This window comes from Helicoverpa zea, chromosome 26, assembly GCF_022581195.2.
Source record: "Helicoverpa zea isolate HzStark_Cry1AcR chromosome 26, ilHelZeax1.1, whole genome shotgun sequence".
Taxonomy (NCBI): Eukaryota; Metazoa; Arthropoda; class Insecta; order Lepidoptera; family Noctuidae; genus Helicoverpa; species Helicoverpa zea.
The window spans coordinates 7,408,083-8,395,909 of NC_061477.1; the positions used below are offsets into that span (position 1 = coordinate 7,408,083).

At 36.6% G+C, this 987,827-nt stretch overlaps 35 protein-coding genes, 8 long non-coding RNA genes and 1 other non-coding gene across 97 annotated transcripts; 20 read left to right on the forward strand and 24 right to left on the reverse strand.

Moving 5' to 3' along the window:
- The first annotated feature begins 20,868 nt into the window (after positions 1-20,868).
- Positions 20,869-25,424, forward strand: LOC124643030 (uncharacterized protein K02A2.6-like). 2 transcript variants are annotated; one of them, XM_047181866.1, is made up of 3 exons: positions 20,869-21,191; positions 21,390-21,917; positions 22,289-22,427. In XM_047181866.1, exons 1-3 carry the CDS (start codon positions 21,024-21,026, stop codon positions 22,289-22,291), a joined length of 699 nt encoding a protein of 232 aa, XP_047037822.1. In that variant the 5' UTR covers positions 20,869-21,023; the 3' UTR covers positions 22,292-22,427. The 2 variants fall into 2 exon arrangements, with proteins under 2 accessions (XP_047037822.1, XP_047037821.1); XM_047181865.1 differs by having other exon boundaries at positions 21,390-25,424.
- Positions 25,425-37,039: 11,615 nt separating this feature from the next.
- LOC124643166 (transcription factor MafK) lies at positions 37,040-42,385 on the reverse strand. Of its 2 annotated transcripts, none has more exons than XM_047182040.1 (4): positions 42,115-42,385; positions 38,789-38,907; positions 37,749-37,851; positions 37,040-37,195 (listed from the first exon to the last, which is right to left on the reverse strand). In XM_047182040.1, the coding sequence occupies exons 1-4, from the start codon at positions 42,160-42,162 to the stop codon at positions 37,049-37,051; spliced, it is 417 nt and encodes a 138-aa protein (XP_047037996.1). In that variant the 5' UTR covers positions 42,163-42,385; the 3' UTR covers positions 37,040-37,048. The 2 variants fall into 2 exon arrangements, with proteins under 2 accessions (XP_047037996.1, XP_047037997.1); XM_047182041.1 differs by lacking the exon at positions 42,115-42,385 and adding an exon at positions 39,448-39,595.
- A 301-nt stretch (positions 42,386-42,686) lies between these two features.
- LOC124643165 (RNA polymerase-associated protein Rtf1) lies at positions 42,687-67,760 on the forward strand. 2 transcript variants are annotated; one of them, XM_047182037.1, is made up of 19 exons: positions 42,687-42,853; positions 49,559-49,688; positions 50,558-50,773; positions 51,183-51,246; positions 51,564-51,683; positions 53,480-53,640; positions 54,494-54,592; positions 55,291-55,478; positions 56,664-56,799; positions 57,326-57,452; positions 57,916-58,021; positions 59,110-59,241; positions 59,908-60,036; positions 62,520-62,632; positions 64,348-64,516; positions 65,068-65,163; positions 65,486-65,581; positions 66,357-66,471; positions 66,940-67,760. In XM_047182037.1, exons 1-19 carry the CDS (start codon positions 42,785-42,787, stop codon positions 67,044-67,046), a joined length of 2,373 nt encoding a protein of 790 aa, XP_047037993.1. In that variant the 5' UTR covers positions 42,687-42,784; the 3' UTR covers positions 67,047-67,760. The 2 variants fall into 2 exon arrangements, with proteins under 2 accessions (XP_047037993.1, XP_047037994.1); XM_047182038.1 differs by having other exon boundaries at positions 56,688-56,799.
- Positions 67,761-73,794: 6,034 nt separating this feature from the next.
- Positions 73,795-99,835, reverse strand: LOC124643105. Its single transcript, XM_047181961.1, has 5 exons — positions 99,598-99,835; positions 83,346-83,580; positions 82,671-82,754; positions 79,284-79,367; positions 73,795-77,751 (listed from the first exon to the last, which is right to left on the reverse strand). Exons 1-5 carry the CDS (start codon positions 99,649-99,651, stop codon positions 73,916-73,918), a joined length of 4,293 nt encoding a protein of 1,430 aa, XP_047037917.1. The 5' UTR covers positions 99,652-99,835; the 3' UTR covers positions 73,795-73,915.
- Positions 99,836-106,772: 6,937 nt separating this feature from the next.
- On the forward strand, positions 106,773-107,695 carry LOC124643058 (spherulin-2A-like). The gene has a single exon (XM_047181898.1). The coding sequence runs from the start codon at positions 106,773-106,775 to the stop codon at positions 107,667-107,669; it is 897 nt and encodes a 298-aa protein (XP_047037854.1). The 3' UTR covers positions 107,670-107,695.
- A 3,117-nt stretch (positions 107,696-110,812) lies between these two features.
- Positions 110,813-111,733, forward strand: LOC124643003. Its single transcript, XR_006985854.1, has 3 exons — positions 110,813-110,972; positions 111,061-111,248; positions 111,529-111,733. It is a non-coding gene; the product is annotated as an uncharacterized LOC124643003 (long non-coding RNA).
- Positions 111,734-118,512: 6,779 nt separating this feature from the next.
- LOC124643121 (homeobox protein 9-like) lies at positions 118,513-142,463 on the forward strand. 2 transcript variants are annotated; one of them, XM_047181984.1, is made up of 5 exons: positions 118,513-118,819; positions 123,247-123,475; positions 132,821-132,907; positions 134,060-134,140; positions 139,740-142,463. In XM_047181984.1, the coding sequence occupies exons 2-5, from the start codon at positions 123,247-123,249 to the stop codon at positions 141,881-141,883; spliced, it is 2,541 nt and encodes an 846-aa protein (XP_047037940.1). In that variant the 5' UTR covers positions 118,513-118,819; the 3' UTR covers positions 141,884-142,463. The 2 variants fall into 2 exon arrangements, with proteins under 2 accessions (XP_047037940.1, XP_047037941.1); XM_047181985.1 differs by lacking the exon at positions 118,513-118,819 and adding an exon at positions 122,081-122,615.
- A 4,162-nt stretch (positions 142,464-146,625) lies between these two features.
- LOC124643148 lies at positions 146,626-148,790 on the reverse strand. Its single transcript, XM_047182022.1, has 2 exons — positions 148,653-148,790; positions 146,626-147,597 (listed from the first exon to the last, which is right to left on the reverse strand). The coding sequence occupies exons 1-2, from the start codon at positions 148,666-148,668 to the stop codon at positions 146,954-146,956; spliced, it is 660 nt and encodes a 219-aa protein (XP_047037978.1). The 5' UTR covers positions 148,669-148,790; the 3' UTR covers positions 146,626-146,953.
- Positions 148,791-149,572: 782 nt separating this feature from the next.
- LOC124643112 lies at positions 149,573-153,234 on the reverse strand. Its single transcript, XM_047181968.1, has 2 exons — positions 152,349-153,234; positions 149,573-149,664 (listed from the first exon to the last, which is right to left on the reverse strand). Exons 1-2 carry the CDS (start codon positions 153,212-153,214, stop codon positions 149,580-149,582), a joined length of 951 nt encoding a protein of 316 aa, XP_047037924.1. The 5' UTR covers positions 153,215-153,234; the 3' UTR covers positions 149,573-149,579.
- On the forward strand, positions 149,679-150,823 carry LOC124643113. Its single transcript, XR_006985871.1, has 3 exons — positions 149,679-150,225; positions 150,317-150,446; positions 150,574-150,823. It is a non-coding gene; the product is annotated as an uncharacterized LOC124643113 (long non-coding RNA).
- Positions 150,813-152,345, reverse strand: LOC124643114. 3 transcript variants are annotated; one of them, XR_006985874.1, is made up of 3 exons: positions 151,718-152,345; positions 151,386-151,585; positions 150,813-151,123 (listed from the first exon to the last, which is right to left on the reverse strand). It is a non-coding gene; the product is annotated as an uncharacterized LOC124643114 (long non-coding RNA). The 3 variants fall into 3 exon arrangements; XR_006985873.1 differs by having other exon boundaries at positions 151,674-152,345; XR_006985872.1 differs by having other exon boundaries at positions 151,386-152,345.
- Positions 153,235-161,965: 8,731 nt separating the features above from the next.
- Positions 161,966-199,975, reverse strand: LOC124642986 (homeobox protein six1a-like). Of its 3 annotated transcripts, XR_006985851.1 has the most exons (9): positions 199,693-199,975; positions 191,015-191,682; positions 179,887-180,097; positions 179,302-179,429; positions 178,736-178,840; positions 176,731-176,789; positions 167,101-167,271; positions 162,683-163,045; positions 161,966-162,621 (listed from the first exon to the last, which is right to left on the reverse strand). XR_006985851.1 is itself a non-coding variant. In XM_047181815.1 (8 exons), the coding sequence occupies exons 2-7, from the start codon at positions 191,228-191,230 to the stop codon at positions 167,118-167,120; spliced, it is 873 nt and encodes a 290-aa protein (XP_047037771.1). In that variant the 5' UTR covers positions 191,231-191,682; positions 199,693-199,975; the 3' UTR covers positions 161,966-163,045; positions 167,101-167,117. The 3 variants fall into 3 exon arrangements, 2 of the variants coding, with proteins under 2 accessions (XP_047037771.1, XP_047037770.1); XM_047181815.1 differs by having other exon boundaries at positions 161,966-163,045; XM_047181814.1 differs by having other exon boundaries at positions 161,966-163,045; positions 167,101-167,274.
- Positions 199,976-212,700: 12,725 nt separating this feature from the next.
- On the forward strand, positions 212,701-234,127 carry LOC124642942 (regulator of chromosome condensation). Of its 4 annotated transcripts, none has more exons than XM_047181736.1 (15): positions 212,701-212,840; positions 213,378-213,473; positions 220,727-220,838; positions 221,116-221,203; positions 222,468-222,647; positions 223,819-223,950; positions 224,394-224,490; positions 225,014-225,148; positions 225,369-225,534; positions 226,239-226,360; positions 227,119-227,273; positions 228,164-228,355; positions 229,068-229,133; positions 230,887-230,938; positions 231,247-234,127. In XM_047181736.1, exons 2-15 carry the CDS (start codon positions 213,383-213,385, stop codon positions 231,525-231,527), a joined length of 1,869 nt encoding a protein of 622 aa, XP_047037692.1. In that variant the 5' UTR covers positions 212,701-212,840; positions 213,378-213,382; the 3' UTR covers positions 231,528-234,127. The 4 variants fall into 4 exon arrangements, 3 of the variants coding, with proteins under 3 accessions (XP_047037692.1, XP_047037691.1, XP_047037693.1); XR_006985837.1 differs by lacking the exon at positions 212,701-212,840 and adding an exon at positions 212,928-213,093 and having other exon boundaries at positions 229,068-229,148; positions 231,247-231,357; XM_047181735.1 differs by lacking the exon at positions 212,701-212,840 and adding an exon at positions 212,930-213,093.
- Positions 234,128-235,816: 1,689 nt separating this feature from the next.
- Positions 235,817-245,865, reverse strand: LOC124642981 (methylosome subunit pICln-like). The gene is made up of 6 exons (XM_047181808.1): positions 245,574-245,865; positions 244,193-244,333; positions 243,658-243,750; positions 243,107-243,243; positions 238,384-238,497; positions 235,817-237,736 (listed from the first exon to the last, which is right to left on the reverse strand). Exons 1-6 carry the CDS (start codon positions 245,696-245,698, stop codon positions 237,705-237,707), a joined length of 642 nt encoding a protein of 213 aa, XP_047037764.1. The 5' UTR covers positions 245,699-245,865; the 3' UTR covers positions 235,817-237,704.
- Positions 245,866-252,285: 6,420 nt separating this feature from the next.
- LOC124643077 lies at positions 252,286-253,004 on the forward strand. The gene is made up of 2 exons (XR_006985868.1): positions 252,286-252,422; positions 252,776-253,004. It is a non-coding gene; the product is annotated as an uncharacterized LOC124643077 (long non-coding RNA).
- A 1,838-nt stretch (positions 253,005-254,842) lies between these two features.
- LOC124643078 lies at positions 254,843-259,779 on the reverse strand. Its single transcript, XR_006985869.1, has 2 exons — positions 259,002-259,779; positions 254,843-256,556 (listed from the first exon to the last, which is right to left on the reverse strand). It is a non-coding gene; the product is annotated as an uncharacterized LOC124643078 (long non-coding RNA).
- Positions 255,199-298,180, forward strand: LOC124643073. 2 transcript variants are annotated; one of them, XM_047181919.1, is made up of 6 exons: positions 255,199-256,255; positions 294,083-294,239; positions 294,620-295,163; positions 295,352-295,414; positions 295,764-295,910; positions 296,340-298,180. In XM_047181919.1, exons 1-6 carry the CDS (start codon positions 256,060-256,062, stop codon positions 296,451-296,453), a joined length of 1,221 nt encoding a protein of 406 aa, XP_047037875.1. In that variant the 5' UTR covers positions 255,199-256,059; the 3' UTR covers positions 296,454-298,180. The 2 variants fall into 2 exon arrangements, with proteins under 2 accessions (XP_047037875.1, XP_047037876.1); XM_047181920.1 differs by lacking the exon at positions 255,199-256,255 and adding an exon at positions 282,204-282,748.
- On the reverse strand, positions 298,172-299,675 carry LOC124643076 (regulation of enolase protein 1-like). The gene is made up of 3 exons (XM_047181922.1): positions 299,339-299,675; positions 298,757-298,913; positions 298,172-298,462 (listed from the first exon to the last, which is right to left on the reverse strand). Exons 1-3 carry the CDS (start codon positions 299,540-299,542, stop codon positions 298,212-298,214), a joined length of 612 nt encoding a protein of 203 aa, XP_047037878.1. The 5' UTR covers positions 299,543-299,675; the 3' UTR covers positions 298,172-298,211.
- A 262-nt stretch (positions 299,676-299,937) lies between these two features.
- LOC124643074 (rRNA 2'-O-methyltransferase fibrillarin) lies at positions 299,938-305,469 on the forward strand. Its single transcript, XM_047181921.1, has 8 exons — positions 299,938-300,108; positions 301,693-301,863; positions 302,449-302,536; positions 303,035-303,137; positions 303,522-303,692; positions 304,140-304,261; positions 304,591-304,714; positions 305,017-305,469. Exons 1-8 carry the CDS (start codon positions 300,096-300,098, stop codon positions 305,182-305,184), a joined length of 960 nt encoding a protein of 319 aa, XP_047037877.1. The 5' UTR covers positions 299,938-300,095; the 3' UTR covers positions 305,185-305,469.
- A 1,144-nt stretch (positions 305,470-306,613) lies between these two features.
- Positions 306,614-317,946, reverse strand: LOC124643089 (WD repeat-containing protein 43). The gene is made up of 11 exons (XM_047181935.1): positions 317,722-317,946; positions 316,755-317,081; positions 316,004-316,170; positions 314,409-314,675; positions 313,722-313,872; positions 312,211-312,390; positions 311,438-311,559; positions 310,923-311,051; positions 309,751-309,873; positions 309,077-309,192; positions 306,614-306,767 (listed from the first exon to the last, which is right to left on the reverse strand). The coding sequence occupies exons 1-11, from the start codon at positions 317,893-317,895 to the stop codon at positions 306,646-306,648; spliced, it is 1,878 nt and encodes a 625-aa protein (XP_047037891.1). The 5' UTR covers positions 317,896-317,946; the 3' UTR covers positions 306,614-306,645.
- Positions 317,947-318,477: 531 nt separating this feature from the next.
- On the forward strand, positions 318,478-383,541 carry LOC124642939. 4 transcript variants are annotated; one of them, XM_047181732.1, is made up of 11 exons: positions 318,479-320,529; positions 332,944-333,017; positions 370,053-371,220; positions 372,795-372,972; positions 373,411-373,657; positions 373,994-374,343; positions 375,025-375,224; positions 376,435-376,540; positions 377,073-377,142; positions 380,849-381,242; positions 381,392-383,541. In XM_047181732.1, the coding sequence occupies exons 1-9, from the start codon at positions 318,771-318,773 to the stop codon at positions 377,077-377,079; spliced, it is 4,089 nt and encodes a 1,362-aa protein (XP_047037688.1). In that variant the 5' UTR covers positions 318,479-318,770; the 3' UTR covers positions 377,080-377,142; positions 380,849-381,242; positions 381,392-383,541. The 4 variants fall into 4 exon arrangements, with proteins under 4 accessions (XP_047037689.1, XP_047037688.1, XP_047037686.1 ...); XM_047181733.1 differs by lacking the exon at positions 381,392-383,541 and having other exon boundaries at positions 318,478-320,529; positions 380,852-381,242; XM_047181730.1 differs by lacking the exon at positions 377,073-377,142.
- Positions 333,792-334,516, forward strand: LOC124642940. The gene is made up of 2 exons (XR_006985836.1): positions 333,792-334,003; positions 334,407-334,516. It is a non-coding gene; the product is annotated as an uncharacterized LOC124642940 (long non-coding RNA).
- A 3,065-nt stretch (positions 383,542-386,606) lies between the features above and the next one.
- LOC124642932 (ALK tyrosine kinase receptor) lies at positions 386,607-415,680 on the reverse strand. Of its 3 annotated transcripts, none has more exons than XM_047181702.1 (29): positions 414,437-415,668; positions 406,749-406,837; positions 406,280-406,398; positions 405,543-405,747; positions 405,028-405,109; positions 404,751-404,817; positions 404,212-404,512; positions 403,659-403,825; positions 402,720-402,907; positions 402,019-402,178; positions 401,307-401,454; positions 400,751-400,900; positions 400,252-400,411; positions 399,570-399,749; positions 399,076-399,218; positions 398,296-398,407; positions 397,630-397,731; positions 397,018-397,231; positions 396,367-396,582; positions 394,448-394,615; positions 393,575-393,769; positions 392,585-392,703; positions 391,885-391,991; positions 391,328-391,417; positions 389,716-389,780; positions 388,377-388,471; positions 387,981-388,113; positions 387,592-387,727; positions 386,607-387,355 (listed from the first exon to the last, which is right to left on the reverse strand). In XM_047181702.1, exons 1-29 carry the CDS (start codon positions 415,056-415,058, stop codon positions 386,744-386,746), a joined length of 5,145 nt encoding a protein of 1,714 aa, XP_047037658.1. In that variant the 5' UTR covers positions 415,059-415,668; the 3' UTR covers positions 386,607-386,743. The 3 variants fall into 3 exon arrangements, 2 of the variants coding, with proteins under 2 accessions (XP_047037658.1, XP_047037657.1); XM_047181701.1 differs by having other exon boundaries at positions 397,018-397,246; XR_006985834.1 differs by lacking the exons at positions 386,607-387,355; positions 387,592-387,727; positions 389,716-389,780 and having other exon boundaries at positions 397,018-397,246; positions 414,437-415,680.
- Positions 415,681-415,955: 275 nt separating this feature from the next.
- On the forward strand, positions 415,956-427,487 carry LOC124642933 (transmembrane channel-like protein 7). Its single transcript, XM_047181703.1, has 7 exons — positions 415,956-416,109; positions 416,529-416,566; positions 416,675-416,770; positions 418,176-418,368; positions 420,723-420,830; positions 422,070-422,170; positions 422,617-427,487. Exons 4-7 carry the CDS (start codon positions 418,188-418,190, stop codon positions 424,618-424,620), a joined length of 2,394 nt encoding a protein of 797 aa, XP_047037659.1. The 5' UTR covers positions 415,956-416,109; positions 416,529-416,566; positions 416,675-416,770; positions 418,176-418,187; the 3' UTR covers positions 424,621-427,487.
- A 2,699-nt stretch (positions 427,488-430,186) lies between these two features.
- On the reverse strand, positions 430,187-440,096 carry LOC124643154. Its single transcript, XM_047182027.1, has 7 exons — positions 439,304-440,096; positions 434,869-434,968; positions 433,669-434,284; positions 433,126-433,303; positions 432,561-432,704; positions 431,388-431,508; positions 430,187-431,050 (listed from the first exon to the last, which is right to left on the reverse strand). Exons 1-6 carry the CDS (start codon positions 439,653-439,655, stop codon positions 431,393-431,395), a joined length of 1,506 nt encoding a protein of 501 aa, XP_047037983.1. The 5' UTR covers positions 439,656-440,096; the 3' UTR covers positions 430,187-431,050; positions 431,388-431,392.
- Positions 440,097-445,014: 4,918 nt separating this feature from the next.
- LOC124643080 (tubulin-specific chaperone E) lies at positions 445,015-452,253 on the reverse strand. The gene is made up of 7 exons (XM_047181925.1): positions 451,673-452,253; positions 450,532-450,638; positions 449,472-449,651; positions 447,372-447,780; positions 446,737-446,868; positions 446,172-446,328; positions 445,015-445,512 (listed from the first exon to the last, which is right to left on the reverse strand). The coding sequence occupies exons 1-7, from the start codon at positions 452,018-452,020 to the stop codon at positions 445,196-445,198; spliced, it is 1,650 nt and encodes a 549-aa protein (XP_047037881.1). The 5' UTR covers positions 452,021-452,253; the 3' UTR covers positions 445,015-445,195.
- Positions 452,254-452,687: 434 nt separating this feature from the next.
- LOC124642949 (protein enabled) lies at positions 452,688-566,373 on the forward strand. Of its 5 annotated transcripts, none has more exons than XM_047181748.1 (15): positions 491,611-493,409; positions 525,260-525,834; positions 546,139-546,304; positions 548,160-548,315; positions 549,238-549,350; positions 549,766-549,889; positions 550,532-550,641; positions 551,371-551,473; positions 551,923-551,973; positions 553,064-553,300; positions 553,852-554,028; positions 555,523-555,625; positions 556,505-556,596; positions 557,096-557,216; positions 557,910-566,373. In XM_047181748.1, the coding sequence occupies exons 2-15, from the start codon at positions 525,299-525,301 to the stop codon at positions 557,936-557,938; spliced, it is 2,118 nt and encodes a 705-aa protein (XP_047037704.1). In that variant the 5' UTR covers positions 491,611-493,409; positions 525,260-525,298; the 3' UTR covers positions 557,939-566,373. The 5 variants fall into 5 exon arrangements, with proteins under 5 accessions (XP_047037705.1, XP_047037704.1, XP_047037703.1 ...); XM_047181747.1 differs by having other exon boundaries at positions 491,611-493,326; positions 549,238-549,356; XM_047181745.1 differs by having other exon boundaries at positions 491,612-493,409; positions 549,238-549,356.
- On the reverse strand, positions 458,204-461,252 carry LOC124642951. Its single transcript, XM_047181750.1, has 2 exons — positions 458,685-461,252; positions 458,204-458,587 (listed from the first exon to the last, which is right to left on the reverse strand). The coding sequence occupies exon 1, from the start codon at positions 460,553-460,555 to the stop codon at positions 458,828-458,830; it is 1,728 nt and encodes a 575-aa protein (XP_047037706.1). The 5' UTR covers positions 460,556-461,252; the 3' UTR covers positions 458,204-458,587; positions 458,685-458,827.
- On the reverse strand, positions 464,695-468,543 carry LOC124642948. The gene is made up of 2 exons (XM_047181744.1): positions 468,008-468,543; positions 464,695-467,693 (listed from the first exon to the last, which is right to left on the reverse strand). Exon 2 carries the CDS (start codon positions 467,687-467,689, stop codon positions 465,053-465,055), a length of 2,637 nt encoding a protein of 878 aa, XP_047037700.1. The 5' UTR covers positions 467,690-467,693; positions 468,008-468,543; the 3' UTR covers positions 464,695-465,052.
- A 4,438-nt stretch (positions 566,374-570,811) lies between the features above and the next one.
- Positions 570,812-658,376, reverse strand: LOC124642962 (phospholipid transfer protein C2CD2L). Of its 20 annotated transcripts, none has more exons than XR_006985845.1 (22): positions 645,946-646,073; positions 637,020-637,814; positions 597,711-597,803; positions 591,771-591,874; positions 591,051-591,200; positions 585,186-585,315; positions 584,597-584,711; positions 583,923-584,040; positions 583,278-583,367; positions 582,785-582,908; positions 582,256-582,385; positions 581,535-581,638; positions 580,676-580,696; positions 579,755-579,949; positions 579,113-579,207; positions 578,576-578,679; positions 577,986-578,073; positions 576,433-576,633; positions 575,761-575,913; positions 573,122-573,227; positions 572,637-572,689; positions 570,812-572,503 (listed from the first exon to the last, which is right to left on the reverse strand). XR_006985845.1 is itself a non-coding variant. In XM_047181779.1 (21 exons), exons 2-20 carry the CDS (start codon positions 637,644-637,646, stop codon positions 572,656-572,658), a joined length of 2,688 nt encoding a protein of 895 aa, XP_047037735.1. In that variant the 5' UTR covers positions 637,647-637,814; positions 645,946-646,074; the 3' UTR covers positions 570,812-572,503; positions 572,637-572,655. The 20 variants fall into 20 exon arrangements, 11 of the variants coding, with proteins under 11 accessions (XP_047037735.1, XP_047037732.1, XP_047037733.1 ...); XR_006985846.1 differs by having other exon boundaries at positions 573,103-573,227; XR_006985841.1 differs by having other exon boundaries at positions 576,433-576,645.
- Trnac-gca lies at positions 596,166-596,237 on the forward strand. Its single transcript has one exon. It is a non-coding gene; the product is annotated as a tRNA-Cys (tRNA).
- Positions 621,028-627,008, reverse strand: LOC124642964. The gene is made up of 2 exons (XM_047181788.1): positions 626,452-627,008; positions 621,028-624,273 (listed from the first exon to the last, which is right to left on the reverse strand). Exon 2 carries the CDS (start codon positions 624,260-624,262, stop codon positions 621,638-621,640), a length of 2,625 nt encoding a protein of 874 aa, XP_047037744.1. The 5' UTR covers positions 624,263-624,273; positions 626,452-627,008; the 3' UTR covers positions 621,028-621,637.
- On the reverse strand, positions 627,641-632,196 carry LOC124642961 (uncharacterized protein K02A2.6-like). Of its 4 annotated transcripts, none has more exons than XM_047181774.1 (2): positions 631,147-632,196; positions 627,641-627,757 (listed from the first exon to the last, which is right to left on the reverse strand). In XM_047181774.1, exons 1-2 carry the CDS (start codon positions 632,016-632,018, stop codon positions 627,745-627,747), a joined length of 885 nt encoding a protein of 294 aa, XP_047037730.1. In that variant the 5' UTR covers positions 632,019-632,196; the 3' UTR covers positions 627,641-627,744. The 4 variants fall into 4 exon arrangements, with proteins under 4 accessions (XP_047037730.1, XP_047037728.1, XP_047037727.1 ...); XM_047181772.1 differs by having other exon boundaries at positions 629,706-632,196; XM_047181771.1 differs by having other exon boundaries at positions 627,852-632,196.
- Positions 658,377-660,236: 1,860 nt separating the features above from the next.
- Positions 660,237-660,753, forward strand: LOC124643110 (DNA polymerase epsilon subunit 3). The gene has a single exon (XM_047181967.1). It carries the CDS (start codon positions 660,326-660,328, stop codon positions 660,683-660,685), a length of 360 nt encoding a protein of 119 aa, XP_047037923.1. The 5' UTR covers positions 660,237-660,325; the 3' UTR covers positions 660,686-660,753.
- A 7,323-nt stretch (positions 660,754-668,076) lies between these two features.
- LOC124642928 (mitogen-activated protein kinase kinase kinase kinase 5) lies at positions 668,077-705,030 on the reverse strand. Of its 7 annotated transcripts, none has more exons than XM_047181689.1 (22): positions 704,772-705,030; positions 686,022-686,225; positions 685,437-685,543; positions 684,098-684,236; positions 683,524-683,596; positions 681,737-681,927; positions 681,196-681,300; positions 680,431-680,809; positions 679,836-679,947; positions 679,661-679,711; positions 678,658-678,696; positions 676,563-677,425; positions 676,001-676,134; positions 675,455-675,536; positions 674,918-675,040; positions 674,221-674,358; positions 673,609-673,733; positions 672,631-672,763; positions 672,001-672,119; positions 671,208-671,337; positions 670,726-670,852; positions 668,077-670,210 (listed from the first exon to the last, which is right to left on the reverse strand). In XM_047181689.1, exons 1-22 carry the CDS (start codon positions 704,880-704,882, stop codon positions 670,111-670,113), a joined length of 3,585 nt encoding a protein of 1,194 aa, XP_047037645.1. In that variant the 5' UTR covers positions 704,883-705,030; the 3' UTR covers positions 668,077-670,110. The 7 variants fall into 7 exon arrangements, with proteins under 7 accessions (XP_047037645.1, XP_047037643.1, XP_047037644.1 ...); XM_047181687.1 differs by having other exon boundaries at positions 674,912-675,040; XM_047181688.1 differs by having other exon boundaries at positions 676,001-676,137.
- Positions 705,031-707,148: 2,118 nt separating this feature from the next.
- LOC124643007 (ribosomal protein S6 kinase alpha-5-like) lies at positions 707,149-808,876 on the reverse strand. Of its 4 annotated transcripts, none has more exons than XM_047181842.1 (18): positions 807,593-808,876; positions 795,730-795,798; positions 768,488-768,621; positions 768,077-768,161; positions 752,301-752,416; positions 751,432-751,620; positions 719,159-719,331; positions 718,671-718,752; positions 717,971-718,133; positions 716,428-716,540; positions 716,008-716,127; positions 715,632-715,736; positions 713,976-714,140; positions 713,152-713,273; positions 712,698-712,797; positions 711,968-712,070; positions 711,284-711,432; positions 707,149-710,594 (listed from the first exon to the last, which is right to left on the reverse strand). In XM_047181842.1, the coding sequence occupies exons 1-18, from the start codon at positions 808,272-808,274 to the stop codon at positions 709,632-709,634; spliced, it is 3,633 nt and encodes a 1,210-aa protein (XP_047037798.1). In that variant the 5' UTR covers positions 808,275-808,876; the 3' UTR covers positions 707,149-709,631. The 4 variants fall into 4 exon arrangements, with proteins under 4 accessions (XP_047037798.1, XP_047037801.1, XP_047037800.1 ...); XM_047181845.1 differs by lacking the exon at positions 807,593-808,876 and adding an exon at positions 807,173-807,264; XM_047181844.1 differs by lacking the exon at positions 807,593-808,876 and adding an exon at positions 806,324-806,393.
- Positions 764,616-765,782, forward strand: LOC124643008. Its single transcript, XR_006985855.1, has 3 exons — positions 764,616-764,924; positions 765,147-765,239; positions 765,731-765,782. It is a non-coding gene; the product is annotated as an uncharacterized LOC124643008 (long non-coding RNA).
- Positions 808,877-810,147: 1,271 nt separating the features above from the next.
- LOC124642993 (CCAAT/enhancer-binding protein zeta) lies at positions 810,148-826,512 on the reverse strand. The gene is made up of 20 exons (XM_047181823.1): positions 826,263-826,512; positions 825,960-826,071; positions 824,513-824,613; positions 824,232-824,319; positions 823,825-823,998; positions 823,283-823,392; positions 822,823-822,968; positions 822,296-822,431; positions 821,759-821,964; positions 820,634-820,904; positions 820,159-820,321; positions 814,890-815,089; positions 814,277-814,412; positions 813,781-813,957; positions 813,313-813,397; positions 812,279-812,397; positions 811,638-811,802; positions 811,212-811,277; positions 810,761-810,853; positions 810,148-810,535 (listed from the first exon to the last, which is right to left on the reverse strand). Exons 1-20 carry the CDS (start codon positions 826,419-826,421, stop codon positions 810,180-810,182), a joined length of 3,063 nt encoding a protein of 1,020 aa, XP_047037779.1. The 5' UTR covers positions 826,422-826,512; the 3' UTR covers positions 810,148-810,179.
- Positions 826,513-826,792: 280 nt separating this feature from the next.
- Positions 826,793-848,425, forward strand: LOC124642943 (actin-related protein 2). Of its 2 annotated transcripts, none has more exons than XM_047181738.1 (12): positions 826,793-826,993; positions 827,083-827,193; positions 827,886-827,900; positions 835,980-836,051; positions 836,520-836,663; positions 837,089-837,191; positions 837,629-837,735; positions 838,895-839,044; positions 839,833-839,958; positions 844,950-845,102; positions 845,629-845,757; positions 846,176-846,291. In XM_047181738.1, the coding sequence occupies exons 1-12, from the start codon at positions 826,946-826,948 to the stop codon at positions 846,215-846,217; spliced, it is 1,200 nt and encodes a 399-aa protein (XP_047037694.1). In that variant the 5' UTR covers positions 826,793-826,945; the 3' UTR covers positions 846,218-846,291. The 2 variants fall into 2 exon arrangements, 1 of the variants encoding a protein (XP_047037694.1); XR_006985838.1 differs by lacking the exon at positions 827,886-827,900 and adding an exon at positions 847,030-848,425 and having other exon boundaries at positions 826,796-826,993; positions 846,176-846,800.
- A 3,592-nt stretch (positions 848,426-852,017) lies between these two features.
- LOC124643041 (tyrosine-protein kinase-like otk) lies at positions 852,018-899,907 on the reverse strand. The gene is made up of 18 exons (XM_047181877.1): positions 899,678-899,907; positions 893,148-893,174; positions 869,514-869,582; positions 868,710-868,825; positions 868,184-868,334; positions 867,551-867,694; positions 867,186-867,231; positions 866,860-866,990; positions 866,188-866,331; positions 865,441-865,569; positions 864,806-864,913; positions 864,227-864,366; positions 860,962-861,090; positions 857,679-858,079; positions 856,822-856,933; positions 856,139-856,234; positions 855,448-855,573; positions 852,018-855,121 (listed from the first exon to the last, which is right to left on the reverse strand). The coding sequence occupies exons 1-18, from the start codon at positions 899,721-899,723 to the stop codon at positions 854,990-854,992; spliced, it is 2,247 nt and encodes a 748-aa protein (XP_047037833.1). The 5' UTR covers positions 899,724-899,907; the 3' UTR covers positions 852,018-854,989.
- A 2,313-nt stretch (positions 899,908-902,220) lies between these two features.
- Positions 902,221-903,488, reverse strand: LOC124643103 (probable deoxyhypusine synthase). Its single transcript, XM_047181956.1, has one exon. The coding sequence runs from the start codon at positions 903,339-903,341 to the stop codon at positions 902,226-902,228; it is 1,116 nt and encodes a 371-aa protein (XP_047037912.1). The 5' UTR covers positions 903,342-903,488; the 3' UTR covers positions 902,221-902,225.
- Positions 903,489-905,810: 2,322 nt separating this feature from the next.
- On the forward strand, positions 905,811-955,062 carry LOC124642902 (probable ATP-dependent RNA helicase DHX35). Its single transcript, XM_047181651.1, has 17 exons — positions 905,811-906,051; positions 906,964-907,232; positions 943,504-943,668; positions 946,696-946,776; positions 946,965-947,024; positions 947,712-947,874; positions 948,258-948,355; positions 948,470-948,625; positions 948,989-949,079; positions 949,684-949,825; positions 951,225-951,344; positions 951,759-951,922; positions 952,453-952,580; positions 952,900-953,043; positions 953,401-953,491; positions 953,769-953,919; positions 954,924-955,062. Exons 1-17 carry the CDS (start codon positions 906,018-906,020, stop codon positions 955,036-955,038), a joined length of 2,172 nt encoding a protein of 723 aa, XP_047037607.1. The 5' UTR covers positions 905,811-906,017; the 3' UTR covers positions 955,039-955,062.
- LOC124642904 lies at positions 910,767-912,654 on the reverse strand. Its single transcript, XR_006985829.1, has 3 exons — positions 912,443-912,654; positions 912,088-912,282; positions 910,767-911,802 (listed from the first exon to the last, which is right to left on the reverse strand). It is a non-coding gene; the product is annotated as an uncharacterized LOC124642904 (long non-coding RNA).
- LOC124642903 (ceramide phosphoethanolamine synthase) lies at positions 915,837-917,636 on the forward strand. The gene has a single exon (XM_047181653.1). The coding sequence runs from the start codon at positions 916,473-916,475 to the stop codon at positions 917,592-917,594; it is 1,122 nt and encodes a 373-aa protein (XP_047037609.1). The 5' UTR covers positions 915,837-916,472; the 3' UTR covers positions 917,595-917,636.
- Positions 955,063-987,827: the final 32,765 nt, after the last annotated feature.

The window sequence follows — 987,827 nt, forward strand, 5'->3', positions numbered from 1 at the left end:
AAGCTGTGCCCTATAGGGTCCATATTGTTTCTAATCATAATGCACTACCTGTATAACATATGGAATGCTAATAAAGAATTGAGTATTGAGTACATGAAACCGTTATGGATCGAAGCGGTAGCAGCACGTGCAGTCGTCCTCAGATATCGACCGATTTCATGCAGTCGCTGCCAGTGCGGTTGGCAGTTGCAGTCGGCAGCTGGCTTTAAAAACACACTTTTGCAAATAAGTCATCTTCCGAGCCTTTTTCCCAACTATGTCGGGGTCGGCTTCCAGTCTAACCGGATGTAGCTGAGTACCAGTGTTTTACAAAAAGCAACTGCCTATCTGACCTCTTCAACCCAGTTACCCGGGTAACCTAATACCCCTTAGTTAGAATGGTGTCAGACTTACTGGCTTCTGACTACCCGTAACGACTGCCAAGGATGTTCGATGACAGCCGGGACCTACAGTTTAACGTGCCATCCGAAACACAGTCAATGGTGTCTAAGATATACTTAGAAAGTACATACAAACTTAGAAAAGTTGCATTGGTACATGCCTGACCTGGGATCGAACCCGCGCCCTCATACTTGAGAGGCTGGTCCTTTACCCACTAGGCCACCACGACTTTTACAAATAAGTACTTAAGAATATTTCTAAAATGACTGTGAAATGGCAACCTTTGTGTATGAACACCTGCAGAACAAGCACTGTACTTCCTCGTACAGATTATTTGTTCACGAACAAATGTGTGCGAACAATACAGTGGACTCTCGCCTTATGAAAACTGTCAGACTTTAGATATTAAATGATGGATACGATTGACTAAGAACCATTAATTAATTGTTGAAATATTTAATTGTAAAATCGTTATAAAGTTACTCAAAAGATAGCCTACTTGGATGCCATGGATGCTGTAAAGGATCCAAAAGTCGGGATTAAATAATATTAATATAACCGCGAACAAACCCGTAAAAGTAGTTTTATTTAAATTACCTACTTTTATCTACAAAGACTAGGCCACTAGGCAGAGGAACTCGCTATTTTTACGTACGTAAATTAAGTTTTGCCTTAAGTCTGACACCAGTCTAACCAAGGGTTATCGAGTTGCCGGGGTAACTGGGTTGAGGAGGTGAGACAGGCAGTCGCTCCTTGTAAAGCACTGGTGCTCAGCTGAATCCGAATAGACTGGAAGCCGACCCCAACATAGTTGGGAAAAGGCTCGGAGGACGATGATGAAATTAAGTTTTGCAGTCTACAATAAAAATAAAGTCGCATACATCGCTTTAGGTGATCTTCACACTGCCCCGCATCACGCTGCATCTTGCGTGTCGACGCACCTACGCGCGTTCCTGCGGGAGTGCAGATCTGCATCATCGTGCGGGTTTTTTGCGCACTCACGCGCGTAGGTGCGTTTTGTAAATTCACGCACAGCGAGTTCCATTTTCAAATATACACGTCACGCCCATTCAAAATCACGCGCGGCACTGCGGGATTCAGTGTGCCATACCTTGCGTCTCGCCCCGCACCTACGCGCGGGGGTGCGTGTTTCTCCGCGTATATTCGCGTGATCCGCATGAACGCGCGTGGATGCATTTTCAGTGTGTTGGACTATGCGTGTTTTCCATACAAACGGAGATATTTACAAGCAACAGAAAAAAACGCATCCACGCACTACGCTGCATCATGCGGGGCAGTGTGATAATCGCCTTATTGTCTTCACTCTAACATTAACAAAGCAATAAAGACTGAACAGCAATACCAAACAGCCAAAACCACGTACAAAACAGTCCAGCCTTTTTGAGGTTACAATTACAACATACCTACTTTAGATACAATTATTCTACCCTTGACTGAAGAGTGACACAGATAGACATATAGAACTGTAGTTAGAGCAAAAGAGAGAAAAGATGTCGTAGTTTCATATTGTCCTCATCTCAATATTGAGATTAAAAGTGACGCTTCGCTTGGTGCAAATTATTAGACGTACAGTCAGCAAAAAGGCAATTCGTGGTGGCCTAGTGGGTAAAGAACCTACCTCTCAAGTATGAGGGTGTGGGTTCGATTCCAGTTCAGGCAAGTACCAATGCAACTTTTCTAAGTTTGTATGTACTTTCTAAGTATATCTTAGACACCAATAGCTGATAAAATGGTAAAGGATAACATCTTGAGGAAACCTGGACTATATAGTCTGGAATCAGCAACCCGCATTGAGCAAGCGTGGTGATTAACGCTCAATCCTTCTCCGTGTGAGAGGAGGCCGCAGCCCAGCAGTGAGACGATAAAAAGGCTGTAACAGTAACAGTATTGTCATTGTTTTATTAGGGGTCTGTTTTGTTTTGTGGGAGGTACAAGGGACCCTTGTTTGTAGTGGTAATTTAATGTGGACTAATTAGTTTTGTTAAATTAGTCTGTAGTATGAATATGTTTTTTTTTTTAATTGTAACAAATTATTGTTAATATCAGTGAGATTGACCTAGACGAAGGGGAAAACAAATATATAAAAAGAAATCTGCAGCATCATTTGGATAAATAAACGGCACGAATCTTGAGCTCTGACCTTCACCTGCGCAGAAGTAATTTATTGGGTCCCTTTTGTGGTATGAAGTGAGGCGCGGGGGCGGGCTAAAGCGGTGATTGGCCCGCGGTGGATCGCGTCATAGCCGTCACTCTGGATTGGCCCTTGCTAATAAATTACTTCTGCGCAGATATAGGTCAGAGCTCAAGATTCGTGCCGATAACTATAATAACAAAATGGTCGCTTTTCCTGATTCTAAAGATCATCTACCAAAAATAAATATGGTCAAAACATTCGATACTCCTAACTTTATCTCTGCTTTACACATGATGCTGTAAATTATGAAAACGAAAAATGACTCCTGTGGTTAAACCACTGAATGGACTAGGTAATTTTTTTACAATTCGCCATAGAATATTATAAAGTACTAGCTGGTGCCCGCGACTTCGTCTGCGTAGGTTTAGTATTTCGAACATTATGTTTACAAATTGTAGCCTATGTGTTATTCTGATGTATAAGCTATATTATTGTAAAGTTTCATTAAAATCCATTCAGTAGTTTTTGCGTGAAAGAGTAACAAACATCCATACATCCATACATACAAACTTTCGCGTTTATAATATTAGTAGGATAATAAGTGATAGGATTTAATGTGATTGTGAACGACACACCCTGTATAAAAGAAAGTCGTGTCAGTTACACATTTTATAACTCAAGAACGGCTGGACCGATTTGGCTTAAATTTAGTAGCGAGGTAACAGGAGAAGGATATAGGATTTTTGTCACTATTCCGCTAGCTGAAGCAAGTATCCTGGGACGCGGGTGAAATCGCGGATAAAAGCTAGTTTTTCAAAAATGAATCCTCCCTTTTTCTGCTAACGCTACCGAGTCAGAGCTCACTTCAGTGAAACGTAGCTGCAGGCGACGTTTTTGCGCACCCTACCTCTGACACAGACACCTTTTTATGTAAAGACGGAGCTAAGACACAAAATTACTAGATATGTATCTATTTTTGGTTTAATTTTATGCTATTTTTTGATTATTTTTGTGCTAGAAGTTAGAGTAGTTTGTAGTAAAAATTTTGAGTCGATGAAATATTTAGCTTTGGTATGTATCTTTATTTTTGTGAAGGTATTTTTTTCTGCACATGAAAAAGTAATTTTTTTGTTTATTTCTGTCTGTTCTCCGTGGTCTTAAGGGAACTTCTTAACGCACCTAGATAAGAAGAAGCCTATTTCCTTTTTTAGACTCTTGAATATTTGTGTACCATTTATTTTAATTGGTTTATTTTAATAGGTGTAATGTGAAATAACGAAAAAACTTACTGACTTACGAAGCGATTTCGGCAATACCCGGGAATCGAACCTAGGCCTAACGCACAGCAGTCGTTCTGGGCGACAAATAAGGTGATCTTCACACTGCCCCGCATCACGCTGCATCTTGCGTGTCGACGCACCTACGCGCGTTCCTGCAGGAGTGCAGATCTGCATCATCGTGCGGGTTTTTTGCGCACTCACGCGCGTAGGTGCGTTTTGTAGATTCACGCATGGCGGCTCTCATCGAGATCCATTTTCAATTATACACGTCACGCCCATACAAGATCACGCGCGGCAATGCGGGATTCGGTGTGCCATACCTTGCGTCTCGCCCCGCACATACGCGCGGGGATGCATGTTTCTCCGCGTGTATGCGCGTGATCCGCATGAACGCGCGTGGATGCATTTTCAGTGTGTTGGACTATGCGTGTTTTCCATACAAACGGAGATATTTACAAGCAACGGAAAAAAACGCATCCACGCGCTACGCTGCATCATGCGGGGCAGTGTGATAATCGCCTAAACAAACGAGGTAGTTCACACGTATTAATTAATGTTATTGAAATATTACAATAATATAACTTTGAAAACACTGGTACTCGGCTATATCTATTTAGACTGTAAACCGATCCCATCATAGTTAGGTGAAGGCTAGGCAGATAAAACTACAAAAATATGATTTCGAAAAAAACTGTCTTTTCCAGTATTACCCAAAAATCTACGTTGCATTCGAACCCCGAGAATACATCTTTCTTTGCCTTCGTTTGACTATTTACTAGCTCTGAATAAAAGCTGTTGTTAATATCATTCGGAGAACACTCTGTATACACCGTGTACTGTAAACATCAGCCTGTATAGTCACTTTGAATATTGACGTTTTGGTTCACTGTTGTGGACGAGAAAAATAATTTAACCAAACTGGATGAAATGTGAGAAGTATTCATTTTTTCTTTGATCGAAAAATACCTAATTATTAATAATGCAACTTTTCTAAGTTTGTATGTACTTTCTAAGTATATCTTAGGCACTAATGACTGTGTTTCGGATGGCACGTTAAACTGTAGGTCCCGGCTGGCATTGAACATCGTTGGCAGTCGTTACGGGTAGTCAGAAGCTAGTAGGTCTGACGCCAGTCTAACCAAGGGGCTCAAATAGGGCAGTCGCTTCTTGTAAAGCACTGGTACTCAGCTACATCCGGTTAGACTGGAAGCCGACCCCAACATAGTTGGGAAAAAGGCTCGGAGGATGATGATTAATTAAGTTGTATAGAATATGGACACATACATCGATCATAAAGTTAAGCAACGTTTAAATGGTTGACCATCTTATCATGGAAGAAAAGAATTGAGAAACAGAAAATAAAGACCTAAATACTACCCAACTTCGAAATTTTTTGTAGATGTATGTACGTTTGTTACTCTTTCACACAAAACCTGATGGATTGATTTTGATGACACTTAATAATATAGCTCATACATCAGAATATCTAATAGACTATTTTTTACCTAGGTGCTGGAAGTAGGTACAATTCTCGGGACAATACCGCTAATTCGGTAACAGTATTTTTTTAATGTTAAATAGTTAAGTTTTCAGTGCTTATTTTCAAGTAATATAAGCAAATTTTTACCTATGTACTGAAAATATTATTCTTAGGACGCGGCTCAAACCGCAGAAAATTCGATGAAAATATATTTTTTTAAATAAAAATTGTAATTCTTTTCATATTTATCACCTAAATTATGCCAAAATCTCCAGCCACTAAAAGCAAGTCAACGGCGCATGATTACACGTACTAATGCCTAGTTAATACAGTAGCCTAGTTAGCTAATTGCCTTCCAATCGGCCGGCCAATAATCTGGATACCTCTCCCTAATTACTTAAGTACTGCCAATCGGTTAGAAGGATCTGTGTATGTATGTGTCATATAGTATGTATAATTATGATGTTAATAGATTTTTGGGTAGGTATTTTGTTATTTTCAAGGTTTTGAATGAATGGCCGGGAAATGTGAAAATAAGTTAGGTATTTTATCAGGACTTTTTGTCTGTTTTTATTTCTGTTCAGTTAATAGTTTTGAAGGTACATACATGCAAAAGTTTTCATAACTATTCTTCAACCTTGTTGACCTCCGATTTCCACTTCTTTTGTCGAGAAAAGCTATAGACTACCTTTATCCGTATGCAGGAAATTGTTACATCGAGTGCGGGTGAAACTGCTAGGAAAAGCCAGTAAGTAGCTCGCTTTTAATATTAGTGAGCATACTTCATTACTAATTACAACAAATTAATAAAATATTTGAAAATAACATTTTTTTTATTCTTGGTTAATCTTCTAGTTTGTAACTTTAACATAATATTTTGAAAACGCTATCTTCAATTTCTCTATAAAATCTTCACCTCCCAGAGTTTAGTCATTAAGTTCGAATTCTGTAATATCATGTCTTCGGATCTCGAGTCCCAATAGACCCGAATTTAATTTCTTATCTAAGCTTATAAGACGTAATTACATTATCTTCCCATCTTCCTGATTGTGTCATTAAAATCTAGGTAATAATTGGACAGAAAATCTTTCGGTACAAAATTTTAATCACCGTAGATTACAAATAAATTGGTATTCTTGTCAATCTATTTTCAACTGACTTCCCAAAAAGGAGGAGGTTCTTCATTTGGATGCTTTTTTATTATTTTTAGCCTCCCTAAATTGCATAATTTCCTGAGTATGTTGTCCCTATTCTATTCCATATTTATTAGCTATTTCTGCCAATCCTGATGATTTTTTTTTCCAAAAAATTAATCCGATCTCAATACTTGTATGTCTATATCAGACCTCGGGACTATAGAGTCCCGGATTTTTGGGAGGCGAACGTGGGGCCGAAGCCAACACGCTGAAGCCCTTTTGAGACAACTTTAATGAAATGGCGACACAAAACCGACGATTATCCCCGTATACACTATAGAAATGTACCCAAGGACAATCCCCGGTTCTGTGCTAAACTATTGCTAACTATGGAGGAAAACTACTTGGGCTATTGTGATGGGATGTTAGTGGACTAGGAATGGGAAGACTATGGGAACTATGGCACCTGCCGATAACAATGTTTGCACACGTAAAAATGACAGGTGGAGACTCGCCAACTCACTTACTGGGCCCTCGGGAATCAGTCACTGAATAGCAACAAGAGGGCAACAGGTACATGAGCGGCTGAAGGGTGAGGATACCTCGGCGGACTTTAAACGCAGATCACGCGCTCCCTGTGGGTCCAGCATCACCGGCCCACTCGCCACTTACCACGAGGTACCTACCCTCCGAGTGGGCTGCTCTAGCGACTCCACTCTGACCGGCCGATGAAGGCAAGCCAAGAGGCGGGAGACCTATCCCCCGTCATGCTTCACTCCGGCAAGCCGGAGGTGGGGGACAGTATACTCTCCCTGGAGCACTCGGATATATAGCCCCGCGGGGTCGCTACTCCCCGACATCCGCCTCAGATGCCCTGCGGGGCCGATCTCAATTATTATTACATACCCAGGTAGATATGTACCAACACCTTAGTCTGCCCGCGACCATGGATGCTGTAAATTATACAAAACGTCGGAATTAAATAATATTAATATAATCCGTAAAAGTAATTTTATTTAAATGTCTAATGTTCGCGTAACGTCAGATAGGCAGTCGCTCCTTGTAAAACACTGGTACTCAGCTGCATCCGGTTAGACGGGAAGCCGACCTCAACATAGTTGGGAAAAAGGCTGAGGATGATGATGTCTAATGTTCGCGTAAGTGTCAAAAATCAATAAAATATGAGTTTCTTGCAGGTTTTTAGACAAAACCACGGTGGAATATTAGTTAATACACAGCTCAATTCATTGAAACCGTCAATTACTTATTGTAGGACTAGACAATGGCGGCAGAGCTAATGAGTCGAAACTGCAAACTGTGCAATGAGCATGTGATTTATAGTGTTGCCGTACAAGTAGGAATATCAGACATTTTGTGAAATGAACAGATAGACATACACGTCAGCTATCTATAAAACACAATGAATTATAATGAATTTTGACGTACAATTTGCAAAGTAAACAGTTGTTTTAGGGTAGCTGACGTTTTTTAAAAACAAAAAAACCGGCCAAGTGTGAGTCTTGTTTTCAATATTTATGTTTGTTATAGCGGCAACAGAAATAGGTACGTCATCTGTGAAAATTTCAACTATCTTACTATGACGGTTCGTGAGATAGGTACAGCCTGGTGACAGACGGAGGGACGGACGGACAGAGGAGCGAAAACAATAGTGTCCCGTTTTACCTTTTGGGTACGGACCCCTAAAAATAAAATTAGGCCCTACTAGTTTTAAAGATTTAGACCCGGTTTCACTGGTTACCGATAAAGTGTCAGTTAGTTACCTGATAGTTAATGCAATCTACCATTTAGGGCTGCTTATAATTACTGCTGCATATTGCCATCCGAGACCTGTATAACCAAAAGTTAACTTATCCGCCAAATAGGCTTTCAGAGACTTCAATAGTAACCAGTGAAACTGGCCATTAGATTAACGAGCTTCAGACAAAAACTAATTTCAACGTAGTCTTACATACGGAAGAAACCTAAGATGTTAAGCAGATTCACAAAATCTTTACAGCAATAACCTAAATCTATCTCCAGTTTAGAGAATTAAACAGACTGGAGATACGCCATCGTGATATCTAACCGTCTACTAAATATATGAGACCGTCGTCAGAGAGCGTCCCTAATCTGCCAAGATTGAACAATCGAACATATGCCTTCCACTATTATAACAAGGTTTAAAGTCCATTGAAGAAATTTGACAGACTGAGGAAAGTTGATGTGGTGTCGTATGAACATAATGTGTGAGTCAAGTTTATGCTTGTGTTTGTCGATTATATCTATATATGAGTGAGCTATCATTATTTGTTACCTTGCCTCGTACCTGTACGTAAATTGGCGGACCTTTTAGAGATTTTTTGAGAATTCTGCTTATGTGTTGATTTATATGCCTAGCCTTTCTTTCCTAACTATGTTGAGGTTGACTTCCAGTCTAACTGGATGGAGCTGAGCCGAGTACCAGCTTTAAACATGAAGCGACTGCCTATCTGACCTCCTCAACCCTGGCTACTTGGCCTTCTGTTTATGTCGATTCCAGTTCGCTAAGTGCTCTAAGGGTTCCCTTACGAAGAAATACTGATTTATTACAGAAGGGTAAATATTGTTCGAAATATCTTTGTAACCCCACTCGATTCGCGAAATGTAAAGACTTGGCGGGAAATGCTATATCTATTTTAATTTCACATGTAAAGGTGCGAATTTCAGGAAAATTCCATAAGGAATAGGGTAAATAAAATGGGGTTATATTAAATTCTTATATTGAATTTAGATGTCATTTGGTGGAAAAATTTGTTGCTAAGCTATTTGTAATAATGTCAGTTTTCACGTGGAACTAATATCCTAAAAGTAACTGATCTAGACTTCTCCTTGACAGTTTTTTTTTAGTTTATATGAATGTTACTACTTTCCTACTTCTCTCAGTACTCTTCCTAGTTCCTACTGTCATCTTCGAAAGATGACGTTTTTACTATACAAGCTGTTGATTTGCATCCGTGCCATATTCAAGGACGTAATTATGCTAATGATTCTCGACCCAAATCAACAAAAAAATTGGCACGTATTTTTTTTTTCGGATTTCCGTCAATGTCATGTAGCCGTATTTAAACTTGGCGCGTGTGTTATTGGCCTTAAAACCGTGCTGCACCCTTACACAAACGCAAACGCAAAGCATACGCATCGATTATTCATAAATTTCATTCATACAATTGGTTTACTTCTGAAATACTACGACATTACAATGACAAAAAAGCAGTGCATATTAGCTATTTCCCGTCCACTGTAATTCCAATCGATTATTTACGTATTTTATGTCCTCCTCCTGAAGTATGGCACAAATGCAAATCAACACCTTGTATTAAAATTCAAATATCCGTTGTCTTTTTACTTTATTTTTCCGACTGCCATAAATGGAGTCCGCACACAGAAACTGCAACTCATTACACCCGCATCAAAATTAAAAACTAAATCGCCAACGATAAGCGGACATAAAAATTTTAATCTAGTCACTTTCAAAAAAGTCCAAAATCACACATGCACCGCAACACAAAGCTTAATAGGTGGAATGGCTATGTGCGCACATTCGCGATCATTTTGACTGCAACACAGTTTGTTTGCGCTTTCCCCGAATTTACATCTTACAGACACTTTAATTAGTTTTTGAAAATACGGAAAATATCTTCGCATAGAGTTTAAATATTTGTTTTTGCTTTATTATTTTTTTGAAACTTTTCTGCGGTAGTCGAATGAAAAATTGGTAATATTTTGTAAAAGACGAAAGAATGAAAAGGTTTTTCAATAAAAGACTTTTGACATGACCTCAATCATAATTTGCCAAACTATAATTTAGGTCGGAAATCAAAATCAGAAGAAACGTTTTATTTTGAGTTTTCCATCCTTATGTATACTGTCTTATGTACTCCCTCTACGTAAATTCCTTATGTACTCCTTTTTTCTCCTATGTACTCCCTTGTCACCCCTATATACTCGCTTACATACAATTAAACTATGCAAAAAGTTGAAGTTAAAAATTATATCCTACAACTTTTGTAATTACACTTTTTACAAATAACCTCTTATTCCTATATAATAAAATTGTTGTCATATTTTCTTCATTTTGCAACAGGTTTTATCCTAATTTAAATTCCTTTTTTTTCAAAAGATGTCTATCCTGGCGTAATAATTTCCTAGCCTTTCCCCAGCTATATTGGGGTCAGCTTGCATTTTTATAGTAGGTACCTACTTATCATAATATTTTATTGAAGGAAACTGCTTACTTAAAAAATAATTACCTGACGCTTTTTAGTTTTTGTTTTTATTAGTAGGACAGTTTTTATATTTATTATAAATATTTATGTAACGAATTAGTCTTTCAAAAACAATAGAAACTATTTTATGTACAGCTAGACTAGCTAGTGACGGCGGGCTAGTTGCTGGCGCGAGCTGTATCACTGGCTGAGTTATGTTTGCTGGCAAGAGTTCGCGTCGCGCCATTTATATTCTCACTAGAACACTACTATTGGTTTTCAGATTTTTATCGCTTTACGGCCAATTCAATATGTTAAGTGACTTACGAGAAAAATGCCTATCTCTAGCAAGCAAACAACACTGATAGAATACTGGCTTCCGCTCACGGCTTCGCCCGCTTGTTGTGTTGATAAAAAGCCTATGTGTTCATCCAGGGTATCACCTATCTACATACCAAATTTCAACCAAATCGGTCCAGCCGTTTTTGTGTGAAAGAATAACAAACATACATCCATACATTCTCAAAACTTTCACATTTATAATATTAGAAGGATAGTAAGATTGAAAACAGTCGTTATCCAACATCATCTGCCTAGCCTTTTCCCAACTATGTTGGGGTCGGCTTCCAGTCTAAACGGATGCAGCTGAGTACCAGTGCTTTACAAGGAGCGACTGCCGTATCTGACCCCCTCAACCCAGTTACCCGGGCAACCCAATACCCCTTGGTAAGACTGGTTGTCAGACTTACTGGCTTCTGACTACCCGTAATGACTGCCAAAGATGTACAATGACAGCGGCGTGCCCTCCGAAACACGGCTATTGGTGTCCGAGATATACTTAGAAAGTACATATTATAGGCGGTAGATACCTACCTACATAACCTAAGTTTAGTGTTTAAAGCTACTTTTTACTATTAAATCTTTCCTATTTACGTGAACAAATAGTAAAACTAAAATCAGATTGTAAAATTTCCCCCTCTTTTAACTCTGAAAGCGTCGAATCGATTTATTTGACGTAATCGCACGATATCTCATCGAGATTTTATACTTTCTAGAGAACTTACACATTGATAACTTTTCATACAAACTCCTGTATTCTTAGGTCAAATTAAATGATTAAAAACATCTGCGTTTTTTCGTGTTTTACATGGCAATTTACGAATAATAAATGAAGCTGAAGGATGTGAACTGATTGAGACGAAAGACACAGAGATATAGGCCGCTTGTCAATGCTTTCAGTATTTTTTGAGTTTCTCGCGAATAGTCAAACTTTGTCTCATTTATTTATTGATACCATAATCGGCAACATATTCAAACTAATGACTAAATTGGTTTTGTATATACAACATGTAACGTAATTAACGCACACCCTCAAATACCCTAATTAGAATATTATGTTATAATCATAATACATACACTGAATTTTTAATTTACCATGTATATGCATTGTTATTTACTAAATTAGTTATACCAATTCTTGGAGAACTTTTTGGTCATACTACTACGCACGCAAATATCGCGCCGCGCGCCGCTCGACTCGACACATAACGAAACTACGGAAAAAGCCGACAATACACGAAGTCTTATTACTTTGAGTTACGGTCTATTTGAATTTGTTTTGACTGTACAGGGTTAATATGACAATAATTTCCGTAGTTTTAATTATTTTTGGGATACAAAAATACCTATATTAAAAATGATATAAAACGATTCAGTAAACGATTCTGAACAAACTAATTTCAGGATGTGCGTTAATTAAGTTACATGTTGTATATCGATGACTAGCCGTTTTCTCGCGGTTTCACCCGCGTCATTGGGAACTACCTACTCGCCCCGTACCGTATAAAATATATCCTATGTTGCTCTCAAATAAAGTAGTTTTTTAATGGTGAAAGATTTTTTTAAACCAGTCCAGTTGTTTTTTATTTTATCCATAACAAACAAAAATATTAGTATATATTGGTTTTGTATATGATTTGATGATTCACAGATATTTCTAAATAGTTACCCGAAAATATCAATGAGGTTCATGATTAGCCTTTATTATTGGCCAAAATATCCAATTTCCACTAATGTTAGATTCAAAGCTACATTAATTAATTCCAAATTAGTCTTTAGAAATATATTTGTAGTTGATTAGTTATTTTGACGCTATGGTTAGGTGCGTATTTGCAATATGATACATGTATTTTGATTTTGGAAATAATCAACGAAATGTTTGAACCGTAGCTATATTTATCAGCTTTTTTATTGTGAAACTGCAGGGCTCAGTCCTCTTTTAACAAGGAGAAGGAATGAGCATTAATCTCCTCCGATTGGCGATTTCTGACTTCAAAGTCCAGGTTTCCTCAAAATGTTTTTCTTCACCTTTACTTTCATCGATCTTAAATATATCAAAATCAAAAGTAATTTATTCAAAGTAGGCTAAAAATCAGCAATGTCAAAACAAAAGACAGCCGCCAAAACGCCCGCCCTTCACCACTTCCTATTTGGTTAGAAAATCTATACATATAATAAAATGATAGGAAAGTCAAAACTGTACATTGAATATTTTTTTAAAAGAATACTTGGGGGGTGATCTATTATCGATTCTGAACCCAAATATATAGTTTTTAGAATTTTTGTCTGTTTGTCTGTTTGTCTGTTTGTCTGTATGTTTGGTCTCACTGAACTCGAAAAGTACTGCATAGATTTAAATCAAATTTTGCATGAATATTACCTGGGGGCCAGTTCAACATATAGGATATATATTATCACGCTATCACCTACGGGGGATGAGCAATGAACTATAATTTCTGTTAACGTTTCTGCAACAGCGGGCGCAATAATGACACATATTTGAATGTTGAACTTTGTAAGTTTATCGGCCTATTATCAATCTTTACATAGAAAATAACGCTTTTATAAGTAACTGGAGCAAAAAACTGAATTTAAAGAAATGATATCCTAAAATTATAGACGAAGAAAATCATGCAGAAACAGATGTGCCATAAAACTGGTAGTAGGTAAAATATCAATCAAAATCAAAATCAAAAGTCATTTATTCAAAGTAGGCTGAAAATCAGCACTTTTTGAACGTCAAATCTACAAAAGACAGCCCCCAAAACGCCCGCCCTTCACCACTTCCTATGTGTTTTTGCTGGGAAGAAGAAGTGGTGGAACAAACTCCCCAGCAAACAGACAATGAAAACAGACTTCACTTTGTCATGGTATGTTCTTACTTTCAAGAAAAAAATATATGACGACGTATGTATTTCGCTAGGGGTATCGGGTTGCCCGGGTAACTGGGTTGAGGAGGTCAGATAGGCAGTCGCTTCTTGTAAAGCACTGGTACTCAGCTGAATCCGGTTAGACTGGAAGCCGACCCCAACATGATTGGGAAAAAGGCTCGGAGGATGATGTATGTATTTCGCTACTATAAAAACACTACAAGAAATATCAGCGCATCGTCAGGGACATTTTTATAATTCTTTCACCATTAGAAAGTTACATTATCTGCGAGTAACATAGGGTATATTTTATCCCGGTGCGGGCAGTAGTTCCCATGGGAAGCGGCACCCACGTCATGAAGAAATTATGAACTTCCCCACATTCTTAAAAACTCTACATATGTTGTTCTGACATAATATAAGCTATACCTCTCATAAACATGAATATCCATTCATTTCATCCAATAACAAACATGCATCACACTGAAAGTGCATTGCGAGTCTAAGATTTTATTATTATAAAAAAAAACATTGTAATTAATATTCAAACATCCTTAAAAATAAGTTCCTGGTTTTAATACACTTTTTGAGTAATGAAGAATGTAGGCAAAATACGACCGAAACACATTGTGTCACTTCTAAAATTAACATCAATGGTTATAACTACCTGTCACAATACGTCAACAAGATGTCAACAGAAGACAAGAGTTCGTTCGTTCTGAAAACGTACAAATTACGCGTCGCAGGCCAGAGACATACTTGCTTTCAACTTCTGATCACAAATCATCGAGCTAAGAATTATATCACACCGTTCACAATTACGAACAGTCACAGTCACACGTTTATTATCATTGATATTATTCAGTTACAAAGACAGAATTACTATCAAACGTGTTTTCGCTAAATGTTCTATTAGTTTTTGCAAACATACATTCCCAACTCTGATCTCATGGAGGTGGCGCCCGGGTGTCACCACTGTGCGGACTGTGCGACCTATCGCACCCGGCCCCGGTTTAAACCATGATCTGGAGCGAGAAGAAATGGGATGACAAAGAATGAGGCGGCGGAGCGACTGAAAATTCCCAACTCTCATCCCAGCCACTGCGGTAAGACACCACGAAAGCCGGATGTCGAGAGACGACTCCCGGCCACCGTAGGCGTGAGCGATTAGTTTTGAGTGGGTCATCGACCTTCCGGCTTCTGGGAGACCCGTTATTTCACGCGCCCCTCAAGGAGATTCAGCAAACCCCTGTGAGGCCCACTAGGGCCAAAGCCTGACACTCCCTCACGCTGCTCAAACTGATGGCTGAGAATTACGTAACTTTCCAGGATGCCATGCAACGTGTTGCAAATGCCCAGGCCTTTGGGAGCTTGGTAATCCTTTTCTCCACCTTAACTTGAGTTTTGTGGTGCATGAACAAATTAGAATAGTAATGAATTAGGTCATCTTCATCACGTATTTACCAACTCTTAATGTTCATCATGCACACCCGCTTCTCTAACTTTATTGAAGGATCACTAACATTGTTTCAGTTAGTTTAACTACGCTACTATAGCCCGTTGTCAAACCTTTTAATATCAATTCTGTAGAAGTGTGAATATCGAATGTGTAATATATCGAATTTTAGTTTGTGCATTGCACAAAAACCAACGTTATGATTTTCGAGAAGTCAAAAGAGTCGGCCTGCTAAGAATTATATTCATCGTTGGTTAATTGAATACATTTTCAGAAACCACAATAACAGTAGGAACCAAAGCGATAGAACGAAGAAGCGAAGGAACGAAATCGCTTCATAGAGCTCTGATTTTCTCGAGGCGATCAAGTCAGTTCTGGTCTGTTCGCTCATCAGATCTTTGAAAGCGGTTCGATGATAAAATACCTACTGTTGTCCTGTTTACCTACGTGTGACACATAATATGGTATTTAAACGTCCTCCGCAAGAGAGCGAACGTTTGTGCTATTTATAAAGACGAAATTTTACCGTTGTGCAGTAGTGACGCGCAGTATACACAGCACTTATGTTTCTTCTGATCTGCTGGCTCTACCAAGAAATGACAAATTGCGAGCGTACATTTTGAAAATCTTGGAAGAACTGCAGGCTTCAAGTGCCAACACACGAATTGGACTTACTCTCTCGGACGTATACTTTGCGTGATCGTGAACTAATGCAAACATTTCGGTGGAATTCCAACATAACATAGTGAGTGAGTGCACAGAAAATCCCCGAAATACAAGTAGTGAAACTATGCGCTTGCCTGATGACTCAGTCATCATCCACCCAGCTATTCCTCAATTGTGTGGGTGTTGGCTTCCAGTCAAACCGAATCTTTTTGAGTACCAATGTTTACTTGGAGTGCCTATCTGATCTCTTCAACCCAGTGAACTAGACACCGCGTTATCCATGGTAAGTAAAACTGTTTGACAGACTTTCTGGCTCCTGATTTGTCGCAGCTGCTGCAGAAAATGTACAAATGACAACTTTGTCAGACCTTTGTTTTCTGTGAGAATTACGTAATAATTTTCCAAATCGGTTGACTAGATCCAGAGATTTCCACAACGTCACAAACTTTACTTCATTTGTTTAGATAAATAGTCACAAATCGTCGACACCACCTTGATTGATCAACCCGTGCTGCTGCTAAGTGGTAATCCTAATTATACTGTTATGTAAAAGAATACACCTACGCTACGGCATAAGTAGTATTTTGACAATTCCAAATTGCCCACGCAGACGAAGTCGCGGGCAACAGCTATATAGTAAGTAAATATAACTTAGTACAGTTACAATGGTACTTACTTAATCTCTAATCAAAACACCCCGTCGGATTTGTAGCAAATACCATATGCGTTACTAGCGCTTTCAGATACCCTATGTAGGTATGTTCTTCGCAAAGAACGAATAATATCTGGTAATAAGATAGGGTGCAATTGAAGAGAATTGCCTCAACAATCTGGAGGCTCTATTTCTCTAAAAACACCACAAATCTTCAGTGTACAAAAAAGTCGCGGCTCACTATCACACCGCAGTGTAATTCTTGGGATTAATGAGCCTCCGAATGTTACACCTACAATGAAAATATCAGTAACTAGCGGTTTCACTTCCACCGGACCACCGGAGTCTACCGGAAACTAGTTACATAGTACCTACATATACAACATGTAACTTAATTAACGCACATCCTGAAATTAGTTTGTTCAGAATCGTTTACTGAATCGATTTATATCATTTTTAAAATAGGTAATTTTTTATCCCAAAAATAATTAAAACTACAGAAATTATTGTCATATTAACCCTGTACAGTCAAAACAAATTCAAATAGACCGTAACTCAAAGTAATAAGACTTCGTGTATTGTCGGCTTTTTCCGTAGTTTCGTTATGTTGTGTCGAGTCGAGCGACGCGCGGCGCGATATTTGCGTGCGTAGTAGTATGACCAAAAAGTTCACCAAGAATTGGTATAACTAATTTAGTAAATAACAATGCATATACATGTTAAATTAAAAATTCAGTGTATGTATTATGATTATAACATAATATTCTAATTGGGGTGTTTGAGGGTGTGCGTTAATTACGTTACATGTTGTATATTAATCCCGCAGTAGTGTAGTTTCCAACATTGAAAAAAAAAATAGGTTCATTAATTAAAGAATAAATAAACGAAAAATTATTTAAAGGTAATACTGTATAAAGTGTATAGGACGTAATTAAATTTTTGTTTAGTTATTCAGTTGTAAATGAATCCATAATAACTTCAAAAATAAGCAAAAATTCCAGCGAGACCAATTATTCTTCAGATTTGCGCTATCAAGGAAACATTCATCTTTAAAATCTTTACATACATAGTTATTAAAATATACCCTTTCTCTAAAACACCAAACACCGTTACACATCCATACAAAAGCCGCCATTTTCCCGTACCAAAAAAACCCAATACATCACATTCATGACGAGGTATGTAAATGTGACGTCGATCATACGTCAGGCGACGCCGCGCGCCCCAATATGTCCGCCGACAAAAAACATAGCCTTGTATATTAAATCAAGTAAATCGCGTTACAGGTAGGGATTTATATCGCACGAACATCGCTAGCTAAATTGCTGCTATATGCGTGCATAGTGGTTTGGTACGGTGTGAATGCGGACAAAATATATTTTTATTATCTAGAACTACATAGTGTTAGACATACCAGTCTAACCAAGGAGTATTGGGTTTCGCGGGTAACTGGGTTGAGGAGGTCAGATAGGCAGTCGCTTCTTGTAAAGCACTGGTACTCAGATGCATCCAGTTAGACTGGAAGCCGACCCAAACTGTACATTGGTAAAGGCTCCGGCGATGATGATGATGATGATAGAACTTCATAGTTAGGTACTTTGTTATGATTAGGAAGCAAGTACCTATAGCTATTAATGTTTTAATTATCTATACTAATATTATAAAGAGGATAACTTTGTTTGTTTGTTCGGTTGTAATGGATAAACTCAAAAACTACTGGACCGATTTTAAATATTCTTTCACAATTAGAAAGCTATATTATCTGCGAGTAACATAGGCTATATTTTATCCCGGTGCGGACAGTATCTCCCACGGGACGCGGGTGAAACCGCGGGGAAAACGGCTTAATCTATAAAAGTTAGGTTAATAAAAAATATTTAAGTTTGTAAAAATTGAATAACATTATGATTTTAGTGGCATTCAACTGTATGATATGACATAAAATATCTAGCCTAGAAAGGTCGTTATGCATTTTACCATTAAACTCAAATGTTAGAAAACATTTACGTTACATTCTAAAAACCCATTGTAAAAAAAAAAACAAAACCTAACATATTTTTTCCACAACTTACCTTAAATTTGCCCACTACGCATCCGTAATACTACACATTTGTCAGAGGGTGAAATTCCCTAAAAAAATGGCGACCCACCGAATGAAAGCGATGTGAAAAGTGCGCCTATTACGCGGGAAAAAATAAACAGCCCATAGAGTTACGCGATTATTTTTAATAAAGTATTAACACACGTTCTTTTGTTTTTATTTTTTGGAGTTTATTGTGCATGCTGAGCTTAAAATGAGTAATTCAAAATCAGTCAAGCTAATAATTGTACTACCAATAAGTCATACAATACAAAAAAAATAAACCAAAACTATAAACTGTAAAATAACTGCTACGTGAAATAGAAGGTACCAGGATACTTTTAATTTCCCGCTGAATAAAAACTAAACTGCATTTTCCACTCACTTAGGCCCATTACTACAACGAACTTTCTGAACGCGAGCGCCGCGGACACTAAGCAAACTATTATCACAAAAGGAACTTACAAAAAGGTCTAATTACAATCCTGGGAAAGCAAAAACACACCAGAGACAACCAGGTAATACTTTTTTACCTTTTGATAAAAGTAAAAACAACAGCAAAAAAAACAACTTTCAAAGACTTAACAATCAACCGGCGAGGCTGCCTAGTTGATTGCCTGTGCCTTCACTTTAACGAACTTAAAAAAAGACGAAAAAACAAAACAGTGAGGCAAAGGCATCGCAAGTTCTGCCTCTTGATTGTTGGACAACAAGTGAGAAGTAAAATGGCGGACCGTCCGAAATGAGTCTCGAATTATACATGCGTAACGTCTGCTGAATTGAAACTGCTCTAAAGTTGAAAAAACCGCGAAAAAACGTTCTTTGTTTTGTTTTGTTTAAGCGGCGATCATATTTAAGTATGATAAACAGTTTTTTTGCGAAAGAAATTTCGCTATTCGGGATGAAAGAAAAATGTAGTGTATTTATCGCTTGTTACGCTTGTTAGGCGCAAGTTGGAGATTCTTGTTACGTTTTTGCATTTTTATTGTCTTCGTTATGTTGGTGGACAGTATTGTAATTTGTACCAACATTATGACAATACGAAGATGGCCACCATTTTCGAGGACTGAATTTTAAATCAAAGGTTTTGTATCTGAATATATCTTTAAATTGAATTGATTATCGTAAACAATACAGTGTCTTGATATTTTCTAACCATGTAAACTATGTAGGTAGGTACAATAAAAATAATTGAAATGAAAAGGATTCAATGAATTCCGAAGAAGGTTGTTAATTACCAATGCCTATTTTATTATTCACTATTCGATTTCAGTACTTTCGGACCTTAGGGTAACTACAAACAAACAAAAAAGGTTTCCTCCCTGTTAAACTTATTAATTATGTAGATTTGCAATTTTCTCAGTGAGGCTTACAAACATTTCCAAAATATTACGTCAACTATAAACTTGAAACTTATACATTAACTTAACGTCAATATGTACCTAATAAATAGCCACACTTACCTACAGCCTATAAAAGTAGGCTTTGTTTGCTCAATTCCTTGATCAAAACTAGGTTGTCCAATGTCCAATCAAACGAAAGAGTTTTTACTTCAAAATCCTAGACAGGATCCAGGCAGGATGCAGGACTGCATCTACACAACAATACAGGGGCGCGATTCTACCAATTTCACCTAAGCGACATACGATTCACATCCGACTGAGATCCAATCACGACTCATTTACGATTGAAACGTATGTGGCATTCCGCTATTTTTTCTTTAAAATAAACGTTTTTATCCGTTTCTGTGATTCATATTGTCTGCAAATTATTTACGATTGCAATAATATGATTGTAGAGCAAACTACCGTATAGACCAAAATCACCAGAATAGCAGACCAATCGCAAACCTATCGAATGTCGTTGGAATACGATTGGTCTTAGTTAGCAGCTGAATGCTCGCTAAGGTTAAAACTGCTATTGCGATTCAATTTCTATTCAATGTTGACATTATTAACTTAGCAGAATCGCACCCCTGGTCTGCTACAAGTAGACAGACAAGTCCTGTCGTATACGACAATCACAAGTTCGCTAGTTATCCCAATTTGCTAATACGAACAGTTTCGAGTGATTGGTAGACCAAGATGGCTCGCTTATTATTTTGGAGAAGATGATGTACAAGGGTGTTGAGGGACGTCACTAGTCCCGTCATTCATTATCGTTCATCTTGAACACAGCACTAGCAGCTGTCAATTTATGGTCAAAGCAATAAGCATGTGGAATATAAAATAAAAGTTTTAACATCAAGTGGAAGTTATTTTAATCAAGTTTAATCACACCCATCATGACACAAAACACGGCAAATAACATGGTGTCAGCGTGGGGTGGAATGCCGCCGCTTCCCGAAATGTGTTTTGTGGGAAACCTGTCAAAGAATTTTCAGGTGTGGGTGCAGCGATTGAAAATATATCTGACGGCACACGGAATGGAAAAAGAAAACCCAAAAAGATTGGTAAATATTCTACTTAACTATATAGGGCCGAAAGGCATTGAAATTTATAACACTTTTGGAGAAAATGAAAACGAAACTTTGGAAGAAGTCATTAAAAAATTTTCTGAATACTTTGCTCCGAGAAAATCATTGATAATTATACGAAACGAATTTTTTACAACTACGCAAGGAAATTCAACACTTGAAGATTATTTTCAGAAACTTATAAACTTAGGAAAGGACTGCGAATTTGAAAACTTAACTGAAGGAATAACAGTCAGCAAAATCATAGCAGGGTTAGACAAAAGATTTAATAATTTAAAAACAAAATTAATGGCGGAAGACGATAAGAGGCTTACTCTAGAATATATAATGAAATTTCTTCTTAGTGCTGATGCATCAAGAAAGTATGTAGAGAAGATGGGTGGATCGGAGGAGCCAGTGGAAACAGAAACTGAGGTACTGTTCTCGACCTCACGGAAAAAGGATAAATTATATACAAAGAAAATAAATAACTGCACAAGATGTGGCCAAACACACGAAATGAACAACTGTCCCGCTTATGGAAAAAAGTGTTTCAAGTGCGAGAAATCTAACCACTTCAGCAACAAATGTCGCAATAGGGGGCAACGTCAAACTACTAAACAACAGCATGTGAATGTTGTGGAAGAAGGAGTGGATGACAACAATGAGGACTTCTTCATTGGTGTGGCAATGCTCGGTAATGAAATAACACAGGATTTCATGGTAAGAAACCAAATGATACCTATGAAATTTGACACTGGGGCAGCATGCAATATTATAGGTACTAATGTGTGTAAAAAACTAGGCCTTAACAAGAGTGATTTTGAACCTTGTAACAAGAATGTCATACAGCTTGATGGTAAAAGTGTTTCAGTATGTGGTACATGTACATTAGAAATACAGCATCCAAATCAGTTAAAATATAGAGTAAAATTCATTGTTATTGATGGTTCTGTGCCTACTTTGATAGGATGTAAGACATGTTTAGAATATAATTTTGTGAAACCTAATACTAACCTAGTTAAAGTACACAATGTAACATGCAATGATACTGAGATCAACAAATTAATTACAAGTTTAAAATCCAATTTCAGTGAACTATTTGATGGTGGTCTTGGTTGCTTACCTGGCTTGGTGAAAATACAACTAAAGGAAAATGCTGTACCTGTTGCTCAAGCTGCACGTCGGGTTCCCTTTTCATTATTGCCTGAATTGAGAGAGGAACTAACAAAAATGGAATCAATGGGAGTTATTGAGAAAGTAAATAAACCCACTCAATGGGTAAACAATCTAGTCCTGGTAAGAAAACCCAATGGTAAGTTGAGAATATGCATAGATCCAAGAGCATTAAATAAATTTATATTACAGCCAAAATACCAGTTACCGACTATAGATGAGATTAAAAGTAAAATGCAAAATGCTAAAGTATTTGCACTGCTTGATGCTTCAAATGGTTTCTGGATGTTGAAACTTGATGATGAAAGCTCTGATTTATGCACATTCATTACACCTTTTGGGCGCTACAGGTTCAGGAGACTGCCATTTGGTGTTAGCTGTGCACCAGAGGAATTTAGCAGAGTAATTAGTCAGATGTTTGAAAATGTTGAAGGAGTAATACCATATTTAGACGATTTGTGTGTCTATGCTGATTCAGTTAAACAACTAAAAGATAGATTACAGAAAGTTTTAGAGATTGCATCAACAAATGGTATAAAATTTAATGAAAATAAATGTAAGTTTTTTGTATCAAAATTACTTTTTGTAGGTCATATTTTCACGGCAAGAGGCATTTCTCCTGATCCTGATAAAGTTCAGGCAGTTATGAATATGGAACGGCCGAGGTGCAGGAAAGATTTGGAAAGATTTCTTGGCATGTGTAATTATTTGTCACGATTTATACCCAATTATTCAAAATTAATTGAACCTTTGAGAGTTTTATTGAAGAAGGATACAGTGTTTTACTGGGATAGCAATCAAGATCAATCAGTGATGTCACTAAAAAAGGCTTTGTGTAGTAGCCCATGTTTAGCCTACTTTGACACAAATAAAGATATAGTATTATCAGTTGACAGTTCATCAACTGCTCTAGGTGCTGTAATACTACAGCAAGATAGACCAATTGCATTTGGGTCTCGTGCCTTAACTGTAACTGAACAAAATTATTGTCAATTAGAAAAAGAAATGTTAGCAATTGTATATGGATGTTATAAAATGCATCAATATGTGTATGGTCGTAAAGTTCATGTAGAATCAGATCATAAGCCACTAGAAACATTATTTAAGAAACCATTACATAAAGTCCCTGCTCGACTACAGAGAATGATGTTGTCTGTTCAAGGTTATAATTTAGAGGTAGTATATAAGCCTGGTAAACATTTGTATATTGCAGATACCTTGTCACGCAGTTGTCCACCAACTATTGAAAATAAATTTACACAATTAAGACAGAACATTGTCTGTCATGTTAAATTGCAGAGAGATTGCTTACCCATATCAAGTAAACAGTTAATTAAAATACAAAAGGCTACAGAGATGGATCCTACATTAAAACAAATAAAAAACTATTTAAAAAATGGGTGGCCTAATAATTTGAATAATTTGGATAAAAAGACTAGAATCTTTATGACATTTAGGGATGAATTAGGCCTATTAGATGGTATAATTTTAAAAAGTAATTTGATTGTTATCCCTGACTCTATGAAAAGTGAAATTTTGAAAATAATTCATGATGGACATGTCGGTGTGAGCACCTGTAAGATAAGAGCTAGATCATGTGTATTTTGGCCTGAAATTAATAAAGATTTAGAAAGTTATGTATCCAGCTGTGAACCTTGTGCTAAGTATAAACCTAATTTGCAAAAAGAACCTTTAGTCAATCACTCTGTTGAAACTCTGCCATGGCACAAAATAGGCATGGATATATGTACATTTAAAGGAAAAGATTTTTTGATATTTATAGACTATTACTCTAAGTATATAGAAGTATGTAAGCTTGAACAATTGTCCACTGCCTGTGTAATTCTTAACTGTAAGTCTGTCTTTGCAAGACATGGCATTCCAGCTTTGGTGGTTACAGACTGTGGTACACGATTTACATCAGGTGAATTTAAAAACTTTGCGGAAAAGTATAATTTTAATCATATTAAAACGAGTCCCAAACATTCTCAATCTAATGGTCAAAGTGAAAGTGCAGTTAAGATATTCAAAAACATAATGAAAAAATGTACAGAAGATGGATCAGATCCATACTTAGGTTTGTTGAATTACCGCAACACACCGAAACTTCATATGCCATCTCCTGCCCAGTTGCTGTATTCAAGAAATTTAAGATCATTGCTACCAGTGTCCAAAAATAAGCTTGTACCTAAAATATTTAATGTTGATGACAAATACTACAGTCATATTGAAAATGTTAAAAAGAATTATGATAAACATGCTAAGCCTTTAGCAGAACTAAGTCCAGGGCAACATGTATATTTTAAAAAATCTCTTGACTCAAATTGGTCACCAGGTAAAATTATTAATAAGTGTGAAGAGCCACGCTCATATTTGGTGGGGGATGAATATGGTAAAACATATAGAAGGAATAGAAAGTACCTTACAAATCGGCCTCAACCTAAAATGAGTGTTAGTTATAAGCCTTTAGATAATAACAACAACTGTCATAATCATACTTACTCATATTTTGAAGATGTGCCTGAACTTTCAATGTTGTTTCAAGAGAGCTTGACTCAAGAAGGTGGAACCACTCTAGATAATCATGATATTATAAATACTGAAGAAAGAGAAAATCAGAATATTTTACTTGAAATTTCAGGCACAGACACACAAGAGCATTCAAATGATTGTAATAGTGATTTATCTCTTGCTTCCTTTCAGAGAAGCTTCTCTGAAAATACATTGAAAGAAATCTCGAGAGAGAATGATGATAGAGAGGCTTGTCCACAAGGAAGCTTGTCTATAACTAATTTAGATTCTAATACCTATGTTACTCGCAGTGGTCGTAGTATAAGAAAACCGCCTAAATTTCAAGATTACTGTGAGTATGAAGATGTTGATTAGACAAAATGGAGATGTTACTTAGCTCATTAAGTATAAAAGGGGGGATGTTGAGGGACGTCACTAGTCCCGTCATTCATTATCGTTCATCTTGAACACAGCACTAGCAGCTGTCAATTTATGGTCAAAGCAATAAGCATGTGGAATATAAAATAAAAGTTTTAACATCAAGTGGAAGTTATTTTAATCAAGTTTAATCACACCCATCATGACACAAAACACGGCAAATAACAAAGGGTGATTAGCTTAGAATTGGATTTTCTTATAGCAAACTTTATTGTAAGAAAGTTTATAACCACTTATGTATTTATTTACCTGACTAGATAATAACATAGTGCAACATTAAATTCATTACCTACAGATTACATGATTGATTGATATTTATTACATACAGCTATTGAAACTGTGTATGATAAATAAACTGTGTATGATAAATATTAAAGTTAGTTTGTAGAAGTCTCTGTCCTGTCAAAATAATGATAGATATAAATTTATTTTTATTTATTTATTATTGCTTACAAGGTACATAATATATTTTAAAAGGTACAAAATGTCCAACAAAACTGTATACAACAGTTTGTCTGTTGGATCAGACTTTTAAAACTATTGACTTAGGTACATTGGTATTTACTATAGCTATTAAGTTTAAAATTAATTACATGTAGTATTAGTACTATGTTGATAATTTTATTTATTATTTCTAAATATATTTGTAGGTATTATATAATGTTATGTATATAAGTAGTATTAGAAGGTTATAATATTAAGTACGTAAGTATGAAAGTCGAAAATTATATAGTAAAATTAGTATAGATATAGCTTAAGTAAGAAAAGTAGTCGGTAGGTGCAGTATTAGTAGTAGTTAGTAGGATATTTAATACAATAAAACGTTAAGGCAGTGTACTAAGTAGGTATTTTTTTAGATTATGCTTAAATTTATTTTTCTTTTTTTCGTCCCTGATGTCGTCTGGTAAGCTATTGAGTACGTATGGGACACGCTTTTCTAGCGTTCGGTCACCATAAACGTTATTGACTCTGGGTACTACATATTTACCAGACGACATCGTTCGGGTGTTGTATTTGTTAGATACATTTATTAATAATGATGAATTATGCTCCTGATTACCATGGTTATTAGTTGCGAGTAGGTACTTATGTTTAATGCTTACCGGTAATACCTTGCAAAGTTTATATAGTTTATATAGTTTATATAGTTTATATATTTTAAATACCATTCTGCTATTTATAAACGTTTACGAACTTTCTGAGAGAGAAATACGAAAAAATATAAAAGAAAGTTATTCAAGTTACAAGAATGTTCGAAGTTTGAAATTTGTTACACCTGCATTCCAAATTTAAACAATGTAAATGCGGGAAACGCCATCTTGTTGTGAATGAAATAGAATATTTCAAAGACTGAAAAGAAGTGACCACGGCCATATTTTGCATTTACATAATGTTTATAGTTTCATGATGAAAAATAAACATAGAAAAGACAATTATAAATAGAAATATTATATTTGTAAAGTAGATTTGACCATAACCAATTTTTTTTTTCTCTTAAATCAGACCAAAAATAATTATACGATATCTGAATTGAAACTCTTACTATTACCAACTATACATAGTTGCGATGAACTAATTTACTAACAACATAAAAGAAAAATTGACAAGTATTTTTAGTGAAGTATATTCGGAAATAAGGGAGGACAGTTATAAAACAAAAAAATAATGAAAGCCAAGGGAAGCACGACAAATAAATAGGTGGAGGGGAGAATAAAGTAATTTGTCTTTGCCGGCCCCACTGTGAGGGTCTATGGTAGCTTTGGACTTGGAGAAAAAATGAATTGAGGTACCTACATTTGTCTATACTTAGGTCAGTAGCATTTTCGCGGTTTTTTACGTGTTTTCATAAAGCTGTATTTTTTTTGGTTTAACTTGCTTATGTAAGTAAGTTAAGGATTAAAAAGTTTTGTTTAGGTTTGACGATATCACAGAGGAGAAAGTGGACGATATATACAAACTATCATCATCTGCCTAGCTTTTCCCAACTATGTTGGGGTCGGCTTCCAGTCTTACTAAATGCAGCTGAGTACCAGTGTTTTAGATAGAGCGACTGCCTATCGGACCTCCTCAACCCAGTTACCCGGGCAACTCAATACCCCTAGGTAAGACTGGTTAGATGACCTACTGGCTTCTTCTGACTACGCGTAAGGACTGCCAAAAATACTGAAATGACAGCCGTCACCCACCAATTTAACATTCCTTCCCAAACACGAAAGTCGTCATGACAGAATGGTCACTTACCTACCGCGCCAAGCGTTGCTTGACCTTATGATAGATCAACCCGTGCGGCTGTCACTTACCTATCCACAAGGTTTTTCAACTGTTTTTCTTACGAGTATCTAAGACAAAAATTGTGCCACGTTCAAACTCACACCACTTACTACCGGTAACAAATGATTCAGTCCATTGTGAAATTATTAATTAATTCCTTTAGAGACAAAAATACAGGACATTCGTCACGAAGGAAGCTAAGCAAGCGATGATATCCGGGAGTTCACTCCGTTTTATAATGGACGCCATTGATTAATGTAGCTCTGTGTATTTAGTTACCTACTTTTTCACCGACTTCAAAAAAGGAGGTTCTCAGTTTAATCTGTACGTTTGCAAACATGTATACCTTGTTCGTTTGGATAAACCGATTTTGATATGGTTTTTAGCATGGTACTTATACCTATTTTTTATAGGCTACGCTTTTGTCCGGGTACGGGACATAGTTCCCTCGGGAAGCGGGTGAAATTGCCATCGGAAGCTTGTCATGTGATATTGTGTTTCATGTCAAGATTATAGTTTTCTAGTGAGGTTGAAGAAAGAGAAAAAGAGTTTACTTATTAGTTCAATACATTCTACTTAACATTGATAACAAGGATAATGTTAAAGTTTCAATTCTTACTACTTGTCGGCCTACTGGCCTATTAACCAATTTTGAATTTGGAGTACTTAAAAAGAATAATATAAAAATGGGTTGTCTGTGATGTGTCATGTCATTGTGCTTTCATGAAAATGTATTTATAATTTTCTCCTAAATAAATATTATTGTGGATTCTATTGTGTGTTACTCTCTGGAATGGGAAGAAGCTCCCACCAATAGGTTATGGCCCAGACGACGTTTACATCGAAAATTGAGAATTTGAATGGTACAAATTATGAAACCTGGAAGGTTCAAGTGCAGGCGTTGCTCACGAGAAATCAGGTATGGAAATACGTAAATGGAACTATACCTAAGCCGGACTCAGAAGTGGAGTCGTGCGCATGGTCTGATGAAGACGATATGGCAAAGGCTGATTTGATAATGGCAATGTGTCCAAGTGAGCTTAAACACATAAGAGGGTGTGAAACGTCGCACGAGATATGGAGAAAATTGGAGAAAACGTATGCATCTAAAGGTCCCGTAAGAAAGGCAAGTCTGTTAAAGAAGTTAACGTTGAGCCGCATGAAGGAAGGAGATGACGTACAGAGTCACCTGAATAATTTCTTCGAAGCTGCGAATATGTTAAGTGATATGGGTGTAGAAATACACGAAGACTTGATGTCTATCTTATTACTGTATAGCTTGCCAGAGAGTTACGAAAATTTTAGATGTTCTATGGAGAGCAGAGACGAACTACCAAACATAGAGGTACTAAAGATTAAGATCTTGGAGAAGGCAAATAGCTCGACTTGTACTGAAATGAAAAGTATTGAAGGAGCCATGTATGCGAAGAATAAAGGATTTAAAAAGAACTCGAACCGTAAAGAACAAAATACAAAGAGTAAATTTATATACAAATGTTATAAGTGTCATGAAGTTGGACATAAATATTCAGAATGTAAAATGAATCAAAAGAATGATGACGCGAGATGTGCAACAGAATACAACAAGGAGGACAGTATTTTTGATATTCTTTTTAATTGTACAAACTTTTCTAATAATTTACAAATTAAAAAGAATGACTGGATCCTTGATAGTGGCTGTACATCGCATTTATGTAACGATTTATATAAATTTACAGATAATTTTTGTATTTTACAGGATAAACTGAACTTAGCATCAAATCTGTCGACGGATGTAAAGGGCAAAGGTGACGTAAGGTTGTCAGCATCAGGCAGGAGGCTTATTTTGAAGAATACCCTGTATGTACCAGATCTTCGTAGTAATTTATTATCTGTAGCGAGGATTGCAGGCCTGTATTAATTCGTCAAACGGAAATACTGTAATGACAGCCGAACGTGTAGGAAATCTTTACGTTTTTTAAGAGATTGGATGAACAAGCATATTTTATTGCTGATCCAATCGACATAGTAGAGTGGCATAGTCGCATAGGTCACTTAAATGGTAAAGATCTCTTAAAGTTGTTGAACCATTGCGGATATAATACTAAGGAGGCAGATTTACGTAAAATATCGAATTGTGATGTTTGTGCTAAGGGAAAAATGAGTTCGTTACCTTTTTCGAGATCGAGTGGTCCATGTAATGAATTATTACGTATTGTTCATTCCGATATAGTAGGTCCTTTAAAAACACAGTCAATTGGCGGAGCGAAATATTTTGTAACTTTTATTGACGACAGTACCCGTTGGTGTGAAGTATATTTACTTGGAAAGAAAAGTGCAGTGTTTAGCGCATTTAAGCTATACAAAAGTCATGCTGAAAGACTCACAGGAAAGAAAATTAAATTCCTTCAATCTGACAACGGCGGTGAATACTGCAGTCGTGAATTTGATGAATTTTTAAATCAAGAAGGCATTCAAAGAAGGCTGAGTATTTCGCGATCACCTCAAATGAACGGAGTCAGTGAACGAATGAACAGAACTTTACTTGAAATGGCTAGATGCATGTTATTATCTTCTGGTTTGTCCGTAGGATTTTGGGCGGATGCTGTTTTGACTGCGTGCTACATACGCAATCGTTGTCCAACGAGTAGTCTAAATGGTGGTATTCCATTTGAAAAATGGACTGGAACTAAAGTCGACTTATCCAACATAAGAAGTTTTGGAGCAAAAGCCTATATTTTAGACAAGACACCAACGAAAGACAAATTCGATGCTCGTGCTAAGGAGGGAGTTTTTGTCGGGTATCCGAGATGTACGAAAGGATACCGAATTTGGATACCAGGTGAACATAAAGTCGTTGAAGCTCGTGATGTTAAATTTGTTCCCAAAGAGGAACCAAAACAGTTTCATCAGAAGGTTGAACTGGAAGTTGAAGATACACATTCAAATGCGAAAAGTCCAGTTACTACTGAATTCTATACTTATTTACCTGCCACGCATGAGACATTGACAGGCGCTGGTGATCAATCCAATGAAAGAATTCATACGGATGTTGTACGTTGTGCCCCTGAGATTGATTGTCACGGCAATGGAGATAGTTGTCCTGGTGATGTACATTCAGAGGTCGAGCCAGCTAATGAGGGAAATAATACGCAACAAGTTATCCTGAAAAGAACCGCTGGAAGACCGAAACTTGTAAAGGGAGAACGTGGTCGCCCAAGAAAAGTATATAATATGGTAGAAGTTCAAGAACAAGAAACTGAACAGCATGAAGAAATGCACCCAGACTCAATGGAACCTGTAGAAGGTATACAGGGTGATATTAATCAAAATGTAGATGATGAAGAGTTTTTCTCAGCGATGGCTGAAATATCACTTGAACAGGCTTTATCAAGCGATGAGAGTGAAAAATGGCAAGAAGCAATTTTATCTGAGATCAAAAGTTTAGTGAAGAACGAAACCTGGGATATTGTTAAGAAACCAAAAGATCGAGAGATTGTGGGCTGTCGCTATATCTTGACAACTAAACTGAATGTCGATATGACAACAAAGAAGAAAGCTCGTCTAGTAGCAAGGGGTTATAGTCAACGTTATGGTGTAGATTATCACCAAACTTATGCCCCAGTAGCGAGACTTGAAACTATCAGACTTTTAATGGCACTAGCGGTAGAATTGAATTTAGAAGTCCATCAACTAGATATCAATACTGCTTATTTAAACGGCAAAATCGACGAAAAGGTATATATGCAGATACCAAAGATGTTAGAAGAAAACCTTCATACGCTGATCCAGAGAGAGGGAGAGGGCTCAGAAATTGGAAAGCGTGCTAATAAAATGTTAGTGGATCTTCAAACTGGAGGAGATGCTTGTCTCTTAAAGCGTTCATTGTATGGTTTAAAGCAAGCGGGACGACAGTGGTATATTAGATTAGATGAAACACTTCGTCGAATGAATCTGAAACCAAGCAAAAATGAACCGTGTCTATATTATCAGCGGAGGAAGGATGGAACAGTTTTGATAGTTGTTATATATGTTGATGACATTTTAGTTGCTTGTGATGATCTTACTTTGATACAAGAATTTAAGAAGAAATTAGCTGATGATTTTGAGTTAAAGGATTTTGGACCAGCCAAATATTGTTTGGGTATAGAGATAGTGAAGGAAGACGGTGTAATAAGTCTATCACAGCGTAAATATATCCAAGACACATTAAAGAAGTTTGGAATGACGGACTGCAAAACCGTATCGACGCCTTTTGAGGTGGGACTAAATTTTGCAGCTCCAAAGCGTCACGAAGAATACAAGGAAAAGGAACCGTGGCCATATCGCGAACTCATAGGAACATTGATGTATTTGAGTGTTGCCACAAGGCCTGACATTGCTAATACAGTTTCAAAGTTAGCTCAATTTGCAACTTGTCCAAATCATACTCATTGGATTTCCGCTAAACGAGTTCTTCGATATCTAAAGAAGACTATTGACTACCGATTAACATTTAGAAAAACAGGAAAGTCGTTAACGGGTTACTCAGACGCTGATTGGGGTAACTCATTAATTGATCGGAAATCATACTCTGGTTACGCTTTTATATTAGGAGGAGCTACAATTTCATGGCGATCGCAAAAGCAAAGATCAGTGGCTACATCCTCAACCGAGGCTGATTATAAGTCTTAGCGAAGCTATGAAAGAGGCCCTTTACCTCAGTAGTTTGTTGAAAGAAATAGGTCTGTTAAACTTATCAAAAACTACGATGTATGCTGACAACCAGGGCGCGATATATATTGCAAACGATACCGGCTACCATGCCCGTAGCAAACATATAGATATAAGGTATCATTTTATTAGGGATGTATTGAAGGGTGATGTTGTAGAGTTGAAGCATCTGCCGACAGATTTGATGTTAGCCGATGTATAACTAAAGCTTTACCCGCGATTAAACACTATAAGTGTACTTCAGGCTTGGGGCTTGTATAGTAAAATTGAGGGGGCGTGTTAAAGTTTCAATTCTTACTACTTGTCGGCCTACTGGCCTATTAACCAATTTTGAATTTGGAGTACTTAAAAAGAATAATATAAAAATGGGTTGTCTGTGATGTGTCATGTCATTGTGCTTTCATGAAAATGTATTTATAATTTTCTCCTAAATAAATATTATTGTGGATTCTATTGTGTGTTACTCTCTGGAGTGGGAAGAAGCTCCCACCAATAGATAACACCTGTACCTAAATCTGTAAGTATTTCTGGGAAGATTTTAAGAACTGAGTTTTACCTAAGTTTGGTACTTATGGTCAAGGATGACTTTTACGTTATTAATAGGTTAAAGGAAGTTAACTTAATAAAACTAATACTTAATAAATAACTGGTTAGTATTTAATATTTATTTACGAAACCATTTAAATCATAAGCATAGACAGTTTCGCAATACCTATCTTTTTACCTAATTGAAGTTTAAATTAGGTAAGTGGTAATTGTTTAACAGTTGTATCATTCAATTTTTTGTAAAAATTGACTTGCCTAGCCTCACGTAAAGCCAAGGCAAGCTCGTAAATACATAACCCGATCTATCACCAATGTAATTGGCAGGCCTATCGACAAACTGTGAAGTTTAGGGCGGCTGATTGAGCTAACGAGTTGAACCGCAACCACCCTGCTAATTAGGAAGCTAAGGTTCAAATATAACTTGTTTGTTAAGAGTTGGATTTTGTTAGATGTTATTGGATGAAAGGAAGACAAAAAGTTAAAATAGTTCTCGTAGGTAACTCATGTTTAGCAAAACCCGATATTTTTAAGTTGAATGATTGATTGATAGATACTTTAAAACAAATTAACTCTTTCTGTCGCACTTTCAAACAAAAGCTACTAAATCGAATTATCGAATACCGCGCTTTCACACTAGCGAATTATCCGGTCGGTTTTACGGCTGACAAACGGTAAACAATTGACAGCTACTGGTTCAAAAGATACGTGGTAATTGGTACAGTCAACTTCAGATCAGTGGTAACAGTTTTATAGGAAAATCTTATTTATTACTATTGAGTTAAGGTGCATGACAGTTACTACTGATGTGCGGTCTACTGTACCTACGTGAAACAATGCGACAGGTTTTATGCCGCTCGAAACATGTTGCGCGTAAAAAAATCGAGCGGTAAATCCACGGATCTGACAGAGTTTAAAAATCGTCATCATAATGTCTGTGCAGCTTCCGCAATGTAATTTTTTCAACAAGTCTTGTTTAGAAATTAATTGTGTAAGAATTCTGTTTATTTGTAGACATGTGCTCCTCAGATTTCTACCAGTTAGAATTCAGTTACCTAGTTTACCTACACCAGAGCTCTGTCTGTTAGAATAGGTACAAGTTCGGATATATTCCTTACATGGCAGCTGTCAACTCGAGCGATCCGAAACACAGTTATTGTTGTCCAAGATAGGTACCTATACTTAGAAAGTATAATAATTATTCTCGTTACATCTTTATTTTCTTCAAAATCCGAACTGTTTGCGAAAAGTCTGTCTCTTTAGGAAAAATATATGTATCTAGCGTTAATTGACAATAAATCGACTATACTCTCGACACGTGTTTCGCCCCTCCACGAGACATCTGCAGATGTTGATTCGCGCCCGACCGATTAACGAGTATTTTCCCTAACATTTTATGTCTTGGATTTCCGCAAAATAACGCCTGATTCCATAATTTACCAGTCTCTTTGTCCCCATTATCCCTACTAATATTATAAATGCGAAAGTACCTAACTCTGTCTGTCTGTCTGTTACGTTTTCACGTCGGTACAGAGATAGAGTTGACCTTGATCCAGAGAGATCCAGAACATAGGATACCTAGTTTTTATCCCGGACTTTTGAAGAGTTCTCTTGGAAACGCGATATAACCGAAATCGACGCGGGCGGTAGGTAAAAAATAAATAAGACAACACTGCAAACCTTAAAGTATAAGATTTATTTCTAATAACCCACCTGAAAAAATACGTACCTACCTGCTTTTGGTACATTTCAAACGTTTTTTCCTCCAAAAACTCTATCGTAAATGTAATTATTGACTCTGAGTGGCTGAGGTTGCAGCATTAAAGCTCAGAGTAAGAAGGTTCACTCAAAAAGCATCTGATTAGTATAATAACGCATTGAGCAAGCGTGGTGATTAATGCTCAATCCTTCTCCGTGTGAGAGGAGGCCTGTGCCCAGCAGTGGGACGGCAAAAAGGCTGTTACAATAGTATAATAAAGCTATAAGTAGTTTGTTTACTGGACTGCTGGACCTATCGGAAACAATATTTCAGTGTTAGAAAGCTCATTTATCGAGCAAAGGCTTAGTTACTTTTTATCTCAATACGCACTTGTTTTATCTGGATACGGGATGCGGGTGAAACCGCTGGCGGAAGCTAGCCCTACGTAGGTCACTTTTAAATTGCTTTTCGCGCGCATTTCTATTGTCCATAGATTATGGGTCAATATGTCAATTCAAATTCCATAGAGCAATTTAACTACAATCCAACCTTGTTTTAGTCACTGGTTTATAACTAATATTTAGATTTAATATTATGAGTGTTTTGTTGAAACTCAGTTTTTCTTTTATTTTTGTTTAAACTTAGTTTTCTTTTACATCTTCTCAATGCCAATTTGTTAGGGTTCCGTGCCCTCAGTACCTGAGTGCCCCAATAAAATATTTATTGGAATTAAATATGGCGGGTCCTCCGTCAAATTAGAGGTCCCTATTATGTCCAAAAGGGCCAGTTAGTACCTACAGATTAAATAGAAAATTCAATTCATTAATTTCTATTGGGATTTTTTAATTCAATTTGTTAGGGGCAGCGTAATTTTAGATGCATGATAATACCTTTAGGCGTCGTCCTAATTGGAAGCGAACGTACGATGGCGCGATGCGTTTTTCATCTCACGATCTCACTTGCGAAGTTCAAATAGGACACTCTGATGAAATCTGTATGTTTGAACTCATCGCACGACGAGAACGCATCGTGTCATCGTACGATCGCTGTCAATTAGGACGACGTCTTAGATGAAAAACGCATCGCGCCATCGTACGATCGCTGCCAATTAGGACGACGCCATAGGTTGTATTGAATTGGAGTTTTTTTTCAGCCTTTGTAAAATAAGGCATTAAAGTTTATAAAACGTTTATGTGGCAAGTTCTTACATAACGACTCATTTTGATACACAAAGTTACGGCTCATTTCTAGACAACAATGGGAAAAAATTAAAAGCAATAAGTATATCTTACGTACTATTTATTCAGGTATATAAATAAATGTTTCTACAATTTTATGCTTAATACTAAAATTAAATAATTCATAGACAAAGTGGACGCCATTAAAATAGCCGTTGTTTTTAAAGAAAATTTTGTGATATATCAAAAATGATGTAACTTCAACGTCAACCGTAGGTACTTATTAATATCAGGTAACTTATTTTTATATAAGGTAAATCATTAAAATGAATTACCTTACTTAACTATAACACATAGCCTAAAAAAATATAAAGTAGGTATCTACTAAACTGAAGAATTCAAATAATGATAAAATTTGATTTTTATTTCACAAACCATAAACAGCCTTCGAAAGCATGTTCATGCATTTTCGGGAAATTCAAAGCATTTTGTTGTATTTTACATTAAAACTTTATTATTTGTAAGAACTCTATTTACTTCAGAGCGATCGCTAAAATCACGCCTCAAATCGAATGCTAATTTAAGCAAAACATCAAAAAATCATCCTATATTTGAATTCCCCACTACATTTTGATAAAAAATCCCACTAAATTACGGCAAAAATGGCAATATTGTTTGAGGAATTTCTGTATCATTACTTCAGCTATCGTAAATATCAAACAATATTATTATAGTTATCGGCACGAATCTTGAGCTCTGACCTACATCGCGCAGATGTAGGTCAGAGCTCAAGATTAAACAATAACCGAACCATTTTCAGTTAGTCATATCGCCGATTTGATCAATGGACCAGTTCCCAGCTGGTTATGGTTTGGTTATCGTTAAGGCGGGTCCACGCTAGACGAACCGAGCACGAGCGAAGCACAAGCGGAGCCGTTCTCGGCTTCGTCGTCCGCGGCATTAAGTGTGGACGTACAACGAACCTACAACGATCACTGTTCTCGAACGTAGTTTTCCGCTGTGAGCTCGCGGCTCTTGGCGAATATGGGCGATATTAATAATATTGCAGTAGCCGCTGCTGTTGCAGCCAACCAAGCCCTTTTTATAAAGAGCGTCATAAGGGCAAAACCGACAACAGGCGGAACGCAGCCGAGCACGAACGAAATGCTCGCAGCGCGCTCGTTAGAGGCTTGTAAGTTGGTCCACACTAGACGAATTGTGTTCGGCTCGTGCTCCGCTCGTGCTCGGCTCTCCTGGCGTAGACGCAGCTTTATATTTAAAAAGTACAACCCACCCTTAATATATCCGCCACAAAACTTACTTAACTTAAACTACACTTTAACACTTCAAGGCTGTATTTCCAATTCTGGTGGTAAGGGTATATTCTTCATAATGGCAAATCGTTTCAGGGCATCATACTTCCCTCTCAAGGCTTCCACTTCTTCCCGAATTCTGTTATTTTCGTCCTGCATGAGTTCCATGTCGTGCCATTCCTGAAAGTTGTCAGTTTGAAATCAGAGATGGCGTTGAATTGATTTTGTCGCGTGATAATAGATGGCGCTGTTACAAGTTTATGTCAAAGGTCATTTGTTAGGACAAACTATATTTTCTTTTGAGGTTGCAGTTCAAAAGGGTTATAATAAAATACATGTAAGTATGCCAATCATCATTATGAAGACAAAATACCACTCTTAATTTAGATCTGCCTTTTAGAGATTATTGTATAAGTTAATATAACCCTATTTCAATAACTCAGCCTAAGTTTTGGCTTAAAGTACGTTCTACTTGAGTCTACTCTTAAAGATTCGTAATTACAGAACCTATCCTACTAATACTACTATCCTACTACCTTCAATATTATAAATGTGAAAGTTTGTGAGAATGTTTCGATGTATGTTTGTTATTCTTTCACGCAAAAACGGCTGGACCGATTTGGTTGAAATTTGGTATGTAGATAGGTGATACCTTGGATTCACGTAGGCTGCTTTACATCAACACAATACGCGAGCGAAGCCGCGGGCGGAAGCAAGTTCATAATATATTTACCTGGCTTTTCTCTGTTTCCAACTCATCTTTCTGCTCAATGCGTTTGATTCTACACGAGGCTGCATAACCACGGTTTTTCAACGTTCTACGACGCTGTTTCATCCTAGAATTACAGTGTTAATTTAAGTGAGACAGTCAGTTTTTATGCACTAATATTATAAACCGGAAGACTTCGTTTGCTCGAATACACTAATTTCAGGAACTTCAGCACCGATTTAGAATATTATTTCAGCGTTAGGGATGATTTATATTAGGCCGGGCCGTGTCCGGGCTTTTACGAAATCCTAAAGACGAGCGTCGTTCGTGGCCCGGACGGGCCACGGATCATGCACTGTGTGATATAAACTGCTTCATACAAAATGTATGTAACGTTTCACGTCCGTGCCCCGGACGAGCCACGTACACGGCACGCCCCGGACACGGCCCGGCCTGATATAAATCATCCCTTAGCCCATTTATCGAGGAAGCCTTTTTATCTAGGTGCGCAGATCTCATGGGACTTATAAAGCTTAAGGGCTATGCTACACGGGCGGTTCTCCCGCCGCGGGAATCCGCTTCTGAAACGCACTAGACTCAATTCTTATGGACATTGTATGCTACAAACTACACGGCGCGGTTTCCCGCCGCAGTTTGCAGGCGGGAGAAATTCGACCGCCGCGCACCGCATGCAGCCTCAAACCGCCGCTGTTTACCGCCGTTCTAAACTATACGGGCGGTTATCCGCTATTGCGTCATTGTGCGCGGGACTTTCTCGCTCATTCGTCGGGTGTGCGCTTGCGTGGCTGGCTAGCAAAACACAGCGGTAACCCGCGTCCTGTGTTATGTAGGTTGCTGGTTTGCGGGAGCTTTGTCGAGCGGATTCTCGCGGCGGAAGAACCGCCCGTGTAGCATAGCCCTATGAGTTTGTTGTGGACCTATTTAAAAAATTATATCAGTTATAGATAGCCCGTTTATTGCACAAGGCCAGGGGTTCCTTTTAATCAAGTGCAGGGTATTTTCCTCCAGTTGGGTAATAATAAACAGTAAAACTACAAGCTTACCTGACAATCTGATCTCGAGTAAGTCCCCTCATCTTCAGCTGCCTGTTCAGGTCACGCACAGAGATGGAGACCAGCTCATCATCACTGATCTCCGCGCAAGGAGTCGGCGACAAGGGAGCCTGGAAGAAAACCATGTGATTTAATGTAAGGGTGCTAGAAATATGGATTTGGTCATCACCTCCCGAGCCTTTTCCCAACTATTTTGGGGTTGGCTTCCAGTCTAACCGGATGCATCTGAGTACCAGTGTTCTACAAGGAGCGACTGCCTATCTTACCTCCTCAACCCAGGTACCCGGGCAACCCAATACCCCTTGGTTAGGCTGCCTGTCCACCGGAGCGGAGCTACACAGGCAGCCTTAGAGTGGTGTCAGATCTACTGGCTTCTCACTTCCCGTAACGACTACCAAGGATGTTCAATAACAGCCGGGACCTACAGTTTAACGTGCTATCCGAAACACAGTCTTTGGTTACGTCGCAATTTAAAATGAACCTATGTTTAATTTAGACAAATACCTATCTACTTTCTAATTTAAATGCATTAACCGTTAGTTAATTGAAAAATCATAAAAGTACATAAGTACCTATTACGTAAAAAGCACTATAGTTTCCGTTCTTCAAAGAATTATAATTTAATAACACATTAACTAATGATTGCTCACCTCATCATCCCAATTTATGTCCATATTTCTTTAAAAACACGCGAAAAATAAATATATTGATTAAAATAAAGCTAAAAATTGCAAGCACAGCGTATAGGTTCACTGTCACATAGGTTTTGAGCCAAAAATTTGTTCTTGCCACGAACGATGACTGGTTTCTGCAAGTCATCATGACTTATGATTATGATATTGTTGTAATATCTATGACCAACTATTTATTTATAGGTATTAACAAAAACATGTATGTTTTCAACTGCTTTGTTGATCTAGTAGTTGTTAAGCGTGACTGCTGTGGGGTCTATTCCCGGGTAAGGTCGAAATCATTTTTTTTTTTTTTCAGTTAAATCGCTTTGTAGGTTTAAGAAGCTTTCGGAGTCCGGAAGTGGGTGATTCATATACCCGTGCATCGGAAAGCACGTAAATGTCGGTCCTGCGCCTGATCTCTCTCCGCGAGTGTCGGATTGCCGTCCCATCGGGCTATGAGAAGTGAAGGAATAAGGAGTGCACTTGTACCTATCTGCGCAAATGCAATATGTGTTCTGGGCAGCTGGCTGATCTCCTTAAATGAGAGTTGCCGACGTGACCGACAATCGGTCTGGACGCCATTATTATTATGTGTTGTTTAATGATAAATAATTATATATCTTGGATTGATATCCTATCCATCGATTTGCAAAAGGGATTAAAGATGAAACCCGATTCAACCAGACAAATTCTTATGCTGTGTTTCATAAATGTATTTAAATGCTACATGCTTGCACGTTTTGTTTGGCATCTTATGAATGGCACATTTTTTTCACAAAAAAATTAACACATTAAGTAACACAAGTTTTTTTTTATAGCACCAAAACTTGTCAGTAACGAAAAACTTTCTACACTAGTAGTAGAGGAAAACTGGTTTGTTTTTGTTTATTTTACCAATAATGTTAGTTAGTTCATAATTAGGTTTCGTCTGAGCATTAAGGACCGACCGCTAGCTGCACGGCACAACAGTGCATTTTTGGTGGAAGACTAAAATTGTAATTTCCTAGTAGGGAAAGAGTTGAAATTCTGTACTTCAAACAATTCAACTATATTTCTTGAGTCTTATGTTCCATTTTTAATTATTTGCTTAAATAATTTCCCGTCCAATGCCGTCAATGGGTGTAATACCTGAATTTATGCTAATGGTAAAAATTATGTGTTTCCGATTGGGAATATAGCAACATCTTGAATGTGAAAATCCTAGTGACTATTATATTGAAAAATTGCTAAAACGTTAAAAATCAAAGTTGGATAAATATTAGTAAACAATTCACAAGCCAAATGAACTTGGCTTATTCGTTCAAAAATAGAGTTGTTTAAATGTGTATGGATTGTTGACAGTCATTACGGGTAGTCAGAAGCCAGTAAGTCTGACACCAGTCTAACCAAGGGGTATTGGGTTGCCCGGGTAACTGGGTTGAGGAGGTCAGATAGGCAGTCGCTTCTTGTAAAGCACTGGTAATCAGCTACATCAGACTAGACCAGGTAAGACTACACCAGGTTAGACTGGAAGCCGACCCCAACATAGTTTGGAAAAAGGCTCGGAGGATGACGATGAAATGCATTTGGATCGACATAACTACACGAAAATTACTGCAAATATATAAAAAAAACTATGCCATAGTAATATATTTAATGTGATTTTTAACTACATATAAGCATAAGCACTTTGTTTTTTGGATGTCTTGGCCACCTTTGACTAAAAAATAATTATTGCTTATCTATTTGTTATCATACGAAAACAAAATTTTTGTTTGATAATTGCTGTTATTTCATTCTGCATAAATCAATTATCCATATTATGAAATATGGAATCTAAGTAAATGCAAAATTGCAATATGTGAAATCTGTTCAATAGTTATTCTCAGAAAGTCAGCCAAAAAAACTCTTGGAGAAGATACATCTTAGAGTGGCGAATATGTTTAGAGTAAGATAAAATATAGTGAAAGACATACTGGCAAACTAATGCTTTGGAAAAGGTAATGGCTGGACCAATTTGACAGTATTTTAGTATGCAATTATATTTCAATGGCTTCAGAGATGGTTTTTAAACACGATTGGACGACCGAACAGGTATTGGCGGGGATTTGGATTTCTGTCTGTACTCAGGATGGCTATGCATCTAAATAAATACATATTGGTTTGTTGGCTGTAAACACTTTATTTATTTGGTTAATCTTTGCATAACATAGAAAATAAACATTGGTGACAGACCAGATCTATGTGTAAAGTGAAAATGGCTATATTTTTGTTGGCATTCGGGCTAATTGTTGGCCTCAGTTGCTGTTCTTATGAGATCAGTCAGCTGTGCAGTTCATATTATACTGCACAAGCATTTGTGCAGACACAGGGTGCACTCACTATTATTTCACTCTCATATTGCTATTACATATATGTAATACATAAACAGTACTTATTTACATAATAAACAAGAAATAAAGCCGAAAATCAGAATTATTTACAACATAATGTTTCCCAACGAAGTTGTACTCCTTGCAAAAGAGCTTGCCTTGAAGGTCTTGGCTTGCCACGGCCAAGGACAGAGAACAACCAAAGATAACATCAAAGTAACACAAGAAACATAGGTTACATTGAAAACAAGTAAAACCTTGCATTGACAGACAAATACGAGTATTTACTCACCATTACTACCGGTTTCCTTCCACCCAACTCCTTTAAATCATGAGGCATAATAAGTTTTGGATGTAAATGGTAGAATAACGGGGTACCCCGTTATAGCCTAGTTTCCGCTTTGATTGCACTTTCAATCCGATTTACATGAATAACTGCTGTAATATTAATGATATTACACAGTCAAAGGGATTAGAAATCTTTCTGGAATATTCAGAATAAATAATAAACAATGGCAAATAGCACGATCCCTCAACTTCGCAGAAAATATATCAATAGTGATGTGACGTGACGTGCCACTTTAGTTGATTTTCAGACCATAGTGTTTGATTGAGCCATACAAGCAAGCGTGCTTGAGTTGAGCGACTAGGAACAACACTAAAAATAGGTTGAAATTATTTTATCATTTCACTAAGCGGTTATTTTAATAAACGTTATAATTAACCATTCTGATAATTTATAAGACAACTCTCAATCATGAATTAGTAAAAGAACTAAAATTCTAGAACTTTCATAATTTTAGAATTTATTTTTTTGTTACGTATATCCTGTCGTCAAAATTTACAAAGAAAAAAAACGTTTGTATATTTTTAGTCTGTGGTTGATTGACGACTTCGAGAAGAAGGAAAAAGCTAGCAGACGCATTTAATTATCGTTTTTTCCAGTTTTATATAAGTGCAAAATGGCTAAAAGGAAGAATAAACCGCTGATAGACTCGGACTCCAGCAGCGAGTGTTCAGATTTAGACTCAGTAAGTTCATTTTCTTTAAAAACCTTAGGTTATATATAAGTTCACGTCCGTACGTAACGATTTGACGGCATTCTTCATTAATTTGACTGCGTAAATAGGCCAAGATCAATGTTCCTTCGTTCTAAAATTGATCTTTTGCGCATTACTTGAAAAACAAATGTCTGCAGCGTGGTTTTAGTTTTCAAAATAACATTGAAAATTCTGCCTTATCTCTTTCTCAGAAATCGTCGTTGTTTACGTTACAGCTTTATTAAATGGCTTCTATTGCGTGAGTCATGTAAAAATGAATGAAAGCCAACATTCCCGCTATTATTTTTGCGACATTTCACTATAAAATTCAAATTTGTTTGGTATTCAGCCTAAAACATGTTGAAACTCCTCTGGAAGTTGGAATAAAGTAAAAAAAAAACTTTAAAAAGTCGTTACGAGTCTGTTGCTAAGGCATTTAGGCGAGAAATGTCCACAAGTTATATAATTTTTGGCCTAGACTTTCTCTTTTCAGAGGAATGCATTCAGATAATGTGTTACAACTGTTTTCTTGAGTATTATTACCTACTTACTTCCATGAATTCCAGAAATATTTGCAAGTATGCAAATTAGGAACCACAGATAAAAAATGAGATCATTTTTATTATTGATTAATAAAGAACAATGTCAGACGTCCATAGTAACTTAGGCTCAATAAAAATATTTCATGTACAGTGAAAATTCTTACAGTTTTTTGTGTAGTTTAATGTCAGAAGCTTTTCTATGTTTTCCACTTTTGCATTGAACTTCTCAAAACCAAATTATTCAAACGAAAAACCTGAAGTCGATAAACAAAATAATTACTTATTAACATGATATTTTTTTTGGAAAAGTTCTAGACAACAATTAAATATTTTATAAGAAGTTAGTATTTTATATACTTCAATACTTCAATACTTCAATACTTTATTGCACTCCATAAGTTTCGTGATGGTGTTACATAATTATGTTGTTTTGTTACATTATGGACCCCGTCGGGCACGGCAACGTAGAAGAGAGGAGGAAGCTAGTTTTATAAATGTTATTATTGTACTATTTTATTTTTATATTAGACGGAATGTATGAGTTAAAATTTTTATTGCTTATTTCATTCTGGTTGTACTTATTTAAGTAATTTAGTTAGAGTGATGCTTATTTTATATATTATTTATTGTTTTTATTATACCTAAAGAGAATAGATGTGTTTATTATATTATAGTACTTGTATAGTTTTATATTAGGGGTTTTGAAATTATTATTATTTTATATATACATATATATCCAAATATATTGTTTATTTATTTATTTTAATTTTTTATCATTCATGTACTCGTTAATATTATAGTATGCTTTATTTATGAGTATTTGTTTTAACTTTTTAATAAATAATATATTACTAGTTACTTTTTTTAGGGTTTCTGGAATCTTATTATATATTTTTATTGACATGACATATGGACTATTCGAATGTAGGGTCATGTTTGAAGTAGGTAACATTAATCTGTTTCTATGTCTTAGAGATCTGTTTGTATGCTTGTCTCCACGTTTGGTAAAGAAAGTAAGGTTGTTTCTCACAAATTTACATATTTCTAAAATGTATATACATGGTAAGGTAAGTATTTGGTGTTTTTTGAAATAGGGTTGGCAACTGTCCATTTGGTCTATGTTAGTTAGGATACGGATTAGTTTCTTTTGAAGAGTGAAAAGGGAAGGTGTGTCTGTGCTATTACCCCACAATATTATTCCGTAGCTAAGCCATGCGTATGCGTAGGCATAATAAGTGGTTAAAGCTGTATGAAAGTCGGTGGTCTTTTTGATTTCCCGGAGAGCGTAGGCGAATCTAGATAATTTTGATCGAATGTTTTTTACGTGCGTCTTCCAGTTTAAGTTTGTATCTATAGTTACTCCTAATAATGTGAATTCTTTGACATTTTCTATTTTTGTACCATTAGTTGTGAAGTTTATTTCTAAGGGAGATTTTTGATATGGATAGAACGTGATTAATTTAGTTTTCTCATAGTTGATTTCGAGATAATGATCTTTCATCCATTCTGCAATTTTATCGAAGATGTTTTGAAGCCGCTCATTTAAACCGACCGTGTTGTCGCATGCAGTTAGCAGTGATATATCATCCGCGAATAGTACACATGGTTCTTTTGTAATCTTCGGGAGGTCGTTGATATAGATTAAAAAAAGTAGGCATCCAATGACACTGCCTTGAGGTATTGATGCGTTTATGATTTTTTTATCAGATCTAATATTTATTATTTGTTTAAGGTCAGGATTGCAACTTTCTATTTCAACATATTGTTCCCTATTTTTTAAATATGATGTGAACCATTTGTGTGCTTTTCCACGAATCCCTATTTTATATAATTTATCCAGTAGAATGCTGAATTGGACTTTATCGTATGCTTTAGTCATGTCCAGGAGTATTCCGACCGCATATTGTTTTTTGTTTACTATATTAATGGCTTCCTGCATATATTTATAAACAGCAAGGGTTGTTGAGCGATGTTTACGGAAACCATTTTGGCTTTCATCTAAGATTTTGTATTTTTCGCAAAAATTGTATACGCGGTTGCACATGGTCTTTTCGAAAATTTTAGAAGCTGTGGGTAATAACGCTATAGGGCGGTAGTTATGCGGGTCTGTTTTAGAGTTTTTTTTATGTATCGGTTTAATTATGGCTTTTTTAAGTAGATCTGGGAATTTGCCTTCTTCGAAGGATTGATTGATTAATATACAGAAGGGTAATGTAAGTTCATCAGCACATTGTCTAATAAGGGAAGGTGGAAGTTCATCAGTACCGAAGCTTTGTTTATTTTTAAGGTTTCTTATGATATTATAGATTTCGCGGTAGTTTACTGGTTCCAGAAAGAAAGTATTTAGAGTTGATTGTAGTGTAGGCAAGTCTTGAGGTGTATTAATTGGATTATGAGCATTTTTTTCCCCAACCGACGCAAAAAAATTGTTAAATTCATTTACTATTTGATTAGGGTCTGAAATTAGGGTGTTATTTATTTGAAGTTGAATGTTATGGTGTTCTTTACTAGATTTTTTATTAGTACGTTCGTGTATTATGCCCCACATAGTTTTTGTTTTGTTTTGCGACATTTTGAGTTTATGTATGTAGTGTAATTTTTTGGCTTTGTTTACGGTAAGTTTTAAAATTTTTTCATAGTTTCTATAATATTTATTTATAATTGGATTATTTATTTTTATAGTTAAGATTTTAAGTAGTCTCTTATTTTTGCATGAAAGCTTTATTCCTTTGGTTAGCCAGTATTTTTTACATATTTTTTTAAATTTTACTTTTTGCTTTGGTATGGTTTTATTAAGTATAGTTTGTAATATATTATTAAAGGCTTCGTAGTTTTGGTTTATATTGTTATTTTTAGTAATTATATCATTCCAATTTACTGTTGTTAGTTCTAGTTTAAATTTATTTATATTATTTGTATTATATATCCTCTTTTCGGTATACCAGTTCATTATTTTTTGTTGTTGTGGTATGTTAAATGTTAGTATAGTGCCGCAATGGTCTGAGAAACCCATTTCCTGTACATGTGTGTGTACATCTTTTGTGTTGAAATTAGTGAATATCAAATCTAGGCAAGTGGCTGTGGTTTGTGTTATGTGAGTAGGATCTTTTATGTGTTGTGTTAGTTTGTATTCAGACATAAGGTCCAGAAAGGTATTAGTTTTTAAGTTATTTTTAAGTATGTCTATATTTAGATCTCCTCCGATTATTAATTTTGATTTAGAGTGTTTTTTATTTAAATATGTTAGTATTTTGTTGAGTTGACAGAAAAATGTTTCTTCCTCTCTCCTATTCCAATATATTGTTACTATCAATAAATTTTCTTTTGGTAATTCAGTCGCACAAACTTCTACTATGTATTCTATTGACATGTCCGATATTTCTTTTCTTTCTATATGGTATAAGTTTTCTTCAAGGAGGATGCAGACGCCGCCTCCTCCTCGGCTCTGTCGGCAATAAGACGCTGCTACTTTATACCCGTTGAAGTGAATCATATTCAATTTTTCTTGAGACAACCATGTTTCGGTTAGGCATATTACTTGGTGCTTCGGATTTTCGTTTAAAAATGCTTCAATTATGTGTTGTTTGTTATGTAAACTCTGGATGTTTTGAAATAATATGCTAAAAGGTTGGTCTATATTCGCGAAATAAATGGTTTTGCTGCTTAGTCACAGGTACAGTAGTATTAGCGTCGACATCGTTATGCTTATTATTAATATAAGTATAATCATTTTTCTCATGCTTGCTTTGAATGTATGTATTTAGATCTTCTTTTATATTAAATTGTTCTCCTTCTATAAATAGTTTTTTGTTCCTTATTATTGCATGCAGTCCCTGTTTTCGTGCATTTAGCATTTTATCTCTCATGATATTTCTCTCTTTTCGTTGTTCTTCGTTTAGGAATTCAGATATGCTTATCCCGGTACCGTAGAATTGTCGATTGTTAGTGATTAAGTATTTGACCATTCTTTTACTTATTAGTTCGATGACTAATGGTCGGGTTTTGTTGAAATTATGTCTTCCAATTCTATAGGTATCCTCTATGTAACCTGACAAGTCTATTTGTAAGGTGTCTAGGAACATATTTATGATTCTATTATTCAGACTATATTCAGATTCTCTTTGTTCTTCCATAAGGCCGTATAGCACAAATTTTTTGGTGTTGTTTTCAGCTATTTCCGTAGGTGGTTTACTTGCTAGTTTTTTTATTTCACACTGTAGGGATTCTGTTTCTTTGTTCAGCCTTTCTATTTGCAGATTAAGTGCTTCTATTTCCGCTTTTCTCTGATCATTTTGTGTACACAAGTTAGTTGTTTCTTGTTTTATGTCTTTACTTAACTTTAATATTGCTTTGTTAATTTCTGATTGTATCATAGTTTGTATTTCTTGTATTATAGACTTATTGTTTTCTTTTAATTTCACGGTAATCATGTCGCTCAGATTGTGTAATGTTAGCTCTTTTTCTGTACTTGTTTCTGTATTTACCTCCACAGTATCTCCCAATATACTTAAGTCTTCTGAGTTTATTGTGTCATTACAATTTTGACTTTGACTGGGTTTTTTTCTAAGTGTTACGTTTTTTTCAGGTGATATAGTTTGGATATTTATTAAGGACTGTCTAATAGGTGTATTTGAGTTGTTTGTCTTAGGTCTTTTGCATTGACATTCTGGACATTCCCAGGTTAATCTCCCATTTTTTATTAAGTTTTTGTATTGGCTGGCAGACACATTTGCGCATTCCAGATCATAATTTTCTTTGCAGGTTAGACAGGCAAGGTATTGTTTGCTGGTGATTGTTTGTTTACAACCTGTACAGAGAATAGTGTTTTCCTGTTTCGACACCGGTGGAGCCATCTCGTGTTTTGTGTAGAACTGGTTGACTTGAATCAATAGATCAAAGTTATCATAGAATGTTAGTTCTTAAGTATTTAGTTAGATGTCGCTTTTTCCAATTTGTAATCGTCGATAAAACAGTTTTGTTGATGTTATAGGTTATTTTTCTGTAGTAAGATGTTTTTAACACTTTTTAGCACTGTTTCTTTAGTTTATTCACTATGTTTGCACGGGATCTTCATATTTGCTAATAGTATTTTCGAAGTATGGCCGGTCGTTCACCACTTGTTGACCAACAGTTGTGTTTTACCGTTACGTATTTTCTTTTTAGTTTTAAGAGTTTATATTGCACTTTTATCACTTTGCTTGGTAGTACACGTTATAATGAGGTGTTAAATTCACTTGTGTAGCTATATTTTACTTAATTCTAAACTTCTTACTATTTTTATTGATTTAAAATCACTGGAGCAAATTAAGACTTGCATACGCGGTGACGCTAGCCAATCCTCTCTTTCTATGTAAATTGTTGTAGTAAAGAATTTTGTGTACGCGAGAATTCAGTTTTAAAAGTTGATTGGGTGGGCCGAAACCTGACATTGTTCTTTATTGTATCAAAAGAATTAGAGTTTGAAAAAAAGATAAGTCAATGTTTTTATCAAAATTTTGATTATAAATGACCTACATTTTCCACACCTATGTATGTTATGATAAAAAAAATATATTGTGAAACAAAATTTTTTAAAACATAGATCACACACACATACATAGACACATATCATAATTGGATCAGTTAGTATAATTAAAAAAAAAATGAGCGTTTCAAAAAATAATTCGTTTGTGATATTTACTAGGTAAATATTTTTCTTTGTAACCGTATATTGGTAGAAAGTATGAGACTACTTATCATAAAAAACCTTTTGTAACCAGTTTCTGACAAATATTAAATACTTCTTTCTTTCTTATTTTTCAGAGTTAAGGCTCTTTTATTATTATTCAATGATTTTACCAATTTAGGCCTTAGTTACTCCTGGTTATATCAGATATATGCCAATATAATATTCATTTAATTCAAACTAATAATCTCCATAATATTGTTTGTAATAAGGTCAGAATATGTTATTCATTGCTGAAGTTAATTTTCTAAATTTTTTAAATCCAACCATTTCATTAAAAAAAATAAACACTATAATAAAAACTATTTGAAAACCTCCTTTTATATATGACCAATGAAGTCCCATATCATTTATTCTCCTTGCATTCATAATCAGTCCTCTTTCGTGATCCTGGCTTCTAAAATAATATACCTGTACCAATTGTTGCAGCAATTCCTCAATTTAGCGAAGAAAAAGAAGAAAACCGGTGATTCACCGCCGCAGTCAAAATCCAAGAGATCTGGTTCAGGATCTGACAGTGAATCCGACTGGGATGATGATGATAATAAGAAAAATAATTGTAAGTTCTTTATTTTTATTTATTTATTCTTCATTGACACACAAACAGCATTACAAACAATAAAATAATAAAGAAACATAAATTGGTATGAAATTCTGGTTTGCTATGCCTATTATAGGTGTACACATTGAGAATAATGATAATTAAAATAAAAAAATAAACAAGAACAAAGGTAATATCATATAGATATGGGTGAAGAAAAACTCTGGCTATTAAAATTTAATGAATTAAATGCTTTAAATATCCTACAAGTTTTTAAAGTAAGGGTCCACCAAAGTAGTGCAAAGAAGATTTGAAACTACTAAAAGATTTTCTGCACTTCCCTAAGTATACTGCTAAATGAGTGTATTATGTTAGATATTGATAAAATTCACGTCATAATCTACCTGTCTTACGGCATCTCCGCTCATTTTTCCTTCCTCTGTGGGTTTTTAAACTTTTCTGTAGTTTTGCAGTTAGCGTGAGAGACAGCATTGCATTTATTAATATGATAAACAAACAATACAGCAGAGTCACAATCTCAAATATATAACTAATTCATTTATTCAAAGTAGGCTGAAAATCAGCACTTTTTGAAGGTCAAATTTACAAAAGACAGCCCCCAAAACGCCCGCCCTTCAAATTCACATAAACATACTATAACATTTCCATACAAATACAAATTGCAGGAGCAAGTGTATACTTTGCCTAACTGCCTACCATATAATCTTTTCCTTCTCGTCTCAATCCATCCTAAGATTGTCTGGAAGAGATGCTCTTAGCGATAAGACCGCCCATTATGTCACCTACTTTAACTAGTTCAAGATCAAAAAATGTAAAATTGGTGTACCTAATAATGAATACCTATCTATCTATTCCACAATTTCCAGCAAAGTCATCGTCATCATCAGGATCAGATTCTGAAAGCGATGCCAGAAGTGACACATCAAAGAAAAAGGAACCAGCTCGGACCAGTAGGAAGACTTCGTCAGAGCATTCAGATGATAACCGGAAAAAACCGGAACCTAAAAAGACAGAAACTAGAAGAAGTACTGATAGTGCTGGGTCAGGAAAAAAGAAAGAGACTTATAGTGAACCGGAGGAAGGTTTGTAAACTAAATCAACACTAAGATTATAAAGCTCAGGTCTTGTTTGTTTGCTTGAACACGCTAATCTCAGGTACTACTATTCTGATTTGAAAAATCCTTCAGTGTTGGATAACCCATTTATCAAGGAAGGCTACATTTCATATGTGTGCAAAAAAGATCTCACGGGACTCTGTTGAATCCAATGGTGGAGGCTTGTTGTTACGTAAATAAGTTATTTGTTACATAAATGTATCTTGAGATAAATATTCAATTAGTATCTCCATGCATCACCATCTCTCTCTACTCAGTCTTTTTCCAACTATGTTGGGGTCGGCTTCCAGTCTAAACAGCTGCAGTTGTGTACCAGTGTGCCACATGGAGTGTCTGCCTATCTGACTTCCATGCTAAATATTGTGTTTTGTTGTAGGTGAAGTATCATCACATTCGTCAGACAATGATTCCATTGATTCTGAAGAGGAATTTGATGATGGGTGAGTTTTAAACACCAAAATTATTCTTTATTAACATTTCCATCTCTTTATTATGAAATTAAACCAAAGTTCCTAATGATTATAACAGAAAACAAAGGTACTTAGAAGTTCCACATTGACAACAGTTTTTATTATCCTTTTTACCTTGAAAATTGACATGAAAATTCATAGTAAACAGCTATTTCATGAAAACCAACATTGATTTTGTCTATGAATCCTTAAATATTTTATCTATATTTCTTTTAAAACTTAGCCTTAAATCTCTTAAATATAGGGTTCAATATCTCCTAAACACTAACAGCTATAATTTCCTTCAGCTACGATGAAAACCTCATGGGAGATGAAGAGGATAGGGCTCGCCTCGCCGCCATGTCCGAAAAAGAGAGAGAACAAGAGATCTTCAAGAGAATCGAGAGGAGAGACCTTATGAAGACCAGGTTAGTAACTATTTTCGTTAAATTATGTGAATTATTTGTAAGTACTTGGCATGCGCAATGTTGCCTTGGGTTTGAAATTTAGAAAGATATTGGTTGAATACTACATAGTTGAGTACAGCTCTATTATGTAGTAAATAATGCTCTTATTCTAGCTCTAGTTCTTTATTCGTTTGGTCTTCTAACTACATTCAGTAAGGGTGGTCCTGCATGGGCGAACCAACACGAATGCGAAGCGAATTCAACGCTACTCTGTAGGTGACGTCAAAGGAAATCGCCGAGGACGCACTATCATGACACAGTATAATCAAATTCAATCAAAATATCTTTATTTTTAGGCTGCATTGGCCCATAGATGTATACCTTAATTAAAGACTGACATACATATTACCTATATTATACAAAATGGCATATACTGGGTGTCCCATAAGTCCTTTGAAATTTAAATTTCGAATAACATTCAAATGGCATGCGGGGTGCGGGGATAGCATCAACGGTCTTTCGGAATTCATTCGCCAGTGAAAGTTTTACCGGAGACCGTGGTTTTTGTGTGCGTGAGTTTTATCATAACAATGATTCGGCCACCATTGCGCGGCGTAAAGAAGACGGATCACAATCCATACAAAATTGCCCCACGTCCTATAACAATGTGACGTATCTCAAAAAAAAGATAAAAATGTTTAAAAAAATATGGCATACTCTCTAATTCATTTTTTTTACACCTTCATACGAAAAAAATGCTTTAAAAATTGTTCAGGCGCTGCTATGAAAACATCGTTCATAGTACTATGAATGGACTATTTTATTAAATTATTTTTTTGTTTGATAGGGTATACCTCACAGGTGGTCCCATAATCATCAGGTTAGGATCTGATGATGGAAACCCTGAGAAATTCAGGGCAACTTTTGAAAGTTGTAGGCATGCGCAGGATAAATACTTGACTATAAGATGTATGTCTTATAACACTAAGCAACAGTGAAGATTCGGAGCTAACCTGATGATGGAGACGAAAGAAGGTCGAGGGAACTCGACAACTGAGTATGTAAACTACCTCGTGTTTGGGCTTGTATTATTTGTATTGAATAGACCTTTGCAACAGTGAAGGTTTGGAGCTGATCCGATGATGAAGACCAGAGAAGGTCGGGGGGACTCGACAACTGAATATTACGACGTTTTCATAGCAGCGCCTGAACAATTTTTAAAGCATTTTTTTCGTATGAAGGTGTAAAAAAAATGAATTAGAGAGTTTGCCATATTTTTTTAAACATTTTTATCTTTTTTTTGAGATACGTCACATTGTTATAGGACGTGGGGCAATTTTGATCCATCTTCTTTAGAGAGTATCGCAATTTGCGCACGTTTAACGACTGTCCTAGTGTTCAAACGGTTAAAAATTGGGTTCAAAAGTTCGAGGAGACTGGATCTACAATTTTATTTTGTTGAATAAACAACGATCGGGCCGCCCAAGGACATCACGGACATCACGGACGGAAGAAAATATCGACGTAGTGCAAGAGTCAGTTCGTGAAAATCCTACTCAATCCATTCGTAAGCGTTCCAATGCATTAAATACACTCAGATCGACGTTACAGCGCATTTTAAAGAAAGATAAGAAATTACCATCCATAAACAAATCAGTTAATACAGGAATCAAAAGATACGCCGCGCAATGGTATGAGAGGTATGAGAGTGAAGGAATAGTGAGTGCACCTGTGTCCAAGCAAATTCTTGTGCACTATAATGTCCTGCGCAGTTGGCTAATCTCTTTATATATAATCTCCATGTATTTGTAAAACAGATGGGAGATAGAACGCAAGCTCCGCCTAGCTCGTCGTTCTGCGGCGGAACGATCCGCGTCGCCCGGAGAGATACAGCGGCGGCGCGAGGCAAGGCGCAGGAGACGAGCGCTGCGGGAACAGCGCCAGCGGGAGAGAGAGAGGGACCGCCAGGAGAAGAGAGGTCAGAGAGTCTTCTATATATCCTAGGATCTGCCTCGCCGGGAGATACAGCGGCGGCGCAGGAGACGAGCGCTGCGGGAACAGCGCCAGCGGGAGAGAGAGAGGGACCGCCAGGAGAAGAGAGGTCAGAGAGTCTTCTATATATCCTAGGATCTGCCTCGCCGGGAGATACAGCGGCGGCGCAGGAGACGAGCGCTGCGGGAACAGCGCCAGCGGGAGAGAGAGAGGGACCGCCAGGAGAAGAGAGGTCAGAGAGTCTTCTATATATCCTAGGATCTGCCTCGCCGGGAGATACAGCGGCGGCGCAGGAGACGAGCGCTGCGGGAACAGCGCCAGCGGGAGAGAGAGAGGGACCGCCAGGAGAAGAGAGGTCAGAGAGTCTTCTATATATCCTAGGATCTGCCTCGCCGGGAGATACAGCGGCGGCGCAGGAGACGAGCGCTGCGGGAACAGCGCCAGCGGGAGAGAGAGAGGGACCGCCAGGAGAAGAGAGGTCAGAGAGTCTTCTATATATCCTAGGATCTGCCTCGCCGGGAGATTCAGCGGCGGCGTATTTTAAGGTCTAGCGCCATAATACGGTAATTCGTAGCCTGGCCTTTTCCCAACTAAGGTTGGCTTTCAGTAACCGGATGCAGCTGAGTGCCAGTTTGCAACATGGAATGTCCGCCTTTTTCAGCTATTTGAAAGTTATCCTTTAAACATTCTACATATGTATTTTAAGTTTTTATTACATATTTTTTTATATAAAAAAATTGTCGTTTTACTACAATATACACTGAAAATAATTTTCCGTAAATAGAGATTGCAATATCCTATGTGAATAAAATAGTAATTTGAAAACTTTTTCCCGACAGAGGCTGAAGCTGAACGTCCGGAGCCCAAAGAACCTGAGAAAGAGAAAGAGCAGACACCTCCAAGTCCTGGTGAGATACTCGACGACCCCAAGGATGCAGGTGAGAACATAACCATTTTTTGTGTTGTAATCAGCCATTTATTCTCATACTAGCGACCCGCCCCGGCTTCGCACAGGATAACAGTACTTCTCAACTATTTAATGTATGTTGTTATACATATAAACCTTCCTCTTGAAATCCTCTTTCTTATAAAAAAAACCACATGAAAATCGGTTGCGTAGTTTTAAAGATTTAAGCGTACAAAGGGACATAGGGACAGAAAAAGCGACTTTGTTTTGTACTATGTAGTTTTGAACTTGGATATAGTAGCATATTGACTGATGCTAAAATTGCTTCAAGAATTCTAGTTTTTTTTTTGGGTTTAAGTTCAAGCTTAGGCAATTTCGTCACTTGACAAAAACGAGAGGGTATTTATTTTTGACCACCCATTATGATTGCAATGTTGCCATGTAAACTAGGACTTAACCTACCTTTACATGGCTAGCCTTTCTCCAACTATGTTGGGGTCGGCTTCCACTGTAACGGGATGCAGCTGAGTACCAGTGCTCCATACAGAGCGACTGCCTATCTGACCTCCTTAGCCCAGTTACCCGGGCAATTCGATATCCCTTGGTAAGACTGCCAAAGATGTTCGCGGAGGAACACGACATAATTATTCTCTAAGAAGTTTTGCCCTTTCACCTGTTACTGTGTAGCTGTAACTCCACTTTACTCATTCTAATTTATTTCCCCGTCAGACCCGTCAGAACGTTCCGCCTCCCCCCTATTCGGGGCAAAGACAGAGCGCAAACGTAACGTGGATGACAAACGTCAGAACGCAATGGCGGCGCTCAGAGCTCAACGCGACGCTAAAGCTAGTCGAGTCGAACTTACCCGACAGAAGCGAAGGCAGGAGGAAGAAACTAAAGATAAAGATGATGATGATGTAAGTATTTGGGAACTGCCTAGCCTTTTTGTTAACTAAACTGTTAAGTTCTAAGCTACAAGGGAAAATGTAACTTAAAACTATGGTTATAAAGTTGACATTTTAATGTCTAGCTGTATCCTGTGGTTTCACTCGAGTCCAGGGGAATTGCTTCCCGTAACTTGACAGGTTATATCTTACTCGGATAGTCTAGCTTCCCAGCATCTTCAAACATTTTTGTTGCTTGTTTGTAAAGCCGGGTATCCACTTAGGTTCGCCGTGGTTTGACCCGGCTTTACACGAAGGTTACGAAACTACAAAATCAAATCAAATCGTTTATTTTGCAAAAAATATGGGTACAAAAATAAGATGTTAACATTTTACACACATGAGTTCCAACACATTCTACCTTACGGCATGCAAAAGAGAAATAAAAAAAGTTTTATTATGTACAAACAAACAAAAAATTTAAATTAAAATCAATCTGAAAAAAATATTTCACTATTTCGAAGCTATATCCGCGAGTGACATAGGCTATATTTTATCCGGGTACGGGAAGAAAGGGTTCCCTGAGACGCGGGTGAAACCGGGGGAAAACAGCTAGTATTTAACTAATAACATACCTTGTGTTTTTATAACTGTTGTTTGAAAGATTTATCGCTGCCTTGGATAAAGGTAACTATAAGTTTATAGACGGATTAGTTTTAGTCAGTCTGTCAGTATCAGCAACACAAATCAAATAAATTACTTACTTATTTTGTTGCGTTAGTTTTTTAGCTACATATTTTCTAAATTATGTTTTCGATTTTTTTTTATTTGTTTATTTTCACACATTCATACATCTCACAAGTAAAGGGTAAAACGGGACCCTATTGTTTTCACTCCTCTGTCCGTCCGTCTGTCACCAGGCTGGATCTCATAAACCGTGATATATGAACATTTCAAAGATGATGTATTTTTGTTGCCGCTATAACAACAAATACTGAAAACTAGAATTAAATAAATATTTTGTAGGGGCTCCCGTACAACAAACGTGATTTTTTTGTCCGTTTTATAAATAATGGTACGGAACCCTTCGTGCGCTAGTCCGACTCGCACTTTGGCCGGTTTTTTATACTATTTTTTTAATTTTTTTATCATTTCACAAAACACACAATATCAAGCCACAGTACTGAACTGACTGTCACCCCGTTGTAACCCGTAAAGGCGAACGACTACGTTTCTCCTCAGGACGCGGACGCCGAGATTATCGGCGGCACTAGCAAGCAGAGCGTCAAACTCAAAGCTTCTGACATCTATTCTGACGACTCTGGGTCGGATTCTGACGATAATAAGTCGCAAGGTGAGAGTTTTGAATATTTGGGCTCGGTTTTACTGAGCGATAAAGTGTCAGTTTGTTATCTGTCAGATAAGTTCCTAGGCTATCAGAGATCAGTAGCCAGTGAAAGTGGCCTGTGGTTTCCTGATCGGCTATCAGCGACTGTATCAGGAACCGGTTTACCTGGTCGTTAGTACTATAGATGGCATTCTATAAACTAAATTGAATTAAAATACTTATAAGCGACAATATTGTATATGTCGTTAATACAGTCAATCATGACAGGACGAAATAATCTATGCACCTGGATCAAAATATTCTGTGTATCCATGCAAATTATCTACATTGGTAAACACTAAAATTAGTGGCAGTATTATTAAAAATAATAAGCCATAGTTTCTTTAAATCAACTTCAAAAAGGAGGTTCCCAATCATAACTCTTACCTTTTTTATGAACTGATTTTTAAAACTTTTAATATTTCCTCAAAATCGGGTCTTTACTTCAGTTTGTAGTTAGTTTTTTTTATTCTAATATTAATATTATCTGTAGGTCGGCGCAGTTCGTCAAGTTCTTCCTCGTCAGACGGAGAACAAGAGGAGAAGAAGCGAGAGAGAGAAGAAGTGGAGATCAAATACGCTGACACTAAGGAACAGATCAATAAACTTAGACTTAGCAGGTGATTATTACTTTTGAATAACTTTGTTTAGAAAAAAAATATTGCGGTTTTTATTCCACATGCATATTTTTTATTAAAAAGCATGGTTTTTGAAAATAAACCAGACTAATTAAAATAAAAGAATTGCAATAATTGAAACATATTTGTTGCAGTTTTAAAGGTAATAAAAATTCCGTTTCATACAATTTAGGTTCAATTAAAGTAGGAGTAAAAAGTTACAACTTTAACTTATATCTTCTGCTGAGCCTTTTCCCAACTATGTTGGGGTCGGCTTCCAGTCTAACCGGATGTAGCTGAGTACCAGTGTTCTAAAATGAGCGACTGCCTATCTGACCTCCTCAACTCAGTTATCCGGGCAACCTAGTACCGCTTGGTAAAACTGATTGAACAACTTTAAATACTTACATAAAAAAAGACCTCCCTTAAAACTAAATTATTCACCATATTCATGTATTTCTCTCAGGTTTAAACTCGAACGTTTGGTGCATCTTCCATTCTTCGCTCGCGTCGTCAACGGCTGCTTCGTAAGAATTGGCATCGGCAATAATAACGGAAATCCTGTTTATAGGGTAAGTTTGTTATTAATACACTATAGCTTCCAGAGGTTTCACCCGCGTCTCGTGGGAACCACCTCTCGCATCCGGAGCAACTGCCCTACCTGACCTCCACAACTCCGTTACCCGGGCAACCCAATACCCCTTGGTTAGACTGGCGTCAGACTTATAGTCTGTTTTTTAATCTCGTACACTAAACTGACATTACTAGTGTTGTCAGTTTATTGCAAATTTTTAAATAGTGATGTGGCACGACCGAAACTTAGCGTTAATAAAATCAAGTATCGTTTTTTCACAATAAGTCATCCTGAAATAATGTGCTTATCCTTGATGATTACGCATGGCTTCGCGTGTTCAGATATCCCTGGCATACTGGTACGTACGTGAATTTTAAATATAAAACTTTGAATGAATATTAAATTCGTCTATTGTAGATAAAAAGTTACGATTCAACGAACCGGTATCGTAAGTACAACACTGCACCAAAGAGCTAGCAACATTATTTGTAAGTTTGACATTTTGCAAGTGTCAATTTAGTCTACGAGATTAAAAAACAGACTAATAGATGCAGATGTATGTAATTATTATTACATAGCCCAATTTTAACAGTTGACATGTATCCTGACAGAAATTAATGCAATAAAAATACTAGTTATTTATGCCTAAGTTCAACCGATAACATAATCGTCAATTTTCTTGAAACAACTGTTTACCATTATTTTCAAGAACAATTTTCAAAAAGAACGGTTGTTTTTTCAAAAATAGACGTTTATGTTGTCCGATTCTGCATAACAACAATAAATAAATGATAAGAAGTTATTATTTGTGAAAACTGTTACACATTTTATTATGAAGATAAATTAATATTGCCAAAATGGTAGAATGTATGGTAGACTGCACATCAGTGGTAACTGTCATGCACCTTAACTCAATAGTAATAAGTGCGATTTTCCTATAAAACTGTTACCACTGACCTGAAGTTAACTGTACTAGGATTCTTTAACATACAGCCTACCTTCTGAGCAAATAAATGAATATTAAGCATTATTATTATTACATACCGTCCAATAGCTTGGATCTTAAATCTCCCATTTTATTTGCAGGTAGCAGAAATAATAGACGTATATGAAACAGCTAAAGTATACAATTTAGGTAACACTAGAACGAATAAGGGACTTAAGTTAAGGCACGGCACACAGGACAGAGTGTTCCGGTTAGAGTTTGTTAGTAATCAGGTAAGAATAATAATATACTTTAATAATATGTGTCACCATTTCATTAAAGTTGTCTCAAAAGGGCTTCAGCGTGTTGGCTTCGGCCCCACGTTCGCCTCCCAAAAATCCGGGACTCTGTAGTCCCGAGGTCTGGAAGAGACATCCTTTTTATACTACCTACCTGCCTTCCTTGATAAAAAGCAGCCTAATACAATAAAATAACCTATGTGTTTATCCAGGATATCACCTATCTACATACCAAATTGGTCCAGCCGTTTTTGTGTGAAAGAATAACAAACATACATCCATACATTGTTACAAAATTTCACATCTATAATATTTAGTAGGCTTATGTTGTGGAAATAATAATTTGTTAGTCTGCAGTAATCTTTTGATCACAAATTCAAGTTTTGGAAAAAGATTTTAATAATTGAATGACAGTTTAGTTAATCGCTTAAAATGATTAGTACCTAAATACAGATTAAAAAATAAAACAGATATTTAAATTACCAGTTTTTGTTTGACCACTAACTCTTATCAAAGTATTGAATTATATTTTTGGCTTCAAAATATTTCCCGACAATTGTATTCATTTCGATATTCATGAATTGATATTATACAAAGAAAAAAACGCCTTATTTACTCGTTCATCATTGACAATAAGTATAATAAAATGTATTTTTTCAGGAATTCACAGAGAGTGAGTTTCAGAAATGGAACAAAGCGATCAAAGACGCGAATAAAAAGCCCCCCACTATGGACTTCGTTAGAAATAAGATACAAGAGGTTAAAGAGGCACTTATGTATGAATTTAAGGTGAGAAAACTTTAATGTAATCTAAATAATAAATAAATAGGTCCTCTCCCGCGTTTTCTCTGAGGAACTTCAACCCTTACCAGAATAAAATACAAGCTGTTGATTTGCATCTGTGCCATATTCAAGGACTTAATTATGCTAATGATTCTCGACCCAAAACAACAAAAAAAAATTGGTTCCTTATTTTTTATTTTTTTCGGAATTCCGTCAATGTCACCTAGTCGTATTTAAACTTGGCGCGTGTGTTACTGGCCTTAAAATCGTGCTGCCTCACACAAACGCAAATACACAGCATACGCAACGATCATTCATAACTTTCATTCATAAAATTGGATTACTTCTGAAATACTACGACATTACAATGACGAAAAAAGCAGTGTACATTAGCTATTTCCCGTCTACTGTAATTCCAATTGATTATTTACGTATTTTATGTCCCCCTCCTGAAATATGGCACAAATTCAAATCAACACCTTGTATAGCCCACGTTACGGCTTTCCAACTGTAAGAATTTTTCTAATCGGTTCCGTAGTTCATAAGCCTTTACGGTACAAACAAACAAAAAACATTTATTTATTTATTTGATTTACACGACTGCAAAAGTCACTTACATAAATCAGAGAAAGGAAATTTCTTACAAAGCAAACTTTAAAATAAAGGAAATTGAAAAAAAAATAAGATAACAAATAAAAAAAATTAGACACAACATAAAACTTTACAATAAAGTAACAAATAGGTAAATACTATTTAAATCAGAGTAGCTAAGTACATTCCTTGCAAAGAAAACTTAAAATTAGAAATATAAACGGGTAGTATTTAAACGCAAATCAAAAAATATCCTTTTTCTATGCAGTAAAATTCCGAATTCCCATCAAAATTACTGATTGCACAGCAAAATATTCAACTCAAAATATCACTAAACACATTACAATTTATTTTCGCAGCGTACAGCGATTTTTCCTAAAGCAAAAGCTTTTTCATCAATGCACAGCTAACAATCTTAATGCACATTATACATGTTAACTTTTTTCCTTTTAAATATAGCTTCTATTTTTATATTATTTACAGCAGTTTTTCTGAATAAAACAGCATTTTATTAGTCACAGTCATCTTATTGTTTATTAATTACCACATAATGAGATCAGCAGAAAAATATAAAATTAAATGCAAAATTGTAATTTATTGAAATCTTAATAAGAGTCCACGCTTCCTTTTTTGCCCAATAGGCTCATTTTTAGCTTCTGCAGTTGGCGCCACGTACTTGAGTCGGATCGCAAGTCCGATGATATGCTTGCACATTCTTAAAAAAAATGGAGCGGGTACATTTTTAGTCATTTTCAGTATTTCCTTTTGGCATACATTTCATATAAGTAGTCATTAAAAGGCAGAACTATCATATTTCAGAATGTTTATAGTCAGAATCATATTTTGGCATATTTTTGGAATTTTTATTTTCCTGTAAGAAGCATGCAAACAAGCCTGAAGCATGCAAGCAGGCATGCAGCATGTAAGCAGGCACGCAACATGGAAGTAAGCATGCAACAAGCATGGCTTCTGTCACGGCTCCGGCGCTTCGTGGCTCCGGCGGTCCCATGCGAGCTTATCGTCGCAGATGGTTTTCACGCTCACCACCGCAGCTTCGGCTTACTGGCCGGCAGAGCCGGCCAGCCTCAACCGCGTCGGCGAGCGTTAAAACTACCTGCGCCTCAGCTCGCAGGCCGCCTCGCCCCTCCGCGCCTACGCGGTTTTGAATTGCACTCTAGGGGTAGGGCAAATAAGACTACGTGGAGTCGGTTTTGCAGCGATTCGTTTTCGTTGCTAGCTTCAATTTTTAAAACAATGTTTTTTAATTGAAGGTTATAAATGAATGGCAATGTGCTAAATAAATTGAATCTAAATAAAATTCTACCATCTTCGTAGTACGCTGCATGAGATTTCAGTTAATTTATTCTGCTTTTAGAAATAATGCAATGTGACAGGATTTTTTTGTTATAATAATCATTAAATTTGCCGAGCATGGCTTCTTGAAAATTAAGACTAATATGATGAACAGGTTTTGTTGTACTTACTGGTTAATATGCGACTGGGATAGTTATTTTGCTATGAAATATGGAAAATTTGCTGTGCAGTCAGTATTTAATGCTTGTATGTAGTATTTTTGTACAAGAATAAATTTAACTGTATTGTATTATAAGGAAAAAAGTAATGTCATATTGATGTATAATTTCGAATTATCTGCAGTTTGAGTTTTGTTAAACATTTAGTTTATTTGTAGTGGAGTAAGTTATTTGATGTAAAAAAGAATATAAATGATGAGTATTTATTGATAGGCGATTATTTATTTGATATGCAATTTATAATATCCCAATATAAACATGAAATAAAAGTATAGAAAAACCAAGTAACAATTAAATGGTATAACTTTAATGTTTCCTCGTTATAAATAACAGCATGTCTTAATATTTCAAGACGACATTTTTCAGGAAGAGGACATAGAGAAAATAGTAGCTGAAAAGGATCGATTCAGATCACATCCCACCAACTATGCCATGAAGAAAACTCAACTTATGAAGGAAAGGGATGTCGCGCAATTGAGGTAAGACTTTATACTAATACTATACTCCATCTATACTAATATTATAAAGCTGAAGAGTTTGTTTGTTTGTTTGAACGCGCTAATCTCAGGAACTACTGGTCCGATTTGAACAATTCTTTCGGTGTTTGATAGCCCATTTATCGAGGAAGGCTATAGGCTACTTTTTATCCGGGTTCGTGCATAGGTTCCCACGGGATACCGGTGAAACCGCTGGCAGAAGCTAGTTTAAAATAACATTAGAAATTTAAGTAAACCTTTTTTACTGTTTGTTCAACCGATTTTGACTTCTATTCCGTAGACAAAAGAACGGAATTGAAAGCAAAATAGTGGTTACAATACCAAGTATTTACTGCAGCCGCCATTAATCATACTACTAACGCAATAGAAGTCAAAATCGGTTGAACAAACAGTAAAAAAGGTTTACTTAAATTTCTAATGTTATTTTAAATGGAGTATAGATGGATAGATAAATAGATATTCTTTATTAGGTACACCAATTTTACATTTTTGATCTTAATCTAGTTAAGTAGGTGACATAATGGGCGGTCTTATCGCTAAGAGCGATCTCTTCCAGACAACCTTAGGATGGATTGAGACGAGAAGGAAAAGATTATATGGTAGGCAGTTAGGCAAAGTATACACTTGCTACTGCAACTTGTGTACCTATAATATTATTCTACCTATAATAATATAATTAGCTTCCGCCCGCGGCTTCGCCCGCGTACAGTTCGGTTATATCGCGTTTCCGAGAGAACTCTTCAAAAGTCCGAGATAAAAACTTTCCTATGTTCTTTCTCAAGGATAACTCTATCTCTGTACCAAATTTTATTAAAATCAGTTCAGTGGTTTAGACGTGAAATCGTAACAGACAGGCAGAGTTACTGTCTCATTTATAATATTAGTAGGGATATAGAAGACTAGCCGTTTCACCCGCGTCCCGTGGGAGTTACTGCCCGCACCGGGATAAAATATAGCCTATGTTACTCGCAAATAATATAGCTTTCTAATGGTGAAAGAATATTTAAAATCGGTCCAGTAGTTTTTGAGTTTATCCATTACAAACAAACAAACAAAGTTTTCCTCTTTATAATATTAGTATAGATAAATAAATATTTATCGATCCACAGTTACATTAATGAATCACTTTTTAAGATTAATTTGTTCTAGTTCAAATGTTTGCTGTAAATTCTCTACGGGAGACATTTTTATAAGTTCTGTGATCCCCAAACTAGGCGTTGCCTGTATCTTGGGGTTCGAAATATAATACAATATTTTGCAATCATAAAAATATTGTAAATACCATATAACAAATCAAAATAAAGATTTCAATATGAAGAAGTGATTGTAAAATAAAACTTTTTGTATAATATATGCTACTAGCAGTTTCTCGCGGTTTTACCCTCGTTTTGATGATTTGCCTGGACAAAAATATAACTTACTAGCTTTTGCTCGCGACTTCGTTCGCGTGGAATAGTCACTTCCGGCAGATTATAGATAGCGCTGTATGTCCGGAATAAATATTTTTGTTTTTTTTTTTTTGTAATAAAAACTATCCTGTGTCCTTTCTCAAGTTCCAAACTGTCTGTACCAAATTTCACACAAATCGGTTCAGTAGTTTAGGCGTGAAGAAAAGACAGACAGACAGAGTTACTTTCACATTTATAATATTAGTTAGGATAGAAATTTGAATAACCAATTGTCTTATATTATTTCAGAGGAGACGACGAAACAGTGATGGAATTGAACGCGAAAATACAAGAGTTGGAAGAGCGAGCGAGTCAGTTGGACAAAACTAGAACATCATCTATTCAGAGTATATCTTATATCAATAATAGAAATAGGAAACTCAATGTTGAAACTGCTGAAAAGGCTATCATGGAAGAGGTGAGTTTTAACTTTTTATCCTATCCTTGTCTGTGGAGAAAACATTTTAAAGTTGTTCTTGTAAATATCGGGTGTGTCGTACCTAATCACATTAAATCCTATCACATGTACTTAATGATATTCTATGGCGAAATGTAAAAAAAATACCTAATCCATTAAGTGGTTTAACCACAGGAGTCATTTTTCGTTTTCATAATTTACAACATCATGTGTAAAGCAGAGATAAAGTTAGGAATATCGAATGTTTTGACCAGTTGACAGCTGTCAGTTTTCAAGGGAGAATTTCCGTTGTTTGTAAAGACTGACTCTTATATTATGGTGTTCTAATTCTCGCACATTTTTATTATATTTACATTGTTTGATAAAAGCATTTTTTTATTTTTACGTATTTTTTTTCTTTATGCTAATCGACATAAAATATATTAACCAGTATATCAATGTTTTTAATTTAATGTGATTAGTATAACACACTCTATATATTTCCCATCATGTATTCATTAACATTCGAATTCAACCTTTAAAAAAATATAACATGCTATATTTATTTTCAGGTAAAAGCGAATAAAGGCAAAAAAACAGACGATCCTTTCACGAGGCGACACACTAAACCTGTCATGAATTTCAAGTCTGGAGGGAGCAAAACTCAGGTTTGTTTACATTTATATATTCCAAAGTCAAAGTCAAAAACGTCTTATGAAACTAGGCTGATTTTTAGCACATTTTCACGTCGAAAATTACAAAATAACAGCACTTCCAAAACGCCCTTTCATCACTTCCTAGTGTTATGGCTGGGAAGAAGAAGCGGTGAAGAACAAACTTCCCAATAATTTCAGGTTTTATAATATTTATAATGGTACGGAACCCTTCGTGCGCGATTCCAAATCGCACTCGGCCGGTTTTTTGTATTATTTTTATTTTTAATTTTCTTTCGCAACGAATGTACCTACCTATTTTAATCGTTTCTTCCAGGATGTTATAAGGAGTGAAGAGGAAATAGCGGAAATGTTAAAACAGAGAGAAGAAGAAGAGAAAGCAGCTAAAGAACAGAAAGAAAGAGAAAGACTTGTAAGTATATTTCTTTTTCTACTACTTAATTCATTATTATTTCCCCGATAAATGGGCTATCTAAGCACCAAATAACTATATCTGAACGTTCTTTCGTATGATATTGTTAATCGGTAAACCACAGCAATATGATAACAACATTATTTTTATGTGTAGACACATAGATACAAGCATTACAAGTGGGTTATTCATCACACAAATAAGATCAATGTTAAATAATCTATATCTATACTAATATTATAAAGAGGAAAACTTTGTTTGTTTGTTTGTTTGGTTGTGGAAATGGATAAACTCAAAAATTACTGGACCGATTTTAAATATTCTTTCACCATTAGAAAGCCATATTATCTGTGAGCAACAGAGGCTATATTTTATCCCGGTGCGGGCAGTAGCTCTCACAGGACGCGGGTGAAACCGCGGGAAAACGGCTAGTGATATATATGGTGGAAATTTTTAAAAAAAGTATTTTATACTAATACATATTTGTAGTAGTTTCCTGCCATACTGAAACCATCATCATCTTCTCCTGAGCCTTTTCCCAACTATGTTGGGGTCGGCTTCCAGTCTAACCGGATGCTGCTAAGTACCAGCGTTTTACAAGGAGCGACTGCCTATCTGATCTCCTCGACCCAGTTACCCGGACAACCCAATAAACCTTGGTTAAACTGGTGTCAGACTTACTGGGCCTGTGACTACCCATAACTACTGCCAAGGACATTCATTGACTGCTATACTGAAACCAGAATGAACTAAATAACGTATTGTTTATTTTCAGCAACAACAGCAAGACTTAGAGAAGGCGAAACGCGACAAGCCGGCGGGTAACGACACAAGTTTGTACTCGCTACACGACTTCGATATTAACATCGAACTCGACCTACCTATAGCCAGTAAGTTTTATATTGAACTAGCTTTAGCCCGCGACTTCGTTCGCGTGGAATAGTAACTTCCAGCAGATTTTTTATTTGACCAATAGATGGCGCTATTAAATTTTATTTTTTTGTAGTGACGACTATCCTATGTCCTTTCTCAAGTTCCAAACTATGTCTGTACCAAATTTCATACAAATCGGTTCAGTAGGTTAGGCTGCGTTTACACTGAAGCGGAGATGAGCGGAGCTGAGAGGAGACGTGTGGGATCGACATGAAAAAGACGAGATGTGGATTTCATGTAATGTGATTGGTAAAAAATAAACAGATAAATACTCTTTATTTATCTTTTTATTGTTTTACCTTTTACCAAGGGTGAGAGTCCAAAATCATTTGCTTACCACACCCACGCGTCGCCCACTTTTAGCTTTTATAAAACTATAATATCTAAGAGACACATTAATTTTTGAAAATTATTTTTATTTTCAGAATCAGTATCAAGCCAGCCCAAACAGGTGACGACGAAAGTGAAAGAAACCGGCCCGAAACGTTCACTTAATTTAGAAGAATACAAGAAACGCCACGGGCTCATATGAGTGTTAAAAAACAGACTGAAACAGTGCTCGTGATCTAAGTTCGGAGTATTGGTGATTAACGAAATCATGGTGACATCGGTGATTAACGTGACCGAAAAGTGTATTGTGGTTATTAACGAAATCGCCTCTTAGTTGCAGTGTTGTGGTGATTAAAAAGTGTTTGTGGTTATTAGAAGAATCACCGTTTGTACCAGTGTTTAAAGTGCTTCTACTATTTCAGTTGCAAAATGTTTGTGGTGTTAATATCACTGCTTTAGTTGCAAAGTGTATGTGGCGATTAATAATCACCAGTTTAGTTGCAAAATGTGGTGATGTGGTGTTGTTAGCTTGCTATCTTAGATATGTATTTCATTGCTGTATAAATCTTTACTGCATTATGTTTTGTGTAAATTCACAATGAGGTAAATGTTATTAAGTAAAAAAATTCTAAAATAACTTACTTGAAAACCTATTATTTACACAAAAAGGCGTAAAGGACAAATCACAAAATTTGCAGTAAATAACTCTACAACACAATTGTATACCGTAAAAAGCAGTCGAAATGCGTAAAACATTGTAATTGACATAATTACCAATATAATCTGAGATGAATCGGATTTTTAAAATGTACAAAAAGTGATAGTCTTGCATTTTATTTCGTAATACTTAATATTTAATGCGATTTTAATATTGCACATTGTATTGATAAATAAATTGTACTAAGTCGTGTTACTGCAAACGCCACAACTCGAATAATTGTTAAATACACATGTATTTCCAATTTCAATAACTAATCTATCGTTTTTTTTGCGATTAAAAATTGAATTTAGACATTAGCTTCATATAAATTATGTAAAATTTCAATCTTTAAAAGAAAAACATTGGATGATTGGTTATCGAAAGTCGCAGTTATTCATTAAAACCAGCAACAATAAAAAGAGCCCAATACTCCAGAACAAAATATTAATAATGAAAATAGAATTAATACTGTTTTTCTGTACAATATGTTATGCTAATCTTAATTTTTACCTGAATGCCTAAATACATGTTTTTAGGGTTTCGTACCCAAAGGGTAAAATGGGACCCTATTGTTTTCGCTCCTCTGTCCTTCCGTCCGTCTGTCACCAGGCTGTATCTCATGAACCGTGATAGTTAGAGAGTTGAAATTTTCACAGATGATGTATTTCTGTTGCCGCTATAACAACAGAAACTGAATAAATGAAAACTAGAATAAAATAAATATTTTGGGGGCTCCCATACAACAAACGTGTTTTTTTTTTCATTTTTGCTCTATTTTGAATAATGAATAATGGTACGGAACCCTCCGTGTACGAGTCCGACTGGCACTTGGCCGGTTTTTTTAACTATTCAATAAATGTTTCACTAAGCCTCAAATAACCAAGTCTGTGAAAGAAAATATTCTATGTTCCATTTTAACAATGTTTAAGAGACTTCATAAAATAATGATTCGATTGATAAAATAATTGTTATAATTTTTACCTTGATTTTTAGCCGCATTTTATTTTTAAATTGAATTTTAAAGTAAAAAGTCCTATCAGGTTTGTTTATATTTAGTTAAGAGCTTATACAAGAACTGAAAATATGAAAACGAATTGAAAAATTTGCATTGATTTTGTATTCAAATATTCTTTGGACCTGAATTTATGTCTAGGAAATCACTACAGATATCTTCTTTATTGTTTTAAAGTTCTACACTATTACTAGGTTTTTTTGCAAAAATACCAGTGTTTGATGTTAGACCATGATATAATTACATAGAAAATATTGTGACATCCTTAACCTTAACTTTTACATATACAAAATAATTGCATGGTTTTACGTGCGGCGTTTGTCATGCATTGAAAACTACAGAAACTCTATGTTTTATCTACAGTTGTACATGACATTAACCATGTTTTTTTTAAGTACCGACTTAAGTTCTAGATTGTCTTGAACAAAGTTAATGGAGTTAACACTAAGCCGTTACTAAAACCATGTCTTATAATAAGGTTGCTAATATTTTCAACAACAACATTAACATATTTTTTTCTTAATGTACTGTTTACTATACATTGTCATGTTCTGGTTTGTTTCAAGAAAAACTGACATTTAGGGTCAATTCCCACTGAAAGAGCAGCGGCCGGCAGCGGCCGTAATTGCAAGGGATTGAGCGCGAGCGCGGCGGGCCGCGCGGCGCCGCGCTCTTACATTTTCCGAGCTCTTACGGCCGCTGCCGGCCGCTGCTCTTTCAGTGGGAATTGACCCTTATGTGGACCATGAACTTGGGCATAACTGGTCTTCAAATTCTACTTGTAACTTATAGCCATACACTAGATGCCTTCTTATTAAAATAGGTGCTAGGCAACCGTGCCAAGCCTCATTAGTCCAACGCTAGCAATGATAATAAAGAAAATCTACAAAATAAAATAATTTCCAATTCGCAACTGGGTAAAAGTTAAGTTTTGCATATGTAGAAAGTACCTAAATATTCAAAGAGTGTAAAAATGCATGAAAATTAATGTTTGTTGTGTGAATAAGGTCACTAACAAGTTTTATTAATATATTTAAGGTCTTTTACACTCTTTGTATGGGAGAAAACATAGATGAGTAACATATGGAGTGAGTAAATGATTACACCATCATTATTTTCATACATATAAATTACATTTTTAAATATAAAAATATTTTTTTTAATATGAGGAATAGGTGGCCTCTGATATCGGGCACAGGGTCCAAGGTACCGGTGGTTAGGGTCCCAGAGACAGAAACACAAAACGCGCCGTATCATTATTTTTTATTTGCTTTTGATGCATGAAAATGTAACTTTTCGTTTATAATTTTCATTGAAAGCAATGTATGTGATATCTGAATTTGAAGGGCGCATATAAATATCAATAGGTACATGAATTATCAAACTATATATTATGTTGACACGAGTAGGCGGTCCCATGTAACACTACTTGGTGTCGTGTAACTTTCGCGGGATCTTAGAAACGCGACACCCTTCGGCCATAACAGTTCTTGAAAACTGACGATATGCCGAGTCGACATACATACCGTAAACGATTTAATGTTATCTGAATCTCACATTACATCGTGTGATTTAAAACATAAGTCTCTATAATCAATGAAATAATTCACCGCTCCATTTGTTACTCATTTATGTGCACAAATAGCATTAGGATATAAAATAATTAATTACCTCCAATACGGCGGATGCCTGTTAGCCTTAATTATCATAAGTAGTTGTTATTACTTATTTATTATTGTTCCTGCTCTTATTAGAATGCTGGGCTCTTCAAAACAGGTAAACAAAAATCAATAAAGTATGAAGTACTACTTATAGTATACCTTTTCGGGAAGTCGGTTAAAAGTATAAAAATTGCCACATACGATAAGTGCCAGCGTTCTAATCCAGAGCAGTGTTTTAGTATTCCTTTTTATTATTATTGTATATCATAAAAAATTCAAGTTGCAAAAGCAATAAAAATGTAAGAAAATGTATTTAAGAAATGGTAAAAAAAATACATAGACTTTTAAAAGACTAGAATAGACGCTCGCTATGTGAACCAGAATGAACTAGCTTGACAGTTCTCGAATCAATTGTTTTTTAATTTGTAATCACGGATTTTGCCTGTGGGAACTAGGTAAATGGGCCCATGAAAATAGGATTTTTTAAATTTGTTTTACGGAATACGGAAATCGTTAAACGGAGCACTAATTTTTACATGTTCACACCTTTATAGAATGGCTTGATTTCTTCTATATATTTTTTTTTATATTTTAATTTGATTTCCGTACTCCGTAAACACAAGTTCCTAGAAATTACTTGGATTCGTACAGTTGTTGTAATATGTAAAAACTTATATTTATTTGACCACGAACAAATAATGTTTAAAAAATAATGGTTTTAATACTTAACTCATTGTAAAGGAAAAGCTCAAAGGCTTGAATAAAATTTGATAAAGCGACTATTTTAGTTTTATTCTCATCGTATTTTCCAACTTAGTTGTGTTCGCCTAACAGGTAAAGAACGAACTTCTCAAGTATGAGTGTACGGGTTCGATTCCAGGTCAGGCAAGTACCAATGCAACTTTTCTAAGTTTGTATGTACTTAATATGGATATCTTGGACACCAATGACTGTGTTTTGGATGACACGTCAAACTGTAGTCCCGGCTGTCATTTCACATCCTTGGCAATCGTTACGGGTAGTCAGAAGTACTCAGAAGTCAGTAAGTCTGACATCAGTCTTACCAAGAGGTACTGGGTTGCCCGGGTAACTGGGTTGAGGAGTTCAGATAGGCAGTCGCTCCTTGCATAACTTAGCTGCATCCGGTGAGACTGGAAGCAGACCCCAATATATCCAGGCTATACATATCCACTATAGGTTAACTGCCTCGTTGGTCTAGCTGTCGCAAGCGAGGCTGCTGAGCACGAAGTCCCGGGTTCGATTCCCGGGGCCGAAATCGCTTTCTGGGTATTCGAAACTTACGCAAAGCATCCCGAAGCCTGGAAATTGGTGATCGATACACCCGTGCATAGGAGAGCTCGTAAATGTCGGTCCTGCGCCTGATCTCTCTCCGGTGGTGTCGGGTTGCCGTCCCATCGGGCTAAGAGAGTGAAGGAATAGTAAGTGCACCTGTGTCTGCGCAAATGCTTGTGCACTATAATATGTCCTGCGCAGTTGGCTAATGTCCTTATATGAGAACAGCCGCCGTAGCCGATAATCGGCTAGGAGGACATCACCCACTATAGGTGAAATAATACACGTAGGTAAATATTATTACTACTTATATGTATAAGTTCAACTGTGTTCCGTAAGATTTTGTTATCTGTTAATTATTAGGTTAGGTCAGTCCGCGCGAAAGGCCAGTTGCGATTAAATATCTATTTTAGGAACAATAGGTATATCAAAAAAGTTACATGTAATTATCACATACACAGGAAATGCTCAGTAACCACACATATTTATGTGATTCAAAATTCCGGGAATATATCACAGATATGGTTATTTTTTTTAGGTTAATAAGGCTATAAATCAAATGATCTTCTATTTTAGCTCAAAATATCTTTGAAATAAAACACGTAAAAGTAATTAATTTAAATATATTTTATTTACAAAAAATATATAAAAAAAAAACATGAATTCTATGGGTAGAAAATATTATGTTGAGTAGGTAAGTACCTACTTTCTTACATCTTAAGGTTTAAAGCATAATAATTGAGGTAGTAATTTTTGAATCACATTTACATCAGGATAAACAGTTAACGACAAGTAAACAAAATATTAGTAGTTTTCTAGTTTTATACCAAGCCCTATTTCGTCAATCTTGATGTTATGTCAACTTAACTATATGTATAGTTCGGCCATTCAGAGAATGCGTTCCTGACACGTCGCGATTGAACTGACGACGTAACTTTGCAATGGCGTTGCAGTTACGATAAAAATATTTTTGCTGGTTGTTTACCGTTTTAACAATTGAGGAGCATTAAAACAACATTATTATATCAATAATCAATGAATGTTATTACGTCGTCAGTTCAATCGCGACGTGTCAGGAACGCATTCTCTGAATGGCCGAACTATAATAGATAAAGTATAAATGAAAGATGGGCTTAAACTTCACACACAGACTTCACACCAAGACCATATTACATTGCACTGCATTGCAACCTTTTATAACAGTAATACATTTAAGCATATTTTACGTTCTAAGTTTGCACTGATAAAGAGTTAAGTTAACATTCTTACTTAATAATATTATTGTACAGGGGTAGTTTCTATTTCATAACTGTTTACATTGAGTTACACAATACTAAATGATAGGATATCTACCTATCCTCTACTCTATTTGAGTAGACATTCTGTCTTTTTATTAAAAAAAAAAACATTAAAAATAAATCTTAACAATTACTAAGTTAATTGAATTTTAAAGCTAAGCGTCCACTTGTCGGTATCGTACGCAACGGACGCAACGCACGCAACGGATCGTAGTATTATTTATATAGAAACTCAAACAAGATGTGCGATGCGTACGATGCGGACAGGTGGACGCACTTGTTTGAGTTTCTATATAAATAATACTACGATCCGTTGCGTGCGATACGTCCGTTGCGTACGATACCGACAAGTGGACGCTTAGCTTAAGCTGAACTTAATTTTTTTACTATGTTTCGCGAAAAGTCCTACCAAGATGGTTCAGTGCCTACTCAAACGGAATATAAGTATCTAAGTAAATCCACTATATATACAAACTTAAACTACTTTATCTTTATACAAAACTAAAAATAAAATACTATATACAAAAACATATAGAACATGTAACTTAATTAACGCACATCCTGAAATTAGTTTGTTCAGAATCGTTTACTGAATCGATTTATATCATTTTATAGGTAATTTTTTAATATAGGTATTTTTTTATCCCAAAAATAATTAAAACTACGGAAATTATTGTCATATTAACCCTGTACAGTCAAAACAAATTCAAATAGACCGTAACTCAAAGTAATAAGACTTCGTGTATTGTCGGCTTTTTCCGTAGTTTCGTTATGTTGTGTCGAGTCGAGCGGCGCGCGGCGCGACATTTGCGTGCGTAGTAGTATGACCAAAAAGTTCTCCAAGAATTGGTATAACTAATTTAGTAAATAACAATGCATATACATGTTAAATTAAAAATTCAGTGTACGTATTATGATTATAACATAATATTCTAATTGGGGTGTTTCAGGGTGTGCGTTAATTACGTTACATGTTGTATAAAAGAACATCGATTAGGCGTCGAAGTATTCCTCCGCATATCTACTTAGATTTAACAGTAGGTACCTAAAACTAAATGTTAGGTATAAATACTATACAATAATATAACATATCTTTAAGTGAAATATTTAAAAATGTGTAAAATATGTATATTTTGATTTGCATGATTGGCATCTACAACTTTGTTGACTAGAACCGTTCATAGGATTGTAGGTACACATTTGTCCGTCGGTATTTCTAGCTTGTGGGCCCAATTGATGAAATGGAGTTCCATTGTTTGGCAGATTTGCGCCACGATTTTCAAATCTGCCTAAATTTTCATGTCTGCCAAATTCAATATTCGATCCATGATTCGATCTTTCTACTGCAGCATTTGTCTGAGGATCTTGAAAATTGTGTTGGAAAACTGATTTTTGTTGAACAATAGAATTGTTGTTCAGAAAAGAAGTTTGATGATTCCCTGTGTTCCAATTTTGGGCTCCGTTATTTTGATTGTCCATTTGAGCTTTTCGTCTTTGTTGCATGTTAGGGACAGGTCTCTGTCTATTACTTCCATTCATAGGGCTAGAATTCTGAAGAGGCATTTGGGTTTCAAAGCCCTGAATCGGAACACCCGAGTAAGTAAAATTGATAATGCTTCCTGAATTCATTTGAGGATCAGGCATCCGATTACCAGCAGTTACAGGGTTTCTACAATGTTGATCTATTTGAAGATTAGGCCTATTATTATTGTTGTTCATGTACATAGGCTGTCGAGTAATTTGAGGACCCGTTTGAGGACCAGTCATATGATTATTGGCATTCATACTGTTACAAATATTCATTTGCGGAATAGGTCTTTGATTATTGCCATTCAGAGGCTGTCGAGTATTTTCAAGAAACTGAGACACAGCTTGAGGATCAAATGGTTGATTATGCATATTCACAAATTGGCCCCTATTTTGCGCAATTATTTGAGGATTTGGCCGTTGATTAGAGGCATTCGTCTGGTAATTGGGGTGTTGAGCTCTCAGCGCACTAACTTCAGCTTGTAATCTTTGAATAACATTGTTAAGCTCATCCAAACGGTTTCCAGTATTTACTGGGTTTGAAATGTTAAGATCATCATTTCTATTAATTGATTGTTGACCATTTTGATAACCTCTTGCTTGAGCAAATCTTTGATTGCTTCCATTCATAGGATTTTGGGTATTTGGAGGACCAGGGTGAAAGTTAGGCCTTTGGTGAGTACCATTTACAGGCCGTTGAGTACTTTGCGGATTCCTTTGAGGAACAATATCTACAGGATTTCGTATATTTTGATGTTTAAGTCCTTGAGATGCTTCATTCGTATTTACAGGGCGTCTAGCAATATTAGGACCTATTTGACCATCAGGCCTATGATAACCGCCATTAGTGGCCATGTATAGAACTTCCTGTGGATTCATTCGAGAATAATTTCTTTGATTATTGCCATTCATAATGTGTTGATCAATTTGATCACCAGGCCTTTGATTACTGGCATGCATATCCATAGGTGGAGTATTTTGAGGGTTGGATCGTTGATGTCCATAATTCATCGTGGATTGAGTAGTCCGTAAGTTCATTTGTGGATCAGGCCTATTATTATTGCGATTCAAGGGCGGATGTTCGGAGTGTTGGATGTTTTGAGAAACAATTTCAGGATCAGGTTCTTGACATTGTCCCCGTGAATGGGAATTTTGATGACGAACTTCTTGTGTCTTTTGAGTTGTATTCTCAATGCACTCCTGCTTTATAGGATTGAGACTGCTGCGTCTTGGTTCCAGAATATTCTGACCTGGACATGCAGGCTGTACGAAAAGTACCCCCGAACTTGGATCTTCTAATAAATAGCCTTTGACGAGCAGTGTTAAATTATTGTCGTTAGGAGGTTCAGACAGGAGCTTGGCTGCCTTTGAGCTGTCTTGTTTGAATGGAGAAGGCTTTAATGCATCTTGGCTATTCTTCCGCTGTTCAGTAATTCTGTCAATACTTTCTGCAGTACTAACATTAGAATTTGGTTCGAGGTGCTGTTGTCTTTCCGGGTGCGATAATAGTTCTACTGTAAGCGGGACTTCGACGCGCTCCTGTGGACGATTTCCTACAGTCGAAGAATTCGTTCTATCATTCGCCATACTTGTTTTGTTATTTGGTCTCTGTGGAGTTGCCGACCGTTGAGCATTCTCAACTGCGGTAGCGCTGTTTATTTGATTATTTTCCCCTTGTTCAACTTTTCTTTTATTGTCTGTTGAATTTGGGTCTTGCGATGGCCTTCTAGGCAGCTGATTTTCTACACGAGTTATATTCTCAAAAAAAGTTGTTGTGTTTTGAGTTATTCCAGTATTAGGACAACTTGGAGCAGGTGATTCTGCGATAAAAAGAGCATCGGACGGCGAAAATGGTTGCGGAAAGTCAACAAAACCTGAATCGCGCCTTCCAAGGCTTGGCATAGACAGTCGACGAGATATATCAGTTTCTGGAGAAGCTGGATCGTCTGGGAGACTATTGAGCGGTGCCTTTTGACATCCTGCAGGAACTACTGGTATTTGTGAACAACTTAGTGGCACATCCTTCCGTAGTAAGCTTTGATCTCTCTGTGTTTGTGGAGATTTTAATTCTTGTTGCGCTTTATTTACTGGTGGCTGTGCAGTTGATGATGATTTTGGTGAGATAAATTGAGGTTGTGGAATATCTCTGACACCTGAATCAGGCATGGACGATTGACGAGAATTATGTGTGTTTGGAGATGGCGAATTGTTTGGTAGACTCCTAGAAGGCGCGTTTTCTGCACGAGCCACTGGCGTTTGTAAATTACTTTGTGGAACATTCTTACGTAGTAAACTTCGTTCTGTTTGATTTGGTTGAGATTGTAATTTTTGCTGTACGTTATTGATAGGTTGCTGTGCAGTATTTGGTGCAATATTTTGAGTTGGTGGAATGTCTCTGAAATCTGAATCAGGGCTTCCAAGGTCTGGCATGGATAACTGACAAGAAGTATGTATTTCTGGAGATGCCAAATGATTTGGTAGACTCCGAGGAGGTGCGTTTTGATTATTCCTCATTCCAGTTAATCCTGGTGGAGTGACTTTCATTTGAGCACTGTTTTGTGAAACATTTTTGCGTACATTTACTTCTGTTTGGATTGGTTGAGCTAGTAATTCTTGTTGCCCTTTGATGACGGGTATCTGTGCAGTTGATGATGGTTTTGGGGTGATATTTCGGATACGAATATCAGAAGGTTTAGAAGGTCTTCTGTTCTCAATTGGTGCTCTGAGTGGCAGCTGTAAATGGCTTTGAGTTTTAGGCGGTGTAGCTTTAAATAACTCTTTTTGTCGGTTGTTTAAGTTAATCAACGTTTGTGACGCGGATACATTGGCTGGATTTGGTTGAGGTATAGGAGTCTCCCTTGACTCATTGCGATGACCTAGCGTGGCAGTTTGACCTTTATTTTCAAGCAAATATTCATCGGGAACCACTGATATGCGTGGTTTTGTTGAATTCGGTGGTTGACGGTCAACGTTATCAGTACTTAAAGGAACTTGACTATTAGTTGTACTGTTAGTATCCATGGGTGCTGTAACTGTATTATTATCAGACGCTCCCTCACGATTAGCTTCATGCCCACTTATGTATGATTGTAATTCATTTAAGAACGAACCTATATATGATTCCAAGTCTTTTTCTCCAACATTAGTACATGTTTCTAAAGTTTTATCAAAGTTGTTAGAATCATCGTGTACTGATGTGGTATTGTCTAATTTTGCTTGCTTTGCTTTGTTGTTTTGATCTGGTTTTGGTGAAATTGTTCGTTTAAGGTTTATCTTACTTTTAGGGTTGGTAATGTCTGGACAGGGATTGTCCTGAGAGGTTTCCTCAGGCTGTTCCTCTTTCCTGATAGGACTTAGTGAAGAATTGCTGAAGAGCTCCCATGTAGATGAAGCCGTCGGTGGTGGGGAAGCAGGCTCTAGAATAAAAAGCTTTTGTTAATATCTTTTAGAAAAGGAAACGGAAAACTATGTCTTATACTTTAATAGCTTTCGCCCGCGATCTTGAAGGAACTGCTTTACGCACCCGGATAAAAAGAAGCCCAAATGTTATTCTGATAGATACATAAGCTGCATTACCGCCAACTACTTATTATAAAATCTATATACAGAAGATTTCGCGTGAAAAAATAACAAACGCATGTAATCAAAAAACTACATGATATCTTATATCAGAAGAAAGGAAGAAAACCCGTTTATATTAGTATGCTTTATGTTTTAATACACAAAACATAATACTATTTAATGTAGGTACTACTTAGGTACATACTAGTATATGATATACCTACGATGTAGGTACACTTCTAGTAGATACATTGGCTTTTAAGACATCTTAAAGTAGTTTCGCATCAAATAATATAATACATCCCTAGACTGTAGGTACAAAATAAAGATTTTATTGTACATTTGCTGAAAGCTTTTATTGAAAAAACAAGGTAACCTTGCGTAGTAAACTAAAATGATAGCCTTGGAAAGATGCCAATATGAACTGAATTTAGGTACTAAAAATACTTCTTTTAACACTAAACTTAAGAATGATGGGTGGAAAGAGATGTTATCAAATTATTGCACATCGTCTGCAGATTTTAAATAAAACAATATTTCGTTTGGTGTTGGTTCAAATCAAATCAAAACGTTAATTCGCGTTCGTGACACACAAACAAAAACGAATACATATAAAAGCTCACAAAAATAAAACAAAACAAAACAGGAATGAAAACTAAAAAAGAAGAAAATGGTAAAAGGAAAATATGCGCCACAATCACGCGAAATGGCCCTCGCTCAGCATATGCAGCGACCCTATCCGAAACAGGTTTATGGTTTTTGTTTTGCTTTCGCTAAACAGTCTGCCGACGGTAACTTGATAGTGTTTTTAGGGTTCCGTACCCAAAGTGTAAAACGGGACCCTATTGTTTTCGCTCCTCTGTCCGTCCAACCGTCTGTCACCAGGCTGTATCTCATGAACGGTGATAGTTAGAGAGTCGAAATTTTCACAGATGATTATTTCTGTTGCCGCTATAAGAACAAATACTGAAAACTAGATATATTAAATATTTTGGGGGGCTCCCATACAACAAACGTGATTTTAAATAATGGTACGGAACCCTTCGTGCACAAGTCCGACTCGCACTTGGCGGTTTTTTTTTTAGGAAATCGTGAATTCGATCAAAGTTCTAGTCGGTCTGATAGCAGCCAAATACCTCAAATTTTATGTGCTTACTGACATTCATCTTCATACTAATTTATGACTCCAAACAAACTATCGGCGACTAAAAATTTGTAGTACCTACTCTTAAAAACGGGTTTCTTAAAAATAATTAAAAAATACTTTGGTTTTGGGACAGACAGGACATTGGAAAATTATTATAGTGTAAGTATTTTCCTTTTAACTATGGTGCAAGGTGCAAGTGAAATCGTGGGATGAAATCTAGTGATATCCTACATTATTTACCTTCTTTCTTAATGTTCAGAAGTCTGTCTATAACATCGAATGGATTATTATCCGGAACTTCAGACTTGATTGTAGTTGTGAGATCTGCGAAGATATAATTAAATATTATGTAACACCTCTTATAGAGTGCAATACAATTATTCAGTAAATGTTTAATAAGTAACAACATAGTAGGCCAAAGTTCAACGACAACAAAAATTACCGTTATCCTTAAAATAACTGTTTATTTTGAACACTGAACGAGAAAACTCATAGTAGGTAAACAGCTTTTAAGAAAAAATAGTCTAGGAAAGGAAAAGTTTTGGTAAATCGAAATAGAGGAAGAGAAGGACTGCGTCCTATAGTGGGATTGTAAAAGCTTTCGAAAAACTGGCTTCCACTTGTTACACCCGTGTCCTATAGAAACTACTTCGCGCACCTGGATAACAATAAAACAGTGCACAGTACCTAAGTGGTTCCTGAGTTTAGCATATTCAAACATTAAATCTGTAACACTCATCATCCTCCGAGCCTTTTTTCCCAATCACGTTGGGGTCGGCTTCCAGTCTAACCGGATTCAGCTGAGTACCAGTGCTTTACAAGAAGCGACTGCCTATCTGACCTCCTCAACCCAGTTACCCAGGCAACCCGATACCGGTTGGTTAGACTGGTGTCAGACATACTGGCTTCACTGACAGCCGGGACCTACAGCTTTGTAACACTAAAGCATAGGTATTCCTTTGTTTTCATACTTATATATTTAAACTTTAATTTATCATAGCGACAATCGTTCGGGACTGGCCTCATTAACGATAAAACTAAGTACCTACTCGTGCTTATAAAATGTGTGTTTGATAAAAAACTTTAAGTATCAATAGACATTTGTTTTGATTTGAACCAAACTCTAAATGAAACTCTGAACTCGAGTTATCTAACAACAACTATGAAAAAATAATTTTGAAGTTAAAAAAAGATTAAAGTACCTATGGAACGGCATCATAATTCATATTCATATAAATAAATATTTCTTTCTTTCTATATAAGTAAGAATATAAAAGTCAGACATACTGTTCTGTAATTATTTATTTTTGTTAAGAACTTTAGTTGTCCTCTGTGAGAATCGGCCCTGTGAAGAGCTACTTGCCGTCAAAAAAGCTTACCTACTTTAAAAAACTACATTATTTTAATTATTTTTTTTATTATTCTGAATAAAGGACACCTATGTTTTACCCTGGCTAATAAATACATTTTCAATTCATCACTCTGTTCTATATTCATACTTCAATAAGTGTCTCCATTGTTTTGTCTAATTTAGTGCGTAGCAGTTAATAATATATTGATGAGTCATCTCACGACCATGTTGAATCATGTCACTAGCCGTAAGCTACAGGAAGTTAGGCCTACAGACAGTAGCAATGAACAGAATTAACAAGTTATAGGAGCAATATTTGTTACAGGAAAAATAACATTAGAAAAGTTAATATTTTTTTTCAATATTAACAAGACACTCTTTTATACAGTATCGTTGGGTACGAATGCCCACACCCTATTTAAAGATCTATCTAGGCGGCTGGTTGACGCTTCTCGTGGCCAAAAGGCTGGCTATTACCTCGGACAAAGGATCAGCATGGCCATTCAACGAGGTAATGCTGCCAGCCTCTTGGGCACGCTCCCAGTCGACAGCGATGGGGACGAATTTTTTTATGCTTTTTGGTCTTAGTTTTGTTTCGTTTTTACTAGAGTAGTTTTTTATATTTAGTGTAAATATTATGTAAATAGATTTATGTTTTTGCCTGACCTGGGTTCGATCCCAGGTCAGGCAAGTACAAATGCAACTTTTCTAAGTTTGTATGTACTTTCTAAGTATATCTTAGACACCATTGACTGTGTTTCGGATGGCACGTTAAACTGTAGGTCCCGGCTGTCATTGAACATCCTCGGCAGTCGTTACGTGTAGTCAGAAGCCAGTAAGTCAGACACCAGTCTAACTAAAGGGTATTGGGTTGCCCGGGTAACTGGGGTGAGGAGGTCAGCACCAGGCCCGCCGTAAGCGGGCGTGCAGCGCGTGCACAGCACGCGGGCGGCACGTCCTAGGGGGCGGCAAATCTAGCGAGTTATCACGTAATATTTAAAAAATACAATATATTTTTACCAATGATTTGATTTCAATATTTCCGAACACAGCAATAGCGCTAAGAATATTACTTACACTGCCGGTTTCAATTAGGTACATCTGTTGAAAGGACATTTTCAAAATTAAAGATTCTTAAAATCGATTTAAGATCAACCAGTGGCGTAGCGTGGGGCAAATGCTATTTAGGGGGCGGCAAAATTAAACCAATAAAATTTCAGAAAAAGCCGCCCTAGCTTTGGTCGTCTCCTATCAATTTTGACTGTTTTACCCTTTGCATCCCCAAAAAAATTCGCGCTCGCTGCGCTCGCAGCTCCATGTCAGATATCGCATTTTATCTTTGTTTAATTGTTGAGGCATTCAATTCCGAACAACATTTTTCGCGCACGTCCGTTATGGCTTTTTATGATAATATGTTTACTTCATGAAAACTAAGGAAAAAATCGCGCTCGCTTCGCTCGCGGCTTTTGCACTTCACTTCTGTGCATATCTTACTTTTTGACTTAGCTTTGTTAATTAACAGTGGTTTTTATTTGTTTTGTGTCCTTAGACTAAAAAATTTTCGCGCTCGCTCCGCTCGCGCTTCCTTACATATGAAATGTGCCTTGGAAGTTTTCAATGGGAAACCCACCAAGTAACATATTTTACTGACTTTAAACATTGTTATAGATATTTAAGTGCGTTAGTTTAAGTTAATCACAATCTTTCAATACATAGGGGCCACTTGGGTAATGATTGCACTGCATTGATGCCCTAAGCAATTGCTTAGTTTGCTTATGGGCTAACCCAGGACTGCTTAGGTTACTCTGAACATTTCAAGTAAATAAAAAGTTATGTGTAATGTATGTTATGTATTGCAATAGTTATTTATCCAAAAGTAGGTGGGGTTTCTGCAATCAGAGCGGTGCATGTACATATTTTTTTCTGTTGGACAAGTAAGATGGATATGAATGGGCGGGGAGGGTCCGGATCCCCTGGATCTACCCTCCCCCCCCTTATATATTTTTTGTCAAAACGTATGTAGTCGTAGGGCGGCATAATCAGTTTTGCACGCGGGCGAACAAACAGCTAGCGGCGGGCCTGGTCAGCACTGGTACTCAGTTGAATCCGGTTAGACTGGAAGCCGACCCCAACATGGTTGGGAAAAAGGCTCGGAGGATGATTTAAATATATTTATTTAATTAAAGAAACTTATACAATAGCGTCATTTTTATCCAGGTACGGGATGTAGTTTCGTCGGGACGCGGGAGGAACAGCTGTATATCAGTGAAACTCACGAAAGCCAGGAGAGTTGCTGCACTGGCAGTCGACTCCATCATCATACATGGTAGCTATCCAGTTGTCCGCATCATCGTAGTTATCTGCACGCAAAGAAAATGAAGAAACTTATGAAAAAGTGCAATACTTAAGTTGTCATTAACTAATAATAACACCGATTAAGTCGGCTACGGTGGTTGTTCTCGAAGGAGATCAGCCAGCAAAGGGTGGGCGTTTTGTGGACTGTCTTTTGTCAATCTGACGTTCGAAAAGGGCTGTTTTGGAGCTTGTTTGAATAAATGATTTTTGATTTAAGCTGCGCTGGATATGTTATAGTGGACGAACATTTGCGTAGACACAGATGCACTTATTCCCTCACTCTCGTAGCTCGATCAGACGGCAATCCGTTCATCCTCCATGTTTCGAAGGCCACGTTAAAGTGTGTTCTGACTGTCATTTGTAATTAAGACAGTCGTTACGGGTAATAAAAAGTTAGAAAGTCTAATAACCCCTTACGAAGGGGTATTGGGTTGACCAGGTAACTGAGTTGAGGAGTAATGAGGAGGTCAGATAGGCAGCCGCTCCATGCTTCATAAGAAACCAGTAATTCGTACTCAAGTTTATCCAGTTAGACTGGGTTCCGACCTTAAACAAGTTAGAACAAAGAAGAAGTACCTATGTTTAATTTAACTTACTAGTAATATATGCAATAGTAGCTTGATAACATGGCCAATTCTTTTCACATGGTTCTGTATTCTCAATGCGGTTTCTGGTCAGAGCTGGGTTTTCATTTGGGTAGGATACCAAACTGGACTGCTCTTCTGGGCGTAACGTCACCCAGGATCTGGGCACACACACGTATTTGTCCATGTTCGGATGTGGTAACTCCAAGAAGGAGACCACGAAATACTTCTTGTTACGATGGTCCATCTGGGGGAAAAAATTGAAAGAAATTAATCAAAATGGCCACGGGTTACATATATACTTAGCACATGAATTCAAAGCCTTTGAATCAAAATTTCATGTTCCAAGCGTAAGAGGTAATTTTGTGAACTGGGTCAAATCAAATGTCAGGCAAACATCAGGATATCCTCGCTTGGGGGCCAACCAAAGATATTAAGAGGAATAGCTGCTTTCAGTGGCGGCCCTAGGGGTGTGCGAACTGTGCCTTCGCACAGGGCCTCGCGCTTGGGGGGGCCTCGCGCTACAACCCACACTAATATAAAAAAATATAATTAAAAAATATATATATAACTGGTCCAAGAAAAAAAATATTTTTCTTTATTTATTTCTTATTAATTCTGCGTTTACTTTTTGAGTTCTCAATTTAACAAAAAAATTGGAACACCAACGTAACAAAAACAACTGGCTCTCGATCCAGTCACGGATTCTTTTTATTTGTGCTTAATTCCGAGTTTAATTTGAGAGTCCTTAAACAAACAATTTAAAAAAATTCGCGCTTGCTACGCTCGCGGCTGTTCACTTGTCAGTACAGTTCATTCTAACATGATTAGAGTACTTTTATGTCCCAAAACTCAAAAATTTTCGCGCTCGCTACGCTCGCGGCTATTCGCTTGGCAATACCGTTCATTCTAACATGAGTAGAGTAGTTTTATGTCCCAAAACTCAAAATTTTTCGCGCTCGCTACGCTCGCGGCTGTTCGCTTGTCAATACCGTTCATTCTAACATGAGTAGAGTAGTTTTATGTCCCAAAACTCAAAAATTTTCGCGCTCGCTACGCTCGCGGCTGTTCGCTTGTCAGTACCGTTCGTTCTGACATGATTAGAGTACTTTTATGTCCCAAAACTCAAAAATTTTCGCGTTCGCGACTTCACCTTGCACCGTTCTTTAACCTTTAACTGGTGACAAGCGGTCTCACAGGCCGAGTGACATCACTGAGTCATCGTTTCTCACCCTTCCCCGCACCTCCCGCATTTTAGCGTCTAAGTAGCTTCGAGTTCAGTTGCGTCGGCGCCGTAGAATGGGATAGCTGCGTTAGACAAGCTTAATTCGGTAAGTTATATCGATCTAAAGTTGAGCGGCGGCCTCTCAGACCCCATGTCACCGCTTACGTAACTTTTTTACGTAATTTTGCTAATGGCCAATGGTGATATTTTATCGAAAGTTGGACATCAGCACAGTAAACGCACATGTTTTATATGAAGCTGATGCCAACACAATCGAGCGAGGAAACTTCATCAAAATATTGGCTAGAAACACAGTTTTACTTCACATGAAGCGCAGAGTTTACAATACACACGCACCACGCGATGTACGTATCAACTTGGCGCGTATTTTGGGTTCTGATTTACCACCTGAACCACAAAACCTAGAAAACACGCCAAAAATACGGAAAACCTGTGCCAGTTGTCCTCCTAAGTTGAATAGGAAATCAAATTACCAGTGTAATTCATGTAAAAAACATGTTTACATGAATTTCAATTGTGCCCTGAGTGTCTCTAAAATTACCAAAGTTTGACCAATGTCAGTTTTGTTATATCTCATTTGCAGTAAGGTTCCTATTTTTTTTTAAGTTGATTAGTTACTATAGTTTATGAAAAAGAAGTATTTTTGTTTTAATATGTTAATTAAAATTTTTAAGTCACTAATTGTTGATCTCACCTCTAGTTCTTTGATTTTAGAGACTGCAAACTTTATGATGGTAAGTTCTTGATTAAAAATTATATTCAGAGGATACCATTTTGTTTTATTTTATCCTTCAGTGTGTTAATAAACTGTTTTTATACTATGCGGTAAGCTACCATACTTAATTTCAATGCTACAGACTATATTATGGCAGCGGCCTCTCAGACCGCACGTCACCAGTTATGTTACAGAAAAACCATGTCACCAGTCAAAGGTTAATATACAAGTTTAGGTGCTTTAGTGACCCAAAGCTCAAAAATTTTTGCGCTCGCTACGCTCGCGGGTGCTTTATTTTCCACTTCTTTTATTTTTTTCATCCTTTTTTAGCCGAACCTAGAAGGTAGCGCCGCTTGTAAGTCCTTTTATTAACAAGAAAATAACTCCTAGCTCACAACAGACTTTTCACGTAGGACAAAGGGCCTCGCATAGACCTGCCGCACGTAGCCTCGCAATGGCTAGAGCCGCCGCTGGCTGCTTTTCTTTAAATAGCTAACTAGGTAAATCACAGTCAGGACAAATCATCAAATGACCCTGTTGGGGTGCTGAGGAGAGTGTCAGACTCCTACAGCCCTACTAAAAAAACTTAAACATCTGTTGAACACTTGCCTAAAAAAATGTGATTGGAAAACGGACCTTATTTTAACGTCACAATGTGACATTTTCTTAGACAAGTGTTCAACAGATGTTTAATGGCAGATTTTTGTAGTAAGGCTGTTACAGTTTAGTCTGCAATTTTAGTTACAAATTACAAAATGTTTTATTTCTGTAAGATGTACCTACTTAATTTTAACTTAATAAACACAAAAGCAACTTACAAACTTAACCTTAACTACTTACATAACAAAATTAGAAATGAATTGTTGCGGAAAAGGCTTATAATACTTACTTACTGATAATGATATAATAATCTTATCGTTGAGCTGAGTACCTCTTGTTCTCAAGTGATTTTTCTAAGAAAACCAAACATTAACATAATTTACCTACTCTCTTGTAGCTCAAATACAATAACAAACGAAATATTTGTTTGTTACGCTCTATAATGACTGAACCAATTTTGGTGATTTTTTGTACCTACACTGCGATACTCTATTGATAGTTTTAGGCACGGCTTTTTGTATCAGGGCGTGTATCCTCGGAACGCGGGTGAAAACTTTGATTATATACATAATCAAAGGGTGAAAAGCAGGATACAATTTAAGGCGATTATCACACGGTACCGAGCACCGCCACGGAGGGCGGTGGTGCTCAAACAAAAGAGCACCGCTCGAACGCGCGGTCAGGCGGTGCGGATTTAATACAGATCAATGCGACATGAGATCCGCTTCACCGCCTACCGCGGCACGACAAAGTCGGGGCAAGAGCTAGTGAAATTCCGTGAAATCATTTTAATTTCAAGTGTCCAACCGTAACTAAGCCGATATAATATCTTTATAATCGACTAGCTGTTGCCCGCAACTTCGTCTGCGTAGGCAATATAGAATAGTCAAAATACTACTTATCCCGTAGGTGCATTCTTTCACGTGACAGTATAATTAGGATTAGCACTTAGCAGTCGCATAGATTCATTGATCAAGGTTGTGTTGTGGATGTGACCATTTATCTAAACAAAAGAAGTAAAGTTTGTGACGTTGTGAATATCTCTGGATCTAGTCAGCCAATTTGGAAAATTATTACGTATGGTGCGTAAGTAATTTTCACAGGAAACAGTTATAATCTATGTCTATATGCTTTGAGTCTGACAAAGCTGTCATTTGTACATTTTCTGCAGCTGCTGCGACTAATCAGAAGCCAGAAAGTCTGTCAGTTTCACCATGGATATCGTCTTGTGTAGTGAGACTGGATTGAAGATAGGTAGATAGGTAGTCGCTCCAAGCAAAATATTGGTACTCAAACAGATTCGGTGACTGGAAGGCAACACCAACATAGTTGGGGAATAGCTGGATGGATGATAAAATGAGTCATCATCATCAGCAGGCGCATAGGGTAGGATAGTTTCACTACTGGGGAGAAACACTTGTATGACGGGGATTTTCTGTGCACTTACTCACTATGGTAAGGCTGACCCCACATTAGGCGTGCGCGATCCTCGGGCGTGTGAGTAGCGCGGGCGTCGCGAGCGTGCTGCGTAAACGTCGCGTTTTGCTGCCCTGCGGCATGTGTGAAGAATGCAAGCGACGCGCTCGCGGCGAGCACGCGGCGCTCGAGTTGCGTTCTTACCCCTTCGCCCGCTATCCCCGCCGCCCGCTAAACGCCTTAGCCCGCGCTACTCACACGCCCGAGGATCGCGCACGCCTAATGTGGTGGCCTAAGCCGGGACTCCACCGAAATGTTTGCATTAGTTCACGAATAGGCAAAATGTACGTATCTGTGAGAGTCCACTTCATGTGTTCGTACTTGAAACCTGCAGTTTTGCCAAGATTTTCAAAATGTACTCTCGCAATTTGTCATTTCTTGGTGGAGCCAGCAAATCAAAAGAAACAGAAGTGTTGTATACTGTGCGTCACTACCGCACACCGAGAAAATTTCGCTCTTGCGGAGGACGTTTATATACCATATTTTGTGTCACACAGGACGACAGTAAGTATCCACCGAAACACTTTCAAAGATCTGATGAACGAACAAATCAGACCTGACTTGGTCACCTGGGGCCAATCAGAGCTCTATGAAGCGATCATATGCTTTGGCTCCTACTGTTATTGTGGTTTCTGAAAATTTATTCACCTCATTCAACGATGAATGTAATTCTGATGGTACTATTAAGAACACTTACTTAGCGCAGAAGCTGACGTTGGCAGGTCGACTCTTTTGACTTCTCGAATAGGATACCATTGGTTTTTGTGCAATGCACACCTGCAATGCATGCTGGATTAGGATAGGATACAGGTGGATAGGATTTGTAACAGAAAACAATTCTGTCTTTGTGATTGAATGACATCAAACGTAGTTTTATATAAAAGGTGTTTTTTTAGACTTGGCTCGGGTCTTACTGAGACTGTTCGTAATCGTGACCAGTGTATTTGCGATCAGAAGTTGAAAGTAAGCATGTCTCTGGTATGCGACGCGCAATTTGTGCGTTTTCAGACGCATAAAGCATTTTACGTGTGTATGGTATTAAATCGAGAAAGCTCCCATTTCTTATCTGCACTTTGTATCTGGGCTTGTTCTTAAAGCTACAGAATCCTACATTACCTACCTACCTCACACTTAGCACACGCTCACGCAGATCCTACTTTCTTCTAGGATTAAGTTTACATATTTTGCATCAGAAAAAATAATTAAGGTCTACTTAATACTACTCACTCAAAGTAATTTGTTTTCACATTAAGGCGCGGCTCCACCGCGGTGCACGGAGAGGCTAGGCACGTGTATTAAGCTTCGCTTTGTAAGAAAATGTATGTGGTTGTGTCCACTGCAACCCACGGAGAGGCTACGCATGAATTGACGTCATTGATACACGCGTGGCTTGCTCGAATAGGCGGTTACATAGCTCAACGCTGTCAACGTGGGTCTACGTTTCCACTGGAGTACACGAATAAGACCCACGACTATGTACAGCTCGGTTATCGCAGAGCAGTTTTCAGTCATTCACGTTGTGGAACGGACGCGTTTCGTGTTTCTCGTATACATATATCGTATCGAGGTACTCATAGAATGGCATTGGTACTGACTTTGCTAGACAGTTCTTCTGACGATGAATCCGAAAGTGAGATTGATGATCATTGACACACGCATAGCTTGCTCGAATAAGCGGTTACGTAGCTCAACGCTGTCAGCGTGGGTCTACCCGTGCGCCGTGCCACGCTATACATAGTCGTGGGTCATATTCGTGTACTTCAGTGGAAACGTAGACCCACGTTGTCAAACAAATGAATACACGCAGCTAAAATGCGCCGCGTGTCCGTGCACAGCGTGCACTGCGGTGGAACCGCGCCTTTAGTGGAAGATAAGCTAAACTATGTTTATGAAAAAATCCTGATATGAACTCCATCTGTAACTTTAAATGATAATTAATTGTTCCACTAAAGTCATCATTTTTGACATAATGTTCAAAAAATAATTTAGATGGCACCGTTTTAAATTTGGCTGAGAACTATTCATTTTCCTTTCATCAAGGTAATAATTATAATTTTATTTTGATGGGGCACGGCAAACTGACAAACTCTATTGAAATGTCTATCGAAAAATTACACTACGTGTTAAAATATGGTGAATTACGGAAAATACACAACTCCATCTGTTGAAATAATAATCCTCTATAAAGAATGTATGGTAATTTATTGTCATTTACCACCTCGCTCCTTTGACAAATTTGATGTATTTTATTTAACACAGATTACCACAGATGGAGCTACTTTAACCTTGGCTAAACAAAATTTTCATGTTTTTTTTTCTTCCGAAGTTACTTATGAAGGTGTGATTTTCTGTGTAAAGGTTAATAATAGGCCGATCAACTTATATAAGTACAACATTCAAATGTACAGTTTTGACAAACAGATTGCGTGTCGTAAAATTTTACATCTTGAATTCACAAAATTAATCATATCTTTTGATAGAGTCAATCGATTTCGATAAAACAAAAACTAAGTAATACCCCAAGTTACGTAGAATTTTTGTATATAAGCATTGTCTGCATTGAATTCGTAGATTTTACGTGAATCCCGAACAAACAAACAGATAAACAGACAAACAGACAAACAGACAAACAGACAAAAATGACAAAAATGATGGAAATGGGTTCTGTTAGTTATCCTTTAACATGCTGGCTATTTTTTTTGTCAATTTCTTCAATGTACAAAAATTATTTTTCTACAGATTTATTATATGTATAGATATAGATAAATCAGTAGAGTTAAGTATCTGATGTCATTCTTGGAAAGGGAACACTTCAAAAGTGATGGTTATCTTGTTGTGAAATAGCTATATTTAAAATACCTACATAAACATACACCGTCTTATATACCACAAAAACTTTTAAACGTCAGTTTATGCCTTGTCTAAAAAAATGTCAAATTATGACGTTGACATATGGTTCATTTTGCAGCCAAAATTTTATTAAACAAGTGTAAAACAGGGTTTAAAGTTTTTGTAGTAAGGCCCACACTTTTTTATTGGAAATCATCAAATGACCCCTTCCGCTGTGGGTTAGTAGCTTGAGGGAGTGTCCGATTCTTACTGACTAAAACCCGCCATGTTCCTTCTTAAGCTCTTTATGTACTAGGGCCGCGATAACTCTTTCGAACAATCCCGCAGCCCCGGCAGACTGTGGCCCTGGTGGGCCCCGCTGGGGACATATGCATACACTGCAGTGCATTTAACATACACTAGTCTATTAATTAATGCCAACTGGAGTTCCATTCAACTTGCAGACGTTATCAAACTCAATGGACTCAAACTCAAAAAGGTTTATTCAAATTGGACTGATAAATCAGTACTTTTCGAACGTTAAAATCAAAAGACAGCCCCCAAAACGCCCGCCCTTCACCACTTCCTATGTGTTTTTGCTGGGAAGAAAAACGTAAGAAACGCCCCAGCAACATTAAATCTTAGATAAAAAATATAGATAGACAAAATTAGCGGTTTCAAAAACTGTTTGTTCCAGTTTTCGAATAAAATATAGCTATATTAACTCGGGGACAATGCAGCTACGCTGCAGTGAAAGATGTTTTCAAAACAGTTCCGTAGTTTCGGTTCCTTTACGGTATTAACAAACAAAACATGTTTAATTTTTTATAAAAAAAATTGTGTAGATGGACAGTAAGCTTAGACTATATGTAACATACTAAATGTTGTCTGTGGTTCCACGTGCATTCCGAGAGAATTACTTAACGTACCCAGATAAAAACTAGCCAATGGCCTTTCCCAACTTTAGAATATCTTTGTACGAAATTTCATCTTATTCGGCAAAGTAGTTATGATGTAAAAGCGCGACAGACATAGTTGAATCATCTTCCAAAAAGCATAAATCATCATCCTCCGAGCCTTTTTCCCAACCATGTTCGGGTCGGCTTCCAGTCTAACCGGATGCAGCTGAGTACCAGTGCTTTACAAGAAGCGACTGCCTATTTGACCCCCTCAACCCAGTTACCCGGGCAACCCGATACCCCTTGGTTAGACTGGCGTCAGACTTATTGGTTTCTGACTACCCGTAACGACTGCCAAGGATGTTCAATGACAGCCGGGACCTACAGCCAAAAAACTTAAATATAAAGTTTTTTTTCTTTTTAATAAGACCATCAAAAGCAGGTCAAAACTAAAATAAGATTATATCACATTATTATTCTACACAATAAATAAATAGTAATAGAAACCACACTGGGGCTGATTCATCAAAATGATCATTTATCTATACATATAATAAATCTGTAGAAAAATAATTTTTGTACATTGAAGAAATTGACAAAAAAAATAGCCAGCATGTTAAAGGATAACTAACAGAACCCATTTCCATCATTTTTGTCATTTTTGTCTGTTTGTCTGTTTGTCTGTTTGTCTGTTTGTCTGTTTATCTGTTTGTTTGTTCGGGATTCACGTAAAATCTACGAATTCAATGCAGACAATGCTTATATACAAAAATTCTACGTAACTTGGGGTATTACTTAGTTTTTGTTTTATCGAAATCGATTGACTCTATCAAAAGATATGATTAATTTTGTGAATTCAAGATGTAAAATTTTACGACACGCAATCTGTTTGTCAAAACTGTACATTTGAATGTTGTACTTATATAAGTTGATCGGCCTATTATTAACCTTTACACAGAAAATCACACCTTCATAAGTAACTTCGGAAGAAAAAAAAACATGAAAATTTTGTTTAGCCAAGGTTAAAGTAGCTCCATCTGTGGTAATCTGTGTTAAATAAAATACATCAAATTTGTCAAAGGAGCGAGGTGGTAAATGACAATAAATTACCATACATTCTTTATAGAGGATTATTATTTCAACAGATGGAGTTGTGTATTTTCCGTAATTCACCATATTTTAACACGTAGTGTAATTTTTCGATAGACATTTCAATAGAGTTTGTCAGTTTGCCGTGCCCCATCAAAATAAAATTATAATTATTACCTTGATGAAAGGAAAATGAATAGTTCTCAGCCAAATTTAAAACGGTGCCATCTAAATTATTTTTTGAACATTATGTCAAAAATGATGACTTTAGTGGAACAATTAATTATCATTTAAAGTTACAGATGGAGTTCATATCAGGATTTTTTCATAAACATAGTTTAGCTTATCTTCCACTAAAGGCGCGGTTCCACCGCAGTGCACGCTGTGCACGGACACGCGGCGCATTTTAGCTGCGTGTATTCATTTGTTTGACAACGTGGGTCTACGTTTCCACTGAAGTACACGAATATGACCCACGACTATGTATAGCGTGGCACGGCGCACGGGTAGACCCACGCTGACAGCGTTGAGCTACGTAACCGCTTATTCGAGCAAGCTATGCGTGTGTCAATGATCATCAATCTCACTTTCGGATTCATCGTCAGAAGAACTGTCTAGCAAAGTCAGTACCAATGCCATTCTATGAGTACCTCGATACGATATATGTATACGAGAAACACGAAACGCGTCCGTTCCACAACGTGAATGACTGAAAACTGCTCTGCGATAACCGAGCTGTACATAGTCGTGGGTCTTATTCGTGTACTCCAGTGGAAACGTAGACCCACGTTGACAGCGTTGAGCTATGTAACCGCCTATTCGAGCAAGCCACGCGTGTATCAATGACGTCAATTCATGCGTAGCCTCTCCGTGGGTTGCAGTGGACACAACCACATACATTTTCTTACAAAGCGAAGCTTAATACACGTGCCTAGCCTCTCCGTGCACCGCGGTGGAGCCGCGCCTTAATGTGAAAACAAATTACTTTGAGTGAGTAGTATTAAGTAGACCTTAATTATTTTTTCTGATGCAAAATATGTAAACTTAATCCTAGAAGAAAGTAGGATCTGCGTGAGCGTGTGCTAAGTGTGAGGTAGGTAGGTAATGTAGGATTCTGTAGCTTTAAGAACAAGCCCAGATACAAAGTGCAGATAAGAAATGGGAGCTTTCTCGATTTAATACCATACACACGTAAAATGCTTTATGCGTCTGAAAACGCACAAATTGCGCGTCGCATACCAGAGACATGCTTACTTTCAACTTCTGATCGCAAATACACTGGTCACGATTACGAACAGTCTCAGTAAGACCCGAGCCAAGTCTAAAAAAACACCTTTTATATAAAACTACGTTTGATGTCATTCAATCACAAAGACAGAATTGTTTTCTGTTACAAATCCTATCCACCTGTATCCTATCCTAATCCAGCATGCATTGCAGGTGTGCATTGCACAAAAACCAATGGTATCCTATTCGAGAAGTCAAAAGAGTCGACCTGCCAACGTCAGCTTCTGCGCTAAGTAAGTGTTCTTAATAGTACCATCAGAATTACATTCATCGTTGAATGAGGTGAATAAATTTTCAGAAACCACAATAACAGTAGGAGCCAAAGCATATGATCGCTTCATAGAGCTCTGATTGGCCCCAGGTGACCAAGTCAGGTCTGATTTGTTCGTTCATCAGATCTTTGAAAGTGTTTCGGTGGATACTTACTGTCGTCCTGTGTGACACAAAATATGGTATATAAACGTCCTCCGCAAGAGCGAAATTTTCTCGGTGTGCGGTAGTGACGCACAGTATACAACACTTCTGTTTCTTTTGATTTGCTGGCTCCACCAAGAAATGACAAATTGCGAGAGTACATTTTGAAAATCTTGGCAAAACTGCAGGTTTCAAGTACGAACACATGAAGTGGACTCTCACAGATACGTACATTTTGCCTATTCGTGAACTAATGCAAACATTTCGGTGGAGTCCCGGCTTAGGCCACCACATTAGGCGTGCGCGATCCTCGGGCGTGTGAGTAGCGCGGGCTAAGGCGTTTAGCGGGCGGCGGGGATAGCGGGCGAAGGGGTAAGAACGCAACTCGAGCGCCGCGTGCTCGCCGCGAGCGCGTCGCTTGCATTCTTCACACATGCCGCAGGGCAGCAAAACGCGACGTTTACGCAGCACGCTCGCGACGCCCGCGCTACTCACACGCCCGAGGATCGCGCACGCCTAATGTGGGGTCAGCCTTACCATAGTGAGTAAGTGCACAGAAAATCCCCGTCATACAAGTGTTTCTCCCCAGTAGTGAAACTATCCTACCCTATGCGCCTGCTGATGATGATGACTCATTTTATCATCCATCCAGCTATTCCCCAACTATGTTGGTGTTGCCTTCCAGTCACCGAATCTGTTTGAGTACCAATATTTTGCTTGGAGCGACTACCTATCTACCTATCTTCAATCCAGTCTCACTACACAAGACGATATCCATGGTGAAACTGACAGACTTTCTGGCTTCTGATTAGTCGCAGCAGCTGCAGAAAATGTACAAATGACAGCTTTGTCAGACTCAAAGCATATAGACATAGATTATAACTGTTTCCTGTGAAAATTACTTACGCACCATACGTAATAATTTTCCAAATTGGCTGACTAGATCCAGAGATATTCACAACGTCACAAACTTTACTTCTTTTGTTTAGATAAATGGTCACATCCACAACACAACCTTGATCAATGAATCTATGCGACTGCTAAGTGCTAATCCTAATTATACTGTCACGTGAAAGAATGCACCTACGGGATAAGTAGTATTTTGACTATTCTATATTGCCTACGCAGACGAAGTTGCGGGCAACAGCTAGTCTATCCATAAAATTAAATAAGAGAAGACGTTAATTATCATTTCTTAGAGAAACTGCAAACACAACCAAAGTTAACATTCCATTCGTTAAATTAAAGTTGTGAATAAATTCGTTTGCCTCCCAAACAGCCTATATTTCCCAGAAAATTGATTATTCAAATATTTTAAAAGTCTATAAGTTAAAATGTCAATAATGTTATCTCCAATGTAATCTTGGTTATAGTTCGTAGAAACGGTTAATAAGCTTGCAAAACTAATAATAAATGCACGATGATAACATCATTTGAAATATCTTTAGGGAATGCCAAGGATATCGGCCTGAATCAAAGTTAAATTCAAAAGATTTTATTTTCAACTAGTTTCAGAGATCTTTTTTCAGCACATAGGTAAAAATTGCCTATATGCCTGCATAAAGGGGCTATCTAACACTGGAAGTTTTTTTCAAATTGGTCCAGTATTCTCTTAGGAGGATATAAGGTCAGATAGGCAGACGTTTCATGTAAAACGCTGGTACTCAGCTGCATTCGATTAGACTGGAAGCTGGCCCTATCATAGTTGGGAGGCTAGACAGATGATGATGATGACTAATGGTCCGTTTTCTTAGTTGCGTTTGAAATAACTATTCAACTGTAAATATAAGCAGGATAGTAGGTTCGAATGAAACTTTAAATCGTTATACCTACGTCTTAAACAATATAGATCCTAAGGATTACGTCATCTTATCCTGATGTCATTTATAATATACTAGCTTCCGCTCGCGGCTTCACCCGCGTGGTGTGTTGATAAAAAGTAGCCTATGTGTTAATCCAGGGTATCACCTATCTACATACCAGATTTCAACGAAATCGGTTCAGCCGTTTTTGCGTGAAAAAATAACAAACATACATCCATACATTCTCACAAGCTTTCACATTTATAATATTATGTAGTAGGAAGTAGGATCAGTAGGCTTAAAAAAAACTGCACTATTTAATTAATGTTATTATACATATTTAAACCTTTCTCATTAAAATAAGCCGCATCAAAATCCGTTGCGTAGTTTTAAAGAGTTAAGCGTACATCTTACTTCTTACTTATATTATAAATGTGAAAGTTTGTGAGAATGTATGGATGTATGTTTGTTATTCAATCACGCAAAAACGGCTGGACCGATTTGATTGAAATTCGGTATGTAGATAGGTGATACCCTGGATTAACACATAGGCTACTTTTTATCAACAAACCACGCGGGCGAAGCCGCTGGCGGAAGCTAGTACTCAGATAAATGCATTAGCAACTCAATGTTCTACCATGAAATAATGGTATTGAAATCGAATCATTGTTTGTCACGAGTACTAGGGTACCAGAACTTAACAGAAGATGGTGAAACAGGGTTCGCCGGGTTTGCTAGTAGGGATATATCTATACTAATATTATAAAGCTGAAGAGTTTGTTTGTTTGTTTGAACGCGCTAATCGCCGAAACTACTGGTTCGAATTGAATAATTCTTTTTGTGTTGGATAGTCCAGTTATCGAGGAAGGTTATAGGCTATATAACATCACGCTACGACCAATAAGAGCAGAGCAGTGAAGGTAAGGAGGTCGGAGAGATAAATATATCGGGTGTGCCGTACCTACCTAATCACATTAAATCCTATCACATATATTTTATGATATTCTGTAGCAATAAACTGTAAATGTAAAAAAATAACCTAATCCATTCAGTGGTTTAGCCACAGGAGTCATTTTTCGTTTTCATAGTTTACAACATCATGTGTAAAGCAGAGATAAAGTTAGGTGTATCGTCTGTATCGAATGTTTTGATCAGTTGACAGCTGTCAGTTTTCAAGGGAGAATTTCCGTTGTTTGTAATGACTGACTCTTATATGCTGTTCTAATTCTCGCACATTTTTATTCTATTTAAGTACTTTGTTTGAAAAAAACATTTTTCGTATTTTATTTTTTTCTTTGTGCTAATCGACGTATATTAACCAGTATATTAGCGTGTTTAAAGTCGTGGTGGCTTAGTGGGCAAAGAACCAACCTCTCGAGTATGAGGGCGCGGGTTCGATTCCAGGTCAGGCAAGTACCAATGCAACTTTCCTAAGTTTGTATGAACTTTCTAAGTATACGAGTATCTTAGACACCAATGACTGTGTTTCGAATGGCACGTTAATCTGTAGGTCCCGGCTGTCATTGAACATCCTTGGCAGTCGTTACGGGTAGTCAGAAGCCAGTAAGTCTGACGCCAGTCTAACCAAGGGGTATCGGGTTGCCCGGGTAACTGGGTTGAGGAGGTCAGATAGGCAGTCGCTTCTTGTAAAGCACTGGTACTCAGCTACATCCGGTTAGACTGGAAGCCGACCCCAACATGGTTGGGAAAAGGCTCGGAGGATGATGATTAGCATGTTTAATTTTATGTGATTAGGTGCGACACACTTTGTAAATCCTTTCCACCCGGTCTATTGTAAGCACTGTGTTATTGAAGTTCTAAAACCAAAATATCTGGACAAGATGCAAGTATATCAAAAGATTCTATCCAATTTTGGACATTATGTTATATATATGTATATGTCATAGCCATATCGTAGAATTGACCACTTCATGAAAAGCTTGAGCATTTCATGAAATGGTTGCGTTTCATGAAATGATCTTGTTAATTTGACCAGATCGTTAAATCGTCAACATTTCTCGATTTTGTCATCCACGTCTGGCCGTATGGTATAATAGGGTATCCATAAAATATTTAATATAAATCCACAATATTTTGGGTCGACCCATTACAGTTTAATTTCATAAAATCTGGTAGTTGTGAAATTTTTCACAGCTCAAAATTGTCAGGAGGCAAAAAAACTTAGGTTTTTTTCATAACTTCAATTGCAAATATTAAGAGTAAGAACTTGTTCATTGTCCTTTAAGTTCGACATACATAATAATTTAAATAAAAATTAAATAGGAACTTTAGTAACATTTTAGGAATCTTAAAATAGAACACACCTAATCTAAAATGACGTAACCTGTAGGTTCACTGCCTCGTTGGTCTAGCTGTCGCAAGCGCAGCTGTCGAGCACGAGGTCTCGGGTTTGATTCCCGGGTCGAGCCGAAATCGCTTTGTGGGTTTAAGAGACTTTCACGAAACAGCTCGCAGCCTGGAAGTTGGTATTTGTGCATCGGAGAGCACGTAAATGTCGGTCCTACGCCCGATCTCTCTCCGGTCGTGTTAAATTGCCGTCCCATCGGGCTATGGAAGTGAAGGAATAGTGAGTGCACCTGTGTCTGTGTGTCACCTCGCAAATTCTTGTGCACTATAATATGTCCTGCGCAGTTGGCTAATCTCCTTACATGAGAACAGCCGCCGTAGCCGATAATTGGCTAAGAGGACATTATTCTTGGATACTATGTTGCAGACTATCGGGGAAGATGAGTTTCCCCATCTTACCTAGGTCTGCGCTCAGCTGGCTCGTTTGGGATGCGTTCTGAGAGCGGTGGGTTCTTGTATCTGGTGAATGTTACACTCGCTACTACTCGCAAGAGGTTATAAGGGTTACATCGCTGGTAAATAATTCCATGGGGTTCGGAGTAAGCAAATTAAACAGCAAAGTATGTTCCTGTCATATATATTATTATTGATAACACAGTAATAGTCAATAAATAGCTCAATGGGTCTCTTTGGGATATAAACCTATTTTTAATGTATTGAATAATTTTTAGTCGTCAACCTTATCCATCAGTTTTATGAACTTCCTTTAATATTTCAAAATAATTCTCCATCGGAATTATACGGATAGTAGGATCGATTTTTTAAATATAAGATATTCCTCATCTGCAGTTTCCATAACGTCATATTTTGACAGCCAGTAATTCCATGGACTTCTTTGGCGTGGTCACCCTACTGTTCTTGATTTGTTTTATAACCTTATAATTAAAAAACGTTGTTCACCAACGTATAATTATTTTATATTATTATTATTTTCGTCGTACACTCTTTTGTCACTTGCTTCCTCAAACGAATTATTCAATTTTTCGCTGCGAGAATTTTCAATGCAGTCAACGGCCGCCATCTTCAAACGTAAATAAAGCGCTGGCAGCGCCCCTAGGGGCAATTTACATAACTATTTTACGATGTGATCAATTAATTTTGATTATTTCATGAAGAAGCCTAGCTTTCAGTTGCACATATCGAGAAACGATTTCTCATCATTGATTTGCCCAAGTCATATCATGATATGGCCAATAGACAGTGAAACATTTCATGAAACGGGACCATTTCATGAAATGGTCGAGTCATTTCATGAAGTGGTCAAGTCTACGATAAGGCCACCACATATAGATAAGCAAACTAGAAACTAGAAAAGAATTTTTAAAATAATTCGTAAAAGAATCTTTAAGTCATATTTATCCTGTTCATATTAGACTACAATAATAATATGACTGTAACATCGACAGCTATTATTTTAAATCACGTAGAATGAATCTAATCGTTCAATTCAAAACACTAATAAAAATAACAAAGAAAATGAACTTCGTACCGCACAAAACACAACGCCAAAATAAAATAAAATAAAAAAAAACATATTTACATTTTCCTTCAGTATCCAACCGTCGGTTTCAGAGCACTTTACTACACCACACATAAAAAAACAATCACTAGATAAACGAAAAAACACGTTTTTCAAAAGTTCCCATAGTCTTCAAAACACTTTTCTTCACTCACTAAAAAAAGTTCACCATAGTCTTTAAAAAAAAAACGATAGGTACACTTAATTCACTGCAAAGAGTTTAACGTGCAAGTTTTGACACTGGCTTGAGCTTCCATGGTTCCCGTAGTACTATAGTTCGGCCATTCAGAGAATGCGTTCCTGACACGTCGCGATTGAACTGACGACGTAATAACATTCATTGATTATTGATATAATAATGTTGTTTTAATGCTCCTCAATTGTTAAAACGGTAAACAACCAGCAAAAATATTTTTATCGTAACTGCAACGCCATTGCAAAGTTACGTCGTCAGTTCAATCGCGACGTGTCAGGAACGCATTCTCTGAATGGCCGAACTATAACGACAAGCCAAGTCATGCGGTTTATAAAGATAAATATGTATTAAAAATAAAGCGTGTGACCGTGCGAACTCCCGGCTATGTTAGCGACGGACCACGACGGACTGACCGCCGTCCGCCTGCAGATTATATTATGTTTGGGGAAGACCCAAATTCATTCCATTCCGGTAGTGTGTTCAGCCAAGTCTTAACAAACTTGGGAACAGTCATTTATTTTTTATTATGCTCTTGCACGCATGTTATATGTATATATAAAATGGGCAAAAGTAGTTCAATGTCTTTGGGACGTGATGATGTCCTCCTAGCCGATTATCAGCTACGGCGGGCGGTTGTTCTCATATAAGGAGATTAGCCAAGTGCACAGGACATATAGTGCACAAGCATTTGCGCAGACACAGGTGCACTCACTATTCCTTCACTTTCATAGTCCGATGGGACGGCAATCCGACACCAACGGAGAGAGTTCACAAACAGGACCGACATTTACGTGCTATACAAACGTATTTGGGACATAATGGCCTATTCAATAGAAAGGTAAAACTGATGATGAATTCAGGCTAGCCAAGGTTATAATGTATTCTATTATTAGTACCTACACATATTTTTTATATCCATTTTGTGGTCAAAACCATCAAAACAAATACCTCATAATAGAAGTTCAGGATTATTGATTGATTGATTGTCCTCAATTGTACATAACAATATTGATTATTTAGTAACCTACTGACAAGCATGGTTCACTATCATTCATTTATAAACCTAACACTCATTTATATTAAAATTTATAGTTTAAAAAACTAAAAAACGTGCTAGTCATGTATTAAATTGTCATCAGGACTCAGAGCGTGTGCAAAATTTCATCCTAATTGGTGACCGGTCAAATTAAGATTTTCTTACATACAGTTGTAGTTACTAGTGAAGTTAATATAAGCGTGTTAAAAATATTAAATAAAAAAAATAGGTAAGTGATTGTAAAGAAATGACAACCTTCTACATACATATATTGGGAATCCTACAAATATATTTTTGTACCGAACTTGGCGCGATTTTTACGTTGACATGTTGTATGTATTCGTTGAAATTGAAAGTTCATAAGGTTATCGCATTGGCAACTAGTGGCCATCCGCGGTTACTCAGGAACTGAAAAACACTCAATATCTTTGTTTTTCTTCTCAGAACGAGTTACTCATTAATAAAGTTATCAGAATCTTTTCAATTAATTATTCTTGTTTATTATATAAGTTTAATGTTTATATGTTTTCAGTGGGTGGCTGGTGACTCATTCACGTGTATTAATTTGTTTAAATATATCTATACTGATATACTAAAGAGGAAACATTGTTTTCTTTTTAACCGACTTCCCAAAAAGCAGGAGGTTCTCAATTCGACCGGTAAGTAGGTCTTTTTTCTTCTTCTATGTATGTACATCGATTACGCCGAGGTTTATAGACCGATTTACGTGATTCTTTTTTTGTTCGACGCGGAATAAGTAGCTGCTAGTTGGTCTCATAGTCATCAGGTCAGGATCTGATGATGGAAAACCTTCGAAAGTTGTAGGCATTTATAGGGTAAAAATTTGTCACTCAGATATATGCTTGAAAGCACTATTCAAAAGTGAAGGTTTGAAGCTGACCTGACGATAGAGACCAGAGAGGGTCGAGGGAACTCGACAAGTGAATATGTAAACTACCTCGTGTTTGGGCTTATATTATTTGTATTGGCGAGACCTTTGCAACAGTGAAGGTTTGGAGCTGACCTGATGATGAAGACCAGAGAAGGTCGAGGGAACTCGACAACTGAATATGTAAAATACCACGGGCTTATATTATTTGTATTGATGAACTATCTATAACTAGAACTTTCCACTTATACGGATAGTGACAGCTATTCGTATCACTGAAAAGCTGTAAATAAAAAACATTTTTACAAAAAAATTAACCCGACTTCAAAAAACACTAAAAAAGCAAAAAAAAAAACATTTTTTTTTTATTGTACCATAGAGGCTCCGAAACTTCTGAATCGATTCAAAAAATTCTTAAATTTGCAGTTATAGCTGACCTATACCTACCCGAGTAACATTGGCAAGATTTTGACATATTAATGGTTTTCAAACGTTCGTTCTTATTGTGCCCAACTGTGCACATTGGCTTGGCAGGTCTATAACTTACTGGTCAATAGAATACATAATGTTTTTTTTTTATTCATAGAAAAGCTTCCCAGAATTGTGAAACTACAGGAAACAGTTCGTAGACGCCATATTTCTTATACAATAGATTTATTGGTCTTTTTGTACAATATTTCAATTGTTTTAAGAGACTTTCGAAATGTTCAACATATGTGGCACTTGCTCAATGTTTTTTTGATATCCGATACTTAGGTTAGTTCTAAGAAATGTCAAGTTATTTCTAAGCAACGATTGGCACTTAACCCTTGTTTTTTTTATTATAAGTTAACGAGTTTCTAAGAGGGAGAATTTTTTAGAGCTTTTTAAATAAATCAAGTACTTAACACATGTGAGGGTCACTATTTGCTTGTAGAGTTACGATAATTTTCTACCGAGTTCCTAAGAACGAAGTTCTCAATTCCTTTCGTTTGAGCGTTTTTCGGATGTCGGTAGTAATATACTCACCCTAATATAAGGACCCTAGCCGTCTTACCACAAAAACTTTTTAACGTCAGTTTAAGACTTGTCTAAAAAAATATCAAATTATGACGTTGACATATGGTTCATTTTGGAGCCACATTTTTTTTAGACAAGTGTTAAACAGTGGTTAAAAATTTTTTGTAGTAAGGCCATAAAGGTCCAGTAAAACACGTAAGAACTCGTTATTTTTATATTGTTTATTTTTTTATTATTATTTTAAAATGTAGGTGAGCTGCACGCACGTGTTTTTAAAATGCATACAACCCGCGCATATGCCTCAATATGCGCAATCTACCTGCACCGTGTGGATGACCCTTAGCCACAAGCACTTCTCTTCCATAATAATGTTATACAAGGTGTTGATTTGCATCTGTGCCATACTTCAGGAGGAGGTCATAAAATACGTAAATAATCGATTGAAATTACAGTAGATGGGAAATAGCTAATATGCACTGCTTTTTTTTGTCATTGTAATGTCGTAGTATTTCAGAAGTAATCCAATTTTATGAATGAAAATTATGAATGATCGTTGCGTATGCTTTATGTTTGCGTTTGTGTGAGGGCGCAGCACGGCTTTAAGGCCAGTAACACACGCGCCAAGTTTAAATACGGCAAGATGACATTGACGGACGAAAAAAAAAATACGTACCAATTATTTTGTTGTTTTGGATCGAGAATCATTAGCATAATTACGTCCTTGAATATGACACGGATGCAAATCAACAGCTTGTATGTTGTTACCATTAATTAGTTAATTAGTTTTTATGTAATTAGTTAAGAGGACGTATTGAACTTTCCCACGGTTTCCTTATTTCTTAATTGTTCAAATAATCATTATTTAATTTATTAAGGACAACGTGATCGTCAGTTTTCATCTCGCATAAATGTATTTATTGTATACTAGTCGTTTTTCCGCGGTTTCACCCGCGTCCCGTGGGAGCTACTGCCCGCACCGGGATAAAATATAGCCTATGTTACTCGCAGGTAATATAGCTTTCTAATGGTGAAAGAATATTTAAAATCGGTCCAGTAGTTTTTGAGTTTATCCATTACAAACAAACAAACAAAGTTTTCTCTTTATAATATTAGTATAGATGTTTATGCAGAGATGTGTGTCGGGAGAGACACGTCAAACTTTTAAGCGTTTGATCACATTCTCTTAAATATTGTGCAACAATGTATATTACAATGTATATATCAATGTATGTTTGCATTAAGGGACTGCCTATCAGGGGCCCGATTCTCCTAAGTTAATCATGTCAAAATTGAATAGAAATTGAACCGCAATAGCAGTTTTAACCATATCGGGCATTCTTCTACTAATATAAGACCAATCGTATACCAACGACATTCGATTGGTTTGCGATTGGTCTGCTATTTTGGTGATTTTGGTCTATACGGTAGTTTGCTCTACAATCATATTGCAATCGTAAATCATTTGCAGACAAATGATTCATTATTGATTGACAGAAAAGGATAAAAACGTTTATTTCAAAGAAAAAATAGCGGAATGCCACATACGCTTCAGTCGTAATTGAGTCAGGATTGGATCTCAGTCGGATGTGAATCGTAGCGGAATCGTGCCCCTGACCTCCTCGACCAAGCCACTTTTTGTTGTCTTTCAAGTTTGTATGTACTTTCTAATTATATCTTAGACACCAATGACTGTGGTTCGGATGGCACGTTAAACTGTAGGTCCCGGCTGTCATTGAACATCTTTGACAGTCGTTACTGGTAGTAGGAAGCCAGTAAGTCTGACACCAGTCTAACCAAGGAATATCGGGTTGCCCGGGTAACTGGATTGAGGAGATCAGATAGGCAGTCGCTTCTTGTAAAGGTGGTACTCAGCTGAATCCGTTTAGACTGGAAGCCGACCCCAACATTAAATAGTTGGGAAAAGGCTCGGAGGAAGAAGTAGGATGAGAGCTGCGTAGGATAGTTTTAGCTTCGGAGATGTTGCTGCCCATCTCCAAATAAGGATTTTAGTATCCCACTTGGTGCTGTGTTGTGGTGATACCGTCAGCAGTCGGTCAGAGCTCGTCCGTTGTTCACCATGGGCAAATGAGGTTGCCAACTGGTTTTTCCCTTAAAATTAAAAATTAAATAAAAAGACAACTTATTATAAAATTATATAGTTTTCCTGTTTACGGCTTTACTAACCTAATGTTAATAGCATAGAACAATAGGATTGTATTTTTTTCCCGGAAAACGAAATAGATATTGCGTTTTACTCATTTTGGTGAACTATTTGCGGTTAATTTTTGTTTACTATTGTTAAGCAGGCCGAAATCATGTAAATAAAATGTACTTATATGGCAAATGGCTGATAAAGAATAAACTAACGTAAGTTTGATCATGCTTGTTTACTAGGGCGTCTTTCGTCCGAACAGAAACACGCCTCGAGACGGTGGCGTTGTGTTGCGCGCGCCTTTCTTAATGGAGTTACTGTGGCCGCTCGCCTTTGAACATCTTGCGGGCCAATACCAGTCGGGGGTGCGGAAGAATGCTTTGGCCGATACCCGTGCCCTCGACAATAGGTAATTGGAGGCAACACCAAGTAGTGTTATTAGCCGGTAAGAGAGTAACTATTATAGTAATCTGTGGTCCAGTCCAGCAAACCTCTCCACCTACCCCAGGTGGAGTACAGTCCATGAGGATCTTCCCCCTGACAAAATAAAAAAAAAGTCTGATCATTCGTCGTTATTGTACAAGCTGTTGATTTGCATCCGTGCCAAATTCAAGGTGGTAATTATGCTAATGATTCTCGGCCCAAATCAACAATAATAACTTGTCATATGTATATCTTACTTATTAGTAGTTGATATTTGGGGTTTCTTCAAAGAAAGCCTAACACATCGAATTCTGAGCAAAACAAAAGGTCCTGTGAAACTCTTCTACCAACTCCGGCTAAGCTATGCATAACATTACAAGTACCCCGTTATCCATAGCATTTTCAAACAAGAAAGCTTTACAAAAGTAACTAAGTAATATAAATAGGTTGTGCTTGATCCCGTACTCTTTACTCAATTCCTGAACTATGTAAAACTGCTGCAGTATTTGTCAACATATTGTCATTTCTAAAATGTCTTCGTCGACCCCTACTGGTATTTTAAAATTGATTTAATAAAAACATTATTTTCCTTACTGTAAGTCGTGGTGGCCTAGTGGGCAAAGAACCAACCTCTCAAGTGTGAGGGCGCGGGTTCAATTCCAGGACAGGCAAGTACCAATGCAACTAACTAAGCTTGTATGTACTTAACTAAGTTTGTATGTACTTTCTAAGTATATCTTAGACACTAATGACTGTTCAGGATGGCACGTTAAACTGCAGGTCCCGGCTGTCATTGAACATCCTTGGTAGTCGTTACGGATAGTCAGAAGCCAGTAAGTCTGACGCCAGTCTAAACAAGGGGTATCGGGTTGCCCGGGTAACTGGGTAGAGGAGGTCAGATAGGCAGTCGCTTCTTGTAAGCACTGGTACTCAGCTGAATCCGGTTAGACTGGAAGCCGACCCCAACATGGTTGGGAAAAAGGCTCGGAGGATGAGGATGATTTCCTTAACTGTAAGTCGCTTCTAAACCAACCGCATGAGTCATAGATGAGGCTACTCGTGCAAACAATTGTTGCTCTTCTGATGATAAGTTAATAGAAGTAACATCGAATTTAGGACAAAATTATATTGAGTACCCATACTTTGAATATGTTGTGTACACAAAGTCACACATCACACGTAGTTAAACAGTATCAGAACTTTTGAGCTTTTAAAAGCTGGACCATTAATCAAATTTTTAACCTCTTGCGCAGACTCCGATTTTACTGATACGTATAATTAAATGCCATTAAAATCATTATAACACAATAATGTACCTACTAACTACTATAAATAATATACAATCATTAGTACATTAGGATTTGAATTTTGATCTAACACGTTTGGCCCGCTCAATGTTATTTACCATTCGATTAAACTCAAACTAATTATTCCAAAGCTTCAAAGAACTTGACAGAATAGAGACAAGTCTTTTTCATTTCAGAATAATCGGGATGACAGGATGAAGACATTGCTACTACTCCTCACAATAACAGTTTTGACCCACTCCAGAATAGAAGTCCAAATCACAGCTGCCGATAACAAAACCGGTACAATACTGCAGGTCTACGGATCCAATGAGAACATACTAAACAATCGGGATATAATATATTTTAACTTGACTAAGGAATGTTTAACAGCAGCCGTTAATTCCTATTTCGGAGCGAAGCCTGAAGATGTATTTCTCAATAACCCAACCCCCTTTGGCGATTTATACACCGATCATAAATGGAACCCAGTCACGAAGATCATTAAACCTGAGAAAGCTCAAATATTGGATCTCAGTTACTTTCCCTTTGTGATAAACAATGAGCTATTTAACAACACCGCTTCAGCACCTACCACTGCTATGACGCAAATTGGGGTACCCCTTCAAGAGGATGTAATGTCATTTTGGGAGACACCTGCCGAAATTTTTACTGAAGACATCAAGTACACTTTTAAGGTAAAATCAAGTTCCATTCCTGTCAAGTCTTCGTTTTCCTACATTTCAAAAATGGGTGAAAATGTTTTGAATTCTCGTTCGGTTTTCATTGGGTCCGAAACTGGTATGGTGGTGTCTTTGGAACCAAATCAAGCGGTGCTTGTGGAGCTGGTGGCTTCCAAAGGCACGCTGAAAGCCAAACTGGATTATAAAACCATTTTATCTGGATCCGTAGCTGTGAACTACGCTAATCGGTATAAGGATCATTATTTCTGGTCGTTAGATATCAACAAGGTTTTGGAAGCTGGTGGTATGAATTTTACTATAGTAACTTCAGAAGTAATAGATTTTACTTTTTATGTAAATTCTAAAGTGAATATTCGTGATTTTCATAGTAATGCAGTTTTGTCGACTGTGCCTTTGCTTGTGTTCTGATCTGTGAAATTAAAAGTTAGAAAATATTTAAGTAACTGTGTTTTATTTTTCATTTTGGATATTTGATAGGATTTATCATTCTTTGTTGAAAATGGGTTCATGAATCATCATCATCGGTTTAATCTTGATTCACTGTTGACAATCTCGTGGCCGAATAGTAACCATTTTAATTCATCATTGTAATAGTTATTTATGACATCATCATTAAGAGTGCGTACAAGGAAAATGGGTACCATTGTATGTCAGTTTTTGTACCTACAAAAAAGGCGATGCCCAAAGAAAAATAATTCGCAAGCTGGCTCACATGTTTAGAATACTTTGTGACGCGGCCAGCAAAGATATCGTCATAATGACTTATGTAGCCTGAGGATCAATACATAGGATAAAGAGTCATATTCTACGTCACATGATTTAGTTAGATATTACATCTTCATTCATTTTGCCAGTTAATAATGTTTATACTCGCAAAAGTGTGCTCGAGTGTAATACGATACGACCAATTTAAGTAGCGATGACAGTCTTCATTAAATAAACAATTCTAAGATAAGTGCTACGTTGGTCATAGCTATTCCTATTTGGCAGCCATTGCGGGTAGATAGTCAAAAGATATAGTTTCTTTACAGAATTTGCATACAAACCAATTAGCAGTAAATAAATAAAACAAATTGTGAATGCATCTGTTAATCATAAAGCACATTTTAAAACAATTGAGAGATTTGTTTTAAGAAAGGATGATGTCCTCCTAGAAGGACCCTAGGCGATTATCGGCTACGGCGGCTGTTGTCATGAGGAGATTAGCCAACTGCGCAGAACATATTATAGTGCACAAGAATTTGCACAGACACAGGTGCACTCACTATTCCTTCACTCTCATAGCCCGATGGGACGGCGATCCGATACTCGCGGAGAGAGATCAGGCGCTGGACCGACATTTACGTGCTCTCCGATGCACGGGGCTTTGCATACAATGGGTGCAAGCTTACAAACCGTTTTGCAATAAATAAATAAAAAAACTGTGAAGGCATTATACAGTATTTCTGTTTATAATATGTTATACAAACTTAACCAAATTCATTCATAAGAATTCATAAGAAACAATATTCATGGAATTGCAAGTATTTGAATAGATTTAGGTAAGTATTATTAGAATCATGTCTGTCTACCATTTAGAAAGACTAACGTCACATTTTCATTTTCAAATAAAAACATAGATATACTTTTTTTATGGGTAATCATCAAATGAAGCCCCTCTCGCTGTGGGTTAGCAGCGTGAGGGAGTGTCAGACTCTTACTGACTAAAACCCGTCGTGTTCCTTCTTAAGAGGACGAATTGGAATTTTTGGCGCCAAAGATCTCAATTTTTCTCAGTAAATACAAAACGGATCAAAATACAACTTGGTTACCTGAAAGTTCATGATATAAACCTTATTTTGTTAGACGTAGAAACATGATTAGGTAACTTTTATAACAGAGAAAAATATATCAAACATACCTCTTTTTAAAAAGAGATTCACATATTATGGGCAAACGGGACCGATTTAAGCCTCTGAACTTTTTTAGTAGTTGAGTATATACATACTCTAGAAAGTAGTAGAAGGAATTTTTATCAAATTATCATTTCTAAATAATAAAATTACAAAACCATTTTGTCGCTTACGACTTTTAGTTATAAGCTAGCGCGCGTATTGTTATCCTCGCCCCGCTCAGACGCTCCGACCCCTTTTGGCGCCTTAGATGCGCGTGCCGGTTATGGAATTATTGTTGACCAATTCGTCGCCTTAAGCCCTTTATGTACCAGGGCCGCGGTAACTCTTTCAAACAATCCCGCAGCCTCGGCAGGCCTTAGCTCTGGTTGGCCCCACAGTACATAGGTACTTAATTACCTACACTTCAGCTTTTACACATGTAAACATTTTCAGGAGTTAGGATTCTATTTCAAGAGTTAGTTTTCGATGAGGTAAACTATCTTCTGAAATCACCAGTCTGCCTTGAGCCAGCGTGGCGATTAACGGTGTTATAGCTTATAACATTCCTTCCTATGTGCTTATTTACCTTTTCTTCTCATATACCTACTTGTACTTTATTTTTACATTGTCAATATTGTTTACTTCATTTATCTTTCAATCTTAGAACTCTATTTCACTAACAATTTGTATAATGTGTTATTAATATCTAATGTACCTCATGTAGGTTACAACTATTTACTGTTCTCAAAGGATGTTATTAAGTAATTAGCCAATAGTGATTATTTAAGTTGTTATTTACTTTTCCATTCATTTCTTCATATAAATACGTGCCTTTAAGTTAAAGTAAGTTAGTTCTGTTCCTACATTCTATTGTTAAACTTGTAATCAAATCTTAAATAAAATAATATTTTATTTTTAAAGTCGTTTTTGCCACTATCACATAACAACGGTCGTTCTTTCCCTGTGCGAGAAGACACCGCAAAAATCAATACCAAAAATACCTAAAGGTGATGATGATTTTTTTTTAAGTAACTGAACCTTCTCATTCGTTTGTTTATTAGGCAAACATCACTGCCTAATTAAGCTAAACACTCACAAATTACCTGCTTTAATTACTTGTGTAATCATTTATTAGTAGGGGAGGCCTAGAAGGGATTTTGGGATTTACTCAAGCGCGGCAGATTAGTATATAGGGAGGTACCTATTACCCCATTTAACACCTCCACCAAGTATAAGCCCTGCCATGCGATTCTGTAACAAACACATCATCGATGCTAACAACGACGAGTTCACAGATGTCGCATCGTAGACATCGCTTTTAAAAACAACGTTGATAAAAACCGTATTCGCTAAGCAAAAAAACTCGTCGACGATCTGACGAACAACGATGACTGCTAAGATGTTTACAGTGTTGCCAAAATTCCATTTAAAGTATAATCGAGAAAATCTCGACTAACGTTTTTTGGCGTTATTTCGACATTTTAAATCAATGTAAATGCATAATATGTATGTTTAAAACCCATTCTATTCGTTATGCAACGAATATTTAATTAATTATATCATTTTCGATATAGAAAATAATGACTCAAATCTTTGACATTTGTTATAAGGTTATGTAGTATATAATATATAGTCTGTGTCATTTCAAAACTTCAAAACCAAAACAAACGTTTTGCTCATAACTAGATTATTATAAGTTTATATTTAAATACGAGAATCGAGATTTCAAAGCTCCAAATGGCTTTAAGCGGTCAAGTGGACTTTAAAAAAAGTTGTACCCATAGCCAACGGCATTCTACTTGTCCTGTGTTTTAGTTTGATTCCAAAACTATCGAAAGTAAGTATACAATACGTAACATTTATATTTTAATATACAATACAGTCTTTATGAACTACGTCTATTAACTAAAATATTTATCTTTTAGTATCTCGCAACGCACTGCCTTCGTTGAGTCAGCTGGAAGAGCTAGTAAGCTTTTTGGAAAGCAAACCATGTTTGATTATGATGGGCCATGCTCGTACTGCGAATGCGAGCATGCATGCATGATCCGAAAACAACAGCCCTAAACAGTGAAGTAGTGGGTGTATGAAAATATTGGAGCAGTGGTGTAAGGTTAGTAAACAATAATCATTTATGAACCTATATAGTGTGTGTTTACCGTTGCATTGAATCATGGTAAGTATAGTAGGTACTCTTCTACATTATGTTTTGTATGTATTAGGTACTAAATTAGTATTGACAGCAGGCAAATGCAATGACTTTACTCTATCCTTCAAATTCAGTCATAAAGGCATTTGAAATTGCAACTGAAAGTTAAACCACACCAAGCAAATAGTGGTTCTATTTATTTTATATATTAGGTACACCCATATAATTTTTGCTTGTGTTACAGTACTGGAAGGACAAAAAGGAGCAGTTCAGAGGAAGTCCAGTTCTATTGCAGCTGCGAGCCAACATGAAGAATTTGCCAGAACTCGGTGTAATCAAGTTAAAAATACATTCTATTATGCAAGGAGAATGTTTTGGAATCTGAATTTAGAAATAAATGCATATTCATTATAAAATACAAAATAATAAAAAGACATGATGAATTAAAATATTGTTTTATTAATTCATTATTACAGAAAAGTTCAGTATTTTTATAAAAATTACTTTGATACCTGCACACTATTGTGTAATGTTAAAAATGTTAATATTAATATTTAACATACACAGGTAAAATACATATGTATTGTTAGAAGGTGTCTACATAGTATTGTTTATTAAATAACTTCTAGCATGACATCCACTGTCCAAGTCACTGCTAGAGTCCGGCTTGCTTATCAACCGGGTCACAGTTGCTTCTTACCTACCTCGTACTTATCAATAATATCTGGATGGTTGATGGCATCTAATGTATATTGTTGAGTCCTTGAGGCAGATGCTTGTGAGACATTGTTCTTGCAATGTCACATAATGTAGCATTATTTGGTACTTAAATCCCACTAACAAAAAATTTGACAGTACCTGCAAAAGGTGGATGGACGGTAAGTTTTAGGCATCTATCCACTGTACTGTATGATGATTTATATTATATTGATTAAGTGTAATATATTGGTGCGGTTGCTAATTCCTCCTCGACGATTCGCCTTTGTTAGGAAAGGGGAAATCTCAGGAAATCTTCTTTCAACTGTCGAATCTGTTCTTCAGTCAATCTTATTATAGTTTCTATCAGTAGTTAGTGTTAGTAAATCCATAATACGTATCACGGAGGCCTGACTTCTTATTTATTTAATTATCATGATGTTTAGTTTCTTCCAACGAAAAATCATACAGGAAAGACGAACTGCCATCTAAAACATTAAAAATAGGCGCAAATGTTTCAGGGATTAAAGTAGGTACGATAAACAAATCATCATAAAAACATATTTTCACATTGCAATTTATTAAATAACTTGTTTTACTTACATTTTAATCGCCTTCATCCAAGAAAACATCCACAATTTTCAAGCTTTTCGGTTTGACAGATAAAATCGAAGGCGAAGGCGAGGTTGTCGTTGCAGGCGAGGATGTTTCGTGTTGCTGAATACCGATTTTCATACATTTGGCACCAAATGTTAGTTCTATGTCACGCCGTCGACATCGTTGAGGCGCTACGATCGCGCAATTTTAACTAATGAATACCGCCGAGTTTTCATCTGATGTTACAACGATGATTTCTTGGTTGTAAAGATGTTTTGCCTTAGTGAATCGCACCCCTGTATATGTAGCCGCGTGTCTAGAATAAAGGATCAGATTAGTAAAAAAAAATATCATCTGACATTCTCCAGCGCGTCAGATTAAGATAGGGTAAGTTAGTTATATGCTAAAAAGTGACTCCACTAATCTGACTATTTGCGATTGACGATAAGAAGTAGGAAGGTTACAAACTTGTAAAAAAAAACGTCATCTTGACTTTCTCGAGCGCGGCTATTTTTTTTTTTATTTTGAAGGGAATAATTCAACGTTCACGAAAAATATATAATCTGACATATAATATTCCCGTAAGCCGAAGTAAGGAAAATTAATCGATAAAGTTTAAAGCGTGCAGCTACGTGATGCCGGTATTCTCCTCCCAGGTTTCCTCTCTCTCTTTTTTCAATTCAATTCATTTGCAATAAGTGTTGGTACATTTTGGGTCTTAAATAATCTACAGTAATATTATAAAGCTGAAGAGTTTTTTTGTTTGAACTCGCTAATCTCAGGAAGTCATACATAGTCTGCAGATATACTGTTTTTAACGATAACGATTCATTTTATTGGATACTTTCGTTAAATACGTGTGCCTTCCAGTTGCATTGTTTGTCTATCGTGATACCGAGAAATGCCATTTCGTATACTTCTTGTAATTTATGTCCTCTGTAATTACTCTTTATAGTCTTCTTTTTATACAGTCGTGGTGGCCTAGTCATCCGGTTAGACTGGAAGCCGACCCCAACATAGTTGGGAAAAAGGCTAGGCAGATGATGATGAGCCTTATTTTTTTATCTATATGTATTAAATTGAATAAAATTAGTTTTTGTAAGATTTACGCGTAGATTATTTCCGTCAAGCCATGTTATTATAGATTCAATTGTATTGTTTATGTCACATGTATATTTATCAATGTCATTATAATTCAATGTAATTATTATAGAAATGTATGTAATGTATGAGCAGATTGGTACACTCCGCCAATAGCAATTTCATACATATCATTGGATAGGCCTTCTTATCTAGAACAACCTTTATTATGACAGCTTTGTTGAAATGTTTGTCCGTTCTGGGATATAGATCAAAAAGTGTGTAAAAGTTAAAACTAAATAATCTATTGATATCTCAAGTTTTAAAGGAATACCAAAGTGCTACAACGTGTATGTCTTGTAAGTACTAAGTACTTGCTGTGCAGACATTGGTGTCCAAGATAAACTTAGACAGTAAATACAAACTTAGAAGAGTTGCATTGGTACTTGCCTGACCTGGAATCGAATCCACATACTTGACAGGTTGGTTCTTTACCCACTAGGCCACCACGACTTAGATAATGATTATAACAAAATTAAAAAACAACGACATTGGTGTTAATTTTTCAAAGAAAATTAGGTTACAGTATTGATTATTATTAGTTTTAAAAACTTTCCATTGTCAGATTAAGCGAGTCTCTCCAGATAATCGTCAGATTATAAGATGATTACGTTAAGGGTACATAAATTAACCATATATATCTTAATCTGACGCGCTCGAGTATTTAAAAATGGCGATATTTTTGCAATTTCAAATAATGGCCACGAGTTTAGGTCACGTCTAAATTGTCAGATTATTGCATAAGAGACTTCGTTTTGGTTCACTTAACACCCCTTTTGAAAATCTGTCGCGCTTGATAAAATTATTTTTTTTCCCATTTTTAACCCTTACCTACGACCACCCCCACCATGGAAACAGTCAGATTAATATACGTATGTTTTCAAAATGACGTACGACGTGCATGCTATTAATATCTGACGCGCTCGAGTATGTCCATGCAACTGTTTTTTTTTACATTTTTGAAAGTTTATAGCCGCTCCACCCACCGATGAAAGTGTGTGTATGTCAGGACATTTTTTTCTTCTTATCATCTAAGCTTCGCAATCTAATAGGTCTCATTGACGCTCGAGTCACTCCCGGTTTAGCACCCTTACCTCCCCTACTATGTGGAACAATTACTAGGTTGTCATTAATTACTAATTAGTTACCTTAGAATTAGTTATAAATAGCTCGCAAACTAGATGCATATATTAGAAAACAAATTTATTTAACGAGCTTGTCTGTCTATCCTTTCACATTAAACTCTTAAATGAGAGAGCAAATTTTCATGCAGTTGTGCTTATAGCCACAGTGATTCAAGAGTGTGGAAGAAATAGCTTTGACCAGCATTTCATCCCTTGGAAAGAACTATCTAACCCTGTTTTTAGGGTTCCGTACCCAAAGGGTAAAACGGGACCCTATTGTTTTCGCTCCTCTGTCCGTCCGTCCGTCTGTGACCAAGCTGTATCTCATGAACCGTGATAGTTAGAGAGCTGAAATTTTCATAGATGATGTACTTCTGTTGCCTCTGTAACAACAAATACTGAAAACAAGAATTAAATACATATTTTGGGTGATAGCCAAGAACATCCATACAACAAACGTGATTTTCTTGTCCGTTTTATATATAATGGTACGGAAGCCTTCGTGCGCGTATATATTTATATTTTTTTCGCCGTCAAAAACTGTATAGATTTGGCCAAAAAAATTGTTTGAGACAAGCCAATTTCGGCATTCAGCCCCTTAAGTACATTTTATTATCAAATCCAGTTAAATATCTTCAATAAATGAACAAACAATAAAAAGTGACATCACTACGTATATTAAGTTCTTAGAATATACAATACGTTACCACTGCGCATGCGTGTGGCGTCATATTTCAGGGGCCCGAATCTCGTAAATTAATAATGTCAAAATTGAATAGAAATTGAATCGCAATAGCTGTTTTAACCTTAGCGGGCATTCTGCTACTAATTTAAGACCAATCGTATACCAATGGCCTTCGATTGGTCTTAACGGTAGTTTGCTCTACACTCATATTGAAATCGTAAATAATTTGCAGACAATATGATTCATAGTTTATTTATTTAAATTGGTTTGTTACTATAATTCTAATTTTAATAGATTTTTTTTAAATAATGTCGTATTGTTTTTTTTATTATTATAATTTAATGCATGCTGTGATTTCCTATAATTAAGGAAACACAAGAAAAGATAATATTTGTTCCTAAAACTTGTCTGTAATGTGTATTTCTTGTTGGAAATCCAAATAAATAAATAATTGAATCACAGAAACGGATAAAAACGTTTATTTATAATAAAAAATAGCGGAATGCCACATACGCTTCAATCGTAATTGGATCTCACTCGGATGTGAATCGTATGTCATCATCATCCTCCGAGCCTTTTCCCAACTCTGTTGGGGTCGGCTTCCAGTCTAACCGGATTCAGCTGAGTACAAGTGCTTTACAAGAAGCGACTGCCTATCTGACCTCCTCAACCCAGTTACCCGGGCAACCCGATACCCCTTGGTTAGACTGGTGTCAGACTTACTGGCTTCTGGCTACCCGTAACGACTGCCTAGGATGTTCAATGACAGCTGGGACTTACAGTTTAACGTGCCATCCGAAACACAGTCATTGGTGTCTAAGATATACTTAGAATGATGAATTTATGTGAATCGTATGTCGCTTAAGTAAGATTAGGAGAATCGGGCCCTACTACTAAAGTCAGGAGAAACATACTACATTCTAAACATTTAAGAGGACGAATTGGAATTTTTGGCGCCAAGGATCTCAATTTTTCTCAGTAAATACAAAACGGATCAAAATACAACTTGGTTACCTGAAAGTTCATGATATAAACCTTATTTTGTTAGACGTGAAAACATGATTAGGTAACTTTTATAACAGAGAAAAATATATCACACATACCTCTTTTTAAAAAGAGATTCACATATTATGGGCAAACGGGACCGATTTAAGCCTCTTAACTTTTTTAGTAGTTGAGTATATACATACTCTTTAAAATTGTAGAAGGAATTTTTATCAAATTATCATTTCTAAATAATAAAATTACAAAACCATTTTGTCGCTTACGACTTTTAGTTATAAGCTAGCGCGCGTATTGTTATCCTCGCCCCGCTCAGACGCTCCGACCCCTTTTGGCGCCTTAGATGCGCGTACCGGTTATGGAATAGGGTATTACATGCATTTTTGAAATATATCTTAAATAAATTCTTTAGTCTTAATATATCTCTAAAAAATTAAAAATATTTTTTTTTCTCACGTTATGTACGAATATAAATTAATTGTTTTATCATAATTTCAAATTTCGCGCGTATTTCGCGAAAACGCGGCACACAACGGACGCCATGATTGTTTTTTGGTCATGACGTCATTACGTTAGTAAACAAACTACAGCTGTCAGTAATACATATTTTGATATGTATTGAAAATTTTAATAATGAGTAATTATGCTCCGTATCGTTGGTGTGTTGTTTCTGAATGTGAGAACACTAGTGTAAAAACACCAGACAAATTATGGATTCAAGTACCAGTGGATATAAATATGAGAAACACTTGGTTAAAAGTTGCGAGACGAGATCCCGGACTGTTATCAGATAAATCTCGTTTATACTTTTGTGAAGATCACTTTGATGTAAGTAACTGTATTAACATTACCTATCTAATGAAATATACTCTTTAATGATAGGTTAACTACTTCAAGAATCAATACTTTGGGAAATGTGGATAATATTTAGAGGTTATACACTTTTGTTTACTACCGTAATGACGTCATTAGCATGGCGGCGACATTTCGTAGTGTTCAAAGACAGATAAAAAAACCTAAAAACTTTAAACTGCAATAAAAAATATATTTATGTACCTTACGAAGTGAAACTAACATTTCCCGATTGCTTTTCCTCTAAACAATCATTGTAATACACTTTTAATTTTTTTCTCATCTAGACTAAAATACCCTATTATAGTTGACCAATTCGTCGCCTTAATTAGAACACTACTATAAAATACGATATCTAGTAGGTACATATTTAAAAATCTAAAGACGATCAAAAGCGTATTTTTCCCATCCTTAAAACGACCGTGATAGGTGCAGTTTTACCAAAAAAATCGATCCATTTTATATAGTCCAGACTGCTTAATGCTTATGTCAGATCTATTTATAAATAAGATACCAACAACATGACTAATTCATCAATTCAGAGCCTATCGGCATACCAATAGGACAAACAAATGTTTTAGCAGTTGATCAGAGACCTTTACAACAGTGAAGGTTTGGAGCTGACCTGATGATGGAGGCCAGGGAAGGTCGAGGGAACTCGACAACTGAATATGTGAACTACCTCGTGTTTGAGCTTATATTAATCGTATTGATGAGAACTTTCATCTTATGCGGATAGTGACAACTATGCTTGTCACTGAAATTTTTTTTTCCAAAATACAAAATCGATTCCCAAAAACACTGAAAAGTAAAAACAAACTATTCTTAGGTACATCCATTAGACACTGACTTCTAGGCTGATGCACCTAACAATAGTTTTTTTTTTTGTTTTTCATTAACACAAACCTTTCTGATGAAATGTACTGAAATTTGAAAGCACGCTCCCATTTCTGACGTGTTAGTAAAATACGCAGACGCGTTGCTAACTGCTATTCTCTACCTTATTCCCTTAGATATTTGGTTGTTTTTCGGTTGCATTCTTGTTGTGCTAAAGTCACTTTGAGATTTAGAAATATAGGTACATAGTATGGTCACAGGATTCGTATGATGGGAACGTCAGTCGTCGCGAAACTGCCGGCTTAAGCGTTGTGTTTCGTTAAAACTTTAATAAAAATCACTAAAATATTAACATTATTCGTTGTTATGAAACAAGAGCATCATTTTAAAGTTATATTTTTCAAGACAAAGTGACTTTTAGTACCTGCATTGAATTTAAAGTTTTGTGTATAATTTTGAATGAATTGCGATTGTATTTTTATGTCTGACCGGTATCTAAAGTTGTATGTTTACATGTGTAGGTATGTTTATATGAGTGTGCGTCTGTGATATTGACCTCCTAAACGAATGGACTGATTGGAATGCAGTTTTGTTTATAAAAGGTATTGTAAAGAGACACCATATTACTAATTGGCTATCTAAAGCTTATATAGCTACTGATTGATGATTTATTTTGGAAAAGCTCGTGGCTGACTCAAAACCGCGTGGGTCGATCGATCATAAGGTTAAGCAACGCATGGCGCGGTCGACCCTTGGATGGGTGACTCTTCGTGATCTTGCCATGACCCTATCAGACTGGAAGTCGACCCTAACATGACGATATTAAACTTCGTCAAAAGCTTGATTTTAATATAAACAGAGAGCTGTAATTTCGATCACTGGCAAAATCTTGAAAGTTATTTATAATGTCATATTGCGTAGTAAATTGCGCTGATCATTTAGTCAGTATCTGAGGTTGTTAACCTCTGTGTCAAGCTTTTGCGACGAAAAGGCTGAACATATTAGGTATATGGACTAAAAAGCATAGATAGGGGGTGCCGAGGAGATTTATTAAGAACTTCTAGCCCGATTTGAAAAATTATTTTAGCATTAATTATCCCATTTAAAGAGGAATAAGTATGTTAATTTTTGTCCAAGTGTAGGTAGTTACTGTACCTACTTCTTATATACCTAGACTAGCTTCTGCCAGCAGTTTCACCCGCATTCCGAGGGAACTTCGTCACGAGCCCGGATAAAAAGTAAAGCCTATAGCCTTCCTCGATAAATGGGCTATCTAACACTGAAAGAATTTTTCAAATCGAACCAGTAGTTCCTGAGATTAGCGCGTTCAAGCAAACAAACAAACAAACTCTTCAGGTTTATAATATCTATTAGTATAATAGATATCTTCTATAGACTCTACTATTTGGTGTTGTTCCTTTTCACGTTTTTACATAGCCGTTCGTGAAACTGTAAGTAGATACTTACTTTTAAGAGAGGTATGAGTACCTACGGAGTAAGCAAAGATACTGGGGATGCCATGAGGGAGGTAGGTCAGGCGCATTCTTGTAGGTCAATGTAACGTACGACAGGCGTGATCAATCTAGAACTAAAGAAGCGTTCAGATTCCTTGTCAAATCAAAATCAAAGTTCTTGATTTACATTTCAATTAAAAACTATTCTAGTAAAATAAAAAGTTGGAAAAATTAAAACTAAGTATCAAAAAATTCATCCGCATCGCTGTCAGCTGGGATCGTGCCCAAAAGGCTGGCTGCATTGCCACGCTGGATGGCAATGCATATCCTTTGGCCGAAGTATAGGGTAAAGGCGGGATAGATGCCGCAGTGGGATAGATGCCCCATTTTTAAAAAACCTAACTTCCCATGTTCGCGATTAAGAAACAACCGTTTAACTAGAAGCCACAAGCACCCCGTACCTAAATTAGCAACGCGCCATCGAGGGGTGAGGTCGCGTTTCGCTCGTGTGTGAATTCATCTCCTCGGCGAACTTACAGCGAGCGTAAAATTTTTAAAGGTGAGTATTTGCTGTTGTATAACTTTATAAGTAGATATTAATTCCATAATTTTTTTTATTACGTATGTATATTGTTTCATGAAGTATACATTTTGATTTAAATAGTTGCTCTATTGTACTTATTTATTAAAAAAAAATACTAGGGCATCTAACCCTGTCAAAAAGGATAGTTGCCCTGATTTTTTACGGTATAGGTGCCCCTAGGGGCATCTATCCCTCCATACACCACGTGTACCCTGAATGTATTATAAGTGCTTTGAGTTTATATTTTTTATATTTTTCATGTGTTTATGTATAGGTATTTACACTTTTTATTGATTACGAATGATTTACAGTTCAAACAGTAAAGATGAAGACAATTCACCTAAGAACAAAGTTAAGAGTTAGAAAACTAAAGGTTTGCCGGTGAAGAAGACTAAAAGAGATGGACAGGATGAGCCTAAAGATACAAATAAAAATAACTGCATAGAATGCTTTGAAAACTATGAACAAACAAAGTCTAAATCCGACTGGATTCAATGTGTAATGTGTCAGTGCTGGTTACATGAAACCTGTATACTTTTCAGAAATTTTTGCTCGAGATGTAGAAAACTTAAAGCACTGTCCGGTTAAATATTATGATGCCAAGTATATTGTGTTATTTTAGTTTTTAAGAAAGAATGATTTTTATGATTTTGCATGTTGAAACTAAATAATTAATATTTTATAATAAGGGTTTAAAATATAAAATACATTATTTTTGTTCAACAAATACTTTTAGAATTTTATTGTGTTAATTTTAATTAATCTGATAATGAATATAAAAAGATTTTAAAAACTGCAAAATACTTTTCATTTCAAATAAATTAAAGTCAAAAAATATATAAATATTATTAATATAACATACTTAAACAGTATGAAGGGCATCTATCCCGCACCGTAGGCATCTATCCTCGCTAGTATTTTCAAGGTGGGGCAACTATCCATAGGGGTAGGCATCTATCCCCAAAAATTGAGGTCTACAAAAAGCTAAAATCTGCAAAACGTGTAGTATATAGGTTCAAAAAAACAAATCACAAATAAACATAAAGGATTAAACTAGTTACATTCATAGGAGTTATTAATGTAGAACCAATATTTACTAAATTATAAGCATATTTCAAAAAGTGGGGCATCTATCCCGCCTTTACCCTAGGCCAGCCTTTTGGTGACGAGTGGACTCCACTAATCGCTTACTGATTTCTCCAAAGAATCTGTGGGCACTTGGGCCCCAAGGTCTTGATTGATTGATTGGTGATGTGATTTTATTATGAAAATAAAGTACGGATTCTAATCAAGGTGTGAGAGGGTGGAGCTAGTTACGTTCCTCGTCTCCGCTAGTTTTTGTCATCCATGGGCATACGTTAGATAGTACTAAGAAGGCAGGCAGAGGTGAACGTCTAGAAAGCACATTACCGATTACATCTTTTATCGTTTATGTTTTGCCTATGCTAAAGTAACTCATAAAAACATTATGTACCTACTTATAAGTGGGTAGCTACTTTTTAGGGTTCCGTATCCAAAGGGTAAAACGGGACCCTATTGTTTTCGCTCCTCTGTCCGTCCGTCCTTCCATACGTCTGTCACCAGACTGTCTCATGAACCGTGATAGTTAGAGCTGAAATTTTCACAGATGATGTATTATTGTTGCCGTTATAACAACAAATACTGAAAACTAGAATTAAATAAATATTTTGGGGGGCTCCCATACAACAATATACAACAATGTATAGGAGCCCCCGAAAATATTTATTATATTAACGTGATTTTTTTGTCCGTTTTATAAATAGGTATGGAACCCTTCATGCGCGAGTCCGACTCGCACTTGGCCGGTTTTTTATGCTTCCACTAGCGTTTTCACTCACTCTCTCAGGCAACTCCCCGCATACGGATAAAAAGTAGCAAATAGGCAGGATTTAAGTAACATTGTTAGATTTTTTTTAAACTGACCTGTAGGTCCCAAGTTACCTCGTTCCAACAACTGAATATATAAACAATTCTTGTGGAATTTAACAAAGTAAGTTAAGTTCTTTCGTACGTGTTTGAAACATAAACAACCGTCAACAGACCCCATTGGAGTATGCACTTGTGGTGTGGTCTATGATCACGTAGTGATTAGTCAGTATTGATAATGTTAAGATATTGATTTTGATTTTAAGCATGTAGCTTTTCCTTTGTATAAATAGCGTAGTATATTCAATAAAGGGGCACTTCTTAGTAGGTATTGGTTGCCTTGACTATACCTAGGCATGTAGTTCTGTTGTTTTATTAACACGTCTACCCTCATTAACACCTAAGGACCCGGCCTGTCGGCAGGTTGGCAAGCCCAACATCACACACTTGACTTCAGCTAAACAATCATCATAGGTAAGACTTTGCACAAATGCATTTTAAAAATAAAATACTACACTTCAAATAATTGCTCAACTACTTGAGTTCTTGTTGTTATTTAGTTTGATTTTTAACCATATTTTTATCATTAAAAACAGTCGTATCAAGATTGTTTACATTAAGTTAAGAGCCTACTTCAATATACAAGGTGTTGATTTGCATTTGTGCTATACTTCAGGAGGAGGACATAAAATACGTAAATAATCGATTGGAATTACAGTAGACGGGAAATAGCTAATATGCACTGCTTTTTTTTGTCATTGTAATGTCGTAGTGACATTACAATGATGATTGATTTCAGAAGTAATCCAATTTTATGAATGAAATTTATGAATGATCGTTGCGTATGCTTTATGTTTGCGTTTGTGTGAGGACGCAGCACGGCTTTAAGGCCAGTAACACACGCGCCAAGTTTAAATACGGCTAGATGGCATTGACGGAATTCGGAAAAAAAGAAAAACAATACCAATTTTTTTGTTGATTTGGGTCGAGAATCATTAGCATAATTACGTCCTTTAATATGGCACGCATGCAAATCAACAGCTTGTAGAATAGAATTTAAAGTTGCATGTCATAGAAAAACTGACACTTTTTTTCTGTATTTCAGATGGCCGGAAAAAAATACTTCGTAGTAACATTCTTGCAGCTACCTTATCCATACATAGAGAAATATGTGTGCGTGCCTCAAACATGGGTCACATTACAGCCTACGGCGCAAACAATTTTAGTATCATATCCCAATGAGAACCCAGCTATAACTAGGAATCGAGTGGAAAACAACGAAAAATCCAACGTCAACTGGACATCTTATAAAGCTGAAATGAAGTATATTACTGGTGAGTTACAACAAACTATTATTTAATACTTTAAAGGCAAAATCTTGTTATGTCGTGGCATTTCGTGAGCATTTCTGATGCAGAGAGCATGTTTTACGAACATTCCAAATATAAAATCTTTCCACTTTGTCAAAGGTCACTTTGTTTCGTCAAACGGCGCTCTACTACCACTAAACTCATGAGTTTTGTGAACTATCTTTTTGAAAAAATGGATGGTCGGGTACAGGTTGACGCTGTTTACACAGATTTTCAGAAGGCCTTTGACAAGGTGGATCATGCTCTACTTATGGAAAAAAATGCATTTAATGGTATACGTGGCAATTTGCTTAGATGGTTTGCTTCATATATTTTCAATAGGACTCAAAAAATGAAGACTATTATGAAGATTAGATTAAGAAAAGGTAAAAAAAACTAAAATATCTTATAAAGTTAATAAATCTACTGCTTTTGCCTCAAAACTATTTTTGGAAAATGTAAAAATGTCAAGCTCCATAAAATGAGTATTGTACGCGTCAACGAGGCGACGGAGAGGAATGCGTACCCCAGCGTTAGTCCTGCACGAATTTGTGTGGAATAGTCGAGGCACACGTACCCCACGAAGCATGAGGACCTAGGTACTGTATAATTTAAACTATTTGATAAACGAATACAGTCGTATCTATTATTGCATATACCATATAGCATCATAACACTTAGAAGAAGCCGTCTAGATTCCAAGGGATTGTTCACACCAAACGTATTGTCCGCCGCTGACTGTGAGTATACTCACAGTCGGCCTCAGTGTGAACGTCGACTCAATCTGCAGTACGCGTACTCACCAAGCCGACAATAGGCTATAGCGTACGATGCGCTACATGTGTGAACAAAAGAATACGCTCGTGTAGGTTCACACTAGATGCGTACGCTGAGCGGCCGACTATTCTACACATAAAAGAGCTCAGTATTTGAAGTTGCTCGTAGTATTTTATAAACGATCTCTGAGATCACTCGTGGTTCCCATACGATAAAACTAGTGTATTTTTTAAAAAAATCGGACGTTTACTGATATTTCAATTAAATGATGCGCATTCAGATAGTTGCCATTTGCGAAGCTCTAGAGGAAGACGAAAATAATAAAAAGAAGAGATTGTGGGTACATCCCTTAAATTTGAAGAGATGTTTTCTTGGTCAATTTCATACTTTATATTTCGAATATAGACTTTATCCAAATAAGTTCAAGAAATATTTTCGTATGACAGTAAAAACATTCGATGAGTTACTATCTTTAATACGTATAAGTTTATATAAAAGGGACACTAATTATCGACGTGCTATTCAGCCAGAAGAAAGATTGACAATTACTTTAAGGTAAGAGGAAAACAACTTGTACTGTAATCAACACTTATTTATTATAATCAAATCAATCACGTTTAAACAATTGCGAAAAGAACAATGTCAGACGTCCATAGTAACTTAGGCTCAATAAAAATATTTCATGTACAGTGAAAATTCTTACAGTTTCTTGTGTAGTTTCCCGCTGATCCCCCCAAAGGATTGTTCCCCCCAAAAAATCCCCCGTGGGCAGAAAATACCCCCAAATTTGGGGGGAATCCCCCCAATCTGGCATCACTGCGCGGCGGTGCGGACGCGGCGGAGCGGCGGTGCGTACGCGGCGGAGCGGCGCTATTCGGCAACTGCGTCCGCGTAGCCAATCCGCGTCCGCCGTGCATAGTCGCGTAGTAAAATAATCGGCTACTGAGAGTCAGCTACAACAGACGACGTAACAGCGTATAGTCGGTTCGGTGTGAACGACAATTTCAATATATATGGAAAAGCAATAAACTGCGTAACGCGCGCTCACAGTCAGCGGCGGACAATACGTTTGGTGTGAACGATGCCTAAGAACTTTATAACGTGTCAGTAATTGTTCATAGGAGGCTCTAGGACGATAACATTTAAAATTCATAGTACGTAAATACTTTTTTTGGACAATTTTACATTTGACATTTTTACTCTTTCCAAAAATAGTTTTAAGGCAAAAGCAGTAGATTTATTAACTTCATAAGATATTTTAGTTTTTTTTACCTTTTCTTAATCTAATCTTCATAATAGTCTTCATTTTTTTTTGTGATGCACACTGTATGTTTGTTTTTCTTTACTGAATTTCTTTATTAATTCGTGGACAATAGTGTGGGTTACATGTATAATAAATAACACTGTTTTGCATGCAATTATGTGTATTTGTGTAGAAAAATATGTAAACATAAGGATCTGTTTGTATTTAAGCTAAGCATATAACTGTTTTTTGTCCCAAATAAATAAAATAAAATAAAAACATTCCAAATATAAAGAAATTGAGAATGTAAACATTTTTAAACATAAATTATGTAATTTTTTGATGGATAATTGTTATTACTGTGTTAATGATTTTTTGTCAAACTAGGCAATAATTTGCAACATTAAACTTGGTTCTCTTCTCTTTTGTTTTTGTTATCTATACATATAATAAATCTGTAGAAAAGTAATTTTTGTACATTGAAGAAATTGACAAAAAAAATAGCCAGCATTTTAAAGGATAACTAACAGAACCCATTTCCATCATTTTTGTCATTTTTGTCTGTTTGTCTGTTTATCTGTTTGTTTGTTCGCGATTCACGTAAAATCTACGAATTAAATGCAGACAATGCTTATATACAAAAACTCTACGTAACTTGGGGTATTACTTAGTTTTTGTTTCATCGAAATCGATTCACTCTATCAAAAGATATGATTAATTTTGTGAATTCAAGATGTAAAATATTACGACACGCAATCTATTTGTCAAAACTGTACATTTGAATGTTGTACTTATATTAGTTGATCGGCCTATTATTAATCTTTACACAGAAAATCACACCTTTATAAGTAACTCCGGAAGAAAAAAAAAAAATGAAAATTTTGTTTAGCCAAGGTTAAAGTAGCTCCATCTGTGGTAAATAAAATACATCATCAATTTGTCAAAGGAGCGAGGTGGTAAATGACAATATTACCATACATTCTTTATAGAGGATTATTATTTCAACAGATGGAGTTGTGTATTTTCCGTAATTCACCATATTTTAACACGAAGTGTAATTTTTCGATAGACATTTCAATAGTGTTTGTCAGTTTGCCGTGCCACATCAAAATCCAACTATAATTATTACCTTGATGAAAGGAAAATTAATAGTTCTCGGCCAAATTCAAAACGGTGCCATCTAAATTATTTTTTGAACATTATGTCAAAAATGATGACTTTAGTGGAACAATTAATTATCATTTAAAGTTACAGATGGAGTTCATATCAGGATTTTTTCATAAACATAGTTTAGCTTATCTTCCACTAATGTGGTGGCCTTAAAACAAATTACTTTGAGTGAGTAGTATTAAGTAGACCTTAATTATTTTTTTCTGATGTAAAATATGTAAACTTAATCCTAGAAGAAATGAGGATCTATCTCTCGCAAGCGCTGCTAAGCGTGAGGTAGGTAATGTAGGATTCTGTAGCTGTAGCTTTAAAAACAAGCCCAGATACAAAGTGCAGATAAGAAATGGGAGCTTTCTCGATTTAATACCATACACACGTAAAATGCTTTATGCGTCCGAAAACGTACAAATTACGCGCCGCATACCAGAGACATGTTTACTTTCAACTTCTGATCGCAAATACACTGTTCACGATCACGAACAGTCTCAGTAAGAGCCGAGCCAAGTCTAAAAAAACACCTTTTATATAAAACTACGTTTGTTGTCATTTAATCACAAAGACAGAATTGTTCTCTGTTGCAAATCCTATCCACCTATATCCTATCCTAATCCAGAATGCATTACAGGTGTGCATTGCACAAAAACCAATGGTATCCTATTCGAGAAGTCAAAAGAGTTGACCTGCCAACGTCAGCTTCTGCGCTAAGCAAGTGTTCTTAATAGTACCATCAGAATTTCATTCATCGTTGAATGAGGTGAATAAATTTTCAGAAACCACAATAACAGTACCTGGGAGCCAAAGCGTATGATCGCTTCATAGAGCTCTGATTGGCCCCAGGTGACCAAGTCAGGTCTGATTTGTTCGTTCATCAGATCTTTGAAAGTGTTTCGATGGATACTTACTGTCGTCCTGTTTACGTGTGACACAAAATATGGTACATAATTCGCAAGTCGTCCTCCGCAAGAGCGAAATTTTCCCGGTGTGCGGTAGTGACGCACAGTATACAACATTTATGTTTCTTTTGATTTGCTGGCTCCACCAAGAAATGGCAAATTGCGAGCGTACATTTTGAAAATCTTGGCAAAACTGCAGGTTTCAAGTACGAACACATGAAGTGGACTCGCACAGATACGTACATTTTGCCTATTCGTGAACTAATGCAAACATTTCGGTGGAGTCCCGGCTTAGGCCACCACATTAGGCGTGCGCGATCCTCGGGCGTGTGAGTAGCGCGGGCGCCGCGCGTGCGTCGCGAGCGCGTTGCGTGAGCGTCGCGTTTTGCTGCCCTGCGGCATTTGCAGCGCGCTCGCGGCGCGCACGCGCCGCTCTCCTTGACGTTTAACTGCTAAGGCGTTTAGCGGGCGGCGGGGATAGCGGGCGAAGGGGTAAGAACGCAACTCGAGCGCCGCGTGCTCGCCGCGAGCGCGTCGCTTGCACTCTTCACACATGCCGCAGGGCAGCAAAACGCGACGTTTACGCAGCGCGCTCGCGACGCCCGCGCTACTCACACGCCCGAGGATCGCGCACGCCTAATGTGGGGTCAACCTTACCATAGTGAGTAAGTGAAACTATCCTACCCTATGCGCCTGCTGATGATGATGACTCATTTTATCATCCATCCAGCTATTCCCCAACTATGTTGGTGTTGGCTTCCAGTCACCGAATCTGTTTGAGTACTTACCAATATTTTGCTTGGAGCGACTACCTATCTACCTATCTTCAATCCAGTCAACTACACAAGACGATATCCATGGTAAGACTGACAGACTTTCTGGCTTCTGGTTAGTCGCAGCAGCTGCAGAAAATGTACAAATGACAGCTTTGTCAGACTCAAAGCATATAGACATAGATTATAGCTGTTTCCTGTGAAAATTACTTACGCACCATACGTAATAATTTTCCAAATTGGCTGACTAGATCCAGAGATATTCACAACGTCACAAACTTTACTTCTTTTGTTTAGATAAATGGTCACATCCACAACACAACCTTGATCAATGAATCTATGCGACTGCTAAGTGCTAATCCTTATTATACTGTCACGTGAAAGAATGCACCTACGGGATAAGTAGTATTTTGACTATTCTATATTGCCCACGCAGACGAAGTTGCGGGCAACAGCTAGTTGTGTAATATTAGTTGTGTTTGTATTTTTTTTCCTTTTTCTATTTGTATGCCCTGTGTGGCAGATCACGGCATGAACATATTATTATATTTAAGACCTATGATTGTACCTGTGTATCACAAATAAATTATTTGATTTGATACGAGATGATGCACAGTTGCAAGTCACTGTTGTCATGCGTTTATTTACCACGACATTTGAAGATTGCATGCATCCTACAACAACAGTTGTTAAAGATTTCCTGTTCAGAGATACTTAGTTATGAATGTTCAAAGCTTTTTATCAGACTAGTATCTACCTAGTTCCTGAGATTAGCGCGTTCAAGCAATCAAAGAAACAAACTCTTCAGCTTTATAATATAAGTAAGGATATGATAAATTCTCTTACTTAATTAATAAATAACTATTAATAATCTTTGTTGCTTTTTTACTGAAGTAGTTTTTAGGGTTCCGTACCCAAAGGGTAAAACGGGACCCTATTGTTTTGGCTCCTCTGTCCGTCCGTCCGTCCGTCCGTCTGTCACCAGGCTGTATCTCATGAACCGTGATAGTTAGAGAGCTGAAATTTTCACAGATGATGTATTTTTGTTGCCGCTATAACAAAAAATACTGAAAACTAGAATTAAATAAATATTTTGGGGATATATACAAGAAAAGTGATTTTTTGTCCGATTTATAAATAATGGTACGGAACCCTTCGTGCGCGAGTCCGATTCGCACTTGGCCGGATTTTTTTTCGACTCCTGGCGACTACAGAAGCATCCACGGTTTGAAAAACACTGGTATAGATTTTCCGACTAGATTAGATTTTTGATTATATTAGATAGATTAGATTTTTGTGCTTATGACTTGCAGTTTACGCAGACACAATGTCTCACTATATCTATGTTTTCTACTACAATTATGTTATATGAAGCGTCTGTCTGTCTGACCTCATCCCATTTTCTGGGGAAAACGGGGGGATCGATACGATTTGCGAATGTCAGCTAGGACGAAACGTTTAATAAGCTTTCTGAACACGAAACAATCTTAGGACGCGTTTCACGTGCATGAAGCTGGAGCAAGTTAACATGCGCAAGTGACAAGAGCACGCGAGTGGGTAGCTTTGGTACATACGCGAGTCGCTGGACCCGCACGTTTTAAAATGCATGTAACCTGCGCATGTGCCTCAACCTGTGGGGAAACCATCCCGTGCTCCGATAAAATAAAACCTTTATAACCCGGGTTTATGTAGCTTTCCTACAGTGAAAGAATTTTTCATATCAGTTCAGTAGCAGTTTCGGACACGGGTTAAATGATTACATTAGAGGAAGTCTGAAAGTAGCACAGAACAGGTGAAAAGTAGAAGATTGTCATGGTATGGGCATGTAATGAGGAGGGATGAGGGAAGTGTGTGCTAAGTATGAATGTAGATGGATGGAGAGGAAGAGGAAGACCTAAGAAAAGATGGATGGATTGCCTGGAAGGGAGTGAGTGTCAGTATGACGATTGACAGGGAAAAATGGAAGAGGAAGACATGTTGCGCCGATCCCAAATAAAATTGGGAACAGGGCAGGAGGAACAAGAAGACAACAAAGTCGCTTTCGCCCTATTTCTCTATGTATGCTTAAATCTATAAAACTTTGAAGAGGAAGGTTTATGATATAATAATAACTTACTTACATTAAATAGTGGAGAAATGCTTTATTAAGTATCAGCATTGCACCCGTGGCGGGTCGCTTATGTTACCATAGATTGAATGGGGGGGGAGATAATGCTCTAATTCTGCGCAAGTATGCTTTTCTTTTCGTTTGTTCTAAACACACCCTTATTACGTAGACAGATTGATCGCCAGTGTGGCTAGGTCACGGCTAGACACACCGAAACGTTACGTCATTGACGTTTTATATATTACTAGCTTCTGCCAGCGGTTTCACCCGCATCCCGTGGGAACTACTTCCCGTCAAGGGATAAAAATTAGCCTATAGCCTTCTTCGATAAATGGGCTATCTAACACTGAAAGAAATTTTCAAATCGGACCAGTAGTTCCTGACATTAGCGCGTTCAAACAAACAAACTCTTCAGCTTTATAATATTAGCATAGACTAGCGACCCGCTCCGGCTTCGCACGGGATAACAGTATTCCTCTACTATTTAATGTACCTATGTTATTATACATATTAAACCTTCCTCTTTAATCACCCTATCTATTAAAAAAAAACCGTATGAAAATCGGTTGCGTAGTTTTTAAAATTTAAGCGTCAAAGCGACGTCAGTCGTCACAGCACTTAATGCCTCCCAATTTTATATAGCACTTCATCAACGTTGGTAGAAAAAATACGATCTGAATTTACTTTCAGGCAGAGCTTATAAAGTAGCTTTTTTTTCTTTTAACGACGTCATAAATCATCAAATGACCCCTCCCGCTGTGGGTTAGCAGCGGTGAGGGAGTGTCAGACTCTTACTGACTAAAAACCGTCGTGTTCCGTCATAGGCCTTTTGTGTACCAGGGCCGCGGTATCTCTTTCGAACAACCCGCAGCCCGCTTATAAAGTAGCTGCTGTCAGTTTCACACTATTTCCGAGGGAACTTCTTCCTGCACCTGGGTGAAAAGTAGCTAACATTTTATAATGATATATAAGCTATATTGCTGCTAAGTTTCATTCAAATCCATCCAGTATTTTTTGTGTGAAATAGGAACAAAGATCCGTAATTACTTTATTTATTTACGGGTGCTAATTAAACAGGCTTCTTTTTAATATCATTATTCGCCCCCCAAAATGTATGTTGCCTTCTAAATTACTAAGTCAGCCACAATTAGTAATCAGTCGAGAATCTAAATAATACTATCTTAGCCACTACATCTTCCACTCTAAATACAACTCAGCATGATGGTTATTTTTTTGCATCTAAATTTGTAGCATGCAGTGACATCATAAAAATATTTATTTAGCTTCTAATTTTTTAACTCGTACCTACTGAGTTTTTTGTTTAAAATATAGGTAACACATCCCATATTAATTGACTTTATTAAGGGTTTACCAACAGCCTCCGTGTAGTTAAAGCTTAGAGTATAAATTCAGTTATGACCAGGACTTACACAGTCGCCAATTACAGGTTAACCTACAAACACAAAATAAATGATAGAAAAGTAAACTAGAAAATACAATATACAAACCAACAAAATTACAAACATTCGTGTTTATTATATAAGTAAAGATAAAAACCGGCAAAGTGCGAGTCGGACTCGCGCACGAAGGGTTCCGTACCATTTATAAAACGGACAAAAAAATACTTTTGTTGTATGGGAGCCCCCCAAAATATTTATTTTATTCTACTTTTTACTGAAAAAGTCGTGGTGGCCTAGTGGGCAAAGAACCAACAGGTCAGGCCAATGCAACTTTTCTAAGTTTGTATGTACTTTCTAAGTATATCTTAGACACCAATGACTGTGTTTCGGATGGCACGTTAAACTGTAGGTCCCGGCTGTCAGTGAACATCCTTGGCAGTCGTTACGGGTAATCAGAAGCCAGTAAGTCTGAAACCAGTCTAACCAAGGGGTATTGGGTTGCCCGGGTAACTGGGTTGAGGGGGTCAGATAGGGCAGGCGCTCCTTGTAAAACACTGGTACTCAGCTACATCCGGTTAGACTGGAAGCCGACCCCAACATAGTTTGGGAAAAAGGCTCGGAAGATGATGAATTCTACTTTTCACTATTTGTTGTTATAGCGGAAGTACAACATCTGTGAAAATGTCAGCTCTCTAACTATAACGGTTAATGAGATACAGTCTGGTGACAGACGGACGGACGGACAGAGGAGCGAAAACAAAAGGGTCCCGTTTTACCCTTTTGGGTATGGAACCCTAATAGGCCTTCAATTCTATAGTACTACAATATGGTTTTTATCAATAGAGGAGATTCTTCTCCATAAGACCCATGCCTTGCAACTAAGCACCGACCTACTGAAGTTTTGTAAGAACCTGAAAACTAATAAAAACTTTTACAAATTTGAAATAAAAACTTTTCACATTGACAGATGAATACGATGATGCAGACACTTGGATTGCCACCATGTATGATGATGGGGTCATGGGCTCCAATGCCAGCAGCACTCCGGGACAATGTGAGTAATTCCTACCATTGTTCCAATGGGTAGCTGTGTCTTGTCGAAGGAGAAGAAGCAATGACCCGGTTCTCCTAATTTTACTTAAGCGACATACGATTCACATTCGACTGACATCCAATCACGACACACGATTGAAGCGTATGTGGCATTCCGCTATTTTTTCTTTGAAATAAACGTTTTTATCCTTTTTGTGTCATTTAATAATGAATCATTTTGTCTGCAAATGATTTACGATTGTAGAGCAAACTGTCGTATAGACCAAAATCACCAAAATAGCAGACCAATCGCAAACCAATCGAATGTCGTTGGAATACGATTGGTCTTATTTTAGTAGCAGAATGCCCGATATGGTTAAAACTGCTATTTCGGTCATATAGCGATTCAATTTCTATTCGATTTTGACATTATTAACTTAGGAGAATCGGGCCCCTAGTCAACCTACTCGAATTTGTAAAATATTGCCAATCAAACATCAACCTTTCACTATTTTGATAAGGTTACAAATCTGTTGAAGAAATTAGTGACAGATTGAGGCATGTTGATATGCTGTCACCTCTACTTTCATGATATGTGTACCGAAATGAAATGAAATCGTTTATTTTTGCAAGTTGGACATAACATCACTTTTACACGTCATTTTAAGAACGCTTGGGTCGGCAATTCTAACTGACTGATCCCTGAGAAGAAACGCCGAAACAAACTCAAGGGACATAGTTTCTTTTAAAGTCCAAACATGTTATAAATCAAATAATAGATATTATGTGTGAGTGTCACCATGTACGTGAATAGGAGTAAAACCGCGTTAAATAGCTAGTGATTCAAGCCAGAGCAAGGGCAATGCCAATATATTATCAGACTTATGATACGAAACAAACTTGTAACAATACTGTTAATTTACCTTTGATTGGAATAAATTGTATAATCATAGACAACGCACACGCTTTAGACAGAGAGAGTGCTACTATCGATTGCCATCTTTTTCCTGTAGAACTTTTATATGCTTCCAGGAAAAATGGATAAAACTGGCCAAGCACGAGTCGGACTCTTGAACAAAGGGTTCCGCATCACTATCTACAATACAGCCAAAATGTTTGTTGTATGGGAGCCCGCTAAAATATTTATTTTATTCTAGTTTTCTTTACTTTTCAGCTTCGACTGCCAATGAAACCGGTCACGTCTCCCTGTGGAACAATAATTTATCTAACGAATGTCTACAAACAAATACTCAAGGTAATATAATACATATTATGTACATTTATTTGACTAATGTACTTTTTATCCATGTGCTCGAGGTAGTTTCCTCGGGACGAGTATAAAAAAACTGACAGAAGCCAATGAAAAATCTACAAAAACGAAGTCTCATCATCCTCCGAGCCTTTTTCCCAACCATGTTTGGGTCGGCTTTCAGTCTAACCGGATTCAGCTGAGTACCAGTGCTTTACAAGGAGCGACTGCCTATCTGACCTCCTCAACCCAGTTACCCGGGCAACCCGATACCCCTTGGTTAGACTGATGTCAGACTTACTGGCTTCTGACTACCCGCAAACGACTGCCAAGGGTGTTCAATGACAGCCGGGACCTACAGTTTAACGTGCCACCCGAAACACATCCAATGGTGTCTAAGATTTACTTAGAAAGTAAGTACATACAATCTTAGAAAAGTTGCATTGGTACTTGCCTGGCCTGGGATCGAACCTGCGCCCTGATACTTGAGAGGTTGGTCTTTTACCCACTAGGCCACCACGACTTTTTTTTTAAAAAAAACGAAGTCTACAAAGTATGTTTTCATTTCTGCCTTAAAAATCTGAATTTCAATGGGGTGATTTAAATCAATTTGAATTTCAGCGTCTGTGAATTCAATGAATATGGTGATCACTTGTTTTGAAATGACGTCACTGTTTATTATTGAAATAAAAAAACTTCACTTTTGCAGAAGACAAAGTATACTCTGATAAGGCCCAGCCCACACCGCTGGAAGCGCGTCGGAGCGCATTTTAAGACAACAATTTAATATAAACCTTAACTACCTTGAAATACGGTTATTTTGTTGAGAAACTTTTCTAAGTTTGTATGTACTTTCTAAATACATATATCTTAGACACCAATGACTGTGCTGTCATTGAACATCCTTGGCAGTCGTTACGGGTCGTCAGAAGCCAGTAAGTCTGACACCAGTCTTACCAAGGGGTATTGGGTTGCTCGGGTTAATGGGTTGATGACGTCAGATAGGTAGTCGCTCCTTGTAAAACATTGGTAGTCAGCTGTATCCGGTTAGACTGGAAGCCGACCCGAAAATAGTTGGAAAGAAGACTCGGGAGATGGGATTGTCTTGAAGAGCGCGTGGCTATCAGTTGCAAGGATCGATAGGTCATAAGATAATGGGGGCTACCGGTTTTTGTTTCACCAGATGGCGCAACTGTAGCGTGTGTAGTCACTCAACTTGTTTACTTCACTATCACTCATGGTCTTTTTTTTTTTTTTTTTTTTTTTTTTTTTTTTTTTTTTGTGAATGGCATCTCGCAGTTCAGCCTAGGAGGCTGTTTACTGCTTAACCGGACAAATCCCTGTGGATGCCTAGAGCTTAAGGCCTCCAGCCAGGGGCTAAAAAGCTTACAAACTAAGCGACTGCGCTAAGGGCACCCCCTGTGGGGTACGAGCCTCGGCTTAGGGCGTCGCTGACTACAGCAAAGGGACAGGCTGGATCATGATTTAGCCCTAGTGCGCACAGTGCGGCCGTATTTATAGGAGTGCGGCCGTATTTATAGGCGTCGTGCCACGTGTTTACAATTTTTAGGTTATTTGTAATTTTAACATAGAAAAGTAATTACATCATGTGTTAATGCTTATTTTACATCTAAATGACCATAACTAAACAACTTATTGAACAAAAAGGTTATACAAAGGTTTTAACATAAATGTTTAAACATTTGAAATTGTAATAATCAAATAACTGTCTTAATTGCGCCGATATATACATTAGATGATTATATTAAATCATATTTAATACAATAGAACTCTAGTGTGAACGTATTGGCGATGCCACAGTATTGCGCAGTGCCGTTTTGCTCGAAAAAGAAAGGCGGTCATAAGTTTCCGAAAGATAAAAGTGTGTCAAAGCTGTGACATTTACAGTTCCGTAAACTATATTTGCCATAATTAATCTAAAGTATTTGTTTAATATTCGCAATATTAATTTATTAATTTAAAAAAAACAGTGACATTTGACGTTTGGAAGACCTCACGCTACACAAGCGCCTCTAGCGGTGATTTCATACGCGGTAGCCCTCATTGCCGTCGTGGTGTCAGTCCATCGATAGTAGACCATTCTTTCATAACGAGTTTCTCCGAATTTCGGAAAGCACGATCAATTAATCAACTGTCAATTAATTGAACACCTATGAAAGTACTAATCGGTTCAGTATTTGTGGCCTGAAACCCCAACAGACAGACTTATTTTTACTTTTAAATCATTACACAGTAACAGCCAGTTTCTTCATCAAAAGTTAAATTCAAAGTAAAAGTCAAAGTAATGTCTAAAGTAAAAGTAACGGTTAAATTCAATTTTGCTGTCACTTTAGCCTTGAAAATACGAATTTGACCGTTACTTTTACTTTAGACATTACTTTAACTTTTGATGAAGAAACTGGCCGTAAGTCAGTAATAATTTACTTTGCCATTTCAACGTTTCATAGAAGCAAGTGAAACCAGAAAACTTGGTATATATTCCTATGCCAAGAAAAACAAATGTTATATACTTATAAAGTTCCTATTTTCTTTATGCAATATCGTTTATGACTTTTAAGAAAAATTATAGTGTTTGTTTTTAGACGAGACGCTCAATTTGGCAAATATCCAACGAGCACTTTTGCATTTTATTTGAATGTTCACATTTATACTTTAATCTATACTAATACATATTATAAAGCTGAAGAGTTTGTTTGTTTGTTTGAACGCGCTAATCTCAGCAACTACTGGTCCGATTTGAAAAATTATTTCAGCTTTAGATAGCCCCTTTATCGAGCAAGGCTATAGGCTACTTTTTTATCCGGGTTCTTTCAGATTTTCTAACGGGATGCGGGTGTAACCGCCGGCAGATGCTGGCAATATATAAACTGGCTGACCGTTCGGTTTCACCCGCATTGATGATAAAAAGTGGCCGATGTGAGCTTTTGAGTGGGTCCTTTAGTTGTGTAAAAGTACAACGTCAGTTGCTCAAAGCTTCATTAAAGATAAAGCTTCATTAAATCTTCCTATTACTAACACTTTTTATCTTGTTGACAAAGAAAGAGTCAGCAATAGATTTAAAGAAGCTTTAACTTTAATGTAGCTTTGTGCAACTGACGGACAAACAGTTGCTACCGTATTTAATTAAGATATTTCGATCAAGGATTCAAATGTTTTATGTACCTAGGTATTTAATTCAGGAAAGCATACAGGGTGGGCACTGAAGTTCGGCTGTATTTTTAGTTTAGTCAACAAACGTCTTCAGGGACATATCATTTTGCCAATGTATATGTCACCGTAAGATTACAAACATCGTTAGATTACAATCTATCTCGAGAGATTGTAAACTGTCGAATTATTGTGAACCGTAACATCTGATAGCAATTTAACGCATTATTTTTCGCTATATTATAATCTATCGATGAGAAATTGTCAAATTGTCAACTGTCCGAAAGCTCTCCCTGATTGGTCAGTCTTTTTGTAAGATCGACCAATCACGACCAGCCGTTCTGTTCCCATGGAGTTCCCGTATACTTTTATATAACTAATTCTAAAGATATAAGTTATTTTCAACAGGAAATCAATTTATAATCACGAAAACACAGTTGTTTACACAATCGACAACAAACGAAATAAACAAACAAAATGGCGGGAGCGGCGGGGGCACATTACGTTCTACCAATCAGGGCGCAAGATGCATTCCGTTCTACGCCAGTTGACAATTTGACCGCTTTACATTGATAGATTATAATATAGCGAAAAATAATACGTTAAATTGTAATCAGATGTTACGGTTCACAATAATTCGACAGTTTGCAATCTCTCGAGATAGATTGTAATCTAACGATGTTTGTAATCTTACGGTAACATATATAATGTTTGTCATGCAACTGGGTCGTTGCCTTATTAACTTTCAAGGTCAACATCTATTACACATGCGAGATTCTAAACTACATCTATCCAACTTCTATACTACATATACCTTGTTTATTTGTTTGCTTAATTTTAACCAGTCTAACCAAAGGGTATTGGGTTGCCCGGGTAACTGGGTTGAGGAGGTCAGATTGGCAGTCGCTTCTTGTAAAGCACTGGTACTCAGCTGCATCCGGTTAGACTGGAAGCCGACCCCAACATAGTTGGGAAAAAGGCTCGGAGGATGATGATTTGTTTGTTTCATACCACGGAATAAAGATAGATGAGCGAAGATCTGAATGAGGCTCAATCCTTCTCCGTGTGAGAAGAGGCCTGGGACCTGGGACGATAGAAAAAAAAGGCTGTAACTGAGCGAAGATACATAAGGAAGGTAGATACGTACGTTAGGCGCGATCATTGACTAGAACGGAAGAGACGTTTAGGTTTCTTTTCAAATCATATAGGTAATCATAATTTGATAGATTAGTCTTAATAAAGTCATATATAAATGGCATCAAAAAATTGCTCCTCGTCGCTGTCACTGGGTAATGTACCCAAAATTGATATGTGCCATCTATCGTAATAGCGTGCCCTACCTAGGCGTAAGTTTACTAAGGTATGTTGTGTGCTAATACCAACCTAACACACAGACACGTGTTGCTGGGGAGTTTGTTGCGCCACTTCTTCTTCCCAGCAAAAACATAGGAAGTGGTGAAGGGCGAACGTTTTGGGGGCTGTCTTTTGTTTTTGTTTTTGACGTTCGAAAAGTGCTGATATATCAGCCTAATTTGAATAAACGTTTTTGAGTTTGAATAGTACAACTCGATGACATTTCAGAAACTGGGATCACAATGTACTTACCCTGGCAAATGCTTGCTACGAAAATCTATTTGAAAATTAGTGTACTTTAATATTAATAGTCGTTAGAATATTGATTACTTATAATAGTTTCATTACTAATATCTCTGTCTGTCGTGCTTTCACGCCACAATTACCTACAGAACTAATCTTGATAAAAGGCATACCTACACAAATAATCTACAACCTAAAAATACACAAAGAAATCTTACTCTTTTAGTCGAAACCCTTAGTTTTTAAAACTATTATTGTTATTTTATACATTTTTGCCACCATTTTAGATTTAGGTCACGTCATTTTTTTTTTCGTATTCTATTCAGCGTTCCCTTTCAATTAATATCGTGGGGGTGCATTTCAAATATCGAATCCGCCATCTTGGAGAGGCCGCCATATTGGATGTAATGACGTTTCTTAGCTAGACAAGTATTGTCACCAAAACTCAGAATGTGCACAAATTTCGTCCTAATCGAAAACCGGGAAGTGGGTCAAATTAAAATTTTAAGATTCCGTTACATATGTACATACATACATACAGCCCAAGCTTATATAAGCGTGTTAGAAAGGTCAGAGACTTTTTATCCGGAAGCGGGAAGTAGTTCAAAAGGACGCGAATGGAACCGCGGGTTACAGCTAGTTGGATATGTGTCTTCTCATACAGATTGAATGAGCATTACTCATGCTTGAGATTTGTCGATTTTCACCACTAGTCCATTTCGGCCAAGATTCACATACAAAGTCAGATTGATGCTTTCTAGATTCCCCGTTCCGATCTCAAGTTGAAGGCCCTATAACCATGACATATTAATTTTATTTAGTCTTATTTGTTTTATTTCAGACCCATCAACATCAGATCCAACCAATGATCATCAGGGAAAACTTAAAGAAAACCCTTTAAATAATGATTACCCACCAAAATCAACACTCAAAAGAAAACTTTCAGCAAATGGAATGGACGAAAATGACGTTAAATTACTGAAAACTATTAAGACTGAACCTCTTGATGAAAACGATAATTATTCAAGCAATGCCTTAGAAAATAAGGAAACTTATGTAAATAGACATCAAGAAAGAGTATCACCAATACTTATGGACGACATAAATAATATCATAGATATGAGTGATAACAATAATAAGAATTACTCTTCAAGTATCAATAAAACACTCTTGAATCCCCTAGCGAATGGTGAACTAGCTAAACTTCTCTTAGATATACCTGGGAATAAAACTGTTGATGTTTCGAACAACTCTTTAGAAAGTTCCAGTCAGAAACATGAGTCTGAATGTTTAGAATTTACAATCAAGGAAGGGCCAAAATCTCCTATACTGATTGATGTGAGTGATGGAGAAGAAGGGGTAAATTCTAGAAGTAAAGAAGAAGGTGATAAAAATAATATCAATGAAATACCTGCAACCCAAGCTGATACAGTAACTTCAATACAATCTGAAAAAACTGTGAATGAATTCACCAAATCAAAAGATCCTGATCACAACTTACCTCACAACGATAAAGAAAATAAAATAGGAAGACCTTCTGACTGTGAACAAAATAAAAACACTCAACAAGCGGATGAAAAAATTACTGACACGCAAAGATTGATTAACGCAACTGTGACACATGGAATCTTGAAGGAAAAACCTCACAAAACTCCTGAAAATTATAAAGCATCAATGCAAAATTCTAATCCATATCCATTAAACACTGACAAATCAAATAAAGACCCGAAAATCTATGTACCTGCGCAAGATCCTAAATTTAATCCTGAAAATACTTTGAGATCTTTAATTCAACACACACCGACTGTATCAAATGAACCTTTTAAGCTACCACAAGAGTCACTTGAAGACGTGAACTCATCAGCTTTCAAAGTCCTCGTTCAAAAAGATGAGCATCTGAACAGAATTATCATCACAAGATCTGAAGAACCTGAATTAAAGAAATTCAAGAAATCGAACAATGAAAGAGTACAGGGAAAAAATACTGCGCAAAATAAGCCTAGCAACACATTGCCTGTTGAAACACCTTCAAATACATTAGTACCGGCACAAAATCCTCTTAATGCTTTACCGAGTCCCACGCAACGATTCCCAAATTCAGATAATCAAGAAGTTCAGATAACAAGACATTTAAATGTACAGGCTCCACCTCGCAACCACTATCCACAAAATTCCCAACATATGTATGAAACGTTTCATCGATTTGGACATGATAGATTGCCAGAAACGATAGAGCGAGCAGGTGAGGACAGGCAACAAAACATTGCGAAGCCTAATAAACCCTATGAGCCGGCTAAGGCTGCAAACCCTAAGCCACAAGCTGAACGTGCCACAAATGGACCAAAAATCAAAGGCTACCTCTTAGAAGATCCACGTACAGGTCAAGTCTTTATCCATCCTACGGCGCCTCAGAATAACATTGAACAAAGACCTGAATACCACAGTGCAGGGAAAAATAAAAACGCAGAAAAACATAAACCAACACCAGCAAATCAAGCCAGTCAAATGCGACCTCAACGTCAGGACAATCAATTTGTTAGGCCTACTGGTGGAACTTATTACCCTGCTAATCTATCTGAAAGGCTTTCACAGCCTACGGATATGCATGGTAGTAATCCAAGACCGCAAATTAATTCGCAAAATCCATCCAGTGTACCGAATTCTTTTCAGCCACCAAATTACTTTGATCCCTATTTTCAAGGGAGACGATATTCGCCAGCTTGTCAAGACTCTAATTACCAAGATTCGAGGATGCAGCAACCACCGATAGTGAGACCAGGACTTAGTGAGATAAGACCAATGGCACCTCCGAATGTTAACATGGGTTATCAGAACTGCCCTCCAATGAGAAGTTTTCTTGATGATAGGTTGTCTTCTAACCCTTCGATACGACCTAACAGTTCATACGAAGCGCGAATGGAAGAATGGTTCAGGTCATTGTCACAAAAGTTAGACTTCATTTATGCGAAACTGTCGAAAATGTGAAACAAATATGTACAGTATTACTTGATAGTGATAAGTATTGTACAATAAGTAATAGACATTTTGTATTGTGCTGCGTTTTGGTCTTTACAGTTTTACGCTTATGAAACGTGAACTACCTCAGTGAAAAAAATTGAAAATACCATAAGAATAACAGAATTAAACTACCTCTCGGACACAAGCGGACTAATGCGTGTTTTGTATGACAAACGTTTGAATTGTCATAAGGTTGTCGCAACCACGCGTTGTCGCGATCTATGGACGCCAAATATTTTGATATCCAAACAAGTTTAATTTGTATAAATTTAAAACATACAAAAAAATAAGAAAACAATTAAGAATCTTCGTATTGATGTAATTTTCCCTTCACTTTAAATTTCTTTAAAAAAAAAACAGGGCAGAAAGATGGAGGTAACAAAAATATTCGAAATTATTAAATAATAAATTTTGTTTTTACTCAAAAGACTGCATTCAATGTTACTGTAAGTTTACCTTACGAATGATACATATGTATTATATTTTAATAAGTTACTTGACTAGTTGTTGAAATAAAACTGATTAAATAAAGTGCCTCTTTAGATAACCTTTGCTATTATTGTGTTCTTGGAAATACCGTGAAATACGATTACACTGTAAATTATATTATATTATATCGTGAAATTGCTTATCCACTATGGGTTATTGGTATGCGAAAAGCCGTGGTGGCATAGTGGGTAAAGAACCAGCCTCTCGAGTATGAGGGTGTGGGTTCGATTCCGGTTCAGGCAAGTACCAATGCAACTTTTCTAAGTTTGTATGTATTTTCTACTAAGTATATTTTGGACACCAATGGCTGATAAAAAGGTGAAAGAAAACATCTTAAGGAAACCTGGGCTATACATATAGTCTGAAATCACCAACTCGCACTGAGCAAGCGTGGTGATTAATGCTCAATGCTTCTTCGTGTGAGAGGAGGCCGCAGCCCAGCAGTGGGACGACAAAAAGGCTGTAACAGTAACTATGGGTAATTGTCATAATATATGTATTTTCAAATGTTTACTTAAAGAAAAAGGTAATATAGGTAAGATTACTTAATATCCTACTGGTATGTCTAATAAGTAAATAAGTAGTTATTATTGTATTCACAATATTAGGTTAGTACTTTTAGTTTTTCACACGACTCGATTTTTTTTTATGAAGATTATGTAATATGAAATAGCTGCTATTTAAAAATACAAAGAATTTAAAAATTATAATATGTAATAAACTTAATTGATCCACAGTTACGTTTACTTAAGGCTAAATCTATACTAATATTATAAAGCTGAAGAGTTTGTTTGTTTGTTTGAACGTGATAATCTCAGGAACTACTGGTCCGATTTGAAAATTTATTTCAGTGTTAGATAGCCCATTTATCGAGGAAGGCTATAGGCTACTTTTTATCCCGGTACGGGAAGTAGTTCCCACGGGATGCGGGTGAAACCGCTGGCAGAAGCTAGTGAATTATAAAATAGTAAGTACACTGTAACTACTCTACGGGAGACATTTTCATCAATTCTGTGGTCCCCAAACTAGGCGGAGCCTGTATCTTGGGGCCCTGGGTTGTCGTTACATTGAGGTTCTTATGTTCACAGTGGACAATTAGGGATTAGTAAAGATATTAAAAACATCAGATCAAAAGTTAAAAACTAAAAACATAAATAGCATTTTCTTGCAAATAAATTGTTGTCTTTATGTACATGTTACAGCCAAAGTGATTAAATAAATATTATACATAACCACTTATATATTACACGGCACAGTTAATATATTTTCCTGCGCTGTCAAGCGCCGATAAGCGCTCATAAGTTTCCAGCTTCTTCCAGCTTTCTTTCTGTATATGGCCATAGTGGGGAAAAGGCTCGGAAGATACTTACCTATACAGTTAATTTTAATTTTGTATTAATCTGTGTCTGTAATTAGGTGACAAACACAAGCTGTGCTGAAGAATCATAGTTATATAACGCCAATACTTAATTTTACAAAGCTGAAGTTTGCTTGAATTTCTACCTACTCATAACTTCATCTAGGTATACCCATTTATTTTACCGAGAAAGACTATAATGTACTTACTATACTTTTTATCGGGCTGCTTGAACTAGTTTCCACGGAACGCCGAGGAAAACTATGATGGAAGCTTATGTAAGGATCAGGCAGCTGCGCAGAACATACTATAGTGCACTCACTATTCCTTCACTCCTACGCCGCCGGAGAGAGATTAGGCGTAGAACTAGTAAATTCCACCAGTTCTTCAGCTATTATTTAAATAGAGGTAGTAAAGAATTAATGACTACAAGAATAAAACACATAAAAACACGCTCGATAGAGGATAATGGAAGTATAAAATACAGAAAAATTAAATTATTAATTTAAAAAAAACCCCGTCCCAAAAAAAGTACGCAATTATTATGACAAAAGGTTAAAAACGCTAAACCCTATAAAAAGCAAAAAATAACTTTGAACACTACGTAAGTACCAACTAAAGCATGTCAGACTAAACTAAATTTTGTCGTATCGGGGACCGCTCTAATTTATTAGCCTAACGTTAGCAGTAATTATAGACTACTGCATATGTAGGTACTACTTTATATAATTTTGTTTAGATACTTTTTGTTAATAGGAATGTTGTAATTAGGTAGGTATAATTTGATTTATGTAAGTATTTTTTAAGGTAAAAAGCGGTCCCCCGACACATCAAAATTTAGTTTAGTCTGACATGCTTTAGTTGGTACTTACGTAGTGTTGAAAGTTATGTTTTTGCTTTTTTTAGGGTTTAGCGTTTTAAGCCTTTTGTCATAAAAATTGCGTACTTTTTTGTGTTGGTAGTTTATTTTTTAATTAATATTTTCATTTCATTTCATGCTTTTTGAAGGAGCTCCTTAATTTTTCCTTCTTTCATTTAATTTCTTTTATTTTAAGATGGGGTCGCTATATGCGATCTCGGCCAAAGGAAGCTGTTTAACAGTCCTCATGACAAACTGGCTCTGTTAGAATTGCACAGATTGAGAAACAATAAAGATTAACCTTTGGTCATTCTAGATTTTCAGCAAAAATATAAATTGGTTTATCCGTTTCATTCTGGCATTCCAGGGTTTCATCCGCCACATCCGATTTCCAGCATCAGGGTCTCGTCAATTAGAAACATGAAGAGAACTAGTCAAGACAAATTCAACAAGCCCAAACTCGATGGGTTTACTAAAAGGCAGTTCAGGGTTACGTCTCCTATCTTCGTGCCCTAACAGCAGACCAGCTCATTGGTTCCAGAAGACATTAGTGTTTCAAATTTCAGATCCCACATATGCTTGCAAGTTAACTGAGCGAGTAATATTCCTACCACACCTAACAACGGCCTTGAAGACCTAAACCGATTTCCCCCAAACATAGCTAAGAACACTCTCGACTGACATTCCTTATAAACAAAAAAACCGGCCAAGTGCGAGTCGGACTCGTGCACGAAGGGTTCCGTAAATTACAGTTAAATCAACCTATCTCAAAAACTATAAGAGATACTTTGATCAAACCAAAAATCGTTGAAAGAGTTAATTAGCATGCATCACCTCTATTTTTTTTAGAATTTTATACCCCGTAGTTATAAAAATAGAGGGGGGGGGACATACTTTTTACGACTTTGAGAGCTGATATCTCAAAAACCGTTCACTTTAAGAAAAATGTTTTTTAGAAAACTTTATATCATTTTAAAAGACCTTTCCATTGATACCCCACACGGGTATGTACATCGAAAAAAAAAATTTCATCCCTCAGTTACATGTATGGGGGGCCCCACCCCCAATTCTTTTTTTTACTATTTAGTGTCATATTTTTGTAGCGGTTCATACAACACATATTCCCATCAAATTTCATCACTGTAGTACTTATAGTTTCCGAGTAAATCGGCTGTGACAGACGGACAGACGGACAGACGGACAGACGGACATGACGAAACTATAAGGGTTCCGTTTTTGCCATTTTGGCTACGGAACCCTAAAAAACCGCATTACAATCGGATCATCCGTTTGGGAGCTACGATGCCACACACACACACACACACACACAGACACGTCAAACTTATAACTCCCCGTCGTTTTTGCGTCCGGGGTTAAAAACAGGAAACATTGTTATTTGATATTTTTGTTTAGTAATATTAATATTTGTTGTGTACTTTTTAATCTACCCTACCACTGTCGAATCTCTCTATATCTGGGTTAGGCGATTATCACACTGCCCCGCATGATGCAGCGTAGTGCGTGGATGCGTTTTTTTCCGTTGTATGGAAATATCTCCGTTTGTATGGAAAACACGCATAGTCCAACACACTGAAAATGCATCCACGCGCGTTCATGCGGATCACGCACATACATGCGGAGAAACACGCACCCCCGCGCGTAGGTGCGGGGCGAGACGCAAGGTATGGCACACTGAATCCCGCAATGCCGCGCGTGATTTTGAATGGGCGTGACGTGTATATTTGAAAATGGAACTCGCTGTGCGTGAATTTACAAAACGCACCTACGCGCGTGAGTGCGTGAAAAACCCGCACGATGATGCAGATCTGCACTCCCGCAGGGACGCGCGTAGGTGCGTCGACACGCAAGATGCAGCGTGATGCGGGGCAGTGTGAAGATCACCTTAAGCTCGCCACTGTACATACACTGTCTTTATTCTTTTTATATTTATTGTTAAGTGTGCAATAAAGAAAAAATAAGAAGAATAAAAATGATAAAAGACAATAAAAAACCAAGTTATTTATTTCCAAAATTAAAACTTCATAAACATCGTCCCCTATCGTTGATCGACTAAATAATGTTTTGTGTAATATTTATTTATCTAAAAAAAATAGTGTGGTAATATTTATTTACCTTACAAGTTAATAGTATTTGTGTAAAACTTTTGATATGGGTTTATCATATTTACATTTTCATTAAAAACTATTAAAAACCTCACTATCGGTGTCGACTGGGAGCGTACCCAGTTTTGGATAAAAAAACAATATGAATTCTACACACAATATTAAGTAATTTTCTAATAAATAGTACACAAGGATATAATGAGCGGTGCCTACTGTTTCCCCCGCGGGGAGTCTGTATTTTTTTTCTGTGCGTTCTTCTCTCTGTAATTGTTTAACCAACTCCTCATAACTGAACAAACGTCTCTCCCATACTTGTCCCATTTTTTTTCTGCGCCGTATTCATCAACAAATGTAAGTATCGTTCTGACGGCATTACAATCTAAGCCAGGTCTATTAAACTTGCCTTTTAAACTGCAAACATTCAAGGCTTTTTCGCTAAATATCTCTGGCATCAGCTTGCGAATTAAATCTGAAGCATTTTTCGCTGACGTTTCAATGTTTTCAAAGGATCTAGCATTTATGTATACGCCACTTTCGGGTATCAGTTCCTTAAGTCCAGGGGCACGTTTTTTATGCTTCAATGTCCACCTGGAGTCGGCTGAATTATCGACTGGTCCACATTCATCTTCTTCGTAAGTATTCGACGTAGAATTCTCCGCATTAGCAGTATTCGAAGCAGTATCGTTATTACCTTCCGCTAATGATTTGCCCAGAGCTTCCGCTAATGATTTACCCAGAGCTTCCGCTACTGATTTATCCAGATTTTCCGCTATACATTTACCCAGAGCTTCCGCTAATTTAAACAGAACTTCCGCTAATGATTTATGTAAAGTCCCCGCCCCTGGAGGGCAACCTAAAAAACAATATCTGTTGTAAACAATGGTTTTTTTTAGAAGAGTGTCTATGGAGTTTCTTGCTATAAAGTGTATAAATAAATTTGAAGAATTTTTCAAAAACTGCTCACTGCAACGAGTTCAAAATAATTTACTTAGAAAGTCAATACATATAAAGTTCTATATGTTTTAAGCTTATGGTTCAAGAATTGGATGGGGGACACATTGTTTTCAACTTTCGGAGCGATTATTTCCGAAAATATCAATATTACCGAAAAATTATTTTTGTAAACCCCAGTTTTATTTTCAAACACCTATTAAACGATATATCACACAGAGTAGGGTTGGAATGAAGAAGATGAATGAATGTAGGTGTAGGCATGTAGCTGTAGGCCTGTAGGTAGATTTTTATTTCACTTTTTATTTTTGCACTTTGCGAGCGTGATTGGTATCCATGTTCCTTTTTAATTGTGTATGAAACATAAAATTTAACATGTACCCCCCCACCGGTTAGCCCCTAGTGGTTTTTTTTTAATCTTCCCAGGAAAAAGGCTAATTGGACAGACATGGCGAAACTATGACGATTCTTAGTTTACTACGGAACCCTGAAAAACCCGCGATTTAAAGAAAAATATTTTTATGTTCCGTGGTTTAAGTTTTGGCATAATTAAATTCACTCGATTGCCAATGTATTTACTATCGTCTTATCGGACGATAGAAGGGCTGAGGCAAGGATTCCCTCGCCAACATTGATTTACAAAAAACATATCAATGCTCGGACCTCTGCGAGCGGACATTTTTATAAATCGCCGACTTTATGACTACCATGTCTTAAAAAAAATCATACTCTACAACAAACACATGACATATACTAGTTTTCAGTATTTATTTTCTTAGCGGCAACACATACATCGTGTGTTTAGACTATCTAGCTATCGCGGTACTTACACAGTGACGTAGTGAGTACCTTGTGACGGACGGACGGACAGCCAAGTCTTAATACCTAATAGGGTGCCGTTTTACCTACTCTATGGGCACGGAGCCTAAAAAAATAAGCAATATTATTCTTACTCACCTGCATTTCCATCCATGTTTTAAACTTTTTACTGCACCGATTGACTTCAAGTACCTATGTATAATATTTTGACGTTTTACTTGAACACGACGGCTTTATTCAGACTGCTAGTTGCAACTAAGCTAAAATTTAAAATGACTCAATTATTATACCTACGTTTGACGCATAATAATACGTTTGCCGGAAATCATGTTACGTGTCTAGGGGTGCCATCCGTCTGGGTTTCCCCGGATTTGTTTTCGTTTGGAGGCCGTCCGGGCGGGGTTTTAAGAAGTGTCCGGGGAAAACCCGGACACTCTTCATGTAAGGAAGCACCTTACTGAATTTAAGGATATAGTAGATAATAGTAAATGGATAAAAAATTAGGTCTTGTTTTGTTTGTAAATAAGAAAAATCGGACTCGTCCCGGAAAAAAATACGATTTACGCCAAATGTCCGGGTTTTTCTTAATGTTTGCCCGGGATTGGCGAAATTCGAGTCGACACGTGTTGACACGTGTCGGATGTTCTACTAATGTATACCTATACTCATCATCCTCCGAGATAACATCGGCTTCCAGTCAAACCGGATTGTGCTCGGTGGGAGGTGGACTGTATCAATAGTTTGCGGTAAACACCGGGAAAGAGGGAAAACCCGGCCTTAAAATGAAAACAACTAGTTAAAGAAATCAAGAAAAACGAGAGGGCGGCTCGCTGCGAGACGGCGCGATGACAACTCCAAAAACAAAACAAAAGACAAACTAAAAAGTAAACAGCTAGTTGCAGCCAGTACTGCAAGGAGTTCGGAATGCGTACGAACCTCGCCCTCGTTGGTCATTTTATTAGTTTAATGACATAAAAATATTACAACAAAAATCAAAGGGTAAAAAATACAAAAGATAAAACAACAAAAACTAATTCCATCGTTAACATCCCCCACCCCAGTGCGTCAGCACTCATTCCCGATAGCTATATACACAACTCGTGCTACCGGTCGTCGCAATATGCCCGACTTTGTTTGCACCTCGGCGACTCTGGGGGTCTACTCTAATTCACCGAAAAACGAACTTTCGTACGAAATTTCGCGAACTTCTTACCACGGTTCCATTTCGTTCCGAAATTTCGTACGAACGAAGATTGTTTGACGTTTATTGTCTATAAACCTACTCTAATTCGAAATGATACGAACGAATATTTGAGTTTGACAGACGAAACTTCGGAATTTTAACCTCAAATTCAACGAAACCAAAAGAGTTATCGTTTGATTTTCGTGTTACTTTTCGTTTTGTGAATTTTGTGTGAAAATTATTGGCAAAGGCTATAAAAATGCTTTTAATTAAAGCAGCTTTACGTGAAGATCGTGTAGAGCGAAGAAGGAACCGGCAGTGCTTGCGCAATCAATTAAATATTAGCGAAATTCCCGACGTAGAGTTTGTAGGAAATCACAGACTCAGTCGGCAATTTTTCGAAGAGTTGTGCCAGGAATTCATGCCTTTATTACCTCCAAACAATGCATATTTCAATTGCTATACCTTCTGGAGCATGAGGAACAATATTTTAATCGAAAATATTTTCATTCTCTTAACACCCACGTTGTAAGTATAAGAACTAAACATCAATTATTTAATTGAGGCATTGACTGTTGTTTATTATGATGCTGATCATCTATCCTTTATTATTTTTCAGATATGTGACAGTGATTACTATATAACAAATGTGGATGTGTCATTTGGTGGAGCAACACACATGATGCTTATATTTGGAGAGATTAGAAGCCACTTGGAAGGTCTCCAGAATGAAACAGTTTATCTGTTAGGTATGTTTGACTTTATTGCATTTTGAATATATTTGTACAAGTTGGGACAAAAACGGTACCCCAAACTTACAAGTTTATATTGTGTAGTAGTGTTATTCACATATTTTCATATACATGTATATTTTAGGTGACTCTGGGTATGCTCTAAGGGGCATATGATGATACCTATACATAAAGCTGTTGAAGATTCTCTTGAAGGCAGATACAACTTTGCAGAGCTTTGTTAGTGCAAATTTTAGAAAGGAATAGGTAGAACAAAGTTCTACTCAAGCACATCATAACATGCTCCAGAAGAACTATGTTTATTGATTTTAAGAATTTGACATGATGTTATTTCTTTCCTTTAGAGTTAAATAAAAGAATAAATTATATACCTACTTAAAGTTTTATTTACTATTACCCTGTTTAAACATAACAAATTAATAACAAAGAAATACTAAACACAATTAATGACTAACAATACATTAACAGAATCTTAATTCCTATCCACATATTCCTTTATTGTGTTATGCAGCTGCAACAGGGTAGCACTGATGCCTGCCAATTCGCCCCTGATGCCTGCAAGCTCTGCGTTTTTCACCGTCTCTCTCTGTGCACCCTCCTCTTCATATTGATACAATCTGCTTCTTACACTGTGCTGGCAGATCGTCTCCTTGTTGAGTGTGTATGTCGAGAGGCTGCAAAACAACATTCCAATTTCAGTCAATAGCTCAGAACAACAGCGTAAACAAAATATGGCTAAGACACTTGAATGGGTTAAGTAACAACAAAAAGTTCTCAACTCAACACTTGACCCATTTAATACCATATGCAAACATAATAAAAAAGATGCAATCATTGTTCAATAGTAAAGTTAATCTGTATTCGCTCGCTTGTAAATATATTGTGTACAATTTATTTACAATAGCATTACTCAATATACCACAGTAAAATACTTACAAGGTGTGAAAGTCAGACATTCTTGCGTCAATGGTGGTGGTACATAGGCAGCTATTACAGCTGGACTCTCAGGTTATCTTCCTGGCTGGATTCAACTATTCAATCTACCACTAGCTTAATCTCTATGTTCGTCCAGGAAATTGAGAACGGTTTCGATTTGTTGAGGAGTTGCCGAACCCCTTATGTGGAGCCATTTTAAACTGAAAATATAAATGATTAGTATTAGAAAAGGCAATGGCGTTAGAGCGAAACCAAATATTGCATTTGTATAATATGATATCTACTCACGAAGTTTTTAAATCCAAAACAAAACTTGTTGCGAACCAAAATACCTACGTAGAAGTCGGACTGTAGTAAAGTACGACATAATACTTCCTTAGGGAACGCGTACCTTGGTATAAAAGCACTTGGAAACATGATTTATTTAATACGACACTTGAGAAACACACTTCAGAAAACTTATCAAAGTATTCAAACAAAGAATTGTAAGTTGACATGTTTTGATAAGATTGTAATAAGCAGCTATTTTTGGTTGTCATACGTGATTACCCATTTTTGGCATGAAATAGTACTCTTCAAATTAGTTGGTTAGCAATGACTGTCAAAGGGTTTTTTATAGTGTCGAGTCGAATGTAGTTGAAAAAATATTTTTTGCCGGAAAGTTAAGATTGTTTGCATGAATATTACAAGAAATATGTAATGAATCACATTTATAATGTTACATGAATAAGTAAAGCTGAAAAGTTTAATAATTTCAAGTTAAAGTAAAAACCGTAACTTAGTTTAGTCGACATCATAAAAGCCCCACGCAATATTATAGATTCCATTCGTTCACGAAAATTGTCTATGGTTCCGAACTTCGTATGCGCATCCGAAAATGAAATAGAGTAGGGTCACTAACGAAACTTCGTTTGAATTTCGTTCGATATCGAAGTTTCGTTTCGTTGAATTAGAGTAGACCCCCTGATGCGGCCGTCTTGGCCTGGCATCACTCTTCGAATTATGCCGCGTGGCCAAACGTTTCGTGGGGATGCGGGATCGACAATTAAAACGAGGTCACCCACTTGTAAGGGCCTCTGCTCCTGCTGCCACTTCTTTCGCGGACGCATGTCCGGCAGCACCTCCTTCACCCACCGTCGCCAGAATGAGTCAGCCAGCTGCTGAGCAATCCTCCACTGTTTGCGCAAGAATGTATCTGACTCATCAAAGGTGCCCATAGTCGGTAGGTTTGAGGATGAGCCAAGGAGGAAATGGTTGGGTGTTAATGTCTCGTCAGTGTTCGGCTCAACGCTCACATGGGTGAGGGGCCGACTATTTACCATCACTTCAACCTCTGTCATGAGAGTTTGTAGAACAGCGTCTCGAGGCGCTCGCTCTTTCAGCACGACCTTCAGTGCGTTTTTCACGCAGCGGATGAGTCGCTCCCATGCCCCACCCCAATGTGGGCTGGCAGGGGGGGAAAACGTCCATGTAGTGGTCATGCTGTAACTCTGTACTCCGTCAGCTAAGAGTTTCTCATCCAATTCGGAGACACACTTCTTCAACTCCTTGTCGGCGCCTCTCAGATTAGTACCATTATCCGAGTAAAGGTGTCGCGGCCACCCGCGTCTGGCTGCCATTCGTCGGAGAGCCATTATGACGTCATCGGTAGTAAGGCTTCCTACAAGCTCAACATGTATAGCCCTCACAGTGAGACAGGTAAACAACACGCCGTACCTTTTTTCTCGGCGGCGTCCTATGGTCACTTCCATAGGTCCGAACAGGTCCACTCCAGTGTGGGTAAAGGGACGCTGATGATGCGCCAATCGTCCCTCAGGTAAGTCTCCCATTCGAGGAGGTCGAGGCTGTGCACGCCTGATTCTGCATAGCATGCATTTTGAAATAACATGTTTAACAGTAGGTCTAATACGTACAATCCAGTACTTCTGTTTCAGCTCATTTACCACCATTTCCTGGTGGCCGTGGAAAGCTCTTTGGTGATAATGCTTCACAATCAGCTGAGTAATGTGACTGCGACCATCTAGTACAACAGGTTGTTTAACATCTGGAGTTATTTCAGGGGCAGCGTTGATGCGGCCTCCACATCGCAGGACTCCGTGCTCATCTAGGTACGGAGATAAGGTAAGTAGCTTACTCGAAGTAGGTAGTGCCGTAGACGCTTGAAGTAGCTTTATCTCTTTTCCAAATGATAAAGCTTGTGAGTGCTTTATTAGTAAGCGCTCAGCCCTGTCCATCACGTCATCATTCAGATTACAGGTGGAAGCTATCTGTTTTCTCTTATTGATGGCCTTGGTAATGTTATCAACGAAGGTAAGTACTCGACTTGTTGTTCGTAGCAAGCGTAGCCATGAAGAGAAGCGTGAAGATTCAGGTACAGGTAAGTTACAGGTTTCTATGGTGTTATCAATTACTGTTACACATTCTAATAACTCTTTGTTCGCAGGTTCAACGACATCTAGCGGCCAATATTCCGGATGCTTATACAAGAAGGCAGGTCCCTGTAGCCACTCATCTTGTAACACCGAGCAATCGTAGTTTTCTCGTGTGGCTATATCTGCTATATTTAGCTTAGTCGGCTTCATAATAGTTTGCTTGAGCGACGTCGTCGACAGCGGCGTAGCACTGTTGTTGTTCGCTACGGGCGTAGCGCTGCTCGTAGCACTCGTAGGGTCGACGAGGTCATTAACCGACCGCTGGTGCTTTGCTGGTGAGGCACCCATTGGCTCCAGCGTGAAGTAGCGTGGCACGTCGTCATGCAGCTCGTCGGTCGCGGAGACAACAACAGGCGCGACGTCCGACACACACAACGTGGTGTGCTGAGTTTGAGTACCCGGTACTCTGCCGTGCAGGCACCAACCCAATGGTGTGCGGGTGGCGCACGGCTCGCCTGGCTTGCCTGCTAGTGTCTTTAAAGGTAATAATATATGGTAGTTATCCTGCCCTATCAGTAAGTCAGGTTTTAGCGACGCAAAACACAGATCGTCTTTAATATCGCGTAAGTGGTCATAGGTCTTGCACTTAAAGTTCAATGACCCTTGTTGTGGCAAGCTCAGTTCGTTGACACTACGCGCACTTATATTAAACTTTTCACCGAGTTTGTTAGACACGATTAAGTCCACTAGTTCTGCCGCACACACTAGCTCGTTCTTGTCCCATGCGCCACGAACTCGCATGGTCTGTGTACGCCAGCGCAGACCGGCGCGCGCAGCCAACGACGCGCTGATCATTGAGACGTTGAAGCCGTCGTCAAGAAGTGCACTTGCACTGAATGCACCCATAGGTCCGTGAATAAGTACGGGAACCACTTTCAACCGCACTGACCATTCGTTGCCGTTCGTCTTAACGTGAGTTACCACTTCAATTGGTTCACTACCAGATTGTGTCGCCGTGCTTGGGGCGACGACCACTTCGGCGGTAGCGGTCGGCACGTAGTGCAGCAGGCTATGATGCGGTTGTCCGCATGCAGTGACGTCACATAAGTTTTCTCGGTCGCTAAACTTGCAGACTTGAGAAGACTCTTCATACGCTTGCTTAAACTGTAGCCAATCAAGCGGGTCACCGTCAAACTTCGGTAAGTCGTTTGGCATAGACAGTCGGTTAAGCAACTTAGTTTCTGCCTGGTTGGCGTTGGTGGTTGCGGTGGCGGCGGCTAGGTCCTTAAGCGCACATGCCATCATGTGCATAGTGCCGTCGCCAGGTCCGCTCTGGTTTGGTTGCACGTTCCCGAGCTGAGATGGGCCGGCGTTATCCAATTGCTGCAAGACAGCGTCTTGCTGTTGTGCCGGGCGCAGCGCATCGTCGTGACAGCTAGTGACGCGCTGTGTCTTCACCCACTCCTCGATCCGAGACGCATTTTCCTCTTCACCAGGTTCACCATCAGCTAGCGACTGCAAGCCGCAGCTGTCCAGCTTCGCCAGGTCGGCAGCCAGCTTTTTTTCAATGAGTTCCATTTTCAGAAGCGCCATTTGTTCCGCCGCCTCGAGTATCAATCGTGCCCTCCTCGCCTTCACTGAAGACCTCGCAGAAGGAGATTTAACCAATGGTCTTCTGCTAGCCTCGGACTTCTTTACATTAGTAGGCGTAGGTTTTTCAGCCTCTTGTTCTCGGCGCGCCGCGCTTCCCGTGTACACCATGTTGTTTTTCTCAGTTGGCGGTGTACGAAACATCCGAGTTGCTGGAACGATCCGGCTCGAAGGACCAACGGATGTGCTCGGTGGGAGGTGGACTGTATCAATAGTTTGCGGTAAACACCGGGAAAGAGGGAAAATCCGGCCTTAAAATGAAAACAACTAGTTAAAGAAATCAAGAAAAACGAGAGGGCGGCTCGCTGCGAGACGGCGCGATGACAACTCCAAAAACAAAACAAAAGACAAACTAAAAAGTAAACAGCTAGTTGCAGCCAGTACTGCAAGGAGTTCGGAATGCGTACGAACCTCGCCCTCGTTGGTCATTTTATTAGTTTAATGACATAAAAATATTACAACAAAAATCAAAGGGTAAAAAATACAAAAGATAAAACAACAAAAACTAATTCCATCGTTAACACGGATGTAGCTGAGTACCAGTTCTTTACAAGGAGCGACTGTCCTATCTGACCTCCTCAACCCAGGTACCCGGGCAACCCAATACGCCTTGGTTAGACTGGTGTCAGAATTACTGGCTTCTCTTCTTTCTCCTGCCCTGTTCCCAATTTTACTTGGGGTCACTCGTCATACAGGCACTCACTCCCTTCCTATTCATATCATCTTTCAGGCAATCCATCCATCTTTTCTTAGATCTTCCTCTTCCTCTCCATCCATCTACATTCATACTTAGCACACACTTTGTTGCATGCGTATCATCCCTCCTCATTACATGCCCATACCACGACAATCTTCTACTTCTCATCTTTTCTGTAACTGGCGCTACTTTCAGACTTCCTCTAATGTAATAATTCCTCACTTTATCTATTCTTGTAACACCACACATCCATCTCAGCATTCTCATTTCTGCTACACTCTTCTCATCCCTCTTTTTCAATGCCCAACACTCCGATCCATACAGAACGACAGGTCTTATGACGGATTTGTAAATTTTGGCCTTCAGTTTGAGGGGCATCCGCGGGTCACAGTTACGGGTAAGAATAAAAATAAAAAAGGGAATAGAAAATAACAAAACAAAACCAAAAACCAGCTGAGGGTTAGGCGTCGAAGTACTCCTCCGCATCGCTGTCCCCTGGAATCGTGCCCAGAAGACTGGCTGCATTGCTGTTGAATGGTAATGCTAATTCTTTGTCCAAAAAACAAGCCAGCCCTCTGGTCACGTGAAGCGACAAGCCTTTTCGCTATGTCCTTAAACAGCACCCGAGAACTCGGGCCCCATGGTCCGAGCGTTTCGACCCCAAACATTCGGTTCAAAACGAAAATACCCTTTTTTTGATGCTATGACTTTTGAATTCGATTCGAAATCATTTTGTAGGTTTTAGAATCTTTCTCAAAGCAGCCCGGAGCCTGGAAGTTGACGGTGTTACCCCCGTACCCGCGAGGGCAAGAAAATCCGGCTTCCACAAATGGTAGGTACCTAGTATCTAGGACTTAGCAGTCGTTGTTACAATGCGACGTCAGAGGCCGTCAAGCCGATTTGGGTTTGCTCACTCAAAACGAAGAAGAAGTTATTTTGTATATTTAGTCTGTAGCCTGGACACCTGGAAACCTGGACTATAAAGTCTGAAATCACCAACCCGCACCGAGCAAGCGTGGTGATTAACGCTCAATCCTTCTCCGTGTGAGAGGAGGCCGCAGCCCAGCAGTGGGACGATAAAAAGGCTGTAACAGTAACAGTCTGTTGCAACAAAAATATGACTAGATGCTATGAAACAGGCAGCTATCTAGCCTAAGCGGCAAAGTAAGTGGCTATGTCTTCATCAAAATCGGTTTAGTTAAGGTTGGTGCCGTACCAAAAGGGATAACCCTTTTACTAAGACTTCGCTGCTCGTCTGTCATCAGGCTGTATCTCATTAACTATAGCCAGACGATTGAAAGCTAGACAGCCGAATAGCCAGACAGTTGAGATATTTATATTTTATACTGCCGCTATAACAACAAGTACTGATAACTGGAATAAAATGTGCTTTAGGGGCTCTCAAACAAAAAAATCTTGTAATCGTCTCTTGTATTTGAGTATGTGTGCAAAAGAGAAACGACAGAAAAGTAGTACATATACATATATCGATGGCAGAAAATTAAAACGCCTATACATTTCAAAAAGCAATAAATAGCATTGCTTCGTCGAATGCGTACAAATATAGTAGGAACTTCTTCTATACCCAATGGTTTAGGTTTCAGCCGCGTCCCTTGGGAACTACTGACGATACCGGGATAGAATATGACCTATGTTACTTGGGAAGAGTGTAGCTTTCCAACAGTGAAATACGTTTTCAAATAGGTTCAGTAGTTTCTGAGCCTTTAGTGTACAAACAAACAAAAACAAAAAAATGTTTTCTGTTCGTTATGTTAGCATAGTTCGAGAACTTCTTAACAATATTTTAGTCATTTATTTCTTAATTTGCTAAATACTGATGAAGTATAAATTTCGATATACATACTTACGGAATTTTTATTTTATTTCAAAGCTCAAACAAAACCTATCCCATACAATACTGGTACGATTATAAGACCAAATATGAACTGCTTAGTGCAAATTTTAACAGCTGGTCTTTTAAAATTTGCATTGGCTTGGTTCTGCTAAGTTAAAAATGTCAAAATTGAATCTCAATATCAGTTTAACCTTAGCGGGCATTCCGCTACTAATATAAGAAAAATCGTATTCCAATGACATTTCATTGGTTTGCCATTGATATGCCTTTTGGTCTATATGTTACAGCCAAAGTAATAAGTCTGCATATTATATATATTATCTAGATATTATTTATAACATCTACTCAATTTAGATAAAGTGATAATTGACACAGAATTAATCACATTAACTAGCAATTTTATATAATATCTCCATAGACTTGGATAATGTAATAAAAGATATATTATGTAATACAAGTAGGTAAAGATTATTTTTTCATGTTAACTAACTAAAGTGTCTGGTAGCTGACCTTAATATTCGAAAAAGGCTAGTTAGCCCAGTGCAGGGCACGCCATAATAGTAGCGAAAAGTCCCCTCTTCGAGGTGTGGCTCGGGCCACTCTACGGCGGCCCGGAGGACTGGATGAACCTCACAGCCCAGGTGTGCCCTGCCTGGGAAGTCCACACCTCTGATCCCAGCTGCTGCCATGGACGTGGAAGACACCACGGGTGCCGGGTGTCGAGTGACGTCTCCCGGCCGTCGTAGGCGTTGGTCTGTGGGTGGTGAGTTTCGGGTGGCTCATCGTCCTTCCGTCTCCCTTCTCGGCAGCGAGCGTTGTTTCACGTGCTCCTCGAAGAGATTCGGCAAACCCCAGTGGGTTTAAGTCACTAACAGTCTGACACTCCTTCACGCTGCTAATCCACAGCGGGAGGAATCATTTGATGATTTATCATAAAAAAGTCGACAATAATTTAAACTGTTTTTAAGAATTAGTCAGTACCAAGTTGGTTATACCTACCATATTTATTACTTTGGCTAACGTTGACCAGCTATTATAAATAATATCCAGATAAAGTAATTAAGACGCCACCGTGATTTTGATAGCCGTTTGCCATGCCAAATTATAGGACTACCCGCTTACCAATGGATCTGAAATTTTGATATAGGTAAATTGATATCTTTATCTAGATTCTGCCAGAACGAAAACACGATACTGATAATTTTACTCGATCATAATTAATTCCGAAAACACGTCTAAAAAAGTACTATTTTTGAAATTACAAGGAAGTTACACTATCTTTATGTTTCAAAATTACTCTAATATATTCTTAACATCAATATTAACGTTCTGTCAAAGTCATTTTTCCATAACTATTACCAAACATTTTTAATTAAAGTTTTAAGATATTGGATTTTTTGAGCGGCAGCGATCATGATAGACGCTACGCAATTCTGAACCTTATGTCCGTGCTCTAGCGATTGATACACAATGTGTACGGAGACGAGCCAGTCCGGCGATAGCCCTCGTCAAGGTCGGACCTGCGCATGTTGTCGCTCCGGCCGTAGGTATAATAATTTGTGACGATAACTCAGATTTGCGCGCGGCCCTATGTGTGCGTCGGCTTGTAAATATACAACTTTCGCTCGTGTGACAGTGACGTCGTCCGAGCATGACGTGTTCTTATCGCTTTTTGTTATGGGTACAGTCGTTTACAAAAATGTCTAGTTGTTCACGAAGAAAATGTTTAAGGAGTCAGGTAGCGTTTCAAAAAATGAAACAACATCCAAAGCTTTTTATTATTACATCTTACAGTTTTTCATTATTTTCTCATAAGTTTTTTCAAATTGACATTGACAGTATCTAGGAAATAAATGAGGTGAAATATCTAAGATGAATTAAATACTCCTTACATATTTTCTAGCTCGGGGTACGAGGACAATAAATAAAAGTGTGGACTTGATTTTTCAAGTAGCGATTCAGAATCATTATAAATAAATAAATATTTTTATTGGGTATTAAACAAATCAAAAACGAACTTAATAATTTCAATAGATATTTACACAGATAAATAAACATTAAATTACGTAATAACTGTTTTTCCTTAAACAGCCGTAACCCCTAAATAACTGTATTTGTACCCGACTGTACCTCTTGTCACGCACACAAAGTCACTGTATATATGTATACAAGGGTTACCCACACATAACCGCGCGCAAGACTGAGTTGAACTTACTATAAGCACTCTGAGAACAAAAAATCTATGGAGACCGTGTTATACTATAAATTCTTTTTTTTACATTATATTATTATTTATATTTCAGTTTTAATAAATATGTTTAAAAATGAATTACTTAGCTTCATTACTTCTTTGATACCTCACAGCTTCACTACATACATTTATAGCATACATAACACACAAGATCTGCGACGCTTTTATTCCTTAACCACTTAATTTTTACTAGCTGTTTAACGCGATTTTAGCCGCATTCCCGGGGAACTTCTTCCTGTGCCCGGATAAAATATGGCCTACATTCACTGGGGATAGTGTAAATCTCTAATTGTGAAAGCAAATCAAATCAGTTAAGCAGTTTCAGAGCTTATACAATCCACAGAAACAAACAATCAAATCTTCCCTCTTTATAACATTAGTATAAATTATTTAACACTGGTCAAACGCTTTCATTTGATACCCATATTGAGAGAGCTATAAAAAAACAATGCAATTCAGCATTTTCTGGCGGTGGCTATCTTTGGACTTTAAATAATATTATACATGATTCTACATACTAATCAAGCCCTTTCATTTGATATCCATACTGAAGGAATTGTAAAAAATATGTTATTCGCCATTTTGTGGCGGCGGCCATCTTGGGCCGATATTCACCAAATAAAGCTAGGAACACTCCCGATTAATTTCATTTCAAACAAAAAAACCTAAATACATATCGATTCATCCGTTCTGGATATACAAACACACATACACTACACACCACACATACATACACACAACCATACGCGTCCAAATTATCATATTACTCTTCATAAAAAGTTTTCATTACAAATATTTTTTGTAAGTACAACAAAAAAAAAATCTGATCAAAAAATAAAAAACTTAGGTAAGTTGCGGCTCCCTATCTTCCCTGTTCGGTTCTCCTGACCCCGCGCTGACCTCGGCGTGTGCGATTGGCGCGAAATTCAAATTTTACACATTGAGTGAAGAGTATAGCTTGCGCGACGCGATAGACGCGGAAGTGTAGTGGGCGGAGCTATCTAAAATCAAAAAATCCGCGGTGCGGTCTTAATTTATCACATTGTCGAGTCAATTTGGGTATTATACATAACTTTTATTCTATTCTATTCTATTCATACAGTAGGTAGTTTGCTCTACAATCATATTGCAATCGTAAATTTTGCAGACACCATGATTCATTTTTGAACTACAAAAAAGGGGTTAAAACGTAGGTATATTTAAAAGAAAAAACAGCGGAATGCTACACACTGATTGAATCCCAGTTGGATATCAATCATGTCGATTAAGTAACATTTTCAGAATCAAGCCCCAGGTAAACTATCAAGCCCACGTAACAATGAATGAAATTGACAAGAAAGCATCAGTTCCTGTTCTCAAAAGATTAAAATAAATTAATCAAGCAAATTAAAGAAAAGGTGAAGGTTGTGACGTATAAGGAAGTTCAGGAGTTGGCGCTAGATAGGCGTAAATGGAAGGAGCTGCACCGACAAGAGCTGGGCCCTTAAATTACCTAATGATGTTCTTAAAAATGTGTTCTTAACTCACTGCTTTTGTATTTTGCAAAGCCTAGGCCTTAAATGACCGTCCCATCGGGCTATGAGAGTGAAGGAATAGTGAGTGCGCTTGTGTCCAAGCAAATGCTTGAGCAATGTCCTGCGCAGTTGGCTGATCTCCTTAGATTAGAACAGCCGCCGTAGCCGACCATCGGCCGAGATGCTATTATTGATATTGTACTACTATATAACAAATAAAAAAGGGTAAATAAAACAACAATGAACAACACACGTTTGTTTAAAAAGATACCAAATAATAATAATCAGCTTAATATGAACTAAAATTATATTGTACAGCACATTGTGTGTTTTATTAATTCAATAAATTATTTTACTATTTCACTTATTCAATAAATAATAATATATTAACAGGTTCTGTGTTGGATGTGACAAAAAAAAAATATTTTAATAAATAAAAAACTGCAAATGAGTTCGAATTATCACAAGTATTTTTTATTTATTATCTATTTATTGCATAAGAAGCTTAAATGTGTATTATGTATAATGTTAGTTATGTAGAATTGAATTTATTTTCAAACCACTGAGAAAGAACAGTTATTTAGAGGTCCATCATTAATTCAATACAAGCCTAGGTATTCAAATACATATTATTAATTTTAACGAATTTCGTAAGCAGTTTAGTCAGTGATATAATAAGTATGAACTTTATTCTTGATGATGCTAAAAAATAATAAACATTTAACTTTAAATTAAAACAGCTTCATTAGTTACTATAAATAAGATCTATATACCTATTTGTTTAAATCGTATTACCTATATAATTTAAGGCCGATTTTTCAATCATCAATTAACTTCCATCTAAGGAATTCATATAGCGGTTTGACATAACTATTTTCTATACAAACGCTGTCAAAACGTCAAGTACATTATATTCTTTAGATAAAAGTTGAATGACGATTAAAAAACCGGCTCTTAAAAATCAGATCTCATGTAGTATTAATATTACAATATTATAAAACAACTATAACATAGAACTTAATTTTATAATTGGTATTTTATTTATAATAATTGTACAAAATAATTAAATAATAAATTAAAAATATCTAGGTATCTTAAACTTATCGCTGTAGGAAGCCATGTGTTAAATCACAAATAATTTGAAAAACTTAATTTAAAATTTTGGACATAAACAGTGTTGACTTAGCATTATTTCTACAATTAAAATTACAGCTAAAATGGATTTCATAACTGTGTATTGATTTGTGATATGTATCAAATTTTCGAAAATTCTTTAGTGTGGAGTATAGATCCAATTTTCGTCCATTGAAGTTTTTCTTCGCTACAAAATATAAACAGTAATTTATATTACTATGTACCTATAATTATAGTCTGTTTTTTAATCTCGTAGACTAAATTGACACTTGCAAAATGTCAAACTTCCAAATAATTTTGCTAGCTCTGTGGTGCAGTGTTGTACTTACGATACCGGTTCGTTGAATCGTAACTTGTTATCTATAATAGACGAATTTAATATTCATTCAAAGTTTTATATTTAAAATTCACGTACGTACACATGGCTGTACGACGTGCTACAAACTGCCAGGGATATCTGACCACGCAAAGCCATGCGTAATCATCAAGGATAAGCCCATTATTTCAGGATGACTTATTGTAAAAAGTTACGATTCAACGAACCGGTATCGTAAGTACAACACTGCACCACAGAGCTAGCAAAATTATTTGAAAGTTTGACATTTTGCAAGTGTCAATTTAGTCTACGAGATTAAAAAACAGACTGTAAATGCTTGAACAGTGAATTATTACTTAATTGAAAAGTTCGCTGATTTACTTACTGGACATTTTAAATTGTATTTTTCAAGTAGAGTGAATGAATAGTAAAAGATTTGATGAGATTTCTTAAAAAATACATGAATAATTGTCAAAAACTTCCAATAAATGCTTATAGGTATCTTAGAATTGATGGCAGAATTTCACGAATATGATATACAGTGTCCATCTCTTGGCATTTGGTTAAAAGGCAATTACATCGCCTTTACACATGTTTATACTTCATATAATTCGGGGACCATTTTTGTAGGTATTGTGTTAAATTATAATGCCGTACTTATGTAATTTTTTTGTTTACACGCTGTGTCTTGCAGTGACCATCACGATTGGTTGTTGTCAGTACATTATCTTTATTTTACCTTGCAAAGCATATTATCATATCTCAAGGTACTTAGAAACAAGAGTAATGAAATTCTTGCTAGAAATTATAGTTCGGCCATTCAGAGAATGCGTTCCTGACACGTCGCGATTGAACTGACGACGTAACTTTGCAATGGCGTTGCAGTTACGATAAAAATATTTTTGCTGGTTGTTTACCGTTTTAACAATTGAGGAGCATTAAAACAACATTATTATATCAATAATCAATGAATGTTATTACGTCGTCAGTTCAATCGCGACGTGTCAGGAACGCATTCTCTGAATGGCCGAACTATAGTAACTTTATTTCGCTATTCTGCAGTCGTTGTAAAAACACTTATCGTATAAGAAAATATTGTGAAAGGTTCTTCTAACGTATACACAGACATGTGTTGCTGGGGAGTTTGTTGCGCCACTTCTTCATAGCAAAAACATATAGAAAGTGGTGAAGGGTTTGCGTTTTGGGGGCAGTCTTTTGTAAATTTTAACGTTCAAAAAGAGCTGTTTTGCAGCCGAGTTTGAATAAATGAGTTTGAGGTTGAGTTTTTGAAACAAACAACTAATTATTAAAACTACATCGTATCTACGTTTTGTTAATTATTATACTGAAACAGTTCCCACCGAAAATCAAATGATTATTATGAATGTATAACAAAATAAGCTGTTTCTATTAACCTTTGTTGATTGGGTGAGAAGTGCTTAAAACATGCAGTAGCTTCGATTAACTTGTCAGACTCGATCATCGTAAGGTCATCCGTCATGAAGTGATTTAAATCGCAAATATTGTTCACTAATAGATATAATTTAGAGTTTGTTTGTTTTGCTAAGACCCTGAATGTACAAACGTAAGTAATTCTTGCTTGAATAATGAACTCAACGATAACATCAATAAACGTAATAGAAAGCGATAACATGTTACCGAATCATAATTTTATGTAAAACAAAGTGTTATGACGTGTTTCCCCTTATTGGTCAAGGCCCAAGTCGACAACTGTATGTTGTGGATACCGTTTTTATTAAAACCACTGGAGCCTAATTCTGTTAAGTTATTAACGTCAAAATTGAATGTAAATCGAATCGCAATAGCAGTTTTAACCTTAGCGAGCATTTTGCTATTAATATAAGACCAATCGCATTCAAAGAAAAAATAGCAGAATGCCACATAAGCTTCAATCGTAATTGAGTCGTGTTTGGATCTCATTCGGATGTGAATCGAAGTAAAATTTCTAGAATCGCGCCCCTGTGATTTCAATTTTGTGTGTTTACATAACTACGAATTTTGCTCTACGTCACGTCAGATCAGATTTGTTAATTGATTCTTTATTATAATTAACCATGTAGAACATTAATTTAGTAGAGATATCTTAAGTGATGGCTTATTTATGACTATGATATTGAGGATTGAATTAGTTTTATCAATTTTATTGCTCATCTTCGTTGTCAGTTTGTGAATGGCTATTTAACTGCGGAATTGAATAAGATTTTTACAAACTTTCAGACAGTTTTCCGTAAGGCTACCCGCCGACTTTTTGTAGTACAGATAATCGGCGACATTTTTATTATTATTACTCTCTTGTAAATGTATGTAAGAACATCTTGGAATCTTAATGTGACCCACTTCCCGGTCCTCAATTATGATGAAATTTTGCAGGCGCTCTGAGTTCTGATCAGGACGCGAACCTATTTTTAATCTGTGGTTCTGATGACAATACATGACTAGCTGAATTCATTAAAAATCCAATTAGTCAATTTGTGTTGTTTCGTTCCAACCCAATCACATTAAATTAAATAAGTTAATATAATTACCTATGTCGATTAGCACAAAGAAAAACCATACGTAAAAATAAAAAAATGATTTTTTCAAACAAAGTAAATAAATACAAGAGAATTAGAACACCATATAAGAGTCAGTCATTACCATAGATATAATATTACTAAACAAGATTGCGCACGCTCAAAATATATATTTACGAAAATGAACTCTATTCTAACGCAATAAGGTACTAAATTGGTTGCATAATACACAGAGGCAAATCCGAGCCGAGAGGGATAGTTCGAACGGAGGCTGTTTGTCTCTTTCTAACACCTTGCCAGCATAAAAAATGTTGTGATCAAAAGTTTTGTCTTCCCAAAAACAATTGAATCACATATATTTTTATCTTATTTTAACAATTGTAAGTCAACAAATTAATAACAATCGCATTAATTTATTCGTATTTATTATTAAAACATAAACAACATAAATTTTTATTTAGCTTTTTTTTATTTTCTAGCGGTAACCCTGAACATTCTTGGCGCGTAATCAGCATTTAAAATTTTGTTTACATTTTTTTGTATTAAATCAATTTAAACTATTAAAACAGTGAAAAAGTGTTGCGTTTCTACTTGCAAAAGTGAATCCTATGGTGGTTGCAATATATCGTTCCACAGGTTAGCTAATAATAACATTTTCGTAAACCCAACAACTAGGGTGCCCATGAATTCTTGTAACGAGTCAAAATATGGGTGATGGATTTAAAACTGTTGTACTATTGTTATAGCTTCCCAAAAAATGAAGAAAGGCGACATAAATGGCTCAGCAGTCTATATATGAAGTAGAAATACAAAAAAAAACAGTCTTCACTTCGAATCTTCCTGCTTTTATACTGCTAATTTCCGCTAATTATTAAAAGCCTTTATTAGTATCTTAAGGTCACAAACTGCGTAAGTTAAAACTTCAATACTAATCTGTGTTTAATAATCTTAGCAAATTCGGATTTGTCTCACATAGCTTAATCTCATAGTCACCCTATTAGAAAGGGACAGACAGCCTCCGTACTAACTATTTCACTCGGCTCGTTTTTTGGGTTTATATGCGCAGTCCTGTTTACTAATATTATGTCTATGGTCATTACAAACAACGGAAATCCTCCCTTGAAAACTGACAACTGTCAAGTGACCAAAACATTCGATACTCCTAACTTTATTTCTGCTTTACACATGATGTTGTAAATTATGAAAACGAAAAATGACTCTTGTGGCTAAACCACTGAATGGATTAGGTTATTTTCTTTACAATTCGCCTTAGAATATCATAAAGTATTTGTGATAGGATTTAATATGATTAGGTACGACCCACTCGATATACCTGACCGATCCTGCTAGGATGGTGACTGCAAAGAGACGTGGTTGGACTCTGATACCTACTGGTGGTGCTGCGCGGGTCACGAGTGATGGTACTGCAGGTGCGCGAGCGGGTGCTCGTAGAGCGGGTACAGCGGCGCCGGCGCGTGCGCCGCCAGCGCGTGCGCCGCGCCGGCCGCCGCGTCGCTGTCCGAGTCCGACGACGAGTCCAGCTGCTTGTCGCCCGGCCCGCCGCTGCTAAAGCATAGTATACTCATTAAAACTGGAATAAGGCAGCTAAGAAATAGCGAGAAGTGCTATGAACATAATTAAAACATTTGTGCAATTAATACATTGTTGAGAGGTTCTTTTACCAATGGCCGATAAGAAGGTAAAGGAAAACATCTTGAGGAAACCTGGACTGTAAAGTCTGAAATCACCTACCCGCATTGAGCAAACGTGGTGATTAATGCTCAATCCTTCTCAGTGTGAGAGGACGCCGCAGCCCAGCAGTGGGACTGCTGAGAGGTTCTTTTAAAGTACATATAGACATTTGATGCTGGGGATTTTGTTGCATCACTTCTTCTTCCCACTAAAACACATAGGAATTGGTGAAGTGGATGCGTTTTGGGGCTCTCTTGTAATTTTTTTTTTTGACGTTCGAAAGGTCAGTTTTGCAGTGTTTGTTTTGAATAAATACATATATTATTTTATTTTGAGATGCATCACCGCAAAGTAACTGTTTCAGAAAGATGCGCACTTCGAGCTACGCAATGTATCGATAGAGGGACGCGGCACCAGCACGGATCCTTCCATTTAAAAACAAACTTGGGTTAGTAGAATCCGTTTGAACTTCTTTGGTCAAAAATCACCCTTAAATCTTGTATAACGCTTAGTTTGAAAAAGGTTAAAAGAAGAAGCAAACTCCCCAGCAAGGAAGACACTTCTAAAGGCAGATAGACCTATGTTATCTGTCATCGTGAGTACATATAAAATCTCTCACTTCCGATGATCCACACGATGCGATAAATCTATGCAAAAATCTGGAGTCCGAGTGAAAATATGATATCAAGACGTTTGTGCAGACTTATCATTGGCTTAGACTTTTGTATGCACCGATTAGTTTCGCAGACAAAATCCTAGAGTCTTTGAGAAGTTGGTATTGTTTGGACTTCTATAAGTACTATGAGTACCTACGATTCGTATCGCAAATTGTTTAGTTAATAACTGTCTCGCAGTTAAAAAGCTAGGTGATAAAAAAAACTTTTAACAGAAGTGTCCCAATCATAAAAAAAACCGGCCAAGTGCGAGTCGGACTCGCGCAGCGAGGGTTCCGTACAAATCCTGTATAGATAAAAAGTGAGTTTCGCGCCAACCGTTAAGTTTAGAACAATCTTAGTTATGGTAATTTCGTGAGAGTCAAAATAGTTAATATTTTTTATTTTATAATAAGTATAACTAAAATAGTAGGCCAGTACCTTGTAAAAGTTATTTTATTAAAGTTATTTATATACAACATGTTATAGTCATCATTCAGAAATTTGATTGAAAATAACTAATTATGTCTTAAAGGTCATTGGGCATATCTGACCCGCTTTGTGAAAAGTGGCGGACATGAATCAAAGTAGTTTTAAATCGTGGAGAATGGTATGACGTTTCTTTGAATATAATATTTTATTAAAATTCCATGGAGACGAATGTCCAGGATCGTTTGAAAAATATAAAAGACAAGCAGTTTCAGAGGATTGTACAGGTTGCAATGCTAATTTTTATTGTTAAAGAATTTTCATAAAGAAGGAAGATGCCAATTCGGATGACCAGGATCTGATGAGGATCTGGAAACCCTGAGAAATCGAGGGCAACTCTTGAATATTGTAGGCACGCATCGAGTCATAACCAGACATGTGAGTGTATTTTTGAGGGTACTGGCTAACAGTGAAGGTTTGGAGCTGATTTGATTATGGAGACTACAGAGAGTCGAGGGAACTCCTGAACGGTATGTTGCAACTACCACGTGTTTGGGTTTATTTTATTCGTATTGGCGAAGACTTTCCACATAGATAGGTTTGACTGCCATTGTGGGATCGATAGCAAAGATCAGATATAGTTATCGGAACTCCTTTACAATTTTTAACGTAACCTTGTGTTGGAGCTTATTTTATTTTAGGTGACGAGAATTCACTACTAACTTGGGTTAAAGCAGCCATTGCAGGAATGGGATCTTTTATTTTTGAGGGATTAATCACCTAACGAACCCCAGTTTCAGGTTTTTTTCGAAACCGCCTGACGACTTGTAGCTGTCGAATTGTAACAACGACCTCTAGAGAGTAGGATTCGGGGCTGCTGGCTTTACGTTTCTAGAGCCTTAACAAAAGTATTCTGTCCCTTTCTTTGTTTTATAAAGTCGGCTTTATTTTATAGCATTTTACAAACAAATCCAACTTCAAACATAAAAAAGCAACAAGAAAACAAAAGCAAGAAAGAAATTAAAAAGATGTTAGGTGCATTGGTCTAGAAGTCGGTGTCTAGAGGATGCATCTATATTTATTTAACCACCGAGATCTAGACCAATGCATATAAACAGTTTTCTTGTTGTTTTTAGAAGTTGTTTTTTTTTTTTGTAAAAAGTTTTTATTTTTAACTTTTGTGAAAAGTTCTCGTCAATACGAATAATATAAACACGACGTAACTAAAAACATACCGTTAAGGAGTTCTCTCGACTTTCTCACGTCTCCATCATCAGGTAAGCTCTAAACCTTCACTGTTTGATAGTATCACCAGACATACATCTGAGAATCAAGTTTAAATCCTATGCATGCCTACAATTTCTGATAGTTGCCCTCGATTTCTCAGGATTTCCATCATCAGATCCTGACCTGATGACAATGGAAATAAACGGCGAGTATACTCTTTCACTACAAAGAAATGATTTCTCAAATCCGTCAAACGTGGTCGTTTAAATTCCCCATTGAAATGAGGAAAATATTTGATTTTTACACCTGATTTTCTCTAGATTCCCATGGTTCACATTGATGCGACTAATGCCATAGTAAATCAGAGCCTTTATCATTATACTGTGCTATATTTCGTTCGTATCCGCCGTGGGTATGGTTTCCATACTAAGGTGCCCAATGACCTTTGAATGATTTAAAAATTTTCACAGTTTAGAGGCCATTATATTTAAGAAGTGTTTGATATGAATTTCACTTTTTATCAAAACTTTAATATCTCTACGCGTTCATGTGAAAAAGGGTAAGTAGTAAGTTTATAATTATTAAAAAAATATTTTATGTCATGTAAGCAAAAATAATATTATTTTAATATTTTATGTAACTTCAAATTTATCATTTTCGTAATTTTTCCTTTATCTGTACTATATAACGTTGCTTCGTGCCGAATTTCAAGATTCTGAGTTCACGGGAAGTACCTTGTAGGTTTTGATTCCCTAGCGTGTGACGGAAATTCGTCTAAGGTGTAGGTAAAACTGCTGTATCTTTTGATCGCGTTAACTTAGAAGTTTGATTTTTTCATTGCTTAAAGGGACAATAGACCTAGGTATTTGGTATAAATTTCAATTTGGTACCTTTATTCGTTCGTGAGAAATAAGGTAGTAAGTTTCATTTTATTAAAATATTTTTATTATATTATATAACAAAAAAAATGTGATTTTCGCAATTTTTCCTATATTTGCATTATATGACAATGCTTCATGCCAAATTTCAAGATTCTGAGTTTACGGGAAGTACCCTGTAGGTTTTGATTCCTTTGCGAGTGTCGAAAATTTGTTGAAAATATCGACATAATCGGTTGTATCTTTTGATTGGCTTGGCTTAGAAGTTTGATATTTTCACAGCTTAAAGGGACAATAGACCCGAGTATTCCATGTGAATTTCAGCTTGATACGTTCACGCGTTCTTAAGATAAAGGGTCTTGACAGACAGACAGACAGACAGACAGACAGACAGACAGACGGACAACAAAGTGATCCTATAAGGGTTCCGTTTTTTCCTTTCGAGGTACGGAACCCTAAAAAGGACTATAACAAGATAGAAGGCCCACCCAAAAACGGGTCTACGAAACAAAAAACGCTTACAAAACTAGCGCTTATAATAACTTAATATTGAAGAGTGGTAAGTCTTAGCCAATGAGGGGGAAGCACATTTTGACATATTCCCGATGACAGCTCTCGGTAACGCGATACTCAGAGGGTTAGACCTTATTTTGTTTCGCTAGACAAACAACCGGCCTGCAGTTGTTTTTGTTTGTTTTTCCAAGTTGTAGATCACATATCTAACGTGTTTGAATATTTCGTAATAAAGTTTGATGTTGACATTTTTATTCCTCATTTTCTTACAGCAAGAAGTAATTAAAAGGGAAAAACGAAGTCAGATCCGCGCACGAAGGATTTCGTAAAATTATAAATCTGTGGCCCCTCAAATATTCATTTAATTTTAGTTTTCAGTACCTATTTGTTGCTAGCTGATAGCGGTAATAATAATACATCATCTGTGACTATTTCAGCTGTCTAGCTATCACGGTTCATGACAGGTACAGAGAATCAGCGAAGTTTAGTAATACTATTTTATAATATTCCGTTTTTACCTTTGGCTACGAAACTCTAAAACCAGTACCAAATGCAATATTTCAAGTCATAGTAAGCCGACGAAGAACACCTGACATGACAAGTCTGACATATGTACTACAATATGGTTACAAATGGTACCGAGTTCACCCGGGAATAGAACCCGGAACCAATCGCTTGGCAGCCGAACAGAGCGCAGTTTGTCTTTCAAAGGTCATTTAAGTACTAATAGTGATAATAAAAATAAATTCTACTATCTCATGGATTGGATTTCTGTAGTAATTTGTTGAAATGTTTTTCTAGTGGTAGAAAGCAGTAGTAATAGTAATTTTATGGACAATCCATTTATATAAATTTCTTTGAAGATTAACTTAGTATTTTGCTACTAAGTTGTTTCGTTTTACTACTGTTGTTACTTTTTACTACTACCAATTATTGGTGTTTATATTCTACAAAAAAACTCGTGGTCTACTGGGTAAAGAACCAACCTCTCGAGTATGAGGGTGTGGGTTCGATTCCAGGTCAGGCAAGTACCAATGCAACTTTTCTAAGTTTGTATGTACGTTCTAAGTATATCTTAGACACCAATGGCTGGCTGATATACTTAAAAGTGAATTATTGTGTGGTGTGTATTTTCTTTTAATTTTTAAATAGCTCTTAATGTGGTTATTCGAAAGACCCGTAGGTTCCTACATTATCGTATGCTTCTAAAATCTATCTAAGTCAACGCGAAAGTTTCCCTTCCTCTAAAATCCTAATAAGCTGTAGTTGGTGCCTGTTGAAATAATGGACGGATCAACTCTTAAGATTATTTTTAATAACATACTTTGGATAAAAATTAACAATTACCTATAAGTAGGCAAACTAACCTATACTTAAGTGTGAGTGGCACCATTTAACTATAACGATAACCAAACTATAACCAGCCGTGTACTTGTCGCCAAATGAAATTGGCGATTTTTCCACTGAAAACTGTCGTATCGTTATAGTTACATGATGCACCCCAAAATCCCATATATAAGTGTAGGTAATATCCAAAATAATATACAATATAATCTAAATTATAATGAAAAAAAATTCGCGCCAAACCCTTCGTTCCCGCCACAGATTAAACAGAACGTTTTTTTTTCATGCCGGCGTAGATGCAGGGACCGTTGTCCATTCAGCCGCGTTCTTACACTTGATCAAATACGAACAGGATTTAAAAGGTATTAAATCTTTTTGGAAAAATACCTTATTTTGTTTGGTAATGCAATGCTTTTGCTGTTTGACAAAAAGGTTTTACTGTAGTTGTAAATTATTAGATTCTAATTATCTCTAGTGTGAGATGATGGCTGTTCATGGGATTTTAATGCATATTATAGATAATGCAATGGGCATATGGCATATGTCAGTATGTTTGGTTTCTAAACAGATATTATCAGACTGTAGTCAGCTATTAATTAGTTACAAAGATTTATTAATTTGACAAAATGTTGCTTTCCTTGCTTTTTTTCTCATCGTCAACGGAGAATAAAGAAATATGCTACTTTTAAAACTGCACATTTTACTATTTTACTAGTTACAAATCCGCAAATCCGTGATCCTACACTAAACCGGTTGCCCGGGTAACTGGGTTGAGGAGGTCAGATAGGCAGTCGCTCCCGTTAACACACATACCTGTCACCTACATCCGGTTAGACTGGAAGCCGACCCCAACATAGTTGGGAAAAGGCTGGGCAGATGATGATGCGTTCCTACACTAAAACAGCTGATCCAACAAATGATTCCCAAATCAGGAAGTAAAAACCAGACAAAAAAAAACTTTAAAAAAATGTTCAATTATTTCAACAATAGTGTCCCAAGTACATCCCTGTTCGCTTTTAGACTGCAGATGTGATGGTGTCGAGTTACATATAGCTGTCTCTCTCTGTTACATAGCGTGGACTCTTTCCCGCTAGCGATACGTCATTTGAGGGTATCCGATATAGATTTTAACCCACAGCTGGGAAAAGTCTGAGTTGGTATTTTATTTAGGAAGTTTAGTTAAGTTTTTACTGACTTCAAAAAAAAAGTTCTTAGTTTGACCTGTATGCATTATTGTTTTGTAAGTTCCTGCATTCGATTCCTAGGACGGACAGTAAGTATAACTGAGATTTACCTAATAGAGAATAGATACTGGTGATGATGATACCTACAATAAACCCGCCGGTTTAAAACGAACAAAACGTTTTCGAATAAAATAGGAAACTTACAGAATTACACCATCGCACCTACAATAAACTTTTGCCGCCAAAATTTTCATTTCACGTACCTACAACGGCGGCCATTTTGGTCATAAGCAGACTCTTCAATTAATATTTCGAACGCAGAAATTCAAATATCGAACCATAATATTGTAAATTGGAAATTATTATAAAGTAACCATTGGCTGTACTATTTTTCTTCACACATTTGAATTTGAACATTATGTTTATGAAGATAGAGTATATTTTCGTTTGAATATTGTTTTATATCCAGGGATGTACTGTTGTAGGATATCAAGTTTCGTTGAAGCCAGCCAAATGGATAAGCAAACGTGTAGCCCTCTTTGTGTGCTGTTGTTTGTATATGTGTGTGTGTGTGTGAGTGTGTTTGTGTAGGTGACGGCTTTTGTCGACGAATTATTTTGAAAAAGTATTGTTTAGGATAGGACATTTGAACATCTTTGGCAGTCCTAACGGGTAATCAGAAGCTAGTCTGACAACCAGTCTTACCTAGGTATCGGTGTTGCCCAGGTAACTGGGTTGAGAAGGTCAGAGAGGCAGTCGCTTCATGTAAAAGACTGGTACTCGGCTGCATTCGTTTAAACTGTCAAGCCGACCTAAAAATAATTGAGAAATGGCTAGGCAGATGATAATATTGTTTAGGATAGTTTCAGTACACATAGTTAGGTACCTTTAATTATGGTTTAACAGCGTTTTTCCATAACCGATCTATAGGGACGTTGGAACCGCCAAATAAGGGTTCTTAAATACGCAGTAAAAGACAAAGACCCTTACTTATAAAATCTCTAATCACCTTCTAAGCAACATTTTAACTAATCACTACTTAAAGCCTTAAGTAGTGATTAAATGTTAGTTAAGACATGCTTAAGCCATGTTTATAAGTAAGAATTTTCTTAAACAGCCCTTAATTTAATTTTATATTTTAATTTAATTACTTATATTTAATTGACGTTTTTAAGTAATGCTGATAATTATTGCCACATTCATATTTAATTATTTTAGCGCAAAAACCAAAGAAGAATATCAATATCTTGAAACAATAGTACCTATTGTATTTTCTTATAAATAAAAATATTGAAATCTGTCAAATTGTCAATCATTCTTCACTGACATCGATGACCTAATTTTGATAGAATTTGGCAAAGATGAAAGTAACTTGAGACGTGTAAAGTAATTAATGTAGAATTTAATTTCATGCTCTCAAAAGACATTTAAGTAACCAACTTATGTTTTAATTTTAATATCACTTTCCGAAAGGCGGACTTTAATTCTGAAATAGGACTTTGCAAGACTTTTAGTGAAAAGTCCAAAAAAGTATCTAATTCCGAATATTTCTTTTGAATATTTCTTTTGAATAATATCTTCCACTGAAGGATTGTAAAAACAAGATTTAATGGCAACACTGTTTGCGCTAATTTTAAAGTAAAGTTATCGCTCACGGCGGAAGAGTGGGGATCGCTTTGCGCACTGTACACTTATGGTAATAAACCAATAAATCACTTCTGCGCAGGTGAAGGTCAGGGCTCAATATCCTTGCCGATGATTATACAAAGCTCAAAATGTGTCTTTTGTCTTATTCAAAAATACTTTAAATTTAAACCATAGCCAAGACCTTCAAACCTCTTTTTTGTCTCTGGTACCTTACGCCACTCACGCTTAACCGATATTTGGGGCACAGTCGGGACTTCTGCATCAATGGTCCGAAACAGATGCTCTCAGATTAAGATAAAAAGATCTTACACACCGATAATTTTACATAGATTAGTTCGTTTTGTTATTTTAGATTATGATAGGAGATAGAAGATTTTTTTTGATATGTATCTAATATTTGAACGCGTAACCACATCTGGTTTGCTGAAATTGAATAAGTTATTTTTTTTTACTTTTTTTTTGACCGTGATAGATAGAGAGCTGAAATTTTCACAGATAATGTATTTTGTTGCCGCTGCGCTGTAACAACACATACACAAAACTAGAATTAAATAAATATTTTCGGGGGCTCCCATACAATAAACGTGATTTTTTTGTCCGTTATATAAATAATGGTACGGAACCCTTCGTGCGCGAGTCCGACTCGCACTTGGCCGGTTTTTTGCACGTACACATGTCAAAAACTTAGGTACATAACATACAAACCTAAACCTCATTTTAATCAAGTGAATGTTGTAACTCAATACTGTTATGATGAGTACAGACGCAACTCTGCACATTTGGCGAAAACAATTCATTCGTTCATCAGCTTTTTTTAGAGATGCCACTTTAATATGGTTTGAAAGGGTTCCGTTAATTTATTGGTGGTCCCGTACTTAAACAGTTGAGAAAACAACTGAAGCAAATTACTACATAGTATAAAACAAAGTCGCTTTTTCTCTCCCTATGTCCCTTTGTACGCTTAAAATTTTAAAACTACGCGACCGATTTTCATACGGGTTTTTTTAATAGATAGAGTGATTGAAGAGGAAGGTTTATATGTACAATAACATACATTAAATAGTAGGGGAATACTGTTATCCCATGCGAAGCCGGAGCGGGTCGCTAGTATATTACCTATATGGTATGATACTGCTTTACGACTCAACTCTTTAAACTACGGATTTTGACAGATTTTTAGCTTGTTGAAACTTAAACCGTCTTACAAAGACGGGCCAAAAATTAAACTTTTTTATGTGAGTACTTGGTTAAAATTGCCCGTGTAAGACGAAAATATTCCAGTACTTTTTTCATATAAAAGGCACCAATAGTATTTTCATAGTCTAGAAAGAAAGATCTGACATCTACTGTAGGTAATTAGAGTTGCTAAACTAAATCGGGTTATAAGCAAGCAGGCTTTTGACCGACTTTTGCTGAATTTCTATAATGATATTTTTATAATAAGTAATGACTCACCTATCCTTGTGTTCGGCCTGTCTGTCTCGCTGCCGCCTGTTTTTGAACCAATTTGAAACCTGCAAGTGTATCAAAAATACAAATGAATCATTGCTAAAATATTGCCACACAAACCTTTGCACATTTAATATGTTATTATTGACTAGCTTCTGCCAAAAGAGGAAGAAATAATAAACACCAGCCTATCCAATTATCTAAATCTATGCGTACCTACTACTTTACCTAAATAGAAATAAAATGTAAACTATTCATATTAAAAAATGGAATAAATTCTCCCGTTTTCCCAACATTTACCTTCACTGCTCTGCTCCTATTGATTGTAGCGTGATAAATCCTATAACCTGCCAAGGTGTATGAAGAATCATTGTACTAAGTTTCGTTGAAATCCGTCAAGTAGTTTTTATTTCCATAACGAACATACAGACAGACAGACGAAAATTTTACTGATTGCATTTTTGGTTGTGGATCAGTATCGATGACTAATCACCCCCTGATAGTTATTTTAGAAATATATTTAATGTACAGAATTGACCTCTACCGATTTATTATAAGTTTAGATTTACAATCTAAACAATGCTCCTACTTTTGGTGGTGAGAAAGCATCAAATGATCTGTCCTGTCCCGCTGTGGGTACAGCGTGAGGGAGTGTCAGACTCTTACTGACTAAAACCCACCATGTTCCTTCTTAAGCCCTTTATGTACCAGGGAAAGCTCTCCCCGACAGGCGCAGGCCCTCTGCCGGGGCTGAGTGTTGCTCGAAAGAGATACCGCGGCCCTGGCACATAAAAGGCCCACGACGGAACACGACGGTTTTTAGTCAGTAAGAGTCGGACACTCCCTCGCCGCTGCTAACCCACAGCGGGAGGGGTCATTTGATGATTTTTGAAGTCGTTAAAAAAAAGAAAGAATTGCAGTTATGGAAGAATGGTACTTGAAGAGTATCTTCTACTAGTAGTGAATCTATCTACTAGTGAATCATCTTTTTGGCTCCTAATAGGTATCCTAATATCCTTATTTCATTTTTAGTTGGTGTAACATGTTTTTTTATTCCATACTCTTCTGTCTGCCGTCACCTCAACAAGTTTTTCAAGTCTTTGAGCATTCTTTCTCTAGCCACATTGACATTTCGGCCAGTTTATCATATTAAGATGGACTTTAAAAGAAGCCTATTCTTATGTACTACTTTAACAAAGATTGTTGAAGTATAGAGCATATTAATACATTAACTATAGGAGGGTAACTCGATACATTTAGTTTGAGGAAGCGGTGTCGGGTTGCCACCGCAAGTGACCGTCCGTGCACGTCATGCGTGCCGCAACAAACTTCACTTCTTCACTGCTTTTATTATCTATGTAATAATAATGGAGTCCGGGAAGATTTTCAGCTACGGCGTCTGTTCTCAAATAAGGAGATCAGCCAACTGCGCAGGACATATTACAGTGCACAAGCATTTGCGCAGACACAGGTGCACTCACTATTCCTTCACTCGCATAGTCCGATGTCATGGGGACCGACATTATGTGCTCTCCGATGCATGGACTTTTATCTAGGTATACCAATAATATAAAGCTTCAGAGTTTGTTTGTTTGCTTGAACGTGAATCTAACGGTAACTAAGCCGCACCGATTTAATAAATTATTTCTGTGTCAGATAGCCTGTCATCGATGAACTGGTACTTTTTATCCGGTTTCACGGAGTTGTTTCCACAAGAAGTGGGTGAAACTCCTGCCGGTAAGGGTAAATCCTTGGCGTAGCGAACTGTTGTCCGTAAGTCTAACACTCGGTTCTACCCACAGCAAAAGGAGTTATACGTCTTTTTTTTACCCAATAAGCTCCAAAACTTCTGAACCAATCAGAAAAATTCTTTCACGGTTGTGTAGAACAGTTACACTTTTTCCGAGTTACATAGGCTATATTTTGTCCGGGTACGGGCAGTAGTACCCACGGAACGCGAATGAAACAGTGTGAAACAGCAAAAAAAGTTAGTTTAAAACAAAGAACTTACTTGTACCGTAGTTAGACCGGTGGTCTCTGCTAGTTCCCGTTTCTCTCTGGGCGAGGGGTACGGATTATGGAGGTACCAGTCACGTAGCACTGATCGGGACTTTTCCTGGATAAAACACATACAACTTATCAGAATCAGAAATATTTCTTTGGTTAACATGGATCTTAAATGTGAGTTAAAAGCTCTTCTACAAAGAAACTAACCTAACAAAAAAAGTATCACCTGATTTTCTTTGTGAATTGATGGCAAATATCTAAGTATCCCTAAAGAAATTCCAAGATGTCCATACCAATATTACAAAGAGGTGTTTGTTTTCTAAAGGATTCTAAAGTACTGAGCTGATTTGGGAAATTTAATCATTGTTGGCAAGCTCCACTATCCTCGGGCACAGGTTATCTTGACCTAGCTATAGGAAGTAGATAGTTTCCATGGGATGCGGGTGAAACTGCGATAAGCAGCCAGTAAATACATAAATAAGCACTTAATCCAGCAAGTAAAGTTCCTGAAATCATATATCCCAAGTTTGCTTTAAACCCTGGATGAAGTAGAAGACCTAGGGCACTTACTTTAAAACAATATGAAGTTTCTTCTCCATCCCATATAGTCCTGGGCAGAGGAAACTTGCGTCGGACGCGGTATTTACCGACGGCGCCGAGAGGCCGTCCGCGAAGCCTCTCTGCTTCCATATAATGTGCTAGAAGACGTAAATACACTTAAATAAAAGACTTCATTATAAATCCAACTAATATTCTTCTCCTTCCGAGCCTTTTCCCAACTACGTTGAGGTCGGCTCCTAATCTAACCGTATGCAGCTGAGTACCAGTATTTTACGAGGAGCCACTGCTTATCTGACCTCAACCCAGTTACCCGGGCAACCCAATATCCCTTGGTAAAACTGGTGACAGACTTACTGGCTTCTGACTACCCGTAACGACTGACAAGGATGTTCAATGACAGCCGGGACCTACAGTTTAACGAGCCATCTGAAACACAGTCATTGTTGTCCAAGATAGACTTAGAAAGTACATGTAAACTTAGAAAAGTTGCTTTGGTACTTGCCTGACCTTTAATTGAACCGCGTGGGTTCAATTATAGGTCAGGTATATACTTGAGAGGTTGGCTCTTTACCCACTAGGCCACCATTATCTTACCTTTTAGCCATAAGCTCTGTAACTTGGGATGGTTGTGCGGACTGAAGGTATGTGACTCCAGCAGCCGGTACAACTCCTTGAAGTTGCCTCTATGGAAGGCCACCATGGCCTTTGCTTTGAGGACTGACTCGTGTGCATGGAGGCGCTCGCAAGCCGGCAGGGACCACAGGAAACGGCCTAGGCGTTCTATGTTACCCGCCTGTTGTAGTACCTGTGGAAACAACGGTTTTATTTATTAATTTAAAATACTGTTGATTTATGAATTATTTAAATACCTAGTCAAGCATTTATAATACACGATCTAAAAATGCCTAGTTTAAAAAAAAAAATACGCTTTTTGTAATGACGTTTTCTAGCTAGTGATATATTGTCATCAGTACGTCGATTCTATAAAATTCGAACAACAACTCGCATTTCACTTCGAATTTCACTTCGCTATTCACTCTCACTTCACATTCGGTTCAAAACGTTCTAAAAGTCATCTCATACTTTATCTGTCAAAATCTCGAATTTAATTTAGTTCAACTCGCAAACACGCTCGCAAGAGTAGCGCTAGTGTAGTAACTCACGGCGGATTCAGATGCGAAGTTTAGAGTGAAGTCTTACAGAATCACACTGCAGTACTCAGAGCGTGTGCATTTCATCCTAATCGAAGACCGGGAAGTGGGTCAAATTAAGATTCGGACATTTTCTTACATACATAGTTACAACTGAAGCTACGAGTAATATAAGTGTGTACAAAACAAGTACAACAAATTCTTTCAACGACAGGCAAAAAATTGGCTCAATGACAGTTCTCTCAAAGATTCCTATGAACATCTTGCAAACTGGTGTTTATTTAGAGTAGTAAGTATTTGTTTAGGAGCCGGATGTCCTCACATGTGCGTCTGCGCAAATAGCCGAGTACCTACGGGTGTTTGTGACCACCCGAGGGCGGGTGACGGGTTGGGAAATGCTGTTTTTTGTTGTGATAGGTCTGGCTAGCAGATTTTTATCTACACTAATATTATAAAGAGGAAAACTTTGTTTGTTTGTTTGTTTGGTTGTAATGGATAAACTCAAGAACTACTGGACCGATTTTAAATATTCTTTCACCATTAGAAAGCTATATGTGTCTTTTCATGACAAAAGGTACCTTGTAGACTTTGGCGCTTAAGTCATTTGGAGATACAAATGACTTAAGCGCCAAATTAATTCTACAATCTTGCTTAAGTGCCAACACCCATAAGGTACCTTTTACCGCGAACTGACACATATTATCTGCGAGTAACATAGGCTATATTTTATCCCGGTGCGGGCAGTAGCTACCACGGGACGCGGGTGAAACCGTGGGAAAATGGCTAGTAACGTATATACCTCTATTTTCTTGAATTTCGACAGAAGTGATGATCTACAAATGATGTCTAACGATCTCAAATGCAAAAAAAATCAAGCGATAAGTACCTAGATTATAGAACCTTTATGTAATTTTAGTTTAAATCACGTGGGTTTTGTTTTTAAACGGTTTCTTACAGAATTAAAATATTTTACCATATTATCCAGGTAGATAGAATATAGGTATTATCGCCCGAACGTGTGTGAAAAAGGGTCTTTCGTCATCTCAACACACTTAACTCATCACGAATGTGTTCAGTTGGTGAAACTTAAAATTTTGACATTTATCATGTCGTCAACTCGACACGTCAAGATTTTGATGCGTGTTCAGTTGGTGAAACTTAAATTATACACTTTTATGTTTTCACCAACTCAACACGTTTTATAATTGAACCCGATTTTAAGCAAAAATTACAGTCAACAAATGAATGTATTCATTTTCTGTGTCACAAACATCATCGGCCACTGAACGTCAGCTTAGCAAACGCTTCAAACGTGAACATGGACTCCCAAACTACTTAGTACAAGTACAACGAAATCATAAGTGCATTGAAGCCAGATGCATTAGCAACTTTTAATAATGTTCTACAATAAAATAATGGTATTGAAATCGAATCATTGTTTGTCACAAGTACTAGGGTAACAGAACTGAACAGAAGATATTCTATCTTCAATATTAATCGGATTGCTAAGTAATGCACATATCTGTTTTTCTACAATTTATCGACAGAAGACTTTTCAAGTACTGTCTGTAATGTCATAATACTTTGTTTTTATATTACTGTTTTACTGAAAATCACCAACTGTTTGATTTTCATTATTACTCACGTACTATGTTCGTTTTCTTTCTCACTATATGGTCTACTACTGCCATTCCGTTTGCTTGTCAGGTTCATAATCGCAATCGTAATAATATTTGTGTCACCATTTCATTAAAGTTGTCTCAAAAGGGCTTCAGCGTGTTGGCTTCGGCCCCACGTTCGCCTCCCAAAAATCCGTTACTCTGTAGTCCCGAGGTCAAGAAGAGTCATTCACAATCATTTTCCTTAGACGAAGATAAATAATAACTACAGAGATCAATAAAATCAACATTAGAAATAGAATATTTAAGTAATACCACAATCATGTCGTGAGAAAGAAAACGAAAATTGTATGTAAGGAATAATGGAAATCAAACAGTTGGTGATTTTCAATATACCTCAATCAAAGAAAAACATTAATAAAAAAACAAAGTATTTTTGTCGATAAGTTGAAGAAAAAGTGCATTACATTAGTAATAAGATAGCGAATATCTTCTGTTAAGTTATGTCTCCCTAGTACTTGTGACAAAAAAAATGATTCGATTTCAATACCATTATTTTAGTGTAGAACATTATCAAAAGTTGCTAATGCATCTTTCTTCAATGCACTTATGATTTCCTAGTACTTGTACTAAGTAGTTTAGGAGTCCATGTTCGCGTTTGAAGCGTTTGCTAAGCTGACGTTCAGTGGCCGATGACGTTTGTGAGACAGAAAATGAATACATTCATTTGTTGACTGTACTTTTTGCTTGAAATCGGGTTAAATTCCAAAACGTGTCGACTTGGTGAAAACATAAAAGTGTATAATTTAAGTTTCACCAACTGAACACGCATCAAAATCTTGACGTGTCGAGTTGACGACATGATAAATGTTAAAATTTTGAGTTTCACCAACTGAACACATTCGTGATGAGTTAAGTGTGTTGAGATGACGAAAGACCCGTGAAAAAAGGTGTCCCTACGATTTTATCTACCTTTTATCTATTATTAATATTCAAAACACATGAAAAAAGGATTTTAACCCACACTACCGTTCAATAATCACCGGAAAACCTCTTAATACTACAAACCATAGTTACCATTACCTACCATTACCATTACCATTACCAACCCTCGTAACGCTCATTATCTTCGCCGATCGCATCGCAAATTACGGTAACTGATACCCGACCATCAGAGGGTTGATCCTATTCAATTTGTGGCAACCATGACAACCATCTTGTTTTATTGATAAATGTAAAATGAAAGGTGATGGTTGATAAAATGATGAAATTAAAATAGAAATAGGGGGAGATAATCCTGTTTTTTGACGAGTAATCTAATTTTTTCGGGGTGTGTTGAATGAAAGTTTGAGAGCTGTTAGTAATTTAAATAATTGTGTTAAAGGAATAATAAGTGTCGTGACTTAAGTTATTTATAAATCAATCAAACAAACCTTTAAACGTTTGTAGAATTAAGTAAAGCCACCAAAACTTAAAAATTGACTCTGTGAAATATTTGTACTTTTGTACCAAGTTTATACAACAAGCTGAGTTTAAACTTTTTTTAGTAAGTAACTTAACGTAAATGGTTTAAGCATAAACATAGTTGTTGGGACTAGAGGAACTGTTTATAATAATATATTGTGCATATAGTTTGATGTTACAGAAAAGCCTGCAAAAGGTTTATCCTAACTATTGTTATTAATGTGAAAGTCTCTGTCTGTCTGTTACGCTTTCACGTCTAAACCACTGGGCTGATTTTAATAAAATTTGCTACAGAGATAGAGTTGACCTTGAGAAAGGACATAGGATAGTTTTTATATAAAAAAATATATTCCGGACATACATATAGCGCCATCTATTGGCCAAACCAAAAATCTGCCGGAAGTCACTATTCCACGCTAACGAAACGGGAAAAGCTAGTTTAAAATAAAATGACTTGGACATCACATGAAATTCATAAGTTTCTTGGAATAGACTTTTCCTAATTTCTTTAAAATTAACTTAACTATCATTTTTTTTCCATAGTCTATATGGAACCTTTATTTCATAAAAAGAAAACTCTACTACCTTTGTTTACCCCCAAATTCATCCATACCTATTTTAACAAGAGCATTTCAAATTGACATGATGCCAGCCACTCTATTGGTCGGATCTACCCTCAAACCACGCCCCTCTGTAACCGGATATCCGGGCAGAAGCCGGTTGTCAAGGTTACCTACCCTGTTTGTTTTGTATAACCACGAATTTTTGGCTTCAAAGTTATGTGGTTGGAGATTTTAGAAGAATAAAAGTATAAATGTGGAATTTACGGCAAACGGGTTTGAAAAATAAATCCAATATTTTTTTAAACACAAGTTTCATTAAAAACACTGAATTTCAGTCTCGAAAATCTCATTATAATATTCTCATTAGAAAATAGTAGATAAACTTTTATTTTCCAATTGAAAATTATACATTCCTGCTGGCCAACTCTTCAACATATCCAAGAGAGTATGTTTCGAGCTAACTGCCTTAAATACTTCTTTCAGATATGAAAATTTAAGAAATATATTGTTCATGGAATTCAGAAGTCAGCATTGGCGAAATCGAGATCGCTCTGAGACAGCTCAAAAATGGAAAAGCCCCTGGCGAGGATGGCATTACAACAGAGCTTTTAAAAGCAGGAGGTAAGCTCGTACCCCAGTACTCCCGGAGCTCCAGAAGCTTTTTAATGCCGTCCTGTTTGTAGGGAGAACTCCAGAGGCGTGGAGTAGGAGTGTTGTCGTCCTGTTCTTCTAAAAGGGAGACAAAACCCAGTTGAAGAACTATCGACCCATTTCCCTCCTAAGCCACGTATATAAGCTGTTCTCAAGAGTGATCACGAACCGTCTTGCGCGAAGACTCGACGAATTCCAACCACCGGAGCAGGTTGGGTTTCGGAGCGGATACGGCACCATAGACCACATCCACACAGTGCGGCAGATTATACAGAAGACCGAAGAGTATAATCAGCCCCTGTGTCTAGCATTTGTGGACTATGAGAAGGCCTTTGACTCGGTTGAAATCTGGTCTGTTCTGGAGTCCCTGCAGCGTTGTCAAGTAGATTGGCGATACATCCAAGTGATGAGATGTCTCTACGAAGCCGCTACAATATCCGTCCAAGTACAGAATCAGCAAACAAGGCCCATACCGTTGCATCGAGGAGTGAGACAAGGGGATGTTATTTCCCCAAAACTGTTCACTAATGCAATGGAGGATATGTTCAAGACGCTGAACTGGAAAGGACGCGGCATCAACATCAATGGCGAACACATTTCTCACTTGAGATTTGCTGACGATATCGTCATCATGGCGGAAACGCTGCAGGACCTACAACAGATGCTGAACGACCTGGCTGAATCTTCTCTACGCATCGGCCTACGGATGAACTTGGACAAAACCAAGGTCATGTTCAATGAACATGTTCTACCGGAAGCGATTGCGATACAAGGCGCCGTTCTCGAAGTTGTTCGGAAATATGTATACCTCGGGCAGACATTGCAGTTAGGTAGAAACAACTTTGAGGACGAGGTGAATAGGAGAATTCAGTTGGGTTGGGCTGCATTTGGGAAGCTACGTCGAGTCCTAACATCGTCGATCCCACAGTGCCTAAAGACAAAAGTCTTCAATCAGTGCGTCCTACCTGTCATGACTTACGGAGCCGAAACGTGGACACTGACGGTACGGCTGGTCCACAAGTTTAAAGTCGCTCAGCGGGCTATGGAAAGAGCTATGCTCGGCGTTTCTCTGAGGGATCGCATCAGAAATGAGGTAATCCGTCAGAGAACCAAGGTCATCGACATAGCCTACCGAATCAGCAAGCTGAAGTGGCAGTGGGCTGGCCATATTAGCCGAAGAACCGATAACCGTTGGGGTAAACGAGTTCTAGAGTGGAGACCACGCCTCGGCAAACGTAGTGTAGGACGTCCTCAGGCACGGTGGAGTGATGACTTGCGCAAGACGGCTGGCAGGAGCTGGATGCGAGAAGCCGAAAATAGATCTCAGTGGCGTGCACTTGGAGAGGCCTATGTCCAGCAGTGGACTGCGATAGGCTGATGATGATGATGTTCATGGATACCAATAACAATATAGAGGTATTTGTTAAACCTTAAACGTTAATAGAAAAAAGAAAAATATAGAGTCCGTACTAAATAAATAATATTAATACCCGATTAAATCCGTAGGTAAAAAAATAGTTTTATTTACAAAATATAGTTTTAACGGACACCCCATATCAAGGTACCAGGCCTGCCGTTAGGCGGGCAGTCGCCGGTGGGGGACTGGACGCCATAGATTCCCAGACCCCCTCCACTCAGGCGAGGTCGGAGTGCCACTGGGCCTTTTTAGTGGGTATACCGGGAACGTCTTTACCGGGGAGTCCCACATACCCCTCTCCCGTCCCCCGACAGGAAGGGGATGCGTAATAGCATTTTTAGCACAGCGACAACAAAAAAAAAAAAAGCTAGGTACCTACATTTGTGTAGGTACCTTTTTTTTCTAAACCAAAATCGCAAGCAGAACCACGGGTCAACGACTAGTCACCCAATAACCGCAATGCACCGGATACAATGACGTGACTACGAGTTAACTGAACGGATTTAGAAATACACACAGCTTAAACAGTACGTTGTTGGTACCCAATGCTTACCGTGATCGAGTTGGTGAGCTCCAGACTTAGCTGGGTTTAACCGACTTCCCGAAAAAGAGGGGGTCCTCGATAAGAAACCGAGTTCTCTAAAAGGAGGTTCGCAATTCGAATATTTGTATTTCTTTTTATTGGTATGGGTTATGGAGACAAATTAAATGGGTAAGCACTCACTCCATGTAACACACTGGTTAGACTGGAAGCCGACTCCAACATATGTATGGGCAAAATGCATAGGCAGATGATTTAGGAATGTGTGTCTATCTGACTTCCTCAACCCAGTAACGAGGGCAACCCGATCCCCCTTGGCTTATTTTCTGGTTGTCAGATTTTCTAGCTTCATACTACCCGTTATGACTTTCTGACTTTTCACTAAGTATATATTCTATGGATATCATAGTTTAAGAGGCAGATTTAAATATGTTTTATGTGTACAGACAGATTGCTATTGTATCCAAATCCTTTAGAAATGTTAATTACTCTAGCTAGACTGCATTTTGGAAATTGTGAGTATGAATACTCTTTTTTTTTTTTTTATTCTAACTACACATAATGCTTGCCAGAGATGCTCAAATGACAGCCGGGACCCACCAATTTAACATGCCTTCCGAAACACGGAGGAACTCGTTATGACAAAATGGTCACACATTCACGTACCGACTGCCCTAAGTGTTGCATAACCGTATATTCAATAGACTATTGGGGCTTTTAGTTAACCACAAGCACCTCAGTTAAGTAGCCACTAGCGATCCCTACTAATATTATAAATGCGAAAGTAACTCTGTCTGACTGTCTGTCTGTTACGCTGTCACGTCTAAACCAATGAACTGATTTTAATACAATTTGGTACAGAGATAGAGTTGTCCATGAGAAAGAACATAGAATTTTTTATCCCGGACTTTTGAAGAATTCTTTTGGAACGCGATATAACCGAACTCTACGCGGGCGAAGCCGCGGGCGGAAGCTATTTGTTTATAAATGATTGCAAAGTATAGTAAGAACAAAGTCGTAATTAAATACGGGGAGCCTATTTCCATCTTAAAATCAAGAATAACTTCATTGTACAACAAGCCGGAAACAAAGTACTAACCACAGTTATATTTAAACCTTACTTATAACACTAAGATCACCCGCAAACTACAAACTTTTAGTCGGCCGATAGTTTGTTTGGGCTTATAAATCAGTATGAAGATGAATTGTAGTACGCACACTACAAAGATCAGGTGTTAAGCCGGTATCAGACCGACTGAAAACTTTTATTGGAACTAAGAATTTTTTTTTAAGATTTTTTGCCAACCATCGTGCAACTGTAGGCCAACTATTTAGTCTTCAGTTTGCGTGGTTTCTAAACCGCTTACTGTGACTAAATGTGGACCTAGTTTATCGTTCTAAGTATGCTTAGGTAGCGATTTGATGTACTGAACATTATTGTGTGTAAGTACATAATTGTTTCAATGTTATTGATGCAGGTAAGCAGTTATTTACAATAAGTGAATGTGTACTAAGCAACTGTTTTAACAAATTAATGATTCATGCTATTTACTGTAAAAAATAATTGTCTCTTTGTTGCTAAGTATATAAAAATAATTTGCTGTTTATCTGTATATAAAAGTTGAGAGTAAAGTCTGTTTGTGACAAATAATAATTAAACGGCTAAAACAATTTTTTATTCAATTTAATAATTATATCGAGATTTAATTGCATTTTACATACGACGGTTCCGCACAAAATATTTCCTAAATTGCAATACATGACAGAGACAAAATCGTGTCTTACAAAAATTTATCCCCGTCTTGTTGGTCGCATTAAAATTTTGTAAAATGCGAGTGAAGCCGCGGGAAGTAGCTAGTAAAGATTTTTGGTAAGGCCAGCATTTTCTGCAAAACAATTAATTATGGGAAATTCGGTCAACGATTTCGACCGCAAGTTTGATCTAAAAAATGCGCTTAATCAGGTGACACTTACAACTTATACATATTTAGGTATTTCAGTAAAAACATAATTCTAGCATTTTTTTAAACAAATTGGTAAGTAATCTAGAAAGTTGGTATGCATAGTTAGTAGACAACTAAAGATTTTCAGGGTACTAATTTCAAATGACTGATATTAAAAGTTTTTAGAGCATAAACTAGAAATTAGACAGGCTGACTGTGTCCTGAATGTTTTAGACTCTTTCATCATCATCCCCCGAGCCTTTTCCCAACTATGTTGGGGTCGGCGTCCAGTCTAACCGGATGTAGCTGAGTACCAGTGCTTTACAAGAAGCGACTGCCTATCTGACCTCCTCATCCCAGTTACCCGGGCAACCCAATACCCCTTGGTTATACTGGTGTCAGACAGACTTAATGGCTTCTGACTACCCGTAACGACTGCCAAGGATGTTCAATGATAGCCGGGAATGGAACAAGAATGTTATAGACTCTTTACTTTCATAAAATACAGTCATCATAGGAAAGCTACCAGTAGACTAGTTGGACTACAGCTATTCACAGAGTCCGTGGTTCAATTATTAGGTCCGGCCGCTATCTCTTTGTGGGTTTTCAGAAATTTTTACGAAGCAGCTAAATCTGGAAAATTGTTGTCAATTGTCTTTATTAGATACCTCGCTTCCGCCCGCGGCTTCGCACTACGTAGTGCTAATCCAGGGTATCACCTATCTACATACAACCAAATCGGTCCAGCTTTTTTTGCGTGAAAGAATAACGAACATACATCCAAACATTCTCGAAAACTATCATGTTTATTATACCTATAAGTAGGATAGTAGGAAGTCGGATTAAACTTGCAGCTCACTCTAAGAAATCGTATGCTTATAGTAAACAAGAAGAAAATATTACATAACTTCAATGTTTATTTGGAAAGCTTCGGAAACTATTTGCATCGGAATTCATTTGTTATGTTTAGCCGTTGTTTTTACGAGTACTATGCAACCTTGTGGTTTCATTTATTTTAGTTTACTTCGGCTGAAATTGGCCACGTTTCAACAACTGAATTCTACCTATTAGGACGCTTACCTACTTTGCCTTGATGACTAAAAAGTGAAATGACTTGAGTATTTTTCATGTAAGGTCGGCACGATTCTATTGTCCATGATTTTATTGTAGTATGGCATCAGATTTTCAAGACAAAAAGTAGCAATCGATATATTTGCTTAATTAATTATTTAAGTAATTTACAATATTTATAAGTAATTAACAAAGAGATAAATTTCAGACCACGATAATTATTCTCGAAGAATATCAGCCACAATAGTAGGTACACAAGTGTACGTGCAAACACAGGTAGGTATGTATACTCTCTATCTATTCCCTTACTGACTTACTCTCATAGTAAAAGAGGAACATGACAGTTTCCAAAATATAAAAATAACCTCACAGAAATACGCCCTATTTTTGTATCTATCACTGATTTACAATTGTGTCCTAACTGAATGGTATTAGTGCACCTACCATATTATCTCTGCATCACCCTAAGGTTGACTGGAGAGAATGCTTGTGGCATTAAGTCCGACTATATGATATAATGTTGCATAAAGTTAAATAAGTAAATAAATCATAGGTACACACCGCAGACTAAAAAGTCGGCAGATAGTTGACGGGACGGTAAGCATTTTTTAAAAGTCTTTATTTCAATCATAGTTAAAGTCGGCCTGATACCGGCTAAATACCTGATCTTCGTAATGTGCGTACTACCATTCATCTTTATATTAATTTAGGAGCTCAAAATTATCGGCCTACTAAAAGTTTGCAGTGTGCTCGTAGTGAAACTCATTAGCTGACCAACCTTTTTTAGGGCGTTGTTGGAAACACAGTAATTCTAGGAAAGTTAGAAGGTCCACCTACGCTTATTTTGTTCATCATTTTACTCCAAATATTTCCTCGTAATCAGAAGTAGGCGTAATGGAATTCTTTGCAAATTAGCGACAGATTTAGAAGAACTGGCGTGTTTTATGACTATGCAGGAAAGTATTATAAAGGTTATAAAGACAATTATTCCTTTCTTCAATTCATATTATTCATTATATACACGTGCTTGGAACCAATTAGGATAATTATGTATACAAAATTAAATAATTTAGATATTATTTATTCAGAGACAATACAGACAAAAAACGAAATATACTGCTTAGATTCGAAGATGCACTTACGACGACTACCTAGTACACAAAAAGTTAAGTTTTACTTATGAAAACTAATTTAAAAACATACGAGCCCATCGAGACGACATTTAATTTATAAAACTGTAATTTAAAACTTATAATGAGCAGTTACCACTATAAACAATCCATATGATTAAATAAAGCTTACCTCACAAACGCACGCGACTTGCTCCTGTGTGAAGCCGAAACTCGGCAGGGGAGCGTCTCTAGGGGGGCTGGACTCCCGTTGCCCCCATTCGGGCCCCCCCAACATGTCCAAATGCTCGTCTCCAGCCACTTTGACACAAATTCTCGACAATCCCACACAAAAAACTACCAAAAACGGCGCCAAACCACCAAATGTCAAAATTTCACGAAATGTCATTCACTTTCCCGCGTTTTTTTTTACTTTTTCTTAATTTCTTACCGACTAGAATATCAACTGCATTCAAAAATCGAGTGTTTGCACTCCCACTGTTTTTCGAAAATACTTTAAACGGTAAATAAACATAAAAAGGCGGCAGTCCCAAAAATGTTTAAACAAAAGCGATCACCTTTTAAACGGCGATTACTTATTTGTGTTCCGATTTCGAAAATGGCCTGAAGTTTGTTTATGAATACGAGTAAGTTGTATAAAGAGCCGTGTTTTTTTTTTAATTTTGTTTTTTTATTTCACTCCCAGTCTCTGTCTGGATAAAGTCCGTTTAAACCATGCGAGTTTTTTTATAAATAAATGCTTTTAAAATTATTTTTTTGTTATATTTATTTCACTTCGCTGTTTGGTTTTCTCTTCTTTTTCATTTTACTTTAATTACTGCAGATGGGCTCTGCGTTCACCTGTAACAACAGAAATTACATTTTAATTATTTATTTATTTAATGCTTCTGCACATTTCGTACAAGGCGGACTTAACGCCATAGGCGTTTTCTGCCAGTCTGCCTTTGGGTGGTGGAGAAATAGCTGTGGTAGGTGCAAAGTTTTTGTTAAAATTAATGCTGTTGCATTAAGAAACAAAATCTCTTCCAGCATCATATTCTGAACCTACAAAGTTGTATCTTAAAAATAAAAGGAATTATAAGGACATAATTTCTTTGCGTATGCCATTAATGATTTACATTAGTCAGAACCACATTTAAAACATTTATTAGAAAAAAAAACAATTATTGAGATGATGATTGTTCGTTTACACTTTCAATAAAATAGTACATCCTGTAAATATATATTTTTCACCTCAAATTGTCAGTCCTGTTAGCTAAAAATGTGTACTAGCCACCTAGAAGAAACAACACTTAAGCATTTCAATGATAACAATTTAGAATGAGGTCAAGTATTGAGCCCTGAGGCACCCCTGTAGTTTCGACGATATCTTTTTTATTAAAAACGCTACTTGAGGTTGATTTAGAAAAACGATTAAATTAGATATGGTTAAGTTGTATAAGATACTAGCTTTTCCCGAAGTTTCAATCGCGTCCCGTGGGAACTGGTGAAGCGTCAATGTCTTTTTTCGATGCAAATTTTGCCCGTACCCGAATAAAACATTACCTATAGATTTTGATTGGGGATAATGTAGCTTTCCAATAGTGAAAGAATTCTTCAAATGGATTCAGTAATTTCGTAGCCTTTAGGGTACAAACAAACAAACTAGAATATTTCCTCTTTATTATATTAGAATTATACTTGAAGTAAACAAATATATAAGTAGATATACATATACCACTGAATTTGACAGTACCTAAGTTCTTTATAAACGTTTGTTAGGAGTATCTCGGCAGGATATGTTTTTCATCAACACGTTTGAAGAATTTATCATCAGATTTGAGGCATGTTTCTGGTCTTCTATTAAAATTTCACTGTCAACACTGTAATGCATGATGAAAAACAGTGGAATATCCTATCATTTCTTTAAAAAAAAAACAACACAGTTAGTAATAAAATACTCCATAAAATTATTTCCAAAAGTAATCCACTTAAACAAACAATTTATAATAAAATCATTCCCCTTATAAAAACCTCCGGTGTCAAGGCACATTGAATCAATTTCTCATCGCAATCAACCACAAAATCTTTTGAAAGGGGGCCCCACCATCAATTTTCCATATTTTTATCACCAAAAAAACATTCTTTCACGTACTTTGAAGCATTGCTGAGATTCTCTGACGCGACAACACAAGATTTAGTACGAAACTCTATAAAACAATCCAAAATTTTGTTCCAAACCCTAAAATACTCTTTGAAGACAAAACGATTATGTAGTGCGATCTCTTTCTGTTTTATTGTTTTTTGTAAAGCGTGAGAGAGATGCAGGAGGTCGTTAGGGGGCACGATGTTAAATGTTTGGTGTTTTAAGTAATTTTTATCATCGACACGATCTCAAGGGAGGCCTCTGTGATATATGCAGTTGACGGCTTGCCAGTGATGTACATTTATTGTCGATGTTTCTTGTTTTTTTTTCTTACAAAACCCTGTTTTAGCGAATGACTTGTGTCATAGAATGATGACACATTTTTAACTTGACCCTTTTTTGTTTTTTTTTTTCGTGAGTTCGTTGACATTAAAGTGTAAAGGAGTATCCATTTGTCATTAAATAACTGTCAAGACGAATTATTTGAACTTTATTTGCAGATTAGTCATAACATTCATTATTTTTTTCCGTACAGTTAGATTAAATCGCTGCTAATAAAAGATCAAGATGAGTGTAGCACCTTACAAAAGGTATTTTTATGTGAAAACAAATAAAACTGATTCTCAGTAATAGGGTCACTTTGTGAAAAACATCGGACGTCATGAGACGTTCGGGACAATCCGAAATAACTTAAATTTAGAATCATTGAAGAAATTTGGGTTGCGTTTTGTATTTACAATGTAGCGTATTTGGACGAGTTCCAAACGATTCTATTCGTCAACTCGAATACTTTAGAACACTCGGATTCCTATATTTCTTAATAGCATGCGTGAAAAATGAGTTATTATTTTTCTTTGTTAATTAAATATGTTTTTGAAACCAGTCAGGGTTAATACTATTGACATCATTTCCGTATTATCTATGATCAAAAACAAGGAGATCATTATCAAAAAGATACGAACAAGAATCATTAAATTTTAAATGAGAATTAACTTATAAAATGCAAAACAGACAAGATAATAATCTCTAAAGATGATCTAAAGTAGAGTTTCTTAACCAATAACAAAAAAACACGAATTATTTACCATAATGATTTTATTTCTTAAAGATTTTGCAAGCAGAAATATTTCTGGGAAGAAATACACAGTGCTGGTGACGTTCCATCATAAACATACGATAAACTGTGATTCTCCAATTAACATACCCGCAGTCCGGTTTGTAGGCGCCACTACACAATATTTTACATTAATAACGACAATCGACATCGCAGAGCGCATCACTATTACCCCACGTGGTGTCCGCGATCCTTATCGTACAACACCAGCTGTAAAACGCAAGATTTATCGATATTTTACCACTCCACGATGGTCGAACAAATCACGGCACTATTTAGTGATTTGATTCTTTCGATACAGGTACCAATTATTCGGTTTGAGCTCATGTAGACAGATTTTTGTCGAGATTAAATTCTGTTTTGACCGATTATCGTTTTGATAACGAAACTGAATTAATTAATTGGTTATTTTAAATGGTTTTAAAGGGGAATGTTGGGCTATTAGTTTTAATTTCGTATCGTTTAATAACAATTAGCAGTCTGTTAATAACTATGACTAACAAATATGAGAAAATAAATTAATGTGTACCAATTTTATTGGTTTCATACCTGTTTTTAGTGGAATTAATAAGGTAGAGATCTAAGAATGGGACGAAAATAATGTCATTGAGAAAAAACATAAGAAATTAAAATATTTTAATATGATTATCTTTTCTTATCTGCTAGTCAATCTGACATTACAAGAAAATATGGAATTCTACAAGTTTTTGATCGGATTTTTATCAACGTATAAGTTATGTTTTCTTTTTTATTTTAGAAATATATGTTTGCATTATATCAACGCATTTTATTCTTCTTATGTATAAAAAAGCCTAGACTTCCCACATTTACGAATTCAGACTAGTTTATACATGACATATTTTTCTTCCAATTTTCAAATATGATTATAATCTTCCATACCAAGTTCCTACTTCCTATAAATTTAAACAATTTATCTGCTGTGAAATCGCAGCCAACACAGACATATTCTTTAACATTTTCTGTATATTAAACAAAATGGGTACTCCATAAAACCAAGCTACTAATAAGAGCCGTTTAAATTCCAATTAAAAGGCTTTAAAAATCCAAAACTGCTTTACCCATTTGACAAAACTATCAATTAGAAGAACGCTCGAACGCATCTCAAATAGGCCTAACTCAATTGCACCCCAGATTTTATCGAACACCAATAAAATGGTACTTTTATGTCCCAAGACCCCAGGAGGTTAATTAATGACCATGTACGACCATATTACACCACGACTTACGACCGAAAGGGGATAATAAACTTGAGAACATTCGTAACATATGTTTTTGGGATAATATTATTGAAAATTTTAATTAATCGCCCGATAAAAGTTGGAGTTTGATCGGTATCGAAGTTCCCAACTCTTTTATTGACAGCAAGGAGGTTATACCAAGAAATAGTTCCAGAGTGAAATGTTATAGTTTTTATGTGCAATAGAGAATTTGAAAAAGGAATTTCAACGTTTCGCCTTTTGTTAACAGGACTTCAACGTAACAACATGGACGGCATTTACTCAAAACTAAAATTGAATCGGTTATTATTGGACCAATCACATAAATTCCTCAACTTTATTTAATGCAATATTCACCAATTTAACCTATGAAAAATCTACAGCACAATATTTTCTTTCCTCACTACATTTTAATGTTTTTCAAAGTTATTATCCTACGTTTTGTTGGACGTAACCTTTATAACGATTAAGTTACAATATACATTTTATTTCGTGGACACGCTTCTATAATTTCATAAGGGCCATTTATCGGACACAACGTGTGGTCTCTGGTTTAAAATGGCCACCCTTGCCTGAACGAATGTTTTTTTATCTTATGTATCTGATCTTTTGTAGTTTATACATATCTTATGTTTACCTAGGCTTCAACTAATTTAGTAGACTAGATTGTGAAAAGAACAGTTTTAGAAATGGGTTACTTACTTAATAAACTGTCAGGAGTGAATTTTTGTACAACTTCGACAGTCGTGATATTCTTTCGAGTTTTTGATCACCAAACGAAGTGGCGACGATTCCCCATAAATCTTTGAGAGGTTTTTTTTTAAAGTTGGGAAATCATCGAATCCTCCCGATTTACCTAAGAATAGGACTGTCTGATTTTTACTGATTAAAACCCCTCTATCTACACTTGTACAGCCCGAAATTGGTGTCGTCGTGAAACGTTGAGTCGGTCCGTAGGAACCATTACTATGTGTCCGCTGATGGCGGAAGTTCAGCAAGGGTTACAGAATACAAGTGTAAACTTGTGCTTGGAATTCACTTGTTTATTTAATACACTATGGAGGACTTACAGCTTAACAAATACATACTAAATAATAAAGGAAGTCTTATGGACTGTTTTACCTTGTGGAGCCCCAAGCAGCGGTAACTCCGGCGAACAATCCTACACCTCGGCAGACTCAACAAGGCTCATCATCTGCCCAGCCTTTTCCCAACTCTGGCAGAGTCGGCTTCCAGTCCAACCGAATGCAACTGAGTACCAGTGCACAAGGAGCGACTGCCTATCTGATCTCCTCAACCTTCAACGGGCAACACAATACTCCTTGGTAAGACTGAATGTGAGATCTTCTGGCTTTTGACTCCCTTTTCCAATTAAAAATTACTCTACCCAGAGAAAACATAATTAAAGAACATTGTTTAAACAAAGTACAATGTCTGCCAAAACGATGAGTCATTGGATTGAGAGCATTTGGCAAAGACACTGACAGATACAGCTCAATGCGTGAGGCCGATGATCTTACTAATTGTGTATTTGACAACTAGTCAAATTCAATACTTTAATGAACTGTCAAAAACGGTTACCCTTTACGCAATTTATATGAAAATGTGAAATATGACGTCACAGATTTTTCATATCATGCTGTGTATTTATTTTCCTTAAAACAACGATAAAAAATATATATATTATTTCCATCAAAACGATAAATAAAATGACATTATTTTAAGATGCTTTGCCAAATGAATATGATAAAGTATTTTATTTTGGACCTAGTCAAATAGGTACCCAATTATGGCAGGTTGATTACAATGATTCATTTGAAAATTGGTGAAAACTGCGAGATTCAAAACAGCGAAATATTTGGGAAGTTTGTAACCGTTACAAAAATGTTCTGATTGTAAATGTTTTAATGATGTTGTGGAAACTGTTTTGGATGATGTTTGGTTTAAATTGTGTGACTTCTTGATCATACCGGACCTGTGGAATTTTACGAAAGAGTTTCCGCGGCCCTGGTACGATTTTAGTCAGTAAGAGAGAATCTCTTCTGGTATACTCACGGCAGGATTTAATAGTTTTATTTTGGATTGTTGTGACACCCTGGTTATAAGTTAGAAAAGCTATCTTAGTAGTTATTTTTTTTTCTGTTTCCTCGCAAACCCCGTGAAGGTCGTCATGCGTCGGTTCACAGGTTTGTGCAACACATAGAGCAATTTTTATACAAACAATTTACAATTACGTTTTAAATGCTGTAGTATGTACTATTAATCTATCACAGAGAAATGTAGAGCAATCAAAACATGTCCAACTCATTAAAGGGAAAAACTATTTTTCGTGGTAAAAGCATGGAAGGAATATCATATTTAACAAAAGCCAAAACATTACAAAACCAAAAGAAAAAAATAGTTTCTGAAGTTGTAACACCAAAGGCTCTTAACATCAGTCAAGCGGAAGTTATGTGCGTTCTAAATTTGAATGTCTTGTTTTTTTTTTTTTTGGAATTTGCTTTGGAATCAAATTGGAATGACAATAATGCCTTTGATAAAGCTGTTTTGCTCTCGACACTAAAGAGTCAGTAACTAATTACAGAGTGATGACTTGCGCAAGACGGCTGGCAGGAGCTGGATGCGAGAAGCCGAAAATCGATCTCAGTGGCGTGCACTTGGAGAGGCCTATGTCCAGCAGTGGAATGCGATAAACTGATGATGATGATGAACTAATTACGAAAAAAATAATTGCAAACATATTGATTTCTTGTTTTTGGGTTGCAACGTAGTCTGGAATGTAGTCCATGGTAATAAATAAATAAACATTTATTTCAGAATCAAGTTCCATATTTTGTTAGTAAACAATATAAAATGCCTTATATGTATTTAAGTGTTAGTAATAAGTACTTCAATTTAATTAATTATTAACATGGAACCTTTTGCAAGCATGTTATCGTTATGAATTCTTTATTATACAGCTATACATCATCAAGGATGTCACCTATTACTGGCCTTAAATATTGTAGCACCCTCCTATTGTAATAGATACCCAGCCTATATCTAGGCAACTAGCTTGTAATTCCCTTATTATTCTTTTTTGTGCCTTCTTCAAGAAAAACAGACCCAAGTAATGAATCAAAATCAAAATTCATTCATTCAAAGTAGGCTGTAAATCAGCACTTTTTGAACGTCAAATCTACAAAAGACAGCCTTCAAAACGCCCGCTCTTCATCACTTCCTATGTGTTTTTGCTGGGAAGAAGTGGTGGAACAAACTCCCTAGCAACACAATTCTGTCTGTATGGTTTGAAGAACCATATATAATAAACCGTATATAATGCATGAAACCATAAAACTAACTCCCATTACTTCAAAGTTAGAAGGCTGACAGTCAGCAGTTTTGGTAGATTGGTGTACATATTATTTGTATATAGGTACTAAGACATAGACAAAACATACTACCCCTACTGCAAGTGAAAAGTTAGGGAGATGTGCAGGACTGTCAATTTTGAAGTTGATTTGATCTTTTCTAGGCTTGCAAATGCCTGTACCCTACAATGGGACATTCAAAGAAGGCTGATTATGATTGTAGTGGTATTAGAATTATTTCTCTGCAGAGCACAGGCTTGAAGAAATGCTTTGATCATCACGATTGGTCAATTCGTGTTGACGATTAAAAAGTTTAAATATAATGAGTATCTACATAGTGAAATCTTACAACAAAATTTATTGGTTGTCGTCGTCCTGTCATTGTTGTTATTAAATAAATGGGAATGAAACTAATGCTACAAAGAGTGTGATAAGCTTGAATGTGGAAGGATGGAGAGGCAGACGTGGACCGAGGAAAAAGTGGATTGACTGTCTGAAAGATAATGAATATGATGAGTTAGAAAGGGTTGGATGTTAGTATAGTGGCTAACAGAAAGGAATGGAAGCGGAAAACATATTGCGCCGACCACGAACAACATGGGTGGGAACTGGGCAGAAAAAAGAAGGAGGTGACAACAGAATGTTCTGTTGTCTGTATCTACAAATAAATTCCATGTTTCAATATAATGCTCATAACATATCTTACTCAGTTTTTATTAAACGAGGCGTTTTATAGTCTACATAAATCTGTTTACAGCACTAAAAGCCTCTGACATTCTCGCGAATTGTGCGCAAGAGTTTTTTATTAGCTGTTTTATTTGTAATGCTGAATTTACTTTACATTTGTAAACATATCATATAGATATAATTTCATGTAGGAGCGAGTGTATCTAAATCGTGTTTAATAGATATTTTTCTTCTAGAAATATTCGCTTGAAGGTAAAAAATTTGGTACTAAACAAATACGCGTGCCGTCGGCAAACGAAGCTTTAAAAATAAGGAAGACAGCCGTGGCATACTCACACTCATGTGCACCGCTAAATTAAGATCCGTCTCACATCACACCAACAGCTTTAACAAGCTAAATGCTAAAAATAATACCCCCACCAGTGACGAAACACAACCTATTTACGATTTACTATTCAAAACTAACAAAACCGTTACAGATTTATATTTCGAACACAGCAATACACCTCCAACAAAACACACTGGCATACAACACGAAATTAGTTCGAAATCCGACTTTTTTTAAATGCCGTCAATTCCAAATATGAAACGCGTGCGCGCCGCTCGAACGCTAAAATGGAACTGGTTTGACTTGAACTTCCGTCGGCGCTTGCAATTGGTTGAGCTGAATTAAAGAGATCGAATCGTCCAATGGGGTTGTTTTGCACCATTGAAGGGTAACGCCTCCTATTGGTTGGTGCGTAGGTTCGCCATTTTTCAGTTTCGTGAAACAATTGGGCTTGTTATGTAGGCGGATTCCTGACTATCAGCGGTTAGTATTTTGTGAGACAGTGTGGATATTTTCGTAGCGTGGTACAATGCGGGGAAAAGTTTGGCTTGTGCAGCTGACTTGATTGAATCATCCGGTGGGTTGTGACGTAACTAGTATGAAGAAAGTCTTTCAGTCGGCTGGTGGTTTAGTTGCTAATTTTGAATGTAACAGACGTAGTGGGCGATACGGGTCGTGTCGATGGACTCTCCTTGTTTTCGTTCGGGAATGTTTTTATTATTACTTTGATTGCTTCTTGGTTTCTCATAAAAGATGAAATGATCGAAATATGTAGATAGATGTTTTATATAATAATAGAGGGGTGAGGATAAAAATAAGATAGATCTTATGCGTTACACCAATAACAAATATGCAAGTCAATGCAAAAAAAAATCATATTAATAAAAAAAAACTATGAGTGGATAAATATTTTTGTTTCAAAAGCACGGGATCAATTTAACAGAGTTTTCAAAACACAAGCTTTACACTGTCAATAAAATCAGCTGAGATCTTTTTTTTTCTAGCACGACTTAGTTATGCGGAAACAAACAAAAAAAAACATCCGAATTACAAACTTCCTCCATTTTTTGAGTCGGTTAAAAATGCTCTAAATATACCTTCTAAAATGAATGCAGCCAGACCGTCAGCAGACAAACGCATAGTCATCCTATAGCAGTCAATTGCACTTGATTAAGACGTATGAAATAATGCACACGTGAACAAATATTAACACTCCGATGTTTGTTAAGGAGTACTAATGAAGAGCTTTAGAATCAACGGGACGACGCTGATGGGATTTTTTTTATTTATCTTCGAAGCTTTTTTGGAGATAAAATAATATTTTATTTCGATCGATGATTTTTTTTTTTTTTTGTTTAACTAGGATAGTTTTTAATGTGTATTGTAAAAATGTAAATACATGTATTCCTTTTAAAAAAAATATTGTAATATGTAACGGGAGGCCATCTTAGAAACAATAGAAGTAAACTAGGACCTAAGAGAAAAAAAAAACGGAATAATTAATGCTTAGAAATTAAACAAAATGGTATTAATAGAATTGATAAGTGTAATGGTATGGTAATATCGACTAAATTCTTGTTAGACATACCTAGTATAATGGCGACTCGCTAACCATATGTTAGTCACACGGGCCTGGCACAGCTCCCTGGGGGAACCCTTCATTATTCTTTCACTTATTTTTAAGTTATCTCGTTTCAATTACTTTCCACTTCATTGAGCTCTTCCTCAATTTTTTAAAATCACTTGAAAATGTCCACAATATTAAGCAATTTGAACAAGAGCCTAATATTAACCCCAATGACATTAATAAAAATGTAATAATTAAACAAAATGAAGACAGAACTCTATACTGATATAATCAAGAGGAAACATTTGTACTCTTAATTATTTCACTGTTGGAAACCTATACTCTTCCCCTTCTATGTATATTTTATCTTTTCTATTTTATTTTCTATACATATTTTATCCGGATCGCGGGAAAATTTCATCACAGACATTTGATAAGTGTAATATGTAGATATCTACTAGGTTAAAGTACCGTCAGACATATTGTATGACGTCACACTAACCATATGTTAGCCGCACGGGCCTCGGCGCAGCTCCCTGGGGGAACCCTTCATTATTCTTTCACTTATTTTTAAGTTATGTTGTTTAAAGTCGTGTTGATTGATTAATTCGCTTATAATTGGAACATCAATGATTATATTATGGAAAAATGGTTTTAGATTTGTTGGTTTACAGAAGCTTCTTTTTAAATAAACACGTGAAAGTCCTCTGTTTCAATTTTTTTCTTAAATAAAACTACTCCTATGTTGCCATTTACCTGTAAAGCTATAAGTTTTCCACATTTTTACCATCTCCGGATAAGTTAAAGTAAGATTACAGCTAAGTTGGTAAATATAAGAAGTATAAGTTTCCCTCCCCAGGTGATAATTATTGATCAGATAGAAGATATGCTTTAAAAAATCCTATATAGTATTATAAATCGTATCGTCCTCGTCTCGTTTGACCTAAAAATCTAACTCCATTCAAGCACAAAAGAGGTTGTTCTTGAAATTATCAAAGGAGGCGCTCGTTTGCTCATTTCGGCTCTATTCTTTATTCAAATGCACCTTTGGTAAACAAGAAACTTTCGTTCGGAGGTTTAACCTGCATGGTTCCGTTTGTTTTTAAGTGCAGCCATTAGATAAGATAATCTAGATGAATGCGAAAATATTGAGTATTAAACAATATTTAGGAAAACAAAACACTTTTAAAATAATCTGACCAGTGCTACGTAAATAAAATTGCACAATATTCTTATCATTACAAATTGATAGACCAAGCCATAAATTAAGCCCTCAACATCATATAAAAAAAAAAACTATAACATACTAAAAATAAGCTTTATAGTTACCGGCATAAAGTTGACAAAAACAGTTTAAATATCGCTCGTTATTATTATAATGCATTGAATACGATCATTACACGCTTGTTTGTGCTTTTGTTGCCTTTTGTGAGAGTCCGCCATTGTAGTCTGACGTTTGGCAGTAGCCATGTTTTTTTGGCGGGAAGAATGACGTTTTGGGGTTCAGTTGCGGGAATTTGGTAAAAATTGTAAACGATTTGGTAATTCGATACTACGTTTGTCTTATTTATGAAAAGGAATTTACTTCCTTGATGATTTTTTACAGCTAAAACTAGTAGAAATAAATATTTTTTTCTATGTACTAAAAGTGTTCGCTGTTGAACGTAGCATAATTAAGCAAAGCTTGCTTATATGTAAAGTGATGATATATATAATATATATCCATAGATAGAAAAACAAAATATTCTCATGCATATTTTAAAGATAAAATGACTTACTATCCCCATAAATTCAATTAAAAACATCGACAGAACCCACTCACCTTTTGTAACGGGTACACGTCAAAAGCACCTTTTTAAACCCACCCTTGAACAGTCAAGTAGATCTCAATAATACACAATAGTGCAAGATCTGCTGAGATAAAACTATAAACTATTGTGAGGAACTCTCGAATTGATGGGGAATTGGGGATTAACAAATCGGATGTTTATTTAGATAAAGAATACAGATGGGTTGGTGACATGACAGATGCCTTAAATTAATGTACTCATGCCCATTTTCACCAACAAATACCTAAATTAAGGGATCCCCTAAGAGCATTTACGGAACACTTAATAAGAATTTCGTTTTCACCAAAGTTTAGGTATCCCTTATCCATAGTTATTTATGTCAAAATTGGGAGAGCCCTTATTCTAAGTGGCACTTAGATTATGAGATTGTTGGTGAAAATGGGCATTAGATAAGTAAGTTATGTGTAGGTAGTCTATAATACCTATTCACAATACTACCCAGAGATAGAGTTTAATGGATAAGAAAACTGGCTTCCGCCATCCGTTTCTCGTCCCATGGGAACTATTTCACACACCCGGGTAAAAAGTAGGGGGAGTCCGGGATAGTTTAGCAGGTGGGAGACAATAGCCACTGGTCATAGAATCTCTGTTTACCTATATATTGCGACGTTGCCACACTTCTTACAACCCATAGGTGCCTGCCACCTTACTTACGCGGCGTTGCCGCGTTGTTGCGTTCGGCAGTTTCGTTTTAGAGCTACAAGTAAATACACGTTTTTGAGCCCCGCGAGTACTTTTTTTCAATTTTCGATATTTGACTATTGTTGCTTACTGCTTATAGATTCCAGCATGTGATGAATACATACCCTTAGTGTTATTATCCTTATAACCTTTACGACAGATAGATTTTACTTGGATATTTTAGTTTCTTCTGTAAATTGAATAACGGATAGCTTGGCGTGGGGTGGGAGACATTATCATGGCGACGGGAGGAGACTTTACCCAGGGTAATCTCCCTTTGTTTCTGTTGCAGTATTATTTTTAAATGAAAAATAAATGAAACTGCAGTCTAGAGCGAGTTCACCATCAATTTTGACGGAGGAATCTGAGCCAGCAATTTCAATAATAAGACAATCAGCAGAGTTAGCTTCTATATCTCAAGATCTAGATAGGACAACGGTAGATTCTGATTCACGACAAAAAACTAAAATAATTTTGCTACAAACGATTCATCCCTTTCCCAAAGCTTCTCCCAGAAAGAAACTCCGTCGTAGTAGACAGCCCGGAAAAACTTAAATTTTAACAAAAACACCAGAAAAGGCACACCAAGATGAGAATCAAGATGTAATCGTGCCAAAAAAAATATATTAAAATAACTAAACAGAAACAAAAAGGTAAAGCAAGGACAAATACAGTGAAAAGACAAGTTTTACAGTGAAGTGACAGTGAGATAGACCCTGAAGACAAACCCAAGTAAGATGATAGCTCTGATAGTCTATCATCATACTATAGATGGGCTATCATCATACTTGGGTTTGTCTTCAGGGTCTGTGTACTAAGATATTGTTAAATGTACCAGATATTTTGCTGTAGACAGACTGAAAGTATATAATTATTATATGCCATATTTTTTTTAATTTAATTCTTTATTTAATTATAATTTGTTATTTTTATTTTACCAAGGGTAAAGTCTCCCTTCTCGGGTGGTCAAGTCTCCCACCCAGACGGGAGATAATAGCCAAATCTCACTTCGGTAGAAATCGTTAATTACTCAAAAAGTATTAATGATTTACAAAACTTTCTTAAGAAAAAATAAACCTTAATAATGCAGCTTAGGGTAATTTTTTTAGGAAATAGTTTTTTTATGAATATAAAGAATTTATGAGCATTTAGGTCGAAGTCGGGTAAACTCTCCCGGACTCCCCCTAGCCTATAGCCTTCCTCATTTTTTTTCCAATTCAGTGCCTCCGTTCCTTGATATTTTGTTGGCTTGTCTTAGAAACAGAACCAGATTTGAAAAATGTTTTCAGTGCAGGATAGCCCATTTATCGACAGAGGCTACAGTCTATTTTTACCCTGGTGAATTAAGTTGTTCCCTCAGAGCGGGATACTTACATGGCTCCAAATTGTAATCACCTTTCAAAGCTATTCTTCTTCAGCCAAATAGTTAAACGGCTCAATAGATATCGACAATAGCTCTACCATAGACAACAGTAGTATAGGATTACAAGATAACTGTGCGTTTCATCGGGCTTACCTGAATACGTTTTGAGAAAAAAAAGAGAAAAAGCGCACGGCGCCGGTGCAATGAATTTGAATTAGAATCAGGAGTTTATTATTTTTTTTAGGACATCATAGGTAATCACAGAAACAGTGTATGTAGATCATTTATTTTTAATGATTAGTTTTACGGAAAATCATCTCTGTCTGAGAGCTGAGAAGCTTTCATCTTAGTAAAGCTACGTCCAAATCATTTTTCGATTCATTTCATTATGAACTACGGTGCCACAGACAAACAGACAGACAGAAAAAGTGGTCAAACTTATAACATCCCTCTTATTGCGTAAGAATTTTATTATAATTCGAATTAAAATCCTGAAAAAAAGATTACTTACGCTTTTACTTCAATAGAAAAATCTTAGACACTGCCGAGTAACGTGTCTATCTAGACATAATAATAGGTCATATTCTCTGACAAACAACTAATAAAACTAGCTTCTTTCTCAAAAAAAAAACGCTCATACCTGCAATTTCCGAACACATCTCCAAAAAACAACCATCGCGCCTCTATTAAAACTATAACAAGTAAGTACGGGGTGCAACTATACCCCATTAACGCATGGGGTGCTAACAATATGCTGAATAATGACATAACAGCCCATAATACTATGGTTAGGGTCCCGTGGCGAATTTGAAAAGCCGTGGCTAATGTCGTGTGAAATTAGGAGGTCAATAAAAACTTGTAAAGAAGTCATTTAAATAAAGTTATCTACTGCTTTTTTTAAAGATATGGAGATTTGTGAGTCTATCCTCCCCACTCAGAGTCCCCCCCCACGGAATGTCATAAAATCCTTCACTAAGGAATGGCTTAAGTAATCATTAAATGTCTCTGAGTGGGGAGGTATACATGTTCACGGAGTCTGGAAGTTGGTGATTGATAGACCCGTGTATCGGCGAGCACGTATTGTCGGTCCTGCGCCTGATGTCTCTTCGGTCGTGTCCGATTGCCGTCCCATCGGGTTATGAGAGTGAAGGAATAGTGAGTGCACCTGTGTCTGCGTAAATGCTTGTGCACTATAATATGTCCTGCGCAACTGGCTGGTCTACTTCTAAACGTACGCAATTATTATTACTAAATAGACAATGAAACAAACTTGCAGTTTCTTTACAGATGGCATCCTCCGTTCTCAGTCATTACATAGTAAAAAACAAAGTCGCTTTCTCTGTTCCTATATCCCTATGTATGCTTAAATCTTTAAAACTACGCAACGGATTTTGATGCGGTTTTTTTTTAAGATAGAATGATTGAAGAGGAAGGTTTATATGCATTGCACCCGTGCGAAGCCGGAGCGGGTCGCTAGTATAATTATCCATACGGAACCAACGTATTTATTACAAAAAACAGCCCTTGACTGTACAAGGGTGCTTGAAAATGCACTCTTCTAATTGTGGTATTGTACTACATATTGTGCACTTTATTACAACATTAAAGCAATACACATCTTATGGGAAACAAGGTGATTATAAGAGGAATAGATTTACTACAATTTTTTTACAATTTCCGTGTCATTTTTGACATTATGAGACCGGACTTTACCTATTGTGTTTCAATCAGTAACTAGAAAAAATATAAAAAGATAGGTACCGAATTGTGAACCTCCTTTTAGGGTAGTCGGTTAAAAAGAATCGAGGACGTTACAAATGTTTTTTTCTAGTTTTAAAATACAGCCTAAGTAACTCGGGAATAGCGTAGCTTTCCAGTGGTGAAAGAATTGTCCAAATCGATTCAGGAATTTCGGAGTCTTATGACTACAAATATATAAATCACTAGCTTTCGCCCGCGTTTCACCCGCGTCCCGTAGCCGGATGGTGACAAAAACTATCCATAAACCTTCTCCCGGGTCTAAGTTACCTCCCCTCTAATTTTCAGCCAAATCGGCCAAGCGTTTTCATGTTATGTCGTGACAACGGAAAGCGGGTTTCATTTTTATATATATAGATATTTCCTAAATAACTTACGAAAACCAAAATAAAACTTAGAATCAACCTACTTACCCAGTTACTAAAAGCCATTTATATATCTCACTTCTATACAATTTTCAGCTTTCCATTGTTTTGAAATAATATGAATAAAAAAATAACATTTTCCAATAATATTTTTTCGAACATTTAATAGTATAGTGGGTGCGTCATTATAAGCCACGCCCACCGTCGAAGCCTTCATTTCGCTGTCTCTTTCGCACGACCTCTCTCATTCTCACGCACTGTTAAAATTATTGACTTGATAACCATTTCGATTTTCAATTTCATAATAATAATTGGGTAGGTACCTACTTCTTACTGTGGAGAAATTGGGTTATTTTTGTATTTCTAAGTAAAGTAATTTTAGTAAATATACACGATTTTAAATATGAATCGATATAATTTTGTATCTAAGTCGAATTAAAATTGAATCTAAATAGATGTTCATTCTCCCTTTAGGTAAAATAATTACCATCCTCCGAGCCGTTTCCCCCAACCATGTTGGGGTCGGCTTCCAGTCTAACCGGATTCAGCTGAGTAGGTACCAGTGCTTTACAAGAAGCGACTGCCTATCTGACCTCCTCAACCCAGTTACCCGGGCAACCCGATGCAATGGTCAAAATCAATATCAAAATGGCCTTTGCAGGCTCCTATGAAACGTCACACTATTTGCACGGTTCCAAAAAGTTGATCTCATGGAGAAGAGCCGACAAGAAACTCCATAGACACTCTTTTAAAAACTCTGGTGATACTGGTTATCAGACTTTCTGGCTTTTGACTACTACTTTTACACCAATAAAGTGCCTTCCGAAACACACCCTTAACTTATGTTCGATAGACCCGTGTGGCGTTTACTTACCCGAGCTAAGAAAAACAAGGTGTAAACACAAAAATAACATGTTTAGTGTTGTCAATAAAACACATAATTTGATTGTCCCTCGTGGCCGAATTCTCAGGATTCCGACACGGTGTGGCATGAGCCTCGGTTCCTTATTTACGACTGAATGAAATGTCCTAACTTAAGTGTAGAACGGATGGACGAAAGTTCTTAAAAAGGCTCACAGTACAGAAATCCATTTGGCATTTAGCATATTATAAGAAAAATAAATCCTATGAGAAGTATTTTAGTGTTTTCTAATAAGATGATAATTAGAAACTGCAGAACTGTAAACTGTTAGATTCGATGATTGCCCAATAAAAGCTCATTTTCGGCATAACTTGGCTTCTCAGTAGATAGGTAGACATTTATGGACTTACTACAAAAACTTAAACATGTGTCTAAGACTTGTCTAAAAAAATTGTGGCTGCAAAATGGACCTTATTTTAACGACATAATCTGACATTTTTTAGACAAGTTTTAAACTAACGTTTAAAAAAAAAAACGTTTAAAAAAGTTTTTGTGGTAAGACGGTTTGTGTTTTTCTATCGTGAAAAAATAACAGCCAACTTCAAACAAGCTATTCGGCAATCACACTTACTACCTACAGATTAACTATTTAGGTGTCCCAAAATGAGCAAAGATAATGAAAAACAACAGGATTTACTTAATGATTGATGATGTCCTCCTAGCCGATTTTCGGCCCTGGCGGCTGTTCTCATTTAAGGAGATCAGACAACTGCGCAGGACATATTATAGTGCACGCGCATTTGCGCAGACACAGATTTACTTAATAGTAAACCGACCGTTCCTAAAACTTTTTTGCTATTTTCAAAATTATCCAAGATGGCGGCTCGCATTTTTCGTTCACAACATCGCTATGAACACACAGGGCACCTCTCTGTAACATGACACCTGCATAGTATACGTCAGTGTGCCTCACGACACAACGGTCAGGAGGTGAGCAGAGGTATTAATGAGGTATATTGTCATTATTGTTTGTATTTTCAGGGTAATTGACAACTTTAACTTTAACATGTTAAAGACATTTTTTTTTTGTCAAACTATTATATTATTAAATAATACTATTCATTAATTGTATAAAGAAAGGCATGTGTTGCTGAGGAGTTTGTTGCGCCACTTCTTCTTCCCAGCAAAAACTCATAGGAAGTGCTGAAGAGTGTATGTCTTTGTATTTGCTTTAACATTCCAAAAGAGCTGATTTTCAGCCCAGTTTAATTAAATGATTTTCATTAATCTGTAATCCTTACTAAGGGCATCTCTTTTCCCCTTTTTTCTCCAAACCCTTAACTATCGATTTAAACTATACTGTCTACATTAAATTACCAGCCCGATCTTTCTTCATATCTACAGTAATCTATAATAAAAATCATTTGTTTCCCTGGCCATCAGTTACGACATTACGGGCGAAGAGACAAGCCCACCGAAGCACGTGTAATACGATACTGCGTTCCCTTAAGGTTTATATTTTATAACTATAGGTACGTGTAATATGTGGTGGGCAACTGTACTAACTAAATCAACTGGAAATTAATGTAGAATACGCAGTATTTATAACGTCGTGAAGTGAGAAAAAGGTTGTATTTATAAAAGTTGGTTGTTCTCCCGGTCTTTTTAGAAGTAAAAACCTTTGCACTAGTTTTCACGTGCTGAATTAAAATTACTTTATATTTTATGGATTTTTAAGTATACCTGAGTTTGAAAAGTCGCTACCTACTTTAGGCGCCATTATAAACTCTTTGAAAGTTCCAAAAAGGGACTGGTACCTAAGTAGGTCTAATAAGAGTTTGCATCTCAGGATAAAGTTAATTACTTAGAAATACTCTTCTGTATAAAATCATTATCAAGTACAGTGAAGCAGCCAATGATATGTCGGTATGTAGCCAAAGAACTATTTACTATTATGTCACCAGTTATAATGGCGTCCACGGCTGATTTCGGCCACGATGGCTGTTCACATTTAAGGAAATCAGGGGCCCGATTCTCCTAAGTTAATAATGTCAAAATCGAATAGAAATCGAATCGCAATATGATCGTAATAGCAGTTTTAACCATATCGGGCATTCTGCTACTAATAAAAGACCAATCGTATTCGATTGACATTTGATTGGTGTGCGATTGGTCTGCTATTTTGGTGATTTTGGTCTATACGGTAGTTTGCTGTACAATCATTTTGCAATCGTAAATCATTTGCAGACAAAATGATTAATTATTGAATGACAGAAAAGGATAAAAACGTTTATTTAAAAAAAAAATAGCGGAATGCCACATACGCTTCAATCGTAATCGAGTCGGGATTGGATATCAGTCGAATCGAGTCGAACGTGAATCGTATGACGCTTAAGTAAAATTAGGAGAATCGGGCCCCAGCCAGCTGAGCAGGACATATTGCACGAGCATTTGCGCAGACACAGGTGCATAGGTGCACTCCTTATTCCTTCACTCTCATAGCCCGATGGGACGGCAATCCGACACGACTGGAGAGAGATCAGGCGCACTGATCAATATTAGCTGTCTCGTCCGGGAGTTGAAAGCACGACCCGCAAACCGACCACTACTTCATACATACCATCATTACCAGTTCCTGGCACCATAAGGCACAGAAATTGCACTAGAATTATGTAAAACATGACAGTTTGATTTGCATTTAAATTACATTTCAATATAACAACTGGGGCGAAACCATTAAAATAATTCTAAAAGAAAATGGGCAAAACGTAACCCTGCTTGGTTGTCGATTTTTTCTACATAAAATAGTCACCTACGTATAATCAAAGTAAGTACCTACCTAGATAAGTACTACAAGTTGACATTTGGTTTTGTGCTCATATTTTTTAAATAGGCCTAATAGTTAGGATAACCACCCGCCCTCCCCACTTTCCCCCAGCATCTACTCCATCATGATACCTATCTACTCGTCTTTTTCAAAGTTTCAGCACCTATTGAAAGTCATAGTTCGTCAAGATTTGAAAAATATTTGAAACTAGCGATTGACCTGCAGGTGCCTGCAGCCTGCCCAGATCATTTTATTCGCATTTTTTAACTAATAAACTCTCCAAATGCTCTTCAACATCAAAAGACATTCTTAAGAAAAACAAAAAACAAACTTGTTGAACATACACAGATTTCGATGACAGCGCCATCTATCTCGTTCGAGAGTAAACGTATTCCCGTTTGTTTACCCCGTTTTACGTGTGTGACGCAAAACAGCAAAACTGACGTCAATCGTAAATTGTGCCTACTTTTAAAACCAAAATAACTTCATATAAAATCATTTAGGACAATCAGGGAAACAAAGAAACAACGTGGGAGGTCTGTAGCTTTATATAAATACACTCAGTTACCCCCGTGAAGCTTTTATTTTGTAACTACTAAAGTTACTTAATACTTTTGTTTGCTATTTATTTTTATGTTTGACTTCTTATCGTGTTGCTTAGCCATTACAATAATAGAAAAACTTCTGTGAACCTGGTTATTTAAATTGCAAGCATGCGCGTTGCATAGATTTGTACTAAAATTATATTCGATCCATATTCCCACTCTACCTACCTATCTAATCTATAGATAGCGCGATTAGGCGCCAGGCGCGCGGCGCGTCATTTGTACCATAGATTTATAGAAGTTGATTGCACTTACAAATGTTGCCATTTAAGATTTCAAGGAAATATAAAAATGTGGGCACTTCTTACCCTAATCAGGACATATCTTATTGTAGACAATAATTTTCTTTTTATCTTGATAATGTGGGATTTCCTTTTTATTATTTTCCTAATTGATACATATGTAGATACTATTGATCTGAGTACGTTACCGCCGTTTTGATGTCGTATAACGAAACGAATGCCATCAACAAATTATAAATAAGAAGAAAGTAGGGAAATAAATAAAGAATATAGGGTATACAAATGGAATAAAAAAGTCAGTCAGATTATTATCCGAATGTCCCGAGAGATTTTGAAAACAATTGGTCCAGAAATCTGACTTTCCTAAACCAAGCCACATAATGGGTTCAGCACAATATGTTTTTTAACCTTGGCATTTTGGCAAAGCCCTAGTAACGTAGTAGGTACAACGCCATCTATAATTTTTTAGGAACCCTTTTTTTTAATTCTCAATATGAAAACCTCCTGTTGACGTTCCAATATCAATTTCAAAACAAAGTATTTCCAATAAATGCATAACATTATTACTCTACTTATGGAATACTTTCATTTTATTAATGAGTAATACATAACGGGTGGGGTTCACGCTTGTGTGCTGGTATTTGTTTTTTTAGTTAGATAGATTAAAAAAAAAACATTTAAAATTATTTAAATAAAGACAAGACGTATTACATGTAAGAGGAACTGAATATCCATAACTATGGTTATAAGTCAACGAAAGAACGACGTTATTTCAGACGAAGCTCAAAACTCACTCAAAATCTTTAAATAAATCTCTTTTGATAATTTAGTGTGAATTTAAAATAAATACATGGCAACACATTTCTGAAAAACTTTCTAGATAGTTTAGTCTATGGTGCATAGGAAAGAGCCACGGCCTTTTACAATCGATTGTACTATAGAAATCGAATAAGATATTTAAGCATTATTTAAAAATACGGAAGAAAAAGTTAAATTATCGTTTTTATATAATAAGATATTCTTATATTTACCTGTAGTAAGTTTAATTATTTTTCAATTTAATAAAAAGTTTTGAACATTACTAATGATGGCATTTTACCATTCGAAATGTGACATTTCGATTGTATGACTGATTCCGATTCACGTGATTACGTCACTCGGGCCAAGCGAAGCAAGCGGAGGGAGATGTGCGAGATTCGTAGTGTTAAAATTAATACGTCATCTCTTATTCAAAAGTGCTATCTGTAAATTATAATTCGTGGTGCCGCTTAAAAATTAATAATAAAACAGTAAGTAAACGATTCTGGCGTCGGCCCACGCATCGCCGTATGGTACGGACGCGTTGTTTGGTTCCCTGTGCAGTGCCTATACAAATGCATAATATAACCTATCTGCGCTTTGCATAAATCTATGAGGCCGCAGCCTTGTAATTGATGCAGATGCAGCCGATGTGGAAATAAGGCGCTAATGCGATTACAAAAGTAGTTAAAACGTCATCGGAGCGAAGCCATCAAGTCGGGGTGTTTTGCCGCGCTGTGCTGTGTTTATTGACGCGTTGGTTGCAATATTGCAGGCATAATGCCGGCGGCGCGAGGCGTTAAACGTGCTGCATCTAAATCATCTGCCGCTACGGCGGCAACGGGAGCCAAAAACAAGAAAAAACGTGGAGGTGAGTTCATTTAAAGGCATTCTGCAATTGTTTTCTTTACATTTTTGCCCATGTCAATGACCTGTCAAACGCAATGGCGGGAAACGAAAGGCGCGAACTGCTGCCTTAGAAGTTCTTTTTTTGTGTTTACAACCTAACTGTACTTGAAATGAGACTTGGATGGCTATGTTTGGTCATTTGGAAGCGTGTTTATGCGTAAATATCGCGTTGGTTATGTAAGCGTCGCGAACGAATGGAATTTTTAGAGGTTAGTCGGTTTGGCCGATGGTCGCCGTATTTACAAAAGTATTTTCACAAATTGGTGTATTCTGTAAATAACTGTGACTAATAATTTATATGATAGTTACAGTCACAAACGTATAATAAGAATGTGCTGATGACTGGTTTGGTATAAAATTAGCTAATGTTGATAGAAAAAGGTCATTAGTGTGTCATTAGTATTGGGTACTGCAGTTTGTGAGTGCAGCAGTACCATAGAGATTGGCTCTTAAACGCCATGATGTTTTTACAAAATTGGAATCATAATAAATAATACATTTGCCATTGCAATAAATTAACTTCAATCCAGTCTAAAGAACATCAAATTATCCTTTGATGTCACATCATTTAGGTAATCCAATCAAAATAAGCGAAGTAACTATGATATTGCAGAATGACTAACCATAGATCTAAAACATATTTATTTCCCGCCCATTCTATATCAAAGATATCAATGAAACAGATACTTCAACCTACAATAATAATTAAGATTATGTAATTTCTTCAACATATAACTCAAACACCACAGAATATCAATAACTAAACAATTATAAAGCAATATGACCTTGACCTCTCAAAAAAAAAACAAAGATTACCATGTTATGATGATATCTCACCAAAGTATTCCATTCAAACATTATATCTTATTTGCTTTTGTGTAACAAACTATTTGTATACTTAAGTCTTATAAATGTAAAGAAAAAATATGGTGACACATCTGTGTACTAAGTCTTAGTAGTCATTTTTGAGTGTTAGAAAAGGTCATATTGCATCATATTTAACTTATCTGTTTATATTCCCTTGACAATAATTTCCGTACTTTTAATTATTTTTGGGATAAAAAATTACCTATATTAAAAATGGTATAAATCGATTCAGTAAACGATTCTGAACAAACTAATTTCAGGATGTGCGTTAATTAAGTTACATGTTGTATATATTTGACATGTCCCTGTTACGGTCACATATACGTTGTCGTGGGTAGACTTCTTTACAAATTTACTCCTGTAAAACCACTACTTATTCAAGCAATATTTTTACGGATTAGATAGAAACAATCCAAAAGAATAAATAATGTTAAATTAAAGTAGATAAGATTTATTACTCACAAAACCATATAGAAAAACTATTGACACATATTAAACCACCAAAAATGATCTAAGCATACAAAATAAAAATAGATTACATCATACCTCTTTTTTATATTATTTAAGTCATCATTTTTGATAAGAATGACCTCGAATTTAATGCCTATTGCCTAGACTTATGAAATCATTTCTCACTATGCCTGCATAATTTCCTAGTTCGAAGTGATAATTGTCAATATTGCTGAATTCCGCCCACTTATGATAGTTGATTTAGTACTTTAAATATGCTTTTCTGCTACGTAAAGTATTTATAAGCAAATTAAGTTGCAACTTCCTCGTTCAAAAAAGGAAGTATAATATTTTTATAGTGTAGGAAGAAATATGAATGGGTTTGGTATTTACATCGATATATTTACATAATATTTACAAGATAAATTGAGACAATAAAAATATACATTTTCTTCCTACCAAAGAGAAAAAAACCGACTGCCGACTGGTTTGACAAGTCTTCATTTTTACGAACGTAGCTGCCAAACCAGCCGGCCAGTACCAATAAGTGGCGAAAGAGGTAGGTCACCACATCACCCCCCCCCAGAGACCTTCAAGGGCGATAATAAGCTGGGAAGTGGACGCGACGTCCTGACCGCGTCGTTCTGATGACGCCATCGTCAGCCGAAGGTAAGCCTCGGTTATCCGCGTCAGGTGAGTAGTGATGAGTGTTATTGTCGAGTGGTGACTGTGGTGAGTTATGTGCGATAGTGTTGTGTGGTGAGTGTGCTGTGGTGTCAGGGTCACGCAGTATGAAGGCCGGCTTGATGCGGTCTATCGATACTGTGACCTGTTTACCGTTCACCAGTAGTTTGAACACCTTGTCACCTCGTTCGAGCACCTTGTGAGGTCCAGAGTATGCCGGTTTCAGACCACCACCAGCAGTGCAGTCCCTAAGGAACACGTGCGTGGCTGTAGCCAGCTCCTTGAAGACAAATGTCTTGAAGCGGCTGTTGTGTCTGACTGCTGGTGCTGGCTGCAAACTCCGGACAATACTCCGAAGCCTAGAAAGGTAATCGGTCATGTCGACCGTTTCCTCGACCCGCGGGTCGAAGAACTCGCCTGGAAGGCGCAGTGGCTGGCCGAACACTAACTCGGCAGCGGAAGCCTGTACGTCTTCCTTGAAGGCACTGCGCACTCCTAACAGCACAAGTGGAAGAGATTCCACCCAACTGCTGCCTGCGTGGCAGGTGATTGCAGCCTTCAGTTGACGGTGGAATCGCTCCACCAGTCCGTTGCAGGCTGGATGGTAGGCAGTGGTCCTACGATGCTGAAAGCCAGCAATGCCGGATAGGCACTTAAAGAGGGCCGATTCGAACTGCCTACCTCTATCGGTAACGATATCCGATGGGCAGCCGAATCGGGCAATCCATCCACCCAGTAAGGCCTTTGCCACGGTTTCTGCAGTGATGTCTGCCAGGGGTATTGCCTCAGGCCATCGCGTAAAGCGATCGACGGCGGTGAGACAATACCGGAAACCTTGACACAGCGGCAAAGGTCCTATGAGGTCAATGTGGATGAAGGCAAATCTCGCCTGGGGCAACTTAAAGGTCTGCAGTGGTGCAGAGACGTGCCGTGTGGTTTTAGAGCGCTGGCAAGCCAGACAACTCTGAGCCCAGTTACGACAGTCCTTCCTAACCCCAGGCCACACATAGCGGGCTGCAATCAGCCTGGCAGACGCCTTAGTACCAGGGTGACTCAAGGAGTGCAGGCTGAGAAAAATTGACCTGCGCAGCTCCTTGGGTACAAAAGGTCTAGGCGTGCCGCTGCTGAGGTCGCAGTACAGCTGCTGTTGTGAACCTGGGACGCTAACCAACTGCAGACGCAGTGAGTTGTCCCCGGCGAGCAGCTGCTGCAGCTCCTGGTCATCTTCTTGTGCTGCAGCGATCCTCTCGACGGGCACAGGTTGAGTAATCTCCTCAACCCGCGAAAGGGTATCCGCCACGACATTATCCTTCCCGGAGATGTGCCTGATGTCAGTAGTGAACTGAGCAATCAGGTCCAGGTGACGGAACTGTCGTGGGGAACAGTTTTCTTTACGAGAGGTGAAGGCGAATGTGAGAGGTTTGTGGTCCGTGTAGATCACGAAGTCACGAGCCTCCAGCATATGCCTGAAGTACTTCACGCTCTCGTAAATAGCGAGCAGTTCACGGTCGTAAGGAGAGTACTTAACCTGCGCGTCGCTCAGCTTCCTGGAAAAGAATGCCAGAGGCTCCCATGCTCCTCCGGTACGCTGCTGTAGAACTGCACCTATAGCCTTGTCAGACGCATCCGTGACCAGCGCCATCTTGGCGGTGCAGTCAGGATGCGCCAACAGTGCTGCTCGACACAGACTGTCCTTGCAGCCCTGGAACGCCTCACGTTGGTCCGCTGTGAAATTGACAGGGTGCGAACCCTTCACGGAGTCGGAGAGCAGGCTGTTGAGAGGTGCTTGACAGGCTGCGGCATTCGGGATGAACCTGCGGTAGAAATTTAGCATCCCGAGGAATCTGCGCAGCTCCCTGACCGTTTTTGGCTCAGGAAAATTCTGGACAGCCTCAACTTTGGCAGGCAACGGTCTCGTCCCTTTGGAAGAGATGTGATACCCTAAAAAATTAACCTCCGACGCACCAAAGACGCACTTAGCACTGTTGATGACCATACCATACTCTCGCAGTCTGGTGAACAGCTGACGCAGGTGCAGCTCGTGCGTCTTTTGGTCTTTCGAGAACACCAAAAAATCGTCAAGATATGCGTATGTAAAGTCCAAACCCCTGAGCATCTCATCCACGAAGCGCTGAAACGTCTGTGCGGCATTTCGAAGCCCGAACGTCATGAACGGAAATTCGAAAAGCCCGAACGGAGTCGTGATCGCAGTCTTCGGGATGTCATCCGGATGCACTGGAATCTGGTTATAAGCCTTAACTAGGTCAATCTGCGAGAAGATGGTACAGCCAGACAAGCTGTGCGCGAAGTCCTGGATGTGCCGGATAGGGTATTGATCCGGGACAGTGCGTGCGTTCAGCATCCTGTAGTCGCCACAAGGGCGCCATCTATTGCCCTTTTTAGGAACGAGGTGAAGAGGCGACGACCACGGTGACTCGGATAAACGGCAGATACCGGACCGCAACATGTCATCAAACTCAGCCTTCGCAATTTTTAATTTGTCCGGTGCTAATCTGCGTGGGGATGAAGATACTGGTGGCCCTGGCGTAGTACGAATGTGGTGTACTGTATTGTGTTTGGATGTGTCGTGTATGCCGCGAGGTCGAGTGATGTCGGGATATTCCCGCAGTATGTGTGTAAACGCGGAATCACCGAGACTCACCCTCACCGAAGACACATCATCAGAGCGGCGGACAGGCGACGCCGGGGTGGAGAGCGTAGTATGGTTGTCGATGAGGCGTTGGTTCCTGCAATCGACAACCAAATTATAATAAGACAAAAAATCCACACCTATTATCGCCCTTGTAACGTCTGCAACAATAAATCGCCAGGCGAAGTCGCGGCGCAACCCTAGGTTTAATGTTAAGCTCACAAAACCGTAAGTGTTTATCACAGTGCCGTTTGCTGCACGCAGTTCATACTCTGTTTTTCCTAATCGTCGCGGAATCGCCGACCGGGGGTATACACTGAGGTCGCTGCCGGTGTCAACCAAAAACTGTATCTTCAACCTTTGGTCGGTGACGAAGAGGCGACCAGCGCTCGGACAATCATCGGCCGCCATCACAGATTGCCCCGCGCATTTCCCGACGTTGTGTAGTCGCACGGTTTAATACACTTCTTAGCGTTATCACCGAACCGCTGGTGGTACCAGCACTGCGATCTTCTGGAGCTGGACCGGTGACGTGAGCGACTACGGGAACGGCTTCTGTTGCGGGATAACCTCTCGAGCTTGAGCGCCATCTTCTGCATCTGCCGGTTTAGCGCGGCGATCTCGGCGTGCAGACCGCTGGTGGACGACGACGGTGCAGTGGCGACGGCAGCTGTTGATGCCACCTGCGCGGGACCGGTGATGACGTGGATACGGTCCGCTAACTCGGCCAGCTCGGCCAAGTCCAGCTTGGATTGCGACGCCACTATGGTCTGCGTACCTGCTGGCAGACGGCTCGTCCACATCGTCCGCAGAAACTCCTCGGGAACACCTGGACCGGCGAGGTTGAGGAGGCGCCGGTAAAACTGCGACGGCTTCCGGTCGCCGAGCTCCTCGTGCATGAGAAGCTGCTTCACCTTCTCCTCGCGTGAAGCTGACTGCCTCTTGATGAGCTCGGCCTTGAGCTTTTCATACTTATCGCTGGCGGGCGGGTTGGCGATTATGTCTTCGACGACGTCGGCGTATTTCGGGTCGAGGTGACCCGTGACGTAGAAGTATTTCGTCTCGTCGGTTTTGATGTTCGCCAGCGCGAATTGCGCGTCCATCTGCGCGAACCAAAGCGCCGGCTTCTCAGGGTAAAACGGTGGAACTCGCACGCCCACGCGGCATGCCTCCGCAGCGTCGATGCCGACTTTGCTAGTCTCAGCACCGTCAACGTCGGCTTTGCTGATCGACATTGTTGTCGTGCTCAGACGGGGTCACCAAATGCAGGAAGAAATATAAATGGGTTTGGTATTTACATCGATATATTTACATAATATTTACAAGATAAATTGAGACAATAAAAATATACATTTTCTTCCTACCAAAGAGAAAAAAACCGACTGCCGACTGGTTTGACAAGTCTTCATTTTTACGAACGTAGCTGCCAAACCAGCCGGCCAGTACCAATAAGTGGCGAAAGAGGTAGGTCACCACAATAGTAAAGGTAAATTATAAAACTAGAAATTACATAATAAAGGTAATTGAAACCATGTAGTACATTAATTCTAATCTTCTGAAAATACCTATTCAAGCATGTAAACGCTCAATGTAGGAACATCTAAAAAGATAGATGTATGGACAGTTTTGTCAACTTCAAACAAGCTAAATGACTAAAACCTTTTTGAATAATTTGTTATTGGTGAATCGGTATAAGCTGGTAAGGCACTGGTACTCAGCTACATCTGGTTAGACTGGAAACCAACCCCAACATAGTTTGGGAAAATGGCTCGGAGGATGAATCAGTATAAGCTGGTCATCGACAAAGTTTCACAATTACCATCTCTATTTTAAGATGCATCTAGCCTTAGCTATTTAAATACTATAAAAAATTCAGTCAAACATCAAATACTTACTTTATGATGTTAGACAAACCAAAAATGGTTCCAAATTGTGTCGACCACCTACGTCGGACTAAAATATTGTGCAAATGAAAATCAATGACACATTGACAAATTGAAATGTTTAAATAACATGAGATCAATTCTTTCAATAGATTATTAAAAATTATTTTGTTAGCTGGTGGTACTCAATTTATCTAACTCGCAAGTTCTAAAAACACAGAATTGCTTAAATGCCTAATTACGTAACATAACTGACATTTACTTATATAATAAAAAAATGTGCCTGAAACTTCTGACTTTTTTGTTCCTATTTAAAATAAAAAAAAATGATTTCATCATTAAAATTGTAGCGATTTAACACTTTTCTGACTAGTCATTTGCAAAGGCACCCAGAAGTATATATTTATTTAATGTGAAAGATATGTACCTAACATTTTTAAAATTTTTTATACATAGCACACTTTTTCTACATCTATGTGTATATTCTATATCTTCTATGTATCTATAAAAAATAAAGTCACTTTTTGTTGTAACTTTATAACTCAGGAGTGGGCCCACCTATCCAAACCAAATCTTTAGGCTCTGTTCGGACTATTTGGTAGATGGTTTTTGTGAAGTTTACACGAAATCTGGTTGACCCTATAAAGAATATAATAATATACATATCATTTGTCTGTGCAGCAATTCAATGGGAGATTCCATCAGCGCCCAAGAGGAGGGGGCGCGTGCTGGCCTGCGGGCAGGGAGATGTTGGCCAGCTCGGACTCGGGGAAGATGTCATCGAGGCCACCAAGTGAGTACACTGTTATTAACCTTAACCGACTTGAAAAAAGAAGGCCATTCATTAATTTGAGTATGTTGTACAGTGTACACTATGTTGGAGATAGAAAATTATATTTAAAAAAAAATTTCAAGCATGAGAAGAATTCAAATAAATGACACAAGTATGTACAAAATAATTTGAAGAGTTTCTAGTAAGATGATAGGTTGTGCAGATTTGGAAAATCATTTGTAAGAAACATAGTCATATATTTCTATATTTCCGAGTGACATAAATCATTTTGTTACAGATTCAAATACGTCACAGCCTTGGGTGACAAAATAGTTGATGTGTATGCAGGGGGCATGCATACTATCGCTCTTGACAGCAATGGGAAGGTAAATAACATACAAATATATTTATTTATACTTTTCTTGGCATACTGACTTTTATAATCTTATTAGATTTGAGTTGTTGCATGGTTTCTCTTCAATGGGAAAGAGGAAATTTTATAACTGATGACAAAGTTGTTTAATTGGTGATTCTGAGTCAAATTAACAACTGAATGACCAATCATTATGCCTTTTTTATATGTATAGAGTTCATATTGTTCAAATGCGGTGCTAGTGGAGAGAGTTATTGCAGCTTAGACAAAACTACATTTTTTACAAGCAAGTGAACTATACTTGTGTTGAAAATAATATTGTACATACACATTGTGTTTGTATGTGAAGTTGTGGTGGCCTAGTGGGCAAAGAACCAACCTCTCGAGTATGAGGGCGCGGTTTCGATTCCAGGTCAGGCAAGTACCAATGCAACTTTTCTAAGTTTGTATGTACTTTCTAAGTATATCTTAGACACCAATGACTGTGTTTCGGATGGCACGTTAAACTATAGGTCCCGGCTGTCATTGAACATCCTTGGCAGTCGTTACGGGTAGTCAGAAGCCAGTAAGTCTGACACCAGTCTAACCAAGGGGTATCGGGTTGCCCGGGTAACTGGGTTGAGGAGTTCAGATAGGCAGTCGCTTCTTGTAAAGCACTGGTACTCAGCTGAATCCGGTTAGACTGGAAGCCGACCCCAACATAGTTGGGAAAAGGCTCGGAGGATGATGACACATTGTGTTTGTATGATAAGTTAAAGAATGATCAGTAGTGGTCAAGTAGACAGCATCTATTTATACCTTTAAATATTATCAGTCACATGATTATAGCTGCAGATTTTTATATGTATGTGGAAGTACTGTTTAAATAAATTGAAAATAAAAAAAATCTAATGACAGCTATGACTACCAATTTTTGTACGCTCTTTATTAGTTTAAGTTTTAATTTTTATTTAAATACAGTCAAAATCTGGTATAACGACATCGAAGGGACTGCTCATATTTAGCCGCCGATAATTGTAATAACCAGTGATAGTTATAGCATTCAGTCAGGATCTTTGATTTTGGTCAATTTAACTGGTATGTTGTTTTATTTTATTTTTTCCCCTTAGGTGCAGACATCCGCTCTTAGTCGACAGAGATGGGGATGAAATTTTATGACGCTTTTTAGTTTTCGTTTTTTTTGTTTGTTTGTACTAGGATAGTTTTTATATGGTAAATAGGTAAATAAAAACTTGTAACTTATGTAAATAAATGCATAATCTGTATCTTGTTCTTAGGTATGGACATTTGGTTGTAACGACGAGGGAGCCCTAGGCCGCCCCACGTCGGGTGAGGGCGAAGAAGGCACCCCGGCTACTGTGGCGCTGCCCGCCCCCGCCGTGTGCGTGGCGGCCGGGGACTCACATTCTGCCGCCTTGCTGGATAACGGAGATGTGTACGCTTGGGGGGCCTTTAGGGTGAGTTGCTTACTTATTTATGACCACTGATAAACTCACTCTTCATATGGAGAGGGATTGAGCATTAATCACCACGCTTGCTCAATGCGGGTTGCTGATTTCAGACTATATAGTCCAGGTTTCCTCAAGATGTTTTCCTTCACCTTTTTATCAGCCATTGGTGTCGTATTATTGGTGTCTTGGTGGCATTTAGGGTGAGTTGCTTACTTATTTATGACCTCTGATAAACTCATCATCATCATCAGCCTATCGCAGTCCACTGCTGGACATAGGCCTCTCCAAGTGCACGCCGCAGAGATCGATTTTTCTGATAAACTCACTCTTCATATAAAGAAGGATTAAACATTAATACCACTGCTGGACCACTACGACCACTGGATACTGGGATAAAATATTTATTATTTAACCTTACCTGAAAGTAAATTCGCGACAGTTAAAATGTACAAAAAGCATTATCCCGCTTTAAGCAAGAGTGGTGATTAGTGCTGTTCGTTAGTCTCTTTAAAACACGAGAACCAATTGGCTGAACCAATTGAGCTTTTTTAAAATGTTCATAGAGGTTCATAGAGATTAAAGCTATCACTCTTCAAACTAATATTATGAAGGCAAGAATTTGTGAACTTGGCAGCAATGTAACTTGGAATAACATATAGGTTACTTTCAATCCATATAAATCCATGGAAGTAGCTAACTCAGAAAACTGATTAAACCACTTGCAAAAGTTAAGACCGGCAATACACGGACCGCTCGAAGCTGTCAGACGCGACAACTTCAAGCTGTCGACTGAACAGTGAATTGCATAGTTCTATGGACGCACATACACGGACCGCTCTAGCAGTTGCTACTGATTCGGACGGTTGACCCCTGACTGCTTCAAGCGATCCGTGTATTGCCAGCCTTGAAGTATTAAGTATGTATAGTACCTATTCTAGCTTTTGCCCGCGACTTCATTCGCGTGGAATAGTGACTTCCGGCAGATTTTTGGTTTGACCAATAGATGGCGCTAAATTATATTTTTATATTTTTTTGTAATAAAATCTCCTCCTATGTTATTTCTCAAGTTCCAAACTATGTCTGTACCAAATTTCACACAAATCGGTGAAGAAAAGACAGACAGTAACTTTCACATTTGTAACATTAGTTAGGATTACTAACACTATATATTCCCCAGGACTCTCACGGCAGCATGGGGCTGGTGGTGCGAGGCAGAGAGGGCAAGTCGTGCCGCGAGCCCGTCAAGCTCGACCTCGCCGAGCCTGCCGTCGCCATCGCGTCCGGCGGAGACCATCTCGTTATACTGTCGGTATGTACTAATAAACATATATTTACAGGATTTGCAGTTCCATCATCATCTCCCGAGCCTATTCCCAACTATGTCGGGGTCGGCTTCCAGTCTAACCGGATTCAGCTGAGTACCAGTGCGACGAGAACCGACTGGCCTATCTCCTCTTCATAAAATTTGCAGTTCTCTACAATTTATTTGTGATAATTACCACAGTTTGATAACAATTAGAGGCAGTTGCACCATGACTAAACCATTTTCATTTGTCATATAGCCGATTTAACCAACTGACCATCAAATAACCGTTTTGCAGCCACACTTTTTTTAGACAACCGGTCAACAATTGTTTAAGCTTTTGTAAGGCTCTTAAAATTTGTGTGTAGTGTCTCTTTAAGCCTTTTTTCTGTAAAAAGCAGTTTTTTTTAATATTTCAATAACTTATAACAATATTTGTACTTGAACAGTCGTCGGGCGGCGTGTACACGATGGGTTGCGGCGAGCAGGGGCAGCTCGGGCGTCTGTCTCAACGCTCAGCCTCCAGGGACGCCAGGCAGGGCTTCAGTATGTATACTATCCAAACGAATATTATTCATGAATAAGTTTATTCCGGACATACAGCGCCATCTATTGGTCAAAAATCGGCATCTATCGGCGGGAACTATGTGGATATAACCAAAAATCTGCCGGAAGTCACTATTCCACGCGAACGAAGTCGCGGGCAAAAGCTAGTCATAAAATGGTCTCGTTTACTCAATTTTGTAAACTGATTATTGAAGACTTTTATCTCCCGTCTGATATTCATGTATAGTTGTGGAAATAAATATTGCAATAATATAAAATATTTTCTAATGATGCTATTTCTTCAGCACTTTTCAATGTCGCCTTTTCAATTAATATATAATTTATTCGCCTGCCCTTGTGTTTTGGTCCTTCACAGTGGGCTTTTGTAGGCTTAAGAAAATCATAGTAGTTATACATTTATATTGTTTTCAACCACCTTCAAAAAGGAAGATTTCCATTTGTACGGTACATTTAATTGCAAAACGTAAAGACTATGTTTTTTAACACTAATTTATGTTCACAGGTGCCCTGCTAGTTCCATCTAAAGTGACTCTAAAGGCGGGCGGTTCCCGCATCTGGGCGGGCTACCACGCTACCTTCGTACTGGATACCAATGACAAGATGTTTGCCTGGGGACTCAATAACTATGGACAACTTGGTATGTTTGTTTGACTGTTATTTTATGACTTGCATTTTCCACAAAAAAAAATGTGTAAGTAAAAATGACTTGTCCAAAAGTTGCTAGTAATCATATTTATTTCCAAGAAACTACTTAAGAATCGGTGCTAGATGAACATTTAGAAGATTGTCTGTGGAGATATTGACTTTCAAAAGTACATTTTTTTGCAAAAATTCAACATTATTTAATTTTTTTTTAGGTATAACAGGCGAGAAACGCAAGACAGCGATATTCACCCCCACAGAGTGCGATGCGTTCACCCGCCTCAACACCGAGTGGCGCAGTGTGGCCGCCGGACAGCATCACTCCCTAGCGCTGGACACTGCCGGACAGCTGTATGCTATCGGACGCTGCGAGTACGGCAGGTATGACTGACGCCGACAGCATCACTCGCTCGCGCTGGACACTGCCGGACAGCTGTATGCTATCGGACGCTGCGAGTACGGCAGGTATGACTGACGCCGACAGCATCACTCGCTCGCGCTGGACACTGCCGGACAGCTGTATGACTGACGAATATCATAATAGGAGAACCTTATTTGATCATACAAGTACGGAAACTGCCTGAAAAAACTTGTCTACCAACGCAAAACCGCTGGCTTATGTCAGATTTACTGACTGAAACCTACTATGTTCCTTCTGGAGCCCACAGTGTACCAGTGTACCAGGGCCGCGGTAACTAGCGCGAACAATCCCGCAGATATGGATGTGCCTATTGTCTGTTTGCCTTCACCCATTGTTTGTATGTCTATCGTGTATTGACTTATCGTCCTCCATTTTCCCCCCTACATCCTCATTAAATTACTGCTAACCTCTCTAACCGGATGCAGCTGAGTACCAGTGTTTAACATTGAACAACTGTCTATCTGACCTCCTCAGCCCAGTTGCCCGGCCAACCCAACACTTGTATTTCCATTAAACCCCTTGTCTTATTATTTGAAAATTATTTGTGTTGTATTTCACAATTTCAGGAGAATATTTGACGTTTTTTACCTTATATTTAATACTGTCATCACACCTTATTATAATGTAATGAAATAATATTAATCACAATGTTTGTATTCTACAGGTTGGGTCTAGGCGACCGAGCAGGTGACGCAGAAGTGTTGGAGCCGATCCCCAAGCTACAGAACAAGAAGGTCATTTGTATAGCTGCCGGTACCAGCAACTCTTTTGCTGTCACTGATACCGGTGAGAATATTGTCACATAATACTTAGTTGTATAATATAAAGTTCTACTTTCTAAGTACATCTTGGACACCAATGGCTAATAAAAAGGTGAAGGAAAACATCTTAAGGAAACCTGGGCTATATAGTCTGAAATCACCAACCTGCATTGAGCAAGCGTGGTGATTAATGCTCAATCCTTCTCCGTGTGAGAGGAGGCCGCAATTCAGCAGTGGGACGATAAAAAGGCTGTAACAGTATATAAAGTTGAGAGAAGGGTTTGTTTGATTTGAATAAAGAAAAAACATAACACGATATTAAACAGAAGTTATAATATTGTGGTTATAAATGTATTTTTTTTTATTTTAGTATTTATTTATTTGATTTCAATAATTACAATAGAACATTGTAATAAGGTAATTTAACAAGTTTATTGAGGTTTATATAAATAACTTTTTATTACTGCCTTGTTGGTCTAGTGGTCGCATAGCCCGATTGCTATGTACGATTTGGTCAGACTGAAATTTTTTTGTGGTGTCCGTTTTGTTTGTGATCTCTCTTCGGTCGTGTCGGGTTGCCGTCCCATCGCGCTAAGTTATTACCTGCAGTATACTAAGGCCGCGGCCTCATGTCCACGGCGTGGCGCCGTCGCCGGACCGTGCACGGCACGGCGCCGCGGCCTATGTCCTGCGCAGTTGGCTGATCTTCTGATATGAGAACAGCCGCTATAGCCGATAATCGGTTAAAATACCGTTATAATATAATTAGTGTTTGTCTTCCAGGCGAGGTGTTCTCGTGGGGCATGGGGTCGGAGGGGCAGCTGGGCACGGGCGGCAGCGCCGACGCGGCCGAGCCCGCGCCCGCCCTCACGCCGCCGCTGCACGCGCGCACCCCCGTGCACATCTCCGCCGGCGGCCAGCACACCGTGCTCAGAGTGGTAACTACAACAAGCACATCATCATCAGCCTATCGCAGTCCACTGCTGGACATAGGCCTCTCCGAGTGCACGCCACTGTATTTTTTTGATGGCGTCAAAAATCATCAAATGACCCCTCCCGCTGTAGGTTAGCAGCGGTGAGGGAATGTCAGACTCTTACTGACTAAAAACCGTCGTGTTCCGTTGTAGGACTTTTATGTGCCAGGGCCGCGGTAACTCGCGCGAACAGCCCGCAGAGTGCACGCCACTGAGATCGATTTTCGGCTTCTCGCATCCAGCTCCTGCCAGCCGTCTTGCGCAAGTCATCATTCCACCGTGCCTGAGGACGTCCTACACTACGTTTGCCGAGTCGTAGTCTCCACTCTAGAACTCGTTTACCCCAACGGTTATCGGTTCTTCAGCTAATATGGCCAGCCTGGTACATGAAAGGCCTACGAAGATAAACATAAAAATTCACTTATTCAACGTAGACTGAAAATCAACACTTTTTGAAGAACAAATTTTCAAAAGACAACCTCTAAAACGCCCGCCCTTCACCACTTCCTATGTGTTTTTGCTGGGAAGAAAAATTGGTGGAACAAACTCCCCAGCAATACATGTCACAGCAGCCTTAGAACAAACTACCGGGGTTGCGGAATTGTTCGTGCGAGTTACCGCGGCCCTGGTACATAAAAGGCCTACGAGGAAACAAGTAGATTTCAAGTCAGTAAAAGTCTGACACTCCCTCACAGCTGCTATTACTCGTAACAACTGCCAAAAATGTTCCAATGACAGCTAATACCCACCGATTTACAGTGCCTTCGCAAACACGGAGAAACTATCAAGATTGATCTTCAAATAACCTTTATCTATTTTCTTTTACTAATAAAAATATCTACTTATCTTTTTAGGAGGACCCAGCATCCCAAAAGGAAGACTCCCCGCCCCCAGAGAGCGAGACTTCAGAACAGAAACCGGAACCTGTGTCTCAAGATGAGGAGGAACCGGAAACGCCAGCCAAGCGAGCTCGCACCGAACAGGAAGAGGAAATATCCTCGACGTCCAGTGCACAGCCTGCTGAAGTTAATGATGCTAAACCACAGGTAAATACATAAATAATAAAATTTACAAAAAAAATATGTGTGGATCCAAAAGTCATTTAAATTAAAGTCAAAGTATTTATAATACAAAGTCAAAGTATACAAGGTGTTGATTTGCATTTGTGCCATACTTTAGGAGGAGGGCATAAAATACGTAAATAATCGATTGGAATTACAGTACACGGGAAATAGCTACTATGCACTGCTTTTTTTGTCATTGTATTGTCGTAGTATTTCAGAAGTAATCCAATTTTATAAATGAAATTTGTGAATAATCATTGCGTATGCTTTGTGTTTGTGTGAGGGCGCAGCACGGTTTTAAGGGCAGTAACACACGCGCCAAGTTTAAATACGGCTACGGAATTCCGAAAAAAAAAATTGTTACCAATTTTTTTGTTGATTTGGGTTGAGAATCATTAACATAATTACGTCCTTGGATATGGCACGGATGCAAATCAACAGCTTGTATAAAACAAATGTGAAATAAAATGAAGATCTTAATTTTTTGGATTTGGATTGATTGCGACAAACGTTTCTAAATCTTATGATAAGTAACTTCTCATACATAAAATTATGCTTGCAATTTTTATTCTTTTTTGCTTCTATCTGTATGTGTTAATTTTTCTACTAAATCTCATTGTAAATAACCATAGTCCGATAAGTTGCTTTTTCTTCACCTTTTTTTATTTTTGTTTATCCTTGTTGTTAAAATTAGGCTAAAAAGAAAAAGCGTGTCCCCGCGTCAGTTTCCTCGTCCAGCAACAAAACTACAAGAAAAAAGGCACGGCGGAATTAGGTTCTTAATATAGTTGCTACATAGTATTATTTATATACAGAGTGTGTCGTACCTAATCACATTAAATTAAATACGTAAATATACTGGTTCATTTATGTCGATAAGCACAATTAAAATACGTAAATATAAATATTGTTTCAAACAAAGTAAATAGAATTAAAATGAAGTAAATTTACAAACAACTGAAATTCTCCCTTGAAAACTGACAACTGTCAAGTGACCAAAACATTCGATACGCCTAACTTTATCTCTGCTTTACACATGATGTTGTAAATAATGAAAACGAAAAATGAGTCCTGTGGCTAAACCACTGAATGGATTAGGTTAATTTTTTTACAATCCACCATGGAATATCATAAAGTATATGTGATAGGATTTAATGTGATTAGGTACGACACACCCGATATATATGTATTACTGTCGGTTTGTACGTTTTGTAAAAATATACTTTATTATTCTCTATGTATAGGTAGTTAACTATAGGTAAATATTCTTGATATGATTTGATCGGTTTAAAAATACAATGTGGTTAAAAATCAGCAATAATAATTAATTTATTGATTGAATTATTATTTAAAGTAGCATATTTTTTAAATCGGTCCAATAATTTCTGAGATTTACTCGTTCAAAGAAACTGATCAGCTTTTTAATATTTGTACAGATAGAGTTACCATTATTAACAGTGAAATACATACATATTTTAATCCAATTTTAGTCAATTACGTTTATAAAGTATATTTTTACAAATGCATCAAGTATGTTTTATACAAGGTATTAATGATTAGGTAAAAAGTATTATAAGTAGCTGTAAGGTGTTGGTTAAAATAGAATCTCTTGACGAAACTGAAGTTAGCTGAATAACTGCACAGAAGACAATTTCACGCTTAGCGCAGTTAAACTTTCTTCAGTCGCGTCACAACAGTTCTCGTCAAATAAGTTTGCCACTCTGAAGTTAGCCATTTAACGCCTTCCTCATCCTGTTGATTGCTCACGCAGTCTTGTATTTTCCGTAGTTTCGGAGTATTACAAACGAATAAAAGTGTTTCCGATCATTTTATAGTTATCGGCACGAATCTTGAGCTCTGACCTACATCTGCGCAGAAGTGATTTATTAGCAAAGAACCAATCCCGAGTGACGGCTATGACGCGATGCGCTGCGGGCCAATCACCGCTTTAGCCCGCCCCCGCGCCTCACTTCATACCACAAAAGAGACCCAATAAATTACTTCTGCGCAGGTGAAGGTCAGAGCTCAAGATTTGTGCCGATAATTAAAGTATAAATATCGTGAATTCACTATACTCTATCCACGGAAGCAAGAGCTAAAAGGTAAACAAAGAATGACACTTTTTCAAGATGGCGGTATAACCCGACTGATGACAAAATCACAGATACTGCGAACATTTTACACAAAAATGTGACGTTTTGTCATCGGTCGGGTTATACCGCCATCTTGAAAAAGTGTCATTCTTTGTTTACCTTTTAGCTCTTGCTTCCGTGGATAGAGTATAGTAACCTAACTTCGGAACGGCAAAGTTATTTGAAGGGAACCAAACAGGTGTTGGTAAATTAGTTAATATGAGTTTTATTTCGTTGTGTTGTCCTAATTTATGTGTAGTTAGTATTTATTGTAAATGTAGGTTTTTAGTATTGTGTAGTTTATGAGGTAATTTCTGAGGAATAATATGTTATTAAATATAATGTAGGAATGTGGTAATAATGTTGTGAATAAACTTTCAGAAGGTGAATGGTGATGAAAAGAAGGAGACGCCTATGGAAGTTGATGAAACTGGTGAGTTTTGATGAATAATTAAAGCAAACCTATACCAAAGCAGAATCTTAAATAATAATGTAAAAAATGTTATGTCAATACAAACATCCACCCATTTCGGGATCTAGAAAACACTTTTAACTGTGATGCAGATAATTTTTCTTTATTTCATTATAGTTTTAAGTTACCCTTCAAATTTTTTCTTGTTTTGCAGTCGCATACATTTTTTTTTCTCAATCAATTCAGTTATATTCTTTCGCATAATCACCAGCTCAAATTACTGCCTATATCAAGTAGACCATAATAAAACATAGTTATTTCTCCCACAGACAACAAACAAGAACAGAAAGACGAGACAGAAACAAAATCAGCAGACGAACAAACAGACACCGACCAGACGGAACCAGACAACACACAGACGGACTCCAAAATCGAGACTACAGACACTTCCAGCCAAGAGACCACGGACAGCGAAACCAAGTCTCAAGACCACGAGAAAACGGACGTCGAAATGAGTGACCCCGTCGCCGAAGTTAACGGGACCCCAGAAACGGTCGACCCTAAAACCGTAGACGTTATACCCACAAACACTCTCACAACGACAGCGTGATGGTAAATTATTCAGTACGCGGTTTCTTTACACGTAGGGGTTTCTGTCAGGCTTGTAAAATATAATAATTAATAAAACATATCTTTGAATAAGTGCTTTTCACTTAAACATCTTAAAACATTATTTTTTTAAGCCAAATCACAGTTAACTAGCATCGATTTTATTTATGTAAATTCTCTGTAACAATTCGTTAGTTGATAGTTTGATAGTGGACGATTATTCTAAATGAACCGCCTGAAAGCATTTTTTTAGTCTAAAATTAATTAGATTTTGATATTAGCCTTCATTGTTCGTGCCTTTCCTCTATTGAGGTGTCATTGCAAAGTTTTTTGAAGTTCTAACGCTTTTTAGTGTAGCTGTCTCGTGTTTGGAACTGTGGGTAGGTCGATATTCTAGTTTGTTGCTCAATTTGTTCTACAAAATGTATTTTTTTTAATTAACATAATGAAATATTAGCTTCTACTCCCGGATTTTTTCCCGCGTTCCGATTGAAATACTTTTCGCGCCTGTATAAAAAGTGGCCTTTGTTTTACTGATCTATAACCTAATTTACTTATTAAATTACTATCAAGTTTCATCACAATTCGATCAGCCGTTAAAGCGTAATTGAGGAACAAAGATTCAAACCCCACTTTAAATTTTTGAATTTATTGTTATGAATGAATTTTTGAATTGAAATTAAATGATTATTATGATGCTTAATTTATCTTTCAATCTTTTTCAATATCGAATTTATCTAACCACAGTTTTAAATGCCTAGTTCCATACAAAATCGTTTCACAAATTTTCATTGTAACATTTGTTGGTCTGTCTACAAACCCTTGCGTATAAATTGACTGCAGTACCTCGCGGTACATATTCTAATTAATGTACTGAACTGTATTGTTGTACAATACGATGTATTTTTACAATGATATGAGAATTATATTCGAAGTTGATACATAGGTAAGTAGCGAATGTAATGTATTTGACGGTCTTTCATACATGCCTGTTTACAGACATGACGGTTGTGTTATTGATAATTTAATATTATGTTTGACCTTTAATAAAGCTAAAAATTTAAGTAAATTTTCTTTTCTTCAATCTCCTGATAATTTTCCCTTTGAATGTTTTGAGAGGGTAATTAATTCTGTTACTCTTTTTCTGACCTTCTAAAGGTTTGAAATCCCGTTTCATGGTATGACCATACCGATTTTAGTATAAGCATAAATATAAATAATAATACTTGGAAGTATTTGTTGTTTACATAAATATAATTATTATTTATAAATAGCTAAATATCGTTAAACACATTACATTTAGCAACATTTCTGCATCAATAGTATTGTCAATGTGTTAGTTACAGATCACTTGTTGTACAATTGAAATATTTTAAGTCAGCGCGATTTGAAACGGCTCGATAGCCAGGTTAGTTTCAGCATTTCTGTAATAGTTAAGGTTTAAAGATTTAATTCATTGTTCATTAATTTATAAATCAAATTATATTGGTGTAAAATAAAGTAGTTTAATAGTTGTAGGACAGAAAACAGCCAATCAGAGTTAAGTACTCCTGCGCATGTTACTAGCTAATTTTTAAACTAAATATTCAGTGTTTTACTGTTATTTTGTATTGTGGTTTTAGACCACATTCACATTTTAAGCCGTGACGTTTCGAATTGTTAGCGAGGCACATAGCATTAGTATGATAATTCAACTTCGAATATAGCAACGTTCGCGTGAGAGAAAGCACCGCGTTCTCATTTTGTTAAAGATGTTTTGATGCGCTAGTTTTGGTCGGATCAAGTACTTATTTATAAGATAACGCAAAAGGGAATTGTTATGTTTCACAAAAGGTAAGGTGAAACCTTTATTGTATTAAATCTAAGCTTTTATTATTATTAATAAATTGTTAAGTTCCAAATAGGGCGTGCTTGATAAACTATTATATTGTAAGGAGTATATGACACCAAAATATAGCGTTATATATAAACTGAATTGAAGCATAATTTAATTTATCACAATCGAATTGATGTAGAAATTATAGTTTAAGTTTTTTTTTGTATTTATGTAAGCTGGGACAGTTGAATGTAAGGACGTTCGGTGCTTGATGCGATCAAGAGAGCGTTATGTTGTCAGCAGCGAACCCGTGCACTCTCCCGCGAATATGTAAAATAGTATCTTTTAGCGATTCGCGTCGCACTTAGTGTTGAGGTTGCTAGAAAATAAAGAAATATTGATATAAATAAATAATTATAAGCGAATTGTCGATTGTTGTATGCGTGTCCTTAGACTGGTACAAAAATAACAATGTTTCGGGAATTAAGTATATGCCGAGAGCCCGTGACTGACAGAACTTCGTTGTTTTATAAAGGCTGTTTATAATGTACTCTTATAGTGTAAAAAATGATTTGCGTAAAATCTTTTATATTTCAAATATTCTATAGCCACGATTATCCAAACTTCAGCCTTTATGAAATAATGAGTTTGGCAGGCACGGGCTCTCGGTCTTAAAGTACAAAATGTACTGGTTCTTTCACACGACGCTATATTTCTTGATTGTTAAAATAAAGATGATATAATGTACCTATTGTGTTTTCATAATAAAATAGTACCTAGTGTAATATTTGTGTTTTAAATAATGTCAGGATACCCTTTTCACACACGGTCGGTTAGCACCATGGTAAGTTATTAATTAACTTGTGTCATGGGTGCTAACACAACTGATAAACTATATATAGCTACATATATAAACTCAAACTCAATTTTTTTATTTCAAATAGGCTTATGAAAGCTCTTTCGAAACGTCAAAGTTAGGTGCACGGTTCCAAAGAGTTGGTCTCATGGAGAAGAACCGGCAAAAAACTCCATGGACACTCTTTTTAAAAGAACATAAAATTTACATATTTCATAGTTTTCTATCTAGTCCTGAGAATGTTATACAATCCAAATTGAGCTAAAAATGTATTAATAAATTGTACAAAATAATTTTAGTGCAATCGTTACTAGAAAAATGATTTATACAATTCAAACAAAAAATATATGTATTGGGTAACCAAGTTCTTATATAAAGCAATTTGGGGTCCGCGTTGGCTGGTCTGGGCGGAGGCACTCCCGTGCCCGTGGTCGCCGGGGAAGCCACATGTGCAGAGAAAAAGAAAAAACAATATTAATTTACATCAATGTAATCCTGAATTTTATAATACGCCTTTTTAATCAAAATGGTTTTAACTACATTCTTAAACTTTTTATCAGTGAGATCAAGGATACATTTAGGTAGCTTGTTATAAAAACGTACACAATTCCCTAAGAACGACTTATTTGTTTTTGTTAGCCCAAAACTTGGGAACCACTAATTTATGTTTGTTACGTGTATTTATCTGGTGAATGTCACTTTTAACTGTGAATTTATGGAGGTTTTTGCGAACAAACATAATATTTTCAAAAATATACAAGGAAGGTAATGTTAGTATATTAATTTCCTTAAAAAATTCTCTAAGAGATCGCTCGGATCGCCCTTTTTTGCAAAACAAAAATTGATTGGACATCAGCCGCTGCCCCCCAATGCAGTATGCCATATGACATCACGCAATGGAAATAGGCGAAGTACACAAGCCTGGCCGTAGCTATATCGGTCAGTTGTCTTATTTTTCCGACTGCAAAGGCAGCAGAACCAAGTCGCCCTGATAGGGAGGATATATGGGGACCCCATTGCAATTTACTGTCAATGGTAATGCCCAGAAATGCTGTACTGTTAATTAACTCTAATTTGCTCTTATCGAGCATTATATTTATACATATTGTAACACCCAGACCACGGCGAACACAAATGTCGATCGAACCGGGAATCGAACCCGGGAGTTTCAGGTTCGGCAGTTCGGCATGGTGACCATTGCGCCATCGTGGTCATCAAAATTTTGTTAGTCGTTTTATTTTTCATTTTTAGAACTATGACAATAGTGCATACACCTTTTGTTTTGAATATCACATTTACTTGATGAAGCCCAACGCTTGATAAGTGGCGTATGTAAATAACTTACGATAAAGTACAATGGGCGATTCCAAAGGTAAGGTCGCTGTTAACGAGTATGCGATTTTAATGCATGTAAGCAATAATTGGACCTTATAAAGGTCGCCGGAAGACGCTGGATGCTGGTCGCTTCCAACAGGTATCTGTGGAGATCTAAGAGGGAGGCCTATGTTCAGCAGTGGACGTCCTATGCCTGAGATGATGATGATGAATAATTGGTAAGGTTATATTTTACATGGGTGGCGTAAAGTTGCCTTGCTTTGATTAAAAAAAAAAGCAGACATTTTTGATATGGTTTATTTATTCAAGTTGCATTAACTACACATTTGGAATACAAATACTACGCTAGATGCATTTGAGCGTACATTAGTCAAACCGTTTGGTTTGTTTTCAATTATAACAAATAATAAAGTACGACGTATGACGATTGACCTGATGAATCTTCAACATATTCGAGTCAAGTCTATTCAATACTTATTTGGGAGAATCATATTTATTTTTAACATTCATACATAGATAAAACAAATATGAAGGAATCCTACTTTATTACTTCACCAATAAAAATAACTCAGTCTTTTTATTATAAGTATCATGTAGTTAGTTAACCCGTTTCACACAAAATTGGCTAACATTACACATATATATTGTGTAATAGTGCAAGTCAACCGTCATACCACAAACAATTTACAGAAACTGTTAAATACATGCAAAACTTGAAACCTAGTTATATCTACTTATTCATTGCCGTGAATAAGCGTTAAAACGTTCGTCTTTTACTAATTATCTTCAGACCGTCACAAAAATAGGAACTAGATATTTTTAATTCAGTTTTTCTGAAAGAAAATTACAAGGTTAGTTTAAGTAATTTTGGCTGAATTCGACGGTCCAAAGTGAAATCTAAATTTAAGCGGCGACGGTGCAAAAGCCACTTGTTACAAAAATATCACATAAATACATATTACATCTGAATTATTTAAACTAGAAATGCAAAAATGTGCAGCATATAATGTAATTGCATTCATAATTGTATTGAAATTCATAAGACAATAGGAACCTTAATAAAAATACATGTTTGAAATTTCAATATTTTATTGGCCTTTGAAGAATTTATGTAGAAATGAGAAAACGCGAATTGTGCGCAACTATCAATATAAATCTCAGAATATATTCGACAGTACAATGTATGTATTACTATTTTTATCATTCTGGACTATTTTATGCACAAAATTGCATTTCTAGTCTAGTATTAACATCTATATGATTACAAAAATGTCTTAAAAAACAACAACATGACTCCAGACTCTACTGAAGTGAATTAATTGAGATTTTAATTGAATTGGACGAGGATAGTCCAACTTTTTGAAGAAATACCTCTTTCTCGTGGTCTAACGACTGTTTAGTTAGTTTACCCGTGTAATCATAATTCAAGTATGGATTAGCCTCAAAAACTGACAGATTAGAAGTAATCAAGTTATAAATAAGACTATTTATACACTAAAATTTTATTAAACTCAAATTAAATTGTGATGAAAAGCAACATCAAATTCATCATAATAAAAACGACGACTGGTGTTCTAATATTTTTCTTTATTTTGGTATATCGTACGCTCCATACACGCATTTTTAGCGGGAGTTACATTACAATCGAGTATTATATATTAATAATGATGATACAAAAATACTCATGTGTTTGTGTCTATCCGTTTTAGAGGCCTACACGTAGGAATGGTTGGGCATACATCGATGACACAAAAACAGCTATATTGTGTTAAAATTATATCTATAAGTACATTGTAACACATACGAAAACACTCAGCTACATTTTATTCACAGAGAAAGTGGGATAATCCCAAAAGTAGGGTATTTTGATGGTGAATTCACTATAACATGTCCATTTTTTATTACCGAAATTATGCATATTGTGATTATATTTGAATTACCATTTAAAACGTTAACTCTGTAGTTTATTCATTTTTCTATCCTGTTAGTGGTCATAATCATCAGAAAATATATGACCCCTTTTTATTAAAAGTTACTAAAATGCAGTACTTTTAGCAGTAATTATATGTTTCTTGCGTTACTTTTCTGCACATAGCTGAGTGTTTAAGTGTGTGCGTGGCACGTGAGTGTACACATAGAAGAAGCAATAATTGTTTATGTGTGTGAAGTGATCACTCGCCGATTTCCGCGTCCTCTGCTTCGTCTGTAAATGAATAACTTTCATAATATTTTATTCCTGAGTGAAAGTACCATTTCGAATTTAACTTTCTAAGTACCAACTAACACTGTATTATCATTCGTTCACGTTCCCGCATGCATGATATTTTAAAAAACTATGTATTTTTCGCTGGTAAAATTGTTTGTTAAGTAGAACAACGTCAACACGTATGCAATAAACTGCTAAAATTATATTGACACTCTCATAAAAAGGTGACCAAGAGCACAAACCCTCACGCGTGGCTAACTTCAAATGTGCAAAGTGATTAACAATTAACTAAATAATAATATACCCAATACCCATGTTTACAATATAAAATTCTATTATATTCTAAGCTAATGACAATCGTACTGCTTAAACTAGACATACAGACAAAGTGTGTGTTAAGTATGAATTTAGATGGATGGAGAGGAAGAGAAAGACCTAAGAAAAGATGGATGGATTGCCTGAAAGATGACATGAATAGGAAGGGAGTGTGTATCAGTATGACGATTGACAGGGAAAATGGAAGAGGAAGACATATTGCGCCGACCCCAAATAAAATTGGGAACAGGGCAGGAGGAAGAAGAAGAGTATGTACCCATATTTGCAAAATAAAATTCTATAATATTTTAAGCTAATGATAATGTTACCGTTTAAGCGTTCGTGGGCTCCGTTAACGTTGTCGAGCCGCATCTGCCGGAGCCGCGCCGCCGCCTCCTCCGGCGACGCGTTGCTCTCCTCAGCATCCTCGAACTCATCCTCTCCTGCACAAATACACACATTTACTAATCACTATATAGTATACTAGCTTCTGCCAGCGGCTTCACCCGCATCCCGTGGGAACTACTTCCCGTACCGAGATAAAAAGTAGCCTATAGCCTTCCTCGATAAATGGGCTATCTAACACTGAAAGAAATTTTCAAATCGGACCAGTAGTTCCTGAGATTAGCGCGGTTAAACAAACAAACAAACTCTTCAGCTTTATAATATTAGTATAGATATAATATGGGCATATTGGGCTGACATAGTGTAGTCTCAATATATGACATGTCATCGACACGAAAGAAGAAGAAGAACTATATATGTAGTATAAAACAAATTCACGTTTTTAGTCCCCGTGTTCAAAACTACGCAACGATTTTCATGCGTTTTTTTTTTAATAGATAAGAGTGTTTAAAGAGGAAAGTTTATATGTATGTCGGAGATAGTCAATAGTACGGTCACTGAACGAGACGCAAGCGCGCCCTCTGGTGGCGTTTTCGGTGAAACAACAATTTTGGCGCGCTTGGCGGAGTCGTGGCGGTCAGCGCGGCGTCCGCGGAGCTCGGTCTTAGTTCAGTCTTAGTTCAGTCTTGGTCGAGTCTTCATTGAGTGTTCGTGGCGTTACTACCCCACGTCACGTCTAGTGTACCTAGTGTTATTGCCTAGCGTTGTAGATGAAAATTTATCTCTTTGCTTGATTACCCTAACTGATGTCGGACGATAGTGCCTGCCTTCCTGATGACGCCTCCGATATGTATAACTAGCTTCTGCCAGCGGCTTCACCCGCATCCCGTGGGAACTACTTCCCGTACCGGGATAAAAAGTAGCCTATAGCCTTCCTCGATAAATGCGCTATCTAACACTGAAAGAAATTTTCAAATCGGACCAGTAGTTCCTGAGATTAGCGCGGTTAAACAAACCGGGGCGGGTCGCTAGTCTACACAAATATTATAAAGAGGAGAGATTGTTTGTATGAATTGAATAAGGTCTAGAACTACTTCATCATCATCATCATCTCAGCCATAGGACGTCCACTGCTGAACATAGGCCTCCCCCTTAGATCACAGATACCTGTTGGGGGCGACCTACCTAACCAATTTGAAAAATTCTTTCACTCTTGGGAAGGTACACTATCTGTAATGAACATGGGCTGTTTTATCTGGGTACGGAAAGAAGTTTAAACGGGGCGCGGGTGAAACCGCGACGAACTACTTTACTAAATATTATAAAACTAAGCCCCCCGCCGCACTGTGGGATGGATTTCGGGTTTCATAGACATCCGATTAGTAACCTCGAAAGTGATGACTTTTACGCCTGAATATCTTTCGGAAGACCACATACATACTTTAAAATTGTATCATTATAGTATAGACTCATAAACGGCTCTTTGAGAAATTTTTATTCAAAAATTTGTATGAAGCTGAACGAATAAAAGGACATATCTCCGGTCTCGCACAATTGGCCCTAATTATTTTTCAGGGAGTCAATCTATGAATTATTTGAAATTTTTTGATATATTGCATTATACGGCCAGAGGTGCGAAACATTTTTTTTTTAATTATTAAACTTTTTTTTTGTAAGTATCAAAAGTTTTAGTTTAGGCCAGCTTGGCGTCTATATCTAGCGCAATAAAAATAGGAATATGCATAGGGCCATGACAATATATGATAAATATATATTTAAGTGACATTTATTGAACTTTTCTTTAAATTATTCGATAAGTATTTTTGTATTTAAAATTTATTTGTATATCAGTATGTATGACATGTATGAGTATATTAATGTAATATGTGTATATGACTATGACACAAATTTCACAATATGGCTTTTAGGCTAGTTTTTTAATTAGCTTTTTACCTAATGATTCTGGTATCGAAATGGGGTTGTGACGATGCATCGAGCCAAAGTAGATATAAGCAAAAGTTGGATTCTGCAGACGATGATTCCAGCATTTTTATGACATCCTTAGTGCCTTTAAAAATAATGTGTGAAGACATAACAGTTTGGGAAAACCAAAAACCTTGTTCACCAGCTTTTTGTCGTCCAATGCAGTTTCAATTTGTAAAAGAAAGTGAGGCTGTGATGAAGGCCGAAGTAACGGAAATGGAAAAGCAAATTTCAGATCTTCGACCAACCGAATATGAAACTAACAAAGTAACCCATGACCTTATGATGACAATGGTTGATGTCAAGATTTTCACTTATCTTTCAGAGGCTAAGTCCAATGCTGCATGCTACATTTGTTTAGCGAAACCGACCGAGATGAACAACTTGGAACTTGTAGAAAAAAGAGTGACATCACCGGAAATGTTGAGATTTGGACTATCTACGCTGCATGCACGTATAAATGTGATGGGATGCCTTTTAAATATATCATACAGACTTCATATCAAAAAATCGTCTGTAAGAGGAAAAAGAAGAACAAAATGTAAGAGATGCGAAAAAGAAGATAGTTCAAGATCGTTTTTCAAAATGAACTCGGCTTACTGATTGATGTAGTGAAGCATGGCCATGGTACGACCATTGACGGTAATATAGCGAGAAAATTCTTTACAGATTCAGTGAAAACTGCCGATATAACAGGACTCGATGCGAAACTGATTCACAGGTTTGCTGTTATTTTGCAAGCGATAACTTCCGGTGAGGATGTGGATACCGTAAAATTCAAAGATTACGCATACAAAACTGCTAAAAGGTACGTATCCATGTATAATTGGTACTACATGACTGCAACCGTGCACAAATTGCTACTTCATGGAGCTGACATCATTACTTGTAATGCGATCGTACCACACAACCTCTCTGAAGAGGCTTCGGAAACCTGCAACAAGGATTTCCGAAGATTCAGGGAACACAACTCCCGTAAGAAAAGTAGAGTGAGTTCCAATGATGACATTTTAAACTTTCTTCTTCTTTCTTCGGATCCACTTATTTCATCAATAAGACCCACTTTTGACGCGAAGAAAAATAAAACTTTCTTTAGAGAAACCCTTGATTTACTTAAGCTTCAACAATCTGAGTTTGAATTCACAGACATTTCGCATTTAGACTCTGACTTTGAAATGGACTGTGACTCTGATTCGGACTCTGAATGATCGTGATGATTTGGAGTGTGATTGTTATTATGACATTAATTTTAGTTTCATGAATACCTACTTGTCTTTTTATTTTTTTTAAGATTTAAGATTTTTTTATTTTATTTATTTATGTTTTTTAAGATTGTTTCATAATATTGTTTCCAAATTAATTATGACTTATCTTTGATTATGTTATTTTTATATATCGTGTTTATTATTTTAAATAATCGAATATTTCTTGATTGAGGAATAGTTTACAAATGGTTATGTTATGTATGTATGGTAAATCAAGTTAAATAATTGTCACTTAAATATATATTTATCATATATTGTCATAGCCCCATTCATATTCCTATTTTTATTGCGCTAGATATAGACGCCAAGCTGGCCTAAACTAAAACTTTTGATACTTACAAAAAAAAAGTTTAATAATTAAAAAAAAAATGTTTCGCACCTCTGGCCGTATAATGCAATATATCAAAAAATTTCAAATAATTCATAGATTGACTCCCTGAAAAATAATTAGGGCCAATTGTGCGAGACCGGAGATATGTCCTTTTATTCGTTCAGCTTCATACAAATTTTTGAATAAAAATTTCTCAAAGAGCCGTTTACGAGTCTATACTATAATGATACAATTTTAAAGTATGTATGTGGTCTTCCGAAAGATATTCAGGCGTAAAAGTCATCACTTTCGAGGTTACTAATCGGATGTCTATGAAACCCGAAATCCATCCCACAGTGCGCCGCCTGTCTGTCTGTCCGATAAAGTAAAATACTACTGCGCCGATTTTCAAACAGTTTTCAATAGCGAAATTCTCGAGGATAGTTTTACATATCTATTTTCTATAGATAATATAATTTAATTTAGATAGTAAGTGTATATGTCACCGGAAAATAACAAGATCCGTAAGTTTATCAATTTACTAGGAAGTTTATAAACTTTCGTAACATTCTAAACGGGAGATTAATTGTAATAGTTTACGTCCACATTTTCGTAAATTGATAAACTTACTGAACTCACTCGTAAAATAATAAGTAAGCAGTAACCAAACGCTACGCGCGATCTGATTGGTTGGCTGTCACGTGTCACTTCTCCTTCCTCGCGGCCGCCCTATGGACACAAGCATTGCCACTATGAACATTGACCAATCAGAGAGCAGTGTGTTATTTTACGTATTTCAAACATCGTATATTTAAAAGAGTTTCTGTGATTGGTCGTACCATATAAAATCTTACGAATAGATATTCGCTAGTTTATAAATTTACCGACGTCGGAAATTGATAAATTTACGAAAATGTGGACGTAAAATATTACAATTTATCTCCCGTTTAGAATCTTACGAAAGTTTATAAACTTCCTAGTAAATTGATAAACTTACGGATCTTGTTATTTTCCGGTGACATAAACATTAACTATAACAATGTAAATATTTCAATAGTATATTTATAAAGCTTTTATAATTATTTCCGTACTAAACGTCTGCGAACTACCTACTGCATACAACCGCGAGTATAATATAACAGTACTGACCATCATCGAATTCCTCTCCATCCATGTAGGGGTCCTCGTCGTCATCCACCTCGTCTGCGGGGTCCGGGTGTAACGCCTGGCCCTGGTTCATCGCGAGGAACAGACCTTCTAAGTCATTGTCATTGGCCGGGACGAACCTGGGAGGTAAAATGTTTTTGTTTGTTATATCCAAACGCATGTTATTTATTTTTTGGAATGACTATATGTATGTCAGAGGATTTTATTGAGACTAATATTGAAATGTGCAATTTTTCTTGTTTGTTGGTTCATACTCTTGCTACTGAACCAATTTAAAATATTATTTTTCTGTTGTACACCAACCCCAGTTGACATTGGCTATATTTTATCCAGGTACGAAAAGTAGTTCTCTGGGGTAAAACTGTGAGGAAAAGCTAGTCCAATATAACATGGCTAGAATTCATAAATTCAAATATATGATTGTTAGAAATAAATATTTTTTTTATGAAGGTAAGATCTCAGTCTAGATATCTCCGTATTGGCATGCAAAATGTTTATTTGTATGTATATTACTTTTATTCTTAAATCCTTACCTCAGTTTGGTCATGGGTTCCTCATCAGCGTCATAATCGTCATCTTCATCTGCTATCGCGTCTCCCGCGCCCTGCTGTGTCATCTCAGGGAGGCTGCAAATTATAAGCAAAACATTATATGATCAGACAACAATTGTACCGTTTTTCAATAGTATGACCATTTATCTCAACATTTGAGATTGGGCAATTGAATTTGTGCATAGGCTACATAAGCACAAAAAAAGCATACAAAGGCTACATACCCACACACTTCAGAAAAACTGTTTGAAATGTTCATTAAATGTACTAAAAAATCCTAAAATCTAAGCAAAATGAAAGAACTAAAGACCTTAATATTTGCTTCATATAAAGGTGCACAGAGTAGTTACCATGAGATGCAGGTAACACTACTCCTGGAAACTAGTCTTATTAAAAAATAAACTTCATCATCATCATCATCATCATCAGCCTATCGCAGTCCACTGCTGGACATAGGCCTCTCCAAAAATAAACTTAATCAAACAATAATTTAAGTATACATTTTACATAATCTTACTTGAGTTCATGATTGATGACCAGAATGAGTCCTGGGCCCGGGTCTCTCTGTATGGCGTGCAGCGAGATGTTCTGATACATCAATGTCACTGTAGGAGACGGCCCTCCCTGTCTGCCCACGCCCCCACCCCATACTACATTGCTGAAAGGAAATCAAGTAACTCAAATCATCCTCCGAGCCTTTTTCCCAATCATGTTGGGGTCAGCTTCCAGTCTAACCGGATTCAGCTGAGTACCAGTGCTTTACAAGAAGCGACTGCCTATCCGACCTCCTCAACCCAGTTATCCTAGTACCCAGTTATATAGTCCCCGATATCCCTTGGTTAGACTGGTGTCAGACTTACTGGCTTCTGACTACCCGTAACGACTGCCTAGGATGTTCAATGACAGAAATCAAGTAGCTCAAATCAAACATTTTTAATTCGCAAAACAGCACTTTTCGAACATCAGATTTACAAAAGACAGTCCTCAAAATGTCCACCCTTCACCACTTCTTATGTGTTTTACTGGGAAGAAGAAGTGGCCCTACAAACTCCCCAGCAACTACAATTTGTAAGTTAATCAGGCTCTCAATATACAAGCTAGTTTAGGGACCATTGAAAAATGCATAATAATATACTAATTCTTCATAGTTTAAATGGTTTACTCTAATATTTGTAAATAAGGCAAAATGACAATTTTATGAACTAATAAATTATTCTTATTGTTAGTTGTTAGATAAGTGTGATTTCTTGGGATTGATTATGATAAAACATTGTCATGCCCATGTTAATATCATATACATCAGACAAATGTGTATGTTTTGTTATTTCTATAAATTGATATTTTATACAACTGATAAATATGGATGTTTTGCTACTTATGTGCAGAAAGTATAGTTCTATTGGAATGTGAGTTCCAAGTTACTATGGTATTGCAAATAGGCCTACATATAAGGCTTTTATGAAGTTAAATGGACCTTACTATAACATTATTTTAATAATCATATTTTTTTACATTTTATACAAAAAATATTTGTACATTTTATCCAAAAATGTATATGCTACATGGACAGATGTATCAATCAGCATCCAATAGGAAAATATAATAATAGTCATAAATTAAACATAAAGTAAATACTAGTTGGATTATAGGATTCATCTCTACAGGGAAAATTGGACAACATACTTTCAAGGATATAATATTTCTGTCAAACATTTAAGCACTCGTATTATATTCTAATTGATAAAAGATATTTTTTTAGGTACTTTTTTCTTTTGTTCCTTTGTTATTCTGCCTGAAAGAGAAAAATCCTGGCGACCCCGAGATGAAAACGTGTGCTGTTACGAAATGTAGGACAAAACAAAAACATTGTATTTTTACATTTGTATATTTTTACTTACTGCTCGGTAATATATAGTGTAGCTGTACCCAAGTCTACGTCGTTATTTACTATAAGTTTTACCGAAGGCAATTGCATTAAAATGCCCTCGGCCGGTACAGAAAATGTTGGTGATACAACAACCATATTGCCAAATTAGACAAACAAAACACTTAAATTACACAATAACTGCGCTCTAAGTGAATTTAACGCGTTTTAAAAGTATTTTAGCACGAGCTGTGCAAAAAATCAAATAACAAAATAAATTCACATGAAACACGCTTCGCTGCTAAAGAATAAATACGTTTAGTTTCTATTGCTACTTACTATCGTTACTGGCTTTCAGTTTCAGTTTATTTTTAGATTTTTTTGCAACATTTTTTTTACAGAAATATTAATAGTGAGGATATTTATTAATTAAGTTTATTACGGTATTTGTCACAGTAAATAAACATATTTACTGTACTGAACGGTATTCCATAATCCTTCTAATAAACAACAGAACGATAACTAAACGCAACAGTATCTGGTCTTGCCAAAAAGAAAAATATTTATATCCGTAGTAGTATTCATTCAAATGTAAGGTTATGCTAGAGTACTTATTAAAACCTTTCCGCAGTAATTAATAAGATAAAAAGGACAAGTTTAATCGTTTTATTTCAAGTTTTTAATTTTGTACTTATTGTGGATGGAAAAACTCAAAGTACCTACTTTTTTAACAAATATTGTATATTTTTTAAGTTCAAATATGGAAACATCTGCGAGTAATGTCAAAATATTACCATGTCAATAAAAATCTTGATTTGCAGTGGTGAAGGTGAATCGATCAATGAATCAATGAATTAATTATTCCGCTTTACTTTACAATATAAATTGAATCTTATGATATTTGGTTTAAAATGAAAACTTTTAGTGTCAACTTTATCAATTCTAACACACTTTGCGATGAAAGTGACGAAGAAAACAAACCAAACTTCATTTCGGAGACTAACGATGTAAGTTTACCTTTTCATTTATTTTATATCTAATTTAAATACCAGCCAAAAGCTCAAGTATTTAGTGCCATCTTATTAACATAGCGCTTTTTGCAAGAACTCCAATTATTACTCTGCTTCATAATTAATCAATACTGTTTTGCTTAAAGTTGGAATAGGCTTTTATGGTCACCTTAGTAAATCTGCAAAGTGGACATTCAAATTGTAATTTGTTTTCAGCCTTTGCTGGGACTTGACTCTGAAGTAAATCCGCCTAGACGAATCGACAATGTAGTGTTTGCTGAGCCTTTAGAAAAGGTTTTAACTAAAGAGGACCCTTTAAAAGGTACCCTTGTCTTTCTTATAGCTATCAAATGTATCTAAAAGTGGGGTCACACATTTGCTCTGGTTAGACTGGGAGCCAACCCCTATATAGTTGAGAAAATGATAGACTCCACTTTGTATGTTAAACAAAATGTAAATGGCCACACAATTTTATAAATAAATGAATTTTGTGGTCCGCTTCTACTCTAACCAGATGCAACTGAGTATAGGTAATTGTTTTACACAGAGCAATAACCTATTTAATCTCCTCAACCCAGTTACCCAGGGAACCCAACTGTTCAAATGAGATATAAGACCCACCAATTAAATGTACCCTCAGGAACACAGAAATGGGTTGTGTAAACATTACCCATCTTACCACAAAAACTTTTTAACGTCAGTTTAAGACTTGTCTAAAAAAATGTCAAATTATAACGTTGACATATGGTTCATTTTGCAGCCAGATTTTTTTTAGACAAGTGTAAAACAGATGTTTAAGTTTTTGTAGTAAGGCCATATTTACTTTTGTTTTAGATAAAGAAGACCAAGATGAAATGGTGTTCATAGATAATGTGGTAGTACAAAAGAAGAATGATAGGAAATATAAAAAATATCACATAAACATTGAAGATACTGCCCAGCTGAAATGTCCTCAGGTAAAATACTAAGTGTTCTGTCTCATATTAGCAACTATAGCAGCAAAAAATACTGATGTCTATACTAATATTATAAAGCTGGAGAGTTTGTTTGTTTGATTGAACGTGCTAATCTCAGGAACTACTGGTCCGATTTGAAAAATTCTTTCAGTACTAGATAGTCCATTTATTGAGGAAGGCTACTTTGTATACGGGTTTGTGTCGAAGTTTCCACGGGATGCGGGTGAAACCGCTGGCAGGAGCTAGTCTAGAATAAAATCAATGTTTAGTTCACTCCCATACAACAATCATGATTATTTTGGTCATTTTGCTTATATTTCGTTAGTGATTTCGACTCGCATTGACCAGTTTTTTTGTTTCAGTCGAACTGCACCCGTATATTCTCGACAACCAAGCTCTTGAAAGCTCACATACGTAAAGTGCACTGTGCTGAGCGCAACAGGTACATCTGTGAGTGGTGTGGACGAGGGTTCCCCGCTTGCTACCTGCTGCAGAGACACGCAGCTGTACACAGCGGGGAAAAGGCGGCGTGTCCAGTCTGTCACGTGCTCCTGAGTTGTACCACTGGGTAAGTAGATGTTATTATCATCATCTTCTGAGCCCATCATTATAATTTTTTCAACTATGTTGGGGTTGGCTTACAGTCGAACCGGATGCAACTGACTGCCAGTGGTTTACAAGGAGAGACTGCAACTGGGCAACCCAACATCCCTTGATTAGACTGGTCTCAGACTTACTGGCTTTTGACTACCCATAACAACTGCCAAAGATGTTCATTGACTGCAAGGACCTACAGCTTAACGTGCCATCCGAAACACAGTCATTGGCTTCCAAGATGTACTTAGAAAGTACATACAAACTTAGAAAAGTTGCATTGGTACTTGCCTGACCTGGCATCGAACCCACACACTCATACATGAGAGGCAGTAGTCACTTGGAAAAAATAACATCATTTTCTTTGTCCTCAGTCTAACCAATCACCTTCGCACCCATTCGAAGCTGCGACCACATCAATGTAGTGTGTGCAGCAAGAGTTTCGCCCGAGCATCGAACCTGGCTACCCATGTTAAGTTCGTGCATAGAAATGGCTTGCTAGACTGTGGTTTTTGTGAAATGAGGTTGGTACCAGAAAATAAATGGGTTCCGTACCCAAAGGGTCAAACGGGACCCTATTGTTTTCGCTTCTTTGTCCGTCCGTCCGTCCGTCTGTGTAGCTGTCTACAAGTCCAGAGCTGCTTTTTACCCGATTGCGGGAAGTTGATCTCCCGTGACGTGGGTGAAACTGCGGGGAACAGCTAGTAAAAATATGTAACGTTAAAATCTTTCGGCAGTATGATATGTTTTTAGGGTTCCGTACCTAAAGGGTAAAACGGAACCCTATTTAACATATTTTATAACGATTTCGCTCCTCTGTCCGTCCGTCCGTCTGTCACCAGGCTGTATCTCATGAACCGTGATAGTGAGAGAGTTGAAATTTTCACAGATGATGTATTTCTGTTGCCACTATAACAAAATAAATGTTTTGGGGGGCTCTCATATAACAAACGTGATTTTATTGCTCATTTTTGCTCTTGTACGGAACCTTTCGTGCGCGAGTCCGACTCGCACTTGGCCAGTTTTTTGAATAACACAGTTCAAGAAAATATATTTTTGAAATCGACTTACTTTATCGTAGGTTCTCATCTCGGAAGCAATGGAGTTTGCATGTAAGAAATCATAAGAAGACACAACATACAAACATCTCGAACAACACTTGAATGGTAAGTCGTGCAATTTAATTAATCTTATCTATATTGTTATGTGTATGTATATTTTATGTATTATAGTTATTTTTGGACTTTAAAAGAGACTATGACCCTTGAGTTTGTTTCGGCGTTTCTTCTCAGGGATCAGTCAGTTAGGAAATGCCGACCCCAGCGTTCTTAAAATGACGTGTAAAAGTGATTTTATGTCCAATTTGCAAAATAAACTATTTCATTTCATTAATATTATAAAGACGTGGCGCGACGCGTAGGACGTCCACCAACGAGGTGGACAGACGACCTTATAAAGGTCGTCGGAAGACGCTGGATGCAGGTCGCCTCCAACAGGTATCTGTGGAGATCAAAGGGGGAGGCCTATGTTCAGTGGTGGACGTCCTATGATGAATATTATAAAGAATTTGCATTTTAGTTTGGTTGTTTGTAGTGGACAAACTCAAAAACTACTGGACCTATTAAAAAAATATATTTTCGAGTAATATACCCAGGCTATATTTTGTCCCTGGTACGGCGTTCTCACTGAACGCGGGTGAAACCGCGACAAAAAGGCTAAAATTTCTATTGTTAGGTAATTGATACTACCTCAGAGTAACAAACAAAAATCATCACAAAATATAAAAAAAAATGAATTTTTGAATTTCCCGCTCGTTGTAGCATCAACAACCAAGTTATACATTGTTATGTTGAACTTTAATAGGTACATAAAATAGCTGATTTGAGGAAAGTCGGCTTCTCATATAAAGAGCGGTCGTCGCTAAAACTTACTTTCACACTAGCGGATTTGTCGCTTGGTGAACGTGAAACGCAAACTGTCTTACGTAAAAAACGGAGCGGAAAATCGGCTGGTGTGAAAGCACTGTTAAGTCGATTTGCACTACGTCTGGTCATAATCCAATCCGTATTCGGCTAAGGCTTCCCGCGCACGTCAGACTTTCTGTAGGACGGAAAATCGGACCGATTTTTGTAGGACTGTCTTCTTTTTTTAACGTCTTCAAAAATCATCAAATGACCCCTCCCGCTGTGGGTTAGCAGCGGTGAGGGAGTGTCAGACTCTTACTGACTAAAAACCGTCGTGTTCCGTCATAGGCCTTTTAAGAGGACGAATTGGAAATTTTGGCACCAAGGATCTCAATTTTTCTCAGTAAATACAAAACGGATCAAAATGCAACTTGGTTACCTGAAAGTTCATGATATAAACCTTATTTTGTTAGACTTCAAAACATGATTAGGTAACTTTTATAACAGAGAAAAATATATCAAACATACCTCTTTTAAAAAAAAGGTTTACATATTATGGGCAAACGGGACCGATTTAAGCCTCTTAACTTTTTTAGTAGTTGAGTACATATTTTTTTAGTAGTTGAGTACGTAAGATTTTTTATTAAATTATCATTTCTATATAAATAATACAATTACAAAACCATTTTGTCGCTTACGACTTTTAGTTATAAGCTAGCGCGCCTATTGTAATCCTCGCCCCGCTCAGACGCTCCGACCCCTTTTGGTGCCTTAGATGCGCGTGCCGGTTATGGAATTATTGTTGACCAATTCGTCGCCTTAAGTACCAGGGCCACGGTATCTCTTTCGAATAACCCACAGCCCCGGCAGGTTGTAGGACTATCTGACAAGGATATGCTGACCGATTTCTTGTACGTCGCACTATTACTGTCAATCACGTCACGTCACGTCAGACTTTTTGTGGTACAGAACATCGGGCCGATTTGTTGTAGGACTATTTCACAAGGATATGCTGAGACTTCTTGTACTTGTGTACTTGAGTACGTCGCACTATTACTGTCAATCACGTCATGTCACACTTTTTGTGGGACAGAAAATCGGGCCGATTTTTTGTAGGAGTATCTGACAAGAATATTCTGAGCGACTTTTTGTAGGGCGCGTGCGTTGCACTATTGCTATCAACCATTAATGTGTTCTATTTTTCTCCTACAAAAAATCGGTCACCGACAAATTGGAAGTGCGAGAGTTGAGATTTCAAGTTATCCATGCAAGTAAAATAACTGACTTAACTTTGCGAATTCCTTTATTTATTTATTTTATTAAATATTTGACTTCGGACGGAGTTTCGAGGCTATTGACTACTTTTTACATGATGATCTTTCATCAGGGTCAGTTTTTATCAATTAAACAGATTTCCTGTTACAATATTCTAGATTTTAGCTAACACAACAAGTTGGTAAGGCAACGTAATTAAGAGCCGATTTTTCAGTCGCCAAATAACTTGTATCTGAAGAATAACTTTTGACAGATTTTTTACTTATAGAAAATAATGTCAAACCGCTATATTTTTTTTTTTCACAAATAAAAGTCAATTGATACATTAAAACCTTTAGTACGACATAATATCAGTTTTGATCTTACGTGTCCTATTTCCGTTAGTTCCCGGGAAAAAGTGCAGGAAAACTCCCAAGTATTTCAATCATAGCGTGATTAATTCTCTCTATACATACTTAAGAGGGCTATCACAAATTTTCGAGTTTTATACGAGTTTTGATGCGTCATTATGCTTTGGATATAGTCACAAAAAAAAAAAAAAAAATAAGATTAAGAAAGTTTGATCATTTATCTTGGGGCTGTTTTCAATAAATATTTTAATTTGTCCACGTACATCAGTAAAATCTTTGTCTCTGCAAAGGATGTTTCATAAAATGTTGCTTTTGGGGATCTTTTGATGCTTCAGTACTCCGAGGATATAGCAATTTAACCATTTATAAAAATGTTCAAGATACAACTATATCTTGTACTTGTGCTTGCTTACACCAATTTATTACAATTCATACAGTAATACACCAAAAATAATTCTATAAAACTGAGAGTTACTGACAATTTTCCGTACAAAACTATATTTTTTATCTATGAAAGTATAATCCAAATTCAAATAAAAAATATTTAATAATTAAGGTGGTATTGTTATAAAGCTTGAAAAAAAATGGCCTATTTAAAAGTAAAACAATATTTTAAAATAATTTTTGTTTGCAATGCAAAGAATCAATATAAATCTTGTGACGCGCGGTGCTCAACTTTAGTCAGCGCCAAGCGCTTACCGAGGAGGGACGTATCGCTCGCTGTTGCGCCGCGTAAACTCGCCGGAGTTCGAAAAATATAGCGCAACCTACGCATCTAACACGTTTTGATACTAGTGAGTTTTTAATTTATTTATTAGTTATAATGATCTGATTCAAATGTAATATACATAAGTATTAGCCCATGATATTCTAATGCGAAAATGTTATAGATTGGGTTCTCTTTTTTTGATGTTGGTTATATAGAAATATGTACGTAAATGTCATCGTCGTTAGTTTCGCTGTTGCATAATAATATTATTGGATATCTTTGATTCTTGCAGGATAATGAAAACATATTTAATTCAGATAATTAAAAAAAGAAAAATTCAGATACAAGTACAAATAATATGAGAAGTATTTTTTGTCACTGGCGACAGACATATTTGTTTTAATAAACTATTTACATTCCTAGTTTTTATTGTTGCAGGAAAATGAAGATACAATACATGGAAGACGAATTATAGATTTTAGTTTTTTTATAAATCAATTACTTATACCTAATTGATAAACATGGTGAAAAGTTTGGTTGTCGATTAAATAATTTAAAAATTGTAAACGATTATTTGTTTATTGTAACTCAATCGAGCTATTCTAGGTTATCAAATTCATCAGTACAAATAATATTTCATAAACTATAAAACCAATAAACTATTTCGGAAAAAAAGTGGCAAAGTCTCAAGTTTGTTTGTGCCGCGTAGCGGTCCGCAGGTGTGCGTTGCGTATTTCACTAGACGCACACGCGCGCAAGTGCTGCCGGCTATCGTCTAATTTACCTAAACCTGAGCGATTCGATTTTGTAATAGCGCTCTTAAGTTGCAACATACCCGCGTATCAAAGGACCCGTGTATCAATATGAAATTGCATCTAATTTTAAACTGAAATACATCTGAAGGGCAAACAAGGCCCGTTTCCATGGTAACGGCTCATGTTAGACGATGGTGCATTATTGTCGCATCGATTGCTCGGAATTAGATTTCCTCTTTGAATACGCACTTTGGTGGTTCTAGAATATTGTAGTAAATAGGTATTGGATTTTTAAAGTGTCGTTTTTATATGGAGGTGGAATTTAGAACAGTTTTCAAGGCTATTTAAAAAAAAAATCAACCGCGTGCGGATGAAGGGTTCCATATCGATAAGGGGCCAAAAATCACGTTTGTTATAGAGAAACCCCCCAAAATATTTATTTTATTCTAGTTTTCAGTTTTTGTTGAACTATTACAGTTCGTAAAATCCTTGTGACAGGCGGACAGTAACTATTTAGTAATCTGTGGTCCTAGTAACACGGTTCCGTTAATTCCCTTTTCCCCTCAAAAATGCAAAAGCGGATGCGTCTTTCATTATGACGTTGTTGTGTAAAATACTGTACCTAATGTAATCAAGTTTGAATAGCCCTTAAGTATTTTTTAAAGATATGCTAAAATTATCTTCTATCGTGCGGTTATTCCCCGTAAAGGTGGACACATATACATATAAATGAGCCGTACGCTCCGACCGAAACGAAGTCAAGCAGGTCTTTCCACACTGAAAGAATCGGCTGAGCAAAATAAAATTGTTTTTCTTCCTTTTACATCTGTCATTGTCGATTCCAACATAGTTGGGAAAAGGCTAGGAAGATGACGAAAGTTGCGTACTTTTAGCAGGCATCGAATCACACGTTTCGACTTAAGTAGGTACGTAAGTGTTTCATGACCTCTCGAAGCGAAACGGGCCAGTCAGGATAAATGTGCGACCACCTTTAGTTGGGGACTTTACCGTGTATATTAGAATTATTTCTTTCACACACACACACACAAAAAAAAAAACAATATTTTGCGTCTTACAGCAGTTTTAATTTCTACAATGAATACGCCTTTTTCACATTATGTATTGAATAAAAATTTTATAAGGCTGTATAAAACACTTTTTGTTTTGTTTTTATAAAAATAAAAGAAACGTTACCAACGTATGGCTTGGATTTCCCCGTCTTTCGTGCGAGGAGAAAACCCAAATATCGTTTGATCTCTGGTTTCTGTTTATTCTGTGGTTATGAATAAGGACGACCGATGGGCTTATATTTTAATGAGAACTTAATAATTTCAAAAGAGACACTTACTAATAATTTATAGTAGTGCAGTGACAACATAAAAAAGGAGCCAGGTTCGGGAGTCGAACCCGGGATTCAAGCTTCGTTGTTGCCCTTGCAAACTTTTCTCCCAAGATAGTTTATACTTGCTGGACTGCCACCGTGGGATCTGGAGGCGAGGGTCTTCTTGCGCCTGTACGACTGGCGCGAGGAGGCTCAGCGCCGGGGAGAAACCCCGTTGCCGCGGCAAGTTGTCGCGCAGCGGGCGGAGCTCCGGCGCGATCTCATGGTGGCCTGGAGGGAGCGACTGTCGCAACCCAGTGCAGGGCACGCCACCATCGTGGCGTTAAGTCCCCTCTTTGAGGAGTGGCTCGGGAGGAGTCACGGCGCCCTCACGTTAAGGGAAAAAAAACATACGTTATTAAAAAAAAACTATTGGAATTTACATTTATGTGGGTCGAGGAGTTAAAAATAATAAAAAAAGAAATAAAAATAAATTGAATTCACTTACTAAAGTATGGAATTGAAATTGCATATTAATTAATTCAGGTCATCTTATACCTACTTGCAGCACAACAGTTTGTTATTGGTGTTATTTTGAACGCATTAGCACAAAATACGCAGTGCGCATGTAATTTCCGATGCGTGTATTTTCTTTGTTTTAGCTGAATTTACAATGACGTGGTTTTTTATTATTGTTCAGTTTAGTTTTCAGTTTTTTTATGATTTTGTATTTTTTTAGATATTTACGAAGTTTTTTTTTTTTTTGTATTTTTTTTTATTAAAAATTTGACTTTGACTACGCAATAGATTTCTGACTGAAATTTCTCGTGTTGTTGTTGTTTTGTTTGTAGCGTCGTTACTTTAATTGTCAGCGTTAATGACATCTACTTGTTTAGTTTCTAATTGTATTTAGGTGCCATTTCATATAATTAAGTACCTATATTTTTAGAGCCTAATGGTTTCGATAATTGATAAATTAATCATTGTTTTTATTAAATGTTGCTTACTTATCCTATACTTAAGTATTTTAAACGTTTGAAAATCCAAGTGGCAGGTGAACTGGTTAAGCAAATAAGTCAGAAATAACTACAAAAAAACTAAGTTTGCGTACGTCAGAACACCTCAACTGAATAATAAAGATAATAAAAAACTGAACGCGCGATACCCAGCACCTACCAAAGATACGCACCGCGAAACTTACGTAACTAGCCGGCCTGACTTCTAACTCAATTGTACAACTACACCCGACATTTTGTATCGTATCTACATATTTAAGTACAAACTTATACATATAATACATGCCCTGATCATTTATTTATTGCGCTGTAATTCTGCACCAAATATTCAATGAATAAACTGCGTATAAAATGGACGTTTTCGCCCGATGTAGCATATAAAATTGTAAGGATACGTTGCATGCATCTTATTTATTTATTAGCGCTCGGAAGGCGATATCGCAAGCGGCCTCATAGCGCTCCGCTCACACCTATTTCGTTTCCCCGCCGTCTGGCGGCCATGTTGGCCGATGCGCCGCGCTGCCGTCCGCGAGCCCGCCAGTTTCACGCGGGCTTCGAGAGGCGCATACCGCCCGCGTATACACAGCGTCCGCACAAACACCCGCACGCGAGCCGACGTCACGTCGCGCAATGGTCCGCACCAAGGACGGCGACGGCATCAAGAGCAGCCTCATCATCTCCGAGGTGAAGCGGCGGCCCTGCCTGTTCGACACCAACGATCCCAACTACGGCGACCGCGCGGAGAAGGCGCGATGCTGGGAGGAAGTGTGTGAGTGCGTCGTGCCCGGCTGGGCTGCGCTCCCGCCGCCGGAGAAGTTCGCGGCCGGTATGTTCACTGACGTTTTTATAAACCGCCCGATTCGCGGATGTGTGCGCTCGGGCGGCGCGCGGGCCGCACGACCGATCACCAGAACCGGTCGCCTTGTAATTGTCGCGTTCAACTTGCGTGCTCTTTGTTCGAACGTTTGGAATTGGATGCTTTCGAAATACGTACCTAGTTCCAAATAACGCTCCAATTTACTTAGCACGTGGTATATTTTTATAATTATATTTACACCGTCACTTTTTTAGGATTTTTGCGATGTTTTTCTTCCTTTCACAGACTTTTGCAGCTCTTACATCGCCACCTATGTTATATGAAAAATAGAATGCTTTTAATATTTCAGCCTTCAACAGTAACTGTATGAGTAACGAAAACGAATGCCTAACAATATCCTGCGTCAGTTTAGATAATGTCTCCACTCTACATACTTAGCGTGATAAAGTATTAAATTTTATCTAGCTAACAATTTTTCAATACTTAGGTAAACATTTAAAACACACAAAAACTAAGTTAACTTGGAAGCATGCTTTTCGAAAAAATAAAATACAATACAGCATGTTTTTTTTTTTTTCATTTTAAACTTTAATTATTTTATTACAAAATAAATACTCTAATCTGAAACAATACCACTAGAGCAGTATTTCCCGAAAGGGGATGGGGGCGAAACCAAAACTGAGTAACATAGACAACCCTGCCGGAACTGCAACTATTCCTATTAAACTGAGCTCAGCCAATTTGAATAACTTAGACAATAGACAATTTTTAATAACATATACTACCTATTTACATTAAATGGAAGTACATGTTGTGGTCTGGTGAGAATATTTGAGTACAATGACGTCATTAATATAAACTGGTCGTAATCAATCACGTGAGTGTAGCACTTGTTACAAATTAGCAAATCCTTGTTTTGACCTTTGATTTTTTGGTTTTGTTTTGGAAATGGATTTACTAAACATAATTATCATTTAAATTATACATACCTAAAACATAACCCATAGTTTATAACTAATATAAGTAGGTAGGTAACCTACCTAAAACAAAAGAGAAACTAAAAGAAAATAAAGGTAAAAAAAATTAAGTACTTATATATTTTTTAATAATTTGATTATTTTTAATGAAATATTTTTTAATTAACCTACAATTTAAATAGTCAATAAATCCAAAGCAAGAGGTATTTGTAATTAGAAAAAAAACGATTGAAAAATTAAAATTGACCGCGTTCAAGGCCAAGAAAATTTCTATTTTTGTTCGGCCTTCCCATCTCAATGTTTGTACCAAGTCTTTTAGGTAACACGACTTTGTCCATTGTCTAAATACATTTTATGAGTACTCTACTAAAAACCTGGCAAAAATATTAAGAACTTACGATGTTTTTCTAAATTACTCCGAAAAAGTTTTTCTCGTGAAAACCTAAGTACAATAACTACAATGATTTAGGTAAATAAATAGTAGTTTTTACAATGTAATCATTAATTATAATTTTTATTTAAAAACAAATGTACTTAAGTTATTAAAACTACCGACAAACGCAATGCACCAAAGCCTGGTAGTACCGCTCACTACGACTACAGAGGAAAATATCACGTAGAAAAACTACGAGTCTAATGCAATAATTATTTTAATTACGAAACCTTGCATAGAAGTCACAAAATAAACTTGGTTACAATAATTAAAAACAAGCAAAAAAAAAAGTAGTGAAAATTAAAAAAAAATTGAACTTGAACTTTTGTCAAAAATTACATGAATAGAGAAATAAAAATAACCATCAAATAAATAAAAATTATTACATTGTGCTTTAAAAAATATTTTAAAGTAAATAAACGGCATTAAATATTATTAAAAACTATATTTACAAAGATCATTTACGTATACAATTCGTTCCTACTCTCCCCAAAGATTTAGGCTCCAATATTCAACAAAGAATTTAATATCCTAAAAGATAATAAATAACATCATGATCTACGATACGTGGCGTGTCATCTACACACTTTAGGACGTATCTTACAAATATAAAATGGCGGCCGTTGCGTATTTTGCTTGACGCGTCTGTTCTTGCGAGAGCCAGCCATCATCTTACCATTACTAGCTAATGTCATGTATTTGTTGTTATATGGCAATAAGTTCTATTGTTGTGTTTATTATGTCGGTTTTATAAAGAAAATAGTATTCTTTTGAAAAATAAAATATAAAAAAATGTTGTTCGTTGACATGCTGTGTCAAAAAAATTGATTTAAAATAAAACGGCTGTTGCGTATTTTTTTACCATTCTAGATCATCATCCTCCGAGTCTGTTGGGGTCGGCTTCCATATATATTTTAACATTCTAGCTATGTATTTATTTATGTGGAACAACAGTTTACTTATTGTTTATAATTGAAAAAATACGGTCCAGGTTTGAATTAATTCAAAGTCGCTATGTCTAATTTAAATCGCATTTAGAAATGAAGTCTGTACAAATAACTGAAACATGAATAATTTATTGCGCAATCCGTTGCTTCCTTTTCATACGGCGACTGACTTTATAGTAATTAATTACGGCTTAGACCCATTTTCCTATTAGCTAAATATATTGTATATTTCTAACTTACATTAAAATTTTCTGATGAGTGCATAAATTATATTTGTAAGTCTGTTTCACGACGGGATTTTGCCAACAAAAAATAGAAATAGGTCATTTCTTTTGTTCAAAAATACCTAAATTACTGTTATTCAGTCATTGCGAATTTTTGTGCATAAAGAATCATACCTACTTTTTTTTCTCAATATCCGCCATGTTGTCGCAACGTCTACGTGCGTTCCTATTTTAAATGTGCAGCGCCGAAGTCACACTGTTATTCTTCGTACATAACCTCAATAACTAATATAAAATCCGCTTCATTTGCACTATTCACAAATTCGCGATATTACACCGTTGTTACAACAGCCGGTATCAATTGCTGATACCACGTTTCCATGCTCAACGTCCACAATTAATTTATTAAAGCCGACGCAGGTCGCACGTAACATGTTTGTGTGCTAGCAAGATTTAAATCTTTGTTTGTGCCATGTATTCATATCATAATTTACACATAAGACCTTTTAAATATCGCCAACTGTCGTTCAGCCATCAAACACATAAATATCGTAATAAAATAACGTATTTCTCATATCAGAACGCTATGCTACGAAAAAAATCTAACTCGACAGTCGAGTCCACGAAGACGTGTCAACTCAGGCCCACTAATATCCACATCTATTAAACGAAGCCACTATTATATTCGCAGTATATTACTTCCTGTGAGCTGGCGGCTTAGCAAAAACTTGTTACGACAAAGCAATGTATATCGTTAACAATGAACACGGCACGAACGAAATTATCGTAAAATAATGCAGTGGTAGAAGCAGTGCGGTGTTCGTGACTCAATCGACGCAAGGGGCCGGCCCGCACCCGTTTATTCATAACCAGCCAACACACGGCTGGCGCTGATAAAGTCCATTGCCGTGCAAACAAGACGTTCATTAGATATACGAGTAATGCCTGCCGTCGATGTAACGCGAACATATGGAAATGTGCAACAACGCTGTTTGAGAACAGCTTTGCTTATCGACGCTAGCTCTCAGCCGTCTTCTTGTAAAAGGAGTTTGAATTGTTATGACATTATTAATATTGCCTGTCATCTGGCTTTTAATTCTAGAATTCGTTTTTAAATCACGTCAAATGGCGTTCCATTCCTTTTTTAATTTTTGAAATACACAATACATAATATACAGAATTAGTGTAAGTACCGAATGTCATAACGAGATTACGCGCGTGACATTGAAAGCAAGATGGCGCGCGACTGTAATATGTTATGTTATAACATTATGTTATTTCCAAACCGGTCCATTGTTTTTGTTCCGATTAACTATCTGTTATACTTTAATTAGGAAATTGTTGCTTGCGTTATCAAGTTTATTTTTAATATTTTATGGCAACAGAGGAAAGTAGAAGTTTCAACGTTCAGCTGTTTATGTCATTTCATATTACGGATGACCGCTTCGGGAATTCCTTTTTGGAAGAAAACGTGAACGGGGAAATATTTGTCGGTTTTCATAGACCACCGCCCGTTTGAAAACCAAAAGGAGAATCATGATAATATTTTGTTATTTTCTTAGAAATAATAGTAATAAATATGTTCATTTGTTTTTACTCAGTAGTATCTATTGTATTGGTTTATTTTAGTCCGTCATTTGTTGTATTTATGACTAACAGATCAAGTCAATTCAATAATTATTTATATCTGTGTACGGGGTATTTATTATCCACGAGTTAATAGTGCTATACAATGTATTTGTTTAATTAATGCGCACTTAAAAATTTAAACGTAAAAAAAAGAAAATTTTAAAAATAAATGGTGATGTGTCGACTTTTTTAAACTCTATAAAACTAAAACTACATAATTAAAAAAAATACTTACAATTTTTATCATTTATTTATTTTTGAACATATATTTTACATTTTTAAATATAAAATAAAAAACATTAAAAAATATAAAAAATAGGTTGCCACCGATATCGGGCACAGGGTCCAAGGAACCGGTGGTTAGGGTCCCAGAGACAGAAACCTCCTCACAATATGCGCCGTATCAAGGAGTACTGCCTTCTGAATCAGTACTTACAATTACTATTAATGTTACTTCCTCAATCTTTTTATTCGAGTTCGCACCCCGCACATGATTGGCCGCTGAAGTTGGGAGTAGGTGTCAGTATCTGACGTCATCGACGCTAGTCTCATAGACTGTTGTCTATTAATTTTCTTTATTAAAATAAACAAAAGAAAAAATGCATAAAATTTTGTAGTAATAATAATAAAAAAAACTCATTGACCATTAAAATTTTGGGATAGTTCCTGTATCCCCCGACTGTCCCCTAGTATCGGAAGAATTAGGAATGCTTGTCTTATAATTACGTAAGTACAAAAAACTACTTAAAACTAATACGAGTAGGTACCTAGTTCCCTAATATAATGTGCTAGACATACGTACGTTAAAGTTGTGAGCAAGTGCCAGTATAAATACATCAAATAAAACCGTTTAATAACACGTTCATAGTGGCAAGTCTTATAAACTGTTGAATAGATACCCCTTATTATAGTTGAATATAATTAACCTCTTTTATTCAAAAAATTATCAATGTTTTTTTTTTATAAATGCTAAAAAAACTAAAAAATATAAAAATATATGTATTCGTTTTTTTAATTACCTAGCTACTAGTGTACGGAATATTGTATGAGGATGATTTTTTTTGGTGTATCTTTTTTTTGTAACGTTGAAGTCTATTATTGAAAACTGAAGGGAACTGTCTTATGGTTAACCCTAGGATCAGATATTGTTTCCGGGTTAAATGTAAGTTGCGTTTAGTTTCCGGTTCGTTAAATATTTTCTTTATCTTTATAGAATAGACCCCAGCTCTGTGTTCTACGAAGATTGACACGAAAAAAAAAAACTTTTATATAAAAAAAATTAAGTGATTGATTTGAAAATTAATAAAAATAATTTTCCTACAAGTGTGCAGAAGATTCTAAAAAAATAAATAAGCAAAAACAAAACATCTCATTTTTAATATACATAAATATTAGTCTTTCTTAGCCTTTGAACTTACCTAATTAGTTGTGTTTATTACGTAGCGTGTAGCGTTGCACCATGAGGCATATCTGATCGGGCAACACGTAGAAATGACTCATTCTTAATAACAAGGAAATGTGTAACTGTCTTGATTCTTGTTATATTGATGATTTCGTCGAAAGCTTTTTTGATTCTGATTTACTTTCATGTCCCTTAAATGGTAAGCCTGCGATTTAAATTTTCACTGACTTGAGGTGAAATATATTTTTTTTTTCCAATATAAATCATTTTTTTGACAAGTCATCCGAAAACATACTCATGAAACATATTCTTAAAATAACTGTTTATTGTGATTTTGCACGTTCAATTATCAAACAAAGCAATGTGTGTGACGATGTTGTCAGTAAACTTGGGCCTAAGCACAGATTACTATAATAGAGTACCTAGTGGTGGAAATCTTTATCCTAATGAAGAAATAGAACCCCATAAACTATAGACGTGAATGAGACAATTTACCGCGCGCTCCATTTCTTGAACACCATCGACAACATTTTACATTGTAGAACGAATTTGTAGCAAATCATTGCGACCCAATTCGGAATAACCTTCAATTAATACATATTGCCTAGATTTAGCAGACGGAACTAGTTTTTTATTTAGGCTAGAGTAGTAAAAATATATTTAAAAAAAAGAAAAATAAATAATATGACATCAATCACGTATGAGCGCTGTTGGTTTCGCGGTAGGATATTGTTAATGCTGTTCTTGTAAGGAAGTTTTCCGTTGTTTTTTTTTTTCGTTATTTAGGATGTCTTTTTCGAATTAAAATATTTTTTTTGTAATGAAATATCATGGTCATGGTTAATTTTTATAACAAAATACCGATATAAAACCTTAAAAACAAAGCATTACCAAAACGTTGTCGCGGCGTGTCGGTCGCGGCTACTTGCACTTGCGATTGCGACGACCCAATTCTTAGCTCACTACAGTGATATAACCTTCGACTAATACTGTCGTTATGTTCGACACGATTTGTCGTTAAAAACTACCGTATTTTTTGAGAAATAGTTAAGAAATTTTAATGTAAAAAAAAGAAAAAAAAAAATTTTTACTTTTTTTTTATTTATCAAAATATCTGTAAATATAGTTTCTGAAAGTATTAAAAAATCTACTATATGTTATTAATTTCAATAATTAATTGGTTTTTGTCAGTGTCGACGGATTTATTCAAAGTTGTAGGTACAGAGCGATAATTGTTAACCGGCCGCATTGAGCGGCTCCCCACGACCTTAATCGACTTGTTTTATCAGTTAACTGTTGGAAATTGCTCGGTTTTTTAGTTTTTTTTTATTTGCTTAAAAAATATCTAAAAATATTATTACGCGCAAAAGTTGAATAAAGTATAGCGATAGTTACATTTTCAAAAAAAAAAAAAATACAATAAAGCTGTAATATTTGTAATCTTCAGCATTCCATTTCCGCAATGAACATATAATATTTAACATCAACACGACTCCATGAGATTAAATCATATAATAGCTATACTTACCACCTACTGCCCTCAATTAATAATTTTATACCTAATACAGCACATTTTAAAACTACCCCTTACCGCGATTTTACCCGCGTGGTATTAACATCACTAAATCCCTGTGCATCTCATATCAATTGGCCTGACTTTTACATGGGTGGTTAGTTCCCTAGGGATGCAAGCGAAATCACAGGATAGATCTAGTAGGTACATAAGACATATTCGTACATATATTTTCATTAACACTTCATTCAAAACGTGTTCTTAATAGTTTTGTTATTTCCTTTAATGTGTATCGACCTCGGCGCCAATTTATGTAATACGTTCTCTATTTTAAGGTACTTTAAGTTAAACATGTGCAGGTTAATAGTTTAGAACGATTAAAAGCTAGACTAGACTATATGTATGGGCCTGTACGTATCAAAATCAACGTTTTTGTCGTCCCACTGCTGGGCACAGGCCTCCTCTCACGCTAGGGGCTTAATTGTGCTTCGGGATTACTTATTCCAAAAAAAATCCGCGGCTCTTCGCGATTAAAAGCCATCTTTGGTGTTTCTAGAGCCGTTTGTGAACTGGGAACTCTTCTAGCCAGCAGCCAGCAGCTCCGGCACACTTTGGACCTAAGGGGTCCCTCAAAATTACCACGGTCCTGCAACACAAAGTATCCCTTAGCAGAGAAATTCTATAGGTTGTTGAACTATAACTAACGCTGCTCTGCGCAATGGTGGAGGCCGGGCCTTAGATTCTGACACTCTTTCCCCCGCTCCATACAGATCTCACCAACTATCGCTCCGAAGTATGCTACCAGTGACTTCACGGCAGTCAAAATGTACGAACGAAACTAGCGTACGTGATGCGTCTCATGGCGGTAGTAATTATTAAACTTAAACACATTCATTAAGACCTAGGCCTTGTGATCGTTTTCGAAGAAAAAACAAATCATTATTGAAAAATCAAAGCGCAAAGTAATTTATGTTTTTATACTTGCACTTCGATAACAATAAAGCATTTTGATTAGGTTGAAAGGTTACGTTCATAATGGTATGTTGGCATATACTAGACTAATCGCTTGTTGCGGTTCTCTCTGCACGTCACACTGTTTTCTAAAATAGTTCGTAGTTCTTTTTTTTCTAGGAAGACCTAAGAAAAGATGGATGGATTACCTGAAAGATTACATGAATAGGAAGGGAGTGAGCGTCAGTATGACGAGTGACAGGGGAAAATGGAAGAGGATGACATATTGCGCTGACCCCAAATAAAATTGGGAACAGGGCAGGAGGAAGAAGTTCTTCTTTTCTTTGCGTATAATTTGAGATTAACTTAAAGACTTGCACTTACTCGCTTTTATCCGGAGAATAGTCCTAACCTTTTTTTTTTCTTTTTTTTCGATGATAAAGTCATCAAATGACTCCTCCCGCTGTGGGTTAGCAGCGGTGAGGGAGTTTCAGACTCTTACTGACTAAAAACCGTCGTGTTCCGTCGTAGGCCTTTTTATGTACCAGGGCAGCGGTAACTCTTTCGAACAATCCCGCTGCCCCGGGACTATTCTTTACCCTTAAACTTACAAACAGTGCCTATTTATAACTAGCTTCTGCCAGCGGTTTCACCCGCATCCCGGAACTACGGCACGGACCCGGATAAAAAGTAGTCTATAGCCTTCCTCGATAAATGGGCTATCTAACACTGAAGAATTTTTCAAATCGGTCCAGTAGTTCTTGAGATTAGCGCGTTCAAACAAACAAACAAACAAACAAACTCTTCAGCTTTATAATATTAGTATAGATATTAATCAATGTATAAAGGTTTCATAACAGGGCTATGGGGTAGGCAGAGTTACACGTGGTTCAGTTACATCATACTGCGGAGACTTGGAAGGTTGGCAACGATGAGGAAAGGGCTGCCAGATCATAATGTTCATTATGTGAAACATAGAAGTTCTTGTGAAATTACAGCTAATCGGAATCTTGGATGGTTTACTTAATTTTGTATATTTTTTATTGACTGAAAAAAAAGTTTTTTTTTTTTTATAGTAAGTCTAAGAAAGTTGTTTGTGATATACAGCAGAAACCTTAAGAAACTTACTTCTAGAGATGTAACTAAAGATGTTCTTCTTGTGGTTTTCGGAAGTTTGTTTTTTGGTTTTTATATTTAGTATGATTTCCTGTTGGTGCTTATCCACTTTGCGTACCTAATTTGGTTACAGAAATTCCAAATGTCAAAAAGTTTGTTGCCCTGTTATTGTAGAAATTGAAGCAAGCGTAGGTACTAAAATGCTAGGTAACTTAAAAATTAAATTATTACTGAAATGAGAACTCATTTTATTGCTGAATTAACTCTAATAGATTCAAGATATTTCCTTTTCTTAAGAAAAAAACACTGATGTTTCACCGATTCACAAATACTCTGAATATCTATTTTAACAATAACATTGTTCGCCAACATATTGAAGTTCTGAAACTGTACAGTAACGCCATCTAGGTAGCAATGAGTTAAACTCTTACAAAGGTTGTTCATAACGCGGGCAGCCAGGGCTGCGGGATTGTTCGAAAGAGTTACCGCGGCCCTGGTACATGAAAGGCCTGCAAAGGAACAAGATGGTTTTTAGTCAGTAAGAGTCTGACACTCCCTCACCGCTGCTAACCCCACAGCGGGAGGGGTCATAAAAAAGCTCCGAGATTGTTATGTTATGACTGTTTTCAGTACTAGCTTACTCCCGTGGTTTCGCTCATGTCCCGGGGGAATCAAAAGAAGCATATAGCCTTCGTCGGTAAATGCGCTACCTAACACGGAAAGAATTTTCCTAATCGGACCAGTAGCTCCTAAGATTAGCGTGATAGATATAAAAAAATAACTTGTATACCTAATTATAATGAGTATGAATTAAATTAATAAAGATATATTATTAATTTAATTATTCAAGATTTATAAAGATATATATTATTAATTTAATTATAATTCAAGAAATATTAAAAACTTAAAAAGGTTTAAATAAACATTGACCTAAGTATTCGGTAGTTGTTTGCGTAACTTTCAGGTTAAGATTATGTAAGATTGCGGATAAGTTTTGCTCTTACCCGTCACTCGGTGCCTATGAGAATAAGTTAATTTGTCTTATTATTGTGTGGTCTTCAATAATCTAAATATGTAGTTAGTTTTTAGGGTTTTGTACCTCAAAAGAACGAAACGGAACCCTATAAAAACACTTTTTTATACCATAGAGCTAAATTCGACTTCCAAACTAGGTATTTAAAATGACACCGAAAATCCGACCGAGTCCGACTCGCACTTGTCCGCGATTTTTAAGTATTTGTACTGGATTACATCAGTTGACAAATGGGCGTGTATTTTTAAAACAGATAAGGATACGATTTGTAAACGATAAACATAAACCCAGCTGTGCCTTATCAAGAAGTTCAACAATAATCGATTCGATCGATAGTTCGATGTGCGTTTGTTGACATAAATGTACATAAGTCGAATATTTTATTTGATACATTGTACTCTAGTTCACAATGGCGGACAATTTGTTCGCAGCCGTTGCAAGCGAAGCGAAATGACTCACGCCATTCGTAATGCGGATTCCATTTTCGAATTCAAACGGCTTATATTTTTTCTAATGTGCCAGTAATACTTGCTTAGTCGATTTCGACTTAATTCGATTTCAAGGATTTTGTAGTGTCATCGTTTGAGAAAATAGTCGATTATCGTCAATTTATGCTGAATACATGTTTGATGTAACTTTAACGCGTTCGTTTTCTCACATATTTTCCGGTCCTGTTTTATTGCGGATGTTTTAAAAGGAAAGAGTTTATCTATGATTTGATATTGAGTCGTTTCTACTTTTGGCTGTTAGGTTAGCAATTTCTTTGCGATACCATGACTGCAAAAGTTCTGATGCTGACTTGCATTTTTAAGTTATCAAATTAAATTTTCGTCTATTTCGTAATAGGTAGGTATGTAATGATTTTAAAATAAATTCAAACACCTGTTTTAGCGGATGTAGAATTTAAGTAAATTCTTATGTATGCTGTAATTAGCTACGCAACACGAAGTTAACTTATTTAATTACGATGCTATTATTGGTAAAATCAATTAGTCTCAACCCGTACAAATTATCTAAGATACTCAGAAACCATTGCGTTGTTATTAATTTTCACTAATTTTACCAACACATGCGAAATAAAACTCTATTGTTTGTACGCTGCGTGGTAAGAGAAAGACGTTTAGTATCGTCATCAGGTTGAAAACTAAATGACATTTTTTATCCTGCTTCTTAATTTAGGCCTTTACCATATACCTAGCCTAGTCTCTGGTTTCCAGTATGCGAGTGAAATCATGGAAAACGTCTAGCCTCAATATTCCTTGAGATAAAACCTTATGAATCTTTTTTCTGTACATTTTACCAACAGGTTATCTTATTTAAAACTTGAGATTTTGTCACGTGACTTGTAAAATAAAAATCGTTTTTAATGAGTTTATTGATTTCAATATTATTTTAGTTCAAAACTGGTTTCTGAACGCAAACTGACGAGTACTTTTGCATCTTCTTAAAATGTTTGTGGTTATTACTTAGTTATTTTTTTTAAATATGATTGGTTTGAGAATTTTATGATGTTGACGAATGATATTATTAGTTTTAACAGTAAGTATCCTTTCTGGACATAATTTTGGAAACTGTTTCATCATCATCATCTCAGCCATAGGACATCCACTGCTGAACATAGACCCCCTAGATCTCCCCCTTAGATCTCCACAGATACTTGTTGGATGCGACCTGCATCCAGCGTCTTCCTGTTTAATATAATTAATTATTCAACTTAGCATATCTGATGTTTTAAACCGAAACCCATGGGTAAGACGGGTTGTCAGACTTTCTTGATTCTAACTACCCGTAACGACTGCCAAAGATGTTCAAATGTCGACTACGACCAACCAATTAATGCGTATTCCGAAATATGGAATCATAGGAAACCGAAATTATAAACAACAGGTTTTAAAGTTATTTCAAAGCATGAAAAGTTCAAAAGTAAACATAACAAAAAACTAACTTTGATTCAGTAAAAACTTTGAAACTTACGAAGAGGTGGTTCTACAACCATCCCAAGTTTAAAATTTCTCCCTTTATCTAGGACTTGTGTGTCATTACGATAAGCCGATAACATTGCTTATCTTTGCCTTCTATGTCAACTTATAGAAATGGTTGCCCTACATAGCAATAGTTTTTTTAACGACGCTAAAAATCATCAAATGACCCCTCCCGCTGTGGGTTGGCAGCGGTGAGAGAGTGTCAGACTCTTACTGACTAAAAACCGTCGTGTTCCGTCGTAGGCCTTTTATGTACCAGGGCCGCGGTAACTGTTTCGAACAACCCGCAGCCCAGCATGGTGTACCTTAGGGAGAAATGTTAGGACCAGGTATTTATAACTATGCTTGCCCCGGCTATGTCCAGGGTTTGTTTGTAATAATTGGAGCTTCGTTGTGAATTATTCTATCTATTGGTGAACCGCATGACAAACAGTGCAGTAGTTTTTGTGTTTATTGCGAATAAACAGATGTACCGAAAGACTTACTGTACTATCCAACACTGATTTAATCAACATGTAACTCAGTAAGATTTATTGATTGCGCCATTTCATTTTAATACGATGGATAGGAAATTGATGGTTATGATGGGGAAACAAAAATGAAAACATTTTGTCCTAAACGTATGTGACCGTACTTGTCCGGTTTATATGCCCAAATGTTAATTGTTGGTACATAATATTGTTTTTTTTTTCCTCTAAATGAGTATGACGTGGCATCCTCCAAAAAGCGTCTCATTTTACAACTAAATATTATTGAAAAAGTGTTACCTATTGTTTAACTAAATTGTATGTTTTCTGTTTATTAATTTTATTCTAAACCATCTTATTTTTGTTTCAGGTAAGCAAACCAACTTATTACTCCTAAAATTAGGTGAGAAATAAAAAACAAAGAAATTGTCTCGAAAGCTTGAAAGTAAGTAGAATTTTAGTCTCAAAATATGTTTTCTTAATTAACCTATAATATCTAAACAAAATCAATTAATAAATAAGAGACAAGTGTATGACGACATTTTCTCAGCACACGGTGTGACTCATTTTACGCAGAACTCTGCGTATGAGCAGGTACGTGAGAGTTCTAACGTACGCCTTGTGTTGATACGTTTCTGTTTTAAATATAGTATTAATTGATACTAGTCTTTATAAAGAAACTATTGTACGTATCTCATGGATTGGTTAATTACACGTTTTAACCGACTTTCCAAAAAAGAGGTTCCCGATTCGTATATTTTTTTAATGTTCGTTTGCGCATATCTTCTTGGTTTTATTTACTGACTTCCCGAAAAGGAGGAGGTTAAATTCAATTCAGATGTATGTATTTTTTTCGGTAGGTAGGTATCTAGTGGGATATCATCCTTTGCGCTCTGCGTGAGTGTCAGACTTTTTAGACTTAAGATCTTAATTATTCCACCTGAAGTCTTTCTGGTTCCTATTAAGCTAGGTTACGGTTTAACTAACATTTTATGTACGTCATTGCACTTATCAGTTTTTTTTTATAATAACTAGTATTTATGTACTGTGATTTGCTTGGTCATGGTTGAGTTCATCATGTATACACTGTACATATTTTTATAGCATTTTTAAGTGCAAAGTTTAAAATATGGGTTTTAATTTATTAAAAAAAAATTGGTAGGTACATCTTTGATTTTGCGAATAGGGTAATTTCTCTAGTTGCTGTCCTTGCCTACAATAACATGGAGTACCTACATCAGATAAATCAATTCACAGTTTTGTATATTTAAGGAAATTCCTCGTTACCTTATACTTGATTAGTTTAGTTTATTTCATTTTATTATTATTTTTATACCTAAATAAATTACCTACAAGTGTAGGCGATAAGATAAAGTAATCCTTTATTTGTGTAAACATGTAGCCGATATAAAATTGTATGAGATTCTTAAATGTTCAAATCAAGACATTTAAGGCTTGTACAAGTCGTAAAAAGTTTAAAAGTACAAGAAAATAAAATACCTTATTTTTAATAACCGACGTAAATACAGAGGTAATAGGTATTTTTTAAATATTTATTCACTTATATTTATGTCCTAGCTACATAATATTAATTTATAAAAGATTTTACGAAACTGCGTCATAATAATATTACGCTTTATTTTAAACAATAATTACCTATGTCCTGCAAATGTTATTTAAAATAATTTTATTGTAGGGTAAAATCGCCAATCCACGTCCCTATAACTTTTTTGCAATAATTTTTAACAATCATTTTATTCGTTAATTCTAGTGTAACATCACAGTATAAAGAACATACAGTAGGACGACGCCTTTGATCTTGTGTAAAATGCCGACATCGTCTAGACAGTAACGTATAGGACAGGGTTGTCACAAGTAAACAATATTTGTGAAATTATTTATTTATTGCAGACCAACATCGATAGCAGTATTATAAATAAAACAATATTACATGATATTAATGGGTCATTCTAAGTTAAGAAGTACTTTCGACGGCAACAACAAAAAAATACATTTTTTTTCAATAAACTTTACAAATAACCTATTTATCACTTAAAATTAAATGTTTCCTATGTGGTCACTCAAATTTATTGCAGAAATGTACGTAATTAAGTCACAATAAGCTCTAATATAAGAAAAATGTCTCTCCCCTGGTCTGTCCCCCAACCGACTTTATTTGTAAATCAGTAATTATGAATGTATTAAAATTCAATAATTATTTTAAACTCTTTAATTTTATAGGTACAGTAAACTTAGTAATCGGATTCGACAATATTCCTAACGAAGCCTTAAAAATTGGAAAACATATATTAACTCCGCACCTAATCATATTGTTCAATAAAATATTGGAAGCACAAAAGATCCCCCAAAAATGGGCGGAATCAAGAATAACTCTATTATACAAGAAAGGTGATCCAACGGATATTGGCAACTACCGCCCAATAAGTCTACTCCCAACAATGTATAAATTATTCGCAATGTGTCTAGAAAAAAGGATAGAAGTAGATATAGAGAAACACCAAACGAAAGAACAGGCAGGATTCAGACCAGGGTTCTCAACTATTGACCATATCCATACGCTAGAGCAAATAGTGGAAAAATATCAAGAATTTAAGACCCCGCTCTACCTAGCGTATGTAGATTATGCGAAAGCATTTGACTCCATATCACACGAGAGCATTTGGCAGGCACTGAAACATCAAAACATTCCGAATATATACATAAATATAATCAAAAACATATATGCAAAAAGCACAAGTCGTGTGAAGCTCGATAGACTAGGACCAACAATTTATATACGCAGAGGTGTGAAACAAGGAGATCCACTCTCACCCAAACTGTTTATTGCAGTCCTACAAAATATAATGAAGGGTTTACAGTGGGAAGGAAAAGGAATAGATATAAACGGCAAGTTCCTCAGCAACTTAAGATTTGCCGACGATATAGTCCTTTTCTCGACGTCATCAAAACAACTTGAAAAAATGCTTACAGATTTAAGTGACTCTAGCAATACCATTGGTCTACAACTAAACACCTCTAAGACTAAAGTAGCTACAAACAGTATACAAACCCCCATTATAGTAAACCAAACACCAATCGAATATGTCGATAGCTATATATATCTAGGAAAGCTCATTTCATTTAAAAACACACGGCATAAAGATGAACTAGACAGAAGAATTAATATGGCTTGGAAAAAGTTCTGGAGCCTGAAAGAAACATTAAAATCAAAACTTCCATTATATCTTAAGAAAAAAGTCATGGACTCATGTATACTACCATGCCTGACATACGGAGCACAGACCTGGATCTACAATAAATACACGAAAACAAAAATACGCACATGCCAGCGCTCTATGGAGAGAAGCATTCTAGGCCTAAAGCTCAAAGATAAACAAAGAAGCAGCGTTATAAGGCGCAAAACCAAAGTTATAAATGCGGTAACGCATGCAATGCGGTTGAAGTGGAAATGGGCTGGCCACATGATACGAACGAAGGGTGAACGATGGACGAAACTCGTCACAATATGGAAAGGTCCAACAGGCAAGAGAGCTAGAGGCAGACCTATAGACCGTTGGACTGATGATCTACGAAAGGTAGCAGGAGACAACTGGATGGATACAGCAAGAGATAGAGTACATTGGAAACAGTTGGAGGAGGCCTATACCCGAGAGGGGCCATGACTTAATATTAAATTTAGCATTATTACTTTTTTTTAACTTTTTATATTACGCATAAGTCAAACTTTTTTTTTTATATATTTTAAAATACTTATGTAATAGGATTAAGTCAAGGAAACAAATAAAGGCTTATTATTATTTTTATTATTAAACTTAGTAATAGTATCTTACAAGTAAAAGTGCTTTTATTCCAATTCTTAAAAAAAAATATGAACACCGAAATTTGTCCACCGAGTTTCGTGTCTCGTCCCCTGGTCTTTTGTTTTCGTTCAAAAATCAGTTTTGCTCTCCTAGTCTGTAGAAGTTGTGACCTTGAATGCATAGTGTGTAACGTGAAATTAGCAGCAAACGGCGCATAAGCAACTGCGCCGCCTTTATTGTCGGCCATTTCGATCACGCTACTTGCTGGGTGCAGAAGAGTTATGTGAATGCAGTCTTTCCTCTGGTAAGTTTTACATTGCAATTTTTTGTTAAAATACTAACATATACTTCAATATTTACTATGAATAGTGTATACATTGTTATGTTTGTGTGTGAATGACGTGCGCGAAATACTTTTACGGCTATTTTAGATTTCTATCGAAAATGTATCTCCCCTGGCGTATTTCCCCTGGCTCTTTTGATGGCAGGGGAGATACTTAATGTCCAGGGGAGATACATTTTTACGCGTTTCCATTAATACTTCTAGTTTTCTCTAATCCTTTACTTGGCGTTATGCTTATTTTAGCTTTACAATACAATATTACGTTTTATTTACAGAAAAATGGCTTGAAAAGAAGAGGATAGCAAACGATTACGATATCAAAGAATTAAAAATGACCCGGATAAGTATTTCATCGTTGTACTTGTTTTTTTTGTAGCGTTGGACTGCACAGATTTAAGTGGATCTATTTCTTCCGCTTGTTTTTTTATTTTCAGGTTTCTTGCTTTTCTTGCTCGAGTGGACTTTTGCTGCACGATCTCCCGCGAAGCAGCTAGCCTACTGCCGGACTGCCACCGTGGGATCTGGAGGCGAGAGTCTTCTTGCGCCTGTACTACTGGCGCGAGGAGCTCAGGGCCGGGAGGGAACTCCGTTGCCGCGGCAAGTTGTCGAGCAGCGGGCGGAGCTCCGGCGCGATCTCATGGTAGCCTGGAGGGAACGACTGTCGCAACCCAGTGCAGGGCACGCCACCATAGTGGCGGTAAGTCCCCTCTTTGAGGAGTGGCTCGGGAGGAGTCACGGCGCCCTCACGTACCGCATGACGCAGGTCCTCACCGGACACGGTTGTTTCGAGAGGTACCTGCATCGAATCGGTCGTGAGGAGGCGCCTGGGTGTCACCACTGTGCGGACAGCCCCGAGGACACGGTGGACCATACAGTCCAGGAGTGCCCTGCGTGGGAAGGGCACCGCCGGGTCCTCGTCGAGGCTTTAGGCGGCGGCGACCTCTCGCGTCCGGCCCTGGTTCAGGCCATGGTCCGGGGCGAGAGGGAATGGGATGCCGTCGCCTCCTTCTCGAGCATGACTGCTTTGCACCTCTCATCCCGGCCGCCGCGCTGGAGCAGGTAGACACCACGGGCGCCGGGTGTCGCGAGACGACTCCCGGCCACCGTAAGCGTAGGTCTGTGAGCGGTGAGTTCGGGTGGCTCATCGCTCATGTCCATTTTTAGACAACAGACCCGTGTCGGCGGCGCGCGTTGTTCCACGCGCTCCTCAAAGAGATGTCAGCATCCCCAGCGGGGCCCAGTAGGGCCAAGGCCTGCCAGGGCTGCGGGTTGTTCAAAAGAGATACCGCGGCCCTGGCACATAAAAGGCCTGCGAATTTTGATGATTTTTGACGTCGTTAAAAAAAAAAGTTGACTTTTGCTGTGCTGCCTGCGCTCGCCTGTTTATATTTTGAGGGGGCGGTGGGCCTTCATTATCTGAACATGGTGGTGTTACAAAAGCATTACTTATATCTTGGGGTGCTAAACGTCTTCTACGAATTTTTGCTTTTTCTCTCCATATTTCAAGTTACTGTTATTCAAAACAGAATTTTTTGTTTTTGTTTCTTTTTATTATTGTTTTTCATGTTTTGTACCTAGCATAGAAGACTGCTAAGAAATGAAAAGTCTGATTATAAATAATTCATAATTAAAATAAATAAAGATGATTCTTAAAATTAACCTTGTTATATTTTTTATCTCTTCCCTGTTCATGAAGTATCTTCCCCTGTACACCTTGTCTCTCCCCTGTATTGTGTATTTCCCCTGGTCACTGATAAAACGAGATAAACCCAAAAAATTGACTGACCCCTTTGTAAACGTTTTCAACGTAGCCGTTTACATTTAAAAATGTATACTTAAGTAAAAATATATAAAAAAAAACTCGTGCCGCCATTTCATACAACGAATTACCTCTTAACTTAGAATGACCCTAATATTAATATCATGTAATATTGTTTTAATGATGAATACAATTCTTAATCCGCACTTTACTGCATGTATTATTAAGGAGTTGAGTATGTCAATAAAAAATGCAAATTAGGCGTATACAAAGAGATTTAAAAATCAACTGATGCAGATTTGGTAACTAGTTACTGTGACACTAACTGTACCTACTGTAATCGTGAAGTTTTTAAATAAATAAATAAGTCAATTGTCGATGTGACTTCACGGTTCGGCAAAGGACACGGCTTGAATTCTGCCCGTGACAGTTGTTTTTAAATCTCTTATAGCCTAAGCATACGAGGGATTTTTGTCCGCGGACTTTTTTCTCTTGAATTTCAAAAAGGATGGCTTTTTCGTAACCAGCACCCGAATTAAACTCAAAATTGACACCCATATCAAATTATAAGAAAATAAGGTCCGCCATCTTGGATTTCAAAAAGGCTGACTTTTTCGTAACAAGCACTTCAATTAAACTCAAAACTGACATCCATTTCTTATTATAAAAATTACGTCCGATGAAACCGCAGATCTTTATTTATTTGGGATAAAGACTTGCAATCACTCACAGTACACGTCGCATGCACCATTTTAAATTAACAAAAAAATATATATATAAAAAAGTAACACGCGATAGCCCTGAATGATAGATCCCGAACTACTAATATAATTTTGTTCGTAGTTCGGGAGCGGCCTACCCGCGTCTCGCCCCTCACACCCCGCACGATTGCCCTGTCTAGACGTCTTCGTTGGACGACTGTATGATTTTTAGACTGTGGTAACATGTAGTGAATGTTATCAGAGAAATATTTGGCGTATCGTATATCCGCACTGACTAAAGCTTGGGTTTCCTAGGAAAGCGGTGCCGTCATATAGCGGCCGTAATACAGCGGTGAATGACGTCACTAGAACGTTGTCTACGTAAACAAAATGGGGTGGTTTCCTAGAGAGCGGTAACTGACACCGTTACTTCAAAAATCGGTGCCGCCATTTGCATGACGGCCGCCTTGACGGTGTCAGATAGTTTGGTGAACGATTTATTGAAAGCGGTGAAGCTTTTTTAATACGTATCTGTGTTTTTTTTTCGGAACTACGTCAAAAATGAGTTCCAACTCGTGGAGCAGCGAGGACGACGAAATTTTAATAGATTTCGTTCGTTACCACGAAGAAATATATAATATAAAAAGTAAAGATTATAGAAAAAGTCAACTAAAACAGAATTGGTGACGTGAAATTGGAGAAATATTAAATGTTTATAATAATGTAATTTTCATTTTACATTACAGTACTTAATTAGCTACATTTATCTTATTTAAGAACAGCCTAATGATGTGACGGTGTGTTAAAACGGCCGTGGAACTTTCCACATGTCATCACCGTAAAGACGACCGTCTATTTGCGCCCGTAATATTACGGCCGCTATATGACGGCACCGCTTTCCTAGGAAACCAAAGCTTTAGCCTTGCGTCATGGATAAAGCATTCAAACTGTTTGTTACTTTTTAACCGACTTCAAAATAAGGAGGTTCTTAGTTTCACCTGTATGTATGAATGTAGGTAGTTATGTCTGTGCGAGTATCTCTCGTTTGTCTTAGAAGAAGATGGTTTTAGGTAAGTATATTAATATTCCCATGTACAACGCTTTAATTCATGGGGTTTTGTCAATTTAGGATCTAATTAAAAAGAAAAATATGCTTAATCGGTAATACAAATTATTGAATATACAAAAGCACAAAAAAATGGTTTTACAATTATAAAACTGATAAAAAATTCTGGTATTTGAAAATTCCCCACTAAAAAGAAACAATAATGAGATATGTATCGATTTTAAAATTCACTATCTTCATTAGCAACGCTTAACTAATACCTCGCGTTAAAGATCAAATTAACATAAATTATTCGTTTTATTAATTCATTATCTGCACACGTCTTTATAACAAAAACTGAATGCGTAAACTCAGCCTCTAAGATTTCTAGAGGTATATTTCTTCTGGGTAGAAATAAAACGTCACTTAGTTTTAAGTGGCTCTTTGATTTCCAATTACAATAATGTTTCCCCTCTCTATTAGTATTTTTTTTTGTTATTCTTATTTAAAAATAAAAAAATACTGTGTAATGTAATCAAATTAGGTATTCAAAGAAGATCGGCTTAGTAATAGTCACATCGGTCTACAATGATGTGCTTGACGAGTTTGATTCTTGAATGGATTGTGTGGCATGAGAGAGTGGAATACGAAAATTCAACATGTACACAGATATCATTTGATCTGGAAACCTTTTAAGTTTCATATAATGCAACAACCCGCCAAATCCTGAAACTACGTTAAATTTTAATTTTAAATATGTTTTTTTTTTACATTTCATGCATAATAAAGATTTTTTTTTTTTAATTTTTTGTTTGCTTCCACTAATCCCAAATATCACTTGCACAGCGAGTTATTTTGTAGGCACTTAATACAGACGCGGAAACTAAATTGGCTCATTTTCGCAATGTATTTAGTTGACCTTTCGTAAGGGGTAATTTATGTTTTACATAAGAAATTACCTAGACACGGTTTGGTCGCAAAACTACTTATTACTATATTTTCATGCATGACCTTTCCATCGCTTTCTGCTGTACTAAATATATTTATTGAAGTTTTACAACCTGCCTTACGCAATGGGTATCAATCGGGTTAAAGATTGGGAGAGTCAGATAGACAAAAAGTGACATTCTGGTACTCAAATCCACTCGGTTGTTACTGGAAGCCGACAGCAACATAGTTGGTAAATGTAATAACGTATGATGATATGCTTAGAGCAATACCCTACAATCTTTAAGTAGTCAATTCACCTACGGTGCCAGTCAATACACTGATACTTCTAAAAAGGCTTACAGAAAAATAAAGTTACATACTCTAACACATGTGTGTTCTGTGGAATATGCCATGAGGCTGATGGGGTATGAAACATGATGTGGGCAGCGCACCGTGAGTCGCTATGACGTATGCGTTAATTTGGTTAAGCTAAAGTCCGTTATACAAGTTTCTCAAAATAGACCTTGATGACGGAACTATTTGAATAATAGAGCAAAACGTTTTGTCATGTTTATTATATTAAATCATATTTTTTGTCTGTACTCTTATATAATTGACCATAAAATATCAAGTGTCAGTAGTGCGTAGGGTTGCATATACATATAATATTGAAATAACATAGACACTAGAGTGATGAGTCGAATAAATAGCAAATATAATGCCCGAAATGTGACGTAAAATTGTGAAATCCAAAATATAAGCAACATGCGTCATCATTTAAGAATAAAAATGTAACTTATTTAGAAGACTACTAAGCTATGCTTGCATAAATATGGGAATTAAAAATTCTGTGTGCCGCATACATTTTCATTGTGACAACGCTGAAAATTATACAATATCTAATCCGAATATAGATTGACACTTGTACAAGAATAACCTATTTTTAACCTACGACACAAGTATTACTTCAGGATACCAGTTGAACGATTCAAAAAGACATCAATTCAATACCGAAATGCTTACGAATCCATGAAACCATCAAATAATTAATTTAATACATATGTATAATCGTTTATCAAAATCGCTGACTAATCTAAGAATAATCTCTCGATATGTTAATATCGGTTATCCATCGCAACCTTGACCGTGGCCACGTCGCCTTACCTTGTAAGGTAATCGATTGATTGCCAATCTTGTATCTAAACTTTTACTCGAGTTGCATCATCAATTAGTTATCTGAGACTGGCGTTGAGGCTACATTTATCTAAGATTCGTGCTTGAAAAAAATCTATTTAGCTAAGTTAATATAGAGGTACACAATACACACGCTACAAAGTTATGGTACTAATATGGGGACATTGCTCTCAGTTCACCTTTTATCGACTCAGGACTTCTTCTTAAATATCGGTCATAGAAATTCACAAAAACGTTTACGTCTTCAAAATCAGTCCCCTTTGGAAGAAAAATACTATAACAAAAATAACAGTGCACGCAACAAAATTGAAGGAAAACCGCTAAGTAAAATCTTTTCAATGAAATGAACCATTTAGCAAGGACTTGAAAAATAACACAAAATATTTGCACGTATTTGGTAATCCCATGTTACCTATATCCTGTATTAATCACTTTCGTCTTGAAAGCTGATAGACTGGTCAATGATTCAACATACTCGTTAATATTTAAACCGAGCCATTCATATTTTTTTCAAGAACATTTTTTTACCCACGCATTGTTGGAATTTTTAAGGCATTAAGGATGTAGACGATATGTGGGGCATTTACCCTGTGACGCAATTTAAACGTATATTTATGATACTTATATTAAGTTATTAATAGTGATCTTAGGTTGTTAATAAATAAATAGTAAGAACTGTAGATAAAGTTTTTTTTTTTTTTGCTAAGAATACCGGTCTTTGAAACAGCTTTTATATTCAGCAATGACGGTAAATAGTGAGGCTGTGAGATGAAAAGCAGCGACCTTACCTTCTTCATAAAATTCCCTGAATTCTATAGATTCTATGAAGTTTCACTTCTAAGAAACTGACCGCAAGAAAATCCTTTTCCTATCATAATATTGGAATAGAAAATGAAATAAGTAACAGGAAGTGAGAAAATTTTCCCAGAAATTATTTAAATTTTAGTTTAGGTCTAGTATTGGGCATAGGGCTCTCCTGACGTTTCCTAATTTGGCAATCCTCTTAAATAGTTGACTGTGACTACGTGCAAATATTCATTTACAAAAATAACGTTTATATGCCTAAACTCTGTTAATAACATAAGAGCTAAACCAACCAGTTTCCATTTTAACGTTAGAACCTCAAAAATACAAAAAAAAAAAACAATTATACATTGGCAAAATGATAACAATTTATTCTAGCAGTTTCTTTTTCCTTATTATTTTATAAAAAAATATATTTTTAGCTTAATTGTTTAAGCACAGAATGAATGAGATCGGAGTGGTTTAGTAGTTAAAAGCACTAGCCTTTCAAGTATGAATGAGCAGGCTTGATTCCAGCTCAGACAAAAAAATTAACTTTTCTAAGTTATGTACTTTCAAAGTGTACCTTGTACAACAATGAATGCATAAAGGTGAAGGAAAACATCTTGTGTTAACCTGGACTTTACAGTCTGAAATTGGCAATCCGTCTTGAGCAAGGGTGAGTAACGGTCATTCCTTCTCTGTATGAGAAGAGGCAGCAGCCCGCTCGTGGAACAACAAAAACGCGAAGACTATAGATTACCTACGGGATGTAGGTAACGTTTTTGAAGAGTCATCTTCCGCGAGTGAAGGTACACTCTCTTTCCAAGTTACTCCTAATCGGAAGCAGGAATTTAACCAGAAACCTGGGCTTAAAAATAATAGAGTACGAGTAGAAAAGGAAAACGCTGATCTTCAAAACTAACGAAGAGTATTTTATTACCGTTTATGACAGGAAAGTTTCGTGGCGTGATTCATCTACTTACTTACATTTAATTTAATTTCCACTTTTATCCTTACTGAATGGAAATATTGCTTATAATGCCAAAGTTAACTTTAGGTCAAACACCTTTCGATGATAAAGGATCTTTAATTTTACGAAAAGGTTATAAAAAAGCATTTTTTTAATGTTACCTACTTACAAATTATCCTTTAGTAATTTAATTCGCTGTGGGACTATTCTAACGAAAGTGATATGGTGTTACCACGGCCCTGGTATACAAAGGGCTCTAGAAGGATCATGGTGGGGTTTTAGTCACTAAGAGTCTGACACTCCCTCACGCTGCACCCACAGCGGTAGGGGTCATTTGATGACTTCCTATGTACCAAAGAAAAATATTTTTTACCCGGGTGCGTAGAGGAGTTCCCACGTGTGAAACCACAGGTGTAAGCTACTGCTGTTATTTTTCAAAAACCAATAAGGTTGTTTAGCTGTTGAAAACTAAGTAATCAATCTTAAATGTAAAACTAGATAAATCGATTGCAAAAGCCACTAGCAGTAGACTTGATAGACAACTCGTTTGCTCTATAGATATTAATTCATCTAGTTTGTTGCTGTTTGCTACCTAGGCAGTTTACTTGACTCCATGGTTATTGATAAATAAAGTCACGCATTAATTAAAAATATGGGAATAAAACCTTTTTATTTAACAACATTTGAAAGTAGTTTCATCTAGGTAAAAGTAAGAATTTACAGAATACATTCAAACTTGACGACATGCGTGATAAAATAAATAGCTTTCTTTGTTCCAACCCAAAAACAATTATAGTTCGGCCATTCAGAGAATGCGTTCCTGACACGTCGCGATTGAACTGACGACGTAACTACATTCATTGATTATTGATATAATAATGTTGTTTTAATGCTCCTCAATTGTTAAAACGGTAAACAACCAGCAAAAATATTTTTATCGTAACTGCAACGCCATTGCAAAGTTACGTCGTCAGTTCAATCGCGACGTGTCAGGAACGCATTCTCTGAATGGCCGAACTATAATAACACAATAAACTACTGATATAAAAACAAAAAATCATTATAAATATGTCAGCATATTGCATTATCCTACCAAAAAAGGTTTGATCAATAATCAGGTCACGCCGAACCAAAAATAATATTTAAATAATGATCATAACTACATTTTGTAGCACGCCAATTTGTGAATTATGAATAAATCTATGTAATTTAAACGCACGGAAAATAAACACGAAAATATAAACCAATTATTTAAACGTTACTGCAATATAAGTTAATTATCGTACTTATAGCAAAACAGAAACAGGTACCTACTTATTGGAAAACAAAATGGCGACGTTTCTCTGTAGTATTTAGAGACAGTCCATATCTTCTTTTGAATAAATTATTATAATTCGAGCTATATCCAAGTGAGGTGTTACACACCTTACAGGTATGTAAAATTTTAACGTTCCTGGAAAAATAACTTGTTTAAGTTTTCTTTTAGTAAATGTATTATGTAGGTACGTAGATTATTTTACTTTCAATGTGTAAACAAGAATTAAAAGTCAACTGTACGTTAAAGAAATACCAGGGTATCAGCAGTTCGCATAAAATGAAATCCTTATTGTTTACCAGTGCAGTTAGAAATAAAAGTGACACAGAAAATAAATCAATTTAATTTACTTAAATGTGGACGAACAGAGAGCGGAGTGAAGTTATTTATATACTTTGAAATGGTTGTATGAGCCGAGCGTTTCGCAGACCGAACCGAAGCCTCATACTAACGGCAGACTAGTGCTGCGGCGGTCTCGCGTCGGGCTTATTATTCCGATGTAAGATTCTTTATCGAACGCCCGTGATACCCTACCATTCAAATAGCAAGCGTCAATTTTAAAATAAAATATTTACGCCATATTTGATTTTGATTCCCGCGAATTTAAATGTCAATTGTTCGCCGTTCTTTTTATTTCGAATTTCAAAACAGTGATTCAAATTGTGCCAGTGCCGTGTCGAGTTTATTTTTAGGTTTATTCTCATAATTTTTGCTTAGTGAAATTCTTGTTTGCCAGTGACAATAAATAGTGTGGACGGGAAAAATAAAGACTGGTTTAATTAAAATAAATAAATGTACTTGTTTTTGATCGCCGTGGTTTGATTGCGAGTTTCCTTTCATTTTTGCCTTTAGTGACGGTTTCATAAAGTCGTATTGCAGTGACTCTGAGGCAAATGAGGTTTTACTCGATTATTTTTGTTCAACATTTAAGTAACTGTGCTTCGTGCGATGAAAAAGAAAATGAGTAAGTTTATTTTTAATTAACTTCTTTATGCTCGTTGCTAATGTGAGAATTTTATATTGTTAATATTACCTATATATAATTATTTTTATAATAAAGAATTATAAAAATATAAACAATTTTCCTCGATCAATCTAGAATGTACGTAGGTACTGCGAGTATTTTTAAATACCTTATATAAAATATTGACTTAATGACATCAATGTTTTGGCTTCACCAAATTATACAAACACAATTTGTGTCAGTTGTATTCGTGTGTATTTATACTTATGTCGTTGAATGCATTTGATAATGCGAAGTGCGGGCTGCCTCTACCTCCCACGTCCTCCCAACGCCTCGGAAAGGGCATTCGTGCTAATTTCAGACATTCCCTCACTCAGACAGAACTGAAAGATTTCTAGACCATAATAACATGTCTTTATATCACTTTACTTTGTTTTGGTCGATAATCTTATCACTTATTCAGATAGATGAAAGTCTTTTGTTAATAGATAAGTAGGTGATGGAGATTTGGTGTTCCAAATTAAAAACTGAATAAAATACAGTTGCTACCTCATTAGAATTTGAGTTTTATTAAAAGAGCGTTAGTTTAACATATTATCTATCTATCTGCGTATATGTAGTCGCTAAATGTCAGACTATCAAGCAAGTGACCATTAGTAAATCTGAATTTGTTATACCTAACTACTCAAAAGGCTTATCGTAAACGTTCTAAATAGCTTACTTGAAATAACATTGATAGTTCGCTGACCACTTTTGGTTTATCTTTACTTTAATAATAAAACAATGAGTCTTGCATACGTCAGCGGATTTTTCTAAATATTTTTAATTCATCATTGCTTACTAATATAATTTTTTCTAAAGTTAGGATGACTATCTGTTTTTGAAAGATGTTTTTCTTATGGATAAATTATTGTCCTATATTAAAGAAGGGGTCGGTACTTATATTTACCATACCATACCATATTGTAACCGAAGTACATATATTATATTCCTCAAAAACAATGGTAAAATATAAATTGCAGAAAACTCGATAGCACTGATTTCTGTTTTTAATTGTTTCGCTTCTTGTTATTTTAAGAAGCTAATCAGACTACAATTTAATGAATATACGTTACAGTTGCAATGATAGGGGTATTCCTCAACATTAGATTCACCCTCCGGAAAACCCAGTAAAGGAAGACGGTAATTTCACTGTTCGCCTGTTTCTGACGCTACTTATTGTTAAATATAAATTAGTATTATTTATAATTCAAGGTTTTTGTCTTTCGATTCTTAAAATGCTATTATTGTGAAGGTTATTTATAAATACTTTTGAATTTGAATTAAATTGCCAATTTATCGCTACTAATTGAGTAATTTCTTTATCTTTGTTCAAGTCTAGCAGATTGTAAAAAATAAATGAAGTAATTTATGAAAAGTATACAATAAAAACTTTTCTAAACGATCTTTGATGCGTTCTTATAATTGCGATGGAGAAAATACAGTAACGAAATGATTTGTTACAAAACTAAAACGTGAAGATTAAGATTCTAATATAATCCAGTGAACATTATTGCGAGTAGTGACCGTTAAATGGAAATCGTGACTGCAAATCAAGATGTACTGTTAACTGCAATAGCATATCAGAAATCGGTGAACATCATTACTGGAATTTTAATTCTAACAACATTATTAAAGTATTTAAAAACCCCTTATGAGTCCAATCAGTATTAGACCTCAACAATTCTCTTCTGCGGCTAAATGGGTAAGAAAATGAATAAACAGCTTCAACCTCAGTCATTTACAATACAATAAATTCCATCCGATGTGAATTTCGACTTTCCCACGATGCATTATTGGAAAACCTTAAAGCGTTTAAGAATATCAGGTTCTTTTCAAAGCTATGGATTATGAGAAAACAGAGAATCACTAAAGAATTTGCAATAAAGTATTTAGTAACAATACTCTTTGTAGGAAAGCTTGTAGTCTCGAACAAAGGTTCTATCATCAAGCCTTTGAGTAACCACTAAGCATTGCTGTGTTCCGGTTTGAGGTGCATACATGTTGGATAGACAAGCTAATACTTAGAACTATTTAATTTTTCTTTTGTACACTTTTGGATCCTTAAATCTTTGATAAGTTATCGAAGATGTCCGTTATTGAATCCACCAATCCAATGTGTGTTTATAAAACGTTTTATGGAACAGAAATATTTTTTAACGCAGCCTATAAAGGACACAATACTTTCTGCTGAATATAATAATAAATAACTGAAAGTTATAGCATATGGAATTCATAGAAAATTCCCTTCCTGGAATGAAGAGCATTGTGTTCACTGAAAGGTTTCTGGTTAACAACTTTTTGCTGAGGTATTGATTTTTAATAACCTCCGACGCATTTATATCGAAACGTGTTCAGTCTCAGCAGACCTTCGCATGCGTCCCTTGTGAATTGTTTCAAGTTAGAAGGATAATATACATTAGGTATAGCATACATAGCAAAGGATAAAAGTTGCCGAACAACTACTTATTTTAGATTCTAAACTACGGATTAGGAAAGTATGAATCTACTGAGTTTAAAGACTGACTCCTCGATGGCATTTAAAGCAAGCTGGAATGACATTAAAGAAATGGATCAAGACATTAGTTTTTGATAGAGAAGTCAATTTTGATGTCAGTTTAAGTCCCAAAGACATTCAATTCTTGAAGAAGTTTAAGAAGTAGTAAAGTTTCAATGAATGGTAGGTCTCGTAATCTATTTTGTATGTAATTGAATGTATAGCTATTGCTCTCTTATTGAATTCAAGTAACCACGTAGGCGTTTATTCCGAGAAAATCATATTTCAATCGTCGTTTGCAGTTTGAATATAATTGGATGGCTTGGTTACTTGCAACGTAAAAAATCAATCAATAGTTTTTTCGTTAGTTTTGATGAACTGGCCGAGTCTGAATTAATAGCTTCACATTGTTACAACGAAAGTCATCTTGGTTAAAATCTTGTTTAACCCGTTTGTTCGTGGCTTTATTATCTATGCATTCTAGAGCTACCTACCAAAATAAATAATTGTTTTTATTTTTTATTTCTATCTTGAAAATAGCGGAAATTATTTATTAAATTAAATACCTATTCGCATTTAAAAATAATAGCTTATTTTGCATTAATCATAATAAATTATATAAAAATAAATTGAAGAGCACTTTTTGCAGAATTATGCTGATTTTTTTTTTCATCGTTTACCTCAAAACAGCTCAGCGTTTTGTTTTCTCAACTGCCAACTGTTTCAGTATAGTCATACTAAAACCGTAGCTAATCGTTATAAAACAAAGGTATATAATATATGTATTTGTAAAATACATATAATATGTAGTAGGTATATTATGATAACGGCAAGAATTTTTGTAGCGGTAATTACTATAGAACTGTTTGTATACTTCATACTTGACTCGTTTTGGCCGCGATTGGTTAGCATGACGTGACCGAGGACGCCATTTTAAATTTTTTATATTTAGAATGTCACGAAGAATTTTGACAGTTTATTTAAATTACCAAACATTTTAGTTATGTAACATTAAAAGAAGCACATACACGTGTATTAAAATTCAGAGAATATACATAAGTCTAGTTGGAAAAATTCTATATAGAAACGTTAATGCAATTTTCTAGAATTTTCCTCATTCTCCATATGAAATGGAAAAAGATTTCTAGACGTCCTTCAGCCACTCAGAACTCTAAAGGACTCGTGTAAAATGTTACCGAGTGCATTTGTACGAAGAAATTATATCTTTCTCCTTTGATGTTAAAACATCGTTTTTATTGCATTTATGTACCTACGTAATCGTTTTATTTTTAGGTAAAAAGATAGGTAGTAAATATAATATTCAATAGACAAATACTAGATAAACTTGTAAAGCACTGGTACTCAGATACACCAACGTAGTTGGGAAAAAGGCTCGGAGGATGATGATGAGACAAAGACTAAATATAAATAATCTAAAAAGAACTGCAAAGTCATAATTTAGAATATTTGTCTCTGGGACATTCCCAAGAAATTTTATAGGTACAGATTTCCTTATTATCAATGAGGAAAAAAAAACAAATTGTTAAGACTCGGCTTGTCATGAGTATAATGTGTTATCCTGATCTTTTCTCCTTATACAACAGCCGATTTATGTATCACTAGCCGTTTTCCCACGGTTTCCATACCATACCATGATAAAATATAGAATTTTTCAAATCAGGTCAGATGTTTCGGAGCCTTTAGTGTACAAATGAACAAACAAAAAAACTTTCCTATTCATACATTAGCTTAGTATAGATTAAATAATAAAATAATGTTGAGTATTCAGTATTTTCCTCAGGGAACAAATATAATGACCACCATAAAATGCTTTGATACCCTAAGTTTTGCAACCAGAAATATCTACTGAACACCAGAAAAATAAAGTCTAAAAATGTAATAGTACCAGCTATTTTAGTCACGACTTCACTTTAAATTGTATTCGACCACCAAATTTAGTAAATGATCACCAACTCTTGACGACCAAATTAATGTATTATTTTTGCCTAAATAAGTCACTGTGATTGCCATAAAATGTAGGCTTATTACCAAATAAAGTATTATGATACCATATTAAGTTATGTGTCCGGCTTGCAATGCATGCGTGAGTGTCAGTATGACGAGTGACAGGGGAAAATGGAAGAAAATGACATATTGCGCCGACGCCAAGTAAAATTGGGAACAGGGCAGGAGAAAGAAGAAGAAGAATGTGTTTCTCAATACACTCTTATCGCACTGTTTAGAGGCATGCAATAGACAATTTTCCACGCTAGTGCAGGAAAAGGGTCCCCATAATGTTATTACATTCATTTTATCATGCCGAACTTATTTTTTTGGAGTCAGTTTACTTAAACAGGATAGCAAGATGTAAAAACTTTTTTGATGATCATTTACTACTTTTGGTGATCATTTACTACTTTTGGGATAACAATGATTTTTTTGGACTCATTTTGCTTAAATAGGATAGCAGAATTTAAAAACTTTGGTTATAATCTTACTTTAAAATGGTGGTTTAATTTTGGTGATCATTTACTATTTTCGGCTTACGCATGATTTATTTTGGAGTAATTTCACTTAAATAGGATAGCAAAGTGTTAAAACTTTGGTGATAGTTTTACATTAAAATGCGAGTTTCATTTTGGTGATCATTTACTATTTTTGTCTGCTGTTTGTTACTATATCTGGTGATCAGTTAAACATAAGCCTTTTCCTCAATGAAAGCGTTGTGCCGTCCTGCTGAAATGGAAGTCAATGGCATTAAACGAAGCTTGCTATTTTTGCTTTCTAAAATCTAAATGCTGAATAAATGCTTTGAGTAGGTAGTATGCATTTGTAATACCTACGCACCTTATTTCATAAACCTTTTCATAAAATGAAAATAGGTTAGTATGTGTGTGGTTAATTGTTTATGGAAGGGCAAATAACCTTTGGAAATACCGAATTAAATTACATACAATTCTATAAAATATTATATACCAAGAAAAATATTATTCTTAAATTAGGACTTTATTTATTTACAAGGAAAATGCGGTACACAGGTATACCTATATTTGTGTCAGTCATCGATCGTGTCATTTCAATTCCAGTTTGACAATGCACCAAGACATTTTGGAACGAATATACCAGACGAAACAATACCTACGTAGTAATAGTTACATCACTAGTTTCAATGCTGTAGAAATCTATTTCTGTTCTCGGTTACTAATCGTTAAAACAATTCGTTATTTTAATTAACTTATCACCGATTCGTTATTGTCTTTCGAAATGACAGTTACGCAATCTTGCCTAGATAGAAAAAGTCCGATTTTATTTTTAAAATATTTAAATATGTATGCGTCCTCTACGAAGGTCGGGTTATGCTCTATGATTTCCGTTGTCTGTGTTATTTCATTTTTATTTTCTTTGGTTTTTATATCTTATTATTATTCCAGTGTAACTTTGTAACTACGTTTTATATTTAGCTTATTATAATTTGATAATTTACACTGCATTTTATTGAACGATTTTTAATGTTCAATAATATTTTGGTGTGCTATACTCGCAACATTTAACATATATATTTCACGCATTATAGGCTTATAATTAAGTTAATTTTTAGGGGAGGCCCTAAAAATATTACACGTTGATGAAGGCCAATAGAATATCACGGTCTTTTTATTTTTAATTCAGGCTTGAAAGGCCCATGCATACCGTCATGCAAATTCTTGCCAGTTGACTTGTTTAATGTTAACTGAAATATGTGCCTTAGCTTTATTTAACTACCAATATTATAATGAGGATAAACCTGGTAATATTTTCTTGTCCAAGAATAATTTATAGGTACTGTTAAAAATCTAGATATTTACAGTTATCACCAAATTGGTTGGCAGTAATCAAAAATGACGCTAGTCGCTTCCAACAGGTATCTGTGGAGATCAAAGGGGGAGGCCTATGTTCAGCAGTGGACGTCCTATGGCTGAGATGATGATGATGATGATGAATCAAAAATGTATTAAAAAAAATCTATCTTCGGAATTGAGAAATCCCCGTTTTCTGCTGGGAAGACAGTAAAAAGATGTCAGTCAAAGTCAACATTTCAGTCTCTTGAGGCCTAGTTATTTGACAAATAACGTACGAAATCCTTAGAATATAATGCAATTTGTAACTGTAAATTAATTCTCCTTCAATTAAAGGGACAGGATTGTTTTTTTATGCAAACCAACATGTTTGTTCGACATTTTATTGAGTACTGCAGTTTCGACTGGTTTTACCGTTCTTTCAGTAAATGTATTCGTTTTGACTTAACTCTCATTACGTGCGCGATATTTTAAGTGGTACTATAATAATAATTTATGACAATTTATACTTAAAGTTATTATCTTATTTTATTTAGTTATATATCCTAGATATTATTCGTAGTTTATTTATAACTAAAAATAAAATAAGATATTGTTATAAAATTACTAAATGACGCATTTATAGCTATTCAAGTAAGGATTATATTATTATGGCACAGGATTCCATACGCCAATGCTACGGAATTCTTGATGAATCACAATACGAGTGTGTTGATCCAAGGCGTATGGTTTTTATTTATTAGGAAGGTACTTAAAATGAGATCATCAATGATAAATTCTAGGCCGTACCAAAATCAGTTTAAAATAAATAGTTATTTAAAATAATGAGGAAGTAATCCAAAAACATTGTCCAATAAAAATATTTCTGATTTACTGACAAATAATAGTATTTTCTTATTCTTAATTTTCCACTATAGTTCGGCCATTCAGAGAATGCGTTCCTGACACGTCGCGATTGAACTGACGACGTAACTACATTCATTGATTATTGATATAATAATGTTGTTTTAATGCTCCTCAATTGTTAAAACGGTAAACAACCAGCAAAAATATTTTTATCGTAACTGCAACGCCATTGCAAAGTTACGTCGTCAGTTCAATCGCGACGTGTCAGGAACGCATTCTCTGAATGGCAGAACTATAAAAGATTCACGCGTTCGAAATATTTTGGCGCGTCAGAAATTCGCCATTTTGGAATTGCAATAGAATTTTTAAGAACAACATTTTCCGGTGCCCTGGCAATCAGATAACTAGCCTAGTTATTTCATATTTAGTGTACCTACGATGCTAGCAAAGAAATCTTAATTATTTACTTCTATCAGTATTAAAGATTCAAAAATAAATACCTGCATAATCATGTGTATTATATGTCACTCAAAGCAAGTAGGACAGTATATAAATCGTAAAGATAAATTAGTTAATAAATTGATTAGGTTGGTACCTACTGCGAATAGACTACACTAGTGCAATGATTCACAAGTATCGTGTCAGGGACTCTCGAATTTACAACTAGTTCTTAGTAATATTTAATGGGTACTAAATTATTTTTAATGAGTTAATAGCTGGTTTAAATATTTTAAGGATAAATGCTGCTTCGTATGATATGGTTGTTCTAAAGAGTTGTAATGGGACCCAAAAGACTTGAAAAGATGCGTGCGAGAAGAATAAAAATATTTTTAGTTCGTTCGATCCGATTTGTAAAAGTCTTTCACTGTTGGAAAGGTACACTCTTCCCGAGTAACATAGGTTATATTTTATTCCGGTAGGAAAACGCATTTTATATGTATAGAAAAATATATTCTAAATATTGCCGCCACTACTGCTAGGTATGTAAGTACTAAGTAAATAGTACGTTTTGGCTTTTGAGTTATTTAAAGTATTAGCACAGATACTATAATAGATAAAACAATCCAATTTTTGGGGGTTGCATGGCACATGGCTTTTTATCGTTCTGTAATCTAAAATAAACATTATGTAGCTGATACCTATGCTTACAAATATTGTAATTCGTTCTACAAGATAACTCGAAAACATATCGATTCCATTGTAAAATTAAAGAAAAACCAATATACTTATGTTAAAAAAATACGTAATTACGTCTAATATAAAGCAAAGTATAATAGCGTTCCAAAATTAAATACCATGATACGCAGATTTACTTGCAAAACGAAACAATTGAGTGGCCTAATTTGTAAGAAAAGCGTAGTACCAACACAACGCTGTTTAAAATGTGAAATCTCGCGCCATTACTAGAACAAGCCAAGGTAAAACTTTACGCCTATTCCTCCATACAAAAGGTCGTAAAACAAACTATTTTTATTATAATCGAGTAACTATAATACCAATTTTATTTATCACATTACTCCGTTATTTAGATAAGTGTACGTATCAACCGATAGGCAACGATAGCTTTGCCAACAGAACACACCTGCTTTTCTTGCGTTAGGTTGCATACACTGCGCGCAGTGCTGACAACCGTACAGATACGTAGAATTTGTATTTGGAATTCTGTCGAATAAAATGGCTGCGGTTTTTTTGTTGCTTTTGTCTTAAATTATGTTTTTTTAATGAAAATTTTATGCAGCTGGCAACCGCAAAATGTATTTTAATTTTATGTTAATGCTGTTTTTCTTTAAAAAATAGGTACTCGTGTTTATTAATGTCAAAAATTATTAAACTCGGAAACAATTGGAATATAAATAATACTACCTTGTATATTTATTTTTTAAATTGACGACCTCGATGGCGCAATGGTCACCATGCCGGACTGCCGGACCTGAGGTCCCGGGTTCAATTCCCGGTTCGGTCGATATTTGTGTGATGAGCATGTTTGTTGGCCGTGGTCTGGGTGTTACAATATGTATTTATAAATATGTATATATGTAGCTATATGTAGTTTATCAGTTGTGTTAGCACCAATAACACAAGTTAATTAATAACTTACCATGGGGCTAACCGACCGTGTGTGAAAAGGTGTCCCGACATTATTTAAAAAAAAAAAAAATTCGTAGCTATTATTTTCCATTGGCAAAATAAATACAATTTTCTCACGATTTTTTCCGGTACCAAGAAATAGGCTTGACGATAGGGTTAAAATAGTTATTCTAACCAGTTTGCATTTTAAGTGGGCAAAAAATATTTTTTTTTAATATTAAATATTTAAGTACTAAGATATTACATATCACGCAACAAGTTCGGGAGTTCGTGACGTCACGTCTATGTATTTATTTGAACTTAAAAGCGACGTAACACAAAATTCAATCGTTGTATCTTCTTTGCTTGTGAGAGAAAATATAAAATACGTCTCCATTATTTTAGAGTTTTCTGAAAGACTGACTAATTACTTTTTTTCATTCGCCTTGCCTATTATATGTGTAAATACCAACCAAGGTCGTAGATAATATTTAGAAAGAAAAGATGGAATAACTTATTTTTTAAAGAAATAAATAAACGCAAATGGTGATTATGATTAACAACGTACAGTTAGGTTATCAAACAAATGAAGTTTTCCTTAATTTGGCATATCTATTTGCAACGCCAAAAAACATATTTTTTTCAACACCCACGTTTTAAAATGACCCAGTATTATCCGAGCTTTAAATTACATATTTTTGTAGTATTTTATCAAACAACTACATACTACAGTCGGACCTAAAATTGTCCCTATAGGTAGCCCCTAGCCACGCCTACTCAAAGAAAAACTAAGGTTCAATGACGGCCTCGTCATTTTACGAATGCTTGTAACATACAAGAAAATGTTGCTTCGTAGTAAGATAGTTTTTAGCAATAGTCAAGTGACGATACCATGCGTATGACGTGCGGTCTACGTAGCGAAGACAATCATTGGCAGCATATGAAACAGCGTCGCGTAATATGTTTATCTGGCCTTCAACTTGACTCGTCCGGACAAACGGTGACCTCGCTTACTTTCTGACTTTTAAATGTTTCGCCTTATCGAATTATCGTTATTGTTTGGTATCTTGGGTATTTTGCTTTTGTTGTGTACGGTTTTGATTAGGTACCTATTGAAAAGGTTGGGGTTTTTTGGAAAATTTGATTCTTGTTTGAAAGATTTTTCGATAGGTTACGTTATAAAAACCTGGTCGCTTTCCAAAACACGCGTAGGAAACTATGAACGTACATATCAGCAAAAAAATCTAAATCTTCTTTATTTTAGATGCCTACCTGAAGGCTTCAAATAAAGAATAATGATTTTACTCATTTACAAAAACATGTAAGTAAACAAGTATCAGGCACGTAGTAGATGCATTACACAGAAATACCGCAGAAACTTGACACTTGGAATTTGATACTAATTAAATAAGACATGTTAAAAACTATATAGCGGTTGCCACAAAGACAAATGATGTTTTCGTTTCACGTGTACAAGAAAAGCCATATTATTGTCATGCAAAGTGCACTCACAAAGGTTTTTATTATGACAATATAAGGAAAAACATTGGTTTGTAACAAAACGTTGTTTGTGGATGATATCAGCCCTAGGTTTTGGTCGGGCGATATCGCAAGCGTTAGGGGAGTCCTAACTGTAATAGTAGACTTAAATTAAATAAGCTGATGATAAGGTCAAATGTATTTTTATAAATAATTTTCGGCCGTTCCTAATATTTTATCTATCTATTGTTTTGGTTATTGAAGATAACAATTTGACACTCTTTACTTACTTGGCTTATGTGGAAATAACATCTCTAGTAAGCAAATTAACAAAGACAGAATAATGGGAACGTCCATAAGAAATATCAAAATCCCATGCTGACAACAGGGTCTCGAGTTCTCATCTAAGATAGGAACTGTTATTCCAACTTATGGCAGCTCGATTTCCGTCAACTGTTGACCTCATTATAAGAAAAATAATGTCCATATCTGGTTTGTCTGGTTTGTCAACCACGACTTGAATTTTTCCTAAGATGCAGATAATACAATGAGAGAATCCTTCTTCCCCAGGTAAAGAGGTGCAGAAACGATGGCGCTCGATCCGCGACTCTTACACGAAGACATTCAGGCAGGGCAAGTGCGTGCTGCCCGAGCAGTGTCCACCAGGCAGCAGGCGTTATCAGTACCACCAGCAGATGTCCTTCTTGCTGAAGGCGCTGCAGAACAAGTGAGTGACACTTCAAAGTTTGTTCTGAAGAAGCGTAAAAGTAATTCAAATTATTGTATAGGTACGTGATTGTGCAGCTAATGTCGATGCTTTGGTTTAAGGCCCCTGGAAATAATTTCATTCGAGTATATTCTTCAAGCCTGAGGTGTAAAGAGAAATGAAAGCCCTTATTAAATCATCTGACGCAAAAGATTTCGCATGCTCGTATAAAAATGCTTACTGAAAATATTTAAGTGGAAGAATGTAGCTGTCCAACAGTAAAATAATTTTTCAAATCGGTTGAGTTGTTTCGGAGCCTTAACATAAAAAAAAATCCTCTGTATTGTTTTAATATAAACAGCTAACAATCGTGACTCATTTATTCATTTTGCTAATTACAGAAAACCAAGATACTCGCAAGACAAATACGAGTCCTTCTCAGAGATCTCAAATTCCCCACAGCATCCGCCCCCAGAGGACGTTATGCTGAAAATAAAAAACGAGACCATGGACAAACCGTTAGACCTCAAAACTAAACATGATGACAAACCAGAGACACAGGACAAATGCAACCAAGCTACCTGCATAGACAAGCCAAACTCCCTCGAAATCAAAATTGATGCGAACTCCATTCTGCCAGAAGACCATTTCGATGATGACAAACTATTCATGAATTCTTTAATACCTTTATTTAAGAAAATGAATGATGACACGAGATTATTGTGCCGGATTGAGGTCTTAAAGATAATAAGGTATGCATTACAAGGTCACAAATGTTTCGAAGCGTTGAAGGTGGCTGAGGATTCGTTTGTGAAGGAAAGGAGTAGTGCGGCTCTGGCTAAGGAAGAGAGTAATGTGTCCACCAGCTCGCAGAAGAGCCAAGAGTCGAGGCTGGCGATGACTACGAGGTCAGCTGATGGGAGCAGACCGGTTAGAAAACGGAGGGTAAGTTGAAATAACTCTAGTTATAGGAATAATTGATAGCAATTCTGTGGAATTCTGCGAATCTAACTGCTGCAGAACAGTAGTATCATTTGTTATGTAAAAAAAAATCGAAGATAAATTTGTAATTTACTGACTATCTAATAATCTTGCTTCTGGTAATTAATATATTCTGTTTCTTTAACTTTTAGGTACGCTCACCGTCGCCCCTGCCAGTGCCAACGAAAAAGAGAGGTCCAGGCCGTCCTAGAAAGGTATCAATCTTTTAAGTATGCCATGTAACATCACACCTATTTTGACAACTCGAGAAAAGTTCCACTCGGGAATTACTTTAAACCATAATCACCTTGCTTCGAGCTCACACTTTTGCATAGAATTAGTTTATTGGAATAAGGCTACGTATTAATTAAAACTAGCTCTTGGCTTGGGGAACTTTTCCCTATAAACCAAAAAAACATAGCCGTTGTGACTCAGTTCTAGCATCCCAACCTATTTTCTCAACAGTGGAAAACATTTTTCGAATCGGTTCAGTAGTTTCGGAGCCAGAAAAATGTCTTCTTCATCATTTATATTTAATATTAAATACTTTTTCACCAATTGCAGGTGCGGCCGCCCCCCTCAGACTCTGACGAGGAGCAGGTGGCGAGGAAACGTCTGCCCAAGCTGAAGGTATGCGAGTCTCCGTGTGACGAGGACTCCTACAGTCACGCCACCAGTGTTGCTCAATTGTCCACGCCGCTGTTTATGAAGGTAGGTCTAGCTACTTAATGAAAGAAGGCAAAGAAAATCTGCACTTTTAGAAAGTCAATATCCACTTTGAGGCAGACCCTGCAATGAACCCATCCTTAAGTTTATTCTAAACAATATGATAAAGCCTCTTATTACGCTTTGACGGCAAAAATAAGAAAAATGTGACGCAACATTTTTTTACTTCCAAGGAAGGTAGAAAGATGGAATTTTTTACTTCTATTTAGCCACAAAACTGAGTAGATAATGTTTATTTTCATCGTCCGAGCCTTTTTTCCAAACTATGTTGGGGTCGGCATCCAGTCTAACCGGATGTAGCTGAGTACCAGTGCTTTACAAGGATATAATAAGAGAGGATATAAGAGATAATGTTCACTTTATCGTTAATTAATTATACTTCGGACATTCACAGCCATTTTTTTCTCCTTCCAGATATACAACTTAGAGAGGTCCAAAATCGCCCCCGCTCTGCCGACAACGACTCCACAAAACATGCAGGTTTCTATCAAAACAGAACCCTTAGACACCGAACCACAGCCGAGTTAAACTATTCACTTAGGTTACACTTTTTAATTCGTCGAATTATGGCGGATGTCGCCTCGACCAATAAGAATAATTGTCACCCAATGGACTAAAAGTGTTTGACACTCTGTTCGTTCGTAAGTCTGTGGTTTTTATTACTGAGAGTAAAAATATGTGTTATGCAGACTATTGCAGACATTATTAAAATTTGTGAAATAATTCCTTGCAAATGAGAAAAATCCATTTAAGAGGAACTACATCATTGTATAATGTAGATAGGTCTATGGAAGGGAAATAACCTAATGTTATTCATGAGTGTTTTGAAGTAGTATTTGAGCTATATACATACATATATATAAATGTTGTGATTATATTTATAGGAATGTTGATTTATATAAAAATAACACAGAAGATCTAAAAAAAGTCGAATGTCAATCGATTTTCAAAAAGGGAAGTTTTTTCACGCGGCTGAAAATTGAAAAAAAAAAAGATCTTTTACGAACTAAAGTTGCCCAATTTATGTATAAGTAAGTATATCTACTGAAAGTATTTATTTTCGTATGAATATCAAATTAAAAATAAATACAAAATTGTGAGATTGTAGTGTTTGTAATTGTATCAAATTCAGAATCAGATTTGCAACAAAGCGACAATATTTTTGCTTATACATTTAAGAAGTTAGTTTGAACTTATTCTGATGCATACATACATTTTGTATGGTCCAATTTATCTCTGCTTTTACTAAATCAAACGAATATAATGTGTTGAGCATTGCTGAAAATTTTGTTAAAGAGATGTAGATTTCATTCTCAATTTTGACTTCAGTTCTATTTTTCAATTTATTTCTGCAAATTGAAAGAAAAAGCGTACCTGTCTATTCGCAAAATGTATTATGGTCTATGAGTAAACGTAATTGGGAATGAAATCAACATCTCAGTATTTTGTACGTTGATTGTGGTGAATAAATGTGATATAGTTTAGTTTTGCCATGTAATTACTATTTTTAAGTTTAATTTTATTGTTAATTATTATCTTGTCTTCGAAACGAATCTTTGTGAGATTAGTCGATAATATATGTATACTTAATCGTTGCGCATGTACGTATGCCAATTGTACAAACGTTTTTTGTCAGCACACAGACGCGCACAAATATAAGATATTCTGCTTATCTCACAAAGGAAAAAGAAGTGTAAAGCATTATTGTATTTAATTTGCGCACATTTACGCGACGTAGAATGGTTATTATAACCCAGATATTGCTGTGGTCAGATTTTTTTGTATGTTGTGCCTCAATTTGAGGCAGACTTGTGTTCTACGCCTCAAATCGAGGCATAGAACATCGATAGTGATATTTGCTCACTTTTCCAAACCACGGCTTATAATTTACTTTTTGATTTAACAGTATGGCGTGAATAAGAAATTTATTTTAGTTAAAGAGCATTTTCTAGTTGTTAGAGTTATGTTAAGTGTTAGTACACGGGGAAATTCCTCTTTAGTTAGTGAGGTACATAGAGCCTCAGGTACCAAGATACAAGTTGTAATAAATATGTTAATTCCTGTACATAATGGCCGGTGTTGGCCTAAGAGTTGGCCATTGTGTACAGGCCAAATATTATGTGTCGAACACAATACGATGTTGAATAAATGTGTCGTTTATGTATGTACATTCCTTTACTTAGGAATATTGTAGGTTTACGAGAAATTATCACGGATTGTATACCGACGAATAAAAATAAAAGATATTTTATAAACATGCATGTTTTATTTTTGTACATTGAAAACTTAATTCGAATGTAGAATGTCGTCACCAGGGACAGTAATCGAAAATTTACTGAATTTAACATTCAATCCTTTTCTCAAAGGCGTACAGCACATGGGCCCGACGACACACGGGTTTTTATTCAAAGAAAACGCCATGGGACACAAACGAAGAAGTGTCCATGTTATATTGTCTGTGGAATATTTCACGCACACCACATCGCCTTTTCTTGTCATGCGAATGTAGAACTTACGAGGATTACCGGTGAAGACACCTGAAATATAGATGTCTTATATTATTTTCGAACATAGGTATTGCTTAGGTAATGATATGAAGGTTATAATGAACATTTTCACTGACATGACATCCCGCTACGTAGCCCCGACGATATATTTTACAGGCTACAGTTATACAGTCCTTTTTTATACCCGCCTACGCACTCTATAAGGTCTCATTATACCTAAGTACAGTTTAGTTTTCATTATGGGTATCTTCACTGCAAGACATAGACAGGGCAAGGCTGTAAGGTGAGTTTGAAATAACGGAAATAACAGTTGTTTTCACAAACCTGTGGCCCAATCAGAGAGTTCGTTAGTAAGGACACTGCTTATCATTGGCTGGCCGTCATTGTACTCGATGCCTGCTTTCAACCAGTGTTTATCGTCCAAGAAAATCATAAGCCCAGCTTGGTCGTATAAGTTCGTAAACTCAGCTTCTACGCATACCTGTGAAATTACCGCCAAAATTGGCTATTTAGAGTTTTGACAGCAATTTTGACGTTTGTTAAACGTCAAAATATTTTTGTTCCTCGGATTGCCTTACTTTTTATAGCTCCTTTAATTTAAAGGGACAGTTTTTATTTACTCGAGTAGATAACATAAAAAAATGATTTAATTTTGTTGCGCCTGGGTAATGATTTTTCCATGGCCAGAAAACCAAACCTACGGCTAAGGTAGGTACTACCCTTACGGTCAGAAGGCCCATCTTAAAATTAGTAAAAAGGTTGTAGTTATTTTGAGATGTCCTCTCGATTCTTGAGTCTCATTCAAATCAAATCAATTTTATTTACTATCTCTTGACTTTAGTGTTTCATTGGGCCCGGGCCCAGAATTATATTCTAAATAATAATAAAAATAACCTTAAATCTTACCGAAAATGTAAAGTCGCCGTTTATTTCTAATCCATACACATGACCGGTATTATGATGAAAATTATACCAAGTGCCTTCCCAGTAATCTGTTTTCTCATCCGTGGTTACATTAAGAACATTTAAATTATTGATTGACCATTCATTTGGCTTGTTTATCCATTTAAAGTCTTCGAGATTTATTTGATGAAACTTACTTGAGTCCATTATTTATGTTTAACTTCACAATATAATGTGAAATGAAGAAATTCACGAATACTTTGCTATTTAGGTAGATATAATGTGATATATATAGACAGTGATGATTTGTTGTATCTTATCAACAAGAACAACAACACTTCATTCAAGTGATTTCAGATTTTTTGCCATTTACTTTACAAGTAACATGTAGACAAATGAGAATATTCTACAATATTGCGGGTTTTGATGATACTATAACTATAGAATATGTTTTATTACGTTATAAAAAAAAGTTAATCAAAATTTAAAAAATCATGATGATTGAATAACTTTTTTCAACTTTTTTTCGGCAGAATTTAATGCATTTTCTACTATAGCAACCCGAAACGTCCCCTTTTTCAATCTTTTCGAATGAAGTAGCAACATTGTTCATTTAAGATGGCGTCATTTCCGGGGACGGCTGCGCGGCGTGATGGCTCCGCGCGGTTTATGAAGAAATTACAGTTTATTTTTGTGTTTAGATAGCGAACGTTAATTGTTTAAACTGTAGGATATTGTTCAAGCAACTAGTGATATTGAAATGGGCAAGCCAGGTAAGATTTTTCTTTACTTATTATAAATAGTAGTCAATCGGCGTTTTGCACATGCGTGATTGCCGCGTGTGGTAATTTCGAAACTATGTGTGAAAATGCTGTTGTTATTACATTTTCCTCTAATTAACTAATTTCGAATCACATATTCTTACCACAAAATTGTGATTTTCACTTTTAATCTTCCAAATTCACGTGTTACTTTTGAGGTTAGTTTGTCTATAACCTCGCTACATATCCACGATAGAGCCCTAACCACAGCCTTTGCAGGCCTGTGTAACCTTTTAAAATAACATACGATGCAAATTAACCATACAAATTAATTACACAAGCCACCGCAATGTTTATTTTTACCCACGCCGGGACCACGCGTGCCTCATAATTTTACTTCCTATATTGTTAAATTTACTATTACTATTTATCCGGATATAATTCTCTTTTAAATAACATCCATGTGTTATATATCACAAGAACTAATAGTATACAAATTTCCCTACAGTTGCAAGTTGATAAAATACACTTGTGGTGGTCAATGGACGAAAAAATAAATAAAATCGTTCTGTACCACACACCACGTGGCTTTACGGTATTGATAAGCTATTCTATGATTACAAAGGCTATATAATACTTCTTATCTTACCATACATAACCTACATTACCCTTGTTATACCGGCTGGCTATTATGGAGCCCACATGTGATTGCAATCATTTCAAAAATAACCATTTGTCGTGAAATTGTTGAATGTCAATATGGCCCTGACTCCATTGTGCCTATGTTGAGTTTTAAAATCACATGCGTAGATAATGGTTCAGAGCAACCACAAAATTATTGCAGGGTTTAGTAATTGTATATCTGCAGTTTACTAGCTTTAGCAATATTAAAATACAGTACCCATGTGGTGAGGCTGTTGGCATTGACTGTATTTTTTTGTCACTGTAAATATTTGTTGGTTAGAAGCCAGAAAGTCTTGACTTCCAGCCTCACCGATAGGAGTTGTATTGAGTCTGAAGACTATTTAGTCAGACAAACTTATGAAATACTGGAATTACACTGCAATAGTTTATTTTGTACTAAGTTACCTTGAAACAGTATTTTTAGGGTTTATAAGACTATTTCAAAATTCACTTTGAAATAAACCAAATCTGTTGGTAATTCAATAAGTTGCATTGACTGTTATTCTACCAACATGTTTTGATGACTAGATGAAGAGTTTGGATTGAATATGTTACATGATTGGAACTACTGGCCCAATTTGATAACAATATTAGTGTTATACTGCTAACATATTGAGGAAAGCTATCTGCAACGTTTTACCTGGGTGCGCAAAAAATTTCCATCGGATTCAGAGAAAACCACTTGGTGATGCCAGTAGGAAGATATTCCACCCAATTAATTGAGGTTGAGATTCAACTCCAATCATGACATTGTCAATTTCATGATGTTTTTAAATTACATTCTCTTATTTTTTCCCCTGAAACACAGGACTACCTAATTCAGATAATTTACCTTAGATATATGAATTTAAGTAATTTGCTAGTGTAAAGGTGTGATTATGTTTTAGGAAGTAAATGATTTGATTTCTACAGAATTTAATGGCGGTCGTGGCGGCGGTGGCCGCGGTGGTTTCGGCGGCGGCAGAGGCCGAGGCGGCGGCGACAGAGGAGGCCGAGGTGGCCGCGGCGGCTTCGGAGGCCGAGGGGGTGGAGGCGGCGGCGGGAGGGGAGGCTTCGGAGGCCGGGGTGGCGGCCGTGGAGGAGGTAAGAGATGCTAGTTTAGTCTGGATTGTGTGATAGTTAGACGAACATTTTGTTCAGATGCCAGCACAGCAAGCTATTCCAGTTTATGCATATTTTCTAAATTTTTAATCTTATACCTACTTCAGATTCTAAAGTTTATAACTTTAGTTTACCTTGATGTGCTGGTGTCTATACATAGGCTGTTTTACCAAAGGATGAGTAAAATGAAACATAACAACACAAACATCGGGTACATATTATTACTCAACAAATTGTGGATGTTTGTTATCTTGTTGCAATCTGGAATGCCAAGGTTCAGGTGACAGAATAAAGTAACATGAAGTGAGTTTCATCAAATAGCCATGTAAAATAACTCTTAAAACCAAAAGTGCTAGGATTTTTTTATCCTATATTGCTACAAAATCAAAGTCCTTTGGTATAAACAATAAAATTTTTCAATGATGATCGTGGTCCCTCTAATCTAGACCTATTCATGAAGACTATGTCCACATACCCACTTCTGATCAACAACTCACCTACAATAAACATGTTTCTTGTATTATTTTGTGCTAAATATTTTGTGCTAAAACCTCTATTTTCTCTAAGGTCGTGGCCGTGGTGGTCCCGGCGGTGGCCGCGGGAGAGGAGGAGGAGGCTTCAAGGGAGGCAAACAAGTTATTATTGAACCCCACAGGTAAATAACATCTATTATATAAAAGAAAGTCATGTCAGTTACACAAACATCTGAACCATTTAATCTGAAAATTAGAGGGGAGATAGCTTAAACCCGAGAGAAAGATATAGGATAGTTTTTGTCATCATCCGGGCACGGGAGAAACCACAAGCAGAAGCTAGCATCTTATAAAATCGAGAAAATAGTTGTATTATAGTCGGTCTATAGTACATTAGTGCATGGTTAAAATAATCACCACTAAAGAGTTGAATAAACTCTGATAGCCAACATATTTAGGTCAAAGTGATAAAAATATGTATTTCTGTAATGGTGTCATATTTGTTAAATGAAAACAAGATAGAATTTCTGTCTTGTAATTAAATGATGTTAATATTATAACTTTCGTTCTTCTGAAAGCGAACGCTTGAAGCCAACATATCTTACTGATATTACCTTTCTTACCCTTACTAATCTTCTGAGTGTTACCCCTTTTTTTAAGTAGTATGTATTCTGTCGTAGACATCCTGGAGTATTCATTGCAAGAGGCAAAGAAGATGCATTGGTTACAAAGAATTTAGTGCCTGGATCAGAAGTATATGGCGAGAAGAGAATATCCGTTGAGGTTTGTAATACTTATCTACTTCAATATAGGCAAAAAATTAAACAAGGTTCTTCTAACCTGCAGACAGACATGTGTTGCTTAGGAGTTTGTTGGGCCACTTCTTATTCCCAGCAAAAACACGTAGAAAGTGGTGAAGGGCGGGCGTTTTGGGGGCTGTCTTTTGTTAATTCCTGATGTTCAAAAAGTGCTGTTTTGCAGCCAATATTGAACAAACTATTTTTGATTTTGATTTTTCGGTATATAATTTTAAAATGATGATTGTGGTCCCTCTAACCTGACCTATTCGTGAAGACTATGTCCACATACCCACTTCTGATTCACATTACCTTCTTACCCTTACCCATTTCTGTCTTACCCTCGCTAAACAACTTACCCGTTCAACAGAATGAAGGAGAGAAGGTGGAATACAGAGTATGGAATCCTTTCCGATCAAAGTTAGCAGCAGCTATCATGGGAGGAGTGGATGCTATTCACATGCCTCCTGGCTCCAGGGTGCTGTATCTCGGAGCTGCCAGTGGAACCACCGTCAGTCATGTTTCAGATGTTGTCGGACCGGTAAGCATTGTTGAGATAATTTTTTGTTTAATAGGTGTTTGTGATGGTATGACACATTTTATTTTGCCTTTAAAGATTCAGTAGCCTCTATATATTTATTTTTTCTTAATTTTTTAAAAAGTATTAATTACTTGACTATATTTCAACACTATAATACATTTAGCATTATAAAAAGCAAACTACTGTGTCATACTGTTCTAAAATATAAGTTTTCAAGCAGATTGTCAACCATTTGATTCAATTCACTAGTTACCAAACATTCAAATAAAAATTATCTGCTTTCAAAACATTAAAAAAATCTTAAATGATGATCGTGGTCCCTCTAATCTAGACCTATTCATGAAGACTATGTCCACATACCCACTTCTGATAAAAATACCGTAAAATTCTACTTGTATACAAAATCTATACATTGTAATAACATAGTATTGTTTGTCTGTCCAACAGGAAGGCCTAGTATATGCCGTGGAGTTCTCTCACAGATCAGGCCGGGACCTTATAAATGTAGCCAAGAAGAGAACCAATATTATCCCCATTATTGAAGATGCTAGACATCCACTTAAATACAGGTAATTATCATTTATTTTGTTTATTTACTACTAGAAGAGTATTTATCGAACATACTTTAAGCCATAACAATGTTAAATGCATTTATATATATCAAAAGCAATAAATGTTATATTCAAAAACTTTTCCATTTTGAGTGAAATAAAAGTTTTAACTATTTATTAATAATATATAGACTTTATTACCAATTTACTGTGATGATTTCTAATATCTAAAATTCTAAATGTTTCATGTTGAAATGATTTGAACTCTCTCTCTGAGGTAACCTAACAGTACAGTATACCTCACTCGATCACCAAGGAATATTATTAACTGTCTCTTTATATTTCAGAATGTTGGTCGGCATGGTTGACTGTATATTTGCCGATGTGGCTCAGCCTGATCAGGCTAGGATAGTCAGTTTGAACGCACAACACTTCTTGAAGAACGGAGGACACTTTGTTATTTCTATTAAGGTGAGTTTAAGTTTACAAATGGTTGATCTTGTTAAGATTCAGTTTTTGTATAGCATTTCTGAGTAAATTCTGGAAATTAAGAAATTAATAGGATTTGTGTGACTCTGCTAGCATTGTATGTCTTGCACTTCAATCTATGAATGTTACTTAGGAACATATTTAGCTTCTAATGATGAATGAAACATTCTAAATCTTTCATGTTGATATAATTGAACTCTCTCACTGATAATACCACAGTACATATACTACAACCATATACTTTTTCCTCCATCTAACTAAACATTGTCTATTTCCTTGCGTAGGCTTCCTGCATAGATTCGACAGCGCAGCCCGAGGCCGTATTCGCAGCTGAAGTCAAGAAACTACAAGCCGACAAACTAAAACCTCAAGAACAGTTGACTTTGGAGCCCTACGAGAGAGACCACGCCGTCGTAGTCGGCATATTTAGGGCTCCCTCGAAAAAAGCATAGAAAATAAACTCTTTTTTAAGTTGACTTAAGTTTAAGTGTCTGATTTTTAACAAGGCTTCATATAAAGTTAATATCAACAATAATTTCTGTATTTGTATAGAATTGCCATTAAAAGAAGTAAATGCTGCTAGAAGCCATTATACCTCATTCCTGCACACAATTTTAAAGAAATATTTTTGTATGATAAGCTCTGAGTTATCAAAGTATTAGTTTGTAAGTTACATACGAGTCGTGTATGTTATAGTTAAGTGTTGGATGAAATATATGATGGTGCGAATGACTATATTTTATTGGTTTTATTCAGTTCTTAAATATTTCCTCGTCTATCAATGCCAATATATTGTTACTGAGTATATTTGTTTCTACATCACACAAAGGAGATGGCCAAATTTTCATAGTAAAAAAACCCAGAATCGACAGCAACGAAATGGGTACCAATGGGTTCATTATGATAGACCTTTGATAGTGCCAAAAAGTCCAGCCTGAAATCCATAGGAGCTATACAATATTTTCACAAAAATAGGTTATGTTGAATTTATGTTCATTTTAAAGATTATTAACACAAAGGACCATAAAAAAACAAGGTATACTAACATTATACATGCGAATAGTAATATCACCATAGTTACAGAGTTTGCCTGGTAATTAAAGGATCTTGAGTTTGACCCCCTCCCATTGCAATATTGACATGAACCACTCCAGATACAATTTAAGTACCGACGACATTACCTGCCTACTTGAAGAGGTTTCCCTGTTATGTGTAAACTTCTGAACTGGCAAAGGTTAATAAAAAAAAAAAAGATTTTTAGCTTTTTAGTAATTATTCGCATTAGGGCTGATTTTTCAATCATGAGTTAACTTCTATCTAAGGAATAAATATGGCGGTTTGACATATTTTCTATACAAAAGCTGTCAAAACGTCAAACCTATTCCTCAGATAACAGTTATCTGGCGATTGAAAAATCAGCCCTTAGTGAAAAGTTCTCGTGAATGCGAACAATATAAGCTCAAACACAAGGTAATTAATATTTACCATTGCCGAGTTCCCTTGACCTTCTCTATTCTCCATCATCATGGTCAGCTCAGCTCTAAACCTTCACTCGTGTATAGTGCTAACAGACATACACCCGAGTGTAAAGTTTTTACCCTATGCACAACTTCTAATGGAACAGCAAACAGAAAAGTTAAGCTTTTTTATCTTCACCAAAAAACCTTGTAAAAAGAGAACCCCATGGTTTTTTGATGATATGAAATACTTTTTGTAAACTACACATTATACTGAATCCAACCATACTTAGGTACGAAGTTTCTGTCGACTCTGGGTTTTTTTGGCCATCTTAAACTCGGAAAGGTAGATCAGTTAAACACAATTTTCTACATTTTTTCTAGGTGAGAGAACAAATTCCCAGTAAATAAATAAAAACAACAGTTTTATTGAAACAATTATTTATTAACAAGTTGTCAATCTCCGTCGCCGTCAGACTCTGCGTCACTGGCTTCTGACTCAAACTTGTCGTCTCCCCACGACGCGTCGCTGTCTGACTGGAAAGCCTCCGCTTCCGGCTCCTCGTCTGACGATGAGTCTGAAAGGAATATCACAAATATTTCTAATTATTTTAGGGCCCATCATTTTCAAAGACCGAAATGTGTCTATTTTAGAGTTAAATAGGGTCCCATTTATATGACTCTTTCCTGTGTCGGGTAAAAGCTATAGTCAAGAACCATGATAGTTGTACATGTCGCATATTGCACATTTTTGATGAATTTCTGTAATCACTACATGACAACAAATTCGAATGTGGCTATTGTTAGTGTTTGCTGTGTAAGGGTTAGATACTCGTCTCTCAGAACAAGGATAGTTCTTATTTACACCTTTGTGACAGACCACACGGCTGTCCATGGCCTGTATACCATATCCCACCAAAAACATTAAATGTAAAAAAAGCCAATCCTCTACGCAATTCCTCCACCGTAAAAAGTTTTGAGATCGCATAGAAGCCAAGTCCTGTTCAACTTGATTTGTAATAATAAATCAATATTTTGTGACTCTATCAATAGTTTCGTTCACTTTACAATAATATTGACTTGGCCATGAGCACAATAAACTACAAATATAATACAGCATATCTTGGAGAGGTGAAAGTCAAACATGAAGTTTAATATCACAGAATTAAATACTTTTAATTTATTCAATTGTTACTATATAAATGACCGACAGTCAGTAATCATCCAACATCAATGAACTGCACATGTACTATGGCGCATGTTTAGTCCATGGTGATCTCAAATTCCAATCAGTCCATAATCAGTCCAATCGTAAAATCATGTCCATATAGAATTTATCAATCCAATGGCATTTACACATTATTACGAGGAGCGACTTTTAACTTGTGCTCATGGCCAAGACAATATTATTGTAATGTGAACAAAACTACTGATATAGTCACAAAATATTGATTTATTATTACAAATAAAGTTGAACAGGACTTGGCTTCTATGCGATCTCAAAACTTTTTACGGTGGAGGAATTGCGTAGAGGATTGGCTTTTTTTACATTTAATGTTTTTGGTGGGATCTAATTTATTTTTTGTGGGTATCTTTCTTCTCTAAGTATATAACAAATTAAATTAACTTACATGCAACTAACTAAATATATAACAAACTAAATATGTACACCTCTAAAGTAGCACGTAAACAACATTTTTTTTTAATAAAGTAAAAAATTTCGAAAATTGACGAATTTTTGAATCGAATATCTTTAAGAATAAAAGAGATTTATTTCAGAGGTAGATGGCGCAATCACATGAAATTATTAGTTTTTTTTTAAATACTACTTATACTAAGCTATGTAACGAAACCATAGCGCGATTTAGACCAGGACAACGCCATCTATCGAGCGAGCATGGAGTATTCATCGCACTGCATTAATATGAAAGATTTTATCATTATTCATTTCATTTTAACCTAGCTTTTTTATTCATACGTATGTATATTTAATACATAATAACAATATACCACACTACGTAACAATAAAACAAATAGTAACATTTTGTACATAAATAAATAACAAAGTTATCCATGCAGTCAAAATTCATACACAATGTTCTTGAAAAACCGCAAATATAAATTTGTTTCCTATTTTTTTATTAAGTTTTAAGGTTTTTATAATTTTACCTTTATATGTAGCTAATAACCTATCTTGGTGCCAAATTTGAAGGTTCTAAGTTTGCTAGAAGTACCTTAGACTTTTGATGATCGGTCAGTGAGTCAGTGACAAAATGGTGTACCTTTGATCGCTCATAGCTCGTAAACTATTTATTCAAATGTCTTGTAATTTTGAGACTGAGCTTGTTCTAATACTTACTCTTGGTCATCGAAAACCTAAACTCCTAGCTTTGTTCACATGGAAGATACAGGGGGCTGAAATAGCCGCGAAACGCTCCGAGAAAAGATGGTACGGCCGTGCCCGCTTTGCTCGAGTCTTGGCTGGGGCACTGCCGTGCCCTCAGATTTACAATACAGCCTGGGGCCCGATTCTGCTAAGTTAATAATGTCAAAATTGAATAGAAATTGAATCACAATAGCAGTTTTAACCTTTGCGGGCATTCTGCTACTAATATAAGACCAATCGTATTCCAATGACATTCGATTGGTCTATACGGTAGTTTGCTCTACAATAATTGCAATCGTAAATAATTCGCAGACAATATGACTCATTATTGAATCACAGAAACGGATAAAAACGTTTATTTAAAAGAAAAAATTGCGGAATGCCACATACTCTTCAATCGTAATTGAGTCGTGATTGGATCTCAGTCGGATGTGTAAAATTCGTCACTTAAGTAAAATTAGCAGAATCGAGCCCCTGCTATAAACATTTAGAAGTACTTACCATTATAATCGAGCACTGGTTGTTGTTCGTCCTGCATGGTGTCGGCCGCACTGCGCTGCGATATCGTGAGGTCCAGTCGACCCTTCAGGTTCAGCAGCTGACAGAGGTGGGAACGTCTGTAAAGAGACACAAATATAGTCAATGTGATAAATAGATAAGATTTTAAAAGAATTATGAAGGGGGAACTTACACAATATAGGAGAAAAAATAAGAAAATATTTCTGGTATGGGTGTACCTATGAACCATGCCTAATTTTTTTCATCATTTTATTATTATTTATGACTATTTAGTATAACTGTAAATCTTATCATTATCTGTAGGAACCTCTGCACGATTCTGGATACAAAGTAGCCCAACATAGCCTTCCTCGATAAATGGGCTATCTAACACTGAAATATTTTTTTTAATCGGACCACTAGCTTCTGAGATTAGCGCGTTCAAACAAACAAACTCTTCAGCTTTATAATCATATCATACCATAATGTACATTTGGTGGAAAATATAAAATAATAGAGGTAGTCACAATTATGGACCCTGATGGGCACAGCAAAATAGAAGAGAGGAAGGCATTTAATGTAATATAGTAGTATGTAGTACATTAATATAATGGTATAGATAGCTTTTCTTCCTTAATTCTCTTCTCTAGCGAACAAAAATATAAATAAACACTAACCTATGCGTGAATATAGCTAGTAGCTGCGTAAGATGTTCGCTGGCTCGCGAGCCGAGTGACGCGAGCAGTAGCGCCGAGTGACTGCGAACTAGCGCCGACGTCCATGTGCACACTGACGCACATCTGTGGGGGAGAAATAACATTTTTTATAAAAAAATATATTTTTTTTATAAGTATTTTTAGGGTTCTGATGTCTAACTTCACTACATAGTACAAAATCGCTTTTTATGTCCCTATATCCCTGTCCGTTTGTACGCTTAAATCTTCAAAACTACGCAACCGCTTTTCATGCGGTTTTTTTTAATGCAGGGGAGATAGGTTTATATGTATAATAACATTCATTAAATTGTGAGGAAATACTGATATCCTGTGAGAACTGATACTTTTTGTAGTAATAATACTATAATTTAATCAATAAATTATAATAGACAGCTGTGTTGCTGGGAATTTTGTTCTTCACCATTTCTTCTTAACAGCCCTTTTTCTTTAACAGTTAGCTGTAAAAGGGATTTTTGTTCAAATGTCATTTGACGTGAATTTAAGTAGCCTAATAATGTATTTGACGTTGGTGCAAGAGAATGATGATGATATTTAAATTATAGTTCGGCCATTCAGAGAATGCGTTCCTGACACGTCGCGATTGAACTGACGACGTAACTACATTCATTGATTATTGATATAATAATGTTGTTTTAATGCTCCTCAATTGTTAAAACGGTAAACAACCAGCAAAAATATTTTTATCGTAACTGCAACGCCATTGCAAAGTTACGTCGTCAGTTCAATCGCGACGTGTCAGGAACGCATTCTCTGAATGGCCGAACTATAGGTATTGTTGTTGCCACAGTAACAACAAATACTTACTACTTTAAACGAGAAGAAAATAAATATTTTAGGAGCGTTCCACACAGGAAACGTGGCTTATTTTTTTGTCTGTATCATAGATATTCAACGAACGGTACCCTTGATGCGCGGAATCCGAGTTGCAATTGACCAGTTTTTTAATGACTAATATCGCATTTATTTATCATTTTATTTTCATATTTACCATAAGGTAAGTAAATATAGTGATTAATGCTCAATCCTTCTCTGTATGAGAGGGGAGGCCTGTGCCCAGCAGTGGGACAATAAAAAAATTGTAACGAACGAAGTAAATACAAGTGTTTACTAACTGGCTAGTCTTCTTAGCAGCCATATCAGCGAGTTGTTCGAGTAGCTGCGGCACGTAGTCCGCAGGGAGGCCGCTCACTGTACGCAGAGCTATCTGCGGGTCGTCCTTCTGTAGCACTGTGAGGATTATACTGAAATAGAGATATTTAAAATGTTATTAGTTACTTTAAATGTACACAAAAAATATTAAAACATTAATGCAGTCAACTGCGCAGGACATATATAGTGCAGGCACATTTGCTTGGACTGGTGCACTCACTATTCCTTCACTCTCATAATCCGATGGGACGGCAATCCGACATCACCGGAGAGAGATCACAAGCAGGACCGACATTTGATTTTAAATTAGATATAATGATGTTCTACATATATTTTGTTAATTTTTGCAATTTTAATTATCTTTTTTATACAAAAACCAAATTAACATTGTAATATTTCAATTAAAACCTACCACTTTTAGAAAGATATCTAGTATTTCATGTAGAATGAATTCCTTAAATATAAATGTAATATTTACCTTTTATCCTTAGAGTGTAGTCCCTGCATGAGCAGCTTGGTGAGGTTGTGGCTGACGGCGGACTTGCGCGAGCGCATGTCCAGCGACAAGTTCGCTAGACGAGCCTCCATTGGTACTTCTATCTGTGAAGTTAACTCTATATTTTTATATTGAAAATTAGTTTCTGCGTCGTTGGTACGGTAACCGCAATAATAAACCTTTGTATAACATAACATAAGACTGTTTTACATGTGTCCGATATCGGTGGATGTCTATTTTTTATTTAGTGATTTTTATACACATACTTTTGTACTTAATATTTTAAAAATGAAATAAATTTCACTTCAAATTATTAAATGACTTTAAGAGTGCTTTTAAATTTCTTGTCATCAACTCATGTGATGTAATACGCGTGACTATAATAAAGATTTTTCAAACTTCAATGCAAAAAATAAAACCTAAAATATAACATGTCAAGACAACTTTTAATTACGATAATTTAACTCATCGTGCACTTAGTGACACAAAAATGTAGAACCTATTATTATTTGTGCATTATTCTAAAGATACTGCAATTATTTACACGGCAGGAGGATGATGATGATGATAACAATTTGTAAAAATGTCTGTATAGGCGACGCACGTAAAACCCTTCTTGTATTTTTTTTGTTGTTTTCTTAAAAATATTTTTGACTTAGGTATATACATCTGACATTATATCTTGACTCTACAATTTTGCTTATGTATATTATAGTTGGCTTGGGGAAGAAAATGGCCTTTTTTTCTCCACGAACCTTATCCCCGGGCGTGGCTCGTTTCCTGGCGACTCCGCCGAGCGGCTCGACGTACGTGACTTGCGCCGCATCGTGTCCACTGCGCACTTTGTTCACTTCGTTTGTTTGCTTGTTTTTCTTTTTAGACTCTTTTGTCTCGCCTTTTATTAGGATCTGCGTTTTAGATTTTAGGTCTGGTATCTGTGGGATGGATAAGAAATGGTTTTTACATAAAAACATGGTATTGATATGTGATCAAAAAACTGGCCAAGTGCGAGTCGGACTCGCGCACGAAGGGTTCCGTACCATTATTTATAAAACGGACAAAAAATCTCGTTTCTTGTATGGGAGCCCCCAAAATAATTATTAAATTCTAGTTTTCAGAATTTGTTGTTATAGCGGCAACAGAACTACATCATCTGTGAAAATTTCAGCTCTCCAACTATCACGGTTCATGAGATACAGTCTGGACGGACGGACGGACGGACGGACGGACAGAAAAGCGAAAACAATAGGGCCTTGTTTTACCCATTGGGTATGGCACCCTAAAAACATAGGCACTGTCAATTTCTCGTTGATTTTTAGAACGTAATGAAACATTTTTTTTTGTGTGATGCTAAAGTTAGTAAACACATTGAATTTATATGTTGGACACCAATAACCGAGTAAACGTGAAGGAAAAGATCTTGAGTGGGGAGACTTAGGCCACGTTCACACGGCGATTATTTTCCCGTATACCGTATACGAGATTTTATCGAATAGAGTAGTGACAACAGAATATCTTGAAAATTGTTTACACAGCGTTCATACGGGAAAATCCCGTGTTCGAGAAATATATTTTAAGTTAAAACCGTATACGTGAAAAAATCGTATCGAATGGTCGCCGTGTGAACGTGGCCTTAGACTATAAAGTCACGTTCATTCCTTCTCTGTATGAGAAGAGACCTGTGCCCAGCAGTGGGACAGTAAAAAGACCCACCAATATAAAGTTTCAAATTCAATTTGACTTTTGCTATGGAGAAATTGAGTCTTGCTGGTTAGCGGTTCTTCTCCAGAGAATTCTTCAAACCATGAAACTGGCTTGACATTTTGAAAGACCTTTTACAAACCTATTTAAAACTAGCCGTTTTCCCGCGGTTTCACCCGCGTCCCGTGGTAACTACTGCCCGTACCGGGATAAAATATAGCCTATGTTACTCGTGGATAATGTAGCTTTCGAATGGTGAAAGAATTTTTAAAAACGGTCCAGTAGTTTTTGAACCTATTCATTACAAACAAACAAACAAAGTGTTCCTCTTTATAATCTATAATATAAAAATGAATCGCAAAATGTGTTGGTAAGCGCATAACTCAACAACGCCTGGACCAATTTGGCTAATTCTTTTTTTGTTGTGTTTTTTATTGTCAGGAGAAGGTTCTTATGAAAAAAAAAAATAGGGTAAAGTAGAGAAGTCAGTTGACGGGAGCGAAGCCGCGGGCAAAAGCTAGTATTAGTATAGATTTAAACAAAATGAGTTTGAATTACAACTTACCACTTTCTCGAAAGTCAACACAGGTCCGTTCCAGTACCCTAACAGTAGATCCCCGGTGGGGGGCAGCCGGCAGCACTGCAGCGGCAGAGGTTTGGCTTCACCACTCGATACTTGTATTGTTACTGATGGCTTTATCGGTTTAGTTGATGAGCTGTAAGATTTGGGGGGTAAATTATGTAAATAGAAGGTTTGTAGTGTGATGTATGAGTAGATTGAGTAGGATTTTTGAGTGTCAGAATAAACTTAGGTAACATAAAGATGACTGCTTAAACTGGGGCGGAAATTCAAATACTAATAGGTTTTATGATGTTTTGACTAATCAAATAAGATCAACTAAGATAATATTTAAATTTCGCGTTAGTAGTAGAAGAATTTACCTAAAGCTCTAAATAGACAATCACTGTACTAAACACTTAAATTGTTTCAGTAGTTTTGACGTAAACGCGCTACAGAAAGACTTTCGCATTTACAACAATAGCAAGTATTTTTAAATAATATACAAATTTTAATTTAAATGCAATTTAAATACATTATTATATAATTAGGCCTATATACATTCTAGACTTCCGAATTATGAAATCTACCCAAATACTTTAGATTTGCTATCAAACACAAAAACAAAAAATGAATGGTCCTCAAGACTTGGTATCTTAAAAGAACTACATACAAAAGCAAAATCCAACTTACCCATTCAACATGTGTCCATAATAATGTACAACCCCGCTCCTAGTAGCAGCCGCTAAGCTCAACCTCGTAGCCCCAGCTTCCACCTTCAGCTCCACATCGACAATCCTGGGCGCATCTTCCAGCACAAAGTTGTAGGTAGCCGTGGTGGTCACCGGCTTGGAGACGGACTTTCTCCGCTGTCTCTTGTGAGGAGTTTCATCACCGTTTAGTTGGGGCACGTGGTCGTCTGTGATTGTGACGTCCCAGAATGATAGGAGACGCTCGTTTCTGAAAGAGGTTGCTTTTGCTTAGTCGGTTTTAATGTATTAAAATGGCTTAAGTGGCATTGTTTTAGTGAGTTCACGGATGAATTAGTTGTTTAAGTTAAGTGACAGTAAGAGTAAAACCTTTCGGGGGATTAACTGTTCTTGTGAGTGTTAAATAAGTGCCTCGCTAACGCATTGGATTGTACCTGTCTGTAATGTTAGTGGTAAGGTTGAGAAATAAATAAATGTTTATTGCAAATCAGCAATAACTGCAAGCAACAAGCACAAAGCATTTGTAAATAACTATAGCTATGATAACAATTGTTTTTATAATTTTATAGTTTTTTTTAACAATTTGAATAAAAGACTCATGTATAACATTAACAAATTAACTGGGGCCCGATTCTCCTAATTTTACTTAAGCGACCTTCGATTGACGTTCGACTCGATTCGACTGAGATCCAATCCCGACTCGATTACTATTGAAGCGTATGTGGCATTCCGCTATTTTTTCTTTGAAATAAACGTTTTTATTCTTTTCTGTCATTCAATAATGAATCATTTTGTCTGCAAATGTTTTACGATTGCAAAATGATTGCACGGCAAACTACCGTATAGACCAAAATTACCAAAATAGCATACCAATCGCACACCAATCAAATGTCAATCGAATACGATTGGTCTTTTATTAGTAGCAGAATGCCCGATATGGTTAAAACTGCTATTACGATCGTATTGCGATTCGATTACTATTCGATTTTGACATTATTAACTTAGGAGAATCGGGCCCCTGGCTTTCTATTGGTAAAATTATATCAGTTCAGTACATCCAGAGATTACAATTTACAATTGTGATTTTGTTACCTAATTCTATATACATCCATACAAATTCCTGAACATTTTGCATACATTATAATCCATATGGTGGTCTAGTGGGTAAAGGACCAACCTCTCAAGTATGAGGGCGCAGGTTCGATACCAGGTCAGGCAAGTAATGCCAATGCAACTTTTCTAAGTTTGTATGTAGTTTCTAAGTATATCTTAGACACCAATGACTGTGTTTCAGATCGCACGTTAAACTGTAGGTCCCAGCTGTCATTGAACATCCTTGGCAGTCGTTACCGGTAGTCAGAAGCCAGTAAGTCTGACACCAGTCTAACCAAGGGGTATTGGGTTGCCCGGGTAACTGGGTTGAGGAGGTCAGATAGGCAGTCGCTTCTTGTAAAGCACTGGTACTCAGCTGAATCCGGTTAGACTGGAAGCCAACCCCAACATGATTGGGAAAAAGGCTCGGAGGATGATGATAATACATATGGTGCCCAAAAATTAAACAACCAAATCTCTACATACTGTGAACCCTCAATGAGCCAGCAGACATCGTTCAACGAGGCTATCGCGAGCAGAGCAGTGGGTGCCGCGTTATGTCCCAGGTTCTTCAGTACCGTTGCGTCTCCGTCGTGTAGGCGCCAGAGCCGCACTTGGTATGACGCTGCTACTAGGAAGCGGGCTGTTGTGTTCTGAAAATTAAATTATTGTTTTAGCATTGTTTGTTATGTATAAATACATTTGGAAACCACTTTACGACACTGTATGCTGTATTTATCTTACTCTGACACCTTTCTATCTACCATGTTCTATTCCGAATATCCATATCGAAAAGAATTTCAAATATTTATTTTGATTATATTTGAACTCTTTTCGATATGGAGAGTTTCAAATATTTATATTTGTAACTCTTTTCGGCTATCGAATCGCTAAGATAAGTAGCTATATGTACCGCTTCTTGCCAGAAAGTCTTGGGTAGGCCACTGTCTTGCAGCATACACCTAGCTTTTTCAACTAAGGATCTATTTGTCCATTTGACCAACAGGAGGCAAGTACACGGCTGGTCATGGTTTGCTAGTTGTCATAGTTGAATGGGGTAGCTTATGGTATGAAAATTTCCAGTTTAAGGGTGATTCATTGCAGGAATTGACTTTTAAGAAGTATAATACTAGCTTTTGCTTGCAGTTCCACTGTCCATACTACTTCCCACACTCAGATAATCTCTTGGTTAAGTAGTTTTCTCATAAAAGAGGTATTTAATAAAATATCAACTCACCTGTTTATGCGGTACAATTTTGATTGCACACACAGTGTTCCCATGTTTATTCTTATTGTCAACATTAATATTATACTTATATCTAATCAACGAACTGTGCAAGTCCCACTCGCACACATTATTCTCCTTATTACAACTGTATAGACCGTACTTCCGGTGCCAGTCCAACGTACTTATGGCCGTACTTGTGTTTTCGTTACTTAAAACCGTTTCTACTTTAGCTTGTGCTACGGAATATATTAAAATCTTTCCACTGGTTGTGCCGAGGGCTATGCAGTGTGTTTCTTCAGATATACTCTTTCTTTTTCCTCCTTTTTGAGGGGTAGCCTGGAACAAAAACATTGAGAATAAACATAATATAAAAAAAATCTTTTGGTGTTATCCCACATATTGCAGACTACTGTGCAAGTGTTGAAAATCCATCGGGGCACATTTTACATTTTGATTGCATGATAATTTTTTGTAAGCTAACCTTTTTGTTACTGTTTTGATCATATTCCAAATTATATCTACTTGTTTATGTTGTAAATAAAAAATCTAAGGCATATTTAAGGTTTCTGACAGACTCATTTCCACCATAGCCATAAAATCATATAAAAATAATCAATATCTGTATGAATGGGGCCATCAAGGTTATTAAAATAATGTGTCCAAAATATGTATTGAGGTTATATTTACATTTTATCTTTATTATCTTATTGAGGATATGCCAAAGAGTGGTAGTAGGTTATGATATGACAATTTCGTTAACAAGTTATAACTTAGTAAACATTAAAAGAGTTCTCTAACGACTTTCAAAAAGTTATAAGTGTTTATCAAAACAAATGATTTCACAATGAAACATCCAAATATGTAAATTATACCAGTCTTAACAGATATATTGAGGAAATGTGAATCTTTAGTGTATGAAATACCGCGAAAAATGCAAGTAGACGAAATAATACTAAAAACCACGTGTTGTACTTACCGCTGACTGGGAGGCCGAAATCCATTGCAAACACGAAGGCGGTGAGGTCAAATGTAAGTCCGGAGTGTACTCCTGTTTGAGTACGTTAGTTTCTGTGTCCCATATCCTCAGTCTGCCATCCTGACTAATAGCAGAATAATATTTTCCGTCCTCGGAAAACGCCGCCTCTGCCATGGTTCATTCCGCACTGACAGCTGGCGTTCCGTTCCTGTGCCACTTGAAATTTTTACCACGTGAGATCTACAGGTTTGTGATTTAAGAAAACTTTTGAAAATCAGTTTCGCTACTTTCGCTAAGTTTCGTAAGTTTGATAACTTTCGCTATATCTGTTAGTAATATTTTAGTTCAAAAAGGGAATTTTTGTTTACTTACACTGATATAAGTTATTTGACATTTTGAAAATAAATAAATAAAGCGTACAACGTATCGTATTTTGACATTTGTTTTCAGTGCTACCATCTCTAAAAACAAATAAGATGCGTTCGTAATTTAAATTAGCAATATAATATTTATTACATAAAATTATAATAATTAAATAAAGAGTTGGCCGTGATCATTAATTGACTTGTATTAATTATCGCAATATCTTGTAGTGTCAAAAAGCCATAGAAAATGATAACGATTTGGAGCCATGAAACATTATTGTGTTGATATTTCAAAACACTTCCTTGACAAAGAAGGTCACTGATCTTGCCCAATATCTTTGTGTTGCCAAATCAATAAAATAATCAATCGCCAATCGCAGTGTCGAATCGGACGTCACTGGCACCTGTCACGTCTGACATTATTGTCGAGAATTCGTATTCGGAGCCTTTCGAGTTTCGCGTTCATAGTTCGTAAACGCTCGCGAATGTTGTAGGTGGAGCTCATATTTTTTAGTTTTTGCGCTCTCGTTCCACTTTTCGAAAGTATCTTTTTATCATTTCAAAATTCAATGCTGTGTGGTGTGATTACCTTGATATTCGTTTTCTAAAGTGATGTGTGAAAGCTGTATAGAATTCGTATTGTGAATATGATGTCACTTTTATTCTGCGTGATACCTTGAAAACATGAGTGTTAGTGTTGAGGGGGACGTGTCGAGTCCTCTGTCGGACGGGCAGGACGCGACCATCTCCAAGTCGTCGTCGGATAGCTTGAAGATCGACGAAGAGCCAGTTCGCGATGACAAATCCGAGCCCAGCACTCCGAAACCGCATCCGATGGCCTTTACCATCGACTTCGGCGCGGCCAAGCCTGTGGACACTCGGAAACTTGAGGAGCTAGCGAAGAAGTCGCAGGCTCGCCACCAGAGAGTCCAGTCGATGTCTGCGAGCCTCCACAGACCAAGTCCGACCCTGCAGCGGCCCCCGATGAGCGCGAAGCTCCCCCGCAAAGCTCAAGGGTACAACTCGGAAGGCTACTTCTCCTCAGACCAGGAAGACAGCGGCCTATCAGGCTCAGTGAAGCTCCGGAACAGTCCATTAGCACAAAACGCTTCGCACATAACAAGTCCTGTTACAAATAGACATAGTAAGTCCCCTGTCACTGACAATGTCCTGCCAAAACGCACGTCCAAGAGTCCTATAGTTGATAGTATAATGTCTAGGAGTGATAACTTTACCTCTCGTCAGGGGCTGAACTTGCCACTGAAGAGTACTTCTTACGTGAGAGAGGTGCACAGAACACCTAGCTATGGGAACATAAACAGGCATGCTATGGCTGATATCATAGACCAGAGTCCTGAGGGAGTGATGCTGACAGACATATCCAGTCCTGAATTAGATATCCTTACACCTGATAATGGGTTGTCCACTCCAGAACACTCTAAAAGTCCTTTGATTCGCAAAAGTAGAGCTTCCTCTGAGACCCCTGACTTGTTTAAGAAGTGTATTGCAAAAGAACCGCTGTACATTGATGATGACGTTGATGCTCAGTCTGATAACTCCTCGACTGGTACATACACAATAGAAGGAGATAACTATACTGAGGAACAGAAGGCAAGGATGAGTATCGACAGGAGTTTCGGTGCACCTTCCCTATCAAATGCTCTTGATGAAAGTAAGAAGAAAGGCAGTGAATGTGATCCTGAGCTTGTCTTTGACTTCCCCAACCCTCAGAGAGTAATAACTAAAGAACCGAGAAGAGATATTGGTCTCCGTAGTCCTTTATTAAACCAATCATTTGAAATACCAAAAGTTTCTAAGGACAAAAATGTCTTAGAGATTTCATGCTGTTATGAATCACCAACTGAGAATGACTTAGCAGCTCAAACGTCCAAACAAATTAAATCCACAAGGAGCTATTTAGAAAAAATAAAGAATAGAGTGAGGACTATTACTGAAAAGACCTTTGCGAAGTCACCTCCTAAGCATGATGATGTAGACGTTGGCAGTTTTACATCGGTCACAACATCCGGTGTTCTTAGCTCTAGAATTCCTCCTAAGATAGAGCCTGTGCTCCGTCGTTGTAGCTTGACCAAGTCGGAGATAGACCAGACGGACTACATCCACCGATTGTCCCGTGAATCCTCTGTCCCAGTGTCCTTACCCAGTAATAAGTTAGGTTTGGAGGACGCTAAATTTGAGAGTACCGCATTGAAAAACGCACAGAAAGCTTTGAGGGAGGAATGTGGGGTGTCTTCGGACATGACACCGGAGCAAGTTGTGGGGAAGCTGTCGTACTTGAGCCTGAACCGCTGCAAAGGGGATAAGACCTGGATCCAGGACTGGGCGGAGAGCGTGAAGAAGTATAACATCAATAGTTTGACTAAAGAAGACGTTGTTATTGATGATAGGCCTCCGCTGAGTCCGAGGCAGCTGGCTGTTAAATGTAAGTAATTTTTTAAATATTTTAGGTATTAATTAATGTTAATTATCTACTAGCTTCTATGTGCGACTTAGTTCGCGTGCCCATTGATAAAATATAGACTGTAAAAAATAGACTTCTCCTGGGTTCTACTTATGACCATGGCGAACATGGCTATGGGCTCAGCCGTTTAGCGTAATAAATAAACAAGCAAACTCTTTCGCATTTAGGTATAATATAAGAACGGAAAGCTTATCTGAATTTATTATCAGATAAAAATTGCATATTATATTGTTTAGAGATAGTATATGAGTAGCTACTACCTAATCAGTATCGAAAGATGGTATTTACTTACACACCATAAAAACAAAATAAATCGAAATTTATTTATTTTATTGTACAGGAAATTTACGCTCGAGTTTCCTGTGAAATCTGTGTGACTAAGCAATGCTAAGTACTTACGTTTTTTTAAGGAAACTAATTATTTACCTCCAAGCTACAAAAATTGCCCTCATCTTGTTAATATACCAATTAGATTCTGATCAAGGGAGTCTTCAGTTTGCTATATAAAATTGTATATCTTTGGCATTCTGGTAGCTTTCCGTTAATACCAAGAATTATTGGAATCAGTCCAGTACTGCAGAAATTATTAAACTACAGACGACTTTAAAATTCACACAATTGCACATCTTCATACCTCTCTCAAAAAAGGACAAATCAAAGTTCTATTAAGTATGTTGTGGTGCCTAACACCTTCTTCAAAAGTAACTTACCTACTTTCGGTTCTAATTACCTCATTCTTTGTGATAAAAGTCATCATTATCCTCCTACTCTTATCCGAATTCTATGTGTAGTGGGTGCAGCATGTACCTATTCTTTCCTTTATACTTCTTTGTCTGACGTCTTTATACCTGTCATCATTATCATATTGCTGTCCACTGCTGAACGTAAACCTCTCCCAATGATTGGCGCTATACCAAACAAAATAGTCATCATCAACAGCCTTTTTATCGTCCCACTGCTGGGCACAGACCTCCTCTCACACGGAGAAGGATTGAGCGTTAATCACCGCGCTTGCACAATGCGAGTTGGTGATTTTAGACTTCAGATTTCAGTCCAGGTTATCTCGCGTTGTTGTCCTTGTACTTCAATCATCATTTTACCCAAATATGTGCTGCTTTTCAAGCTCGCAAAGAACACGTAATTCAGACTATCTTTGTATGTATACGAATTGTTGACCAACAACTACCGGTAGGAACCTACCTGCAGTGGCGGCCCTAGGGGTGTGCGAACTGTGCCCTCGCACAGGGCCTCGCGCTTGGGGGGGGCTCGCGCTACAACCCACAACTGGCTCTCAATCCAGTCATGGATTTTTTTTATTTTTGCTTAATTCCGAGTTTAATTTGAGAGTCCTTAAACAAACAATTCAAAAAAATTCGCGCTCGCTACGCTCGCGGCTGTTCACCTAACAGTACCTTTCCTTCTAAATTGATTAGAGAACTTTTATGTCCCAAAACTCAAAAATTTTCGCGCTCGCTACGCTCGCGACTCCACCTTGAACTGTTGTTTGTTATAGAAGTTTACGTGCTTTGGTGACCCAAACCTCAAAAATTTTTGGGCTCGCTACGCTCGCGGGTGCTTTACTTTCCACTTGTTTTATTTTTTGTGATTCTTTAAATATAAACTGTAGTAAAAATAAAATTTTATTAATTTGTTTAACTTGACCATTTCTACTCATACATGACGTTTAGCTAAATCAAAACACCAGCTTACTCTCGCAATACATACTTTTCACATAGGACAAAGGGCCTCGCATAGACCTGCCGCACGCAGCCTCGCAATGGCTAGGGCCGCCGCTGCCTACCTGATTCCGATTGAGTAAAGCTGTCATTAATCTAGTCAAATGACGCTATGTACCGTATCAATTGTGCTTACGACATGTCACAAAGACGAACGACACTGCAGTATATATGCAATCATTACAAATTATTTGTTTACCTGCTAACTACTGAACGAATTTGAAAGCGGGATTTTTATGCGCTTAAGATAACACTAAGTAAAATGATTCATGGCGTAGGCTTACTGTCTCCTACTTGAGCAAAGCTGGTAAGAAAGAAAGAATCATTTATAATTTTATAATCATCCAAAGTACGTCTTCGGGTGCATCATTTGACAAAATCTTGCGATATAATTCTGATTGTTTTCACGTAAGATGCAAGCTATCTTCATTTGGCGATTGCTTATGTCCAGTTTACATATAGGTAGGCCTATAATCTATCCAAATGTCGCTTTGCTACATCAACGACCGCTTACGACACGTCAAAAGGCGATCAGTTGCTACCTTGCAATATGCCATTAAGCCTATGATTTGTAATCAATACTGATTGCTGTCGTAAAGTAACCACGTATGAGGACAACTGTTTATTAGTACACTAGCTTCCGTCCGCGGCTTCGCCCGCGTAGAGTTCGGTTATATCGCGTTTCCAAGTGAATTCTTCAAAAGTCAGGGATAAAAAACTATCCTGTTCTTTCTCAAGGTCAACTCTATCTCTGTACCAAATTTTATAAAACTCAGTTCAGTGCTTTAGACGTGAAAGCGTAACAGACAGGCAGACAGAGTGACTTTCGCATTTGTAATATTAGTAGGGATAGTAGGGATAAGCCTTTCATATGCCTAGACTTTGTCTGATGCAACTGAATACCAGTGTCTTACATAGTGCGACAGTCTAAGTCTATCGGATCTCCGCAACCCTGTTACCCGGGTAATTTATAATCTTTGGCTTTAAACTTGACCAAAAACTCTTTAAATCAGTTCAGACGTTTATCCATAAATCACAGAGAGTATATTTAATAAAGAAATTATGCAAAAGTAGTAAGTACTAAGTTGCTTGGACTTGCTTTTAAACATTTTAAATGTTCGATCTTTTGAAATGGAGGGATTAAATTAAGTTTTAGCTTTATTTAATCTTCGATAGTGGAATCGCAAAATCGAATTTAAAAAGACATTATATACGCGTACCAAGTACCAATTGTTAGGCATTCAAAAGTAAACACACTTTTACTTAGCGATTTCAGCCTATTAAATGTTTTTCTAGGCCGTAAATTATAACTTTTTATACAAAACGTAGAAAGTATACTAGAAAGAGCCATTACGATGGTTATTTTGCTCTAAACTGCCGTTTCTAAGTAAAAAGCAAGTCTTATGAAAAAAAGTATTAAAAACTAAGTCGTTTGTCTAATATAATCGCTTAGATAGGCTTTTCACCATAATTAAGAGAATTTCTTATAGCATACATGTAGTCTTTCTTTTTATGTGTGCTTTATTTTTAACCCCCGACGCAAAAACGACGGGGTGTTATAAGTTTGACGTGTCTGTGTGTGTGTGTGTGTGTGTGTGTATGTGGCATCGTAGCTCCCAAACGGATGATCCGATTGTAATGCGGTTTTTTTTGTTTAAAAGGAGTGTCATTCGGGAGTGTTCTTAGCTATGTTTGGTGGAAATCGGTTCAGGTCTTCAAGGTCATCAGCTCGTTTGTTAGGTGTGAGAAGAATGTTACACGCTCAGTTTACTTGCAAGCATGTGTGGGATCTGAAATTTGAAACACTAATGTCTTCTGGAACCACCGAGCTGGTCTGCTGTTAGGGCACGAAGGTAGGAGACGTAACCCTGAACTGCCTTTTAGTAAACCCATCGAGTTTGGGCTCGTTGAATTTGTCTTGACTAGTTCTCTTCAATTGACGAGAACCTGATACTGGAAATGGGATGTGGCGGATGAAAACCTGGAATGCCGGAATGAAACGGATAAACCGATTTATATCTTCGCTGAAAATCTAGAATGACCAAAGGTTTATGTTTCCTCAATCTATGCAATTCTCCCAGAGCCAGTATGTTATGAGGATTGTTAAACAGCATCCTTTGTCCGAGATCGCATAGAGCGACCCCATCTTAAAATAAAAGAAATTAACTGAAAGAAGAAAAAATTAAGGAGCTCCTTCAAAAAGCATGAAATAAAATTAAATTACAAATTTAAAAAAACCCCCGACCCAAAAAAAGTACGCAATTAGTATGACAAAAGGTTAAAAACGCTAAACCCTATAAAAAGCAAAAAATAACTTTTAACACTACGTAAGTACCAACTAAAGCATGTCAGACTAAACTAAATTTTGACGTGTCGGGGGACCGCTTTTTACCTTCAAAAATACTTACATAAATCAAATGATACCTACCTAATTACAACATTCGTATAAAACAAAATTATATACACAGTTATAAGTAGTATATACTTAATTACTTCTAACGTTAGGCTAATAAATTAGAGCGGTCCCCCGACACGACAAAATTTAGTTTAGTCAGACATGCTTTAGTTGGTACTTACGTAGTGTTAAAAGTTATTTTTTGCTTTTTATAGGGTTTAGCGTTTTTAACCTTTTGTCATACTAATTGCGTACTTTTTTTGGGTCGGGGGTTTTTTTAAATTTATAATTTTATTTGCTACGGTTAACTACTGTATCAATAACGATCACTTAAAAAACATACATTCCTGTTCTTTTGTTGGGAAGTCATCAAATGACCCCTCCTGCAGCGTGAGGGAGTGTCCGACTTCTTCGTGTCTTACTGACTAAAACCCATCATGTTCCTTATGGAGCCCTTTATGTACCAGGGCCGCAGTAACTCTTTCGAACATTCCCACAGCCCCAGCAGCAAGTAAACATAATACCTACAGATTAGATTCAAATATTAAAATAAAATATTTACTAATTGTTTATCGGCATAATGGAACAAAGGTTATTTATTTAGTAAGAATATTTAAAACAATTAAGTGTAAACAATAACATTTACAAATATTATCATTAAATATTACTGCCTACTGCTAATTTGTAGATAATTATGTAATTTGTTGTTGAACTGACCTATATAAACTGAAGTTTGTTGTCGTTTAGATAAACGATATAAACGTTGATTTTGTTTTAAAATAACCAACAGTGTTTACAGTCTTTTGAACTATGCATTGAACCAAATCGTATTCACACTTAAAAGTATATGCACTTTATACTACTACTAATACTGAATTAGCGAATGCTATATCTTTATATTAACAACAACGAAAGAATGCTTTGTTAAATTAAACTTATTTGATCATAAACCTCACTTATATTATTTATTTTTATTTAAAAGAATCTAAAGGGACCTGAAAATTCAAGCGTCAGTTGAACAAATTATTATAATAAGTAGTTTGGCATATTTTCCTTGCAAACGCGCAACTCTTGCAAAGCGCTGATTTTTAAGGCATTAAAAATAAATCAGAATCGGATTATTTTATATTGACCATGAAGACCAAAAGAAAGACTCAAGGGACAAAAGGTAAAATAACCAACACAAGGTCACACTTACTATTACTTTTGTTATTTCTAAAAGCACTTTACAAGTAATATTGTGAGTTGTCAACAATCACATACCTCTCAGTTCGTTTTACTTTTGTACGAGTATTGAAATATTTATGAGTATGCGTTCACCATGCGACTGAGTTTACGATGGGCAATGACTGGTATGACCTAAAGGTTTTCAGTTAGTAAGGGCGAGTTAAAACAGATTATATGTTGATATTATTTTTTAGGTAATACTATATCTAAATTAGCTGAATACTAAAGAGTTCATCCTACTTGATTGATTATTTTTTAGATAATGACGATTTTGTACACACGTTTAAGTCAAACAAATAGAATAGAAAATTATTTTGCAGATATGGGTATACAAAGGTCTAAGGGATTGTTCACACCAAACGTATTGTCCGCCGCTGACTGTGAGTATACTCACTGTCTGCCCCAGTGTGAACGTCGACTCAATCTGCAGTACGCGTACTCACCAAGCCGACAATAAGCTATAACGTACGATGCGCTATATGTGTGAACAAAAGAATAGGCTCGTGTAGGTTCACACTAGATGCGTACGCTGAGCGGCTGACTATTCTACACATAAAAGAGCTCAGTATTTGAACCCCCCAATCTTCATACATAACAGATGCTATGTCTTCCCAAGCGCATCTTCGTAAGTTTCTATCACTAAATTCTTCTGAATTCGCATTCCAAATACATTCTCTAGAATGTACTTCTGCAATAAACTTTTCGGTGCCGAACATCGCGAGGTGTCACGTGTCACGTCTGTCCTCATTGAAGTTTGTTTCTCGAGTGTATTGCGGCCGATGCGCGGCGGAGCGGCGCTATTCGGCAACTGCGTCCGCGTAGCCAATCCGCGTCCGCCGTGCATAGTCGCGTAGTAAAATAATCGGCCACTGAGAGTCAGCGACAACAGACGACGAAATAGCGTATAGTCGGTTCGGTGTGAACGACAATTTCAATATATATGGAAAAGCAATAAACTGCGTAACGCGCGCTCACAGTCAGCGGCCGACAATACGTTTGGTCTGAACGATGCCTTAACATAATAAAGCTCAGCGACATTTTACCATTCGGCATAAAGACATTGAATCAATTTACAAAACACAACAAAAATAAAAATAAAAACCCAATTGATCTCGAATTCCTCCTTTTTGGGAAGTCGGTTAAAAGTATCGAAGAATTCGAATAAACGCGTTCCACATTCGAATAAAAAATTTAAACGTCTCCAATCTTTTTAACACACCATAGACAAGTCCTAACAAAAGAGTATGGATTCTATTTTTAAAACACAAAGGACAGCACTTGTTCCGGAAATAGCGTGCCATAGTGCACACCTGCTTATTTTCCCGCTCCACTTCTCGTGCATTTTACTGAAATAACATCATTTGGCGTACATATGTGACACTAACTGTTGTTTGCGATTTCACCCGCATCTTGAACGAATTATTTAACTTTATTGTGGGTGTATTTAATGTTAGTTACTGTTAGAAATAGGTTCTTCTAAAGTGTGACATATCGGTCGGTCTTCAGTTTTGACGCATCCAATTTCTGACTGCACTTACTTACTTTAGGATTTTGTTGTTACCTAATTTTGGGGCTTTTTAATTCAATAATAAAAAATACACTTTTTTCATATAAAGTCATCTAATGCCCAGTACCCATAAAGTACAGGAAACAATAAAAGATTGGTATATACTATTTTAATAAAAACCTCGGATGGAAAGGCAAAAACCTACTTAATATAATAAGCAAAACATTTATAGAAACAAGCTTAAATCGGTAGGTACACTCGTATTGCTGCGAAAACGGGATGCACTTATTTTCGGTATGCATACTTCGTCCATTATCAATTAGAATAATGAATGTTAAGCATAGGAAATAACTAAAGGAACTATGCCCACCATAAACTATATTAAGGTCAATGGAACTAAATGGTGACAGAAATGACCATTGATTGGTTCACGCCCTCAGTTCTCGTAGGTTCAATGCTCTAGGTCATATTTACATTTTTAACATGGTTTTAGCATTTTCTAGCTAGAAATGGTCTTTAAACTTTCATTTTATAAGTATTTTTGTGGGTATTCATATCAGGATCATAATTTTATGGAAATTAAAAGGACAGCTGTATTTTCATCTCCCTAATATTATAAAACGAGAAAGTATGAATGTATAGAAGATAAATGTTTGTGAACATAATTATTACTTTAAAAAAAAAGAGTGTCTATGGAGTTTCTTGCCGGCTCTTCTCTATGAGACCAACTTTTTGGAACCGTGCAACTAGTGTGACGTTTCATAGGAGTCTGCGAAGGTCTATTTGAAATAAAAGCATTTACTTTGGGTATGTGAATGTTTTCTTCTGTGAACTAATATCCAGTATAAAAACCAGAATAAAATTTCAAGTAATTTTTCACCGGGTGCGCGAATTAGCTACTTGAGCGGTTAAAACAGGGGGGAATAGCTTGCACTTGCTAATTTACAATCAAAATTGGTTAGTCAGTTTTACAGTTAAATCGTTTCAGAACAGTAACACAGAGCTAATATTACTTTCATTATATTCGTAAAGATTTTACAGTCTTTTCACGAAATATTAAAACATTATAGTTCGGCCATTCAGAGAATGCGTTCCTGACACGTCGCGATTGAACTGACGACGTAACTTTGCAATGGCGTTGCAGTTACGATAAAAATATTTTTGCTGGTTGTTTACCGTTTTAACAATTGAGGAGCATTAAAACAACATTATTATATCAATAATCAATGAATGTAGTTACGTCGTCAGTTCAATCGCGACGTGTCAGGAACGCATTCTCTGAATGGCCGAACTATAATATTTCAGACTATAATAAAATAATAAACTTCAAAGTGTTATTGAAGTGTTTACGATTCTTTGTACGCATCCGTTTGAACTTTTGACGGCAGTTTGTGCGCGATAAACTCGGTAACGGCTGGACTAGCTATGATTAAGCTTTGATTGATGGTAAATAATAGAAACCTTGAATGAAATTGTGAGAAAGAAAATGTTTTTCTTCTATCCCGCTTTTGAATATTTCTTAAAAACGTCAATACATAAGTTGTATGGTTTCAAATCAAATTGCTGCTGTAGTTTTGTACACAATATTTAACTGTAAACGCATAATAAGCATTTATTTCTGAAAAACGATCGGATACTACATACGTTTAATACATACGTAGCAGCAATGTAGTCCTGCCAAGTGCCAACATATAGATCATCACATCCCAACTTTTTTCAAAATTACGGAGAGTTAGAGCATACCAATATTGTCTATGTAACAACAGTTGTGCGTTCAGAAATTCATACAAACTATTCTCTACCAGAAAATTCAATTCCATCACAAAAACTGTACTACCCAGGTAAAAGCTTTTCAGCACTTAAAACATTTCAGTAAAAGGTGCAAGGTCGACTTATTGCACGAGTTGATTCAGTTACGTGATGGCCGCCGCCATCTTTGATTCTTGTGACAGACGCAGCGGCTATTTTTAAACTAATATTGGCGGGAAAGGTTTTTATTTTTATTTTTTGAAGTGCACTTTAAAGTGGTAATCAAGAAAGAGGTCGTAGTCATACCGTAAAGTATGATTTTTAGTAAATATTATAATTGAGGAATACACGGTTTTTGAGCACCATTTTCTCTCAAAATGATAAGCTAGGCTTTTGTCCTTTTCAAAAAAATATTTAACTTATTCACCCATTTTTTACTGTTTTTTAAGTCCTTGTCAAAAATATTACGTCTTATTTTTATTACGTGTCATTATGGTCTACAACTTTCGCCTTTTATCTTGAACTTTTAGAGCTATCTTTAAAATACACTTTTCTTTATAGTATACCAATAACAGTAACTCCAACATATGAATACTTACATAAATGATTTCCAAGGAACTCATAAGTGTTGTCTTAAGGAAATGCACCATTAAAGTGTCTGCCATCACCGTTAGACCATTACTTAATGGTGTGTGCTCCTGTGTCGAGTTATGTTAAATGTAGTTTTAATATGCAGTTGTGTGTCTTTGGTTCTTCGGTCAGTTTTGAACTTCCTTTTTTTCTTTTAATGTTGCCCTCTAGGATATTCTTTACCTTTTCGTAAAAATTTAGATCCCTTTTGAACTAGGTGAGTCTTTATATATGCAGTTGTGTCTTTGGTTCTTGGGTCAATTTTGAACTTCCTTTGTTTCTTAGAATATTGTTCTGTAGGATTTTCTTTTCTGCTTTATCTTTTTGCAAAAGTCTAGATCCCTTTTGAACCAAGTCCCTGAGCAATGTTTCACTATGCCAATAGTTACTTGTATAGTAATTAAAATATGTAGCTGTATTTTTGTGGTTTTGTTTTATTTAAGTTGGTCGGTTATTTTGAAATGGATACATCAGCAAAGTCTAGAACAATCTGGAGGGTTTTGTTATTACATTTGTCCTGTTTCTGAACTGAAAAGAAAATATTTTAAGGATGCAAAGACTTTATTTCAATAGGTTGCGATGAAGAAAACGCGAAACGAGTGTCGTATTTATTCGACATCGTGTTTTTTTTTATCTTTTTCCATTTCATTCTTTAAGAGCAACTCTTGAGTTTGCGGATTTTTCACTAGTCACTTTTCCGTCAGAATATTCTATATTTAGGTTAAAATATAACCTTGAATAAACGTGAAGCACAAACATAGGACGTATTGAACAACAATATTGATAAAAAACAATAATATTTGCATAATTAATTATCTTCGGCCCACATAACTTGAGTCAACTTGCTTCACGGTCAGTATGGTAATGTGAGAACTATGATCACACGGCCGCTTATGTTGTTACTAGGTATTACATGCTTTACCGATATATGTTAAACTAAAGTAGATATAAATATGTGTAGTTTTTAATTTTTATATTGATGGAAAGATTAAGGTTTCTTTGCATTTTTTTTTTTCAATATAAGAACTGATAGACACATTTTCTCCCAAAATATTGATAAGTCCTTAGCAATGGTCCCTTTGAAGTAGGTACATATATTTTTTTATTAAGACATAACGGAGTTTGTCATGATGAGAGGATGATGATGATGAACGGAGTTTGTGTCCAAAAAATGACTTTCCAGAAACTTTTGGAGAGATGTGCAGTTTAGATTTTTTGAAATTTCGAAATATATTGTCCGGTTTACTGACAGTAATTCAGTGCAAATAGACGAAGTAGTGACCTATCTTAAATGTTATTGTTACGTTTCCTACATACTCGTACACGAGTAGGTTGGGTTTTGGCACATTTGCGATTTTGAAATCGATCTTACGATGTTCATGAGAAATTCTCATCACAGTTCCTATAAATATTTTTCTGTAGTCTGACATTATTAATTACAACATAGGTAAATGTTATGACATCTTCGAAACTAACAGCCTTACTTATAAACGTGAATTAAATATAAGTAATACTTAAGGGCTGTTTAAGAAAATTCTTACTTATGAACGTTGCTTAAGCATGTCTTAACTAACATTTAATCACTACTTAAGACATTAAGTAGTGATTAGTTAAAATGTTGCTTAGAAGGTGATTAGAGATTTTATAAGTAAGGGGGTTAAAGTATACCACACTGCGCTCACCTACACGCATGCTAAGGTGATTATGGGCAAACAGTCTGGAAGTGTTTTATGGGAGGCCTTTGAGCAGTATTGGACGTTTTTCGCCTTGACGACGAAACATGGAGATTATATGAAGCTGGAAACCTCTGGATCTTTGGATCCAATTTTAAATATAAAACTAACTGAATAAAATAAAGCTGCAATTTCCCTAAGTGCTAAACCAGCACGATGTGCATAAATACATAAAATGCGCGCAACAGCACCCGTATAAACTTTTGAACGATATACTGGATAGTAGTACTCATATTTTTAAAAACTTGGAAGGTGAAGCTTATATTTATGCTGTTCTGAATCCGCACTAAACAAGTTTGGAGTGGCAGAAAAATTATATTCAATGTCGTTATGGTAATATAGCGCGCTAAGGTCGCATGGGGCCATAATGATGCAATATTTGTTGTTTCTGGGCATATTTAGGAGGTAATTTCGTTTATGTTGATGGTTTAATGTCTGGTCACATCGATAATTACAAAAGAAAATGATTTTAGTCGCAAAAATGTTTGGACTAGCACGTGGATTCTTTAAATAAAGCATTTCTACATTTGTGCCGCCGTTATGGGTCGTGATTTATAGAATACCTGATCTGGGTTGTGGAAGTTAGATAGGTGGACTTCCACTAAAAACTCTGAATCTCCTGCATCCAGTTAGATCCAAAGCATCATGAATAAAATGAGATTTCTAGACCAAAAGACAATTAATTTGAACTCGCGCTAAACTTTTCAGCTTTACGACTGAAAATATACCTTCCTACGCAAAAACTATTTTACTCAAAGCTCAGCTTCAAAGATGCAAACAAGCTTCGAACATTTAATAGACTGTCTTAAGTATCTGATATCAAGGCTTAGAGTTTCCTACGAAGTAAATAACTTACAGAACAAAATGAACTTCTAGTTAAATAAGTTAGATTTAAGTTGAACATTAATCTGCCAATAAGTTGGGCGATGTAGCAACTTCTTCTTGTAAAAAATGTGGGGTCTTAGGATAGTCGTGATCGCAAAGTCTTTCGAGATTTATCGTGATGCCTGATAGTAAGACTTGGGTTCCATGTGACCTACGTATTTTGGAAAAAGAAAAGCAACGTTTGAAGAGTTCAGATTTAGGAAGTACATATTGCTGTTGATATTGGTTCTGTAGAATGTAGAATAACTTCTATGATATTCTAATTTGCTTCTTTGCGTATATTTTACGTGTCCCTTAAATATAATATTTCAGAGGATTCCCTGAAACAGTCCCTGGCTTGAATACATATTGTGTTATGACTTTATGAGTATAACATATCTAAAACTTCGAAGTATAAAGATTAGAGAACTGTCAGGCAACTGTTATTAATTAGGAGTAACCATTAGTAGTCAACGTAAAAACATCAATATGAGTAAAAAATGTCTAAATAATATGTGTTATGTTTGTTGACAGGCCGCAGCCCGCATGCGGGGACGCCCACCAAGATACCGAGTCCCGTTGGCACGCTCCTATCTAGGAGAACTCCGGTATGTATCAATTATTCTGTTTTTAGCGTATATTTATAGTATTTTGTGATTAGATGTAATATTTGTATGTATTTTTAATGTTTCACTCATGTAGGACGATTGGGTTTAGTTAGACGGCTAAAATTGTTCTATTCTGTCTTAAAGACTGGTAGCTATTTCGGTATGGATGACTATAGATAATGTGCCAAAATAATACTTATAAGGGAAAAGTACAGTAAAATATTATAATCATTCTAATGGGAAAGAAGGATAGAATAGTACTCTTATCATTTTTTTCGGAAACAAATTGGGATTGTTTTGATAATTCACGATATACGTTTCGAATCTCATGACTATGCTAAAGTCATCAAGAATAACATTTGGATCTCACAAAATCATGGAAAACCATAAATATAACTTTGCCAATGTTGATATCACTGCGTTTAAATTGCATTAAAATCGAAGCTGTTAATTATTGATTTGTTTAACCGTCATCCGGCTATCTGTCATGGCCGACATTATGTAAATACTTTATAGTAGCCACGTGTTGGTCTGTTCGCGATATCTTTATACAGGGTTGCTGACCTATCATATGCGTTCCACATTTTATATGCAATTTGCAACTTCATTCTAATTTTTAATTTGGCCTTCATTTTGCCCTAAAAATATTAGCGAAAAATCTAAATTATTTTTGCCAAAGTTTAAATGACTTTTTGGTACTTCTATTATAATGGAACTTCCTAGTATTTGGCACTATTTCAAATTATTTTCAGTGCACGTTACAAAAAAGTTTACCTTACGCTGACCTCTTTTCGTTAAAAATTATGTATGTGTAGTAGTTTTTTGGGTTAGTAACACTATTATATATTTCAGTAACAATATACTTTCTTGTTCTTATTACAGTCTTAATGTCACACGTTATTCCAGGAAGTCGAATTATTAAGAATGTTAATATTGTAGTTTCGTAATTAGAACCAGTTTGAAATGTTGATATTTGTTGATTCATGGTAATTATTATGTTTTATACATATTTATACAAGTTATATAATAAAGTTATCAACAAACTTGTTGGTAGGAATATTTTGACATAGAAAACGCAAACTCTTTTTAGAAAAATATCCTTTCCTATTTCAACTCCTAGCCTTTCAAATCCTAGCATATCCTAAACAAGTGTTTTTGGTATACAGTATATCTCCGTCTAGCATCTATAAAACAGAGACACAAAATACCAAAAACACGTTTTGTTTTGATCCTATCCTTTATCAAAAATATTCAGTGCTTCTTTCACCAATTTTGAATAGAATTTAGTACAGATCTGTGAGATACCTACTTTATATCAGTTTTATAGTTGGTGAAATAAGCAATTTAAAGAATACTCCTATTTACTTACTAATTCCTTTTTAATTCTAGATGCCAACCCCCAAGGACATTTACTATATCCCACCAGATTAGTCAAGAGTGAATCGCGCATCGAATTCAGCTTCAACAGTTTTCAAATAAAATCTCTTTTGATCTCTAAACGTTTTGCTCTATTTTTGTAATCAAGGTTAGGAACGACTATTGAAGATTTAGAACGATGTATGTCAATGTTTGTTGATGTTAGGAGATTAATCGCAAATATGAGTGGATTTATTTTTCTGCAGTTAATTAATGTAGGTACTGTGGTAAGATGTGGCTTGAAAGAGGGTCAACTATGGAGTATGCCAGGTGGTTGGGACCCATAGTGTAATGCACTATTTGCACTATTACTATACTATACATATTTTTCTGGTTCTCAGTACCGACCGTTTGAAAGAGGTTGAATCGGCTAGTTTTTTTATTCAGTAAGGGTTTTATGAGCCAGTATTTCAAAATCAATTTAACTGCTTATTATTTCGAAACAATTATACTAATGATATCATTAGACTATTTTATATAAACTTTATTAGCATATGAAGCCGCAATATTTAGCCTGTGCAAAGCTACCAGTGCTACCACACTTCTAAAACTGCAGTCTATTTCTGCCAACATAAAATCGATGGGCAATTTATTGGCGGTTTGTGGTCCCCGACGTCAGATGAATGATTTTAAGGTTTAAGGGAGCCATTTTACTAACAAGGTGATATCTTTTTCAAATATTACTTATAATACACATAATTATAGTGTGAATGTAAGAATAATATCTGAATAAAAAGTAGGTTTGTTCTAGATCCATAAAAGGGATTGTTGCTCGCCAAAATGGATGATAAAACTAACCTATTACGGCTAGAATCATAGACACTAAAGGATGGTTTCTTAATTGATTCAATCTATATTTGATTCACATAATAAAAGCAGAAGCTAGAGTCTATAAAAACAATAAAGTGTTATCTTTTAAAAAGCAATAGATGTCCAAATACGAAGCCAGAACAGCTTTCGCGCCTTTTTGGCGTCTTTTTCGTCTCGTTCTACAGGTATTATGAAAATGTATGGTCCCCAATAAATACAGGTTTACGGATCTTTGGGTAAAGGTATCATAAAAATAGAAATACATATTACGAAAAGAACTTATATTAGATCGTCTGCGAGAAATAAAATAAAAATAACAGATTGGCTTACCTTGTAATAGATTACTGCCGATTAAGATTTTACTGCACACATATGAAGATTTTTATGTGTGAACCATAATGTTGGCCAGTAATAAAATTGTGAGCGGACATCTTTATTTATTGATTCTAAATTTGAAACTTTTTAAGTGATGTGATAACATGGAATTGTGTTTGTTGTTTTATCGATTATTAAGTATCGATACATCGGACTCGTTAATCCTAGTGTAACATATTAAAATATCATACTAAAACTACTGGATTTATGTACTGAAACTTTATGAAATTCCTTTGGGAGCGTGTTTCATATTTCTGAAGAACACTTGCGGATAAAATGTGGAATATAAATACATAGATACGAAAATACTCCGAATAATACTTTCTCAGATGAATTCTTGCATCGAAATGGGATCAACTATTCAGGATAGTTATTTGGGGCTTACAGAAAATTAAATTTCCAAAAGCTTACAAACTTTTCTTTCAGCTTTTTGGTCTTTTGCGTCTTTATAAATTGTTCTAAATATGAAATAATTTGTAAACATTTGTTAGGATATAAATAACCAAATCAAAGTTCAGGACAGTTATCACTATGAATGTTTATTGAGGTCAGCATATCCTCTTTTGTTATAAAATTATAATTCTATCAGCCATTTAAATTAATTACATTATTTATACTTTTTATTTGTGGTTTAGATTAGCGATTCCAATAAAATAATAATAATTATGGCCTTGGATTTAAGACAAAAAATAACTTTCCTATCATGAAAATATATACAGCAGTTACGAAATTGACAAAAGCCAAAGCAACATTTCTGTCGGGATTGTTCACGCGAGTTACCGCGGCCCTGGTACACTGTGGGCTCCAGAAGGAACATGGTGGGTTTTACTCAGTAGGAGTCTGACACTCCTGTGTCACCACCAATACCTCTCACGCTGCACAGCGGGAGAGGTCATTCGATGGTTTTCTAAGGCAAATACAAACATGTTCCCCTAATAGGTTGCGCTTTGTAAGTATAAAAAATAATTACAGTACAGAGTCAAGTGAAACCACGTGGTTTTCACCTGTTCCACTCTACATATCACGCTAGCTTGCATAATTAAATATTATAGTTTTTTTTTGCAGTAAGTACAGAAGGTATTGTTTAAGAGTCTTAAACAAATTAAGACCATAGGCACAGGTTGTAGTTTATTTTAAAAGTAGTGTCTATTGTCTACGCCGGAAACGTACCGAAGCAGACGCCATTTTAAATATGGAACATTGTTCTAGAATAATTTTGGATTCTAGATCTGATATGATCATTGAACGATATTGAGAAGTTGAGAATCTAGGAAAGGAAAGATTTTATTAATAAAAAGGCGTTAAAAAATTTAAATAATTCTCTTTCATATAAAGGTCCTAAATTAATTTTCATGACAAGTCTAAACTGCGAAATTAACCAACTTGAAGTCACATTCATGAACAAAACCTAAACCTTCCTAACCTTCGACAATTCAAACAACTGGAGACGCCATTTTCACTAAAACAGGTTCGAGAACGCAGCTCACAGTCGTATGCCTGTGTCCTTTAAGATTATTTATGCTTGTGTTTGTCAATTTTGTCGTGTGCTCACGTAACATTGTGATCAAAATTGCATGAGCGAGCTATCACTATTTGTTGCGTTGCCATTTCGTAAATTAGCAGACTTTTTCGCATATAGATTTATGTTCAGCTCCAGTTCGTTAAGAGCCCTAAGACTAACGTACGTGCTGCATAACATAGTTTACGCATTGGCTTAACGACTAAAGTTTGACTTCAGTGATTGAGTACCATGGCTAATTACTTCAAGTGTGTCGTGAAATCCTTGAATATTTTATGTTAAATATGCATGTTGCTGTAAATATTTGTTACTTAGCAGGATAACATGTAATTTTTTATAGGTATAAAATATGAACCCAACACAAAGCTTTTTGTATGTATAACAATATGAAAAGGTAAATCGCAAAAATACGCAAAAGATTTTTAAGGGGGCAATGAAATTGGGAGTGTATACTATTTTCCTGCCATATATCTCAACTTAAGTGAATCGAGAATATCCTTTATTCATAAAAAAAATACAATCCTGTGTTTGTAAGTTTGTACATTCACGCCAGGATAGAGCAACAAGTGGTAAATTATACTAAAATAAATGATGACCAAGAATATAACAAAAGCTACATGACTCCGAAAAAAAAAAATCCTCAAGACAAACCAAAATACTAAAACCGCGAAAGTGAAATAAAATAAAGCATAACAACACAGCGACAGGCGTAATTATTCTAAGCCGATTACGGTTAAATTTAGTAACAAGCGGTTGCCGAGCACTAGACATTTTGTGACTAAACGAGGAAGTATTGTATTCGTGTCGTCGCTTATTATTAGTCGAGTTTCAGCTGTCGTTAGGCGAGTTTTGTAACTAGTGATGCGTATGTTACTTAAATTGGATTACCGATTCATGAGTTCTGACGGTTTTTTTTTGTTAGAAATGAGGAGTTGGGTATTAATATAATATGATACATGGGCTGTTCCACAAGTCTTCTGATTCTACGATTGAGTGACTGCTGTATTTTTGAGGAAACACCTTCAAGCCTATTTGTGAAATGTATAATAGACGGGTGACTACCAGCTGTAATACGTTGTGACAGGATCAAATTTATATAGATTTTTAATAAATTCTAGCTCCATTCCTGTTAGTCCCCATCTCAGTCAATTTATGTACCTCTTCAACCTACAAAAGATTGTTCAGAAATTAACTGCGTGTGAGACTACAGTGTAACTTCTAGATAAAAGCTTATCTGTAGGCAATGTTTAATTAGGCTGCATGAGATGGTGGGATAACCATTTCACTTGTCGGGAAGTTAGACTAAGCAAATGAGGAGATTATTATCAAGTTCTGTAATTGTGAACATTCGTAACAATTGTGCCTAAACAATCTTAAAAGAAGATTGCAAGGTGGGGTATTAATCTATATCTTATTTTGTACGTAAAGTAATTATACTAAAAACCCCCGACCCAAAAAAAATTACGCAATGAAACCCTATAAAAAGCAAAAAATAACTTTAAACACTACGTAAGCACCAACTAAAGCATGTCAGACTAAATAAAATTTTGACGTGTCGGGGGACCGCTCCAATTTATTAGCCTAACGTTAGAAGTAATTATAACTACTACATTATATATACTACTTATAACTTTGTATACAAGCTGTTGATTTGCATCCGTGCCATATTCAAGGAGGTAATTATGCTAATGATTCTCGACCCAAATCAATAAAAAAATTGGTACGTAATTTTTTTTCTTTAATTTTTTTTCGGAATTCCGTAAATGTCATCCAGCCTTATTTAAACTTGGCGCGTATGTTACTGGCGTTAAAACCGTGCTGCACCCTCACACAAACGCAAACACAAAGCATACGCAACGATCACTCATAAATTTCATTCATAAAATTGGATTACTTCGGAAATACCACGACATTACAATGACAAAAAAAGCAGTGCATATTAGTTATTTCCCATCTACTGTAATTCCAATCGATTATTTACGTATTGTATGTCCTCCTCCTGAGCTATGGCACAAATGCAAATCAACACCTTGTATAATTGTGTTTAGATACGTGTTTTTTATACGAGTGTTGTAATTACGTAGGTATCATTTGATTTATGTAAGTATTTTTAAAGGTAAAAAGCGGTCCCCCGACACGTCAAAATTTTATTTAGTCTGACATGCTTTAGTTGGTGCTTACGTAGTGTTTAAAGTTATTTTTTGCTTTTTATAGGGTTTCATTGCGTAATTTTTTTTGGGTCGGGGGTTTTTTTAAATTTATAATTTAATTTTATTTCATGCTTTTTGAAGGAGCTCCTTAATTTTTCCTTCCTTCATTTAATTTCTTTTATTTTAAGATGGGGTCGCTATATGCGATCACGGCTAAAGGAAGCTGTTTAACAATCCTCATGACAAACTGGCTCTGGGAGAATTGCACAGATTGAGAATCAATAAAGATTAACTTTTGGTCATTCTAGATTTTCAGCAAAAATATTCATTCCGGCATTCCAGGGTTTCATCCGTCACATCCCATTTCCAGCATCAGGTTCTCGTCAATTAGAATCATGAAGAGAACTAGTCAAGACAAATTCAACGAGCCCAAACTCGATGCGTTTACTAAAAGGCAGTTCAGGGTTATGTCTCCTATCTTCGTGCCCTAACAGCAGACCAGCTCAGCGGTTCCAGAAGACATTAGTGTTTCAAATTTCAGATCCCACATATGCTTGCAAGTAAACTGAGCGTGTAACATTCCAATCACACCTATCAAACGAGCTGATGACCTTGAAGACCTGAACCGATTTCCACCAAACATAGCGAAGAACACTCCCGAATGACATTCCTTTCAAACAAAAAAAACCGCATTACAATCGGATTATCCGTTTGGGAGCTACGATGCCACATACACACACACACACACACACACACACACACACACAGACACGTCAAACTTATAACACCCCGTCGTTTTTGCGTCGGGGGTTAAAAAGATCTTTTATGTATGGCATTGTTCGAAAGAATAACCGCGATCCTTGTACACAAAGAGTTTCAGAAGGAACATGGCGGATTTCAGGCAGTACGAGTCTGTCACTCTCTCCCGTTACACCTACGATCATTTGATGATTTTCCACCTACCAAAAAAGAGTTCAACTAAAAGTCTCTGACTAAGTATATGTCTTAAGTGTCTAAACTAGATTTTAGTATAACGAAAGGAATTGGGCACTTATTACAGATTCGTTTTGTCAAATAAATGCAATTATACGCTTTCTCTAGCTCTAGTATCAAAGTCTAGTCTGACAGATATGACATTCAGGTCCTAAAATGACCGTGAAACACTATTTTTTAGAACAGAACTAAATTAATATTTTTAATACGAACCCAATTACCTATTACGTAAAAAAAATGTGTCATACCTAATTTTAATACACTTTAATTGATTAAAGCAGAAAAATCAATGGGTAGAGTACTTTTAACATTGACTTAACATTTTTACAACATTTTATTTTCGAGTTACGGTTTTTAAAACCTCATTAGTCGATTAATAGTGTCATCCACTAATTAAACTATAACCTACATTTCAATGTTGTAACAAAAAAACAATTAACATTACAATTTTATGCTACGTTATATTTTATTCGGATGGAAAAATTAGTTTGATAATAATGTAATTATTACCGTTATGGTGAACGATTTAGAATCGATGGAAACAATGGCTTGGCTGTACAGACGGCATGGCATAGTCATCACCGCAAAAAATAAAATTGGTTCAATTTCATTGGTCAGGGCTGCCAATAGTCGGAACTAATTTAAGCTGTAAAAAAATTAAGATGTTTAGAATAAAGGCAGGTTAAATGTATCTTTACTGAATTAATTAACTGTATATTACATCAAGGAATTAAAAATACTGTAGGGAAGCGTCGTAAATTAAAATCATGACTGTAAATAAACTTTAGTTGTGTTCGTAATTACAATTCCTATGGTATTTACTGAAAAGTCTCGGAATCGATTGTTTTAGTACTCACATATTACTAGATACAATCATACTATTTTTTAATTAAGCATTAAAAAATATTAAAGCCTACACATATAGAGTATTCTACATGATGTAAAGAAATGATAAACAATATTTACGACATTCCCGCGTATAAATCAAAGACACCATATTATTAAGACGTCAAGAAAGCGTATAACATTCACCGGAGCGTTGTTCAACGAATAGGCTTTGCGCTTTCATCATCTGCCTAGACTGAGCCTGTTTTAAATCGACTTCTAGTCTCATTTTGTAAGTATGAATGTACCAGTGTTTTATATGGAGCTACTGCCTATCTGATATTCACACCTATTTGTAAGATTAGTTGGCAGATTAGGCCCTTGGAAAACAAAATATGGAGGGCCATGATTAAAGTCCTATAGACGCAGCGCTGGTGGTTATGCCATTTCTTAGTAATAACATGCAAAAAGCCGAGACCCATGGCTTAACGTACTTTTAAAGCCACGGAGGAGTTACATGGCATAGATGACGTCAAGCAGAGCAATATGGAAATTGAAGACACCCTGCTGCTCCCAAATAAAAACTGGGATAGGTAAGGGCTGAAGGGTAAGAAAATGTAGATACCTAATGTTACACAACGGACAACAACTTCAAGCGCAGTTTAATCTTAGTTTATCAAGTAGTGTGACTATTTTTTATCCTATTTTTATTTTACTACTCTTTATCCTTATCAAAATTGTCCTGAAACGTAGCTTTATCAATTACTCACGTGCGAGGAAGTTCTGTTACACGCTTATCTACCTGAAAATCTTTACCTTACGTCATGTGTGACTCACGTGGATATTATAATGAGCGTAATATGCGCTGAATACTGTTATGTCAAATGTTTTGAAAATATGTTATTAGTTTAGTTCATAACGTTGGTTGTCTTCCATCTAATTGTTGAAGGTTTCTAAAACTAATATAATTCAATCGTGATTGACTTGACAATTCTTATACTTGTTAGAATTTACTATCGCTGTAAATCCTATTTTTATTATGTTCAACTTCACTTTGCAATAACTATGAAAAATACAATTAAAACCAGAAACTCGGATCCATTAATTATATCGACATGTCAGTATCCATATAGGTATGCAAAGCATTTTTCTTTCACAGATTTGTCGAGTACGTAGTTTTTTTCCAGTATTTTCCTGTAAAATCCCTGAAAAATGGATGTGTTCCAAAATAAAACATTCTGCATTCGAGATTAATGAATGATTTTACCGCCATGTTAAACAGTTTTACCAGTTTACGCAGTGAGTGACGTTTCGTTTATCTGATAAACTAAGATACTTGAACAAATATCCGGCTAATCTTATCTATGTACTTCCTAGGGCACATATTAGACGATATAAAATGCATTTTATATGAACATTGTAAAGATAAATACGATTGCGTCTAGTTTTTGCTACAAAGAAACGCGATAGGTATGAAAAGTCGGAAAAGCGAAGCATTTAGCTTTTCTTTCCAATCTTGATGTTCATGCATGCTTTACTGTGTTTATTCGATAAGATCTGTCAATACTTTGAGTGTATTATCTTGAGGTAGTGAAAGGCGCAACATTAATGGCTTAACATATCTGATAAAACAATAAAGTATGGCTATGTATTTTATGCTTACACTAGCCGTTATCTCGCGGATTCACTCGCGTCCCGTGGGAACTACGGCCGGGACAAAATATAGCCTGTTTCTCGAGAAGAGTGAAGCTTTCCAACAGTGAAAGAATTTTTCAAATCTGTTTTGTAGTTTCGGAGTCTTTAGGGTACAATCAAAAAATATATTTTGTCCTCTTAATTATATTACTATAGAAGTATACTTAGATTATTTCTAAGAGTGCGGTTGACCTACCTATATTTAGTGAAATACATATACCTGTTACAAAAAAGGTCATAAATAAAGCCTTTATTGAATGCAGCGGTAACCCTAACAAATGTCAAACGTGACTCACCTGTCAAACTTTCGCGCGGGAAAAATGGCGCTCAACAAAAATGGCGACGCGACGTTACGGTTGCCTTCTGATTCACGAAGATTGCGGTTTAGCCATATATTTTTTTTTTCGTTTTATTTTATTTCCTCACCGCATTCCGAGATACTTTTGATGTGTATTTTTTTGTTGAAAATTAAAGATTTAACGCCATTATCTGAGACTGTGTCTAATCGTTTAAAGTGAAAGTTAAGATATTAATACATATTCTTGGAATGCTATTTATGTTCACAGAGTATTTTTTTAAGAGTTAGTATATAAACTGAATATCGTAATTGGCTAAACAAAAAAATGCGATGATGTATTAAAATTTATATTGACTAATGTACCTAATGTTCAATTTCTTTTACTGGCTGTTAAAAATGATGTCTTATGAAGTAAGGTATTTATAAAATGTAAGTACAGTTAATGTATGTAACTACATACATACATACATATTTTCAAGAATCAGGAATCTTAGATCAAGAGACTATTTTCCGATAATTCCTCGGTAAGGCAAAGACAGAACATGTTGAATATTAAAGACGACGTATGACATTAACACAGATTCCTACAACTAGGCTGAATATTCATTACCTTTGCTTGTTACTAGGAACTAAAATACTTGAGGCTATGGAGTAGGGGAGATAATTCAAACCGCTTTCAGTATGGTCGAATATTGAAATGTCAGTATAAATTGTGTAAGTAATACTTTACAATTAAATAAGATAGTAATATATTAAAACATACATAAATTCACAAAAGAACAATTTTTGTGTGTTCATGTATTCTCTTTACATTATGGAGATGATTTTTTTAAGGTCTTTTTGCTTAAAAACCAATTAGTCAAGTAAAATTTCACGTAGCTGTGTAACTAAAGGAATGTGAATAAACTTAATATCCCCGTTTCGTAAGTAAAAGTGGTAGGAACAATAGCTGAAGACAGTATTGTGAATATTATGATGATGACTCATAGACGGAGGCCTGCGCTTGCATTCCGTTACTCAAATGTAAATGTTATATATTCTTCTGCACCTGCCCTTTATATGTAGGTATTTAAAAAAATATATTTTGACAGCTGTCAAAAGTGACAGTTGGTTTTGAATTTCGAACTTGTTTTTATTTATTTTACTGAACGTCAATTTGCGAATATTTCGGAAGAATCTAGCTATGATAACTGGTCACTCAGTCACTCCCCGAAAGAGTCGCTTTTCTTCAACTGTCTTGTTGACTTATGCTGCTAATTAGCCTCTTAGTCTCAAGTGTGCAAATCTGTTGTAACAATTAGCAAAACCTCGTAATCCATAATATTGTATAACTAGTATCTTTAGATAGAAACCTACTACAAGCTGCCACACGCTATGTCAGAAACAACTTTAATACCAGAAATATTCTGAATATTGCAGGCTTGCATACGTTAAAATGAAATTCTAGGAAGAGCACAGAAAATTCAGGGTATTTTTCTATTGGACTTACCTCGGCTCATAGTCAGTTTATGCACAGCTTTAGAATTACTTACACGAATATTTTGAATGCAACCTTTTTTAATTGGACTATATGCATTACTAGCTTCCGCCAGCGGCTTCACCCGCGTGATGTATTGATAAAAAGTAGCCTATGTGTTAATCCAGGGTATCACCTATCTACATACCAAATTTCGATCAAATCGGTCCAGCCGTTTTTGCGTGATTGAATAACAAACATACATCCATACATTCTCACAAACTTTCGCATTTATAATATAAGTAGGATGTGTAAGTACTTGTATGAAAATCGTAGTTATGCTGATTTTCATAAAATTTTCAAATCTCATTTCAATTTCCAGTTTATTTAGAGCCAGTTTACACGCGTCCAAATTTCTTCCCGTACCGGGATAAAATATAGCCTATGTTACTCGGGAATAGAGTAGCTTTCCAAGGGCGAAATAATTTTTAAATACATACTTATAAAAACCGTGAATTATTTTTAATATCCATATAGATATTCAGACTAATAAAATACCTAAGGAATAAGATGTATTTCCACACTTTTCCTTAAACTTATTACCGAATTTATCAAAAACGAATTTAATCTATTTTGATGGCACTTTCTCCTCTCCAAAACTTTACTTTGCGGTTTGCTACTAAAACGTTTATTACTTACAGCCGATGACAGAACGGAATCAAATAGATATGCTAACATTTAAAATTGGTTTCGAACTAAATTGTAGTTCTGTGGTTCCATTAATGTAGGAGATAAAAGTTCCGTATTTTATAGAAAAAGTAAACCTAAATATGTTCATCCTCCGAGCCTTTTTCCCAATCATGTTGGGGTCGGCTTCCAGTCTAACCGGATTCAGCTGAGTACCAGTCCTTTACAAGAAGCGACTGCCTATCTGACCTCCTCAACCCAGTTACCCGGGCAACCCGATACCCCTTGGTTAGACTGGTGTCAGACTTACTGGCTTCTGACTACCCGTAACGACTGCCAAGGATGTTCAATGACAGCCTAAATATGTTAAACTTCTTAATCGGGTTTAAAAAAATAACTATTAACATGATATAGTAGATAGGTATGGGAAAGTTACAAATAAAATAATATATTAGTTCTATGTTAACGTAAATATTCCATTAAATAATATGAATTACTACTTAATGATTTATTGCTGAGCTGGTCACGAACACTTGAAAGAATGCAAAGGAAAAGTTAAATGTAAATATGTACAAGTGCATTGTCCTGTTGTACGTTATGTTATATGTACAATCAGTATACAAATGTATGTATTAAAGATATTATTTTAGATAATTTCATGTCTGTGGGTCAATCAATTAATAAGCAAATTCTCAAGATAGAATGTCTTTCGTATCGTAGTTCATGTATCTCTATAATCTGGACCTAATGTTGTCCTAGACTGTTCAAAATATTATGTTAATAATGTAACACATTGTTAAATCGTAAAATCAACAGCCCACCCAACATAACATAACCTAAAAACCAAAGAGCTACCAATACCAACATCACAAAAAAAACAAGACCATAAAATTGACACGTAAAAATTTACGACTTGAAAATAAGTCGTAAATCATATTACCTATTATTGTTAAATAAATAAACAGAGTTAAGCTTGGCGGAAGTTATCCCTCGGCGTGTTAGCTGCGCGGGAGTCGGGGGCAACGCTCTCTTCTATGACTCAAGAGCATTGTCTCGAGCGTTAAAAAATAAAAATTAAAAAGTTAACTTGACAGTTGACACTTGCAAGGTTGACACAATTGGTGTCGTTATTTTTGTATGCGTGATTGAAATTATATGGTCGGAATTATTGCTGTTTTTATTACAGATTTAACTTATGTTTTTAACACCTATACTTGATTTATATTTTTATATAGTTCCTGTAAATAAAAATGCGTGATTCTACACCGCCCGTAACTTTTTGGGGGAAAACTATAGATAGGAGAAAGCTGTCAAAAAAACATCTACCAACTGCATTGAAATTCTGAACATGTCGTAAATTCTCAAATCTAATCACCAAAATTTCCAAAAAATCGTGTCGAATCACACGTGCCAAAATAATAAATGGCTGAAATAAAATTACATAAACATCTTTAACAAGCTTTAATTGAGCATAAAACCTCATTACTAGAATACTAACTAGATGTGACGTCATATATTATGTCAGGTATACGTTTTCATGGGAAGATGCGCTAGTGTTATTCTAAAAACTCTGTAGATTGTAATCTTAATAGATTTTAAACATAAAACTAGTAATTTGACCTACTTTTGGTTCGATGTGGGAATTTGACAGACGTTTTTTGCTGAGCTTTTTCTCATCGAATCTAAGAGTTTAGATTTGTTATTTTTTGGGAAATTTGCAAATAAAAGTTGACCAGCAAGCTTTTTTTTTTAAAGTTAGGATTCTGTGAAAAAAAATATTCTTGTTGTTATAGCTTATAAAAACCTCTTCGTTCTTGGGAGGACGGCTAAGAACAGAAGTCTGTTACCTACATATTACTTTCACAAACCTATGAAGTTACTTAAGACTTCAAAAGTTAATCTTCTCTACTGACTATCACAACCCCGAAATTTTGTTTTCAGTAATATTCAGCAATATTTCAGTAGTGAGGTCAGATGGCTCTCGCTTGTGTAAAATATTGATATTCTGCCTAAACTTGTTACATGGACGGCTACTCGCAATCCACTAGTGGACGGGAGAAGGCGCAGTGTGTGTTACCTGTGTTAGAATTAGATTATTTGAACACGAATGTCAAATAACAAACTAAAATAAATTCACCTTTGCAATTTTTCACTAACTTCCTAAAAACAAGGAGGTTATCAATTCGTAGGTTTTAATCTTACGGAATTCAGGTTGTTAAATTGCAATTAAGTATCAGACTCAAAATGTCTGAAAAGCTTTTCACATATGCCCGGAATTTCTGCTTAGGAAAAATCAACAGTAAAATTCAATTTTTATTGGCATAAAATCAATAAAAGGACATAAGCAAGTCTATTCATTCAGCAATAACCGATGTCATGTTTGTCTACTGTCATAAAAAATGTGGACAGGTCCGGGTTTTGACAGCTCCTAAGAAATTAATGAATTGACTCTTTACTTGGATCCTTGGAAAACTATTAGATTGATGAAATTACTAGAGACAATTAAAATCTCCCCATATTGTAATGCGTTATATTATCAGGGTATTTTAAATTACCTAAACAATGTCACTTCTGACAGATTTGGCATATGACCTCCGCATTTGATTTATGTCATCATACAGGTATTCCAAGGCTAGTTACCGGTTTCAAACCTATTGAGGATAAGGTGATGCTAAATTGAAATTATAGTCAGTAATAATTTTAAGTAATCAACAATTATTGATTTGACATGGCATATAAATTGAAGGAATAGATTTGGAGAAAGAATTCTTATTTTAAACTTTATACGGATGAAAGCGCAGACATTCAGACGCCTTACGTCCGACAACATACAAAAGAGTAGATCAATTAAAAAAATTAAACTTCAGGAACATTTCATTTGGGTACGTGAAAACTGCAAGAAAACTTGAAGGAAATGTGTGAGTGTTAATCATCAGGAATTCTTTTCAATTAATAATTAAAACAATACACACATCTCTCAATCTATCGTAATAATATCTGACATATTCCATTTAAAACCGTGACGTTTACGACTAATACGTTTGTTCACTTGCGTTTTCTTTTGAAAGCAACGCAAGGCCGCATCGCCTTTCAACCAGTATCGGATGACGTCACACATATCTCTTATGTTGGCAGCATTGTATTATAGCGCGTTCCTCATTTGAAAAGTTGCGTTCTATATGACATTGCAATATTTTCTTGACAGCTTTTTTAATTCATGATTATATAAACTTCTATACTGTTATTTTTGTTTGTTTTTTTGTATCGGAAACTATTGAACGGATTTGAAAAATTCTTTCACTGTTACAAAGCTACACTTTTCCCGAGTAAGATAGGTTATATTTTATCCCGGTACGGGCAGAACGTTCTCATGGGATACGGCTGAAACGTCGGGAAACGGCTAGTTAAAAATATAGATTATGGATGAACGGTTAATTATGTATCTTAAGTACTGTAATTATGTTTTATATATAGTGATAAAGGCTTTAAACTACTAGGTTTCTCTTCTACCTACTAATATTTTTGCCCTAAGCATCATAAGCAATGATCCATGTATCTTTCTATGAAAACTAAAAAATATTCAATGTTCTTCACTAGGTTCCGTTTAAGCTATTATTAGTTACTTTAACGGTATATCCGTAAAAAAGTTTACAAACAGAAGGTTGTATAGCGAAGGTCGTGTGACAGTTACGTTTAAAAATAAAAGTTCATCATACGATATAGCTTAGTAATATTGTAAACGTGCGAAAGAAATAACTGCATCAGATTCTCTCTCTAACCAAGGCCCAACAACCTTCTCTAAATAAATGATATGTATACTTGTTCGTTATAATATTATAAAGCCAAAAGTATCTATGAAAGAAAAATATTTTTGCACTTGACTGTCTCATTTTCGGAGAAAATTCAGTATTACCTAATGAGTCAAATAAAAAAATATATAGCTGACATTGTGACGTGCATACAGGTAAAACCATAGTACAAAGCTAGTGTAAATTCTAACAACAATTTCGTAACAATCTGTGGATGGTATACATTGAAATTGCAACAGCACGATTTTATGGCCGCCATTACTGCTCCGTTCCACGCTTCCACGGCACGGAATGCGAGTGCTACACGAACAACGCATGACGAGACTTAATCATTTAACCTTCTTGCTTGGAATCGCACAGATTATAAAATGTATTACCATTGTGTTACGGGAATTGGATAATTTAAACTTTAAAGCAAGGATAAGTGTGAGAATCAATTTTATTGATATTATGCGATGAGCGCCGAGTTCGTGAAAGCTATTATACTAATTGGATGATTACTAAAGGGCTTGAATTAATTTTAAACGCAGGAGCCCGCGAATTGCTGAGAGACGGCAAATTGGAATATCCTTACGTTAAAACCTCATTAAACTTCTTGTTCCAAAAAACATATTCCATATTTTTGGATAATCATGAGAATGGTCTGCAATTTAGGCTCAGCGATGCAATGAAGACAACGTTTTGGCCAAATTTTAATTTAGAAACGCAATGTAGACGCTTTTATGTTTTCAACTTCAATTATCTAGCCTCATTCGGGCGTAAATCTTGAAATATTAAAGGCAGAACTTTTCAGTAAACCATGGTTCATGAAAATAAATCTTATATTCCGTTTTATTCGGACGTTTGGCTTTTCATGTACGGTTTGTGAAATAAGGTTGAATAGCTTGAGGTTCCATTGATGTGGTGGGTATAGTCCGAAAACTGAAGGATTTCTTTTCATTGACATTCTTAGGGATTTAAAGATAAATAAGAAAGACGGTTTCCAAATACAGAAAAACTAAAATTAAATACCGAACTTACATACTTGATAGATAATACTTTTACATCGTTCTAGAAGTCGATAGCATTTACTAGAGACAACGACTATAGTTTAAGCTTTTTTACTTATTACTATATTGAGTTTTTTTAATTACCTGTAAGGATTTTATTTAATACAAAATAGTGTCCCTGTAATGCATGCCCCTAGAACTAGAATGAAGTTTCTATGCAATTGCTTTATTCTTATCATACAGAAGAAAAGACATTAAATCTTTTAAACGATAATATAAAGAAAAGTTTATCGCACAATGAATCATTGTTTTTATTATTGTATTTGTAATTAAAAGTGCACAAAGTAAAGACGTGGATTCGCTTCAATGATAAATGTATGACGTGACGTAGGAACAATAAGAAATATTGCGTTTAGTTATTGTTGTTGCCCTTTGAAGAACATTGAAATGATTGTTGTATTAATCGGTTAAATGTTTTATCTAGTACTAGCCGTTTTCCCGCGGTTTCACCCGCGTCCCGTGGGAGCTACTGCCCGCACCGGGATAAAATATAGCGTATGTTACTCGCAAATAATATAGTTTTCTAATGGTGAAAGAATATTTAAAATCAATCCAGTAGTTTTTGAGTTTATCCATTACAACCAAACAAACAACGTTTTCCTCTTTATAATATTAGTATTAGTTAGTAGATTAGTTTAAAAACTTAGTTCGTACTTTCTAAGCTCCTTTATGTTCAAAATCGGTTTCTTTTACAAACTTAGCAATAATTTTGGCGTGAATTTTCGTTAAGCTATTTTATTTTCCATTTGATACTATGTCATTCGATTATTGTATTGAAAAGCTGAAGATTTTTTTGTTGGTTTGGTTGAACGCGCTAGTCTCAGGAACTGTTGGTCCAATTTAAAATTATTCCCCTGTCGCTGATCATCGAGCAAGAGTTGGCGAAACTACAGGCGGAAACTAGTTATAAAAAACTTTGTTACCGTTTATAAGCCTTTATGTTTTAAATCTTACCTACACACATTCGTCACACAAGTTGAAATAATTGACTCATTCATACGCTTAATTTCCTTTTGACGACAACTCTCCCATTTAATTCCATTTCAAGTTGCCTTTGTTAGTTTCTACTAAGCAAACAAAAATGTGGATACCACATAACAACGTCCAAGCTGAATTAACAATGTTCTGTCGTGAAAGCTATACAATATAACACTTTATGTGCTTAGTTATAAAGTTAAATTCAGTTTGATGTTTAGAAAGAGGCGTTCGTATGCATATTCAGGAAGAATACTGGGAACAAGGAATAAATATTTAAACGGTTGGCAGTACTGGGCAGGGTTGCCAGTCGAACATGTTGTGTTCTAAATGGTAGTTTAATGTTTCATTTGAGGTAAGTGTCTATTGTTATATTCAGTCAGCTGTTTATTACATACTATGCAAAAAATGCTTTCGGAGCTACAAGTATTTTCAGCGGTTGGTGATTCTCAATATAACGGATATATTTTGCAATATGCGTTACAAAAGCATTTACATAAAATTAGGATAATCTTGATAGTAACCTTCTCATTTATATATTCGTCTTTCATAAATGTAGTTTACGTTCTTTGAAGTTATTTTCAATAAGTTTTATAGATGTTACTATTGCTATGTGTTATTACCGTTGGATTACTTCCAATCTGTATTGATGTTATTTTTTGGCAACAAACTTCTTGGATTCTATGCCAAAAGCCATGAGATTACTAGGCAAGAAAGGCATTAGTGGATAGATGGAAATAACATTATATTTATATTATATTTTTGCCAGATTAACAGAAAAACTGCTATGTTAATGCATCTTTAAATAAAATACTACCATTCGCTCACACGCTTAAATATTTGTGGCCTGTCAAAAATATCCGAGAGTTACGAACAGAAAAATAAAATAATCAGATAGACAGAAGATAAATTAATACAACATTTAAATCCTAAACATTAATAAATAACCCTTTATTGTGACACCTGCCATTGACCAGGTAACACAAAAACTATGTTTATTGTAATAATTTAAACTGGTCTGCAACTCGGACACAACATTCTTTTAAAATAGTGTTGTCCCTTATTGGGCTAAGATACGGTTATTTGACACGTGAGTACCGGTTTTTCTCATTTTGACATTATTACCGCCTTGTTGACGTACATTTGCAACTAGCTGCTTTACCGCGGTTTCACCCGTAATTCTGGGTAACTTCTTCCCGTACCCGGTGTAATATAGCCTATGGATAGTGTAGCTCTTGGATAGTGTAGCATTCAAACAAACATTCAGAAGTTTCGGAACCTTTAGGGTACAACCAAATATCCCATTTATTGTACTATGTAGTACAGAAAGTAGGATTATATTTGTAATATATTATAGCAATTGCAACATGTATGTTTTTAGATTTGCTATGGAAGATGACATTATCATTTTATATCGTCATGTTGGTAAATAATGATAGTTACATGATGTCATTTATGTCAAGATGATCTCTTCACGTTTGTTAATTTAAATCATCTCCATAATAAGCGGTTTTATGTGTATGCTAGTACGTCATCGGAAAAAATATGCTATAAAGATTTTAGAAAGGCTGATCATAGGGATGACTGAATCTGTGAAGGTCCCGGATCGGAATAGGACCTCCCCATTTCTCACCCGTGGGTGTCGTACGAGGGACGACTAAGGGAAGTAAAGGTTGAAATGAAATGAAATGAAATGAAAAAGCTGAACCGAAGGTATGAGCATTCTGCGAGTTGTTCGAAAGAGATACCGCGGCCCTGGTACATAAAAGGCATAAAATATGACGGAACACGACGGTTTTTAGTCAGTAAGAGTCTGACACTCTCGCCTGCTAACCCACAGCGGGAGGGGTCATTTGATGATTTTTGACATCGTTAAAAAAAAAGGTATGAGCAACGGTTAAGTGCGAACGAATAATGACCTACAACTCGCAAGTCAGGGCTATTACTTGTCTGCTACTGTTCTCACAAGAAATAACACCTACAAAGTTCATTAAATGCTTTACATTGTCTCACAAGTCGTTACTACGAATGACGGAAGTGACTCAAAGTATCACACTTCTCAAAAATATTACACGTCTTGTTAAAAAAAGAGTTACGTACCCATTGTCTATGACTGTTTAAAAATTTACGCATGCTCGTGAGTTTTGTCAATGGTCATTGTTTTGAGTTGTAATAAAAAAGCGACTATGACTCATAAAATTTACAACTTAAAAGAAAATATCATGAGCTCAAGCTTTTGAGATAAATTCTAGCCACATATGTCCCACTTACAGCTTTGAATTAATAATTAAATTGGTTAAGCCTTTTCCCAAAATAGCATTGACTGACAGACACAATATTTTTTGTAGGTTTTGTACATATGGTATGGATAGTGGTCTAACTTTGTGTCTAATATTGCATTGTCCTTTGTCCATCCATTGTGATGTCGAATTATATCTAACTGATTATCGACCTAAGCAGGTTATACTGTTAGATGAACCTACTTACCTACTTTACCAATATCCTTAAAATTATCAATACAGACTCCCATTTTACCTTAATCTCGCATATATTATTCGACGACAATGTAATATGAGATATGAAGTAAAATATAACGCTCATTAATTTCTAGTAAAAATAAAAATAACTTGAAAGCACATAGGAGTGGCTTGTTGTCCAACTTTGATGTCATATTTATTATTTGTTAGTCCAAAATGAACTTTATTCTAAACAATAAAAGGTCGGTTATTGTACAAGCATCTTCTGTGACAAGACTAGGCGCGGTCTCGAAATGTTTACGATTTGAAAATGGAATTTAACGTTTGACATTTCGCATTTTATTTTGGAACGCGCGTTTTTTATTGTTTTTAGGGTTCCGTAGCCAAAATGGCAAAAACGGAACCCTTATAGTTTCGTCATGTCCGTCTGTCCGTCTGTCCGTCTGTCCGTCTGTCACAGCCGATTTACTCGGAAACTATAAGTACTACAGTGATGAAATTTGATGGGAATATGTGTTGTATGAACCGCTACAAAAATATGACACTAAATAGTAAAAAAAAGAATTGGGGGTGGGGCCCCCCATACATGTAACTGAGGGATGAAATTTTTTTTTTCGATGTACATACCCGTGTGGGGTATCAATGGAAAGGTCTTTTAAAATGATATAAAGTTTTCTAAAAAACATTTTTCTTAAAGTGAACGGTTTTTGAGATATCAGCTCTCAAAGTCGTAAAAAGTATGTCCCCCCCCCTCTATTTTTATAACTACGGGGTATAAAATTCTAAAAAAAATAGAGGTGATGCATGCTAATTAACTCTTTCAACGATTTTTGGTTTGATCAAAGTATCTCTTATAGTTTTTGAGATAGGTTGATTTAACTGTAATTTACGGAACCCTTCGTGCACGAGTCCGACTCGCACTTGGCCGGTTTTTCGGCTATATTGTTGAAAAAATGCGGTTTTTATACGTTTTACGGTTATTCTGTTAGCGTGACTCTACTTATTTACAAAGTTTTTAAAACTAAACTGAGTAAGACAAGCTATTCTGTAATAAGGAAGGAATGATAAATGATAAACGAAGCCGCTTCGGAACATTTTATCCTTATTTCCTTGCCGTAGGGTTGATATTTCAAAGCAAGAGGAAGTTAGCATTTTTATGCTAGTTCAGTTATTTAACATAGATCAGGGACGTGGGAGTCATTTTTTGTTATACAGATACCGCTATGTGATTGCAACTTCTTTTTGCATGCCTACTCCGATAAAATCTTGACTTATTAATCTTATGTTCACAAATTATACCGTTTTTAAGTGGTTTAGTGACTCATAGTTTAATATTCTTATTAAACTCTTGAATCATAGCCTGTCAGGTAGGTACATAAAGGCTAGCATACTTTTAACTATTAATTATAAGGTTTGTTTTAACTGTTATTAAAAGATTAATCGTTTTATCTTATATTTAAATATTACTTTGCAAGTACAGTATTCCGCCTACATGCGAAGATTATGCGCGAAGTGGCAAAATCAGGTCAAAATAATTAAAACTTAAATAACTATTTCTCTGACAAAGACCAGGGCTGACATCTGTAGTCGGGACCTTCCTACGCATAAAATACAGTAGAACAATAAATATTCCCAAATTACTTCGTCTTTTGCAGTAGCCAACAAAACTCGGTCAAACGTTATTTTCCTCTTCAAAATAACAGCTATTATGATTAAATATAACTTGACATTTTGCACCAAAACGTGACATAAACTTGTAAACATCGATATATATGTACTACGTACTAGATAGAACGTTCCGAACAAAAAGCTTGCCACACTGAAATGCACTGCAGACTGTGCATTGCCCAAAATGGCAAATCAGAGCGATTTTGACACCTGCATCAGATGGATGTCTATGAAACGACAATTATAAAATAGAAAATACATATCAAGGTATAAACTTACACATATAAACTATTCGAGAGTCAAGTTAGTAAAATTACACGCTGTTCATGCTATTACAACGCTTGTATACATATCATACTTTTCATTTATAATTCAATTTTACAAATATGCATTAATTTGTTTCCCGCCATCTTAGAATTATGGATTAAGAAAATCGTGCAGAAACAGATGTGTCATAAAACTGGCAGTAGGTATCAATGAAAACAGACTTCACTTTGTCATGGTATGTTCTTACTTTCAAGAAAAAATAATATGACCTCGTATGTATTTCGCTACTGTATAAACACTACAAGATATATCAGCGCGTTTAAATTCGCAAAATTTGTGATAGCCCTCTTAAGAAAAAAAACATCGTAATTAATATTAGAAAATCCTAAAAATAAGTTCCTGGTTTTAATATATTACATGATTTTGCATTCACTTAGATATAAATAAACTTTTTGATATATTACATGATTTTGAATTCACTTAGATATAAACTTTTTGAGTAATGAAGAATGTAGGCAAAATACGAGCGAAAATATTATGTCACTTCTGCAATTAACATCAATGAGGATGACTACTTGTCACAATACGTCAACAAGATGTCAACAGACGACATAAGCGGGTACATTATTTGTATGGATGTTCTTGTCTATCGCTAGAATATATGTCAATGCTTGTAAAAGTTTAGTTACAGATTCAAATTTGATATTTGCGCTGTCAAAATTAAATTTCTAATCGCAAAAATAATGGATAGATCGTGTATTGAAATTTGCAGTAAAATGACAGGTGCTCCACAGATCATACAAGTGACCATAGAGCAGCATGACATGAACGCAATGTAAAAGAGCAAAGGAAAGTGGTATAAATCCTCCGCCGTCACGTCCGGCTTTACGCTTCCGCAATTTCAGTAATGCTTTATCTAAAATAATCATCTTTTAATGTACATTCGTCGACATAAATGTAATAGTGAATTTCACCGCAACTGTAAATTGAAGCGAATCAATGGCCGCTGCTTTGTAAAACTGCAAAAAGTAGTATCTTTAACGATCTTAGCACCTAGAGACGATATTAAGCTGCAGATCGTGAATTGTGTAGCAAGTTTAGTCTAACCTTTATTTATTTATAACACCTAAAATATAATTACAATGATACTAACTTAGATACGCACTATATTTACAAACTTAAGTTTAGTGTTACCAAGAATATTTTAATCTATTAGGTTTTAAAAACGTGGAGTCAATTATTATCAACTAATTGTAACCTTCCGCTATAAACTTAGTGCAAAATATTGAATGTAAAATTAATAGAAGTACTTATAATTTGATAAAAACTAAGAATACAAGGAAGTGACATTGTTCATCGACGAGTTCAAGGCGCCAGAGGTCGAGACTTTCAGACGAAGATATGATTGAAGAAAAACTTGTACGTGACTTTTGATTAAACTTAGAAGTCATGGAAAACAATAAGTTTAAATTTAATTAAGGATAAGAAACATGGTATATTTTGTTTTATTTTATTATCAAGAACAGTATGTACAATGTACAGTTTTGTGTTCATGGTTTTTGTAGCGTCTTTTTGTCTATTGTAAATAGACTAAATGGTAAGATTATTTTTTTCGGTAGTAGGTAAAGGTTTTATTTATTTCGTCGTAATGGTAAGATAATTTAAGTCTTAACGTACGATCAAAAGCTTTTAAACATTTTTCACCCTTGAAGATTAGTTTAGTCTATTTTCTCAATAATAACGTTTAAAGACAAAGGGAGATTTTTTTTCATGAAATGAACATACGGTTTTTTTTTTTACGAAAACCGTAAAAGCTTTTGACATCACTAGTACTTAAAGTTGAGTCACCGCGGTCCCGCTAGAGGCCGTGGTCGAACCGTAACGCTTATTAACAATTACACTCGAAAATTCAAATAAAAAAGCCTATTAGAGTGTTCTTGCTAAATCTTGCACAAATATGGAATAATTTTATCAATGTTTTTTATATTTGGTAGCTTACAATATATCTATGTTGCCATAAAGAAGAATATTTATTCAACGCGTTGACTGATTTTTTAGTCTTGGGTCGAACTTTACCTGGTACTCAGCTACATCCGGTTAGACTGGAAGCCGACCCCAACATACGAGTAGTTGGGAAAAAGGCTCGGAGGATGGATGGTCGAACTTTACGGCACTATATTATGTTGAGTTTCTAAAAGAAGCCTTTAGCCTGGAAGTTGGTGACTGATACACCCGTGCATCAGAGAGCACGCAAATGTAGGTTCTACTTGTGTTATCTCTCCGGTGGTGTAAAATAACTAGAATTATTTGCTTTTAAAGACATTTTGAAGCCATTTTGTAGACTTTTTTTCTTTCGTTATCATTATAACAGTAAAGTAAGCCTACAGACAGTGATTTCTTGTGTTCAGTGCAGCGCGATTAATAGTTAATATTCAAATTATGTAAGTGAACACGCAATCGCGTTCGACCTACACCCGTTGCTTTAGTGTTTTTGCTGTTTGTAAACGGCTTGCAAATTAATAAATTAAATTATTTCAGATTAACTCACAAGTTAGTGTGACTATAAATAGATGATACATGGATGATGCAATCTGTCTCAAATTCACCTGTCACAATTAACACACAACAAAAACATTAAAATATAAAATCTTCTTCCTGCCCTGTTCCCAAGTTGTTTGGGATCGTGTCGGTCGGCAAAATACAAAATATTTGTATTAAATAATAATCATAAATAGAATCAGAAGCCGATTATTATTTGGCATTACCATAAATAATGTAGCATTTTAAAAAATAACATTTTACTTGTTCCTCGAACGCAGAATATTCGAGAGCCAACATTCGAAATTAAAATGATATCCAAAATGGCACACCGCACATGTGTGTTGCCATTCTCATGCAATATTAGGGTTCGGCTACACGACCTCGCGAGGGATGGTCCAATGACGCTAATTTAATTTTCACCTAACGACATTTTCAAGGCCGTACGCGTATTTGCTTTGGTTAGCTAAAATTTTGATATTTTTTATGCAGATTACAATGGCCAAATTAAGTTTTTACATCGATATAAAAATACATAATCTATACTATACTAATACAATAAAGAGGAAACAGTTTTTTTTGTTTGTTTGTATCGAAACTATTTGAAAAATTCTTTTACAGTCGGAAAGCTACACTCTTCATGAGTAACACAGGCTATATTTTGTCCCGGTACGGTGCAGTTATTACCATGGGACGCTTGTAAAACCGCGGGAAAACGGCTGGTTATATTTATTTCTGCTTTTTAAAGGTTTAATAAATATATTTTATGAAGGCCGACCTTACTTCCGCATTTATGAGTACACTTTCATTATAATCTAATTTAACACATCCTAATAAGTATAACTAAGACAGACCGTGACCCAAACAAAATGGTGACGGCCGCCACCATGTCTTATTGTAAGTGGACACGAATTTACAATAACAATACTGATCCAGGTATCACGCTTAGACAGTCACGTCGCGATGCAAGTTTCCGCTGTGGCGCAAGTCACAAACTTGTTATTAAGTAGAAAAGTAGCACACAGGCTGCGGAATTGTTCGAAAGAGTTACCGCTTCCCTGGTACATAAAAGGCCTACGACGGAACACGATGGGTTTTAGTCAGTAAGAGTCTGACACTCCCTCACCGCTGCTAACCCACAGCGAGAGGAGTCGTTTGATAATTTCCCATCGGAAAAAAAGGACTGGTAGCTTGGTTAAGCTTGTTTATTGCGGTGGTAGAACAATGTACAAATGAGATTGGCAATTCGGTGGATTCTGGACCAAAACTTGGGGCTACAGGATTCTTCGAGAGAGATTTCCCTTGTCATTTAGGTAGCTAAAGAAGGAATTCGGGATAGTTTTCGTAAATAAGTATTATTCCTTTTGCTCTATCTTTAGCCAACTTACAAATAATGTTTATAATGTAAATAATAGTATGAATCATAGTTGAGTTTTTGAGAGGGCGTTTTTATTAAACACCTGCTATCTAAGAAATAATTTATGTAAGGATCCAAGGCAATATTGCCATATAAGAAATGACAATAACTTATTTTATGCGGGAGTCAATTCAAGTCAATAAAAACTTACTAAATAGGAATCGACTAAATGCCGAGCTTAACCTACTAATCGAATTACGTGTTTGGCCTGTATTATATATATAGTGGTCTAGTAATTAGTGGGCAAATATGGCGAGCTTTATTTTTTCATACTAAGTATAATTTAGGTCAGACGGACGCTCCTATTTAGCTGTCAGAACAGATGTCTATCATGATTTTAATATAATACAAACTTACTAAAGAATTCCTTTGTTTGTTAAGTTTAAAATGTGTGAAACATATGCTTTTGTTGTTAATTGTATTAATTAATCATTATGCGGTCTATTATTTGGTCTTTAAAATTATATAAGTTTTTTATAACTGTTTTTGTTTCCGTGTTTTCAATTCCTGTTTCTTTGTCTATAACAAATACCGTTTTTCAAGATGCCACAATCATAGAGAATACCTACTCGAGAAACTTTTAAACTTCCTTTCCCTTCCGAATAAAAACGTAGCTTGTAGCCTTCCTCGATAAAAACTTACTGTCAGTTCTCTCATATTTTTATTAGAATTTAAATTTTATGAAACTGAAATCGCTTTTCACTAATAACTTAGCCTCTTACTGCAGTAGGGACGATCTAATGTTACCTGTGCACCTGTTGCTGACGTCATATCCTGTCATTGCCGCTACCGGCCCTTTGTCCCTTTAAAACAATATGTTTTACATTTTTTTGTTATTTAAATTGCTAGTTTCAATGAAAAATATTTGAATAAAAAAAATATTTATTTACTAGTATAAACATTAACCAGAACTCTTATTGATCATATGCAAATATTTTCCTGCTAATTTAACTGTCACAATGCGCGCCATTTTTATTTATTTTTTATAGTATGTTACTGAACAGCCTATTATTAAATCATCAGCATTTAAAAGGCCGCTGTAATAATTTAAAAATAAATCTTCTAAAGCAGATGACATAACATGGAAGGCCAAGTTCAAATAAGCACAAAAGAATCTTGCCAGGCCGCCATTTTTGGTCAAGAGTTGTGATTCACATTGTGAGTCATGTGCGATGTGGTACATGACATCATATTGTGGTCATTGCTTTATTTGTATACCGTTAATACGAGATAGCCGTGATTTTCTAGATTAATCGATAAATTTCATCTTCAACGGCCTTTTCCAATACAAATTCTATCTACGTATGTATGTATTCTATTGTTTACATGCTTACATAAGAATTTGACATTAATTGTTTGGGTCTAATGTCAAAATTCTAATGGCCATAAATCAGTATAATTCTGCCTATGGTTGTTGGTTCAATAAACATGATTTTATAGATTCCATATTTAAATAATAGTAAAAAATAAAGTTGACTTAGGTAGTGATGTCACAAATTTATTTTATGGAGAATCGACTATTTGAATAACGACCGTTTCTGAAATAGTCGATAATAAATAAAATACACTTTTTTATTGACTGGCTGAACACTAAATCATTTTCGTTGTAAATTATTTATGATACCTACTGTTAAAACATTGCTTTGTTTATGTTTCTGTAGTTTTTTATTTCATTTTGATGAATAATCAGGAGAACTTAGATAGCTATATTTTCTTACTTATTTGTTTGTTTAGTAATATCATTTGCCTTTGAGGAAGCTCGACTGTCAGAAAAACAAAAAGAATCTTCAACATTAAAACTCAGATTTTTAAATAAATTACTTTGCAACTTAAATGGAAGCTGGTTTCAAGGATGCAGCCGCATCAAAGCAGAGACTTGATTGGAACTTGACCTTAATATTAGCAAGTCGGGATTGCCTTAGAAAGACTATTAAGCCTTGCTTTTTCTATAAAACCTACTTTATTCATGATTGCTCCTATTATTCCATTAACTCTGAACGTTTTACTGAAAAGCTTTTTATTTTGAGTTAATTTTTAATTTTAATGCATACTATTATGTAGTATATAGTTTTCCAGCAGATAAGTCTTATTTACAGGTATATTTTCTTGACGGTTCTTATTATGTTTGTTAATCGCTCTGCTTCGGTTTGAAAAACAAGAAATCGTAGACCCTAAAACCCCTTATAACAGCAACAAATTCAAAAACTTTAAAACAATCACCATTCAATAGTTTCTCAACAGACCTTTGGTCAAACAATCTAGAATTTCAGCATAACTATCTGGAATTTCAGTAGTTATCTAGACTAGTGTGACAACGACCGCTCTAACTTTCACTTAACCTTGGCGCGTGTCACTTGTGTTATGCTTGTGTACAAAATGCCAAAACGCCTCGTTACGCTATGTGTCATATTTGACACAAATAGCAACATTGCCATATGTGACGCATTTAATTTTAGTGGCAACATTTCTAAGGCTGTTTATGGTTTGTTTGTTCCGTCCAAGAATAAATGCGAAAGTAGCTTAGATTGTTACTTGTTACGCTTTTTTGGTAAAACTGTTGAACTGTTGATTAAATAGAATTTGTATTGGATGTAGATTGAAATCTGGGACAGGATTTATGACAGGTAGTTTTATGTTGGTCCTTGAAGTGCATCCTTTATTTCGATTAGACTATGGGTGATACCTCGACAATGTACTATATATGTAGGTTATTTTTCATTCCTTGATTTCGCGTATATTAGCACACATTACCTAAATAGCATCTATTCACACGTGCTTAGCAAATGTTGCAAATACCAAAGCTTTCGTAATCATCTGTCTTCATTGAAGGTTTCCTACTTGAAACAATCATTATCATGTCTTCCTTTTTAGCCGACTGCCAAAAAGGCTTGTACACTTTATATCAATATTACATGTAGAACCTACTTGATTTTAAATTAGACTTTGCCCGATGGAATGACTCCAAATCTTTGCATTAACATTGTTCTAGATTTTAGTAATGAAAACTTACGTAAACCTTGTTAAATTACTTCAACATTTTTGCTACTTTTCGCATTTCTGTTTATATTATATTGCCAAAACGTGGCTAATTTCAAGATAGTAACCTCGTTTTTTTAACGTAAACATATTTAAATAAAACCTGTTTACTACAGTCTTGCTATAGCTGGCATAGTAGCCATTTCCCCAGGTTTTTAGCATACCATAAAGTCCGCTAACAAAAAGGTTTATTTATTTTGAAACATTCTTCGATATGACTCAATCGACTTAACATTGAACAGACAGACAGAATCAAAAGCAGAACGGTTGTAAACACGAGAAACTGTTTATTATTAATTAAAATGTATTTATCAGGTTTGTTTTGATTTTGTGGTTTTTTAAACTAGTCTAATCTACTACTACTAGTCTACTACTAGTCTAATTGGGTTAGCTAACAATAAGTTTGACTGGCGACAGCAGATCTTTTGCGAAAAAGAAATCAATGTCTGTTTCATTGTCAAGTATAATCATAAAAATAACATTTTTTAATTATTCAGTAAATAAAGAAACCAATAATAAGGTACTAATAACAACTTCGTCCAATAAGGTTCAGAAGCCTGGGTTCATTGAAAAAAAAACCCCACCATATTTAAAAGCTTGTCAAGCTTTCCATTTGAAAAATAAAAACAATAGTAAATAAGTGTCGCATAGCTCAAATGATATAAACTCAACGTATTCATCATCGTTAGCAGTAATAATTCAAAAGGAAATGTGAATATTACTACATACAAGTTAAAATAATAAAATAACTTATTGTTTAGCAAAATAAACTATTATTGTAACACGTTCATTTTGATAAAGCACTACAACAATAAATAAGTAGTGTTGTAGTGAATGACCGTTATCACATCGTACGTGCTTTTAGTAAGTTTTGTGTTTAGTCGATTTTACGGTTTTTCTTCTTCTGATTGTTGACGGTTATTAGTTTTTAAACAATGCTTGTTAGTTTCTTATCTTTACCTTTCCTTACGTAAAAATTATGCGAACAAGAAATTGAATCGAATTAATAAAATAAAAATATTGATACATTCACTAATTTACTCAATAAATATTATGTATTCGTCTCAATACTTTATGCAATTCAAATCGTTCACTCTCATTTTTCGATTTTACATATTGACTAATAAATAAATCTGCATATTTTATTTATATTGAAACATAAGAATTAATAGTACCTACAAGAGGAGTAGTACATAAGGAGATTACTTAAGAGGAGTGAGTACTTAAGAGAGTATTTAGGGCTTCAGGGGAAGGTAATGTAATTTTTTTTCGACTTACCAAAGATTTCGATTTAACGAAGTTCGAGTTATAGAGACTCCACTGTATTTCAATGTAGCAAAACTATTCAAATGCGGTCTAATACTATAACGTTTATGACAATCAGACGTTCTAAATTGACCAAGTATTATTATTGTCTGTGAAGAGTAACAGTAATTTAAGATGAGATAATTTCTTAGCTGGATTGTTACGTTGGCGTTTAGTCTGGAAACTGAATCTAGATTTAAATACCTATTTACATCCTAAGAGTAGTTTAACTACGTAAGTAGTTAACAGTGTTATGTCTGTCTATCTGGGGCGCGATTCTACTCATTTTACTTAAGCGATATACGATTCACATCCGACTGAGATCCAGTCAAGACTCAATTACGATTGAAGCGTACCTATGTGGCATTCCGCTATTCTTTCTTTTAAATAAACGTTTTTATCCGTTTCTGTGATTCACAACTGAATGATATTGTCTGCAAATTATTTACGATTGCAATATGATAGTAGAGCAAACTACCGTATAGACTAAATGGCAGACCAATCGCAAACCAATCGAATGTCATTGGAATACGATTGGGCTTATATTGATAGTAGCAGAATGCCCGCTAAGGTTAAAACTGCTATTGCGATTCAATTTCTATTCAATGTTGACATTATTAGCAGAATCGGGTACACAAATATGGTCAGATTTCATACTTAAATATCTTCCTAACTATTTTAAGTTGGCCTGGGAATTCGCTATTTATTGTACATTATAGTTAGATAAATAATGTGCAATTCAGTTTTCTTGGAAAACAGCAGGAACCGCGGGAAGAAATAAGTGTTTAGTAGAAGAATCTTAAACAAGATTGAAAGTTTGACTATGCAACGCAAAAAATACCAAATATTTTAAAATTGATTTAATTTACATTAATTTGAATGGCTGATAAAAATAGATGGCTTATGTTTAACTGATCACCAGAAATAGTAACAAGTAGCAGACAAAAATAGTAAATGATCACCAAAATGAAACTCGCATTTTAATGTAAAATGATAACCAAAGTTTTAACACTTTGCTATCCCATTTAAGTGAAATTACTCCAAAATAAATCATGCGCAAGCCAAAAATAGTAAATGATCACCAAAATTAAACCACCATTTTAAAGTAAAATGATAACCAAAGTTTTTACATTCTGCTATCCTATTTAAGCAAAATGAGTCCAAATAAATCATTGTTATCCCAAAAGTAGTAAATGATCACCAAAAGTAGTGAATGATCATCAAAATTATACCAGCGTTTTAATATAAAATGATAATCAAAGTTTTTACATCTTGCTATCCTGTTTAAGTAAACTGACTCCAAAAAAATAAGTTCGGCCTGATACAATAAATGTAATAACATTATGGGGACCCTTTTCCTGCACTAGGGTGGAAAATTGTCTATTGCATGCCTCTAAACAGTGCGATAAGAGTGTGTTTTCGAGGGAGTGTATTGAGAAACACATTCTTCTTCTTCTTTCTCCTGCCCTGTTCCCAATTTTACTTGGGGTCGGCGCAATATGTCATTTTCTTCCATTTTCCCCTGTCACTCGTCATACTGACACTCACGCATGCATTGCAAGCCGGACACATAACTTAATATGGCATCATAATACTTTATTTGAAAATAAGCCTACATTTTATGGCAATCACAGTGACTTATTTAGGCAAAAATAATACATTAATTTGGTCGTCAAGAGTTGGTGATCATTTACTAAATTTGGTGGTCGAATACAATTTAAAGTGAAGTCGTGACTAAAATAGCTGGTACTATTACATGTTTAGACTTTATTTTTCTGGTGTTCAGTAGATTTTTCTGGTTGCAAAACTAAGGGTATCAAAGCATTTTATGGTGGTCATTATATTTGTTCCCAAAATAGATTAACGATTAGGTAATTTGCATTTGAGAAGTTTTAAGTAATTTAAATTCTTGTGATGGTCATTGAGATGTTCAAGTTTTGTTTACTACCGACTATTTCAATATCCATGAGATCCATAATTTTGGTGTGTAGGTACATATTTACGTCAATGACTAACGATGAAGTTAAACATCGCTACAAAACCTCAATCGCCAATCTACATCGAGCAAGCATGGTGATTAACGCTCATTGAATTCTTTCTCTGTATGAGCAGAGGCCTTATTTTAATGACGTCAAAAATCATCAAATGACCCCTCCCGCTGTGGGTTGGCAGGCGAGGGAGTGTCAGACTCTTACTGACTAAAAACCGTCGTGTTCCGTCGTAGCCCGTAGGCCTTTTATGTACCAGGACCGCGGTAACTCTTTCGAACAATCCCGCAGCCCCGGCAGGCCTTGGCCTCGCTGGGCCCCGCTGGGGATGAGAAGAGGCCTGTGCCCTGCAGTGGGACCCTAAAAAGTCTGATGATAATGTTTACTAATGTTACTTTCAACATAAAAAGATTATCTCATACTCATAACGCTTGTTTATGGTATAGTTCAGTTTTTTTTAATTTCACAACACATCAGAACGAATGAGGTCCGTTTAGACACGCATTCCAACACGTAACGAACTTTCACTTTTTAAAATATAAGTTTTCATTTTATTTGTTAGATGCTTGGTATTGATGATATGGATTATTTGAACTTTGTTGGTTTGGATTATAATTTGATACTAGTCTTACTTATTAGGGATAAGTAAACAAATAAAAACGAATAAGTAGTAAACTTTTTATAAGCCTTCGTTGTTATCTATGCTCATAATCATAAAGCATACTAGCCGTTTTCCCGCGGTTTCACCCGCGTCCCGTGGGAGTTACTGCCAGCACCGGGATAAAATATAGCCTATGTTACTCGCAGATAATATAACTTTCTAATGGTGAAAGAATATTCAAAAACGATCTAGTAGTTTTTGAGTTTATCCATTACAACCAAACAAACAAAGTTTTCCTCTTTATAATATTAGTATAAACTTACATGCTAATTTTCTAATTCAAAGTTTTATATGAAAGTTTTGTTCATATAACAAAAGAGTTTGAGAAACTGTCGGTAATATACTCATAAAAGATGGTTTTGATCTATAAAAGATTAGTTAACGAGATAATCAAAGAGCTTACAAAGGTACCTACATCTATTTATCTACGTATTTTATCAAAATAAGTAGTACAGTAGCATTTTATTCTAATATACATAACATTATGATGCTGTAGAATACATAATACGTGTTTCGTAACTATACAATTTTAATGGAATCATTTCTTATCATGCTCTCGTGACGCGCACTAGCAAATCAATTCATAGATTAGAATATTATTTTATTTTGACAGAAGCGACACAAAATTAATTCGTAAAATGAAAATGTTATAAACCCCGATGTTATTCGTCTATAACGCTTTCACGGTAAAATAGATAAACTGTTTTTCATTATATTTTGCTATAGTTGCAATGAACAGATATTGTAATATTTAAGTAAAATTCCATAAATATGTGTTATTAGAAGTCCCACTAATTAAAACAGGGAAACATCCGTTTTAATTAGCGCGCTTTAGTGCATTAAGTGAATGATTTCATGAAGGTATGCAACTTCTGATAAATCTGACCTATATTATTATTGTTTTTCTTAATATTTTCCGCTCGTTAGCTGTTATATATAAAATATTGTGTTAGTAAAACATAATTATTAAGAGTGAATACTGTGGGACCTGTCTATTCGTTTTTACCTGGTTGCGCGACACAAAGTACTTATTTATTGATGAACTCATTCAATTGACAGAAATTCAGCTAAAATAATTTCTTTGGTATTGGTATTTTAATGTTGATTTGTTTTTTTTTTCAGTAATTTTATTGCTATAGTTTTTAATTAGGAACATTCACACCCACTCTTGCACTACAAACTCTATATCCTCTCTAACACTTTCATCTCACTAAAAGCTAAAAAAAATTTGTTAAAAATTCCTTTTCTAACTAGAGTCGTTCGGAAACAGTCCCGACCTGACCTGCCTCACAAAAATAACACATTAATAAGTAGGTCGTGATTCGCGCCAAAACGTGTTTTATTTTGCGCGCGTTATGTAACTATCGCAATGCAGACTGCAGCGTAATCCTGAAAACTGTACTGTCGCAGGATTTCTTGTAAGATGTTAGAGTTATTTATTTTATGAGATATACGATAAAATTGACCAGAACTAAGAGGCAAAAGAGTATATGCTAACAAAAAGCCTTTTTGTGGCGATCCTTTCGGGCCTGAAACAATTTTGTACAACTAGCAAGAATTAAAATATAAATATGAGAGGTTAAGCATAGCACGCCGTTTTTATTTCTTACAAATATCTTTGCAAGTCGCTGACACAATTTTGTTACTATCTAATCTTGGTTTCACCAAAACTTCTGTTTGTTTTACAGATAAATTGAAACTTGACCTGTTAACCGAATTGCATTCAAATAAATACGCATTTAACTGGTTAATTTCTACAATGACTACTAATTTTTATGACATTTTATCATTGATATCTATTTTTGTCATATTGAATTACGATAAAATTACATTCTAGATACTTTCATTGCTTGTAAATAAATCTCAATTTCTTGTTTACCAAAGTCAAACACCAACATTAAATTAGGCAAAAATCTCGACCTCGATTCGCCATCAGAAAAAACGGCCATCTGCACTATTATTTTAATCTTTGTCCGCTTTATCTAACCGTTTGCAGTAACAATAGGTGTTTAGACTGATAGTAATTCAAAGGCTATTGTTTAGCCTGTCATATCTCACTGCAGTTTAACCATAATAGTTTATTAACATCTGACAAGGAGTTCTTAGTAAAACACGCGGAAAATATACGACATTTTGTGGTTTTATTGTGACACTCTTTCTTTTTATTATAAGTACGTCTGTTTTATTGTAATATCATGTTTAATTGTATATACTGCGGGATTGTTCGAAAGCGTTACCGCTACCCTGGTACATAAAAGGCCTATGACGGAGCACGACGGTTTTTAGTCAGTAAGAGTCTGACACTCCCTCACCGCTGCTAACCCACAGCGGGAGGGGTCATTTGATGATTTTTGACGTCGTTAAAAAAAAGGTTTAATTGTATTATTTGCTGTCATTTGAACAAACAGTCGTTACGGGTAGACAGACGCTAGTAAGTCTGTCAACCAGTCTTACCTAGGGCTTTTGGGTTGCCTGAGTACCTGGGTTGAGAAGGTCAGATAGGCAGTCGCTCCTTGTAAAACATTAGTACTCAGCTGCAGCCGATCAGTCTGGAAGCCGACTACAACATAGTTGGGAAATGGCTAAGCAGATGTGTGATATCGCGATATGCGATCATGATTTTCTCTGATTAACAGAATTTCCAGCATAAACTAAAGACCACCTGCATAAAACATTTAACTAATTAAGTACCTAATGACTTTCAAAGCGAAAGTTTACCATAGCGTTGTCTTCTAACCGTAGTTACCTTGGCAATGACAGTTCTATTCTCAAACTAGTTTTTATTGGATTTAGTAAAACCATAGTAAAACAAAGAAACGGATTAGATTAGGTACTTAATTATCAAATGAGTTCGGTTTAAATTGCTGTAGGAAGTCATTAAATGTCCCAAAAGTGAGACCCTATGATTTTTAAGTTCATTATACGATCAAAAAATTGTATTATGAAGTTAAAAGTCTCTTATAATATTGTAAAATAGATAAAGCTGAAAGGTAATGCTGAAGAGTTTGGTTGAACGCACTTATCTCGGAAATCACTTGATTTACAAAATTCCGACGGTATTTAATTTACTTAGGAAGGCTGTATATTATTTTTTAATTTTCAAACTGGTGAAATAGTCCCCATGAGACGCGGGCAAAAAGCTAATAAATAAAAAAATATATAACAAACATACATATTAGCTAGCGACTCTATTCAAATTTCAATATCATTATCAATACAGGACTATGCAAGGCTAATGCAACATTTATGATATATCCTGAGCGGAACTGATCATTTAAAAATTTCAGAGCTTCAGACGGAAATTACATAAAAAACTTTCAAATAACTACATACAAATTAAGTCGAGCAAATTCTTCACTTCATTATACAAGAATGTTTTACTTACACAAGTGATATAACATATCTATTAAAATATTTTTCCTTATACATATTTAAATATAAAAGTGTGTTGGTTTATCTTTAGCGTAATTACCAACGAATGCTTTGTAATTTAAGGTATACAGTTACTTACATCATAGTTTGTAAAACGTCAAGAACTATCAAGAATAAAATTACGAAAATGCTAAACTACGCATCAAAATGTCAATAACAAAAACTTATTTGTGTCTTTCTTTGTTCCAGGACCTAATCCCCACGCAAGATACAGAAGCGTACCTCCAAAAAACTCAAAACGCCATCACAAACTTACAAGCGAAGCTCCAGTCTTCCAGAACAAACAATTTCAGCAGCATTCCTTCAGCACTCACCTCTAGTCTCATCAGCGAGAAGACCGCCATCTCTCGTCTCCCGATCTCACAGCTCAGTAGGTCCAATTCACTCAACTACCGTCTAAGAAGGAAAGACCACTCAAACGACAGCAGTCCTCTAAGAAGTCCCGGCCACTACGTCATCACAGGGTCCACTAAAGTCCCCGATAGCACGAAAATTCTGCTAAACTCCGCATCACGGTCCTTAGATACAGATAGGAGGCATGATATGAACATGAATAGTCCGTCCTCAGATAGAGGTTTACTAAGCAACAGTTCTGATGACAAAACACTGTCGAACAGACCTCCTTATGACGTAGACGCGATCTTATCACCTCATAGAAAAACGCACACGCGGAACAGGGCTTTCGAAAGCCAAGCCAATGATGTTAGCAACGCTAACCCCACTGTTTGCCTCAAGACTGTCCTGAAAAACAACGCCTTAGAATCCAAGTACCCCCGTATCGAACAAACTCGTTGCCAAGGAGACAAGAAAAGCCACCAGAGAGTACTAAGCGATGGACTCAAATATAAATCGAATAACATCGGTTTCGGGTCATCGATTAAAAGATCGAGTTCCTTCAACACTGTCAATAAGAACAACAATTATATCGATCCTAGAATCACTTCGAGAAGATCGAGTGGTCATTCTGAAGAGTATAAGGATTATTCGGATGAATCTGATAACGGGTCTTACGATAAATCGCAAGATTGTAGGTATAAGAGGCAGATTATGAATAGAGGGAGAATCGATTCTCCAGATTTGAAATCTATAGCGCCTGCTAACTCGCCAAGAAGATGTCCAAATACTCCTGAAATGCATCGGAAATTCGGTCCGGGATTGGTCAGGAATTCCGTTAGAGTGACGAATAAGGAGCGTTTGAGTCCAAGGGTTTCTGAGCAGCCAATCGTGAGGGAGGAGAGAGTGAAGCCAACCAATCACCAGAGCCGGCGATCAGCCGAGCCGAGACAGACCACGATAAACAGGCTGACCAAATCTAGGTCTTCGACGCGGGAAGTGCAGCCTAAACATCTAGATAAAGGTTAGTGCTACATTCATTGTTTGTAAGTAGGCTGCGCTACTCAATGACGGTCATGGATTAAGCAAGATTCGATTTGAAAGTTGCTACCGTACTGAATAACAAATTCCTAGTTCTTTGCGGTGTTATCAGCCAGTCTGTCGTAAACTTATGATGGGCAAGGCTCTATTGTGTAGTATTTAAATGACATAACTGAACAAGTAACATTGCATCAGGTACATAAAAGATCGCTATTTTAGATAAGAACAGGATTTGATCAGTATCGGTAGAAAAAATAATTTCAAACTCAATATTTAGCATAAACATTTGCATATAATAGTTTTTGTTTATTGGCGTAACATCCTGGCAAATACTCTTTGGTAAGAACCTCAACAATAAGGCACAATAACAATTACCTTTGCCCTTTAGACAACAGATAAAGGAAACGAAACCCAAAGGTTACAAAACGTTCATTGACCAATTTCTCAAGTAAGATTATAACAATAGATAATTTCTATTTAACGCACATACCGTTACTAATAAAGAATCGAGTTATCCTTGAATTGAGTTTATTAGTCAGAAGTTAGTGATTCGTCATGGTTGCAACACGCCGGCGGCCATCATGGATTGGAATGTAATTTGGCGCCAAATTACGCGTTGATTTTGACAGATCGTTTTTGAATTATGACTTGAATTTGATGACATATTTTTGCACATCATGTAGGAATGACAACGAAATAACTAATGATAGTAATTTATGATTTAAAATGTAGTGAAAGTACCACTATAAATAATCTTTCTTTTAAAGAATTCTTCCCTAGTAACACCATAACATCTCTTCCTGCCCAGCCCGCATCATATCATTAAACGGTCAATGTATAGAAACCAAAACAGACAATTACCCATCACACACGACTTAACTAAATCCATTAAGCGACTAGAACGATATTGAATTACATACGTAATCAATTACTATATCGCATTATCTGTTAAAACGAAATAGTTAAAGAATTTCACATATAAAAGTGTTTAATTTGATTTCCAACCGTTTGATATTTGAATTTTAAAATATGAATACTAAATTCAATACCGGCGCGCTCTGTCGTCTGGGTATTTCTGTTACAGAAAAGCTGAATATATATTTTCTGAAATTCAGTCGACAATGACATTCAACACTAGCTGTTTCCCTCGGGTTCACCCGCATCCCGGGAGAAACTATAATATGTTATCCTTACTTAATATTGTAATTGTGAAAGTAACTGCAGACTAGTTTCCTTAGCAAAACTGCTGAACGGAATGAAATAAACTTTGATACAGAGATAGTTTAGAACACGAGAAAGGATTTACTCTTTTTGTTTCCTCCGGACTCGAAGTGGCCCCAGCGGTAAACTGTTGGTACATTAGGTATACACACATTGCAACAGCTTCATAAAATGACTCTGTTTAACTACTGAGGTCCATCTTCACTAACAACATAAACGTCCGTATCTTAAAAACAACAGTTAACTATGAATTTTTAAAGTCAACAATAGTTTTAATAAAAATGACGTTAGCTCTCAGTAAACTAGGTTCTAAACCTCTCCCTTGGTCATTTCCAGGTCAAAAAAAGCCAAGTCAACACCGTTCTTCATCAGCCCTAGCGTCCAAGGAGATCGAGTTCTCCAACTGGAAGAAGCGAGCGTCCTACGACCCCATGAAGGCAGCACAAGAAGATAAGAGAAGAAAGCAGTTAGCTAAGCGACAGGATTGTAATAAGGATGATCTTAGTTCGCCTAGGTAAGGAGATTCAGTTAAAAGTTTCGGTTATTTAGTTAATATTGTTGGATTAATTACTTTTAGTCCATTTGTTGTAGTCAATGTAGCCTTTAAACTATTGGTACCGAAGAAACAGTTGTCCCATTGGTCACCAACATTTTTGAATTGTGTAGTTTGTTTTTTTTTTTTTTGGATAATATACGATTTTGTTGTTTTTTCTTATGATTGGGCTTCTGGGATATTCAATAGGCCAGTCCAATTTGCTAGATAGAAAGTCACGGTGTTCTATCAAATTATTTCAATTTTTAACTTGAGGTTTACATAAACAAAAACATAGGGTTAAAACATAGTTAGTAATTAACTGTTATGAAATTGAAACCCCTGTGTATTTGCGCAGCATACAGACATTGTGTTATTTTTCAAATATAGATCTTAACTTTTTTTCCATTCTCATTCCAGCCACTCTTCACCCGTCCACCGCTCCCAATCGTTCCACACCACGAACATAGCTGATCTCGAGACCCTGGACTACTCCTCCGAGGAGACAGAAGATGACCAGCTCCTCGTCACATTGCCGGTAGACCCCATGATCACGTCCACGCATTCCGACATACTGGATCTCAGGCCTAAAGACTATAGCAATCTTAGGAGGCAGGCCATGACCAATGATGTGGTGTTTTCTAGGGATTACGTCACTAATTTCCAGGTTTGTTTCCATTATTTGTTTTATGTATAAGTTTTTGGGGGATTTATAAAGGTATATATAGTGAACTTAGTGGGTAGGCAAGAAACACGCTGGCATCTGAATTGTTGTTATTTGTCCAATACTAATTTCACGTAGTGTAGTTTATAATCTGTAACTTGCTGATGGCAATTGACAATCTTTTTAAAACAGGTCTAAATTGGGTAATCTTATTGTTACACAGTTGAGTGTTAAATAGGTAAACATTTTAAACATGGAAATCAGTCGGTTTCCCCAAAAAAAAGGTAAAAGTTTCTATGTTTGTTCCTTTTTTTTACTATTCTCCATCCAATTTTTCAGATAAACCAATCTTCCCACGCCGAAAAGAAACGCCGCGACGCTCGCGAAGCGGAAAAAAGAAAAACATTTATCATCGATGACATAACGCCAACCAAAGAGAATATAGACTTTTTAACAAAGACAAGAGAGGACGCCATAGCGGATAAACGTAAAACCTTCATACTTGATAGTGATACGAATTCTACGACGAATGGCAGTAGTCCTCGTAACTCTTCGATATTTAGTCATGAGAAGAATTCTCTTACGACTGGTACTAGTGATACGGAGGGGGAGAGTGGCACTGAGAGTGCTCCCGTCGTCATGCGACATGCGCAAGGGAAGAGAACTACACCCGCGCAGGCTAAGCAGAGGTAAGTGATTGCGGAATCTAATATTGTGTCAACCTCCACATTTTTTTTTTTAATCCTACTTCCTACTTATATTATAAATGTGAAAGTTTGTGAGAATGTATGGATGTATGTTTGTTATTCTTTCACGCAAAAACGGCTGGACCGATTTGATTGGGTATGTAGATAGGTGATACCCTGAATTAACACATAGGCTACTTTTTATCAAGACACCAAGCGGGCGAAGCCGCGGGCGGAAGCTAGTATAACATATATAGTTGACTATCTAAGTTAATCTATTGCGAATGAGTCGAAGATGGTATGTAAGTAACTGCAACAGCCGCGTTAAATGGCAATGCTCAACTTTTGACCAATAAAAAACCAACCTTTCCCAACCCAAAACGGCTCAGAAGTACGTCATGGGGGGTATGATTAGAAGTTCTTTTAAATAGCCTATGATGTCCCAATGCAAAAGCCACCTTCTTCCAGTCTACCCTGTCAAACGAAAGCAAACTGTGGCCAACTGTCGTGGAAAGTGTCCAGATTTTCTCGCAAGCACTTCCTTAGTCTGCCCCTAGTTCATTGAGTGGTTATTTACTTCCACTAAACTAAGTGAATTCAGCAGATATATATAACCCGCGCACTCCCATTTCAAAATTTACAGATTTATTACCCACATTTTATCATTATTCTCTATAATTCCAGGTACAGCGGTGACTACTCGATGTCATCGTCGACGACTTCCATCAGCCAGCGCAAGGCGGTGCAGCCGCGCTACCTGGACATCTCCAAGTACAAGAGCGAGGCGTCCAACAAGTTCCTGCGCCGCGACCCCAGCAAGACCTACGTCGGGGTCCTGCCGGATAAACCCGTCAGTCGGGGCAGTGCACAGCATTATGAAATGGGTACGTGATTCTTAGCCCGTCATACAGTCAGTTTCTTCATCAAAAGTAAAAGCCAATAATAGAAGTAACGGTCAAATTTAGTTTTTCTATTAGTTTTGCTGTTACTTTAGCCTTGAAAAAACGAATTTGAGCGTTACTTCTACTTTATGACATTACTTTGGCTTTTACTTTTGATGAAGAAACTGGCCGTTAGTCAAAATAGACATAAAAGTAGTGGTCGAATTATAAAAAATCCCGGAAAGCTGAATTTTGATGGAGAGCTTGGGTTTATCATTATAAATAAAATATTAAAAGTCCCCATAGATCCCATGTGTGCGTCAAAAGTTATTCGAGGTCAAATGTCAAAATTTTAGGTTTTTTGAATTTTTTTCTAACCTGTGTCCAAGATATGCTTAGAAAGTACATACAAACTTAGAAAAGTTGCGGGCTATCTTGTTACAGTTACAGGATTTGATCTGAAAGCCGACCCCAACATAGTCATTGGGAAAAGTCTTGGGAGATGATGATGATCAAAATTGATGATGCTGGTTAAAATATTATTCCAATCTGCTGTTATAGGAATATATATGTTTAATACCGAGTTTACGCTTTCGCCTCGCACCTCACCTCGCGCCTCGCCTCGTACGTCATCTCGCAGCTTGCGAGGTAGCGAGTGCCTGTTTACACTCTCGTGCGTTCGGTTTGCAATGCTCGCATCCCTTTGACTCGTGAAACCGCCTCCGAGGCGAGCGCCGCGAGTGGCGAGGCGAGGCGCGAGGAAGCGTTTACACTCTCGCCTCGCGCCTCGCCACGCAGCTCGCCTCGCCACTCGCGCGAAAGTGTAAACCGGCTATAAAATGTAAAGAAAATTATTGAAAACATTGGAATTGGCGCAATTTAGTGTCTAACTTTGCACAAGAGAATGTATAGGCCGAAGCCTATTTGAAATGTGAACTTAACTGTGATTGTGGTCATATTTTTATTACTACCTACTGCGTGATCAGAAGAGTAGACATTGGCCGACCTATCTGTGTGCCTTTGTGGCACTATTTGGTTCAAAAGCTTGCATAAATATTGATAGAAATGTGGTTTGACTTGATACAGATGGGTTTTTATTTACATCTTCTAGAATTACAGCAATCAACTATCAACTATCAAGTTGATATCTATTTAGAACTAAAAAGCTTTGCATTTGATTAGTATACTTACAAATTATCTAAACAAATTCCAGAACAAAAGAAACAAGAATTAGAGAAGTGGAAACGAAGGGCTTCGTACGACCCGAGAAAGGCGGCTGCACTCGGGAAGTCGACTAAAACGCCGTCAAAAACCGCTAGGTGAGTACTACTTACTAAACTAATCGACTAATCGGTTTACTACTCTTCTTATACCCAAGATTACCGACAAAATAACGTCAGTTTAACTTAAAAAAACTGTCTATTTTGAAAATCGAACGTGAAAAGTCATAGTGAATAGTTTTTTTTTTAAGAAAAGTGACGTTTATTTTGGCGGAAAACTTGGGCCTTAATATATTGTTTATGGTGTGGACGTAAAATGGGAATTTCATGGGGTAGATGTTGACTAATGTTTTAAAAAATGGATAATTATTTAATTGCTATTAACAGTTTTCAAGTAACTAGTTTTGGGGTTGTATAAATTATAACCAAGAAGGGAATGATTTAGGGCCTATCCATAAGTTTATAAAATATTTTTTGGTTCGCATTTTTTTATCTACCGAAATAATATATTTTTAAGTTTTTCTTTCATTTGTAAATATTTTCTTTAACGTTTCATTTAGTTTAACATTTATGTATCGTAAAATAATATTAAGTACAATAAGATTAAAAGCTAATTTATTGTAAATTCTAGAGCGTGACAAATCTCAAAATGCATGCAATTCCGTGTAAGTGACACGCTGGCCGCCATCTTGACGTGTAAGGTTAGTCAAATGTCAAACTGACAGCTGTGGCGCCGCGGGTTTAATGACAGCTGTCAAAACTTATTGGCACTTGGGTGTATTTATTTCAATTAGCTTTACTAGGGACACGGTATCGAAGCAAAAGTATCGATACCGTACTCATTAGTAGAATCGATAACAAAGTATCGTACTCATTAAAGTATCGAAACAAAAGTATCGATACTTCAAGGTATCGAGTACTTTTTAGATCAAAATTTGCTAGGTCAATATCAGTCAGTAAATAATGTCAGTTTTACTTCAGTTCAGCAGGACATAAAAAACAAATGGTAACTCAAATTATAGGTAATAATAAGTAATGAAACACTGCATAGGAGGCATCATCGAAATCAATGGCTATATGTGTGAAATTGCTATTTGATTTTTAAAGGGGTAACATGAGCAGCTGGGGCTTATAGTTTAATTAAAGTGCTATCTGAAACAACAAACAAGTAATATGGCAAGTAATAAGCCTCTCCAAAAAGATAAATCAATACCGAAGTACAGCTCGGGACTTTGGGATGCGACGCAAGCCTTGTCCAAACCGGGTTAACTTCACTTTAGCAGTGTTCTTTTACATCTAAATTCTTTATACGAGGGAAAATGGCAGGAATGGCATATCAGGATATCACCGCTCCTGTATTCATGGGTGGAGAACATTGGGCTGCAGCGCCCACGTCATCGCGTCATGAGCGTTTTACATTACTTAGGGTGGGCTAGACATGAGGAACAGTTCGCGCATCCCGCAACATTTTTGGATCATGTCGTGTTAGAAATAAAGAATCGATGACTTTTAAGCATTATTATTAAAATGAAAAGTACATTCATATCGTGTTTTAGTTCATCATCCTGTGTTTTAGTAAAAGTAGGTAGAATAGTGGAGAAGTTGCCATAAACATGTCATTATGTACACTCTGTATCTGTTTGCTGTTCCTTTTACTAATACATTATGTTACCTCTAAAATCTCGAGTAGCAATGTACCGCAAATGTTAACATTCGAATAGCAATTTCACACATATAGCCACTGATTTCGATGATGCCCCCTATGTAATATTTAATTACTTATTTTTACCTATATTTTGAGTTACATTTCTTTTGCGCCGGGCCTGGGTTTTTTTCTCATACTTCATGAGCATTGTCCTTTAATAGAATAATAGAAAAATGGAAAATGGAATGAATGAAACAAATCGAAAATGTAGCAAAAGGAAACAATATTAAGTTATTTGAGGTATGCTAAAAACTAGCAGTGTCCCACAGTTTCACCCGCGTAGTAGATTAAAGATCCCATTCCTCCTCCGTAGTCACTTAAAAATAGAAGTTTGTTGAGCCTTTTGGTTTCGAATTTTTGTGATGGTACTTCGTGCTTCAGAAAATAATCGTTCTGAAGGTACTGACGTCGCAGGGATTGATATATATATTCATTCTCGTGCCAATTTATATAATTTTGGGAATACTACTTTCATATCTTCCCATTGTTTTAAGGGATCTACTGAAAGTGGCGAAACCTGTGCCGATAAGTAGTAGCTTAATTCATCCTTAAATTTCAGGCTGTGATGAAGATGAAGAACTTGCTTTATTATTTTGTTTTTTAGTGTGTGCCAACTTCTTATGGTGGCTCCAGAAATCAAATGTAGTTTCTTTTTTTAAGACGAATGTCTTAAAAAGTTTTCAACGAGTGAGCTAGAAAGCGCAGTTAAATTAAATTCTTCATTCGATACGATACCTGGGAAAAAGTACTTATTGAGTAAAAGTATCGAATGCAAAGTATCGAGTACAAAAGTATCGGTATCGAACTGGAATGTACTCGATACCACAAAGCATCGATACTTTTTTCGTGTCCCTAAGCTTTACGAGCTTTACACTACCTGTGCTGCAAAATTCTTGGTTTTTCTATTCGTATTAACTTTTGATGTTATAAACGATTTCTGTTTTAATTTTTTGAGATTTTTTTACTATTATATCTATGTATTTTGTTTGAGAAATCAAGATGTCTGCTTTTGTAATGCTTCACTATGGATTAGTAAAAAAAAAAACTATGGATTCTATAATTTCTACTGGCTGGTTAGCTATAGGTTTTATTTGATGCAGATAATACTTACAATATTTTAATTGGCAACATTTTGTAATGCTTATACCTGTGGTTCTAGGTTACTAACACTTTGGTACCTTCTTTTTAGATTTTAATAATTTTCCTGTCTTGTTTAAGTGTTTGAAACTAACCCTGTAAACAGTATGTCCAATGCACAGATGAATCTTTGCTGATTTTGATTTTAAGCCAGTGTTTTTTTTACATAGACAATTATTAATTTTATCTTGATAGAAAAGTTTATTGGTAGTGCAGAGAAATAATATGTACATTATAAAACTTCTATAAGTCACTCATGCACAATTACACATTCCTACCACATAAAATGAAGAAGAATGAATTTATGAAGAAGTCCATAGAAAAATTATTACACTTTTTTCGTGTTATTATGATTATTGTTCTGTTAGTTTGTCACGGAAAGTCCACATTATGTACCTAAGATTACACAAAAAAAAACAAGTACAATTGACAAAAACAAAAACTTTTTTACAAAAAAATTAAACCGACTTCCAAAAACACAAAAAAAAAAACTAATTTTAGGTGCATCGGCCTAGAAGTCGGTGTCTAATGGATGTTACTTAGTTGATTTTGCCAAAAAGTTTTTTTTTGTAAAAAAGTTTTTTATTTACAGCTTTTCAGTGATACTAATAGTTGTCACTATCCAAATAAGTGGAAAGTTCTCATCAATACAAAGAATATAAGCCCAAATACGAGTTATTTTACATATTGATTTGTCGAGTTCCCTCGACCTTCTCTGGTTTCCATCATCAGGTCAGCTCCAAACCTTCACAGTTGCAAAGGTCTCGTCAATACAAATAACATAAGCCCAAACACGAGGTAGTTTACATATTCAGTTGTCGAGTTCCCTAGACCCTCTCTGGTCTCCATCATCAGGTCAGCTCCAAACCTTCACTGTTGAATAGTGCTTTCAGACATACACCTGAGTGTCAAGTTTTTACCCTATGTTTGCCTACAACTTTCAAAGGTTGCCCTCGATTTCTCAGGGTTTCCATCATCAGATCCTGACCTGATGACTATGGGACCATCTGGCAGCTATTCCTCGTCGAACAAAAAAAGAATCACGTAAATCGGTCTATAAACCTCGAAGAAATCGATGTACATACATAGAAAAAAAAAAACATACCGGCCGAATTGAGAACCTCCTCCTTTTTGGGAAGTCGGTTAAAAATAAGAATTTTTCTAGACCCCAACTTAGACAGAAACCCTTTGGCTGTACTAACAAGCAAGCTTGCACATTCCTAACACAAAAAAAAAAACATGCCTGTTCGGTGCTCCCTAGACGATCAATTCAATTGCGTAATATTACTGTGCAACATAGACAGTATAAAGTTGATATTGAATATTGCACAATGATTTTTAGCTACAAAAAATATTTGCTCAATGGGTATTTTTCTGGGGATGAATGCTCAATCCTTCTCCGTGTGAGAGGAGGCCTGTGCCCAGCAGTGGGCGATAAAAAGGCTGTAACAAGAACAAGGGTATTTTTCTTGTAATATTGCACAATGTGGTTGTAAGTCTAGGGACCGCCTAAAAAAGTATAACAGTGACCCAGCCAAATTGTAACAACAAATTTATCTCCCCAGTAGCGTGCTCCGTTCGCAATCGTTCCACGGTCCGGTGTCGGCGTACCCGGGGCTTCGCCCCCCGCCGCCCGACCAGATCTGCGAGGCCTACGACGCCTCTAGCGACAACGATTTCTAACGACACCGTCGACTTCGACTTGTGATAACCGCGTTTGGATAGACTAGTCTTTGTAGTGTTTGTAATAATACAAAAATCATTAGAGCCAGATGTTAACGTTCCCTAAATACCTCTGAAATGTATTTAAAAGGCTGACAACACTCAATATTTTTGTCCAATCAGTTATTGACGGTGAAAAAAACAAATATTAATCTTGAACATATTTTCGAAAACCTTGTAAACAAAACGTTCTTACGTATTTTGTTTTGGCTGTTGTCAGCGTCTTAAAAAATCTTTCCGTCTTACCACAAAAACTTTTAAACGTCAGTTTATGCCTTGTCTAAAAAAATGTCAAATTATGACGTTGACATACGGTTCATTTTGCAGCCAAAATTTTATTAGACAAGAGTAAAACAGGGGTTAAAGTTTTTGTAGTAAGGCCATTAGTGTCTAAAACATTAGGGGTGATTAATTTAGTCAGCGTTAATCCAGGCGTTACTTATAAAATTGTATCGTTAATGATTTAAGAATGATATTGTCAAAATGATCTCTTATTTTTGTTGTTATTTTTAATGGTTTTTGTATTTCTACAAATAAAGGGTACAGCGAAGTGTTCATACTAAGTGTTAGTGTTATATTAGAGTTTGTTGTCGGTAATAGAATACGTTTTGTATTGTCATCGACACGAATTTTGGATAAGACCAATAGTGTGACGGTTTTGCATAATAATGCTGGATCCTAAATTGTTTTAGTCAGTGTAATAGCGCGGTAATGTAGCTTCGAACAAGTCTCTGTATTATTATTTATGAATTTGTTACAATATCGTTTTTTGAAAATGTTAGAACTCTAGTTTGTTTTCGAAGCAAGAAGTACATTAAGTTTTTTTTTGTTTTGTATAAAGCTTTTCTTGTCGATTATAAATGTTAAGAAATGATATTGTAACATTTGTCAGGCGTTTCTGTATTTGGGCGGTGATTAAAATAATTAGAATAAATGAAATGAAAAAAATATAAAATAGAAAGAAAACGATAGACTTATAGTTGATTTATAAGTTTCAATGCAATAAGTGGTTCGATCAAATTAACTTATGTATTCAATTTTGATGCTTCAAGTTGATTAAGTTAAATAGATTAGTTATTTATTTGTTTACTTGTCAAATAAATAATACGGATTTTAAAACTGTAAAATTAAATAAAAAAATACAAATTATCGTAATTTTTCCTTCGAATACAGAACCGTGACAATTTTAAAAGCGTGATTTATGAAATTACATTCATGATTTTTAATTACCTGACGATTATTCAGAAAATAAACATAGTTTGGGAGCGATGCAATCCTTTAATTAATATATTTTTTTAAGTTATTCAGCACAAAACGAAATTCTTTAAAATCGCTTTAAACGCATCGCTGTTCATTTAAGTTATATTTTTTTATACCGAACTACTCGATATCTTTTTTTTTTGTAAAATATTTTTTTCTCGTAACATTAAGGTTTAATTAAGGAAGCATATTAAATAATAATTAAATGTGATTTAATTAATAATGCCTACAATATCTTTAGGATTGGCTATTATTGTTTACCACTAAAAGTGTATGAGATTTTTTGTCTGTAATGTCCAATTTAGATGAATGTAGATTTCCGCTAACTTTATCATATTATTATTATGAAATATCCTTTTATATTGCTCATATCATTGATACATCGATGTATTTTAGAAATATTTAACCTTTTTAGTTTTAGTTTTTTTTTGTATAGTGCAATACCACATCACAATTAAAACTTTCTTAAAATACGAACAAATTGTTTCTTTTATTTTTTTTTTTGTATTTTTTGAGTATTCACATGTATTATTGGTTATATAGGTACTCGATATTTCAGAAGAAATTGTTATTTTTGTGTGTTTTTTTTTTCACAGCATAGCAGAATAGTTGAGCACTGTATTTTTTGCGAATTTTTCATAGACGCTGTGGAAATTACGAGAGAAATAAAACCTAAGAATTGTGCGTATTTTAGTTATTTCTGCCAGGCTATAGACTGCACCTACTGACGCTTACGCGATATTTTATGTAACTTTATAAATAGGAATAATAACTCTTTACTTCAAAATTTTATTCCGATTTTCAAATCAATGTTTTTTTAACTAATAGCAGGAACAATAAAATTCCCAATTATTCCACTACGTTTATAAATTGCAGTAAAAAGTACTTATTTTTGTATTTATTTTAATTACTTTAATGGCTTAACATTTTGAAGTAAAGAGCCTGCAAATCTAAATCATAACCCAAAAAGTCTGCTAATTGTTTCAAAAATAAATTGTAAGATTTATTTACAATGTTGCCACATTAACAAAAAGGTTCTATAAAGAACTGATGACACCGATGTTTTTTTGTGGTGGGATTGTGAATATTTTATCTCAATTTTGAGTAGTGATTAACTATAATACTAGTAGTAACTTGAGCCTGGCTTTATTTCGAAAAAACGCAAACTGTACCATAATCGCTGCAAGCGGAATATTTGTAAACATAATTGATGTTTAGAGTTTTGTAAAAATATTATTTAAATAGGAAACAAATAAAAAGAACGTTTAAAATTAAATGGCTTTTGTTTTATTCAAACCTGCCATTATACTGTCGACTCTTAGCGATCTATCAGACAGAGAGCGCTCACTTGGTCGAACATTCTGCGTTCGAGCTCTACTACTACTACTTCTACTTGACCGAGTGTGAGTATATCTATGTAACGTAATATGACACAAAGAACGCAAAAAACTGACCGCTTGAACGCGTGACTGGTCCTTGATCGATCCCTTAAAGTTTCTATATGTTAAACTCTTTTACAAGAAAAACGGGCACCTATGCGAAATCTAGGTTTTGAGGATCTCTCAATGCTCTGACGATTTCCTTGTACTTTTAGTAAGCAGCAGAGAAATTCAAAGTACGACTAAAAGACGTTCAGTGGCCGATGAATTTTGTGACACAGAAAATTAATGTGCTCGACTGTATTTTTATCTCTTGAATTCGGGCAAAATGCTAAAATGAATCCAGTTGGCGAAAACATAAAAGTGATATAATTTAAGTTTCAATAACTGAACACGATGAATGAGAATCTTGACGTGACCAGTTAAGGAAATGATAAATGTACAGTTTCACCAACCGGACACATTCGTGGTGAGTCTAGTGTGGCGAGATGACGAATAACCTGCACTTTGTAGTGATTTAGCGATAAGGGAAGGTAAAATAAATTAAACAAGGTATAGTACATTTATTAATAATGATTTTATCTTTGAATATCAATTACACTTTTTTGTTTTATTGTTATTTTATAAACTTTACATATTCATTTCGTATTTTATATACCATATAATATATATAAAGTTTCATTACTAATTATTTTAGCATTACATTATCTAATACAAGAGGGATAAGAAAACATAAATAACGCTTTTTGTAAATTAAATAAAAACGCCTGTTTTTGTTAAACAATAAGTTTTTCGTTGTTTTTACACCAGTACACAACACTTAAGTTTATAACTAAAACTCATGAGGAATAACATTTCAAAGTCACTCGTTTTTTTTTTCAATAAAAAGGAACTCTTGTCGTCTCTTTCAACATTTCACCCGTAACTATACTTACTTCACAACCACATTACATATTTTTTTTTATTAAAAAAAGGTTTAAAAAGATCCATTACTAGTTCAAAAGTAAATTCTAAATTGAGCAAAGTTAAAAGTGACAGTAAAACGTTATTCGTCAACAAATATCTTTGTGTCTTACATTTTAAAGTCGTTTTATTGCGACTACGATTGACTTTTTCGTAATTCTGAATTGTTATTTAAATTATTACAGGGTTTTATATACTAATGCTAAAATGACAAATGAAAATATGCTAAAATATAGCTTAATTCAAACCTCTTTTTACAAAACGTGGTTAAGCGTCAGTTTTCCGGAAAAACACGTTTTGTAAGAAGCGGGAAAACGTCGATCACATTTCGAGTTTTTTTCGTAATACAATTAATTATACATCGCAGAAAAATACAAAACGAAAAAACAACATCTGTATCTGTACATCCTTTTTACAATATTAAATATAATTAAAACTATTTTATAAATATATTTATTACACTGGTATAGTTCAAATTATGTCGAGTGTTCTACCTGAAATCAATGTTTTCTATAAAAAATCTGAACATCTAATGTGAATAATTAGCATAGCTTTAATTCAGATATTTATAGCTTGGCTTAGTACACACGTACGTAGGGCATACCTACCATTTGACTGCAATGTGACAAATGGGGCAAAAATGTCACAACAGTTAACAGATCAGATAATAACATCAGAACTAAACTAAGCTATAAATTATCGAGCTCTATACAAATTCGTTTCCACACAAAACAATTCAAGAAATTGGCACAAGAGAAAACATTTAAGTAGATATTTTAGAAAATGTCGAAGGAAAACTTTTATGGTTTATTTTTTAACGGAAAAAGAAAGAAAAATTACCATGATACCCTGTAATTTCATGCCTAAAACGTAACTAAATGCACATTGACTAGGCAGTAACTGAAAAAAATGGCACTACTATGAGTGAACAAAACGTGTTTCTTAAACTATCTTACAATAATTAAAGCATTCATGTGAACCTTCACATTTTTAATTTCATATATATATATATAGATATATATAATAAATCTATTTTTTTATATCCTCTAAGTGTATATTTATATATTATGGCAAGTCTAACAACACTAAATGAAATCTCCTGAATATCTTATCCAACATCACATAAAGTTTATACAAACAAAATACAGTATTTTTTATTTGTTGTTACGATATATCTACGTGAAACTTTATAGGTATATTTCGTATTTTTAATTTAAAGGGCGGATGTACACAGATACCTACATTTTTATATTATTTACAAACATTTTAAGCGACTACGTTGTCTAATTATTCTAGGAATGAGAAAGGGGCCTTTCGTATCTTTTTCTTCATAAATAAAGTCACGTTTGTCAAGTAAAAGAAAAACAGTATGACAGTGAATTTAGTTTTTATTTTTTTGTTAAAAATCTACGAAAGGTCCTGAAAGTTTAACAAAAGAGACAGATCCGTGTAATTCGTTTCCGTGGCCTTAATTTAGGTTTTAGATATAATTAATAGAAGCAATATAATTTCGCCTGTGCGTTTGTTTTTCAAAATATGTTTAGGGTTAACACATTTGTTCAGAACACATTCACTCTCAATTATTGAAGCAAATCGCCTGGTGTAAATATGTTTAAAACTCTGTATAAAATTGGGTCTAATTCACAAACATTTGTTCCAACGTTTGAGACTAAATGTGTATCTGAATAAGTCATATTTAAAGTTGGCGGAAATAATTCGATATACAAATTGTATAAAAAATAAATATGCTACGAAGCCCAGTTTATTTACAATTTAAAATTACACAACTGATTTTTCCGATAAAAATATCTAAGTAGAAAAACTAACTGACTTTTTATTCCATCTAGGTAATATTTTTATTTTTCGCAAAACATTGAGCTAATTGAGCAACAATAAACTATGACTATAAGCAACGAGGAAGCCATCTTGTAACTGAACGTCTATCAGTAATTAAACCGAACTAAAACATTTTGTACACGTTACGATAAAAATACAAAAATTTCAAAATAAATATTTTATTCAATATGTCCATCACAAAGTGTTATTATTATTAAAAATATTTACAACTAGTAATATGTAACATTTCACTGCGTGTCTGGGTGGCACAGTTCAACACAACCACTATCACTGGACGATCTAGCAACTAATTTCGGAGTCGCCGACAAATTCGCCGTTACCCTGTTTGTTGACGATGTTCCTGTCGTCGAACTTGTTGCTGGGGTTACTGTTGGACGAGGATGACGCGTTGTCGCTGTCGGCGTACGGCACGTCCGTCATCGGCCCGTTGAGCAGGCTCGCCGCTGAGTTTGACTGCTTCAACTTCCCTTTTTCCTCTTTCGGCTCAACCTCTTTAGGCAAATCGTCGATCACCGCCTTCTTAGGGTCTATTTGTATAGTCTTTGATTCCGACAGTTTGTTCGGAGTGACAACGTTAATATATGGCGGCAAAATGTTCATTGTTGTCAAGTTAACGGATCCGCTATTTTTTTTCAACGCGTTCAGGTTTTGCTCTAGTTGGGCTGCGTCTAAGCATAGAGGTTTTGGTTTGGGAATGTATTTCGGCGGTTCTTTGTTAGCCCAAGCGTTGATGCGGGGAGGGTCGGGTGACGCAATGGGTGCAGTTTTTCGTTCGGGCATCAACGCGTTCTTGTGATTAGTTTTGTCTATCACATTTGCTTCTATGGCTTTCGTTAGAGCGTTTTCTGGTGGTTTGGGTGAGGTTGGGGTTATGCTTATTAATTTTTCGACCTGTAACCGAAATAGATATGAATTTGAAACTGTTACTGATGTTAAAAGTTATATAGAGTTATTTTTATATAGCAGACTCCACTGGTTTCACCAGTAACATCTAAAATGACTGCATTGTCTCGAATTCACGATATATGAAACTTGAAACTTCTAAATTTTAACTTAAAATTTTTATTTCCATGGAATCAAGTCAAGAATTTCTGAAAGATTTCAACATTAAACGAAGGTATACTAACGGCAGGTCCATTATCGATGCTCTGGCGCGGCGTGACGATGCGAGGCTGCTCCGTGAAGGAAGTCTCCCAGATGACCGGCTTCTCGTCCTCCGGTGTTATCTCGTCCAGTGACGGACCTTCTACTGAACTTAGCAGTCTGTCGAGTGAAAAGATGAGAGATAAGTACAGGTTTAGCTGTCAGAATTAATGGTCTAGCTTGAAAACTTGCAGGCTTGCAGGCTTGAAATCACAATAAAGAGAATGGAAGAAAATGTTAAGAGCTTTGTTTCTCCGCAAAAGGATGTGAAACGAATGAATTATCTTGAATAACTGTAGAGTACTGTAATAAGGTTATACTTAGGTACCTAAAATTAATTACTTAATTATATAGTAAAGCAAAGACAACGTACCTATCTGTAGAGTTAGACGGCAGAAACTTTGTTGTGGTCCTTGTCTCGGCGACGGAGATAGCGGAGGCATCTCGTTTTGTTGCGTTTGCGCCGCTCCGGGACGCCATTGGAATGTTGCCATATTCTTGTGATGCTACCACAAAAAATCATTAAACCAACCTGAACTTAAAACCTCCTTAGATTCAAACTTATATACACGATGCTTTTAAAATTGGGGATTGTCATTCGAGATTTAAATGAAAATAAAGGTTTCGCAGACCAAGGTAAGGTAACATTCAGGTTATAGGTTCATCACGGGTTTTCGTTCCTGAATTACGAACAAAAAGTTACCTGTACCACCTTAGTTGACTTTTCGATAGTTTCAGAAGTCGCTATAAAGATAATAAGAACAAATACCTTTCAGAAGAGGTGGATATTGTGAATCCTCCGTTTCTGGTTGTTCCTGCGCCACCGTTTGCGATTTGCTATGAGGGACCAGCGGTTCCGTTGGGCTACAACAATGTGGTCTCGTTGATATAGACTGCACGAGGGTTTAGGTTGAACATTGAAGGTGCAATGAAGCTATGTAAAATTGTGATTGAATGCTCAGTTGCTTCGATTGAGATCGAACAAATAATTGATACACATGTTGTGATCTTAAATTACCAAGTTATATTGGCGATCATTTCTTTAAGAGAAAAAAAAAAATGCTTATCTGTAAATTATTTTATACATAAGAACGTAAAATTATCATTAGCCTTCGAAGCAACTGGCAGAACATAAAAATAATCATTAAAACACCAATAATTCTGCTCGCATTTGTTTAAAGGTAGCGTATTATTTGATTGTTTTATAAGATCACTGTTTAAATTAGATATATCTGCTGGTAAGGAAAGTTCAGCGTCTAACACATGCTCTCACTGCTCAGTCTTGCTACTGCAGTGTGATATTCTGTTACTGCTTGCTTTATGTCAACATTTTCTCAAAAAATACTATGCCAATTCTAGTACTCTGCATTCAACTAAGACATTTTTACTTTGACTTTATTCAACTGGTTAAAGTTTCTGCTGTTGTACATTATATTTTTGATAAAATGTTGACACGCAGTAATCTGAGAGTTGTAAAGTATGTTACTATACAACATCGAACTGTGAAAGGAGGTGCCACATATAAGTTAGATTTTAGAAGTAGCTCGTAATTAGTACTTGAGGATACTGGCAGGTATATAAATAAAGCTTTTCCCACTGAAAGCTCTTCGCTGCGGGTGCGACGACAAACATACATCTTACATGCCCAAACATTCAGAAATATAATAATACATCTGTAGGCCATACAGTACTTTGTAGGAATTGAACCCACAAAGCATAGCAGCTGCTGCAATCATGCACTGGCTTGTAACATATTTAACTCATTTAATTGTAAAATACAAATTCACCATTCCTGACTCTGCTTGAACGTTTCATCAAATACACATAGTAATTAAAATTCACTATGCTCCATGTTTACGACAGGCAATATTATACAAATATATGTAAAAAAATGCCACTAATACGACATATATAAAATAAATAATCAAAACCCGAAAAATTACCATCTTAATATCACTTATTCACATTTATAAAAAAATCTATACATGGATGATTTACTTAGTGGATGTAGATCTGATTCGATCATCATATCATTTTTATGGGTAGCGTTTTTGAGAAAGTTTGTATCTGGTTTCCTGCCAGCACCCTCAGATATAAAAAGGCGTTACCTAGTGTTGGTCGGCGGGTTGTCCTGCGGCGACATCGGCACGAGGTAGTCGCACGCCGTTGGTCGCTGCCAACATGCCACGCTCAGTACACGCACACGACCACAGGGAGATTTGTTTGTTACAAGCTATCCGGTATCTTTTGACTTTTAAACTTTGGAAGAAAACCTCAGAGATTTTAGGCTACGGTACGGTAGTCTTGCTACAAGGTAGACTGATATGAGCTATTCTTTGTTATCTATAGTTATAAGACAACTTTGTTGATTGGCAGCCTTATATGTTTTCGCATCATTGCTTTGTTTTATCACAGATGGGTTTATTTGAATCTTCTTTAAGAGATGCATATGTTTTTATCCAATTCTGAAGTTTGAGAACAGAAGCTATTTCGTCATGAATTATAATTGTTTGAGGGTTAGGTCTTTTCCTTCTTTAGTGACGACGATTAGCGATGAATTTTTTGAGCAAAAAATAGCGGAATAGCATTTCATTGTATCAATACTTTTTGCATGAATTGTAATCTCCCTGTGTTTCTCTTTTAATTCTACGCGTGCATACCACTGTGTTTTGTAAAAAACTTCACAAAAATAATTTAAACTTTATAGAACAGAACTTAAGTACCATTTTACAAAACCCAGAGGCAGGGACAAAGGTAATAAAAGAAAATAGATATACAGGTAATAGATTTCCGCTATAGCTACTAGGCAAGTAAACACCCAAGTCTCTGAAATAACCGTTTGAGAGATTCTTTGAAATGCAACGATGGTGAAGAAGAAGAAATTAAATAATGAACTGATCAGTTATGAAGAACATGCGATTATAATATGATATCTGATGAACTCTTTCACATTCCAATGAATCTCTGACTAACTACAAGGGTTCTAGTTTTCTACGCGAGTTTCATTCAGGGAGAGGGGGGGTAGTTTAAGAAAATAAAAATAAAAATGGAGGTTTTCATGCGAACTCGTAAGCACGGGCTCTGATAGGATCGCTAACACCGAATTATAAAACAAAATTATAATTATTATGTTTGATTAATAAATAAAAATCCATTTACTTGCTTCTAGTAGCCAGAGCGAAAACATTTGGAAAAAAGAGAAAATTTTGTTACGCATTAGTAGTATTCATTTTTATTAGTTACTTTTTTATTTTTTGATTTTAGGTGGGCTATACACTCGTGTGGAAGGGACCTTTTAAAATAACTTATTAAAATTTCGAAATTTTATTTAGAGGCGTTGTTCCGTTGGTCAGTTATTTCAAAATTTTACCAATTATTGTCCTGAAATACATACACAGTTTATGTTCAAGTACTCAATAAAATTAAAACTAAAAAATCTAAAAGGGGGTCAAATCTAAAAGTGTTCCTACATGGTGTTCATAAAACTACAAAACTCAATTGAACTAATTAAAATTTAACACATCATGTATACCTATTCAAAAACTTAAAAACGATCACATCACTGTCTAACATTGAGATACTACCACAGATTATAAAGTTGTTTTTTTATATTTTTTTTTTTTTGTTTTTCAATTTTTTTTTCTTATCTTTTTCGGAACAACGCCTCTGTCATTTAATAGAAATATTATTATTTATGTGTAAAATGCTTGGTTAACTAACCTGCGGCCCATTGGCGTTGGTTGGCATCTCTGTGTGCGGCGGTAATAGAGACCGCACTATTGGCAGCGGAGCGCTTACTATCGCTGGGTCCTGGACAAAATGGCGGGATTTCTTATGACTTACGATATCTAACTTTATGAACTTGATTGTTCGTAGAGAGAGTTCTTTTATCAATGTCATCATTGGTTTGAAAGCAGTATGTAGTTGTAATCGTTTTTACTTAAGCAATATCTTTTAAAACAATTAGGTGTATAGCAAATTCTTTGCTATTATCAAATTTTATCAAAAAGAGAGTCCGAAACTGGACCTATTTTTCAAACTAATATTTTTTTTATATACTTTTTTCCCAGACGTGTGTTGTTTTGTGTTGTGTCAATAAAAGTTTTTTTCTTTCTACGGTTTAAATACAGAGAAACAATCCATTCTTTTTTTATCCCAAAGTTACAACATGTTAGAATCATCATCATCCTCCGAGCCTATTTCCCAAATATGTTGGGGTCGGCTTCATGTTGCAATGTAGGCATGTTGGAATATATTTTGACTATATTTGTGCATACCTGCACAAACCGCTGCATCCTCTCGTACATGTGCGCGAAGGAGGGTCTCTCGCCGGGCGTCGGGTTCCAGCACTCGCACATCAGCCTGTAGATCTCTTGTGGACACCCTGTATAATGCAGTGATAAGCAATGAAAATGTGACGCCCATAAAACGATAACTCTATAAGATAGGTATTAGAAAAAAAATAGGTGAACAAGTTCCAAATGCCCAATACAGTGTCTTCTAGTTAACAAAACTACATGTAAGATCACCAGTTATGATGCTTTAAATAATAACGCAGCATAGATTGAGCCTGAGAAAGGACATTTACTTTTTATCTGGCTGCGGGAGTGCCGCGGGCAAAAGTTTATTTCCTTAACACAACAAGGCCCGGTTTGACTAATTTACGATAAATAGTCAGTTATATTATACTTAATGCTATCTACCAAAAAGGTTGCTTATAATTCCTATTCCTACCAGGTATTGCTATCGAAGACCCGTGAAACCAAAAAAAAACGAATCACGTAAATCGGCCTATAAACCTCGGAGTAATCGATGTAAGTACATACATAGAAAAAAAAATACCGGCCGAATTGAGAACCTCCTCCTTTTTGGGAAGTCGGTTAAAAAGTTATAGTTTCTCGTCTTGTCAGCCTGACAGGCTATCAGAAACTTTCGTTATCCAGTAAAACTGGCTACACATCTTCAGAGGCTACTCACCATAAGGTTTCTCTAACCTCCCTCCTCCGGAGACCATCTCCATGACCTCCCTGTTGGCGCAGCCGGTGTACGGCATCACGCCTAAAGAGAATACCTCCCAAAGCAGCACACCGAATGACCTGGGAACGAGAGATAGACTTTGACTGAAGGAAATGGTTAAAAGTCTGTGGTATTATAGCATCAGTACCGTGTAATAGGAATCGTTTGATCATCAATACACTCTTAGGCGGCAAGCCTGAATGTGATTGGAAGACGATATCGTCGGTATGTCTGGAAGACCGTGAGATGAGCGTATGAATGTTTTTTTTTTTTTAATTAATTCTAAACAAATCTAAATGGCCACTGGCCGTTTTTGTTGATAATTATATAACAAAATAAATTAAATAAAATCAATTTTGGAAACTACTGATAGATTCATTTATCGCAAGACGATGAACTAATTTTATCATCATCATCCTCCGAGCCTTTTCCCAATCATGTTGGGGTCGGCTTCCAGTCTAACCGGATTCAGCTGAGTACCAGTGCTTTACAAGAAGCGACTGCCTATCTGACCTCCTCAACCCAGTTACCCGGGCAACCCGATACCCCTTGGTTAGACTGGTGTCAGACTTACTGGCTTCTGACTACCCGTAACGACTGCCAAGGATGTTTAATGACAGCCGGGACCTACAGTTTAACGTGCCATCCGAAACACAGTCAATGGTGTCTAAGCTACGAACTATATAGCTATGAACTAATTTTATATTCGGAAGATAAAACTGAATATATTTTATTTGATTTCGATACGTATTTGAAATACTTAATGCTATTCTATCATCCATTTGGAAAAGCATTCGGGTAAGGGCCAAAGATCATTTTATGTATTTTTTGTGACATAAAACATTTTGAAGTATCACTAACGAAATAACGAAATCCAAATGAATCCGTGAATAAGATATATCAATATCAATAAAACAATAAGAATACTTAGATTAAAGCCAACAAACTCACCAAACATCAGTTTTGATAGTAAAGACGCCATCAATATAAGCTTCTGGTGGCATCCACTTGATAGGCAGCATGGCCTTCCCGCCCTTCTTGTAGTAGTCAGACCGGTAGATGTCCCGGGCCATCCCGAAGTCCGCGATCTTCACCACGCGTCCCGGGCCCCGGGATGTTAGCAGGCAATTCCGTGCTGCTATGTCCCTGTATTAAGAAAAAAATATATATGTAATTCCAACATAGCTTCTTCTTCCTATATGTAGAATCGTACCAAGTTAGTTTACAATAATATCTTCAGTGGTATAAAGCGAATGACAAGAAGTCTTTTTCGTAATAAATCGAGAATTTTTGAAACCCATTAAATTTACACTGTCACGTTACAACAGCTGGTTTATCATCACACTGACTTCTTCACGAGCAAAAGGCAGAAAGGATTTTGATGAAACGTGGCAATAATATAGGCCATGTATAGAAATAAATAAATAAAATGCGTTTAATTGCTTAATTGGACTGCGTATCAGAATAGGCTCAGAATACTTTCTATCTGGGTGTGGGAAGAATTGCCGCTGGTGGAAGCTAGTCTATACTAATATTATAAAGAGGAAAAGTTTGTTTGCGGATAAATTCAAAAACTACTGGACTGATTTTAAATATTCTTTCACCATTAGAAAGCTCTATTATCTGCGAGTAATACAGGCTATATTTTATCCCGGTGCGGGCAGAAGCTCCCACGGGACGCGAGTGAAACCGCGGGAAAACGGCTAGTTAGAAATAATTATATACCTGCTATTGCTATTTAAAACACTGAAAAATGACCAGCATAATACACACTATAGAAAAGCCATTACATATAACATACACTCTATTTGTCTCGTTCCTTACCTGTGTATAAACCTCTTGCTCTCCAGATACCGGCAACCCTTGCAGACATCGATGGAGCAAAGCAGCAAGTCCTTCATAGTGAGGGCGCTGGCCCGCTCGGGCTTCGGTCTACTCTCGCGGAGGAAGTTCTTCAAGTCCCCACCAGCTAACAGCTCCAGGACTATGAACCTGGGAGAATTTTGTAAGATGCCTGGATATGGGTCACAGTTTTTGGCAAATGGAGATTGCGTTTTGGGTTTGGTGTTTAGTGACTTTTATGATGGTGGGAAAATGGGTTTTATGTAAATGTGAACTAAGTTAAAGTAAATATTAAGTTATTGTTGTACAAATCAGTTTAAAAAGGCGTATTGCTTTATTATAACAATAAGACTTAACGATTACTATATCATCTATGTAAGCTGCAACTGTTATGCTTAAAAATTGATAGTTTAAATTGGGATATTATAAATTGCATATCAAATAAATAATCGCCTATCAATAAATACTCATCATTTATATTCTTTTTTACATCAAATAACTTACTTCACTACAAATAAACTAAATGTTTAACAAAACTCAAACTGCAGATAATTCGAAATTATACATCAATATGACATTACTTTTTTCCTTATAATGCAATACAGTTAAATTTATTCTTGTACAAAAATACTACATATAAGCATTAAATACTGACTGCACAGCAAATTTTGCATATTTCATAGCAAAATAACTATCCCAGTCGCATATTAACCAGTAAGTACAACAAAACCTGTTCATCATATTTGTCTTAATTTTCAAGAAGCCATGCTCGGCAAATTTAATGATTACTTTAACAAAAAAATCCTGTAACATTGCATTATTTCTAAAAGCAGAACAAATTAACTGAAAAATTGAAGCTAGTAACGAAAACGAATCGCTGCAAAACCGACTTCACGTAGTCTTGTTTGCCCTACCCCTAGAGTGCAATTCAAAACCGCGTAGGCGCGGCGCGGCGGCCGCAGCGCCGGAGCCGTGACAGAAGGCATGTTTGCTGCATGTTGCATGCTTACTTCCATGTTGCATGCCTGCTTACATGCTGCATGCCTGCTTGCATGCTTCAGGCTTGTTTGCATGCTTCTTACAGGAAAATAAAAATTCCAAAACTATGCCAAAAGATGATTCTGACTATAAACATTCTGAAATATGATAGTTCTGCCTTTTAATGACTACTTATATGAAATGTATGCCAAAAGGAAGTACTGACAATGACTAAAAATGCACCTGCCCCATTTTTTTAAGAACTATATGTGCAAGCATATCATCGGACTTGCGATCCGACTCAAGTACGTGGCGCCACCTGCAGAAGCTAAAAATGTGCCTATTGGGCAAAAAAGGAAGCAAGGACGCTTATTAATAATTCAATAAATTACAATTTTGTATTTAATTTTATATTTTTTGCTAATCTCATTATGTGGTAATTAATAAGTAATAAGATGACTGTGACTAATAAAATGCTGTTTTATTCAGAAAAACTGCTATAAATAATATAAAAATAGAAGCTATATTTAAAAGAAAAAGAATTAACATGTATAATGTGCATTAAGATTGTTAGCTGTGCATTGATGAAAAAGCTTTTGCTTTAGAAAAAATCGCTGTACGCTGCGAAAATAAATTGTAGTGTGTTTAGTGATATTTTGAGTTGAATATTTTGCTGTGCAATCAGTAATTTTGATGGGAATTCGGAATCTTATTGCATGGAAAAAGGATTTTTTTTGATTTGCGTTTAAATACTACCCGTTTAAATTATCAAATAGAATAAATTTTATGTTGTGATTCGCATATTTTTTTTTATAACTCTGCTCTCTATTGCTGTTACTCTTACATATTTATATATTTTGAGCTTTCATGTGGTTAATAATCAAAATATTCCATCTGTCTAGATACTACTTCAAATTCCTTACCTGGGATGCCTATCAAAGCACACGCCAATGAGGTGCACAATGTTCGGATGGCTAAACTTGGCCATGATGGCTGCCTCCATAAGGAAGTCAGACTCCGCTTGTCCTGTGGACAGTTCTGGTAACGTCTTGACAGCTACTGGCATTTCCACCGTGTCTCCTGTGCGGTGACGGTACAGACCTTGGTAGACTTCTCCGAACGCACCCTGGCCTAGAGCCCTGGGAAAAGAATGATGGAATTTAGTAGGCTATTTTTTATTGACGTAATAATTGGTTATCGGCCGAATACTGGAATATTATTCTATTTCGGTCACATGTATGCACTGCAACGGATATACTTTTAAGTAAAACCTAAATTTAAATAACGTTAGAATATATTTTCGGTTTTTGGGGTGGAGAAAATGAATATAGAATAAGCTATCTTTAGCAATAATAGTATGGGTTGATAGACCATAACGTTAAGCAATAATACGGTCGGTAGTTAGAGGACAAAATGTCTAACAACTAGTCTTACCAAGTGGTGAGGGATTGCCTGGGTAACTGAGTTGAGGAAGTCAGATAGGAATCCATTCAGCTGCACCTTTTAGACTGAAAGCGGACCCCCCGACATATTTCGGAAAAAAGTTAACCAGATAATAAATTAATTATACTTACTTGACGAGCTTCAAACTCTCTCTAGACACCTGCGGCAGTCCCCTAACATCGATGCCTTGCGGCAATATGCTCTCACTTCCATAATGAGGGTTGAAAGCCATGGTGAGGTTATCATTCCCTCCCGGAGCACTCCTCAGTCGTTGGAGCTGGACATCCTGTTCGAGGAGCCGCTTCTGTTGCTGTTCAGCTTCCTTCTTCCGTTGGTATGTGTTGTCTGAAGATCGGAATGCTGTGTTAATGGTGTTGATTGGGTTCTTATATGGATTAGAATTGATATTTAAGTTATTTTGGTTTACTTATTTATTTCAGGTAACCCATAAACAATACAAAAATATAAAACTCAGTGGGTCAGAGTTTTTGGGTACTGACAAGGCTCGCTGGAATTATTTAAAGTTAATTTGGATTTTACAGTAAAACGTGGAGAGGCGTCATCAAATTTTCTTTTATGAAAACAAAATTATTGATAACGCTTCAAGATTTTAGTGGCTGTCAAAAATTGTTTCAAGCAAATGATAAAAATAAACGCTAATATATAATTTAAGTTTAAAGTTCCATACAAAAAATACATACAAATACAGACGTAATTGACAATATTAACTGATGTATACTCACATAGATACAGACAGACGCACAGGACTGCCAGAGCACACACGAACACAGCCACCGACAGCACGATGATGACCACCCATGGAGTACGTGGCCACGCGTCCTCCACTGGAAAATTAAATGATAAGAAATTGGTATCCTGCAACCTGAATAAATGAAGGTCTTGGGAATCCCTGATTTATCGGCTGTGATCAGCATAGTTATGGAAATCATCAGTGACTGCGTCAGTAAAGTTTCAATTTCAATTTGTGTCACGAATCATAGTACAAACAGACCACCGATACGACGGACCAAATGTCTTAGTTTGTGACACAAGTACTAGCAGGTCACCGATGTGATGGACAGCTAAAGTGAAGACGTGTGGTCAGTTATCCACTTCAGGAATACGCATGCAGAGGTAATGTACTAGTTACTAGAGGAATGACGGCTTTCACACGACTTCACACTCGTTAAAGATAAGAGTATGAAGATGTAGAAGAAGAAACCCTATAAGTACATAAATACAATGTTTTATAAACTTTCTACCAACTCTATCATAATCAATTTGAAAGTTGTTTGAATAACGGTGTGTACTAGAGAATATAAAAGATATGTAGGTACAAAGGGAGTACAATATATCTCAACACGAAAACGTTCTCCAATGTGACAAAGAAACAGAAAAGTAAAACTTACATATACACTTGGTAGGATCATGAGCATCAGTAGTCCACGTGGCGGGACAGTAGCACTTCACCTCGCTGCGGTACTCGTTCAGAGCCACGCAACGGTAGTCGCAGTCACAATCCTGGAACCAAAAGAAAGTTTTGATGAAGAGGAATTTGTAAATCAGCTTATTTTTCAGATTTAGGATTTGGGTATTTTTCGTTAAAAAACTAGAAACGGTTACGGTACGTTAGGTTTTTCTACATTTGGATTTTAATAATATAAAGCATGTGCTAAATATCAGTGTAACCTATCCCATAAATAGTTTGGCTTTGCATTAATTGAAAAATTAACAAATAGACGCATATTTACATAACTAATGTGTTAAATGGGTTCATTAAAAACTGAATGCTTAGGGGATATATTAGACAGTAAGATGATTTTTGCGAAAAACGGTGCTAAATGTAGTGGGTACTTTTGTTTCTATGTATAAATCTGTTCCTCAAACCTAATAGATCGACATGTGATGCTGGGGAGTTTGTTGCACCATTCCTTCTTCAAACCATCATCACATAGGAATAGTAAAGCGTTTAGATGTTCAAAAATGCTGATATATCAGTCTGATTTGGATTAACGTTTTTGAACACATGTGTTGCTGGGGAGTATGTTGCGCCACTTCTTCCCAGAAAAAAAACACATAGGAAGCGTTGAAGGGGTGGGGGCGTTTTGGGGGTTGTCTTTTGTTTTTTACGTTCGAAAAGTGCTGATTTTTCAGCCTAATGTGAATAAACGTGTTTGAGTGTAACTCACGTGTATAGCAGGGAATATGAGCAGCTCCCCGGGGCCGGTGCGGGGCGCGACGCCCACGTCGCTGTAGTGGCGCTCGGCGCGCGGCGCGATGTACGACCAGCCGCCGCCGCCGTGAGCACCGCCGCCTTCGTTCGTGTTGCCGCCTGAACAACCATGAATAAGACTCACAACGCCAAAGAAATGTCTCCAGCCAAAGTATAAGCCTTAAAGCTTCAAGTAAATCTTCAGTCTCGAAAGCAAGGGGCTTGGTTGACGAAGCTGCCAGATTTAGTTGCAAGACTTAAGCTACTCGTACCACTGCACAAAATAGATTCTAATGAAGATGAAATGACAAAAAATCACAGCAGATGACAATTGGTGAAAACTGACAACTTTTACTACGGAAATATCAATCGAATATAAAATGATATAACTTTACTAAATCGTTAAGAAAATTAATTTCCCTTTATTCAGTAACAATTAAATTATTAAAACATCATCACAAAACTACTCACCAAGCCAACCTCCTCCCCCGCCGCCCCTCAAACATCCACCTCCTCCACCGCCGAACCCTCCGTGCGCTTCACCATCACACGCGGCTCCTCCCGCCCCACCTTCATGTAAGGCTGCCCCTCGGACCAGCTCGAAGCCAGGAGTCATGGGACCTGAACGCGCTAGCCAGCCTCCGCCAGCACCTAGGCGGAAACAAGGGCATATCGGAGCAAGAAAATAGAAGAAAGTGGAGAAGTAGCCCCTCATGATCAGTATCAACATCGAATAATATGTATGTGTACTCAAAATATCTTCAATGAAAATCTCATAAAAAATTAATTCTCCTACATTATAACCATAGTACCACTACATATTTGGCGAAATTATGATATTGCGCCATGGTGTTGCTACCAGATATTTTATAGATTTTAAAGATTGCAACTGTCACCATTATACCCGTAAAATATTTTGAAGTTACTCCATGTTTACTTACACACCTTTCATTTCCTAGACACATATCACAACCACAACATCATCGATATAACCATACTCCTTATTATAAAACGTGGTTTTACGAAGTACCCGCTTTAGTAATAGGTTTAGTCCACTAACTTTGTTCGGGACGGTGATTTAAACGTGGTACAAAATCTGGTACTTTTTTAATACCACGTTTTATAAAAGGTGGTTACAATTAACAACTCTTACCTGAAGTCTTTCCAGGCTGTCCATACATATACCCAGACTCCGGGGTCGCGTTAGTCAGGGGTCTGGCATGCTGGGATCCATCATCTCGGAAACTGCCGACGGACAACCCTCCCCCTCCTCCCGCTACTAGCAGAGGGAACGCTTGGCCGTCTTTGTCCAACTGGGCGAAGAAGGAAAATGTTATGGGAATTTGCTAGAAAGCCTTTGAAAGATCAAGTATTGTGAAATTATTTATCTCATAATTAATTTGTGGGTTGGATAATAACAATGTAAACTACATTTACATAAGGTGTATTGTGAAAAAATATACATAAGGGGAAGAAGTTGCCAAATATAATCTTCTTCACTGTCGGAATTTATGGCCCCAAAAACGATATCTTTAAAAACTTATTCTGAATGTTTTTCAGATTGATACTTTTCTAAACCATTTTATACCAAAATTATATAAGAATAATGTTGTTTCTATAATGTTTGTGTAATGTTCATAATGTAGACTTACCAAGAATACATAAGTTGCACCACCGCCCCCTCCTCCTCCGTCACTGACATTAGTGTTCCTGACTTCATGCGTCTTGCTGGTGAACTCCATGCGGGTCTCGTTGGCTTGGCGACGGGAGCATTCGTGCTGACCTTCTTGGGCTGAGAGGGTCTGTGGGTACAAGAGTAGATAGAGAGATTGCACTCAATACAGTTGGCTTAGAATTTGAAGATTATTTTCAGGTCTAGTCCGCATAATTTTAGCTCTAATCTTAACCACAACGGTTACCTAGAAACTGAGTGCGAACAAAACTTTACAATCACGAAGACCAGGTGTTACAACCCCAATAACAGCCAGAAACTGTAAAACTATTGTACATTTATCTGAGATTTGTAGTACATATATATTTTATAGTTAGTTTATTTATCTTATATAATTTTACTTTGAACACGACTGCTGATAACGACCAGATTTCTTTCTATCTATTCTTATAATTATTCTTATAATTATCTTACACCACTATTTCCAGTTACACTTAGTAGTATCTTAAGTTAATCATCACCAACTGTTATCTTACCTTCTTACAAGCATTGAGTCCTTGCTGTCCAATCAGTATGTAGACTCTCTCGCTCTTGTGCAGTTCGACCAGCGCTCGCACCGCGGCTGCGTGCGATACTCCAGCCCAAGCTGACCCCAGGCCTCCGCTAGCTCCTGTCGCTATTAACCTGATGGGTAAAACAGTATTTAGTGAGTTTCTGAATAGGACATCATCGTAGAATAAAATAATATAAGTTCGTAACTGAGTTAATCTCATCTATTTCATACTTAAACTAGGCCATTCAGGGCAGTTTGATTTAAGAGCTAGGATTTTGTCCCCAAGCGGACTACTCTCACTACCATCGCTGTCGATTTGAGGCTGTTGTTGTAATAGGACGGCATGCTTGGCACTACACGAGAATGGGTTCACTGAGACGCATTTTTATGTCAGTAATTACGACAATAAGATGTAATTACTTCCATATACAGGACACAACACAATCCCTCAGCAGAACCTTAGGCTTGATACAGAGGATTCTAGTGAGATTAACGAGCGTTCTCCATCAAGGAACATTATCAAGCTAAAAGGGACCTAATGACAAAGGCACTTACGTATACAATCCCTCAGCAGGCACCTCCCACAGCTGTATACCCTGGTAAGGCGGGTTCTGTATGACGCTGACAGAAACTAGCTTTCTCCAATAAAGAACACTCTATCAAGCTAAAAAGAACCTAATGACAAAGGCACTTACGTATACAATCCCTCAGCAGGCACCTCCCACAGCTGTATGCCCTGATAAGGCGGGTTCTGTATAACGCTCACAGACACTGGTGTGTTGTTGTACGCGACGTCACACATCGTCTGGTTCGGACCGAAGCGACCGGTAGCTCCGCATGTTGAGAAGCGATAGACTAAGAGATGAAATATGAGGGTAAGTTCAGATACTCAGCTTCCAAGGTTGACAAAATAATCTATACTAATATTATAAAGCTGAAGAGTTTGTTTGGACGCGCTAATCTCAGGAACTACTGGTCCGATTTGAAAATTTCTTTCAGTGTTAGATAGCCCATTTATCGAGGAAGGCTATAGGCTACTTTTTATCCCGGTACGGGAAGAAGTTCCCACGGGATGCGGGTGAAACCGCTGGCAGAAGCTAGTAAAATATAAATAGAACTGGATTGCAAACCAACTTAATGTACCACTTAATTAAGATTTTACATCACTTTCAAACCACTTGATTTTTCGTTAGTAGGCGGATTAAAGAGTTCGGTAGTTAAAACCAGCAAATTGTTGCCTAATATGATAGTGACTATGATAATGCAAAGATTTTTTCATTTGAAGGGACTTCCATCACCTCAGAATGCTAATGAAAAGGCACTAAATAATTATACAAATATGCATATGACATGAGTAACTCCGAAATATGAAGCTAATCACCATCTCTATACTTACATGGCTTATCAACGAACGCCGGATGTGGAGTCGTCTTCTCCTCAAACGAGGGGTCATAATAATTGTAGTCCCCTAGCTCCGCGGGGTCTATGTTCAGCCCGAAACACTCCGGCGCCATAGAAAAGTCGTCTATAGCCGAGTCTGAGTATATCCGCATGCCCATGCGGGTTTTGAATTCTAGGAAGTATCTGCGAAAGGATTTGTTAAGTTAGGACTTGAAATATATACAACATGTAACTTAATTAACGCACATCCTGAAATTAGTTTGTTCAGAATCGTTTACTGAATCGATTTATATCATTTTTGATATAGGTAATTTTTTATCCCAAAAATAATTACAACTACGGAAATTATTGTCATATTAACCCTGTACAGTCAAAACAAATTCAAATAGACCGTAACTCAAAATAATAAGACTTCGTGTATTGTCGGCTTTTTCCGTAGTTTCGTTACGTTGTGTCGAGTCGAGCGGCGCGCGGCGCGATATTTGCGTGCGTAGTAGTATGACCAAAAAGTTCTCCAACTAATTTAGTAAATAACAATGCATATACATGTTAAATTAAAAATTCAGTGTATGTATTATGATTATAACATAATATTCTAATTAGGGTGTTTGAGGGTGTGCGTTAATTACGTTACATGTTGTATACGTCTATAAATATACTTTTTCTATTCAGTGATCAGCATCGAATTAACCATATACTTAGCAAGAGAAGCAATTGGTACCACACACTTGAAAGTCCCTGTTTTTACTGTTCAGTCGCGATAACTATGAAGTTAACTACTTTTAACGACTTATGGGGTACCCAGTTTACTTAATCGAATACTACGATTATTTCTCATTTTAAATCTGTGCCAGAATTATGCTTTGATGTAGCGATAAGATCATCTACATAAAAGATCAACTAGAAAAATTAGATAGATCTTAATATTCCTTACCTTCTAGTAACATTAGGCAGGAACATAGACGCCCTGTACCAGTACTCTCCCTTGTCCTTGGTACTGAACCAGAGAGAAGTGGTGATGTTGCCGCGGTTGGTAAGTTCCACCAGGTTAACGCTTAACGAGCCGTAGTTGCGACCGTTTTGTTGGTAGTAGAATCTTATCTGTGGTACAAGAAATAGACAGATCAGCAGAAGTTTTAGAATTACTGGAAAACTGCAATATTTTTGCATGACATCCGAATTTTAATGCACCGGAATTTTTACTGCACTTGAATATTGGATAACAATTTTTAGTTGACTATTAATAAGAGAGACACCTAGACACGCTAGACCCTTTTGGGCCAGAAATATGTTTTAAGTTTATCAAAAACGTTAATCTGTCAATCTATTGGGATAATGGCTTTGATTCTTAATGTTATAATTCTACTAATTTTTAACAGTTTTCTTGGTCTTTGCAATAAAAAACTGCTGAATTCCACGGTTAATCAGATTAAATAGGTAGTCTTTACTGGATCTAAATAGGCAGAAAGAACTCCAAAAACACTTACCATACAACAATTATAATATCTCGACGTAATATTCCCGTGGACTTTCGGGGGAGGATTAAAAATGACTGTTCTCATGACAGCCGTGGACGCGAAGTCAGCTTTCTCCTTATTGGGACCAGTTACGTTCATGTTGACGTAGAAGTAGTAGCCGACGCATTGGGCGCTGAGGTGGGCGGGGAGGAGTGGGACTATCATGGTGGGATGGGGGAGAGTGGGCCCGATGTGGCATGTGTGATCGTGGTTGGGGCCCGTCTTCTCAGTGGGGGTTGGCCCGTTGTGGCGGGACCATCTGAGGATTGGCCTGTGGGAGATTGAAGATGTTTAGTGTTAAGTGGTATAATATTCTGTATTTGTGCTTCTTTCTATATTTAGGCTTTTTTTGTTCCTGTCGCATAGCATGGATATGAAAATGAATGCTTTTATTCATTTTAATTCTTACATTTCTTTAGTACATGGTGTTGTTAAACTGCAGTCGAGATATTTATTTTTAATTTAAACGAAATGAAATAAAGTCAGCAGTGAAGACATAATATACTTACTGAGGTACATTCTCAAACCCGCAGGTATCTTGCTCGAAGTTGCAGTACGATCCGAATGGCATTTTGTCTGAAACAAAAGATAGTTTTTATGTAACGATAGATCATAGAATATTTGTTTTCTATAGAGCCTGCAAAAGTCTGTGCGTGTAGGCAAAACTTCTTCTTGCACAGACACCTTAATATCCACATTGACTCTATGACAATAGCATAGTATTTGCATTTGTAATAGATTGAAGATAACGGTAGGTAGTAGATCATCAATTTAATATAAACTTACCACAATTCTGCACTTCATCGCTTCCGTCATCACAATCCTTGACTAGATCGCAAACTTGCTGCAGCTTGATGCACGAATATTTCTGAAAAGGAAAGTACATTAACTTTTATACTAGTGAGAAACCTGAGTATCAGCTATGATTGCTGTCATTGAATCCGACCAGGGGTTGCTCTAAAGAGTTATCGCGGCCCTGGTACACAAAGGGGCTTCAGAAAAAAGTATAATTCATTGACGATAATGGTATGTCTTGATTACCAGGTAACTGGGTTGAAGAGGTCAGATAGGCAGTCTTTCCATGCGAAACACTGGTAATTAGAACTACATTCAATTAGGCTGGAACCGAATCCGAGCCCAATGAAGTTAGGAAAAGTCTAGGCAGATGATAGTGGTAATTCTGTTCTAAATATCAGTTGATTTTACGGAAATTAGTCCTGCATCATCTGCTCTAAAGGTCCTAGGGTTTAAATATTATCCTTTATTATTTAACGTAATCTGAACTGCTTAAAATTACTCACATTCATAATCTGACACTTCAGCTGTCCCGCCACACACTCGCCATTGAACACGGGCGGTTCCGGCACGCACTCTATCATGCGTATATTGTCTATGGCAATGTGCGGCAGTGTCTGCGAGAGGCTCACGTAGGTCGGACGTGTGATCTCTATGATAATCCGGATTTCCTGCTGCACCTTGCCTATCATGAAGCGCATTGGATGCCAACTGGAAATTTTGGTGGGGGTTAGAATTTTGAAGTGGTAAAAGTTTGATATCTAGGCATTATTGTTCCTGTGTTACTTTACGTATGTGATTTCTTCTTAAATGAACTGTTAGCATTAAGCATTGCATTGCATTATACATCATTACACAGCAGCTGTTTTATATTTTTTGTCGTTTCTTAATGTCTACTGTAATAGCCAATAACACAAGGACTTTTCTTTAAATAAACTTTTGACATAATTAGCAAAAAATTTTCAAAACTTGGTGTTAGCCATATTTAGTATTAGATGTTCCCTGCAGATTCATCCGCCTGCTGAGAAACCTAACTACTTCCGTCACCCCTATAAAAAGTGACCGACATCCCTTCTCATTCTCTTGGCTGTCTTATATCACATGTTTAGAACAAAAGTTTTAAGCGTCAAAAGCCCCACAGAGTCACTATCACATTTATAATTGTAGTTCCTATTTCTTTCAGTTCCATTCTATCTGGCAAATGTCACTAGTATTTGACCTTTTTGTCCACCGTTTTACTTACATTTCGAAGTTATTCCCAGCTACCTCCTGCAGTATCCACTGCACTCCGGACATGGTAGACTCGGACACGAGGCGGATGCTCGCGTTCTGCATCTTACTCTGGTGGAGTTTCGCTTCGAACTGGTTGAAAAGAGGAAAGTATTAGATTTACCTAATACAGGTATTATTAGGTATACCTAATTACATAAGTTATTGCAGTTCGCACAAAATAAATATTCTATTTTGCCTTCGGTTGGACTATACCGCAAGTACGGATAAAAAGTAGCTTTCAGCTTTCCTCGAAACTCTGTTGCAGCTCACTCGATGTGAAGAAGAATATGAAGAAGCTTTCCAAGATAAGTGCGCAATCTTACACAGAACTAAATATTTTTTTGAATCAGCCATATAGGTACATTATGAGGTTCCTGTCTTCAAACCTAGAAAGAAGCTATCTAAGATTAGTAGATAGATACTATAAATTAGGTTCTTACCTTACAGAACTCCCACAGTCCTCTGAATGGCGGTGACTTTATCACCATGTTCTCCATCGTAGGATCCACGGCCAGGTACAGGAAATGACCTGAAGAAAACATTATAATATAAGTTCATAAAACAATAACAGGCTTTAAGGTATATATAGCTATCATGTTAAGATTAGGTTCGAATGATCAATTTATCATACTGGATCCAACGAAATTAACGAAATAGGAACACTTATCATCTGCATGCCCAACCTCTTCCCAATTATGATGGGTCCGATTCCAATCTGACTGGTTTCATGTGCAATTTTCAGTTTTCTGGCTTACTACCCGTAACGACTGACAAAGATGTTCCCTCCGAACCGCTGAGGAACTCATCATGATAAGATAGTCACATTGGTCAAAGATCCACGGAGCAACCGCCAGTCGTTGGTTAACCTTACGGTCTATCGACCCGTGGTATTTATTTTATTTGAAGATACTTTAGCTACCGTAAAATCACTAGAGTTCATTTAAGTGATCGCATTTTGCTTCATGCTACAAATCAACAAATATGTTCACACACAGATGTTAACAATTTGACATGTCATCTGCATTTACTTGAACATCAAACTAAGCTATAAGTAGATGATTTGATTACCGTGTATTTAAATAGAGGTGTGAACAGTTTATAGCTTGCCATATGGGCAGGAACGGTTGCTTGCAGGACAGTCACTATGCAAAATAATGTATAAAAGGGTCATTGTGTTTGGTGCACAATAAACTTACTACTTCCAAAGCGTTGTTAAAAAGTAGCCTACTTATACTACGTTATGCTGATATTTTAAGCTAGGTTACTGCGAATTTCATGAAAATATTTCATATTTTTTTATTATACCTAAAAGAATAACAATTTATCAACTTTCACATTTATAATATAAGGACGAAAGGATAAATCCTCAAACTAGTTTCTTTTAAAAAACCATGCTGTTCAATATTTAGAATTGAATATGCCTTGAACACATAGTTCTTTGCTGAATGCGCTGATAAATGACTTATATTACACTGTCACAATTTTGCAAATCGGACCAGTAGTTCCTGAGATCCATACAAACAAATATTTTACAGTCTTGTACTTCTGTGTTCACCCTCCAAAGTGAAGCGAGGACATCTGTCAGTGGTGGGCGGGAAAACGATCAATTTAGATAATAAAACGTAAGTGGCTGAATTCTGCCTAATTGGAACTTCATCGTGTTACGCCACGGGGAAAGGGGGATCACAAATATGGGGAGAGTATTACTTGTGTACCTATATGTACAATCATCTTCAGTATTTATAACTTTTTTTTGTTTGGGAAATCATCAAATGACCCTCTCCCGCTGTGGGTGCAGCGTGAGGTGTCAGACTCTTACTGACTAAGGGTCAATTCCCACTGAAAGAGCAGCGGCCGGCAGCGGCCGTAAGAGCACGGAAAATGTAAGAGCGCGGCGCGGTGCGGCGCCGCGCGGCGCCGCGCGGCCCGCCGCGCTCGCGCTCAATCCCTTGCAATTACGGCCGCTGCCGGCCGCTGCCGGCCGCTGCTCTTTCAGTGAGAATTGACCCTAAAACCCACCATGTTCTTTCTAAAGCCCTTTATGTACCAGCTCAAGCGATTATAACTTAAGTATAGATAGGAACTGAAGTTGATAAAATCAGGGACTTATAAGTAGGGATAACGATGAAAATCTGAAAATACAGGTTCCAGATTATTCATAAAAGACTTGTAAGTTTTATTAGATCCGAGTTAAAATGCGTCAATTACCATTCTGTTTTTCAGTGAGTACATTGAAAGTTTTAAATTCAAATAAGCATAATATTATTATGTGGGTGTGTGCTAACAATAAAAGATTTTTGCAAAAACCTTGGGGAATTAGTAATGCGATGGAAAACGGGGAGTTTATTAAACTTCGCTAAACTGAAGGTGGGCGTGCAGACAGCTTTTTTGTTTTTACGGGAATTAATGAACAGGATAGAGAGCGTTAAACATCTACTTAGAAATGTTTGTGTAAAATCTATAGGTGTACTTCATAAAGTTGTTTATTTCAACGCACTAATCTCAGTAACTTCATGCACCAATTTGAAAAAAAATATTGGGTAGATGGCCTTCATCGAGGAAGGCCTTTTTTTAAACGACGTCAAAAATCATCAAATGACCCCTCCCGCTTTGGGTTAGCAGCGGAGAGGGAGTGTCAGACTCTTACTGACTAAAAACCGTCGTGTTCCGTCGTAGGCCTTTTATGTACAGGGCCGCGGTCCGCGGCCGCGGCCGCGGGACGTTAGTTTTAGCTAGCTAGTCATAAATGGATAATTTACTTGAATCTAAATAAAACTAAAACGCTTTTAAGATTCGCCCAGGCCACAACCTATTTTAGCCTTATGTCCTGAGACATAAATCATCATTATCATCATACACAATTATGTACATCTAATTCAGTCCCAATTTTACCATAAATGGGAAATAGTCAACTAAAACGTGAAGTCCTATTTTTACTGAAGTTAGTTCAAAAGAGGTTGCAAGCGTGTAAACAGCCAGTACAAAATCGTCTCTCACAAAGGAAACGCCTAATCACTTAACATCTAAAAGTGTGAAAATACTTAAATAACTTAAATTCGCAGCTTAACTAACACCCACCCGTCGCTAAGTATAATAAACCCTCTCTAATTGAACTGGCAAGAGTTTAAACTATTATTAGAATTCGTCGAGACGGTGCATCCAAAATAATTGCTTAGAAAATGGCGGGATTCGTGACGTGGCGGACAGAGACGCATTTTGTATCTTTTATGGTATTATTGTCTATAGATTTTAGGGTAAAATTGCTCTAAAACAATGAAAAAAAAGGAAGATACCAAAGAATAAATATTTCTTTGGTAGGTTCCTGAGAAGTTATATTATAAGATCTCATAGAATCTAAGTCATGTCCAACTGATTTTGGAGTCAAAATCAACATTTAGTGTCTTTATCAATCGTTATATGGGTTATTCTAAGTTAAGAAGTACTTTCGACGGCAACGACAAAAAAATACCTTTTTTTTCAATAAACTTTACAAATAACCTATTTATCACTTAAAACTAAATGTTTCCTACGTGGTCACTAAAATTTATTGCAGAAATTTACGTAATTAAGTCACAATAAGCTCTAATATAAGAAAAATATCTCTCCCCTGGTCTGTTCCCCAACCTAACAACAACTAATTATTATACATACATACAACTAATTATTAAAATACAAATATATTTGTATTTTAAAATATAATAGAAATATATTTGTATTTTTATTATTTTTGGGAGTTGAAAGTTTAACAATGCACGCGGGTCTCATCTCTCATAACCCTACAATTTCTTCGTATGCGTCGCTTACGCTTATAAATTTGAGTCTATCTATCACCAACTTGTTGAACTTGTATATTGACACCTAAAAAGGGTGTGTACCTTTTGTGCAAAAAACCTCGGCAAATACTACCCAACATCATTTGGTAATGGTTCCCATCCTCGAGGTGCCAGGACCGCATAGCTTAGAGTGTTATTACCACCTTCTAAAGTTATTATGGTCACAATCGTACAAAAGACAAACCAACATCATTTGCAATCAGTTTCCACTCACGAGGTACCAGGACCGCATAAAGCTCAGAAGTCAGAATGGTCAATCCAACTTCTAAATTAAACCATAAATAGGTCACTTCCTTCTAAAATAGTCGTTGACACGTGTATCTTATATGCGTGTTTATATACAAAACTATGTAGTTCTGATCTGCGGTTTAACCCAAGTCAGAGAAAATCAGTTCCTGTATCTGGATAAAAAGTGGTCTAATGTCCATTCTCAAGCTGTGTAACCTTAAATCATTTTAATCTGTTCAGACGTTCAGCAATTTTGGCATAACAGCAAGCATGGAAGAATGATTTTTTAGTTTGTTTAGGTTCCACGCGTTACCATATTACTCGGGAAGAGTGTAGCTTTCCAACAGTGAAAGAACTTTTCAAATCGATTCAGCAGTTTCGATTTCGAGAGATCGATTTCAAATAATTTTTCCTTTTTATCATGCTATATTGTTAGGATATAGATAAGTGAGTATTTTAAAGTCGTTTATATAAATCCCACCCAAAACAAAAATGTGAAAGGCTGCCAAGTTCGATAATATGGGAATGCTTCGCCTATAAAAGAAGTGAGATCTGAATAAGTACCAAGTTCCATAAACATACCTCAGTTAAAAATAGTTACTTTTTAATGATGTTACTTGGCAAGCTTTCACACACCTTGTTATAAACACCTACTAAACGCAATGAATCAAGTATATCATTTTCTATTAAAACTTGCCAAGTAACATCATTAAAAAGTAACTATTTTTAACTGAGGTATGTTTATGGAACTTGGTACTTATTCAGATCTCACTTCTTTTATAGGCGAAGCATTCCCATATTATCGAACTTGACAGCCTTTCACATTTTTGTTTTGGGTGGGATTTCATTTATTTTTGTAAGGTTGTTTATTTTAATTTTTTCTTATGATTAAGTTAGTTAAGGAAATGTCTTATTTATACTATCTTTCAGATTTTTGAATATGCACTATGCTTCTTACAAAGAAATGAACTAGATTAACTAAATGGACTAGATTTACCAACTGAATGACATGACATATTATCATATATTATGTTCGTGGATCAAAGTTACACATTCGTTATTTTCGAAAGTGACTCACACTTGGCCGTTTTCAGATTTTTACTTTACTTTGACTAAATACAAACCTTTTGTAACGAATTTCAGATCGGTACGACCATTCGAAGATATATTATATAAATATAGATGAATTTAGTTCGTTTTAGTTCCTTAGGGGTATAAAACACCTTCATTATTTTGAAACCGACTCACAGTTGGCCATTTTCAGATTTTTCCCTTTACCTTGACATAAAGACCTACCTCCATGCCAAATTTCAAGTCAATACGACCATTGGAAGTGGTCTAGGTTTTTGATGAGTGAGTCAGTCAGTCAGTCAGTCAGTGAGTGTATAGTAAAAATAGCGATTTTCTGACGTCAATATCTCAAGACCTACTACAGGTATATTAATGATTTTTTTTATTTTAGATAAGTGAGGGGTTCTCAACAGATACTAGAAATTTGATATGCGTAAATAAAATAGATTTTGAGTTATAGGGGGGTCGAATTTGGCCCGAAATGGTTCGTGTAATATAACCCACGGCCGGTGTGTCGCTTTTTTTTGCTCGAACTTGGCGGACACACTGCCGTGTGTCTAGATAACAACCATAAACGGATTTTGATGAAACTTGGCAGTAACATAGACTATTTTTTGTCAATATTTTTTTTTATTTGAAAAAAAGATCAGTATTTTCAAAGCTAAACTGTCGGTATGTATGCAGTCAACAGTGCCACATGGGAAAGTTGTCAAAAATATAAATTCTATAATTAAAGTCAGACGTTTCGTCATAACGCTGAAGTTTTTCATCGAAGGCCGAACACTGTTTGTTTTGACTGCACAAATTAAAGGTTACTCATACTTTTTATTTTACGAGATCTAATGGTTTCAATCGCTTCATGAGGGAACTAATTCCAGCATCTGGATAAAAAGTAGGTTGGTACGTGAAATATAAAATATTTGGGGATGTTTGTTATTTTTACAGGCAAAAATAAACATCAGTTTTCTGAAAATAACTTTTAATACAAATCACGCTTAATTTTCACAGTCAACAGTTATTTTAAGAAAAAAACTAGTGTTTATTAAATGTAGCCGTTGAAAATAGGCCTCACTGTAACTTCATAGACTTTGATGTTTTATCCGAGTGCGGGAAAGTAATTTCCTCGGGAGGCTAGTAAGCAACGGCTAGCAAAAGCTGACATATGTAGAAAGTATCTATCTATTCAGATATTATCTATTAATTAAGTTTCCCACTATAAAACGCTCTAACACAATCAACTAGATATTCAAATCCGAGTCTGTATTATTAAATGCAAATAACAAAGGGAAGCTAAAAATACCCTCCGTATGTATGTATGCAACTAGTCTCTTGCACATTAACGCTTAATATTGTTAATTAAATGGGCTGAACGCCTGCAAGCCATTTGTGTAAATACTGAGTTAAGATTTTTTTCCATAACTGATTGAACTGCTTTTAAGCACGATGAAAAGGCTGATGATAAAGTATTAATTATGATAATATTAGATGAAAAATATGTCTTTATAAATCAAATGATCCCTCCCGCTGTGGGTGCAGCGTGAGGGAGTGTCAGACTCATACTGAGTAAAACCCACCATGTTACTTCTAAGACGTTTTTTTTTAAAAACATACACTTATGTATTTACTTTAACATTTTTATTGCTAGTAAGGATTATAGCTAGTGTTGTTACTTGCTAGGAATATAGCTTAATTTCAGAATAAGATAGAGCCGATAAGTATGGGCTACTCTTTATGTGCGGGAATAATTTTCCTTAAAATGCGAGTGAAACCGTGAGATGACCTTAGTATGTAATTTTACAGTTATTAATAAAAACCTGTGAGTATTGCAAATAACCTTACAAATAAACTAGCCAGTTCTTCATAAACCTCAAGCCGAACCGCGTAGGTGTAACAATAGTGCGTCGGCTAGGATTCGAACCTCTGACCTTTCAGTCAACACCCAGCAGGCTGTAATCCAATTATAAACAAACAGTATGCTGTGTTAGACACCCCCACTACTTTGTGGGAGTAATCATAAGATAATGATACCTTGTGATCGTCCTTTATTGGTTTGGTTATATTTTTTGTCAAAAATTACTACCAGAATTTGTACATACCCTCCCCAAAGTCCACTCTTTCTGTTGTCAATTAGTGACAAGTCAAATGATCAGAATGGTACTTACATTATTTTCCCCCAAAAAGGAGGAGATTTTCAATTTCGACCCCTTTCCAAAAGCATTTTTATATTCCCTTCCCAAAAAGTCTCCCCTTTTTCGGTTCTTAATTTGTGACAAGGCAAAAGACCATTAGGCAAAGCAAGCAAGGCAAAAGGCATATTTTATTGTCCCCAAAAAATGGGGGGGGGGGGGTTCAATTCATCGTAATATTTTGTGTTATTGGTCCACTACATGGCACAGGCCTCTTCTCATACAAAGAAGGAACATGTACATGTGCAAAGCTAACATATTTCTTTTTTTTACGTATCCTATACGATTAGTAAACATGAAACCAACCCCCTTTATTTTGCTGAATTTTAATTAAAATTTCCTAGATTGATTGATCTGATTTTTATGTATTTCTTTAGCTTGCAAAAACCAACAGAAAAGTATGAGACACGCGGAAGGGTTTCGGGTTTTCAGAAGCCAGAAAATCTGACAACCAGTCATACCAAGGGGTAACAGAGTTGAGGCAGTCAGATAGGCAGTCGCTCCATGTAACAAACTGTTAATCAGATTCATTTGATTAGACTGGTAGCCGAACACAGCATAGTTGGGAAAGGTTAGGCAGGCTGATGATGCAGGATGCTAAACAAACCTTACTACACAGATTTATAGAACTTCATACATAACAAAGTTTCCCCAAAGGTAATTTGAAAATCGCAAAATTTTGTAAATATACGCGAATTACGAATCTCGCAGTAAAAATGCGTTAAAAATACATTCAACCTATTTCTTCAATATCTTCAAAATATCCTAGAAACAAAACAAGCTAAAATAAGCCTTATATCGAGCACTTACCGTCCACATTGCCGTCAGCATCATGCGCAGGTCCTGAGAACTTCATGCCTCTAGTAGTCTGGTTCATGGAGACCACATCAGCAGCCGTCACCACCTTGAAGCCCAACCCGTGGCTGGATACCGTGGAATTCCACTGCCACATGCACATATTCGCAGGATTCTCCGTGCCATTCTTCTCAAAGTTACAGTAAACCCCCGTAGCTTGAGAAATATAGGGGTTCTTATTAACAGCCTCGTACATTGGCCCATTTGGCCGTAATATCTTCATCTTCTCGTTGAGGGAGACGGTCTCGTTGTCCGTGAAGGTCTTCTGGTTGATCGCGATGGCTCCTTCGTTGTCGTTCAGCATGGCGTTGTACTTGTTCTTCTGGTTGAGCCGCAGCAGCTTGTCGACGGCTAACGTCTTGTCGCCCCTCCGCGACTGCCGTCTATCATCCGTCCTGTTCATGAGACTGGTGAGCTTGTGGAAAGAACCTCGCTCCTTCCCCGGATTTGCACTCCTATACTTCTGTTGCGTCTCCGCCTCCACGGTTTTCTTTGTTTTATTCTCTTTTTCGACCTCATGGTCGCCAAGTACGATGGCTACCACGACCAGCACAGTGAGAATCTTCCCAAACGCCATTTAGTGGGCTCGTTTTGTTTCTAGATGATATGGCCGCACTGAGCGGTCGGAACAGCGGACATTGTGCGTGCTAACACTCATAACAATAGTTTAAACCAGAGTTCAGTGCGAAATCGTTTGCGATTATCTCGTTAAGCGTGTAGAGTCGGGCGAGCGCGCACGACGCGACTTTGGAAAACAGCCAGCCGTGGTGTCGGCGCGGTCGATACACTCGTGCACTCGTACATGTTGCAACAACACTCATCGGACCCACCACATCTAGCCTGCACACTACTCCTAGCGCACTGGGGAATTTTCCGTTTTATCTCGCACACCCTCCACTGCCCCTGGAAAATCGTTTCTAATGGACGACACGGGCCGAGCGACCCAGCATCGCGATACGCCCAGACACAACGACTTATGTATTTAACGCACAGCCACGCAACACGGTTTGTTAAGATTTCACTCCGATATATTTTAACACGCAATTTATCAATTTACAATAGTCTTAATACGTTTTAAAATCCATATAACGAGGTACGTATTCGCGGTCGGAGTCCCGTGCACAGCGCCACCGCGGGAGTATGCGGAACTAAACGCCCGCGGACAGAAATAATCATTACTTTTCGCGAGATGTGATCTTGGAGCGGCGTCTGTAGGGATGCTGCGCAGGTGTAGTCCCGCCCCGGCCCGTTCCCGGGCTTTTCGCGCAGGATGTAGTCGCATCGCTCACCGGATATTGCATTGGCTCATTACGATCACTGCTCACGTAAGATACCTCCGATTGGCCGTACCTACAGGTGGCCCCTCGTGATAGGTCGACGGTGGAAATGCCGCGAAAATGCTCCAATCGCGAGCCGAACCGGATATTGCATGAAGAAAATTTCCTCAGAAATTTGTTTACGCGAACGGCGGGTGGTCGTCGGGTTTTTGCCGACTGCGGATATCAGTTTAGTGTTTTTATCGGCTCCCTAGCTGTTCATTTCCATATAAAACGTCATTACGATCTGTGCGGAGGGATTGATTGTAATCTCGTTGGAAACAGCGCGACGGACGCGTTCCATTTATAAAAGTGATCGATAAGAGCTCCCATTGTTTATTGTTGAATGAAAAGTAATGCTTCCATGTAATCGTTAGCTAACAATATCTGTTTTTGATAACGACGAAAAACGTCAATTAACATAAGTGTGAATAATAATTTGATAAAAACAAATGAACATTTTGAATTAATGCATTTTGTGATTGTGAGTGACAGATTCCCGCAATTAAAAATGAACATTCCAAGTCACGTAACTGCCACAGTACGTACTAATATTGACACAAAAGTTATTTAATTTCATGAACTAAAAGCCCCATCAACAAAATATTTTAACATCTCAAACGCTTGTTTATTATCTTTACAAGCTTACCTAATCATAACATTTCGGATAATTCTATAAATAATCTGACATGTAAAAATTATTACGTTTCGTTCTTCGGTTCGGTTCGCAGTTTCCGAACGATCGCAGACAGACACAGACAATCATGCAGTACGTACCACTCCTTGCGTTGTGGATGTATACCACAGATGTATACTATTTTGGTCTCGAATACCTGCATTTTGTAACTAATTAAACGTTAATTTATTTATTTTACAGAGTGGTTTAGTTACTAGCTCTCAACAATGTTTTGTGCCCGTGAAGTGACGTGGGTAATCTAACAGTGGGATAAAAATCTATTGTTTATGTTATACGGTGAGTGTCCTAACAGTACCTTTGCCCTTATTTTGAAAAAAAGTAGAGAAGGTTATCAATGCTTTGTGTTCTGAATATGAAATTGTTCTCAATATTTGCACACTGGTACTATTGTGGATTTCAATATCGTGAAATAGTCCATTTCTTATTTTTTATTGATCAATTTCTATTTCTACTAATTGGAACAGTATGAATCATAAATAAAATGATTTGTTTAGCTTGACTTGTTAATCATAATCATCTAATCTACGCTACCGTGGAATGATTAGATCTCAGTAGATTTAAAATCGACATTTTACATGTTAGAAGCCAGAAGTCATTTGTATAAGTAATAATTAAAACAGGTATTGTAAACAAGATTTTACAGTTTATTTTCCTGCTTTCTATTCCTTGTTTAACTCATCCATAATGAAGCTAGCTGTTAGCTTGTATGTTATACCTCTAACTTGTAAAAAAATTCTTGTAGTAATATTTTTGTACCATGACAATGCTTTAAAATAGCTACCACAAAAACTGTGAATGTTTTTTCTCACGGCAGTCCTTGAGGCATTTGAATAGTACAGTTGTAATTATTGTGTTAATCTCTTCTGTTCATGTATAAAAACATAATGTCAAGTCTAAATGTTTAAAAAAGGAAGCTTGTTTTTTATGTTGCTACTAAATCTATAGAATTTGTTTGTTTGCTTGAATGCGCCAATCTTAAATCACTAGTCCAGTTTAGAAAATTTGTTTAGCTTTAAATAGCCCATTTATCAAGGAAGGCTGTAGATTGCTCTTTATCTGGGGTGCACAAAAAAGTTCCCATGGTATTCTAGTGAAACCACTGGTGGACATCAGTTATATCTAAATTGGTTTAGCTTTGTCATGAAATATCATGATATATTATTTGAAAATCTTTATTGCAAAACTATTTGTGATTCTCTATAAACTAATCTGGTGTCAAATATGGTAAATGTCTGCAATATAAGGTGTTATGTTATCCAATAACAAATATATTTTTTCCTGTATCATTGTTCCTACCTACTTCATTATCCCCCATGCTGAAAATTCTAATTTTAAAATTGACTCTGTCCAAATCTACCTATACACAGTTAATTCAATTTATTTACATTTTATTGTTTTGTTAAAATTGAAATGATTCGTTTTTTCACATTTTACACTATTGATTCACAATTTTACACTTACTTTGCAAAGTAAGAATAACAGATACTGCCGGATATGTCAAATTACCTAATCCTTCCTATCACTCACGCCCTCACAAATCACTCACTTTTTGAGAAAACTATGTGAAAATCAATGCAGTATTTTTTTAGTTAATCTGGAATATATATACAGATTCTTATTATTTCCTCTTAATAATTTCTGTGAACATAAATGAATCATAAAAAATAAACCTCTTTCACAGATGCTCTGAAAGATGTCAGGCGGCAACTCAAAAAACAAGGCTCGCTCCAAGAAGCAGGAAGGATGGGAGGAAGCCGGTGGAGAGTTCTACCAGGAGTTGTACCCCGGTGGAGAGCAGGAACTCTTCGATAACCTGCAGCGGGCTGATGCTGCTAAATTGGCTACATTACTGCCTTCAAAACAGGCTCGGAATAGTAAGTTCCACTAGAATAATTAGCGAATGGATATTATATAAGGGAATCTAAATCTGACTATTTACATTGGTCTATATAAATTGGTAAATCAAAAAACCTTTTAATAAACAAAACGAATGTTACAATCCAGTCTCAATGGAAAAATGACACATTAATAAAGCAACGTCTTACAAAAACTTAACTAAAATGTCATCGCATTTGTTCTCAAAGTATGAAATACATATTTAGTATTTAAGCAGATATAAGTGTTCTTTAAATATGCTTCAGAATATACTCATGGAACTAAATGATTTCTGTAAGTAGTAGTAAATTTTGATGTGATAGATTCGTGGTTGGGTCACCATTTACTTCCAGACCTGTTTTGGACCACCATTGTTTTTAATTGTCATCATTTTAGAATTTTGTTTTGTAATTATTTTATATTAAGATCTTGCTGTGCTGTCTAGAAAGAAGTAAGCATTCGCTCCATGTGGCACACTGGTACTCAGCTGCATCCGGTTAGACTGGTAGCCGACCCCAACATAGTTGGAAAAAGTCTATACAAATGATGTCATATTTACCAGGATATAGACAAAACAAAGAACAACCGACACATCCGTGTTCCGTTTAGTTATTATCAATTTAATTACAATGAAATCTTACGATTTTGATAGAATCGTTTTTATCGTACATTTTTAGTACCTGATTAATGACTTCTTAGTGCTTGATAACCGATTTCCAGTATATTATCGTGATTTCTTGATAATAGTTAAAAACAATAATATAAAAATCATGTGACGTTGTATCCTAAAATTATCGCAATATCAGAACTAAAATTAATATAAAGTCATAAGTGCGTTTATCTTTGTTTGACCATGACGCTCATCATCATCTCCCGATCAGCCTTTTCTCAACTGTGTTGGGGTCGGCTTCCAGTCTACCCGGATGTAGCTGAGTACCAGTGTTTTACAAGGAGCGACTGCCTATCTGACCTCCAGGCTAACGCTATTTGACGCTAATATTCTAAAATGCCAAAGCCGCTTTAGATGAAATTCGGGTAACACGGGTCTATATTTAGATCTGTGTAACAACAAGACATAAATAAAATAGCTATTAAGGTTATCGCACTTTCGTTTGATTAACTTATCGATAGGAAACAAAGTTATCAGTACAAATAACATACTATTGAAAGCAATTCAGGCTAACAATATAAATCTTTTATATCCTCTCAAACGATTGGGAATACCATGCTGATAACCATTATTTGCTAGATAATATTTATACTACCTATACCTACTGACAAAAATTATTGTCCAGATAACATATTGTGAAGTCAGTAGTAGACAAATTCAGACGAGCAAAGTCAAATGGCTACTAACTTCACAATTGATTTATATGAATTATTTCCGTTTTGTCATTGTTCCGATTCGTCATCAATATTATCCATAACATCAATTCCCGATTTGTCACCAGACCAAAATGATATGTTATTTAATATTTGAGTTCCAATTTGTAACTGACATAACATATTCGATTAGCAGTCTATATTTTGTCTCGATACGGGAAGTAGCTCCCACAAGACGCGAGCGAAGCACTAATACAGTGAATACCTTGACCACATCCGTGTAAACGTATTTGGGAAATCTTTTAGTCACATTTATCCCAACAATGTCGTATAACATTGTTATTAATTACTATAGTTGTGTTGTAAATTTTCCTCAATATACAACTGGTCTAAGAATGCTGTAAGTGGTATTTTATGCATGAAAAATTTTCATCTGTGAATATCTCATGAAAAATAAACGATTTAGGACTAAATATACAATAATTTATATGCACATTTGATTACTGAAAAAACTATAGATTTCCTGCTAAATACTCTTCTTAATTATTTACTTCATGGTATGTAAATAGCTGCTCGATTAACTCATCATTTGAAAACACCTTTGGCAGTCGTTACGGGGAGTAAGAAGCCAGAAAGTCTGACAACCAGTCTTACCTAGGGGCACTGGGTTGCCCTGGTAACCGTTCAAAAAAGTCGTTAAGCCGTACTTAATTTGTTCATAAGACCTAGTGGTCGATTCTGCTAATTTTTCTCAAGCGACCCTTCTGTGATTCAATAATGAATTATATTGTCTGCAACTGATTGCAATACGATTGCAGAGTATACTACCCTATATGGCAGCACCAATTATTTGTCTTATATTAGAAGCAGAATCCCGCTGGTCAAAACTGCTATAAAATGCTGCAAAACAGAATTGAGCCCGTTTACCTTACCAAGCAAACAAAGATTTTGTATTTGAGTCTATCCTACTGACAGACAAAGAAACTTCCCAATGTCTATCATTAGTAACCCTATGAATCATTGTTCGCAGCCACGACGGTGAAGCGCGCGCGGTCTCAGAATGAGCGGCGGCAGTCCACCTATGCCAGGACCACGCAGAGCCGGGATATACATCTGTCTATGTTACCCGATTTATCCGGTAAGTTACATAAATCTAATGTAATAAAGAGGAAAATATATTTTTGTTTGTTTGTTGGTACCTTAACAGCTCAGAAACTACTGAACTGACTTGAAAAAATCTTTCAATTTTTTAAGCTCCAGCAGTTTTATCCACGAGTGAAATAGCATATATTTTTTCCGGGTACGGGGCTAGTTATGAAACAAACTTCTAAAAAACTGTTTATGTTATGCAGTTAAAAATAACTATTAGAGGATATGATAGAAGTTTGGATGAAAATCAGCACTTTTAAGTATCAAGGATTGTTGATCATTGTGGGAACCGAGAGTGCACCTGTGTCTGCGTAAATTCTTGTGCAATATTCTTTTTATTGGATGAAACGAGCTGCACCAACTCCCCAAGGGCATTCCTTTCTAAAATGTAAAAAAAAAAACCTTTTACATACTGATAAAAAGTGGCTCTTATTTTTTAGTCAAGGTCAATACCCTAGAATTTCCTATCAAAAAACTAGATTTGAACCCACCAAAAGCGAATGGCCACAGTCCTGTTCAATTAGTAAGTCAATTAACGAAAACACACGGGAATAAACTCCGACAATTAGCGTTTACCAACGGGTCAGGGTTTCGCTATCATTATCAGTTGTGTTTTCACTGTTATACGGATAACTAGTCGTTTGTGGAATAGTGTTTTTTGGAAATGGAAAGTATGAACGTAGAATTTTGTTTTTTTTTTGATGTTTGGTATTGTACAAAATATTTAGGGATACTTAACTATTTACTTTACTACTATTTACGTTACTTAATTATTTACCTCTAGCTATCACCAATTTTCAAGTTTTTAAACATAGTCCTTTTTGGATAAGACTAATGTTTTTTCTATATAATTTCCAATGAAAGTTTATAACGATATAATTTTTTGAAGTAAATAAGTTATAAATATTAACTTGCTACATTGTCTCCATCGACTACGTGTAAAATATAAATTCTACAAAAAAAACTATCTGTTTAGGAAAATAACACAACGTGAGATTATTACAATTTGTGCTTATCATAACTCAAATAATAACCTATTGTAGCAAAAATGCCTACGCTTCCTATAAATTATTTAATTTTGATCACATACATTGTTATTGGTACCCGGAGTAGGTATCTAAGTTTTCAAAAGATTTTTTTTTATTTAATGAACTATAAAATGTTTACTACTAACCTTAACAAAACATGTTGGACATTTAATTTAATATTTAAATCGTTTAAATTGCAGAGAACCTATCAAATGAGGAGCGTACCTGGGAGGAGATCATGCAGATCAAAGCGATGCCAGTTCCTATGAACCAGAAACGTGAACTCAAGGCTAGACTACAGGTAAATAACATTTTTACAAATACAATATCACTTCTACATGATAAGAATGACTGAAAGTAGATGAGTGTAGTGTTTAGGTATTAACAGATGACTATTTTTCCTTTATAGTCCTGAATATAAGACTGAAAATGTAATAGTAACAAAATTAATATCTTTTTGATTTTTTATTTTATTTCGCACATAATTTAAGTATAAGTAAATACAAAATTATGTGCGAAATAAACTTAGTCTTTTCAACTTTTCAAGTATCTAATGTAAGAAACATTCGATTTTGCAAAAGTCGAGTTGGTGCCAATTTAGCTACAAATAATGTATCCTGCAATCCAGTTAAACTTTATTTTTTACAGTAATTACTGTGCCTACAAAAAACCGTTCATTTCTAAGGAGACATAAGTAAATAAACTAATTACATAACAAAAATCTTACCCATACAATTTTCTCTTCAGAACGCCACAAAACTTCGTCTACAAGGGTTCGAACAACTTCAATGGCGACAACGGAAAGTCTGGCATCGATTCCGAATAAGATTATCCGAAGTAGTCGGAAAACTAGAGCTCTGGCAATCCCCCATGAAAGAAATAGAAGGCAAGTTCGGTACAGGAGTAGTCTCCTATTTCCTCTTCCTCCGATGGCTTCTATTCCTCAACGTTGCTATATCCCTTCTTATTATCCTTTTCCTAATTCTCCCAACTTCAGTCCTCAAAGAGGTAGAATACGACTGCGATGGGTACGAACCAAATTCTACCATTTGCTGCTCTCAATATTACCTAACAAAGAATTTGACGGATACCAATGTGTTTCTCGATGTGATCCAAGGCACAGGTTGGATGGAACGGACCATACTTTTTTACGGAGTGTATTCGGACCAGATTTACACGTATTTTTTAAACAATTTGTTCGAAAGTGAGCTCTATTATAACATGCCTATGGCTTATATTCTTGTCGCTATTTCGTGGGTACTTCTTTCATTAATAGCCATTGTGAAAACTGCCGCCAAAGGTTTTAAAGAGCGTTTGGTAGAAAATGAAGGTCAGTTTTATAAGTACTGTAACCTCGTGTTTGGAGGCTGGGATTTTTGCATCCACAACGACAAGTCAGCTAAAATCAAACATAAAGCGTTATATAACGAAATCAAAGGTTATTTGGAAGAAGAAAAATATAACGAAGAAAGGCAGTTAAGAACTAGGGAATCACAAATATTGATATATTTCAAACGTTTACTTATCAATGTAATTGTGTTTGTAATACTTATTGCTTCAGGGGTTTTAATATATTTCGCGTTTAATTACTCCACGGATAGATTAAATGAGGAAGTTTCCGAAAATGTTGAAGATGAAACTAGAATTGATACAAATACGACACACAGTGAAAAGTTTACCTTAAAGCTGTATAGAGAAGGTGGCATGTTCTTCGGCCAACTAGAAAACACGTTGCTAGAATTCCTACCATTTATATGTATAGTAGTTTTAAATCTTATAGTCCCAGAAATATTTAGCTATTTAATACAATTCGAGAGTTATACCCCAGCTCATGTGCTAATTATAACTTTATTAAGAACAGTTTTGTTAAGGCTATCGTCCTTAGCGGTGCTTCTAAGTCAAATGTATATGTACGTGAGAGATAATGGTTTCGTCTGTTCATACACGAAAGACGAATCTTCGTCAAAACTCGAATGTTGGGAGACATATGTCGGACAACAGCTATACAAGTTAATACTCACGGATTTTGCCGTACAATTTGTCACAACCTTCTTCATAAATTTGCCGAGAGCGTTCTTAGCACGACACACGAATAGTAGGTGTTTCAAAATCATAGGCGAACAAGACTTTTACTTGCCAAAACATGTCTTAGATATAGTGTACACACAAACTATAATATGGATGGGCTCATTTTTCTGCCCGTTTCTACCAATCATCGGTACAATATTTTATTTCTTAATTTTCTATATAAAGAAGTTCACTTGTTTGACGAATTGTACGCCGTCGCCGGTCGTGTATAAAGCTTCGAAGTCAAAATCTCTGTTCATGGCTGTTCTATTGCTGGGTTTTATTGCTTCCATTGCTCCGGTAGCTTATTCTGTTGCGGAAATATTCCCCTCTATCAACTGTGGGCCATATCGAGGTTATAACAACGTCTGGGAATTTGTCGTGCAAACATTTGACGGATTCCCATTCATTGTTCGGGAGTTTATCTTCAGAATGGGAACTTCTACGTTCGCTGTCCCGGCTTTTGCTGTATTATTATTCTTTTTGTATTATTACTGGGCCGTGGCTGCAGCGAACAGGCATATGGTGACAGTTCTAAAAAACCAGTTGGTGTTAGAAGGCCATGATAAGCAGTTTCTACTGAATAGATTGAGTGCGTTTATAAGGCAGCATCAGAAACGATGTGAGAGGAGGAATAGAGCTAGTTTTGCGGATGATGACTCAATTAGACAGAGTTCTAGGTAAAATTGTTGGGTGTAGTTTTTGATTGTAGCTGTTTATAGTACAGTGCAATTTTCCTAATTTACGATTCTGTTGTATTAGAATGATACTTTGATCTTAAACTGTGAATTATTTTTTAAAACTACATTTCCCTTCCTCTCTTTCAATCATTCGCTGTCCCTCTCTCTAGCTCTCTTTTCTTGGATCTATTTTTTCCCCCGTACGCGGGAACTTTAATTTCTATAATAATTCCTTACACGGTTTTTCTTTATCATCTCAAGCGATAATTGCACTGTACTATGAATGAACCATTAGGGTAAACTTAGCAAATAATTTTATAATGACTATGAAATAAACTAGGTAACTATGTAATATAATAACATAGAAATTCTCAGAAAATGCCATCATTTACTCTTCCTACTGACGCTTTACCTACATCGGGCAAAACCAAGTTAACACAAGTTTCTTTGTAAAACACTTTCTGACATAATTTAACCATGTTTTTTAAATATTCCACGATATTTCAACAGGCATAGTTTTACCTGACAAAAACAGTGTCAAAATTCTATAAAATTTACTTACAGAGGTAAATAAAAAACATGAAATTAAACTCGAAACCAACTACGACCGTTATTTTAGAATTCTAGCATTATAAGGAAAGTCCCTTTCGCTATGGCCAATAACATAACAATAGGACACGAACGAACGAAACGAAGACATTTGAATCATTTCACTTACTTTTCCCACAAAAGTGGTTAAAAAAGTTACAAAAATCTTTTCTTAAAAATCTGCCATACTGTGCCATGGTAGCCTTAAAACTTTATTTACTTAGCATTTTTTATTTATGAACTACATTCCTATAGTCTTACTTTTAAATAACAGTGCCAGGTTTAAGACTGACTTTTGTCCTATCTGAAGTCAAATATTGCAAGATTTTAGCGTCAATTTATCAATATTTTTTCTTCAAAACTGATATATTTATTATTCTGACAAAAGTTATTAATGGACTATTCTTTTTTGTCTTTTTTTTACTCAACTTCATGCAAGATGTTATAAGCAAAAAATTCAAAATTAACTAATTAAAAATACAAATGAAATTATTTAGTATTTAAAACGAAAATTTTATATGTGTATATTTGAAGTTTTTAGCGGTTTATGTATTACTGAAGGTACACGCACGTTATGTATAATGAATTAATAATAATTGTGTAGTTGATACCACCAAATGGCCATTTTCTGAACTTTTCAAACTCTGCCATTCCAAAATTATGTATTTTACATCATACGTTATATGTAGGATACAGTTTTGATATGGCAAACTATGTATATATTTATTATTGTACATAGTATACAAAAAGCAATTTAATTCAAAATATTGAAAAGATTTTTGGTCAAATGGAGCAAAAACGAAAATTCTAATTAATTTTCTCGGGAATTGGTTGGTGTCAACTACCCAATTAAAGCAGTTTTTGCGTTACCTTTAAAAGTGTCAAATTAAGACTGTTTGAAAATTGTTTATTCGTTCAAAATCTACGTCTTGCTCAAAAGAGTCTGACTTACGTACGTTATTTAGATGTTTTTTAGAAAATCTTTTGTCTCTTAATGCTCAGTGTAACACTATATTATTGTCTGTGTATTATTAATATTCTTAATTCTTAAGAGGCTCTCTTTTGTAAATCTGTACATACATAGCATTTATTAGAATAAGTAAATAGATTTTTTAGTGATCTCAGTATATTTATCAATGTAAGTTAGGACGACCCGTACGCTATATTAAAAACATATTTACACTTGATTATTGTTTATAGCATTATTTCACTCAACTTTAGTACAATTTTTATTCCTGGATTTAGATATTTTTTTCCTCAATGAAATGCATAATTTTATACTGGCTCTTGTCGTATTCAGTACAATTATTTTTTCGTTGTGCTAAAATTATCTAGTCGACCATCTTAGAAGCATTTATTAAAATATTTGTAAGACTTAACCTTTTATTGTAAATGGGAAAGCATAATGAAGTGATTGACACCGGAACTGACGTATGCCCATTTGGTCACACATGTACCTGTTTGGTCACACTTGTTCCCATTTGGTCACACTCGTCAGTGTCCATTGTGTTTCTCAAAACTGTGTCCATTTACATACTGAATACCGTCAACGTTTGCACTTTTCCGGTATAAAAGGTTCAGTATTATTCGTCACAAAATAATTATAAATAAAATGATAAATGCTGTATTTAAAAAAAAAACCTTTAGTTCCTTAGCGAAATTATCAAATACATAGAGATAACAATTTTGCGTTGTATCCAAAAATATGTAACTATATTTAGTTAATTTTATACACCTATTTATACAATAACAAAAATGTTCGTCACTAAGACCCAGGTGCACTATATAACTATATTGATAACCAAACCATAACCAGCCTCATACTTGCCGCCCATTGGTCAAATCGGCGATTTGGACAATTTCAAATGACTCGGTTATCGTTATAGTTAAATGGTGCAACATAACGTTAATATATTTTATACTAACTAAAGAAACCTAGTTGACAACTCAATTTTCAGTAGTAAAATAACATTAATTGAAAAACCTTTAGTTATCAATGTATTTAATAAAACTAAATGTACATAAAAATGTGTGTGTAAATTTTCGTCTATTAATATTTATTAAAATTGTAAATTAAAAAGTACATTTTATATTTATTTGTATGTTGTGTTGTTTTATATAAATTCGTCTTCCTTTTGTGCAATGTGACGAGCGACGTCGCGGGTTGTAACTTGTACACGTAGCAAATGTATTAATAATAATGTTACCACAACACACTGCCATAACATCTAAATTTTTATTCAAAATATGACATTATTATGAAAATAAACAATTGTACACTTTCTTATGTATTTCATTTCATCTCCTCAACTTGAAGCTATTTAAGAAAATCTCTCTCGGAAAACTACCGAATTCTAATGGAACTACAGAAATATAGCTTATAGTCCCCAGGCCAGCGAACAAATTTTTTTTTGATACATATACATTTAAGACTTTGTGAGTGTCTTCCTTACGATGAGTCCGACAAACTTTTCGAATGCGCAAATTTTGGTGCCGCTGCGTTTTTTAATGCTTGACTCCTGAAATTGTCGATATGACGTCACTATGGCTCTTCGTACATACACGTTTCATTTTTTGAGATTCGTTTAATAAAGTTAACTAGAGAATGGTGGTCAACTTGTCCGATAAAGATCGTGCTGCGTTTGGAGTGTCCACCATCCTGAAAATGTCGGTATGATGTCACTACGACTCTTCGTACATACAAGTTTCATTTTTTGAGATTTGTTTAATAAAGTTAACTAGAAAATTGTGGTCAACTTGTCCAATAAAGATCATGCTGCGTTTAGAGTGTCCACCATCCGAAAAATGTCGATATGACGTCACTGTGTCTCCCCATACATACAAGTCGGACAAGAATAACAATGATAGATAACATTATTCTAAATGCAAATATGGAATTGTCCGACAAATACATTGAGTTAAATAGTCAGTTCGACAAGAAAATGAGAAAAAAATATTACAATTGGAAGAAGTTTATTCTTTTTGTCAATTTCTGACTTAAATATTCTCGTGCATTATTTAAGTATATTAAATTGGCATACTACTTACCAATTTTAATTACTATTTTAGAAAAAGTAGCCTGACTAAGACGTATTGTTGATAGTTTATATTATGTTAAGGAATAATATCCCACATCTATTAATGGACTATATATCAATCAAAAGGTATTTTTAAGCGCAACATTTTGTCTCAACATACCACTTATCAATTCTTAGTATTTTCGAAGATATAGCCCAAATAAGGCGTATTATCGATAGGTTTTACTATGTTAGGGAATAATGTCCCACCTCTAGGTATGAACCATATGTCAATCGAAAGATCTTTTTAAGCGCTATATTCCGTCTTAACATACCACTTACCGATTCTTAGTATTTTGGGAGACATAACTGACCTAAGGCATATTATTGATACTTTACATTGTGTTAAGGAATAACATCTCACTTGAAGTTATGAGCCATATTTCAATCAAAAGATCTTTTTAAGCGCAAGGTTGTATTAGCATAACTCCGACAAATTGTTAGTACTTTAAAAGCTAGAGCTTTTCTAAGATTATATTATCGGTAGGTTCTGTCAAGCCATTACTTTTTTAGTAACAAATTATATATTATTTGAAAAACCTTTCCAAATGAAACATTTCGTGTTAACATAGGTACTTCCGACAAATTGTTAGTAGTTTAGAAGCTAGAGCTTATTTAAAATTATAATTATTGATAGATGTTTTCAATTAAATAAATCCCATCTCTAGTAATGGGTTATATATAATTCAAAAGACGTTTTTAAATGCAACATTTCATATTAAAAAAACTTCGGCGAATTGTTAGTATTTCAGAAGCTAGAGCTTATATAAGATTATTTTATCGATAGGTGTTTTCGAGTTAATAAATCCCTCCTGTAGTAATGATACATAATATCATTCGAAACGACTTTCTAAATGCAACATTTACTATTAACATACTCCACACCAATTGTCAGTAGGTACTTTATACCAAATCTTAAAATATATCTAGGTATATTTTCCGGACTGTGGACACTCCATATGCAGCATGATCTTTGTCGGACAAGCTTACCACAATTTTCTAGTTAACTTTATTAAACAAATCTCAAAAAAATGAAACTTGTATGTACAAAGAGTCGTAGTGACGTCATACCGACATTTTCAGGATGGTGGACACTCCAAACGCAAAAGTCGTGGTGGCCTAGTGGGTAAAGGACCAATCTCTCAAGTATGAGGGCGCGGGTTCGATCCCAGGTCAGGCAAGTACCAATGCAACTTTTCTAAGTCTGTATGTACTTTCTAAGTATATCTTAGACACCATTGGCTGTGTTTCGGATGGCACGTTAAACTGTAGGTCCCGGCTGTCATTGAACATCCTTGGCAGTCGTTACGGGTAGTCAGAAGCCAGTAAGTCTGACACCAGTCTAACCAAGGGGTATCGGGTTGCCCGGGTAACTGGGTTGAGGAGGTCAGATAGGCAGTCGCTTCTTGTAAAGCACTGGTACTCAGCTGAATCCGGTTAGACTGGAAGCCGACCCCAACATGATTGGGAAAAAGGCTCGGAGGATGATGGACACTCCAAACGCAGCACGATCTTTATCGGACAAGTTCACCACCATTTTCTAGTTAACTTTATTAAACGAATCTCAAAAAATGAAACAGGTATGTACGAAGAGTCATAGTGACGTCATATCAATCTCTTATCGCAAAACAAAGAATAGATAGGTTATGGAAATCCGGAGCAAGAGTACTTAGGGTCAATTCCCACTGAAAGAGCAGTGGCCGGCAGCGGCCGTAAGAGCACGGAAAATGTAAGAGCGCGGCGCCGCGCGGCCCGCCGCGCTCGCGCTCAATCCCTTGCAATTACGGCCGCTGCTCTTTCAGTGGGAATTGACCCTTAGTCTTTCTTATCCATGGGATAGGAAAATAAAACAATGATTAATAACATAACTTTTATTATGAATATTATCTTGTAGTACACAAAATACAAAACTAAATTATTCTATTCGATATATTTTTATTTATATCTAAATATATATACCTACGTATAAGTCTATACGGCTCATATTATATACTAAGTACTATTTATTTATATTTTGTTGGTATAAACAAGTAAACCCTTCAGATGTCCGTGGTATATTTACGATATGTTTACTTCTGAAAGTCATAAAAGTCGTAACTCTGAAACATAAATTATATTTTATGGGGGAGATGTTTTGCTATTTATAATTCGGACTAAAAATAGGTATCTTTCCTATATTTTTACACGACTACCATATAGTGTGTTATGTTTAATATAAAATAATATTACCCACATACATAAAATCAGCAGTGTAATATACGGTTCAATTCTAGTTTTCTATGATACCATTAATAAAATCACATTTAGCCATACCTTTTCGATTTTATAATCAACTATGACAGCCGAAACTTTTCGGATTCGATTCCTAATCAAAATTTACTTCTCCACAGTTTGAGCCACATAGCTTTGCCTTTCTGAAGTTAGCTAATTTTAGCCTCACGATAATTTTGAAGTCAATAGTAGCCAACTTCGGATCTGTAGGTACGAACAAATGTGCAAGGAGTCGAAATGACTAACTTCAGAAATGCAAAGTTATTTGGTGCGAATACAAACATATAATTTATCTTAATCACAATATATTTTTTATGAATCGGACATACAAAGGGTTTTAGTGGGGTGTATCGCTCAGTAAAGTATTAAAATACGAGCACCGTTGCTAATTATATCAATACCCTGTTGATGTAATTATTATTATTTGCTTAATATAAAACTACTACAGTAAAAGTCTAGTTATGTTGTACCGTTTGTGTTCGTTTTCTTCTCGCGTACCTGGAAAAAAATTACAGTATTTATCCCCCTTAAAAATGCTTATTAGATAAACTAGAACTTCTGCCACTGGTTTCACCTGCATCCCGTGGGAACAACTTCGCGCACCCGGATAAATTAAAATTATGAGTAAAGCTGAACGGTTTGAAATATTTCAGTGTTAGCTAGCCCATTTAGCAAAGAATTCCATAGGTTACATTTTATCCTGTGCCACGAAGTACTTAGTTCCTATGATAATATGAGTGATGATGCGAGTGAAATCTCCCAGGTTTACAGGTTTTTAGAACTACTGCATCTGGTCCGATTTGAAAAATTCTACATACAGTTTATTCCTACTTACCGTAATCAGTTGATAGTAGCGGCGTGTTCGAAGTCGCCCTTGTCGAGATGGCGCTGCGGCACTTTAGACTCGTACATGAGCATCGATACGCGCTCCGGACTCGTCTTGTTACGTTGCATGTCTGGGACAAACCACTGGTGTCAGTTTAGCACGTTGCTTTTATAGCTACGACTTTTTACGTATAAATAGGAAAAAAAAAATGTTTTTGTAGCTATCCCCTAAAAGAGTCCAAAATTACTGAATCGATTTGAGAAAAAAATTCGCCGTTAGGTGGCACCTGGTACGGTAAGAAGTTCTCCATGATAGGGATAGAAACCGTGAGAAACAGCCAGTTATATTGTAGATAGGACGTCCGAGGTGTCCCTTGATTAAACTCGGTTCATCACTTTTTGATTTGACAGGAAAAAATGTAAGAAATAGCTCCATAACCTGTGCTATCGAAAATTTACATAGGTAATACTAAAAGAAACTGGTCTTCCACAAAGAGAGACAAAGCTATAATTATTGTTTCCGTGCATTGTAGAGCTCGTTGTTGTCTGTCCTGCCTGTGATCTCTCTACGGTAGTGTCGGTATTGCCGTCCCATCGAGCTATGAGAGTGAAGGAATAGTGAGTGCACCTTTGTCCAAGCAACTGCTTGTGCACTATAGTATGTCTTGCGCAGTTGGCTGATCTCCTTATATGAGAACAGCCGCCATGGCTGATAATCGGCTAGGAGGACATCATACACATAAACCTTTCTCTTGAAACACTCTATCTGATAAAAAAAACCGCATGAAAATGGGTTGCGTAGTTTTGAAGATTTAGTGTTCTTTCACACAGACCGGCTCGGAGAGCATCGGTGCGCATTTTTCGCGGAGAGAATCGGCTCGGATCGGCTGAATCAGCATGCAATCGGAGCCAAATGTCTGCAAGACCGAGAAAAAGTACGCGATCGGAGCCGATCAGCTCCTCTTATTATTTCATACCAAGCGCCTTCGAGCATACTTAAAGACAAAAGCAGTGCACATGCAAAAATAAACCTTACTACAAATAAGTACTCGATTTGCTCGCCTCTCCGAGCCGGTCTGTCTGAACGGACCATTAAGCGTACAAAAGGAAATAGGAATATAGGGAGAGAAAAAGCGACTTTGTTTTATGTAGTGAAATAATATAAATATAAATAATAACTTACATCTAAGACTGAGCCGTCGCTTATGCTGACCGCACAGTTCAAGCTGCCTGCGCACGAGTTGCGACGCGGACGATGGCCGCGGACTCAGAGGCAGAGTGGCCGGCTGTAGCGTCACCTCTGAGTACGCCGTCTTGCTTGTGTAGTCTGAGGAAAGTGATAAATAAAATAAAATAAATGCTAAAAAAAAGAGCATACTAAATTCTGCATATTAAGACCCAGTTATACCATTTAAAGTTATGTATGACGGTAATACGCTGTCTTGTGGGCGTTTTTGGAGCTGTATCATGTAATTCTGACGTTCGAAAAGTGCTGTTTTTCAGCCTACTTTGAACAAGTGTTTTAATCTTTTAATCTTAAGTCAGCTTATTAACCTTGGACACCAATGGCTGATAAAAAGGTGAAGGAAAAACATCTTGAGGAAACCTGGACTTAATAGTCTGAAATCACCAACCCGCATTGAGCACGCGTGGTGATCAATGCTCAATCCTTCTCCGTGTGAGAAGAGGCCTGTGCCCAGCAATGGGACGATAAAAAAGGCTGTAACAATAACAGCTTATTAACCTACCTCGTTCAGTAAGCACGATCTCGCGATGCATCTGCGAAAGCTCAGCATCGTTGACCAGCACAGTATGCTTCTTCTCGGAGCCGTCCCACGTGCGGTCTCTGTCACCAATGTACGTGAGGTCACCGTCCGGCTTCAGATCTTCGTCTTGCAGTGACGTGTTCTTGCTTCGAGGTTCCATCTAGAGATATCGCTAATTTATTTCGTGTTGTCTTCGAGAGGCTTCGGAACTAATGGACCGATTTGGAAAATTCTTTCACAGTTGATGATAATACAAACCTTTTACGTGTTTAAAGAATACGTTTTCCAGGGACACCGATGAAACCGCGTGAAACAACTATTCGTTGGTAAAGGTAGCATTTTGGTGATTGCATTTCTATTGTATTTATTTATTTGTTTTTAAACCAAAACCCACCATTACAGGTTAATCTTAACCTAACGCGATAGATCGGATACAATGTAATTCTGATTGCTTGAGTAAAACGTGCTTTTATGTGTCTAAAAAGTATGGGAGGTAAAAACTGTCTTTAGAAAAAACCTTCTTACCTTAATGTGCTTCTTAAAAGTAGGACTGGACTGCGGCCTATTCTTGAAATCGATATGCTGATTGGCGCCACTCTTGTTCCTCACAATCGGAGACAATTTCCTGAACTCACTTCTCGGCTCCAACTCTATCCGAACCGTCTCCACGGTGGAATTACTGGCTCTCCCAAAAAGGGGCGAAAGTTTTGGCTTGGCTACACTAGTCGCATCCGATTCCTCAACGCTCTCGATTGTGATAGTAGAATCGATACTGTTAGGGTTGTGCTTAATCGGTTTGACGACTATCAAGCCTTGTTGGACCTCATCACTGTCAAGTTTAGAAGTTTTTTCTATATCGTAATTGGGATTTTCAAAGCCCGTTTGTGTGGCTATGTCGTCACTAACTGCTGTGAATGTCTGGGAGTTGGTGTTCGATGCTTTATTGAGCATCCGTTTGCGTCGCTCTAAGTCTGCGTGTATGTCTGTTTGTACGCGTAAGTTTATATCCCCGTAACGTCTGACTATGTAGTTTAGGAGCCATTGGTAGCCTTTGCGGAGGCCGGGGTCGATTTTCGGCTTTTTGGTCTTTGGGTGTTCGGTGTAGGCACTGTAGGATTCCACTAGGGTTGGACATCGGTATCTGAGAAAATGTCGAATGCTGTGTTACGCTACATAAAAAAGCACATAACATATAATTAGGTACTTGCAAAAACCTAGAAGAGAATTTTAAGTATTTGGGGCAATGTTAGTAATACTGCAAAAGGAAGACAGCTTTTTTTGAACGATGGCAAATATCATCAAATGACCCCTCCCACTGTAGGTTAGCAGCGGTGACGGAGTGTCAGACTTTTACTGACTAAAAATCCATCGTGTTTCTTCGTAGACGTTTTATGTACTAGCTGCGGCAGGGCTTTTTTTTTTTTTTTTAACGACGTCAAAAATCATCAGATGACCCCTCCCGCTGTGGGTTAGCAGCGGAGAGGGAGTGTCAGACTCTTACTGACTAAAAACCGTCGTGTTCCGTCATAGGCCTTTTGTGTACCAGGGCCGCGGTATCTCTTTCGAACAACCCGCAGCCCCGGCAGGGCTTCCTACGGACGTTTTGTCTCTATCCAATTCGATCTTCATCTAATCATATTTTCATTTCTTTTAATTTCTATGAAAGGTGTGATTAGTGTGTTCTTGTACCTACGTGTTCTTCCATAGTAATATGTAGGTACTTACCTATTAACCAAAGGCTCTATATTAAGTTTGTCGACCACATCGATGTCGTCTAGGGCTCCAGACTTGTCTTGCTTGTTCGCTAGCACCAGCACGGGTTTGCCTGTTAAAGCAAAACCTTATTGCTTTAAAACTTACACTGCACTTAACGTATCATCATCATCCTCCGAGCCTTTTCCCGACTATGTTGGGGTCGGCTTCCAGTCTAACCGGATTCAGCTAAGTACCAGTGCTTAATAACGTATCAGTGCTGAAATTGTTACTTAATTACACTGATCATAAATTATTGTGCAGTCAAGGTAAAATTACACAATACGAATTTTGATGAATTTTATTAGATAGTAGCTTGAACACATGGGATGTTTTACTGGTGTTCCTACAAGTGTTTTTTATATGGCTGCATCAAGGGATGTCTAATACTGTGCAAGATTTATTTGTGTGTGTGTGACTAGGGTTGCCAGATGGATGGGAAATTTCGCAAGTCTTTTGGAAGGACTGCAAAAACGGTCTTCAAACATGCGAATTATGAATAAATGCCAAAATATATATATATTTTAATTTTTCATATTTTGTTCGTAATCCTCGAAATGTCCCGGAACTGAAATATCTGTATCTGGCAACAGTGGCAACCCTAAGTGACCCAAACCTGTTCAGCCGTTTTTTTTATACGAACAATTGGACGTAGTAAAATGTTTTTAAAAACTTAGAATTGAAGATAAGTATTTTTGTAGACCTAATTGATCGTGGAATTAATAAATCAAAGGGGTAATAGACAGTTGAGTGCCGTCTACCGGTCGCGGGTAGGCTACAACACGTCACTATCTTCAAGGTCAGTTAATTACATGGTGTCATGTTGTTCTCGGAAAAGCTTTATTTAAGCCTTTTCTTTGTATTTTCTAGTTAAACTGTGATTTCGAAAATAGCCCTTTAAATGACTTATTGGACGTACAAATTATACTTCGTGTCAGTGTGAAAAAGATGTTAGGAGAAATAATAAGTGTCTCCCAAAGACAGCGGGAGAATGTAGTCTTAAATATGACTGCTAAACACGAATGCTTTTTCGATTTTCAGGCGGGCAGGACGGTTATAGCAAAGAGGGTATTTCTCACGGAATTTGTTCCCTGGTTCATCAAAAGGTTCCCTTTCTTGGTGGAGGTGGAAGGCAAAAGATTCGCAAAGTAACTGCCTGAATAAAAGTCTTAGCTGTTCTTTGAATATACTTAATAGTCCTTTGTAGTGTAGGACCGCGGTAACTCTTTGGAACAATCTTGACAACCTGGTGGAGTCCAGTTTAGGTGAAGGTACGGTTTAGACTTATCCGTTTGATAATGATTTGGAATTAATGTTAGCCATGTAAACTCAGACGTGCACTGCATATTCCGAGTTCACTTACCTACGTTCTAGTTTAAATCCTGAAGCCCGCGTTAAGCTTAGTAGGTATTAGCGTACCTATCGTGTTAAACAGATTGAGACCAAACGATGATAGTGTCGGAAACGAAGGCTTAAATATTTTACTAGTGTACCTAACTAGAACTTATCGGCCAGTTAGGCTTCACTGGTGTTCACATTAGACGAATGAAAAGACGGCTCGAAACAAGACTTTGGTCAGTGGGTCGTCTTAGGAGCGGGGACTTTTTAGAATAAGACTCACCATCATGTTCCGAGCCTTTTTCCCAACTATGTTGGGGTCGGCTTCCAGTCTAACCGGATCTAGGTGAGTTCTAGTGCTTTACAAGGAGCGACTGCCCTATCTGACCCCCTCAACGCAGTTACCCGCGCAACCCAATACCCCTTGGGTAGGCTGGTGTCAGACTTACTGACTTCTAACTACCCGTAACGACTGCCAAGGATGTTCAATGACAGCCAGGACCTACAGATCACATGCAGTCAGGTAGAGTCAGGCTTATTCCGCCAACGATCGTCTCATCATTTTGCGATATAAATGGTCAATTTACTGATAAGCGTTTTAATTAAAACAACAGTATTTTTATCAATATAACTAACGTTATGCACTTCGATATTTAATATCAGTACACAAACATCTGAACCGTGAAAAATTAATATAATAGGGAAAATGCGTTTTAGATTGCATTGACCGTTTGTTGTTACGTTTTCAACATTATACCGTACCATGGTTATTTTAATACCGAACTACTCATCAGGGGCTTTTCGCATAAGCACCGACTGTACATACTTATGCATCTTTTTGGTGACTCTGGTGTTTTATTATTTTTTTATAGGTATGAAAATAAAAGCACGATGGGCTTGTATTTGGACGGAAGGTCCGCAGGGCGCACGGGCTTCCAAGTGAGGACCAGCTACTCTGACTTCCAATGAAGTGGCAACTGGCCTCTCCTATGCATATGAGAGCCTGGCGAACCTATTGGGCATCAGTGGCGGCCCTAGGGGTGTGCGAACTGTGCCATCGCACAGGGCCTCGCGCTTGGGGGGGCCTCGCGCTACAACCCACACTAATATAAAAAAAATATAATTAGAAGATATATATCTGGTCTGGTCCAAGAAAAAAAATGAGCATTTTTTCTATATTTCTAATTCATCCTGCGTTTACTTTTTGAGTCCTCAATTTAACAAAATGTTGGAACACCAAATTAACAAAAACAACTGGCTCTCGATCCAGTCACGGATTCTTTTTATTTGTGCTTTGAGAGTCCTTAAACAAACAATTTTAAAAAATTCGCGCTCGCTACGCTCGCGGCTGTTCACTTGGCTTCACTTTATGTCCCAAAACTCAAAAATTTTCGCGCTCGCTTCGCTCGCGACTTGACCTTGCACTGTTATTTATTATACAAATTTAGGTGCTTTAGTGACCTAAAGCTCAAAATTTTTTGTGCTCGCTACGCTCGCGGGTGCTTGACTTTCCACTTGTTTTATTTTTTCATCCTTTTTTAGCCGAACCTAGAAGGTAGCGCCGCTTTAAGTCCTTTTATTAACAAGAAAATAACTCCTAGTTTCCGTATGAACTTTCTTATTTACGACGTGCGAACTACTCAAGTTACAATCTTTCAATACATGGGGAACGCTTGGATCCTGATTGCACCCGGGCGCTACATGAGCCAGAGACGGCCCTGAATCAGTTATACGAAGAGCTGAATATTATATAATCGGTGCTGAAATGTAATTATGAAAATAATTTAATTGAAATTTATCCCACTACCGAAATAGTCTTGAGAATTCGAATAATAAAATAATAATATCGAAAAAGCAGTTTTCGAGGCTTAAAATTATTAAAACATGTTTAAGGAATTCGATGATACAAGATCGACTTTCAGCCCTTGCTATTCTTTCGATCGAAAATGACGTTGCTCATTCATTCGATTATTCTGCATTAATTAAAGATTTTAGTTTAATATTTGTTAATTTTGTGATTCTTTAAATATAAACTGTAGTAAAAATAAAATTTTAATAATTAGTTTAACTTGAGCATTTCTCCTCAAACATGACGGTTAGCTAAATCAAAACGCCAGCTTACTCTCGCAACACATACTTTTCACTTTAGACAAAGGGCCTCGCATAGACCTGCCGCACGTAGCCTCGCAATGGCTAGGGCCGCCGCTGTTGGGCATAGGGCGGTGATTTGAAGCTCCTTTTATTACAACTTATTACGCCTGGCTCTGGTTAAAGCTATGGTCTGACCCGAAAAGGAATGGAATGCCGTGGCCGAGGATTTTGCAAAAAAGAATCTTTTCAAAACGCATTTTGGGCACTGCTCAAAAGCGACAGATATCATCAAAAGTACTTCCATAATTTCAAATATTCGGTGTAACTGTCCCACCTGTAGGCCGTAGGCTAAGCTACTTAGGTATTTGCTTTCACTACCATTCTTTAGACTTCTTATTTATTTATTTACCTAGGCATAAGCAGGTCGTTAAACTAAGGAATTCGTTAAGTAATTGACTTGACCTAGAACTATCGGACTTGCGTGTGGAATGAATCAAGGTGGCTGGTACATTTTTATGGCTGTTCTGATAAGAGTAGAATTATTGCTTACCTACCATAGTGGATTTGCGTGTAGGTAGGTGATTAAACCTAGACGAGGGGTAGACTGAGGTGTAGGTATCGTCTTAATACTGGTAAGTAATAGATTGGTATGAAAACCTTTTTGAGTGCAGTCTGAACTTGTAGGCAAGGATAGCAAAAATAGCATCGATGTTTGAAAAAAATGTTTGCATTCGCAGGATGCGGTTTCGATTGATTTTGATGTATTATATCACAGGGCCACAGGTCAGCCTATTATAAATGTATAAATAGGTAGCTACTTTTTAAATATACCGAAATTTTCGAGTACTTACCAACCTACATAAGTATGAATCATTTTGTGTTTCGAAAGAGCACAATATTATTTACGACGTAATCCCAACATGAATCAGCCCCCCAGTTACCATGGCGATAAATTGCAAAATGTTAATAAAAATCATACCTGATATTTTGTCGTGCGATAAAACCTCTTCAAGCACGGCTCTGCATTCGTCCAACCGTGTAAAATCACTCGAGTCGATGACGAATATCACACCGTGCACTTCGCTATAATACTGAGACCATATTTGACGAAAATGCGGCCCTCCACCCAAGTCGTATATCGTCACAGGTGTATCTTTATGCACTAAATTCACAGCTTTAAACCCCACAGTCGGCAAAACCTTATCATCCTTCTCGCCGGCCAAATTGTTCACAGTTTTCGTTTTTCCCGCGTTATCCAATCCGATTAATATCAGCACGATGTGACGACGCTGGTTTCGACGCCGAAAAATACTTCCCAGACAATTACCCATATTAAACACGACATATACAACTAGATTAACGATAAAAAATCACTATTCATATCACAAATACGTGTTTCAAATTTGAATTTGTCACCCGTGGCCATTTGTAAACAAAAAAGTTTTGTTGACACAACGGTTACCAATAGCGATCGAGTTCGATGTGGCCAGTGTTAACCATTGGTTTGTTCTCGTTTTCACTTTAATTTTGCTATATTTTTTGTAATTCACACACACATTTTCTTTTATTTATTCATTAATTTTGTAATGAAAATATAGACACTAAAATCTACGTTGCTTTTATTCAATGTTCATTTTTCACTATTGATTTTTTATTCTTTCACTTCCTGTGTCCACGACTCGGGGCTACTCAGCTACTCAAGATTAAATAAATATGAATGGATAAGCAGTAAGATTGTCAATACAAAGTATGTCCTCCTAGAATCCAGCTGTTACTTATTCAATCGAACATGATGATTGTTAAATTAAAGGTCACATCTGTTCTGTATTACTAACAATGACCTTGCAGTTTGTTTTTCTGTTATGGGTAGGACATGATTATCAAAGCATATATGACTTATTTTTAAAATAACAATTTTTACAATTTCATGCTATACCTACATGCTATATGTATTAGGTTCCTTATGCAATGTAAGGGTGCGTCCACATCTGGCGAATGTGCCGCGAATGTGCAGCTCGCGAGCCGTTTGCGACCTGCCCGCGAGCTGCGCGCGTGCATTTTTGTTCGTGCGCCGCTTCTGTGCCGCCCGCGCGCAGTATGCGCGCGACCTAAGCGCCGTACGCGATCAGCGCGCAGGCGGCGCGTGCCGTCTGACATCTTCGATAGTACTGAGCCAGTATACGGAACTGTAAGGGCGAGAACTGAGTGCGCGCAGATCGCGCGCCGCTCGCGCGCTCTATACGAGCCTTGCATGAGTTGCGCTGAAGAGGCGCACCAAACTATTGCAGTGACTGCACGCGCGCAGCTCGCAGACAGCTCGCAATCGGCTCGCGTGCTGCGCATTCGCGGCACATTCGCCAGATGTGGTCGCAGCCTAAGAAAATGAGGAGTTATATATAGCACCAACGCATATAACTATATTTTTTTTCTAAGGACAACACTGCCAAGGTTTAAATCTCGAACATTTGAAGGTTTTTGCGGTAGTTGTAGTTGTAGAATAATAATAATAATTTCGGTCACATTTTTTTTGCTCTCCAAATTTTTTCAATAAAAATTAATAATTTACATATATATTTTATACATAATGTATTGAAATACCCAAAAAAAAAGGAAAATAGTAACACGACTAAAATGAGAAACGAGAAAGACGACAAGAAACTCTTTAAAAAATCAGCAATGTGCATCGGCTAAGTGAGAGAAAACTAATAATGTTGACGAGAGCGGCCCGCCTACGCGCACGACTACCACCTCCGGGATCGTCGCTCAGCTCCGCCTCGCCGCCGCCGGACCCCGGACCACCAGTGATACCGGCGGCTGCAGCTGCGTCGAGCTCGAGCGACGAGTACTTCTCTCCGCCGACGTCGCCACCACCTGTACGTCGGCAGGGGAGACGCCGGCCACCGACGGGCTTGGGATCGGGGGACCATCAGGTCCCTAGCAGGGTCCCCGCTACCGGTGGTTGTGTGCAGCGCATGAGATGGACTCAGAAAATGAATGAGAACGTCATGCGCGCATACTACGGGTCCACAGAGGGAGGAACTAACCTCACTGCGTACCGTGATAGGATGCTGTCTCTGTTCCAGGTGCTTGAGCCAGCCGTCAACGTATCGGCCCAACGACTGTCGGATCAGGTGCGGGTTATCCAGCGCAATCACAGACTGGACGACGCCGCACTTGATCGGCTGCGCTTAGAGATGCTGAGCAGCCCTATGGTCACCACCTCGTCACAGGCCGCGGTGCCACCGCCACCTTCAGGCGGAGTCACGCCGCGGTCCAATCTCGTTGAACGGGATGAGGACAATAGGGTTGTAACGGTAAGTACTCAGTGCAACGAACGTGTGAGGAGTGCTCTGGAGGATGCGATTCAGGAATTTAGGTACTCACCCGTCGAAAACCGACCGCGACTACCTCGCTTGCCTATGCACAGACAGAATAGGGCGTTGGTGTGTGCTCTGGATTCGCTGTTGGAAAAATATTTTGAAAACAGCGAAGACCTCCTTGATACACACTCAATTATGTATTGCGCGGCTGTTGCTGCATGTCGTGTAGCTAATGTCAAATTCCCTGACAGTAACAGAGCTACACGACCAAAATCAGCGGTACCAGCTTGGCAGTGCAGGATTGAGCGTCGTATCGAGGGGGCCAGAGTACTCATCGGCAAACTATATTGCTTCAGGGAGGGTAATACCCGACCACGGGTGATGCGCTTTGTGAGACGTGCATTCATGGGGACTGGACTCAGTCCTCATGAATATATGCCGCGTATCGCGGAGCGCATCGACTTCCTGAAGCAAAAAGTCTGTGCATGGGCTAGCCGTATTCGAAGGTATAAACGACGGGTAGAACGTTACACCCAGAATCGTATGTTCCAGAGTGATCAAAGATGGGTATATAGAACTTGGGAGCGACCTGAGCAATACGTGATGGACGGGAGCCGGCCGGATGATGGTGCCACAAACACGTTTTGGCGCAACCTCTGGTCGACGCCCGTATTTCACGAGGAGGGTGACTGGACACGTGATGTTGAACGGAAGTGTGAACAAATACCAGAAATGGAGGAGGTCAATATTACCTCCTCCGACGTAGCCTGTGCAGTTCGTCCGATGCAAAACTGGAAATCACCAGGACCGGATGGACTGCACAATTTCTGGTTAAAGTGGCTGCAAAGTTCACACCCCTGTTTAGCATCACAGTTTCAGTCATCCTTAGAAGCCGGGTCGCTCCCACAGTTTCTAACAACAGGAGTTACCCATCTGCTCCACAAATCAGGCAGTACCGCGGAACCCAAAAATTATAGACCGATCACTTGTTTACCGACGGTCTATAAACTTCTTACATCTATTTTGAGATTAAAAATAAACCAACATATTGAAAAATATTCAATTATGTCAGTTTCTCAAAATGGATGTAAGAAGGGGTCCCGTGCTACTAAGGAGCTGCTCCTCACTGATATGGTCATCAGCCAACAGGTTCGACGATCCCGAAAGAATTTGTCGACATGTTGGATAGACTATAAGAAGGCCTACGACTCGGTCCCCCATGCATGGCTTAGGAGGGTACTGGAGTTGTATAAAATAAATACAACTCTACGCGCCTTTCTTGCGTCATGTATGGAGCAATGGAGAACGGTTCTTCACTATCCAGGATGTAGACAAATTGAAGGGACCGGCGATCCTATTAAGATCGAGCGGGGAATATTCCAGGGTGACAGTTTGAGTCCACTTTGGTTTTGCCTGGCCTTGAACCCTTTGAGCACATTGCTAGAGGGTTCGGGGCTGGGCTATCCTTTGCGGAGAGGGGGTCAGGTTATATCCCATTTGCTTTATATGGATGATCTGAAACTGTTTGCCACTACAGAACTGCAGCTGATGAAGCTACTGAAGATCACTGAAAATTTTAGTAGTTGCATCAGGATGGAGTTCGGTGTGGACAAATGTGCAGTCATGCATGTAAAGCGAGGGGGAATTGTGGAATCTGAGGGAGTACAACTCTCAGATTCCATAAACCTGAGATCACTCTCCGCAAACGATACATATAAATACTTGGGTATGGCGGAGGGGTTAGGCATCAATGTGGCTGTCATGAAACAGTCATTACGGGAGCGTTTCTTTGGCCGCCTGAATAAGGTCCTAAAAAGTTCCTTATCAGGCGGCAACAAGGTTCGCGCCTATAATGGTTGGGTCATGCCAGTCCTGATGTACTCCTTCGGCATACTCAAATGGACTCAAACTGAATTGGATACCTTGGATAGGAGAGTCCGCACACTGCTGACCGCAGAACGAATGCATCACCCACGATCGTCGGTGATGAGACTGTACATCCCACGGAAATGTGGAGGCCGAGGCTTTTTAAATGCAAAGACGCTCCACAACCGTGAGGTGTGCAGTCTCAGAGAATATCTTCTCAAAAGCGACGTGGGTATGCATCGTGATATGGTAGCAGTGGACAAAGGACTCACCCCGCTATCGTTGGCAAATGAGAACTGGCGCAGACCTGTGGTACTAACTACCCATGATCGCAAGGAGGTATGGCAGAGCAAACAGCTACACGGACGCTTCTTCGGGGCTCTTCATGGTCCCGATGTAGACTTCAATGCGTCCGTATCTTGGCTACGCTTCGGTGACTTGTTTGGAGAAACCGAAGGGTTTGTATGTGCAATTATGGACGAAGTTATCCTTACGAATAACTACCGGAGATATATCGTGAAAGACGGGACGGTTGACATATGTCGGGCATGTCACCATCCGGGTGAGTCTATCAGACATATTATATCTGGTTGTTCTCGTTTGGCTAATGGTGAATATTTGCACAGACATAACCAAGTGGCCAAGATTATCCACCAGCAGCTTGCTCTGCAATACAACCTTGTAGACCTTGAGGTACCGTACTACAAGTATGCGCCCGACCCAGTTCTCGAAAAGGACCATATCACGTTGTACTGGGATCGATCTATCATCACTGACAGGACTATTGTAGCCAATAAGCCTGATATTGTGGTGATAGATCGATCAGCGCGCCGCGCGATGATAGTCGATGTCGCCGTTCCGCATGACGAGAACCTTGTGAAAGCTGAGAAAGAGAAACAAATAAAGTATCTCGACTTAGCGCACGAGGTTGTCGCCATGTGGAGTGTCGACACGGCTGTTGTTGTGCCGATTGTCGTTACGGCCAATGGTTTAATAGCCAAGAGCCTCGACGAACACCTCAGGAGGCTCTCGTTGGGCGGCTGGATCAAGGGACTGATTCAGAAGGCAGTACTCCTTGATACGGCACGTATTGTGAGGAGGTTTCTGTCTCTGGGACCCTAACCACCGGTACCTTGGACCCTGTGCCCGATATCGGTGGCAACCTATTTTTTATATTTTTAAATGTTTTTTATTTTTATATTTAATATTTAAAAATGTAAATTATATGCTTGAAAATAAATAAATAACAAGAAAAATAATAATTCTATTCATCACCAGGATAGTTAGCTACTCACATTTGCCATATATTATAATCTTTGGTATACTTTGATAAAGTACATCCAAATTATTTATTTGTTTGGAAAACGAACTAGAAATCAATATGTAATTCTTAAAACCTTGAAACCTTCAGAAAAACTTTGTAGAGAATAAGCAAATGCGAATATTTCACAAGATTCAAGAAAAGAAGTATGTATATTATTTCGTCGTAAATAAAACATGCAAATAAAAATACATAATTGAACATTTATTTTGGGGAAAAATAATATTCACCATAAATACAGGTACAATTTCGAGATAACATTATTTACAAAGCTCAATAAGTTTTATAAATAAATACATTAAAATGCGCGCCAATTAAAATCAACGGCCAACTTGATTTGTGTTGCCAGTCGGGGGAAAATAATTTACCTGAATCTAACGAGAATTGTGTCCCCATTTTTGACTGAAAAATAGGCGAGATCTTTCATAACGTTGTCAAGACATATTTCTGCGCCTTTCATTTGATCGTCGAGTAAATATAATGTTGGTGGCCCAGTGTAGCCAGCTCTTGGGAACAGTCTTTGTGCGAGTGTTACCAGCTTTTGCACAAACATGGAGGACGGGAATTTCTTTTTGAAGGATTTGCCGTTTTCGTCTCTTAACACTATTTCTAACAGTTGTGATGTGAGCGTCATGTTTTTCGGTTGTTTCACTAGCAAGCTGTCGTCTGGAATGCCGTATTCTGAAATAATATGATCAAACATTATAATATTTATAATAACAGCGCATTTTTATAATCTACTAGCTTTTGCCCGCAACTTCGTTCGCGTGGAATAGTGACTACCAGCAGATTTTTGATTTGACCAATAGATGGCGCTATATGTCCGGAATAATTTTATTTTTATTTTTTTTTGTAATAAAAACTATCCTATGTCCTTTCTCAAGTTTCAAACTATGTCTGTACCAAATTTCACACAAATCGGTTCAGTAGTTTAGGCGTGAAGAAAAGACAGACAGACAGACAGACAGACAGACAGAGTTACTTTCGCATTTATAATATTAGTTTGGATTCCAACTTTTCATCGTTTTTCTTAACTATGCTGGGGTCAGCTGACAGTCTAACTGGATACAGCCGAGTATCAGAGTAATCTGATACTCGTTGCTAACAAAAACGTCATGCTAAAGTAAAAGTGGTTGAACAATAATTGAGTGCCCACTGTTTATTTCTAGACCAGAATTCCTAGCTATTAAAGCCAACTTGCTTTCTAATGTTCTCAAACCAAACCCGAATCGATAGCGACACATCCATTTTTAATCAACTTCCCAAAGAGATCTTCCCAATTCGGATGGTAGTATTTCCGCTTTGTTTTGTCGCTCATTTATTTAACTAAAACAACTTACTATTAATAAGTTCAGTGAACCGACAGTGCTCCACGTTGAATTGACGCTGTGCCCCCGGGTCGGCTTGTGCGAGCTTCCACTCGGCGCCGTATCGCTTCATATAGTCGTATTCAGCGCCGCGGCGTAGTTCCCGTGTTATTGTTGAGCCGTTCAGTTCCTGGAAATTATATAGATAAAGGATTTAAAATTATGTTTAAGGTATCCTGAAGAAAATATGAATCATCTGCCTAGGCTTTTACCCAGCTATTTTGCTCGTGACTTCCTGAATAACTGTTACCAGTTACAGTTTGAGTGAAATAAAATATTTTATACAGAACTAGCCGTTGTCCCGCGGTTTCACCTTTTTCCCGTGGGAACTATTGCCCGTCTCATCATCCGAGCCTTTTTCCCAACCATGTTCGGGTCGGCTTCCAGTCTAACCGGATGTAGCTGAGTACCAGTGCTTTACAAGAAGCGACTGACTATCTGACCTCCTCAACCCAGTTACCCGGGCAACCCAATACCCCTTGATTAGACTGGCGTCAGAGCTTCTGATTACCCTGACCTGAATCTGATTAAACCTTACCTGTAGCGTATCAATCTTAGCAATAATAAGTTGTGAGCCAGTATCGTAGTCCTCAGTCTCTTGTATGGGGTTCTTCAGGAAGTATAGCTTCTTTAAACAGTTGATTTTGTTCAGCTCGCTCAGTGATCTCCACTGAAATGTATGAGAAAAAGTTATTAATGCCACAAGGCATTCTCTACCAATCTACCATCGGATTACAGGTATGACAAATAGGCACAAAATAATTATGTAATTGGCTTCTACCGAGGCTTCTAAAACTTTCGATACTTTATACATAGAACCCCACATCATATGATTGCAAATCAACACCAAAACTTTAATGGCCTTACTACAAAAACTTAAACATCTGTTTAAAACTTGTCTAAAAAAAGTGAGGCTGCAAAGTGAACCTTATGTCAACGTCATAATCTGTAATTTTTTTAGAAAAGTGTCCAACAGACGTTTAAAAGTTTTTGTAGTAAGGTCATTAATTTTCTTTGAAAATGTTTAATTTAATGAGCTGAATTTTGGTGAAACCCTGTTTGACATACTCTTGATAATATTAGCCCGTTTTGACTCATCTCATGATATAATTTTTTTGCTTGTGGTAGTGCCACTCGACGGTTTAGTTACAAAAGCAATGTTGCCATACTCACATCATTAATCCTGTTCCTATTCAAAAACAAGACTTCCAACTTCTCAAAAATATCTACTTTATCATCAGGATTATCATTAAACCTTATTTCCGTGATCTGACATTCATTCAAGCTCAAAACCTTCAAATTCAGGTTACCAAGGTTCATAATTTCATGCCACGATTCAAGAGGGTTGCCATCCAATTTTAAAACTGTCAAAGTTTTCAATGTCAACGTTGGTGGGATAATTTTTTTAATTCTGTTGTATGCTGCGATCATTTCATTGAGTTTTGGCCATAGGTGAGAAAGTGCGAGAATGTCTGCCCACTCGTAGTCGCATACTGAAATGTTCAGTTTTTCAAGGCTTGCGAAGTTAATAGATAGTTGGGCTAATGTTTCCTCTGGCATGTCTATGGCCATTCGGTTTTTGCTGGAAAAATAAATAATATGGAATAAGTATTATTTTAAGAATAATCAGTGTTGTGTGGGATTTATTGCAGCAATTAAGTGCTGCGCAATATTCATATCTAAAAGCCATAAATTGTATGAGTCTATTAAGTATAAGTACAGTTAGATAACAATGTTATGACCACAAGGTACACTCAATTTACATTTTAAAGGACAATGGGCACAAATATATGGGACCTGGTATACCCGACCAATAGGAATGTCATATATATCATTGGATAGGCCTTTTTATGTAGGACAAGATTTACTATGACAGCTTTGCTGAAATGTTTGTCCGTTCTGAGATATAGATCAAAAACTGTGCTAAAGTTAGAACTAAGTAATCTATTGATACCTCAAGTTTTTAAAGGAAAATCTGAGTACTAATAACTTTAAGTCTTGTAAGTACTACTGTGCCCGTTAGGATCCATAATTGTTACTATTATGTAGCATTTCAACCTTTTATTGTACCAACTGGATGTTGGGCGTAGTGAGAAACCGCACCAATAGGAAAGTCATACATATCATTGGATAGGTCTTTTTAACTGGAACAACATTTACTATGACAGCTTTGTTCTATTGTTTGTCCGTTCTGAGATATAGATAACAAACAATCTTAAAACTGATGCTAATCAATACTGTAATCTGATTTTCTTTCATATACAAGACTTACACTTAGTAGTTCTTAGATTTTCCTTTAAAAACTTGAGTTATCAATAGATTACTTAGTTCTAACTTTTGCACAGTTTTTGATCTATATCTCAGAACGGACAAACATTTCAGCAAAGCTGTCATAGTAAATATTGTTCTACATAAAAAGGCCTATCCAATGATATATATGACATTGCTATTGGTGGGGTATACCAATCTGCCCATTGTCCTTTGAATACATGCTGAATTATTAACTACATAGATCTCACAAAAACGCATGTAAGGATTAGCAGCTATTTGGGGTCCGTTCAGATAGACAGGTTCGGAGAGCATCGGCGCGCATTTTTCTTTTCACACAGACCGGAGCCGATCGGCTGCGCGAGCATTAAAGAGCATGCAAACGGAGCCAAACGTCAAGAAAAAATACACGATCGGAGCCGGTCAGCTCCTCTTATTATTTCACACCGAGCGCATTCGAGCATTCTCAATGACAAAAGCAGTGCGCATGCAAAAATAAACCTTACATCAAATACTAAGTACTCAATTTTCAACGTGTTAAGAATTTGCTCTGTTCTCCGACCCAGTCTATCTGAACGGACCCTTAAGTGCTACTGTACCACAGACAGACACACCAAGGAGTCAAACTTACAACACCACCCTTTTTAACTGACTTTAAAAAGGAGGAGGTTCTCAATTCGACCTTTTTTTTTGTATGCTTGTTACGCGATTGCTCCGCAATTTATTAATCGACTAGCGACCCGCCCCAGCTTCGCGCGAGATAGCAGTATTTCCCCGCTATTTAATGGGTGTTATTATACATATAAATAAACCTTCCTCTTGAAACACTGTATCTGATAAAAAAACCGCATCAAAATCGGTTGCGTAGTTTTGAACATTTAAGCGTACAAAGGGACATAGGAACAGAAAAAGCGACTTTGTTTTATACTATGTAGTGATTTTGATGATTATTTTTTTTTACATCAAAGTTTAAAAAATACAGAACAATCTAGAAGTAAAACCTACTTGACATCCAGCTCCTTCAAATCAGGTAGCTGCGCAGACAGCTGAATGACCTCTCTCCAGTTACAGAAGAGATTCCGTGAAACATCCAAACTGCGCACGTTAGGACATAGGGACGCCACGTCTCCTGGCTTGGCAATGTTCTGATCGTGGACGCACACTTCTAGAAGACGGTCGAACTTTCTGGAAGAAGAAGGCTGGGTAAAGAATAGTTCATGTTCGGTTTGACTGTGGATTTATTTGAGAGTAAAGACAACCTGATTGAAAAGGACTACAGTAGCTAAGGTGATTAGCAAAAGTCAGCAAGTCCACTCATGCAACGACAGACAGATACAGCAGAGTACTGAGCATGAAACAATTTTTATGAATAACTAAGAACATTACAATAAATTAAATACACGATGTACTGATTCAACAATCTAAATAATCTGCCTAGCCTTTCCTAACTATGCCGTCATGGATTTTCAGTTGAAGCAGATGCAGCCAACTTTGAAACTGCCTATCAGACTTCCTATCCTTTAGCGACCAACCAAGTACCCTCTATAACTGAAATAACATCTTGTGTTTACAGAATTTTAGAATTACATGCTAAAAGATTTAGAACATTTATTTGCTACCAACATAAACTTTATTAAGTCAATACTCATTGGAAAGAAAATATCAATGCATAACATAGGTATTAAGTTACTTGATATGATACCTGACATATGAACTAACTACCTTTTGTCTACATGGAAATGCTTACCTTGATTAAGACTATTTAAAAAAATAATTATTATTTTATCCAGTATGACGAGTTTAATTCTTTACCTTAAACATATTAAAAACTCAGCTGTGCTGACTTCATGCAGGTAGAAATTGTACCTAAACCTTTTTCATGAATAACCAATTAATGAGCTCAAAATGTAACCTGCAGTAGTGAAAATGCATTCAAAAGTTCTTGAGCAAGCAATAATGCTTGGAGACAGACAGATGTGAATGTGGAGGAATAATGTAGAACCTTCATCAGGATCATCTAATTCCAACTTGAACACAAAGTGTATGAAATACTTATGCAACTTACTGTTTCTGATGAATTTTCTCAAATCCAACCATTTCAATGAACGGTGCCCCCATCTCCCTCTTCCACTCGTTGATGACCGTTCTGCGGTGAGCGGCCACCGTCTCATCCTGAAATGTAAGTATAGTACATGAGGCACTTACGTAATGTCTACGTCTACGGTCCTTCTTGTTACTTCATCGTATTGAGACAATTGTATGAACTGGAAAGAGATATGTGCCGTTTTAGATTGGCAGTGATGGGTCTATCTTTGGTTTGCCGATAAGTAATTCAATTGATGCCATCGTCTATGAACTGTTAAAAAGACAACTGCTAAAGTAGTCAGGTATATATTGTTATTAGGTTTTGGGCATCCCCAGTTAGAGTTGTTTTATTTTTTTTGTATAAGTTCATAGTTCATAGTATATTGAATCCTGAATCCTGAGAGAACTACTTCATGCTCCTGAATAAATAGTAGCATAATGATCTTTTTCAGGCCATGATGTACCATATTGAATTAAAAACTGTTCAGTAGTTTTGTGTAAGTGCGACAGAGAGAGTTTCTTTGGCCCGTATATCTATTTCATAGGTTCTAAATAAATATTTATACTTTCTTAAACAGCACTATTGTTGTTTCAGAAAATTTGCTTTATGAAATAAGCTAAACTTTTTATTGTTTGTTTACATTTTCCAATACAACAGATGACTCATCCTTTATGAGAATGTCAGAACATTCCAGTAGAAAGAAAACTGTTTGTTTCTCGGTAGTAGAATGGAATTAGTTTATGCTAAAGAAGAGGTATTTAAGTATACAGGCAGACTTTTAGGCAAAGACAAATTATTGTAAGTTGTAATTGTAATATTTAGTCAAAATAAACATTGCATTATATGTATACAGTTCTTTGTTGTCAATATCCTATTAGAAAGTTGCTCATGGAACATGTAATTGTGTCTAGTGATTTAAATTATACTTCTGTTAAGATTAACTAGTACTGTAGACAAAAAAACAGCCTTGACATGTAATGACAGATTCAAAACAAGCATACTACCCACGCAAACACTTATTCAGCCAAGTCTTTATGTAGGTGGAGTGACCTAATGCCTGCACACTTACTACGTAAATAAAAAAATATGCTAAAAAGTCCATATAAGGGCTGTAACTTACTTCACGATCCCCGTAGTACCTCCGAATAGCTTCGGCACAAGTTTTAAACGGAGAGATCTTATTCGGACGAATGAAAGAACCTGCCCCTGGTTTGGACGTCTTGAAGTACTGCACATCGTCCACGGAGCCATCATGCTTGCCCCTGACCGGGTCATCCCACTCAACCCCGTACCATACACCCTTGTATCCGTGCACTTCACCAATATACTTCACCGTACCGAAATCATCGCTACTCTTCACGCGACTACCGATATGCACTTGAATTTCGCTATCCTCGGTACCATTGTGACTGTCCATGGTACCGTTGCAAAATTTTGGTATTAAGTTAACAGGCATTGCGCCCACCATTATTTTTGAGAATTCGAAAAAGGAACTGTTTATCAAAAGAAAAACAGGCTGACTTTTTTCCCGAAAACTGTTGTCACTTTGATTGTCAAAGTGTCAAACTGCGACGTCGGAGACAAAGAGACCGTATTCTTGATGAGTGGTTAGTCGATTATCGAATTGGATAATCAAACTTTAAGCCGTTACCAGAAATCAACCCCTACATAAAATATCCGAGGGAATCACAATATGTTATCGGTAAATGCAAATATTGGTAAATATTCCTTCAGCCTTTTCGTCCGATTAGGTCGTTAGTCGATTTTTATAACGGTAACCAACCGACTAACAACAACTAACTTAACCATCGATATATTTGGACTAAATTGTTTTGACAAGTCAAAAGAAACTTTTCAATATATTGAAAAAATAATTATATCATTAATATAAGCAAAATACATTAGTTTTATATAAAAAAAATAGTTTCAATATTGTGTAAAATGTTGCCACTTCTGTCTTATTCAAGGTGGACATAGTTTGTCGATAAATCTTAAGATGTCGCTACCAGTTCGGTTTTGGAATAATAATCTGAATGGTGATTGGCTGGGCTTTGGGAGTAGGATATTATCCGCCCAAGTATGGTAGAAATACCGAATAAGGACGAACAATGTAAATTCGCGTTCCGAAACGCGTACTGAACTTCAAAGCTGCAAGTTTGTCAGTCGATGAACGTATGCGTATCGTTCGACGTGGAAGCTTTCGGCGGAAGCTAAGTTGGATATGGTAGTGTGAATCGGACAACATTATACGAGGATTTGCAACCGCCCGGTTCAATGTTCCATTTATTTTCATTCGTTGTCTCGGTGCGGCGCTAGCGTCATCTCGCTCACAGCTTTCCGAAATCGGGAATCGGGACGAAAAAGTGTTTTTTGACAAAAATGGCTACCGAAAGTGTCCCAGACGTGTACACCAGTCGATAATACGGAAATGCTCGTTTGTGTTTGTGGAAATATGCAGTTTATAAGTGAACAATTGTTTCGTGCTGTGCAGTAGTGCATTCGGATTTGTCACGACAAAGGATAAGAGCGTCAAAATGAGGTATGTACAATATAACGAGTTCATCGCTCCTCGGAGCTTTCGTTAGCAAAACAAATAAATAATTACAACGATGATCAAGCTCGCGTCGATCTATTTACGTCCATGTAGTATTTACTGCATCGCCGGTCTTCCTTTTCGTCGGCAGACTGTTTTTTTCACAGAAATTACAACGTAAACACAGCACGGGCGTGCGGTCGTTATGGTTCATCGATTAGTTGATTACGATCGTAATTACATACGTTTATGAATGACATCGTAATTAGAGGCTGTAAAAAAGTGTGCCTTGATCATTCTTGTATGCATTTGTGTAACATAAAAACGTTTCGGATACAATATTATCGATTTTTCTGTGTTGCGCTCCCCCACACGATGTATTAACATGTTATTTTATGTGAAAGTATTGTAAATAGGAATTTAGCAGTGACCTTGTGTGGGTTCAGAGGTAATTTGTTAAATTGGGGCATGGTTTGTCCAATGGGGAGGTCCCTGAGCACCATGTGCGTAATGTTTCCACGAATTGGGGTGTATGGGACCCCCAGGAAGGGTGCACATGACTAATAATACCCCACCCCTATACCACAGTGTGTAAAAATAAACTTTCTTAGAACTCTAATGCAACCTATTACTCAAAAACTTATCAATACTTTTTATCAGTCAGAAGATAGTGTAGTAATTATTTTTACGTTAGATAAGCCAGGTAAATGAACCTGTGATAAATTTGTTTGTTTAATTGAGTCACAATCTGGAGATAGTGAGTTTTGATGTCATATTAATCATGAAATATTTTGCCATTGAGTAGTTCCTGCATGACATCACCACTTTAACATAAAAGGCTAATTTTTATAGGAAGTCACTACTTTAATATAATACAAAACTACTTGAATTAGTTAAGTATTTCCTGGTATGTGTAATTAATCTATTAATGTGTGGCCTACTTCTGCAAAAATGTATGACTAAAGAAATAAGGATAATCATGAATGGATAAAGCCTTATCATAATTTTCATTCATTTGTTATTGCTTTGCTAATTTGCTTTGCCTGAGTAATCCTTTATTTCAGGAATTACAATAAAACCCAGTTGCACTATTAACTATGTATAACAAAAACCAAACTTAAACCAGCTAAAAATGGTCTGGTTAACGTTATAGTTAACCAGACAGTTCCATACGTTTTTTACCATATTCCACCACATTATTGTCTCAAGATTATTAAACTTTCATACAACAGAAGTCTCAAAAAATATTATACTTTTACTATAATTGCCCCAATACTAATAGTTCTAATCAGTCAGCCCTTTAATTAAACCATTTTCACTTAACTCGTTCCATTTCTGGTGCCCATAACAATAATTAACTCTTTCAAGTAATTTTCTATCGCACAACCTACATTCCGCAGGTTACACTCAGCCTTGACACAATTTAATTAATATACAAATGGAAATGGTGTATTACTCAATATATTCTAAGCTATATTTATTAATTACATAGAGGAAATACTAAGAATTACTAATCATGTATGACTAACAAAGTTTTTTCCAAAAAGTAATAAGTCATTATTTAAAGTCACTGCAATATTTGTTCTAGTTATTAGGAGTTTTTTCACTGATCACTTACCCTTATATTCTGATTAAATAATTCATCACTACACAGTATAAAACAAAGTCGCTTTTTCTGGCCCTATGTCCCTTTGTAATATTTTTTTTTTTAATAGATAGAGTGATTGAAAAGGAAGGTTTCTATGTATAATAACATCCATTAAATAATGGGGTAATAATATTATCCCGTGCGTATTATAAAAACAAATTTGAAGAAACCATGTCATCCCGACCTTGTGTATCATAAGTTATACCCTAAAGTATCACTTCCAAGTAAAGCCACTTAATTTATATTGTTTTTTCCATGATCAATTAGATTTAGATTTAGATTACTCGGGCTGGTTTCCGCAACTCCACGACAAAGCGCGTATTTTGCGTGTGAGGGTGATAATGGGTGTTTATTCACTCGATCCACCCCAACTCCTCGAGAAAAGCCAGCAGAGGTTTAATTCTGCTGACTATCTCTTGGATAGTACCTGGGTTACCGAAGTACTTAGCCCTGTATATGGCGGTTTCAGGGCAGTCTAGTAGCACGTGTGCCGCTGTTTCTTCTTCCCCCATGCAGGCTCTGCATAAGGGACTGTCTGTAACTCCTATAACATAGAGGTGTTTATTGAAGGAGCCGTGTCCAGTTAGAACTGCCGTAAACTTACGTAAATTCTGCTTTGATAGGCCCATCAGCTGTTTAGTGAGGCGATCGTTGATGGTCGGGAGGGCCATCTTCGCCTGCCTGCACGCGCTGTGGTTAGTCCAGAGGTGGTTGTGTTTGTGCCTAGTACGCTGTCTTACCAGTGTTCGTAGGTGGCCGAAGGGGAGTGGCAGTATGGGTTCTGGTCCTACTGCTGTTTGGTCTGATCCCCTTCTCGCCAGCTCATCCGCTGCATCGTTGCCTCGGGAGCCACTGTGTCCTTTTATCCATTGAATGGTTATGTTATTTAAACTGCCTACCTTGTTTAACCGTTGGTGGCACTCGTGTATAAGGCCGGAGTTTGCGCAGTGTTTGCTTAGGGCCTGTATTACTGCCATGCTATCTGAGAGTATTCGGATAGAGTGACCGGTTACTTCCCGCTTTATGACTGCTTCGGCCGCTAGGGAGATGCCTATACATTCAGCTTGGAATACTGTATTATGTACTCCTAGGGGTGTGAATATGTGTATGTTTAGGTCTTCTGAGAAGATGCCTGAACCTGTGCCGGTGCTTGTTTTGGATCCGTCGGTGAAAATTCTTAGTTCTTTGGGATTATGTCCCTCGTAACGATGATCCTCAAAAAGTTGGATCCTGTATTTCTTATCGAATATAAAGACTTTGGGTATGCGGTCGTTTATAGCCTGCATAATGGGAAAGTCTGCATAAAGATTGTTTAGTATAGTTGTGTGTTTTGTAGGCAACTTGCTCCAGAGATTAACCGTCTTACCACAAAAACTTTTAAACGTCAGTTTATGCCTTGTCTAAAAAAATGTCAAATTATGACGTTGACATACGGTTCATTTTGCAGCCAAAATTTTTTTAGACAAGTGTAAAACAGGGGTTTATGTTTTTGTAGTAAGGCCATAAGGGTTTTGAGTCTTAGAGCCGTCATTGCTGCTTCTTGCTGTGCAAAGAGGTTCAGCGGCGGCAGACCTAGCATGGCTTCCAACGCTGCCGTTGGTGTTGTCCTCATGCCACCTGTGGCTGCCATGCAGGCTTGTCTTTGGACTCGCGCCAGTTTATTTGCGACTGTAGTTTGGTCGGTTTTGGGCCACCAGACTAAGGCGCCGTAAGTGATCATGGGGCGGATCACTGTTTTGTATAGCCATAGTATTATCTTAGGGGATAAGCCCCATTTCTTCCCTATCATTTTCTTACATTGCCAAAAGGTAATGCTGGCTCTGTTTACTTTATTGTCTATATGATTACTCCATTTCAGCTTACTGTCCAGAGTGACGCCAAGGTATTTGACTTCGTTGGATAGTTTGAGTTCTGTATTGAAGAGTTTAGGTAGTTTGTACGGTCCCAACGTTCGTTTGTTTGTGAACATGACTAACTCAGTCTTGGTGGGGTTTACTGAAAGGTCAAATTCCCTGCACCACTGTTCTACGATTCGTAGGGCCTGTTGAGTAAGGTTGCAGATAGTGTCAGTTACCTTGCCTGAGATGAGGATGGCAAGGTCATCCGCATAACCTATTGTGTAGTCGTGGTTTGCGTTTAGTTTTGTGATGAGATCATTAATCACTAGATTCCACAGGAGCGGGGACAGTACCCCTCCCTGTGGACATCCTCTGGCTATTAGTGCTGATTTGTCATCATCTTCAAAGCGTACCACGCGTTTGCTGAGCATGTTTGTGATCCAATCAGTTAGCATCGGGTTAACTCTGTGTCTGAGTAAACTCGTTGTTATGCTAACGAAGTTTGTTTTATCAAAGGCTCCCTCAATGTCTATAAAGGTGCCAAGGCAGATGCCTTTTTGTTCTATTGCCTCCTCTATCCGGCTTACTACCAGATGAAGCGCTGATTCTGTTGATTTCCCCGAGCTATATGCGTGCTGATTCGGATGCAGGGGGTTGTTTCTTAGCGCACCGTCCCTCAGCTCTCGCTCACATAACCTTTCCAGGGTTTTTAGAGCAAAGGATGTCAGGCTGATTGGTCTGTAAGATTTTGCGCTTGTGTAGTCTCCTTTACCTGGCTTTGGGATAAAGACTACTTTGACCTCCCTCCATTTTTTGGGGACATATCGAAAAGCCAGGCATGCTCTCATTAGTCTTAATAGTCTATATGAGATGTATGGTCCTCCCCATTGCAGGAGCGCTGGGAAGATTCCGTCCGGACCTGCTGCTTTGTATGGGTGGAAGCTTTGAATTGCCCAATGGAGTTTTTCCATTGTGACGATTTTTTGTGCGTATGACCAATCTTCTTCAGTTGGTGTTTGTGTTACCTCATGCCATTCTACATTTTGCGTGAAAACGCATCCTGGGAAGTGGGTCTCAATTAGGACGCGCTTCGTTTCTTCCGGCGATGTGGTATGTGTGTTGTCTGGTTTTCGGAGAGTGCCCAGACCAGGTGTGTTTTGTTGTGCTAGGATTTTCCTTACCCTGTTTGCTTATTGACAGGACTCGATGTTACCACAGAACTTGCGCCATCCCCTGGTACTTCGGAATCTGATGCATTTCTTGTACCTTGATTTGGCCGCCTTATAGTCGTCCCAATCCTCGTCGGCACATGTATTCATTGCTCTGTTTAGAGTTTTTCTCACTTGTTTACGCCTGCGTTCTAGTTCCGCACCCCACCATGGTTGTTTCCCTGGTGTTTTCTGGTATGCAGTTTCGGGGCAGGCTGTTTGATAGCTGTCTATCATTGACTGTGTGAGGTAGCTTACCTGTTCGTCAATTTGTTCTGTGTCCACGTAATTTGTAGGGTCCCCGAGTTGCGCAAGTTTGGTGCTGAGCGTACGGGTGTACGTCGCGCGGTCCGTATTGCGTGGGTTCCGTTTCGGTGGTGTTTCTTGTATACAGACCTGTAGGTCAAAGCGGATCCATCTGTGGTCTGAGCAAGATGCCTCCTTAGAGACATGCCATCCTGTGATTAGCTCCGCTACGCTCTCTGATGCGAGAGTCAGGTCTATAATTGTTTGACTTCGTCTAGTGACGAAAGTTGGTTCTGATCCAGTGTTTATTAGTGATAGGTTGGTTGTGAATAAGTAATCAAATAAGGTCTTACCCCTATCGTTGTGTGTATCCATTCCCCACAAAGGGTGGTGTGCGTTGGAGTCAGTACCGATAATCACTTCCTTCCCTTCTCTCTCGCAGTGATTCACCAGGCGGGCGAGGTCGTAGGGAGGAGGCTCCTCTGCTTCGGGCATGTATACCGAGGCGAGGGTGATCTCCATGTTTAAAGCAGGTTGCTGTATTGAGATGGCAGATTGGTCTCTGCAACAGAAATCTGATAAAAACTGTGTTTTTATGTTTTTTGTTGTATAGATGCACGCCCTGGGATGGTCGTGATGTATGTCTACGTGAATCTTACCTCCAAGATTGGAGAGTCCTCTGATTTGGCCGGCCCTGACCCACGGCTCCTGGATTAGGGCAATGGCCGTGTGTTGAACCTCCAACCATTTGCGCAGCTGAGCCGTCGCGGTTTGGCTGTGGTGGAGGTTTGCTTGGAGGATTTTAATTGTCGACGAAGAAGGGGACGCCATCGCAGATTGCGCCCTCCTCGTCTCCTCCAAGCTGTAGCCCGGCCAGCAGGTCCCCGGACTCGACTTCGTCCCCCTCCAGGTCTGAACCCGTCAGAAGGGCTTCTTCCGGGTCGTCGTCCTGTGAGGGGACGGTTGCGGGTACGGGCACCGCAGGGCCCTCGGTGGGGCCAGCGCCCTCGCTGGTCGTGGTACTTGTGCCAGGCTGTTTCTGGATGGTGAAAGTGGCGGGGTCCCATCCCGGCGGAGTATCGGCAAACTTGCCGTTGTGACCCTGGAATTTCACGTACACCGCACCCAGCCCGAAGGCGAGGCGGCGCCCGGACTTCATCAGGGTCGCGATTTGTTCCTCCGGGATTCCCACCACCACAAAGCTGGCGCCTTGCTGCTTCTCCTGTCTTTGGAGCACCCACCTGTCGACCGCGATCTGCGGGTTCTGGTATGCCAGAATCCGCCCGATGTCTCGCGAGTCGGTGATGGCCCCCTGTTCATTAGGGATCAGGATGCCACACCTGATCCTTCGTGTAATTTCCGACTGGCTCTTGATGATCAGCTGGTGGCCGGTTGAAAGGGCCAAGTCGGCGATGGTTTTTTGAAGCCATGTCAAAGTGTGGTCGTTGGAGCACCACAGCTTCAGGACGCCTTCTGTGTAAACCGGCTTACCATTAAAAGCTGGCCCCGGTTGTTTGTTGTTCGGGGACCATGCCTCCTTTAGGATGGTCTTCTGTATCCCCGTCAGTATCGTGTCCGCTACGTCCTTTGTTAGGATCCCGGTGTGGCCGCATGTAACTGCGATGCACAGGGACTCCTTGGTTGCTTGAGCGTAGCTTACCCGAGGAGTGGCCCGCTTGGACGGGTCCAGGCACTGTCGTTTGCGCTTCCCACGGGGCGAAAGTGTCTCGTTCAGAGCGCGTTTGGCAGCTGTCTGTACCTCACCTGCAGGGCTTATTGTTTCGTCCCCTTCCTTCACCGGCCTGCCGGCCCCCGCGCCCGGCGGACGACCACTCGGTCCAGGTCGGCTTTCGCCTGCCTGGGCCTGTGTACGCCCACCGGCACAGAAGCATGGCTGGCCGGAGGTTGGGGCAGCGGGTAGAGCTGGTGTGTCGGGCGCGGCGTTCGCGTTCATGCGCGCTCGCCTGCGCTGGCGTGGGTTGATCTTCCTCTTCTTGGAGCTCACGCCATGTTGGTTTTGGTTAGGGCGTTGGGGTTGTGGAGTTTGTTTCCCCTTGCCCTTGCGTTTTTGCACCTGCCATGCGGAGGAGAAGTAGTCCTCAGTCCGGGTTACCGTATCCGCGTTGACGGAGGCAGATGGCCCGGAGGTGCCGGCATGTGGAGCAATTTGCTCGGTGTGCTGTGTTATGTGAGGACCGCCGAGGGGGTGAGCCGCCGACGGAACCGTCACGGGGGTGCTTGGGTCGGTACTGGTTTTACCCGTACCTATAACCCTCGCCCTGTTTGTGGAGTCGGTACCAGCTTTACCTGGTCCCTTCCTCCTGCTTTGACGTTTGGTCTTCGGCACGGTTCTCGCCATGCCTGGACCTTTGTCGCATTTGCCCACGGGGGCAGAATGCGCGGTGTTCGCGCAGGTCGTAGGAGTGTCGTCGGCTTTCGCTGACTCCACCCTTACGCCGGTAAAATTTATTTTAGTGTTATCCATATTTTTGATTATTTTAGTTTCATCTACCGAGCTCCCACCCTCCATGGAGCCCGCAACTGGGAGCGCCCTACTGAAGGTAGGCACGCTAGGACTACCCGGTAGATATAGGAACGCGAGGCTGGCTTACAGTGCGACATCGGGCACTCGATCAGGCTGGAGTCTGGAGCAGAAAGTCCCGACTTCCAACCTTCACTTGCACCGTCAGCATGACCTTCACCACCGCTACGGCCGCCCAAGGACGGCTTTCGCGGACCCCACGTCCCTCGCCTGTGGCCCTCTGACGGGACACGATTGGCCATTTCCCTAACCCATGGCTCTAAGGTAGGGCAACCGTTTCGCGTGAAATCCAGACCAAAGGGGGCGTGTTGCCGCACGGACGCATTACCGCCAGCGCCGCTTGGCTCAACCCCCCAGGATTCCTTCATCCCCACTTACGGCGCTCGACTGCGCAGGTCCTAGCGCAGGTGACTGTTTACTCCTACCCGCCATCATCAGAGAATAAGTGATGGACGGGCCCGCAACCACTTAGTCACAAGGATCACGGTAAGGAGTGGAGTTGGATTGTGGAGGGGTTGGGGGAAAAACTGGGAAAGGGTTAGGAGTTTGACTGGGGTTGGAAGTGACTGTATGTGCGAGGGATGGGTATGTGCGCTGTGCACACGACAGGACTTTGAAGGGGTGGGATGGGGGAGAAGCAGCTCTTAGCATAGGCAGGAGGGCGAGACCAAAGTCTTCCCTGCGACCTAAGGTCCCGGGTGACGCCGGTGTTACAGGCTCGAACTGTACCACGCACTTGGAGGCGGCTGGGGAGAACGTCAACCCCCATGATCAAACAATACCTTTTACGAAATTGCTGTTTCGTAAAACATGTCAACTCGGGCCCAAGAGACTCTGTTTAATTTTATCATTGCAAAATAATTCAGTATGGCTCCACGTATTATCCATACTGTATTTCTTCATGAACTGGTCTGTTCAAGGTAGTTCACAAGTTTAATAGTTGAAATATTCATCATCATTGACATTTTTATAACTGTTGTGTTTTAAGCTGGTAGACTCGTAACTGGTTTTTATGTGTAAGACTTTTGCATCATCATCAATTTCTCCCACGATTTTTGGGTCTTGCAAGGCTTTTTTTGCTACAACCTAATAAGACAGTTCAATTGAGAACTAGGTGAATGCTTTCTTTCATCTCTTTTTAAAATATAAAGTAACCTCCTCTAAACTTATTTGTTTTATTTTCTAGGTAGAGGACAATAGAAAAAAAATATATAATTATATTGACACAACACAAATAAAACGCAAAATGAAATAGAATACAAAGCACAAAAAGGATGATTGTGTTTTAAGTAGGTTCAGTTCAGCATTATGCCAGACAGCTAAATTTTCAACTAGACCTAAGCACTCCCAATTCATAAGTGCGGGACCTATATTATTCTTAACAAAATGTGATAACAAATCTATTAAACAAAAACAACCTATGCAAGCTAGCTGGCACTGGGCTGCGGGATTGTTCGAAAGAGTTACCGCGGCCCCGGTACATAAAAGGCCTACGAAGGAACACAATGGGTTTTAGTCAGTAAAAGTCTGATACTCCCTCACCGCTGCTAACCCACAGCGGGAGTCATTTGATGATTTTACCATTGTTAAAAAAAAGCTAGCTGGCACTGTTTGGTATAAAACATGCATGCTACACAAATACTAAAGCACTTTGTCATGTAACAGAAAGTTTTCTTTTTAAAGTCAAGGTTAGTTGAGTCAGCAGCCTTAGTCTTTTCTCATGTTACTTTTAACTGTGTTGTTCTAGAAATAGACACCTTTATTGTATTAGATACTAGGTGTTTCTCTCATGGTTTCACCGGTGTCCTGTAGGAACTACTGCCCCTGCCTGGATAAAAGTAGTCGTAGCGTTCCTCGATGAAAAGAAAAAGTCTTTCACTGTGAACATATGTATTAATTTGTCAGAATATTTTCAATTTTTTCAAGCAAACAAACAAATTGATTAGCTTTATGATATAAGTATGTTTTGACCTATAATATATTGTGATATAAATTCATACACTGTCACAGTTGCCTTTCTTTCTGTAATTAAACCTCGAAAGTAAATATCTATAATACCTAAAATGTCTCTAATAAGTACCTAAAAAAATTTAAACTTTTTATATGTACCTGAACTTATTTCTGATGTTATGTAGTCTCTCATTATCCCATAGTAGATACTTGGTTCGATACCCAGGTCACACATTGATATAGAGCTTTTTAGACAAACTGATGTTAGTGTGTGATGATAATTTACGTCAATTTTTTGCCTTGATGTTATCACCTGAAAACAAAACATCATCAGTTCCAACATCCCGAAATAGCTCGACAATTCTACTTCCTTCCAAACAGACAAACACAATTAGTGACAATTAATGTTTTACATAGTGTAGGGCTGACATGCACACATCATACTCTCATACTAATATTATAAACGTGAAAGTTTGTGAGGATGTATGTTTGTTGCTGCTTCGCGCGCAAATGGATGTATGTATTTTGATGAAATTTGGAAATTAAAATAATAATAAGCTACTTTTTATCCATGTGCAGGAAATAATTCTCTCAGAAAGCAAACGATAATTCCCAACTTTCGCCATCATTGTGTGAGAAGAGCATTGTTGTTGCAGTATTGCAATTAATACATATACGACAAGTAAATAATATTATATAAACCTTATTATATAAACCTACACAATAGGAGTACATAAAAAAACACCTCCCTTTTATTGGAAGTAGGTTAAAAATCGATCGTCGATCTTAGTTTAATAACACCTTTGCAACACTAGGTACCTACTAAAGATTCATCTACTCATTACTTTTGACTGCATTATAAAGTACAGAAGGGCTCAATAAAGTGTTACACAAATATGCCAAGGTGATATGCACGTTTCTAAAGAACTTTATTACTAAATATCAGCTGACTGCCACAACACAGGTGATTTGGAGAAGTACCGATTCTTTAGGCCCAGACTCGCAGCGTATCGGAATGGAGAAGTTCTGAAATAACCAATAGAATTTCGTTTCGTTTCGTCTGATAGAAGTAATGTGTAGAAGAGAATATAACAAACAAATTTGAGTATATTGAAACACCTACACAATAGGTAGATTTAAGTTCTCGTCCCCCATGACGTCTTTTCTACGTTTTCTTGTGTCTTGAGGGCTTCCTAACCAATCTAGGCTTCCAGAATAAAATAATATTTCAAAACATCATTTATGTAACATAATTGCTTGCATGTATCGGGACTATTTTTCTGACAAAAAATACATACATCCGAATTCAAAATCTCATTTTTGTTAAGTAGGATAAAATTCTAGATAGTGACGATTACTACCTATTTCGAGATGCAAAGTCCCAAACTTCTGGACACTGAAACTGAACTTCTGTCTTCTAACTGTACAGTCACCATTTTTAAACGATACCAATCGGCAAGCTACCTCGTTAACGAAATATCGCCTGCAAGATTTGTTCATGTCGTTATGTAGGCGTACGTTATGATACCTAACTCATTAGACTCGTTATATTATAATTAAATTTGTATATCGTAACAATACGTTTTTGAAAGCCTAAAGTAGATCACCGAGACATTAGATATTGAGTCAGCGTGACGAATGGTCATGCCTTCTCTGTATGAGGATAGACGTTTGCTTCAAGACAATATGTTATTATTTTTTGCTAAAAGAAGTTTAATATAGACATAGGTATCATCCTCCGAGCCTTTTTCCAACTATGTTGGGGTCCGCTTCCAGTCTAACCGGATGCAGCAGAGTACCGTGTGTTTTACAAAGAGCAACTGCCTATCTGACCTCCTCAACCCAGTTACCCGGACAGCCCAATAGGTATCTTGGTCATTCTAAGTTAAGAGGTAATTCGTTGTATGAAATGGCGGCACGGGTTTTTTTTTATATATTTTTACTTAAGTATACATTTTTAAATGTAAACAGCTACGTTGAAAACGTTTACAAAGGGTCCAGTCAATTTTTTGGTTTTATCTCGTTTTATAAGTGACCAGGGGAAGTACGCAATACAGGGGAGAGACTAGGTGTACAGGGGAAGATACTTCATGAACAGGGAAGAGATAAAAAAAATTAACTAGGTTATTTTTAAGAATCATCTTTATTTATTTTAATTATGAATTATTTATAATCAGACTTTTCATTTCTTAGCAGTCTTCTTTGTTTATAAAATTAAATGCTTCCTATGTGCTAGGTACAAAACATGAAAAACAGTAATAAAAAGAAACAAAAACAAAAAAATCTCTTTTGAATAACAGTATTAAACTGTGCTTGTGCTTAAGCTACAAAAACAATTTGAAAAAGATGTATTTTTCTTGTCTATCAAAACAAAACTACCTATAAATATATAACTTTTCTATCAATAGGCAATAATTAAATAAAAAGAAACAAAAACTAAAAATACTCTTTTAAATAACAGTATTAAACTATGCTTGTGCTTAAGCTATAAAAACATTAAAAACTTTTAAAGGTAACTAAAAAATACTTTTTTTTCTAAAAGCCGCGTTCGAAGACATCAACGGATTCATTAAAAGCGTAAAAAATACGCTGCCCCTTCATTTTTAAGTCAGGGGCAGGTAGTTCTTTTATAACCTGATCCCAGGTGATGAAAGAAATATCGTCATCATTAATTTTAAAGTTCTTTCCAGTTTCATCACAGATTTTACAAAATACAACTTGAACTTCATTACTTTCTTCAACACCTGTGCACATTGCAACATAACGATATTCTGTTTTTCTATCTTGAAGTTTAACCAGCACAAAGTCCCCATTGCAGAATGTTTTTTTTCCAGATGTTGAGGGCTTTGGATCTTCTTTGTGCATTCTGGTTATATTGCTTGTGGTAGGTACAGAAACTTGTATTTCTTGAGGCTTCTTCATACGTTTTTGATATGCAATTTGAATTAGTGGCTCATCATCTGAATCGCTAGCTCCGTATACATCATCAACATGTAGACGAAATTCAGCATGTGTTTGTGGATAATCCAAAGTACCCAACTGAAAATGACGACATAACTCAGAGTCACAGAAGCAGCTCAAACTTTTCAATATTAGACAATTGGGTACGAATACGCAACCGGTAACTTGGTGAACCTTTAGTGTTCCTGAAAAAGTCTTTATACCATCAGTAGATCCCAATCTTTCTGTTTTTTCAGTTATTTCTGAGTCATCTATTGTGAAAACTTTAATATTTGGACAGGTTTTCTCAAGGGCTTTGGCTAAGTCATCTATTGATGAAATATCGGTGCCACTCGCAACTAGTCGATCAGCAGTTCTCTTGCAAGTTGCACCCACTCCATCAGGAGCTCCCTTACCGTGACCTGCTTCATGGAAATTCCACGTGAAATTTTGAAGCCTGGGGTAGAAAACATCCAACATTGTGGCCAAAACCTTGAACATAATTTTGTTACGATATTGGGTGACCGGCCCATCGCTCAAGAAATGTAAATTCGTAACAGTAGCCGGCAGACGGTCAAGTACGGGTTGTAAATGGGCCCAAATTGCAGGAGGTGAGTGCGATAAATTTTGTGACAAAGTGCAATAACAATCGATTTTTAACTCTTGATCGACGTCTTTAGTGTACACTACAACAGTGTGCATACTTATTTGCTGTCTCGATCCTCCGAAATGGAAGGATTGTACTTCTTCAGAGTATTTTGTGAGATAATTTTCACTGAAATCTACATGTATTATTGCTTCCGACTCAGTAAGGGACTCTTTTTTCGTTTTTATAGCTTGGTATTGGTGCACTATGTTTAGTTCGTGATTCAAAAACTTGTCCATCTTTGATTCCAAATCCAAAATTAAGTCCCTTGGTTGAATCTGTAGTGTGGTTTTAACGCATTTCGTTACAGTCCGTGGTTTTTTATTTTTTAAATCGACAATATCTTGGCGTACACTTTGCCACTTGCTGTAAAATAGTGGAATCGAGTTGTCGAATTCCTTGTAATGGAGCCCTTTGTTTAAACACGCCTTGCACTCGCGTGATAAACATTTTTCATTGAATCTATTGCAGCAAACTTTATTGAGAAGATCCACGTGGTTAGAGACAGATATTAGCTTAGCATTGTAAAGTGACTTAAGTGTTAAATCTATATTGCTGTGGGTAACACACATGCAAGTGTTACGATTGTCACAGCGTGGTTGGACGACCCAAAATGGTCGGAGGTTGCAAAACATTGCGTAGGATATTTTCATGTGTGTCTTTTCCACAAAACGTTTGTGCAAGTTGAGTAAAGTATCTAGCATAACTCGTTTTTGCTTACGCTCGCCCTTTTTCGTTATAAAGTCTTTTTTTCCTGCACAAAGTCTACTGCTTGACTCATCTTCCATAAATTTGGCTATGCTCGTCTTCAATTTCTCACAGTTTATTCTTGAGCTGCGTTCTATATCTAACAGTCTTGATTTCTTGCTTATGTTACTTAAAGGTTTCATTTTCATTTCTTTCGACAAAACATCATACTTTTTTACTATTTTCCCGCTTAACACTCTCCTGAAGACTCTTTTTTCTTGATTAGTGGTGAGATTTGAAAAATTTTCATTAAGTTGTTGGGTAACAACTTCACTGAAAAGTAGTTTCTTCTTTATAGTTTCTTTGTCGGCTGCACTTACTGCACTTACTAGTGAATTTACTTTAGTGTTGGGTGTGATAAGAGGTGGTTTTTTCATCCGTTGTACTTGTTTTTTGTAGCGTTGGACTGCAGATTTAAGTTTAGCTATTTCTTCCGCTTGTTTTTTTATTTTTAGGTTTCTTGCTTGTCTTGCTCGAGCTGCCTTTTGCTGTGCTGCCTGCTTTCGCCTGTTTATATTTTGAGGAGGCGGTGGGCCTTCATCGTCTGAACATGGTGGTGTTACAAAAGAATTACTTATATCTTGGAGTGCTAAACGTCTTCTACGAATTTTTGCTTTTTCTCTCCATATTTTTCTAGCCTTCCGCTGCTCTCTGGGTGTCATTTGGTTCACAGTCTTAATAGTTCCTTTATCTTTCTTCTTCTCATATTTTTCCCTTTCCTTAACTCTTTGTTGGGCGTACTTATCCGGGTCATTTTTAATTCTTTGATAACGTAATCGTTCTGCTATCCTCTTCTTTTCAAGCCGTTCTTCACGCGTCATTTTTTTTCGAGGTGCCATTTTTCTGTAAATAAAACGTAATATTGTATTATAAAGCTAAGATAAGCATAACGCCAAGTAAAGGATTAGAGAAAACTAGAAGTATTAATGGAAACGCGTAAAAATGTATCTCCCCTGGACATTAAATATCTCCCCTGCCATCAAAAGAGCCAGGGGAAATACGCCAGGGGAGATACATTTTCGATAGAAATCTAAAATAGCCGTAAAAGTATTTCGCGCACGTCATTCACACACAAACATAACAATGTATACACTATTCATAGTAAATATTGAAGTATATATTAGTATTTTAACAAAAAAATGCAATGTAAAACTTACCAGAGGAAAGACTGCATTCACTCGAACACTTCTGCACCCAGCGAGTGGCGTGGTCGAAATGGCCGACAATAATGGCGGCGCAGTTGCTTATGCGCCGTTTGCTGCTAACTTCACGTTACATACTATGCGTCCAAGGTCACAACTTCCACAGACTAGAAGAGCAAAACTGATTTTTGAACGAAAACAAAAGACCAGGGGACGAGACACGAAACACGTTGGACAAATTTCAGTGTTCATATTTTTTTTAAAGAATTGGAATAAAAGCACTTTTACTTGTAAGATACTATTACTAAGTTTACTGTACTTATGAAATTAAAGAATTTTAAATGATTATTGAATTTTAATACATTCATAATTACTGATATACAAATAAAGTCGGTTGGGGGACAGACCAGGGGAGAGATATTTTTCTTATATTAGAGCTTATTGTGACTTAATTACGTACATTTCTGCAATAAATTTTAGTGACCACGTAGAAAACATTTAGTTTTAAGTGATAAATAGGTTATTTGTAAAGTTTATTGAAAAAAAAGATATTTTTTTGTCGTTGCCGTCGAAAGTACCTCTTAACTTAGAATCACCCATCTACCTCTTGGTTAGACTGGGACGTTGGCCCAGCAGTAGGTAAAAATATAACGCGATACTTCAGAAGACAATATATCTTTATCGTTTTCCTATAACAAGTTTCATACTTTAGTTTCATACATATATGTAGAGATATTTAGAAAAATATAAGTGCTTAGGCCAGTGACGATTACCAATTATGGCAACGAACTAATCTGCGTCCAACGTAGGGCATAGGATGGTTTCAACCGTCAACAATTATCCATATAGCCTTCAGAAGCTTGAAGAAGCTGCTTCGAACAAAAACTGGCAGACATTTGTACTAGTAAGGAGTTAATGGTTTTACTTGTAAATGTAATGCAAATGTAAGGCTGAATAGCTTCTAATGTGATGTGTTTAGAATACCAGTGACCTAATACAAACAAGAAACTTGTATAAACATCTAGTTAGATGATCCTTTAATAATAACATTCGTCCTTTCGGATTCACACCGACATAAATTGTATATTAGTTTAGTCTTTGTCACGATCAAATCATACTTAATATATTGGTAAAAACGTATGAAAATCCTTTAATAGTTTGTTGCAAACACACAGACAAATGGCACTCATGGTTTCTCCCGCGTCCCGGGAGCTATTACCCACACCTGGATAAAAGGTATATATGTATTTTGATCTAAGCTATGATGCGGCTAGTTATTTCATCAAAACCCATAGTGGTTTTTGCATAAAGGAGTAGGTAACAAACACTCATGCACAATACCTCGTTTATAATCTTAGTATGATATGATAATAGTCCCCTTTCACAGTTTTGCAATACATAAGCCCGTATGTTAAAATCAGTTGTCTTGTAACACATGCGAGCTTCGCAATGCACGGCGAAATGGTTCTCGGAATGGGTTGCATTGTAATACTGCAGTTGCATCATATGTGATATAAAAACTAAGTGATTGTTCTCAAAGAGGAACACTTTTACTTGGTAGGTCTTCATACTAGCGAGTATACCTCTAGTTGATAGTTCGTGCCAGTTAACTTTGCATTTCTGAAGTTAGCCATTTGAGTTTTTTTTGGTTTTCACGCTTTAAAGTAAATAAATAAATACATACATAACTATTTCACCAGATCTTTGATAAATAGTCTTTATATTTGAGCACGCTTCTTGATCGCCGTTCTAAAGTCAATAGAAAAAATCTTCTGCCCTACATACATAGCTTTGAAAATTGAAACAGTACTAAATATCGATTTACTATTAGCATGAAAAAAACTAATGAATTTCAAGGAAATATTCAATCAGAAAGAAAGAAAATCTTGTGCACCATTTGCATAACAGGTTACGCAAGAAAAAGTTGAATTTTCTTTGATTGGTTTTTGTACTGGCATTATACAAAACATTAGAGGAACTCGTGGCTTAGAAACAACCGCATGACTCGACTAGTCATAAGGTCACATCACAACGCTAAATGCGGTCGGTCTGTGGATGTTTTTTTAACCAATGTTATTAAATAAAAAGTCATTTATTCAAAGTAGGTTGAAAATCAGCACTTTTTGAAGGTCTTTACAAAATACAGCCCCCAAAACGCCCGCCTTTCACTTCCTATGTGTTTTGCTGGGAAGAAGTGATGGAACAAACTCCCCATATATCGAGAGCCTCCGTGTTTTGGAAGGTACGTTAAATTGGTGGGTCCCAGTTTTCATTTGAATATCTTTGGCAATCATTACTGGTCAGACGGCATCAGGTCTGAAATAGTTACGGTTGTACCAAAGGTAACTGTGTTGAGGAGCCTGGTAAACACTGGTACTCAGCTGCATCCGATTAAACCACAATCAGGTTTAACTACAACTCAATTAACAAACAAAGCAGTAATCAATACTGCGCTTATCATTGTCGACCTTGCTTGCAGTCGATTAATGCCCTTTGGTCGGCGGAGTGAGGAATGCGCATGATTACACTAGAGGTATTAACTGGCACATCCGTGGATGTGTGCTCGGTTCATTGTGCGGTGTACAGTCCTGGAGAAATTTGTGGTTATAACTAGTTTTTGTAGGCTTTTTAGTCTAAATTCTTGAGAAATGCGGGGTAACAACTAAGTTAGTGGAAGCGAAAGGAAGGGAGGAAAAAGGAGAAGGAAACTAAACTCCTCTTTTTTGGCCTGAGAAAATAGTTGACCTAAATATTCTAAAAAACCGTTCGGCAGTCTGTAAATATGGAGAGTATAATAATACGTCTTTATCTAACTGATGCTAGGTGATAAAGGACTATGTGACTTGGTCAACATATTGAATTATTAGCTGACTGAGACTTGATTAAACCTAGAAGGGTTTTATAAGCACGCTGTGACCACCTTTACTCTGGAGCATTGATGATTTGAGACTTTCCTGGTTTCCTCAAGATCCTTTCACCAACTTTACTCAGTGATTGGTGTCTAAGATGCAGTTTAGAAGGCAACTCTTTCGGTATCAAAATGAAGTCTTTTAAAAACTACACAACCGCTCAACAATTCACTCATTCGTAGCGTAACCGTACGTTCAGCTTCAGCTTTACAAACATTTTCAATAGCAAAAAACGTGCACGTACAAAATGTAGGTATTGTAAACGCAACACAGTTGTGTTCGCCAGTCCACATCAGTTCTAGCCTAGTTTAATATATTATGTGGCACGAGCGCGTCCGCGTTTTGTAACTAGTGCAGCAGACGTTTGTTAATTGTTTGCTATTGTACCGGGTTAGTTTTGTTGCTGAATATGTGGCTTCTGATTAGTTACCTTTTAGGGACAATGATGTCTGTAAGTTTGAAGGTACACGCAAAATATCATTTGGGTCATAACATTTTATGGCAATCGCAATCATTTATTGTTAAACAGACTTCGAAAACTACATATATTCCACGTCTATGTAAAAAAGAATGAAAGACAATTTATCTGTAATGTTGAACCATTAAAAAAAAATATTGCATTTGCATAGTAGCTGATGTCAAGCATGAGGTTTGGTAATACTAAAAATAAAACCAAAAATAACAGACTACACTTGCTTCACAGCAAAGAAGGCTTCATTACAAAACCTTCGCTTAATCTGCAATTACCTCCCAATCATAAGGTGACATGTTATTGACAACAGATTATGCATAACCAACCTGAAATCGAAAGTGAACGAATCAAGTCCAACCAGTTGTGGCTTACAGTCTTTAACCTGACCTCCGGACGACATAACTGATATCTCGAAATGCTGGTAGTTTAACTAGTAACTAGAAAATCGCTTTTACTAACCCCGAAGATACGAGATTTCAGGATACGACCATTTTGGATCGCACGCAGGGAGAGTTGGCGCCAAGCCAACTTGCAGTTTGCAATTTATATGTCCTTCACTCGCTTTAATTAAAGTTGTAATAATGATGGGTTTGTTTACATTTAATTATTACTTGTATGTATTTTCGATGTGGATTTATCACTGAACTTTGACGATGTTACGTTATTGCTAAGATATCATACAGTACATATAGTTGTACTTATCATTTGTTCTATAAAAACTGAATGTTTCTTCAAATTCTCTTTCTAGTAAGTCGTCAATCCTTTCCAAAACATTTCAAGCTTTTTTTATCACACAAACTTCACTATGTATAGTATGTTACGCTGTAATTAACTTTAAAGGACCCTAAAATTCTTCAAAACATGCCGTATCCGAACTTCAAATATTTGCCTTCTCAAACCATACATTTGGATGCCCTTAAAAAGTCGTTTAGCGACATTTTATACGCCGGACCATTGCGATTAATCGCTCAGTCAGTTATTTCCGTCGCAACCGAGCTTTCGATTGCGTTTTTGTACGTTTTATTATAACATCGATGCGTCAGTGTGTAGTCATTATTTTGCATTCCTCTTTCATGCGCAAGAGTCGATCGTTATAAATCGGTGGCGCTTTCATTATTCTCTTGATTAGATCATTTTATTGGTTTTACATGAACTTTAGACGTTATTTAAATCGGTTAAAAAGGTCTTGTTTTGGAGAACGTTACAACTTTAAAGATACCCATTTTTAGAGATAATGAAGTAAGTAATAAATTTTGAAATCATTAATGTTATTCGCTGCTTGATTAAATGGCTTAAATGCCAATGAATGAAAATGCTGATAATCGTCAGCGAAATCAAAAGAACAATCATTGAATCAACCACAAAAAAAGATGCACGCGCAACAAAAACTCGATTTGAATACTACCGCATCGCAATGAGACAATACAAGCAATACGTTTAATTTTAGGGTTCTGTAGGCAAAGTATAAAACGGGACAACAGTATTTAAACTAAGCTGTCCGTCTGTTACCACGCTGTATCTTATGAACTGTGATAGTAAGTCAGTTGATTCATGATTTATAGATGATGTCGTTGCCGTTATTAACACCCGTTGTAAAGATTGGGTGTTACAAGTTTGACGTGTCTGCCTGTGGCATCGTAGCTCCCAAACGAATGATCCGATTTTAACGCGGTTTTTTTTTTAACTACAAATACCGAAAAGTAGAATTAATAAATATTTTAGAATGCTCCCGTGATTTTTGTCTGTTGGTACGGAATCCTTCGTACTCGAGTCCGACTCGCACTTGACCGTATTTTGGATAACCGCCCATGCAGCTATAATCACATGACAATGGCTACGTGATACCAATGAATATTAAAGTCTGAATAAGACAGGAAACAACGGGTCTGTTGGTTATAGAGTATAGCGCCAATTGTTCCGGCCGAATTAGGCATAGGCTTGGTTCAATCGATTTGATGAAACGAATATCGAATGATGGTTTTGTACTTCGGTTGTGTAGTGTCTATTTTTAGATGTTTGTGACTGGTCTTTTATTGCATTTGTGTAGATTTAGTGTCGTTAGTTCGTCGTTTTAAATTATTATCGCTGTTAAATCGCGAATTTTGCAACGCGTTGTTTAGAACCAAAAGCATTGTTAAAATGTTTAGCGAAAACATGACGAGAGAACCGAATTAGAAAGCTTTTATAGACCATGCTTTTTCAGAAGATATTAATGATATTTGAATCATGATTCATACTCTGAAATAAGCAAATCTTACAGGAAAAATCCTCAAGAACTATTGAACAATTATTGCAAAGTCAAACGCTTTACATTTAAATACGCAGCATTACTTGAACACAGCAACTCAACATAAATCACTGCAACAAAAGAGTTCCCACCATTGTAAGACATGAAAGAAAGCTTTGACATGGAGGGTCAGTATACAAATAAGTAAAAAACATAACCCTCTTTCTATAGCCGCGGTCGGCCAAGACACGTCATCAAGACATTGTGTAGAAATGACTAATGACACCTCAGGAGTACCTAACTATCCAAGTATTTTTAGATACAGATAGATAAAAAACCGATTGTTGGCCCTGATACAATTGGTCAGAAAATTAAAGAAAATAATAATATACCGTACAAATTGTATGTCGTTCTTAACTGTACTGATGATCAAATATGACGTCTATCTCATTACGATACCATGAAATTTGGCAGTGAGAAAATGCATAGCTAGTATTTTGCTTGCTCCTGGTTGCGTATACCGTTGAAGAGCAAACAGTGATTTAAAAATTGGACTTTAAATTGAGGTAAATTGGTACAGCGGAGTGCAAACTGTCTGTCTGAAAGATTTATTTAGGTCTAGCACGAAGACTGAGAAAATTATGTCAATGTAGAGAAGAAGCATCATTATAATAAAATATGGTCAGTATTGTCCTTGAATAAAAATATTTTCTAAATAATACCTAATTTCTCAAACTAGGATAATGAATGTTTAGTCTTTTTTCCAGCGAAAGAAAAATTGGCGCAAAAGCGAGATAAATAGCACAGGAAATCCGGAGTTTGCGTCAAAGGAAGGACCAAAATTTGGAATTTCCTGCAAAATTTATCTGAAAGCTTTAAAAACTTATATTCTTAACAACAGAAAGGAAAGTTGTCCCAGAAAGTTCCATCTATTCCTTAATTCAATAGTATCCATTACCTGTCTTCAGTGTTTACTAAGTCAGACAAAGTCTTTGTGAAGTTTCTAATCTCATACAATTTAGTTATAGCGTTAGCCTAGTTTATTTATATTCGTATTATTATTTATTTTTCTCCCTCTTATTTCTTTGTGATTGTAGCACTTACTCCTTGGGCATACGTCATTCGTTATGGCGTCGTTTTTGAATTTCTTGTCTATTGCTTTGTGGCTTGTGGCATGTGACACACGCACACCTTATGATTCCGAAAAATGCCGTCATATCCCTTGAGTCAAACCTTTCGTAAAAACTAATTCTAAGTCTTTATAATTACCGCCCACCATATAGCACTCTTACTTTACAAAATCCTCATTTACTGGCAGTTGCCACAAAGAATTCCACCTCCTCATTCCATTAAAACTGTAAAACACACTTCCTGAACGTATAAAGTCAAGAAATTCTTTCTCAGATTGAGTGGGAACTTACCGTAGTCCGTAATCTTTGCCATCGGACACACATCATAATCTTCCGTCACGGTAAACTGGTCTTAGATGAGCAGATGACCATGTAAATGGGGTTTGGACATGTGAGCTTCGTTTATTGTATGGGTTTCGGTCTTCGTTATGGTGGTTTAATGCCCGTTTTCACCAACAACCTCTTACCGTTTCCCTATCTAAAAGCTACTTTTAATAAGGACCCCTCCCAATTTGACACCTACCTAAATTCATTTTCACCACACTTGTACATGGATCCCTTAAGTAAGTGACAGATTACTAGTTCTACAAACGATAATGCAAAGTCGATATTTTATCGATAAAATGATTTTTCTGTACTTCTTAAGAAATAAACGTCTATCGAGTATATATTACTAAAGCCTGTGAGTTTTTTTTCTTGTGATGTTATTTTAATTTAACTTAAACTACATTACGTTATGTTTCATGCAATAAAACAGTAAAGAGGTTTTCTATAGGTGAATTTTTACCTATGTCATTCGCGCGTTTGTCAAATTGACTGATGTGTATGTGTACATAGAGTGAGGTTAATTTTGGGTTTATTATTGTTGAATAGATAAGTTTATTTTGGCAGAGAAGAGAAAACGAGGATAAACCTTTCTTGCAGAAGAAAAAGACAAGCTAGTGAAATTGCTGACGTCTCATAGAGACACATAAACAAAAAACGGATGGGACCACGAACGAAGCTTGGATCCAGTCACAAATAGTTTTAATGCGATAGGAACCGTTTACAGGTAAATGTGAATAATATCTGTGTATAATAATATAAGATATTGCCGTTCAACTGTGTTCCTTGTTTTACTGTCGGCTTCATTGTATTTTTGTTCTCCATGAGTTGATGGATTTAAGTGTGGGGTTAAAATTATAGATTTATTATATTTATTTAGTTTCAGGTGGTGCGAGAAATTGGAAAGACGTGTAAAAACATGCTGCGCTTAGCCCACCTCAAATTGAATTGGTGCAGGAGGATGATGATAATGTTTGGTACACCATATGAGGACTAATATTAAAATATTTGTTTACTATCTTTGTTTTAATTTACATAATTTATTATGTTCAATGTTGGCCTACTTCTTACCTCCAGAGGGTATCACCTAGGAGATAGGCTCCTCCATATTCACCATTTTCGAATCATTGGTATCTACTGCAGTTTTGGTATTTAAGGCCTATTCAAACCTGAGCGATATTCGCTGCCGCTGTGGGTAAAGGTAGATACCGCGCCGGTTTCGCTCAGGTATTTAGTATCAAGTATAGTTACCGGCACGGATATTGAGCTCTCGGCGGAAGAGTGGGGATCGCTTTGCGCACTGTACACAAGGCAATAAACCAATAAATGGCTTCTGCGCAGGTGAAGGTCAGGGCTCAATATCCGTGCCGATAACTATACCGCGGCTAGAGCGACCTGACCGATATCCACTGCCGCTGTGGGTAGAAGTACATACCGCGCGGCAGCAGCGGCATGCATCCCGAACATCAACAGTAATATTAACGCATACCCACTGGGTTTTCTCTGTCGCAGGTGGTAGCGAATACCGCTTAGGTCTGAACAGTCATATTACCGCATACCCACAGGGTTTTCTCTGCCGTAGACGGTAGCGAATACCTCTTAGGTCTGAATAGGCCTATAGTTGTCCCGGCCACCGCGAAACTACATCAGTGATTACCAGATTTGCATCTGTTATGGTCTGTATATTTATGGACATGCAGGACTTCCTATTTTTGAATAATTCAGCGACATCACGACCTAGCAAGTGCATTCATAGCAAGTGATAACCTATAATCTTATAAAAAAGTCATGAACATCGTACTTTTTTCTCAGACATCTGCTCTTTCACGTAAGATAGGTACGTGGTCTTCTAATGATTATTATTTTACATATCCACAACCTCCACAGCTTCTAAACTTTCTAAAAGTTTACGTTTCATTTTTTTTTGCTTTTTAAACATGGTATTTTTGGTGTTACATAACATATAAAGGTACATTTCACTATCCATTTCCAGAAACGGTTCAAAATATGTTTGTATTCTGTAATGATAATGATAGGGGTTGTTTAAGCAGGCATCAATCGGGCCCCCAAGTTTAAGTGAAATTTTTAGGTTAAAATTGACACCTAGGCTTTGGTGAAAATGAAATTCTTATTAAGTGTTCCGTAAATGCTCCCTAAATTTAGGTATTCGTTGGTGAAAACGGGCATAAGACTTTCGCTGTTTGGGGGGTAAATTAAAGTTAACCTATCGGTGGATTTTGTGGATTCTATTCAATTTTGTTTGGAGCTTGTATTTTCTTGTTATTGCTATCAGCTAACCTGTTTGCTGTAGCATTTGTACCTTTATCCTCTCATTTTATAGATTGACTGAATCCTGAAGATTGTTCAGACAATTTTTTTGCAATGTATGTTTGATGACTTGAATGGCTGCGAGGCTTATTGTTACTAAAAGATTCATTTTGAACTAGAAATTGGTACATGTTTGGAAAACATCACAAAATGATTATTTAGCTAATAGCGTGGCACGTCGTACTAACATCACGCTTGGCCAATTTTTTAGATGCCACCGTTCAATGCTCGAGTCGTGGCAATTAAGTGTGGGGCCTTTTATAAGCGATAGCGATTCAATTAGACATTATATATTATAAATGCGAAAGTAACTCTGTCTGCTGCCTGTTACGCTTTCACGTCTACACCACTGAATAAAATTTTGTAAAGAGATAGAGTTGACCTTGAGAAAGAACAGGATAGTTTTTATCCCGGACTTTTGACGAATTCTCTTGGAAACGCGATATAACCGAACTCTACGCGGGTTTAGCCTCGGGCGGAAGCTAGTTGATACATACATATTGACATAGATACTGATGCGTCCTTTTGCAAACTTGTTATTTGCGGGAATGTATCTATGCGTTGCAGTATTTTGTTGTCCATTTTGCTGGACCTATCGAACAGCCAGCGTTGGTTGGCTTTGCCACCGACGATGCCAAGCAGAAGAAGAGGACGACCAGAGAAATGGTGGATGGCCTGTGTTAAAGTCGATATGGCTAGAAAGAGTTGGGATGATTCCCACTTCCAGTTTTGGAACACAATTCTAATGAGGAGATACTACTATTTAAATATTTGTTAGTTCAACGTTATGGTTACTAGTTCTAGGGTTGAATTTTCGCTTTATTGATTTTTTTAAGTTGATTTGGCTGTGAACAGGGTGGTTGGGTAATTGCCTAATTGGTCAGTGGCTAACTAGAGTGAGCGTACATTTAAATATTGTTTTGGGGTTCCTATAATGTGCGCAGTTTGGTTAGTGGTATGGTACTTAGTTAGTTTTTAAGCCAACATAATAATTATGGCACATTGAATATGCAAAAGTAACTCTATCTGGCTGTCATACCAAAGCTACTGATCCGATATAAATACAGTTTTATATAGAGATAGTTTGGAAGAGCCTGAGAAAGTATGCAGGTTACTTTTCACTGGTTTGTGGGAAACAGTTTTCCCGGGACGTGGGTGAAACTGCAGTAACAGTTAGTTCTTAATTAAGAAAATTGTCAAACAAAGAGTTTACGTGTTTTATTTCCCTCTTCTAAAACATAAAAATTAAATGAAACTCAATAGCACAATAATTTGGAATTAACCGCTGCGGCTCATAAACTTACCCACATTTTTACAGTTAGGGGCCCTGACCACGTATGATTTAATGGACTCATCCGTCCGGACGTAGTTGTGCCACAATTCGCCGGTGTTACCCGACCGAGGTTGGTAAGCTATGCGCGGGCGCAGCGTGTAGGAAAATGTGTGCTTTTCAAACGGGTCGGGTTCTCTTTCTCTTTGAGTGATGAGCTATTGTTTTTTGTAATAATGTAATCGGTTTGAGATTGGATTATAGGATTAATTATTTTCTGTTTTTGTTATTATTTGAAAGAGAGGGAAGAGGAAAGTTGGAGCTAGTTTTTCTATAATCGGATTATTTTCTTAAATTGGTATCTATTAAGTATGATATAATTATTTTCTTCACAAAAATAAACCGGACGTATTTACTAATAAATAAGCTATGAATGAAACTGTTCTTTGATTAAATATTTACTTAAAGGTACTTATGTACCATCAGGTAGATTTCTATCAGTTTTCTGCCCACAACCCTGCAATGCTTTCTACATCGCCCACACATTGTGACGCCGGAAAACTAGTTGTCACCTGTAGTTAAACTTAAAAGGTAGTAATTGCTAACTAACAAAGAATGAGGTTGAAGACAAAGTTATAAGAAGCTCGCTTTATGGATTTAGGTACTTAGTAGAAAGGGTAGGTTTGAGAGTATTTTCATATTTAGATTTAGACCGATTAACGTCTGTTTTCCACGAAGCTTAAAAAAAACGCATTTTCAAAATATCATCAAAATTCGGTTCGGTAGAGTATACTCCCTACAACCTCAGAGACGGAACCAACTAATAACCAATTTTAATATAGTAAGCCTAGTCTACCAAGAATAAAGCTATACAATAAATTCATTCACAACCTAAGTACCTATTTTAAGGACTTATAAACCACCACTTTTACACACCAACACCTGTTTTCTGGAACCCAATACGCTGCCATACGAAGTGAAATGGTGCGGAAAAATGAAGCCTATTAGGTGCCTGTAACTACCCAAGTTTTTGCTCACAAACCTGTCACCAGGTGGTTTTGGAAACATGCATGGCGAAAAGTTTGGTATGGTCAATATTAAAGAGATCCAAATGAGTTAAAACTAAGGAACACCAAGGAACATGGGACACTTGCTTGAATCCTTCAAGCTAGTAAGAGACTTATATTCCTTATATGATGAATCGCTTAAAAACACCTGTGTATTCTTAGTATCAACGGGAAACTTTGAAAGGGACAGTAGGTCGATAGATAAGAAACCCAGACGTATGGGCATGCTGACTGGCTTTATTTTTGAAACGGCGCAAGCTATTTTTGTACTAGGTCATTCAGATAGCGACAAAGAAAGTTGAACTATTGTCGGTAAGCCAAAAAAGGACGCAAACATTATTTGAGAACAATACTTATTGGACTCCATTGTGCCGCAAGAGAGCTAAACTAACTGCTTAGGTCAGCAATTTCGATTATATGAAATGGATTTGAGAAACACAGACGTCTGGTAAATTACTCATAACAAATAAAAACAAGAAGGCCCGACGACGACCTCCCACGTTGTTTCCAGGTGTCCGGAAGACATTTTTAACGCATATTTGTGCACCCGTTCCGGACACATACGTCCTGTGTTTATTCTTGATCTATTAAGGCGGAGTTAGGGCATATTTTTTCCCAAAATAAGCCTCATTTTTCAGTCTATCTTGTTTCTTAAGTGCCAGTTGTTATCGTATTCTCAAACGTGTCGATCAATAGAAGCTCTAGTAATTCCCCTTCGCCATTCATGACTTAGTTCGTAGAACACTTATCAATGGTTCTAAATATAGCCCACTGAAACTTTTTGCCTTCAGTCACGTAAGGATTGGATCCCACGAATTTTGTTGTGAATTTTCCGCCTGTGACGTTTATGGGTAAAGTGTTTTGACGTCATGTAAGTTCTATGTAATATCCTATCTATTTTCGAAGACATCCTTTTACGATTTTTTGGTAATGCTACTTCTACGAATAGATAAGGATCGTTTACTACAGCAATTTGCCACTAAACGATTTTAAGTTTCCTTCATTTAATGTTATCCATTAAATAATTTAATTAAGATCCCAACTTACAGCAAACCGGAGACTCGCTACCAAAGAAATGCAATTCCATAAAAATAAAATTCTTTAAATGCCAAGCGTCTCAAGTAAAGCCGTTTGCACGACCGAAGATTTTGCAAGACCGTTGCAAGCGCAAAATCGATGAGAACTTACCTTCAAAGGGGGATTTACTGAATTTCGTAACAGTGGACTTATGTGAAACTAGACTGGTATATTCAAGGCTTTGTAGGTAGAGAAGTAAGATTTTTTTGCTGAGTCATGTCGCAGTGCCTTCAGGCTATTTTTTTAAGTGACAAGTTTTCACAAACGATTATAATTTTAGTGTTTCTGAAATTATAATTAGTAAGTTACTTAACAAATCAAATTTCAAATCAAAACGTTTATTCGCGTTCGTGACGCACACACAAAAACGAATACATATAAAAGCTCACAAAAATAAAACAAAACAGGAATGAAAACGAAAAAAAAAGAAGAGAATGGAAAAAGGAAAATATGCGTCACGATCACGCGAAATGGCCCTCGCTCAGCATATGCAGCGACCCTATGCGAGACAGAGTCGCGGCGCTGGTTTTCAGCGATGGCCAACACTAACATGTTAACCTCTTAACAAATTTTTAGATACGTCTCTACGTTTGTCATTGTTTAATTCTATATCATAGTTATATTCCTTTTTAAGTAGGTACTCATATTTAACTAAAAAATGTGGTTTCGTCCTGTCGCTCAGTGTGCAGTCGTCCTTACGACGCAACGTATCTGGGCCATCGTCCGGGCCGCTCCAATTCTCTGCCGATGCAGCGTTTAATTTCCGCCCTATGCGTTGAATCTATATCATAATGTATAGCGTTTAGTTAATATTTGACTTCAGATATTACATTGTTATTATGTACTTTATTTTTTCCTTAGGGGTTGAGTAGAGATGGGGTTTGGGAATGATGCGTTGACTTGATGAGTTTTAATTGCTGTAACATCCTGAAAATCATTAAAGGAAAGACATGCAACTTGACTTGACTTGGCTCTGTAATATCAATTAAAATTAAGAGTGTCGCAAACAGGATAAAACACTTAACAGTTTGTATATGATACGAATTCGTTAACATAACATTATGTACATGCAATGATGATGCTACATACACTAAGTCTTATCTCAACTTCTACCTCATATATTCTATACTCACCGCAACAAAATAAAGTTTCTCTAAAATAAACTACATCACCTACAAAACCGTTTACCGCAAGAATCTGCCAAAAACCCCCATCCACAACATTAGGAGAAAAAACCTTAAATCCGGAGCGTACACGAGAGTACTCCACTGCTGCCTCGAGACTCCACAAAGCGTGCTCCAACGGTAATTGGGAACGTTGCCCGAAGCTGCGAATTCTTTACAAGCAACTGATATTGTTGCGCCACTGTTGCTTAGTGTGGCTAAGCTGGAACTATGGTTGTTTTTGTGAACGAAACTATGGATGGATTGAGAGTCGACGTGGCTAGAAATTATGTTACTTGTGAGATGACGGCAGACAGAAGAGTATGGGAGAAGAAAACATGCTGCACTGACTTCAAATAAAAAATTGGGATTAGGGCAGGATGATGATGATGATGATGATGATGATGATGATGATGATGATGATGATGATATGACTATTTTTTGTGGTGCTTCTTGCAAGCGAACGGCGGCAGAGTAAAGACTTTTGCAAGATTTTTATCCATTTCAATGGAGCTTAGATGTGTATGAAGAACATAAAGCATTGAAGATGTTACAATTACTGCAATCATTACAATGAGTGACGGTAATTACTTAAGTGTTTTTGCATTATGCAATAACTATTAATATTTATGAGTGCATATTCATTGATTCATCATCCATGTAAAAGATACTAACTCAGTATGTTTCCTTAGCTCGATCGTATAAGTGGCCGTACTAACTATTCTTTCTATGACAATAAGTTCACCATTGTATAACATGAGACTACCTAGACCTAGAGAGATTTCATCACTAGTTTTTATCCTACTCCAAGCCTCAATTTTGTAACTTGGTGTACCGGAATCAGTTTCCAACAGACCACAAAGTGCTCATCAATATTAATTCATCTGTGTCGGTACGGAAGTGCTGGTGAATTCTTTATTAACTTCATCTTTTGTTGTGTTATGTTCCGTATGCTATGGTTTTCTTTTATGTAGCTGAGAATTGTTGCTACACGGAATGTGAAGTTTGCCAATAGGTACTTAATAGTATGTATCACTTTGGTTACCTACTACCAAAAGACGAAAGATATTTAGGATCTTTTACGATCCTTAAAAAAGTATTTTGGCCCTTTATTTCTAAAGTTTAAATTAATAAGTAGTGGCGCCACAGTCGGGCAACATTACGGAGTGGACGGTTAAATATTCTGGCACCGTTTCAAAATGCTTGAAACAAGTGCCGGTGGTAGATAGCGAAGCGGGTTGAATTGGGGATGTTGAATATTATGAGTTCAAGTGCTAAAGATGCTGAGATTTTTGCAGAAATATGTATTCTATTGAGATAGTTTTTGAAAAAAAACAACACATTTTATTAAACCTGCTTCTAAAGACGAGTCTGAAAGATGCTAATGGTGGGCCGGATTCTAGATAAGAAACCCAAAATCTTGTAGAATAGCCATTATGAGTAACTCAAAAACTGTCATAATAGGACATCTGGGAAAAGCCAACATATCACCAGCCTATTTAGTGTTACTTGATCCATCGTTAGCCAAAAACAAATATGCCAATATTTTTACGTTACTTGCAACCACTTAGCAACACATCCATATAATAAAATCCTTCTCACACCAAGCCCTTGAACTTTAAACCGAGATCCAGACCGCAATTCGATCTAGACCTCGGCTAGATGTGAGGTAGCATCTATCGACGAGTAAGTAATATACACCGAAGCCACGGATTGACGCTCCAGTCTTCTCCACATCGGTAGTTTAACCGCAGTTGAGCAGTGGTCTGATGTATCTTGGATAGTCTGAAGTTAGTTAATTTTAGGAGCAAAGTTGTCTAGGACACTTTGGAATTGCAAAGAAACGGCCAAATAATTTGGCCCCTTTGAATTTGCTTTTGCACAAATTTTTAACACGCTTATATTAGCTTCACTTGTAACTATGTATGTAAGAAAATCTTGGAATCTTAATTTGACCCATTTCCCGGTCTTCGATTAGGATGAAATTTTGCACACGCTCTGAGTTCTGATGATAATACGTGACTAGCTAAGAAACGTTACAAAAAATCGTGCTTTTTAGTTTTTTAAACTATTTATTTTTTGTATGTATAGCACTAGAAGTAAAATTTGGACAGGTAAAATAATTTGACGGAGCTGTAGCTACATTGGACATGTACATGTGTCATTGTTGCACATTTTCGTGTGCAATTATTTTGCAATAAGTTGACTTGTTCTCGTCTTATGAGATATTAAATGCTGATTTAAATGTATTTCTGTTTCAGGTAATGATTCATCTTTTACTATCATCATGGTTGTGAGTATAATATAGAGGTATAATTAAATGTGCCTAGAGTGGATTGCCAAGGATTTAGGCACCCAGATGACTCCACATATCTATATTTAATTTAGGTTTTTCTAGGCATACAGGAGGTCTAAACTTATTAGAACGAAAAAAACCTATTAAATTCTTGACCGTTATTTGAAGCTTACTAGTTTGAGATAGGCACCTACGTGTTTTCCGCTTTTATCTCTGTCCTTTTCTACCCCATATCTTGCATCTCTCTCGCACACCGACCAGTTTCACTCCCCACCAGGCAGGAGGCGACGAGTGTTCTCGGCGGCCACAGTTCGTCATTGGCGTCTTGTTTTCCGCCCGAGAAGGTTGGTCTAACCAACCGCTGTAGTATTTCGTTGAAAAATAAACTCAGTGCTCTCGCAGAACACAGGTGAGTTTATAATATTTTATACAATTTGTTAACGGTTTTACCGTTCGATATTCGATTTTGCGAAATCAAGTGTTAATATTTTGTACATCTACCCCTTTTTTGTCACGAGTTTCTTCCGTGTACTTTTTTTTTTCAGTAATTTGTTTTCAGAATGAGTGACTTATAAAGCAAATACGGATGCGGTAAATAATAAAGCTACCACAGCCCGTGCACGTGACTATGGAAAAGAAAGCAAGCCCGAAGTTCCTAAGGCACCTGTGGCCCTAGTTCAATCCTGCAAGGCGTTCAACTTTTTGACAAAAAAGAATGGTGTGAGGTGCGGTCCAACCAGCATCTCCTTAGTTCGGACTGGTCACTACCGCACTTGAAGAGGGCTGGTGGTGTCAAGAAAGCTTTTCGGCCTTGAAAGACTTGGTACGCTCCCCTCGGACTGCCAGTAAGTCTGTTAGCCACCCCCCATGGGGGTCGGCTCATTATCACGGCGTGTGATGGTTTTCGGCCTTGAAAGACTTGGTACGCTCCCCTCGGACTGCCAGTAAGTCTGTTAGCCCCCCCCCGTAGGGGTCGGCTCATTATCACGGCGTGTGATGGTTTTCGGCCTTGAAAGACTTGGTACGCTCCGCCTAGGACTGCCAGTAAGTATACTAGCCACCCCCCGCAGGGGTCGGTTCATTATCACGGACCCGCGCAGGGTACCAATCTTGCATTTTGCGAGTCGCAGCATCATTACAAAGCAGGGACCAGTAAGTATACTAGCCACCCCCCGCAGGGGTCGGTTCATTATCACGGACCCACGCAGGGTACCAATCTTGCATGTTGCGAGTCGCAGCATCATTACAAAGCAGGGACCAGTAAGTATACTAGCCACCCCCCGCAGGGGTCGGTTCATTATCACGGACCCGCGCAGGGTACCAATCTTGCATGTTGCGAGTAGCAGCATCATTACAAAGCAGGGACCAGTAAGTATACTAGCCATCCCCCGCAGGGGTCGGCTCATTATCACGGACCCTCGCAGGGTACCAATCATGCATGTTGCGGGTCGTACCATCATTGCAATCTACCCTCGCAGGGTGGCTTTTTGGATCGACTTTCGAAGAGTCGCCATTATAACCTTCCCTCGAAGGGAAATGGTAATCACACTCACGCTGAATGGCGTGTGACGCAAAACTCTAAAAGCTCCCTTGGGATATCACGAGTAAATTACAATAGGAACCATGTCCAACAGAGGAAACAGAAAGCGTCCAGGACCGCAGGCGGACTTTGATGCGTCCAACAAGGCACGTAAGTTATGACTTTCCAGGCGGGTTGCCTAACATTATATCAAGACCAATGGAAAGAAATGGGAGCTCCGCCTTTCTTGTTAAAAATAATAACTGGGTATCGCATACCATTGGCCAAAAGCCACCTTTGATAGATAATGCCAGATTTGACCAGAGAGTCCAAAGAGATGGATGTCGTCATATCCCAAATGATAAAACAAAAAGTTCTATTGATAGCTGCAAATTCTGCCAGCTTTCTTTCCAATATGTTTCTTGTGCCCAAAAGGCGACGGAAAGAACCGTCCAATACTCAATCTCAAGGTTCTCAACAAGTTCATAATTACGGAACCCTTCAGTTTAATAAATGTTTTTCGGGTGCTAGAGTTTCTTCAGAAAGACGAATGGCTGTGCAAGTGGATCTCACCCAGGCTTACTTCTACCTTCCGGTAGCCGAAGGTCACAGATATGTTCTTCGACTAGTATACAGAAGAAGACTGCTTCAGATTACGTGCCTACCATTTGGCTTAAGCACGGCACCCAAGACCTTCGCCACAGTGACCAATTTGGGTGGCTCAAACTTTGAAAACTCAAGGGTTACTTATAATTGTGTATCTCGATTTTCTGGTGGCTCACCAAGATATATTTGCCTACTTTGGGATCATTTGCACCATGTTTTGGATGGCAAGTGAATAAATCGCAAGCATTATCAACAAGATAATGACAAAACGCACTATGTGACAAACAGCACGACAAACTTAGAAGACCTGCATAGCTTGATAGGACTTTTAAACTTCGCAAGTTTTCGTTGTTCCATACGGCAGACTGCATTACCGGGCTCTCCTCACTTTCCTCAATGCAGTGTTGAACAGCAATCTATACCTACCCTATTCATGGAACCGTGAGCCAAACGGTGAACAAACCATAAAAAGGGTTCTTATAAGTCACGATTGAAGTAATGATCATATTTTATAAAAATAACTACGAAAGTAATATACTGACAACATTAGAAATGATATTTTAGAACGATGTCTGTGGAACTTATGCAATCTTTTCAAACTTAATTGAAATCAAATATGTATAATAAATGCCGTAAATTATTTTCTTAATTTTAATGAAATATGTAGTAAATCGTTTACATGTAAAATGAACCTAGAAGTCTTGACTGTCATACATAGAACCCTACTTAATTGAAGACCACAGATACTAAGAACATTTTACATAAAAATGTGACGTTTTTGTCATCGGTCGGGTTATACCCACCATTTTGAAAAAGTGTCATTCTTTGGTTACATTGTGGGCTCACGGCTCGGTGAATGGAGTATAGCAATGTTGAACCTACCAGCAGATACCTTAGCAGATCTAAAGTGGTGGCTGGTCAGCTGCCACCAAACCTTGGATATTCATTCGCCACTTCCCTGTCACCTTATAACCACGGACGCCTCCGATGTAGGATGGGGGCACAACTGAACGGAACTCCTGTAATGGGTTCATGGAACGAGAGAGAAAAAGGCTTTCACTGCGATCTGAAAGAGATGCTTGCAGTATTAACTGGAAAATCACGGCAAGTTGCTAAAGAGATCAACAGCCATTTTTCAATGCAGAAATGGGACTGTGGTGTCATATCTAAGAAATCAAGGTGGCACCCGATCAAGGAGCCTACCGAACTTGACGTACAGAGTATTCAGTTATCTTGAGCTGTATCAAATCTATCACGTCGTGAATCATATACCAGCCCTATTCAACAGTCAGGCAGACCATCTCTCCCGACACAAACCTCCACCGGAGTGGCATCTTGTATCAGCAGTGGACCTATTTGCCTCGAAGCGAGCCCAGGGACACATAGTTGTGTACTACGTGCCCCTAGATCTGAAGGACCCGAAAGCGGGGTTCCACGATGCATTTTTCTCAAGTTTTGACTTACCCGCTAGCATGGGTATTACCGCCACCTTACCTTATACCGTAGGTCCTCAGTCATCTCAATTCAGGAACGGGAGTTAATCTCATAGTAGTTCCTTCGGTGGCACCAGGTATTTTGGCGAGCAGATTTGAAGTCCCGATCATTAGCAGTACCCTACACACTGATGAACCTCGAGCCGAAACCGATAGACACAGCAACGGGGATACCCCCTGCCAAGGTCAAGGAAATGGGGGGGGGGGAGGGACAAGGAGTCTCTCCGACTGAAGTCTTCTTCAATCCACACGCAACACTTATCAATCAGCTTGGAGTCGATGGTTAAATTGGGGCGAAAAGTATGAAATTGGATCCTATGAATCCTTGAATCCCTATTTGGACCTATACTTACCCAATTTTTAGCGGACTTACACATAGTAAATAAACTAGCATACAATACTATTTTATTACACAAGTCAGTTATAGCTACACTATGCAATGCAGAAACCACTCTAGAGCTAGGTTCACACGTTCTAGTCGGACACATTTTAAAATCAATAGCGCTGAGCAAACCTGTTCCCCGGGAAGCCGTCCATCTGGAATATTGACCAATTGGTAACCTACTTAAGTGCAGTAAACGTAGACGAGAATAATCCATTTGCAACTTCCAGGCACACTGCTGCTCTTTCTTTTGCTAGCTTGTTTCGGAAAGGCGAGTCCATGATCTTTCCTTGCTTGCAATAGACCCAGAACATTTCAAAAACAACAAAGATAATTTAATCTTATGGCCAGTCTTTGGCTCTAAGACCGACAGTTCTAGTCATAGGCAGTCGGGTTGTTGTTTGATGGATAATCAGGAAAATATAAATCTAAGTCCAGTGTATTGGGTCAGAAAGACTAAAGCCTTGTTAGAAGATAGACGGACATCGGCTAATTCCTTAAATTTATTTATATCCGTTAGAGGCCAACCAAAGGCAGGCACCCGAACGATGATGCGGGTGGATTAAGACATTGTTAAAAGAGGCAGGAATAACTACAACCCCAGGAAGCTTCCACTCGGCGGTAGCGTCAAAATCTGTGTTGACAATATACCTTTGGACGATATATTAGCAAAGGGTAATTGGCGATCAGGCAATACATTTGCCCATTTTTACAGAAGGGAAAGATACCCACTAAATAGAAGTAGCAAGTTATCTCGATTATTTAATTAATCCAGCTGATTAATGTCTATATTTTTGTTACTATTGTTATTAAGAAGTATCGCAATGTTTTTGTTCATTACTATTAGAAAATGAAATCAATTTTTGCTTTTGTTCTTGCATCTCTCTTTTAATTTTTATTACTCATCCTTCGAGCCCCTTTCCCAACTATGTTGGGGTCGGCTTCCAGTCTAACAGGATGTAGCTGAGTACCAGTACCAGTTAACTTTGATTACATTAGTATTCCAGGACGCAATACACATACTTACATGTGATTACTCGTGTACCTAAGTACCTATTTACATACACAATTTCATTGTGCTTTTGCTCACATTGGCGTCCACTTCCACCAGGCGATAACAAACACGTCTCAAACTAGTAAGCTTCAAATAACGGTCAAGAATTTAATAGCAGCGTTTTACCTGAAATAAAACGCATATTAAATACTTACCTTATTTGAAGCTTACATTTTAATTTCTGCCTGGTGTTTTCGACTCAATGACGAACTGTGGCCGCCGAGAACACTCGTCGCCTCCTGCCTGGTGGGGAGTGAAACTGGTCGGTGTGCGAGAGAGATGCAAGATATGGGGTAGAAAAGGACAGAGATAAAAGCGGAAAACACGTAGGTGCCTATCTCAAACTAGTAAGCTTCAAATAAGGTAAGTATTTAATATGCGTTTTATTTCAGGTAAAACGCTGCTATTAAAAAGTAGCGTCCCTAATCTTCACGGTTCTAAACACAAATTGAGCATACAATTATTATGTAATAGTTTGTGCACATAACGCTTCCCTGCATTATCAAGTCGTTGACCCAAATACCTGGACTGCAGCTGCAATAAAATAGACCTTATTACCACACCCATAAGATCTATACCTACACCTGCCAGGATAGCATCTGTTTTTCCCTCGCATTTTTAAGCTACGCGATAATCAACCTTATGTGTATCTGTTTAAAGGTGATTAAACATATAATTGGTTAATATGGCGTAATTACTGAACAATTGTTTACGCTGGATAGGATTTTAATGTTGTTTTAATTGTTTAGAGATAGTGAGATGACAGTTCATTTGCGTAAATGTACTCGATTATAGTAGAAGATTAACTGATTTTTATGCAATTTTGTCCGAAGAGAGATTGGATTCTGAAGGTCTCACGATGCACGACATTTGCTTAAGTTAACCAGTAATTTTGGTCTCGTGATCACATACACTATGGTTGAATTTTAGAGGTATGGTGCGTTCCTCTCCCAGATTCGGACATGTATTAGTAAGGCCTGATTTAGAATTTCCCTAAAGCAGTCAAAAGCCATACGACCCGATATTTCTGAAAACTACGGAATTTCCTTTATTACAAAGCCTTCTGTTTACCCAGGGAAATCTTATCCAAATTCTCAGTACTCCATCTACTTATGCCCTCAGCTGCCTCGTTTCACCTGGCTTCAAATCATCCAATATTCTGTCCGGCTTCTAATTAAAGGTAATGAGCGCATGACCAATTACACCATCTGTTGTCATCTGCCGTCTTCGCGGATAACATTGTTTCTTTTCTGGTAACTTTGTTGTGATACTAGTGGCGCCATCTAGTTGGGTTCGGCGTAAACTCGCGGAATTGGTGCGCGTTTGTTTTGATAGTTTTCTTTTGTTTTTTGGGGATTTCGCAACAATTGTTTGTGTATTGTTTTCGTCATATTTTAATCTTTGTATAACACATTATTGTTGCATAAAAATGAGTGACCTGCTTAAAATTAAAATTTCAGGTTTTACTTTGCTTTTACCGATCGATATGTACTTATTCTTCTTACTTCAACAAATTACTACTATACTCCAAAGATGACAAAAAGATTTTTAGATTATTTGCTCCTGTCTAGAATATATATAATATATAAGATTTAAATAAAGTCGGATAAGTGCTCTCCGACTTTATTTAAAACTTATCTCAACTAAAAAAATCTCTGCCATTTATATTCTCGTCTTTTCCTTGTCACCATAGCTGTACAAAGTTAACAGTAGCCTAGACTAGCCACCTGGTAGCAACTAATGACTTATCTAGATTATAATCTAGTCTAGATCTGGAATGCGGACACTTGGCGACATCGCAAGGACTATCGTGATTAATTTGTGTGATTCACTACTTGTTACATAGGCTTTAAATTAAACATTGACTAAGTTAATCTTGCTTGTACTTGAAGGTTTGGTTCGGTTCTTAAAGAAATTGCTTGATACTGTCAAAGTTTTACTACAAATTGCGTATCTTAATTCTGTCGAATATTTGATGTAAAATAATTGTAGAATTTCGTTATTCAAAAATCTTGTCTCTGGCCACTCAGTAGTATCCATGAGCTGAAAAATTCTATTGGTTGTTTAAAAACTTCTCCACTCTGTTCATCTTTGATGGAATCAGGGTTTAACTGGGTTGAGCAGGTCAGATAGGTAGTCGCCCCATATGAAACACTGGTACTGAGCTGTATACGGTTAGACTGGAAGACGACCCCAACGTAGTTTTATTCAATAGCTAGCCTATTCAGAACTACGTTGGGGTAATGCTGAGAAAAACCTTTTGCCTTCTGTAAAATTGTTACTTTAACATTCTTCAAATGCATCTGCCAATGCATCGATGACTAATTTGCTATTACGATAAACTGCGATAGGACTTACACTGCCATTGTTGCAATCACGTAATATTGCCGTACAATGCAGGTGGAGTACCGACCGGTACCGATAGTTACTGTGGTTTTGACTTTATTAAAGTATTATTATAGACGGCAAACCTTCAGGAATGAAGAGGCAACAAAAGAAAAAGAAGAAGAAAGAGCTATTTATAGAAGAGTAGATCGATATGCAGAACATAGTGAAGAAGGAGAGTTATAAGTAGGGAGATAACACTAACAATACTTGAATATTTAAAATCATTACAGCGTCTTCAGGGATATCGTGGCTAAATAACAGATACAGTTGAGGAGTTTTCGGGTTGGTGAGGTTACAGGGTTGATGAGGTCCGATAGGCAATCGCTCCATATGAACACTGGTACCCATGGAAGCTGACCCATGGGAAAAGACGAGAGTTCATTTATGGCGTAAGCTTTACACGTACTGCAAACTAACACAGGTCCAATAGAAATACTAGTGAATCTAATAAAATTGGATACCACGCATAAATTAAACGCTAAACAAACATGAGTACAGTGTACGATATAAATTCCCCCATCAGTAACATCCTCTCTCGCAGATCCATCTCAATATAACTAACATGTCACTGTGTGTAAACATGCGACATAGATCATTTACACAAAGATAGACTAGACATATCGTCCATCTGTGCTTTCTATGGACTCAATTCTGCCTACTAAGTTTTATGGGCACTTTGTTTTTACCCTGGTTATTCAGTGTTCCCATTTTATAGGAGTTTTATATGCGTTTTATGTAAAATTATAACTAAGTTTTTATATTAAAAAACTACAGTTTAAAAACTAAAACTTCTAACCAAAATAAAATCTCAACTGCTTTCCATTCACGTAGCGTAAATTGGATCCGAAACTGCATTAAACTCTGCGCAGAAATTATATTCGTGGCAGTTTTAAAAACTTTTTCCAACGTTTCATTTGTATATCTGACAGTAATCCCTCGGCTCGGTGGTACACCACGTGTCAACAATTTTAATAAAAACTCCACACTCGGATTGTGTCTTGTTTTATCACCTCCATTCGTTGACACAACGTTTTTGCTGAATTTCTGAATTCTATGCGCTTTTATGGTCGCCTATGCATTGTTTACTGTCCTTTTGTGGTTGTACAATGAATTTGTTAAGGCTAATTGTAAACTAATTTCTTTTGGTGTTTTGAATACTTCTGAGTAATAGATGACTCAGCTTAGTTGAATAAATGACACTCTTAAATGATTAATGACTGATGGAATTACAAAGACTTTATAGCGGGTTTACAACGTAATTATTAATTACTTACCAAGTCATAGTGGAAAATAAAAAAAAGAAATAATAATCTATGAAGCTATTTGCCTCACAGATGCAAAGCAAACAACTCCACTAAAGTTTCTAACCTCTAACAACTTTATCTCAACACGAGCTTATAAACATTGTCTCGTTCATCTCTTTCTTCGCAATACCTCCGTCCCACTCACTCGCGATGTTTACAATTTTCCCGCTCGCCGCTTCAGTCGCGCGGTAGTCGCACGCGCAAGTGCGCGCACCGATCGATTTTAAATCGATTTGTTTTTAATCGAGTAGTGTACGTGCGTGATATAGTACCGGTGACAAAGATCCATTGTTTTTGCAAATTGAAACGACTTGAGTGCATTCCAGTGTGTGGTGGTTTTTTAATACAGTTTTTTATTGATGAGTTCTTTGAGAAGTGTTATGTGACAGTTTTAGTCGCGTTTGATTGGTAATTAATCGTTGAAATTATAATGATGTTTTTAAAAGCTCTGTTTTCATGGAATCTTTTTGACGTTTTCTTGATTTATATGGATGATACGGATTTGATGAAATTGTAGGTGATAAAAATTTTGCGAACAACGAGATGATAATCGTTTAATATAGAGCATTAATTATAATGTTTAATACCCAGAGCGGAATTACTAATTACTTTGAAAATAATTTTGATTTATTAATCACCTTAGTTATAATTAAGTTTCTGCTTTTTGCTATTTCAGATATCATACTTTTAAGATATTAAAATCATGTGTACATGTACTTGGCAACTAACATTAATTCGATATACATTAATAACAACTAAGATTGTTATGACACAGTTTACTAGAAATACTTATTTAATTGGAAGGGTATCGGGTTGCCCGGGTAACTGGGTTGAGGAGGTCAGATAGGCAGTCGCTTCTTGTAAAGCACTGGTACTCAGCTGAATCCGGTTAGACTGGAAGCCGACCCCAGCATGGTTGGGAAAAGGCTCTGAGGATGATGACTTATTAATTTGGTTTGTTTTTATTTCCCCATATTATTTGACTTTACCTTTTAGCTCAATTTCCTTCTATTCAACACCATATAATAATTAAAATGTTGTTTTTGATTTATAAATCATTTTAATTGGTACAATTGTATTATATCAATAGAAATGAATGATAGAGTTATGTCGTTGCGCTTTGTCAAAGTTTGTAACATGATGTGAAGAGTAAAAAAATCTATGCCACTTCATGGTCCTTGTTCTACTTATTCTATACAGGCATAGTTATATGGAAAAAGTAGTTTTTAGTAGATTCAGCTAGGTATTTTCTCTGTCAATAGACAGTGATTTTGAATTAACAATGAAAATATAAACAACGTATTCTTATTCTGTTATGGAATACACTCAAGTTAAATCTAACAAAGCAAAACAATACGAAAATAATTCTAGGATCTCTATCAAATAATAAGCAGACAATTGTGGTATTTATTACAATTTGTGGTTACCGACGATAACCGAGCCAATGTTATCCGGTATAAACATAAATTATTATTATATTAATATTACACATGCCCACAATTTCCTGTATAACTTTGCATTGCTCTGGTTTCTGTTCGTAGGTAATAATGAAGTCTCAAATGATTTATGTCGTGTCTGTTTTGTGACTAAAACTTAATCTTTGGTACTGATGGAGCTTTCGCAGTCTTGTTGTCGTAAGGAAATTAGTTGTGCTAGTCTAGATGCAAGTAATATATGGGACATATTATACGTAGTAAATGTACATACACAGGCATGAATATACGCTATTAACTTGAAGCTCAATAACTTACAATAACTTTAAGATCTTATGTTATTTATATGGTGACCATAAAGTCATCTCTACTTAACTGATTTTGATGACAAATTATGGCACACAAAACTGTCTATCATAGTTCATAAAATATGTGTATATCTTGGTGACAGACTGGAAGACGGAAAGCTAAGAGAACTAGGGTCCCGTTTTATCCTTTGAATACTGAACTCTAAAAATCATTGTATCTTTTTTGAAACAGCCAGAAATTGTCTTAAAACTTTCACCGCGTTAGCACGACTTATTGTTTAAGAGGTGAAAGGATTATCGATATTGGTCAATCCGTTTGAAATATTGAATGAACATGCAATTTGAGAAAGTGCCTCTCCGCAATGTTCGTACAGATCGTTTGATTGGCTCATTATTAATGCGTGTTCTTTGTCTTTTTCGTTATATCTGACAATGAAAAAATAACTCTTTCAACGAAGTCGAAATTGAAAAGCCTTTAGTACAATTTAAATTACACCCTCGTCTTATTTGTAAAATAAGTTAGGTATCTCAACATCAAAGTACATTGCCTGGTTACCTATTATGTTTGACTTTTTAAATGTTAGCTTTTATGCGATGGAGGTGTAAAAAATAAGTTTCTGTGTGTACCACTTTTACGGTTATTCTTCACACCGCTATACAATGTAGGCCATTATTTAAGAAGTACACACAGATGTATAACCCTTTTTGCTAACATACGTTGCTAATAATGACACTAAACCAGTCTTAGGATCCAGTTACAAATGTCGTTCTAAACACCTGTTATTGGTTATTGTTAGTTAATCGCACCATTGTTTATTAAGATCTTGTAATCTTCAAGGTGCAATGTCTTTAAGACAATAAACTCCCGATATATATTAATTAAGCCTGTTGTTCTGTGATACAGGACTAACCTACTTCAGACACCAGTATCTATGTTTAAAGCAACTTGTATCCAAAATCCAACTAATTCATGTATTTTGATTATGAGAAATAAATAAATTATAGCTTTTGCCCGCTTCTCGTGAGTAAGTAGTAAGTATTTTGCGGCCCTGGTTAAAAAGTAGCCTATATATACTTAGGCATACTCGATAAAAGGTATCTGTAACACTGAAATAGTATTCAAGATCGGAACAGTATCACTTGATAGCGAGTTCAAGAAAGCACAAAAAATATTCAGTTTTATAGTATTACTAGAGATTTCTAGGGATATAAGAGCTGATATGAGCTGCGAGCTGGTACTGAGCTGAATCCGGTTAGACTGGAAGCCGACCCCAACATAGTTGGGAAAAGGCTCGGAGGATGATGAAGAGCTGATATGAATATAATTTTTGAGGGACTGTGCACTACATATGTGTTGTAAGATGCCATTGTTAATAAAGTGACGATCTGCAAAAAAAATGAGACTGTCTGTTCTGATTACATTATTATCGACTCATATTAGAGCCGACCGCGGACAATTTGCAAATTCACTAGCCACTTAATTTGAATATTAGTATGCCAAACATACAGCTGAAATGCAAAACGAAAGTAGATTCTTTTACTGTTATTCGCAGCGGTAAAGTTCATACAAGTATAGCACTTGAATATTTCTTTTTATTACATTGGTAGGTGCGTAAATTATTTCTCCATACCACACCGCTGTTTCTGGTTTGTTTGAATGTGGTAATAAAAGATCGATATTTCGATAAAAATACAGTTTTTTGCGAAACAGTTATTTGTGTTCTTGTAATGATTTTAATGGAGATTGTAAAGTTTATAATAATGGAATGGGAGTTTGTGGTTGGAATGCAGAGTCTGAAATGTCTTTAAGAATACGTTCCAGAACATGGTCTTGATATTTAAATTATTCAATATTTTACTCATAGTGTATCTGTTACTGAAATTGTGAGAAATAAAACCTTACCTCAAAGAGTTGGTCACATTAATGTAAGAATAAAATGGGTATTTAAGATAAATAGCGATACTTGAATTTAACAGATATCAAGCATGATCTTACACAAAAAATGTCAAAGAAACTCCACTCTTTAACACAATTAAACTTCTCAATAAACACGTACATGCATTTTGCAAATAAAAACGAACACAAAAACTACTAAGTAGTTCCTGAATACAAAAAAAGGCCTGAAAAGGACCAATTACAGCTCACAGTTTCATATTGAGAAGCCAGATAGCTCTAGGCTCGTTGGAAAAGGAGCAAAAAGCTCGGAAATATAAGCCTAGTTATGGAAACTGTCGTGGAAACGCTAATTAGTTCCTCTTTGGAGGCTTTTTGTACCCGACTACAGTGAAAAGGATGGGTTTGATTTGAATCTACTGATGTGCTAGTATTCTCCTTAGAATTCAAACTACTGCGTCGTTTATCAAATCAATTGTAACAAGAAATGATTGGTGTGTAATCATATCCTCATTGTTTCTTATTCGTATGTTTTTCTCGTACTCTGTTTTCTTATTCAACAGCAGACTCGATCATTAAATCGATTCTCAATACCGATTGCATAATAATCGAGAACATAATTTGTGATTCTCTCCGCACTCGACGTTGCATGTCGAAGAACGTTCAGTGTAAATAAATTAAATTACCTATCAATCTTAACATGTTAGCATATTAATGATAGATAGTACGTAGGCACGCGATTGGATAGTTCAAAAAGGTTAGAACTGCCACTACTTGGGAACTTTGAAATTAGAAGGGTTGTTTGCTTGATCTGTTTTGCCATCATTAATCGTTTGTCACGTTTAGCGTGTGGACGGTTTAGATTTTAAATTAAACCCCACATTGTGAACATAAAAATTTATTTCCAAGGTCGCGATTCGAATGCCCGTCAGCAAAATTAATTTTGTTATATGGAGGTAAAGCGCGCTAGCACTGTCCTGGCTTCACGTGGAGAGATGTCCGGTGATGACGCTCAGCCGAGGAGGCGCTTCAGGGTGGACGACCCGCAGATGGTGATGCAGTATGGTAGAGGGTAATCGGTGCACGGTGCCTCTCGGTGCCTGTCGACGTTCGGCCAACGGATCAGCCGTGGCCCGGAGTTTAAGCCGAACTTTGAACCCGAACTTTGGACCCTGGAATTTACATCCATTCAAATAAATGTCCATTTCTGATTGTCCTCCTCTGACTGTGTTTGCCGCGGAAGCAGGAAGCAGAAGCTCAGTGCGCTTAAGGCGAATGTGTGCAAATTCACAGTCAGAATCGGAGTTTACAGAGAACAGCTGAAATGTAATTTTTATATAAAACATATAAAAAATAAGATGCAGGGATAAGCAAATGAAAAGAATAACCCTGACTGCTTATGATGATGAAAAAAGGCTACAAATGATGCGACAATGTGCAAAGCAAGAAAAGATGAAATCTGCAAGTCATTTGCCAACGGTCACCCAATAGGTGGGTGGTAGCAATTACACGAATTGTTCAACACTTACCCAATACGGGGAGATGCACTGATTCTACAATATAGAGAATAAGTTAAACGAAATTTGAAAAATATGTTTTCAAAATTATAAAATAAAACCGTTAAGACCACGATTAACGTCACGCACTAAGGACTGGCAAAAGTGAGTGCTTGTAAGGAGCGCGTGAACGTGTGTCTTCCGTGATGATATTTTAAAAATGGTCGAGTCGCTAAAGCAGCTAACCAACCTCACGGTACACGCCCGTGAATGAGTAGCGAACGAATCCGATTTGCATTGGTACAGCAGTCCAGGTAAAAGAATCGAAACCATATCACAATGACGTGAAGTCCAATTTGGTTTAACTTGCCGTTGCACCGATACAGATAATGACTACGTACTGTTTGTTTTTAAGTTTTGATTAAGTTACAATTTTTTATTTCTAGACCCAAGTTGTTATAATAAATATGAATTTAAAAATACGTTAATCAGTTTAGTAAAAGAAATAAATAATACTTAATTAACGAAACAAATAATTGTACGCGTTTCTAAACGCAACCGTAGGTAGACATTACATTTATTTATTTATTTTTCTACCCACCTTATATTAATATTTTGATTAAAAACAAAAGGCAAGTATTTTAAAACGTTGACATTAACGTACAACGTTACAATACCCCCGCGCACAGTCAAGGATTTTGTTATTTCTCTAAAAAAATGACAAAATCCGCATGTTCTCGAACTATGTTGCTAAACTATTTGTTTATTCTTCCAAAATACACTCATTCATACATCTCTCAAACACACTCCAGCAGCAGTTACTCTTAGTATCTATTAAAATAACTGACGCACAATTGCATACTGTTATAAGTGCCAGTATTCTTATTTACTTGACACTTTACAAATAGAAGTTCCAAGTGAAGGTGGAAAAGTAAGCGAGAGGGAACTAAAATAATAAATAAATTAAGATAAAAGATAACTTGAAGAAAAAAATACTGAATAGTTAAAATTGATGAACAAAAAATATTATCTATTGCCGACAAATAATTTTAAGTCTTTTATGTGCCAAGATCCTAAGTTTTTACCTAACATGTCCTGCAGCACATAAACTAAGGGAGACTTCTTTTCAATTATTTTAGCTTTAATAAATTTCGGTGCTAACTTTTTCGAAAACCGATTTGCCTTATCACTTAAAAAGTAAGCGCGCTTCATGACTATGTCTCCAACGTTAAATTCGGCAAACTTGCGTCTCAAATTATAATGTGAAGTGTTCTTTACATGGGCTTGCCATAATCTAGACTGCACAGTATCAAAGGTACTGGCCAAACAACCAAGGTTTTCTGCGTATATATCACGTGGCAAAAAGAGTATTTCATTGCCGAGGTCATTATCAATATAGTGAGACCCGCAAGAAACAAGTTCACGGCCGAAAACTAAAAATGATGGCGTAAAACCTGTGGCTTCGTTTACAGAGTTGTTGATGGCAAACTGTACATCGGGAATAAATAAGTCCCATGATCTGTGGTCATCATTTACGTATGTGGATAAACAAGTTATAATAGTTCTATTATACCTTTCTACTAAATTTACCTGAGGGGTGTATTTAGGTGTAAAGTAAATGTTCGGTATTCTATATTTTTTAAATAAGGCATCTGTCACCTTCCCAGTAAACTGTGTACCATTATCCATTAATACAGTTTGAGGTATGCCGTGCACTAAAAATACTGACTCTTCTAAAATTTTTGTAACTATTTCGGCAGTTGCTCTTTTAATTGGGAAAATCGAACAAAATTTTGAAAAACAACAAGTTATAACTAATATGTAGCTATTCTGCTTTCTTGTAGTAGGAAGAGGTCCCATTAGATCTATAGAGATCATTTGAAATGGTCGTGAACATTGTTTAGGACGACCCATTTCTCCTAAATGCTGATGATTCTGGGCTTTGTAGGCTAAGCACTTATCACAAGTACTAACAAATTTAACAACGTCCTTATACATCCCTGGCCAGTAATAACGTAACGCAAGACGGCGGTAAGTTTTAAAAATGCCCATATGTCCTGCTTTAGGCTCGGAATGATTTTCGTGAATTATGGGCTCGCGAAATTCAGTAGGAACGACCTGCTTCCACGAGAATTCAGAAGTCATTTCATGCTTATTTTTAGAAAGCCGGAACAGTTTATTATTTTTAATAATAAAGTTTGCAAATTTTGAAGGGTCATTTAGGCAACCGTGGTAAATACTTTTGTACCAAGGGTCTTTAGTGTCCACATAAGTGGAAGAACCAATGGCACTAACTGGTACGCTCCTAGACAAAGCGTCGGGAATGACGTTGTCTACACCACGTCGGTGCTTAATAACAAAGTTAAAGGCTGATAAACGTACGCCCCATCGTGCCAGTCGACCAGTAGGGTTACTTAATGACAAGAACCATTTGAGCGCACTGTGGTCGGTATAGACAGTAAACTGTTGTCCGTTTTCAATATAGCAACGCCAATGCTCAAGAGCGGTAATGACAGCTAACGTTTCGCGCTCGGTTATGCTGTAGTTCTTCTCGGCAGCAGTCAATGACTTACTCATGTAGGCAATTGGATGTTCCTTGCCATCTATTGACTGAGTAAGCATTGCGCCGACACCGTAACTACTAGCATCCGTATGTACTTCAAACGGCTTAGAGTAATCTGGACATGAAAGTACGGGGGCAGAAACTAAACACTCCTTAAGTTTTTGGAATGCAGAGTCAGCTTCTGGAGTCCATTTGAAGGGAGGAGTGCCCTTTTTGGAGGAAGTCAACTTATTTAAGGGCCCCGCTATAGTGCTGAAGTTCGGAACGAAACGTCTGTACCATGTGGCAGTACCAAGAAAACGTTTGAGGTCCTTCCGACTTTTAGGCGTCGGATAATTGAGTATAGCCTCAACCTTGGCTGGATCTGTACGTAGCCCAGTGCTATCGACCACGTAACCGAGGTATTTGAGCTGTGACCTGAAGAAATTGCACTTTTCGAGGTTAACAGTTAAGTTAGCCTGTTTCAACTTGTCCAAAACGCGCAAAAGTAGTGTCATGTGACTATTGAAGTCTTCAGAAATGATGATGACGTCATCCAAATAAGCGAAGACTTTTAGGCCAAACTCGGAAAACAAAAGGTCAACGAGTCTTTGCTGAGTAGCCGGTGCATTTGTCAAGCCAAAAGCAGTACGCTTGAAACAAAAGGTGCCCCTGCCAGGAACGTAAAACGCTGTCTTCTCACGGTCTTCAGCAGCGATAGGTATTTGCCAGAAAGCCTTGGATAGGTCTAAACTTGATAAATAGCGCGCGTCTCGTAAGTTGTCTAAAATCTCCGATATGTAAGGGAGATTATAGGCATCGCGCTTAGTCACCGAATTAAGTTTGCGACTATCAAGGCAAAACCGAGGCTGGCCGTTCTTTTTATTTACGATCAGAACAGGAGATGACCATGCGCTCTCGCAAGGCTCGATTACGTCGAGTGAAAGCATTTCATCCACCTGTTCAATCAAAATACGCTGCTTCTCCGGTGACAGTCGGTAGTACCGTTGACGAATCGGTGCTGCGTTACCCGTCTCAATGCGGTGCTGGATAAGACTCGTTACGCCCAAACCTTTGCGATGAAAAGAAATGTCTTCGAACTGTTTGATGACACTATCCGCCAGTTTCTTTTGTGCCTCATCAAGATTAGTATAGCCTTGTATGAAGGAATGTTGAGGAGTATCTAATGAGCAATTAATGTCATTAAACATTGTAACGCTACCAGTATATTTTGGACATATCTTAAATTTACGCCAAAAATCTATGCCTAAAATCAGGTTCCTTTTAATATCGGGAATGACATGTGCCTTCAAAATGTGAAATTGATTCTCGAATTTTATTGGTAAATTAATATAACCTAAACTATTTAAATTTTGACCTCCTGCTGCCGTTACTGTAATGCAATCGTTTTCAATAAGTGGCAAGCCATAATCTTTAAGTATGTTATGAGCACTGTCGCCTATAATGGTTACCGCGGAACCGGAATCTAGAAGACCCGAGACGGTAAGATCGTTAATCAGAACAGATACATAAGGCCTATCATCACAGTCTCCTTTATCCTCGAGAACCGTGTAGATGTTATACGATTTAAAAAATAACCTAATTGTTTGTAACCAATCCTGCCACTCTTGGTTATCAAATTTATTATTTGCACGGTTCTCTGTAATTAGTTTTTTTTCCTTATTAACATCCTTGCTGCAGTTTGGACAATCAGGAGCTTTCACGCCCTCACGACCACAAGAAAAACATACTACCACATCCTTGCTTGTACACTGCCTTAGATTATGTGTGTTATTGCGACAACGTGGGCAGTAGCGCATTTTAGAACTAGTATTATGTTTAGGATTAGGGTTAGAATTAGGATTAGGAGTACCGACTGCATGAACATATTTAGCTGTAGAATTATTATTACCTTTGTTATTATTATAAATATTTTGATTATTATTTTGCCTATTGTTATTGTGAAAATTTTTACCATATGTGTTGTTATTATTAAATTTAGAATAATGCTTACTATTAGATTGTCCTGAATATGCTAATTCAGGAGCTAAGGTATTCGAGGACGGTTTAGGGGGTTCCTTAAATTGAGAAAATCGTGACTGGATATTTTCATAATTCCGACACAGGGTTCGCAATACGTCAATGGAATTTATTTCCGAAACAGATGCAAGGATATTCGCGTAGATTGGACGAATATTGTGAAGGATTATCTCCAATTTATCTTCCTCTGACACCTTCTTTGAAAGTCGCGAAAAGAGTCCAGACATAATAGATAAGTAAATGACGATATTTTCAGTCTCACCCTGTGTACGAGTCCGTATCTCTGTAAGCAGTCTGTAGTCATAATCAGACTCATCGAAATCACGTCTCAACGCCAGTGTAAGATCGTTCCAACTCGAAATCGTATCCCTGACACTTCTGTACCAATGCAATGCTTCGCCGATAAATATCTCTGTAGCGTTAGATAATATTTTATTATAAGAAATATTTTTAGCCTGACACAATTCTTCACAACGTTGAATAAATGCACGTACGCAAGACTTGCCATCATATCTTATCTTCGAAAATTTGTTAATGTTGCCTTCACAAGTGACGGAAACATTAACAGGTGTCGCAGTAAGAACGGATGAGCAGTCCGTACTAGTGGTAGCTAGAGGGTCCACAGCAGAATCATTAAGCGAATTAAGCTTTGCAGAAGTGCTCTTGAAAAGGCCAACACATTGGTCGTAAGTCTCCTCCAATTTGTCATCAAATGCAATACGATTAAGGCGGTGATAAACATGGTTAAGTAAATTTTGACTCCGTAACAATGTGTTTTTATCTATTGAAGTAGATTCTAAATTATTGTTAACCCTTTCAAGAACATCCAAAACTCCTTTAAGGTCGACTGCTGAATCGAACGGACTAGTGAGGATGTCTTCCGAAGGAAACAATGGTCCACACTTTGCAATTTGTTTGCGCAACTCCTGCACTGTAGTAGCTGGAGATTCACCCCTAATAGAGACTTCGTACTCAAGCTCAGCCTTTTGAAGCGACATAAACTTAACTGGATAAGCCATAGCGAAAAAAAATTGAGTAAGAAAAAAAAAATTATGCGAAAAGTGATTGAGTGAATGTTGAACAACTCAATAACGTGAAAAAACAATTAGAAATTAAAAAAAAAAATACTCCGTCTGTTACAATCTTAAAATTTAACTAAGTAACGTCTTGGTTGTTTTTCCACGGAGAAGAATGTTAATGAAAATAAGCGTGAGACAAAAACCAAAAAAAAAAAAATTGCAACCAAAAAAAAATTGCAACAAAAAATAAAAAAAAAACAAAGCAAATTTCGTAACTAATGTGTACGCACATTAAATACACAAACAAATTTATTTTTAATAAAAGAGACAAATAATGTTGCCGACTGTAATAGTAATTTGCAATACATACATTTATGATTGTACCGTTTATATAAAAAAATAAGGTGTTAAAAAAAAATTTGTTAAAAAACAATAATGAAGTATTAATTTACACTGTCGACTGTACTGAAGATGTAATAAAATTAACTTGTTGTAACCAAAAAACAAAAAAAAATTTAAAAATTAAGTGTCCACCAAATTATGCCATTGATAGTACTTTATGCAAGAAATTCGAAGCAAAATTTTATTTAAGAAACAGTGGGTAATTTACAATAACTATAATGACGGCTAAAAAAAACTTTGAAAAAACAAAATTAACGGCCAATTGTACTAGTGTGTGTCAAGTTTCGGGCTGTGACTGCACTTTGATAATATCAATCATTGATTAATATTTAAAATGTTACATATTACAAAACAAATGTGACGTACACCTTAGTTACTATGCAACCAAAAGAAAAAAAACGTTTCACAAAACTAAAAAATATAAAGAACGCACACAAAACACCAAAAAGCACTACTACCTCCATAGAACAAAAAAAATATATTACCGACCATATAAATATAAACCACGAAAAGGGCGCCAATGTCACGTTTAGCGTGTGGACGGTTTAGATTTTAAATTAAACCCCACATTGTGAACATAAAAATTTATTTCCAAGGTCGCGATTCGAATGCCCGTCAGCAAAATTAATTTTGTTATATGGAGGTAAAGCGCGCTAGCACTGTCCTGGCTTCACGTGGAGAGATGTCCGGTGATGACGCTCAGCCGAGGAGGCGCTTCAGGGTGGACGACCCGCAGATGGTGATGCAGTATGGTAGAGGGTAATCGGTGCACGGTGCCTCTCGGTGCCTGTCGACGTTCGGCCAACGGATCAGCCGTGGCCCGGAGTTTAAGCCGAACTTTGAACCCGAACTTTGGACCCTGGAATTTACATCCATTCAAATAAATGTCCATTTCTGATTGTCCTCCTCTGACTGTGTTTGCCGCGGAAGCAGGAAGCAGAAGCTCAGTGCGCTTAAGGCGAATGTGTGCAAATTCACAGTCAGAATCGGAGTTTACAGAGAACAGCTGAAATGTAATTTTTATATAAAATGTATAAAACATATAAAAAATAAGATGCAGGGATAAGCAAATGAAAAGAATAACCCTGACTGCTTATGATGATGAAAAAAGGCTACAAATGATGCGACAATGTGCAAAGCAAGAAAAGATGAAATCTGCAAGTCATTTGCCAACGGTCACCCAATAGGTGGGTGGTAGCAATTACACGAATTGTTCAACACTTACCCAATACGGGGAGATGCACTGATTCTACAATATAGAGAATAAGTTAAACGAAATTTGAAAAATATGTTTTCAAAATTATAAAATAAAACCGTTAAGACCACGATTAACGTCACGCACTAAGGACTGGCAAAAGTGAGTGCTTGTAAGGAGCGCGTGAACGTGTGTCTTCCGTGATGATATTTTAAAAATGGTCGAGTCGCTAAAGCAGCTAACCAACCTCACGGTACACGCCCGTGAATGAGTAGCGAACGAATCCGATTTGCATTGGTACAGCAGTCCAGGTAAAAGAATCGAAACCATATCACAATGACGTGAAGTCCAATTTGGTTTAACTTGCCGTTGCACCGATACAGATAATGACTACGTACTGTTTGTTTTTAAGTTTTGATTAAGTTACAATTTTTTATTTCTAGACCCAAGTTGTTATAATAAATATGAATTTAAAAATACGTTAATCAGTTTAGTAAAAGAAATAAATAATACTTAATTAACGAAACAAATAATTGTACGCGTTTCTAAACGCAACCGTAGGTAGACATTACATTTATTTATTTATTTTTCTACCCACCTTATATTAATATTTTGATTAAAAACAAAAGGCAAGTATTTTAAAACGTTGACATTAACGTACAACGTTACACGTTTCTGCTATCCCATGCCAACGTCTTCCAATTTTATGTTTGGTCAGCGCATGTTTTCTTCTTCCGTACTTTTTTTTGAATCCGTGTCTATCCTACTACATAAAGTAAGACATGCTTTCTGGTAATTCTGACCTTATTTACTTCCCTGATCTTCACATTATTTAATATTGTCATCACTATTTTAAAATTCACTTATTCATGTAATCTTACAATGCTTATTCACATTATTATGATTTTCATTTGTTCGTCGTTTCGTTTCGTTTGTTTTTCATTTTCTTTGATTCTAATAATGCCTACAGTTATGATATATGCTTTAACAAGCGTGCCTTTACCATTGTTAGTAATATGGTTTTCAATAATAGGTTTCTATATATATTCGATATAAATTAAACCTTTTGTATTATTTCTGCGTTGTGTCAGTCCATCCATCTATTAGTAATGATTGCGATGTACGCAGTCAATGATTTGTATCATAAATATCATATTTATTGGACTCTAGATAAACATTGTATTGGAATTGATTTGTTATAATGTAATTATCATAATATTATACATGTTTATCGTTGTAGTTCTTGATTAGAAATGAAGCAAAACATCCTTACTAGAAGTAAATTTTTGTAATTTCTTCCTTTGACTTCTTCACTTAAAATAATTGTATGCATTCAGCTACTGAAACATAATGGTGTCTACACACCAAAGCCGCTGATGCCGGCGGCACAGCCCGGCGGCCCAAGCCGCCGGCCGTATTTTGTTCAATCATGCCGCATGATTGTACAAAATACGGCCGGCGGGTTGGGCCGCCGGGCTGTGCCGCCGGCATCTGCGGCTTTGGTGTGTAGACACCTTAAGACCTTACAACTACAACAGTTAGATTTTCTACCATCTGACCACGGCGAACCGTTGCTAATCATGATACGTCATCACCAACCCACCATCCTGAACAATTTGTGTCAATTGTCTCCGGCGTGCGGCGTGCGATCCATTCGCAAATCGATACCAGCTTCGTTGTTTGTACCGCCTAAAACAGATGGCTTTGTTTGGACTTAGCTGGTCGTCTGGTAACGATCATTATTCAGAATATTTAGATCTAAATTGAATTTTGAAACATCTTTTTTGAAAGAGTCATCATCCTTTAACTTTTTCAAGGATTGAAAACTGTTTTCTGACAAAGTGTGAGGCACAAAACTGTTACTGCTTCCATCATCATCATCATCATCTTCAGTCTTAGGACATCCACCGCTGAATATAAGTTTCCAACCTAGATGACTCCAGATAACCAAATCGTGAACTGCAAGTCCATTGAACCAAAACTGTCTCCCAATTGCTTGCTTTGTTTTTCAATCACAAAATAACAAATATCCCACCACCCGGACGTCGAATATCTTCAGTCTTACAGCCGTGGGTACAGGCAGAACAATATACAACGGTACTACCCACAATTAGAGGTTCCCACGGAGCGTCTACACTAATTACCTTGTACGCCACGTTAGATCTGGTTGTTTTTTGACTCTGTTATACAATACCAGTTGGGTTTGCTTTATGGATGCAGTTGGATGAGAACCTTTATGAAGTCTTTGTTTTTGTGAAGTTTTTTGAATAAACAATTCAAAAAACTTCACATGTTTTGGGTATTTAATGCCCATTGTCACCAACAAATATCTGAATTTGGAAAACCCCTAAGAGCATTTAGGGAACACATAATAAGAATTTCGTTTTCACCAAAGTTTAAGGGTCCCTTATAACCTTTATTATTGGGGGAGCCCTTATTCTAAGTGACACTTAGTTAAGGAAACGTTAAGAGATTGTTGGAGAAAACGCGCATAACCGGTGGAGTTGTCGTGTTTTCGGTAATCAAATCTTGATGATTGATAAACTAACTTACGTTACGTTACAGCCTTTTATCGTCCCACTGCTGGGCACAGGCCTCCACTCACACGGAGAAGAATTGAGCATTCATCTTACTTAAAGTCCGCTAAAATTTATTCTTTCGTATATTCTTGTTTAAAATGCGCACGAGTAAAAGTGTCGGATGAGTTAGCTCATGTTCAGCTCATATACTTTAAATCTCTTCTCAGTGAAGGTTATATTATAAATCATGCTGTTCTTAAGAAAGTGCTGACTGTTTTACTATGCATTTAGATTTTATGATCTCGAATCGAAATGGCAACTTTTTTGTAGTTCGATTTATTTATCGATCTGTCAAATACCATCCACAGTTTCTATCGTCTATTTGTATGTAAACATAACAGCTATGTTAAATAACATTATCAATAGTTGCCAAACAATCTTGTCCTCAATTCCTTGGCCAATGTCCGGAGTTGTGGTTACGAACTCGATCTTCTCAAGTTTTACTTTGATATAGACCTAGATAATGCACCTTGAATGGGGGTTTGGACATCAATGAATAGATTTAGATTTTGGGATGATGGTATCGGTTTTGAGTGAAGTATATTTGGGCTTATAGTTTTGGTAAAACACTTGGAAGTAATGGTGTTAGGGATATGGTGAAACTTAGTCTCGCACGGAGGTGTGGCTTGAAGGCCGTGCATCGTCGTGTCAGTTCGGCAGTCTTCGACACGGAGCTGTGTGTCGTGCGATTAGACGTATTGTACGACTTTTGTCAGTGACAGTTGATACAGAATGCTATGCAATAGCTTTACCGCGGCAGTCCCCGAGTGCCACACGTATTTTTTTTTTATCTTTTTTAGTGTTAGGAATATTCAATACCACAAATTGTCAGCAGTTGGATGACAGCGTACCAAATATAGACTTGTTGTTACTTCAAACTTTTGGATACTTATTAGTTATTCCATTCGATAAGACTAGCTTCTAGCTGATATATTTGTCGTGTCTGACTTTGGCAGACCTCGCCACCTTGGGAGTTAGCAACTTGTAAGTTACGGACTTAGCTGGCTTTGCAAGTTGCCGAACAACTTAGATTGACATTTGCGGGGATAAATTTCTAAGTTCCATTACTTGTTTATTTTTAAGTCAAAGGTAAGCTGGGAGAAGTTTGTAGGGTTCTGCAATAACATTATGATTTTGACGATTCTTCAGGCTTTAGTTATTTGTAAAGAAGTTATAAACACATCGAATTGTAGAATACGTTAGCGAATTGTATTTCTTTGAAACTTGTCTCTTCTTAAACCATAAAATATTGAAGAATACGGACCAGTCTTGCACCAACATTTTATCCTTAGTTTTACTATTAGTTCTTCTGGGGATAAACATAGATTTCAGAAGGCAGACGCTCCATAAATATTGTAAATGCTATGCACAAAAATATCCAAATTGGATCAGACTGCAAGCCGACCCCAACCTACTTCCGAACTAGGCAAATAGATTCAGCTATTTATATTTCGCATGAACTTTCACGCCTAGCTCGAATCTAAAATACCTCTAAACCAGCGAAAATTTTCCCTAGCTTATCTGAAATGTATTTGGTTATTTCATACATGAGTGCAGTTGCATTCCTAATTTTTATTTTCATCTCATGTACCGTGATAGTTAGAGAGTTGAAATTTTCACAGATGATGTATTTATGTTGCCGCTATAACAACAAATACTAAAAAAGAGGATAAAATAAATATTTTTAGGATGCCCCAAATACGTCATGGCTTGAATTATTGACCTCAGGTTTGAAATTGTTTGGTTCTGGTGGCTTGGCAACGAAGTCATGTATTCCTGTTACGTACTAGACTTAGTGCAGTAAAGTTTATGTATAGTGACTTGCAACCGTGAATAAGTTTTAGCGTCCTGGCGAACTGAGTGATGATAAGAAATACCTCTGTTTGTTTTTATTTAGACTTGGTAGTTTTGACTGTGCAGTAGGTGATGGGCGGGATTGGATGGTTTTTGCAGAGATAAAAATATATCGGAATTCATATAATGACGATGGAGAGTCACACAATCCCATTGTTAATCGAAAACAAAGTAGAATAGAACTGGCTGAGTATGCCATAAATTATAGTATTGATATACAATTTACAAATATCTCTTTGCTATCTACAAAGTCTATACCAATCTTGAAATGTGCAAAAGACACACGCCATATTTGTTCAAACCATATAAGTTTGCAGCACGCGTAGAATACATTAAACGAGCAGGTGGAAATACTTCATTCCTCCGTAATTAAATATACCTCGCTTCCTGTCTACAGCCCTGGTTAATTGGTTCTTAATCTCTATAAAAGCGACGTCTAACTAACTTAAGCACAGAAAGTACGTAAATATTACGTCAATATGTTAATAGATCTTCAATAAGTCAATAATGAAGAACATTCAAATATCGAAAACGGATATGTCTGGCGCTAAATTGGTCCCACGCATCGTTTTATTTGTTCCATGTGGGTAGTTCGAATTGTGGACCGTGACTTTTAAACTGGGAAAGTGGTATAAGGTCTGTCTTACGTTGGCGTTTAACGGACACAGACGTCTTTATATGGCTACAAGTTGTTTGTATTTGGATAGAGCTAATATTTTTAATAGCTTTTTGTTGAGCAAATTTTTGGAACATTAGCATCGTGACTTAATTAAGTAAATAACCTTCATAGAGATCTTTTTGGTGATGTTTCGATGGATTTATTTTGTTTATGAGAGCATTCACTGATGTACATAATAGCATATTCCGACTTTTTTGTGGTTTTATCAACTTCACTCTTTTCGCTTCCCATTATTTATATGAATTGACAAATCCTCCCTATACCTCCATCATCATTTCTAATCAATTAACTAGCTCTCCATTTAAACACGTTCATCAACCTGACTTTATGACCTTCTATGAGGCGTTAAATTAAATCTTCTTCTACATAAAAACCCTAACTTTTACGTCAACCATTTGAAGAATTTGATAGTTTTTACTGTTCTTGTACAATACGTGTTAGCACGCGTGTCTCATTGGGAACACACCGTAACCGGGACACGAACGTGGGATCAAGGGAAAAAAATACGGACTCTCAATGGTAAAAGTTACTAGCTTACAGCGGTAATGACTGGTTTAAACTGCTTTTTATCAGTAGTTATTTTGTTTTGGAGTGCTAGTCTAGTAGTTTAGCTTTTAGAAATACTTGGTCCTTATTATCATCAACAGCCTTTCTTATTACTGTCTCATTGCAGGGTACAGGCTTCTTCTCATACAGAGAAGGAATGAGCGTTTGAAAGTATGTATCACGGTAAAACCCTAAAACTGATGTCGACAGCTATATTTTTGTGAATGAAATAAGGTTGGCTACTGTGTTGTCGATTCACGGTCATTCTCCTCTTGAACTGTTGTGAACTTTATGGTTAATTGGCACACTACACAGTAACAGGGCATTTTTCTTAAGTGTTATAAAAATATACTCTCTTGCATAGCCAGTATCTATCAATTAAGTTATTATCTTTGTCTTCGAATTTGAACTCGAATTTATGTTTATACTTCACAGCTGTTTTGAAGATATTCCATACAAACACATGACCCATATTTTTATTATTACTAAATCAGCATGCCAACAATTTATCAAGGTTACTCAGTTTATTGTCCCACTTGACACAACTGTCTTTACCGATTGATTCTGTATGTCTGTCTGTCATTTATTTATAGTCAAAGGACTTATTCATTATGGGTAACAGTTCTATATGTGCTCAGTTGTATGTTCGTATATATTTGAATATGAATACAATCAGTTTAATTGTTTGCACTACGACTGGCGCAGTTCCAAGTTCTCCTTTTTGGAATTGGGTTAAAATAATATCGTGGCTTGCATTATTATGCTTTTCGTTGCAGGAATGTTTACTTGCGTTTTGTAATACAAAAGTTTGCATTTAACAATAAAGAGTTGGTTGGTCTCGTTTTTCATGTTCAGGTTTTACATGTTCTTTGAGTAAGAGACTTAATTAAAACATGGAAATGTCGCTAATTTAAAATTCCTACCTATCACAGTTTACAATCCTTTCATATTCTTTATGAAGAACATCAGCGGAGATCCAAATACCTAACTGCTGAGTTAATAAATTCCAAAGTCTATATCATTAAATAATTGCGCGTTCGCTCGCTTCACCCCTTTAATTTCTATCGTCATCATTTCCAAAGTCAACATTTCAAAACTTGCACCAATCCTTAGTTCCGCTCCAATGCACCAGCCAGATAGACACACTTCTGTTACGCTACAGATGGCGCAAGAAATAATCGAACCACCTTCAATTGGTACAACCCTTAACTCTTGGAAATACAGCCTAAATTCCAACGACCGCATCTGCACTACCTTTGTTGATGTCATGGTAAATAACAACAACATCTGCATCTAAGTTGACTCTTATGGCATCAGTTTTAGGACTATATTCGTTTGTACCATCTTCAGATATAAGTTTGTCAGTGTCATCCATTGTATATTCAGGAAGGTGGTTTTCTGAACTCCTTTGTGAATTAGTTTCCAGAGCTGGCTGAGCTTTGTTTGGTTCGATTGGCTTGGGCAAAAAGCTACTGTTATTGAACTTTCGTTCCGTGAGGGTCTGGTGGCGTGAGCTGGAATGTTCATGGTCTGATTGCAGTGAAATTAAAAGGTAATTGTTTTGAGGATGATGGAGAAAGCTAAAAGAGTTCATAGTGTACTTTGGTAGCAGTGTTATACTTCATTGACGCTTTGGGGATTATAATTAAAATGTATTAATCTATTGTATCAGTAATAATAATATACATGTGAGTGGATACTTACTTAATTCTAGGTATTCTTAAACGTTTTACAGTAATAGAGGTATTTATAAGATTATAATTACACATCTAGTTACTAATTATCCTTCTGTCGCAATAGTTGTTGATATTGCATATTGTGGATATTTTGGAGATTTCGAATCACCAGTTATTGAAACACATGCGATCGTTAATCGATGACGTAGCCAACCCCATCTTGATGAGAATGTGCGTCACAAGAGTTTCTGATAGTTGACATTTCGGGAATGGCAATTTGGCCATTCTTGATGACTCACTGTCATTGCCAATATTATAATAAATGTGTTCACGCTAATGCTTCGCTGTTATAATTGGAAACTTCACAGCTGATTCATCGATTTCTCTGGTACTTAAGTTTCAACCCACTGCAGATTTAATTGGTGTATTTATATTAATTCGGAAATAGCGTTAATAAGATCTATTTTACAATTCTTTTACATTTTGAATGCATGTATTGGTATTATTTCTTCAAGAGCTGCACAGTTAATGAGATATCTAGTACAGATGACACTTTTTTGTAGTTATGCTTGCCGTTATCTTTTTAGAGCCATCCAAATAAAAACTTTAATACTTTTTACATTTTATCTTCTTCATCGATTCTAGCGTCTACCTTATCGATACATCGGTATGATCACCAATAATTTATGGACATCTCATAATCGAAAGTGGTTTCAGCTCATTAAATCTTACTTTCCTACGCGTGCTCTACTTAACAGCGTTACTAATTAGTGGTTATGATTTAATTGCTGCTTATGGCCAACAGATTAATGACGAGGTTTTTTTGATGCTCCATTTGTTTGCATGGTTAGTGAATATGCAATTAGTGTTTGAGTGATGGTGTTAGAAATCGCTTACATACACCATCATTTGTATTTCTGATATATCTATTCGTCTTAGTAATCGCTTTTGTAATGCTAGTCGTGATTTGAGAGCATGTTTCTTACTATAGTTGTACTTTAATGATTGCAGCCTTTTTGCCAGTGGATAATAGGCATGATGACAAATTTTTAAATTCCTTTGTATGATGTAGGTATACGTCTATTTTATACGGAAAATCATTAATTTTTAAAAAATGCGAAGTTTTTTTGTCAAATAATTGCATTTTTCTCTGTCCACTTTGAATCCGGCGCGAAAACGCTTGTCAGTGTCATGCCGTCACTTGTGACGTCACGCCTTGGGTTGACAAGATGCAAGTAAACAACGCTCGTTCAATAATTAAGTTTTTTTGTATTATTAAATATGAATTCGAAAGTGTATAAGTGGTGTGGGGTCCCCCAGTGTAAGAACACATCCATAACAACTCATTTTAAGTTATTTGTGTACGTTTCTCTGGTTTTCTCACATTAAAAAATACGAAAAAAGTGGCTTAAACTTGCAAGGCGAGATTCAAAACCAATATTGCCCAGTATTTTTTACCCACACCATTATTTTTGTGAAGATCACTTTGATGTAAGTTTTTACATAGTTTTCTAGATTCTAGTATAATATAGGTTTTGTACGAGGTATAATGGTAAAAGACCGGCCAAGTGCGACTCGGACTTACCCACGAAGGGTTCCGTACCATAAAAAAAATCACGTTTGTTGTATGGGAGCCACCCAAATTATTTATTTTATTCAAATTTTCAGTATTTGTTGTTATAACAGCAACAGAAATATATCATCTGTGAAAAATCCAACATGGACGGACGGACGGACGGACGGATGGACGGACGGATGGACGGACGGACAGAGGAGCGAAAACAATAGGGTCCCGTTTTACCTTTTGGGTACGGAACCCTAAAAAGGTGCACAACTGTCTGTTACTTTTAGTTTACACATAGACATAATACATCTTTTTTGCATCCTAAAGAAATCTTATTTGATGCCAAAAACTCTCCTAGCATATATCGATTCTAGGCAAATTAGCGTTGTTTGCCTAATCAATCCTTGCTTCATGATTCGTGTTATTTTATATTCGATTTTAATAACATTTACATTCAAATAGTACTCGTTATAAACAATTAATTAATGAAAACACAGAGATTCGCAGAGGAAGTTTACAATACGAAATGTGACGTTTGTGCGAGTTTTTAATGCGTCTGTTATGGACCATGTGATTAATTCGGGCATTATTTATAATGCCCGAGCATTATGAATAATGTCTAGCTTTATCGGGCCAAATGATTAATAACTATCTTAACTTCATTATTTATCACATTGCACGGGCATTATTATATTGCTACATGATAGTTGGGCAAATTGATAATAAAGCTATATTTTATGCGGTGCGAGGGTGGCAGTTGTTCTAATAAATAAATCCTGATACTTGCTAGTTGCTACATATGTTATGATTATTGTTTTAAATTATATGTTCTATTTTAATGGGAAATTATAAGTCTAGCCACAAAATTATTAATTGGACAATTGTCATCTAATTTACTAACTCGGCCTCGTTTTTCTTGATCTCATTATTCTTGGCTGCTTTTTTTTTATGGTAGAATTTAATTTGGATTCAAAACATTGTATTAAAATCTGAACTTAGTGACGAAAACGAATCGCTGCAAAACCGACTCCACGTAGTCTTGTCTGCCCTACCCCTAGAGTGCAATTCAAAACCGCGTAGGCGTGGAGGGGCGAGGCGGCCTGCGAGCTGAGGCGCAGATAGTTGAAGCGCTCGCCGCCACGGCTGAGGCTGGCCGGCTGAGCCGGCCAGCAAGCCGAAGCTGCGGTGGTGAGCGTGAAAACCATCTGCGACGATAAGCTCGCATGGGACCGCCGGAGCCCCGCAGCGCCGGAGCCGTGACAGAAGCCATGCTTGCTGCATGTTGCATGCTTACTTCCATGCTCTGTTAATTGATATGGGATGTGTTATATTTTAAACGTACTGAGTAAAAAAAATATTGTCATTTTATATTTTATGATGTCATTTAATAGTATTTCAGAAGTTTACTTTAGTTTAGCATGCTACAAATTTAATTGTGGCTGACTTAGTATTTTAGAAGGCAACATACATTTTTGGGGGCGATTAATGATATTAAAAAGAAGCCTGTTTAAATAGCACCCTATTTGAATTATATTTTCTATGTGACTTTTATTTAGAGAAGCTAAATAATAAAAGTTAATTATGCCAAATAATGAGTCCAATCGCTTAAACTTTAGTTTATTTTGTTTTATAATAATAAGTCATTTGTATAAAACAAAGATACGTTGTAAATTTTTGGTTTTAAATTTAATTATATTTTATGTTATATTTTTAATTATGACTTTCCTTAACTTTTAAATGCAAAAACTAGTGGATTTTTAAGGCAGAAGTCCTTCATTATTAATCCAAATCATGAGGCTGATTATTTAAGTGGTTTAATGTTTAGTTTATTTTAAGTTAAATGGCAAAAACAAAAAAAAGTGAAATTAAATATGTTTGTATTACTTTGCCCAAAATGTCACGGGCAATATGTATAGTGCCCGGTCAATTTGATTATTTGAATAATTATTATCAAATTGCGCTCTCATATTGGGCATTATTCATAATGACCGGGCATTATGTATACTGCCCAATTATCACTTGGTCCATAACACGTCGACCAAAAGGTGACGTCACGCGCTCTGATTGGTGTTCAAGATATCATGGCGGATTGCCTTATTTCGTAGTTTTATTTTATAAAAATAAATATTAATCACATTATTAAAAAAGAAAACAATGCGCGTTTTATATTCCAAGCTTCAACTTTAATTTAATAAGTATAATATTTTAATGATTTTTAATTACTGTCATCATGCCTTAATGCCTTGCTGTATAATATTTTAATGTTTTTTTTTGTGGTGTATATTCGAAAGATTTAGTACATGCCCATTTGTGCATAATGAGACTACACTTGTGAAATCTCAAAGCGAATCAAATAACAGACATTACATCCAGTCTAGTCTTGACCTTGGCTACTTCCATGATCACAACGCAAGATTAGACCTTCCTGCGTTTAATAGCATCAAACTTGACCACGCAAAAACTGGCCAACTTTCGGTCTACAGGAAGCGGATCGGTTTTTTATCTCGTTAGAACCCGACGTGGCTGTAACAGCACAATTATACACCGGACGTGCGTGTGCGCAGGATGACGGCAATCTGCGCCCCCATTGGATGACAATTAGTCGTGCACTGACATGCTGGCGTTGGGGATGTTGATGAGACGGGTCAGCTCATTTGTAGTAGTGCATCTGGCTGGTAATTACTCGGTAGATATAAAATAACTTCATTTAGTTTAAGCAGCTTCCTGAAGAATTGTGTCTTGTGAAAGATTAATGAAATCCTGATACTGTTGGTCTTATGTATTTCTCTATATTTCATTTTCTTTTACCGAAAAATCTAAAACTATCTATACCAACAAAGGCTGAAAACCAGCCCCAAAACACTCATCCACCACTTCCTGTGTTTTTGCTGGAAAATAGTCTAAATTGGTAGTGCGTAATAAAATAAACTGGTCTATAACTTCAACAATCTTAAGGAAGTTACAAGTAATAAATGCTGCCCACAATTTTGTGGAATCTAGGCTAGCAATTTGAGACTCATACTAGGAAACCATTTCTCTAATAAAGATAGTTATGATCTATCAAGATTGCACTATTTCTCAAAGACATTAATCTTACAAAGGCAGAATTCAATGTGGTCATAAAACACTGGCACTCAGCTGCTTCAAGTAAGACTGGAAGCCGACTCCAATATATTTGGGAAAAGCTAGGCTGATGAGGCTGCCTTTCGAAAAGATAGGTGTCAAAAATATGAATGAAATGAGGACTTCAAGGATTGTTTATTTAAAAAGGAAGGTGTCTTGAAGAATTGTGAAGTGGTCATAAGTAACACTGCTGGTGAGATGTCACCTTAATGATGTGCGCTAATGAGGACCAAACAGTTAAAGTACCAGGCTGCCTGAAGTAAAAAGAGCATAATTAGGAGGTTCTACATTATGAAGCCTTGTTTAGAAAAACATATTTTTCTCTATGTAGGGTATATTATATAGTTATAGGGTTAATCTAGGGTTTTTGTCACAAGGATATACTAACAGGGATATTAAGTCTTTATTCACGAATACGCATGCCCAGTGCGATGACTATCTGTAAATCCTCCCTGCTTGTGAAGGAGGCCTTTGCCCAGCTATTCGTGCTTCGACTCTGACCACGATAATTTGGGGTGCCTTTTAAATTGTTATTTACATCTATCAAAGGTAGCATTGCGCCAGTACGACCAAAAGTGTAAAATGTCTTGGTTATAAGTTATAATGTCTTTTCTGTCTTCGAAGACCTAGTTTACAACACGAAAACCCAAACTATCGCAGTTACTTACCAAGTCAGTACCTACAACGGATGACAATTGAATACTTGAATTGTTTACTACTGAGACAATAGCGAGGCATCAGATTGTGTGACGCCATCGATCCATTATTGGAATCTCGACGTTCAACTGGTGAGAAGACGATATTAGGTTATACAAAGATCTCGTGTTAAAGTAGTAGTTATTGCTTTGTAAAGTAAGCTGTTAATGCGGTTACTGGGTAGTGTTTAAAACTTAATGCCAGTTTAGGATATTTCTTCTTTATGACGGTCTGTCTAAATAAAACCAGATTTGATTGTTACCGAGCCAATCACGCATCTATCTACGATATACCTACGAATATAGATCACGATTTACGTACCGATCGCGCCAAGCGTTGCTTAGCATCAATTGACAGTTACGGCTGCCAATATTAGGCCCGGACGAGGTAATATAAAAAAACATAGTCATCTTTTAAAGGTTAGGTACTTTTTTATTTTTCAAATAACGTAACCCTAAAAATAATAATAATAGAATTCGACCTCAAAATCCAAGGTTCGGTAAACACTTCATTATTATAAATAACTACAAAAAAAAAAAAACTGATCGCAAAACATTGTTATCCGTGAGGTTTGCGCCCGCGCTTATCTTGCGTTGCCGCACCAACTTCCGACATCGATACTCATGTCGCTGTTCTGATATGAAACTTACAATATTATTATTGTTTTACAATTTTAATGTAGTAGTCAGTTTGATGTAAAAATGTATGTATGATTGTTAAAGTAGACGAGGAAATTATATTTTGCTGTTCTTGTATCTGCTTAAAACGCTTTCACGAATTTTGTCGCGCGTCCTTTTCTTCGTGCGACAAAAATCTGTCGTGCGGTTTTAAACGTCATCTTTCACACCTGTGGTTGTCAATTGTTTGGTAATCGTACGAATTGAACGAAGCCGCGCGGAAAATCGCTGGTGTGAAAGCAAAGGAATCTGATATTGACGCTAAGTAGTTAATTGACAGATTATTACACAGAATTCTTTATATTAAACTAATCCTCTATCGACTACCTAAACGTATCTCACTTATTACTGTCTATTGCTGAAAACAAAAAGGCGTTTTGTTTTATGTAAGTACTTAGTACCATACCTTCATTAACATTTCTAACCAGTCCTAATTACCCAAAAGTTATTCCTTTGTAACAAATAATTACCACCTAAACAGTATTATCACCTGACCGGGTAAACAGCGGCCTACTTGCACTATCTCTAGTAAACATATAATTAGTTATCAGCTATATTTGTTCACTAATTACTTGACTACTTGTAATGCTGATGGGCTAGCATTAGGACTTGGCTGATGGTGACTCGGGCTGAGGCCGTTGACCTCGAAAGTGGAAATTTTAGGTTGGACAACAAAAATGCAGTGTTACTTGCATTCTTCACTAATAAATTATGTTGTTGATGCAAAAGGATCTTCGTTTTTTTTTTTTTTCAATCATAGTTAACCCATTAGAGGTCAAACAAAAAGTACTTATATTATTTTGGAATTTTCTTTATTTTCATATAGAATTGGGAACAGAAAAACACAAAATACAAGAAAAATATGAAAATTCATAGTTTTCATGAAATTACAGGGGTGTACTCAACTGAGTACAATGACCGCCTGTGTATGAAGATTTGCGAATAATACTTTTTCGACATAAAGTGTTTTTAGGAACGTCATATACTGCCAAAGAACTCTCGAATCGGAAGTTACACGTCGTTAGCTGATTTTTTATTTTGACGGGATAGTGTTCAACTCCAACTTGATGAAGGCCATCGACTATTGATGCAGCATGGCGCGATTTTATTCGTTCGTTGTATCAGCCAAAAGAGGCCCACAGCTGGACAAAGGCCTCCCCTCAGGTTTACCACATTGCTCGATCTTCAGCAACCCGCATCCAGTGCTTCCCGATGACCCTGGCCAGATCTTTTGTCCTTCTAGTCGAGGGCCTGCCCATGCTGCTCCTTCCAGGTTGTGGTCTCCACTAAAGAACAGCTCCATCGGCCATCTGTTCTGCAAGCTACTTGCCTTGCCCATTACCACTTCAGCTTTGCAATTCTTCGGGCCAAGTCGGACTTTGGTTCTTCTGCGGATCACCTCATTTCAATCTCGCAGAGCAACTCCTAGCCTCTCGTTGCTCTTTTTTTTGAGACTGAGACTTTGAGCTTCCTCTCGAGGCTCATAGTTTACCGGCGACTATTATTGGTTCACCTTGGCGAAAATGATATCGTGCGATATGACTGCGAAACTCCATGGAACTACTATTACTCCTTGCATGAAAAGGCCACGCATTAGCAACTGCCATGTACTGTACAAACTGATAGAGTTCATCCATATGTCCCATATTGTTATTGTTGTTTGGAATAGCCCGATATCGCTATGACTACCTTCTCCTTCTTTATTCACACCACACCGTTACACCATCTTTTGATTGTCCTCGGTGGTTCAATAGTGTCATAGCTGATTGCCATGGTACCTAGATGATATCAATAGTACCAGCTACGTCTTACGGTTATCGATATGCTGCTGTATCCTTATTAGGACTCTCGTTTATCAGGCAATGCACATGTGTACAATATAAAACGGCTTCCATAACTTCTTCGAACCCCTTAGTAGCTTTTTATTCAGGAAAATGTTGCTTGTGCACAGTAAGAAATTTGAAAAAATTATAGTTATTTTACTCACCTATGTTGTCATTGTACTCAATCGAGTACAGTCGTTTTTATATGAACCTAGTTTCATTTGAGTTACGAATGACTTATTATATTGTTATTTATTTATTTCTTTGATATGTATTTTGAAATAATCTTACGAAAAAAACAACTAAAAAGTAGCAATAATAAAAAAAAACGAAAAATGACAACTTACCTCAACAACATTTCGGAAGCACAACTTCAACTGGATTTTTTTGTGAAAAAAAATCACGCTACGCACATAATATTTTTCATATAATAAAAGGGTGTTATAATTAAGTAAAATAACAAGGTTAACTACGTTAACTTTACGAGATCTGTTATTTACACTTAGGAATATGACTGTACTCAATTGAGTACAGTGACTTCTAATGGGTTAATTCGATGAAAATATGGGTTTCTCTCGAAGGTTGGATCAAAGTCAACAGAGCCATACAGCCAATTTTCAAACTTTTTGACCCAAAAATATTGGTCACACTTTTTAATATTTTTTGTTAAAACGTTTTAAAATTATCAGATGCATTTCATTTGAAACATAGAGGTACATCTAATCGAAGTACTTAAGGCGAGGAAGTGGTCAACAATAATTCCATAACCGGCACGCGCATCTAAGGCGCCAAAAGGGGTCGGAGCGTCTGAGCGGGGCGAGGATAACAATACGCGCGCTAGCTTATAACTAAAAGTCGTAAGCGACAAAATGGTTTTGTAATTTTAATATTTAGAAATGATAATTTAATAAAAATTCCTACTACCATTTTAAAGAGTATATATATACTCAACTACTAAAAAAGTTAAGAGGCTTAAATCGGTCCCGTTTGCCCATAATATGTGAATCTCTTTTTAAAAAGAGGTATGTTTGATATATTTTTCTCTGTTATAAAAGTTACCTAATCATGTTTCTACAACTAACAAAATAAGGCTTATATCATGAACTTTCAGGTAACCAAGTTGTATTTTGATCCGTTTTGTATTTACTGAGAAAAATTGACATCCTTGGCGCCAAAAATTCCAATTCGTCCTCTTAAGATTCTTATCTTACCGCAGAAAACATTTAGAATCTCGGAATCGCAATACGGGTGTAGGTCCAATGATTAATAAGTGTTTTCTGTTCCTTCCTAATTAAAGTCAATAGCTTCATATTAAATACGCAGTTTGCCCTTTGTTACCAATCAATATAATAATCAGTTTGATTTTCCCTTGTTTGTATTATACAAAGGATACAAAGGAAAGGATGACTATATAAAGGAAAAATTACTCCAACAACCATTTTATATTTCCTTACACAGACTAACTACCTGATATATAGCATGTAGCATATTGAAATATATCGATATTAATATGTAATAATATTTTCCGCGAATCACTTCCCTTTATCCTTAAAAAGATTGGTATCAAAATAACTTTGTAATGAAATGACGTGTTTGTGTTTTACTGTAGTATTTTGTATAACGATGATTCATTTCCTATGATATATGGATTATCTGAAATTAGTGGTGTTCAAAGTTGCTATGTGGCAATAACTTGCTATATGCGAAATGCTATAAATTTTTATCATGCTATTTTACTTGCTATATTTATAGCATGCTATTTTATGCGTAGGTTCACTAGGTAGGTGCGAATAAAGCAAGCGCAGTGACTGTTTGCTGTAGTTGCTTGCTAAGTTGCTATACAAGAAATTAAGAATATTACATCGCGTTTATGAATTCTTACGATAAAATGGAACAGTAAAAAAACAATGAACTTTCCTTCATACTTTTCAGTAATTTTTAGGCTTAGGACTGTCTATAATTGATTTTACGCTATAAATTAATAATTTGTAAATATACATTTCGGGCGTAAGTGTTTTTATGAAATAAACTAGGTATGTTATGAAAAGCAATTATAGGCGTATTTAAAAGTTCATTGATTGTATGTACAAAAATTAACAATTTAGCGCGAGCGACTCTCTGCCTGCTACTCTGCTAGTCTGCTATAAATTTGCTGCGATTGCGATTCATGCATGATGCGAGTTGCGACGCGCGACGGACAGAGACAGACAGAACGCGTGTGATATTTTTATTAGCAAGTAGCAACAAGTGTGCGCCACGATAGCATTTGCTATATGCTATGCATAAAAAGCACGGTGCTATATTTTGCTATATGATATATTATCCACCACTATCTGAAATGTAAAAAATGGATCATTTATGGGATTTCCCAATAATCCTTTATTATAAAAATTATGGGATAGGGGAATTCTGTATTATTAAAAAAAAATACGTACTTCGTTTTATCGTTTATTTTCACCTATAGTTCGGCCATTCAGAGAATGCGTTCCTGACACGTCGCGATTGAACTGACGACGTAACTTTGCAATGGCGTTGCAGTTACGATAAAAATATTTTTGCTGGTTGTTTACCGTTTTAACAATTGAGGAGCATTAAAACAACATTATTATATCAATAATCAATGAATGTTATTACGTCGTCAGTTCAATCGCGACGTGTCAGGAACGCATTCTCTGAATGGCCGAACTATAATGGTCGCTAATTTGACTGATTCTACTTAAGAATTAAATCATCTTATGCCCAACTGTTCTCTATTCACTCAGAGCACTAGTTTTTTATATAACTGCGTTTAACCAAACGAACTAAATGAATGAGTGAAATCATCTCACAAAACAAACGTACGTAACAGGCACAACGTCCTCATATAAAAATCATGACTATGTTTCATCACTTCACTGTCTGAATGTAGACGTTTTAATAAAGAACAATTAGCGCAGATTGAGTGAGCAACAAATCTTTGCCAATTAGGACCACGCTACCATTTGATAACGATGCTCTTAATGTAAGATGTAGCACACACTTTGTGATTTCGCGAGTTGTCGCTGTGACATGTACGCCGATTTGTTGGGTTGATAGTAGTTTAGATGGATTAAAAGCCTGCTCATTTTCGGTAGTCAGTAAAAATATCTTAATATTTCTCTTTTTGTGGCTTATTATTTCTTTAAATATTCACAGACAAGAAGCAAGTAAAATTAATGACAGCAATGTACATTTGTTCATGGTGTAACTACGAAAATAAAACAGTAATCACCATAGCTAATTCTATAAAAAGTGAAAGCTAAATCTATTAGGCACTAGAGTGTTGATCATTTGTTGAACTTTGTATAGAGAAAGCTAAAATTGTTGATAAGTGCATGGTTTATATGACTGCTATTGATATTTATGAATATTTAGAGTAGGACTTACCAATTGTATTATTGATATTTTAGGCAAGCAAAGGACTGACAACTGAATATTTTTCTTGCAATTAAAGTTATGTTTTGATATCTTGTCGTACAACGTGCGCCTGCACTTATTTCTTAGTATAATGATGTCATCAAAATACGCATTGTTACGAACTAGTATAATAGTCTAAACTGCATATAACACAGCTGATTTATAATAGAGAAATTAACACAATAGGTATATTGTACACCTGTTAGATTTTTCGTTTAATTAATATAATTAAAGTCCACTTATTTGACTAATCTATTACTCAATAAAATAGATCGCATCATTGGGTATTTGAACGCACTAATCTCAGAAACTACGATAGTTTTTTACGTTTACGATATCTTCCTTTCAGAAACCTTCATAATTTATAAGGGGAAGCATCGTAGAAACTATTAATTTTCTTTAATTCATAATTCTTTTACAGTTCTGATGTAGGCTATGTATGAAAGTATAAGTCAAATATATTTTCTCTGTTATTAAATCATCCCTCACATAATATCTAGGTAACAAAAATACGTGCTAAAATCCAAGCATATATTTCAAACAGCTTCATATTTTTTTCCATAATTAATAAGTAGTAGTGCTTGTATTTCTAAAGTCATTAAGGTTATGGGTATGCTAACTGAACCGTGTTCTCCCATAAACGGCTGCGGTGAACGATCTCAATAGCTTTTTTCTACTTCATACGGTGCATAGGTACCCACTGATACAGACATAAACGTATAAAATTACTGCTTTCCCACCCTGTTACACTGCACTAGTTTTACTATAACCCATAAACTTTACAAAAATGTCAAGCAATTAAATCATTCAAAAATCAACCTTAAGTCTAAAGAAATTGAACTTTTTCAAACTGCAAATGCAATGTTGCAAAACATTGATCGATCAATGTCCCTTCGATTGATTACAAAGATTTTTTATCCCTTATTATCTAAGCAATAAGGTTGTAAATGGCTCTGTTTATATGTTTACTTATCTGACTACTATCGGATGTCAGTGGAAGATAACGGATGAGGTTCACGCAGTGTCACTCACTTTGATAACTGTGTCATTTGCGCCGCGACGTTCGCCGCGAGCGCACGGTTCTAGACGCGTTCGGATTTCTGCGAATTCGAAAATTGTTTAAAGTTAAGTCAATGTTGTAGAGTTTATGTTAATTAGTTTTAAGAAAGATAAAGAACACGTGGTAAAATTAGTGATAATGTGAACGAAAAAACTGAGATTTTAATATAACAGTGTGTAACAAAGAACTCATCAATAAATACGTTATTCTGTGACAGTGTGTTTTGACTGTGATAGACGAAAAATAACATTCCATAATGCGTCGAATGAAAATGAACATCGATCCTGATCTCGGAGACCTAGAAGAAATGCTAGCTCATGTTCAGAATCAATTGGAACATGAAATAGATTTAGAAAAAGAATCTAAAATGCCATCTTTGGTGAACATACAGGAGTCCCCAAAAATGGCTAAAAGGACCTCTTCATTTAATAGGACCGATAGTTTTGAGTACCGAAGGAATGCGCCAAGACCACCTCCAGCTAGGACGGATTCTGGCAGTCGTTCCTTAAATGGTAACTTCGGAGAATACAGAAATGGAAATGATGAAGAGCAATACTCTCAACCAGAGACCAATGGCAAGTTCAAAGGTTCCCAAACCAGTTTGAAATCTGATGAAGGCTCGCAAATATCCTTTCAGTCTTTTCGATCGGAGCCTGTGTCTAGGCATTCGGTAATGAGTTTGCAAGAGAAAAGGGGATCTTATGCTTCCTTAAATGGAAGGTCCAGGACTGCCACTCTACCTCGAGGATATGGATCTACGAAGGAGAAGAATTGGGAAGAATATTGGGCATTGTAAGTACTTGACATTTTCTAACTAACTTCAGATAAAATTACAAAGATATTTCATGACACGTTGGGATTTCCTTAAAATTTAAAACTAAACCTTAAATTAAAAACTAGTCCGTTCTTGAATGTCTCAGAAGGGTATTTTCGATTTCATTGTAGTAACTCTTACTGTACTTTAACTTACATAAATAACACTTCAGGCATGTGTTTGTTAAGCCACGAAAGCAGAACGCAATGCACTTTCGCGTATATTATAGTAATGCTTTGGAATTTGATAATACAGTCATGGTTACTGTAATTTGTTATGATTACATAGTTAATACTGCTACTGCTAAGCTTAATGTTATACTAATAGCGATTGAAACAACTGTAATTATAGTGGCCATGTCCATAGTCATGTTTCAGGTCCTAGATGACAAAGCAAATGAAACAAGTGTTACTAAAGTCATATTTCAGGTCTTAAACAGTATCAAATCATTCAGATAACCCTCAATATTATTACACGCGTTACTAAACGCGGCTATGCTTACAAATGGCGCCGTTCATGTAACAAAACACTGTCGGCCGTAGGTATGCGCCGACGCAGCTCATTGAAATGTAATATCATCTGACTGCGAGGCAGATAAGATGATTTAGATCGATAGGGAATCTGCCGTGCGTTCAGATAAGTCTTATTCTGAATGTTTCTGTCAGTGTCAATTGAGATAAGAGTACGTGGTTAACATGTAAATCGAATCTACCTAGATGCTATATCATGCTTTTCTAAGCAACTATTTTGTACATCAACGAATATTTTTTTGTCTTCATTCTCATTAGGACTGAATTAAGCGACTTCTAGAATATGTTGAATACTATATCATCACAGACCTTTGGACATTATCCTAATTCTTCGCCTTCCATTAAGTAGGGTCGCCTTATGTAATAACACCAATGATTACTTACGTAACCAATACTAAGTTAGAGTGAACATTTTCAATATCTCTATTAGCAACGAAACCGTGATTATCTTCTAAATTCATTCAAATTAGAGCCACTTTTCTGAGAGCATCCGTTAGACCGTTTTAAATTGTAACATTCACAAACCGCCCACCATTATTATGGTACTTCTGACCCATATTATGGGATTTAATGTGCATTCACTGTAATTATACTTTCACTTTTTGTTTAGTATTCATCAAGTGCCACGGATTTCTATATAGCATACTGCATTTGGAATAATTCTATTAGAGATTTTACCTTTTACTGCTAAAGGGTCTTTTATAAGCTTTCCTGGATCTATATTATTGTTTCTTCCACGTGGTTATTTGTTTCTTTAAAAAAAGGTTTTGTGTCTGCACCTTTTGTTTTTTGTTCAGTAAGAGGAATGACCTTTTCGTTAGCTGTTTACAGTTTTGTCTTTACTTGTTTTTTTACGGTTCAGAGATTCTACCCTAATTAGTTCTATTCATAGATCATTTGTTGCTACGCTGTCCGCCGTAGTTATTACAATTTGGTTGTAAAATTTTAATCTTTTTGCGTTCTTTTACTATGTAGGCCGTATTAAGCTTGTCTTAGGATAGGCGGTAAACCGACCATTAATACTAAAGACTCATTTCTCAATAAATTGGACTTTAATAAAATGTTTTGCAGATCAAAACATTTTACTATAATGATTAAATGAGTCCAATAGTGACACACAGAACGATTAATTTAAAGTTAATTTCTAGGTATTATACGTCAGTGATTTTTTTCTTAAATATTTCTTGATGATTCATTTATTTTTGTTCCCGATTAACTTTGCTTGGTGTTTCATCATTACTCAATGACGTCTGTGTTCGATATTTCTTGGTAGGCATATTTAGAGCAAGTTTCATTCAGTTATCTTTCCTGATATTGCAATAATAAAATTCAGAAAATATTGAAATTCTCTGTAGTGTTTTTTAAATTTTTAGATTTCGAATGGAAAGGCGAGATATGCTAAGAGACTTATTTTGTTTTACCACCTTTTGTATTTACCATATCTCTGACAATTATTCTGCGAAAAATTTTAATTTCATTAATGTCTAATTAATTATTTCGCAAGCCTCGGTAATGACTATAGAATGGTGTAAAAGGAAAACAGCTCTAAAATAAGTTTTTAAACTTTCCATAAAGTTAGTGAGACCACCGTACAAAGTTGATGACACATCAGAACTGGTCCAAAACGTGTTCCATTCTCACCATTCCCTTGCCGTTTATCATCGTTCGTGACGACTGGACTTGGTATTTCCTCAGCAATCTGCCCCCCTCATCTGACCTTCAACTTCCGTGGGAACATGGGCAGGTGCTCCGCTAGGGTCAATGGTAGACACGTGCTTGAAACAGGTTCAGAAAGGGCTATGTCTGATGTGGAGTACAATGAAAAGTTAGCATTTTTAACGAGGCTGCTCTAGATTCGAAGATGCTCGTATAGTTATATATTTTAATTTGATTTTTAAACACTTTGAAAACCTCCTCAGATAGAAGAAACAATCGTTTTTATCACGTTTATTTATCAGATTCCACCCGTTGTTTTTTGTGTTTACTTCTCTTTAGTAGGTACGAGTTCTGCAAATATCATCAATGGCACTTCGAATGATAAAATTCCTTCTCCTCCCACAAGAACAGTTTCCAAACAGTTGCTATCCATTTAGAAAACTAGTTTTCCATCACAATTATGCAAGATCCTCATTAAGGAGGAAACACGCGTTTAAACACGTTCCACCCGAGGATATGAAGAGGAAATCATGAAAAAAAGCCACTCAGAAATTCGCGAAGGCACGCATGAGGCACGTAGACCGACGTAGACCTTTGCGTGCAGCTAACCTTAGGGTTTTTTCCTTGTAATTGAATCAGCTGTTGAAGACTTTGCTGTTATTTTGTTACGTCATTTGTTTTTGTGTTCTTGGGCATTTTTGGAATCTGTGGTCACTGCAAGGGTAAAGTTCAAAAACAAATATTCTTTATCCCTACTAATATTATAAATGCGAAAGTAACTCTGTCTGTCTGTCTGTCTGTCTGTCTGTCTGTCTGTCTGTCTGTCTGTCTGTCTGTCTGTCTGTCTGTTACGCTTTTACGTCTAAACCACTGAACTGATTTTAATAAAATTTGATTCAGAGTTGACCTTGAGAAAGAACATAGGATAGTTTTTATCCCGGACTTTTGAAGAATTCTCTTGGAAACGCGATATAACCGAATTCTATGCGGGCCAAGCCGCGGGCGGAAACTAGTTGTAAATAAAATAATGAGTTGTTACATGGTTCCAAAATTGTACACAGCTATGACCTGGCATGCAATAATTTTAGGGTAACATTTTATAACATACGAAGAGATACAATAAAAGTTCTTGCACGTTTGTCTTGATAATCAGTCAGACTTAGGTGTTCGGTTGAAAAGTAGAGCGAAAATATTAGCTTTGCGAGTTTCTCTGTAGCTAGCGATACTGAGTGTATTAACGACTACTATACTTCGGCCGTTCAGAGAATGCGTTCCTGACACCTATCAGTTAGTCACGACTAGTGATGGGCACAACATAACACTGAGTTCGTTACCGTTCCTTCAAAATGAACCGCCGCATTATTTTAAGATTATTTTCGTTTTAAATTGGCGGAATCATTTGTTTTATATTTTAGTTATTTAAGTGGAAACCAAAAAAAGGTAATATTCATATAATAAAATTGTTTTATTTATTCTTTGTTACAAGTACATTGAATTGAATGTGCGAACAGAATATTAATCAGACTCCGATTTGCTTGAGGAGGTGGTGTCTTCATCATCATCTTCGCCTACATGTATAATTATATTATTATCAATAACAGAATCAATCCTGATATCTCGGTCTAACAAAAGCCGGGTAATCAAATAAAAACAGATCGAAAACACTTGAAAAACGTGGTCTATGCGCACGAAACGACAACGGACGACTGTTTTAGCGTCACAAAATGGCGGCCCATAACGCCATTTGGGGTTACCATTTTTAATCTAAGTATAAAAATGCGGTTTGGTCATAGTTTTATTTTTATATTTCATAAACGTTATAATTAAGTCTTATAGTCCATTATTTTCCAATTCTTAAAAAGAAAATCAAAACGTATTATTTTATATTATAACTGTATAAGAACAGATTACGATACTTGCCTGTTATTTTTAGCACAGCACTACAAAATATAAACCGCTGACATAACCTTGTAATAGCGCAGTATAGATTTAGAAAAATATTGTTTACCAAGTTATTTGACACTCAGTTTGGCACAAAATTATAACATTCATTGATTATTGATATAATAATGTTGTTTTAATGCTCCTCAATTGTTAAAACGGTAAACAACCAGCAAAAATATTTTTATCGTAACTGCAACGCCATTGCAAAGTTACGTCGTCAGTTCAATCGCGACGTGTCAGGAACGCATTCTCTGAATGGCCGAACTATAACAGCCTTACTACAAAAATTTAAACATCTGTTGAACACTTGTCTAAAAAACTGTGGCTGCAAAACGGACCTTATTTCAACGTCATCATCTGGAAAAAAATTAGACAAGTGTTCAACAAACGTATAAAAAGTTTTTGTGGTACGACGGTTAATGTTTTAGTCATTTAAAGTAATAAACAGGATCAATTTTACTTCACTTTTTCACCGACAAAACTTTTCACTGTATCACATCATCAAACCTTGTTTAATGCAATTCCATCCAATCCAATCCAATTTACACTTCCAGTATTAACCAGCGCCGTAACTAATAAATCAACGCCCTCTGCCGCGTGATTTACGAACTGTAGCGAGGGTGCATCGTGACATTGCACCCTCTCACCTAGTTCCGTGTTCGTTTCATAGCGGCGCTGATTTATGACCCGATAGCTTGACTTCGGTAGTTTGTTCCGTTAAACTGCATCAGATGGCGTGGTTTTTTGCAGTGGTAGCTTGCGAAGCTAAGGCTTTGGTGGTCTTTAGTATTTTCTGCTTATGGACTTGGATTCAAAAACTTTTTGAAAGAAAAAGAAAAATAAATTTAAAACACTAAGGCCAGGTTTCACTAGTTATCGATAAAGTTTAAAGTTATCTGAAGGGTAGCTATCTGCTAGATAAAGGTTCATATATTGATTGTACTGGCAGTAAGAGACGTTTAATCGATCTTAGCTCACATTTATAATTAAATAATGAACCTTCATGTTACCTGGGACTGAAAATGTAAAAAATACGTTTTGAAAAGAGTCCAAATTAGCATAGTAAATAGCCAATGAATGGTTGACAAAACAACCCCTAAATATGACACCAAAATCATTTTCAAATTACAAGTTTCTTTTCACAAGGGTTAAAAGTCCTCTTCCTGAAGTTAACCCCCAGTAATTAGTGGGCGATCTCAGTTTAATCCACGCCATAGACTGCCAGTTAAACAATGAATAAATTAATGCTTTGTTTGAGTTAACAGGTGTTATGTTATAATAGCTTTTGATCAATTTAGATTTGTGATTTCATGTGGTGTTATGAGATTAGTTGATTTTTGTTAAAGAAAAAGATACTTTCGGAATAAGTTATTTTATGTTAAAAATAATGTCTGCACTAAATGCTGTAATGGTTTGCGATACATTAGAAGATTTAAAAATAAAATTTTCCATTTTAGTGTTTAGATATTAAAATACTGGTCTGGTCTTTGGGTCCAAATTCTCTTTCCCTTCAGTTCTTAAAAATTTGATGATAAAAACTACAAAAGCCATACAATTCCAGTTAATTTCGACAACTAATCTCATTTGTGTTATCCTCCCTAAATTATCACATACATTGTGCATATTCACACACGTAACTTCAGTAGTTGTCACATACTGCACTAGTTGAATGCCTCATTGGGGACGCAGTGGGCTAATGTATATTTCATGAGTTGTGGCTGTTAAACATTTGACACGTGCCCTGGGATTTCAGTCTCTTGTGAGTTCGTCATTTGTTGCATTCCTATAGTGGTCTGTGAATACTTGATTAACTGTATGGAGCTAATTGTTGGGTTCAGTAGAGTTTTGTGTTTGTTTGACTAAAGTCAATAAGTGAATCCGGCATATTACCATTGCTTGTCTATCTATACTAATATTATAAAGAGGAAAACTTTGTTTGCTTGGTTGTAATGGATAAACTCAAAAACTACTGGACCGATTTTAAATATTCTTTCACCATTAGAAAGCTATATTATCTGCGAGTAACATAGGCTATATTTTATGCCGGTGCGGGCAGTAGCTCCCACGGGACGCGGGTGAAACCGCGGGAAAACGGCTACGTATCTATATTATTAGTATATTCTTATACCATATGTTTAAGATTTAAAGAAAACACTTGATAGTGTTACACTGAAGACTGCAATATATTGACAAAGTTATGCCCTCTTGAAAACAAATGTTTTCTCCACCTTCGTATGCAAACGCAAGGCGTATGGGAATCTTATGAATAATTTATAACCTGCAGATTTTGTAATATGAAACATTTTGTATACAGTCTTATGCTCCTGAAAAAATATATTATTATCCTTAACAGGCCTTCTAGATTAATTTGACAATTAGTTTCAATTACTACTGTATTTTATTATAGCACTCCCTCCAAAGATGTACCAATTGTCCCTGAAGTGCAGCATAAAAGAAATTATATTCCTTATTTTCGGTATTTTGTTGGTGTTTTGGCAAGCTGCCAGGTAGGTTCTGCGTTAAAAATTGGAATAGTAGTGTTTGTTATCCTTTGCTTTGGTAGAAAAGTATTATGGAAATGAGCTGAAAACGCTACAGGTGGCTCAGGCGGTTAAAGTATCGTCTTGCTTTCTTAAGATTTTGAGCTTCTAACATGATTGTACGTTACAGGAATTGTTTCTTTATAGAGTTTATTTTGTTATGATATCTTTTTGGGGGGATTTTATGATTGTTCATTACAGAATATTAAGGTTCTTTGTGTATAAGATGTTAGTATTGTGTCTCAATTTAAGACTTCAGCAATTTCTCAGAAATCAGAGTCATAAGCTCACCTACACCACTTAAACTTATCTTCAAAATCAAAGCTAGATAGCGAAGTATTGAAAGCGCAAATGGCGATCCATCTCAATAATACAAACAGCGACTGAATATTGATTTTCACAGCGTATTTATGTTTGCTGCAGCCACGGAAGTCTCTAGACCCTGAAACAAGCCCTTAGTACGCATGTCGGTCCCGGGCATCCGGGCTAGCTGTCTGGCTTGTTACTAAAATTAATCAGAACGCAATACCTGCCCCCCCTTGCACTTAAATCAATCATACGATGCATGCGCGTTACGTCTAGCTTAGTTCGGGTCCCGGCGGGATGGCCTGCATCAACTAGTGTTGCGTCCACCTTCGGCGATAAACGGTTGTGCCTTATGCATATTCTAAAATTTCGCTCCAACAGTACAAATGTGCACCTGTGATCATTTATAATATGTAAGTGATTTTTTAAACTTTTTCTTTAATATTTTGTGGCTGCATTTTAAAATTTTTATAATGCTTTTTCTTGTTTTTGACGGGATTTTGTGTAATTTCGTCATTGTAATGGGGAGGTCTATTTTTAGATTGGTCTGTGATTTTTCTTCAAGTTTCAAGTGTTAGATTATAAGTGAAATGGTTTGATTACGGTGACTTGATTTGAGATTTTGGTGAATTATAGGTATTGTTGTTTACTATGAATACACAAAAATTTGGATACTTTTTTTATTCAAAAAAAAAAATCATTTGATTCCATTGTTGGCGTTCCTTGGGAGAGGTCTACGTTCAGCAGTGGACGATGATTTGATGATGGTGATGGTTTGATTCCTAACGAGATAGATTAGTTAAATGTTTTTTTCAAAATGCATTGTTGTTGTTGTGCTGACCTCATATTAAGGTTAGCGTCTTCCACTAACGTACATAATACAAGCTGTTGATTTGCATTCGTGCCATATTCAAGGACGTAATTATGCTACTGATTCTCGACCCAAATGAACAAAAAAATTGGTACGTATTTTTTTTTTTTTTTTTCGGAATTCCGTCAATGTCATCTAGCCGTATTTAAACTTCACCCGTGTGGTTCTGGCCTTAAAACCGTGCTGCGCCCTCACACAAACGCAAACACAAAGCATACGCAACGATTATTCATAAATTTCATTCATAAAATTGGATTACTTCTGAAATACTACGACATTACAATGACAAAAAAAGCAGTGCATATTAGCTATTTCCCGTCTACTGTAATTCCAATCGATTATTAACGTATTGTATGACCTCCTCCTGAAGTATGGCACAAATGCAAATCAACACCTTGTATATGTGGTCTCCGTACTTGTTGCTTTAGACAGCGTCTCAGCGCTTTAACTTAAACATAAGACGTTGCTAAACAAGAACAAAAAAAACATTTTCTTACGCTGCTATTTTTCTATATACCGTCTATCCGTTGATTTGCGATTAGTCATTTAATTTTCTAATTTAAACCCAAAAGCAATACATTGATAGGTTATAGAAATAAATTGACGACCTCGATGACAATGGCCACCACCATATGAACTGCCGAACTTGAGGTCCCAGGTTCGATTCCCGGTACGGTCGACACTTGTCTGGTGATGAACATGCTTGTTGCCCGTGGTCTAGGTGTCATAATATGTATTAATAAACATGTTTATAGCTGTATATACAGGGTGGCCCATCCATAGGCGTCCAAAATAAAAATTTAGAAGCTCTATGCTATGGGGTATCCGAATCACCCCCATGTATGTTCAGCGATTTTTGTAGTTTAGGAGCTAGAATTGTTTTTAATTTTTTTCTGTATTTTCATTTCAACATTGTTTTTTCTATTTTACCTTTTTTTCCTAACGTTTACACATGTTTTTTTTGTAATTAATCATCATGATAATAGCTAACACCTGAAAAAAGCAGTTTGGTTAAACATCCTAGAACTTAGATAAAATTTTATCTGAAGTTCAAAATTACTGTTGGAGTTCAGAAGCCAAAAATATGAAGGGCTTAAAAAAAAATAATAAGGGGTTTCTAAGCAGGTTTCTAATTTTGAACTTCAGATACAATTTTATTTAAGTTCTAGAATGTTTAGCCAAACTGCTTTTTTTCAGGTGTTAGCTACTATCATGATGATTAATGACACAAAAAAACATCTGTAAACGTTAGGGAAAAAAAGATAAAATAGAAAAAACAATGTTGCAATGAAAATTACGGAAAAAAATTAAAAACAATTCTAGCTCCTAAACTACAAAAAATCGCTGAACATACATGGGGGTGATTCGGATAGCCCATAGCATAGAGCTTCTAAATTTTTCTTTTGGACGCCTATGGATGGGCCACCCTGTATGTAGCCGTATGTATGTAGCTTATCAGTTGTGTTAGCACCAATAACACAAGTTAATTAATAACTTACCGTCGGGCTTCCCGAATTTATAAAAAATCTAACTAACTTAAAAAATCGTGCATTAAACACATCTTACTGCGCGCGTCTTCATTCACAACCTACTTGACAAACATCACAGACCTAAGAATGTTTAGACAGTACGGACCGCGCTTCGGTTTTGTTCAAAATGACGAAACTGGTTAGGGGATATAACGAATATTGTTCACAATGACGAATTCAAGTGAACGTTGTATTAGGGAGGGTACTTAAGAATTTCAAATCGGGATCTTTCGGTTTAGGAATCCCTTATTCGAATAACGGAATTTGTTATGTATGGATGGTAGATTTCGTAAGAGAATGTTAGTAAAGTGATTTTGATATTGAGAAAGAGTTCTATTGTTCAATTAATGGTGTGGCTTATTAGGTTTGTTTTGGTAAATGTTTTACAGCAGAATTATATATTTAGAATAAAAACGTTTTTTTTACATTAGTTAAAATGCTACTTTAGGTACTTATACGAAATTAGGTCAGTTCTTTGTTCATCAAATTGTAACGCAGTACAGATTGGTCTTAATTCTTGGAACTGGAAGCAGGGTGATTCAAAATGGCCGCCACGACCTGCTACAAACACTCTCGGGCAAGCCGGCAGCTCGAGGACGCATGTGCAATAAAATCTGGGCTCGAATCGAAGGACCGCCAGTCCTCGGAACAGTCTGATTCCGACCTTGGCGCTGGTAGGGCGCTTCGTGCCACAGTGAGCTTGTAGGGTAGTTGGTTCTTTGTGTTGTTTCCTCAGTGTGTTTAGATTTTTGCAATATAGATTCAGTTACTTAGATAGTTTCGGGATATAGTCTTATTTGAGTGCCGTTTAGTAAAGTGCGGATCATTTAATACTTAGTTCGCGGAAACATTGCCTTACATTATATGCTATTGCATTTCTTTCCATAGAGAGGGTAGTTTCGTTTTTTGAGGGTAGCTAAATTCGAACTTCGGTTACATTATTTTTGTGCCTGTTATTGCGATTGCATTTATTTTTATGTAATTCGAAAGCAAACGGATATCCTTGAAGGCCTCGTATGGGTCCGGGCGGGGTGAGGTAAGGTGCAGGGGGGGGGGAATTCCAAAATGGCGGATACGACCTGCTAACTTTAAAATAGTTGATTCCTGTATTGCGCATGTCTAAAATTGGCTGGGGCTCGGCCTAATTTCGTGAAACTAAAGCCTTTCGGAACTATTCGGAAGTCCGACGGGGAAGTGAGTGCGCGTTGGCAGCTACCTATAGTTATTCCAAAGTTAATATACCTAGTGATTTAAATATTTTACTGGATATTACAAAGTGACGTCTTAATCCAGTTGTACTAAAACTAAATGTGAATTAGGATATTACCTAAAATGGTGCGAGCGCCAAGTATAGTACAAGTAATGGCTATTAATCTGCGACACTTTAACGTGGCTGCTGTGTCAAAAAGGCGACTTAATTTAGTAGGAGCCTCTGTGAGACCAATCAAATCTGTGGGTCCGAAACCGAGGCCACCTAACGTTATCGTGAGTTCAAAGCCAAAACGGTTCAAAAAAGAGCACAAAGCTGATGATCCATTTCAATTATTCGTCAATCGTTTTGGGAAGTTAGAAATAGAGTGTGCGAATCGACCGCGACGCAACTCAGATCGGAATCCAAAAATGTCTTCAAGTAAAGTTCATAGCTTAGCCAATAAGGATAATTCGCTCGCTGAAGACAGTAAATGTTCTAATGAGGCAGTCGCAAATGCAGCACAAATAAGAACCGAAGAGGTAGGACAAATTAAATCCCAGTTGAAATCTTGTGAGCAATTGATAATGTCAGATGTCAGGTGGGGGAGGCGCAAGCAGTACAAAGTCGTCCTGTTTGTAGCTTAAACATTTTCGTCAAAATTAACGTTTCCCCTTTCATTCAGTAGATTAGCGTAGTGCACATAGTGTAGTGTAGATAATGTGCTACCTTATTTGCTGTATATTTTGCGTGTTTATTAAAAGAAAGAAAAATAACATAGTTCAACACATATATGCGCTAGTTATAGTTTATGTCGTGGAAAAAAATATGTAACGGTTCTCAGGAGATGGATGTGGCGGTGAGTTTTATTATGTTCATATGTGTTTCTTCTTACCTGTTCTATGACTAAGCTATGTAACTAAGAGTAAGACATTCGCTATAGTGTCAGCACTTACCAACATTTTAAAAATTCCAACGTAATTTGACATACAAATATTCACACACCCGCATCTTATTGACACACGTCACATATCTATTGTTATCGACAAGTCAGGTGAAAAACGAATATTAGTCTCTAAACTATTGCGTCACGAGTATCTCCTTCTCTAGATTTCCGAGAAATGGTAACGATGGAAACGGGTGTCCTCGTGAAACAAAAGGGGGTGTGTCATGCGCGCGCATCTCAACAGGAGCCTCTATACGTTCTATAGCTCTTTCAAAATGGCCGCCGCGTACTGCTTCGAAATAACCGTCGCCTTCGTTTTGTGTACTCGAATATGATAAAACTTTTGCTGTAGTTTTCAGTTTTTAGATTTGTTAGTTTCATTGGTTACATCGCGAGTTCAAAATGGCGACCGTGTACTGCTAAACAGCAATAGGAACTTTCGTAGTGTCCTGCGCGCGCATTAAAAGTTTTTTTTCTCGTGAATTTCAAAATGGCGACTGTGCACTGCTAAATTGCAATATCTGGCGTTAGTTCCGGTAATAACGTGCGCGCGCAACCGACCTTATTTTTGACGAATTTCAAAATGGCGACAGTGCACTGCTAAACATTTATTGGTGCGCGCGCATAGATATTGGACTAGCCTCTGTTCTTGCAAGAGTGTTAAGAGTATCTGCCCTTCAAACTAGCTCAGAGCTTGGAAGTAGGTGGTCGCTTGCGATCAGAAGTAACTTACAAATCATTTTAAAAGTCTTTTAATGACACCGTTGTCAAGGTTTTACCAGACGCTGTTTCCAGAAGGTAGACTTTATAGAACACTTATAGTGTACTCGGCGTTTTGGACATTCATCGGAGATGGAATACCGAATATATTGTAGGTGCTGAACACTATGTTTTATTAACTGTTGCTTATCTAATGTTTAGTTTAGCATGTTGCTGTGTGTTTTACATACCTAAATTAAATAATTGCTGCATGATTACAACTGTGCTATATGTATTTTGCTTGAACTGTGAAGCTATCTTCGATTACTTCTTATATATAACGCTTTAATTTTTCGGCAATAGTTGTAGCTAAGTTTGTGGCCACTATTTTATGTGTTACTGTTTCTTGAAGTTAAGTGGTAATTTCAGTTTTGTGTATGTTATCTTCCTCAAAAATGTTTGATGTGTATACAATTTTAAGGTCAACTTTTGCATAACAAAACCTTTTTCCAAAATGCTTTTTAAAACTCAACCAAGAATTGATTTGTTCGTGTGTTCGTCCCTCGAACAGTCCTCAAAAAGTGGCCTTTTTGTGTGTAAAAATAAACTAAAAAAAAACCGACGGTAAAATATCGTTTTTAATATCTTCTTTGTCCTTCCCGATGTAACGGAAAATTCAAAATGGCGGCGGTGTACGGCTACACCATTTCACTCGTCGACTTCGGATTTGAGGTGCGCGCGCACCTCTGTTGAGTTCTTTGTGTATCGAACCAGTATTCGTTATTCAGATCTAGATCGTTGAAGGTGATAGTCGTGTGAGCCTGAATTGGCTTGAACATCCAAAGTGTATTGACATCATAAAATTAAATTTATAAAGATAATAGTTCCGTGAATATTACTTTGTAATCTTTTAAAAACGAACGGAAAACAAAATGGCGGCTGTGCACTGCTACGCGGATACCCTGCGCGCGCAACCAATGAGGCTCTTCTCTGTTCTTAAACCTTCTCGGGTATTCTAGTACAGACTGCACTAGTGGACGGTTGTGTTTGAACTTTTCAAAATAATTAAATGACTTAGCTTCTGTGATGCCTCCAATAGAAGACGTTATTATCCGGGGTTTCTTTTTCATAGTTTTCTTTTATCTTTGTCTTCATTTATTAGAGGTTCTTCTAAATAGAATACATATTGTCAATGCGCGATTCAGAATTCGAAATATTTAAAAAGGAAATAGCAAGGATATATAAATGGCTTCGCTGATTGGATTGGACTTGTGCGTGGTTTCGTCCATCGGTGATTTTCAAAATGGCGACTGTGTGCTGCTAACAGTTTTTAACGGTAAGTTTTGAATTTAATATGCGCGCGCACTGAAACCGGGAAGTCTATTCGATTAATTTCTTGGAAGATGGTGAACGGGGCCGACTTGAAAATGAGAATTTCTTGATTGGTGAAATAGTCTCCTAAATATTAAATCAAGTTTCTTAAAATTTGTCATAGTTACAAATTCTTGACTCATTTGCTCAGTGATATTATTGTGCCCCCAAAAATTAAAAGGTTTTTACCAAAAACGAATTTCATAGAAGTTATGTAATAATGGATGTTATGTAATAGCGCGCAGATTCGTCCTTCGGTGATATTCAAAATGGCGGCGGTGTACTGCTAACAGTTTTCACGGATCGGGTTCGGATTTGAGGTGCGCGCGCAGTCGAACCTGGGAGTTCTTTGTTCGTAGCTCGGGTACTTGAGTACTTCATTCAGAGCCATGAAAGGTGGTGGACGTTTGACATGACTCGACATAGACTTATAACATTTTTAAATATTGGTGCAGTAAGGAGTAATTGATTAAATGTACCTATAGTGAATCAAGGTTGAAGAACTTATTCTTCATTTGGAGTTTTGGTAGTGCGTTTAGCAGTTATTAATTAATACCCAATTTGATTAAATGTTATAATGTGATTGGAAAAAGTGGACTCTTTTTTTTTCAAGAAAGTACCGATGATAAAAGCCTTTGTTTAACGAAATTCGTAAATGTCTTTGTTATCTATTCTGATAATATATAATTTTTAATCTAGTCTCTATTTGTTCTTAATTATAATGTTTTGACTCATTTGCCCAGTGATGACATTGTGCCCCAAAAACTTTCCATTTCACAAACTTGGTGGAAATTCCAAAATGTCCATGTTATGTAACTGCGCGCACATTCGTCCTTTGGTGATTTTCAAAATGGCGGCGGTGCACTGCTAACAGTTTTCACGGGTCGGGTTCGGATTTGAGTTGCGCGCGCAGTCGAACCTGGGAGTTCTTTGTTCGTAGCTCGGGTACTTGGGTACTTGATTCAGAACCGTGCAAGGTGGTGGACGTTTGACATGACTCGACTGGACTTATTTTATTAATAAATACTGGGGCAGTACATAGTGATTGATTAAATGGATTGTGAATCAAGATTGAAGCAATTATTTTTTAAATTGAAGCATGGTAATGCGTTTTGCATTTTATTTTTAACATAATTATGTTCAATGAGATTAAAAGTTATGTAATGTGTTGTGAATATAGTTAGAAAAGTGAAATGTTTTATAGAATAACATTTCTTATTTTAAATACCATTGATTAACAAAAACCGAAGCCTTTGTTGACCAAAACCGAAGATATCTTTTTTCATCAGGGCAAGCTCCGCCATTTTGTGACTTGATCTGCCGTGGCTTTGAAAGGACAATGCCGGATTTTGTATGGACCCTGTCCCCACCCACCAACAGACTTGAAACTAGTGTCATCGGAAGCGCATCCTTCGATAGATCATGATTATCAAAACTATTTACTCCAAATGTATGGGGTTTTGGAAATACACGACATTTTAATATCCTTAATAATCAATAAACGTCAAGTTTGTTAACCAATTACTCGGAATTGCGTGGACCGATTTTGATTATTTTTATTTTAATGCAAAGAAGGTTACGTTAGTCCGATATAATTTTCATCGGGATCTTTTTAGCAACTTTTGAGTTATCACCGGTTAGAATGATAATTGGTTTAATGATTTTGTATGGACCTTTACTGACTCCAACAGAGTTGAACCTAGTGCCATCAGAAGCGCCTTATCCGATAGATATTTTTTTACTGTGACGACATACTCTAAATGTTTAGGGTTTAATAAATTATTTTTTATTTTTAAATTATTCAAATCTCATTTTATAAACCATACAGACAGAATTGTGTTGCTGGGGAGTTTGTTCCACCACTTCTTCTTCCCAGCAAAAACACATAGGAAGTGGTGAAGGGCGGGCGTTTTGGGGGCTGTCTTTTGTATTGACGTTCGAAAAGTGCTGATTTTCAGCCTACTTTGAATAAATGACTTTTGATTTTGATTTTGACTACTTTCAAGTCTGTTGGTGGGTGGGGACGTTTTTAGGCATTGTCCTTTCAAAGCGGCGACTGTAGCTAGAATTTACATTTCCACATATGAAGAGACTTTGATGAAGAAATCTTATAATAATTAAATTAACCGTCGTCATCGATGACATTTCAAATTGAAGAAGCAGCCAATGCACAATTCGAGATTGAGTTTTTTTCTTTAATTTTCTAATTACGTATTATTTTTTTACCAACGTTTCGAATAACTGATATGACCGATACTTACTGCATACAGTGGTCTAGCAGTTTACATTTGCAACAATTAAACCTAATGAGACAGTTCACTTGTTCGAACAAAAAAAATAAACCTGCAACATTTCATTGAAATCAATCACATCTAAGCATTCGTATTTCTGAAAAAAAAAAAAAATAACAATGCCATACCACTGCGAGACAAAGTTTCATTTTGACAAATAGTCTCTGAATGCGAAAATGTGAACGTGAATATTTTCTTCGTTTTCATAATTTTGCAATTAAAAAGAATGCGTCTGGTATAAACGATTTTATCATATTAAAACAAAATTAAATTAATTTATTTAGCAATACATATTACACTTGCATGCATTTAAGCACAGTCAGTGTCGTAATGTCAGATCCCAATCGGCTACCAACTGGTATTTTATCGGCTTATGTAGAAACTGAACCTTATTTAAGGAACTAGTTTGCAAAAGTAATCATTATTATTTGTGTCCCGATTTTGACGAAAGCTGATTAGTAAAGTCTGGGATTAAGCGTTTTTAATTTCAAGGCTATCTTTAATTAATCAGAAGTTATTAAGGTTTATCATTAAACTGACATATTGTGTAAGCCTGCCGAAGCGCGGTGGCGAAAAGCCTTGTTCATGAATTGGGAAACATTGAATTTAACGTTCATATTCCTACGTTTAATTTAATGCAATTCACAATTTCGCATTAATAGTCTATTGGGTAGGTTTATAACAACCTAACTTGTTTATTTGCGGTCCGTGTTAATTAAAAAAATGTCTAAACGAATTAAAAGCGAATTCGGTTATTTTATCTAAATCTATAGGCAATACATAGACACTAGCAGCTCTCACTGCAGCTCAAACGCGCGGTAGGGTAGGTAACTTCTTAATTCTTATCATTCCCGAATCAGTTATGATAGTTACAGTTATTAGTTATAGTTATAAATAACATGGCTTTCTATTTGGAAAGGAATTTTCATGGGTTCAATAGATCCAGAGATTATCCCGTACAACCTCACAAACTAATATTACAAATTGTTTCACAGTATATGTTGATAAAATACTCCTTCAATCACTTAATTACAAACTACAACATAGCCAGACGGATTAATTTATTAGGACAAAATTCCTTTTAGGGTGTATCCTTTATCCAGTGTTTCGCCTATAGAAATGGCCGTGATTGGCGCTCAGTAATTAAGCTCTCAGACTGTAGGGTTGATACTGACCGGTACCTGTACATAACTATTTGTACTTACAAGTCTGGGAATTGAGGGGTCTGTTAAAATGTTGTACAGGAATCGATATGTCTGGTACAGACTTTTTGTTTGATGAAAGCGGGTGAGTCTTGTGTGTGCAAATGTAAATTCAAATTGTGATTGTTTGTTATTCTTTTACTGAGATATGTTTCCCAAATTGATTAGGAATTCTTTCAGTCTACTACTAGAGTTTTTCGTTCAAATAACAAATACATAGTTGTTACTGTATTGTATTGCTTTTATATAAGCGTGACGCCAAGTGTTTAGATCGCAACTAATAAATAAATAACAATCATTATTCTCAATTTGAATACAAGCACCAATATTTAGGTTAAATACCCATTCAAGTATTAAGAAAAAGACATTTCATTTTTACCAACACGACCTTGTTCGGGCAATCTCAACCCACGTCCGTTCTTGTCGAAATTTCTTACGTAACTGACGGAGTTCCCTTATACGTCACGGCGGCCATTTTTCAAGATGTCGGCTTGTAGAAAGGAATTTATTTGCCTAATTAGTAATTTGTCTTGGATGGAAATGAGGTAGATGGATCGTTTTGAATATGATATGGTGATTCATGTTATGAGGGATACAGATGTTTGTAAAGAAAGGTTTAGGTTATAAAGATTATGATGACGTTGAAAATTGTTAAGAAGACAGTTTGTTCCGCAATTATTTCCGAGTGAAAACAATTTTTTATAAGGCGCGTTAACTTTAAAAATAAACTGGTTGTCTGTCTTATTCTGATAGTCGAAGAAATTATTCCTTCACAAATATTTCTTTTCGAATTAACAATGTAAGTTCGAATTTTATTTCAAATCGGAAAACATCAATTTCTCGTCCATTATTGGAAACAAAACAACAATTAAAACTATTAATAACTTGTAGGAACTACAAAGCGTGTTTATTTATACATAGCAGGATAAATACATATGGTTGTAATGTAGGTATATGTATATTCTGGGTTGCGGTTTTGCCTTGCAAATTAGTAGGTACGTGTAGCCTTCTGTTTGTCCGTAGTGGCGATGTAACCCTATACATTATTGTTATAGAAGGATGTCTGTAACCTTTATTGACTTGGCGCCTCTGTTGTATTAATTACTCTTTGACTGATTTGATTTTATGCCCGGATTTTGAAGGTTGAATTTGAAAGCTAACATTTTTAACTTTGTTTTGACTTTATCTTATCACGCGCTTCCGCCAGCAGTAGCCTTAAGGCCTATTCAGACCTAAGCGGTATTCGCTACCGTCTGCGGCAGAGAAAACCCAGTGGGTATGCGGTAATATTACTGTTCAGACCTAAGCGGTATTCGCTACCACCTGCGGCAGAGAAAACCCAGTGGGTATGCGATAATATTACTGCTCATGTTCGGGATGCATGCCGCTACTCCCGCGCGCAACCCACAGCGGCAGTGAATATCGTTCAGGTCGCTCTAGCCGCGGTACTTGATACTAAATACCTGAGCGAAACCCGCGCGGAATGTACTTCTACCCACAGCGGCAGCGAATATCGCTCAGGTTTGAATAGGCCTTTAGCCTTCATCGATAAATGGGCTATCTAACTATGAAAGTTTTTCAAATCGGTCCAGTCGTTCTTGAGACTAGCGCGTTCAAACATACAAACTCAGCTTTAAAACATTAGCCTAGATTGTGCACTATTTTTGTTTTTGTTAAGCCAATTTCCTTAAATCCTCTCGTGTTACATATTTATTATATTACATTGATTTTTGATGAATTCAAATTCATTTATTTGCTAATGATAAAGCGAATGGTGAACAGCATTCATTATTCTACAAATATGGATCCAAACTTACGTACTTAAATGATGCAAACTGTTGCCCTTTATGAAAACCCGTAGGTCTCACGTAGGCAGAAGTTTATGTAACAGTAGATTCTTACGTAACGGCTGTTTCACGATCAGCCTCCGACTGTCGTCCCACTCGCGAGATCTGGAGATAAACTAATTTATTTCTACAGAAAGATTCATTAGTTTTGTAGTAGGATTTTGTTTGGTGCATTGGCACATCTTTTTGCAAGATTTTTGAATCAGTATGAGAAGATAGCGTCAAGTGTACTACATTGCATTATAATTATACATAGTGTGCTACATATATTTTATCATCATTATATCAGCTTTCTGCCCTTCACTGCTGAACGTAGACCCCTCTCAATGAACACCAATGTGCCTATCCATCCACTGTTGAGAGACACCACCTAGTGTGTACACATGAAGTATTTTCTTTTTGGAAAGCGCTATGTGTTACCTACCCTCTACTTCTTTGGATACCATCGATTAATAGTTGAAACTGTGATTTTTTTTGTTTCATTGGTTCTCTTTCAGGTGTCTATTTTTAACCGACTTCCCAAAAAGGAGGAGGTTCTCAATTCGTCGGGATCTTTTTTTTTTTTTTTTTTTTTATTTTTTATGTATGTTCACCGATTACTCAGAGACACTTCGACCGATTTGCAAAATTTTTTTTTTGTTTGATAGGGTTTACCTCCCAGGTGGTCCCATAGTCACCAGGTCAGGATCTGATGATGGAAACCCTGAGAAATCGAGGGCAACTTTCGAAAATCGTAGGCATACGTAGGGTAAAAACTTGACACTAAGGCGCATGTCTGATAACACTATGCAATGGTGAAGGCTTGGAGCTGACCTGATGATGAAGACCAGAGAAGGTCGAGGGAACTTGAACAATGAATGTGTAAAAAACTACCTCGTGTTTGGGCTTATTTTGTTCGTATTGACGAGACCTTTGCAACAGTGAAGGTTTGAAGCTGACCTGATGATGGAGACCAGCGAAGGTCGAGGGAACTCGACAATTGAATATGTAAACTACCTCGTGCTTGGGCTTATATTGTTCGTATTGATGAGAACTTTCCACTGCGGATATGACATGCGGATAGTGACAACTATGCTTGTCACTGAAAAGCTAAAAATAAAAAACTTTTTACAAAAAAATAAAACCGACTCCCAAAAACACTGAAAAGCAAAAAAAAACTATTCTTAGGTGCATCGGCCTAGAAGTCGGTGGCGTTATAAACTTAGTTACATCCATTAGACACCGACTTCTAGGCCGATGCACCTAAGAATAGTTTTTTTTTGCTTTTCAGTGTTTTTGGGAGTCGGTTTTATTTTTGACTTGTACTTTTCTCTCCTATTTTGTTTTTTTTTTTTTCTAACTTCTTTCTTCGTTTGTTACAGCGAACAATCAATCAGCAGCGCCAGGGCCTCCGTGATGGTGTACGACGACGGCCTGAAGCGGTGGGTCCCCTCAGGGTCCAGCTCTGGCCTGTCCAAGGTCCACATCTATCACCACACGCAACACAATACCTTCCGAGTTGTCGGAAGGAAATTGAATGATCACGAGGTAAGGGACTGTAGATAAGTTGAAGACCCTAGTTTAAAGGATATTAAACTTAGATAATGCATAGCATAGCATTTTAAAGAATGTAACAGCAGATAGAAGAGTATACATATAAGAAGTCATGCTGCGCTGATTCCGTATAAAATTAGGATAAGGGCGATGACATCTTTTTACTTCATAAGATACCTAATGTTGCTTTTTGTAATAATGATAATACGATTAGTCACTGCTTATCTATACTAATATTATAAAGCTGAAGAGTTTGTTTGTTTGTTTGAACGCGCTAATCTCAGGAACTACTGGTCCGATTTGAAAAATTCTTTCAGTGTTAGATAGCCCATTTATCGAGGAAGGCTACTTTTTATCCGGGTTCGTGCAGAGGTTTCCACGGGATGCGGGTGAAACCGCTGGCAGAAGCTAGTAATTGATATGTCCGGTTCTTAGTTTCAATTATCTTTCGTTAAATAGAGCAGCGGTTCCCGAATTCTTTTGGCTTCGGAACCCTTTTCGTTTCACCATTTTTCGGCGGAACCTTAGCTTAAGTAAGAAGTAAACTAAAGACGTAAATTCACTTAGGTACGGCTCGTAGCGTGAGGTAGCGCACCAAATGGTTATATGGTTAGAGATATATTTAGTATATTCAGGCGTAGCATGGCTATCTGTCACACGAGCCAGAAAACAATTTAGCCGCCCTTGACTTTGCGTATTATGTGAATAGTTTTCAGTTTAAAGACTGACAAAGTAAACGCAAAAAGAAATAGATTGGGTTTGTACAGGTGCGAGGCGAGCGAGCGCGATTTTTTTTAACTAAAAGAAGAAGTTTTAAGCACCAGCTAGCATTGAAAGACATTCAGTGGTAGCCGAGATCGCGAGCGAAGCGAGCGCGAATTTTTTTTAGTTTAAGTACCTACACAAAATAAACAAAACCACTGTAAATTAATAAGGTCTCAAAAAGTACAATTTCCACACAAAAAATCAAATGCAAATGAATAAGAAGCAGCTAGCGAAGAAAGCGCGATTGCTTTTTCTGAACCAGAGGAATAAAAAATAAACATCAAAGGAAACCTCGACGGAAGAGCGCGAAATTTTTTCGGTATCACACGTAACATGGAATCGCGAGCGAAGCGAGCGCGAAATTTTCGGATTCGCGGAGGTGCAAAAATGGAAATAATGTCACTTTTTGATTCATGGTAAAAATAGCCACTGGAAATACTCGTATGCCGTGTCATTTCACGTCGTGTCAAATGTATGAAAACGTATAATCCTGGCAATAAAATAAGCCCAAAAATGCGGTGATTTTTGGCCGAGTCGCTACCTATTTTTGCCGATTGCCGAAGACCTGGAGTTATTAAGTTAATCAACAATTTGTAAAAAACGGAATTAAATTATCTGCTGCCGTGGCCTTCCCCCGCCACTTGTCGCGAACTCGTACTTACACTCCCGAGTGGTACCCACCTACATGGTGCCTAAATGGAATTTTGGAATGCAATATTTAAAACAATTTAGTTGAAAATGAATAATAATTTAATATTGTTAAAAGTGAAATGATTTACCATATGGAAATCTTGAATTTTCCACGGAACCCCTGAGGGCCTGTCACGGAACCTCAGGGTTCCGCGGAACCCCATTTGGGAACAGCTGAAATAGAGGATGCTGACAGAGGATGTTGCTTTATTTCTAGGACTTATTTATGCTTTTCATCATTTATGGAATACTACACACATCCGAAAGGGCCATCTAACACTGAGAGATCTTTTCAAATCGGTGCTGTCAGGAACTTTGTTTGTGTCTTCACCTTTCAGCTTTATAAGACCTACGGGTTTCATAGATGTCTCCTAACATGTTTTTTTTTGCATAGGTGGTGATAAACTGTGGAATAGTTCGCGGCCTAAAGTACAACCAGGCGACGGCTACGTTCCACCAATGGAGGGACGCGCGTCACGTGTATGGCCTGAACTTCTCGTGCCGGGAGGACGCGGACAGCTTCGCGCGGGCCATGATGCATACCTTGGAGGTAAGGAACCTGGTACTGTGAGAACAGGGTTCAGGCTATGTTCCACCAATGGAGGGACGCGCGTCACGTATACGGCCTCAACTTCTCGTGCCGGGAGGACGCGGACAGCTTCGCGCGGGCCATGATGCATACCTTGGAGGTAAGGGAGCTGGTACAGTGAGAACAGGATTCAGGCTACGTTCCACCAATGGAGGGACGCGCGTCACGTATACGGCCTCTACTTCTCGTGCCGGGAGGACGCGGACAGCTTCGCGCGGGCCATGATGCATACCTTGGAGGTAAGGGAGCTGGTACAGTGAGAACAGGGTTCAGGCTACCTTCCGCCAATGGAGGGACGCGCGTCACGTGTATGGCCTCAACTTCTCGTGCCGGGAGGACGCGGACAGCTTCGCGCGGGCAATGATGCATACCTTGGAGGTAAGGGAGCAATGTTTCATCGGGGGGGCTGCGGGATTGTTTGAAGGAGTTACCGCGGCCCTATATCAGTAATAGTCTGACACTCCCTCACTTTTTGATGGTTTCCCATCAAAAAAGGGAGTAATGCTTGATGTATGATACTTGATGTATGGTACGAATTACCAAAGGGTATGAGGTTGTCGGGGTAACTGGGTTGAGGATGTTAGAAAGGTTGTTGTTCCATGTAAAACATAAGAACTCAACTTTCTGATAATATTTAAGGAGTAACTTTTTGGGATGAATAGGAGGCTCTCCAAATGAGCCAGTTTGTGAAAGTTGCCAAAGTTTAAGACAATCTGATCTGGTTTGCGAGGACCACATAGAAGAAGTAATCATTCTGCACCACATCAGACAGGACTCTGCTGTACTTTCAAAGTTTCTGATTCCTGATATACATCTAAAAATGCGTTAAAGAGACACAGATTGTCCACTTGAAAGACATTAACTCTTGATTTTCTCCCTTTAGATCCTAGCGAACAAGCCGGCGGGCAACTCGGCGCCCCCTCCGCCGCAGCCGCCGAACCCCCCCGTGCCTTACAACGGGCACAACAACGCGCACACATACGACGAAGACATGGGGTATAGGTAATATTGTCATTAGGATAACCACTGGGTCTCTCCAAATCTTTGAGGATCCTTTAAAATGAGGACCTCGGGATATGAGTCCTTTCTGGACAGTCTGACAAAGAGGAATGACCCTAAATAAACTTGGGAATAGGGCAGCAAGATATATTAAATTTTCTGGCCTTAACTAATGAACGAGATGCAAAAATATCAAGAGATAAAATACAGTTAAGGTTCACCAATTATGAGTGTCCACATATGAAGCCTTTTTCAGTTGTCATTTTTCGCATAAAACATTTCATTTGAATCGGTATAGTGGTTCTTTATTAAAATTAATTATTCACAATGAAAAAGATTAGTAAAAAAAACAGATTAGAACCATATCCTAGTCATTAGAGACAAACTTAACCCTGAACTTTTTCTCAATCAGAACAATGACCCGTGAGGACGCGGCGATATTCCAGCAGCCGCAGTACCACGCGCCCCACAACCAGCAGCACCCGCAGTACCACGCCGCCACCAGCCAGTACCACGCGCCGCATCATCATCATCAGGTTAGATAACATTATCAGAACAATGACCCGTGAGGACGCGGCGATATTCCAGCAGCCGCAGTACCTACCATGTTAATCTTCACTCATCAGTCACTGACTCATTACCTTATTTACACTCACTCACTCACTGACAAGCCTACACTCACTTGTGACCCTACACTTACTCTAAACCTACACTCACTCATAATATAATCTAACACTCACTCATACCTTTACACTCACGCACTCATAACCCACACTCACTCACTCATACCCTACACTCACTCACTCATACCCCACACTCACTCATAACCCTACACTTACTCACTTATAACCATAACTCACTCACCCATAAACTTCTACTCCCTCACTCAAAACCTTGCACACACTCACTCACACATAAACAACGTACAGTTACTCACTTGTGCACATTACACCCATAGTCCTACACAACACTATTACATAATTGTTTACTCAATTGTTACCTTAATTCTAAACTTTCTTTTTCGTATTCAACTCACGCTCATGTTCGTTTATTCACCCACTTATTTTTTTTTCATGAAATACATTAATACGTCTTTCAAAAAAATTATGGAATTTACCATTTAACGGAAGTTGTAATTGGTACAAATCTAAAATATTAAAGTAAACATACATTTTCAGGTACAACAACCCCAGCAGCCGACTCCCCCCGCGCCGCCGCCGCACGGTGTGCATCATACTCTGCCGCATCAGCCGAGCCAACCCACGCCTGGACATCATCGCACTAATAGGTGAGAGTTTACTTCCTACCCCAATATGTAGGGAACAACTCATATACACACAAACTCACACATACACTAAAATGTTGTTAAGTATAACTCTCCGACTTAAAGCTGTGCCCTATATCTGCTGGGTCCATATGGTGTCATCATCTCCCGAGCCTTTTCCCGACTATGTTGGGGTCGGCTTCCAGTCTAACCGGATGCAGATGAGTACCAGTGCTACAAGGAGCGACTGCGCTATCTGACCTCCTCAACCCAGTTACCCGGGCAACCCAATACCCCTTGGTTAGACTGGTGTCAGACTTATTGGCTTCTGACTACCCGTAACGACGGCCAAGGCTGTTCAATGACAGGGTCTATATTGTAAAATATACTACCTGTATAACATATGGAATGGTAATAAAAGACTTGAGTATTGAGTACTCCGCGCACTTGGATAAACGTAGCCTATAACAAAAAATATTGATGTATCAGTATTGAAACTAAGTCTAGTTGTCAAAATAATGATGTAAGCTCCATTGTAGCAGTAAGGTTTTGTTATTGATAGTTTCTAGTAAATATTTTTTACAGCCGCCATCTTGAATTTAAATTTTGATATATTCATTAGCTTCAACACTCTTGAAACTCATCAAAACGACAACCATTACAAAAGAGTTTTCTTGCAAGACTTTATAACCTCTGTATAAATTACCACCGATTGTTTTTGTTGTTTAAATGTGATATTTTACTTGACCACAGTGCGCCGATGCCTCCAAATATGTCGTTGTCGGCGGCGGCGGCGACCGGAGCGCCCGCTCCTCCGCCCGTGCCACCGCATCAAAACCTACCCCCACCGGCTAATGTAAGTACCATGCTTTTCTCCTAAGACGAAATTCCATTGACGCTTGTTATCTACTACTATTCTTCTGGTGTACTCGCTCTAGCAAATGGTGACAAATTGCCAGCAAACATTTCTTAAATGGCCGCGAAATTACGACTTTTGTGCGCGAACACAAGCTAACTGTTGAGTATATATTTGTTTGCAATTTTGTTGGAATCTCGCCCATTTTACGATATTTACACAAGCTTCAAAATTTTCAGTTAGAGTCATCATTATCAAAAGTTGGACAAAAGGATTTTCATGGGTGGTGGACTCAGCATCTTATTTAACTGGATGCAGCTGAGTATCAGTCTTTTTCATGGAGCAAATGCCTACCTGGCCTTCTCAATCCAATTTCCTTGTGCACCACGATATCCCTTTGTAAGAGGTTTAGTAAGAATAGCATAGTTAATGGTAACTTTTTGTTCCAGGGTCCGCTAGCGCCGCCGACGCCGCCCGCCGCTCCACAGCCACCACCAATGGTTAGTTTTATTTCACCCGACTACGAATTACCCCCTTTCATTCTAGAATGTTCGGACGCAGTGATTGACCCTGTTTCAGGGGGAGGAAGGAGGGAGAAGACGGTACATAATATATATAAATGTCCCGCATTTTACATATGTATATTATATCAGTTCAATCATATTTGCGATTTAAAACATAATTTTCGTAGTCGGGTCTATTCTTAAGTTACAACTATATATGCCGGAAATTGTATGTTTTTTAACTATTATATATCCTAAGTTGTGTATGTTTGTTGGGTGCAAGCGATTGGTGCTGCTCAATATCATCCAGAAAACATAGTTTTCGATGACCCCGCAAAGCGGGAGATACTCATGGAGGGAACCCCATGTAAAATACCGGCGAGGCATGGTGTTCCCGTCGCTGTCTGACATACCTAACATCCAATGGGACTGAAAAAGACAACATCTGAGGAAATCCTGTGGCTGGACTATAATCCCACTCTCACTTAATCCTGAAAATTGGCACTGACTTACACTGCGTACAAGACCTGCGCAGTAGCCAATTTGAAATCTCCCATGTCCTGCCAAAGCTATCGAGCGATGGTTTCTAGTCTTCTGACTTAAGCTGTCACACTTTTGGCAGAACGACACCTCTCGTGGACAAGTCCTAGACGAAATCTGCGAGATCCAAGCTTTTATCTCCAAAGGTACCCAACTAAACTGGTTCTAATCTGCGTGGAATCCCATTCCGAGCTGGGACGACATAAAGATTGGTTCCAGTGGAGGGGGAGGTTTTCCTTTTGAGATTTTCGGCGGGAAAAAGTGTCGTGCAATGTACAGAGCGAACCATGTGGAGCTTTACGTGTGTAGTTGTTTGGCCTGTATTAGTTCTAAGATTCACTTATACGTTCTTAGCAAATTCCCGTATGAAATGTATGGTACCAAAATAGTGTTGTAAATAGAATTAGGTGCGAATGTGTGGTTGTGTAAATATGTAATTAGAATTAGAAAGTTATGTATGATTTTGTAAATAAAGTCGTCGTAGCTTTACTTTCCCGTTCAGTCGCTTAGTCAAACTGAGCGACTGAACGGGTATTGTAAACTTTAGCAGGTGCAGACCGTGGTGACTCAGGTATCGTCTGGGCCGCCGCCGCCGCCGCCGCCTCCGAACGGCGGGCCCCCGGCCGCGCAGGGACCCGGGGCCCCGGCTACAGTGGGCCCCGTGCTGTCCGCGCCTGTGACGTCACCGCCGCCGCCGCCCCCGCCACCCGCGCCGGCGCCTCCTCCAGACGTGTCGGGTTTGGCTGCTCAGCTACAGCAGGCCAGGCTTAAGAGACAAGCTAAGGTTAGTTCTCTAGGGTTCGTTTTCCCTTTTTTTGGTAAATGTGTTTAATGTTGGAGAATAACGGCGAGTTCCTGCCGATTTTTTAAACTATTTGTCAACTAGTCAAATTCAATATTTTTAATGAACTGTCAAAAATTCTATGCAATTTGCATGAAAATGTGAAATATGACGTCACTGTACTTAATTCGGTACTTAATTTTCTTAAAGCAACGACAGAAAAATGAATATATTTTATCCGTCAAAACGGTAAATGAAAGTGTCATTACTTTAAGATGCTTTGCCAAAAGAATTTGATAAAGTATTTTATTTTGGACTATTTAAATATCCAAGTGATATTTATTTATTTATTGCAAAAATGTATACGGTTACAGAAATGCATCCTTATCCTAGGTATATATTACCCTGTTAGGGCGCAGCAAATTAACTTAAAACTATCTCAACACAACATATATTGTGTTGTGGCATGTGGCAACGTATAAGTGTTGCGGCAGTTGTCGCTTTCAACTTGCGCCTTTAGTGGCAGATGATAATTCAATATTTCCTTCGCTCAGCAAACGAACGGGCAGTCCCCGGCTCTGCAGGCGGAGGCGGCTTCGCCCCCGGGCGGCGCGGAGCACTCGGGCTCGTCGTCGTCGTCGGGCGGCTCGCGCGCGGGCACGCTGTCGTGCATGATGAACGAGATGGCGCGCACGCTCGCAAGACGACGCGCGCATCTCGATAAGGCGGAGGTAACTATACTAACAACGAGCTATACCTACACACTACATATGCAATATGGACATAAAACACTATACACCATGTACACTACACACTCTACATTCAACTTTACGCCATACGCGCACTAATATTAAGCCGACACTACGGTACGCTTGTGTGAGTTGCCCCGGTCGTCCGATTCACTGAATTACAAGTCCAAATTCACTGGTTACAGTTCACACTTTCTCCACACGGGGTCACCAATTTAGATGGTGGGGGTGTCGTGTCCAGAGATAAGTAAATAAATCGAATACTAATTAATACACTTTTATTTTCTGACTCCAATTAGGTTACATACAATTTGGTACGGTCACAATATTTAGTAGCGTGCGTTGGTAGTGCGATATACGGGACAACTGGGGAGGCGAACACAATGCAAGTACAGTATGAACAATATTGATGCGTCAACAATTAGTGTAGGTCCCACTACAACATAATTCTTATACACTATACAAGGTGTTTATTTGCATTTGTGCCATACTTCAGGAGGAGGACATAAAATACGTAAATAATCGATTGGAATTACAGTAGACGGGAAATAGCTAATATGCACTGCTTTTTTTTGTCATTTTAATGTCGTAGTATTTCCGAAGTAATCCAATTTAATGAATGAAATTTATGAATAATCGTTGCGTATGCTTTGTGCTAGCGTTTGTGTGAGGGCACAGCACAGTTTTGAGGCCAGTAACACACGCGCCGAGTTTGAAAACGCGTAGGTGACATTGACGAATTTCCGAAAAAAAATTAAAATCAAAAATTTTCGTACCAATTTTTTTGTTGATTTGAGTTGAGAATCATTAGTATAATTACGTCATTGACTATGGCACGGATGCAAATCAACAACTTGTATACACAACTACACACCATGCACATACAACTACATATAGAACCCTCCATCATGCACCCAAATGTATTACTAAATAAAACTTGTACACACAACTATACACTGTGCACACAACTATATGCTATACACGGAACTATACATCATGCTTCCAAGTAAATAACTAAATAAAACCTTTGCACACAACTACATGCTGTATAAACTACATACTCTTCTACACTATACTCTGAGGTAGCTGTACACATAATATATACACGTTAAGGTAACTATACAATATGGATATAAGTCTACATTATCAATACAACTATATATCATGTACGCAACTGTAAAACCTACAAAAATCAAAATTCCTTTATTCAAAGTAGGCTGCAAAAAAATACTTTTCCAACGTCAGAAATCTACAAAAGACAACCCCCGAAACGCCCACCATTTACCACTTCAAATGTGTTATTACTGTTATACACACAACTATACAGTGTATACACAGCTACACGCTATACACACGAATATGCACTTTACTAAACAATTAGCGTAACTGTTCTTGAAAGTTAGATTTTAACTATTATTTTTTGATTCATGCAAAATTTTCAATTTACAATACAATATATTAACCCTTTGTCCACAGGAGTCATCAACAGACAACTCAGTGAACTCGACGCCGATGAAGACATGGGAGCGATCGGCGACGCTGCCGCACCGACTGCCCGCCGCATGTAATGGCAATGCTTGTGAGTCGCGACGCTTTCTCTTATGTTGCAAAATACGTTTTTATTTTTTTATTTGGATTTCCAACAAGAAATACACATTACAGACAGGTTTTAGGAACAAATATTAACTTTTCTTGTGTTTCCTTAATTATAGGAAATCACAGCATGCATTAAATTATAATTATACAAAAAACAATATGAAATTATTTAAAGACTTTGCAAAAATCAAATAAAATTAGCATTATTGTAACAGACAAATTAAAATAAATTAAAACAAAACAATACAATGAAATAAAATAAAAAATATTCTAAACACGACAGTTAAAATAAATTCAAATTTTATGCCATTGTGTTGGAGTTGAAATTGAAGTGCTGAAAATTTAAACTGATGTGTAGTGTTGGGTGATAAGGTAAAATGTACTTTGTGGGATTGTGTTAGGGTTGAGATTGAGAGTGTTCTGTCTTTGTTGAACGAACGGAGAAATTAAGGAAGAAGCAATAAAATATCGTTATGTAAACATCTCGTTTCCGCCCACTCAGTAGTTTCCCTAAGCAGAACATTTCTATTGGTCGTTTTAAAACTTTGACGCAATAGAGGATATAAGATATTTTTGGATATTGAATTTTATTGTAACGTGTTAGGGTGTAGTTTACTGGCAGAATAAAGCATTTGCTCTGCTACGGTCTGTGATTGAGTTAGGACACTGTGATATTTCACTAAAATATACCTCAACGCCCAACATTGTACATAAGTCTTATTTTTTAAGTTACAGCCTTTATTTTACTATTTATAATTTTATAGCAGATTCGTATCAGCTGAACTTGCTATCCGCAAAAACTTGTACACATACAAAACTGTACTCTAAAACCATACTAATAAGTATGAAAATGGTTTTTCAGCAAATTCTGAAACAATAGCACAACAACAACCACAGTCTCCGCGCTCCGTTCGCAAAAGATTCGGCTCGGCTAGTGAAGAGACTATACTTAAGGTAAGCAGGGCTTTATTATCTGCCTAGCCATTTTTGTGGTTGGGATTGACTTCTGGAGTAACTGAATGCAGTTGAGTACCACTGTGCCACAAAAAGTGATTGTCTGTCTGACCTTCTCAGTCTAGTTATACGGGAGATACCTGTTGGTAAGACTAGTTGTCAAATATTCTGGCTTCTGACTGCCCGTAACGACTGTAAAAGATTTTAACTGATAGCCGGGATCAAATTAACATGCCTTCGTGATAAGGTATCCATCCACGGACCAACCGCGTCATGTGCTGCTGTTATTTACCATGTTGTCTCTCGCCGGTGGTGTCGGATTACGGTCCCAACGAACATGAAGGAAAGAAAGTGTACCTGTGTCTGTGTGCACTATATCCTGCGCAGCTGGTTCTGTTCTTCTTACATGAGAACAGCCACCCCTGCCGACAATCTACTACGGTACGATGCTACGATATAATTATTTTCTTTATTTATTACAAAATATAAATAATTGCAGCAAGTGAACGGCGGCAACGAGGGTGGCTGTGTGTCGGCCGCCGAGTGGGACGCCTTCAAGCAGGAGATGATGCGCGAGATGCGACACCAGCTCAACCAGATTAAGAAGGAGATCCTCGACGGTATGTGACCTTTATTTATTAGCTTCTGCCAGCTTTTTCACCAGCCTATTCGAACTTTTTTTTCTTCATTTTTACACACTTAGCTATTATAGTTCGGCCATTCAGAGAATGCGTTCCTGACACGTCGCGATTGAACTGACGACGTAACTTTGCAATGGCGTTGCAGTTACGATAAAAATATTTTTGCTGGTTGTTTACCGTTTTAACAATTGAGGAGCATTAAAACAACATTATTATATCAATAATCAATGAATGTTATTACGTCGTCAGTTCAATCGCGACGTGTCAGGAACGCATTCTCTGAATGGCCGAACTATATTACAGGGTTTAAAAATTAATTTATAATATTTATCTTCTTCACGTACCTGCATAAAGAAGTCCACAGCCTCTCTTGATAAATGGGTTATCTGAAACTGGAAGATTTTTTGTAGTCGGACCAGTATCTCTTCAGCTTAATTAATAAATTATTAGTGTAGATTGATACAGGTAGCCAGTCTCTATTACTTACAGTATCTTTTTAAATACACATATTAGTGAAACTTTTATTAAATTATTTGTCCAAATAAACCTGAATATCCCTTTAAAAACTTCTATAAAGATATTTGAAAATTTATTCTTCTCTTAAAATGTCTTCGTCGTCCTCCAATGTCCTGCATTTTCTAGTTTTTGACAAATAATTTCATTACATTTCAGCTATGAAAGCGGAGTTCGCGCGCAGGTAAGGTCGCAGGTCGCGCCGAGTGTAACTAGTCCCCGTCGCCGAATGAACACATATTTTATTGTCTACTATACATTCAGCTGTCTAATGTACTCAGCACTGGGCAATATTGCTCACTACTATACATTCACTGTACCCAAGGCTGGGCAATATTGCTCACAACTATACATTCAGATGTCTTATGTTCTCAATGCTGGGCAATATTGCTCACAACTATACATACAGGTACCTTATGTACTCAATGCTGTGCAATATTGCCTACTACTATACGTTCAGGTATCTTATGTACTCAATGCTGTGCAATATTGCCCACTACTATACGTTCAGGTATCTTATGTACTCAACCCTGGGCGATATTGTCCACAACTATACATGTTACTATACATTTAGCTAATCTTATGTACCCAGCGCTGGGCAATATTACCCATGAAGCTGTAATCACCGCCCGACTACTGGGCAATGTGCTAACTTTGGATTTTTTACATTATGTATTTTATGTTTTTTCTAGGCAATGTTTATTGTAATTTTAAAACATTTTAATATTGCTGTCGCTTTACTTCCATGAGAAAGACAGTGATTTTAAGATCTATTTCCGTCTTTTATAATCCGGTATGTAAGAGATAGCAATATTTTATTTGTTGTTAATGATAATTGGAACTGTTATTTTACTATGATAGGCCTATTCGACCATCGTACTAATAATACATATAAATAAATGTTCTACAATCACTATGAAATATGAGTTATATCGTTTCTAAATCGATTTACTATAATCGATTTTTTATCGATTTCAATTAATATTAAAATAAAATTATAATATGGGAAATGCTGTATGCACAATATACCTTAGTAATTCGACTGTCGCGATATTGATTCAAAACTGTCAATTGATGACCACAGCAGTAGATTTTTTCTCTTGTAAGAAAATAATAGATCTGGAAAGTTATGTTTTTACACACAAACGTTAGTGTTTTTGTCACAGTAGCAAACCGGTAAATAAACAAATGGATTGTTTTTCCACGTAGTGAATAGAATATTGAAAGTTTTTAATCAATATTGTTAACTTTATTAAATATGACCTATAAATTATGAAGACTTTTTCGCGAAAGGCCTGATTTTTTTGACATTTATACTATTTTAATTTACCTTTTTGACATTCTTTTTTTAATATTCTTTATGAATTCTTAGGTACATAAAGACTTTTTTCTTTGCTAATTAGTTATAAATCTATTTTATGGGGGATTATTAAAAATAAAATATATGTTCATCAATGTAGGCGCGGTTTTATGTGATCAAATGACGTATTACGTAATTTAGGGTTGCCCGCATAGGGTCAGTGTGGACATGTTGAAAAAACAACGATAACGTGGCAACACCATATTCAATGTTGCCAGTTATAAATCGGTCTATGTAAAAAACAATCGAGTTGGTATCGATTCGTAATGAACGCACGAATAAAACGAAACGTAAAGTTGTGTTTTTTTAATTTTATACTTAAATAAAATATTTATTCGGATACGTATTATGTACGTAGTGATAAGCTATTGAATGTATTGCAAGTCATGTTTTGAATTTTACTTTTTGGAAGAAAAGCTTGAAAAATTAATCAAAAACTAAATAAATATATTGTACAATGAAAACAATCAGAAGTACAGTGATTCGTCAATTTTGTTACTAACATGAAAATGTTACATTCTATTAACATTTTAAGTCATTTTGAAAAAATCCAAAATAAAATTCAAAACGTATGCAGTTTTTAAATAAAATATAAAAATATATAATTGTAATATCCATTTAGCGTCAAGTTAATTAGTATTATACTATATTTATTGTCTCATAAGCGTTCGAACACGCGATGTTTAGATTAGGACATATATACATACTACGCTATATATAAACTATATAATAAACGTAACTACAACTGAATTAGGTAATGAGCAGTCAAAGAAATCGACTAATAATCGTTTACATATAATCGACTAATTTATTTTTATAGATAAGTACATCACTAGAGTAATTTTAAAAATAACGTGGATTTCTTTCTCGTGTATCTATGATTTATATATTGCTTAGTTTTTTTTACAAATATAACGCAAATAATGTTGTTCAAAGCAATTTACTTATTCGAACAACAATAAAATTTGAAAATTAACCTAGTCTCTAGAAAACTGACAATCGGGCTGCGCCCATTCCATTTACTAAGAAAACAAAACTAAACTCCGGACATATAAATTTGTAATAAATAACAATATTATTAAAAACACATTTGCTGACATTTCCTTAAAGATGACAAAAAATTGCTAATCTTACTTTAAAAAAAAAATAGAAATAGTATTTCTGTAAATAAATAATTATATACTAATCTTGTGACATTCATAGAAATTTTAATTAATACATAAGGTATTTTTAACTGACAGTTAAAACAATGGTTAAATGAATAACCCACAATATTCAATAAAAAAAAACCATTTCGTAACTGTATCTAACATAACTAAAAAACTGAATTTTAAAAAATAACTGTTCATTACCTAACCTTAACCGTGTTATTATACTTTAACCGTAGTTTTCCGGGACACCCTTAACTCTCCATTAGAACGTCTTCCATAAAAATGTAGGTTTTTAATCCCATACTCATATTTTTGTAGTGGCAACACTAAACGCTTCCAGATTTTATCAACAGTTTGCCTTTAAATTTGACGGCTGACAACATTAGCTAATTGATTTACACGGAAAATAACCTAACAACATTAATATGCTTTATTTTTCTCGTGCTTTACGCTAACTTTACTTCTTTAATTTTAATACAAAACTTCACTTATTGAATACAAAAACATAGTCCAATCTTTTTTATATTTTTTGTTGCCTTACAACTCGACTGGTTTTATGCCTAATTGCTTCCATTTTTGCCACATATACATTCATACACGGCTGAAACTTTTCTAAAACATTCCTAAAGACAGTATGAAATCGTTTTTCAATTTTTTTTACTTTAAGCTTCGACTGATCTATTTTCATTCCGAAAACTAAAAGACAGGATTGTTAACGCCGAAATTCTACCACGTATGTTTTTTTTTATTATACTTGACATTGTTTTAAGAAGATCAAACCCAGAGACAATATCTACTGGGGCTGAGGAATTCTTCAAGGATTACCGCAGTCCTGGTACAAAAAGGGCCCCAGAAGGAACATGGTGGGTTTTAGTCAGTAAGAGTCTGACACTCCCTCACGCTGCTAAACCACAGTGGGAGGGGTCATTTCATGACATCCCAGCTTCAAAAAATAAAATAACGTAGCTTTTAAAATGGCGGATATTTTGTTTATAACTCCAAATAGCAATTCATCATTACATTTTCACTCATCGTCATCAAAACTTTACTCCAGGCACTGGCCCCAAAATTCCAAGCCAACGTTGGCTCAATAGTTGATACGGTCGACTCGAATATTTTCGTCGATCTCAGACTAGGGCTCGTTTGGCCAACAACAACAACGTAAGGTTCTTTAATCATCATTGTCGTCTTCATATTGAAGTTTTGAGGTCATTAAGCTAGTTTCAAAGTAGTAGTAGAGCCCTTGTGCAAGGCTCGCCCGGGGAAGTACTACCACCACATCTATTTCTTCCTCCCATGAGGTTGAAGGGTGTGGGTGCCGGTGATATGTCACGCACACGAGACAGACCACCTTTTGTCTCCAAGGTGGACAACATCAGCCAACATCATGATGTTCCCGTCTATCATTGTCATCTTCCACCAGATAGACGTCAATTCCTGCCGTGCTACTAACATAACGGCTTTGTACTGTGATAATAGTTAGTATTATCATTTCAAAGTCCATCTCCGTCATAAGAGCTCAAACACAATAATCATCATCATTTTTAGAGTAGAATCATCGTCATTTTTAGAATAGAATCATCATCACTTTTAGAATAGAATCATCATCATTTTTAGAATAGAATCATCATCATTTTTAGAATAGAATCATCCTCATTATTAGAGTAGAAATCATCATCATTTTAGATTAGTATCATAACCGTATCACACGATCTTTTCCATGTTGGATTCAGTTTCCAGTCTAACCGGATGCAGCTGGGTACCGGAGCGACAGCCCACCTAGTCCACTCAATACAGGTACCCGAACAACCCCGATTTGGCTGTTTGCTGTCTAATCACAGGAATACCATCAAACAGGCACAGGTATTAGGGTTTAGATATCAAAATAGCAGTCGCACAGTCATTCACTAGAAGTAGAATCGCCATTTTCATCGACAGAAGGTCTTCACTAGGATTAGTTTTTGCTTTTCAAGAACTGGTAGAGGAATAATTGGCGAATTTTTCGGACGTGGGACTACTGAGCTGGCTCCAGCGTGAAATGCGTAAGGCATCCTCACCTGAGATGCTTCGACCATTTCATGAGCTCGATTCTCACGTTATTTAACAATTATGTTCTGACAGTCATAATCCATGAAGGGTCTGGATTTAGCCTCGGGACATAATTTTCTAAACCTCCGTCCGCTGGCTTGTCCTTCAAGCTCCAGCATCCAGCAGAACATCGCTGCTGCAGTTTGCAATATATTCCCCAGTTCACAAGCACTTGGGTGGTATTATCACCCCACCCGTCCGTGGGGGGACGGAACAGAATACACTCTCCCCCCCGCCACCGGGAAAGCGAATCGTAAGAGGCGATGAACCCGGCCTAGGTGGTAGGAGCTTGGACGAGCTACTTTGTGCAAAGCACCGCGCCCAAGCCCCGACTGGGTAGACACCACCCTCTTACTTAAGTCTGTGAATCTTGTTCACTGAAAGTAAGAGAACGGACTGCCTCGATTACGTTGAACGGTGTTTGTTTTGTTGGACGACCTTTGTCAGCGCAGCGGGGCTTTCTCAGCGTAACTCCGCCAGGTTGTTGATGTGTTAGACAAACACCGTTCATGTCTTCGAGGATCGTGACCGTTACCAGATTATTTTTTTTACCGTCACCCGTTTCTAGGCTAGGCTTTGATTCGTTTTAATTACTTTGCTGATTAGCAGTTTTCTGTGTCCTTCGGTCAAACCCTATGCCGTTAGGGCTTTGGTGTTTCATTTATTTGGCTAAAGGACTGGTGTCATACAGTCTATACTGGTCTTTTGGCGAACCCCGGCAGGCCATCCGGCTGACGTCGCCACGTCTGATGGCGTCTAACATTAGCCAGCTGGCTTGTGCAGTCTCGTGGGCCTCCGCCCTCCGGCGGTGGGACGACCCGACCCTCGACCCAGCACGGGGCCCAAGAGACGTGGGCAACATTTTAGTTTGGCATCATTAGGCTAAGAAAGGCATCAACAAAAGGTATCTCGGAGAAATTAATACATCATCAGTAGACCCACTCAGTAACGATTTCTTGCACACGCCTAGGCTCCTGCAAATCGGTACTGCGTTGCTGTAGAATGTTCCTCTGTATATATTTCCCGTAGATGTGTCGATGGCGACGTTATCGAGTTCCCACTTTCCTTGGTAGCGTCGCCTCGACACTTAGGTCCCCGTCTGCGCGAGGCTTGCATACGAGCGGGCTAGCCGCTCTCGAGTCCTCGCAGTGTCTCTGTGGCACACACTCTGGGTTTGATCTTCTTTTATTTTTATCCGGACGTTATACTATCAATATGTTTGCTATATATTCAGTTTCCAAATTATACGCGACCCCTTTCTGTGAAAGCGGTCGATTGGTCATTTAATATTGAGTTCTTTATGAAAATTTCCACCATACTTAAGTTCTCTTTCCGACTCTTGGGATAATTTAAGACCTCAGGGTGTCCTTTGTTTTAAATTTCATTGTCAATTTATCGTGCTGTAGAGGGATTTCAAAGGACATAAATGCACTCAAGCAAGTCCTCGTCGCAATTGCATTATTATTTCCGTACGTGAATAATTTTGATGTTGGCAACATTTTAGATTATCGGTTATATTTATTACTATACTAGGGCATTGTACCCGTGTCCATAACTGTAAGTTTTCAAGTAACCATCTAGTATTACGATAATCTTATAAAGTCACAGTCTATTCGCGAAAACAGTGTGGAAATTCTTCTAAGCTGAGACTTAATGAAAACTGCGTGCCGTAATAATACGCTTTTAGAAAGATTGATACACTGTTTAACTAAACTGTGACATTGACGCACTTTATTTTTACACGTTAATGTGACGGCATTCGTGCTAACTGGGCTATGGTGACGTATTATCTTGTAAAATTAAAACTGCGTCTAAATGTCGTTTTATGAGTTTCATGATTTTTCGCAGAGCCACTTAAAGTCCAAAAAGTTATATTCAGTTCATGGCAATATTGGTCAACCAAGCTTAGATAGATTCCCAAAGATAAAAAAATGTTTTAAGACAATGCGAGGCTTAGCCGAGTCTACCAAATACATATGGTCTTACCGTAAAAAAGTGAAAAGGGCATACGTCATGTGTTTAAGAAAATTTTGTATGGGAACATTTTCTTGAACAATGGCCAACGCTTGTCTTACTTTTTTTGTAGCAAGACCAATAGTTTTTGAGAACCGATCTAGGCTTTAATAAAGTGGTAATACTGACTAATGTTGCCATATACAGCAGTAATGCTTTAGGACTCAAAGTGGAGATGCGTAAAATTTCTAGCTCATAAAACGGCAAAAATGTTGCCAACTTTCACCCCCTATGTCCTCCTTGATTTAAATTAAAATTTTCCTACTCTCCTATCCATTTGATTTGATGACTTTGTTATGTGTGCAAAAAATAAAAACTTGGAATTTTTATCTTTTGACATATGATAGAGTTGGTCAAATTAAATGGCTGAAAGTTTGTAGCCAAGTTACTACTGTTATTGAGGATTTTGCACCTATCTACGTTTTGTAGTAATGTTATGCTTTCGCACCAAAACCCTCAAAAACAGTAGAGCCATTGGCTCAAATATACCGTTTGACATTTACTAAATTGACAGTTAAAGGAAAACATTGTTTTTACTTTTTTATTCTGTGCCCACAATCGGCCTATTTGTAAGAAACTATTCACACTTGACAACACTACATTTACTATTACAACGGACAGACAGTTTTTGAATGTTTACGTAGGTATAAAATCCTCTTTTGGGATTTCTTATTCAATAAGAAAGTTCGCTTTTGCGTACACGCAGTCGCCACACAGGAACCTGAGAAAATACATGTATAAAGAACCCCCTTTTAATAAATAGTAGATAAATAACTTATGTAAAAAGTCTCTTCACGTTAACATTCGAGATTATGACTATGTCCAACCTCCATATAGATATGAGTGAAAAAAACAGCTCAAATCATGTACCCTTTTTGAAAATTCCACTCCTTTTAGTTAACGACTGAAAAAGCATTTATAATCGAGAAATATATAATTTAATTTTTGTCGCTGAAAATATAATGATACCCTATATAGAACGTACATAAAAAAATGTAGTGATATATTATTGTATAAGTAAGGCTAAGTATTAAAATGTTAAAAACTAAACTAACCAAATTTTAGTTGGTTTACTAATTTAATTATTATTGGTCTCAGTTATGTCAAAGATAGAAAAGAATGTATGCCATGAAGGGAGAAATGCTGAAATGTTGAATAGTGCGTTGACTCTATATAATTTTGTTATTATTTCAGAGTACTCGCGGTTATTTGAAATATGTAACAGTTCTGTAAGGACTGCCGAGGTTTTAGTCGATTTTCTCATTTAAAATATATAAATGAAGTGCCACAAATATGTAATTCCGTAGTCTAATTGATCACAAACATATGATCACTTACTATTGATAAAAAAATTGAAATACGAATACTAGTGATGGACTAAATGCTAGAAAATCGACTAAATAGACAATTATCCAGTATTTTTGTTTATAACGACTTAAATTCATATTTTTGTTAGTATTTTTTGTGGTGCATTAATAAATGTAAGATGATTAATGTAAGGTGTGAAAAATAATCTAGAGAATGCAACATATCAGTGATGACAACATTGTAATCAATATTGCCATATAATAAAAAATAAATTAATGTATTTGTGGGTTTAAATTGTGCCCAAAGATCTCCTTTACCTTTTTTCTAAATCAAAATTAATTTGCAATCTAAATAAATGAACACTCTTTGACTGAATAGGTTTACTTTCACTAAGGTATTGCGAAAGAGAAAAAAAGACATGATTAGATAAAGGCCTAGGCACCGTAGTTTGGTAAAAATACTATAAGAAAAGAGGTTTTTTCAACAATCAGTTTCTTATTCTCGAGATATATTTTTCACACTTTGCACGATGTTTATTGAATGGAATTTTTGTGTAATTTATTGCGAGACAGTCTCTCATATATCGTATATATTGTCGCTAGTGTAGGTTACCATAACGTGTAGTAATGTATCTATGTGTAATTCCAAGTCACATTGTGTAAATAGAATTTTTGGTAACGAATTATATTTTTTTGTGATCGTATTTTTTTTTCTTTTTATTTTTTTATCCTTTTTTTCTACTTTTTAGGCGATGTTTATCGGTTCGGATATATTAATCGATATTATAACGGGAGTATGATAGGCCTGATATTGGTATTGTTAAATATTGTTTATCGGCACATGCTCATCATAAGGTGCTGTGTTAAAATGGTAGATCTATGTTCAGTCGTCTATTTATTTGTTTGTACCCTCCTGTCACTGCCAACTCAAAAACCGCCCTTAAGAATCACGGACTAAGCCTAATTTTTGCAAACAACTGAAGCGTATGTTTCTATACTTTAGCCGAACTTTTTTCATAGTTCATAGTTTTGCACTTTTTGATAAAGTTTTTTTTTTTCTAACTGTACCTTTATAAACTTAGAGAATGTAACTTTAAGAGTACGTTAACGTCGATTATAATATGTGGTATATAAAGGTATGTTAAGTAAATAATTAAGGATGGAACGATGGTACTGCGCAAGGAGTTAGCTTGTTGTTAATGTACATAAACGCTGGCGTAAATAAACGGATAAACCAATTATTTTGAGCGTTTTATTGCTTGTTTATACATGCTTTTTGTATTAACTACCTTTTTTTTTTCCGACGTCAAAAATCATCAAATCAACGTCAAAAATCAAGAACAACCCGCAGCCCCGGCAGGCCTTGGCCCTGCTGGGCCCCGCTGGGGTTGCTGACATCTCTTTGAGGAGCGCGTGGAACAACGCGCGCCGTCGACACGGGTCTGTCGTCTAAGTAGACAGAGGGACGATGAGCCACCCGAACTCACCGCCCACAGACCCACGCCTACGGTGGCCGGGAGTCATCTCGCGACACCCGGCGCCCATTTTATTAACTACCTCAAAAATTATTAAATTACCCCTCCCGCTGTGGGTTAGCAGCGACGAGGTAGTGTCAGACTCTTGCTGACTAAAAACCGTCGTGTTCCGTCGTAGGCCTTTTATGTACCAGGCCGCGGTAACTCTTTCGAATCCCGCAGCCCCGGCAGGCCTTGGCACTGCTGGGCTCCGCTAAGTTTATACAGCCATATTAAATGATTTGAGCACATCGGATCAAGTCAACTTATGATGAAAGTAGAATATATTAAAGGTAAGTATCGTAGAATAAACTAATATAGGGACACCTTTGCCTGCCTCGTTGGTCTAGTGGTCGCAAGCGCGGCTGCTGTTCTCGAGGTCTTGGGTTCGATTCCCGGGTCGGGCCGAAATCGCTTTGTGGGTTTTCTTACGCTTTCACAAAGCATACCATAGTCTGGAAATTGGTGATTGATTCACCCGTGCATCGGAGAGCACGTAAATGTCGGTCCTGCGCTTGATCTCTTTCCGGTCGTGTCGGATTGCCTTCCCATCCGGTTATGAGAGTGAAGGAATAGGGAGTGCACCTGTGTCTGCGCAACGTGCACTAAAATATGTCCTGCGCAGCTGGCTGATCTCCTTAAGTGGGAACAGCCGCCGTGGCCGAAATCGGCCGTGGACGCCATTATAGGGACACCGAAACAGTCATTCATAAATCACTTTTTTTTTCTTTTTTTATCAGGGACAAAAAACAGTTACATGTTATAATAGTACAATACAATTATCTTAAAAAAAAATGGTAAAATTGTATAAAAAGAAAGAGAACAGAAGTGTGTGAATATACAGTACTTTTACTTAAGTTTACGGAAAGAAGAAGAAAAATCGCTACTGTTTACTGTAAGATAAGTTGTCTAGGAGTTCAATGGTCATTACTTTAAATTTTTGATGGGAAAGTGAAAAGATGTGTATGTCCATAAAATGTGTGTTATAGGTTTCCACTAACCGACGGAGAGGAACTCGTGTCCCGGCATTAGTTTTACGCATGTCTGTCGGCGGAGAACAGTTCTAGGTGTTATAAAACATAATTTATTAGTAATATCCATACAATCAAACTTATTGTTGCACAGGCCGTGCAACATCATGACATCAAGAAGTAATCGTCTAGATTCTAGACTCAGAATATTGCATCTTTTCAATAACTGCTCATGGGGAGCTTTTGAATGCTCGCATTTATAACTCATTGCACGCAAAACTTTTTCTGCACCATTTCAAGGCGATCTGAATATTTATTGTAGAATGGATTCCATACTTGGATAGCGTATTCCAGTTGAGATCGTATCAAAGTTTTATACAATAACAAAAATGTAGTGGATCGCACAAAGTCACCCGAGGATCTCATGACGAAGCCATACATCTGAAAGGCCTTATTTATAACTAGTTTCTGCCAGCGGTTTCACCCGCATCCCGTGGAAACCTCTGCACGAACCCGGATAAAAAGTAGCCTATAGCCTTTCTCGATAAATGGGCTATCTAACACCGAAAGAATTGTTCAAATCGGACCAGTAGTTGCGGAGATTAGCGCATTCAAACAAACAAACAAACTCTTCAGCTTTATAATATTAGTATAGATATTGTCAATGTATAGTATGTACTTTCTAAGTATATCTTAGACTCCATTGACTGTGTTTCGGATGGCACGTTAAACTGTAGGTCCCGGCTGTCATTGAACATCCTTGGCAGTCGTTACGGGTAGTCAGAAGCCAGTAAGTCTGACACCAGTCTAACCCAGGGGTATCGGGTTGCCCGGGTAACTGGGTTGAGGAGGTCAGATAGGCAGTCGCTTCTTGTAAAGCACTGGTACTCAGCTGAATCCGGTTAGACTGGAAGCCGACCCCAACATGATTGGGAAAAGGCTCGGAGGATGAGGATGATATTGTCAATGTGAACGTCAGTGTTTAGGCCTTATTAGGAGGACGCATTGGAAATTTTGGCGCCAATGATCACAATTTTTCTCAGTAAATACAAAACGGATCAAAATACAACTTGATTACCTGAAAGTTCATGATACAAACCTTATTTTGTTAGTTTTCAAAACATGATAAGGTAACTTTTTTAACAGAGAAAAATATATCAAACATACCTCTTTTTAAAAAGAGATTCACATATTATGGGCAAACGGGACCGATTTAAGCCTCTTAACTTTTTTCCTAGTTGAGTATATACATACTCTTTAAAATTGTAGAAGGAATTTTTATCAAATTATAATTTCTAAATAATAAAATTACGAAACCATTTTGTCGCTAACGACAAAATGGTAGTAATGGTTAGTTATAAGCTAGCGCGCGTATTGTAATCCTCGCCCCGCTCAGACGCTCCGTCTCCCCTCTTGGCCCCTTAGGTGCTCGTGCCGGTTATGGAATTATTGTTTACCAATTCGTCGCCTTAAAGTAGCTTTTACGCACAGACAAGAATGAAAACCCATGGAGGAGAGGTACCAAGGCCGATGGAATCAGCAAAATATAATGGCTGACTACTGCTGGGGGATGCTACGTGATTGTTCGGCTACACTGCATCCACGAAAATCGCTTAAAAGCACGTAGGAAAAAAAGGAAAGAATATTTATAGTGTTGCCAATGCATACCTAATACAAGACCACTAAGTAGATCGCAGCACCATTATTTTCACTTTTTATTCTTTGATTGAAATAATATCAGTACTAAATTTCAGCCCTCTAGTGCTAACGGTCACTGAGATTAAGCGAGGACGGACGGACATGACGAAACTATAAGGCCCGCTATTCACGAACTGGTGGAGCAGTTAGCCAGTTATCGACATACACGGACCGCTCTGGCAGTCAGGAGTCATAACTGCTCGAGCAGTTGATTCAGCAGCTCGAGTGAGAGCGCCGGGGCCCGATTCTCCTAAGTTAATAATGTCAAAATCGAGTAGAAATCGAATCGCAATAGCAGTTTTAACCCTATCGGGCATTCTGCTACTAATAAAAGACCAATCGCATTCGATTGACATTTGATTGGTGTGCGATTGGTCTGCTATTTTGGTGATTTTGGTCCATACGGTAGTTTGCTGTACAATCATTTTGCAATCGTAAATCATTTGCAGACAAAATGATTCATTATTGAATGACAGAAAAGGATAAAAACGTTTATTTCAAAGAAAAAATAGCGGAATGCCACATACGGTCGAGTCGGGATCGGATCTCAGTCGAATCGAGTCGAACGTGAATCGTATGACGCTTAAGTAAAATTAGGAGAATCGCGGCCCTGTGGGCGAAGACGGCAATACCCCTTACTCTTGCTCACGCGCAGGGAGTCTCGTGTTATGCTCTCCTGCTATTTGCTAAGTTTGGGTATTTAGGGATTTTATTTTTAATAATTTTCCTAGCTAATGACTAGATGGGGCTGACCTAGGTACGTGAATGCAAGAAACGGAACGTTATATCTTATCAACGATATATAATTTTCATGTAGTATAACGAAACGTTTTATCATGTCAATCTTCTTTGCTCATTGCACTTCATTACATAACTGTATAACTGTGACTAACTGTCCGTGAAATAAGCTATTTGAATGCTAATACTTTGGAATAGATAACGTGAAATAAAACCATCCATTGAAAAAAGGCATTTTATTAAAAAAAGAGGAAAAATAAAATTACATAGAACACATAGCGCAACATTTATAAATAATAATAATAGTATATTTTATATGGATCCACATAAAACATTATGCGTTAACAATCTTAGTATACAAAGATACACTTATGGTTTGTCATGTATTAATTAATATGAACATTAATTTTAACTTAAAAAAATGTGCTACAAATATTATGTACTTGGCTCCGGAGAACACTAATCGACTAGGATTATAATATTAAAAATGTATATTTCGATATAACTTACAACTTGTAAAACGGTAAAAAAATTAGTCGATTATTAAATCATGTATTTAGGCACACTCTGGCAATAAAATCGACTAAACATCTCTAGCATTGTAATATGTGCAGTAAGTAATTAGTACCATACTTCTGATCCTATACCTAATTTATGTTTTAAGGAGGGAAACTAAGGCACAAAATATTTGTAGCAATACCTTTACAATTCAGTCACTCTAATGAACAAAAAATCAACAATACGCGTTCTTACATACGATTTAATCTAAATTATTACTGGAGATTGAGATTTTCGTATTCCTGAATGGTCCACGTCGCTTTATTGCGCTTGAACTACTGAGTGTAGCTTTAATTTGAAAATGTAGGCATGTCTTGGCTTAAAGTTAGGGAATAATCGATTCTGATTCGATTATGATTAGTCGAATAAAATGGATGTTATAATCGACTAAACTGAGCAGTTACATTATTGAATATGTTCAATATAGGGTATGTTCTCCAGTTATAATTTCAAAAACTACTAGGTGGTCACTGTCAATTTATGGCCAATTATTTATTTTCTAAGATAGTAAGGTATAAATTTGAAAGCTCAAAGCGCGTGTTTATTATTAAATATTAGACTTATTGCACATTCGACGATTACAGATCACATTTTGTGCGAAAAAGCACATTTATTAAAACTAAAAAATAAATATTTCGAGTTATACAATTTCATTTTTAATAAAAAAAACATTCAGTGTTTTCAACAACAAAATAAACAAAAAGATAATATGTAATGGTAACTATAATTCTTTTTTTAATATTGTCGTAACTTTGAAGAAATGAGGTAGAAAATTTTGTGTGAAATTCTTAATTTTTGGCTGACATTTATAATTATTATTATGTGGTAATGAAATCTAATATTTTGCTTCGAAATTGGCTTTGATGGTGGGCTCTAGCGATACCTAAACTAAGTCTAACAATTTACGCCAAGGGAACCTGATTTACTCAGACGGAAGCGGCGCAACACTTGCCAAACAGTCGGCCAACTTTTTGTATAAGCTATCATTAAATCTTAATCCACGTTTATATTCAACAGAGCAGTATATTGTGTCTTAATTCCATTACATCTGAATAAAACATTTTCCTACATAGACAAGCGGGTAACATTTTTAAAGATTTTAAATAGTCAGCGACGCTTAGAAATCCTACGATTTACTTAAAATCTAATTTTTAAACTTCATTTTTTCATATAAACATATGTAAAAAAGCCTATATATTGTATATGTCAGCTGGGTACATAGTGTTGTACTTAGTTTTTTTTTAATAATTTAAGTAGATTTTTAAAAACGATGCTTTGTGCATATCGCAAGCTTCTTTATGAACTATCACAACATCCTTATATTTTTGTCTGTGTACGGAGATGCGATGTAAGTCCTGTAAAAGAAAAAAAAAAGAATTAAAAAAATATATCAACAATTATGTGATTATTTACAGTTGAAGGTGATAAATTAGCTGAAGATGTGGCAGTTTTTAATGAATTATGTATCATGTATATAACGAAGTATACCTTTTTGTATATAAAATCCTTATCTGCGCACTTCAGCCAATGTAACACCTCTTCTGTAAAAAAATATATAATTCTGGCTAAAAATCTATGTGCCACATCGAAATTATTTACATAAAATGCCATGCAAACGACATCATAAATAAATATAGTCAAAAAATATATACATTGACATAAAGTATACACAGAATAAAGTAATCCTTTTGTCTTTTATTTGTATACTTGACAAAAAAAAACTATTATTTACGATATTTTCCTTCAGCGAAAAAGGTAAAATCAATATTAAAAATATTATTCTGAGTGTAGAGGAAACTAAACGTCATGCACACACACAAGCCGCTTAAAACGTGAGATAAAAAAACGTACTTTGTAAATTCAAAAAACAAAATATATGCAAAACTGAAAATACGATAACGCCATGCAAAACACACTAAAACGCAAAAATAATTAAATATTGACGACTACAAACTTCAATAGTTTTAAAGAACCTGAGTGAAAATTGCTTGTTTAAATTTTTTTTTGTATTTTTTTATAATTTTTTCTTGCAGTCTTCTCGCTTAGCTTGACTATTCACTTAACACAGGGAGCATGGATCTAGAAAAATATTATATTTATGTGTTAGTTTTTTGTATAAATAATATAAAATTATACATAAATATTTTTTAATGTTCATTTATGATCTACACTTCAACATATTTTTTTTGTTTTTTTTTTATTTCTATTTAATTATTATAAAAAAAAAAATAAAGTAGATCAAAAATAAATCATTAATATATTCAGGATTAATTAAATATATTTAATTTGTGATTGTGAATCCTAGTTTAAATTTACTTCGAATGATAACTAATATTTGAGATGATACAATATTTATTATGAAAGTGATAAATATATTTTATAAGCAAAGCGAGCTAAAGTGATTTTCATGAAAATCTATGAAAATATTGCACATGTATGTTAATATATTATCTAGTGCATATTTTTTATTTAAATACCTAAGAATGAATCCATATTTTTTTTAAAGTAGGTGCAACTTTTTGACCAATGAGATTTGTGAATATAAAAAATGGCGCGCTTTGTATTATAGCCAGCCTCAAAAATAATAAAAACAATTTTTCGGGACTTTGACATAAATTTTTTAAATTTTCTTTTTTATTTATTTTGCCAAAAATTTAAACTTTGCATTTTTATGTCAAAACCACGAAAAACTGAGCGAGTGAGAGCTATTATAAATATTGGTAAAATGATAAAACATAGGGAAATACCTTCCATTTCCAAAGCTATGGGAATGGGACCTTTGGCAGCGTTAAAAATAAAAATACATATAAGCAATACAGCATAGATGAAACCATAATACAAAAACTGACCAAAAATAAGTAAAAACACAGTTATTTTTAAAATAGCCCTTTTTTATTCAATATTTCAACTTTTAATGGGTTTAAATGCGGTTTAAATTTTCGGTCAGTTTTAAATGTCAATTATCTAAGTAGGTATTGCGTGTAGGTACCGTAAAATTCATATTTTAACTTTTATCAGAATTGGGTTATAATATAATTATTTTATCCATTTTATATATCTGATCATCATCATCATCTCCCGAGCCTTTTCCCAAATATATTGGTGTCGGCTTCCAGTCTAACCGAATGCGGCTGGGTACCATTTTATTTCTCTGATAAAAGCATAAAATATAACGATGTTTTGAATGCCACAAGCTCCTCTAATAAATAAATTTATTGGATAGGCGGCATTAGCAATGTTTTGCATAGTTTTAAATGTTATAAATTACAAAAACTAGTGTAACTACTGATGTTATGAAAGATTGTAAGGGAAAGTAGTGGTCGTTATTTTGAAAGGACTTGTAACATTTGAATCCTATTTGTGTAAAATACAGTGTAGTGTATTTATATTGGGTTAACACGTTTTTTTTTGTTTGAATAAAATAACAGAATAGTTATGTATATTTTACTAACATTTTAAGTTTTTTTTTTTATGTAAAACAGATGTGGAAATATGGGTAAAACTGAACACTGTTATTTTATTAAACATCAGGAAAACTAGCCGCTTGATTTAATTCAATATTAAATAGAATATCGGATCAATTAGCCAATGGATAATTTAATGTAATAAAAAATAATAATAGTGTTAACTAGCATCTTTTACAATTCACATGTCAATAAGTAATTGAATTTTCTATCCTAGCAATGTAATTTTTTTTTATTTCCCATATATGTTTCTAAAAGATGGCGTGCTGAAAATTCAAGCGTAGGTAATTGAAACAAGTCCTCTTTATTCGTTCTTTACACACCTTGAAACTTTACAGTTGGTCCTCGAACAGAATAGGAGGACTATAAAACATCAAAGTGTATTTAAATATATCGTAAATGTATAAGAAAACCCATAAAATATTAGTCAACCTGGGAAACTGCCAAAATGTACTGCACATGTATTTTAAAATAATTTTAAGTAGCATTCCCAGGTTAATTATATTTACTACTACTTGTTTTAAAATAGGTAGAACTACAATAAATATTTTAGAATGGGGTGGTTATTTAGAATTGGGTGTAAAAAATACCTCGAAAAAAGTTGCGTAAATAAAAATGGATTGACATAGAATTATAACCTACTTTAGAAAATGAAGGAGCAAGTTTGTTAACAAATATACCAATGTGTAGGATAAAGTATCATATTGTATTAAGTTTAAAGGTAATGTCTATCTACATGTTGTTACTTACCGCAATAATGTAGCAAATTATTACAATGATGTGTTGAATATGGCGCGTATTTTAGCGTTAGTGTGGCTAGTCAGTAATATTGTCTTAAATGGTAGAATTTGGATGAAAGAATGGTAGAATATAACCTTAATAATGTTGAAACATTATGGACAAAGACCTAATTAAATTGAAACAGGAATTGACATCTAGTTCATAAATAACAATACTATTATTTTTATACGTAAACTATCATCTAGATACTTTAAAAAAATGTGCAACGAAGATAGCTGCTTTCTAGATTTATCGAAGTAAGTTACCTACATTTTTTCACTTGGTTTAGACGTTTGTGTAACTACTGTCATTCTATGACGTGTCTTTTAGCGAAAAATTATATAAAACAGCATAAAATTCAAACTCACAGCTCCATATTGTGCACGGTGGACCGGGGGCAATTGGTTGCCACTTTGACGTGGCAATGCTTGTGGCACTTGAGCGTACAGTCGCGACACTCGTAGCCTTGCTTGCCGAGCCGCCGCGCTATAGTCTTAGTACACACTTCGCAAACTGTGCCACTGGAATATGAAAATAGAGGTGTTTCAGAAAATGGTCGTTTGGTTAGTATTTTTCTAAAATTTAGCTACTATGATAATTCTAATTCCTTTAATATATTTTGATGAATTTATCTCTTCAAGTTTAAGGTTCAATGTTGATTGAGAAATACAGTTATGTTTAAAATCTAAAGTGTAGGAGAAAACCGTTTAAATACATTTTACGCAGGCCTCTACTCTTAGTAGCCGTTCATTTTGGTATACTGAGGTATATAAATATACGGTTTTCTTAGAAATAAATCAACAAAAAATACGTAAAGTTGCAGAAGAGGTGGAAGGAGCCTTTAAAGTTGACCCTTTTGTAAAAGTTTGGGGCGTCCAATTCTGATGACATTTGGCACAATGATTCCTGGGGAAACAAACGTTGAAATGATTGAGTATCACTTCTTTTTATTGAGCTTTATTATGTATGGCATAATTCGCCTAGAATGGGACAGAACTATGGACATACTCCTGAAATATCCTAATACATATTTCACTCACCCACTAAGATGTTTAGCAATAAAAGTATGCTCATTATAGATATGAAGCTTAATGCCCTTCCGCCGCCATCTTGATCTCTGGGCGATGGTCAGCGGCACCAAGTAGTGCTTCTTGATACCAGCTTCTATGGTCTCCAGCACCAGGGTCGAAGCCTCGTGGATGAACGTCCTAGCTGATGCTGTGCTGAATCCGGACACTTCGCTAAGAGATGACCTTTGGGGTTTAATATTTTTTTTCCGAAGGTGAGGTAAGGAATGGGTGTCATGCAAAAATGTATGATAGTTTAAAATATAAAGCAAAACAATCCAAAAAAAAATGTGCATAAAAATATCAAAATGTAATAAATATAAAATCAAGCATTTTCATTCACGCATAAAATGGAAAAATGTTGATAATGTAAAAATAGTTTAGTATGAAAAACCAGTGTTACCAGATTGCAGAGTGCCATTACCCCCAGCGCATGTGAGTGTTGACAGATGGAAAAAAGAGAAAAATCTTTTATTAGTTTCAATGTTGCCATACTCTAAACTGTTTGATTATACTATTTTGTGGCAAGACATCATTATTTTAGTTGAAGCGGTGAAGTTAGTATCTAATAATATATAACTTTATATTTTTTGTTAAGAATTAGAAATAATGTAGTCTTGCCAAGCAACTACAATTCAAATTAGGATTTGCCCAAACAATTTCATTAGTTCGGGCATTGCCAATCAGTTATTTTTAAGCTATATCTAAAACTCAGTATCTACAAAATGCAAAGATTTTGTTGAAAATAGTAAAATATGTTGTTGGTATTTTCTACCATATAAGAGTTTTGTATATCAATGCACTTAAGTATTCGTTTTCGATGAAGGAAAATACAGCATATTTCATTTTGCCTTACACATAGACCCTCAGAACTCAAAGAAATAATTGATAATGTAACTTTTGATACATAAAATGTGTAAAGTCAATTTGAGAATATTATGAAAAATCTCCCTTTCCATATAGATTTTAAGCTTCCAACCACCAAGGAAAAAATGATGTATTGTAGTATAATAATGATGAATGAACACTTTAAACCTGATAATTAACAATACGGGGTGAAGAATGACACATAGCTTTTTAATTCCTATGATTAATGAAGAGATAGCGATTTACTAAACGGTATAGTACAATAAAACTTTTGGTAATCCCTCATAGCAGATCATTCAGCTTCTTTTGTCTATTCGACTAGCCTGAGCGGACACACTGCAAATTAAACAGTCGACCGACAGTTGGCCGAATGTTTATATTTTTTTAACAAATTCGTAAATCCAAAGTTTAGTTTTAAGTCGTTTTGATACCGGTCGCAAATACCTGATTGTTGTAATATGCGTACCAACCATCTCCATATTGGTTTATGAACCCAACAAATAGTCGGCCGACGAAAATTCAAATAAGTACTGGGTTTAGATTTTCAACTTAGTTCGAGATGATGATGGTCTATACCTAGTACTAAAACCCGGTAATTTCTTAGGAACATGTTTTATACTAAGACGATAAATGTTAAAATAAAGTAACGATGCTCGTACCTCCTGGAGGTGCGTGACTCGTCCCCGGACTGCGCGGGCGACGCGCCGGCGGAGTACACGTTCCTGTTGGGGATCGATAGCGCTTTCTCTGTTGGAACAAATATTTATTAAATCAGAGGTTTGTTGATAATTAGGCGTCTCATGTGAGCGATCTGCAGCCGCAAAGCAGTGCAATTTGACAGAAAAAATAGTTATTTCAAAAGTCGATTTCTTGGCCATTTCAAGTCTATTTTTTTTTATGGCCTACGTGATGTGTGGCACGCTACAGAAAGGTACTGCTACATATCTGAATTTGCTTCGAATCTCTTCGCGATCGCTTTCATTCGCGTACGAAAGACGCACCCTCAGAAGGGCAATAAAAAGCTAGTCCGTGTAAATTGTGGCTCATTGGATTTTGCTCGTGAGTGAAAAATAGGAAACTATGTAATATAGAATGAAACTATTTTCCAGCCTCTTTGGACTATATGTTTTTTTCTCATGTAGGAATAAGGAACCTTCTACACCAAAAAATCTTGTTTCATTCACTAAAGTTCCAGCCAGTTTCCTCGTACAATAGTTAAGTTTGCGAGTGTGTAGTTATTGCCACTTACCATGGGCGTTCCTCTCTGCGCTGATGCTGCGGATGCGGCTCTGGTTCTCCACCTCCGAGTCTGTCAGGTCCAGAGAGGCACCGCGAGTGCGGGACCGGCCCAGTCTGGAAACAGATGTGAATTATTTATATACAGGCTAGATTAAGAGTGATTTGTTAGATTCAGGCAAAACTTTAATTATTCTAATGAATAATTAAAGTCATCATAAATCAATCATTTCGGGCCGTATTATAATTACTACGGCCCGAAATGAGACTGTTACGGTCTCTCTGGTGTGTTTTAGATTAGACCTATATAAGATTTTTTTCACGATTCCTTTTGAAAATTATGCTTTTGCTTTATTATTGAGGGGCTGTTGCAAACGTTTGAACACCTTTGGCAGTTGTTACGGGTGGTTAGAAGCCAGAAAGTCTGATAGACTCTCTGGTAACTGGGTTCAGATAGGTAAGCGGACGCTCCGTGTTAAGTCGTCGTCTAGTTACCAAGTTGTGTCGACATGGATTAATAAATGTGTTTTCTTTCTATAAAAACAAATACCTTCTCTTAATAGTACCGAAGAAGTCCCGCCTCCGTTTGCGGGGCGCAGGCTCGGGCGGCGAGCTCTCGTTCTGATGCTGCACGTAGTCACCCTGCTGAAGAGACACGTATTTGAATTAGTTTCAAAGTTCATTCGAGTTTAAGACCGGCAATACATGGACCGCTTGCAGCAGTCAGGGGCGACAGCTTCAAGCTGTCGACTGCACAATGAACTGCAGAGTTCTATGGACGCACATACACGAATCGCTCGTGCAGTTGCAACTGATTCGGGCGGTGTATTGCCGGCCTGAAGGCTCTTATAAGATTCTTCTTCTCTAGCTTATAAGATCCATTTTTACCATTGAATAAGCTTAAATTGAGATCAGTTTTTGATCACGCCCTGACGAAAAAATCATGGTATGTAGCTAAGTTGTAATATAAGTTGTTTTCAATTTCGAATTACAAGTGAAGTTAAATAAATTCAATTAAGTGCAAATTAAAAAAAATATGCGAAAAATAACCATCCCTAACTTTTCAACAACATAACAAAAAAACTAAGCTACTTAAAACTGTGCAGAAAAAAAACAATCAAAACAGTTAATACTTTTAGTAAAGGGGGGGGGGGGGGGGGGTAAATGAAAAATGCACAATCAAAAACCTTACCTCGGTATCACCATTTGCTTTAGCACCATTCTCCTTGATCCTGACAGTCTTGCCAGGCGACGCGTTAGGACTGGGGGAAACTGGCAACTCCGACTCTGTCTCACTCTCATCTATTTTACCACTCTCTTGAGGTACTTCGGTATCCGCTTCCGCTCTCTCCACTTCGATGAATTTCCCCGAATCGGTTATTTCCACCTTTTTTGGTAGATTATTTTGGGGTTAGTTTGGCAACACAGCACACGGGGGTTTTGTGGTTATTTTTTGACATTGACGGCTTTTTGAACACAAAAAAAAACGATAAAATTTTTAATCTTTTAAAAAAATTAGACATGGCACATGTCAATTTCAAATGTCACAAAATAACCCCAAAATTAAATATGAACATGCTAAGGAAACCTATTCTATTACAACAAAGTTTTAAGTTGTACGTTGACAGGCTAAAAGCTACTCTAAGCGTTAATTACTAACGCAGAGTTAGCGAAACTTAGCGGACAACATTTTAAGTTAATTTCTAAAAGCTCTAGAAACTGCTGTTTAATTATTTTTTGTACAAAAGTCCGATTGTTTATGCTAGAACAGGTCAATATTTTTTTATATAGCCTAGCATGGTTACATAAAAATCTGGCAAATATTTTCTCAAAATAGGAGGTTTGGTATATCGTTCAACTTTACTAAAAACTATTCTGTAATATCTTATATTCCATGCAATCGAAGCTAAAATCACTTCTTTGATATCATTGGTTTTATTTTAAGAAGATATGAGGTTTATGATGTCCTTTAAGTTTATGAAATCTATTCTGTACTACCTTATTCCATAAATTCAAAGCTAAAACCACTTCTCTTATTTCATTTTCTACACGTTTCAGTCACATTTTCATAGCAGCAACTACTTTACTTGTTCGAGAAACTTATAAAACTCACCTTAATGGATTTCTTCGGTTCCTGACAATTCACACAGCAAACCACGCAAATGAAAAGAAAACCAACAAACTGTTAATTACTGAAACTCATTAACGGGGAACACACTATTTACACAAAGTATGCACAGGGGTTTACGATTGTCACATTTCTGTGCACACTGTTTAAAGAAACGCTGTTTTTGACAGGTCAAATTTTGACGTTTAGGGTAAAGGTGTTGCCATGTAATCGATTGATACCAATTTAGTAGATTTAAGGAATACGTCTTGAGTTATTTGTAATGTGTTATAACAGCGTTCCTTGAAACATCATGCAGGAATATGGATGAAGTAATATTATATTATTACTTTGGGCTCTGGTCAGTTGATATCTTAGGTAGGTATAGGTAAGAAGGTACATCTTTCACTTTAAAACACGTTGACAGATGTCACTACTACATATGCACACTTGACCAGTATAACAGTATTGGCTATGTGCAAAGCGAGTAGTGGCGGACAGATAACGACCGCAGCGCACAACACGGCAGAAATTGGAAACAAATGCGGATGTTTCAAACCCGGTTTTTATTATTATTTTCATTTTACAGGAAAACTATTGAATAAATTGCACTTAAATAATGTCAACAATACTATTTTAATCTTTGGTTTTATTTATATTTGCAAAGAAAATTATGATGTTTACATTGTTATTATTTGACAGATTCCGCAAATGTTGTAAACACTACGCGTCATCACCGTCGCGCACATAGCCAATGACGTACACTAGTATGTAACTTTTACTTTACATACGCTAGTGTATGTATACGATTCTGTCAGCTGTGAGTTGTCGTGAGATACATGTATAGTGTCGTGTAGTGACTCACCCTCTGCACAGAGTGTATGATGAGCGTGGATTTGTTGGCGGCGCTGGTGGGGCTCAGTTCCAGCTCTCGGAGAGCTGACTCCGTCAACTGGGAGTTGTCATGGCCTTAGAAGAAGAAAAAAATAGTTTAAAAAGCTAAAAAACACATTTTGATTCCGAACAGCCAGTTCGCCATCTTGGGGATGCCGCCATATTGGATTTGTGATGACGTATTGTCATAAGAACTCAGAGCGTGTGCAAAATCACATCCTAATCGAAGACTGAGAAGTGGGTCACATTAAGATTCCAAGATTTTCTTACATACGTGTAGTTACAAGTGAATCTAATGTAGGCACGTCAAAAAGAAAAGTTAAAGTTTTATTTTTAACTTTTCAGTGTTTCTTCTCCAATGTATTATAATGTTATCAGACATATTACACCTGAATGTTAAGTCTACTCTACGCATTACGCATGTAACTATGCATGATTACAACTTTCGAAAGTGGTCTTCGATTTATTATTATTTTTTCTAACATTTTATCCCTTCGATTTCTCGGGGTTCCCGTCATCAGATCGTGGAACTGATGACACTGGGACCTTTTAAGAAGTATACCCTCACACAAAAAAAAACAATTCAAATCGGTTGGTAAACGATGGAGGTATACAGGAACAAACAAAAAAAAAACAAACATCCGAAATAATAACCTCCTTCTTGATAGGAAGTCGGTTAAAGAGTCACTCACCATTTTGCTTGAAGATAGTCTTAGTGGTAGTGGTGAGGTGTCCATGTGGCGACAGTGTCCGCAGACTCTCCTTGATCTTGACGGGCCGGGAGCCCAGGTCCGGGATGTCGGCACCCTCGATGAAGAGGAACTGCGGATGTGAGGACAAAATATAAGATAATTATTTTCTCATAACTTGAAATAACAGGTCATATCCGCCTAGCATTTCCCCAACTTCCAGTCTAACCGGATGCAACTGAGTACCAGTGTTCCACAAGGAGCGACTGCCTATCTGACCTCCTCAACCCAGTTAACTGGGCAACATGTAAATGGTGGCTGTATTGAGTTCATTTTGACAATAATTCCATGTCAAAGAGCATCAGCTGGACTTGAGACTAATTTTGACACAAGGATTTTCAATTGACTGCATGATGAAATTAAGCTATACCTAATGCTTTAAGCTTTCAGGACTTATCCTTTGAAGATTTCAAGACCTAATTCCCGTCATCTCTAAAGTGTCCTACAGTAATTGAGTGACTTAATGAGTTACCTCGACAGTGAGTGTGCCACTGACGTCATGTTCCTCCATGGGCCGCGTCTGCAGCGCGATCTGTTGGCGCTGTGACGGTGCCGCCAGCAGCTCGTCTATTCCCACCAGACCCAGGCCTAGGAACCTGGAAATATACCAGTTTTATGTCAGTTTAACCATTAATTAATTTTCATATAAGGTCCAATGGGCTCCCTGCGCTATTTCATACTTCTTCTTTCTGCCCTGTTCCCTATTTTATGTCGGGTCGGGATATTTCTTAGTACTTATGAAGTTATTATTGCCTTTGCGCGTGCTACCCAGTGCTATATTGTACTAAAAGCAGGATAGAAAGGTCGTGAGCCAACTGAATCGGTCAGTTACTGTAGTAAAGGAGATGTGTAACTTATATTGAATCAGATTTCTTTATATTTTATAGTACCAACTAATCTTTTTCTTAACAATATTGTTGGAACTTCAAAATACGCCAGCATATATAAAGGAGGAGTCATATTACCTGTTCTGCGAGGGTCCTCCCCCGGGAGACGGAGGACCGGTGCGATCATACACCTCGAACAGAAGCTCTGCCGTCTGCGGGGACAGGTCACTGTGGACACACAAACATTTCAGTATTTTCAATTATGGTCTCTATTGTATCAATATTCTGTTTTTTTTTTTTATGTATCGAAGCGAACTTTTGACTATGGATGTCTAAACTAAACTAAATAAATATGGTATGGTCCAAAAGATGACGACAAGCCGCAAAATGAAGATTCCCAATTCCTGCCTGATTGCACATGAAAATACCCCCATGTAAGTATATTTCTAAACCTTTAAACACGTTGGATTTCTCTCTGTACAAGTATTTATTTATTTCTGTATGGAGTTGAGGCGGTCGCGGTGACCGAAAACGTTCAGCAGTAGGTATCTAATCATCAATAAGAAATTAAATAACATTAATAATGTATAATAAGTTTACATAATGTGTAGTATAATAATGTTTTATATGTAAATTGTAAACATTGAAAATAAATGTCAAAAAAATATATATATATAATAAAGAATATCTTATATATAATAAAGAATATCTTAGTCGTAGTTAATAATAAGTAGTTCCTTCTGAAAGTGTTTCCATTCAAATTCTATGTGTGGTTATACTCACAATAAGAAGTGTTCCTCCCACTGTGGGTTGTTGGTATCCTTCTTGAAAGCCGTCTGATTCTTCTGCGGAGGCTCATCCATCTCCACCACGCAGTAAGGAGCTATGCAACCGGTTTTACCTGGAACATTTACACCAAACATGAAAATCAAACATTTCGAAGAAAACCTGGACTAAAGTCAGAAATCACCAACCCGCATTGAGCAAACGGGATTAACGCTCAATCCTTCTCCGTGTGTAAGGAGAAGGAAATGATAAAAAGATGGATGATAATGAGGATCTGAAAAGAGGACCTTGTGGCTATCTATTGGCTACAAGGTTAGCACGGTGAGTCCGTGGATGGGTGAATATCTTGTCATGACGAATTCCTGTGTGATCTTCCTGTGTCCAAGGCACGTAAGATTGGTGACACATTTGAACATCATTGACGGTCGTTACAGGTAATCATAAGCCAGAACGTCTGACAACCAGTCTTACCAAGACTACCAGGTTGCCCAGGTAACTAGGTTGAGGAGATCAGATAGGCAGCCACTCCATGTAAAACATTAGTCTTCAGCTCTTTTCCGTTAGACTGGAAGCCGACCCCAACATAGTTCAGAAAAGGTTAGGCAGATGATTTTACTAAGACCCGTCTCAAAGACAGTTAGAAAAAGCCTAGCCAAATAAAGATCCCTTACCTCCCAAGTCCTTGGCGCAGACCAGCTTGACGAGCAGCCTCTTGTCTCCGAGCAGGGTGACGCTGCCGGCCGTCGAGTTGGGGGTAGATGTGTACATTTGTCTGTCTTGTTGTAGCTGGAAATAAAAAGAGTATTTGTTATTTTTGTGGTCCAAAAGGGGCTGGGGAGATTCTAAATACAGATAAATGTAAAGAGAATTTGAACTGATTTCTGAATATTTGAGGCTCTGGAAAATTACAAAATACTTTTTTGAAATTGGTATTAGGAGATTTTTTGAAAAGATCATTTTAGACACAGGTCTAATTCTCCATAAGGATCAATTCTTACATTTCTAAAGAAATCTTGATCCTTGAGTTCGTAAAAGATTTGTTTTTAAAGATCTTCTAACTCATTCGTTTTTGCAAGCAAGTTAGAAACTTTAAATGTCAGGTTTAAGTCATTACTTTCTGATCTGAATCTTTGAGATTCTATTTCTTTTTAAAAATTGTTCTTTAAAAAAAAAATTGTAACTGAAAGATTCCAATACGTTCTACACGCTACAGTACTGTGCAAAGAACAACTAACACAGAAGGTCGAAGGTGTCTCTTACCATAGAATCATAGTGCAGCGGCAGCCGGGGCCCGGGCGTCTCGACGTACCGGCGCAGACGCGGGCACGTCGGGTACTGCGCTAAGCTGAACTGCAGGTTCGTGCTGCGTAGCGCGTTCACTACTATGTCACTGGAATTAGATGGGGGGTAGTCGTGAGAAAAGATTGGAAAAAGTGAGGATGATGCTTTTTATAATAAGTACAAGACTTACTTTGAGAAGAAAATAAAAAAAGAAAACGAAATTCTAAGGAGCATCTAAAAACACGCGAAGGAAAGTTTTCGAAATAACAATTTTTATCTGGCTAGTTTTTCAGAAATATATTTCGGTATCTATAATAAACATAGTCCCTATTATATGTACCTAGCTATGGCATTATCATCGCACAACTGAATTATCGACACAAAATCTATACTAAATTATAAAGCTGAAGATTTTGTTTGTTTGCTTCCTTAAGGCTACAGAGGCTATTTCACGAACTACTAAATCGATTTGAAAAAAAAAAACCAGTTTTAGATAGGCCATTGTTCGAAGAAGGCTTCTTTTTTAAAAATAATAAAAAAAAAAATAATAATAAAATCTTTATTGTCTCAGATTATACAGTTTCACAGGATGATTTCTAATATGTACATCACAAGTTTGCGCTTTAGATGTTATCACTGTCTCCCAAACTAAGCGAGAGCTTGTATCTTGGGTGGCAGTGTTAAGTCGTGTATTTGCTTGTTAATACAATTACAGTATTGATACGGTACGTGAAACGTTGTCGCTTATTACAAGAAAATAAAGATTAAGATTTAATTGAAAATATTTAGCTATTATCTAAAGGACCATGTGTGAGTGTGAGTTGTGTGAGTGTGAGTTGTGTGAGTGTGTGTTTAAGTGTGTGAGGTGTGTGTGTGTGTGTGTGGGTGAGTATGTGCACGAGTAGGATTCTTAGCGTGATAGTATGTTTTGTTTGAGCCTGGTTATGAAGGTAGATGTGAATGTTGGTTACGCGATGTATGTCAGTAATTCTTCGGTTTTAGTGTAGTTCATGGTTAGAAGCCAGTCAGTAAGGGTGTTTTTAAGGTCGTGGCGATTGAGTTTTCCGATATTGAGTTTCTTATTTAATTCATTGTAGATTTTTATGCTTAGAGCAACAAATTGTTTTCTGGCAAAAGATGTCCTACAAAATTTGCTCGGGCATACCGGCATCTTGCTACGTCTACCTGGATCGGGGCATGGGACGCTTCTATGTCTTCTCAAGGTGGACTTGAGCACAAAGAGCTGTCTGACTGTTAGCATTTTGCAATCTGAATATAGTTTTCCGGTAGGGTACCTATAAGGTTTCTTAATCATTGTTTTGAGCACAGCTCTTTGTGCTCTTTCCAGGGTTAGGAGAAGCGTTTTGCCCGCGCCCCCCCAAGCTGGTATGCAATACTGGATGATGGACTGACATAGGGCTACGTAGACCGGTTTTAGCTGCTCTAATGAGATGCAGTCTCTTAAAGATTTAAAAATGTGAATCAGTCTTCTCACTCTGGAGGTGACTGTTTCTATCTGTTTGTCCCACCTCAAACCACTGTCGATATATACTCCTAGATACTTGACGTGTTCTGTGCGCTTGATTTGTTGGCATGAGCACGCGTCGTGAGTCGGGCAAGTATGGGCGGTGATGGTGAAATCCTGTGGTGGTGAGTTAGCTTTCCTAATCGAGAATGCAACATAATAAGTTTTGGATATGTTTAGGGTCAATAAATTGTCTACAAGCCAATGCATAATTTTCGATAAAGAGAACTCGGCTATTTCTTTAACGGTATTCCAATCCGGTCCCCATACAAAAATAGCCGTGTCATCGGCATATGTAAAGATGCTTGTGTTCTGGAGGGAGATTTGGCAGAGATCATTTATATAGAGCTGGAAAAGAGTCGGACTTAAAATACCGCCTTGTGGAACACCGTAGGACATGATAGCCTCATCACTTTCGATACTTCCTATTTTAACTTGATGTTTTCTGTTTGTTAGATAGTCTTTGATGATATTGAAAGCATTTCCTCTTATGCCCAGTCTCTCCATTTTAGCCAGAAGGATGGGGACAGAGACCGTGTCAAATGCTTTAGAGAGATCTAGGAAAATACATATACATCTGTTGTTGGCGTCCAAGTTTTTTACAACTTCAGCTGTCAAGTCCAGTACGGCATCTTCTGTCGAGTAAGTTGAACGAAAACCGTATTGATTTTTTGCTAGGATTTTAAATTCTTCTAAGAATTTTTTTAGTGCCTTGTTTAGTACTTTCTCTAGAATTTTTGAGATGGCTGATAGGACCGCTATAGGACGATAGTTACTGACACAGTCTCTGTCCCCGCTCTTATAGATTGGGTGTATTATAGCTCTTTTAAACATCTCTGGAAAAACTCCCGTGTTTATTGCGAGGTTAACTATATGGGTGATTAGGGGAACGAGGATGTGGCGACATTGTTTTATTATTAGCGATGAGATGCCATCCCAGCCTGTGGCACACTCAGTACGAAATTCCAGTATCATGGATTCCACATCCGTTTCGCTCACTCCCGTCATCGCGATTGAATTTACGGTGCTTTTGAAAGATGTCAGGTTGCTGGAGCTGGGTAGGACCGGATTGTTGTTTTGAACCGATCGAGATATTTTTTCAGCCAAGTGTTGCCCTATATTTGTGAAAAAGTTGCAGACTTGGTTTATAGAGGTTTTCGGGTCTTTGTTTACTTGTAGGAGTTCTGTAGGACTAACTTTGGTTATTTGAGTGTTTGATATGGATTTTATTGCCGTCCATAGAGCTTTTGGGTTTTTGCCTGCTTTGTCAATCAGACTTTTGTGATAGGCTATTTTCAATTTACGCAGAAGAAGGTTGCAGTAATTCCTATAACGTGTGTAAATATGTTTAGTGGTCATATTATCTGGATCTTTTTTGGCTTTTTTATGTAATCTGTCGCGGTGTTTTATACATCGGAGTAAGCCTGGCGATATCCACGGCTTTAAAATTCTGTATTTCTTAGTTAGGGTAGTTATTTTTGTGTTTTTCTGAATGATGTTCGAGACCGTAGTTATAAGAGTATTGGTCGCTAAGTTTGCATCATCTGACATTAATACATTTGTAAAATTAGTGTTCTCCAGATCTAATTTTATTTGGTTATAGTCTAGAGTTGTTTTGTTTATTTCTGGTTTGCTAGTATGGGTATTTATATCTAGATATAAAACAATTGGCATATGATCCGTAAGATGAGATTCCAGAACAAGAGTCGTGACAAGAGAGTTGGATTTCATGAGAACATGGTCTAGGCAGGTTGTGTTTCTTGTAGGGTGGGTATGGGTTGGGAAAAGTCCATAGGTCGCGTTAAAAGTTAAGTATTCATCACGTAGTGGGTCTGAACTGTTTGCGCTGATATCGATGTTTATATCGCCGACTAAAATTGGGTTGGAGGATATATTGTAAACATTGTGCAAGCTATCTAAAAAATTATTAAAATTTTCCCTAGCTTTGAGAGAAGGCGATCGATATACTGCCACGATCGTGCTTCCTTCTATTTGACAAATCAAGCAACTGGCATCCTTAAAAGATGGTTCGCGTATTTTGTATGTTAGGTTTAAGTTAATATAAATAACGACGCCATCGTTCTGATTAAGGGTGGAGGTAGTGGCGTGAGCAGCGTAACCCTCTAAGAGGGGCAAACTCACTACTCCGCGGAGCCAGCATTCAGTCAAGACGATAATATCAAATCTTACGTTAGTCATTGTTAGCAGTACTCGGAGTTGGTCAAAGTTTTTGTTTATGCTACGGATGTTGATATGAAATAGCTTGATATTCTGGGTCGTAAGGGGAAAGAATGATTGGCAGTCCTCCGGTCCACAAACGTAGGAGTTTGAGCATTCTAGTGCGTCTAATTCTGTGTTAATGTTGTTTATATTGGCCATTTATTATAAATGTAAGTGTCAGAAGATGTCGTAAGGCGTGATGGTAGGGTGGGTGGGTGTAGTTGTGTGAGCATGTGTGTTGTTATAGTTGTATAGGTAGTATTTGGATGCGTAAATGTGATATGTGTGCTTTTGTTTTGTGTTTGTTTGGATCTTTGGGTTGGTCCATTGGTTGAAATTATGCAACATAACTTACATGCAATTTTGCAACAGTAACTGTTAAAACTAAAATTGTTGGTATGAAATACAGATACGGTTTTTATAGTTTTTAGTAAGATAATTACAGAGCAAATATAACAGTATGGAATGAGTAATAACATATTTGTTAGTCACAAGTTTGACTTCAAATCTAAGAGACATTGTTCCGAAGAAATTAATATTTGTTTATCACCTTGTTCTTTACGAATGAAGATATTACCGTTTGCCGTCCAACAGAACTTGTATTTGTTTTGCTTAGCAAATTCTCGCGTTGCGTGAAACAGCTTCTTGGAGCTCACCGGTAGATAGTCGGCTACAAATATTGGTTGTCGTTTCCCGGGGATATGTATTAATTCTGTGTTAAGTTTCTCTTCTATGGTTTTCTTGTTGCTGTTAAATTCTCGAACTGCGGACAGAGTGTTAAATTTCTTTTGGACGTTGTGGAATTCAACGACAATGGGGCGAATGGAGCCTTCTTTACCCGGTAAACGGTGTATATCTCTTAGATCCGCTGAAGAGATTGGTATTCCAACAGCCTGACCGATTTTATTGACAATGTCCGTGAGATCTTCATTTTTCTCTTTTTCTTTCGGGGGAACATTTCTCACCTCAATGCTAGATGACCGAGATTTAAACTGAAGATCCTGGATTTTTCTCTCCAATTTCTCCAGACATCTTCTCTGTTCAAGTCTTTCTTTCTGTAGGCAAACTAAGCCAGATTTTATTTCCTCGTACTGCTTGTTAATAAAAGCCATGGATGCTACTATTTCATCGTTTGATTTCTTTATCTGGAGGGTTTGTGATTTTACTTCAGATATTTCGGTGGACAGTTTGGCAATAAGCGACTTTTGATTTGCACACATGTTGTTGATTTTAGTGTCTAGTTCTGATTTCCAACCCCTTATCAGATCCATAATTTCTTGTTTGAGATCGTAGTTGTCTCTTTCTGGCGATGGTATTTGACGTGGGGGCTTTCTCCGATTTATATTAACAAAAGAAGCATCACCTAACTGTTGTTGCATGCTACCATCCGATCCTGCTTGAGTCTGACCTATATTCGGTGTAGTAGGTGTCTTGGGTGGTGTACGTCGAAGAGACATATTTTTCTTGCTTTAATATTCTAGCGACTCGCAAATTCAAACCGTAGAACAATGCACGCAAGGTGCACGAAGACTCCGCGCTCTGGTGCGTAGGCGATGCAACTCGTAGCACACGTAGCAACTGCGAGTATCCCCACTCTGCAGCGTAGCGGTGACGTCGCAGATTCGTAGCGTAGGCACGTAGTAGTCCTTAGTTTTACGATACGTGACACTCACACGCGTGGTCCAGCGGTCAATGGCGTTACTTGCAATGCGGCAGGGAGGCGGTTCGCATCCCCGCCAATCCGAACAGAGGATTTCCACTTCTATCTGGACAGAACCGCGAAAAGAAATCTATCTCTGTCTAGGACCGCCCAGTGGGATGGTCACCAAATGGTCACTACTCAAGGAGCAACAAGGAATCGAACACCGGTCCGGCAGCCAATCACAAAATTCAATCACTCAGCGCAGCGACACACGTCCGCTCGCGACCAAAACCACGACTCAACTCCCGTACTTCCCGACTTTTAGTCCGGGTGCGCGAAGTAATTCTCACGGAATGCGGCAGAAACCGCTGGCGGAGGCTGTTGTAATTATTAACTCTAGATGACACGTAGGGTACCCTTTCAAATCTATGCCCTCTTCACACAAATCCCAACTGACCTGATAAGCTGTTGCATATTACTCTCGGTAGCATTAGGCCGCAGCGCACCCACTGGCGCCAGTGCCACCTTTACTTCGGGCCAGCCGTCGCATTTCAGCTCGCCCGTCAACTTGTCCGTCACGCACACCACGTTCAAACGGGCGCGGAACCTGGAAGTTATAAAAGGATATGATGAGAAGAAGATAATACGGAAACCTTAGTAGGTATTAATAGATGTAAATTTTCACGGACTGGCTTATACGTCTCAATGTTTCTTTTTTGACCAACCACGCTAAAAGAAGGGTGTTATAAGCTTCACCGCTATGTTCTTTTGTATATGTATGTAATGCTCTGTTAGTTTTAGAAACTTTCAAAAAGCAGCCCGATGTCTGGAAGACGCGAAGCCGGCGTCCCCGAATGATACTCATTAACAGTCGTTGTTACAATTCTACGTCAGAGGCCGTCAAGTGAATTTAAAAATATATATATTGACATGGTGATTTTTATGTATTAGTTTATAAGTATTGTAATGTACGATATATGTGTGTTTGTATTTTTATGGGCCCTAGTTGCCTGAAATAAAGGAATAAATAAACAAATAAAAAAAAACTGACACTAGGGCTCGTTAGGTGATTAAACCGCTCATTAGATAAGAAGAAGACTACCATGTTGGTGACACACAACAACACAGATGGTCTTTATAAAATGGACATAAAACCGCGGTATAAAGTGCAACTTACCTATTAACATTGACTCTGTAGTGTGAGACTTCTACCTTTTCCCCTCGCTGGCTGAATGCCTTCAGCTGGAAGGCGGGGGTGGCTTCACAGTCACATGTGATCGTCTGCAAACATACAACACGATAATTAGTAGACTGTTATAGTCTTTAAGAATATATCGGGTGTGTCGTACCTAATCACATTAAATCCTATCACATATTATACTTTATGATATCCTATGGCGGATTGTAAAAAAAAATTACCTAATCCATTCAGTGGTTTGGCCACAGGAGTCATTTTTCGTTTTCATAATTTATAACGTCATGTGTAAAGCAGAGATAAAGTTAGAAGTATCGAATGTTTTGACCCGTTGACAGCTGTCAGTTTTTAAGGGAGAATTTCCGTTGTTTGTAATGACTGACTCCTATACATACATAAGGTGTTCTAAATCTCGCACATTTTTATTCTATTGTTTGAAAAATTTTTAATTTTTATTTTTGTGTATTTTTTATCTTTGTGCTAATCAAAATATATAGTAACCACAATATATAGTAGTATGTAAATGTATTTAATTTAATGTGAATAGGTACAACACACCCGATATAACCGCAGTTCCCATATTATCTCAAAGACACTTTGTTTGACTCGTAAATCAACTCAGAACAGTCTTATCCTTGGGCATCTTGCCAAATGACAAAAACCTTATAAAAAGTATCTTATATCCTTGATCGATAAATGGGCTATCAAAAGGGCTAACACTTGCCTAAATTCAGTCGTCTAAATTCTAAATGATTCAGTTACTAAATTCAGACAAATGCAATCGCATTTAGGAAGGTAGATTTCATTAAATCATTTAGATTGACCTGTATTATGGTGCAGGTCAATGACCCATATAACTATTTTGTTCACCAAGTAATTTTCAGTGGGTCGGTAACTGTTGGCTTCGCGGAAATACTAAAACTGTCGCAATGCAGAGAAACTTCCTAAGGAAAATATTTATTCGGAACAATAAGGAGCGAATTTACAAATATACTCTTATTGCTGTTTCTGTACTTTTTTTGTTAATGCTTCATAAACATTTCTTTTGTCATCATACTATTATTGGCATACCACCTATTGTATATACGGTAAAGGCATTTAACTATAATCGTCTAAAAATCAAGGACTAATGCCACACATTTCTTAAAACCATGTATATGATTCACTATTGAATTAATTAATATGTAATTCCTATTGTTGAGATGTGGTAAAGATATGGTAATACCCTCCACTATAAATCAAGCCATATTGACTTGGAACTAATCGTTCAAGTCTTAGGTAAGTCTGAAATCGTTTTATTTTTAATTTTGATATATTTTTCTCAGTATTTTAAGTAACTATGTTTCATCATTGAGGAACACTGAAGCATGTAGTAAATCAAAAAGAATAAGCAAAATATACCTAAGTAAGGAAATAAAAAAAATGTAGGCACAAGATCAGCCAAACAAAATCACATACTAAACATAATTTATGCTTAACAAACGACCCCTAAGAAAATAACAAAATTGTTCCTACAAGAAACATAGTCGAGATAAACAAAGTTCATTTACCTTTCATTGTCACAAACATCTATTTTATCTAGAACTTTCCACATTAACTATTGATAGTTCATATAAAACAAATGAATCGGTCAAGTTAGACTGGTTATATCATATCTGCCTCCTACGCTTTGTAGGAATATATACCCGTATTTGGATGTCTTGAAATCGTGGTGGCCTAGTGCGTAAAGAGCCAACCTCTCGAGTGTGAGGGCGTGGGTTCGATTCCAGGTCAGGCAAGTACCAATGCAACTTTTTATCTAATAGTCCCCAGGCCGGCGAACAAATTTTTTTTTGATACATATACATTTAAGACTTTGTGAGTGTCTTCCTTACGATGAGTCCGACAAACTTTTCGAATGCGCAAATTTTGGTGCCGCTGCGTTTTTTAATGCTTGACTCCTGAAATTGTCGATATGACGTCACCATGGCTCTTCGTACATACACGTTTCATTTTTTGAGATTCGTTTAATAAAGTTAACTAGAGAATGGTGGTCAACTTGTCCGATAAAGATCGTGCTGCGTTTGGAGTGTCCACCATCCTGAAAATGTCGGTATGACGTCACTACGACTCTTCGTACATACACGTTTCATTTTTTGAGGTTTGTTTAATAAAGCTAACTAGAAAATTGTGGTCAACTTGTCCGATAAAGATCATGCTGCGTTTGGAGTGTCCACCATCCGAAACATGTCGATATGACGTCACTGTGTCTCCCCATACATACATGTCGGTCAAATACATCAATGATAGATAATACTATTCTTATTGCAAATATCGACTTGTCCGACAAATGTAGTGAGGCGTAATACAGTTCGACAAGAAAATGAGAAAAAAATATTACAATTGGAAGAAGTTTATTCTTTTTCTCAATTTCTGACTTAAATATTCACGTGCATTATTTAAGTATATTAAATTGGCATACTACTTACCAATTTTAATTACTATTTTAGAAAAAGTAGCCTGACTAAGACGTATTGTTGATAGTTTATATTATGTTAAGGAATAATATCCCACATCTATTAATGGACTATATATCAATCAAAAGGTCTTTTTAAGTGCAACATTTTGTCTCAACATACCACTTATCAATTCTTAGTATTTTAGATGATATAGCCCAAATAAGGCGTATTATCGATAGGTTTTACTATGTTAGGGAATAATGTCCCACCTCTAGGTATGAACCATATGTCAATCGAAAGATCTTTTTAAGCGCTATATTCCGTCTTAACATACCACTTACCGATTCTTAGTATTTTGGAAGACATAACTGACCTAAGGCATATTATTGATACTTTACATTGTGTTAAGGAATAACATCTCACTTGAAGTTATGAGCCATATTTCAATCAAAAGATCTTTTTAAGCGCAATAGTTGTATTAGCATAACTACGACAAATTGTTAGTACTTTAAAAGCTAGAGCTTTTCTAAGAATATATTATCGGTAGGTTCTGTCAAGCTAATCCATTACTTCTTTAGTAACAAATTATATATTATTTGAAAAACCTTTCCAAATGACACATTTCGTGTTAACATACTTCCGACAAATTGTTAGTAGTTTAGAAGCTAGGGCTTATTTAAAATTATAATTATTGATAGATGTTTTCAATTAAATCAATCCCATCTCTAGTAATGAGTTATACATCATTCAAAGGACGTTTTTAAATGCAACATTTCATATTTAAAAAACTTCGGCGAATTGTTAGTATTTCAGAAGCTAGAGCTTATATAAGATTATTTTATCGATAGGTGTTTTCAAGTTAATAAATCCCTCCTGTAGTAATGATACATATATCATTCGAAACGACTTTCTAAATGCAACATTTACTATTAACATACTTCACACCAATTGTCAGTACTTTATACCAAATCTTAAAATATATCTATATTTTCTGGACGGTGGACACTCCATATGCAGCATGATCTTTGTCGGACAAGCTTACCACAATTTTCTAGTTAACTTTATTAAACAAATCGCAAAAAATGAAACAGGTATGTACGAAGAGTCGTAGTGACGTCATACCGACATTTTCAGGATGGTGGACACTACAAACGCAGCACGATCTTTATCGGACAAGTTGACCACCATTTTCTAGTTAACTTTGTTAAACGAATCTCAAAAAATGAAACAGGTATGTACGAAGAGTCATAGTGACGTCATATCGACATTTTCAGGATGGTGGACACTCCAAACGCAGCACGATCTTTATCGGACAAGTTGACCACCATTCTCTAGTTAACTTTATTAAACGAATCTCAAAAGATGAAACGTGTATGTACGAAGAGCCATAGTGACGTCATATCGACAATTTCAGGAGTCAAGCATTAAAAAACGCAGCGGCACCAAAATTTGCGCATTCGAAAAGTTTGTCGGACTCATCGTAAGGAAGACACTCACAAAGTCTTAAATGTATATGTATCAAAAAAAAATTTGTTCGCCGGCCTGGGGACTATAAGTTTGTATGCACATTCAAAGTATATCTTAGACACCGATGACTGTTTCGGATGGCACGTTAAAATGTAGGTCCCGGCTGTCGGTTGTCGCTTGGCAGTCGTTACGGGTAGTCAGAAGCCAGTAAGTCTGACACCAGTCTAACCAAGGCGTATTGGGTTGCCCGGGTAACTGAGTTGAGGAGGTCAGATAGGGCAGTCGCTCCTCGTAAAGCACTGGTACTCAACTACATCCGGTAAGACTGGAAGCCGACCCCAACATAGTTGGGAAAAGGCTCGGAGGATGATGATGATAAAACAAATGAATTTGTCAAAATATACTGGTTGGGTCATATCTGTCTCCTACGCTTTGTAGGAATATAAACCCGTATTTGGATCTCTTTGTCATCGGGGATATAGCTCAGTGGCAGAGCAATCGACTGCAGATCGATAGGTCCCCGGTTCAAATCCGGGTGTCCCCTAAATTTTTCCTTTGTTTAACAAATTTTAATTTGAAAAAATAAGTACCACGGAATCATGTTTTTGTGTAGCTACAATGCGACTACGAAAGTGCTACGAACTTGCTACGAAAGCTTATTCTTTATTTTATTTTCAAAGCTTTTTAAGTTATACCAGGATATCAACTAAAATAAATGTTTTATGAAACTAGAGATGGCATTTCTCCTATACTTTTACACAATTTAGCTATATTTATTCAGATTTTGGTCCGAAATCGTCTTGTTATTCTTTCTTATCAAAGCACTAAAATGATATTTCTGTCCATCGTGGGTAGTTGACATTGTTAAGCTCTATAGCCTTGGAACGTCAGCCAATATCAGGGAAATAATCTCTCATATGCCTTTCTACGAGCTATGGATAGGCTGTGGTCTTTGAGCTTCGTGATCAAGTCAGGATATACCTCTAGTAATAGACCATGTTTCTGTTTTTCGTCTTAAATTAAGGCATTGAGGAGTACGCGTGCCTAGAACTTAATATTCCTAGGAGATAGCAATCAAATCAAACAATAGGAGATAGCAGACATAAAGACAGGTGGTGGTACAATAGAGAAGGAGATACTTAGGTTATTTTTTATTCGGGTTCTGGCAAAAAGTGCAAATATATTTTTTGCAATTCTAAACTTAAACTTATAACAATGGCAACAGGATTATATTTATGGAGGCCTACATTTAGGAGCAGAATTGGCTAATATGATAACTGATATATCATAAACCTAGTAGGAGGATTGTATGACTGCATTCCGTTTAACGCAATCATTGCATCCGTTCCTTCAATTGAGATTTAATCAGTACCTACCGCGTGTAATGGAACGATCTGTATGCTGTTCAATTTGTCTACTTATATAAAATAGCTGAACCGATTTAAATAGCATTTGGTATGAAGATAGACTGAATATGCTTAATAGGCTAGAATTTAATTCGCTTAGTGATTTTACCATATTGCGATCGCGAAAGACACTCACGCGGTCAGTTTCACTGGTTACTGATAAAGTCTCTGATAGTCTTTCAGGAACTCATCTGTTTGATATAAATTATAACTTTTGGTATCACTGGTCTCGGATAGGGCAGCTCCTGGCAGATAAGCGTTAACTAACAGTTACTACTAAGAATTTATCGGTAACAAGTGAAACCCGGCTCCTAGCCATAATCATATCTTTCGAATAACGTTAGGCTAGCATGTTCCATAATTGCCAAAAAAAAAAAAAATCTGCTAGTTCGAGATGGGTCAGACTCCACCAAAGCGAAGCGGAATATAATGTTTTTTAAACAACCAATATTTAGAATAAAGGAAATTTTTATATGACGTGGTGCAAAAACTTCTTCGCCCCACTTTCGTCAATTCTGGGCCTAAGTAACACCTTAACTATAACTGGATAAATCCAGTCCCATGTACAACATTCCATTACACTCAGACATACATAAAGCAGCTGTACTTACGACATCATCCTTGGAGTCACACTCGCAGAACACGTTGGAGATGTTGGGCGGATGACTGTCCAGAGCTCGCACCAGCTCCACGCCGATACCTTGCTGGAACAAACATATACACAGGTTAATATCGTGAATAAACTAGTCTTGTAACTACTGGAGTAGTAGTTAACTACTGGAAGGTTTCTCGCCAAACTTAACGGCGACTAAAGGCTCCCCACATGGATAAGTCGAGTACTGTGGTGATATGCACTCGGCTTAAGCCGATTCAGCGTCAATAAATGTGGCGAGAGACTACTCTCCGAGCACAGGTACGCGCAGATACGCGTATACCTATACTTGCTAATACTTTTTCTATGAGTCATTTCGTGCAGCCTGTAGTTTTCACACAAAATAATATGAACCGACACGGATAGTGACTGCTAAAGATAGGCAGGACACAGGCTAATTTATCAGGTTGCGAGAAATAGTTCTCCCAGGACGGTGCAATCGTTAAGATACCCGGATATAGATTACAAACAAATTAAAACATATGACCCAATTCGATTTAAAATCGATTAACTCCATAACAACGTTGGCCGACACAATCGAGATAACCGATTACTCAAATCGTTTTGTTAATAAAATGCAATAGGTCAATAGAAGCTGGCAAGACAAATCATATAATATTATCCTTAAGTAATTAACTTAAGTTTACCTAATCTTTGTCTAAATTGATTTTGTAAATGTTTTATAATTGGTTTAATGCATTTAGATAGAATTAAGATTATTTTCTTCATTTAGAATGTCTTCATACGTGAAATCACCTTTATGTATATTTTTCCTTCACTTTCAATGGTTTTACAAAATGATCTTATTATAGGGAAACTAAGTATCAAAATATTCATCCGCATCGCTGTCAGCTGGGATCGTGCCCAAAAGGCTGGCTGCATTGCCACGCTGGATGGCAATGCATATCCTTTGACCGAAGTATAGGCCAGCCCTTTGGTCACGAGTGGACTCCACTAATCGCTTACTAATTTCTCGAAAGAGTCTGTGGGCACTTGGGCCCCATGGTCCCAGGGTTTCAACCCCAAACGGCTCAAAAATGCAATTGCCGGTGAGGTTTACATATTTGTGCCGCTTGAGGTTTTCCGCGGCTGCAGCAGCTGCACCGACACAGCTCGCCGTACTGGGAAGGTGGGAAGGTGCAAGGGTGTCGACGCAGGTTGCGTCCCACACCAAAGACCTTCCCATCTTCCAAGGCATTATAGACATCCCGTCTGGTCTCTTGCCATCGTCGCGCGCCAAGCCTCTGGGTTCTAAAATGGCTGGCACTCCGGCGGTGACAAGTGACAAGAGCACGACGGATAATGTCATTTATGCTGGCGTGTCGTGCCATGCGACCAGCACTTTTGCTACAGGAAAGACCATGGTGCCCAAGGCGGTCCACAGATTCACCGCACTGGCAGCGATGCGGAGCCGCAGTGGGAGCGCCGAGGCGTAGGCATGTAGCGAGCCGGAATGTAGTGTCACCCAGCATGGTCCCAACGCTGGGTGACGGCAGTGCGTGAAGCCATAACCCTGACTCCCACTCTCCCACAGCCAGTAGGCGGGCACGCTCAGCAGTATTGACAGATGTTTCAATTAGTTTATTTCTCGTCAATCTGCAGAGCGGCTCGTCCCACTGTCTCTGGGAAGCCGGGTTGTCAGGGAAGGCTGTGTTTGGGCAAGCCACTTTCCAGGCGTTCATGCCATCAGTCAGACACGGCACCTCAGAATCGACCAGTGAAGGGGCTAAAATTTTTCTGGTCAACTCCTTAGTGCCGCAGACCGAGGATAGGAACGACGGTAGACTTAAACTGGAAATTTTGCGGACACCGAGGCCACCGAATCTGATCGGAAGGGTGGCTTGAAGCCACGCTCGGTCGTCCAAGGCCAAATTAAAAACAGATGTAAAAGTAGAACGGATATAACAGATTATTTTCTTGAGAGAAAGATTTATAAAATTAATGTTTTCATTAATTCGTTGCTTTGAATCGAATATCTCGTGTAAAAAAGTCACTACAAGTTGCGTACAACAGCCATGTGATGTAACTTCTAGTCTATACTATCGTCTATGCGTAATAGAACACGTGTTTGAATAGAGATGGACGCATTGGACGCATTCAACGTCTTAAAACTTTATAAACGTCCACACACTGCAGGCTAAAATGTCGACCTATAGTTAGTTAGCCGGATGACTGGCTGACAAGACAACCTTATAAATGAGAAAGTAGGTAACTCCGTTTGTTGTTCTTTCGTGCAAAAATTACAGGACCAATTTCAATGACATTTGGGCTAGAGAAAGGATAGGCTACATTAGGTACACGCGGTTGTAAAAAGTGGTTCTACCGAGCCGTGGGTGAATCCGCGGGGAATAGCTACATAGTTAGATAAATTAATGGGAAGTTTGTTGCGCCACTTGTTCTTCTCAGCAAAAACACATAGTAAGTAGGAAGTGGTAAAGGTCGTACAAAAAGTCGTGGTGGCCTAGTAGGTAAAGGACCAACCTCTCAAGTATGAGGGCGCGGGTTCGATCCCAGGTCAGGCAAGTACCAATGCCACTTTTCTAAGTTTTTATGTACTTTCTAAGTATATCTTAAACACCATGGACTGTGTTTCGGATGGCACGTTAAACTGTAGGTCCCGGCTGTCATTGAACATCCTTAGCAGTCGTTACGGGTAGTCAGAAGCCAGTAAGTCTGACACCAGTCTAACCAAGGGGTATCGGGTTGCCTGGGTAACTAGGTTGAGGAGGTCAGATAGGCAGTCGCTTCTTGTAAAGCACTGGTATTCAGCTGAATCCGGTTAGACTGGAAGCCGACCCCAACATGATTGGGAAAAGGCTCGGAGGATGAGGAAGTGGTAAAGGGTCGGCGTTTTGGGGGCTGTATTTTGTAAATTGACGTTCAAAAAGTGTTGTTTTTCAGACAAGTTTGAATAAATGATTTTATTTGATAAGACCACACAGCGAGTCTGACAATATAGCAACATCAATAAAAACATCAACTGCACTATTGTCACGTATTATAACATTCCATTATGACAGAAAAGGACTACACTACACATTATGGAACACTTTCTCTGTCATTACTCATTACAACCTGATATGGTTCTCGCCAAACTTTTTGTAGTCGCAGAAAATTACACCAGATACAAACGTATTTTTTTTGCTCCTTTTAATTATGGTACGGAACCCCTCGAGCGCGATTTGGACCCGCACTTGGCCGGTTTTTTATTTCATCAACAAACGTTCGATTTGAAGACCTCCTCCTTTTTTAGGAAGTCGGGTAAAATGCTTAAGATAATGAGAACTTCCCTGTATTTTTGACATCGCTTAAAACACTGCTAACAGCACTAATTTTAAAAATATTTTTATCTAAAACTAACATCTTATCTATAGTTTTCTGTTTCACACTTTTCTTGCTAATTATTACCTGTCTGGTTGCCCACGCATTCCACGACACTTTTCCCTCGCATTACATAAATGTCACCGAAACAATCTATTGTTATGACCTTCCAAGGTCAAGGTCATATTCACACGCACAAGTCACACGACACAGTCTTTTGTTCTCACTGATGTTAAGAAAATAAATGGGTACTGATTTTCTTTCATAGTTGTTATTGACTAACTTATAAAATATAGTCTATGTTAGAATATTAGGTAAGAAAAACATTTAAAAGTACTACCCGTACCGGTATAAAATATAACCTATGTTACTCGCAGATAACATAGCTTTGTAATGAAGAAATATTTTTTTTAATGGGTCCAGTAGTTTTTGAGTCTCTTAATAATGTTAAGAGTTTTACTCATTAGAATATAAATATTAGTAAGTATAGTTGAATTGCACTTAAACAGTCATCATATACTAATATTATAAAGAGGAAAACTTTGTTTGTTTGTTTGTTTGGTTGTAATGGAAAGGCTCAAAAACTACTGCACCGTTTTTTTTAATTCTTGCACCATTCGAAAGCTACATTGTCCACGAGTAACGTAGGCTATATTTTATCCCGGTACGTACGGGCAGTAGTTGCCACTGGACGCGGGTAAAACCGCGGGAAAACAGCTCGTAAGTTAATAAAGTAAGAATTCCAAGAAATGATTTGTCATGTAAATTAAAATGGCTGTCAGTTAAACAGCAGTACCAAAGGTCATAAAATAATTACAGTTTACTCGATTATTATTCACGGTTGTCTGTTTTCCATAGTTAATTCTATACGCACTCACAATAAATTGAAACGACAACTATGGGTTATTACTGACCATGAAACTACAAACTGTGTTTTGTTTTATAAAAAAAATAATCAGACTTCCATAGAGTCACTATCTCAGGATTCTACTACTTAAGTATCCGACAGAAATTGAAACAAAAAAATACGAATTAATGAGAAAGGTGGTTAGAACCACCATCATACTTTCTAAGGAAAAGAAAGTCACCAAGTAAAGAAAATGATTGAAAATACTATTGATGTAAATAGCCCGTGAAGTAACAACTACCTAATCGAAATTTAAGTCTACCTCGCCTTAACAAATTAGCATATTCATTTTAAATTAATCGAATCGAAGTAAGATGAAAATCTCTTAAATAGTAACTAACAAAATCACGAGACATCAAACTATTTCGCTCCCGTCAAAATAATTAAATGTTGCCAACACGCGACAAAAACTACCAAAAATAAGTGGAAAAATCTCTCAGTCAATACTGGCACAAAATCGACAGTTTAATCTTTTATTTTTAGCGCGAGATCTAGCTATGTACTTGAGCATACATGACATTGATTGAGTGATAGGCTGCAAACATACATTGGGGACCATACCATACATTGGTGACAATATTTGGGCCAGGATTGGACTCATCTCGAGGGTTGGTTAAAACAAGGAAAGACAAAAAGTATAATAACGATACTAACGATACGATTTTGAACTATAATAGTCAGTTTTTCATTCATTACCGAATTAACCCAAAAGACAGAAAAGAAAATCTTACGAAGGGGTATTGGGTTACCCAGGTAACTGGGTTGACGAGGTCAGAAAGGCAGTAGCTCCATGTAAAACACTGGTACTCAGCTGCATCCACTTAGATTGGGAGCCGACCTCAACATAGGTGTGAAAAAGGGTTAGACAGATGATTACCTGGGAAATAACCCGAGTAAACTAAAATTCAATCTGTGTTAACTGATTGACTATATAATAATGTTATAAAGTATTATGAACAATATTTACATCCCAGTCTTGATTTTGAACCAAAACGTGACCAACATTTGTAACCAACAGTCGGGTCAGACACAATTTTTTCCCAGTGTCAATTTGTCTTGTCAGATCTGTACTGTTGGCAAGCTATGTAATATGTTGGCTGGCTGCCAAACTTCTATTGTTGTTGTATGTTGTACGTTGTCAAAGCAAATGAGATCGTTTCCTTATGAATTTATTGATGGGGAGATATTGATTTTGTGGCTTGCTGTTTCTTATGGCTTTGCTTTAGCGGGACTGGAATTTTGTTATATTTTCTTATTATTGTTATTACAGGAATGCTCTTCAAACTACTCTTCAATTTAGATATACACAAATTAAACTTGGTCAGCCTGACTGAATTCGCGAGAGTGTTTGCTTGACTTATCTATTTTTGCCTATTCTTAGGAACTTAAAAAGTTCAGTGTTAGATATCGAAGAAGGTTGTAAGCTACTTTTTCCCTTCCCGGTGTGAAAATAATGCCTGCAAGACACGGGTGACACTACTGGTGGAACTAGACTTTAGAACTTTAGACTTTTAGAAAAATCGTCAGCTTCATCGGTTCCCGAAGCCCAAATTATGAATAGCAGCAGTGCGTAAACCCAGTGTAATTTGGGACAAATAGGGTAAAAATCAAGAGTCCAGGATCGCAAAAATGAAAAGAGTAAAGATTCAAATACCTATGTATTTTTGAAGTTTCTGTTGCGTATAACATATTTTAAAGGCAAGCAATGTGTAAGAAAAAGATTGGATTTTGAATAAGTTACAGTCCTGAAGATTATGACCTCGACCTTGACTCTAGATACCTTCCGTTAAGAAAAAAATGCTAAAATACTTCCCCTATTCCTGGGTTAAATAAGCAGAGCCTCAAGTACTTTTGACTGAAACATATATTTATTCCTACATAAACCCTATAGCTCAGGTAAGTAGTGTTACAGATTCGTAATGTTTTCAAACTCTCAATCAAACCACAGACAAAATAATAGACAATCTATATTTAAATCGAGTGAAAGTAATCGAGAACGAATCACGCCGGCCGGAGATCCGCGTTCTAATTTTAAATTCTCGCGCCAATCGACCTACATTCCCAGAGCTTCCTGAGGAACGGTCCATTTGACAGCTTTGATTTTTTTTTATTATCTATAGGTTCAATAAACTAGGAAAATAGAAATAATATAAAATTATTTTCGACTATAAATGCTGCTGTGTTTTAGTACGATATAAACCTAGAAAAGACAATTTTATGTTTTTGTAAAGTGAAGCGGAAAATCCGAGGTTTTATTGCATGCAGCTAAATTCATTGTAACTGGTCAAAGTTTGGATTTATGCCCAAGACAAACTCCTTGCTTGCAAACTTCGTACTGCAACAATGTTCTACTAAAACTCCTCTACTTATAAACTGCACTTACAGAAAATATAATTTCATTATGTTTCCCATACTTACATGTTTTTTTTTCATCAGGCAATATTCAACTTTCATCATCTACCATGGTATAAAAAAAGAAAATCAGCTAGCAACACAACTCCATTCAAAATTCGAACGTGATATTTAAACTTTTTCTAACATTCGCTTGTCAAATGTCATTAATAATATGCACTCGCGTGCGTGGGCGCAATTCATAATAAATAAATACCGTAGTTTTTACGGTTTACAAAATATACGGTAACTTAGTTTTCTGTGTAAATACAACGATTCGTATGCAAATATTACAGAAATATTTTGTGTAAACAAATATTGGCACCTTTCGATATTTTCTTTATCGATGAGTTAAATATTAGGCCAAGGAAAACTTCTTAAATATTTTCTTACTGGTAAAAAAATGAACTGTTTTTATGAAGGACTACCTTTCCGTAGTGTCAGCATCCCTCGAACTACTTTACTCGCTCATATAAAAAGATCGAAAACAGCAATATCTTGCGATTAGTGCGTTCATTCTCAAACAAACTCATTCCCCTAGATTCCAATCCTTCTTCTACAAAAAGAAACCTGTATTCATAAAACCTACAGAAGAAAATCATTTATAATAGAAAAGTTCTCCAAGGTGACTTTTACCATAGATTTAAGTCACATTAGAATTCGTTTAGTTACCTGTAATAATCGTTCTGACAAGCAGTTGGGTTTTATGATAATTTTCAAGATGGCGGCAAATGGGTTCGTGAACAATTCTCTTTCAAGTGTAAACTGCAATCGTTCGAGTGATGATTTTATCCCCTGGCTTCGTTCGTGTAGAAAACGTTTAGAGCAAAATGCATTTTAAATTATTGCCTTTGTGTTGACTTTTTTCTATCAATCGTTTTGTATCAACACAACACAACACAGAGTAGAGCTTTGACTTTGTCACAATAAGAATGACAGCTGTCATCAAATAATTCTCCTCTCTGAAGTCAGCCTTTTTACGCCTCGCGTGTCGTAGAGGTACATTTTAGCTAAGTTCGGAGCGGACAAGATATTTGACGACAATTATAGCATCTAACTTACTGATTTATGATCCCTAGAAATTCTGAATAATTGTAGATGTCAATGGACTACATATTAAAGAATAGTAGGTAAATATAAAAAATATGAATACGGTCAAGGCTCCTCAAGATATTATATTCCAAAGTAAACGAACGTTTGACCGGAATTTATGTAACAATAGCTGATTCACGCGGTTTTGGTGGTTCACAGACCTCGCCAGACGCCAAGGGTATCACTACGCATTTGCACAGACAAAGGTGCACTCACTATTCCTTCACTCTCATAGCGCGATGGGACGACAATCTGACACCTCTGGCGAGAGATCAGAACTTAATTAATGTGCTCTCTAACTTTTATGTATACGGGTATTTATTTTAACTACTACGTTTCTATGCAATCTGGCCAGTGGGTCAAAACTGTCAACATAAATTTCGCAGAGTAAAAAAACGGACTGAGACAAGAACAGTATTTTTTCAGAAAAGATTATAAATTTTTTTGAGAGCCAGCTTACTTAACAAGGACTGAGTCGAAAAACAGTACTTTTTCATAAAATATTATGAGAGATATAAGATACGCAGTTGACTTGGAATGCGAGCAAAACCACGGAAAATAGCTAGTATTACCATAACTGCACAACGGTAATGATAAATCATAGCAACAGCCAATATCTCAATAATGACTAGCGATCGATTTATCTTAAGATATCTTGCGTCTCGCGATTTATCGATCACTAAGGAATGCTGCGCGTGAGTGCGTCCGTGTGAAATGTGATAGATTGCATGTATTATGTGATCGATTGTAAATGGGATCAATAACATCGTACTACGATCTTAGTGAGTATTAAAGTTTTTCGTCTGGTTTAATACAATATGTTGTTATGATTATCCCGTCGGATCCCTGTTTTATAGATGGTAAAAATCATCAAATGACCCCTCCCGCTGTGGGTTGCGGTGAGGGAGTGTCAGACTTTTACTGAATAAAAATCAATCATGTTCCGTCGTAGGCCTTTTATGTACCAGGGCCGCGGTAACCCTTTCGAACAATCCCGCAGCCCCGGCGAGCCTTGGCCCTGCTGGTCCAAGTGGTGTGGCTTAATTTATTAAATTATACCCCATAATATAAGTTAGGTTCTGTTACTGTTACAGCCTTTTTATTGTCCCACTGCTGGGAACAGGCCTCCTCTCACATGGAGAAGGATTGAGCAAGTTGGGTTCTACCATTTAGTTTTCTGCACATTACAGTAAGTCTGCCGATAATTGACCAGATAAGTAGTTAAAAATAATTTGTTTTTGAAGAAAATCTTGATTCCATTCAAAGTTTTCAGTCGGTCTGATACCGGATAAGTGCCTGATCTTTGTAATGTGCGTACTACCATTCATCTTCATACTGATTTATGAGCCCAAACAAACTATCGGCCGACTTAAAATTTGCAGTGTAGTCCTGCTCTTAGTCTATATGATAACAATAATTCCGTAAAATATGTTATTTTATAAATATGTTTAATAGTAAGTGTTCAAGGTCAGCACATGGGTTCCATAACCTTGGATGGCAGCTGTTAAACTATTGATTGATAAATTACACGGGCCTACCTACGATTATTAAGTAAAGCTTACCTAAGGGCAAGTTTTTATGAGTCAGTAAAATAAACTATGAACAAAGGTATCACAAAGGGTATTTACAAGCTAAGTTTTGACTACTTTTTATTCTGGTAGGTACATCGAGTAGTTCTCAATGTCTCATGGGACACGGCACGGATGAAACTGCTGGCGAAAGCTAATGACTGCTTAAATATAATGTTAATGTAGGTATTATAGCGTTTTGATACTAGCAGATTTTCCGATCGGTTTTTCCGAGCTACATTGACTTGGCTCCATTCGTACGAGTGTATGTCAAACAATTGACAACTATCGATGCAAAAGTGACGTTTAAAAACCGACCGATTTTTGCCGCCGGGAATTTGTATTGAATTTGTTTTGAATTTTTGAAAATTACGCTATTGCGAAAGCTCTGTAGACTATCATAGTAGTTTTAATTTTAATGTAAGTTAAGAGAAGTAAGATACTTTCGTGCATGGAAACAAAAGCAATATAATATAACAAACTTGAACAAACCAGACCACTTTCAATTTCATTACGCTGTTTTTTACATTTCTGCCTAAATTCTAGTGTGACAATACCTTTATTAAACTTTTGTATAGCTTTGTAACTTGCTTAATCCAACGCAACTAAATGTATTATTCTGTATAGTTGTCTCATATTTGTGAATAAAGTTTTTTATTATTTTTTTTATTATTTTTTTTTATTTTTTATTATTTATTAACTTCGACAAAAGACTAGAAATGTCTGGAATGTGAGATTAAAGATTAATCTGAGATAATCTTGCGTTCATAAGATGATACAGTCAGCAAGAGATTAGATAAGTATCTAGTTAATCTCTCTATGTTGTGGAGAAAAAGTATGTGATAATCAGCTGCAGTTTCTTTAGAACAAATCTAAGGCACTGTATTTATAAAATGTGTCGGTTCACTTAGATATTTTATTGCACTGTCATGATTTGCGCTAAAAATTGCCTACAGGAAAAGCTTTTCATTAATTTAAACATTTCTGTACACACTATACATATATACAAACTTAAACTACTTATCTTTATACAAAACTAAAAATAAAATACTATATACAAAATGTATATAGTATTTATAAAATTAGATTTTAGATTTGTGGATGTATGGACAGATTTCACACAGAAACTACTAAACTGATGAAATATCTTTCTTTCATCATCTTCATGAACTCTTAAGGAAGAAAGAAAAACGATTATATAAATGATGATAAAGCATTGCAGATAGGAATATAGAGCTATCACATGAGTATATTACATAAGGCTACGCTTTATCCAAGTGTGGGAAATAGTACTCTCAGGACGCCAGTAAAACCGCATGCAACGGCTAGCAATAAACAAGTCCAAAGTTTCTCATTATTTAGACAGTGGTAATGCGCAAATAAATATCAGTTATGATGTTATGAATAGGTTATGATCCTCAAATATTTATTTGAGTTACTCTATAAGTTTTAGTTACTTACTATTCAAGTCAGTGATTCATCAACGCTTTTGGCGTAAAAGTTTCGCTTGGCGCGGCCGTTCTGTGGATGGGTGACCATCTATGTCATGAGTACCTCCGTGTTTCGGAAGGCACATAAGATTAGTGGGTCATATATATCTACATGTTTGGCAGTCATTACTGGTAGTTAGAAGCCAGGCAGGAGGTCAGACAGGCAATAGGTACTATAGGTTAGACTGAAAGCCGAGTCAAACATACTTGGGAAAACCCTAAACAGATGATGGTGAGAAATTATTAAAAAAGGCCCTTCTAAATACATTCATAACCACAACTTAAAAAAGTATTTTTTTATTCTATGAATGTCAGTCACCTCGTGGTGAGCCACGCCCTATGACACAACTAGTCTGGTCTAGAATATGTCGTGACCGTTTCAAGGTACCGTCGATGGCCTAGACTTTTAGGAATGGCCTAAACTCAGGCTATTTAGGACTATTTATAACCTACTAGCTGACCCGGCGAACTTCGTACCGCCTAATTATTGGAGGCATATTTAGTAATTCACAAACACACGACACAATACTTTTTTCATTTTTTCCTTATTTGCTCACCGTTTAGACCTACCCTGGACTACGACAAACATTTTAAAACCAAAATCAGCTCAATCGGCCCAGCCGTTCTCGAGTTTTAATCAGACTAACGAACAACAATTCCTTTTTATTTATATATGTCACCGTAAGATTACAAACATCGTTAGATTACAATCTATCTCGAGAGATTGTAAACTGTCGAATTGTTGTGAACCGTAACATCTGATTGCAATTTAACGCATTATTTTTCGCTATACAAGCTGTTGATTTGCAACCGTGCCATAGTCAAGGACGTAATTATGCTAATGATTCTCGACCCAAATCAACAAAAAAATCGGTACGTAATTTTTATTTTTTAGTTTTTTTTCGGAATTCCGTCAATGTCATCTAGCCGTATTTAAACTTGGCGCGTGTGTTACTGGCCTTAAAACCGTGCTGCGTCCTCACACAAACGCAAACACAAAGCATACGCAACGATTATTCATAAATTTCATTCATAAAATTGGGTTACTTCTGAAATACTACGACATTAGAATGACAAAAAAAGCAGTGCATATTAGCTATTTCCCGTCTTCTGTAATTCCAATCGATTATTTACGTATTTTATGTCCTCCTCCTGAAGTATGGCACAAATGCAAATCAACACCTTGTATTATAATCTATCAATGTAAAGCGGTCAAATTGTCAACTGGCGTAGAACGGAATGCATCTTGCGCGCTGATTGGTAGAACGTAATGTGCCCCCGCCGCTCCGGCATTCGCCATTTTTTGTTTGTTTATTTCGTTTGTTGTCGATTGTGTAAACAACTGTGTTTTCGTGATTATAAATTGATTTCCTGTTGAAAATAACTTATATCTTTGGAATTAGTCATATAAAAGTATACGGGAACTCCACGGGAACAGAACGGCTGGTCGTGATTGGTCGATCTTACAAAAAGACTGACCAATCAGGGAGAGCTTTCGGACAGTTGACAATTTGACAATTTCCCATCGATAGATTATAATATAGCGAAAAATAATGCGTTAAATTGCAATCAGATGTTACGGTTCACGATAATTCGACAGTTTACAATCTCTCGAGATAGATTGTAATCTAACGATGTTTGTAATCTTACGGTGACATATACATAGATTTATAGAAAATGGCGTCATTCTAGATTTGATAAAAGATTGACTGGTAAAAGTTGATGAACAAAAGAAAGTTTTTTTGAAATTATATTGCTTTTCAGTGTCTTGTCCCATTATTAGTTACCGGTGCCGTTCAATCTTGTATCCTTTCAAAAATCTGATTTCTGTTTTTAGGAACTCGTTTCTTATGAGGTTTTAGAATTTATTCCCTTGAAGTATAGAAAAAGATCGCTAGAATCAACGAGATTAAAAATGTTTTAAGATACTGAAGAGTATAATAACTAGAGAGTCTATATACTTCTCACGTATAAATATTTGTAGCTAACACCCCCGCTTTCACACCAAGTCAGTCAATATCTCGACGGATCCATTAACGGGTGCCATAATCAATACATACCTAGTACATCAAGCTTTATGTGGTTATCATGACGTCATCGTTGTGACGTGACTTCAGAGAAAAAATACTTCTAGACTTACTGATATTATAAAGCTAAAAACTGTTTGTTTGAACGTGCTAATGTCAGTGTTAGATAGCCTGTTTAGGCTTAGGTTCTATTTACCCAGGTATGCGAAGAAGTTACCACGTGATTTGGCTAAAACTGGCTGGTGTCAAAAGAAAAAAAAAAGTTTTTTTTTTTAATAGGTTAGATAGCAACTGAGTTTTGGAGTGGGAATAATAGGTATTCACTTTTGGTACAGTTGACAGTGGCTGTCAGTCACTGACTATAAATATGGACTGCATACAGGATGCGACGACAAGATCGGGCAAATTACCCAAAAAGCAAAATTAGGTATGTAGTAAAAAGGCACCAGGCCGACAGTTTAGCCTACAGCGAGCTTGAATTGTAATCTAATCCTAATAAATAACTCCTACCATTTAGCTTACGGCTTACAAAATTAGAACAAACACGAACAAAACATTAGCCGTCTTACCACAAAAACTTTTAAACGTCAGTTTATGCCTTGTCTAAAAAAATGACAAATTATGACGTTGACATATGGTTCATTTTGCAGCCAAAATTTTATTAGACAAGTGTAAAACAGGGTTTAAAGTTTTTGTAGTAAGGCCATATACGTCTTACCACAAAAACTTTTTAACGTCAGTTTAAGACTTGTCTAAAAAAATGTCAAATTATGACGTTGACATATGGTTCATTTTGGAGCCACATTTTTTTTAGACAAGTGTAAAACAGTTGTTAAAGTTTTTGTAGTAAGGCCATTTACGTCCCAGTTATTTGACCTAAATTCAGCCAAACCTAGGCACTACCTAGAATTTAGCTTTATACCGTGTTCTGAGAACATTTTAGGTAATCCCTACTAATATTATAAATCTGAAAGTAACTCTGTCTATCTGTCTGTTACGCTTTCACGTCTAAACCACTCATAATCTTCCGAGCCTTTTCCCCAAACTATGTTGGGGTCGGCTTCCAGTTTAACCGGATTCAGCTCAGTACCAGTGCTTTACGAGAAGCGACTGCCTATCTGACCTCCTCAACCCAGTTACCCGGGCAACCCGATACCCCTTGATTAGACTGGTGTCAGACTTACTGGCTTGCTGACTACCCGTAACGACTGCCAAGGATGTTCAATGACAGCCAGGACCAATTTTGGACCAACCAGTTTCACGTCTAAACCACTGAACTGATTTTAATGAAATTTGGTACAGAGATAGAGTTGACCTTGATAATGAACATAGGATAGTTTTTATCCCGGACTTTCGAAGAGTTCTCTTGGAAACGCGATATAACCGAACTCTTCGTGAGCGGAGCCGCGGGCGGAAGCTAGGAACGCAATAAAAGCTAGACTTTGGTACTTATATTGCAGTCATTTTATATTGAGTAAGAAATTAAAAGTTTTTATTAAGAAATTGCATATTTTTAATAGCTCTGCAGTGGTCGTTAATGTTTTATTGTTTTGCTAGGTTCAGTTACCGGTGTTTCTTGTATGAAATGAAATTATAAACTTATCCGTAAGTTACAAAGAAATTAAGATTTAGTCGTTTAGTTAACTAGAACCTGACATGAAAGTCAATAATTATAAACGGAATAGTTTAGGAGTATAATATATCTATTTTCGGCTTCTCGCATCCAGCTCCTGCCGCCGATCTCAGTGGCGTGCACTTGGAGAGGCCTATGTCCAGCAGTGGACTGCGATAGGCTGGTGATGATGATGATGATGATGATGATATATCTGAGTATGTTTGTTACTGTTTCTAAACTTGGCAGTAATATCGAAGTGAACTACATGAGTTACTATAAAGGTAATCTGTGGTAATAAAGCTTAAATATACGACAACTTAAATATACAGAACACCCCAATCTGATCCACATCAATTCTTAAACAAATTAGGTAACCTTTTACACAACTTATCAAATAAATACAAATCTAAAACGAATATTGTGATAACCGGCGACTTTAATATAAATACACTAAGAAAAGGTAATGTAACAAATGAACTGCAAGACTTGGCAGATAACTATAACTATAAAATCCACATCAATGTCCCAACCCGGAAATTGTCTTGTATCGATCACATATTAAGCAATATTACTAATGCAAATGCTACTGTCCTACCTCTACATCTGTCTGATCACGATACTGCACAAATGTTAACCTTTCCTATTAAACCAGCCTCACAAAACTCCGAAAAATATTATATTTACAAAAGAGACTTTAATTTAGATTACATTCGTAAATTTAAGGTTCACTTGCAGAACCTGTCATGGTCCAATGTTTACCTAAATAATGATTTAAATTCCGCATTTAATGAGTTCCATGATTGGCTTTGCCTGCTATATAACCTCTGCTTTCCAAAAACAAGACTTAAGGTAAATAACAATAATAAAAAACAAAAGTGGATCAGCAGAGGATTAAAACAAAGTTGTAAAACTAAACGCAAGCTACGTTATCTATATTATAAAAACAAAAATACAAGCAATAGAAATAAATATAATTGTTACTCTGATTTATTAAAAAAGTGTATAAGCTTATCAAAAAAGAATATAAATATAAAATATATTAACAATCACGATAACAAATGCTTAGCAACTTGGTCAGTTATTAAAAGCGAAATAAATAAATTACCCTCTAAAAACACCATAGAAACAATAAAGTCAAATGGTAAAGACATTAAAGACCCAATTAAAATAGCCTCTGTATTTAACGATCATTACACCAACTTACCACAGATCAAAGCAAAGACGAACAACCAACATCTTAGTGCAAGCAAATATCCAAACTCGATGTTTCTAAAACCCATGTTACCCAGTGAAGTGCGGCAGGAAATAATGTCCTTAAGCAATACCCAATCAGAGGGTTACGATGAAATTAACACAAAAATCATAAAAGCTTGCTGTGATGAATTATGTGAAATCTTAACGTACCTAATCAATATGTCGTTTTCAATGGGCATATTCCCCGACAGATTAAAACTCTCCATAGTAAAACCAATATTTAAAAAAGGGGACAAATTTGATGTCAATAATTATCGCCCAATAACTCTTATACCCATCTTATCGAAAGTGTTTGAAAAGTGTATGCATAAGAGATTAATCGATTATTGCAGTAAATTTAAAATTATTGCTGAAGAACAGTTCGGATTTCAAAAAAACAAGTCTACATCCTTAGCTATATTTACACTCATGAAAACCATACTCTCTAATGTTAATAATAATTACCTCACTACTGGCCTTTTCTTCGATTTATCAAAAGCTTTTGATCTAGTCTCACACGAATTACTATTAAAAAAATTAGATTCTTTCGGAGTTAGAGGTCCTGCGCATGAGTGGATATCGTCATATCTAAGTGATAGGCAACAAAGCGTCGTTATTAACAAAATTAATAAAAATAAAGACATGGCATCATACTATTCAAAATATAATTTAAACAAATATGGCGTTCCACAAGGAAGTGTGCTTGGCCCTGTATTATTCTTAATTTATATAAACGATATCATTAAAATAACCATACATAAATGCATATTATTTGCTGATGATATTTCCATCATAGTAACGTCCAACAAAACATGTCATACTGTTAAAGACCACGAGGTTGAAATAAATAATACAATAGACTCATTACTCTCGTGGCTAAATATAAACTGTTTGAAAATAAACTTAGAAAAATCCGTCTTCATTCAATTTAACCAAACTAACAATTACAAAAATAACATCTATCTCAACATTCCTACTATCAAAGAAGTTACACATACTCGGTTCTTAGGCGTTATAATAGATAAAAATATAAATTGGAAAGATCACGTTGATAATCTCAGTAGCAAAATCAATAAATTTGTATATGCTTTAAAAATAGTGAAAAGAGTAACAAACCTCAAAACGGCAATTATGTCTTATCATGCCTACGTTGAATCGTTGCTGCGCTATGGGCTTATCATGTGGGGTAATAGCACCGACATGAACCGTGCATTTATTGCACAAAAAAAGTGCATAAGATCGATTTGGGGTATGCAACCTGACGATTCATGTCGACCAGTATTTAAAAAGCTTGGTTTGTTACCACTACCATCACTTTATATTTATGAAACTTGTATGTTTGTAGCAAAAAACAAAAAATTGTTTAAGTCAGCAAATGAAGTATTACAGCGAAGCAGACGTGATCCATACACGCTAGTACTTGATGACCTACCCAGACTGACAAAGTATAACAAAAACTGCCTTGCAATGTGTGTACGTATTTATAATAAAATTCCCAGAAATCTTAAATTATTACATGTAAGAGCTTTGAAGGCAAAACTACACGAATGGCTAGTCAAATGTAGCTTTTATAGTGTAAATGAATTTCTTGACAGAAATTTTGATCTCAGATAGGTTAATGTTAATATGATATTAAGATGTTAGTTTTAAGTTTGAAATTTTTGCATGCTATTGTACCTATAGCTAAACATGCTTGCTCCTTTATATATAATATGTAACACCAAAAATACCATGTTTAAAGCAAATAAAAGATTTATTATTATTATTATCTTGTATGTCTCTACCAGACCTCGGGACTATAGAGTCCCGGATTTTTGGGAGGCGAACGTGGGGCCGAAGCCAACACGCTGAAGCCCTTTTGAGACAACTTTAATGAAATGGTGACACAAAACCGACGATTATCCCTGTATACACTATAGAAATGTACCCAAGGACAATCCCCGGTTCTGTGCTAAACTATTGCTAACTATGGATGAAAACTACTTGGGCTATTGTGATGGGATGCTAGTGGACTAGGAATGGGGAAACTACGGGAACTATGGCACCTGCCGATAACAATGTAATAAATACACGTAAAAATGGCAGGTGGAGACTCGCCAACTCACTTACTGGGCCCCCGGGAATCAGTCGCTAAATCGCAACAAGGGGGCAACAGGTACATGAGCGGCTGAAGGGTGAGGATACCTCGGCGGACTTTAAACGCAGATCACGCGCTCCCTGTGGGTCCAGCATCACCGGCCCACTCGCCACTTACCACGAGGCACCTACCCTCCGAGTGGGCTGTTAACCCTGCCCTAGCGACTCCACTCTGACCGGCCGATGAAGGCAAGCCAAGAGGCGGGAGACCTATCCCCCATCATGCTTCACTCCGGCAGGCCGGAGATGGGGGACAGTATACTCTCCCTGGAGCACTCGGATATATAGCCCCGCGGGGTCGCTACTCCCCGTCATCCGCCTCAGATGCCCTGCGGGGCTTTATTATTATTATTATTAACTTTTTATTGAAATGTGTGGTGCTTGGCAAAGATGAAATGGCAGGGAACAGCTAGTCAGATTACAGTTCACTATATTCGTCTTGAGAGAGAGTCAAGGCGTTTCTACGATGCATACAAACATACATACATACAGTTTACTCGTATGAATACAATGTTAATTGCCACGACGACCTCAGCGGTTTAGGGGCGACGCACAATGGTATGTGCCGTACGGTAGCCGTAAAATGAACGATAAAAATGTATACAGAGTGTTATAAAATGACTAGGTAGTATTGTTTTATTTTCTACGCTAATTTAAGTCACAACTTCATGCATTTTTAGATAAAGATAAAGGCTTTTTTAACGGAAAAGATTTTAATGAAACTTGATGTGAATTAAATCAAAAAGCGTTTATTCAAAGTAGGGTGAAAATCAGCACTTTTTGAACGTCAGAATTATATGGGACAGTCCCCTAAAACGCCTGCCCTTCACCACTTCCTATGTGTTTTTGCTGAGATGAAGAAGTAGCGCAATTAACTCCCCAGTAACACATGTCTGTCTGTCTTATACGAAATTTTATATCTTTGTGGAGATAGAAAGATGTGTAAGTACTTTAAAAGAGTGTCCTATAAGAGAGACGGTGTTTCTTGCCGATTCTTCTCCATGAGACCAACAGTCAATTTTCTCAAGACCCTCTATTAGATCTTTTTAAATTAAAAACTAGGAATTTGACAGACGATTTAAGCAGACTTTTTATTATAAGGCACTTAGAGCAGTTTCTTTACTCTTGATAAACAATCACAAAATCAATAAACAATATTACCTATATCTACCTGAATTATCTAAGGCTACAGACATATCCATTTCACCCAGTTTCTATCTTATCGAGACTGTGACAGGAAGGTTCGTCGTAACAATCTCGGCGCACCATCTATCTTCTATAAATACCACACCCTGTATGTTTGAAGCGAGACTCAGTCATGGCCGGTCCGTTCCGTGTACGACATGCCAGAAGATATAAATTAACTGGCTACAGGGTTGCCATTATTAAAATATACTTAGATATGTCAATCAGCATCACCTGCCTATCCTTTTCTCAACTATGTTGGTAGTCGGCTTCCAGTCTAACCGAGTAATATTTAACATGTCGAGACTGCCCATCTGGTCTCCAAAATTTTGGCTAACAGGATTTGGCGAAAATAATTAGAGTATCCCCCGAAAGATCTGAGGAATCGATACAGACTTATTCGAGAAATTATGAAATGGCAGCTTTTTCTCTCGGTTTCCTGAGAAAACCAATTAACGCACTTAGATACTTTCAGTAGTCCACTTAACGCAAGGTTCCTTTTATTCTCTATCTTAATCATTTTCGCATAAGCCACCCACATAACATAAAGAAAGAAGACATGAGCAGGAACAAAACGGCATACCTAAGCGTCATACCAGTTGGTCACATAGACTTAGCAAACATGTACTAGGAAAAGGATTGCCAACGCATCAAAGTATGAGAGTAACAAACTAATCGGAATCGAAACGTAATCAGCGGACGCCAAGCCTGACTGCGATTTGTTTTTAAACCTAAGACAATCATCATCATCATCATCATCTCAGCCATAGGACGTCCACTGCTGAACATAGGCCTCCCCCTTAGATCTCCACAGATACCTGTTGGAAGCGACCTGCATCCAGCGTCTAACCTAAGACAATACCGCAAGAATTTCTAAACGGCATTACTACCGCTTCTTAAGTATCTACCTATATTATTTGCGTATTGTTTTAGATCTTGAAGAAAAAAACTTTAGCTTTCCTAACCATCATCATCCATCTGCCCTTATTCCAATTTTTTATTTGGGGTCGGCGCATCATGTTATCTTCTTCCACACTCTTCTATCTGCAAAAATCTGGCACTTGATACGGCCTAGAGGGAATTGGGTTGCCCGGATAACTGGGTTAAGGAGGTTAGATAGACAGCCGCTCCTTAAAACACTGGTACTCAGCTGCATCCGGTTAGACTGGAAGCCGATGATGATTGGGAGACGATACTGTCTGTATGTCTGGAGTACTCTGAGATGAGCATGTGAATATTTTTTCGTATTAAATCTTAAAACAAATGTAACTGGCACTGGGCGTTTTTTTAATAAATAAAGAGGAATTACCAATGGCTGATAAAAAGGTGAAGGAAAACATCTTGAGGAAACCTGGACTTAAAGTCTGAATCACCAACCCGCATTGAGCAAGCGTGGTGATTAATGCTCAATCCTTCTCCGTGTGAGAGGAGACCGCAGCCCAGCAGTGGGTCGATAAAAAGGCTGTAACAGTAACAGAGAGGAATTACTTCGGTCTGCTCACGATATTGTTTTAACCCCTTCCCCATATAATATGCTACGACCTTTAGCACAAATAAAACTACACCTATGAATGAATACAAAATCTAATTATTACAACTAAATTAATTAGTGTCATTGCGTGTCAGCCCTGGGCGTCGGCCGGCGTGACGTCATCGACCCTAGTGCCAAAACTTATTTACTGTGTTACTAGGCTTCGCTTAGATAATCAGTATTATGCTATTGTTTATAATAGTGGTAAGTAAATATATTTTTAAGAATAAATACATTTTATTTGCAACGAAAATATGGACATCTGCAGTCGTATTTACAACATTTAGAAAAATATCATGAAAGAAGTATTTACTTTTATTTCATTCATGTAGTACGTTTTTGAGACCTAAATGCGAGTTTTTTTGGGGCTGCGGGATTGTTCACGCGAGTTACCGCGTCCCCGGTACACAAAGGGCTCCAGAAGGAAGGAACCCACCATGTTGGTGGGTTTTACTCAGCAACAGTCTTTCACTCTCTTCTACTGCGCTGATAGAGTCATCTACAGGTCTTCCACATACCAAAACAAAAAAGGATTTTAAAAGGAATCAGACTTTGGCAGGGTTGAGTATTTTTATTTGCATTTTATACCGCGGTTTACTCTTGAAGAGTGTAGCTTTCCAGTAGAAGCTTTACAGTAAAAGTTTACCATTATAAACAAACATTATATACTTGTTTCCTCTTTATAATATTACTAGCTTCTGCCAGCGGTTTCACCCGCATGCCGTGGGAACTACTTCCCGTACCGGGATAAAAAGTAGCCTATAGCCTTCCTCGATAAATGGGCTATCTAACACTGAAAGAAATTTTCAAATCGGACCAGTAGTTCCTGAGATTAGCGCGTTCAAACAAACAAACAAACAAACTCTTCAGCTTTATAATATTAGTATAGATTATAGACAAAAAGTAGACACAACAGATTCGTCATCACCTCGATACCTGACAAATACAGCTAATAAATTCCTAACTAAAAATAACTTTCCTATTCGATACAGGTGCATCAATAAACACAATCATTGTCAAATAAATAAATGACATAACAACTACGTCATATAATATCGAATTCTTCTCACAACTAGAAACGTGATCGTCATCTCCCGAGCCTTTTCCCAACTATGTTGGGGTCGGCTTCCAGTCTAACCGAATGCAGCTGAGTACCAGTGCTTTACATGGAGCGACTGCCTATCTGACCTCCTCAACCCGGTTACCCGGGCAACCTAATATCTCTTGGTTAGACTGGTGTCAGACTTACTGGCTTCCGACTACCCGTAACGACTGCCGAAGATGTTCAATGACAGCCGGGACCTACAGTTTAACGTGCTCTCCCAAACGCAGTAATCAGTGTCCCAGACCAAAATATACTTAGAAAGTGCATACAAAATTAGGAAAGTTACATTGACACTTTCCTTTTTTTTAACGACGTCAAAAATCATCAAATGACCCCTCCCGCTGTAGGTTAGCAGCGGTGAGGGAGTGTCAGACTCTTACGGCCAGTTTCTTCATCAAAAGTTAAAGTTAAAGTAATGTCTAAAGTAAAAGTAACGGTCAAATACGGTTTTTCAAGGCTAAAGTGACAGCAAAACTAATAGAAAAATTGAATTTGACCGTTACTTTTACTTTAGACATTACTTTGACTTTTACTTTGGCTTTAACTTTTGATGAAGAAACTGGCTGTTACTGACTAAAAACCGTCGTGTTCCGTCGCAGGCCTTTTATGTACCAGGGCCGCGGTAACTCTTTCGAACAATCCCGCAGCACATTGATACTTCCCTGACCTGGAACCAAATACTTGAGAGGTTGGTTCTTTACCCATTTCTGGTTTAGTGATGCAAAAAGAAGCAAGATTCTTTTTGCATCACTAAACCATCATCAAATACATAGATGACATAAGGACTACGTCATCTAATATCGAATTCTCTTCACAAATACAAACGTGATAATAATATTAATTAGTGACTATTTATTATACAACTTGCTACAAAACTACTGTAACGTTTGTAATGTATAAATAGTTGCAACTTTGAGTTGTGTAAACATGAGATCTCAAAAAGTAGATAAGCTATTTTTTGGCTTCAAATTCTAGATATTTTTTGGTTAACCAGTGGCGTCCATGGCGGATGAAAAGTAGCCTACATCCGTCTTCAGAATACTACCTATTTCTGCACCAAATTCCATCTTAACTGGTTCAGACGATTGAGCGTGATTGCGTAACATAGAGATTGAGTTACTGTCACATGTTCAATAAAGGAACATGTGAAAGTAACTCATGATAGCATAGTGTTTAAATTAAATATGTCATGGTAAAAACCTTAAAAAAAAACTAAATATATATGGCCTTACCACAAAAACTTAAACACTTGTTTTACACTTGTCTAAAAAAAATGTGGCTGCAAAATGAACCATATGTCAACGTCATAATTTGACATTTTTTTAGATAAAGTCTTAAACTGACGTTTAAAAGTTTTTGTGGTAAGACGGTTAAAGTCCATCCATCCATATCTAAATGGCTGGTTGACATATCAATACACCCGGTGACTTATATCAACGACCTTATTTGATAGAAACATCTTAAAAAATGAGGTCGCCGACTTTTACTAGGTCACTAGGATTTACCGGCCACCAGACTTGTAACCAACAAAAATAATACAGGTGCAGCTCTAAAAAGCTACCAAAAACTAGTTTATTTTATTACAGAATAGCCTTACATCACGAATCTATATTCTCAGATTGACTATTTATTACAAGGTCTAAAATCTTCAAACTCAGGCTCATCCACTTAAAGGGTAATTCTTTCATTTCGTGCGTATTTGGAGAAAGTGAGAGAATTTTTTAAACTTTAAAAATTGACTCTTAGATGTGAAATATGCATAATTCTTTATGCTTTTGCCAATTAATAACTAATTGCACACATAAACTTAGAAGTTATAAGGGATTTAATTTTTTTTTCGAACCGGCAATGACTTCGATAGTGATGGTAATGACAATAGAGAAGACGGTAGTGACGCATTTATACTGGTAATGATTTAAAAATGGGTTCGGTAAGACATTAAAAGACAAATATTTTTTTACGTTTTATTTATTTATAAAATCAAAAACAAATCAGAGTTAAGATGATCTTAAAAAAAAAAAAAAAAACAAAAACTTAAATCTTAATTTCAATCTTATTTGTTTGAACAAATATCTAAAAAGCCGAAACAAATGAAAACTTTTAATCAAAATGTCGTAAAATAAATCTAAATCTTAATTTTAACATTATATCAGTCAATCAATCAGTCTTTTTACGGTATTTGTACTCATATTTTCTACTATTAGATACGATTCCGACATCGGTGCCGATATTGATAGATACGTTACTGATCGGCACTGCGCCGGCACTCATCAGTCTGTTCATCGTTAAAATATGTTGTAATCCTCATCATCATCAGATCCAAAAAAGAAACCCTTATTTTGGTTTTCATTTTGAATTTTGTTTTTTTGTTTTGGTATTTTGTTTGTAGATATAAAATTTTCAAAATTTGATTGAAACCTCTGCTGTTTGGGAGTTGGAGTTTTGACACTAAAACTAGTGTTCGACCAGTCAAAACGAACATCAGATAGTATTTTAACATTTGAAACTTTTTGTGTGTCCGGATAAGAATTTTGAATTGATTCTAAATTATTAAAGCTGGTAAGATGTCCCTTAGGTGAGCTGGTGACTTCTTCAATCATTTCGGGAGTAGTATTTGTGTCCAGAAACTCATACAATACGTGTTCTCTTTCCTGCGGTAAAGTATCCTCGGGTACATCCATAAATCCCAAATGATAACCATGAGTGCACGTGACTCCATTTGGACAAAAGAAGCAGCTGAGCTTTCGGAATGTCATTATGCAACTACTTGCTGACCATAAAACTTGGTGCACTGACATTGTACCCTTAAAAGTTTTTATATTTCTCGGTGTTGTCCTTTCTTCAATATCTTTTTTTGTGACGATACGCATTTCGATGTTCTTGATTTTCTCCTTCATTACGAGCCAAAAATCTTTTAGAGTACCTATGTCTCTACCGAATCGAACCGTTTTATCGGCTGTACGCTTAAAGACAGCTCCAACTCCGTCTGGAGCTCCCTTCCCGTGACCGGTTTCCATATAGTTCCATGAGATTGCTTTTAATTCTGGGAACATGTTTTGCAGTTGGGTAATAATATAAAATATCTTGCGATTCCGATACTGACTGGAAGGGCTGTCAGTCAAAAAATGGAAAGTGTCAATCAAGGTACTGCTGCTTTTCACAAATTCTATTATAGGAATTATGTGCGCCCATACGGATTCAGCATCGTGCCTGGTGCACTCACTGATAGTGCACATGCTGTTAGTTTTATAAACTCCTGTTTCTGAATCAAGCCAGTAAATAACGGAAGTATGTAGACAGATTTGTTGTGGACTGCTACCGAAATGATGGCTTTGCACCTCCTCATGAAATTTTGCGATATAATTTTCAGAGAAATCCATATGTATGAGGGCTTCATTGGGCGTTAAGGTCTTTTTTAAGTTATTTATATTTTTGAATTGTTGGACAATATTTAAACAGTGTTCGAAATAACGTGGCAGAGAATCTTCAAGTTTTTTAATTATGGTAAGTGGCAAATCTTCCATTTCACTTTTTTTTGTTTTTTTAGTTTCTTTATCTTCGTCCTTACTAACATAGTTGACAGTTTTCGTTTCCCATTGGTAATATTTCAAAGGTTTGTCATTACAGAACTCTCCATACTCGATAACTTTAGTTTTACATTTCTCACATGTTCTATTAAGGCACTTTTCTCTTCGAACATCGCAACAAAGGCTTTCCAGCAACATAGATCCGTTAGGTTCCTTTATTATTTTATTTCTTTGAAGCGACTTTACTAATAAGTCCATATTTACATGTTTTACACACGAACATGTGTTTCTGTCGGACTCTTTCGGATACACCACCCAAAATGGACGATACTTGCAAAATGTCGAGTAACTGACTTCTTTATAGGTTACATTAAACTTTTTGTGAAGATTGATCAAAGTGTCCGTGAGGTAGCGTTTTTGTTTTGTCAAGCCATTTTTTTTGATACATTCTTTTTTGTCTGCAGCAATTCTACTATTACTATCATCATCAAAGAAGTCTTCTATTTCTCGTTTTATTTCTTTCTCCTGATCTGTATGTACATCTTTTTTGTTTCTTAATGTAAATGGCATTATTGCTGTCGTTATTCTATGTTTTTTAAACCTTTCTTTGTCTTTTACAATTACATCACTAAATTTACGTTTTTCTGTTTTTCTTAAACTTTTTAATCCTTCTTTTAGCTGTTTAGAAATTACTTCACCAAATATCAACTTCTTTTTGACTTCTTCTTTTTTGCCTTTATCAATATTATCTAATAAATTTTCAATTTTCTGTTCGGTAGATGGATTATCTTTTTTAATAATTATATTCTCTTTCCTAAGTCTATCTAACATTTTTTTCAGCTCCCTCTTCTCATTTTGTTCCTTCTGAATTTCTTTTTTCAATATTCCAATTCTTTTAGTGTAAATGTATCGAATGCGACGTATTATTTTTTGTCTTTTAACGCAGTTTTCACATTTTCTTTTAAACTGATCTATTTTATTCTTCTCGACTTCGATTTTAGTAGTTGACGGTCCCTCTAATGGGTCAACTTCATTAACCTGAGGCAGTTGAGGATCTATTTCTTCACAATCACTTGTAGGCGGAGAATTATCAACAAGCATTTGTTCTATTGCTTTTTCTTTTTTCTTCTTTTCTGTATATCGTTGACGATTTTCTTTCCATTGCTTTCTTTTCTGTCTTTGTTGTCGTGGCGTTAAGTCTTTGATCAACTTTATTTTATTCTGTTCTTTGCGTTTCAAATATCGTAACCTTTCTTTTTCTTTTTGGGCTGCATACTTTTCAGGATCCTTTTTAATCTCTTCATACTTTTGTCTTTTATGAAGTCTTTGCTGAGCCAACTTTTCCTCTGTAGTTTTCTTATTCTTTGCCTTTGGCTTCACCATGGCTCTTGTAACTGTAAATTGCATTGTAATTAATTACCTTCTTAACTAAAAAATGCAAGCATATGATGATATTCATGAATTTAACAACACCATTGTTCTGAAAAAAATTCAACCTAAAGGTACAGTTACACATGCTAGTTAGTAGCATGATTTTTAGTATGCTGATTAGCATACTTTTTTCGAGCATGCTCTGCACTTGTCTACATTTGCTAGATATAAGCATGCTAGTTTTAAGTATGCTTCTGAAAGAGTATGCTCAAAGCAAACACTCCGGTACACATGACATTTTATAGCGTGCTTATTGTCAGTTCAAACAAAATCATGGACAATCAAACAGCCATTCGTATGGAGTTGAATAGAATTATTCTTTTGGTAGAGTTGCAATGCGTCCAAAAACTTCTCTCAGATTCGCCCCAGCGAGACATTTTTAGCGCGAAATTGTGCACGCGCACCTGCAGCTGCTGACGACTGATCGGTACTAGCATGCCCAATAAGCAAATCTGTTCACACACGCTATAAGCACGCCCCCTTCCACCCGCGCTGCAGGTAGCATGCCCAATAATCGCACAACCGTCGATTTTCGAGCAAACTCGAAACTAGCATGCTCATTATTAGCAATGTTTCGACACACGTACCACTAAGTAGCAATTGCTCAAAAGTAGCATGCTTTCGTGCTACTAACTATACTTCGGCCGTTCAGAGAATGCGTTCCTGACACCTATCAGTTAGTCACGACTAGTGATGGGCACAACATAACACTGAGTTCGTTACCGTTCCTTCAAAATGAACCGCCGCATTATTTTAAGATTATTTTCGTTTTAAATTGGCGGAATCATTTGTTTTATATTTTAGTTATTTAAGTGGAAACCAAAAAAAGGTAATATTCATATAATAAAATTGTTTTATTTATTCTTTGTTACAAGTACATTGAATTGAATGTGCGAACAGAATATTAATCAGACTCCGATTTGCTTGAGGAGGTGGTGTCTTCATCATCATCTTCGCCTACATGTATAATTATATTATTATCAATAACAGAATCAATCCTGATATCTCGGTCTAACAAAAGCCGGGTAATCAAATAAAAACAGATCGAAAACACTTGAAAAACGTGGTCTATGCGCACGAAACGACAACGGACGACTGTTTTAGCGTCACAAAATGGCGGCCCATAACGCCATTTGGGGTTACCATTTTTAATCTAAGTATAAAAATGCGGTTTGGTCATAGTTTTATTTTTATATTTCATAAACGTTATAATTAAGTCTTATAGTCCATTATTTTCCAATTCTTAAAAAGAAAATCAAAACGTATTATTTTATATTATAACTGTATAAGAACAGATTACGATACTTGCCTGTTATTTTTAGCACAGCACTACAAAATATAAACCGCTGACATAACCTTGTAATAGCGCAGTATAGATTTAGAAAAATATTGTTTACCAAGTTATTTGACACTCAGTTTGGCACAAAATTATAACATTCATTGATTATTGATATAATAATGTTGTTTTAATGCTCCTCAATTGTTAAAACGGTAAACAACCAGCAAAAATATTTTTATCGTAACTGCAACGCCATTGCAAAGTTACGTCGTCAGTTCAATCGCGACGTGTCAGGAACGCATTCTCTGAATGGCCGAACTATAGCATGTGTAACTGTACCTTAAGACTCAATAAATAGGTGTATGCAGTTATATATTACAAATAATACCATATTTCATATACCTATTTATTAACACTAATAATTGTGTTTAATTAATTTACAAAAAAAGGATTTCTACTTTATTCTAGAGCTCTGATTATTATGATATGATATTAAATTAATGTTCACCAAATAGGTACTTGGTAAAGAAAATCTGGATATAGAACTACACTTAAATACATAGAATAATATACCGAGAACGTGAAAGGGTTAAAGTACCAATTTAGAGCTTTTGAATAAGAAATTTAAATAAAAAAAGAAAATAAAATTTTTCATCACTACCTTCCGTTTGGGATCATTACCTTCAGTTTCAAAGCTGAAGGTAAAAGAAGGTGATGACGCTGAGGGTAATGACATTTCAGGACGTTTTAGTCTATAACCCAATATCCGTAAACACGATAATTATATAACCTACAAGACAGTTAGTAATCCTGGTGAGCTCCTTTATTAAGAATGAAACATAAATAAAATCTTATAACTCACCTTACAACTTAGGCGACGGTAAAGACAAATATTTCGTGACAAAGTAAAATTTCGAGTGTTCTACGTCCGATATTTCTCCAACCCAAACGCGCAGCCTTCCGCTCCCGTGCCTGTGGCTCAACTGGCTGTCGTTTGAAATGCGGGGCGCGGGGAGAGAAACCACAGAATATCGTACACTGATATTTTGTAGTTTCAAATTCTACCGCTGGTAATGATCAATTTTGTGTGACAAAAGTTTGTTATTTTCTTTTTACATTAATTATACAGTTTTAGTTCGTGAAAACATGAGAATAGGTTCTCTGTAATGTACATAATATTATTTATTCACTTCTCATTGATTGTAGCAAAGGAGAATTGCATTTAAAAATACATATCCGGCAATAACTCATGATCTGAAACTGAAGGTAGATGATTTTTTGTATATTTTTATAAAATAACTATTAAACCCTTTGCAAATAGCAATTCATGTTAGCGTATGGCCATGTTCTAAAACAATACCATGTCATTGTGATAGAAAGTACCCACTCAAAATGATTTAATAATATTTTATAACGAGAAATAGCAAATTTGTACGAAATGAAAGAATTACCCTAAAATTCCTTTCAACGAGTATTGGCGCAAATAGTTCTGAAGTAACAGACATACATCTGTTGTAACCTTATAGTATTGATTGAGAATACTTCTAAGTTTGTTTGTTTGTGTGTATATAGAGTATAATTTTATAAGGGACTTGTAGCTAAATCACATTCTTACGAGTCGATTGATTATATGGTCAAGCAACGCCTGGCGCGGTCTACCCGCTGATTGGTGTCCATCTCCAGAAGTCGAGTTAGTACGTATACTTAAAATATTTTTTCTGAAAGAATCGTTTCAAAAAGAGGTTTTATTTACTTATCAATCGTGCTATTATCCTAATATATGCGAAACCACTATATCTCGTCTGTCCGACTTTCTAGGCTTTTAAAACTACAGACAAATAGTTTTTGCGTAAAAGTAAGTACCTGAGAGAGAATATAAGCATCTTTTTATTCGGCTTCAGGAAGTAGTTTCTTTGGTACGCGGGTGGAACCGCAGTGTTCTGAACAGCTCAGTGTGCTATCCCAACTCCAATATTTAATTTTATTCCTTCATCAATTTGACACACTGATATGTTTGTGGGTAAATGGTGCAGAAATAAGAAGACGTGGGGTTTCGATGGATACTAGTTTAATACTGCCGTGCGCAATGACACCTTCACACAATGCGGTGCTACACATGAGTGAGCGAGATGCACATACACATCATTCCTCCACACTAATTTTGAAATCTGTAGACAGAATACTTAGTATTACAATTTATCAATTAATAACATAAACTTATAATTAACTTGTAATCTACTTATAAAATACTGAGTAATCTACCTTCTTCCTAACTCGCTGAGAACGTGCACGTGATAATTGCGGAGATGAATCCTGTGGCCTGGCCGAGGCTTGAGGAGCCTGGGCGTCTGGCATACAACTGACAGATTGGCGTACACCTTCTCGAGCTTCAGTACAAATTACATCGCTACCACTACTACTGCTTCCAGCAGCATTGCTAGAACCTTCCACGCTAGTAATAGTAACTGGCGCTGCCACCGTTTCTTCTTCCACCGGTTCCTCTGAATCTACACCTGTTGTGCTAACTGAATCCGACTCACTAATTAATTCGGATGTTGTTGGACTAAACTGAATTGTTGAAGTCGGTGAACTAGGAACGGGTGGAACCCCTGAAGGCATCGGTTCATCACAATCAATTGATCTTGCTATACCTTTATTTTTACACTCTAAAAGCTGATCAAGATGCCTAATACAAGATACACTTTGATCATCAACCACCACTTCATACATTCTTTTCCCTATCACTTTACTTATTACTCCTAATTTCCAAGCTTCTTTTCTACCACTGTACCACCGGACCCATACCCTGTCACCAATCACAAAGGCTCTGCTACTACATTCATTTTCCTTCGACATTGTTTTATGCGATTCATTTTCTTTTGGAAGTATTAAATCAAGCCGTGATCTCAGCTTCCGACCAAACATTAATTCTGCGGGCGAGTGTCCAGTAGTGCAGTGCTCTGTATTCCTATATTCAAATAAATAGCCTATCAATTTTTCACGTAACACATGTTGTGCAGAGTTTTCACTTAATATTATTTTCAACATCTTTTTACATGTTCTTACTGAGTTTTCCGCTTGACCGTTGCTACATGGATGGTAAATTGGAGTCGTCATGTATTTAATGCCATTATTGGAACAGAACAAATTAAATTCCTTTGAATTTATCTTGGGATCGTTATCTGAAACTAAAGTACAAGGTAAACCAAACACAGAAAAACATTGTTTCAGTTTTCTTATCAAAGATTGGCTAGTAGTATCATTTTGCATGTTAATACATTCTAACCATTTAGAGTATGCGTCAATCACTACTAGATACGTCTGTTGACGTATAGACAGATAGTCAATGTGGATGCGTTCCCACGGCGCGGCTGGACTCGGCCACGGCGCGGGCGCAGCTCGCGGCGGCGCAGGCCGCACGCTCGCGCAAACGTCGCATGCGCCGATACACCTCTCAATATCCTCGTCTATACCGGGCCACCACATCCTACTACGCGCATTACATTTCATTTTTACTATGCCTAAATGCGTGCTGTGCAGTTCGCGCAACATTCTTTCTCGCAGTGCCACTGGAATTACCACCTTATGACCCCGCATTAAAATACCATTTTCGTATTGCAAATCATTACGACATAAAAAGAAGGGACGAATAGACTCGCAAACAATCTTACGAGGCCAACCTACATTTGTATATTTAATGACGGTTTGAATAATTTTATCACTACAAGTTGCCTTCTTTAAATCCATTAACAAAACAGCTGGGTCGGTCACGTCTAAGAAATTCAGTGACAAATATGCGTCATATTCGCTATCTCCCTTGCACGCAGTATCCGCCACAGGTGCACGGGAAAAATAATCAGCGACTAAGTTATTATCACTTGATATATACTGAACTGTATAGTTGTATGCAGAAAGTATAATAGCGTATCTTTGTAACCGTAATGCTGTAGTTATCGATATACCCGTTTTATTATTAAATATTGATACCAGGGGCCGGTGGTCGGTCTTAAGAATAAATGGCTCGCTTCTTCCGTAAAGGTATTGATGGAAGTGTTTGACACCAAAAATGATCGCTGTCGCTTCTTTTTGTATTTGACTATAATTGCGTTCGCTTACCGAAAGCGACCGCGAGGCGTACGCTAATGGTCGCTCGCCGCCATCGCTGCCCCGTTGAGATAGGACAGCCCCGAGTCCATGCGGCCCGGCATCTACTGATAGCACTAGCTGCGCGCTCGGCTCGAAATGCGCCAGCACGCGCTCAGAGGCGAGCTCAGCGCACACGCGACGCACCGCGCGGCGCTGGCGCGCTCCCCACTCCCACCGCGCGCCACTGCGCAGCAACTGGTGGAGCGGGCTCATAATGCTCGATGCATTAGGAATAAAAACCCTGTAGTAGTTGACTACTCCTAGGAACCTCTTTACTTCCGTAATATTTGTCGGTTCCGGCGCATTTAATATTGCCTTAACTTTATCGCGGTTAGTACGTAATCCGTTCTTATCGATAATGTAACCTAAGTACGTTACATTATCCTTAAAAAACTCGCATTTGTCTTTCTGAAGGCGCAACCCCGCTTCATTTAACCTGCTTAGAACCTGTGCTAATCTCTTTATATGAAGTGCTTTTGTTGGCGCAGTCAAACAAATATCGTCTAACCATATACTAACTCCTTCGATACCCAACAATAAAACTTCCATTGCTTTTTGGAACAGGGCAGGAGCATTCGCAAGACCGTAAACTAGACGTGTATATTTAAATAATCCTTTTGGTGTGTTAATAGTAGTCAACTCCTGAGAATCTTCCGAGAGACAAAATTGATTATATGCATTTTTTAAATCTATTTTCGAATAATGTTCTCCCCCACCAAGCTTAGCAAACACTTCTTCAATCCTTGGTAGCGGGTACTTATCTATTATAAGGTCCTTATTAAGTGTGACTGAAAAATCACCTGCTATCTTAACCGTGTTATTATCCTTTAAAACCGGTACTATGGGTGTTGCATAACGTGAATTACTTACCGGAACTAGTATGCCCAAACTGACTAATCTATCTAATTCTAATTCTACCTTGTCTTTTAAGGCAAACGGTATTGGTCGGGCCTTAAAGAATTTTGGTACTGAATTTTCCTTTAATCGTAGGTGCACTTTAAATTTATTAAAACAACCAAGTTCATCTTTCCATAAGCTAGGAAACTGTTCCAATAATGCATTAACATCGTGATCCTGACTTATTTTATAAACATTTGTTAAAATTAAACCGAAAGTGGACATGAAATCGCGCCCGAGTAGGGGAGGGCCATTCGAGTCTACTACAAATATCTTAATTTCTTTCCTTTGTGCTTTATATTCGACAATAGGCTGGAAATACCCCAACGGCGAGATTTTATGTCCGTTATATAAACACATTTTAATCGTACAGTCAGTTAAGTTATAATGTGCAAACAGTTCTGAGTACATTCTATTTGATATGACAGAAACTCCAGACCCAGAATCTAACTCCATGGTTACATTTTTATCACCTACTTTAATGTCTAAACACAACGGTTTGTCTGTTACATACCTTATGTTAAAATTATGGCATTCCTTACAGCTACCGTCTGTTTCACTATCACTATCATCGCTTCCGATATTATTGACGCGAACACGGTTGGTTTGGTTTTTTTTATTACACACTTTCTTTAAATGCCCTTCTTTTCCACATTTTTGACACTTATAATTTTTGTAACGACACACATCCTTATCGTGACCTTTTAAACCGCATATAGAACAACGGCCAGCCTCACGACTTGCATCTCGTGTCCCCGCACGAGCGCCGCCTGCGCCGCTGCCACCGCCGCCGCGACGTGAACCGCCCTTGTATATTTTGTTCACCGGTTCTTCTTTTATGGCAGTGTCATCTGTGGACAACACCTTCCTGGCTTCTCTAGCGCATTCCGCTCGCTCAGCTATCTCCAACGCTTTGTTAAATTCCAACGTGGAAGCATTCTGCTCAAATAGCTTATCACGCTCGGGCCCCGCTCCTAAGCCCAGGACAAAACGATCCGTCAGGTTTGTGTCCAAAGCGGATCCGAAGTTACAGTAGCTCGCCAATCCTCGCAGTCGTGCAGCCCAATCGCCCAATGACTCGCCTGAGCTCCTCTTAGCTCCATAAAATTTGGCCTTGTCCGAAAATGAACATTGCTTCTGTTTGAAGTGAGTATCAAGCAGTTCCACCAGCTTCTTATAGTCCAGCGCCTCCAACTCGACCGGATAAGCCAAATTACGCACCAAACGATATGAGTCATCGGATAAATGTGTAATCAAGATTGCACTTTTATTCTCTTCCTTGACTTCGTTAACCTTCAAAAATTGGGTCAACCGCCCTTTGAAAATAGACCACTCGCCGGATTTATAATCAAACGTCGATAAATTACCCAAAAATGACTTCGCCATTTTTTATTTTTGTATGTGGGTAAAATCGTCCTCGTCGCCAATGATATGTTTGTGGGTAAATGGTGCAGAAATAAGAAGACGTGGGGTTTCGATGGATACTAGTTTAATACTGCCGTGCGCAATGACACCTTCACACAATGCGGTGCTACACATGAGTGAGCGAGATGCACATACACATCACACACACTATTCAATAAGACTCTAAACTTAAAACACATGGTGTTAATCGTATGAATGGGTTGGTCCGTCGGCACCATTTGCCCACGTGCACACAGCCGGGTCAAAGGTCTTGTACACAATAGTTAACACGATTCATGTTATTAGTTCAATTACGAAACCTTCGTTTCAATGTCATTTAAATTCTTTATATTGTAACGCGTCACCTTTGAAAAGTAGTCTGTAATCATCTCGAAAGTTATGAAGAAAAATTCGTTTAATACATACTAGGATTATTAAGCGAAATAGCAGTAGTAGAGTAGTCAGAAGCCAGTAAGTCTGACAACCAGTCTTACCATGGGGTGTTGTGTTGCACGGGTAACTGGCTTGAGGAGGTCAGATAGGGCAGTCGCCCCTTGTAAAGCACTGGAACTCAGCTGCATCCGGTTAGAATGAAAGCCGTCCCCATCATAGTTGGTAAAAGGCTCGGGAGATGATGATGCAAAATTTCCAATTATGTATTTAAATTATGTAGTATCCATTGACATTGAACTGTTTTAAATCCTTCAATAGACCTCAAAAAGTTTAATCATCTAAGTATTTTCAATGAAGAGTACGGTCACCCATCCATATAATGACAGCGGCATGCATAACCTCACAATTAAACGATGATATCATTATTACAAAATACCTACATTTAATAATTTAAACATTTATAGTAGTTGGGGTCGTAGTTCAAATAACAATGATAGATAATGTTATATGAATCATGAACGTTATTGGAATGAATACAATCGCTCTACTATATTTTTTGCTCATTCAGTAGCTTGCCGCTTTTCGAATGACACGTTAAACTGTAGGTCTCGGCTGTCATTGAACATCCTTGGCAGTCGTTACGGGTAGTCAGAAGCCAGTAAGTCTGACGCCAGTCTTACCAAGGGGTATTGGGTTGCCCGGGTAACTGGGTTGAGGAGGTCAGATAGGCAGTCGCTCCTCGTAAAGCACTGGTAATCAGCTACATCCGGTTAGACTGGAAGCCGACCCCAATATAGTTGGGAAAAAGGCTCCGAGGATGGTGATAAAAAGGGTAAAACCGGACCCTCTTACTAAGAAGGCTTACCGTATGTCCGTCCGCGAAACTTCTATCACAAGGCTGTCTCTCAAGAATGGTTACAGCAAGACAAAAAATACTAAAAACTAGAACAAAATCAATATTTCAGGGGGCTTTCTGCTGAGATACTGAGAAAGGACATAGGCTACATTTCTTATCCAGGTGCAGGATGTAATTTCCTCGAGATCGAGTGAAACTGAGGGGAACAGCTAGTGCTAATAAAAATGCGCAAGTAACTGTTTGGCTGTCTGTTACGCTTTCATGGTTTAGCCGCAGAACCGATTAACATAATTTGGATTTTCGTTTAGAGAAGCAACTGTATAAAGGGCAAGATATTTTGAGTATACTTACTTGTATGTACACTACTAGAGATATGTATAGAAATAATGAAATCCCTATTCGTTATATTCTGTTAGAATTACTTCATCCTTATTATTGACGGGTACAGAATATTAAAAAACAGTTTTCTAAGAACCATACACTTGATGCAAAAAATATGGACCACCTAATAATCGCGATTTTTACGTACTTTTACAATATTTTTGGCATATAAAAGAACTAATAGTCAGATGATGATTGCGGTCGAATTGAAAACTTCCTTCTTTTTGGGAAGTCGGTTACTAAAAACTCACAAATCTGGATTTTGTACAACTTACGATATGTTGTATTTTAGTAGGTACTGATGACTTAATACCACAAAAAGATAATAAAAACTACATTTGTAGGTACAAATATAAAGTTTACATAATAATATCATTATTTATATGCATAACGGCTTTTCAACATTTTTGCTCAGCTCACATTATAGTGGATCTATAAAAATTCTATGATCGCGTGTTTCAAACTAGTTTTAGCCAGTAATACTAGATTTTAGCGGCTAAATTGATGATAAGTCATTAGGAAGAATTTGTTAATTCCTGAGTATTTGACATTCTTTTTCGTATCGAGTGAGCTGCAGGTTTAATCACCTATAACAAGCCCTAGTGTCAGAATTCTCTCAAATCCGCCTGACGGCCTCTGACATGGAATAGTAACAATTCAACGATTAACTTTTTTAGCCAAGGTTTTGACCACGTCCCGTGGGTACAATTTCGTGCACCTGAATAAAAAGTAGCCTACAAATAATTTTTTTTTCACCTCTTTTATCCAAACAAACGTACTCTTCACAATAATATTACTGCAGATTTCGAACTACAGCATTCCTAAATAAATAATGACCAACTTAACACTACAGGCAGTCAACTTAAAAATACATTTCGAACAACCCTATACCGTATCAACAAGGTCTATTTTTGCACTGTCTATTTTCAGAGCCGCAAATATATTATTGTCGCAGGATGTGATGTCAACGACGTTCAGAAAAAGTGACTCAGTGAAATAGGAATGATTTTCTTGGTTTGGCTTAGGACGAATGACAAATGCTGTGATTTCACTCTGATTAGGTAAGTAACAACAATATATTAAAGCGTTTATTAACACTAACTATTAATTTATTTAATTTGATTTGACTATCTTAAAACAGACCAATTCTTAAGGATGTTTGTTCCTCTTTTAAGCAAAAACCATTTGATAGATTTTGATAGTTTTTTTGTCTGTGATTCTACATGATCTTCGCATGTTATTATCGTATGTATCAATACATACCGTATATAACTGTAATACCTATTATTTTTTTAAAAGAGTAAATATGGAGTTTCTTGCCCGTTCTTCTCCATAGGAAGCTACTTTTGGAATGGGCAACTAGAATCAAACCTATTTATAATTTTTGACGTTCATTAAAGGCCTAAATGAAATAAATGATTTGACTTTGACTTTTTGATGAAACTTTGCAGTAATTCAAAGCTAGCTATAATAATAAAAGCACATGGAATGATATAATAAAGTTTTATCTAAGATTTAAGTTATACGATAACTAACCTCGACATTTCATAAGGAAATAATTAAAAGAAGAGGAAGCCAACTTTAATTAATTTGTGCTTAAACTAGCTATAAACATTTTGATTACTATCAATAAAGCATGATAATATGCATAGGCTAGATAATAATTTACAGAATGGGAATATGCCTCTACATAGTCGATATTGATGAAGATTCTGCAAAAGCTTACGATATTTCGAATTCAATTAATGTTAACTTTATAATGTTCGCTCAAAGTCTCAAAGAAATCCCAATGTATACCAATAACTCACTTATCGGCTTCAGACAACCCGTTACAACTGCTAAAGGTGTTCAAATTACGGCCTCAGAGGACTCGCATTCAGAGAACGAATGCGAATAGACTATTCCAGAGTAACACAGGCTTTATTTTATCCAGTTACAAGCAATAGTTCCCACAGAACGCGAGTGAAACCGCAAGAAAACAGCTAGTACATAAATAAAATGCATCTAAAACCGAGCCCAAACACACATATGTTTCGAGCATACGTCAGGCGACCTCCGTCCAAGGCGAACGGTCTTGTTTTATTATTGTTTGTGTTGTATGTACGTAAGAGATAATCTGGGCTATCAAACGAAAAACAAGCTGTTTTCAGGTGAGCAATAAGAGGGTAAATCTAATTTGGGAGGTATTTTGTATACAATGCAATGTTTCGTTAATAAAATCAGTCGGAATTTTCGCGTGTTAAAGTGGTCTAAGCTATGGCTATTGCAAAATTGGTGTAGCCATTCATTTTATGCCATCGAACCATATACCACAGGCTTTTTGGCAAACAAGCCTTTTGGACATCCTAAAGACCCCATAAAAATCGCCTTAGTAGAGTACGATAGTCTTCTCATCATCAAAAGGTTCTTCTAAGATTCTTATTCCATAGTCTCATCTTTTGTTTTAAGCTTCTTTTCAACCAAAGAGCCAACTAACAAGAGAGGTACTTACAGCTTTTGTGTTCCTGATAATCTTTAACATAACAATCATCAACCATTGCGTTAATGCGTTTTTTGTCCGCGTTTCTGTCTAGCTAGATAGATAAGTCATTCTTAATGGTTTAAGTCCGTAACGACTGTCAAAGGTGTTTGGACAAGACCCCTTTTAAATTACCTTTTAAAATCGGGTCATTTTGGTTGCTAAGTTACTTGTAAAACATTTTTAACCGACTTCCAAAAAAGAAGGAGTTTTTCAGTACATAGGAGTCTTTTTTTATCAATTACTCAAAAACACCTGAAACGATTTGCAAAAATCTTTTTTGGCACTAATTTTTTTTTTTTTAATTTTAAAGTCTGTTTTCGGAAAGTTTCGCAATAATTTGCAAAATAGATTGAACACATTTGTTTGTTTATAAATAACGTTACACGAATCAATAACAGCCATGATATCTCAATGATATGTCGATACTAAATTACAGTCAGGTAGAATCAACATCGAGTCATCAGGAAGTGACTGAAAAAATTCCGAAGTCGTTTCGGCGAACACAAGTGTGCCACAAAACAGCTGGCAATGTATTTAGGAACATTACAAAGAATATATTCTAGTAATTGAAGATATCCTGTCTGTTTATTGAAGTTTTTTTTACAGTATTGGATATGGACATTGAAATTAAAGAGGTTGAATAAGATCTAGAAAGGGAAAGTGGTAAAATTGCTGATGAGTATAAAAATATATTATGGATAATACTTATGAGACGTAAAATTCAAACGGATATTAAGGATTTTGAAGTTTTTGATGATAATATAGAAATAGAAGTCCTCGCAGATCCTGCCACAAAAAGATAAATATAAACCAAGCTGTAATATAAACTTACCTCCTCCACGGACTTCTTGGAGAACTCGTTCATGGACACAATCCATTGCTGTACTAGTTCATTCACAATAACTAGATCATTATATAACCACGTCAATAGGTCGTTCACCCATTGCACACTCGGCGGGTCGGGTCCCGTACATGTTGGTACTAGCACGCTTTGATGCTTTTTTAACGTCAGCTGTTCGGGGCCTGGGGACATGCGGCCCAAGCGCCGCTTGTTCGGCGGGGTTGCCGGGACGAACCCAGTCGGCTTAGCAGGCTTAAACGAGGCACTTTTAACTTTAGCACTAGTAGCTAATACACTATCAGCACTGTTTATTATTTCGTTCGTTGTTTTTTTCGTCTCATCTGTCGTTGGCTTTTGTTTTGTGTCGACCTCGACAGCCTTATTGGCGAAGCGGGCGTACGCCCATTTCGCTATGCCGAGGAGCACGATGGAGAACAGAATCCATATGAAGATCAGCATGACTAGGTTGTCCATGGCTGTGTCCATGTAATCGAAGCTACATATGAGGTCGTCAACTGCTTCGGCTAGGTCGGCCATAGCTTTCCATGGTGTTTGCCACCACAGTGCGGCGTCCGCACCCGCCGCGCTCTTTTCGGTAACTGATTGGGAGCTAGGCATTTTTTTTCTATTTTCGAACGCACTATTTTGGGACGCAGCTCTATTGCGCTGTTTCTTTCTCTTTCTATTTTGGATGCGTTCAGGTTAAGAGTTAGTGGGAACACATTTCGTTCGTTCGTGTTTTTCGTGGTTTCAATGTCTCCGATTTATTTGCATGTTTTTGCGAATCTGTAACAAAATAAATATTTTCATTAATTCCCAAATATTTTCCAGAAAAATTATTGTATATAAGAAGTCTGTTAAGATGAACCCAACAATTAAGCATATGTAGGTCAAAAAGAGGTTTGCAAGGTTTAAAAAAGCCATTAAGTATCATGAACTTTACACACAATAAAAACGAACACACGCGCCCACGCTTTATAAAACGATAAGAATTGATTCTTATCGCAAAGTCATTTCAGTTTCAACCATAAAATGTTCACGGTAACTTTGCAAGAAAATGAGCAGGTATAATGGCGGAAAACAGTTTTTTCAAAATCGGGAAAAAAATCAATAAATACAGTAGTAATGCTTAAGAAATATAGAGATACTTGTATATTTTGTACCTACTAGATGTTCCCCGTGTCCCGTTTGAACTACTTCCCGCATCAGGTTAAAAATCAACCCACGTCTTCCTTTCCCAGGTTCTAGATTAACAATTCCTTTTATTTATATAAATTTGCGCAATAAAACTTATTTTCTTTCTTTCTTTTTTTAAATTGGGTCAGTAGTTTTGACGTGATAGTCGTACAGACAATCAGAGGTACTTTCGCATTTGTAATACATAAGTGTTAGTAATCATGCTAGAGTGGAGACCACGGACTAGCAAGCGTAGCGTAGGGCGTCCACCGACAATATGAACAGACGACCTTATAAAAGCCGCCGGTAGACGCTGGATGCAGGTCGCCTCCACCAGGTATCTGTGGAGATCTAAGGGGGAGGCCTATGTTCAGCAGTGGACGTCCTATGGCTGAGATGATGAGATAATGAATCATGAAAAAATCGTCATCATGAAAAAAATTATGAATCCAATCCTCCTATAAAAATCCTCAATAAAATTTAAAACACAATCTTCAATGAAAAATGCCAACGCATAAGTTTTCCGTGGCCCACAGTATAAACCGTGTACTCACATTTACTGAGACTAACAATGGCCTGTTAGCCATTGTCTTGTGATAGTGTAATACATAGCTATTGCCGTGGTCGCGCTTCAGTGATCCGATGATGTAACTACTTAATGTCTTATGAAGTTAGAGATGTGCGTTTAAAATTTAAGGTCTTGTTGAAATACCTAAAAGTCAAAGTTTTTTTTAATTTCTAATAGGCCTGTAAGAGTTCTTTCGAAACGTCAAGCTTGTTGCACGGTTTGGAGGAGGCAAAGAGTGGGGTTTTGGAGAAGAACCGGTAAGAAACTCCATCTTGTATTTGGAACCTTTTTTTTCTACTTTTATCACAAGGTCTTTTATTTCTATGTAGTTTTTTCCGACTTCCAAAAACTGAGGAGTTGAGAGTTTTGGAGCATCTGCCTACTTGACTTCCTCAACCCAGTTACTCAGGCAACCCGTTGATATGGCTGGTTAACAACTTTCTGTCTTCTGACTACACGTAACAACTGCCAAAGATGTTCAAATGATAGCCGAGACCCACCAATTAACATGCCTTCCGAAACACAGAGGACCTCGTCATGAAAAGGTGGTCACCCATCCACAGACAGCAAACGTTGCTTAACCTTATGATCAACCCGTGCTGCTACTTATCCACGAACTCAAAGTCAAAACATCTCACTCCATTTGGGCTTTTCCAAGCCCTTATGAACGTCAAAAATATATAAATAAGTTTGATTCTAGTTGCCCATTCCAAAAGTAGCTTCCTATGGAGAAGAACGGGCAAGAAATTGCATGGTTACTCAAAGAAGACATGAGTACTTATATTCGTAAATTCTGCCTAAACTTTATAATGACTTTAACCTTGTTCAGTTCTTAGACAGATTGTTTAATTGGCTCAATGGGAATTGGATTAGCGCTGTGATTAGCAACTACAAACAGAACTTACGTAATTGTATTAATTAGCGAATTCTAACCTAACAGCCATTATCACTGTTAGCTTGAAAGAATTCAGGGCTGAAATGAAAATGGTATTCGTAAGGCAAATGATTCATGATAACTCGGATTTTGACACAAAAACTTGGCAGTCAGATTCAATTGAAGATTTGTATGCCATTGCACTTCTTCCATAAATAAGTTTTTTTTATTTCAATTTGGGCCATTTTTTTCTCAAATAACCAACAAGATACTCACATCTATGTGTAGGTAAGTAGTAAATACTATTTAGACCTTAATAATTTTGTTATTTTTCCTATCTATTCCTCTCCATATGTCGTCATTTCACAAGTACATTATTTCCAGCCATATGGTGTCACGCAAATCATTTCCTTCTCGTCTTAAAACCTAGCACAATAATTAATATTGGGAAAAGGCTAGACAGACCAATGCAAGGAGATTTGCACCAATGCAAAAATCGATAACAGAGAGTCACATTTTGACCACGAGCTCTTACTAACGAATCTGACGATGCTCAGACAATGAAATCATTGTCAAATTGAGTCATAATATTCTAGGAGTCGAAGCGGCACAGTTCTGCCAGACAAATCGACCTAATTGTTATTATCGCAACATTTGACCTCGGTAGGGTGACCATGATTATATTCCGCTACGATAACATAGATGGAAAAATATTTTCAAAGCACCATTTGCTTTTTCGGAACGGGTCTCCAGTCTAAACGGATGCAGTAATAGAGTATTACATGGAGGAACTAACCTCCCTAACCCAGTCATAGTGACAGTCTCATATGCAGTTGACAGCTGTCAATTTTCAAGGGATGATAATGAACTGACAACTGACTGTACCCGGGTAACCCCTTTGTGAGACTGGTTGTCAGAAATCCTGGCTTCTGACTACGTGCAAGGATTGCTAAAGTTGTTCAATGACAACCGGGATCCTCGAATGACTTATCTAATACCTACTAAAACGAGGACATATCCGACTTATTCAGACTATATGGTGACCCTACAATGAGCAATAGCTTTGAACTATGTTCCGGTTCGCTCGAAATAAATTTGATTAAACTGATATCAGTGAGTGTTATATTACCTCCATAACAGAGCCACAATTAATGGTCGTATGCTTAATTATTCCCATGATTCATGGCTTTTTTCGACATGGTTGTCGCTTGCACTTTTTAAGAGTTAGTCATAGTTACCTTCTGCAATAGATTACTTAATTAATAGTTCTACGTAACTTCTGATGTTAAGGTTAGTATGTTTATCTTTACCTACTACTTCTGAAGCGAATTTGATGAAAATAAGGAAAAATTATGACGAATAACATTAACATTTTTGAGGTAGTTTCATTTTTACTTTTACACCACGAAACAGAATGAACAAGCCCGTGATCCCTGTCCCTGACTAAGAACTGTTCTACTTGAATAATACCAAAATTTCGTCTAATCAGACCACATCTAAATCTATTTAAAATCACGGTCCAAAAACAGACACCAATAGCGGTCAAAGTAACTACTCCTTTTTTGAATTAGGATAAATAAGTACAGTATTGTTATAATTTAATTTTACGTTTAATACTAACATTAGCACTAAGTATTAGGTCATGCTTCGAACAAATAAAGTCATGTTCAATAGTATGCGTCAGTCAACTGACAAACGATACTCAGTCCTGTCAGACAGGGCACTATTACGTGTTCCTACTGAGTTAAATAAAGTTGTGATGCCATTTTATATTTATTGAATTCATATTTTTTTCCACATGGTACATATCAAGCCCATTCATCGGGATTTATTCACCAAGGCTTAATTCTTGCTGGCTTAACTAATTTATCGTAATAGAAAATAACCCAAAAATACATTTGTATGTATAAGTAGATACTATAGGTTTTTTTGGAAATACATTCAGACTGTTTGCCAATTTGCATAAAACTGGCCCTGAATGCTGATCATTTAAGAGGCTCAAAAATTTTATTGCGATCTAATTAGTAGGCTGTTAACATGAACTTTATTCCTAGCCTATGTTATCCAAGATGCTGCAAGGATTTTGTTGAATAAATATTCTCATCCAAAGATAAGAAACAGATAAAAATCTGCATTTATAACGCATCATTTCACATAACTACCTGTTTTAATTATTTATTAATGCATCACATCAAATGTCATAGCGATTTCTTATGTCAACACAATTGCTATTGCTATACCGATACTTAATAAGACCCGACCTTGAATGACATCATTGAGGTCATAGATTAACAGCTGAATTTTTAATCTATGCGCACTAAATTTTAATTAAGTTTCGTCTGTAGTATGGTCGTCTGCTGGTTTTAAATTAATTAATCAATGCTGTGAACTTTGCTAAATACCAACGTTTGTTTGGTGAAACTGATATTGGTGGAAACAACCAATGATGTTTGAGATAAGGAGTCTATTAATAAAATTTAGTACCGAATTGAAAGGCACATACACGTTTACTAAATTAGATGGGATCTGGTCATTTGCGCTAATAATAATAATCCTTATAATTCAGTAAGTGAGTTGGCGAGTCTCCACCTGCCATTTTAACATGTATTTAATACATTGTCATCGGCAGGTGCCATAGTTCCCGTAGTTCCCCCATTCCTAGTCCACTAGCATCCCATCACAATAGCCCAAGTAGTTTTCATCCATAGTTAGCAATAGTTTAGCACAGAACCGGGGATTGTCCTTAGGTACATTTCTATAGTGTATACAGGGATAATCGTCGGTTTTGTGACACCATTTCATTAAAGTTGTCTCAAAAGGGCTTCAGCGTGTTGGCTTCGGCCCCACGTTCGCCTCTCAAAAATCCGGGACTCTGTAGTCCCGAGGTCAGAAAGAGACATACAAATCCTATATTATAATTTATTGTCAAAAATATAAACCTCCGTGCGTTTTACGTACACCACTACTACCAAAGAATGCATAATTTACTAACATGCAGGATGCCTAATTTACATTGTTTTAATGCCTCCTACTGCACATCTTTAAAGGCAACTCATAATTTACATTACCTATGCAAAACCCACAACCGTGTATTTACACTATAATATTATAAAGATATAATAAGAAGATAGAATAAAGGCTCCGAAACTAATGAACCGATTTGGAAAACTATTTCACTGTTGGAAAGCTACATTCTTCCCGAGTAACATAGGCTATATTTTATCCCGGTACGGGCAGCAGTTCCCACGGGACGTGGGCAAAACCGCAGGAACACGTCTAGTCTTCAATATAATGCTACCAAAATGTATTTCATTGCAAAATACAATGACATCATATCAAACCACGAAGGTTATGCTAAAAATAGGTATTACTACTTATTTATGCCTCCGTAATTAACAACTACAATTTGTCCTGATTAGAATAGATATAGCTAATTAAAAGGTTCAGTAAAATTGTTAGAAAAAACGAAGGTTTTTTAACTTGTAAAGTGTTGGTAATTACCTAAGAGTAGATAGCACACTGCAGACTAAATAGTCGGCCGATAGTTGTCCCTATCTATACTAATATTATAAAGCTGAAGAGTTTGTTTGTTTGTTTGTTTGTTTGAACGCGCTAATCTCAGGAACTACTGGTCCGATTTGAAAATTTCTTTCAGTGTTAGATAGCCCATTTATCGAGGAAGGCTATAGGCTACTTTTTATCCCGGTACCGGAAGTAGTTCCCACGGGATGCGGGTGAAACCGCTGGCAGAAGCTAGTGGTTGATAAATTCTACTCAAAGTTTTCAGTTGGTCCGATACCTGACCGGACAAATACCTAATCGTTGCTACGTTTCCATTCAATCTTTCCAAATCTTTTTTCAATACTGAAAATATAATGTTACTATCTATTCCAATAGGTATGCGATTGAGTCTTCAGTGTATTTTATGTTAGCTTGCCTATATGTGGGGGCTTGATATTAGCAATGTGTTAAACTATTGTTACTATCTTGTCGTGTTATAAGACTGTAATTCTTCCTAGAATATATAAATAAATAAAATTCATCCGCCTACTGATTTGTGAGCCCAAACCAACTATCGGCCGACTAAAAGTTTGTAGTGCGCGTACTCTTAAAGGTTTGTTAACATGCAAACCTATAAAGTGATGTAATTTAACAGTTTGTATTCGACCTTGGAGGTTATGATTCAGTTGTAGTGATAAGGGCTTTTAGAAGGATGTTATAGCGAGCTAATTAATGTGCCATTAATTTGTAGTTTAGCATTGTTTTTGTATGACTAAGAATTCAATGATGTCTCATATGTATAGGATATTGGCGTGATATTCTGTACTTGAGTGCAATTTGAATAATTTAAAACTGTTCCTATATATGAGACTGTAATAGGGTAAAACCTCAATATATACTTATGTAATTTACAGGATACAGGCTGTAAAAATTATTAGATTTTCTGAAATCAACTTATTTTTATAAATCACGTTTAAAATTTTAAAGGCCTAATCTTGTCTTTGGCCACTTATATAATTTAAGCACTCAAATATGTGTCACCTACCCATGTTTTATGAGTATACAACGCCATGAACTAATTATAATTAGTATCACAAAAAATATCCCAAAAACACAAAATAAAAAAACCGATAACTCCAATACCACATGCACTATGCAGTTACCCAGTTTTATCAAAGACCAATTGGCGTTTGAAAATAAACGTAGGTACGGTAATCAGCGAAAACCACTCGGCGATAAGAAATAATGACCACGATATGTTTTGTTTACATTATGTTATGTCAATGTTATGGGAATCGCGGCTTTTCATGATAAAATGATAAAGTTGAGTACCTGTATCTATGTAAGTAGGTATATTTATGTATAACACGGTAATTGATTTATGAAATTAACTATACTCATAATTATGTATGTATAAAAGCTCCGAAAGTACTGACTCGGTTTATAAGTTAAAACTAAAGTAACGGAGCAAGGGAAGAAGTTTCCTCGTGCAAACAGCTAGTTAATGCATAAATATGTATTTAATAATTAACGTAATTCTGGTATGTGTAGGTACCTCGTTAATTAAAACATAAATTTCAGTTCGCGTCAATTAACTATGCATATCTGAAGTTAGCTGTTCACCCGCATGCGCTTTAGTTTTACACATTTTTGGACTATTGTGTAGTCAATAGTAGCCACCTTCGAACAAGCAAAGCTTTTAGTCAAGTTCTGTATGAAAAAAAAAATGCGTAAGGAGTCAAATGGCAAAAGCACTTAAGTAATTGATCTATCCTTGACAAAATGCTAACATTGAACTACCCAAAACCTCTGACTGTTGACTTTTAATAAAATCACTTGAACTTTTAACTTTAATCTAGAGCATTTGAGCACAAGGTTGAGATGACAGGTTCAAAACATAAAGAGTAACCTTTGAGATTACAGTTGTCGTCAAATAAGTTTGCCGGTCTGAAGTTGGCTCTTATGTGATGTGACAAAGGGGTTATACACATGGATTAAAATCCTTACTTGTTATATTATGCGAAAGTATATTAGATTCAATGTAAATTGTTCAGTACACAGATATTATACAGCCTGACAAAGGATGACTATTTTTATCCATGTGAAAAAGAAATCTTTGGGAACGCAAGTGAAACCGCATACAGCAGTTAGTTAATACATACTACATTGACATAAACCTGCAAGTATGATATGAACTGATTAGGTACTGATAATACTGTGATGACAACCTTCATTGATAAAGTAATAATGCGCTAAAACACCCCTGATTTGAACTTAACTGGTTTATTATTAAACCATGCTATGTTATTTAATAAAGGTAAATAAACTACTTTTAAGTATTATAAAAATATCATAAGGGTTTCGATTTTTCATTTGGGGAAAAAATGCCTAAAAAATGTACTGAAGACTTTTTGTTCAAGGGCACTACTTCCAGCATGTGGATAAAAAGTAGCTCACGTCTTTTCTCAGGCTGTACCTTTATGGATAAAAAAGTAGCCTATATTTTGGACTGACATAGTATGTTACTGACGAGTTTCATCAGTTATTGCGTGAAAGAGGTGCAGACGTATATTACATGCACAGTTTCGCATTTATATTCCTACATTAGTAGGATTGTGGTTAAAAAGTAGACACCAAATAAAACCTATCTACACTTTAATATGTATCTGATCAAAACGCAACGAAGTTTAAGTAATTTGAAGGCTATTTCAAACGAATTTTTAAGCTAAAATACCAAAATGCACCTAAAACAAGTAATTTTAAAATTACATCAAGCGAATAAAAACACAAAATCTCACCTTTTGTTATTTCGTAAACTGACACAGATCATCGATATATTTAGTATTATGTAAACAAACACTGAATAACTGGTAACATGACTGTGCACGGCCGATATCGAGCGGAGACTGAGTCATTTTAAAACTTAGCTCTTAGCTCACGTATTTTTTTTAGTTTTAAGCTAAAGGTTACATACATTTAAAACCTTTTTGGTACAGTTTTAAAGACTTGAAGATAACTGCTTGGATAATCGTTTCATTGATCTTTTACTAAGATCAACATCTCTTTGATCGATTTACTCAACTCATCACGCATACTCAAATTTCAAACTTTGTAATTCTAGGCACAGATGGTCTAGGTTTGCTCAAGAAAAATTAAGAAATACCTATAAATGAAATCTGTCTTGTTTGTTTAATCAACTTATTACCATTCTGAAATATTTGATTTAAAGAATAAAATATCAATGAAAATCTGTCTTATTTGCTTGTTCAATTTGTAAAAACATTTTTGACCATTTACAGTTTTACAAAGATTAAGACAAAAGAAAGGACATACCTACGATTTTTCATAACACTGATCTTGATTTATTATTTTCCACAACACCAAAAAATCCACGGGAAACCGCTATTATTACACCACAGTTCCATCAATATGTACACAGCCGTGAAAATCTAAGCCAACCTTAAAAGTTCCCACGCTGAATTGCATAAGCATTCACTAACATGTTAATTTGGTCTCTATCTCTTTAGCATTAGAGATCATTATTGCTTGTAATGCAGTTCTGATGCATATCGTGTATGAATGCACTACATTGTACGTTGCTTCGCTTTCCTGAGCAGGGAAGTGGCCTGAAATGTTTTCAGCATGTAGTTTGTAGAGCAAAAAGTTTTTTTGTTTAATATGACTAGCCTACGTGCTATCTAAGGTTCTGTATAAAAAGGTTAAAATAGCATCCAATATTATAGTTATCGGCACGGATAATGAGCTGTCGGCGGAAGAGTGGGCCGAGTGGGGATCGCTTTGCGCACCATACACTTAATAAACCAATAAATCACTTCTGCGCAGATGAAGGTCAGGGCTCAATATCCTTGCCGATGATTATACTGACTGTCCGTCTGTCACCAGGCTGTATGTTATAATCTTTCATGACCACTGTTGGCTAAAATAATATCGTCTATCACACAAAAAAAATGAGTTTCTTGCCCATTCTTCTCCATAGCTACTTTTGGAATGGGCAACTAGAATCAACCTTATTTAGGTATATTTTTCACATTCAATTAATGGGAGCTTGAAAATGCCTTTTACGTAGTTAACTCTTAAAATAAATAAAAAGAGTGAAATAAATGATTTGACTTTAGTTTAGTTTTACTAACTATTAAGATTAACTTAAGATTACTATTAAGCAAATCATTTATTTCACTCTACTAAATACTTAGTAGTTTTTATTTACCATATTACGGTATCCTAAAAAAACTACACAACTTTATTACTCATAATAAGCACTAAAAGCATGACCTCACGTCTATACAGCCAACATAATGACATCACCATGCATGAGAATATCCCCTAAAATCAAGGTGCCCATTCACAGTACTAATCATTTCATAGAATCGCTACTTTGGCGCTAAATTCTTTGTCCTTGGTCTAATTTCATGAATGGTATTCTTTAACTTGATTTAAGATTTTCGTGGTAATTTTCGCACCATGTATGAATCAATAATATCTTATTAAAAAACTGCTTTATTCACACACTTTTAGTCGGCCGATACTTTGATGTAATTCATAAATCAGTATGAAGATGAATTAAACATTACAGAGATCAGGTAAAAATTTTGATTACAATCAAAATTTTCAGGCCAGCAGTGCACTTTATAACGATCAGGTATCTGGTTGGTCAATTAAAAAGTTTAATTGGATACACTATTATGAAAATAACTACGAATTTTAGAACTAAGAATTTTAGAATGGGACTTATAGGGGTCAATTATCGGCAGACAGCTGAGTTTGCAGTGTGGGGGCTTTAAACATTTTTGCTGTGAAAAAGCTTCATTTAATTTGGTTTTCATAACTTACAGAGTCGGGAAACTGTCATGTAGCACAGGACAAAGGAAAATACGAAAATACTAGAGTTAAGTGTCCTGGCAAAATACCAAAAACGCTAAAATGACAAATTGATGCGTTCCTGAACAAAAGACTAACATAATTTGGATGTGGACCCGTTTTTATGCTGCAGTGTTTTTGAAGTTGAAATTCACCTTTTAGACTGAGTTATTTATCGATATATGTTCTTTTGGTTATTTTTTTAAATTAAATGGTTTGTGTTGGTAAATGTTAATTTTGAAAAAAATACCTGATGTTTCTTGTTATCATAACCTTGAAAACAATAAGGTTTACGCTACCAAAATTAAAATAATTAACCAGTTTTATACAAAAAAAACAGAATAAGCAATGTACAATTATTTAACACGGAACACTACATACATTACATTACCACAAAATACACCATTAAAACCTTTTCACGGTCATAGACAACATTTTAACCTAATAGGCAGTAAAACCTCCAACAAAAAAAAAAGAAAAAAAGCGCGCGCAAAGGTTACGTAAGAATGACATCATGGCGGTCGATGACGTCACAAGTCGGGTTGATAACCCAAGAGACTCAAAGGCAAGCCCAATTGATTTTTCTGTCGACATACATAAATATTTAATTCGGAAATTACACAGCTTTTACTTGGACTCCATTATGATTGACATTAACAAATATTGAATTGCTCTTTCGGAAAGTAACTATGTCAATTTTGTTATAACTTAGATTAATCATATTTGTATGAAAAGGGTAGGTAAACAGTTTATCGAGCACAGTTTTTATACTAAATACTATTCTACCCTAACAATTTCCTGACTTTTTTGGGGTCGTGTTCCATGGCTTCCATCCGGAGTCCAGCTGTCTACCAGTTCTGTTCTTGGAGCGACTGCCTATCTGATCTCCTCAACCGGAGCAACCACAGCAACCCTAAGATATGACTTGGTAAGACTGGTAGACAGCCTATCTCGCTCCTGACTTCCCACAACAACTATGTGAAGGCCAAAGATGTGACAGTTTAAGCCCACAAAAACATGCCTTCTTGTTTTTGAAACACGGAGGAACTCGTAATGACATAGATGGTCACCTATTCACGAAAAGACTGCACAGTTTGTGGCTCAACTTTTCACTTAAGTCTTACCGAAAAGGCATTTTCACAGTTATAAGCAGGATGGCAGCTCTGAAATGGATATTTTCGGTGTTATATAATGAAATTGTAATAGACATATGTGTTGCTGGGAAGTTAGTTCTTCACTGCTTCTTCTTTGCATCCATAACACTAGGAAGTGGTTTTAGGGGTGGCCTACTTTCAATAAACGTTTTTGATTTTGACTTTAAGACACTTTCTTACTTATCCACGAGGTCTTCAAAAGTCTACCAGCTCAACAATGTGAATGACTCCGCTGTGACCTGCTGGCCTTGGACTGTAGACACGCCTTTCCATCTAATTTAATATTGAATAACTTACACGTGTCTTGTATGTTTGGAGTGTAGCAGTAGAGGCTTTTTTTGTTTCTATGGTGTTAAGTTATAGTTAAGTTATAGTATTGTATGATTTGAAGTTTTGAAGACCTGGGGCCTTACACGATGCGTGTGGAAAACCTGAGCGGAAAATCGGTTATTGTGAAAGCGCTCTTATCTATCTACTAGCTTATGCCAGCGGTTTCACCCGCATCCCGTGGGAACCACTGCACGAACCCGGATAAAAAGTAGCCTATAGCCTTCCTCGATAAATGGGCTATCTAACACTGAAAGAATTTTTCAAATCGGACCAGTAGTTCCTGAGATTAGCGCGTTCAAGCAAACAAACACTCTTCAGCTTTATAATATACGGTACGGGAAGTCGTTTCCACGGGATGCGGGTGAAACCGCTGGCAGAAGCTAGTTAAATAATATTTTAACATCAACGCATGCGACACTACTACTTACATTTTCTTAGCCGTTCTTAAAACTTGCAAAGACAAAAGAGAGTGGCAGCCTCTTGAGACCAAAGTGTTCGTCACACTTCAGAAAAATAAGATATACTCAAGGAGGCCGTCTGTCTACCCTTAAAGATTGGAGTTTGACATGAGGAGGATCTGATATTAATAGAAATACTTCTGTCGTGTTTTTATGGAGGCTGTATTTAGAAGTTACAAAACCTTATTTTATGGAGTTGTATCAGAGATTACATAATTCCATCATACACCCTTGCATCGGAGAGCACGTAAATGTCGGTCCTGTGCCTGATCTCTCTCCGGTCTCCGGTTATAAGACTGAAGGAATAATGAGTGCATCTGTGTTTGCGCAAATGCTTGTGCACTATAATATGTCCTGCGTAGTTGGCTAATTTCCTTACATGAGAACAGCCGCTGTAGCCGAAAATCGGCTAGGAGGACATCATCATCAATTCCATTATTTCTTAAGTTTCCTATCTTCATACACCTGAGCGAGATTGAAGAGCACCTTATTGAAGAATTCATTTAAGCAATTAATCTACTAGGCTCTATAATGGACTGGCTTATCGATGATCAAAGTACTTACAGTTCACAATATTATGAAAACCCACATTAACATGGTGGGTATAACCTAACTCCCTCCTGGTTACCACTCCCCCATAGAAACGAGAATACAAACAAACAAATACACTACTTAATGTAATTAATATTAAAATATTAACTTTAGTAATCTATACTTATAATAAATCTGTAGAGAGGTCAATTCTGTACATTGAATATATTTCCAAAATAACTATTAGGGGGTGATTAGTGATCGATACTGATGCCAAAAATGCAATCAGTAAAATTTTTGTCTGTCTGTCTGTCTGTCTGTCTGTCTGTCTGTATGTTCGTTATGGAAACAAAAACTACTGGACGGATTTTAATGAAACTTGGCACAAATATTCTTCATACTCCTGGGCAGGTTATAGGATACTTTCCATCACGCTACGATCAATAGGAGCAGAGCAGTGAAGGTAAATGTTGGGGAAACGGGAGAAGTTACTCCATTTTTTAAGCTTCCGTCGCGTGTGCAGCCTTAATGGTTACAGCTACACAGAAACCATGTACGACGGAAATATTCTTCATAAAATTATGTAAAAAATATCCCATGGCAGCATATGTCTATCTTTTATGGTTCACTCACAATAACACGTAAAACTCTCGGTAGCTTAGCAGTTCGGAGCTTTCTGATTATATTTGTCTACTATTTCGTTTATAACACTCTCACTCACACTAATTAAACATAGTTAACAGTATTATCTATTAATTAAAAAAAGAATGATTTAAATCGGTAAAGAAACACCAAAGTTATACATGAAAAACGGTAATAAGCCACCGCGCGAATACTGAATCACGTACGCTATAAGGATCATTTTTGTGCAACGGTCGCCGCGCTCGACGCGACTCGCGGCGCGGTGGCTGCGCGAGCTTCATACAATATTTGGCTGTTGGTGCGATTGATGCGAATAGACGTTCAGAGCGTTCAACCTTATTGCGCGACTTTTAGGTTTTCAATAATTTATTTTTAACTTTCTTTTGTTGTTATTTTATAAAATAGGTTGGTACCTATTAGTTATTTTTGTGTTTAAATATTCGTTCAAATTACAAATTATTAATAGTTTACATTTTATTACTTAAAGTAGCAGTAAGTACGCATAGATTTAGATAATTGGAGGGGCTGGTGTTTATTATTTCTTCCTCTCTTTGCACAAAGTCCGACTCTAACGCGGACGAAGTCGCTGGCAGAAGCTAGTATCATAAATAAAATTTTACATTTACTGCGCTTTCGTGGGAAAACCACAGAACCGATTGAGATGAAATTTGGCATGGCAGTTAGTTTCACCGCTATCAGTTTAGTCGTTTTATCGTTGAACAATACCTGGGAAACACACTCACTTAATGATAAGATGCTTATCTTATCAGTTGCAAGAGAAAATAACTGTTTCCTTTGTTTGTTAAATTGGTAACCGGTTCTGAAAATCATCTGCCTAGCCTTTTCCCAAATATTTTGGTGTCGGCTTCCAGTCTAACCGGATGCAACTGAGTACCAGTGTTTTACAAGAAGCGACTGGTAACTGACTCTGAAACTACTGGGCCCGATTCTCCTAATTTTACTTAAGCAACATACAATTCACATTCATTCGACTGCGATCCAATCACGACTCGATTACGATTTGAAATAAACGTTTTTATCCTTTTATTCAATAATGAATCATTTTGTCTGCAAATGATTTACGATTGCAATATGATTATAGTGCAAACTACCGTTTAGACCAAAATCTCCAAAATAGCAGACTACTCACAAACCAATCGAATGTCGTTGGAATAGGTACGATTGGTCTTATATTAGTAGCAGAATGCCCGATTCGATTTCTATTCAATTTTGACATTATTAAGTTAGGAGAATCGGGCCCCTGATCTTAAAAATTAAGTTCACTGTTCCCGGGTATCATGGGCTATATTTTGTCCTGGTACGGCATGAAGTTCCCATAGGACGCTGGTGAATCCGCAAGCAACAACTAGTTAGGTATAGATGATTTGCCACTTACCCTACCAAAAATAAATACCCTACATCAAGCAGTTGGCTTAGAAAACGGGCAAAACCGTAAGAAACATCTTGTTTTACTACAACCACGTTTAAGGAAACTAATATTGTAATGTCATACAAGTCATACAAAGCGTTTGTAATGACCGTGACCCAACGCACATGTAAATACAGCACTACATAATAATTGCTATTTATTTGTTTGTAGGTATATCGACCTTCGGAATAAGTACACAAATTATCTTGGTTTAACGCATTTTCCCTGTACAAGAGGATAATGATATGTTCCTGCTATTTATAACAACTTTGTTTGCTAAATCTTTAGTTTCTGTAACATTGTGCATTTGCCATTTTATTTATACCTACTTACAGCATATTACTAAGTTGCTCATCATACTCCTGCCCTTCGTCAAAAATCATCAAATGACCCCTCCCGCTGTGGGTTAGCAGCGGCGAGTGTCAGACTCTTACTGACTAAAAACCGTCGTGTTCCGTCGTAGGCCTTTTGTATTAGGGCCGTGGCAACTCTTTTGGACAATCCCGCCGCCCCGATCCTACTCCTGCCATTATCCCAATTTTAGTTTTGGTCGGCGCAGCATGTTTTCTCCGTCCATATTCTTCTTTCTGCCTTCATCTTACAAGCAACATTACTTCTAGCCATGTCGACTAGAAGACATGTACACAATCTATCCATCGTTTCTTTGGTCGTCCCCTTCTTCTCTATCCATCTACATTCATGACTCAATCAAAGTCTTATTCAATTACAAAAATAAAAACTCATATGTTAGTCATAATTTATCAACTTTTAATAATAAGATATCACTACTATTTCTGGGCACAAATCTAGCCCCTTTCGAAAATCACAGTGTAAATATTATTCTCTTGTAAAGAAAATGGCCGAAAAGCAATGACATCTGACGTCACCTTCCCCGTGTTTTGACGAGGGTAAGTCCCATGGTCCCTTAGATATTATGGCTATGAACAAACATAATGATATTACTTGCTATTATTGGACAATAGCCTAAATTGTATAGTAGGAGCAACATTCAGTCCACGCAATCAAATTAAGTAGTTCAAGGACCAATGTGTTTTAAGAAAACGTTATGACAGCAAATATTTAATTGAATAGATTTCTTAATTCCTTTTTTATATAAAGGGAATCAAAATTAACATAAATGTATAAGGGTGAGGTGACAAATGTTATTGTATGTTGATGATGGCTTCCAAATGGGACAGAAATCGATGCTCGCAGATATTCTTATTATATCCAATACCCCTGTCCCTACTCCATACCAATATAATAAATGCGAAAATAGCAGTCTTTCTGTCGTGCATTCATGCTAAACTACAGAACCGATTGATATATAATTTGGTAAGCAGAGAGCCTAAGAAAGGACAAAGGCTGCTTTTTTTCTTTCTAACGCAGGTGGAACTAAGTACGGGGACCAGCTAGTAAATTAAGTATAATAAAGACGAAAGCTGTGGCAATACACCATTCCATTACAAATCAGGAACAATATTCCTATTTAAAACCAGTCCTATTTATTTCCCAGTACAAATAAATAAAAAGCTAAATGATATTCTCCTATCTTCCATAGACAGGATAATCTACAAACGCTGACAACTGACAAGTGAATGTACGGTGGGGTCAGTAAAAAAAAAAACTAGAATTTCTGGTCGTTATAACCTTTGTATAACCTCCATTTTTGGACCAAGGCTATTACGTAAGCTTTTGGACAATTCGTTAAAATAATTATAGGTTAACACGAGCCGCGTGTGTGATATATTATGTAATTTGTATTATTTGTTTAATTTATTATTTAAAGGATGGTGTCGCTTGGAATGATTTGAAGAGCAGCTAGGAAAATTAGAAAATGACCAATTGTAGACGGGGTGGGTCTTGATGAATTTATTTTATAATTTTTTAATATTTTTTGGCCAAATTATAAATGGCATTCGATACTAAAAATATCACAATATTCTAGACCCAATGTAATTCCTAAATCAACCATTCTTGCGAATTGTTTGAATTGAAACTTAGCATGCATGTTCCTTTTGAATATGACCCAAATATTGCGAATTAAATGGGTGTTTTTCTACTGTTAATACCACATTTAAATAAGAGTTAGTGTACAGTTACCAGTTAATCATTTACTGACAAGGCTGAAAATAAATAATAATTGTCATAATATTTCATTGTCGTCTTCATAAAAAACTCTTAAATGTCTGTTTTAAAACTATAAATCAAACGTTTAATAAACGTGGACAGAGAAAATAAATTCTTTTTAATAATAGTGTAGTTGGTCGTTTCAAGGCTGAATAACCTGTTTCCAATGACACGGTGACAATAAAAAGTGCCGTCACATAACATTATCTATGGAAATACGCGGCAAAGGCATGTCGTTTTTGCGTTAGCGTACGTATAAGAAACTTTTTTGGTAGTTCTATGCCAAAAAGGTGTATAAAAAAGTTGCTATTTTGTGAAGAGCCTTATAATAGTAAACTTTTTTTAGTGTTGTTAGAGAAGCACGCTTGGTATAAGAAAACATGATTACTATTATTCTTCTTCTATCTATATTATGTACATTTACAGCCGTTAACAGACTAGCATTGCTACATAGTTTTATTCGCCTTCTGTATCCGCCGAATTAAGCGAGGAACTAGTTTGTCAAGTTTAACAGTAATCAAATACACACTTACACACTTAAGTCTTTACTGAGTCAAGATGTATGCTCTTACCAAAATGTTCTTCCAATTTCGAAATTCAGTCCTGGTTTTTTGGACTCATCACTTTCATGAATTTACAGCTTCAGCCCGTTTAACATTCATTTGACGTTTGATTCACTATTGGACAGGACATAGGATTACGTCCTCCCTACTAAATCAAAGGGACGATCGAGAAAACTTTTTTTTGTAAATTGGGGACCAACGGGAATACACTTTCAATAACTTCTGGTCGTCCACCAACAAGGTGGACAGACGACCTTATAAAGGTCGCCGGAAGACGCTGGATGCAGGTCGCCTCCAACAGGTAGGTATCTGTGGAGATCTAAGGGGGAGGCCTATGTTCAGCAGTGGACGTCCTATGGCTGAGAAGATGATGATGAACTTCTAGTACAGATCGTTTCTTTATTTAATCCATCCATTTTGATACTTGAATATTATCTTGACAAGTCTATCATTCATTTAATTCCATCACGTGCGTTAAAGAAAAAATACAGGCACTTATGTAATAAAAATAATAGATACCGAATGTTTCATAATTCATAGTTATTTCAATTACATACCTAAAATGAAAATAATGTATGCCTACTGTTAGTAATGGTTATGTAGTAGGTAAGAAGTTTTTTGTTTTGATTATACCTTTAAGCAATGTTCAATGTTATCTATTTATTCGTGACGCGATATCCCTGTTTAACCAAATGTTTTTTTACTAGGTACTTACTGTCTATTCTAGTGTTGGCTAGCAACAGTCGCAAGCTTAGATCATAAGGTGAAGCAACGCTTGAGGTGACCTGTGGATGGGTTACCATCTTGTCATGACGAGTTCGTCCTTGTTTCTGAAGGCTCGTTAAATGTTTCGGCTGTCACTTGAACATCTTTGACAGTCGTAACGGGTAGTTAGATACCAGAGTCTAATATCTAGCTTTACTAAGGGGTATTGGGTTGCCCAGGTAACTGGGTTGAGGAGGTCAGATAGGCAGTTGACTACTAGATACCTATCGAAGCTACATTAAGGGTGGGTTGTACCATGTAGCTGATGCTAACCAGCCGTCACATAGTGAGACCCACCCTTAAACAATGACTTTGAAATAGTTCCATTGGTGTGTGTACAATAATAGTTTATTGATTAATTCCTACGCTGAACTGGCGATCAGGACAAAAGATCAATTAATTTATTATTACTGGTTTGACGAAACAAATGGTTTAGTTCTCATCAACAATGACCATAGACTATTCCATAGTGAGTTGTGTTCATTGTGAAAATAGACCATAGTAGCAGTTTACATACTTATCGCCATGTGCAAGAAAATAGGATCCTAGGTAAGATGGCCCCTAAAAGCATCTTCAAATTCACCTGACTGCCTTTGGATATGAATTAACAAGGACTGCTAATCGGGTCCCACGATACTCCCTGAGTCTCCGTAATCATCTCCCGAGCCTTTTCCCAACTATGTTGGGGTCGGCTTCCAGTCTAACCGAATGCAGCTGAGTGCCAGTGCTTTACAAGGAGCGACTGCCCTATCTGACCTCCTCAACCCAGTTACCCGGGCAACCCAATTCCTTCTAGGTATCAACTGTCAGATGACGGCAGATAGAAGAGTATGGAAGAAGAAAACATGATGCGCCGACCACAAATAAAAAATTGAAATAAGGGCAGATGGATGATGATAGTTTTGAAAGCTAAAGTTTTTTTCTTCAAGATCTAAAACAATACGCAAATAACATAAATAGTTAAGAAGCGGTAGTAATGCCGTTTAGAAATTCCTGCGATATTGTCTAACTCCGAAGAAAGAGATTTATCAACAACCGAGATAATACAGAAACGGCGTCTATTGTATTCAATGGTAACAATGTCTTGGTATATATCTATTTTTAGTGCTGAATCCATCAATGAGATGTTTACGGGCTGGGTTTTAAAACAACCGCAATCCGTAGGTGTTTCTTCTATTTATCCGTATACATAACTATGTAGGTATTTTTTGTAAGCGCCAATCTCGGGGACCTCACATACAGAAGTGGAGAAAATGTTTAAACTTCAGTTTTGATACCTCATTTATCGAGGGTTGCTGCAGGCTACTTTTTATACGGGTGCGCGGAGTAAGTTCCCTTAAACTACTGTCGGGAGCCAAAATGGAAAATCTTTCAAAAATGAGAATGATAAAATTCTAATTCACCTACCTACTTCTTTGTTGAAATTATGGGTTTCCCTTTGGGAAAACCCACCCCGACAGAAAGAAAAACCTGCATTTGGAATCTGCACAGCACAGGTTGGTACCAAAACAGAAGCTGTCGAATTAAAACTACGCCAATCTTACATGCTTAGTTTTAGTTCGATTAAATTATGACCGTATTTGTGTTCAATTAATGGTAGCTTTCATAGGTATGTCCCGATTTATCATAAAAATAATTAAGTTATAAAAAAAAATATTAACAACCCTAACGATCCTCCCTTTCGGAAAGTCGGTTAAAATAGCAAAAACTGACTATTGTATCGGAGATAAATAAAATTAATTAAACCGTTTTTTTCACACGTTTTAATTAAGCTTTTGTTTATAGTTAACAATTAGGTAAAACATGAGTTATCTCCAAGATAGGTCTTCTTTATCGGTAAAAAGAATGGAAATATTTTATTATAAAAATAATTAGTAAATCTAGCGTATGTATTTTATTTGTAGGATACTACACACGATAACTTTATCAATGACAGTAATTATCCTTAGCACTCATTATCCTTTTTGAAAATAGAACGCAAAAATATCATAGAGATGTGACCACCACAGGAACGTTAAGTATCGATTTCAATTAAAGAACGCCAACAATTACATTTCATAAAATGAATGAATAAAACATCAATCTCACCTCATTTTAATTCCAAAAACAATTCCATTATCATCGCACATAACAGCAATGTTTTCAGTCAAGCACAAAATTAGAATTTAAAAATTGAAATAAACTGAAACCTCCGACAACACGCGAACTCTTTACGAAATTTTAGTAGTTTAGTTTATTATTTGTCACGTTTTTTTGTTAAAAAACATCAAAATAACACAGTGTCAAACGCTAGCGTGGAGATCGATAAGTCAGCGCGCGTTCGCGTCCCCTCCCGATTGAAGCCGGTACCGCACTTAGGGACACGAAAAAAGTATCGATGCTTTGTGGTATCGAGTACATTCCAGTTCGATACCGATACTTTTGTACTCGATACTTTGCATTCGATACTTTTACTCAATAAGTACTTTTTCCCAGGTATCGTATCGAATGAAGAATTTAATTTAACAGCGCTTTCTAGCTCACTACTACTTATAAGCTACTACTTATCGGCACAGGTTTCGCCACTTTCAGTAGATCCCTTAAAACAATGGGAAGATATGAAAGTAGTATTCCCAAAATTATATAAATTGGCACGAGAATATATATCAATCCCTGCGACGTCAGTACCTTCAGAACAATTATTTTCTAAAGCAGGAAGTACCATCACAAAAATTCGAAACCGCTTATCTCCAAAAAGGCTCAACAAACTTCTATTTTTAAGTGACTGTACGGAGGAGGAATGGGATCTTTAATCTACTACGCGGGTGAAACTGTGGGACACTGCTAGTTTTTAGTATACCTCAAATAACTTAATATTGTTTCCTTTTGCTACATTTTCGATTTGTTTCATTCATTCCATTTTCCATTTTTCTATTATTCCATTAAAGTGTACCAATACCATTTGTTTTTTATGTCCTGCTGAACTGAAGTAAAACTGACATTATTTACTGACTGATATTGACCAAGCAAATTTTGATCTAAAAAAGTACTCGATACCTTGAAGTATCGATACTTTTGTTTCGATACTTTAATGAGTACGATACTTTGTTATCGATTCTACTCATGAGTACGATATCGATACTTTTGCTTCGATACCGTGTCCCTAACCGCACTGGCAGGCTTGCTGTGACAGCCATTAAAACATACCTCTATTATGTAGCCAACTTACAAATACAAAATGGCGTGCTTATTTGAGTTTGCGCAATGCTTGCTTGAACTTTTATACATAGGAAAAACATGTTAAATCCCATTAAAAATTCCCTTTTAATCCGATTATCTAAATACTTGTTCACAAGAGGATTGGAAAATAAGTTGTCTGTCAATCGGATTGCTCAGGGGTGCGTGAAAATCAATATTTACATAATTCGTCTGTTGTTGCGGGTTTTAGGGTCAATGACCTATTAGTATAGAAAAAAATATTTGCGGTTCATTCTTAATCTTACCTTAAGATGATCATTGATCATAATCCATGTGCGTGAAGTTGTTACCTCGTTTAATTACGAGATTAGTAAAACCACAAGTAACAGCCTATGCGTACCTACTACATATTCGATAATGTGGATGTATTTACGAATCCATGTTGATATCTATTTATTATATTCCTTTTCCCATCAGAAGATCTGTTTTTGACACGTTGCTCTTCTGATTTCCTGAATCAAGTTATCCGTGCGCTTGATAAGACCGGTTGATCGACCATCTGACTTCTGCCTACCCGGCAGATGGATCGAATAAAAGTCGCTCCACGTGGTACACCGCTACTTTGTAGCAACCCATTACGCTGCCAGCAAACCCCAACCGTGCTGGAAAAAGTTAGGCTGATCACCATCTTGTATGTAATTTCGACGGAGAAAAGCTCCTTTTCCGGGTGCGGGAAATAGGTCCCTCGGAACGCTGGTGAATTTACGGGAAATAACAGACAGCATGTCATAAAATACAAATGTTATTTTGAACATGTGGACTTTTTTGCTGTCGGTACTTTGAAAAAAACATATTCACCAAGTATATTTTTATTACATTACCTACAAACCTCGAGACCGTAGCTTTAACATCGAGCTTTATTGATACATGAGTGAAAAGATTAATCTTGTAAATATTAGAAAAATTGAAAGAAGCTGAATCCTTACGTGAACTGGAGTGGAATCACACATTTCGTTTGACATTGTCACTTTGACGTTCCTTTTCTTTGTTGTCAAAAACTTTTGGCGGTTATTCCTGCTGTTCCATGTTTCAATCACGAAAATAAACAAAATAAATAAATAATGGCTGAAAAACTCGAGGACCTGAATCTCCCGATGACTGTAGTCACGAGGATAGTGAAGGAGGCGTTACCAGAAGGAGTTTCTATATCAAAAGAGGCGCGAACCGGTCTCGCGAAAGCCGCTTCTGTTTTCGTGTTGTATGTGACTTCGGCTGCTACAAACATTGTGAAGAATAAGAAAAGAAAGGCTCTCACTGGTCAGGATGTGTTAGATGCTATGCGGGACATAGAATTTGATAGATTCGTGGAGCCCCTCAGCGAATCTTTAGAACAATACAAACAAATGGTATCGGCTAGGAAATCTGGTGCCGGTAAGAAGAAGGACGAAGGAGAGGAGGTGGAAATGATAGAAGACGACTGATGTGATATTGTGACTCAATAGTGTTAAGTGTATTTAAGTATTTTGTTAATAAATTGTGTTGAAATTCAGTTTGTTTTTTGATAACCTAAAAATTTTCTAGAGTGAGCTTGCCTCGGAAACGCCAGTGTTTTTCAGTCAAATAGTATTTGTAAAGGTTGCAACAACTTTTATTTTTATGCTATTAGGGTTGTATTATTGGCATTATTTGATTAAACCACTGGGTTGAAAGATTTTTTAATGTACAAGTGTAGAGACAAGAGTACAAACTGTCGAGTAACACAAAATTCATTCTAAGTAATTTCAGGTGCATTTTTTAATCATGTGCTTCATTCTGGTCAAAGATGGACATTTGAGAATATATTTAAGCTGGTAACTGAGTTGTAAAAATAAAAAGGGGGTAAATAAAAACATCAAATAGTTTTGTTTGTCACTTTATTCAGGAATAAAATCTGTTCAGAAACAATTGTGAAATAACATTGAACCGACATTTTACACCTCAGGACACCTACCTCTAGCTACAGCCTATTTACAAACTCCACCTTCCTCCTACCTTTGATATAACGAAAATAAATATCCATATATCTAATTTATCATTTCCAATACTATTATAATCTAATTTATAATTTTTCTCTGGTTATAATTCTTTTTAAATTTTACCTTTAATACTATGAATTTTAGAGAAAATTGGAAAGAGCTTATTCTAAAATAAATTGTCATTAGTTTTGTACGAGCTAGTCATAGTAGTACTACCGGAAGCAAAGCCAAACAAGTTTTAATTATTTCCAAAAGGTATACAATATCTGTCAAAATTATCCGTTAGCCAAAAACCTGCTGAATAGACTAGATTTTTTCCACATGAGAAATTTTTTCACAGATGACATTTTAAGGTGTAATCCCACTGCAGATTACTGATAACTATTTCTGCTTCAACTTGAAAGCGTTATAAAAACAAACTAGGTAGGTACTATTGCTAAATGTTTGTTGCTAGATTTTAAACTCTAATTTCTAAGGCTCATTTTGTTGCAAGCATGTTTTTTACTATTTTCCTCTTTTTATCGAAAGTTACTTAATTACAACTTCAGAAAAGAGGTACTAAATTAATACAGGTCCTACTTATACATTTTTCTGCAGTGAGATCACCAAATCTATGGTATCTAAAATAAAAATATTCACATCAAGTTTTTTAGCTCAAACCATTATTTCCGAAATATATTGCAAGACAAAAAATTAAATATTTACGAGCATTTTATGCTAATTTAAACGTCTACAATTAATAATTATTGTTTTAATAGACTTTTAATGCCAGACTTTGTTTAATATAATATTTATTTTTATAAATTCTAAAGAGCAGGTAATTATTATCTTCAATATAAATAGTTTTGATTTGTTAGTCACATGTAAAAGTTTTATTATTTAGAAATAAATTTAATGAATCTTACAATAAAATAACCTGTATTTGTGTAGACTTTGTAAGAAATATTTAGGGGGCTTATTTGAAACAGTTCGGCCATATTGTTTTTCATGATTTTCGCGCCGTTATGTGACTAACAAATCAAAATGCGCATTAACTTCAGTACTGGTGTTCAAGTGTTTCTTTATATCTATTTAATCGAAATATACCTACTGTTACATCTAAATACTAAACGGGACTATACGAATAATGCTATTCAATTGTTTTTATTACAGCCATTCTCAGTCCAACCGCCAATCGTTTTGGCATTCTCCATATTTTGTAAACCAACATATTAACTAGCTTATTATTTTGATTATTATATGTACCTGTGTATGTAGAGGTCCAAATTCATAAAAAAGTCAGCTTTCTTAATACAACTGTATACAATAAATTATCACGCTAACTTTCAAAGGAGACAGTTGTTTTAAGAAAAGCGGACGCTTATGTTTTCGTTGAACTTGGGCCTTAGTTTTTAATTCAAGAAGTGTGTCGTACCTAATGATATTAAATTAAATACGTTAATATCACGGAGGAGAAAAGACTAGCGGAGATGCCCTAACGAAAAATCTCCTAACAAAGCAGCGCGCCAAAATTCGGGTGAGCGGGGGACGAGGAACGTTACTGGCTCCACCCGTGCTCCACCCTTATACGCCTTTTATGGGAAGCCACCCATTTTTTGTAAATCCATCTAGCGTGGAATAGGATGATTAAAATCTAACCCTAAACTAACATCGACCACTAGTGACATACTCAAAAGTAAAGTAAATACTCAAAATTAATAATTCTTTTAAAATAGTAATTCAATTAGAAAGTTTAAAGAAGCATTCATTTGAAATGAACGAAGAAAAAGAGAGAGATAAAAAAGTTAGAAAATTAATTGTTATATAAGTATTATTTTGTGCAGAGAACTTGCCCCACAACAATTTATTTACTCCTCCAGAAATGAAATAGGTATCTAGGAACCATTAAACGGAGACACGATGAAAAATCATTTTTATTCACCACGGGTCTAAAATACCCCCATGGTGTAATTTAAGTATCAACTTATGGCATTGTGTTAGTTCGTCTACTATACAAGGTGTTGATTTGCATTTGTGCCATACTTCAGGAGGAGGACATAAAAAACGTAAATAATCGATTGGAATTACAGTAGATGGGAAATAACTAATATGCACTGTATTTTTGTCATTGTAATGTCGTGGTATTTCCGAAGTAATCCAATTTTATGAATGAAATTTATGAGTGATCGTTGCGTATGCTTTGTGTTTGCGTTTGTGTGAGGGTGCAGCACGGTTTTAACGCCAGTGACATACGCGCCAAGTTTAAATAAGGCTAGATGACATTTACGGAATTCCGAAAAAAAAAATAGAGAAAAAAAATTACGTACCAATTTTTTTATTGATTTGGGTCGAGAATCATTAGCATAATTACCTCCTTGAATATGGCACGGATGCAAATCAACAGCTTGTATAGCCACTATGGCATCACAAGCACGAAAATTCGTTCTATTTGTTCTAGAACATGTCTAAAACCGTGCTGCGATGACTGTTGTTATTTTCGATGTTGCCACATTACGAAATTCACCAAGAAAAATGAGAATTAAAATTATAGGGACAGTGTTTATCAAATTAGAGTTTTCACAACTATATCATAACGGCGCATCCACTAAGTGGCTGACATTATGTGTGTCCGATGTTGCTCTGAGTAAAGGTACATTCAAAAAGTATGTACGGCAAGAGAGATATACCTATGTAAAACATTGCTGATCTATTCTAATATTATAAAGAGGAAAACTTTGTTTGTTTGTTTGGTTGTAATGGATAAACTCAAAAACTACTGGACCGATTTTAAATATTCTTTCACTATTAGAAAGCTATATTATCTGCAAGTAACATAGGCTATATTTTATCCCGGTGCGGGCAGTAGCTCCCACGGTACGCGGGTGAAACCGCGGGAAAACGGCTAGTGATGAATATAAATAAATCTACATAGTTAGAGTTATGATTAATTTTAAGATAATTGCAGCTTTTTTAAATAAGACCTTTTTTAAGAATGGGTGATTGCATTTTCGATGTCTGGTAGCACTTAATTTTGTAACGGGTCTCTCTGTCTTGATGAACACAATTTTACTTCAAATATACGTAAGTCGACTACTTACCGAAAGATGGTGTTTTTATAATATTAAATTTTCATGATAATATATCATATGTTTTGGTTTGTAAATAATCTATAAAAAAACTTGTAGGATGCAAGGGAAAATGAAGCTGCTTTTTAAGGCAAAAATTGGTACCAATAATATACATTGATACAAGATTGATACGAAAATAATACAAATTCACTTAGAGGTTCTAGAAATGCAGCTATTCGACGACAGATGTCTCTAGCAAAAAATATGTTTTAAAGCTAAAATATTACTTACACGTGAAATGTTATCCTATGGTATGTTTGAGTTTGGATCCTGAGCAATTTCTACAATTAATGATAGCGCATTTCATCGTTTTAATCGAGTAACAAATAAAATCTGTTGAAATTGTGGTAAAAATACAACCATGACAAGATGTCAGTTTGATGTAAAGGACGATATATGGGCGGTGTCCAACCACGCCTGCCGTGACGTAGTCGTGACGTATTTGACCTACCTGAAGGCGCGTGACCTACCTGCGTTAGGGCATCTCCGCTAGTCTTTTCTCCTTCGTGGTTAATATAAATACACTGTTTAATGTCTGTCGATTGACTATATTACGTCTATGGTCGATTGACACAAAAAAATACACGATTTTTTCGAAGAAAGTAAATATAAAAAAATGGGCGAGAGTTAGAACACCATTTTAATAAGTACATTGCGTAATTCACTGATCTGTGTTGTAGGAGCGGCAACGTCGCATTCATATTGTTATGAATTATGAAAACGAAAAATAATTCCTGTTGTTAAACCACTGGATGGATTTGGTGGACCTTTGATGATAGGATTTAATGTGATTAGGTACGACACACCCGTTAAACAACAGTAGAAGAATAACTAGAACTTTTATAGATTAAAATATACTTTATAGGAATAGTTTTAAGCGATGAACTTACTCCTACATTCCATCTAGCAAATAATAATCTAGTTAATATGAGAGCATGAGAATAGAATGACAGAGAAATTCGAAGCAATGTGTAAATTATATTTCTTATTTTGGCAAATTAAACACAGTTCATGCTAGAATTAAGCGAAGTAAGACGTTTTGCAAACTTTTCTTTCGAATAAAGTTTTTAGCTTCCTTTTTGAAATATATCTTACTACATACTTCGCTTAATTATAGATTTTTTTTAATCATTCAATACCATTTCCGTGAAGCCGCTAGCAGTACCCATTTTCTGTGTAGCTCAGGGTAGGAATAAATATTACATTTAAAATTACTTTTCTTCATCCCCTTAGCCCTACGCACATCTTGAGTCCAGTGGGGGCATAGAAACGATTCTTTATCTCACTAAGTTACATAAATAGTAAATTCTATAACTATTGCATCAACCCCATTATAATCAATGCTGATAAAATATAAACCATGTCTATCCGTAATAACTAGCTATTTTAAACCCAAAAACAAAAAAGGGAAAAGAACGAAAAACAAAACAAAAAGTGTACGAAATAAAATTTATTGGAAGGTATATAAATAAAAAGGATTATTTAAAAAAGCTACACATTTTACATTCGGACAGCGATATTCTTGAAATAATCATGTAAACTTTGATCTAGCACTTTAACTAATAGTTATTTCATAAAAAGAGTAATATTTTCGTGTTGTTCCACATCAAGTTTGCTAGACAGTGACATTTAAAAACATTTATAATACATAGATTAAAATATATACATCTGTAATACAACAAAAGTAAATAAAAGTTATGATGAGTTTCGAACTGAATTTCATAGTTTTCACAAAAACAAACGACGGTAATTTCTTGGTAAAGCTGGCCTGTTTTATATACAAAACAAAATTTCTAAAATCAGATTTAAAAATAATACCAATCTGAGACCAAGAAGATTGTAGGTACAAAAACAAGTCAGATCAATTAGGTACTGAACTTATATACGACTCTGGAACAAAGTTACTATTGAACATTTTTACTAAATATTTAAAAACTGAACAAATGCAAAAATATATTAGTTATTTTGAAAAAATACGCATATTATTTCTGCCTAGGTGTTTTCTTCCCTCTAGTGAAAACTTTTTATACCTACTAGCCTCTTGTTCGAGACCAGCCCATAACTATCAAATGGATTATTGCAAGTAAAATTATCCACTCTAACGTCCGTGGATAGTACAGTATCCAAGAAAAAAGTAGCGTCATACGCCCATGGATACTATAGTATCCAAAGCGACGAGTTGTGTTTAACTCCATCTATTTTAAAATACGGTATTATTTGTTGAGTTTTGACAGATTATCTATATAGCTGATGAAATAGTTCGACGAAAAAATAAGAGATGGTAGTGTAACAAGCTTTTGACAAAAAAAAAAAAAAAATTAAGTTCAGTTGACGCGTTTGACGTTCGTTTCGTTAAGTGTTTTTATAAGTGTCAACTATTATGTCGTTTTGTTTTATTTATTTTACAAGTGTTATACATCAAAATAAACTAGAAGATTTGGGCTTTACGATGATGTTTAAATATCACAGTTTTAGCTGATAAATCTAGTCTAATTTTAACTTCAAACGATTGTTGTTTCGAAAAAAGTCCGGTCAAGGTCATAGGCCAATCTTAGTTTTGTTTATACATATTTTACAAATTTTGCATTAAAATATTATATTTAATATCGTAATAAGCAAAATAATACATTTTTCAAACAGAAATATACTAAATTCATTGAAAATTTCGTAATAGCCTTCTCGAGCGCGGGAGACATCGCGGTAAAATTACGAAGAGTAGTGTTTTGTTTCGATTTAATTAAAATACTTAGAGTTAACCGAATATAATCAAATATACATCAGAAGAAAGGGTAATAAGCCTAGTTTGTTCTGAAAATATTTTATTGATAAAATATGCAACAGTTGTCCCTTATATTTTAAAATGGTAGAAATAAATGTGTTTTTTTCTCCTTAAAATCATGTTTAACCCGGATTTTAGTATCAAAGATTATAACTAACGATTTTAAAATATCATTAACTTTGATCTGTATTCTTTAACCATTTTTTTCGTATTTTTTTCTTTATTTTAGCCATTACGGTTCAGTAGCTGTATAGGTTTTTTTGTTACGACGAAGTTGCGAGTCGCGCGTGGTTCGGGTGCCGCGCGCGGCTGGACGTTAGAGAGAGAAACGGTCGCGCGGCCCGGACGTTAGAGTGGTTATAGCACAACCATGTTAAAAACAAAATTCAGACTTGATTACAATTGCATTTTTAAAAAAGTGGTTAAAAATCAGTAAAGTGTCAAGTAACCTTACATTCACTGTCGAATACGCACTGGATTTAAAATTACTTATTATTCACAAAAATCACATTAATACTCAGACAAAACAAAATTTTAGATGGTATGCAAACCAAGGATTGAAATGTGGACTTTAAAATTGAAGTGGTATAAGTCTTTTAGTCCACTGAAAATAAATAATTTCGAAGTTGTAACTTAGAATACGACAAAAACATAAGTCGGATCGACTTGAAGAGATTTTCTAGTCAGTCCGACTGATTTCATGATCGTAAAAACGAGACCAAAATTCCACGCTAAGCTAAGAATTCCCTTTGCTAACACATTTATATCGCAAATAAATATTTTTCTGGAATCTCTTTAGCTACCGAGTGGAACCAAACTTTCTGTCAAAATCATTACAAAAAAAGATTTTTTTGTTTAATTACAATAACTATGACTAACGATATTATACAATTCCACTAAAACTAACTGGAATAATTATTTTATATTTACAAAAAAAAAAAAAAAACGTTACAGAAGCGTGTTCTTTCTCAAAATTTCTATTTAATGAAAATTGTCTTTTATAATTTTTTTTCTTCGTTACACGTACGATCACATGTTGTGATATTTTAATATTAAATTAAAACAATGAATAAATAAAATACTATTTATATTTAAAATATAGTGAGTAAAAGATCTGTTAATATTTTTTATTTCGTTATGTTTAGGGGCTGAATACATCCCGATCGTATCATCACAAGATTTTAAAATTAAAAATAGTTATCGTAATTAGAGATGTGCTAACTGAGGTTTTGATCGATAGTCGAAATTATCGACTGTGAAATGTCGTATATTCCTTCCCTCAACTATTTTTTGGCAGTCATTAAAGTATGCAGGTTGCTTGAACATTTATATTTCTGTTTGGTCGAAACAAACACTGGTTTTACGGCAAACAAACCGTTCAAAACCTCAGTTAACTAATCGATACTTTAAACATTTTATACATGTTTATTTAAAATACCTTAGCAATGCTATCACAGCAACTAACTGTTAGATATTAGAAATAAATGTTATTTCGCATATTCCTTTAGTAATTTTGTTATTTGCAGTACTTTTTATGCAAAGTAAATCGCAATAATTAAAACCCTTTACATAATATATGGGTTGTCAAACAAAAGAAAAAAATCATTTGTTTCTGAAAGACCTTGGCTGTGACAAGACGTAATGTCATAAAATGACATTTGACATCTGTGACGTTATGACGCCACATTATGTCCAATGCCCTCAAAAATGTTAAGGCAGAGATACTCAAACTTTACCTGAATATTTTTTCCATGTTGAACATCTCTGACCAGCCAATTTATATTACTAGAGGCAGGACTTAAAAATATTGGTTTTTATTGCAACTGATATGACAAAAACAACCATGATCATTATTTCTCGTAAAAAAACTGTTTGTCACCTCTAGTAACGTGAATTATCGATAGATTGAAATAATTGTTAATTCATACGACGTCTGTATAGAAGGGAGATTAAATAAGATATTTTCAACTAATTGCGTTTGCTATTCAAACTTATTGCTTCAGTTTTTAGGAATGATTTTATCTAAATACTTCGTACACAGTGGCGTTGTTGTTATTTTATATTTTAGTTTTTTTCCAATACTCTATAATGGTATTAAACCAGCTGTTTTTTATATATAGTTAATATGTATTGTCTCAGTATATATATATTTTTTTAATTTGCAGTTGTCAGTTTTTCGCACGAATTTAAGAATAAGTAATTTAAAGATTAAATAATGGTTTGTAGAATTTTCGAGTTGCCACTATGTAGAAGTAAAAAAATGGCAGTGATGTGGGAATTTTAACGACAATAAATTTACAATTAACTAAACTTTACTTTCACTAGGATCACTTTAATGTAAAATCGTTGATAGACCGCCATATTGGATTTTTAATCGAAGACGATATAGCTAGTGGTGTTCTGTAGCATCTTCTGTATCGATTTCATATCGATAACCGATTGTTTTTTTCTCGAAAGATGTTGATTACACATGCATATTATTTTCTTGATTAAAAATTCTTTGTACGAATATTTTTATTACGGTCTTCGCTGTACGTAGACAAACAGCAAACTTTTTAACGTTGTAATGTAAAAATATCGATGAGATTTTGCCTTTGTATGGGAGCTAAAATGCCGTATATTTTATTTGATAATAAATGGGTATTACAGTATGACGATAATACTTGTTTAAATACAAAAACATCTCTATATCGGGAACTAACGCTTATCATAACTGGCTTAGCAAGCGTTTAATGGTTATACTGATTTCCAACCTCCTAGCCACTTTATCGATCATTCAAATCGACAAAACTGAAAAACATTTATCGATATTCCTGCAGTTTTTTATCGATAAACAGAAAATCATTTTTAATGTCTTTTTTGTTGAAAAACTTCAAACAAAAAGGCATAACTGAAATCTCTGTCGTAAATAACAAACCTTCGTGTTGAAAAGTGTCGTTTAGTCACTTTTTCCTCGTGGTACTATGAAGTACCGGGTTATGGTCCGCTGGTGGTACCGTGGTACTTCAATAGGAAGCCTCGTGTCCTGCCAGGATGTAGAGATCATTGCCGTCTTCGCCGGATAACGTGTTGTTTTGGAGTACATGCGATTCTAATACTACGACCCTGGAATTATGAAATTAAAATGACTATCACAGTTTTTATAGTGAATGGTGAAATAGGGCTGTCAAAAACTAGACAGTTTTATCAAGAAGTTACATGTTTAAAATGGAAGCCGACCCTAACATAGTTGAAAGGGCTAGGCAGATAAAGATGTTCGGGTGTATGAGCAGGAAGCCATCTTTATTTATTTATTGATATCGTGATGATTATAGCCAGCAAACCAGTATGAAATATAACTACTGAGTATGTATTTTAGTTATGGATGGTTTCTGAACATCATTATCTGCGATTTACTAATATTTTTTTAAGGAAAAATGGCGGTAGGTTAAGCAACCCTTGGCGCGGTCAGTCCGTGGATGGTTACCATCTTGTCACGAGTTCTTCCGTGTTTCGAAAGGCTCGATAAACTGGTTGACATTTAAACATTTTGAGAAGTCAAAAACCAGAAAAGCCCGGGTAACTTAGCCGAGGAGGTTAGAGTGGAAGCTGAGGATGCAGGCTAGTTGTCTGGTACTGACTTGTCATGCGGCAGCAGGCGGTACGCGCGGGAGGCGTCGGTGATCTCCTGCGTGACCTCCGCGTTGCGGAGGGACCGGCCCTGCACGCCGTGGCGGTGGAACGCCAGCACCGAGTCCGCCAGGCATACTGGAACCACAGAGAAATGGTAAGCATTAGTAGGAGTAGGAATAATGTCCAGCAAATTCTCATGGAACTTTGAAACCGAAATTATAGAAGACCCCCATTGACCCCAAGGAGCAATAGTGACTCAACAGTGATCACTTATGCCCACTACGTTTTCTTAGTGTACTAACCGCGTTATGTCATGCATAACGCGGTTAATCCCCATAATGATCCAGGATCCCGATTGACCACAATGCCCCTAGTGACCACTTCACTTATATCCACCTCGTTACAGTGACATATAAACACCCACTTTATCCAAGACCCCAAATGACTCCAGCGTGACCACATGACCCCCTAGTGACCCCTGTACACTCACGTATGCTGTCGATGTTGAAGTCGAACTGTATCCGCGACAGCAGCTTGTTGCGGCGCTTGTCGTCGTCGTGTCGCCATGACGGCGGTAGTACCGGGATTATGTCCACTACGTTCTCGTGGCATACTAAAACCTGGAAATTGAAGGGGAAAAAGTCAGTCATTTTGTTTCAAAAAAGATATAGGACAATATCTAATTAAGGGCACCCACACAAAACTGCGAAAGTATGGTTACCGTACCAAACGGGTTGCCAAAGAAAATAGCATCGCATCGGGTTGCAGAACAATATAGCATCACATTGCAGTTTTGTGTAAGCGCCCTATAGTTACGCATAATTGTAAAACTAAACGCAAAAAGAAGGTAGTTCGCGCTAGATTCATCTGGAAAAAATTACTGAGAATATTTCAAAAACTGATGTGAACATTATTGAAAAAATTTACGAATAATATTTCAAATATTTAACACAGAAACACAAAAAACTACAAAGAAAAATACGAAGAATATTTTAAACAATGTCTTCTTCTTGCTCTGTTCCTATCCCAAGTTATTTGGAATCTAAGGTTTGCCCGTCTTTGTTCGCGTGGAATAGTGAATTCCGGCAGACTTTTGGTTATACCCACATAATTCCTGCTCTATTGATGGGGAATTTTGACCAATAAATGGCGCTGTATGTCCAGATTTTTATTTTTTTATTTTTTGTAATACAATTTTTCCTATGTCCTTTCTAAAGTTCTAAACTATGCTATGTCTGTACCAAATTTCACACAAATCGTTTAAGTAGTTTAGTGCTACTTACGGAGTCCTTATTAAGCTGATGCACAGCTCTAAGCGTGTGGAGTCGCTCGGGGCGCGGGATGACGGTGTTGGAGCCGCCCACGCACGACTCCAACTCTTCCGAGTGGAACCATGTCGCACCTGGGAACAAGAAAATACAGCTTAGTTAGTGTTTTGGTAGTAAATACAATTCTTTATGGTATAATTAAGTCTTTATGCCTGTTTAGGACAAAAGGAGGGGTTGAACTGTCTGACAGAATGTTTAAAACGTTTGATTTTCTTTGGCAAAATATATATTCCATTGTGAACACTAATTGCATGATACATGATTTAGAAGATGCAAAGAGTGATACAAAATTATTATTAAAAAAGACAAATTATTTCTTAATTCTATGTGTGTTTGTTTGATTACTACGTAGTCGTGTCGTAATTCTGCTGACTTAATAAAATGCTATCATGAAACGTCTCAGACCCTTTTCCTTGCATGCAACGGTATACGAGTTCGTGTGCCATGTTAGACTGAGTGATGTAATACAACTTTTTCATGAAATGATCGAGCTTTTTAACTACACCAGAATTGGGTATTTTTTAATAATTCTCACCATATCTATACACAATATAATGTACGTATATAGATAGTATGTCTATGTACCAGAGTTAATATTGAGCAGGTTGAGGCGCAGCGGCTTGCGCGTGGCGCCGACGCACAGCAGCGGGTACTCCAGCTCCGGCGTTATCATCAGCTCGAACACCAGCAGCGGGGACGGGAGGACGCATTCTATGTTCTAGGACAATAAAATAATATTAACATCGAATTCACGAAGAAATGAAAAATAATTTATTGAAGGTAGGCTGAAAAACAGCCCCCAAAACAGCCGTCCTTCATCTAATCCTATGTGTTTTGGTGGGAAAAAGTGGCGCAATAAACTTTCATTAACTATATATGTAAGTACATTACATGTAAGTACATTTGACACACTGAAAACAGAGAGATAATGCACAACGGCGAGCTTAACCTAGGGATGGGTTCTTTAAATGTCCTTTAAAAGCAAAAATTACGTCAAAATTCACGGTAAATAGTAGAATACATATATGTAGTCGGTGGGTCTGAAAGTACCACACTGTTGAATTAAAGTAAAAAAAAAACTAATGCATAACGAGTCCCATTTCGCAAAGTTTTTAACTTAATGCAATATAAAGCTATTCCGCCAGAAATTTCATCAGTGTCTCATGGGAACTACTTGGCACCCTCGTCCTCGATAAATGGGCTATCTAAAACAAATAATTATTCAAATCTATTGTAGTTGTTGAGATTAGCACGTTCAAACAACCGCATTCTTAAGACAGAGTTACAGTAGCCGGCGTATAACTTGGCAAGTATTTGGGTTCTTTAATAAGTGTGAGCTTGCACATAGTACACTAAACCATACAGAAAAGTGGCCGTTATTGCTTGTGCATTATTCTATGGTTATTGACATCATGTATTGGGAATTATGTCTGCTTGAAAAAAATTGGACTTGTTTGAATCTCACGCTTCTTGCCAAGTTGCATGTCGAGAACTCTTTTACTTTCTCGTTTATAACACCTATTAAACAAGAATTTAATTAATAATATCTTAACAAGTATTTACCTTAAGCAACATGAACTTCCGGAGCGGGTCGTACCACTGCATGAGGAACAGCCCCGCGGGCGTGGCGCCGCACAGGTACTTGTACCCGTTGTACGGGTTGCGGGCCACCGCACACCGCATGCAACCTGCAGTTAAACACATTATAGGGATTGATATATTTTTGTCGAGTAGATTTGTTTATCCGAAGTGGGCTGCTATAGCTCTTTGATAAGATGAAAAACTTTAGAATTCGTAGCTGATAGCTATAGTCCTGTAACCAAGTCAAATTGAATCGATCATTTAATAATATCGAATAATTTGGCTCTTGGATTGAGTGGTATCGATCCTATAGACTAGTATAGACCTATTGCTACTTTTTAGATAAGTTTCGAAATGTCAGGGAAATAATCGTAATGCGAAAGAAATAAAGTGTAAGTTATTTCTTTAAGTACTTAAATTGACGCTCCAACATCCTCATCTAACAGAATTTCATACCGAAAATCCTGTAACTCTTCTGTAATAGTAAGTATCGCACTCTGAGCCACAAGCATACACGCTGTGCTTATTAGCTCAACATCAATGTAAGTTACTTTTAGTAAATAAAAATTATTTATTTATGACACGAGTACATACCTCTAGTATCAGGAACGCGCGTAGTATTAGCGAAGCGTCGCGGCAGTAGGCGCGGGGCCAAGCCTCGCAGCGAGCGAGCCCCTCGCGCCGAGCCTGACAGAGCCAGCAGCTCGTGACGGTATAGTGAGGCTGTTTTACCTGGAGAACATGGTAACAGTTATGTGTAAGAAATGGTGTCAAAACAAAAAAAGTTTAAATTAGCTAAACATTTGGTACTATATAGAGAAAAATTGTTTTTTTTTTTTTAACTACGTTTTATTAACTTGAAGTCGTACAAAGCTGAGATTCTGTAAATTCATAAAGATATAATATGCCAGTCTGAAAAAAAAATAAAGTCTTGTATTGCCAGATGAATTACTCGAGAAACAAGCGGAACTAGGGTTTATTCTAGAAACACAAATAATCGATCAATATTTTACGAGTTGTTAACATCGTCTGTGCAAAAATTGTTTGATACTTTAATTTTATGGACTTGCGTTGGAAATTTTTCTTATTTATTTTTAATTAAAACACAAATTATAATTCATATTTAAAAAAACAACAATTTTAATTTTAAATCAATTTTCATATCAAGCAATTTCATATAGATTCCCTTCATTTAATTATTTTTTTTTTCTACCATCATCAAAAACTACGTTACCCAACCACCTTTAGCTACATGAATAGGCAATAAACATAAGTGTTGGACTACCATTACCGGAGAGCGACATGAGCACATCCTTGATGACGTGCATCCATATCGTGCGGCGCGGACACAGCTGGTCCATCGCCGTCTCGTGCAGCTCGTTCAGGTTCAACGTGTAGATGCCTTCTTCCGCTCCTGTGGGTAAATAGGTGTTATTTAATACCTCTTTAGGATAAAGTATTGTTAGTGAACATTGGTAGTTGAAGTCGTCCTCTTGCTCTTTAATTATTGAAATTAAATATAAAAGAAACAAGCTTTAAACAAACAGAAACATAAAATCGAATATAAGATACACAATTGAAGTAAATATTGCCTATTTTTCTGAAGGGGTTAGAAAAAAATGACCTCGGACATAATTAATAATTGAAAGAATACCGATTATGAGCGTAATAATTCGGAATGAGAAGTTCAAGCAATCTGAAAAGTATTTATTTATCATAAATGTTGACTCTTATAGGTCGAATAAGATTTCACACATAACCAAAGTGACGAAGGCTTCAAAAAATAGAGAAAAAATTGTTATATTTTGCGTAATGTATCTAAACTTACCTATTAGTATGTGTTGATCTCTCGTGTCGGGATGTATCCATGAAGCTGTACAGTTGATCCTCAGTGGACATCCATTGAACACCTGCAGGTTACAAATGTATTGAATGAATCTTTTATTTGTATGAAATAACGTTTAAAATGTTATGTATATGGTTATTTATATTAATGGACATTTCAAAGTGTTGTTCGTCATATTAACTCTAGTACATATTTTTTTTATTTAACCATTTATGTACTGTATAGGACAGTAAACACATGAAAGAAGTAGAAGTAACACAAAATAGTACAAAGGTACTGCTTACTTCTAATTAAATCTCTTTATCTCTTCGTTCTTTTTTTTATTAAATGTAGGATGATGAGTTCGCTCATGATACCTTTTTTTAAATAGATATTTTTTTATTTATCTAGTTTAATTTAAGTAATTGTTTCTTCATACTAAAATACATAATTTTATCTCTTTATACAACGCAGACATAATATAGTGTATACAGAAGATTAGATACAAATAGCTGATTAATAAAGGGGTAAATAAGTGTATATCCTTACCTTAGAGAAGCATGCCCCCATATGCACTTTAGGCGTGGGGGGCAGGCCGTTGGGGGCGGCGCGCGGGGGTGTGTGGGCTCGGCGTGATCTCCCCCGCCGCGGGGGCACGGGGGGAGTTCCTCCTTCTACCACCACTACTGGGGGATGAAAGGAATAGTATTACATTGTGTGTATAAATTTGCTGTGTGGTGACTGTCACTCCACGCTAATACCTAATATATATTTTTTTTGATAAACAAGTTTCATAAGAAATCTTTCGTATCAAATTCCTTGTCATATGAAGCAACATTAGTTCAACACAAGTCGTTCTTATTACTCTCGGGACTCTCAAGATTATAGACCTAGATTTTTTGGCTTCATATTGTATTTTCCATTATTTATTTAATCCATTACTCATAAACACCATATTTTTTACGAAAATTAACATAATTAGGTGACAGTAAATCTTTAGAGTATTCCCATATGATGACGAAATCTGCTTTAAAACATAGCACACAAAACAAAACACAAAGTTACAATAAAAAATTAAAAATAATAACCCCTGACATAATACAGAACTCACCCTTATTATCAACTTTGGCCTTATCTCTCTGGCTGTCAGACAAACTCCGTTGTCTCTGCGTAGTCTTAACTTCTTCGTCGATTGCCTCCGTCTTAACGTCCCGCCCATTTTCATCCACCATTTTGAAAATCTCATCAACGGACGAAGTTTTCCTTTTCACGTCAAGCTCACACTGACAAAATTGATTTAAGTCTATACCAGCGGTCACCGAATCCGAATGATGTCTATTATGTTTTTTCCTATGTTCAAAAGCCTTTTCTTCCATATTTAAGCTCATATCGATTTTTCTACACAAGTCATCGTCTGTAGCCCCATTTTGTAACTTATCGTCTTCTGAAATTCGTAACCTATTTGCGATCTGTAAAGCCCTGAAGTTGGATACTGATATTTTTTGCTTTTTACAGCTTTCGCAGTAAACAATGCCTGAGTCGGTGTTTTGGTTTGAACAATGCCTGTAGTAACTTAGTATATCTCCGTTAGAATTGCATACGTCACAGGAACATTTTGCTACGGACCTTTGTAGATCGCTCAATGTGTTATTGTCTCTGGGTTCCGGTTTAGGGCACAGTCCACATTCGCAGTTGGCATTTCTTTGGAGGTCCAAGTGGTCGTTTTCTTGTTGGTCCACGTACATGATATCTTCGCCTATTTTCCTGCAGAGAGGGTCGTCGATGGATAGTCTAGAAGCACCTATAGGACTCTGGAAGGTCGACGTGAGATTTTGATAAATATTCGCCGTAGAATTGTTGAGGAAATTCTGTTTTAACTGAATACATTGCGAGAGGTGTTGGTCGTGCATCGATAGCGCAGTGTTGCCACCCTGCGCCATGTTCGCGGTTTCTGCCGTTAAAGGTAGAGTTGCCCTGTAAGGAATTAAATTATTACCATTTTGGTAGATTTTGCGTGGTAGTTTTAGTAGCTTTTTTGGGGGATGTCGCAGTGCTGTTAGGTTTGTTTTGAAGCTATTTCGAGTGCGGTTAGACACAAATGTGGGAGGGGTCATAATGTTACGTGTCACGTTGACAAGCTATACGATTATTCGTGTTAAAATAACAAGTGGTGCTGGTGGGATATAAATCTTTTAATTATTTTAATACTGTGAGAATCGGAATATGGTTTTACGGGGTTCGTAATATACTCTTGTTTATGTTTATTTTATATTATTTGAATAAGCTGCGAAGCTGTATAATTGAACATGCTTCATGCTAGGACTACCAACTATTTTGCTAAATGCTTTGCTATATTCTGATAACTTTATTTGTGTATTTATTTTTTATATTTACAGACTTTTTATGTATTTTTCTATTCGTCAGCGGCAGATTGATATCGACATCAATAAAGCTTGTCATAGACATTAGTGGAACCAGTTATCCGGGAAATCTGATACCCCTTAGTAAGACTGGTTGTCAGAATTTCTAGCTTCTGATTACCCTCACAATGTATTTAGATAGATGGTTCGTCGAAAACGATTTAGACAACAAATGTCTATGCTTTTTTTTATAACAAGAAAATAACAATAGAATCTGAATACAATTGTTATACAATCACTTTGTTATTTCCAAAAGATTCTACACTTGTCTAGTTTCTTTGTTTAGAATTTGTCTTTCTGAATTTATACTTAACTAGCTAATTTCCTATGGTCCCGCGTCCCGTAGGAACTACTGACTGCCCATAACGGGATTCAATATAACTACTCGGGAATAGTGAACCCACCAGTGAATGAATTTTTCAAATCAGTTCCATAGTTTCGGAGCCTTTATGTTGCAAACATATATTAGTATAGAAAATTGGTGCAGGAGAAACATTCAAAATTAAGTTTACGTTTAATTATCACAAAAAGTCTGTAAAACACCCATTAACTTTGGTTCATGTATGATAAAACTATTATACACATTTTACCAAACTAAACTAAATCTAAATACAGGCTGTTCGGAATATTTTGTTCAAATACAGGTTGTTGTTTTTTTACCACCACATTTTTTTGCATTTTTACTAACTTTTTTCTTTTTTTTTTTATTCCGATCAGCGTTAAAAGCTCTAAGGACATAAAACACACATATTACGCTGTTACATGCAAAGAAACCTCTCTGTTTACCTGAGCATTAACTCTTCATCGATATATTGCAAGAGGCTCCTAAAACAAGAGATAAACAGTATGATACTCACTTCACGTTGCTAAACTGCGATGTTTTTATCGTAATTTGTATGTATTTGAAGGATTTCTGTTGCTTCTCTCTAAAGGTTTGCGATGATTTTCGCAAGTACTAAAATGCTTTCAAATTATTTGTGGATATAATATAATAATAATCATGTAGGTACCTAAGTTGCGAGGTTTTAATTAGCAGATTATAAATAACACATATTTGGTGTTTCTTGAAAATCAGAAATGTTAATTCACGGTAGTTTCATTTCAGTGTCAAATATTTACTTTATTTAACTTTCAGCATAATGTAACATGCTCCATAAATATCCACAATTCATTTTGCACACTCTGTATAATAGAACTACTTCCACAGGTCCTTCCGTCGATATGGGCGAACCATTAAAAAATTTAAGACTATTCACTGTTGGCTGATATTTTGACTTTGATGACTTTGTAATAAGGTCTAAATTTGCATAACAAAATATGTGTTGCTGTTGAAAGATAGCTTATTAATTTTGTTATATTAACTTTAGACATTTTTCTTTTTTTTTCCAAAACACACACTGAAGGCAACAACACAGCGCCATAGACAGCGAATAAAAACTCCTTACCTCGCGCATCCATAGACAACGATAGCCCATAGAGAATATCCCATAGAGAAACCATAGAAGCCAAACAGAAAACCATCGCATCGAAAAATCATGCGCATAATCAAAATGTGTAACTATTCTATCATTTTGTGCAATCACACGACACTCAGGAAAAAATCATTTGTAAAAAAAATACTTTAAAAAATCTAAAAAAAATAAAAAAAAATCAAAACTTAAAAAAACCGTCACCAAAAATTAATTAGCACAAAGAAAACCCTAACTGTTAGAAAAATAATAAGAAAAAAAATCGAAAAATTTTGCGGTTTTTTTTTTACGAGGCCAAAAGTATTTTTTATTTATAATACCTTAAACTCATGTTCAAAATATCATCACCCGTGATCACCCGACACCACTTGCTATAAAATATAATAAAAATAATATATATAAAAAAAAACTAAAAATAAATATATAAGTGACCAAAAAAAAGCAAGAAAAGTAACGGAAAAACTAAGGGGGTACAAAAATTGTAGTTGAACTTACTTCTCGCTAGATGGCATCGTGTCCGTAGACAAGTCTTGTGTCAAAGGATTGTGTTTGGGACAACTCATGAGTGAAGCTACGCTCCAATCTTCACTAGATTGTCTGTGGTACGCTGGAAGATTTGTAAAAATAATTAAAAATAGTAGTATTTGTGATTAGTGTTGGCAGATCTTATTTTACTCTGTCTGTCTGTCTATCTGTTACGCTTTCACGTCTAAACCACTGAACTGATTTTAATAAAATTTGGTACAGAGATAGAGTTGATCTTGAGAAAGAACATAGGATAATTTTTATCCTGGACTTTTGAAGAATTCTCTTGGAAACGCGATATAACCGAACTCTACGCGGGCGAAGCCGCGGGCGGAAGCTAGTATTTTATATATTTAAACTTTAACCGTCTTACCACAAAAACTTTTTAACGTCAGTTTAAGACTTGTCTAAAAAAATGTCAAATTATGACGTTGACATATGGTTCATTTTGGAGCCACATTTTTTTTAGACAAGTGTAGAACAGTGGTTAAAGTTTTTGTAGTAAGGCCATAATTATCCAGGAACTATGACAAACTAAAAATATGTTATATACAAAAATACTCACCACTCCTCTTAATAGTATCCCCATCACAACTCCTATTAACCTCCGCACTAAAATTAATCACTTTCGGCATAGACCGTACACTCAAGTCATCGTCCGCGTCCAGATCAACGATTGGCGAATCATCGTAGACTCCGGACCTCCTATTGGCCGGTTCGCGCCCCTCCCCCGTCATTAGCCTCACGCGATTGGCTGTCGCGATGGCGTCGTCGTGTATAAGAGAGGTGGGACGAGTCGTGGCCGGCAGTCCGTGGTCGGTGAGCAGGCTGCGCGGACGCACGTGGTTGTTGGAGTGGCGCTGTTGCGTTTGTTCGGCGAGGACTCGGCGTCCGCCGCGGCCGGTGTGCTTTGAGGCTATGCGTTGCGGGACGTTTGACATGGCCTGTGAAAGGATAATTTTGTATTAGAACTTTCGCTCGTGTTAAAACTAAAGTTACACCGAAGAATTACACTGAAGTGAAAAACCATACCACATAAGTCCCATTTTATCGTAACAAGCAATAGTCGAAAGAAAACGGATGAGTCCCCAACTGTCATTTGAAGACCCATAGAAGTCATACGGATAGACAAAAGCCCAAACGTCCTTACTAAGGGATAGGTAAATATCCAATCGTCGAAGTAGCTGGGTTGATGAGGTCAGATAGGCAGTCGCTTCATGTGACACACTGACACTCAGCTGCATCCAATAAGACTGGAAACCAACCCCAACACAGTTGGGAAAATGGCAAGACAGATGCTAATTACTAGACAGATGCTGATAAAACTCACGGTATCCTCATCAGGCTCGGTATTGCAGTGGCTGGGAGGGTTGGAGTACTTGTGCAGTAGTTCTATCGCCAGCCGCTTGCTCATGTCTTGTTGGAAGAACGCGTGCTGAAATGTTAATAAATGATGATGTTATGATAAAGTCAATCTTTTATAATAACGGTATTTTTAAAGATGGGATATACTTTTCAAGAGAAATACCCGAGTCCAATAAGAGTTGGTATGGTATCGTACAGCTTTATCCTTAGATCGATTTAATGCATTCTCTCGCTACCTGTACCACTAATAGATACTATAAAGAAGATTTTTTTGCAGGTTAGTACCCTAAAGGCAATTATTGCACCAATCTGAAGAAAATCTTTCACTTGAGTGACATAGGCCATATTTTATCTGGATGGGAAATAGTTTACACGGGACGCAAGTGGAACCGTGAGAAACGAGCTAGTAATTACTAAAAGAAAATTGAAGTACCCCCAAATACTTACATACGTTAATCCCCTCCCAAAAACTACCAAATTAGTAGAATTTCTCAACAACTACTAACCTGTAACAACTTATCAGCCGTGGGCCTCTTCTTGGGGTTCTTAGTTAACGCCAGCTTGAGGAAGGCGTGGAACACCGCCGACCAGCGCTCCCGCTCCTTGAGCGAGGGCGGCTTGAAGCCCGACTTGGACATGAGGAACAGCACCCGCATGGGGTGCAGCTCGAACATCGGGGGCTGCAGTTCTGCTAGCTCTGGAAGAGGGAGGGGGTTGTTTTGTTATAGTTCGGCCATTCAGAGAATGCGTTCCTGACACGTCGCGATTGAACTGACGACGTAATAACATTCATTGATTATTGATATAATAATGTTGTTTTAATGCTCCTCAATTGTTAAAACGGTAAACAACCAGCAAAAATATTTTTATCGTAACTGCAACGCCATTGCAAAGTTACGTCGTCAGTTCAATCGCGACGTGTCAGGAACGCATTCTCTGAATGGCCGAACTATAGAGAAAAACATTGTGTGATGTGATTATCGTCTTATAAGGTTCTTCATTAACAACAAGAATGTTCAGTGGCCAGTTATAATAGGCATGATGACTGAAAAAAAGTAATTAGTCCGTCTTTCAGATAACCTTAAAATAATGGACATTATTTTCTCTCACAAACAAAAAACAACGAAGATATAACACGATTAAATTTTGTCTCACGTCACGTCTGAGTACATATTTGAGCCCCCACTCTCAAACTTTGTCGCGTTATATCTTAATAGATATAATTAATTAATAATTTATAATTTTTATTTTATTGAAGCTACATAGGCTCACTTGTTAGTAATGCTTATACCTAAGGGTTAGTAAATTAAAATTAAAATTATTTAGGGTATGTCCTGACGAACTATGACCTTTATAAAATGGCTCAACATACGGGAGTCGTTCAGGTCAGATAACGTCTTCAAAATGCTATTGGAGCTGCTTCGTAATCTACTCAACAGAGAGGCGGTCTTATTTCTCATAATCGCATAGAAGTCGTTTGTATGAGCTTCAGCAAACATAGTAGACGCACTACAAAATCTTGGCAGCCCCAACAGCACTCTGAAACCGTTATTATATTGCACTCGCAGAACATCTAGGGCCTTCCGCGTATAGTTGACCCACAGCCAGTGTAGAAATTCTGGCAATAAGCTTTAAAAAGGGTAATCTTAGCCTCTACGCTACAGCGAGCGAACCTATGGGCCAACATATTGCATCTAGCTGCCAGAGTCCTGCGCTCGCGATCCATGTCTACCTGATCTTTAAGGTCATCTGTAACATAATAGCCAAGATATTTAAATTGGGTAACCCTTTTCAGAGGCACACCATTCAATGAAATGGTTGGTTTGTAGCATATTTACCGTTTTGTGAAAATAAAAAAAATATGTGTCTAATATTTTTGGTCAGTCTAAAATGCAGACTAATTAGAATCACAATTTTTTAACCCTGTCACCATGCCTATTGGCTTTTTTTAGTGACCCACGCAGGCTTCGCACAGTTGCAATGCTCCACTATTTTATGGATGTTATTTTACATATAAACCTTCCTCTTCAGTCACCTTATCTATAAATAAACCGCATAAAGATCGATTGCGTAGTTTTAAAGATTTAAGCATATACAGGAGCAGAGAAAGCGACTTTGTTTTATACTTTGTAATGATAATGAAACATTCACACGCTCATCTCACAGTACTCCAGACATATTGACAGTATCGTATTTCAATTGTACGCAAACAAATCGGCTTGGCGTCTACATCAGTCAGGACTAGTTAGGTGATGATGTTTTATATAACTTAAATGAATAAAAGTTAGCTTACCGATAGCAGTGATCCCGCAAGCCCAAATATCACAGAGCTGGTTGTATCCTCCCTTACGTTCTACCGCAGCCACCTGAAATATGATGTCAAAGTATTTAAAATTTATTTAATAGTTTTTGCTAGAACTCATGTACATACATGAATCCTTACATAATTACGCATTTACAATATTAAGGATTAGTTTCTACCAGCGATTTCAACCGCTTCCTGTGGGAAGTTTCCGAAGCCGGATAAAAAGTAAATCTTGTGTTACACGAATCGGCAAGTTTCATCAAAACCCACTCGATAGCTTTTACATGAAGCAAATGTCATCCATACAAACTTTCTCATCTATACTAAAATATATTATAAAGCTGAAGAGTTCATTTGTTTGAATCTCAGGAAATACTGGTCCGATTCGAAAAATTCTTTCAGTGTTAGATAGCCCATTTATCGGGGAAGGCTATAGGGACGGATATAGGGGATGGGACTTTTTACACGGGTTCGCGTGCAGAGGTTCGCACGGGTAGCTAGTAAACCCTATAACAGAAGCTTACCAACTTCAATATTAGTTAGATTAATGAAATTTCCGTACCTCAGGCGCCATCCAATAAGGCGTCCCAATAAAAGACTTCCTTTTATTGATGGTGGCGGTGATCTGCGCCGACACGCCGAAGTCCGCCAGCTTCACGTCACCGCACTCCGTCAGTAGGATGTTCGCACCTTTTATGTCGCTGGAAAGGTGATAAGTATTTGAGAAAATCTAGGTCAAAGGGTATGCTTGCCACGGTCGGTCTGTACAGACTGAACTTTGACAGTCTGAAGCCAGAATACCAGGCTTTTTAAGTCGCTATTTTAGAAGATAGAATAGTGCTTAGTTGTAGTAAAAAAGGAATTTTGAATAGAGATTCTTCCAGTGGACGACTACTTTCTATATATTAAGTAATAAACAATAGAACATCAGATGTTTCCTCGGTTGGTCTATCTGTCAACCTGTCTTTAAGTTGCCCGGGTAACTGGTTGGGAAGATCAGATGGGCAGTCGCTTCATGTAAAACACTAGTACCCAACTGCATCTAGTTGAACTGTAAGCCGAACCAAACATAGTTGGTAAAAGGCTAGGCAAATGAAGGTTCGACACATCTCACAGACTTCTAAACTAACTTCATACTACCTACAAAAAGCCATGAACTATGACGTCAAATCTTTCACTCGACAATATACATATTTCTATAGAAACAGCAACCATAGTAGGAACACACCATGTCACTCCGCTATTGTTATACAGCTGTAGATGTTGATAAAATGTTTCTGACTTATGTATTGTTATTGTGCCTGACTGTTTTATATAGCTCTGCTGTTTTGAATAAGTTGTACGAGATGGTTAGGCTGTACAATGACTATAAAGGTCTAATCTGATCCAAAACCATAGTTAAGATAATGATCTTTTGAGAATAGATGAAGAAAATCACACACAAAATACATATTCCAAAACACCAATTCCTCTCTAATTTGTACATTATTTTAACACTGTCGGTTTCTTCTGGAAGACTAGCATAAGGTCATTTCACCAAAGCGAAATGGAAAAGTTTTTAAACAATAAAATACAAACATCAGATTTGAGAACCTCCTCTTTTTTGGGAAATCGGTTAATAAATAGAATATCGTTATTCAAACATCTTGTCAGCCCACTTTTATCGAAAGTATCCCTGAGCGGGGAAATTCTATTGGTTGCTTAAAAACTTCTCGTTTTGGTGATATCTAGCTCTTAAAACCCCAATGGCAACAGTACCCTGATCAATTAACTCTCACTATATACTACATACTCATATAGAAGCAGAGTAAATTCATCATCAACTTCCACTAGAACAACACGTCACCCAACTTTCAACCCTACACTCTCAGTTTTAAAGTCCAAACTCTCGACATACTCACCGATGCATCTTGCCCATACTGTGGAGGTAAGACAGGCCGGTCAGAGTCTCTCGACACATGTAGGCTATCTGTAACTCTGTGAGAGGTCCCGTCACGTGGTATATGTCCTGAAATCAGAGAGGGGGATTTTAAATAAACATATTTTATCAAAAAAATAATTCTGATACAAATCTAATAATCCTAACCATGTGAGGATATCTGTCACCTGTCGCGCATTCACGGCAAAACTACTGAACCGGTCTAATTGAAATTTGGTACACAGATAGTCTAGAGCCTAAGAAAGGAGATGGGCTACTTGTTATTCGGATGCGGGAAGTAATTCTTCTAGGAGTCAGGTAGAACTGCGGAGAACCGCTAGTCTTTCTATAAACACTAGAATGCTTGCTGTTTGGACCCCGTTAAAATTAAATGTTATCAAGATACACCACTCTACAGAATAAGAATGCCACTCTCTTATAAGGACCGCTCTTGATCAAATCAAATCTGTTTCATCTTTACATTTTCAGCGATAAAAATACTCATAAGTTGAACTTAAAGTTAAGTTGCGTCTGCATATTATTTGGTAAGTTCTGATAATAAAAGTACCTGCAAACTCCCACCCCCACAATACTCCATCGAGATCCACAGCTTATCCCTTCTAAGATAAGAGCCATAGTACGCAACTATATTCGGGTGTCGACAGTCTTTCATCATCAGGATCTCCTGCTGTATGATAGCGAAGTCATCACCCGGCTCCAGCTTGATCACCTTGATGGCAGCAAGCTCATTGTTGCCGTTGAGCCTTTTCGCCTGGAATTATAAGAGGATTTTTGGTTAAAATTACATATGAATTAAATATCAATGAGGAAGAGGGGGATCCTAAAAATAGATAAACTCGTGTGCCCTAAAGTGAAATGGTATGTCGCTGGTTTATGTATTGATATAGCTTCCGTGTCTTGTGCAAAAATTCCTACAGAATTGAATTGCAAAAATACACGCAGTAAGACTAAAAGAATTTTACAAAAGGAAATAGAACATATATTGACCTTTTTTTAAAGAGCTGTTTAAGTTGGTTTGATTTTTAAATAACTTTTTGAGCAAAGGAGCCTCTTGACTATGATTATTTAAAAACGACGGGTCTTAAATGGCGTCTCCCTGTCCAAAATCATATTTGAAACCCGGTACAAATGACAATTTACCAAAACATACAGACAGACAATTTTGGCAATCACTCCATTCATCATAATAAAATGCATTGCAAGACCACAAACAGACAGACAATAATTCACACGGCTGCACCAAGTTGAAAGTTCTCCCCTTTTCACATAATCATAAAAAGTTCAACGATTCATTGATTGTAATGGCCAGACGGACAGACTGGCGGAAGCTACGACTTTGTAGCAGGGATGGCCAAAATATTTTGCGAATCCTTTTGATATAAGATTTTGGGAATCTCAAAGCCAATTCCAGGGGTTTCGGGGAAAAAGAATATGCTACATATTTATGATTTACCTCAACAGTATATAGAAGAAAGAAGATGACGCTTCAATTAACACACACATACAAGACACACATTTCTTGACTGTGTGCTTCAAGACACACATTTATAAGACATACATATAAGATATATTTTCGGAAATGGCCATAGATAAAACTATTGAAGCAAAGCCTACTTTTTCAATGCCTCCACTTCTTCACCGCATGAAAAGAGTCTTCACACTTTAAATCCAAGTAATAAATCACTAAGACCGCATAAACTGAAATTGTCTCGCAAGACTCTTCAGTAAATGAAAGAAAGTGTAAAAAAAAACTTTTATTGTTCCCAACTTTTCTCGTATATAAATAAAAGTTCAATGTATCATTGATTCTGCCAGACATAGGAACGTAGATAGAAGCAACATTTTTTTTTTTCATTCATTTTCATTTCGTTCTCGATGCATTCGTTTGTTTTTTTGATTGGCTGCATGGAGGCTGATGCAGTGAAAATGAAATTGATGTTCGATTGGTTGGCCTATAAGAAAAAGGAATAGCGAGTATATTTTGAAGGGTTCAGGGTATTCAGGATCGATCTTAAAGTACGAATGTTTAGTAAAATTGTATGAGTCGCATTTGTAACATATCTTCGTCACTAATGTATAAACACTTCTCATTATTTTATTAGTGACAGAGAAGAATAGAAGAAGAAGAAGAAGAAGACACTGGATGCAGGTCACTTCCAACAGGTGTCTGTGGAGATCTAAGGGGGAGGCCTATGTTCAGCACACACATCAGTGGACGTCCTATGGCTGAGATGATGATGATGATGATGAGAGAAGAATAGAAGAGAAAGACATATTCGTAATTCAATCCAGCCTCTTTAAGACTCCAAAGATGTATAATAATACGGATCTTAGTACAATACTTAGTCCACCAACCCTACAAATGTACGCGGCGTCTGACTCAAGTGTCTACCATTGTTCCCAGCAGTTAATTGTGTACTAACTTAGTGCTCCAAACCGTACATATGTGTAGTGTTAAAAAGATAATGTTTGTCAACAGTCGCCGTTTCCCTATGGGTTTGGAGTTAATGATGATGATTGTGAAGGTAAATAAATCATCTTTAGTTGCTAAGTTACGTTAATGTATGTGTCGGGTATGGTAAAAGACAGAACGGTTTTGGATGAAGTATGACTTGATAGCTTGACTCCCAGGGGAAGAATATACGATTTTGTTATTTTGGTACAGGAAGCAGTGCCCTTTTGCTTCAGGATGCGAGTGGTACTACGGGAAACAGCTAGTTCTGATTTAAAAAATCAAACGCAATGGCACATTCAGATAAGATGCATTAGATTTGGGCTGCTGACACACTTACATACATTTCCTTATCATTAAAAATAATAATTTGTAAAACATAGGTAGTTTCCATTCGGAGCGTAATCAATTATTTGGAACAAAATAAAAAATCCCGATAGGTTAAGAGATTATCGCAAACTTGTTAACATTTAATAAATAATAATAATATTTAAGAGCCTAAAGTCAAATCAATGTTTTCTGCCGAAAACTTATACTTCTTAAGAAAGCAGAAATGAAAATGACGTTTCTGGAGTCGAACCCACAACTCTTCTTTTTTCTCAAAATACACAGCTTTTAAATTATTCCAAAAAACCTTCCAACTTTGTTACAATATCTTGTCGTTAATTTACGAACATAATCATTTTGCGTAAACTAATACACAACAAACCAAAGTGAAGTGATAACCAAGAAATACTTTTTCGCCATTAGGAAATTCGAAGCTGGATCATAGTCATTCATTTCTGTAAAACAATATTGTTAATACAATGAGCATGGAAGAAGTTAATTAAAAAAATAGTCCAGCCATGTTTAACCTTATATAGCGGCGTACAAAAATTTTAAAAATCCTTACACTTGTCCAAATTTTTGCGATCGAAAACTATCCTGATAAATCTATAGCTAGCGACGAGTTGCAATATCGCAACCACCCACTAGCACAATCATAATAAGCTTAATTGGAGGGGTCAACAGGAATTCCTGTTGGCATATTGCTTAATAGCATTATGAGGATAAAATATACATTGTTATTGTTGGGGTAACTCCTGTTAATAGCGAAGAAAGAATTAAAAGAAGAGAGAAAATGGGTAAGGGGAATTAAAAAGACGTAAAATGCGTGGATAACTTAGCACTCTAACTTCTTCAAGTTCTATGTTATGACCAAAGTTCTTCTTCTTCCCAGCAAAAACACATAGGAAGTGGTGAAGGGTGGGCGTTTTGGATGCTGTCTATTGTAAATTCCTGACGTTCAAAAAGTGCTGTCTTGCAGCCAAGTTTGAATAAATGATTTTTGATTTTGATTTTTTCCTAAAAGAGCACAATGTTATGATTCCTTCCCAGACGTACTAGATTTTTCTCTTCTAGTAAAAATAGTGTTATAGGATCGGAAAAATGAATCTGTGCCGTAGTTCGCTTGTACGAATGTGGTATGGTAGAGCCGAAATGGATGAACCGATTTAAATGCGGTGCTTTTTAATAAATAAAAAAAAAATCATTTTTTGAGGCATACAAAAATCCTCTTTTTATACCTATTTATGAATTCCACGCCATATTACACCGCTAAACTTTAGCAATCTTGTCACGAGGTCATTGACACGGCGGGCGCAAGTTTTACTAATTAAACCAGTGGTCAAATATGCTGCATTTGGCGACAGATAACTGTTGTTACGTGATTGTAGGCAGAGCACTGGGTTGGAATATAAACGTGAATTTATTGCAAGAAAACATTAACTGTCATACAGGGTAAAGTTCGTTGCAACTCCTGTTTATCAAGAGCGAAAAGCAAAAAAGAGAGCCAATGAGGGGTTCACGTAAATGACTACAGTACTACAGATTAGTCTTGGATCCCAAATATACGTAGAGATTTTGTCATTTGACATTTGTAGGTTAGTTACCAAAACATATCTAATTATCAGCCTCCAAAACTAAAAAACCGGTTCAATTGTCAAAAAGCCGATCTCCCAAACATAGACATTTGTTATTCAGCTACCCAAAATTGGAAACCAAAGCTTATTCTATGAGATTGATAAAATTTTCAATTAAGAGTGGATTCCATATTTGTATGTTAAATGAAAAATAAAGTGAACTTTATCAATTTTTGCTCTAAATTCTTTTAATGAAAAAAAAAGACAAAGAAAATATCAAACTATCATGGATCTAGAAGACGATGACTGCTGCTGTGTTTATTTTGCCACCGACTGAAAAATGTATACGAAGTCAAATTGAGGACTTCCCCTTTTTTGGGAAGTTAGTTAAAAAATACTTCTGAAGTTGCAAAGTAGGTTCCAGACCAGACCATTCTAATCCGACTTCGCCAATATGAAGATGAATTAGGCTTTTAGAAGCCGCGGAAGTGCTAAAGAACGAAAGTGAAGCGTTATAAAGCCAGAATAAATTGTTTATTTTCACTTTTTAATAATAAAAAGTAATTCCACTTCAGTTTCCAATTCTTCACTACAACTTACATAACATACATTCTTTAGAAAACGACCGCGAGTGATATTTTGCACGATCTTCAGGCAAATAGCTTCAATTTAAATAATGTGATAAAACTCCTTGCGCACGCGACGGCGAACGATATGTTCCGTAAATTGTACTGTTATAATACAATACTTATTTATTTTACTTTCGCTTAGAAATAATACCTGCCAACTAATTATTAAACTGCTGCTATGAAATATTAAAGAAATTATCACGACCATGCTCAAAATGTACCAGATAGGTAAAAAATTGTTATAAGAAGCTATTACTTCACGTCTGGAAATCTGGGACAAAATAAGCAATCTAGTAGTTTGTTCTTAACATGATATACCGGATTTCCCTAAATGGGAATATTTTTCTTCAATCATCAGATGACCCCTCCAGTTGTGGATGCAGCGAGAGCGAATTTAATCACCTCTATGTGTCTGAATTCTCTCAAATTAGCCTAACGGCTTCTAAAATCAAATTCCGATTACATTTTGTACACCAGACCAGATACCGAAATTACACTAGGTACCTAATTAAAAGTTTCAACTGTATTGCAAATAAACATGACACATATTTAGTAATTCCATCGGTCACGCGAACGGCGACGGTTTATCGATAACATTACGGAATTTATCGACATTATCTATGCAAACTCGAACAGCAGATTAAATCACTGATATAGCTTGTTGCAATTGATTTTTGCATTCAGTGAAAGTATAGGGATCCACCAGTCTAACCACGGGGTATTGGGTTGCCCGGGTAACTGGGTTGAGGAGGTCAGATAGGGCAGTCGCTCCTCGTAAAGCACTGGTACTCAGCTACATCCGGTTAGACTGGAAGCCGACCCCAACATAGTTGGGAAAAAGGGTCGGAGGATGATGATTTTTTGCAAAATTATTTGTCCTTAAATTACTTGATATCCAAAAAAACCTAGACACTGTTGTCTCTGCCTCTCCTCTTGCAATACGAACATCGCACGTTACAGCAACGGCAGCCGAAGCGTATCGGCTCAAACATGCAGCGTTCAACTTTCACTCGTTTTGTCACTCGACCTTGCCTGGGCATCGAACCTGTGCCATTGACAGTGCCACTTGACTAACTAACCTTAGGTTCGGAGCTATATGTTATGAGATGGGTGAATTACATAAATTCGAATTAAAAAATGGTGTTATTCTTCTTCTTTCCTTTGAGGATCCTTTTGGCAAGATTTCAGGCTTACATTTTGTCGTAAGATTTTCAGTATTTGCTGGATATAAAATATCTCCATAGAATAGTAGGTAAATAAATGAACCACGCAGTTATAAATGTAGTGGGTTTGATTCTCCAAAATGTACCAATGGCCAGACGAGGTGACTCTGACGACTTGAATGTACCCTTTATAAAAACTCCCAAATTACCACCAAAATAAATTAATTATACAGCATCAGTTCCATATTTTCGCAAACACAGGTAAAATTACCAATTAACAAGCACACAGCAATTAATTATTTTCAGCTTAATTATGAAACAATTCGTTAACAAATCAAGGGGCTCGTTCCAAAAATACAATTTAATAACAAAAGGATCACAGACATGACGTATGTACTTCAAAAACAACGGCAGAACATGTGCCCAACACATTGTTATAAAATTATTGTTATTCCAACATTTGTGTATGCTACCCATCTATTTTGGTATGCCGATAATAATGAGACTGAGAGCGTTCGTCTGAAGATATCATAATGTTATTTAAATGTAAATTGCAAACGTGGATAGGAAAGACAAGTCCAAGTTATTTATTGAAGAGGTGAGAGACTAGATCTGAAAAAGGTAGAAATAAGTTAGAGATATGACACACCATTGAACTGAGAAGATTAAATCATCAAAACGGTAACAATATAAACGAAATATGCTTGCATGAAAGAAACAACTTTGAGAGATGATAAGCCTGACTGTAATTTTAATTAATGATAAAATAGGAAATACGGTTCTGTCTATCTTTATTTCTCTTTTTTCTGACTCTGACGTCTCCCGATACACGCAGAGTGGAATTGGAACACTAAGGACTCCAGAAGGAAAATGGGTGGGTTTTAGTAAGGTAGTCTGACAGTCGTTCTAATGGTACGCCCACAAGAGAAGGGGAGATTTGGTAATATAATATCCCAGTTACCTAGATAAAATGTTCTCGATGTTTTGGTATTTTCTAGTATTATTGGTCAATGGAAGATTTTTAATAAATACAACTAGACTATTTCAATAAATGACATGAGTATAAAACCGGTCCTAGTATAATACAGCCTAAATCATTTTCTAAACTACTTATTTAATCCTCATCCTACTAGTGGCTAAAGATAGATTGATAGCCATAAATAAAGATAAGACAAGTTTACAAATTGAGAGATCATATAATAATAAGCTCCGATCGTATATTTTTTTCTTGACAAATCGATTTTTATCACTGCTGATGATGTGGTAAGTTCAAAGTAACAAAAATACTCAATAAAGGAAAATAGGAAAATATCTGGAAAAGTAAAGGCCTTTCCCAACTATTTTGGAGTTGGCTTCCAGTCTAACCAGATGCATCAAAGAACCAGCATTTTACATGAAGCGACTGCCTATCTGACCTATTGAACCCAGTTTCCTGGGCAACCCGATAAGACCGGTTGTCAGTCTTTCTGGCTTCTGACTAAAAGTAACGACTGCTGAAGACGTTCAAATGACAGCCAGGACCTAATAGCTTACAGTGCCTTCCTAAACATGGAGGAATTAGTCATAAGATGGTAACCCATCTACGAACCGACCGCACCACACATTCCTCAATCCTCATTATATTTTGATTTAAACCAATTCCCATCAACATGTAAAACCGATAACTAACGGCCGATCTCAATACTCTACCAAGAGTTAAACTCGGTTAGCTACCAGAGTTTTACTGTTACTTTTGATCTATCAATAACTGCCGTCTCAATAACAAAACTTCCGTAACGTTATCTACAGTTAAAGACAGATAGGTCCTTTCCCTCACAAAAAATGCGTTACGTTTTGTTTCTCGTGAACAATATTACTTTTGCTTATACGATATTAGCTTCAGTAAAATTGTACTTTAAAAAAAAACCTGCTTTTATAATTTATATGAAAACGGTGAAATTTTATAATAAAATAATGATGAAATGCTTTCTAACATGATGCAATAAAACGCATTTTTGACATTTGCCAGCAAACGACGCGACGCTAACGATATCGCGCTGTCAAATTCCCGCGCTCGCTCGCAGTCGCATCTGTTTTGAATTGTTTAGAGTTTTCGACTTGTGATTTGGTTGGAAATCTCATTTGCGCAACAATTTTATAAAATTTTATTAAATTTGGTAAAATTTTTACTAATAACTCATTTACACTACTTTTATTTAATCTAAATGTAAATTCCGAGTCAGAAATTCGCTTTCATAGTTAATGCGACTGTATACTCTGCATTCACCAGATACTGTAGCTGTCGCAGAATCAAATACACCAGCTTCATATATCTCATTATCACTTTCATCACTGAACAAATCCATTTTATTATGAAATAAGTTGTAATTACTATGTAAACCAGCAGTTAATCGCCCGATTTCGGGAGATAGCAAATTTTTAACTGACAGTAACAAAAACAAACTAAAGTTAACGGTCAAAATCTTATTGAGACGCTCTTTATTTTTTTTCTATGGATCCACTTAACTATGGTAAGCGGTAAGCCCTCCCATAGGTAGATCAAAGTAAAGGTTGATATTCCTATCTATCTTTAGTTTATTGAAACGCACAAATGCGGTTGTAGCTACTAAAGATCGGTAATGTAACAGATGGTTAAAGGTAAGTACGTTATTGAGATCGGCCGTAAGTAATAAAACAAAAACCGCTAACATTTAACGTAAACATCTAGATTTCGTATGTTTTTCCATTACACACAGCTGTTATAATAAGTCGACAATTGAACCAGTTTTTCTGTTATTGGTAGTTATAATAATGGGACGATGACATGAGTATTGGTATCTTGTTCTCGCCAATCTTTTTGTCGTCAAGTCACTGCGCGAGCCTCTGCGCAGAAAGCAATTTTTGGCATCAGCGGTGGCGAGCGTGGAAGAGTATGGGCTACATACGCATACTTGTGCTCTGAATATAGTTGCGGACTGCCATTGAGTTTGACTAGAACTCTATTTTATCACGACTGGACAGAACCAAGATGTCTCTAAGGTGAAGAATGTAGCTTTCTTAGGAAGCAAGCAAAATCATCGGCGGAAACTAGTGGAACATAATAATGGTGCTATAAAAATCATCTATCAACGATGATTGTTTTGTTATTGCGCAGCTGACCTCAAGATTTCTTTATTTACGTTAACAGAAGCGGTCATTGGTCAATCGTATTGGTTAAACACATTCTTCTCCTTATCGGTATGAATAAATAGTTAGGTAGAGAGTTATGACGTGGTCAAATGTTAGCAAGTAAATAAATAGTTAGCAAGCTGGTATAATAATTCAACATGGCCATTTATGAATGTGGCTGACAGGTGAACAAACGGTAGGCGATTACAGCCAATAATTCGTTATTAACAAAAATAGAGAAGCAATTAATCTAAAATTGATTTAATAATAACGATTGCCCCAAGACCACTAAAGAAACGATGGATTGTGTCTAAGTCGGTATAGAGGAAAGACCATGATTTGTGAGATGTCAGCTGATGGAAGAATATGGCAGAAGAAAACATGCTGCGCCGACTCCAAACAAAATTGGGATAGGGGCAGGAGGATGATAAATTAAACCAAAGACCACTTTCCAGATTTGTGCCTACAAAACCCATTATAGAAATCCCAAGGACATCTGACCAAGTTCCCATATTTAATAGGCTGGTTCACACAGTAGGAACCTACCCAGAGGCACATTAATCAAATACTTGTTATGCATAACAATCCACAATGCAACTGATTGACCGTTTATATAATATACGGCACATAATATACATCGTTTACATTCAGATTGACTAATGGGATGGGTGACCGTCTTATCGTGATGAGCTCCTCCGTGTTTCGGAACGGCACGTTACATCCTGTTCCCGGTCCTGGTTGTCATTTGAAAAACTTTGGCAATCGTATCAGGAGGCGGGGTGGAAAAGGTCAGATGGGGAGGCAATCACCCCAATGCAAAATACTGGTACTCCTGCTGCATTCGGTGAGACTGACAGTTGATCCCAACTTAGTTGGGAAAAGACAAGGCAGATGTTGATGTCATTGAAACCGGCTAAGATGCTATCCGTACGGAAAACCCGCGTAGTTGGCATAATTTCAATAGCTTCCGATAGCTTTTAAAGTAAAGAAGAGCTCGATAGACAATACTCAAGCCAAGCCAATAAGGACATATCTATTCATTTAAATGACGAGGAAAATCAACACAATACAATCAATATGTACTTTGAGATCATTGCTTTATCAGAATTGTAAATAGAGAAACCATTACAATAACTATGCCCATTTTGGAAATTGTGAAATCGACTGAAGCATTATTGATGAAAGAACAATAGTATGCGAAACAAGGATTAAAAAACTGCCCAAAACCAATCCTTGAAAGAGAATTTCAACCTGAACCCATGAAATGAAATAGAAAAAGTTAAAAAAGACCAGATAGTCCAACTCAAGTACATATGTACAATACGACATGTTCACGAAAAAAAAAACAATAAGACTTTATAAGACCCAAATGATACACGAGTACCAATCTCACTCAGATAATACCGCATCAATATTTGGACAACAGCGACTGGGACCGGATATAATTATTATTTGTTCATTGAATCGTCAAATTACATGATAACTTGTATCGACTTTCTCTACGTTTAAAAAGTTTCTGATTAATGTCGAAATAAATTACGATGATCAGAAATTGAGCGGGATAAGTTATTGTGAGACTTTCTTGAATTTAATTCAAAGATTAATTTCTTGAGGTTTCTCTCTTTAACTTATTTCTTCAGCTGTCGTTTCAATTTATACTTCTTTTTAATTTTCTTATAATCTATCATTGGCTTCCTTGATATTCCATCGACCACATCAGTTTGTCTGTCAGTAATGTCCATTCATACTAAACAGGCAAAATATGCAGATTTAATAGTATTCTAGGATAACAATAATAAATCTTGATTAATATGAGCCTACCAGTTCACTTCTCTTGACCAACAGCTATTTCACCTTTCCTAACATATTCAGAGCCAATTATTTCGGCACAATCAAATCTGCTGATGATGTGTCATAGAAATTCAATAAAACTCGTTTAAAATCAACATCCATTAACCACAGCTAGTGCAACGAACTTATCATAGTTAAACACATATTTACTGCAGGAGTTAATAACCTAGGGTAATGTCACGCAAGGCCGTATAGCACAGGTCAATCCATCTGTTTTGACCTGTATGGTGACTAATGATGATGGCCTCTTTCAAAGGGTTGGAGCGTACATAGAAGCAGGCTAAGTACGTACGGGTTGGTAAACAAACGTTTCCATGTATTGATATTTTTACGAAGATTGACTGGAAGATGAATAGCTTTTTAAATTTCGAACAGATTAGAGATCTAAAGTCAAAATCCTAATGAAGTATGAAGCTTGAACCTATAAGTAAGTATGTAAGGCCGAAGAACGCTGAAGACTGCTAAGTAAAATATGTCCCTTCCTCTGCCGACAGCCAAAGCGTTTTAATGATTTGACGTCGTTAAATAATAACCTCCACTCCAGATTTTACTAAAATTACTTGCACATTTATAGAGCTTATCATATTTTCCAAAACAAAAATAACAAAGAAAATTGCGCAACCCAGATTCCGGAAGCACGGCCTATTCTACAGCAATAGGAAATAGAATAATTCAAGTCGAATCGAAGTCACGCAAGGCATAAAATCCTAAGACCTGGTTGCACCATTTAATATAACGATAACCAAACCATAACCAGCCGTATACTTGCCGCTTATTGGTCAAAACGGAGATTTAACAACTGAAATTCTACTTGATCTTCGAATGCTAGTATTGTATGTAGCAATACATACTATAACACTGTAATATCTGCTAATTTAAAAAGAGTAACCATGGAGTTTCTTGCCTCTTCTTCTCCATAGGAAGCTACTTTTGGAAAGGGCAACTAGGATCAAACTTTATATTTGTGACATTATCAAGTGCTTGAAAAGGCCTAAGAGAAATAAAATAATTTAACGTTGAAAATGGTTCGGAATGGTGCAAGTCAACCTAAGTGTGTGAGCCGATGATTCAGAAGTGATGAGTAGATCAGTCATAGCTTCTGAATCATGGGGTAAATGATGATGTGGTAATTGCTACTCAAGTTCCGTTTGGTGAGGAAGGTGAAATATTCATACAACTTCCGATCCATCTTTCTTTTGTTGTTGTAACTGGTGTTTCTTCCGTATGTTTAATGTGTTGAATTTGCTTAATAGTAAGCGTAAGACCTGACTGATTCCATAGTATTGAAATGGTACTAAAAGGCTGTATGTTGCAGTAATTTACCTAAGTGTTACAGTAATATAATGTTGCTTGAGCAGCACTTACATCGTGTGACTAGGTTGCATAGAATTTTCTTAAGTTTAATGCATATTATGCCACTAATGTCAATAATTAAAGATTGGGATCGTGCCATATTTCAAATATCCCATACCAATATCTGACGAAGGCACTAGGCATATTCATAATTTCAGAGCACAATATTTTTAAAGCACATAATATGGATGCAAATATTAAAGTCGTGGAACAATTTACAATATTGCATGTCTGGGGAGCACGCCATGGGTGGATTTTAGCATTTTTATTAACATCTGCCAAGCGGCAGGCTATGGGTATGGTTATATGTTTGAAGTTTGAAGGCACAATATGTGTGGTGCTGTATTGCGGTATTTTAGAAAATTATTAGTGTGAGGTAGCTTTGTCTGTCTGTCTGCAGTAAAAGACTCAAGAATATTGCACTTTTTTTGTTATTTGGTCTATTTTTTACTACCGACGCTAGTCACTCTGACTCACTAATATTTCGAAGGTTTGTGAGTGTGTATGTGTAAATGTGTTTGTATGTTTATTACTTCTTCACGTTTAGTAGACCCCTCATGAGAAAAGCTGGTCGAAGCTAGTAGCCAATAAAAGCCTCATCTCGGGCACCGTAGTTTAAGGGGCAACTCTTGAAAACCACATTCAATGTCAAAGGCCACATTGACCACCAGACTAGTCTAATTGAGCAATACAAAAAATTACTGAGGTTTGCCAAAGCCCAAAGGCGAGACTGCCTAGTGACCACATACCAGCAAGCCTGTTTGCCATAACATGACCCATTTTGACCCAGCATACTACGTTTACTACAAAATTATGTGACCATAGCATGTTTTTATACCATTAAGTAACAAACTCCATTTCACTAAATCACTTTTAAAGCATAGTAGAAAACCTTTTTAACTTTTGCGTCGGAGAAAAATTAACCCTACATTGTTCAACACAATTATTATGGTTTCTTTATTTTTCTTTATCGGACTGTTTTCAACTGGTCAGTGGTTAAAGCACCAGCCTCTCAAGAACCAATGCGCGGGTTCTTTTCCATGTCAAAGTTTTTTTATTTACTTGAATGCGCTAATCTTAAGAACTACTGGTCTGATTTGAGAAATTCTTTCAGATTTAGAGAGCCCATTTATCGAGTAAGGCCACAGTTTATCCTGCCGGGGCTGCGGGATTGTTCGAAAGGGTTACCGCGGCCCTGGTACATAAAAGGCCTACGACGGAACACGACGGTTTTTAGTCAGTAAGTCTCACACTCCCTCACCGCTGCTAACCCACAGCGGGTGGGGTCATTTGATGATTTTTGACGTCGTTAAAAAAAGGCCACGTTTTATCCGGGTGAGCGGAGTATTTTCCACGGATCACGGATGACACCACTGGCGGAAGCTTTTCATACAATAAAATACAGTTTAAGAAGATACATCCTTCAAATACATTGATTGTGGTTGTATTACTCTCAAGTAAAAGTTAAACAAATTGTTGTAATTGCTTAACTTGTGACGCGGTTAAGTTCTTACATTCATTGTAATGAGTCAGGTGGCTAAAATATTTCTCATGTAGTACTTGTAATATAAACTTTTCGCTTTATACTTGCGGTTAACCAACATTCCTTCTTATCTTGGAATGGTGGATAAGCTTCACACGTTATTTTTTTGACGAATTAATTAATTAAATTAAATTAAATTATTTAAAATTATTTATTCCGTTTCCCCGCGGGTTCACCCACGTCCCTTGGGAACTACTGCCCGTACTGGGATAAAATATAGCCTCTGTTACTCGGGAATAGTGAAAGAATTTTTTAAATCGGTTCAGAAGTTTCGTAGCCTTTTGAAGGCAAATAAAAATGTTGCTTTTTTATATCAGCTAAAGTTTTATCATAAACTGAGCAAATGCTGCCAGCACTTCTACTCACACCAAGGATGACGCTACTACCTCTATTCTAGAAACATTCACCAATATTGCACCGCCAAGCAAGTCTATTAGAGCATTTAGTGATTGAATCAGCAAGGCCTTGATAGTGCACTTAAAAATTAAATCACCGATCGGCTGCGAACACCGAGTAAGGAAAGATGAGCGGAGATGCCATGATGCAGATAAGTTTTTTTTTCCGATGGTAAAAATCATCAAATGACCCTTCCGTTGTGGGTTAGCAGTGGTGAGGGAGTATCAGAATCTTAATGACAAAAAATCCATCGTGTCCCTTCTAGGCCTATGTACCAGGGCTGCGGTAACTCTTTCGAACACCTCGTAGCCCCACGTAGGTAGCGCCTTCTTCTAGCTCAAATTCGTACGGTGGGCATGACCAAAACGATTATTACGATTGAACTAACATCGCGTTCGGGTTCTTTGAGACATCTTTCAACGATTTTTGGTATTAGAATAGAAAAAATGGTCGGGTCCAAAGAAGTTGTATAAGGGCGAAAACCGCAACGTTCCTCGTCCCCCGCTCACTCGAATTTCGCACTACTTTCTTAGGCGATTTTCCGTTATGGCACCTTCGCTAGTCATTTTGTTCTCCATGGCAGCGATCGACAGCGGCGTCTATACCACAGTATAATATTGTTAGTGTTAGACTATGCTTGTTTTAGGTCATGAAATACGTAAACTAGGACTCGTTTCTGTAAAGGTTTTATGTTGTGTTACTCAGAAGACTGGTTTGGTAATAAACGACTTAGTTTATAAGCCACAAATTATTCAAAAGTAAAGTAAAATTGATTATTTACGAAAGCCCTTACTTAATGAGCATACATTGACTGTTAATTACGTAAATACTGTCATGACATCATTAACTTGCCCGACGTAAGGAAATGACTCATTTACAAGATAATTCTGAGAAATCACACCAGATCCTATAAACAGAGTTCATTCATTTTCTAATGTGACATGACCTGCCCTACTATAATATGATATCGGACTTTAGAAATTGACAAGCTAAAAAAACTAATAAGGGTATCGAACACCAGCTTTCGTAACCTTTTTCATCTACAACCCGTGGAAATTAATTCGGTCTCACACTCGAATAAAAACCATATAGCCTTCTACGATAAATGGGCTATCTAGCACTGAAGATTTTTTTTCATATCAGTAGTACCTTATATTAGCGCATTCAACCAAACAAACAATATTAGTATGGATCCTTTCACACTAGCCACTAAAATAAGTCTGTTATTTCACCAGATCTTTTCACAAGCAATTTTCTTTCATTCTCCTCAAAGCATTGAAAAGGACATGGAAAACGGTCAAGTGTATTGGAAGCCAGCTATTCCCTAGAGGGTTAAGGGTCAAAGGCGTCACGCGTCAAACCAATCGGGTAAAAGTTTTGTATGGGTGGAAGAATTCGATGCCATTGGATGACAACGTGACTGGGAGTTTGTATGGGAACCTATATTTTTGCGAAATCTTTTAGGATACAACAACAATATAACAATAATAGAATGCACTATTAATTATAACTGTGCTGTAGTTAATGCTTAATGCTTCCTCATTACGCTACTCCGCGCATCCAGATAAATAGGTACCATAGGCTACAGAGCTAAGCTATAGAGCTTGAAACAATTGTGATTTTATCAAATCGGTCCAGTGGTTCCTGATATTAGTGTGTTTAAGAAAACAAACTAACTCTTCAGCTTTATAATATTAGTATACCGAAGATATAACGCAATTTATTCTTATTATGACGTGTGACTGTAATATAATAAAATTATAATTATAGTTTGAAACTGGTTAGAAAGTGATCTAATGCCTGACCTGTCGCTTTTATTAAACTCTCATTCATATTATTATGCATCCAACTCAGAATTTTAAATGTTATGTATAACTTATAAATATTGCAAACTAATACGCCATATTTAATTAATTGTAAGTAATCATCAATTAATCAAACGCAGTATTTTTTAAACTGTTCTATCTAAAAATAAAAGTACTTTACACCGAGTGTCCTTCGGCCGTTTTTCGCGAAAAAATGTTGATCCGGATTTACAACGCCGCGATATTATCGGTCAAACAAAGATTATCTTAATACCAAAATGGAAAGCACATTTATAAACATGTGACGTTTTCACTTGTAAACAAGACTTTTTAGAATTAAATTATCATTCATCAATTTTTACTTTCAGCATGAGATACAGCATACAGCCTGATCTCAGTAAAAGGGTCCCGTTTTACCCTTCTACAACAATGTACAGTTTATTGGATTTACGCCCAACAACCCCTTAGGTACGACCGTATATAAAGTTAGCCTAATTTTTGTCATTATTTATTGTTCTCCAATCACCACATTCTATCATAGTCAGGCCTTTCAAATTTGTCACCCAACAAACACAAAACCGTCTGACATTGACCAAAAATCGACATTATCAGATAAACAATAAAATACCAAAATCACTAGCAAGGCCACTCCACCTGACACGAGAGGTTCCGACGCGGGAATCGAACCGAAACACCCGTGAGTCACGTAACACTGACTCATGTTGACATTTCGTAATTTCGTATGGTAAGTATACAGTAGGTATGTCTCCTTGCTTGAAATAAATGTAATTTATTGTAGAAACTAGTAAATATCATCTGAGTGGAGATAATTAAGTGTAGTATCCTAAGGCTTAGTCACTGCGCTTTCTTCTTTAGCAAAAAGAAAGATAAAACATTTACTGACACAATCCAAGATAAATTCAATAGGAAAATATACAAAAAGAAAAATGCTGATGATGCTGAACCTAAGAGGAGTTGAGCAGTTAATGATTTAAGTGTGAATGAAAAATAAAAGCGAATGCTGGTATTTAGAACCTTTGGCAGTTAGAGCAGGCTTGTTCAAATCTGGAGAAATGGTAAAAAGGGAAATAGTAAAAGCTCTTATAGGGTATGTAGAATAAATAAAAAATACCAGAGAAAAGATTCTAATGTGGGCACTGATGGACAAAAGAGGCGATAATGGGCTAATGATTTAAGGAATGTTGTCTTGAATTCCTATCCACAGTCCATTCAGTCTCTGTTGGCCGTTCTCTATCTAGACGTTTGTTTGTGAAAAATGGATGTACGCTACCCAAGCCCAAGATTTTGACCAAGGTTGTTGTTGTTGTTTCGGGAAGGCCTACATTTAGCAGTGGAGGGCCATAAGCTAATACAATGACAAGATAGAGGGTAGATTACGAAATGATATCTAGCTGAAATTATAGGACTATAACTGTGTTGTGTGCTTTCAACAGGCATACATAACTGTAAATTTTTATTTTATAGTTTGTACCAAATATTGACAAACACCAGAAACTACCAAATATTGACGTATTGACAATAACCAGTAATCGTTAAATTCTAACTCCACATAATATATTGTCTACCTATCTAAATATGTCTCTCTGATTGTTGACGAAGATATCAGTGTACAAACGGTAGTGCCAATAAAACATTTTGGCAAAACCACACTAGGTCAGGGAGGCCTTGTTACAACATTCTATTATATTGCTCTAGGTATACAGGTAACAGATATTTTAACTATGCAAATTGACACTGAAAACTGAAAATCTATTTCCTAATATAAGAATGTTTGACTGTATATCTGTTTAAGTTTAACGATAGAACAGTTTTGGATGTATAATAGCTAGAATCTTGATAAACAATAGGTATAGATACAGGGCCGTGAACACAGAATATTTTAAAAGGTTAAAAGTATAGAAATACCAAAAAAACAAGCTATATGGAACTTTACTTATATTAAAAGTAGAAGACTTAGTTTAATTTTTATTATAAGACTTATAAAAATTACAGAAAGATTAAAAGGTGCGGGAAAGCCTACAATCCCTGTCTCTTCTCCTACTTATATTATAAATGTGAAAGTGGTATGAACATAGGTGATACCCTGATTAACACATAGGCTACTTTTTATCAACACACCACACGGGCGAAGCCGGTAGCAGAAGCTCGTGAGAAATAAGGATGCAGTCATTGTCACATTATTTGCTACATTTTTAATGTAAATAGATAAACTTATCAAAATGGTTTTACAACTCTGAATTCCTTTGACTAGTCTTATTACCACAGACAACAGTTATGATTTTGTTTTCAGTAGCATTGTTTAATTTTTTCACTAGTAGACAAGGCCTTGAAGTGACTCACTAATACACCTAACTATTACTAACATTAAAACAACTTGTTATGCAACTGTAATCACTGCTATTCAATACTTTGCAATTGTTAACTAAATTACATGAGTTCACTCATAGTAAAATATTAAAAAAAAACATTGGTAGAATTAAAAACTGATTTAAAGATAAGCAGGTAGATATTATGGATGTATTTTCTAAACGAAAATACAGAAATTTCTGTGTCAAAAATTAGGTCAGATTTATTGAACAAGAAAATTTAATGCAGTTCAATTAAATGAACATATTACTTAATAATTGCCTAACTAATGTCTAGAGGTGTGATCAGAGACAATATTCACGGATTATTTAAATAAAGAACAGTGGCAGAACAAAGAGCTGTGATGTGTTTTGAATATCACAACACCACTGGGTGTGTTCACTACTAATTAGTAAACCAGACTTGTCCTGCACTCAAGGTCATTAGTAACACGTGTTTTTTATCTCTTACATCGCTCCATAAACAATACACAACATTGAATACCTTTATTGTTGAAAATTCTGTCGATTATCAACATTTTTTTCCATCATGAAAAATAGTTTGTATGACAAACGGGATTTATATTGACATTTTTGGCGACTGAATGACCGAGAAAGTGTGTGAATCGTGTCGATAATGACTAGAATACGTGTAAATTCTAGAATAAAGTATTTTAGAAAGGCCCCCTACCTTGTATACATCACCGTAGGTTCCCGAACCGATTCTCTGAATGAGTTCATACTCATCTTGTGGATTCCTCCGAGATATATCCGAACTCAAAACACCACCACTATGCGCCATAATCACTATTGAACACTAAACTAACATTTATCTACACTTTCATCTCATCATTCACATAATTATTAACACAAAACGTCGTGAAATTAATTATTTTTCTATCACTCGACATCGTCTGACGTTTGCCACAGTGCCATTCTTGGTGTTGTCATACACTGAATTCGAAAACTACATTATGACGAATAGTTTTCTACCAACCGGGTGGTTTGATTCATCGACTGGAACGAGACGGATCGGCAATATTATAGTTATCGAAATAATTATAATGTACGTGAAAATAAATAGTAAGATGGGTAACTATTGTATACGACGGGTAACATACAAATCTCCGTCACATGAATTCATTGTTAAAATAAAATACCAATGAACCCTTTCTCATTTGGTGGCAACATCGACGGATGCTGTCATTGTACCATAGAGTCTTTAGATAATTTTAAGTTTTCTTGTAAATTTTTGGCATAGATATAATATTACTAAACAAGATTGCGCACGCTCAAAATATATATTTACGAAAATGAACTCTATTCTAACGCAATAAGGTACTAAATTGGTTGCATAATACACAGAGGCAAATCCGAGCCGAGAGGGATAGTTCGAACGGAGGCTGTTTGTCTCTTTCTAACACCTTGCCAGCATAAAAAAATGTTGTGATCAAAAGTTTTGTCTTCCCAAAAACAATTGAATCACTTATATTTTTATCTTATTTTAACAATTGTCAGTCAACAAATTAATAACAATCGCATTAATTTATTCGTATTTATTATTAAAACATAAACAACATAAATTTTTATTTTGCTTTTTTTTATTTTCTAGCGGTAACCCTGAACATTCTTGGCGCGTAATCAGCATTTAAAATTTTGTTTATTTTTTTTTGTATTAAATCAATTTAAACTATTAAAATGGTGAAAAAGTGTTGCGTTTCTACTTGCAAAAGTGAATCCTATGGTGGTTGCAATATATCGTTCCACAAGTTAGCTAATAATAACATTTTCGTAAACCAAACAACTAGGGTGCCCATGAATTCTTGTAACGAGTCAAAATATGGGTGATGGATTTTAAAACTGTTTTACTATTGTTATAGCTTCCCAAAAAATGAAGAAAGGCGACATAAATGGCTCAGCAGTCTATATATGAAGTAGAAATACAAAAAAAAACAGTCTTCACTTCGAATCTTCCTGCTTTTTTTTATACTGCTAATTTCCGCTAATTATTAAAAGCCTTTATTAGTATCTTAAGGTCACAAACTGCGTAAGTTAAAACTTCAATACTAATCTGTGTTTAATAATCTTAGCAAATTCGGATTTGTCTCACATAGCTTAATCTCATAGTCACCCTATTAGAAAGGGACAGACAGCCTCCGTACTAACTGTTTCACTCGGCTCGTTTTTTGGGTTTATATGCGCAGTCCTGTTTACTAATATTATGTCTATGATTTTTGGTAACAAGTATTTTTTTTAAATTTTGAAGATATCGTAGCTTTGATCATTCGCCGAATAAAGCCAACGCCTATTTGCCCACATTGCACCAACACGCACACACAAAGGATAAGAGGGTATGATAACATAAGCTTGTTATTAATATCATCTTTCCTCTCTCTGTTCAGTTCTTCACCCATTAATCCTAGAAAACATATTATGGCCCTATTCTATTTGTTATTATGGCCACAGAGGCCTCTGCTCCCTATCGGTACGCCTCTGCAAAGTGCAAATGCTGACGTACCCGTCTGTTCCCTACCCCCTTTTTTGACTGCCTCGTTGGTCCAGCTGTCGCTAACCGGGGTGCTGTGCACGAGGTCTCGGGTTCGATTCCCGAGTCGGTCAAAAATCTAAATCTGTGGGTTTCAGAAACTTTCACAAAACAGGCCGAAGCCTGGAAGTTGGATACTACTTAGATCGGAGAGCATGTAAATGTCGGTTCTGCGCCAAATCTCTCTCCAGTCCTGTCGGATCGTGGCCGTCCCATCGGGCTTTGAGAGTGAAGACATAGTAAGTACACCTGTGTCTGCGTAAATGCATGTCTTGCACAGCTGGCTGATCTCTTTCAAGGGCATGATTAGGGAGTTTGAGACGCCTGTTCTTCTTACCTTCAAAACCACAGAGTGGTGAAGGACAGGCGTTTTTGGGGGCTATCTCAAGTAATTTTAACGTTCACAAAGCCCAGTTTTTCAGTCTCATCATCTGCTTTTTTGAATAAATGCTTTTTAATTTTTATACTCGGGAAGGTAAAGTTTTAGATTAAAAATTTAACTCAACCAATAAAACCATTAGAATAATGTTAAAATGGTATATTTATTACAATCCAATATCTCCAGCCGGCATCCATGTAACGTCTTACAAAATTTGTTTTACGCCGACATCATTAACTAACACTTTATTATAAAATTATATAATCTTTTGGTACAATCCATTTAAGTGCACTTTTACAAACTTTACGACTTACGTGACGTAAAGGCTACTCGAGTTAAGCATTCGGGGAAATTTACAATTTCCGAAACAAAAAGTATATCGTAATACGCGTCGGCACTAGTATACCTTTGCTTAAAACATGGCTTTTCTCTGACTGGCTGTATAAATTAAGATCTTTGCTTCAAAACATTCACAATCTATGGACTAAATATCATTGAGGTGTATAAAATTACATTGGATTGCTCATAATTGTTTGTAAATTGCAACAACATACTGTTTAGCGCAAGTACTCCCACAATGATTGTATGGTTAAATAATACTAACACTATAAAAGGTATTGGACTGAACTAATGTTGGATGTAGCCACCCACGAAATAAATAATCCATACAAAATCTATGTACCCATCAATGGTGGAAGTACTTGACACTAATGAAACACTTGTATAAGCTATATAATCTAAAATCAGATTCAGTAATATATATTTGAGCTAATATATATAACAAAATTTGATGTCATGTACTACATACTAAAATGTCTATATCTTTCGTCAATGTTACATGCAAATAAGTCCTTGTCGGCAGTGTTTCGCTAAAACTTCGGGAATTCGTCACTCACATCAATAAGCGAAGTTATTGTTCCACGGCGAGTGAATGAGAGAGCAGTTTGCTCGATCTCGTTCCCATGTTTAGCCGAACAGCCGAAATGCAGTACATAACACTATATTTATTGATATTAATCAGTCGTACAACTGAATTTGGCGCACATATTAGGTTTTAACAACAATTTACATCATTAAAGTATAACAGCATGCAACAATTCATTTGTAACTAAATTTTTGAAATTCAAAACATACACAGTCAAGCTTAATCAGCTAATATTAGAATATTTATTCATCAGTGCCTTATCGTATCACGACGTAATAGAGTAACGTGAGACTTTGACAATTGAGACTATTTCCTTCTTCAAATTTGATTATAAATAATATTTTTTTATAACTCTTCCACCGAATTTGTACTAAATGCTATCATAGTATATTTACAGGGAAGTGAGCCCAAAACAATATAGTTTTTATTTGGTAAAAGCGCTTTTAACGACAAAAGAAGTAGATTAACATTGTGTATGGGTTGTTTAACTATTTTTTCAGTTAAAGTGTTGTTGAGAGATAAATAGATTGTAAAGATTGCGAGTCTCACTAGATAAAGCAGATGAATGGACAACATTATACATTTTTTTGGTATTTTCTGCTTTAGATAGAATAGAAACTGAAGTCCAAGTTTTAGTTTGGAAGAACAAGACGACGCCACCACAGACTAAAGTACGCTCAAACACAACAAACAACATTACAAATGATTACTTGACAATTTTAAACAACCCGTATACAAATTAGGAAGTATTTATATGTGATTTGAAACAATTACAAATAATTTAGAACGCGTTATATATAAGCGGAATTTCCAAGCTTGCTTTGGCACTTTCACCATAAATAAATATATATATGTATATTCATTTTTTTTACATTTTTTTGCAAAGTGGAAGAATGAAGTATGTATTGTAATACAAACGCCTATTATATCGAAGGGAACATTTACAAATTTAACCTATTATCCTATTCAAACAAATATACACACACAAACAAATTAAATCATTTTTATTTATAGTTACTGAAAGAGATCTGTGAACGATTTTGATATTTACGAAAACTTGACATCGAGTGACGGATAATTTGTAGTTACTCTATGATGATTTGATCAGATGAGGGATTGTTGAGGTGATTGGACAGTTTGATACAGTTGGATCCAGTCGCCTCGCTAGCCGAACCCCCCACGTGAACAAATCGCAACAAAGGAGCAAGATACTGCAGCGCCATGAAACAATAAATTATATTAATTCACAAAACAATTTACTCTCACCTACAGATAAGTGCTCAATCACACCAATTTACCTATTTCTTTAATTAATTATTTTTTTAATTATTCTAATCAAAAATACATAATAACCAACTTCAAAGAATTAATTCTAATGGTAATAATAGGGAAAAAAGTATCTTAAAAATTAATAGTAACATTAAATAAAAGGATTAAAAAATAAAAACATGTCTAACGTTATTTTCACGAACTAGTTTTTCTCAGAGGCTTACCTACACACTTTAAAGAAATATAACTTACTCTTTTTTTCGTCGTTGAATAAATTAGTTTTATTTCGTCTATCGTGAGCAAAGCGTCCATAATTTGATTGCATCACTATTTGTCTCATTTGGAATTTGAGGTTAGCGGTCGCCGTGTCGGGGAGGGCAGGGGGGATAACTAGAATATTATGTATCGGAGTGGGGGAGCAGTGTGGATGTGTTCACCGGCGCGAGCGCGCGGCGCGGGGCTTGGCAGGCCGCGGCTTGGCAGGCCGCGGCTTGGCAGGCCGCCGCTTGGCCTTCGCAGACAGCTCACTGGCGCGGGAGTCCACGGAGAGCAGCTGCGGCACCTCGGAGGGCGACAGCGACACCTCGAGGCGCCGCCGCCGCGACCGCGTCATCCGAACATTCGTTTCAGATACATCTATTTCAGCTTTCACAGGAACATTCTTAGCCTTCGTTTTCCTAGCGCGAACTACCTTCCGTTCTTCCACTACGGGTTCGGGACTGGCCTTGCGGGAAGACCTTTCATTCTGTCCCTTTTCCCTCAAAACGGGTTTGGTTAGCTCCTCATATTTCCGCTTCCGAGTGACTCTGGTCACGACCGTCTTTTCATTCTCTATAGATTCTTTAGTGGCCCTATTTTTCTCCGTAACACTCTTACTCCTAAGCACCCGTTTAACAACTTCCTTAGTCTTCCTACCGCGGGTACCATTCTCCACTTTACTGCGCAACTCCCTGTCTCCATTGACTTCCTTTTTAGTCTGTCTAGTTTCAATTTTTCTGCGTTTCCTAGGAACGGGAGATTTAGATTTTTTGGCGCGGCTAGTTTTGGGGAAAGCTACTTCAGTGCCGTCGAGGCCTTGACTGCTTTCTATGTAGATGTAGTCGTCTAATTTGGACCTAGATTTGGCGTATGTCTTTTCGACTGGTTTGACGGGGGGTACTTCGTCGTCGATGTCTGTGAAGGTTGGTTCAGGGGTCTCTGTGACTGGTGTGTCGATGGTGTTGGCCTTGATGAGCTGCACGTCGTTGTCGATGGAGTTGTGGTCGGGGCGGCTGTGCAGGTCGGCAGTGAGCTCGGTGTCGGTGGTGTCGGAGCGTGAGGTGGCGGCGTCGGACGCGCTGGACGACCGATGCTTGTTCTTGTAGCGACGCTTGTATAGGTCCGCTTTGGTCATGTCCTGTGGAAAGATATAGAGTCAGTATAAGAAATTGAGTAAAGCGAAAAAATAAATTAATTAAAAACTAAAATTCTACATGTTTGGGATTGAGATTTCTAACTGTTTTTAAAAACCCTGCCCATTCATATTAACTAGTTTTTTTACCTTAGTAAATCTCTCCTTCACTTTTAGATCGATGTCAAACCTGTTGCAATGTCGACAACATTCAAATATTTTTTTGTGAAGTCTGTTATGATACGGAGTAAGGAAAGATGAGCAGAGATGTCATAACGCAAGTAGGTTGGATGCTTTCTTCTATGTCAATTAGGTACATACAACGCACGTGACCAAAACGTTCAGTAATGAGTGAAATGTCCAGGAGTTCGGGTTCTTTAAGACATCTGTCAACGACTTTTGGTATTACAAAAAATGGGCGGCTTCAAAGAAGGCTTTAAGTCGTCACTCTCTCACGCGAGTCTCTGGCAGAAATTGCCGTTAATTGCGACAGATTGCCATAAAAAAGGTGCTTTTGTTAAGTAGATTTTCCGTTATATCATATTATTTTCCATGCCCACCATTATACCAAATAGAGACGTAGGACAGTAACGTTCCTCGTCCCCCGAAACATCCTCATTTTGGTGACTAGAAGATTTCCCGTTATGACATCTCAGCCTATCTTAAACAAAAATACTATATTCTCGTATACTCACAGCTAACTTAAATCCACTGCTAGTGTCAGGTATGGTGATGCCGAGCGCGGCCAGCAGCTCGTCGGTGCCGAAGCGGCGCAGCGGGTCCACGGCGAGCAGCCCCAGCACGATGCGCTTGCTTTCTGTCGATATCTGCTCCCAGATCGGACCTGGCAACGGAAAATGTTTAACTTAGATTAAAGCTTATACATAAAAATAAAAGATAAATAAAAAATAAACATCTTACAAGGTGGAAAACTGCGAGGATATGATTTTGAACAGCTTGAATCTTACTTGGTAATAAGATGAAATGGAAGAGAAAGAATGTGTCAAAATTGAGAGACATTATTGTGTTTAATCACAAGCTCATTGATATTCAGCAGTATGTGTTGTGATGGTATATATTTTTAATTCCATATACCTAACTTTCAGATTTCAGATTTCGAGCATTCATATTCATTCATTGAACAATATTCAATTACTTTTTTTGCAGTAAGCAACAGGTGTCAGGAGTCTATTGTGTATATTTAAAAAATATATTTACACATAATGCTTCTATCCTAAATTCAACGTCCTATCCATTTTATTTTTTTCCAAGATGAAAAACTATCCAACACACTACAGAAAAATCCTCAAATTCAGCATATAGCCAAACATATTTAAATACATACACAGAAGTAAAAAAAAAATGAAATAAATACTAACCGTCCATAGTAAAGTTGCCGGTCCTAATTCTATCCATGAAGGCAGTGATGGGCTCTTTCTTCGACACCGGCTGAAACGGCGCCTTACCGCATAGCATGTAGTACTGTGGAGTAAATATATACTTGTTATTGCTACTGTTTAAGTAATTTATAGTAATTGAGCAGACAGATTTTTTGAAGAGCACGTTAATGTCCTGCTTGTGATCTCTCTCCAGTGGTGTCGTCCCATCGCGCTATGAGAGTGAAGGAATAGTGAGGCACCTGTGTGCAAGCAAATGCTCACAAACTATAGTATGTCGTGTGCAGCTGGTTGACCATCTTATATGAGAACAGCCGCCGAGGTCGATGATGGGCCTAGGATGCCATCACTTCAGTAACATTCGTTGTTAGCTATTATAATCACACGTTCTGTACTAATGGTGAGATTTAAGTTTTGACACATTAGTGCACCCGTGTCTGTTGCTATGCACTATAACGTGTTCTGCACAACTGGTTGATTTTCTCATAATATGACGATTGACTAGGACGCCATCTTTTCAGTAACATTCATTGTTATAATCCTGCGTACGGGACCAATGGCGAGCATTACTTTTTGACACATTAGGCTTGGGCATCACTGCCTTAACAAGGTTCGTAATTGTAGGTATGTGTAAAGCTTCATCAACTCCCCTACTTGTAACATTATAGAATACAAATACTTATTTGAGTGTAAATAAAAAAGTAGTACTCACATAGACGACGCCGAGACTCCACAGGTCGCACTGCGGGCCGTAGCCCGGCGCCGCCGCGCTGCGGGCGCGGGACACCACCTCCGGCGCCGCGTACGGCAGGCTGCGCCACACACATACAACACTCATACATCCTCATCATCCTCCGAGCCTCTTCCCAACTATGCTGGGGTCGGCCTAACACGATGTAGCTGAGTACCAGTGCTTCACAAGGAGCAACTGCCCTATCTGACCTCCTCAACCCAGTTACCCGGGCAACCGTTTTTAAAATGTATACACACTGTTTTTTTAACGAAATATAGGTAATTGAGGCGTCTGTTCAAAATTATTCTGAAGCTGAGTAAATGGAAAAACGTATGTTATTTTCGAAGATGTCATTTTTTTATTAAAGTAATTCGTTAAGATACCACAATGTTATTAAAACGACGTTGAACTTTATAAATATTAATCAATTTACCTAAAGCAAGGCGTCATCATCCTGGGCCTGTCCTCTGCGCAGTCGGGAGCCCGACGCGCGAAGCCGAAGTCCACCACCTTCACCTTCGCCTCGCTCAGCCGGGACGTCGTTAGCAGGATATTCTGGAAATTATACCGTAATATTAATATGGGAAACTTATTAGATAAAGAAATGACAAGATGTATACTTAAGCTAAGCGTCCACTTGTCGGTATCGTACGCAACGGACGCAACGCACGCAACGGATCGTAGTATTATTTATATAAAAACTCAAACAAGATGTGCGATGCGTACGATGCGGACAGGTGGACGCACTTGTTTGAGTTTCTATATAAATAATACTACGATCCGTTGCGTGCGATACGTCCGTTGCGTACGATACCGACAAGTGGACGCTTAGCTTTAAGTATTTATTATCTCGAATAAAAAAAAACGGACTATTGACCATACATGCCTTTTCCCAACTATGTTGGGGTCGGCTTCTATTAACCATAGTGTTATATAGGGTGACAACAAAGTGAAATTATTTTTGTTGTAAATATCTGCAAAACCATTGACTTTTCAGATATGGTGTGAAGGAAGAATATAATTTAAATGCTGAGAAGAATATAAAGGTTTATTTTTTTTTAAATATTTTTTTGTCATCCTGCATTGATAAAAGCCAGAGATACATAAGAAGTGATGAAGGGTCGGCGTTTTAAGGGATGCCTTGTTTTAGTTTTCCCATATTTTTTTCCTGCAAGGCCCAGCAATGGAGATGACAAAAGGCTGATGCTGACGAAATTTCCTTCCAGGACCAATGGTCCAAGTTGTCTACATACTGACCTCAGGCTTAAGGTCCCTGTGCACGACGCGTCGGGAGTGCATGTGTCGCAAGGCTAGCGCCAGTTGTGCCAGTAACCTGCGCGCTATGCGCTCCGCTACGCCGCCCGTCAGCACGGCAGCTAACTCCCCGCCTAGAGCTAACTCTGTCACTATGTACGTGAAGGCCTGGAAAGAGAGAAATAGAGAAATATATCATTAACACCAGTTGAGACGCAAATAATGGCGAATGGATCCACAAAATGGACCCCTGATGATGGAAGGCGACTGAGAGAAGGGCCAAGGAAACGCTGGAGAGAAGACTTGTATAGCTTCCTCGCGGACTGGTCACCAAAAGCGACCGATAGAGATAGGTGTAAAACTATGTGGTGGCCTTTGCCCAGCATTAGGACAGTAAAAGCTAATAAAAACGGCGAATTGCAGATGTTCCAGGAAGAAAATGTTGCAAAATACCAGATTACCACCCCTCTCGAAAATTATACGGGGATTGTAAGTCAACCTGTGTATTGGGACTAAACTGTTCTTATAAGTTTAAAAACAAATCAACCTGTATTGTATAAATGGCAAAATTTGCCTCTAAAAAATTAAAAATCAACTTTAAATTACAAATATAACCTAAACAAGTAAGTATATAATATGTATGTAAAAAAGAATTATTATTAAAAAAACAAAATACCCGACTGCACACTAAAAAAAGAGTAAAACAAGCCCCACAATAATATTTAATTTATAAATATTGATGGAAAGCATCGCAGGCGGGGACCAACAGAGGCTTATTTATAGTCATTTCGGTTGTGCACCATTTAGCAGAATTTTCGTTGGTGGCGGTCAAGGTGGTCCCCGCCTGCGATGCTTTCCATCAATATTTATAAATTAAATATTATTGTGGGGCTTGTTTTACTCTTTTTTTAGTGTGCAGTCGGGTATTTTGTTTTTTTAATAATAATTCTTTTATTTATAACTTTTTAGCTGTTTTTATTTAACGAAAATGTTGTAGATGTAGAAGACTATGTATATGTAAGTACCATTTTAAATTATTTCGACGACATTTGGCTTTAGATTACGAGTGATGTTACTCCGCAACATAAATTTACCGCCAATCTGGACTGTTGGTAGTGAAGAAGAAAAAGAATTAGGTGAGTCATTACTGCTGAAGACCGTCAACGACGTGTGCCCTTATGCGTGTGCCCGCATTCGGGCTGTATACTCGAGCATATCCCCCTCCGCACCGCGCCGCGCGCCGCATGCCAGGCCACGCCCTATCTTTTTGCTTGCTAACGCATGAGTTGCTTTGCGTTGACGTAGAATTAACATGTTCCCGTGGGAATTTTGAGAAAAAACGTATCCTATATTAATTATTACTCCCGTGATTGAAATGAATCTAATGATACCGCATACATATTTTTTTAAAGGAAAATTTAGAAAAAATATCCCGTGGGACTTTTAGGATAAAATGTATCCTATGACACTCCCGTAATCAAGACAAATCTAACGATACCTCATACATCAAAATCCATCAAGCCGTTTAGGCTACAGGAGGTCACAAAGGAACAGACATACATACATACTTACATACACTCGAAAAACATTACCCTCCTTCTTTGGCAGTCGGGTAATTAATAATTAGTGTATAATGCAGTAACATGTAGTAATACTTACAGAATCATGGAAGACCTCGTGCAGTGTGATGATGTAGGGGCATCCTTGACACGCCTTCAATAACTCTATCTCTTGTTTAATGTCTTTTTTCTGCGTTGATATGATCTGCACAACAAAATACGTAAGATTAAAAACCTATTATTTTTCGGAAACTTGGATAAAACTCACAAATGATTTTATTAAACTTTAGAGATAACTTGTCTCTAAAGATATTCTTTAAACACTGTGCTATAAAAGTAGCCTATAGTCGTCTCAAACGTACACAAAATTTCCCCATAATCGGCTCAGCAGTTTTACCATTAAAGCAAAAGAAATACAGTTTCATCTTGATAATCCAAAATCTCTGAAAAATAAGACAAAATGTATAAAAACCTACCTTAACAGCATATTCCTTGCCAGTCTGCCTATGTATGCACTTCCTACACACGGAATATGAGCCGTCACCGAGTAATGGAGTGCTCAATTCCACCGCATACTTCTGGAAGAACGGCGAATCCTGAAAAAGAACAGACCAAGTTAATTTCCACCTTAAAATTTTAGCAATAAAGTTCATTATTGTGTAACCATCAAGAATCATTTTTTTTAACGATGGCAAAAATCATGACCCCTTATTGATTATGATTACCCCTCCCGCTGTGGATTAGCAGCGGTGAGGGAGTGTCAGACTCTTACTGACTAAAAATCCATCGTATTCCATCGTAGGCCTTTAATGTACCAGGGCCGCGGTACCTCTTTTGAACAATCCCGTAATTAGGATCTTATCTTCTAAGTAATAAGGTTGATAATTTATTGTTACCTTAGCGACCCATCCTTTGAGTTTGTCGTGTTTCTGTCCAGTCGCCTGCATCCATATTTGATCTGATATCACATTTTCTGAGAATAATATGCTGGGTGCCACATAGGAGTAGCCTGGAAAATTAATGAGAAATTCCTATGTTAAAAAGGGCAATGTGACAGAGCTTCTTATAATACAAGAAGCTGAGCATTTTTAGAATAGGGTTGTTTCCTAGTATTCATTTAGTTAAAATTAAATAAATGCACCGAAAGTTTACAAAACTAGAAACACGATAAGCTATATTATATTATTTATAACTGACCATATATTTTTTAATTAATTTATGAAATTTTAATTTTGAGCCTGTGACGTCACGCCATTAAAAACGACGAGAAGAGACCGATGACGTCATCCTTTCTATATTTGACAATGACAAGTATTTGACAGTGACAGATATATTGAAATAACCTCAGAATTAATGTTTTGTTTATTTGCTTCTGTGAAGTTCTGTGTGTTAATTGCATTTAAGTGATACAACTGCTAAAGAATTATGGAGAAAGGATTTATGAAAGCTGATAGTTCCAATCTGCCAAGAGTAGACTCTTTTATGGTCGCTCAATTCTTTGCCAATAACCAAGATTTTTATTCAGCGGTACGTGGATGAACAGTTTATTTAGAGCACTAATGGTCGTATTTCCACAGTCTCGCACAACACAAACCTTGTAGACATTCATTTAATTTAAGTTTTTTGAAAAAGCATCAAATCTTTTCGAACGCGGACACAAACATAACCTCAATATAAATAAACACAAACTTTACGTTTCTTTGCACCATTTCATTTTTCCGCGTACACAACTCAAAACATTTGAGGTATTTTATTTTTGTGCATATGTATAAAAATAATCTATATGTATAAAATATTATAGTTTTTGTAGCTATTTTATAAAAATACATTATTAAAATTAAGAAATCCATTAGTTGGTATGTTAGTTTTTTCTCGTTAGATGTGCGTTAAAATGTAAAGGAATGAACAGAGAACGTTGACGTCACAGTCACGTGATCTAGCGTTTTCTGAGCAATTTTTTAAGACAAATAGAAAAACATGTAATACATAAAAAATAAAAAGATTTGAGACGAAAAATGAAAGAGAGGGTGATCTTAAAATTATTTAAAAGCTATCTAAATAGATTTCCGAAAATTGGAAACAACCCTATTATATTTTTTGCAGGTTTCTCTAATTATAGTGCAGAACTCAAATGTGAAAAAGAAAGTTGTAGCCTACAGTCAAGGGTATTGCAACGAGCCATGTTGACCCAGGATATGATGTCCTCCTAGCTGATTATCGGTTACGGCGGCGGCTGTTCTCATTTAAGGAGATTAGCCAACTGCGCAGGATATATTATAGTGCAAGCATTTGCGCAGACACAGGTGCACTCACTATTCCTTCACTCTCATAGATCATAGTCCGATGGGACGGTAATCCGACACCACCGGATCTCTCCGGATCAGGCGTAGGACCGACATTCACGTGTTCTCCGATACACCCAGGACATATCACACTCACCAAGGAACAACTTATCGTGGTGCTTAGGCGCCTGCGCGGGCGAGTCTGTCGGCGGCATGCGGGTGAACTCGTCCGCGAAGTTGCACGTGTCGGCCGCATGGGTGAGCACGGGCACGAACGGTGCGGGGATCTCACGACGCGCTACCGCTTCCCAGTCCAGGTTCTAGAAGATAGAAGTATGGTTAAAAGGGTTTTATGCCTTGTAAAGAAGAAGCTGTAGATAGGTTTTGACCCACAGAATGAAAACTTGACGCCAGAATAGGGAAACAGACTAGATCTTTCTGGTACTTCAATTTGGAGTATACTGTTTGCAGGGGATAACAGTAGCTTAGCTTCAAGTATATTTGTCAGTTGATTTTCCTAAAAGATGATGAACTTATGCGTGAGCCTTTTTATGAGGCGTGGAATCATTCATCTTTGATCTTTCACGAGCCTTCCGTGTACCAGGGACGCGGTTACTCGGTTCGAATAATCCCGCCGCCCCGACCAACTTCGGCCCAACAAGGTTCCAAGGACCTGGTGTCAAGTTTTCAATGAGGGTTTTAAGAAGATGATATCTTTGGACTTCTTAAATAGTTGAAGCCAGTTTTGATTTCTGAACTACAACTTTGAACTTTTAGTATTTTCTTCGCCACTTTACGGTAGTTTTGTTAGCAAAACTCGTGGTAGTATTGAACTAACCTCGGAACATATATCTAACCTGGAAAAACGGATGCCTCTTGAGTTCCTCAGCGTCGTGCTCGCCTCCACCGAGCCGACGGCGAGGGTCTTTTACTAGTAATCTGTGAATAAACGAAACTTTATTAGAAAATAATTTTAAGGAAAGACCAGGGTATATTTACTTCTAAAAAAAATGGAGTTGTTCTCTTGAAGATAACTGATGAAGATCGAAATGTCTTCACAATTGTCATTAGAATAGTACAGCTAACTGAATTATTGTAATTCAAAAGACTATCTTTTAAATACCAATGTTGAATGGTTGTCCTCTAACCATTTTATGTCCTCATTTCATCGAAATTCCATAAACTATGAGTAGTCTAGCTACCAGGAATTTTGGCGAATAGCGGTCGGGCCGTTTGCCCCTATTGGACCGCTGTTCACGACCAGGCAATAGGGTGCGTTCAGGAATATCATCAGCTATAAATCTTACATTGTATATATCCTCATGGTCATGTAGAAAGCACTTACTTCCTAATAAAGTCCTGGACCTCCGGACTGACATCAGGCGGGACGGGGTAGCTGCACCTCACGATACGCTTGGTAATCTCCTGCTGCGTGTTTTTCTCGCCCTCCACCGTGAACGGGGAAGCTCCGGTCAGCAGCTCGTATGTCAACACGCCTACTGACCACCAGTCTACTGCCTGTGGACAAAGAGAAGACGGTCTTAGTTAAATCATTACATAGTATAAAACAAAGTCGCTTTTTCTGTCTATATGTCCGCTTAAATTTTTGTGTTACAAGAGGTGTCTATGTATAAAAACATCCATATAATAGTGGGGAAATACTGTTATCCCATGCGAAGCCGGGGCGGGACGCTAGTTATAGATATTAGCTAGTAAATTGAAGACAGCATATCTGACAAGAAGCGGTTATAGTGTTACCAGGCAACAGAGATCATATAGGCATCGAAACTGCAGCCGGCAAGATTGTAAACCGACTCTTATTATGACACTTAGACCCAGTGTAGCTTACACTAAGATCTGATTGACCAAAGCACCTTTTATCTAGAAGTTCTTCACAAAGGTAGATCAAACAACTTTTTGGGTCCTTTGTGAGACAAGGTAACCAAACAATTCACCCCTGAAATATTCAATATACTTTAAAAAACCCCGACATTATAGGAAAGTAAGGTCCCACAGCGCTGCATTACTCGTGCGGTCATTAACGAGCGTTAGTTTGATCGATAAACCGAAGATCGGCCTTGGATAAAACAAATGAGAATATGGCCGCCTCATTTCAGATGCTATGTGGATTAAAGCGATATCGAAAGTGAAAAACTGATAATTAAGCTGTCATCTGCAGATTATGAAGAGGTTTTCTAGTTTCGCGAGATTTTATACTAGATCTTCACGCAATTTGAACTAAGAATACGAAAAAAAATATCTTTGCAAATAACGATTCTTATTCTTTCTAAAATTTCAATATTTCTCCATGCCAAATGCAAGAAGGAAAGTGGATAGCAAGTTTAGCCATTTCTATGAATGGTACATACTTCATCGTACTCAGGTACAGAGGTACATTTTCTCATACATTCCGACGTGGCATTAATTAAGAGAATCAGCATAAAATAATTCCGCTTAACGATAGACAGTACTAATCATAACATTTATGTAGATATGTCTTCTTGTGACATTGGAATTCACGTGCCGTAGAAACAGATAGCTACCTATAGCGAAAAAACACGTGCCGCCGTACAAAATAGTCGCACGTACGATTTATAGTCAAATATGTACACAAATACTACAAATAAATATCGATATGATTTTTTAAAATTAAATTCTGAAAATAGATCTGAGAAAATTCTTCGAAAGAATTTTCTTTCGAGCCCATTTTTTCCACGTTTGTCGTTCCATTTCCGAGTGGTCCCGATGTTAGCCGATGTGACACGAACGTGTGCACGAGTCGTTTTCCTGAGGAACCTTGGCGTACGATATTAAAATGGCGACATAATGTACAGTATTGTAAACAATTTTTTTGAGTACCTTCAATGAAAGAAAGAAAATGAAATGTGTAGTTGAATGATTTTTCCCACTCATTTGGGTTGAAGCCTAATTGAAGACAATTTTTCTTTCCCTTTTTTTTTGCTGAAAGGCTCAAAAGCAATGTAAAGAGGTAGTTCAAACAAGCATCGGCAAATTGTAGGTTATTTCAGTAAGCCCTTTTATCATCGTAACGACCTCTTTTCATAATTTGTCCTTTAGATAAGACCGCGTCTATATTTAGAAGTGTGAATACGTGAAATATTTATTTTTAGAGTGTTTGTTCGTGCCTCGCATGTATCTACAAAGTCTCTGTTTACTCGTTCGGAAAGGTTATTTTATAAATAGTGAAATATTGAAAGAAAAATTTATTTTCCTTTGACCAAGAACACAAACAAACAATCAATGCGGGTTTTAGTTAGAAAAAGATCTTCTACGTATAATTGGCTTTTCAACCTTTGTTATAATGACCCGGGAAGTGATCAAAGATTTTGATAAACATTTATTGTTGCTAAGCAACTGTATGTTTGTAATTATAAATTAGCAAGTTCGTGTTAAGTTCCTAGAACTGACCTCGCTTGCCTTCCGGGATATATGATAAGTTTGATGACTCAAAGTTTATCAATGGGAATGTTTCATATCAAGATTTGAGGAAGCAGAAACAATTAATTTATGAATTTATTGTCAGTTTTTCTTTCAGCAGAGATTCTTTAGGCAGAGATTCTTTCTTTCCTTGTAAATAATAAAGTTAGGGAAAAAGTAATTTATGAAATTTTGAAAGAATTTAATTATCATCGGCATATCTGTATTATCTTTTCATTCAGAGAAGCAATAAACATTGATCAGGGGGTTTGATCCAGGCATTTTATTTTATAACAAAAGCCTAAAAGTTTTATAAGTAAAAGGGATTGCTAAGGTTCAAAGTAAATAGGTTCGTCTCCCTAAAACTGACCTACTACAACATATAAGATTCCCCCACACCCCTGTCCTTGATTCTACAATAAAGTTCTAAATAGAAGAATTTCTGTCCAAACAAATACCCCTTGACTTGGAGATAAAATTCCGCACTCATAAAAGAGATATTAAAAAGAATAGCGGTGCTTCACAAACACTTATAGCAGTGCTTTTCTATGAAACGACCACTCAAAAATTTTTAGATGCAATTTTTTTGACAGATAGCTGAAATTGCGGACCGTTACGAGCTCTGTACAACAGTTTTCTCCAAGAGATGTTATACCACTATTAAAGTAAACTCTAAAGTGTTGAAAATAGAGGTTAGATTTGTTCGTGAGCAATGTCTAGGAATCAAACCTTGAACGTGGAAGGAGCGAGGCCACAGCAGCAGTCTTGCGGAAGGTTACAGTACAACAATGCGACTATACGTAAATTAACTTTATGATAAAAGCAAATAAAGTCGACATTCGTTTGAGTTATTGGGATCAATTGTGGACACATTAAATTTTGAGCTTTATTTTGTAGTTCTTAAGGTTGTGTTTTTAATGTCGAGTGGTTGTAAAATCTAGGTCGTTCGGTAGAAGTTTTTGGCAACAAGGGTTGGATAGTAACAGAGTAAATTTACCGGCGTCGCGGAGAATGTTTGAGCAAGATATCGCTTGTTCTTTTCTTTTTAACTTTGTAAGTACTTAGCATAACTGTCACGCTTGAGAATGGGGCGTAGGCAGAATCACGAGCTTTTTAGTATGTATTTATTTCTGGAAAAGTGTTTTCTTGTAACGATTGATGAGAGAACTTTGTGGTTTTCATATAGGTCCAAAATTCTACAGTTGCTTGAGCCAATTTCTTTCTGGTTATTAATATATTTATTTGTATACGGCAGTATTTTACTTTCTTATTAGCATAACTGCAGTAGTTCTGCCATGTTCTAGAAATAAGTACTTGAAATATTGTCTGTTCGTGCTTGGTACCAAACTAATGTTTACTTGGCAAAGAATACACTAGTTTACTTTTAATCCATCTTTTTGAAATATCTCTTCTTTAATGAAGAAGATGATTCAAGAAGTGAGTCGCTAAATTGTAAATAATTTTTTCTTTTTTTAAATATTAAATAAATCAATATTAAAACATGACTTTATTCAAATTCTCACAATTTAATAAATACAAGTAACCTTAATAACAGTAAAGAAAAAAATAATTATACTAGGTATTTAGTCATTATAACCGGGATAACGAACACACATACAAACAAACATACATATGTAAGTTAAATACATAATTATGTAGTGCTAAATGATACATACTACAAGCAAAATGATTGTATTTGCCTTTCAAATGTACTTCCTTAGTGTAGGCTCAAATGACTGGGGTTAATGAGGCTTTTCTATGTCATTTTTCATGGGGGGAAAATACCCCCTGAATTTGGGGAAAATGGGGTAATATTTTCACTCCATCCTATAATCTAAACAATCTATATAAACCACTTATAGGAATATATAACTTTAAACTCATTATTATTTGATTTGGAAAATTCATTATTGTCATATCGCACCAGCTAGACAGAAGATTTATTATTAATGACTTGGCTAGTCTATTCCCTTAAGCATCGGCTGCCAATCTAACTAGATGCAGCTGGTAATCAATATTATATTGAGCTGCTGTCTTATGAACTGAGCCACCTACGCCAGTAAGTAATATACCTAAGATTTGTTCTTCTGTAAAGGTAAAAGGTGAAATTCTGTAAAGGTAGGTATCACACAGTTTTGTATGTCAATTGGGTAACAAAATTCCCCATTCATCATATTCTATATAAAATTGGGCGACATCTAGTCTTTTGAAAGGACAAAATTATTTGGCAAACATTTGCAATTTGCATTCACCCTTGACCTTACAGACAATAATTGGTACAATACCTCAATTTGCATTGGTAATGTTTCTGAACAAATTGAGATTACACTAAACTCCAACTATAGTAAAACTATCCATCAATTTCCTCTCATCTTCAAAACAAAATGCAACAAACAATACAAAAGAAGTTCCAACCGTGCGATTCCCTACATATTTCAACTCAAGCATCAAGAATGTTCAAAAAGGCTATTTAAGAAGAATAAAATGCCTGAAGAGATATATACGAGTAGTTTGGCAACATCCGGCGCACCCAATGCCAAGCTATAATATGAAATAAGAAAGTCTAAGACTTGATTATTGTAAGGATTCACATTACTGCGCAATCGTTAGTCGCGTTGCATAACTGTGGTAGGGTTATGCCTTAGTTCCATGAGTTTAAATATAAATGGGATTAATGAGATAATTGGAGAAGATACATCACTATAGTCTGTACCTACCTATAGGTGCATAGTTCTTCGCAGTTACATATAAATGACTTTCATTCATTCATTGCTCACGAGTAAAAATTCAGATTTCGCCATTAAGATTACTTTAAGTTCCAAACTTATGAACTCAATTGAGAGCAAATATTACCTTAAAGCACATATAAAGAAAATCCTCGTCATAATAATTGCAACAGAACAGATACTAAATGCGAAATTTCAGTTTCACATTGACCCACTGACCCCTTTTTAGAAAATGATCGCACACGATATGGTCGGCACACAAATTCACGTTGCACACGATACAAATAAAATATACAAACTGAGCCAACTGATATCCACAGTGTCAAACGCCTACCACGAATCCAAAATTTTGAAAACATTTTTAAATCCTGATTATTTCAATATGATTTGAGACTAGCTGTTCATGTCCAGAGAAATATAATACACGTGCCTGGATACCTCAGTACATTTCTGTTCTCTCTGTGTTCTATCACTATCTATAATTTCTTGGAGGATTTTCCGTAGGTACAATTGTATTAGGGGATTATAAGACGAAAATGACTCATTCGCCAATCATGACTCAACAGATGCCCCAAAAACTTCATGGAAAAACTCAAGTAAAAAAAATCGGATAAGGAAACTACAAACGCATCTTCAATACCGTTAGGTTAGCAAGCAGTGGGCGTGGCTCCCGCAATTTGCATGACATTGAACGAGCCGTATTTCGCTAAATTATCGTCAGCCAAGGTCAGACGCAGTCACTACGGTGCAGACACGCGTAACACAGTATTAAATCTATTTGTTTATTGTTTTTATCATGATAAGACTTAAACACGTAGACCTCGCGTTAAATTTATTGATGATTGCTTGACGATAACTTCGTACGTTTCAAAAACGATGTAAGGAAAACGCATCACTACAGTGGGTACAAAGTTTTATTAGTTCAACGCTAAGTGCAGTCAATGGTGAACATGAATATGATGTATCAAATACCACTGTCTTTACTGGGTAGCCTCACTGGGCTAACAGAAAATAGGCCTGTAGTAAATAGCTCTCAAAATTCGCGAAGTCATGACAGTCGTCATGAGTTTGCTTTGATAATCTTATCAAGCGGCCTAAAAAATGACAAAAATGATGACCGAATTTAATTAGAGGCAAGGAAACGTTGAATGACTACAGATATAAAAATGCTGAAAGATATGACACCACCAGAACTGTCAATGCATGATTGATTTGAAAGATCACTTAAGTAGAAATATTGAAGCAAAACCTAGAAAGAATATTCTAGGAACAGTAAATAAAGATCGATTTGAAAAAGACAAAGGACTTGTTTAGGTATGCAATATGAACGAAATCCATTGTCAAACATTGGTAACAATCGGGTCGTATATTTAGAACAGTCACACAAACCCACATACAGGCGTGTAATTACAATTTAATTTAGATCAGATTGGAAGTAGGCCGTTTGAGTGCAGTCCTAATATTGTGAACTAGATTGCCACTATTTTAGGGTAAATTGTAGTGCAATTTTATGTCTTTTAATGAGGTTCTATTTCGTTTAAAAGGATTTATACTGTCACATTTCACAGTCAAAAGGAAAGGTTCCACAGGGTTAACACAATAATATTGGCGAATCCATAAAAAACACGTTAGTAAAATTTTTGCTAAGACATGTCTGTGTAGTTTAAGCTTCAAGAGTTGCCCCTTACTTAAGTGTCAAGAAAAAGGATTCCTATTTTCCAACCCCTTCGCAAAGAACAAAGAATTCGGGGTTGAGTTTTGACTTTCAACAAGAAGCCTTGAGAAAATCTTTGAAAAATTTCCATTTCGCATGCAAAAATGTTCAGGTCACATTACCCTTGCTTCAATTACTGGTGCACGTGCTATTTTCCAAGTAAAAGGCTACTTTGTTTGATAAAAAAACAATACAAAAGCTTGCACGTGGATGAAAAAACTTGAACATTATTCTATGAACGTCAGTATTTCATAATGCAGATGGAGGTATTCTATTTAGGGCCCAAATGGATGTTTATTGTGGTATCAAGCCATGTAAACTTATAGAAATAGCATAGAACGAGGTCGGGTTAAACGTTTATAGTTTTATCGTATACGGAAGAATATTTGTGGAGATAGCTGATTTATTTCGACATTAGAAATTAGGTTAGACGGGTATATCTATCATAGTAGATTAGAAAAAGTCAAAGAAATAGTAAACAGGAAGTTTAAGAACACTCTTTAATAAATAGACGACATACTAGTACATTAATAAAAAATGTAAAAGATCAAAGAAGTTAATTGAAATCTGTAAAAAAATGTCGCAAGTCATCTTCAATTTCAAATTGAATAAAGCGAAAACATTGACTTGATTGAACAGGCTATTGAAAAAAAGGAAAAGAGCAATCCACATTTCTTCTAGTACCTTCTAGAAGACCAAATTCCACAAACAAAATTCTAGTACAATCTAAGTTTATAGACAAAGCCAGTTCACGTGACCACCCGAGGGCCGGCCGCCACGTGAGACCGGCACGTTGCCACGCACACAAACACTTCAGCTGTGTGCGTTACTCAGAAGCCTGCCATTGGTCACATTTTTGTTATTACTTGTACGCACAATTTGTAATTGATGAATGGAATGAATGCGATTCTGAGATTCATAAAGGTCACTACGATATCAAAACATGCATCTCAAGACTGCGATAGCATTATGCACTTTAAATAAATTATTGCATCACAATCTTTTACTTCCCTAAGTTATTTTATGTTCTTTTTCATGGGATCCAAATTTGAGTTGAGTTGCGTTAGGCTGTTTGAGATTAAAACTATTGACTTTGACTTTTGAATATTGGCTCTTTGAATATGAAAGCTTCTTTCGTCTGTATTAAACGTGTCGTCAAAACAGTAATAAAGTACGAAATAATCACGTCCGTGTCCTTGGTGAGGGCACGTCTCTTATCTTTTGTTTTACAATAAAGACAGTTCAATGATTTTCTTAATTTCTTTGTATTTATTTTGCTTATTGATTGGCAACCTTCAAGCACAGAGTCTAATTTCTGGGATATTAGTAGAACAATATGAATATTGTATTGAGTATCTTCAAAATTGACTAAAATCCATTCGACACCACAGAGATGAATTTTTTAAAACTCTTTAATGGTGCCAAACTGAGGCCATATAGTTTAGTTTTGATAGTTTTAGCCCATTTAGTTTTGATAGTACTATTAACTTGGGGTTTCACCAGCGTTTAATGTTTTCAATAGTAAAAAGAAATAGTGATAGATGAAGCAATAATACAGACTTAATCCTTTAAACAAAATAATTCTTTATCTAATCCTTGTGAATTACATTTAATTTACTCTTTGTAATTCAGTTTTCTGTTCAAAATAGTTTAGTTAAAGTAGAAACGTATCAAGTTGTATCAAGGGAGCTATTTAATATTCATTGGATCCAGACTATCTCAAGGACCGCGTCTCAAGGTCTCGTCTATCTTTTTAGTTTAACTTATAGGCTTATGTTTGTAATGTAATAATGTCTACATATTGTAGCTAGGCTGTTTCTGAGAGAAAAGCGGTTGATACTCGAGAGAATCATTTAGACTTAGGTTGGGAAATACTTGACATGTCTCTGCAGTCAGTGACTGCAGGTCTGTTGACTGTTTTAATTTTTCCATCAATTTCGGCTTTTATTTTTCCCTTTCAGTGTATTGTAAAGCTTCTGCTTTGTCACCATCAAGTCAATTATTTGACCACCATCAAATTCTGCAGACTGTACCAGACTTCTCCTAACCTTCATTAACATACTAACCAGCTTCAATCCTCCCAGCTTCAACTACTTATGCAATAGACAGATGCTGTCTGATCCCCAGGCTATCAGCATCATGCAATCAGCTACTTCATTCGTCTGATTGATGGTCTGATGCCAATAACAGATAATAGCTGACTTGGTTTCGATCGTGACTTGGTCTGACAACAGACGTGCTAGTTAGAAAAGTGATATTGAAATTAAGTTGGGCAGTGGATGCTACGTTTTAAGTGAAGTAAGAAAAGGTTAAATAGGTCAAAGCATTTCCTATCAAGCAATCCTAATTAATAGTTAGGTTAGGTTAGGTTAGGTTAGGTTTAGGAGGCGATCTGTCGCTGCCGGCCGTGGTACGGAAGATGGTCGGCAGCGCAGAGTCGTGGGACGCAGTGGTGTCCTTCTGCGAGGACGTGATGTCGCAGAAGGAAGCTGCGGAACGGGAGAGGGAGATTTCAACTGCCGATCCCGCCCGCAGCAGGCGCTCCGGGCGCCGGAGGAGGGCAGACAACGCCCTCTTCCGCCCCCCATGAACGGGTCCAGGGGCGAAGGACTTGGGGAAGTCCCCGCCCCCTATTCAACGGACCCGAGGCGGAGGCGCGCGCGGGTGTCGACGCGCGCCTCTGAGGCGTTGCACGGGGGAGTTTAACACCTCACTCCCCCGTGCCCGAGGCGAGGCCCGCAAGGCGGGCCAGCACCAGTGCGGGGCTGCGGAAGAATTTGGATTCCCGCGGCCCCGCGCCCACGTGTAAGGAGGACACAGGGGGGTTTTAGCCGGTAAGAGTCCGGCACACCCCTCCGCCTCTCCCCAGGCGGAGGAAGTCCATGAGGATTTCCCCCCGAGAAAAAAAAAAAAAAAAAAAAGGTTAGGTTAGGTTAGGTTTTACGTTTTACGGAAAAACTGCTGAGCTGATTAATATGGAAGTAAGTAAGACCCTGGCAATAGGTATTAGATTTCAATTTTCTAGGTGCCGTAAGTGCTTGAAGAACCAAGGGGAACCACAGGAAATGTGTGTCCTATTTATTTATTACACATAAGAATAAATAATCGATAAGTTACCGAGTTACAACAGCCACTCGAATACTCGATTCGTAATCGATTCACAGCAATGTCATGACAATAGTGAAAGTTATTAAGCATTTTGTAACATGTTCCGAAGTGTTACAAATGTAATGATGTGTCAGTCTGTTTGACAGGGTAAAAAGTATTCGTTAGTGAAAGTAATTGATTGGTATATACTTTATTGTTTTTTAATTGATTGGGTATCTCAAAAAAAAAATGGATATCTTTTTTTTTAGTTTATGTGCATTTTTTAAACAGCGATCACCAATATGATTTGAAAGTTCAAATAAATCAAATAAACGTATCTGTTTATACAAAAAAAACATTCATCTAACCACAATCTAACGCAAAATCGACCCAATTAAAAAAAAAGGCCAAAAAAAACACTTTTTTACAACATTTTCCCGTAAACCCCAAAACGCTAACGCATCAAAAGCACCCAACGTGCATGATGTCACAAAACATATGACATAATGACGTAACATAGCAAATCCCAAACCAAGTTCAGGGCTGAGCGACTGGTCGGATCCGCGAGGCATACTTACCGTTGTCCCACTGACCCCGATACCAGGCCTCGGGGAGAGGGGGCACTGGTAACAACATGCAATTATCAACTTTATTTTTTTGTAAACAAAGCACAGATTTGAGGTACGAGGATAATGCGATGTTACATTTGAGCTAAATTGTTCTTGATTTTAATCGGAGTTCATGATTTATTTTCTACAGAAAATTAAGTACAAATTATCCTTTTAGAAATAAACAATTAAGTTTTGTCATTTAGCCCCGGCACATGTTTAAAGAGCATAATAATGTCATTATTAAACATTACGGTAAACATGTTAAATATTCAAAGAAATAGCAGGTTTAACAGAATATTCATTAACGCATAATTCATTCAACATATTACAAATACCTTGGTCTGTCGTGTTTATGCGACATTTTAATTTGCGTACATAGGCTAGCTAGACTTGGTGATAAAATCTAACATTAAAAAATCATGCAAATGCGTCTGATATGAAACAAAAGGTACGTATTGACGTCAGCCAACGTGTTGGTCTAGGGTTGTCACAAACATTAGCTTCTAAAAATATGACATTATGAGAACGCCCACGGGGTCTTGCGACCGACTGAAAATTAGCATTTTATTTATAGACAATTTATTTCATACATATTAAATTTTATCTCGTTCCAAGCGAAGTTTTCAAAATGACGTAAAGCGTTTAAAATATTGTTTGTGACGTAGATTTATTTTAATAACACCTATGATAATTTTAAGAGACACAATACATACTTTGCTAGCTACATATGTTTTAGATCATTCTGCACAAGCGAATATTTTCGCAAATGAAGGACAATAAATCCACAATTTCTTAGAACATTACAAAAATTTACTAAAAGCCATTAATAACAAGAAATAATTACAAAATCCACCCACGATAAACTCAGACCTTCATTGAAGAATCTTCTAAAGCCTTCGAACACATAAACAGGTCGCAATATTCACTTGTTGCCCTTTCTACTTAACGAACTGGGAAAATACATTAGAGTTTTCCTTCCTCGCAAAATAAAATCTTGAAATTATTCCGAGAAAAACGAGTCCAAGGACCGACTTGTATAGTACTGGTAATTAAGGAGTTAATTGGTTGTGTGAGTAAACAAATATTTAGGGGCCGGGAGAACCTTTGATTAATGGAAGCCTTATAGATGCGTTATAATAAACTTTGCTGTTAGAAAGTGTTCTGTTGTTTAATGTGGCTAAAACACACGTTTGGGAGAGGGTTAACTTAGAGAAAAAAAAAATATTTCTTTGTTCAAATTGGGCGATGTTTTCAACTCTCAATATTTGCGGATCCAACGACACCTGTTGAGATGGTCGACTAAAATTTTCCAATCCTCTTATTCCTATAGTTTTTGGCGTTTTCTACACCTTTGTCGTAGGTATATCTATGATCAGTTTCCCATCGAGTCAAAGCGAACAATCAAGATTAACCTAACCCATCGCTGAGGCCCCCACCGGCGAGGTTGCGACCAACTAACCTAGATAGTCGCGCTTCACTGTCGCCGCGCTCCCATTCGCCGCGTACATCTGTCGTATTGTTTTATCCTTTAATTTTGTTTTAATTTACTTCTTCTTTGAAATGGTCTTTTATGTTATTAAAAGTTATAAGTTCGTTTGAAGAGAGTGGAGAACATAATTTCTTATCTTCATTTAATTGGTCATCCAAACTTTTTTCCTTTACTACACATTATCACAATTTATTAAAAATAATACTCAAAACGCAAAGTAGGGTATAGCTGAGGATCTTATCGCTAAAAGGCAATGTCTTACAGACAACCTTTGTTTTTTTTTCAATAAAATAATATTGAATCCATAGGACAACTCTACAGGGTAGATAAAACAATGAATAAGCAAATTAACAACATCAGATAAAACGCTATTTTGATATCATTGCAAAATATTGAGCAATTTGTTTATCATCTTCCAAGTTAGTGTAATTGTTACAAGTCATTTTGGCAAATATACGAAAGAAAACTTATAACACAAAATTATCGTAAACTAGAACATAAAATAGATACAAAATCATCAGTATGTAAAAAAAATAAACACATAACCGCGTAAATGCTTCCATAATGATCGAAAATATATTCTAAAAATATTTTTATGAGGTTCAACCTATAAACAAAATTAGGTTCATAGCGTATACATACACCCCGATATTCCCATCAATCATTTTCTATTTATAAATCCGACCAAGAATAGTAACATAGAGGAATAGTATCTCCCGAAAGACCCGGCTAGACTATATTGTATGCTAAGGTGTAAAAATATACTTTACAAAACCTAAAAAGAAATAAATGAATGGTTAGAAATGTGGTAAGCAAGGAAAGTAGGGTAAGCTTTTTTTGATACAATTGTGTATATAAAAATCTGCCTTTTGCAGGGATTCTCCATTAGCGTCCTAGATTCTTAACTTTTCTAATATAGGAGAAGGAATTCCGAAATACTAGAGACTCCTATTATTTATTTTTCTTCTTCTATGTCATGGTGGCATTTACCATACGTCACACAACACGAAAACGTGGTAAATATTTAGTTGTCCCGAGCGAGGCTCGAACCCGCGACGACCGGGGCCAATGTGATCACTAACACCCTGCTACTATTCCTCATAATTAAATCAGCATCTTTTCTATGTTCTCCTTCCAAAGACATACATTGAACACTTCAATTCGTCGTCATTATCTCTCATTTTCAATTTTGACTTCCCATCACACCATAGAAAGAAAACTAAGTGGCAGTTGTGTTAAAAAGAAACGCACGTATGTACATCCGTGCCACATACAGTTGATACACAATCAATGGGTGAAATTAGGTTAGTCGATACCGTTGTCATTCCATATTGACTGCTGTAATGACTTACTACTTTCTGCTTGTAAAGGGGATAATTAGTTGGGGATGGGTTGATTTAAAAGTTATCAGAGAGAGAATACCTGCTGAGGTAAAAGTAAGTGTCCATGATAATGGGGAGAATACAGCTGAGGATGAATTCCAGTTTAAAAAGGACGATGAATACGGTAGGTAGCTGTCAGAAGAAAGTTTAGATCACTAAAGAAACTCTAAAATAGCCAAATACATTCTCGAACAACTAGAGAAAGAAAGATCGAGAACCCAAAAAAAGTTCGCACAAAAAAAACCTCAAAGAACCAACCGGTAACCTCTCACATTTCCACGATCGCGATTTTTTACGGCAATCTCGAGCAAGTTGCGCCATTCTAAACCATCCGTTTCACTTTTGCTCAAGCACTTTCACTGCTAACGGTACGAGCGTACCACGGTTGAATTGCAAGCGAATTGAGACTCTACTCAAGACACCTTCGCTTACACTGTTCATTGTCGACGTTTCCGCGTTTAATACATTTTAGATTACAAACATAATGGTAAAGGAAAATCTGTCGTAGAAAAATGGAATAAAGATTAATTTAATAGTGTGTGCGAGGAGTAAAGATCCGATGGTAGCCGAAGACGGGCCGAGCGTGTACCGAGTGCTGGAGCAATGGCTTTCGTGCGCGTGAGTTTGAAAGTCGAATGCGCCCCACCGCGCGGGCGCGGGTACCGTAACCGCTTGTGTCATCCGTTACAGAGCGGTGAAACTCTTGTTACGTTGGTGGACCGCTATGTTACGCCTTCGAGCGGATGACGGAGTATCCAGATCATCATATATCCACGCCGCTCTTAATTCAGACGATGTTGTAAATAAATCAGAAATGGGTCACGAAAACATGAATTATAAATTAACGGAATCATTTCAAGGTGCGATTGATTATGAAATGGATGTGCACACCGCGGGTCAAGTTAATGCCGATGAACAATAAACAAATGGTGGAAGCATTGAATTCAAATCGGTAGGAGACGGAAATGATAGCGATCTCTATGACACGGATAGTTGCGACCTTAGCGTTCAGCGATTGTTACCAACTTACATCACGGATGGATGGAAGTACTTTATCATGAAATGGACGGAGCACCAATTAATCATAGATAATTGCCTATTCCTATGATGGGGTTTTATGTGGATATTTAAATTCTCATAAATTCAAGGAAAAATGACATACATGCCAGCTAAAGAAGTGAGAATTCCGGAATTGAATAAGCCAGTCGTAATGTCTGGATTGCAAAGTAAATAATATTATTATTTCAATAATCATGCGATAAGGCGGCCATTAAATAATAAACCGTAATAATCTATTGGAGGTCAACACAGGAGTAAATATTCCAAGTAATATAGCCAACAGTGAAGTTGATTCTGTATTCAATTTTAATAATGATGTAGATAAAAACAGGGGAAAAACAAATGTGGCTCTGCAAGAATCGATTATTTTATTATTGATTGTAAATATAGAAAATACGAGACTAAAATTCTGTACAAAAATCACGCCGGTATCTAGAAACAAGCTAGAACCTTGATTGTTATTCAACGAATGTACAAGGGTCAATAACATGATCAGTTTCATTAATCCCAATTTGAAATTCAAATAAACAATTTTGTAAACTAAAGCAAGATTTAATCTCTTCCCAAACGAGGGTGGTATCGTAAATTGGCAATGTTAAGACATTGCGGGTTTCATAAACACCCTTTGGAAGGCTACAAGAGATTCTGAGCTCTAAATCTTTAAAATTAAGATTCAATATGAAGAAATGATGAATTCGCATGTCGCCGAAGGAAAGTGGCCTCGCGATACGGGGAAACCCGAGCCGTGGCACGCGAATCCACCGAGACAGGTTCGTTTGTATTGCCGTCTCTTTCATCAGATGGAGGTGTTTGTGGGAGTGCGAGAGGGACGGCGGAGGCACGAGTAACGGAACTTATCAGTCTCTATTTATAATTGGTCCGATGCGATACCGGAGTAATAACAGGACCGTGAATGTGTCATTTGGGTTACCGCTTGCGGGCAGATAAGCCAGTTCTTTTAATGGGAGGACTGCAGGATGAACATGAGAACTGAAATTTATATAAACGCAAAACACTTGTATAAGAATTAAAGCAATGGCGATCATAAAACACAAGAGCACAGCCGTCTAGTTTTGCGACCAAGATTACTAATGGATTCACATTTAAAATTTTACGACCCATCAAACAGCCGTCAACTCTGGAGGAAGTTAGATCGAGTCGAGTATTGTGCAACAAAACTCGTTAAAGATGAAATTGAGATTAAAAGTGCGATAATACAGATAAGCTAAGCAAGAGTAAGTCAAGTAAAGAACTCGTTTCAATAAGAGAACTCTAGTAGTTCAAAGTATTATATCTTGAGGACTAACCGGAACTAGAACCGGAAGTTTTTGGCTGCACCGAATGTTCTAGGCCCGTGTCAGATAAAGAATAAAAAAACTGTCAGTGAAAGTTCTAAGTATCAAAAAGTCTTTACTGACAATCAAAATTTAAAATTGGAACGCGCCGACCTCATTCCTCACGCGTCTTTGGGAGAGAGCAGTTGACCGGGTGGTGGTAGTGCAAAAATAAATCATTTTAAAATTAGATTTATGCAATAACAATATTCATTCATTGCCTCTTGGAAAGGACAGAGCTAGGCGTTTTGTCAATGAAGTACATGACGAAAAGCGTTCCGCTCTGATAAGCGTTTTATTTGGTGGCTTTCACTTCTCTTGGAAAGGAATTCGCGAACCGTTGTGACTCGAAACCCAATAGACTTGTTTTGTAACAGTATATAAAATATACATCATTAGCTTCGTTTGGCAACTCCATAACATAATGACGTGATAAATAGCCTAGTTGAGGCACAAAATGGCTTGTTTACGTGTGATTATTTATACGCAACGCGATCAGGATTGAGTAAAATCGAATTGGGACATTCTTCTTGAATGACTGATTCTCATTGTTTGACAAACACGTGTATTGAGAGATGCTTATTAAGAGAATTGTGCTAGGGAAATGGGAGTCGAGAATTTCTGTTCGCAATTTCGCATGCATGGCTTACGGAACTGAAAAAGTGAATTGGAACTCCGTCTAGTCATTAATGTAATGGTATATTCCGAGAAAGTTGGCATTTACAATGGAAATTAATGTAAATAAAATATTAGTTACAGACTTTGCCGCTGGACACGAAATGGAATTACTAAGAAAACAGCAAGAGACGTTGCATTATGAAATATCAAGGAAGCATTCTTATTATTTATTTAGAAAAGCATCTTCAAAAGGAAAAAGGCACGAAGATGAAGAAATATTTCTTAAAAGTTGAGGTGATGAACAAATAAAGCAAAATAAGAATGAATTAAAATTTAAACAAAATGAGTTATGTAAACAGAGCTGCCGAGCGATGTGCAAATGCATGCACTTTCGCTTTCAAATACATGGAAGCTGTTAAAATTCAAACCAACATTAAACTGTTGGTTTATGATGATTAAACAAGTTTGTGAGATCCTCACAGACATATAACATTCATTGATTTTGTCCGTGTCAGTAGTTTGAACAGAAGGTTAGGATCTATACTTTAACTTTGAATTAAATAGATGGTCTCATTATTTACTTGATTAAAGCACGTTATTCTTGTCCAAAATATATTTAAAGTCATGCTATTACCTCTAAGGGCCTTTACCATATATGTATTTAAAATCGTTCAGCGAATAAAATTTCTATTGAAATATTTTATTTTATTGCTACGAAAATAGCTTCCAAGAAATGGGGTTGAACAGTACTGTATGAAGCCCGAAGTTATTGATATTTGAGTAAAACGAGACTGAAAGGGCAAAGGGTCCAATCCCATATACGGTCTTACGTAACGCATTTAAATTAAAACAACTTTTCTGGGAATAAAATAACCCGAACTCTAAATGTTATTTCATCGCTCAATATTTAGGATACTGAATTAGGAAACAAAATTGAGGACGTCCGTGAAATCAAAGATAGAAAGAACAAGATGATTACTGTAATCTACAAATCATCAAGAGTAAAGCAAATTTTAGTTCAAAACCTGCAAATCATGCTGACTTATTTCCCAGCGAACAAGAACTGACAGTAACCAAAGTCCATGCAACAGTTACATCAAATGACAATGAACTTCATATTAAAATATTCTCTTTACAACAACTGTATCGATAACTTGATTTAGTGACATATATACTTCATTATCTAGATTGTTATAATTATGATAAGCTGATAAACCTTCTAAATTACCAAATAGTAGAACAACTGTGCCGTCATTGGACACCGTCGTGTCTGGATGATTTTCGAGCTTCTCAACGAGGAGACATGAATTTATTTTTAGTTTAGAGATCACAACTAAATAGTGAGTAGTAGTAATGGTGCACATTCATATATCAGTTTCGAGTATCTTGGCACTGTTAATATTCACGTTCGTAGTAGATTACAGACTAAGAGACAAGTCTATTGACGGGAGTTTAGGTTACTGAGTGGCTCTTATATTGTCCTAACTGTCATCAGGATCCAATATTTTACAATTGCTTGAATAACGTTTGCTACTAAATAAAATGCGTCAAAATTTCTCTTATTTCTTCGACATCGTTGCATTATGACCTTCTTAAGTAGGTTTCTGTTATATCCAAATGTTTCGCCTAGATACATTTATGTGTTCCGTTATGTTTTTATATATTTTTATCTTAAAGTCAAGGCCGCGTTTTTATACAAGGATATGACATTGAAACTGTAATTATGATAAACGGTGACTGGTTTAGTTTTATTCTATTGCTCAGAAGGCCTCTAATGGTTTGTGAATATAAAGAATTAAAATCGAAATAACTGTTGCCCTTGATGAAGATTTTCATAACATCAACAAAAACAAATATTAATCTAACTAAGAAATTCTTGACTTGAAGTAAAACATTGCTAACTTAAGTCAAATTGGTTTCGGGTTTAAAAATCGTAAGAGCAGCCACCGAGGCACCGATTGCCGTGACCTACATACAACGGCAGCCATTTTGAATATTGCGCTCGCGCCGGTTTTGGTGGCACATTTCACATGATACCCGGCTTATCTGCGTCGTGTTTTCTTTTTTTATTTATTTAACGAGTTCCATTATTCCTCCGTATGCACTTTAATAAGATATGCGGTAATTTAATTCGTAATAACTTTGATGTAAAATTATAGTTGGATTATACAGATCATTCACTGAAATGCATTTGCGTAAATGGTAGTCAACTTTACACTGCTAAATTCGGATTACTGTACAATTTAGATCAAGCAACTAAAAAGCGTAGCCCGATTAGAACGATAGTTCAAATTATAGCATTAGTTGTGTGCCATAACAAATATTAAATTTGGTATGACTAATAGCTCGCCCCGGATCAAATATTTAGGTTACGTTCCGAAAACCGTTAACGCAACAAATAACACTGATTCAACTCTACAATTCTACGATAATTCTTTACGTGACATCGGTGTACTTGAAAGGGAATAATTTACATATCTTATTCAATATGAATTGAGAGATGTAAGCCTATCATTAGGAGCATTTCTTCTATCTAATCAAATATACCAAGCGTGAGTGACACACTTTCTTTCTCATCCACATCACTTTCAATTACGTACCCTTCGCCATCCTCCAATTCTTAATCAGATTTATGTTTTTCTTAATTTTTTGCCTCATGTACGTCTTTGATACCGTTACCATTAAACGTGTGAATAAAATTGATTCTATTACCAATAAATATTGCACGCACTACATCACCATTGTCTCGTCCTGTTTACATACGAATTACGTGATAGGCAATGATTACGCTAATTAGAAATTGTGAATCATACCGGTATGAGTGAAATGTTGTGCAAGTGCAGTGAAGTGCAGTCATTATAACTGTATATTCATCACCTAATTGGTGTTTTGTCCTTGTTGGTTCATTAGGGATTCGAGGATATCAATATTGGTTGAGTAATCGATATAAACGAAGAAGAATTATATATTTCAATGTAATGTGTACAAAATATACGGATTAGAGACTTATGTGATTTTAACACATGCTTACAAGATGTTATGAAAACTAGGCAAATATTAGATACAATGGAAATATCCGAAGAAATGGGAAATTCTTTATGTTATTCCATTCATTTTTCTTCCTAGCCTAAACGAGAGAACAGACATTATCATAACAATCAAGGTCTTCTCAAATCGTATGGACATAACTTGAGGAATTTAGACCACGCAAATAAGGTATGCAAATATAGAGTAAAAATAACCTTACAGAGGCGACAAGGACGCATGAATATTTTGATTGATTTAGGGAGGCTCTCCGCATTTCTCTTCATCTTCTCATCATCTATGAGATCATTTTTTTTTGAGGAAAGATATTTTTAGGAACTTGATTTCTACACATTCTTTTCATGTATTTTCAATTTGTATTACTTACGGAATATTTGTATGGAAAACAAAAGTTTCTTGAATATAAGTTCAAAGATCCCTTCCTGTTTAGCTTTGTGAGGCCAAAAACTCGCCATTTATAATCAATTTTCAGTCCAATTTAACATGATTCAAGAGACCCTTACTTTTGGAAAGTTTAATAACTCAAACGGGTAGAATGTAAAACAATTAATCGCAGTAAGGAAGCTATTATTCCAAGTTAACTTGAATTACGTAACGGATTTGAGAAAGCCTTCGGTTGATTCCGGAATTCACGGAGATACCCGAACTGTCGCCATTTTCCTGTTCCTCTCGAGGTCTTTAGTTTGGCAGTGCAATCTCTTTTAAATGACGGAAATTGGAATGAGTTATTAAAAGGTAACAGCTTTGTTTGTTTTGGTTACGATACCGTTTATAAGATAAGGTACGAGACCAAAGTAACAACGAATTAAACAAATTATAACTTAGGTGAAGAAGATTCTTAAGGCAGTTTTAATGAATCCAATCCTTTGAAAGATTTAAAGCCACATTGAATAGAAATAGGGCATACTTATACCATGACCGTAATCCCGTGCACAAGCAGACATCAATAACAAAGATAAATAGAAAACAATCAGCGACATGCCATTCCGGCAGACACCGATAATACATATACCTGTCTCCCTCACACAGTTATGCGCTAATAATAGCGTCCCGCTCTATTTTAACGTGCGCAAGAGTCCCGAAGGTGACACATTAATAAACTTGAACATTTACGTGGGTATTCTAGTAAGGTGTGCTGGCTGGAGGATCATTGATGTGATTTTAATAGCTATTAGGCTTGGTTATAATGATGTTCATAACTATGACAATATAGTTCAGGTATTATTGATTATACAGCAAGTCTTTATCAGTGTCTGCTCCTAAGTTTCTACTCTCTGCATCAATAGGGTTGTTTCCAATTTTCGGAAATCTATTTAGATAGCTTCTAAATAATTTTAAGATCACTCTCTCTTTCATTTTTCGTCTCAAATCTATGTATTTTTTATGTATTACATTTTTTTTCTATTTTTCTTAAAATATTGCTCAGAAAACGCTAGATCACGTGACTGTGACGTCAACGTTCTCTGTTCATTCCTTTACATTAAAGTACATCTGACGAGAAAAAACGAACATACTAACTAATTGATTTCTTAATTTTAATAATGTATTTTTACAAAATAGCCACAAAAAGTATAATATTTTTTACATGTAAATTATTTTTATACATTTAGCACAAAAATAAGATAACTCAAATATTTTGAGTTGTTTACGCGGTAAACTGAAACGGTGCAAAGAAACGTAAAGTTTGTGTTTATTTATATTGAGGTTATGTTTGTGTCAGCATTCGAAAAGATTAGATGTGTTCAAAAAACTTAAATTAAATGAATACCTACAAGGTTTGTGTTGTGCGAGACTGGAAATACGACCAAATAGAATGTTCATCCACGTTCCGCTGAATAAAAATCTTGGTTATTGGCAAAGAATTGAGCGACCATAAAAGAGTCTACTCTTGGCAGATTGGAACTATCAGCTTTCATAAATCCTTTCTCCATAATTCTTCATCAGTTGTATCACTTAAATGCAATTAACACACAGAACTTCACAGAAGCAAATAAACAAAACATTAATTCTGAGGTTATTTCGGGTTATATATCTGTCACTGTCAAATACTCATTGTCAAATATAGAAAGGATGACGTCATCGGTCTCTTCTCGTCGTTTTTAATGGCGTGACGTCATAGGCTCTAAGTTTAAATTTCATAAATTAATTAAAAAATATATGGTCAGTTATAAATTATATAATATAGCTTATCGTGTTTCTAGTTTTGTGAACTTTCGGTGCATTTATTTATTTTTAACTAAATGAATACTAGGAAACAACCCTATTGTTTGATACTGCAGAATTTTTGTAACTTTACATCTATCTCTACTATCACTTCCTTCGATGACCGTATTAAACTTGTATATTTTGCTTATATTTATCACAGATCGTTGTTCTAAAATGTTACCTGGTCAGAAACGCCCACATCCAGTAACAGATAATCTTTCTTCTCTTACTTTTGGCTCTATAATCGCAAATCATCTTAGGCGTGGCAGTCTTGCCAAATTCTTTTGAATTTTACCGCTAGCCGCTCGAAAGTGATTTATCTTTTGTCCTATTTTAACAACAACATCTTAAGTATTGCTTTCTTTATCGGATATTGCTTCCAATAGACAGTTCCCTATGGAGTTATTTTCCCCTCGTAAAGCGTGATCGGAATGTTTAAGTATTTCTTTATCTACCTTATTATTTCTTCGATTACATGGATCAACAAACATAATGCTACATTGTCATTCTGTTACTTTTAGTCAAGCTAAACGCAACTGCATTGGCAGGCACGAATTGTCATAATTAAGACTAATTAGTATGAAATCTATTTATATCATTACCCAATCAAATTAATTAAAATACAACTGTACGATCCACATATTAGAGTCCAATTTCATTTGCATGTTACAATTTTGGAACTGTAGCCTTATGTTCGCCAACATTTTTTACATGTTCTACAACTTCGTATCGATCGATTTTGGACTCTATTATTTAATTGTTAAGTTGTGTTATATTTTTACTGGTTATTTTAGCATCGCCACCATAGGATCGGTCAATGACGCTTCCTTACGGTTGAATCGCATACCTTCTGTATTTGTCATCGATTCCATCTTAGGATTGTCGCAGAAAAACTCAGTCTGTACAATAACAAAGCGTTGTTCGTCGCCATTTTTGTTCGTGTACTGAGATTTTGAGACACAAGATACGATTATCTTGCTTATCTGTTGAGTTGTAAACGTATATGAGATAATACAGAAGGATTGGATAGCAATTTCATTTGTTACCTGGCAATATTCATATTTATAGCTTCACGATATGACAGAAGCCAAAAATTTGAGAAGAGGCTTAACCTTTCACGATCCTTCGTAGTATCGTTCTCTTCAGAAATTGTATTGTGAAGATCAAAGTATTTCTGATATGAAATTAAATAAGCACTGGGTTTCCACATGATTTTCGGGAATTTTGATAATTACATCTCAAAACATTATACAAATTACGGAAAAAACCAACAGATAAACGTAAACGGGATGTTTAAAACTTTAATTACTTTAACGGGAAAATCCGGGTGATCTTTAACTTTTCAATTTCAGTAGCAATGAGGAAATATTACCATGAACTTCATCATTCTCTAATTACACAATCCTTTCCTTTGTAGACATATATTAAGGGTCATTATAACATTTTCTCTACTTTTCTGAGTCATGTGCATCCCATCTTAGTTCTCAGTCGTCAACTCAGTATTGTCACCTTTTAACTACATATCTTCATCTTTTCTCAATACTTTCTTAATTCAATTAGACCTATTTACAAGTTCTTTTTAATACTTCACGTACGTATTTGATTTTTACCATCTTGCCAACCTTTAGAACACATAACAATTATAACATGTAAATACATAAGTATATAATCATGAACAGTTTCCCATAGACTGCCACAGCCTTGGTGACTAACACAATATTATTGTGCAACTATGGAGATTGTATTTAGTTCATATATCGCTTTGTGATCGAACACGAAGGTGTATATGGGTGTGTAATTACAATTATGTGGACATTTTAAGTCCTGGAAGTAAAGATTGGAATTTAAACCCTTATACGGTAGTTAATGAAGAGAAATAAGCTTTTAATGAAGATGTTGATTAAGAAGTAGATCATGGCAAATACAATGAAAGTTAAATATTACACACAAGCCATTGTTTTGAACCAGAAGTAGAAACAGAAGATATCAAATCGAGCGTATCCAAATCATAGCTCCTTTCATTGCAAGCTATATAATAAACACAAACCAACCCACTTGCAATCATTAAAACGAATGGTGTCCGTTTATTTTTACAATCAACAAAATGGTATTCTTTTGAGCACGATAACTAAATGGGTCAACAAATATGATCGTAAATAGGTCAGTGATGTCCCCTGCATTGTAACTCGAGTGTATCAAATTCTTTTGGTCGTAACTGATAAAAGTTGATAACCCTTGATAATTCTAATAGGTGATTATTTGAGTGCATGTTACGTATTAAAGTATTTTTTTATGTTTTCATGATATGGTTTCCGTTACAAAGCTTTTGTAGTCCCCCTGACATTTTCGCCTAATTCTTTTTCTATTTCTAAGCTTTGGTCTGTATTGTTAAAGGTTTCTAGCACAATATTGTCACCTTAGTCTAGATCTGCTGTAAGCTGCTTTACAGCTTCACATATATCGTAAAGTGTTGCAATTGTAGCTTCTTTAAACACTGCATTACAGTTTTCTTTACTCGTGTTCTAGTACATAACATTCCCATTAAACTTTCTATTACCTCAACCAAGTCAAGTTAACTGAAATTCATTTTCTATTTTATATAGAAACAATTCTAAATCCCTGTAGAATTGACTTGCTTCAAATTCTCGGTCAAGGTTCTCTAACTACGTTTCAATGCGCTAGAACTTGAAAATATTTGGGTTTCATTTTCTTGAGAAATAGTTTGTGAAATAAATAAGTTATTCTGTGTGGTAAACTGGAACAATTGGCTGTTTGTTTTAGGTTTGATAAGTAATTTTAGTTTTAAAGGTCGTGTGACAGAAAATATGGTAGTTGATCTTATTCCTAGAACGTAAGACCTTATTTATTGCCATCACTTCATCACTCTCTTGGTCCTTAACCCAATCTATTCTCTTGTCCTTCTTTACCACTCGAGACTTCTTCTTGTATTTCTACTTCCTTAAGATCTGCCATATCTTTCATGACCTATTTAAATCTCCTATTCTCTTTTATAAGAATGTTTTCCATAAAAACATCACCCCTAACACTACGCATTACATTACGAACTAACGACATTGAAGGCAAGGACATGAGATTTTCTCGACAGCACTCTTCCTCGTTGCGATGAATTCATTACCTTTTAACTACAACTGAAACGACCTTTGTTTTGTTGTTTGTTATTTTATTATAATGTAGGGGTAAATGATGTGTTGTTTTGTTGTTTATCATATAAGTGTTATCTGTCTTTAAGAAATTAGGAACTTAAAGTGAGATGCCCAACTCGCCCGTATCGAGTACATTGTCTACTGGTACATCATTGGATCGCAATGCGATAGATTTTAAGACACTATTTAATAGAAAATTCCTTAAATGAATAAACATGTTAGTACGTCAATTTAGAAGACATACAAAGGGCAACAATACCGCTGTTGTATCAACCATTATGGTGAAGTCAATACGTTATACAACAAGCCTATCGGCCGGGCACACATCCAAAACTAGACCTGGTGAATTTATGACAGGAATTCAATTTCACGTTGGCTCAATTCTTCTTCTTCAATTCTCAACGATTTTTAGTTGTTATAGCTCAGGTTGAATTATAGGTACCGTAGACTTTGATGTTCAGTCATCATCTTTATAGGTGACAAGTAAATCATCTTATTTTATGACATTTTTATGTTGTTTTAAATATTTCGTATTTTACAAACAAATGTATTACTAATTCATTGTTCGTCTCTTGAAGGTTTTCTTTAGCATCTTTTTGTCTACTGTTGAAAAATCGGCGATACTGTTAATTTTTTGTGTGCCAACATTATTTTCAGTAGTAAACAAAACGAAATTTTCTATTAATATAACTCTCCCGTGACTAGAGTAAACATATTACACAATTTATGTTCTGAGCTTAAAAGGTGTATTTAATTTAGCCGGACAACTAGAGGTAAGCAGAGTCAAAAAGAACGAAAATACATTAATTAAAAAGTCAGCCATTTGCATGACAATTCTCAAAGGCACATTAGGTCAATAAGTTTATCTTACAATTTGTTTGTACTTGCAATAAAAACGGTATTAAATTGGAACTACGTTTCGTTACGCATAGTAAAACATCCGATCTGAAAAGCAGTAAGTACTCACAAAACGACAAAGTCATTACGTTACAAAAGCAGAGAAAGTTGCTCATCTCCCTTCGACATTCAAATAGACCTTTCACGTTACGTGATCAAAATGGATCCATATGTGAAAAGTTTCGGAAAATGGACTGCTTTATTTTATACTCCCAGCTGATCCATTGGCAAACTGGTCAGTAGATTTTGAGTGAAGAAGTAAGTGTAAATTCAGATTACCTGGATGGCCAATTTCGTCTCTTAGTGAGTAGGCAAACGCATAATCACCTACCTAGCTCAAGGCAGATAAGCAATTCCGGGACCACATTTTTGAACCCGTCATTGCCTTCATTCCTTTCATTTGAGACAGTAGTGACATGTAAGTTATACATAAGAATTAATCATAGGAACAGCTCCTATTTGAATCATGTTCATAAAACAGGGGTATATAAAATACGCAAATATATTTAACCAAGTACATAAGCACTATGTGCACAGTGACAGTACCCGAATTAGCGCAACATCGCAACGACCATGTAGGTCACGGTCTTACAGCGGAACAGAGACGAAACATACCGAATTGTAACACGAAAGACAAGGATAGGTTGATCAGTCGTACAGGTTTTCTATCGTGTGCAATATAACCTGCAGTTTTTTAAGTTTAGAAATCTTACAGTATATTATATTTTTTGCATACTTCTGTGTTATGTACACACATTAATAAATCAACTAAGGAGCAAGAGAGGTCATATCTCCTTCATAGATAATTGCAAAGGCTGAGAACGAAGTCCTAGGCTCAATTCCCTGGTCAAACAGTCTTCCTTTAGTTTTACCATGACAAGCAGAATATAGCTTGTCACTCAGTTTACTCCCCTTAACTATTGAATGGGGCTTCTGTGGTTCTTTTGTACGTAGAAGCATCTTTGCAGAAGACCAAGGAAACGATGGATGGATTGTGTGAAAGTAGAAAGTAGATATGGTAAGAAAGAATGTTACTTGTGAGATGACGGCAGATAGAAGAGTATGGAAGGAGAAAACATGCTGTGCCGACCCCAAATAAAAATTTGGATAAGGGCAGGAGGAAGATGATGCATTTTTGCAGCACCTTTATTGAAGTCAGTCGTGTTCCAAAGAGATTACTGCCGACCTAGACGGCTAGACTCCACAAACTAGCACATAAGTATTACAACATTACAATACTGGCAAGTAAGTCGGCTTTGTAAGTGGGTTACCAGCGTTTGTAGTCGATAGGGCTCTGTAATAGGGTTGCCAAGTTCCTGACTTTTCAACGACTGAGTATTAATGAGGGTGTAGGAAGTATCTTCCTGGTTAGTAAGAAATCCTTTCATGTATGTTCATGCTTCGTGTCCTATTTAGATGAAATTGTGTAGGGAAATATATCATGACTACTCGTCTTTGCATGGGTGGTTAAAGTTCTCGAGATAACTGCAGAAAGCAGTTTGCAAGTTATGTATCAATGCTTTTTGATTCTTATTCTTGTTTGATACTAAAAAAGAATAAATCGATTATAAAATATGACTGGAAAATGTTTCATCTAAACGGCTACCAGATAAGTGAAGATTTGATTAATTACCGTTAGCTCATAGATTACAGAATTTTCCGATCAATCTGGGATCAGACAACCTTGCTTTCAACTCAGATTAACTCAAATTCTATAGACACGAGCTCTATCAAACTTAATCGATTCTTCTTTTCTTAATTAAGTTCTTACAGTAACTACTTTTTAATTAGAAAATAAATAATAGTTTAAAAAAACTAAAGACACGCTTTTTATAGAAAAACGAACGAAAAAATAGAAAATAAATTTTAATGAATTTAAATTAAGAAAGCAGTGTTAAAAATTTCAATGAATATAAAATAATAATAGTGTGAATACAAAAAAATATATTTAAAAAAAAGCGTGGGGTGCATGGTGTCAATAGTTATAAATATTTTATTTACAGATAATGAGTACAGTGATTTTCATTTCGATAATATCTTAAAAAGCACCCCACGCTTTTTTTAAATATTTTTTTTTGTATTCACACTATTATTAATTTATGGGAACAAATATAATGACCACCATAAAATGCTTTGATACCCTAAGTTTTGCAACCAGAAATATCTACTGAACACCAGAAAAATAAAGTCTAAAAATGTAATAGTACCAGCTATTTTAGTCACGACTTCACTTTAAATTGTATTCGACCACCAAATTTAGTAAATGATCACCAACTCTTGACGACCAAATTAATGTATTATTTTTGCCTAAATAAGTCACTGTGATTGCCATAAAATGTAGGCTTATTACCAAATAAAGTATTATGATGCCATATTAAGTTATGTGTCTGGCTTGCAATGCATGCGTGAGAGTCAGTATGACGAGTGACAGGGGAAAATGGAAGAAAATGACATATTGCGCCGACGCCAAGTAAAATTGGGAACAGGGCAGGAGAAAGAAGAAGAAGAATGTGTTTCTCAATACACTCTTATCGCACTGTTTAGAGGCATGCAATAGACAATTTTCCACGCTAGTGCAGGAAAAGGGTCCCCATAATGTTATTACATTTATTTTATCAGGCCGAACTTATTTTTTTGGAGTCAGTTTACTTAAACAGGATAGCAAGATGTAAAAACTTTTTTGATGATCATTTACTACTTTTGGTGATCATTTACTACTTTTGGGATAACAATGATTTTTTTGGACTCATTTTGCTTAAATAGGATAGCAGAATTTAAAAACTTCGGTTATAATCTTATTTTAAAATGGTGGTTTAATTTTGGTGATCATTTACTATTTTTGGCTTACGCATGATTTATTTTGGAGTAATTTCACTTAAATAGGATAGCAAAGTGTTAAAACTTTGGTGATAGTTTTACATTAAAATGCGAGTTTCATTTTGGTGATCATTTACTATTTTTGTCTGCTGTTTGTTACTATATCTGGTGATCAGTTAAACATAAGCCTTAATTTATATTCATTGAAATTTTTAACACTGTTTTCTTAATTTAAATTCATTAAAATTTATTTTCTATTTTTTCGTTCGTTTTTCTATAAAAAGCGTGTCTTTAGTTTTTTTAAACTATTATTTATTTTCTAATTTTTAGTTTGTTTTAAAACTATTATTTGTTTTGTAGAATTAAAATTCTCTTTAGTATACAAAAATTTGTCAATATTAGAGAAAACGGCTAAAGATAATTATTGGAAATAAAAATTAACACCGAGTCCTGCCTTATCGACTGAAGAGAAAAATTCTAGAAAATTCTAATTAATTTTCTTACCTTATCGACTATAGATGAAAATTATATAAATTAACAAAAATCATATTTTGCAAATTGAAAAGCCTAGAAGTCGGTGTCTAATGGATGTTACTAAGTTAATTTTGCCACCGACTTCTAGGCCGATGCACCTAAAATTAGTTTTTTTTTTTGCTTTTTAGTGTTTTGGGAAGTCGGTTTAATTTTTTTGTAAAAAGGTTATTTATTTAAAGCTTTTCAGTGATACGAATAGTTGTCACTATCCATACAAGTGGGAAGTTCTCATCAATACAAAGAATATAAGTCCAAACGAGGTATTTTACATATTCAGTTGTCGAGTTCCCTCGACTTTCTCTGGTCTCCATCATCAGGTCAGCTCCAAACCTTCACTGTTGCATAGGTCTTGTCAATACGAATAATTTAAGCCCAAACACGAGGTAGTTTACATATTCAGTTGTCGAGTTCCCTCGACTTTCTCTGGTCTCCATCATCAGGTAAGCTCCAAACCTTCACTGTTGCAAAGGTCTTGTCAATACAAATAATTTAAGCCCAAACACGAGGTAGTTTACGTATTCAGTTGTCGAGTTCCCTCGACCCTCTCTGGTCTCCATCATCAGGTCAGCTCCAAATCTTCACAGTTGAATAGTGCTTTTAGGCGTACACCTGAGTGTCAAGTTTTTACCCTATGTATGCCTACAACTTTCGATGGTTGCCCTCGATTTCTCAGGGTTTCCATCATCAGATCCTGACCTGATGACTATGGGACCAACTGGCAGCTATTCCGAGTCGAACAAAAAAAGAATCACGTAAATCGGTCTATAAACCTCGGAGTAATCGATGTGTATGTGTAACCTCCTCCTTTTTGGGAAGTCGGTTAAAAATGGAATAATTTTATCAAATTAGTGTATTGTCATCGGTCCTCAATAAATCTACAAAGTTTGAACGAAATCTGGCCGTTTAAAGTGGGTCAAAATCGCGCCCAAAGAAGTCGGTTACAAACCTACAAACATACAGGTGAAGCTAATAAAAAGCGTGTAAAAAGATACGACCATTGGAGACCAGATGCATTTTTTTAAGTTCTAGGACCAAATTGGCAAATATATTTATTATATGTATATGTATTTATTTATTTTTTTTATTTTGTCTATTTTTAGGTATTAATATTATACATAGTACACCAAAAACTACCTGCAATACAGTTATTTCTTTTTTATTCTCAATCCATCCAAAGGTTGTCTGTAAGAGATCGCTTTTAGCGATAAGACCGCCCATTGTGTCACCGACTTTTAAATCTGTAGATCAGTGTTTTGTTGTTGTTTTTGTTTTTTTTTTTTAATTTGGTGTACATAATAAAGAGTATATCTATCTATCTATATCTATCTATTCTCTTTAAGATAAACCAATTGCAATTATAGTAGTTAGCAGTCGCTTTTTCAAAAACAACCAAACAGCAGGAAGAATATATGTCCCCTTTTCGGCCTAAATCCTCAAAAAATGCATACAAACGGCGTCTAAACCGTGACAGAGGCGCATAATTGCGAGCAATCAAGCAATTCACACGTACACATCTGCACGAAAAACCCCTCTTAGGAACATAACATACAGACCAAAATCACCCCTATAGCTTCAAGATAAAGGTGGTTTTACCATGCCAAGATCAGACAGGTGATATGAAGAATGTTAGCGTTGTATACTTTCTACAGTCTATTTGGTTTCGTTGAATGAGAACAGCTGATTCGAATCTGTTGTTGACAGTGTTGGTGATTGGATGCGAAAATTGCAATTGTTTTGGAAGTGAGGTAATTAGTTTGGGGTTTTTTGTGGGGTAATTATAGTTCGGCCATTCAGAGAATGCGTTCCTGACACGTCGCGATTGAACTGACGACGTAACTTTGCAATGGCGTTGCAGTTACGATAAAAATATTTTTGCTGGTTGTTTACCGTTTTAACAATTGAGGAGCATTAAAACAACATTATTATATCAATAATCAATGAATGTAGTTACGTCGTCAGTTCAATCGCGACGTGTCAGGAACGCATTCTCTGAATGGCCGAACTATAAAACTGTTTAGTTATTTGGAAGAAGTCTTGCTAAACCAAGTTCATTTAAGTCTTCAATAGTATAAAAGGCTTTCCGGGACCTTCTCAAAGAGCTGAGAGATCTTATTTATTGCAATGAGGATAATCAAGTAAGCGATAACTAGACGGGATATAATATCCAAGTCACGTTCCAAGTGTTCCTCTTCAAAGTATCCTCATGCCTTTACAAAATTATGCTTCGATTATGAAAATCTTATAAAGAAATAAAATATATTTTAAAGCAAGTAATGATTCTATTACAGTCCCCTGGTCTAATCGGATGAGTCACGAATCCATATCTGCATCGGTTTGTCAATGCATTGCAGCAAGCTTGCACAATCCGTGCCCTTATTATTGCATCGCCTTTGTGTTGGTCTTCAGGTAAGTATAACGATGCCTTATTTGTGGATTCTCAGTTTTGTGGGATATGGATCTTGATATAAATTAACTAGGAATAGTATATTATTGTCAATATGGCAAGAATGTTACTTTCATTTGTAAGATAACGGCAGACATACAAGTATGGAAGGAAGAAGAAAACATGCTGCAGCCAAAGTATAATTAGGCAAAGGGCAGAACGATGATGATGATGAATAGTATTGTAAGCAATTAAATCCTACATAATAGTGATGTTGATGGTTTTGTAAACAATGTTTTGTCAGCAGCAGCATTTTTGCAAACTGACACCTACATCCTTAAGATAAGAATTGACTTACGCAGACCCTTTAGAACGATTCAAATTCGCATCAAATTATTTCGGACCATCACAATTGACGCAAATACGAGTACAAACATTAATATTTCAACACGACATACCTACTTTACACTGTTTTTGTCATAATAAAGTTCCAATTTACCTTTGGAAACCAAAGTATACGTGACACATTAGTATAAAGAACACCGTCAAATAGTTACGTAACTGATGTCCCAGTTATCCCCTCCAACTAAGCTAATTATGCCTGTGGAGCTACGATAGCTCAACTGGGTTACAAACTTAATTTTACTACGAATTGTCCTTGCTTGTTTGTTCTTTCGTGTGCAAGATGTTTATTAAAGTTATGTAGTTGCTAATTTAATTTTTATACAATTGATCCACCCAACACCTAAACAAATTGGATTATCTTTCTAATGCTAGAAGAAAATTGGCATAATATAAAGGATGTATTTATTTGCTACTCAGAATTTTTTAAAGCTAAAAATTCTGAGCTTTAATATAAATACCACGTGAAGTATTACGCTGAAATACTTGAGACACGAGACCTTAAAAGTAATTACGCAAATACACCAGCTCATTCCTAAAGGGTTTCAGTACAAAATCCATTTTCCACGAAAGTAATTTTCAATACCTACTTTTTCACAGCCTATGAACCGCTGCCGTTCTGACCTCTAGAACACCATCCCGGATAACAGTTTACCCCATACTCAGATTCAAAAGTTTCTCATAAAAAAAATCCCTTAAACAAGGGTACTTACAATATCATGACCCTGACTGCCGCTCCTGACGACCTCAGGCGCCATATACTCGATGGTGCCGCAGAACGAGTAAGCCCTGCTCTCGCCACCACAGAACTCCTTGGAGAGTCCGAAGTCTGTCAGCACGATGTGACCTTCAGCGTCAAGGAGTATGTTCTCGAGTTTGATGTCCCGGTAGATGATTCCGAGCTGATGGAGAAATTGATTGATTAAAATAAAGATATAGGGTTAATAGTCAAGAAGATGGTCAGTGTACTTTGAGAGAAGCAGCAGTTACAACACCATCTACAGCTAATAGCAAGAAATAATACAACTATAAATAAGCTTGTAAGAGAAAGAATGAACAATGATATTATAAAACGGAAAAATCTGAAGTTCAGACGTAATTAATACAGTAACTAGAAAACTAGAATTGACTTTAATAGAAAATCAAACAAAGTGTCGAACAAAACAGCTGAAGTAAATAAATAAACATAAATAAGGTCCATAAATAGAGGTCCAAGTGTTATTATTATGGTCAAACAAAGCATTTGACCTATGCAACCTGGTCTGTTATGATTCAGTTTAGACATTTAACCAGGTGTTTCGAATGTATATTTAATTTTCCTTGCAAAGGCAACAAAAAGTCGTTCGTAGTCTATGATTAATGTGACAAGTGTGTGTATTATTTTAAAACCAGTTATTACGGCAAAAAAAGTCGGTCTTAATAGTGGGAAAGTTTCTGATGGCAAACTAGATAATATGACTTCTGATAATAATTCTAAAACAGGTTAAGAAAAACATTGAATCGCCGAATCCCCAGGATCAACGATGTCTAAACGTACAAGAACATCAAAAACATAGTTCTGTTAAATAATTCATCAGCTCACCTTATGCAATTGCTCAAGAGCCAATATAATTTCAGCTATGTATATCCTGACTTCATTTTCGTTGAAATGCTCTCTCTGGTAAAGGTGGGTGAATAGCTCACCACCGGCCACGTAATCTGCAAGAGAAGAACACAACTATGAATACTGGATAGTCAAAAGCTAGCCGAATTTGAGGATTCTTGGTAAATACAAATTCGCCAGAATTTCCTTTCAATGTAATTCAAACCACCTACTAGCACAAAGTCACCTATCAGAATTGGTAACTTCACAAGGGTGTATTAAAACATTTACAATATTAAATGGTTCTAGTTGCAGGGTATTAACAGCATCAAACAAAACACAAATACCAATAATTTCAGCTAAAATTCAATAATTATGTCAGCAATATTTCGCGAACGCGTGGGTGATCATTTGCAACCGCACAAATAATCCGTATTAACTGAATTTATCTTAGGCTCTGAGACTGAGAATTCGTGACTAGTAGCAATTTAATCAGATATTCAAATAAATCTGAAAACGAAATCCTCAGTTATTGGAAATGGAATGAAGAAATTCTGCTTATCCTGTGTTTGTTCAACACGGTTGGGAAGCTTGATTTCGAAAATGTACGTGATACGTTAATATTTTATCTTGCCCAGGAATAGGTTACCTACATATTCAAATGTTCCACAAAATCTCTTTATGAGCACCTGCAATGAGTTAAGCTTGGTTTATTTGGATAGCTCAAAGCGTAATATTCTCTAGTTACGGAAATTCTCAGAAGCTAGGAAACATTTCAATGGTAGCGGAACCTCTGCTCTATTACAGTTTCACGTTTTAATTCCAGGTACAGGATTAAATAAGTCTGCGAATACTTCTACGACCACAATTACTATCTACTGAGCAAAATCAACATCAGATTATTTATTACAGCTTATTTTGAACATGGCTCTGCTGTAATGTATACCATATCGGTCTGCATCTTAACGCATCTTTCTGTCTACAACCTTTCACACATCAGTGACGACCATCCCATTAAGAAAATTTAGTAGACTATAAACACATAACAAGACTAATTAATCAAATCTAAATACTTGATCTTGAAACAGATTTGAAACAAAGGGGCGTGGTTCGCGATCCACTTTATCTAGGTTGAAATACCAAGTCTTTGACCTACATAGTCTGCCTACGATGATAAAAGTACTCGAGATGAATACAGAGGCACAATTTTAATATTAATATTACTGGGAATAATTGTTGGTTTGCCTCCCGTTTATTTTATCACCCTTACATTTCTGTTTCGCCGTAATTTCGTTTTACACTGCACTCTGGCAATAACTACTTAATTCATGTAATTTTATGTTCAATTCCGGGGGTTTTGGTTTAATCACAAAAAGGATCTGATATCCTAAGGAGGTTCCAGATAATTCTTAAGGGATTCTGCATAATCAGCTCAACCGTAACAGCATAATGTAGAGAAGCAGTAAGTTAACTTGAAACGACTGAATTGATATTGAATATGGGCGGTCTATTAAATTAGAATATAACATCGTTCATGTCATTCGCATTTGGCTAAACACTACCATATTTAGAACGAATATTGTCTAGTTATTTAAGGTACGGTAGTTTATTATCTGCGAACATTTGTAAATGTTTTATTGCCAAGAGAAAGTGTGTACGTGCTATTATGTTTTTTTATTGTGAGACTGTTTGAGATAAATGGGTTGATTAGGATCTGCGTTTAAACTTTCAATTCTTAAATTCTTGATCTGAAATACCACTACGTTCTCATCAAAAGATAAAGTTGGGAATACCGTGATTTTTGTCTTTTCAAAATCATTTTGTATGTAATTCATTTATCAAATTCAAAAGAATTTTATCAATACATCAATCAATATTGCAAAGATGTTTAAAACAATACCTTGACACATTAAGCATATCGCCTCGACCCTATTTTCTTTTAAACGTACTAATAGGTACTTCATGTTTAAAATTCACGTTTGAATTCATGACTCGGTTTCAAGACCTATCGCAAAAATTTTCTTATTCGACAACCAAGTGCTTGGCTATGGAATGGTGAAACTCGAATGAATGAATGAATGAATGAAGCCAAAAAAAAATATGAATCATAGTCTTAGACACAAGTAAAGTCATCTTGATAAACCAAGCATAGCGAGTATTAATAAATTCAGAGATGTAATAAAATAGTCTGACATGTAGGTCAAAGAGGCAGCTAGAGGATCTATGACAAAACGTTACGATACAAATGATATTGTCCTTCACTAAGTTCAAGAGCATACTGGAACTGGATATGTTTGTTAATGAATGAGATGAAATAAATAAAGCAACAGAGGCAACAGAAGATTTAGAAATGGAAACGATCGGAAATGATGAGTAAGTAAAATAGATAGCAATGATAGACCCTTTCTATTTAAACAACATCTGTCTACGTCATTACATTTCATTCACCTTGCCACGTAGTAAGTGACGCAGTACGGCTGTGACGTAATACTATCATCGGTGACGTCACAACTTTCGCGAAAACCTCGCTAAGAGTTCTGACATTTTAGAGGTTGGGGCCAAGACCTTTAGGTTATATAAAAATAAAATACAAAAATGTCAAAATTGGTGGGGAACATTTGAATTTCTCTCACATAATTCGTCAAGATTTTTACCTCCTGTTTTTGATTATTTTTCACAATACCTCTGATAACGCTCTCAATTGACCCTGTAAGTTAAATGTCTTTTCCTTGTATCCTTGGGTCCTTTTATTTTAAACATTCAAAAAAATAGGACGGCGAACAGTAATTCCCTATAACCACCAATGCCATATAATTTACATGGTAAGACGATTGAAACATTCACCCTCCGTCTCCAAGAACGACTAGCCGACATGTTTGAAATCAATTTCTCCAATGAATTCGATATCAACATTAACCTAATGAGTTTACTCACAATACACACAAATATGCTTATAATCATAACGATGTTTCTATGGTTTCGGTACAAGTAATCCATTACCATGTAAGGAGGTCGCTCTGTGAACATTTAGGCCAATAGGTTACCCCGATTTTGATACATTTTCTGAACGTTTTATTATGTTTTGGTCCTTTGTAGTTGTTCCTATTTAGTATTTTAGGGTTTTTGGGTAGCAAATCATTGTAATGGCTTCCATTTATTTATTAGTATTCAGACATTTTGTAAATACTAAATAAAAAATGTACCTAAGCATTGATCACAAGCTCATGTTTAATATGACAATGTAACAATGGCTTACTATAATTCAGGACTCATTGTAATAGATTCAGATTTTAAGTCCAGTCAAAAATATCATACAAAACTAGTAAAAAATAAAAGAGACATTATCAAAGATGAAAAACGAATCCATAAAGAAGAAATCACAACATCTGTGTGAACCACATAAGAAAGCTCATATCGATACAAGCGAACACAATCATCGGAGCAACCTGACCGTGTCGAGAATCAGCTCCATTACGATATTGTATTATGTCGAGCGTTTCCCAATCTTTACTGCAATCCTGGTACAAGTTATAGGAAATTCACAGAAAATGTACATAAATATAACCTTCAAGGATGAAGTTTTTGAAGTACTTAAGCGTAATGTTAAACCTACCGCAACAGTGCTAAAATTATATGCTGACCGTGAGATATCTGATAAAACTGATACAAGGAAGATAGGAATTGACGTAGGTATGATAAAAGCAATAACATAAAATTGACAAAAATTTGAAATGTAAAATGAATATTTTATGGACGATTCCGATTGTGAAGGTCAAAGAGCAGTTTGAGTGAAATATCTTTTATAATAAACATTGAGTCGCCATGTTTCAGCAAGCAAGGTTAGACCTTGCTCTTGATTTCACTTCACTACACTTTTACAAAAGATTCAAGTTTTATATCGGCAATCTTCATCACTTACGAGGAAAAAATCGCAATATTTTACTTAAAACCGTGGCGATTTTCACTAAGGTAAATTGCGTTATTACACAAAATGAAGCATCAAAAATGTTAATGAAAAGCAACTTATAGGTACTTGCTAATGTCCAGTTATAGCAAATAAAGTTTTGGTTGATTGACAAGTTTTTGACAACTAAACCAAGAGACAGATATAAGAATCCTATAGACTAGGGTTAACCAGCCGATCAGGATTAAATTATAGATTCCAAACAGTTCAATACAATCAAATCATAACAATAACCATTATGTTTAAGATAACAATCATACAGAAGCAACATCGCTAAAACCTATAGAATTAGAACACCATAGAACAGTAGTTTGTGCACGTGCAACACCTAACAATGGATTACAAACACTTCAGTAGGAGAAAAAGCGCAAACGTCCGCCCGTTCCGGGTCAAGGCGAGAAACGCTACTTATGAAACACTGCTTATTCAAAGTAAACTGTATTGATACAAATAACAAATTAGTCTAAGTAGCTCATTGGAATTAAACTGATTTAATTAACAAAAGATATGAAAATCACGATTTTTTTACTGATGCACTTTGTAGAGAACTTAAAGGGGTGAAAAATTATAGAGACATCTCACAATAAGCAAAGAGATGATAACTAAATACAAGTCATTATGAAGAAGTAAACCGTAATAAAGCAAACCGCATATTATTCCTAGCAATCAATCTAACAAAGGACGGAACAAAAGACTTGGTAAATCGTTTTATTTCAAACGCCGAGAAAAAAACACGTGACGAAGAAATTACACATAATTGATGTTCAATAACTGCAACCCTGAACTTTCGACCAGCAATACCTTTTATTATTGGCAAACAACAAACGACACCCAATTTAAAAGTTTGATTGAGTACAGAAATCATATCGATGTAACTGTAACAAGTTAATTTATACAGAGTTAACTTTCAACAATAACAGTTCGGTTCTGAATCAGGAAAGTTGCCAAAAATCAATTAAGACCGATGGTGGTACAGTAATTAACATAGCTGACCTTTATACAAGTGAAAGTGATGCAGTTAATTGACAAGTTAGCAACAAAACGACTGCATTCTATTGCGCAATTGAATGAGAAGGAAAAGTTATTGATGGCTAAATCGATCTGACAGTAAAACAATTCGATGAAGAAGTGCGAAGTTTACATTTCTTTGAACACTCAATTATTTTAATAGCTCCTGAACAAAGTTACCCATTCGCATTCTCGTTGAAGATCGATAGATTACAAGTACTTTGGCGAAGGTCTTGTATAAGAATAATGTATAGACACTATTGTATTGTAGCTTGAGAATTGGCAGACGGCGTGTTTCATAACATAGTAACATTATATTGACCGGTTTCTAATAGTCGACTTACAACATACACGAGGTGGCAAGCTCGTACTAAATCGATAATTGAGATCGGTAAGAAAGCATCAGCAGAAGATACGTGTTAAAACAATGAAGATGCAAGTAGATGTCAAGGTAAAAGATGCAATCGTTGTAACACAAAACTGCTGTACATGAAAAGATTTATCATTAATACATAATTGGAGTTTGAGCGGGCGTGAGCAGTTAGATACTACAGGGGCAGTGGGTCAAGGTTCTGCAAAAGTAGGTCTCACACCGTTTGGCAACCATGTTCTCAGGTAAATGGCGTACTTTTTTAAGTTTGAATGTGCAGAAATATTCTCTACGCGTAATTATAGTATTGTCCACGGTGATTGAGGTTTTGACACGACTCTGTAAGAACGGATTATAATGTGTCAGCCTTTGCATGTCGCCATTTCTATTTTGCAACCTCAACTCTGAACTTTATATGTGAAATATGAACATGTATGGCAGTCTCACTTTCTATTGTGGCTTGAATTGAACTTTAAGCAATATTGTCGAGTGTGATAGCTAGTACTTCAAGTAATTGTTGTGTGATATTTATATTTTCGATTCATGGGAACGTTATTTCCTAAGCGTATTTTTGAACGTGATTATCATTAAGCCTTAACTGAAAGACTAGTAATAATAATTTAACCAAATAAGATCGCTTGACGTTGTCCCAAGTTTTCTCAAAAGTTTACAGGTCCCCAAAATAAAGGAAAGAGGCTTAAGAATTATATCAAGTGAAAACTTTCTGAAGTGCCTTTGTAAATTGAATACATAAAATCTTCAAAAGATCTTAAGTATTGTATTAATTACAACCGTCTCACGTTGGAGAGAAAATATGGAAATGATTTAATTATTATTACAGCAATACTGTTTGGCGAGAATACATTAAGTTTTCAGTCAGGTATTGGCAGGTAAGGTCAGCAGTAGTGTGGCAATTGACTTTGAAACATTAGTTCCACGAAGTTTAAAATGACTGTGTCTATTACCTTCCAGTCTAGCAGACTAGTACTAGTATTGATCAGATCATTAGTGACATTGATAGCTGTTACATGATTAGCTTGTTTGTGGCTGTTTATTCACAAAGTTATTTCAGTTCTTTTCGAAATTGTTTTGCTAAACCAATTTCGTCCAAAACGCTTTATAATACAGAAGAATAATCAGATACCATAAGCAAGAGGTCTTTAGCCGGACACAGGCCAAGTGCAAATGAAATCTGTACTTATCAATTCTCATTATTTAGAGGTAGTTAAAAATTCAAGAAGCTTATTTGAATGTCCAAAAGCACTTGCAAAAAGGAGAGAGTGACAATGAAGGAGCATTAACGCAGATTTTAAAATTCAGTATCATTATGTAAATATTCTTTTGTTAATTTTTTGAGTAGTTTCAGCTTAGAAACACATTGTTGCTCTTTGACCTTGACGATGCTACTGTGAATTTTGTAAGAACATTTTCTAGCCAGGGTCGTGGTTAAAATATATCGTTAAATAATAGATAGAAGATTTTTATTTGAAGAATTTTGCAATGCGTATGTGTTATGTGCTATTTTTGAACTGTCTTGCAATCTATCATCGAAAACGTATTTTCGTTCTAGACTTTCAATGGCTGATAATGTCGACATTCAAGTGGTCATGACATGTATCAAAGTCAAGGTCAAATGAAGATTTCGTTGAAATTGAGATGAGGACGGACGAGGATAATACAAAACTGATTTTGTATTTCCAGAAACGAAATACAAAAATCAAAATACAAAACAAGACGATACTGGTGTTGCGTCTGATTCATTTAAGCGGTAATATGGAAGAGATGATTTCATTGATATTAATCGAAGTTTTCACTAGTTTGATGACAGATCATTTATAATGTCAATTGCGTTAGACAACAAAACGTTTAGGAAGTGTTTACAATTCTTCAAGTATCGGCTTCTGAGAAATCTAACATCAACATCCTCTGAGCCTTTTTCCCAACTATGTTGGGGTCGGCTTCCAGTCTAACCGAGAAATCTAACACTATACACATAATATGTATTCTTACTTATTAAATTATGTTACTTGTATCTTTTTCATCTACTGCCCTTATTTCCAGTAATTTCGTTATTTTCTCAGTGACTGCCTTTTCATTTGGGACGACTTTGTACCTAACTACTAACTGCGACTCATTCAGAGTGTTACACGTGTCGACTACAATTCTTAGTACATGATGGCTATTCAGATATTTATAGTTTTTAGTGCTCCGTATCTGTCTATTTATTTGTTTGTTAAGATCTAATATAATTAGTATGGTTATTCTTAGATATTAGTTGAATCAGCTTCTATAATTTAATTTAAATGATATCTCACACTTCTGAGGTCCTTTGATTTGACCCTAGAAATTATTATGTGGGTCTACTAGAAAACTAAATATAGGTCAAAGGTAAGTCCTGCATTAAAGTTTTATGAAAAGGTCAAGAATTACCAACCCCCTCATGTATGTATGTATGACCTTTAAATACTAGATATTACAGTAAGAATAGTAGTCAAGTGGGCGTGAAAGTTCAACTAAAAGGAATTACTTGAAATCTCTACAAAATCCGATTAACCCCGCCGTTGTGAATTGGCAAACATTTTTATTATAGCTTCTGCAATTTCACCTACGCTCCCAAGGAACTACTTCCTGCACATGGATAAAACGTAGTAGGTATATTATATTACTGGAAAGTTGCATCAAAATCCATCCAGAAGTTCTTGCGTAAAAGAGGAATAAACATCCATACATACCAACTTTCGCATTGATAAGTAGGATATGTTTTCTACAAAATCTGATTGGCTATACAGTAGTGAATGTGCAAATATTTTTACATACAGTTATAATAAAGAATAGCAACTGTTATCTGCTAATTGAATCTGATGTATGTCATTTTGTAAAGTTGCTCTATCATTGTAAAAAGTATTACAATATTTATGGAATTACTTGCTTCAACAGTTTATATCCATTACCAACTTTTAAATGTAGTGAAAGTGGTTATGTCAAAGGTCGTCTGCTAGTAATAATGACCCAAAATTTTATAGTATTCGTCAGTTTTATGGCAGTTGTCTAACATCGTAATTAGCAGTTGTATGAAGCATTAAAGAGTTTTTAAAATGCTAATAACAAACTTTCCTTTACAAAGTCAACTTAACTAAAAAAAATTACATATTTAAATACGTTAAAAAAACCAATACCTCTCACAATCGCTAAAATTTCATTCGATTAATAGCCAAATAAATCGATACATAACCTCTCGATTTCGCGAGCCGCTATCAAACCAAATCATCAAAGAATAAAAGACCCAATTACTATTGCTATAAGGTTTAAAATAAACAAATGATGTCCGTTGCGTAAGTAACGCCGGTATCCCCTTGACACGGTTAAGTCCGAGTTAGATTCGTACAGAGAATCGACTCAATTAGTCATAGTATTGATGTATGATACTTCGGGCAATAAATCCTTCGTTAACATCAATATAGTTGGAGAAAGTAATTTTATCTCACAGTTACTCTCTTTAACCCTCAAAGGGGTCATGGTATAAATAGCCAAAAATCGTTTAAGGGGTTGTATAATCAGTTATAACTGGATCACTGTCAAACGAAAATTGTAATTACAATTTCTAAATCAGTGATTCAAAGATCTTGTTCACCTGAATCTCTATAGATATAAAACTTTGTATTTCATTTCAACAATACAGAGAAGAGTATTGCTTTATTCAGTACTTTCTACTTGAGAAACATATTCCATTTTGTATTCCCGTTGAGATCCTCTTCACTCTAAGTTAGTTGCCTGAGCACAAAGTTCAACTGTCATTTGATTTGTGCTGTTCTGATAATAATGTAAGGTGTACTAAAATTGTATATTTGAAGACTGATAACATAATAAAGATGCAAGCATGTGGGAACAATTACAGGATCGAAAGGTATGGAGACAAAATGGGGAGGCCTTTGACCAGCAGTGGGACTGATGAAGAAATTATTTGATAATTAATAACACTAGGATTCTAATATCCCTAAAGCAGACGAAGTCGCAGGCAAAAGCTAGCAACACAAACCAACCAACAAAGAATAAATCTCTACTCAGGTAGCATTTTAACTTGAGCGCAAAACTTCCGCGAGGATTGTAAAGCGGGCCTATCTGATAGTGACAGCGAGTATAAACTTCCTTACCACCTGTGTTTACACTCCTCAGGTCTCATTGAACATGTCACAAATATCACATCAACTTGAAGAAAACTTTATGGAAATGTAGCAAGCAAAGGACGACTCTAGAAACGAGGGCAATACAAACCAATCAAATAAACATAAAGGACTGAAAAAACTTAAAGAAGCTGCATTAAAGGCAGACACAGATAAACCAGTTGTTTAGCAGACGAATTAATCTCGTCTAATAGAATTTCAAATTGTACGTCTTTTAAGTAACGGCATTCGATCGTAGCCATGATACATTTACAATTAAAAATACATGCGTTGCATCTTGCATTTGATGTAAGAGTATTGAAAAGTGAGCTTAAGGGAACATTCCAGTATTAGTTAAATATACTAACTAGCTTACTCCCACATCCTTTGGAAGCCACTTTGTTCACGCAGATAAATATCTCTTATGCTCCTGCTTCATCTGCGTCTTAACGCGTAAAATTTTGGCGTTACACAGAAGTGGCCAACGTTTTAATGGCATTTTATACAAATGGCATTATTAATAACATTAAACGTTAAGCGATAACTCGGGTGTCGGTTTAAGTGTAGCCAACGCGCATTTTTAATGCCCTAAGTAACGTGTAGTTTGGCCATTGACATTAACGTTAACGCTAACGCAGATGGAGCAGTAGCCTTAGAGAGGATCATTAAAAATATTGCCACTTGAAGACACCAATTCTATTGATGAAGAAATTATCTAGCACTCTATTTATAACTTAGCTATGCAAACATGTAAACTTGAACAATATCGTATCGATAGGAACACGGAAGTTGTACACAATGTACATACTCATACATACTACAATGACTGCTATATGAATCATTAACCATACCATCAAAGCTAATTGCTCTATGATTTTTCATTAACCAAGCATTAAATATGTAATTATTAGCCCGGTTCCAAGTATTAGATCCTGTGGGAACCTGGAAGAATGTCCATTCATCACCATCTATATTCCTACCTTCCTTGACAACAGTATGTCTTATTTCATTGCTTTTATTAAAGTGGTTGACCTTTACTAGTGTGTGTAAATGCATATTATCTCTGACTGGACCAATCGGCCACTGCATTCGTTACACATCAATGTGCATGTACTTACACACTCAAGCACACCTAAACCGCTTTTGCAAAATCTACAGAAGTTCAAAAATGACATAACCTCCTAATGAACTCTGTAACGGCAATCGAGGTTGGCATGTCACCGGGGTCCGTCGACCCTACCTTCAGTCGTACCCCAGGCTAGTGTTACACAACAGGAGCCGGTTAAAGACCTCGGGGTCCGCGACACGGCTGGGGCGAAAGGACTTCATGCCCGGGTGACATTGGGCTATTGATTCAGACGGAGACGGCTGCGTTTGTTCCTTTAGCTAGAATTGTCGGTGGCAACAGCTAGACGCGTACTACACTTAAAGGCGAATATGAACTCTAAAATAAATATTTTTGACATTAACGTACCGATATTAGAAATAAACAAAACATTTTAACTCAATTAAAACGTTAAACCAGTGAAAACCTAACTGAACGTAGATTTAGAGTGTTTGAAAAATTCTTTTACTTTTGAAAAGCTACACTACGGCTGATATATGCTATATCTTATCCAGGTACCCAAAGAAGTTGTTCCCCTGGGACACACGTTAAATAGCAAGTTAATAAACAAATCTGAATAAATACAAAGATGAGTAACCAAACACTAAAGTTTCAAATATTTTGCAGTCGGTGTTTTAATTATCACGATATAAGTGAGAGGATACTTTGCAGTAACATAAGAGAAGTGATAACTTTATAACTTGTACAAACTTGTCGTAAGCGGCGAATTAGGACCACACACTGTACCACATTATTAACTTCACAATAAAAACAAACCTTAGAAATATTGAGTTCGTTAATAAAAACAAACATTGGTTTAGCATCATTACAGTTTTCGCTACTTTTAATACAAACATTGATTTCAACAAAACTAATTTTCAAAGTTTGATTGACCCATAATCCATAATTCTGGTCTTCAACAATATTTGTTTATCAAATCATATCAAGGGCGAATCTAAAAAGCTTTCAATACGTTCATTGCTCTTTATCATTAAATAAATTTTCCAACTTTTGTAGAAATAATTCGATAAGGACTTTATTATAATGGATTCATATGGATATGATAGAAATATAAATGCACTAGTAGCTTCCAAACGCGGTTTCACCCGAGCCCCAAAAGAAAAACTTCCCGCAAATTGATAAAAAGTGGCTATATTATTTTACAAAAAACATTCTAGTAGTGTTAGCGTGAAAGAGTAACAAACAGACATCCTAAAAACTTTCGCATTTATAATATTAGACGGTTTAAAAAGATGTTCAGTTTCATTGCATTTACATACACGTGGAGGTAAAGTAATGCATTTAAATAATGCATAATCACAGTAACCGGTAATTACAATGATTAGTTCGTTGCTAGCTGAACGTTTTATAACTATAATAAATCCTTTGCATTCGACAAGATTAAAATGCCTAGTATAATCTGATTAATTGGATGCAAAGACTGACATGCAGAAGCAGACAGTTAGACTGAATTAGCATTTTTGGAGATACGTTGTTATTCCCCGGGATAACGCCTTCCTGCGGGCCTAGCATGACCGCCATAGAAACAGCTTTTGTCTACCGGAGAATCGACAAAATGACAGATTGAAGAAAGATTTCTATCGATCCGAGCATGGCGATGTTTGACATCGAGAAGAGAAATGTTTCTTTTCTTCATCGACATGTGTCTATCGCGTCGAGCATGACGACTATATTTTATCTACTTTTGACATTTGGGAGTAGATATAACTTTCTATATGAAATGTCAAATACTCTACATCTCATCGGACCTAGACAAGAGTAGACAAGAATATTATTATAATTTTAAGTTCTCAAATAGCATTTACAAAGTATTTCGGGGTCCTACCGTCGTCATGTGGTCAGTATTTATGCTGAGAAGAATCAGTGTAAAGCTCAAAGAACGAGCTATACGAGTGTTAAGCCTCTCGACATCGAAAACGTAAATGTGCAGAGATGGTGCAGTATTTGTGCCAGGAATCTGTCTCCTATATCTCAGGGTCTGCCTGTTCTTGTCAATGTAAGTACCTACAGTCTATTTTATTTTGTTGTGCTTTCCAATTGTTATCAACCAAAAATATGAGTTTTCGTCCTTATAGATAAGGTTTAAATATAGAAAAATCTATTCACTTCATTTATTATTGTTTCTAAGATTATTTTGTCTATTATGTAGGTATTGCCCTTCATTGCAAGAAATTGATTAAACAGAAGAAAAATATTTAACAAAGTCTAATTGTTGCAGGTTCTTTGCTCGGGTCCTGCTTAGGTCATTAACAACATTACTAACCACTGTTAGCAAATTTTTTAAACAATTTGTTTTTGCAATGAATACAAGGTTAGTATACCTAATATTAGATATGACCTCTATTTCAGATTGTAGATACTGAGTGCAAAATACTGAACATAAATGCCAATTATCGTGACAGAGTTCATAAACAATCAATTTTCAATAGTTCTCTCATTAAGAACGAACTGCGCAGGCTATATGACTCTAGAATTGGACAGTTTTATCTGCTAAGAAAAAAATTACATTTTAAATAAACAACCATTATGATTTTAATATTCACATTCTTTATTAAATAATATAATTTCAATAATTTATAATTTGTAAACTGAAGGCCCAGCTGTCATTTAGCATCCTTTTTTTGTAATCTGAAACAAGAACACAAAATTAAATTATCATTCATTTTCAGGGGATTCTAGTTATGCATTAGGGTCTTGGCTCATGACACCAATAATAATGCTGATAATGTATCAGTATCAGTATGTTATTCTTTTATAATACTGTAAAAACTCTTTACCAAACACAGTTATTTCTTTTTGCAGGGTGCCTATGCTACAAGCTACAACTCTTCCCGAGGAAAGGCAGAGAGAGAGAGACACACTAATGACCTTAGTGGTAGCTTACTACAAGCTGCAACTCACAGAAGAGCAACTATTATGAATATCTTTGTATATCAACAGTTCTTCAAACCATACAGACAGAATTGAGTTGCTGGGGAGTTTGTTCCACCGCTTCTGCTGCTGATTTTCAGCCTATTTTGAATAAATGACTTTATCTGTAGCCTTAATTTTATGTAAATAAACCTTTACCTCTTGTGTAAATGATTGTCTCATTTTATTTTTTATCTTAAGAGTTGTTGCTTATATTATATCACACAAGCAACAAATAGGTACTATAATTATTATTGCCATAATTATATTTTGAAAAATAAGTCGTGGTGGCCTAGTGGGCAAAGAACCAGCCTCTCGAGTATGAGGGCGCGGGTTCGATTCCAGGTCAGGCAAGTACCAATGCAACTTTTCTAAGTTTGTATGTACTTTCTAAGTATATCTTAGACACCAATGACTGTGTTTCGGATGGCACGTTAAATTGTAGGTCCCGGCTGTCATTGAACATCCTTGGCAGTCGTTACGGGTAGTCAGAAGTCAGTAAGTCTGACACCAGTCTAACCAAGGGGTATTGGGTTGCCCGGGTAACTGGGTTGAGGGGGTCAGATAGGGCAGTCGCTCCTTGTAAAGCACTGGTACTCAGCTACATCCGGTTAGACTGGAAGCCGACCCCAACATAGTTTGGGAAAAAGGCTCGAAGGAAGGAATTATATTTTGAAAACAAAGCATGAGAGTTTTGCTAGAATGAAGCCAACAAGTCTGGGGAACTATTACTAGTAAATGAATATTATTTAAAGACACTTACTAATAGAATATTTCTCGTGTCAGCATTGTATGCCAAGAACTCGTTCTTTTTCCATATTTTTTCAGCAGCTTTTGAATACTGACCCATTCTTCTTTATCGTGGCCTTCTTTTCTCAATGGATCGCGATATTATCTTCTCTGTTTATTGGATGGGACTTCGTACGCTGTAAATAAACAGTTTTTGTAACGGCGAAAGTAAAAACACTTCGGGCAATAATATAGGGAAGCAAGATAACAGTGAGGAACACATTGAACTGTGCATGGCAAAGTGTTCATCAGACAATGCCACCGATCACCATTTATTGAGATTATTATGTTATTTTCCTTTGTTCTTTTCATCGTATGTATGGATAATTAATTATTGTTCGTTTAGATTAATTACACACAACTATTGGAATAATCAGTACTTTATTTATTTAATCACAAAATCTACTTACTTTTTCCTTGCCGCAGTAGTCACCAATATTAAAAATCAACAACTATAAATTAATATGTAAAATCAACAACAAGAATCGTTTTTTGTAAACAAATTAACAAACAAACATCAACCATTTTAGTTCCACAGATAAGAAATAAGTTCGATGAATACGTTTTGTTGTTGCTTTGAGTTACGTGAGTTTATGTATAGGTTCATGCGTGAAAAATAGTGCATTGACACATTTTTTTGGCTAACTAAACGTAAATTCATCGCAGAACGACCCATCACTAGCTACTTATCCGTTGCTATGGAAAGTCTTTCTCTTGATAGAAACGCGAGTCTACAGCTCGCGCCATGCTCGGGTAGAAGACATGTCGAGTGGGAAAGAAAGAGCTTTGTCGTTTCTTGGTAGAATAGAGATAGAATCGCCATGCTAGGCCCGCTGTACCCCGTTAAAAATGTAGTTTAAGTTAACCGAGCTTCTGAACCGGAAAATAAAAAAGTCAATTCGGTTCAATAGTTTCGGAGCTTCAAAAACTTTTGAATAACAAAAAAGAAACACATATTCTACGTGCATATAATACCAATGAAAATGACAAAAAAATTAATCTTATAAGCTCCTGAATAAAACGTTTGCCATAGATATAGAACTTCTCCGCAATACGGCACATTTTAATCCAATTACTCTTGTAATCGGTTCCAAGACTAGCTACGTACTTGATGCATAGTTAACTATCCAACTATTTAATCATAGAACTATCTGTCGAAGTATCCATCATTGTACTAAAGTTATTCATTCATGAAAACGGGAACACAATCTGATTAAAATGACAGTTAATAGGCGATCAAGAGATTTCATGATGGCGAGTATGCTAATACTTTTAATTAAACAGATCATAATAATGAACTTGTATGAATAAAATTACCTTCGTAGATAAGAAATTCATAATTAAACCAATTTTAAGTCTAGAGATATGAAAAAAACAGCAATAAAGACTGTGCTGCACCGTTTCAAATGCTCTTTCAAAATCGGTTGACGGACAAATGAATTAACTCACCAAGTATAAGGTGTAATTTAGCGTCGGTCTGGAAAGCATAGTGCAGTGTCACCAGGAACGGACACGCCCTCACAGCCTCCAGGACCTGTTGAATAAAAGTCAGTTTTACATACGATAGACATTTCAATTTGATACTCGATAGAATTGTAATACAAAGGACCTAGGGTAGATCCCTGGGGAACGCTTTAATAAAAATGTTATCTATGAAAAAGGTTGTTACGTTCCAGCTTTGTTTTTATGTCGTTCGAATTTTAATAAGTTATTTTTTATGTGACTTGTATCCAATTGTATGATGGTGGAAATTTCATAGTTTTTAACAGATTGCAACTTGCAACAGTTTGGTTTTGGTTAAGTGATTTCCTTTTCATGTTTGATTGAATAAATATTTCCAATATCGAAATGACATCTTACCTGTCTTTCAGTCCTAGTATGCTCAGCAGTCTTCAATTTCTGTACTATCGATGCCTTTTTCAAAACCTTCATGGCGTACAACTTTCCTTCGTCGATGCCACATCTTTTCCTAACTAGAAACACTTTGCCGTACGCTGAAACAAAAGAAAACGATTCATTAATAACTTGCACATAAGGCAAAAAAGAAGTCTAAACTCTTGGGATCTAGTAAGCACACAAATTAATAATCTTTCTTTTTGATTAGCCCCAGCCTACACCATACACTCAAGCCCTTTGAACTACTCCCACCCAATGATAACATCACGTTCTTTGCTTGAGTATATTACCTAAACCTATTTACTATCCATAGTTTCGATCCAGTGAACAAGGAATGACATTAACTTCATAGGATCCCTGAAAGCCACGTGGAACACATCGTAATAGCGTTAGCGACAAAGTCACGGATCCTGGGTAAACGTTAGATAGGGGATAACAGAACGTAGTTACTTGGTATATTAGGTTGTTTTATAAGCCTGTATCTGAATGTAGTAGAGTACCTAGTTAAGGTAAATTGATGTTTAATTAGAAGTCTAACCTAATTTTAGACATTTTGCTCGCTTATGCATAGTCACACTTCTTTATCAACATCCTTAAATTCTTTATCTATTTAAATTGTATTAGTTATGTGATTAATTTAGGTCACTAGGTCAAAAATTTGTATAGACTGCGCAATATCAATAAACAAACCATGTTTGTTCTGTGTCCCCGATACAATAATATCACGTTGAGTATATTCCTACGTTCAGCCAAGTCATCTACAAGGCAAGGCAAAGTGTTACGAGAAAATGTTATTATTATAATTGTGAACAATAGCATTTTATGGTCCACTCTCATGTTACAAGTGGGTCACTTAAGAACAAAAGCGCGATTATGATAGTCTTAGTTTCGACTCGACAAATAAAGTGATCTTTTTACAAGTTTGCTTGTAATCAGACCTGACTCTTAACACAAAGTTGACCTCGAAGGTTTCTTAGAAATTAGCAACTTTGTTTAGTTAAGCATCGTTCGATGAATTTCCAGAAGAAAAAATAACACATAAGCAGGGCTAAGCCATATATTAACATTTACACATTGAACCAGATGAGACACAAAGAAGCAACCAACAGATTACCTCTCCATTAGGTACATCAAGATAAAAATGGACGCAACAATCCTTACCAAGAACCAACAAACAAGAACAATCAAGAAAACAACAGTAACCTTGACAGTAAGAAAACTAAACACATATCCGACAGACGTCTTTGAAAAGCATATCATTTGTTTGAACCATTTACGAAGAACCAATCCACTATTGTTCGAAAGCTTATATAAGGTAAGAAATGCGTAAACACTACGAAGTGGCTTCCTTTCCGTTTTTAACAATGTTGTTATAGGAAGTGGACAGGTAAAGATGGTGGCAGTGCGTAACAAAAATTAAACAGGAGATAGTAATGCAGAAGCAGAAGCGATTTCAGAGGCTGTAGAAGTATAATCATCAGTTTTTGGAGACTAGATAATGCAAAGTCCATAGCAAAAAATAAGGCTCCCTCATATTAATTCAAACAAGGTTGAACAGTTAGGTACTACGATATAGGAAAGACTAAAAACCAAATTTTAATGTACCGCAGACATAGGCATAGGCAGTGATAAGAGCATAGCAACTATCATAAAACAATTATGACCATAAAAAAGAACTGGTCCAAAAATATGTACAAACAACTGATGATACAATATAATTAGGACAGTTTACGAAAAAATATTTCATATTGTCTGTAATATATTATTTTATTGGTTTGCAAAACTTCTAATATAATTACTATGGTCTTAAGGATGACGATAATAGAGAGTTTTGTCGCATTTTTAATTTAATATTTCCTTTCTCATAACATAATACATAATTATTTGAGTCTCAATAATTTGAACACTAATAAACACTAAAAGCGATTGCAACTCCATTTACCAGAGCAAATATTTTATAAGCAATCAAGCAAGCCTTTCTATAAGGTTTCTGATTCGAAAATACTTTTCAGTTATTTAGGTTTTTTTTACTTTCAACCCGTTTAATCTCTGTTGCTTCTGCAGGTATAGATCCATTTAATTAATCTGTACAGTTTTCCTTTTATAAATGAATATCCTAGTTTTTCATAAAATCATCTTCTCCTTTAGAAGCTCTCCTGTTTTTTTGTCGATGAAAAACCATAACACATCTTTTGTCGTGAACTTTAATTAATACATCCTCATGCTGACTTTACAATACACAAATTAATTGTTATGCTTTCATTCTAACCAAATGCGGTTGACTCCCATGAAATATTCCACTCAAAATGTACATCAAACGATTTGCAACAAATAAAACTTCAGCACCGCCATTTCGGTTTAGTCCCCTCTAATTTGCAAACTAATTACCGGCAACTGGTTCGATGTGACCGCAACGATCGTTACTTCATTATGTAGTTGTTAATCTGTTCACAATTAACTTCCATTACGTAAGTTTTACTTACTTAAATAAAGGACCGGACTGCTGATGCAATTTTACGGTAGACAAGTTTGATTAATTGACTCATTGAAAACAAAGTCAAAAGAAATTTTGATGAAGCTGGTTTGATGCTCGATGATAGATTAAAAGTGCATGTTGAAGAAAATAAGGCTGTCAGTAGCTGCAGTGTCAGCCACATTTCTCTCGTTAAATATAATTTTCAGGTTGCATCGTTAGAATGTTGTCCAACCTGTTATAATAAGCCGAACGCATTCATAAAGGCAGTGGCGCCAACATAATGCACCAAACGCACTAATGTCTTTACCAGTTTTAATGTTTTAATTTAAAGTTTATTACACACGATAGATAATGAGAAAATATTGATGCTCGTAAAATAATCATTAGTAAAGATATTAAAGGAATAGTTAAACCACATCTGCTTGTAATAGATAGTTTACATTGCGTAGTGATGTAATGGCAAAGCTATAGGAAAATAAATGTTTTATTTAAAAGCAAAAAATCCAAAAAACAATTTTTGTCCGTGTATTGTTTCCGCAAACAATAGAATATTTTGATTAAACAAACATGTTTATGGCAGAACTGCCTAATTTTGATGACACATCCAATTAACTTGTAACAGAAATACCCAGAACAGGATACAACAAAGTGACTTTTTAATTATTTTGGACGCTTTATTTCATTTTTAATATCAAAAGCAACTTTTTTGCTGTCTACATCCAATTTATAAAATACTCCATAAGTGTATTAGTACCATTTCCTGACCTTTTTACGACCACAAGCGGAAACATTGCCATAAGTAAATAGTGTATTTTCCCACAATCGTATGAGGATCAGGTGTTTCCTACTAAGCGAACGAGCACACACTTCGGACCTTTTGTTAGGCCAAGCCCAAGTGCGGCCACTTGGTGCACCGGACGTATTCAGTTACCGTCAGCTGTTAGCTTCATGATTTTCTAATATACGCCGACATGTGTGTACTGAACATAATGAGTTTTTGGTTTATGATGATTACTAGCCGTGGGATGGAAGATAGTTTAAACAGTGGGAAATTCTGTTACAAGACTCAAATATTTTTTAAAGTTTAAAATATTCTTCAGTGTTGTAAACCGCTTTATTTGCGATAACATCTGCAGCTGAATGAAAACCTTAGGACGCTCAATGCACAGCCGTGCTATAATCGTTCGTGCGATCCTGTTGTCATCTGCTGCCCACTATTTTTATCCCCACAAGCTTGTCAGTCTAGTCGTCTCATTTCAAAGGTTTGTTGGTCAACCAGTCGCACTGTCCTACTCTCGTTTCATTACTCAACTCGGGTTTAGCAACGTTAGAACGATATTTGCACGCTTTGAGCTTGATCAAACATTATCACATGAGATGTGACCTAATGGATGATAAATTAAATTGAAATTTGATTTGGGAGATAAATAATCTCCGTGGAGTGCCACGAAAACGTAATAATGACGATATAAATAAACATACAAACGCTATCTATAGACAAGGAAATAACTCACGAAAAAGGATCAACGTCGTTATTTGTATCGTATTAAAAACAAAAAAAAAAAGTAAAAGAGTAAAAGGTTTTTGTAGAGTCATAAAACAATCATCAAAGAAATAATTTAACTAATGAGAGGATTAAAGAAAACAATGAAGAAGCACACTTCAAAATATCAAACAAAAATATAAAGAAATCATAAAAACACGAGCGAAGACATTTCGCACTTTCCAGAGTGGATGCACAAACGACCTAGGCCGGTCGATGCTCCCAATAGCAGCCAAGTAAATAACAGAGTAACTCCAAAAATATAACGCCCGTGTTCTGTGCGTAGCCAGTTAATCATAAATGGTATAACTTTCATTACGATTGCCAAATGCCAACACATTCCTTTGATATCTAACTTTGACGATTCTGATATCTAACTCTTTGATATTCATTTTCTTTTATATCTCTAGAGGATCGGGATCATATCTAATGAACTAGAATTTTCTATTTGTATTCCAAAACATGTTACACCTACAAATTGAGACGTAGAAGTTGTAAATAGCATCAAAACAAATGACTCGAATGAAAGAGATGTCCTACTTAGGCCAGACAGTGAAAAATTTCTTATTACCAAATCAAATGAATAATGAGTGACTGGATAGATCTTTACTGTTGTGGGAAGCCGTAAAAATAGGCAAACATAAATAGAACAAACAAATAAACTGGTTTGAGCAAATTCAGACTCAGTATTAAAATTAGGATTGTAGAACTAGTTGCTCGAGCCAAACCACATGCAGGTAAAACATCTTTTAACAATTCTTTCGGTAGGTATAATAAAAATTATTGCCACATAAACAGCTATAAACGTGATTATCATTAAAATAAACATTGTGAAGTTACTGCTAATTGATTATATGAAAACAGGTCAACCAGTAAGTACATAATGCAAAATACAATAACATTTTGCATCTGAGCATCAAGGATACTAAATAAAAGAGCCACGTGGAAATGGGGATTCACCTGAATTATACTCCATTCAATTTAATTATTAATAAGCGGAATTTGAAGGATAGCCACACAAGATCTGTTCCGGGAAATCAGCAAGAGCTTATTTTAGGAATTGGCAAATACACCACAAACATCATCGAGCCAAATAATTTTCTTGAAATCAATAAGTTTACTGAAGATAATGTCTGTAGTAATAAAACAGGCCATGTAATCGCAGACGTCCTTTAGTGCAATGAACTTGCGAAGCTAGGGGCGTGTCAGTGCTTACAAACTTCGGGCGTTGCGATTTGTTTTCAAAATACATTTATTATTAGACTTGAGCGAATACACGGGTCAAGTTCATTTGCTGACGGACAAAGAAGCGATTGCAGTCGATAATGTGTGGATGAGGAAACTCGTCAGTTTATTTTGAGAGTTAATTGGTGAACAGGTGGGCGATAGAATCATTATCAATAGTCCGAACTCAAGCTGAGAGGACTTCCCAAAGATCAACATTTTGCAGAGACTTTGACACGCATTATTTTATTATAGTATCGATACTGACATTTGAAAACGAGGAAAATTAAAATCTTTATACTAAATCCAAGAAACAATATTTCGGAAAAAGGTTTCATGAAAAGTGTGTGTTATGAATATTCTAGGAAAAGCAATAACGGTGCTTAAGGATTTTGAAAACAATATTATAAAGGGAAGATGTGCTTTTGAAAGAATTGATAGAAAACCATTTCATAGAATTTTCTGTGTGAGTTAATTCTTTGAAGTGAGGAATATATTATAACTTGGTTTCAGAGTAAGTTCTAGATATTCTACGATTTAACTGATACGATTACCGTCTGTTCCCAGAAAGTCAGAGAGGTTTTCCGAAATAAACCCAATGTTAAATGTAGAGCCAGGAGACTATAGAAGTCAACCGGGTACAATTCAGACTACAGACTAACTAACTCGGTGAATTCCCGATGGAAAATCCCAAATAACCAATTAACCTATAAATAAACAAACCGAGGCAGTCAACCACCTATCAACAAAGTTTATTTGTTGATAAACAAATTCGTATTAATATTACTAGAATATTCTAGAATATTTTTAGATTGTCGTTTCAAACTAATAAAGACAAAGCCACGTGTTGTAGTAAATACTTTAATAGCAGGTATATTTACACGACAGCACTTTCCTATATTAGCCTATCTACGCCATAGTTAGACATTTGACTCATATCTACAAGTTCAAAGAAATTAGATCTGACTCAAAGAACCAAATTTGAACATGTTAAAATTGCCGAAGCAGCTACCGAGATGATTTCTTCTAATTCTAATTATTTTGAAGATAAATTACTAAATAATAAAGTTGTTTATGTTATACATGAACATTATATTAAAATAGACGATAAAATTGTTAAAAACAGTGTGTCACCTCCGATCATAACGCTACTCGGGTTCAGAGACCCATGTCAATCGTTTAGCGAATAAAACGGTTCATTGATTCCGTTTTACGTGCAAATAACTTTAAACAGGCCAGCATTTTTTGTTTAAACTGATCTTCGATTAATATTGGAAACTGTTTCGAATTTGAGTAGGTCATGCATTTGGAATTTTACACCTAATACTTGTTGTTTAATAATAAGACTAGTTTTACTGTCTTCAATAACCTTCATTTTCCTTCGCCTTTCAATATAAATTCTTGCAGATCAAAATTTTACCTCCCTTTACTAAAATCCTGCCAAAACATAGCTTTCACAATCACCTTTATCAATCATAAGACTAGTTATAAGGATCAACTGCTTATAATCTAAAGCAAGTTAGAGTTCACTAACTTCTGCGGCAACCAAACTAGTTTTATTAGCACTAAATATACTAAGAATATTAATTAAGTTAATCGTCTAAACCTTTAATTGACGCGATTAGTTTTAATTAACACGTGAACTTTGAATCGATCTATTTACGGAACTTGATTGGGGCGACAGATCAGGACCAAATTCTTGCTAAATCGTAGAGCGAAATCAGGAAATAGATATTATTACATCCATGTTTTTTTTATATTAATAATGTATACTGTTAACATTTGTTATTCAATGACCTTGACCTAACATGTTGTGGCATAAAAACTTTTTGTATTATCTCGGTGGCACAACTCGACATCGGAATTAAATCGGGCTGACAACATAATCTGCTGTTTTTATATCACCTTGTGAAGGTTGTTTATAAATGTTGTTCAAGAAAATGTAGGTGAAAGGATCTAGACAAGTTTCTCGAAGACTCTTCTATAGAGAAATGGAAGAAAATTGTAGCTTCGTCCTTTTGCAGTGTGCGCTTTGTACAAACTGTGATTTCAAAATTTAGTTCGTCTGAACTGTTGAATTAATCTAAGCGTAATATTAAATACCAGCCTCTAACAATTTCAAATGCAAACAGTTCCATTCCTTCGATGAAAATCTTAGAATAAACAGTATCTTAAAACAATTTGCTGAACATTTAAAAGCTTGTGAAACAATACAGTCAGGTCGTTGATAAAATGCAAATTTAGCGTATATTAGCGAGGTTATCGACCTCCGCTGTAGAAAGAACAATGAAATAAAGACTATGTGCCTGGTGACAGAGATATTATAATTTTTAAAGCATATGATGACGTCTAATCATAACGATATAGATCATATTACATAAGAAAAATACACAAAATTAAGCAAACGTAGACAGGTAAACCCAAATTATATAATAATCATATTTTTGTCCTTACTTATTGGTATGATTTTTGATTAGTTAATGTATTTAATTGCGAAGCAGATCATTAATTCAGTATATTCGGATACAAAATAATGTTGCTAATAGTAGTATGTACTATAAGTACAGGTAAAACACTTTATTCTTTCATAATTGAGATCACTTGCGCTTCTAGTTTTGAGCAAATAATAATAACAATATCAAGTGAATGTGTCTAGAAACATGTTCTAGATCTTTCGGCAATTCCGTTTTCTTCCGAGTCAATATATACCGACATTAGATACGCTTTTTAGTAACCACCACCATATTTTTTCACATGGTCAAAAAAATAATTGGCTATTCGAACGGGGTTTTTTTGTTGTCACCAGGAAAACCTAGCCTCAAATGCATATTGCAAAACAGACAGATAAAGGTGAATATAACGCCATTTTTGTATTATTTATCCTTCCATAAAAAATATATATTTTAGTGTATCGACAATTCCTGTTGGTTGCAAATGATTGGTCATTAAAAAAATTATATTAATTCAAACTATTCAATCTATAAATATTAGAATTTAATTTTAAAGCAAAAATAACGTTCATTTCCCAATATGCCATGACGCAAATGAAAGTCGTGATAGTGTCAAGAAGATGCTTAATTTATGGCAAAAAAAAACAATGACTAAATTAGTAAATTCCACATACACATACATAGAATTAAATCATCTTAAGATATATTGAGACATCATTGCAGTAGATAAGAATACTCCAGTTTTAGATAACTCCTACACCAATTCAACCGCGTGCCCCAAAAGTTATGCCCTCAAAATCTTTAAAACTAAATACAAAATTCAAATCTTGAGACGTGTACCCCAAACCCAGACAAAAGGACCGTATGACCTTAAGCCTACAAAACGCTAATATTTAATTAAATCTCCACAACGATTGGAGTCTAGTGAACGCGAGGTAAATGCCCCTCAGAGGTGAAACATCTGCCATTTGTCGGAAAAAAATGTACCACCTGGTAGCGGTGGCTCTCGACCAATGGAAACCGCTTATAATGACGCGATGAGCTTATGATTTTTTGAAGTATTATAGAAAATGGTATGGTTTTTAACTTAAGTATTTGTTTAGGCTTTTAATAAGATGACAGGACAGATTTTTAAAGTTATTATTGATGTATTTAAAGTTGAAGAAGTGTCAACTGATTCAAACGAAATAACCTCAAAAAAAAGTTCTGTAGTAGGTAGCTCAATATTCTGAACTTGGCTGAGATATATTTATTTATTTAATAACTTGCTCTCCTTACGGGATATACCCCAAGCAATATATTCTAATGATTAATCAGTAGGTTTAAATAAGCGTCACGTTTTTTGATCTTATAAACGTCCCAGCCCCTAACATCAAAAATTCAGTAATTTAAAACCAGATACCATAGAAAACTTGCACCAAAGGGTCGAGCTCATATCTATCAGTCGATTAGTGTTCGCAATTTCTAACAAACAGTTAATCTTATTTAATGAAGCGTATTTAGAACGCCATCTGTCTTAACACGCGGCGCCTCTTAACAAATTACAAGACAGTTTTTGAGAAAAAACGATACAAATTAACTTTGGAACCAACGTGTTGTTAGCTTACAAAACTAAAACTGGCCAAAATCTAGCAATAGTCTAACAAAAACTTTTTGAATAGAATTTACCTGGAACCTTTCAATCACATGTCAAGTCTTGTTACACAGAAGGTCTGATTACAAATAAAAGTTTTTTCATAATTTCTCATGTGACAATATGAAACAACGTGGTGCGGTAGGTCAAGCTACGTTGGCTGCGCAAGCACAGGTGGCGAGCCCGTTGCGTGCATTCCCGAACGAGACACGCAACCGGGCGGATGTGTGAATATGATCGCGACCACCGATTTTTGCACGAAACACATGGTGGGGTCAAAATTACTGAATAATAGTGACTAAGACTTTATTGAGTCACGCTAGCATGCTAATTTTTAAAGTGTTTCATTTATTTGTATTGAAAAAAAAAAAAACTACTAAAAATCTTTCCCACATAAAACTTTCCATAAATTGTTATACATAGACTCCGTTAACAGTAAATAAGCTTTACATAATTCCTAATTAACATTAGACTTATAAGATTATGCGTGGGAAAGCATTTCGCGAAATCACTTTGACGAAATAAGCAAAACATACACATTATACGAGTTCACGTGAAATCCGGCTTTCACCGTAATCCGTGACACGGTTTTTCTTTTCCAAATTATTAGAAGTGATTTATTATTATCCTGGTATGTTGAGGACTAGAAATCAATGACAAATTGTTATGTATTTATTTATTTATTTATTTATTTATACTTTATGTACAAAATAGGTACATTGGCGGACTTAATGCCTCAAGGCATTCTCTACCAGTCAACCATCGGGTTAAAGGGAGAAAATAAATAGGTAGTACAAAAAAAAAAAAAAAAAAAGAAAAGAGAAAGTCATGAATAGATAAATAAAAACATATTACAATACATAAATACTTAATACATAATAATATATAAATATATATTATACATACAACATAAAAATAAAATATCAAATCAATAAGAGTGACGACGACTCAATTAGGTAAGGAGTTTAAATAATGATGGCGAACTTTACGCTTAAAGGAATACTTACTGGGTGCCTTTTTTATGTCAAGGGGAAGAGCGTTCCAGAGTTTAATTGCTGATACAGCAAAAGAATTAGCCATAAATCCGGTGCGGTGACATGGAATTTCGAGCAACAAATTCTCAGAGGAACGCAGGTTACGGCTATGAGAACTGCCCAATAACTTAAAGTAATTTTGAAGATAATCAGGAGCACAGGGATCGTTGAGAATAGAGAAGAGCATACAGAGAGATCTAAGGGATCTTCTATGACGAATAGGCAGCCATTTAAGCTGAGAACGAAAAGAGGAAACGTGATCATATTTACGAAGGCCGAAAATAAAGCGTATGCAGTTATTGAGAAGACGATCCATTTTGTTGAGAAGTTCTTGAGATAGATCCGAGTAGCAAACATCAGCATAGTCAATGATAGGAAGCACAAGAGACTGTACCAAAGTAGTTTTAGTACTGATAGGAAGGAAATGCTTGAACCTGTAGAGAGATCGCAGCGTTAGAGTAACCCTTTGACTTACCTGGCTAACCTGCTTTGACCAACTGAAGTTGCTGTCAATCAGCAACCCCAAATCCTTCACCTGTTGCGTTAAGCCTATTGTTGAACTATTGAAGACGATGGGTGTTAAAGAATTAGTGTCCAAACGGTTTAGGTAACCGGAGCTGCCTATAAGGATGGCCTGACATTTGCCGGTGTTAACAACTAATCCAAATTTGTCAGACCACTCTTCAATAGTTCGCAAGTCAGCATTAACTAAAGATATGCAATTATTAAGATTGCCGACCTCAGTTTGTGCGTATAATTGCAGGTCATCGGCATACAAATGGTAAGAGCATTTTAAAGAGCTAGTGATGGCATCAATAAATAAAGAGAATAAAAGAGGAGAAAGAATACCGCCTTGCGGAACACCAGCCTCCAGATCACACCAATCGGATAAACCCTGATCAGTGCGAACCACCTGCTGGCGACCGCGAAGATATGAGGAGAACCAACCCAATGCTGGCGATGAGACCCCAAAACGAGACAGGAGAGCAAGGAGAATATCATGGTCAACCATATTAAAAGCGTTGGAGAAATCAATAAGAACTAATAAAGTAACCTTTGAATTCTCCATGCCCTCCCTAACGTCTTCGGTTACCTTGAGCAAGGCAGTGGCTGTACTGTGACCGGGCCGAAATCCGGATTGGAAATTAGAAAGGAGGTTGTTACTGAATATGTGTGATGACAATTGTTTATGAACAACTGCTTCAAGGATTTTGGATAGAAAGGGGAGTATGGAAATAGGCCTAAAGTGATTAAGTGAGCTGGGGTTATTAATTTTAGGAAGTGGGATAATAAATGCTTTACACCAAGACGTGGGGAAAACTTCAGACTCCAAGGAAAAATTTATAATATGAGTAAGGATAGGCAGGATAACATCAATAAGGAAGGATATCATGATTCTGCTGACACCGTCACACCCAACCGCTTTGGATTTGATGTTAGCAAATATTTTACGAACCTCATCGCCAGATACAGGGGAAAAAGAGAAAGAATTTTGAGTGAATACGGGCATGGAAGTAATTTCAGACACGGTTTTATTTTTTACCGCATCCGCGAGCAAACATGCTTTCGAAAAATGTTTATTTAGATCATTCAGTGAAAAGTTGGAAGATAAGTTGTTGTTAGGAATAGATCTAGAGATACCGAGAGTTTTAAGAAACTTCCATATGTCAGCCGGTGACGAGTTGAGAACATTTTCACAAATGTATCGGCGTTTAGATACTCTTACCATCTGATTGCAGCGATTTCTGGCCTGCTTATACAGCAGCCAGTTCTCCTCACAGCGATCCCTTCTATATTTTCTGAAAGCCCGGTCCCGTCGTCTCATAGCCATACGAACTCCGGGAGAAATCCATGGAGCAGGGGGCCGCTTGATACGCACCTCCCTTAGGGGAGCGTGCGAATCAAAGAGACCCATAATGTGCCTATTTAGTCTCTCGACTTTCTCGTCCACTGTCGACGCCTCGACAATGTCGAGCCAGTCAAGAGATCTGGCTTCATCCAACAATTCCTCCCTATTCAGCCTAGCAAAATTACGTAAGCGTACTACAGCGGGCCGTGGCTTGGGTGGTTTAATTTTATATGACAAGTAAATCAAATCATGTCTAGAAAGCCCGGGTGCCACAACCTGACCATGGTTTGCCACATACGCCGGCGAATTCACGAGCATAAGGTCAAGCCAGGAGTCGCACGAGTCTAAGTTATGGTGTGTGGGATTGTTACAACTAGCATTCGCTAAGATTTTCACCCCGTGGCAACTGCTGTGCCCACCGGGATAAAAAGTAGCCTTGCCAAATTGTCTATCTAATACTGAAATATATTTTCAAAGCCTTTCAGTAGTTCCTCAAATTCAAATAAAACTGTCCAGCTTTATAATGCTTCTGTAGATACAGGCCCTAAAATCATCACTAAATACTATTCTTATTCTAAACATCTCATAAACGATTCACAAACTTTTTAAAGGTCCCAAAAATCCATGAGCACTTAAAAAACGGCCAGAAAATTTCGTAATTCTGACCTGAAGCCATGAAACGCGCTTGTCATACATAAAACATTCAAATTGGGCCCCAATACCGTTTCCTTGCGTGCATCCTGTCATTTCACCTGCTTTTGATCAGAAACTCATTTAAATTCAATGCTTAGGATGCTTGCGATTATTATTTTAAGACTTCCAACCTTTAAACACTTCTTTTGGAGTATTTTTAGACATTTTAAACATTCAAGTTTGAAATATTCCATTCCAAAAATAGACAGGATCTGGTAATGATAGTCGAAGCTCAACAAAGTTAAAAGATTAAATACCACGTGGTGCAAAAAAACACTTTTTCAAAACCCCCATCTAAACGTTTTAGGAATTAATTCTAACCCCTCTCACCTCGTTACAAGTATAAGCATCATCTATATTTATGAAGCGAAAAGCAAGATAACGCGACTCCAAGCTTAGAGAACTTAACCAACTGGAGATGCCATTGCTGTCTTCCTCTCTGAAAGGGTACAAGAGTACTGCTCATATTCGTACTTGTGTGTGCGTGCGTAGAGATGTGACCAAAAAAGAGCGAACTATCATTGCTTGTCATTATACAAGACTTTTTCGCATAGAGATTTGTGGTCATGGCGATTCCTGTTGGCACAACGCTCTTTGACTCAAAGTGAAGGAGGGAGAGACAAAACAAATATATTGAAAGCTCCGCTTAGGGTGAGCCTTATCTCACATATGGCTTACCGGTGTCAATGATCCGCGCCCCCGATATGGATATGTTATGAGAACTCTTAAGTCATTCATCTATTAACGTGAATTAACAAACAATCAGATTTTTTTATTGCTAGGTCGCGTTTAGTTGCGAAGTCGGGATGTGCATACTTAATCATCGTTGTGGTAGGTTCGGTCAGTAGTTTTGGCGTTATTCAATCGCGGAAGCAGGTATTTATTAATCGTTAGATACCTGTGAAGGTTACAAAAATCACAATATTCGATCTTCAATAAAACACTTCATCGAAAATTCTAGTATTAATCATTTTAGATTTTTTCGGGTCAAGCCACATTAACGCCCCCACAAAAGTAGCGCGCTCTGTCCCAAAAAAATTACTAAAGAGTAACTCTAACAGCATAAACACCATTCTAGACTAGATCAAAAAACAAAATGGCGGTTCAATGTAATGCAAATATATTCGGTTTGATGTGGCTTGCTCATTCAGTTTTTTATTTCACTTTTCCCAGCAAGCTCCAACGTGGCTAAGTTGAATGTAATCAAGTTTTTCAGCCTACCTAGTTTTGACACGGCCGGTAATGAATTCTCTCTATTGTACTCCAACAATAGTTGCAATGTTCAATTTCCTGTATCAGTAGCGAAAATACTCAATTATTTATTAACAGATTGACAGATAAGCAAGTCATTTATAATGCTAATGATGATTGTTACACAATGGCCGGCACTATGAGTAATGAGTCTATTAATTTAATGTATTCTTAAAGCCCTATTAATTGTATGTGACAAATAGATTCTACAGTGAATTTCGCAATGTTGATTTTTACGGTCCGGTAAATTTCATTTATATGATTTATGGTTTATTCAAATAGGTTACGGGGTTAACAACCGCCGATTCCGGCGATATCAGATGACTATGAACAACAACGAAACGGCATGAAGGTCAATCGCTTATCGCTCAAGTATGAGGAAAATCAAGTGCTACTTGAATTTCTTGACAACCTAGACATTTCAACAAACTAATTGACAATTGAAATCCATCCTAGTTAAATCAAATATTATAAAAAAGTAATAGAAAAAGCGCAAAAACCGCATTGGATGTACCAGGTTAACATAAGGTCGCGGACTATGTAAGGACGGGCGCCGGGCGGGTAACGACCGGGCACCGCTACGCGCCAGTTTCGGGGGTCGACGACCCGCCGCGACGGACGACGTCCTGGGACGGCCTCTACGTCAAATATGAGGCCCTGGTACCTAGCCGGAGAGATTTTTCTCGTAGATTCTTTAATTGGAATGTAATTAGATATGTTTTAACCTCTTTGTAACACAGGTGGCACACAGTATTGTAACAAAAAATCTCAAACAATCGCAGACTAAAGTTACAATGACTGCCCTCTATAAAACAGTTCCAATAAAAACACCACAAACTCTTTTAAACGAGTCAATACTATGCCAAACTAAACACATTCCGAGACGACTACGCCCCCATGTTACCGTTAAAATCTCCCCACGATGGTAACAAAAAAATCTCCCTTAGTCAAGGGTAAGGTCGAAAGCATCTTAGTTCCCGTGCCTTATTATAATGTAAGCAACTTCGTAACACTCAATTCTACTTGGTATTTTACTTCAAAGTTTGGGAACCCTCTTAAGATTATACTAATGAAAAACTTAATTTCTATTGAAGGATTAACACTCAAAGATGTGATGAAAAATTTACAATTATGTTGAAAAGAGTGTTCAAATTCCCACTGGATTCGTAAGAACTTATCATCACGACCGTGGCAAAAATATATTTAGAAAAAATATCGCACTTGAAGTTCGTTTGCTTATCTATGAGACAAGATACGTTTTATCAAACTTTATGTGGCGAGCCTCTTGCCTACTTCCTTACTGATTAAAACCTGAATCTTCCAAACAATTATAATATTACATTTCTGTGATTATTTGGACAACGACAGACATCTTAAATTCTCTAAAAGACTGAATTCACGAAAGCCATAAACTCGAGGCATGTAGACATTTTATGTAGTCCGAAATACAAAGACTAATTACAAGAAAGCTGTAAAAACTTTAATGAAATCTTCGTCTACACGCCACGTGAATTCAAGCAAAGTCGGGGGACAAAACGTTGCTATAAACGATACAGTCTAGACTAGGTTACGCGCAATAAAACTATTTGCCAAATCCGTAGAAACAACTGCGTATAATCGGAACGTGTAAACGAAAAATGAAAAGGTAAACTGTAGAGCTCAGATTCAGTGTACATTGAAGAGTTTGAGATAAGAAATCAATCGTAGCACAGGTGTTAATGGTAAACAAAGCTAAACGGTCTATCAATCGCTTTCATTTGACAGTTTAAGATGCAAACATCTTAATGAACAAGCTCTATTTATGAGGATACTTAACTCTTTACACGTAGATTGATGTTACAGCTGATTATGTGTTTCAAAAGCAGTTTGGGTATATTAGGATCAATTAACCAAAAGTCTGACCACTTAATCCTAGTATACCTTTGTGAACTGGCTTGTTCCCACTAGTTCTACTGCTTAGTTCTACCGTAGAACTAATGGGAACTTTTTTTCCCACTAGTTCTACTATTTGAGGTGTAACAAAATAGTAGAACTAGTGGGAATTATGGTTTTTATTGGTATTCCCACTAGTTCCACTGAACATTTGCAGTAGAACTAATGGGACATTTTGTTCTACTAGACAGAAGAAGTACAGTCGACGGCCTGGGTGGTTATCTGTAGTTGTGATTTTTTTCAGAGCTCAAAATCGATAACAGTCAGAATAACTTAGATTTTTTTCATGAATTTCAACAAAAATTAAATGTTTTTCATTATAAAAGTACTTGGACAGCAGACATGAAGAGGAGCTAGGTGGTGTTTAAAATCAGACATTGATATTCATCTACAACACTACTAATTAAAAGACATTGTTTATAATAATACACATTGAATAGAAATGTAAGTAAACAATAACGCAAAAATTACTTTGAAGAGACTGACTATTTGAACTGCAGCCCTATGATTTAGACAAAAAAATAACAAATAAATAAAAATAATCGTTTAAAAAAACACAATAATTCGGACATTTACCGTCGTACCACAAAAAAATTTAAACGTCTGTTGAACACTTGTATAAATGACAAACGACGTTGAAATAAGGTCCCTTTTGTAGCCACACTTTTTTAGACAAGTGTTCAACAGATGTTTAACTTTTTGTATTAATACTGTTAGTTTCAAACACAACACTCACATCAAACTATATAACAAAATCAAAAAATCTAAAATCATTTATTCAAACTTGGCTGCAAGACAGCACTTTTTGAACGCTAGGTTTATTGTAAATTACAATAGACAGCCCCCAAAACGCCCGCCCTTCACCACTTCCTATGTGTTTTTGCTGGGAAGAAGAAGTGGCGCAACAAACTCCCCAGCAACACATGTCTGTCTGTAGGTTAGAAGAACCTTTTAACTAAACTAACTTTAGTGTGTTTTTTTTAATCAATGTGTCAAATACCACCATAGAGGTGTTATAAAATTTTATAACACCTCCACCTGTTTAAAATCAGAAGAACAAAAAGATTAACTAGCTCCTCTTCATTTCTGCTATCCTAGTACTTTTATAAAGAAAAACATTAGATTTTTGTTGAAAGTAATGAAAAAAATCTAAGTTATTCTGCCTGCTATCGACTTTGAGCTCCAAAAAAATCACAACTATCGGCCGTCGACTGTATTTCTTCTGTCTAGTAGAACAAAATTATGTCCCATTAGTTCTACTGCCAATGTTCAGTGGAACTAGTGGGAATACCAATAAAAACCATAATTCCCACTAGTTCTACTATTTTGTTACACCTCAAATAGTAGAACTAGTGGGAAAAAAGTTCCCATTAGTTCTACGGTAGAACTAAGCAGTAGAACTAGTGGGAAAAACCTGTGAACTACCTCTGAATACTTCTAGTAAAGCAATGATATTCAAACGCTATGTATAAAACTAAGAAGCTTTGAAATCAAACAGGGGTATGTCGAGTTCAAAAAAATAATAATTAGGTATGTAATTAAAATCTTGACAAAAAAACGAAGAACTTCAACAGAATTCCCAAAAAAAAAACGGCTCCATAGCAGTGTTTTGTCACAAGAGTACGTGCTCACTGCATTTAGACTAATTAAAGACCAGTAATGACTCGAGTCCTTAAAAATAAAACATGATACATTTCGAAAAGGAACAAAGCAACAAAAGGAGTACAATTTTCGTGTGTCGCGTATCTAATTCCGTGAATGAGAATCGCAAATATTTTTACATTCGCCATTCGTATGATGTATTGAACAAATATTTATGGGCGATTCTCTGTAAGCTCGTAAACGGCTGTCCGGACCGATTTTTTCAATAAATAGTTTAATTCTTATTTAAAAAATCACATTTTATGAAACTTTAACTCTGCAGATTCATGGGCCCTTTGTTTTTATAACCATAATTACTTTATTTTTTTTTCTAAACGTTATAGAAGCTCTAAAAATACAGTCCCCTGGCTGTCCCTTTCACTGCATTCACACCTAGAAATGCGATTTCCGAAAAACTTAATGAAACTACATTCACTTGGCAGTTAATATCACAAACAAAAATAATGAAATTATATTATTTTCGTAAAACGAGCACTCATTACAACTTTATTCATTTTAATAAGCTCCTGTAAACTTTGTCCTGAGAATTTTAATACAGTCCTCTGCCAGAAAATTAAATCAATATTTAAAAAAAATTATAATATTTTACAATCGTTTTATTAGTGCAACGAAATGCAATTGTTGTGAAGTTGGCAAACTTGTCAAATGCGGTAACGATACGCCATTTTGTTTATTGTTAGAGCGTCATTTGTGAGGTGAACAAGCGTTTGGACTGCTACCACACACAGGCCTCTGGTAAATAATTGTATGTAATTTAATTACTTAAATTATCTCTATTTATAGTTAATTGTTACATTATTTGTGCCTTAATTGATCGGTAGGTTCTTAAAAAACTATAAGACATCGGTTTCATAAATATTGTGAAATCTAACTGAAATACACAGTCCTCTGGCAACAGTCCTTTGCCAAAAAAACGCAGCAGGGGACTGTTTAGCAAAACAGGGGACTGTGTATTTTGCGTATTGCTTTAATAGTTTTCATGAATTATTTGTGTAAATTTATTCGCTAGTCTCTTTTATTAATTTAAGAATCAAACTGTCATTGCATCGCATTATTTTGTCCTTTATGAACTTGAATTATATTACACAGGCTGATCGAACGCACGTGATATGGCTCCTAAAAAGAAGAAGCTATCCGGAGAGGAATTACTACAAAAAAAGAGAGAAGCAGAGCGGCGGGAGCGACTGCCCTATCTGACCTCCACAACCCAGTTACCCGTGGAACCGGCTTTTTTTAACGACGCTAAAAATCATCAAATGACCCCTCCCGCTGCGGGTCAGAAGCGATGAGGGAGTGTCAGACTTTTATTGACTAAAAATCCTTCGTGTGCCGTCGTAGGCCTTTTATGTACCAGGGCCGTGGTAACTCTTTCATACAATTCCGCAGCCCCAGCAGGCCTACGCCCTGCTGGGCCTCGCTAGGGTTGCTGACATCAACTTGAGGAGCGCGTGGAACTACGCACGCCACCGACACGGGCCGGTTGTCTAAAAAGACGCAGGAACGACGAACCATCTGAACTCATCGCCCACAGACCCACGCCTATGGTGGCCGGGAGTCGTCTCGTACAACCCGGCGCCCGTGGTGACTACCTGGTCCAGCCGGGATGAGAGGTGCGAACTCTCTGTCGTTGCGCCGCCTACTTCTCGAGCATGACTGTTTCGCAGAAGGAGTCGACGGCATCCCATTCCTCTCGCCCCGGACCATGGCATGAACCAGGGCCGGACGCCCTCGACGAGGACCCGGCGGTGCCCTTCCCATGCAGGGTACTCCTGGACTGTGAGGTCCACCGTGTCCTCGAAGCTGTCCGCACAGTGGTGACACCAGGGCGTGGCGCCCTGGTGTCACAACCGACCGACCAATTCGATGCAGATACCTCCCAAAACAACCGTGTCCGCTAAGGATCTGCGTCATGCGGTAAATGAAGGCGCCGTGGCTCCTCCCGAACCACTCCTCAAAGAGGGGACTTACCGCCACTATGGTAGCGTGCCCTAACCCAGTACCCCTTAGTTCGACTGGTGTTAGACTTACTGGCTTCTGATTACCCGTAACAACTGCCAAGGATGTTCAATTTCAGCCGAGACCTACAGTCTAACGTGCCATCCGAAACAGATCACTGGTCTAAGATATTATTAGAAAGTACATACAGAAAAGTTGCATTGGTACTTGCCTGACCTGGAATCGAAGCCGCGCCCTCATAATTGACAGGTTGGTTCTTTACCCACTAGGCCCACCACGACATTTTCGCCGGCGACGTCATTAGTAAGCAGTTGAAAGAAATGCGTTGTCAAACCAAACGCTCAAAATGGCAATACACGTCTTTGTATGGTTCACAGCAACATAGACATGAAGCTCAGCGCTCTTCATACTGCTAACATATTAACTTACAACAATGACCAGGAGTTGCTGGAAGATCTATGTTACGACCGGTATAATGAGGATTGTTTGGCGAGATCGTGTCATGCTTGCGGTAATAAAAACCCGAAATATATGGCTTTTGATAATAGAAAAGTAATAAAATGTGGATTTCTGTTCACATTTAAAACAGTCCCCTGATGTCTCAAACAGTCCCCTGTCATGATTTTTTGGAAAATCGCTAATAACTCGGAAAATAGGTACAAATTCAGTGGGCCTCCTTGTCTAACTAAATAAATAGTTAATTTTCTTTGGCATAGGACTAGGTTTTTTGTCAAATTTAAAAAAAAATTGCCAGGACAGAAATTGTATGGAGCTGAACGAGCTTACAGAGAATCGCCCTTATTTGTTAATGTTTAGATAGCGGTAGTCCTAATTCTTTCGCGGTATTTGTGTCAGTAACAGATATGTTTAACTAGCATTTTTCAAATAACTTGTCATGTATTGAATCGATATTAAAACTCAGAATATGGACCTCTTTACTTGCAACAGACAAAATATTTAAAAGTAAAACGGTTACGTTTAATCACGGTTCCAAATTCGAAACTACGCCGACATTTCGGCGACACTGTCGGCGTTGGACGTTGCATCACCGACACGGGCTCATGAATTACACCGACACGAGAGTACTACCGAAGAGAAGAAATCTCATGTTGGTAAAAATACAATACGTAAGACTTTAATCAAATAATAGATGCAAGCGTCATGAATGGACATACGTCATTGAAACCGTCATTTATACTCAGTTAATCAATTTAATATGAAATTAAATGGTAAATTATGTATAGTTTTTGTATTAAATCTGTTTATCTCGAGGTTAAGATGTTGTGTTATACAGTATCAATAGCACCAACGTCATTCGGAGTCATTACGAACAAAGTATCAGAGCGTCACGTCAAAGCGTGCTAAATGCAAAAACATGACGCTGACTTAACTGTATTATTTGTCAGCTTATATCCACACCGTCATAAATATCTAGCCACTTATATAAAGAAAAAAACAAACCCAGCTACATTAGATTTAACTTATATCATAACTATGACGTATAAGTTAAAGTTTATTATGCTAATATCCCATTTGTTGTTAGGTTTTGCTCAAATGACGTCCGATATCTCTAGGCAGGAGATTACAATGATATTTACTTAGAAAACTATATTGAATCATTTGTACGAGGTAACTGAAGGTACAAAAGTCTAGTTCGCACGTACTCACGAACTGAAAGATGATACTCCGTGATTAAACGAGTTACATTCTTGTGAGTCATAAAAACAATGATTCATTAAAGATATGTGATATCTTTGTAATCGAAAACATGGGGTTAACAACCAAAATCTGATTATGGAACTATTGTTTTCTCTTGACTTCATTACTTCAGAACACTAAGGCAAATTCGTTATTTTGCTATAGCTTGATTATCCGAATGCAGAAAAGTCAAAAATATGCGCGCTTTTAGAATAAACCACCATAGCACTTACCTGCTGACTCTATTTTTAACCAACATAAGTGGAAATAGGTCTTCTAGAGTTACACGTATTATCCGTTTCAAAAACATGAAAAATCTGCTACATATTTATGTATGTATGCTTATTCACAGAGTTATGCAAGTTATGCTTATCAACTAAGCAAGCAAGCACAATATAAGTGTAAAATTAACAATGAAAAGGCTATTATTTTTTCAATACTAATGCCTATACCGTGCCCATGCTAACTTTAAACTTGAAGAATTAATGAATTATTTAACTCCATTTTCTAAGGTTTTCAAAACGCTGAAAGCGAGAAGACTAACTAGCAAATCCCCATTGCTATTTAGTATTTTTATCGAATCCAACGTCTCGAATACTCGATGCATCAAAAAAAAAAACATTTTACAAGACTACAAAAACAAAAGAGTTATCATGACAATAAAAAGCTATTAACTGCAGACAATTCTATCGATATCGACAATACATCTGCACGTTATTTTCGTAAAATGCTCATAATAATTGATAACAGTGATAAACACAAACTAGCAATCGCCAAATCGTAATAAAAACAAAATGTGTTGGTTGTCATTTAACAACTATTAGAACCCTTATCGATCCCTAGAGACACGTGGTTAGAACCGAAAACAATAAATCGATTTAAAATCGAATTACAAAAGGGTGTTATCAGTAGTTTATTTACAAAAACCTTGTTTTGGTTACCAACACACAAAATAATAAGGGTTTTGCTAACGACATCCTACACTTTTTTTGATGTTGTTGTAAATGTGAAACTTTAACTATTTGATTAAGTAGACTGGTGTAACACATGATCAGAATGAAATCATTTACAGAAAATAAAGATACGTATAATATTAACAATATCGGTTATTTTGCTTTTTTTTTCTCTTAAGTATTTAATCGTAACGACTATGTGACTTATTAACGCAAACAAATTGATATTGGGTCGTATATTGTGTAAACTTACTTTATCGACTACGAAATTGTATCAGGGAAATACCCGGCCAGAAACTTAGAACCACAAAAACCACATTTATTTTTTCACATATTTTTTTATAATTGGTAACGGAATAGACACATAATAATGAAGTTCTTTCAACAATTTGAAAATAGAGTGTTAGGGGATACCCGATTATACAAATAAATAAAACTTTGATCAAATAAATAATATTTTCCACACTCCTCAATTAACTTTATGTCAGTAACATCACTAAATTCATAGTGATAAACTCTCCACGCAAATATCCATGTACTTAGCAAGACCTACTGCATAGATTTTTAAGATCATTGTAATATTATGGTATGCATATAAATATGAATAGATTCAAAAAAAAATCTAATTACATTTTCCTTAACTTTTTCATCGTCTTATTTTATGGCTATATCTACCATCAGTGAGATGTGAAAGTGGCACGTGGAAACTGTCACTCGAACATGTCCTGGGTCACGTTTGCCACTGGCATAACCACATTGCTGACGTAAATACATTTTTATTGATTTTTAAACTTTATTATTAATTGACATTTTAGATGAGAATCTTTTCTAGGAAATACATAGGTACCTTAATCATTATTTCGTAGCTGGTTCTACGCCTCAGAAAGATTCCTAAAATTTTGCTAAGATGAGCCCCGCTAAATTGAGTTTTGGTAAAGATAACTTAGTAATTTTAAGACATATGGGGGTCTATTCACAATTTTATTAATCACTTTTGCTTCCAACACAAAAGTAGAACATATTTCAGCATCTATAAACATAGCAAATAAAAATCTTATCCGTATATCCCAAAGTTATGTTGAAAGTCGCAAAGTCAGTATGTCCGTTCACGCAAGTAGTTGTAAGAACATGGTTCCAGTCACGTTGGCCACAGCCCATTATACGCTGCAACCTTATTAAACAAATCTATCGTGTTGCATAATAATGCAGTTTAAGCTATCATTCTGAGATAATAACTATTATAAGTATGTTAGCTGTTTGATTGCTTAGAGCATTTCATCATCTGCCTAGCCTTTTCCCAACTATGTAGGGGGCGGCTTCCAGTCTGACCGGATGCGGCTGAGTAGGAGTTTTTATTGATAGTGATTGGTTAGAGCATTTAAGGTACCAACATAAAAAGAAAAATTAAGCAACCTGTCAGTTAAATAATAAATGCAAATAAACCCTCAGACGAAAATAAATTAACAATAAAATACTATCAAAAAGGCCAATCTGTAATCGGAAACAATAAAGGCTTTATTCTGGGTATAAATTAAGACTTGGGAATTTACGTTCTGCAGTTTTCCGAATATTAAAAATTAATGATTTTAATTCTCTTCGAAGAATTAAAGCAGCTGCAATGTGTTCTAACAAATAGCAGTTGTGCAATAAATTGATATTCATTTGTCTAAGAGCTTTGATAGTTTTGCAGAATCGTCATGATTCATTACCAGCTTGCCCCATTCGCCTTTGATGCCATACAATAATTATTTTCAAAACAAAAAGTATTCAGTTATAAAGAACATTCAAGGTTCACTTCAATTAAATTCATATTTTTAAATATCATGCGTCCAAAATATTGGTAGAATAGTTAGGAACACGAAAGAATCTAAGCCAATGACGTTCCATATAATATCGAGTACTTATTTAAAATCATCGACAACAGTTGCATCTATTTCATCACATTACCAACACTGCTTAGAACAGTTATTCAAAAAAAATGCTACATACACCGCCATAACAGGAAATATAACACCCTAGGGTGTCCATTCCACTGTAAAACGGAATAGGCAAGTACGCACAATTATCGACATAGCGTTGTTGCATAACGGTTGCAAACACAACGCAGAAACGCATCGATTCTCGCGGAAGCGGGCACGTTACTGGTTCTTTTTTCAAACGTTCAACGTCAAATTGAAGAAAAAGGTCATATAGTGTAGATAAATGGCGTTAAAAAGAAAAAAAGGTTGGTTATCAATTTGAACGGGTAATAGAAATTCAGGGGTGAGGAATGATGCCATTGTCGGGGCTGCGGGATTGATACAAAGGCCTCCAGAAGTCAGAAGGAACATGATGAGTTCTAGTCAGTAAGAGTCTGACACTCCCTCACACTGAACCCACAGGAAGGGTCATTTGATGATTTCCCACCATAGAAGTAATCCTGCCATTACAAAACATAAGATGCTTTATGGTGGCAACATTAGGCCCACGAGATGTTTTGTTTTTTCCACGACTCCACGTAAATGTTGACGTAAAAATTAAGTACCAATTTTCACCTTTTGTTCCACGGTTTGCGTCAAAAAGTATAGAATGCAGCTGCTTATCTCGTTAAGTCGTAAACCCGAAGAGAAAGGGGTAATATCATCAAAATATTATGGCTATTAACCTGTAGTACGTTCGCTGGCTCCTTGTTTTACGATTACGACACAATTCACAGGGACGTCGTGACCAAAGCCGGGGTACACTACTAGGCTGCGTATACATTACATGGGTAACATATCCCAGTTATATTCTGAATGTGAAACTTTGTAAGAGTGTATGAATAGATGTTTGTTTGTTGCTTGAAAGAAAGCAAAAACTACTGCATGGATTTTGATGAAACTTGGCAGTAATAAAGCTTATAGGTCAGAATATTATGTAGGTTACTTCATATCCATTTGCAGGAAGTAGTTCCCTCGGGATGCTGGTGAAACAGAAGCGAAAGTATATCTTTGCTATGACAAGTTAAACAAAATACGTTCGAAAAACATAGCCGTTCTAGGTTAAAACTGCTGTTAATGACTGGCTGATTTATGAATTTATTTACTGCAGAATTGCATTCAATTAAAAATATTATTTCTGGGGTTTTTAATTCCTTCCTAGACAACCGCTAAAAAATTAAATTACGCACTTAATTTGAGGAAAACAATTAATACATACAAACATAATGATATAAATATGATATTTACACGCATTAAGCCTTAAAATGATATTTACACGCATTAAGCCTTAAAAAGACTTAAAAGAGGTTCGATACATTTTCTGTAATAAGTCTACAGTTTTATGCAACTTATCATTGTGCAATGTCATTGCCCTTTTGTTTTTATTAAAAAAAGCGAACTCATATAAACAGGAAACACTTATAAAACAGGTTTTTGTTCAGGAAATGCTATGAGCTTTGAAAAGGACAAGGAACCGACTTTTTGTTATTGAGGGGTGAAGTAGCATACATTTGAGCGTCAACTTACTTTTAACCGACTTCCCAAAAAGGAGGCTCTCAATTTGACCGCATATTTTTAGGGACCATATTTAGTGTTTCATTTGTGAAGGTTTTTACTCATCTACTATGACTTCTAAGTTTATTTGTGTGTAGGTTTACCACAAGGACATATCTTTGGACCATTGACAGTTAGCTAGTATTTTTTGCTGTATACAAGTAACTACGGCAGATATAAATAAAACCTCATAAAAACCAAAGGTTCAGGGTACAAGGTAACCTTAAGTGGGTGAGTCGGCATTTATTTGACTAAAAATAGACACGGTTCTATTTAACTAACTAAAAAACAGAGTTAACTTGGACGAAACTGTACCAAAATATTGTTGTTTTTGACCGTTCCACGAGTCGCATTTTTTTAATTTCTTAGTAGCCTATAAATTACAGCATTTTTTTTCGTTCGTCAAGTGGTAGTATCTGTTATAATTCGTTCATTTACCGCTACACCTACATTCCTTAGCTCCTGGCAACACTGTGCTGGAGGTCAATGACCGGCTATTCACGGGGTGATGATTGCTTAATTGTTTTAATATTGCATCTGCTATTGTGCTGATGGATTAGGGTTGCTACTTGTACTAGAAATTAGTGAGTACAGTATTGTTATGTGTTTTATACATATACTTAATAACTTCCCTATCCCATGAGTCATATGTGATACACACTATTGTGTGTGCTTCGTGTACAGTGAAGTGGTTAACTTTTGGAAGTAGTTCTTCAGAACTTTTATAATAGTGGAGTGACAACCCTACGATGTAACATAAATAATAATAATAATCTTTATATAAAATTAATATAAAATTGTCAGTTATATTATTTCAAAAATAAATATCTCGCCATCTACTTTTTTTTTTCATTTGTGTATATATATATCCATGACTAAATAAAATGATATCTCTTAATAGGTGACAACCCTATTAAAAATTGTACTATAATTTTATACCCTCGCAAATGCGGGTATATTCTTTGATATTAAAACTAATCAGATGGCTATATCCAAGAGGAGTCCATATAATTATTAACAACGTGAAATTAAACTAGATTATAATATAAACGACGTGATTTATACTTTTGTCATAAAATAAATAAGGGTATCTATTTCTGAATGGTTTAAAATATTTTGTTAGTCGGCTCAAAGAGTTTCTGTGACAAAAAACTATTTCAATAATAGGAATACTAATTCTTATGAATCTTAATAAATCCTCAATTTTCTCTGAGCCATACATGAGAAATCACATATACACAATCTAGGTAACGTTTAACATATCCCTAACTTCCTGGGACAAGCAACAAGTAATTTTAGACTCTAAAACTATACAGAATAAGGTATATAATACAACTTACCTCCAGTTCCAAGCACTTTGAGCAAGTCGAAATGTGATATGTCCACTTTAGCGGCGCCATTGAGATTAACTGTAACAAAATTAACATCACTATTAACATTTTCTACAATTTTATGACATCATGCAATTAAAAGTTATTGTATAATTATTGTAATTTTCAAATAATATCTATTCAGATGTTTTTGTTGTGTTTGATGGAAAATATGTTGGTGTCAATTTAGATTTAAAAAATTAATAGGTACCAGAAAACTTAGATACTTTGTCGAAATGAATGTGGTATCGCGTCACTAATTTGTATTTTTGCAAAATAAGTTTTTGGTTTTTAAACAGTGGGGTTCCGAGAAATAATGTTTTTTTATTATTATTTGCATGGAGATAAGAGGTGCCACAACTAAACTAGATATGTAGATAATAGATTAAACTGCGAATTATGAAACCTGTGGTTAAAATAGTATTTATGTGACAGAACACTATACTTTTAGAACATCTGACTATAAACGTTATTTCAATATAAAATTTCCCGAATATCCTCAAGCTAATCAATAAGCGTACAACTTAGTCAACACAAAATTAGTAAAATTCTGAAAAACCACTATTGTCTTAACAAAATCCCACAAACAGTGTACCGTGTACCACACATATGTACCGTAATGTACATTAAAACCACATGCCTACACGTGGCACGGGATTTTCACTTTTACCGCGGGTCTGCTTAGAATCCATCATGGTCTTACGCCTCTGTTCCACTTGGCTTTGGGAATATATTCTCACTTGTTTTTACAGTTACCTTATACTAGTAAAACTGTAGGATAATCTTTTGTACTATCAACCAATGACATGCATGAGTCTGGCAAGTTTTCGTAGGGTCTATCAAATACATAGTCAAAATTCGAAAACACTGCAATGAACATAGTCTTCATTCTTTTAACATTTTTTATATAGACGGATCATAATACATGTCATTGGTTGATAGTAAAAGTATTTTTCTTATTACATGAAAGGAGCATTTTCATTAAAGATACTATTTTCTTCGAGAAAGATACACCTATTGGTGTTAAAAAAATGTATAAATAAATAAACTCCATCCTACACTTTTATGATAAAGAATTATTTATTGAAGATAGCATTTATTAGTTGCAGTAATATCAACTACCTCTTTGCAATTGTACTGATTCTTTCTAGAAAGATTTCAACGTTCTATGAAGTTCGTCAAATGAAATCCATATTTATGCTAGTAAAGCATAATAATAGACTATTATTTTTATTGACTCATCTTCGACGTTCTTTTGTCCTATTAATAAAAGCCACATTCTCTTGTTCAGTAGAAGTTTACGAGATAAATGCGATTTCCTATAAAAAGATACGGACCGTAGAACGAATGGAGTAGTTTTTAATTAAACTGGTATTTTTAATGAGGAAAGCACACACATAGAAAATAATACATTCGTAATAAAAGTGCCTGTTATCATTTTTATTTAAAGTATATTGCGATAACGATTTACATAAGAATTGGCGATAAACAAACCACATTATATAGACACAATGTTTTGCTCAACAAAGTCAAAGGTTCATTGACACCAAACTGTAATTGTTTAATCTGACATTGGTGGTGCAGAATAGTTAGGTGGTGCAAGGTATGTTTCAACTTTTATACATTCGTTCTCTGCAGCGTTGTCCGGGGTTATCGACTTGTATCACGGCAATCTTATGATATTTTTGATTTTTTTGTAAATTATAAGGATCAATATTTATCAATGCGCCATCTCGATACAATATTTTTGAAATATCTGCAATTATATTTAGTCAAACTGGAGATTAATTAGACTAAAGCAGGTGCAATGCGTTGATATTGTGATCAATGCCTTTTTTTTTCTTCATTCTGTAGAACAAAATTGAAAAATGTTATCAGCAAGTGATCATTCGATCCCACTCCAATCGTTAGGTATCGATTAAATGCTTAAACGATCGTCTACCCGATGCCGGCCACCTGTTTCATGGCTATTCGTACTTAGCACAGCTATATCAACATCCTTCAGACAATCCGCAGCGCTCTACAAAGTCAATGGTGCGTCGACCCAATATTTACTAAATTCATATTTCTCAAAGGTCGCGAGTTACCTAACCGCTGGCATTTCTCGCTGGCGTTTGAAGGTGATCCGCGCATATGTTAAACCCTTAATTACCCAACATACATTTGTGTTTGTTCAGAAATTTACCCGAAAATGTTGATTGAAAGCACGAGACATTCCGTTTGCTGTGGTTTTGTTTGTGGTTATTTTAATTTCCTGTTTTCTGTATATTCATTATTACAGTTAAAAATACAATGCCAATAACATTTTAGGAGAAGGTATCTATAATTTCAGTAATTACATAATTAAGTAAAAGGCTTGATAGTGAACTGTATCGACAGTCAAGGTTTCCTAGAATTTCAACAACAAAGAAAACATTTGATAAGTTATAAACTTGGGAATTCCCTGCTGAAGCCAGTATTACTAGTTAATACTACAGAATAAATTGCCATACTTAATAATTTAATACTGTGGGAAAAATTGTGAGTAATTGTGTCACTTTACGAGTTCTAGTGGACTTTTAATTATTATAGCAACTTTACCAGAGGTTAAGTCTATTAACAATATTGTGTATAATAATTTTATGTTGTAAAACTGATGATCACACTTTGTAATAGTTAAGTGTTAAATAATCATTTTATTATAATCTTTAGCCACTTACAAGACGCATACTTCCTTGAAATAAATGCTTCTTTTAAATTAAATTATTATTTAATTTTCATTTTAGTTTTACTAAAAATTACAATTTTGGTCAAAACAATTATTTGGTGGCCTAAAGCTAGAAAAAATACCTCAGAAAATGTTATTTAAAATACCATTGAGAATAAAAATATCTGTTTGGTAGCACAAAATAACTGAACATGACAGAATACTTTTAACATTAACTTTGTATTTAAATAGCATATTGTATTTTGCTCAAGAAAATTATGTAAAATGTAAGAAAGTATAAAAAGCAATACTTTGTCTTATCTCAAAGAGACATCAACAATTATATTGAGGTACTCTATATGGTTCATGTAAGATAAGTTGACACAATTTTTTAAAAACAATAATGTTGCCACTCCAGAAAGTGTTTCAACATTCATTTTGTTTTATTTAGGTACTTGTAATACAGTTGCAAATTAATTTGATAGTTTCAGCTAATGGTAAACATGTCATTTAATTATGGAAATATCTTCATTTCAATTTGAAATAGACACTTTCGAAGAATTAATCGTTCTTTATGTATCACTTTCCATTACATTTAGATAAAAACTCTTGTTTCCTTTTTGAGTTTAAGAGCCCGTAAAAGTAATCTCTCAATCTCAAATTCATATCTCCTAACTTATATAATAAAGAGGAAAAAGTTTTTTTTTGTTAAAGGTTCCGAAACTACCAAACCCATATTTTATCCCAGTGAAATTGGCTAGTCTCTAATAAGCATATCAACAAATAGAAAGGTTATTGAAATCACCCATTAAATTCCAAAATAATAGACAAACAAAATCAAAGAGCATCAATTAGCCTGCCTTATAAAACTAAAATTAATTGGCAAAGCAGACTCGGGACCAGTGATAAGAAACTATTATTATCGCGGTTTGCGTCAAGGACTGCTGATAATATAAACCATCAACTTGTTCCCATGTTTATGTATTTACTTGCGAGAAATATTATTTGTAAGAAATGTGTCCAAATATTTTTCCACTGGCACTTATGTGATAAGGTGAGCAAACATGGCAAAATATGTTTTTAAATTCTTGAATTGATACTTTTTAATGGTGTGATGAGGAATGATTCAATTCTTCATTACATCTGTGCTTATGTAATATTCAGTTGTTTAATCTGGATAATACCACAATACTTCAGAATAGACTGACAATACAGTTATTGCATTGGATGATTGATGACTCGTTACAACAAGGGTAGAGGCCCAGACTCCACCAAAGCAGCATCAGACAACTTTGGTGAGACTGAATTACTTAAGGATCATAATTTTGATTGACAACAGATTCATAATGATCACCAATAGTGTCAATTGCATTCTTTAGGATCCCTGTTGATTGTAACCTGAAGTTATAGCAATTTCAGTTGAAAATAATCTTTAAATCTTGTAGGAGCAAGTTGACTAAACTATGAAGACCTATCATTAGACATTCTTAAAATCAATCTGCATGCAAATTATAGAATTGAACTATGACTGCCAGCTATCAAGATAGACTTTACACGCCCCAAGTCAGAGGGTGCCAGATAATTTATCAAGTCTAATAAAAGTCTTTGTAACAATCTCAATAGGCTATCGGATCAACTTTCACCAAGTTTTAAAGGAACTTTCTCTTCAAAGTCCAGATTAGAATCTAGACTACATTTCAATTTGAGAATAGAGCGTTCAAAATAGACTGCTGTTGAATAAATCTTGATAGTGCAGCCATTTTTTGTATTTTGAAAACCATTGGAGTCATGCCATGTATGAAGAATATATTGTTAATAAAAATCTTAGTGATTATAACAATATTTGATATGTTAATCTGATCCATATAAAGCGTAACCTACTTTTTTACATAATTGGGGTAAATGAGCTGACAGATTGTCTGATGATAAGCATATCTATGGCTGCCCATTGAACACCAAAGAGTTTTGAAAAGGAGTAAACTTTTCTACTTACAAAGAAATGGCTATTAAAAAACTATAACAGCGTACAAGCATACAGAATTGCATGACATTGAAATCAATTCTAAGCATGGTACATACATGCACGAGCCTTTGTAGTATGTGTAGTAAACCTTATGAATATTACATAATGCCTAGACGTACTTGCAATACTTCTTGCACTACAAACAATGAGGAAACTGAGTTCACTATTTAAATAATTTATACATTTTTTACTTATTTTCACATCCTTTCCTGTATTCTCTAGTGTGTCCCGACATTATAGAATAAACCATTGAATAATATTATTAAACTTTGATTATTACATATTTCAGTGATACTATTTCATAAGGTGCAAGATTGAGAAATATTTCAAACAGTTATTCAAGAAAGTGTTTGCTTGTGTTGTATAGAAATGTAGATAATAATCAAATATGTCAATAGATGAGTCATTGGGTAAAATTGTATGGAAAACATGCAAAATGTTTGTCTTGATCATAGTGAAATTAAAACATTAACAGTTATTTAACTTTTCTTAGCAAAATTAATCAGGATCCTAAATAATTAAATAAAGTTTTTAAGAGATTATTTTTAAATTTGAATAATGTTTCATCAATAACTTCAACCTGCATGTTATTTGAAAATTGTTTAAATTGTAACATATCAGATGGCGAAGACTATAACACTGATATGCATATTTTTATGCAACATGGTGTCAAGCCCGCTTTTAATACTGCTATCTTGAGATAGGACTTTGGTCCACACTGGGTTTTAATCACAATAGCCTAAGTAAAAATAATAAAACTCACCTTTGCATCTTTTCCTAATTTTACTAGCATCCACCAAGTTCCAGTCCACAGAATCGCGAGCGGGTGCGGGCACAGTTCCACCGATGAGCTCCACAGAGCTGCTCCTCTTGGAGCTGGGTCCCGGCACCGGCGGGAGCTCCTCCGGCTTTTTACAGTCCTTCAGCGAAGGCAGACTACTACTTGAGCACTCCACTATTTCCACACTCTTGTCCAAATGTCCATTAGAAGTGACACTGCAGCCGTTCACAGGAGGCTCCGTCCTCGCCTTCTTGGTGGGCACCTTCTTGTGTTTGTGCGCGCTGTGGCGCCGCTTCAGCTTGGTCGAGTGCGACGAGTTCCGCGAACTGACCGGCGACGGACACCCGCACTCCATGCTGCCCTCCTGGTCGCTGCCCTCGTAGTAACCCGACTCGTGTTCAGGCTTCTTGTCAGGCAGGCTCATCTCGGCGGTGGCCATGGCTCAGCCGTTGACCAAAACCATGTAGACTCCACCACTTCAGAACCTCATCAAGTTTGTCCACGTATCCACGCGTTGTGACGCGCGACCAATCCACTCCCGAGGGCTAAGCTGACCACGGACGCTTGTGGAAGCGTTAACTAATTATGCAGCAAGTATTCCTTCAACTTTCAGCGAAAGTACAAACGACACGTAAAGCATTTCGCGAGTTATTCCACCCGCGATAACTTCATGCGGCGCTCTGTCGCAGATGGCGCTGCAATATGCTATAACCCGACCGAATTCGAAACCACCCCACAATATGCTTGCTCCGCACACCGATATGTCAATGTGATTGGTCGATAGGAATTTCACTTGTGACTGATTTCACTGTACTGAAACGTCAAATAATTTAGTTTTGTGTATTATTCCTTTTCATGATATTTTATCTCATCGTATCAAAATCACAGCCTCTTTAACATCCAGTAACACGGGGTTATGAATCCAAAACAATCCAGGTACTTCACTCGTATACAATTTTCACTACACTGTCAGCACAGTTCATTTGCACACAACAACAGTTCGATATTTTGTTTCAATTCACTAGCACTATGTATAAACCGTCTCTCTTTACAAAACTTCTATGTACACTATATAAATAAATTATAAAATGCACGCGCGAATGAGATACGAACTCACTCAGCGCGCTAAAGTAACTGAATTCGAGAAACGCAAAATAGAAACCGTGCGACGGTGTGCGAGCGGTGCGCTCCCCCCACCATTTACGATTTACGAGGCCACATAGTGCATGCAAAACTTGCAGACAAATCGATTAATCGATATTTTTTAATAATTTCCTGATTACGTTTATTAGACATTAATTTCCATTCTAAATGCTAATTGTTTAATTATATATCAGCAATTTTATTTATTGTATAGTGAAATATGGTTTTCATGCCGGGAATGATCGTAAAATCAAGCATTTACTGTGCGAGTCAGCGTTTCATGGACGTAAACAAAGAGAGACGCGGTTATTGCTTATCTATTATGTAGAGCGAGATGAGAAATGTTGGAGCGCGATACAGAATATGCGCATCTCTTTCTTGATTCGCTGCAGAGTGGCCGTGAAGTGCTGAGTTAAACATGGATTGAAACATAATGGATTGGGAATGAGGAATGATTTCTTTTAATTTAACAATATTTTATTTATTTCGTTTTTGATGGCAATTTAGACTTTGAGATTGTCTTCGTGTCCTCGTTTTTAAGACCAGGATAAACAGTAATAATACTTATCTAAAAGTTGATTTTGAAATTGCGTTTTACAAGTTTTGGATTTTAGAAACCGATTTCAATAATTCAAAGGGGATATTTAAAAATTGTTTATTCATTGTATTAAAACGAATACAGTTCCTTTTTTGAAAAAATAAATGTAATGTAGAGTAGTGGACAGAATTCTCAAGAATGGGTATGCAGGTTCAAAGCCTTGTTCGTGGCACTTTTTCTAACCCGTTGGGCGTAGATCCAGGCATCCGGTCACAACCGGCCGAATTTTTTTGGTTGCATATCCGGAGACAGTTTCCGGATTTTTATTAGGCTTTTTAGATAATGTATTTCCTACATTTTTCATACGATAGTTTTCTCTCTGCGATCCTCAAGTTGTATCGCGACTGTAAATCACAGAAATAAAATATTTCTACCCAGAAGTCCTGCTAAACTAGCAGTTCTGCTCAGATTTTTTATTTTAAGTCCTGGCAACCCTCATTTGGCAGCACACTATTGGCTGTCTTTCTCGTGCCTTTTTGCAATGGTTAGAAAATGAGATTCGGGTGACTTTCCAAGTTATCTTCAGGATTTTATTTTGATTCTTCCAACTCTTTGCGGTTTTCAGAGTCAATGCACGATATGATGGCATGGAGTGGAGATAAAATATATATGTAGTTCTTTACACATATCGATACACGTAAAGGACATTCATGAAGTGATATGATCATTATCGATAACATCAATTATTGTTGTGGAACAACTCTATCTTTTGACATGCATGTTGACATCTGTTGACATGATGCGCAGTTCTACGGGTATGAAAAAAATATTCTGGATATAATACTCAGGCTTACTCAGGATCAAATTAAGTGTTGATGTTTGAACAAAAATCTCTATATTTTCCTCAATTTATAAAGGCAAGAATAAAACATAATTATTTCAATTCATCATCAAAACAATTTAAGTAATTGCCAGTGTGTTGCCAGCGTCAATAAATGTTTTTTTTTTTTTTTAAGTAAAAGCGTTTACAACGCTATTTTTGTACAAATTGATCTTGATTTGATTTACTTACTCCGAGGTAAAAACCTTGATTTCAGTTTCCGCGGTATTATCTCTTGGTCATATCACTATCTTATAGGTAAATGTATGAACGTTTTCACTCAGTAAGATTGTTTAATCTCCCCAAATTCGTTAATTTGTCAGTCGGACCAAAATTTGTGTGCTTTTAGTAACGGATACGTCGAAATAATGCTGGAGAAGCATTTAATTCAAGGAGAAAAGGACTCGGCAATGACTAACAGGAGATGCTTTTTCTGTAATTTTGCAACTCTGATCTCTAGATCTGGTTTTACCTAATCGATATACAAACAATCCATGTAATAAAATAACACCAAGTATGTTAAGTGCGTAGCATTTGTTGTTGTTTCCTTAAGTTGTTTTATGTAATTATCTCCAGATATAGGAACTACTGTCTTGAGAATCAGTAGGTAATTAGAATGGCAGTCATAGTCGTAGTAGTAGGTTTTCTTAATCCTGTTTTGTTTGTAACGACGACATGATTAAGCTGCTGATGTAACTCTTTTCTTTCTATAATATACAATATAAAAACCTATGAAAACTCAAGGTACCTACATCAAGGTTTTAAGGCTAATTTTAATAGTGTCTTTTTTAAGGTATGAAAATTTTGCATTTGTAGCCAAAATTATCAATTTTCTGGTAGAGCAGCGATTCCTCAAAGTAATAACTTAAGTTATTTCTCAAATTATTGAGTCCATGTAAATATACCTACCTCGTCATTTTTAAGTTTAACGCTATAATTTATCGATTAGTTAACCCACAACACTAGTAATCTATCAAGATGAAAATCACAATTTATGAATAGGTACCGTTACCAAGCAGGTTTAACCAAAAAGTATGCATGACGACATCATAAATACAAAACGTATCCAATCATATTTAGGGATGGGCAATATGTTAACGGTCATATAAAATAATTTAATGAAATAATTGTTCCATTCTAATACGGAAGATGTCAGTATTAAACGCGGAAGTGTTTCGACCTTCGTTTTAACATCAGTATCATAAAAACTCACGTACTTTAATGTAAGTTTTCTGTGAAAACGTTGACGGCGATATGTACAGTACCTATCTGTATGAAGTTAATACCTATATAATTAATTTGGTACCTACTTTACCGCACGGAATAAACATTATCTGAGGTTTTAAAACTCCATAGTTTAAATTGATGCAATTATATTCACCAGAGATAACATATAGGAGTCAAGACTTGATTCAACTGTTAAATAAACTGCATTCAAATTAAGTAGATACATATATGAGATTATCAATATGTTTCTCAAAATCTATGGGGTATTTTTACCGCAGTGCGCAAACAGCCAACCCTTCAATAAAACGTATGATTCCGAAAAACATTCATTGCTACCCTTTTTGAATATTTTTATTCGAGAACTTATGAATGCTTTATTTTGGCTAGCAACAAGCCACCCTTTTGCTTTGGACATAAAATCGGATGCTTATTAGATAGCTTTAACTGAATCATCCAACATTTTAGTCATATTAATTACAATAGCTTACTTAAGATGAACCCGAGTGGTTTTTTTCAATGCCTACTTAACTTAATATTGTACACATTTGTTTTTTAACGTTAAATGAAGGAAAAAAAAAGATAGTCTGTTTATCCAACTGTGCCAGGAATCGAAGATACAGGCCTTAATAATTTAACTATAATAATTCTATGTGTTCTGTGTTCAACTTCTATACCTACGTATAAAATTAGATTTCGTTATCATGTATTAGCTTTATACCACGGATATTGTATCGGATGTTGCGGTAAAATAAACTGCTACCGTTGTATTGACAAAACCCGTATCCCAATACTGTTTTCAAAAAAATGACAAAGTTTAAAACCACTTCCTGAGTTCCAAAACTCTGTCCTCGCTCACCTGGCCGTGACCAAAAAACTTATCTCAGATCAAAATCATCAAATCTGATTATGTTTTCGATAAGACCTAACGATGTTTTCTATAATTACCGTATGTTCCTTTATCTTAAGAGCTTAGACTTAAGTGTTTGTGTTTAATTACAAATAGTACACAGAGGACGATTTTCGCTGCAAATCGAGTGTAATTTAATTAGTTTGTTGCTAAACAACGCGATACGGACGGATATCGGTATATATGTTGTCAGTCTCGCTTCCTTGATTGGCTTTACAGAATTGCAAGCGATATGCTTCTATTAATGGAAAATTGTGTTTTATTCTTGGAGATTATAGTATGTTGTACCTATTTGTGTTCTAAGGTTGAAAGGAAACTGAAACGAGAATAAGGGGTAAGTTTTGTGGCAGATTTAAACTTTTTCACTCACTGTAATTACCTAGTGCCTTATCGAGACATGTAATTGTACAACAACTCCGTACATCTCTAGTCATTGTATTCTATAGATATCATGATATAGCTAACTATGCATGCAGTCACAAACAAGGTGCATAACACGCCCCCATAGTGTGAAACGACAAGGGTCAGGATAACAAATTAGTTATCTCTTCTCAATCATAGCTTAGATTCTATCAACTTTTCTAATTATGTTTATGTAAAGCAGGACTATATTTCGTTAAACTTCATTTGATAGACAAGTGAATAGTTACCAAATGTAGCTTAAAATCAGGATTTCATACAGGAATCAGATGCGCAAACTCGAACAAATACCTGTAGCTTATTGAGATTTTTTGTCCGAATGCGACCATCGATCTTGCGACCTGAATGTGGGAAGTAGAGCTTTGCAGTGCTGCGTCATTTCTGCTAGATATTTGGAGGTTTAAAAACGTTCGATTTAATAGGTCACGTAATAGTTTATCTCTTTTATATATCGTATCTTTAGGAATAGTTGCTCTTAGAAAATCAACGTCAAAACCGTTTCTTGTTTTGAATAAGGTGTTTTTCCACAGTTTAAATCTAAATAAGAACCTCCATGATATTAGTTCTTGAAGAAGAGTCGTGAAAAGAATAAAGATGCCGATTGTTTTTGGGACGCTGTCCTACTTCGTAGAAGTCGATACAGTTTGAAACTTGATTTTAAAAGTCTGAAAGCATGAAGCCTTAATACGTACCTGTATATAAGTAACACATGATAGGTACATATATGTGATGCAACTCTTGAACATTATCAAGATCATTTAATTTTTTGCTCTATGTATACCATTCGATTCTTATTGTAAACACTTACCATTGCCTTATATTGAAGATGGCTCCAATATTTTCAAAGGCTGCTGGAATCCGATTCCTTGGACCATGTTATTTGGCCATTGGTGATCAACGTCCTGGCTACATAGATGACTCATAGACACGAAGAACACAGGCGAAGGAATTATCTTGTGTGTACGTACGTACCTTCTCCTTGTTTGGACATTCGTATCTTTCAATTATCTTAATCACTACTTAATTGATCTATAACAACTTTATTGTTGCTATTAGCAAATCAGCGTTTCAGTTATCGTATGTTTTCTTTCTTGTTGATGAAACCAACAGTGAGTAAAACTAAAAAAGTTACTTTAAAATTCTATCGGAACCCACAGCTGCGTCAAACCTTGGATAAAAGAAAAATACAATATCATAAAGTCAATAATACCTCACCAATGCTACTTACCGTAACCTATTTCATGGCGCACGGTATCGGCCTTCACTATAACCGGTGTTTCCTTGTACGTGCTGCCATCTCCCGGATCCTCTGCCTTTCGGTCGTCTTTCGGCTCCGATTCCACGAAATACTCTTCAAAATTGTTTTTGCTGAAGAAATCAAAGTCCACGGCAGCTCGTTTCATAGTCGGCGTGGCACTGGAGGCCTCGACTTCAAATTGTAGCATTCTAGCTGGCGACATAAGCTCGGCGACTGGAGACGGTTTAACGAACACATCGTTGTCGTTTTTCTTTGATAGCGATAATTGTAGCAATGTTTGCGGTCTACGAATCTCAGCCTCGGCTTTTGCCTCGATAAGTTTCGGCGTCTCTATTATGGGGGGAGAGTAACTCTCTAAAGGTGGGGTTTGGACTTTAGGAGACTCTATGTCGGGTGTCTGCGTATCAGGTGTTTGCATCGGCGTAGGTAGTTCTACAGTAGGAGTTTCGGCGTTAGAAGCTACGCTGCTGTCCACCGACATCTCCCTGCCTATAGTCACGTTCTCTCCAATCATAGAAAAATTATCTAAACCCATACGGAATGTATCATCAGGAAGTTCCAAGTTGTCTGGGATAAATTGATTTGAACTTGAACTTGTGCACGTATTTATTGTGACCTCGGCATTTTTACTGTCGAGCATCGGCGACTCCATGATTAAATTGTTTTTGAAAGACCAGCTTTCGTAATGTTAGTATCAATTTACAACAATAAATCATACATTAGTCCTCACCGGTGTCCTTGAAATAATCTTGCCAATCGATAAGCGCATACATAAGAATTTCACATCACTTACACGCACACATGCGCATTGCGTTCCCTTTCATTTGTGTGCATGCATGAGCTGTCAAACTAGTTTCGCGGCTACGTTTTCCTTTACAGGCTCATAGAAATAATGTCCAATAAGAATTGAAAAAGTCTTCCTAAGGCGTAAATTGCAATTGGAATGTTATTATGACACTGATACACATTAGCAGCACGTAAAACAGCTTTATCGCGCCATAGGTCCGGCTATAAATAGATTGGTAATCGCCACTCGCACACTGATTTTAGCCCGCCTTTTTGTTCCTTCACAATCACAGCGACGATCGTCACATAAGTCTGAGAGTGTCCAATAGTTCACAGTAAATGTTAAGCAGTTTATGTCATTAATTAATAGACAGAAGAATTTGTTTACTTCGCGCGATAAATGTTAGATACGGCGCGATGGCACGTTCCACAACACAACTACATGATGTAGTAATGTCAACAAACAAGAGATCCGACTGCAGTACATTGCGCGGGCATCCATTTTTAGCATAAAATATCTGAAAGTTTATCGTTTTTGTGTCAGATTTCTTTCTTTTATTCATAAATTAATTAAAATCGTTATTTTTCTGACCGTGTTTACATTTTTTTCATTCATTCACTTGTCGTGAAAAATAAAAAGTCGATCAAATTAGCTCAGCTGTCAAACGCGGCGCGCATTGTAAACAATGTGAACAATTCTCTGCATTGTAAACAATTCTCTGAATGGCCGAACTATACAATACACTAAAATAGCTGATATCTAAATAATTTCCTAATATACATATATTTATACAAATATAAAGAAATATAATATATAATTTTAATTGTAAATTAACTACTCCTATTATACCTAATGTTTAAAACTACCTTAAAAATTTAGAATTAGTTTTAAGTGTTTTAAATGTACTGGCATTAAATGCTAAATGTTGCTGTGCCCTAACAGGGTCCACAAATGTACCTAGCTGTAAGCTTTTTGTAACACCATATGAAACTTGTGGAATGCAATAAATGATATGAATATGAATATGAATATGAATATGAATAATGTAGCTGTCAAACGAGAAACAAGTGGTTTTTGATACACCTTCACAATTTTAGCTTCGTATAGCAATATAAGCTTGAATTTCTATACAAATTACGAAATAAGACTTGGTTGTCATAACCTACCTATAGATACGACTTTTGCAGTATCTATATCAAATTGATAAACTCTGATTCTATGAATTTTTAATGTCTAACGGTTTGACCTACTGACTCTAATTTACGTTTTGATTTAGTAATAAGTCAGTAGTCACTGTGCCAATACTTGTCATTCAAATTAGAACGCTGTAAATATCTGATTCTAATATATGTAATTATTTTTCAAGTTTATAAATTATCGATTATGGTTCGAATGCGAGACATCACTAATTTATATACCTAATTGATTTGTCAACTTGGATAAAAAAAATTACGCCCACTGCGTCCAATTTTTATTGCAAGTTGTAACAAAAAGGTTTGCTTTATTTATTTTTGTTAGTTTTCCCGGTGAAATGAGGTATATTTTCAAGATTTCGAGTCGCATCTTGGAAAAGATTTGATATGGATTAGATCGTGTACTGCAAAATTATATGTTGGTCCTGTTCAAAATCTTGCCAGCACAGAGTACATTATACTATAGCATGTCAGTTTGCCGCCATCTACTATGTCAACCTGTGTTCTTATTTTTTTTATAATTTGGGTAAAAATAAAACAATAAATAACGATACAAAGACTTTATTTTACAAGCAAATCACTTCATCCTCTTCTTTTTACCGCCAGCGCCATCAGGTTTCCCGCCTTTTCTCTTCCCGCCGGCAGCCATTTTGTTAGGACCTTTCTTATCAGATTTAAATCCTTTTTTGTCTGATTTGTTGAAGTTTTTCTTATTTTTGAACTTTTTATTGTTTCCTTTATTTCCTAGTATTTTTCTGTTGTATCCTTTGATCCATTTGTCCCGTTTATCTTCCCAAGCGAGCTGTTTTGTGCTTGCGTTGTCTGTGTTGGCGACTGCTTGACTTGAACCTTGTTTCTTGTTTGTGGCTGTATCTTCTAGTAGTGTTGAGAATTCTTCTGCGGATGCGAATAGGGAGCCGAGGTTGTCTGTACCTGTTGGAATTGAATGTTTGTTAGCTAAGTAATTAAAGAAGGGTAGACTTATCTAGGTATGTTCTTGGAGATTCTATGGAAGTTTAAGTCTTAGGTATATATTCCGAAAGTTAGAGTGAAAGGTAGATAGTTCTTGGTAATTTAATGTTGGAACATGTAGAACTTTTAAGCTAAATATGACGCGGGTATGTAATGTTATGATTATGATAAAGTAAGTAAATATACCTTTTAGCTTGAATTTGCCTTTTCCTTTCTTTGCTTTAGCGCCAGGAACATCGATTTTGTCATCCTCATCATCACTGTCTTCTAGCAGCAGTTCTGAAATAACAACAAATTAGTTTTAGGGAATATTCAAATGACGTGTTTGGGTGATTATTTAATTGGGAGGAGTTTTAAGCCATAATTCTAGAATTTACGAAATATGCGCTGCGAACGATAGCTCGATTCTTCTTCTTCTTTCGTGTCGATGACATGTCCTATAGTGAACCTACACTTTGTGTGCCCAATATGCCGCCACAGCGAGAAAGCTCGATTTGAGCATATGTTGGTATTATTTTTCAAAACGCATGCCTCAAGCCAAGGCATTCGTTGCGTTCATGGCTCATGCCTCGTAATATCTGGATCCACCTTAATATGCTGTTGCTGAAAATATATAATTTTGTTGTCAATAAATTACCATCTTCCTCTCCAGAAAGTGCCGGTTCATCCTCATCACCAGATATGTTGAGTTCACCATCACTGCCTGTAACAAAGAAAATTCTTTTTAATACTTAAATCGTAATTATTTAGACTATGAGGTTACATTATACTGAACAAAATATGTAAGTAATAAGCAGTTTAGTCTTATGTCTAGCTTTTCCCAAAAATGTCAGGGTCAGCTTCCAGCCTAACAGGAAGCAGCTCAGTTTTATAAGGAGCGACTGCCTATCCTAACTCCCCAACTCAGTTTCCTGGGCAACCCAATTACTCTTGGTAAGACTGGTTGTCAGACTTCCTGGCTTCTGACTAAACATGACAACTGCCAAGTAGCTATGTGACAATCTTTCATTCATAAGTGCTTGTAAAAGGCCCATATGCAATAAATAATTTGATTGTCACTTACCCGCATCCTCATCACCATCATCATCACCAGCAACTTCATCATCATCATCATCATCACTGCCTAGTTGTTCATCATCATCATCATCATCATCCTGCTTCTTGTTGCCGCGCTTCTGTTTAGTGGCCGCCATGTCTGCTAAATAGTCCAGCTCATCGTCTGATTCCTCTGAAATTTTCGAAAATGGTTGATGATTTTGAAAAAAAAAAAGTTTTTTTTTGTGATAATGAATTGTGGAAATAACATGGTTTATACTACAAACTGTTATGGAACAGAGTTGGTTACATTAACTGTGGTTTTTGAAACCAAATTGTCACAGATATGTTTCACCTGCGATGGCAATTCGAAGTTCTTCTAGGCATAAAACTTTTTGTATGTAAAGTGAAAACTTTTCAAAATGTTCTCTATTTAGTTACTTGTGACAATGGAATGATCCAAAAGTAATAGAAATTCTCTATTTCACAATAAGTTTCAAATTAGATCTTATAATTATTATTGTAGAGTAGCATATCAGCTAACATTTCAGAGATATTTCAAGTTCTAACTTCCTATTAGAGATTAAATACACATTCACATAAGACTTACGTGCTGTACTAAGTAACATTTTATGATTTTTACAACAAATAAAGCTATATAATATTTACCGGCAGCCTTAGTTCCAGTAACGCTGTCTAAATACTGCTCAAAGTCCTCACTGTTGACGGAATCCGCATCGCTGTCATCGTCGTCAGAATTGTCCGCATTACGACGCTTTTGTAGGAAACTGGAAGTATAACAATTTTGTTACATTTCTACAAAGATTTACTAGATTTTTCCGGAGTAAAGGCAATATGCAAAAAGTAGAAGGAAAATCTAATTTGAGGGTCAGTTTGTCGTTCGTCTTAGTAGGTATATCGATCTAGAGCTATTCCATGAATAATTGAGCGACTGGGAAGTAGATTTTAATTAAAAGGCTAACTTAATTTTATAACTCATTTGCGAGCGACCCATCTCTAAAGGCGGGTCTACGCTAGACGAACCGAGCACGAGCGGAGTACGAGCCGAACACAATTCGTCTAGTGCGGACCAACTTACAAGCCTCTAATGCTCGGCTGCGTTCCGCCTGTTGTGGGTTTTGCCCTTGTGACGCCTTTTATAAAAAGGGCTTGGTTGGCTGCAACAGCAGCGTCCATATTCGCTAAGAGAAAACTACGTTCGAGAACAGTGATCGTCGTAGGTTCGTTGTACGTCCACACTTGACGCCGCGAACGACGGCTCCGCTTGTGCTTCGCTCGTGCTCGGTTCGTCTAGCACAGACCCGCCTTAATATTTTTTACCAGCTGTTTTGTTTCGTTAAGATTTTAATGGTGAAAGATTTTTTGAAAACTGCTATTTCAAGTTTCTACATAGTCAAAAATATATGTTTATAGCTTGTGTTTAGGCAAATATCGGTAGTATAAGTAACCAATAAGGAAGTATCTATACTACTATTATAAAGAGGAAAACTTTGTTTGTTTGGTTGTAATGAATAGGCTCAAAAATTACTGGACCGTTTTTAAAAATTCTTTCACCATTCGAAAGCTACATTATCCACGAGTAACATAGGCTATATTTTATCCCGGTACGGGCAGTAGTTACCACGGGACGCGGGTGAAACCGCGGGAAAATGGCTAGTATTATATATTTTAGTATAACTTACTCGTATAGAAACCGTTCGTCCACGGGCACTTTGCTAGCGTCCTCATTAAGATAAGATGCCGAGTTCACTGGTATACTCTTTAGTCCTGCAAACAAACATTAAGATTATTACTTAAGTATTATTAAATATATAATTTTGAGATAATTTGAACTTAAATACGGCTTTAGCTCAGATAGAAGTTAAATATAGGCTATTATTTAACCTAGCTAGGTTACCCTGTAAAAACAAACACTTCAGCTTTATACTTAATATTATAAATGCGAAAGTTTGTTTGTATGAATTTTTTATACAACATATGCGCATTTTTTTATCTGGCTACGGGAACAAGTTCCTTTAAACGTAAAACCGCTGGCTAACTAGTATGAAAAATATTCCTACTCAGCTGCATCAGACTGGAAATTGATCCGAATATGTTAGGAAAAAGCTAGGCAAATGACGGTGAACAGAAAACATGAACAAAACAATTACCTTTAGCAGTATAATTCTTCCTGACAGCGAACTTAGGGTGACTGCCCTTGACTTTCTTGACTCCATCATCTTGCTGCATGTCAGTTCGCTTCTTCGGGTTCTTGAACACGAAGCGGTCCAGGAAACGGATGCCGGAGAAGTCTTTGAGGGGATCCCCACTGTATTGGATTATTTGCTCTGGAAAATTGAACGGGATTTGTATTACATGTCGTTTTTAAGGTGCATGCCACGACTAGGTATGGGGAATTCAAATATAAAAAAATAAGTTTTTTGATATTTTTTCAAGTTAACATCAGATATGAATCGTGATCGTATGTATTACATAAATAAAAGAAATTTCTTAAACTCAGAGTGTCATGCGCTTATAGGAGATTTTGAATGAAACTTGGTAGTATATATATATGTAGTATACATAAGCCACATAGGCATTCCATTATTACTTTTTATCTAAGTACGGGGAGGAGTTCCCTAGTGCAAAATCTATAAAATCACTTACCATGCATAAGCTTATCAGCGAACAGTTTGACGGTAGGATGGTAGTGCTGAGCTAGAGGCCGCAGCTCCACATAGGCAGAACATTGTGCACCCGCGAACGACGGGTTACGGGCCAGAGGGTTGTATTCCGTTATTTCCTGAAAAAAAAAAAAATCTTGAGATTATTTATGTCATCACACTTATTATAATCCCATCCTTTTTTATTATCAGCCAATAAAGAACAAGTTCCCTCGGGTTTCGGAAGGCGCGTAAATAGTATGCGTAAACTGAGTCCCGGCTGTCATTTGAACTTCTTTGGCAGTCATCATGGACAGGATGAATCCAGACAGTCTGTCAAAAAGTCTAAAACAGTAACTTGGTTGAGGAGTTCAGATAGAGTCGCTTCATATTAATTACTGGTGCTCAGCTGCATCCGGAAGCCGACTCCAAGATATTTGACTAATAAAAGCTACGTTTTATCTATGAAATGCGGTAAAAGTAGTCCCCTTGAAATCACGAGAAACAGCTTGTATTAGTATAAAAACTAGACAGACAACAAAGTGATCTTTCTTATAAGGGTTCCTTTTTTAAGGAACGGATCCCAAAACCCATTTCACCTACAAACAAGAACCCACCTTATCCATATTAACAGACTTCTTCAGCTGTATCTTAGCGGCTGTCTCCTTATCATCATCATCATCAGGTTTGGGCAGTTCAGTCTTCACCTTCGCGTGGTACCAGCCGGCGGTGACGGGTCCTTGCTTACGTTTCTTCGGTTTTATGTTGCCCTGGTCATCTATTTTCAGATCTACGTATGTTTCTTCTTCGTCGTCATCTGAGAAGTAATTTTGGAGATGTTTATATGTATTTTAATTTGTACACAGAAGCTGTTGGTGTTCCTTTTATAAATAAATAAATAAATATTATAGTTGTAATAATGTGATCTATTGTTAGATATATTATTGTTGCTGATGGTATTATAATCGATAATGACGGAAACCTTTGCCCGGAGCGTAAAACTGCTGTCGTAGCACGTGAACTTGCTCGATACAATGTAGACGTGGCAGCTTTAAGCGAAACACGCTTAGCTGACCAAGGCGAACTTGAGGAAATCGGCGGTGGTTATACATTCTTCTGGAAAGGAAGACCCCAAAGTGAACGAAGGTTAGCTGGCGTAGGGTTTGCCATCAAATCCACCATCGTAAAAAAGCTGCCAGAATGTCCACAATACATCTCGGACCGCATTATCACATTACGCCTTCACCTACCAAACGACAACTACCTGAATGTGATAAGCGTATACGCACCAACAATGAGTAACGAGGACAGTGTCAAAGATCAGTTTTATGAAGAACTTTGCCAATGCCTTACCAGCATACGTTCAAGCGAACAAATACTGCTGCTAGGCGATTTCAACGCGAGGGTTGGCAGAGATTCTGAGTCGTGGCCGGGCGTGATTGGAAATAATGGTGTGGGCAATATGAATAGTAACGGACAATTACTACTCACACTCTGTGCCCAATTCGACCTCACCATCACAAACACTCTGTTTAGGCTTCGCGACAAATTCAAAACCACCTGGATGCACCCGCGTTCTAAACACTGGCACCTCCTCGATTACGCGATAACGCGACGAAGGGACATCTCCCAGGTGCATATCACACGCGTTATGCGTGGCGCGCACTGCTGGACAGACCACAGGCTTTTGGTAACTAAGTTGAGACTCCGCCTTCGTGAACCACGAAGACCCTGCAGGGCTAAACCAATATCTCTCAACTTAGATCGACTGGATTGTAAAGATCTTCAAGAAAAATACCAGAAAGGCCTAACAGATGCGCTAGATGTGTTTGATGCCCAGCAAGGTGACTTAATATCAAAATGGAAACAGATCTCATCCACCGTACTGACTGTGGCTACGGAAACCATAGGATACAAAAAACGAAACAACGAGGACTGGTTTGACCAGAATGATAGGGCCCTAACTGAAGCATTCAAACAGCATCGTGCACTCATAAAGCGTAATGAAGGAAATCATAAATCCAGTCAAGAAGTCCGAAGTAGTGGTGATTCCTTAAGGAAATTAACGAGGAAGATGAAAGATAGATGGTGGCTTGAAAAGGCAAAAAAGATACAGTGGCTTGCAGATACCCACCAACTAGGCGCTTTCTATGAAGAAATGCGTAAGTTGATTGGCGTTTCCATAAAAAACTGCACTCCGTTAAGATCCCTAGATGGTTCCCAAAAGCTCACTGCTAAGCAGGATATACTTGATCGTTGGGCAGAGCACTTTAATCACCTGCTCAATGTAGATCGATCAGCAGATCTTGAGCATATAAGGCGTATCCATCCTCTGCCGCCGAATGAGTCGCTTGCTGAACCACTAACTTTTGCTGAAGTTGTTCAAGCCATCAAAGAGCAGAAAAATAAAAAAGCAGTTGGCGTTGACAACATCGCCGGAGAACTGCTGAAATACGGAGGGGAGCAACTTCATACTTACATCTGGCAAATTTTTGATCGCATTTGGAACGAGGAAACAATACCACCTGAATTTAAAATATCCCGTATACAGACACTGTATAAAAACAAAGGAGACCGTTCCGACTGCAACTCCTACCGGGGTATATCGCTCCTCTCTGTCCCTGGGAAGATATTTGCCAGAGTTCTTCTCAACCGGCTTTTACCAGTCTCCGAAGCCATATTGCCAGAAACTCAGTTTAGGTTTCGACCTAACAGGGGCACCGGCGAAGCCATCTTTTCCATCAGGCAACTCCAGGAAAAAAGCCGAGAACAAGGCCAACCTTTGTGTATGTGCTTCGTGGACTTAGAAAAAGCTTTTGACTGCGTGCCGAGGGAAGCCCTCTGGACTTTACTGGCAAAATTAGGTTGTCCTGAGAAGTTTGTGAGAATGATTCGCCTTCTGCACGACGAGATGACCTGCTGTGTTACCTATAATGGTGACCAGTCAGAGTTCTTTCCTGTCACCTGTGGGGTCAAACAAGGTTGTGTGCTTGCGCCAACACTGTTTGCTCTCTACTTTTCTGTCGTTGTCAGTGAAGCGCTCAAACAAACTTCTGCTGGAATCAAAATACGTTTCAGGACTGATGGGGGACTTTTCAACCTGGCCAGATTAAAAGCATATACTAAAGTATCTCATGCTCTTATAACGGAGATCATGTACGCTGATGATCTGTGTTTTGTTACCAACTCTGCACAAGAGCTCCAGAACCTGATGACTAACCTTCAGGGAGTCTGTTGTCGTTTCGGTCTAAAAATCAGTGTTAAGAAAACTGAGGTAATGGCAAGCGACTCTCAAGGAGCTACATAACCTGTCAAGGTAAACATTGGCGATACTGAGCTGAAGCAAGTGAATACCTTCAAATATCTGGGCAGCACAATTACATCCAAGTGTGACCTTGATACCGAAATAAACCATCGCATTGGCGCTGCATCAGCTGCTTTCGGTAAATTACGAGCCAAGGTCTTACACACACATGATTTGAAAATTTCGACAAAAATCTCCGTTTACAAGGCCATAGTCCTCCCAAATCTTTTATACTCGGCTGAAACATGGGTCCTCTATCGGAAACATATACGGGCGCTGGACCGATTTCATCTAAAGTGCATAAGAGACATTCTGAAAATCAAATGGTCGGATCGGATTAGAAATACCGAAGTGCTACGACGCGCGAATGTCTGCGGCATAGAAGCGTACCTGATGCGGCGACAGCTCAGATGGTGCGGTCATGTTTTACGCATGGATGATGATAGGGTGGCCAAACGCATCTTCTTTTCTGAACTCCAGAACGGCAGACGGGAACAAGGTGGCCAGTTCTTACGCTTCAAGGATGTTCAGAAAAGACACATGAAAAGGTGCAACATTGATCCTCAGTACTGGGAGACAAAAGCCATTTGCCGCCCTGAATGGAGAGGCCTAGTTAAAAATGCGATCAAAGATTTCGAAGAGCAAAGGAAATCCGCACTGGATGCGAAGCGTGATGCTCTTTAGGCTAAAACACCAGCAGCCATTCATTATAACTACGTGGACGGTATCCTAACGTGCAGCCAATGCTCGTGCACGTTTACACATAAAATAGGGTACTGCAGCCATCAAAGGGCGCATAGAAGAGCTGATCATCCTAGCTCTTCTCTCAATGATAACTGAAAGCAGTCACCATAGCCGAAATCGGCAGGGAAGTATATTATAATAGCCTATTTGTGTTTCACTCGTGTTCCAAGGTATCTTAACATAAGTAGGTAAAATAATTTTCAAAATCTATTCAGATCCACATTACAAATTGTGTGTGTATAGAATCAGCTGGCTTAAAATATCCCTACATGGGCGTAGCCACACTGGGGCAAGCTGGGGCACTTGCCCCACCCTGGGCCCTGGCTCTGACCTATAAGGTGTCTGATTAACCACTTCGCTGTCCACGAACAAGACACAATAGTTAAACAATCGGTGTGTATCGCATATGACTCATGGGACAGGGAAGTTATTAACAATGTTTTTTTTACTAACTCCAACTAACAACATCAACAATCATACTATCCGTAAGTTATTGCACAAAAAAAATTGTAGACTTTGAAAAGAGCGCGATCAAAACAAAATGCACGCTCGAGTTCCCGAACGTGCGCGGTGCGCGCGTCATTTGAAAGCGAGCCGTATTCCCTAAAAAAGTGGTTCTTAACCGGTGGTCCGCGGACCCCTGGTGGTCCCTGGAGGCATTCCAAGTGGTCCGCGAAGCTTTGCTTCGCAACGTTGCTATACGTTATCTAACTTTATTTTTATCGACTTATCTGTGTGAGCAGGGGTTTTCGTATGGACGTATATAAGTTAAAATTCGGGGTCCGGACCCCCCCCCCCCCCATACATATCCATCTTACTTGTCCAACAGAAAAAAATGTATGCTTGGGCTACATTTTACGTAATTTTAATTTTGAGTCTTTAAAAAAAAAATTCGCGCTCGCTTCGCTCGCGTATTCAGAAACTATGTGCCCTTATTCTTGCATTTGTCAACAAACAAAAGTTAAGTACGTTTGGGCTACATTTTACGTAATGTTTATTTGAGTCTGAAAAAAAAATTCGCGCTCGCTTCGCTCACGCATTTAGAAACTACATAAGCATATATTTGTCTTTCTTTGAATTTGCTTACTTACAAAAGAATAGAGAAGAATCAGAAGTTAGTAAAGACAATGCAGTTACAAAAATCTCATTAAATTAAAATCTGCAACTTTTAGTTTTTTGCTAAATAATTAAGAAATGAGTGCTAATCATTATAAAATGAGCTTGTATTCTTTATCAAAGAACCCTCAATTTAGGCAAACCAATGAGGTGGTCCCCGGCATAACAAACTTTTGGTAAAATGGTCCCTCATGACTAAAATGTTAAGAACCACTACCCTAAAAGAATAGGTGCTATGAGGCGTAGCGAGCCGAGCCGTCCATCACCGCGCGGTCACTCGCCCGCGCCCCGCGAAGCGCAGACTTAAATCTTCTATGGCTCGTGGCGCGATTTGTATTGTTTACTTGTTTTTTTTTTTTTTTTAATTTCGATTATTTTCATTAAGTATTCATAAATAAAACTATAAAATCTGTCCTGTGTGTGATTGTTTATTTTGTGTACCTGAAAATATACCTCTCAAATTAAGAGATTAACAAGCTTGAGATTAACGGCTCAAGGTACAAAAAATCGGAGGGCCTCCGCCCTCCCCCGGGGATAGGTTGACTGCTGCCCCACCCTGAGCCCAAAGCTCGCTACGCCCATGTATCCCTAAATGTCAAATTAACGTTTTTTCAAATAAATAAATTGCCAAAATACAGCTGTTTTTTGTGACAGGCCTTTTTTTCGGCCCAGCAGCCTAGTTTTTGGCAATTAGTATAAGAAAAATATGTAGCAAGCCTTACCTAACAAGAGATCTTTTTTATCTCCCCTCAATAGATCCACTCTCTTCTGCTCAACTTTTATTTCATCATCCTCTGTGCTGTCCAATGTATTGTTTACTTCTGTGATAGTGTCTTCTGGATTCTCTTCTTGATCTTCTTGGTCTGGTGACTCTTCTTTTATTTCCTGAAATATCATAATTTCATTTAAGTACCGTCGTACCACAAAAACTTTTTATCGTATTTTGAACACTTGTCTAAAAATATTACAGATTATGACGTTGAAATAAGGTCCGTCTTGCAGCCACACATTTTTAGACAAGTGTTCAACAGATGTTTAAGTTTTTGTAGGAAGGCTGTTAATGGAATTTTCAATAATATTTCCCCATATTGCAAGTGTTAAGATATTTCGTAAATAATTTTCTTGTATTTTTTCTACTGCACCTATGTACAAAAACAAAAATAACACAATATTTTATTCAAGTTAATAAAAACTAACCTCTTTAATCTCCCTCTTCGTCCAAACCAGCCTTACAGCATCTTTCTTCTCCCCGTCTTTAAGCACTTGAGATATCAAGAACAACATCCCACAAGCTTGCGCCGGCGTCATATTACAGCACAGTTGTAACAATCGCTTGATAAACGACGTCACGCGAGGTATGTTCGTGTCGCGTTTCAGAGATTTGTATATGAGAGAGAATAGTAACGCGGAGTGGGTAGTGTTGAATATTTCTGCGTTTGTTAACTTGCGGTAGAGGGCGGTGTAATAGCTGGAATTGGATATAAAAAAAATATGATAAAATAAGTGGCTAAGTTCGCCGTATTAATAAAACTGTCTTTTTAGCCGACCGCTAAGAAGTGTTATGTCTTTCAGTGAGTTAAAATGAATTTGTGTGCAATAAAGAATAATAATAACAGGTCCTTTGAGTTCAGGCTTTGCCCAAAAGTAAATAGTGAACGTAACCGGCTAGGTGCAAAAGCCGGTATAGGTACCGCCATGTGGCGGTCACAATTATTTTACTTATGATCAGCGGCACCCTTGGAAGGTCCAAGGGAGCATATAGAATAGCGATATTTTGGTTGATGCCGGGTAGGTGCAACAACTGGACTATAGTAATCGCTATAGCTACACTCACCGATCAGCAGAGCTCTTAGACGCGTCAGATATATGATACAGCAGCGCTAACGCGTGTATAGCGATGTTGATGCCGGCTAGATGCACGAGGCGGTGTATGGCGAAGACTATAGCTACACTCACCGATCAGCAGAGCCCTTAGACGCGTCAGATATATGATACAGCAGCGCTAACGCGTGTATAGCGATGTTGATGCCGGCTAGATGCACGAGGCGGTGTATGGCGAAGACTATAGCTACACTCACCGATCAGCAGAGCCCTTAGACGCGTCAGATATATGATACAGCAGCGCTAACGCGTGTATAGCGATGTTGATGCCGGCTAGATGCACGAGGCGGTGTATGGCGGAGACTATAGCTACACTCACCGATCAGCAGAGCCCTTAGACGCGTCAGATATATGATACAGCAGCGCTAACGCGTGTATAGCGATGTTGATGCCGGCTAGATGCACGAGGCGGTGTATGGCGAAGACTATAGCTACACTCACCGATCAGCAGAGCCCTTAGACGCGTCAGATATATGATACAGCAGCGCTAACGCGTGTATAGCTATGTTGATGCCGGCTAGATGCACGAGGCGGTGTATGGCGGACACGTGGGCTGCGCTGTCGGTGACGCGGTCCTTGTTCGCGAAGGGGTAGGCACGTTTCACCCCTGTTAAGATGGCCGACATTAGGCGGGAGTCGATCTCGCCCTGGGGTAGGGAAATAAATATAAATTAGATTGATAATGACGTGCAAATTCCTACAGAGATCGCAAATGGCGAAGAAAGTTGTCAGTTGACACAAGTCCGAGTTTTTAAGTATGTTTTTATCTCATCTTGATCACAATGATTAGGGGGATAATCAGATGTTAATTCATATGAAAAGATAAGTTTGAGTCTTTGAGTAAAAGTTCTAAGTTTCCTCTTGTGTTGCTCACAATGATAACCTCTGTTTTGCTAATTTTCACAATGAAAAGAGTAAAGCATGTGTTTTAATAGCGACAAAAGCGACAAAATTTGCTTCTACGTGTAGGAAACTTACCTTTTTAATAGAAGCCTTGAAGAACGAGAAGTATATCCTGATGAGGTTCTCAGCTATCTTGGAGTCGTCTTTACCCAGGTAGAACTGGTTCAGGAAACATACACCGTAGTACTGTGCACGGGGTGATATGTTTGTTCTAAAATACGAAATTATAGGAGTTTCAGCATAAGTTTTTAATTTAACCCCCAACAAAAACAAGCCTTATTTATTGGCTTTAGTGCCTTGTCCAAATATCGGTATTTTTAATATTGTTACAATATTTCAGATTAGATCTCTAAAGTTTACAAATTCAACTGCTTTACAGCTATAATTACTGAAAATCTGTCTACCAGTTCAAGTTATCAAACTCTGAATAAAATAAATAATTTTGTTTTCGGAATCATTTTAAACTCGTACAAAAATGCCGTCTAGGTGCAACATCCGGGGCTAGGTGCAACAACCGGCACATAAAAGTCACACATTACAATACCCGTCAAAATTTGTCTTAAAAAAACACACAAAAAATCTCTTTAATTTCTATAAAATACCTGAACAACATCTTCTCAATATCAGCGAGCACTACCGCCTTCATGTTCGGATGGTTAAACAGCAGCTGACAGAGATGGTAGATCACTTTAGATGCAACACCCTGCGACGGATCTCCGAGTTTGTTGATTATGTTTGATAGCAGCATCTGGGAATAAATATAAATGTTTTATAGTGGAAATGAGGAATTGATGTCGAGAATACTAAAACGTAAATAAAGGGTTTAAAAAGAAATTGTCTAAATGTTATGGAAAAAGTCAAAGCAGGAAAACTAATATTTTGTTGGAAGTTTTTTGATAGATCTCTATAGTTTTAACAGAAGTAGTTTAATTGTTTTTGTAATCAGATCCTGTTGTTTTTCTATGTTTTACATATTTTGAATTAGGTGCATATTATCAGCATGTAAAAAAAATATCCTGTCTTTAATGCTTGTAATAGGATAATTGGTAAAATATAACATACCTTTTCTCTTTCAGGATGATGCATCAACAGATAAGACATAGCGCTTACGGCTTTTTCTTTATTTGCTTCCACTGAATCGTGAGCGAATTTGTTTAGTGCCTCCACATATGCTAGAAATGAAACAACATTATTAATTTAATAAGATATGATTATGGAATGGATTCTGTTTTAGTATTGCGAATTTAATTATGAATTTATTACTACACCTTGGTTGATATACGTTAGGTAAACCAGTGTAAATAAGATAGAAGGTACTTTGGGTAACTTTAAAAGCAGGACACTGGTATCTCGGAGACCAACTTATTTGGAGTGTATAACTTTTCGTTTTCCATTAAGTTCTCTTTGTCATCTAAATCTAAAATAAAACTGATGAAAAAGTAGAAGGGAAACATTTCAAGAAACTTCGAAGTCTGAAATTGCCAATCCACCCTGATCAAGTATGGTGAAACAGTGAAGAAATGTTTGCAGTCAGACAGACAATAAAAAGGCTGCTGATAATGATGGCATACAAAGCCAATCACAGCTTAAAATAAAATACTCACTCCCATACAACTCCTTCAGCTGATCCTCATAGTACCAGATCTTGAGTACATTGCGTCTGGCCTGCTTATTGCCTGATGTCATTTCGTCTACGTGGCCGAGCGGATGCTGGTCGAAGGTACGTAGCTTCACATCGGGTATCAGAAGCTCGGATATTAGAAGTTCTGATAATGCATCTAGAGGGGAAATTTTAAAGTTAGGTTATAATTATTTTATACTATTTGTAATTGATCATAAGTAAGAAGTTTTTAATTTTGATGTTGTTGTGAGTGATACTTTTCTGTTCTTATGTTTGTCAAATTGCTGATACATTTGAAGAATTTTTATTTTTAGAAAGAGTTAATTTGTCAATAAGATAAGTATGGAATACAATAAGTATGGAAGGCAACTGAAATGAGATTTTTCTTACCTATGATAATAATACCATCCTTCTTTTTAGCAGGCTTCACATTATTAATTAGATTTCTTAATGCTGTCAGGTTGTATATTGGGTTGTCCTGTAACATAAAAGTACCTAATTAAAACATTTTATCTAAAATTTAGATATGTTGCTGTGTTTGTTCCTTATCCAATAAAATTTATAACTTATTGTGAATATTGGGAGGCCAATTAATTGATAATTTTTGGAATCTTTCCAAGTTATCATGGGTATTTACAAATTCATTAAATATATTAGGTACTAAAACTAACTTGTATCAATATAGTAGCTGCTGCCACTCTATCGCCAATAGCTCCCTTGTTCAGCAGTGTTCTAGCCCACTGGTGATCTGATGAGCCACTTCTGCTTGATTCTGAGACAATTCATATAATATTATTTGCTGTTGCAAAAGGTTAAATCTGTGTCCCGAGGAAACTACTTTGTGCACCAACATAAACATAAAAGTAGCCTATGTCCTTTCTGAGGATCTAGAATAGGCATGATGACAGTAATCAAAAATCATTAAAATAATATATTTATTAAATTAAACTTGAAGCTTGGAATATAAAACGCGCATTGTTTTCTTTATTAATAATGTGATTAATATGTATTTTTATAAAATAAAATTACGAAATAAGGCAATCCGCCATGATATCTTGAACACCAATCAGAGCTCGTGACGTCATTTCTCAAAACAACTCGGGCGAAAGCGCGCGAACGTCACATTTCGTTATTGTGAACTTCCACTGCGATCTTTGTTTTTAATTAATTAATTGTTTATAACACGAGTTATGGAGCCCGGATTTATCAAGGCAAACAGCGCTAATTTGCCTAGAATTGATATCATAATGCTGGGAAAGTTTTTGGCATCAAATAAAGGTTTTTGTTCAGCTGAATTTAGAAATGTTAAAACTTCCACGTAAGTATACTAGTTTAATTAAAAAACAATGAGAGATGAAACCTAACCTCGAAATAGTTATTTACATTATAAACTATGCTAGAATCTAGAGAACTATGTAATAACTTACATCAAAGTGATCTTCACAAAAATAAAGTTGTACCCTGGGCAATATTGCTTTTGATTCTCGCCTTGCAAGTTTAAGCCACTTGTTTCGTATTTTTTTATTGTGAGGAACGTACACAAATAACTCATCAGGAGTTGTTTTGGATGTGTTCTTACACTGGGGGACCCCACAACACCTATGTCCTTTCGAATTCATATTTAATAACACAAAAAACTTAATTGTTGCACGAGCGTTGTTTACTTGCGTCTTGTAATTTCAGTCGTGACGTCACAAGTGACGACATGACACTGACAAGCGTTTTCGCGCCGGATTCAAAGTGGACAGAGAAAAATGCAATTATTTGATAAAAAAACTTCGCATTTTCTTAAAATTAATAATTTTTCATATAAAATAGACGTATACCTACATCATACAAAGGAATTTAAAAATTTGTCATCATGCCTATTATCTGTACCAAATTACATCAAAATCAGTTCAGAAATGTGAGCATAAAAGCTAGATAGGCAGATTATTATTAACATTTATAAGGGTTCGTAAACATTATGATAAAAAAAATTCCTAATGATTTAACAGCTTGAATGCCACTAATTAGATAGAAAATCAATTGTGTCTGTGTGGATCCTCGCACCCGGCTTACAAGGGGTTGATGTTAGGGTGTGACCGCTTAAGTTTATTATTTAGGAATGGCACTTACTTGTCTCATAAGCCATGGTGTCGCCATGTAAGGCACTGCTGGCTTCCTTCCTCACTTCTTCAATCTGCTCTTGTGTTAAAGTCTTTGTTACTGTAGTGGGCTCTTCTGGCATCTAGAACACACATAGAATAATTATAAGGACATAATAAAGGCTTTATTTACTTAAAATTTTATGGTTATGTTTGAAAATTAATATCAACTTGGTTTAGACTTACAAAAATTGTGCAATACATAAAGTTAACAGTGTACCTTTTATTTGCTTCGTAAATAATTACGGATTATTACAAAAATAGCTAATATTACCTGATGATACCACTTCTTTTTGTCTTCATATTCCAAAGTTTCTGCGAAATGCTTCGCAATACCTTGGCTCTTCTTTGAATCGGCATTTTTATCTGGCTGGCCGTAATTTGTGTAAGCCTCGTCAACCAGTATATTCTCTTCGAACCTTTTATGCTTCATTTTCACTTAACAATGTAAGAATTCATTAATTAAAAATAACACAAACACGTGAAAAGTGAACACTGGCCATGCCACTTTGACAATAAATGTCAATAATTGACAATGACAGATAATTTTAGAGATACTACATATTTATGAAAACTACCAAGCTGACGACGGGATTAATTTTATTGAAATAAACCAACTGATTAAATAGAATTCTAGCAAATAATTATTTTTTCCAATATGAAATCGATCTGGTGTTAATAAAATATTTTTGCGTTAGACTCAAAAGACTGATAGCACACGAGCAAATCTTATAGGCGTGTCAGAATCAGGAAACAACTTTTGATGTTACAATTTATACTGTATTGTAAGTCAATAAAGTACTTTTTACATTGAAGACATTCAGTCGATTTGTCATGTATTAAAAAAAATAACTTTGATAGTTACGGGGCAGTGCGGGGGGCAACTTCGTCTGTTATTTTCGTTAAAAATTACATTAGAAATCTAATTTTAAGTGAAACTATAATAAAATAAGCAAAATGGATGAGAAAGGAAGAAAAGTTATCGTTTGCGACAACGGCACAGGCGTAAGTGTACATTAAAACATGGATATAAAATGGTGGTTTAGATAAGCCACTGAATCATCGTTTTCCTCATGATTTACTGTCGGTTTTAGTTCGTGAAGTGTGGATATGCTGGAAGCAACTTCCCAGCGTTCATATTCCCGTCGATGGTCGGCCGGCCGATCATCAGGGCTGAGAATAAGATCGGAGACATCGATGTGAAGGTGAGTGTCGAAACTGTGCTAAGTCAGGTGTGTAAGCGGAACTGAGCCGTATCCTGACAATCGAAACATCATTTTACAAGTTAATCATTCAGACCCAGTCCAATAAAAACTTTACATTTCAATTTTCAATGATAATGTCTGACAATACCTAATAGGACCAACAGTTGTATGGGAAAATGACAATCTGTTCACCTAATTTGCCCATTTCCTGTAAAAGAATAGGTACAAAACTGTTTATGTTACAGCTGTTTACAGTCACAAATCAATTAATAAGAGAAAAGAGTGCCATTTTATGTCTGAAAACTCTTTCAGCACCCAGATTTGTTATTGTTTAGCTAGTCAGCCTATTGATAGAATCAAAACATATGCAATAAGACAATAATCTTATTAACATTGAGTAAGGTGGTTTAAGAAAAGTTTCTGTCTTTAAAACCTTATTTGTGGCCCATATGAGTAGTAAATAAATAAATCTTATTAGGCAATGCAGAGTTTACAGTAGTAATTTATAATGACAACCACACTAGGCAAAGCCTGTATTGCGGCTATCAACAATATGATTTCTGGACTAATGTAATGTAGTATGTGATGAACAAATAAAGATTCAAAAAACCCCTAACTTAATAATGTATGTAAATATTATTTATTTATTTTTGTTTAATGCTATGTTTATTGAAGATTATTAAATGTTACAGGACATATGTATCGGAGTAAGTTAAATGTTCAGTTTCAGCACGTTGTTGAAATAACTGTGTTATATCTAACAACAAATGTGTTTACTTTGTTATTGTGAAATTAATGAAGTATTTTGACTAATTTGTGTATTTGTGATGATGCATGTATGATGTGTGGACAAAATGTACAAAACAAGTTGTGTATGTAATGTACAAACAATATTATTCAATTAAAAGATGACTCAAAACTTAAATTATGCAATTTACAAATGAGTCTCAACAAGTGATAAATAATTATTTATTTTGTTTACTCAATCTAATGGGATAATGAGTCTGTAAACACTAAAAAGTGATACTATCTTAAACAAGTTTAACAACTTAGTCCAAAATAACAAGATTGTAACAAAGCACTAGGTACACATCTATGAATATTTCCTGTCTGTCTGACAAGAATAAAATAATGTAAAATTTCATGCGACCCAGGCATTCAATCCCGACGCTGTGGAAGTTATGGTATGTTACAGAAGCCATACTATGCAGTGCTTTGCATATACAAGCTTTTATTATACTTCTATGCAATTGTACGAATAGGCAAAGCCTTGAAATGGCAAGTTTTTTGGCACAAAGTTTAGTTTAACACTGGCAAACCCTGGCAGGAGTAAAATTAGTTATTTTGTATATCCTTGGATATTTTCTAGCTTTTTAAAACTTATTATGGGTATGGTAAAACATTGATTCAAAGTGGAAAAAATGAGGATAAAAATATGGAACTGATGTTAAAAATATCCTTATATTAATATCACCGTTTTCCACCCCGAAGGGAAGAAAACGATTATTTCAGGTCTTGCCGAGGCTTGACCTTTCGGAGATTACCTACCTTACCTAGAGTACACACATGCTTGCTACTTACGTCCATTCATGATAGTGTGAGCTGCGGGCGGGCACAGCGACGACCGCGCGGGGAGAGAGGCGGCGGCAGGCGCGTGATTGTAACTCGAACGCGCTCTCGTCAGTACCTATCTCCGAAAGCCGGCAAGAGCTTGCTCAGGTCAAGCCTCGGCAAGACCTGAAATAATCGTTTTCTTCCCTTCGGGGTGGAAAACGGTGATATTTCAGTTCTGTGCCTTCGGCTTGACCTTTCGGAGACGTGTCTATCATCTGCCGGTGCTATTAAGCGTACTGTGATAAAGGTGAGAAATAAAACCTTAGGTTCTCATCTTCAAAATCAAGCTGTTTTATTAAAATTAGAATCAATGGCTGTTATACAAGTAAGTACAAAATCAGTTCAAGTCTTGTACGATCACAGCCAACGTATCTTTTAACGATAAAATGCTATTAATACAGTTTTATAACTAATTCTTCTTTATCAAACATATAATCTTTATTCTTCATCATAGTTTAACAATTTAGCAAATATAAACTGACTCTTAAACCTTATCATTTTAAACATAACAGGGTCCTGACCCTTTCTTATATCTAATAAATAAACATTAGGTAAAGATTGAGATCTTTAATGAGATCAAATGTTCAGTCTTACACTGCATTAAAGGAATTATTAAGAACATTAACATTTCTACCTCGAGGCTGCTCTACTGATTTACAGTAGTGTTTGAAAAAATTTGTCGAGCCTCTCCAGTTCCCTCGTTTCAAGATATCATCCAGCGGTACGTTGTTCTGGAAGTCATTAGAAGCTACAGCTGATCGAACCGAGCCTGGGCTGCAGTCTATGCCAATATCCTTAAAGGGTGCCTTCAACCAGCCCGCAATAACGGTTCTGGAAGCTGCTTTAACCTTCCCTCGCGTTGTAATAAACAAATTATTTAAGCCCTCTCGTGCCCTCCTTCTACTGTTAGTCACGTCTATTAAGCAATTTATCCATTTTACTAAACTCAAATCCATGTCGCCTGAGCATGTTAGATGCCATCCGGATTGACGGTTCCTGTCATTATCTGTTTTTGAGCCAAATCTTGGCCAAAACGTTATTGAGGAATCTGATCTCTCACAATGCTGGTCGTCTATCATAAGGAGGGTGAGGTCATGTATACGTCGACCTGAAGCTAGCAATAGAAGAAGCGCCACGTGACGAGATACTTGAAAAATACTTTCCTTATCAGGTATATTCGATTTTAGCCACTGAAATAAGTCTTGAATGTTCCAGATCTGAGTCTTTGGTACTGCTGACATACATTTTTGAATTTTTATGGCTTTGAGCATTGCAGCCACTACAGGATGATTTCCTAGTTGTTTTTCTTGAGTAGGGTCGGCAAAAGTAAGGATTACAGACTTGTGAACCATAATTGTTGATGGGGCTAATTTCCGTACTCGTGAAAGGGAACCCAGGTAAGCAGCAACATCAAGAGGTCGAGGACTATTAGGTTTTCTCCCATTTTGTCTACACCACGAGACCCATTGCTTCCATGCGGACTCGTAGGTACGCCAAGTCGAATCGCGCCATGCTGACTGTATCAGGTTAACGTCAGCTTGGTCTAAACCAGCTACTAAATCCGCCCACCCCGTATCTTCCAGACCTCCAAATAGAGATTTTCTACCTTCGGCGGAGGAAGGTTCGTGGATAAGTCGATTAGGTTCTCTATTAAGTTCGGTATCAGGTACGGGGCACCCAGGGCTCTGTGTTTGAGGTCGCTTCTCCAAAACACTGTCTCCCATCGAGGTACCACGATCAGAAATGTTCCGGAGGACTTGTTCAGATGTTGGAGTACCCGAGGTACAAGTGGTGGAGGGGGGAAAATCCACGCCAGTTCGTAGTTCCAAGTTCGGCTGAACGCATTCACGAAGAGAGCTTGTGTGTCCTTTGCATCTATCGAGACATAGACCGGTACTACTTTCGATTGGTCTGAGGCGAAGAGATCTATCTGAGGAACTCCCCATTTTCGAAATATCTTCTGTGTGATCTCGCTTTTGATGTGCCAATCGGGTAGGGCTTTTCCTCTGGATAAGCAGTCGGCGATTGAATTGTAGCAGCCGGGCAGGTAAAACGAGTGAATGGTTGCATTTAAACTCTGAGCTAAGACCAAGATTTCTTTTGTCATTTCTAGCAGTGCGATAGACTTGGTTCCACCCTGGTTTCGCAAATACGACACCACTGTCCTGTTGTCTGACTGAACCATTATTGATTGACCTAGAACTACCTCTTGGAACTCCTGCAAAGCTACTAAGACTGTGTAAAGTTCCTTTCTGTTGATATGCCATTTTAATTGCTCTTCTGTCCACAGACCTGAAAGGAGGTGGTCGCTCATCTGAATGCCCCAGCCGTCGTTGGAGGCATCTGTGCTCACAAACATCGTCGGTTCCGGTACAAAGATCCTTCCGGGATTTCTGATATTTTGAGACCACCAACGAGCTTCCTGAATAGCCTGTGAACTCACTGCCACCCTCTTCCCGGGCCGGTCTTGTGACAGTTTTCTTGCCGCTCTTTGCATATGCCTGGTGTAAAGTCTTCCTAGAGGGGTCACAAGTGATGCGAACCCTAGCCTTCCGATCAATGCCGTGCCGGATTCCCATGACCACTGCTTTGTTTCTAAGACTTGATTGAGATCTCTTGAGATCCGGTCGATCTTGTCTTTTGGAAGCGTCTTTTGGTTTGTCGATACATTCCAAATAATTCCCAGAAATTTTATTTCCTGTGTGGCCCTTAGCACGGATTTTTCTAGATTGACACACCAACCCATGCTCTGTAAAATTTCTACTGCATAACGCATGTGCCTCTCCAGCGTGTTTGGGTTTTGGTGTGCAAATAGGAAGTCGTCCAAGTAGACTAGAATGCGAAGACCCTTTTCTCTCAGAAAACTTGCTACCCACTTGCTGACACTGGAAAAGGCTATTGGTGCAGTGGACAGGCCGAAAGGTAAAGATGTCATTTGATAAACCCGATTCGCGTAAGCGAACGCAAGGAATCTTCGATGACTCTTTTTCACTGGGATATGAAAATAGGCTTGGCTGATATCTAGCTTTCCGAGATAATCTCCTTCTTGCATAAAATTTGGAACTTGACTTTGATTTATCAGACGAAATTTCGGGGGTTTGAGAAATTGGTTCAAGCGTCGTAAATCGAAGATTTGCCGTAGCTTTCCGTTTCTCTTGGGTATTAGAAATATTCTTGATAGGAACCCGTTCGCAACCTCGCAATTCTCTACCACACCTGACTTGAGCAATATCTCTATCTCCTTGGACATAGCAGGGGACAGGTTTGTGGAAAACCTTCCTAAATTTTCGCGCAATGGAATCGAAGGTGGTTTTGCTGCAAAGGGTATTGTATAGCCTGTAATAATTTTTAAAATCTTCTTTGGAGCTCCTAACTCCTGCCACCGAGCTTGAAATTTCTCCAACTGTCCCCCGTGAAAATTGTCAGTACTTACGACCTCTTTGTAATTTCTTATCCTTTCCGTGTCGATCGGGATGCTTATTTGGTGCCTTAGAGTTTCCGCTTCGGCGGTAGTTTGCACTGCGAGTAGACGTGGTAGTGGTCGCTGCTGAAGAGTGACCGCGACCAGTCGGTTGTTTGCTTTTGGAAGCATGCGAAGATGCTTTGCGAAATGAGTTCTTCCGAAACGAATGAATAGTTTCTTTTTTATTTAAATTAGATGAGGCAAAAATTCCCGATGTGCCACCGTTGTCTTTAATAAACGCGCTAAATAGTTTTTCATCAAACAGGTGGGTTGGCGAAGGAGGTATGTTGTTGAGGGCGCTGGTGAGGACGTCATTTTTAGGCCTGAAAGTTTTTCTACGAACCTCAATGGTTTCAGCCCTATTAGCGCAAACATATTGTAGCAGTTGATCTGACACTAATTTGAACTTAGAGTCCTCTGCCTCCACCAACCGTCTCAAGTCCGTGCTGATGTCTGGGCATTTTTTAATTATGGCATTGAGCCCGTCTGCTAGCGCCTTGCGCTGGAGCAACAATCCGTGTGTGATTGTGCCTAGAATTCCTTCTTGCCTCGTCACCCACGGAAAGAGCCGCGAGGCTAAAGTACCCAGTTCTGTATTTACTTTTAGCGGGCTAAATGGCGAAGCGGCGTGTAAGTGCTTCTCTACGTCCTTGTATCTGATGCGATTCCAGCTATCAGTGCCCAGTCTTTGACATTCAATGCCTTCCTTTTTGGCTTGCGACGACGGCTCCGGAACAAGAGGATCTGCTTCTTTAGTCGTGGGTCGAAACTCAAGCTCCTTTTCGTTTCGCTCGTCTTGCTCGTTTGGATATGGGCCCCAGGTAGGGGCTTTCCACGATGGGGCGTCCGAGGCGTCCGAACTTACTTCTTCCTCGCCATCGGACAAATCGTTTTCCTTGTCAGAATCAGAGTCCGAATCTTTGTCTCTGCCTCTGCTTTGAGTGACCATCTCCAGGAGCATTTCCATTTTCTGCTCTAATGCACAAAACCTTTCTTCCTGAAGTGACGTCCCAGTAGAGAACGGCGGAGACTCAAGCCTAGGTCGACGTGTCGCGGGCTCTTTGACCCGAGACGTCGACCTCCTCTTTCGACTGGTCTCTTCTGTCTCCGAAAGACAGCCTGAGAGTATTTTATCTGTCTCCGCTCTTGTGTGGAGAAGAGGCATAAGCGCAGCAACCGACTGTTTCACGTATTCCGTGCGCGCTGCAGATCCGCGGATGCGGTTGGAGATGGCAGGAGGTCCTATAATAAGGGCACGTGTAAATGCCCAGTCTAGTATCTTGTGCCGAATTTCCCTATACCTTTTTTCGGACAGGTGATCCGCCTCCGGTATAAAGGCACGAACTAACCCTACGGTAGGCAAAGCAACTACGAGTTTGTTTAGTATATTTGGGTCGACTTTCTCCCCAAAGACTTCCTCTTTCGTTGCCGTGGTCACCTCCCAGTTCGTCCAACCATCGGGGAGATGCTCTTGAGCCAAAACTTTCACCCGTTCCAAGATCACGTTCTCTTCCTCCGCTTCGGCATGCTCGTCCAAAAGTTCACCCAGAGTCACCACTCCTCCAAGCTGGGTCATCTGAAGCAAAGTGAAAAAGTTCACTGAGTGCTCACAAGTTGGGGAGCGGTTCAAGGCGCGGGGCGCGCCGCTCAAATATCGAGCCGCGCCATCCAAATGTTGGGCGGCGTCGCCTAGATTAAGGGCCGCGCGGCTCGAACCTTGAGCCGCGCCGGTCAAATATCGAGCCGCACCGCTCAAATGGTGAGCCGCGCGCCGCTCAAATAGTGAGCCGCGCCGCTCAAATGGTGAGCCGTGCCGCTCAAATGGTGAGCCGCGCCGACCAAAAGTTGAGCCGCGCCGCCCAAGTTTTGGGCCGCAATGTTTATGTAAACAAAACATGCAACTCGCAGCGCGACCCGTAGGTACGATAGTGGCTGGCTTGCCAACGTATCGCTTATATCGGTCGCAGTTTGTGGATGGTATGTCCGACAAACATTTTATTGGCTCTAATAAAATTGCAGATGCAAAATTAAGCACTTAGACCTCAGCATTCTTGTTCACAGTTGGCCCGCACCTAAAACACACAATTCACACAAAACAAAATAATGAATAACTTACCGTTATATATATTTTCTTACACAAACGTTACAACAACGTTACACCACAATATAACGGTTACACTGTAGCAATACGTGCGCACGCTAGAATAAAGATAGCGTACTGACGAGAGCGCGTTCGAGTTACAATCACGCGCCTGCCGCCGCCTCTCTCCCCGCGCGGTCGTCGCTGTGCCCGCCCGCAGCTCACACTATCATGAATGGACGTAAGTAGCAAGCATGTGTGTACTCTAGGTAAGGTAGGTAATCTCCGAAAGGTCAAGCCGAAGGCACAGAACTGAAATAAATACTTTTGAATGATTGAAAGTTGTATCTTTATACAATGTGTTGTTTGTGACACTCACATTAACAAACACACAGTCTTTTACTTCTTCAAAATCTTTGTTCATAATGTTTTTTGTAACTAAATTAATTGGTAATTAGTAACTGCATAGTATAGGCGTTAATTGCACTGTAGACATATCTACCACCTATATACTTCGGTAGAAAAGTATCTGTACATAATTAGATCTCGAATATCTTTACATGTAAATAATTTTGGCGCATTTTGGAATCGAATTTCGTCATAGAAATAATGTCTTCTCCTGATGATTGGTGGAACTGAACACCTATGTTCATCAACATCTATGTTCTTCTGGAGCCCTTTGTGTACCCGGGCAGAGATAACTCTTTTAAAGAATCCCTCGGACTAGACTATTATCTTGTTGTCTGGGATATTAGAAAAATAAGTGTAAACTATTGTATGAAAATAAACTTAATTTTCATCCCACCATCTCGGAAAGAGTAGTTTTACCCTTTGATATCTGAGCGCAAAAGCCGTTTTTATCCTCTAGAGCGGCAAAGTGATTTGAATTTAGAACATCGTGTGCAATACTCCATTTGTGACAATCTTGATAAGACTTTTCAAACAAATACATATTAAACAAATAAAATACTGCTTAAAATAATTATTCAATTAATTAAGAAATTTTTATTGTTTTTACATAGAATTTTTATTTAAATATTGTTTTTACATAGATTTTTATCCTCGTTTCATTTTTAAACTGAGTTTTCAAATAAATGAACTTTAATAGGTACTACTTTTTAATTTGATACTCATATGTGCGCGCCATTTTGTTTTTTGCATTTAGAAATTTCCTCGATGAGGTGGGATGAAAAGTTACGTGTTGCACTCGAGTGCAAAGATTTTTCACCTTGTGCTCTTTTGATTCCCTCGCTATCGCTCAGGATTCTAATTATTGAAACACTCGCTACGCTCGTGTTTCAATTTTAGAATCCTTCGCTTGCTCGGTCATCAAAATTGAGCCCGCGGTTAAAAAGCAACTTTGCACTCTTGTATAACAAATAACTATTTTCACTTGCCAAAATTGTTTACACTCATAGATAAGTAGGACAAAACAGACTGTTTAAAAAATAATTTGCATTTATGTTTTGTTTTAGCATATCTATTATTTACTGTAAATTAGTTAATACTCTAACAAGCTTTAGTATTATTTTGTGGCGTTTTTCAGAATTATTTTGAATACTAACACTACTACTTGTATTGTAGTTATTTCTTGGTAATCTTGTGTCATGTGTAATGGGATGATTGCAGGATTTAATGGTTGGTGATGAAGCTTCGAAACTCAGGTCCATGCTGGAAGTCAGCTATCCTATGGAGAATGGAGTGAGTATTTTATTTTCATAGATCAATTATAAAATCTAGTAGCCAAACTACTAGTAGAGAAACATTTGTTGGAATTGACTAATTTCTACCTTGACAATTTATTTTCCCTGTTTTTATGTGAAGCTTTCCAATTTAACCATCATTGAACATCCAATGAGTAGCATTGGGGGACGCCGACTTTATGTACCCTCCCAGGCATGGGGGTGTAACACCGCCAAGAGATATCTGGCTACTTTGTGAAAGATTCTAAGACACGATTTTGGCCCGGGAATTGAGCGAGTGCGCCCGAGGCAGTTGATATTCCCGCCGGGGCTGCGGGGTTGTTCGAAAGAGTTCCCGCGGCCCTGGTACATAAAAGGCTTACGAAGGAACACGATAGATTGCTAGTACCCACAGCGGGCGGGGTTATTTGATGATTTTTGTCATTGCAAAAAAAAGGTACTAATTAAAAACTCATGTGCACTCTAGGTGGTCCGTAACTGGGAGGACATGTGCCACGTGTGGGACTACACGTTCGGCCCCAGCAAAATGAATGTAGACCCGCGGGAGACCAAGATCCTGCTCACAGAACCCCCTATGAACCCCACCAAGAACAGGGAGAAGATGATTGAGGTAAAGTCTTTTATTTACATTATGTAACATTAGCTTTTCTCGTGTTCTGTTAGTGCTAATCTCAGAAACTGAGCCAGTTGGAAAGGCCAGACTTGAGTAGCCTATTTATCGAGAAAGGCTATACTTAGGCTACTTTGTATCCAGGTGCACGAAGTAGTTCCCATTCCGCGTAACCAATTTGTGTACACAAATATTATTATAAAGAGTGAATTGTGTTTGTACATACAAAAACTACTGAACCAATTTGAAAAAAAAATCTCTTCTGGGAAGCTAGATTATCCCTGAGCGAAATAGGCTGTATTTTATCCGGTTACGGAAAGAAGGCTTCCTGGACGCGCGTGAAGCCGTAATAATAGTTTAATATTAAAACAAGGAATTTTACAACATTAATTTACAATATAAAAACGTCAATAACATCTTATCAGGTAATGTTCGAGAAGTATGAGTTCGACAGCGCGTACATTGCTATCCAGGCAGTGCTTACATTGTACGCGCAAGGACTCATCTCTGGAGTCGTCGTCGATTCAGGTATGTTATTTGTTGTGTTAAATAAAATAAGAAATGCTCCTTCATTTTCCTCGTAAGAATTTATTAATATTGTAAATAGGAAGGTAACTCCGTCCTTCTGTTGTGCTTTCACGCAAAACTATATGGTATAATCTACAACTACGCAGTAGTCTAGAAACTACCCTGAGAAACTAGGATCATTTTTGTCCAGGCGCGGGAAGTAATTCCCGCGGGATACGGATGGAACCGCGGGCAACATTTAGTTTACTTAATACAATATCACAAACTAAGTCATGTTGCATTTTAATTAGGTAGGAAATTATTTTAATCTGGCAAGTAACTGGAAAAAAACAACAGCTTTTACCAAAGTTCCTACTACATCAACTTCGATAGTGAAAATCTATCGAAGTTGATGAAATAGCAGTAAAGCAGTTTATATATTAAATGTTCTTGTATAGGTGATGGCGTAACCCACATATGCCCAGTATATGAAGAGTTCTCGCTGCCTCACCTCACCAGACGACTCGACATCGCCGGACGAGATATTACCAGGTATCTTATCAAGGTAAGTCTACATTTATGAATTTTAACTTGTAAAAAAATACTGCCACCACAGTTAATGATTTGACGTCGATAAATTTGCGTTTACCATATATTTTGTTAGAATTGTTGACATATTTGTTTGAATAAAGGAGATGGCCAAATTTTCATAGTAAAAAAACCCAGAATCGACAGCAACGAAATGGGTACCAATGGGTTCATTATGATAGACCTTTGATGGTGCCAAAAAATCCAGTCTGTAATCCATGGGGTATAGGAGCTATATCATATTTTCACAAAAATAGGTTATGTTGAATTTATGTTGATTTTAAAGATTATTTGCATAAAGGACCATAAAAAACACTAACGTTATACATGCGAAGAGTAACATCACCATAGTTACAGAGTTTGCATGGTAATCAAAACGTCTTGAGTTTGAATTTTGACCCCCACCCATTGCACTATTGACATGAACCACTCCAGATACCTACGACTAAGTACCGGCCTTACCTACTTGAAGAGGTTTCCCTGTTATGTGTAAACTTCTGAACTGGCAAAGGTTAATTAAAAAAAAAAAAAAAAGTAAAAAAAAAATGTTTTTTTTTTAGCTTTTTAATCACTATTCACATTAGTGAAAAGTTCTCGTCAATGCGAATAATATAAGCCCAAACACGAGGTAGTTAATATTTTTTCCCTTGACCTCTCTTCTCCATCATCAGGTCAGCTCTAAACCATCACTCGTGTATAGTGCTATAATAACAGACATATGTACACCTGAGTGTAAAGTTTTTACCCTATGCGCAACTTTTAATGAACTGCAAACAGAAAAGTTAAGCTTTTTTATGTACTAAAATCTTCATCGAAAAAACCTTGTAAAAAGAGAACCCCATTGTTTTTAGATGATATGAAATACTTTTTGTAATCTACACATTATACTGAATCCAACCATACATACGAAGTTTCTGTCGACTCTGGGTTTTTTTTTGGCTATCTCCTTTTACCTAACATTAAAACATTTTATTATGTACACCGTGCGAACAGTCATACTCAGACATGTACGGTGGTTTTGGTGTACCTACAGTTCCTGCAAATTGTCTAAAGGTCTGTGCCCATTAAGTCTGATTTACACCTAGTTTCTTTCCAAATGTTAAAAACTTCATCCTAATGCATATAATTGTCCCCAGCTGCTCCTCCTCCGAGGGTATGCCTTCAACCACTCGGCAGACTTCGAGACAGTCCGCATGATGAAGGAGAAGCTCTGCTACATCGGGTACAACATCGAGCAGGAGCAGCGCCTCGCCTGGGAGACTACCGTGCTCGTCGAGCCTTATGTGGTCAGTTGCACTCATATGTAGCCTGAGTGATCAGTCACACACTCATATGTAGCCTTGGTGGTCAGTCACACACGCATATGTAACCTTGGTGGTCAGTCACACACTCATACATAGCCTTAGTGGTCAATCACACACAGTGCCCTAAGTTAGAATGACTGGTAAGTCAGACACTATAAATTCCCAACCTCCGAGGGTATGCCTTCAACCACTTGGCAGACTTCGAGACAGTTCGCATGATCATATGTAGCTTTGGTGGTCAGTGACACACTCATATGTAGCCTTAGTGGGCAGTAACACTCATATGTAGCCTTATTGAGTATCAGAGGTCAGTCAAACTCAACTCTACGATCAAGTCTTTGGGAGAACACCATGTTCGTCGAGCCATATGTGGTCAGCCACACACTCACACAAGCCTCACTGAGTCTTCATAGTTACTTTAGTCACACTTCATGACTGTCTGACCATGTGTTACTGATCATTTAATCTAAGACCTTGTCCAGAAGAAGCGAATTCGTCGCGAAACGTTTCGCGCGAATTCATTCGCGCGCTATTGAGATACCAGGCACGAATACATCGCGTCCACAAGCATCGCGCGAATTCAAAATACGCGCGTAAATCGCGTGCATAACGCCAGAGCGTAATACTATATTTGGTCAGCTAAGCACTCATACACAGTCTTGGTCTCAGTAATCAGTCATTACACTTCAATTAACAGTGTAACCCACTTTTAGTAGCAACACACACATTTTATTTTCCCCTAAAATAATTGTAATATATTTAATTTCCAGCTACCGGACGGCCGAGTGATCAAAGTGGGAGGTGAGAGGTTCGAGGCCCCGGAGGCGTTGTTCCAGCCACATCTCATCAACGTGGAGGGACAGGGGATCGCTGAGCTCGTGTTTAATACTATACAGGTAACAACAATATTTCAGAATAAATGTCTTGTGATACCATATACTTTAGGCATAATTATAACTTGGAATATTATAGCAGTTTGTAACATGCCTTGATCAATGTGGATTTAAGCCAGAGTTAGATTGAAAGACAAAGTTTTATGGTAGGATAAACCTATCGTAAAGGTAAGAGAAAACGACAAAAAATATAGGAAGCGTGGTTTTTTCTATGTTTTTTGTATGTTAGGTAAGTTGGTCGCTTTTTCATCCAAACTTGCATAGGATATGAGGAAGTGAGTGCGTTTTCGTTTTGAAAAACAAAAACATTTTGAGGTTCCAGTGCCCCAACTACACATAAATAACAGATTTTCTTAAATCAACTCTTAACTATGAATTTTCATATAGTAAACAGTTGTTTGAAACACGGATGTTTATTTTGTTAGTGAATCTGGGTCTTAAGACCTTCTTTCATGCATGGGAAAATTCTCAAAATGCTATTGGGGTCTTCTGTGACCTTTCCAAAGCTTTTGATTGCGTCCATCACGATACACTTTTACGCAAATTACGCTGTTACGGAGTCCAAAACGGAGCTCTAAACGTAATAGAATCTTATCTCCAACATAGATTGCAATGTGTAGATGTAAATGGTGCTAAATCATCGGGCCTTCCAGTTCAGCTAGGTGTGCCACAAGGCTCAATATTAGGTCCATTCTTATTCTTAGTGTACATTAATGATTTACCTTACCACCTCAAAAATATCTGCGATGTTGTATTATTTGCAGATGACACATCTCTTATCTTCAAAGTTGACAGAAATAGAGAGCAATTTGACGACGTAAACAGTGCACTCTCAACAGTTACGCACTGGTTTACAACAAACAATTTAGTACTAAATGCTAAAAAAACAAAATGCATTAAGTTCACTTTGCCTAATGTAAAAAACGTAGGTCCTAATGTTATCCTAAACAACGAGGTTCTTCAAACCGTTGCATCTACCGTGTTTTTGGGTATAACAGTTGATACAAAACTTCAGTGGGGTTCACATATTTCTAGCCTCGCGGGAAGGCTTAGTTCTGCTGCCTATGCCGTCAGAAAAGTTAGACAGTTCACTGACGTCGACACTGCGCGATTAGTGTATTTCAGCTATTTTCACTGCGTCATGTTCTACGGTATTTTGTTGTGGGGCAAAGCCGCTGATATAGAGAATATATTTATTATACAAAAACGTGCTATTCGTGCTATATACAAATTAGGTACCAGAACTTCCCTCAGAGAGTTGTTTAAAGAAATTGGTATTCTCACTGTAGCATCACAGTTCATCTTTGCCAACATTATGTATATTAGACAGAACCTACATTTATATACCAAAAAAAGTGAAGTCCATAGCATTAATACTAGAAATAAGCATAAACTGTGTGTACCCTATCACCGGCTTCATAAAGTGCATGACACATTTCTGGGTTTAGGTATTCGTTTTTATAATAAGCTTCCTTTGACCTTACAAGAACTGCCGTTTAATAAATTCAAAGAACAAATTAAGGCTGTTCTTATAAAAAAGGCATATTACACCATCAATGATTATTTGAATGATAAAAATAGTTGGTCGCCATGATGAACGCAAGACAGCTATATTAGCTATATTATTTAGATAATTTAAATTTCTCCCATTCAATCTCTTGACTCAATGACATTTATTTTATTTTGATTTATTATTTAATTATTATTTTTTAATGTTTTTACATTATTGACAAGATACATTCTTTGTATTAATTTTCTGTTTTGGATTTTAGTAAATAATACTACTTAGCGGGAACTGATAATTTAAACTTGATATTGAGTTGTGTAGCAGTGAGTACGTCATGCTCCCTTAGACGGCACTGCTTGCGGTAGCGTCGGCGGTCGGGTTGCCTCCCTCCCTCAAAAATGTGCGAGGGGGGCGATGGCTGATCCTCGCGTTATGCTCGTGAACGGGTGCTGCTTGTGGTGCCAGGTCGTCTTACTGACTATCTATTAGTTTTTTTGTTTTTATTTGTAAACTCTTTTTATTTTACATATGTTCTGGCTGAGCGGTCTAATTTACTAGTTTACAAAAGAATAGCATATGTAGGTGGGCACTCCCTGATATTCTATTAAGTGTAAATATTTGGAGGCTATAATTTTCTGTTCATCAAACATATTCAATGCTTGAGTTAGTTAAGGTATGTAGGGTGAGTGCTAGCTAGCATGTGGTGTATACATTATTTTTACTGTATTGTCCTCTTTTGTAATATACAAATTAAATTGTATACAAATGTACATATCAAACAATGTTTAAGGTTCTTCTAACCGAACAGACAGACATGTGTTGCTGGGGAGTTTGTTGCGCCACTTCTTCTTCCCAGCAAAAACACATAGGAAGTGGTGAAGGGTGGGCGTTTTGGGGGCTGTCTTTTGTAATTTTTTTTTTTTGACGTTCGAAAAGTGCTGTTTTGCAGCCAAGTTTGAATAAATGACTTTTGATTTTGATTTTGATTTTGATTTTTCGCAGAATTTTAGTGTATATTTTTTATTTATATTATATTACTAGCTTCTGCCCGCGACTTCGTACGCGGATCCTGTCCCTTATGCCAGCGACTATGGGGTCAGCAAAATCAAAGATCTGAATAGTCGCAATAGACGTGACCATAGGGATAAAAGTAGTGATTCTAATTAGACCGCATTTAAGTTGTGTGTGGCAAAAATATTACACGTAGGTATTATTTCGTAAAAAAACATTAAATAGATGACAAAGTCGTGGTGACTTAGTGGAATTCGTGGTGGTTTAGTGGGTAGAGAACCAATCTCTCAAGTATGAGCGTGCGTCTTTGATTCCAGGTCTGGCAAGTGCCTGCCAATGCAACTTTTCTAAGTTCGTATGTACTTTCTACGTATATTTTGGATACCAATGACCGTTATTTGGAGGGGATGTTAAACTGTAGGTTCCGACTGTCATTGAACATTCTTGGCAGTCGTTATGGGTAGTCAGAAGCCAGTAAGTCTTACCAAGGGGTAACCGGGTTGTGGAGGTCAGATAGGCAGTCGCTCCTTGTAAAACACTGGTACTCAGTTGCATCGTGACTGGAAGTCGACCCTAACATAATTGGGACAAAGGCTCTTGAGATAATAACGACAATAATAATGAGATATAGGCACCGCAAGACATCTGAGGCTGATGACGGGGAGTAGCGACCCCGCGGGGCTATATATACTGAGTTCTCCAGGGAGAGTATACTGTCCCCCATCTCCGGCCGGTCGGAGTGAACCATGACGGGGGTAGGTCTCACGCCTCTGGCTTGGCTTGGCCGTCCAGAGTGGAGTCGCTAGAGCAGGATTAGTGGCCCTGCTCGGAGGGTAGGTGCCTCATGGTAAGCACAGGGAGCGCGTAATCCGCGTTTAAAGTCCGCCGAGGTATCCTCACCCTTCAGCCGCTCATGTCCCTATTGCCCTCTTGTTGCTATTCAGTGACTGGTTACAGTAAGTGAGGTGGCGAGTCTCCACCTGCCGTTTTTACATGTACCTAATACATTGTCATCCACTAACATCCCATCAAAATAGCCCAAGTAGTTTTCCTCCATAGTTAGCAATAGTTTAGCACAGAACCGGGGATTGTCTTTTTTTTAACGACGTCCACCGGGGATTGTCCTTGGGTTCATTTCTATAGTGTATAAAGGGATAATCGTCGGTTTTGTGTCACCATTTCATTAAAGTTGTCTCAAAAGGGCTTCAGCGTGTTGGCTTCGACCCCACGTTTGCCTCCCAAAAATTTGGAACTCTGTAGTCCCGAGGTCTGGAAGAGATATACAAAATAATAATGAAGATAAAACGCAACAAAGTTAGAGAGTGGAGGCTCGTGACGCCACGTCTAGGTATGTAAAATTTGTACTAAGCAGTGACTTAACACGAAATTCAAGCGTTGTTGTATCTTCGTTATTATTTGTTTGTGAGAGAGAGAAAAGAAAAATGCGTGTCCATTATTTTAGGGTTATCTAAAAGACGGACTAATTACTTATTTTGATTCACTATACCTATTTCATAACATTCATTTCTATACATTTCAAGTGTAGTATTGCTCTTGAAGTTCCACATCAGGTGTTCCAGATCTTCGATGTTTACACGTCAATAGAGAGTGCTTATCAGATTGAACCACTTTTGCTAAAACGTCATATCTTTATAAGCTATAGTCTAGCTGGGCTCCTGGGTTTCCACATTAGGTGTTTTACATCTACAATTTTTATAAGTCAACAGAGAGTGCTTATCAGATTGAACAACTTTTGCTAAAACGTCATATCTTTATAAGCTATAGTCTAGCTGGGCTCCTGGGTTTCCACATTAGGTGTTTTACATCTACAATTTTTATAAGTCAACAGAGAGTGCTTATCAGATTGAACAACTTTTGCTAAAACGTCATACCTCTATATGCTATAGTCTAGCTGGGCCCCTGGAGTTCCACATCAGGTGTTTTAGATCTTCAATTTGTATAAGTCAATAGAAAGTGCTTATCAAATTGAACAACTTTTGCTAAAACGGCATACCTGTATATGGTACAGAGAAGCTGGGCTCTTGGGGTTCCACATCAGGTGTTCCAGATCTTAAAATTTATAATCTCAGCTGAAAATGCTCATCAAATGAAACAATTTTTGCCACGGCACCATATTTGTATCTCTTATAGTTTTATTGGTCTGTTGGAGTTCTGCATCAGGTCTTCAAGTTTCGAAGATAAATTATAGCCTATATGTTGACCAGGCCTAATACTGATACAACAAAGAAAAAATCATTGAAATCCGTTCAGTAGTTCGGAAGATTAGCGTGTACAAACAAACAGACATACAGACATACAGACATACAGACATACAGACAAACAGACAGAATTTTTTTTTTGGATTTGTGCTCCATTACTGTTTCTAAACCCCACCCAATTATTATTTTTTTAATATATTCAATGTACAGACACAGTTTTTTTACAGATTTATTATATGTATAGATTTCCTCCCCAGGCAGCGGACATCGACATGCGCAACGAGCTGTACAAGCACATCGTGCTGTCGGGCGGCTCCACCATGTACCCGGGGCTGCCGTCCCGCCTCGAGCGCGAGATCAAGCAGCTCTACCTCGAGCGCGTGCTCAAGAACGACTGCGACAAGCTGGCGGTACGTATAGTGTGTGCTTGTACAAGCACATCGTACGTATATCATGTGCATAGTCGGTTTATGTGTTGATGTCAGCTTCCACTATTGCCAGGACTGCAGAATTATTCTAAAGCTTTAGAAGGAACATGATTGATTTTAGTCAGCAACAGTCCGACACGACATTCGCTCTGCTAACCCACAACAGGAGGGGTCATCAAGATCCCAGTATTTCCAGTGTTTTACAAGGAGCAACTGCCTATCTGATCTCCTCAACCCAGTTACCAGAATACCATTTACCCTTTACTCCTTGGTAAGGTCTTGTCAGACTTTCTGGCTTCTTACTACCCATAACAACTGCCAAACATGTCTAAATGACAGCCGAGACCAATCAATTTAACGTGAAATTCATCATTGCAAGACACCCATCCACAGACCGACTGCGAAAAATGCATTAAACATGGTTGTATCTGAACTTCTGATTTTCTCATATTGCCTTTTTAACTCACTATAAATATACTTATAATTAACAATATTGTTTCTTTTGCAGAAATTCAAGATCCGTGTGGAAGACCCGCCCCGGCGCAAGGACATGGTGTTCATCGGCGGCGCCGTGCTGGCCGAGGTCTGCAAGAACAGGGACAACTTCTGGCTCTCTAGGAACGAGTACCTCGAACAGGTCAGTTGTTTAGATTATTTTTGAACGTTTTTTGTGTATTTCAACTTTAATTTAGTTCTCTCTAAATGAAACCTTTAATTTGCCTACATTGTTTTCGTGACATGATAATAGTTTATAAGAGAAATAAAAAATATTGCACCGGGTCCTATACAGTTATAGAGTATATGAGTATCCTAATATCTAAAAGAACTAAGGGAGTATAAAGGGGAGTAAATAAAGAATAAAATAAGTGATTACGTAAGGGAGTACACACGCGAGTGCATAAAAGGTACATAAGCGACTATCTCTGAGTCCCATAATATTTTGTCCGGGTACGGTCAGTAGTTTCCACGGGACACAAGTGAAAACGCTTGAAACAGCCAATTCCATATGCTTAAAAAAATTAAATAACTAACTTATATATTTTTTTCTATTTCAGGGTATCTCCTGCTTAAGGAAGCTCGGTCCCCGCGCCAGTTAATGACTGAATCACTACTTAATTACTCTTACTGTATATAGACGGTGACATAAAGGCGTAAACGACACTAATAGTGATTTGTACTATTTAACTATATCGATAACTAAACCATTACCAGCCGTGAAATTGCCAGATATTGGTAAAATCTACGGAGAAAGGAACGATGAGCAGAGATGCTATAAGGCAGGTAGGTCAGACGCCTTCTTGTAGGTCGGCGTCTCGTATGATAGGCGTGATCACTTATTCCTACTAATATTATAAATGCGAAAGTAACTCTGTCCGTTACGCTTCCACGTCTAAACCACTGAATTGATTTTAATAAAATTTGATACAGAGAGAGTTGACCTTGAGAGAGAACATAGGATAATTTTTATCCCGGAGTTTTGATGTTCTCTTGGCAACGCGATATAACCGAACTTGATGCGGGCGGACGCTAGTTCGAAATAACGCGGCATTCGAGTTACTTGTCAAATCAAAACCAACCTGTCAAAGGTTGGTCTTGCTTGATTAAAGATTTTTTTTTAAAATAAATGGGCGGATTCCAAAGAAGGCGTGTAAGGGCAAAGCTTATAACGTTCTAGTAGCTATAGTTCGGCCATTCAGAGAATGCGTTCCTGACACGTCGCGATTGAACTGACGACGTAACTACATTCATTGATTATTGATATAATAATGTTGTTTTAATGCTCCTCAATTGTTAAAACGGTAAACAACCAGCAAAAATATTTTTATCGTAACTGCAACGCCATTGCAAAGTTACGTCGTCAGTTCAATCGCGACGTGTCAGGAACGCATTCTCTGAATGGCCGAACTATAGTAACCCGTATTTTGGCGCGATACTTTCTTAGGAGATTTTGCGTTATGACATCTCCGGTAGTCATTTTGTTCTCTGTGGTCAAATCGGTGATTTGACAACTGGAAATGGTTTAACTATATTTAAATGGTGTAACTCACCTTACACCAATCATTTTGTCGTCGGTTACGTCTACCGTTGATACGATTCAAGTATTCCGTTATTTTACTTCGAAACTAAGTTAGCTTGTATAGAATCAATGATTTTATTATGTTTATAAATTTTGTATATCGATTTAATAGTTACAGTTTATGAATACAACTGTTTATAGATTTTTTCGTATTTTTAGGCGTGTGCGTGTTATGTAGGCTTAATTTCATAAATGGGACATAGAAATATTTAATTTGAATTAAATCTAGCGAAACGTGTGTATTGTTAAGCGTATGAAGTTGTGTATGAACTTATTTTTCCAATAAAATTATAAACACAATATTTATGTATACATATTTTATGATTCCATATTTTTACCCAACTACAGCAGATTTCTTTATGCATTTCTTGTGTTAATAAAGTACCTACATAACACACACACGCTATAATAAAGCATTTAATTTAAATTTAATTTACCTAAAAGCCTCACCAACTACTTATGATTGACATAAAAATGTTTAACCAAGAGATTTTATATAAAATTCAACACTTAGGTTTAGCTAGTACTTTTTGTAATCTAGATCAGAGCTTGGTTATTTAGAAATATTAAAGGAAAAATATGAAAAGAAAAACAAGTTTTAAGACTTAATGAAAATTGGTATGTTAACTGATGTCAGTCTTTTCACCGAATACTGAAACGCCACTTAATTTTATCGAAAGCTCAAACATCATTCTATTTCTGTCACATTTACGTAAATTGCTGAGACAGAAAAACTTACGTATGTAAAGTTAACTAACATTTGAGTTTTTCGAGAGTATGAGCGTATTTATTAAAAAAAAAACAGGCTTCAAGAGGTGAAATTTTTTTGCAAAACTTTACCAAACATTTATTCTGCAAACATTTTGTATGTAATTTTTATGGTACTCAATTACATATTTGTGATCCTAGAGCATGTTTTATACGATAGAAGTTTTCACAGACTGCCAAATGTAGTAGCAAAGAGAAGATTGTTTGCATTTACTGAGTAGATAATTCTAGAATGAGTTTCAAGAATGTTATAAAAATTAAAATGTTGCCGATTGTATGTAAAATACTCTCTCGACTTAAACTAATTGAATGAAGTCGGTTGTAATACAGAAAGAGAAGTGGGAACTATTTCTACGAGTATAAATTGTATGCAATAAGTGTAAGTCGATGTCGACACGGGAGGGAATGTAAATGTAATAATTATTGTATGATTTGTAATTAATTATAATTTAATTGAATCTATGCTTGTTTCATTTTATCCATATATTTGATTATCAGTTGGTAGTAAATATGAACACCTTCAAAATATGGGAAAGAGTCATCAACCGCAGACTACGGCAACTCACCCAGGTGTCCGAAAACCAATGCGGGTTCGTCCCAGGAAGGTCGACAACTGATGCAGAATCAAAAATCAAAAGTCATTTATTCAAAGTAGGCTGAAAATCAGCACTTTTTCAACGTCAAATCTACAAAAGACAGCCCCCAAAACGCCCGCCCTTCACCACTTCCTATGTGTTTTTGCTGGGAAGAAACAAACTCCCCAGCAACACAATTCTGTCTGTATGGTTTGAAAAACCGTATACAAAACATTAAAAATATCACTCAAAAATTATATACATAAAGTATAAAAAAAGCAAGTAAACATTAATCACGTTGGCTAGTACACACCTTACCCATACCTACCTATTACTCAAGCAGCTACAAAAAAAAAGAAACAATTAAAGAGAGAACATAATGCCTCCAGTCAGTGAAAATAGGTATAGTTTAGGGCGTACCCACCGACATGTGAAACACGACGTGTTTTTATATCTATAAAAAAAAACACATTTACAACATAAACAATGATAACGCTGAACTAGGACTACCTACTGTTCAAATCAAAAGTCATACACATTATATTACGGGTTAACAAATATGTAGTCAGCAAGAGACCTGGTACCACAAGCAGCACCCGTTCACGAGCATAACGCGATCAGCCCCCCTCACACATTTTTGAGGGAGGGAGGTAACCCGACCACCGACGCTACCGCAAGCAATACCGTCTAAGGGAGCATGACGACTTACAACTACATAACAAGAAAACAGTTAATACTAATAAATTCACAGTCGCTAGTAAACCATTTACAAAATTGCGAAACAACCCATCGTGAAAACAGTACGATGATGGACGTATAAAATAAAATAAATCACATCAACTATCAATGATAACTCTTGAAGCTGTCCGGTGTTTAACATGAGGACCAACTACTCTTATCGTTTATGTAATCATTAACAGTATAGTAGGCTTTCTTCGACATAATAGATTTGACTTGTACTTTAAATTTTTCAAATAGCAATTCTAATAATGCTATACATTCGATCAGAATTCTGATGAAGAAACAGAGAGTCCCAAACCGACCTACACATGGTATTCATTGACTTGGAAAAAGCATTCGATCGTGTTCCGAGAGAACTTATCTGGCAAGCCCTAAGAGCACAAAAAGTCCCAGAGCACTACATATTTCTGGCGAAAGACATGTATCGCGCTGTTAAAACTAAAGTGCGAAGCCCAGCTGGAACAAGCGATGAGTTCGATGTGATGGTCCGAGTCCATTAAGGTTCAGCGTTGAGCCCCTTGCTGTTTATCCTTGTAATGCAATACCTTACGGCGGAACTACAGCGCCCCCCACCATGGGATATACTTTATGCTGACGACATTTTACTGGTTAGCGAAAACCCCAACAATCTTCAGGAAATAGTGGAAGAATGGCGAGGAGCTCTCGAGAGAGCCGGCTTTCGAGTTAGCAGAGAGAAGACCGAGTATCTGCACTGCAATTTCAGTGGCACAAACAGTAGCAGCACTATCCATCTGCAGGGCACCCCACTTCAGGTAGTCGGGGGTTCTATGTGATAAAAGGATGCCAGTTCACACTAAAGGCAGAGTCTACAAAGCAGCAGTTCGTTCCATCCATGACATATGGTGCCGAATGCTGGCCACTGAAAAAGCAGCAGGAACAAAAACTACATGTCGCAGAAATGAGAATGCTAAGATGGGCTGGTGGGGTAACAATGCAGGACCATGTCCAAAACATCCATATTCGGGGTAGTTCTAAAGTAACACCTATACCGGAAAAGATCATGGGGAGCCGCTTAAGATGGTACGGTCATGTCATAAGGCGACCAGCGGACCACATGAATAGAAAAGTGCTCGATATTGATACCCAGCCCAGAAGACAATCTTACATGGATGTCCGTTAGACAAGACACAATTATCATCCCAGACGACCCAGGACAGACCGTCCTGGCGAAGATTAACCAGAAGGGCTGACCCCAAGTAAATGGGAGACCCACCCAAAACAAAATGTGAAAGGCTGCCAAGTTCGATAATATGGGAATGCTTCGCCTATAAAAGAAGTGAGATCTGAATAAGTACCAAGTTCCATACACATACCTGAGTTAAAAACAGTTACTTTTTAATGATTTTACTTCGCAAGTTTTCACACACCTTGTTATAAACCTACAAACGCAATGAATCAAGTATATAATTTTCTATTAAAACTTGCCAAGTTACATCATTAAAAAGTAACTATTTTTAACTGAGGTATGTGTATGGAACTTGGTACTTATTCAGATCTCACTTCTTTTATAGGCGAAGCATTCCCATATTATCGAACTTGGCAGCCTTTCACATTTTTGTTTTGGGTGGGATTTTATTTATTTTTGTAAGGTTGTTTATTTTATTTTTTTCTTATGATTAAGTTAGTTAAGGAAATATCTCATTTATACTATCTTTCAGATTTTTTAGTATGCACTATGCTTCTTACAAAGAAATAAACTAGATTAACTAAATGGACTAGATTTACCAACTGACTGATATGACATGTTATATTATCAATTATAGTATGTTCGTGGATCAAAGTTACACGTTCGTTATTTTCGAAAGTGACTCACTTGGCCGTTTTCAGATTTTTACTTTACTTTGACTAAATACAAACCTTTGTAACGAATTTCAGATCGGTACGACCATTCGAAGATATATTATATAAATATAGATAAATTTAGTTCGTTTTAGTTCCTTAGGGGTATAAATTTACACCGGGTATAAAACACCTTCATTATTTTGAAACTGACTCACACTTGGCCATTTTCAGATTTTTCCCTTTACCTTGACATAAAGACCTACCTCCATGCCAAATTTCAAGTCAATACGACCATTGGAAGTGGTCTAGGTTTTTGATGAATGAGTCAGTCAGTCAGTGAGCGTATAGTAAAAATAGCGATTTTCTGACGTCAATATCTCAAGATCTACAATAGGTATATTAATGAAATTTTGTATTTTAGATAAGTGAGGGGGTCTCAACAGATACTATAGTTCGGCCATTCAGAGAATGCGTTCCTGACACGTCGCGATTGAACTGACGACGTAACTACATTCATTGATTATTGATATAATAATGTTGTTTTAATGCTCCTCAATTGTTAAAACGGTAAACAACCAGCAAAAATATTTTTATCGTAACTGCAACGCCATTGCAAAGTTACGTCGTCAGTTCAATCGCGACGTGTCAGGAACGCATTCTCTGAATGGCCGAACTATAGATATGCGTAAATATAATAGATTTTGAGTTATAATTGTCAATTATAAATGTCGAATTTGGTCCGAAATGGTTCGTGTAATATAACCCACGGACGGTGTGTAGCTTTTTTTTGCTCGAACTTGGCGGACACACTGCCGTGTGTCTAGATAAAGGCCAGGCAGAAGAAGAGTGGTAGTAAATATGAAGACAAAAAAAAATTGACGTTCAAAAAGTTGGAGTTTGAGTTCGGGATAAACATATTAAAAAAAACATAAATTTTATTATAATTACGTTTATTAAAAATCGCAAATGCAAAATTTTCTTTCATTTACAAATTACACAAATGTTTTATCGATATCGATAAATGTGCATGTTCATCAATACACATTTATCGACTCGATAAACTTACACAAGTCCTTTAAATAATATCTTAGTAAAATACACATGTAAAGCTAGGTTTGTATATTAAAATAAGAACATGAAAAGTCAGTCGATATCACATACGAATAAGAAAAAATAAAATATTGACGATAAATATGACTTATCTCACTAAACGATTTTGCTTTTCACTAAGTCTTAAAAATGTTGATACTTGCGTAGAAACCTGTCACGAATTATGTTTTTTTACACAATATTAATAAAGCTCACAGATTTTTGAGCTAATTTATGAAGACTTTCTTGCCATTTAGCTAGTATAAAAAACTGAAAATTAGTCATTTAATTTACAAAATTCCTGCGCAAGTATCAAGAACTCTTTAGACAGTAAAATAAAAATTAAAGCAAATGCTATATAAGTTAAAATGTTTTTTTTTTCGATATTTTACAATTAGTATTTTATTTCAATATCCAAAACATCCAAAATTCTGTTTTTAAGTTTATCAGTTTTTATTATATATTTTTTTGATAGACAAAAGTTACATGTACGACACAACATTGCAAAAGGCTTTTAGTAAGAAAAAAACTTTTATAAATTTTGGGGTTCAGTAAAACAAACAGATTAAAAATATAGGCATCATTGAAATTCTAAATTTTATAAAAAAGTTACAAAAAAGGAGATCTTAAATAGATACACATTTTAAATCTAAATCTGGCACTAAGCTTAAGAAAACTACATCAGTTTTTAACTGTAACTATAACTAGTTAGTTATAAAAAGCTACACATATTAATTATAAACCCTAAAAATTAGTTTTCTACAGCTAACTTCATAAAAAATAATACTACAACATAGAACCACTGTGCTACTATTATTAACCACTTCCAAAGAAAGTTCTCAACACGACAATTTAGTTATATTTTGGCGATATTACACGAAGACAGTTACGTATGGCTATCAATCAAGAAATGATTGAACAGATATTTTCAAAATGTGCTTTCTATATGATTCAAAAATGTAAGAAATAATCACGATAAAAATACCTAAAATTACACTTAGCAATATAAAGTCTTATAAATAACTACTTAATAATATTAGTTGCCTTTTCTCCTACAAAAATGCAAAGTTCGCACCGCAAACTTTAAATTGAGACTCTTAAATAAAAAAACAGTCTTATTATTCACAAAAACTAAAAACTACATTGAGATTTTCAATTATTTTTGAGATTAGCATAAAACCTAGATTATCTTAAAACTATAAATGCAGTATCTGGTCACTGTTCGCTTAAAATGTACAAAATTAAATAGAAAAGTCGAGCGAAGCCGATTGGCCGACAAATTCATTACATAATTAATTATTTTTTACAGACGATAACTGGGACTTTCACCTTACATTCCGAGATCGGAAATCTTATTTTTTTACATTTAACTAATTCATTGTTTGATCGAAGCTTTCTTAAGATTTATATTTTACTAAATACAAGACATACCTACCTATTTACTTAAATTGTTTTTTTTAAGGTAAATGGTGCTATAAGCCTTTATTTATTTTTTCGATTGAATAGGGCCTAAAATATTTTATATATTAAATTAAAGAAAAAATATTTTAAGTAAAATACCTAATGAACTTTGCAGCACAATCATTTTAGTTACGTAAATTACAACACAAATGGGAAATACGAGGAAAAATGAATTCTCAACTGTATTGTTTGTCTTTATAATAATTATTAATTTGTTTATTTAAACTTAATATAATAGCACTATTTACCTCTAAAAGCCTGATTCATCTTCAAAACGAGATCACATATCCGGCAATGTATCTTAAAATACTCTAATCCTAAAATTTCGATTCAATCAGGACGAATTATATCAATTTCGGACGATATAACATATTTTACAACTAAGTTTGATTACATAAGTATATATTCAGTCTTAAATTCTAGTATTTTTTATTTACAAATGGCAGTATCGTTTAGCTTCCGATTTTTTAAAATATATGTATAGACAAGCCTTCGGGCTGGGTTGATTTTTGGGGAGTAATGTAAATATTAAGAGATTAGGGATATAGAAAATTAGGACCCAGTATTTAGTTTAAAATTATTTCAAAATTTATGTGGAATTTTATATTACTTTATGTTATTTTAACCATTTATCTTAAAGGAGTACAAAATTACGTGATATAAAATAAAAATAATTATTCAGTCTATTTACCTTTTTAGTGTTCAATTTAAAAGTAGTTTGAGCAATATGAAGGATTTAGTTCAGTAATTTTATTAAAAAAAATATACCAGAAATTAATCTTCTAAAAACACATTAATCCCCCAAAAATCACTAAAACTATCTAAATCCTAGTTTAACTAAAATTAACTTAACCTACACTTGAAATAGTAAATGCATCGAAATGGCTATATATTTTCACTATAGTTACGTCTAATAGTTACACTAAAAACTATAATTTAGTTGTCTATCTGTTCGTCATTGCAATGTCCCAATACAGACCATTTTTACGATGGCATCAAAATATTTATAAAAACACATACGTCTTCGAAATACTTTTGAGTTTGTCGTTTAGGCAGTGTCAAAAGTTTTAGTTAAAATGTTCATACATAACACAATTTCATCATCAACCAAATTGTTTTTTGGTACACAACACACCCGGAAAAAAATGCAACAATTTCTTCTATGACCTGTACAGTTTTTTTTTTACAAACGATTGTTATGTAAACAATTTTAATACTTGAAATGTAATCAAATAATTTTATGTATAGGATAGAAAAGTTGTTTTTACCCAAAAATGATGTTCTAAAACGTCTTTACATACTTTTTAGAGCCGTTGAACCAGTCCTGTAGGTACCATCTCCTAACTACTAACCTTCTACTCATCGACTTTTTCCTGTGATTTCTGCGAAGTGGTCTCGGAAGTAATGTCCTGCAGTATGGTGGTCAGCTCGTCGTAGATCTCTGTGAACTGAGGCCGGTCGGCCGGGGACTTGCTCCAACAACGTTTCTGAGGTAAAAAAAAAACAAAGATATTTATATGATAAAGATATGAAGTTATGCGTGAATGAACTTAAAACAAGCAATTTAAAATTTCGGGATGACGGTAAAAAAATGTTTATACAATATAAGTATATATTATAATTACTAACGCAACGGATCTTGGTTATCTGAATTAATGATTTATTAAATTAAATAAACAACAAATTGATATATACTGGTTAAATATGTAAGATAATAGTAAGGGGCTATCTTTTGTAAAGACCTTCAAAAAGTGCTGATTTTCAGCCTACTTTGGATAAATGTCTTTGTATATTTTTAGATAGGTGAACTCACAAGTAATTCCCCCATAGCTGCAGGCATGCACTCGGGTATGGTCCACTCCAAGGCGCCGGTCTTCACGCGCTCCAGCACCGAGTTGTCGTTCAACTTCGCAAAGGGCAGCTCTGCTTTTGTGTAGATCTGGATATAATTGAGATTTTACATTAATTCGAATATGGCATTGATTTAAAGTCAAAGTCAAATGTTTTTATTTCAAATAGGCTAGTCTTTTGTCCTCCATGCAAATAGGCCTTTGCAGGCTCCTATGAAACGTCACACTAGTTGCACGGTTCCAAAAAGTTGGTCTCATGGAGAAGAGCCCGCAAGAAACTCCATTTTAAAGAGGCAGTTATACATAAATAGCAGTTTTTGTAAGTATAAATCGAACGTTTAATAACTCTTTCAGCAGTAAAGTAAACAAAAATTAGTAATAAAATAATTATGGGATTTAGTTTTGAAATGAAATAACAAAATACCGCATAAATGAATTACATATGAATTAATTTAATTAATGCAATAAAAACAGCACAATATTTACCTAACACTTCAATTTTCCTATTTGGATTTTTTTAATGTATGATATAAACGTACAGTTTTATAAATATTACCTAATGTAGCTTATTAATGATCCTTTAAAACTTAGTACATGGGAAGCACAATATCCCATCATTATTATTGTAAGTAAAAGTCAGATATGTAATGTTACCTCCCACACGGTGACAGCGAACATATAAACGTCAGACTTGGTGGAGTAGTCGCCTTCCAACACTGCTTCTGGTGGCAACCAGCGCAGGGGAATCACCTGTAAATATACACAAATAATTTATTGACATTAATCCTAATGAAAGTTCAAAGACGGCACAAAACTTTAAACGTCCGGTAAAAAAATCTTCTGAAGTTCATTTTCACCGACAACAGAAACGTAGCTTTTCTTAAAACAGATCTTTACTATAAAAACCGGTCAAGTGCGAGTCGGACTCGCGCACGTACGGTTCCGTAGGTACCATCCAAACTAATATTCTATACCTATATGTTTATGGATATCGAGCAAAAAAATCACGTTTGTTATATGGGAGCCCCCGAAATATTTATTTTATTCTTGTTTTCAGTATTTGTTGTTATAGCGGCAACAGAAATTTATCATCTGTGAAAATTTTAACTCTCTAACTATCACGGTTCATGAGATACAGTCTGGTGACAGACGGGCGGACGGACGGACAGAGGAGCGAAAACAATAGGGTCCCGTTTTACCCTTTGGGTACGGAACCCTAAAAATTTGAAAGCTGACAATGCCTAACGGCGCGAGTCGTGTCGACCATCTTGTTGAAGACTGTACAGGAGCGAATAGTTATGAAAAGGCTAGACAAATGATATTAAAGTAAAACGTACCTGTTCATGCAGCTTGAAGTACTCATGCGAGTCGGGTCCGCGCGTGAGAGCCGGGTACGACAGCTTCAGCTGTAGCTTAGACGTGATCACGCAGTTACGCGCCGCTATGTCTCTGTGGAAATTATTTGTTTTTAGTGTATGTTATCGTATCACAGAACACAACTCTGGTGCTGTTGTCTTATGTGCTGCCAAGTAGCGTCAATTCAACACATCAAATACAATCGACCAATCACAGTCCATGAATCTGATACGTTCATTCAATCAAAGCATTCATTCGTTCGACGTTTCATTATTTACCTATAATTACCTACATATGTAGGTAAATATCATCGTAAGAAATTATTTAATTGCTAATTTCATCATCAGCCTATCGCAGTCCACTGCTGGACATAGGCCTCTCCAAGTGCACGCCACTGAGATCTATTTTCGGCTGCTCGCATCCAGCTCCTGCCAGCCGTCTTGCGCAAGTCATCACTCCACCGTGCCTGAGGACGTCCTACACTACGTTTGCCGAGGCGTGGTCTCCACTCTAGAACTCGTTTACCCCAACGGTTATCGGTTCTTCGGCTAATATGGCCAGCCCACTGCCACTTCAGCTTGCTGATTCGGTAGGCTATGTCGATGACCTTGGTTCTCTGACGGATTACCTCATTTCTGATGCGATCCCTCAGAGAAACGCCGAGCATAGCTCTTTCCATAGCCCGCTGAGCGACTTTGAACTTGTGGACCAGCCGTACCGTCAGTGTCCACGTTTCGGCTCCGTGAACCTCACAGCGGCACACTTAGCGGCGGCCGCGGCGAGATGCGCGGCGAGCAGCGCGCGGTGCTGCGGCGCGAGCGGCGCAATCAGCACATACCTATGCGTGAACCTCACAGCGGCACACTTAGCGGCGGCCGCGGCGAGATGCGCGGCGAGCAGCGCGCGGTGCTGCGGCGCGAGCGGCGCAATCAGCACATACCTATGCGTGAACCTCACAGCGGCACACTTAGCGGCGGCCGCGGCGAGATGCGCGGCGAGCAGCGCGCGGTGCTGCGGCGCGAGCGGCGCAATCAGCACATACCTATGCGTGAACCTCACAGCGGCACACTTAGCGGCGGCCGCGGCGAGATGCGCGGCGAGCAGCGCGCGGTGCTGCGGCGCGAGCGGCGCGCAGGCGCGGCGCGGCGCGGGCGGCGCGTGCGCGGCGCCCACGCGCAAGGTGTACTCCGCGTTCTCTTCCGGAGAGCGGGTCGCGATTAGAAACTTTTTTAGTTCACCCTGTAGAGAAAGAGACAAAATTGAACAAGGTTATTTACCAGCACAAAAAAAAATGTAGGTCCCGGCTGTCATTGAACATACTTGGCAGTCGTTACGAGTAGTCAGAAGCCAGCAAATCTAACACAAGTTTAACCAAGGGGTATCAAATTGCCCGGGTTACTGGATTGAGGAGGTCAGATAAGGCAGTCGCTCTTTGTAAAGCACTGGTATTCAGCTACATCCGGTTAGACTGGAAGCCGACCCCAACATAGTTGGGAAAGGCTCGGAGGATGATGAAGTTCGCATACTCTATTGCAAAGACTAAATTAGTTGCAAATTGATACAGTGCTTCACAAAAAAGCGGTTTACGCACCATTACGAAATCTGTTACCACGAACGTTTAAAATGCTGACCAAAATGATGCACAACTTACCAGTGCCAACTTTATATGCCCATTAACGCCAGGAATAAGTCACAAACTACAGGTTTTTCTACAGCTGATTTCCTAGCCCTCTCCATATCATTAATTTTTTTTGCTATATTTTATAATTTTCATATTTATATACATTATTTTCTATGTGGTGTAAGATGCTAGATGTAAATTAATTAATCAATTACAATATTTTATTTTGATGCTGCCGCCATGGGCCTCAAAAGGCGCAAAATGATAATAAAAAAAAACAACATCTATTATTTTGATGTCTATACACAGACATGGCCTTCATTCCTAGCCGATCTCATCAAATAATATTCTTTCCAAGCTCCCCGATTTCTTTTCAGTATAGGTATAAGAATAGTTAATATAATCACTTGAAAATCTGATAGAAAAGACTGTAGGAACGGCGACAAATCAAGATTTAAATTGACCAAAACTACGCCCAAAAACATTAAAACATCGCTGAACACAAAAATTAAAGTTGCAATGTAAAAACGATAACAATTGTTGGAGTTAATACTCGTATTATCATCTCCACGGAATAAATAATATACTATAACTACATAAATAGCAAGATTCAAAATTATAGGTAGAAATACATAAAATAAGTTAAAATACATATAACCGTCGTAATTTAAAATTGCAGCCGACAAAAACAAAATGGCGGCGGTCACCAATATGGGCGCAATCCACGCAAATATAACACTTTTGAGATACCGCCTTCTAGGATAGCCTAATCCATTAAAAACCTTCACAACATCCAAGTATAAAATATAACAAATAATCAACAACCAACAGTTTTGTACGGTACTTAAATAAAATACTAAAAACGCCCATATGTACACTATATATCCGTCATCCATTTTAAAATACAAAGCGATTACTCGAAATACAACAGTGAACATGAAAATTCGCATAAAATTTGCAAACACTGCGTTTAGGAACACAAAGTTACGGAAATTTTTGAATTTTGGTACTTTACACCATGAAATACCGCCGTAAATTAACACTGAGAGGGATAATCCTGCTGTACACCAATCTAATATCGTAGAAATCATTATGTCATTATCAATTAAAGACATTTTAAGAACTGACACTAGTTTTTAGTTGATTTAATTTAGAAAGGTTTTTGCAATTGTCACTTAAATGGTGTATCGAGTACGAGCGAACAAACACTGAGTTAAATTAAATATTACATATTATTAATAATTGAAATATATACAACATATGAATTTACATAACACTGAGTCATAAAACCACTTTAATTGATTTCGAAAATTAGGTACTACATAAACATATTCTATTGTTTACTTCTGCGAATCATACTTTTTCCTGTATTTAAGTAGTGGTTTTCAGTTTTTACAATCTTTAATAATATAAACAAGTAGAAACGTCTGCGGGTTTACCCGCATAAAAATATTATATTATTATAATATTATATTATTCTGATACATAAGCTATATTACTGCCAAGTTTCATTAAAATCAGAACAAAATATCATACGTTCTCAATATTTCTTTCTATTCTCAATATTTACGACAATTTTGTAGTATGCGTGCGAACCGATTTGACCGATGATCGAAGGTCATAAGTATTTTTAGCGTAAATTGGCTTTAGTAGAGTAGAGTTTTTCCGCATAGATCTTTGACTTCTTGGCTGTTCCGGTCGGTTGCATGCTCTAAGCTTGCGCTAGTGATACACAAACAATACATGCGTTGGCAAAACAAACTTTCTGTACCTATGTACATACAGTTTGTGGTCAATTACTGCGAAAAGCTTATCGCGATCTGTCCGTGAAACTAAATGAAATAGTTTTGCCTTCATTTGTATGTATTTGTTACGGCCCTAGCCGGAAACACCTAGTTCTAGTTCTAGAACTCTAGTTCTAGTCGGCTAGAACTAGGTGTAGCCGGCCTATGGGCTCAAATTAGTTGTATTCTCTTCGGTTAGAACTAGGTATAGCCTTCATCAAAGTGGCTAGAACTACGTCGCGTGGCTAAAGTTAAGTATACCTAACCTATTTCTAACTAAGTTATCTGTTCAGTATAGCATTTTGTCTTTGTTTTGATATTATTATCATGCCTTTCCCACGATATCCTTCGTGTTCCCATGTTATCAAAAATTATAGCAAGTATTCTAAATATTCTTCAATATGCAATTCTTTAACCTTTTTTTCAAGATATTGCTTCGAAGCCGTTTTGCCAATATTTATCTATGATTCCTTATTTTCTATACGATAATTACTTACAAAAAATGACCAAAGCATTGAGGTAATTTTTGTTCTTATTTACTAAAATTCTTCGGAAAATAATCATAGGGACTAGCCAGTTATGTTTAATGAAAGTGATATGAAGATGTTTTTTTAAGATGTTGCACTTTTCTAAAGATGAGAAAAAATCTGTAACTTTTTTCTTTCGTTGGTTTTGGGTACGATTATTCAAGAACTATATGTATATGAATGAGTTACCCAGTCAGTATGTTCGAGCAGCATGTAGTGCGGGTCGGCGTCGCTGCACAGCCCCACCAGTCGCACGATGTTGTCGTGTCGCACGCGCGAGAACAAGTCTAACTGGCGACGGAACTCCGCTAGTTGTACCTGGGGAATAAATACAAACATTGTTAGTTATTTTATAATAAAAGTCAAAGATAAGGTGGCGTTAAAGTACAAAATGCAAAAAATGTATACATAAAATCAATTAATTTATTTGTTTTAATGTTTGTAATCTTGTTATCGACAACATGTCAACATGTCGATCGTGGTAAGGCACTGAACTACGGTGATTTTAATTACCATGTAAGATTTCAAGATGTATATGATAAATAGATCGCACAAGGTTTCGTTAGTAAACAGTAGATCTTGGGTCTTATTATGTGGAAAACCCGGAGTTTAAATATGTCATTTTTTAAACACTTTTTCTAATTATTCGATGAAAAAAATATATGGGTTAATTTTTTTTTTATTGTTCTTAGAGAAGGCTTACGGACTAATAACATTATCGTATTTTAACTTAAACTACATAGTCAGATTGCTAATTACAAGCCTTCACAGATAAATTATACAAACTATCGATTGCCTAACTTATGTTATATACATATAGGAGTTATAAAGAAAAAAAAAAAAGAAAAATCAATAATCTAATATAATAAGTTTGAGAGCCGCTATTAAGAGTCAAAGAATGATTTAGCTAAAAGCCGTCTAACTGTGTTCGCCTTGGTGCAGAATAGGTCAATGTTTAGGTCCCGTGGAAGATGGTTAAAAGTGAGTGCACTTCTGAGAGTAAATGCGTTTCGTCTGTAATTCGTTGTTGCGAAAGGTATGTGCAACAATGGCCGCTGTCGAAAAGCAATTTTGTTTGTACCTAATTCTAACTTCGCGAGAAGTTCAGGGCAGTCGATGGAGCTATTAGCGATATTTATCAAAAAGCTGACATCGCTAATCCGACGTCTGTGCTCAAGTGGTAGGAAATGGTACCTCATGCAGCGGTGGATGTAATCATCTGACCATTGCTGTGCTTTGAAATCCAGGTACCGAAGAAATTTTCTCTGAACACCCTCAATACGGGACTTATATATCTCATATTGAGGATTCCAAACTTGAGATGCATATTCTAAGTGGCTGCGTACGAATGAACAATATAGTACTTTAATTGGCTTAAGTGACCTGAAGCAGGTTGTGGTTCTTATAATAAATCCAAGTGCCTTTGATGCTGTAGGGACACAATATGTAAGTGTATATATGGCAGAGTGCAAGGCAAGCAAAAACGTGTGTGAGCGTGAAGTATGCGAGGCACGGAGTTACTGCGCACTGGTCCGAGTGAACGGTTCTATCTGGGGGTTTACGCGAAATATATCCGATATCCGAACACCGTTGTTTCTTTCAACCCCCTGCGCCCCACGACCAGAAGAGGCAGTGCTCCATTAGGGATCCTCCTAACAACGATCCCTAAAGTGGTGACCCCGAACGCAAGTTATAAACATGTTGCGTGAATTGCGTGGACATTTATAAGCGCATCGTAAGTGCGAACTTTGTACAAGATGATGCAACCACAAGTGCCAGCTCAACCCACAGTGAAAGTAGAAGGCAAGGATGTTGCCCAAATCACCTTCAAGACGCAGATTCCGGAGTTCTGGACAGACCAACCACGACTATGGTTTGGCCAATTCGAGGTCATAGTGGCAGACCAGAAACTAGGTGAGAGGAAAAAATTCAACTTAGTGGTCGCAAAGCTAAATAAAGACAGCGTCCAAGAAGTGTCTGACTTAATACTTCATCCGCCAGAAGATAAACGATATGCAGTGCTGAAAGAGAGATTACTTAGCATCTATGAAGAGTCAGACAGTCAGAGAATCCGGAAACTAATGAAGGAAATCGATCTGGGAGATCAGAAACCGTCGCAGCTGCTACGAAGAATGAAGAACTTTTTAACTATCTCATCAACGTGCTGATCATATAAGAGTTTGCTGTCTTGTGTAACTCCTAAATCTTTAATACTAGCGACTTTAGTGATGCACTGATTACTGATAGTGTAGCTCGAGCTTATTGCAGATTTCAGACGAGCAAAAGTTAAATGAAAGCATTTGGATACGTTCAGTTGAAGTTTGTTGTGAATGCAATATGTCTCAAATCTGTTAAGATCAGCTTGTAATTGGTATGTATCACACAAACTTCGCACGACTTTGTGTACTTTCATATCATCAGCATATAAAATAATATACGAGTGTTTAAAGCAATGTTTAATATCGGCAATAAACAATATAAACAATAGAGGCCCCAAAATCGAGCCTTGAGGCACTCCTGATGGAACACAACTCCAACCTGAAGTGTAACCTTGAAGTACCACAGCCTGTGTCCGATTCTGTATATAAGAGGAAAACCAACGATATAAGTCCCCATGTATTCCCGCCATAAATAACTTTTTTAAAAGTACTTGATGATCAATACGATCAAAACATTTACTGTCATCAATGTATATGACGTCAACCTGTCCTCCCTGTTCCATCCCTCGTGAAATAAATTCATGTGATAACAGCAAATTTGTCGTAGTGGATCGATTCTTCAGAAAGCCATGTTGTTCTTCGCTAAAACTACATTTCAATGCCGCATATACATCAGTATAAACTATTCGCTCTAAGATTTTTGAGAACAGGCATATTTTAGATATCGGGCGATAGTTTTTAATATCAGATTTGTCCCCTTTTTTGAAGATTGGTGTAACAAAAGCCGATTTCCATATTTTTGGAACTACACCTTCTGACAGTGATCGCTTAAAAAGAATACATAGAGGCACAACAATACTATCGGCACATCTAACTATAAATATCGGGGGTATGCAGTCAGGACCACCAGAAAATAAAATAAAAATATTAGACTGACATAGTTCCACTGTGCTGATTCCAGCCATACTATTACTATTGTAAGTTTCGCAGTTCGTTGGTATATTTGAGTCATAAACTGGATCTGGTTGTTGGAAGGTAGAATAAAAGTACTCCGCAAACAGGTTACTGATATCTTCGCCCGTGCTTGCTGAGATGTCATTATAGTGCATTATATTAATATTATATTGTATATAATGCAGTCATATTTTAAAGACTTACCTACCCATATAGTTTTAACAAAAGTATAGTGGAAGTAGTATCATATATAGTAGTAAAGAATTAGTAGTACCTGCATTATTTTTTCACAACCAATATTAACATTTTACATAAAAAAACCTACTAAAATCAATACTAACCTCATCTTTAGTAGTGAGCGCTTTAACAAGCACAGGACGCAGCGTGGGCTCCGCGTCATCCAAGCTCTCTTTATTGCGGAGTTTGTTCACTTGACTCATGTCGATCTTGGCCAGAAGTACTTCTCCGAATTCACCACGACCTGGACAAAAACAAATTGTATATATCCCCCAAAGGAACTTCTTCCGGTACCCGGACAAAATATAGTCTGTCTTTAAAGCAGATACAAACAAAAATAATGTTTTCCCCTTTATATTTTAGTTTAGAAATAATACCAATTTTTGTTTTCGAGACTGTGAACGTTATTTTGATTTTTTTAAATATATTAAATGTCCACCTACATATGACGTCTAGATCATGTCGTCATTTTCGACACAGAGAAATGTAGACCGATCGACAATTAAAGATTATGTTTTTATTCATTAAATTTTTACATTAAGATGGAACAAAATAATTATAGTGACGAGAAAAGTTACAACATTAACTGCAGTCATCGCCCATGGCTAGTTCTTACTCCCCATCTCAAATATACACAAACTCCAAGTGTAATTTTAGTTTATAATAATTCTGAATAAACTTACCAAGTGTAATCTGTTCAACGAGCAGTGATCTCGGAATGGACAGATGTTCGAACTGTCCGGATTTCTTCGAAGCGCGAGATATTCCGGACACCTCTGAATTGTCTGCACCTATAATGTCGGGACACCTTTTCACACACGGTCGGTTAGCCCCATGGTAAGTTATTAATTAACTTGTGTTATGGGTGCTAACACAACTGATAAACTACATATAGCTACATACATACATATTTATAAATACATATTGTAACACCCAGACCACGACCAACAAGCATGCTCATCACACAAATGTCGACCGAACCGGGAATCGAACCCGGGACCTCAGATTCGGCAGTCCGGCTTGGTGACCATTGCGCCACAGAGGTCGTCAACCTATGTTTTTAAGAAATGTTATTTATGACATAAATGTATGACTTCATTATAGGCATTAACTATATATGTGACAATGTTGAAATAACATTAATTGGGAATTTACAGCAATCAAATTCACCGACTTAGCCAAATGATTGGAAACGTTAAAGGTTTTTATTGTTTTTTTCGAAATATTCATAAACCAAATCATTAAGTCTGTCATTTACTCACTTCCCAAACCCGTCAAAATGGTATTCACAGACACATGCAAAAATAATTGCACATACCACTATCCTTGTCATGGGCTAATAATCTCCCGTTCTGCAAGGCAGCTCCGTTCACTTTCTGCTTATCTTCTTCCCCATCTTCTACTAACTTCTCTCTGCCTTCTGTCATTTCTAACTCCATCTTCTCTCCTGTAAAGAGAATTATGTTAAAATTCTTGTATATAGCAGTTGTGTATCTCAGTAGTCAATTGAACATCTTTGGCAGTCTGGTACAGGTAGTGAAAATCTGACAAACTCTATGTAAAACACTGCGCCCTGTTATACTGGAAGCTGACCCGATCAGGGTACGTTTTTTTTTTCTTAGCCTGTACTGGCCCACTGCTGGGCAAAAGCCTCCCCATTTTGCCTCCACGCCTCTCGATCTTTTGAGTCCTCCCACCAATCAGGGTTGTAGGCATCCAGGTCATCCCGCCGTCTGTTTCGGGGCCTACCCCGCCTGCGATGGCCATCCTGTGGTAGCCACAGGGTATGTTACATCATCTAATCATAATAATGATAATCACACGATAGCCAGTTGTAAAATTACATCGTATTACATACATAGAGCATTTTTTTTGGGTATCGTTATTGGTACCCACAATATGTAATATTTTTTCTTTTTTTTCAACTTCCTATAATTAAGGAAACGCAAGAAAAGTTAATATCTGTTCCTAAAACCTGTCTGTATTGTGTATTTCTTGTTGGAAATCCAAATAAATAAATAAACTGCTGAAATGATACTAACTAGCTGAACTAAAGCCAGCATACCTCTCTGTCGTCTCCTGAGCCTTCTTCGACGACAGTACAGCATGAGCGCCAGCACCAGCACCATGTAGGCCCCGGCCACGGAGATGGAGACCACCACCGCCTTGCCCGCCACGCCGCTCGACTCCTGGGGGAGGAGCTCTCCTTCTGCCAGGAGGAGGAATGTTGGAGAAAATTGTGGTAAAATGATAGCACCTTCTAGGAAAAGGTGGAATGTTTTAGAAAATTGTTGAAAAAAATTTGGATATTTCGTAATTTTTGAAAGGGTAAGTATATAAAATGTATACAGTTAGCGCTAGTAAATTTTGTTTATCTGATGGTAGCTATTTTACGCCACTCTTGCGCAGAAGTGGCATTAGAGTTTACTTAATATATTATGCAATTTTGTCAAGTAATTTCGGACAAATAAAGTTTGTCGACAATATTTAAATACAAAACTGCAAAGTTATTTGGTGCGAACTACGGTCAACATGTCTTGTTCTTTCATACAGGTACATGGATTATCCGTATTTATATGTAGTTTCAATTTTAAACTTCCAATAATGTAGTATAATGTAGGAAATTGAATGTTTTTTTTAAGTCTATTTTTATGACGAGTACCTAAACCATTAAAATATGAAATATCTCCTTATCAATACCGTTTCATTTACGTTATCTTCATACAACCCACATTACCTTGATGCACGACAAGCACGAGCTCGTTCCGGTCGAGTCCGGCGGCGCTGCCGGCCGTGCAGCCGTACCGGTCCGCGTCCGGCGCAGACACGTTGCGGATCAGGAGAGTGCCGTTATTCATTAGCACTAGTCTGGTGAACAAAGTAATTATGATAAGAAAAAAAGAAGATACTGTTCTATCAAAGTGAAGATATATCTATCAAAATAACACCTCCATATTTTGAGTGTTCCCACCAATCACACTTAAACTTAAAAAAACACACTCCCATCTTAACCAAATTATATAATAAAATAAAAAAGTCATAATAAGAAAAAGTGTGTGTTACCTCGCTGTCGTAGCATTGGCACTGTCTTCTAAATCTACTCCGTCTTCTGAAAACAATATAATCTCAGTTTAAAAATGACTTTCAGACGTGGCCTGAAATCCTTGCTACTTGTCGGATCATCAGTCGACGACACTCCAAGGAATGTGGCATTTATTACATCACAAAGACAACTAGTATGCTAACTTGATATAAAATTTATTTATTCACAACATTAATAAAAAAAGATTTTGTTTGTCGTAAAACCAACAGAATTAAATGAAATTCTGCACAAGGTTAGTCTAGCTAACTAGCACCTAACAACAACATCCGGATGCGGACAGGGGGTAGATCCCTGGTAAACAAGTAGAATAATCTAGAAAACTCACGTGGTTTCCCCAATATAGCAAGGTTTCTATCCCAGTGCGTAGTAGGAGGTGGGTCGCCCGTCGCCCGACAATGCAGAGCTGCTGTCTGACCCAGGGTCACGTGCAACTGTTGTCCAGGAGTCGGTTCCAGCACGCGGGGGGTTACTGGAAGTTAATATTATACATAGAAAACTTGGCCAAAGTTGGAGTTAACTTGATGGGTGGGAAAGAATGGTCTGGCGAAAGTATTTTGGGAGAAGATTCAAAAGAAATTGTACTGGTAAAATAGACAATTTAAAAAAATCCTGCTCTTATCACAATTTATTTGGGATCGGCACAGCATGTTTTCTTCTTCCATACTTCTCTGTCAATTATAATACAACTCGGTGTGAGAAATTGGACACAAGCAGCCAAGTTAAACAGATGATCTTGATGCCAGCCAAGAAGTTGAACGTAAGACCTTACATAATCATAATTAATTACAATCGAATTGAGAAAACTGGACCTATGATTCCTGTAATTGCTAAGTTAGTTATCGCCAAACTTTTTGTCGTTGCGGAACATTGCACGAGTCACCGCGCAGAAACCAATCTTAAGTGGGTATTTCGTTTTGTTTGTGCGAAAACTGTTATAATGAACACATAATCTACATACCCACAACATCCAGATGAATCTTCGACGTGATAGACTTATCGCCGTCGACTGCCTTGCAAGTATACTGTCCGGAGTGCCGTCTCTCAGCATCAGCCACCATCAGAGTGCCGTTGGCTGATGTCACTCCTTCTGGTAAAGGATCCTCGTCGTTCTAGAGAAATAAGGGACAAAAACATATATTATAGAGGTATTTTGGGCTAACAATATTATAATGAAAGTGAAATGAAATCATTTGTTTGAAGAACTGAAGTTATATTTTAGAAACATTATGGGTAACTAGAGCAATAAGAGACTCCATGATGAAGGGCTGCTAACTTATTTATTAAGACTTTGGATTAGGAAGATAATTCAAAGTAAATCTTCGTCTCGAAAAATTTTGATGAGTGACCGTACATTTCGTATAAAAAATATACATTGACTCTGTTATTGGCCAAAAGACTTGCCTAGTTTGGGGGCAATATTAAAACTTCTTGTACGTAAAAGTTTTGGAAAATAAATTATTTTGATTTTCATTGTTTATACTTACCAAAAACCATTGTACGGTAGGAGCAATGCCGCCAGCGACTTTGCAATGTATTTTCCCAGATGTGTTCAATTTCAATTTCTTGCTGTACGGCTCCGGCTCGAAGCGCAGCTCGCCATCTGTTGGGGAGTAGCAGAACTAATTTAGAAATAATTGAGTACAACGCCATCTATCGGCACCGCGAATAATTTAGAAACTGATAGTTCGTACGAGGCACAATGCAGATGGCGCTGTTAGTTTGGGACGACGTTAGTGTTATTATTTATTTATAGAATAAGCAGAAATCATGATTTCGATGATAGTAATTAACTGTAATTATTTATTTGCATTGATTTTTTTCTTATAAATTAGTATTATTTCTTCAAAGGTTATTTAGTACCACCTGACCTTTTTGAAGGACATTACCAATAAGGTCAATGTCTGCCCTTCTAGAATCTAGGGCGCCCTTGTTTGAACCTAACTTAGCTTTACGACTACGAATTTTTAAAGCTAGATATTATTTTGTTCTTTGTTCTAGGGCTATCATCACGCTCATTCCCATTAAATGATGATAATTATCATAAATACGATTCATTTCAAGGATTCCAGAATCTTATTTTAAATATTTTTTATATCAAGTGAAAAGTTGATCTTTTCACACATTTCATTCATATAAATTATAAATATGTATTACACGACACCAAGATAAAACTGGTATTGAGTAACTACTTAATAATAAATGTAATATTGTAAGCTATAGTTCTTAAATATTTTTATTTGAGCACCTGTGAGAGTGTATGCTTTGACAGCTAGTTATAAAATATTTACCATTGATAGCACGGTGCCTTCTACTCGACTTGTGGGCACGGATCTTGTGAGATGAATGGTGAGGCGCCACTGAAAAGACACAAATTACTATTAGTTAATTAATGAAACGAGAATCACTACGTAGTATACAACAATGTCGCTTTTTCTGCTCCTATGTCTCTTTGTACGCTTAAATCTTCAAAAATACGCAACCGATTTACATGCGTTTTTTTTATTAGATAGAGTGTTTCAAGAGGGAGGTTTATGTAATTAATACATGCTTAGTAGAGAAACACTAATAATTTTAGAAGTGTCTGATGGGATGTCGTAAACCAAAGCGAAGCGAAGGCGTATTTTATATTACCAAAAAGTTTATTTGCTTCTTGATGTGTGAAAATAGTGTTTAAAGTTTAAGCTGTGTGTGCAGAAATAAGTATTTTATTGTTTTGAGGCTGATGGCTGATTTCTGAGTACTTTAGTCCGCACTCCACGGTTTTTTTTATTAACATCCTTTTATGTATACACACACACATATAAACCTTTATTACCCAAAACTCCAAACCTAATGAATCTTATTGCGGAAAGACAGATACCTATACTTTGTTTTCAGTTACATAGTAATTACTTGTTACACTTTATTACGTTTATAACATATGAATTTTCTTTTCGTAAGAACTACGTGCATAGATAAGCTACATACATTTATTCGCATGCACTCTCCATTGCAATTCTTCAACAATGCAATGATAAAGTGGTTTATTGACGCAGACAAGTGGTCACTTCAGAACTCTGGCTACGGAGTGGACAAAGGGTCAACTAACTTGATGATTAAAAATATTGGCTTGCATTAAATTCTGCTGAAGAAATGCACCTTGCATTTGTAAGTAGGAATATAGTACGGATGAATAGAATGTCGTTTTTCTTTTTTATTTTATTAAGGTATGTACACATATTAAAATTGGAAATATAGCTGCAGTAAACTGTACTAAGGAGAAAAAAGCTGTTTCGTTTTATAAATCTGTCTTTAAAAACTAAACTTATCAGTGAACTGAATTATTTGTGAACATAGTGAATTGAATACAAATTTAACTTGTAAATTGAGTTTTAAAAAATCTCAGAAATTAGGTACTATATTCAAAACTAGCTTTTGCCCGCGACTTCGTACGCGGATCCTGTCCCTTATGCCAGCGACTATGGGGTCAGCAAAATCAAAGATCTGAATAGTCGCAATAGACGTGTCCATAGAGATAAAAGTAGTGATTCTAATTAGTCCGCATTTAAGTTGTGTGTGGCAAAAATATTACACGTATTATAACGTAAAAAAACATTAAATAGATGACAAAGTCATGGTGACTTAGTGGAATTCGTGGTGGTTTAGTGGGTAGAGAACCAATCTCTCAAGTGTGAGCGTGCGTCTTTGATTCCAGGTCTGGCAAGTGCCTGCCAATGCAACTTTTCTAAGTTCGTATGTACTTTCTACATATATTTTGGATACCAATGACCGTTATTTGGAGGGGATGTTAAACTGTAGGTTCCGACTGTCATTGAACATACTTGGCAGTCGTTATGGGTAGTCAGAAGCCAGTAAGTCTTACCAAGGGGTGTTGGGTTGAGCGGGTAACCGGGTTGTGGAGGTCAGATAGGCAGTCGCTCCTTGTAAAACACTGGTACTCAGTTGCATCGTGACTGGAAGTCGATCCTAACATAATTAGGACAAAGGCTCTTGAGATAATAACGACAATAATAATGAGATATAGGCATCGCAGGACATCTGAGTCTGATGACGGGGAGTAGCGACCCCGCGGGGCTATATATACTGAGTTCTCCAGGGAGTGTTTACTGTCCCCCATCTCCGGCCGGTCGGAGTGAACCATGACGGGGGAAGGTCTCACGCCTCTGGCTTGGCTTGGCCGTCCAGAGTGGAGTCGCTAGAGCAGGATTAGTAGCCCTGCTCGGAGGGTAGGTGCCTCATGGTAAGCACAGGGAGCGCGTAATCTGCGTTTAAAGTCCGCCGAGGTATCCTCACCCTTCAGCCGCTCATGTCCCTGTTGCCCTCTTGTTGCTATTCAGTGACTGGTTCCCGGGGGCCCAGTAAGTGAGGTGGCGAGTCTCCACCTGCCGTTTTTACATGTACCTAATACATTGTCATCCACTAACATCCCATCACAATAGCCCAAGTAGTTTTCTTCCATAGTTAGCAATAGTTTAGCACAGAACCGGGGATTGTCTTTTTTTTAACGACGTCCACCGGGGATTGTCCTTGGGTTCATTTCTATAGTGTATAAAGGGATAATCGTCGGTTTTGTGTCACCATTTCATTAAAGTTGTCTCAAAAGGGCTTCAGCGTGTTGGCTTCGGCCCCACGTTTGCCTCCCAAAAATTCGGAACTCTGTAGTCCCGAGGTCTGGAAGAGACATACAAAATAATAATGAGATATAACGCAACAAAGTTAGAGAGTGGGGGCTCGTGACGCCACGTCTAGGTATGTAAAATTTGTACTAAGCAGTGACTTAACACGAAATTCAAGCGTTGTTGTATCTTCATTATTATTTGTTTGTGAGAGAGAGAAAAGAAAAATGCGTGTCCATTATCGTCGTTATCTAAAAGACGGACTAATTACTTTTTTTGATTCACCATACCTATTTCATAACATTCATTTATATATGTCACCGTAAGATTACAAACATCGTTAGATTACAATCTATCTCGAGAGATTGTAAACTGTCGAATTATTGTAAACCGTAACACCTGATTGCAATTTAACGCAGTATTTTTCGCTATATTATAATCTATCGATGAGAAATTGTCAAATTGTCAACTGTCCGAAAGCTCTCCCTGATTGGTCAGTCTTTTTGTAAGATCGAGAGCGATGTAGAGCGGTCAAATTGTCAACTGGCGTAGAACGGAATGCATCTTGCGCGCTGATTGGTAGAACGTCAAAAAAGACAATGTTCTTTGCAACTCCCGGTGTCACAGCTCTTTGACGTGCAAAAATAAGTGACGGTTTAATTTTTTATAAAATCAAAAATTGTACTTAATTTTTAAGACTCAAATTACACACAATTAAAAATTGTATTAAAAATTGAAGTTAGTGACGAAAACGAATCGCTGCAAAACCGACTCCACGTAGTCTTGTCTGCCCTACCCCTAGAGTGCAATTCAAAACCGCGTAGGCGCGGAGGGGCGAGGCGGCCTGCGAGCTGAGGCGCAGGTAGTTTCAGCGCTCGCCGCCGCGGCTGAGGCTGGCCGGCTCGGCCGGCCAGCAAGCCGAAGCTGCGGTGGTGAGCGTGAAAACCATCTGCGACGATAAGCTCGCATGGGACCGCCGGAGCCCCGCAGCGCCGGAGCCGTGACAGAAGTTATGCTTGCTGCATGTTGCATGCTTACTTCCATGCTGGGTCAATTAATATGGGATGTGTTATATTTTAAACAAAAAACTCAGTAGGTACGAGTTAAAAAATTAGAAGGTAAATAAATATTTTTATGATGTCATTTAATAGTATTTAAGAAGTTTACTGTTAGAATGCATGCTACAAAAGATGCAAAAAAATAACCATCATGCTGAATTGTATTTAGAGTGGAAGATACCTCGTGGCTAAGATAGTATTATTTAGATGCTCGACGCTTATTGCTGCTTTATTAATTGTGGCTGACTTAGTAATTTAGAAGGCAACATACATTTTTGGGGGCGAATAATGATATTAAAAAGAAGCCTGTTTAATTAGCACCCCTTTTATTTTATTTTTAAATATTAGTTTGTATTTGAAGACAAAATACCTAACTGTATTTTTATAAGAGTTATTTTTATATAAATTTAATACTTGAAGAATTTTTGAAGAGCATTTATTTTATTTAACTGACACCTCTATTTCATTCCTAACTCTACGGGAACTCCATGGGAACAGAACGGCTGGTCGTGATTGGTCGATCTTACAAAAAGACTGACCAATCAGAGAGAGCTTTCGGACAGTTGACAATTTGACAATTTCTCATCGATAGATTATAATATAGCGAAAAATAATACGTTAAATTGCAATCAGATGTTACGGTTCACAATAATTCGACAGTTTACAATCTCTCGAGATAGATTGTAATCTAACGATGTTTGTAATCTTACGGTAACATATACATTTCAAGTGGAGTATTGCTCTTGAAGTTTCACATCAGGTGTTCCAGATCTTCGATGTTTATACGTCAATAGAGAGTGCTTATCAGATTGAACCACTTTTGCTAAAACGTCATATCTTCATATGCTTCATATAGTCTAGCAGGGCTCCTGGAGTTCCACATCAGGTGTTTTACATCTTCAATTTTTATAAGTCAACAGAGAGTGCTTATCAGATTGAACAACTTTTGCTAAAACGTCATACCTCCATATGCTATAGTCTAGCTGGGCCCCTGGAGTTCCACATCAGGTGTTTTAGATCTTCAATTTGTATAAGTCAATAGAAAGTGCTTATCAAATTGAACAACTTTTGCTAAAACGGCATACCTGTATATGGTACAGAGAAGCTGGGCTCTTGGGGTTCCACATCAGGTGTTCCAGATCTTAAAATTTATTATCTCAACTGAAAATGCTCATCAAATGAAACAATTTTTGCCACGGCACCATATTTGTATCTCTTATAGTTTTATTGGTCTGTTGGAGTTCTGCATCAGGTCTTCAAGTTTCGAAGATAAATTATAGCCTATATGTTGACCAGGTCTAATACTGATACAACAAAGAAAAAATCATTGAAATCCGTTCAGTAGTTCGGAAGATTAGCGTGTACAAACAAACAGACATACAGACATACAGACATACAGACATACAGACAGAATTTTTTTTTTGGATTTGTGCTCCATTACTGTTTCTAAACCCCACCCAAGTACTATTTTTTTAATATATTCAATGTACAGACACAGTTTTTTTACAGATTTATTATATGTATAGACTAGCTTTTGCCCGCGACTTCGTACGCGGATCCTGTCCCTTATGCCAGCGACTATGGGGTCAGCAAAATCAAAGATCTGAATAGTCGCAATAGACGTGTCCATAGAGATAAAAGTAGTGATTCTAATTAGTCCGCATTTAAGTTGTGTGTGGCAAAAATATTACACGTATTATAACGTAAAAAAACATTAAATAGATGACAAAGTCATGGTGACTTAGTGGAATTCGTGGTGGTTTAGTGGGTAGAGAACCAATCTCTCAAGTGTGAGCGTGCGTCTTTGATTCCAGGTCTGGCAAGTGCCTGCCAATGCAACTTTTCTAAGTTCGTATGTACTTTCTACATATATTTTGGATACCAATGACCGTTATTTGGAGGGGATGTTAAACTGTAGGTTCCGACTGTCATTGAACATACTTGGCAGTCGTTATGGGTAGTCAGAAGCCAGTAAGTCTTACCAAGGGGTGTTGGGTTGAGCGGGTAACCGGGTTGTGGAGGTCAGATAGGCAGTCGCTCCTTGTAAAACACTGGTACTCAGTTGCATCGTGACTGGAAGTCGATCCTAACATAATTAGGACAAAGGCTCTTGAGATAATAACGACAATAATAATGAGATATAGGCATCGCAGGACATCTGAGTCTGATGACGGGGAGTAGCGACCCCGCGGGGCTATATATACTGAGTTCTCCAGGGAGTGTTTACTGTCCCCCATCTCCGGCCGGTCGGAGTGAACCATGACGGGGGAAGGTCTCACGCCTCTGGCTTGGCTTGGCCGTCCAGAGTGGAGTCGCTAGAGCAGGATTAGTAGCCCTGCTCGGAGGGTAGGTGCCTCATGGTAAGCACAGGGAGCGCGTAATCTGCGTTTAAAGTCCGCCGAGGTATCCTCACCCTTCAGCCGCTCATGTCCCTGTTGCCCTCTTGTTGCTATTCAGTGACTGGTTCCCGGGGGCCCAGTAAGTGAGGTGGCGAGTCTCCACCTGCCGTTTTTACATGTACCTAATACATTGTCATCCACTAACATCCCATCACAATAGCCCAAGTAGTTTTCTTCCATAGTTAGCAATAGTTTAGCACAGAACCGGGGATTGTCTTTTTTTTAACGACGTCCACCGGGGATTGTCCTTGGGTTCATTTCTATAGTGTATAAAGGGATAATCGTCGGTTTTGTGTCACCATTTCATTAAAGTTGTCTCAAAAGGGCTTCAGCGTGTTGGCTTCGGCCCCACGTTTGCCTCCCAAAAATTCGGAACTCTGTAGTCCCGAGGTCTGGAAGAGACATACAAAATAATAATGAGATATAACGCAACAAAGTTAGAGAGTGGGGGCTCGTGACGCCACGTCTAGGTATGTAAAATTTGTACTAAGCAGTGACTTAACACGAAATTCAAGCGTTGTTGTATCTTCATTATTATTTGTTTGTGAGAGAGAGAAAAGAAAAATGCGTGTCCATTATCGTCGTTATCTAAAAGACGGACTAATTACTTTTTTTGATTCACCATACCTATTTCATAACATTCATTTATATATGTCACCGTAAGATTACAAACATCGTTAGATTACAATCTATCTCGAGAGATTGTAAACTGTCGAATTATTGTAAACCGTAACACCTGATTGCAATTTAACGCAGTATTTTTCGCTATATTATAATCTATCGATGAGAAATTGTCAAATTGTCAACTGTCCGAAAGCTCTCCCTGATTGGTCAGTCTTTTTGTAAGATCGAGAGCGATGTAGAGCGGTCAAATTGTCAACTGGCGTAGAACGGAATGCATCTTGCGCGCTGATTGGTAGAACGTCAAAAAAGACAATGTTCTTTGCAACTCCCGGTGTCACAGCTCTTTGACGTGCAAAAATAAGTGACGGTTTAATTTTTTATAAAATCAAAAATTGTACTTAATTTTTAAGACTCAAATTACACACAATTAAAAATTGTATTAAAAATTGAAGTTAGTGACGAAAACGAATCGCTGCAAAACCGACTCCACGTAGTCTTGTCTGCCCTACCCCTAGAGTGCAATTCAAAACCGCGTAGGCGCGGAGGGGCGAGGCGGCCTGCGAGCTGAGGCGCAGGTAGTTTCAGCGCTCGCCGCCGCGGCTGAGGCTGGCCGGCTCGGCCGGCCAGCAAGCCGAAGCTGCGGTGGTGAGCGTGAAAACCATCTGCGACGATAAGCTCGCATGGGACCGCCGGAGCCCCGCAGCGCCGGAGCCGTGACAGAAGTTATGCTTGCTGCATGTTGCATGCTTACTTCCATGCTGGGTCAATTAATATGGGATGTGTTATATTTTAAACAAAAAACTCAGTAGGTACGAGTTAAAAAATTAGAAGGTAAATAAATATTTTTATGATGTCATTTAATAGTATTTAAGAAGTTTACTGTTAGAATGCATGCTACAAAAGATGCAAAAAAATAACCATCATGCTGAATTGTATTTAGAGTGGAAGATAACTCGTGGCTAAGATAGTATTATTTAGATGCTCGACGCTTATTGCTGCTTTATTAATTGTGGCTGACTTAGTAATTTAGAAGGCAACATACATTTTTGGGGGCGAATAATGATATTAAAAAGAAGCCTGTTTAATTAGCACCCCTTTTATTTTATTTTTAAATATTAGTTTGTATTTGAAGACAAAATACCTAACTGTATTTTTATAAGAGTTATTTTTATATAAATTTAATACTTGAAGAATTTTTGAAGAGCATTTATTTTATTTAACTGACACCTCTATTTCATTCCTAACTCTACGGGAACTCCATGGGAACAGAACGGCTGGTCGTGATTGGTCGATCTTACAAAAAGACTGACCAATCAGAGAGAGCTTTCGGACAGTTGACAATTTGACAATTTCTCATCGATAGATTATAATATAGCGAAAAATAATACGTTAAATTGCAATCAGATGTTACGGTTCACAATAATTCGACAGTTTACAATCTCTCGAGATAGATTGTAATCTAACGATGTTTGTAATCTTACGGTAACATATACATTTCAAGTGGAGTATTGCTCTTGAAGTTTCACATCAGGTGTTCCAGATCTTCGATGTTTATACGTCAATAGAGAGTGCTTATCAGATTGAACCACTTTTGCTAAAACGTCATATCTTCATATGCTTCATATAGTCTAGCAGGGCTCCTGGAGTTCCACATCAGGTGTTTTACATCTTCAATTTTTATAAGTCAACAGAGAGTGCTTATCAGATTGAACAACTTTTGCTAAAACGTCATACCTCCATATGCTATAGTCTAGCTGGGCCCCTGGAGTTCCACATCAGGTGTTTTAGATCTTCAATTTGTATAAGTCAATAGAAAGTGCTTATCAAATTGAACAACTTTTGCTAAAACGGCATACCTGTATATGGTACAGAGAAGCTGGGCTCTTGGGGTTCCACATCAGGTGTTCCAGATCTTAAAATTTATTATCTCAACTGAAAATGCTCATCAAATGAAACAATTTTTGCCACGGCACCATATTTGTATCTCTTATAGTTTTATTGGTCTGTTGGAGTTCTGCATCAGGTCTTCAAGTTTCGAAGATAAATTATAGCCTATATGTTGACCAGGTCTAATACTGATACAACAAAGAAAAAATCATTGAAATCCGTTCAGTAGTTCGGAAGATTAGCGTGTACAAACAAACAGACATACAGACATACAGACATACAGACATACAGACAGAATTTTTTTTTTGGATTTGTGCTCCATTACTGTTTCTAAACCCCACCCAAGTACTATTTTTTTAATATATTCAATGTACAGACACAGTTTTTTTACAGATTTATTATATGTATAGATATTATATGTATAGATTAATTTACGTGAATAAAACTTGGAAGTGGAACTTGGCAGGCCTCAGTACAGTTTTTTACCCAACTGCCAACATGGGTTTTGTTTTTCAAGTTCGTTAAAATGCGAGAAGAAACCAACTGCAAAATTAAGTACCAAGTAAAACAAATTAAAATACACAATCCCATCTGTTTTTCGCCAAATCATAACACTGGTCAACATCATACAAAGTCGTAAGTGATTTATAAATACGACTACAGAAGCCGACGCGGTTGGTCCATACTTAGAAACGAACAAACGATTTTACGCTTACAAGCCTAAACATAAACATTTAGCTGGTTTAACTTTAACTGAGGCGGTTTGTATCAAAGGTACTGATAGCTTTTTGACATCTTAGTAGATATATGTATTTTTGAATATTTATATTTGTATTCCATTTTATAATTTGTTTTGGGGTGGACTCCCAGTCTAACCGGATGCAGCTGAACACCGCTTTTTAGTAACCTTAGGGTAAAAAGGGATCCGATTGCTAAGATTTCGCTGTCTCTCTGTCCGTCCGTCTATCACCAGTTTTCGTCATCGTGATTAATCGTGAACCATGAAAGCTAGACAGTTAAAATTTTAGATAATGTATTTATGTTGTATTTATGCTATAACAACAAATACTGGAACTAGATTAAGGTAAGTACTCTCATAAAACAATCATTTTTTTTTCTCTCTCTTCATAGATAAGGCACGGAACTCTTCAAGCGTGTGTCTGATTCTATGACGAGCGCCGTTTGTGGCCCGGACGGGCCACGGCCGGGCCGCGTCCGGGCTTTTACTTCATACAAAATGTATGTAACGTTTCACGTTAGTGCCCCGTTCGAGCCACGTATACGGCACGCCCCGGCCACGTCCCGGTCTAATATAAATCAACCCATATGCACAGTAAACTATTCCCATAACAACGATTACTTATCCATAAGCGCTACGAACCATATTTCTATTTCTGCATATAAGATATTGCTAAAGATGCATGTTAAAATAAACTGCAGTTAAACCAGCTAATCCTGAGTTTATTTTGAGAAGAGGCTTGCGTTCAATACGATGCTCATTTGCGATTAATGATCCGGGATTTAACCAACTAAAGATAGCTCGACAATATTTAATCGCAGCAAATATATGAACCTATTTATATATGTAACTAGAACTGAATTAGTACTGTTGTCTTTCTGAGAACTGAAATAACTAGCGTTTGGCACAGTTAAACTTTAGTAGGATTAGCTATGACATATTTTTAGTGTCTGAATCAAAAATCTTAAGTAAGCTTTTTTTGTTAGGCTTTCTTGCTAAAACGGCTGATGCGATTGCGATGAAATTTGGCTTGGAGATAGTTGGTACCCTATAGACGGAGATAGGCTACTTTTGATCCAGTTGCAGGACCTAGTTTCCCTGATATGCGGGTAAAGTCGCAGACGCAGAAATCTAGCTAACTAAAACAACGTAAGTATTCCCTAACAAGTCCAAACTATTCGAGATTTTTGTTATAACACTGACAGCTTCCAATTGCAGTCCATAGATAGAACAAACGACTTCACACTGACGTCGGTAAACAAACAAACGCGGCGGCACATCAAACACTGCGCGTACGCATTTACATTTGTAGGGTGACTGTGCAACGGGAGTTTTTGGGATAGTCCACAATTTTATGGCGAGAAGTTTATGAATATAAGTATGGTTTTATTTTTACACTAATTTACCCCCATTGGTTGCAAAAATTAAAGAGCAAATGGCAACTCTATAAATAGACTATTTGAGCCTGAAAGACTTTTTTCCTGAGAGTAGCGCTTTCGAGCAAAACGAGCAAATTGATTTGCAATATTAATCTAGATTTTACATAAAATAGTTTACAATTTATTTTGCTTTATTGTGGGTAAGAAAGTATTGCGTAATCATTAAAACACATCAAGAGTTTAAGGATCCATGTCAATAACTCATTTGTTCGCAACAAATTGGGGCAAGTATCCTTCGCGAATCCATATTGCTGGACACACATTTGAACTTATAATGAAATAGTAGAGTTACATTATTACGTCAACATTATATTTATCTTAAGAAATGTGTATCATCGTTTGTGGTCCAGATAACTTTTATCGCTTAATTAGCGTAACTGATGTAAGCAACAGTTTTGCAATTATATGAGTAAATAATACAACGGTATAGTATTTTGTTGGTTCATAAAGTTAATTTAAATGCTAATACTATAGCTTAGGTCATGATAACATCCCAACACACTAAAACAAGTATTCTCAGAGTTTTGCTCATGTTTCCCACCTCAAATACATTCGATTGAAGTGGTGCTTTGCGACCTCTGGACTGGAACAACGAAATTAACATGGTTTTTCAAAATAGAAGATTCCTGCATAGCTCCAAAACTACTGAACTGATTTTAAAAATTCTTTCACTTTTGGGAAGCTACCCTATCCCCGGCTATATTATATCCAGGTACAGGAAGAAGTTCCCCTGTGACTGCGAGACACAGCTACCGTCTTACATCATTCATTCTTTCTTAAGTAAGCAAAACGAATGGTCTCTAGTTTTAGAAATCAAGCATTACTTCTCAAGCTTATCCACAACCCACAAAACCCGTATCCACCCTACAAAATCTAAATATACAAGGCTGCGCATTTGCTGCGCATCACTCGGCATTGAACCCGGTACCGCGAGTTCAACCGATCAGTTATCACATAACCATTATTGTTGTAGCAACGATGATGGTACTAATGTGTGCAGTGGTACTTTTTAGTGCCACCGGAAGTGCGTGCTTGGTGTTGGGCGGTTAGAGTAAAAAGATTTAGCGCAATTTTTTAACAATTGAAAATCTAGCTCTAGCTTTCTGTTTTACCCCGAGAACTACTCTCCGCACTTGGATAAAAAAAGCGTAGCTATATGTAGCTCTGATGTATCCTTTTAACTGATGTTATAAACGCGAAAGTTTGTACATAATATATGTATGGATGGTGTAGTTTTTTGCCCTTTCACGCAAAAACTACTGTTTAGATTTTGATGAAACTTTGTAGTACCTACAAATACAGCTTTTATCCGAGTCCAGGGAGGAGTTCCCTCAGGAAGCAAGTAAAATTGTCTCTAAAATGCAAACACATTTTAAAACATGTATATTCGAAATCAATTAAATAAAGACGAAGAAAAATGCTTCGAAATACCAACCCTTATACGTGAAGGGTTAAAAACAATTTAGATTCGAGTCGCACAGCTCCTAATAAGTGGAAGACATTTAGAAAATCCAAGATGGCCGGTTGCCCGTTACTTTTTATTTATTGTCAGTTCCTAACTATCCTTTGTGAGTGTTACGTGGGTGGTTTTAATTAAATTATTTTATTGTAGTTTTTGCTATTATTTTTTTATTGTTTTTTTTTCTTTCCCTTGTAATGGTTTTTAGTTTGCTGCGAGAGAGAATAAAATGTATCGGTTTTAAAGCAATTTAAGTAAGTCATCAAACTTATGTATCAAGGAGTTGAAAGAACTCACAAACGGCAGTTTATTTTTAATCTGATCGTCTAGATTTTGTGATAAAAATGTTGCCACATTCGTCTATTTTCCTTCAAAGCGTAGTTTCTGTCCGTTTTATGTTAACATGGGGACAAAATCCTTAATAAACCCGAGTTAGAATAACCTGCAAAGAACATCAAAAATACCATCCAATTTTGTAATACCACATTTTATCTTTCATTTTACAACAAAACGTGCAATTTCATAAAACGCAGACAATGTCTTTCCCGAACTAAGACATAAACGTTGCAATTTTCTTGAAGATTTTAAAATACGTTGTCGTTGCTCCAACGAGGTAGAATAGCAGAATGGCGTGTCTATGGTACGTCTGAGTTTGGTTAAATATTAAATATCGTTTTTTTTTTATTTACATAGTTATTAACATAGTTATTTACATGGCCATGCTGATCCTTTGTCCGAGGTAATAGCCAGCCTTTTGGTCACGAGAAGCGTCAACCAGCCGCCTAGACATATCTTTAAATAGGGTGTGGGCATAAAATATCGATTAGATTATACAGTCCTATGTAAATAGAGTAAGGTGTTAAACTTATCTGTGGCAGACAGTCGAAGTTAGACGTCGTTAATGCATTAACATTCATGACTGCGGCCACAATCGATATCCATAGATAAATATGTATCTATCTATGTAGTTTACCTATTGTCCATGCTATTATTATTTGAAGATGAGTTTGGAGGTAGTGGTTATATACCAACTATATGTAGGTATGTCACTTTAGGTAAGGTCTTCCACTTAGCCACATAAGAGTTTAGGCCTGGCCTATTGAGTCAAGAAAAACCTGTAAGTAATTAGGCATTATAATTCGTATAGAAGACAATTTAATTTCAGCAGTTAAATAGTAAACAGTAAAAAGACGAAGAACAGGCTAGAAAACCATTGGAATTTGTCTACTTGTGACTTGCGATAGCCTTACTGAAAGTTTACATGATCGGCAAGCTACATAATAAAGCCATTATACAAAACAAGATCCAACTCAATTACAATGCACAGATAATCAAAAACATTTAAAAAACGAACGAAAATCGAACACAGCGCTCCCAGCGACCGCCGGGCGCAACTGCATAATGGCGGCGTTGCCATGGCAACCGCTCGTAAAATTTTATTGCCCGCGCCCTCCGTCCCGCTTGAAACGGTTACTTTGCAAAAGCCATCCTAGATTAGAGATCATTTCATTTCAACGCTAGCACTCGCTCCCTGGCGGTTTCGTTTATCGCCTAGATTTCATGTGATTTTTCTCAAAGGGATACCACGTTTGATTTTCAAGTGGGTACTCCTTGACGCTTTACGTTTCAGGGGGTTCCAAGTTTATAGGCTTTGAGTTGTTGTGAAAATCGATTCGGGCCTCAATGATGTTGGTTTTGTAATCGTAAACTTTTGAGCTTCCGTCTTTTTACTGCCATCATCTGCCTAGCCTTTTCTCAACTATGTTGGGATCGGTCTATCCGCCAGTGTTATACAAAGGCCTCTATTCCTCTAGTAAATTATGCAAAAAATATATTAGCGCCCTCTACACGGCAGGACTTTGTGATAAGCCTGAGAGCCCCCACCCCATGTCATAAATATCTTTGATAATAAGTCCATAGACATTTACTACAGCTAACCAACTTCTGGCTACTTAATTCATTACTTTTTAACGGCTCTAGAAGTAGTTTTATTAATATTGCGTGTTTATTACACTGAAAAGTAGGTAGTAGTTCCGAAAAAAACTACTTAAAACTAGTATTTCCCTCACGCAATACAACTATAACTTTTTTAATAAACTGTCACGTCGAATTTTCATCAAGAAAGCAGTAAAAACTTCAATTACACAAATAGCAAACTTAATTAGACAGTGGCACTTTGTTAAATAATTAAAGTCACCCCCTCCACTCCTGCCATAAACCACCCCTAGAAGTCGTAAAATAACACAAGTTTATGGATTTTGGACCCCCAGTATGCTACATTTCACGACCCACTAGGGCTGGGAAACGCATTGTCGATAACCGTAAACCATACAACTATGTTGATGATAATCGAATATCGATTCGCGCTGCACATCAAATACTGTATCTTAAGATTTGATGCCGATTTTATGGAATATTTGCACGATTTTCTTAAAGGTTAACTAACGGTTTTATCGATACTAATCGGTTTTGCATTTAAAGCTATCTAATTAAACAAACGTGTATCGGATTTAAATGTCGTATTACCAAACTTGGTAGCTGAGAGCACGACGTTCTTCTAAATCGACTTCCCTTAAGTAAGTCGGGTTTAGCGGCACGGTAAGGAGGCTTTGTTTGTTTTTGGAAGCTCAAATGTTAGTTTACTTCGTAGATATTAAAATATTGATATAAATATTCTGCACGAGAAATTGGGAACATAAATAAGAAAACGGTTACCTATTTTGTCCCTTTTTAAAAAAGATTCTTAGAAAAAATAACACCCCTTTTTGCGTCGGGAGTTAAAAAGCTCTGAATAGGTAAGACATCTTGAGATAACTACAAGAATGTAATCGATTTTAACATTTGTCGAGACAAATCGTTAAAAAGTTATCGGTTAAAGCACAACCCTACGTCACACTCATTACCTTTTATCGTAAAAAAAACTTAATGGCGCCCAAACGAAAAGTACGTTTAACGCTCACGTACGTAGAGTATATTTTAAAAGCGTTTTCTCATGTGGAAACTGTATTTCGGGATTTTAAAAACCTTTTACTGGAATTTATTTTGATACGTGAAAGTTGCAAATGTTTGAATTGGAACAAGAGTACTTAAAGTACATTTTTTGTACTTAGTGACCCACCGTCTCTGGCCATCTTGAAAACTTAGCAAGGGTTTTCATTGAAAGCCATTTTCACTAAGAAAACTACAATCAATTTAAGTTGAATGCTTTTTATTTAATCCTTCTTTGACTCAACATTTGGCAAACACTAAAACTTTGTCTACTGTATTTAATTCCAAGTACAGAAACACCATCTCAAAAAATAAACGGATAAGCAAACACAACCGACAATTTTCGTCGCCATTTTTCCTTATTTCGCGCCAAATTTCATTGTGCAGCTATTTTTCTTCTTACACGAAGCAAACGTACATAACCTTCTTAGAGTTTACAACAAACCGGAGACGCCATGAACATTAATCTCTATGCGAAAGTCTACCAATTTACGCGTGGGGCCGAAGCAATGCAACAAAAATTGCTCACATGCATTTTCAACAGCAAATGGCAAAAAATTACAAGCGTAAACTTGATACCTTTGGCAGAGGCAAAGGCACGACAATGACATCTCCTAATGATCTAAGTCGGACATACATCCTACATTCCGTTCCACGTTGGAATATAACAAGCCGGGACGGCATTCTCGTCACGTTTACAATAACGTCTCGTCTGTCACTTGGACTGTACGATAATTAGTTTTGGATACAGGAGTTTCTAGTTCGCTATTGTTTTGGATAATTTTAGGATTAGCTTACACACCTACAGACTGTGTAAGCTAATACTGAATTTTTTTTACTGTAGGCTACAGTAGAAAGAATATATAAAATAAAGCAATTTCTGTTGTAAAACTGAGGTCCAATTTACCGACAACATAGACGTCCTTTTTCCTTTAAACTTCATAGTGACGATTGTTTTATGATGTCGTTTATGTTGTAGGTGAATTTGGGCCTAAGACTATGATGTCAACATTTGTGGAGCGAATAAGAATAACGAAAAAAAAATATATTAGAAAAGTAACGAACAAAAAACAATTAAAACAAGCTGTGATTCATAAACGTACGACCAGAAACTTGCTCATATTTTTAAGTACCTACGTTACTTATTTTCTTTAAAAAAAACATTAACTTAATAACTCACACAAGCACATGCTTGAAGTAAAAGATTTTTACTAAAATAGGTTTTACTAAACAAAATTATTATATTCTATCAAATGAACGTAGGAAAAGTCTTGAAAGTTTCACAAGGGCCCTTCGGCGTAAGTTCAGGCGAACTTTTCGCAATTTCACATGGCTAATTAATTTTTATAGAAAGGCCTGCTGCTCAAGTTTATATCACAGTTACTTTTAATTATTATAAGAGTATACTTTTTACAGGAAATAAGTTACGAATAGGTTTTAAATTAATTTAAAGTTAAACTTAAGTAATTTCCTAACCTTAACTGACGTTGTCTAGACTGCAACTTAAGAACTTTGGATTTTTGCCAAAATATTGTCCAGATATAGTTTCTTATAAGCAATAGGTAATATATACCTGTCTCTTTTCACACATTTATAAAACTACGATATATATACGAAGAAAGAGACTTATCACTTCGAATGACACACGTGCTAAAAGCTTTTTTCCCAGTTTAAAATTGAAATCAAAGCCCTTTTTAAACTCAACAAAAAGTTAATTTAAATAAATTGCCAGCCAAGTGTTGGCAAAGTTTGCCCACTAATAAATGTTTGACGATTCAATTAACGTTTTCAACTGTCGAGTCAGCAAACATTCATTGCTGACCTCGACGGTACCAATCACACGAATTACTGGAAGCCAATGAAAACCTTTCATTTTACTACATTTGTTGAAATTGTTTGCACCGATTTTCCAATTTATGTAAATTGGTTTGCGGGGAAGTTATTTTATTAAAAGTCTCTGCTTGTCATCTGTCATATTTACGTTTATCGATAACGTGTTTTCGTTTGTGGAATCAAAACATCACTATTTGTGTTGCCAGCTTTATGTAAAAACTGTGCTTAGTGCAAAATTTTATTTCTCCCACATTTAAATGCTGATTAGTTAGATTAATAATGAGATTTCCCATTACAAAGGAACAGCTAGTAAGTTCTCAGTATCAGTCCGGATTCAGGCCTTGTCATATTAAATAGCATACCAATGCATGCAACCACAGGACTTAGCAATATCAATAAAAAAACACTATGTCACCTCTTTTGTAATTAAGTCTTTAATTCAGACACACGTATCTCATACTTACATTGTCCAAAGACTAAAAAAAGTCAAGACAGGCCGAGTTTCTTAATTGTTTTCCGTTTATAATCTGTCCGATCATAAAGCACAGATGTGACGAATCCTCCGCCGGCCGTGTAGGTCACGGACGACCAATGAATTCTGTATATAACTCGATGTAGCTATTGTGATGAACCGGTTCGAGCGAGGAAGGGGTTTTATCTCAGATCTTCTGCGAAATAATATCGAGGGCATCTAATAGGTCGTGTGTGCGAATTTAACGTTTATAATAGATGTAGAGTTAAAAGTTTGATTCACCGCTGTTAATAATCATAAAAGCAAGATTTTGCAACAACACAAGCTAGGACATAAAGTGTTGCCAACACAAAAAATAGAAGAAAAACTACTACCATAGTAGATTTTCCTAATGCAAACAGCATACATGTGTACGTTATTACCAAAATATCCTCGAAATACAAGACAAAGCATCTTGCCATCTAAATTCGATATTTTTCGTAAGGGCGGGCGCACATTGTATTCCGATCACGTGCACGACCCAAATACAGGGCGCAGACGCCTTGCTGCGATCATTGCGTGGAAAGGAACGTCTGTTTTATATAGGAGGTTCCAACTTAATTGGCGACCATCAACGGTGTTTGAGGATCGTTTATTTCAATGGGGAATTGTGGAAAATGCTTAAGAGAAAAAGTGGTAGTTTTTTGCAGAATGTTCGTGAGGTCTCATAGAATCTTTTAGTGCCTCCCTTTGCAAAAGAGCGGATGCATATACGTTTGGTGGCTCGTGAGGTTGGATAGAAGCTTTTATCATCATCAAATAAAATAATTTTTATAACATATTTTTTTCACCACTATGGTCACAAAAGTCTTCAAGACAGCCCGTCTTAAAGACTTTCATCTCCTTGGAACTATGCTGTATCTTTTGCCGTTCGCCCTTTTAACTGAAAAGCACCATTCAATCATTTGTCTAGTTTTGCAAAAAAATCAGGCGCTTAAAACGTCTAAAATTTTAGCTGATGAAAAGCGTACAATCCTATAATCGTATAATCTATTATCGAAATATAAGCCTATAATTGAAGTAGCTATCGTCTATATTTTCGCATAAATCACAAAAATAAACACATTTCCTGCAAAAAAAGAGATAAAACCAAGCCACCACCGGACTCCTCGGTGTTGCATTATATTTCTGGGCACACATTATGTAAATACCTCCTGGGAGTCGCATAACAAGGTTTTGATCACCATTCCTCCGCAGAATGTAATCATATCGTGTTTGTTTCTATTATCGGCGTTATTTCTGTTATTTGTGGCAAATTATGTCAGTGGGATGACGGTAATTTTGGCGAAATTGGTTTGGGACGCACTATAATTTTAGTGGAATGAATTAAGGGGTCTCTTGACCCATGTTTGCAAAAATTTTTGATTCTTTTAATATTGTGCAGTAAAAGATGTTTAAAACTGGAGATGATATTTAGTGCATTCAATTCCCGTGATATGTTTTGGATAAGTGCTTACATAGGTAATGTGTTAGATTTGCTTCGAATAGACCTCCACACAAATACTAAATGTAAAACAGTCCATTGTGAAGTCCCAATTCAGTTCACACAAAAGCTAACGAAAATTCAATCCCAGAGCATAAGCCAAAAATAACTGAACGCGAACAATAGTTTCGACAAAAACTATGAAAACGCTAGACGCGAAAACAAACAAGCCGGCCGAAATTCAAGCCGAACAATTCAGACGAGTTAGAAAAATAAAAAAATATCTAATCCCTAACGATTCAACATCGAAACAAAAAAAAGATCACATAGCAGACTTATCAATTATTCGACGCCGGGAATTTTTGCGAATGGCAACACAATGGTCCATCAATCCTTTGGGGACAAAAAACTAGCAACACTAACATTCCGGCTGAACAAAGGGCGCGGAAAAAGCGCGCCAATACGATGTCGTGTGCGAATACGATTTTTTTGGGAATTTGTGACGAATCAAAAAATATTTCTTGTGAACAGTTTCGGATTCAATTTAAAAATAGGGCATTTTCTTCTTAAATTAGCAGTTTTTCTATCATTATGAAAATAATAGTTACCGAAGTTTCAGGACACTTGTGTGAAAAATTACATGGATGCGAATTGGACAATTCATTACGTTTGGATCTATTATTCTATATCTATATATTGGAAAAAATGGTAACCGAAACAACAAATAAAAATAAAATAATGGAAAAAGTATGATAAGTCATAGCATTCAATATATTTTTCACTTTGATGAAAAAAAAAATACATTTAACGTAAAAAAAAAGAAAACTATTACCGAGTAGTACACACACTTGCAAAAAAAACAAGCAAAGAGAATCATGAATATATTCAAGAGAGCGCAAGAAATCAGAAATGGCGTCGAAAAACACCAACATACGGGCAAAGGAAACAAGCAGTGCAGCCTAACGTAAATAATGCGTTCCTACGTGAAACTATGAATAAATTATGATTATGAATTTGTGTGGGAATACGATTATGGAAGAAAATGTGGAGTTTTAGCTTCCACCCGCGGTTTCTTCTCTTTCTTGGAGGAACTCAAATTGTAACGCCTGACAAGATAATTAAGCTGAACTTATTATTAATTATAACTCCTGTTATAGCTTAATAAGCAAATAAATATTTAAGGTTTGTATTTCAAATATGTACTTCTTATGAAAAATGTTTCCTATATCTAAAGTCAAATATTGAAGCAATTTTTATCGATCAATTAAAACTATTTTTTTTACAGTAGCGTTCACAAAAAATTACACCCACACACATTTTAAAACCGCTTAATTTTTTATAACGATTTTTATACGCAGCCTACCAACACTGTTTTCCACCTTTTATACAATGTACTTAAGACACGCAACTGTAAGTTCCCTAGCCCCAATCAAAACATCTCAATCATTAAGATATGCGCACATCCGCGTCCATTGTGCAAGCGGAGGGTAGGCACAAAAGAATGCTCCGACATTCATGGGTAGGCGACGAACCGTGCACTACACTAGTCGATGACGATGACTTAGGGATGCGGGTGGTGTCGATATCGATAGTATCGATGTTTTTTTTTGTTTTTAACTGACTTCTCAAAAAGGAAGAGGTTCTCAATTCGTCGGGATCTTTTTACTCAATGACGTCTGGACCGATTTTCAAAATTCTTTTTTTTAGATAGGGTACACCTATTAGGTGGTCCCATAATAATTGACAGTTAAAGTCGTAAATAGCTTTTAATAAAACTTCAGAAAGGACACAGGTCTGTTTAGTTTTATGCAAGTGGTTTATTCATGATTGAGACATAAAGAAAAATGATTTGGACATAAAACTGTTATTTATTTATTTCCAAAAGATGAAAGGAATATAAAACTGCACTTAGTTTGATTGGCAGGAAAACCGTACGATTAAAAACTACACAAAAAAATACATTTCGCATAATTAATCAAGCTCTCAACAATTTTAAAGTCTTGTCAGTAATAAAATGCCGTCCCTTTGATGTGACAGAAATGAATTGCTTATACAATTGTTTTCTTTGTCAGCGATCTGCGCTTACGCATTGACCGTTGACTAATAACATTTGAATGGCGTTCTTTTACGAAGAAGAGACAACTGTTATTTAATACAAGTATGCAATGTAATGGAGATGGGTTTCAAGTGTTATTGGAACTGGTCAGTGCTTATTGTTTATCTGTATTATTGAGAATGTATTTTGAAAGATGGTGTCGATCGATTTGGCTGAAGAAAGAATCAACAGGACGAATATGTTTTGAGTAGTACACATTTCAAAAACTTAATACGAGCCGGGAAAGTGGAATAAAGATGTTTCGAGACATCAACTACAAATTAAAAATACTAGTAGCATTAATAAATAACTATCTTAAAAAGTTTCATTCCGATTTATTTTACCACTAACTCTGGCAGTTTCATTGCTGATCTGCCTCAATAAACTCTTAGTTCAACAGTACATTAAAGTAAAGAATGCGATAGAGACGAACAAAAAAATAAGTTTTTAGAAATATATTCTTGTTTTAAGTGAGTGATGTCCCATCCCTAGTTTCGAAATAGACATGCCACTTGATGACTCCTCCACTACCCAGCATTGAAACTGAAAACAACACTACAGCGCGATCTACATACAAATACAGTTTCTTGGGGAAAAACTTACATGAGCGTATTTTGTATTTTTTTATTTACAGTCCTAGAAATGTCATTAAAATTGCACATTTACATTAAAATCATAATCGTAAGTTATTAAACCTGTATAATCTTTGACCTTTCAGGAATCTCATTGTTTCAGGCACTCCTTAGATTTATATCTTATTTTAACATCGCAATCTAGCTGCTGTTTGCCTAAGGGCAAGACTAAGCTAAAATTTCATAATGTAACTTATACATAATGGTTTTTTCGCATTTCCGCAGCTGCCTAGTTCTAACTAAGCGAATGTTTAGAATTAAATTCCACCCTTCCTTCCTTTAGGAATTACTTCGACCATCCGGATAAAAAAATAGTCTATAACCTTAATCATTAAATAGGCTTCACAGCACTATAAGAACTTATCAACTGATACCAAGAGTTTCTGGGATTAACTCGTCCAAGGAAACAAATAAACTGTTCAATAATACCTAACTTCATTAACTTTCAAAAAGTATTCATGTCTTTTATTAGCCCAAAAAGTTTAATTATGTTATAAGTAGCTGCTATCACCTTTGGCACTAAAAGTCAGGTCAATAAAGAAAGACAAAAGCAGTCTATAAACATTTTTGAATATTTATAACGCGTCCCATTCAATGGCTGAATAAAAAACTTCACAAAGCCTAGGTTTCGCGGCTCAGGCCAAACAATGATTTCCGTTTCCGCTTACAATATGGCGACTGACGTATCTTTCCACCAGTATCCGTTGTTTCCAATTGTTGAAAGGTTTTCACTGCAGGTGCAGTTTATATTAAAATAGGATAGAATTGTTATTGAAATGTTCAACTGTTTTTAGTTATGCTGCTGCAATTTGCAATGAAACTCGTTTTTGTTCACCCCATTATGAGGATAAAAACTATTGAGACTTTTTAGGGCACAAAAAGGGAAAACAAAGTAACAGCGTACTGGGAAATGAATTCCTTTGATTTACTATACCTATCTGTTGTGGTGAATTGAACCAATTTTAATGGAAATGTGAATCAAATACGCAATTAAGTTTAACTAACATCACAAATTGATTATATAGATCCCGTAAGATATGTGAAGTATAAGCTCTCATACATTTTTGCAACCCCTGAAAAAGGCCGTTGAGCTGAATTTAAATTATATGTATTTAAAAACTGTACATTGTACAACCTTAAGCAAATACATATTTTGAGTATGAAAAGTTTTCTTGCAACAAGACCAATTATTATCAGCCAAAAAAAATTACAACTGACCCGATTTTTTTACACTCCAATGTAAAGTCCGTCATAATAATAAGTAATTCACGATCATATAACTTGGAGCCATTTACTGGAGCACCAGTCTGCCTCTAAGGGTCTGTAGAGGTCGCCGCCGGTCGCGGGTTCGTTCCCGGGTCGGTACGTACTGTTCTAGAGGTTATTTGCTAATAATGTTGTATTGTAGGCCAAAGTTAATATGGACTTACTGTCAGAGAGAATTTTGGAGAAAATATAATTCCATATTTGGAGCAGTCTGATTATGGATTGGCTTTTTGTAGCGGTTTCACAAGTGAAAAAACTGAAAAGTAAAACTTGACGCGGCTCTAGAGGTCGGTGTCTGCAAGTTGATGGTGTATTAATGTTGCTACCGACTTTAAGAGGTGTCCGTGTCAAAGTTTAAATTTTTCAATTTCAGTGTTTTTTGAAGCCGGTCTATTTCTACTTACTGCTAGAGCTATCTACCTCTATACCCCCCTAAATCGATTCAGCCATTTACATCACTATTCCCAGCCCCGATAGGTCTCGAAAGCAGTTTTTAAAAAGTTCAAGAAGGCATAATTACTACCATTCCGACTTTTATCACCCGTCGTCATATTTATAACAAAAAATAGGACATATAAGTGGGTGATAAAACTAAGATATTACGACTTAATCGCATCGTAGCCATGGTCTAAGTAATATTTAACGGCCCTTCTTTCATATGTTTCTCTCATACGGCTAAGTATACACTAATGGGTATATTTTATGACGTACGTTACGTTTTTAAGACCTCACAACAACCTACTTAAGACCTACAACTTTTTAATACTCTTTTTCGGCAGAATATTGTATGTAAAAAATAACAAAGAACGAAACTTATTTTAAAATTATTTAAAAAAATCAATTTGTTTTGACGCAATCGAGTTGATAATGTTTATTTTTTATAATTTATTTAGTAGGTTCATTCAAATAGGCCAGCATTAAAAGTTTAAAAATGAAAGGACTAGAAAACTCACCTTCTGCTCCAAATGACTGTTCAAAATCTGAAACAAATAATTAGGTTCTATAATCTGATTTCATACAAAATCGGGCTGAAAGTTTTTGGCTTTTAGCAAATGTGGGTAAAACTCAGTTAATTTACGTGTGAAAAGTTTTAATTAGGGAGTCAATAACGTGAGTGAACGAAAATAGACATCGGTGGTTTAGTACTAAAAGTAGCTTACACCAGCGGTTTCAGCCGTGTACTCGGATAAAAAGCCTTTCTGCCAGTTTATATGGTATCCTAATGTATAAGCAAAGCAATTTGCATTTCGAAAACCAACATAAACACCTCAAAAATACCGCGAAAATGTTTACTTTGCTAACGCTAGTTCACCCGACACTTAACGTCAACCGCGCTGCGATTCGTTAGCGTGGCACCGGCGTTTTAATTGCGTTTTCCCAAGTATGGCTCGTGGCTACTGCGGCGAAGTTGTCAAGTTTACTACTTGACAGCTGTCATGTGCGTTTTTAATTATAATTTATGTGTGAGGAATTTTTGATCCGAGTTTCGTGCACTTGAGTGTATTTCGCGAAAAGTGAGAAAATCTCTTTTAATAAATGTTATGTAAATATTGTAAAAAATAATATTTTGTGAGTGGAGAAGGTGAGATAGGGCAGTCGCTTCTTGTAAAACACTCAAACTCAGCTGCATTCGGGAAGACTGGAAGCCTACCCCAGTATATGTAGTTGGGAAAAGACTAGACAGATGAGATGATGAATATTTTATCTATGTTCAATACATATGAAGGTGAAACCACAGCTACTCAGATATTGGAAAATTATATAGCTGTCGTAAAGTAAGACATAACTAACTTTAACTGTCTGTCTGTACATACGTTTATGTAGAAATGGTAATGAACATTTATTACAGCTGATTAAGGGATTAAAGCTAAGCACATAAATTGTTGCGCTCTCCTGGGAGATTTACTTGGGATATGTTTTATTAGAATTAAGCCGTCGTGATGGCCTAGTGACTAGTGGGTAAAGAACCAACCTGTCAAATATGTATGTTTGATTCCAGATCAGGCAAGTACTAATGATTTTTTTCTTAGTTTTTATGTACTTTCTAAGTATGTATTGGACCACAATAACTGGTTAAAGATGAAGAAAAACATCTCGAGGAAACCTGGACTAAATATAATGTTTGAAATGACCAACCCGCATTGAGCAAGCGTGGTGATTTCGCTCAATCCTTCTCCGTGTGAGAGGAGGCCACAGCCCAGCAGTGGGACGATAAAAAGGCTGATCAGATGATGATGTCTTATTAGGTTCCTATACAGGAGTTGCATTTTCATTCTTTTTCCGTATGCCAAAACCACTTCATGATGTCGCCACTAAGCATTTCGTGAAATACGGCCTTTTCTTGAAATTATCGAGCATTTCATGAACTAAGCACTCTACCTACGATATGACTACGAAATATTCATAAAACACAAAATTATTGAGAACCTCCTTTTTGGAAGTCAGCAAATAAAATTTGCACTCATAATTAGTTACTATTTCAAACTATTTTTACTTAAAGAAAACAGGAGGCTTTTCAACCCCCCAACAAACTGAAGTACCTACTATGTCATAGAATGGAGACAGAAAGTCATAACTTCTTCCAACGTAGGTGAGTAGGGGAGGCTAGATGTAAAATACCCTTGAATTGTAACCACCAGCTAAGCAGTGAGGGATAATAGACCTAATGAGCTTAGAAATAAAGTTCAGTATGAAATGGTGGGAGTTACCACCTCTTGAGACAAAGTTCTCCATTCTTGCTAATATAATAAATGCCGTGAATGAAAAACCGTGTTTACGTTTTCACGGGTAAACGGCTAAACCAATTACGATGAATTTTGTCATGCAAATATTTTGCAAACGGAGAAAAAACATGGTATTAATACTCATCCCGGTTTGTGTTTATTTTTTCAGGATATTATGAAACTGTGAAAAACAACTTGTATTTTTATTTATTTTTTACAAAAAAAAAGCACAGCAAACGCCATTGTATATGAACTTGTAGATTTAACGAACTGCGAAGGCCTCGAAAACTATTTCACATACATATTTTTTTTATTTCATATTTTTTACCAAGCAGTATTTAGCATTCCGCACTACCTGGCTTGAAATAAAATTTAAAAATATTCATTCTGCACACAGAAAAAAAATACCGCGGCGCACCATTACACGTTGTGAACCTACCGATGTATCAAGTATAGATTCTTTCGAATATCAACTTTAACTCATGAATAATAAAGTCGTATTTAGATTAAGGACGAAGCGATTTTCCTATGGTTTTGTTCGCGGCTCAAATAATAAGCGAAGTGAGAAATTCTAAATTTGAAATCGCTTGCTTTATTTGAATTTTTCTTTTCTATTGAAAATGGATATTGGCGGTTTAATATAGTGGAGTAAGAATTTCATTATTATCGAAGACTGCAGTATTTATTCAGGGATCGGACTAAGTTATGATTGTGAATACAATTTACTAATGATTTTTCGCTCCTTGTAAAACACTGGTACTCAGCTGTATCCGCTTAGACAGGAAGCCGACCCCAACATAGTTGGGAAAAAGTTCTAATCTTAAACAAAGTTATAACTTAACAAAACTATGTATATATATAAAAATGAAACCTGCTTTCCGTTGTCACGACATAACATGAAAATGGCTTGACCGATTTGGCTGAAAATTAGAGGGGAGGTATCTTAGACCATCATTTTTGTCACCATCCGGCTACGGGGCGCGAGTAAAAGCGCGGGCGAAAGCTAGTACATAGATAAAGTCACTGCTTGATTTTACACTTTTTCTGATGAAGGTAGAATAGACAATCTCAATGTGTATTTTTCTTTTCTAGTTTATCATAATTTTCTACCAAAGTGGAATTTTGATTAATAAATAATATTTTTTAAGATTATTGACCAGAAACAAACATATTTTATGGCATACGTGTGATTAAATGGTTTAATTTAGAACTGGGCAGTGGATATGACCAACAGCTGTATTTAAGTAATTAAGCTAGCTGAAGTGTCGGTGCAGTGAGAGTCAAAATATACAATCAAGTTTACCCAGCTGTTTAATGAGAAACAGCGGTTTCGATTATTTGGGAAATGTCTTTATTTATTTGTTTCAATCTATTTTCGAATTTAAGGAAATATAAAATGTAATTATTATCCTACTAGTTGTTCCCTGTGGTTCCACCCGTGTCTTGAAGGAACTATTTCCCGCATCTAGATAAAAATACCCTAAGTGTTTTCTTTCCCAGGCTCTTTACGAACTGTGCACTAATCAATTGTATTTAAATTGATTCAGTAGTTTTAGTCTGAAAGCCTGATAGACAGACAGTGTAGCTTTCGTATTTATAACATTAATTATATAAGTAAGGTTACTTGAAACTTGTTTTTTTCGAGTTTGCAATTCGCCATCACTCTTCAACTTAAACCACAGACAAACTAGAGTGGGGGGAGACAAAACTCGTAAATATGTCGGGTTTTATAGTAACGCGCCCCTACCAGGGGTTCGGAGGGGTGGCAACCCTGAGTTTTTACTTGTTTTCTACAATCTGACTTTGTTAGGCACGATTTCTTACCATACTGCATACTGAGTACTGAGTTGGTAATCAGACTAATTTAGCCAGCCTCCTTTTGTTTTGTGTGGGCGTGAAGTGGGAAAGGGTTACATTTTACTTAAATAGGGTAACTCTAGACTTTTCTTGTAAAATTACATGTGAGTTTGAATAGAAGCAGTGTGAAAAGCATAGTGGGCTCTTATAAAAGGAGTTGAATGTTGACGGATTAATTCAGTTCCGATGATAAAAGATGACCACGATTTCGATTAAATATACAGGAAAATAAAAAAGACTGCTTATAATAAGATTTTCACGCGAAAATTGGACACTATCTTCATAAGATCGGTGGATGGAACGTCCAGCATTGAACTTCTATTTAACCTGACTCCGATTCTATGCACCAAGAGTTCTTAGCTTACAACCGCTTTTTAAAAAGAGGTAGATTTAATTATTCACTAACGACTACCAAGGCCTTTATTTGCTAGATAAGGATGCGAAAATCTTACAAACCTTTAGTTAAAGATGACGAAGTTTAAAAAACCAGGTGTAAAATCAGGTTGAACAACGAGTTGTTCTTCATTAAGTCAAGTTCCAGCCATTTCTATCTGAATTGAATCGTTAACCCTCCTACAGGCGCAGTCGGGTAAAAACCTTGGTGACAAATCGTTTTCTTATTGTGAATGAAGTTATTTAATTATTTTAGTTAGTAATTTAGGTACCTAGGTAAATTAATAAAGCCTGCATATCTAGTCTAGCTGTTCCCCGCAGTTTCCCTAAGTCCCTAGAAAACTACATCCTGCTCCTGGATAAAAACCTACAGAAATATTTTTTCTTCTTTGAATATTAATTTTCCACAAAAATGTTATGCCAATATAATTATAATTAAGAACAAAAGTTCGCCATAAATCATTGCAACTATAACGATAGTTATAATTGGTTTCGTCTCCCGCGGTGATGATTGAACCACTAGGAAGATACAAGATACAGTGATGGTGACAGAAGGATCATAGACTTTACAAAATCATTGGAAAATTTAAATTGAGGATTTAATAACATTTAATTCTGAAAGTCTTCTAAAGAAGTGCGGTTTATCTGTAATGTTTTTTGCGTTTCTGTTATTACCTATGCACTCAAAGGATAAAAACGGGACTATTGATAAAACTCCGCTCTCCGTTCGTGCGTCCGTAAAACATAATGGGTGTAAAACCGTGAAATTTTCGCATATGAATTTCTATCGCCGCCCACTTTAACAAAATATATGAACTAAAAACAATATTTGAAGAGGCTCTCATACAACTAACATGTTTTTCTTTATCGATATTAATATCGGTACGGACCCATTCGTGCAAAATCCAATTCGCAACGTTTTTAATTCGGATATTGGCTGTAGAAGTCACTACTTATAACAAATTAAGCTCTACCAATAAGGTTTTATTCAAAATGGGACTTCTGTCTGTATCTATATATTGGGACAGGCGCCGTGGGCGGAGTGGCTACCTGAAGGGCCGAAACAAAAAATGCAATAATTAAACATATATTTGGCAAAATGGAGGAAACCATGTGGGTTGGAATTTGTAATAATTAGTGCATTCTTCTTAATAAGGTTGAAGAGACTTTTTTGGATTCATATTGTATTGAATTATTGGTTCAGAAAAATACAGAAAGAGGAGCTATGAATAGAGAAAGTCTTCTTTACTCATATACTCATATTATAAACTGCATAACTTAAGAAATATATTTTCAAATTTGACCCGTAGTTCTTCAACTTTAAAACAATGTCTACGCATTGTAGATAATAATGTAAATACATAATGAGGATTTATCAACAGGTAACTTGTTTTAAGGCACAAATGCATTAAGATAATTAAGTAATGAATCACTTAAGATAAAATTAAAGTTCATCAACCCGTGTTACCTTACATTAAAGTTGTGTTCATAGCTAACAGATCATTTTAGAAAACAAATTGATGATTTAGGCCAGATATTAGTTTCTGATTTAATCTTTTTATACCTATTTAAAATAGTAATGTAATGTATCTTTGATTGTAAGTAAATATACTTTTGATAAAATAATAGATCCAACATACTTGGATGTCAGAATACATAATTATAATTATATTATCGAGAAGTTAGATAGTAAAATATTAAGTAAGTGAATAAAGAATAGATTCAACTAAAAAAATGAGTCTTAAACAACAAAAATGTCTAGATAACATTCCAAACTGGCAAAGGCAATTTAAGTATATTCTCATTATGCCTCTGAATGGCTTCAATGTTTGTAGTTTGTATTATTTGACACAATCATAATATTATTGATCAACATAGCACTTCATTCACCACTTCTTCCTGTAAGTCAAATACCAAGAATTTTATGAAAGAAAATAAAAATGTTCACATTTCTCCCAAAAGAATGATAAGATCAAGAACCCAGTCCTTTTTCTGCTTAATTAGGTATCAATTAAAGTAACTTTGAGTTTTTATCAAGTTTTATGATCAATTTTATGTCGTGCACCTAGATGGACTGTATAGATAGCACTATGGACGATAAGATAGGTACTTACCTACTCTGTATATACCTAATGCATGAATTTAGATATTGTTTTCCAATATGAAGTACTGTTTTATTACAAGATTCAAGAATATATAAGTTTTTAGTGAGCCTACATAAGTTAAACATGAGTGAAGACAAAACGACCACTGACAAGGGATGTGTTAAAACTAAACAATCGGTATTCCAAATTCAAACCGAACCATAAAAACACGCGTCTCCGTTCATAACATCAAACGAGGCAAAGGCATTCTCGGAACGTCCGCACACTGTCAACATCAAAGCGTGTCGGCTTCTACAGAAACGTGCAACAAATTATGTATTCTAACAAATTCCCATTAATATCTGCACGGAATGACCGTAAGGACCTATAAATAGCCCACCAAAGGGCTCAAAGGATGCGACTTACCGGATAGAAGGAGCATAACCAGCAAAAACGAACGAATCACGCACATTTTAACGCACTTTATCACATAAAATTGCAACACTTGCTAATGATATTCGTTTTGTAACTTGAACACGTCCATTTTTTGTTTAAATTATGTTAGGCAGGCATGTTTGGTAGCGAGAATGTAGTTGTAAACAATATGCAAGGGCCACGACCGGCCGAGCGCCGCGAACACGATGAACAAAGTTGACGAACTCGGTCGGAGGACGAAGCTTCAAAGCCGCTTTCACAGACAGCACACATTTTAACAAAAGCTGTTCACGGACGCACACTAATACAATTGAGGGATTCCAGACAGCGGCTAACTTCATTGCATATTTGACAGTTCATTCACACCGTCTTGCTCAGGAAACCTTACTATTAATTTAAAATAAATAATTGATTAACAATTAAATCAATTTTTATATATTTTTTATTATCTGAATATTAATGTTTTTATTTTATAAGCGAGAAAATATCAAATATATACAAAATAACCATCATACTTGCATCGTAGTTTATATACATTACAACAGATGGCGGTATCATCGAAAGTATTATATTATCGTTACTCCCCAACAGATCGCACTGTGTATTTTAGTGCAGCTACTCAACACTAGATGGCACTAAGAGTTCCGTAAAAAATTTTCATTAGACTAATTTGGATCGAATTGGAGAATAGAAATAAAATAATATCAAAGCTAAAAATGGACATCTGAATTTAAATTAAAACATAGCATTCATTCCTGACACCAACATTCATAGGCAAACGATTATTTCAAAATTTCATACCATAGCTCCGCAATTAAAAATCATTGAGAAAGCCTCTCTTCGCCTACTAGGGTCTCCGATCTATGACGACTCTTTTTCCTCTTTTATAGAGGAAAAAATTCAAAACTTCAATGACATTTCGGACAGGTTACTTAAAATTATTATAATGTACATTCGGCATATACCCTTATTCGATATTGTTGTTTCGGACCAAAATTTACTTATATCCTTCGCTCTTCTCATTTGTGGAAACATCCGAACCTATTAGATAAAGTTGACAAAATTATCAGGAACACCCTTTCTCTAATATTAAATGTGGCCCTGGACGACCGAGCCTGGCAACAGGCCTCACTGCCTATTCGCTTGGGAGGCCTCGGCGTCCGCAAAATTTCCAGTCTTAGTTTACCGGCATTCCTCTCCTCGGTCCACAGCACCGCAAGTCTCACTAGGAAAATTCTATCTTCCTCACTGGTGGACTTTGGGGTGCCGTGTTTGGCCGATGCGTTGAATGCTTGGAAAATGACTTGCCCAAATACGGTTATGCCCAGTGACCCCTCCTCTCAGAGGCAGTGGGATGGGCCGCTCTGCAGCATCACACGGAATGATCTTCTTAATACGTGTAATGGTGCTGCCGAGCGTGCTCGCCTGCTGGCTGTGGGAGTATGGGAATCTGGACTATGGTTGCAGGTTATTCCGTCAACCAGCATAGGCACTATGCTGGATGATAACACCTTCCGGATAGCTACATGCCTTCGATTAGGCGCTCCCTGTGTTGCTCCGCATCGCTGCCATTGCGGTGAAGCTGTCGACAGCCTCGGGCACCATGGTCTGTCGTGCTGCAGAAGTGCTGGTCGTATTGCACGGCATGCCAGCATTAACGACATTATCCGTCGTGCTCTTTCCACCGCCGGCGTACCAGCTGTTTTAGAGCCTAATGGACTGGTACGTGACGATGGAAAGAGGCCAGATGGTATGACGTTGTTGCCATGGAAGATGGGTAGGCCCTTGGTGTGGGACGCAACATGCGTCGACACCCTGGCGCCATCACATCTTCCTAGCACGGCAGTCTGTGCTGGGGCGGCTGCAGCTTCTGCAGAGACCACCAAGCGGCGCAAATATAATAACCTTATTGGAAATTATAGTTTTGAGCCGTTTGGGGTCGAAACGCTCGGACCGTGGGGCCCGAGTTCGCGGTTACTTTACAAGGACATCGCGAAAAAGCTTGTCGACGCTTCGCGTGACCAGAGGGCTGGCTTATTCTTTGGACAAAGAATTAGCATTGCCATTCAACGTGGCAATGCAGCCAGTCTTCTGGGCACGTTTCCGGAGGACAGTGATGCGGAGGAATACTTCGACGCCTGATCGATGCTCTTTTATATTATGTTTTATGTTTATATACATTTTGTATATAGTTTTGTATAAAGATAAGTAGCTTAAGTTTGTATATATGTATAGTGTGTACATTAATAATTCAATAAAAGTAAATAGTTAAATTAAAAAAAAAAAACATAGCTGAATAATGCACGTATGAAGGTACAATAAATCGAGAGCGTAATGTCTAATAAATTGCAGCATTAAACAACCAATCAATATTGATTACAGATAACATTGTTATTATGCTCGTTAATGCACTTTTATATTTGTTTGTATACATGATGCATTGAAAGATAAGGGTTATTAATATTTAATTTGTCAGGATGTATGAGCCTTCAAGATTTGTTACTAATTCTGCAAGGTGTAATGAAAGCCGAAAATAAAATTAAACATTCTTTTTATTGCTAAAGTGATGCTTGGCAAAGGTCTGCCCGACAATCAACGGAAACACTAAAGTTGCATCGGCATACAGTTTTACAGGAGTTGCATTTGGTCTGATCTTGCCCCAAGATACTGCTTCATCAGGCCTTGCACCAGCGTCACTTCCATCAAATTCACTAGCAGTATTTATATATACTGCAAAATCTGCTCCATTTCTCATTAAATTTGCGTTACAAATATGATGTTTAATCACACCACCCCCTAGAATAATCATACCTGTATTGTTGGCTTTGACAGCCATTGTATTCAGCCTCCTTAGATCACCTAAGATATCTATGATAAGTCCTGGCCGCTTGTATGAGTGGAAATACATCATGTCTCCCAAAGAGCCGTCGGTTAAAGCAGGACTGAATATTGGGATGTTGTTCCTCCAAGCCCAGTAGCATACTGAGCTCTCATCGTTTATCTTCTCGCCTAGTCTAGCAATAATCCGTGAAGGAGACCACACAGTACCATTTTGCATCTGTTCATCCAGCATTTCATTAAGTAACGGTGTAACCCACTCCTCGAACTTACAATAATTATCATTTGGCACTAATAAGTTACCAATCCTGTTAATACCGCGAGTTCTCAACATTTTCCCGCTCAAATTGAAGTCACCAACATATGTGGGCGCGAGACATTTTATAAAATCTTCTTCTATACCACCAGCAGTTGTGACCACACAGTCTACCAGCTTGTTCTTCACCAAAAAGCGCAGCGTATCACGCAGTCCCGACGATATCATGTTAGAAGTGTATCCCAGAAATATAGTGCAGTTCGTCTTCTTCTTTATAAATATGTCTTCTTCGTAAGGGTCACTAGTTTCTTCAGTTAATGGTACAGAGCGACATTTTAGCATTTTGTTGATTTCTTGGACCGCGTTACCGAAGTTAGTAGCTTGGAAACCTGATCTAGTGAAGCTCTCGAGTATTTTGTTGTAATCAGTTCCATTTTCCCAGTCGTAACCTGAGACGATGGGTGTTTCAGCAGGCAGCTCTTGACTTGGCAACAAAACTGCGTTTACAGCGACATTTGGAGCGAGATTGCTCGGCTTACAGACAGGTGAAGTTATATCCATAATTATAATAAGCAATAGGGACTAAAATAGCATAATAATGTAAAAGAGTAGACGGAAAATTCAGATTTTCTTCAATGTTTTTACGACTGATTAAAATGTCAAACTCAATAAACTTGTTTTTCACTGTTAGAGTCAGACTGAAAAGCTGACAGTTGCATAGTTGTCAAGTAAATACGTTTAGTAACTTCGGAAGCATATCCCACCCAAAACAAAAATGTGAAAGACTGCCAAGTTCGATAAGTGAGATCTGAATAAGTACCAAGTTCCATACACATACCTCAGTTAAAAATAGTTACTTTTTAATGATGTTACTTGGCAGTCTTTCACATTTTTGTTTTGGGTGGGATTTCATTTATTTTTGTAATATTTATTACCCGCTATTTAATTAAAACAGCAAAAAAGCTTATTTAAATAATGACGGGACGGGATAACACCATTCTGAGTAGTGGAACCATTTGGTTATCAGTCTGTCAGTAATGGCTGATTTACATTGAGTCAGTAACTGACGTCAGTCCACTGACAAGTCAGTGCTGACCCGGCACTGCCATCGTGTAAATTGATTTGAAGTCAGTACAGTACTACTGACGAAACACTGACACTACACTGACTTCGTGTAAATAGCACGCGTCAGTTTTCGGCGCCTACACTGACGTCAGTTACTGACTCAATGTAAATCAGCCTTAAGAGTCCGACACACCCTACGCCTACTTTTTTTAGTTCGACACTAAAATGAACCTCGGGTGTCGGTTTTTTGGACACATCAAAGGGTTTTAGTGCGTAGTTTAGCGCGCTAAGTGATGTTGGCTACATTAATGCCATCTCATTCCACGAAACGCACGCGCACAGGACGCACGCAAGGACGAGTGTAGGTACTTTGTTTAGGCGGTAATAACTGCATTTTACGAACACGTTAATGGAGTGGTAGTGTGTGTATGTTTTTTGTGTGGTTCTATGGTGCGTTCAAATTAAGTAGTGAGTAATTTGGTCTCGTTCAGTCATAAAAGTTTTTCGAATAATCCTCCAACTCCCTCCAAGCCAATTTTTAATCCCCCCATGATCCCCCCAAAGGATTTTCCTCCCCAAAAAATCCCCCGTGGACAGAAAATACCCCCAAATTTGGGGGAAATCCCTCCCATCTGGCCAGTGGCGGCGTAGCATCGGGTGGCGCCCGGGGCGGACTAATAATTTAGCAGCCCCCCACCCAAAAAAAAAAACGCCAAAATATAATGACGTAGTAAAATAAATCATACAGAATTAACACAAAAGTACCCAAACAAGCTTGTAAAAAGCACCCTATAGTGAAGAAGCCGCGAGTGTAGAGAGCGCGCTAAAAGATATGTAAAGAATGTAGAGAAAAGTACCTATTAGAAAGTGAAAGGCGCGAGCGCTGCAAGTGCGAAATTTTTGAGTTTTGGAACACAAAAGTACTCAAACAAGTTTGAAAAAAAAAACGACCGGAAAGTGAAGCAGCTGCGAGCATAGTGAGCTTAAAATTTTTTGACATTTAGGACATAAAAGTCCTCCACCACAATAAATATCCACTGTAAAGTGAATTTTTTAATTGTTATTTTTGAGGACTCTCTCATTTAACTCAGAATGAATCACAAATTCAAAGAAACCGTGACTGAAGCGAGGGTCGGTGCTTTAACTTTCTGCTAAAGTAAGCGCAGAACAAATAAGAAATGAAGAGAATTTTTTTTTCTAACTTTGAGGAATTAGTTTACGTAATCAGATAAAAGCAAAAATACAAGAGAAGGGTGACAGTCGGACTGAAAGGGGTGACGGCCTCGATGTCTCGCACATGCATGTAGTTTTGTTTAAAATTTGAATATCGCGCAGTGACTGGTAGTGAACCTAGGCTTCGCAAATTAGAATGGCACCTTAGTGACTTGTCCCTGCTGCCCGCGCCATCCTGGTCGTGCAGATATGTGCCGACCAAGATGGCACCCCCCGAGATGTGGCACCCGGGGCGGACCGCCCCCCCTCGCCCCCCTTACGCCACTACTGCATCTGTCATCACTGGTTAACGCGTCACTTCATGAAGATTAACTCATTGCGGCATTGTAACCTAAGTGTAGCCAACACGCAGTTTTAATGCCCTAAGTAACGTGTAGTTGGCCATTGACATTAATGCATTAACGTTAACCAGATGGAGCAGTAGCATAATGCTGCGAGTGCAGATTTTAAATATCGAGAAAGAAAAAGGATTCTGTTTGAATAACGAACTTAGCGAGTGATACTGATACTAGAGAAGACTCCTGAGCTAGTCATCTCAATGGAATAAATAAATAAATTGATCAAGATGAACTTTTATAATTTTGGGTATACTTCAAAACGATTATTAAAATGTCACCGGGAGCGGCCGGTGGATTTTATTGATTTTCTGAACGCAACAGCGCGACCGCGTTCCAATCTTGATGCATTTGTGGTGCAATTCTTGACATCTTTTATTTCATGTTCCGACAGTAGCTAAACAAAGACAAGACTATACGACACGCTTGAAATTCGAATTATTACCTGGCCAGGACCACAAAAAATCAATCAATCACAAAGTGAAGTAATGCATTTTGTAGAATGCTTCGTGAATTTAAAATGTAAATAAATAGAAAAACTGTTCACATACATCATTAATTTCCTCTAAATTGCAGTGAAAAGTGTTGTTTTTATAATTTGACAATGTTGGGGCAGCGGCCGAGGTTTATAAAGCCAGGTAAATCATCATTTTCTCTAAAGGTTACTATATTATACCACTGACTATATTTTCAGTAGTACATAGCTATAAGCACAATTTCAGGCTACATTTTAGGGTGTGGTCTTTCAGTTCAGTCTAGTCCTTTGTCTAGCAGGTAAGTGCTTCAAGTTTATACGTACTTTAACTATATTAAAAATGAAAAATCTCTTTGATTTTTGCCGGCAACCAACAAAAAGGGTTTCGTTTTACGCTCTGGAGTTTTTTTTTCGAAAGAATTATTTGAAAACCAATTTTGGTATTGGCCATTTTTACCTGAAAAGCTATCTGCAAATAATTCCTCTAGTTTTTCTCACATACATTCTGAGTATGTTAGTGTTAACTTATTTACTACATTGTTTTTCTGTTTGAATTAAATATTTTTCAGCTAGTGACAAAATAACTGCAGTCCCTAGATAGACACAGGTAGATATTGCATTTTCAAAATGGTGGCTCAATATGATAAAGTTCCTCATGCTATGTTATATTGGATTCTAATAAGTATATAAGTTTTCTTTCATAGAATATCTTTACTGAAGATTCCTTGCCATCATCCTCCTGCCCTGTTTTCTCCTTCCATACTCTTCTATCTGCGGTCATCTCACAAGTAACATTCTTTCTTACCACATCTACTTTCACACAATCCATCCATTGTTTCTTTGGTCTTTCTTTTCCACTATATCTGTCGACGTTCATAAGATTCCTTGCCAACAACAATATCTTTCTGCCATTGGTTTTCTGGCAGAATGAAATAGTTCTGTTTTATACCTAAATAACTTTGCTGCATCCAGTTACACTGCACAAACCCAACATAGTTCGGAAAAGGCTCAGCAGACATTCCTTTTTTGAAATAATTCAAAATGGCTTATCTACATATCAGTATTTTGTATACAGGTGAAGATGAAACCCTCTACCCGACAAGAAACAAAGATGGGGTTATTGAAACATTAGTTAATCCTAACGTAGATGCCGCACTATCAGTAGACAATGACTCTAGAACTTCATTTGTTTACAATCGGTATCATCATCTGCCATTAGACGCTCAGCGGCAGAGGTTACCAGTGTTTCAGTACCGAAACCATATTTTGTATCTTCTGGAGAGGTATCAAACGCTGGTGCTGATCGGTGAAACTGGGTGCGGGAAGTCTACGCAAGTGCCCCAGGTAAGTCATTGCTTATTTATCTATTTAACTTTATGCAACATAACATTACACAGGCAGACTTAATGCCATAGGCGTTCTCTTCAGTGAACCTTAGAGTGAAGCAGTGATAATATGGTAGGTCTTTTATACTTGTGATTGTTTCTTCTTTACCGTAAAAGTATAGACACAACCATATTTTGATATACAACTGTTATAAATCTGCAAGGAGTTGCAGCTAGAAAAAAGCTACTTGTAAGGGTGCGTCCACATCTGGCGAATGTGCCGCGAATATGCAGCTCGCGAGCCGTTTGCGACCTGCCCGCGAGCTGCGCGCGTGCATTTTTGTTTGTGCGCCGCTTCTGTGCCGCCCGCGCGCAGTTCGCGCGCGACCTAAGCGCCGTACGCGATCAGCGCGCAGGCGGCGCGCGACGTCTGACATCTTCGATAGTACTGAGCCAGTATACGGAACTGTAAGGGCGAGAACTGAGTGCGCGCAGATCGCGCGCCGCTCGCGCGCTCTATACGAGCCTTGCATGAGTTGCGCTAAAGAGGCACACCAAACTATTGCAGTGACTGCACGCGCGCAGCTCGCAGACGGCTCGCAATCGGCTCGCGTGCTGCGCATTCGCGGCACATTCGCCAGATGTGGACGCACCCTAAGATAACGGCGACAGAGTACTGAAATACAATTTTGTTAGGGCAGGAGAATGATATTTATGCAAAAGTTAGATATTACCCATTGTACAGTCAGCACCAAAAGTCGATGAACAGAATCAACATGACAAAACACCTGTTCACAATAAAATGCCATAAGTTATAGTCGCAACTAGGAAACAAAATAGACTGTACACCAGAAACTTACAAAAGTCGTTAAACACGAGTATTTCAAAAGTATCTGTGCACTAGTATTCCTAAAGTCGCTGTACACCATCAATCCAAATGTCGCTGAACATCATTGTATCAAAAGTCACTAAACAGCAGTAAATACAAAATTAGGTTAACAAAGTATATTTTTAATGTTGCCGTGTGTTAATGTACTTTTGACGCTTATGTTGTTCAGCTACTTTTGGGACAGTACTTGCTTGACCTTAATAATGTATGTTAACACGTTAGTATCTATTTCAACAATTTTAATAATTATTTTGGAAATACACTCTTTTGCAAAAAAAGCGGGCACCTATGCGAAATCTTAGTTTTAAGGACTTTACGTGTATTTCAAAGGGTTTTAATGATTGTAGTATGTTTCTAGCATCAAAAGGGTTAGCCAAGCATGCGTGAGAGTGTATTCTAAATTTGAATTTTGTACAATTGCTAAGAAATTGGTTAAACCTTGTTTTGGACTAATTGCTGGCAGAAAGTTCGTCGGTGTTTTGAAAAGTTTTTGAAGTGATTTTCAGAAAACTGATAATGCAGTCTTACAGCCAGTTTCTTCATCAAAAGTTAAAGCCAAAGTAAAAGTCAAAGTAATGTCTAAAGTTAAAGTAACGGTTAAATTCAATTTTTCTATGAATTTTGCTGTCACTTTAGCCTTGAAAAAACGAATTTGACCGTTACTTTCACTTTAGACATTACTTTAACTTTAACTTTTGATGAAGAAACTGGCCGTTAATTAATGTACCTTTTTGTTAGATCAAAACATTTTTGAAAAACTATGCGTATTTGATAAAATTTTCACCTGCTCTAAATGGGCTATACTGATGATTGATGGCAATGTTAAAAGTTTCGGTATTTTAGTGTAAAGCGTTCTTCTGTTTAGATATTATACCCACGTGTTTTAAAATATCGCTTTTTCATAATTAAACACTATTTAGAGGAGTATCAGTACATCGGGCTGCGATAAAACCAATTTAAAGTAAGCAGTGCCGATCGCAACTCGTCTCCTATCGTACTTTAACATTAAAAAATACCAAATTTTGTGATAAATGTTAAAATTAACCACATGAAAAATGATGAGGAGGGTTTAAGCTATCTAAAAAGTCTAATTATTGCCACGTTGAAGCTCTCTATAACTCCATAGGTATCGGGTTACTAAACGATGATTTCGCTGAAAGGGAGTCAAGAATTCAAAGGTATTGACCAAACGTATGTTTCTTAAGAAATGAGCAGATAGCCAATCATTGTTATGATTTAAGCAGGAAAGTGCTGTAGATGCAAGGAAATCTCGGTGCAGGCAAGTTTATTTAATAAAATGTCAGTGGGATAAAAACACGCTATTTGAACGCTCAGACTCATAGATCTTCGGAGGTCTACGGAGTTTCCCAAGAGACGAGGTTGTTTGAAAATCAGTGATTACGAGACCTTAAGACCTCGTGCTCACAGTCTATGCGCTATTTTCTGTATTTTGTAGAATTTCAAGATTTTTAAAAATGTTAAAGTCCGAAAGGAGACGAGTTGTGATCGGCACTGCTTACTTTAAATTGGTTTTGTCGCAGCCCAATGTACTGATACTCCTCTAAATAGTGTTTAATTATGAAAAAGCGATATTTTAAAACACGTGGGTATAATATCTAAACAGAAGAACGCTTTACACTAAAATACCGAAACTCTTAACATTGCCATCAATCATCAGAATAGCCCATTTAGAGCAGGTGAAAATTTTATCAAATACGCATAGTTTTTCAAAAATGTTTTGATCTAACAAAAAGGTACATTAATTAAGACTGCATTATCAGTTTTCTGAAAATCACTTCAAAAACTTTTCAAAACACCGACGAACTTTCTGCCAGCAATTAGTCCAAAACAAGGTTTAACCAATTTCTTAGCAATTGTACAAAATTCAAATTTAGAATACACTCTCACGCATGCTTGGCTAACCCTTTTGATGCTAGAAACATACTACAATCATTAAAACCCTTTGAAATACACGTAAAGTCCTTAAAACTAAGATTTCGCATAGGTGCCCGCTTTTTTTGCAAAAGAGTGTATTTCCAAAATAATTATTAAAATTGTTGAAATAGATACTAACGTGTTAACATACATTATTAAGGTCAAGCAAGTACTGTCCCAAAAGTAGCTGAACAACATAAGCGTCAAAAGTACATTAACACACGGCAACATTAAAAATATACTTTGTTAACCTAATTTTGTATTTACTGCTGTTTAGTGACTTTTGATACAATGATGTTCAGCGACATTTGGATTGATGGTGTACAGCGACTTTAGGAATACTAGTGCACAGATACTTTTGAAATACTCGTGTTTAACGACTTTTGTAAGTTTCTGGTGTACAGTCTATTTTGTTTCCTAGTTGCGACTATAACTTATGGCATTTTATTGTGAACAGGTGTTTTGTCATGTTGATTCTGTTCATCGACTTTTGGTGCTGACTGTACTTAAAATACTGGCATGGTAGTTTATCCCTTTTGCCAGTTGTGATCTATAATAATAATTCTGCGTGTTGACTTCGGCCCCACGTTCGCCTCCCAAAAATCCGGGACTCTGTAGTCCCGTGGTCTGGAAGAGACATACAAAAAAATAAATTAAATAATAAATAAAAATAGTTTATTGACTCAAAAATAATCTACTGTTAATAACAACAATTAAGCTTTCCTGGTGAATTTGCATAGAAAATGATGCTGAAGACTTTTAATTCCTACAAATTTATACGTAGCAATACTTAACTGAGAGTTTCAATATTCCACACATACATAACAATAGGCGGTTCTTTATCTTTTGATTTGGAAAAGATATTTGACTGTTATTATGAAAATATTGTTTTAATAGCTAGATAAGAAGGCATTGGTCTTTTATTCTGCGACTGCACCAGGTGGGTGGGCTGTGTTTTTCGGTTTTATGTTTGTGTATCATATCTTAGTAAACAACCCTTAACGACTTATTTCATTATTATTATGCGAAATAGAAATATTTTCCATTATCTAAACACCAGTCATTTGTTTTACGGGTTGAGTCGACCACATAGTCAGGACTGATGACATTATCAGAAAACTTCTTGGATTTTTGGTGTTTTTTCCGATTGAGATAATGATGCCAACGGCTAGGTATCACGTTAGTAATGTTTGTGGGTGTCAGATAGGCAGTCACTCCGGCACTCAGTTGCATATCTGCTGTTCTCAGTCGTAGGCACCGGATACTCTTCCGAACGAGACCGACCGTTCCGAGACGAACAGTCATTTAGTGATACATAATATAGTATGATTAGTATTCATATTATGAAACAAAGTGTAATGAGTCAATAACTACGCATGATTGTTAGCAGTAGTAAACTATACGTGATCTGAGCATTTTATAGTCCACGTGTCAGATAAATTGTTTCTTTGGTCCGAAGCGATTGCTTGGCATGAAATTACGAGAGAGGATCAAACAAAATCTGATTTCATTGACTTTAGATGTATTTAGGTGTGGATTTCGTTCGATGATGGCAATAAAATTGTTGAGTGGATGAACTTCCTTGCTAGTCTAGTTATTACATATCGCGACTGCTGTGCGCGAGGTCGCGGGTTAGATTCCCGGGACGGGCCTAAATCGCTTTGTGGGTTTCAGAAGCTTTCACAAAGGAGCCCGGAGTCTGGAAGTTGGGGGTGTTACACCTCCAGATTAAACCAGCATCCCGCTTGATGACAAGATGACAAATCTATAACAGACAAACAAAATAATTCGCAAAAAATAGTAAAGAGAACGAGCGACGAAAAAATTTATAGATTTTGTGAAAGGACAAGGCTTGTGAAATTACGACCCTAAATAGAAATTGCGACAAGGGCTTTAGTAAAATGATGATCACAAGAACATAGTTAGAATGACTTAATGCAAGTGCTCTAATATCTTGGTAAGCCACCCTTTTACCCGTGAGAAAACACCAAGTGGTCTAAATAAACTGTGTCTTGATAATACAGAGTATCATATTACTTACAATACTTACTTGGCAGTTTTGAAAAGCGTGGAACAACTTGCCCATGTAATCTTGCTAAGTAAGAATGGTTTGCGTAAGTAAAATGATATGTCTGCATAGAGTATAATTTTGTAGAAGGTCCTAATGTAATGTAGACAAATATCTGTGAAAATATTTAGCTGTGGATTTGAAAGTATGGAAATAATGTGTCTGTGTTTCTTATCCCTGAAAAGAAAAGGATTTGGAAAAATAAGTGTGAAAATAGATTCCCGTGGAGAATAATAAGCTTTTATGCTTTTCGATGGGGTACCGAGTTCCTTATTAATTATCTGACTTAATATGGACAAAATAAAAACTGAAAACATTTTACTTAAACTTATTGTACCTAAATGATCTTCTTGTGCCAACCAATTGTAATTGACTTTTAGTAATTAGTTTGTTGTCCCATTTGTTATCATTAACAGGCAGACCACTTATTTCCTTGTCTTCAATTTTATAGAGGTCAGCATTCTGGTTTTTAATCTCCATCACGCCATGTCAGGCCATACCCTGATCTGCAAACATCTTGATAATAGTTAACACATTACCATGTTACTGTTTTTTATTTAATTCAAGCTTCTGCCAAAATTCACGTCCTGAAAGTGCCCGAAAGAATATAACGCTCTTCTAAGGCTAAAAGTAGCCCGTAGCCATCAAACTCAAAATCATTTATACGAACTTTGCTGCAAAACAGCACTTTTTGAACATAAAAACAAAAGACTGCCCCTAAAACGCCCACCCTTCACCGCTTCCTATGTGTTTTTGCTGTGAAGAAGTGGTGCAACAAACTCCTCAGAATTATCCTCAATGAATATATTAGGCTATCGAATATCATTGTTTAACTACGGCTAGCATTTTTCCCTTTAATCATATCTCTAAGGGTCATCACCTATTTTTTTATCACAATCCCATTATCATAAACGTGGTATATATTGAAATAAACACGTTTACGAAAACATTGTATTAATCGATTGGTTTTTAGGTAGATAATGTAACTACATAAGCTATTGTAATACATGTTAACTTAGTTTGAATCAGATGATGATTGATGATGAAAAAATATTTTTATGTTACTGGGTTCAGGGGGTCAGATAGGGCAGTCGCTCCTTAGACTGAAAGCCGACCCCAACAAAGTTTAGGAAAAAGGCTCGGATGATGTTAACCTAGCCCAGGGATGGTGAACCTTTATTGACTTACGTGCCAAATTAAATAAAAAACACAATGATAATTATAGAGGCGTGCCTTTATAGCAAAAAGTTAACATGAAAAGGTAAAAGATTATGACGAAGGGACTTGTTTTTCATTCTCAAATTTAAATTAATGCTTAGATCTCTTAATAAAATAGGCTCTATTCTGAATATGGGAAGAATCCACGAAAAACATTTAAAAGTACGTAGTTATGGTAGGTACATAATTTCAATTGAAAACTTGCAAAATAATGGCGTGCCCAAATTATTAAGCTGCGTGCCACCACGGGCACGCGTGCCATTGGTTCGCCATCCCTGACCTAGCCTTTTCCCAAATATGTTGGGGTCGGCTTCCAGTCTTACCGGATGCAGCTTAGTACCAGTTCTTTACAAGGAGCGACTGCCCTATCTGATCTCCTAAACCCAGTTACCCGGACAACCCAATACTCCTAGGTTAAACTGGTTGTCAGACTTACTGTCTGATGTAATATTTAAAAAAAGTCCCGAAGGTAATGTTGCCTACTTAGAAAAATAAACATGTCAATTCAATTAGACCCAAAAATTAATGCTAATGTATGTCCCATGCATACAAAAAGACAAGAAAACCTAACACCTATATTTAGTTGGATTAAATTAGAAGGGAAACAAATATAATGACCACCATAAAATGCTTTGATACCCTAAGTTTTGCAACCAGAAATATCTACTGAACACCAGAAAAATAAAGTCTAAAAATGTAATAGTACCAGCTATTTTAGTCACGACTTCACTTTAAATTGTATTCGACCACCAAATTTAGTAAATGATCACCAACTCTTGACGACCAAATTAATGTATTATTTTTGCCTAAATAAGTCACTGTGATTGCCATAAAATGTAGGCTTATTACCAAATAAAGTATTATGATGCCATATTAAGTTATGTGTCCGGCTTGCAATGCATGCGTGAGTGTCAGTATGACGAGTGACAGGGGAAAATGGAAGAAAATGACATATTGCGCCGACGCCAAGTAAAATTGGGAACAGGGCAGGAGAAAGAAGAAGAAGAATGTGTTTCTCAATACACTCTTATCGCACTGTTTAGAGGCATGCAATAGACAATTTTCCACGCTAGTGCAGGAAAAGGGTCCCCATAATGTTATTACATTTATTTTATCAGGTCGAACTTATTTTTTTGGAGTCAGTTTACTTAAACAGGATAGCAAGATGTAAAAACTTTTTTGATGATCATTTACTACTTTTGGTGATCATTTACTACTTTTGGGATAACAATGATTTTTTTGGACTCATTTTGCTTAAATAGGATAGCAGAATTTAAAAACTTTGGTTATAATCTTACTTTAAAATGGTGGTTTAATTTTGGTGATCATTTACTATTTTTGGCTTACGCATGATTTATTTTGGAGTAATTTCACTTAAATAGGATAGCAAAGTGTTAAAACTTTGGTGATAGTTTTACATTAAAATGCGAGTTTCATTTTGGTGATCATTTACTATTTTTGTCTGCTGTTTGTTACTATATCTGGTGATCAGTTAAACATAAGCCAATTAGAAGTACAGTGTTAAAATATCTAGTTTCACTAAGAATTTGAACACACCCGCTAAAAGTTTTGACATTTGACAGATTTTTTGGCGGTAAAAATATGGGCGCTATGTCTTTAGTTGTGAAACATTGACCGTGGTTCAACCCGCATAATTTTTGGTGTTGCTAGTTTTTTGAATACTTAGTTCCTTTAATTAGTGGAAGATGAGTTCCAAGTTAAGTATATATTTTTTGGGTGGGATCAAGGAAGGACGGAAATATCGATTTATTTTATCTGAAATCTGTGTTGAGAACCTGCGTTCTAATTTAGGTACTTGTCATCACCAATCAATTAATATTTACTAGTCAAATCAGTTAAACAGTCAAATCAACCTTTTCCTGTGTGATTCGTAAAAATTGAGATTAGAAACTATTTATACATTATCTTTACCTGTATGTTTTATCAATACCAAGTTCATGATTGATTACTTCTACTGCAGTATAAATAAGTAGATTATAGATTGTTGACTCAGGTGTTAATGAGTTTTATGTAGCCCGCTATCTATAATCGATTTACCAATATAAGAAGCCTATTTATTTGTTTGACTGTGGTAATCTCTTTATGAAATCCGATTTTATTTTGTACTCCATATAGCAAGGTTTTGTGGATTTATCCATGTTTTTCGGAAACAGTTTCTACGCAATATACTTATGATCGATATCGAATCAGCCGTTTTACCGTGAAAACTTACGTTCGCATTTATTATGTCTGTAAATGATTCTTGCAGATACGTAATATCGCGTTTTTATCTTTGAAAATCTATCAGAATCTTCTTAACTAATTAAAGAATATTATTGCTATGGGCAATTGAAACCACCGCGCACACTTAAAAAAGTTAGTAAGAATAATCATTATAATCGATATAATCATAATTGACGTATTTATATAAATATGCCATGTTCTATGCCTATAACTTCGATAACGTATCGTATTCGCAAAAGCGTAACAAATTGCATCCGTCACTCATTCACTCAGCTGCTTCCCATATAAACACTACATCAAAAAAAACATACAAAGGAATTTACGAAACCGGGTCTGGCTACCCCGAGTCCCTAACCCGCATTGCTCGTTTCGCTTCGCGGTATTTTGCCTTTACTGAACCAGTCTGCCGCCGCCTCTCGTGGCGAACGAATGTCGCGTCAGTCCCGCAGTGAGTTGTTGTCAAACGATAAAAATAAATACGACATGCATTCATGAAACAAACTGTTAAACAAGCAAGTGCACTAAAGACTGTTATGGTTACAAACCATCAAGTTGTTACAACATACTGTTTTGATAACATACCTGCGGCCAACGATTGTGCATCGATTTTACCGAGAAAAGAATATGAGGATTGAAGTGGTTTCAAAGTGATTTTGTGCCCCAAAGGAGGCTGAGTGACTATGATCAGTGCAAACAGTGTTTTTAGTACAAACTTATACGTCAAATTAAGAAAAAGATTGTTATTGTTATAAAATTGAGGAGTTTGTGTGATTATTTTTGGATTAACGCGCGTAGGTTAACGTTGCCCACGCCGATTCTAAATATTGCGTTTTGAGTCAACAGTTCATGTAATCGTGCGAGAAGCCTAGCCAGTGCGGCCCTTCGTCATTCGATTACCTGCAAAAATGATGTGGCCGGCGTCGCAAGCGAGTAAAATACTCACATTTCTGCTTCTAGTCATCGTAGTGTACTGCATTTGTATGGACACATTCCTGTTTCTGAGGATACAGAACTATAAAATTGATGGCTTCGATGTCACGACGAATGTCACACAAGAAACGTCTACGATACAACAGTCAAGGAATTTGCCGAACTACGAGGATGTAACATGGGTTCCTTGCACCATAAACCCTTTATGTCATCCTACGGTCAAAGCGCTTATGGTGGACCATATCAATCACTACATTTATGGGCCTTTGTGCGCGATTGTCGATGTGGGCCTAGGCATTTCCGAGAACTGGTTGTTTATAACGCCGAACATGATATCCTTCTTCCATGTTTTGGTCGCAGTTATTGGCGCGAAACTGTTGACATGCCCGAATTTGGCATTCAGAAGAGTTGCCATAGTTTTGTTCCAAATTCGAATGTTTTTAGACGATTTGGACGGTCATGTGGCGAGAGAAAGGAAGCATATAAAAGGAGAGAGGTCTGATGTTGGCAGTTTGGGTTACTGGGTCGACGGGATTTGCGACTTGCTTGGAGTCATTGCAATGATGATTGGCATAACGTTATATTTGCGAAACAATCCACCGAGAAGAGGCTACAAAAACACGCCAGCCAGCACTCTTCCTTACCATCAGCTAAAAGAAATAAATTCGACAGAAGACATAGAAAAGGATCATAGCACAGACAATGGGATATCCTATAAAACTAAAGTGACCTTCCAGAAAATAGCTCAAGTGATTTGCCTGTTTTCGGGACAAATGGTGCTATCGTCGTTAGCTTGGAACAGATACATAGATATTTATCAGGATCTGTTAGAGAATTGTACTGAATACGATGCTATTAGACGTGAGACAATGTTTAGAAGTGGTAAGTTTTTCTTTACGTCTGCCATTTGGAGGATAATGAACCCGCATAGTTACCTTCACGTGTTGTCCTTGGCAGTATTTTGTGATAAAACCTGGTGGTTCCTGAAGACTGTGCATTATACCGGGTATTTAGGACTTGTGGTAGCAGTTGGTACGTCTGAATATTTTATAGATAACATTAGAGCTTATGTATTGAATATGGTCGATGGACGATGATTGTTTTTAATTAGGAATAAACGCGTATAATCATTGATAAAACTGCAGGTGCTCTATACTCTATGAGATAAAACTAAACTTTGTCTTAAAGATAAATATGATAAAATTTTGAGTCTAAAATACCTGTTACGTTCTGATAATTTGGTGGAACCTAATTTTAGAATGGATACGAAAATAGATGTTTTGGTTGTTACAAATGCCGGCTGTTTCAATGGCGGTTGTATTGTCTATAGTTTTCGAACCGTCAAACTGGAATTGAATTTAGAAACATACCATAACTAAATTGTTGATTGTTTGGATACATTGTGGGTGTTACGATTTTTGAATGATATTGATAAGTTTAATTATTTATATTACAGAAGTTGTTGCAATGAATTTTCACTTAGGTTATCTATTGATTCTCTAAAACTTTTTTGTCTTTGGTTGCTATAAATAGGAATAGCAGACAAAACTGATTACCTTATCTCTAGTTTTATAACCCCGGCATGGGGCTTTCAGTGTCTATCGTTTCATTTTACGCAGACCCGAACAATATCGTAAAAATGTATTATCTATAACGTGGATAGCATATGGAAAATATAACAAAATTATAATTCAAGTGCAGCATTACAAACAAAGTTAGGTTTTAAGGAAAACAGCGAATACACGTAAAAATAAATTAACTCACACATTTGTTATAATAATAACAATAACAATGCGGTATAAATAATTCGAAACAGATGTTTGGGACATATTAATACCTAGACTGAATAATACTCAGAAATTCTGCAAAAGAAACACTTAAGTTACATCTTACGCGAATAGGATCATGAACTTAGTACCATCACGGTTAACGGTCACGTTTGTGACGTCATTCTCACCATACAATGTTGACATGTACTATTTGTTTCACAAAAACACATGGGAGGTTACTAAACGAAAATAAAACATTAAGTAAGACTAAAGACGGACAAGAACCGATATCTATTTCTACAACCATACTTCATTCTTCCCTTTACATATTTTTTTTTCTTTTACTATGAAATTTTTTCGTATTATGAAAGGCCCTTATTCTAAATCTATGTATTTCTATATTAGTTTGGTATGAACGCATTACAAATGAATACATTGTCTGTACACCTTTAGTTATTTAAATGTTTTCTTCTTCACATAGGTGACTTCACAATGGGTGTGTAATATTTAACATCCTTTCTTTTTGGTGAGAAAATTCATCAAACGACCCCTCCCGCTGTGAGGAAGTGTCAGACTCTTACTGACTAAAATCCACTATGTACCTTCTTAAGCCTTTCATGTACCAGCGCCGCGGCAACTTTCGAACAATCCCGCAGCCTACAAAATCCTGACTGATGAAACCAAAATATCGGTCAAAGACAGAGGATGTTGCCTTATAACAACAAAATTAAATGTTCCCGGCCATTGAAGACTACTTACAAAGACTATTGTCTGTAGTCTAATGTACAATGTTTAAATACAATAGGGCTATTAAGTTTTTGGAGCGTAAACTTAGTGCATTGTGTGTTATTAGTTTGTAATCAGCTGCTGTCGGAGACTTTGTTAAGACTGGGCTTTTGGAAGATGTGTCATTTGGAAAAGTAGGATAAATATATGAATTTGGACAGAAAGATCCCCCAAAATTAGTCCTCTTATGTAAAAAATGTCAAACAGTCCTGAGGGAACTACTTCCCGTGTCCAGATAAAAAGTAGCCTAAATATGTCCTTTTTTAGGTTCTGGTCCATCTGTTCACAAAACATATGAATCGGTTCAGTAGTTATGGCGTAAAAGGTTCATAGACAGACAGACAGACAGACAGACGGACGGATATACTTATGCATTTATAATGTTAGGAAGGACCATCAATTTATTTATCATCCTGAGACATATTATGAACCCATTACTTAATGCATTCTATGACTCCATTCTTAATTGATATGCATTATACCGTCATTAGATAATGCATTTCTTAGTAACTGCGTTTCGTTAATTAGAATTTAATAACTTATCGGTATTCTTGTTTTGTTAATGCCAGCGTCAGGATTGATGGTCTTAATCGTTTGCTCTAATCTCCATCGATTTGCCCATTAAATTCATATTAGTTAGTTTGTCTGTTATTGTCGTAAATATTATATTTTTCGTAATCGATTTTTCAACGTATTACGGCAATTTCTCTAAGAGCTCGTCAAAAGCTTTCTTCTTATGTAGCAGGCACAAATGTTGATTTCTTGTATGTATATTTAACGCCCAAAGTAAAAAACAAAAAGGAATATCAAACCGCTAATTCTATTGGTTACACGGGTGCCCATAGGAACTTCTTCCCGTACCCGAATAAAATATAGTCTATGTCACCCGGTCCAGGTTTCCTCAAGATGTTTTCCTTCACCTTTTTATCAGCCATTGGTGTCTAAGATATACTTAGAAAGTACATACAAACTTAGAAAAGATGCATTGGTACTTGCCTGACCTGGAATCGAACCCACACCCTCATACTCGAGAGGTTGGTTCTTTACCCACTAGGCCACCACGACTTTTATAATATGATTAATGCTCAATCCTTCTCCGTGTGAGAGGAGGCCTGTGCCCAGCAGTGGGACGATAAAAAGGCTGTAACAGTCACCCGGTGTTTCTCAATTTCTCAACAGCGAGAGAATTTTTGCAAATAGGTCCAGTAGTTTTCAGATTCTATTTAGATCCTATAGCGATCCTATAGCGTAACAAAATTTTTCTTCCTCTTTAGAATATTAGTTTGGAAGTTTAGAAGATATTGTGCAATAGACATTATCCTTGAAATAAAGGTTATTGAACTTTGTACGTTTCTCGTTTCGACAGCCGTAGAAGTCGTTAAGAATTCACAAGACGATGTATTTTCAAAACTGTTTGACTTGGCCATGTTGAATTGCATACAAATTTTGTTTGTTATGTTGATTTTTTGTTATTTGTACTGGTAGATCAGACAAAGTACCAACAAAATCTGTTCTAAGTAAGCCACATTCCGTGATTTGATTGGATGCCCTTGTATTGTTGGCTATTATTTAATGTCTAAATGGTTAATATTAAAACTATTTCTAGAATTTCTTGTTATGCTAATGACATCTATGTAGTTTCATTCCTCTTCACTAAAAATCTTTGTATTATTAGTCTTATCACAGACACGGTCAGAGATTTCTAAATAGTTACTACGGTCTTATGTTCAGTTGTTATTTCGTCTAAGTCTGTTATGTTAATAAGAACATTTGTAAGCTAATGCTGTAAGGCTTTGCTTCAAGAAGCCCAGACTTTTAAGTTTTTAGCTTGCAGCTAGATGTTTATTGCATCATCTCTATTTCAAAAATAAAAATATCAAAATCTATTTTTCGCAAGACACGCTAAAGCTATTTTCAAAATCTGATGATAAACCGATCGTACTTAAAACATGTGCGTGCTCAAAGACTATAGAAAATCAAAATTGCAGATGCGGGACTGTACCCAAAACATTGAAACCGTTACCTTTTAACGATTCCTTTATGAAATTCAACATGTCACGCATAGGATACAAAACCAAATCGGCTTTCAGGAAAAATTCAATGAATGGGCTTTTTATACCTCTATTTGAATATTTGGAAGTTAGGTCATGAGGAATTTGATTGCCAGAAAGAAAAATCATTATTCGTAGAATTGCTTTGTATTATATGGTCAGGTATTTTCGTTACCACAAAAATCAGTGGACCCGCTTTTTTGCCGAAATTAACGTTTTTGTTCAAAAACCTTGTCTCGGGTCAAGTTCAGCCAAGGTTCCGAAGACTTACTCCAATTTAATAGCATAATAATGTAACCACATTGAGATTTATATAAAAACTGGCGTGGGACGTAACCTTGTGTTGGTAATGAAGTAATAACAGCCTGATATCGATCATGTTCAGCGATCACAATGGACTCATGGCCATTTGGGGCTTAAAAAAACCTGGTTTTGGACTGCAGTGTTTTTGACGCAGTATAATGAGCGTGTACTTAAAAAAGACCATTTATCAAATGTTAGCTAAAGGCTTAAATATGTTAGAATTAAAAGAACGCATGCTGAGAACGAATTTAAAGTTATTGTTTTATAATAGAATACAAAATACATGGGCCACTAGGCATAGACACACAGGCACAGACACTGATATATACAAATGAGGTTGCATTTAGTTAGCATTTTAACAAAATGGTTATGACTCTGTTAAATCAAAATGATCCAGGTGTAGTTTATGACCCTGTTACACGACTTATGTCTAGGCATAATCTATCAGATTATCTTATAACTGTAACAAATGTACACCATTATTTAACAAATGATCTAAATCGAGATGTCACGAAACGGAAAGTAAAGCCCCTATAGAACAAATGACTATTCACATCCATAAAAAATGTCAATAGACAGTTGTCCCACAAATTGGAGGTCAATAAGTGATCCCATCACTTCAAGTGTCGCTCTCTGTTACTTCATAAGGCTTCTAACAATATAAAGGTGTAAGGTTTCACTATAAGCGCTTCAGATTAACCTTACAATTCTCTATACAAGTGTTGCTTTCAATGTTAGTATTGTTTTCAAACAAATAGAGACATCAACTGCAATTGTTATTAATTTTGTTGAAGAATAATATTTTATGGTAAAGTAATGATACAAGTTGTTCCTTTTCAATTTAGTCATGGTTTATTTCAGCCGTTTATCCCAAGACAATGTAACTTTCTAAAGCTGTATTTCCTTATAAGTATTTTATGTTATCTTGAGTCAGTGAGATGAGTCATGGTACGATGGCGTAACTGCCTTCTGATGTTTGGCATTAATGATAAACTTATCTGTTCGAGTAATTCTTCTAAGTTTCTTGTCCAATTTATGTTCCATATCCTATGGGAGCTTTATCAACTATCTTTTTATCTTTTGTTGCTTCTACATTATTCATATTTTTGCTGTGGATGTGATTTGCAGTCATAACTTTATACTTTTGTTTCGTTATAACTTATCGATCCGGTGACTCAATTTACCTGTTTCCTTTTTTCGTTTTTTTATGCGATAGTCGAATTTCCTCCTATTAAGTGCGCTATGCTTATCAATCATGCAAAAGAGTTTATTCAATATTTTCCTCAAATTATTGCTATGTTTTTATCATTATTAGTTGTTGTTGTTGTATTCGCGATCTTAGTTAAGCTTCTACTTAACAGGATAATTTTTTATCTCTTTTCAATCTACCAACATTTTTTCCTGTTACTCGTATCTATGACGAAAACTGGATTCATGGATTAAACCTAAAAATTTGGAAGTTGATAAAATCATCTGTAGGTACTCGTTTTAAGTTCCGTTAAGAATAGAATAGAATAGAAAGTTTATTTATTCAAGTAACATGACTCATAATGTTAGTAAAAAACTTAATTTTATGTTAGTAAAAAAAGAAAAACAAAAATATACATCAATTATTTATGTGCCATCCCGTGAGAAGTGGCACAACAGCGATTTACATAAGAGCAATCCAGCCTATCAGCTATCATTTTTAGGATACTGCTGGAGCTGACCCGCCCCCTTCTCACCAGGGATGCACACCGCTTTCGCATTGTTGCATAGAAGCAATCCACATGAGCGTCAGCAAACATCCCTGATGCGCTACAGAAGCGTGGCAGCCCCAGCAGCATCCTAAACGCATTATTATACTGAACGCGGAGAGCGCTGTAGGACTTCCACGTACACCTGGCCCACAGGCTGCAGGTGTAAAATGTCGTGCAGTAGGCCCGAAAGAGAGTAACTTTTACTGCTGGCGAGCACCGTGCAAACCGGCGGACCAGCATGTTCGCTCTAATCGACAACGCTCTCCGCTCTCGTTCTACATCAGCATCATCTTTGAGATCGGGGGTCAAGCTATGTCCCAAATATTTAAATTTGTAAGTCTTTATAAGGGGTTTTTCGTTCAGCTTAATTACTGGTATCGTATCTGGACTCCGACCACCGCTCTTAAATACCATAATCTCTGATTTGCTGCAATTGTAAATCAGACCATGTGTTCTGGCATAATCTTCGCATTGGGCAATAAGCCTTCTGAGACCACAAACCGACGCACTCAGCAGCACCATATCGTCCGCGTAACTTATATAACTTGTTAAGTAACCAGCTCGGAAAGATAAGAAATTGATACTTTTTATTGCTCGCTTATACTACAGTCATAAAAGGTATATTTTATTTATGCTTGGATACCTTCACGTTTGCGTTCTACATAATAATCATAGTCGAAATGTTGGAAATGTTATTTTAGAAGGAATATGAAATTGTTTCTCATTTTCAGGCAGGTTTTGGTCAATTTTATCATTTTCATGATGAGCTCTTAAATTATACTGTTGATCGTTGGAAAAGACTTGTTTATAAATATTACAATAGAATTGTGTGTTTTTGCATTCAAGATTCGAAGTAATTTTCTCAAGATTAGCTTAGTAGTTTCCTCAAGATAATCGAATAATTTTTCAAGGCTTCGCCATTTCCAAGTGCCATTTATAGTTTCAGTTTTTTTTTAACAACTAGGTTAATTTCTATCAACAAGAATTGTCTCTCAAGCCTAGCTATAATCGTCATTTGACCTACAATAGCAATTTGAGACGGTTTCCGAATACTTGGGATTTTCTCCTGCCAAAATCTACTGGCATTTTGCCAGGGTACGCCATTTTTATCGTCCTATCGACCCTGACTTGAGTAACTTAATAATTTTGAGACCTAGGGGATGATATTTTGGAACATGGCATTTTCACTTGTAATGTAGTCAAGTCAGCTTTGGGACTAAAACATTTTTCTTGGGAATTACATTTTGAAGTGCTGTTAAAAGGATATGCTTGGTCGGATCTCATTGATCTGCGTTATTTTCTTTCTTTGGAGATTTTCGCAGTTTTATAGCTCAGTCTTAATAAAAACCATCAAAAACGTTGAAGAGGTCAAAAACTTCATCAGATAATGGCATCTCTTCGGAGATTATTGATCAATTACGTATTAGTCATCCTTAGCTTATAATTGGTGTAATTGTCAAGATTGTGACCTCAGACAATTTTAGCGGCATATGTCATCGATTTAATGGACAGGGGCATTTTTAGACCTCAAGAATTTCGTGTGACCGTCTAGACTCTGGGATGTTTCGATTCATGAAGAAATAAGCGATAGCGTATTTTTGTGGATATACATCATACGTACAAAACATCGGACATGTAAATCATATTTTTGGCAAGCATGACCGTTGCTTTTTAGTGTTCTTGTTATTTTTTCTTCTCTAAAGTTATAAGTTACTGTGTACCGTAAGCAGCAGTTTCTTTTGGATAGTTTTGATCTTGATCTATCATTATATCACTCGTCTATTCCGTCAAAGTTGCAAATTAGCGCCGCCGGCAAATATTAATATTGTCGGGACACCTTTTCACACACGGTCGGTTAGCCCCATGGTAAGTTATTAATTAACTTGTGTTACGGGTGCTAACACAACTGATACACTACATATAGCTACATATATACATATTTATAAATACATCATAACACCCAGACCACGGCCAACAAGCATGCTCATCACACAAATGTCGACCGAACCGGGAATCGAACCCGGGACCTCAGGTTCGGCGGTCCGGCATGATGACCATTGCGCCATCGAGGTCGTCATAAATATATCAAATATTATCATATATTAAATTATCACTCATGAATGAGGTTATCCACCTGCTCAAATATCGTCTGATCGAGCTATGTCAATAACTAGTTTTTGTATTTAAATTAATTCTTGACCTTGGCCGAAGAAATTTTTGGCCGTTTACATTGCTCACGTGATTCTAATTTCTCGTTCATTTATGGGTGCTATTATTTGGGAATTCTTTTTTAACTGCTCTTAGTGTGGTAGCAGTTTGTCGTAATTCTGAAGGCTATAATTCAAAATGATTTAAATCAATATTTTTGATGTTAGTGCGTGTTGAAAAGGGGTTGTTTTTTCATAGATGTAATAGTCTCGCATGTTTTAATGACACGCAACGCATGCAAGGCTTCTTTATATTGCGAATCGATAGGACAAAAATAATTTACCGTTGAAAAAATATTTTTTTCAGACCTCTCGATAACCGCATTGTGGTTCCTAAGTCAGACTTAGCTTATTTTTTTGTTGTTTTGAATGTGGGCTGTGTGTGTTTCGTCTCAAGGTCGTTTGAATATTGTATGGAGATAATGAGATTTCTGAATAATATTGCGATAACGGGTTGTCTATTATGGATTCCCTACTAATTAGTTCGATAACGTATATTGCATCGTATTATTTTATGTTCAGTACTCCAAAATTGATTAGATTTGGGACTTTTGGACTCGTTGCTATAGCGTGTTTCTAAACATATTTTTCAGCCATCTGTAATACTGGAAAAAATTAAGATATCTTCTGCCTGGTTTTGCTTATGGATAACAGTTTTTCGGCATACGCCTCCTACACAAACTTATCGTGGCTCGTTTTTAAAGTGAAGTTGTAAAACACCGATTGCAGAATCGATGCGGTTGAACAAACAATCTATGTACATCAATACTTTACCATGTATCTACAAAGTACGGTAATAATATACACGGACAGTCTGACATCAATCGATAGGAGCCTCATTATGAGAATTGATCCAGCAATTTACACGGCTAGCTTGGAAAATTATATGGTCGGTTAGCTTGAAGCGTGCGCTTACAGGCCAACGGGCTGTTGTATATTATGTTTTCTTTGTAATAATCTGGTGTATCATTAAGCTTGTGTTTTTTAAATTGTTTTGGTTAATTGCCTTTCCAGGTTTGTTTTAGATTGAGGAATTAGGGGTATTTATAGATTGGCGTTTTGTAAAAGAAGGGTGAAACATGGCAAATAGTAACTTCATTGTGGTGAACTCAATCATGGTTTGTTATACCTAAACCTTTACTATTTTTATTGGCTTTTCAAATATGTAGTTACTTAATTGTCTAGAAATAAGTAAATGTGACTCTTACATCCTTTATGTTGTTAAGAATCAAACGGTCATATTTCAAAAAAGTTCGTTAAAATTTTCAAAACTAAAAATGCTCATAACAGGTTCCAAACTCACAAAGCTATCTGTAACAGGTTTGCTGCACATAATGAGGTCATTAGTGACATTTTGACTCTTGGCCTTCAGATTGTCACGACCCAGACGATATTTGAGACCTTATTAAAAAAACCTTCTACTCGCTTGGATAAGTTTGAAAGCTCATAAACAGTTATCAATACATACATAAATGGATCACGTATTTCTTGAAGATAAGGGGCAAAACACTAATAGTGGTACAATCAACAATAAAAATATGTACACATTACACGATAAAAATTACTCAAGTATTTGTGTAAGACATATTAGTCATCAAAATACATGGTTTGTAGTGAATCATAATTTCTTAATTTGTATCATGTTTTCCGTGGTCAGGGTATGACACATGGAATTTGTGAAAAATCGTTAATCAATCACTCTAGTAACGATTAGGTTAATCGGCTGGCATCGCAGTTCGAAATAAGCATTTAGTGAATATAAAGGGCTTATTGAATATGTATCAGTGATCCCTAATCTAGTAATGGGTTTATCTATACCATTGTTCAAGTTGTTTCTTTGCTTGAAAGCGCTAATCTCAAAGACCATGGGGTCGATTAGAAAAAATCTTGCAGTGATATCCATAGATCAACCAGCAGGTCTATTAATCGCGGAAGGCTATAGGCTACTTTTTATCCAGGTACGCGATGTAGTTCTCATAGGACGTGGGTGAAACTGGGAACATGGGTGAACCCCACAAAATATGTCAGAATATTGCAAACGTGACATAGACACGGTTACGTATCGGACGTGCGTCGTGAGTTGTAGCCAATAAATCCAAGAAAATAGTATGAATAATAAATATCCTACATCCTTCATCCTTATTTGTATCTCTAGGGAATTCCCTCCCGTTGAAAAAATCCTCATATCACTCTATGAGTAATACTTTTTTTTCTGTTTAAGTAAGATTAGATGGTGACCGCTCTCGAGCAGATAAAAAATGTATTGTGAGGTTTGCAGTGTTAAGATAATAGATTAGTGTGTGTTTTATTGAGTAATCATTCGAGAGACATTTCAAGTATCAAGATTGTAAGGTTCGGTTTAACTGTGGGAATATCGCCTTTGAAGTTTTAACACGTTTTTGAACTTCAGACAGTCTAACACAAGACTGATCTAATTTTAATTATGACTTCGTAATAGTGTCATATCAACGCGTGTGGTAACCGTATTTAAAATTAAGTGTTCCTAATAAGTCTATTCTACACATTAAGTTTGCTGTTTTTTTTTTACTTTAGACGCAGTCAAGACAGTCCTAAAAGTATGATGTCATACGTTTAAAATATTACCTAGTCTGGACCAACCAACATTATGTACTTAAATTTAAACCCTATTTTCTGGTTAATAAAGTCCAATTCTGCGATTGTGTACTTGATAGAATGCATTGTTTTGGTACGTAGGCAGCATTTTTCGCAGAACTTAAACTCATCCTGCATTGTTGTAAGCTACGAGAAGCTATATACGTCATTATAAAGGTTTATTTCCAAAGATTACAGTATCGACTCATTTCTGAATTGAGCGTCTTTATCTCACTGTCATAGTGCCCAAGGGTTAGTAGCCACAGTAGGTATCAAAATTGTAGTTTCTGAGATCAAAACTCAAAATTCAAAACTCAAAATTTCAAATAGGCCTATAAAATCTCTTTCGAAACGTCAAAGTTAGGTGCACGGTTCCAAAGAGTTGGTCTCATGGAGAAGAACCGGCAAGAAACTCCATGGACATTCTTCATCATCATTTTGGGAACAATTCAAACTTCCAACATCTGAGACAAGAGTATTGTAATGCAATATTTTTTTGCCTTCAGAACAAAAACACCCATAAATATGCCTAGACCATTTTTTGCTCAAATGTTGCTCAGTAGAGAAAAAGCGTAACTAACGGGATAATGGATCACTTGTTTACAACCAAAAGGTCACTCAACTCCCATACAAATAGGGTTGAAAATCGCTTGCCAGCGAATGTATTTACGCCCTTTTATGAACATCGGTAGACATGTCATTGAACTGGAATATTTTTTCATCTACCCCCAGCAAAAAATACAAGTCTTTCTTTTGTCTTCACCATGGAGAACAAAATGACTAGCGGAGGTGCCATAACGGAAAACCTGAGAAAGTAGCGCGCCAAACTGCGGGTGTACGGGGATCGAGGAACGTTACTGTCTTCGCCTTTACACGCCTTTTGTTGACCCTACGATATTTTGTAATACCAAAAATTGCTGGCAGATGTCTCAAAGAACCCGAACACGTCGTTAGTTCTAGTAACTGATCGTTTTGATCATGCACCCCGTACGAATTTGACCTAGAAGAAGGGCTTGACCTACCTGCATTATGGTATCTCTGCTCATCTTTCCTTACTCCGTGGTCATCATCCATTCATTGCTCTTTATAAGTATGTAGGTGCTGACTGACTAACGTTATACTAATATGGACATGGTCTGTGGGAATAAAAACTTGTTTTTTTTTTATTTGCCCTACCGAGTGATGTTTTTTAAAAATGCTGTTTTAAACCTACGGTTCGGTTTGGGAGACTTGGTTAATTTGTTAACCAAATTATTATAATTATCGTCTGACAATGACGTTTAAAAAAAATCATTCAGTTATTTTATCCAGTTGATAATTTGAGCTTGTGATTTGTTTTTTTTTATTTATTATATTTACAGCACTTAATCTAATTTTACAATCAATTATATAACAGGATGAATTAATTATTACACCTATATTAAATTACACTGATATGAAAAATTACATGCAATTTTTAGCAAAAGTAACATGATCTACCTAACTTCATATTTATCAATATCATTCAAATATCGTAGAACTCACCATTAAAGTTTTTTAAACTCCGATTACATCTGAATTTATTTGTATACGTTATAATATTATGTGTTCTGATAACCCAAGCCGTCTCGGGCCGGAAGCTTATAGCGATCAAGGCCATCAATTTTGAGGTCAATCTGTTGGTACCTTTTACTGCAGTGTTTTTTTTCCTTTTGTAAATTTTTTGTTTCGATTTTAGCTGTAACAGTGTTATGAGGTAATGTTTCTTGACCCATTTTGATATAAAAATATAGGAATTTAAATATCCTCCATACGCGAATGTATTCGAGAAACTTATTCTAAGACCTATGCTCTGTACCATATTTTACAAAATAAAATATCTTCATCTGTGAAATTTTGCACGGGGCTTACTAACCTATGCTACAAAACTACAAACAGATTTAAATGAATATTGTCCATTTGCCTGAATTTAATAATTTCTAACAAGTTACCGCAAAAGTTCCACGTAATTCAGCCTGCCGTATCATATCTGGAACGTTCGTTCTCCCGTAAATGAACTACAAAACATGTGTAGTTACTCGCAAGTGTAAAGCTTTTAGCCATTCCATGGAGAACAAAATGACTAGCGGAGATGTCATAACGCAAAATCTCTTAAGAAAGTAGCGCGCCAAAATGCGGGTGTTTGGGGACGACGAACGTTACTATCACCGCCCTTACACGCCTATGGAACCCGCCCATTATTTCCAAAATTTAATCAATCAAGACCAATCTTTAACAGATTGGTTTTCATTTGACAAGGGACCCGAACGCCTCGTTAGTTCTAGTAACTGATCACGCCTACACTTTGACCTACAAGAAGGCGCCTGACTCCCTTATGACATCTCCGCTATCTTTCCTTCCTCCATGAGCCATTCATGCTGTTTTGAGAACCTATTAAGTTATTCTCCGTGAGAACTTAAAACAATTGCATAATGGTTACATCATGCTTCGAATTCGTGTCTACAACACATAATATGTCTGAGGTTCTTGTTTGTATTTTAATGTTTTTGCTAGTAAATAGAATATACATTGCTGTTGTCTTTCCTTTAAAAGGATCTTAAATCTTTTATTATTTTTGGGACCCGTAAAAACTTCAGACAATGAACTGACTCTTTTGGAGGACACTGTATGTGGTAAGACCCCTTTATATGGTCATATGATGGTTCTTTAGATTTTCAGTTATCATTCCGTATTATCCACCAATAAAATCGTTTCGGGTCAATTTGTTCTCTATTTTGTAGAATGAACGTATAAAAACGGTGTTAAAAAAGCAGGAAATGGAGTGTAAACTAATTAACTTCTTGCAATTAGGTCAAGAAACATTGCCACCAAATGAACAAAACGTCCGTGAACGTCCAGAACTGCATTTTGTGACGTAACCGAACTTTATACATACTATGTAAGAACCGTTGGCGTGTTACCAACACGTGTCAAGCTCTATACAACAAATATAGATTTTCACACAAATTGTTTGCTTAAGGGAGATGTGTCAAACGAGACCTCTATTTCGGTAATGGCATTTTAGGCTATGTGTAAAAATATAACTTAATAGTATGGTAATAACGGTGAAAATTGCCGTACTGCAGCGTCAATCAGCACCAGCCTAAGACCATTGAAACAAGACTTATAAAGAAAGATACGTTTTGTTAAAGGCAGTCGAAAGCCTACCTTAAAACTATTCTTGGGTAAAACTCTTAAAAGTTGTGAAGAATCAAAGTATATTCAACAGATCTAAATAATTCAACTGCTTTTAGTTCGAAAACTGTCTCCAACAAACACGAAAAAGATTCACAAGTTTTCAAAAAGAATGAAAAATGGAACTGACCGTGATTCTTACTACATGTTTTTGTGGTCTTTGACCGAGGGCAAGTTTTGGCGAAAATATTTGTCGTCTGAAACGGATTTATTGAAGAAAAATTCCTGTTTTGTCTACGTCAAATAAATCAAAGCTGAAAAGGGACAATAATGACAAAGTTAGGTTATTTATTGAGAACTTGGATAGTTTGAAAACTTGACACATCTTCCTTAACTTGTTATTCTGAGGTTTTATTCATAACATCGCCTTGTTATTTCATGCAACGAGATTGTATGATCATACAAACGCTACAGACGTCTACATTGTAATTTCTTTTAACAAAATGACTGACTATGTCTCAATGAATTAACGTAGTTTCATTTGACTTGGCAGCTTTCTTCTTTTGAATGGGAATAATTGCAATGATTTGGATCCTAAGCTCTTTCATTTACTGCATCTTCACTTTGCCTCATTTGGACCCTAAGCTCCGGAAGGAGAGGAAATTTTCTCTGTTTCTGTCTTCTGTGGCGTTTGTATGAATACTATTTTAATTTGTAAAGTGATCAAGAAATGCCTTGTGATAGGACTCATTGTGCCAATAATGTTCTGGCATTTAGGATACAAATGTAAACGCTAGATTTTCGACTGATTTCGGTGTAAGGACTTGTTGGTTGGATATTGTAAATATTGTCGCTATTGTTGTTTGTAAGGTCAGTACATTTTGTATAGCATGTTGATGTATTTTTGTAAGTATAGTTTAAGTTTTATGCGAATCGTTCCTGTTTCCCGCAGCGGGTCATTCGCTTTGAGACCATGATGTGTATTAGCAACAAACTTTCTATATTCTATTTTAATTTTAATTTGTAATAAATCTGGAAGAAATATCTGTCAGAAACTTTATAAATTATTTGATTACAGTCTCTGAATCCAATTTCGCTTCGAACTATAAATCACTAATTTGCTAAGACAGCTTTTGAGACGGTTGAAAGGAATTTGCCCGAATGACGTCACGGGCCCATTGTAAAATATTTTAAGACCCTTATTCTTTTCTTTTAGCGTTTTGTAAGAATATTATTCTTGTTTGAATTCTGAATTCTCTGGAGATTTTAAGGGCCTTTGTTTCAAGACTTGTATTATTTTAGATGGTGGAGTAATTTAGGTGAAGAAATTGAATTGAATTGGTGAATCAACTGTCAAATAATTTAAAGTTCTTGTATTTTTTGACGAGTGAATATAAACGTATGTGGTAAGTGGTATATAGGTCCGAAAGTTTGTTACTAATTCAAACTAAAGTATTTCAAAATGCCATCATATCTTATTGTCAGTCATATTGAATTAATTTTAAATAAATAGGTATCTGTGATTATTTGTTTAAAGTGCGGGTAGTTTACTTATATTAAGATTTTTTTAAACTATGTCTAAGGTGAAAATGTTAAAAAGATATTTATTTATACTGTTGTGTGTGAAATATTTTATGGGACATTTGAAATGTGCCTATACGAACATTGCTTAGTTTTAGAATTTATTGTATTTTCCCGTCGATGATTCAAGAATAAAATACATCGTGTTAAGAAATCTTTCGTTTTTATTTACTTCTTTTTAGTAATTTTCTTGATCAAGTGACAATCAGAACATACATAACCTACTTCATTATTTTTTACTAATTGTCTGTAATTTAGGTATAATTTTACTTCAAAGTTATCAACCAGTGTTATCTAGAACACCTGCAATGAAAATATTCAATGTAAGTTAAGATAACGGTTTATAAAAAGAAACTACAAGAAAGAAATACTAGTCATACTATATGCCAGTAGATAGGTAATGAATCATAAAAAATCGATAGACGTCGATAAGACTGAAATATCTAATCGATATTTATGACTGGCTAAGGGTAAATATTGTTTCGAAAAGATTATTTTTATGAATCAATAAATGTCCTTTAAGTAACGCGACAATCGTCAAAGCAGGTGTTTAGTCAAATTACAGCAATTTGATATGATAAGAAATTTTAATTCCGTTGTAGTCAGACGGTCTTCTAACTAATTTGTACTATAATTTACCTGATAGTGGAAAACTAATTCTTTCCCTAACATCATCTCCCGAGTTATTTCCCAACTATGTTGGTGTCGGCTTCCAGTCTTACTGGATTCAGCTGAGCTGAAGGAGCGACTGAACATGATCTTGATGTAAAAACTTTTGTTTTTTAAATAGCCCTTTGCAGGCACTTATGGGAAATAAGACACTTATAGTTGCTTACAATTTAGACTGGAAGCTGCCCCAACATAGTAGGCTAGTTTCCTAAAAAATAATAATTAGTCCGTCTTGTAGATTGTCCAAAATTAAGCGATACGTATTTTTTCTTTTTTAAATTGGATCAGAACTTGTTAAGATATAGCGTGTTAAAGTTGAGTGTGACGTCACAAGTTGCTACAATTTTCAGGACACTGTGACGTAAAAGGCCCCCACTCCTAATTTTTGAAGTGTATTATCTTTGTCATTTTATGTTTAATTAAATAAAGAAAAAATACGTATCCAATATTTTTTGATTATCTAAAAAGCGGACTAAATATTATTTCATTATTTCGACCCTGGACACTACCCTGTTGGGAAGAAAAGCTTGGAAGATGATGAAATGCCTCCAAAATTTTAAAAAAAATATCGAATGGAGAAGAACTGGCAATACACCAGGATAAGTAGCAGCATAAAACAATATTTTTTTTACATATTTATGTATGTTCTCAGTCAATGAAACATTTTTCAAATAACGCCGTATTTTTGGATTTCGCCCGTGTATCCAAACCGTACCTAGTTTAGTTATGTTATCAGTATCGACCTTTTGCATTATAATACTTGTGGGATTAATCAGTTTGTAAAATTGCCCGCTTGTAATGTACCATATAAACATTTGATAATGATATCGGCTTTGTTGGTTGATTGTGGGCGGTTTTGCGTTACATACAAGAATAAACTGTAAATTGTTGATCATGTTATTCCCCGAATACAGTGCTGAAATAAGTACCTAAAGCTAATTATGTACAAGCTGTTCCCTGCTGTTTCACACGCGTCCCCAGGGATCTGTTTTCGGAGCCGTCAAAAGCACATACATATAAGAAGATGGTTGGAAAGTTAGACCAGTTTAGAAGGTACAAGTTTGCCTTCGCTGTCCTTAGCTCAATAAAAAAAATGGGATAAGAAGGACGATAAACGAGAAAAAACACATAAGGAATGTTTGACAGGTGTTGTACCAAGCGGTAGATCCAGCAATAAGATAAACGAGAAAAAACACATAAGGAATGTTTGACAGGTGTTGTACCAAGCGGTAGATCCAGCAATAATGGGAAACATAGGGAGGACAAATTGCAATTTTCTAATGAATTATCATCAAAAGTGCTACAAGTGCATACCTACTCGATAACAATTGATACAGATGCCTCCCACGTTGCAATGCATTATCAACATCCAGGCCGTTGCTCTACTATGAGTAACAAAACAGGAAAATCTGTGCTTATACAAACGTAGGTATGTACTGACCAAAAGCCTGGACTTCAAACAATTACCAACATTGAGGCCTCAGGCATAAGGTTCAAAATACAATTGCGTAGGTACTATGTTATAGAAAATACCCCGTTCAGCCCTACTGGTTCAGTACCGGCCCAATGCGTAATAGTAAATGGAAATTAAGTAGAACAGGGTCTAAGCACTAGTATAACACATTAACTAGAATATAAACACTCCTGAAGTATAAATGGAAATCTTCGCACTAAGAAAATCTGCATATTTCCACAAGACTTCGCTTTTAGACATTAGTGCTTGACAATTGACTGTGACTGCTTAATTAAAGCTTCTTCATCGTACTTAGCAAAGTTTTAGGGAGTTCAGGTGAGCAAATAAGCAAAGTCAACAGTATTATGTGTTTGCTTTCCTGCAGTTAAACGGTAGGTAGACCCATCCAGGGCAACGGCAAAGCTATAAGCTGTTACGTCTTCCTAGAAATAGCTGTAACTAAGTCAACGTTTCACGCCATTAAGTTTAAAACTTCCGGGTGATAAGCTGCAACTCCATAATCTTATATTACTTTGTTTTATTTAGGTCGTACGATAGTGACGTTGGTTGTTTCATTCCATCAATGGCATCATGCTTTAACCTAATTTTATTTGTAGTTGGTGCAATATGCCTTCTTCTTCCAAACTCCTTTATATCATTACATCTCCTCATCATCCTCCGAGCCTTTTTCCCAACTATGTTGGGGTCGGCTTCCAGTTTAACCGGATTCAGCTGAGTACCAGTGCTTTATAAGAAGCGACATCCTATCTGACCTGCTCAACCCAGAATCCGGGCAACCCCTTGGTTAGGCTGGTTATATCATTTCATTTAACGATTAATATTCTTTCCTGACTTTATTTTGTATTATCATTGTTGGATTTGGTATTTAGTGAATTGTCGATCATGTAGCTAGGAATTATCCCACCCTAAAAAGCTTATCGGATTAGTAGCACCTACCTGACTACCGCTGATTACTTATTACTACGTCTACTAGTAAAAAAATACACATTATTTTGCAGACATCAGTGTTCATGCATTTGCTCTGTAGGACAAATTAAGGCAATAAATAAATAAAAATATCTTCTGTTCTGAAACGAATACATTTATCCAGATTCTTATTATTCCATATTTTCGGGTGTTTGAACACTGTCTCATTCATTATTATTCGTCTGACGTCCATAAGCAACTGCTTAACGTACCGTGAAAGATGTAAAAACTATGGATAATATGCTACGCTTTAAACTTTTTACGGTTTAACCGTGGTGAATGTAATTTACTACATAGTTATTTTGTCAAATAATTACAGCCAATATCAATGCCTTAGTTTTACTAGGGGAACTCCGTCGTTCAGTCACAATAATTTCTATGTAAGTATGGTGATCGTGTATCTTAACCAGCAGCCAAAACAGACGCCTGCCTGCCTGCTATCTCGATCTCGTGTTAATGAATACCCAAAACAGCCCATTGCCTAGTTTTTGGGGCTAATAAGAAAACAGCGTTAACTTCCTCTTAATCCTATGTGTTTTTATGTTTTAAGTTTAGTACTCTCTATTCCCTTTTATACTTTATACGTAACATATGGTCATGGAAAATATAAAAACTCAGACGAAGCATCATACATAAATATTGTCACAGCTATACTTTATAGTATACTGATTTCAACCTTCAAAGAAGCATTGACCGGTTACGTGTAGTCACGAACGACTGATTAGGAACAATAAAAATATATTACAAATAAAAAATAAACACAAACAAGAAAACGCCATGAAATGACATTCGATCGTTTGATGAAAAGGTCACGACCAGAAAAATATCATATAATTTAAAATAGACCTTAAAGGGACAAAAATAAGGTCCTAAATGCTTTTAGAAAGTTCTGTTTTCGTCTTGAAAGCATTTGGACATATCTTTTCATTTTAGTAATCTCAAAGGCATAGGTGAAGATGGTTTCGTTTAAGAGTTCTGTTGAGTAGAGATATACCTCTAGTAAGTATGTAAATACTAAAACTTACCTTCTAAAAGGGGGTTCCCTATGGTGGTCTTGATTGACTTGATACAAATATTTTCTACTTCAAATAATTGGTTACCAATCTAAGCTTCAACCTTGATTGATCGACTACCACTATTGTTAATTACTAGTCTCAACTTTAACACTAATATACAGTTAACAAAATACTCATTATTACAGACAGACTGAATATAATTTATGCAAGTCGGGTAGCAATAATTCACGTTTTGCTCGACTCACATTTCAAAATTAGGACAGACATGGATATCTGACGTCGGAGCCAAAATGGCGCACGAACTGGGTTTAAGAATATAGCTGGATGAAATAAATAGTACTTTGAATAACTTCAAATGTATGTCTGTTATTGACAGTCAGTTTTCCATGAAACGAATTGACGGTTTTGAAAGGAAGGACAAATGGGCAACTAAAGGATTTTGTGGCCTGTTTGATACCGACCTAGCCTGCCGCGATGAGGTAAAATAAGAACAAACATTCTAGATTGCCTATTTAATGTTCTCAACTTTTTTTTTGGTGGGAAATCATCAAATGACTCCTCCCGCTGTGGGTTAGCAGCGTGAGGGAATGTCAGACTTTTACTGACTAAAACCCATCATGTTCCTTTGTAGGCCTTTTATGTACCAGGGCCGCGGTAACTCTTTCGAACGATCCCGCAGCTTGATGTTCACAATTTAGACACATAAATCATTCTTCTATACTTCGGCCGTTCAGAGAATGCGTTCCTGACACCTATCAGTTAGTCACGACTAGTGATGGGCACAACATAACACTGAGTTCGTTACCGTTCCTTCAAAATGAACCGCCGCATTATTTTAAGATTATTTTCGTTTTAAATTGGCGGAATCATTTGTTTTATATTTTAGTTATTTAAGTGGAAACCAAAAAAAGGTAATATTCATATAATAAAATTGTTTTATTTATTCTTTGTTACAAGGACATTGAATTGAATGTGCGAACAGAATATTAATCAGACTCCGATTTGCTTGAGGAGGTGGTGTCTTCATCATCATCTTCGCCTACATGTATAATTATATTATTATCAATAACAGAATCAATCCTGATATCTCGGTCTAACAAAAGCCGGGTAATCAAATAAAAACAGATCGAAAACACTTGAAAAACGTGGTCTATGCGCACGAAACGACAACGGACGACTGTTTTAGCGTCACAAAATGGCGGCCCATAACGCCATTTGGGGTTACCATTTTTAATCTAAGTATAAAAATGCGGTTTGGTCATAGTTTTATTTTTATATTTCATAAAAGTTATAATTAAGTCTTATAGTCCATTATTTTCCAATTCTTAAAAAGAAAATCAAAACGTATTATTTTATATTATAACTGTATAAGAACAGATTACGATACTTGCCTGTTATTTTTAGCACAGCACTACAAAATATAAACCGCTGACATAACCTTGTAATAGCGCAGTATAGATTTAGAAAAATATTGTTTACCAAGTTATTTGACACTCAGTTTGGCACAAAATTATAACATTCATTGATTATTGATATAATAATGTTGTTTTAATGCTCCTCAATGGTTAAAACGGTAAACAACCAGCAAAAATATTTTTATCGTAACTGCAACGCCATTGCAAAGTTACGTCGTCAGTTCAATCGCGACGTGTCAGGAACGCATTCTCTGAATGGCCGAACTATAATAGCGAGTCAGTCAAACAGTAATCCTTGAATAATGACGTATCAACATAATGCGATTAGTCTAATCCGTTACGATAAAATCTACCAACGCGGTAGGCTTATCACCGCGGTATGCCTAAATACCTATTAGATGGTGTTTGTCTGTGACCTTACGGATTATTAGGGCTGGCCCATTTGATATTTTTTTGCCTATCATAGAGAAAATGCTTGACATTTATGATATACATGTTCTAGCCAAATCGAATGGCTTCTCACACTCAACTTCCGAACACAAGTACGCGGACGGAGCCATATCTCCATAAAGATGGTTTGTGTATTGTACAAGTTTAATAACACTTCCACTTCTTGTCTGCTCCTATGTATGCAGCAACTTTTGTTATGTTGTGGTTGGTATTCCCCCCAAAGGTATAAAGGTTATCTATGTCAAAGTTTAATATTTTTGGCAGATATTTTGTTGTATTCTTATAATTCCGGACTAGCCGACCAAGATATCGTGAACTTAGTAAATCTGTTCACGAACACCAGAGTAACCAAGCATGATGTCAATATAATAAAAATACATAGTCATCCTCATCATCCCAATTTTATTTTCATATGAGAATTATAAAAGATGATTATACACATGCCTTATTTAACCTACATGGCTATTTTAACATAATAACCTCAAAAATTAACATCGTTCTAAATAGCCTCACGGTTAGCCTAATCAAAAGAGAACAACGTACATAGCCATAGAATTTATCTAGTTCCACTTGAAACCATAACTTAGTAAGTTAAGACCTGATCTCAACTTGGCTTCGGACTAACGACCGTAAAAAGAAACTAGTTTGTCATGTTGTGGTGTTCTTGGAAACTTGCAGGCTTATAACTAGTTGTAAATCAATGTTGCTAGCACTTACCTACTACTATTTTTATGTCTTTTTTTAATGCCATGGTTCAAGACGACCTTGTAAGGATCTTCATTTTATTTTCTTATCACTAGGCTTAGGCCACTTCATGTATTATATTTTTTGGTCTTGGTCTTCAGCTATCATTTAAACATCTTTGGCAGACGTTACGGGTAGTAAAAAGCTAGTAAGTCTGACAACCAGTCTTGCTGGGGCTTGCAAGGGGTATTGGGTTTCCGGGGTAAATGGGTTGAGGAGGTCAGAAAGGCAGTCGCTTCTTATAAAACACTGGTACTCAGCTGCATCCAGTAAGACTGGAACTGGAAGCCTACGCAAAGGTTAGGCAGATGATGGTTCAAGACGACCTGACAAAGATAGTAATTTTATTTTTCCACTGCTAGGCATATGCTTTCATGTACGGGAAAGGTATAAGCATAGATCTTCAGATTTAAGCAATATGTATTATAATTTGCATGAGCAATCTTATTCTAATTGTTTCTCAGCGAGATTGCTTTTAATTGAATATTAAGACTAGACTAACATTAACACACTCCAATCGAATGCAGACAATTGAGATGCATCTGTTAAACAGAATTTAGTTAATTGGATTATTTTTTATCTCGTATGGTGTCAGTTGTTTTGTCTAAGACTTGAGACGTTTAATTTTAATGTAAATGACACTTTGATAAAAGCTGTTATTCTTTAATAGTAATTGCATGTGTAATTGCTTATTTTCTGTCTGCATCAGCTAAAAGTGAATGTTGGTATCAGTGCTGGTAAATGGGTGAACCGACTTTTAAAATTGGGATCAGTTTATATTAATGTTCTGGACAGGGCAATACACTAGTTTATATGTCATAATGAAGACCTATACGAAATGTTTTTATAACTTTATACTTCCAGTCAGTTTATTACTTCACACTTCCATTAAGTTTATAACTTCACACCCAATATGTCCATCCGAAGTAAAAAGATGTCTACTAAAGCATTTTCTTCAAGATTGAGACCAAACGCCTCTAAGACCACAATCTCTTTGTATCAACCACTGCAGTATACTTAACTCTAAGTCTTTAAGTTGCTCTTCAGCCTAAACAAGCTGCCAGATATTCCTTATCTGCTAACCGCTTGGTAAATGTTCTGGCAATCGTCCAACTGGCGATGGAATAAAAAACTGTTGGGTTAAATGGAGATGTTAGGTGAAATGTCTTCGTTTTACTGCTGGTTTTAGGTGTGGTTTTAATCAAATTACTTCAAATTAAGTAAAAATGTGTGTTCTTGCTTCTGGGTGTGATCAATGTGTGAATCCGTTCAACAATCTTGCCTATACTCAGTATACTACACTCATACTGCTTCTTTGATATCATTCGACTGGTATAATGTCGTAATTCACCAACATGACAAATCATTTAGGAAAGATGACATAAAACAGTTCAATAGCCAAAGCTCTGCCTCTGGAAACTATTACAGGAAATATATTGTCTAGACGTTTACACATACATATACTAATCTACTAGTGACGTGATCTAGGAAAATATAAAGCTAAAAATAAGACGGCCGAATCAGAAAAGTCCTGATTAAAGGAACTTCAACTTGATACCGACACTTACACTACAGCAATCAGGTCAGCCAGTGGCCCATTCATGCAGAGAGTAAATCAACATTAAGCCGAGATTCATCCGACTTAATATCCGCCCCCTTTTCTATACTATATGTTACAGAAATGTAAGGAAAGATTGCAAAGTTGAGAATGTTGAAATGGCCTTTCATTCGGCTTAACGAAGAAGGATTTAATATTTAGGGAAGTGAACGTGCTAAGAGTGAAATGGAAAATAGAACAACAGAAGATTTTTTAGAGTCTTATCTGGATCCTCAATGGTGCATGGTCTTGGTGTCATATCAAAATCGGGATCAGTTTAGGTGTCATAGTACTTCTTCAAGTTTTCGTTAATCAGCGGCCTTCAAGATACCTTAAGTCACTACGACAATTACTTTTCCAAAATTAATACCACCATGTGTATGACAAACTTCCCATCCACACCCATGGGGGACGAGTCGCTTATTAAACAAAACACAAGCCCATTGACACGCCTAACATTAATTAAGCAGATAACACCACATTTTAATTATTGTAAATTAACTGCTCGATAAAAATGCGCCCGTTTATACTAAGCTGATTGAGGTCACGGCCGGCAGATGGCAGTGTTTATTCTAAATGTAGGTGCGTATTATAAATATCCCGTATGCTATATAACATTTTGTAATACTAACACCCACGTGTGTTGCATTGGTTGCTGGTTAAACATGAATGAATTTCGTAAGTTTTTGTGGCCTTTTCTGCTGGTCATTGTTGGCAAAATATGGATTAGTCAGCAATATTATAAGTCTGTTAATCTTTTGTTTATTCTATCTAATCTTTGCTTCATCTTTACGCTTTCGTTGCGCTACGCAAGCTTATCGTGGTTGAAACAATTTTTTTCCTTTTATTAAAATGATTCAGCTATGACTATTGTTTAGAATTTCAAATGGGTAACAAAAATACCTATAACAGAGTTGTAGATATTAAGAACTGTTATTTTATGGAATCTAAAAATTACATCCTAAAAATAGAACTTCGATAGAAACGACAGAATTTCCAGGGAGGTTATTTACTTAGCGTTGTTGATTTTCTTCAGTTTTCTCCTTATTGCGTGGGTTGCTGTTTGTTTTACGACGAATACCGAAAGACTTAACTTGAGAATTTTATTTTCGCCTGATGGTCTTTGACATGGAATTAAAATGAACGGAATTAGATACGCGATTGCAGTAGGAGACGAGCGAAAGCAAGGCAAGTGCATACCCGCGAGTGTATTACCCTAAAAACGTTTTTCTGGTATATTGCAGAAGACCAAATGTTCAAGTGTCCCTTTCAAACCACAATCATCATATGCCTTTTACCAACAATTTTGGGGATGGCTTCCAGTTTAACTAGATGCAACTGAGTATCAGTGTGTACATGGAGCGATTGCTTCTAACCTTCTCAACCCAGTTACCTGGGCAACCTAGTACTCCATTGGAAATCAGTTATCAGACACTCAACTGCGCAATAATATTACGACCATCCCGTAACACTATAACCTGAATGAGGTAACATTAACATCCCAAAATATATCTTACAACACTTCTATATTTTCGTTTTTCCCAAACAATGTGGGTATAACACCGGCGAGATTAAAACCACTAAATAAACAAAACTATTGGAAGAGTGCCAAGAAGCAGATAGATTGGGATCGGAAAAAAACGTAACGCGGTCAGTGGAACGGCTGATGTTTAGGAAACTGATATTTTCGTATCATTTGTAATATTAAATAGAATTGGGAGACCCACCCATAAAAAGACAGAAAGGAGATGGATGTTAGAAAGATAAAGTATGAGGAATGGAAGTGCGAGAGGCATAAAAGAGAGAACTGGTATGAACGAGAACTAGATTCAAATAGGCGCCATCGACTGTCGATAGCGGAGCTAGAGCAGAAAAATAAAAAAATAAAAAATATATATATATATATATATATTAAATAGAGTATACATAGCTCACTTACATAATGATATTAGGTGTACTCACCAATGAATATATGTATAATAGAGAGTCCTGTTGGTTACACTAAGTACAACTCAGGAATAGTTCAACCTATTTGGCTGAAAATTTATAACAAAACTGTATGTGTTGCGGAGGAATGAGGATCATGTTGTGGGGAAGGTTTTGAACATGAATGTGGATGGATATACATAGTGGAATGGTACGAACCACTAAAGAGATATGGATGGATCGGGTGAAAGTCAATATGGCTATAAAGAATGTTACTTGTGTGATGGTGGCAGATAAGAGTAGACAGAAGAAAACAAACTGTGCCGACACTAAAGAATGAGGATGATGAATGATGAAAATTATTTAGCTTGCCTCGAAAGTTACTTTACTTCTACCTCTCAAAAAGATATTCGTCGCAAAGAAAAGAAAATTTAAATGTGACAGTCTGAGTAGTCCCTCAAATTGACTGGCGTTCCAGTATTCGGGCGTTTACCAAAATCTCAACACCTTTACAATACTACTAACGATTCTTTTTCCTTACTTCCAGTATCTGCACGAGATAGGCCACAAGGTGTGCGTGACGCAGCCTCGCGTCGCCGCCGCCGTTTCGCTCGCGTGCCGCGTCGCTGACGAGCGCGGCGACCAGTTAGGCGATGGCGTCGGTTATGCCGCAGCCAGCACTAACTGTAGGAATACAAGCACTGGGATTGTTGTAAGTATATCTACAGATACTATACTTAAAGTATCCGCCTCGTTGGTTAGCTGTTGCAAACGCGGCTGCTGAGCACGGGGTCTCGAATGTTCGATTCCCTTTGTGAAACATTCACAAAGCAGCCCGGAGCCTGGAAGTTGCTGATGGATACACCCGTGCATCGGAGAGCACGTAAATGTCGGTCCTGCGCCTGATCTCTCTCCGGTCGTGTCGGATTGCCGTTCCATCGCGCGCAGAGAGTGAAGGAATAGTGAGTGCACCTGCGTCTGCGTAAATGCTTGTGCACTATAATATGTCCTGCGCAGTTGGCTAATCTCCTTACATGATAGCTCTCATAATAGCGTTTGGATGCTACTTACAATTTACTATTTATTACTTAACTGATCACGTATAGGTATAACTCTACAGTAGGTACGTACTTGTTGAAATGAAGTTTGAAAGTGCTGTTTCATAGATTATTCTCCACATACAAGTCTATTTTTGAACACTAACCTGCCTTACTTTGCCTAATCCATTAAGAGGAAAATACTGTGTATTGTGTTTAGTTACGAGCAAATAATTGCGTTGTAATCAATACCACGAAAAATACGTAGTATGGTTTATAGAATTACTTTATTGTACCTATAATATTATTAATAAATTATCATCACGACCTATCCTCTTGTATTGTAGCAAAATTATAGCAAATTTTCCTGTTTCGTTGAACATTATCTATACTAATAAAATAAAGAGGATTTTTTGTTTGTTTATTTGCACCATAAAGGCTCCGAAACTACTAACCTGATTTGAAACATATTTTCTTATAGAGGTAGTACGGTACTGTTGGAAAGCTACACTCTTCCCGAGTGAGCAAACTCTTAACAAACTAATAATTTGTAAAAACGATAGTTTAGAGATCATATGTTAATCAAAACTTAAAACAAAAAAAGGGGAGTTTTTAAAGGTTTTTCATATAAATCTAATTATAACGTATTTATTCCGGTATCAAATTACATCCAAAATTAGTTCAATAACACACATTAAAAGTGTCTAGGGTATAGTGTGTGTAGCCGATAATCGGCTAGGAGGACTTCATCATAATTATTTACCCGATGACTAGCGCAGACAGAGTTTCCTACTTTTATATTTTATGATATCTATAACGTCATAACATTTTCGTAAATATCCCATAATAAACTGATATTAATATCGAGTGTCTATATCTGATAAAAATGCAATCTAAATTGGTATTTCTATGTACAAACAAAAACCGCTGCAATAAATAATTTACGTATATTTAATGGTGTTTGGGAATTTCCAGATAGAAAAAAAACCCCCGACCCAAAAAAGTACGCAATTGTTATGACAAAATGTTATAAACGATAAACCCTATAAAAAGCAAAAAATAACTTTAAACACTACGTAAGTACCAATTAAAGCATGTCAGACTAAACAAAATTTTGACGTGTCGGGGGACCGCTCTAATTTATTAGCCTAACGTTAGAAGTAATTATATACTATAGTTCGGCCATTCAGAGAATGCGTTCCTGACACGTCGCGATTGAACTGACGACGTAACTTTGCAATGGCGTTGCAGTTACGATAAAAATATTTTTGCTGGTTGTTTACCGTTTTAACAATTGAGGAGCATTAAAACAACATTATTATATCAATAATCAATGAATGTTATTACGTCGTCAGTTCAATCGCGACGTGTCAGGAACGCATTCTCTGAATGGCCGAACTATACCTACTACATTCCTTCTTATAACTTTTACAATTTTGTTTAGATTCGTGTTTTTTTTTATACGAATGTTGTAATTAGGCAGTTTTCATTTGATTTATGTAAGTATTTTTGAAGGTAAAAAGCGGTCCCCCGACACGTCAAAATTTTGTTTAGTCTGACATGCTTTAATTGGTACTTACGTAGTGTTTAAAGTTATTTTTTGCTTTTTATAGGGTTTATCGTTTATAACATTTTGTCATAACAATTGCGTACTTTTTTGGGTCGGGGTTTTTTTTTAATTTATAATTTTATTTTATTTCATGGTTTTTTAGAGGAGCTCCTTAATTTTTCCTTCTTTTTATGATGGGTTCGCTATATGCGATCTCAGCCAAAGTAAGCTGTTTAACAATCCTCATGACAAACTGGCTCTGGGAGAATTGCACAGAGTGAGAAACAATAAAGATTAACTTTTGGTGATCCAGGGTTATATACCATTCTAGGGTTTCATCCGCCACATCCCATTTACAGCATTAGGTTCTCGTCAATTAGAAACATGAAATGAACTAGTTAAGACAAATTAAACGAGCCCAAACTCGATGGGTTTACTAAAAGGCAGTTCAGGGTTACGTCTCCTATCTTCGTGTCCTAACAGCAGACCAGCTCAGTGGTTCCAGAAGACATTAGTATTTCAAATTTTAGATCCCACATATGCTTGCAAGTAAACTGAGCGTGTAACATTCCTATCACACCTAACAAACGAGCTGATGACCTTGAAGACCTGAACCGATTTCCACCAAACATAGCTAAGAACACTCCCGAATGACATTCCTTTCAAACAAAAAAAACCGGTTTTATTCGGTTGTATCCTTAGCCGTTTCCCGTGGTTTAACCATCATCCCGTGGTCATCATCCGAACGAAATTCCCATACTCAGATAAAACCAGACGAGAACCCAGATAATACCTTTTTTAACATTTTAACATCTGTGTACCTACAATAAGTCTTGCCAAGGGTTGCGGCTGCGGGATTGTTCGAAAGAGTTACCGCGGCCCTGGTACATAAAAGGCCTACGACAGAAAACGACGGTTTTTAGTCAGTAAGAGTCTTACACTCCCTCACCGCTGCTAACCCAGCGGGAGGGGTCATTTGATGATTTTTGATGTCGTTAAAAAAAAGGGTTACTGGGTTGCCCAACTGGATTGAGGAGGTCAGATAGGCAATCGGTCGTTGTAAAGCACGGGTGCGGTGAAACTGGAAGCCGACCCCAACATTGATGGGAAAAGGCTAAATAAGGCTAAGTAATAAGTTATATTTTTGTTTCAGTTCATGACTGAAGGAGTTCTTCTACGAGAAATGTTTGCGTCTCCACTCCTCATGCAGTATTCCTGCATCATTCTTGATGAGGTCAGTATGTATGTGATAACATCATTTAAAACTAATCGATCAGTATTTTAGTGCCTTATTTGGGGTACTTTGAAAAGTCTGTAGAGGTAGTTAGTTTCTGCCAATTGCCTGGATCTAAAGAGTATTAACGATAATGTCATGGTAATGAACAAATCAACATTGACACACATTTTAAAATATTTTTTCAGGTGCATGAAAGAACACAAATGACTGACGTTTTAATGGGTCTCCTGAAGAAGATTATCAAGGTAAAAACTATTCCTTTGTTAATTACGGAATTTAATTGGTTAAGAATGTTTGTTTTTTCGAAAATTATTGCTTTTATATTATTTATATACAAATTTCCCTATGCTCACAAATAAATACATTGAATTGAATTGAATTTTTTATAGAGTTAAATAAACAAATCATTCAATTGGTAATAAAAAGTTCATGACTTTTACACACATTACATTATATGCCAAATCTACAAGAATCTTGGTGATTTCAGCATAACAGGAGGACTATAAAAAAATAAATAAAAGTTAATCAACCATTAAGTTACAAACCAGTGAGTTTGTATGTGATGGCCGAAGTTTTACGATTAGATTTAATATTTACGTAATGTCCACCCTATCAAAAACAAACATAAAAAGTTTACCATTTACCCGAGTAGACGGAAAAATGCTTTGGGAAAACAGCTTTTAGGTTCAGTTAGGTATCAGAAAATGTATAGTAATAATCATCAGAAGTTTCACTTTTTTAACAAAAGCGTGATTGAATTTAAATATTTTTTTAAAACTAAACGAGCCTACTTAGGCCCAGACTCCCCCAATAGAAAATTTTCCTCAGTTTAGAAACTTGTCCATTCCCCTTTTATAGACTTGGGCCCATTTTATAAAAAGACATGATCCGTTTTGATCCTGAACGGTAACTTTATGAATCTTTTTTTTCAGAAACGCAAAAACCTAAAACTAATAGTATCATCAGCGACCATGGACGCGGAGTTTCTCCGCGACTTCTTCAATTTGACGGAGAAGAAGGAGAACAAAGCTAGCACTTCTACGATATTGTCTATGCAGGGGAGGACGCATCCTATTGATGTTTTTTATAGCGAGGGTTAGAGGTTTTTGTGCTTTGTAGCCTTATGCATATTTAACTGCCAGATAACTTTGCAATTAGTTTGACTTCGTATGCATTTGTTCGTGATATTGTTAAGAAGCTTTGCTTGTTCGAAGTTGGTCATTATTGCTGTCAAATGGCTATTTCCAGAAATGCAAAGTTATTTGGTGTGAAGAACAAAAGTAATTCTGTCAGTTTGTCTCAGTCGACTGAATTAATTTCAGACCCGGAAATGGATAGAATGTCTTGATTTTTGAACTCGCAAAAACTGATAACTAAAGTTAAGATAACAGCAAGTAAAAATACATAATTATATCTGATCTCAGAAAACTTCTAATAGCGCCATCTAGTAAACTATAGTCTCATTTTTCAATTTTCAGAACCGGTCCCAGATTATGTGAAAGCCACAGTTGACACCGTCATTAAAATACACGAAAACGAGCCTTTTGGAGATATACTGGCGTTTTTGACTTCACAGGTGTGTTTCTAAGCAGTTTTCTACATAAACTTGCTGAAAAGAGTGTATTAAATGATGTAATAAAATCTCTTAACATAATAATCTAAAACATCATTTCTATTCTACTACTCCTAGGAAGAAATCCAAACAGCTCTAGAAACTCTACAAGCATACGCGGACACGAATAATGCAACGAACAAGCATCGATCCCACTTCCCTTCAGGTATCAAGGCGGCTGATATGTTGCCGGTGCCTATGTATGGTAGTTTGCCTCATTATAGACAAGTTAAGGTATGTTACCAAATATTTACTAAATAAAAGAAAGTCTAGTTAGTTGCACTATTTATAGCTGTGGGATGGCCGAACCGATTTCGATGGAAATTGGTGACTACCTCTCCACCACTTTTGAACCAGAGGGACATGGGATGGGACGTGAACGGCTGAACCAATTCCGATAACCCTTGTTTTGTTGTATTCATCGCAATCAAGAAAATTTTTGTATAATATAAGAAATAAAAGTAACTTAGGACATAAAACACATTATTCCTCTTCTTCGTTTGGGAAAGAGTCTCATTGGGACAAGGGTAAAATAAATAAATTCAAAAGAGTGTAGGTAATAGTTGCTTTATAGGTATCTACGCCATGTAATTGCAGGTGTTCCAGCGAACGGACAACAATCAGAGGAAGGTGATCCTCGCCACCAACATCGCCGAGACTAGTGTTACTGTGCCCGGCGTCGTCTACGGTAAGTCATCTAAAAAAATTACAGTGGAGAACAAAGTGGCTAGTGGAGATGTCATAACGTAATATGTCATTTAGAGTGAGAAAGTAAGTCAGCAAATGCGGGCGTTCAGGGAACGAGGAACGTTACTCACTCCGTCCTCATACGCCATCTGTGGTACTAATTATTTTCAAAATTAAACTTTCAATCAATCAAGCCCAGTTTTTAACAGATTTGTCTTGGTTTTGACATAGAACCTGAATGCCTCGTTAGTTCTAACAACTAATCACGCTTATCGCACGTTACTCGACCTGCAAGAAGGCGCCTGACTTACCTTCCTTACGGGATCTCCATTCATCTTTCTGTTTTACTTTTTGACTATGTCGTAGTTTCTAGTAGCTAACTTCAGAGTAGCAAAGTTATTTGACAATATAAAGCAGTTCAAATTCCCTTTATAATAAGTTAACAATAATAGTTGATTCATTCAGAAGGCAGTACTCCTTGATACGGCTTTGTCCGATATGGGTGTCCACCTATTTTTTATACATTTAAATATGTTTAATATGTAGAAAATATGCTATAAAATAAATAAATGACAGTAATTACATTTAAATATAAATATTCCCAGTAATAGACAGCGGCTTCCACAAGCTGCCGTACTTCGACCCCGCGGTAGGAGTAGAGAGTTTGGCAGTCACGCCTATATCTAAGAACAACGCCACACAACGCGCGGGGCGGGCCGGCAGGACTAGTCGCGGGAAGTGTTATAGGTACCTTATACTTGTAAATTAGTAGTAGTTGTTATTTGAGGTAATGTTATAAAATAGTTTTTTTTATTGCTTTTGAAAAATTATTTCACCGTTATGAAGCTACAGCTATTGACATGTCATAATCATGGGACGCTGGTAAAACCTCAGAAAACAGTCAGTTATTTTGTTTTTTGGTTTCTTATTAGTTGTTTAACGTGGTTTCACCCATGTCCCGTGGCAACTGCAATACATAATATAGCCTACCATCTAGCTTCCCAACAATATAAGAATTTTTCAAATTGGTACAATAGTTTCAAAGGATTTGCGATACAAACAAATAGAAAGTACTTTCCTCTTTATAATATTAGAATCGAAATACAGATTCTCCATTATTTTATTTTTAATTAAAAAATCCTAGTCATACTATATGATAATGTTATTTATAGTTCGGCCATTCAGAGAATGCGTTCCTGACACGTCGCGATTGAACTGACGACGTAACTTTGCAATGGCGTTGCAGTTACGATAAAAATATTTTTGCTGGTTGTTTACCGTTTTAACAATTGAGGAGCATTAAAACAACATTATTATATCAATAATCAATGAATGTTATAATTTTGTGCCAAACTGAGTGTCAAATAACTTGGTAAACAATATTTTTCTAAATCTATACTGCGCTATTACAAGGTTATGTCAGCGGTTTATATTTTGTAGTGCTGTGCTAAAAATAACAGGCAAGTATCGTAATCTGTTCTTATACAGTTATAATATAAAATAATACGTTTTGATTTTCTTTTTAAGAATTGGAAAATAATGGACTATAAGACTTAATTATAACGTTTATGAAATATAAAAATAAAACTATGACCAAACCGCATTTTTATACTTAGATTAAAAATGGTAACCCCAAATGGCGTTATGGGCCGCCATTTTGTGACGCTAAAACAGTCGTCCGTTGTCGTTTCGTGCGCATAGACCACGTTTTTCAAGTGTTTTCGATCTGTTTTTATTTGATTACCCGGCTTTTGTTAGACCGAGATATCAGGATTGATTCTGTTATTGATAATAATATAATTATACATGTAGGCGAAGATGATGATGAAGACACCACCTCCTCAAGCAAATCGGAGTCTGATTAATATTCTGTTCGCACATTCAATTCAATGTACTTGTAACAAAGAATAAATAAAACAATTTTATTATATGAATATTACCTTTTTTTGGTTTCCACTTAAATAACTAAAATATAAAACAAATGATTCCGCCAATTTAAAACGAAAATAATCTTAAAATAATGCGGCGGTTCATTTTGAAGGAACGGTAACGAACTCAGTGTTATGTTGTGCCCATCACTAGTCGTGACTAACTGATAGGTGTCAGGAACGCATTCTCTGAACGGCCGAAGTATAAATTGTTACAGATTATACACAGAAGCTGAATACGAGAAACTACCTCCGTCCGTGCCGCCAGAGATGTGCAGAAGTGATCTATCCGGCATGCTGCTTCAGCTGAAGGCGTTGGGTATTCATAATTTGCTCAGGTAATACATAACCCTTATTTTCTTGTCCATTCAAGGTAAACGCTTCGATTTGTAGACGGAAATCACTACATAGTATAAAACAAAGTTTTTTTGTGGTTTTACTTAAGATAATGAGAAGCCCCGGCAATCCAATTGTTAATGATTTATTGAAATTAAACCTTTTTATTTTAATAATATTAGATATAAGGGTTCTTATTGTTCGCGGTTAAAATATATCTCAAAGTATTTTTTTAATATTGCTTCTTTGTGTTGCTTAAAAAATTCTTACAATTTAAATTTAATTTGATAAACTTTTGTGATAAATATCCTATTGGATTATTCTCTCAGTACACAAGTATTATCAAAAAAAACCTGTCTTCAAAGCCACCAAATTCAAAAATAACCAATAAATAAAACATCTCCATACATTTCTAGGTTCACATTCCCGACTCCCCCACCAGCTAAGAGCATACTATCAGGACTAGAAACTCTCTACGCGTTGAACACTATCAACAAGTTGGGGGAATTAACTCCCCGGGGGGAAACCGTCGCCGAGTTGCCCCTCAAACCCATGTGTGCTGTCATGCTGTGTAATAGCGGTGAGTCATTATCATATCAAGTAAAAGCGTTTTGGGGAGCTGTCCTTTTGTAATTTAAGGAGAAACAGTGCTAAAATCAAGTATAGATCAGTAAACGTTTTTGAATTTGCCTATTGCCGTCCACTGTTGAATGTAAGCCTCCCCAAGGAACGCCAACCATCGCGGGCAGTCGGCATCTATCCATCGCCCTCCACCTTTTTGTAATAAATAAAGTAACTACTAACATGGTTAGTAAATAAATCACATTTTAACACAAAGCCGCCAAAAGGGACACTTGTAAAATACTATACTATACTTATCCTAGTTTTCAGTATTTGTTATTATAGCGGCGGATATCGTGGTTCACGAGATACCATCTGTTGACAGACGAACCGCGAAATGTAATAGGGTCCCGTTTTTCCCCTCTGTGTGTGGAATCCTAATAATATAAAACCACAAAAAAATAATAAAAACCTTCAGAAAATATTACTAATTAAAAAGATACCTGTCTTGACTTACATAATATACATATATCTTGTAATAAATTCCAGGAGAATGGGGTTGTATAGACGAGATTCTATCTATAGCGGCCATGTTGCAAGTGGACAATGTATTCCTCAAGCCCAGCAGTGGGAAGGATAATATAGCTGCTAAAGTTAGCAGGAGAAATCATTTCGAGGTATATTTTATTTATATTTGTCTAGAAAATGTTATAAGGAGACAACATGTTTATTGTTTGTTTGTTTCATACCCAAGAGGCTCAAAAACTACTGAATTTATTTGAAAAGTTATTATGTATATTTGTATAGTTATCTACTGACAATTTTTTTAACTTCAGGTATAATTTTTCCTTAAGTATCTATCATGTAATATATCTGTCTAATTTCTGTATCTAATAAGAAAATTAACAGATAGATACATTATTGAAACACAAATTTAATTTATAGTAATTCAATATTCATAATGTATGTAAAAAATATATTTTTAACAATTTTCAGGTAGCGGAAGGCGATATAATAATGTACTTGAACATAATGCAAGCGTACCTCAAATTGAAGACATCACAAGATGACAAGAGAAATGCTAAAGTCTGCAAACAGTGGTGCCAGAAGTATTACATTAATTATAAAGTTATGGAAAAGGTAATATAATTTTTACAGTTCTAAAAATGGAAAAGGTATTATATATTTTACAGTTCTAAAAATATTTGCAATACAAAATACTTATATCCTAGGAAAAACCTAAAAATAAAAGGTGATTTGTATATTTACTATGGTCAAATTCACTGGTTACTGATAGTCTCTGACAGCCTATCAAGAACTTACCTACCAGATTTTGGTTTCATAGGTTTCGGTAACAAATTGGGCAGAAATTATAAGTAGCCATTGTCTGACAGATAGCATTAACTATCAGATAACTAACTGACACTATATTAGTACCTAATCAGTGAAAGCATGCCTATATTTTGGGATTTGAATTTATTTGTTTATAATTTTCAGGCTTGTGAAGTGCGAGACAGTTTAGAGAAACTCATCAAAAGAAAGTTCCAAATTGAAGAAAAAGTGTTCGATGGCATAGATTTGGGTTCAGGTATGAATTATGGTTACTAATGTTCAGCTGATTTTCGAAATTTCACCCGCGTCCCGAGGTAACTACATCCCGCACCCGCATAAAAAAATACTTGAGTTACTCCTTGTTATATCAGCTATCTGCGAGTGAAAGTTTCTTCAAACTCGGCTCAATCTTTTTATGATACTTTTAAACCTTCGACATAAAAAAGGGAAGTTTTAAATTTCACCAATCTATCTTTGTTTCAGTCAAATACACTTTATGTCTTAAACTAATTTGAAAATGATTTATTTTCCAGGTAAAACTCAACGTGTAATGAAATGCGTGTTATCAGGCTACTTCCCGCAGGCCGCTCATCTCAGCGCATCAGCGACGTTCCGCGGCATTCGAGGCGCGGAGCTACACATCAGTCCTGATTCTTGTCTGTTTAATACGCAACAGCCTAAATGGTATGTATATTTGTGTTAAAAAAGCACGATAAACTGTAGGTCCCCGCTGTCATTTAAACAGCTTTCGTAGCCTTTAGGGTAGTTAGAAGTGTGACAACCAGTCATACCTAGGTGTATTGGGTTGCCTGGGAAAATGGTTGTAGGAGGTCAGATAGGGAAAATGGTTCTCATAGAACGAAGGTCAAAACGCTGGCGTAAGATAGTCCAACAAAATGTATACTAATATAATAAAAAGGATTTTTTTTTTTTCATTTATTTGTACCCCAAATAATCCGAAATTACTGCAACGATTTAAAAAGTTCTTTCGCTATTGGGAAGCTGCACTATTCTCGAATAATATAGACTTTCTTTTATCACCGTACGGATAATAGTTCTCATAAACACAAATTAAGTATTTTGAAAAGCATTTGTGTTTTTCCTATAATAGTATTTAAAATGTCGTTAAATAATATATATATCTTGATATATATACAACATGTAACTTAATTAACGCACATCCTGAAATTAGTTTGTTCAGAATCGTTTACTGAATCGATTTATATCATATTTAATATAGGTAATTTTTTATCCCAAAAATAATTAAAACTACGGAAATTATTGTCATATTAACCTTGTACAGTCAAAACAAATTCAAATAGACCGTAACTCAAAGTAATAAGACTTCGTGTATTGTCGGCTTTTTCCGTAGTTTCGTTATGTTGTGTCGAGTCGAGCGGGAGCGTAGTAGTATGACCAAAAAGTTCTCCAAGAATTGGTATGACTAATTTATTAAATAACAATGCATATACATGTTAAATTAAAAATTCAGTGTATGTATTATGATTATAACATAATATTCTAATTAGGGTGTTTGAGGGTGTGCGTTAATTACGTTACATGTTGTATATCTTATATAGATATATATCTTGATATATTTCATACACACACAGTCGGTAAGCCCAAAATTATGCTATTTATTAGCTTGTTGCCAAAAAAATTAAAATCATTAATAACTTCTGTTCCAGGGTAATGTTCGCAAGCGTACAAAGCACAGGCGACAAGACGTACATGCGAGAGATGATGACCATACAACAAGACTGGTTATTAGAACTGGCGCCGCATTATTATAAGCAGACTTAGCAATAAATGTTGTTTTTTGGTTTATGTTTTTTAGTTTTATTTTTTATAGTTTTTATTTTTATGAATTGTGGAAAATATGTATTTACAATCATTCACTTTAAACTGAGTTAGGCAGTATTGTAACTGTGAAACTATTATCGACATTATCTGCCTTGGAATAAGATTTAAAATCAAATAACTCTACTGTGACACGATGAGTTACACCATTTAAGTATAACGATAACCAAACCATATCTAACCGCGATTTCCTAAATAAAAATGGTCCGGTTGATAAAATGCGGATTTCAGTATAGTTCTCGGCACGAATCTTGAGCGCTGACCTACATCTGCGCAGAAGTGATTTATTAACAAAGAACTAATCCCGAGTGACGGCTATGACGCGATGCACTGCGGGCCAATCACCGCTTCAGCCCGCCCCCGCGCCTCACTTCATACCACAAAAGAGACCCAATAAATTACTTCTGCGCAGGTGAAGGTCAGAGCTCAAGATTCGTACCGATAACTATAACAGATCTATTCGTTGTTTTTGAATGTCAACATTCAATCTCCAATGCCAATACTACGGATGGATCCTTATTGAAATTCACAATCAGTAGTAGTGTAGTGTACTAGTAGTTATGTTAGTAGTAGTATCTAAGATTGTTCATAAGTCTTCGTGTGTCGCATTATATATGTCGCAGGGATATGATAAAAACGGGGATTTGATCAATTCCCTAAGGGATTTCACTGAACCAATTTAGGGATTTGTTCAATTCACTAGATTTGTTTAGAGAAAAGATAAAATCGTGTTGTTATTTTAACATCCTCCGTGATTTGATCAAATCCCTTAGGGAATTGATCAAATGCCCGTTTTAATCATATCCCTGCGACATATATAAGCCTTCTCTAATACAATACCTATATCCGAATACCTTTTCACACAGATTTTCAGAGCCCACCAAAACAGCAAGAAAACCAAAATTTCCGAGTCGGCTCGTTATGACTTGAGCCCCAAATCATAACGAACCTACTTGGTTATTTTACTATCATCATCGCCGCCGAAGATGACCGATATTACCCGAACCTTGCCGAAGAAAGCCGAAGACTGACGGACACTGTCGAAGGGTGCCGAAGATGGCCGAAGTCGCGATCTTTTAGGTTGGGCTGGAACATAATCTTGTGGTAGTCGGAATGTTTCCACAAAATTATGTTCCAGCCCCATCTTGGATTGCTATTCAGCATGCAGAAGAAATAAAAGTCAAGAAATATTGATATATTATGTACTATTTATATGTGAATTGTATTTATTGCCACCTCGAGAATAATACATATGTTCATAGCAAATTTCATCTCAATCGGTCCAGCCGTTTTATCGTGAGAGTTTACCAAACTCAAACTCACTCATGGACTTAAAATATTAATAAGGATTTTTGTGGTAGTTACCGATTTTCTGTTTGCAATATATACTGTTTATTTTTGTATCTATTGTAATTAGGATTTTAGGATGTTTAAGCGCCTGTTATAATAATGTTAGCAACAACTTGCATTACGTAGTAAATTCGTTGCTTTTTATTCCTGGTAACTGTACTTAAAGCTTTTGGGTGTTTATCTTCAACTCATTGTGTCCAAATCTTCCAATCTGTTTTAAAATGTTGTACACTAAAATGTTATTTTTAAGCTGCTATTTACTATTTTTCCAATTTTTTATTGATTGAGTACCTATTGGTTTGCAGCGCCATCTGTCCCATTATTTAAAAATCTTGAAATCGTTGTCTATGGCATATGTGTTTATTTTAACAAACTTGCTATTGCTGACTATTGCGTACTTAATTCTAAATACCTTTGGATAACTTCGGTGGTTGAATTTGACAATAAAACACATTAATTTTTAAAATCTATATTTTGTTTCATTTGTTAGTAACAAACACCAGGCTCTTTTAATAAGCTTGCAATGCATTAACCTAAATATGATCGAGAGGAAATGTGCATTACATTTACACACATGAGTATAGCTTACCAGCTTTCGTGAACCAAACATCTATAACAAAATTAAAATCCTGACGAGTCATTGGTTGAAACTAGGCACCTATATCTAGTCAAACTCAAACTCAATAGGTTAAGGAAAGGTAACATTCTGAGAGCCTTGAACTCATAAAAATTCCTACCCAGTAACCGATAACCAGTCGTTAACTGGCAGACGGTCAAACACCTAGTACACAGCAATAACCGTCTATTTGAAGATATGCTAGTCTGGAGGTGGACGCTAATAATAACTTGATTGTGTTAATTATAAATGTAGGTAATGGCTGAGTTTAACTATTGTTGTGAGCTGCGGTTTCACTCGTAAATCCATGAAAATACTTCAACAGTATCTAAGGTATAACAATCGCTCGAGGCTGACCTATGTCCATACTAAACGCCTTAAATGGTTGAACCGTTTAATCATACTCACTATTTAACAAGGTTCACATAACCTTAATAACTCTTAGGTACTTTTGAAACTTATTTCGGATGTAAGATACCACCACAGAACAGAATTTTATTTTCACGATACACAGTATATTGATTTGCCTACTTTATCGCCTGCCTAGGCCTTTTCCAAATGTTAAGGAAGGCTTTCAGTCTAACTGAATGCAGCCGAGTAGCACTATTTTACACGAAGCGTCCGCCTATACGATCTCTTACCAATTATTTGGGCAACCTAATAATTCCTGGTAAGACTGGTTATCAGACATTCTGGCTTCTGCCTACCCATACCTACCTACGTATTTGGTCCAAGAACTTGCAAAGTGGTATTTCTACAACGAAATAAAAGTATAAAGAAGTCATCCCGATAACAATGCTGTTATTATTGAAAACACAATTAAAAACACGATTTATTGTCGTGCTTCAGTTAATTACGACTGATTGTAATTGGTTAATTAATTAAAAGTAATGTATTGACTATTAATTATTATAAAAACGCTAATCTTGTGCGTGATTCTGTTATTAGTCACTCGGAATATTGTATTGATAAAAGGTTACAACGTTTTGTGAATAGGGATTTCCTACATGATTTAAAATTTATGTAAGCAGGTAGATGTATCTTAATTTAAAACAGAATCATTTTAACAAGAAAATAAGGACAAATATTTTTAGTTTCATATTCATGTAGGAGTGTATTTCAGTTTCATGTAGGAATTTAATTTAGCGTAGTGTGGTTTTTTTTATTTTCAGACTTTAACTTTGTCTACTTAAAGTTCAAGCCAATTATTTTTCAGCGGAAACTAGGTACTTCGCGCACTTGTATTAAAAGTAGCTTAAAACCTTCTTAGATAAGTGAGCTTTGTAACAATGTAACATTTTTCACATATAACCAGTTAGTGGTTCCTCAGATCACACAATGATGTCATCTTAGTTACAGCCAGTTTCTTCATCAAAAGTAAAAGCCAAAGTAAAAGTCAAAGTAATGTCTAAAGTAAAAGTAACGGTCAAATTCATTTTTTCTATTAGTTTTGCTGTCACTTTAGCCTTGAAAAAACGAATTTGACCGTAACTTTTACTTTAGACATTACTTTGACTTTTACTTTTGATGAAGAAACTGGCCGTTTAATGAACTAAGTACCTACTTAATTACCGAATGTCATTACTATGGTACGTGCCCAATTAACTACATTGTAGGTAAGTCATAAATGGTATATAACTTTAGGTACCTATAATGTGTGACTTCTTAATGATTCTCAGAACGATTGAATGTCATTTGTTTAATGATTATGAAATAATAGTTTCGTGTGTTGAAATGTTTTGGACTTAAGTAATTATTAGTTTGTATAATTAGCCGTTATTAGGTACTACCGAAGTATCATCATTTGGATTCGTGACTTTGAAATTCCCCTTTTAAATTATTGTTTGGTAAAATAAATCACACGATATAATTTAAGACATTACATAGGTAATGGATGGCTCTTAGAAGCGGAGGTAACTAGTTTCTGCACATAAATAACATAGGTCCATAGGTATCATTATTCCGATCTAAAAGCTGTCCTTATATAAGTATTTTTATTAAGTTTCATCAAAATACATTCAGTAGCTTTTGCTTGAAAGATTACCTACATTTTATTTTATAAAGTTACATGGTATTTTACCTATAGGTGTTATTAAACATAGGTAAAATATCTAGATTTTACGCCGCCCCCAGAAGCACGTGCCTATAAAACGTCACCTTTGTACCCCACTGCGCATTGCAAGGGAGGGAAATATTTAGTTTGGTTTTTGTACATATATGATGATGGGTTTGTAACTTTTTGACACTAGACCAAACGTGTGTATCAATTTCGATAAATGATTCGTCATTTTGATTTGTCAGTACTCGGCTAGCTACAAGACAGAAAATATACATGACAGGACAAAAATAGCCCTGCACCAATTAGCATTCCCTCCGCAAATAAACACGTACTATCAGGACAACAGTCAATGTATTAATAACATTAAGTTAATAACAACAACATCACGTGTCAGGCGGGTCAAGCGCACCTGCTTTATGATGCTCTGTTTATTTCCACAAATGTCTGGAGTTATCCTTAGTAATAAAGTTGCGAGACTGTCTGCCTGTCTGATGTACGAAGTGGGTTTTATTATGGATGGGTTTTCAGCACAAATCTAGATTTCGCCTGGTACTGGAGCTTTGCCCAATAGCTCGACCCAAAGTTGAACCACTGGCAAGTTGACTCGTAGTTACTGAAAATTAAAATTAAGATAGGCGATTTTGAGGAACAGATAAGACCTATTTATCTGTTGGGATATAGGTAGGTACGTTTTTGAGAACCTTTATACAATCGCTTTACATATCAATGTCTTGAAAAATTTATAAATAAACCACCTATATGGTTGGTCTGAAACTAGCCTTAAGATTTCTAAGATGGCATAGCAAGCCCATTAAAAACATTACGGTAGTAGTTAACTATTATTTTATAAAGGTTCATTCCCAGTACCAGATTTGACTCCTACTAAAACATCGAAAGACACATATTTCCACATTATAAGGGTGAGTATAGACTACAATATTTTCTCGAGTATTTCTGTAATGTAACATTCTAGCGAATGGTACAATACAGACAAAAGCTCGGTCTCCAAAGCATTTCCATATAATGTAACGTTCGTGCGAATGCCCGGCGTTATATTACGGGTAAATGCTCATAGCGAGCGAGTCTTTCGGCCCTCTCCTTCCGCGTCACCCCGCAACCTCGCATAGCCCGCACTTGGCTCGACGAAAATTAAATGTTACACCAATACGCTCGACGAAATGTTACACCCGTGCTCGATGTTTTGTTCGTAAAAGGATGATACACTAGAACATCTCATAGATCGGCTCGTTGTTCTGTTACAAATAAATGTTGTAGTCTATACTCACCCTAACATCACACGGTGTCACACGGAAATGCCCTTCCCCCATACAAGACGAACACACAGACACGCACACATGCATACATACAACACAACGCATGTTTACTTCGTCTGAGCTTGATCTCGCCAGACAGAAGATAAGGCGACACGTCACTCTCTATCAGTTAATCTCGGCCTTCAGCGATTAGTTAGGAATGTTCGTTTATTTCCGAGTCTACACATTCCGAGATCGGTTTTAGGGTTTGGTATCAAAGTTGTATAGGGCAAATGGCTTCTTTTCATACAGAGAAGAAAACGCTTGTTCTAGGCGAACAGGCAATTTCAGACTAAAGTCCAAAATTCTGAACATGTTTTAAATTTTCTTACTCAATGATGTCCAAGGCCTCGTTGGTCTAGAGTCTAGTTGCATAACGTGACGGCTGTGCAAGAGCTCCCGAGTACAATTCTCAGGTGGGACTGAAATCTCTTTGTGGGTTTAAAGAAACTTTCATAAAGTAGAAGTCTGAACGTTTTCTGAATCTGAAATTTGGTGATTGATACAGACGTCTTTTTTTATATTGTTAAAGAAACTTCTCCTGCAATTTCATTACAGTGGATAGATGGATTGATGAAACTTTTTGTTCTTTTTTGAAGCTCAACATCACCTCAGGGGCTTTCCCTTACAATGGACGTGTTTGAAACAGTCATACCTTACGATTTTTTTCAGTATAAATTACGGAACCCTCAATGTTCGAATTGGACTGAAATTTTACTTGTTTGTGTAGACAATACATCACGTGAATTCACGTGATACATAAAAAATAAACTTGACAGATAGCAACACAAATTCATAATGACAATGATACTTAAGTTAACACCCATTACGGTTTAGTTAAAAATAAACTGTCTGTTATATTATTATACAGTGTTACGACTAAAATAAATATAACGATGACATGTATGTAAACTGTTTACATTTCCGCGGTTATTTGTCTTATTACTGGGACGTAATATATCTGTTTAATCTCTTGAAGATTTATTTATTTGCTTACGTCTGCCTATAGCTTCGTCTGGGTAGATTCTAGAATCCAGGTAGCATACTGAACTTTCGTGTGAGTAATAATATTCAGGTAATAAATTGAGTTCCAAATCTACTGCCAAGAACCACCTATGATTTCCTTCAAGTAATGTTAATAAGTAGGTACTACCCATGTCATCATCATCCTCCGAGCCTTTTTCCCAATCATGTTGGGGTCGGCTTCCAGTCTAACCGGATTCAGCTGAGTACCAGTGCTTTACAAGAAGCGACTGCCTATCTGACCTCCTCAACCCAGTTACCCGGGCAACCCGATACCCCTTGGTTAGACTGGTGTCAGACTTACTGGCTTCTGACTACCCGTAACGACTGCCAAGGATGTTCAATGACAGCCGGGACCTACAGTTTAACGTGCCATCCGAAACACAGCCAATGGTGTCTAAGATATACTTAGAAAGTACATACAGACTTAGAAAAGTTGCATTGGTACTTGCCTGACCTGGGATCGAACCCGCGCCCTCATACTTGAGAGATTGGTCCTTTACCCACTAGGCCACCACGACTTTTTACCCATTTAAACCACCCATTACCACCCATTTAGGTACTACCCATGTATATGCATTATTTAAACAATTATTCCTTACTTCAGTTCGACTGTCTTTCTGGCCTCTAAACCGTTAAAACGAAATACATACTCTCCTTTTTGTCATATGATGTCTCATGTATGATCGTTAATACCAACGGGAAATTAGCACAGACTAGACGGTCACCCATCCAAGGACCAGCAGCGATAAGGGTAGCTTAACCTCTACCGCCCGACCGGCGGGCGTGTTACTGAGTTATACAGATATAAATAGAAACAATTGACAGTAATCACATATCTGTCTCGTGTCTGGCTAGAATGATGATAAGAGCAAATTTTTCCTCTGTTCGGTCATTGGGTCGCTCAGTTTTTGATAGCAAATTGGCAAAGTTTTTAATTAAAATGGTTTCAAGAGGAAAATGCGGTTTTATTCTCCAACATGGATAAACCAACATGTTGCACCATCCTTACTAATGTTATAAATGTGTAATTAATTCTGTCTGGCGTGCGTTCAAGCCAAAAATACTTGATTGATTCATATGTTTGGAAAACAGACAATGATTTACATACCTGTAGCCTGAGAAAGGTCATAGGCTATATGTAGGTAGTTCCCTCGGGACGCGGGACAGCAAGTAAATTCAAAAACCAACAACCTTTTTGAGCGATAATTATTTCAAGTTCCGTTTTATTGTAATCTTGTCACAAAAATACTCGTCCGTATCTCAAAAAATTAGACGATCAATAGTCCACTACAGATAAGAAGTTCAATGACTTGCCACAATATAATCGCTTGATAAATCAGTTAGATATAAAGGGAGTACTTCCTTTTAGATATTAACCATGCAGAACAAAATGACAAGCGGAGGTGTCATAACGGAAAAGCTGCTAAGAAAGTAGCGCGACAACATGCGAGTGTTCGGGGGACGAGGAACGTTACTGTCTTCGCCCTTATACGCTTTCTTTGGACCCCACCATTCTTTTGTAATACCAAGAATTCTAGACAGATGTCTCAAACAACCCGAACCATTCGTTAGTTCACTCGGAACTGATCGTTTTGGTCACGCCCACCGTACGTATTTGAGCTAGAAGAAGGCGCCAGACCTACCTGCATTAGGTATGGCATCTCCGCTCATTTTTCCTTACTTCTGATAGCATATGAGTCAAACGCGAAGGTCAAGAATTTGCACCCGGAGTTAGCACAAACTGTCTTATCTCCTTATTATTTTGTTTATTAAAAAGTCACAAGTTTTAAAATCGTAATTAACTGAAAACTGCAGGGTTAATTGCGAGGGTCAGACGGAACGATGCGCAGTTATTGATTAATATTAATTGACACTTCTGTTATGACTGCATACATTTGGGGGGGATTTCGTTGATCAATTGCTATTAAGATAACTGTTTAATCTAGTTGCTATAAGACACTGACAGACAGCTGCTATGAAGCAGCCCGGTGATTGATACACCCGTGCATCGGAGAGTACGTAAATATCGGTCCTGCGCCTGATCTCTCTCCGGTCGTGTCGGATTGCCGTCCCATCGGGCTACGAGAGTGAAGGAATAGTGAGTGCACCTGTGTCTGCGCAAAAAGTCTGCACATAATATACCTACTCTGCGCAGCTGGCTGATCTTTAATAACTTGAGATTATTATCAATATTAAAATTGACAAGATTCAGCCTAATCTATTGCACCAATCCTTTTATTGCGGATTTTAATCATCATCATCATCATCCTCCTGCCCTTATCCCAATTTTATTTGGGGTCGGCGCAGCATGTTTTCTTCTTCCATACTCTTCTATCTGCCGTCACCGTTATTGCGGATTTTAATATCTGTTGATTTTACTTACCAGAAATAGGACTTTGACACTACATTTACGTATTCTAGTCTAGTATTCATATCTAATCCATTTCTAATTTTATTTTATTTTATTTATTTAGGATCTCCAACAAAAGATGTACACATAACATGACATGTGTAGTATAAAAAAACAATGGGAATAGTGTCGGTGTACTCCTTCACTTATAGACATTCATTACTATACATTATTCATTTACTAATGAGCAAAACAACAGATATGTTATTGAAATTTACCGTTAATCGTTAGGTAACTAATTTAATCAGATCACGTGAAACCCATTCTTAGAACAAAAGAATTACAATCGATTATTTTATTGTAGGCGTGTAACTGATTACTGAGTAGTAGAACTACATCACTGATAAGTTATCTTTTACTAGAATTTACAAAAAAATCGCAATTGTGCGTGTCTTGTTAGATAAACGTTTAGTAGGTCAGTGAGTGATAATTTTTAGATGACATAATTTGTTAAATTATATTATAGTGTTGATGGCGACAAAAATTGTTTTATCTGAACTAAACTTTAGTTAGGATAGTTAGATAATACAGATGAATGACTTGTTTTTTTGCTTGAACGCCTTAATCTCAGGAACAGAAAGGCCCAATAAAAAAATAATGAGTTAATAATCTTTTGTGTTGTCTTTAATTAGGTATTTAATAACTTCACGCATAGCAATGTTTTCCGTTTTCTGTCTGTCCTGCTAATTTCGCGCCAGGAGGGGTCAACGCTCTTTATAGTATATTAAGACATTTTATAATTGTAAGCACGTTCCCAAACCTTTGACCTTTTAAGAGGACGAATTGGAATTTTTGGCGCCAAGGATCTCAATTTTTCTCAGTAAATACAAAACGGATCAAAATACAACTTGGTTACCTGAAAGTTCATGATATAAACCTTATTCTGTTAGACGTCAAAACATGATCAGGTAACTTTTATAACAGAGAAAAATATATCAAACATACCTCTTTTTAAAAAGAGATTCACATATTATGGGCAAACGGGACCGATTTAAGCCTCTTAACTTTTTTTGTAGTTGAGTATATACATACTCTTTAAAATTGTAGAAGGATTTTTTATCAAATTATCATTTCAAAATAATAAAATTACAAAACCATTTTGTCGCTTACGACTTTTAGTTATAAGCTAGCGCGCGTATTGTTATCCTCGCCCCGCTCAGACGCTCCGACCCCTTTTGGCGCCTTAGATGCGCGTGCCGGTTATAGAATTATTGTTGACCAATTCGTCGCCTTAACTAAGAAAAACATGTCTACGAAGAAAGATAATTAGCAATTAATTTGTTAATTATAGAAACAAATACTGAGTAGTGTATCTTATTAATAAATATTATGTAGTCTAAATGTTATGTTCACAAAACCGTCTGTAAGATAAGTCCGGTTAAAATTAGTTGGAAAACAAGTCAAAATAACAGATTGTGTAAGTAAATATTTTTGTTTTATTTATATTTTTCGTTGAAATTAGATACCTGCCTTTAAGCAAGTGTCATGCTTTTTTGGAGTGTTTTTTCTCATTAGCAGATCAAATCAGTTTTTTTAAAGAAACGGCTTGCCTTTTTAACTTTTTATTCTCTTAGATTCTAAGTAGTAGGTGCATCATCTTCTTCCTTTATATGATAAAAGCAAAAGTAACTCTTTCTCTGTTTCTACAGGACCGAATTGAATGAAATCTGGCATACAGATATCCTAGAAGGACTTGGGAAAGCTCAAAGTCTATAGTTTTTACCCGGCAGCAGGAGGTAAATATTTCTTTCGCGACGCGGGTGATATCACGGGATACAGCTACTGAAATATATGAGCATGAAAAGCCTCCTTACTGTATGCTGATGTTAAAGTTATTTAAGCTATAATCTAATATTCCATTGTAGGACGGGAACATGTTTTAACCTGTTCGTCTCCACCGTCATCGAATTTTCCATATCGGACATCGCGGAACATGTTCAGAGCACGCATGAAACATGACGGCTCTTTGCAGCTCGAGTAGCTATATCCTGTTCTGTTATATTAATACCGTATACTTAGTATCGCAATCAATCTTCAGCACTCGGATAAAGCCTGACAGGTCGGTGCATGTTCGTAAACCTGGCCTAGTCTGCGCGATCGCCACTGGCCGATACCTCGCAGTTAATCTGATTAGGACATGCAGAATAAAATGACATGACTTGCGGAGGTGTCATAACGGAAAATCGCCTATAGACAGTAGCGTGCCAAAATGCGTGTGAGCGGGGGACGAGGAACGTTACTGTCTTCGCCTTTATGCTCCTTCTTTGGACCCGACCATTTTTTGTAATACCAAAAATCGTTGCCAGATATCTCGAAGAACCTACACTATCTCATTTCAACTAGCCGTTTTCCCGCGGCTTCAACCACGTCCTGTGGGAACTACTGCCTGTACCGGGATAAAATATAGCCTTTGTCACTCGGGATTACTCGGGAAGGGTGAAGCTTTCCAACAGTTAAATAATTTTGAAATCAGTTTACAAGTGTATGAGTTTATCCATTATAGACAAACAAACATTTTTTTTTCCTCTTTATAATATTAGTATAGATTGCTACACTATCTTATTTCCAAAAAAATGGAATTCAAAATTCCAAATTGTTAACTTAAAGATAATATATATCCCACCCAAAACAAAAATGTGAAAGACTGCCAAGTTCGATAATATGGGAATGCTTCGCCTATAAAAGAATTGAGATCTGAATAAGTACCAAGTTCCATACACATACCTCAGTTAAAAATAGTTGCTTTTTAATGATGTTACTTGGCAAGTTTTCATACACCGTTATAAACCTACTAAACGCAATGAATCAAGTATTTAATTTTCTATTAAAACTTGCCAAGTAACATCATTAAAAAGCAACTATTTTTAACTGAGGTATGTGTATGGAACTTGGTACTTATTCAGATCTCACTTCTTTTATAGGCGAAGCATTCCCATATTATCGAACTTGGCAGTCTTTCACATTTTTGTTTTGGGTGGGATTTCATTTATTTTTGTAAGGTTGTTTATTTTTATTTTTTCTTATGATGAAGTTAGTTAAAGAAATGTCTCATTTATACTATCTTTTAGATTTTTTTATATGCACTATGTTTCTTACAAAGAAATGAACTTGTAGATTAAATAAATGGACTAGATTTACCAACTGACTGACATGACATGTTATCATATATTATGTTCGTGGATCAAAGTTACACATTCGTTATTTTCGAAAGTGATTCACACTTGGCCGTTTTCAGATTTTTACTTTACTTTGACTAAATACAAACCTTTGTACCATTCGAAGATATATTATATAAATATAGATAAATCTAGTAGTTTTAGTTCCTTAGGGGTATAAATTTACACCGGGTATAAAACACCTTCATTATTTTGAAACCGACTCACACTTGGCCATTTTCAGATTTTTCCCTTTACCTTGACATAAAGACCTCCAAGCCAAATTTCAAGTCAATACGACCATTGGAAGTGGTCTAGGTTTTTGATGAGTGAGTCAGTGAATCAGTCAGTCAGTGAGTGTATAGTAAAAATAGCTATTTTCTGACGTCAAAATCTCAAGACCTACAATAGGTATATTAATGAAATTTTGTATTTTAGATAAGTGAGGGGGTCTCAACAGATACTAGAAATTTGATATGCATAAATAAAAACACATTTTTATTTATTCACAATATATTTACATTAATTGAAAATAAAATAAACTTATATATATATATATACAACTTAAAACTAAATAAATAAAATAGATTTTGAGTTACAGGGGGGTCGAATTTGGCCCGAAATGGTTCGTGTAATATAACCCACGGCCGGTGTGTCGCTTTTTTGCTCGAACTTGGCGGACACACTGCCGTGTGTCTAGATCACGTCTTCCTTGCAATATAACACGATATTGCCTCACGGAATAACTTATCTTTTTCATGGCTCAGCTGAGACTCGAACCAGCGGTCTTTGCGTGACAGTCTCCCCCAAGGTTATCACTAAGCATTTCTATATTATGATGGGTGTTTTTTACTGATAATAAGATCATTCGATGCTTAATCTTTCATTTTATGCCTTTTGTGCGTTAGAATTTGTGATAAGGGGACAAATTACAAAAAAATGGCGCGAAGTCATTTTACAGGTTGAAAATGAATACAAGACTTTTGGCTGGCTCTGCCAAACTATGGAGAAATGATTTTTCAATTAATACTTGTTTCATCATCTAGGCTTTAGAAGGGTAAATTAAGTAAGGTACTATAGGAGTTGTGGTTGTAGAATTAAAGGCACCTTTGTAGTTATGTGGATTTATTGTATCTTCGCAGTGTTTACAAAAGTTATACTTTGCGCATAATTTTAGTAAGTCTTGTAAAACCAATGTATTTGAGTTTGCGTTGTCCGACCATACGGCACAGCTACTTCACTGCCCGGTTCAAACAATGTGTACCATAAACTACTGGTATAAGACCGTGAGAGATTATAGCCAGGAAAACGTAGAGAAGTTCCGAAGCTACATAAAAAATCTTTCTTTTTCTGAAATTTATAACACGGAGGACCCAAACGTGGCGTACAATGCATTTATCGATACTTTTAAACTTATATACGATTTGTGTTTCCCAACAAAATTAATTAAAGTAAATATTATAAAAAAACCAAAGTGGCTATCTAAAGGAATTAAACTATGTAGTCTAAAGAAAAGAAAACTATTGTGGCAGATGAGATTGAACCCAAATACAAGCAATAAAAGTTGTTTTACTGCCTACTCTAAACTACATAAAAAAAATATAAAGGACAATGCCAGGGTCTGGGCTCAAAGTTTGCCCAGCAGTGGGCGTAGTTCCAGCTGGTTCCATAGTGCACTCTAAACACGAAATCCAAATATTTTTGAAATCGGTCCCAGAGGTCCCGAAAAAAACCGGTTCAAATGTTCTCCATGGATAGTCACTTAACAAAGTCTGAGCCATTTGCCCAGCAATGAAAGTGGTCAAAATAGGTTCTTTACTGCACTGTTAACACGAAATCCAAATATTTTTGAAATCGATCCCAGAGGTCCCGAAAAAAACCGGTTCTAATGTTAAACTTGAACAGTCACTTTATGAAGCCCAAGCCATTTGCCCAGAAGTGGGAATGGTTAGAATAGGTTCTTTACTTCACTGTTAACACGAAATCTAAACATTTTGGAAATCGGTCCCAGAGGTCCCGAGAAAACCCGGTTCTAATGTTAAACTTGAACATTCACTTTATAAAGCCCAAGCCATTTGCCCAGAAATGGGAATGGTTAGAATAGGTTCTTTACTTCACTCTTAAGACGAAATCTAAATATTTTGGAAATCGGTCCCAGAGGTCCCGAGAAAAACCGGTTCTAATGTTAAACTTGAACAGTCACTTTATAAAGCCCAAGCCATTTGCCCAGTAGTGGGAATGGTTAGAATAGATTCTTTACTTCACTCTTAAGACGGAATCCAAATATTTTTGAAATCGGTCCCAGAGGTCCCGAGAAAAACCGGTTCTAATGTTAGCCAGCCATAGTTAGCAAGCCATTTTAAGCAGCCACAAATCTAACAACCTCTTTTCTTGAAATAACATTCAGATAGTGGTTTCACTGTTAACAGGATAAAAAAAAAAACAGAAATAGACGTTTAAAGGTAATTGTTTTTTCTCTTGCTTTTCAGTCTCTATCTACGAGTACCACAATCAGTTCTAAGTTCGTGTAGCGTCATGCAATTAATATCCGTAATGGCAATGGAAAAATCTAATCAAGACGAATAAAATAAGCTCGAACACGAGGTAGTAAATAGATACCGTTGAGGAGTTCCCCGGGGTCGGTCGGGTTAGGTCTTAAACTCCACTGTTTTGTGGTGTCGGAGACATATACCCGAATGACAAGTTGTTATTCGATATGTGCTTACAATTTCCGAGAGTTCCCTATTGTTTTAAGGTTTCTATCACCAGACCCTGGACCGAATAACAAAGGAACCATTTGGAAAGTAAATCCTTTCAAACAATAAAATGATTGTTTGAATCGGTTGGTAAACGACGGAGTTATGCACGTACTTACGTAAAAAGAATACAAACGAACAGAGAAACTCCTCCATTTTTTGAAGTCGGTAAAAAAAAATCTCGTTCAATACCTCGTATTTGTCGATTAATATTATAATGCATTTCAATTGAGGTAATAAAAGTGGAATACTTAAGAGTTAAGCATATTTTTCGTAATATTGAATAAGAGTCAAACCAGTTTTTCTCAGGACTCCTGGGATAGGTTTCGAAATATTTCGGTCTGGGACCTATTATAAGCCTATGAAACATAATACACTATGCAGTTACTGTGGGCAACTCTTGAGCCCAACTTCCATACAAAGAATAGCATTGTCCTTTGACACAAAAGGCACAAAATAACCACAATATAAAAATATCAAAAAATAAGTCAAAAACGACTTGGCAAATCATAAATACTGCAAAATATAATCTACCTAAACATACTATCAATAAAATTAAGACTGATAGCAGCATCATATCACATCCTAAGGACATAGCAGAAGCTTTCAATAACTATTTTGTAGATAAAATTCAAGCAAAACTTGCTGCCAATGACAAACCTGAATGCTGTAAAATAAACACAAATACGTCATCCATGTTCTTAGCACCCAGTGTTCCGTTGGACATACATAAAATTATAATGTCATTGAATAACACGAATAGTGTGGGCTATGATGGTATTGCTACAAAAATACTTAAGTATGTATCTATGGAAATTTGTAGTCACCTTAGTTATATAATAAACTTGTGTATTAGTGCTGGTATCTACCCAGATGCCTTAAAAACATCGATCATTAAGCCGCTTTTCAAAAAAGAGAACAGAGAGTTGATGAAATGTTACCGCCCGATCTCACTTATACCCGTAATATCTAAAATATTTGAAAAATACATATATAGTGAGCTTTATAAATATGTCGAAAAACATAACATTTTATGTGACGAACAGAAGGGATTTAGAATGCACAAGACTATTAATATGGCCATATTTGATTTTTATTACAATATCATAAGTAATGTAGATATGACAAGACCTGTGTGTGGTTTGTTTTGTGATATGACACAGGCTTTCGATTATGTTCATTATTCTACTCTTTTAAGGAAGCTAGAAGCATACGGCATTAGAGGTAATGTCCTTAATTTAATAGATTCGTACCTAAAACATAGAAAACAGATAACTGAAGTAAACCAATTTAATAAATTCAATAAACATGAAGATGTATTTCGATCGACAGAACGCGAAGTTACATATGGTGTACCGCAGGGAAGCGTACTCGGACCGTTTTTATTTATACTCTATATCAATGACTTCCCAAAATTTATAGAACAACAATTGACATTATTTGCAGATGATAGCACCGTTACTATACCGTGTAATAATTTAGAGACGTATGAATATGATATAAATAATGCATTAAAATCCGTTGTAAACTGGTTAGATACAAACAACTTAAAAATTAACTTAAGTAAAACTAAATTGATACATTTTAGACAACGGATACCTAATAAAAATGTAAATGTACAATACGATAGTAATATTATAGAGGCAGTTGAAAATACTAAATTCCTAGGGCTTGAGATAGCTATGAAACTTAATTGGAAAGCTCATATAGAGATTTTATGCAAGAAACTTAGCAAATCGGCATACGCCCTATACACTTTGTCGTCAATTATATATACAGATGCACTACTTACTGCTTATTACGGCATAGTTGAAAGCCACTTACGTTATGGCATAATATTTTGGGGCAATGCGACCGAAAAGGAAACAGTTTTCGGAAACGGGTTTCGACTTAAAAGGAGTACCACCAGCAATCTCCTTAGCCACATGGCTCATGTGGTACCGATAGTAGACAGTGGGGGGCAAGTCGATGCCGCTTACTTCGATTTTCAAAAAGCGTTTGATTTGGTGGACAACGACGTGCTTTTAACAAAGTTAGCGGCCGTTGGTTTTACACCACATTTACTAACTTTTTTTGCCAGCTACATGAGAGATAGGCAGCAATATGTTGATTATGCGGGGCGTACATCACAACCGTATTTTACAAGATCTGGAGTTAGTCAGGGCAGTAATCTTGGACCTTTAGCTTTTATACTAATGATTAATGACTTACCAAAGATAGTTATAAAGGCAAAATGTCTACTGTTTGCTGACGATCTCAAACTGTCCCTAGCTATTACCGACGAACAGGACTGTGAAGTGCTTCAGGAGGATATCGACAGAGTAGTGAACTGGAGTAAGCAGAACCTTTTAAAATTCAATGTGTCGAAGTGTCAGACTATTAGTTTCTCTCGGTCGCGCAAACCTGTCCTCTGTGATTATAAGGTGGACGGAACACCGATGCCTAGAGTCACAGAGGTCAGGGACTTAGGGGTTCGCCTTAACTCGGGGTTGGTGTTTCGTGATCACATAGTGAATTGTTGTAAAAAGGCATTTAGGAATTTAGGTTTTACTCTTAGGATGGTACATAATTTTACTAATATTAAGGTTATAATAGCATTATACAACGCTCTAGTCAGAAGTCACTTAGAATGTAACGCAGTCATCTGGTCTCCACATGAAACTAAATATAGTATTATGTTGGAGAGAGTGCAAAACAAGTTTATTAGGTATCTTTATATGAGGTATTACGGGGTATACCCGTTCTATCCCTTAATGTATCCCACTTTGTTTATACTGGGAATGGTAGGATATAACGAGCTGAGAGTCAGGAGGGAACTGGCACTCATATCGTATTTAGTTAAAGTGCTAAGAGGTGTAATACACAACCCCGATATTCTGGAGCAAATTGGCGTGTGCGTCCCGGACAGATACGTGTGGCGACGGCGCCGGCCGCCGTTGCTGGCCGTGCCGCGGGGGCGCACTAACTTGCTCGGAGAGGCACCGCTGACGCGCGCACTCCGCACCATGAACCTCATAGCAAACGAAATTGACCTATTTTGTTGCTCACTGAGCGAGTTTGAAAGAACCACAGTATTTATTATTAGTTATAAAACATAGAATTAGATTACTAAGCGGAATTGTTTTCCAGTAGTTATATTATGTATATATAGAATTAAGTTACACTATCGAATTAGATTTAATCTGTAAGGATAGTTGTAAGAGAGGAAAATAAATAAATAAATAAAATAAATAAATAAAAGTTTTCAAGGCACAAAAAAGATGTGTAAGGGCAATGTTTAAGCTTCAAACCACCGATAGCTGCGAACCTTATTTTAAGAAATACAAAATCTTAACGTTACCCTGTTTGTATATATTAGAAGTGGCTGTGTTTGTAAAGTCGAACCCGAGCCGTTTTAAACGACTTGCCGATACTGTTCCACGAAACAGACGCGACAATAGCCGACTATGTCTCCAGACCGCTAAGACTACTTTAATGCGCAAAAGTGTCTTCTGCATGGCTCCGATCATTTATAATAATATACCTAAGTCATGGAAAGAATTGCCTATTAAATTATTTAAAAATAAGTTAAAGCAATATTTAGTTACCAAAGCATACTATAATATAAGTGAATTTCTGTCTGACAAAGACATTAAATTAGTCGGTAATAAGTCTACACATTAATTGAATACTGTTAATTTGTTTCATTGTTTTATTTTATTTATATTGTTAAGAATTTTCATCTAGTTTTTACTTAATGCTACTGATTTGTATAATTTAATTGTTTAGTTGTAACGTCAACAATTTGTAAATGTTTGCACGCCGAATGGCAAAATATGGCAGAACTTATTTATTTTTATAACACCATTTACTTTTGTACCCATATTTGCAAAATAAATATATCTTTATCTTTATCTTTATCTTTATCTTTATCTTTATCTTTATCTTTATCTTTATCTTTATCTTTATCTTTATCTTTATCTTTATCTTTATCTTTATCTTTATCTTTATCTTTATCTTTATCTTTATCTTTATCTTTATCTTTATCTTTATCTTTATCTTTATCTTTATCTTTATCTTTATCTTTATCTTTATCTTTATCTTTATCTTTATCTTTATCTTTATCTTTATCTTGCACTTTAATACGAGTGGACTGCGGGGCTATCGCACTCGGATCCGTCTAGTTAGCGAATGATCTGGTAGGCCTCCGCTGGCCTTTATATAGTCGCCGCGACCATTGTTGTCGTTGCTGTCGAAGGCTCGGTGACACGTTGTTAATTTGCTCGTAGCAATTATTTATTTAAAAGCGCTTATATTTATTTTTCGAAGAATAATTTCACTGATTTTGCTGAAAATCAATAACAGACTTCTTGGTCAGTTCTTATTTCTGTCTTTTTATTCTTCCTGCCATGACGGGTTTCGCTTTTGTTTTTTTTACTTCTGAACGTCAAATTAATTTTGGTATCGCCCGCGGCTCATCGCGCGATTAAAAAGCTATGAAAAAACCTTGCTAGAAGTGCTGACCGTTAGTGACTGTATCGCCCGGACACGTGGAAAGATAATACTGAAGCAAGTGCGGAGAAAGTTTCCCGTTGGCCGGCCGGCATCGAGTGCCCCGCCGTCGGCAGATTTCTTTCCCGTCCACTTCCCTGTTCCCAGGTAAGTTTGTCTTTTCCAATCATATTGAGAGTCACGGGGTTTCAACGGGGACTTCAACGGAGATTGCAGTAACGCCAGTATCTTCTCCAGCGAGTACTGTCCACCGTTATGGTTCAGAAATCCTTACTCTGCTTGTAGGTAAATATTCCTTCATTTACGCTATATAAAAAATGACTCAGTAGATATTATTTTGGACTTTAATATGTAGATATTTAGTAAATAAGTTATTTTCACCAGTTTTAATCCGGGGTTGATGTAACGAAACCTAATTCAAGGGTAATGCCAGACTGAGCCAGATAACAGTTTGTTAGTAAATAGAAATGTTGTGAATTGAGGTCAATTTTAATTAAGTATACTAAATTACATTATGTTTAAGTACAACTAAATTTGTAAGTGCCAGTTGAATCGTGCAACTAAATTTTTAACTTCAATCGGTTTTGAATTCAATATTGAAGCAGACTTATTTCTGCTTTAATTTTACATTTAGAATTTTGTAAATACTTAATTCTACTAGTAATTGTTCTTACAGTTACTTGGATGTTTAAAAAGCAAAGTCAGTTAGGTACTAAGTATAATATTTATTAGATACCTACGATCTACATAAATCAATAACATTAATGAGCTACCTAAACAAAAACATGGAAAAATACCAACTTAGTTTCAAAGTACAACAACTTAAACTTACTGATAGTCTTTCATTGCCTGTAGTAACGAAAAATAACGATTGCGCCACACCCAATCGTTACGTCGTTACAATCCGTTACGCTCGTGTTTTTGTTATCTCTTATCGTGTAACTACCACTACAGGCGTTCTGTCGTTAAGGCTGTTATCGGGCCCAAAGGCCTTGTTATTTTCCAACAACTATAATATGCCTACAGGCATTAATAAAAGATAGATAATAATGCGCATTTTATATACCGCATTGGTTGCAGTTTGTATAAATCTTCTTCTTCCTGCTAGGTTTCTAAATTAATTTGTGGGCGCTGCAATTTATTTTCTGCTTTCATTCCAACCTGTCACTCGGGTATTTGACATTCACTCCCTTCTTATTCATGACATCTTTCAGGCAAATCATCCATATTTTCTTTGGTCCCTCTCTCCCTATCCAATTATCCTATGAATTGGTGCAGCTTGGTACCAGTATTTTACAAGGAGCGACTGCCTATCTGACCTCCTCAACAAAGTTCCCTGAGAGCCCTACCCTTTGGCAAGACTGGTTGTCAAGAAAAGCCTAGAAGCTTTATTTAGTAGTGTTGAAAGTCATGTAACACCTAAAAATTGCTGTCATTATGATAAACAGATATAGAAAAAGACATTTAAGCCGGATGTAATGTATTTATTATGTAATTCGATGTATCTTCCTTGTATCATATCATTTAGATAAGTATTATTGTGTAAACGTTTTAGGTAAGTGTACCTATATTAAATACTAGCTTCCGCCCGCGGCTTCGCCCGCGCCAATTTCGGTTATATCGCGTTTTCAAGAGAATTCTTCAAAAGTCCGGGATAAAAACTATCTTATGTTCTTTCTTAAGGCCAACTCTATCTCAATTTTATTAAAATCAGTTCAGTGGCTTAGACGTGAAAGCGTAACAGACAGACAGACATAACGAGTAACTTTCGCATTTAAATTTTTAGTAGGCATAGGTACATGAGGAATTTGAATGAAATCGATCTCAGTGGCGTGCACTTGGAGAGGCCTATGTCCAGCAGTGGACTGCTATATGCTGATGATGATGATGATGATGATGATAGGTACATAGTAGACAGTGTATAACAGATAGGCTGTTTTCGCTATAAATATGTAATGAACTTTGGACTTTGGATTCACTACTTACTACAGCACTTTAAGTTAGATAGTATTCAGACATCACGCCGTAATCATCAGTTCGATCCCACGTCACTGTCGACAGATAATATCATCATTGTTGAATTAGAAGACCTTGGACCATGGACCATGAAATGTTTGATATAATGCGTGATTTTTACAAACTGTCTTTTGTTTATTAACCAGTATTTTTTCACGGTATGTCTATATTCAAAAATCTATACTAATAAAATGGAATGGCATTCTTCTGATTGTTGGTCACGGTAACAATTCTCCAAGGCACACAAGCATTTGCGCAGACACAGGTGCACTCCCTATTCCTTCACTTTCATAGCGCAATGGGACGGCAATCCGACACCACCGGAGAGAAATCACAAGCAGGAATGAAATAGTGTCCACAATTTTCAGACTTCAGGCTGCTTTGTGAAAGTTTGTGAGATAAATAAATTACCAATGGTTTAGTAGTTTACTATGAAAGCATTAGCACACACGAAATATCTGTTATTTATTTCCCATCCCATTTTCAAAAGTTAATTTCCAAAGGCATTGATCATTGAAAGCTTTCTAAGATATTCTTCTTCTAGTCATCATCCTCCGAGCCTTTTTCCCATCTATGTTGGGGTCGGCTTCCAGTCTAACCGGATGTAGCTGGGTACCAGTTCTTTACAAGGAGCGACTTCCCTATCTGAACCCCTCAACCAAGTTACCCGGGCAACCCAATACCCTTTGGTAAGACTGTTGTAATATAATATACCCAACGAAGCTCTCAAACTAGGAAAATTTATATTGACTAGCGTACTCACAACCCTCTTCAACAAGATTTTACAAGAACAAAACGTGCCTTCGAAATGGGCGGAGTCGAGGATAATACTTCTTTACAAAAAAGGCGATGCATCCGATATGAACAATTACCGGCCTATTAGCTTGTTACCAGCTGTTTACAAGCTATTTGCAGCATGTTTAAACAAAAGAATAGTAAAAATAACAGAACTACACCAACCGGTAGAACAGGCAGGATTTAGAAAGGGTTTTTGCACAATCGACCACATCCACACCTTAGAACAAGTAATCGAAAAATATGAAGAACACCAGCAGCCCTTATATCTAGCATTTATCGATTACGCAAAGGCCTTCGATACGATCTCGCACAGCAGCCTCTGGCAAGCGCTGCAAGATCAAAATGTTCCTGAAACCTATATTAGCATCCTCAAAGACATATACGGCAAGAGTATAAGTCGAGTAAAGCTCGACAGACTTGGGCCAAAAATCGAAATTCATAGAGGCGTGAAGCAGGGCGACCCATTATCACCGACAATTTTCATATCTGTCCTACAGTATATAATGAAAGACCTGACTTGGGAACACAAAGGTATTGACATAAATGGAAAGAACCTAAATAACCTCAGATTCGCAGACGACATAGTAATCTTCGCAAGATCAGCTAAACAATTGGAAGAAATGATAACAGAGTTATGTAAAACAAGTAACAAAGTAGGCCTACAACTAAACACTACAAAAACTAAGGTAATGACGAACCACCGACAAATACCTATATGTGTTAACAATGTACAGAGCTTAGAATATGTAGATACCTATGTCTACTTAGGCAAATCCATTTCGTTTCGCAAATCTAGAAATAAGGATGAGATTAACAGGAGAATAAACGTAACGTGGAATAAATTTTGGAGCCTAAAAGAAATACTGATGTCAAAATTACCTTTGAAACTGAAAAAAAAGGTTATGGATGGATGTATTCTACCGTGTTTGTCATACGGGTCACAAACCTGGATTTACAACAAAAACGTGGCTGACAAAATACAAAAAACGCAACGTGCTATGGAAAGAAACATAATGAATATCAGGCTAAAAGATAAAATAAAATCAGAAATGATAAGGAAGAAAACAAACATAATCGACGCTCTACAACACATGAAAAAGCTCAAATGGAAATGGGCCGGCCACGTAGCACGGATGAAGGATGAAAGATGGACGTATTTGTCTACAAGCTGGCCAGGGCCAATTGGCAAGAGAGCCAGAGGCCGTCCGAATGAACGCTGGGTAGACGAGATTAAAAAGCATGCTGGAAAAGACTGGATCACTAAAGCGAGAGAAAGAAAAGACTGGAATTTGTTGGAGGAGGCCTATACCCATCAGGGGCCTTAACTAAATACTTTGTTTATATAAACTCTGTGAAATTAAGTTAAGGAAATAAAGAGGCTTTTAAAATAAAAAATAAAAAAGACTGTTGTCAGACTTACTGGCTTCTGACGACTGCCAAGGATGTTCAGTGACAGCCGGGACCTACAGTTAAACGTGCCATCCGAAACACAGTTATCGGTGTCTAAGATATACTTTGTCTTCTTCTAGTATACTCAATTATATCCTTAGCCTAATAATATTAATATAATTTGTCTAAATATTTAGGTACAGGATCGACTCAATTTTTAATACCTTACAGCTTAAGATCTAACAAAATGATTGAACGATTTAGCCTCATTTTAATATTTATTCTAAAACTATCGAATATTGATAATAGTATTTATAATCCGATTAATATATAGGAATATTTGCTAATTGACCATGGCTTGCATATTTCTCAATAACGTATTGATTGCAAATAGATATTTATACTTTTTTATCTGACCTCAAATGTATTGTTACATATCATATCATTCTAATGTTAATTTACATAAAATATAAATAAATTATATTTGCCGGTAATAACATTTTCTCGCTGGTGGATTTTGCGCCCGACTTAACATCATCTGCCCAGCGTTTTCCCAACTATGTTGGGGTCGGCTTCCAGTCTAACCGGATGCAGCTGAGTACCAGTGTCTCATATACATAGAGCGACTGCCACGCTTCATGAAAAACGATCGGTTACAGAAATATAAAAAAATAACCGACCAAGTGCGAGTCGGACTCGCGCACGAAGGGTTCCGTACCAGAGAAAAAATCAGCAAAAAAATCTCGTTTGTTGTATCCCCACCAAAATATTTATTTTATTCTTGTTTTCAGTATTGTTGTTAAAGCGACAACAGAAATACATAATTTGTGAAACATTTCAACTCTCTATTACGGTTCATGAGATACAGCCTGGTGACAGACGGGCAGACGGACGGACGGACGGACAGAGCTAAAAAGCACCAGAAAGTCATGCCACAGCATGGTGACATAAATCCTGATAACACTACACAAACAATATGACTTGTAAAAACACCTGTATTCAGCTGATCATGTACACGTGGAAATTAACTATAGGTATAGAAATTCCAGTCGATTGCAACCACCTGAGTCATATCAGTACTTCACCTTTACCCAAACAAGTAATCAGGTGCAATGATTTCATTAATATTTGCACCTGCGAGTAAGATTTCGCGGAAAATTGATTACTATCACTTAATTAATAATACAGATGAAGCGGATGTGGGTTTAGCCCAGTAGGTAATAAGTAAGTAATTGCGTGGAAACCGGCTGTCATGGAATGGGCATGTGATGCGGAGGAATGAGAGTCATGTTGTGAGGAAGATGATGAGTATGAACGTGGACGGATATAGTGGAAGAGGAAGACCAAAGAAACGATGGATGGATTGTGTGAAAGCAGATATGGTAAGAAAGAATGTTACTTGTGAGATGACGGTAGATAGAAAAGTATGGAAGAAGAAAACATGCAGCGCCGACCCCACATAAAATTGGGATAAGGGCAGGAGGATGATGATGATGATAGTAAGTAAGTTGGTGATGTAAGGGGGTAAACCAACATCGTCTTACCTCAAATTGCTAACTTCACCTGTTCGTGGCAACCTGAACAAAAACAGATGAAGCTCTGGCGACCGACAGGCGGCGGTATAACCACCACATAGCACCAAGTGGAAAATTAAGAAAGAAATTAAATTAATTCTGCAAGGAGATTGGATCTCCGAGGCTAAAAATATCCCTCACTGCTCTTACCAACACGTATGCCTAGCGCGGTGAGTATGGACAAATGCCCATAGCTTAGGGGAGACAGCAGTTTAGCAGTCGATGTTTTTAGACTGTGTCCGATCCTATTCGTGCTCTCTGAAACACCATCAAGTTTCAAAGTATATACTTTGTTCCGACCAAGAGTGAATCCTCAGTTTTTGATTGCAGATCAAACAGTCGGTCGACGATTGGCCCGATGGTTGGAAAAAAAAAGTCAAGTTTATAGTCGGTCTAACATCGGCCAAATATCTGATTATTGTTATGTCCGAACTACCATTCATTTCTATACTGATTTACGACGATGTACGTGTGCTCTCAAAGACCAATAGGGCAGTCATTGACGTCCATCTACGTAGCTAGTTCATCATCATACTAGCACGTGCCACCACCTGGAACCACTTGTGTCAGCTGCATCATGACATATGTATGATAAGTTCCTGATCCGTTACGACCACGCCTTCTTCTGATATCAAAAACGCTGAGTTTAGACCACAGAGTAAAGAAAGTTGAGAGGAGATTCCACAATGTAGGTAGGTCAGGTATCCTCTCCTAGGTCAAATTACTACGATGGGTATGATCAAAACGATCACTAACGAGTGAACTGATGACGAGGCGTTCGGGTTCTATGAGAAATCTGTCAACGATTTTCGGTATTGCAAAAAATGGTCTTGTCTACAGATGGCGTATAAGGGCGAAGACAGTAACGTTCCTCGTCGCCCGCTCACCTGCATTTTGGCGCGCTACTTTCTTACGCGATTTTCCGTTTTAGCACCTCCACTGTCATTTTATTCTCCATGGTTCAGACTTAGATTGTTAATGTTAATACAATGTAATACTATTTACTATTTTACGTAGTATTCTGTGTGTAAATTAGTACTACGTATTATCAATATTTGTTATTGTTTTAGTTCGTTTCATGTAAGAGGAGCGGAAAGATGTTTGTGGAAGGATGTTAACTACTTTACCTTACTAATATTATAAATGTGAAAGTTACTCTGTCTGTCTGACCGGCTTTCAGACCAAAATTACTGAACCGATGTACATACTTAGATAAGTAGTCTGGTCTTGAGAAAGGATATTTATAAGCTACCTTTTGTCTAGCTATGTGGGTAGGAGCTTCCCACGGATTGCAAGAAAATCGCAGGCAAAAGCCAGTGTTTCTACATTTAGTTCAGATTCAGTTAGGTACGTCATACTTACATATTTGTCAGTGGTGATACTGCATAATTATTATTTTCTGATGCGATGTGGAAACAGTAAATTAGGCGTACTATCGAATTCTTTGTAGATTGCATTACGATTTCCTGCTAACTGATTATAAATATGGATTTTGCAGCTTAAATGAAATGGGGCAAATCATTTTCAATAATAAAGGAGTAGGAAACATATATCCAAATAAATATCCTCCGAGCCTTTTCCCCAACTATGTTGGGGTCGGCTTCCAGTCTAACCGGATGTAGCTGAGTACCAGTGCTTTACAAGGAGCGACTGTCTATCTGACCTCCTCAACCCAGTTTCCCGGGCAACCCAATACCCCTTAGGTTAGACAGGTGTCAGACTTACTGGCTCCTGACTACCCGTAACGACTGCCAAGGATGTTCAATGACAGCCGGGACCTACAGTTTAACGTGCCATCCGAAACACAGTCATTGGACACCATTAAGTTAGTTAAGTCGATGGATTTTGAGATCTACTCTTCAATCAACTCTTCGATCAATGGCAACATAATTATAAGATTTACTATAAATTAGAATTAGAAAACAGAATCGACACATCATATCGGAATGCAAGTGACAATTTTCTTCGATAACCTCAATTACTATGGCGACCTCGGAACCGGTGGTTTAAATTAATTAATAACATTAACTGTGCAATAATTAATGTAACTACATGTGTACTTAACTTGATGATGGATTTACTATGTAATAAATTTTAAGAACTACTTCTGAGAAAGCAAAAAGGCTTTATATCTACAGTACTAGCACTTTTCTCGCGGTTTCACCCGCGTCCCATGGGAACTGCCCGTACCGGGATAAAATATAACCTATGGCACTAAGGAACATTGTAGCTATCTATCAGGGAACGAATTTTAGAATTCCGACCAGCAGGTCCAAAGATTATCCCCTACATACAAACGTACTACCTCTTTATAATATTAGCTTACAGTGTTTTAGTTTACTGCAAACTAAATTGTCGCCCAATACTTGGCCCTATGGCAGTTTATTTTGATGTTATACGTGAATCCAATCAAACTCTAAATATTCAGTCTGATAACCGGATACGTGAGTGTTGTAATGTTCGAACTACACATATCTATAATGATTTATGAACCTGATCGAACTATCAGTCGACTAAAATTTTGCAAAAAAAACGCTTGTATACATAAATCGGTAACAATGTTTGAGAAATAAGAACCTATTCGCTAACGAAGACTGAAGACCACTACCTTCCTCATCAGCCTTTTAATTGTCTCACCGCAGGGTTCAGGCCTCTTCTTATGCCGAGAAAGAATTGGGTGTTAATCATCACGTGCGCTTAATTTCCAGAAAGTGTGAACAACGTCTCAAGAGGTGCTAATTATATTATATTTTAAGTTTAGTCACTGACAGAGGTCAAATAATTACAATAGGTATTCATAGTGGCTAGATGGCTGAAAACCAGATCAATCTGAATTGGAAGTTCAAATTAAATGGGAAAAGATCAAGAAAATGATGCAATGAGTCGTAATATTTCACAATTCGTTAAAGTTTCGTTTGAGTTATTCAGAATAGGTTTGTATCGTAATCTGGTGAAAAGTTGATTAGAAAAATTTGCCGATTTTCGAGGTAAATAATCGAAACAATATGTCTTATTACCATGTTAATATTTGAAAGGCTAAACGTGCCGATCACTTTAATCTCTATCCAATTAATTTGAAAACTTAAAACTTTGTCGTCTGCTTGATAGTCAAATTAATTCATTAAGTGACAAGTTTACCTGTTAATTAGGCGTTATGTGTCATACTGTTACATTGTTAATTAAAAGTTATCTTATACTAATTACTTGTCTAAGTATCAAAATACAGGATCTGTCCAACATACCAAGACACTGACTCATACTGTTTGACATAGTCAAATGAAATAACGTTTTACAGGAGAGGCAAACATTTTTTCGGGGTAAATTCCAAACTGATAAAATATTGGCCCCTCCTAGGTGTGCCTTTTAAAACCACACTGATTTTAGGTAATAACTATGGCGGCGAGATCAGCCAGTTGCGCAGGACATATTATAGTTCACAAGCATTTACTTGGACACAGGTGCACTCACTATTCCTTCACTCTCTGCGCCCGATGGGACGGCAATCCGACACGACCGGAAAGAGATCAGGCGCAGGACCGACATTTATGTGCTCTCCGATGCATGGGTGTATCAATCACCAAGTTCCAGACAATTCGATGCAAAAATGTAGCCTTAATCATAGTGTAATTTTGGTTAATGTATCTACTTATGTACAATTTTAAAATAACACAGTGTAGACACGGCTACATACCTTTTTACGCAATTCACAAATCTGTGATGAAAACCTGACTGAAAATTACCGATGACCCGAGGTCAGACAGTCAGACTAATTCGTCATCAATGTAAATAATATAATTGGCGGCAGTAATTAAATCACGAGCCCCTTAGTGATAGGGGCATACGTTTTATGGAAACTTGGCAGAGCCGAGCGTGTGAGAATGTCGGGGTTCCGTACTACGATTTTTAATGTATTTACGATTTTTTTTAATGTTTTAAAATTAACACTAATATAGTGAAGTATATGCAAAGTTATTTATTTATAATACTTTTTGCACAAACAGTACAATGGCGGACTTAACGCCTTAGGCGTTTTCTCCCAGTCTGCCTTTGGGTGGTGGGGAAATAGCAGTGGTAGGTGCAGTTAACATGTAACATGTAAAGAAAAAAAATATATATATTATAGAATATATGGATAATAATACATAAACATAATATATACATACATATTACATTTGCCATGAGAGACAAATAAATAAAAAAGAAAAGAAAACAAGCTATGGTAGCGATTCTGCCAATTTCTTGTGAATGTGGTCGCGTAGTTTCTTTTTAAAGGAATATCGACTGTTAACCATCCTGATTTCCAGAGGAAGCTATATATTGTATATTTATTATGTTTTGTGATACACGAATTATTATTTATTATTCTTTACTTTTGATTTAGGTATTACGGTTAAAAGATTTGGAGGAAAAATACAAGCAAGAGAAAGTTCTATCGACAGTTGATAGCCAGCCATATCATTTAATATAAACATATTTTGTTTAGACTAGAAAATATATTTTAGGTATAACACGAATATGGAAATTAAACAATAGGTAGAGTTTATAGATAGAGAATAGTCCAAAGTTTTAAAAATAATAAGATAATGGTTTACAATACCTATTTACATATTGTTTTATCACTAGAACATAAATTGAGGCTAAAGATCATAATCAAAAGTATTTTAGCGAATTATCCTTAAAATCTAAGTATATCCACGTTTCCGGAGGACAGTGATGCGGAGGAATACTTCGACGCCTGATCGATGTTCTTTTATATATTTTTTATGTTTATACAGGGTTACTTGTAACTAGACCGCATCCCTTCATGAGGTGATAGTATAGGTCAATACGGACAAAGGACGATGGGCGTTTTGGTACCCTGTCCAACAGTGTTGATTCTAGTACCATTGCGTAGGTCTTGGCAAGCCAAAAAATGTTTACTATGACGTCTAGTCCCAATACCTTGTCCATTTCGCGTGACATCGACTAATAGAATGTATAATGTTCATAAATCATCAACGTAGATGTAGTTCTTAAATCCAACTGTATTGAATAAAAACTGGTAAAGTAACAAAAAAACAAGAATTTGGCCTTCTTAGAATGTTTGCCTGCCCACTGCTTTAAAAAAAGTCTGTGTGCAAACCTTTGCAGTTCACGCAGAATATAGCTTATGTATTTGATGAAAGTCTTTCAGTATTTACAATCAATTAATGTTTAATGATGATCGTGTTTTAATAACAGGTTTTTTTTTATTTCATATAATGTGTAGGTACATGGAAGCCAGTATGTTTAAAGATAGTATGTAACTAAAATGATTATAGTTCGGCCATTCAGAGAATGCGTTCCTGACACGTCGCGATTGAACTGACGACGTAACTTTGCAATGGCGTTGCAGTTACGATAAAAATATTTTTGCTGGTTGTTTACCGTTTTAACAATTGAGGAGCATTAAAACAACATTATTATATCAATAATCAATGAATGTTATAATTTTGTGCCAAACTGAGTGTCAAATAACTTGGTAAACAATATTTTTCTAAATCTATACTGCGCTATTACAAGGTTATGTCAGCGGTTTATATTTTGTAGTGCTGTGCTAAAAATAACAGGCAAGTATCGTAATCTGTTCTTATACAGTTATAATATAAAATAATACGTTTTGATTTTCTTTTTAAGAATTGGAAAATAATGGACTATAAGACTTAATTATAACGTTTATGAAATATAAAAATAAAAATATGACCAAACCGCATTTTTATACTTAGATTAAAAATGGTAACCCCAAATGGCGTTATGGGCCGCCATTTTGTGACGCTAAAACAGTCGTCCGTTGTCGTTTCGTGCGCATAGACCACGTTTTTCAAGTGTTTTCGATCTGTTTTTATTTGATTACCCGGCTTTTGTTAGACCGAGATATCAGGATTGATTCTGTTATTGATAATAATATAATTATACATGTAGGCGAAGATGATGATGAAGACACCACCTCCTCAAGCAAATCGGAGTCTGATTAATATTCTGTTCGCACATTCAATTCAATGTACTTGTAACAAAGAATAAATAAAACAATTTTATTATATGAATATTACCTTTTTTTGGTTTCCACTTAAATAACTAAAATATAAAACAAATGATTCCGCCAATTTAAAACGAAAATAATCTTAAAATAATGCGGCGGTTCATTTTGAAGGAACGGTAACGAACTCAGTGTTATGTTGTGCCCATCACTAGTCGTGACTAACTGATAGGTGTCAGGAACGCATTCTCTGAACGGCCGAAGTATAGTTGTGTTTTCAGAAATGTTTTGAACTTTTGTCAAATCAGATGACGATTGTGTTTCCGTAGTATGACTCCATAGACTATTACAACCTTTAGATTATAATAGAGTGTATCTCAAACAGTTTAAGATGTCTATTAACTGAGTTTAAAATTATTATACTGACGACATATGCCTCCTAATGAATTTGCATATATGGATGACATACTCGTTTCTATGTCGATTTAATTTTTATCGTTACTCGGATCGGACAGCTAATTGAGGCAAGCCCCATAGTTTTTATTATTGTTCACGTAAATACCTTTCTAATGATATATCATACGTTACTGTTGGAGCGGGTACCAAATCCCATACAAAGTGCCCATTGTCCTTTGACCATGGCATACACTGGGCAAAAGTTAACCCGTTTCAACATAATCGAATTTCAAGATCAGTCGTCTAGGTACACGTATAAATTTTTATTATTAGTGAAAAGTCTCGTTTTTGTGGATTTTTGTGTGTTTATGGATAGAAGATGAATCACTTCATAATAACAAACCATAAAACTGTACAAATCACAGAGGAAATTATAGCGAACAGCAATTACTTTTTTAGTAGCTATTTTCTCAAAAATATTACTCTTCATTTTTTTGTGCAGAATACTTAAAAAATATCTACATTTATCTAGCTATCCAAAAGGCACAAAACACACACAAATCCGCAAAAACGAGACTTTTAACTAATAATAAAAATTTATACGTGTACCTAGACGACTTGTTAAGAAAAGATCTTGAAATTCGATTATCTTGAAACGGGTTAACTTTTGCCCAGTGTATCCCATGGTCAAAGGAGATGGCCAAAAAAACACCCAGAGTCGACAGAAACTTCATATGTACGATTAGATTCAGTATAATGTAAGGATTAAAAAAAGTATTTCATATTATCTAAAAACCATGGGGTTCTCTTTTTATAACGTTTTTTCGATCATGATTTTAGTTCACAGAAAAGTTTACTTTTACTGTTTCATGTTCATTAGAAGTTGAATGCAGACTCATGATTGGACCGTTTTGCATCGCTAAGTCATTTGTTACATTTGACAATGTCACATGGCGCGATTTTCAAAGTCAATTTTTAAAAAGACGTTTCATACCTAGCCAGTTGTGAAGGTTGCATATAACTGCGAAACCTCTCCAAGTATGTAAGGTCGGTGCTTTCGTGTTTGGAGTGGTTAAATATAAGACCTTTTAATCACCAGGCAATCTCAGTAACTATGGGGATATTACTATTGGCTAGTATAATCTTAGTGTACATAGATTTGTTTTTATGTTCCTTGATGTAAATGATCTTTAAAATCAATATAAATTCAACGACCTATTTTTGTGAAAATATGATATAGCTCCTATACCCCATGGATTTCAGGCTGGAGTTTTTGCCACCATCAAAGGTCTATCATAATGAACCTATTGGTAAGCATTTCATTGCTGTCGATTCTGGGTTTTTTTACTATGAAAATTTGGCCATCTCCTTTGTCCGTATTGACCTAT

Coding starts and splice junctions, on each gene's coding strand:
- LOC124643103 (XM_047181956.1), bottom strand. CDS start 903,341: ATGGATATAACTTCACCTGTCTGTAAGCCGAGCAATCTCGCTCCAAAT.
- LOC124643165 (XM_047182037.1), top strand. CDS start 42,785: ATGGCTAAAAGGAAGAATAAACCGCTGATAGACTCGGACTCCAGCAGC. Junction 56,800..57,325: donor TGACGATAATAAGTCGCAAG/GTGAGAGTTTTG, acceptor TATTATCTGTAG/GTCGGCGCAGTTCGTCAAGT. Junction 65,164..65,485: donor CTGGAGGGAGCAAAACTCAG/GTTTGTTTACAT, acceptor CGTTTCTTCCAG/GATGTTATAAGGAGTGAAGA.
- LOC124643030 (XM_047181865.1), top strand. CDS start 21,024: ATGACACAAAACACGGCAAATAACATGGTGTCAGCGTGGGGTGGAATG. Junction 21,192..21,389: donor AAGAAAACCCAAAAAGATTG/GTAAATATTCTA, acceptor GATTATTTTCAG/AAACTTATAAACTTAGGAAA.
- LOC124642961 (XM_047181771.1), bottom strand. CDS start 632,018: ATGGCGAAGTCATTTTTGGGTAATTTATCGACGTTTGATTATAAATCC. Junction 627,758..627,851: donor CTCAGCGAGTTAGGAAGAAG/GTAGATTACTCA, acceptor TTCTGTCTACAG/ATTTCAAAATTAGTGTGGAG.
- LOC124642928 (XM_047181686.1), bottom strand. CDS start 704,882: ATGGCGCATAGTGGTGGTGTTTTGAGTTCGGATATATCTCGGAGGAAT. Junction 681,928..683,523: donor TTGCGGGATCACTGCTATCG/GTAAGCTAACTT, acceptor TCCCTCTTCCAG/AGCTAGCAGAACTGCAGCCC. Junction 681,301..681,736: donor CGGCTGATAAGTTGTTACAG/GTTAGTAGTTGT, acceptor TTAACATTTCAG/CACGCGTTCTTCCAACAAGA.
- LOC124643074 (XM_047181921.1), top strand. Junction 301,864..302,448: donor GGGTGGCGGCCGTGGAGGAG/GTAAGAGATGCT, acceptor ATTTTCTCTAAG/GTCGTGGCCGTGGTGGTCCC. Junction 303,693..304,139: donor TTTCAGATGTTGTCGGACCG/GTAAGCATTGTT, acceptor TCTGTCCAACAG/GAAGGCCTAGTATATGCCGT.
- LOC124643121 (XM_047181984.1), top strand. CDS start 123,247: ATGGCCGGAAAAAAATACTTCGTAGTAACATTCTTGCAGCTACCTTAT. Junction 132,908..134,059: donor CAGCAGCACTCCGGGACAAT/GTGAGTAATTCC, acceptor TTTACTTTTCAG/CTTCGACTGCCAATGAAACC. Junction 134,141..139,739: donor TCTACAAACAAATACTCAAG/GTAATATAATAC, acceptor GTTTTATTTCAG/ACCCATCAACATCAGATCCA.
- LOC124642949 (XM_047181747.1), top strand. CDS start 525,299: ATGCGTCGAATGAAAATGAACATCGATCCTGATCTCGGAGACCTAGAA. Junction 555,626..556,504: donor CGCATGTAATGGCAATGCTT/GTGAGTCGCGAC, acceptor ATGGTTTTTCAG/CAAATTCTGAAACAATAGCA. Junction 556,597..557,095: donor GTGAAGAGACTATACTTAAG/GTAAGCAGGGCT, acceptor AAATAATTGCAG/CAAGTGAACGGCGGCAACGA.
- LOC124642993 (XM_047181823.1), bottom strand. CDS start 826,421: ATGAAGCATAAAAGGTTCGAAGAGAATATACTGGTTGACGAGGCTTAC. Junction 823,393..823,824: donor GCTGAAGGAGTTGTATGGGA/GTGAGTATTTTA, acceptor TTTCATTTCTAG/CATATGTGGAGGCACTAAAC. Junction 822,432..822,822: donor ATTGAGAAGATGTTGTTCAG/GTATTTTATAGA, acceptor TTCGTATTTTAG/AACAAACATATCACCCCGTG.
- LOC124643166 (XM_047182040.1), bottom strand. CDS start 42,162: ATGCCTCATGATTTAAAGGAGTTGGGTGGAAGGAAACCGGTAGTAATG. Junction 37,852..38,788: donor ACTCGAGATCAGATTGTCAG/GTAAGCTTGTAG, acceptor CTGTAATTCTAG/GATGAAACAGCGTCGTAGAA. Junction 37,196..37,748: donor TGGAAACAGAGAAAAGCCAG/GTAAATATATTA, acceptor GACAACTTTCAG/GAATGGCACGACATGGAACT.
- LOC124642933 (XM_047181703.1), top strand. CDS start 418,188: ATGTCAGGCGGCAACTCAAAAAACAAGGCTCGCTCCAAGAAGCAGGAA. Junction 418,369..420,722: donor TTCAAAACAGGCTCGGAATA/GTAAGTTCCACT, acceptor CATTGTTCGCAG/CCACGACGGTGAAGCGCGCG. Junction 422,171..422,616: donor AACTCAAGGCTAGACTACAG/GTAAATAACATT, acceptor TTTTCTCTTCAG/AACGCCACAAAACTTCGTCT.
- LOC124643058 (XM_047181898.1), top strand. CDS start 106,773: ATGAAGACATTGCTACTACTCCTCACAATAACAGTTTTGACCCACTCC.
- LOC124642932 (XM_047181701.1), bottom strand. CDS start 415,058: ATGGCGTTTGGGAAGATTCTCACTGTGCTGGTCGTGGTAGCCATCGTA. Junction 399,219..399,569: donor CGGGGGAGGAGGTTGGCTTG/GTGAGTAGTTTT, acceptor ATGGTTGTTCAG/GCGGCAACACGAACGAAGGC. Junction 388,472..389,715: donor AACCCGCCGACCAACACTAG/GTAACGCCTTTT, acceptor ACATTGTTGTAG/CCCAACGGAACCGCTGGTCC.
- LOC124643041 (XM_047181877.1), bottom strand. CDS start 899,723: ATGTGCGTGATTCGTTCGTTTTTGCTGGTTATGCTCCTTCTATCCG. Junction 868,335..868,709: donor CTACCGTACAATGGTTTTTG/GTAAGTATAAAC, acceptor TTATTTCTCTAG/AACGACGAGGATCCTTTACC. Junction 856,235..856,821: donor ACTTCAAGCTGCATGAACAG/GTACGTTTTACT, acceptor GTATATTTACAG/GTGATTCCCCTGCGCTGGTT.
- LOC124643073 (XM_047181919.1), top strand. CDS start 256,060: ATGGTCCGCACCAAGGACGGCGACGGCATCAAGAGCAGCCTCATCATC. Junction 294,240..294,619: donor CTGAAGGCGCTGCAGAACAA/GTGAGTGACACT, acceptor TGCTAATTACAG/AAAACCAAGATACTCGCAAG. Junction 295,415..295,763: donor GTCCAGGCCGTCCTAGAAAG/GTATCAATCTTT, acceptor CACCAATTGCAG/GTGCGGCCGCCCCCCTCAGA.
- LOC124642964 (XM_047181788.1), bottom strand. CDS start 624,262: ATGGTGAAGCCAAAGGCAAAGAATAAGAAAACTACAGAGGAAAAGTTG.
- LOC124643110 (XM_047181967.1), top strand. CDS start 660,326: ATGGCTGAAAAACTCGAGGACCTGAATCTCCCGATGACTGTAGTCACG.
- LOC124643076 (XM_047181922.1), bottom strand. CDS start 299,542: ATGGACTCAAGTAAGTTTCATCAAATAAATCTCGAAGACTTTAAATGG. Junction 298,914..299,338: donor ACGGCGACTTTACATTTTCG/GTAAGATTTAAG, acceptor GTAATTTCACAG/GTATGCGTAGAAGCTGAGTT. Junction 298,463..298,756: donor ACTCTCTGATTGGGCCACAG/GTTTGTGAAAAC, acceptor TCTATATTTCAG/GTGTCTTCACCGGTAATCCT.
- LOC124642981 (XM_047181808.1), bottom strand. CDS start 245,698: ATGGTTGTTGTATCACCAACATTTTCTGTACCGGCCGAGGGCATTTTA. Junction 243,751..244,192: donor GTCATCAATCATGAACTCAA/GTAAGATTATGT, acceptor TATAATTTGCAG/CCTCCCTGAGATGACACAGC. Junction 237,737..238,383: donor AGCCCACGAACGCTTAAACG/GTAACATTATCA, acceptor ATTCATTTACAG/ACGAAGCAGAGGACGCGGAA.
- LOC124643154 (XM_047182027.1), bottom strand. CDS start 439,655: ATGGGTAATTGTCTGGGAAGTATTTTTCGGCGTCGAAACCAGCGTCGT. Junction 434,285..434,868: donor ATAGAGCCTTTGGTTAATAG/GTAAGTACCTAC, acceptor ACATTTTCTCAG/ATACCGATGTCCAACCCTAG. Junction 432,705..433,125: donor GATCGTGCTTACTGAACGAG/GTAGGTTAATAA, acceptor CACTTTCCTCAG/ACTACACAAGCAAGACGGCG.
- LOC124642948 (XM_047181744.1), bottom strand. CDS start 467,689: ATGGCACCTCGAAAAAAAATGACGCGTGAAGAACGGCTTGAAAAGAAG.
- LOC124643112 (XM_047181968.1), bottom strand. CDS start 153,214: ATGGGAGACTTACCTGAGGGACGATTGGCGCATCATCAGCGTCCCTTT. Junction 149,665..152,348: donor GGCCAAGACGGCCGCATCAG/GGGGTCTACTCT, acceptor GTAGACCCCCAG/AGTCGCCGAGGTGCAAACAA.
- LOC124643007 (XM_047181842.1), bottom strand. CDS start 808,274: ATGGAGTCGCCGATGCTCGACAGTAAAAATGCCGAGGTCACAATAAAT. Junction 768,622..795,729: donor CAAAGTGCTTGGAACTGGAG/GTAAGTTGTATT, acceptor CTTTTGTTTCAG/CGTACGGCAAAGTGTTTCTA. Junction 711,433..711,967: donor CGGCAACTTTACTATGGACG/GTTAGTATTTAT, acceptor TTCCGTTGCCAG/GTCCGATCTGGGAGCAGATA.
- LOC124642942 (XM_047181736.1), top strand. CDS start 213,383: ATGCCGGCGGCGCGAGGCGTTAAACGTGCTGCATCTAAATCATCTGCC. Junction 221,204..222,467: donor CTCTTGACAGCAATGGGAAG/GTAAATAACATA, acceptor TCTTGTTCTTAG/GTATGGACATTTGGTTGTAA. Junction 225,149..225,368: donor CAATAACTATGGACAACTTG/GTATGTTTGTTT, acceptor ATTTTTTTTTAG/GTATAACAGGCGAGAAACGC.
- LOC124643080 (XM_047181925.1), bottom strand. CDS start 452,020: ATGGTGGGCGCAATGCCTGTTAACTTAATACCAAAATTTTGCAACGGT. Junction 447,781..449,471: donor TTGAAGGAGCTGGATGTCAA/GTAGGTTTTACT, acceptor TTATTTTTCCAG/CAAAAACCGAATGGCCATAG. Junction 446,329..446,736: donor CTAAGATTGATACGCTACAG/GTAAGGTTTAAT, acceptor TATAATTTCCAG/GAACTGAACGGCTCAACAAT.
- LOC124642903 (XM_047181653.1), top strand. CDS start 916,473: ATGATGTGGCCGGCGTCGCAAGCGAGTAAAATACTCACATTTCTGCTT.
- LOC124642962 (XM_047181776.1), bottom strand. CDS start 637,646: ATGCCTAGCTCCCAATCAGTTACCGAAAAGAGCGCGGCGGGTGCGGAC. Junction 591,201..591,770: donor TACAGAGTCAATGTTAATAG/GTAAGTTGCACT, acceptor TATAACTTCCAG/GTTCCGCGCCCGTTTGAACG. Junction 578,680..579,112: donor TTCGGTACTATTAAGAGAAG/GTATTTGTTTTT, acceptor ATCTGTTTCCAG/ACTGGGCCGGTCCCGCACTC.
- LOC124642939 (XM_047181730.1), top strand. CDS start 318,771: ATGAGTGTTAGTGTTGAGGGGGACGTGTCGAGTCCTCTGTCGGACGGG. Junction 371,221..372,794: donor GCCTAAACATCTAGATAAAG/GTTAGTGCTACA, acceptor GGTCATTTCCAG/GTCAAAAAAAGCCAAGTCAA. Junction 374,344..375,024: donor CCCGCGCAGGCTAAGCAGAG/GTAAGTGATTGC, acceptor CTATAATTCCAG/GTACAGCGGTGACTACTCGA.
- LOC124642986 (XM_047181814.1), bottom strand. CDS start 191,230: ATGACATTTCGTGAAATTTTGACATTTGGTGGTTTGGCGCCGTTTTTG. Junction 180,098..191,014: donor AAGTCGCGTGCGTTTGTGAG/GTAAGCTTTATT, acceptor TTGTTTCCACAG/GTACTACAACAGGCGGGTAA. Junction 176,790..178,735: donor CCGGTCTAACTACGGTACAA/GTAAGTTCTTTG, acceptor ATACACTTGCAG/GTTTCAAATTGGTTCAAAAA.
- LOC124642943 (XM_047181738.1), top strand. CDS start 826,946: ATGGATGAGAAAGGAAGAAAAGTTATCGTTTGCGACAACGGCACAGGC. Junction 836,664..837,088: donor ACAGGGAGAAGATGATTGAG/GTAAAGTCTTTT, acceptor ACATCTTATCAG/GTAATGTTCGAGAAGTATGA. Junction 839,959..844,949: donor TCGTGTTTAATACTATACAG/GTAACAACAATA, acceptor TTTCCTCCCCAG/GCAGCGGACATCGACATGCG.
- LOC124643105 (XM_047181961.1), bottom strand. CDS start 99,651: ATGTGTGGTGTAGTAAAGTGCTCTGAAACCGACGGTTGGATACTGAAG. Junction 83,581..99,597: donor GTTGGATACTGAAGGAAAAT/GTAAATATGTTT, acceptor TTTTTCCCCCAG/ATGGACCATCGTAACAAGAA. Junction 82,755..83,345: donor TACTATTGCATATATTACTA/GTAAGTTAAATT, acceptor CTTTGCGTGCAG/ATAACTACGATGATGCGGAC.
- LOC124642951 (XM_047181750.1), bottom strand. CDS start 460,555: ATGGAGGGTGGGAGCTCGGTAGATGAAACTAAAATAATCAAAAATATG.
- LOC124643089 (XM_047181935.1), bottom strand. CDS start 317,895: ATGGCAGAGGCGGCGTTTTCCGAGGACGGAAAATATTATTCTGCTATT. Junction 311,560..312,210: donor GAGCCACGCCCGGGGATAAG/GTTCGTGGAGAA, acceptor TTAACTTCACAG/ATAGAAGTACCAATGGAGGC. Junction 311,052..311,437: donor CTACACTCTAAGGATAAAAG/GTAAATATTACA, acceptor TCTCTATTTCAG/TATAATCCTCACAGTGCTAC.
- LOC124642902 (XM_047181651.1), top strand. CDS start 906,018: ATGTTGGGGCAGCGGCCGAGGTTTATAAAGCCAG. Junction 953,044..953,400: donor ATTATAAAGTTATGGAAAAG/GTAATATAATTT, acceptor TATAATTTTCAG/GCTTGTGAAGTGCGAGACAG. Junction 953,492..953,768: donor TGGCATAGATTTGGGTTCAG/GTATGAATTATG, acceptor TTTATTTTCCAG/GTAAAACTCAACGTGTAATG.